The 1,153,433-nt window shown below is 43.8% G+C and overlaps 3 protein-coding genes across 6 annotated transcripts; 1 reads left to right on the top strand and 2 right to left on the bottom strand.

Moving 5' to 3' along the window:
• The first annotated feature begins 20,203 nt into the window (after positions 1-20,203).
• Positions 20,204-511,057, top strand: TRIM55 (tripartite motif containing 55). Of its 4 annotated transcripts, XM_086965811.1 has the most exons (11): positions 20,204-20,508; positions 52,336-52,508; positions 157,167-157,335; positions 165,211-165,306; positions 238,961-239,194; positions 246,030-246,052; positions 254,842-254,966; positions 302,009-302,205; positions 355,637-355,933; positions 396,607-396,697; positions 473,091-473,419. In XM_086965811.1, the coding sequence occupies exons 1-11, from the start codon at positions 20,341-20,343 to the stop codon at positions 473,099-473,101; spliced, it is 1,584 nt and encodes a 527-aa protein (XP_086821937.1). In that variant the 5' UTR covers positions 20,204-20,340; the 3' UTR covers positions 473,102-473,419. The 4 variants fall into 4 exon arrangements, with proteins under 4 accessions (XP_086821937.1, XP_086821936.1, XP_086821938.1 ...); XM_086965810.1 differs by lacking the exons at positions 396,607-396,697; positions 473,091-473,419 and adding an exon at positions 508,722-511,057; XM_086965812.1 differs by lacking the exon at positions 396,607-396,697 and having other exon boundaries at positions 473,091-473,669.
• Positions 277,682-278,596, bottom strand: LOC147724263 (uncharacterized). Its single transcript, XM_086965814.1, has one exon. It carries the CDS (start codon positions 278,594-278,596, stop codon positions 277,682-277,684), a length of 915 nt encoding a protein of 304 aa, XP_086821940.1.
• A 942-nt stretch (positions 511,058-511,999) lies between the features above and the next one.
• CRH (corticotropin releasing hormone) lies at positions 512,000-531,914 on the bottom strand. Its single transcript, XM_086966988.1, has 2 exons — positions 531,743-531,914; positions 512,000-514,115 (listed from the first exon to the last, which is right to left on the bottom strand). The coding sequence occupies exon 2, from the start codon at positions 514,096-514,098 to the stop codon at positions 513,610-513,612; it is 489 nt and encodes a 162-aa protein (XP_086823114.1). The 5' UTR covers positions 514,099-514,115; positions 531,743-531,914; the 3' UTR covers positions 512,000-513,609.
• Positions 531,915-1,153,433: the final 621,519 nt, after the last annotated feature.

Genomic DNA, 1,153,433 nt, shown 5'->3' on the forward strand with positions numbered 1-1,153,433 from the left:
TGTCCTTTTCAAATGGAACTCCTCCTGCGTGAAATACTTGACTGCACTCATGCTCCTCCCCCTAAAGCTGTAGGCTCACCTGAGCAGCTCCAAATTCAGTCCTCGGAACTGCATCTCCCAGCATGCACAGTCTCAGCAATGACCAGGTTGGTGGCGTGGGGGTGGACTCTCAAGAAAATAGATCCGTGCGTGTCACAGGTGAGTTGGCAAGGACTGTTCACACCGCCCCCAATACTGTAGTCATTCCTCTTTGTCCCCTCACTCCTGCCATGGCCATTTCCCTAATGCAGAAACTGCGAGTCAGCTGCCAAATGCGAGGCGTTTTTGCTTAAGGAGATAAAATACCCCCTTCCTCGAATTCCTGCATCACGTTCCTGGCGGTCTCCGACCCTTGTTGATCCCTCAACTCTGATAAATGCTGGAACAGCGGAACGCCAGTTTTGGGGTCGAGTCTCTTTGTCTGGCAGGGGCCTTCCGTGCTGCACCTCTGGCTGGTGCAGAAAACGTGACGAAAATTCTTCCTTCCACAAAAAGAAGACAGAGGCCGGAGGGGAGTTCTGATGGAACAGCTGACTTTATTAAGGAGGATGCCAGCAGCGGCGAATGCATTTCGGTCGTCAGACCTTCTTCAGCGCCCAGTTCTGTGTCCTTTTCAAATGGAACTCCTCCTGCGTGAAATACTTGACTGCACTCATGCTCCTCCCCCTAAAGCTGTAGGCTCACCTGAGCAGCTCCAAATTCAGTCCTCGGAACTGCATCTCCCAGCATGCACAGTCTCAGCAATGACCAGGTTGGTGGCGTGGGGGTGGACTCTCAAGAAAATAGATCCGTGCGTGTCACAGGTGAGTTGGCAAGGACTGTTCACACCGCCCCCAATACTGTAGTAATTCCTCTTTGTCCCCTCACTCCTGCCATGGCCATTTCCCTAATGCAGAAACTGCGAGTCAGCTGCCAAATGCGAGGCGTTTTTGCTTAAGGAGATAAAATACCCCCTTCCTCGAATTCCTGCATCACGTTCCTGGCGGTCTCCGACCCTTGTTGATCCCTCAACTCTGATAAATGCTGGAACAGCGGAATGCCAGTTTTGGGGTCGAGTCTCTTTGTCTGGCAGGGGCCTTCCGTGCTGCACCTCTGGCTGGCGCAGAAAACGTGACGAAAATTCTTCCTTCCACAAAAAGAAGACAGAGGCCGGAGGGGAGTTCTGATGGAACAGCTGACTTTATTAAGGAGGATGCCAGCAGCGGCGAATGCATTTCGGTCGTCAGACCTTCTTCAGCGCCCAGTTCTGTGTCCTTTTCAAATGGAACTCCTCCTGCGTGAAATACTTGACTGCACTCATGCTCCTCCCCCTAAAGCTGTAGGCTCACCTGAGCAGCTCCAAATTCAGTCCTCGGAACTGCATCTCCCAGCATGCACAGTCTCAGCAATGACCAGGTTGGTGGCGTGGGGGTGGACTCTCAAGAAAATAGATCCGTGCGTGTCACAGGTGAGTTGGCAAGGACTGTTCACACCGCCCCCAATACTGTAGTCATTCCTCTTTGTCCCCTCACTCCTGCCATGGCCATTTCCCTAATGCAGAAACTGCGAGTCAGCTGCCAAATGCGAGGCGTTTTTGCTTAAGGAGATAAAATACCCCCTTCCTCGAATTCCTGCATCACGTTCCTGGCGGTCTCCGACCCTTGTTGATCCCTCAACTCTGATAAACGCTGGAACAGCGGAACGCCAGTTTTGGGGTCGAGTCTCTTTGTCTGGCAGGGGCCTTCCGTGCTGCACCTCTGGCTGGCGCAGAAAACGTGACGAAAATTCTTCCTTCCACAAAAAGAAGACAGAGGCCGGAGGGGAGTTCTGATGGAACAGCTGACTTTATTAAGGAGGATGCCAGCAGCGGCAAATGCATTTCGGTCGTCAGACCTTCTTCAGCGCCCAGTTCTGTGTCCTTTTCAAATGGAACTCCTCCTGCGTGAAATACTTGACTGCACTCATGCTCCTCCCCCTAAAGCTGTAGGCTCACCTGAGCAGCTCCAAATTCAGTCCTCGGAACTGCATCTCCCAGCATGCACAGTCTCAGCAATGACCAGGTTGGTGGCGTGGGGGTGGACTCTCAAGAAAATAGATCCGTGCGTGTCACAGGTGAGTTGGCAAGGACTGTTCACACCGCCCCCAATACTGTAGTCATTCCTCTTTGTCCCCTCACTCCTGCCATGGCCATTTCCCTAATGCAGAAACTGCGAGTCAGCTGCCAAATGCGAGGCGTTTTTGCTTAAGGAGATAAAATACCCCCTTCCTCGAATTCCTGCATCACGTTCCTGGCGGTCTCCGACCCTTGTTGATCCCTCAACTCTGATAAACGCTGGAACAGCGGAACGCCAGTTTTGGGGTCGAGTCTCTTTGTCTGGCAGGGGCCTTCCGTGCTGCACCTCTGGCTGGCGCAGAAAACGTGACGAAAATTCTTCCTTCCACAAAAAGAAGACAGAGGCCGGAGGGGAGTTCTGATGGAACAGCTGACTTTATTAAGGAGGATGCCAGCAGCGGCGAATGCATTTCGGTCGTCAGACCTTCTTCAGCGCCCAGTTCTGTGTCCTTTTCAAATGGAACTCCTCCTGCGTGAAATACTTGACTGCACTCATGCTCCTCCCCCTAAAGCTGTAGGCTCACCTGAGCAGCTCCAAATTCAGTCCTCGGAACTGCATCTCCCAGCATGCACAGTCTCAGCAATGACCAGGTTGGTGGCGTGGGGGTGGACTCTCAAGAAAATAGATCCGTGCGTGTCACAGGTGAGTTGGCAAGCACTATTCACACCGCCCCCAATACTGTAGTCATTCCTCTTTGTCCCCTCACTCCTGCCATGGCCATTTCCATAATGCAGAAACTGCGAGTCAGCTGCCAAATGCGAGGCGTTTTTGCTTAAGGAGATAAAATACCCCCTTCCTCGAATTCCTGCATCACGTTCCTGGCGGTCTCCGACCCTTGTTGATCCCTCAACTCTGATAAACGCTGGAACAGCGGAACGCCAGTTTTGGGGTCGAGTCTCTTTGTCTGGCAGGGGCCTTCCGTGCTGCACCTCTAGCTGGCGCAGAAAACGTGACGAAAATTCTTCCTTCCACAAAAAGAAGACAGAGGCCGGAGGGGAGTTCTGATGGAACAGCTGACTTTATTAAGGAGGATGCCAGCAGCGGTGAATGCATTTCGGTCGTCAGACCTTCTTCAGCGCCCAGTTCTGTGTCCTTTTCAAATGGAACTCCTCCTGCGTGAAATACTTGACTGCACTCATGCTCCTCCCCCTAAAGCTGTAGGCTCACCTGAGCAGCTCCAAATTCAGTCCTCGGAACTGCATCTCCCAGCATGCACAGTCTCAGCAATGACCAGGTTGGTGGCGTGGGGGTGGACTCTCAAGAAAATAGATCCGTGCGTGTCACAGGTGAGTTGGCAAGGACTGTTCACACCGCCCCCAATACCGTAGTCATTCCTCTTTTTCCCCTCACTCCTGCCATGGCCATTTCCCTAATGCAGAAACTGCGAGTCAGCTGCCAAATGCAAGGCGTTTTTGCTTAAGGAGATAAAATACCCCCTTCCTCGAATTCCTGCATCACGTTCCTTGCGGTCTCCGACCCTTGTTGATCCCTCAACTCTGATAAACGCTGGAACAGCGGAACGCCAGTTTTGGGGTCGAGTCTCTTTGTCTGGCAGGGGCCTTCCGTGCTGCACCTCTGGCTGGCACAGATGTTAAAAAGGGGTTCAAAGACAACCAGTAACCAAAGACCCCTTTATGTTGCCCGGCGGTGTCGCCTCTATGACCCACCAATATTAATCAATGAAGAAGCAGGCGCTGGAGACTGGAAGGCAGGAAACGAGGATTTTATTCTCTCCGGAGGAGAACACGTCAATTCAGACAGCAAGTATCGTCACGAGGTGCTCTAACCACATCTCTGAGGCCTGGCCTCTTATACTAGGGTTTATGACCTTTATTGCACGTAACACATTCTCGCAACACTTTGATATTTGAAAGAACATCCTCGGAATCTCCCCTTCAGGCCCGTTCCCACATACATTTACAGTTGAATTCCCCACCCCGGTCACAACAGGTGATGATTGTCGCGCAGCAGGGCATTCCGCCGATTCACGGAATGCGTGGAGTTGATCGGATCTCATAGGGTGGGGGCTTTGATCGGCTCGAGGGTCTTTTGATGGGGAGGGGAAGCTTCCTACTGTACGGGGTAATAAACAGTATCCGCAGGGCCAGGTGGCGGCCTGGGAACAAGGAAGACAAACGGGGACACAGGGAAAGGGGGTTTGCATCAAAAGGATCTGAGACCATGAAAGGAATGAGGGGAGGTGTCGCGCTGGGAACAGGATGGGATTCTGTGGCAGAGCTGCGCTGAAGAGGGGTTTATGGCCCAAGGCATGTGAGAGCGAGGGGGTTGTCAGCGTGCGGGGGATATCTGCGAGGATAGGAGAGCGAGAGACGCGCTGGCTATCAGGGAAGGGGCAGGGAGGCCATGGTGCTTAAAATGGCTGCCGCTTACGCTCAAGGCATCTGGGAGCGGGAGTGATCAGTGCGTGGGGGTGTTGGTGAGGGTGAAGGTCCGTGTTGGGGGTCAGGGGCGCGCAGAGAGTGGTTCTGATCAGAGCAGCTAAAATGGTGGGGACACATGACAAAAGTGTGGCATCAGAAAAAGGCAAGATGGCGCAGATGATGTTCACCAAAACGTAACAATTTTCCACAGTCCTCCCTTTAACATTTCCAAGACATCTTGCTGGCCTATTTCCTATCTATATCTACTGTGGTGGTCATAAGTAAGGGGATGGAGACCTAGGCAAAGGAACTGTACATAAATATCACATTATAAATATCACAGTTGAAAATCTTGTCATCTAGTAGGCGGGTTCTTCGCTAAACTTGTTGCAGAAAAAGTCATAGTAATGCAATATCAGACTGGAATTACATAGCGGGGGTGTTGGGTACAGATCATAGATGCTTATAGTCATTTGGAATAGGAACTGGTAAGTAAGTCCTCTTTGTACTCGGTGGGAGTATAGTCAGATTCAATGGTGGTTGGGAGAGAAATGAGACATAGCAAAAAATAATCAAGGTCTCCAGTGTCTTATGGTCGTGAACCATTATTAGCTAATTCTCAACAGTCTCTGCCGTCTTCCGTTGACACCGTTAAGCACCTGTATTACAATTCGTTCTTTCAACAGGAATGTTCATGTGGGTTGAGTCGTTGGAGGTCTGCGGGCGAGAGTACGTCTTTGCTTCGTTTCACCAGACCTCATGGAGAAATGCGTTACGGTTTTGGGGCAGGTGCATTTTCTTCCGTAACCCGGAGCACAGTTATTAGAAGACAGAAAAGGATTGTGATGAAAAAGTGCAATGGTCTTCGAGTTGTGGAGTCTGTTTGTTTCTTGAGTCTCTGTGGTGGGTACTTCCTGTTGTTTCCGTCATCTTCGAGGCGTTCAGCAGCGGGTAGAACCACATACTTCGTTCATCTTCTCTTTGGGGTGACCCTTGGTGGAGTTTAGGTCACCGTTCTGAGATTAACATAGTTCGTGGTCTACTTAGTCGGAGCTTCCTCCCTTTAGACGCAGGAAATACCTCATTCTGGATAGCTCAATAGGATTTGGAGGATTTTGAAAGTTCAGGTGGAAAAGGGGTGGGGGGGTGTGAGTAGTCCTTATGGTAGGTCGGAGGAGGAGGGGATGGAGCAGGGCCAAGTCGGGAACAGACCAGGGGGACGGAAAGTTTTAGACAGACGGGTCCATAACCAGTTTCGGAGAGCGGGGACTTCTCGGCATACGTCGATCATAGAGCAGGGGCCTCAGGTCAGCCCCTTCCTTTCGTTTTGTCGGAAATAATGCCTCGTCCTGCGACTCCTTACTGTTACAGTCTCGCCTTGGTCACCGTCGCTAATGGTCCACGATCTTCGGACAGGCCGCGTGCTCCCACATCCGGTCTCTTTCTCCTCCGACAGTGGTACCCTTGAATGAGTTTGAAAAGACAGTCTTTAGAGATTTTGCAGAGGAAAGTAATCACATAAATCTATTTCTCTCCCAACACCAAGCAACTGGGGTAAACATCCGCTACATTGAGATTTGCAGCCAACGTATAAACAATTGATGATGGGTTTGCTGGATTTCCTACAACTTCCCTCTGTGGCTAATTCTTTGGCGTTTTGTTGGTTATTACATTCATGTGTCGTGGTACGAGGTCTGATACCCATTCATTGCATTCGTCTATTACAGTAGATGTCAGTTCTTCTGGTAGAGACCCATTTCCCTAGTACGAGTCTTGCAAGGCTAGGCCGGTCTTCAGGGCTTTGTATCTTACGGAAAAGTGCAACGTGCTATTCACCATAGTCTGATAGGCATCCTTCTGAGGGATGAACATAGGCTAAACGACTCTCCATTACATCAATGCGTCCTATCTTTTAGCTAAACATCCTATTTTCAACAAGGTTTACTGCAACAAGTTCCTTCAGTTTTCGATCTAATTTTAACTTTGCACACATCTTTCTAACTTTCTATATAGTTTCTTGCAACCTGGCTACTACAAAAACTCGGGGGGGCTTGCGATAATTATTAAACTTATCCTTGGGGTGGGTGGGGTCTTATGGAAAACAACTAGGAACACAGTGAATTGGAGCAAGGGGCGTTTTTCAGATTCTCGTTCAGGGCAGCTGATACCAAACTGGGGGCATTTTGGGAAGACGGGGGTGTCTCGATCATTTTTTACTGCTTGGGGTATGGAGACAACTTGGAATGGGGAAGGTCGTGTTACCACAGACATTATCATAGAAGCCACTGACAAATAGTTCCCTGACTGTGGGTCAAATTTAGGGAACCTTAGTCGTCTTACCTGTCCCTTTCCTTTTGGCCAATTTAATTTTCATCCATATTTAGCAGAAAAGGAGAGGTAGTAACGTGGTATCGATACGATTTTATTTAGGACGAATTTGTGCAAATACTTGTGGTATTTGGGGCCAATCAGGAGGTGCACCAGGTTCGCCAATTAGGTGCCAGTCGCTAGGAAGAGGGAAAGTGTGGAGGGGTGAAAGAGGGAGAGAGAGAGAGAGAGAGAGAGAGAGAGAGAGAGAGAGAGAGAGAGAGAGAGAGAGAGAGAGAGAGAGAGTAACAATAGGCCAAATAGTACACGTGTGACATGGAGAATGACCGTGTATTGTTTGGGCTATTCAGTGCATTACCCAACGTTAGACGTTTCGAGTCTGTGTTAGGATGTAGAAAGCATGCAGTTTTGGGACGGAAGAGCATTAGGTCAGGTACAAAAAGGTCGCGCATTGAGTAGGGTGTCTTTTTGTGTCGTCTTGCAGCGTTAGTCCGTTTTTCATGCATCGGGCGTGACGTGGCTCCAGATCCTTTACGGTACCCTAATCGGGACTCCAATGTAACCTGCAGAGGGAAAAAGGAGGGAAAAGGGAGGGGGAACAACAGCCGAGCACACCAAATGTACGGGCACGAAAGTCCTTTACTTACCACATACTCGTACTTATCTCCTCGGGATATAATCCCTAGGGTCTTGGTTTCTGAAGTCAAGGGGGCGGGCAGTGTGATAGGTGGTTCATGGGGGGGTTCGAGGGTGGCATTATGGATCGTGTGTAGGGAAACGCTAAAAAGAGGAATCAGAGGTGCCTAGCGCGAGGTACCTGGTTTTGTAGAAGTATCTGGCCATCGGGATCCTTAAATCATTCCCAAAGCTGTGATGTTCTAAGGCATATCAGTTCTTCGGTCAACCCTGTCCCTTAGTACCTTCGACCACCATACCTTTATAACATTCTATCAATCACACCGCTTTACTTTACCCATTCTCAGAAGTCGAGGTCCTTCTTCATACGTTAGTTCCTGAGCTTAGTCGCATATTTTGGAGGCAGCGTATCATACCTTTGATTCGATCATCACTCAAGGGCCGAACAACCATTTTTTCAGATAACCTTAAAAAAAGAGCAGAACGGTTGCGCACAGAAAAAGCCCTCCCACCAATTCCCACATTTACAAAAGCATGTGATGCCTATTCATAGTTTGGAAAACCTTTATTTGCATAATCGTTCAGTACGTAAAATGTGAGAGTGCAATCATATTTTGGCCGGACATGTCGACGATGGAAGCACATACAGTAGGGGGGTTATTTTGCAGCACAAGAACATGTTAAAAAAGGCCTAATTAATTATTTGCAAGTAACTAAAAACGTTTCATTGCGTGATGAGGGATCAGGGGCATTTCAGTTCATAAATGGAAACACAGTCAAACTCATCGTAATCGCATTTCCTAGATGTATACCGTGGGTGTGCATCATAAGCGACGTTATGTACCAGTTACAATAAATATCAAAATAAATCGTTCATTGGATTCAACATTTTTACGGGACCCCCTTTCGAATGTTCGCCAAGTGAACCCTCCTCCCTTTTTCATCAAGTGCGCAAAGGTTCGTATATATATCTTAGTACATCAAGTCTCATTAGCTAAGGAACACCACGAGGCATCCGTTAGTTCCTATTGATACCGGCGCCATTTTTGGGCGAGGCCGGTTTAGTCCGGAAGTAGCATCAGAGGCAAAAATGTCTCCGACGATTGGCGGTTGGACCAGGGTCCCTTTCGGCAGTTAAAAAAAACCTGTGCTAACAGAGGGGCTGGTGGTGTGGACCGTCAATCAAGAGAGGGAGGGAGGTAGAGTCTTTCTTACCGGGTCATGTTGATGTTCAGCCGGAACTTACTCGAGTTTGTTAGCCCATAATGTTCCTGGGTGGTTCAGACTGAAGCTGGTGCAGACACGAGAGCACCGCCATCTTGCTGCTGTGCCGTGGTTATTTCATTAGTGATCAATGCAGCTGTTCCCCACCGGAAGCCTGAAGGGGCCGAGGGCTCTTGGGACTTTGGTAGAATCTTCAAAGTCGAGGGGATGTTTGTCGATGGTGGGGGCTTGCGCCCAGGTGGGCAAGTGCCCGAGTTGCAATTTTCGGACAAAGTTACTCCAGCGGCCTAGACCCGCCTTCCAGAGGGCCCAGGCGCCATTTTGAGACCCTGCAGCTGCCGCCCTTCGTCGTATCTATCAGGAGTGGAAGAAACTTCTTGTGGTGATGAAAGCGGAACATCATGCTGTTGGAGCAGGGCATTTTGGTTCGGGGCGCCAGGGTGCAGCTGTGGAGCCTTCATCTGGGGAGGCGAGGGAGGCTCATCCGTGCCGTCTCCCTCTCCCGGCGCATCCCACGCCGTCCCTTTGAATCAGGGGTGCACATGATGACCACCCTACACCCCTGATTCCGACTCTTGGGGGGACCATTGTACGTCCGGTGCTGCGCAAGTATGCCCGTCGGACATTGTATGTCCTGTGCTACGGAAATATATGTGCGTCGGACATTGTAAGTTCTGTGCTGCGCAGGTATATGGCCGTCGCCCGGCTGGAGGACATCGGCGCCGGGCCAGGGCTGGGAAACCTCCTACCTGTGGAGGTGGGAGAGGTTCGTCCGCGTCGCCTCTCCCTCCCAGCCCACCCTGCATCAGTTCGAAGGAGGAATTCGTGATGGCCGGACCAGGAGATACGAGGGAGGGGGTCATTTGCATCCGCCCCTCCCTACTCGTGGCCCGGGGGACGCCATCCCTGGAAGGGTAGTATGGGAAGACCATTTCATTGCCTGCTTTGAGGAGCCTCCTGTACCTTCTCGCCGGCGATCTCTTTTGGTCTATGGCTGTTGGCAGGCCCCGCCCCACACGTGCTATGTGTTTCGGGTGGGCGGGACCGTCGAACTGTTACATTTCGAGGACTTCCGGAGTGAGCGTAATATGTTTTGTATTTCTCCTATTAGTACAGTTTGCTTTAGAGAGTGTTTTACTAGTTATTCTATTTACCGTTGGTTGTGTGTTATCTTTACCGTAATTAAATCCTAAATTATATAACAGATGCTTGGCTTCCTTGAGTCCTTTCTCTAACGGGGGTTGTTTACACTGGCCTGTAATTGTTTTTTTTTGTTTTTCAGAGTGGGGGAGCAACAGAGAGCAATCAGTCCCAGAACTCTAACATGTCGTTAAAATTGGTCTGACGAAATCTGTGCCATCGAGCATAATCAAACGTGGTGGTTCTATCCGTCCTGTCCGTGCTAGTCTGATTGGTTTTTATCTCGCGCCTTTTCCCTTTCTGTCGGCCAGTTCTTTCTGTCGACCCTCCGCTCTTACCTATGCTCTGTAGAGTCGGGCATTGGGCTTTCCAGTGCCCGAGGCATCTACAGAAAGCACATTGGTTTTGTTTTAAATCTGTTCGTCCTGTGCATAGTGTCGGGGGATTACTTTCGGGTCGTTGTGTCCCGGGGTTGTTCTGTCGGCACATCCCTTTACACCGTTCCCTTTTCATGTCTACTCCTCGGAACTGTGCCATCACTGGCCCTTCCCTTTGCCTACTAGACGTTTGGAGGGTTGTCCGTCGTGTCTCTTCACCCTTTCTGACTTCATCGCTTTCCTTTCGTCGTGTGGCTTCTTTGCGCCACATACCGAGACTATCGAGCATAATAGGTGTTGTTTCATTCCTACGAAGGGCTATTTCTACCGTTTCTATTTTGTCAAGATCGAAGGATCCTATCAGTGGCCACTGACTTTCTCGATCCTTTTTCGTATATTTATGCCACAGCTGGCTATAGGCTATAGCGATTAATCCATGCTTCATGAACATGTCCTTATTAGGGGTGCCTTCCAGCGGAGCCGGATGGTTCATCTCTAATAAGCGGTCCGGGCTAAACAGGCTACTAACCAGTGGGGAGAAGACAGGCATGACGGATCACAATGGGGATAATAGTCAGCACTACCTATCTTATCACTGCGTGCAAAGACTAGACAGAATATTTCTATTCTTCGTTGTTTGCAGGCAGTGAATACCTCATGAACCAATCTTGAGCAATCAATGTTAGGTCAAAAATAAAAAATCAATATGGTCAATGGGGAGAATAAGTAGGCTCGCAAAGGTCCGCGTCACCTACCCTTTCACTGTCTGCAAAGAGGGGACCTATTCTTCCCTGTTTGCAGACAGAGAATCTCCAGAAAACAATCTATAACAGTTAATCAATGGGGGAGGGGCAATTGTTCAGTGGGGGAGAAAGATAGGTCCGATGGATGCGTACCTATCCTTCACTGTTTATAAAGGGAGAGCCTGTTGTTTCTCCGTTTGCAGACAGTGAATCTCCAAATAAATTAACAAAAAGTAATACTAGTATTTTCTCATCAATTATCAATCACTTTCGCAATTCGTCGTGTTTACACGATCTTACCCGGACCGCATGGACAGTTTCTTGTCTTCCGAATCCAGCGCCCGATCGTCCTCTTCTCTTCGTACTCCTTGCGGCACTCCTGATGGTTCCCAGTCAGGACCGCAGATCACTCGAGAGAGGTCTGTTCGGAACCAGTGAAGTTCGGATGATCGGCTGTCAGACGAGGGTCTATCGGACAGGGTACCTTCCGATCGTTGCAGTCGTTCACTCTGTCGTCAGGACCTCTCCCACTGGATCCACGAGTCGCTGATGGGCCCCACGCTTGGGACGCCAATTGTTAAAAAGGGGTTCAAAGACAACCAGTAACCAAAGACCCCTTTATGTTGCCCGGCGGTGTCGCCTCTATGACCCACCAATATTAATCAATGAAGAAGCAGGCGCTGGAGACTGGAAGGCAGGAAACGAGGATTTTATTCTCTCCGGAGGAGAACACGTCAATTCAGACAGCAAGTATCGTCACGAGGTGCTCTAACCACATCTCTGAGGCCTGGCCTCCTATACTAGGGTTTATGACCTTTATTGCACGTAACACATTCTCGCAACACTTTGATATTTGAAAGAACATCCTCGGAATCTCCCCTTCAGGCCCGTTCCCACATACATTTACAGTTGAATTCCCCACCCCGGTCACAACAGGTGATGATTGTCGCGCAGCAGGGCATTCCGCCGATTCACGGAATGCGTGGAGTTGATCGGATCTCATAGGGTGGGGGCTTTGATCGGCTCGAGGGTCTTTTGATGGGGAGGGGAAGCTTCCTACTGTACGGGGTAATAAACAGTATCCGCAGGGCCAGGTGGCGGCCTGGGAACAAGGAAGACAAACGGGGACACAGGGAAAGGGGGTTTGCATCAAAAGGATCTGAGACCATGAAAGGAATGAGGGGAGGTGTCGCGCTGGGAACAGGATGGGATTCTGTGGCAGAGCTGCGCTGAAGAGGGGTTTATGGCCCAAGGCATGTGAGAGCGAGGGGGTTGTCAGCGTGCGGGGGATATCTGCGAGGATAGGAGAGCGAGAGACGCGCTGGCTATCAGGGAAGGGGCAGGGAGGCCATGGTGCTTAAAATGGCTGCCGCTTACGCTCAAGGCATCTGGGAGCGGGAGTGATCAGTGCGTGGGGGTGTTGGTGAGGGTGAAGGTCCGTGTTGGGGGTCAGGGGCGCGCAGAGAGTGGTTCTGATCAGAGCAGCTAAAATGGTGGGGACACATGACAAAAGTGTGGCATCAGAAAAAGGCAAGATGGCGCAGATGATGTTCACCAAAACGTAACAATTTTCCACACAGAAAACGTGACGAAAATTCTTCCTTCCACAAAAAGAAGACAGAGGCCGGAGGGGAGTTCTGATGGAACAGCTGACTTTATTAAGGAGGATGCCAGCAGCGGCGAATGCATTTCGGTCGTCAGACCTTCTTCAGCGCCCAGTTCTGTGTCCTTTTCAAATGGAACTCCTCCTGCGTGAAATACTTGACTGCACTCATGCTCCTCCCCCTAAAACTGTAGGCTCACCTGAGCAGCTCCAAATTCAGTCCTCGGAACTGCATCTCCCAGCATGCACAGTCTCAGCAATGACCAGGTTGGTGGCGTGGGGGTGGACTCTCAAGAAAATAGATCCGTGCGTGTCACAGGTGAGTTGGCAAGGACTGTTCACACCGCCCCCAATACTGTAGTCATTCCTCTTTGTCCCCTCACTCCTGCCATGGCCATTTCCCTAATGCAGAAACTGCGAGTCAGCTGCCAAATGCGAGGCGTTTTTGCTTAAGGAGATAAAATACCCCCTTCCTCGAATTCCTGCATCACGTTCCTGGCGGTCTCCGACCCTTGTTGATCCCTCAACTCTGATAAACGCTGGAACAGCGGAACGCCAGTTTTGGGGTCGAGTCTCTTTGTCTGGCAGGGGCCTTCCGTGCTGCACCTCTGGCTGGCGCAGAAAACGTGACGAAAATTCTTCCTTCCACAAAAAGAAGACAGAGGCCGGAGGGGAGTTCTGATGGAACAGCTTATATAAAGTCATCTTGCCTTACTTTGGGATTCGTTGGTCTTTGTTCGCCACATGCTGGAGGTTCAAGATCGTTTGTTTGAACTCATATTCATATATATATATATATATATATATATATATATATATATATATATATATATATATCCTACTGGCGATCGCCAGTAGGTAGTTATAGTTAGGACCTAGTTTCCATAGGAAAACCACAACATTCTATTTGGAATAACTTTGGTGCTGGTGGAAGAATCTTTGCGAATTTCTCCAAGAAAAGGGCCTGCTCCGCTCCGCTCCTTCCCTGAAAGTTTGGGGGTGATTCGTTAGGAGAAAAAAGGGGTGTCCCAAAACATGTTTTCCTCATGCAATTTTCCATAGGGACCTTTAGCCATGGCTACAGCTTGAAAAGCTGAACGGAATTACACCAAATTTGGCAGAGAGGTAGAGTTCGGTTTGCAGATTGTGCTTTTTGTTAAATGGCGTAAATCCGTTCAGTAGTTCCTGAGAAAATTAAAAGTAAAATCATAGTGATATCTAGAGATGAAGTACTGTACGCGTACGGAAATCCGTACAATTACGAGCACGAGCTGCATGTTGATTGTCAACACTCCAAGCCAGGAAGTGTTGGCAGCCATCTTGTGCCTCGGTAGAACCGAGTCACAAGAAAACAGTAAAACAAAGTTGAAAAATAAGGAAAGGGGGCAGGGTAGAAACATCCTGACCCTCTAGGATTGCTTAGGGGGTCCTACACGGATTTTTAGGCCCACATTTTTTTAAAGTAAAAAATAGCGGGGTACGCGTATGGTACTCTTACGCGGTGGAAAAGGAAAAAAAACTAGAAGTCCATTTTATTCTTAATTAGCATCCGGGGGGGCCAAATATCGGGGGTAATTTTTTTTTCATAATGTGGTGCCCAGAGGGGTCCCTCTGCCTCGGGGATCGCCATCCCCTGGGGCTTTCACTATATGTATGCGGGGGTTCATGGCCCCCCAAAGTCCAGGGGCTGCCAGTCCTTGGAGCCTCTTATTTATTTTAAAAAACTGTGTGGGGGGTTTGAAGCCCCCCACACATGCCCCAGGGACCCCACCTCCCCTGGGCTCTAATATAGGAAATAGGGGGGGACCACCCAGCCCCGGGGACTACCAACCCTCGGGGCTTTTGAATGTTGGGAGGGGTGCCGTGCGGCCCCCTTCTTGGAGCCTTTGATGGCCCTGGGGACCACCACCTTTCATGGCCGCCTTCTGCATTGCCCGGAGTGACGAAAAGCAATGCCGGCTCCCGAAGGACGCGGGGAGCTGGCTGGGACTGTGGGGTCTTTGGGGCGCATAAAAAACAGTTCTTTTCAGAACTAACTTTACTGGTCAAAAAAAGAGCTATATTTTTATAATAGAATGTAAAACTTTCCGTTTTTTTTTTTGCACCAGTTGTACTCTCTACATATGCGCAGCCTCATTTCCAAACCACGTTTCTTTGTCCTTCTTGAAGTTCGCCAAGAAAACCTCTCCTCATTTCAGGTATTACATTTTCCGCTTTCTTCTGCCAGGTCGTGTGGCTCATCCACTGCTATACTTTTGTAATATATTAATAATCATATGGCTCCAAACGTTAGTTACATACTCCGTCCTTCGCCATTTTAGTAGTGTTCTGCCGTTATTTTTATTATACCTGCTACTTTCAATTTACCTCCCACAAGGATCCCCAAGGCCAAAAAAATATATCTATATATTTTTTTAAATATCCTGGTATACGCGTATGGTATGCGTACCCTGCCGATCCCCCCAAAAAAACATTAAGGCCCCACTCTGCAAATGCGCCCCCTGGCGCGTTTGCAGAGGGGGAACTAATTCTCCTTGAATACTGGGGGTCCCTGGGGGCCAACTAGCCCACCAGAAACCTCCAGTATGCGCCAGGGGGCTGCCTTGCAGAGAGGTGTAAAAATGGGCATGGCCTCTTTACACGTCTCTGCAAGGCAGCCCCCTGGCGAGTTTGCAGAGGGGGAACTAATTCCCCTTGAATACTGGGGGTCCATGGGGGTCCACTAGCCCACCAGGAACCTCCAGTATGCGCCAGGGGGCTGCGTTTGGAGAGAGGTGTAAAAAGGGGCGTGGCCTCTTTACACGTCTCTGCAAGGCAGCCCCCTAGCGCATACTGGAGGTTCCTGGTGGGCTACATGGCCCCCAGGGACCCCCAGTATTCAAGGGGAATTATTTCCCCCTCTGCAAACGGGCCAGGGGGCGCGTTTACAGAGTGGTGCCTTAATGTTTTTTTGGGGGATCAGCAGGGTACGCGTACCGTACGCGTATACCAGGATTTTTTTCGAAAAATAAAATACTTTTTTTGGCCTTGGGGTTCTTGTAGGACCCTCTGAGCAGGCCTAGGGGATCAGGAACCTCCAGTATGCGCCAGGGGGCTGCCTTGCAGAGAGGTGTAAAAAGGGGCATGGCCTCTTTACACGTCTCTGCTAGGCAGCCCCCTGGCACGTTTGTAGAGGGGTAAATAACTCCCCTTGAATACTGGGGGTCCCTGGGGGCCAACTAGCCCACCAGGAACCTCCAGTATGTGCCAGGGGGCTGCGTTGCAGAGAGGTGTAAAAAGGGGCGTGGCCTCTTTACACATCTCTGCAAGGCAGCCCCCTGGCGCGTTTGCAGAAGGGGAACTAGTTCCCCTTGAATACTGGGGGTCCCTGGGGGCCAACTTGCCCACAAGGAACCTCCAGTATGCGCCAGGGGGGCTGCGTTGCAGAGAGGTGTAAAAAGAGGCATGACCTCATTACACATCTCTGCAACGCAGCCCCTTGAGCCACTTTTGCATCATTTTTCCCATGTTAAAAATTATACAAAAGTGGCGCAAGGGGCTTGTAAATCTGCCCCTATGTCTCCAACCTGCTAGGAAGATTGGGCGTCCCAGAAATAACACTGCCTCTGTTTGTTATCTCTATCGGCCCATGGACAAATGGAAGTTCTACATAGTCATAGGATAACCATACATACTATTCTTTATTTGGATGAAGTGAAATACCTATCAACACTTTGAACAGAATAGTCTAATGACATGAATACTTAGCACATTGACTACAAAGAAATATGTACAACAGGCCACAGCAAAAAACCAAAACACTTGACAAAAATGTTTGACAACTCTAGCTTAAGGAAATCCCATTTTGGCACCCTTAATAGCTTTGTCCCCCTTTGATAAATTTGCAAATTTGAAGGTGTCACCCTTAAACAGACCTCTATAATCGAACCAGGTGCAGAATAATGAACAGTACACTTGATGCCACACTTGTGACTGGTGATGCCAATCTATTATTATTGTATAAGTCACCCACATATGGTACATCTGTCCGCCCTTCGAACCCTTACTCTCATTGATACTGACTCAGTTTGTGGTGCCTGAATTCACACATGAAAGGTTCTCTGAGAAGCCACGGACCACTTTGCCATGCTCCCTTTTCCTTTCACCCACCCACACCTGAGCAGCCGCAAACTGGTGGATTCATTTAGAACACAGTTTATCATTTATTTTATTCTACATCCTTGCATACTTCGCCATACAAAATACTGTGCCCCACCACCTTCCCAGCATCAGAGGCGAACATAGAACTTCCCTTTTTGCAGTCCAGTCTGTATCATAATCCAAAGATCACATAGGTTAGTGACAATTCTTTCACACCCCTGACCTCTTTCTATTTCCTTTCTTATAGCATGCGCAGTGTCCATTTCCCACCTCCATTTCTGCAATCTTTGGAATGTGGAGATAACAAACAAATCTCCGCAGTTCCAGGACTATACCAACACAAGTGCTGAGTGCCCGCTCTGTGTTGCACGTGCATGTGATTGTCAGCCGATTTTCTAACAGCAGTGTCAAAGAGAACCAAGACTGGGGAGGCCAGCGCAGAGGGACGCTGGTAGACACCGACGGACAGAGCGGTGCTCCTCTATACCTGAGCTGCAGCCAGGTGGGGTGAAGCGCCATCTCCACAAATACTTGGATTGTGGTGGATTATCTAGCCTGTGATTTCAGGTGATATAAATTCCCTTTTTCTTTCACTTTTTCACTATACAGCAGTAGCAACATTCTAGGTCCTGACGAAAGCATAGGCGTAAAAGCCATCAATGCAGAAACATGTTGACCTCCATTGCTGAACAGATAATTTGTTAAATCTGTTTCTTTTTTCACTTGATTTTTAATCTGGAGGAGCTGAGAGAAAATATTAAAGTCTAAACCTCTACTCAGCCCTATCCAATTTTATCTTATCACCACTCACACTATTTGCACTGCTTTTTCAGTTGCCTATTTACATCTATTCAGCAGCTGCACCACCTATTTGTTGATTAAAATAACCACTGGGTTGCACAGCCTTTCACAACTTTAGACTGTGGACACTCTTTCTCCTGGGTAAGGAGAACCCCAGATGATGCAATAAGGGCGGTACAGATTGGCGACTGATGGGAATAATTCATCTACCCTTGGAGTTGTTTTGCCCACGTGTATTTAGCCACGCGCAATAGAACACCTGGGTGTTTCATGTGTTACCAATAATTATTGTTTTTTTCGAGGATCAAGTTGTGAGTTGAGTTCTTTTGTTTTTTTCTTGACCCCTGGATACTTGTTGTTGTTGATGATATTAGTGGGGGCGTGTATCTAGGTTTGGGTCATTAAACTTGCCCTTGGAACCCTTTTCAAAAATTCTGTGTGAAAAGAAATCTTCTCCATGATCCGCGATTTCACCACACCCACAGCCACATCACACCCTCTCAAAACCTATGCAATGATCTCTCTGACTTTTTCTGCAACAAGATCACATACATCTATGGCAACTTCGAACCGTAACCTGAACCAATCAACCTCACATCAAGTCTCCCAGTCTCAGCCGAAGAACAGACCTTGACCATGTGGACTGCCATCACCACGAACATGACCTCCGCAAACATGTAGTCCCTCTACTCGGGGCCCTTCAGATTCCTGCCCCTCCACCCCTTCAACAAGGACTCACCCCATCAGTGTAAATTGGTTCAAAACGTGATGGTACCGCATGACGAAAGCACACAGGAGGGGGAGGATGAGATTGCCCAATGGATGGTAGAGCAGGACCTGTTGGGGTTCTCCATGCTCGATTATGAATAAGGAGGGTGAATTGAGAGATGAGGATGAGGTACAGATTGTGGAGGCAAGATGGTGGCAACAAGGCTCCGGGAGGGGGGGTAACATTAATCAATCTGCGCATAGTATTTTGCAGGATGTATGTTCTAGGCACCCTCAAGGTGCAAGGGGTGGAACCTTGAGGCAGGAAGGCATCGCAAGGCGGCGGTCCCTGGAGTGGGCACCGTCTTTTTCGCCAGGTAAGCTAACACAGGGCGAATGCTGCCAAAATGGTATCTGTGGGAGTAGAGGCGAAGGAGCCTCTGGTGAATAGGGAAGCCCACTTAGGGAAAGGTCCGTATGTGAAAGACACTGGTGTTGGTAAGGAAGTGCACAGTGTAAGAGCAAGTGCCAAGGTGCTGGGGCACGGGGTCAGCATACAAGGGGTGCTGCGGATGCAGGAAAATCAGAAATGGGTAGGGAACAAACCGGGTCTACACTTGAAGTGTTAGACAAGAGTGCAAGTGCAGGGGGTGAGAAGAAGGATGACAAAGTAGAGAGGACAGGGTAGATGGATAAACTGGAGAGCAAAGAATTAAAGATCAAAAAACTGACTTGTATGAGGACATCCAAGCATTCAGGAGCTCACCTTGTGTTATTTACTAAAGAAAAGATATAGAAGGGGAGGACGTGGAGATGCTGAAGCTCCTACATAGAGAAATAAGATCTAAGGAAGCTGCAGAGGATGAGGAATTTGAGCTGCCCTAGGGTTTACAAAATGGAGCGTCAGCCTGAAGAAGAGAGTCAAGGCAGTCACAGCCACGCTCACAAAGTGTTATGTTGTTGGGCACTAGTCACTCATACTGAGGAATACGACAGAGCAACACTGGTGTTATGTTACTGGTTATTGGCCTAGAGCACCTGCGCCGGCCCCTTTTATTAGCAGGGTCACCTGACTGGTGACGCCAGTGATGGGTGGGTGTTCAGAGTGGGTACAGCACAAGGCTGCACACTAGAACGTGTCCAGCAGGACACTACACAATGCAGTCTTGAACGGCTTGTAGCTGTTATCTCCAGTTCTCATCCCGCCTCATGAACTGAGCCAACCTGCTGTGTCTTGGACGGGCTAATGTGCAAAAATGTCTCCCAGCAGGGACGACTCAGTTCGCTGTCAACGCTGGTCCACGTCCAACCTGCAGCAGCTGCGAAGCACTCACTCCCCAGGACTCCCAGCGTGCTCTGGGTGAATGCGACCTGTGGGTTTAGCTCTTCTTCTGCCCTATTTGTTTACGTATGCTATGCTAGAGAGAGAGTTGTTAACTTAACGTGAAGTTGTTGAAATGTGGCCATACCAACTCAGCCTTTCAGCCTTCCTAGGTCTTTAACGTGAGAACCGCCATATTTTGGTAAGAGTAGGATCTGACATTTAAAGATATAAAAGGCAGAGAGCAGTTACAGCCGTGTTAATAATGCCTGTAGAAAAGCAAGTTGTTGCGGAGTTTCAGTTCTTGCTCCGGAAGAGGGCAAAGAGCGAAGCAACCAGGGCACGGCGCAGGGCAACCAGGACATGGCGCGAGGCAACCAGGGCACGAGGGCACGGCGCGAGGCACCCAGGGGACGAGCGACGAGGTCATGGAACCAGCGACCCCGCAGGCCACTTTAACACTTGCGTGCCACGTCAGAGGGGCACTTATGCGCTTGTCAGATGCCGCTGCCAGACGCCTCTAGCAGGAATGCGGGTCATTCATCCCTGCGGTCAGCCAGCTGCCAGGCTCCATCTGATGTCACTTTCATATATGGGCAAGTCAGCATGGCAACCCGTGACGCCCCGGGGCTAAAAAAAGACCCCGCAGGCCCGTCGACCCAGCAGCCTCCGCACAATACCCTCAGCCGAAGGAGCTCAAAGGACACTTGATCGCGCGAGCCCTGGAATTATTTTAAGGAAGTCAACCCGGAACTGGTGAGCCTCACGCATTTTCTGAGGTTCCAGACCCTGGAAACTTCAAGGAGATGAGCACCTCTCTGAATTACAACTCCCTGACCAAAGAGCAGCAAACCATGGATAACTTGGAGAAGCAGCTGATCTGCCCCATCTGCCTGGAGATGTTCAGCAAACCGGTGGTCATCCTCCCGTGCCAGCACAACTTGTGCAGGAAGTGTGCCAGCGACATATTTCAGGTAGGCCCAGGCGACACCGACAATGGCCAACACCCTCACCCGCGCGGCTTGTGGGCATTATTATGTGTTAAACCGTTTGCTCCCAGTCATGTGGGCACTTGCTGTTGTGATTCACGCGTGATTTTCAGGCTCGAAATTGATGCAAATCAATCCAGGTTAGGAGATCATAATTGAATATTCCAATTGTGTACTAAAACATTTTGGGTAAAAAAACTGTGTGTAAATTATAGCTTATTATTTCCCAAAACACACACCACCAATTCGTGTGCCTGCAGGGTGCTTTTTAAGACGTTGAGAACAATTTAAAGAGTAAAGTTGTTAACAAAAGTTTTCTTGTAAAACAGAACAAGCATTAGGCATGCAGACCTGTAAAGAGAATTACACAATAAATCAGTCTGCATTTATATAATTTCAGCCTTACAATCATATGAACATACCACCCACCCTCCACCCCACCCCCACCCCCCACACTTCTTTTCCTGCCCTAAATCTCTGCCTCTCTCTGGTCCTTCTTTTCGGGAGAGGAGGAGAGTGGAGGCTGTCTGCCCAGTGAAGGGCGGCTTTCTTTTATTTAACTAAATATGCGAATCTTGACTCATATAAAATGCTTAGGTGCGATATGTGCATTTCTGTAAATATAATAAACTGATGAATTCACAAAACAGAATGTCATGTGTTACTTTGTTCACCGCATAATAATGTGACCTTTTTCAGGAATCCTATTACTATATTATGTGCTGGTTTTAAGAAACATGAATATTTTTTACCCAGATTTATGGTAGTGATGTTTTTCTGCAATTTAATTTATCACGAATACCACCGAAGGTATCTGAGCGCTTTAGGTGAGCACCAGTTAAGTTATATAAGGTCACATTCATTGTTGATAGGCACGGGGAGATCAGATGATGTGATTTGCTCAGAATCACAGGATGTTGGGCCGACGCTGTAAGGCCACATCCTCCCCCCTGTCAGAAATATGTCTGCCGGTATTTGGGGATTGGGCCCTACGAATGAACCACTCACAAAAAACAGTAAAAGCACACTGTTCCAGGGAGAAACATAAAGAAGTAAAAGACCCTTTTCCTGTCATGTTTTTTTCCTACTAACCTCTACTAAAAGTAGAAGTAGTGTTTTCAAAATAGAGAACATTGTTCATGTATTTACTGTTTTTATGGCGAGAGCGGCTCCTATAGGCCAGAGTGAGGGCAGGTACTTCCTAAAATAATTGCCAGCTATGTGGAAGAGGAAGCGAGCTCTACCACGTCAAGCCTTGAACAGCCAATGATTTGCCACCAAAACATTTGCCCAATGTATGCGGGCTCTGGTTTGGGTGGCTTGCCGTGAGCATCTAGCTGGACATATGGTGACAGTAATTTGGCAACTTAGAAGCTGATTTGGAGTTCGGTGGATGGGTTACTCCATTACCAACGTGATGAGTATCCCGTCCACTGTATTGCAAGTGCATTATATCCAATGGCACGGGTAGTATGGCGGACTGAATACAGTGCATAGTGCTATATGGTGTTGAAAGTGATGAAGGGGCCCCTGATTCTCACAAATCTCACAGATATTGATTGCCCTTGGCTTGAAGGGGGCTTCCTGAAGGGTTTGGGGACCCCTGAGTGACGGTGTGAGGAACCCTGTGCTGCAGGGGCCACAGGGGCTTGTGTTATGCCCCTGACTGGATATCCGCCACGTTTGTGACAGATTAACGAGTCCGACAAACTCTAAATCAGGCCCCGAGTATGGCGCTCGACTGTGACTGGCCTTGTAAAAGGGGTTTAATGTCTTAATCTAATTCCTTTGTTTAGTGGAGGCCAAAACAGCCACAGCAATGTAGGGGTGAAATCATTTGTAGACGTGAGGTCAATGGTGTGGCAAGCAACATGATATTCCACTCTTTGCAGTTTGTATATAGACCTGACAGGACGAGTGCCATAAGTTGTGCTGCAGCAATCACTGCTGGAAATCACCATGTCAGAGAACCACAGCAAAACAATCATTCGGGGCAGGTGTAGCTTGAACAACATAAGCAGTAAAAAACATTTTGTGGCACTACTCGCATGTGGCTATTGGTATATAAGGGACCCCCTCTAACAGAAATACTTTTAGGTCAGGGAGAAGAGGGGAAAATAAACCGTCAACACTTATATAAAAACTCCCTCCTGACCTCTCTATTTTATCACAGGATATCAATTCCGACATGGGCAATATCAAAATACCAAAGACATTTTTTACTTTCTCAGTTTCTTTTTTTATTATTATATTACATTTTTTCTTCATAAATACTTTTTTCCATATTATTATTTTCCATATAAAAATATTTTTTCAAAATAGTACAAACATTTTTTTTCACCAGAGATCTATGATATATAAAATATCATGCACACTACAATTCAATCAAACCTGGGTAGAGAACCAACACAACCAAACCACTCACTCATACCTCATACACATTCAAATCACAACAGAGTCTATCTGAACAAGTTTTAACACGTTTTGTTATTTTTCGTCTTATGCCTAATATAGGGTTACTCCATTAAGTAGGATTTCACAAAAAGACTTGGTCAACGCGTTTCAGTGCCATACAGCAAACTTCGGAGTCACCTTCCTCAGGACCCGTCAGATATATTGCAATGCGTTCTCTATACCCAGGAATCTCCTACAGAAATATATGTGTAAGAATCCATAATCAATTATATACCCATGTCATAACAATTACAATAGACATTGATTGGACCAGTATCTATACATGCCAAGTTAAAATTATCAACACACCCGTGCTACCTCTACCAATGCAGTGACTAAAGTTGGCTCTATCCAACTAATTTCATATCCATTTTGTAGGTGCCCCCACTTACTTGGGGCAAAAGTGACAAAAACCAGCACAGACACAATGAGCCTTAATTCCTTTTGTTTATCTCATTTGAATGTCCTAAATTGTATTCAACAGCCCTTTTATCTTTTCCTCTCCCTGTATCAGCATCGGTTTCCTCTATAAAAATACTAGACTGTACTCTTGATACTTACTGTTATCTAATTGTCGACGAAGAATCTACGGCATCAAGAGTTTAGGAGGACATTTCAAATCTATACTCTTTTGTCCAAAAGAGCCTATTTCCTAAACGGTAGTGAAAGAAGAAGAAGAAGCAGAAGGGAACGCTGTCAAATATGTCCCAAATGTTGATCTAGCACTGTCCATCACAATTGAAAGAGAGGATAAGGTTTTTTTATATTGTCTTCCTTTATCGGTGTTATCTAAGCACCCTGAAACACATAAGGTGTCCTCTATACATATACTCCAACTTAATTAGCTACTCGCATGTGGCATCATTGACATGTTAGCATCTGAAACACTTAGGTTGCAGAGATGTTGGGAAGATGTTGGTGGTGGAGCCATGAATTTATGCCATTCTAATGGGAAATCAGAATTCTATTTCTAGGTCCAAACAGTAAGATCACAGTCTTATGAGTGTTAGGATAGAGACAGTTTGTGGTGCATTCAGGTATGACCACTTTCAAGTGATCCACTAACTTAGGGCTTGATTATGAGTTTGGCAATGCGGGAGCTGGCCGAAACACACCGATGGCCCGCTCGGGCACCGCCAAACCTGTGGGCATGCCGCCCATCAGATTACGATTTTCCTCATGGCTGGCAGGCTTTTTTTGGTTGTCCCACGGTTGTGCCTCTGAAAATGGGCACCACAATGGGAACACCAAAAACAGTTGCTGCACGGCAAGGACTGTAAAGTCTGTGCCGTGCAGGAAGTAGGGTGCATGCGAACCGGGGGACTCATGTTTTGCCCCCTCCATGCATCTCTATGGGTAATAGGGGGCACGTAGGGCCCCCTTTATTTCAGGACCACCAGCCTTTTCATGGAGTTAAGACCTCCATGACACAGTTGGCAGTCCTAAAACTCGTAATAAGCATGCCGGTGCCACAGTGGCACCACCAACATATTGTTGAGTCCCTGACCGCTTTGCCACTGCCAGAAAATGGCAGTCCCTGGCAGTTGCGATGGTGCCATGGTGGTCCGACTGCCAAAGTTGTAATTGGGAGGTCAGATCATAGGTGCGGCAGTGGATGGACTGCCACTGCCATGCCCCGCAGGTCTAGTGGTCCTCGGACCGCCAGACTTGTAATTAGGCCCTTAGTGATAATCCCCAAGTTTAATGGAGAATATGATGGGAATTCGAGTGTCCCTAGCATTCATGCAGCAAGCCATGCTAAGGGCCTTATAATGAGTTTAGCGTTCTTCCTGTGGGCTGCCACACCAGCGCCTCACTCCAAGACTGCAAAACCCATAATGAGACAGTCTGGCAGATTCCAACCGGTATCCAGGTCGGGCAGTCCTGTGGTGGTTGGCCCACGGCAGTGCAGTGTTCAGGGTCATGTATGAGCCTTAGCACGGCACAGCAATGGGAATGCCGTTGCACGTTCCTGCAGGGCATGGACTGTTAAGTCTTTGCCCTGCAGGGACTGGAGGTGCTTGCATACAGGGGGTCACACCATGTGCCCCCCTGCATGCATTCTGTGGCGCAGAGGCAACAGGGGGCCCTGTAGTGTCCCCTTAATTTCCTCACCACCACAGTTTTCATGGTAGTCGCACTGCCATGAAAACTGTGGCAGTGAGGAAACTAGCAATATGCTTGGCGGTGCCACAGAGGCACCACCAGCATATTACCAGCTTCACACTGCTGCAAGACCACCAGGGATGCAGATCCCTGGCAGTACCAGTGGTTCTGTGGAGGTTCAAATGCCACAGTCAGAAGATGGCGGGTGGGCCGCCAGTCCGATCGACCACCGTAATCATCATAAAGAACTTAAGCTCTGTAAGATGTTTGCAAACAGTGCAATGTAATTGTTGAAGAGGGGAGGAGAAAGAGTTGATCTCTCTAGGGTAATAAGAGTTGATGTTTTTTACAATGCATTCATCAACCTCAACCTGACACCATCTCCTTCTACACTTTAATTTGTTGCTTGTTTTTCCCAATGACAGTACTCTGCTGCTGTTTGGTTAGGTTCACACTTTAGCAAAACCATAGGTAGACAAACTTAAATACATACAATGGACAAGTAGGAGTCAAGCCACACCTGATGAGACCTATTTTTCGAAAAGGCAAATCTATAGGAAGACTTTTTACCAATACTGCAGTTGTGTACAATACAGTTCAGCAGAATGGTGTGCTCAATGCTGCTGAGAAGTCAAAAAGTATCAGAGTGCATGTCTGTCCCTGAGGTGGAAACATTAGCAGATTTTCTATGGATGCCTATGATGAGAGTGAAACTTAGGAGTTTGCTCTATCTCAAGTCGCTGAAAATTGGATATTTACCCCTGAATCATACTTTAGCCAGGCATGTGAGTTCAGAGAGGCAACTGTAGTTGGCAAGTGCATGATGGACCGCATTATGCTCTTAAGAAGTGAAGGTATCATTCTGAGAATGCTTGAACGGTTGTGTGACCTGTAGAGTCTCAGAGGGGCATCATCAAATGTGGTGATAATAGGTTGAGGGCTTTTTGACACAGTTCAATGACCTTCAAGAGAGTTGTATGTGTATTGTTGACTTCAGCTATCTCAGCCTCCTTAATGGTTTCAACTTCACACATTGTGTTGATACTTGAAATCATATAAATACAAAAGGTACTTGGAAAAATCCCAATGCCTGAGGGGTTCGAGAGGTATGACAGTACAGGAGAATATCCTCCCTAAATAGTATATATCACAAAAAATACTCCAATTAACCAGACACCAGTTAGTGTCGTTACTGAACTAACTGTGTCTAGGGGATAAGACTAAAAGGAGAAATAGAACTCTCTAGTGAAAGGTTGTACCTAACCCAACCAAGAATGTGGGGAAAAAAACGACTTTTGGTTTATTTACCCTTACACACCCTAGTGGTGTCATGCTTCATCATCGGGTCACCCTAACCCCTATAAGTCAGGGTAGGCTCAACCACAGTGTTGGGAGCTCTTTTGATAGACAAATGGCAAGGGGGTATAAAGCTAAAATACCTCAGGCAGATCCCTGGTTTCCCTTTATTTTTGGGTCTGTCTGGGTCATTAAAATTATTTACTAGGGTGTTCTGTCCCACTGAGAGTTGTATGCCAGAGTATTGTATACAGAAATAACATCTGACATAAAGATTGTGTCCTAAATGTTGTTTTAAAAAAAATTGTACTGTTTGGTGAGGATTTTCTATTATTAACTCCAATGAGGAGAGATTTTTACAAACAAAATTTATGTTAGACAATATCCTGAATTCAGGGCAATACCTCTTTGTTCTGATCCCAGTTATTACTAATGAGGAATATCACAGGCAGACCGGGCTTCAGCTTTAGCCAGAAAATGCATATTAGACTGTGAGCTCTATGCAACACTGTGTGATCTGATGAATATTTTTGGTCGTCATGACAAAATAGAATTCAGTACTTCTGCACTAAAGTTTTTTTCATCACTGCCAAAGCCTTGAAGCTGTAATGATGCACACATGTATTTGAACAAGGTCCGCGAATGTCTACCAATGGAACACCCCTAAACTCTTCCCAAGAAGCTGCCCATTCCTTGGATGCCATCTGACAAGGGGTATGTCAAAAATAAAATATGCCGACACTATTGTAGATTTACTCTGTCTATTGATTACCACAGTTGCAGCTTTCTTTCTTTGGCCTACTGTGCCAAAAGTAAGAAGTAGGTGGCAGTTTCACTGGAAGAGTGGGTCTGTCAAAACACATCCGAAGAGATCTCTTAACATTCATTAGATGTCAAAGTTATTCCTCAAAATAAGGAGAGAAATAGAAAGCTGTCAAATATAGGGTTCTGTACATGATTCAATGGAGTGAGAATTTTTAGGATGATAAATTGGATTTGGTCTAAGGATCCGCTCATCCTAACAATTCATTAAAAGGAGCCCTACATAACAACGCTCAAAGCTCTCATTTTCTTTCTGCCAAAGTAACCACCAATGAAAAGGTTCTTGTGTCTGAAGAATTCAAAATCAACATATTCCAGAGTCTCGATTGGATGCTTCTGTAAAGCCTGTAGAATGAAAGCTAAATCTAGTGGAGTGGTAAAAGATTAAACACAGGATGAGCTGAGAGAAACGTTTTAGAAGACAGGATGTCAGAGCGTTGATATCTTCTAGATTGTCCTGCGGGTACATTAAGGCTCAAATAGCTGCACACTGTGCCCTATAGATGGTAATGGAGAGATTTGTTGAAAAATCATCCCATAGAAATTGCTAGATAGATGGAAATCCACACTTTAATGTAGAATTTGAATGTCACATGGACATCACTGAAAAAAACGCCCCCAATGCTGAGTATAGCATTCTAATAAGAAAGGTGTACAAGAAGTTTGAACAGTCTCTGATAAGTGGTAAGGGAACCCTTTTTTGCAAACCTTTCCTCTCAACCTCTAAATCAACAGAGATAGGCGCTTTAGAAGAGGTTGGAATAAGAGACATAGAGGAGAGGGATCCAGGGAATATACAGTAACAGAAGAAATCACAGTGGGAACCAAGGCCTCAAAGGAAAACAAGGAGGGACCCCAATCGTCTCTTGAAACTCACTCCTGCTCTCTTTCAACAAACTATGAATTAATGGGAATTGAAAGAAGGCCTGCAATGGGACATTATATCACTCAGTTTTCAGAGTACTAATTCCATGCACTGTTCACTGGATAGCGAGCGCAAACTCCAAGACTTTGGACATTGGTCTGGAATTTAAAAAATCCAGAAACGGGGTCCCAAAATCTGTAAATCATAAAGGTCCATAAATAGAGTTCCAAACATCTCAATGCTTATCTCAAAATTGGAAGGGTATGTAAATAAGTATGTAAGTAAATAATGTGCAAGTTGTCATCAGTGATAATAACCATAGTTAAAGAACTGGTTTCAATTCCTTCCTTGACCATGTACATAACAGATGGTTACCATACTGTCCAGCCTGACTAGAACATGCTTCCTTTGAATTTGATTATGGAAATATTTCAGGCACTGTACCAACTCCCTCAATTGGACGAATGGGCTCCTTCTACCACAGACCAATACCACGGCACCCACAGTTCCTTCAATGTTCCTCGTCATCTGAGGGAACATCCATCTGTTACCACGACAGTGTTGCCTGGAGAAGAGGAAGAATGAATGAATGAATGAATGAATGAATGAAACAGCATTTATTGAGCGCGTAGCTACCCAGGGACATCCCAGCGCTATGGCAGTAGCAGAGAGGGACAATGCAGCATACTTACGGGAAGAGCCAGGTCTTCAAAGACTTCCTAAAGGCTAGATGGCTATGTTCCCGTAGTAAGGGGAGAGATAGGGTGTACTACAGTTAAGCAGCGTTGAAAGCAAAAAGGCGTCCGCCACTTCTGGCCCAATGAATCTTATGAACAGCAGCAAGATGTAATTCATCCGAGCGCAACCGTCTATTCACCACATAAGGCTGGACCATAATGTGGTTAATTGTGGGACCATTCCCAGTTAGGATCTTGTGGGCAATGCACATGGCCTTGAAGTTCACTCTCTCCTGGACAGGGAGCCAGTGGAGGGACTGCAATGCGGGCTTTGCAGATTGGCAGTTCGAAATCCCCACCAGCACCCTTGCAGTGCAGTTTTGCATCATTTGGAGCTTTGTGAAGGTCGAAACCGGAACTCTGAGGTAAAGGGCATTCCCTTAGTCCAGGCGGGAAACAATAAGTGCCTGTATCATGAGCTTTCTAGCCCCAAAGGGGAGAAGAGGGAGCACTTTACGTAGCATCCTGAAGATACCGTTGAAGAAAGAGGCAACCTTCCATGCCTAAGCCATAAAACTGAGATCCTGATCCAGCCAAATGTCTAGACTCTTCATCTGGGTATACGGGACAGGGACGGGGCCCATACAGGCTGGCCACAGAGTGTTTACATGTTAATTGGATTCAACCTTCATTGCACAGCTTGTTTCACTTGAGCCGAGACAAACACCAGAGCCTCGAACACTGGAATGGAGGGTGCCCAATGCATGTGAAGATGCAAAAGTAATGTGCAAAGATGGTGCTGAGAGACCATAAATGTGCATTGCACTATAGGTCCCAGCAGTCTTTGGCAAAGATGTATCAGTGCATGAAGCATTTTTAAAAGGGATGGAACCAATTGTTGAATGGTTAGAACTTGGATGTTTGGGAAGAAACACTATATCCAGATCTGTTCTGAACCTTGTTCCCATGAAGATCAACAGCCCGATTCATGAAGCTAAATAGCGCTCGCAAAGGGCCAGATTCTGGGAATCTGGCCCTTTGCGAGTGCGATTTTTGCATTTGGGATTCATCATCCCAAATGCAAAAATCGCTATTTGCGATATCGCATATTTGCGAGGAATTGGATTTAAGGAATCTCTATTAGTGATTCTTTAAATGCAATTCATGAACCAATTTTCAATTGCGAATTCGCAATATTTGGTCGCTATTTACCACGAAGTCTGACTTCGTGGTAAATAGCGAAAAAGTAGAAAAAAGCACTTTAGTGCATTAATCTCTTTTGCATGTTACACACACACATGTCCTTTGGACATGTGTGTGCGCAACACCTGTGTAAAATTGCATTTCAGGGGTGCTACAGGGTGGCATTTGGACACCCCTGGCACCTTTGAAATCGCTATCTTATTTGCGATTAGCTAATTGCTAATCGCAAATAAGGAATGTGTAGGAATTGCAATTTATTTTGCGATTCCTACATGAATCCCGTTTTGCGAGTCTGTAATAGCGATTCCTTATGAATCGCTATTAACGACTCGCAAAACGGGTCTTTGATGAATCTACCTGCAAATCTTGGAATGAAGTTTGAAATTTCAACCAGTTAAGAAGGAAACCATGTTTAGCTTAAACAGCTCTGAACTGCTTTCAGTTCCCGAAATATCTAAACGTTTGACGGAGCATGAGTGGACCATTTGTCTGGGTATGGGTAAAGATGTCAGGCTGGTCGATAAAGAAAGGCAATCAAGGAAGCCATCATCTATGAGAAGACTTGTGGTGCCGATTTTAGGCAGAAGGTAGTACACAAAACTGAAAATGGCAGTTCTGAATGCAAAACCTTAGAAACGCCTGAAGTGTCGGAGCATTAGAAGGTGAAAGTATACATCCATCAAGTGCACAGTTAGCTTGAAGCTACCTATTGATAGCGGAATGATCTTTTAAAGAACTCAATCTTAAATGGAACTGACCACTCAGTGATGCAAAATATTCTAATCGATCGCCAGCCAAAATGTTCAAAAAGCAAAATGATGGAATAAATTCACATTTCTCTCTCTTTCTCTAGAATTGGAAAACTGCTCTCTTGTTTTGAAGATCTTGGAGAGATAAATACAAATAAGTTCTCTTTTCTAGACATTTTGCGCAAGATGCCTTTCTGATTTCTATTTCTGGATGAAGAGTTGTAAAGTTGATTTAATATCCCTCTGGTAATTTTTGAAGTACCCAGGTGTCTGAAATAGATTGTTCCCAAGCTTCCAGTAAGTGATAGATTTTACCTCAAGCCCGAAAGCTTGGCTTATTCTTAACTTAGTTAGACAAGTGTTTGCTTCCCTATGGAAATTTGCCTCTATTTTTGCCGACTCCAACTGGCGAAACCTTTGCTTGCAGGACTGAGAACATTGTTGTTTTCTTGAAGATGATATTTCTGTTGAAAACTGTTGATGTTTGTTGTTGCTGGTGGCTGAAGGAGGAGAAATGTTTATTTTCTTCAAACACACAATGCTTTCTTTCCTCCAACCTCAGACCTCAAGCAGGAACTCCTTGAAAAGGCATCTGAAGAAATGCTGATTTCTGTAATGCATCTGTACAACAGTCCTTCAACACAAGATTCATACTGGCTGGAGCTACTCCTCCTTCTGCCAAGGCTGATGCTCTGAAAACACGAAACAGAGCACCATATAGACCCTCTGTCTGTCTTCAGGTTCTCCAGAAGAGCAGAGCATTCCATTCTTTAGCTGCTTCGAAGAGACTCTTGAAATCTGATATTAATGCTTGAGCACTATAGGCCCCTTAGGTACAAATCCTAAGAGCCAAATGCGATTCAAAATAAGCCTTCTTCAGTGAAGGGTCTTATCTGTAGAATCCTAAATGATGACCTCATCTTACAGTGAGGATCTCCAAACCAGACTTGCAACGAGAGAGTCAACAACATGACAATCTGGTAACTATGAATGCATGTTATTTTAGAATCTTGTGTAGAGGGGGCCAACCCAAATCTAGACACTATAAAGTAAATCACAAATGTACAGGCCCTGGTTGATGGGCTAATCACTTGGAAGAGAAATATAAAATCTGCCTTAAGACATACCACTCGCTTATTAGAAAGGCGAAGACAGCCTATTTCAAGGAAAGAATCCAAACAGCTGGGAATTCTACCAAAGAGCTATTTAAGGTTTTCAAAGAAATTTCCTCTCTGGCATCTATTGCAGCGCCTATTGTATATCTGAGGAATCCTGCAATCGGGTTGCTGAGTACTTTGCGGCGAAGGTGGAAAAGATGTATTCCTCCTTCCCAGACTCTGCTCGTGGTAGTAAGAGAGTGGAGGGGGAACCTGTGGATGCTCTGACAATACAGTGTCTCCACGAATTTATCGTGCCCCCCCCCCTCCCGGACACTCTTAAACAGATAGTCACCAGTGTTAAATCAGGTTCACCAAGGGATCCAGCTACCCCTAGGGTGCTTAGAGGGAGCATGGAAACACTAAAGCCTTTCATAAGATATCTTATAGAGATGTCTTTTAGCTCAGGAGTGGTACCTAACATATGGAAGGAGGCAGTGGTGCTCCCTTTACAAAAGAAACCCCATATCAATGCTGATCAACTTGACAACTTGACATGTTATGTTCCTTCCGATAGCGCCATGAAGCCTACGGGCGTACGAGCGCTTAATAAATAAATAATAAAAAAAAAAAAACCTGCACCCCATCTCCCTGCTCCCTTACTTTGCTAAGGTAGTAGAGACGATTGTGAATATACAGTTTACAGCCCATATCTGCAAAAAACAACCTTCTCCACCCCTCTCAGTCTGACTTTCGTGCCCTTCATTCCACCAAATCGGTTCTGCTGTACTCCACCGAGACCATTCGGAAGTATGTGGACGAAGGCCAAACAGCGGCCTTAATTCTTCTAGACCTAAGCGCCGCTTTCGACACTGTTGCTTATCATACCCTGCTGCGGGACTTAGAGAGAGGTGGTGTAACCGGAGGGGCCTTGAAGTGGATGGAATCTTTTTCATCCGAGCGCAGCTTCCAAGTCATGCAGGGTACTCATTACTCCAGGAACATCAAGTTGACTCAGGGGGTGCCTCGGGGCTCTACCCTGAACCCGACATTGTTCAATCTTTATGTCGCCCCCCTGGCAAAAATCTCGAATAAATTTGGGATTAATGCCCTGTCCTATGCTGATGACACCCAGCTGGTGGTCTCTTTGAGTTTGAGTTTAAATCATTTCTAAAGCGCACGTACACCTGGACAGTTTCATGGCGCTGTGGATCACTGAACCTTAATTAGCGGAGGGGACCAGGGGCAGAAAGAGGAATTATTGAGGGAAAGCCTGTGAAAAAAGAAAGGTTTTTAATGCTTTTCAGAACATAGAATATTGGGTAAGGGACCTGAGGTGGGGCGGGAGCGAGTTCCAGAAGGTGGGGGCGAGTGTGGAGAATTTGGAGCCTCCCCATTTTTTTCGCCGAAACCGGGGAACGGTCAACAGGTGTTGGGAGGTGGACCGCAATTCCCTTGCAGGGGCATAGGTTTTTATCTCAGAAGAGATAAAGGCAGAGGCGGAACCTGACTGAGCCTGAAAAGTAATGCAACCCATTTTGAACAGGGATCGTTCGCGAATAGGGAGCCAGTGCAAGGTTTTTAGAAGCGGGGTGACATGATGGGACTTGGCCAACTTATAGACTAGGCGAGCAGCCTGGTTCTGCACCAGCTGTAGCCGTCGAACATTGTTAGCAGGCATACCACAGTATAAAGCGTTGCCGTAGTCTAATCTAGAAACGACCATAGCCAGTACAATGAGTTTTAGGGCAGGGAAAGAGAAAAAGCGGGATACCTTGCGAATAGTGCGGAGAGAGAGGAAAGAAGAGGACACCACTGAACTCACCTGGGAGTGCAAGATGAGTTGATCATTGATCTTGAAACCGAGCGTTTTGACAGAAGGGGAGGGGGATGGCGGGGGACCAAGGGAGGGGGGCCAAAAGAGAGGGGACCAGGGACTGGCACAACCACCTGTCAAAACCAGTTCGGTTTTGTCTGGGTTTAATTTCAGCTGGTTGTGGTTCATCCAATCCCGGATGAAGATCATAGTGGTTTGAAAATTAGACATGGAGTTAGGGGATGAGGATAGGGTGAATATGAGCTGGAGGTCATCAGCATAATTAAATACCGAGACCTCCATTTGTTGAAGGGCAAAGATGAGAGGGGCAATGTACAGATTAAAGAGTAATGGGGAAAGGGAAGAACCCTGGGGGACCCCACAAGGCACCTTACAGGGTTCAGCCGAGAAGTCGCCCAGGCGCACTGCTTGGGTGCGGTCCCTTGGGAAGGAGGACAGCCAGATCAGGGCTACCCCGCCGATCCCGGCCGCCTTGACACGGGAAAGTAAGATGGAGTGGTCCACCGTGTCGAAGGCGGCCGAGAGGTCGAGGAGGACCAGGGCCTGGGGAAGGTTGGTGTCCATGCCTTCTCTAAGGTTGTCATGGACGGATAGCGCCACCGACTCGGTGGAATGGGCGGGGCGAAATCCGGCCTGACGGGGGGCTAATACCTGGTTTTCTTCCACAAAGGTGGTGAGGGCTCTGGTCACGTGTCGTTCCAATACTTTCCCTAAAAAGGGTAGTAAAGAGATGGGTCGGTAGTTGACAGGAGCAGAGGGGTCAGCGCCAGGTTTTTTGAGGATGGGGAGGATTATGGCTGTTTTTAGAGTTGGAGGAACAACGCCCTGAGATAGGGAACAGTTGAGAAAAGAGAGTGGGGGTAACACACAGGTCGTGAAAATGAGCCTGAGGATGAGAGCAGGGCACGGGTCAAAAGGGGAACCTGATTTAACCAAGGATAGAAGGGAAAGGAAGGATTCTTCCATTAAGGGGGGGGGAAGAGTCAAAGTGAGCCTTTGCAGGAGGGCTAGGGGGATTGAGGAAGGAGGAGGAAGGGGGAGAGATGTTGGCTTTGATTTTTTCAATCTTGTCCAGGAAATAAGTGTTCAGAGAATTGCATAGAGACTGTGAAGGAGAAGGTTTGAGGGTGGTTCTGTCAGAATAAGCAAGATTGTGGATTATAGAAAAGATTTCTTTAGGCTGGTTCTCGGCGGCTAAGATTTTGGAAGAGAAGTAGTCCGTTTTGGTGGTTAAGATGGTTTTCTTGTATTGCGACAGGAGGGAGGTCTACTGGGCTTTAAGGCTGGGGCAGTAATGACGTCTCCAGGCTCGTTCAGCGTGGTGAACTGAGAGTTTTAAAGCCTTAAGTTCCTCATTGAACCAGCGGTTGGAGTCGTTGGGCCCTTTAGAGGAGACTCGCCTGAGAGGGGCGATCGAGTCACAGCCTGACTGGAGCCACGAGTTGATAGAGTCTGCTTGAGCTGTAAGCGAAAATCCGAGTAGATCTGGGCAGGAGGGAAAGAGTGTGGAGGCCACTACGGACGCATCAATCCGGCCCCAAGAACGTGCCCAGATATTTTTGGAAAGTGGGAGCTTAGTGGTTAAGTCAAGAGGGGAAGAAAAGGAAATCAAAAAGTGGTCGGACCAGGGGCAGGGAGAGGTGGAGAGGGACATTGTAGGGCAGTTGAGGGACCAAATCTGGTCAAGGGTGTGACCCTGAGTGGGAGTGGGGGAGTGGACATAGGAATTGAAGTTGAAGGAACGAAGGGTGTCTGAAAATTCTTTGGAAGTAGAGCATTCTGCTGGGTCAGAGGGCCAAAAGTTGAAATCACCTAGCACCATGATGGAGGAGTTGTTAACCGCTAGGGTGGCCACCAACTCTTGAAACCCAGGGAGGAAGGTTTGAGAAGGTTGGGGGGGACGATACATGAGTAGGCAGGTAAGAGGGACTTTGAGGGAGAGAGAACGGACGACTAGGAAGTCGGAGGTGCCAATAGGGGGGAAAGTGAGGGGCTGAAAAGGAAGTTCTTTACGAGCGATCAAAGCGACCCCCCCCCCCGCCCGCTTTATCAGTGGGTCGGTTGGCGCGAAGCGCGTAGTAAGTGGCAGGGAGAGCTGCTAATAAAGAAGGAAGGGAGCTATCACGAAACCAGGTCTCTGTGAGAAATAGGAGATCTGGTTTGTGTAAGTCGAGTAGAACAGAGAGTTCGTGGAAGTGCTTAATAGCAGAGCGCGTGTTAAGATAGTAGATGGAAAGAGAAGCGGGTTTGGGTGCAGCAGGGGGCTCAGGGCAGGAGGCAGGGGGGAGAGAGGGGAAGTGAGACTGGGAGGGGAGAGAAGAAGGGGATATGGAGGCTGTGAGTCCCAAACTGTCGATATAGGAGGTCACAGAATCATTGATCGGCCAAGGGCCTTGATGACCGTAAAGTTGGGCAGAGGAGTATTGTCTCGGTTGGGCAAGGGGGGGTGGCCCTTGGTCCGGTTGGTCGCGGATGGGCGCAGACGGGCATGCCTTAGGCGCGCCTTCGGAGCGCAAACGTCGCGCCCGCTGCGCTCGTACGTTGCGCTTCCGGTAGGGACACATACTTTATGCAAGTGGAAAAGAGGGTTGGGAGGGGGCGTGGCCAGCGCACGTGGGCGTGTCCTTCAGGTCACGGTATTGGCGGCAATAAGGTCAAAACACCTCACCCGCTGCAGCGATAAATCCTCTGTGCGCGGGTGTCTGTGCCAGAAGCGAATTCAATGCGCAAGGATAGATGGGTAAGTAGTTTTAAAAACACAGTGAAATACAGTTTTAAAAAGTTACAAAAGATCGCTGCTCCCGGCTGTGCCTCAGGAGGATTCAGTGAACTGGGCGGCGCTCGTACTCAGCGCTATATATGAGCCTGGTGGAGGGGGCGTGGCCAGCGCAAGTGGGCGTGTCCTTCTGGTCGCGGAAATGGCGGCAATAAGGTCAAAACACCTCACACGCTGCAGCGATAAATCCGCTGTGCGGGGGTGTCTGTGCCAGAAGCGAATTTAATGCGCAAGGATAGATGGGTAAGTAGTTTTAAAAACACAGTGAAATACAGTTTAAAAAGTTACGAAAGATCGCTGCTCCCGGCTGTGCCTCAGGAGGATTCAGTGAGCTGGGCAGCGGGCGTACTCAGCGCTATATATGAGCCTGGTGGAGGGGGCGGGGCGAGCGCAAGTGGGCGTGTCCTTCTGGTCGCGGAAATGGCGGCAATAAGGTCAAAACACCTCACCCGCTGCAGCGATAAATCCGCTGTGCGGGGGTGTCTGTGCCAGAAGCGAATTCAATGCGCATGGATAGATGGGTAAGTAGTTTTAAAAACACAGTGAAATACAGTTTTAAAAAGTTACAAAAGATCGCTGCTCCCGGCTGTGCCTCAGGAGGATTCAGTGAACTGGGCGGCGCTCGTACTCAGCGCTATATATGAGCCTGGTGGAGGGGGCGTGGCCAGCGCAAGTGGGCGTGTCCTTCTGGTCGCGGAAATGGCGGCAATAAGGTCAAAACACCTAACCCGCTGCAGCGATAAATCCGCTGTGTGGGGGTGTCTGTGCCAGAAGTGAATTCAATGCGCAAGGATAGATGGGTAAGTAGTTTTAAAAACACAGTGAAATACAGTTTTAAAAAGTTACAAAAGATCGCTGCTCCCGGCTGTGCCTCAGGAGGATTCAGTGAACTCAGTCTTTGACTCAAGCTCGGGGTGACGCTGCCTCCAACTTTGTGCCCTGCCTTCAAGAACTGGCTGGGTGGATAGCAAACAATTGCCTGAAGTTGAACGGTAGCAAGACCGAGGTGCTGGTGATAGGGAAGTCTCCGTCAGTATGGTCATCGGCATGATGGCCCCAGACTTTGGGCTCTACCCCCACACTGTGCGATAAAGCGAAGAATCTTGGGGTATGGGTGGACAACAAGTTGTCTTTTGATTACCATACCAGGCGGGTGGCAGGCGCCTGCTTCGGTATCCTACGGGATTTATGGAAAACCCTTGACACCCTTCCCATGGCATCTAGGAAGATTATGGTGCATGCTTTCGCGACTTCTCGCCTGGATTACGACAAGCTCCTGTATTTGGGTGCCACTGTTAAATGCATACGGAGATTGCAGTGTATCCAGAACGCAGCTGCGAGATTGGTTCCTATGCTACCAAAGAGAGCCTCAGCCAAAAGAGCGCTGGCCTCCCTGCACTGGATTCCCATCAGGGAGAGAGTGAAGTTTGAGGCCATGTTTGTGAGTCATCGGATTTTACAGAAGAAAGAGGCCTTCGTATCTGCATGACCTTCTCACTCCCTATGTACCTACCAGACTGCTAAGATCTAGTAGGAAAGGAAAGGTGCACGTCCCCAAAATCATTAGATCCAGGATGGGGGGCCGCTCTTTTCGACATTTGGTGGCCCAGATGTGGAATACTCTTCCTCAGAGTCTCCGGCTGGAGTGCTCTGAATCCATCTTTCGGAAAGGTTTGAAGACCTCTTTGTTTCCTGTGGTATAATTTAATCTGGCACCAGGGCCCTGTGGATGCTGCTCTCTTTTTAGCTGTTACCTTAGAGCGGGGACACACTGGTTCAGTGTAACCAGGCGCTTTATAAATGCAATTATTAATATTATTAATTGATTTGGCGGCAAGGACAATTTCAATGTCACCGTCCAATATCCAGTTTAAGATGAGGATACCAACTCTAGGAAGAGTGTGATCCACCGTGGGAGCATCTGAGAAAGACGCCATAATAGTGAAGGGACCTTTCATCCCCCTAACGCTTGTTCTGCAGTACCATCTGGGGAAGCCAGGCTCACCCATAATACTAACACTGGAGATGGAAACATCTTTCTACCAACCATTACACTAGCCCCTGTTTTCTACCCCAACTTCGTATCTGAACTGCCAATTTTATCTTGGAATATTACAGGGCTGAGGGGCAAATTGGAAGTTCCAGAGTGGATTGCATTTATTAACTGTTTTGATATCATCATGTTGCAGGAGATTAGGTCCTTTTCTCCAGTGGTAATAAATGGGTGCACTAATTATAGTGTCGAAGCAATTCCCTAGAGGGCGGGCAAGAACGAATGGTGGAAGTTTAATTTGGGTTCAGGTTGCTAGAAGTCCATCTGTGAAGCACATTTTCCATATCTATAGACTGCGCTGAGATAATTGGGTTGATTGTTAAGGGTCCTAAAGCTTTCTGTATAAAAGTATATAATATTTATAATTGACAGGGAAATTTGCATAGGAAATCGCCTACCTAGTCTAAACTAGATTGTATTGTTTATAATGGTTCCCCCATGTCTCATTCATCATAGCAGGGGATTTTAGTGTTTCATTTGAACCTACTGCTCATATTGACTTCATTATGAAAATGGAGGATCGAGTTAAAGATGTTTAGAGATTAGATGCTGAACCTTTAAAAAAAATGGTCCACTATGGCTTTACAGCTCAGTGTGGTGTCACTTCAACACAGCTTTAGGACCTGTAATACCAGATCTAAATCCGATCCCTGTACAGATTTTACTTTTACAAGGGGCAGATCCAAGAGAAGGAGTCATTATATTTTTTTGATCTGGAGATCTGGCATGCTGTGTCTGACTTTAGGATGTCTAAGAGGGGCGACAGTGATCACTATCCATTGCATCTGTCTATAAACACAACACTACCCCATTGTGATAGTAAAACAGACGATCCTTCGAACAATGCATTAACTCTGCCCAATTACAGGATCGCAGGCAGATGGGGAAAAACCCTTAATAATTCTGAGGCTATGACAGCAATTTATAACTCTTTGAATACCTTAGTTGGACCTTTGTCAGATAACTATGATATAGGGGGGGTCTTTTATTGAAGTACACCTTGAGTTGTCTATCACCCTGAGGAGGTTATGCTCTACTGAATCTAAATATATCAATCCAGCCAACACCAAACCTTCCTCTTGATTTAACTCCAAATGCAAGCCAGCCAAACTTGCACTTTTACAAGCATTGAAATGAGGATTATATCTCTGATTAGAATAAAAAGAGCCACGTTCAAAGTTATTATTGCTAAGTCCTAACAAGAGTGGATAAAAAATAGTTGTGAGGATTTGCTTAACACTTCTAGGTCTGTGGACTCTAGATCATTTTGTTATAGAGTAGCAAATGGCAAGATAAGGCCCAGCAATCATCTGGAACATCATATACCCACTGACATTTGGTATCAACACTTTAGCACCCTGTATAATAATGCTCCAAACACACAGCAACGTGATTTGCCACCGAGAGTCACCCTAGAAGAGAAAAGAAGAGCTGTAAATCAATTCAAGTTAGGGGAGGCACCAGGGCCTGATAAAATCCCAGGCGACCTTCATATCTCAGAACAGGAAGTATGGGTCCCCTACATAAATAAGCTTTCTAATATTTTTCTGGAAGGTGCAAGTATCCCAAAACATGGACAGGCGTGGAAGTAATCCCAATATTTAAGAAAGGTGACAGGAATAATCCTGGAAATTATTGTACCATAAGTCTCATTGATAATTTACAAAATACATTTTGTCTCAAGGTTTTTGAAAAGCTTAAGGATTGGATAAATTATGCACAAATCAAATTATCACAGGTGAGATGTGGCCCCAAATGGATTTAACCAAATGCATTGCGATTGGCCACAGTCTGTCAGGGCTGTGTGCTGACACAACTCTGTTTTCACTATGTATTAACAATGTACTCAAGTACCTACTCATTTGCACTCATGCCCCCCCCACGATTATGTTGCTTTTATTTGCTGATGATTCTGTACTGATTTAGCTCACTCCTATGGGCTTACAACATCTTCTGAATCAATTCACACTTTTCTGTGAAGAGAGGGGTCTTGAGGTTAATTTGTCTAAAACAAAATATATGTGGTTAAACCCCTATAGATCCTATAGAGGTGGTTTCAATACGGAAGGGATTCCCTTACTGAGTGAGGGCAAATTTGATTATTTGGGAATTTCAGTTGACAAAACCAGCTCTAGGGTGTTACACAGTAGCAAAGCAAGTGCTTCTGTTTTGAAAAGATATAAAAGATCTGTCTCACCAGCTTTTGAAATATATTGCAAGAAATCCAGAGTGCGGCCCTGTACGCGGCAGGGATCTGGGTATGTAAGGAAAAAAAGAGGTGACCATCAAGGAAAATTATTTTCTCAGATTACTGTTTATTTTTTCGCAGAGAGTCCCTATTATTCCCTAGTTTTTTAAACTGGTCTGAAGCAGACCTGTGATATAGCAGAACTTCGACCTCTGCTATTTTGAGTGCGTCTGTGGGGTAAACCATACTGTAAAGAACTAATCGAGATCATAAGTATCCCTAATTCCCAATCTGTCAAGTGGCTTTTGCATATAAAAAAGTCCTTTTTAGCCAAAGGCATGAGCTGACTTTGGACCTCTCCGTCTGCCATTACCACTAATGTGAAATCAGCTGTTAAAGCATATGTGATGGAGCAGTACCACTGCAACGGCAGACTGGGTTTGAACTGGACAAAATCTGGCATCAACTCACCCACTCACACATTTGAATCCTACCAGAATGTTATAAGACCTGGTCATGCAAGGACCCTATTTGTTAAATTTCTATTTGGTATCTTCCAGATTGGGCATGTCACCAAAAACTGGAACAATAATCTCGAAGATTATTCCCTGTGCGGCATGCGTAGAGTACTCCGTGAAGATGTTAAATATCGATTGCTTTTTTGCCCTTAGTTTAAACACCCTTGTAGGAAATGGCTTAAGCCCTTTTATAACAACCTAGGGCTTAGAATCTATTTAATAACCTCAAGGATATTAATATTAAGACCAAATACAGATGGGCCTATTGTTTTTGCCGTGAGTAGATTTCTCCAGGTGGTCTGATCTATAAGAAAACATTTTGGTAGCCCACTATATTTGTTTATTACTTGGTATTGTCTTGGTAATTTGTTCATCCCAAGAAAATATGACTTCTGGGAGTTGGATACTCATCCATTTGTAATTGCTTTATGATTTTTGAAGATATTTTAGTCGGGTTTTTGATTGCAAATGTTTTTAATGTCGGATTTTAAGGGAATTGTGACTCCAATAAATAGTCTTCTACAAATGTACTGATGGAACTTTGGCTGCACTAGAAATGTATTTTAAAAAAAACTAACGTTTTATCTTTATGCCTATAATGTTTTATGAATGTTATTGTTTATGGATATGCATGTTTTATGGGTTCAGTGAAACCTGAAATAAACTATTGTTAATTGAAAATTGATTTGAATCCATGTTTTCCACGGGATTGAATTTGCTATAAATCTGGGAAGTTTAATTTTATCAGCATCTTTCCATCCTCTTAGAATAATGTCCGTAACACGAGGATAAACTGGACGTCTCATTTGTGTTTATTGTAGACACTGGTGTAATAAAGTTTCTGTAGAAGGTCCAGGAAGTTTTTGACAACTGTAACAAGTGTTTTGGTGACTGAGACAACATTCCGGGCAATATATGTATTACCCTTTCTATTCCTCTCATAGTTCACACTCTTCATCCGAACAGAGGTGTCCGGGACGGATCGGATGTTTGGTGTTGGGGGGTGGGGGGGGCGGGGGGCAGGGGAGGAGGAAGGTTAATGTAAAAAATAGAAATAAAAAACACTTACCTTATTGCTGTCTCCCGCGTCTCTGCTCCATCACTCTTCCACATCGGAACAGGAACCAGGAAGCACACCCATGCTCCCTTAACCAATCACAACCCTGCAATGCAGCTTTGTGATTGGTCTGAGTGCCATGGTTCGATACTCAGACAGGGACTGGGGGCCTGGGCATGTTCTCCAGCCAGGCTGTTTTGCAGCCGCGCTGGGAAAAACATGGAACGTGTTCGTGACTGTTTGGCTGGCACCAGAGGGCTGGCCAAGGCATCATGCACACAGCAGTGTGACCACCACTACCCCATGCCCTCCTCTGAGAGCACAGCAGACCTGCCCACTCACAAAGCAGCTGGAAAAAATAAAATGATAATAACATTCAGGTATTATCATTTCATTTTATTTTTCCTTAGTGAAGGAACCGCCACTGCATCCAAACTGGACCAGTCAGAAAACAGATGCCTGTCAGGTCTCCACAAAACCTCATACTCAGGCTCTGTTTAGGTTTTTTCCTTCAGTATAGCAATGATCTCGATTACTTTGATAGACAGAAACCTCTCACACAACAAAACCAAAAGCTCATGCATGCTCACAAACCAAATATCTATCTGTGCATGCACGAAATATGGCTGCTACTGCCTACCTGCCTAGTAGAGTGGTGTGGCTCACTGGTTAGAGGCGGCAGACCCGGAAGCAGAGAACGGCCTGGGACCAGGGTTCAATTCCCGACGCGGCAGGGTTGTGGACCAGGGTCAGCGGACTCGATATTTCTCGCCTCGGTGCCTACTCTAACCAGGGATCACACTCGGCAACTCTCGGCATTAGCTTGCCTCATCTCTACAATGGCCCCCCACATTCGCCGGGGATGCCTGGTTTCACCTTGGAGATACCCAGTAGGGACCATCCCACAGGGATAGCCAGGACAGGTTCCCCAGCGGTCTACAGCGCCACGATGCCTCAGGGCAGCAGTGCGCTTTACAAGAACACATACATTAAATTACCTTCTTTTATGATGTAGCTTTCCTCTGACCTGCCGTCTACGAAAATAAGAATCTTTTGGCTATCGAAAGATCACAGAAATACTAGAGGTAAAAAATCTCACTTACTCTCACTGAGAGAGATTTGCTACTCCTACTAGCACCTCGAACATCACAAGCCAGAAGAAGGGGTTCCATATAAATATTACAGGGTTCGACTCCACACACAATGCAAAATAAGAACATTGAAACTACCCACTCTTATAAAAAAAATCAGAGGATAAGCAGTGGTGGGATTGTGTGGGAGACTCTCGAACAGAAAGTAGAAGCCTCCGCATTCTCCTGGTCTCTTTGTCTGAGTAAGGGAGTAAAAAAGTCCTTTTAAGGTACCCCTGGGGATCAGTGAGATTTGCATTAACAGCATTTTTCCTGGCTGTTTTCCTCTCTTTCTTGGATGTACCACATATATAGTGACTTTGATGAGCACAAAGGGTGTAGAGGTAATGAGAGATTTGAACTGAGAACCAGGAGGAGGAGGTGGTAAATTACAGTATCATAAGTAGCTACACTCCAGGGAATGCATATGTAGGCAGGAGCTGTCTCTCTCTACCCCTGGAGCCTGTGCTTGAGCTATGTGAGGGTCTGTGGAAAGTACTGCCGGGTGATGGTCTGTTTCAACCTTGGGCTTATAGACAAGCAGGGCTACTAAGACTCTTGGAGTTAAAATGACAAGATCAAGCACTGCACAAGGTGATGCAGTGGACCAAAAAATGCGATAAGGTAGTACAGATGTCAGTAGACAATAATGATCAAATTGGAATATTTTTTTTATAACAAATGGCTGTTTAAATACTTGTCCCCAGAAGACCTAGACGGCTCTGAGACCCAGTAATAGGTGAGGGGTCCAATAGGTAAAAAATAGCACATTGAGCAATAGGGAACAAAGCTATTGATGGGGCCGGTTTCCATGTCCTAGATTTTCTTAGGAACCTCCAGTCGATGGTCCTTATTGCCTGCTATAGAAGTGTGGAGGGGAGGAAAAAAGTTACCAATCATACATTTCCCCTTCTCATCTGGCTAAAGGACCACAGACTCTGGATTCAGGTTTTGCTAATTTATTACAAAGCCAAAAATAACAGAATATAGACACACCTCAAAATCAGATTATAAAGATACATGAATACTAATACAGAGCCCAATCTACGAATATAGTTCATCTGGCACAATAGGACCAGAACAATGAATTCCATAATCAGAAAACAAATGAGTATAGACACTGTGTCCAAATCCTTTTTCATTTGTATTTCCGAAAATAAAGAATAATCTGCCCCAACAACTCTACTTCTAAAGTCACATCCCTTCCTAATTTCCTTGAAGAATTTCCCTCAAAGGTGTCAGCACGTGTTGACTTACTAAGAAGAGCACTCACGTTAAATGGGTCAAGTAGCGTGAAGCTACAGAGCTTATTCTAAGATGCTCCCTTTCCTCAGTCAAAAGCAGAAGCCCTACTAAACTGTCCCTGTGCCTAATACAACAAGCATTGGAAATGCAATAGTTCTCGCATTAGGAGAGTTTGAGCTATTGGTCTTATAAATGACTTTTTTTTATTTATGTGTTGTTCTTTAAAATATCTAAATTAATAGCTTTGTCATTTACAATGCCAATAGTTATAACTTTCGCAAATGTTACACCTATAGCATTTGTAATGCAACATGTTTTGTATTTACGTGACTTAGATGTATTGATATTACAAATAACAATGGCTTTTAACTTTTTAAAATAATTATTACTTAAATAAAAGTGATTGTAATTTATAATGGCAATAGCTTAAACTTTTGTAAATAACTTTAGTGAAGATTATGTTCAGTGTATTTTATTGTGACGAAAATTCAAGAACAGAAGTGAAATATTAACATCTTTTTTGACATTTGTAATAAAGCTTGAAACATTGAGAGAACATATTTGAACCAGTGATGCTGTGGTGATGCTGAGTGATGCTGTGGTTGTGGTGAGTGATGCTGTGGCTGCGCTGAGTGATGTGTGGTTTGCGCTGAGTGATGCTGTGGTTGCGCTGAGTGATGTGTGGTTGTGCTGGGTGATGCTGTGGTTGCGCTGAGTGATGCTGTGGTGGTGCTGAGTGGTGCTGTGCTGGTGCAGAGTGGTGCTGTGGTGGTGCAGAGTGGTGCTGTGGTGGTGCAGAGTGGTACTGTGGTGGTGCTGAGTGGTGCTGTGGTGGTGCTGAGTGGTGCTGTGGTGGTGCAGAGTGGTGCTGTGGTGGTGCAGTGGTGGTGCTGAGTGATATGTGGTGGTGCTGCTGAGTGATAATGTGGTGGTGCTGAGTGATAATGTGGTGGTGCTGAGTGATAATGTGGCGGTGCTGAGTGATAATGTGGTGGTGCTGAGTGGTGCTGCTGAGTGATGTTGTGGTGGTCCTGGGTGGTGCTGTGGTGGTGCTGAGTGATAATGTGGTGGTGCTGAGTGATAATGTGGTGGTGCTGAGTGATAATGTGGTGATGCTGAGTGATGCGGGGGTAGCGCTGAGTGATGATGTGGTGATGCAGAGGGCAGAAAGGCACAAACAAGAGCAGGCTAATGAAGCGCTAACAAGCAGAGGAAGACAGATTGAAATCTATTCGTAGGCAGCAGAATAACAGAAAGGAGCCATAACTGTGTATACCAAATTTAAGTGAAAGGTGATCATAGCCTCACGTGTTCATCAAAGAATACCCCTATACAGCCATCTTACCCGTCAGTATGTTAGAATCGTGTTATTGCGGTATGACGTATAAATCTGTGTTCACCAAGGCGCACCAGTTGTATGCAATGTCCATCAGACAGTAAGCAAGTAGCTTGATGTTAAACCTCACAGGGTTTTAATGGGCTGTAAAGAATAAACGACTAGCTGAAATGTTTCATAATAGGTTAAAAACGCTATGTGCTAAACCACATTTAATGGAAAGGCTTACCACTGAACTATCAGTGCGTTGAATGGCGACCATCTGCCGTGTTTTGCTCATAACGCTATCCCCACAAATTCAAACGTATCTGAAAAAGTGATAATACAGCATGTTCTAAGACTCAATAGTGTTGAATATATATGGCAGCCTGTGTTACAACAAGATTAAACTCCCCTTACCGATTCTGTAAGATCAATGAAATGCCTCCGTGATTCAATTCGCCTCTCCCTTCCGCGATCGTATACAAGCTATCCCAGCCTGCTATGCACTTTTAATGGCGCTGTACCGTATTGCTATGATGTGAAAATAATGCATTTAAACAATGCAGTATTTTCGTTTACACTCAGCAAAGGATCTTCGAAGTGCGCAGTCCACTTCGGAATGCTCAAAATAAATAAAATCCTGACCACTAAATGATTCCCAAAAATATTTGTATATATATGTAATGCGTGGTTCGAATTTGAATCACAACTTTATTGATCCAATTTCAATAACAGTAGAACAAACAGCATTTTTTAAAGTGAGTGGGAATGGCGATGTTCCTTAAATTTAAACCGAGTTCACAAAGGGGAGATTCTTCAATGTATGTAATGAAGAAAGAATAATATACGTGCTGATCGGTGCACAAGCACCATCCAGAACAAGCAATTGGCTGTCTAGAACAAGGGGAAAAAAAACGAGTCTTTTGCATTTTTGCCATCAGGTTGGAATGAAATAAGGGACCGAGCAAGAAAAACAAGTTAAAAAAACAAGTTAAATAAGGAGACACGGCCTGGCGGCCGTGAAACTGAAAGCACGGCCGGCCGGCCGTGAAAGCCTTTGATGCAGCAAGGGGTGGAGCGGGAAGAGCTGCTGGCGGCACCAAGCTGGGCAACAGATGGCTGGCGATTTGATGCTGTGCACGCGCATTTTAACTCATTGCGCTTGCGCATTGAGCTAAAAGCGCACATGCACTGCATCAAATCGCCAGTCTAGTTAAACTCTGTTTAAGCCCCTACAGTCTCGCAAGCTCAATGCGCATGCGCATTGACAGGCGAGACCTAAAAAGACAAAGTTTCACCTCTAAAAGGTCACATGGTAAATTATTCTGTGAACACCTTCCTTGAGTAACTTTCCACAGACTCCAATTAGTTTGAAGTTTTCTTTGACCACCTTGGTTCTCAGGTTTCACCAGGCACGGAAGGTGTCCCCCCTTCTCTCTGTTCAAGTTTTTTAAAGACATTCCTCTCCTCCCATGTATCTTCTTGAATCTAAAATAACAAGGTCGCATTCCTGAAGTCAGAGAAAAGGTTTTTAAGTGTTCAGGAATATGGCGCTCAGCTGCTCACGGTAAGTATTAGAGTCTCGTGGTATAGGATTAGGTGCTTCTTGGCAGAGGAAAACCTTAACCTCTGTGAGAGAAGAGGTTCTGAAACCCCTCTCTAATGTAATTGGACAAGAATCCAGAGCACACTTTGTGTATCAAATTGAATTTCAAATTTTAAACGGTCAAATGGTTAAAGCGATGGGATAGATCATACACGCATAAGTATTTCAAAAACGAATTTTATTGTTCAACAGTGTTCTTTCCTCAGAATCACTGTGTGTATCACTATAGCCTACACGTGTTTCATCACAGCATGTGGCTGTGAATCTTCAGGGCTGATCTGAATGATCAAGGCGCGTTATCGGGAGACCGGTGATAATTCCGTCCCGGTCCTAATCGGGATGTTTACGTATAGTGGGAGAACGGTATCGAGGGTACTCGGTTGCCGTTTCGTCAAACAGTAAGGATCGTGTGTACCAGTTCACACAGCGTCGGTGCTATTCGAGCTGTTAGCCCGTGGGTTGAGCCGAATGCAGCTCCTGTTTCCGAGATGCGCCTTGATCATTCAGATCAGCCCTGAAGATTCACAGCCACATGCTGTGATGAAACACGTGTAGGCTATAGTGATACACACAGTGATTCTGAGGAAAGAACACTGTTGAACAATAAAATTCGTTTTTGAAATACTTATGCGTGTATGATCTATCCCATCGCTTTAACCATTTGACCGTTTAAAATTTGAAATTCAATTTGATACACAAAGGTCGCATTCCTGCACCTGCAGTAGGGGCAAAAGGAAACTTTCTACAGATACATACATTTTAAATAATTCCAAACTTGAGAGCAAACGATGAGAAACGAAACATAAGAAAAACTAAAGTTAGGCCTACAATTGGCTAACCTAAGAACGTTCTATAATGCGCACCCATTACACAAGCCTCTATATCAATCATTTATAAACAGTGAATACATTTATTTTATCTAATATTCATAATTCACATGCATGATTACATGATTTCTCTAAACATGTGCGAAATCCTATTCAGTCCTGTAAATAATGTTACAATTTCATTCTACTGATTTTAGTATGAAGAGATAAAGCTCATTCTAATAACACAAATTTCAGCCAAACAATAGAATATGTGCGAGTGCAGTTCATACATGAATATAATGCACCCTTACAAATTTAAGAGCGTTGAGCGCTCATTGCTATTCTATGTGGGTATTCTGTAATAGTTATTGTCAGCACCAGAACCTCCCACTTTTGTCCATATTATTGAAGAAAGATTCTTGTGGTCAAAGCATAAGTCAATAAACATTTTTCCAGTAAAATGGTGTCTATTCTATTAGGTTAGGTCTATTTTATATAACTTATGTTCAGTTTATAAAGTGAAGTCATCACCTTATAGGTATTTTCATGTATACCAGCAGATACCAAGCTACTTTCAATCTGAATAGCATGCTCTGGATTGATGGTGATCAGATAGGCTCTGATGTTTTCTGCTTGTTTTGATCCAAAGAATGCAGTACTGGACAGAGAAAACACGGTCCATCCAGGTGACAGCGGTGGGGCCGGTTGGGGGAGGGGATTTCAAAGGAGGATTCAGAGGGAAAATTATATAAATAATTAATTTTCCCTCGTAATTGTCTGTCGGAATCCTCTCAAACCTGGCCCCACTACCACACTGCTGTTACCGGCACTGACGGCAGCTGTTTCCATGTGGATCCTATTTTTGGACATTTTGAGCCAGCACCCAAAGAGGACTGTTAGAGAGCTGCAGCGAAGAGATATTTGAGTTTTTGCAAAATGTAAGGGGGTTCTAACTGGGGGTAAGATATGTGGGCTCTGCATAAGAAGTTTAGTTGAATAAGTTAACCAAGTAGGAACCAGCGCAGCTTATCAAAGTGAAGCCTGAGCAGCAGAACACGAACACAACATGACATTCACACATGAGTGGCTTACATGGGACAGTGACTGTCAAGCCACATAAGGGTGAAGCTGGTTTGCAAGTAATAGAGGACAGTAGCCTAGAGGAGGTGCATGATTGAGACAGGCTGCAGGTTCAGAGGTGCATACCTGCAACCTAACATCCTGGTCACCACAACATTTAGCTTGGCAAAAGGCAGCATCTCACACATGTGTGCTGACAGCTATCCAAATTTCCTCCAAAGTAGAGACTTGCTGCTGGCTGGAGTCACCCCATACCCGCTCCTTCTTCTGTTTCTCCCCTGCAACTCCAGCACCATGATATGGCATAGTCCTTGCTGCTCAGCGCTGGAGAAACATTTATGGCTCCATTCCATGCCGATCACCACCATGCTTGTATTGATATCACTACTTCCAGAACTCTAAAAAGTCAGTGACTAGTCTGATGGCAGGAGATCAAATAATCAGTGCCAGGTGGGTGCTAACCTGAAACCCCTGGCATGTCATCCTTCATTCATTCAATCCCCATGACATTGCCATTTGCTCACTCTCTTGCATTACTTCCAAACAAAACCACTGCGGCCCATGCCACGTACTGAAGTGAAGGTTGTTTTAGATGTGGTTCTTGGCCTACATACCTACTTTATCCTAATTAGCTGGTGGACCCATTATTTTGGCATGAAATTCAAATATTACAACATTTCCTCTGATTTACTGCAGTCTTCTTTATCAATGGAAATACTGGTGGTGTCTGTACTGCTGCCCCTTACAAACTGTTTACCTGTGTCACCTGTCCCCCAGCAAGCACCTTATGATGTGTTTCTTCCTGTGCAATGACCACAGTTGCACACTGGAATCCAATGCTGGACCTGAACTTTATATCACCATCATCATAAAGCAGCCTGTGTAGTAGCACCTGTAACGTCACAGTGCAAACAAGTGTTAGTATTAATGCCTTTTTGACTGCAAACATAATTATGTGCTGTCTGGCCACAATCAATACAGCCTTCAACACAACAGTTTATGGATCATTACACACAGCCGCAACAGCATGTTAAGAATACCCAATCTGCCCCACCACATATATCATGCTCCTCAAGGTGCCGCATTTTGGGAAATTTGCCCTGGATTTTTTTTTACCTTTTTGCTGAGCCATAGTTTTCCTGGCTATAGAACTCTGTGCATTTTACCCCTGCTAACTAATAGTAAAGTGCATGTGCTCCCTCTTTCAACATGTGAAACTGGTATACACTGGATTGGATTATTTAATTTGCCTATAAATCCCTAGTATATGGTACAAAGTGTACCCAGGGCAGTAAATTAAATGTCTTTAGTGAGTTGCAGCACTCCTTGTGCCACCCACTGTAGTGATAATGTAAACATGACTGGAGGCCTGCTACCAGTAGTCTGACTGTGCACGTTTTGAACTGCAAATTCAACCTGTCAAAATAACTCCTTTTGGCCTAAAACCCTGATATTATAAAAATAAAATATATTATTACCATTCCTAGCCATAATGTCACCTTTACCGTTGTTTTTTTCAGTGTATTTCTACATTTATTTTCAAAGTAAAGTGATATTTTATTACCATACTTAACGCTTGCGACCAGGTCCTTGACCAACCCCTTGCAGACAGTGAACACCATGTCTCCAATGGCCAACATGGGTTTGTCCACAGGGTATGGCCTCTGCCGGGCCCTACGTCCAACTCCCTACTGGCAGCCATTTTCATTTGTCCATGTGCGACGTGGGGTTGGCAGGGGTTTGTGCTAAACGAGAGGTTAAGCGCAGTGCCTGGCACCCAAACTCCCACATGCACACGTGGCTGTATATAATGGGTGCCATTTTAAGTACAGAACAGCTACTGACTTTGTCAAAGGCTCAAAACACCAAATTTTTAAAATATAAAAAAGCAGGCCTATCTATTTATGAAGGGATCAGAATACCAATATATATTAGGCATGTGTATTGTCTTTGACACAAAATTACCACTAAGAATAATGAAATGTATATTGTCATTAAAAAAATATTAAAGCTTTATTAACAAAAAAACATACAAATACCTTTGAGACTGTTTCATGCATTTTTCAAGCTGCAGAGTGTAGCTTTAGAACTGACCACAAGGGGGTTCTGCACTCCAGCTGAAGTGCATAGAGCAGCAAATAGGAGTGCTTTAAAAATATGGTAAGTTCTCCTGTGGCCATGGGTTTAATGACCCGGGATGCTTACTTTTTGTTTCTTTAATATTGCTGGGGGACTGTTGCACTCCCTGCGGCAGCCTCTCAACATTGAAAAAGTGTTTGGTGATGTCCCTGCCCCTTCTAGGGACATCACCAAGCTTACAAAAACTAAGTCTAAAGAGCCCTTGCAGGGCAATATGGTGTGCTCCTTCAAGAAGCAGTGACTAATAAATGAGCAGGTCTTGCCACTCATTTCCCCTTGCCCCTAATCATTGGGGTGTTGTGGGTGCCCATAGGTGCCCTCATGGCTGGGTGTTATTTGGTGAGTAGGCAGAACTTATCACCGCTGGGTGGAGCCAACAACCGGAGTAAAGTGCTAGACTGCCGAGTCAAAGAGAGCAGGTTCAGGGAAACAACAACCCACCTAAAAAAGGCAGATATAACAGTTTTAAGGTGGATTATGCCAGGGAAAGCTCTATAGGTGGGCACTCCTAGCCAATATAGTTGCTAGGTACTCTGTGAGGATTCCAAGTTACCACAAGGCAACTTGTTTGTGAAGCACTGCAGCTTCTTCTCTACCTAGAGCAGAGCTTTAAGGAGTGTTTGAGACCAGGCAGCCAGCGGCGAGCGAGGGTCTTGTTTTCCATTTTATGAATAGCCATGTATTTTAATAATGCAATAGCAGACACATGAAGATATGAAATTGATATTACAAACACGTGAACATGTGTACTGCAATTAATGCCTTTTTCATTGCTTGACAATAACAGGCCTCAAATTCGTACCTGCCAACAAGAGGAGGCACCACAGTGGCATCTGGAGGCCGATTCAGGTGTCCCTCCTGCAGACATGAAGTGATTCTGGACAGACATGGAGTGTATGGACTCCAAAGAAATCTTCTGGTGGAAAACATAATTGATATCTACAAGCAAGAATCTACCAGGTACAGACTACTGAAATGTTGATGGTTCATGTGTATGCCTGTACCTTGGTGGTCAGTGGTGCCAGTGTCAGGAACTAAGGTGTGTCTTTGGAATGGAAACAATTTACTATTTGTACTGCCATCATGGAGCAGGGGAAGGGCGGGCACTAGGGGATGGGCTATGGGCAATACTACTAGGTCATGTTGACAGGCAGCTAATAGGCCATCAGATCTTCACTACATTTCTACTGACAGCAGCACACAGACTGACAAACCTTTAATTTGGTATTACCTACTCTTCAAAAGCAGGCTTAACTAATCTTAATGACACAGCTCTAGCTCTTCTGGGCAGAGCTCGCTGCTCCCTTAATTAACTCTACCATCACTTTTTAGCAGTGCTTCTGTACCATTAATGGGCAGTATAAATATTTCTCGGTAGAACAGAAATCGATTTATTTGATTGCCATAGCGCTTTCTTGTAGGGATGCCTGCCTTATCTTTAATGGGACAATATCAGTCCTTCTCTGCCAGGCTGGTCTACATTTCATGGAGAGTACATGCATTTCTCAGCATGATCAAGCAAACGAAGATAATGCATTCTTTACATGTATGTTACAATTCAATGTAGGATCGGAGAAGAGATACTGGCAATACAGGAACCTCGAAGCATGAAACAGATATTGTATGACTGCGTAACTGGCCTGTCCCCATTTTCCCCATTTTGAGCACTTGCAGTGATCAGGCATGTTCATTTAAAATACACCTTTAATCATTTACTTGCTAATCACTACTCCACATTTTGAGGAGCTAGCCAACCTATTCCTGGAAAAGGCTTTGTAATTCAATCCCTTCATAACTAAGGACTTACTCCAAGTCACACAGTATTTCCGGCGGCTCTGGCAAACTAAGGCTAAATAAAATCACCATGAACTGGCATGTCTTGACGACGGTCGATAATTTTCATTACCTGGGACAAAATTTTAGTTCCTCAGGGACCTGGAATTCCCATTGCGCACAGGCCTGAACTAAGTTAAGCAAAACTGTGGGCATAGTAATTAATTCTATAGGAACCCCTGAGCACACATAAAGTCAAATTCTGTACGTCACTTGTAACCAATATTTAGGCAAGAGTCGTTCAAATCCAAAGTCCAAAATTCGTAAATAAATTGTCCAAATTCCAAAAGGTTGGTGTTCCTTGTTGTTTATTTCCTTGCTTCAGTATTCACAAAGATGGTACAACAGCCAACACGTGTTTCGTCGTGTACATAATAACACACTGACTTCTTCTGGGCTGAAACCAAATAAACATTACCCACAATTACTACACGCACTACGTTTGGCTAGTGTAGAAAAGTAAGTACAAAGCACCTACTTAAAAGTAAAATAGCCCGCTGAGTGTGTGGTATTCAGGGAAAAGTACGAAAAGAAAATAGTAAACCCACTCCTGTTGACTATACACCCGTATTTCGTGAGCAAAGTTATAGACCCAATGCCAAGAAATAAACTCTAAGAATAATATATCCATGCGGTTATAGCCTAATTTTGAATTCACCTCAATGTCCAATGTCTCTTAACATCAGAAGTGGTTCTTGAATCCAGTAAATAATATTTCTGTAAAGAAAGACCTAATATCAGTCTCTATTGATTCAAAACATTGACGTAGACCACTTAGCCAATATTCATTGTTACCTCACCATAATAAGTTAACCTATTGAAACGAGAGAAATTACCTCTATTAGCTCTCGCACTCAATATTCTATAACAAAGATCCTCTTCCGATTCTTCCAATATTCAAATTTTTACTCGCAGTCTGCAAATAAAAATATTTGTTCCATGTTATTAGTGAGAGTAATTATATTTTCTCATTACCATCACACTTACCCAAACCTAAGAAGGTGGGGTCATAATAATGCCAACGTTAATGCTTATTCACTTCTTATCACAACTGTAACAATAAGCAATACATTTCACTCACTTTTCAACTCACTATTATGGCACAGTATAACGTGAGTGCATAAACCACCACTCACCTTTCTCATATACTATGTTTAGATTAAGGAAATTCTCTCATGGGCTCTCCAAATTAATAATAAGTTTCCTATAAAATGCAAAATGTATGCATATGATAGTATTCCATATGTATTGCATCAGACTATATACTAAATCGTGTTTCAGAAGGCTCACCTTAACTGTGATTTTCCTTTTTCCCCCGTTATGAGTTCCTTCGTTCTAAGATAGTTGCACTTCCTTATCTTTCTATAACATACGTTAAGAAAATAGTCCGAATTTATGACTAGTAGATCTACATTCCATTTTAAGTGATGTGTCAGACACTCACCCTCATCAAAATATAACAGTGATAACCGGAGGGCGTAATAATCTTTGAATATCGATTTACGGTTCTATGGAGAAAAACGAAAATATCAAAATGGTCAGTATCACTTTCTATAAAGTCACAAAAGTCACTAGGTTATGTTACGATACTGCTCACCAAATTTCTTTATCTTGATTGTTCTCAACCTCCGTATTACGTAATCCTCCTCCTAAATAAAAATAAATAAAACGGTGTATGTAAATCTGTCTTAGTAAACCCAATCACGAAAAAATTCAATCACAAACAAATTAGGGTATCTCCACGACATAAAATAAGTCCTCTACCTCTGTACGGGCGGATAATCCTCTCTCAATCACCTCGGCGTCTAGCACCGGCGCCATCTTTTAATGTCTATTTATATTATGTGTCCCCGAGGGCCATCTTGTAACATGTTCGTATTTCATCTACCAAGTTTCTAGCGTCGGGAAACTATGATATTGTCAAGTCCTTCTATTAAAGTATAATACTTCGCCCAGCAAATATAAAATGCTTAGAGATATCCCTAACTAAGAATATTGATTATATTCGCCAAGTGCGATCATATTTAAATTACGAGCTAATATCATTATAAGTCTGAATATAGACATCATTGCGGTGAGTGATTGGTATGCTTACCAACATACGAGTCTATTAAAAAAGTGGGGTTTGCATGCGGCAGTAGAAAGGTTTATCTAAATTACAGTAGTCAGTTCAGTGAGGTTTATAGAAAGGCAGCAAGAGGATAGAGAGTGCCAATGATAGCCAATTAACCCAGAGTCAGTAGCTAGGAAACAGTACAAATATTAAAAGATACAATATCAATTAAGAACATATTAATCTGCAGAGTATTGACATGATAGACAAATTTCTGGTCTTGAGCATAGAAATTCTAATAAAGAACAGTTTTGATGTTATTTTCTAAGTAACGTCATTCCAAATTTCCGTACAAATATATATGAAGGTGTTGAGACCTCTACAGCTTAACAGTAATTTTTCTCTAGAACAACTCCAATTATTTCAATCATTGCCTAAAAAGAATTGATATTCATTATCAATATTAAGTCCCCGCTCCACTGCCCTTAATTTCATAATCCAAATTACCTCCTTTCTTCTGAGTTTCAGTAATCTGTTGCCACCCCTAGGGTCTGATGTTACATGTTCTATCCCATGATAACTAAAATAGTGTTCATCTTTGTTATCATAATTCTGGACACAATGTGCAGCAATCGGGTACCTCGTGTCCCCATTTTTCCATGCCCTGATGTGTTCCATCATCCTGTCTCTAAGTCTGCAAATTGTGCTGCCGACATAAATCTGTCCACATGTACATGCTATTACATAAATCACATAGGTGGTCTCACAGTTGATATAAGTGTCAATCTTGTATAGGTCTGAGCCATTGTAACTGAAACTCAATACTTTCTTTCTGGCCCATCTGCAACAATTACACCGTCCACATTTGTGGAACCCTTTCATTGTATTTCTAGGCCAAAAACTTTGTGTTCTCACGAGGTAGCTAGGACTTAAATCATTTGCCAAAGTCTTTCCTTTCCTGAAAGTTATAGATGGTCTCTCTCCAATGTATGGTGAAAGATCTTTATCAGCCTTAAGTAGATGCCAGTGACGATTGATAATAGAATAAAGTCGATTAGATTCTGTATTATAACTAGTCACTAGGCGTACTTTCTGTTCACTCCTTACCACATCTGTTCTCTGCTTCAAAGTCTGGGAACGTTTAAGTTTAGATGCTCGCCTCCTTGCTTTGTCTATCACATTCTTATCATAACCTCTGGCTATGAATCTCCTGGTCATATCATCTATATTAATCTCAAAATCATAATCTTCTGAACAGTTTCGCCTCGCTCTCACCATCTCCCCATAGGGGATTGATTTTATCTGGAAGCTCGGGTGGCAACTTGTAGCATGCAAAATAGAATTACAACTCGTTTGCTTTCTATACATTCTTGAGCATAGTCTATCATCTTTAACGTACAGTTCCACATCTAAAAAAGTAATTCTCTTAGTATCATATTGTGTTGTGAAATGTAGGTTGACTTCATTATCATTTAGATAATCAAAAAAGCACATTAGGTCACTGAGGGTGCCAGTCCAAATCATGAGACAATTGTCTATAAAACGACCCCAATACTGTATATTTTCAATCCATTTTTGGCCGCGACGGCCCCAGATCCACTCCGCCTCAAACCACCCCATAAAGAGGTTGGCAAAAGACGAGGCAAATCTGGAGCCCATCGCCAATAATTTCAGGTATCGGTGGTCCAGCAGAGAAAATTTCAGAGGTTATTGATAATTTTATGAGACTGTATGTTGTTAGCTTGCCCTCCTATATTCAAGACACCAAGCATGTATTGAATATAATGTCAGATGTTACATGGCAGGAAGGTATGTATTTGGTTACATTAGATGTGGTTTCCTTATATTCTAATATTGATCATACCTTGGGGACAAACGCAGTGGAGACCTTCCTCAATAAGAGACCTGCTGAACTATTGGAGCATGCGAAGATGTTACTAGATATGACACAAATTGCACTGAAAAACAATGTTTTTGTCTTCAATCGAAAATGGTACATACAATGCCTCGGAACCGCGATGGGCTCCAGATTTGCCCCGTCTTTTGCCAACCTCTTTATGGGGTGGTTTGAGGCGGAGTGGATCTGGGGCCGTCGCGGCCAAAAATGGATTGAATATATACAGTATTGGGGTCGTTTTATAGACGATTGTCTCATGATTTGGACTGGCACCCTCAGTGACCTAATGTGCTTTTTTGATTATCTAAATGATAATGAAGTCAACCTACGTTTCACAACACAATATGATACTAAGAGAATTACTTTTTTAGATGTGGAACTGTACGGTAAAGATGATAGACTATGTTCAAGAATGTATAGAAAGGAAACGAGTTGTAATTCTATTTTGCATGCTATAAGTTGCCACCCGAGCTTCCAGATCAAATCAATCCCCTATGGGGAGATGGTGAGATCGAGGCGAAACTGTTCAGAAGATGATGATTTTGAGATTAATATAGATGATATGACCAGGAGATTCATAGCCAGAGGTTATGATAAGAATGTGATAGACAAAGCAAGGAGGCCAGCATCTAAACTTAAACGTTCCCAGACTTTGAAGCAGAGAACAGATGTGGTAATGAGTGAACAGAAAGTACGCCTAGTGACTAGTTATAATACAGAATCTAATCGACTTTATTCTATTATCAATCGTCACTGGCATCTACTTAAGGCTGATAAAGATCTTTCACCATACGTTGGAGAGAGACCATCTATAACTTTCAGGCAAGGGAAGACTTTGGCAAATGATTTAAGTCCTAGCTACCTCGTGAGAACACAAAGTTTTTGGCCTAGAAATACAATGAAAGGGTTCCACAAATGTGGACGGTGTAATTGTTGCAGATGGGCCAGAAAGAAAGTATTGAGTTTCAGTTACAATGGCTCAGACCTCTACAAGATTGACACTTATATCAACTGTGAAACCACCTATGTGATTTATGTAATAGCATGTACATGTGGACAGATTTATGTCGGCAGCACAATTCGCAGACTTAGAGACAGGATGATGGAACACATCAGGGCATGGAAAAATGGGGACACGAGGTACCCAATTGCTGCACATTGTGTCCAGAATTATGATAACAAAGATGAACACTATTTTAGTTATAATGGGATAGAACATGTAACATCAGACCCTAGGGGTGGCAACAGATTACTGAAACTCAGAAGAAAGGAGGAAATTTGGATTATGAAATTAAGGGCAGTGGAGCGGGGACTTAATATTGATGATGAATATCAATTCTTTTTAGGCAATGATTGAAATAATTGGAGTTGTTCTAGAGAAAAATTACTGTTAAGCTGTAGAGGTCTCAACACCTTCATATATATTTGTACGGAAATTTGGAATGACGTTACTTAGAAAATAACATCAAAACTGTTCTTTATTAGAATTTCTATGCTCAAGACCAGAAATTTGTCTATCATGTCAATACTCTGCAGATTAACATGTTCTAAATTGATATTGTATCTTTTAATATTTGTACTGTTTGCTAGCTACTGACTCTGGGTTAGCTGGCTATCATTGGCACTCTCTATCCTCTTGCTGCCTTTCTATAAACCTCACTAAACTGACTACTGTAATTTAGATAAACCTTTTTACTGCCGCATGCAAACCCCACTTTTTTAATAGACTCGTATGTTGGTAAGCATACCAATCACTCATCGTCAATGATGTCTATATTTTGACTTATAATGATATTAGCTCATAATTTAAATATGATCGCACTTGGCGATTATAATCCATATTCTTAGTTAGGGATATCTCTAAGCATTTTATATTTGCTGGGCGAAGTATTATACTTTAATAGAAGGACTTGACTATATCATAGTTTCCCAACGCTAGAAACTTGGTAGATGAAATACGAACATGTTACAAGATGGCGCTCGGGGACACATAATATAAATAGACATTAAAAGATGGCGCCGGTGCTAGACGCTGAGGTGATTGAGAGAGGATTATCCGCCCGTACAGAGGTAGAGGACTTACTTTATGTCGTGGAGATACCCTAATTTGTTCGTGATTGAATGTTTTCGTGATTGGGTTTACTAAGACGGATTTACATACACCGTTTTATTTATTTTTATTTAGGAGGAGGATTACGTAATACGGAGGTTGAGAACAATCGATATAAAGAAATTTGGTGAGCAGTATCGTAACATAACCTAGTGACTTTTGTGACTTTATAGAAAGTGATACTGACCATTTTAATATTTTCGTTTTTCGCCATAGAACCGTAAATTGATATACAAAGATTATTACGCCCTCCGGTTTTCACTGTTATATTGTGATGAGGGTGAGTGTCTGACACATCACTTAAAATGGAATGTAGATCTACTAGTCGTAAATTCTGACTATTTTCTTAACGTATGTTATAGAAAGATAAGGAAGTGCAACTATCTTAGAACGAAGGAACTCAAAAAGGGGGAAAGAAGGAAAATCACAGTTAAGGTGAGCCTTCTGAAACACAATTTAGTATATACTCTGATACAATACATATGGAATACTATCATATGCATAAATTTTGCATTTTATAGGAAACTTATTATTAATTTTGAGAGCCCATGAGAGAATTTCCTTCATCTAAACATAGTATATGAGAAAGGTGAGTGGTGGTTTATGCACTCACGTTATACTGTGCCATAATAGTGAGTTGAACAGTGAGTGAAATGTATTGCTTATCGTTACAGTAGTGATAAGAAGTGAATAAGCATTAACGTTGGCAGTATTATGACCCCACCTTCTTAGGTTTGGGTAAGTGTGATGGTAATGAGAAAATATAATTACTCTCACTAATAGCATGGAATAATAGATTATAGCACAAAAAGAAATATTTTTATTTGCAGACTGTGAGTAAAAATTTGAATATTGGAAGAATCGGAAGAGGATCTTTTTTATAGAATATTGAGAACGAAAGCTAATAGAGGTAATTTCTCTCGTTTTAATAGGTTAACTTATTATGGTGAGGTCACAATGAATATTGGCTAAGTGGTCTACGTCAATGTTTTGAATCAATAGAGACTGATATTAGGTCTTTCTTTACAGAAAAATATTTACTGGATTCAAGAACCAGTTCTGATGTTAAGAATCATTGAACATTGAGGTGAATTCAAAATTAGACTATACCCTCATGGATATATTATTCTTAGAATTTATTTCTTGGCATTGGGTCTATAACTTTACTCACGAAATATGGGTGTATAGTCAACAGGAGTGGCTTTACTATTTTCTTTTCGTACTTTTCCCCGAATACCACACACTCAGCAGGCTATTTTACTTTTAAGTAGGTGCTTTGTACTTACTTTTCTACACTAGCCAAACGTAGTGCGTGTAGCAATTGTGGGTAATGTTTATTTGGTGTCGGCCCTGAAGAAGTCAGTGTGTTATTATGTACACGACGAAACACGTGTTGGCTGTTGTACCATCTTTGTGAATACTGAAGCAAGGAAATAAACAACAGTAAACACCAACCTTTTGGAATTTGGACAATTTATTTACGAATTTTGGACTTTGGATTTGAATGACTCTTGCCTAAATATTGGTTACAAGTGACGTACAGAATTTGACTTTATGTGTGCTCAGGGGTTCCTAAACAATTTGTCGCTTTCTTTGAAAGTTGTAGATGTAGGATACGCATTTTACCTCTAGAAGCACCAATCTTAATAAAGCTCAACACAGTAGCCCAGATAGTAATAGGGTTGAGCGCCCATAGTCTGCAGGTATCCTCATAAATATGGCATAGTAATTAACCTCATCAGACCCCAAAGCAGGGTGACATTGTCTCCACTTCTGAAAGTGTTTAACTCTCAATGTATTAGTGTGGCTACTTATGGAGCTGGAGATTGGGGTTTTAGTAAGTGCGGCTTCATTCAGGCAGAGGAAAACCAATTTCTGTGAAGGATTTTAAGTACACCACCATCCACCCCTACCCTCATTACCCACTTTGAGTTAAACCAGGGTTTTATCGAGGATATGATCCAGATGGCGCCGCTTTTACTATGGGTTATCATCTGGTCGAACTCAGCTGCCAAGCTCTGTAAGGATATTATATCCAACTTCATGACGCTGGAAAAGGCTTTCTCCATACTCTGGCTGAGTTATTTACGAGATACTTTTGGCTCCATCGGCATATCTTGGTGGTACTTTGAACCTAACCGCATCCCCAACAATGCCAAATTGGAGGTGAAAACTTTATTTAAAGTCCACCGAGCAAACATTAGGTTGAAATCTGAGTTATCAAAACCCTCGGTGATGCAATATTATAACCTTCTTTACACTGATGATTCTCCTCTGTATCTAGCTTTTGGAGTTGACCAGGTGGGAGCGGTACCTACTTTTTCACTTCAAAGCTGGGACAATCTACTGGTCTCTCTTTTTAAAAACATTTTTAGATTCAGAAGGGAACACGGTCTCCTGTTGTCCACGTGATAATTACTCTGCTCAATCATTACTGCATTTTATGTTCTTTTGCAATTTGCACAGTTTAGCACAACAGCACTTTCTGATACCTTTATTAAGGAGGCTGACCTTCATCGCTGCAAACCTGCTCTCTTCCATTAACAATCTTTGCGCTCCCCTGAAATTGTCTTTTTTGTCTGTGCCTTCCTGAAAGCAGCATTCAGGGCTAGACGCACTATGTCAGGCTAGTCCGATAGAATATTACGCGCAGCACAGCATAATACACTGAACATGATAGACGCATCAGGTCCATTAGCATGGGACAGTAGGAGCGCATGGCGTACCTTATTGGAGGTTTTTGTTCTCGCGCTATCTCCCCTTCCTGCATTTTAATTGTAGCTTTTAACTCTCGTTCGGTAACAGCACACTACAATTTGATCCCATGTTGCATCTTAGGTTCCCCTTTTAATTCCAGGATGTTTGATGTATTTCCTGACATATTTTGCCGAACAGCTATTGTGCTATATTTCTATGAAATCCTATAGTCATGTTGCTCATTTAAGCATGGATATCTGATGTGTTATCTGACATGTTTGTTTCCTACCTCAAAAAAGGAATATTCCCCTTTCTATCACTCACAGTCAGGTAAAACCTAGCAGTGAGGCACAGAAAAAAGCAATTGGCCCTTACACTCAGGGAAAAAAAACTCCCAGGGATTGAGTGCTCATTATTTTTTTGTTTTTTGGAAACAACCTCCTGCTTTGGGAGTTTGTGTCTGAAAAACAGAAATGTTTATCAATTTAGTGGACAGCTGACAAAACCGACAGCAGGTATGCATCAAATATTTTGTACCTGGAAATGAACCACTATGAAGACAGTTCTTTTCATGGTGCAGAGATTACCACTGAGCCGCCTTTCATCTCTAAATTTTTCAGTCGGAGTACCATCAGCATGTCAGATATTATGACACTACTCCATACATCAAATTAAAAGTTAAGCCCTTAGGAGTTTTGCAAGTCCCGCATTTTTATGCACTGGAAGGGATCTTACATGTAGGTATCGCATATCTTTGAGCATTAACTGCCCTCATGACCTAAATCAAGTTTTTTATGGAATAATGTTTCTGGGTTAATTTCCTCTACTATTTACAAGTCTGCTTGTTAAATAGCAGGGATTATGCACTATTTTACCGAGGGCTGTGTAAATAGATAGCACATTTTATTATTGACCCAGCCAACTCCTAAATGATAGAGATCATGTGCTATTTGGCAAGCGGCTGTGCAAGCATCAAAGAAACTTCACTATTTCCCCAGCCGATGACTAGCTAGCAGAGAGCATGTACTATTTGGCCGGTAGGTGTGCAAACAACAATGAAGCTTCACTATTTACTCAGCTACCAACTAGATATCAGAGATCATGTACTATTTTGCTGGCAGACGTGCAGAAACCAAAGAGGCTTCACTTTGTACCCAGCCATTGACTAGATAGCAGAGACCATGTACTATTTGGCTGGCAGCAAAGCAAACAGCAAATACAATTCACTATTTACCCAGCTGCCAACTTAAAGGCAGGGCCGGACTGTCCGTAGCGGGCACCGGGCAATCCTCCGGTGCACCGCACGGGTAGGGGGCCAGTTTTGTTACAGGGCCGTTTTTGCAGCATAGGTGCAAAATCGGCCCTGTAACAAAATCAGACGAAAACCGGCCCGGGCAAAGAGCTCGGTGGCAACCACAATTCCCCAGGGGGGAGGGGTGTCGGCCGAGCACTTTGCCAGGGCCGGTTTTGGTTACCAGTCCGGCCCTGCTTAAAGGCAGAGATCATGTACTATTTGGCAGGTGGCATGTAAACAGCAAAGAAGCTTGAATATTTACCCAGGCACCGATTAGAAAGCAGAGCTCATGTACTATTTATCCAGTGGGTGTGCAAACAGCAAAGAAGCTTCATTGTTTACCTGACCACCAACTAGATATCAGAGATCATGTACTGTTTGGCTCGTAGATCTGCAGACAGCAAAGAAGCTTCACTCCTTACCCAGGTGTGACTAAATAGCAGAGACCATGTACTATTTGGCTGGCAGCCATGCACAGCAAAGAAGCTTCACTATTTACCCAGCCACCGACTAGAGAGCAGAAATGATGTACTATTTGTCCGCCAGCCATGCAAGTAGCAAATGCAATTCATTATTTCCCCGCTGCCAACTAAATGGCAGAGCACAAGCTATTTGGCCGGCGGCAATGCAAATAGCACCAAAGCTTCGGTAGCAACTGTTTACGCAGCCATCTGGTAAATGGAGAATTTTCACTACTATTTACTTGGTTGCTGACTAAAAAGTAGATATTAGTTAACATTTGGCAGGTGGCCTTGAAAATAGTAGAGAAAGGTTGCTATTTACTGAGCTGCTGGCTAAATAGTATAGATTCCGCCCTGGTTGGCTGTGAAAATAGCAGAATAATCTTTACTGTTTACCTGGTGACTGACTATATAGCAGTAGTCAGAAGTCAAGCAAACAGCGGAAATAACTTCCCTCATTATCTGGCGGCTGGCAAAACTTCAGTCATTATTTACAATTTGGCCAGCAGTCATGCAAATAACACATACATGTTCTTATTTTCCTGGCTGATAGTTAAATAGCAGATATTATGCACAATTTTACTGGTGGATAAAATTGCAAACAACAGAGGAACTTCACTATTTACCTATCTGCTATCTAAACAGCTTAAAGTTTGAGTTATTATGCCTTATGCAGATTTGAGCAGATGCTGACCACCAGTATGAATTACAAACAAGGAGTGGATATATTTGCCACCCATCTCCTTATTAACGTTAGGATCCTGATGTATTATTATTTAATTTGAAAAATATGGTTGCACATTGTACCACATGGTTTGCAAATGGAATAGTATTTTACAAACCTGTCTATGAACTATTAGGTCGGCTCACAAAATACTTAACCCCAGTGGCTTCCAGTACGATATGCTTGATTAACATAGTTATAAGGCAGGTGCCCATTTTTGACACAGTGTAAACACAGGGAGGGTGGCCTGCAAGGGACAGCACACAACCATTCCTATGACTGCATTCCAAAATGGAAAACTATTTTTTTCAAAGTACCCTATGTGCCTTAAAAAACATTGTTGCTTTTTTATTTAATAGAATTTTTTTTTGTTTAGGGAAAAGGCTGCTATAGGGACCTCTTCCCCTTTGTAAGTTAGTTATCAACCCAACTCGGGGAAGTTGTTAGCTCATCAGTGGTTTGTGGCCACAATTGCAGTTGTAATCTATCAATAAATTCCTTTCTGAATTGGATAGGGAAACAATCATAAAAGTCCCATTATGAGTCAAAATAATTTTTCGACTCATAAACAGTTTTTTTTTTACATAATGATAAGCACTTTTGTGGTTGTAAACCCTGTGATTTTCAACATGAGGCTTCAGTGGTAAAACTGATCTAGATGCAAACACTAACTTATAGGTGGGATTGGGTGAATTTTTAAGTAAGCCGGAGTAATCGGATAAAAAAGTTCAAAAAATTACCCCCACTTGCATAATCTGAGGCAAAAATCCTATTGCAGGACAACAGGAACAACAAACTTAGCAGACGTGACTGGCTGCTATGGTTCCTATTCTGTTGCATTTAGTGCTATTTTCTAACTGTAAAATGCATTCTTGGGTCTATTTTGAATAGGAGTGTGCATTTTGCACTACGAAAATAGTGCTAAATGCTGGGTTACACTCTTCATGTAATTCTGTAAATAGTTTGGACAATTTAAAGTCCATCCTCCTATGACCTCTGCCCTGTCAGGCTACTAGAAGAAGTATAGACCAAGGGAATATGCAGGTTCTTCTAAGAAGAAAAGGGAAGATTTCTACTCAAGGTCAGACATGTCCTAATTGGTCAGCAGGGAGTCGTTATTGACACCAGAATAGGGTGAGTTAACCCACAATCGACAGAGTGTTTGAAACTCCTGAGCTTTATGTTGTGTGTCTTGCTTGTTTTGTGTGGTGTTTGTCTGTTCTGCTTTGTATTAAGGGTAGTCACCTCAGATTTGGCATTACAAGTTACATGCATAAACAGTTAATGTGTGCTTGATTATTTTTAACGTCGACTTCTACACTACTTGTTGTTTTTAAGAACAATTATAGAATTACTAGTATAAAACCCAGAGAGGTAACAGGATTGGGATCTTACGGATAATTTATTTAGCGATAATCAAAACACTGTGTAGATTAGGTTACACAGGTCCTGATGAATAGCTGCCAGATCATTCATATGATTATTTAAGGCTTGAAACATGTTGACCCAGTACCTATCTTAGAAGATTATTTATAGTAGATAGCGTCACTAATATTTAATATAGGCAGGAAGACTCTGTCATTAACCTCATGCGCGCTAGCGGAATTCCGCTCGTACGCTGAGATTTTTAAAAGCGCATGTTACGTGACGAGCTGGGCTCGTCATCAGCGTGCGAGGAGGCTACGCCATGACGAGCTCAGCTCGTCATCAGCGTGGCAGGGGTTAAAAAGTCTTTCTGGGGAGTACCTCTTGTCCTATTTTTATATTTGCACTTACACTTATACACTATTCACTCCAATCTACACCAAAACCCACACATGCATCTTTACAGATGGCTTAAAAACGATCTCTGGTAAAGTGCCCCCTTGAGGGTGTCCGCTGGACATTGCAGCGCTGGCCCAATGTGGAGCAAAAGGCTGATGATGAAGCATGGCACCTACCTAGGTGTGTGAGGGCAATTGTTCCTAAGGAGTTACGCTCCCTGCTGACCCTTTAGTATATGTCTGACCTTGAGTAGAAATCTTCCCTTTTCTTCTTAAAAGGAACTACATACTCCCTTTGTCAGTACGATTTATTTGGAGCATATATGCTGGACCCTAATGCACTCTTAGGCCCCCTTCTTTTTATGAAATACCAGAGGAAGTACTCTGTTGAGAAACCATGAGCAAAAGAATGGAACTATAATTCATTGAACTAAATGTAATTGGAATGTGCATGAATATTCACACTACATCAGATTACGGCATATAGGCATCAAAGACACAGAAGAAAAAAAACTCACAGAGATATTCTGTTTATTGACTTTATTACAAATATCATAAGAAATAAGACACAGAACTGGATCCACAAATAGCTACCGGAGTCATGACGGAGGCTCCTCACTCATGATGGAGTCTCTGCACTCATGGAGAAATCTCCGCTATGCGAAGCTGCTGTGCGAAGATTCCACCATGAGTGAAGAGACTCCATCAGAACTGCGGAGGCTTTTTTTTTTAATTGGGCCAAGAATAAATAGAGCTGTTTTCTTACTTTCAGTCTTGTGACCTACAGATCAATCATGTCACAGTTCCACTTTTACACTAATTTTCCAGACATGGGATGTGGATCGATTGATGAGGTTTACAAACTATATAGGGTGATCTCTTTCAAATGCTATTGTCTGGCTGTCCTTTGGTGCGTCCTTGGACATATTGAAGAAGCACAATAACTCAAGCTGCACCAAAACCAGAAAGAGTGCTCCATGGTTTTCATTAGCCTTAAAAATTGAGTTAGGTGAAGTGAGATCACTTGAGCGGAAGTGGCGAAGAAATTATGAGGCGGCTGCCCGTGATATATATAAATCTGCACGAAGGACCTACCATGCCGCAATCAAGCTGGCAAAAAAGACACACTACTTAGAGGTCATTTCTTCCTCTGACAAGGGACAGAAAGAGATCTTTAAGATGGTTAACAGCTTCACCAACCCCACAGCACTCTCTCAGAAAATTCCCCCCTCTCTCCCGCTCTGTAATGCCATAGCTGATTATTTTGAGAAGAAAATCTCCGATATTGTTAAGGATTTCCCTTCTATGCCATCTACTCCGATAAACGTAAAAACAAAGAGGATAGGCCCTGAGGCAACAAACTTCCCACGTTTTGATTCATTCTCGCCCATCTCCCTGGAGGACTCTCATTAGGCCATTTACTCAATAAAATCTGGATCTCCATTTGATCCCTGCCCGCCTATGGTTCTGCGGACTTTGGTTGAGGAGATAAATCCAACCATCAATAGTATTATTAATTCTTCACTGGCTATGGCAGAAATCCCAGGTGACTGGAAGTGCGCAGCGGTCATGCCACTTCAGAAAAAAGCCCTACCAGAACCAACCACCCTGTCCAACCTGCGCCCTATTTCCCGACTCCCTGCGGTATTCAAGCTGACGGAGAAATTCGTTAATAAACAACTTACGAGTTTCTGGAGGAGAATAATATCCTGCACTCCAATCAATCAGGGTTTCGATCCAAGCATTCGACGGAATCTGCCCTTTTGTTTACGGCGGAGACACTACGAATGGCACTGGACCAAGGGAAGAAGGCCGTCCTGATTTTACTCGATCTATCGGCGGCCTTCGATACGGTCTTACACTCTATCTTGGTTGACCGTCTGGGTAAAGAAGGTATTGGAGGAGTGGTACTGGCATGGCTTAAAAATGTCCTCACCCAGAGACGTCAGGTTACAGTATTAGGCGACTTCAAATCTGAAGAAAAAGTTATCAGCTCAGGAGTCCCGCAGGGCTCAAGCCTGAGCCCTGTACTCTTTAACCTTTATATGGTACCCCTAATCGAGCTAATTGCCTCTTACCAGATTAATACCATATTGTAAGCTGAAGATACTCAGCTGATCCTAGTGTTGGATAGGGAGCTGTCTGGCGCTGAGGCGAACCTGAAGAGCTGTCTTATGGCTACATTTGAGTGGATGAATAACAATCACCTCAAGTGTAACTCGGGGAAGACAGAAATACTACCCTCTGGATCTCAAAATCTGTTCTCCCCTAAACAATGGTGGCCTGAAGATGCCGAAGCTCCCCCTAGTACCATCTCCTCTGCAAGAAATCTGGGCATCAAATTTGATGACCAATTATCATTTAAGCAGCAAGCGGTAGGTGTGGCTAGCTCCTGCTTCCAGATCATTAAATCATCAAGGAAGTTTTTTTATCTTCTTCCTCTTGCAGCCTGGAAAACAGTGGCAGTAGCATTGATAACATCTAGACTGGACTACTGCAACAGCCTATATGCAGGTACCAACAAAGCAGTATTCCATAGGCTGCAGATAGTCCAGCATGCTGCTGCCCGCCTGGTACTTCGCTGGCCGAAAAGATCATCCGCCTCGGCTGCGCTTAAGATCTTACATTGGTTACCCATCCATAAGCGTGTCCTATTTAAGGTGCTTGTCATCACCTTTAGAGCCTTCCAGCTCCAAGGACCAAGATATCTGTCTAATGGCTTCAAACGCTATCTGCCAGCACGCTGTTTGAGGTCTGCCAATCAAAACCTCTTGGTAACTCCCAGATTCAGATTGGCCACCAAAGGGGGGAAATCTCTTTTTGTATTAGGAGCAAGAGCTTGGAATAAATTGCCAGCTCATCTTCGGCGTACAGCCAAGGAGAGCGAATTTAGGAAATCATTGAAGACTTGGATCTTCTCACTTTCGGATGCGGCTTGTAGGGCATTAGTGTAGAGTTTGCAATACGTTGAAGTTGCCTTCTGTCCACCAACCTTTTCCAGCAGGGTTGGATGTGAGCACCAAGATGCTCCTTGGAGCGATAGCAGCGCTATATAAGTGTGATTTTACATTACATTACATTACATTACTCAGACACAGCCTTTGTGATAAGTGATGATTCTAAAGGCAGTCAAAGGCATAATTTCTAAAGTTAGTTAAACAAAAAAATTACATTAAATATATTGGTGTCAAAAAGGGATAATCTAAAGAAGTACAAACAGGTGTACACAATCTGAGGTTCAAAAGGAATTACTTATATTGTTTATAATAGAAAGAAAGACACAATTGTAGGGTTAATTTGGCATACGCACCCCAACATACATTATTAATGCACAATAAAGCAAAAGTCCTCATTCAAGCGTTATAGATTTATCTGTGTAAAGCCCACTCTCTTAACAAATGTAATCTGCCATCTGTACGTATCAGTTGGTCTGGAGATCCAATGATTGCTGTGTGAGAAGTGGAGCAGACGTCAACGTTTCGGTCTTGTGTGTCACATGTACGTGAGACCATCCTAAGGGGCATATATGTTAAAAGAGTTTCATGATCAAGCAACAACAATATAGAAAACACAACTGGTGTATGTAGACTCAATCTATTTATTAAGCAAGAAAAGACAGGTAAGGGTTAAACTTTTGTATGGTCACATATGGACCCGAGCAGCCTCATGTATAGAGTCTTCTTGTTCTGGTTCCTTTGACCTTGGTTTCCCTAGCCCTCCTACTTCCCCTGCCCCCCTGCTCCATCCTAGTCCTATACAAAGAAATCCTCAGCACATGTCATAGGTGTATCAACAATTTGTTAAGTGCAAATTATACAGAAGTTATTTAAATTCTTACTTTCTTTATTCTATTTGTCTTGCTTCAGACAGCCAACACGTGTTTTGTTGCTTACATAGGGAAATTGTCCCGCGATTTTCTGAAGGCTATGTCCTTTTTGATAAAGACCTTTCTTTTGTAGTGATATTTCCAAACCACAAAGGGATTCAGTATCTTGCGCGGCATCAATAAGGCAGTCCATGCATCTGAGGTATCCTATTTTGTCCCCAAAACTTGAGCTTGTGAGTCTGACGTCTCGTCCCAAACGTCGCTCTCCATGTAGCTCGAATATGAGAAGCTACACGGAGAGCGACATTTGGGACGATACCATCAGAATAAAGAAAGAAAATAAGAATTGAAATGTCTTGTGTATAATGTGTGCTTGCATCGTGCACTTAATAAATTGTTGATACATCTACGATGTGTGCTGAGATTTCTTTATATATTTTGTTGGCTTTGGCCACTTTTTTGGGGAGGTTGGTGGTTCTCCTCACCTTACAGCACTGTCTTCCAAATAAGTGGTTTTATGTCCAAATACATGTGCTATTCTCCTAAGTGGCGCCCTAAGCATTATACCACTGTTCATAAGTAATTGCATCCTAGTCCTATTGGTCTCCTGGTTTGCCTGTTACACCTTGTTCTTGTCCAGCTGACACTAGTCCCCTGCATTGTGGCTATCCTAGTAATGACCCTCTAGTGTGTGGTCTTCTTCATCCCTCTGGCACTGGTCAGCCTAGTTCCCATATTGTTGATCACTGTGGTTCATGTAGTCTTTTTCACCATGGTTTAGGATCCTCCTCAGTCTGACCATCATTGACCTTCTGATCCTGCTCCCGCTGGGCCTAAACGTCCTGGTCTTCTATAAGCCCCATGGCCATTCTAATCTAGGGTCTCTGGGTCCTGCATGTCTTGGCCCTTTGTGGTTGTGGTCTTCCTGGTCCATTTGCTTCATACATCTTGATCTGATCTCTGTGGTGTTGGCCTTCCTGGCTCTGGTCCTTCTTTCTTTTGGTCTCCTGGTACTGGTCTTCTTTGGTCTGTCTACCTGGGTCTGCTACTCCTGACTCTGATTGTTCACGTCCCTCTGGCCATTCTCGGTGTGCTCAGGCCCTATAGTAGTTATGGTCCATTGTGTTCTGTTATTGTAGCTGTGGTCCTTCTGTTCCTTCGAACCTTTGCCCGCTGGGTCCAGATCTTCCTGTTACACATCCCTGTACCCATAGTACTTTTTTTCCTTGTTCTGTTCATCATTGTCTGTCCGTTCCTGGTCCCCTCTGATACTGGTCACCTTAGTCCTTGTAGATTAGGTCTTCCTGGGCCTGGCTCGTCTTGTCTTGGTTCTCTTGGCTCTGGTTGTCCTAGCCGTACTAGTCATCTACCTCCTGACCCTTATTCTTCTACATCATCCTAATACTACTGGTCCTAATCCTTCCTTCACCAGCCCCCTCTACGAGGAATTAAGTCAGGTGCAGCCCCCAACCCTGTCAAACAGATATTTATTTATTTATTTAGCTTCCAGATTTCTTTTGCTGAGACAGCACTAAGAAGGGCAGAAATTAGGGCTCAGTAGCAACAATACCTTGCCCACTTAAAACACTGCTTAACATGGTGAAAATTGAAACTACCATTCGCAGCATGCATTGCGCATTTGACTAAAATGTCAGTGTGGCTAAAGGGACCACTCATAACATGGGTTCAATAAGTATCTGTGCTGCTGGGTGAATTGTATAAAAAACTAAATTAGCAGAGTGAACTTCGACTGTGAATTACCTAAATGCATTACTTACCTCTCTAATGCTTTCACTTCCCATTCCACAGAATCCCCATTAAAATCTACCTCCTGCAAGTGCCCCAAAGCACTGTGCTCCCAAGCACAAGTTACCTACTGTATGTGCGGCTCAATCTGGGGCCTAGATACCACCTATCTGTATGAATTCCCTGTTTGCTGCTGCTTGTTGACTGCTGCTGTGTTGTCAGGTTTGAATTACTAAACAGGTTCAACTTTCCTTAAAAATAAGTCTAAAGCTAGCACAAAGTATTCCATAAGAACCCCAAAAAGAGCCCAGCCCTAAAGAATCATCAAAAGGAGGATCATGAACATTAGAAAAACAATGCATTCTCCTGTATAAATAAAACATTTATGTAACATGTTTCAAAATCATACTCATTATTCGTTGCAGATGGCCAAATACTCCTAGACATCAGCACAAAGTATCTCTGTGCTATATACGGAAGCTTTTGTTCAATTCCTTAATTCCTAATTTGAATATTAAAATACTATAAATGTTCTTATTCAAAATTGGTGTTCTGTTTTTCCTCTGTAAACAGCTTTGCTTAATTCATGCAATTATCTTTGTAAAACTAGTGTACTTTTTCTATGCACTTACTTTCAAATGCTTCACACATGTTGCATTCCTATTACAAGAGGGCACCCCTGCTATTGCATGGAGTCCATTTTTCGTTATATCTGGCAAACTTAAGACCACCTTCACACTATTTATCCACCAAGCAGTCAAATTATACATTATCAATACTATTCAATCTGTGGCTGGCAATACAGGAGAGAGTATGTGCTATTTTGCCAGCTCCTGAGTAAATAGTAGAGATGATGTACTATTTGTCCAGCGGCTGGGTAAATAGTCACTTCCTTTGCCATTACAAAGTCTCTGGTAGCTTTACTTTGCTGGCTGAGTTTAAGTGAGACAGCTCACTTAAACTCTGACATCTGCCAGGACACGTCTGCAGGCTTATCATGGCCTTATCCTGTTCACTTCTGAGCCGGTCCACCATCAGACTTTGGCTTACCACCAAATATGATTTTGCCTACTACTTTAGCCGTACCATGTGGGAATAGTTACATATAACTACACTCACTAGTTTCCATAGTGTAGTGTCTTGGGAGTTTTATGACGCTGTGATGTAGGTGTCAGAGCAGAAAGTAATGAAACCTTGTTTTAAAATGCTGAGTTCACAGTTACACACACAAATAAAGAGGTGTAACACTAAGCTCCGTGTTTGGCATAGTTACTGTGGGTACTCAGGCTGGGGTAGTTACTACAACTGGCGACAAGATAGGGGATAAGTAACCTAAAGAAGGACGTGCTCTCTGAGAGAGTTTACCATAGTCCAAGCTTACTGCTCGTGTGTGCCACGTGTGTCACTGTTAAAGTTCATCAACAACTCTTCATGCATATGGAGTCAAAGCACAGCTCCAGCCACTGTAAAGCAGTTAAAGACAACAAAAACATTGCAAAGAATCTACACGTCTTGGCCGGGAACCTTCTGGTCAGGCCGTACATAAAGGTAATGCGCTGGCACACATTATAAAATTGTACACTATTCGGAGTGTTAACGCTGAAGGCGATTTTAACAAAGTTTACAAAATGCATTCTTTGATAATCATAACCTGAAAAATAACGTTGCAAACAGAAGCAATACCAGGCAGAGATCAAGTAGGTGTCAGAAAATGTAAATTGACAATTAGAAGATGACTTACCAAATTTATTAAAGAGAGTCATTGACCCACATCCCTTGGTGAAGTGGCTCAGGGAAAAGTTGGTTTACTGAGCATTCCGTTCCTGAATTGGCCAGTCATCAAAACTGCTGAGTGGGGCTGAGTGGGGCTCAGAACTACTTTGCAGGTCTTAGAAGAAAAAAGAGCACCTTTCAGAATCATGACATTTTTCAGATGGCTGCGAAGAAAATCACATTTACCGTCATCATTAAAATGATTCAGAAGTCAGTACATCGCAAGGTCTCACTAATGAGTTGACAACACCAAATCCCAGTAATCCACCATCAGTGTCATTACGTTAAACACTGATCTACAATGCTGCTGTGTTCCTGAATGACCACCTTTCGATAGTGCCAACAAGCAAAATATAGGTGACAAATGGATTGTGTGAATAGAGACATTTGATGATTTCATTGATGCACTTGAAGAGACTGATGACAAAAAGGTTATAAAGTATCTCAAAAATCTTGCTGGTGATGGTGTGAAAGAAGTCATAAAGAAAATGCTGCAAACTGGTGAAGAAGTTACATACCATCAGATTAAAGAATCGTTGCATCTCAAGTTCAATCTAGTGCCAAACGATAATTACCAAACATAAACTTTTAATCAAGAATGCCAACAACTTCAGATGCTGAATGCTGAAAGGAACTCTCAATCTGGAGCTGGTGCTTATGGCTGCTAGAGCAGAGGTGGGTGCTGATAGAGAAGCTGCTGACACGGAGCCCCCAGGTGCCCAGAGTGAATCAGTCATGAGTATAAAAAGTAAGCCAAAACAAAAGACGGAAGGGCAAAAAGTGATGTCCAACATAAAAAGATGTTAAGTTTCAGATATGGACTTTTATATTTACCCATAAAGGTAAATGGCTCACCATTGCACAGATATGTAAAGGCTGTGGGAAAAAGATCTATTTTGTGACAGGGTTTAAAGCAAAGGAAAAAGCAAGTGTGACATTGTGCGAATACAAAATGGCCGCCAGAGCATTCCAGAAGCAACACTTGATGCACATCCACAAGGCTAAGTGGTGACATCAATTGCGGCAAATTGACACATAACAAAGTCAATCGTCATCTCAATCATTGTCAAACAGTTCTTTTGCCTCAATGGGTGAGGAAAAATGTCAATTAAAGGAAAGGTGATACAACGTTGTCCGAAGATTACATTGAAAGAAATTGGTTGCTCGATACTTTCCATCACTAACAGTGGTGCATCGATGAACATAATGCCTAAAGAGAAATACAATGAACTATCTCCATTGCTATGACTTACGCCATCAAAAACCAAAGTCTACACACGGGCTGCATCGACACCGATAAAAATTCAAGGTTAATTTGTGGCGACAATGAAACACGAGAAAAACACACTGCAAGCAGCCATCCATGTGCTTCAAGATACAGTGTCAAGTCCCTGTCTTCTCCGTTTCAGTGCAGTTGCTGCTACAAGACTGATTTCAGTTAATTGCAACATGAATGCACATCACAAAATTGTAAGTAAATTCCTTTTGTCCTTTCATGGTTTGGGAAAACCTAAGACTATGAAAGTAATGTTGTACATTAATGAAGATATCCTTACTATTGCTCAGAGACATAGATGAATTGATTCTATTTACAAGACACTGTTGAAAAAGAACTTGAATCATTGCTTAAGCATGACATTGTTGAGAGTTCAACTGGTCCGATATCATGGGTTGCTCCCATTGGGGTTGTACCCAAAAAGGACAGTGAAAAAGCTGTACACATATGCGTTGGCATGCATCAAGCAAACAAAGCATTTAAACAAGAATGACATCCAGGTTAACTCATTGCTGACATGATGACCCAACTTAATGGTGCAAAGGTATTTTCTCGCCTTGAATTAAATAAAGCTTATCATAAATTGGAATACGAAGAAGATAGCAGCTACATTACAACGTTTTCTACACATGTTGGGATGTTTGGATACAAGAGACTCAGTTTTGGTGTGCCATTGACTGCAGACCTTTTCAAGATGTCATTTGACGTGTCATACGGCTTACATATGACATATTGATTTTTGGAGCTACACAGAAGGAGCATGATAATTCTCTCACACAAGTCTGCCATTTGCTTAGTGATACATTTTTGACTTTGAATGTAGACAAGTATGAATTCCCCAAGACAAGTTTGAAGTTCTTTGGCCATATCTTTTCAGATGGGGGTATGACACCTGACAAGCACTGTCGAATGCTGATCCCACACAAGATGTTTTTATGATATGCTCATTTCTCACCATGGCCAGTTACTGTCAAAATACATATGTGACTTTGCTCCTATAAGTGCTCCACTACAAGAGTGAATGAAGAAAAATGTTTCATTTAAGTAGGCACACGAATGTAGGGAAGTTTCAAGAAAATTAAATTAGCCATTGAAACTGCTGCTGAAATGGCCTACTTCAATCCAAAGCTTCATACAGAGACTGTTGTTGATGTTAGTCCAGTCGGGTTAGGAGCTATATTTGCACAGCACAGAAGACACCCAAATGCTCAAAGGCATATTGTGGCATATGCCAGCAAAAGTTTGTCCCAGACAGAATGTGCCTACTTACAACCTGAGAAAGAAAGTTTAGCCATAGTTTAGACTTGTGAATATTTCCAACTATTTCTGTAGGGAACGGTAACTGACCATCAAGCTCTACTGCCTATCTTTGGCAATCCAAAAGTCATGATGCCTCCTCGTATCGAGTGGTTGGTGCTATGATTACAAGCGTACAATTATACCATTGTGCATCATCCAGGGAAGGATCAAAACACTGCTGACTATTTTTCCAGAGTCCCTATAAAATGTTAGAGAACTCCATCCAACATGGCTGAAGCCTACATTAATTTAATTGTAAGATCAAATACACCAGCTGCTATCTCATTAACTCGGATCATCGCTGCCACCAGCCATGATAGTGACATGCTGAAGTTGAAAGATATAATTGCACATCAGTCATGGAATCAACAAACTCAACCTCGTACCAATGATCATGAATATGAAAAATACAAAAACATTAAAGATGAACTGTCCATAACTCAGGAAGAAGTTATATTGTGAGGGTTGAGAATCCTGATTCTGGAGAGTCTGTGACAGAAAACAATTGTAACAAAAGTAGCTCACATTGGGCATTGTGATATTGTTGCCACCAAAAGTGCTCTCCGAGATCCAGTTTAGTTCCCATGCTTAGATGAGAGAGTTGAAAAGGAAATAAAGGCCTGTGATCTGTGCAAGTGCCTTTCTACTAATATTGCTCAACATACTCTTACCATGTCAGAACTCCCTAAGCATGCATGGGAGAGAAAAGCCATCCATGTCTTTGGTCCGCTCGATAATGGACATCATCTGATGCTAATCATGGAGGAGTGCTCACGTTTTCTATTAATAGAAGATCCCTCCTCCACAACTCAAGAGTGAGTCATTGTTATGTTATGTTATGTTAATGACTCTTTTATCGCGCATGACTCACCCAGGGGCATCTCAGCGCTCACCAGAAGAGGGGGTAACCTGTTTGATTGTTTCATTGAGAGAATGAGGGCATCTTTGTGACATGGGGAGTTCCAGCCATTTAGAAGTCTAATGATAGCCAACCTTTTAACAGTTTGGAATTGAAGGATTTCCTAGACCATTCAAACTTAAAGCAGCAACAGGGGCCAATAAATGTGTTGAGCTTTTAAGGAGTAAGCTACAGAAAGTAGTACAGCGTGTCACTCTTAGGAGGTTCCATTTTCAAAACTATATTGAATTCTACCATATGAGACTATTGGTCAACACCTCACTCAACCACAGGTGAAAGTCTTGTGACTTTGATGTTTGGGAAAGCAATACCAACCAAGCTACGTCAATGGACCAACAAAAGAGAAGGGCATAGGAACACAATTCACACAAAGAACTTGGTCAACAAGCAGAAAATGGAAGCCTATGCAGGCAAGAGGCGACACACAAAGAGCATCAAATTTAAGAAAGGAGATCTAGTGATCGCCCAACAAATGCATAAAAGGAAATCTGATGGTCCGTGTGATGCTGAACCTTTCCACGTAGTTTTCGCCACGTGACACATGGTGACTGCTCAGCCTCCTGGAAAGTCTGTTACCAGAGACTCTTCTCACTTTCAGCATTTGATTCATCAGTCTATTTATCAAGATGTTGAAGGAACGACTGAACCGGAAGTCTCAGTGACTGCTGTTACTTCTTCACCATCATCGAAAATCTCTGAGAATGAAGATGACAGCTTCCAGTAACCAGATCAGGTTGAATAATTAAAGCGCCAAGAAGTTTGATTGAAGAGATGTATATATATATATATATATATATATATATATATATATATATATATATATATATATGATTCCTTGTGTAGCTCTGTTCACGGACAGGGCGCTGCTTACAGCTGTGGATGATCTCGCGGCAGAGCAAAGCCGCCAATATTACCAAGTCGGCTCCCTCACGAGAAACAAAGCAGATCACACTCCGATATCGTGCAAGGTTTAAAGTAATTTATTCTCCAAATACTCCATTGAATTGAAAACACACCAACGCGTTCCGAGTTCTTGATCACGGTAACGCCCACAACACCTACAGGATTATTTAAACAGTGCTACATTGCTGACATCATTTCCTGTTTTCTTGTGTTGAAGCATTATGGTAATATTAGTGCATTGAACAAACATTCTTTAAATTAAAGTTATTTTTGTGTAAAATAAAAACAAAAAAATTAAGACACAACTAACTGGTGTTAAATTGGAATCCGGAAGCCTCAATTGGAATATTGTATAATTATTGTTTTAAGGTTATCTTAGATTTGTTGAGCCTCATACTTTCACTTCATCTGCATTTTCTTACTGTTTCAATCTCTGTTGGTATAAGCCTCTAGTGGCTGACTCTCAGACAATAAATCAAATGTCTCCACCTTGTCTTCATTGATTTGGAGCACCAAGCATTTTACCATATTATTAACCTTATATGTTTTGCTTTAGTTCTAATAGGCTCTCCTTGAACCAACTATAAACATAAGTGTTTAAAAAAAAAATAATAATAATGAAGAAATTGTGAAATTAATATATAAACAAATAGCTCGTAGATTTTAAAAGGCTTAGCTTTGCAAGTCTTAACTCCCTGCTGTACCATAAGACTCACTCTAATGTGTATCCTTACTGATTTCCCATATCTACAATATTTACAAATGGATGTACATTTCTTCACTCTGGTTCAAACCAAACGGGGTAAGTGATCGGAAACTTAAAATGTAACGGGATTCTAATTGTCTCAATGTTCTTTCTCTGTCTCTGCCTCGAAGTTGTTTTTTCGCCATGTCAATCCCATAGAAACATGGGTTTTTCCAATCACTCTCATGGTGACTCTCCATATGCTTGGCAACAACATTGCTTCTGTCATTGTGTATGGTAGCTCTGACGTGTTTGAGGATGCGTTTTTTTAGTTCACATTTAGTGCTGCCAATATATTTTAAATGGCACGGGCATTCAATCCCGTAGACAATAAATTGACTTTTGCAAGTAATCAGATTATGTATGTTGAATATTTTTCCATTGGCCATCATTTCATTTTCAATGTTTTTCGCAATTTGACAGACCTTGCAATTGTAGCATTTTTTGAAACCTTTACTCTGTAGCCACGTTTTTTTCTCTTCTTTTTGAAAGTGACTAAATCACTCACATGTGCACCACTTGAACACAAGCAACCCCTATGGGGAAATGCTAAGGTTGAGGCGGATACATAGTAAAGACACAGATCTACTAAAAGCACAACTAGAGAGCAAATCCAGAGTAGCTTGGGAGTACCTAATAGCTCTGTAAAGATTGTGAATACTGTTTCCAAAAAGGACAATTCATTTAGACTGGTAATTCAATACGGCCAACAGCACAGGAAAATTGAATCCATAGTAAGAAAACACTGGCCACTAGTATTGAGTGATCCAGTAATAGGCTCCAATTTGCCTAAGAGACCCTTAATCACCTACAGTAGAGGCCGCTCAATGAGAGATGAACTTATAAAAACTAGCCCAGAGGTGATTGAATCAACAGATTGGTTAAAAACGCTTAGCGGATTCAATAATTGCAAGGTGTGCAAAGCTTGCCAGCAAGGTGTCAACACTAAAACATATGTTTCACCCTTCGATCAAAAAGAACATAAAATCAAAAAGCTGCTAACCTGTAAGACAGAATTTGCCGTCTACGTGTTGTCCTTTCTCTGTAACCTCTTGTACGTGGGGAGTACTAGACTCCAAGTACACAAGCGTATTTTAAAGCATTTAGGAGCTATCTCGAATCAGGACAACACATACCCAGTAGCGAGGCATTTTAAATCCACACACAAATCCAACAGCTGGGAGTTCAGATTTTATGTAATTGACTCTGTGGTAGCCAGTAGAAGGGGAGGTAACAGAGAAGAAAAGCTACGTCAATTAGAAACCAATTATATCTTGGAGCTCAATACCAAACAACCATCCGGCTTGAATATGACAGAGGATCTGTCCACTTGCCTCTAGTTCTTCTTCTTCTTTCTTCAGGTTTCATTCGGTCTTCGGGTTTTACTCCTTTCAACATCCTTTTACACCTTTTTCAGTAACTGTCATCAAACACTGCTGCATTTTAAACATGTATGTCTATTGATGTGGTAATGATCTTAAATAATATTTATGCTATATTTATGGGCTATTTATGTGATTTGTATACATTTTATCCTATTTATTTATATTTATATGAATTTTTAAGATGTGTAATAACATGAACTTTATCTGCCACTTGATAACTTTCTAAATCACTGTAAAGATAATTTGCTATTAACTCAGCATTGTCGAATTAATTATATATACCGATACAGTCTGGATCCACCACTATAGAAATTCTACATACATCGCAGCTGCAAGGGGTACTGTATTTAAACTGTCAGAAACCTATTGCACCCCGATGTTTTGGCCCTCCTCACTCAATTCGTCCGGCTGTCTCCCCTCCTACATATAGAATAACTGTTTGGGGCTCCAATCAATTTTGTAGGAACACAGGGCCTACAAGAATTGCCGAACATTCTGCTATTTATACCGTCATCTTTTCATACTTAAGAGTTGTTCCATATGCATAGAACCACCAAATGTGTATACCAACACAAGTTATGAGATTGGGATCAATCTCTTATAGACTAACACGCTGTAGAAAACGGAACATTTGCACTTTGCACTTTTTGACTTTTTGCACTTAATATTTTAAACATTGGTTTTACTCTAATGCACAATGTACTTTATTTATTACGTTTTTTAATAGGATGTATTTATTCATATGCCTATTATTGGGATGGGGTTGAAAGAACTCTTTTATGTCTATGATTGACTGAACTACAAACACCTAACGTCACCCATCTATGTAAAGTATGTAAACCAATGTATTTGTTCTCACTGTGTCATGTGATCAAGGCCCGAGGCGGGGCCAAAACGCGTCACGATGTCCATGCACTGAATTAAACACTAAGTAATACCAGAACTGTGGTCGGTGTCCGTGTTTGAATACTTGGATTGTGTTTGCTGAATACGGAATTTCCAGGATATATATATATATATATATATATATGTTCACTAAAAAAGGAATGGTTACAGGGACTTTAAAATCATACAAATCAGAGAAAGTCAGCCGGTATAGTTCGTGAGCTAGCTACAACACTCGCCCCCCTCAGGGAACTGCTTATGACCTCAGATATTAGATCGCTCATGACATGGTAAGTGACATCACTCATAACATCACTCATGACATCATCTACAGAACCACTGGTGCACCCACTCACACCCATATAACCTTCAATATACCCACTCCAACTTCCACACTACCATTCTCAAATCCATTCACACACCCATACCAGCACTTACACATCCACTCACTCATCCATACTGCCACTCATACACCCACTCACTCACTAATACAGCCACTGACATATCCACTCTTATATCCATAAAGCCACTCATAGACCGAGGCAGTCACCCAGAGAGCTACTCACACACCTACTCACTCATCCATACAGTCAATCACACAGCTACTTACTCTTCCATACAGTTACACACTCACTTAGTCATACAAATACTAACACATACTCACTCACCTATACAGTCACTGACACAAGCACACACTAGCCCATACAGCCACTCGCACATTCACTTACCCAAACAGCCATTCAAATAACCCATCACTCACCTACACTGCCTTTCACAATTCCCAGTTACTCACACAAATACCACTGACACATGCACTCATTCACCAACACAGCCATACACACACTCACTCACCCATACAGCCCCTCACACATGCACTTATTAACCCATACAGCCACTGACTCACCCACTCACTTACCATACAGGCAGTCACACACCCCCTCACCAACCCACTCAGACACCCATAGATGTACTCAGACAACCAATCACTAACCCATAAAGAAACTCATGTACCCACTCACACAACCATACAGCCGCTTAGACACCAACTGACAGACCAATACAATTATTCACACAACCAGTCACTCACCCATACATTCACTGAGACACCTATTTGCTAACTTATATAGTTAGTCATGCACCCACTGAATCATCCAATCAAGCACTCATACACCCACTGATTCGCCAATACCCCTTGGTAGATATATTTAATACTCATAAACGTTTTTAAATTACTCACAGTCACTGGATGATGTCATCAGTGATGTAATTTGAGTTGTCATCAGAGATGGCATCAATGATGTCACTGACCATGTCATGAGTGATGTAATATATGAGGTCATAAGCAGTGCATTGCAGGGCATGAGTTATAGTTAGCTCACTAACTACAACAAATGAATTTCTCTGGTTTTGTATGAGTGAAATGTCAGCCTAACTATAAGGTCCCTATAAACTTTGTATTTTTGAGTGAATTTCTACGTTTTTTAAAATTCAATTTCCTAACTTTGTCATTCCAGTAACCTTCGGTTTTTTTAATTGAATTTCTGAGGTTTTTTATATGCTAAATTCTATCTAAAACGTCCTTGTAACCTTTGATTTTTCTGTGAATTTCTATAATTTTTTACATAGTAATCGTATTTGCAAAGTGGTGGAGAAAGGGGTTGGGACCCCCGACAATCTCTCAAGATACCCACTGTGTAGGAATTACAAGAGGTATCAGGAGGGCTATCTGGCCACCAAGGTCCCTCAGGAGTAAAGCGCCACGAGCCCCCCTTGCATAGTGGTGGAGAAAGGGGGCGTGGCCTCAGAAGTCCTCTTAGTAATCCTGCTTTATGGGACTTACAGGAGGAAACAGTAGGGGTAGTTAGCCCCCAATGATGTCCTTGGGGGCCAACTACCCCTCCTGTTACCTCCAGTAAGTCCCACAAAGTAGGATTGCTGAGAGGTTTTCGGTGGCCATGCCCCCTTTCTCCACCATGCTACACACATGCCTCCTGGTGCACTTCTAGTTGAGGGAATGAAGCCCCCTTAGCTCCTAAGGGTCCTTGGGGGCCAACTACTCCAGTAAGTCCTACACTGTGAAATTGCTGAAACGTTTTTCGTGCCGCACAACCTTTCTCCACCACACTGCAAACGTGTCTCCTGGTGTACAACTAGTTGGGGGATGAAGTGCCCTTGGCTCTTGAATGTCCTTGGGGGTCTACTACCCCTCCTGCTACCTCCAGTAAGTCCCACACAGCGAAATTGCTAAGAGGTTGTTGGAGGCCACCACCACTTTTTCCACCAACGTGCAAATGCACATATGATGCACCACCGCTAGGGGAAGAAGTCCACTTTACTCCAGAGGCCCTCAGAAGGCAAGGGGATATCATCCCACCACTAGCAGTGCATGTTTGCAGAGTGGTGGAGAAAGGAGGCATGGCCTCTATGTCCGCTCAGCAATCCTGCTGTTTGGGACTTACTGGAGGTAACAGAAGGGGTTTCTGGATTCCAATGACCCTCAGCATCCAAGGGAACTTCATTCCCCAACCACCATTGCAACAGGAGTTGCGTTTGCAGGGTGGTGGTAAAGGGGGTGTGGCCTCCAGCGATTTACAAGAGATTTTTATTTTTTTATTTTTAAGGGATTGAGTCTGCGTGGCCTCCCTTTCCTGAGCAATTTTTGGCCTGAAAAACCAATCCTCCAGGGCCAGGCCTTTCTTAACGGGTGAGGGGGGCCATCCAGCCCCTCTCCCCAGGCCAATTTTGGCCCTGGGGATCACAACGCCTGGAGCCTGGCCACTTATTTATTTGTTTATTTTTTTGTAAAACAGGGGAAGGTGTCGTGCACCCCCCCCCCCTCCCCAGGCCAAGTTCAGCTCTGGGGACCTCAATCCCCAGGGGCTGGCCTTTCAAGTTGCTGGAGGGGGGCTGCGTGACCCCTTCCCTTGGCCAAATTGTGCCCCGGGTACCATATCCACTGGGGTCTGCCCATTTTTACAGTGGGTGCCTTCAGAGCACCCACTCATAATAGGGAGAGATATTCCTTCTTCACCTTTGGTAACTTTTCGGAAATCGAAATCATTGAAGGATGTTCTAGTCCAGAGTCACCTGTCATCTTTACCACAGAGATCAGGGACATTAAAGGATTTGAAGGGCTTCTTTCCCTGTGGGAAATGTAAGACCTGTGCCAATAGCAGGAGGGTACTGAATTACAACATTCCAGGTCTGAAAAAAACCCAAAATGATTAACAAATTCATTACCTGCCTAATCCCATTTGTGGTCTACTGTTTGGTGTGTCCCTGTGGACTGAAGTACATAGGGAGCACCATCCATAATGTGAAGATTAGGATTCTTGAACATCAACGAGCCATAGTGAATCAGGATGCGAATTACCCAGTAGCGCGAAATTTCGCATTGAAACATCAAAGCAATAGGGATTTGCTCCAATACTATGGTGTGGACCATGTACCTGTCAGTCCCAGGGGTGGGAATAGGGTACAGAGGTTGTAAGAAAATAGATTGACCACCCGAAGCACCTCTTGCACCCCCAAACCGTAAGGCCCTGCTCCAATTAGGACCTCAAGCATTTCCACCTGCAAATCCCTTAAACCCTGAGCCAGACCCCTCTTTAACATTGTGTTCATGGAACATTAGTGGTCTCCAACATAAAATTACCAACTTAGAGACGCACTCCTTCATATTTTGGCACACTGCAATAGCTCTTCAAGAAACATGGGCAACCCAAAATTGTCCTGTGACTGGCTTCATTGAATTCTGGAAACCGGCAATTAGAGACTGCCCCTATGGCCACCCTAAAGGGGGCCTGTCGATCTATGTTTCAAACAACTTAAAAGGCCCGATTACGCCATTAAACTTTGACGAAGACTGGTTACTTGGTGTTAAAATCGACTCATGGAGCAAACAACGTCCACTCCTACTTCTCAACATCTACATTAACCCGAGTACTCGCACAAAAAAGGTCCATCTAACCCGCTTAAGGAAAATTGTGTGCGACCTGGCTGCGGATAAACCTTATTCTGATTGTGTACTTTCAGGGGACTTTAACACCAACCTCTTTCAGGGCAACACTGCTGACCACGAAGGGCTTTTCCCATTCACATTCACTGTGGCAGAGGCACAGTCCAATCCACCAAACCAAGCCTACTGCGGTCTGGGAGAACTGTGCGTGCTGCAACTTTATAGTGCTGGATTTCTGGTAATGAATGGCAGATCAACGAATGATACTCCACCAAAATGGACCTGGACAAATGGCCGCAAACAATCTTATTTAGATTATACCATCTGTAACTTGGCCCTGCTCAAACATCTGGGCAATTTCAGTATTCATCCTCGAACGGAAAGCGACCACCATCCCCAGACCATTACCCTCAATGTAAAGCCAGACTACCATAAACCAGCCTTAACAACATGCACAGGAACGTACACTGAAAATTTGAAGCGCCTAAGATGGAGTGAAGACATAAGCCCTAATGTCATGAAGGCAAGTCTGGCTCTTATAACAGGCCGAACTGACCCGGCGCTTTCTCCTACTGTCGCATGGTCGATGCTCTGCTCACAATTAATAACTCACTTGCCAGCCAAACAGCATTTCCACAAGGCTTCTTCCAGTCGCCAGTTCCCAATCTCAAACCAAACAAGGGTGCTGAAGAAATCCAGAAAAAATGCCTTGAGGTCTCTTACGAAATCTCCAGGAAACAACGAGCACCTAAATGCGTACAAAACTGCTCAAAAATCATTTAGGTAGGCCATACAAAAAGATAAACGACTCCACCAAAGTCAATTCTGGTGCAAACTAATATGGGAGAGTAAAAACCAAAACTCAAGAAAATTCTGGGCTTTAATCAATCGTTACAACTCTAGCACACTCCGTTCTGGCTCAGCAAACATTCAAGAAGCCGACTGGTTTGCCTTCCTTACAGACCACTTTAGGTCCCCAGAGGGAACAGTGCCTTTAGAAACATGGGCTCCCAACCTGACAGAAATAAGCCAGAGTAAGAGCTGGAGCAGGCCCACAGGCTGTTTAGACCCCCGCAGCGATGACTTGCAGACCACCCAAGAAACAGTTACTAAAGTATTGTTAAAAGCAAGATCGGATGGAGCTCCAGGCCCAAATGGCCTACCACAGAACTGATTCAAATCAAATATAGTTCTTTGGTCGGGACATCTAACTAATCTTTTCAACTTTGCACTAAGAACTTCAAACATTCAAGACTCTTGGCGTGGCACAATAATTCATCCAATCTACAAATCAGGCTCCCACGCCTCTCCAAACAACTAATTGCTCTTTTCGACATCGAGGCTAAGCACTACGCAGGTATTCTTTTGAAGGAGCTTAGATCATGGGCGGAATAGAACAACCTGATTCAAATTAATCCAACCGGTTTTACCGCCAAATCTGGCACTCTGACTAACTTATTGACTTTGTCCATAATTGTTGACAAAGCAAGTTCAACATCCAGGGCTGTTTTCTGTTGTTTTGTTGATTTTAAAGCCGCCTTCGACCGGGTTCCCAGGGCTATCCTATGGGAAAAGCTAAAAAAATGGGGGATCCCAGAAACTCTTCTGGAGGCGATTATTCAATTACACTCAGGCACATGGGTTCAGGTGAAGTTGGGGTCTGGCACACATCTCTCTTGGAAAATCATGACAACTAGAGGTGTCAAACAGGAATGTGTGTTGGCCCCACTTCTTTTTAATCTGTTCATAGCAGACTTGTCGGCTGCTCTAGATGAAACAAACAGTCATCCACCTAAGATGGGTGGTTTGCCAATAAGCAATCTTCTATACACCAACGACTTGGTTCTTTTTAGTGTTACACGGGTAGGGTTGCAAAGGCTCTTGGATAAATTATACAACTACACCACCGCAAATAAATTAGAGGTTAACCTAAAGAAAACCCAAGTGGTTACCTTTGGAAGAAAACGTAACGTCGGCAGTGGCTGGTCGTATAACAATACGAGCCTTGCGACAGGAGGCACATATAAATACTTAGGGGTTAACTTTGACTCTAGGGGCAACTTTGTCAAACAGCGCAGTGAGATATCAGTAAAAGCCATAAACTTACAGGTGACCCTCTTTAAGCTCTCCAAAAATTTGCCTGGCCCAAGTTTATCACCTTTACTGGAAGTCATGAGAGCAAAAATTGGGCCGTCCTTGCCATACAACATTGAGATTTTCAGGGGTAATCTAAACACCAACTTAAACCAACACATGACCAAAATGTATAAAAAAGTCCTCCATTTGCCAAAAAATGCATCTGCTGCCCAGATCAGATTAGAACTGGGCTTATTAAATTATGAAGTCTTTAACATCAGCTCGAACTTAAACCTTTGTCATAAACTTAGACAAGCAGACATAGGCTCACTAGAGTCACTAGTTTGGCTAGACGTTATCGAGAAAAATCCAGGGGACTCGTATGGTCGCCTTTTTAAGGATTCCATCCGCGAAATGTCTGCAGGCGACCTATGGGCCCTCAACCCTAGAACAACAGCATTTAAAAGGAGCATTAAGTAATGTGTCAGAACGAGTTCCCTCATCATTGACAAAGCCCATTTTGCCAAACGCAGACACGCATGGGCAGTTATAAATTCTTATGGGCGGCTATCTCCTGCTATCTACCTGTCCTGCACTTACTCTCTGTATTTAAAACTTAGCTTCATGGCTATCAGATTGGGTGACTGGCAATTCTTAAAAGATTTGCCCTCGTGGCGCCGTATGTCAGAAGTTTTACTGTGCAGAGGGTGCGGCAAGATGGCTGAAACCTTGGAGCACGTGGTCTGTCTTTGCCCCGCCCTTATGTCACAGCGCAGACGTAAATTGACAACGAAGTGGAACAGGTTGGGTATTCGGACCTGCAGACAGGCAATTATTGCAGCTCTGAACCCTGAAAATATATCTTTAAACATAGGCCTTACAACCTATATACGCTCTGCATATCATAATTTTATGCATGCTTCTCCTTTTTAAGCAATAGTTTAAATTAAATTGCACTCCATGTCTAAGCTGCTAAAACTGTTTTTATTTGATCGCATTTTATCATAACCCGCTGCTATTGATGTGTTTGCTGCTGAGTTTTATCTGATTTATTTTATCATAACCCGTAGTTATTTGCTGAACATCAAATTGCTTTTACAAGCCCAACATTGCTAATTGTCAGTATCACAAACCTCTTCTGTTTTAATGTTCTGTTTAAAGCTATGCTGACCGTGCTTTTTAATCACCCATATGGAATAAGAACCCGCATAACGCGATTTGGAAGACCTTCATTTAACCACTGTTGTTTTATTGGTTCGTTTTTCTTAATAACGTTTACTGTTGTCGGAATCATTGTGGTGTTCTTTTAAGGATATTTTACAACCAAATAAAGATTTTTATTATTATGGGTACAGAGGTTAAGGAGACTGGAATCGTGCTACATAATTGATTTACAGACCAAAACACCTAATGGTCTAAACAGTAGCGAAGAATTGACAGTACATCTAGGTTGATTTGTGTAGTGTTACAATCTAGTCACCCAGGTATTTCTCCTCTGATTTGAATCCTGTTACTGGTTCTCCAATATTAGATTGATGATGCTTTGTCTGTTATATGGCTTTTAAATCATAGGAATGTAATTTTCTGACCCCAATTTTGTTTTTATTTTGTGTTTTTGTTTTCTGTTTATCAAAACATTAGGTTTTGGCACTTGAATTTAGGTATAAAGATATATCTCTTTTGTCCATTTTGTCATACATGTTTATTTTATAGTTGCCGATACACAGCTTAATTCTGATTCAACCGAAATGGAGGGCTCGCCGGCGCACGGCTATATTATCGAGGGAATATAATCATTTGAGTTATGGGCTTTTCAGTATTAATGATGAGGAATGATTTTCCGATGCATCAGCTCAGCCCCTAACTTGTCCCCATGCTGCACGATACAGCCGATATACAACAGAAATAAGTGTTGTATATTATGGTGCGTTCCCATGTATGGTCCAATGAATCTGTAAGGTCAAATATTAGTTGTAAATGAAATGTTGGTCGACTACTATGAAATTTGATTGTTAATCTGACATATTTATGTTTGTTACAATTACAATGAACTGAAATGATGACCATGTTAAGATGGCGGACATTTACAGTGCCTTTCCTTTTGCTTTGAGATGCCGTCTTCACTGTTGTTACTCTGTTGACGGGAAAGAGGTTTAAAATGCTGCTTCGCAGTGACTAGATCAAACACTGACAAAGGACTATTCCGAAACGCGTCTGTTTATCATGCAGTTTGCTGAATAAAACAACGTTTATGGTTTTCTCTTGAGTGCTTGTAATTCTGTTTCAAGGGTCGACGGAATCTGGCAGCATTGATACATATATATATGTACACCAAGAAATGCTCCTACTGGAAGCCGGAGTCCCGTGAGAGGTGACGCCAGGGTCGGGGGGGGGCTGCTGATAATCCACTCGCGCTCTCAGAGACAACCAGAAAGGATTCAGGAAAATACTTTGATTTATTCCATCATAAATCAGTTGTGACGCGTTTTGCCTTGTGTCTTGATCACAGCAAGTGCACGATATGGAAAGCCTCATTAAATGCTTGACAAAGGAAACTGACGACGGACATGAGTAAATCGTTCAATACAATTAAATGACATGCTGCAGTGAGCACTAACTACCCCGCCGGATACATCCTGTAAGTGCCACAAAGCAGGATTGTTGAGAGGTGGTCAGAGGCCCAGCTCCCTTTCGCCACCACTTTGTAAATGCGACTATTACTTAAAAAACCTCAGATATTCACTGAAAAAAACAGGTTACAGGGACTTTATAGTTAGCAAATTGAATTTTTTAAACTTTGGGAATTCACTGATAAAAACTAAGGTTACAGGAACGTTATAGTCAGAGTGACATTTCACTCGTGCAAACCCAGATAAATTCTGCAGTTATAATTACCCGGGCCAACTATAACTTACATCCCTGCAATGAACTGCTTATGACCTCACATATTACATCACTCATGAAATGGCCAATGACATCACTCATGACATCACTGATGATCACTGATCACATCTCAAATTACATCCCTAATGATATCACGGATGACATCATCCACACACACACCTACTCACTGATTCATATAGCCACTCACTCATCAACTCACACAGACAGTCACTAACACAACCACTAGCTCACATATACAGCCACTTATGCACCTACTCACTGACCAATACAGTTACTCACACATTCAGCCATACAGGTATACTGACACTTACACACCCACTCATACATAGAGCCTTTCTCATAGTCAGTCACCTATACAAAGAATTTCATACCTACTCACTCACACATACCGTCACTCACATATCCACACACTTACCCAAACAGTTAGTCACACATACATTCACTTACTCATAGATATACTAACACATTTACTCACTTATCTATACAGTCACTGAAACAGCTACTTACTTTCCCATACATCCTCTCCCACACTCACTCACTGATACAGCCACTCACGCACCCATTTACTCACCCATACAACTATTTGCACACCCACTCACTCACTCATATACCCACTTACACACCCATTCATGCACCCATAACGTCACTTATGTACTCTGTCACTCACCCATTCAGACATTTATGTACCTGCTCAGTCACCTATTCAGCCACTAATGTACTCTCTCATTCACTGTTTAGAGCCACTGACACCTGCACCCTCACCCATGCAGCCATTCATTCACCATTACACCCACTTAAACACCAACTCACGCACCCATACAGATACTAATACAGCAACACACTTACTCATACACCCACTGACTGACACACCCAGTCTCTCACATACCCACTCACTCTTGTATACACCACTTACGCACCCAGTCACTCACCCTTACGGAAACTCCCACAGTCATTTACCTTAGTATATATGTTTAACACTCAGTACGTTTAAGAAAACACTCACAATTTCTGGATGATATCCTCAGTGAGGCCATTTGATATGTCATCAGTTATATCATCAGTGATGCCTTTTGAGACATCATCAGTGATGTCATGAGGGATGTCACTGATCATGTCATGAGTAATGTATTATGTGAGGTCATAAGTAGTGCATTGTGGGGGGTATGTTATAGTTAGCTCAGCTAACTATAACTGCTGAATTTCTCTGGTTTTGTACAAGTGAAATGTCAGTCTAACAATAATATACTGTAACCTTTGTTTCTTTTCAGTGAATTTCTACATTTTTTAAAATTCTATAGATAGATAGATAGATAGATAGATAGATAGATAGATAGATAGATAGATAGATAGATACTGATTTTGTAAAAATGTGTCATTTTTTTATTTTACAGAGGTTGAGATGTAGTGGCTTGCGAGTTTTAGGACAGTACCCTTTTGGCTCCAAACGGATTCTGTAGAGCTGTGACATAGGTGTCAGATTAGAAAGTAATGAACATTTGTTTTAGAATGTTGAGTTCACAGTTACACGCACACGGATAAAGGCTAAACTTTGTGTGTGGAGTAGTAATTGATGGGTACTCAAGATGGGGGTAGACGTTACACATAGTATTCTTCCTGTAATATTTTAACCATCTTTCACAACATCCACAGAAATCTGGAGTATTCTAAATACTGTACCCATGCAATAATGGGTCCGCAAGAGGCTCGCCAGAGTCTTGCAGGAGTGCCAATTTAAAAATAGATCATTCTGTTGGCACAGAGAGCTTTTTTCCCTCAGGCCAACTCGCACCCTGTGGGCGTCAACCTCCAGCTAGAACAAGTGCTCAGATTGGCTAGCAGCAACATGAGAAAAATGTTGCTGGCAGCCATTACAGGACTCATGGACCAAGTCTCCTGTCGTGAACTTTAAAAACAAAAATAATATAAAGGAGTGGGTTAGGGATACTCTCACCCCATAGGTGTGACCCAGAGGGATTTCCATGGGGCCAACATCAAATCAACTCCCACAAGATCAAGGCAAAAACAAAACAAAAAAGGCACCCACCATTTTTTTAAAGTATATTGGGAGGAGCATGAGTAGCGCCTCCACAACTTGCCCATTTGGGGCCCCGGGGAACCCATCCCTGGGGTTGGTCACATTAGTCAAAGCCAGGAGGGCCCAATCCCTGAGCCATTTTCGGCCCCAGGGTCCTCACCCCCTGGCTCAAATTATTTAATAAGGAGAGGGGAACATGCAAAACCTTCCCCAAGCTGTTTTCTGTCCCAGGGACCCCATCCCACAGGGCACCATGCCTTGATTAAGGGGAGGGTGCCGTGAGGCCCACCCTCTGAGCCTTTAAGGGCCCTGATGGCCCCATTCCAAGGGCCAGGCTCCCTTACTGTGTCCCCGGGAGCCTGTCTTGGAACACAGTAGCTTACCTGCCCACTGGTGCATTTTAAAATCTCCTGATAAACAGGAGCAAACACAATGTGTGCTCCCAACCGGCGGGAGCTTTAAAAATGCTCCTGCCATCTAGTAGCAGACTTGTGTTCTGTTTCCCTGGCCGCACTATTGCATAAATAGCTGCTACCTCCCGGCGGGAGAAATGCTTGCCCCTGCACCATGAGAAGAGCCGGCTGGACCTGTGGGGACTCAGGGGCTCCCCACGAGCCCGCCATCGTATTTTATGTGGGTGCCCAGAGTGGGCAATGGGGCATCCATCACTTGACCCCCCCTTCCCCTTCAAAATGAATACAACCCTAGGCGATGGGGTCCCCAGGGCCTAATGAGCCTCAGGAAAGGGGGCTAGGCAGCCTGCCCTTCAAAATAAATAGGGCCCTGGGTGATGGGGTCACCAAGGCCTAATAAGGTTTGGGTAGCAGGGCCACAGAGCCTCCTCCCCTGTTTTATTATATTTGGCCTCAGAGGATAGGGTTCCCCGGGCATAATAAAGTTTGGGGAAGGGGGCTACTTGCCCTCTCCCCCCTTTTATTATATTTGGCACCAGAGGTTGGGGACCCCCCAGCTGAAAACGGCTCAGAAAGGTGGGCCGCACACTTCCCTCCCTTTAAATACAATAGGCAAGGGGAGGGGGCACTACTCACGCCCTTCTCCCTATATACTTAAAAAAAAAATCAGGCTGTATACCTCTTTCCCTTACTCAAGATATTGGGCCCCAGGGAATAGAGTCCCTGGTGCTTAAGAAGGCTCAAAAAGGGGTGGCTGCATGGCCCCCTAGCCTTTTTCTATATTGGATTTGGCTTTAGGGGATGGGGTCCCTGAAGTCTACTAAGGCTCAGGGAGGGGGGACTCCATGCCACCCTTTCCTGCTTAATTGTATTTGGGCCCTGGAGGGTGCCCCCCCATGTATTTAAAGACCAAAATGTGAATGATAGAATCCAAGTAAAGATGAAGACCACTATTTCAAAGCAGAAGAAAACTCGCAATGTTGCAGAATACTTCAGAGACATTAATGTCTTATGAATGTGTGGTCTGTACACCAAGTTCCAACTCTCCTATATTTGAAAAGACAGAGGCCTTTTTTCTATAACCTCTGATTTTGATCAGGATATGAATTACACTCTCAAAGACTTTTTTTTTAATGCTTCATTTGTCTAAATTTATTGACAAATTTTTATTGCACTGTTTTGATTTTTTTATATTACATTGACACAGCCAGGAATAAAAACTAGGATCAATTCAACATTGTGCATTAGACAGTTAGGGCCCCATTAGAATGACGGACCGATCGCCTCTGCTGGGCCGGTGGTAGCCACTGCCGGCCCGGCGGGGGCCATCCACCTGCCATCCTTGCTGCAAAGACCCCGCCAAATTACCATGGCTGAGGGTCCTGTGGCGGACGGAAAGACCGTCCGCTGCTTTACCGCCCGGTCGACAAATCGACCGGGCGGAAAAAGGATCAATATGGTGACGGTGTCTGTGAGACACCACCAGCCATATTAAGATGTGGGCAGTACCATGCCTTTCCGTGGCGGCATTGCGCTACAGAAAGGCATGCAGGGATTTCTTTCGGGGGCACCGCTCGGTGCCTGTCACGTTGTGCATTGAAAAGCACAACACGCATTTTTGGCTTTGTGGTGGGCGGGGATTTCAGCAACGCCCGAAGCAATGTTAAAAATGCGGGATGCACCCGCCAGTGTGGCGGGCGCATCCTGATGGTATTTGCGGGACCGCCGCACCCTTGGCGTCAGTCCCATTTCCTACTGGTATGGCGGGCGGACACTAATGTGCCCCTTAGTATTCATGCTATATAATATTGAATTAATGTATTCCATATTATAATGTGTTTTGTTTAGTTTCAGTTAATTAGCAACTAAGAAGGCTACCCTCACAGGGTTGATTTATCTCAAGAGAGAATGCCCTTTAGCGTCTGATGCCCGGGTGGGCCGCACCACCACTTCTATATTTTATTATATCCCTGGTGGTCTAGAGGGCTTTTGGTTTGCTTCCTAGAGAATTAATTCCTCTCCCTTGGGCAGAAAGACTGATTTAAACATTTTTGTTGGGGGGAGCACTTGCCCGTGGCTGGGGGATGGTCACTCCCACTAACAACTTTCTTGGGGCCATAATATTTGATATCCTTGACACCAGAACCTGGACTTCTATTAGAATTCTTTAGGGCATATTATCAAGCCCCTTATTGCCACTTTAGGGCCAGTTTCCTGCCGCGAAAGCGGCGCTAATGTTTGCACTGTTCTTGATAATATGGCCCCTGGTCTCTAATAGGTGAATCCTAGACCTACGGCCATTCCCAAGTATGGATCCACTTCGGGCAATGCCTTTTTCCAGGGGCAACTCTCCAATCTTAATTAGCGCTCAGGGGACAGAGTTATATCCAACAAGCATCGATCAAAGTGAAATTGTTTTAACTTTCATTAGTGGGAATTCGGCATGCTGAGCATGCTCTGGCGATTCTAATGAAACAAACCCTCTGGATGTGAGGCTTTTATCTCCCGCCCTGTCTTTGTTTAGTAAAAATAAAAGACCAAAAGGATCTTCTGCTTTATTGTGGTGGATACAACATTTATATCCATCTCGCTAGCGAGGTAATGTGTGGACAAGAATAATTGATCAACATGCATGAAAGCAGTTAAACACATCAAAAGTAAACTCATACCTCACCTTCCTCGGTTGACTAAATGCAACTGTTCCTAGTGGCTCCTGATCTCACCCATTCTTCGTTTAATGTCTGATCACCTTGGCTTTACAGAAAATAGTGGCAGCTGGTAATAATCATTAAAATAAACATTTAATTCTTCAGGTTTCCCTGATGGATTATAACAGATTAAGTAACTGCACATTCAGTAACCGGTCAGGCTTCAATATTCTCCTGTTTTGATGTCGATCTCTCTTTTGCTCCTTAGCAATATCACGTTAGCAAATCCATTGACAATTTTCACCCAATAATTAGTGCAGCTCTGTATCTAGTTCAATTGCTCATTTGTGGGTTTGTTGAACTTGTTATTTTCTGTTGTTTGTTTGTGTCATTTAATGTTTGTGGGACTTTTTATAAAAACACTCACCCTAATTGAAGATTTCTAATCAATTATTTAGGGCCTGATTCACAAAGGTAACAAACGTTTGAGTTTGTTTACTCTTTGGAAGACGTTTACTATATGTAAACTTACGACAAGAGTGTAAATTACATATCTTCTATCCCAGAGTAATGCAATTGGCTTATTCTTGTGTGGGTGAGTGACGTCCCTAAACCCTCCCTGACTTCCAAAAATCACTTTTACTCCTCCCTAATCCCATCCCCTTTTGTAGTAAGTCTGCCCCTTTTCCCACCCATTCCCTCCAGTCCCACCAACATTTTCTACTAAAACATATACTTAGGTATGCGGACACTCCGCAGTTGGGATAGAGTCGGCATCTGTGACTCACAGATAATTTTTGTTTTGCTGATAAACCCTTTCAGACTTTAATGAGCGTGTGTGCAGACTTCCTACATATTCAACAAGGCTTTTCTAAAATTAGATGGTCTTAAAACTGTCTTTATTTCTGATGTTTCTTTGTGGTTTGATAAAGACCCGATTGTTCAGATTTGCAGACATGTAGTACTGCAGGTAGCGCTTAGTACTATGAAAATACACAAACACAGTAGATTTTCTGCAGTACAAAGTTTAGGAATGTGGACACCAAGGGGAGGGAAGTACACACCAACAACCTGTAACGTTTTGGATATTCAAAAGTCTTTGGTGTATAGCTTTTTCCTAGGAAAGAAGATTAAAAAAATATCAAAATAAGCTAACAAGCATTTCTGCCATACTACCTCTTGCAGATTCTTTGCTGTGGGGAGATCTCATAGGAGCAAATGGATAGCAAGAAGAGGTTTCCTGGATAATTTGAATGTCAAAATATCGACAGCAATTATACTGTGGTACCAGAATATCTCTGAGAAATATATTGAGAAGGAAAAAACATACAGGTAAGTATAGATTACTGTTCCTAACTCCACATCTATGTACCTTGAAGATATATATATTGTAAAGGTTCACGTATGTGGAGTTAAGAAAGTAAATCTATACTTGCATATATAAACTCACCATCTTGGAATTTTTGCCCTCAATATTTGGGACACAATATTCTGGTATCACAATATTGTCAGTCTATATTAAGGTCAAATACCTCCTGGAAATCATTATCTTCATTAGTTTCCATCTATGATTTCTCCTAGTCTTTTTTTATGTGTGACTGAAGCATTGTTAAAAAAAGTGAACTATGAATACGCACCTATTCCCAGTCGATAAGTGACTTGTAACAGAGATTGCGGGTACCTGCCTACTGGACTTTTAGGAGCCCCCTGACCTTAGCCCCCTCCCCTCAACCTCCAAACCATCAGGTATAGCTGCCTAAAGGTTTCTTGCCTCAGGACTGGAAATTCAAGAGTGGAAGGAACAATTGAAAAGACCCATTCTGGAGAAACCCTTATGGCATTCAATAAGGAAAACCAATTGGACGTGGATCAGCGGGGAGCAATCAACACCACCTGAGGCCACTCCCTCCTTATCCTCACTAGAAATTATCTAAAAAGGAGAAAAAAAGTAAAGGCATACAACAGACTCCTTGGCCTCTGGCATAAAGGAGTGTATATTGCCCAGGCTAGAGTGTCGCTGTCTCTTGAACAAAACATCTACATCTTGGCATCGGTTGCTGATGCAAACTGATCCAACACCAGGACCCCCTCCCATCACTGGATCAACAGAGCGAACACTTAAGGGTGAAGAGAAAAATCCAGAGATGACAGAATTCCCATGCTGAGAACAGCTGCTGTCAAATTGGGGGCCCTTTTAATATGAACCGCTGTCACAAATATGAGGAAGTCCTACGCCCAGGATATTGCACCCCCTGCTTGTTTATATAGTCTTTGTCTGTGATATTGTCTATCCAAATCAACACTGCTTTCCCATTTATCAGAGGGTGGAAAAACCAAGGCTCTCAGAACACTGCCTCAAGCTCCTTCCAATTACATGATCCCTTCGCCTCTGCTAGAGACAAGTAGAAGTGCACCTGTTGAAGCTCCAACCATGCACCCCATCCGGACTGGCTGCTATTCATCGTGATTATCGTTTGAGCAGGAGGATCTAGAGGAACCCCAATCCCCAGATTGTGTGAATCCATCTACCATGACAGTTCGCCTTTCATTGGTTGAGGCAGCAAAATCAGGAGTGAGAGATCCTGAGAACTTGGATCCCAGTACTCAAAAATCAAAGATACCAACTTGTGTAAGTGGAACCTTCCTCCGGGAACAGGAAATATTGTCACAGCCAGATCTCCTTGAACTCTCAGCCATACAGACAGTCTTGGTGCCTGCTGATTCAACAAATCCAAAATGTGACTTTGGAGTTTGAGAATCAGACAGGATGGCAATCAAACTCTTCCGTCTCATGTTTGGAAACATGCCCTTATAAAGACCAAATCTTGAGCTGGCTTTAAATTTGACTTTTTTCAATTTGTGAGAATCCCATGTGTTTGGAGCACTTCAGAACTCTGTTTGCATGTGACACCAAGAGCCCTTCCAATGGAGCTTGCACCAACCAGTCATCCTAGTAAGAATGTACAAAAATACAATCCGTTTGAAGGATGGTGGCCAGAGGTACTAGGACCTTGGTGAGCACCCTTAGCGAGGACTTGAGCCTAACAGGAAGTACTCAGAACAGATACTGCTTTTTTTCCTCTGCAAACTACAGGTACTTTTGATGTGCCTTTCTGATGAGAACATGTAAATAGGTATCTTCCAAATCTAATGATGCCAACCAATCTCCTGTATTTAGCAAAGGGATTATAGACTGTAAAGTTACCATCCAAAAATAGATGGATTTTATCTAGAAATTGACCCCATTTTAATCTAGAACGTGTCTCAGTGCTGCTGATACCTTCTGAACCAGAAACAGGATACACTACTCCCCCATGCCCCTCTCTGCTTGAGGTACTCTAGAAATTGCTCTTTTCCTGAGCAAAGAATCTACACCCTCTAGAACACTTTAGGTACCCACTTAGATGCGTGATCTTTAGTCATGTAGGAGGAGGGCATTGTAGAAATTCTGTTGCATACCCCGTATTGACTATGTACAGAACCCAAGTGTCTGATACATCATTTTGACAGTTTCTCAAAACAGTAACGAATCCCTGCACCAACTGGCCTTTGTGTGGTTTAACCTTAATTGTCAGGATCTCTCTTTGGGTTGAGTCTTCTTACCCACATCCTTTTTAGGAAAAAAGGACCTTGGCTGGTATGTCCTTCTATGGAGTGTAGATGCCTTATACTCCTTTCAAGTTTCACTTGTCCAAAAACGTTTTAGATTCAAAACTCCCTTTATATAAGACAGCATGCTTGTGGTCCTTTGAAAGTCATTGAAATCATGTAATCCAGCTTCTTTACAAACAGTAGTGTTCGGCTTGGCACCTTTGCCATGATTTCCAATGACTTCTTGCCTTCTGACCTCCTGTTTTGCTGACTTCATTTTTACTGCCTTTAGGATTTTGGGCACTTTACCACTGCTAACCAGTGCTAAAGTGCATATGCTCTGTACTTTAAACATTGTAACATTGGCTTATCCACAATTGGCATATTCAATTTACTTATAAGTCCCTAGTAAAGTATACTATATGTGCCCAGGCCCTTTAAATGAAATACTACTAGTGGGCCTGCAACACTCCTTGTGCCAATTGCTTCAGTAGCCCTTTAAACATGGATCAGGGCTGCCACTGCACTGTGTGTGCAGTTTCAACTTTTATTTCGACTTTGCAAGTTAACCTACTTGCCAGTAACAAACCTTTCCACTTTATTACATATAAGTCACCACTAAGGTATGCCTTAGGCAGCCCAATGGGCAGGGTGCAGTGTATTTAAAAGGTAGGACATGCACCTTTGATTTTTACATGTCCTGGTACTGAAAAGCGCTAAATTTGTTTTTCACTATTGCAAGGCCTATCTCTCCCATAGATTAACATTGGGATTGTCTTGAAACATTTTTTAAGTGTAATTTCCAATTGGGAAAATATAGAGATTTGGAGTTTGGTGTCTCTGGACTCACAATTTAAAATCACAGCTCATGATGAAGGCAGATTTTAAATTGTAAGTCTGAAAATGCCTTTTTTAGAAAGTTTGCATATTCTTACTTAACCATTCTGTGCCGCTGCCTGTCTCTGAATAGATGTATGGGTTGGGTGACAGCTGGGTTTTGTGCATTCAATCTAAACAGTCACACAAAGGGATCTGGGGTGTGACATTTGCATCCTGATGACCCATCACCACGCTGATGGTTCATCCTGTGGATTGGGAGGGAGGAGCTGAGACTTGCTCCTGAATAGGGCTGTGACTGTCCCCCTCAAAGGGCTTCATACCACCCTGAAGTGAGTCTGGAGCCAGGGCAGAAAAGGCAGGGACCTTGTGATCTTGAAAGGCCTCTTTGCAGTCTCACCCACTTCAAAGGCAACTACTGGATTTAGGTACTGGCCCCCTGACACCAACAAATCAGAACTTTGCTGGAACCACGGACATTCTGCCTAGAAGAAGAGCTGCTGGGCTGTAGGAGGGAATGCCACTTTGCTAACTGCATTGCTGTTTTGGCCTGCTGCCTGATGATTGCTGTAAGAGGGACTGCTACTTTGCTACCTGCTTTGCTGTGTTGGTGTGCTGCTTGCTGCTCCTTGCCTGGAAGTGAGGAGGACTTTAAATCCTTGAACCCACGTTTCTCCAAGGGCTTGCTGGCTTGCCTCCTGCTCTCTGAAGTCTCTGGGCCATAAAGACTTCTTGTAATTCTACTGGTGCTGCTGGACTCTGCCATCTGTGAGTTGTACCTTTGCCTGGGGTGCCCCCCTCCAGTCCTGGGCCTCAGAAGTGGGTTCTGCAGCTGCTTCTGCAAAAATTAATACCTTGCCACCACAGCGCCAATCAGAACTGATGCAGTGCCGTCCAACTCAGTGCTGATCCAAGGACATCCCTTGCCCCGGTCGACGATGATGCATGGACCTGACTGCGAGGTTTGACAATGACGCAGTTCCGATCTGAGGTCCCGACTGAGAGGCTAAACGGCAACGCAGCGCCAATCCGAAGACACTGCTGTGAAACCCAACTTTGACGCACCACCCGACTGCGTGAATTGGAACTGACATTTGGAATCTTCGACACTGATGTTTGCCCCATTCAAAGGTACTTCTTTAGTGGACCCTGCGTGGGCCCTGTAGCCGGCCTGCCCTTCATCGCGGTCGACCTAGAACTTTGGATTTGCCCAATTCTCAAGTAACCTTTTGCGCTATTGACTTCTGAGCATTGTTTTGGGCTTTAATCTTTAAAAATTCATATCTCAAGTTCTACTTACTGGATTTCTCTCTATTTTGGTCTTGCTTTACTCAGATAAATATTCTCTAGTTTTCTAAACTAATGTGGAGAATTTTTGGAGTGTTTTCACTGTATTACTGTAATTCAAGTGTTCCACAAATTCTTTACACATTGCCTCTTAAATTAGGCCTGACTGCTCTGTGCCAAGTACCACAGGCTACATTAGGCTGTGTATCTGACTTACCCTGACTAGGATTTTGGTCCCTAGATGGACAGGTGAGCAAACCTCTGCCAACAAGAGGTTTTTTTTTTTGAAGAAAAGACTTTTCACCTGTCTCTGCCTTTCATTCTCTCATCCACAAGCTCCTTCCGGATGCAATCATTGCTCCAGCTGACATCGCTGTCATCTTGACCACATTCAAATAAATGTCAGAGAGCAACTGTGCTTGCTCTTCCATACTAGTTAGCAGCTGCAATCATTCGAGCCCCTTCTGACTGCCTCCCTCCAGCTTGTCAAAGTACTTAATTAACGACTGGGCAATGTGGACTGCATATATGTTCGCTTTTAGGGACAGATATTCTACAGTAAACACTTTCTTTAAACCTGAATCAACCTTTTTATCAGGGGGTCAGAAAGGGAACAGTCACCATGATTCATTGAGCTTCTACCAATCAATATGGCTTATATGGCATTCATTTTAATATTATGAGGTGAAACATCATCACCCTCCAGCATATATCATTTTTTGCAGATGACAGGGAATAATAACTTTGTCCAAGTTCTTCCACTCTCTCATGATCATGTCCTTAAATGGGCCCTGCATAGGCATGGCCATAGTGCATGGCTTAACAAATTGTTGAAAGAGGGCATCCCTTCCTTCATCCATTCGAAAGGGAGAAAACCCCAAATTATCACGAACATGTGACCAGATATCCCACATCTCTTCTCTTTAAAGGTATTTGCCTGATGAGGGTTTATCAATATCAGAATCAGAGGATTCCATGATGTCCTGGAATTCTCCTGGAATTGTCCATGTCCTGGATTATCCTGGAATTGTCCATGTCCTGGATTATCCTGGATTATCCTGGAATTGTCCATGTCCGGGATTATCCTGGAATTGTCCATGTCCTGGATTATCCTGGAATTGTCCATGCCCTGGATTATCCTGGAAGTGTCCATGTCCTGGAATCCTCCTGGAATTGTCCATGTCCTGGATTCTCCTGGAAGACCTGGCCCTTCGACAGTGCCTAGCTTTGGCTAAGGCTGTTGAGAATGCAGTCTCAATCATGGCTTGCACCCCTGTTTGTGATATGAGGCAGAACACCAGCAGCCAAATCCTCCTTCTTAGCTGCAGATCTACGTGCCGGGACAGGACCCTCCTCATCTGAGAAAGAAGGATAAATTACAGGCTTCCTATTGGCAGCTGTCTTCCCCAACATCTTGACCGGAATTGGATGGAAAAACTTACCGTGCCTTAAAAAAAGGAGACATATGCCGAAGAACCTCCAACAGCACGCTAAAATGTCAACGCAGTTCTCTGGTCCAAGCACAAGTCATGTAAAAACACTAGTAGGTTTTCCCAACAGGACCTTGCAATCCTTTTTCTCGTGTGCAAAGGACAGTTCCACTCTCCCACAATGGTTACCAACAAGCGCACACCAATCACAGAGTGCCGAGTCTTCCGACCCGGTAAACAGCATCCCAGCCAGAGGACCAGTCCAACACCCTAAGCTCCACCGCCAAGCCGCAGCTTTCAGCCCCGCTGTCAGCTTACGGTTCACCGCAGCTCCGTTTCCCCTCAGAAGGCACCGCAAACCAAAGACAACACTACAATACATTCCGTGAGTCAACGAGACCCTGTCAACGTCTGTAGACTTCGTCCAACTGGGAGTCCGAAAAAGACAGGAGGTATGCCAGGAGAGGAGATTTTATTGCGAGATTTTTCTTGTCATGGCATTGGTGACTGGGGGGCACCGAAAGGCATAATTTGTTATGAATTCAAGCGAAGGAGGGACAGAAAGGTAATATCTTCATGCTCTTTTTACCAACTGACTACTGACAGTTAATATTTCTGACTAATCTCAGATGCTGGCTCTTGTGCGGGAATGGAAAATCCTTTGAGCATAAACAGGTAAATCGTGCTAATCAAATCCTCAATTAAAAAAAAAGACTTTATTCATTTTGGTTTAACCATCCTTCGAGCACAGAGCACTGCAGTTCTTTTAATTTCTTTTCCTTTAGAATAATATTCGGTGATTTGTCACAATTATCAGTTATTAGTAAAGAAAGAAAAAATAAATGATTAAAAGAAGCTGCCTTTCTTCAAACTGTGACCACAAATCGAGAATCCCTGATCAAATTCAAGCACCGTCGGAGGGGAAGGGGGGGGGGGCATAGGACCGGCGCATCCAGGTCCGAACTCTCCAGAAACATTTATTTATATATTTTTAAAACAATCAAGACAGCAGTCTTCATTAATTATGAGGCAGCTTTTGTGCCAGACCGCCAGATGCTCCAGAAGTCACATTTTCTCTTTCTCTGAAGTGCCATTTTTTTTTAAAATATTGAGAACCAGGTTCTGCCTATCACCCCTTGCTAAACCAGGAGAAGCATCCAGCGGCCTCGCGTTAAGTTTTGACAAAAAGCATCGCACTTACTTCTGACACGCCTGCAGACCCGTTGGATTTAACACCCTTGATATGCTGGGTCCCTTGCATACCTGTGATCTAAACAGGACGTCATTTCATCATTTGTGTTTTTTACTATGGCTGGCTTATGCAAGAAAAGTTACATTGTCTATATTATTTGCTCATCGTGTTTCAGCAGTGAAGGACAGTGCTGCAAACACATATACATTCAACATTACATAATGGTGGATTACTTTCTGAAGGATGAGTGTGCTCTGTCATCGGATTTCGGGGCATATCATGTTTGTTTTCCCTACTCCTGCATAGTGACCGGTATACACCATGCTAATCCCAGGCCTCCGCGTGAGAATTCTTTGTGCACTGGTGGGTGAGCGCCAAATCTTCCCTCGATCACTTGGCCAGCAACAGTGCTAGGTCTACAACGCTACAGTTAGATTTGTCGGACTTGTGATGGGGCATTAGGCCAGCAGGTGTTTCTCAGAGGCATGCATGTGGAACAGGAGCCCGCATTACTATCGATGCCCAGGCTGCTGGCGCAAGTCGCCTCTTAGTTCCCATTCTGAATAGTTGCCAAATAAAGAGACGGGCGCTGGGAGCAGGTATCACAAGAACAGGATTTATTGCTCATGAGGAGAGCCTGTCATTTCCGACACGAAACAAGGTGTCATCAGGAGGTGCTCTAACAAGTGAGCTGAGACTCCGTCTTTTATACTTTACAAAACACTTGGCATTACAATCACGATATTGTGAAACAAGAAAAAGACATCCCCATAATCCTCGTGTCAATCCTACCCCACATGTGTTCACAATAGGGACCCTTGACCTGCTGATAAGAGGGGAGGGCAATCACGCAGCTGAGTGTTCCGTCAACTGTTTAGGATGGGTACGCCTGATCATAGCCCAGGGGGTGGGGTGGCCAGGATCAATAGTAGGTCCTTTGAAGAGGAGTAACTTCATACAATAAAGGGCAATAAACAGTATCTTCCGGTTTAGGCGATGGCCTCGAACATGTGTGGTCAGTCGGACTCGGGGGAAGGGGTCATCAAAGGGGTGGTATTCATGCCGCGTGGACAATCGAGCGCGGAGGGAAGGCTTGTCAACAGAGGGGCATTCATGGAGGGAAAGGAGGTGTTGGTCAGGCGCGGCCGTGACTCCCAAGGACAGGGTCTTGCAGAAGAAGAAGGTTTATGACTTGCCCATGTGAGGAGAAGGGAGGGGGAGCCAGGGTGGACACAGGGACAGAGTCGCATAGAGAGAGAGAGAGAGAGATCTTATGACCCGTACATGAGAGAGCGGGGGCAGTCAGGTGCAGCTGGGGAGGGCTATGTCAGCTAAGGCGAAGGATGCCTCTTCAAGAGGGAAGGGGGGGTTTGTGCGGGTCTAGCAGAAGGGTTGCCTTTCAAGGCAGGGTCGCGCAGAGGGAGAGGGTTTCATGGTCTATGCATGAGATACGCGCAGGAGGGAAGCCGGGGATTCCAATGGGTAAAAGGCCATGGTGCCTAGAATGGCTGTACATATGCATATGGGTACGGGCTCTTACTGGCAGAGTGATACGGTCAATAATTTACGGTATTCATGGTGCTCACGGGGAGAGGAGTGGGAGAAGAAGGGAAATGAATGCTGTTTATGTACATCAATTTCTTCAATTTCCACAGTCGCCCCTTTTTACATTACAGCGTTCATTTTTGCAATTGATGGGGTTACAGATAGACAGGCATCGTTGAAGAATTAGCATTCGTTGATACTAACATTTGGCGTACAATCATAGACAGTTGAGGTGATGGGCAGAATGCAGCACATAGGAAATTGCATTTCGTTGAGTTCCTAACAATTAAGCGCACTACATAGCATAAATGCTTCTGACTTAAAAAATGTGACCAATGAACAGTTTTGACCAAGTAGTTGAGAGCGGAATTCAGTTCAATACACAAGATCTCTTCGTCACAGTGTCTTTTTATCAGTGAGCCATCACTGGTAGGCTCTAGTCCGTGTACTTTCGTTGGCGCTGTTGAGCACCGGCGGTGGAGCTATAGGTCCAGCTCGGTTCTATCCTTACGCGTTGCAGGGTGCGGTCAGTCCTCTGCTGTTAGACCACAGTCCTGTTCCCTAAACAATCCGTTTGGCGGCGCCTTATGCTCGGCACCTATATTTCCGTGGCAACACCCTATTCCCACTTGAATGCAGTTCTTCCCTTTGGCAAAAAGTCACGTGGAAAAGAGGGCGAGTGTGGTTCAAATAGTCGATAGGAGAGAGAGCGGAGTTGGGTCAGAGTTCCTGGGACACACAAAAGGGACCAAGGGAGCAAAGGATAACAAGCAGGCAGGCCCATCAATCGGGCCCAAAGAAAGGGGACAGAGACTCCAGGCACACGTGGGTTAGCAGACGAAGGGCTTCAAGGCGGCCCGTCATTTTTCATTTTCCACGTTGAAATTGCGGTCTCGTCCCGTATCTTGTTGCTCTGCAGCTCCACCTTTGGTCGAGGTCACACGTGTCTCAAGATCTGTAGCCAGGCTGTACGTCACGTCTGACCCTTCTCCTGGTGATCGTGAATCTTTGAATAGGTACAAAACAAGGTTTTAGAGAAATGGCAGAAGAAGATATCTACGTATTGTGAACTCCTCCCTCAATCCTACATACTTGGGAGATACGCTCATCGGTCACAGTCAGAGGTCTATTACCAGGCAGTGCATATGTCGGCATTCTTATTGAGTTCATGTCAAGTTTATTCATCATCTATATGTGCCACATATAGAGAAAAGTCAGACTCCTATCAACTGTGCATTTCATCAAATTCAACATTTCGGAACTTCCAGGGAGACTCGTCTTTCTAACCTTAGCCTTAACAGTTCTAACATTTTCCTTCAAGGCTGGCTAACCTTTTCAAAGCAGGGCAGGGGTGCCATCATCGAGAGTCAAGTAAAACGGGGATTTCTCGAGGGACGACAGTTACTCATGGTCATCATGTTTTATATCCGGGACAGCATCTGGGGTAAGCAAATGTGTAAAACAGGAGCCCAGATTACTACCGATGCCCAGGCCGCTGGCGCAAACCGCCTCTTAGTTCCCATGTTGAACAGTTACCAAATAAAGAGACGGGCGCTGGAAGCAGGAATCAAGACCAGAGTTTATTTCTCATGAGGAGAGCCAGTCATTTCGGACACGAAACACAGTGTCTTTCGGGAGTTGCTCTAACAAGTGAGCTGAGACTCCGTCTTTTATACTTTACAGAACACTTGGCATTACAATCATGATATTGTGTAACAAGGAAAATACAACCCCATGATCCTAGTGTCAATCCTACCCCACATGTGTTCACAATAGGGACCCTTGACCTGCTGATAAGAGGGGAGGGCAATCACGCAGCTGAGTGTTCCGTCAACAGTTTAGGATGTGTGCGCCTGATCATAGCCCAGGGGGTGGGGTGGTCAGGATCAATAGTGGGTCCTTTGAAGAGGAGTGACTTCATACAATAAGGGCAGTAAATAGTATCTCCTGGCTCGGGCGATGGCCTCGGACATGTGTGGTCAGCCGGACTCGGGGGAAGGGGTCATCAAAGGAGTGGTATTCATGCCGCGTGGACAATTGAGCGCGGAGGGAAGGCTTGTCAACAGAGGGGCATTCATGGAAGGAAAGGAGGTGTTGGTCAGGCGCGGCCGTGGCTCCCAAGGACAGGGTCTTGCAGAAGAAGAAGGTTTATGACTTGCCCATGTGGGGAGAAGGGAGGGGGGAGCCAGGGTGGGCACAGGGGCAGAGTCACAGAGAGAGAGAGAGAGAGAGAGATCTTATGACCCGTACATGAGAGAGCGGGGGCAGTCAGGTGCAGCTGGGGAGGGCTATGTCAGCTAAGGCGAAGGATGCCTCTTCAAGAGGGAAGGGGGGGTTTGTGCGGGTCTAGCAGAAGGGTTGCCTTTCACGGCAGGGTCGCGCAGAGGGAGAGGGTTTCATGGTCTATGCATGAGATACGCGCAGGAGGGAAGCCGGGGATTCCAATGGGTAAAAGGCCATGGTGCCTAGAATGGCTGTACATATGCATATGGGTACGGGCTCTTACTGGCAGAGTGATACGGTCAATAATTTACGGTATTCATGGTGCTCACGGGGAGAGGAGTGGGAGAAGAAGGGAAATGAATGCTGTTTATGTACATCAATTTCTTCAATTTCCACAGTCGCCCCTTTTTACATTACAGCGTTCATTTTTGCAATTGATGGGGTTACAGATAGACAGGCATCGTTGAAGAATTAGCATTCGTTGATACTAACATTTGGCGTACAATCATAGACAGTTGAGGTGATGGGCAGAATGCAGCACATAGGAAATTGCATTTCGTTGAGTTCCTAACAATTAAGCGCACTACATAGCATAAATGCTTCTGACTTAAAAAATGTGACCAATGAACAGTTTTGACCAAGTAGTTGAGAGCGGAATTCAGTTCAATACACAAGATCTCTTCATCACAGTGTCTTTTTATCAGTGAGCCATCACTGGTAGGCTCTAGTCCGTGTACTTTCGTTGGCGCTGTTGAGCACCGGCGGTGGAGCTATAGGTCCAGCTCGGTTCTATCCTTACGCGTTGCAGGGTGCGGTCAGTCCTCTGCTGTTAGACCACAGTCCTGTTCCCTAAACAATCCGTTTGGCGGCGCCTTATGCTCGGCACCTATATTTCCGTGGCAACACCCTATTCCCACTTGAATGCAGTTCTTCCCTTTGGCAAAAAGTCACGTGGAAAAGAGGGCGAGTGTGGTTCAAATAGTCGATAGGAGAGAGAGCGGAATTGGGTCAGAGTTCCTGGGACACACAAAAGGGACCAAGGGAGCAAAGGATAACAAGCAGGCAGGCCCATCAATCGGGCCCAAAGAAAGGGGACAGAGACTCCAGGCACACGTGGGTTAGCAGACGAAGGGCTTCAAGGCGGCCCGTCATTTTTCATTTTCCACGTTGAAATTGCGGTCTCGTCCCGTATCTTGTTGCTCTGCAGCTCCACCTTTGGTCGAGGTCACACGTGTCAAGATCTGCAGCCAGGCTGTACGTCACGTCTGACCCTTCTCCTGGTGATCGTGAATCTTTGAATAGGTACAAAACAAGGTTTTAGAGAAATGGCAGAAGAAGATATCTACGTATTGTGAACTCCTCCCTCAATCCTACATACTTGGGAGATACGCTCATCGGTCACAGTCAGAGGTCTATTACCAGGCAGTGCATATGTCGGCATTCTTATTGAGTTCATGCCAAGTTTATTCATCATCTATATGTGTCACATATAGAGAAAAGTCAGACTCCTATCAACTGTGCATTTCATCAAATTCAACATTTCGGAACTTCCAGGGAGACTCGTCTTTCTAACCTTAGCCTTAACAGTTCTAACATTTTCCTTCAAGGCTGGCTAACCTTTTCAAAGCAGGGCAGGGGTACCATCATCGAGAGTCAAGTAAAACGGGGATTTCTCGAGGGACGACAGTTACTCATGGTCATCATGTTTTATATCCGGGACAGCATCTGGGGTAAGCAAATGGGGCGGGAATGCTTCGGGGGCTCGCGCTTGGGTGCAAAAGGGGGTGGGGCAATCTGGGCATTGGGGGTCAATCTAGACGTTGGCGTTCGTCTCTAATGAACAGAAATGAGGTGCCATTGACATACAGTTCCCCTATAAATGGCCAGATTGGGGGACCTTAGTCGTCTTACCTGTCCTTTCCTTCTCAGCCAATTCAAGTTCATTAATTTTGCAGAAAGGAGAGGTAGTAATATGGCGAGATACAATCATTTTAGTTTCGGTCAATTTCGCTGAACACCTTTGCGTTCAATAAGTATCCAATCAGACTGGTGCCGGTGGGGCACAATTTTACTACAAAGAGGGAGAGAAAATAGGGAGACTCTCATAGAGAGTGAGAGTCGTCCGCAACCTAAACGAGCCATTCGGTACACGTATGACATGTAGAGAGAGAGAGAGAGAGAGAGAGAGAGAGAGAGAGATAAGGGGGTGGTGAGAGAGAGAGAGAGAGTGAGAGAGGGACGTGTACGAAAATAGGTCATTTAGTGCGCTCACAATCACAGAACAGTAGAGGTCAGGTAACACGCAAATACAGACAGAGGGAAGACATAAATCCGTACATCACATACACACAAACTCAGACAAGGAAGACAGCACATGTATTTACATATATATAAGACATTCACGACAAAACAGAAAACAACAGGTGGCCAACAAAATCCATATTATATCCTACGTATCTTTACTATCCTATTTATCTACGTGCTTAGCTCTTTCTACCCTTCCCTCCTTTTCCTTCTCGCTTGTTATCTCTGCGAGCGTTCTCAATTGCCAATACTTACACCTCGGTTAGTCGATCAGAAATTAACCTGGTCGCGCTATTTACCCATGGTTGGATCTTAAACCATTTTTCAGTTCCTTCCTTTGGTGGGAAGTTCTCCAGGCTGAGGCAACGGCAAGTATTGATCGGGAGAACAGTCGGACAGCTTGGCTATATCTATAAGAGTGTGAGAAAGGGGGCAGTGCATTTTGAACATCAGCAACATTTCTAACTTCCCAGACGGGTGGTGCCGTGGTAACCCTTACCCACATATTTTTCTTTGTCCTTTCCCTACCTAGTCGAATGTCTAGTTACATTATCTGACGTGTTATTTCTAGTCAATTTTCGTCATACAGTACCCGTCCAGTTTCTATGTCAGTCCATCCTCCCAGTCGCTATGTTCTAAGGAGGAACAGTCAGGTTTAAGTCTACGTCTTTTTTGAAAACTTATCGTCATAACGACTACACACATATTCCCTCTTTCCCTTTTCGTCGGTGGTCTGACCATCGCTCTCCCACACTTCAACCGACGTTCTGACGTGACCTGCAGAAGGGAGGAGAAAGAAGGGGTGGGGGGGGCAGCATTCAAAGCACATCAGCATGCAGTAGTCCGGAAATGTTTTTACCTACCACTTACTCGACCTATCTCCGCGCACTGCGTTTCTTTACCATCTCGGCGTTTAAGCCCAGAGGGACCAGTAATGTCAGATAGATAATCATTGACGATCTGCGTATCTACATGAGTTACTTGGTCGCAACCTCTTTTGTTGGGCGCAAGGGTGGCGGCCAGGTGGTCTTTCTGTGGTGTCGTTTCAAGGGCGTCTAAAACACTTTTCCGGCTGCCTGTGACACATAATGTAGCTGCTAAATATCTGGTCCTTTTTAACCTTCATCTTTCATCATACTTATTCTTCGCTCACAGTAGCAAAACATTCAGAACTCATTAATGCAACCGCTACAACCATGCTTTCTTTTTCAAAATACTTTTAATAAAAAGTGTTGATGTATAAATACAGGCCTACAACCCAGTGGACCGGCCACGGAGCAGATTGAAACTGTACATAAGAAGAACGAAGTTGGTGGCAGTTCATTGCATAAAGTGCAGCAGTGCAATAAAATCGTATTAAGCTTTCCTACAGAGCAAGCATGATGCGTGTCAAGAATTCAGTTTTAATTAATTCATAAATTCATTATCCAATGCTCATTCATTACCTAAATTACACCAATTCATTTTCCAAATCATAATCAGTACCCACTCTAAGTCAGTTCATTGTCCGAGCACATACTCAATATCCTTCATATCTACTTTCACTATCCAAAGACTGCATACATATCTCAGGACAAAAAGCTGCGCAATCAGGGTGCAACAAAGTTTATTTAAAAAGTCTCATTTTGTGTCGGCGCCATTTTTGGGTGGGGTCAGGCGAGTTCCAGCACAGTCAGAATGTCTCCAATGACTCGTGGTTGGACCAGAACCTTCCGTTGGTAGTTCAAAAGGTTTTGAATCATATGGTAACAGTCTAACGACAGTCAAAGAGTGGGGGGGGCGGCAACAATTTTCCTACCGGGTCATTCTGGTGTTCCTCCGGAACTGAACAAGTCTGTGCCGTGGCTGCACTTTAGCCATTTCCAAACTGAAGCTGGCGCTGGCAGGAGTGCGTCGATGTCGCGGTTCCCAGTGAGGGGGACGGGGGCGCCCATGCGGAGGGATCGGGGTGCCCCCCGGCTCTCATAGAATCTTCAAAGTTGAGGAGAGAAGGCATGGGGCGTGTGCCCGTCCTGGGCAAAAGACCGCTTTTCGATGTTGACCCTCTTTAAGTAAGAGCATTGGGGTGTCGCTGGAAGCCTCCACCTGGAGGGAGGTGGGGGAGGCTCGTTCGCGTCACCTCCCCCTTCCAGCGACCCCGCGCCGTTCTCCGGCTCCAGCGCTTCGGTATTGGCCGTGCCAGCCATTGAAGATGGGGGGGGGGTCGGTGGCTGAGGCAAGACATCCCCCCCTTGACATGTGGCGGGACTACCTGCAACTATCCAGGCGTTGGCATGTGGCGGGACTACCTGCAACTGTCAGGCGTTGGGTGTAGTTGCGGCCATTATAGCACAAAGAAATGCCGCCATCCTCGCTTTGGCTTCGGCCTTCGACGAAAGCCGGATCAGGTGAGAGAGAGAGAGAGGTGGTCGGCGGCCGAGGCAAGACAGCCCCCTCTCTCCCCGTGGCCTGCAGGGCGGCAGAAGAGGAAAAGGTGGAGAGGTCCTTATTATTCTTTGGGCCGCCTGCCCAACAGCGTCTCCTTCTGACCGCGGCCAGGCGAGCCCCGCATGCCTCGAGGCCTCGCCCTCCGGATGGGCGTAACCGCGGACCTGTTGAACTTCGGGAGCTTCCGGAATGGGGGTAGGTACCTATTGAATTGTTTCTATTTCATGTGACCGTTATTTGGGCGTGGTGGGCAAATGAGGCAGACATGTTTGGAGCAGGAGTAGGCAGTGGAGTCTAACTACCTCGTGGCTGCCTTGCTGTCGATTTTTCTCCATTTTATATTTCTTATTACGAACTATTTCTAATGTTTCTTATTTTTAGTGAAGTCAAAAGCTCATCAGGGGGTTACTGACTTAGCCTGATTTCTTTTTTTTATTTTTATTTTACCTTCTTTTCCTTAGCGTGTTTCGAGCTAAAGTTTTCTGTTAGTAGGGAACGGTGATCACTTCATATTTTTATGTGTCCTTTTCACTAGGGGGTACTTCTGGACGGACCAGGCGAGTTCCCTCCAATAAATGGTCCGGGTTGGAACTAGATTATCGATCAAAGGGGAACATATATTCCTTCATTAGGGTATCATCCTGGACAGACCAAGCGATGTACTTCCACTTACTAGGGTAGCCTCCTGGACGGACCAGATGGTCTACTTCCACTAAATGGCCCATGAGCGGGGAGCATATGTCCTCCATAAGGGTAGTCTCCTGGGCGGACCATGCGAGCTACCCCCCAAATAACCAATCAGTGGGGAGTGGGTAGGACTGACGAATTCACAAAGGGGCATAACCTACCCTTTACTACTTGCAAAGACTAGATAGAATATTTCTACTCCACGTTGTTTGCAGGCAGAAAATACCTCAAACGAAACAATTCCTGGAACAACAATGTCCAGGCAACCAATCAATCAGTGGGGAGAAAAACAGGCATGACGGATTACAACGGGGACAAACGTCTGCATTACCTGCCCTTCGCTATCCAGAAAGGAAGACAGAATATTTCTACTCGTCTCAGTTTGTAGACAGGGAAGATCTCAAAGAGCAATAATCGATTATTAATCGATTTCAAACAATCAGTGGGGAGAAAAGTAGGCATGACGGATTACAACGGGGACAAAAGTCTGCATTACCTACCCTTCTCTATCTGCAAAGAGGGACGACGTTCCTATTCGCCGCTGTTTGCAAACAGAGAATGTCTCGTTCTCCAGAAGAGAACCAATATGTCAAGTAGCATTCAAAGCTAAATGAACCAATACCAACAATATCAGTATACAAATACCGATTCCAATACAATCAATCAATCAATCAGGTGGATAGAACCACCCTACCAATCAGGCGTAAAAACACCCTACTTAATCTTACCCGGACCGGACCATACGGACAGTTCGTCGTGTTCCTCCTCCAGCGCCCGATCGTTCTCTTACTTCGTGTAGCATTCCTGTGGGATTCCAGTCAGGACAATAGGTCACTCAAGAGAGGTCCGTTCAGAATTGGTGAAGTTCTTTTGATCGGCAGCCGGGCGAGGGCCCTCTCAAGGCAGGTATACTCCGATCATTTTAGATGTTCACTTCTTCGTCTGGATCTCTCTTACCGAACCTTATGTCACTGATGGACCCCGCGTTGGGACGCCAATTGTAAAACAGGAGCCCAGATTACTACCGATGCCCAGGCCGCTGGCGCAAACCGCCTCTTAGTTCCCATGTTGAACAGTTACCAAATAAAGAGACGGGCGCTGGAAGCAGGAATCAAGACCAGAGTTTATTTCTCATGAGGAGAGCCAGTCATTTCGGACACGAAACACAGTGTCTTTCGGGAGTTGCTCTAACAAGTGAGCTGAGACTCCGTCTTTTATACTTTACAGAACACTTGGCATTACAATCATGATATTGTGTAACAAGGAAAATACAACCCCATGATCCTAGTGTCAATCCTACCCCACATGTGTTCACAATAGGGACCCTTGACCTGCTGATAAGAGGGGAGGGCAATCACGCAGCTGAGTGTTCCGTCAACAGTTTAGGATGTGTGCGCCTGATCATAGCCCAGGGGGTGGGGTGGTCAGGATCAATAGTGGGTCCTTTGAAGAGGAGTGACTTCATACAATAAGGGCAGTAAATAGTATCTCCTGGCTCGGGCGATGGCCTCGGACATGTGTGGTCAGCCGGACTCGGGGGAAGGGGTCATCAAAGGAGTGGTATTCATGCCGCGTGGACAATTGAGCGCGGAGGGAAGGCTTGTCAACAGAGGGGCATTCATGGAAGGAAAGGAGGTGTTGGTCAGGCGCGGCCGTGGCTCCCAAGGACAGGGTCTTGCAGAAGAAGAAGGTTTATGACTTGCCCATGTGGGGAGAAGGGAGGGGGGAGCCAGGGTGGGCACAGGGGCAGAGTCACAGAGAGAGAGAGAGAGAGAGAGATCTTATGACCCGTACATGAGAGAGCGGGGGCAGTCAGGTGCAGCTGGGGAGGGCTATGTCAGCTAAGGCGAAGGATGCCTCTTCAAGAGGGAAGGGGGGGTTTGTGCGGGTCTAGCAGAAGGGTTGCCTTTCACGGCAGGGTCGCGCAGAGGGAGAGGGTTTCATGGTCTATGCATGAGATACGCGCAGGAGGGAAGCCGGGGATTCCAATGGGTAAAAGGCCATGGTGCCTAGAATGGCTGTACATATGCATATGGGTACGGGCTCTTACTGGCAGAGTGATACGGTCAATAATTTACGGTATTCATGGTGCTCACGGGGAGAGGAGTGGGAGAAGAAGGGAAATGAATGCTGTTTATGTACATCAATTTCTTCAATTTCCACAAATGGGGCGGGGATGCTTCGGGCGCTCGTGCTTGGGTGCAAAAGGGGGGGTGGGGCAATCTGGGCATTGGGGGTCAATCTAGACGTTGGCGTTCGTCCCTAATGAACAGAAATAAGGTGCCACGGACATACAGTCCCCCTGTAAATGGCCAGATTGGGGGACCTTAGTCGTCTTACCTGTCCTTTCCTTCTCAGCCAATTCGAGTTCATTCATTTTGCAGAAAGGAGAGGTAGTAATATGGCGAGATACAAGCATTTTAGTTTCGGTCAATTTCGCTGAACACCTTCGCGTTCAATAAGTATCCAATCAGACTGGTGCCGGTGGGGCACGATTTTACCATAAAAAGGAAGAGGAAATAGGGAGACTCTCGTAGAGAGTGAGAGTCGTCCGCAATCTAAACGAGCCATTTGGTACTCGTATGACATGTAGAGAGAGAGAGAGAGAGAGAGAGAGAGAGAGAGAGAGAGAGAGAGAGAAAGGGAGAGAGATATAGAGAGGAAAAAGGTGGGATAGAGATAGAGAAAGACAGAGAGATGTGTACAAAAATAGGTCATTCAGTGCGTTCACAACACAGAACAGCAGGGGGTCAGGTAACGGAGAGACGCAAACAAAGGGAGAACATAAACCCCTACAGCACACACACACGAACTCAGACAGAGGAAGACAGTACATGTATTACATATATATGAGACATTCACGACAAAACAGAAAACAATAGTTGGCCAACAAAATCCATATTATTATTTTTTTTTTTTTCTTTTTTTTTATATCCTTCCTATCTTTACTATCCTATTTATCTACGTGCTTAGTTCTTTTTACCTTTCCCTCCTTTTCCCTCTCGCTTGTTATCTCTTCGAGCGTTCTCAATTGCCAATACTTACACCTCGGTTAGTCGATCAGAAATTAACCTGGTCGTGCTTTTTACCCATGGCTCGATCTTAAACCATTTTTCAGTTTTCTTCCTTTGGTGGGAAGTTCTCCAGGCTGAGGCAACGGCAAGTATTGATCGGGAGAACAGTCGGACAGCTTGGCTAGATCTATAAGAGTGTGAGAAAGGGGGCAGTGCATTTTGAACATCAGCAACATTTCTAACTTCCCAGACGGGTGGTGCCTTGGTAACCCTTACCCACGCACTCTCCTTTGTCCTTTCCCTACCTAGTCAAACGTCTAGTTACATTCTCTAACGTGTTATTTCGAGTCATTTTTCGTCATACAGTACCCGTCAAGTCTCTATGTCAGTCCATCCTCCCAGTCGCTATGTCCTAAGGAGGAACAGTCATGTTTAAGTCTACGTCTTTTAAAAACTTATCGTCATAAGGACTATGCACATATTCCCTCCTTCCCTTTTCGTCGGTGGTTCGATCATCGCTCTCCCACACTTCAGCCGACGTTCTGACGTGACCTGCAGAAGGGAGGAGAAAGAAGGGGTGGGGGGCAGCATTCAAAGCACATCAGCATGCAGTAGTCCGAAAATGTTTTTACCTACCACATACTCGACCTATCTCCACGTACTGCATTTCTTTACCATCTCGGCGTTTAAGCCCAGAGGGACCAGTAATGTCAGATAGATAATCATTGACGATCTGCGTATCTACATGAGTTACTTGGTCGCAACCCCTTTTGTTGGGTGCAAGGGTGGCGGTCAGGTGGCATTTCTGTGGTGTCGTTTTAAGGGCGTCTAAAACACTTTTCCGGCTGCTTGTGACACATAATGTAGCTGCTAAATATCTGGTCCTTTTTAACCTTCAGCTTTCATCATACTTATTCTTCGCTCACAGTAGCAAAACATCCAAAACTCATTAATGCGACCGCTACAACTATGCTTTCTTTTTCAAAATACTTTTAATAAAAAGTGTTGATGTATAAATACAGGCCTACAACCCAGTGGACCGGCCACGGAGCAGATTGGAACTGTACATAAGAGGAACGAAGTTGGTGGCCGTTCATTGCATAAAGTGCAGCAGTGCAATAAAATCGTATCGAACTTTCCTACAGGGCAGGCATGATGCATGTCAAGAATTCAGTTTTTCAATTAATTCATTAATTCATTATCCAAATGCTCATTCAGTGCCTAAATTACACCAATTCATTGTTCCCAATCATAGTTAGTACCCACCCTAAATCAGTTCATTGTCCAAACACATGATCAATATCTGTATTGCTTTCTTCTCTAAGCACATAATCACTATCCATCTTATCGACTTTCATTGTCCAAAAATGCACACGTATCTCAGAGCATCAAGATTCGAGCAATCCGGGTGAACAGGGAGTTTGAAAGTTTTGTTTCGTGTATCGGCGCCATTTTGGGCGAGGTCAGGCAGGTTCCAGCATAGTCAGAATGTCTCCAACGACTCGTGGTTGGACCAGACCCTTCCGTTGGTAGTTCAAAAAGTTTTGCGCAATGTTGTAACAGTCTAACAATATGGACCATCAATCAAAGAGTGGGGAGGGCGGCAACAATTTTCCTACCGGGTCACTCTGGTGTTCCACCGGAACTGAACAAGTCTGTACCTTGGCTGTGTTTTAGCCATTTCCAAACTGAGGCTGGCGCCGGCAGGAGTGCGCCGATGTCGCTGTTCCCAGTGAGGGGGACGGGGGCGCCCATGCGGAGGGATCGGGGTACCCCCCGGCTCTCATAGAATCTTCAAAGTTGAGGAGAGAAGGCATGGGGCGTGTGCCCGTCCTGGGCAAAAGACCGCTTTTCGATGTTGACCCTCTTTAAGTAAGAGCATTGGGGTGTCGCTGGAAGCCTCCACCTGGAGGGAGGTGGGGGAGGCTCGTTCGCGTCACCTCCCCCTTCCAGCGACCCCGCGCCGTTCTCCGGCTCCAGTTGTTTGGTAAGGCCGTGTCAGGCGATGAAGATGGGGGGGGGGTCGGTGGCTGAGGCAAGACATCCCCCCCCCCTTTTTTTTTGACATGTGGCGGGACTACCTGTAATTGCCCAGGCGCTGACATGTGGCAGGACTACCTACAATTGTCCAGGCGTCGGCATGTGGCGGGACTTCCTGTAAGCGCCGCCGTCCTTGCTTCAGCTTCGGCCTTCTTTGCGGGCCGGATCAGGCGAGAGTGAGAGGGAGGGGGGTGGTCGGTGGCTGAGGCAAGACAGCCCCCCCCCCCTGTGGCCTGCAGGGCAGCAGAGGAGAGGAGAAATGGAGAGGTCCTTATTATTCTTTGGGCCGCCTGCCCAACAGCCTCTCCTTCTGACCGCGGCCAGGCGAGCCTCGCATGCCTCGAGGCCTCGCCTTCCGGATGGGCGTAACCGCGGACCTGTTGCACTTCGGGAGCTTCTGGAATGGGGGTAGGTACCTATTGAATTGTTTCTATTTCATGTGACCGTTATTTGGGCGTGGTGGGCAATGAGGCAGACATGTTTGGAGCAGGAATAGGCAATGGAGCCTAGCTACCTCGTGGCTGCCTTGGTGTCAAGCTTGTCTTCCCTCGCCATTTTTATGTTTCTTATTGCGAGTTATTTCTAACGTTTCTTATTTTATTTTTAGTTAAGTTGATAACTCATCAGTGGCCTACTGATTTCGCTCAACTCTTCTTCTTGTATTTTTATGCCATAACCTATTATAAGCTATAGCGACTAGTCCACACTTAATGAACATGTCCTTATTAGGTGTGCCCTCCAGTGGAGCTGGATGGTTCATCTCTAATAAGCGGTCCGGGCTAAACAGGCTACCAATCAGTGGGGAGAAGATAGGCATGACGGATTACAACGGGGACAAAAGTCTGCACTACCTATCTTATCACGGCGGGCAAAGACTAGACAGAATATTTCTATTCTCCGTTGTTTGCAGGCTATGAATACCTCAAAAGAACCAATACCGAACACTTAATGTACGGTCAATCAAACAATCAGTGGGGAGAATAAGTGGGTGCGAAAAGGTTTGCGTTACCCACTCTTTCTCTACCTGCAAAGAGAGACCTTGTTCTTCCCTGTTTGCAGACAAAGAATCTCCAGACAATAATCCACGAACGACAGTTCGGGAAACAGTGGGGGAGGAAGATAGGCACGACGGATTACAACGGGGACAAAAGTCTGCGTTACCTATCCTTCACTGTTTGCAAAGAGAGAGCCTGTTGTTTCTCCGTTTGCAGACGGTGAATCTCCAGAGGTTTCAACAAAGCGTAATACTAGTATTATCCAAAACAATTATTTCACAATTTGTCGCATTTACGCGACCTTACCCGGACCGGACCGTGTGGGCAGTTCTTCGCCTTCCTCCTTCCAGCGCCCGATCGTTCTCTTAATCCATGATTTTGCCGCAGCAGTCCTGTGGGATTCCAGTCAGGACAGTAGGTCACTCGAGAGAGGTCCGTTCAGAATCGGTGAAGTTCATTCAATCGGCAGCCGGACGAGGGCCCTCTCAAGGCAGGTATACTCCGATCATTTAGATATTCACCTCATCGTCTGGATCTCTCTTACTGGACCTTATGTCACTGATGGACCCCGCGTTGGGACGCCAATTGTGGAACAGGAGCCCGCATTACTATCGATGCCCAGGCTGCTGGCGCAAGTCGCCTCTTAGTTCCCATTCTGAATAGTTGCCAAATAAAGAGACGGGCGCTGGGAGCAGGTATCACAAGAACAGGATTTATTGCTCATGAGGAGAGCCTGTCATTTCCGACACGAAACAAGGTGTCATCAGGAGGTGCTCTAACAAGTGAGCTGAGACTCCGTCTTTTATACTTTACAAAACACTTGGCATTACAATCACGATATTGTGAAACAAGAAAAAGACATCCCCATAATCCTCGTGTCAATCCTACCCCACATGTGTTCACAATAGGGACCCTTGACCTGCTGATAAGAGGGGAGGGCAATCACGCAGCTGAGTGTTCCGTCAACTGTTTAGGATGGGTACGCCTGATCATAGCCCAGGGGGTGGGGTGGCCAGGATCAATAGTAGGTCCTTTGAAGAGGAGTAACTTCATACAATAAAGGGCAATAAACAGTATCTTCCGGTTTAGGCGATGGCCTCGAACATGTGTGGTCAGTCGGACTCGGGGGAAGGGGTCATCAAAGGGGTGGTATTCATGCCGCGTGGACAATCGAGCGCGGAGGGAAGGCTTGTCAACAGAGGGGCATTCATGGAGGGAAAGGAGGTGTTGGTCAGGCGCGGCCGTGACTCCCAAGGACAGGGTCTTGCAGAAGAAGAAGGTTTATGACTTGCCCATGTGAGGAGAAGGGAGGGGGAGCCAGGGTGGACACAGGGACAGAGTCGCATAGAGAGAGAGAGAGAGAGATCTTATGACCCGTACATGAGAGAGCGGGGGCAGTCAGGTGCAGCTGGGGAGGGCTATGTCAGCTAAGGCGAAGGATGCCTCTTCAAGAGGGAAGGGGGGGTTTGTGCGGGTCTAGCAGAAGGGTTGCCTTTCACGGCAGGGTCGCGCAGAGGGAGAGGGTTTCATGGTCTATGCATGAGATACGCGCAGGAGGGAAGCCGGGGATTCCAATGGGTAAAAGGCCATGGTGCCTAGAATGGCTGTACATATGCATATGGGTACGGGCTCTTACTGGCAGAGTGATACGGTCAATAATTTACGGTATTCATGGTGCTCACGGGGAGAGGAGTGGGAGAAGAAGGGAAATGAATGCTGTTTATGTACATCAATTTCTTCAATTTCCACATGCAGTCATTTCCTGTCAGTCCAGAGAGTCCCTAATAACATTCCCTGCTACAATGTCCTCTTCACTGTGGTCCACGTATAGTCCCAGGTATTTGAAAGTACATGGCTCCTGCTTCTGAGTATCGACAGGTACATTGTGTGCTCCCTGAGTGTTCTCTCAGTGAAGCGGAAAGAGACATGGGGGCATATTTACAAGGAAATGTCCGGAGTGCGGAGCTGCGCAAACTTTGGCAGTGCCACGCTCTGACATTTCCAAAACTCAGGGATGTGCTGTATTTACAACAATATGGTGCACCCCTGAGTTTTCCCTAGCACTGATGCAAGAATTAGCTGCCTAGCGCCTGCGCAGGCAACCTTGTACCACAGTGAAGAGTGCCTGCTTTGCATGGAGTGATTGTTTATGTGTAGAACAGTGCCCCTTCCTGCACATAACCAATCATTAAATAATGAGGATTTGCTACTTTTATTTGTGCTGTAGAACATAGCACACATAGAAAAAGTAAAAACGAGGAGAAATAAAAGCAGTATTTATCCCTGTTGCGCCATTCTAACGCCTGCCATTGCATGGCATTAGTTTTCGGTGCTACCTCAGATTTACACATCCTTGTAAATCTGGGGTAGCGTAAAAAAGCAATGGGTGTTGCTGTGGAACAACCAGAGCAACACCCATTGCACGCCCCTTTCACGCAAGTGATGCGTATCAAATGGCCATATTTAGAAGGCGGTGTTAATCTACTCAAAGTGGCTTAGCGCCGCTTTGTAATTATGGAAAAGGCCATAGTGTCACCAGAACTTCGCTGAAAGTGACGTTCTGGTGAGGCTATCCCTCGTAAATATACCCCATAGTTTACTCTTTTTGACCCCGAGACCTCATATCTCTGCCGAAAGCTAGAGTAGGTCCATCATGGGTAGTAGCAATTGCCGCACAAATCATACACCCAAAAAGGCATGTGAGAAGGAGTGTCCATTTTTGGCTCCTACGGAGTTACAAAGAGAGTTTCCCAGTGTGAACACACAGAGGAGCCCATATTTCCCATGGTGTTTTGTATAAATAGTGAGAACTGTTTAATGTTTTAGGTACAGTAAAACGTTGTATAAGAAGCCATTTTAGAGAGCTGTTTAACAGGCTTAAGAGGAAAAGATGTGTTAAGTTTATAGACCAGTGATACCCAAAGTATGGCCGGGGAGCAGCATGCTGCCCTCTTGACCTTTACATGCGGCACCATACTGAACTACCACACTGGGCTACATTTCATTTGGGAGAGAACTAACATTCAGCAATATATTAACTAAATGGAGATGCATTTATTTACAAACTAAAGTAAAAGAAAAGAAGCAAATTAGGTGTGGGGCAGCACATAACTTTAGAAACATGCATTTCTTAAGGCATCTTGCAACAAACATTTAAAAATATGACATGTTCTCTTAAAAAATGCAAAAAGTGTATTTCATTCTCATGCATGAGTGTTTTATCTTAGTACATCAGGTTATATTAGTACATTTAGTACATTGAGAAGTTTTTTTTAAAGTTATAGTTTTCAAAAAATGAACAAAGAAACATTCATGCTTACTCCCACCCTACAACGATGCCAATAGTGAACTGAAAGGTAAGACAGTAGTCATGTTGAATCCTCTATGTGGCCTGGGTTATTATTATACATTATTATCATAATAGTTTCTTAAATCAAACACAAGAGAATTGTTTTGTACAGTACATATCCTGAACACATGTATTTCAAGGTGCTCTTACATGAGATAATGAGGAAAAAAGGAGGCAATGTGAAATAAAACAATTGCCAAGGATCACACAATTTAGCCAGGTGGGGAAGCCGGGATTGATTCTAGGTTTTCTGGTTTCACATTGTACAATTCTATTTCATTCCAATCAATAATGAAGTTACTTGATTTTCACACTTGACTCTGTCATGGTCGTGTTAGCAAGGAGATAAGACTTACGCTAAGGTGCGGTAGAGGGATAGCGATTCAAATATAGCATAACACAGTAATATCAAATCTATGACTCTTCTAGAGACTAGGGGCTTAATTTAGATGGCAGTATGGAAGGAAATCCTCAATATAGCTCCATGACTCACTGACTACACCATGTACATGCTTCCGTTCCCCAATGCCAAACTTGCTTCTCCCCATCACACCACCTCCAGCAGAGCCCCACTCCCACCCTGCTGGCATCAATGCAGCCCTCGGGTACACCGGAGACCATACTTTGTGGCCACTGGGAAACTGTTTGTGAGTACCCATGCTATGGATAATTGTTAGCCTTGCTGTGTCCATGAGACAGTAGAGGCTGTTCCTCCAAATGAATAGTTGGCTGACTGTTGCATACCCATCTTTGTATGGATTGAAGCACATAAGCCAAGCTTATAAAGAACAATAAATCTTTGGTGAAAGGAGACCATTTTGTTGCAGAGAGGCCTCCATCAAAGGTGAACCTCACACCTGGGCCCTTAAATATGTTACTGTGCGAGTTCTTGCTAGCCCTTTGTGGTGCCTGTCTGCTGTCTTTGTGCGCTCCCTTCAACTCGCATTCCAAGATAACAATGCATATCTGCTCGGTAAATAACTTCCCTCTGTCTTCATGCCAGAGACCTACTAACATACCGACTTCGTTTGATATTCACAGGGAGTTATTTTACATCTAATCAGCAGAGTTGAAGGAGGGAGCCTAATGTAACTGGTTTTATTTTAACACTCTCCAGGCTTCCCCCATAGATTTATAAATAGTATCTGTGGACCATGATTAATCAAAACCCTAAAGACATCAATGAATTAGGTTTTTACAACTGTGCATGGATTACTTTCCTACGCCTTCCCCGAGCTAACCTATGCAATGTGACTTTTATTCTTAAGTAGGTTTTTACAGTAGGGAAAGCTACTGCAGCGTATGCAGTTTAATTGTGTTTTTGTATACTGATATTGCAGAGGCAGTCTAATTCCGCAGTAAGCATGGCCCATTTTCACATAGTGTGTACACACATCTTGTGGGCTCCATGGGTTATGGGTGGCTTAGTTAATTCAGGTGAAGTGGGCGTTTTGCCACAAGAATAGCTTACTTTGACATTAGCTGCCTGTCGCTTTTTATATAGCTGTTCATGCCTGCAATGGCAGTCCAGGAACGCCACTTTCAAAGTCACACGTGTGGGTGATGTAAAGGCGCACTCGGCCTACATGTGACATCTGGTGAAGTTTCTGTCATATTACGGTGGGCTTAAACAGACGTGACATTTACAATTAACCACTCTTACCAGTGTGCAGAGTCAAAAGTGCCTGAATGCCCATTCAGAAAAAATGGGATGCCTGCACAAAAAGCCAGGGTCCCCAGTAGGACATAATATTTATCTCAAATATCGCGGAGAGTGTTACATATTCTGGGCAAACTAACAATATTGTAGTGGGGATGAAGTCTCTTTTCTCGAAGTCTCTAGAAAATGTTGACAAATACTGATATTCAGAAGTGGTATTCAGTTTGTCCAAATAAGAGTATGATACCAAAATATTGTTGCCTGATTATTGTCCAACATAAATATTGTGTCCTAAATATTGCCTAGAAAAATATTATCCCACTGGAGTTAAAAGGAAGTCTACACTCAATTTGGTGATATTTTTGTGAATGACATTTAGCACCCAATATCTATGTCAGACAATGTATTTTGTTACCATATTCTGTCATACAACCTCAAATAAGTGCACGGCATAGAAAACATTTCAAATTGTTGGAAAGGCCAGTATTGAAGGAAATGTCTAAAAGCTTGGTGCTCTATTGCTTTTTTTATCCCTATCATAAATCAGCTATGACAATGAAATACAAATTATATGCCAAAACAATACCCTTTATTTGGGGCATGAAATGAATATCACCCAAGATATTTGAAAAAAAGCATAGTTACCTTTTGTTTTCTCGCATTAACATATTTAACTTTTAATATATTGGAATTAATCCTAGTTTTCCTTTGTAAAAGCACTTCCTGGGAATCTTACACCTATACTTGAAGACCACTGACCTACCCTCTGTACAAAGCCTTCTTCTCTCTTCTTCAATGTATCTTTTATTTCAGTTGTATTTCTTTTCATCAATTTGGAATGCATCTTAAGATTTTTTTCTGTTGGAGAAAAAGCTTGATAAGTAATTAAAAAAGTGACCATTATCTAAAGATAAAAACCCAGATTTTGTTTGTGAACTGGCAAGCCTTGCAGGTGGGTGTCACTAGCATGGGAATTATATTTAACTCAAAAGTCTAATATGAAAGTGAAAAGCAAGCACAGGGGGTAATGTCCTGACACAAGTGGAGTTTTGAGGTAAAGGCAGGGGGTTTCCTCAAATCAAATGTCCTATCTTAAATTCATTTAACTTTTATTGTACAACCAGAATACACCATCATTGACTCTGTGTGTTTCTTTTGGATACTGGGCCTGTGTAATGTTAGCCAACCCTAGTGTGTTTCATTTCCTTTTGTGTCATTGCTCTCATGTACAGAAGGATGCTTACAAATGGTAAACGCCAAAACATGGCAATAATGTGAATAACTCATGCAGCTTAAGCAAATCAAGGAATGGAATAGTATGGAAGAACATTTATAGAGCGCATGGCAACCCGGAGGCCTCCCAGCGCTGAGTCAACCAACACAGGGGCCAGGAAACTAGGGAAGGAGCAACGTCTTTAGTTGCTTCCGGAAAGCCATATGGTCCTGAATTACGCGTAGGTGGAGAGGTAGGGAGTGCCAGAGTCTAGAGGCATTATATGAGAAAAGTCTACTGCCGCTCCTGGATCTCTTGATCCTAGGGGTCTCTGCATGATGAAGATCGTCTGAATGGAGGTTCTGACTGGCTTTATAAGGGTGGATCATAGTGGAGATCGTGGGTGGGCTGAGTCCTTGCAATGCTTTATGTTCAAGGCACAAAGCCTTGAACCTGATTCGCTCTTGGACCGGAAGCCAGTGGAGGGTGCAGAGGGCTGGTCTGGCCGAAAGTCTGTTGGAAGTCCCTGTCAGCAGCCTTGCTGTGCTATTTTGAACAGTTTGAAGTTTCCTGACTTCGGAGATGGGCGCGCCTAAGTACAGTGCGCTCCCATAGTCCAATCTGGAGAGTATTAGGGATTGGACAATTACTTTTTTTGCCGTCGGGGAAAGGAGAGGTAGAACCTTACATGCCGTTCGCAGGAGGCCGTAGCACAGGGCTGCTGTTTTCCTGGCTTGGGTCCTGAGGCTGAGATCCTGGTCCAACCATACTCCAAGGATCTTAATTTCTGATTTTGGTGAAGGGGCTGGGCCCATGCAAGAAGACCACATCAAACTGGGGTTAAAACTGATAGGGTTACCCAAGATCATAATTTCAGTTTTTCCCCCATTAAGTTTGAGCTGGGACTCGTCCATCCAGTTTGAGATGTCGCTCAAGCAGGAGTGAAGGGTATGGGTTTCTGAACGGGTTGATTGAGCCCTATTACCAGCTGAGTGTCATCAGCGTAGGTGACTATACGAATACCGTGTGGGTCTACTAAGTCTGCTACCAGGGACATGTAAACATTAAAAAGCAAAAATCATGCAAAAAAATGTTATTCATGAAAACATTTTGAGGAGAAGAAACTAAAATAAAATCTGAAGAATGAAAAGACCCAAACAAGACCAAAAGAGAAAAAGATAAGAAAATAATTTTGAAGAAAAACTGTAGAACAAAATAAAGAAAATTTGATGAATAAATAAAAAAGGAAACATGGTAAAAGAAAAAAACACAATATGTAGGAAAGAAAGGCTGTGCAATCAATAATTGATCACCACAAAAATATCTCGTTAGAATTCCAGGGGATGACTTTTTATAATTTGCATATTGAAGAAAGCATAAGATTTAATTAAAATGTTTGGAGGCACGGTATTTAGACAATTTCAACATATTGTGAAACAAGCAATAACTATACAAATGAAAATCATTAATTGCTTTGATTAGAAAAAACTGTTATTGAGTTTGTTTACTTCTTAAAATATTACTATGATTTTGAGAGAAACGCCTTCTTAAAATATTTTAAAGATTTGATAAAAAATTGCAAAGATAAAATTATTAAAGTGCTTGACATGTGGCAACGAACCAATGCTTGATATTTGATGAAGATGTGTTAGGGTGTTTTATAATAAAGTATCCGTGTAAAACAAGATGCAGAATTTTGCTTATTCAGATTGGTGGTGTGAAAGTGCCCATTTCAAAGTATTCTCTTTTAAAGTAAAATTTTGTTTTACACATGTTTTAACAGGAAGGAATTGCACAGCCAGTTGTTTAGAGGTAGGACGTTTATAAATGTCAGACCTGCCTATGATCCAGCGCGAACCCAATAAAATTGATCAGGGATAAATATTGAAGAATCGTGTACTTTGGCCCATACTCATTCATCCAAATCTCTGATGCGCTGGGGTCAAGTTTGTTAACTTTGCCTTAATTTTACTCTTGCTATTCAGGTCAAAACTTTAAACATTCTGTATATTTGCATTAAATGAACAAATAATAATTGACTCTTCATCTACTTGGTTGATGGATTAATTAGTTGAAGAGTTTATGGCAATGGAAATTCTAAAGAAAAACATCTATTCAATAAAGCTGACTAAAATACCCACAGACTCTCAGTGGGAATTAATAATTTTATCTAGTAATAATAAATCCTCATATTGAATATTTCATAAATTCAAATACTGGAAACCTCATGAGAGGGAGCAACATCTAATCATAACAATAACAGAACTATCATTTCAAATATACGTTGCAAAGAGTGGACAGATGGAGACACATCAGATCCAAGTAAAATTTATATATTTAAACTTTCGATTCGGTGGGATAGATGAAGAGACAGAATGTACCGAGGCAAAAAATTTGACTGCAAAAATAATTACTGCAATGCTAAATTAGATCAAATGCAAACCCAAAGGATCTGTATGGGGAAAACTACCACCAAGGCCTAGGGAGCAGTAGGGGACCCCTGGACCAAGAGTCAGGGATCAAAGACTCAGGAATCAAGACAGAGACAGGACAGGAACTGCCAGGCCTCTCTGCAACCCGATGATAAGCGGCGCACCACTCACTCACCTTCAGCCTATGCATCCTGCAGCATCTCTAACCACACCCCTAGAGCACCTATTCTTCTACCCTAAAATTACTTGCCAGTTCTTTTTCTCCCTGCTATTCCCGCGCCTCTCGCCTCCGCCCCTGAGGCCACACCCCCTCGCTGCCCCGCTCCTGCCTCCCAGCTGCTCCTCCCTTCACTCCTTATATGGTGGCCGCTGCCCGACAACAGGAGTGACCCTTGACCCTGCTTGCAGGTCATGTCAATCCCCCTGCTGCAGGACAGCTCCACCAGCTAAGTGCTCGCCTCTGGACCTTTGCGCAAGTTCCCGCCCGCTGCCTGCCTTGGATCACCACCATGACCGTGGTCAGACTTGTGCTGTGCTTGCATCCTTTCTTGGTCTGTATTGTGTAATTCTTGTGCCTGTATTGTATATCTCTTGTGCCTTTTTGCCCAGCTTTCGCTCTAGTCGCCCCCTCTTTTTCTCCTGCTATTCCTGCTCCTCTCGCCGCTGCCCCTGAGGTCATGCCCCCTCGCTGCCCTGCTCCCACCTCCCAGCTGCTCCTCCCTTCCTCCACTCCTTATATGCCGGCCGCTGCTCAGACGTGCAGCGGCCGCACACAGCGGGCGCTCTGATTGCGCGCCGAAGGCATGCCAAAGGCAAGCCCGTCTGCGCCCGTCCGCGCCTGAACCACGCCCAGTGCGGAACCCCTGGACCTCGCACCCTCCACGACGCCAGACTCCGATACAACGCAAACTTCCTCCACGCCCTCAACACCGGCCGAGATCACTGCTGCTTCCAGGCCGCCCCGAAACGCACCCACGGACCCTTCTCCTGCCACACCTGCAACTTCACATGTGACAGAACCACCAAACCCCCGAGGACCAAACCCAAATACCTCCGCTGCATACTCCTGAACTCCCGCTCCGCACGCAAACACGCCGTTGGGCTCTGGGACCTGCTCGACACCTCCGCCCCAGACATGGCCTTCCTGACCGAGACCTGGTGGAACGACTCCTCGGCACCCAACATCACCATAGCCATCCCGGACGGTACAAGATCTCCCGCGGAGACCGCACCAATGGGATGGGAGGAGGATTATCCATCGTCCACTCTCCAGGTCTGCACCCACGCAGACGACTCCCTCAACTCCGCTGAACACCGTCACTTCCAGATTCAGACCAACGTCAACACCACCCTCAGAGGAACACTCATCTACAGATGCCCGGGACCCCGGGCCCCCTTCAGCGACTCCGTCGCTGACCTGGCCAGCACCCACGCACTCGCTTCCACGGACTACATACTCCTCGGGGACCTGAACTTTCACCTCGGGAACAACAACAACGCCAACTCTGCCACCCTGTTCGCCAACCTCGCCAACCTGGGCCTCCGACAACTCGTCACTGCACCCACCCACGCCACCGGCCACATGATCGACCCCATCTTCTCCTCAAGCACACACGTCGCCTTCAACCACACCACCGAACTCCACTGGACCATACACTTCACCTTCAAGAAACCAACCACTCACCACCGCACCCACCAGCACCCCCACTGCTGCTGGAGCAAAGTCACCGAAGACCAGCTGACCGCCACCCTTGCCCAGACCTCACCCGCCGACCCCACCAACACAGACGCCGCCGCCCAAAACTTCAGACAATGGATCGTAGACTGCGCCAATGCCCTCGCCCCGATCAAGAAACCCTCCAACCATCACCCCAGCAGGAAAGCCGCCTGTTTCACCGAAGAACTCCAGACCTCCAAGCGTACATGCTGGAAGCTAGAGAAGAAATGGCTCCACGACCACGCACCAGACGCCACGCAGCCCACAAGGACGCCATCCGCAGACATCACCACCTCATCAGAACAGCCAAGAGAGCATCCTTCAAAACACGACTGGACAACAATGCACATGACAGCAGAGAACTCTTCAACATAGTTAAGGAACTCTCCAACCCCAGCGCCAATACCAACGACATCCCGCCCTCGCAAGATCTGTGCGACTCACTGGCCACCTTCTTCCATCGCAAGATCGCCAACATTCACGGCAGCTTCAATTCCCCATCCGCCTCGGACGCAACAGACCCCACCCCGAACACCATATGCACCAACCCGCTGACCTCCTGGTCCCACGTCAACGACGAAGAAACCCGCAAGATCATGAACTCCATCCATTCAGGATCTCTGTCAGACCCCTGCCCACACCACATTTTCAACAAAGTCAACGCAATCATCTCACCTCAACTACGGAAGGTCATCAACACCTCCTTCGACACAGCAACATTCCTGGAGAGCTGGAAACACGCCGAAATCAACACCCTCCTCAAGAAGCCCAAGGCAGCCCCCGAAGAGCTCAAGAACTTCCAGCCCATCTCCCTGCTCCCCTTCCTGGCGAAGGTCATCGAGAAAATCGCCAACATACAGCTGACCCACCACCTCGAGGACAACAACATCCTAGATCCATCCCAGTCCGGATTCAGACGAAACCACAGCACAGAGACAGCCCTCATCGCCGCCACGGACAACATCCGGCGCCAGCTAGACAACGGCGAACCTTCAGCCCTCATCCTCCTGGATATGTCAGCCGCTTTCCACATGGCCTGCCACCACACACTAAGAACACGCCTCCAAGAAGCCGGAATCCAGAAGAAGGCCCTGGACTGGACCACGTCCTTCCTCTCCGGTAGAACCCAGTGAGTCCGTCTCCCACCCTTCCGATCCAAAGCCACCAACATCATCTGCGGCGTACCCCAGGGCTCATCCCTCAGCCCTACCCTGTTCAACGTCTACATGGCCCCCCTCGCACAAGTGGCCGGCCAGCATGACCTGAACATCATCTCCTATGCAGATGTCACCCAGCTCATCCTCTCCCTCACCAGAGACCCGCGCACCGCCAAAACCAACCTCCACGAGGGCATGAAGGCCATCGCCGAGTGGATGAGGAGCAGCCGTCTGAAACTGAACTCAGACAAGATGGAGGTCCTCATCCTAGGCCCCACCCGCTCTGCGTGGGACGGCTCCTGGTGGCCAACCACACTGGGAACGGCCCCAACACCCACGGACCACGCACACAACCTAGGATTTATCCTCAACTCTTCCCTCTCCATGTCGAAACAGGCCAACGCCATCTCCTCCTTCTGCTACAACACCCATCGCATACTTCGCAGGATCTACAAGTGGATCCCAACCGAAACAAGAAGAACTGTGACCCAAGCCCTCGTCAGCAGCAGGCTGGACTAAGGCAACTTGCTCTACGCGGGAATCCCAGGCAAACACATACAATGACTACAACGCATCCAAAATGCCTCGGCCTGACTGATCCTCAACGTCCCCCGCCGTAGCCACATCTCCTCCCACCTAAGAGACCTGCACTGGCTCCCCGTCAACAAGAGGATCACCTTCAAGCTCTTCACCCATGTACACAAAGCACTCCACAACACCGGACCAGCCTACCTCAACAACAGACTCAACTTTTAGACCCCCACCTACCAGCTCCGCTCCACCGGCCTCGCCCTTGCCGCCGTCCTGAGCATTCAACTAACCACCTCTGGTGGCAGATCCTTCTCTTTCCTCGCTGCCAAGACCTGGAACACCCTCCCCACCCATCTGCGGCAGACCCAAGACCTTCTCACCTTCAGAAGCCTCCTCAAGACCTGGCTCTTCGAGCAGTAGCAGCACCCCTGCTCAGCACCTTGAGACCCTCACAGGTAAGTAGGACGCTTTACAAATTCTCTGATTGATTGATTGACTGATTAATGTTACTGGTTATCCTAGCATAGCATAAGCAAGAAATCAGCATTATTTTATCAATCAATCAATCAATCATAGCAGTTGTGAAGCGCACTACATACCCGTGAGGGTCTCAAGGCGCTAGGAGGGGGGGAGCGCTGCTACTGATCGAAGAGCCAGGTTTTGAGGAGTCTCCTGAAGTGTTAGGAGGTCTTTAGTCTACCATAGGTGAAAGGGGAGGGTGTTCCACCTCTTGGCCGGGAGGTTGGAGAATGATCTGCCGCCGCCGGTCACACTTTGAATGCGGGGCGGTGGAGAGGGCGCGGTCTGCGGAGCGGAGCTGGCGGGTGGGGGTGTAGAGGCTGAGTCGGCTGTTGAGATATGCTGCTCCAGTGTCGTGGAGTGCCTTGTGTGAGTGGTGAGGAGCTTGAAGGTTATCCTCTTGCTGATGGGGAGCCAGTGCAGGTCTCTTAGGTGGGGTGTGATGTGGCTGCGACAAGGGATGTGAAAGATCAGGCATGCGGAGGCGTTCTGGATGTGTTGGAGCCATTTTAGGAGCTTGGCCGGGGCTCCTGCTTAGAGTGCGTTGCCGCAGTCCAGTCTACTGCTGACAAAGGCCTTGGTGACCTCCATTGCAGTTTCGGTGGGGATCCACTTGAAGATCCTGTGAAGCATATGGAGGGTGTTGAAGCAGGAGGAGGAGACGGCATTGACTTGCTTCGTCATGGGGAGGGTGGAGTCGAGGTTGATCCCTAGGTTGCGTGTGTGGTTGGTGGGTGTAGGGATTGCTCCTAGTGCAGTAGGCCACCAGGAGTCATCCCAGGCCGAGGGGATGGATCCGAGGATGAGGACCTCTGTTGTTTCCGAGTTCAGCTTCAGTCGGCAGTTTCTCATCCAGTCGGCGACGGCCTTCATTCCTTCGTGGAGGCTGGTTTTGGCGGTGTGGGGGTCATTGGTGAGGGAGAGGATCAGCTGGGTGTCATCGGCGTAGGATATTATGTTGAGGTCATACCGTCGGGCAACGTGAGTGAGCGGTGGCATGTAGACGTTGAACAACGTTGGGCTGAGGGATGAGCCCTGGAGTACGCCGCAGATGATCTCAGTGGCTTTGGAGCAGAAGGGGGGATGCGGACGCTCTGAGTTCTGCCGGAGAAGAAGGAGGTGGTCCAATCCAGGGCTTTCTCTTGGATTCCGGCGTTGTGGAGATGTGTTCTTAGTGTGAGGTGCAGACCGTGTCGAAGGTGGCTGACAGGTCCAGAAGGATGAGGGCTGCGGTTTCTCAGTTGTCGAGCAGGGTCCTGATGTCGTCGGTGTGAGCGATGAGGGCATTTTCGGTGCAGTGGTTGCTGCGGAATCCCGACTGCGATGTTGTTCTCTTCAAGGAAGCTGGTCAGTTGTTTGTTGACGGCTTTTTCAATAACCTTCACTGGGAACGGGAGCAGGGAGATGGGTTGGAAGTTCTTGAGATCCTTGGGGTCCGCCTTGGGTTTCTTGAGTAAGGAGTTGATCTCTGCGTGCTTCCAGCTCTCATGGAAGGTTGCTGTCTTGAAGGAGATGGTTTTACGGAGGTGAGGAGAGATAGTGCAGCTGGCTTTGTTGAAGATGTGGTGTGTGTGGGGGGTCTTCCAGGGAACCGGAGTGGACGGTGTTCATGATCTTGATGGTGTCGTCGTCGTTGATGTTTGTCAACGCGAGCAGGTGGTTGGTGCGGGTGGTGGTCGTGGGGGCGGGGGCGGGGGTATGGGCAGTTGTCGGGGTGGTGATGGCGTTGAAGCTGTCGTGAATGTCTGCGATCTTGCGATGGAAGAAGGTAGCTATTGAGTCGCACAGGTCTTGTGACGGTGGGATGTCGGTGTTTGAGCTGGGGTTGGAAAGTTTCTTCACAATGCTGAAGAGCTCTTTGCTGTTGTTTGCGTTGTTGTCTAGGCGGTCTTTGAAGGAGGTCCTTTTGGCGGATCTGATGAGGTGGTGGTGTCAGCAGGTGGCGTTCCTGTGGGCTGTGTAGCTTTCCGGTGTTCGTTCGCGGGTCCGTTTTTTTCTAGTTTTCGGCAGGTTTGCTTGGAGGCTTGGAGGTCTTCGGTGAACCAGCTGGCTCTCTTGCTGGTGTGGGTGTTGGGGGGCGTCTTGAGCGGGGCGAGGGTGTTAGCGCAGTCGTTGATCCATTGTCTGAGGCTGCGTGCTGCAGCGTCAGGGTCAGTCGGGTCTGCGGGTGTGTTCTGGGCGAGGGTGGTGGTTAGCTGGTCCTTGGTGACCTTGCTCCAGCTGCAGCGTGGCATCTGCTGGGTGTGGTGGTTTGTGGTGGGTTTCCGGAAGGTGAAGTGGATGCAGCGGTGGTCGGTCCAGTAGTGTACAGTGGTGCGGTTGAAGAAGACATGGTTTCTTGCTGTGAAGATGGGGTCAAGCGTGTGGCAGAGTGGGTGGGAGTTGTGACGAGTTTTCTGAGTCCGAGGTTGGCGAGGTTGGCGATCAGGGTGGACGAGTTGGATTTGTTGTTGTTCTCGAGGTGGAAGTTCAGGTCCACGAGGACGATGCAGTCTGTGGAGGCGAGGGTGTGTGTGCTGATGATGTCGGCGATGGAGTCGCTGAACTGCATTCGGGGTCTGGGGGGTCTGTAGATGAAGGTGCCTCTGAGGGTGGTGTTGGGGTCGGTGTGGATCTGGAAGTGCAGGTGTTTGGCGGTGCTGAGGGTGTCATCGGCGTTTGTCGAGATTTTTAGTGTGTTTCTGTGGACGATGGCAATTCCTCCTCTTACTCCATTGGTGCTGTCCTTGCGGGTGATCTTGTAGCCTTCCGGGATGGCCATGGGAATGTCGGGTGCCGAGGAGGGGGTCAGCCAGGTCTCCGTCAGGAAGGCGACGTCTGGGGCATTGGTGTTGAGGAGGTCCCAGAGTTCAACGTCGTGCTTGCGGGCGGAGTGGGTGTTGAGCAGGATGCATCTGAGGGAGTTTGGTTCTTCGGTGGGTGGGTTGGCAGGTCGGATGCTGGTGAAGCTGCAGACCCGGCAGGAGACGGGTAGTTGGGTGCGCTTCGGGGCGGCCTCCAGGTAGCAGGTGAGTGATCGTCCGGCGTTGAGTGCGTGGAGGGTGCTGGAGTTGTAGTGGAGATGGGCGTCGTGGTGTGTGCGGGGGCTAGGGGTCCTGACGCTGGGTGCGTCAGGACCCAATGCTTGTTTCCGGTCCAGGGAAGACATGGCTTGGCAGTTCGGGCTGGACTGTTCCGAAGAGGCACAGGGTCAGACTGATTTGCATATATTCATGTCTGAACTGGGTTGGTGGAGTGAGCTGAAGAATGATGATGGATTAAACCCCGATCAGTTGACTGGGGGTGAGTGCTTGCAATGTTTCATCCCCTTTGGTTTTGCTACTATTTTTGGTCAGTTATGACTGTGAACCATGGTGTCTTGACTACAGAGGCTGGAATAGTCATGGACATGTTTCCAAAACCTTATTGCAAATAGGGAAGCATTACAATTGCCTTGCCTCATTTTGCTCAAACACTGTTGAACTCAAAGGCCTTATTAATGCCTACATGTTTAAAGGTACTTTAGAGTCAATTTATGTGCCATTCAGGTAGGAAATTTATATGGAGCCTATATAACCCCACAAAACTAGTCCAATATTCTCCAGGATCAGTTCCTCCTGTGACCCTATTATATAAAATAACATATTATTATAGCCTTATAGCCCGCCGTAGCGGGCTATACCGGCTATTAAAGGCCTGCTCCAGCGTTAAAGCCCTGAGCGGAAGGCAAGGGCCTTTAACAAGGGAGCAGGGCCCTTATTTATGAGGCCTTGCGTCAGTTTTGCGCCGCTGGTGCGTCACTTTTTGTGACACACCAGCGGCGTAAAATATGCGCCTTGTTGCGCCATATTTAAAAAGTGACGCATCTAGGTAGATGCGTCACTTTTTAAACCCCTGCTCCACATTATACCTGCGTCAGGTATAATGTATGCAGAGGGGGTGTTCCCCCGCAAAAAGCCTCGTAATAGTGACGCAGTGAAATCTATCAGATTTCACTGCGTCACTTTTAGGATGCTGTTGCGTCAAAATCTTGCGCCTGCCTCACAGCAGGCGTAAGACTGACGCAAGCCCTTTCACATGGGGCTTTCCCCATGTGAAAGGACGCATTGCTGGAGTTGCGTCACTTTTGTGACACAATCCAGCAATGCGTCACTTTTGCACTTTCAGATACGTCAGAAATACTGACGTATCTGTAAGTCCTTGCGACATGATGCGTCATACAATAAATATGACGCATCATTGGTGTCGCAAGGAGTGCGCAGTGAAAAGTGACGCATCGCTGTTTTCACGCAGCGATGCGTCACTTTTCATAAATGAGGCCCCAGGACTTTAATAGCTGGTTTAGTCCAGCTACGAAGGGCTATAAGGCTATTAGAACATTCTGCCACTAGAGGGCAGAATGTTCTAACAAGTAAAGCAAAGGCATCTCGAAACGCGAGGGGATTTAAATCCCCTCGAGCTCCGAGAGGTCTTTGTGAAAACATTGGAATGTTGCTTTGCGGGCCTTTACCGGCCCGTAGAAGCACGGAACACTCCATTGTCTTCGATGGAGTGCTCAACATTCCAATGTTCTAATAGTGATTAAAGATACTATATTCATCACATTTGCTACCTGGATACTCCTATTGCCAGATATCTTATGTAGCACACATGCCTTGCAAGTGTTCAACGACCAGAGCAAGGTACATAGGGAAAAGCATTCACCTTGCACCTCTTTTTGCTGCTTCCTTGATTCTTTAAACATGTCATATCCAATCATTTTTTCTGAGATTTACCTTGGAGTTGTCTTCTAACAGCTTTACCTATCTATATTCTACTCGTGGTAGCAATACTATTCTAGAGATTGATACCTGAATTCCCAATCTTCAGGATCAATCATATTTTCTGCACACAGACGCACAGCATCTGTCTCTACTGAGTGGTCATGAATCTAGTAAGATAGATAGCTTTTCACTCTATTTCCTGGTACAGTTTTAAAGAGTATTCCCACCCCCCCAAAAAAATGTACCTTTCTACTGTATTTTACTGTGTGCAGGGAATTTAGCTGTGTGTAATGCTCTAAGGGTTCGGGGGCAGTTTTTACTTCCGCATCTGGCAGCACGGGTCAGAGATCTAGTTGCTGGACCAGGTGCAGCGTGAGGCAGATATAACGCACACTGTAATGCGATTGCGCTAACTGACATGGGCCGGAAGCAGAGCACTCGCGTTTGAGTGTGGCTGCTGGTCAGTGCTGGTTGCGCCTTCAAATCGCTAAAGAACCTATTTTATTCTTTTGTTCTTTTAAAAAACTTACCTTTCTATTGTATTTTACTGTGTGAATTGAGCTGTGTGCAAAGCTCTAAGGGTTCGGGCAGTTTATACTTCCTCATCTGGCAGCACCGGGTCAGCGGTCTAGTTGCGGGACCAGGTGCAGCGTGAGGCAGATATAATGCGCACTGTGATGCGACAGCACAGCGGACGCGTACAGCGGGTGCGACTAAGGGAAGCCCGTCTGCGCCCGTCCCGCCTGGCCGGGCCCAGGACCCCTGCATCGTCGAAGCCACGATACGGGATTAAACCTGGACCGCACCATCTTGACTTTATGAAACAAATAAACATCCGTACAAGAACTGCTGCAAGCTGATGTGATACGCCTCGCTTGAGACTATATATTTTCTTATGTTGCACAACTACACTATAATAGAAGCCTTGAAAAAGCCCTGGTCGACTTGACCCAACGGGCGAAACACGTGTCAGCTGACATCCTTTGTCCAATAAGAGTCTGAATTAATTGGATCTTTTTTAAAGAATATTTATTGAAAATAAACACATTAAGCTGTTTTTAAAAAAGAGGACTCAAACTCTTTCTTTTTGCTGACTTTTCTCAAATACAATGGAGGAGTACCAACTCAAAAAACAGCTTGCAAGCTCCCTCCTGGTTTTGTGTTACAAAGAAGTGACCGCCTTAAGGGCAGAGGGGGTGGGATTGCCATTGTTTATAAGGAACAGTTCACCTGCCGCCTCCTGGGCAACCCTCTCAAAGACTGCAAGAATGTCCATTTCTCCATCGAATTCTCCTCACTTCTCACATTTACAGGCATCCTGGTCTATCGTCCCCCGGGGTCAATAGGGGCGTTTAATAAATCACTACTGGAGGCTACAATAAACCTGGTCAGTGGGGCGAGTAACTTCATGATTCTCGGAGACTTCAATTTCCATTTTGACGATCCACAAGCTTTTAATGCTTGAGAGCTGCCCAGAGATCTCTCCTCTCTTCAACTTTCCCTAAAAAATTTGCCAAACTACGCACACCAAAGGACACCTCCTTGACCAGGTATTCTCCAGTCTAGTTGACCTTAAGGGAATCGACCCAACTCCACTACAGCCAACGTATCATTTCCTTATAAACCTTCTTTGGTCGCCTCAGACTACTAGACCCTGGAAGCAATCCTCCTGGGTCTTCAGTCACCCATGGAACAAGCTCCTCCTAGCCAAATGGTCCCATGAGCTGGAAAGGACCAAACCCAGCTCAAATCCATTCCTGGTCAAAGCTAATGAGGATTTTCTTGATTGGATAGAGGAGTCACTCAATGTTGTCCTCCCCAAAATTAAGACAAACAAAACTACAGGGATTTATAATGCCCAATGGTTTTCCCCGCAACTGCGCATCTTAAAGCAGCAATGTAAAGTGAAGGAAAGACATTGGAGGAAAGATTTTCTTCCTTCGAAAAAACAGGACTATAGGCTAGCCATTCTTGCCTACCAGTGTTAAATTAAGAAAAGCACAAGCCTCTTACTATGAGAATAGAATTTTAGCAGTGTCCAACTCACCCAAAGAAACTTTTAACATCATTAAAAAACTACTCAAAGCGCCCTCCCCTAGAACTGCCCCCAACACCTCTGATGAACGGTGCAACAAATTGGCTGAGTTTTTAACACCAAAGTTCTGTGTATTCTATAATACCTCCCATCCAAGGGGGAAGAGGACAAATTCCCACACCTTCAGACAGATTCCCATTCAGACCCCCTGAATATATCCTTGAGGCCTTCCCTCCTGTGTCCCAGGAAAGTTTCATCTCCCTGCTGGCTACGGTAAAGAGTGGCTCTTCCACTGACCCAGCGCCACTAAACATTCTGAAAGAGGATACCCCAATAATAGCCCCCAACTTGATAAACCTGATCATTGCCTCGCTGTCCTCTGGAATAGCTCCCACCAAATGTAAAGGTGCAAGAGTTAAAGCTTTACTTAAAAAGCCCAATCTAGATCCGCTAGAATTGGGAAACTATCGCCCAATATCCCTTCTACCTGCCATAAGCAAGGTAACAGAGAAACATGTCAACCTAACTCTCTCTGGGTTTTTTGAAAGCCACAGCCTGCTCCACTCCTCCCAAACTGGGTTCCGCCCGCGCCAAAGTACCGAAACAGCTGTACTGGCAGTAGTAGAGGAGAGTAGGAAAATCCTGGACTCAGGAGGTTCAGCGGCCATTCTACTCCTGGACCTGAGCGCCGCATTTGATACGGTGAATCACTCGATTTTGATTCGGTGACTCAGGAGTATAGGAGTGGACAGAATGGCACTTCTTTGGCTTTCCTCCTTTCTGGAGGGGAGAACCTTTCAGGTCTTTGAAGAAAACATTGTATCCAGATCCACCCTTCTGTCGAGTGGTGTGCCACAGGGCTCATCACTCAGCCCAACCCTTTTTAATGTTTATATGTCCCCTATAGCAGCCATAGTAGCCCCCATGGAATCCGGATGATTACCTACACCGATGACACATAATTGGTGGTCGGGCTTAACCAAGCAGATCTAAAAACCCATGCCCTCTACTCCTGCCTAAATGACATCTCAAGCTGGATGGACGCCTCCCAGCTTAAGTTCAAGGGAGAAAAAACTGAGATTATGATTTTGAGCAATACTCTCAGTTTTAATCTCAGCTTGATGTGGCCCCCTAGCTTGGGCCCAGCCCCAGTACCGAAAACAGAAATTAAGAGCCTTGGTGTATGGCTGGACCAGGACCTGAGCCTTAGGACCCAGGCCAGGAAAACATCAGCCCTCTGCTATGGTTTACTTAGAATGGCCCGAAAGGTCTTGCCCCTCCTTCCTTTTGAGGCCGGAAAGTACTGGTCCAAACTCTAATACTCTTGAGATTGGACTATGGAAATGCTCTGCATCTGGGCGCTCCCATCTCCGCAGTCACAAGACTCCAATCAGTACAAAACAGTGCTGAGAGACTCCTGATGGGAACCACCAATAGACTCTCAGCAAAACCAGTCCTCCGGTCTCTTCATTGGCTCCCAGTTCAGGAACAGGTCAGGTTGAAGGCCCTGTGCTTAGTACATAAGTTAATGCAGGGACTTGGTCTACCTATTATGTCCACCATGATTTGTCCATATAAAGCCAACCGGAATCTTCGATCTGACGACCTGTACCTGGCAGAGATCCATAGGATCAAGAGGTCTAGGAGTGACGGTAGGCTTTTTTCCTATAATGCCTCCAAACTTTGGAACTCCTTGCCTCTCCACCTCTGCACAATCCCTAACCATCTGGCTTTCCAGAAGCAATTAAAGACCATGCTCTTTCCTTAGCCCTCTGTCTCCCCTGTGTCAGTTACTAGCGCTGGGATGCTTCCGGGTAGCCATGCGCTCTACAAATGTCTTTCCATTCCATTGGAGTTATTTGCATCTATTATCTTCATATTTCCTTCAATTTATCTGCATTAGCAAAATAAATAGGGCCATGGTTGCAGGGATGGGGTGGAGGGGTGTTGGGGGGGTTGAAGAGCCCAACTCAGGCAACAACCACAATCCTTGTCAGGGTAAAGCACAAAAGGTATTAAATTTACCAGTGCTTAACTCACTGGTAGTTTGTGACAAAAGCAGTCAAGCTTAACATGGAGGTAACGTGTAAAGTATGTATGCAGAACACAAACAGTAATATAGTGAAACCACAACATAGGAAAAATCCCAAACCAATTTAGAAAAAGAGAATACATTTTAAAGAATAAAATGATACTAAAATGACAAAAATATAATCAGTAGAACCAGAGATATTCAATTTACATTTTTTGGGGGGTAAAAATAGAGCCTAAAAGAGCAAAGCACCCCTCGCGGCCATCTGGTTGGACTAAACCAGGGAAAAGTAACAAGTTCAGGCCGACTGTCATGGAGCAGGGGTTGTATACAGGGACCAAGAGAATCCAGTTGAAGGGTTACCTTCTGTCTCTGGTGTGAAGAGTTCCATTCATGAGGGAGGAGGCTGCATGGAGGTAGAGCATCACAGATGGTTGTCTCTGTTGGGCAAAGAGCAAGCTGGGTGTCACGGGCTGTTGTCACTGTAATGCAAAGAGCCAGTTGGGCATCATGGATGGTCATTGCTGTAGCTTCGCACTGGCGGTCACCATGGGCTTTTGTTATTGTAGTGCAAAGTACAGCTCTCGCATTGCCGGTCTTCCTTGGAGGGAGCTATAGATCGAGCAGCAGGTCTCACCAGAGCTCAAGGTCATCATGGGCAGCACAGTCTTGGCACAAACAGGCCCATTAGCAGTCACAAAGAGCTCACACTTCAGGATTTTTCCCTTTTCTTGGGGAGGAGTACACTCTGATGCCGGCCAAGGGTCCAGGACCCAGCGAGTGACCTCTTGGGAATTAGGGGCTCACTCCAGCGGAGGCAAGCAGGGCTCATGCAGTTCCAGTTGCAGGTCCAGGAAGGTTCAGTTGCAGCAGGTCAGCTGTGCAGTTTCAGGGAGGTCTCTGGAGTTTGTTCTGTCCATGTTGTTCAAACAGGAGGTCAGCCAACTGACCCTTGGAGTCACTTTGGGTTAGCCTGGAATGAAGGCAAGCTGCTGCAGCCTTTCTTCCCAGACAACAAGGAGATCCTCATCAGCTGGGCAGTCCTTCTACTGTAACTTCAACAGGTCCAGGAGGGTTCTTATGAGTGGCTGTGGAGGTCCAATATTTATACCTAGTGTCGGTCTTTGTGTGGGAGGATTTGCTTTCAACCCCAACCTCTCGTTCTTGAAAGTTATTTCCCTGTCAAGTCTACAAACTTTCTGGGGTGACGAAGACAGGGCAGGCCTGGTGTCAGATTATTTTGTGTGTGTAGAAGGCAAAACTGTTTGACATGTAAGTGTGGCCGGCTGCAGCCCCACCACAGTCATACTGACAGATGGCCCATCCTATCCACACCTAAGCCCCATTTGTGTTACTGTCTGCAAGTAATAAACTAACCTCAACAGCAGAGCCATTCACAGCCATGCAACCCAGGACACTGACAGAAGGCACAAATGGTTGATATAACAAAATGCCAACTTTCTAAGTGGCATTTTCAGAATTGTGGTGTAAAATATAATTTTACCATTATAGAGGATTTTAAATGACGATTCTTTGAAGCGCAAACAACATATCAATCAGCTCCCAATGCAATGTTATCACCTATCAAATGTTATCAGGTAACCCTGTGTTACTCAATGAGAGAGAGAGGCCTTACAACAGTGAAAAACAATAAAACAATTTACGTTTTTTCACTATCAGGACCTGAAAAACGGAGGTACCCAGGTCCTATGCTTTAAATACAATGCACCCTGCCCTATGAAACTTTAGGGCATACCTTAGGGGCGACTTACAACTATTAAAAAAGGGAGGTTTAGGCCTGGCAAAATGTTTATTTTGGCAGGTGGAAATGTCAGTTTAATACTGCACGACAGGCTGTAGTGGCATCCCTGAGACATGTTTTAAAAGGTTACTGTAGTGGTGGCACAATGAGTGCTGCAGGCTCACTGGTAGCATTTAATTTACAGGCCCTGGGTACAAGTAGTACATTTTACTGGGGACTTACGGGTAAATTAAATGTGATAATTAGGTGTAAGCCAATTTTACCATGTTTGGAGGACAAAGCACAAGCACTTAAACTCTGGGTAGCAGTGGTAAAGTGCAATGGGTCCTAAAGCCAACTAAATAGACGAGTGTTTGTGGGCCTACGTTTCTCTCTTTTTTTGTTCAGCGGAACGTTTTAATTAAATATGTTTTGTGCCGTATTTTAATGTGTCATCACACAATGATGTTAATGTAGTCTTCTTGAAATATATCCAATTTGTGTGAAATTGAAGAAGTAATCTATGTATGGTGTTTATGAAATATTTCATTAAAGTTTAAGCTTATCGTACGTTTGTGGTACTAGTTTGACCTTTGGATTGTGTTCCTGCCTTAGGTGTGTAAAGTTAGAGGGTTGTGTGCATAGACTGAGCGGTGTGATGACAATAATACCATTTTCCGAAGGGGAAATTTGCATTTACTGGCCCTTGTACTGCAGCACAGACATGTATTTGCTCTAAGGTGAGAGTTGTGAACAATATCAAATGTGTGCCTGCCATCTCTCCTTTAACTTATATGTCACTTCAACTCCAAGGTAAACTTTTCCTATTCATTATCTACCCTGGCGTAAGACGCAGCAATCAATTCAGCAAAAATTGATGACACTGATCCCCTTCTTCCAATTACAAAAAATAATTGCAGCCCAGCAATTGCTCTCACAAAACATTTTAAGGGTTCAAACATCATCAGCTCATTCGGTTAACGGAATGATGAACTGTTATGAGAAATTCTTTATTGTGAACTGAGATAATTCCTGTTCATTGTTGGCCTTTATTAATATTTCAGTGCCTTTTTGTGCATACACATATTCCTACTTCATTCTATATCTGTATGTATATCTGTGTGATTACAGGCACACTAGGCACCCTGGCTACATTTAAGCATTATTTTAAGGTGCATTAGAAGGTTTTTTGTAATACATTTTGGTGAAGATTTTGCTTGTTACTTTCTATTTTTATTGATACAATTTGGCAAAAGCTTTTTAAATCTAAAAAATGAATCCACTTTGGACCTAAACCCTCTGGTTAACTTCTGTCTGGTTTAACAGAGAACTCCTCATTATGACACATCACAGACAGATAAGGAGAAGTTGAAGTTTGAAAACCCACAGGCCAGACCTCACTCCTGAGGAGGGCCTTGGCAATTAATACATCACCAAATCTACCCCAGACCAGGGCACAGCATCGAACCTGAACTCGTCACAAACTATAGTAAGTTTATATCATGGGAATCATGTAAAATATTGGATGCCCTGAAAATATTCTCACGGTAGGAAATAAAATGGGTTGCTGCTTTACCACACATTGACATGACAACCATGTTCAGCACACTATAAATGCTCATGACAAGTTTGAGGTGGTGACAAATGTTTCTGTTCTTTAGCATGTAGTTCTGATACCCCTAAACATTTGGCTGTACCATAACTGTAGCAAATCTGTCTTTTCTGCATGGTCACCAAATATTTTCATAATTTCCTGTACTCTGTTTTTCCTGGCTTTAGACTCTTTGCACTACACCAGTCCTAAACAGCAGTAAAGTGCCTGTGCTTCTCCTTCCAAGAATGTACTATAAAATTGAACTCTCTCCTAGCTCTACTAAACTTGCCTTTAAATCCATTGTAAATAGTACCTAAAATGCATCTATGCTATAGAAATTTAGATGGAATATATTTTGTCTGCAGTGTATATTTATACTGCCCACAAATGTGACCAAAATATATTTCTTTTAAAAGCACTGCTGTGTTAAGGCTAGGATACCGTTTAAATGCACTGCAGTAACATATGCCATGGCAAACATTTTTTTACATGTAGGAAATGCCTGATTGAATATATTCCCAGGTCATGCATAAAGTGTCCCTTATTAACCAACTCCATATTTGGATTAGATTGTCCTCACACTGAAAAAAAGCAAAAGCTATTTCACAAAGTAGGCCTAGCTAGTTGTTCCCCTATTAGACCTGAGTGGGATTCAAATCTTTATTTTCCACCTCTGTTTGAAAAAAGGCTATAAAAATCTATCAAAGTTATTTTCAGAAGGGTTTTTAAAACCTGCGTAGGTGGTGAAATAATATTTTTAATAATGTAAGTCACTTTATAAAACTTTACTGTATGATGCCTGAGCCAGGACTGGATAAAAACATGTTCAGCTACTCATCACACCTACAGAGCTGAAATATAATCCTTGGCTGGGAGAGTTAATGACCCTGGCTCGGAGAACAGTGGCTTGCCTCTGAGCCACAGGAAAGGGTTATGGATAGTAACTAACCACTTAGTAGGAATTAACTGTCCGGGAGAGGACAGACACAGTTGACAGGACAAAAGGCAGCTTTAGCGCTACCTCTTTAAACTTGGAGATGCAAGGGAGGGTTTCCCCTATGTTTATTTCCAGGACCATCCTAAATAGCCAGTGTCCAGTTACTGTAGGGGATGAGAACCAGTTAAGCTATCTATTGCACATCCAGAGGTGGAATCCACATCCCTTCCTGATGGTTATCAACTCTGTCTCAGATGATAATGACCTGCCTCTAGATCCAGGAAAGTCCAAAGACTGTTACTCGCTGACCACCTAGCAGAGATTAGCGATCTGGGAGTGGACAGGAACATCAGACAGAACAAAGAGCATCTTCAGCACTACTTCCTTTGGTTTGGAGATGTCAGTGTGGGATTCTCCTATACATCCAGAGGAACCTCTTACATAGTCAGGCTCCAGCCACAGTAGAAGAAAAACCCAGTTTTGACCCTGTCATGGAGAGTAGTGGCTACAAAGCTGAATATAGGCCAGTCTGATGACAGCTAGGTTCTGCTATGTTGAAAAAGGAATTGCTATGTAACTTTACACTAAGGCAGAGAGTAAGGCTAAAAGGAAGTGCCACTAAAGACGGTGGGGGGCTATGGCAAATTAGTTAGGGTTAGTTTTTTTTCTAGACACTGGCTAGTGCAAATGAACATTCCTTGAATAGCAACAGTCCATTCGAAGAAGAAGGCCCGGTAGAAGAAGAATCCTGACTGCTGACTCCCACTGGAAGTGGTTGGCCTACTGCTTACTTGCTTCAGGATCACAAAAAGAAGAATCATTCTTGACTTCAAGAGAGTCTAGCGGGTGAAAGGGGATAGATTGGGCCGCAAACCTAGCTGGAGTGAAATGTGGTGCCCAGAAGCCTGCCCTAAGAAGCAATGGATTCAGGCCTGACCACAAGAGGCTTACCCAACAGTTAAATAATATGTCTGAGGATAAAACCTTGGACCAGGGCAGACTCCTTTGTGTATCGACCTTCCCTCCATTACAGTCAGCCTGAAATTGCACCAAGGTCCCAGTCTCCCATGAACAGTTGCTTTTCTATTTATTTTGGTTATCTCGGTATCTTAGCATGCCCCTCTCTGAGGACTGCCTTCTCCTTGTGCCACAGTTTCCAGGGGTTCAGAAGGAATTCTGTGAGAGCTGTGTTTTGACCTAACTAGAATGGGTTTATTGTGTTGTTAAGGACACCCCCTTCCAAAATAATACCCATATTTCTGGCAGTAATAATTTGATCAATTGAATTGTTATTTATGTTTCAATCCACTATACTAAGATTAATATAAATGTCTCAATGTACAAAGTGCTTTTCAAACACAAAACCTGTAATTTATACCATCACAGGCCTTTTGGTCACAAATACACAAGTCACACTATGTTAACCCCTGTCTCTGACATCCTCAACACACTCATAGACAAAACCTATGAAGATGATATGCGACATTATTCCTTCATTAAAACCCTCTCTGGAGAAGCTCTGTTACTAAAGTCTTCTATTCTGAGGCTCTCAAAACAGGCCAGATTCTCACACTCATGAAGAAACCCACATTGGACCCAGATGAACTTGCAAACTACAGACCGATCACTCATTTCCCTTTCTTCAGCTAGATCATTAAAAAAACAGTTTGTGCACAACTTCAAGATCACATCAATTCCAATCATCTCTTGCATTACTATCAATCTGGCTTCAGGTCACGCTGCATCATGGATGCCTATCTTACAAACAGTATATGATCCCCTCCTGACCACAGGTAAAGATGACCACCTTCGCTTCATATTAATTGACCATGTAGCTCCCTTCAAAACCATCACGACCCACATCCCACATTGAAGTATTTAATTAGATTCACTGAAATAGCCTTCACTGGTACTCCTCCTTCCTTGCTAACCAACAACAGTTCATCTACATGGGCTCCTCCCATTCCCAGAAGATTCCAATCACCTGTGTATTTCCCTAGGGTTCCATCTTATTCCATGTCCCCTGTCAGGTCAACTCTACATGGAACCCCTTCAGACTTTCACTAGCACATGGATGGCACACAAGTATATTTTTAAGCTTTCTTTGCTCCAAATATCCAATGCCACAAACACTGCTTACATCTCATGCATAGCTGGATGTCTACCACTTACCTGAACCTTTACACCTCCAAAATGGAATGAATTTCTGTTATTTGTCAATAACTACAAGCAACAACTAGCCCAAATCTATCTCAACAGCATTAATCTTGGCAAGGTCAAACCCCCGCGTACACCCTTTGCGATTTTACTTGTATTCACACTGGACGGCAATCTCACCGTCCAGGAACACATTGCTAAGAAAGTCAAGATAGCCTGGTACCAGCCCCTAATGCTAAAGTAAGTACAAGTATTTCTCCTAGAAAGGTACCTAGGACATCTTTTCAAGCTATCGTACACTCACATTAAGATAATGGCAATACAATCATCCAAAGCATCCTGGACACCACACTGGACCTCTTATTAGCATCCTACATGGTACAGCATGCTTCATCATAGGCCTGAAGAATGTCTTTGGCTCTCCTTGCTGGCCCACACCATCTTCAAAACCAGCTGCTTCATCCACAAAGCCATCACAACCAGCACCCATGCCTTTCTATCTGATGAGCTCACTTTTACTGATGGCTCTGGCACACCAGCAGCCAGGACACTATGAGGACAAAAATGAAGACGTGCAAAAGAGGTACAATAAGGGAACAGGCCTTCCCCATATACTCACCCGGTGACTGGAACGAGATCCCCATATCTAAAACAACTACTCACTCCTGCTCCGATTCAGGAAAGAATTGAAGGCACATCTCTTTATGTAAAACTATATCATGGTGCAGTAACTGTCCACTTTTGCCCTTAGACACCAGCTATCCCACCAATCACACACTGACTTTGTCTTTGCTTTTAACCTGGCAGAGTACTACAAACTTTTTGGCTAGGTTTGTGCTATATAAATACTACATGAGCACTTACATAATAAACATACTCTGCAGCTCGCAAAGTGTCCTTTGTAACATCTTTATTCACAAATCAATATTGATGTGACACGTATCAAGGATTTACTAATGCAATTGGGTTCTAAAACCATTAACATGTTACTAACAACTGAAATGGGGCCCGATGCAAAATACTGGTCACAAGTTGCAGTCATTATTTTTGCTACCGGTGTGGAATTTTTTTAACCTACCTTTGCACTAATAGGCCAGTTCACAGTATTCGAACATTTATGAAGTAAGTCCAAAATGGTGTCTCACTTCAAATGTCTGCACTTACAGGGATGGTGGTCTTCTGGGGTCAGTAGACCAACCACCATGTCTGAGATCGCATTTTATTAAATATACATTTGTAGCCAATCTCTTTTAAAGGACATGGGGCTGTATAAAAGATCAAGTTTGTATTCTGTACACTCCTAAACCAACATTTTTTCATTCACAGATGGAAAAGGTTCCCACAGGGAACCCTTACCTTTTTCAAATGGGTTACAACCTCCTTTGAAGAGTCGGTGATCAATGATTTGCGACCTCAATTGAGGTGTCAAACCATTGATACATAGCATTATAAATTGGAATTTGGAAGGAACGCCATAGTCATGCCCCATGAGGCAGGAGATTTTAAAACCTCTTGTAAATCTGACTTTTTCAGTGCAATGCAAATAATTAGTACACCAGTCACATGACCAAAGAGATGTCAGGATGTAAACCAGTTGGTGTGCAAAAAATACCCACTACTTTGTGACCGCCATTTGTAAATGGGCTGTGCAGTTCCTGAATGGCTGTATGCAATATTTATTTCCTTATTAAACTAATTAAAATTACTTTTTATGGTTGAATATTGTTCCACCTTTTACTGAAATGGTTTGAAAAATAATATCTTAAAAACTTTTAATTTAGATTTTTGTCTTTCTTAGATGACTGTGACTAGGTAAAACATAAGCAGAGGGAGGTTAAGGTGTAAATGCAATCTTTGCTTCTACGACCAAAATGTTTTGTCTTGATCAAGAAAGAACAAATATGGTGGCAGTTTTCATGTTTGCCAACCCTTCTTGCAATTTGTTTGATTGTAAAGTTTTATTGAATCAGGCTCCAGATATGTTTACAATTAATGGTTAGCCCAACTGCCGCCTTAATAATTGGTTGTACACTGCGGCTTGATCCAGGCATTCATGCATACACAGTGAGTGCGCCAGTGTGTTACATAATGCTGTGTTAGAAGCATTTGCAAAGCTCATATTTTGCCATTGGTATCAGTGGCTGCTCCTCTGTTCAGGAGCATCACCCCACCTCTTAAAAGGAAAAATAATATAATAAAGCATCATTATTATCATTTTATTTTTTCTTATTGGAGTCAGTGGTGAGGCAGCACTGGCAAGAGCAGGCGAATAAGTAGTTTTCACTCCATAAGTGCACATGGGCTGGCCAAATAGTCCTGCACACTTTGCATCTTCCCCACCAGGCTGCATTACACAGCCTGATGAGGAACCTGCAAAGCATCACAGTCCCTGCCTGAGTGCCGAACCACAGACCTCAGACCAATCACAACACCTCATTGCAGCGTTGTGATCTGCTCCGGGAATCCTAGGAGCCTGGGTGCTTCCTGCTAGCAGCCGGGACTGGAGACCGGAAGAAGTAAAAGGACTGCACGGGTAAGTCTTTTTTTTCTTTTTTCCCCTCTCGACCTCCCCTGGTCCACCCTCCCACCCCCGACCGCTAGCTGCCGCCACTGATTGGTATATTTTGATGTTGCCTGCTTTTTCCTTAAACGGCTTAAATAAAGCTAGACTACTAGAAAAAGCGCCATATGAAAAAGCTGGCTCTTTCAATACCCACAAAGGTAGACACACATTTGAACTGTTATCAAAATGTGTCTTCAGCACAAGAAAATGAAATATAGACGAAAGTACATGCCATTAAAGATGTGTGAGCCATTCAGCTGCCAGCTGGGCAATGGTGAATTATTATTTATAATTCTGCATTAATCATAGGACCAGTACTTTGCATGATTACGAGAGCGCTAGCGTTTTTAAATATATTTTGAAGAGCAAAAAAGAGTCTATGACAGAGACCAATCAGGATATCATCGTACTTAAATAATATCATTTCAAGACAGAAATTTCTAAAATAGTCGAGACAAGCTCTTACAAATATAAGAAACAGCTTCCATTTAAAGAGGAAACGTGTTGGTTTGGCCTACTGGTCTCTGTTTCATGCCTTTTCAGCACCAATCAACACAATTTACAATAAGACTGATTGCAAGAATTGTTAGAAGCAGAGACATAATGACGTCACTAATGCATGGCAGGTGCAATGTTCATACACCAGTAGTAGGCATGGTCAGTTGGGGAAGAACTCAATCTGTTGCTGGATGCTTGGAAGAACGCAAATTGGATGGTAGACAGACTTGGAGACAGTATCAGGGGAGTTAGGGAGTTTATTGTAGAAGCATGTTCAGTCAGAAGCTTCTGCAGAGTCTTGGGCAAAATATACTGCAGGCCGGGGTCCATGTTGCTCTTTGCCACTACCTTAAACTCTTAGGAGCAGGAGTAGGACTCCTGGACCCAGAAGGGTAAAGAGGTCTGTTCGTATATGAAAGGTAAGGGGGATACATACTCCCTATTAAATATCCAATGACTTTTGTGGTGTCCTCCTCTAAGGTGGCAGAGTGTCATGAGGAGATTAAACTACACCTGACTCCACAGTACTCAGTTGTGGAAAAACGGAAAAACTTTTTTTATACAACCCTCACCCACCCTAGTATTGGTATGCTTCATCATCGGGTTCACCCTGACTTCTAAAGATCAGGGTTGGGTTAGACCGTATTCCATGGAGCTCTGAAGAATTTTTAGCTTTTTAGGGTGTTATATACTAATGAAAATAAAACGTCATCTAACCCAAAGTTATTCCTTTATTCGTGGGGGGATGGGAAGATTAAAACTGTAAATACAGGGGGCAAGCAGATGTTGTAGTCTCATGACCCTAGCGTTTAAAACACCGACTCATTTCTGCCCTACACTATTGGCCTAACTTAGGGCCTGGGCATTCGACAGGGTGAAGAAAGTGAAACTAGTTCCCCCATTGGCTTACCTCCGTAAGGATTTTACAGGAAATGCGTGGCATGCCAAGGTAAGCTTATGCATGCAGGTAAAAAGTGATGTACTTGCCATATTTTGGAAGTACCTGTAGAGAGAGAAGACGTACCAATTTCTTTTTAGACATTATCTGCATAACTATATTGACTCCTTAGGTTCGTTTTTACCTCCTTATATCTGACCGTTAATGTAGAATACCAACATAAACATATTATGCGATCCTAAATTCCAGGTGCCGCTAAAAGCATTAACATGGTTTTTACTGTGTGAGCATTAATCATATGTAGATAGTAATATCATAGTTTGGTGTTTCTAAAAGTGTGCCTACATTTCAGACTAAGCTCTATTTCCGGTACATCAAGTGCACCGTGAAAGCATTGAGACCCACAATCATTCCTATGTTATAAAACCTAACACGTTGACTAAGGCCAGATGCCCATGACATTCAAAATATTTTTTAAAAGACATCGAAGTACTGAGTGCGTGAAAAGGTATCAGCAACTTACCACAGACTTAGTGTGTGCCAGTTATATCCCTAGGGCTCGGCCAAGTTAGATGATTATAACTTACTTGAGTCTTTGGTAAGTTGCTTATACTCTTTTGATAATATAACACGCACTCAATACTTTGCCACTGACATCTCTGCAAAATAATGTATCTGACTTGGAGCCTTATAATAATTAAACTACAGAATTAAGCAGGACAGTCTTGTGCTGCAATCAACTTGCTGTTTTTTAATGGTTACCTCTAGCTGCCCTTGTCTGTAAAATAATTTCAGACCTTTAGGCGGGCCGGAATGGAAACCCGAAGCAGTCAGGTAATTTTGTTGGAACAACTTCCAGAGGAAGCAAGGGGGGGCGGTGCAAGTGTGAAGCGCCTCTGCTTTTGTTACTGGGGGGCGATATTGAAGCACGTCTGCACAATAGGCCCCTACAGGGGCGGCTCTAGGCTCATGGAGGCCCTGGGCAGGGAGCGTGGGTAGGGGGCCCAGGAAGAGGTGTCTGGGCGGGGTGGAGCGCGGAGGCCAGTGAAGAGGGGGGGTCAGGGTGTTTGGAAGTGGAACAGAGCCGGAGGCCGCCAAATACCTGCCAGTGGCCGCCACGCAAATATGTATCCATCCTCAAAGGATTATTATATTAAGGATATATATTGGTGTGGTGGCCCCTGGGGTTTGGTGGCCCTGTGCAGGTGCACAGCTTGCACATGCCTAAAGCCGGCCCTGGCCCCTAGTTCCAAAACTGACCCTCACCATTACGACTCTGGCCCCCACCCTTCCAGTCTCATGGGGATACACCCGATGCCCACTACGGCCAGTCTGACCCTGCCTGTGGGTACCTTACAAGCAGCAAGGGTCATAGGGAAAATGCCACAGCTGCCACTCCCTTAACAAAGTGCTGTATAAAAGCTCTTGATTGAGGGTGGACCACCTCCATATGTGTTTTTGTCGGCCAAAGAGTGTTCTCACCTTTCGTTTTTCCCAGGTATGAAGCTGCCCCATAAGTGGGTGAATGGGACCAGTTTTGCATGAAGAAGGGCCCTAATTCATACAGCCATTTGGTTTTTGCAAATATAAATGATTCTCAGGGTGATAATAAGTTGGTGTCCGGTTTCATGTGCCGGTCCGTTGAACTTTGCTATCAATATTGGGGCAGGATTCCACAATTTACTTTAAAGTAAGCATCCATGAAGATTTCTCGTAAGATTCTCTAATTAGGAGAAACGACAGGCAGGGGTGTAACACAAGCCCCTGCAGCCCCTGGGGTGGGGGGGGGGGAGGTAAGGGGGCCTTTAGTGGTCCCCTAAATCTGACAAGGTTGTTGCTCCATTCTGGCTCAAAGCCAATGAATATCTATGAGATATGGAGACTCAAGTGCCCCTCTTCCCATTCTGCTGCGGCGGCTCCTCCCCCCTTGCAGCCTGCTTTTACTATAAAACTATGCCCAAATTCGACTATAAAATTAAAAGTACTTCCAAAGTCCAAAATCAATATTTTTTATGACTTTTGGGTCATCCCTAAGGTCTGCACTAGGTGCCCCAAGGGTAGGGGCTTCGTTATAAAAAGCAGGGACAATATAAAGGATGTTTTAGATGCCTGGTAGGTTTGTCGGCTACATGCTCAGGGCAGAGGTCGGGGCGAGGGTGGAAATTGTTGGAGCCTCCCAGGGGGTGGGGAGTGGGGGTGGCGGACCCACCCCTAGACGCAACATCTGTGCCCCCACACGGACACAGTGGACTCGGGGAGAGCTCGATCCCTCTCAGCCACTGCGATCCCTCTGAGGACCTTGGTCAACCCCAGCTACTGCAGTCGTTGTCGAGACAGGACCCAGATTGCAAGGCTCTGCTGCAATTCCCGGTCCCGTAGAGGGCTCACTGTAGAAACACCCTCCATCCGATACCTTCACTCCCAAGCTTCTGCAAACTTCGGCAGAGGCATGGCAGCAGGTCATCACAAGGACCCACACTAGAAGCGATCCCCTGCCCTGGGAGCGTCCCTTGCCACGGGAGCGCCCCTTGTCGCAGGAGAGCCCAGAGGCTGCACACTTTCCGTCAGCCATTACAATGTTACATCAAGTCCCATTAATTTTTTGTAGGCAACTGGGCATTACGCAGTTATCTGTGGAACCTGAGGAGTCATCATCAAGAGACATTTCTAAGAAAAATCTAAGTCCTAAGGTAAATATTTTGCCAGGACTTAGCCCTGAGCCTATTCGATCTGGCTTTGACTTTGTCCTGGTCCAGCATGACCAGATAGCTTCCTGTGTCGCTTCATGCTTTTTGGCGCTATACTGCACAATTTTTTATTTCATCTTTAAAAAAATATATCTCCTGTTCCCTACATTTTGTTTTTTGTTTTGGTGGCATTTTAAAGATAAAAATAATGTTTATTTTTTATAAACTTGTGTTGATTTTTTATTGTGTGCTGTGTTTTACTTATTTGCTGTTTTGGAGGTATTAAATGCTTTACACATGCCTGTCTCGTAAATTAAGCTCGTTTGCTAGGCTACCAAGAGTTGAGCAATAATTAATTTACTGAGACCTGAATGGACCAATAATTGACTGTGGTATTAGTACTAGCTGAGGGTGAATACCCCCACCTACTAATATCCCACTTTCCTACATTGCTTTTCTAACTCCTTAATATAAACCTTCAGAGCTTACCTTCATAAAGTAATTTTACCTTTAACTGTATCTGCCCACAACCCTCAGAGACAGATAATAGTGGAACTTGATGCCATGTTAGCTTTGCTCAACCGCCCCTTACTTCACGTACGTTAGTTTAGAATGCCCTACAGAAAATATGACTTTTCACTTTGAGCTTAATTTGTCATTCTTTTGCTTTGTGAGTACAAGGGCTACACACAGGGCTATGGAGAGGCAGAACGAGAGAGATCAGCTTGTGACGTGTTCCGATAGAGTCTGCGTCATCTGCAGTGCGCATTAACCTCGGCAACAATCTCATAAATACAGTTTATATAATGAAATTGAGAGGCTGACTGTAAGAGAATTCCACTTGGTTTAGTGGGTTTAAAGGTGAGATATTTGCACGCAGAGAGCGCCTTTAGGCCATTACCATATAGATGTCATTATAAACAATGCACGGCGGCATCAGTCATGCTCTGTCATCTCTAACCTTCCCCGTTAACAGCCCCCTCCAAAGGCTCTGAGGTTTTCAGCCATTGATTCGTCGCTGTCAATATTGAGGCTGGCTTTTTATCTGTAGGGTATTGATTATTTGTGCCCTGGACTGTTAAGTAAATCTGATGTACCCGCTCCTCAACATTAAAAAAAATGATAAGTTACTGTTCGATTTCATGCTCAAAATCACTTATTTTTCCATTTATGTCGGAAACAGCTTTTCACGTGACAGTTCTAAAAATGTAAGCTTTTCTTTAGAGTAACGTAATATTCATCTTCTCCCTCAAAAATGTAATCTATGACAGTACTTCATAAGGGTTACATATCAGAAAATCACCCAACATAAATTTTCTGTCCCAAATATTGGTTCCAAACATACTATTCCACTGGCTGTATATATTTTTTTGTTAATGGCAATGGGATTTATTTGGGACACAATATTATGGTGCCACTCTTTTTACAAGCATATTCAGCCAGATTCATCAAGCCGAAATCGGCTCGCAAAAGGACAGATTCTGAGAATCTGGCCCTTTTTGCGAGCGCTATTTTTGCATTTGGGATTCATCAACCCAAATGCAAAAATCACAATTCTAAAAATCGCTAAATTGCGAATAATTGCATTTAAGGAATCTCAATTTGAGATTCCTTAAATGCAATTCATGAACCATTTTAAAATTGCGAATTCGCAATCTGGGGCCGCTATTTACCGCGAAGTCTAACTATGTGGTAAAAAGCGAAAACTTTAGCGCATTTTTCTAAGTTGTATGTTACACACACCCATGTCCTTTGGACATGTGTGTGCGCAACACCAGTGTACATTACCATTTCAGGGGTGCTACAGGGTGTCTCTTGGACACCCTGGCACCCTTAAAATCGCTTCCTTATTTGCGATTCGCTAATTGCGAATCGCAAATAAGGAATTCCTTATTTGCGATTTGCAATTAGCGAATCGCAAATAAGGAAGCTGTAGAAATCGCAATAAATATTGCGATTTCTACATGAATCTCGTTTTGCGAGTCTTTAATAGCGATTCCTTATAAATCGCTATTAAGGATTCGCAAAACATGACACTGATGAATCTGGGGGTATGTGTCTAGTTCGACTCTCCCTTGATTTGCCAGACTCTGCATAGATGAACCAAATCAATAGAATGATAATGGAGAAGAAGGCAGGAGTGTCAGGAGACATTTATATTCAATACAGGGACACACAGATGTGGCTGATACACTGATCGTGGAATGACACTGCCAGTTACTCTTCTCGTTATACTAGAACTGCCTTTAATTTGAAACTTGAGTACATCACTGCTATTAGGGAATCCTTCTTTGAAATATGAATTGAGTGATTTACTGGACTACTGGATTTGTTAAATAGGCCCTGAGGAAGCGATGTTTCTCCTGAAACACCTGCTGGCCGATTTGTTCTTGGAAAATACATATATTAAGAATATATTTTTCTTTTTGCCCCTCGCAATTCTTTCTGTGTATGAAATGTTGATCCTGTGTTCCTGCAGCAGCGGGCAGGCACATCCCGAGGGAGCATTTATGCCGGTCTCCGTGAATCTATTTCAGTTGTGAATATATTTAAAAATCACTTGGGTGTCATCGGCAGTCAATTATAGTAGAGTTTACAATTGTTTCTGCCCAAGGAGCCCTAGCAGGTGGCTTCAAATGAACCTTCTTCAGAATGGAGATATATCAATTTTTGGTTGTCAGAGAAGACGTCAATGGAAACGTGAATTGCTCTCACCCTATCTGACGTCAAAGAAAGAACTCAGTGTCCCGAATTGAAACAAGAATAGATTAATACTGTTACATCTGTATCAAGAATGCAACAGTGTTCAGAGTTTATTAGAAGTTACATGACTGCAGTCCATGGACTGGCATTTCCACTCTTGCGGCCTCCCGGAGAGGTATTCCTTGAATTGCATGGATTGCTGGGCTGCGGATACCACACAGAGCAAGGTATGGCAAGCTTGGGCTTCTTCTACGTATGCCTAACCTAAACCATGAGTTTCTGTAATGAGACATGCGCAAGCCTTATAATGTACCATTTCAAAAGGTGAGGGTGTAATGCAGGGAAACCTATTCGAGACACTTAATTCAGGATGGAATAAATGTTTTTCCTGTGATGTCAGTACGTGTTTAAATCATATGTAAGAACTTATCTGAAAGTGATGGATACATGGCAGTGCATTCATTCCCTATTTTATGTCGTGTTCATTACTACTTGTACTATTTTTATCCCTGATTTTTGATCCTTTAAAGATGGAGATTCTGGTGAATTTCTTCGGGATTCTTCTTGCTTGACCCTTCATCCTTCCCTCTGTCAGTGGGGTCTTGGTGTCTTGCTATTCCTCGCTACATTACTCTTCACCTACATTAAAGATCTACAAGCTTACCAAAGAGATTTTTTACTGTGTGTGTGTTTTTTCCCTCAATTTTGGGACTCTCAGAAGTATACACTTGACACCTTTGACGTGTACAATTGAGCGCCGGGTGCCACTGTGACTCGTAGGAGGAGTCACCCTTTCCTCTGGTAATCAAGAAGGCGATTTATTAGACCTTCTCAGCATTCAGTCCTTGACAAATATAATGAAAGACAAATATTCATTCATTTTAGATTTCATTCTTTCCCAAAAGGAGAGGCAGAAACTTCATGACAGCTTATGTCCGTCTTGGCGTTTTGACACCTCGCAATTTCACTTAAAGGTTGATAAATGAGATTGATAAATACCTGGTTCCAGATGCAATCTATAGCACTGCATATACTTCTATGAAATATTGTCTGAAGAGTTTCCTGATAGCCAATTAATTATGCAAAAGGGTTTGAATTGTAATTTTTACCTTATTTTCTAATTTAAATGCATGTTCCTTGAATGAGAATGTTAGCAATTTTCGGTGAATGTAAACATTGTCAACTAATTATGGGAAGGGTAAAGCCAACCATGTAAATTGTGGCGTTTATTTATGTTGGTACGATTGTTTTTTTACAGACCTGAAAGGAAATCATCGGAACAGCCTATGTGTGAAGAGCATGAGGATGAAAAAATCAATATTTATTGTTTGAACTGTGAAGTGCCAACGTGTTCCATGTGCAAAGTATTTGGTGTGCACAAGGACTGTCAGGTTGCACCACTTTCACAAGTTTTCCAAGGACAAAAGGTAAGCATTATCGACTTTGCTTGTGGCTTTCCTGTAGGAGTTAAGTAGTTCAATAACAATTACCCCCTTTCTAGGTAAAGACTAGTGAGCAGCCAAAGGTTAGAGACCATTTAGATCAGGGCTAGAGAGCGTAAGCAGATGGTGTTGCAGTGGGAGTCCAATGCACTTACAAACATAACCTTAACACTCCTTCTGGGCCCATACAGGTAGGATTTCTACTCAGATTCCATACTTTACCTCAGAGGTTCTGGTCCTCTGATGGACCTTTCTCTGTCATAGTGAAGGGGGAGTAAACAGGATGTCCAACTGTCAGCTACCCAATGAGGACCATTATAAAGTTCATACTTGTCCTTATGACATTGTGATCAGCCCTCAATGGTCTAATGGTCATCCTTCCATCTTTCCAGGTACAAATTGTTACTCTAGAATATTTTCTCACAAATATCATGAGAAACGAATGTCCTTCCATCCTCACAGGTTAGTTGACATAGAGCTTTTTCATCTTGCTACTTTCCATGAATATAGGGGAAAAGTCACTTTCCCACCATTCACACACAAAGGGGTAAAATAACAGTCTTTGTTGTCTAAAATGAATGTCGCATGAACCAAGAACAAATAAAGCAACATTTGAGAAATGCGTCAAAGTCCATTGCACAAGGCTATGAAATAATGCAGCTTGAGTAGAGAAAGACACCTCAATGTTTTTAAATTCAACATTTAAAATTTGAGTATAATAAACTGATTAAGTTTAAGCATGACATAAATCACACATATCATATATAAGCATTTTGTAATGTCAGTAATGATTACCCAGAAATGTTCAACTTCAAGTCTGGCCTACTCCCACTATTTCAAAAAGTAGCAACATGTACATTAATTCTAAAAGTCATTATAATAAAATTGTTCTTGAACACAAACGTTCTTTGTCATATTAAACACTTATCCTGAAAATGTCAAACATATAATACCAGCCGCGGCCCGTGGAGGGAATTTGGTGGGGCAGGGAGGCTGTGCGGGGGAGGGGCAGGGTGGAGGGTGGTAAACAACGGAATATGAATAATTGCAGGTAAGTAAACAATTTAATAAATAAAACAAATTTCGTAGTGAGCGCTGAATCACGTTTTGTGATGCAGGATGCGCTACGAAATTCGTTTTATTTATTAAATTGTTTATTTACCTGCAATTATCCATATTCTGTTGTTTATCACCCTCCACCCTGCCCCCCTCCCCCGCACCGCCTCCCTGCCCCACCGAACTCGGAAGACATCAAGAGAATGAATGAGGCCTTAAAAAAGTCATTACAATGGCTAACTGACAACCATCTGAAACTAAACTCACAAAAAACAGAATTCTTACTAATCACACCACCAAAGAAACACACAGAAGTGAAGGAATGGTCCAATATGATTACAGCGTTAAACTGCACTCCTACCCTAGTTGGCTCCGCGAAATCACTAGGAATCACACTTGATGAGAACCTAGACATGAAAGCCCACATCAAATCAATGGCAAAAAGCGCCCGCTATCACCTGAACTACATCAGAAAAATGAAACCATTCATATCTAAGGCAGATCTCAAATTGACAGTTCAATCATTAGCTATCGCAAGGATTGAATATGGTTGTACAACGCTAGCAGGTCTACCAAAAATGTCAACAGCACCACTAAAGGCATGTCTCAATGCAGCTGCAAGACTGATCACCGGATCAAGGAAATTTGACCACATATCACCACACCTGAAAGCATTAAACTGGCTACCTTACGAAGCCAGAATCCAGCTAAAAATGGCATGCATAACCCACAAAGCGCTCCACCACAATACACCCAGTTACCTTGCTCAGAAAATTAAAATATCTGGAGGAAACAGACCGGCAAGGAGTGCAAAGGAGCTGGTGTTGAGACCAGCCATCTTCCGGAAGAAGAAAACTTACGATAGAGCCTTCTCAGGAGCAGCCCCCAGGATCTGGAATTCACTTCCTCCAAACATTAGAAAAATTCCAGACACAGCATCCTTTAAAAGGGAAACTAAGATCTTCCTAATGAGTAAGTTCCTTCCATAGGCAAAGCTCGGGACTATAGAATACATGAGCAAGAACTGTAACTGAAATATGCACAAGAAATAGACACTTAGGATCTATTGCTTCTGATACAAATTATATTTAACTATAAACTAAATCTATATCATACTCTCTATATATTTTTCTGTATAACTATTAATTGGTATTATCATTTTATTGTTGTATATGTACTTACCTCAGAACACTTTGAAAGTTTACTATAACAATGATTGTCTTTAACTACCTCATGTAATGTGAAGCGCTCTGATACCCAAGGGTCTTGTTTGCGCTATAGAAAACTCTTAAATAAAATAAAATTAAAATAAATACATTAAGGTTAAGAATTGCACCATAGTTGAGTTTGTTAGGACACTCAGCAATGACGTCAATAGCAATGCTAAGTTATCACCATATTTTATGACATCTCTGTTAATGAATGTAAGGTAATTGGTGACTTAAACATTGAAAATTCACTAGTTGATTAATACTACTGTTTCTAGCTAGTCAAGCACGCTTTTACAGTGCTGGTTTACCAACTTTTCTCTGTTTCTGTGTAATTTTTCTGGACTTGTGCAAAGTGCACACTTATGCTTTATTGTAGAGATAGGCTTTAAGTGTTGTGTAAGGCAAGATCAGCTTTTATGCTGCATCAAGGGTAAGAGAGCATTCAGTACAGGGTCTGAGAGCAGATGTCAAAGGTTTAGCAGGCATGGCCAGGCAGCTAAAGCACATCAGGGGAAGCGCAGTGAGAACTGGATACGGTTTTAGCGAACATTGAATTAAGGCTTCGAGGTCACTGGAGAAGGTACAGTATACATTGGGCAAGGTTGAAGAAATTCATTCAGTCTTCTGCTAGCCAGTCAATTAGATATTGTTGACGGTGCTGGGGTTATGGCAACTTTAACTGCAGTGAAAAGAACAGAGCGCAGCCTCTCTTCCAAACTCCACATGCTGTCTTCCAAGATATTACCTTAATGCTTCAAAAAATATATCTTTAAAAATGTATTTAATCTTTCCAGTGTCCATCAATCCTTCAGTTATAAATAATGACTTGAATGTCCACAGTTTCTGTACTTCTATGGTGTTAAGTGTTAGATTCAAACTGGACAAGAGACTATTTTTTGTCTTATGTTTTGCAGCATTTGACTGTATTCGCCCCTTCGGCGGCGTTTGACACCATTTCTCCAATCTGCATGTTTCAGTGACTGCAGGATGTTGGTGTCACTGGAAAGGCCTTACAGCTTCTCCACTCTTTCATGCACGAAAGAACCAATGTCGTCAGTTACAGCGGGTTCAAAACCAAGTCCTTCAGTCTTCCTTGTGGGGTCCCCCAGGGCTCCTCACTTAGCCCCACTCTTTTTAATCTTTAAGTGACCCCCTTGGCTTCATTGGTGAGATCTTAAGGTCTCCTCAGGACCAAGGGATATGGGGACAGCTGATGGGGTTGAGCAATCACGTGAAACAGTGAGATATGTGAGACACCGGTAAAGTGAGAGAAACGAGAAGGAATACTCACACGGGGACCCAGTTGGGTGCCCCGTATGAGAGACGGACTGATAGGCTGACAACCTGTATGTTCATATGTTGCCCAATCGCGGTGTTTGCATCGGTCGATGGCAGATGCGCAGGACAACCACAGTATGTAGGTTTGGTGGAGCAGATGCTTCAACTTAGTCGGGACAAACCAAGGAACCAATCGTTCCACGGTAATAGCATTACTCTTTCGAATGAAACACTGTTTCACGTGGCTGCGCAACCCCCATCAGATGTCCCCTTATCCCTTGGTCCTGAGGAGACCCTATAACGCAAAAAGGGTCGAATCAGTGTTGACTGTAATTTAAAGCAAACCATTTCAACAGCTCTGATTATTGTATACAGCAGCTGGAATTATTACTAAGTCACTTATGGTAGTCTTTGAAAATTGTGGAAACCAAGTTGTACATATCATATTTTTTTCACTTTCTGTTTTATGGTTCCATTTCATCTGGGGACACAAAAGTACCATCGTTTTCTGGTTTATGTATATATTAGTCTGAACTTTTCAATTTTTATAAAAATAATTATTGTTAGTACAAGCAAAAGTCTGCGAGGTCCTCTTTCTTTCTGACATCACCATCACCCATCTTGTGATTGTGATTGTGCATACTATTATCATTTTAGATTAGCATAACTTTCCACTGGAACCATTGTTTCTGTTACATATGACTTACCCTGTTTCCGAATGAGTAGGGCACCCCTTGTCCTTGTCCTCGACAAAATGGTTGTTTAGCTAGCAGTTCTCAAACAGTATTTAATTGTGAAATTTTCAGGCAGCCACTGAAATAACATTGATGTTACGGATTATCAAGATACTATAAACTGACTAACAATCGAAAATTAAAAACATTCCTGCTTAACTATTCTATGTCACTTCCTATCCATAGAATGTCTGGGTTGGTTGACAGTTGGGCTTTGTGAATTCCATCTAGATGGACCCATACAAATGGAGATGAGGTGTGCCTTGCATCTCCTGATGGCCCATCACCAGGATGATGGGTTTTTTTGAGCTAGAGTGGTGGGAGGAGTTGACACTTGCACTTGAATAGGGCTGTGCCTGTCTCTGTTTCTCCAAGGGCTTGAGTGGTGGCCATTCCAGTTCTGGGCCCCTGGAAGTGAGTTCTGGTGCTGAGGGAAGAAAACCACGTATTGACTCCAAGTGTCACTTTGAAATCTGTGCACCCCTGCAAGAATCGCTGCATTGCCGCTGCCTGCACCGAAGCTGTGGCCCCCACTCGACGAGTGCACGATGTACTGACCACTGTTTACAACGCAAACTCTGACTTTGCCGCAGGGCCCCGAAGAATCACCACTGAGCGAGTCTCGAGCACCTCATCACGGAAGTCCCTAAAGTACAATTTTGACTCCAATGCAGCGCTTGTGTTATGACATCGACCTCACAGAATCGACGCCTTGTGCTGTGGCATCGACGCACCATTCACACCACGTAGTCTCCTGGAACTGAGGTGTTACACTCGCAATCAACGCATCACCTCCCCTGCCCCTCACATCGTCACCAGACATTAGCGGCTCAACGACCTTGCACTGCCTCCAGAAACCGACGCATCCCTACAAGCTATCTTCGCCTCCTTTGAGCAACACACCGTCACCAAGCGCCATAGCGCCAATTACCTGCATAGCAGTAAGTAACTGACACATCACCTGCTTTAAAGATGCCTCACCTTCCCTACACTATTCATCGCCTTTGATTTTTGACCCATTAGAGGTACTTTGTCCTGGTCAAGCACAACCATTGATTTCTAAGAACTATAACTTTATTTAACCTTGAAATTTCGTATCTTTACTTGTATATGTTGTCTTTTTTCATTTTCTTGTTGTGGAGTGCCTTTGCAGTGTTTCACTGTGTTACTTTGTGTGTGTACAAATACTTTACACATTTCCTTTGAGGATAAGCCTGACTGCTCTGCCCAAGCTACTAAGTGGGTTAGCACAGGTTATTCTGAGGGTGTAACTTGCTTACCCTGACTAGAGTGAGGGTCACTACTTGGACAGGGTGCAAACCACTGCCAACCAGAGACCTCATTTCAAACAATGACAGTAAAATCTCTGGTTAGAGGGCTAGAGGACATTTGACACGGGATTACAGAGCATCTGATACAGAATTGAAGATCACTCATTCGAAAGCTTAGGTAACATGGCTAAAGAGAATTTGGTGTTAGTACAACATTTGTTTTCGTAAGCAATATCAGAAATAATTGGGACAAAAGCCGGAGGCAATTGGCCCCAAGTTAGAGTGCATTGATGACAGGGGTAGAGAGCATTGAGCACATATTGTGAGAGCATTGACAGAGAGTACAAACACTGGATCAGAGAGCTTAGAGCACATATTCTAAGAACATTGACAGAGTTAGATAACTAGCACTGGATTAGAGGGCATGTAGAACATATTTAGAGAACATTGGTACAGAGTTAGGGTACTATCACTGGATTACAGAGCATGTAGCACAGGTTATGGTTGAAACACAGGAGCATCTGGACAAAGACTGGGAGCATTCAGCTAAATATCATTAGACAAAGAGTAACTGAGTTTCTTTTCTCCCTTTGCTGAAAGAGAGGCTATGGCTCCCAAGATACCATGGCTCACAAATGGATGAGAGCCTTATCTGCCAGGGGTAAAAGAGAGGCAAGATTTCATAGGGCACCAAGACTCAGCGATCAGCCAAAATGAATGTGAATATATGGCTCAGAGAGGATGTAAAACCTTGTCCTGGTGGTCCAAAGACCAACAGGACGTCAAGGGATTCTGTGGCTGAATGAGTGGTAACTGTGTGAGTAGCATTTCTACCACCCGTTGTTGAAAGCATTGTCAGGGTTACAGAGGGCCAGATGTATCAAGATACCCTTTTGCGATTCTCAAATAGCGATTTTTTGAGAATCGCTATTTGAGAATTGCAAAATGGTATGTATCTAGAAATTCGCTATTTTTTAGCGATTTCTTAAAATTCCTTAATTGCGATTAGCAAATTGCTAATCACAATTAAGGAATAATTTCCCATTCATTTCTATGGGCCAGGAGGCCCATATGAATGAATGGAAAGTTATTCTCAATTTGCAAATCGCAATTTGCAAATCGCAAATTGAGAATAATTTCAAGGGTGCAAGGGTGCCTTAAGGACACCCTGCTGCACCCCTGAAATTTACATTTGTGCGCATATGGCGCACATAAATGCCCTAAGGGCATGTATGAGCGTCCAATGGCACCATTACAAATTGCAAAAAGTGCATTTGTAAAAAAAATTGCAAATTACCACCAACTACAAGTTGGTGGTAATTTGCGATTTCTTAGCCTAAATTCGCAAAACTTAAATGCTTCATACATAGCATTTAAGGATTCGCAATTTGCGATTCCTTAAATGCTTGCGCAATATTAAGGAATCGCAACATTTACAATTCCTTAATATTGCGAGGCTATTTCGTTGATACATTCCATTTTCCTATTTTTTTGTCGCAAACGCTGCTTTTTAGCGATTCGCAGCGTTTGCGACAAAAAAATGGTTTGATACATCTGTCCCTAAGATCCCAAGGCTGAAACAAATGTTTTGTTTCTTAGTCTACTTGGCTTTGGGAGTGGCTGCGCTTTGTAAGATTCCCTGGCTCAACCAGTGACTGGGTTTCTTAAGATCCTACGGATGAAAAGTGAATATTCACGCCCTTACCTCCCAGGAACCAATATGTGTTCGGCCTTGGTAGGGCCCTACGGCTACATGAAGGTTATGACTCCAAAAGCCTTCTGGTCAGGGAGGACCTGGCTCCCCTAGAGTGCCATTGCTCAAGGAGCAGTAGTGGGTCCTATGATGCTGTGACCCAGAGAAGGCTGGGGTATTGACGATATCGTGGCTGAAAGTACGCTACGGTTCAAGGTATTGTGACTGAAACAGTGATTTTGCATTGGTTTCTTATGTACAAACAGACAAGAATGGCCTCCTAAATCTTAAAACGCTCCCCAATTTCATCATTTTTTTAGAAAATAAGTCTGTTAGCATTTGTTTGAAATATACCTAGAACCAAGTATTCATTAACCAAAATTAGATGGAGAAATAATGAAGCATAGCCCACAGTTCATTTATTTTCCAAAGTGTACAGCATCAAAAGTAGATTAACGCGTTTTCCCTGCTGCTGAAAAAAACAGCATTTTGCTGATGAGGTACTTGAAGGTCAACAGGGACCACTGGACTTTCTGACACTGTTCACCGGGTGGAAAGGGGGGCATCTCTGGGGTGATGTCTCTCTTGGTTCTGAGCCCTCTCTTGTTGTTTTTCAGTCTGAACTCACGGAGGGCATTGCCGTGTTAGTGGGAAGCAACGACAGAATCCAAGCCATCATCAGCCAGTTGGAGGAAACCTGCAAGTCCGTAGAGGTGAGTGGAGCCATCTGTGTTAACCTTGAAAGAGTGAAAGCAATACAGCTACCTGACGAAATGAAACATGCACATGTTCGATTCAACTCGTTTCACTCATTATAATCACCAACCTGCTGTACTAGAATACTGAGTCCACTGTTTGCTGCAGTGTTTTGAGGGGTAGATATTTTTGTGAAATGTGAAATGCATTTTTTGAGTTCAGTGGCTGAGGCAGCGTTCTGTGAGCAAGTGGAACAATTTTGAACATCCTTCTCGCTGATACAAGCCCGACATACACTCTGCTCCCCACATTGTCTTCAGTCCCAAAAAAAGCAGCAGCAAAGCAAATGGGTCTACCTTGCAATCGGAGTTGGACTAAATTATATTTTAAAAAGCCCTCCACACGAACATGTATTTACACAATGCATCTGTTAGATAAATAATTCAATGCGTAGTGATTCAATTTACTTTTAGAAAGTAAAATAGCCGGTAATGCCGTACAATTATGCCCTAGAAGATGTAATGATAGTCACAGCACACCCAACTCACACTAAGCTCGTTCTGTCCTTTACTACAGCAACATCATGTGTATTTGTAAAATGCACGTTCACCCGGAAGGGCATCTTGGCGCTGAATAACAGATGTTTATTGTTACCCAACTAAATGGTACTCATTTTATCGACTTCAGAAGGATTAAAGTCTGAGTGGACCAACTGGGATTTGCACCTGCGACCATGAGGTCAAACACAGGTCCCTTTAGTGGACGCTTTAGTCCACTAAGTTACCAGACTCGGCTTACTGTGGTAAAACACATCTACAATCATGTATTATGTGAAGCCACTAACTTTCACAAGATGGTTGCCAACTGTTTCGAACTTTGTCTTGTGTCTGTTCTCTACCTTCAATAATGATCATACACTATTTATCTGCATCACTCATCGAGCAATCAATCTATCTCGTAGCCCTCTGTTATTGCTTCAGTGTGTTAGCTTTTATTATTTCACAGTCTGTCCTTGCCATAATATCTATGTTGTTCTCTTTTTATATTCCTCCTAATACATGTCTATAACTCGTTCAGCTTCCTGCTTTGTATTGTACTCATAGTGGAAACGCCTCACGTAGGCTGAGAATGAGTTCCTTTTACAAGAAGACCCTGTGGCTTTGCTAAATAGCATCTGAAGACCTCCCCACTTACAGTGGACTTTCTGACTGACTTTTGTGGCTGTGAGCAGGAAAAAGGCTAAAGTATCGCCGAGATACAGCAAATAAACTCCATAATGTCATGAACGCTGCTTTTGTTTCTCAGCAACAAACCCTTGTTTTGATGGTTTGTGCATGTTATACGAAAATAGTGCTGAGTAGTCTGTCAAGATATTGCGGCTCATCCAGTACCATGTGTTTTTGCCAAGAGTGCCCATGTCACGTAAGTGGGAGCAATGTTTTCAAAAAACATCTCTGCCTCAATGGCTTACATTTCTCAGTATGGCATCTGGCTCACAGCCAGGCTGCTATCACATTAGTGGTTTGGTGGACTGTCTGCCATGTATGTCTTGAGTCCCTGAGATTCCGATAGTTGGGCAGGGTCAGATAGAGGGCGATCTGTCAGTGCTAGAAAGACTGCTCTGACAGGTCAATGTGTGGGCCATTATTTTGGTTGTGGTCCTGCTTTATGGTCTAGTGGGCCAGTTTTTACAGTTGATTTGAATTATATTATCACACTGCCTGCAGCAAGTACAAATGTATCTAGTCTCCTATACCTTGACAAACACCTATACAGCATGTCTTTGCAAGCTCAAAACTGCTCCAATTTGTAAACGCTGGCAATATTTTAGCTATCTAATTCACTAACGGGGGCCACTTTTATTTAGGTGCCTATGTCTATTTTTTGTCCCGTTGCAACCCTGGAGCTGGATGCAAGATTACCATATAAGTAGCAAATGATGCGTAAATTGCCAAAGGCAAGAGAAGTATTTGTTACCTTGGCTAGAGTAGCAAAAGTCCTTGCATTAGTCTTAAATGCTGCAAAAGAACTGGAGCGTGTTATGTTGGTATTCAAACTATGAGGATTGTTGGGGTGGAAAAGTCCTCTGCATGGTAATGGACGTGCATCCCTGCCTCAGTGCCCCAAATACACTGACATCTCGATCCCTAATGCAGATTTTTGTTGTCATAGGCAAACATGGATCATGCTTATGTGCCATGACATGGCCCTGTCTCACTGATCATAACTCTGTTGGACTGGGAGGGCACCCAAGTGCAACCTTCATAGTAGTGAAAAGGCTAGTGCCTTTATCAGGAATTAAGCAGCATGATCAGCATACCGTGTAGTGATCAGTAGCAGTGCACAGGTCCTTTTTAGCTTGTTTCACTGGAGTTAAGCCTACACGCCCACTCATTCATGGGCCCTCTGCTGCATGCTTAACTCACCCCTTGGACTAAATGAATTTGGCATAGAGTGCTGTGCAGCGCATGAATGGTGTACCTGCACTGGGTGTATGTGTTCCTGTGAGTGATACAGTGCATGAAGGACATTGTGCTGTGCAGTGTGTGCATGTATGTATGTGCAGGGTGTATGTATGCCTGTGAGTGGTATGGTTGTTAAGGATACATTGCTGTGCAGTGTGTGTATGTTAAATGCATGTGCTGGGTGTATGTTTGGCTGTGAATGATACAATACATGGCAGACTGTTGGTTCCATTCTGTGTGACCCATGGCTGCATGATGAAACATGAGGAAAGGAGGTAGAGAAGTCTCCCTCAGACAGACTTGAGTATTGCTACATTCCTGAAAGCTGGGTGGGACACACTGGAAAATGTAGCCAGGATTCCCCAGCACACTTCAAAGGGTGCTGTCTGATTCAGAGGTCACAAGGAGGGGGCTTTGGCACACCTCAGGAAGGTGATGGGTCTGATAGAAGAAAGGGCAGAGGAGTGGAAACTTTAAAAGGAAGTAGACATCCAACATAAACTTCAAAGACTCCGACTCTAAATCACATTTGGTTTCTGGAAATGGACTATAAGAAGGGGAGCTTATGACCCCAAAAAGGTCAGCTTTCAAGCAACTGGTTGGGCCGTGTGAGGAAGTGAAGCTCTGCAAGCCTTCTGCCTGTGACCAGGCCAAGGCCTGACAGACAACCTTTTTGGAGAGCAGACATCATCCATGGAAAATACTAGAGCATCTTCCCTGCAAATTGGAGCATTAGTGCCTGCTGGCTTGCCAAGACCAGTGTGCCCTTTTGGGAACAGACAGGAGAGTGTTGGAGGCAGGGCCGAACTGGGAACCGAAACTGGCCCTGGCACATTGCTTGGCCACCCCCTCCCCAGGGGGGAGGAGGTGGGGCCAAGTTGTATGCTAGGGCATGTTTCAGCCGATTTTGTTACATTGGGCCGATATTGCCTGCCCCCTGTAACAAAAACGGCCCCCCGGGGCCTGAAACCAGCCCCCATTCTGGCGCCCACCAAGGAAACGCCAGGTGCCCGCAACGGCCAGTCCAGCCCTGGTTGGAGGAAGCGAGGTCCAGTGTGGAATTCTGTTGAGTGGACTCCCTTTGTGAGGTGTAAGGAGATGGCTGCGACACTGATTAGGTCAATGTCTGTGAACAAGAAAATAGTGCCATCCCCAGTATGCAGGAGGAGGGCTGCTGTGAAGTGAGGAATGGATATCACTGTGCAAACACGCTAAGGCCATGAGAAGTGAAGAATTGGTGACCCCCTATGCCAGGAGTGGCCAATATAGATGGATTGGCATGCAGGTGGGCCTTCTGCATTGAAGAGCTGGCGACCCCATATGCCAGAAGGGGACCCTGTGAAGGCATCTGCTGTGCCAATTGGGTCAAAACCTGTTTGCAGTAGAACTACAGTTACCCGAAAGGCCGGAAGGCCGGAAGGGGCCACTGGGACTAGCACAAAGTATGACCTAACCAGGATCCTCATCCGAGGAGTAGGGCCATCATTGAATCCCTTACGCACCTACACCTTAACGAGGGATCAGCATCAGGACCTTTGTACTACTTCTCCCTATGTGGAACAGACCAAAGACTTAACCTGTCACAATGAGCTGTGAGGAACTTCCGTTCACTTTGGTTGTATGACAGTGTGTGAGGGAACTGGGGTTGTCGAGTGCAGGTCATCTGAGCTGCGTGCAGAGAAGTCACCTGAACCAACTACGGCAGCTCCAAAACCCACAAATGGGGTGTGCTCAAGTACTCCAGATGCTCCTACCTGGCAGGTGCAGAGAAGACTGATTTTTGTCACGTCGGCCTGGGGAACCTTGATTGCTAGTGCTGGAACACTTTTGACTTTAATACAGAGTCGGGGTGGACTCTTGAGACTTGGACTACTAGTAGCACGGACCCTGGATTTTGTCTATAGTGAATGGGGACTACCCACTATTGCTAGAGCGGAGAGGAAGTGGGATTCAGGGAACTGCCTATGAAACACTAGAGAACAACCCTCAAAGGGGACTGACTGAGTAGTTGTTTGTGAATGTTGTATTTCCCTGTGAGTTCATAGCGGAAAAATAAAATGCTTCTCTTCTTTTCATAAAAGAACTTTTATGAAAAAAAGAGAAGCATTTTTAGCTGGACAATGTTTTATTGCTTCTGCTGCCTGAATTTTGGGCCTATGCTTATTCCCCTGCATCCATCTCTGCCATGAGGGAGCCTTGGACTGCTCAGACTATGCTATTCCTGAGAATTAGTTGCTGAAGGCGTACTTGACCTGGTTTCTCAGTATCCATTGCAGGCCAGGCCTTGGGACATCAGGATTAAAAGTCCACAACCATGGTTCAGCCTAGTAGCTGCTGCTAGCCTCGTGGCCCTCTAAGTAGGGTTCTGCTAAGGAGAAACTAGGAGAATAGCAAGCATCAATTGAGCCATGTGTATCCTTAGTTGTGCTTAAGCATGGGCGAATTTTGCGGATCTCGCGTTCGCGGATTTTGCGGATTTGCGAACTCGCAATCCGCAAAATCCGCGAATTCTCGCGAATTTGCGGATTTTTTTTTTTATGTTCGCACGGGTTTCTGCAAGTTCGCGAGGGTTTTGTACAATTTCGCAAATTGCAAAATTGTACAAAACGCGTGCGAACTTGCAGCAACCCGTGCGAACACTATAATATGAAGACAAAGAAGCTCCTGGTCACAGGAACAGCACGGGGATTGCGCTCATGAAAGTCAAGGATGCAAAGGCCTCTACCCAGCATCACAGCTGATTTTCCACAGTAGATTTGGGAAGAGGCACACCTGTCCCGCCTCGAAGACGCTCATGATTGTTTTTGGGCTAATGAATGAGTCACTGATTTTGAGCATCAACTAGTTCGAGCGACCATGTGCGTGTTACTATGCAATCGCCCCGAAGGGCGCAAGGGTCCCTTGAGTGAGCTGTCCATCATAGTGGGTGAATGGCGGGAAGACGGTGCAAACCGCGAGTGTGTGGGCTGGGCCAAACGGGCAGGGCTACCATGTGAGTTCACACATGCTTTTAGTGTGTATAAAAGGTCAGAGAAAGATCAGTTCAGCAGATGAAGAGAAATAAGCTCCTGGTCACAGAAACAGCACGGGTATTGCGCTCGTGAAAGTCACGGATGCAAAAGCCTTTATCCAGCATCACAGCTGATTTTCCACGGTAGATTGTGAAGAAGTCACAGGAAGGGCATGGTAAATATTTTAGGATGGCGCCGGCAAGCTGCCAGCGCCATCCTAAAATAGTTACTAAATTAGCTTCAACAGGAAGCTCTAATAGATAAAATCGAGCACCTGCTTTATTTTATCTATTAGAGCTTCCTGTTGAAGCTAACTTAGTAACTATTTTAGGATGGCGCTGGCAGCTTGCCGGCGCCATCCTAAAATAGTTACAACAGGCAGGCTTCAACTTTTGCCCCCGGAAAAATCCGCCGCTCGCGGATTTGCGAATTCTCGGTAAATTCGCGGGAGTTCGCGGATCGCGAATTTACCGAAAATTCGCAAAATCTGCGAGCGGAACGGATTTTCCGCTCATACTTAGTTCTGCTGTGCTATTTCAGGACTATGCAGGGCTGACATTCAGTTCCTTCCAAACATAATTTCTCTTCTGCATTCTTTCATGACCTTACTATTCAACAACAGGAAGTATTACCTAGAAATATTATAATAATACTAATAATTATAACTCTTATTATCATTATTATAAGAATTAATATTCTTATTCTTATTGTTGTTGTTTTCATTTATGCTGTGGAAGTGTTGCAGAAGCCAGGAACATCACCTTTGTGAAAGAGGACCAGTGACGGTGGTCAGTCACCAAGAGATGAGACTCCGAAAGGGTTTATGACATACTATAAAAATGTATCCTGTCTCCTCTCCAATTTCCGTTTACGCTCTTTCCATCCCTGCCTCTCCATTTCTTTCACTGTGGTGTGGAGGGGAGATCTCCTTCACTACTGGCTGCTTGCAGCCACATTCCAGGATTCTGGAGTGCGTCCATGGCATAACAGACCCACTGGAATGAAGCTGCACTTCCTTCCATATGCTATGTTGTAAGCACACTGTATTTATTTATGTAACACCCAAACAGTTAGCAGTCCAGCTCACACTTGCATGCATGCTTCAAGCAAGCACTTGACTCCCGGGCTTTCCCAATGCATGAGTGGAATTCTCAAACTGCGTGTCCCAGTGTCTGATGTTTCATGGCACAGCATGCCAAGTGCCTCCTCTTCGAATTCAAACCCTGCTGTGAACTCACAGCTGTATCTGCTCTACCAACACCACACAAGCCCATCCAGGGTGGGGAGCACAGGACTGGACATTGTTTGTCTCTCATCAAATGTACTGAGAAAGGATCAAAGCCAGAATAGGGCTGTGTGATGCACATTTATAAACACACATTTTATTCTGTGAATGAAAATTCATTCATCTACATATCTTTTAAAGGAGGAGCGCCTGGCCAAGCGGTTGGAGAGCTGGAGTTGTGTGGTGGCCTACGTGTGGGTGCAGTAGTTGTCTTTCAGCTACCTTTTTTTGTCGACTTCAGAGTAGGTAGACTAATGAATTCAGATAAAATCTGTTTGCATTTTCAAATTGCTATCAAACTAGGTAGAAGGTGGCCCTTATACGGGAAACCTAAATGTGGGAAAATACTAGGAGGCTTGGCATGTTTAGGGAAGATGCTTCTGATAATTTTGTTCACTTCAAAGATGACTGATATATACAACTCCAGGATTACTTGAATATCTTTATTTGTTGTTTTCTACATAACACAAACAGCCAAAGAAAACATTACATTTCAACACATTCAGGTCACTTGCTCCCTCTTGAAAGGAAGGTTTATTAACAATGTTGGTATTGTTTACCTTGTCTGTTACTAATGTATCTGTTCCCTTGCTACACAATCTTTATTTGGTGGTGTTAGAAATGGGATTTCTGGTTGGCTAGGGCTTGCCCCTAAGCCAGGCAGAAACCACCACTCTACTCAGGGCACATGAGTTACACGCTGAAGATAACCCCAGCTCATCCCCTTGGTAGCTTGGCACGAGCAGTCAGGCTTATCCGAGAGGCAATGTGTAAAGAGTTTGAGCAACACACACACAAATAGCAGCAACCCACTAGGCACACCACAAAAGAAACTCCACACAAGGTTATATAAAAAATAGCCTTTGTATTATCATAAACACATTAGAAACATAATCACACATTTACACTGTGCCTATAGGCTCTAGGCAATATTCAAAGGGGATTATGTACAAGATAGGGCCAATCGGGAAGCTGTCAGAACCATCACAATGCACGTAGTAAATATAAAACACAACCAGTAACTACCATAATGACCTAAGCATTATCATATTAGCATTAGACACCATCCTAAAATATCATAACATGACACTAGGCATAAACACATTAGGCCCAAACCTCATTAGCATAAATACATTACGCATTAGGCTTCACCAGCATAAACACATTATGCAATACCCTCATAAGCATAAACACATTATGCACTAGGTATTACCAACATAAACAGATTATGCATAAATCACGGTGCATAATATTAAGCATCAACACGGTGCATAAAGCATCAGCATAGACACATTGTGAAAGGGACATCACATTAGGGCCTTGCACCCCGTTCACCATCACCTAGCTGCCCCCAGGCCAACTGGCCATACACTGGGGCTCGAAGGCCCTTTGTCCAGACTCGGGAAAGTTTAAAGTCTTCATCTAAATTATTTGCATGTGAACCACTTCAAAGTACAGCACATTCACCAATACTCATAGGAGAGAAGATTCAATTAATCATATCATCAGCACATACTTCATACTTGCAATGACTTATGCTCAGAAAGGAGAGGACAGAGAGAAAAGAGCACCTGCACATTCACAAAATGTATATTTACCTAGGATGGTGTGAAGAACAACCCCCTGGCCAAAGGGCTGGTAGTGGTCCCCCGGGATAGATCAGGAGACAAAGACTTCAAGACAGGATTCAGGACAGGACAGATGACCTCTCTAACTCCGACAATCACGTCACAACCCTCTCTGGCACTCTCTTCCTCCTCAAGATTCTTCTGCAATCTTCTTTCTAAGCCTAATAATTTGAATATTAAGCTTCTGCATTTGTTCCTTCATCAGCATCACTCACTACTTTCACAGCATCCCGAGCTCTGCAACATTCAGCATCAACGTCTTTGACTTCTCTCAGACAGCATCCCGATATCTGCTAATTAACTAACTAAAGCTACCCCAAGTATACCTTTTTGTTCCTCATGTACCTCCCATTAATATTTCAACATTGTAGAAATACTAACTCTGATTGGTCAGGGAAGGGTTGGAAGATCATCACACCATGCTTACATATCATTCTTTTCAGTTAGCCCCTTAACTTTAATTCATGTTTTATTTTCCCACCCGCATTCACATTACATACGATACAAATGTTTAACTTTAATATGTTGTCTTATTCATTCGGGTCTTGTATTGCCGGTTCTCAGGCTTCAGGCAGACTGTGGCCTTGCACTCTTCTTGAACCACACGTTATTCTTCTGGGCTGACTTCCACTTGCTATGCACAAGACTCATGTGACACGGCTCACTTCAGACATGCCCAAGAGGCCCAAATGCGCACTAGTGATAAAGTCAGAACACAGATGTTACTTTCAAGAATAAATGGTTTCACTGTATACCACCCATCTCTACTCTAATTCCCTTTACTCATTAATACTTTCCCTGCATTAGCAAATTCCCTCCATTTAGTTTCAAGCAAGCAGATGCAAAGCACGTTAATCTTCAAGACTCCATATTAGTATCTACTGCCCATGTGTAAGAATTTCCCTCCAAGCGACAGCTCGTCATACTGCTTAGATGCAATTGACGCATGCGCAATAAAGATTTCACGTTTGCAGCCATTTTAGAAAGCCACTCGAGTTATTCATGTTAGCAAACACATATGCAAGCTTCTCTAACCCTCGTTTTTTACATGGTGCGTATTAGTTTAGGGAGTTAAATGAGAGGATTGCTTCCAAGCAAGTCTCTTTTCTACGAGTCCTTGCTCCATCAGACTCTTACAGAGTTTGGAGGTAGTGTGATCTTGATAGTGGTGTAGCCCATGATGTGAACTTCCGAGTTGAGCCTGCAAAGTTACTTCTAGTGGAATTCTTCTTTGGAGTTTCAATGGGTGTCATGGTCTTTCTGTTATTTTTATTGGCTAATTATACATCCTCGTGTGATGCTAGAAGGGAATCTGGTCAGTGCAGTCATTTCACGCTCTTCTATTGAAATCCCAAGGTTCTGTTTTCCGTCTTCAACATCTTTACTTTTGTGTTGAGCCATAGTGTTTTTGGTCCCTATTTCTGGTAAAGGAGGTCTTGAGTAATATAAATCTATTGGACTCTCTAAAACACCTTTTCTTTTTTTATACATATGGAATAAATAACAAGGTTGTGTTGGGGTGAGAGTTGAGTAAGATGAAGGTGAGCTTATTCTACTGTATGTAGAAGGTATACTGGTATGTTAAAATACTGTGGAGGGCTTTAGGAAAAAAGAAAGAAGAACGCAAGACAGAGGTAATGACCCAAAGACATTATTATATCATTGACAGGGCACCTGTGCTTTGCATACTTCTGCGTATACACAACAAGCCACAAGGAAAGGAGCAAAGGAAAATTAAAAAACAATGAAGGTAGGAAAAATCAAGAGGTTGAAAGGTAGAGCTTAAGGACAATGGCATGAACAGGTGCCAGAAATGTAATATTAGTGAGAGAGTCCCTAGGAGGCAGGGACTGCCAGCCCACTTTGTAGTATCTGAAGACAGACAGACATGTTATGAGCCTCCTTGTAATAGTTAAATTCAGCTGAAAAGGGGGCAGGAGGATAAGTAGGAGGGAGAGACAGGCTTCTTTGAGTACTGAGGCCATCAGGGCTTGAGATGTCTTGTCTTTAGTAACCGTTTAAAGGAGTGGGAGTGAAAAGGCAAGGTTAGGAGGGGTAGTGCTTAATATTAATGAGGTTTAGGTCGTTTCTATCTTGGCTTAATCATTGCTTTCTGCTCAGATGAAATAGTACTCTGCCTCTGAAAGGTAAATGAGGTTAAGATTTGGTTTGCAGGTCATATTCAGCATAACTAATTTCATGCTGCCACAATAAATTAGATACTAGTTTATCTGCAAACCCAGTCTTTTTCCCACACTCTGATTATTTCTTTTTGTGTAAACTCTTTAATTATTTTGATTTAGCCCAATCACTTCTCTTAGAAGCCACTCCCATGCATTCACTGTTATTTCTCAAAGTACTTTGTCATGCAACTTCTGAGCATTCCCACTGAAGAACTCTTATTTCATGCTCCCTTTGCTTCTCGCAAGAATTCAACAGACCATGCTATCTGTAAATACATTCCATCATTTCTTCATCCACTGTTGGCAACTATTTTCATGAAGCATTGTAATGTATATAGTGCATGAAATATTCTGCTTCTATTATTGTTAATGAGTATGTAGCAAGTGTGGATATCAGTATTGTGCTACAACAAGAGTTCATTCACTAAAATGCCAAAAGTACTCGAAATGACATCACATGCCTTAAACCACCAGTAGCATCACATAGCCAACTCGTGATCCATGTGTAGCCATTCAAAAGCTATGTAATTTCTGTCAAATGGCTATATGAAGGGAAAGGACTGTAATCTGAAACAAAAATAACAAAAAACAGAAATTTACAGCATAGTTTCCTTGCTGTTCCTGCCACTGTTGTCATGACTCGTGAGGCAAGGGGTGACAAAGAAATTGCCATGAATATGAAGAGACAAGCCAAGGTCAGCAACTGCTGCCGCTCCTAACACCCAATTCATGTCCATGTGTAATGCAGGCATTTTCACACCCTTGACAGCCTTTAAAGGCCTACCACCCAGGGCTTCACTCACCAACATGGCCCAAGCTTAAGGCAGCCAATCAAGGACATCACCTAATTAAACCTGTTCTGACCTGAACGATCTATGACCAGATTTCCTTCTGCCAAGGTAAAACACCCACCATCATGTGTCTCCCAAACAACACTACAAATTATTCCCACTCTCACTCTGCAAACATTTCACCATACCTGCACATTTATGTCCAACAACCCCACCACATACCACAGAAACCTGGTTTGCAACCTCCATCACACACATGCGTGATGTCTTCATCCTCTCTGGGTATAGCATCCATCAAAGAGACCCCATATGCAAAACTAGAGTGGGACTCTCAGTCATACTCAAGTTACAGGTACATGCATCAATCTCGGCATTTGCGATTCCTTAATTGCGATTTTTAAGGAATCGCAATTAAGGAATTGCAAATGCCTATGCATTAAGAAATCGCTAAATAAATTGCGATTTATTAGAATTCCTTAATTGCGATTATCATTTTGTGAATCGCAATTAAGGAATCCCTTCCCATTCATTCCTATGGGCCTAGAGGCCCATAGGAATAAATGGGAAGACAATCTCAATTTGCGATTCGCAATTAGCTAATTGCAAATTGAGATTGCGATTTCAAGGGTGCAGGGGTGTCCAAAGGACACCCTGTTGCACCCCTGAAATCAAACAATGCACATATGTTGTGTACACACATGCCCTAAGGGCATGTGTGTGCACAACATGAAAGTTAAAAAAATGCACAAAATTGCATTCTTCTAACATTTCGCAAAATTACCATGAGGTCCAACCTCATGGTAATTTTTTCTCTCTAATTGCGAAATCGCAATTTTTTTCAGTTTCATGCATTGCTTTTAAGGAATCGCAAAATTGTGATTCCTTAAAAGCAATTGCACTTTAAAAAATCGCTAAAATAGCGATTTCTTCACTTTTTGGTTAATGCATCCCAAATAGTGATTTGGGAATCGCAAACGGACGAATTTTGCGATTCGCACCGTTTGCGATTCCTAAATCGCTTGATGCATGTGCCTGTTAGTGTTACCCTTCACTATATTCAAATTATCACACCTAAGTATTTTAAGCTCGTCTCCCAACACTTTGCTCTTTTTGCCTGCAAACAGCCTACTTTCATTTCATCTGCAAACCACCTAAAACCCACAAGGACTTCATAGAAGAAATTTCAGACCTCGTGCTCTCTGTGTCCCCAACATCCACTGCCAGGACCTAATACTGAACTGGACTGATCATTTTGTTGGTCCCTTCACCTTCACACATGCACCTCCCCCATATGAAGCTCGGCAGTAAAAAGTTACCTTCTTTCCTTTCAAGGACACCCATCTAGAAGAGCTCCAAGAAAAACTAGTCAACCTATCCCAGACACTTCCAGCTCTTAACAGATGTAAAAATCTACAAGACCACTTTGAAGAATCATGTAAAATGCCATACTCCTCTGAAAACCTGTGCCCCTAAGCCATCAGCACTCTGTTAAACCCAATAACCTATGGAAAACAAGAATGCCCTCCAAAGACAGGAGAAGAAATGGAGATCGAAATGCCAGGAGGACCTTATCCTTCTGAAAGAATTCTGCTCCAGCCAGCATAACCACTGCTAAAGCCACTGACGACAGACCGCCATCAATGGTGCAATTAGGCGAAGCAAAGCCATATTTAAGGCAGTCAATCAGTGTGGCAGCCCATCCTAGAACCAACTATCACACCTTCAGCCAACAGATGCACTGTTATCAACCGCTCCTTCATGAAGAAAATCAGTAAAATCACATAAAACTTCACAAGTTCACCATCATCATTAATGCTACCACCTATAATCAGTTGTCACACCACTAACAGATCGAACACTAAATCCCACACAAACATCTCTAACATTCTGAACACACTCAAACCACCTCTTAAAAAATGATGTGCTACACTCCTCCATCTTTAAGTCTCTGCACGGAAAAGCTTTCCCACCCCTTCTCCACATGGTCAATGCCTAGCTCACCTAGCGCATCTTCCCAAAAGTCTCAAGACTGCTCATACCCTTCCATTGCTAAAAAAAAGGCCAGACTAGATCAATTGACCTTGGCAGCTTCTGTTCTATAACCTATCTCCCATTGGATGTATGACGTTACAGCGCATGCTTTTACCACGCATGCTGTTACAACGCAGGTTTTTGTACGCATACCATTACAACGCATAGCGCTTTGGGGTGCTGGATAGTGAATAGTTTAATTTACTATTCCAACTCCAGTCCCCGTGGACACTAGGGAAGGTGTTGAATAGTAAATTAAATCTATTCCCTATCCTAGAGCGCCCCCCAGCGCAATGTGTTGTAATGGTTTTTGTTGTAAAACGTGCGTTGTAATAGCTCTGCGTTGTAAAAGTTGCGTTGTAAAGGATGTTTCCCCTCACATTTGTTGGAAAAATTGAGAAGGCAGTTGCCATCCAGCAGCAGGGGCACATCAGCAAGAGTATTATATTTCAAGACTATCAACTGGGGTTCAGATCATGCTGCAGTATTGACACAGACATGCTCCAGCTAGTTAAAAACGCCCTCTTCCTTGACGACAATAATTTTACTGCAATGCATTTTTCAAACATGGGCTGTGTTTCAGGCTTCATGAATGCCCAACCATTTCAATACCAAGAATATTTAATGAAAGTTGCATCATGGAATACCAAGAAATTCATATTCAGCATTCTGTGTTTTGTAGAGCTGATACACGAGTGAGCTATCTCCACGTAGATCAAGAGGGTTGTAAACTAAACTAACATCCTATTCTGCAAATAATATACAAAGTAATATGTGCAGGTATATGCATTATGAAAGTACAATGTTAAAAGAAATGTGCTTAAACTTTCCTAAACACTACCAATTTCACCAAACTTCTTTTGAGGGAATAATGCTCAAATATCTTGTTAAAGAAGTTTTTTCTGTCCTTTTAAGTTGCTGCAACTGACCTGGTGTTTTTGGAATTTGTTGCTTGTCATAGACTGTCCGAAAAAGTAGAATCTGATATTTCACATCATACTAGGTTGATTGGCCCAATTAAAGATTAAACAAATTTGTTATTCATTCTCTTAAAAATTTTTGAGCGAGATCCCCCCAAATCCCTGAAATTTATAAGAAATACTTACATGGTGAACAATATTGCTGACATAGTTTACTTTCAAATGTACCTATTCACCACATGCAGTTCAGAAGAACTAATATGCATTGCACCTGAACAGCAAACGCAGACACTCCCCATAAGTAATTGTAAAATGTCTGCAATGATCTCTGTCCACTTATTTGACTTGTTAGCCACCCCCACCCCCAAACCCCCAACATTGCGTCTAGTTGCTCCCTTAATATAGGCAGGGTAGCCAAGCTCTTTATTGTGTAATGAGGCGACTCTTGCAAAAGCCACACTACACTAGTTGGATGGGGAACGCGCAGCTGCAACAACAACGAAGGCCACTGATTATCTATGTATGGACTTGGCAGCGCGTCTTGCTCCCAGCACATTTCTGTGTTTTCCGACTGAAAGCAGTGGCGTAATGCAGAGTGATGGCAGGCTTTTCTGGAACGGCATATGTCAGTAACTAAGGAGTGGCGCAGCACGCGCCACCACTCTCCACACAGGTCACTCAGATGGCCTCAGCTATGAGCAGCCCCGCCATGGAGAGACCGTGGCCGGTGGCCCTTTCTAGGGCCTCAGCCTGCTAGTGCACTCTCCCCTCCCCCCACATGCAGCACAATGGTAACACAGTGGGACGAGGCCACAGCTGTCTCCCGGACAACTACACAATTGACAACGTCGAAGCGGCTTCCCATGGCTGCTCTTTGCACTGGTATACAGTCCTTCCATTCAAAAGCCTCCTGTCCATCATCTCTCTGCTTCCATTTTCTCCTCTGCTCAGGTGCTTAGGCCTAAATTGCCTTCAGAACTCTAATTAAGGCGCTGTCTACAGATTGGACAACAGGTTATTTTACTGACGGAAAGCAATTCCGAACACAACTGTTCCGCTAGCAGCATCAATATCTCTCCCTCTCTATACTGCTTCAGCCGTAAACTTTATATTATTTACTCTTTATGGAATTTTATTCAGTGATTTTGCCTTTCAGATTTATTTTCTCAATTCAAATGGAAGGTACCAATTTGGGGTTTGCCATTCTTTTTTTCTGTGCTGTTATAAGGAATTATTTTTCTTTTATGGATATTCCAACTTACATCTATTTTAATTCTAATAGATTTCAGTTCGAGGATTTTTGATCCTTTATTGTTTCATTTATTTTGACTGATGCGGGCGGCCATATTTTAACTAAAAGTTTTAGCTGTGAGATAAAAGAAAGAGACACTTTTGGAATTTCCAATATCTTTTCCTTAGCGAATGCACCTTTTTAGTCTATCTGATTCTTGTTTTGGCGCCAAATCACATACAATCTCTCTGCGTTGCTACAAACATGTTGAAGATCCGCTTGTGTTGTTTGCCTGTTGGATATTATGAATGTAGGACATTATTTTCGCTCCTGTCATTATGAAATAGGTATGTATATGTAAGATCAAGAACAGACCAAACTGAATTTGCTCTGTTTTCAATGGGTTTGATAATTAGGAGTTGAAAAAATATACTTGGTTCGTTTATAAAATGTATAAGATATAGCTAGGTTTGGTCTTTCTGACTCATTAAAAAATAACATAAGTAGTGCGAAATCAATATACTTTCTTTTTGGAACAACCTTTATTCCTGTATCGGTTTTTAGTTGAGCAAGACTGCATCAAAAATGTAAAATGATATAACAAGCAATAGATGCACTGAGAGACGTTACTATAACATATGGAACCACATGGTGCCTTTCATTTTGTTGCCTCCTCCACGATTTTACAATGGATGAAGCCCTAATCACCATTTTTTATTTATTTTAGATTGTTGTAGAGGCCAAGATGAAACTGATAGCTGCCTCGAAGCTTTCTGGGACGAGGGTGGTGGCGGGTGAAGCATCCAGCATCCAGGACAGTAGAGGGGTGTTTCTTGAGGAGTTGGTTGTCACTTCAGGTCGGACCAGGATAGCATCAAGCATCATGTAGCGTCCTTTCTGAGTCTTCCAGGAGTTACTAAGGATAAATCTGGAAGGTCCATCTGGACCTTGTTGTGCAGGTCAACTGGTTATCAGTCTTCAGTATCTGATCAGTCGGTTCTTATGACGTGCTAGGAGCTTGAGGGAGCCGCGGAAAAAAGCCAATCAGAAGATGATGGAGTGGGGGTTTCTCCATATCTTGTGGGAGTTGCTGCCAGCATCAAGGCGTATTTGACTATACATAGAAAGTAAAGGGCTCTGAGACAAATAGTTAAACATTTTGTACTCTTTATTATCAAACCTCTTTCTGTTACATTGTTCCTCTCTTTGTTCCATAGCTTGTCCCAAGATTCATAGATAGTGGCGGCATTTTATTATCACTTTATTTTTGTCTTGCGTCATCAGCTGTCAGCGCAAGTCTTCAGCTGGGTAGGGCCAGGCACTTGTGACAGACATGGTGATGAGTGGTGGGCCCTTTTAAGAGCGCATGTCAGTTTGGCCATTATGCACACTTAGGTTTCTCCAACCCAGCTGTGTTGAACAGGTGGATTGGAGAAATGTCACAGTTTCCCATGCACTGTCTGAACATTAAACCAGGCTGCTCAGACCAATCCCCAGTGCTTCTATCACGCTGGGAATAGTATTCCCAGCATGAGCGATGCGCCTGTATTGGCTTCCGGGAGCCTGTGTAGTGTGCAGCTGAAATTGAGGATCGGGAGAGAGGAGCAAGGAGTCAGCTGTCGGAGCGGTCGGTAAGTGCAATTTTTATGGTTTTTTTGTACTCCCTTTTTGTTGTGTTCCCTCAATCCCTGCCCCCACACCCAGCAATGCGAGCAGTCGCCACTGCTCCTAGAAAACATGCACTTACGTTATACACATGCTACCATATTAATGTGTAACCATAGAAAGGTCTCTGAATTAATCAGTTAAGGGAGATAATCAAATACATATTTCCTACAGAAATGGCCAAAAAATAATATATTTTTCTATAAAAAAAAATATATTTCAAACATAAAATCCTCTCAACCATAGCTGTTTAAATATAAATGCACACAACATCTCAGTATCACAAACAATATTAATCGATCCAGTTTTACAACTAACCCAATACTAGATACCAATGTTACATATAAATATAAATAACAAACATTATATGCATGCTATTTGAAATGATGGCAAAAATCATATATGAAAAGTTATTATCACACACTATTCTACTTCTAAAGTCAACCTGTTCCAGGCCTGTATTGCTGATTTGAAGCCTTTCCATCAGAACAGTACATAATTTGTTTTTCATGCAGATGGCTAGAGTATAAAGGGACAATTCCAATCCTTAAATGGAAACACCCTAAAATAATCCTAGGCAAAGTCAAAAGGTCTAGCTTGCATTTTGATTTAGAACTAAAATATTTTTGAAAGGCCTGTTGAACTGAAAAAAACAAACCAAAAATTATTACTTTCTGTGTACAATGCAACTGTAAGATAAGTAGTTTAATGTGTTTTGATCCATTCTACTTTTAAGATTTAAAATAGTTCTCCAAGCATTTCAGTGCGAGAGGTGAGTGAGTAATATTCCTCTGGGTGGAACCAATGCTGACTCTGTGTGTATTTTAATGAATTGCTAACACTAGGTCACAGAGACAGCTGTACTGTCAAGCCAGCTCTTCAAACTGAGAGCAGAGTCATTAGCCAATTTCCGATACCTATGTATTGATTCAGACATTTCCTCAAAGTGCATCAGTTTAATAGTGATCAATCTTCTTAAGGGATACAATAAATAATCAATGGCAATATCTGTGCCTTTCAGTTGCAATCCAGCATGCTGTCATTTTAACAAATGTGCAGCCAAACATTTTATGCACTCAAAGAAAACTTGCAACCTCTGGGTTCTGAGTGACATCATAGACAACTTGAACTTCCTTCTCATTGTCTATGTAATGTCCCTCATAATTCCTTGGTGGGAAATATCCCCATAATTCACTGTTACCAATCTATAATTTTGCATGTTAATTTATGAACCATAGTGCAGGAAAGTGTGTTATTAGTAGGTGGGGGTATTCACACTCAGGTAGTAATAATACCACAATCAGTAATAGATCCAGTCAAGTCTCAGTAAATTAATCCTTGCAGAACCCTTGGTAGCTTGACAAACGAGTTGTGAGGCTTAATTTAAGAGATTGCATGTGTAAAGCATTTAATAACCATCAAAACAGTAAATAAGTAAAAGACAACACAAAACAAAATCCAACACCAATTTATAAAAATAGAACATATTTTAAAATGACACCAAAGTGACAAAACTCCAATGTAGGGAACCTCAGATATGAATACTTAAAGATTAAATAAAAAATAGTACTTTATAGTGCTAAAAAGCCTAAAGTGCCACTCATTACCATTAGGGAACGCGGTACTGGAACAAAGTCAAAGTTTCAGGCTGACTATGATTGAGCGCTGGCCGGTTAGACTGAGGGCTAGGTCAAACCTCTCTCCGTTACCTTCTGAGTCTTTTTCTTGGTTCTTTTATCTTGTCAATGGGCTCTTTAGAGGATCCTCGGGCCTTCTGGATCCGGAATTCGAGTCGATGATGGTGGCCTGCTGCAGTTCGGTGGCTCAGTAAAAAGACGAGCATCGAATAGTCTGCATTGACAGCAAGAAGGGTCTAGAAGTGGTCATCGACAACTTCTCTATCGACGTTGAGTTGAGCTTCACCTGGACAAACTGGCAAGGTCAGTCTGACCAGCAAATCCACGTTGATGGCTTGACTCTGGACGTTGAGCCGATCTCCTCCTGTAGCTTTTCTGCAAAACTTTGCAGAAAGTTGCCAAACCTTGAAATCTTGTAGTGTCTAGCTCCTTTGGGGAAAAGCAAGGGTCCAGTAGCACCAGGCAAGGGTTCAGAGACTCTGGATTGTCTCTCTGGATCTAGGACTCAATTTCCCACAATGCAACTGCACAGTCCATTAAACATCCAGTTGCAACTGGTCAACTGGGGTGATCTTTTCTTTGGCTTGGCAGATAACTTCTTCCAGCTCTGTGGTACCTTTTGCTGATCAGGGAGTCCACTCCTTTTCCTTTGAATCAGGCACAGTCCTTACTTGGTAGTGCCTTATGAGTGTAGCAGATGAAGCCTTTCTGAGTGCAAGCCTTCTGTTTTGCAGTCAAAGGGTCCAGCAGGACAGTCCTTCTTCTTCTTTTGTTGCAGGCAGCGTCCTGGTGAGCAGTGGCGGCTGGCATGGATCTGGTTGGCGGGGTAGGCGAGGGGAAAAAATACACTTACCTTTACACCTCGTCTCTTCCTTCGTCTCTCCGAGTCTCTTCTGCCCGGAACGGAAGGTGGAAGCACACAGGCTCGCCTAAGCCAATCACAACGTTGCTGTCAGCAACATTGTGATCAGTTTGAGGGCCGTGGTTCAGCGCTCAGAGAGGCAGTGGAAGCCTGTGCATGTTCTCCACCCAGGTTGTGCATTACAGCCGATGGAGAACATGTAAAGTGCTCATGAATGTATGGCCAGACCAAGACGGCCCGCCAAACTATCATGGTCATTGCAGAGTGCACTCACCACTCCTCCCCCTCCTCTGTGAGCAGAGCAGCCCAGCCCAGCCCCGCCCGCCCCTCAAAACTGCTTCGGCAGGGAAAAATAAAATGATAATAAAATTGTGTTCTTATCATTTTATTTTTCATTTTTTACACGACTGAAAAGCAGTGGGGCAATGCTCTTCTGCCTCAGCAGAAGAGCCGCTACTGCTCGTGGGCTCCTCAGATGCCTTATTTATTTCTCATTTCTGTGCTTGAGGGAGGGGGGCACCCTAGCTAATAGGGAAAAAGCTAACTCCCTTTAGTATGACCACTTCCTGTGAAGTGTGTGAAACTTAAATCCCAGAATGCACAATTCTAAAAAACAAACAAGATGAAGGAAATCTCTCCTTGGTGTGTGTCTCTTTGTAACCCAACCCACAGGTGTAGCTAACTATTGACTACACTTCCCTTCCAGCCCCTTTCCTAATCTAATTAGGGAGGCTTCCATCTGGCTGGGGATCAAGGAAGTGGGGGCTGGCCTGGGTCCCATGGCATTTCTTCTCCTTCCTTTGAAGTCCAATTTATATCCCCCACCACTTTCTCTCCCTGGCTTCTCCAGGAAGCAAATCTCCTCCCACATAATGGTTGTTTTTTTGCAGCCCCAGGCCTCTTCACACCTACTGAGGAAGCAGCTTGGCTCAAACTGTCAAAGACAGACCCATCAGAAGAGGCTGCTAAAGAGCTTATTTAGGTAATTTCAAGATAGTACGTTCTAAAACTACTTTCCTGCTTTCCTGTAACAGTTATATTAAATGCAACATTGGTAAATTGTTGGATTTAATGTGACCATTAATTTGATACTTTGAACGGTATTGCTAGCTACCTCCGATCCAAAGATAGACTTAATTACATTTAATAAAGCCTCCCCTATGTTACCATAAGGAGCTGGCAGCACTACATAGGGAAAAACAAGGTTGGTAGTTTTCCTTACCAGGGCATATTAAAACATCTTTTACATTGTCCCTGCTTTTTATAACTATGCAGACTACTATAGGGCCACCTGGGGCAGACCTTAGGGGAGACCTATAAGTAATAAAAAGGTAGTTTTGGACTTTGGAATTTGAACTTAGTTTTATTTTAAAACCAGCCTGCAAGGCAGGCCTGGCTTTTCAATTACTCTAAACACTACTGAGGTGCCACATGAGTGCATTAAGTCCACTGGGGCTCTAAACCTACATGCCCTACCATATACTAGGGACCTGCAGGTAGGTGATCTTTGCCAATCAGAAGTGCACCAATTACCATACACCTTTAGAGGGCAGAGTACTAGCCCTGGACCTTGTTAGCAGAGCCCAGTGCAATTTCATAGTCAGTAACCACAAGCATCAGTCAAAAAACTGGGGCTGATTGAAGCAAAAAGGACAACTTTCCTACACATAGCACTGGAAAAGTGAACCTTATCTAGGCTCTCCTGCCTTCAGAATGTCAACTCACAGTGTGGATGTCACTAAGGGAAAAAGACGTTTTAAAGTGTTTACAAAACATGTGGCAAGCCTATTATTCTGAAAGATAACTAAGGAGACAGTGAAGAAGGGAGGGCTCTGTAAAGGGAAGCTCAGTACTACACCTCATCCGAGAGTGGGTCTTAGCAGTTTGACCGTCTAGTTGTTTTGAACCACTGCTTGGATTTCTAAGGGAAACAATGATGTCTCTCTCCTCTTCTTCTTTGAGATTCTCTTTGATTGCACTCTGTTCGTTAACACAATCACATTTTAAAAAATTGTACATACTGCTGAGCAACACTAATTCCCTGGGTGAGAACATGTGAAATGATTGAGATGCAGAATGCCTGTCATTTTATTCTTTTAGAGGGTGGCTGCTTTGTTTCTGTTTGTTCTCTCTTAGCGTCAGAGCCTCTGTCAGTGGAAAGAATGTCCTCGAGCTGCTCAGTGCTAAATCCAATGCTGGCACTGTAGGGCTCATCTTTCAGTACACCACATGTGCCTCACTCAGCATGTGTGGAAACAAAAGCAAGAGCAGTGCTTTTCGGCCTTGTTTTGTGTGTTCAGGCGGTGGCTCCGCGCACCCGAATGCACCTATTGGATGGTAGAAGTGTTCTCATTTCGTATTATTTTTCCGATTCCAGGTTTACTTCCTTTCCCTTCGATTTCACGATCTGAATACCGAGCTGTGACTGTTTTTTTTAACTTCACACTGAAAGAGACGAACTTCAGCAACAAAAGTAACAAGGGGCATATTATCAAGGGGGTTTATCTCCGCTTTTTTTGCTTTAAAAGCCAAGAAAGCGGAGATAAAATTATCTCCCTATTACCTAGCTGTCGCTAACACCAGTTAGCGACAGCTAGTAGGAGATAGTGACCATCTTGGGCCCCACTTTGCATGTCAGAGAAATGTATCACTAATGAAATGCAAAGTGGGCGTGCCAAGATGTTAGCGACTGGAAACAGTCGCTAACATCGCTATTTCCTATTACCAGCTTTTGGAGATATTCGCGCTAAGCGCGAATATCTCCAAAAGCTAACACCTGCCCAGAGCATTTCTTAGCTATGTTATCCAATGGGAGGTGGATAACATGGCTTAGAGCATTAGCTCGGTAATGCCTGAATATCGCGGACTTTTCAACGATATTCATGCATTGCGGCCGATTTTTATTGCATTTGAGATAAACCTTGGTAATACCAAGGTTTATCTGCGATAAAAATCGCCGCAGGTCGGCGATACATTTTTGTCTCTAACCAAGCAATAGCGATAATTATCGCTATTGCTTGGTAATATGCCCCAAAGTGACATGTTGGTGCTTTTTGGTGACAATAGTTGCATGATCTCGTTCCTATAGCACCTGAGCACTATGGTTTTACCATTTCTGAGCACTGCAAATATTAAGTATTACCTTTACGTTGTTTAATTGGTTCTCAGTTTATCAACCTCTTACATTTTAAAGTCTTGGTTGGCCCTGCTGGGATTCAAAGCACACCAATGCCTGCAGCAAGGAAACCTCCTGCAAACCAGAAAGCAGTTGTATGCAGAAGGAAGGCTGCAGCAAGATTGCAAGCAGATGTCTGCAGCAAGGAAGTCTGCAGGAAGCCGGCAGACAGATGCCTGCAGGAAGGAAGATTGCAGCAACACCGCAAGCAAATGCCTGCTGCAAGTAAGTCTGCCGGAAGCCTGAAAGCAGATGTCTTCAAAAAGGAAGCCTCCAGCAAGCCTGCAAGCAGATGTCTGCAGCAAGGAAGCCTGCAGCTAGTCTGCAATTAGATGTTTGGAGCAAGGAAGTCTGCAGCAACCGTGCAACCAGATGTCTGCAGCAAGGACGTCTGCAGCAAGAAAGTCTGCAGCAAGCCTGCACGCAGATATCTGCAGCAAGGAAGTCTGCAGCAAGACTGCAAGCAGATGTCTGCAGCAAGGACGCCTGCAGAAAGTCTGCAGATAGATGTCTGCTGAAAGGTGGTCTGCAGCAAGCCTGCCTGCAGATGTCTGCAGCAAGGACGCCTGTAGCAAGCCTGCAGATAGATGTCTGCTGAAAGGTAGTCTGCAGCAAGCCTTCAACAAGATGTCTTCATCAAGCCTACAAGCAGATATCTGCAGCAACGATGCTTGCAGCAAGTTTGGAGATGTCTGCAACAAGCTGGGCATCCTTGCCAGCAGCAATGGTCCACATTCAGTGTCATTGATTGATTTTCCTGCCTGAAGTATTTAAATGTTTGTTTGAGGCGTATTCAGAAATAGCCAATGGGACACCCTAAACCAGTAATCTGGTTTGATCAAATTACAACCAAATAAAACAAACCTGAGTTTAAGTGATCTAATAATACACCACAATCATGTGAGTCTCGAGAGAGCTCACATAATCAAAGCAGATTGGTTTCCATTGGTTTCCATTGCTCAAGTGTCCTGAAATGCTGGGGAGAATAATGTGTCAATATAATCTGCATGCATGTTTTGTTTGGAGTGTAATTGTATTGTAATTGCATGCATATGGCACTTACACCCCTTACGAGGCATTGAAGCGCTTTTTCGGCAAGTAGCACGCTACTTCAGAACCTATAAAGGATTAGTGGTGAATTTATATAGTGAAAATATGAAAGTAATTTTAGTGGTGGATATGTTAGTCAGTTACTTGGAGTGAGAAGGATGGAGGAGGGCAGTGGCGGCCTTTACATATACATATATAAAACATATTTATTTTTCAGAAAGACACACATTCACTGGATGGTGTCATCAGTGATGTCATGAGTGATGTCACTGACCATGTCATGAGTTATGTAATATGTGACGTCATCAGCAGTACATGGCACGCGCAAGTTATAGTGAGTCCAACTAACTATAACGTGGAATTTCAATGGTTTTATGACAGTAAAATTTCCAGTTAACTATAACTGGTGTGAAACCTATGGTTTTTTCAGTGAATTTAATAGGTTTTTTTAAATGCTAATTCCTAACTATAACTGGTGTGAAACCTATGTTTTTTTCAGTGAATTTCTTAGGTTTTTTAAATGCTAATTCCTAACTATAACTAGTGTGAAACCTATGGTTTTTTCAGTGAATTTCAAAGGTTTTTTTATGCTAATTCCGAACTATAAGTCTCACTTTATAAGTAAGACTGTTAGCGCTCTATTTGTTCTTTAGAACACTCTGGTACATTCTGTCATTGGGCTATAGTTGCGCTACATCTGGCTGATATTTAGGCTACATTTGTATTTTTTTGTCTCTGGTGGCCATCGTTGGGCTACATTGGGCTACATTGGGCAACATTGGGCTACATTTGGGCTACATTTGGGTTCTAACATATATATAGCCCAATGTAGCCCAATATATATTTTTTCAAAGTTAATTTTCTTAAAAACCACTGGAGCATATATCTTGAGACATAGCAAAGGCACATCGGGCTACCAGTCCCTACAATTCTTCCCCAATTTTTTTTTTGTATATTGTTTTTTTTTTTTTTTGCCCTGGAGCGCTCCCGGTGCGTGCCCCGGTGAGCGCCCCGGAAAGCGTAGTATTTTGAAGCGCCCCGGTGCGCGAATCAGGAAGCGTCCCGTTAGCGCCAATGTCGCGAACGAAAACATGATCGTGACGTATCGCGTAGCCGCGTCCGCGTGATACGCACGGCGTAAACGCACCCGGAAGCATTTGACACGCTTACGCGACGTGCCCCTGGGCGCGCCCCGGGACACGCCCCGGGGCGCGTAGCGTAAGCGCGTCGGGTCATGTGACCTGAAAATAACACTTTTCATTAGTTCATAACAGTTTTGGTTTCATAATGATGAAACTCCTGGTGATGTGACCTGAAAATAACACTTTTCATTGGTTCAGGATACCTACAAACCAAAACGGCACATCATCTGGCAATTTTTTTCAATCCCCAACGACAAAAAAAAAGTCAATGCACCTAAGGCAACCTGCTTAATCTGTCATCAGGAGCTGTCAAGGGGGAATCCCAACAAAAAATACTCCTTCGGCAACCACACGATGATCAGACATATGCTTAGAAAGCATTCAAATAACTATGCTAGGACAGAGGTCAGGGAACTGGCCAGAAACCCTGTCCAATCTTCTGCCAGCACCTCCCAAACTAATGTTTCCGCCCCATCGGGACCAGAAGTTAGGGAGATATGCTCCACCATACAAACCAAATTTTCCAATTTTAAAATTGTTTGTATTTTTTGTGGAAAAACAATATGTTATGGAGAGCAATGCATCACACTTATTAATCGTGCTTGGGATAACCACAAGTGCTCACGGAAACATTAAGTTGTTGCGTTTTTTCTTTTTGCTCCTGTTGAGCCCTTTAGAATTCCCTGTTTTTTGTTTCTCCCCTTAAAAAATACAAAAAAAACAAAAAATGTTCAGAAAAGCCAAAAAAAAAAAAAAATTAAAAAACCAATAAAAAAAAATATAACAACAAAAAGAATAAAAAAAACAGTTCTTTTTAGAACTACCTCCAATTTCTAAAAAAATGAATTTTTTTTTAAAAATCTGTCATTCTTTTTTCCCCATGGCACGCTCCCCGGTGCGCGTACCGGGCGCTCCCCCGCGCACATCGAAAAATAAAAAATAAAATGTTTGCCCCGCGGGGCCCTTTTATGGCCCCCACATCAAACCTAGCGGGTCAGAGGGGGGTCTACTCGGCCCCCTTATGGTCATTTCCCCCTTTGTTTTTGCCACCTCTTGTGTCTCGATTTTACCTAGACACAAGATGGCGGCCGCTCCGGACTGTTTCAAATGTTTACAGACACCCGAGAGCCAATCAGCTTTCCGTGCGCACGTCGCGTGGCGCGCCCAGTGCGCTCCCCGGTGAGTGTACCGGGGCGCGCTTATAGATATATATATTTTTTAGAACCTAAATTACTCAAAAACAACTGGAGCACATATCTTGAGACATAGCAAAGGCACATCAGGCTACCAGTCCCTACAATTTTGCCAAGTTTGGTGCAAATCCATTCAGTCGTTCGGGCTAAAAGTGAGTTCGACCGCCCTATGGAAATTAACATGGGAAAAACACGTTTTGGGACCTGCCTTTTATCTCGGCCCCCGCTTGACGAATCCTCCCCAAACTTTTAGGGAAAGACCGGGGCTCGACGAGGCAAATTTGAGGAAATTTTCAGGCAGATTCGTCAACCGGCGCCAAAGTTATTCCAAATAGAATTTTGAGATTTTGCATTGAAAAAAATACTAACTATAACTACCTACTGGCGACCGCCAGTAGGTAATATATATATATATATATATATATTTGTTTATCAAAACTGAAGCAATTGTAGATAAATAGTTATGATAAAACATGTACTTATTTATGCAGTCACTTATATACATGTTAAAAAGTAGAATAATGTAACTATCAGTAATATGTACATTTGTTAAGCAGAACTAATAGATATCTATATATCTTTAAAAAAACATTATTATTCTACATGTTTATACAAAGCAATACGCTTATATAGGTACATATCTATAGTACAAATACATGCTTATATACAGAGAAATATGCTGTATATTTCTATCTGTTTGAGTATCGTGGTTATGTAGGAAAGCAACAATTCTTGAGTAGTTTTCTGAAGATAAGGCAGTTATCCATGGATCTTATGTTGAGGGGTAAAGAGTTCCATAGTTTGGCTGCTTGAACAGAGAATGATGTGTCACCCATTGTTTTTTTCTTGTATCTTGGGATTTTGAGGCCAGGTGTCACTCTAGAGTGGAGATTCCTTTGTTTTATTCTTGATAAAGAGCGGTCCGGGTCCATGTATCGCTTTGTGGGTGATACAAAGCAGCTGAACGTGGATCTTCTGGCAACTGGTAACTAATGCAGGACTTTCAAGACAGGGGAGATGCAGTCTTGTGGTTTTATATGTAAGAGTAGTCTGGCAGCCGAGTTCTGTATCCATTGTAGTCTTTTCATGGTCTTTAAAGATGAACCGTGGTAGAAGGCTATTGGTGTAATCAAGTTTGGACAAAACAAGGGAGATAGTAACCTAGACCTTGTGTGGAAATCCCAAATGGGGGAAGATTTGTTGCAGAGTGTTTATAGTAACAAAGCTTGCTCTTGCTAGTTTGTCCACTTGGGCATTCATCAATTGTCTGGAGTTCATGGTCATTCAGAGGTGTCTTACTTCCTTCGATATTTTAGGCGGTGTTCCCAGCTCATCAGGCCATGCGGCGAGCAGGTCATTATCTTTCCAATTGCCACACATGAGTATTTCCGTTTCGGAAGTATTCAATTTGAGATGGCTCCATGTAATCCATTGACCCACGGCTCTGAGACAACTAAAAATTGGCGAGTTTTAAATGTCTTTGGGGCATTGCAGTTGAAGGAGTGTGCCATCTGCAGAGTTATAATACTTGAGGTGAAATTGATTGATCAGTGCCGGTAATGGCTTTATGAAGTAAATATGCACGTTTTTGTTCTGCCTACCCTAATTAATCTAGAAAATACAGTTGAGGGCATGCACCTTGGCTACATTTCACCTAAAAAATGTTTTTGTGGCTATAAATCTTTGAACGGAATCACCACGAAAGCTTCTAAGCATTCCATGTGGGCAGTGATGCTTAGTAAACGGGTGCTCTGGGTGAAATGCCAAATCACCAGCAACCAAGAAAAGCAGCTGAACTCAAATCCCTTCTCAATTAAAGTGTCCTAAAGTGAGTAAATGCATCTTCAGGTATAGCAAGCAGGGCACACTATAGCAGCCTGTGGTATATAATACTGCACTAATTGAATACTCTTTTCACTAAACTGTACAACCCATGATGCCCTGTCTGCTATTTATACAGAGAAATTATCATTGCTGCTTTGTTTTTCATCCTGACTAAATTGTTTGTTTTTAGGTTTAATTTCAACTCTTATATTGCTCTTGGCAAAAACGATCCACTATACAGCAAGAGAGCGGTCAAGGGTGACCGCCCTCAGCCATTGTTTGTAGGAAGTGTGTTTCACATGTTGATCCACCCACATTTATCATCCATTTTTAATTGTAACTATCATCCGTAATACTTGGAGTTTTACCTCTTTACTATCCAAGTCCCCATACGGGTGTTCGACCACCATAGGAAGCCTGAATGCAGTGTTCACAATAGACTTGTCAGAAGCACAGCTCATGATACCATTGAGTTGTGCCTCACTGAAGCGGTCACCTTTTGTATGAGCTTGTGGTCAGCGCTCCCCAACCTGTGGTCCACATGGGCACCTATAATCATTCAGCCAGTGACTACTGGCATCAGTGGTCAATGGCAATACTAGTGGCCACTGACCCACAGCACACCCGTGTCAGCACATGTGTAAGTGACATAGGCTGGCCATGGCTTGGCCTTAGGGTGTCATCTCATGATGCTTTCTGCTGATATCAGTCCCTGCAGAGATGGCCGTACTCAGCCATGTATGCAATCTAATAGTTTACAATATGTTACAATATGTGATCTTGGAAACCTCCAGATCTCCCTCTCTATCTGCTCTTGTGGTGTACCCCAAGATTTGATGCTATCCCCAATGCTGTTTAGCATTCACATGGGGCATGTAGGGTTCCGCCAAACATTGCTATTCATCAATTTAATTTCTGGAGGTCATCCAGATGTACCCAAAGGACTCACCTTGTGAATGTTTTTTTTTTTTTAATTAAAGCATTCCTAAGCAACATGAAATTAAACCCTCTGAAGAATGTCTCCTCTTGCATTCTGACTTTACTTGATGAGGCCTCTTGGCATCAATACTAAATATCTGCCTGTTGACAGATCCTTGGGATTCTTACTGCACTCTCATATATCGCTATATCTGCTAGACTTATAATGCAGCTTGCTCTAAGGGCAGACACTACACAGGAACAAGTTTGGCTTTTTGGTACCTTACACAGCACATTTTTTTTTTTAAATCCAAAGATAACATATTCGCTATGGGGGAAACCCTGACTTTACAGCCCCCTATTAATATATAGATGTCCTTTTTAGGTTTCACATGCTTGTGCTGCTACTGCTTGTGACATTTATTGTATTTATTATAAATCTTAAAAGGGGCTACATCCCATCCTTGCTTATCATTGGTTTGTGTGCTTGCCGCTTATTTATCCTCTGTTTTTTTGGGCTGTAGCATACTATTTCCTGTTGGTGGAACTTCTTTTGAGCACTTCTGCGTGTTTTGTGGGAAGCCAAACTCACCGATCTCAACATGCACTCACCAGTCCCAAAGGGCCAAAGCAGGGACCCACTTTAGTGCTTCTTTTTGAGCCGCACACTCACCAGTATCCCTGGCGCTGAAGCAGGGACCACTCTAGGCTCCCTTTTGAGCAGCACACTCACCAGTAACACCGGGGCTGAAGCAGGGACCCAATCTAGTTAACTATTGCTTCGCAATCGGGTTGATGTTTCAGAGTGCAGTTCATGTGAAGTTGCCCTGAAACTGATTGGCTAGTCTTGCTTCCTGTCAGCAAGTATTAATGATAGCTTGTTGCTTTGTTGTGTGCTTTTTTCCCAGCATTTTCCTGTTTGATTTGTACCTTAGCATTCCCTGAGCTCAGGATAACTGCGCAAGGTTTACAAACATTACACCAACATCCTGATGACACCCACTACTGTCGGAACACTTTATTGTGTGGTTGAGATAGTGGGAACCTGCTCCTGAGAGCGACCAAATGTATGTTTATCTGCGAGGCCATCCTCTCCAAAGGCCACCAGTCGGGCCCATAATCCTGTTCTTGGCGTACCCACATCAGGCCCCCAATGCCCCTCTCAAATTCCGCTTGGAGGAATATTCCATGGGGTGATTTGTTTGTTGCTGCTCTTTTTGGTGAGATTGCAGCAATTCAAGATGAATCTAATGGATAACTTGAGGTAAGGTCATGGTTAGGGCAGACCTCCAGCACATGTTGAATGCCATTCCTGCGTGCTAGCACAACAATCATAGGGTCATATTATGAAGAAAGGGTGATACATTATCGCCGCATTTATCGGCAGGAAACTGCCGCTAAAACGGCGATAATGGGCTTGATAATATGCCCTTGTGAATTCCCATAGAAGCCCAGGTTAACACCAGAACCTGGGCTTCTATGGGAATTCACAAGGACATATTATCAAGCCCATTATCGCCGCTTTAGCGGCAGTTTCCTGCCAATAAAAGCGGTGATAATGTATCACCCTTTCTAATTAATATGGGCCATAGATCTCAATCCATGTCCAACCGTTTAGAAAGTTCATGGGACAGAGTGTCTATTGCAGAGATTCTGTAGCAGGGTTCACTCGATTATGCAACACGAAAAGACACATAATGTGGCACATTCCTTGGTTGTATTTGCTATTTTGCTATTTTAAAACACTAAAATACAGTATTTATCAAAAACGTTACAGCTTTAGTGCCAGCGTAATTCCTGAATGCAGCATTTTTAACGCAACCAGTTAGCTCTTCCTAAAGGAAGGCCAAGGCATGGAGTTATGTGACGAGCTTTTAAGTAACTTTTGATGCGGGAAATATTTTTGTTGAAATCTGAAAGTTATGCAGCAGATGATAGATGACATAGCAGTTGCTGTAAATGTCGAGAAGGCAGCAGTCGCAGAATGACAGAGTTCCAGCGGCCCGGTCTAAAAGTCATAGGTTGGTTCCAGAGGTCATGTTGGTAATGCAGAGTTTTGTGTCTAAACTTCTGCCCCCAGTTGGGAAACCCAATGAGACCACTTAAGTAGTCTGTTAGATGAGGGTTTGGGGTAACTTTCTGTCTATTGGCGCCTGACCTTGTGAAGTAAACCAGTGAGTTAGTGTGCCTGCTGCAAGGATGCATGAGTATTCACTCACTGATCCCAATAAGATAGCACAGAGAGACCAGTGCACCTGTGGCAGACATTTCTGTCATACACGGTCCCATCACATCAATACAGCCAAATGGGTTCAATGCCAATAGCCGAGACCTGTATTTAACTTCCTGGTGACAGGTTTCAATCCAAGGAAGATTGTTCAGGTAGTTGGTAAACCTGTGTCTGCCCTGCAGGTTCCAATCCCTGGTGGCTTGATCTGCACAGATCTGAGTTGTACTTACAGGTCAAAGGTTCCTGCCTTAGAAAAATATCTCAGTTGGTAAGTACCTGAACGCAACTGTGAGCAGAAGTCTGTTTAATAAAATTAAGATAAGTTTAAGCAGTGTAACTTTCTGTAATTTTTATCCAACGTTTAAATAAAGGAGTTGACTGCATTGAAACCAGTTGGGGCACAAATTTACATAAATGGTTACATATCTAACTCTTTTCCTTACAACCAATCAATGTAAGTATACATGATTGTTAATGCTTTCCTGTAACTCTGTAGATTATCAAGTAGTTTTGTTTTGAGTTACTTGGCTGCTTTTTTTTATTAGATGAGAGCCATTCCACTCTTCATCTCCAGTTCAAAGCTGGCTGGTGGTTTAATGACTGCTTGCTGGTTGTCATGACTTCTGTTTGGTGATCCTTTGCCTACACAGCACTTACTAAATCACTTGTAACAGGAATAAATTATCTTAAAAGGGGCTTAGAGCCCGTTCATTACTTACTTTAGGTTGGCTCCCACGTCACTCTCATTTCCTTTTTTTCTGTTGGTCAGTGTCTCCTCCTCAGGTTCACATCTTTGCCCTTGCTGTGGGGCATGGACCAAGTACTGCTTCTGTCAGTCAGTGTGCTTTCACTGCCCATGCACGTGTAACATACGTTTTACCTTTCCAGAGTCCACATTCTGTTCATTGATTGCTCATTCCTACCACCATCTCACTTATGTCACTGCATGCCCCTTCCCTGTTGACCTGTCTCTCGCACCACCTCACTCCTGTCACAGTATGCCCATTTTCCTAAAGATTACTGGTTTGCCTCCCTCCATTATAGCTTGTTTTATGTAGTGCTAAGTATATTGGAAGGACTTTGAGCACTTTACATGAGCACCAGCTACAGTACACAAGAAAACATGAATTTTTACAGGCACATGGAAATTAGGTGATTTGTCCAGAATCCGCATCGAGGTGCAAATCTGGTTCCCCAGCTCCTCAGCAGCTCTGGCCGTAACATCACAGCCTCTCCATGCTCATTGTTCCAGCAAGCTACACTTTGACGCCATGGGAGCTGCAATGGGAATTTGTTCCACCATATAAACTGCATATTAAGTTTAGGGAAAATAACAATGTTAACATGTTTGTACGTACATAGCTTAAAGTACTATGATGCAGTCTGGACACGTCATATTGTCTTTTTTTTTACTTTAAGCTAGCTATGTAGCACAGCAGCTCTCTTCACTGTGCAACATTTTTAAAAAACTTTGACAAACCCAATAGCTCTTGAAAAGGTGAACCCCATTTGTTTTGCCAATGCTTGTTGGCCTCGGAAAACGCTTACTCCTTTCTTTTGCTGTGGTAGTTTTACGTGCAATTAGAGGGCGAGAAAAGTCATGGAAATTGTTTGTGGGCACTCACTAATCTCCCAACCTACAGCTCTGTCACTGTCTGATCAATTTGAGGATAAGGCCCCCTTTTATACCCTCTTTTCTGCTCATAACCCTACTGGAGACAATTATTCATGCTGGCTGATGAACCCTTATACTAAATACAATCTGCAGGCAAAAATGTCTGACATCCAACTTTTTTGCTCACTCAATTTAATTGTAGGAAACCAAAATGTATGTAGGAATCTTTCTGACTCTTCCAGGCGAATGCTTAAAGCTACCAAAATAAAACTTAATTTTAGAGCAATGTGTATACAGAAATGTGAGCAAACGTCAACTTACAAAAGTGCCCTAAAATCGTATATAATTTTGGCCTTGACTAGCTTTTGGCAGGTAGAAAATAACATATTACTCGAACTCCGAAAGTCAGCCAGCGTGAGTGCAACTTGCTGTTACATAGGGTCCCTTTTTTTGAACATCGTCAATTTCCATTATCAGTGCCTGTAATGGAAATATAAAGGTGCAGGTGCTCTCGACCCCAAAGCAAGTATTTGCTACTGAGAAGCCCTTGGACTATCCCCTTAAAATCATGTATCACCGCTGAGAAGGGAAGGCCCTCTCCCTTGCACATCAAAGAAGTGCAGGTCACAAAATGATCCAAATCTTTAGAGGGATGACACTATTTATTTGAATCTTTCATTTTAAGGATTGGTTAAAATTGTTTGCCTCTCAGGAATAAACCTTGCGAGGTCGAAGAAAATGCTCCCACCATTATCTATAATGTTCTGCAAATGAGGCTCCTTTCTTTTCCCACAGCTGCAGCAGCAGCCTCTGCCTCCTTTCATGCCAAGAGATTGCTGGAAGATCGAATTGTCAGAAGATGGTAGACGAGAGAATAAGATGCTCTTATTCCTCGGTACCTCTTCTGCAGAGATTGGAAAGGTAAAGCTTGCTGCAGCTGTGGCAAGAACAGCTGACCTGAACACATGGGCAACCAGGTTCTAATCTTTTCCTCGGCTCAGCATCCTGTGATCTTGGGCAAAGAAATCACCTGACTTCCCTGTGTCTAAAAGGTAACATGAAAGGAACCAAAGCCTACCACACACGAGAAGCTGTCATCTTAGAATGAGATCTGAAGCTGACCAACCGCTCCTAGTTCACATTATAGTTTACTGAAGGAGTCTTCAGCTCCCAACCATTCATTTCTGCCTTTTCACTTGCCTCAACTCCTGGTGCCTGAATTGTGTTGCTTGGAAAATAGGAATTTGGTTGATTTTGAATTTAATTGATTGTGACAAGGTCTGTTGCAGGTGACAGCATGAATCATCAGTTTCATCTGTTGCAGATTCCTATAGAAGGCACGGGGAGGGGGCAGTATTACCCTAATATATCTGATGGATGAAGGCATTGAAAGTTCATCTTTCATATCTTGCCCTTCCAGAGAGATGCAATCACAATAACCTGCTTTCAGATGCTTGTGACGTGGTCTGCAGGTGCTCAAGCTTTGTTGCAACCTGCAGAATTGAAGAAACAACGGAAGCATTACACTATTAGGACATGATAATGGAGCAGGGCACTGGTGATTGTCTAGCCCTCTGCATCACGTTATGAATGTTCTATTCCGGCTTTCATTAATCCTGTGGAAAGCACATTTCTCAGTAGTAACCTTGCAATCCATATTCTGGTTGTTTTTCTGTAGATCTCATTAAATCTCCAATAGCGCTCAGTCGCCTCTATTAACAAGTGGGATTGCGCAGATTATCCATCTTTGCCTCCGTTCTTTGATCCCTGCAGGAGGGAATCAGAGGCAAAATAATTTCTTTCTTAACCTAGGATCTTGCTTCTACTATTCTGTTTAAAAATCTGTTGATGTCTTGTGTGTCAACCATATCTCTATGTGTGTAGCTCATTAAAAACTCTTAGATAAAGTACAAATACTCGCTTTAGTCCAAGAGAGGCTAAGACCCACATAATCCATGCACCTCAAGGTCCAGCTCTCAGTTCTGTCTTGATGGAGTGGTGAACCTCTCTAGATTCAATCAGCGGCAACATGAGTTCGTGGTAGGAACCTCTGTATTTAATCATCAACTGTTACTCGCATGCTACCCTGATCGTGCACTCGCCAGCCAAAGCTTTGGACGAATTCTCACTTCGCCAGTGTTGTGTTTTGTTTTATTGTAATGAAATTGTGGATGCGCACTGTCTGTAGAATGATGAGACGGGGAGATGAACAAGCACTGACAATACTTTACATTCTTGTTTCCTCTAGATACTACCTTTGCTAATTCTTTTCCTCCCAAACAATAATTTATTCCTGGCAAAATAAACTTTTTGCCAAGTTTAAGTCTTCCTTTTTATTACATGTAAGTTACCCGTAAGTTAGGTCAAACAGAGCCTAGAGGGCAGGGTGCGGTGAATCTCAATGTTGGACATGTACTTTTAGGTTTTACATGTCCGAGTAGCTGCAAGGCCTACCTCTTGCATAGGATAGCATTGGGTTTCCTTAGTACATTTAATAGGTGATAACTTTCATTTGGGAGCAGGTGGACAGTTCAAGTTTGGTGTCTGAAGAATTGTATTTAAATTCTGTATTTAATGCTAAATTCAGATTTTTAGTCACAATTCTGAAAATGCAACTTTTAGAAAGTTGGCATTTTCTTGTCCTAATAATTTGGTGCCTTCTGCCTGTTCCTGTGCCACATTACTAGCTATAAAAAGGGGTGGTGATGGACGGAGCATCTGAACCAATCAAACACTCACACCCAGTCAACAGATCTGGGTTTAATCCATCACCGTTCTTTAGCCCACTCTGCCACCCCAGTTCAGACATGGCCATATGCAAATCAGTCTGATCCTGTGCCTCATGGGAACAGTCCAGCCTGAACTGCCAAGCCATGCCTTCCCTGAACTGGAAACAAGCTTCCTAGGACCGGTTTCTGGCATTACAGCCGTCTTCAGCCAGGCTTGCTTTAATCCAGTGGCAAAGTGAGCAAGGGACTCACGTCTGAACATACCCTGCATATTATGGGGAACAAAGCGGTACAAAACCCCCTTTTGTACCATATTACTAGGTATAGCTGGCAGTTGATCTTTGTGTAAGCCTCCTAAACAGTGGGACAAAGGTAAGCTAGGTTTTGACAAGCTGGGCCAATCTGACTTTACGAGGGCGAGGAGCTGTCACCTTCCACACTTGCACATCACAAAGGCTCTGTCTGAGCACTCTCACAGAGGGTTTATCTAGACCTGGGCAGTGCTCGCAGAGTTCTGCTATGCGAAATTCCATGGAGTGCCCCAAAAACTTTGCAAGACTCCACAGAATTCCATGAGCAGGCGGAGTTGCTCAACACACCCGGTCTTGCTATGTTTTTGACAGTCGGTAACACAACACACGTTTTCGCACTTAAAATCACACGTGAATGGCACTACACAGTTTGCATGGGTATGGCAATTTTGTTTTCTGATATTTCAAGCTTCTTGAGGAGAAACTCTGCTTGAGGATGCAGCCCCAGTCAGTGGCGCTCTCTCACACTCGCTGCATGTTGCAAGTGCATCCTAAAGCTGCGCTAGCAGGCGGCAAGTCTTGTGAGCGCTCATGGGCAGTCTGCAACTCTCACTGGCATTCGCTGGTGGCGGTAAATCTCACCTGTGCTCGCGAGCACTTGTCAAGACTAATCACGTTCGCCATTGTGCGCTAAAGCCTGGCTTGAGCACGCCAACCAAAAATAAATTTCACCTCGAGGCGGAATGTGGGATTTATCAGGAACTCTGCGTTCCCCGCAGAGTTTCTGTATTTCGCAAGCAGGGTGGAATTTTACACCCAGGCCTAGGTTTGTCACTAGTCTTTTGTGTCCTCAGACAAGCTAGGTCCAGAGAAAGGGAGGAAGGGAATGCCTTACACCTCGAGAGGGGGTAGGTGGAAACCTTAAGACATTTCTCCTACTTCAAACTGGGCACTAGGTATAAATATTGGACTTTAGTCCCCAACTCTCCAATACACATCTGGACCTATGGAAGACTTCAAAGACTGCTGTACTGCTTTGCTGCAAGAAGGACCGCCACTCTGCTGCCCTGCTTTGTTGAGAAGGACTGGACCTGCATCCTGAGGCCAGGACCACCAGAGTGACTCCAAGGACTAGTTGGCTGGCCTCCTGATCATAAGTCTCAGGGACAGATCAGGCTTCCTCCATCTTCTGGACTCTGCAGCTGTGAGTCCTGCTCTCCAAAGTGGTGCGACTGCAATCCTGGACTATTCGAAGTGGGCCTGAAAGTGGACCGCCAGACCAACTGTGATCCCAGGAACTCCACATCTGAGCCACTGCTTGATGCATTGCCTCACCTAACTCCGCATTGGGATTGCAGCGTGAGGCATCCTGGGTGCAGGACTTCGCATCACCTCCTGCAGCATCTTAAGAACCGCCACTTCGCAAAGCATCCTCAATGCAGGCCTTCGCATTGCAAGCTCTCAACGGTGGCACAGGACTCTTCATCGCGAACCTTGCAGCTCCTTTTGAAACCCCGCTGCATAACACATCTTCAACACAGGGCTCTGCATCGTCCGCAACTAGGATTTAAAGTACTTTTGTTCAGCTGGCCTAACTGGGTCCCTGTAACACTCCATCGCAGTCTGCCTGAACTTGTGACTTTGTCTCATTTTGGGGCGAACAAATAACCATAGCTGGCACGCTGTGCTTTTGATGCTATTTTCACTTAAATCTCCAAAATTATACATCTCCTGTTCTACTGATTGGGTTTTTGGTGTTTTGGTATCAACTAATGTATTACATTTTACACTATTTTTCTAAATTGGTGTGGGATTTTTCTTGTGTTGTGTTTTGACTTTATTACTGTTTAAAGTGCTGCATAAATACTTTACATATTGACTCTAAGGTAAACCTGAGATGCTTTTATGCCAGTCTACCAGAGGGTTAAGCACAAGTTAATTTGAGGTTTGCTTGTGTTTCATCCTTAAAGAGGGGTTGCTGCTTGAGTAGGGTTTCAACCTCCTCAACCAGTAACCTAATTTCCAATAGTTGGCTGAACTGCATTCACCGCTAGAGATAATTTGAAAGATCTATGGCTGCTTTGACAGGAAATATGACCTCCCTCAAATCACCCAAGTCACAACTTAGCAATTAATAGTGTATTCATTTTACAAAGCACTTGTTGGTATTTTTTCAAAAAATGATTTAAACAGTTAGCTATTAAATCAAACGTGCAATATTTGGTTTTACATGTTTTTTCTCCCAAAAATACATTGATTTCTTGTTTACAGCGCTCCCTCATCACCTTCGTGCCCTTTATGTCTGCTGCAGACATGAAAAAAGTAATAGCTACGGGGGAGGGGCGAAAGGCATTTACTTGATATTGTATTATAATAATCATTATAGGGAACAAACGTTTCTTATATATTGCACTTAAAGCTGAGTGACCCTACGATTTAAAAGCATCCGAAAGACTCTAAAGTAGATTTTCCTAGCACGCCACTTGCCCCACTGACAGGCTGCCCCGGGACACCAAAGGTGGCTACCTGCGAGGGCGGCCATCCTTAGTGCCATAGGATGGCACGGACCCTGAGCGGTCTAGTGGTTGGCTGACTCGGTGGTCAGCCAGTGGTCAACCTGGGATTCCCCACACGTGAGGTCATTTCCTGTCCTGGGGGAGAAGGGGGGGGGGCGAGGGTCAGGCGTCCTCTTTTGTTCCTGTGCAGCGGCGTGTAGACCCTTGCTCCCCACCTCTGGAGAATCCCGCAGCGCGGACCAGGACTGCCCGGCGTTCTTTTGGTACGGTGAGTGATTCTTACATGCCCGTTCCCAGGGGTGCGCGCTGGCAGCCTGTGCTGGTGGGGTCTCCTGGGCGGGGGTCCCCGGGCGGGGGCGCGCGGTTGGGGCATGTTAACGTTGTGGCGCTCATCGGGCGGATGTTTCCCTCTCTTGGTGCGGGATCTAGCCGGGGTTGCTAAGGAGTGGGAGGGGGGCGGAGGGTTGCGCTGCTGCTGGGGGGGGGGACCTGCTCTCCGCGGCTGTTTTTGGGCCTCCCCCCGGTTGCTCACCGTCAGGTTTCATCTCCTGCTCCCTCGGTTGCGGGTGGGGGGTGCTTCGCCAGCGATGTCCCGTCTTCTGGCCACGCGGACCTCTCTCGGGTCGCTCCCGGGGTCCGTTATTGTTTTCCCCTGGGTGTGCACCCTGCTCCATGTGCAGGGGCCCGGCTGGGCACCCGCATCTCCCAGGGCTTCCTGGGATTAGAGTGCGCCTCCCCTGGTGGACTGCACTCCCCGGGGAGACCGCGCGGTGCCTGCGGTCAGCAGGTCCTGCCCCTCCTGAGTCTCCACGTTTGGTGCCCATGCCGGGCCACTCGTTCACGCTTTTGCGGGCCCGGCTCTTGCTTGCCCGGGCCTCCGATCTCCCCTGGGGCTGCCGGAGGGCTGGCGAGGCGTGGGGGTAGGTGCGCTTCGGGCCCCGACTCCCTCCCTTGAGCCCCGGGCCGGGGGGTGGGGTGGGGTGGGTGGCGCCTGCTTCGGGCCTGGTAGGAGTGTTTTTCCCTCGGTCCTGTGCCCGGGGTTTGCTCCGGCGGCCTCGCTGGTCCGGCTGTCCTCGTGGTTGAGGCCCAAGCTGGACTCGGGGGCAATTTTGGCTGTGGTATTAATTACAGATCGCGCATGCACGCCTCCGCTGGTGCCCCCCCCTCCCTCTTAGCTGCGCGTTCTCCCCTGCCCGGGCTCTGGGTGTTTCGGCTGGGCCCTGCAGGAGCATTCTTTCACTATACTCGCAATCTATCCGCGAAGTACCTCGTAGGCGTCAATTCAGTTGAGGAACAGCTCTGTTCACTCGAGGTTAATTTATAACGTGAACACTTTTCTTGCAATCGTTAATGCACTTGTTTAAGTATTATATATAATGGGGTGGGCGTCTGGCTGCTTGTTCGGAGGTTATAATCACCGGTGCCATGCGGGGAGGGGGGAAAGGGGGATTTAACGTTTTTCTTTTGTCTTACTGCAGGACGGCTGCACGAGAAGGTCGCCACCCGCGAGGATAACACACACTACATGTGGGGGGGGGTAGGGGGGATTTGACTCTTTTCTTGTGTCTTACTGCAGGATAGCAGGCAAGCTAATGTGTGGAAGGCGGTCTGGACAAGGCATGGCCACGTTTAGGCTCACGTAGGGTAATCGGTTTGGAGGAGTGGGGGAACAACTGCATTAACCACATCAATGCTTACACAATTCATCCTTAATGCTGGATTTTTTAAAATCCCATTGTTCATGACGAGCTCAGCTCGTCATGAGTGTATGGAGGTGTACATTATGACGAGCTGAGCTCGTCATGAGCGTCCAAGGAGTTAAGGGCAGTGTATGTGTTGGTATGCCCACTGGGCCTATTTAGTCTAAATTTTAAGGAGCTCAGAGGGAACTTTGAGGTTCGATGTTTAGCCACTGCCGCACTTCGCAGTGGGGTTTGATTTGATTAGCTCCGCATCCCGCCACAGGTGACAATCATGTACTCACTCTTATGTATAATTTTATGTATAATTTTACATAGCACGGCCTTTCCGCGAAGGTAAAAGAGCCCTTCACAATTTTATTATTTAATGGAGTTTTATATAGCACAAACTTTGCCTCGAAGGGCAAGACCACTTTGCATAGGAACCAGTTACAGTACGTAAGGTCTTAGGATCAAATGCGTTACATCAGGATGCATACAAAAGAATTACAACTTCTAACGAACGAGATGTAATGTCTCACAATGTAGAGACTGGTGATTATAGTTATTCCTTTATACATAGGGAAGGGAGATGTATGCCTTTATATAGCACGGTCCTATACTAGTGATTCTGATACATGAGAGCGCTATACGTGGCACACTACATAAGCAAATGCTAAGTTACATGTAGCAAAGGGACGAACGCGAGCTAACAATAGAAGAGGTAGCGTACAGTGCTTTACAGGAGGATATGTGACATGTGTGCAAGTCACAAAGGCGGATAAGGGACAAGTAGATGTGCATACTGCAATATGTGGCAGACACTCAAACACAAAAAAAAAAAAAAACTAACGGTATGCATGTTGGACATTCATGGTAATGCACTAGGATACTTATCCCTATGACGGCTAAGACCCCAACGGTCCACTTAGGTTAGGAATGTAACCCCAAGAGGGATGGCGAACTCTGCTTCCTGTTGGCCACAAACATTGCCTGGGGAAGTTTTACATACACTCAGAGTGCCCACTTAAATTCTATTACTTTAACTGTTGAAGGGTTTGTCAGTGGGTGGCGGTAATAGTGGATTTATGCGTCTACTAATGGGGACCCTTGTTTGACCTCTTGTCAAATCAAGTAGGGGATAATACTACATTAAATGGAAGGAACGCAAACAATAGATACACGTTACGCAGGCATTGGTGGCTCTTGTGTAAGCACCGGAACGAAATTTCAAGTAGGAGGTAGCTATCGGTGTGTAAAATAGAACCGTGACATGTGCATGTCACTTTAACTGGGGATACACATTTCAGTAGAACGAACGTTATGTAGGCATGGTGGCACTTGTGCAAGTACCGGAACATAACACTAGGTAAGAGGGAGATATCAGTGGGTTTCAGAGTATAGTGACGTGTGCATGTTCATTAAATGGAAGACACTCTAAACACAAGAACAAACGTTACGGAGGCATTGGTGGCACTTGTGCAAAGTAACGGAACCAAACAACTAAAGAGGTAGCAATCACTGGGTCACAAGAGTGTAGCTTGTTTGACATTTATGCTTTATATCCATGCAGTCAATCGGGCAGAGGAGGACGTTGTGGCTCACTTCATGGCAGGTCACTGAATTGACCCATATTGTGGTTTGGTAAGGTGTCCAAGTGGATTGGATGGTGGTGCATGACTTTGTTTGCAATTAATTTAGCGTGAGGGTTCTCCATGGCGTTCAGGTCCACACAAACGCGGGGTAGGTGGTGTTATAGCATCATTTAGGAATTAGTGCGTTAATTGTGATGGTTATCATCATTGTGCAATTCAGAAGCATATTATTGAGGTTGTCGGAATTGACCTTCATTCATCTTTTTTATCATGATGTGCTGGGGCCATGGTAACCATGCTAGGAATGAATCAAAGTTTAACTGGGACAGTGCAGGCCTACTAGGATGTAATTGCTTTGCGTGAGGTAATTAGTGCAAGAACTCATAACCACTCAAGTCCGAATTATTTGGGGGCAAACACAAATTAAACCTATCAGTAAGCGTCAAAGGACTGAAATAATCGATCAAGTCCAGAGGCCCGCCACAGATTTCTCAGTCTGGTTTAATATGCAGAGGTGAAAGGAACAATGTTGCAGGTATCTCTAGTTCAAAGCTTCAGGCTTCGGAGGGCGCGGACTTTGCCTTTGGTGTCAGCGCGCCTCACAGGGGGACAGTACTGATACACGATAGTACGTTAGGTGCTCTCATTACAAGACAAATGCTAGTTAGGTGAAGCAATGTGACAAATGAGCAGACAAGGACAAGAGGTTTAATATGGACATTACAGGAGAAGAATGGGTCAAGTGTGCAAGTCACTAAAGTGTATATAGTACATGTGAGGTAATCAGTACAATCATGGCAGACAGTCAAACGTTATGTAGGTACTGGTGCAAGTCGCACAAGTACCGGAACGAAAAAGGGACGTAGGAGGTAGCGCCGTGTGTTGACGGAGATTGGTGACGGGTGCATGTTACTAAAGAGGACCAAAGCCAGTCAGAGGGCTAAAACTGCAATAAGGGGGAGACTCTCAGACAAATAGAACACCTTGGGAAGTCCCTTCCTGAGTCAAGGAAATGGTATTTCTTAAATGAATGGTCTCCTTCAAATAATAGAGAGGACATCTATTAATTTTCGGAGTGTGCAGGTAATGCGAGCTAATTGGTTATTAACTCAGAACTGGCCTGGCCTGAATAGCGGGTGGGGCATTGAGGGCCCTCTCTCTTGGCAGAGAATACAGATTGGTAGATAAAGGGGGGGAGAGCTTTTAATGTATGTCTTCTGTCTCTAATGCAGGAACAACGCTGGAGTACAGCCCTACCCCCTTGGGAGGCCACATGAACTAACAACAGGATAAGGATCTTGGCACACGGTAGGCAGTGTGCTAGGGTCTGGGATTCCCTTGTTCTCCCCCTATGTCATTACTATCCCCGTGTGGGACGCGTGCTGGTTTCACTCATGGAAGATTGAGCTTTAGGGGACTTGTAGGGGTCACCCAACATGGGAGACAGTCTCGGCCTGCCTTTTGCAAGTAGGGATTGCAACTGATTTGGTAGTTGGCATGGGGGTGACTATATCCCTTTACACCACTTCATTATAACCTAGCAATACATTGTGTCACTTGGTACATGTTTATGAACCTCCTCCGGGGGAGCAAATTTTATTGCCAGGGCCCGGCTGCGCCAGGGAGCCTCTCTCTGTAGGGGAGATAGCTTAGCGCACTATGGTGATATGGGGCACGGTGCCCTTTGACAAATCCGAAGAATAGAGCACGTTGGGAGTGCATATTTATCTCCGACACAAGTTGGCAGGCACCCCTTGTGTGCATCCTATTGATAGGGTTCGTGGGAGTGCTTACGTTCTATGCACAGCAAGAGAATTGTGTAAAAAGATTGGACTGGTTCAGGCAGCTAATTTTGAACTCCTCTTGCTAATTTTGAACTCCTATTGCTGTCCAGTTCGTGCTTTTCGGCTACTTCTTTACCTAGCCGCTGTGGGGCGCTTTGCGTGCTCTCTCGAAGTGCAGCAGAGGCTTAGGGGCCTTTGGGTGCAACTTGTCGTTGGCACCTTGACTCCCTATTTTAGTAAGGTCTGTCTCTCACTTGGACACTCCAAGGGCAGGTATACCTCGTAGACATGCAGCCTGATTCCAGGGTCCTCTCAGAGCCTGGGGGTCGAACAGGCTGGTTATGTTAGCAGCAAGTGTCATCACAGTCTGTTTAATCCACTCAGTATGTACACTAGGAAGACTGGCCACCCTTGGCAGTGGAAGTTGGCAGTCATCGGGGGCGGCCAGCTCTGCTGGGCTACACAAGATGCGATTTGGTAGCTCCTTTATCTGATGTTACGAGGAAGGAGTGACTATGCCAGCCTTTCATACCCTCATGGGACTTCGGTCATTGTTGGCCTGGAGGAGGGTGCATGCTCGTTGTCAGATTGCCCGCCAGACGTAGCATTGCATCTGGGCTGGTGGGCGGGCAGAGGGGCCTGGTTGGCCAATGCAGACATTGATCAGCTTGCAGGTGATACCAGTCCACTCGAGCAGCCTTCTTCTGCTAGGTTTTCAAGCTAGTCGGCAAGTTATACTATGATAAATGCATGCCCATGGGTTGCGTTGTGTCCGGTGCTTGTTCAAGGCTTTCAGTGGTTCCTGCAAATGGGCACTCCAGGACACGTACGGTGTAGAAGGGGTGCCTCATTGCTGGGATGACTTTTGTCATTTGGGAACGACGGGACACAGCCTTGTTCGCAGGCCTGGCAGACTTCGTTCTTCTTTCAGACCAACTGGGGGTACTCCTTGCACATGGTAGACAAGGGGCCAGCGCAAACTTTACTTTCCTAGGTATAGAGAGCGTCACGTCTGCAGGGGGCCAGATTGCCGGTTGACTAGGTGCACGACTTGGCAAGGTAAATCCAGGCTATGGTAGGCTTTGACAAGGCCTCCCTGGGGTGCATCTGGGTCTCCTCAAAGTTCGCGGTGGCCTTTCATTTGTGGCCTGTCCCCCCTGACCAAGTACCGGCTGCGGCGCGTCATGGACACTTGCTTAGAATTATCTGGCAGCAACAGACAGGGGTAAAGGTTTTGTACTCATTCGTTTAGGATAGGTGCTGCGACTACAGCTTTTCAGGCAGGGCTGCCAGTGGCAAATATAAAGCAGGTGGGGCGCTGGGAGTCCAGCTGTTACAAACGGTACATACGCTCCTGAGCGGGTTGAAACAAGGGTGGTTGGCGGGCATTTTTGGTTCATATGTATGTGACGTTGATTCAATGTATGGTTTGCAGTGTGTAATCTGGATATGTAATAAACGTGTTTTACACATCTGCATCTTTTATTTGGTAGGTAAATCGGTCTGGGTGGCAGGAAATGTGAGAATCCAAAGGGTAACCCGGTGGGTTGATAGCGGAAAATGGAAGCATGGTTTTGCAACAACAAAAATCAGGTGGATAGTATCGCCCGACTTGCATTGGAGTAGCGTGCAGCGCGTATTTCAGCAACTATTGGAGAGGGGTGAATTTCCACCAGGCTTGTTAATTGTGCATTTGGAGGCGAGGAATTGGTCCCCTTGGAGCGCATGGCCCTGCTACAGTTAATGAGTGGCACGCTGAGCGATTTGAGCAATCTGTTGGGGCCGTGCGAAGTATGGTGGTCCGAGATCACTCCAAGACTGCATTGGAAGGACGCTAGATCAGGGGTGGCCATCGAAACTTCCCGCAGACGAGTGAACAGTGCCATGCGCAAATTCACAGAGCTGAGGGGATTCGGCTTCATAAGACAGTTTGTTGCACACCAAATGTTGTTTTGATGAGGACGGCGTCCATCTATCAGAAGTAGGGATAGCCATTTTCCTGCTGGACCTATCTGAAGCGATGGGAGCAGCGGGTTGTAAATAGAGGAAAGATAAGGGATGGGGGGACTCTCGGACGGCGGCTGCCGCACCGAGAGCCTTGGCGGAGTTACAGGGCGATCCAATACAGGAAGGTACAGAAGGGTACCCTCTACAGGAGCACCGGAAGGGTGCGTGAGCAATATATCCCCCAGGGAGATCCACGGTAAAAGGATCCTGGGGGACTGACGGCGCCCCGTTAGTCCTTCAGGCGGTTGTGTACCTGAGCAACCGGTGGTTGCCAACGCTCTGCCCCCGAGGGGGGGGTTTGAGTAAATGGGCGAACGAGAGGTTCGCCGGGGGTAGGGGTTAGACCTTCCCCCCCCCAAACTTATAACGCCCCTACGGTTTAACACCGTGGGGGGGTTATAGCTCGGTCAGGTGGGCGGGTCGCGAGGGGCGGCCTGCTCTGGATCGCCCGTAAGTTAACCCAACATGTTGGCATAATGTATATGCTAATAAAACTGCAGCAACTTTCTCCATCAACTTGTGTGGTGTCGGTTATTGTGGGGTGGGGGGTTGTATGTAAGCAGGTCTGGGCCGATATTGGCACTATGACAGGCTGCCCCGGGACACCAAAGGTGGCTACCTGCGAGGGCGGCTATCCTTAGTGCCATAGGATGGCACGGACCCTGAGCGGTCTAGTGGTTGGCTGACTCGGTGGTCAGCCAGTGGTCAACCTGGGATTCCCCACACGTGAGGTCATTTCCTGTCCTGGGGGAGAAGGGGGGGAGGGCTATATAGCCCGTGGGGCGAGGGTCAGGCGTCCTCTTTTGTTCCTGTGCAGCAGCGTGTAGACCCTCGCCCCCCACCTCTGGAGAATCCCGCAGCGCGGACCAGGACTGCCCGGCGTTCTTTTCCCTCCCATCCGCTTACCCTGCTCTTGGGCAGATCGGGGTTGGGGGGGCTACTACTAATGAATTGTTTTTGTGTTGCAGGCGGAGTTACAGGGCGATCCAATACAGGAAGGTACAGAAGGGTACCCTCTACAGGAGCACCGGAAGGGTGCGTGAGCGATATATCCCCCAGGGAGATCCACGGTAAAAGGATCCTGGGGGACTGACGGCACCCCGTTAGTCCTTCGGGCGGTTGTGTACCTGAGCAACCGGGGGTTGCCAACGCTCTGCCCCCCGAGGGGGGGGGGTTTGAGTAAATGGGCGAACGAGAGGTTCGCCGGGGGTAGGGGTTAGACCTTCACCCCCCAAAACTGATAACGCCCCTACGGTTTAACACTGTGGGGGGGTTATAGCTCGGTCAGGTGGGCAGGTCGCGAGGGGCGACCTGCTCTGGATCGCCCGTAAGTTAACCCAACATGTTGGCATAATGTATATGCTAATAAAACTGCAACAACTTTCTCCATCAACTTGTGTGGTGTCGGTTATTGTGGGATGGGGGTTGTATGTAAGCGGGTCTGGGCCGATATTGCACTATGAGCTGTGCTAGTCAATTGCCTTTAAAGCCACAGACAGCGCTGTGTCATGAGGGCGGGGCAACACGCACTGTTCTCTGCTGGCGTCTGGTCGAACACAGCACCAAATAATTGGAATTTGGGTGGGTTTGACGAACTATCCCGCCAGCACTTTGATCTCCAGTCAGTAATGCCAGTGGCCTGGGGCTCAGAGCAGATCTTGGTCTTTGAACTGGACACGTTGTAACCAGATGTGTCATTTCTATAAGAAAGGAGCATGTACATTTTAAAGTAAGCAGCATTCCGCTACTCCCCTATGTTTGTTGTACCTATACCCTCGTACTTGCACCCTGAACAAATGTGAACAGCTACATTGGATGTAATGCTTCGTTACCGTTGGAGCCCTTTTGAAAGAACTGGAAGGCGTCGAGAAAATGGAAGCCCAGTGTTGTCCAAACATCGGCGGGATCAGTGCTTTAAATGGGAAATTAGAAGTGTTGGTACTCACTAATTAGACTGGGTGGGCTGTGAGTCAGGCATTTACAATAGCCAAGTAAATAAGCTTTAATGCACATTTTCTGATTGCCACGTAAAGCGCGTAAACCATGGGCCATATTCACGCAATATCAAACTGTTTTCTTACATTGGAGACATGGCAAGTATCAGCTTCTATATCAGACTTGCAATGCCTTTTTTTTGCAGTTTGATATTGCGCGAATTTGGCCGATGGGCATTTTAGTGCTTTACATGATAATCAGAACATTTGCATTAAATCATACTTTTTTTATGCACCATTAGTTAAGGATGGTGCCCAGGATCACAGGATGATGAGCCGACATCGGGATTCGAACACGATTCTCCAGGTCCACTGTAGGCAGCTCTGGCCACATTCTCATTCTTGTTGCAATGCCAATTAGAACCTAACACTGCAGGAGCAACCCAGCGCAGGAATACACTGGCTGTTGCCTGTCAGTGCGACACACAAACAAGCTCCATCTGAAAGGGTCATTTTCATTAGTTTTTACGTTGCACGTACCGTTCTTCAGGGCCTGAGCCCTGCTGCTTCTGGGAGTACTCTGGGGGTACTCTTCTTGCCCGCAAAGAAGTTCTGGGACTCATGGGAGAAAACTGAGAAGTGCCAGTACTCAGTACAGGTGAGTACCTGCCCCACTTTCTTTTGAGGTCCTGAAGAAAGCCCCAACGACCTACCAGGCGTATATGGAGGGCTGAAACATGTCGACCTATTTTTAGGACACTGATATTGCGTTGGACAAGTAACTCGTCCACACATGCACCACACTGTTTTTACTATTACTTGATTCCTGACTGATTAAATAAACTGTCAAGGATATACAAGCTTTTAAAACTCACTTCACTTGAGCACTTTCACCTATTCTTTGATCACTACTGAACTAACCAGTGGTTTTCCTCCTGGTGGAGGTGAGCATACAACAAAAAGAAGCCCGATGATGATGCTTACATGTTTTTAAACTTGGTGGAGAACCAAGATATACCGCCCCATGACCTTGCTAAAAGTGATTGAGGGCTTTTAATTACGAAGTTGCCAGCCCTGGTTACTCAGGTCAAGTGATTTATTCCTGGTTGATTTTGGATTTTACTGCAAGGAAGCTGAATGAATCACAGCCTCTTTCTTCCCCCCCCCCCCCACTGATTTACAATATTAAAAGCAGCGCACAGCTGTGGGAGCCAAACACGCATACCAAATCTGAGTTACTCAGATTAAACCCACTTCTTCCAGCCTCCAAATCGGTTAGGCAGAAGATAATGGCTGAGAATCTAGGCCTAAGCAACTCTGCAGAAGAGATAAACGCAATTCTATCCTTACCATCACTGTTGCAAGAAAGCGACTTAACACAGACATTGGCACAAAGCAACGACTGGGACGAACTCTCGGATATAAAAAAAGAACAAGTGAAGGCTGCCATTCATGGCATCATAATGACGGAGTAGCTCCGGGCTAATGCGGCACCGAGAGGGCTTTGGGTCCACAATGCGCCAAGTATCTTCCTACAGGATTTGGCCTTCCACAAGGATTGGTCCGGAATATCATGGAAGGGTACGAGAGACAATCTAGTACTACTCATTAAAACAGCTACCAGACTTACCGAAGCACTCACAATCAAAATTGAAGTGAGTGAAGTGAAATTAAAGAATATGGTACACATCACTGTGCACAAGAAAAGACTAGAGGACATCAATAGAGAAATGAACGAGACAAAGGAATATATAACACAGAGCAAAATACAAAAACTAGGCAAAGACCTCAAGAGATTTTCAATGGAAAGAATGCATCCCTATACTAGAGAAGACTACAGTATGTGACCAACAAACAGACAATGACTTGAGTGGAGGCACATCCACTGAGGGTTCAGATTGGAACGAGAATGAAAACACTACACCAACAATACAGAGGCCAAAATAGACGACAACAACGACGCAGGCCTAACAGAAGTCACATGCCTAACTTCAGCAACCAACCACCACCACTATTCCAACATTTCAATCCCAACTTTCAAGGATGGATGAATCCCTACTACCAGGGCCCACCTCCCATAGGACCACAAATGGGACCCAATTACATGCAAAAACCTCATTTTTTAGGGAGAGGCCAGACCACCCAAAGAACAAGAAGGAAAGTAGTAACCTGGACAGACGAACAACGACAGGTCCACACCAGGAGCATTACCGGAGCCAAACCAGGCTCGAGCACGACAAGCTCATAATCAACCTAACGGATATCAAATTGACCGGAGAACAAGAAAGAATCCTGAATAAAGGCCTGGGTTATGTCACAACTCCTCCTCTTGACACTTTCAAATTGCAGTGCGAAGTGGCTGAATTTTGCCGAAAATGAAAGCTAAAAGCATTTTTTCACAACAAAGAAGAACACCCTACCGACGGAGCCACAAAACTCAACAAAAATCAACTTTCTGTCCTCTCAACCACCAAGTACCCATTGAAATACAAACTTTCGAACAGGCGGTAATGAAAGAAGTGGAAGATCTTAAAGATCACGCAAAAAAGCCCTTTTTTAACGTCTCCAGATCAGAACAACAAGCACTAGACGAACTTAAACATCACAATGACCTGGTAATCAAGCCAGCTGATAAAGGGGATGGCATAGTTCTATTAACCAAAGAAGGCTACAACCAACAATGCCTGCAACTCCTAACAGACCAGAAATTTTACAAACCAATAAACACAGACCCTACAGCAAGACTACAAACGACCATTGAACTAATGGTTGATGAGGCGTAATTAAATGACTGGATATCTAGGAATGAAGTTGATTTCCACAAGACCAAAACACCAAGAGTACCCTATTTCTATTCTCTCCCCAAGACTCAGAAGGACTGCCAACCACCACCAGGGTGCCCCATTGTCTCAGGTATTGGATCTATCTTAGAACCGCTCTCACAGTTTGCCGACCAATACCTGAGACCACTAGTACAGAAAACACCAACATACCTCAAAGATACAAGAGTTTTACTCAATCAACCAAAAGACCAACCCTACGTAAAGGAAACAATGGTACTAATGGGGCTTGATGTTGAAAGTTTATACACAAGCCTACTGCAACAGGTAACCTTAAACACCTTAGAATCACTACTCTTCATGGAACAATGGGATTTCAAGACCCCGAAACACTTCATCCTTGAATGCTGTGTGTTAGCACTTACCGAGAATTATTTTGAGTATAATGACACCCTATACTTACAATGCCACAGCACTTCAATGGGCAGCACATTTGCCCCAAGCGCAGCAGGTCTGTAAGTGAGTCATTTTGAAAACACCTTTATACATAATGAGAACAACCCCTTTCTACCCAGAATGCGTTTTTGGAAACGTTATATAGACAATATCATCGTCATCTGGGAAGGCGATAATGAAGACCTGCAAGAATTCCACAGGTGGATCAACACAAGAGACGAATGCCTCAAGTTCACCTACACCGCAAATAAAACAGAACTTGAGTTTCTTGACATCACCATCTACATTGAGAATGATGAGACAAAAACCTTTTTCAAATCCACTTCCAAGAACAGTCTATTATCCTATCACAGTTTCCATCCCCGTCCGCAGAGGGAGAACCTCCCCTACAGCCAATTCTTAGGCCTCAGAAGAAATTACACGGACGTAGGGGTATATAAGACCCAGGCGAAGGACCTCTGTGAAAAACTGAAGAAACAGCATTACCCAGAAAGAATAATCAACATATGCCAAAAACGGGCACAGAACCAACAAAGGGAGAGTCTCCTCGAGACCCTACCAAAAGAACTAACACCGGACTTAGTAACATGCGTGAGTACATACTGTACAGCATCCAATGACCTGAAGAAAATCATAAACAAAAACTGGCGCATTCTAAATTCAGGCGAATTAGACTGGCCAAAACCCAGAATCGTCGGGGTCCGGTTTGAGGAAATACCAGGTATACAAGCGGGCAGCGAGTGCTGAGGGCGATGTGCCAGGGACACTCCAACCCCCCTCCTGAGACCCATGGTGCAGTTAGCGCCATACTTTAAAGTGCTGATACACTCCATAACTAGGAGTATTTTTTGGAATGAGCATTTCGCTCTTCCACTTTTTCTATGCACTTTATCACATTTTTTGTTAATTTTTCACTTTCACGCCCCCAGGTTAGGGTGGACGATTAGAGAGTCCATACCGCCGGGGTTTATCTCTGTCCTGACGAATGCCTAGGTAAATTGAAACCACCCCTAAGGCTGAAACATGTTGACTGATTTAACTCTGAATTAACCATCCATTACCTTTGGCACTAAATTCAGACACATAAAACCTTTTATTCGTGTCCTAGGGATCATTAATCAAAGTTTTTTTGTAGATACCCTTTAGACACTTTTAATTTTAAGTTAACCTCACAACACGCCCATTTCACACAACCAGCTCCGCAGTCTCCTCGCGTCGCAGCACACCGAAGAGGCACTAGGCCTCTTTGGTGGGGCCCGATGATGAAGCATGACACTGACTAGGTCGGTGTGTGAGGGCTTTCTTCTCCACCCAAATAGGGTGTGAGTTCCACTAGTTGTTTCGCTCCATCTACGTGGCTTTTTGGATACTTTAACCTCTCTTTCTTTGTTTACTTGTACAAAACCCAGATTTGCCAACAAAAGAACTAGAAACCTAAAATCATATTAGTGCATACAAGACCGGCAGCAATAACTGGGAACCACCAGCAGCAACACTCTGGAATTTAGCACCCGTCACTGGTCATTTCCCTTGCGTATCATGTTCAGTGTGCCCGCTAACAACAGCCACCAAAACGATCCAATTATCACCAGAATTGAAGTGGACTGTTAGAAACCACACCAATTGCAAATCCACCCATGTGATCTACATGATCACATGCCCATGTGCCCTCCTCTACATAGGGATGACATGCCGCAAAATAAAACAACGAATTTGCGAGCACAGAAGCAACGTCACATCTAAACAACTCACGACCAAGATGAGTTCCCATTACATTGAACACGGAAAATACTGTAAATGACCTAAAATGGGTTGTTCTAGAAACTTTGCAGATCAAAAATCATAATGCAGAAAGAATTCTCTTCGAAAAGGAGCAGAGATGGGTCTATCGTCTGAAAATAAACAAAAGAGGTCTAAACGATAATTTTCCGTGGCTGAGTCTGTATCGCTAACATTTTTCTACCACCAATAATGACTCACTGTGGGCATACATGAACCATCCCCTGAATGTGCAAGACTTATTAACCCTCCTTGAGAACTAGAAAGAACCTGAATACCAATTTCTTTCTGTCTAAACCTTTTAAAATCACATACATACTTCTGGCTATACTCGCATAGACATAACAAAGTATTTCTCTCACTTCCTATAACTAACATAGTCTGTCTTCAATCTCCGAGAAAGTTTCTTTGATACTTTTCAATATAGCACACATGAATATACAGGATTGCAGAATCACATGTGAGAACTATGGAATCTAAGAATCATTAGCTATTCTGCTCTAAACCTTTGAAACCACATACATACTGCTGAAATTAAGAAACTCGAGAACAAACCCCTGAAGACATAATATAGTATTTTTTCACCTCCTTGCAAAATACCATAGTCCGCCTTCAGTCTTTGAGACAGTCTCCTTTACATATTCGAACAACCAACGGCACAGACATCATCCAGGGCGATGTGGGAAGAGCGAGCACAAGTAACCAGATGCAATAAGGTGCGACAGAGAGGCAATGGATCATGACATACAGAGATAAGTACAAATCCCCCTCCCCTACTAATCCAATTCCTACCCTAACTCAGCTTCCTAGCAGGTCCAATTTGCCCACCGGCCCCCTGTTGAAGCCCGTCCTATCGGACTAGGAGGTATGCTTTGTTAAGCCAGCACACACGGTACTAACAACACGCAACCATACTGTTTTGAATGTGTAAATTACTATCGCTGCACTAAGACTTTTTGCCTGTTCACCACGTCTGTATGTTTATCTACAACTGAGGACAGCTCAAGGCTGTTTAGCAGGCTTTAGGTTGATACCCTTTCAGCGAACTTCATTAACTCAGGCATGTACGAAGCGACACTCCCGCTGCAGCCAGGGTAAAAAATCAAACGGCATTTACACTAAGCTGCAACCAATATGATAACATCCTCTATCACCATTCACATGACGCCCTAACTATAGCGAGGTTGAGAGGTAAAACAACCGCTAAACCACAACTAACAACTATACCTCTTGAGAAATCCTTTTAAAACAGCAGTGACACTCATGCGTTGAACATCATGATCACTAATTTGTATGCCATCCAAGACAATCCCACAAGTGTAACCTTAAAGACACAATTGTGCCACATCCCTATGTGTATATAGACACTCACATTACTAACGCAATTACCACGATGAGTGATAACATATGAGATAACTGTGCATTGATCTGTGGTTGACCGATAATGATAAAGAATTGCCATTTTCCAGTTACTCATCTCTAATACTTAACACCACTTACCAGAGTTTTTATCAAATCTATATTTTATCCATCATTGTACCAATTGAGAGTCACATAACATAAAGTTCCAAAAGTAATAATGTGTGTATATATGTACATATACATCTTTGTCTTTGTTTCTTTCTGCTTCTTTTTTTAGAACAAATTGCTCTCCACACATAATGGAACCAGAATTGTTCTTATAGGTACCTGTGTAATACATAAGCTACTTTCTTTTGAGGTCCTGAAGAAAGCCCCAAAGACCAACCAGGCGTACATGGAGGGCTGAAACATGTCGACCTATGTTTTGGACACTGATATTACGTTGGACAAGTAACTCGCCCACACAAGCACCACACTGTTTTTACTATTACTTGATTCCTGACTGATTAAATAAACTGCCAAGGATATACAAGCTTTTAAAACCCACTTCCCTTGAGCATTTTCACCTATTCTTTGATCACTACTGAAATAACCAGTTGTTTTCCTCCTGGTGGAGGCGAGCATACTACAGAAAGAAGCCCGATGATGATGCTTACACGTTTTTCAACTTGGCGTAGAACCAAGATATACCGCCCCGACCTTGCTAAATGTGATTGAGGGCTTTTAATTAAAAAGTTGCCAGCCCTGGTTACTCAGGTCAAGTGGTTCAGACTGATGTCCATGTGCCTCACCCGCAAGTAAACATGTATCAAATTTAGGCTGTGTCATGTCCTTTCGAGGACGCCTGGTGATATGCTCCCACCTAAAAGAAGACAAAGGTGGATCTAAAAATATGGGGCGAGTCCTGAGGTCCCCCAAATGTACTCCAAATATTCTGCTACATATCATGCCCTTATTGCCTGCATAACTCATCAGCCTGATTGTGATCTGCAGACGCTGCATCGCCATGCTGGCATCACCACCTTAGCGTATGTAGCCCATAGCCAGACTTTTACTAAAGGTATGCCAGTGTGCAGAATAGATGCCAATGCTTTTGGATTGTGAGAACCAGGAGTAAAACATATGAACAAAAGTACCTGAACCTTCTTAACTAAGAATGCAAGATGTGTTCTTGGATAGTCAGCATATATGCTCCAATCCAAATTTCTCAACACACAGCAACTAGGAGGGACAAAGAGGGAGGCCAGTGGGCAGGTATAAATACCTCACCCCAACCCTCTGCATGCCAGAAGTGATGCCGCCTCGGGGCTGGATTCAGGGGGACACCCGGGGTCCCAACAACCAGTGCTTGGGGATGTGCCGAATGTGGCACTAAGATGGCCGCCCTTTTAGGTGAGCACACTGCGTGCGCCGCGGGCAGGCTCATTTCAGGGACAGCCCATCCATCCAATGCCTAATAAGAGCTTGGCCAAACAAGCCAATGGCTGACAAGGGCTGAACCGAAGCCCCTTTCTATAGTTGTTTGTTCTATGCTGCTTGAGTGTTGTGTGGTGAGGGTGTTGCGTCTTAATAGTCTTAACAGGCAGCTAAAGGTGTCTTTAGTAAAACCTAACAATAATCTTTTCCCAGGCCCAGTTCCTGCTTGTTACCCTCCAAAGTAAAATACTGGATTCCGGAAGCAGAAGTTAAACACTGCAGCTTCTGAAATGCGGATCCAGTACTCACCTGTTCTTTTGGGTAAACCGTGAGGGAAAGGAGTGGTTCAACAGCTGATACTAAGGATTGGCTCCTCGCAGCCGGCCTTCCTGCCACAAACTTCCAAATATTTCCTCTCTGTTAAATCACAGTAAAAAGTCCGGGTCCCAGCAATGTTCTCAAACAGTAGTCAAAGTGACAGTCATGGCAGTTCGACTGGTGCAGCCGCAGTAGGCGCTGCCCTGTGGAGGGTGTCACTGACATGAGGTGGAGCGCTGTGAATAGCAATAGCTTAGGATTTAAAAACAACTGCAGCAGAGTTCCTTCTGCATCTAGTTTTCAGGCAGCATTAAAAATGTCAAGATAACTCTTGTGATCAATGTCCCTGCTAGAGAGAGAGATTAGAGTTTTGTCTAGTGGCACTTTTGACTCGCCATAAAGTAGCGCAGAGGGTTAATATGCCTGCTGCAAAGAACACATACTGGACACATCACAGATCTGTATTTTTTGTGGATAGCTGAGTGGATTATTGTTTTTGTCACAGACATCCTTTTGTTACCGCAGTTCATAAGATACAACCCTAATGTAATCAAAGAGCTGCATGCAAACTGCATAAAATAGTTTAGGAGGTTATGTTTTTCCCCACTCCTTATTATCTATTCCTAATGTTGCTGAAAAGGGATTATTTGGGTAGATATACATTCTTATCAGTAAAGTCAGCCTTTACCAGTGCTTTAAAATAAATGAAATGTATGTGAGAGAGGGGCTTTGGAGAGATGAGAGGCGCTTTTCCCCGGTGGTCATGAGGGAATCCGAGGAGGTGGTCATGGGGGGCGCACAAAATAATTATCACAAGAGGTGCCAACAGCTCTAAAGCCGGCACTGGTGACGGTAAGGTTGGTGTGTTTGACTTTGAATGCCTTCCATTTCATTTTTCGTTCTTTTGAGAGAATGAATTGGGTCCTTTGCACATGCATGGGTCGTTTGGGTGACCAATTTGCAGGCAAAGCCTCTATACATACCTTTTATCTTCTGTTCCATATATTGCCCAGTGCCAGGTGTTACTATTGATTGTGCCAAGGGATGGCATGAGGCCTGTAGTGAGGATTTAACGTTTTTTCTAGTGTCAGAGGGTTCAAGTGGGCCTTCCATAATGTCTAGTGTATCGACTATAGCAACTCTATTGTGACACATGGAATTGATTGTTGAAACCGGGACCTGAATCATGAACATAGTTGCTAGACTCTAGTTTGCTGCTTAGCTGGAGAAAAATCCCATTTTGATACTATTGGCTTGATCAAGCCGAGGATCAGTAGAGGTATGTGTAAATCTTGGTGGCTGAAGATGAGTGACATTCGTATGAGGCTCAGAGAGATGCACCTGTTCGTGAAGGTGATTCATTGCTTGCCTGTGCTCAAGCCATGTGCTTGCTGTCCAACAGGTAATCAGTGGTGTGTATTCAGGCACTCTGTCATATCTGCTGCTCCTTTGTGCTTGTCATTTTGAAGATCATGTGCACATTGGTGCCCCCCACAGCGCCTTTAGACCCTAACAGGTGAGTAGTTGCGCTTTACAAGAAACCTGATTGATTGGTGGGCATTTTAGTTACCCATGGTTTGTGCGGTGGTTTATGCTCTCGAGTTGCTTTTATGGGCATGTGATCGGTACCATAATAGCACTGATACTGCTGTCTCACTGAGAGTACAGGCTTCACAGCACGTCGGGAGGCCCACAAGTCTAACATGCATGTATTGCAAAATAGCAGCACAGCAAATGATAAGGCGACAATTGTCATTTCAACCCACCTGAGAGTTTGCTCTAAATGCCTGTAGGAGCATCTAATGCTAAAATGTAGGCGAGTTTGAATGGATCTTATGCATTTTTATCCTAATTCCAGTCTATGCTGAATAAACAAGAGACAGAAACTGTTACTTCATCAAAACTATCTAATGAGCAGGAGGTAGGGTCGTCTCATGGAGACAATACGAAACGTCACTGAAATGAAGATAAGGGGCACATGCATCAATCTAGGATTTTGCATTTCCTAAATAGCGAAAATTAAGGAATCGCTATTTAGGAATTGCAAAATCCTATGCATCAAGAAATCCTACATTTTTTTAGGATTTCTTAAATTTCGGAATTTGCGATTCCTTAATTGCGAATCGCAATTAAGGAATGGCATTACATTGATTCCTATTGGCCTAGAGGCCCATAGGAATCAATGCCGTTTTGCATTTCTTTTTTTAGGAAATCGCAATTTGTTGATGCATTGCAAGGGTGCAGAGGATGGTCCAAAGGACCCCCCCCCCCTGCACCCCTGAAATGTATTTTAAAGTGCATGTTTCACACACACATGTCCTAAGGACATGTGTGTCTGTAACATGACACTTTTCAAAATGCATTTTTGTGCTTTTTGAAACAATTTCGCAAATTAACACGAGGGTCAACCTCGTGTTAATTTGCACTTCCTATTTCAAAATTCGCATGTTTTAAAAAAATGATGCATTGCATTTAAGGAATCGCACAAATGCGATTCCTTAAATGCATTTGCATTTTTAGGAAATGCAAAAAAAGCGAATTTTGAAAAATTGTTTCATGCATCACAAAAACGTATTTAGGAAGTGCAAATGGCCGAATTTACCGATTCGCACCGTTTGCACTTCCTAAATAGGTTGATGCATGTGCCCCAAAGCTACGTAAACAAGCTGTTGAATTCACTACTGTCCTAAAATCACACTTCTGTTTGCTAACATTGAAATAAGGATACAGTTTACTACGAGGAGCAGGAAATGTGCAACTGGACTACCTCAAGTAAAATGTATTTTCGGTCGTTGGAAATCACCTTAGCATGCATGTTCAGGCTGACAAACACTTTAGGAGAGTATAAAAAGAATATCCAAATTCCATTCTGTAATACATCAGTGTGGGTTGTGATATACATGTGCAAGGAAGCTGGTATATTTAAGGCAGCAGGAACACATTGTTAAGTTTACTCAGCCCTCCTTTTTTGCCGAGTGGCAAAACACTTCACAATAATTCCGCCTCAGATAGCTTGAACACTTATGCATTTGTATCTTCGTTACCACTGTTCTCCTCATCTTTAAAGGTCGCCAGCAGAAATGTGTTGGCGGTGTCTATTTGCACAAGTACTTTGTGATATACATGTGCAAGGAGGCATTCATTTTTAAGGCATTAGGAATACATGGTTATGTTTTCTCACTTCCTTTGCCCGCCTGCATTGTTAGAGTTTGCACTGGTCCCAGCTAGTCGTGATGTGTTGTTTACTAACCTCTATGTCATATGACAAAGTTTCACAAGACTTTCGTACTGCACATCTGTTTAAATATGTTCCACTTGGTCACATTGCTTGACCTTTTCTGCCTCTTGCTGTTGATGTGTTTGCATCTCATGGGGGGGGGGGGGCATGTTTTGCAACAGGTGGTCAGTGGCGTAACCTGTATGTCAGAGGCCCTAGAGCAAACAAAGACTCAGAATGATATCTTAACACAATGTCCAGTTACACAGACTTGAAAAGAATAAGGTGGAAAGAGCACTCACAGTCCCAAATCCAGTTATGATTAAGAGTAAAGCGTCTGTCTTGTGAGCACTCTACTTAAGATGCTAACATTCGTTCAGGTACCACAAACCTGAACGCATAAAGGCTATGCAGATTAAGACATACAGTTGATCAATTTAAGAGCTGGCTATAGAGATGGCAGTGTCTGCGATATGTTACAGTTCTTGCCAATTCCTTAGCAGCAGCAAGCAAATTGGGGCTGAATCAAAAAGGTAAATTCAGTCGAGTTCCAAAACAAATTCTTGGCAGTTGTGAACGAATTTATGAGGGCAGATTTATCCCCTGTGAGTACAGAGAAATCCTTACTCATGAATCCCACTTGAAGGGTGGAAAATGGTCATTCCAAGTCATAGTTTGCCTTGGAAGTCTTGGAATGCCCTCAAAAGTATATGTTTATTCACATTACCAAACTCCTTTCTGACCTCTTCCCATCCTGGAAATGGTTGGAGATTTATTCCATCCAAGGGCTGGCATAGGAATGGGAATGGGTCATCCCTGATTTGGTATAGGTTAAGGGAAAGGGCTTTCTCCAGGGAAGGTTGTCACATGTAATTCCCAGAAGTACACCTAGAAACCTGTGCTTGACACTGTTTTTTAGGCATACTTCTTGGAATGCTTATGATTCCCAAAATGTAGTAACTCTGCACCTGCATGTAGAAATGCATCTTCGGTTGGAAATGTAAAAATTTTTGGGAAAGTGAGCCCTTCGTTTTTTCTTGTTAATCAGATTACGGTCATGGAAGAAAACAAAATCGCGGATAAGCTACTGACAACTGCCTGCCTAACATAATGTTATTAAGAAAGATATTCTGACACACAGCCAGCCATTATTCCATTCTGACTTAACCTTCTTCTAATTTCTCTTGAGCAGCTGTCAAGTAGGATTAATACCTCAAATGCCACATGCCAAATGACAGCCCTCTGTCATGAAGTGCTCACCCACAGGCTGCTAAGGCTAAAACCCCATACAACCAGTTGCGGCTCCTCGAGGGAGTGCTGCGGGCAGTGGGGGGGGCGGAGGGGGGGTGGCGGGGGAGGGGCAAGGTGAGGGGTTGTAAACTCCGGCATGCGGCTGAATGGGGTTAAGTAAATGAATATTAAATAAAACGAAGTACATTGCGCGTGCTGCATCGCCATTTGGGGCCTCATTTATGAAGGCCTAGCGCCACTGGTGCGCCACTTTTTCCCATTTTAAAAGTGACGCCCTGGCGGCACAAGACCTTCATAAATAAGGCCCTTGGTGTTGCAGCTTGCGCAATGTAATTTGTTTTATTTATTTATTAGCTCCGTTCGGCTGTATGCCGGAGTTTACTAGCACCCTCACAGGCCCTCGGCCGCCCCGCCCTACCGCCCCCCCAGCACTCCCTTGTGGAGCCGGCACTGCATCCAACGGTTATGAAATCATCATTCAGGCCCCAATAAGCAAGAGTACAAATGAGGGTGCAGGGGTGCAGGTTGCAACGTCCAGTGTCATCAAGAGAGGAAGCAGAGACCAACCTTGATTATTATTGTTATTTCCTTTATTTTTTATGGTCAGCAGTGGAGAAATTCCCAAATTGTAGATCTTTGTTTCCAGGCTTCTCTGAGAACGTACTTTGAAGGTTACTGGGCATTTATGGAAGGGAGAATGGCCCCAGGGGAATGCATTTGAGTTGGTGAGGGTCGGCTCTCTGAAGAGACTTGTGTTCAGATTTGCTTTAAATTATGATGGATTTGGTTGGCTTCGGCATCCTTAGGTCTTGGACTGAAGAGCTCCAGAGCTGTACTTACATAGTGTAGAGAGCCACCCGGCCTCTAACACACAATGTATCCACTGATACACGCATCCCCACACCCTCGGGGCGGGCTCGCCTCAAGGTATATAATAAACAGGCGGAAGACCGCTCGGGGTCTTTCCGGCATACCTGACAACTGTGTGTGTCCGTGTATCTGTGCTGCTGCTAGAGACCACGTGCGAGGCCCTGACCTCGCCCTGCAACATTGGCGACGAGGCCGGTACCGTCCTCGCTCATGCCCCGCCACCTGCTGTGGGCATCGGCTATCCTCTGCTGGCGCCGCTTCAAAGCGTGCCGCCCGCACTGCCCAGATTTGGCTGTGGAGCCCACCCGCTGTGGCCGTTCGTCTGTTCCCGGCCTGCCTCCTGTGTTCCCCAGCCTGCGTGTTGGCTCGAGGCCCGCGAACGCGCCTCCTCCGCAGGAGCGTGTTCAGCCGGTGGGGCTCGCCAGACGCGAAGATCGGGTGAGTGCTCCAGCTGTGGCCCCGCCCGCGAGGCGCGCCTGCGGCCTAGTCGAGGCCCCCCCCGCCCTGCGCGCACTCTGGGCCTGCCTCTCACCTCTCGGCCCCAGGCGCGTAGCCCTAGCGCGCCGCATCGGGTGCGCTGCCCCGGAGGGGGAGGGGTGAAGAGGAGCGACGGTGCACGTTGGCTTCGAGCCTGTTTTGGCCATCCAGCCTACCCCGCTCAGCGTGAGACGCGGATCCACGGCTCTCTCTCTCTGTTTGACTGCTCTAATGTCCACATCGACGCGCTGTGGCCTTCCCCGGAGTCACGGTCCAAAAGCATCAAGCATTGGCTAATCCAAGAGATCTTCATTTTCAGTCACGGTCAAAAAGCAATAAGCATTGGCAAACCCAAGTGACCTCCTTTTCTGCCCTACTGCCTGTAACACGAACCCTGCTTGGCCCCTGCATATCCACACACTGCCCTCAGTGGGCTACACCACCTAACATCCCCATTTCTGGAGGAGGAGTAACACGTGCGCACAATCGAATACGCAATGTCGGACCCCGCGCAAGGAGGCGCGGCGGCAGCGTCCGCAACAGGCCCAGCACCACCAGGTCCCGCAGGTCAGCCCCAGAACCGCGCCACCGGCCCACAGCTGATCGGCCATGCCCACACAGGGGTTGCCCCCTTTCAGCGAGTTGGCTGACCCGGCAACCGCGGCACCGCGGTGGAAAGCGTGGCTTGGCCGTCTTAATCTGTATTTCAAAGGCACCCGTGAGACAGATGGCACGGTCAAGAGATCCCTCCTGATCCTCTATGGAGGCCCCGAAATATATGACCTCTTTGAGACCCTCCCAGAAACAGGAGGTGAAGATGACTATGATGCAGCGGTCGACGCACTCAACGCTCACTTTAACCCCCAACTGAACAATGACTATGAGAAATTTAAGTTCAAGAGGGCTTGGCAAACGGAAGCTGAATCTGTAGACATGTATTATGCCAGACTACGCCGGTTAGCCAGTAGCTGCCCGTTCGCTAACCCGAGGAAAGAGATCAGAGACCAAATTATCGTGGGGTGCCGGTCAAAGTTGCTCAGAAAACTCATCCTCAGACAGCCAGGGATTACTCTAGACGAAATACTCGTCCTCGCTCGATCCCATGAACTGTCGGATTCAAGGGCCGATGAGATGGAAATGGCACTACGCTCACCCATGGCCCCGCCGGCCACTCCCAAGATGGCGCCAAACAAAGAAGAAAGGGTGGACGCGTTGCAGAGAAGACCACAAGGCAATCGCCCGCGCCAATGGCAATCCCGAGACGCCCAGTGCGCATACTGCTGTGGAGACCATCCGACGACAGCGACATGCAGCGCCAAAGGAAAAACATGCTCTAAGTGTGGCAGACTAAACCACTTTGCAGCAGTGTGCCAAGGAGGGAGATACAGGCCTAATGTCCCTAGGTCGCGTGGAGGATATGGACCCAAGTCCTTAACACAAAGAGTGAGGCAGCTGTCGTTGGAGCCTGAATATCCGCCACCCGATAGTCAAGCTCAAGAAAGAAGGCCGTGCTACGAAGATGACGATGATGATGAAGTATACGTAATATCATACGTCAGCAGAATATCCACGAAGAGAAGACCACCACCCATGTGCACGATCTCGGTAGAAGGTACGGAATTGCGAGCGCTCATAGACACCGGGGCGTCGGTGAATGTGATGGACTCCGAACAATACGAATAAATGTCACCCAGGCCCGCGCTTGCTCCCTCGAGCGCGCGCATCTACACCTACGGTGGCACTTACCCACTACCACTGCGAGGAGTCATCAGCACCACCATCGTCAATGGTGAATATTCGACAGAAGCTCGATTCCATATCACCGAGGGGAAGAAGGGCACACTCCTCAGCTGTCACACGGCCGAAGACCTGGGACTAGTATTCTTCGCAAACCAAGTCCACCAATCACATGCAGACAGCATGTTACAAGCATTTCCAGCGCTATTCAGTGGCCTAGGGAAGCTCAAAGGAAAGAAGGTTCGACTACACATCGACACCTCTGTACGCCCAGTCGCCCTAAGACACCGGAGGGTACCCTTTAATCTCCCACCGCAAGTAGAGGCTGAGCTCAAAAGACTAGAATATCTAGGCGTCATTGAGAAGGTGTCCGGACCGACTCCCTGGGTGTTCCCACTGGTCGTAGCGCCCAAACCCAAGCAGCCTGGCGCCATCAGGCTGTGTGTTGACATGAGGCTCCCCAATGCCGCTGTGAAGAGAGAGCGTCATATCACCCCGACGATGGATGACATCGTCGCCGACCTGAATGGAGCAAAGTGGTTCTCCAAGCTGGATCTCAACGCAGGGTACCACCAGCTGGAGCTTGAACCCGAAAGTCGATACATAACAACTTTTTCGACTCACGTCGGACTCCGACGATACAAGAGGCTGAGTTTCGGCGTGTCATCTGCCACCGAAGTGTTCCAGAACGCGATAAGAGAAGTCCTGTCGGGGTTGAGCGGGGTAATCAACCTGAGCGATGACATTCTCATATACTCCAACACGCTGGAGGAACACCATGCCCACCTGAGAGCCACACTGCAGAGACTTGAGGAGCATGGACTGACCCTGCACAGAGCGAAGTGCTCTTTCTACCAAGAAGCTGCCGACTTCTTCGGATATACATTCACGTGGGAGGGTCTAAAAGTAGACCCGAAGAAGGAAGAGGCAATCCGGACCGCGAGCACTCCACGGAATCCATCCGAAGTGCGGAGTTTCCTCGGAATGGTCACCTACTGTGGCCGGTTCATCCCCAATTTAGCGGCCCTGGCAGAACCATTGAGGGCGCTCACGCGCCACGATCAGGAGTGGGAATGGACATGCTCAGCAAATCAAGCATTCCAGGACATCAAAGCGAGCCTTCTAGACAAGGCGGTAATGGCATACTTTCAACCACGCCAGAAGACAGAACTAATCGTGGTCGCTAGACCGGTGGGCCTGGGAGCTGTGCTACTACAAGAGTACGGCCGAGACGAATGGAAACCCATTGCCTATGCAAGCAAAGCCCTAATCAACACGGAGACTCGATATGCCCAGATCGAGCGAGAAGCCCTGGCCATTAAGTGGGCGTGCCAACACTTTCATTTATACCTTTGCGGACAGGAGTTCACCATAGTGACCGACCACAAACCACTACTGCCACTCTTCACCGGCTCATCCAGGCTTGCACCCCCATGAATTGAGCGGTGGGCCGTTCAACTGCAGGGCTACAATTTCAACATGGTGTTCCGTCCGGGAGCACACAACCCGGCAGACTATCTGTCTCAAAAACCCAGATGTGATAAGGAAGGCGCTCCCACTCGCGGATGGGCAAGGAGCAGAAGAATTCGTCCACATGGTATCTCAAGCAGCATGCCCGGACACGCTGACTTTGCAGGAGATAGGAGAGGCCACCGCCACTGACAAGACGCTGACTCGAGTCAAACGGGCCCTCGAAGACAATAGCTGGACTCGATTCCTCGACGGAGTCCATGGTTTGAGACCGGAAGTGAGCCACGCACGACAACAGATCTGGCAGATCCGAAACGAATTAAGCATGGGAAATGAAGGGGTCGTGCTTCGAGGACATCTCATTGTTGTGCCCGAGACCCTCCAACGGCACATGCTAACCATTGCACACGTGGGCCACCAAGGGATGGCCAAGACAAAGGCCAGGCTGAGAAACAAGGTATGGTTCCCCACCATGGATAGCATGGTAGATGATATGGTACGCTCCTGTCACGCTTGTACCATAACAGGACTAGAACCGGCGCCAGCCCCGGTCATCACGGAAGAAGCACCTCAAACCCCGTGGACTCACCTGAGCGTCGACTTCGGGAGCTTCCCGGATGGCAGACACACACTTGTGGTGATAGACTCGTTTTCAAAATTCCCTGTGGTAGAAGTCATCCCGTGAGTAGCGTTCCCCCAAGTCAGAAAGGCACTTGATCACATCTTCGCTACGATGGGGCTCCCCGAAGAAATAAAGTCCGACAATGGGCCGCCATTTCAAGGAAGAGACTTTCAGGCTTATCTGGACAACCTCCGGATACGGCACAGGAAAATAACACCGTTATGGCCCCAAGCCAATGGGGAAGTAGAAAGACTAATGCGGACCCTTAACAGAGCCCTCCGGATCGCGGTTGACGGTGGGAACGACCCGGAGGCTGCCCTGGATCTATTTCTAAGTGCATACAGACAGACCCCACACAGCACCACAAAATGTGCCCCAGCACATGTCCTGTTCAAGAAGGCACCACGGGGCAATATACCAACAGCACCCACCTGGACACCAGAGATAAGGAACAGCAAAGACATCCAGTCGCGGAGGCTCCTAACTAACCAGAAGGCGAGCGCTGCTCGGCACGCAAAACAACCCGGAATACGAGAAGGAGACACCGTGGTGGTCCAAGATCGCCATCCAGGGTGGAAATTCAGGACTCCTTTTGAACCAGAGAGGTGGACAGTTGAAAAAGTTCAGGGAACCATGGTGACGGCGCGAAGAGGCCGTCAGACAGTTACCCGCAACATATCCTGTTTCAAAAAAGTAGGAGGGCCGGCAGGCATTCCCGCCAACATCGTGGAAGCATCGGGTACAGAGCCAGACAGCCAGGACGGAGACGGACCGTGGGCCGAGGCACCCGCCCCGAGACCGAGCCAGGAAGGGCCTGACGAAGGGGCCAGCCAACCGGACACATCTCAAGGTACTCTGTTAGGCCCCCTGTCTCCAGTGCGGAGTGCTGAGGCGATCCCGGCTGGGGTCTCCGGCTCCCCCGCATGCAGAAGCCGCCGATACCATCTGAGGCCCAATCCAGGTCCAAGCCAGAGACTAAGAGATTTTGCTTGGACCTCACCATAGTGGAAGTGTTTCTAGAAACGAACTGAATTGAAGGAGGGATGTAGAGGGTCTCCCGGCCTCTAACACACAATGTATCCACTGATACACGCATCCCCACACCCTCGGGCGGGCTCGCCTCGAGGTATATAATAAACAGGCTGAAGACCGCTCGGGGTCTTTCCGGCATACCTGACAACTGTGTGTGCCCGTGTATCTGTGCTGCTTCTAGAGACCATGTGCGAGGCCCTGACCTCGCCCTTCAACACATAGGACGGAACATCTACCTTTGTGGACCTTGCTGTTCGATCTCAGGTTTCTGTTTCGGTCTTGAATATGTGCGACCCTCCTATTAAATGCACCCTACTATAGTCAAAGAAAGTTGTTAATCATCTGTAAAACGTACTAGTTCCTGGAAATTTGATATGAACCAAAGGATTTCAAGCAGAAGTTGTTTCCAGTGCAGAGACATACACATCTTTTCAGCTACAAGTATAAGAGCCTTCCCAAGCTTAAGAATGTAAATTTATGCAAATCATTTGAAAGCTTCAGAATGTTATTTTATGCAAATAATAAATGCGTTATTATTCCATCTCATTAATGTTGCACATACCGACGATTGACTCCTCGTGTACGGTGACGCCATCGAATAGGTTCTAAATATGTACGTCTTGATTGATGGCACCAAAAATAAAGGTTGGTGAATAGGAAAATTGCAACCTCAATTAAAATGGAGCATCGTAACAAGCAGCCCAGACATGACAGGCCACTAATGACACATCGCATGCATAGGTGTATTGATTTCTCTTGTAATGGCCTTTAAAAAGAGCATTCTACTTCTGTTTATGGCTGACATTGTCCACTTAAGATGCTAGGAATGTGAGGCGGCGGTATTCCAGACCCACACTTCAGCAACTTATTAACGCTCCGCATCTTGCCTTTTCTCACAAGCACCAGCCTCAAGCACACCAACAAAATACAGGCTTGGAATCTACTCTGGTGCCTGACTTTCGGGGGCGTGCAGAATAGTATTGTTCAGGACCAGAGTACAATAACTTAACCAAAAGCATTTGTGGTAGTTCCAGTGCTTAATTTGTAACATTGAAGTGCAGGTGCTCACAAGGCAACACCCACTTCCCTGGCTTTGCCCACTTCCTCCAGTGGCAAGCAGATATTGGGAGTGCAAGATTGGAGTGTAACATGATTAGAATGAAAAGTGGAAATGGGAGAAAGGCAAGGGAAGAAGAGCGGACAGTGTGGAGCGTGTGAAAGTAGAGTGGAAGGGAAAGGTGGAAAGGTGAACAATGAAAAGCATTTAATGAGGGGAGGCGGCAGTTAAGAGGAAACATGGAGGTGGGGCTGAAAGTTAAATAAGAATGGAGAGAAGGGAAGGAGTGAGGTGTGAAAGGGAGCACGAAAAGCAGCTACTTATGGACAGCAAGAAAATAATAAATCTCTGCTTTATTAAATATACAGCTAATAATTATGTAAAGTTGAGGAGTGACAGGGCAGTATCATTCATGGCATGTCTCACCAATGCTTTAGCTGTGCTGTCCAAGACACAGAATAGGGATTCTTTAACTGTGTTAAGGTTTTATGCCATCAAAATATGTTTTGTGGCATCATAATAAGTATTCCTTGTAAAAGATGATAAAGTGTCACTTATACCTTTGGGATTAAGCTTTGATGGAGAATCAGGCTCTCATGCTTCAAACAAATAGTTCTATTACATGATCAGGCTGTAAGTCGCAAAATCCTCCTTCCACCTATTTCAAATGAAGTCAAACATTCAACTCCATTCAGAGAGGATTCCACAAGCACTTTTGAACTAATTCAACTGAGTCTGTGCTATATTAGATTTGTAATTTATGAAGAGTGAGTAACAAAAGGATCTCTATGACAAAAACTGAAACCCACTGAGCTATCCACATCAATACAATGATGTCATCTGCATGGTACATGTTCTTTGCAGAAGGCACAGTAACTCTCTGTGCTACAGTCAAAACTACTACTAGACAAAACACTGATATCTCTCCAGCAGGGACATAACTTTTAATCACCAGCATGCAGCTTTATCTTCACATTTTTATTGTAGCCTTAATCTTGCTGGAGCACACAAGGAACTCTGTGGCAGGCGCATTCAATCCAAGTTATTTCCCAAAACAGCGCCCCCAAACTCAATGCCAGCTGCTGGTCACCCAAAACAACATGATCAAGTTTTAGAATCCAAATGCACATTTCCAGATTCATGTAAGAATAACTTTTTATTGTCTGACTTTCTTACACTGCTGCTGATAAGCACAGGACAACACATACATACATTAAACTTGTACATCAGAGTTTCCAAACAAGTTGAGTCCATAAACTTGGCAGGTGCACATGGGGCCTGTGGTAGACAAAAATGTAAAAAATGCCGACATGAAGAGCGTTAGACTCACCCATCTGCCTAGTCCCCCTGCCTTCTCACGAGCAAGCACAGCACTCAGTGGTGTAAAAACAACTTGAGGGGGCCCCCTGCAAAGTATATGGAGGCGCCCCTTTTGTCCTTGGGCTCGGTCAGGAGATCTCAGGCCAGAGACCTACCGCACAGTGCTGGGCAGTGCGCAGTGTGTGACTGTGTGCTGCTGAGGGCCCCCCTAGAACTTTCCTATATACAGTAATTTTAGAATCATCCTCTCTGATGAAGTGAAGTTTAGATGAATTCTGCACAGAGGCAGCCATACCGGCATACAATTTAGCCCAGTCTCCAATTACTAATCCATATTGAAATGGAACCTCAACCCAGGGATCTCAACCCAGGGATTTAAAGTGTGACTTTGACTTGAAGTCCTTGTCGGGATGTGACACATATTGATACATTTTCTTTTCTCAGAAATGAAAATCCACATAGTTTTAAATTTCTGGTTGCTTTAAATTGAAATCTAATCAAGCGTTGCAGAACACAGAGGATTCTGACGGATGCAAAGAAATTTAAATGCCTTTCAGAAAGATGCAGAATGTCCTAACCAAGCAGATAATGGTGCAAAATACGAGATCCACACGCCCTTCCCTCAACTAAGATCAGAAGCATGGATTACTAAAATTTATGAATTGGCACTCCCAAAGTTAGATGAAATAGACGGACTAATTAACCAACCTAGAGTTATTGATTTTAATGAGAAACAACATGATCAAGTTTTAGAATCCAAATGCACATTTCCAGAATCATGTAAGAATTAACTTTTTATTGTCTGACTTTCTTACACTGCTGCTGATGAGCACGGGACAACACATACATACATTAAACTTGTACATCAGAGTTCCCAAATCCACACAGATTTAGTGGGAACTTTAGGAGAGGTTTTTTACCCGGTGGTGGTGACCAGGAAGAAGAGGACTCGAACCTCAGCTTGGTATAATTCTACTTGTGAAAAGATCAAGACCGAGCTGATTTCTATGATAAAGTCCGGCACTAATAAGGACAAGGTAGTTGAGCTCAGACGTAAATATCGGGAAGCCATGGCACAGGTAAAGGCAGAATGGGACTGGAATAGATGGCAGGACCTATCCCTGGCACTGGAAACCAGGGATTCTAGAAAATTCTGGTCTCTGGTCAACATTGGTACAGGCGAACCAAAAACAGCAGTCGAGCCTAATATCGCTGCCTCGGTATGGGAATCCCATTTTAGCAAATTGTACCAAGATACTCCTGAATTTGCTAATGAGGTGGCCCTTGATATTACATCAGATTCCACAGATAAACTTTCTAATCCTTTTTAATTCTATCTTGGGAGGAATGGAGATCCCCTGTACTTGGCTGGGGGCAGAGATAGTACCAATTTTCAAAAAGGGCTCTCCTCTGCTCCCAGCCTACTACAGGCCGATCAGCCTCATAGATGTACCCCAAAAACTCTTTTCCCGCCTTCTCCTCGACCATCTCCTCGACTGGATGGAGGACAATGCGATTCTTAGTCCTCTCCAGGCGGGCTTCAGGAAAAAACACGTCCACCATGGACCAGATTTTCCGCCTCGTCCTTCTCTACTGGAAAACAGTGAGGATTGAGGCGGGGAGTCTGTACATGGTGTTCGTGGACCTGAGGTCCGCATTTGACTTGGATCCCCGTAAGAAATTATGGGAGGTTCTTAAGGAGTTGGGCGTTCCTCCACAACTGCTACAGGCTATAATTAGAGTCCACGAAGGCAATTTTGCCCAGGTTAGGTGTGGGAGGGATAGAGCGTTGTCCTCTAGGTTTCCAGTTCTCAGAGGGGTAAGACAGGGTTGCGTTCTTGCGCCAACCCTGTTTTGCCTCCTTGTTAACAGTGTCATACTCCACCTTGACAATGTAAGGGACAACGACGCACCCTTGTTGGCAGGCAGGAGGGTTCCGGCTATTATGTTTGCCGATGATACCCTCCTGCTTTCCAAATCCCCGATGGGGATTCAACAGATATTAGACGGGTTTGGAGATTTCTGTAGGACACATGGTCTGGAGATTAATACAGAAAAAAACAAATTCATGATATTCAACCCCTCATTTACAACTAGGCCCAATCCAACATTGGGTTCTGCAAGGCTGGAAAGGGTGAGAAGGTTCCAGTATTTGGGGGTGACTTTACACGAGAACTTATCATGGGGTCCTCAGATGGCTAGATCCCGTTTAAAGTTGGCCCAAATGTCGGGGGCAATTCTGAAGGTCGCAAATACATCAACCTTCAAACCCATTAGTCCAGCCTTGGAGATGTACAAAACCCAAGCCAAAGCAGCCGCATCTTATGGTGGTGAGTTGTGGGGTCATAAAGCCGGGACAGAACTTGTCAGGGTAGAAAATAACTTCCTCAGACTCCTTTTGCTTCTCCCCCAAGCTACACCCTTGCTGCCTCTAAGATTAGATCTGGGGCTCCCTTCAATAGTGGAGGAATTGGCACTAAAACCGCTGAGGTTTTGGCACAGGCTCTGGTCCACTGGTGAACTTGCCCACTATAGGGAAGACCTTAAGCATGTCATGAACCTTAACCAGCGTGACAGAATCCCGTGGTTGGCTTACATCAAAAGAGAATTCTATCGCCTGGGACTTCCTGAGTTGTGGGAGGTTCCTGAAAGAGGCTGCCAAAGGGTGCCACGCAAAAGGCTCGCTGAAATATTCAAGGAGAAAAGTCTAGGCTCTCTTGTGTGTGCATCCAAAGTCGGCACCCTAACTGAACAGTTTCTGGACACCAAACATTCTTACTACTTTGAAGGTTTTATGGACATTATATTTCCTATTTTGGCAAGGAAACTGTTCATTCAATGGAGGCTAGGCACCCTGCCCTCAAAACTTTCACTTGCAAATGGACAGTGCAGGACGATAAAATCTGCCCTGGGTGTACTAAGAATGAAGAGGACGAAACACACGTGTTGTTTTTTTGCCCTGCCTACACTAGACTGAGAAAATACTGGCTAGTGCCATTGTGCAGGAATTTGGGCATCAAAAACTATTTACACTCATACAGAATTCTGAAGACAAGTACCCTGCCCCATATAGTGTTAGCAGTTGCCAAGTTTTTAACAGCCATGTGGCAGATAAGGGGGAAAATACTAAAAGATTGATTTTCTGTAAAAAGTGTTATGAACTGTAATGAAATAGAGTTAATTGCCTCCTCATGCCCAGATCCTACATGGAAATGAACTAGTTGTGAAATGCACCCTGCCATGTTTTTATTGTGTGTTTGATGTGTTTTAAATGTTTTAATGAATCTTTTATGGTCTCAAATGGCCGAAATAAAGAATTTTTGGATTGGATTGGATTATCCCCAATGGGGTAGCAGGGTCCGCTGTGATATTCAAAGTAAAACAGCCGGTCAGACACAGAAATTGGGGCCAGGACTCCCACTGACAAATCGGATAGTTTTATAAGTGGCTCACATTTGCAAGTTGGGGCTGTTTGAATTTGTATAGACACTGTATATATGTTCTTGGGGACTGCATGCACTTGTGTTTGCTCCAGTCACTATATGTTGTGATATCAGGGAAATTAACAGTGAAAACTGGCTCACAACACCATAAAACAGGGCCGCAAACAGTCAAAAATCCCCTCACAACCTAACCTATCACTCCAGCTTTTCTGGCAACTGTGAAGTTGCCCTATAGACCAGACTGACCTTGCGCACAAGTAGACACTCACTGCTGACTTTTATGCACTGCACCTCTCAGAATTGAGCAGGTAGGCAGGAAGTCGAACAATGCACATGAAAACAAACTGCACTGTTCTAAAACATACGTACTGGTGAGGAAAAAGCCCCCTGGTTCGACTGGTTCAGATTGAGAAGGCCTTCTGTCTCAAGTGCGATTTCTTAAAGTATCGGTACTAAGGACCCAGTGCAGGCTTCAATACCAAGCTATGGTCGGTAGGGGTGCTATGAGAGAGCAGGGATCTGAGGGGCACTGTAACAGGAAAGGGCGAGTGCTGTGGCAGGGAGGGAGGGGCATTATGGTATGGAGGGGAAGGGGACTGTGGACAGAGGGGCACTGAGATACAGGTGAGAAAGGCTCTGTGCAGAGAGGGGGCCTGTCGGAGGTAGCGATGGGGCACAGTCACAGTGGCAGGGATGGGAGGTGTTCTTTAAGATGCTTGTGGTTGGAACGGCAGCCATTGCGGAAAGGAAAGGACGGAACTGATAGGGACGAGAGTGTACTGGGACAAGAACAAGTGAGGTACTAATACGCTGAATGGCAGGAGTACATTTTTTCTCTTTCGGTTTCGGACTACCCTCAGCGGCTTCCCGTATTTTGCTATAATTCTGCAAGGCCTTGCCTGGGCTCCTGAGGCATGCAGTTATTGGACAGTTTCCTTCGGGTGCCACCGCGCCTGAATTTATCTACTGTGTCCCACAGCCAAGGACTATTTTTTCACTCTGTTGCCTATTGGATAACATGTGTGTTATATACCGCACGGCGCACGCACTACTCACGTAACCATGCAGCTTTGTTGGCACTGGCAAGCGAAGACTGCTGACTGGCGCCAGATAAATTAAGTTCCCAGTTCATCGTACGTGCAGTTTAAACTGTGCATGACAACACATCCGCCCTGCCCCACCCTCAAGACCACGCATCGGCGCGTGCCAAAGCAATCACACTAGTATGTACCAAATATGAACATGCATCTGCACAAGCCTCGCTCAGAGAGGCATTTAATGGCCTGTGCAAAGTGCAGGCCATTGCACCAACTATGTGCATGAGAGAAAAATTCAGTAGACCCGGCCCTGAGAAAGAAGTGCTGGCGCTCAACACCTGAAAGCAGCGGCACAAATTAAGCACTGATTCTTAGATACCACATCCTACCCGATGTCTATCAGACGTCTGCTTGCTTGTCTACACAAACACGCTTGCTTGTTGCTTACACAAATTGTTTGTTAATGCCACTCTCATGGGACCGGGTTTGTTGACTGTACTGGCTTCGCAATTGTTCAATGAAAACTGCAAATAAATTAGATAAATCAAACTGTGTCTGGGGCGAATTATATTTTAAAGGGATATAATGAAATACATATTTATTGTCTGTTACAAAAATATCGATGCTTTTGAAGCTGTCGACCGGTGTTTTGACAACTGAATCAATTGACTTGCAGGAAAGCTGCCGGAAACAGAAAGAGAACCTGTGTGAGAAGTTTGATTTCTTGTACGCGGTGCTGGAAGAGAGAAGAAGCGAGATGACGCAGATGATTACAAGAGAGCAGGAGCAGAAGCTAGAGCACGTCCGCTCCCTCATCAAGAAGCACGGCGACCATTTGGAGACCGTGTCCAAACTGGTAGAGTCAGGCATCCAGTTCATGGAGGAGCCAGAGATGGCGCTGTTCTTACAGGTACCATTTGACAAGATGAGGTGACATATGGGAGATAAGACAATGGGTGACAGAAGTCCAGATTATGTAGTAATCCACCAGTGGAACTCCAGGCACGGGCAAAGTATGGCTGGTGCTGGAGCAATGCCCCCTGTTCATTGTATTATGTATGCTTTGCCGAAGAAGGAAGTGTAAAGAAGGTAAACTGATCCAGGAATGATGGGAATCAGAAGCAAGTTGTAATCCAAAAAAAAGGTAGATTTATTATAAGTTTAAATCAGCATCAACACGGGAGTGCTACCGCCTTCCAGTAAGTCCAACAGCTTAATGACATTTACAACAGCTGTGGCGCTAACTGGAAGATGCCTCACAAGGGATGCATCTTCAAACATAAATACGTTTGAAGATACACTCCTATGCGAGGAACCAGCTGATCGTACAATAGAGCATGCCAGCCGGTTGGAACATGTAGCGTGCATCAGAATGTAAATAAATAAATAACATAGAAGAAAGACTACCTTACATCATCTACCTTCCTATAACATTAACAAAAATTTGAAAAAGTATAAAGTTAACTTATGACATATAAAAGTCTCTAAACCTTGAAGGAACAGAACAATTGCGATGAGACCTGGACTGTATACACATGTCATTTGTTGAAGAGCTACTCTGAACAGAAACAGGAGTAGAATGTAAAACCGTACATTCAGACGATGTGGAAGCAAAAAGAGGAAAAGAAACATTGCACGAAACATTGTCAGAAGGGGCTCCTAAAGGGAAATACGAACATTCATGAATGGCGGAATCAGATTTGTGTAAGAGAATTCTTTTCGCTTGATCATTTGAAATTTTCACAATAGCTCTCTTATTCCACCACCCTCTCCCTTCAAGGAAGACTGCACCTTTAGAAACTTTTACAACCTGAATGGGAGACGAAAACTTAGACATACCCTTTTTAAGCTTATTTGGGTTCTTGAACAAAACCCAATCCCCAACCTGAAAATCTTTTATTACAAAACGAGAAGAAGCATCAAAATATTTCTTTTGCAAATTCTGATTTTTTAAAACATTCTCCTTCCAAGTCTTTTTATCCTGACATGAAATACAAGAAGAAGTGTCTTTCCTCAAATCCTTTAACCAATTGGGGCAAATTACACCATTAGGATTCCGCTTTTTCAAAAGTCTAAAGGGGGAAATACCTGTTGTCGAATGTGGAGTGATCAAATATGACCACACTTTCTTTCTTAAAAAATCTTCAACTGCAAGATTGTTTGACAAAGTTGTCTGAACACCCTCCTTTAGAAACCTATTCATCCTTTCAATAAGGCCATTAGAAGCAGGAGAATAGAGTGCCACCCTCAAATGCAAAGGGAAAAGGATGGAAAGGGAACAAAAATGTGAACCATTATCAGTGACTATTTCTCTTGGAAACCCTTCCGTAAAAAACACTCTGTCCAAAACTTTTATAACAGCAGAAGAAGTGGGTGAGTTACAAAAATCCAAATCCACCCACTTAGAGTGATAATCAATCAAAGCCACCATGAAGCGTTCATTACTTGGCAGTAAATCAAACGGCCCAGCAAAGTCCAGAGCAATTTTTGACTATGCTTCTTGTGGAATAGTTACAGGGTGAAGAGGAAGTTTGTTAATCCTCCAGTGTTTATCTGACAATAAACAAAAATCACATTTATCAATGAATAAGGTAACATCTTTGTCTATAGCAGGCCACCAGAAATACTCTTTAAGTTTCCTAGATGTACTACCAATACCTAAATGACCTTCATGTGCGCATTCCACCAACTTCATGCGAGTAGAAGAAGGTGGAATGCATTGGTCTACATGCATCAAAACATCCTTTACAATTGAAAGTTCTTGAGAAACTTGAGCATACGACTTAAGTGAAGCAGGTAAAGAACGTTCCCTAGGCCACCCATTGATAACCATGTTTTTCACAGCTTGTAACACCTCATCATCTTTATACGCATTCAACCAAATATCTTGTGTTAAGAATGGAAAATCTTTTCTTGAAACATCAATTGAGGCTACTACACATTCAACATCACTAAATTTTGACTCTACGTAGTTCTCTTGAAGAGGGAGCCTAGACAGACAATCCGCTCTAACATTGAGACCACCAGCAATATGCTGGATGGTAAAATTAAATTCATGTAACCTTGAAAGTAATCGCACAAGACGTGCAAAAGCTTTACCAGTTCCAATACCATTCAATAAATTAAGCAAAGGTTTGTGATCACTCAGTAAGATGAAGTGTGTTCCCCAAATAAAGCTTTTAAATTTTTCAACAGCCCATGAACAAGCCAATGTTTCTCTCTCAATAGTTGAATAATTCCTCTCTGCAATGGAAAGGGACCTAGATGCAAAACCTATTGTACTCTCAATTGAACCCATATGTTGACACACGATAGCGCCTAGACCAAGCTGGCTTGCATCAACTGAAATTATGTACCTAACTCCGGGGGTGAAAGATGACAAAGCTGGAGAATTAAGAATTGCCTTCTTAATAGTATTGAAAGATTTATCTACAATTTCAGACCACTCAAACTTGACATTTTTCTTAGGAAGATCCCTTAAAGGTTGTAAAAGTTACGAGTACCCTAAAATGAACCTGGAGTAGTACTCCGTCATGCCTAGAAAAGACCTTAATGTATCTTTATTAATTGGAACTGGAACATCAGATATAGCCTTTGTAAGAGGAAATGTAGGCTTTATACCACTAGAGGAAATGCAGTGACCAAGGTAATCCACTTCTGTTTTAAAGAACTTGCATTTGTCCTTACCTAAAGTGATACCTGCACTCCTAAAACGTGAGAGCACTTCTTTCAAAGATTTAACATGCTCCTCAACATTCTTTGAAAAGATCAAAACGTCATCTTGATAAGCCTGAACATTATTGATCTTGTCAAGAAGGGAGTCCATAAACCTTTGAAAAACGCTAGAGGCTGATGCCAGCCCAAAGGGTAATCTCAAGTACTTGAAAGCACCAAAGGGCGTTATAAATGTTGTTAAATCGGTTGACTGGGACGATAAAGAAATCTGATGGTAAGCGCTTTGCAAATCCAACAGAGTAAATAATTTGGAGCCATCAATACCAACAAGGAGATCCTGGATTTTGGGAATGGGATGACAGTCAACCAGTATATTCTTATTTAATGAGCAAAGGTCCGCACACAGGCGAATACTTGAATCCTTTTTTCGTGCAATCACGATCGGACTGACCCATTGTGATGAGTCTGTAGGCTCAATTATCTTATCTGCAACCATATTTTCTAACAACTTCTTTAAATCTTCCCTAACGCTAAGGGGAGTAAGTCTCAATTTATGTGAAACTGGAATAGCGCCAGGTTTAAATTTAATTAGATGTTCAAATGTTTTAATTTTCGCTATTTTTGAGTTAAAAACCTCTGGAAACTGTTCAATTATGCCACTAACAATGGAACTATTGTCTTCATCTATTAGTGATATCTCAATATCATTCAATTGAACTGGATTCTTAGAACCAGGGACCAGCTTCAATTTCATCTTGGCCAAATCTTGCCAACCCACAATATTATTTCCTTTAATGGCAACGTAGACTTTAGTAAACGTTTTTCTCCCTAAACAAATTATTTCTGACATGAAATAGCCAAGCATATCAATACTCTTATCTCCGTATGCCTTTGGAATAATGTCAAATTTTGAAAGTCTAGTTGAAGATGCCCACAATTTGTCAAGAGTAAGATCCGAAATAATTGTGACAGGAGCACCTGAATCAGCCATCATGTCAAGTGCATGTTTACCAACAAGCACTTCACAAGTTGGATCTGTCGCACGTTCATTATCAAGTGAGCTTACACATGAATCAATTGCCAGAATTTCTCTTACCTCATTAGAAGGTGAAGGTATTTCTATAGTGTTAATAGTCAAATGTTGCAAATCAGATTCTAAAGGAAGTACCTCAGGGCTTGACATAACATCATTTTGAAAATCAGCTTCACTAGTAATTACATTCCTGACGTGAACAGTGCGCTTAGACTTACACACCCTACTAAAATGGCCAATCTTTTGACAGTTGGTACACCTCTTGCCTAATGCAAAACATGTGGGACTGTTACTGAGATGTGTTTTTGACCCGCACCTGAAATAGAAAGTGCTAGTTTTTCTCTGTTCAGGTCTAATAGATCTATTTTTAAAGGCTACAGCGTTTACAGACACATCATTATGCACTAAGTTACAGGTGACACATTTTCAACCACAATACTTTTTGAAGAAACAATGCTCCTTTCGATGCTTTTAGCCATGTCAATCACTTCGGCTAATGTTGGATCTCTGCAACTCAAAATTCTTTCTTGAATTTTTTTATGACAACAGCCATAAACAAATTGATCCCTGATGTAAATGTCTAGATCACCACCAAAGTTGCACTCAGATGACATGTTTCTCAAGACTGAAATAAAATCTTCTACACTTTCTTCAATATTCTGCTTTCTTTTCCGAAAATTAAAACGCTCCAGAATGACGTTTGGTTGTTCCAAGAATTTCCTGTTCAGTCTTTGAATTGCGTCTGTATACATATTCCAGCCCTCACCTCTACCTGGAGGAGGAATTGAAGTAGGCAAGTTATCAAATATTTGTCTTCCAGCCCTTCCTAAGTGGCTGTAAAGAAGAGCTAGTTTCCTTTTTGGAGGATATTCCTCTGCATCAACTGCTACTAAATAATTCTCGAAGCTACGAAACCATATTTTCCAAGGCTCTACTGGTTTTCCATTGACAGGTAAGAAATCATTCAAAGTAACCATTTGTTGATTATTAGCCATCTTTGTAAAATAAATGTAAATGTAGGAAGAATTCAAATAAAACTCTTTTGAACCTTCCTCCTTTAAATGTCTCTTAATGTAAATCTACTCTCTTAAGAGTTAAAGAGTTCACTGTTTAAAAGATAAAACGAATGCTTCCTTCGTTTATGCAGTCTTGTTAAATCATAAATAAGCATTTTTACATACCATTCCGTAGTAAATTCCGTAGTGTAAGTTCTTGTAAAGAGCTATGAACTTACATGAGCAGTTGCGCAATGACTTTCAAAAGAAATAACAATTTTTAACAAAAGAAAACGATCGCGTTGCATTTCTCCTTTAAATCGGCTTCAGGAATGGTAAATTTCGTTGCGGGATGTCATCTCGTTCAAATCACGTTCGAATCTCGTGTGATTTCCTGAGTCTGAAGCTCCGTGAAAAATGAAGGAAACACTTGAAAATGCACTGTCAGGTGAAAACTCTTCGGTTTTCTTCCGTTAAAAGGGGTAAGTAGGTGACAAGAATTATCACTTTAAGGTGTGCAGTAGAACAAGTTAATCCTTGGAAAAAGATTCTTTAAGCAACGTAGTGTTCCAAAGATTTTGGTGAAAATGCTGAAATCCTTCTTTTTAAAAGTTAATCCTGTCGCCTCGTTGCCAAATGTAAAGAAGGTAAACTGATCCAGAAATGATGGGAATCAGAAGCAGGTTGTAATCCAAAAAAAAGGTAGATTTATTATACGTTTAAATCAGCATCAACACGGGAGTGCTACCGCCTTCCAGTAAGTCCAACAGCTTAATGACATTTACAACAGCTGTGGCGCTAACTGGAAGATGCCTCACGAGGGATGCATCTTCAAACATAAATACGTTTGAAGATACACTCCTCTGCGAGGAACCAGCTGATCGTACAATAGAGCGTGCCAGCCGGTTGGAACATGTAGCGTGCATCAGAATGTTACTAAATAAATAACATAGAAGAAAGACTACCTTACAGGAAGCACCGACTGAGAGTGTTCACTGGTGCTCCCATGTGTACACTGAAGACTCTTTGAGGTCTGCCTGAGAGATTAGTGTAGAAAAGAGACTTGAGCCAAGGGCCGTATCACGCCTTCCCTTAGGGTCACATAGAAAAGGGGAGAGAAAGGTTTCCCTGAACACAGTTTTATCGCCTGCAGGTGGGGAGTAAAAGAATAACTTCCTTGGACTGAGTTGCAGAAGGACCATCAGAACATCTTTCAACAGCCCGTTAATCATGAATTGTCACAAAATGGACAAATCCTTCTGGGTGACATGAAGTGGACTTCTCTCCAGACAGGGGTGTTGGCTGGGTCATGTTCTATAATGGGCGAGTACACCCATTATTTGTCTTTTGAACACCTCTATGCAAATGATGGAAGGCCCATGTTTGACTGAAATAATGAAAAATATCAATTGCACACCTAGATATTACAGAAGGGGCATGAAACCCCCCTATTAATACCAACCTACATGGACCACATAGAAAGAGTTGGGATTATTATACCTCTGTCTTGCATGGTCCAAGCAGATTCTTTGACATATAATATGGCCCCATTGGTGACACCATAACTCGAGCTCAACGCTCACAATTCTTCTGAACCCAGCCATTAGGCCGCGTCTCAGTCCTGTAGTGGGATACCTGACCTTGCAGAACATACATGTTGCTGGATTTGTTTTGTATACTGATGATCTTTGTCTGTGTTAATGAATCACATACAACAAAGGACTGAGGGTTGCATTGAACCCAGCAATTATTCCACGTCTCAGGCAAGTAGTGGTATGCCTGACCTTGTTTGGATTTGTTCTTATCCTGGCGAGCTGTGCCTGTGCTGAGGATTCACACACAACACTGTTTCAGGCACAGGTCAAGGGATTTCACTGTTTCCAATTATTTTTTATGTTATCCAACTGTCCCTAAATTATTGGTCATCTGCCTCTGTTCATCAGACCGGTGGGGGAAGAGTAAAACATAATTAGAGTGTGAATTCAAATGTTCCACCTATTTTGAGTTGACTTCTAACAATTTTTCCTTTCTTATTTTTGCAGAATGCAAAAGCTTTATTGCAAAAGTAAGTATTGTTGCATTTCTATAGTGCTTGATGACCCTGACAAAGGGCATTGAGAGTTGGTTGTAAATACCATATGGGAGTGCAACGGCTTGAAGAGTGTATTTATCATGCAGCCTAGAAGTATAATACTTTGGTGTTGTGCGTGGGGACCAGAGATATGTTCTTTCTGTGTTTTGTTACTATAACTTTGAGTGATTTGGAAGCAAGGGAGCGAAAGATTGCTGACTGAAGCAGAATTTGCTAGTGTTTGGATGCAGAGAAAGTATTTGAGTGCTGCATGCAGTGTTTTGTGTCATGTGCGGCAGCAGCTACTCAAACTCTGTTGTGCTTGCATGTGTACCTACCAGTTTTGAATTGTTTGCGTCATGCAGTTTGGAAGGGCTCAGAGGTGAATGAGGCTGCCCTTGGGGACTACAGTCAGGCATAATGTATATTACATTCTCTGTAGTCTGCACAGAAGCACTAGTGAAGCCCACCCAAATGCATCAGGGATTAACCCTTAGGAATAGGCATTATACAAACAGTCTAAATGCGTGCTCCAATGGTTCTTCTGTGAAGAGGTAACAATGAGGAACCAAGGCCTATGACTGAGGAGGCAACCCAATTGTGGCAGGGAGAAACCCTCTGATTGGGGATTATAAGGCCAACCATAAGTTATCATCTGATGAGTATATTCAGAAGAAAAAAGGAATAGCTATTATGCAATTTTACAGTGTAAATATCTGAGGGCTCCCTTCTAGGTTGGCTTAGCAGCAACACAGAGGATTATGCATTACAGGACCATCCATAGTATATTCTCTGACAGGTCCCAGTGGACCAAGTGAGGAGAGACCATCATTGGAACAATCATAGTTCATTAGCAGCGGGATCCACTCAGGAGTGGCAAGGAGACACCTTGCATATAAAATTATTTAGTGTGTTTTATATAGCGCACGGCTACCCCAACGGGGTGTCCCGGCGCTCCTGAGAGTGTAAATAAGTCTTACTCCTGAGAGAATCAGCAAAAGAGGAAAGTTTTTAGTGCCTTACGAAAGGGGAGCTCATCCGGGATCATCCGGATGGAAAGAGGGAGTTTGTTCCAGTGGGAGGCGGCGCAGACCTGGAAGGTTTTCCCTCCAGAACGAGTTTTATTAAATCTAGGGGTGGTAAGAAGATTTTTGGAGCTGGAGCGAAGAGATCTGACATTCTTATAGGGGCGCAGACAGGAGGACAGGTAAGCAGAGCCTTTTCCCTTAATTGCCCTGTGAGCCAGTGTAAGGGCTTTGAATTCAGCTCTCTTCTGTATTGGCAGCCAGTGAAGCGAGCGCCGGTGAGGAGAAATGCGCTCTCTGAGGGAAATGCCACATACTAATCGAATCGCTGCGTTTTGAACTGTCTGTAGTCGATGGCAGAGCCCTGCGGCCAGGCCAAAATACAGACCATTGGCGTAGTCCTAGTGAGAAGTATTCAGCACTTGAACTATGGCTCTCCTGGTGTTATTAGGGAGGAAGTTGATACATTTTTTTACCATCCTTATTTTGGAGAAGCAGGCCGCAGATACTGTCTGTACTTGGTTGTGAAAGGAAAGGTTGGAGTCCCATCTGACTCCCAGGTTCTTTACGGATTCCTTAGGTGAAGGGGGAGGGCTCAGATCGAGTGGCCACCAAAGGTTGGGGTCCAAGGGGGAGGGCTGATGGAAAAAAAGGACCTCGGTTTTCCTGGCATTAAGTCGGAGGCAGTTATTGTCCATCCAGGATGCAATTTTATGCAAACAATCTTTTAAAGGATCAAAGGTGGATTGGGAGAATTTGTCATAGGAGAACAGGAGTTGGATATCATCCGCGTATGAGGTGGCTTTAATTCTGGACTGAGCAATCATCTCCACAAGCGGGAGAAATAAACATTAAAAAGAAGGGGGCTTAAGGAGGAGCCCTGAGGGACTCCCCACTTTAGTGGCCGGCTGTTGGAAGTGTACGGGGGGTGAAGACGCCTGAGTCCTGTTGGACAAAAAGGAGGACAGCCACTTCAATGGCATTATTAAGCTAGCCAGAGTATTTTCTCCAATAGATCACCATGGAATTATATAAAGTAAAGGAGGTCCCCTTATCTTCTTGGTCTGGGACAGGGGAATACTGATAAGGAACAAAGAGGGTCCCACTAGCTAACCACAAAGGTGGTAGTTGTTAGTCTGGTAGTGCCCCAAATCTTATTTTAAACAATACCAATCTCACAATAAATCAAAACCTCCAATGGTAGAGAGACATGAAACTAGATATGGGACAACACTATGAAGCAACTAATACACATATATCACATATAATTCCACTTTTGATCAGACTAAGCAAAACAGTCAAAATGTGTTCAATAATACATTGGTGTGTTTATTCAAAAGAGTTATATTCTTACAGTCATCTTAAAAAATAATGTAAATTTTTTTTTACACAATTGATTTAAAAAGCATATAGAATCAAAAACATACACAAAAAATACAATGTTGGTTAAAATGTTCGCAAGAACAGGGGTTGACGCGGCGTTTCGGTTGGAAGTAACAATTAAAAAACCTTCTTCAGGACCAGTTCTAAAAGAAAACACACAATTACTATTTCATCATGAAGCTCCATTGTTTTAAAACACATTTACAAAAGCATTTCCTGTTCGCTCTTAGTACAGTGTTGTCCTATCTATTCATAGTTAATTCTAGTGGGGGCCAAATCATTGGTAGGTTTTCTATTGGTATTGTCAAAAACAAAGTTATGCTAAAGGCACAGATACTCGGCACCAGACTATATGGTTCTATTAATATAGCTTCACATTATTGTCACTGAAACATGTGTATAGTATATAGCAATGGCATTTATTACCTGGGATTATTTATATCCTCCAGATAAATCATGGAAGAACAGGGACCCAATTATGTGATCCGGGTTTGGGCGAGCTGCATACTTAATGGTTCTCAATGTAATAGAAGAATTCAGATATCTGTAGGGGAATGACAGCAACACATTCACATTCATACTTATTATTTTTTGCTTGTTCAAAAGAGATTTATAAATATTTACAAAGTGAATATACCTTCTGCTATTGACAATGGTGCTCACGCACTGGTAATAGGAGCCACCGATTTTAGTTTGTATATATAGTTGTTTATTAGCTGCAGAAAAAAAGACACATTTTACCCTATTGTTTTAACAGGAGTGATTCCTAATGGTTCACGCTATTAATTCTGGTTGCACTTACCCAGACTTTTATTAACTGGCAAATCGCTGTGTTGATAGCCCTTTTACTTGGCTTTTCTGTCTTGGTATCTGTATAGTGTAGGGGATTATCCTCACACTGTCCGGTTAAAAGAAAAGGAATAGCAATTGTAATGTCTCTACTTTATATTCGCATGACAATGCACACTCTCATTCATTAATGTTATAAGGATAATATTTCCTATAATGTAACACACATTAATAATGTCTTTTAGCAAAGACAACATTTCTCTTGGGAGTTTTTATGTCAGCCTTAGTTCTATTATGCACGTGCCTGCGTAAAGGTTTGTGTGCACCGTGCCTCTGGTTTCAATATTTGGAATACTTGTGTGGCATTAGTTATATTAAGTGATGGGGGCTTATAATAGAGCGGTAATTGTGTTAGTTATATTCCGCTCGATTTTGCATTGCCACACTTGTCATTATGTTCAAGGCAACAAATGTATGGATCGTTACGCTGATGTTTAGCTAAATTAATTAGTCGGAAACTGCCATTATGAGGTAGAAGTCAATTATGCAGGTTGTTAGTCATTTCAGAGTTTGTTTCAGTATACCGGGCAGAAGTTATCTAGGGTTGATATGCCCATCGTCATTCTCAAGTTAAGAAATGGCATATTACCTGCACATCTTACGTTTTCTAGTTCGTACTTAAAAGAAAAGGGTAGGTCCGATGCGCTAAAAACAGGGTCTGCTACCGCGTTTAGCTTACCTTTTTATGTAGAGTCGGCCTCCCTGTTCCTATTCCGGCGGCGTTTCGGGGGTTCTGTGTTACACGGATGTTTACTTTAGACACTGTTAAGCGCCTTTTTATATTATGCGCCGCGTGATTGGATGTAAGCCATCAGCCATCTGATAGGTTCAGTCCCGATCACGTGATGTTTTGGTATTAAAGAGCGGAATAGCTTTATTCCGCTTTTGCACATCGTGTCGAAATTTATGTTTATTTAATATTATTAGTAATCACTGCTCTCTAAATTGAGGGATCTTACATTTTCTACAAAATCATCCCGACGTTTATGGTGCCCATAAGTTTGACATATATCTAAATTTTTATTCATCATTCCAGCTAGAGTAAGAATATTAATGATAGCATATGCTATTAAATTTTTTTTGGGGTATTCATAGAAATGATTATTGGTAGGAGGACTCAGGTATCCTAGCATGTGATGTTTTCTGTAGACTAAATGCTATAAGGTATTTAAACTATCTTTTCCCAGTCCTCTCTACTGTTCAATCCCATGCGAACACTGTTACATCGTGACATACAAAACTGTTCGCGTCTTTTCCTTTTCTGAGTCAAGTTACCTCCTCTTGTGTTAATGGTTACAGTCTCCAAGCAGCACCAACGAAGGTCGTTGGTCTTGTGTTTTGCTGCCCTCCAATGTTCAGTTAGGGGTGCCCCTTTCTTATCAGTGCGCAAGGCCGATCTGTGCTCGTTAGGACGGATACGCACCTCTCTAGATGTTTCACCAATATAGATGAGGTTGCACGGGCAGCTGATAAGGTAGATAACATTTCTGGTTCGGCAATTCATGAAACTAGTTGTTTTGATAACTACATCTTTTATAGTAATGGTATTGCCTCAGATAATGTCCTTACAATTACCACATCCTGAGCAAGGAAATGTACCCGTTGGTAAAGGCGCACTGTCGATGCAGGGCTGATTGTTAGTTTTGGCCTACCTGTATGTATGTACAAGGCTGTTGCGAATTGTACGATTCCTCCGGTAGGAGAACATGGGTTTAGGAAGTCTATTGTTTTGTTTATCGTTGATTAAGTGCCAGATCCTATTTATAATGTTTTTTAGTTTGTTACTTATTGAGTTGTAATTAGTCACAAAAATGATGGGCTGAGAGGTGACCTCTTGTTTTTCTTTAGGTAAAAACAAATTCTCTCTATTATAGTATTTGGCACTTTTGTAGGAATGTCTTATTAACCGTTTGGGATAACCGCGTTCTAAGAACTTGGTTTTCAGAACAACAGCATGTTTTTCAAAATCCTGAAGTGTTGTACAGTTTCTCTTCAATCTCAGAAACTGACCAAATGGGATATTATTAACCTTACAGGGAGGATGGTTACTGTTATGATGTAACATAGTATTCCTGTCGGTCGGTTTTGTAAAAAGTTCCACGTTTAAGTGGCCATCAGTGTGTTTAATGATAAGGTCCAGGAATTCGAGCTGTGATTGTCAATGTGGGAAGTAAACTTTAAATTGTCATCACCGAGGTTTAGCCAAGTGATGAACTCTCTGAGGGTGTCAACAGAACCAGTCCAGATGAAGAAGACGTCGTCTATATAACGCGACCACACTGAAATGTTCTCATAGAATGGTGATATAGCATTATAGATATGGTGTTCTTCAAAGTTGGATACATATAAACAGGCCAGGCTCGGAGCACAGGTAGCCCCCATGCTGGTGCCCTTGGTCTGTCTGAATAGATGTTTATTAAATAAAAACAGATTGTTTTTAAGTACTAAGGTAATGCAGTCTATGATGAACAGTTCGTGAGCAGTGTGGTCTCTATTGTTGGTGTTAAGCATAGATGTAATCATTTCACTAGTAGCATTTTGGGGTATGTTTGTATATAACGCTTCAATGTCTAGCGTTACTAGAAGCTGGGAGTTGGGATTGAATTCTAAACCTTCTATTTTCTGAATGATGTCTGATGTATCCTTAATGTATGCCTTTTGTGTGACTACCAGGGGTTGTAAGAAGACATCTGCGTATTTACTAAGTGATTCTGTGAGCGAGCCGATGCTCGATACAATGGGCCTCATGGGGGCATTAGAGATGTCTTTATGGACTTTAGGAAGTCCATACAGAGCTGGAATAATGGGATTTTGGTTATCGAGGAAAAGATATTCCTCTTCACAGATGATTTCATCATCTCTGGCTGGTATATTCACTTTGTAAATATTTATAAATCTCTTTTGAACAAGCAAAAATAATAAGTATGAATGTGAATGTGTTGCTGTCATTCACCTACAGATATCTGAATTCTTCTATTACATTGAGAACCATTAAGTATGCAGCTCGCCCAAACCCGGATCACATAATCGGGCCCCTGTTCTTCCATGATTTATCTGGAGGATATAAATAATCCCAGGTAATAAATGCCATTGCTATATACTATACACAAGTTTCAGTGACAATAATGTGAAGCTATATTAATAGAACCATATAGTCTGGTGCCGAGTATCTGTGCCTTTAGCATAACTTTGTTTTTGACAATACCAATAGAAAACCTACCAATAATTTGCCCCCCACTAGAATTAACTATGAATAGATAGGATAACACTGTACTAAGAGCGAACAGGAAATGCTTTTGTAAATGTGTTTTAAAACAATGGAGCTTCATGATGAAATAGTAATTGTGTGTTTTCTTTTAGAACTGGTCCTGAAGAAGGATTTTTAATTGTTACTTCCAACCGAAACGCCGCTTCAACCCCTGTTCTTGCGAACATTTTAACCAACATTGTATTTTTTGTGTATGTTTTTGATTCTATATGCTTTTTAAATCAATTGTGTAAACATTTTTGTGAAAAAAAATTTAAGATGACTGTAAGAATATAACTCTTTTGAATAAACACACCAATGTATTATTGAACACATTTTGCCTGTTTTGCTTAGTCTGACCAAAAGTGGAATTATATGTGATATATGTGTGTTAGTTGCTTCATAGTGTTGTCCCATATCTAGTTTCATGTCTCTCTACCATTGGAGGTTTTGATTTATTGTGAGATTGGTATCGTTTAAAATAAGATTTGGGGCACTACCAGACTAACAACTACCACCTTTGTGGTTAGCTAGTGGGACCCTCTTTGTTCCTTATCACCATGGAATTACACACCACTATGAGATCAAGCAGAGTACATGACTAAAAAACACTGACCCAGGACCACTGGTATCGGCAAGATGCAACCACCCATGGTACTTGCTCTAAAAAGTTCCCCCATAAGTAACAAGGAGCACCCCCTAGTAATGGACAGAGTAGAACCAGCCACATTATGTGCCCTGAGAGGTCTTTATAGGAGTGGAAGAGGAAACCCCATGAGAATAGGCATTATACAGTTTACAACAGCATATGCTCCAATGGACACTGTGTAGTGGTGGAGGAGGATAATTTTACGGGAAGCCATAGTATATGTTCTGAGGATGCCAACCAGGTATGAAATGGGGCAACCTATAGGAATAGATATTGCACAACCAGCTATCATCTAAATTCTGTTGAAGGGCAAAAAGGAGTGATTTAGGGGCATATGTAGGTAAATCACATTTTGCGATTCTTAAATAGCGATTTTTTAGGAATCGCTATTTGAGAATTGCAAAATGGAATGTAGGTAAAAATTTGCAATTCTTTTGCAAATTTCAAAAATTCCTTAATTGCGATTTGCAAATTGCGAATCGCAATTAAGGAGTGAGTGTCCCATGCATTCCTATGGGCCAAGAGGCCCATAGGAATGAATGGGGATACATTCTCAAATTGCGATTTTCTATGAGAAAATCGCAATTTGAGCATCGCAATTCCAAGGGTGCCAGGGTGTCCAAAGGACATCTGTTGCACCCCTGGAATGTGCCTGTAAGTACATGTGGCGCACATACATGCCCTAAGGGATAATTTTTGCGATTCCTTATTTTGCAATATGGCACCTACATACCAAATCGCCGTTTGCGATTCGCAAATGCAGGAATTCTGCGAATTCTGGCGTTTGCAAATCGCAAACACCTACCTACATATGCCCCTTAATCCTAATTTTAAAAAATCTGTGAGAGAACTGAAAATAGGTAGGTGCACCAGATGTTCTTTGGTGATACAGTATAGTGGGCTAATATGTCTTTTGAGGAGCCATTATGCAATCAGCAATCATTCAACTAGCAATAATGCAAATAGCTACAATAACTGCCCTTTGAAGTCCACAAATGTGGAGTAGCATTATGCACATTTTGACTGGCAAGCCCCCATTGGGATGCAAGCCCCCAAATGAAGTAGTTGTGGAGCAACCTAAAGAATCAAGTGACATGATCCATACATGTGTTTCAGAGGACTATTTTAGAGAAGTGATAAGACCCTATGGCCCTGATTCCATTATCCATTGTACAAGGGTAATATTAAAATTGCATGGGGTAATTTCACAACAGTACCATACAGTTACAAATAAAGTTGAGGCAGGTGGTTTTGGGATAGTATGGGAGGAAAGGAGAAATGAGTGCTCTCTGTCCAAAAAAATGGTCATGGTTATAATAAGCCCAAACTGGGAAGGTGCCATAGGAAGACACCATTAACCTCTTTGCCCTTTACCGGAGAGTTTGAGCTGAATACCCTTAAAAGGAAGTTTACGTAGGAAGCGGGGCAAGCATGAATGTGTTGATGGCAAGGGTTTGTGTCAAGCAACTAGGGTCCAATGTGATCACTGCCCTCACTGTGATGCAAGAGTGTAAGGATGGAAGATTTAGTAGTCTAAACTAGGAGGCTGATACACATATAAACATCTTTTTTTACCCTAAACTGCATTATTTTCATGTATTTCAACTTAATCAGCGCTATCTCTTTACAGGATCACAGAAGCCACCAAAGTATTACAGTTGGAAAAAATTGAGCCTGGATATGATAATATGAACAATTTTATAGTCAACCTCAGTAGAGAGGAACGGATAATCCGAGAAATTGACTTTTACAGAGGTATGTTTGCCTCCTTATCTGAAAAAGTTTTCATTACTACAGTTGTGAACAATCTGCATGTTGATATGATGTGAGAGAATGCAAAAATAAATCCACAGTGCTGATTTAGTAACAGTAGTCATTCGACGTTAACATCCATTGCAAATTTAAGTTTAAGTTCAAATTTTCTGATTCTGTTCACCATGATTTTTATATACTAAAAGTGCTTAAGCAAACCTACCTGTTTTTTTATTTTGTGATACCCAGGTACAAGCAGTTAGAATGCATCTGTGCTGAATTTCCTTCTTTACCGCCATTTACCGATTATTAATACACAAATACATTGTTTTAAAACATTATTCTTAGTTTTCAGGGCACACCTAGTAAATATATACAGGAGTATCAATACTTTCATTATGATCATGTAGGTCTGGCATCCTTGTCACTTACATTTTAAGATTGGTGGACTGTGATATCACTCAACTTTGCATGAAGACATACATCTATTAGAACTCTGAGATCTAGCATAAACACACTAAGATTGATGTGGAGTTTAACAGGTAAGTAAACATATAAATAAATAAAACAAATTTCATTGTGCGCACTACATCACATTTGGTGATGCAGTGCGCGCAACGAAATTCGTTTTATTTATTTATATGTTTACTTACCTGTTAAACTCCGTAATCCATTCATTACTACCCCCTGCCCTGCCCCTCCCCCTCCCCACGTCACCGCCCTGCAGGAACTCCTACTGCTGACCACAGCTCTGCCTGTAGAAATTATTTAAAAGCAATCACAGACATGGTGGTCTGCTGACCCTAGCAGGCCACCAACCCTGTGATTTTACCGATTCCTAAGGGGTTGCTATTTGCGATCTACCTCATTACTAATTATGAGGTAGGTCATTTGCAGACCCCCAAGAATCGCAGAAAGTGTTCGACACACTTTCATTAATGCCATTTTTTGATTTCTTAGTTGTGAATAGCAAGGATTTGCAATTATGGAATCGCAAAACGGTCCTACATACATCTGTCCCAAAGTGCCCCAGAGGTGCAGCAGGCATGTGGGCCCAATTCCTGTGACGTTGGGGCACTTTGGCATTAGTTAAGAAACTTGCACTGCCCCTTCTAAAATACAGATTGTGCTGGTGCACATATAGGGCCCAATGTAGGTCGGTCGGTAACGGCCGAAAATCGGTATTTTCGGCTGTTACCGACCGGTATACCTGAAATGGTATGTAGGGGCACAATTTTACAGAATCGGTAAATTTACCGATTCGGTAAATTTACCGATTCTGTAAAACACCGAATCGGTATTTTTACCGATTCGGTAATTCTCCGATGTAGGTGGCACTCTTCAGAGTCCCAGGAGCCTTAACGAATCAGTATTTTACCATCAAATCCAATTTGATGGTAAAATACCGATTCAGGTGTGCATGCACATGTGTGCATGCACACCTATGCCATGTGACAGGCAGACCTGCCCTTAGGGCAGGTATGCCTGCCACATGGCACCCGTGCCTGTTTTGGGGGTGCCAGAGGGTGTCAAAGTGACACCCCCTGCACCCTTGTGTGAATCGGTATTTACCGATTCGGTAAATACCGAATCGGTAATGCCCATTCATTCCTATGGGCTTTGAAGCCCATAGGAATTAATGGGCATTACCGATTCTGTATTTACAGAATCGGTAAATACCGATTGTTAAAGATTCGGTATTTCAACATCTGGATATACCTACATATCCACACTTTGGATTTACCGATTTTTAATTACCGAATCAGTAAAATTCGGTAATTAAAAATCGGTAAATCTAATTTACCTACATCTGGCCCATAGTGCCAGCGTGATTCTAAAGGGCATTCCTCGTATTTGCAAGTGGGTGTGGACCAATTTGGTCTTGTACTAATGAGGCAAGCCCTTTGACTCTACTCTCTTGTCATATAAGAGACTGTCAGGAGGGACACTGACTGTGCTGCAGAAAAAGGTGGCATACAGTTAGTTTGCCCCACTGAGGGCTTCCCCTGCAAGGGGAATAAAGGGGTCCCTTGGACCCTTCAGATAGCCCCTTAAAGATGGGTGCAGTCACTCACAGTACCTGCCTGCAAGAGAATCTTAGCCCCCTTTCGAAAGTATGCTGCATGCCAACCGCACTCTGAAAGACTAAGCGTCTGCCTCAGAGAGTCTGTCTTTCACTAATGTGCTCCACCCAGGGCAAGTGTGAATTCATGGCTATCTTGGGTACAGTGCATTATCTGTAATATGGCATACCTGGCAGATCTGCACCCTGTGCACACACTTAAAGGTGTGCCACAGTGCACACCAGGGCAGTCTGCCCTATAAATATATATATTATGACTTCAGGACATCCAGAGAAAGACCGGGAAATAGAAGAGTCAGACCAAGCATATTTTATTAGGGAAAGAAGACCAATAGCTCCAAACTAAACTAGCCCTGGGCTTCCTCCCCTCTTTCACTTCATATGTTAGACTAAGCAAGATGGCAAGAATGCCTCAAACAGATAGTGGACCAAAAGCAGTGAAAATGGGCAGTCAAGACACTTAAAATTAAGGAATTATTGGCTCAAAGGAAGCAGACACTAGTGGAAACAAAGCAATCTTCTCTCTCCCTTTAAACTCATCACCATAATCTAACCCCTAACCAACTACCTTTTAGAAGAAATTTGACACACGAGCCACAAGCATTAAAACATGACTTTTAACAGCCATTTCATACGTCAGGCACAGTAGAGCACTTTGAAGTCTCAAGAGTCCAGAGTTTGATAAAGAAATTCAGGTCACATATTTAGCACCAATTACATAGCTTAAATTACATTTTATATTTGATAATTAAATGGAGACGGTTGGAATTCAACGTATAAATCATATAAAGTAAATCACCGTTTATCTCCGCCTATTGTTGTAAAGCTATTTTTATAGATGAAAATAGAGACAGTAGAACATTTACATCATTTCTAAAAGGCTTGAACACCGTCTTCTATTCAAAAGTGCTTTCAATTAAGAACTATGATGTGGCTTCTAAAATGTTAAAATTATTTGAATGTAATGCTCCAAGATATAAAGACTAATAATGTATTATTTCATAATGATTTAAACTTAATTAAAAAAGTATAGGAAAACATAAAAAGACAGGGTTTTTGATATTCCCCGATTAGTGGGATAATGTGGCGGAGGTGAAGAACTCAGGGCCGCTGTGGCGGCATAGGCTTAATCACTCAGCACCCAAATTAGGATTTTGGCGGTGTCACAGATGAAAGACTGCGCCTCCGACAGGATTTCTCTTTCTGCCTTGATGGCGGTCACAGTCGACAGCGGCCAATTGAATGAGTCCAGCCCCTGCTCCCACCATTGAGATTACAATGCACCTTACTATCAAGCCGACTGAGGTTAGGACGACCTCCACACTCCACACTCAACCTGGCGGAAATGCAAGATTTAAGGTTAAACAGTACCTTGTCTCCTGTTTCCACTCTTCTTCCCGTCATGAGCCTCTCGTTCAATCAATCAATCAATCAAAGCATTTATATAGCGCACTACTCACCCAGAGGGTCTCAAGGCGCTGGGGGAGGGGGGTCCGCTACTGCTCGAACAGCCTGGTCTTGAGTTGCTTCCTGAAGGCAAGGTGGTCCTGGGTCAGGCGGAGGTGGGTCAGGAGGGAGTTCCATGTCTTGGCGGCGAGGTAGGAGAAGGACCGTCCCCCTGTGGTGGCTCTTCAGATGCGGGGGACGGCGGCGAGGGCGTGGCCGGTCGACCGAAGCTGGCGTTTGGGAGCGTAGAAGTTGAGGCGGCTGTTGAGGTATCCTGGGCCTTGGTTGTGTAGGGCTTTGTGTGCGTGGGTGAGGAGTCGGAAGGTGATTCTCTTGTTGACCGGGAGCCAGTGCAGGTCTCTCAGGTGTCCGGAGATGTGGCTGTGACGGGGGATGTCCAGGATGAGTCGTGCTGAGGCGTTCTGGATCCGCTGGAGTCTCTTCTGGAGTTTGGCGGTGGTTCCGGCGTAGAGGGAGTTGCCGTAGTCCAGACGGCTGGTGACGAGGGCCTGGGTGACCTTCTTCCTGGTCTCGGTGGGGATCCACCGGAAGATCTTACGTAGCATGCGCAGGATGTTGAAGCACGACGAGGAGACAGCTTTGACTTGTCTGGTCATGGAGAGGGAGGAGTCCAGGATGAAGCCCAGGTTGCGTGCGTGGTCTGTTGGTTTGGGTGCACTGCCTAGGGCGGGGGGGCACCAGGAGTCGTCCCAGGCGAAGGGTGAGGATCCCAGGATGAGGACTTCCGTCTTGTTCGAGTTCAGTTTCAGGCGGCTGTTCTTCATCCATTCGGCTGCCTCTTTCATCCCTTCGTGAAGGTTGGCTCTGGCGGTGGCGGGGTCGTTGGTGAGAGAGAGAATCAGCTGGGTGTCGTCGGCGTAGGAGATGATGTTGAGGTTGTGCTGGCATGCGATGTCTGCGAGGGGGCTCATATAGACGTTGAAGAGGGTCGGACTGAGCGAGGAGCCTTGAGGAATGCCGCAGATGACTTCGGTGGCTTCAGATCTGAACGGGGGGAGGCGGACTCTCTGTGTCCTTCCGGCAAGGAAGGAGATGATCCACTCCAGTGCCTTCTCCTGGATTCCGACGTTGCTGAGTCGCTGCACTAGTGTACAGTGGCAGACAGTGTCGAAGGCCACGGAGAGGTCTAGGAGGATGAGGGCTGCTGTTTCTCTGTTGTCAAGCAGTGCTCGGATGTCATCGGTGGCTGCGATCAGGGTGGTCTCGGTGCTGTGGTTGGCCCGGAAGCCAGACTGCGAGAGGTCGAGGGATCCGTTCGTCTCGAGGAAGGCGGCCAGCTGCTTGTTGACGGTCTTCTCGATGACTTTTGCAGGAAACGGGAGCAGCGAGATGAGGGGGGTAGTTCTTGAGGTCGGTGGGGTCGGCTGATGGCTTCTTTAGTAGAGCGCTGAGTTTGGCGTGCTTCCAGCTCTCCGGGAAGGTAGCGGTGTCGAAGGAGGTGTTCATGATGTCCCGCAGGTGGGGTGCGATGACAGCGTCGGCCTTGTTGAAGACGTGGTGAGGGCAGGGGTCGGTAGGAGATCCGGAGTGGATGGAGTTCATCGTGCGGACGGTGTCTTCGGTGCTGATCGGGGTCCAGGCGCGGAGGGTGGTGGTGGGGGGCGGTGGTTCGGTCGTGGCGTGCGTCGGTTGAGTGCTGAAGCTGTTGTGTATGTCCGCGATCTTGTTGTGGAAGTAGGAGGTGGCGTGGATGAGTTGGTGGTGTTTTCGGGTGGCGAGCTTGAGGGCAGTCATGTTGCCCGATGTTGGGTCTCTGCGCCATGTTCTCTCGAGGGCTCGGCAGTTCTTCTTGGAGCTCTTGAGTTCGTCGGTGAACCATGGGGCTTTCTTGCTACCGGGTCTGCTAGGCGACGTCTTCAGAGGGGCGAGGTCATCTGCGCAGTTGCTGATCCACTTCGCGAGGTTGGTGGCCGCCTAGCTTGGGTTCGTTGTGGTGGTGGGAGGGTTCATGCTCAGGGAGGTCGCGAGCTGGTCGGCTGTGATCTTGTTCCAGCTTCTGCGTGCAACCTGTTGCTGGTGGTGGTGGATCGTGGTCCTTCTGAAGCTGAAGTGGACGCAGCTGTGGTCCGTCCAGTGGAGTCCGGTGGCGTGGCTGAAGGCGATGTCCTTGCTGGATGAGAAGACGGGGTCGAGTGTGTGTCCGGCATAGTGGGTGGGGGTGGTGACCAGCTGCTTGAGTTCCAGGTTTGCGAGGTTGTCCAGCAGGGTGGTGGTGTTGCGGTCGTTGTTGTTCTCCAGGTGGAAGTTGAGGTCCCCGAGGAGGATGTAGTCAGCGGAGAGGAGGGTGTGCGGGCTGATGAAGTCGGCGATGTCTTCGCTGAATTGTGTGCGTGGTCCCGGGGGTCTGTAGATGAGGGTGCCTCTGAGGGTGGTCTTGGGGTTGATGTGGACCTGGAAGTGCAGGTGCTCGGCGGGTGCGAGGGTGTCGTCGGTGTTGGTCGTGATGCGGATGGTGTTCCTGTGGATGATGGCGATGCCTCCTCCGGTCTGGTTGATGCGGTCCCTTCGGATGATCTTGTAGCCGTCTGGGATGGCGATGGCGATGTCGGGCGCTGAAGAGGCGTTCATCCAGGTTTCCGTGAGGAAGGCGACGTCTGGTGAGGTTGTGTCGAGCAGGTTCCAGAGCTCGATGGCGTGTCTGTGGACGGAGTGGGTGTTGAGCATGATGCATTTCAGGTGGCTGCTGCTGTTGCTCGTCTTGGTCTTGGTTGGTGCTGGAGTAGTGCAGGTCCGGATGCAGGTGAACTTGCAGGCGTTGCAGCAGAAGGGTCCGTGGGTGCGTCTTGGGGTGGCTCGGTAGCATCCTGGGATTCGGCCGGCGTTGAGTGCGTTGAGGGTGGCGGCGTCGTACGTCCTGCGGGTAGGCTGGGGTCTGCGGGGGCCAGGGGTCCTGGCGCTGGGCGCGGTCCAGGCGCGAACGGGCGCAGACGGGCTTACCTTTGGCGCACCTTCGGTGCTCAGTCGGCGCTCCCGCTGCGCGCGTCCGCTGCGCGGTCGCTCTGGGAGCGTCATAAGAAGGGGGACGAGAGGGCGGGTCAGCAGGGCGGCGGGAGCGGCTCGGCCAATGGGCCGGTGGTGGGCGGGGCCTGTGGCGAGCTGCGGCGGGAAACTGGCGAGCGGGCGGCTCTGCTGAGGCTGGGCCGCTCGGGGGACCAGGGGGGCGTCAGCGGCGGAAAAAGGCGGCAAGGCTGGCAGGCAGGAGCAGGAGGCGGCAGGAGGAGCAAGGGGGTTACCCGGCCTGGTGAGAGGCGCAGCGGTCACTCGTCGTTCAGGTCCCCCATTTCCTGCAATCACTTTTCCATGGGGGAAATCCGCCAAGTGTGGTTGGACTTGATTCCCAGTCCCGTAGAGAAAAAATTGAACAGAAAGTTTTTTCTCCTAGACCTGGTGATGGCAAAGTGGTGCATAGCAATTATGCGGCTTAGCCCAATGCCTCCCACATATGCAGCATGGTTGAGGGATGAATCCGAATGGGCAGGGGCGGAAGAGGTGCGAATGAGGCATGTTCGTATAGATGATAAACTGGAAGACGACTTGCGAGCTTGGTCGGCCATGTCATCGCCAGAATCACAGGTAAGTTCCTTGACCATTTGTCCACTGTTGCAATGGCTGATGGCTTAGTTTTCCATAGGTGTAATACATATGTGTATATTTACAAACGTGTTTCGTGAAAATACACACATATGTATTTGCCCTGTGGCAAAAAAACAAAAAATAAGTGAGATTCCTAGCATGAAAGCCCCCTCAGTCGGAAAACTGCCGCAGCGCGACCGCCAGCAGAACAGTAACATCATAATACAGCAGGCGGAAGACCGCTGGCTCAGCGTACCACTTGGGACCGCCGCAGTGGTGGTCCGGCAGTAAGACTGCCCAAAGTCGTAATCAGGCATTCTGTTCAGTGTTCATTTACTTGGAGAAAAACCAGGATAGGGTGTCGGATGCATTTATCTCCGCATGGTTGATGAACACGAGTGCAGTAATGGCAACACCTACTATCATGACTTTAGTTGAGCTTGTCGTGTTAGAAGACATTATACTGGAATTATGCATCCTAACACTAATGGAGCAACGTGTCCTCCGAAGGCCGTGGGAAGTGTCTAGACATACACTGACAGCTAAATGCACCTTGTGCTTGTGAGTTAAAAGCCTAGATCTGCTCTCACACATTTTCACAACTGACCAACATAGACAAAGCTCCTTGTTGCACGTGATCTAAAAAAGTAGAAGTGCAAAATTTCAAACACATTTATTTAGCCATTCATAAATAGAATTCTGTTATTTAAACACTACGCTAAATACTTGTCATTAATTAAATGCCAGTAACAAGTGTTTGAAGCAAAGCACAACACAACAACAACAATAAGTTAACACCCTGTCTTCTTTTCTTGTTGAAGAGATGACGTTTCTGCAGGCAATGCCACGCCCATTTATGTACGGCATTTGCTGCTGGTTTCTATGCCTCTTATTCTCCATTGGTTGTGGCAGAATTCACACTTATGCTTCAGTGCTTATTTATTAATCTGACAGTTACCTTTTTTCAACAGCATGCTCGAGCCTTAATTGTGCGAGGGGTTGCAATTACAAGCTGTGCAATGTTTAATGCACCCGGTAATTACGGAGCAGGCCAAACCTGCTGAAATTGAATGAGGAAAGGGCTACTAAAGGCCGAAACATATGAATTTTGGCCCGAAAAGCACCAAAATCCACGTTATGCCCCATTTTGAGGGTTCAACCTGTAATCTGTGCTATTTATCACACTCTTTCAATTTTGATCGCGCTGGTACCGGTTTTTAATCCGTGCCATAGATGTCACCTAGGACTATGAAGCCCTTGCAGTGGTGGCTGCGGTGGTGTTTGAGATTCCTGTGGTAGATTGGCTTGCTGGAGGCTGAAGCTGGAACCGTCCATCAGAGGGATGGCCTTTGATGCCTGGTGCTCACTACTGATGAGGGAACGTCGGTCATCACGGATCAGCTGCTCCGCTTTGGTGTGATTCTGAAAATAAATCTATTTCTGTACTTCCAGCTTGCTGGTTTGCCTCCTCTGCACTTGTGTAGCACACACCTGCTGCTTCCATGCCACCGTGGTGCTGTCCCCTTGTGTGTAGAGGGTCTGGAGGGCAGGCACGCTTCTGTGAGTAAGAGGCACATATTCTGTGTGCGAGGCATTGAGTGACCAGGAGCAATAGTAATAAGATGCAATACATAAGACACATTGTAGACCATAACACAAATCAGCTTTTTACACAAAGGAAACAAAATTACAGAAAGAACAAGCACAAATTCAGATTAACACGGAAAGACACACAAAAAAGAGCAAATGAACATTACAACGTGACTCGTTCCCAGCAATATAATAAAACTGGTGTGAGCAGTTGGCCTGGCATATGCTGTCCACTTTTCTAGTGGGCACCTAACAGCAGTCCAAACGACCCTTATTGATGGTAGGTTAAAGACAACCTTATAGAAAGATATCCTAGTGGTAGCTGTGGAGAGCAGCCTTCAGGCTAAGTCTTGAAGGAATGTAAAGCAGCTTGTTTTACCAGTCTATAATCTCATGAATGACCAAACGAAAGGAGAACCACACCAGGTGCATATATAAAATATATGTATTTATTCTAAACACATTCCTCTAGTCTCTTTATGAGGCTAGAGGCAAAAGTACTCAAGTAAACTTATTTAGTGTACAGTAAATTAGCACAATATATGATTAGCCCTAGGGGCGTCACAAACTATATACTAAGAAAGTGGTATAAGAACCACGACTGACATAGATACAAGGCCTAGAGCCTTTAGAACCGCTGGGGCCACCTGGAACCACCCACTGTAGTGACACAGAGGACCCACGGGGGACGCGTGCAGTTTCTAAACACAGCCGCGAATGACCGTTAACTTCTACAGGGAAAGTCGCGGTTGGAAAATTACAAAGGAAGGACACTTAGAAGAGGACTTAGAGCAAACCCCTTTAGAACTAGGAAATTCTAGAGTCAATACCCACGGGAGCACCGGAGTACTCGAGTTACCGCACCCAGGTAAGCCGGGTGCATAGGTGTCTTTTGATGTCGGGTTTCGTCATCGTTTTCACTGGCAAGCTGCGGAAAAGTGCTGCAGGCGACCAAGTCGAAAGTGTCCGGATGGATTCAAGCCTGGATCACAGTCCAGAAGAACCTGAAAGCGGAGGGGACAGTGTCTGGGTTAATAGCCAGTGACCAGGAAGGCGAGGAGATGATGCCAACCAATGTCGGGTGATTTCAGGTGAAGAAGGTGAAGCTTGACTCTTCAGCCACGAGGAGCAGGAGGCGTCAATCAACCAATCAATCAATCATAACACTTGTATAGCGCGCTACTCACCCGGGAGGGTCTCAAGGCGCTTGGGGGAGGGGGCCCGCTACTGCTCGAACAGCCAGGTCTTGAGTTGTCTCCTGAAGGCGAGATGGTCCTGGGTCAGTCGAAGGAGGGTGGGGAGGGAGTTCCATGTCTTGGCCGCCAGGTAGGAGAAGGATCTGCCTCCGGCGGTGGCTCTTCGGATGCGTGGTACGGTGGCGAGGGCAAGGCTGGTAGATCGTAGCTGGCGGGTGGGCGTGTAGAAGGTCAGTCGGTCGTTGAGGTACTTGGGGCACCAGGTCGTGGAGAGCCTTGTGTGCGTGGGTGAGGAGCCTGAACGTGATCCTCTTGTTGATGGGGAGCCAGTGCAGGTCCCTCAGGTGACCGGAGATGTGGCTGCGACGGGGGATGTTCAGGATGAGTCGGGCGGAGGCGTTCTGGATGCGTTGGAGTCTCCTCTGTAGCTTGGCTGTGGTTCCGGCGTAGAGGGAGTTTCCGTAGTCCAGTCGGTTGGTGATGAGTGCCTGGGTGACCGTCTTCCTGGTTTTGGTCGGGATCCATCGGAGCATGCGTAGAGTGTTGAAGCACGATGAGGAGACGGCGTTGACTTGTCTGCTCATCGAGAGGGAAGAGTCCAGGATGAAGCCCAGGTTGCGCGCGTGGTCTGTTGGTTTGGGAGCGGTGCCCAGGGCGGGAGGCCACCAGGAGTCGTCCCAGGCGGAGGGCGATGGATACAGGATGAGGACTTCCGTCTTGTCCGAGTTCAGTTTCAGGCGGCTGTTCTTCATCCACTCGGCGACGTCCTTCATTCCTTCGTGTAGGCTGGTTCTGGCGGTGTCGGGGTCCCTGGTGAGGGAGAGGATCAGCTGGGTGTCGTCGGCGTAGGAGATGATGTTGAGGTTGTGTTGGCGTGCGATGGCTGCAAGTGGTTTCATGTAGACGTTGAAGAGGGTGGGGCTGAGTGATGATCCTTGTGGTACGCCACAGATGACTTCGGTGGCCTCGGATCCAAACGGGGGGAGGCGAACTCTCTGTGTTCTTCCGGCGAGGAACGAGATGATCCACTCCAGCGCCTTCTCTTGGATGCCGATGTTGCTGAGGCGTTGGACTAGGGTGCGGTGGCAGACCATGTCGAATGCTGCGGAGAGGTCCAAGAGGATGAGTGCCGCTGTTTCCCTGTTGTCGAGCAGGGCTCGGATGTCATCGGTGGCTGCGATCAGTGCGGTCTTGGTGCTGTGGTTGGCTCTGAAACTGGATTGCGAGGGGTCGAGGGATCCGTTCAACTCGAGGAAGGCGGTCAGCCGTCTGTTGACGATCTTCTCGATGACTTTCGCATGAAAAGGGAGGAGCGAGATGGGGAGGAAGTTCTTGAGGTCGGTGGGGTCCGCTGTTGGTTTCTTCAGTAGGGCGCTGAGCTCGGCATGCTTCCAGCTCTCCGGGAAGGTGGCGGTGTTGAAGGAGGTGTTGATGATGTTCCGGAGTTGGGGTGCGATGATGGAGTCGGCCTTGTTGAAGATGTGGTGGGGGCAGGGGTCGGTCGGAGATCCGGAGTGGATGGTGTTCATCGTGCGGGCTGTGTCTTCGGTTGTCACTGTGGTCCAGGTGCGGAGGGTGGCGGTGGGGGGCGTTGGTTCGACGGTTGGGTGCGTGAATGGTGTGCCAAAGCTGTTGTGGATGTCGGCGATCTTGTGGTGGAAGAATGAGGCGAGAGAGTCGCAGAGGTCTTTTGAAGGGGTGATGTCGTTGTTGCTGGTGCAGGGGTTGGAGAACTCCTTGACGATGCTGAAGAGTTCCTTGCTGTCGTGGGCGTTGTTGTCCATTCGTTCCTTCAGTGATTTCTTCTTGGTGAAGCGGATGAGCTGGTGGTGCTTGTGGGTGGCTTGTTTGAGGGAGGTCATGTTGTCTGTGGTCTGGTCGAGGAGCCAGGCTTTCTCGAGGGTGCGGCAGTTCTTCTTGGAGTCCTTGAGTTCGCTGGTGAACCAGGAGGCCTTCTTGCTTCTGGGTTTGCTGGGAGGGTTCTTCAGTGGTGCGAGGTCATCGGCGCAGGCGGTCAGCCACTGCGTGAAGTTGCGGGCTGCTTCGTTGGGGTCCGATGTGCTGGTGGGTGGGCTCTGGCTGAGGGAGGTGGTGAGCTGGTCGGCGATGATCTTGCTCCAGCTCCTGTGAGGAACCTGTTGCGGGTGGTGGTGGTCGGGGTTCTTCTGAAGCTGAAGTGGACGCAGCTGTGGTCGGTCCAGTGGAGTCCGGTGGCGTGGCTGAAGGTGATGTGCTTGCTGGAAGAGAAGACGGGATCAAGCGTGTGGCCGGCGTAGTGGTTGGGGGTGTTGACCAGGTGCTTGAGTTCGAGGTTGACGAGGTTTTCTAGCAGGGCGGCGGTGTTGCGGTCCTTGTTGTCCAATCCTGAAGGTAGAGTGCTTGGTTTTGTGTGAGAGGGTGCCCATGCATGAGCAGGACCCCTCTGCAGCTTTCGGAATCTATCATCTGTAGCTGTTTTGTGATGGAGCCAGACCATATACTCTTAAGTGCATTATAACCTAGCGGTAAATGCTAACTTTGGAATGGCTGCATGGAAACATGTTGTGTTTGGTGGCAAACACTTGGAATCCTACCCCCCTGCCAGTTCTGGTGGCGGGGGTAGAATTCCACCCTTCTAGAGGGAGAAGACATGTGCACACTTTCCTAACCGGTAATAGTTTAAAAGAGCCCCAGCATCACAAAATGGATGCTGCAGCCACAGACACGAGTCTGACCTCCTGCTGCTGGACTGTCCCTGTGCATACAGTTCAAACCTGTTACAGGGGCACTCAGTCCCTGCTCTGGCGCGAAACTTGTCAAAAGGAAAGGGGTGTAACAACCCCCTCACTGGATCCACCCACAGGTGTCAACGACAACCAGGAGCTGGATTTGAGCTGTCCCACAAAGGATGTCGAGTGCTGCTGTGTCGGATTCCGGATGGGACCCAACAAGCCTTGGAAACAGCAACCCATGCAGAAAGCAGAGATTGGCTTTGGTGCAGACCAGCAAGGTCTGAGAGACTCACCCTTTGAAGGGGAGTCAGGTCACATCTGGAGCAACCAGGAAAGCCCAAGAAACAGAAGAATTACCTTCGTGGGGACCCACCAGTCGACGGACCAGGGATCGCGAAGGAGCCTTGAGCGGAAATGCTAGGAGCAGGACCACGGAACACTCGTGGAGTGTAGACCCACAATCTTCGGTACAAATAGTGCTTGGGGCTTGGACTACGAGTAGCCCAATGCACAACTTCGGGAAAGCTCATGAAGATGATGCACTTGCAAATGTGCACGGTGTCCAGGAGTTCTAGTTCCCCGTCTCTCGTGATGGCTGCGGGTCTCAGCTTTGCTGGGATCTCGTATTGGCCTTGTAGATGTCTGGAAGTCCTGTCTTGTGCCACAAATCCGGCGGGAGCCTTGGAAATGCAGACCAGCAAGATGCTTCTTTGGTGCCTGTTCGAACAGGGGAGTCACTCCTTGACCCGAAGGGAGATTCTTCCGTCTTCTCGTCGAAATAGAATGTCGAATTCCAGAAGTGCCAAGATATGCTGGCATGCAGAGGACAGACGTACTTGGCACACCTTAAAGCTACCATAGTTTCAGTGAATTATAAATAAACAATTAAGTGAATGAAGATGGTCATAGGATATGCTACTTACTATCTACTGCCACTCAATGTACTAATTTAATTTAATTTTTGTTTTACCTGGAAAAAAAACAACATTTTGCTTCTAAAGTTTATTTCTGTCATGGATGATGTAATTGGTGATGCTGTCTAGGATGTTAAGTTAAGCCACTACCAATATTGATGTGACTGTAGCCATAGACTGTGCTGCCATGTCAGAAAGTGATTGCTGAATTTGGAGTTTTATTTCAATGAAAATTTTAAGCTTTTAAAATTTTTGTAACTTTGTGTGGGAGAGCAAAATGTCCAATATTATAAATACATAGCTAATAAATATGTGTGTATCATTGTTAATATATTGAGAAAGTCCAAGTGGTCGAAACACGTTTGTCGTTTCCTTTGTGTTTGCAAGATTAGTACATTTATTTTGATGCAGCTTTTGGAGTGTGCGGCAAGTTTGTGAATTGAATTGTTCGGAAACTAGACCACCCTCTGCAGCCGCTGCACCCATTATGCAAGAGCGGGGGCTTAGGCAGAAAAGTGCTATATATATATATATATATATATATATATATATATATATATATATATATATATATATATATATATATATATATATATATATATATCCACGAGCACCTCCTTTGCGAGAAAAGAGTGGAAGCCACTGCGGGTGAACATCAAGGAGGCCACTTTATTTCAAAAAGATACACATGATGCAGAGGTCTAACCCGGGACCAGCGTTCAATTCCCCGCCTCGGCGGGTCTTGGGCTCAAAATTCCACGGCCCTTATAATTCTCGCCCCGGTGCCTATTCCAATCATGGAGTCCCACTCTGCAACTCTGGGCAATAGCTTGCTTAATCTCCACAACGGCCCCCACAACGCTAAGGATGCCTGGCCTCCACCTTGGGGGTGCCCAGGAGTGGACGCCTCCAAGGGAAAGCCAGGATGGGTTCCACAGCGGTATTCGTACAAGCGCCTTGAGACCCTTGCGGGTGAGTAGTGCGCTATACAAGTATCAATTTACATTTACATGGCAGGCAAATGCATTTCGGATGTTGAGCCTTCTTCAGTGCCCGGTAAGTATGGCAGGAGGCGTGCCCAATCCCCAAGGAAGTATGTCCCGCTCTTTGCTGATTGGTTGGAACCATATCACACCCCCTCCAAGTGGAAACCCCGCCCTTACTGCTGCCCATTGTGTAGTAACGGACTGCAAGTCCGTGAATGCACTATTCCGGTGCTAGGCGATGCTGGGGCCGGCGAGTCAAGGAGATGGACACGGCCAATATCCTGATGTGTCCAACTGAGCAAAAGTACCCCCTCGAGTCCCCTCACCGCACCAACCTTCGGTCCGAGAGTCAATTAGGCGAGGGCCCCAATGTCAGTGCATCAGGCCCGGTGTGAGGCAGAATGGCCTCAGCATCGCCTCTCTTCTCCCCAGAATGTGAAGGTGGGCTCTGGGCGATCCGATACCTCGGAGAACACCACAGGAGCAGCCACAGCCGCCCACGCAAATGAACTCCAGAGCCAACTTGCGATGCGGGGGCTTCCAAAGTTGTGTCACTGGCCAACACACTGAAAATATCCACAAGCACCTCCTTTGCGAGAAAAGAGTGGAAGCACAGCGGGGGAACATCAAGGAGGCCACTTTATTTCAAAAAGATACACATGGCAGGCAAATGCATTTCGGCTGTTGAGCCTTCTTCAGTGCCCTGTAAGTATGGCAGGAGGCGTGCCCAATCCCCAAGGAAGTATGTCCCGCTCTTTGCTGATTGGTGGAACCATATCACACCCCCTCCAAGTGGAAACACCGCTCTTACTGCTGCCCATTGTGTAGTAATGGACTGCAAGTCCCAGAATGAACTATTCCGGTGCTAGGCGATGCTGGGGCCGGCGAGTCAAGGAGATGGACACGGCCAATATCCCGATGTGTCCAACTGAGCAAAAGTACCCCCTCGAGTCCCCTCACTGCACCAACCTGCGGTCCGAGAGTCAATTTGGCAAGGGCCCCAATGTCACTGCATCAGGCCCGGTGTGAGGCAGAGTGGCCTCAGCATCGCCTCTCTTTTCCCCCTGGAATGTGAAGGGGGGCTCTGGACGATCCGAAACCTCGGAGAACACCACAGGAGCAGCCGCAGCCGCCCACACCAATGAACTCCAGAGCCAATTTGCGCTGTGGGGGCAACCAAAAGCGTGTCACTGGCCAACACGCTGAAAATATCCACGAGCAACTCCTTTGAGAGAAAAGAGTGGAAGCCACAGCGGGGGAACATCAAGGAGGCCACTTTATTTCAAAAAGATACACATGGCAGGCAAATGCATTTGGCTGTTGAGCCTTCTTCAGTGCCCGGTAAGTATGGCAGGAGGCATGCCCAATCTCCAAGGAAGTGTGTCCTGCTCTTTGCTGATTGGTTGGAACCATATCACACCCCCTCCAAGTGGAAACACCGCCCTTACTGCTGCCCATTGTGTAGTAACGGACTGCAAGTCCCAGAATACACTATTCCGGTGCCAGGCGATGCTGGGGCCGGCGAGTCAAGGAGATGGACATGGCCAATATCCTGATGTGTCCAACTGAGCAAAAGTACCCCCTCGAGTCCCCTCACCGCAACAAACTGCGGTCAGAGAGTCAATTAGGCGAGGGCCCCAATGTCAGTGCATCAGGCCCGGTGTGAGGCAGAATTGCCTCAGCATCGCCTCTCTTCTCCCCGGAATGTGAAGGTGGGCTCTGGACAATCCGATACCTCAGAGAACACCACAGGAGCAGCCGCAGCCGCCCACACCAATGAACTCCAGAACCAACTTGCAATGCCGGGCCTTTCAAAAGAGTGTCACTGGCCAACACGCTTAAAATATACACGAGCACCTCCTTTGCGAGAAAAGAGTGGAGGCCACAGCGGGGGAACATCAAGGAGGCCACTTTATTTCAAAAAGATACACATGGCAGGCAAATGCATTTCGGCTGTTGAGCCTTCTTCAGTGCCCGGTAAGTATGGCAGGAGGCGTGCCCAATCCACAAGGAATTTTGTCCCGCTCTTTGCTGATTGGCAAAGAGCGGCGATGCTGAGGCCATTCTGACTCACACCGGGCCTGATGGGTCACATCACTCCCAAGCTGTGCTACATAACTACAGGTATATGCCGCACATCATGGGTCATACAAGAATGATAATGTTTGTAGATCATATACAATGGAGTGTTACCATCATAATTTGTACAAAACATAATGTAATGACACTGTTTATTGTTTATTGTTATAATTGTTGCAATGCATAATGTGCAATATGTAATACTTTGCCACATACATATAATGTTAACCAATAGCACACACACTAGGTCACTGACGTGAAGGAATGAGCAGCTTGTCGCTGCTCCTCGATAGGATTGCATCCGCATTCTAACAGGTCTGTGCTCGTTGTCATGACAAGGAGAACCCGATTGATAGATCGGTCGCACTCACGGAGCTCTGCCTGTCCTCCTGCGCCACGTGTACGTGGGAGGAAACACAAGTTCCACATAAGCAAGTACAAACCATTTGCTCGGTGTCATCGCACCATGAGCAGATACGCACACACGCCAAGGCCGCTGATTAACTTGTGGGCCTTTGAACAAGTCGGAGACCGTTCCGCATTGAAGGACAAAGTAAGTAAACAAGCTCCCTGGCCAAATGATTTCCTTCACTTCTCGTGCCATATAAGATGAATTACTAATGGCAAATGCGCACCCCTCCCCCATCTCAGCAACCCTCAGAATCTCCGAGGCCAGCACATTACCACGGACGAATGCAGGGCATCGCAAGAGCCCGGTTTTGGAAAACAAAAGAGCCAGCAACCTTCACCTCACAGTTAGGTAAGAGATACTACAAATATCCACCTACATGTGTAAATATAATGCATAAAAGCCAAAGTAACAGTTTCTTCCTCCTTTTTGTACTCAACCAGGAACCCGACCGGGTCCTGACGTGAGTCACTTTAATTCCTTTTCACCACCCGGGGGTCACATCACTCTCAAGCTGTGCTACATAACTACAGGTATATGCCTCTCATTATATCTGGATCGAGTTTCTCGCATATGTGCCACTAATATGGGCCTAATGCTAATTCTAATTTTATTCTCTATAGATGTCCCTACACTAACAGTCCGGAAGAGACCCCTCACACATAGTGGGTCAAAACGTCGTCTGCAACCTAACAGATCAGACCTAATCACAGCCAGTGTAATCATACACTGTGGCTGCTTACAAAAGAAATAATTGAATAGTTGATTTCTGTTTCCATGAAAACCATACATTGCACATTGTAAATAGTCACAAATGTTCTTTGTTTTCATGTTTCACTTGGGGGCACAATGCACATAGTGTAGCACTTTTTGAATGTAAAGAAAGTGTTTTGTACTATTAAAATGAATATATTAAATCATCCAAGAATCAAACTGTGTAGATTGTCCCATCTGCCCTCTGATGTTACTAGGGTCTTTACAAAATATATCGCCATTGAGATATTTTAAGCAGACATAAAAAAGGAACACTTTGAGGAAATCTCAACCAAAAACAACTTGCCTAAGCAGAATACAGGGATTCCTCAAGTGTTCTAAATGCAAGGCATGCTTACATGGAATCAATACGGATCAATATAGACCAGGACTGTCCAATTTGATGATGAAAATAAAGGGCAAATTTAGCTATATAACAGAGTTTGCTGTGTACGTGCTGCAGTGCCCTTGTGGCCTTCAGTATATGGGCAGCACAATTCTGGAAGTCCATAAAAGAATCTTACAGCACCTGAGAGCCATCAAAAATGGCAATCAAACTTACCCGGTCACTCGCCATTTTGAGAGGTTCCATGAAAAAGATGTCAAAGATCTTACATATTTTGTGATTGATGCGGTGGCACCAGATGTACTGGGAGGTAATACAGAAAAGAAACTTAGGAAACTTGAATCTCGTTACATCATTGAATTGAATTCCAAACAGCCAGAAGGTCTTAATGTAGAGGAAGATTTATTCATGCACCTGTAAGAGGAGGAAGCAAAGTAGAATTGTCTGCCTATAAGATTGCGAATAGAAGGAACAATGATTTTAATTGTAATATAATGTGATTTTAAGAAATGTTTTTTCGTGATTATGGACTGATGAATAAGTAGCATGTAAACCCTGAATTACATTTTGTGACAGTGTAAGAGGCCCACTTGGGCAGTAATTGGTCAAATCATGGACTACAAAAGATTACATAGTATATTCAATAATGATGTGTGCCCACTTGGGCTTGATTTAATGCTTAAAAAGTTTTAAAATTAACTTTTATAAAAAAAAAAATCATTATACAAAAGCTCAAATGGGCTTAATGTAGTAAAATGAATGTACTATGTTTTATGATTTATGTAGGAATAACAGTGTATAGAACAGAAAGTCATTTTTAGATGGGTATTCAAAATGCCACGTTATGAGTCGAAAATGTTGCTAGAACAACAAGTCTGTTTTTACTATCTATGGTGGTAGTTTTGCATGTGACACGGAACGAACGTGAATCAAACTTTAAAAAATGGCTGTTCTCACTACATCGGTACTGGTGAGCAAGGCAGCTGCGCTGCTGAAACGCATTCAATGAAGGCCGAAAAAAATGTATATTCAACTGCATAAGGCGTCGCCATCCTCGATTATTCCTGGTCGTGAGGAGTTGTGAGGAAAATTGTGAAATTGTACGGGCCCGCTCTTGTGTGGTCCTGTGAGGTGACGTGCCTTTCGGTTTGGTTGCAGCGGTGTACGTACAAGAGAGAGTGTGGAGGAGATATATATATATATATATATATATATATATATATATATATATATATATAATATCCAAATACCTCCTCCTTCCAGAAGTAAACCAGGACACCCGGATTTAGTTTGCAAAATGTATTCAGCAGATGAAAAAAGTGCGACGCGTTTCGCCGATAAGGCTTGCTCACGCTCGTCCTGGTTACAATGACGGCCATATTTAAAGTGCTCAAAACACACCCCCAAGTGTATACAAAACAATACCATGGTAATGTGGGCAGCCATGTTATAAGGATACTTTTGCAATGTAGACATGGATTAAATTCAATTCCATTATGTTAGTGCAATGATCACCTCTCATGAAAGATATGTATCTAAAATCCAAATGCGATTATGCCAAAACAGCTTAGAGTGTAAACAAATTACATAACTTGTTGGATATATTTGTAAATACCACAATTATTCAGGCCAAGCGATATGTAAATTAATAATGTAGCAGTTATATTCCGGCTCAATATAATACGCGGCAAACATTCGATATCATTATTTGCGATCACGTGATATGTATCTACATGTCACGTCGATTCCTATTGGTTGTTCAGTCACAAGCTGATGTTACGCTTGAAACGATTGGTATCTGTTGCTAGGATACCGATGTCAATAGCCTACAATGGTAACAACATAAAATTCTAATACAGTTTATAAACTATTGTATATTTCAGACAATCCGGCCCAAGTGGGCAAGTATACCACATATAGCGGGATCACATCATGCAAATAATATCACGTATCAGTTCGTAGCACATCGCCCCAGTGGGCAAATTCATATACGTTAATTGCTGTGTTAGTCATTGAGAGAGTCAATATTGCTAATAATAGCATATTCATGGAATCCTTCCTCGCCCCAGTGGGCAAATCCTCAGCAATATAAGTATTTAGTGTTCCAACAAGTTAGATGATGTCAAGGTTTCATGGTATCCAACGGTACCCCACATTGCCTGTAAATAAAATTAAAATAGTATAAAATTTAAAATTGCTGACAGCGGATTTTCTTACATATGATCATCATGTCTGCTTATTCATTCTTCATACAGATGTACTGCCAGTTCCTCACTCGTATTGAGTCCTACTGGAGTCAAACACTGAAAATCAATTATATATTTGGATTCAAGTTTTCTCATAGAGAGTTCATGATTGCCTCTTCGGATTCCCAGATCTACACATTCAATCACTACCATACGTAATTTAGTTTCATCTTGCATGTGGCATTAATAAAAGTGTCTTGCGACCGGATATTGTTTATTCAAATTCCTTATCGCTCTCAGATGTTCTAACACTCTCTTTTTGGCCTCATGTTTAGTACTACCCACATACCATTTGTTGCATGGACATATTAGTAAATAGATACTGTATGGGGTATGGCATGTTAGTTTCTTTTTGATTGTGAATTCTCTAGATGTTCCCGGTATCATTAGATTAACACAGTCTTTGCTAAACTTGCAGGCCTTGCATTTTCTGCAGCATCTAAATCCCACATTTGCAGCGTGATCTACTATGCTTCTGTCTGTTACGTAGTTTTGACTTAGTTCATCCCGCAAGGATTTACCTTTCCGGAAAGTGATCTGGGGATTGTCACTCAAATACTTTTTCAAATGTTCGTCGGTATTAAGAACATGCCAGTATTTCTTGAACACCTTTCTCACATCATGGGACTGTCCTGAGAAGGTGGTAATGAATCTGATTGTTTCAGATCTGACTGTGGCAATTTGGGAGCTAATAGCTCATCTCTAGTTTTAGTGTTACTGCGTTCTACTGCGATAGTAATTGCCTTCTTACCATATCCTCTCTCCCTGAACCTCTGACACATCACTGCTTCCTCTTTCTTGTACCCATCGACCGTGCTGCAGTTGCGCCTAGCGCGCAGTAGTTCTCCATACGGTATGCTGTAAATGAGGCTCTTGGGATGGCAACTGGATGCTCGTAAAAGGCTGTTTCCTGATGTGCTCTTTCTGAAGAGTTTAGTGGTCAGAATGTTGTTGACCACTTCCACTTCCACATCAAGGAACTCCATCCTTGTCTTACTGATGTGTTCAGTCAGAGTAAGGTTGAGAGTGTTGGCATTTAGTTTGTCAATAAACTGTCTGGCAGAGTTAACATCACCATTCCAAATAAAAAAAAAATCATCAATGTACCGCAGCCACAGGGACACATTGTTGAATTCAGTCATATCCTGGACAACCTGCTCCTCCCACCAGCCCATGAATAAATTCGCGTAGCTGGGGGCGAAGCAGGTTCCCATGGCTGTGCCCTGTGACTGGCGGTACATGACGTCATTAAAATAAAAAAAATTGTTGTTAAGGCAAAAGTCTATCATAGACAGTAGCATTTGAGAATGCAGTAACAGCGAAATCGACCTGGTGTTTAAATAATGTTTCACTGCTTTCAAACCATACTCATGTCGAATGCAGGTATATAGGCTGCTGACGTCCAGGGTAACAAGTGTATAACTTGATTCCCAATGAATCCCATTGATAATGCTCAGAAATTGGGTGGTATCCTTAACATATGAAGGTAGTGCCACTACAAAGGTTCTCAAATAGTGATCAATGTACTTGGAAGTGTGTTCTAGTAGAGAACCAATAGAGGAAACAATGGGGCGCCCCGGTGGATTGCATGGGTCTTTGTGGAGTTTGGGGAGGAGGTATAGTATTGGAATCTTCGGATGGGCACAGTATAAATATTGATATTCCTCAGTTTCTATCAACCCCTTATCCTTCCACTCCAATAATAGATCTCTAAAGTTGCTGGTAGATCTCAAAACATCATCCCTATCACATCTGCAATAGCACGCAACTTCCTGTAATTGTCTCAAACCTTCCTGGAGATATTTTTGTTTATCCAGGACCACCACATTCCCCCCCTTGTCAGACTGTCGTATCACTATTTCTTTGTCTGCTCTGAGGGATTCAATGGACAATTGTTGGCTGTAAGATAGATTCCTGTTGTTATGGGGCAACTTCTTAAATCTTAATTTCAAAAGATCTTTTAATACACCCCTTTCAAACACATCAATTGCATCACATTGAACTGCGGGTAAGAATACACTTTTAGGTTTGAATTTGGACCCTGGGTTGTTGTCTAAATCAAAACCCCAGCTTTCATAGTCCGGTTCCTCTCCCAAATCCAAACCGTCCCTATGCAACTCCTCTAATAGTGCAATGTCATCTACATCCAAATTGCTGAGCACATTATTGGTAGATTCAACCGATTTGTCTTTCGGTTTGGTGCAGTACCATTTTTTCAATTTTAACTTTCTTGCAAACAAAAACAAGTCAATACGGGTCTGAGCAAAGTTCATATTCTGCGACGGACAGAAGGAAAGGCCAAGTGCCAAGATCTCTCTCTCACCTTCAGTTAGCACATGGTTGGACAGGTTTACCACAGTCTTATTCATTTCGAATTTTTGCTCCTTGTCGCCATTCCCATCGGAGCTTGTGTGGCGTTTGATCCTCCTCTTTTTTGCCTGTTTATTCCTCCTGTTCCGCCTCTGCTTCCACGTCCTCGACCTCTTTGTTTCCCCCCTTCCCCCTGAAAGGAGTCTGTCCGATTTTGGCTCATCATCTGGAATTGTGCTAAAAAATTCACCCTTTTGTTGGCAATTGTGGGGGGTTCTTGTGTGATTCCAGATGTTGAGGCATCGGATAGATTACCATCCGATATGTCACTTTCCACTATCTCAGCACTTGGTCCTGCCTTTGGTTGACTGACTAGTGCCATCCTCGTTTTCTTATCAAAGAGATGGTCGTACTTTTTTTGAAATGTTAGAGTGCGTCCAGATTGATAGTCTTTAAAATCTCTGATGAATTTCCGTTGCTTTTTGGCCGTAATTTCCTCTTCTAATTTCTCCATTTTAACATTCAATTTCTTTAGATGTTCTTCTAATGACTCCTTTGACATTAATGGTTCAATTTCCGCTAGGAGATCCTCTATATCTTTCAGAAGTTTAGCACGATCTTTCAGGGCATATTTCACAAGGATTTTCATCATTATTATGGAGCACGATGCAGTATTATCCGACCATTCATTAATCATATCATGGTAAGGATCTTCATAGGTCGGAATTGTGAAAATCCGGAGTTCTCTAGGAACTCGTTTGACCTCAATATACCTGGATAGTGACTCCGCCTCCCACCATTTGGAAAGTTCCTTTTTGTATAGTTTTTCTAACAAACCTAGTTTTGTTTGCAAAGTTATTTCCTGGCCAATGTTCGCGGAGGTTTGGGCTGGCTCCATGTTGTCACCTGCCATATTGAAGAATAGTTTATCCGCTGTCAGTTTACGACGAGAGTCCAATTCATCTGCCATTTTATCGTTGTTGTGGCAAACTGTTTCCGTGCGTTCAAAAAGCTTATGATTGTCTGTTAGCTTTTGTACGCTCTCCTACTTTGGTGTATTGCTGTTGGTTTTGGCAGTGGTCCCGTTTCGTGCACGCCTACGTACAAGCTTCCAGGTGTTCCCACCTCATTGCTCTCCGCTAGCGTGTCTCCCACAGGTCCTCTGCTTCCCCTCCGTATCGGTTTTCAAAAGCTCACCGTCGGGGCATCCAGCGCAGTCTCCTTAGATGTAATTCCACGGAAAATCCTCCACGCTGACGGTAGGTCAGCTGGTCTCCCGACGGCGTCGTTACACCAAAGGTCAGCCCTTGCACTTCGTTATGAAATTCTTTCCTCCAGTGCCGGTTAGTGCACCCTGGGCTGTCACGGAACGGTCCTGGATAGGCTACCGACAAGCCTCCAAATTATATCCAAATACCTCCTCCTTCCAGAAGTAAACCAGGACACCCGGATTTAGTTTGCAAAATGTATTCAGCAGATGAAAAAAGTGCGACGCATTTCGCCGATAAGGCTTGCTCACGCTCGTCCTGGTTACAATGACGGCCATATTTAAAGTGCTCAAAACACACCCCAAGTGTATACAAAACAATACCATGGTAATGTGGGCAGCCATGTTATAGGGATACTTTTGCAATGTAGACATGGATTAAATTCAATTCCATTATGTTAGTGCAATAATCACCTCTCATGAAAGATATGTATCTAAAATCCAAATGCGATTATGCCAAAACAGTTTAGAGTGTAAACAAATTACATAACTTGTTGGATATATTTGTAAATACCACAATTATTCAGGCCAAGCGATATGTGAATTAATAATGTTGCAGTTATATTCCGGCTCAATATAATACGCTATCATTATTTGCGATCACGTGATATGTATCTACATGTCACGTCGATTCCTATTGGTTGTTCAGTCACAAGCTGATGTTACGCTCCAAACGATTGGTATCTGTTGCTAGGATACCGATGTCAATAGCCTACAATGGTAACAACATAACATTCTAATACAGTTTATAAACTATTGTATATTTCAGACATATATCTATTTATGTATATATATTTTGGTTTTGGTGTCAGTCTCCAATGCAGGCTGACCCGTGGAAACTCACTGTCCAATTGATGTACCTTTTAAAACAAGCACCGAAAGAACAACAGCACAACGCTCTACCCACTGGAGGGTTTTAAATTTGAACAGACTTTTGAATCACAGGTCCGACTTCGGTGTCAGAAAATAACAATCGAATCGGGAAGACAACACCGAGTGAGACACAAAAAACAATGAGAGGTGACTTTAAAATAAATCGGACTGTGTATCAAAAGGTCTGGGATCAAGGCACGACCACAAGTCCCACAATACATTTCAAACCGGAAGTGATTCCATAAATGAATGCCATTGGAGGCAAACAAAATGATTTAAAACATCGGACTGTGGAGTGATGTAAGAGCGGGGCTTACCTTTGAAGAAGTTCCAGGAGGAACGAAACATGTGGGACTGAGCCACAAGCTGCTTGTTTTATCTCAATAAAGGCAGCTAAAACGGAGTTTTCTGGTGTGACCAATGTTTTTTTCCCCCGGGATCAAACATTGCTGGAATATATATATATATATATATATATATTTATATCTATATATATATATATATCTATATATATATATATTCACAGAAAAAACCATAGGTTATAGTCCATATATAGTTAGGAATTTGCATTTACAAAACCTTGAAAATTCAATGAAAAAACCATTGGTTATAGAACATATATAGTTAGGAATTTGCATTTACAAAACCTTATTTTACTCGCATAAAACCATTGAAATTCCATATATAGTTAGATGCGCTAACTATATATCGCGCACCCGCATTCCACTGCTGATGATGTCACATATTACATCATTCATGACATGGTCAGTGACATCACTGATGACATCACTGATGACATCTCAAATGACATCACTGATGACATCACTGGTGACATCTCAAATGACATCACTGATAACATCTCAAATGACATCACTGATGACATCACTGATGACATCTCAAATGACATCACTGATGACATTACTGATGATATCATTCATGTGACAATACAATGCATCTCCTCACACTTTAATATAACCTCTGTTACATCCAGTGTAAAATACAGAATATAATTTTTTAAACCATTGACACACCAATACTAGTTACTACATACACACTCACTGATTCCAATGTCTACACACAGATTCACTCATTCACCCATACAATCATTCATACATACAATCACTCATCTTTACAACACTATCATATGCACTCATACACCTATACAGACACTCACACTCTGCCACTCATCCATGGAGTTACTCACACACCTAGTCAGTCCTGTAAAGAATCAATCACACTTCCATTTTCTAATCAATACAGTTAAACATAGAGTACCTTACATTTTCAAACATATACTAACACATACTTACTCTCTTATACAATCATTGATACAAGAACACATTGATCTCCACAGAGTCATACATCTCCTAGCCAGCCACACACACACTCAGTCTCCCATACAAATACTTCGACAATCAATCAATAACCCATATAGTTACTCATATAGCTACTGATCAACACATGCAGCAGTTTACAGAACAACAGACATAATGATGCACAAATTAAGACAGTTTAGTCACTAACCCATGCACTCAGTGAGACACATTTGATCACTCACTCATACAGTCAGTCACGCACCTACTAAATCCTTCATCCAGACACTTATACATCCGCTCATTCTTCAATATGTAAGACCTATTTTAACTTTACAGAAACATACAGTCACTGGATGTTGTCATCAGTGATGTCATCAGTGATGTCATTTGAGATGTCATCAGTGATGTCATCAGTGATGTCACTGACCATGTCATGAATGATGTAATATGTGACATCATCAGCAGTGGATTGCGGGTGCGCGATATATAGTTAGCGCATCTAACTATATATGGAATTTCAATGGTTTTATGCGAGTAAAATAAGGTTTTGTAAATGCAAATTCCTAACTATATATGTTCTATAACCAATGGTTTTTTCATTGAATTTTCAAGGTTTTGTAAATGCAAATTCCTAACTATATATGGACTATAACCTATGGTTTTTTCTGTGAATTTCAATGGTTTTTTAATAGCAAATATCAAAAGCTGTCAAATGTCAAGTACGTGATAGGTAAAAACGTTTTCGTGTTTATGCACGCTGATGTGCTTTGAACGCTGCCCCCCCCCCTCCCCTCCCCTCCCCTCTTTTCTCTTAGTAGTACTCTCTCTTTGCAGATAGTGAACGGTAGTTAACGCAGACCTTTACCCCTGTTGTAATCCGTCGTACCTGCTTGTCTCTCCATTTGATTGATTGTTATCCAAGCATTTACTGTTTTAGAATTGGTTCTCTTTGGATCATTCTCTATTTACAAACAAGCACAAAGTCGCAATACTCTGTTTAGTGTTTGCAGATAGTGAAAAATCGTGTAAAAAAATAAAAGTAATCGAGCAAAATCAGTAGACCACTAATTCGATCTCTTTTTGACCTTGGTAAAATACAAACATTAGGAACAACCCTTCATGAGAAATACGAAAATAGTGAAATGAACTGAGCTCCACACCATGAGGGCTGCAAGACAGCTCGACTCCGCCACCCACCCCGCCCAAAATAACGACAAACCCTATGCAAATATTATAAATATAGACAACACACCAGCAAAGAAACAGGGTAAAACATTTTATTAAATAACTATTTACATAACTATTTTATACTTTTTATTGCCCGATCCGGCTAGCTCAATCGATCGAGCATGAAACTCATACACTGATAGCAAGCGTTGAGAGTTTGTAGAACGATGGCTTCAGATTTTCCACATACGGTGTAGTGGCGCGAACTGGGAGGGGGCGTTTGGATTCTACACCTTCCCCAAATAAGATTTTCATACGTGAATGTTCGTTCATGCTTTTTGTCCCTGAGTTGCTTCCATATCACTGCCTTACACAAATGGCATAAGTCCTGGTTGTTGAGTGCCATACTTCAGAGTTCTAAGCAGCTCTTGTAACACTGTTTAAACCTTATTTGCACCTGCTGCAGCTTCACTATTCAAAGTAAGTGGGGTCCATTTGTGGACCTGACTGCATTGGAAAACAATGTGATACGGTGCCTCCCTAAACCGTTTGACGGAGGCCCCCGAGGGGCGGTGAGATGGCGCGGACTGAGAGGGGGCGCTTGGCTCCTGCCCCCTCCCCAAGTCGTGTTGCCCTGGTGTGGCCTGAGATCGCCCCCGACATGGGCGGCCGGCTCCCGGGGTCCGGCGGAATTTTTTCCCTTTTAATGACTCTTCCATTCTGGACCTTGTCCCACAATCCGTTTGACCTGAAGATACGCTGTCGTGGGGCGCCTCTTTACCGTTTTAGTTGCCATTCCGCCAGCATTTGGTACCCTGTGCCTCTTCCGCCATTCAGCTGTTTACCGCCCGCTCTTGCGACTACAGCGTCTCGCTCACCATGTAGTTGAGTTGCTCCCGTTCTTAAGATTTAACCGAACTTTTTGGACTGCTGAAAGCGGTTGTATTCCGACCGCTGGTTGGTGGAGACATTTTGACTATATTCTGGACCTGCATTGTCGCGTAATGCGTCATATGACGCGACGCGTTAGCGCACCCGGAAGTGCTCCGGTGCGCAAGGCGCAGCTTCCCGGAAACGATCCAGAGCGCGCCGCGCAGCGCGTAACGTAAGCATAATAGGTCATGTGACTTGTTAATAAAACTTTTCATTGGTTCATTTTACTTTTGTTTTCCTAATGATGTAAGACTAGGTCATGTGACCTAGAAATAACACTTTTCATTGGATTAAAACATTTTTTTTCCCAAACGATGAAAGCCCCACCTTGTTTCTGGATGTTTCAGACTGAAGCTGGCGTCACCATGAGAGCACCACCATCTCGTAGCTCCGTCGTGGCCATTCCGCAAGCAATCATGGCAGCCGCTCCCCACCGGAAGCCTGCGGGAGTCGACGGCCCCCAAGACTTTTGTACAATCTTCAAGGCTGAGGGGACGCTTTCGAGAATGGAACCCAAGCCCTGGCAGACAAGCGTCCGAGTTCCAAGGTGTCCCAGGGCCATTTTACTGGACCAGGCCCAAATCCGAAGAGCCGGCCAACATTTTAAGAGTCCTGTGGAAGCCGCCTATCGCTGCACCGCAAGAGTGGGAGCAACTCAACTACATGGTGAGCGAGACGCTGTAGCCGTAAGAGCGGGCGCTAAACAGCTGAATGGCGGAAAAGGCACAGTGTACCAAAAGCGGGCGGAATGGCGACTGAAACGATAAAGGGGCGCCCCACTACAGCAGACAAGCCTCCGCCATGTGCTTCAAAACTGCATATGTATCTCGTGATATCAAGGTTGGGCAACCAGTACACAACAAGCAGTTACGAGTCCCATTTACACCGGCACCATTTTGGGCGCGGCCGGGCAGGTCCACGATCTAGTCAAACATAACAAATGAGGCTGACGTCTCTGAAGCAGTTGACGAACAGCAGGACATAGCAAATAAACATGAAGTCTCTAAAGCTGTTAACTCACTGCAGGACAAAACAAGTAAACCTGAAACCTCTGGAATAATTGTCGCTCAAAAGAACAACACACAAAACTCTGTAGAGCCTGAAGAAAAAAAAACAGAAGGGCACTGTAGTTTCAGACACACTTAACACTAATGACTAAACAAAGATATCGTCTGTTTATGAAACAGTTATCATGTTCACAGAATTGACAAAGAAGTGTGCAGACACCAATGCTATTAAGAAACACAAGGAAATCCTAACGCATCAACATTCTCGGAAGAGGTTGACACAGATAACATCTTAAGGAACAAAGAAAGACCTGTTCACTCTTGACACCCCAGGTGCTGTGTATGTTGCACTATAGTGCTGCATCGACAAAACGGACAACCCTATTGATGTGCATTTTTCATTATTGATTATTGTAAAGAAATGGCGACTCCCCCCTTTAGCAGATTAGCTAAATGTTTGCGTAATTTAGGCATAAAAGTTATATTATTGTTGTTGTTGTTGTTATCGTTATAGTTCTGGTTAATTTCAAAAAATGGTTAAATATATTTACAGTTTTTGTTGCGTTCGTTATATTTAAAAGTTAATAAAGTTATATTATTGTTGTTGTTATCGTTATAGTAATAGTTTTCTTTGTAGATGTTTTTCCATCACCCACCCAGGATATCACCACTGTTCCCCATGTCATAAAACCTTAGGATGTTCAATAACTGAAACAGCTAATATGGGTTTACTTACAGGGGACATCTTTTGTTCTGTTTTATAAAGTAAAACTATTGTGAACACAAGTATTATACATAGTAAGTGTTTAATATAGCATTTGTCAGTCATTGGTTAAGCAGGTAGGACCTGTTCACTCTTGACACCCCAGGTGCTGTGTATGTTGCACTATAGTGCTGCATCGAGAAAACGGACAACCCTATTGATGTTGATTTTTCATTATTGATTATTGTAAAGAATTGGCGACTCCCCCCTTTAGCAGATTAGCTAAATATTTGCATAATTTAGGAATAAAAGTTATATTATTGTTGTTGTTGTTCTTATCGTTATAGTTCTGGTTAATTTCAAAATTTTTTTAAATATATTTACAGTTTTTGTTCCGTTCCTTATATTTAAAAGTTAATAAAGTTTTAAAATCCAACTTTGTTGGAGTGCTATATATTTTTAAAAAATCGGGTGAATGGGGCCTTGAATCGGGTTATTGTCATGTGTGGGCTTTGCAAGTGTACTGCTACAGGATCGGACATTTCAAACTCAAATGCACGTTCTTTTTCTTACCTTTCCGAAGCATGGAGCGCAATAGCAGGCAGAGAAAGGGTGATGCACGTGTTCAACACTGCCTGGCCTGGCAAGTTGCTGGCAGTGCCCCCCCGCCCGCTCCTGAAAGAGGGCACACACACACCGCCGCCCCGAGTACTTCACAAATCTTTAAAAGAGCATGCGCTTGTTCATGAGGCTTAAATGGTTTATCACCCCTTCTAGAACCCCTGCATCGACCCTCTGACGTTTCCTGGAAGAATTACCACGTAACACAATACCAAGCCTTGTCAACTGAAACTCCCGAGGAATCGTGGGGCATATTATCAAGGGGGTTTATCTCTGCTTTTTTGGCTTTAAAAGCCAAAAAAAAAGAGATAAAATTATCTCCCTATTACCAAGCTGTCGCTACCACCAGTTAGTGACAGCTAAAAGGAGATAGCGACCATCTTGGGCCCCGCTTTGCATGTCAGTGATATTTATCACTAATGACATGCAAAGTGGGCGTGCCAAGATTTTAGCGACTGGAAACAGTCCCTAACCATCGCTATCTCCTATTACCAACTTTTGGAGATATTCGCGCTAAGCGCGAATATCTCCAAAAGCTAACACCTGACCTGAGCAGTTCTTAGCCATGTTATCCAATGGGAGGTGGATAACATGGCTAAGAGCATTTGCTCGATAATACATGAATATCGCTGACTTTTCAGCGATATTCATGCATTGCGGACGATTTTTATCGCATTTGCGATAAACCTTGCTAATAGCAAGGTTTATGTGCGATAAAATTCGCCGATGTGCGGCGATAATTTTTGTCTCTAAACAAGTTAGAGACAAAAATTATCGCTAGTTGTTGGTAATATGCCCCCGGATTTTTCCTTGCAGGAATCGGGAGGCGAAAGACTAGCACTGAAAATAACTATGAAAATAATAAATAAATTTTTTTTAAATCAAAATAAATAAATAAATAAAAAAAAACGAACAAAAACAACAAATAATTAACATACAGTATTAGAAAAGTCTATCATTCTTTTATCCTTAAAGTACGCTGCCCAGAACGCTTTCCGGTTCGCGAACTTGGCGCTTACCACGCAAAAAAAAAAATATATATATTTTTTTTTTTGGACCCTCCTAGGCCCTTTTAAAACCTCCACATAAAACTTAGGGGGTCAACGAGGATCTACTATGCCCCCTTATGGTAATTTCCCCCTTTGTTTTGGCCTCCTCTTGTCTCTCGATCCTACCGAGAGACAAGATGGCGGCCGCTCCGGACTGTTTAGAATGTTGACAGACACCGAAGAGCCAATCAGCTTCGCTTCGCAAAGTTCCGATACGCGAAAAGTTCGCTAACCGGATCGCTGCCCGGAGCGCTGTTACAGATATATATCTTGATTTAAACGTTAATTTCTCAAAATCCACTGAAGCACATATATTGAGACCTAGCAAAGGCACATCGGGCTAACAGTCCCTACAATTTTGCCAAGTTTCGTGAAAATCCATTCAGCCGTTCGGGCTAAAAGTGAGTCCAACCGCCCTATGGAAATTAACATGGGAAAAACGCGTTTTGGGACCCCCCTTTTTTCTCGGCCCCCCCTTGAGGAAACCCCCCCAAATTTTCAGGGGCTGCTCAGAAACAAAATGTGCAATTTTCCTGAAAATTTCAGCCGATTCCGTCCACAAACGCCAAAGTTATTAGACATAGAATTTTCAAAAATGCCATAGGGAAAAAATCCTAACTATATATACCTACTGGCGACCGCCAGTAGGTAATATAGATATATATATATCAATCAAACCGCGTGGTTGCGCAGAAAGCCGAGCCAGTTGCAATGGCAGGCCGTTGCAGGGTCGCAAAATCCTAATATTCCAAAAAACGCGTTGTCCCAAACACTCTAAAAGGACAACACACCTTGGCAAAAAAGTTTTTTCAGTGTGATTTAATTTAGCAAAGTCACCCTACACGTTTCGAAGGGTCCGCTCCTTGCTCACGAGTAATGTGCATGCAAATCAATAAAGTATTTAAATAAATCATACGATATTTATCGTCATAAAAAAGTGAAAACTAACTTCTCAGAATTTTTCAACAGTGATTGTGGAAATAATACAATATATTACACTCTGCCCAATTTTTCAAAGAAATAAAGCAATTATCACCATCAACATACATTGTTTCATTGTATTTGGTTAATTTGATTATTTGATTTTACAAACGAGATCTTGCAAGTACGATAACGGTGCTGGGGAAAACCCCACCTCTCATTCGACTTATTGTTCCCCGTGTGGACCTCAGTTACTTTGTTTCTCGGGAGTAATGTGTCAGAAATAATAACTTTATTCAGAGTCCCGAAAATAAATACTTGGTTCCTCCTGCCACCAGAGGCCATGTTTTATACTGTGTCTATGGCAAACATTCAATCTATGCATTATCCCAGTGGATAACAGAGATAAAAATAACCACTTCTGCCACTGGTATATTCTAAATGTAGTATTGTGCCAGACTGCATTAATAATGAAGATTTATCATAATACTGCCCCAGTGGGCTAATTAATTCACGACTATGCAGCAGTGACCCACCCCAAATGGGTAAACGTATGACTCCCCATACCATAGTTCTTAGTCCATACTGACTATTACTCAAAGTATAGAGCAGTCAATACTATGACCTTCATTTCTTACCCCTGTGAGTTACTATGAGAAACTCGATCACAGAAATGTATTGTCCAAGTGGATATGCAAACTCCCATTTTCCTTTAATAGATGGTACACCGACTGTAAAATCTTAGCTTACTGATGGAAAATAACTCTAACTAAATTCCGGCAGATACAACGCTCAAATTAGCCTTCCACTTGCTTTGAGACATATCCGAGATCTGAAAAATAAAATAAAATTAACAAATAGGTGAATACCATACACAACATATCATCCTAAATTTACATTAACAGATCCATTGCAATAGAAAAGAGAAAGTGAGAATAAAAACATACGTAAAAATAAAACCATATGTTTAAAAAACTTTTGATTATTTACTGCTTGACATTAAAAAACTCCTATTGGACAGTGAACGTCTCATCCTAAATGTAAGGATAATGCCTCATCACTGTTGTGCCCTGTTGGCTGCATTGTGTGATATTTACTGATCATACTAGACTGAAGGCATCTCAATTCTTTTATCCTATCACCTCCTCTCTCCCTTCTAGGAATACTGTCTAGTACAATGAATGATAACAAATTGTTGTTCGGATTGTGGTGGGTAAAAAAATGTCTCTCTATTGGGTATTGTTTGTCATTGTGTGTCATTGCCCTCAGACGCTCCAAAACATGCTTCTTGGCTTTGTGTGTAGTACTTCCGATATAATATTTGTTACAGGGGCATCTGAGGGCATATACCACATATTCGGTATTGCATGACACATGTTTTTGTATTTTAAACGGTTTACATTCAGTGGAAAGCATGACCTCCTAGCAGTTTGTACTGTATTTACAGGCCTTGCATCTGCCACATACATAGAACCCTTTTACAGTACTCTGTTGTTTGTCAGTGGGGAGCAGAGCTGGACACATCCTGTCCTTAAGTAATTTAGCCTTTCTATATGTTATCTGTGGATAATCTTCCAAATGTTTATTAAGGTCTAAATCAGTTTTGAGGATACTCCAGAACTTCCCAAGTGATTTTTGCGCTTCCCTTGACTTATTGTTGTAGGTTGTAATAAACCTAATGTTAGTAGTGCCACTTGACTCATTGTCATCAGTTGTTTTTAACAGTTCCTGTCTATCCCTTTCATCAACTTCACTACAGGCAAGGAAACGGTCAATCATGTTCTCTGCATTAAATCCTTCCATAGTACTACAATTCCTTTTGGCTCTGAGCAATTCACCAAGAGGGATACTCTTAATAAAATGTACTGGGTGGCAACTCTAGGCATGTAATAGACTGTTACCTGCCGTCTTCTTTCTATATAGGAAGGTGTCAAGCTTATCATTGTTCACCAGTATTTTTACATCTAGAAATGTGATTGCTTCTTCACTCAACTAACTGGTGAATGAAAGATTAAATGTATTGTCATTTAACATTTCAACAAACTTCTTTGCTTCATCTTTACTGCCTTTCCAGACACAGAAAATATTGTCTATATATTGAGCCCAGACTCTTACATGTTCTTTAAATTGGTCATGAATGTTGACCACCTGCTCCTCCCACAAGCCTAGGTTAAGACACGCAAAGCTGGGGCGAAGCAGGTGCCCATCGCAGTTCCAAGGGTCTGATGGTAAATTTGGCCATCAAAAATTAAAACATTCTTCATAAGATAGGTATACATATATGTATATATTTGGTTTGCTGGTAACATTGATGCCATTTGCTGAATTTTGCCAAAAATAAAGTCTCATTCATCTCAGCTTCTTCCCGAAAAGTTTCAGAGTGATCCATCAAGCAGTGGCCATGAAAAAGGGTGGTTCCAACATTCCAACCATGAAGTTTTCCATGGGAACATTGAACAGCACTACCACAAAAACAGCTAAACAGAATTACACGAAATTTAACAGAAAGCTGTATTTTGAGAAACAGAAAGCTTGCTTTCTAGTGATTTTGTGTAAATCAAAGCAGTAGTTATTGAGAAATTAAGTTTCAGAATGTATGTATATTTCATATCTTGGAGGATCCATGGAGCTTTCACATCAAACAATAAGATCGATTAGGATGCCACACTATCAATAATGATGGTGAGACTGCCGTTTTAGGATTTGGGGCCTCAGTCCCATGTTCTGAAAAGAAGAGAAGGAAAACATATATGGGGCAGGGTAGGGATCACGACCCATTTGGCCTGGTGAGGCTGGTGTCTAAGATGATTTCTCTTTCATGGCCACAGAAGCATTTTCCAACTGCATCTCTACACTCCCAGTCACCACGGCCAACAAATTATGCAGTCTTTTTGTGGCCAAGGACATGGTTCCCACAGACCACGTGGGACAGGCAGCCAGAAGTCGGGAAAAGTCTATCATCTTACCAGCATCTGCAGCCTCCAAACCCCTTTAGTTTGCCTTCCTACCATGATGCACATCCAGTGGGGGAAGGATACACCATCACCATCACCACTGGAGGTCAATTACATCTGTTTTCAGCTTGTCCAAACTGGCTACTGCCTCCCCTTTGTTAATACCCCTGCTCCTATGCCACCCATTTAAAACAGACTGGCCAGAGACACCTCTCCTTGCTCTGTCAAAAAGTGTTAGCTCGCTAGAAAATGGAGCTATTGAGAGGTTTCCCGCATCAGAAGTAGGTCATGGTTGCTATTCACGTTGCTTTCTTGTGCCCAAGATGGACAGAGGCCTTCATCTTATCTTAGACCTGCGCCTTCTCAGCCTCCTTCCGAAAAAAGAAGAAATTCAAGATGCTCATGTTCACACAAGTCCTGCCTGTCCTAGACCCAGGAGGCTGGATGATAGTTTTGGACTTGCAGGACACATATTTTCACATCCCCATTCTGCCTGCCCACAGACGTTATCTGCTGTACATTGTGAGTCAAGAGCCTTTTCAGTTTACCATGCTCCCCTTCGGCCTTACCAGTGCCCCTCGGGTGTTCATGAGAGTGATGGCAGTGGTTGCAGCTCATCTACAGAGGTTAGAGGTTGCAGTCTATCCTTACCTCGACAATTGTCTGGTAAAGGCAGGCTCACCCCAGCCAGTCATTTCCCACATTCAGACCAAGGCAATTCGTCTGCAGTTCCTGGGTTTCACTATCAACATGCCAAAGTCACACCTGACTCCCTCTCAGACGCAGCCTTTCAGCAGAGCTGTTCTGGACACAGTGCAGTTTCAGGCTTATATCCCCGTGTGGCGAGTCCAGGAAATTCAGGCTGTGATACTGATGTTTCAGCCTCAATCCTATATTTCGATGAGAATGACCCTGAGGTAGTTGGGCTTCATGGTCTCCTGCATCCTTCTTGTAACACATGCCCGCTTGCATATACAGGCTCTGCAGGTGGACCTGAAGTTCCAGTGGGCGCAACATCAGGGGAATCTCTCTGCTATGGTCCAGATCTTGGAGGGAACTGCAAAAGATCTACAGTGGTAGCTAACCAACTGGTGGGCTATCCAAACACCAGAACAGATTAACTCAGCCAATAGTGCATGGATGTGAGGCAAGGTCTCTTTCAAGAGTGGGGATAACCTTGGTTAGATCTGTTTGCCTCTTCTGAGAATACGTAATTTCAGCAGTTTTGCAAGCCGTAGTTTCCAAGCCTGCTCTCGCTCTGAGATGCTTTACATCTCAAGTAGAGTGCTTGCCTCTTGCATGCCTTTTAGACAATACCACTCCTGAGTTCTAAAGGAGATCAGGAATGACTTGACCCTAGTCATTCTTGTGGCTTCAAACTTGCCTTGTCGGGAGGATCTTCTGTCAAAGCAACACTGCAGGGTCTTGCACCCGTCCCTGAAAACACTTCGTCTTCATGTGTGGAGATTGAGTGGCAACTGTTATCCTGACAGCCAGGCATCCCTTCACCAAGACAGTATATGCCTGTCATTAAAGTACGTTCATGACACAGTGTGCAGATAGGCATGTTAACCTTCCATCCACACCCCGTTCTCAATTTCTCAAAGATACATTTCGGCAATTTGTGCATTGCTGCAGTTGCCAGATCAGCCGTCCCTTTTCAAATCCCCCATTGTACATAGGATCCTTAAAGGTCTCCAAAACATGTTCCCACCAATGCCTTTAATTATCCCCCAATGGGACCTAAATTTGGTTCTTACTTTTTTGATGAACGCTCCCTTTGAGCCGCTCCACAAAGGCCCACTCAGACTTCTCACCATAGAAACAGCCTTCCTAGTGGCGATAACATCTGCCCAGAGGGTCAGTTAGCTAGAGGCGCTCTCTGCACATCCTCAATGCCTCACTTTCTTCCCTGACAAACTGGTTCTTTGGAGTAGGGTATCTTTCTTACCAAAAGTGATTACCTCTTTCCTTGTAGGCCAATCCATCCCTCTGCCTACACTTTACACTCTGCCTCACAATTTTAAAGAAGAGGAGAGATTCCATTAACTGGACCCAAAAACAGCATTTTCTTTCTGCCTTGATTGCATTCATGAGTTCCGGGTGGATGATCAACTCTTCATTGGATATGTCAAAGCTAAGAAAAGGAAGGCAGTGCGGAATCAGACCATCTCTCAATGGATATTTCTCTGCATCAAAATCTGCTACACACTCGCCAAAAAGCAGCTCCCAGAGGGTTTGCGTGCTCATTCTGCCAGACGCAGAGCTCTGACTGATGAATTAACTCACAGAGTTTCTGTCCTGGATATCTGACTGGCAGCAGTATGGGCTTCTTTACACATGTTTATGACGCATTACTGCCTAGACAGGTCAGGGGAGATGGTCATTTTGCCTGTTCAGTCCAAGTATAATCCATATTGCAGCCAAGCCTCCGGGGATGTATTTCTTGGGTATTTACTCTAAGGTAAGTAATTTGAGACTAGAAGTCTCTATCATATGAACAAGTTACTTACCTTCAGGAATGACTTATCTGATAGAAACTCTATCTAGCTGCAGATTCCTTACCTTGTAGATATATTCCCCAAGTTCTCACTGTTTATGTTGACCTAGAGGAGACTGCACTATATATAGTGGAACCAAATGGTGCCTCATCACTGTGAACAAGGCTATGTATTAGCTGAAGCACATCAGCTTAGCACAAATATGAGCATTGTATAGAATAAATGCTAAGTTGCTTCTCAAAGAAGCGTAATGTCCTTGTGTATACAAGACGAGGAGTACGGAAATATTAAGTATGCAGTGACGCTGAATCTGTGTGTATGACGTGCCCTTCGATCGATCAGGAGCATGACAGCGGCCAGCGCAAGAAGGAAGATGGATATATATATATATATATATATTTATATTTCCTACTGGTGGTCACGTTGGGAAAGGGACGTGCATGCCCCCCCATGTTTGACTCAGGGGAACCTGTTCCCCAGAGCTCAATTGCAGTGTCCCGGGTACCCCATCCACCAGGACACCGCGGTTCCCTGCTGGGAGAGTGCCGGCAGAGAATAGTAATCTATCATCTGCCCACACTCTTCAGGACATGGATCACAACTTTGCTCCTGCCTGCAGGGCACTTAAACATGGCCGGTGCAGAGTATGGTGCTGGCCAGGCTCTTTTGAGCTCCCTTAATGGCCTTCAATGATGGGCTGATGTGGGGGCCCCAGTTGAGCACCCATCGATTAATTAAGTTGCCAGCTCCTAAACTGTCCCCAGCATTAAGACATTGTGGGTGTCCTGTGTGGCCTTCGAGTCACCCACCGATAATTGAAGTTGTCATCTCCCACCAGGGGAGCTGGCTGAGATCACGTGGGCCCTGGAACTCCCGCAGCACTCTCCTGAAAAGATAGAGTGTTGTGGGCGTCCCGTGTGGACACTGAGGGAGCCACTGATCAAAAGATTGCCGGCTCCCACTGGCACTGGGATGGTTGCTGAAGGAGAGCTGGCTGGGGAAGTGGGGGCCTTGTGTCTCCCCCTCAAGCCCCCAGCATTTGCAGATAGGGGATGGAACTCTCAAAGCTCCAGCCATTGAAATATCCATATTTTTCCTACTGTAGGCCCCAACCAAACAAACACAAGCATACTGAGGGGCACAATAGGGAGCAACCACGGTTTGGCTTCGGTAGTAGACAAGAAAGTAATCCCCTTAATAATATCATGCTTACACAACCAGAGGAAGGTGATAGGCGACATAACATTTAATGGCAGCCACGAGTGGGGGTGACTAGTATAAACCTTGGAGGACAGATCTGATTGGTATTCTTAGCCCTGCAACAGTCTACCAACAGCAATGCTTGAAGACAAACACCATTCACCCATACCTTACTATACCATCATTGAGGGTGGCCAGCCTCAAAAGCATTTAGGCAAGCAAGCACTAGCCTACCTGGAGAAGAGCAAAGTTGTGTATCTCCAAGAGACCTGTGCTCTTTCATCATCAACCTTGCATGGATACTATGAAATCTTTAAGTCGGCTTCATAACTTATCCTCTTTGGCCGCCCATTAGGAGGCCTACCTATTTTCATCAAACATACATGTAAGTTAGAGGCCACCTCAACTAACCTTGCTCCAAGCAGCCTCCATCAGAGGTATAAAGTTCAATAACAGATTGATAGCTCTGCTGCACCTAAAATGCTACCTTAGTGCACTAAAAACTCTAGGGTGACCATTGTCAAAGATCTATGCGACAGCCTTTAAGGTCTCTTTATGGACTTTCCAAGCCATGAAATCTTGCTAGTGAGAGACTTTAGTGTTCGTGGTCTGGGGAACTCAAGTGAAACCCTTGCCCAATACCAAGAGGGTGAAAGCTACAAGATTTTCTGACCACTTACAAACTGACTTTGGCACGGGCAAAACAGCTTGAGGCACAAGGAATTTACCATTAATTCCCCACCACCTTCTGTCACGTGGAGGTATTAGGCCTGGTTAAAAAACACCATCTTTACATTCTCAAGTTCTTAAGTTGCCTTATCTCCCCTTAAACACAATTACATTTGACACACATTCAGTTGCTTGCACACACAGGATAACATTCTTCGAATTCAGTTTGCTTTCACTACCACTTCATATGCACTCTATCAGGACACCTTGAACACTCAAGGTGCTCTGATAGAGTGCCTATGAAATGCTAAATTAAGCATGCAAGATGCTATTGTTTGTTTTGAGCCACTCTGCAACAAAGCAATCACAATAGAATAAACAATAACGGCCTTACTGGGGCTTTGGCATGGTAACATGGAATGTTCTCATATATATGTCATCAAAGCTTTGTTTATTCAGAGGAGCATGTTGCTAGCACTGAGAGGTGGGTCCATGCCGTTATTCCAGGTCAGCTGATTCCTGTCACCTCATGCAAGAGATGCTGTCTAACTGTACACCAAGACAGGCTGCTTGCTGACACTTATCTACAGGTAATGGAGAGTTAGACCACCCGGATAGAGATGTGGCAGATCCATTCACCTTAAATGTGATAGGGTACAATGTGCAAGGTAGCAGTATACTATTTGACAGTACTTGTATGCAAACACATAGGGCTAGATGTAGGTGGCTAATTACCGGTCGGTAACGCAGAAATTCAGTAAATTTTAGCATTACTGACCGGTATTTAGGCATTTGAGATGTAGGGGGGATTCGGTATTCGGGAATCGGTAAATACTGATTCCTTAATACCGATTCCTTATGGCCTTGCATTTAAGGAATCAGTAATACCGATTCCTTAAATGCAATGTAGGTAGCACTTAAAACAGTGCACCTCAGCCTTAAGGAATCGCTATTTACCAACAAATCCAAGTTGGTGGTAAATAGCGATTTCCTTTCAAAAAGCATTATTTTGCTTTTTGAAATGTGCCATGTGGCACACATCCATGCCCTTAGGGCATGCATGTGTGCCACATGTGCACACATGCACATTTCAGGGGTTCAACAGGGTGTCCTATGGACACCCTGGGCCCCTTGAAATATCTCCCGGTATTACAGATTTGGTAATACCGAATCGGTAATACCGAATATCCTCACATTCATTTCTATGGGCCTCCAGGCTCATAGGAATGAATTGGTAGATATTCCTTATTACCGATTCGGTAATAAGGAATGTTAAAGATTCAGTATTTTTTACCGAATCATTACCTACATATGAAATACCGATTCCTAAATACTGAATCGGTAACATTCGGTATTTAGGAATCGGTATTTCCAAGTTACCTACATCTAGCCCATAGTCTTCTGTAATCAGCAACATGGTAGAAATATTTCTCTTCATCACTATTCTCATAATGTTAATCACATTATTCTATTTGCTTCTATTAATCATTGCAGCACATGTATTTTACTCAAGAATCACAATGCTTCAATAAGTATTGAAACTGCATGTTGTGTCTGTCTTGTGTATCTCTTTGGGTATGCATAAGTAACTCAGCAATAGGGTTCTAGATCTGTTACCACACTTTCCTTAGGGTGTCAGGGTTGTCATGCTCTGAGGTTGCACATCCATTTGTTAACCTGTAAGGTTAGGGTGCAGATGGTGCACTGTGAACTAGCAGGTCTATAGACCCACATGTCTTAAGGAGTGCTCAAAATACATTTTGTACTGGTCCAACATTTTTGTTGTCCAACAAATGCACAGTTTTACTTGAGAAAGTATAAGCCATACCACACTTCAAAGGTATCTCAACATCTTTATGACAGGAATCTTAGCTGGGCAACTTGTAAATTTCGAGATCACAAAGGACTATAACCCACTGATGTCTATCCTGTAATTAAAATCATAGACAGTGGAAAGAATCAGTAATATGGGTTGTTTAACCGAGGCTGAATCAGTGAACCTCAAGTGGAGAAGAAAGAGGAGACTGTATCACAACTAAATGGTCACTAACTGGTTAGGAAGGCAAGACATCGAGGACATTTATAAGCACCCACTGTCTGTGCAACAGGCATAAGCTGGTCTCATAGAAGATCTAAGACCCTACTTGCTGGGCCACCTCATCCAGGCTCCTTACCCAAGTATTGGCAAGCAAAGGAGGACGCAATACATCATAACAAAACCATTGTTTCCACCAAAAGATCTTTACGTAAGGCTCAGCGAGCACACAAGCAAAACCCCACAGGAAGGTGCACTGAGGCATTTAAGCATATAAGAATACTGCACAAAACCAGTATGGGAGCAGAAGAATGCTATGGATCAAAAGGAATGGTCTAACACCTGCATAATACTTGAGGGAAAAAACAGGCCTGTTTTTGGTAGCATATTAACAAACTAAGAAAAACAGCAAAATTACTGGGGAAAACGGAGTCTTGGAGGGGGCCTGTGTAAGGCACATGAAGGAGCTATATACAGACCGGACCCTCACACCCTACCATACTGAATTGTCAGCAGCAGCAGATTGAAATCAGGCTTCAATCCCAGAACTAACAACTGCTGACATTGCCATTAAAATGATCACACATATGAAAAATGATGAAGCGCCCAGCCAAAATGGCCTTCCAGCTAGTATATTTAAATGTGCCCAAGACGCGTGGTCTAGTTTGATAACCCCTCTCTTCAATCACTCCTTTGTAACATCAATGGTACTGGATGCATGGAGAGGGTGTTTCCTGTGCCCTATATACAAGAAAAGCAACCAGACCAAATCGTCAAACTGCTGCCTAATTGCGCTTTTGGGTCTGGAGGATAAAGCCTATTCTCGCACGTTACTTAAACATCTGGAGGCATGGGTCTTGGAGCATAAAATCCTGCCCTTTTCCAGTCAGGCTTCTGGGCGGCTGCATCTACAGCAGATAACATTACAGTACTATCTTTTTGAGACATCGAGTGATATAAAGAAATCAGCTTCACATTTTAGCTGTTTTATTGACTGTAGTGGAGCATTCACCGGGTTCAGCCGAGCTACCTCATAGAGGAAACTCAAAGCTTGGGGTGCCCCTTTAATCTGTTAAGGGCGATAATGTCATTGTATAGGGGAACATGGGGTCACGTGAAAACGGGAGCCATCACCATCACACCCAAAATAAACACCACCCGCGGCTTAAAGCAGGAGTGCGTTCTCGCACCTCTCCTTCTCAATCTGTACACTTCAGATTTGGGGAAGTGTATGGAGGTCAGTTGCTTAGTAACCCTCAAGCTCAGGACTACTAATCTCCACATCATCCAATATGAAGATGAGATTGTGGGAATGACCACATCAGGGCAGGACTCCAGCGAGCATTCAATGCCCTAAACACTTAAAATGGGAAAAATCAGCCCAAGGCAAACAAGACGTGACAAATGTCATAATTTTCTGAAGATACCAAAATAAAAAGCATGGTACCTGCCACTTGGATAGTATGTCTATTAGTATAATTATCTGAGAGTTTAGTTTGCTGAAAAAACTAAATCTACCACACGTGAAAACTTTGAAAAAGAAATGAGAAGCAATCACTTATGTGATCATCCAACTCAATTCAATCCTTAGTAGTCTGTCAGCTGCTCCTATACTCAGGGTCACCAATTCAAAACTCCTCCCAGCCCTGCCGTAGGGGCACCAAGATTACCCAGGAGCCTTTGCCCAGGTTTTGGAACAAATTCATTGCATTGCCCACAGGAAAATATTTTAGTGCTGCCACGCTATATTTGAGAGTCAAGATTAATAATAATCCACATTTGTAAAGCGCGAGCATTCACCCGTAAGGGTCTCTAGGCGCTGGGTGCCGTCAGGAAGATTAAGAAAGCTATTGCCCAGAGTCACATGGTGCTGGGCTAATCTACTGTCGGCGCCAGGGATAGAACCGTGATCCCCAGATTCCAGAGTCAGTCGCCCTGGCCGCGGGGCCACACCTCTTCCCTATGAAGGATGGCAAATGGGTTGGATAATCAGTCTCTAGACCTTAAAGCTTCTGTATTAAAAAAATATATATCAGGAATACCCCAGCCAACTCACTAAAGGCATATTTGAAAGTCATCTTTGAGACCCCAAATAACCCATGGCACCATTATCTGCAGGGTGCCATTGTGCTCTCCAAACAGAGGAAATGGCTCTAAAGAAAGTGGACTACCCGACACAGCCTGGAAAGGAGTAATACACAGACAACTGAGGGAAATCTCAATGGGCCAGGTTTTGAGTCTGTTAAATAACTTGACATCTGTACATCCTTTCAATAGCTTTTATTTGATGCCGAAGCCGCAACCATACCTTCTGGAAGCTGTAAACGGGCAGGCCCATAGAAAGATCATGTACATGCGTCTTCTAGGATTACCAGTGAAAGACGTTAACCCCACTGGGGACGGCCAAGGAGGGTCCCGGGAATGTAAGTTGTGCACTTACAGGCACGATTTGTGGTGGCACCTACTGTGCTGCTGCCCCAAACTAGATACACCTAGGATGCTATTGTTTAAGCTGATATTTCTGGCCCATAGAAAACGCCTGTGCCAGGAAGCCTCCACGCTATTCTTTACAGAATCTGCTCAATTGGTCCTGTCGAGATATGAGAAATTTGTAAAGGAGTTCAGGTCCAAACTTCGCCACCAAACAGATGGCCCACTTAGTCAAAAGAAAGCCCAAAAGTTTATTACTCATTATTTCACCTAAATAAGACTGCTCAATCATAGCGGGGCTGCTGGGGCTAAGCAGTAAATGGTCAAGCTCAAAGAAATGTATAACTTTGTTTCATTCACTGAGCAGAAAGTGGCCATCACGTAGCCTGGTTTAATTAGTTGGGCTACTCAGGTGCAAAGAGTGTAACTAATTGTGTAATGGTTTAGGCACAGGTCCCGGTATAAGCAAGCACAGGTGCGGCTGCTAGCGGCAAAGCAAATAGTAGTCATAGCACCAGCGCAATCGCACCAAGCTTAAGGCCTGTGGCTAATTGGAAGTCATTTTAGCATCGCAAAACATTAAGGGGGTCATTAGGATCGCGGACGGACTTGAGTCCGTCCTCGACCCCTGAGGAGGAGGGAACGTCCGCAGGGGCTGCGGGGTTCCCTCCGAGTAGATTAGGATGTGACCGCCAGGGTGGTGGTCACATCCTCTATCTTTAATATTGCGGTGGTGCAGCTTCAAGCTGCACCCGCCGCAATGATAAAAATGCATGCATCGTATTTGCATGCACAAAGCAGCAGGCACTGCACAGTGCCTGCCGCTTTGTGCACGCAAATGCAGGGGGGTACCATAGGTACCCCCCATGTGCACCCCCCACACCCCCTTCACCCAGGGGGCCCGCAACGGGCCCCCGAAGTGAAAGTCTGTATGCTTTTCCATGGCGTGGAAAAGCATCTATTCACCACCATCCTAATATGGCTGGCGGTGTCTGATAGACACCGCCAGCCATGTTAGAGCTTTTCTGCCGTGGTCGGAAGGCGACCGCGGCGGAAAAGCTGTGGACGGAATTCCAGACCCACCAGCCATCCTAATTTGGCGGTGGGTCTTTGGAGGCTCCGCAGCGGTTTTTCCTCATCCTCCGGGCCGGCGGTGGCTTCCGCCGGCCTGGAGGATGCGGAAAAACCGCTATCATAATCGGCCCCTAAGTTTTAGATAAGTTTACTGAATTATGTCTCATGGCTTCTATAAGAGCATAATTCTGATTCACATCTCAATACTTTAGGTATGGCTCTTATTGATGCACCATATTTTATTAACGCATTTTGTTAATATATTTTATTAGTACGTTTTAGAGGTAACTTCAATTTTGCTCTGAGTAAAGTTTTCTATCAGCACCATTGCACTTTATTATTGAGCAATCTATTTGTGTTATATGTTACAAAGTTATGTTATTTTCTATTTGAATATGAGGGAAATGGAGGCCCAGCATTGCAATGCATTTATCAATATACCCTAAAAACGTATTATATGAATGCTCATTAAAGGTATAAAGTTGTTTGTGGTTGGCATTGTGCAATGTTTGGTGTTATTTGTAGCTAAAACTTAAAAATTCATATATCCTAGTCCCTGTATTGAACTTTTTGTCATTGAGGGGTCATTTTGTTCATTAAAAAATTCTATATATTTCTAAATTAGAGTGAGAGATTTATTGTATGGTGTTTTTGTCTTTTAGTCTGCTTTGGTACTTCTTTTTCTTACACAGCTTATCCTGTCTACTTTGTGCCAAAGCTACCAGGAGTTGTGGTCACGTTTCAATTACTGTCGCCTTTACTAGACCTTACAGGAATAGTGACATTATTACTAATGTGGATTTTTTATTTGGGGAGGATGGTAGCCCACCACAAGTAATAACGTCAATATTCCTGTGAGGTCAAGTAAAGGCGACATCAATTGAATTCTGAGCTCAACCCCTGGTGGCAATGGCACACAGTAGACATGCTAAACAGTGTAAGAATATATAGATATGTATACTAGCACCAATTATAGGAAAGGCATTTGCTGTTTAATTACTCTGGTGCCAATTGACAAATCTACAGGAAACATTCCAAAGAAAATTTCTCTCTCTTTGCCTCCTTCATGGAAAGTTTCACACTGATCCATCAAGCAGGGGCCAAGAAAAGGGAAGCACCACAACATCTATTTTCTATTTTAATTCCCCTAGAAAAATGTGTTCTCTGATACAGAATAAATGGCTGAACGGAATTACACCAACACTGATAGAAAGTTAGAACTTAACTCAAAGTGTGCTTTCGTTATTTGGTGTGAATCTGTCCATATAAGTATATTTTTATGCCATGCCAGTGAAATGTGGCACAAAAATATGTTATTTGGAGCAAACGTAGTAAGTCTATGACAAATAAATACAATTCTGACAATATGTAAACGTTTATTATGATTATACACTATCCCAACTAGTAAAAAGAACAATTAATAAGCCAGTGTACTGTTCTTAAATAGTATTGGTTTAGATAATTGTCTTACAATAGAGCATAGGGACATTTTTTAGATGATTCGGTGTAATGGATGTATGGTCTTTATCTTTAGGGCCACCCTTTCAGCATTAGTTAGCAATAACAAGGCGATTCTAATTTTGCACACATTTTGGTTTGTAGTAAGATACTCCTTTGTGGTTACCATTCTATCCTATTTTCTCCACTGTTGATGTGTGTTAGATGAGGATGACTATGAGGAAGGAGCAGAAGGTGAAGAGTTTGAAGATGTCCATTCGGACTCTTCGGGAGAAGAGGAAGAGGGTGCAGAGAGGGTATCACAGGAACCACCTCTGACGATCGCAACACCCAACACAGTGTCCGCTTCACCTCTAGTTGAGGAGGCAACATCACCATCCCCAGTAGTTGCTGCTGCTCAGGTAAGGTGACCAAGTAATTTGATTTCCAATAAAAATCTGTAAAACTCTGCTTTAATACCGTCTTTGTGCAATTTGTGAGCTGCACATTAAACAGATATAATCCAGTCTCGTGTGAATAAGCATAATCTTTGGGCAACATTCTGCATTTGAGCAAATAATGCTTTTGCGTTTAATTGATGCAGCGTAGGGCACATAAAATAAACATTTTCAGTCACACAACGACCCCCTCACTTGGAGTGATCTCATTTAGAACAGAAACGGCTCATGATCTGCTACTGCTCCAAACAGGCTCATAATGAGACAGTGGCTTTAGCCAGTGGTGTAGCCCCCACTAGTGCAGTGGCACTGGGGCCAGAGCTCTGATGGTCCCATTGAACGCTGGTAATTGCTGTATTTGCCTACTCCAACAGCAGTCAGTGAGTCATTTTGCTTGCCTGCACCAGCACCCACGACATCCTTGCTATGCTGCTGAATTTTGCTGATCAGCATAGATGAGCCCACATGAAGCAGAAAAGAAAGAATTATTTACCTGCAGAGTTACCATCACATTAATGCTCCTGGACCAAAGGGCTCAATGTATCTTTTCAGACTGACCTGGAAGGGGCGAGAGCAAATGGCCACAGGGCCTTTAAGAAGATGTGGGGCTAGGAATCAGACTGGGCAGGTAGCAGAAGTATATGGCTAAGGAACCTTTACAATTGGTTTGTGGATAGAATACCGAATTATACATTAGTACCTGATAAGTAGATGGTATACTGATCAGCTTGTAATAGGATATTTTGATTTTTAACAGACTTGGGACAGATGTACTATAACTAGTCACAAACACTGGTTGCTATTTACAACCAGTGTTGTTGTGACAAGCGCTGAATTTTGCAAACTGATGCATCTACCAATAGGTCTGTTCGCAAAATTCAAAACTGAAGTGGGTCACAATCTGATTTATCTAATTTCTATTCTGGAGGCAGGTCATAAATTACGATTCACTGTAAATGGAAACAATCATAGGGAAGGTAGCCTGAAAGGTGTGCAGACCACCATTGTGTTTAAATAAAGAAACCGTTTTTTATGCAGCCTATTTTCCTTACAGGAGATAGAACTGCCTTTAAAGAAAAAAGTTTTATTTTTTAAAAGTTTCACTGGGAGTTGGCACACTGCAGCACACCAATTTCAAATAGTAAATCAGTATCCAGTCATAATCCCATTTTAGGGGTGGGTAAAACTTTACACACTCCTAAAATGGGATTCATACATTGCAATATACATTTTTGCTGTCACTGATTTAGAGTATTTGCACCCTAAAAAATGCTTGTATATCTGGCCCTTAATAACCTATCCAGAAGTGAGGAGAGGAGCTCACTTTGGTCTTGAAGCAAGCACAACAACAGTGAGAAAAGGCGTGGCAATGCAAGAGTGTGATATCCATTTGCTTTTATTTAACATAATAGGTGCATTTGTAGAGTGTACGTTCCCCCTTGGAGATATTTTGGCTGTATTTTACTGAGACTGCTGATTATGGTTACCTGTCTCAGTGATACTCATTCTTTAAACCCGCAACACAGAAAGACTAACTGGATCCACCAGGATTCGAACATGTGGCCATCAACTGAGAAAATCGCCACTCTCTCTAGAGAAATAATTGACCTTGAAAACAGAAACAGGAGAGGCAACCTGAGAATATTTGGCTTTCCAGAACAATCAGAGAAAAACTTGGAATCTCATGTTTCTCTTCTTGAACAGTGGATACCACAAGCTTTGGGAATTACCTTTAACCGACCTCATGAAATAAAATGAACACATAGGATTCCTTCAAGGACCATCGCAACATCTAGATCACTGAGACCAATGATATTCTGCCCACTGAAATACCAACACTCAGAAAAAATTCTTGGCCGTGTGAAGAAAGTCAAATCTATTTTCTGGAATTTTGCAAAATAGGAATTTTTTAAGACTATGCAAAAGAGATGGTCTCTAGAAAAAGGGATTCCTTGTACTCAGGAATGATCTCCAAGCCCTGAATATTTTATTCTCATTTGCTGGTCCAAAAAAACTGAGGCTTCTTTATAAGGGTAAAACATTTTTTTCAGGAACCAGCAGATCTCCATACTTTCATTCCCCAAAAACAATAAATGAACAAGTCAATTTGAGCCTAGCACAGAATTCTCATCAACAACATTTGTCTTACTTAAAGATAGTAAAGTGTGTGGGGTTTGCTGAAGGACAAACCCAGGGCCACTGGAAATATGCAGCAGGAGAGGGCCAATATATGTGACAGGGTTAACTGATTTAAAATCATGCTGCATATTTTCTGATATAATTACTTCATTATTTTGCCATTTGTACACTGGATAACACTGCTTGGGCACAGGTTGCACCTCATTAATACCAGTCTAACATCAAAACATAGCAATAAGGAACAGAAAGTTGATCAGTCAACCGGTGCAAAGGGCCTTTCACTCTGCGGCAACTCATGTCTCTGCTTTTTTAATAACTTTTGAACCTTTCAAGGTAGAAAGAATTTTTTAAAAATAAAATCTGCAGTTTGCGCAGCTGATAATGGATTATATGGCGAATGCGGCAGATCCATAACTATGCGAAAAATGCTGTGTTGTCACAATCTCATAATTTCCGTGTCCCTGGCTATACCTTTTGTGTTGATTACCTTCATCATTGTTCACCACATATGTCATTTTATGCTCAGTGGTGATACCCATTGGTCAGGTTTATATGTTGTTAACAGGATGATTTATACTTCAGCAGGTATGCTTTCCTAATCCAAGCTATACTAAGTACAACATATCTTTACATATCACTAAGTTCTACAAACATTGGCTGACATTTTCATCTACACTTCTTTTAGCTTTTTCATGTCTTTCTATGGCCTCTTTCAAACTCCAGCATGCATAGTATCATTCTTTCAAAGTGATATATATACTTTATGACTAACTCTTTAGCCAGTTTGCTTGTTGGCAGTCACAGAACACAGAACTGATCACCCTAATACCTACCCACTTCTCACGACTTTATTGCTGGCTAGTTGTACTACACATACACTGGAAATACACCATTATATAGTGTTCCCCTATTATCTACTAAATTATAAATTGCTCTTTGAATAATAAATCTATCAAAATCGTTTTTCTGAATACTTAAGGATTAAATCATCCTGTTAAAAGAAGTAACATTTTTAAATATTGTCATAAATTGCATGGAGATATAATACTACTATAAGAAACAAAATTGGACGACACTATTGCATGGAATATGCTAGGTCATTGGTATTCTGATCTCACATGTTTGCCAGATTTAGAAAAAAAGAAGAATGGTGTCCTCATCCTCTTTTCAAAACAGGTGGGTTTCAAAATAATTAGCAAAACACATGATAGAGAAAGTAGATGGTTGATTACCATGACAATTAAGGATGGTATGTGGTGAATGTATACACCCCTACTGTGGATTACCGACTATTCTGGCTAGAGCTTAAAAAACAAATTTGTGAGATCCCACCTAATTTCAAGATCATATTAGGAGGTGATTCCTCGATAGAATGTCAACTTGCAAATGTAGACCAGGCGAGGCTCATAAGGAACTAAAAAGCTTATGTTCACTCTATGAACTTTAAGACTTTTGGAGAGTACATAATCCAGCTGAAAGTGTAATTACTTTTTACTCCCATCCACATAATTCACATTCAGGAATAGACTATATCCTAACTAACAACTTTTGGACTCCAGGGTGCTCTAACCATAAAATAGAACAAATATTGATTTCAGACCATGCATAGATTTCCCTAGATATAACTCGTACAAACTTAAATTAAAAAGAGAGCATGTGTAGAATGGAAGAGGAAATAATGATTGACCCTGATTCCAAAGACAAGCCTACACATTCTTCCTCTCTCCTTTCCCTGGAAACATATGGGAAGCTATGAAAGATCCCATCAGGAGTCAATTCAAGTCAATTAAAGTTTTATTTGTTATGGAACTCCAACGGGGTCCAGAAACATACACCAATACATTAAAAAAGACATACTTTGAATATAATAAAATATATATATATATATATATATATATATATATATATATATATATTTTTTTTTTTTTAAATACACCAGTAGATTAAAAAGAGTAGAAAGGGAAAGACATATTATATACACAGTACAACATTTTTCAATGTCCAACCATCAGACGTTACAACATACAAAGTACACGTAAAAAATGGCCTAATAAATAGCCAGAAATGTTTTTAAATATTGATATATCCTACGGCAATCCATTTCATTTGGTGGGGACAAGACAGATGATTGGGCCTCCTGAGCAGAATGTTAATAAATGATGGTCTTAAAAATGTACGCCGGGCCCTTTGTAGTTCCGGGCACACAAATAGCATGTGATTAAGATCCTGAATTTGTAAAGAACACAATCCACAAGTTCTCTCCTCTCTTGATATTTTATCCCATATACCAGTAACTTCTCTTAATGGCAACAGGTTGGTTCTCAAAAGAAGTATCAGCCTTCTAATCCCATGTGGAAGATTCCATGTTAAATAAAGCTGTGGTCTATTCCCTACGGCACTCCCACAGACCACCTCTTTGCGGGATTTAGATTGACTTAAGACAGTATCTCTAGCCATGCTAATCGAGATTACGGACGACTTTAAAAATAACTTCAATGCTGGTTTGGCATAGGAGAATCACTATGTAAACTGAGCCCACATGGATCATTTGCTTGAGCAAAGGAGCTAAAGAATGCCGATTGATCCTTTAATTTGTCAATTTCCATTCTCAAGGCGGCCCTAAGGGTGACCTCGTCCCCCCAAAATAGAGAATTACCCCGCCTCAGAACCGCTGACAAGGATAAAATATATAAAGAAACTAGACAGAATTCCAAGCGTAGAACATGTGGGGCAGCCAGAGAATTTAAATTACAAATTTGGTGGAAAATCCGGCCTTCAGCCTTATCAAAAGCAAGCCAATAGTTCATATCCAGTACTTCTGCAGCATATGTTAGTGAAGGAGGAATTTTACCCTTAAATACTGACAGAACATGACTAAAACAGCATCTCCCACAGGATTTATAAAATCTGTTTAAAGCTCCAGCCTGGGAGGCAGCCTTACCAAAACACTGTTTGATATGATCTGAATCTCGCATATTTTTTTTTAAAAAACATCCCCAGATACAAATATGAATCAAGCCCCAACAACCACTTTTACCCTGTCTTTATTCTAAGACCTTTTTTGAGGAAGACAAAAATTTTGCTTTTAGCAATATTGATTTTCAAAAAATGGTTTTCTGCATATTTAGTTAGGGCGTCCAGACGACATTGCAAGTCAATAGGAGTTAAGTCAAAAATTGCAACGTCATCTGCATATAATAAAGAACAAATGGACATTGTATCAATTCTAGGTGAGTTTAACACGTGGGGAGATCATATATATAAAAGGAGAACAAAAGAGGGGCCAACAGGCAACCCTGCTTAAGCCCATTATAAGTCTTAATCTTACAAGATAAACCCAGCGAGCCTCCCATCAGCACTTGGCACCAGGTGTCTGTATGTAATTGTATGATGAGGCCCAAGAGGTGGTGTGGCATACCAAGATGGAAGAGCTTTCTCCACAGCATTTGGCGATCCACTTTATCAAACGCCATGGAAAAGTCTATGAATGCCTTCTAAACTGGCATACTTCGTGAGAAAGCATATTTCTCTACAATGGTCAGGACAACCGCAATATTGTCCAGGGTTCCATGGTTCTTTCTAAAACCAGCTTGTTCTGGTGGTAAGATATTCTGGTCATGGGCCCATTGCTGCAGGTGACTTAGTATACTTTTTGCAAATAATTTACCCGATGCGTCCAACAGCGCAATCTGTCTAAAACTAGTAGGTAAAGTTTTTACTCGTTCGAAAGCAGATATTAAATAATGGCGCTAAAAAGGCTACCCATGCAGCTGATTCCTTTTTTTTGTGTCATAATTTTTTATTGGAGTTCAAAGATAGGCAATTTCATAATTAACACAATTGGGATTCCCCTTGTGCGCCAGAGGTTCTAGCATTCTTTATGTAACCCACTACTTCATCCCTTAACGGGGGCCATATTCCAGGAAATAAGACTCCTTTATAGCGGGCGTCATAAAAGGTACTGAACTGTTGTTTTTATAAAGTAGTGCGATATAGTCCACCCACTCCCTTTCTGGGATCGGAATAGGGAGAGCCCTTTGTCTTGAGTCAAAATATTCAACAATCAGGTGCCAGTACTTTCTTGAATCTTTGGCTCTTGCAGCTTCTCTCAACCCAACCCATTTAGCGTCAAACTCCCTTCTCTTTTCTCTAAGTTTATAACGACTTCTTATTCGCTTAAGGTGATTAATTTCCTGCTGTTTGCCCCTAGATAATTGTAAATGTTGTTTTCGGACTACACCGTTAATTTCTTGATTTAATACTTTCAGCAAGGGCATACAATGATTTAGCAGGTGGGGAACAGTAGATTCAGAGCTTAAATTTTTTATCTCCTCCATTTGGGCCTCAAAGAACTGTATATTATTGGCATAAGCATAACCCTGCTGTTCCACATAAGTTTTCATCACAATCACACCTACGTCGGAGGTATTTTTAATGTCCAAAAAGAACGTCCATTTGCTTTTTTAAAAACCACAAAGCCATGGCTCGAGTTCCCTCAATCCGGTGTGAATAGATTGAAGGCCATTGTCAAACCTATTACGCTGTGGTCACTCCATACAGTCGGAGAGACAACTGGGTTTTCACAGGCCCCAAACATTTGATAGGAGACAACCACATAGTCTAATAGGCTCTGTGTTTGATGGGAATGGAAAGTTAATTGTGATATTTTATCGACAGGCACCCTCACGTTTAAAATGACCAAAACCGTATTTCTGATGCTATCAAGCAGGAGAAATCCCAGTTTGTGTGTTTTTATTTTATCCGGTAGTAAAGAATCTGGAATATGCCAAATGTCCTCTTTATCCGTAGTGGCATAAATCTCTTGTGCAGAATTGGAGATTTCCGCTTTTAGATCTCCCACTAGTACCACTAAGTGGCATTCTTCCATGGTAGCTATCTCATGAATATATAAAAAGAGTGTGCTCAACAAATGGTCGAAATTTCTCCCAGGAGGGATATATAGATTTGCCACCAGGAAGAAGGTAGGCCTACCAGACTCTCCCAAACATGCCAGCTTCAGGCAAATACATAGATTTGATGGATGGCAAAAGACTTTCTGAATCTAGTTAATTGAATTCTTAAGCAAAATGGAGACCTCCCTGCTAGCATGTCCCCTTTCGGAGTGCTTAGCGTGACAGGAGAAAACAAAGAAGCCACCACAATCAAAATCTTTGCACGACCAGGTTTCTTGTAAACATATAATTAAAGGATTCAAGGATTTTAAAAAGTTCAATTTTTCCTCTTTATGACCCATTCCAAGAAAAAAGTACCCCCCGTCTACCTAAAGAAACGCTTCTTTCTACTACCGAACAGTTGGTATTCAGGGATTTAGCAACCCAACTCCACTGGGCTGAATCATCTTCTATATCTTGGGCCCTGCAGGCAACTGCGGTATCTGACACCAGATATATTAAGCAACCCCTTTTGTCTAATGAGACCATAATTTTTGGGGCATTACACAAGGAGTACTCAAAGTCGGGCCCATAGTGTCTAACACCACAGAGTTACCTGCCCACGAAGCTTTTGGACACTGAATTATGGGTCACATAGTAGGATATTCATCAGATTCTAGTTCAGGCGTTATATCTAGCCCTCGTTTCAGGAAATGCTCACAATTCTACATAACCAAATTTGCCACAATCAGGGAGCAAAATGTGACTCTAGAGTAGGGAAAGCTCTCATGCAGCTTAATCTTCACGTTTAGAATATCCCTACTTTCTATCTGCTTTAGTGCCTCTATTTCTGAGAAAAAGTGAGAATGAATCCTCTATTTACCGGACAGGATTCGTTATCAAATAACCAAATAAAATCCACAATGGGAGATGAAACATTCTGCACCACATTGTCATTCTTTACAGCATCTCTTGGGGGAATCCATAGAGGCACCCTATCACTACGACTAACGGCTTGTAAACCATCATTGGGCTGAGTCTCCAAGTGCGACACTATGGTGGCTGTGGGGACCTCTGACTTTCTATTAAACAATGCTGTTGTCCCTGTGGTCTGGTGTATGGGAACCCCACCTTCCATTAGCGTTCCCCTTCTCGAAGGATCGCCTAGCTCGCTAGTCAGGAGAGAATGAGGTACTCGTGGAGAATTCAACAATAGGCTTGATGGAATTGCTGCTGTTCCAGTAACCCCATCTCTCCCGGCTGGTGTCAAATGTACTGTAATGGGTTTCTTGGGGGCACCGTCCTCAGATGGCGGTTTGGGACCTTCCCTCCTCCATTAGAGTATGAATAGCACTCTGGCTATCAGGGATCTGTGGAAAATACAGTTTTCGTTTAGGGAATAGTCTTGTCGTTTTATGTTTCTTTTTCATATTTTCCCCTTTGAGGTTTATTGTGAGACCTCCCCTCTTCCCTGCTTTTGACCCTCCTTTCTCCAATGAATTAGGGGGATGGGCCTGTGAGGCAGATGGAGTTGGGACCTCCCCCGCCATCTCTTCCCTGCCCACTCGCCCAACATGACCCCCAATTTTCTCATCTTTCTCGATATCTCTACTGACCCCCTTTTTACCCTTAGTGAACAAAGGGAAACATTTTAGTATTTCATTTCCCAGAGGGGGACCCACTTCTGCCTGCCCAAATAGTGAGCTTAGGCCCTGCCTTTCCTTTTCAAGATTATACAAGGGTTCGATGCGGGGCAATAAGAAAAGAGGTATTCCCGCTTGAACTTACGCATCTCTTTTCTCTTCCCGGGGAGCAGGTGAGAGAGGCCTAACATCTATCTGTATCTTAAGTGAAGGTTTGATGGTGTCAAATTTTGTTACCTTTTGCACTTCAAACAATATTACAGAGATCCTTTCCAACATATGATCTGAACTTAATACAGATTTCTCCAGTAAAGACAAAATGGGACTTATTATTCTTTCAATACAAAGAAAATATTCAGAAGGCACACATCCCTCTCATTTCCCAGCTTCGGTTGTGAACAAGGAAGGAATACATCATGAGCATCATAAGCAGATTCCAAAGAGGTACCTATCAAGTGACTTGAGCTGCAGTATAAAAGAGGCAAAGAGACACGCCTAGGGGAAGAGCTTACAATTGGGGTATTCTTTTCCTTGAATCTGCTCGTTGGATAAATGTCCTTATCAGCATGATCATGAGGGACTCCCCAGTCCCTTGTTTGGGCTTCTATGTCAATGTCTGGAAGTGTAACATCTTCCCTTGGATTTAATTGTTCCCGTACCGTTGCCTTCTCAACCATAGCAGAAACATCTCCCCCGGAGTCCTCCCGGAATTCTCTGGCACACCATGACACACCATCATCACTTGTTCTCTTGCCAGTGCCCCCCTGCACCGGAGAGACAACATTGTACAATTTGAGTTTACCCTATTCAAGGGAGTGGTTTGCCGACTCTGCTGGTTGACAAGATGTTCTGAACCCAACTTTAAATACAAGACAATGTACGATGCGATGGATGTGCCAACAGGTGGGTGCTCTAGCTTTAATTTGTTTGAGGAAATGTGTTGCTGACTCTGCTGGCTCCAGGTTTGCACATAAGAAAGTGTCAGATGACTGCACGCTTAAGCCGTCCTCAGCACCTAAATTCGCAGGACTTTATCTGGCCCCCAGCAAGACCACAAGAGTCCCCCCGTACTTCCCTCATAGACGGGGGGGGGCGTTACTAAGAGGGACTTGAAAAAACAGACCTTCTTGACCCAATATTGCCTCCTCAGGAGCAGCCCGGGGAATTTTTCAAAAAAAGCCAGTAATGGCTGGGTGGGATTTATAGCAGAGATGCTGTAGATGTCTAGACCCGCTATATGACTCCTTAATTTACTTGTACGGCTTGGTGAGGGGGAAAGTACACGCCTAGAATGTAATTTTTTGGAAGTCATCTTGCACCAGCTTACTTGACTATCAGAATAACTCTTACCTCCACTTAATTGCTTATTCAGTGATTCAGTGATTTCAGTTGTCGACCTCCCCCCGCTGGTCAGAATCTTACGGCTACAAGGCCTCAAAGCAGGTTCAACTAAGCGACTGCTGACCAGCTGGGGAGCTGAGAACGACCAAGGCCCGTTCCAAATGTTTCCAGGGGCTTAGACCGGACAAACGGGGTAGGAGGAAGGGGGGTGGGGGCGGCCGTGGTTTGGACTATGGAACTGCCCTGCCAACCCGACTTCCCTCTGCCCAAAAAGCCAAAATGTCTGATGCGCCATCTATTTGGGAGCCTTGGTGCAAACGGCGGTAAATAACATAGGAGTCGAGACCTTATTAGTCCTCCTGGGGACTCCTAAGACTCCTGCGTGTTTTGCCAGTGAGTGGGGCCTCAGGACAAATGCAGGTCAAACGCAGCTGCACCCAGAACTAACTGGGCACACCGAGGCGCCTCCGCGCTGCTCCGAGCATGCTCTCTACAGCTGAACTCGCTTTATGTTGGATAGCCCCCTGCCGACAGTCACTACCTCCAAGAGCTGTTCTCCAGGAGCCAGCCACCTTGGTCTCGCTGCTTCTCTCTGCTTTCTCTTATTTCTGCAGCTGGGGCAGCTGGCGGAATTGCGAAGAACAGCATGTATCAGCGCTGAGCCCCTGCTCTGCTCTGGTTCGTCTCCCCTCCCCCTCTGATCTACGCCCGGAAATCTCTGCTCCGGTCCCAGCTCCGGCAAATCTCGGGCAAGTAACATGAGCACTCCCCTACCCCCTGCTGTTGGGGGGTCTCCAAGGTCTCTAAGGTAAGGTGTTGCGAGGTACTGCAAAGTGCTGGCTGCTCTTCAGCTTCGCTCCGCTGCTTGGCTCCGCTGCTCGGCTGCTCAATTCCCATCAGGGGTCAAATGATAAACATATTGTCAAATAAACATAAAGCGAATAACAAAAGACTAAACGATTGAGAAAGGGAAATCAAAAAACATGAATACTGATTAATTAGAGGCTCCTCATCCGAAATGCTAAATACTCTAAAAACTTTTAAATATTAATACAATAAACTGATCAGTAGCAGAGCCCATGGAGGTGTGGGCAAAAAGGCTAAAACACTCTGTGAACGCAATAAGGCAGACAAAGCACATGCCAAATACCTTAAAACTATAAATACAATCTCTTCTATTAGGGACATAAAATATGAACTGGGAGAAACTACAACAGATATCAATCAAGTTACGCAAATTCTCCATAATTACTTTAAAAAACGATATAACCTTAATACCAAAACAACCACTGATGCTTTCCAAAACGTCCTAAATAATACTAAATTAACAAAACTAACTGAGGAGGCACAATCAAAACTTAACAAACCGATTAAAGAATATGAAATTATTAAGGCTATTAATTCACTTAAAAAGGGTAAAGCTCCAGGAACTAACAGTTTCCCTGCCAGCTTCAATAAATATGTCACTCCCCAGTCATTTGGAAATACTATTAACACACTATCCGCCACATGCATCAAAGTCCGGTTTTGCGATTCCTAATTTGCGATTTTTACCGAATCGCAAATAAGGAATCGCAAAACGGGATGCATGATTGAAAGTGCATAAAATTTGCGATTTGGTAAAAATCGCAATTTTTACCGAATCGCAAATATTATGCGTATTCCAATTTGCGATTTCGCAATTCCCATTGATTCCTATGGGCCAAAAGGCCCATAGGAATCAATGGGAATTGCGAATTCGCAAATTAGAATTCGCAAAATGTTGATGCATTCCATGGGTGCAGGGGGGTCCAAAGGACCCCCCCGTGCACCCCTGAAATGTATTTTGAAGTGCATGTTTCAAACACACATGTCCTAAGGACATGTGTGTCTGTAACATGACAGTGTTTTGAAATGCAAATTAGAGCATTTTAACACATTTTCGCAAATTACCACGAGGTTCAACCTCGTGGTAATTTGCACCCCCTATTTGCGAATTCGCAATTTTAAAATGAATCATGCATTGCTTTTAAGGAATCGCAAATTTGCGATTCCTTAAAAGCAATCGCATTTTTGGACTTCGCTAAAAATACAGATTTCACCAAAAATGCTTGATGCATCCCAGAAACGGCCGAATTTTGCGAGTCGCACCGTTTGCACTTCCTAAATAGGTTGATGCATGTGGGCCTTAGCGCCTACTGATTCGACGAGTCCTAATTTCTCGGAAACCATAATAGTAGTGATCCATAAAGACAATAAAGACATTAAAGATCCCCTAGACACCAGAAACTATAGACTTAATGTCCTTATTGAACGTAGGTTGTAAAATATTTACTAAAATCTTAGAATTCAGACAAAAGGAACATCTTAACACCTTGCGTGCTCATGACGGGCTCAGCTCGCCATGAGGCACGGTGGCGCTGTGCTCATAACGAGCTCAGCTCGTCATGAGCACAGCGCCACCGTGCAGCGTGATGAGCCGAGCTTGTCACAAGCACTGTGGTGCTGCGAGCGGCCCCCCTCCCCCCGCACCGCAGGGGAATTAGCCCCGTGGCGAAGGGGCTAAATAGCTATTTCACCCATCACAGACAGGTTTCCTTTAAGGAAGAATGGTCAGGGATAATATTCGACTATTCTCACATTTAAATGAAAAGTCAAAGCTATTGCCTTCACCTTCAATGGCTGTGACCTGCAAAGTGGAGAAAGCATTTGATAACATCTCGTGGATGCTTCTCAGATCTGTGATTAGGAAATTCAACTTTGGCCCAGTGTTCAAAACAATGATATTTGCCTTATATGCTAACCTGACGGCACGAATTAGAATCAATGGCTCCCTATCTGAAAAATTCCAATTGAAACAAGTACCCGGCAAGGATGCCTTCTTTCGCCACTGCTATATATTATTGACAAGCAAACCCTTACTTATAAACGCATGTAAAAATACAAAAGTTAAGGGCATCCAATTTTACTCCTATATCCATAAGTTTGCAGCTTATGCGGATGACGTCCTGATATTTTTGAGTCAAGCTCAAAATGCGATCCAGAAGAGCCCAGAAATAATTGCAGAGTATGCAAAGGTTTCCGGCTACACCTTAAACATGGATAAAAGAAAGGTCTTTCTTTTAAATACACACTGCAGATCAGACGTCACTCCCCATACTAATCTGAAATGGCAACCTACCAAGCTGAAATATACATGGCCATAGTTTCACAAAGCTCTTCAAGCAACAACAAAAAACATTTATTAAGATACCTTAAATACATTCCAAGCTATGACTGACTGTCCCCTAAATATGTTATCCGGAGGGGTAGATTATAATGTGTAAAGATGATGATTGCCCCTAAAAATTAATGTTGTCACTAGTATGTTAATATTTTATCATGCTATTAACTAGATGAAAGTATCTCAAGTCCATGATATCCCATCTCCCCTCCCAACCAACTCCACTCCATTCCATTACCTGATATTATCATATCTAGAAGCTATTTCCAATAATTCAAGCAGTTGCTAGGCTCTATATTTATCTTTTTACTTCTCTGTATCTCCCTCCGTTCCTTTACTTATGTTACTTCTATTCAACTAGCGAACAAATGGTGTATGCAACCACCGGGCACTGGGTACATGAGGAGCATGTGCGCATGTGCATGATATGCCCATCAGTGCTGGGTATGTGTTGCCCTGTATGGAGGTGCAGTACACCTTACTGGCCCCTGAGTATCTTCCTTTACATCAAAATTGCAATTTCTTGCACGGGATAAATGGTAATACCTGGGCATATGCCAAGTTCTGGGACACACCCGCCTGTTGTGAGCTGTCCATCATACTTGCCACCTGCTGCTAGAGAGGTCTAATATTTCATACTGGCACTCAGATAGGGTGTGCCACCGTGTCAGAGTTCCCATGTTACGTCTATATTAATGTCCTTATAAATAGTTTTGCTGTGTAACGTACATCACAAAAATGGGTGGCCTGCAAAATGGTTCATAAACTTTCATGAAAGCAGTACAAAGTTGATGTATGAACTCCAGAACTGATTTTCTTTCTGTGTTCAACGACCCTTTGGTTCACTGGCTTCATTGCCTCCTCGATGTGATGGTCAGAGGAGGAATGGGCTTGAAATGAATCATTATAGCGAAGGTGCCTAAAAACTAACAGGTAGATTCATCAAGCAAAATAGCGATCGCAATAGCTGCGAAACAGCGATTGCGATTGCAATTTTCCACTCCCGCAATTCATCAACTACCAAAGCAGAAAATAGCGAATTCACAAAATAAAGAATCGCAAAACCAATTGCCAACCCACATTGTGATTCGGTAACAGCGATTTCCCACAATCTTCTGCGATTTATTTTGCGAAATCTCAATATATTTGCGGGTGATGTCCTGCTGCGACACCATTAGTTGGTTATTTTGCTTCACTGCAGACGTCAGCTCCTGCACACTTTCCGTCAGCTGATTATTATTGCGTGCAGTTTTGTATAACTGCAGCTGCATGGCTGTCATGTGCAAGTGCTTGCGGTGCACAGCTAGCATACAGGACTCTATTCCGAGCCCTAGATTTTGGGCCTGTTGCTCCCTGTCTGGTCGTGTATTCACGGTGCGCTGCTGCCTCAACCGGCCGCTTGCCTGGGACCGCACAGTGGCTGTGCGGCGTGTCTGCCTCCTGTGTGGTGGTGGGGTCTGATCCACTGCCATGCGTGACGCCTGGGGTGGTGGAACTGCTCCTGTGTCTGCAGGGGTGGCCCTGCACATTTGTGAAGGTGCTGGTACTGGTGCAGGTGCAGGTGCGTGGGACGGTCCACGTGCTGGGACTGTCTGGCTATCTCCCTCCATCTCATCCGGAGGCTCCGCAATATGGAGTGCCTCGCTGTCTGTGGTCTCTGCATCTGCGGCACCTGTGATGTGAATGAATGCATGATTAACACCTTGGCTGCTGTGGTTATTTTTCCCCTGTGCTGAAAAATTCAGGATGTCATATATTCATGACGAGCTCAGCTCGTCATCAGCACACGACCACCGTGGCTGATGACGAGCTGAGCTCGTCATCAGCATCGAAGGGGTTAATGATATGATTCTGGCATCTGGGATGTAGCAACATGCATGCAGACATGCATCCCCTGACTGGCTTTAGGGGTATGTTTCACTTGAATGTTCTGGATGTGTGTGGCTCTCAGGGCACATTGTCAGTCTACAGGTCCCATAATGCAATTGGGCGTTTGTGATTGGCAGGGACTGCATTACTGGGTTTACCAAATGGCTGACTATGGAGGCATGGGCATTTTTAGGGTACGGGGTCGCACTTGCATTGTTCTTAACTTGTGACTGGTGTCTGTCTCTGGAGGTGTCCAGCTGAGTGATCACCACGCAGGCTGCAGGGTTGATGGTGTCCTCCACCAAGTCCTCCAGTGGTGTGTTAACCGCAACTGTGGACTCTTCTCCTCCCGTGGCCCCTCTCTCCCCCAGCCTCTCCGCAATGCGTTCTTTGGCATGACCTCTAAGGTCATACCACCTCTTCTTGAGGTCATTGATTGACCGCTGGGTCACTCCTATGGCGTTGACCTTCGCCGTGATGCGCAGTCAGATGCGCCTTCTGTCAGCCTCGGCCACCTTCCTGGAAAGCTTTCCGAACAGCTTGTCATGGTCCTTGCTGACCCCCTCAATCAAGTACTCCAACTCTTGTTCTGAGAACTTGATTTTCCTCTTCCTTCCAGTTTCACTGCCTCCTGCTGCATCCTGGGACATTGTGGTTGCAATGTGTGTCCTGTCTTGGATCTGCAAGGTGTGTCTCCTGGAGCTCAGTGCTGTGCCTCCTCCTCAATCCAGCTCTGTGTTCCAAATGAGTCATGGAGCTGCCTGCTTCCTGGTTGTGATGTCATCATTGTGCTCAAAATGCGACTTCCCGTTTTTGCGATCTCGCAATTTGCGAGATCGCTATTTGCGATTTCGGTAATTGCGGAAATCGCAATTTCGGTTTGGGAAGCAGGCGATTCTGCGAAATAATAGTGATTTAAGGAAAACCGCATACGGCGATTGCGGGAGATTGCGAATCGCACTTTATTTCCGATTTTGATGATGCATCCCATTCTGCGAATTTTAAAATAGAGATTCGGTATTTTTCGCTATTTGGAATTCGCAGAAATGGGTGCTTGATGAATCTGGGGGTTAGGCTTTTAATATAAAACTGGGTCACAATCCAATCAGGTTTTTTTTTATTGTGTTTTGAGCATATGCCATAGCAACAGATATCGCCAATAATAGCACAACCTAGCATTTGTGGTGCGCACGTATTACCATAAATGGGCAGTAAGGCGCTCTCTTTCATGGTGTCAGACTGATAATCACCAAATTGACAAATTTCCCATGCATGGTTAGTGTGAGCGTGCTGTGGCTGACTGAGCAAAGGCTGTCTGGATAGCTTCAAACAGAAACGAGGCCACTGTCAGATGACGTGATGACGCACAAATATCCCTACAACAGTTGGAATGTCAGGATTCTTGTTAAACAAACGGCTACCACATCACAAATGTCTTCAGAATATTGTGCCAGTCGTAATTTGAATGGCACAATGAAACTGGTAAATTGACCTCAATTTAAAGGACATTTGCAGTTAAAGAATTATTAGGTGTATTGCCCGAACCAAAACCTCTTGTATCATAGGTGCCATTAATACATTCAGTGATGCTCAGGGAGAGAAATACATGGATTCTGAGCAGAATACCTTGTGAAACGGAGACGAGTACCCCTTTCTTTAGCAAGACGCCCTTCTTGGGGGTGCCACCCCTTCTGGAAATATCTTCCAACCCCTAACACGCAGTGCACACATGGAAGTCAAATGTCGCTATAAACTCCCAGGGCGCCAGTCTTCTAGCAGACCTGCATCCAGTGATTCACCTTCGCTCATGGTGCTTCTAACACCTCCCCATCTACAACTCACATTGACTGACTATAAAAGCATCCCTTTCCCGATAAGCTTTTGCTCCCATTGACTTCAGGGGCAGAGCTTCCAATTGTTCAGCATCATCTTCATAGCAATGGGTCACCTCCAGAAGCAAAAATGGATCGACCTTATGCATCACACTTCTAAAAACACATGTTGACCTCTGTTGCCTTCAGTAGCGCCATCTTCCACACTTCTACATTACACTCTCAGCAAGGGTTCGCCCACTACCTGAAAGCATCTCCCAACGAGAATTCACCACCATTAATGTTAATGGCATCATAGTGCAGCATATCGCACTACCAACAAGGATTTACCTCAATTGACGTAATTGCATTAAACTACCCAGTTATTCCAGCACTGGGTCACCTCCATTGACTTCAAGTGCGTCATCTTCTCACAAAACCTTCATTAATGCTTGCTACTGAGTGGGCCCATTAATTTTGCAAATTAGTTGGGGACATTAATGATAGTTTTTAAACTCAATTTTGTTGGCATTTTACAGATGTTACACTTTCACACAGCATGTCCTGGAGCAATTTTACATCACTCTTTTTTTTTTTCTTAAACCGTTTTTATTAGCATTTTTCTCCAAAAACTGAACATTGCAGTCATCTCTACAATAAAGTGCACTTTGTATTTCCCCCCTGCTCCCGCCGACCCCCCGTTCATTACCCATATTGAAACATACAGTTCACATACAAAAGTGATCACAAGGTGGGCTCTCCACAGTATCATCAACATTACAACATTACAATTATCATAAAATCTCTTTGTCCTCCAATATGCACCTCTCGTAGTGAACCATTATAGTCCGGCATCCAGTCCGTGATAGCTTCTCCATTTCCCCCACACTTTTCGGAACGTCCTAGGACACCCCCTTGCTTTGTATGTAACTCTCTCAGCCATCATATACATATCAAGGCCTCCCCTCCATTCTTCCAGAAGTGGTATCTTCGGTGCCCCCAATATTTCGCAATGTCCCTCTTGGCCACTACTAAGGCCAGTACCTGGAAGGTCAGCAGAGGGCATGGAAGATCCACATCGATTGTCATGCCCAATAGAGCCAGCTTGGGGTCAGCCTGTAATTGACTCTCCAGTACTGCTGACAATTCCGTAAAAACATCTGACCAGTACCCCTGTATTTTGGAGCATGACCACAGAACATGAAAGAAATCCCCCCTGGGGTCCTGGCATCGCAGGCATTTAGCATCGTCTGTCTTCCCCATCTTCTGGAGCCTCACTCTATCAAAGTAGGTTCTATGTAAGACGTTAAATTGGATAAGGCGGAGTCAAGATTTAACTGCTGCCTCTCTGGGATGTGTTAAGACCAGTTCCCAATCAATGTCCTCCATGCCTCCCACGTCCGCCTCCCATTGTTGTCGAAACTTGGCCAAGTCCCCCAACATGTTATTCGTGAGGGTCTTATAAGTTAGAGATACCGCCTTCTGCTGGATGTGTTCCTGTAGGAGCCTGCCTTCAAGTGGGGCGAATTCTGCCAGGTCTACGGTGTCAATATTCTGGGCTCCCCATGCATGTTTTAATCTAGTGTATTTGTACCTCTGTGTGGGGTGTAGGCCGAATTCTGTGGTCAGAGCCGCAAATGTTTTCAGTTGCCTTTTGGCAATTACATCCCCCAACGTAGAGATCCCTATGTCGTCCCACCTCCTGTAACCCGTTAATTTGTGGAGCTCCGTCAGCCACGTGCAGTGCCAGATTGGTGTTTGTTTCGTTGGCTTTCTGTCCCACCCCATGCGTTTCGTGGATGCCCTCCAGGCTAGAAGGGTAATTTCGGTTGCCGGTAGAAGACGTTTCTGGCCATGTCCCCCATATAGATAGGAAAGGATGTGTCTGGGTGCTAGTTTGTGGCGCTCTAGTGCATAAGAGGGATGGTCTGCCTGTGCGAGTATCCATTCGTTGATCGGGGCCAGATGTTCCGCCCAGTAATATGCTTCCAGATTCGGGAGCGAAATCCCCCCACTATATTGGTGCCAATGTAGGGTGATCAGGGCCAACCTAGGTTGTTTACCCAGCCATATAAAGGCACGTAGGTCCGCATGTATCTTGGGGAAGACTTTTGGTGGGAGGGGATAGTACTCATTTTGAAGGGCGAACAAGTACTTGGGGAGAATAATCATCTTGTACATAGCCGCTCGGCCTAGGAGAGTGAGTGGGAGTAGTCTCCAGCGGTCCATTTCTGCAATGGAGTTCACCATGATACGCTCAATGTTACGGGTGTATGAAATATGTCTATCCAGGGTGAGGTAGACCCCCAAATACTGAATGCCCTCCCTTGTAGTGAGCAGCCTTCCTGGAAGGTCCGATCATGTATCTCTCCCTGCGGGGTCGTATAAGACCGACTTATGCCAATTTATCCGGTATCCGGCATGGTTGCCGTACATTTCCAGTTCGTGAAAGAGCTGCGGGATCGACGTCTCCGGTGAAGTTATATATAGAAGTACGTCATCCGCATATAGCGAGATCTTTTCCTTGCTCACATCTCCTTCGGTCCGTTGAAATACCCTGATGTCCGGATTCTGGTGAATTCTAGCTGCCAGGACCTCTATCGTTAGGGCGAACAAGAGTGGGGAGAGGGGGCAACCCTGTCTGGTCCCTCTTCGTATTTGGAATTCCCGCAAGAGGACTCCGTTTACTCTCACCCTGGCCCTCGGTTCAGTGTACAGCAGTTGTACCCATTTCTGGAATTTCGGTCCGAAGCCGAATTTCTGTAGGACGCCCTCCAGGAACGGCCAATGTACTTCATCGAAGGCCTTTTCCGCATCCAGGGACAGAAACCAGTGCGGGTCTTCTCCGTCCCTGACCTCTGCATCTTGCAGCCAATTGTGAGTGCGCCTAAGGTTCAGTCTGGTAGCCCTGTCTGGTATAAATCCAGTCTGATCAAGGTGGATCAGCTGCAATATCACCATTCGCAATCTCATCGCCAGGATAGTGGCCAGTAGCTTCGTTTCTGAGTTTAATAATGAAATGGGACGGTAGGACTCGCAAAACTCTTTTGGTTTGCCGTCTTTGTGGATAGGGACAATGGTAGCCATGGTCAGGTCAGGAGGGAGCCTTCCGTCCCGGAGGGCATCCTCATATAGGCCCTTCAGATGTTTCACTACAAGGTCAGCCGTTCGTTTAAAGAATTCGGGTGGGAAGCCATTGGGGCCTGGTGTTTTCCCCGGTCGCAGTTTGGCCAGTGCCTCAGAGATGTCGTCGAGAGTAATATCGGAGTCCATGGTTTTTGCGTCCTCAATGGACAGAGTCGGGAGGTCAGTTTGGTCCATATATTGCAGTGCCTCTTCACATGTCCCTAAATCTCTAGACTCATAGAAGTGTTCATAGTGGTCTGCGAATGCCTCAGCTATATGTGTGTCTGATTTGAGTGTCGTTCCCTGTGGGTCTTTAATCTGCTCCACCCATCTCTCCGCCCAATTTTACATCACTTTTAATCAGATTATGGGAGTCGACATAGTTCTTTGAATTCCCCTTTTAGAGATTCATGTTGACTGTTGTTGCCTTTCCAGGTTTACTGTGCATCACATTTATCTGTCGGTCCCAGTATGCTTTAGCTCTTTTGTGTGTTATTTAAGGATCGATAGTGATATGTTCTCTGATGCAAATGTAGTCAGTGTTTTAAACCATGCAAGATCTCTAATTTATTATAAAACCTAGAACTGTTGGACCTCTTACTCAGATGTTTGCATGTATGATCTTGCATGTGAAGAGGCTCGTTTCTCTAGTTTTTGGTGGTGGTTGTGCGTTGAGGGGGAGGCTGGTCTCTGGAAGGAGGGAAGTTATTCAAGAGATGTTAATTCCTCTCATTAGTTTCAAGGAGCACTATTTCCATTGTCTAGGGAAAGAAGGCCAGATTCCACCTATGCTCTTGTCTCATGCCCATAAATGTGTATGTCAATGTGCTGAAAGCTAGTGGGTCGTTTTTATGTTTATTTCTAATAGTCTAGGTCTTCTTATCGCTGTTTGACTTATTCTGCGTCAGGTTGCACACTCGAGATATTTAGTTCTGCTTCAAAGCTCAAAAGTATTTCATACCATTGTTGCTCTGTGGGTTTTTTCCTTAACACTTTGGCTTCTTCTCGATGCAATGTTGTGCACATACCCTCTGTACATTTTTGTTTCTCACATCACATGTCATTTATGTCAGAGAAGGGTCAGAGGAGGACATTCAGGACATGGCCAGAGATCTTTTGGCCAGTATAAGAACCAGATCTATGAATCGTGGTCTGCCTTTCTGGCTGTTTTGCATATGAAGTAGCCCAATAAGCATCCGTCTAGGATTCCCAAGTTATCCCTCTAGGTTTTGGCTTCTAGTTGCCTTGCTACACGCTCACAGTAGTTGTAGGGCAGCTCCATACCATATGATAAATCCCAGAATCGTCATGTGATCATCCTAGGCGGATCACTGGCAGAATATCAGAAATAAATATTGTGTGGCTAGAATAACAAGTCAAAAATATTTAGGACCAAAATATGAAGAAGGTAAGTGCAAATAGGTAAGTATAGATTTACTATTCTTAACTCCACATCTACGTACCTTGAATATATATATATATATATATATATATATATATATATAATATATATATATATATATATATATATATATATAATATATATATATATATATATATATATATATATATATATATATATATATATATATATATATATATATATATATATATATATATATATATTGATTGTCAAGGTACATATATGTTGAGTTAAATATAGTAAAACTTTGCTTGTCTATGGAAACTTACCTCCACAGTATTTTTGTCCTCGATATTCTTAACATGTTATTTTATCCACACAATATTTCTCCTCTGATATTTTGTCTAAACACCCCTAGGGGAACTCCCTACCAAATGATAAAGCCCAAAATGATCTTGTAAGCATCTTTGGCATGTCGGAGTAATTGTAAAAAAATGTGATGTAGACAGTTAAGATGTGTATTCTTGAGTCAGGCATTCCTCAATACTTTGCGTGCTTATTAAAATGTGTGTCCCCTTTCTGCGTCTTCTATGTTTTTATAAAGTTATTTTTTCCATTTTGTTTTAAGGTCTTCTAAGTTACTTTTATTCACGTTTATGATGCTCTGTAGAACCGGATCACCTCTTTTCCTGGGTGTCATTGTATATATTGTTTGGAGGACCTGATGTGTTTCAGGTTCGCTGTCGACTACATTCTGTCCCTTTTGAAATATATTTCAGAATAATTCATATGGGAGGAAGGGTCTGCCCAATAGGCCTTCGTTCTGTGTTAAGTCTTGTTGGAGTTTCAGTGTCCCTGCTTCATGGCAGTCTCCTGTTGCAGTTCAACCTGCTTTTGTCTATGTGTTTAATTGCATGAACATGAAGGAGCCTCTTTCGCCTGTAGGACTATGGAGCATGCAAATTAATTGCTCGGGCCAATAATGCTAGTTACTGCGAGGAGGCCATGTAATGCACATGTACCGACTGGGGCCATTAATGTATATACTGCTGCAGGCCACTGAGCTATATCTTTAAAATAAATGATGAAAATACTGCATAGGACATGGACCCATGCCAGATTTCCAGGATTTGCACGAGACAGATTTGCATGGAATGAAACTCAACAGTATCAATTGTCAGAGGCTATCTTGAGAATCTGTTTGAATCTGGCCCTCCTGGACCTATGTTGGACATGCCTGGCCAAGTGCCATTGAAGCGTGTAATAAATAGCCTTGCCCATTGATGCATGTTGCTAGCAGGTGGCACTGACACATTACTGTCTGGGAATATCGGTGCTGCTTATTGAGGAGGCTTAGGACATTGTTGACGGTGTCCTGTTGAGTCTGTACCTCTGTGAGCATTTCCAGTGGGTGTACCCACAGCAAGTTGTCTATTTCCTGAATCTCATTTTCGTATGTGAGCCAGCCTCCCCTGTACTTCTTTGAGGTTGAGGCTTTGACAGAGTCTCTCTGGATTGCCATAGACCACGACCTACAGCTTTGCTCATGCTTTGAGTGTATGTGGGGCTGGTGGTAAGAGGTAAGCGTTTTTAGAATCTTCCCAAGTGCATGTTATTCTGTGGCTGTTGTGCACAGTTGGTGATATGTTTTTCGGACATGTAATTGAGGTCTTTGTTTTTCCTTTAATGTGTGTTCTGCTTCTGTACAGATATTTTGTACCTTGTTGTAGCATTATTTGTTATCTTTTCTCAGAATCAAATACACCTCTTATAGCATTTGTTTGTGTGTTCTGAATGTCCCATTACAAATTGCGTTCTGATTTTTTGTTTTTGCAGGGGTGGGTGCGTAAAAGGAGTTTCTTGTGTATTTTAGATTTTGCAGCTATTTTATATGTGTCTGTTTCAGTGATTCTGGTGTGAGCTTATAGAGTATCTTTATTTGGATTGCTCAAGGCACAGTGCTCCTTTCTGCGGCATTCTACCAACATCTAAAGGAGGAGGGGAGATCGCAAGCGTGGCAGGATGTAGTATCTGGATACCCCGTTACTACCAGTTTCAAAATGCCCCTCTCTCCGCCGCTACTTTAAAGTAAAATGTTGCAATCCCCGGCTCTGGCTGTCTGTCTGATGACACACTTTTAACTTTCCTCTGGTGAAAGAAGAGAACTTTATTTTTATGACTCAAATAATGGTCTAACCCTCCCATTTTTCTGTGCTTTGCTCATTACTTCATAAAAAATTAATAAACCGGGGATGTGCCAGTATGAAGGAGTTTGCCTTCGACTGTGTGAAGTTGATCTAGAGCAGGGGTCTCCAACCTTTTGTGTAGTTAGAGCTACTTCTGGCCAGTGAAAATCGTCGTGAGCTACTGAACCCAAAGCAACTCGTGCATTTTTCCGAGAGACCCCCCATGCCCAGTTTCATTGACTTGAAGCCTAATTTCATCAGAGCCAATACAGTGCCTTTCTGCCCTCTGTTTCACTCGTTTTCACCTCGTTTTTTGTGCCTTTCTGCCCTCTGTTCCACTTGTTTTTGCTTCGTTTTTGGTGCCCTTCTGCCCTCTGTGCCACTCGTTTTTTGTGCCTTTCTGCCCACTGTTTCAATCGTTTTCCCCTTGTTTTTTGTGCCCTTCTGCCCTCTGTTTCACTCGTTTTCCCCTTGTTTTTTGTGCCCTTCTGCCCTCTGTTTCACTCGTTTTGCCCTCATTTTTTGTACCTTTCCGCCTCTGTTTCTCTCGTTTTTCCCCTGTTTTTGTGCCCTTCTGCTCTCTGTGCCACTCATTTTTTGTGCCTTTCTGCCCTCTGTTTCACTCGTTTCCCCTTGTTTTTTGTGCCCTCCTGTCCTCTGTTTCACTCGTTTTCCCCTTGTTTTTTTATACCTTTCCGCCCTCTGTTTCACTCGTTTTCCCCTTGTTTTTCTTGCCCTGCTGCCCTCTGTTCCACTCGTTTTCCTCTAGTTTTTTGTACCTTTCTGCCCTCTGTTTCACTCGTTTTCCCCTTGTTTTTTGTGCCCTTCTGCCCTCTGTTTCACTAGTTTTCCCCTCGTTTTTTGTACCTTTCCGCTATCTGTTTCACTCGTTTTCCCCTTGTTTTTTGTGTCCTTCTGCCCTCTGTGCCACTCGTTTTTGTGCCTTTCTGCCCTCTGTTTCACCAGTTTTCCCCTTGTTTTTTGTGCCCTTCTGCCCTCTGTTTCACTCGTTTTCCCCTTGTTTTTTGTGCCCTTCTGCCCCCTGTTCCACTCGTATTTTGTGCCTTTCTGCCCTCTGTTTCACTTGTTTTGCCCTTGTTTTTTGTGCCCTTCTGCCCACTGTTCCACTCGTTTTTGCTTCGTTTTTTGTGCTCTTCTGCCCTCTGTTCCACACATTTTTTTGTGCCTGTGCCTGGCGTGTCAGTGTAGCACCAGGAATTATTCAACATTATTCAACATCACATTCATAAATAAAACAGAATCCAACGTCACTAAACTATCCATCTGCTCGTCCATTGAGCATACCTGCGGTCGAAGTCACGTCTCTGCTCTATACTGCTCCGCGATGGCACCCGTCGCACAGTGGCAGACAGTGGGATGCCAGCGCGTTTTCAGGTAACGATGATGTCACAGGAGTCAGACTTTCACGAGAAGAATCTGCAGCTCCAGTAGAGGAGCGTCATCCTCTTCCCCTGCCCCCACCTTCAGCTTAGCTCCAATCCGAGCGGCTGGTTTTGGTGAGGGCGGGCAAATGGAGCCGGAAAAGCTAATAGCCCATGAAGGGCTACACGAGCTACTCCCGGGGTCTCCGCGAGCTACCGGTAGCTCGCGATCGACCGGTTGGAGACCCCGGTTCTAGAGTTACTTGGTTGGAACCAGTGCAATATTGCAACAAGTCCTTTTGCCTGAAAACCATTTTCTAATTAGTACGCCATTTTATGTATTTTGTGCATAGCCTGGTGAGAAGTCCTGTTGCTCAGCTATGAATGGTTTGCACTGGCTCAATTACTGGAGCAGGTAAAAGCCATTTGTAACTTGTCAATTGAAATGACCCTAGAGTTTGTAGCGATGTAACTCAAACTCAAATCATTTGAAGGTACAGTCATGTTTTGAAGAAATAAAGACGGTATTTCTAAAATCTGTGTACACTAATTTGGGAAGAAAGCTTAAATCGTTGCTCTACATGCAAATTTTTAATTGTGTAAGGAAATACGGAACCTGGTTCTTGGTTGCATGTACGATACGAAGGCCCAATTTTTTGTTGCAGGTTGGAGGGTAATTATAATTGTAAATGTATTTATATAGTACTCCTTACTAGGAGTTAAAGTGATTTTCGTCAAGTAGCACACTACTCTGGAACCCAAAAAGGATTCGACATTCGACAAAATAAAATTGGGATAAACTTGGTGAAGGATATGGAAGTGCTGGGCCTTAGAATATTGAATGGTAGATTTCCAACGGACTCTCCACCGGCTTGTTCATTTCATTCTAAAAACGGTACTTCACGTATTGACTATACGTTGACGTCTCTATCTACCTTTAACAAGGTGATATCTTATACCTTGAATAAAGTTACTGACAGCGAACATAGTCAGCAAATTATTGAGATAAATATATTGTGCCCAAAATCTGAAACCTTCCAGACAATCCCTGGTGAGATCTGTACCATTAATTACAAGAAACTTATATGGAAACTCGAAAATACGGATGAGATCACAGCATGGGCAAAAAAGCTAGTGATTGAATCCATGGATGAAGAAACAAGCATAAATCTCATAGAACGATGGGAAAACTTTACCCACAAAGTAGTCACTGATAATATTAAAACAACTGGTGTACAAAGAAGGAAAGGGGTAAATAGTAAAAAAAGAGAAGGCAGAGAAAATTGCATCTTTCTTCCATATGCTGTAAGGAAATTCAGATGTACACAAAATAGGCTGAGGAGACAACTAATGAAGTCGCCATATAACAAAGAATTAGCTGCTTTACTGAGAAATACAAACCGCAGATTAAAGAAATTGATTTGGAATGAAAAAAGCAAAGCCAGACAAGATCTGTGGAAAAAAATATTCCATGCAAGCACATTGGCAAACTCAAGGGAGTTCTGGAGATTAATTAATGGCCTAGCTCGACCAAATAAACATGGAATTGGAACCAGTCTATCCGAAGAAGAATGGGTGATGTTTCTCAAAACACATCTAAATCCAAATCAACCGTCTCTGATACAATGCACTGTCGACGCAAGTTCCACAAAAGTTGACGAAGAAGGAGATAGTGAGATCTTTATAACCAATAGTCAAGTGGCAAGTCTGATAAAAAAAGCAAACAGATGGTGCCCCCGGTCCGAATGGCATCCCTTTTGCACTTTTCAAAGAAGCGCCCGACTTCTGGTCAAGTTATCTTGCAGATGTTTTTAACGAAGTGGTCCAGAGGGGACAAATCCCGAAATCATGCAAAGGATCACTTATAACACCCATATTTAAGAAAGGAAACTGGCAACAGCCAGAAAAGTATCGCTTAATTACTTTACAGGACACGGATGCTAAGCTGTTGCTGGAATTTTATTGGCGAAACTAACTGACTGGGCAAAAGAGAATCAGATATTACCCACAAATCAAACAGGCTTCGTCAAAGGCCTCGGTACGACTACAAATCTTTTAACATTAACAATATTAATCGAAAAAGCAATATTAGCTAAACAACCCTTATATTTGTGTTTTGTAGATTTTAAATCTGCCTTTGATTGTGTTGATAGAGAACTTTTATGGGACAAACTTACCAAACAAGGAATATCAGAAAAGCTGCTAAAGATGATTAAGCTCTTGCACTCCGAAACTTGGGTAGAGTGAGGACGGGTAACGGCTCAACATTAACCAAAATAATTCCAACATCGAGTGGTCTTAAACAGGGTTGTGTGTTGGCTCCCTTACTTTTAACTTATTTTTAGCTGATCCTACCACTGAATTAAACACAATTAATGCCCACCCCCCAAGGTTAGCTCAAACTCAGATATCCAGCCTATTATACGCGGATGATGTCATACTCTTAAGTTGTACAAAGGTGGGGATGCTACGACTAATTGATGGCATCTCTAAGTATTCTGGGGAAAATGGTATACATATAAACGAAGCCAAGACCAAGGTGATGGTAATTACAAAAATTAAACAATTAAAACACGCACATAAATGGATCCTGCAAGGAAAGAAATTGGAGCGAGTAGCTGACTACAAGTACTTGGGAGTAACTTTCAATGATAACGGCAAATTCGAGACTCAAAAACTCGATATTACAAGGAAAGCAAACTCCCTTGTTGGTGCACATAGAATAATCCAGAGAACCATTGGAGACTTGTCTTATTGCCTCTTATTAAAAACAATTGCAGCAAAATTATTGCCCACTCTAACATATGGCAGTGAGATGCTCAATGGGAAAGACGCAGAGATCATTAACACCTCAGTCGCTAAAACATATAGAATTTTATTTTCTCTCCCAAAGAATGCCGCTCCAGCCCAAGTGAGATTGGAATTTGGGCTAAACAACCAATGTCATGCAAGGAAAGGGCACGCAATGAAAGTGTGGAATAGAATAAAAAACGACCAGGACAACAAAATATCTCGTCTACTGTGCCTCGAAATAAAAAATACCAGGAAGCTAACTGCCAGCTCCTACTTAAATATAGCAATTAATGAGTTTGGAATAACACCTATCTGGAACACCACTGTTGTGCAGGAGAGTTTAAAAAAAACAGTAAACAAACTTACTGATTATCTCTCCTTGATAAAGGATAAAGATATTTTTGTTAAACGAATGCATGCGTGGCCAATTGTGAATGGTTTCAAGAAAAAGAAGATTCAAACCTACCTGGAAACTTCATGGTCGAAAAAAAAAATAACACATTTTTATGAACGCTAGGTTTGGCCAATTTCCAGGTTTATGCCACTTGGCACCATGGAAAAAATCAGATGATAACTGCCTATGTAGACTATGTAAATCAGGACAAGAAGCCATCTTACACCTATTGTGTCTTTGTCCAGATTTGGAAGTGAAAAGAAAAAGTACACTTAAGAAATTGTTTAATGAACGTGGTGTAAGGACTTGTTGGCAGGCATTAGTGGCAAGGTTAAATCCAGAAGACCTCCCAATTAATTCAACTTTCGTTAAATTCCTTCATATGGTTCAAAAAAAGTTGGAATCCTGTTCTTGATTAAATTATGAGTGGTGGGAATACGACCCTACTGAATCAACCAAAAAATCTCATTTTAAACAATTGACTTTTATATCAGACTGATGGAAATTATTTGAACATATGGATAGTTCTAGTATTTTATATTTGTAAATGTTTTAGCAGCTTTTTGTAAGATTTTAATTAATCAAACAAATAAATAAATTTGAAATTTTACTTAAAAAAATAAAAAAAGGATTAATGGTAGATCAGTATAGGGAAATATGTGTTAATTTGAGCGGTGGACATACAAGCCTGTTAATTGGATTGACAAGGATAATGGAGGGATGGAAGACGGAAGAGTCTGGAAAGTGTTATTTGGGTGATCAAAGTAGTAAGATGAGGCTTGGGATGAGCAAAAGGAGAGATGGAGGAGGGAAGATTTTCCAGAAAGGAGTTAGGGAAATCATAGTAGTAAAATGATGTTTGGGTTAAAAGGTGAAATGCATGAGGGAAGTATTTAGAAAGGGTTGCTTGGGTGGTAGAGTAGGGTGTAGAGGAATCACAAGCTCCGATTGTAGGCAAGATTTTTAGAAAAACATATATTATGGTACCATTGTTCCAAGCCCTCCAGAGCAGGCCTTTAATGACCATGGAGGCTAATAAAATGGTGCATGGGGGGTGTCAGAGAGTCCGCTGCAAGATGGCCACCCTTTAAGGAGATTCTGCCGGCTGGGACGAAGATCCTCCCATAATCCTACTGCATGGCCTGAGAATGGTGGCCCTGGGAGGGGGGGGGGTCAAAGAGGCTGCAGATGGAGCGGGGGACTGGCCCATTGCTTGATTAATGCTTCCGAGGGGAGCGGAACTTCCCTGAGTTCAGCCGAGCGCCATCAGTGCAGTGAGGGAGGAGGTGGGCATCGCTGACCATATGAGCTGTGGGACACAAATTCACCCCAAATCCTACTGTGGAGCCCGGGAGCTGTGGGCCTGGAGAGTCACAAAGACTGCTGAGGAAGTGGGTGACCAGCCTGCTGTCTGAATGTTGCTGCCAGTGGAGGCCGGCCGTCCTGCTTAGTTGTGGTCATTGGACTCGGCGATTCACCGCCATTACAGTGAGAAGCAGAGCTCCCCGCATTGAGAGAGGAGAAGGGTAATGCTAACCACATGAGCTACAGCCATGCAAGGCACCCCGTTCGGTGTGCTGTAGGCTTGTTGTCGGCCTGGGGGCTGTGCTCAGGACGTGTTGTGGCCTCTGAAGACTTAGAGGCCATGGGGGATGGCGGTCCTGGATGGTCAGCTGAGTGGGGTCATGGTGCAGGGTGGCTCCCTGACTGGGGGAGTATTGAACACTGCAGGGCCCGCCTGCTGGCATTGGAGCAGCTCTCCGATCGCCTGGCCTAAGCCTACGGTTGGCGCCACAGGGGTTGGCATGGAAGAATTCGGGCTGTTGGGTGCCCCAGTACACACATAAAAAGCGGAGACCACAAGCAGTATTGGGACATTGTACCTTCTGAATTATGGCAGCGTTGCTGGAAATAATACCCTGGCTCCGCACAGACTTTGCACCCTCATTGAACTGCGACAGCCCTGCAACTATCGGATCCAGGCCTACAATGACACTTCTATTCCAGGCCTACAATGGACACTAGTCTGCTCATGGCCCCTGGTAAGCTGGGGTGAGTTGAGACCAACTGGGGCTGTGGTTGGCCACCTTCCCCCCTATGTTATAGCTTGCTGGGGATGTGTTTGATCTGGCGGTGGAGACTGGACTGGCTTGGCCATAGGTCAGGGCCCTGCTTGTGGAAATGAGACAGGGCCTACCCACCATCTACTCTAAAACTGGCACACTCACTGTCAGGTTGGATCGAATGAGGAATGATGACAATGATGAGAGGCACCTGAACCACCTTGAGTAGAGGGCGCAGTGCTATACAGAAATACTGGATGTTTTCAAGGTCAAACAATGAGGACTTGGAGGCTCACTCTGGGAGAAATAACATCAGGGTCATTGGCCTACCGGAGTCCACTGCCATGAGAAAAATTGGACAGTTCATGGAGGAGCGAATTTTTCTCCCTTTTTGGTGACCTCCTTACTACCTTGTTTTCAGTCAAGTGAGCCCACTGCTTGCTGGGCCTGTGGCCGTCTCTCGGGACCTCCTCATGACCCATCATAGTGAGCTTCCTGCATTACAGGGACTGGGATTCTATTTTACATGTCTTCAGGGAGGAGCCTAACATTCAGCATCAGGGAAACAAGCGCTTGTTCTACCCTGGAGGTCCAGAGCGCCTACTGCAGCTTCCTCCCTGCCAAGTGATTGCTTGTTAAGGCGGAGCGACCTCGCACCCTTTTAGAACTGGCGAAATTGAGAGTCCCCAGCCAAGGAAATATTCACTTCTTCACAGCTCCTACATTAGCACTCAAATTTAGATGCAAGTGTCTCCAAAAATCTACACCTGAATATGACTTGAAAAATGAGACGCTGGGAAACCAGTTTGACGACAATGATTAAGGCTGTAGCAGGGGCGCCTTGACTGAATCTTATTGACTGATGAGACTTTACCCCCGCTGCATAGTTGAGATGCGGCCAGCTGATTGCTGCTTGGATGGGGTCGCATCACTTGCGTGAGCACCTATTTCACTGATATTTACTCCACAAAAACAGAGATATGGCTTTATCTGCTTTCTCCCATTGGGCCTTGGCCTCAGTGGATGTGGCTGGCCCTCCTGGACTTCTGCCTTGGGCCAGCTGACCCCACTTGACACGCTGCCTGGATGTCGCTACACATCAAGACTGTCCTATACTCCCCCATTGACCCTTCGCTACGGGAGTACCTTCTGGCTCCATGAACACCCCTGGGATAGTTCTCATACGGGGCCCAATGCTTTGCTTGCCTACCTGATTGAATGTTACTAGGTAAGCACAGCTAACTTTCCCTCAGGAGCTGGCCAGGCTTCGTGTACTGGGTGTCCTACTGACCGTAAACTCCACAAAGGAACTCATCACTAGGCTCCACACCAGAATGCAGGTAATGCTTCCTGTCACCGTGCCTAAGGCACCAGGGGAATGCAGCGGGATGTGGACGCATACGTTTTGGACTGACAGTGTCACTATTTCTGCTTCCAAATACGTGCATTATACCTGAAACATGTGTTTCCACCATACACCAATCAGGCAGTCAGACTGCATCAAACAAACAGCAGAGGGGACAGATGTCCGAGCACGATTGTAACGGCGAAAGCTGACTGATTGAAGGAAACCAACACACTGGTTACCACCAAGGAGAACACGCAAACAACATAGTCCCCGAACAGAACCCCATTGAGGGTCGGAAGTATCACCTCAACAAAAAAAGAGCACCAAATTGGAGAATAGCCCTGAGAAAGTCGTGGGTTACATTCCTGCAACAACGAAACACGTGTTGGCTGTGACGTCTCCAGAAATTAAACAACATCAACAACAATCCAGACTAAAAGGATCAGATTTATTTATGAGTGAATGATTGGTGTATGGTGGAAACACATGTATACTGCTTAAACTAAGAGATACAAAACGCGTGCTAAGGAGTCTCAAGTACTTTGTGGCCCAGGCCAAATCTAGAAGAGGGATTGTGGTTCTCTTCTCCTTGTAGCACCGTCCAAAAATATCTTTCTAGAATTACTTAAGGTAGTTAAATCCTTGCGGCGCCAAAACCTAGAGAAATACCACTAGTCGAGTTAAAAATCAATGGTGAAACACAGCTGGATGGAGCCGGCAGCGCTGGCTACCAATGCTTGTTAACGGGGCATGTAAACTGTCGGATGCCTGGAGGGCAATGTCTAGCATGGAGAACTGGGGTCCCCACCCTGCCGACAAAGACTGGGGTGACTTTTGGCACATTAATGGTTGGAAGAAATATGAACTCCTATGTCCACACAAGGAGCAACTAACTAAAGACTCTGAACCTGCGGTATTTCATCCAGCACACTCAATATTTGTGGTATCTGCTTGTATTTGAATGTGGTTTCATTTAATTTCCTTAAACTCAATAAAAAAAACAACAAGGTAATGCATCTATTTTGAGTTGCACCGCACAGCTATTCCATTGTAGCATACCATCCACCCTTCTTTAGTATGGACACATGTGCAGCTGCTGCCTATATGCTTATAGCATGACAGTCCCATACTTATAAAATAGTCTTGTTATCCTTTGTGTGCTGCATTTTGGCAACAAATCAATGTGCAATCACTAATTTAGAGCTGGACTGTGACCAGTGCTTTAAGTGAGATTGTTGGACCTGATATCCATGACATGGTATCCCAAAAATGTTTTGCCTTCACTCCTCCTGTTTTGCTGAATTTGTTCCCGTTGGCTTTAGGAATCTGTACACTTTACCAATGTTAACCAGTGCTAAACTGCATGTGCTTCTTCCTTCAAACATGGTAAAATTGGACGAAACCTAAATGGCACCTTAAATTTATATTTGAGTTCCTATCAAATGGTACTGCCTGTACCCAGGGTCTATAATGTAAATGCTACTAGTGGGCAGTAGCACTCACTGTGCTACACACTAAAGTGGCCCTTTTAAACATGGCTCAGGCCAGCCACTGCAGCCTGCAGCCTTTTATACTCCAATTTCATCCTTGCAAAATTGAACGTTTGCCAAGCCTAAACCTTCCTTTTTAGGACTTATTAGTCACTCCTAAGCTAGGCCCTAAAGGCTCATAAGCCATAGTGCACTGTATTTAAACAGTACTATATCTGTGTTTAAGTTTTACAAGTCACTTTTCAAGGATGCATGGCGTATCTCTCCCATTGACTAACACTGGGTAACATTTTACATTTAATAAGTGCTAACTTTAAATTGGGAGCAGATAGAGATGTAGTGTTTACACTCACACATATTTTAATTTAAAGTTCTCTTTAATGGTATCCGGATTTTAAGTTAGAATTCTGAAAATTCCACTTTTAGAAAGTTGGCATTTTGTTTTTTTTGTCCCAATCATTTGTGCCTTCTGCCAGGGTCCTGAGTCAAATGCAGTGCCTAATTTGAGATGATTGTTTCTAGTACTCGGCACCAGCACTTAATTGTCAACAATGGCGCTTGTTATCGGCTAAAGAAGTAGTGGCCTCATCAGGCACGCTATCCCAGGATGCACTGCGGTACTATCAGTAAATATTTCAATAAAATTCAACCACTTTTTTCCATGTTCAATTCATTTTATTTCTTCTGTGATCTTCAAATCATCCATAGCTTTGTTAACATTTCTCATTCCATTTTTCACTTCAGTTCAATCAGTACCTGCCAGGCTTTACTCATGAGATACTGGCAGATTCAAGATTTCACATAATCAAATGTGGATGTTTAAACCCAATGCATTTTGGGCAATTTTTGCCCTTCTTCAGGGGTGAGTACAACAAAACCATAGGAAAACCAAACGGTACCGACATATGCTACTTTCACATTGATAAGACTCCTGCCCCATAGTGCTATGATACAACATAAATAACCTTGGCACAACATAACTTGATTTGTGTGCTATGCACTGCCTGTGCTCAATATTTCCCACCCACAACAGGATCAAACATGCCTATGTGCCAAATGCTTAGCCTCTTCCATGCGGCCTCCTCCACCATGAACTTAGAAGGTACCTTTTTAGCTGGGCTAATCTGGTCCCTTTATCTGACACATGCTTCATCGCAGTCTGCCTGAACTCATGACTTTCCCCCGAGGTAGCGCGGCCAGATGACTGCGAGTTGCGCTTTGTGCCTTAAGGATCTATTTTCAATTGAAATTGAATATCTGTCTTTTGATAGATTGGATTTTTGTCGTTCTGTATCATTTTATTTATTACAATTTTGTCTATTTTTCGAAATTCGATAGGGATTTTTCTTTTGTGTTTTCACTTCATTACTGTTTGTGTGCTGCATAAATACTTTTCATGTTGCCTCTAAGTTAAGCCTGACTGCTTTCTGGCAATTTCCCAGAAGGTTAACCACAGGTTGATTTCGAGACTTTTATGGTTCACCGTTACAAGGACTCTGGTTGTTGCCTGACTAGGGCTTCCACCCCTCTCAACCAATAACCCAATTTCTTACAGAGATTAAAAAGGTGGGTAGTCTTTGGTAGGGTCGTGGCCATAGAATCATAACCAGAAATCCATTGCAAGAGATTGAGTCTATGTAATTAAGGGCGTTGCTTAAAACCTGTCAGCTAAATTGCTGTGGTTCTCACTGCATGCCAGCAGATCAGTATTTGGGTGCCTCTCTGTGAGTTTTTTTGTTATTGCATACAGGCATATGAGGCACGACAAACACATGCCTAAAAAAGCTATGACTAATGGTTTGCCAATTGTCCTTAGCTGTATCGGAAACATTTGTAGCAGCTCATTTTTTGAGAATAATTAGAATAAAAAGCACTTCGTTTTCTCCTTTACAACACTTTCCTCTGCAATGTCTCTTTTTGATACTTACACTTCTTGACTCCCAACATCCTTCTGAAATCTCCTGTCAGCGTATCTCACACGTCATGCCTTTCTCTAGCACTCTTTTTACTTTTACTTGCTACATGCACTTTGCAGTATCACCTGGACATGAATATATGGCCAGATTGGTTTCAGTGTGTGTTTTTACATATTTCCTGGCGTAAGGCCTTGCAAGACCCGCCCTACTTAAAGCCCTGACTGTGACAGTGACATAGGGCCATATGTATCAAGATACCAATTAGCGATTCTGTAATAGCGATTTTTAAGAAATCGCTATTTTAGAATCGCTAATTGGTATGTATCAAGAAAATCACAATTTTTTAGCGATTTCTTGATATAGCTTAATTGCGAATTTGCAAATTGCGAATTTGCAATTAAGGAATACTTTCCCATTCATTTCCATGGGCCTCCTGGCCCATCGGAAGGAATGGGAATTTTTTCTCGATTTGTGATTCGCAAATTGCAAATCGCAAATTGAGAATAATTTCAAGGGTGCAGGGGTGTCCTGGTGCACCCCTGAAATAAGTATGGGTGCACATGTGGTGCACATACATGCCCTAAGGGCATGTATGTGCGTCACATGGCACTTTGAAAAATGCTGAAATGTGCATTTTTCAAGGAAATCACAACTTACCACCAACTAGAATAGGTGGTAATTTGCGATTCCTTAAGGGCATTTTGGAATTTTTTTTTGCTTAATACATTGCATTTAAGGAATCGCAAAATTTGCAATTCCTGAAATGCAATCGCAAAATAAGGAATCGCAAATTTAGCGATTCCTTATTTTGCACCCGAAGTCCTTCATACATACCATTTTGCGAAAATTAGTTCGCAAACGCCGAAATTCTGCAAATTTTGGCGTTTGCGAACCCATTTGGCCTTGATACATATGGCCCATAGTCGTTGCTGGGTCACGTTGCAAAGTCAAAGGAGAGCGTAGAACTCCATATGAAAATGTAAAGGCAGGCTTGTCCTCTGCATATTTTTCATAACCTATAAAAGTACTGTTAACAAAACGCCATGGATAGCTGCATTGAGTTGCAGGTAAACAATAGCTGTTTGCGCATTTGTGCACATGAGCTATTTATAATCCGCTCGGCAAAAACTTTGTAAAGTTATAACTCTGTGCTTAATATTTTCTCTACGAAATGATTTCCTACTTTTGGAATATTTTCAATACGTATATCTTCACTGAAAAAATAAATGGTCTCGAAATGTTTGCTTCAATGATCCAGATATAGGAAGAGTGTATAATATGGCATCGTCATTGTAAAAATAAAATATATTTTTCTTAAACGGAGCCTTTTTGATGTGACTGAATAACGAGCGAACATTTCTCCTTTCATTTTTAGAGTTATTTTCAAATTGAGCTGCAAAAACATCAATTTGGAGACTCCTGTTTTGCACCGTAAGCTTTAGAGAGAAATGTTTTGCTGTGTTATGCATCAGGTTCCTTCACTTACCCTTAGCGTCGCATCAATTTAACGCCATTTATCTGCTCCATTACTGAAAGATAACTGCCTTTTCCGTGTGTTCTTCCACAACTCTCTTTAAGTATCTCATAATAGCTCCCTATTTTTTGCAATATCTTCTCTGGTCTTCACAAACAAAGGATGATCAACAAAGAACAGGCATGGAATTGTGGGTCCCTGCGTACCGTTTGCACACACGTGAATATGGAGCGAAAACAGAATAACTGAAAGAAGTCGTCTGGCAGTTAGGCTGTCCTTTAGATGGAGCATAGATCCATTCATTCAATCTCGCTCTGCACTCAAATAACTTTCACCTCACTATTTTATCACTCATGTTCGGTTGTAGAAATAGGGGCCAGATGTACGTCTGTTTTTGCATTAGCAAATGGGAAATCAACCGCCAAAAAAGGGTCCTGGCATGTAAAAACCCTATTTTGCGAGTTGGTGAATCGCAAAATAGCGTTTGCGACTCTCGCTATTAGGAAGAGGCAACCCTTCCTGATAGCGAGTCACAATGGAATGTTTTGCGACATAACATAACATTTGCGGCTGAAAAACACTCGCAGTTTACCCCCTACTTCAAGTAGGTGGTAAGCCACTTGCAAACAGGAAGGGGTCCCCTTCCCCTTTGTGAATGGATGCGACCACTGCCTGCCCTTAAAAAATGAAACAGAAACGTTAAATTTTTCTTTTTTTTAATGCATCCTGTTTTCCTGTAAGGAAAACGGGCTGCATTTGAAAAAAAACTGCTCTATTTAAAAAGCAGTCACAGACATGGTGGTCTGCTGACCCCAGCAGTCCACCATCCCTGGGAGTACTAGCAATTCCTAATAGGGTCGCAAATTGCACCTGCCTCATGAATATTAATGAGGCATGCAATTTGCGACCCCAATAGGAATCACAAACAGTGTGTGAGACACTGTTGTACATTCCAATTTGGGAATCGCAAATTGCGAGTCGCAAAACAAGGCAATTTGTGGCTTGCAAATTGGTAGGGTCATACATCTGGTCCATAGCTGTATGATATACATCCTTCAGACTTTTTTTACCTTATTTTGCAATTTTTTAGAGTTACTCTGGACTATTTTTAGGCCAATTTCACTTTCCTGTTCCTTGAAAAATATTCAATTGGTTAAAAATTGGTGCCTTTAATTTACCCTTAAGGGCCACTGCTCTTCATCGATAAGTGAAATTTGGGCTCACTGCTGCCCCTTCCAGACTGTGGATTCAGGCCGCATGAGGGCAGGGTCAGCCTATTGAATTAGGAGATTGATGGATTGCGAAACCTTCCATTGAACAGCTGTTTATTGGCAGTTTAAAAATGAGCAAGTTTGTTTTATCTGAACCCTCAGATATACTGGGATGGGGTTTCTGTCGTTCACATCTCATTTTGTAATGTATGTTGCACAATGCAGACATTTCATTGCAGACCCAATGGCCTGGAACATTTGTATCAGATTGCTTGTAAGTTTGCTGGTGCTCCTCGTGCCATATTCAAGCTACCTTGAATTTGAGGATGCTCAAATCCTCTTCTCATTTTCAGGCCAGTTCAAGCCCATGTCTTTGCGGGACATCAATTTTTTATAAGTCTCCTTAAGAATAGTGTTCTTTTTGTGGTGCCCTCATTACCACATTTGTTCTACTGCTGGAAGTCCAGCTTTCTGGAAACAGGAGTGTTCATGGGTAAGGATCATAGGTCACATGCTCCCATATAGCTGGGGTTTAAGTCTCTGTTGTGGGATCGTCAGCAGATACACTCTTCATACCTTGGATGGTTGGTCTCCTTAGTGACCCTTCTCAGGCCTAGTGCACTGTTATTTTTTTTGTCAGATCCAAGAATAGAGGGATTCATGAAGGTCTTCTGTCATTTCTCCATCTTGAGAGCTGTCAATCACAATTTAGACCTGGAGATAATATTTGTTGAGTCTTCTATTCGCAACTCAACTGGACTGCCTTATCGTTTTCAGGTCTTTAATTTGGGCAATAGCACTTTAAGATTCTCTGCAAGAGATAGCACTGTTTGCTGATATATATGGCTTTGGTAGTGTGTGGCTTATCTCTTTTTCCTGAGGCATGATTCAATTCCTTCAGGGATCTGCCTCTGGGTATATGCATTCAGCAAGGATATGCTAGGGGCAGTTCATCTGTAAAAGTTGTGGCTCTGTCTCTTGTTAACTTTGCTTGAGATCTTCTCCAGTAATACTCCTTCTTCAGTGGATGAACAAGTTAATGTTTGTCTCTGACTATGACTGTAGTGGCTGTTCTTTGCTTCAGCCCCATAGTTCTTATTTTCTTGAGCCTGGCAAGTGTCAAGCAGATCAGTCAAAAGTATGTATAGTGTGCCCTTGTCATATAGTTACTGCTTACCTATATACCGTGTTAAGTTAGCATGAGTTTATTAAATGTTTAAACGCCATTTTACCTTTTGCTGCTTCTGCACACGACATATAATTGTTGCTTTAGCTTTCAGCTTAGAAGAGCGTTGTGATTTACACGAGAATAATATGTTATTGCTATGATAACATTGCTTAGCATAACGGTGTCTGCACAGTGAGTGCTGAAGCCTTGAAGGATAAGTAAACACGGTGTTATTGTAAGGTCTGATCTTCGCACTTCCCTAGACATAACATAAATGCAGCTGCTGCTAAATCTGGCTTTAGGCGCGTTTTATATTGCTTTGCTAAGAACACATAAACACACTTGATGGTGCTTCGCATGCAGAGAGCTGGTGGAAGATGATGTGATCCTCTGCCACTGAGAGATTGAGGTATGGGGTCGCCCTGCTAAAGCCCATAAGAGACCTTCTTAGACATAATATAATATGCTAGTTAGGGAGGGTGAGAATTAGGTGTTGTTAACACCTATTCATTTTAACTTGTTAGCATGTTGTCACCTTTTGCATTTTATGGACTAGTAACTATGCTGTTAACTTTGCTTCTTATAATATGTTTGCTCGTATTATCTAAGATACTGCATTTGAGAACCCTGCATTAGTAAATAAATATTTCAAATATGACCGAGTCCTCATTTACTCCACGTTCTGGTTTGAAATGATTATATAACGAAAGAGTGTCTATGTGTTCCACGTGACCTGAGGTATTCTAAGATCATGTTCTGGTTTGTCTAAACATTGGGAGTTTGTTATGACCAATGAGACACTGTAGCTAGCTCGGTAAGGGGATTTTGGGTACTAAGGTGAGTTTTGGGCCATCCTAATTCACTGAGGTTCCAAATCTCTATGCACAGTTCTGTAGGAGAATGGAATCCCTGCTACACCCTTTTCACTCTGCATGCGCTAATTGCTGTTCTCCTGTAGCTGGTGAACAACCTTCTGTTTGTCTAGTGATGGCCTCCATTGCTTGTATCTGTGTCCTGCTAATGCAAGTTTCACTTAGCTGTATGTTTGTATTATCTCGGCCTGGTTGGGAGCTTGGAGGGTGTGTCAGTCTCTGATTTTCTGGTGGTGCATACTTTTTGTCTCCTCTGGGCTCTTTTTTGCTTCATCAGAGAGACTTTGGATAAGACATTATTGGTCAAATCATCAGCAGGGTCTTTCTCATGTTCTTTTCTTTTTGACCAGTTTAGGGACTTCTACTTGGGCTACCGTCTATGTTTTTCCTGTCTTTCATGGAGATCAAAGTATTAATTCATAGTATTCTCCGAGCCCTGTTTTCGGTGTGTCTCCCCCTTTCTTCTTACCTGTTGAAGTTTCATGTATGGGCACTGTTTATAGTTGTGGGTCTCTCCTAATTTCTTTTTTCACATGATTGGCTTTTCCTTGAGGAATACTTCTGCTGCTTCACCACTGTTATCTAATATATTCTTGTCTGCCTTACAGATCAATATTGAAGCATTGACAAGTATGTTAGAGACTGGTGTCTCTGCTTTGAGGTCCATGTAAAATGAGGGTTGTGGCGAGGAAGATGGAAAAAGTGGTAATTCAGGTCATATTTCTAATCTCTATTACATTTGCTCCAACTCTTTTCATCATAGTTGTAGAGCTGTCTCTCCAACGGTCTCTAGGCAGAGTCTTCTTTGGAGTTCTCAGTGAAACAGAGTAGTGTGAGAGAGCAGCTTTGATAGGTCGAAAGGGTGAAATTCAAAAGAATAGTAAGGACCGCGACATCGAAAATTAGGATTTAGTATTGTTAGACTTGATCCTTTTTGCAGGGTCATCCCTAAACATTTTGTCTTTCTCCTAGCCTTTTCTCTGACATGGTGTTGCTGGTTTTAGGCCTCTGAGCACTTTAGCACTGCTGTGCAATGTAAAGTGCTTGTGCTCTCTGTGTTACATATGGAAAGATTAGTCTACACCTGTTTGGCCTATTTAATTTACTTGTAAGTCCCTTGTAAAGTGGTATCTGATATACCAAGGGCTGGTAGAACAAATGCTACTGGAGGTCTTGCAGCGCTGATTGCGCCACCCACCAAATTAGCCTTGCAAACCTATCTCAGGCCTCTGCCATTGTAGGGCCTGTGCTTGCAGTGTGCCTTGTCTGTGACCCCCTTTTACTACATGTCAGTCACCTCTAGGGTAGGCCGTAGCTAGCCCTATGGGCAGGGTGTATTTTAGGTAAAAGATAGGACATGTACCTTAAGTGTGTGACATGACCTGGTAGTGACAAACTGCCATTTTGATTTCTCACTACTGTGGGGCTGCCCATAGGAATGCATTGGGGATTCAAGTTTAGTATATTTGGAATGGTAATGAATGAATGAATGAATGAATGAATAAGACATTTCTATAGCGCATGGCTACCAAAAGGCCTCCCAGTGTTGGAGGAAGAGAACATCATCGTGCTACAGTCCGAAATCATGGAAATAAAAGAGTTTTCAACTGTTGACGAGAAAGACCAAAGAGTTTTTTTCCAGACAGATATGGGCAGGAAGTTGGTTCGAGCACTTTGCTGCGCCATAAGCAAACATACGTCCGCCACTCTGCGCTCTATGGATCCTGGGAACCACTGCTAAATATTTCCTTCCAGAGCGAAGAGATCTATTGGGGTGATAGGGGGATAAAATAGAATGAAGGATCGGAGGACCCTTGGCTGAAAGAGTTTTATGGGCGATGCACAGTGCTTTGAATTTAATTATTTCCGCCACTGGCAGCCAGTGCAGAGAGGCAATGTGTGGTTTTGCAGATACCTTACTTGGGACCTGAATAAAAAGATGAGCTGCGCAGTTTTGTACAGTTGGAAGGATTTTAATGGTTGAACAAGGAGAACCCAGATAAAGCACATTAGCGTAATCCAGTCTGGAGAGGATTAAGGCTTGTATCAACAGTCAGGCAGTAAAGGAAGAATTTTCCTGATCATCTTCAGGATCCCGTAACAAGTACCTGCCACTCTACAGGCGTGTTCCTTAACCCCTTCCAGGCTCATGACGAGCTGGGCTCGTCATGGTGTAGCCTCCTCGCACGCTGATGACGAGCCCAGCTCGTCATGTAACATGGGTTTTTGAAAATCTCAGCATAGATCTAGAATACCCCGAGCGCGCATGTGGTTAAAGGCTAAATTATGGTCCAGTCATACCCCAAGGCTTTTAATCTGATCCTTGGGGGGGAGGCATTGGGCCTAGGCAGCTTGGCCAAAATAAGTTGCCATCTTGGAGGAGATGTTACCCAAAAACATCCACTCCTTTTTTTCCCCATTAAGTTTTAAAAATGAGCCATTCATCCAAGCAGACACCTTATCCAGACAGTTGGCCATGTTGATCCCTACGTTTCCTCATTTATTCAGCGATACAATCAACTGAGAATCGTCTGCGTAGTTAATGATCTGGAGTCCAAATGGTTCCACAATCTTAGCGAGGGGGCTCATATAAATATTAAAAAGTGCAGGGCTCAAAGAAGAGCCCTGCGGCACCCCACAGCGCAGTGGCATACTTTCGGAAACAAGATCATCTTCAAAAACTTGAAATGATCTATTATCCAGAAAGGAATCAATTCATTTAAATGAGGATCCAGTAACTCCAACCTCTCTTAGTCTTGCCAACAATAGATGGTGATTCATCGTGTCAAAAGCTGCACTGAGGTCAAGCAAAACAATCACTACGGCACCACCAACATCCAGATTGTTTCTGGTTTCTTCAACGACGGCCAAAAGGGCAGTTTCCGTGCCCTGTAGGGGTCTGAAGCCTGTTTGTGAGGTACGAAGGCGTTCGTTCTTCTCCAAAAACGTGGAGAGAACACAGTTAACATATTTTCACTTATTTTTGAGATCCCTGGCAAAAGTGAGATGGGCCGATAATTTTCAAAATTATCTGGTTCCAGGTTGTTTTTTTTTAACAGGGCTTTGACCATGGCCCGTTTCCAGGAATGAAGGAAGCAGCCAGAGGAAAAGGAAGTGTTGATGAGATCCAATATGGTTGTAGCAACTGTATCGATGATCAACTTTAAGGTGGTGGGCGTGACCACATCACTGGGAGAACCGGATTTCAATTGAGTAAAATAGTCTTTAACACCTTGGCTGCTAATGGTTTTCCCCTCCTGTGCTGATAGATCTAGAACCCTATAGTTTCATGACGAGCTCAGCTCGTCATCAGCACTGCTCAACCGTGCTTCATGACGAGCTGAGCTCGTCATGAGCATCGAAGGGGTTAAAAGATTTTAAATCCAAGTGGGGATAGTTTCCAGGCAGGGCAAGGGTGACGTTTGTAATTGATCCTCTAAAATAGAGGAATTTGAAGCTAAAATAGGGGGGAAAGTGGAATAAACGTCTGCAATTTTTTGGGATAAATACTTTGCCAAACTGTTACACCGACCTGGGATATCATCAAAGGGCAAAGCAGCGACGGGGGGGTTCTGGAGAGACTTCCCAATCTGAAAGATTTCACTGGGAGAGTTAGATGCAGCAGTGATCTTATTTTCGTAGTACAGAGATTAGGCATTTTTAATTTCTAATTTGTATGCTTTAGTAGCATCTCTATATTTGATTTTCTTGGCTTGCGAGAAATCCTTCCTCCAGCTTCATTCAAATTGTTTGCATTTTTGTTTCCATTCTCTGAGCTGAGGGGAGTACCATGCGATACTCTTAGGACCCTTTTTTAAGGTAGTCCATTTTTTGGGAATCAGCCGATCTAAAGAGGAATCCAGCCAGTGATTAAGCCTGTAATTGGCGGTTTCTGGGTCGCACTTAAACATGGGTCTGGTATTTCCAGAAAAGATGCCCATGAAGCAGCCGAAAGTCTAGACCAATCCCGACTGAATTTTTTTAAAGTTTTTGGAGGTTGACTACAGACTGGAGGGATCCATGCAAAGGGAATTAAATAGTGATCTGACCAAGGTAAAGGACAGGTTTTTCCAAGCACGAGGTTATCAATATTTGAGAAAAGTGGGTTGAGGAGATGCCCTTTCTGGTGGGAGGGGCCGGTCGCTTTCAATCTAAGTGATAGCGCACCTAGGCTATCAATTACTTCTTCTGTGGTGGGGGCAAGTAATTCATCAAAATGAATGTTAAAATCCCCTAGTTCAGAAAAGTTGAGGAGGGAGCTTACTGACTTGGCAATAACTTCTGATCAGTTACCGCTAAATTGGCCAACGGTAATAATAAGTGCTGCGCCAAGGTGTATGCAGATTTATTATAACTATTTTAGAAACGCTACTTTTAGAAATTGGCTTTTCTGTGTGCTATGTGTCTGCCTGCCTGATGTGAATTGCATGTCTGGCGTTTGAGTGACAGAGGCTGGTGAGGTGTGTGTGGCTCCAGGAGGGGCAGGGTGAGTCAGCACTAGACTGAATGGGACATCTACATTGGGAGTAGTGGGAGGAGTAGTCCCCTGTCCCTGAATAGGAGTGTGTCCTTCCTTGTACAATGCTGGCTCCAACTCCTGTGGTGTGTCTGATCACCGAGCCCCCATCTGACAAAGGGGAAGAGAAGCCTGGTAAACAGAGTGCTCCAATTCACCGCTGAACCAGTTTTTGCTCGTTTCCCCAAGCCCTGTGCAAGGGCAGACAAAGGAATGTGTAATATAAATATAGGGGCTGTGACCCTGTGAGTGTTGTGCTGTTCCTGGACTTGGTGGGTGCTTGCTGCTGCTGGGGGCCCAGGAGGAACTGCCACGAGGGCTTGCCTCCCTGCTGGAGGGCTCTGTGTGCTCGCCGCCCTGGGCCCAGCTATGCCACATGGACTCTGAAGGACTCTTGCTTCTAGCACCTCGTGAGCGCTATATTTTAACTTGGACAAAAGAGGAGCGTGGGCTTCGCAGCGCGTAACTGCAGCCCTTTTAGAGGAAATCTTGACGTGGGTATACCCCCGCATTTGCTGCATTTGAATTTATTGCCGCTGAGCTGGATCCTACCCCATTTTATGAATATTTAAGAGGCCCTTGCCCAGCCTGCATTGTGGTGCCTTTGGAGCAGGTGCCCACCCTGCTTTTTTGCTTTTATTTTAAGGCTGGTGCCCGCCCTGCAATTGCTATGTTCAAGGCGGGTGCCCACCCTGCAATTGCTATGTTCAACGCGAGTGCCCACCCCGCACTTAACTTGAAGTGGACAGCGCCGCACCAGGAACGCGACCCGGAAGTCAGGCAAAGGTTGCCTGGTCCGGGGCATAGCTTGTCCCGGAAAGAGGGAGGGAACCTACCCCGCCTCTGACAAGCTGTTGCAGTACCCTAGGAGACCCATCTGGAGCCTTGCAGGCTTCACATTGAAGTCCCGGTCCCAGGAAGGGGGACTGGGCAAAGTGAGGAGAAGACTGAGTGTTGGACACGCCTTGAGATGAGACGGAGCCTCCAAACCTGTCCCGGTGAGTGGGGCTGGCTGGGGAGCGAGACCGAGGCACCTGGCCAGTGCCTGTTTTCCCGAGCAGACCCGCAGGAGAGTGGGCCGCTCCAACGTTGGGGTCAATTGTTGTTAGGATCTCCAGAGTGGGGCCCCAAAGGAACCGCAGGTGCCAGCGCCTACAAGTGATATTCTCAGTTGCTCTGCCATAGCGGGCAACTGCAACGTCTTGTGCAAGTTGTATTTGAGTCCCAGAAGTGGGGTTCAGGTGGCACAGTGGTGCCAGTTCTGGTTTATTTATCTCAGTTGCGTCGCCATAGCGGGCAACTGCAATTGTGGGCATGTTTGGTGAGAGAGCCCCAGTGGGGGTCCAGAGGGCACAGTGAGTGCCAGTGCCTACATTTTTCTTCACAGCTGCACCGCAATTAGCGGCAGCTGCAACGTTTAGGCCAGAGCATCTTGAGAGTCCCAGTGGGGATCTAGGAGGCACAGTGGTGCCAGCGCAATTGTGCACTTTGGTTTCTGCTGCAGTAGCAGCCAGCCCTGACATTTGGGGCAAAGGGAATTTGAGCCCCAGTGTATGGCCAGGGGGTCAATTGAGTTGGTAGGGCACCAGGCTCTAATGTGATTTATGTGGTGCCTAGAATAAATGTGATTTATGCACCATGATTTATGCCTCTAATGTATATGTTTAGGAGGTTATTCCCTAATCTGAGATTTATGCTTATGAGGTTATTGCCTAATGTGATTTCTGATTATGAGGTTATTGCATAATGTATTTATACTTGTGAGGTTATTACATAATGAGTTTATGCTTATGAGGTTGGCGCATACTGTGTTTTACGCCTGATGTGATGCTGATTGCATAATATGATTTATCTTGCAGGATATAATGCTGAGTACAGTGTTTTGCCAGTAGTTACTGGTTGTGTTCTACATTTACTATTTGTGATTTGTGATGGTTCTGACAGTGGCCCAATTGGCCTTGTCATGTGTATACAATCCCCTGTAAATATTGTCTAGTGCTAGTTGGCACAGTGTATATTGTGTGATTGCTATTCTAATGTGTTTTGGATAATACAAAGGCTATTGCTATATATATCTTTGTGTGGAGTTCCTTTTGTGGTGTGCCTAGTGTGTTACTGCTGTGTGTGTATTGGCCAAACGCTTTACACATTGCCTCTGGGAGAAGCCTGACTGCTCATGCCAAGCTACCAAGGTAATGAGCAGGGGTTATCTTCAGCGTGTAAACCCTTGCCCTGACTAGATTGGCGGTTTCTGCCTGGCTTTGGCGCAAGCCTTAGCCAACCAGAAATCCCATTTCTAACAAGTATTAACAAGTATAAAGAAGAATATTATAATAATCCAAGAATTGTGTACGTTGTCATTGTCATACACCCTATCAATAGTGGATGGCCAGTGAGGAGGGAACTATTGATCATGAAAAGTTTGTGATGATGCAATAGTTTGGAAAGTGAAAGCCTGAGTGGGCCTAGCCATCCACTGTGATTCTATGATTAAAATGCTTTGTATTGGACTATGTAGATAAAATGTTTTAATTTTGGTGAGTCCATTTCCTTCCTTGTTCTCTGCTAAGAGCATGTTGCCTTAACCTCATTTGAGAATAGGATCAGAGTTCTGCTTTCTTACGCTGGTCACATGACAGTTTTTGCCATGACATCTTGTGCCTCTCATGCCTGGGTTTTATGTGCATGGCTTGAGTCATTTTGTCAAACTAACCTCCTTTTTACAGAAAGTCATTCAATATAGCAATTTTTCAAAGTATGTATCATTCAATTCGATCAAACTACTATGAATGAAAATTGTTATTCTCAGAGACTCTGATGGTCAGCATAACATTTGTCAGTCTTATTTTTTTTCAAATGTTGTTAGCTTGCTATCACAAGTTAATGAATCTCTGCTCTCTGCATTCCCTTTGGTATTTCGTATTGATATCGATTATATCCTGTTCCAGGCATTTATAAATATAATATTATGCTTTAATATGCTTAGAGTAAAACAACTTCTGTGTTTCACAGCCCATTCCCATCATATATCCGAGTTCTACGAATCAGCTGGGAGCCTTCAATAAATGGGAATTTAACGTTTGGACTGTGACGTAGAAAGAGATGGAAATGAGACACGGGGATTGAAAATGTCACTTCATCTTGTTGTACAGTTAACTCAGTACTCCGCTGCATTTAACAAGTAACGGTAGTTAGCAGAAACGTTCACAGTCATGCCACTGCTTATTACTTCTTCCTGAAAAGTGTTAGTAAAAGATACGGAAATTACTGTCAATATCCTCGATACCTCAGCTTTTGTCCAACATTTTTAACTAAAACAATGCTGTTATTTTCCCATATGAGCAAACTGGCTGCTGTATTTAGGGGCTATAACAAAACTATTTTGTATTGAATATTTTTTATTGAATACCAGAGATAAACCAGCTTTAACAAATGACTGTGCTATTATATAGCGCTTAATACCCCTGACAAGGCATTGAAGTGATATGCAGCAAGTAGCCTACTACTCCGGAGCTAAAGATAAGAGGTTAATGGTTAGCAGGTTAGTACATTTTTTGTTTGTTTAATAGTTGTGTCAAGATTGTGTTCTTGATTTTCTTGTGTTTTTAGTAGAGTTTAGAGTAGGGATAGAAGGATGGGAATGATTTGAAAGGGAAAGTGGTCGTTTTTTTCTTGTAAGTAGAGGTGGTGTGTGCCTGTTAGTTGGGTGACATGGATAAAAAACACAATGGCCGATTACGATGGCGGACGGATTAATCCCGCCGGGCTGACGGTAGCCACCGCCAGCCCGGCTGGGGCAATCCGTCCGCCATCCTAATCGGAAATGACCCCCCGCCACATTAGGATGGCTGGGGGGGTCCATCGCGGACGGCAAGACCGTCCGCCACTTTTCCACCGGTCGCCTTTGCGACCGCCGGAAAAAGTGCTTACATATCGTGGCAGTGTCCTCGAGACACCGCCAACCATATTATGATGTCTGCGGTCTTAAAGGCATACGGTCTTTGCTTTGGGGGCCCGTTGCGGTCCCCCAGGGTGAATGGGGGTGGGGTGCACATTTCAAAGTACAACATGGCAGGCTCCGCGCGGTGCCTGTATTGCTGTGCTTTGAAACACACAACATGCATTTTTAGCATTGCGGCGGGCGGTGCTTTCAGCACCGCCCGCGGCAATGCAAAATATGCGGGATGCACCTGACACTGTGGTGGGTGCATCCTAATTAGACGCACGGGACATCCGCCCTTATGGCGAACGGTCCCTTCCTACGATAGGATAGCGGACGGACAAAGTCCGTCCGCCATCCTAATGACCCCCATAGTTGGGAGAGTTTGAGAAGGATGTTTAGGGGTTCCTAGAAGGGTGAAAGGCTTGAGATGAGTCGGTGTGAGGAGGGATGGGACAAAGATTGAATGGAAGAAACATTTTTTTAATCAAAAGCTGAAATTAACTAAGACATACATGTATACACATGACATCTGGCTGTAGAAAACCAATCTAAATAGAATATCCATAGTGCCCGAAAGAAGAAATATTTAACATGGCCTGATGTGCACAGTTATCTAGGTGATATGTATGCACATTATTTCAGGACTTATCTTAGAGTTTTAATAGCAGGCATAAACTTCTCTGTACATGTACCTATAAGTACATAGGAGTAGCAATTATGACATTGTCTGATATGCACATCTCTCTTGTGGGGTAATATATCTGTTTTCTCCTTAAATTAAATAATCTGGTTATAACAGAAAACATAGTTCAATATGCAATGATATATGCATTACAACTTCTTCATCTCTGTACCACGATAAGCATGGTTGGTCATGTAACTATAGTAGTACACTGTTGAGTTGTGAGCATAGTTGTCATGTTGGGAAGAGTCAGCTCTTGAATAACCTTCTGAAGCTAAGATGGTTGTCAGCAGGTCTTATGTGTGTGGGTAGTGAATTCCATAGTTTGGCTGCTTGAACAGAGAAAGATGGTCCATCCATGTTTATTTTCTTGTGTGTTAGTTTTATGAAGTGGGGAGCCATTCTCAAGCATAGGTTCCTTTGTTGTATGTATCCATTGATTTTATTACAGATGAAGAATGATCCTTTGACATGTATTGCTTTGTGTGTGATATAAAGCAGCTTGAAGGTGGATCTTCTGGCAACTGGTAGAAAGTGTAGGGCCCTCAAGAAAGAGGGGATATGTGCTTGTGATTTTAAATGTAGGAGTAGTCTAGCTGTATCATTGTGAATTCTCTGTGATCTTCTTGTAGTGGACTCAGGCGATCTGTGATACAGACCATTAGCATAATCCAGTTTAGATAGGACAAGCAAGATGGTAGTTTGAACTTTGTGACGGAATCCTAGGTGCGGGAAGATGCGTTGCAGGGTTTTCAAAGTGAAAAGGCTTGATTTGGCTTCTTGTTCCCTTGTGCATTGATTGACAGCTTGGCATTCATGGTAATTCTGAGGTTTCCTATGTCCTTGGATATTTTTGGTGATGCTCCTAGATCATCAGGCCAGTTGCAGAGAGAACCATCATTTTTCCATTCATCTCTGGTAAGTATTTCGGTTTTGGAGACATTCAATTTGAGATCGCTTCATGCCATCCATTAGCCAATGGCCTATGGGCAATTTGAGATGTTTGACGGTCCAATGTCCTTTGCATTTTTCAATTTCAGATGTATCTGCGTAGTTACAGTAGTTGAAGTCAAAGCAATTGATCAAATCTGGTAATGATTTTGAATAGATGTTTAAAAGCATGGGTGAGATGATTAAGCCTCGAGGGACTCCTACTTTAATGCTGTATGGTTTAGAAGAGAAAGGAGAAGTATGTATTATATTTGTCCTATTTTGTTAGTAAGATGAGATCCAAGCGAGAGCTGTGCCTACTCTGGCTACCTCAAGTCTGTGAATAAGAGTGTCAATATCCACTGTATCAAAGGCAGCCAAAATTTCCAAGAGAAGAAGGGCAGCAACTCCATTCTGGTTTACCGTGTTTTGAAGGTCATCCCAGATAGAGATAAGGGCCAATGTAGTGCCTTTTCCTGTATGGAATCCAGTTTGGAAGTCAGAAATTATGCATTTCTCTTCGATGAATTATGACATCTGGGCAAAAACTGCTCTTTCAATAACTTTTTCCAGGAATGGTCTGTTTGTCACGGGTCTGAAGCTGTTGGGGTCTTGATTGTCTAGGGTAGTATATACTTTTTTTAAATAAAGATCGTATGTATGCTTTTTAAAATGTTTTATTTAAGGGTATATATGTGTGCAGGTTACATATCTAATAGCATGTGCTTGAAATTCACACAAAATTCCAAGAAGACTGTAATCAGTCAGTCAACACAGTTGTAATTACTTCATTTTTGTTATTAGAACTAGGTCTTAAATACTTGAGATTGTGTACTAATAATATAGTGACCTTGCTACCTAGCAACAGCAGTTTCTTACTGCACACACACACACACACACACACACACACACATATATATATATATATATATATATACACACACACACACACACACACACACTCACGCACGCGCGCGCACACACACACACACACACAAACACACACACTTACAATAAGGTTCAGTTTACAACTTGCTTGCCCAGAGCAGTTTCCCCAAGGGTATATAAGGGCAACTTCAGGAATATCTGTGTCTATTGCCAGGAATTATTGGGTTCTCTAACTCCAGACCTGATTATTTCAGACACGAAGACTCTAACCCAGAGATTTGTGAGAAGCTGCAAAAGGGTGTATGGGGCTTCTTTTCTGGCACCTAACCCTCCTCATACTTCAGCATGAGGAGACCGAAAAGGCTCCCCCCCCAGTGGAAGTACAAGAAGCACTGCCCTCCTGCCATCCCGCCTCCCCTCTACCATACCAGGCAAAGATTCTCTGCAACATTTACCACCTACTGCAAACATGTGGTAAATGTGCCTGAATCTGGTCTTCTTGTTGCTATCAAAGGAGGAAAGCTTGTGGAATTGGATTAGTTGTTCTTGGTCTGTGTCTTATTCCCCATTCTTAGGAGGAATCATTTGCAATCTCTTTAACTCAAGGGGAGCTACCAGCCGAAATCATTGATTCCAGCTCCAGTTACTTTCTACTGAGTTAGTGGGGAACTCATAACAATAGCTTTTTTGGTCCTTCAGTAAACAAGGCTGTGTAAACCAGTTGCTCTAAAAAAGAAGGAAAGTTGCAATCAAATAATAAGATAATGAATATTAAATTAATGATGACAAATACTTGAATGTTTTTTTTAATGGAATGATCTGCTGAAATGTCATATCTCTACTAACATTGTTAATGGTGGCATTATGGTTCTACAGACTTGAAAGGGGAAACATCTTTTGATCGGGCCACTAAGACCACAGGGAAAGGGGACTGCTGTAGGGTGGATTGCAAGAATTAGCCTTTTTTTTAAACTAAATTGCAATGCAGTTTCTTAAACCCACTTTTCCTACATGAATGCACACGCTCTGCGAGTATGTCAATCTTATAATAATGGTTGTGTCCAAGCCGTCAAGAACTGTAGGACCTGCTTGACTCAACGAAGTTACAAGAGTCATTTTGCTGCTCTTGGTCTGTCTCAACTGAAGTTATCTACAAAGGGGATCTCTCAAAACTCTCAAAAACTCACAATTTGATACATTCCAACATTCATGAGAAACCTTTAAGAGGACAGCAGGGCATTCACATCTCTGGTGAGGCTCAATGATGATTAAGACAAGCACATTATTCCAAGCACAGAGATGTTAGAGAATCTAGGGCCCGATTCACAGAACTAACTTAAGACAAAATCCTAAACTTACTACCATTTTGGTATTCACAGAAGGCACTTACTCATTTTGGTATTCACAGAAGTCATTTAGGATTCCTAAAGTTAGGAGTCCTAACTATACTACTCCTATACCGAGAAAAATACTAACTTTAAGACTTTCGGTATTCACAGATGACATTTAGGACTCCTAAATGCCTCAGTTTAGGAATAGTAAAGTTTGGACTCCTAACTTTAGGTCTCCTAAATGTCTTCCGTAAATACTGAAAGTCTTAAAGTTAGGATTTCTCTCAGTTTAGGAGTAGTAAAGTTAGGACTCCTAACTTTAGGACTCCTAAATGCCTTCTGTGAATACGGAAATAAGTAAGTGCCTTCTGTGAATACCAAAATGAGTAAGTGCCTTCTGTGAATACCAAAATGGTAGTAAGTTTAGGATTTTGTCTTAAGTTAGTTCTGTGAATCGGGCCCCTGGTGTCTGCTTGTTGCAATAAAAGATGTTCTTCCTTATATCACAAAGTTGCTAAAAGTCATTTTGACCTACCTAATTAAAAAAGAATGAAACAGTATCTCTGCAGATTTATATACCTGAAGAGCCCTTTGTCGCAGGTTTACTAGGCAGCAGATTGTCCTGACATTGTAAGGGCTACCAGTACCAATACAGTTATCTTTGATGTCATTTATACCACTCTATGCTCAATTTTTGATTGCCCTGTTTCCGTATCGCTTCACTGATACTTGTCCAATACATACCCTCCCTTCTCCCTCTGTACCCTCTCTGAAACCTAAATGCGATTCCTCTCTGACCCGTCACCTTTACTCCTCTTCTTGATTTCACTTGTCTATTGCTAACATACAGTCAAAAAATCACTTGCCTCTTTGTGTCATAACACAACCCTTAATCTAATAATCTCTAATACTACAGATCTAATATTTTGTCCAGACCACAATTTTACCCTGAAGTTTTGTTACTTTCTCTTTTTCTTTTTTACTCTTTTTACTTTTGGGTGATTCATTGCTTAGATATTATAACAAAGATTTAGTAAATTGGGCTTTAAACATAAAAATCCATGTATGAAATTCCCATTAGCTAAAACATCAAAGCTCTAAAATGTTCCACTCCCCAAAAAAGTAATAGGACTAGACAGGTTTAAGAGGAACATTGCTACGTGACCTCAATGAATATACATGCAAATAAAATAGCTAGGCGTAAGGTTTAAAACATAGATATATAAAAAAAAATGTATTTCAAAATTGGAAAATTCAATGCATTTTCCTATGTATCCTTTCAACAATTTCCATTCTGTCAGACCTCAATCACCTTTATGCTTGAATTCTAAAATTAGCCTGAGTTTCAAAGAATCGCAGCTCAGATACAGGAGGTAACAGAGTCTGCTCTGCTTTCTCTCCAACTTATCTTTCCTGATAAAGGGTGAAGCCGCAGCAAGTGGTGTTCAGCTAAGTGCAAAGTCTGACGTGCCAGAACTGTCAACAGCAGAAGCTGCCGCCAATCCCTTGGTCCACTCTAGTTCGCTTAAAACCCAAACAAGGCAAACAAGCAGCCCTACCCCAGCCCAACCGACTGACCGTCCAGCAGAGGGAGGACCTCCTGTCCCCATGAAGGTGAAGGTGGAGGTCGAGAAGTCAGATGTCACAGAAGCGATAAAGCAACCTGTTCCAGCAACAGGAAACAGCATGAACACCAACACATCACCAGCCAATAATCAGGTCAGTTCTCATGATAGTACCTTCAAAGATGCGTTTGAAGGCAATTCATCTACAAGTGCAATAATAACTAACACATTAAATCAAGAACTTTTTTTCTTTCAAGTTATTCACAATCACACTTTTTGCTTCACAAGCCCCGCTAGTGTGTTCGCTATAATATATTGGTCAAGCCTACATTATGGTTACGGGTGGAGTGCATATAACCTGTGGGTAGCCTGTTTGAAGTCAAACCAGGTTATTCTTGTGACAACCTCTAAAATGTCAACAGTTATGCAATGCCCTATGGAATAAGACAGGGATGAGAGTATTCAGATCTGGTCCCAGCTAAACATCCACATAACTCTAGTGGCTTCATCCAACTAGTTTAGGAGTCTCAGGTGCATATTTAATAGCCCCATTCGCCACCGAAGCGTCACTTTTTTTAGCGCTCAGGAGTTGTAGCACCATTTTCCATATTTACATGGTGGCTCTAAGCCACTTAACGTGGCTTAATGCCACCTTCTAAATATGCCCCTTTCCAACACAGTCTTCTGTGACCAAAGGGTGTGCAGCAGGTGTTGCTGTGGGTGGTCCAACGCAACACCAACTGCTTTTTGATGCTGCCCCAGATTTACAAGGCTAGGGCAGAGCCAAAAACAGCACCATTCTAACACCATGGATTACCAGGCATTAGAATGATGATACGAGGAGAAATTATTTTCTCCTCATTTTTTCTATACCCCTGTGTGCTGCATTCTGCAGCCCACAAGGAAAGAGCAAATCGCTGTGAATGATTGTCTATGTGCAGTAAAGTGCCCCTTCCTGCACATAAACATTCACTCCTGCAGTGCAGGCACCTTTGCATAATGGTAGCAGGGGGTCTGCGCTGGTGCGAGGCAGCTTTTTTTGCAACAGCGGAAACACAAGGGTGTGCCGTTTTTTTGTGAATATGGAGCCTCCCTGTGTTTGAAAAAAGTCAGAGTGCGGTGCTGCTGAGTGGCGCAGTTCCGCCCTCTGACTTTTTTTGTAAATATGCCCCTCAGTGTCTGAGGGATTTAAGGAACTTTCTCTTTCCCTACAAATGTAGAAATCATTCCCACAAAAGCTGCATTACAATTATTGTTACTTATTACATCTGATAAAACCAGACACTGAGATGTTCGGAATTTATCAGCTGTGATGTTTATTACCTATTTGAATTTTGCCCTCAAAATTAATCATAACGTGCATATTTTGACATCTATAGTATCCAAATTTGCATCTCCCGTATTTAGCACCTGTTAAATACCACAAGGTTGACCTGCCGAAATTTAGCAGGGAGGGCACTAATTACTCTCACTTATAAACGTCGCTCCATGGCAATCCATTAGCAAACAGCCATTTGCGAAGGAACATCTGCAATTTACCGGCTACTCGTAATCGACTCCTATGTGGAAAAGTAGTAAGGTACAATATTAAAACTGAAATTATAAAGATAATTCTTTATTGTATGCGGTTAATGAAAGCATCGAAAACACGTAAACAAAATTTAACATGAAAGACTAGACATAAAAAATACTCCACCACTATAAAAAAAAATACTTTCCTATCTGGACTAAAGTTGAATGGTTGTTGGCCACGGTTGTACTCTCTAATTGAAATTTGCAATGTACGGTATACATTCCATTTATTCGGTATATTGTATTGTTTTTTCCAATGTTTTTTCCACTTATTTGATTAGAAGACCTTCGAAACAGTGGCGCGAGTACCTTCCATAAGAAATATTGGACTTAATAACACACCAAGTTCATGTTTTAAGCCTGGACAAGTACACAAAAAGCCTGGCCGGTTAAGAGCCACAAATCTGACAGCATGTATTGGTCGATTTCCAGGTGTATGTAAATTCGCTCGCAGTTCATATAATAGTGAAAGTAAAAAGCGCCGGTTAAGTGTCCCCGGCAGTGATGTGATTAAACAGCTCTTAGGGACAAAACCCTCCTGGTATACTTAATGAGTGGTGAAGGTGCATGGGCGACAAGCTGCATCTCTGGTCTCTGCTCTGTGAAAATCCTTTTGATTTTGCACTGTAAATAAACCCATAACCTGCGCACTCTGCCCCACTCCCGCAGTGAAATACACATAACATTTCCTACTTCCCTTCCCGCCAAGAAAGCCACTACACCTTTCTTCGTGGTGGTCATTTGTTGGCCGCAGTTTATTAAGGGTTACAAGGAAACAGGTATTACTTGCATTTGCATGTTATGTCATATACATTTCCTTGCCAATGTCTCTTACCCCTTTTGGGGCGGTTCTTTTGTAGGTTGGGTTTCCTTGCGCTTCCTCAGCGCGGGAAGGGGATATTCGTTGTCCCAGAGTTAGGCTGCCTCGCTACCTTTCGGACCTTGTTGTGCCCTGCCATCCGGCGGGGGCTGGGCTGCGAGCGCCGTCTCTGCCTCTTCCCCTTCCCTTCGTCGCATGTCACCCAGCCGTGAGGCATCCCAGAGCCTCTGTCCTTAGGCCATCTCACTCAGCCGTGCGGCATCTGAAGGTGAGTGTACCTATTCTGGCGCACCGCTCTCCGGTGTGCCTCCGTACCAACCGTTCTCTGCGAAGCTCTTTCCCTCTTTCAGCCCTGCGACAATGCTGATCCCTTGGTGTGGGTGGGTGGGTCAAGATTCCTTCGCGCCGTGCTGCTCCCCCCGCTCCTGTGCATAGGAGTATCACTGGGGAGAGCGCGCTTATATGCCCCCCGCCACGTATGTCCTCACCTGGGGAATCCCCCCATTGGGGGGTTTGAATCTCGCTTGCCCCCCCCATTGGCCGGCGCGCGGCGGCGGAAGCCAGGGACAAGGGGGGGGGGTGGCTGGCCCGGCCCTTCCGGGGTCCCCCTGCTTGCTCGGGAGACCCCGTTTTCCCGCATTTCCTTTCCTTCCCAGGCCGTCTTCCCCCCCTTTGTTGTCTCTTAGGGGGCTCGCCGTGTGGTTATGGCGACGGCTCCCTAGCCCATACGGGGGTCCGCCTCTGCAGTAACCTGCGCACTCTGCCCCACTCCCGCAGTGAAATACACATAACATTTCCTACTTCCCTTCCCGCCAAGAAAGCCACTACACCTTTCTTCGTGGTGGTCATTTGTTGGCCGCAGTTTATTAAGGGTTACAAGGAAACAGGTATTACTTGCATTTGCATGTTATGTCATATACATTTCCTTGCCAATGTCTCTTACCCCTTTTGGGGCGGTTCTTTTGTAGGTTGGGTTTCCTTGCGCTTCCTCAGCGCGGGAAGGGGATATTCGTTGTCCCAGAGTTAGGCTGCCTCGCTTTCGGACCTTGCTGTGCCCTGCCATCCGGCGGGGGCTGGGCTGCAAGCGCCGTCTCTGCCTCTTCCCCTTCCCTTCGTCGCATGTCACCCAGCCGTGGGGCATCCCAGAGCCGCTGTCCTTAGGCCATCTCACCCAGCCGTGTGGCATCTGAAGGTGAGTGTACCTATTCTGGCGCACCGCTCTCCGGTGTGCCTCCGTACCAACCGTTCTCTGCGCAGCCCTTCGCCACGCCGGCAGGGAGGCTGCCGTCTTCCTGCGGCTCCCCCCTCGCGTCCTGTTATTCATTGGCAACCTGCTAACACCATGGCGCCCCACAGATTGCTCCAGAAGATCTCCATCCCCTGTTCAGACAGGTGCACCTCGTCGGTTGCGTAGTATTCCGGGCGCCCGGTGTGAATCAACCCGTGCCTGACGAAGCCCAGGCCGTTAGCTCTGCAAAATTTGCTTACAGTGAGGTTCAGTTTTTTTCTCGAGTTTTCAACGCCTTTATATGACTCGGCGCCTCGCCACTCCTGCCTGCTGATCACTTCAGACCAAATGATCGCCGTTTTCCCGCACCTCCTGGCTGTTTCCACCAGGTCGCTCTGTATTCCGAAGAGGAGGGCCCTCCGACCCATTGTGGCCAGGTCGTTCCCCCCGAGGTGGATGATCAGAACGTCTGGGTGGCGCCCGGCCCCCTCCCTTATTTTCTTGAGGGCCGTTGCGAGTTGAAACCAGTGCATGCCCGATTGGCCAAACTAGCGGATGCACGTGTGTTGTGGTCTGTCCTTGAGCTGTCGCCCCTTGCGCTCCCACCACGCGCCCATCCGCTTGATAAAAGAGTGGCCCACCACCCACACGAGGCGTGGTCTGCTCCCTATTGATGTAAATGTAAAGCGACTGGTCACTCTCACGCCTACCCTGTTTGTCTTTTAGTCACAGTAGCTGGGGCCTCACGTAAGATTTATACGCTCGCGAGCGCCACCTCCCCACTGCCTGAATTCTTGCCTCGGGCATCCCATGTTGTGCCGCGGTCGTGGCCGCCCCTATTCGGAATGAGTGTGATCCAAAGGCCCCAGGCGGCAGGCCTGCGCTGCTGAGGGCCTGGCGCATCACTGCTATAAACTGGAATTTACTCAAGTATGACCCATCCCTGTGGATAAGCAGGGGACCCTGCCCCGCCGGGCGTATTGCCATAAAGGTAAAGAGGCAGCACACTGCGCAGTTCTCCTTGTTCTGGATGCAGTGTATGGTCACCGTGGCCCCCCATCCCTCCTGGTCCGTCTTTGACCGCCGCAGCGCCAGATCTACTCGCCCGGCACCTGGTGTCACATCGCTAGCCCAGAGGCAGCGCTCTGCTTGGCCCTCCCTTGCGGGGGCCACCAGTTCGCTGATGCGGAATGCCCCAAAGAAGGCCATGGTGAATGCTGCCCTGAATAGTACTCGCTCGTACTCCCCCGCTGCCACTCTGTCTAGTGCCTGCAGCAGCGCCCTCAATCTAGTGAAGTCTATTGGGCGCCTTGTGTCCTCTTTCTTTCCTTCATTCCTTCTCCACCCCTTCATTGCCATCTTTATGTAGTGTGATGCCAGTGGGTTGTGCCCTGTTTCCAGTTTTGCATGGTGTGACACGGCTGCAAGGTGGGCTTGTGTCCATGACCTGGATTTGCCGTTCTTGTATGCCCAGCTGATGAACTGCTCTGCCGCCCTGTGCGTGGCGCTAGGTATGGCTAGTGAGTGTATGCCCCCTACTGTGAGTACTGTGGCTACGTATTTTGCGTATCTCCTTGCAGCCCCAGGGGCCAGGGCTTGAGTGATCAGTTCCGAGAGGTCTGCCCTGCCAGTTTCCACAGCTGGGGTGGGAAAGGGGTCATTTCCACGTCTGCCCCGGGGGCCAGCTCCCTGAATTTGCTCATCATGCCTCTGGACAGGGCGTCTGCTAGCTCGTTCTCCACCCCTGGTACGTTCCTTGCTCGTAGGTCTATGTTGCCCTCCAACTGTAATGTAACCAAACGGCCCATTAGACTCAGTGTGTCCGGGCACCTGGCCGACCCCCTGTTGATGGCCTGCACTACACCCTTGTTGCCAGACCACAGGGTCAGTTTCATGTTCTTGAGTTCCTTTCTCCAAATCACTAGTGCTACCACAATGGGAAACAGCTCTAAAAATGTTATGTTCGTTGTGACACCCTGTCTGCGACAGCTGTCCGGCCGCTGACCCGCGCACCACTTGTCCCTCAAGAGTGCCCCAAACCCTGTGCTCCCTGACGCATCCGTGTACAGCTCGACCTGTTTGCAGGTCAGCCAACCCTCCCTCCAGATCAGCACTCCATTGAAGTCTGCTAGGTAGGCATCCCACACTTCAAGGTCCCTTTTTACTTCAGCCCCTAGGCGCACATGGTAGTGTTTGTGTGTGATGCCGCGCGTGAGTTTTGTTAGCCTCCTTGCGAACACCTTGCCTGCTGGGATGACCCTGGTAGCAAAATTCAGTTTCCCAATCAGTTGCTGCAGCTCTCTCAGTGTGGCTTTGTCCCGCCCTCGCATGCTTCTTATTTCCCCCCGGATGTCGTCTACCTTCTCTAGGGGGAGCCTTGACGTGCCTGCTACCGAGTCTAATTCTATCCCTAAGAACGTGATCCTTGTCGAGGGCCCTTCTGTTTTCTCTTTGGACAAAGGGATCCCTAACTCCCCAGCCAGTTTGATGAATGCCCCCAGCGTGTCCCTACACACTGGGGTGTCGGCGGGGCCGGTAAATAGGAAATCGTCTAAGTAGTGCAGCTTACCGCCCGCTGGGTGGCGGTCGTGCAATGCCCATTCGACGAATGTGCTGAACAGCTCGAAGTAGGCACATGACACTGAGCAGCCCATTGGCATTGCCTTGTCGTGGTAGTACTGTCCCTCCCACTGGAAACCTAAAAGGTGAAAGCTGTCGGGGTGGACTGGGAGGAGGCGAAATGCCGATTCGATGTCTGCCTTTGCCATGAGTGTGCCGCTCCCCGAGGACCTTATCAGGTCTATTGCGTCGTCTATCGTGGAGTAGCTCACCGAGCACACTTCTGACTCAATCCCGTCATTGACTGACAGTCCGTCTGGGAACGACAGGTGGTGGATCAACCTAAACTGCCCTGCTTCTTTCTTGGGGACCACCCCCAGTGGGGAGGTGACCAGTCCTTCCCTCGCCGATGCCGGGAGGGGGCCCTCAATCCTGCCCAGCAGCCTCTCCTTCTCTATCTTTTTTGCCACCACCCCTGGGTGCTGCCTTGCCGATGCCAAGTTCCGCTGGCAGTTGGGGGGGAGGGGGCCCTTGAAAGGTATGGTAAAACCCTCCTCGAATCCCTGGACTAGTATTTTTGCGTCTGACTTGTTGTGGTATCTGTTTGCTAGTGCGCGCAGCCTTTGAGTGTTGATGGGGGACCATGCTAGAGAGGGGGTATCCTGTCGCGCTTCACCCTCGTGGTCCGCCCTGCGCGCCTCTTTGCTTCTTACCCTCTTTCTTGTCGCGCTTATGGCTCTCTCTGCGCTTGCAGTTTGCCGCCGGTGCCCTCCCCCGCATGCTGAACATGTGTGGGAGAATTTACATGACGCCCCAAATGTGCATTCATTGGTCTCGAATTTCCAGCATATTGCTGGTGGTCCACTTGTGTGCGACCCTTTTCCTGTGTTGAAGTGTTTATGTTTCTGAAATGGCCTTCCTTTCCCTCTTTGAAAGGAGCTCCTGTAAGAGTGCTCGGTCCTACCCCCCCAGGACCTGGCTTCCTTTGCTACCATCATCTTATGGATGAAGCCTGACACATCTTCTTCATTCCACTCCATCTCGGGGTGCGTCTGCATTTTTAGCCTGAAACCCTTATCGTATTCAAGCCACGCTTCCCCCGGGAACTGCCTTTGCGCATTGTGTATGTTCGCCTCGTATAACCATAAATCCACTGCGCATTGTGGGAACTTTTCAACTATTATGCACGCCATAATCCTGAATGTGTCCAACCAATTATCAAATGAGCGCTCTTTCCTCTCCCTTCTCCTCTCCCTCCTGTCTTCCTCCTTCTTGTCACATGTGGTCAGGTCTAGCCCTTCTAGCTGTATTTCCAATAAGGAGAAGATGTCTATGAACTCTTTCCGCCATATTCTTTCCTTTACTGCCATTGGGATCATGCTGGCTAACCCTGTGGCTCTGGTGGTCAGGGGTGCGGGGCCTGGGGAGGGTCTGGCGTATGCCCCCGCTATTGCTGTGGTCATTGAGGGCCCACTCCCCTGTTGGGCCTCCCCCCATGCTGCTGCCGGCGACCCTCCCTCGCCCCCTGCCGCGGTATATGGTTTCCCTATTCTCTGCTGCTGTCGCGCCGCGCCTGGGTTGAGTAGGTACCATGGAGGCCCAGTGGCCCCTTCCCCTTGCGGGGGCGTGGTACCCCCTGGTCGCCCTGTCCCTTGTCCCTCACTCGGTTGAGCCCTCGCACCCCGCGTGTTCTGGACCCCCAGCCCTTGCAACAACAGTGGCGCCATTGCTTTGCAACATTCTTGTATGATCGTGCTAATATGCTCACCATTGGTTGGCGTGTTGTCGGTCCCCTTGTCCGCCCCCGCCACCGCCGTGCTGGCTTCAATTAGCTGGGTTCTTTTTTGCGCTTTCTTGGGCGGAGCTGCATCCGCTAGCTTCGCTGGTGCCTTCCTGCTTCTCTTAGCCGCGGGGGGCGTGGTCGCCTTGCCCCGTCCCCCGCTCGTTCCTTCGTCTGGGTCGCGGTTGAGATGCTCCTGCAGCCATCCATCCCCGTGGGTTTCTGACGCTGCACGGATCCTCCGCAGTAGGTCATTCAGGTCGTCTTGGCCCTTCCTTGGGCCCCCTTTCTTGGCCATGCCTTGTTGCTTGGGCTGCCCTTGTTCCTGTTGTTTACTGTGTGTAAAGCGGGGTGCTGCCGCTAGCAAGTTATGCACCAACGTCCCCTCTTGTTGCTCTCCCTGGCGGGGTGCAGCCGCCGCAAGTTATGCACCAATATCCCTGATCCTGCAGGAGCTGCTCTGCCTCCGTTGTTCGGCCTCTGCTTGTATGGCCTTTATGTCGCCTGTAATTCCTCCTTTCCGCCACCAGAGGGCGCCCACCGGATTCCTTGTCTGCTCCGGGCTGCTGAGCGGACACTCTCTGTCGGCTCTCGGATGAGCCGGGCGGGATCCAGGAGTCTCCTTGTCCCGGTAAGTCCGGGGACGCAGCTGGGGGGGGGCACCTCACCTCAGCCCCCTCCGGTTTCCTGTGTCTGCCGGTGCCGACGGGTGGGCTCCGGCGCGCACCGTTGCTGTGTACTTGGTCCGGGGCACGCCGGGTGGCTCTGGTCGTGCTCGCTGGAGGCTGCCCCTTGGTCGTAGGCCGCGCCGGGTGGGCTCCGGTCGCGGTCTTCTGTGAGGTCAGGCCGCGTCGGGTGGGCTCCGGTCACGGTCCTCCTTCAGGTGCCGGCCGCGTCGGGTGGGCTCCGATCACGGTCCTCTGTTATGTGCAGGCCGCGTCGGGTGGGCTCCGGTCGCGGTCTCTTGCTAGGTGCAGGCCGCGTCGGGTGGGCTCCGATCGCGGTCCTTTGCCGGGTGCAGGCCGCGTCGGGTGGGCTCCGGTCGCGGTCTCTTGCTAGGTGCAGGCCGCGTCGGGTGGGCTCCGGTCGCGGTCTCTCGCTAGGTGCAGGCCGCGTCGGGTGGGCTCCGTCGCAGTCGTCTTCTAATCCGTGCCGGGCGGGCACCGGTTGTGCTCCTGTCCGCCCTCGCCTCGATGGCCCAGGCTAGGTGTAGGCCGCGTCGGTTCCGCTGGCAGTTGGGGGGGAGGGGGCCCTTGAAAGGTATGGTAAAACCCTCCTCGAATCCCTGGACTAGTATTTTTGCGTCTGACTTGTTGTGGTATCTGTTTGCTAGTGCGCGCAGCCTTTGAGTGTTGATAGGGGACCATGCTAGAGAGGGGGTATCCTGTCGCGCTTCACCCTCGTGGTCCGCCCTGCGCGCCTCTTTGCTTCTTACCCTCTTTCTTGTCGCGCTTATGGCTCTCTCTGCGCTTGCAGTTTGCCGCCGGGTGCCCTCCCCCGCATGCTGAACATGTGTGGGAGAATTTACATGACGCCCCAAATGTGCATTCATTGGTCTCGAATTTCCAGCATATTGCTGGTGGTCCACTTGTGTGCGACCCTTTTCCTGTGTTGAAGTGTTTATGTTTCTGAAATGGCCTTCCTTTCCCTCTTTGAAAGGAGCTCCTGTAAGAGTGCTCGGTCCTACCCCCCCAGGACCTGGCTTCCTTTGCTACCATCATCTTATGGATGAAGCCTGACACATCTTCTTCATTCCACTCCATCTCGGGGTGCGTCTGCATTTTTAGCCTGAAACCCTTATCGTATTCAAGCCACGCTTCCCCCGGGAACTGCCTTTGCGCATTGCGTATGTTCGCCTCGTATAACCATAAATCCACTGCGCATTGTGGGAACTTTTCAACTATTATGCACGCCATAATCCTGAATGTGTCCAACCAATTATCAAATGAGCGCTCTTTCCTCTCCCTTCTCCTCTCCCTCCTGTCTTCCTCCTTCTTGTCACATGTGGTCAGGTCTAGCCCTTCTAGCTGTATTTCCAATAAGGAGAAGATGTCTATGAACTCTTTCCGCCATATTCTTTCCTTTACTGCCATTGGGATCATGCTGGCTAACCCTGTGGCTCTGGTGGTCAGGGGTGCGGGGCCTGGGGAGGGTCTGGCATACGCCCCCGCTATTGCTGTGGTCATTGAGGGCCCACTCCCCTGTTGGGCCTCCCCCCATGCTGCTGCCGGCGACCCTCCCTCGCCCCCTGCCGCGGTATATGGTTTCCCTATTCTCTGCTGCTGTCGCGCCGCGCCTGGGTTGAGTAGGTACCATGGAGGCCCTGTGGCCCCTTCCCCTTGCGGGGGCGTGGTACCCCCTGGTCGCCCTGTCCCTTGTCCCTCACTCGGTTGAGCCCTCGCACCCCCCGTGTTCTGGACCCCCAGCCCTTGCAACAACAGTGGCGCCATTGCTTTGCAACATTCTTGTATGATCGTGCTAATATGCTCACCATTGGTTGGCGTGTTGTCGGTCCCCTTGTCCGCCCCCGCCACCGCCGTGCTGGCTTCAATTGGCTGGGTTCATTTTTGCGCTTTCTTGGGCGGAGCTGCATCCGCTAGCTTCGCTGGTGCCTTCCTGCTTCTCTTAGCCGCGGGGGGCGTGGTCGCCTTGCCCCGTCCCCCGCTCGTTCCTTCGCCTGGGTCGCGGTTGAGATGCTCCTGCAGCCATCCATCCCCGTGGGTTTCTGACGCTGCACGGATCCTCCGCAGTAGGTCATTCAGGTCGTCTTGGCCCTTCCTTGGGCCCCCTTTCTTGGCCATGCCTTGTTGCTTGGGCTGCCCTTGTTCCTGTTGTTTACTGTGTGTAAAGCGGGGTGCTGCCGCTAGCAAGTTATGCACCAATGTCCCCTCTTGTTGCTCTCCCTGGCGGGGTGCAGCCGCCGCAAGTTATGCACCAATATCCCTGATCCTGCAGGAGCTGCTCTGCCTCCGTTGTTCGGCCTCTGCTTGTATGGCCTTTATGTCGCCTGTAATTCCTACTTTCCGCCACCAGAGGGCGCCCACCGGATTCCTTGTCTGCTCCGGGCTGCTGAGCGGACACTCTCTGTCGGCTCTCGGATGAGCCGGGCGGGATCCAGGAGTCTCCTTGTCCCGGTAAGTCCGGGGACGCAGCTGGGGGGGGCACCTCACCTCAGCCCCCTCCGGTTTCCTGTGTCTGCCGGTGCCAATGGGTGGGCTCCGGCGCGCACCGTTGCTGTGTACTTGGTCCGGGGCACGCCGGGTGGCTCTGGTCGTGCTCGCTGGAGGCTGCCCCTTGGTCGTAGGCCGCGCCGGGTGGGCTCCGGTCGCGGTCTTCTGTGAGGTCAGGCCGCGTCGGGTGGGCTCCGGTCGCGGTCCTCCTTCAGGTGCCGGCCGCGTCGGGTGGGCTCCGATCACGGTCCTCTGTTATGTGCAGGCCGCGTCGGGTGGGCTCCGGTCGCGGTCTCTTGCTAGGTGCAGGCCGCGTCGGGTGGGCTCCGATCGCGGTCCTTTGCCGGGTGCAGGCCGCGTCGGGTGGGCTCCGGTCGCGGTCTCTTGCTAGGTGCAGGCCGCGTCGAGTGGGCTCCGGTCGCGGTCTCTCGCTAGGTGCAGGCCGCGTCGGGTGGGCTCCGTCGCGGTCGTCTTCTAATCCGTGCCGGGCGGGCACCGGTTGTGCTCCTGTCCGCCCTCGCCTCGATGGCCCAGGCTAGGTGTAGGCCGCGTCGGGTGGGCTCCGGTCGCGGTCTCCTTCCCCAACAACCGGGTGGAGCTCCGGCCACGCTCCGGGTTGCCTGCTTCCTCAGCGCGGGAAGCGGAGCGTCTTCGCCCCCTGTGCCGATGTCTCTTCTCCGGGGGCAGCACGGTCTCCCGTCGTCCGTCGTCTGCTGTGCCCACCATCCAAATTCAAGATTCCTTCGCGCCGTGCTGCTCCTTCCGCTCCTGTGCATAGGAGTATCACTGGGGGGAGCGCGCTTATATGCCCCCCCGCCACGTATGTCCTCACCTGGGGCATCCCCCCATTGGGGGGTTTGAATCTCGCTTGCCCCCCCCATTGGCCGGCGCGCAGCGGCGGAAGCCAGGGACAAGGGGGGGGGGTTGGCCCGGCCCTTCCGGGGTCCCCCTGCTTGCTCGGGAGACCCCGTTTTCCCGCATTTCCTTTCCTTCCCGGGTCGTCTTCCCCCCCTTTGTTGTCTCTTCGGGGGCTCGCCGCGTGGTTATGGCGACGGCTCCCTAGCCCCTACGGGGGTCCGCCTCTGCAGTGTACGATGTATGCCAGACAATCCATTAACGATACACACTACCATAATTGATAGAACGTCTTTTTATGCCATTAATGACTTCATTTAATTTATGGCCACCTAGCAATGTAAAATGGTTGAGGGCAGAGAGACTGTGGCTAAAAAGATGTAGAGAGATCTGTCGGATATATAATGTTCTTTCACTTCATAATACCTCTTTACACACACACACACACACTCAACAATTCACAGCATTCTTTGGAAACATAGAATTCTAGATAGGTAACAGTTAATAACTGGGATGTTTTGCATCAAGCGGTTCTGAGCGACATCAGATAGGCAATGAGAGTGAAACCTATGCTGTTTATGATGTCACTCAGGACCCTGAGGCAAAATGCATCCCCATTATTTACATTTTACCCTCCTATAATTTTATGTTATGTATGGCCTCTAAAATCACCTTTCCCTGCTTTTAACTGCTGGCAAGTGACATAGGAGTAAAATGTATTAGCCTTACAAAACAAGGCATCTCCTACCGGTCTTAACATTTTTTTCAAAGAAATAGCTGACTGCCTGCAAGCCTCCCCCATCACCACTGTTCTTTACCCTCCCCGCAAAAGCAGTGGTCTCTGCTCTACGTTGGAATTGAGGTCCAGCACTTCACTGATAATCTCTCAAAGAGCCCTGTCACAGCAGCCTGGAATGTGTTTATCATGTAGCAACACTGGGAAGCAACTTTTGTTTTCTACTGTTTCTGTGTGACAGCACTGAACATCCAGATTTAGAATCTGCAGTTCATGCTAGGGGCACTCAGTGAGAGCCAAACATAACAAATGTCATGATACACCCCACAACATCACATATATGTTGCATGCCACGTAGACCAACAACTTAGCTTACCAAGCCAAAACAGGGCCGTCTTAACAGCATTATAGGCCCCCGGGCAAAGCAGAGTGCTGTGTCCTGCCTGCACAACCACTCACTAGAATAAAAATGTTTAACAGTAAATTAGTGTCAAATCGGTCTGTCTGGGGCCCCTATTCACCTGGGGCCCCCAGCCAACTGCCTAGCATGCCCATGCGTTAAGAGAGCATTGAGACAAAACTCACCCTAAAAGTTTGCACAATGAGGGTTGTGGAGTGGACTTGTTCATATGAACACGCCCATTTCCTATCTCACTCCTGTAGGCGAGGCCCTCACAATCTTAAGACTTTGGTGATTTCTTATATGTTTTTCTTTGGTCTCTGCCCTCAATATATTTTATTTAGGAGCTAAAACATATTTGTGTTTCAGGGTCCAAGTGTCGGCATTTAAAAGTGTTAATGTTGGGATACAATCAACTTTCTCTAGATGGAAGTCGTAGAGTAAAAAACATCATATTGCATACTTTGAATTTGAAACATGCAGGTCATACCTCTGTTGTTATTTGAAGATAACCATCCGTGTAGCTGGCTTCCTCTCATGATGCTTGCTTAACATCTGAATCCGCTTGAAAGGAACAAATGATCAAATTACACAATTTACTCACTGAAGATTTTAACAGCTGCATTTAGGTGGAGAGCTCAATCATCTCAACAAAATGAAGGAAGATGGTGCAAAGAAAAGATAATTCTTGATGATCCTTCTGCCCACTCATCCTGCAGCATCAGTGGGGTGCTATCTTCAACTGTAGCTTTATAGCCCGCCATACCGAGCTGTGCCAGCCATTAAAGGCACGCTCCTGCTTTTGGCTCAGGCCTTTAACAAGGGAGTGGGAGTTTATTGCTGATATAGCTCAGCTATGGAGGGCTATAAGGCTAAGAACATTCCCCACTAGAGGGCAGAATGTTCTAACAAAATAGACAAAGGCCTCACAGGGCCCCAGGGGACTGAAATCCCCTCAGGCTCAATGAGGCCTTTGTTCACAGCGACAGCTATGAACGCCAACAGGGAATGTTGGAGCTCCGGGCTTCTACATACCATTAGAAGCCTAGAGCAGTCCATTGCTTTCAACGGACCTCCAAACATTCCATTGTTCTAATGTGTGTTCACTGATTCACAGACATGCTCCATGCAGATGCATGGATTTATTCTACATCTTTACATCTACTTTCCCTGCATTAATAATAGCATAACATTCCACAAACAAGTAAATAACAAACTAAGTTGACGATCTATTAAAACAATAGTAAACACAAAATGAGGATAGAGGCTAAAAATCTAGTGATCAGGGAGTGTGATAGTCACACTTGATATCTATCATCCCACACACACAAAACCCCTATATAGGCACTGCAGGTAAAACCTGGAAACTTATGGAAGGGAGATTAATTGGCCTTGGTGTCCAGTACAGGAAAGTATTGCTGAAAGATAAGTGGCAGAACAGATTGAAACCAATGGATTGCAATAATTGGGAATGACACCCATGAGGGCATGTAAATAAAATACTAGAATAAATTGTGTGTCTAGTATACAATATTTTTTTCTGGATTTCCGAAACCCACTGCTCTAGTCACCTGTTAAGTGCATACACACAGCAAAGAACACTGAGCTGTGAAAGTGACTTATGAAATCCCTCACCCTTGCTCTTCTGAGAACATGGAATTCCAAATATATGGCCTGCTAGTCCATATATTGTGTATTACTTAACGTTCATTTGGAATAGTGTCCGAGATCTACATTTTCATTAACCCTTTTTTCTTTAATGTTGACCAAATTACAGGATTGTGAAACCTTTTGAGTTTTGTCTTCCTTTAAGCATAATTTTCCTCAGTTTTCTGGGGAAAGACAAGTTACAGAGTCCTTCTTTAGTTTTAAAAATTCTACCATCACACCAGCTTTTTTGGTGAAATTAGAGCCATTCACCCTAAATTCAAAACACTGTTCTGTCACTGGGTGGGACTGTGCAAGCATGACAGATGTTCCTGTAGCTTTTAAAAGACTGTTCTAATGACAACAGTTTATAAAGTCTAACTATACCTGCAATATTGCCTTACATATAACAAAACCCCACCTAACTAATACAATCACCATCTCTAAATCCCCCCACCCTTAAACTGCGCTTTACCCAGGATCATGAACCCATCAGAACACGTAACTGTTCCCTTCATCTCTGCTTGTCTTTACTTTTCACAGCCTCGCGACTCACAGGAGATTCCCTCCACCTCTCCATCATAACTAGCCCATCTGTCCAGGAACCTAGCCACCCGTCTATCACTAATCTATCTACCCCTAAAAGCACAACTCTGGAAAACTCTAACAGAGGTGTTTATAACTGCAGAACCTAGACCCTACTGCCCCTATACCTAGAAATGTTATGCAACAACCCTGACACCTTCCCTCATATATTCAAAATGTACAATTCATTGTCCATAAAGGACAGGTATACACAATTGTCTCTGAATAGCTCAGAGGCCTCAAACCTAATATCTTTATTAGCAAAAGGTGAACGCCCCTGCAGAACTTCCCAATTTCCCTATTGATTGTTCTCCATGTCTGACTGTGGCTGTTAAACTGACTGCTCCATCCTATATCCACCTGGGCACCAAACCACCCTTGCCTCTGTCCACTACCTTTTTAACTGCTTCAAGTCTTCCATCATCTGTTTTAGACTACTCTTCGTAGCAGCATTTAATCATTTTATCCCAAATGCAACAATAAGATAGTAACAGTTGCCCCTACTGCATACAATGTTTCTCCCCTTCAGCCAACTCACACTCTTTCCAAGCTGAAACCCAATTACCTCCCAAACGGCTGTCTGTGCCTGGTGAGCTGCCCACTCCTCAAAAAAATGCCTGCAGATCCAATCTTCTATCCTTTCATCCTCTGGCCCCCTGCACATAACCTATATAGTGATAAAGCAAACCAACATGTGAAAAATATACCTGTACCTTCGCTGCACCCACTTCTACTACTTCACCCCGTTTGACAACCAAGGAATCCCAGCACAGATGTCGACCACCACCTTTCTATATTTCAACCTGCATCTCCTTAGGCTCCAACCTGTTGCTGCCCAGTTCGGAAAAAATATGTCCCAACCTCCAGACTCAGGCCTTACTTCTGTAATCTCACACAGTTTCAACAGCTGAAAACTGATCAAAGGTCTTTGCCTCACCCTCACCCCTCAAGCCACCTGTATTAACCAGCCCATGGAACTCCAACCTCTGTAATTTCACATCCCTACCCACCCCCCCTTGTCTGTTTTACAAGTCCTCACCTGAATGATGATGAGATGTTCCCTCTTCCTCATCTTGCTCAACTACACCTCCATTGACCTTCTACCCACAGCAACTCGGACACCCTAAAAGCCCCGGAGAACATCTACACAATATACAAACTAACTGTTTCCCACTCTGACGCACATACACTCCCCAACACCATCAGCAATCCCTGCAGTAATACTACTGTTATAGGTTTTTTTCAATCTGCTGCCCCTTCCCTCTACATTGTCCAGCCCCCAGAATCCTAGCCTCTTTCTCCGCACACTGGGCCTTTCACCCCAGAAGAAATTACCATAGAAAGCAACAGCCGCCAATTTTCCTATGACCGTTTCTAGGGGAATCTATCATCTGTAACATGCCTCTTTCTGTCCTAACACCTCCATGCCCGTCTGACCTCTAATCATTGTCCCCTCACCAGGAATTCTTGCCACTTGCCTGTAAGCCCTTCTTGTAAACTTCACTAATGACTTCACAATCACTTGCATTACTCTCACACTTCTTGCCTCCAACAAGTTTTTGAGCATCCTTGGCTTCATCTATTTTGTCTTTGCTGCCAGAGAACAGACCCTCTGCCACTGAGAATGAGACAATGTATCCACAATTTCAGGCTCCATTCCCAGTAAGTATCATGCTCGAAAAACAATCTTATGAGTCATGCAACCTAAAAGAAGCACCTGCAACAATCTCAAAACTCACTTATCCCTCAATATTTGCTTATTCACAGTCTCCGTTACTACCCTGTTGTCCACATTACATATTAATTTTTTATTTGTGACTACTGAACCCTACAAAACCAAACCAATTACCAACTGAAATCTCTTTAAAGCTGTCTTGCATCCTTGCCTTAGCCACTTCTCAGGCCATTTTTTCGATTAGCAGTTCAATTGTCAATGCAAACCAAACCCCCCTAGTGCCCAGTACGTCTCGACCTGCTATTTGGATCAACTCCTTCACCCCACATACTCACTCCATTAAAAAGGCTGCCCTCACTCAGGGTCTACCGTAATTGCTGCCCTTAACGTCAAATAACTCGACACAGACATGACAAACCAATCCGCCTAAAAAACTGCCCTTCCCACTCTCACCACTCAACATACAAAATTCCACTTGCCTCCATTGTGTGCAAATCAGTTCTATGCCTAACAAAGTGGTGCATTGTTCGTTTTGGGCACCTGCAGCATAACCCCACACTCAGCATTAGGTTCTGAAAATCCCATCAATGCCAAATTGCACTCCCTTATTCTAGTCATCCCCAAAGAGGAAATCATCTGGATAATAAATCGCTCTGCCTGACATCATCAAACAGGAAAACATCCATTACAAAATAGAACTAAATGTCTCAAGCAGTGCACTAGACATAGAACATTATATATGTAGTACCTTGTCCTCATATATCCTCCCTACAAATTATATGCCTAACAGCTGAAAATCATGTGGATGCAGTGGCAGCAAACAAAATGCAGTCTTAATCTCACAATTCATAACCAAGAGCATCTCTTCATTAGTACTGGTATACTTCACTGACTTGTCTTCATTGATAGGCCCTGCAGCCAAGACTTGAAACTCCTCTACAGTCTTTTTAGGCACTACACTCAACTCTGACACAATGAGTTTCTCACACGGCCAACCATGAAAGGACTTGTCACCCTCCCTTTTATGTCTTTCCCCACCTTCCTTCTCATCACCTCTCGATTCTTGCATGCCAGTTTCCAGTTCTCTGCCCCACACTCTATTCTCGGGCCTGGTAACCCAAACAAAAAACACACATGAACCTACCCTCCATACTTCAGATACAAATGCACCACTGCTCTATCTTGTGCTGCTTAACCAGAGTTGGAGCCTTTTCCTCCAAGTCTGTGACTTTCTCTGATTGTTCCTGCAAGTGCCCCAAGCACTGCACCAAAGGGAACTTACCCCTACACCTGGTGCACTTGTACCTGAACCTACATAAATTGTCACTTGTTTTATGTGAAATTATACCTAACCATCACTTCAAATTCAGAAACCTAGGACTATAAATAATTCCTACCTTAAGGGCTTCTTTGCTTTCATACAAATGACGCAGTCCTGAGGATGGTCTTGTGGAGGAAAATGTTGTGAGACCGAAACATCGACGCATCCCCCATCTTTCTGGGTAACTTGTTATAACATCTATCAGAGTTGTTTTGTAATGTTCATCAGACATGCATCCTCTAGACACTTCCAAAAGGTGGGCACCCAGTATGTTGACATTTATTAACACAATCTAAGCAATTGTTGTAAAGAATTACACAGTGTTGATATACTTGAAGCATTTTAGTACACAATCCCTGGATCTAATCTTTGTGAATGTTTAATTAGCCTTTGCTTGATTTGATACTTTGTTCTAAATAAAGACTTAATAATAGATACAACTGTTGCAATTATTTGTTATTCTGATCATGAATATGATGAATATGTCATGTTGTTACACATGTATTGAATTAAACTCAGATGTAAATGATAGACATCACCTAATAACTGTAAATGATATTAAAAAAATCATACTAATACCCTTGTTGACACCCTTACCTGCTCGAATTTGAATATCCAAGACCACAAGGGTAGTTTGGGTTGCCCTTTTTTACATTTATGAATCTACCAAGGTCAGCTACACATGCATGTGCTGCACAACTAGAGCATGCTCCAATTCCAGATGACCCATTCCCAGCAACCTGCACACATGACCCTGCATCTAGACATCTCTATGTGAAACACCCCATAAAGGACTGATAAGGAAATGGCAACCCACTTCCAGTATGGGCCACTGGAGCCATCTGCATAGGCATTACCCACTATAACTAAAGATTTTGATTCAGTTCACCCATGTCACCACTTCATCCTCATTCATCCTCACCTTGAATTCCTCATTGCAATGTACCCATGCTATACCGCTGAAATTCGCAAAAAACTCTACAAATAACATCCACATGTATATCATAATACTCAGGATGCTTCTCACAGTACACCTAGCATTAATCAAAAAAGTAGTTCAATTCTCAATAGTCAAAGTACCTAGCCACCTAGCCAATTCTCACTTTTCCTCCTTAAAACCATCCTTTTCCTATTACCTTCTTGTGCGGCATATTAAAAATGTCCATATATTCATCTTACTACAACTTTATTTTTGTGGACATCAGCAAATGTGTCTCCACGTGCTTTGAAATGTCCATGTATGACCATTCATTTTTTTCTTTCTTCCCAGTTATTCTATGATCCAAAATCCATCTCCCTTTTTCTTGCTGCTTATCATCCTCCTTACCCTGTGCCTCATCCAACGCTGCTGGAACTCCACTCCAATCCCAAAGGCTGCACCAGGCCACTACTCTCTAACTCTATCCAATGTATATCCCTTAGGGCCTGTACATATCCGCTCACCAATCACATCACCCTCTTTATGTCGCCTCTGTCTGCCACATTCACCCTAACTACCTGTGACCTTCCAATCTGGCTCTCTCTGTCTTCTTCTTACTCATTACTCACCTGCCTCTTGGCTTCATCCCTACACCCTCCCTTTCCCCTTTACACATTGCTTCACCTTCCCCTATGCCCCTTTGCCCTCTAAACTATCCTTTCCCAACCACCAACCACCCTTTCCTTCCACTCTCTTGATCTGCAGTGCCGCCTGCTGGGCCTCTGACAGCGTCACACTTCTGTCACTACCAGTCCGTTCCTCTTAGTACCCAGCTGTCAGCTTCTCTATTTTTCTGCACCCTCTGCCCTGAAGCTGTTAATCCATTCCCCATTTTGTAGTCACTCATTCAGCTCCCCTGCAGCCAAAAGTTCCCATTGCCACCTCGTCTCTCCTCTCTCACCTCCCTAACTCCCCACCTCCCCAGCTGCATGTGTGTGTGTTCTTGCCTGTTTCCATAATAAACATGGGCGGGGGGGCTGTATTCCGCTGCTGCCCCCCAGTTCTCAACTCTATGAGGGCAGACTACCAACATGGCATCACTCTACCCACCCTGAGTTTCACTGACTGCTGCTTGTTCCTCAAAGGTCTCCTGCACACCTACCTCTGTAACCCCTGTGCTTCAGGCATGTGGCGTTGAACACACCATCACTGCTGCTGCCTCACCACCAGTTGCCTCATTCCTGACCCCGTCTATTCCCTCAGCTTCACCTAATGACTTAAAGCCTCATGACCTCCTATACCCTCATGTACCTGCCGGTCAAAGTTGCCTTCTTCCACTCTGCACTCCACTACTACTCCCACTTCACTTTCACCCACTAAGCCATTCCTTTAAAAAATATCGCCACCTACCTGCCTTTAACTCTCTACCTACCTACACTACTCCAAGGTCTCCCTACAAGAGGCACAAGGACATGATACATTTGGGTGCACCAGGGAAAGCAAGAATGATTAGGCTGTCCCCTGTGCACTAACTCAAAAGCCCCTTAACATCACCGTTTTCCACCCACCCAACCAATCAACTATATCTCTCCCATGCACCACCCACCCAAGAAGCCCACATGGAGAAAGGCAAGCCCATCTACCAGCTCCTGCCCTCCATTCTGAATGGTAGGATGACTCCCACAAACATTCCAAAGAAAAAAATGACATTTATATTTATTATAGAAATGTAGCTAATGAGCATACCTTCCTTTAGTAGATGTAAAAATCGATACCTGGTACCCGGCTGTGATCTTCTGTGATTGCACTGTTAAGAATACCATGGTCAATTGGAATTTACACCCATTATTTTTCTTTTACAAGAAATATTGGCTTCAGTATTAGAATTGATGCTTCTTTTGATAGGGGAATACTTGTATTGCTTTAAAATGTATACTTTTTGTCAATATCCATGTGACTATCATCTTACATAGGCCATTCTTATTTGTTATAATGTAGAATACACATGTTAAAGGGCGTAAAAGTGTTCGTACTCTCAAAATTTACAATATGAGTCTTATGTTTTCATCTTTACATGAAAAATGGTGATTGGGCCAGTATCGAGACCTTTCAAATATTGGCTATTCTGTCAGTAGGGGAAGAGCAGACGCATAGTTGAAGGCATAGCTGCAGAACTCACAATAAACAAAGATACACATGGTCTGTAGGTATAATAGCCAATCTTGCTGAATGGTACATTAATCTCTATGTCTCTGTTCCTATTGCTAATCCTCTGTTAATGCACCCTTAGGTGGCATACTTCATCATAGGGTCCCTCCTAACACCACTTGCAAAAGCATGTGATGTAGGCAACAACCGCCCTGTTGAGGTCCCTCTGTGAGCTTCAGGTGTGGGTGAGTGGTATGGAGTGCGTATATGAAAGAGCTACAAGGAAAACGACCCCTTGGTGGACAAAAGATCAACTTTATTCTTTGTCCTCAAGGGGTAGGTTTAAAACTAAGAGGGGATGGAGACTTTCAACCTAATTGTTGCACAATGGTTTACATGGTTTTGCCTAATTGTAACCCTTTAAAGAAGGCGTAAGGCAATCCTCAAGCAGCTGGTGTCCACCCCCACCCACCTCGCCGGACACACTCTCGACGCAGTCTTCTCCTCCAGCACAGACATCGACTTCAGCCACGCCACAGAGCTTCAATGGACGGACCACAGCTGCGTCCACTTCACCTTCAAGAGAACGACGACCCACCACCACCAGCATCAGGCCGCCCGCAGAAGCTGGAACAAGATCACAGCAGACCAGCTCGCCGCTTCCCTGAGCCAGCACCCTCCCGCCAGCTCAGCGAACCCCAGCCAGGCCGCCGACAACCTCACGAGGTGGATCAGCAACTGCGCGGACGAACTCGCCCCGCTGAGAACCCCGCCCAGCAGATCCGGCAGCAAGAAAGCCCTGTGGTTCACCGACGAACTCAAGAGCTCCAAGAAGAACTGCCGAGCCCTCGAGAAAGTCTGGAGAAGGGATCCTACACCAGACAACAGGACCACCTTCAAGCTGGCCACCCGGAAGCACCACCAGCTGATCCGCGCCGCCAAGAAAACTGCTTTCAAGGACCGGCTGGACAACAACGCACACAACTGCAAGGAACTCTTCAACATCGTGAAAGAGCTATCCAACCCCAGCGCAGGAAACAACGACATCACCCCATCGCAAGACCTCTGCAACTCCCTCGCTTCATACTTCCACAACAAGATCGCAGACATACACAACAGCTTCAACAACCAACCAACGAGCACCAAGACCGAACAACCACCCCCCACCACCACCCTCCACGCCTGGACCCCGATCAGCACCGAAGACACCATCCGCACGATGAACTCCATCCACTCCGGATCACCGACTGACCCCTGCCCTCACCACATCTTCAACAAGGCTGACGCTGTCATCGCACCCCACCTGCGAGACATCATCAACACATCCTTCGACACCGCCACCTTCCCTGAGAGCTGGAAGCACGCCGAACTCAGCGCTCTTCTCAAGAAACCCACAGCGGACCCCACCGAACTCAAGAACTACCGCCCCATCTCGCTCCTCCCGTTTCCTGCCAAAGTCATCGAGAAGACCGTCAACAAGCAGATGGCCGCCTTCCTCGAGACGAATGGATCCCTCGACCCCTCACAGTCCGGCTTCCGAGCCAATCACAGCACCGAGACCGCCCTCATCGCCGCCACCGACGACATCCGAGCCCTGATGGACAACGGAGAAACAGCGGCCCTCATCCTCCTAGACCTCTCCGCGGCATTCGACACCGTCTGCCACCGCACCCTAGTACAGCGCCTCAGCAATGTCAGAATCCAGGACAAGGCGCTGGAATGGATCATCTCCTTCCTCGACGGAAGAACACAGAGAGTCCGTCTATCACCGTACAAGTCAGAGGCCACCGAAGTCATCTGCGGCGTCCCTCAAGGATCCTCTCTGAGCCCCACCCTCTTCAACGTCTACATGAGCCCCCTCGCGGCCATCGCACGCCAGCACAACCTCAACATAATCTCCTACGCCGACGACACCCAGCTGATCCTCTCCCTGACCAACGACCCCGCCGCCGCCAGAGCCAACCTGCACGAAGGGATGAAAGAGGTAGCCGAGTGGATGACGACCAGCCGCCTGAAATTGAACTCGGACAAGACGGAGGTCCTCATCCTGGGCTCCTCACCCTCCGCCTGGGACGACTCCTGGTGGCCTCCCGCCCTGGGCACCGCACCCAAACCGACAGACCATGCACGCAACCTGGGCTTCATCCTGGACTCCTCCCTCTCCATGACCAAGCAAGTCAACAACGTCTCATCGGCATGCTTCAACATCCTCCGCATGCTACGGAAGATCTTCTGGTGGATCCCCACCGAGACCAGGAAGACCGTCACCCAGGCCCTCGTCACCAGCCGACTGGACTACGGCAACGCCCTCTACGCCGGTACCACCGCCAAGCTCCAGAAGAGACTCCAGCGGATCCAGAACGCCTCATCCAGACTCATCCTCGACATCCCACGAACCAGCCACATCTCCGGACATCTGAGAGACCTTCACTGGCTCCCCGTCAACAAAAGAATCACCTTCCGCCTCCTCACCCACGCACACAAAGCCCTACACGACCAAGGCCCGAGCTACCTCAACAGCCGAGTCAACTTCTACGCTCCCAAACGCCACCTCCGATCAGCCAACCACGCCCTCGCCGACGTCCCCCGCATCCGAAGAGCGACTACAGGAGGAAGGTCCTTCTCCTACCTGGCCGCCAAGACCTGGAACTCCCTCCCGACCGACCTGCGCCTGACCCAAGACCACCTCTCCTTCAGGAAGAAGCTGAAGACCTGGCTGTTCGAGCAGTAGCGGCACCCCCCCCAAACCCCCCCCCCCCCAGCGCCTTGAGACCCCACGGGTATGTAGCGCGCTCTATAAATGTCTTTGATTGATTGATTGACCATGCATTGGAATCACTCTGACAGTATTTGATAAAAAGTTGTCTAATGTGAAAGCATCAGATAAAACAAGTACAACCAATGTTGTTTTGCAAGTTGTGTGAAGAGGAATACAATGATGAAGCATGCATCCTAAGGGTTGGTGAAGGTTTGTGTTAAACCTGACATCGTTGGTGTGGTATTCCTATAAACATTTTGTCTTCTCCCCTCCTGATTTAAGCAGGATTCGTTTTTATTGGTGTTAGGACACTGTGCACTTTACCACTGCTAACCTGTGCTAAAGTGCTTGTGCTCTGTCTTTAAAAAATGGTTACATTGGCTTACACCTAATTGGCCCAATTAATTTACTTGTAACTCCCTAGTATATGGTACTGCATGTCCTTTAGATCTGTTTGATAAAGGCTACTAGTGGGCTAGCAGCTCTCATTGTTCCACTCACTAAAGTAGTCTTTTAAGTAGTCTCTCAGGCCTGCCACTGCAGCTTGTAAGGCAGTTTTTAAACTGTTATTTCAAACTTGCAAAACAAACCTTTTGCCAGACCTAAACCTTCTTTTTATTACTGATAGGTGATCCCTAGGGTAGGCCCTGACCACCGAGAGGGCAGGGTGCATTGTATATAAAATGTAGGACAAATGTAATAAGTTTTACATGTCCTGGCAGTGAAAAACTCCTGATGTTGTTTTCACGGTTGGCATTGACTAACACAGGTTGCCTTATTACACTTAATAAGTGATAACTTTGGATTGATAGCAGGTAGAAATATACTGTTTACACTTAAATGAATTGTAATTTATATATGTCTTTAATGGTGAAGTTGGAGTTTCAGTCACAAGCGAGGGCAGTTCCTAATAGACTATTGATCTGGGTAGACTAGAACTATATCTTCTGAGACCTGCAGTATGTTTTTTTTGTCAGGTCTGAGCACAATTGATCAATGCTTGAACTTGCAAATCAGCTTTTCTAAATACACAATTGCCAAACAAGGTACCATTTATATGCCCTTTATAGACTTAACACAAGCCTTTGAGTGAGTTAACTGTGATAAACTATGGGCTGTGCTTTTAACTATGGGGGTCGATCCTAACATTGTCATCTTTCTCAGAGACTGGCACAAAATGATGTCAGCAGCAGTTAGATATAATATTGACGGATCCTGCACTGACCCTCGTAAGGGGCACTATCGGGTACTGCATGGGTGTATTCTGTCACCTTTCCTCTTTACCCTAAATGTCAATGATTCAGAGAGCCAGTTATTAAAAGATGGTCAAGATATTCTGCTAGTGGGTGCATAACCTCCTCCAGCCCACTGTATGTAGATAATGCCGTGCTGTTAGCCAGAACAGGTGTGGTTCTCCTAAAGTTAATTGCCTTTTTTGTCTCCTTTATGAGTTCTTTGGATTTATCTACAGATCATAGCAAGTCCTTTGTGATGGTTACTGGAGTTGTGAAACCAAGAATCAAAACTTTTTACACCCAGGGCCATTTGTTGACTGAGGTTTGTTCTTTACCTTATCTAGGGGTTTAGGTTGATGAGCCACATTCTTGACTTGCTCTAGTCGTTTCCAAAGGAAACTCATTGACATGAACTATTATAGCCATCTCTAATTTTGTCACAAGACTGGGGAAGAAACCAATACAGTCCCTTCTCAAGATATATCAGGCTAAATTTGCTTCTCCAGTTGTATACGGTAGCAACATATGGGACTACTTTGATAATTCGGAGATTCAGACCCCAAAAAACAAATATTAGAGGTGGCTTCCGGGTGTACCTCAAAACAGACCCGCCTTTGTTGTTCACCAAGAGTTAGATTCCTAGTACTTATCAGACACACTAGCCTTCTGTCCCTTAATGAGATGGATTGCAGATTGGTTGCGGCCGAAGACCAATCTAAACCAAGAAATCAAAAGGAACTGTTTATCCCTAGATTATGCCTTGAAAATTCCCTAGTTTATGTATGTTAAATCCTCTTTTATGTCCCAGGGTGGCTCAGAATTGTTTGAAAACCCTGAGATGATAGTGAAGGAGGACCATACCTGGGTATGGGAAACATTTGCTTGCAGTGCAGCACCAGAACAGAGAGGCAGTGGAACTTTTGAAAACGTTGGTTCGAGTTTACCATATTATAAAAACAGTCTGCAGACGGAACCCTATCTTAATTGGGTCATTAGAACAAACCACTGATTCTTGCTGTCAAGCTTTAAGTTGAACCAATTACACTGGCGATTGGCCGCCCAATGGGCTTTCCAATCTGGATTGAACATTAATCCCTGTGGTTGCAATTTAATCTCTGCCCAAGACACATGACACTGTGTTAAGAGGAATTCTATGTGCTCTCACATAGAGCTTTTATTCTAAAACTATTTAAAATATATGGTTCTTTCAATGAAGTTCGCCTAACCCTTATGTTTTTACAGGCAATGGAAGACAATTTTATATTTTTATCCATCTCAAGGTTTCCTGCAGAGGCAGTCAAAAAGAAATGTTTTCTCCCTGATTGATTGCTTATTAGGCAAGCTCCTTCTACCTTTCTATGTTTTTACTTTGTGGAAAGAAACTCTAATACAGGCAAGGAGCTTTGTATTTCTCTGGGAGTCCTTCTTTATATGGGCAACTTGCATTAATCCATTAAATGTTTTTATTGTGACATTGTAATGTAATGCTGATATTTTTTATTCTCTATTTAACTCGATTGCATTACTGACATATGACATTTTATGGAGTTTGATAAATTCTGAAAAAAAAGAATCAATAAAGAATAAAGAAAAGGCACAAATCTGAAATTGCCACTTTTAGAAAGTTTGCATTTTCTTGTCCCAATCATTTCTGCCTTCTGCCTGTAGCCCGGGTCACATAACTGTGAATGGCTCTGCTGTTGGGATTTTTATATTGCTTCCAGACATTAACATAAAGGGAACTTATGTGTAGATGGGACATCTTAGCAAGATGACTGGGGAGGGGTTGTACCCTGCTACACTTCAATGGGAATTCATCTCTTGCACTCACAAAGGAACCTGACACCAGGCTCACACTGATTGTTGTCATCCCCAGACAGTTTGGAGCCTTGACGGGGAAGGGGATACACTTTCCAGATGTGGGGGGTATGACAGGGACTACCCCCACACAAAGGCTGGCACCAGGAATACATATTGAACCTCTAAGGCCACACATCAGAACACTCTGGACCTGTGGAAGATACAAAACAAGGGCTGCCTTGCTGCTTGAGGGACTTCCTTATTCTCTGAGAAGAAAAACAACCTGGTTGCCATCATCCCGGGCAGAGAGACTCCAAGGGTCAGTTGGCTGACCTTCTGTGTGAGGTACATGGACACAACGAGCTTCACAGGCCTTCCAGCAACTGCCCAGCTGACCTGCTGTAAATGGACCTGCCTAGACCTTCAACTGGACATGCCTGAGCCCTGCTAGTTTCTGCTGGAGTAAGTCCCTGATCACCAGTGGGTGCCTCCTCAGTTCATGGATCATTTGCTTGTATCAGAGTGTACTGCTAAAAGGTGCAAATCCTGAAGTTTGGGCTGCTCACTGCCACAAACAAGCCCACTCGCTCCAAGGCCATGCACAGGCTTGCAACAACCGCAAACATGAAGCTCCGGTGAGTCCTGCTGATCGTGTTGACAGTGACTGCCAGTGATGACCAGCAACTCGAGATCTGCACTTCATGCTACAGCAACAACATGGGTGGTACATAGGCATTCCCATGCAACCACCCATGCAACCACCCATGCTTTTTAATGCTAAACCCTATCTACTAGCATTGGCAGACAGAGTTCAGTGCATAAATCAATGCAGCTGGAAAGCAGGAGTTGAAAGGAGAATTTTTTTCATTTCTCCTTTCTTTTCCGACTTTCAATGCATGCTACACTGTGCAGCACACATACAAAGTAGGAAAAGCTTTGAAGTGTGTCTACACATAGTATTTTGCACTGGAGGGGTTCCCTTTAACCCAGTTTTTAAATCGAGCTTTTCAAGAGTAGGATGCTGCACTGCTTCCTTTGGCATACTCACTAAAAGTGCTCAACAAGTCAGTTGGACTGCAGCCACAGAGGTGTGGTCTTCTGAATTTTCATATTCAGTTGCTCTATGAAGTCTTTGAACTCACGACTGTTAAATGGCGGGCAATTGTCAGATTTCAATATGGCTGGAACACCCCATGTCACAAAGTTGCCATCTAGTCTCTCATTAACTCAGTTGTGAGTCGCAGAGAAGAGATCCTAAAAGAATGGAAATTGTGAGTATTTGTCCGCAATCATCATCAGGGGTGATATCCATTGTCAAGTGGAGTGAAAAAGGAAATGGCTACTCTCCTCCAGGTATTCCTCTGAAGTATTGACATGTTTAAGGCGTGTTGAGTAACTGTAGTAGAAAGGCAGTTGCACAGATGGCAGGCCTTTATTTCCTTTTCAACCCACTCATCGAGATATGGAAACCACCCTTGGTTTTGGAGAGCTAGTTTTTGGCAACGATTCCACAATGACCTTCGTGGGCTACTTCAATCACTCTCCAGAATCAAGATTCTAGACTCTTACAATATAACTCCTTCATGAGTTATGGACAGTTCATCTATCACATTTTTGTATTTTTGAAATTCACCCTCACTGGTGATAGGTCGAGAGTGTTGATTCCATGACTAATGTGTTATTATATCCGGAACATCATCAACAGCTCCTTCGCATCCGCCACCTTCCCAGAGAGTTGGAAACATGCCGAGCTGAGCGCCCTCCTGAAGAAACCCACAGCGGACCCCGCAGAACTCAAGAACTTCCGCCCCATCTCGCTCCTCCCTTTTCCGGCCAAAGTCATTGAGAAGACCGTCAACAAACAACTCTCTGCCTTCCTCGAGACAAATGGATCCCTCGATCCCTCACAGTCCTGCTTCCGAGCAAACCACAGCACCGAGATCGCTCTCATCGCAGCTACCGACGACATCAGGTCAATACTCGACAATAGGGAAACTGCTGCCCTCATCCTTCTAGACCTCTCACCAGCCTTCGACACCGTATGCCACCGCACCCTAATACAGCACCTCAGCAACACCGGAATCCAAGGAGCGGCCCTGGAGTGGATCATCTCGTTCCTCGCCGGAAGAACCCAGAGAGTCCGCCTCCCCCCGTTCCGATCCGCGGCCACCGAAGTCATCTGCAGTGTTCAGCAAGGATCCTTACTCAGCCCCACCCTCTTCAACATCTACATGAGCCCTCTCGCAGCCATCGCACGCCAACACAACCTCAACATCATCTCCTACGCTGATGACACCCAGCTGATCCTCTCCCTCACCAACGACCCCACCACCGCCAGAGCCAGCCTCCAGGAAGGAATGAAGGACGTCGCGGAATAGATAAAGCTCAGCCGTCTGAAACTGAACTCAGACAAGACTGAAATCCTCATCATGGGACCATCCCCTTTGGCCTGGGATGACTCCTGGTGGCCACCTGCCCTGGGCACCGCACCCAAGCCAACGGACCATGCACGCAACCTGGGCTTCATCCGGGACTCCTCCCTCACGATGACCAAACAAGTTAACGCCGTCTCATCATCCTGCTTCAACACCCTGCAGATGCTCCGAAAGATCTTCCGCTGGATCCCCACCGAAACCAGGAAGACGGTCACCCAGGCCCTCGTCACCAGTCGACTGGACTACGGGAACACCCTCTACGCTGGAACCACAGCCAAACTCCAAAAAAGACTCCAGCGCATACAGAACGCCTCTGCACGACTCATCCTGGACATCCCTCGTCACAGCCACATCTCTGCCCATCTCAAAGACCTGCACTGGCTCCCCGTCAGCAAGAGGATCACGTTCAGACTCCTCACCCACGCACACAAGGCTCTCCACGACATGGGCCCGAAATACCTCAACAGACGCCTCACATTCTACACACCCACCCGCCAGCTCCGATCCGCCAGCCTCGCCCTCGCCGCCGTCCCACAAATTCGCAAATCCACCGCCGGAGGAAGATCCTTCTCCCACCTGGCGGCTTAGACATGGAACTCCCTCCCAACCCACCTATGGCTGACCTAGGACCATCTCTCCTTCAGGAAACAACGCAAGACCTGGCTGTTTGAGCAGTAGCGACTCCCCCCCCCCCCCCACCCCTAGCGCCTTGAGACCCTAGCGGGTGAGCAGCACGCTTTACAAATTTTTGGATTGATTGATTGATATCTTTTAACTTTAGCAAGTCACTGTCATGGCTCATGGCAGTGATAACTATAACAAAATAGCAGCTAGTGTGTTTGATGGAATACCTGGACATTGTACAGGCATTCTGGAAAAGTAGTCAGCAGGGTTTTGTCCTTCCCTGACGATGCACAATGTTATAATTGTACTCCTGTAATCGTCCCCCCCATCATAAAATGCAAGGAGGCATCTTGGCCTTTGGCTTGCCAAATATAGTTAGGAAAACTTGACGATCAATTACTAGTGTAAAAGGCTTTCTGCATAAGAATACATGGAAATATTCACAAGCTCATACCACGGCTAAGGTTGTGAATAAGCACTTTCTGTTTGAGACAAACTTCTACTTGCATATGCCACAATATGCCTTTGTCAAAACACACACAAAGATGCCCCCCTCTCACACTACTTACAATATGACTTTATCAGAGACCAAATAAACAATTTCATTAGATCTGGTCTGGTACATTTATTTATACCAATTATTCATATATTCTCAGTAAAAACTAGTCTACTCCAGAAGTTTTTTTTAAAGGCAGTAAATAGAATACACATATCAAAAAAACACTTACAATCTTATTCAATCAACAAACTACATTTCAAATTAACGTGAAACATTACAAGGAACTCCTAAGGAAAAGACATCAAAAAAATAGAAACAGTCATCCTACAAACGTTTACAAAATCCAATTCAGAAATTTGAAATATAATAAATCATTTCATTAGTCATAATCCTAAAAAGACATAATTCATGACAAGAGCAATCAGACTTGTATCACTTAATCAAAAAACATTAAATGTAATAAATAAATAAATGACCATTGGTCACCTGCAAAGGAAGACACAGGTACAAATATACTTTGTCCAAACGCTATGGCAGCTAGAGAAGAGGAAATTAGGTTGTCATTAAAACTTCATGTTTTCTTGCATCCTAAACAGATGACTAACACAGCCCTGATGAGGGTTTGGGGATCAATGACCCGAACCTGAAATGCTTCGGCAAACCCATCAAGAGCCCATTATTACATTTAATGTTTTTTGATTAAGTGATACAAGTCTGATTGCTCTTGTCATGAACTATGTCTTTTTAGGATTATGACTAATTAAATGATTTGGTACGCCAAATTATGTCTTGTAAATTTTCTACAGCCGGTGACACACCAAAACGTAGTCTTTTGAACTGAAATAGACAAAAATGTGTAGAAAAGGTTTTACTGAACCTGCAATTTTCTTCGAGCTCCAACTGATGATACCCTTTTATTTAAATCAAGGTGTAAGAGCACCTATTCACCATTTAATTGCGTTATCGTGTCAGCAATTAGTGGACCTGGATGTCACGCTTTCAGTTTCCTTGTTTGCCTGACTCATGTCAATGCATATTCGTACAGCTTTACTGTCCTTCTTGGGCACTACCACTTTAGGAGGAAACCATGGCATGGGACCAGTGATCACTCAATGATATCAAGCTTAACTAATGATTCAAGTTCTTTTTCAACAGAGTATTGTAAATTAAAAGAAATTCATCTATGTCTTTGAGCAACAGGACAGACATCCTCATTATTATGTAGGTTTACTTTCATAATCTAAAGCTTTTCTAAAGCATGAAACAATGAAGGGAATTGACTTACTATTTCATGGTGAGCATTCATTTGGCAGTTTACGGAAATCAATCCGATATCAGCAACTGTGCTGAAACTGAATAGACAGGCACTTGATGCTGTACCATGAAGAAAATGTATGGGTGCTTGCACTTTTGTTTTCTTGTGTCTCATTGTCGTTACAGATGAACCTTGACTTTTAAGGGCATTGATTCAGTCCCTGTATACACTTTGGTTTTCAATAGCATAAGTTGCGGGAATGGAGGCAATTCATTATATTTCTCCTCAGGCGTAATGTTTATTGCAGCACTACTGTTGATGATGAAAGGTTTTGAACAACCATTTACTTTCAGTGCAATCTTTGAACAATGTTTGAATGACTTTAGTGTTTTAAAATGTCACCTTTTCATTGGCTGGAATTTTTCATCACAGTCCAACATGTACACACCTTCATGAGGTGAACATCGACATGACACAACCATATTCTTCACTTTCTCTTGATAGCGATATAGAACTGTTTGGAGGTGTTTTAGATGATAATCAACTTTGTTCAGGGTTGATTTTTCTTAACTGATGTCAGTGCTTGGCCTTGTTGGTGTGTGTTGAACGTTGCTTCTGGAATGTTCCGGTGGTCATTTTGTCTTTGAACCATGACACACTTGCTTTTTCTTTTGCTCTGCAAACCATCACAAAATAGTTCTCCTTCCCACATCCTTTATATATCTCTCCAACGGCGGGACACTTACCTTTGTGTGGAAATGAAAATCCACATCTGAAACACAACTTCTTTTTATAGGTAGACATTGCCATGTGCCCTTCAGTCTTTTGTTTTGGCTTACATTTCTCACTCATGACTGATTAATTCTGGGCACCTCTGGCTTCCATGTCAGCAGCATATCTATCAGCACGCTCTTCAGCTCTGGCATGTATCAACATTCACTATAGACTACAAGTTTTTCTCCGCATTCATCGTCTGGATGAATCTGAGAAGCATTCATCAATAGCTCTTAGACGTATAGCTTCTTCACCATTAAATTAATTGAACGTACAGTGCTTTATGCGTGTGTTGAGTCTTTCTACAAATTCATCGATGCTTTCACCACTTTCCTGACATTCTTGACTGAAAATATATCTTTCATAATCTACATTGGGCATTGGATTGAATTTGCGATTCAAAGTTTCTTTAATCTTTTGGAATGTAACTTCTTCATCAGTTTGTGGCATCTTTCTTATGACTTCTTTTACACCATCACCAGCAAGATTTTTGAGTCCATTTATAATTTATATTAAGCTCATCAAGTGCATCAATAAAATCATTGAATGTCTTTATCAACACAATTTATCTATCTCCAATATTTTGCTTTTTGGTGGTATTGGAAGGTGATGGTGGTTTCAGGAAGACAGCAGAATTGCAACCATTTATGGGAGTGACTGACATTGAGGGTGGAGTTCTTTCAAATATTGTCTGCTGTACACTAGGACGCGTGTATCCTGCACCATCTCTAAGGCCCTGCAATGGACTGGCCTCCAAATCGTTCTGGATATTCTGTGGTACAGTGACCTCCTTCTTGGTCTCCATCAGAGCCCTTCACTTTCTGGAGATTGTTGTTCTGAGCTACCACCTTGCCGCTTTGCTTGTGTGCCACTTCAGGTATTGGGCAGCTCAGTATGCACAAGTCTTGTGCTTCTTCTTGCGTCTCCTCGTCCGGTGCTGGGGTCATAGAGCTCTGGTAAGTGCAATGACAGTGTGCTTGTCGATTACTTGTCAGTGAGCGATTTATGTATTTTATTTGTATTTGACTACTGCAGTCTTCAGCGCTTTTTTACTATATCTGTACATATCTGCCTTTCACAGTAATGCTTCGTATAGTGTATGACTTTATCTATCACGGCAGAGTGTAACCTTGATGTATGGCCTGACCAGCAGGTTCTCGGCCAACGACGTGTAGATTCTCTGCAATGCTTTTGACAACTGCTTCACAGTGGCTGGAGCTGCACTTTGACTCTACATTAATTTAGTGTCTATCCGTACTTTGACGATGGCACACATGGCACGCTCAAGCAGTTTGCTTGGACCATGGCAATCTTTCCAGGAGAGGGCAACAAGGAAGGTTTGGGTCCTATATCTGACCGGCTTGGACCACTCAAATATACCAAACAAAACAGATGGCCAGTCAGGTTTACTTTTTTATCATTTGATCACACCCAGCCTGTAAGTACTGAGCGATCAGTGTTTTATTTATGTTTTTTATCTTCTTGTACTTTTTTTTTTCTTTTTTGTATGTCATCAAAAGAACAGTTATCAAACAATAAAGAATGCATTCAGAAAACAATGTGCGCAATATATACAAGTGTTCAATATGTACACCATCAATACTAAGTTTCAAAAACACCAAAAATACATTACAACAAATAAATTAGTACAATGCCTAAAAACAATTTTTGAAATAGGCACCAGTCCTTCAAATTATAAAACAGAAGACAGGCGGACAACAAAGTTCATAGATACTGCCTGCCTGTCTTGCTGAGCCAGTGATTAAATATTTTGATGGTTGCACTTCTATGGACAGGAAGCGTGGTATTATTTATATCCCTAGTTGCACCATTCTTCTTTATCCCTGGCTCGAGGCCAATCTTTTCGAACCACAGAAAGATTGGGGGTTCTCCTCAGAACACGGACTGGATGAAGCCATAGCTGGATGTAGCATTCATGGTCAATTTAGATGGGGGCAGGAGCCTCACTGAGTATTGATGGTGTACATATTGAACACTCGTGTATATATTGCGCACATTGTTTTCTGAATGCATTCTTTATTGTTTGATAACTGTTCTTTTGATGACATACAAAAAAGAAACAAAAAAGTACAAGAAGATAAAAAACATAAATAAAACTGATCGCTCAGTACTTACAGGCTGGGTGTCATCAAATGATAAAAAAGTAAACCTGACTGGCCATCTGTTTTGTTTGGAATCTTTCCAGGAGAGCACTGTCAATCTTCGGGTTACTCATCCCTTATCTTGTTGTCATTTGTAGTGTCCTCAACTGTCTGGGTACTTGCCAATGATAACACCACACACAGAGCTTAGTATTACAGGTCTTTATTCTTCTGCATGTAACTGCAAACTCAACATTCTAAATCGCCCTTCATTGCATTCCGCTCTAACACTTACATCACAGCTCTATGGAGTTCATTAGGAGCCAAAAGGGTTCTGACATTGCTACCTCGCAAGACACTACAGCGGTGATCATCAACCATGCTGAACCTCCTTCCTTGAGGCCTCCTCCAATGTAAATGGAACTCTTTGCCCAGGACATTAAAGGTAACTCTACAGTGGGACTAACCTGGTTCTTGTATCATACCCATGCTCCATCACAGTCGACTTGAACTTGTAGCTTTCTCCGGGTCTAGCGTAAGATGCAATGTGAAGTTTTCTCACTAATAGATACATCATATCTGGTTGCTGGACACTTGTGATCAGATGTAATTTAGTTGCACCATCACTTTGGAGGGGTCCTTGTGAGCTTGTACAATGACTGCCACCTGCATATTTCACAGAATGTCATGTAGTTTGCCCAGAACCCTACAGCACACAAGTTACTTGGCCTCTGCCTCTGTGGAATCAAAACAACTGGGCTTGCCGGTTGCACATCAAGATCTGCTGCGCACTTGCTGGAGGCTGATATCTTAGTAGACCCGTCAACAACTTTTGGGGCACTCTTTAATGTTGTTCTACTTAAGCTCAATAGTGGCACATCTGTTTGCAGATCTACAATGTTATAGTATGAGAACTGCATATGTTCTGCTGTAATAAGTACAGCCACTGTCTGGTCTGCCATTACAGTGGCAAATTGCCTTTTCTTTGTAGTAGAGTGATCTTGCAGTTCAGACTAAAAGTGTTGTCTTTTTGTTTTTATTCCTCTCTCTGCGTTTTAGTGGTGTTATAGAGTTGATGGAGATCTGCATCCGCGAGTTGTTTTGCAGGGCCCTTTTATCTAGCAGGTTCCAGAAAATGGACAAGTAGCTGCAGATATTTGAAATGCTACACAGTTATTTTGCCCTGTTGGAAGTCTCCAAAGAAAGCTACCAGAATCTCTTCTTCTCTTTGTTTTGCTCATTCTCAGCAACTCTATAACATTGATTTAAAAAAGATATTGGTATGATGTCACAGGTTTTCTTTGACTAGTTTAGAACACTTTAACTGGTACTTGTTCTGTTAGTGATTTCTATGCCCTTCAACCAAGTTTCTGTGGCTGGTATGGGTCATTTAGTTAGTGCACTGATCAGCACATGATGGCTGCATCTCCTCAGCCTAACAGTTGGTCTACATATGGACCTGTGTGGTAACTTGGTCTTAACACTCTCTTCTCAGGTTCCATCCCAATTTCATTGTTATTGGAAATCTTTTCATTTGATTATTCTCATGAATTCCCTCTATTTTCCCAAGAGGCAATGCGATGAGGGCCTGGTCATTTCTTCATTCCATGTATTTTCAGATTACATTTCTTTGTACACAATATATTTGCTAGGTCTGGCAGGTCAAGATTACATTTAAATTGACATATATTTAGTTTTATGTCATTATTGTTGGTGGAGTTTATGATTCGTGGCCCTTGGTGGACATCTTTCTAATTCTGAGTACTACACATGTTTCATGCTTTCGAAAAAACTGTTTTATTTTTTCTCCTTCTCTATTCACGGAGCCTGGCTTTTATGGTATAAGAAATGGGGATGTGGATTTCTCCACAAGCAGTAGCAGATTAAAGAGCCTCTGTTTTCTATGGCCAGCGGTATTTCTCTTTTGGAAATGGAAGGTGTTTATCGGCACGCATTGTCTTTTCAGGTCCAGGATGCAACAGTTTGGTTTTCCATCCTCCAAGTCACAGGAACCATTTTTTAAATTCATCTTCAGTCTGGAAGAGTTTATTCCATTTACCCTTCACCTATGTATTCTCTCTCTTCCAACTGAGATATTACCCCTTCTTGGGAGAGGAGGTTTTATAACTGTCATTCATGGCCTGATTTCTTTCCAAGCAGCCCTGCCCAGGTCTTAGGATGTTGGATACGGTAACTTTTCAGGTAAGGGTATGATCTCTTCCTAAGTGAATCTGTTGGATTATTCATGGAGTACTTCTGTATCAGTAGGATCGTCTTGTTTGGGGCTTCATTTTTTTTTTTTTAATTACATTTTATTTTGCAAATGTCATAGTCAGCTGAGAAAGTATAGGATTTATAGAGACTGAATCTAGCTACAAAGTAACACAGTGCTGTTGAAAATAGGAGGTATTGCAAAATGAGTGGCCATAACATGTGAGAGGTAAGAGCATTCTGTGATTGAAAGTAGTGGTCGGGGGAGATGGTATGGGGCACAAAGATGCTCTGTGAAGGGAAGTGTCTTCATCTGCTGCCAGAAGAAGAGGAGGAAACCTGCTTGTCTGTGATCTTGCTTCAGATTTTTGGACAGAGCAAAAGAAACCTCCCATCTCTTGGTTATCAGTCTTACAGCGTTGGCACTCCAGGACCTGTGGGTATCTCTTGGAGATCCTGATCTTGGAGGCCTGATAAAGATAGAACTTTGTATGTATTTGTAAATGGGTATACTGATTATGGCATATTCACAAACTGCATTTTGTATTACATAATTTACAATACAATAGAACTACCAACACACTATACAATGATAGTCACAAATCCACATGGAGAGGCTCCACCTTCACATCGTCTATCTTTTTCTGTGCAGAGAGCTCCACACATGTAAGTATTTTTTGTAATAAATGGGAATACTTATTAATAAAGGGGAGTGGTAAGGGAGGAACAAAGTAGTAGCTTACAGTTTAGGGAGAATTCAGTAGGCCACGTACCCACCCTCAAATGAGTCAGCGCATTGCTATTCACTAACTGCAATCCTAAAGTTAACATAGCCAAAAAGGACCCAAAACATCAGTAAATGTTTTCCAGTTTGGTACCAAATTTAAAATATTTCCAGATTCTGTTAACATTCAATTAAGTTAAAATATATATTTTTAAAGTCAAAATAAACAAATTTATTTTAATATAATATCCTATGGGGTTCTAGTTTAAGCCTCTGTCTCCATTTTATCTTGTGTGAGGGTATTGAAACATTAGTGGTTGATCATTTGTGGAGCTGGACTTACTATGGCCCGTTTTTGGCTGTACTAACTTTGGTTTTTACCCTCGTTGCAGGAGGTGGAAATGTGTAAGTCTACACTTTTGAGTAACTTTACACTCTTAAATGGTGATTAGTTAAAAGTAATGAAGTTACTCAAAAGTATAGGAGTAAACTTACACATGAAAATTACTCACAAGTGTATGTTAACTTTGTGACTAGGGGCATATGTCTTGAAGGTAAGGCAGGCTGACAGATGGAGCCAATGAAGTTCTCTCTGAGTGGGTGTGAACGTGCAATCTTTTCCAGTGGTACAAGGTGCAATACTGTGTTTATTTTGTGAGCAGTCTGTTTCTTGAAGCTGAGGGATGAGTCAATGGGGAAACCAGGTTGCTTGGAAATGATGAGCAGTAGTATTATGAAGACCTGTTTATTTAGTGACAGGACCCAATTTTAAGTTTGCTGTTGATTAGTCCTAGGTGGGATGAGGAAACATTGTGGACCTCATTTATGAAAAGTGACGCATCGCTGCAAGAAAACACCGATGCATCACATTTCATTTGGCCCTTCCGGCACCAATGATGCATCATATTTACAGTATGACGCATTATGTCGCAAGGAGTTCCAGATAAGTCAGTATTTATGACGTATCTGTAGGCGCAAAAATGACGCATTGCTCGAATGTGTCACATACTCCAGCAATGGGTCATTACACATGGGCAAGGCCAATGTGAAATGTGCCTAGGTCAATCTTACACCTGCCATGAGGCATGAAGATATTGATGCATTTGTGTCCTGGCAGTGGTGCAGTGAAATCTTACAGATTTCGCTGCGTCACTTCTACGACCCTTTCTTGCATCGGAATGCCCCACCTGCATACATTATACCTGGCGCAGGTATAATGTGGCGGGGGGGTTTACACAGTGACACATCTACCTAGATGTGTCACTTTGTAAGTATGGTGCAACAAGGCTCATTTTTCACACTGCTGGTGCTTCACAAAAAGTGATGCACCGGTGGCGCAAAAGTGACGCATGGGCTCATAAATAAGCCCCTTTGTTTCCACTGGGTTCAGTGTGAGGTAAGTGAGGTACACATTGGATGTCCGAGCTTAGATTAAGACAAGGCAGTTATTTAGACAGGATAGCCACCATAAAAAAGAATTGCAATTTAAGGTAGAGTGTGTCATGACTTTTTGAGAGGGTTGTGTAGTTTTGACTTTTCAAATTTTTTACAACTTCAACAAGTTTTAGAAAATGCAAAGCTCAGAAAATTAAAACTAAGGGTGCATACTTTTCATGCTGCGAAGGGCATTGGGTGAACAGGCACCACAGGACAGATGAGCATCATAAGAACCCCCTTCACATCTTTCCTTCAAATGTATTATCTCTTCACATTACTCCAGCAAAGTCCTTGTGAAAGAGCCATCCTTTTTGCACTGTCCCCAAAGCTTTAGCCCCGGCCAAATCTGTTGCCCGATATGTTATCCCATCCTCCGCCAAGTCTCTATTCTGCTTTCAAATCATAGCATATCAAGCCCATCACAGACAGAACATAATTCATCTGGAGAACAACTTAATGGTGCAGGCTATTTGTCTAGGATCTCTACACTGGTGAAGCCATAAAACTTTACTAGGTTTGGTGTTCAAATTCCCCTGACTTTGTGGCTGAAGGCTTTTTCTTTGCCTAATCCTAATATTAATCTATGTTGGTATCCTTGCTGTACAGGAGAGCTCTGCATGGCTCTCTCTATGGTGCATTGTGGACTCCATTCAAATTGGTAGTCTTGGAAATTTTCCTATGCAGCTGGTGACTGTTATTGAAATGGTTTTCCCCAAAAAGGGAAGGTGACAGATTAGACAGCCCGTAGCTAAATCATCTGGTTCCAGTGAGTTTCTTCATTGGGGCATAGTTTTTCCAGTCTTCTGGCAGTCAGAAAAGACTCCTTAGGTGAGAGAGAATATGATAATTTGGAAAAGAAAGGTCTGAGCATTTCCACTGATCTCTTTATTATGGAACCTAGGGTAATGTTGTCTCTATAGGAAATAGCTTTCAGGGAACAGAGGAGAGTGGCTAGGCCATCAGAGAAGATGGCCGTGAGGATGCCCATTTCAGGTGTGCAGTGAGGTCAGAATATGGTGATGTATATGTGTCTGTCATAGTTGATTATCGTCTAAATATATCCCTTTTAGCTCTTCTGCATGTTCATTTATTTCCTGACATAGTCCTTGAGATCCTTCCTTTTTACCAGTCTTCTGAGTCTGACCTCAACCACTGGTACTAAGTCTGCTTTGGTAGAGATCCCAGGATGCCTTCTTTTAATGAGAGTTCATCTATGTTAACATATGTGAGTGAGGTTGGACAGGGAATCAGTGTTTCTGTATCCTCAAAGCAGTTACAACTCATTGAGTAAAAACGTGTAGGAATTGGAGCAATATAGTTTACCACACTGTGTAAATTTATTCACATATACACTGCTACACCAAAGTGACCAAGCAAAATCAAGAGTGAAGGACCATGTTTTTAGTAATATAACAGGAAATAAATAAACTTGAAACCCGTTAATAAAATGTGTTTTTGTGTCTAATCTACAGTGTGAGTTCTTGCTTCATGAACCTGAATCAATGTACTGTCTCGAGCATGTATATGGTCAGTGAAGCCTTTTCTTCTTCCCTCACAGGAGTTAGCCTTCTGCTTATCACTTTTGGCTTTTCTTATCATACTTCACCACCTGTGGCGCCAGATTCAATACATGATTTTTACTTTACTGGGTAGGCACTATTTACTTTTTACCCGTCCACTAACCGAGTTTGTAGTTTCTCCTCGTCTTTCTGGGTCTCTGGAAAGCGTCCACACTCCTTTACTGGAGGTTGAGCTAATGTACTAGATCCAATGCATGTGTGTCTAGTAACAACAGCCCCCTAAAGCTACCCCCATTGCCTCTCTCCTGGCTTTCACACATACTACGTGTACCTTAATTCAAGGTAATACCCCCTACAATCTATCTTCATTAATTGTTTACAAAGTGTCAGCAAATGATTAGGTACTATTGTATGAAATCAGAGGCCACGTTTATAATGGCTTTTAACAAAATTCATAATTTGATGAAGTAGATTACATGGCATTTTGTAAAACAGCACAACCTTAAGTACATCAGTGTGATTTCCTACTTCGTTATTGTATTGTGTTACTTCTTTCTTTTACCAAGTTTATAATCAACATATCTCAAAATAATAAAAGAGCAAAACGGAAAAATGCAAAGTACAAAAAAATAAACATAAATCTTATAACTATTTCTTTCCAATAAAATGCAGCAGCTGTTGGCCATGGCGTACCTATGGTACACATGCAACGTTTTGGTTGTGGGCCATGTCAGATGCCTAAAATTGTCACTCTCTTCATATCGGTATTTTACAGGGGCAGTTTACTCCAAAGTGAACTGCAGAAGGCAGCCCCTGGGTGACAAGGTGTGAAACGCAGTCAGAGCCTGAGTTTGTGGGAGGGAAAATGGAGGGTGTAGTGATGCGGGTGGCGCGCTGGGTTTCACTTTCCCTGCTCACCTTAGGGATAAAGCCCGCCACTCTCACTGGTGCAAAGCAATAGGGAATCGGCTAGACGCTGCTTGCGTAAAGGTGGTTGTTGCAGTTTCCCGAGCAGAGGTGAAACAAAGGGTCTGAGGAAGTAGGGAAAGAAAGAGGGAGCAAGGAATCAATGAAGTTGGCGTAGTCCAGGGCCAGGAAGGTCAGTAAATTAAGAAACAGTAATGGGAATGGTATGATAATAAAGTTGTAAGGCCGGGGTTATGTTGATGTTCAAAAGGAAAGGCGGTGGGGAATGTTGCAGTGGGATGTGTTTAGGGATGGCGGGAAGGGTTTTGGAATTAAATGTTAATTAATGCATAGGGTTTATTAGCTTGTGTGGCTCAGCCGAAGGAGGCAATTGTTGCCCAACTTGCTCCCAAATATAGGCGTAGATGCCTCAAGATAAAATGCGTTCGCAAAGGGGCAGATTCTCAGAATATGCCCCTTTGCGACCGGTATTTTTGCATTTTGGATGCATCATCCCAAATGCAAAAATCGCGAATTAAGAAATCGCAAAATTGTGATTACTTGCATTTAAGGAATCTCAAATTGAGATTCCTTAAATACAATGCATTAAAGTTAAAAAAATAGCAATTTCGCTAATAGGACTCGCAAATTACCATGAAGTTGAACTTCATGGTAATTTGCAAAAACGTTTACAAAGTTTCATGTTGCGCATACACATGCCCTAAGGGCATGTGTGTGCGCAACATATGTGCACAGATCAATTTCAGGGGTGCAACAGGGTGTCCTTTGGACACCCCTGCACCCTTGAAATCGCATTCTCAATTTGCGATTCGCTAATTGCGATTCGCAAATTGAGAATGTCTTCCCTGTCTTGCCTTTCCTAGGCTGATGCAACAAACTCCTGAGGTGGAAGCCGGGAGCTACGAATGCTTACTTTTTAAAACTGTATATTGTGTTATTGTGTGATTTTTAAATACATTCTGTGGCACTTTCTCTCACCTCCTCTTGAGGCACCGACATCCCCTGACCCTTCTCCCCGCGCAGCCGAGTAAAGGCGCTGCAGCGGGTCGCAGGAGGATCCCCGTCATCACCGGAGCGTAGGCCACGCCCACTTCTCTTAGGCCACGCCCCCATCCCCTACATAAGCCGCACGCTCGCTGACTCGCGCTGTAGGCTGATGCAACAAACTCCTGAGGCGGAAGCCGGGAGCTACGAATGCTTACTTTTTAAAACTGTATATTGTGTTATTGTGTGATTTTTAAATACATTCTGTGGCATTTTCTCTCACCTCCTCTTGAGGCACCGACATCCCCTGACCCTTCTCCCCGCGTAGCCGAGTAAAGGCGCTGCAGCGGGTCGCAGGATGATCCCCGTCATCACCGGAGCGTAGGCCACGCCCCCTTCTCTTAGGCCACGCCCCCATCCCCTACATAAGCCGCGCGCTCGCTGACTCGCGCTGTAGGCTGATGCAACAAACTCCTGAGGCGGAAGCCGGGAGCTACGAATGCTTACTTTTTAAAACTGTATATTGTGTTATTGTGTGATTTTTAAATACATTCTGTGGCACTTTCTCTCACCTCCTCTTGAGGCACCGACATCCCCTGACTCTTCTCCCCGCGCAGCCGGGTAAAGGCGCTGCAGCGGGTCGCAGGAGGATCCCCGTCATCACCGGAGCGTAGGCCACGCCCCCATTCCCCTCCCATATTACGATGTGCTTTCCACGGAAGCGCAGCGGACGGGTGCAGCGGGCGCGCCAAAGGCAAGCCCGTCTGCGCCCGTCTGTGACCGCCCGGGACCAGGGGCCATGCACCCTGCCCCTGCTCTAATCTATACCTCAGCCCAGTTACTGTCATATAACAATTTGCAGCCCATTGCCCCCCCCCCCCCTTCAGCGAATCATTTCCCTGGGTATTTCTGTCCTTTCACCTACTTTACCCAGTCCTATGCCGCTTATCTCCCGGCCTACTACCTTCTCCTCTCCTGCCCTCTCCCCTGCCCTGCCACCTTTTATGGCCTCCGCGTACTTGCTAAACACCAGATCGGCCGGTAAGCATCAGCTCGAACTTTTTAATTTACTGGACACCGAGTCTCCCGACTTTCTGTTTTTAACAGAAACTTGGTTCTCTGCTGACTCTCTGCCTGACCTACTATCCACCCTACCTGATTCCTACTACGCTCTTCGGGCGGATCGCCCAGCAGGTAAATCAGGAGGGGGGGTGGCAATGATAATTCGTTCCACCCTTCAATTCTCGCTTCTCCCCTACCCTCCCATTCCCGGTGTTGATTTCTTAGTCGCTCGTTCTACTAACCTTCCGGCTCCCCTCACAATAATCCTTATCTATCGGCGCCCACAGAACATGCCTTCCTTCCTATCTACTCTTCAGGAAATCCCGGCTACGCTCGTGGTTAACAACTCATCCGTAATCCTCCTGGGTGATTTTAATTACTGGCCAGGTGATCCAAAGGAAGACCAGTTCTCCAAAGACTTCTCAGCCACTCTTCAGTGTCTCAATTTCCTCTCCCACGTTCACTCTCCCACTCATGCCCAGGGCCACATACTGGACCAGATCTGGTCGGCCAGATGCCCCATATCTTGCCCTACTGTTCTCCCCTGCATATGGTCCGACCACTCTCTGATCTCCTTCTCCATCCAGCTTGAACCTCCAGAGAGACCCTTCATACCCAGGAACATCTCGGCCCGCAACTGGAATCGAGTTGATCTTATTTCCCTTGGGGCCTCCCTCGCTCTTTCCCCTCCTGATTTTGCGAATCTCTGTCTTGATTCTCAAGTAGGTGCTCTGAACCATTGGTTATCCTCCTCTTGTGATTTGGTCGCTCCCCTAAAGAAAGTTAAGGCCTGCAGCCCCCATGACGCCCAAAAATGGTTCACGGATAAACTCAAAAACCTCAAATTAGACCTTCGGCGCTCTGAACGCCATTGGAGGCGCAATTATTGCCCTCTGCTGCGTGCTAAATATAAAACTCTATTAATCAACTACAAAAAGGCCATTCTCTCTGCCAAAACGACCTATTTTTCGGAAATAATCACCTCCGCAGCCAACAAGCCTAAGGAGATATTTTCCACTATTCATAATCTAGTTTCCTCGGATAGGGCCAACCCTAATCTTATTCCTTCTCAAGATCTTTGGATTTCCCTTAACAATTTTTTTCTAGAGAAAATAAAAAAAATCAAATCTAATATTCCCCCAGTCACAACGCCGCTCTTTTCCATTGCTCTTCCCTCACCCTCCGCTTTTCTTTATCAATTTCCCCACATTTCTCAGCACGCCTTTTTTGAACTCCTTCAGAAAGTCAAGTCGGGCTCTCCGACTGACTGTGTTCCAGCTCGTATCCTGAGAGAGCTTCTTACCCACTGTCCTGCTCCCCTCCTTTCTCTCCTTAATGCCTCCATTTCATCTGGTCTAGTACCAACATTCTTCAAGTCAGCTATAGTTTTTCCTATTTTGAAAAAACCTGGTCTGGACCCATCTCTCCCATCCAACTTCAGACCCATCTCCCTCCCCCCATACCTCGGGAAGATCCTAGAGAGCCATATCACGATGTGTCTCTCTACCTTCATCGAGGGAAACCATCTTCTGGCCTCACACCAAGCGGGATTCCGCCCTGTCCACTCCACTGAATCAGTGGTCTTGTCCGTTCTAGATGAGCTCAAGAGCACGGCTGACCTTAATCTGCCCCAAGCCTTGGTACTCCTCGATTTGTCCGCTGCGTTCGCCCAGGGTTCTTCCTTGTCCCCCCCTTCTTTTCAATCTTTACATTCACCCTCTCGTTCTTTCTCTTCTGGAAATGGGGTTCTCCGTATATAACTATGCGGACGACCTCCAGCTGGTATTCGATCTTTCCTCCCCCTCTGATTCCTTACCTAAATTTCATTCCACCCTAACCTTTTTCTCCGAGTGGATGAACTCCAACCAACTCAAACTAAATCTGGACAAGACAGAGTTGGTCCTGACTGGCTGCATCATTTCTCCCTGGTCGGCTGCCTTTTGGCCTTCTACCTTCGGCCCCCCGCCCACGCCAGTGGCCTCTGCTAAAACCTTAGGCATTAAAGTCAGTCGGGACCTCTCCATGCACGCCCAGATTAGTACAGTGGTATCTTCCTGTTTCCTCACCCTCCGGATCATCCGGAAAGTGTCCCGTTTTTTTTCTTCTGACGCCCTCAAACTTATCATTTCAGCTCTGATTCTGTCCCGTCTTGACTACGGAAATAGCCTCTTCGTAGGCATTCCAGCCTACGAACTTCGCCGTCTTCAGGCTATTCAGAACCAAGCTGCCCATCTCATTTTTCACCTCCCCAAATCCCTTCACATCACCCCCGTGCTGAAATCTCTCCACTGGCTTCCCATCCGCCAGAGAGCACTTTTTAAAATCGGTTGTCTGGCCTTCATGGCCCGTGCTCGTACTGCCCCGGTCTTTATCAATTCTCTTATCAGCCCCCACATTCCCAACCGTACTCTCCGCTCTTCCAACCAAGCCCTCCTAAATGTTCCGCGTTTCCACAGATCCAAGACCGGAGGCACCCGCTTCTCCGTACTAGCCCCTTGTTTTTGGAACAGCCTTCCACTGTCCATCAGATCAACCCCAGTCTACATCTAGTTCCGTAAGGCCCTTAAGACCCTCTTATTTTCTCAAGCGTACTCCTGCTAAACTTCCTCAGTAGAATTCCATCCTCATCAACTGCCTACATCAGCGCCAGGAAGCCGCCAGGTCACAGTGCGCTTTATCAAGTATTTTCAATTTCAATTTCAATTTTCCCATTCATTTCCCATTCATTCCTATGGGCCTTTAGGCCCATAGGAATGAATGGGGAGGTATTTCTTAATTGTGGCTCGCAATTTGTGAGTCGCAATTAAGGAATTTTAAGAAATCGCTATTTTTTTAGTGATTTCTTCATGCATTGTCTTTTGCTATTCCTTAATAGCGAATCGTTATTTTTCGCTATTATGGAACAGCAAAATGGGTTCTTGATGCACCTGGGGGCTAATGATTTCCATCCCAACAGACCCACACGCAGTCACTCTCTTCCCCTCACACCCGCTGACTCCCCCCCTGGCGGGTCCAAGATGAGCCCTGTAAACTGTGCTCTACAATGTGACAAAACCAACAGCAGGGAAAGGTGCGACTCGAGTATAGGAGGGGAAATAACCCTCCAAGGTCATATGGACATATTATGCTATTATTTTTGAATGCTCGGTTTCTCCACAATTATTCACCCTATGATGTTGGTTATGGCATGGAGCTGTGCAAAAACATATCTGTCCCCTGTTTGTTTGTCTAGCCAGTAGCCTGCTAGTGCGTGAATTTGTTCTAAATTTCAAAGTGTGTTATATATATTTAGCGCATTCGTTTCCCAACAAGTATTGCGAGTTTCACTTCAGTAATGTTAAATATAATCAAAAACATTACAGTAAAAGAAATTACCAAAGACTATAACTCGCAATTAAAAATATTAAATGGCATGATTCAAAAGAAATGTCTTTAGAAATGCAAATTATGATAAATCTCATTTGTATGGAAGATTTCTGTTGGAAATTAAGAGTAAATGTTTCAGGGAACAAAACAAGTTCCATATGCTTTACTGGTATTGGAGGCTAGGTCACCTAGGCGAAAAATGCTCTGGGCCCGGTAAGGTCTAACTTTATGACATGGTATTCACAAAGAGCATTTACTACTCATAAGTGCCCTTTGTGAATACTGAAAGTCAGAGGGCCCGATTCACAAAGTTAAAATGAGATGAAAGTCCATCTTTACGACTTTCAGTATTCACATAGGGCATTTACTACTCGTAAATGCCTTTGTGAATAATGAAAGTAATAAAGTTCAACATTTAATATTCACAAAGGGTATTTACGAGTAGTAAATGCCCTTTGTGAGTACCAAAAGTTGTAAAGTTAGACTTTCATCTCAGTTTACCTTTGTGAATCGGGCCCGTAAAGTTAAACTTTTGGTATTCACAAAGGGTATTTATGAGTAGTAAATGCGCTTTGTGAATACCAAAAGTCGTAAAGTTAGACTTTCGTCTCACTTTACCTTTTTGAATCGAGCCCAATGTGTTTCAAGTGTGTCTTCTTTGAAAAAGTGTGGGCAGGGAAAACATACCAAGACAATCTGATATCAGCAACAACATGGCAACATGATTCTGCAGTTTGTACACCTGCGTTAGTATGCCTATGGCAATCATCTCCTCAAAAACACACATGGGGCATGATATACAAAGAACTTCACACACTTAAGTTGGTCTTAGATGCAGAAATGGTGAGTATTATGAGTGTAAATTCACGTTTCATGCTTACAAAGCAATATTTTTTAACATTTGCATTAGCACACCATGCTACATCATAATTAAGGCTCCCAGATTTCATTTTTTACTGATTTTTACAGATAAATACAGACAAAAAACAACGTCTTTCCTCTCTGTATTTATTTTTAAAAGTAAAAATATACAGAAAATTTAGATTTTGTGAGGAACTCAACATGCAGTCTTTCATTCATTTAAAGTCAACATCTAGGTAGATAGTCAGCATGAAAAGTTAAAAATTAGATGAGATTTCCTTTATTACAAGAATATGTTAACATATATTTGTAGTGTAATGCTAATATTTACCAGTTGAGGTAGAGTTTTGTAAATTTGGCTTCTTAATTTGCTAAAACGTGACAGGCATCAAAATATGAGTCCATGTTTATTAGTTACGTAAATGTGGATATATACCATTTCATACATTCATTTCTTCTCAAAATACAAAATGAATATGGATAAATACCAATAGGATGGGCAAATAATAAATATGGATAAATACAGACAGAAATGTAAAAATAAAAATACTATAGCACCAGGAGCCCTAATCATAATGGTGTATGGTATGAGGAACATGTACAGTGGCAGGGAGTTGGCCTTCAACCACTGGGGATGTCTTGGAATGTTAGTGAAGACCTGCAAGCTTGTGAGTTTGTGGGTATTCATGACAGCTTGATAGGCACATTCCTACTTGTCTTTTGGTGAGATCTTTACATCTGTAAAGGGTAGGAGTAAAATTGTATTGAGGATGGTAATGGGGAGGGAACACTCCGAACACTGTAGAATTGTAGGAGAAGGAGCTTATCCATAAGGAAAAATAGTTTCCCCATAAATGAAAAAATAAAATCAATTCGCACTTCTGCTTGGAAATTACGCAAGTGTAAAGTTCTCATGAAGCGTTCATGGAATCCTTCATAAATTCAATGGTTGTCAGAGAGAAAATTAACTTAAATAGTATGGCTGTTTTACAGTAGATTGATCGCTCACTAGATGTAACACATCCAGTCTATTTTGTTTTTCCAGTTAGTACAGCAGTTTGTCCAGCTGCTGATTATCATGTGTAGGATGTAATTGTTTAAATTCACATAAAATGAGCAAAACAACTCATTGGAAATACATTAGTTCTATTTCCTGAACATATAGTTTCAGCAGGTTAAAATTGGGCTGGATAAAATTTATTATATATGTCAAAGTGCTAGTTAGTGTGCTGTCTTTCTCGTATATATTTATAATTATATTGTTTGTTGGTTAACATAATATAAACAATTACATTGATAAATTAACATATGATTATGTTATGGTGGGGTATTTATCCCCACTACCTTAACTCCAAACCTTAGTGTAAACAAGAAAGTCTTAAGTCCTGTACTGCCCAGACTGGACCATCCAAATATTGACAACACCCATTGGTTTGCTGTATATATATTTGTCTCAAATAACGTTTGGTATTATGTATGTGTTGTATATATTGGCTCACAAAAGAAACTGTTCTAAATCACACATACAAATGTGTTGAAATTGTCTGATTCACTAATGTAGTATTTCCTTTTACAAGACATATCCAATAGATTTATGAATGTCTTTTTGATTTATCAAAAGGATCAGAATAAATGCCAAAAAATAATTAGTGGTCTCAGGTTTTTGAAAATATTTGACCAAAACCTCCCGTGACACCATTCTGTGTTTTCAATTAACTCCAAACTTTAGCAGCATTCATTGTCAGACTAGTACCACACTTTCACGTATTCTATGTCTGTGATCTCAAGAGGATGTGCCCTCATTTGCTTGGGTACCGTGGCCCCAGCACATGATAGATCACCTTTTGGTTTGTCCTTACCACATTCCAGAAGCAGATACTAGAGCAAAGAGGCTGTTTTAAAATATGTAAACTGTGCACCACACAGGAAGTGGTACATTATTATTGAAACCACCAAAGGACCTATGGGGAGACACCGCAGGGTCTCAGGGATCCAACCAGACATTTCTCTGCATGCGGGTACAGTCAGTCACTGCAGTTACACATTGGTGTAACGGCAATTTTTCCATAAAATATGTTGCTCAATTTTCTCTGATATTTTGTGAATTTAACTGTTTGCATTTTATAAAGTACAACATGTTGATGTTCGGAATCTAAAGTGTTTGATAAAGCCAAATAAGGGGCCAAACTTAGAGTTTGATGCACTGAGAGTAAGTTAAATGTATCTGGGACTCCAGTTTTATGTGTCAGCGGTTTTTATTTACAGTGCAGAGGAGTGAGATAAGGCGTTGTCTTTAAAGCTCCTCATTCCTGGTAATGAAAGACAGCTGACAGTCCTATTTATAGCGTCTGAACTCTCATGACCACTGAGGCTAAACTATTTATTTATGTTGTACAGGATAAAAAAAGAATCTTGGTCAGAGTCAGTTAATTTCGTATGAAATGTCGGGTACAATAATTTTTAATAGTACTCTACTATTTAAATCTGTTAATATGTGTGCCCTCGTTTATGTTTTTGGAGCACGAAAAAGAGCTGCACTTATTGGATTGCGGTAAAAAAATAGAATTAAAAGGTTTAGGTTATAATAGGTAAAAAGAGCAGAAAGCTGCAAAAGTATGCAACAAAAAGTATATAAAACGTATTAAAGAATGATGATATCATTAAAGAAAATGAAGTAAATTACTATATAAGATGGCTGCCTTGATAGAGAAGGGAATGAGGGGCACTAATGTAGAGGGTGCTTTTGTCCAAAAGAGGAAGTCGGCGGCAGACAACATGCAGCTATCAGAAGTGGTAGGAAGAACTGGCTTGGGGGAAAGGAGTGAATGAGAAGGGTACACAATTTGATGAAGCTACATTTTATGGAAGAGAAAGGAAAGAAGGGAACATACACTGTCAATAAATAAAACAGCAACAACAAGCAATGGCAAAGCCAATAGTTCTAGTTTTGCCAGTCAGCTTTCTGGCAATTCAATCTTAAAAAAACGAAAAAAAACATTTGCTACAGGCAAAATTGTTTTGGGCTCTATAAAACACACATTACAAGAGTATTCCCTGGAACTAAAGGGAACCACTTAAAAGTCAATCAGTCTGGCATTGGCTGCAAGCCTCTTGCCTTCGAGAAAGAAAGGAAGAAAAAAGAAAGAAAGAAGGTAGGCAAGAATGAAGGCAAGAAATAAAGAAGGATAGAAAGAAAGATAGAAAGTTAAAGAAAGATACAAGGAGGTAAAGAGAGAAGGAATGAGAAAGAAAGTCAGAAGTAAAGAAAGAAGAAAAGAGAGAAGACGGTGAGGAGTAAAAAGAAGTTAAGGAAAGGGAAGAAAAGAACAAGAAAAAAGAAGCAAAGAAATAGAGATGGAATGAAGGAAAGAAACAGAAGGAAACAGCAAACAAAAGAAGAAAGAGAAGGAATGAAGGAATGAAAAAAGGCAAAAGGATGAAAGAAAGAGAGTGAGAGATAGTGGGAAATAAAGAGAGAAGAAAATAGAGATTGAAAGGTAGACAGAAAAAACTGTAAAAGACAGCACAATTGAAAGGATAGAATAAAAGACAGAGAAAGAAAGAAAAAACACAAGGAAAAAACAAGCAAAGAAAGAAATTAGGAAAGAAAGAAGAAATGAAAGACGGGGAGATAGAAAAAAAGCAAAAAAAAAGATGACGTAATAACAAACACTTTCAAATGGACAGAATCTGGTATGCTGTGAAATAGCAGCAGTCAGAAAAACAAAACTGTTAGACCTGGCATCTTTGGCGGGGTTACCCCTATCTTTTTGCCTCTACCGCCTGTATTTTTGATGCTGGGCTGGATTTCGTTTTAGCTGGTTTAGATGCTTTGGACACTCTGCCCCTGCTGATCAGTGTCAGAGTGTAAGTGCTCCCTGTGTAAATTGTTATTATGATTGGATATACATGAATGTCATATTTGTATCACCATAAAGTCCCTCGTAAAGTGCACTAGGTGTGCCAGGGCTGGTGATGATAAATGCTACTAGTGGGCCTGCTGCACTTATTGTGCCACCCACATGAGTAGCCCTAAAATGGTGTCTCAGGCCTGCCACCGCAGTGCCTGTGTGCAGTCTGTGAACTGCCATGTCCTCCTGGTCAGTGTCCCGACTGACCAGGCCTAACCCTTCCCTTTTTGTGCACATTGGTCACCCCTATGGAAGGCCGAAGGTACCCCCTTGGGCAGGGTGCAGTGTCTTGGGCAGGGTGCAGTGTATGTAAAAGGTAGAGCATGTACCTGTGCAGGTGACATGCTCTGGTAGTGAATTACAGCCATTTCCGTTTTTCAGTGCTGCAAGGCTATCTTTCTCAATAGGCTATCATGGGGGATGCTGGCTACAGTGGCTACCAGCAGATCTTCCCATAGGAACAAGATAGGACATAAAAGTCTGGTATCCCTGAACTCAGAATTTAATAACACATCTTTTAGGAAAGGTTGTTTTTAAATCCTGTGTTTGAGAACAGCACTTTTAGAAAGTTGCTGTTCTCTTGTCTGACCTTTCTGTGTGCCTTGGCCTGTTTGTGTATTGACTGTCTGGTTTGAGAGTGACAGGGGCTGGGGATTCCCCAGCAGGCAGGCTGAGTCCGCCCTAGGCTGAATGACTGCATTTGCAACTTGAGTGGTGGGAGGAGATAGCACCTGGGCCTGAATAGGGCTATGCCTGCCTTCCACAATGCTGGCTCCACCTCCTGCTGGGTGGCTGATGACCCTGCCCCTCACTCTGAAAGGAAAGGAGAAGCCAGAAAAACGAAGTGCTCAAGGAACACCCAGAACTTGTTCCGACCGGGTTCAGTGCCCACTTGCACAAAGAGAACAAAGTCTTTTAGGAGTATAAGTACAGGACCCCTGACAACAGAAAACTAGATCATCCTGGAATCAAGAAGGAGCCTCTGCCAAGGAGGAAGCTGGATCTGAAGAGTGAAGACTGTCCCGCTGTTGCTCTGCCGGACTGACCTGCTGTCGCTTTGCTGCCAAGGAGAGGGAAGGAATTTGCTGTTGTGCTGTGTCCCCTGTCTTGACGGAATCTCCAAGGGCCTGAGAAGAGCTGGCTCCCTGTTTTTGAAGTCCCAGGAACAAAAGGACTTCACCCCCAACTTCCCCCAACTCTGCTTAGAGAGTTCTGTCCTTCCTGGAGTGCTTGGGCCAGTTGTGGTGCCTCTGGAAGTTGTACCTGTGCTGGGAAGCTGGAAACTAAGATTGAGAGACTTTTGCAACTGAAAAGTTATCGAATCGCTTGCTGCAGAGCACATCCCCGATAGTGTGAAGAAATTCCCGCCGCTACGGAGGTCGAGATCGTCGCAGCGTCTGTTGCTGTTGCCTAAGACGACGCATGCTTCAATTGCGGGAAGATCACCATCGCTGCGAGTGTCGTCGCAGAGCCTGTCGTCGCTGGGTGAGAACTCCGCACCACTTGCTTGCTTGCGGACCACATCACGTCACTGCAACATCGTCGCAGATCATCGCATCAAGGAGCTGCGAGAGAGGGATCGCCGCTGGATCGCGCATCATCGCCCCGAAGATCGTCGCAGCCCCTATGAGATTGTCGCTTCGTGCCTTTGTGAGAGTAAAACTTCCTACGGAACCTACGCACCGGAATCCATACAAGTGGCCTTTCTCCCCATACAGACCGGATTCGTCGCAACACGTCCGCTGCTGCTGGTTGTTGCATCGCCTCCCCAAGGTCTCAGGAGCAATGCATCGCTTGTTTTCCACCACATCAGCTTCTGCTTTTGGAACTTTGTCGCAACCAAAGGTACTCTCGACTAAAGCGTGACGCAACTGTGAACTTTTCACGCAACTGTGGATTATTTTATAGCAACCTAAAGAACTCTTTCGCAACCATATTCTTGAACTGTGTATGTTGGATTTTTGTCGTTTTGGTCTTGTGTAGTTTAGATTAAATACCTTTATTTTTCTAAACTGTTGTGGAGTCAGTTTGTGGTGTTTTCACCGTGTTACTGTTAGTGTTGGAACAAATACTTTACACATTGCCTTCTGATTAGCCTTGACTGCTCGTGCCAAGCTACCTAGAGGGTGAGCAGGGGTTATCTCAGAGGGTTTCCTCCTTACCCTGACTAGAAGCAAGGGTCCCTATTTGGACAGTGGTACCTACCTCTGCCAATTAGAGACCCCAGTTCTAACAAAAACACTCAAAAGCGAGTTTACAACCGTATTGGCAGCAAATGAGATCTGATTAAGATGGAAAGGGCACTGGAAGTCCTGCTCTTACATCAGGCTCTAAATACAAAGGCAACACTAAAGTAATTATAAAGTTAAAACAAAAACACTGGCACTGAAGGGAACTACCTTAATTGCACATGTGCTCCTTGTTTGAGAGCAAAATTCATCCACTCAAAGTGAAGTTAAACAGTGGCTTAAGTAAACTGACCCACTGTCCCATGCTATATGATGTAGTTGGTGGAAGAAAAAAGTGAATGACACAACAAAAGAACCATTGATAAAGAGAGATGGCTGAAAGGCTGTATCTGTAAGTATAATATTGATAGTTTAGTCATTTCAAAAAGTCTTGGCTGACTTGAAAAAGAAAGAAAGAAAGCATGGCTTATGAGAAAAAGGGAGAGATATAAGAAGAGATTGTAATGGCAGAATAACTCATTTTAAAAACAAGTCATGCTTTTTTAACACCGTCATTACAACACATGCATCTTTTGTATGCATGCCTTTACAATGCAAACTTTTACCATGCATGCTTTCAGAACAAAAGTTTTGTTGTAAAGGTATTACATAAGGTGTCATGGGGGCGCAACGGGCGTTTGCGCCCGCTTTGCACACCCCCAGGACACTTTAGTATTATAGAAGGGGGCGCAGACTTTTGTGCGTCCCCTTCTATTATACCGATAGCGCTTGCCCACTTAAAGCGCCAGCACTATCAACAGAGGGTGTTCCCTCAATTTCATTGGGGCATGCCCTATGCAAATGAGGGAATTCCTTTGACTCTACACTTGCAGACACAGGCACAGAGTCAAAAAAGCCCTTAGGAGGCGCACTGACAGTGTATAATTTAAAAGGTGGTGCACTGTGAATGCGCCTCCTGGCTGCATCCTTCTGACTGCACCCGCCTGCAAGAGGATCTCTAAACCCCTTTGATAGTGCAGGCGGGTGCCGCCTGTACTGTGAAAACACAGAGTGGCTGTTCCGTGTTTTCACATAAATGCACTTCCCCCAGGGCAGCGCAAGTTTGTGGCTGCCCTGAGGGCAGCGCATTTACCATAATGGGGTGCATTGGCATTGTTTACGCATGGCGCACCTTTGAAAAGGTGCGCCGAGCTCAAACAATGCCAATATGTAATATGGCCAATGGTTTGTGAACATTTAATGGTAAGTGCAATTAGAGTGACTGCACTCATGGTCTGTTCAGTGTCTGCATGCATGGTTCTGCCCAGTGGCAGTGCACTTGGTAAAGAGAAGAAATACATTCAGAAATGACATCAATAGCAGGATCTCCATCTCAGTAATATTGAACCTTTGACCCATCCAATGTAAACAATCAGGTCTACACTTTCTCTAATGCTTACAACTTACCAGTGTAGTCTGACAGCAGGGTAGCTCAGTTTATTTCCATCACACTCTTGTCAATTTATTTTTTGTTTCTAGTTTTCACGGTCCAGTCCCAGCCCTGAGGGGAACCCCCTAGCCACCCGGGGTTCGAAACACATTGGCTCTAGAGTATGGGTGAACCAACACAGGGCGTGCCTCGAGGAAATTAGTTTGAATTGTTTTTTCCCCCTTCAGACAACACCCAAAGTTATTGTGTACTCCCATAACTCATTTCACAGGCAGGACAGTAGGTGTGTACCTGAGTACCAAATTTGTTGTTGTCTGCCTAGTGCTAGTGTGCAAATAAGGACGGGCTATTTGTACTGTTCATGAATGTCTTTTGTGTATATTTTTGGTTTTGACTTCTTTACCCAGTATCTAATCACAAGTGTGGTGTTTTAATGTGTCCATGTGTATTTTTGATGTACATTTGTTTTATAATGTGTTTCCAAATGATGTGTTGCCCATCTCATAATATGAAATGACTGGGCTAATTTTGCTAAAAGAAAGTCTCAAGCTAAAGTCAAATTAACCTCATAGACTTTAGAACTGATTGTCTAAGGTACTATTCAATGTAATCGTAACAACCTACCTGGTCACCGTGTTTGTTTGATGATATTGTAGTGGTCCAGGCCAGGTAGGGACAGGACCCGAGCCTGGCTTGTTTATACAGATCATATACATTGCAGCATCTTCTTAAGCTGTACACAATAAAGGAGCATCCCTAACATTAACGCTTCACTTGCTCACAGTTGTCCTTGCTTAAAAATAAGAACTTTAAAGGAAAGAGGAAACGAGGAACAGTATTGCCTCCCTATGGGCGTGAACACCCTGAGAAATCTTGACTGGAATATTTGAGAAGAAGCGAGTGGAAAGGAAGGCCGCACCCCTAGAACAGATGAATGCTTTGAGACTCTGCATTGGAAAACAAGACAGCGACTGGAGCTTGAGGGAAAGGCTGCCTGAACTTTAGAGCAATAAATAAAAAGGTTCATAAATGGGTACAAATCGTAATAGAGCACATAAGCTCCTGAGAGGCAGCAACTCAAAAGGAAACATGAATGAGGCCTAGTCAGTCCGTACTACACACAGTAAACGAGGGATTCAACAGTAACAATACAGCGAACGTGAAGCAAACAGTGACCAAAGTAATCAATAATACAAAAAAATTAGTTTTAAAAGTAAGTTTATTTAAAACATAATGAGGCATAGAGGTAAGAGACAATACATTACAATAAAATATCCATAAATTATACAGTACCAAATAATACAATCACCTTATAATGAAACACAAGAATAAAGTCAAATAAGAAGCAAAGGAGTTTGGTAATACAAGCATGTAAAGGGAAACATAGCATGTATAAGTAATATACAAAAATGGATTATCAATCATTAAAATTAGTTATGCTAAGTAATACTAAGAGGGAAAAATCAGGGGGGGTTTAAGAACTTCCTGTTGGGCAGGTGTGCGTGCCAGGGAGCTATGTGCACAGTTATCTAAAATATTGAGTAATTGGGGTCCACAAGATCTGACATTTCAAAGCTAAAGACATAGTAGAGACATAGTTAGTGCCCAGCCTGTGATTATAGCACGCTGCATTCCACCAGGCTTGAAATGACAATTTAGTGAATAACTTCCAATTTTGTTTGATTTGTTGAAAAGCTGCTGCTAACAATAAGTCCAGAATACGAAGTTCAGAAGATAATGGAGCCCAAGCTTCAGATATACCACCCAAAAAATGATTAAGAATAGAAAGATTGAATTAATTTGAGCCCATATTTGCAACCAAAAACTCGTCACAAGAGGGCATATAAAGAGTAAATGCTTTAAACCAGCTTGTGGTAAAGAGCAAGTCCAGCAAGTGTCTGGTGTGTCTGGATGTATTGCATGCAGAAGAGTAGGAGTCAAAAAATAGTCTGTTATGTATGGAAAAAAGGAGATTGCGTGGAATTGGCCACTCAACCTCAAAGTCAGATTCCCAGGCCTACCTGTTGTTAACGAGTATAGATATATTGTGCCAAATGGCAGGATTAAGAAGTGTACCAATATCTGAAGGATTGATATATAAAGTAGAACCCAACAATCTACATGAGTGCTTAAGAATGGGGGTAGAAAGAGGTAGTGGCTTGTGAGTAAAGGATGGATATTCCTTGAAAGAGAGGGAAGGAGAAAGGATTTCTTCACATCCATCCATGCAGTCATGCAGGTGAGCCATCTGCATGACTGACGTAAAAGAAATGCTTTATGGTAATTAGGAGAATCTGGGAATTTAACACCACCCTCTGATTTTGGTCGAGTTAATTTGAGTAAGGACATACACTCTTTTTTCTCTGATTCCAAAGGAATGAGGTGAGAATAGAATTAATCTTCTTAAAATATTTAAGAAGTATGAATCCCGAAAGATTATATATAAAGAACAATATAATGGGACTTAACATAATTTTTATGGTGTCCAAGCTACCCCACCAAGAAAGAAGAAGAGGGTGCCATCTAATAGTTAAAGTGGTTAACTTGTGTATGCATTTCTCTAGATTTAGTTAAACCAAAGAGGAAATCCAAGGGGTAAACCACAAACCGAGATATTTAATGTGTCAAGGGCTCCACTTGAAATTAGACCTGGAGAACTCTTCTTTAAAGGTAAACGTAGTCAAGGGCAATATTTTTCATTTTCATTATTTAACTTATAACCTGAGACCTTGCTATAAGAAGTAACCTCCTGCAAAAGTGCGGGGAGAGCCGAGGTAGTTTGGCAGAGGAACAAAAGGACATCGCCCGCAAATGCAGAAAATTTAATCTGTAGACCATTAAAGGGAAAACCCTTAATATCTTGGTTCTGACGCATACGGGAAAGAAAAGGTTCTAGTGCCAAGTTAAAAAGCAACTGTGAAAGCGGACAACATTGGCGTACTCCCCTTGCCAAAGGGAAAAAGTAGGAAATAAGACCATTAGAACAAACAGCAGCTCTTGGGGCAGAATAAAGAAGAGAAATAAGGGAAATACCTTTTGGACCAAAGCTGAACCATCGAAGAGTATGAAAGTGAAAGGGCCAATAAATACGGACAAATGCTTTCTCAACATCTAGGGCAATCATTGCGACCAACTCTTTTTTAAGAGGAGATTTGGTGATTATATCAATGAAAACACGTGTGTTGTCTGAGAGATATCTACCTTGGACAAAACCAGATTGCTACTTGCCAATTAAATCAGGGAGAAAGGAATCAAGTCCTAGGGCTACAGCCTTAGAGAAAATGTTATAATCAACATTGGCCAATGATATTGGCCTATAATTTTTGCAGAAATGAGGGTCTCTGCTTTCCTCAGGAATAAGACAGATTAAGGCATCTGAGAAGGAACCAGAAGAAGAACCAGAGGAAAAAAAAGAGTTAACAATTTGGGAAGAAGCAGTTTAGCAATTTGTGAGTAGAATTCCATGGTGAAGCCATCAGGACCTGGGGCCTTATCCTTTTTTAATGTATTTAGTGCAGTGTATAATTCTGACTGCAAAATATCATTTTCCAATAATGAGAGGTCGATACATGTATCAGCAGGTCTATAAATAGAGGAGAACAATTTCGAAATATTCAAGTCGGAGGCCTCATTTTCAGGTGTATACAAGGACTTATAATATAGAGAAAATTCATTCAGAATCTCAGAGTCTAAATATTTTGGTACTTTGCCTACATCAATGATGGAATCGATATTACATTTGTTAATTTTAACTGTAAGGTAATTCGCCAATAACTTACCCATCTTCTTCCACCATAAAACTTCACATTGGATTTTAACAGGAACAGTGAAGCATTTTCTGTGGACTCGAATACGTTCAGATAAGCATTCTTTTGAGTTGGAGGTATAAAAGGAGTGTTCCAGTCTCTTTATCTGGGTTAAAAAATCGGATGTATGAGCGCGCAAAACTTTTTTGCTTCTCAGCAACATATGAAATGATAAAGTAACTTTCTGTTGCTTTAAAAGCATCCCAAATAACATGGAAAGGCATGTTTGGTTAAGAAGGAAATAATCTTGAAAAAAATTGTTCAAATGAGGAAGTAAAATTAGGGTCCAGGAGAAGTGAGTTATTAAAGCACCATCTACCAGGAGTGCGGGAATGCAGAGAAAGATCCAATTGAATGGAAACAGTAGGATGATCCGAAATTAAACATTGACCCAATGTCTGCAGATCATAGCGATTGTGAAATATTATGGGAAACAAACAAATTATCAATACGGGATTGGGTTTGATGAACAGGGGAGAAATAAGAATATTCCCTTAAAGTAGGGTTGCAAAGACGCCACACGTCTACAAGCTTCTATTGTTTAATAGTTTGGACGAAGAGCTTATGGCACTATTTGGTATAAACTTTACTTTGGAGTTACGGTCAAAAAACGGATCAAACTCCTGATTGCAGTCACCAGCTAGGATAACATTTTCATCAGAATGATTAGCAAGTGTCTGATTCAGTCTAACCAAAAATGGGAATCGCTAATTGCGTACATTTAACAAAGAGACTGGAATTTCTCCGAACGACAATTTAGTATAGAATCATCTTCCCACCTCATCAGAAACTTGTGAAATCAACTTAGCACACAAGGATTTATGACACAGCGTGACAACCCCATTTCTTTTACCATCACCAGGGGAAAAGAAGACATCACCTACCCACCCTCTTTTAAGTCTTAAGGCTGCATGTTCTGTGAGATGAGATTCCAGAATCAGAGCAATGTTAGCACCAAGGTGTGTCAAATGGGATAAAACACGCTGCCTTTTAATAGGAGAGGTTAAACTCCTGACGTTCCTTGAAACGATTTTCAAAGACATGGAAAAAAATAAAACATACAACAATTCATACCAAACAAGATAGAAAAGTATTATATACCTTATCATGACATACGTGTAACAAAAAACAATGAAAGAAAAAACAGCAAGAATTAGATATGAGAGAAGAAAAGAAAGAAGAAAGAAAAAACAAAAGGTCAAGAGATGAAAGTAACAAGAAAAAGAGAAAGATCCATAAAGTCGAAAACAGTACGATAATGACAAAAGGGAAAACGAATAGAACCCACCTATGAGAAGTAGCATCCAAGGGTAGATTTTAGGGGAATGAGACGACATGGAAGGGATGGTGCGTCAGGGATCAACAGGAAGAGCACGAAAGGAGCCCAAAACATACTACAGAATAAGGGGAAGACCACAACACGAATAATGAATCTGCAAGGAACAAAGGAGGATTAATAAACAGCATCAAGCTACTTTGATAACAATGAAAAGTGATGTAGATAAAGTCCTTGAATCTTAAATGGAGGTAACAAAAAGTTTGAACATATTATCTTCAACAATTAAGTAACACTGAACTTTTTAAAGTTAGAGATAATTGACAGTGAAAAGGTAACATGAAAAGAACGTCACTCAAGGAGCAGAAGAATATCCTGAAGTGTCCATGTTTTCAATTTTGCAGGCATTAATAAAGCTCTTCAGTTTAAGCAGATCCTCATATGTAGTAGTTTTATTCTTAAAGGGGACCTTTAATAGGCACGGATGTAGCAAGCCAAAATGAGCACCAAGTAGACAAAGTTCAGGCCTTAGGTTGAGGAATTCTTTGTGTCTGTGAGAAGTAGATTTAGCATAGTCCTGGGAGAAAAAAAAGACGATTGCCTGACCAAGAAATACGCTTCAGAGATTTAACAGCTGCCACAACTTTGAGCAGGTCAGTGTTTTCAAGAAAATACATATTAACTCCTTGTGGCTTCCGTGCATGGGAAACATATGCTGGCTGATGTCCCAGTCTGTGAGCCCTTTAAATGTTAAGATGGGTGTCCTCAGACGGATGTAAAAGCTTGGAAAGAAATGACTTAAAAAGGATACAGGATCCAAGCCTTCTGACCCTTCGGGCAAACCATAAAGGCTCAAATTGTTCCTTCTGCTTCTATTTGCCACATTTTTGACTGGTTGGTAGAGGGAGGAGACCTGGGTTTGTAGAGAATGAATCTTGCCAACAGCTAAGCCAAGAGATGTAATGCTCTGTTGTGCTGTATCAGCCTTTCCTCCATTTGACACCACTTATCTGCAACAACTTGTAGTTTAGAATTGGTTTCTTCCATAAAAGGCCTTAACGCGCATATTTCCTCCAGCAAAAGCTCCATTCAGACAGGCGAAGCAGATTTTGTAGATGAAGGATGGTCCTTTTTTAAACGCCTAATGGTAGCTTTTCCAGCACAAGATAAGGCAGGAGCCCTATGAGACCCAGAGGAGTGGCTACCCTTATGCAGAGTGACCAAAGAGTCCTCCATATTAGATAACTTTGAGAGTACAATTCTTAACAAACTTATGAGTAAGTGTTGACAATGGGTTATTTGCCCTTCTTAGATGCCTCCTAAATATACAGTGACAGAAATATAGGGTAAATCACTTGTGAAGCCAAAATATCAACAGAAAAGAGCACTCCAGCTCCAGAAGGATAAACCGCACTTCAAAAGTATAATAAAGACGAGTCACAAAGAGGGGAAAAAAAATCACCTCTGCAGCAAAAAAGTGTGGAAAATCTAATATTCAGCAAGCAAACAGCAGTATAAAATAGAAAATAGCCCATACAACAAGAAATTCACGCACGAAAACTGTTATAGGCAAGGGCATTGAAGAAAAAATTATAAAAGTGCTGCTGCTGATGAAAAGACTAATGCCGTCATGACAGGAACCGTTGGTTGCACAGGATCGCTAAATATGCAAAATGCCAATAGCTCTCTGAGGGGAACGGAGCCATCAGCTAAAGAAGAGCTCTGCTTATGAAGAGAAGGCCGACGAGCATCCAGTTTCTTTGTCAGGACACCACTGCAACATCATACACCCCGCTGGGCATAAGAAAGCCGCAAGAGAGGTCAGAAGTGTTCTCACAGCCCGGCGCAGTGTCCCGGAGATTTACCCTGGCGCCGACACGCGTCTCAAGCTGCACCCCCTCAATCAATAATAACTTAATGAATAAGAAATACAACAATATGAAGTAAATGACGGTAACACATATGCCTTTACCATTCATGCCTTTACAACTAAAGTTGTAAAGCCATGCATGTTAAAGGAATATTTGTTTTAAAATCCTGCATGGTAAAGGCTTGCGTCGTAAAGACTCATTCGTGGTTAACTCTTGATTGTACAGGCATACATGAGTCAGCCATTGCTCTAAAGGCTGCTTCTCATAGGAAGAAGATGACTAGAGGCAAGGCATACTAAAAGAAAATTGTGAATTGAGAGTGGTGGTGTATATCTCCCTTGCCTGTATTGGGCAATTGTAATGTCAAAAAGGGACCCCTACTAAATTCAGACTATATAATATAGCAGTCAAAAATTGCATTTTTACCTCTTCACGTTTTAAAATTTTACAATTACATGTAATAAGTGATTTTTTAGACTGTTGTAATCTACTTCTTTGCATGGGCTATTTTTATGTATGCTCAAAGTAATAGTGAAAGAGCTTGGACGACAATTCAGGATCAATTGCAGAAAGGGATAGGAGTTTTCTTTTGCTGTTAGAGTTATAGTCGCAGAGCAGTAGGAGTTCATTATTAAAGACGAGGCCTGGACAGGCCTATTATTCCACCAGACTACCTGGTGCCAAGACATTTTTGGGAGGGGCCAGGTGTGAAGAGAGCAGTTGGTCAGCAGCGATGAGGGTCTACAAAGGAAAAACTGATGAAAGGGGAGTAACAGAGGGAAGCCTCTCAATAGGAGGATGTGCCCCGGTTGGTACACAATGATCCAGGTCATGCCCAGGCAATCCGGGCATAGCACTTGGTGCATGATGTGCGAGTCGCACCAAGCAATTTAGATTTCAAACACGAGTTCTAAATCCCACACCTCCTGGAAAGGAGGCACAATAACTAGTGCACGTTGAAATGGATTTCAACAGGCAATTCCTGCCAGACATAGCAAAGAAATGCGATTCTGCGCCTCCAATGAAAAAGAGGCACCACATCAAGTTACAATAATATATCTGCACCAGGCCAGCCTCTATTTAGTCAGTTATCCTCCTTGTGTACAACAGAGTCCTCTGACAATATGGACCATGAAGTCTGGGTTCTCTGTCCCACATCCCCACAAGCGTATCTCTCCCTTTGCTGAATGAAGGCACCCGTGGTTATACTATTGTGTGTCTTTGAAGTTCGGTGTGTTTTAGGGGAATGTCCCTTTGTACCATAGATGTCGCCCCCAAATTTTAGGCCTGTACGCCATGGGTCCTTGGAATACAGATCTTAATCTTTAGTGGGACCATAATCCAACCCTTAGAGGCTGAGTGTCACAACCTCTATCTTCAATGTATCCCATTTGGCCCTCAAACGACAGAGGTCCATTCCCAGGGGATGCCCATAGTTTATGCCTGTCGATTGGTAAATGCACAGATGTGCTCCCTCTTACCCCTGGTGTCGACTGGGGTCAGACATCAGGGTCCCCAAGACTCTTAGAGCATAGGAATGTCCATATTCTATATGTGGCATTTCTAAGCGAGTCATGTCAAAACCTCCTTTACCAATGGAAACGGTTTGGCACTACAAGTCTTTTGATATGAAACATCATGAGTCTACTCCACTGCAATCCATTATTGCAGTCCAAAGTAATGTCAACCACTTCTACAGGCTAACCTATGGGAAAAGCAGGCCCCATACGTAGTGGAAACATGAATAGGTAATCCTCACTATCTCGGCACATGTGCGCTATTGCACACACCGACCTGCGATGGCAGGAGGGACATATATTTCCCAGCACCCAGTGGTGCAAGTGCGCCAATCTGAGTCTGCACAGTAGACTGGTCACATGTTTAACTAATATATGTGTCTGTGTGCACGCACAAGCCTCCATGGACAGGAAGCACATCCAATCACAGGCAGCTTAGGTGGGGGTGCATGCTCACAGCAGCCTCCAATGGAATGCACCCCATGAGTTTACTCACCATAGATACCGGTGAGCACCCACCGGACTGCAATGACAAATCAGCCCGTGTTTCAGAAAATGGAATCATCGCCACGTCCCAACAAGGATAGAAAGGGTGCGTGCGCTTGCACGTGGCAAGGACACAGCAGACACATGGCTTACCAAGGCCCTGCACCTTTGGTGCAAGTGCGCACACTCCACCCTGCTTGGACCAGTCGGACATGGGTGTACCTCCTTACAGGTGCGATTGCACAAACCCAGGCAGCAACAGTGGGCCTAGCACCTTTCCACCAGCACCATTGATGCAAGCGCACAGACCTGCACCATCAGGCCCTGAAGGTTAGAACACCTGGGATACAGGTATACGCTCATAAGCCCACGATGGCAGGCCGGGCACCTATCCAAAACGCCATAGGTACCATGGCACATTGTTCAGCCTGACACTGCAGGTTGAATACTTACCCGAAACTTCATCAGGGTCAGTGCGCACACACTCGTCTGTGTTGGCAGACCAGCCCATGTTCCGAAAGAACGCATCAGTGCCTCTTCCTATTCTGTGTAGGAAGGTGCATGCACTTTTCTACAAGGCCTTAACAGTGGGGACATGCGCAGGGCCCGGACACCACTTCAGAGAATCAGCAACACCCCAGGAGTATCCCTGGTTAGACCTGTACTCTAAGGGAGGGGAAGACCCATTTGGGGAGTTCCTTACTACCTGGGCAGGGCACATCCATATATGTCTGTCTGGCCTTCAGCCTACCACACCCTAGGACTTTCCTAGGGGGGTTTCCTCATGGTATGGGATGACCCACTCAGAGTTGGCTGTGGTGTAGGCAATGCCAACCTAGACAGGGCTGTAATGTCACCCTACAGACATGGCAGACCCGATATAGGGTTGAGTGCTATCCAGTGGGTAGCACACTCAGTGTTGCGTCCCACTCCTAGCCAGTGCTGTACCTGCCCCAGGTATGTTGCGTACCTGTTTAAACGTGGAGGTACATCACCTAAGCTTCATCGTACATGCACCCCCAGCCCAATGCAAGCAAGGCGGGTACAAGCACCTTCCCTCTGCCGTACAGGGGGTAGGTGTACAGGTACTAAGGTTATGATGAGAGAGTCAGCAAAGATTATGAGAAAAAAGTTAAATGTTTCGGGGTAATTTTTACTAGGGAGGCTATGTCCAACATATAGCGAATCTGATCTACCCCTCCTCCCCACAATGTATGTATTTTCCTTAATATTTGTAGCTTCATAGGCATACTGTATTTAAATAGAACCTCTGGTGGCAGTGTCTGCAGGTCAGTGGTTAATTATTTTTCCAATCTTTCGTACTTGATCCACAATTCATATGATGATAAACTTAATAGGCTGTTAAAGACCCACAACCTTATCCTTCATATTGATTTAGTGACAGGTAAACTCTCACAGGAAGTAACATTTACAGGGAGAGGTTGTGGTTCTACAATTGATTTTGTTGCACTGTCCAAGACTTGGTCCAGGAAGGACCTAAATTTCCAGATCCTGAATTGGGCAATTAGTGCCCACAATCCGCTGGTCCTTAGTTTAAGTGTAGGGTTACCCTTTACACCTGTGGATAGGATGGACTGCCTGATCAAATACACCAGGAACGGAGGATACAATGCAGCTGAAGGGATGTTGACCCAAAGGATTTTCTTGCGTGGGTTGAGACAAATTACAGGGTCCAGTTCGAGCTTTTCCTTAGTGACAAATCTGACCCGGGGCTAGTCCTGGGTGCATTTTCCGAAATCTGCATTAAGGTTAGGGAGCCGCTAATGGCACACAAGTATTGCTGTTCCTCGAGACCTAATAAGTGGTTTGATAAAACCTGCTCGCAAGCTCACACTAACTTTCTACATGCCCTCATAAACATCCCCAAGGGTTTCATCAGACATACGGCAATGCAGGACGCTCTACAACAAAACCATTAAGTGAAGAAAATAGGAATTCAGGGGAAGACTTGGGAGCAGTTGGTTAGCCCTTCTGCCAGGAATGATGGGACACACGTTTGGAAGATAGTCAACACACCCTTCTTTTCCACCAACCCTTGCACTGGTATAGAGGTAACTATCCCTGAGCATGATTGGGTCAACTACTTCACCTTGGGCTCTATGACCAAGCAGGCATTGAACGTAACGCTGTGCTAAATCTATCCGGTCCAGCTTGCACAGAGGTGCACATAATCACACTTGGGGATGTCACCTCTGCAGTGAACAGATGCCCAATTCATCAAGCTCCAGGACCAAATGGGGTCCATGTTGATCTCTATAAAGACAATCTGACTTTTTGGGCCCCAAACTTGGTGAATGTACTAAGGAGCACAATTAATGCAGCCCCTCCTATTTCCTGGTCATAAGCAATGATTGTGCCAATCTTTAGAAAATAGAGATAGAAGGGATCCGCATTCTTATCAGCCAATATCTCTTATTAATGCCACAGCTAAGATACTCAGCAGTCCTGTTAGAGCAACTAGAATCCTGGGCTAATGAAAAGGGCATTTTAACACTGACCCAGTATGGGTTTCGCAGGGAATAGGGATGGCAGATAAGTGCTTGAATTGACACCTAATAATGAGCAAGTATGTGGTTGCTGAAGAGGGCTGATGGTTTTATATAGCATGAACAAGACCCTTGCGGGTATCAGAGTGCTTTACAGGGCAAATAAAAGTGGCAGAATACACATAAAAATAGTGTAGGATAGACTAATACAAAAGTAGTAGCTATTACAGAATGGCAAATATATACATGGTTGTGTAAATAGTTCAAGTGAATTTGGCCAAGAGCATTGATTCCACTTCTTTTTAAAAAAATGCCGTGGACATGGTCTGTCCCGTATCTGGGTGCAAGGCATTCCAAATCCTGGGAGCCCTTCCTGAGATGGTCCGGTTGTATGTTTTTTTCTTGGAAAATTGTTGTGGTTTCAGCGGGAGATTATAGGAGCTCCTGGTGGTTCTGTTACCACCTGATTGTACCAATTTCTCAGCTAGGTATTTCAGGGTTTTATGATGTAATGCCTTGTGCGTTATACAGGCTATCATCAAACAAATTCTGGCCTCAAAAGGTAGCCATTTGAGGGCACGAAGGTCAGGGGAGATGTGACAGTTTCTTTTGGAGCCTTTATGAGTCTAGCAGCAGCGTTGATTGAGGCACTTAGAGGGCCCGTCGTCGATCTTGGAAGTCCGCAGAGAGAGATACACTCCCATACTCCACTCTGGGGATTACTAGAGCTTGAACTGTCTGCTTGAAGTCATTTGCGGGCAGGAAGAGTTTCAATCTCCTCAGAGTGTTCATCTGAAAATGTGCTCCTCTGGTCGTGGTGCTGATGTGCTTCTGCATATTTAGCTCATTGTCAAAAGTTATTCCCAGCGATTCCGCAGAGAGGATGGTGAGAGGTTGACCGTTGAGTGCTGTTAGGTGTTGCATTCACTCGAGGATGATTGTTGATTGATTGAGGGGAACGATTAAGAGGAATTCAGTTTTTAGGGTGTTTAGTTTTAAGTGGTTATTGGCCAACCAGGTCTGCGTTTCTTGGAGCGTTGAGAGATTTGATGTCCTCAAGTGAGTGGATCTTTATGTAAAGTTGTGTGTAATCTGAGTACATGTGATAGTGGACATTAGAGGAGCTGAGAAAATTAATGAGTGGTTCCATAAACAGCTTAAAAAGTGTAGGGGAGAGGAATGATCTCTGTGGTACTCCTAAGGTGACTGGGCTGGGCTTGGATAAGGATTGATTGACCTTGAAGCTTTGAGTTCCATTTTGAAGGAAGGAGGTGAACCAGTTTAGGACCGAACCGCATAGTCCCATTCTGTGTTTCAAGAGGTCTAGTAAGTTGTCGTGTTTGATGGGTCAAAGGCGATGATAGGTTACAGAGGATTTGTAAACAGGCTTTGTTTTGGTCCAGGATTTTTAATGCATCATCTATTATGTGGGTCATGGCTGATTCGGTACTGTGCCCTGCACGAAAACCTGATTGGAATTGATTGAGCAGGTTGAAGTGGTCTATGTGGTTGTTAAACTGTGTGTGAACACATTTTTCTAGCAATTTGGCCAGTGTGGGGATGATGAATATTGGGCAATAGTTATTCAGGGCTGATAGGTCCGCTGATGGCTTCCTTAAAATGGGGGATACCTGACCTGCTTTAAGGATGTCTGGGATGGTTCCTTGCAGGACTCCTTCTCCATAGAGACACAAGCATTGGGATGAAGTCTTTTAGGTGGTTTGCTGGGAGAGGGTCTGAGAAGTGATGGGAGGGATTCAGGGCTGTGAGCGTTTTTAGGATAGTTTCTTCACTGTAGGTGTTGAAGGAGGCCCAAGATGCGTTGTTTTTTAGGTCAAACTTTACAGAACCACTATGAGGGGTCATGAATCTAGTTGCGGCATTCGGTAATGTTATAAGGGGGTAGCTATGGTCTAAGCTGCTAAACAAGAGTACAAATCCCAAAATGATTCACCTACTTACCCAGTTACATACTGACGTAGAAGGTATGAATAGGTTTGGACTAAACGGGGAAGGGACTCCTTACATTAAGATTAGGAAGGCTTCATAACGCTGCTGCTGCCAGACACAGGCCATCTCTTTACTTCACAAAGGATTACTCAAGTATTGATACGGATTACGGATTATTCCAAACGTGTGTCCCATCATTCCTGGCAGAAGGGCTAACCAACTGCTCCCAAGTCTTCCCCTGAATTCCTATTTTCTTCACTTAATGGTTTTGTTGTAGAGCGTCCTGCATTGCCGTATGTCTGATGAAACCCTTGGGGATGTTTATGAGGGCATGTAGAAAGTTAGTGTGAGCTTGCGAGCAGGTTTTATCAAACCACTTATTAGGTCTCGAGGAACAGCAATACTTGTGTGCCATTAGCGGCTCCCTAACCTTAATGCAGATTTCGGAAAATGCACCCAGGACTAGCCCCGGGTCAGATTTGTCACTAAGGAAAAGCTCGAACTGGACCCTGTAATTTGTCTCAACCCACGCAAGAAAATCCTTTGGGTCAACATCCCTTCAGCTGCATTGTATCCTCCGTTCCTGGTGATACCAATTGCCCTTAACTAGGTATCTCTTCGCTACCCCAGCCAACGTATGCCTTTATCTGGACTGAGGACCTGAGGGCACTGGCCCTAGACCAAAGGAACTCCTTATGACTTTATTCATCGCTGGTACCCATATACGGATACGTGAATCTCGCTACCATATATTGCCCTTAAAAAGCCCTTGTGAAGGGTGAAACGCATTGGCTGTTCTCCACATGTACAAAAAGGACTTTTGAAAAATAAAAGACTTGCAATTAACATCTGAAGACTATACTTTGTGTTGATTTTGTGTGTTGCCTCTCATCACCTTTTTCTACTCATGTACACGGATGACTAAGTCCTCATGGCTCAGGCAGGAAGGGGTCTCCAGAAACTTTTAAATAGCTCAGTGACCTTTATATCAGATCTAGGTCTTTCTAAGAATAATACGAAAGAATATACAATGGTTTGTGGGCAACCTTGAAGCCGATTAACCCCATTTCACATCGGCGGAACAAGCCTGAAATGTGTTCCTACATTTTCTTACTTGGGGGTACTATTGGATAGCAGAAACAGCTGGAGGTACCTCAAGAAAGTTTGAATAATTTAAATAAACAAAAGCATCCCTATGTAAATTTGCTTCCAAGTTTGTGTCTATGCCCCTAGATACAGCAATTACTATGTATGAAGCCACACCCACTTCAATCGCTACCTTTGGGGTTGGAGTAAGGGGGCATACTGACCATTCACCCCTGCAATGTAGGAAAACATTTTTTTACGCAGAGCTATATCTCTGCCTTATAGCATACCTGCGATTATAGTCCATGAGGAATTAGGACTACCCCATCTGGGAGATACAGTAAAGATGGCACCTATTCTATTGTGGCTGTCAATCTGGTCTAGGCCCAAAGCAGTTTTGACACAAATGGTGATTACTTACTGTGTGAATTTAGCCCGGGCCAATAAGAGAATTTAGCTTACATATGTAAAGAACAAACTCCATGCCATCAGTAGATCTTACCTGTTTCTTAAACCGATGTCTATAGACACTCAGATCAGACCTTTGGTGAAAAGAAAATTGCTATATCAGCTAAAGGAAATAAAGTGGGAGGGCAATTTAAAGAAGGTGATGGATTGGCTTACCTTCCACTATGAGTAACACTCCCACAATCAGCAATATCTGCTAAAGGTCCCACACCCTCAGAGGTATTATCTGTTAAGATTTAGATTGAGCCTTGCTTACTTTTGGAGTATTACCCCTTTAAAGTGTTTGCTGCTGAAGACTTGGTTTCCTGTCCATGTAATTCAATTATGTCCCAAACTCAACTACATCTGCGTTTTTTTCCGGAAGCTCCACAGAGAACAGAGAACTCAGATACTATTAGCTCTTCTGAGAATCAAATAAACTTGGAAGGATTGTTTTTAACCATCTTATCTATGTAATAAGACATGTTATACCCGGTTGCTTGTTAAATCCTTTGCACCATTTCCTCAACTGCATGTTCTGTATATTGACAATGCATTTTATGATTTTTTTTGTATATTTATGTGCACTTCCTGATTTTCTTATAAGCTGAATAAAGTCTTTGAAATTAAATAGAACCAATATGTACTTGCTTTTATTTCTATCTACCGTGTTTCAGGTGCTGGGTATATCTGCATATGTGGTAATGAAGAATGATCACATGTGCTGGATTACTAATACCCTAAACAAATTGACATTCTAGAAGTTTTCTGGATGACTGTGTGGCAGTGATATGACCATGTGTGTATTTCTCCTAGGTGTGAATATGTGACACAACTGATCACATTTTTGGGTTGTTTTTAGATCGCCATATGACCATGTAGGAATATGACTTGAGTGTAGGGACATAGTGAGATGACCTATAAATAGGAACCTTCATATTGATAAATGCCTTGGATCTGTAGAGGCTTTAAAAGTAGGGGCAGAAACATGTTGATGATTTCCTTCAATAGGAATGTTATTGCAATACTCATGACCCTTGCATTTTTTCATGATTTTATTTATGTTACAGGGAAGCACAAATAAAATTCTAGCTTGCCTAGATGAATTTTTAAATCTCCTTTTTAAGGGTCCCCGTGCTTTTAACAATTAAAGAGCAATATATAAAATAATCAAAAACAAATAAACAACCCTACCACAGTGGTGTAGCTGGGGGGGACGAGGTTGGGAGGTCCGGGTGGCATGAGGTTTAGGTGTGGCAGCCATCTCGGGCAGCAACAGCCCCCCTGCTCCTCAATGAGTTTGCAGTGTGGAGGGGGGCAAATGGACTAAATACTCAACAGCACCCACCCACGCTATTCACTGCGGCTGCCACAGGGGGGAGGGGGGGAATGCAGAGACCGCCACTGCCCTACCAAAATTTCCAGGTGTTGCCTTTTGGTGGGGAGGGACCCTATGATGAAGAATGCCACTTTGGTGAACTTTTTCGTAGAAGCCCCACAAAAAAAATATAACAGTAGATATAAAGACTTGTGGTGAATGGAAGGAGTTCAAGGCGTATTTTATACCCTAATGAAGCACAATTTTAGATGCAATTTATGTACCGGGCTGGGGAAAAGAGATAGTTTGATATGTTTATGGGGGTGTTATGTCTTGTAGCTTTTATGGGCAATCTTGGGACATATGTGGAAAATAGAACATCGGGGTATTAGTTGAGGAGTGTATGTACCCGCCTCAATTAATAATGACAGCCCTCGTTAGGGTGAATTACTTAAGTCTCTAAATTAACCTGAGCTTGCACCCCTGCTAGCTATGACACAGAGCAGGCAGGCTTAACTTAGAGGCAATGGGTAAAGTATTTATGAAGTACCAAAACTGTAATATAGTCAAATGCAACACAAGAAAAATCGCAAATTAATTGAGAAAATTTGAGAATCGTGTACTAAATAAAATGACACAAAAATTACAAAATCCAATAAGGGAAACTGGAGTTAAGAATTTTTCAGTTTTAAGATAAAAATTGTGCCAGAAAGTGTTAAATGCCAATTGAGGTCATCTGGTTGTGCTTCGCTGCAAATTAAAGCTAACTGTGATGGAGTGCGGGCTGGACACATGAAACCAGGTTGGATCCAGTCAAATATTTTACCTCTTGACTTAGCCTCTGAATTGGAAGTATAAAAAATTCTCAGCGGGGTAAGGCAGCATGCTGTGGCCGAAAAGGGCTTGATGTCATCAGATATCCTCTACACAATGTCTTGGTGAAGCCGTTGACTTTTGGCAGAAAAGCTCAGAATGGGAGAAATTTGACTTTTGCAACCAAGGAAGGTTCCTCGCTGGCCAGATAATTTTCGCACCTTCAGCTTTTGAATATATCTACCTTTGGACCTAGTCACTTTTCAGAAGCACAGAGTCTTCCAGTGGGACAAGGCTGTAGGCAAAGAGGGCTCCACAAGGCCAGACCCTTTCTCCGTGAGGTCCCACTGAATCTGATTTGCTGCTGCAGAAAAGCTCTGAGAGGGAGCAACCTGAATCTTTAGCCTAGCAGCAGTGCACCATCATAAATTCAAATCAGTCTGGAGCCTGTGCCTCATGGGAACAGTCAGGCCCGTACTGCCAAGCCATGTTTTCCTTGGACCGGAATCAAGCATCCCAGGACCGGTTTCTGGCTATCAGCCATCTTCAGCCAGGATAGCTTGACTCCAGTGGCGTAGTGAGCACGGGACCCACGTCTGGGCATACCCTTCCCACATAGGGGGAACTGCAAAACACACAAGATGGCCATATGCAAATCAGTCTTGACCCTGTGCCTCATGGGAACAGTCCAGCCCTTGTGTGTTTTGCTGTTTGCCCACTGGAGTCAAGCTATCCTGGCTGATGACGGCTGATAGCCAGAAACCGGTCCTAGGATGCTTGATTCCGGTCCAGTGAAGACATGGCTTGGCAGTAGGGGCCGGACTGTTCCCATGAGACACATGGTCAGGCTGATTTGCATATGGCCATGTCTGAACTGGGGTGGCGGAGTGACCTAAAGAATGATGATGGATTAAACCTAGATCAGTTGACTGGGGGTGAGTGCTTGCAATGTTCAACACTCCGTCCATCACCCCTTTGGTTTTGCTTTCTTCACCCTAAGTTGGCAGACTGATTTGGACTAGTTCTAATTGCATATGTATTTATGTGGTTAGTAACTAAGGATGATCAACTATATGGTTTGCCTTAACAGCCAGTCAATTGCATGCATTGTCTAGCTTAATGTGTGCTGTGTAAGGTGAGGAATAGTATGTCTTGAACTGGGCTGGCAAAGTGAGCTAAAGAATGATGATGGATTGAACCCAGATCTGTGACTGGGGGTGAGTGTTTGAAAAGTTTCATCACTCCAGTTATCACCTCCTTGTGTTTGCTTTGTTCGCCCTAAGTTGGCAGGGTATGCCCAGACGTGGGCCCTTTGCTCACTTTGCCACGGGATTCAAGCTAGCCTGGTGATGACGACTGATTAGCCAGAAACAGGTCCCAGGATGCTTGTTTCCGGTCCAGGGAAGACATGGCTTGACATTTCGGGCTGGACTGTTCCCATGAGATACACGGTCAGACTGATTTGCATATGGCCATGTCTGAACTGGGGTGGCGGAGTGAGCTAAAGAATGATGGATTAAACCCAGATCAGTTGACTGGGGGTGAGTGCTTGCAATGTTCAACACTCCGTTTATCATCCCCTTTGGTTTTGATGAGTTCCATTTTGACAGCTCGATGGCATTCCCTATGCTGGGTCAAAATTGTTAATGAGCAGAAATAAAATAAAATGGGTCTAATGTATGTAGCAATATTAGTAAATATTAGTAACGATGGCAAGCAGGAATCAGTGAAAAATCGGCGAATCAGCGGGGACGAATTTTCAGCCAAGCACTTACAGGGTTACAGCAGTAGTTGCAAAAGTTGAAGCTAATTTTTTGTAACCTTTTACAAAAAGGTTACAAAGAAATTAACTTCAACTTGGGCACCTGCTGCTGAGCCTGTAAGTTCTTCCTGGCGCCTCGTTGCCTACTTGCAACTATTGTCTGACCCTGCTCTGACCCTTGAAGCAGGGTCAGAGATTAGTTACAAGTAGGCAATGAGGCGCCTGTCACGAAAATTAAACCTCAACAGGAAGCACTGACAGTTTTTATTTATGTGTTGGTTTTGAAAATAGCTAAATTACTATCTGTGTCATTTACAATGCCAATAGTTATAACTTTCGCAAATGTGACACCTATAGCATTTGTAATGCAACATGTTTTGTATTTACGTGACTTAGATGTATTGATATTACAAATTACAATGCCTTTTAATTTTTTTAAATAATTAATACTTAAATAAAAGGGATTTTAATTTATAAGGGCAATAGCTTAAACTTTTGTAAATACCTTTTGTGAAGATTATGTTCAGTGTATTTTATTGTGACCAAAATCCAAGTACAGAAGTGAAATATTAACATCTCTTTGTGACATTGGTAATAAAGCTTGAAACATTGAGAGAACATATTTGAACCAGTTGTTCTTGAATGGTTGCGCAGATTGATGCTGGGGTGGCGCTGAGTGGTGCTGTGGTGGTGCTGAGTGGTGCTGTGGTGATGCTGAGTGGTGCTGTGGTGGTGCTGAGTGATGCTGGGGTGGTGCTGAGTGGTGCTGTGGTGGTGCTGAGTGATGCTGTGGTGGTGCTGAGTGATGCTGTGGTGGTGCTGAGTGGTGCTGTGGTGGTGCTGAGTGATAATGTGGTGGTGCTGAGTGATGCTGTGGTGGTGCCGAGTGATGCTGATGTGGTGCTGAGTGGTGCTGTGGTGGTGCTGATTGGTGCTGTGGTGATGCTGAGTGATGCTGTGGTGGTGCTGAGTGATGTGTGATGGTGCTGAGTGGTGCTGTGGTAGTGCTGAGCGATAATGTGGTGGCGCTGAGTGGTGCTGTGGTGGTGCTGAGTGGTGCTGTGGTGGTGCTGAGTGATAATGTGGTGGTGCTGAGTGATGCTGTGGTGGCGCTGAGTGATGATGATGTGGTACTGAGTGGTGCTGTGGTGGTGCTGAGTGGTGCTGTGGTGGTGCTGAGCGATAATGTGGTGGCGCTGAGTGATGCTGTGGTGGCGCTGAGTGATGCTGGGGTGGTGCTGAGTGGTGCTGTGGTGGTGCTGAGTGATGCTGTGGTGGTGCTGAGTGATGCTGTGGTGGTGCTGAGTGGTCCTGTGGTGGTGCTGAGTGGTAATGTGGTGGTGCTGAGTGATGCTGTGGTGGTGCTGAGTGATGCTGTGGTGGTGCTGAGTGGTGCTGTGGTGGTGCTGAGTGATGCTGTGGTGGTGCTGAGTGATGCTGTGGCAGTGCTGAGTGATGCTGTGGCGGTGCTGAGTGGTGCTGTGGTGGTGCTGAGTGATCATGTGGTGGTGCTGAGTGATAATGTGGTGGTGCTGAGTGATGCAGGGGTAGCGCTGAGTGATGATGTGGTGATGCAGAGGGCAGAAAGGCAAAAAAGCAGTCTAACAAAGGGCAGAAGGGCAGAAAAACAAGGGAAAAACGAGTCTAACAGAGGGCAGAAGGGCACAAAAAACGAGTCTAACAGGGGGCAGAAAGGCACAAAAACGAATCTAACAGAAGGCAGAAGGGCACAAAAAACGAGTCTAAGAGAGGGCAGAAGGGCACAAAAACAAGGGAATAACAGAGGGCAGAAGGGCACAAAAAACGAGTCTAACAGGGGGCAGAAGGGCAGAAAAACAAGGGAAAAACAAGTCTAACAGAGGGCAGAAGGGCAGAAAAACAAGGGAAAAACGAGTCTAACAGAGGGCAGAAGGGCACAAAAAACGAGTCTAACAGGGGGCAGAATGAAACCCGCCCTGCGTGTTTGCCCTCCAAGACGCCACCTTTTTGTGCAATACCTCTACTTAACTGGAGTACTTTCTACTGTCTAATCAGTAAGTGCTCCCCCATTGGCTAAATGTATTGGGGCAGATTTACAATAACTGGCGCATCCCCAGGGATGCGCTAGTTATTGTGCGCCGCAGCTCCGCCACCCATGGTGCGCCGCATTTACAATGCGGCGCACCATGTGGCAAAAACGGTACAGATGCGTCACGCATCTGTGCCATAAAAGCAGCGCAATGCTGGAGCTGCGTTGCAAGCGCAACGCAGCTCCAGCAATGCTCTGGGGGGCCCTATCTCCCCAATGCTGCGTCAAGCCTTGCACCTGCTTCAAGCATGCGCAGGGATTTGACGCAGCATTGGCCTAAAAGTGACTGAGTGAAATCTTGTAGATTTCACTCAGCCACGTTTAGGAGGCGTTCCTGCGCAGGAACGCCCTCCCCTGCGCCGGTACGCCTCCTGATGGCGCAGGGCTTTACAACGTGACACATCTCTCAGATGCGTCACGTTGTTAATACCCAGCACCATGGCGCATCTTTTGTGCGGCAGCTGCATCACAAAAGTGACGCAACTGCGGCGAAAAAGAGCCGCAAGCGGCTTGTAAATCTGCCCCATAGTGCTTTTACTACACTGTAGCTGCGTAAAGGGCCAGAAGATGTGTCTCCAGTGACCATGTGTACCTGTGCCTGTGTTACAGGCACACATGGTCACTGGAGACACATCTTCTGGCCCTTTACGCAGCTGCAGTGTAGTAAAAGCACTATACATTTACCCAATGAGGGAGCACTTACTGGATTAGCCAGTAGAAAGTACTCCAGGGCAAATCGCGAAAAAATCTGCGATTTCGCAGAAAAATTCGCGAATTTGCAGATTTTTTTGCGATTTCACGGGGAAATCCGCGAATTCGCGTAACGCGAATTCGCAAATTTCGCCCATGCTGATTGATTATGGTCTACATGTTATGCACCCACAGAGTCATCATAAAAAGTATGCTTTTGATATAACTTTCAAGCATGCAGTAGATGAATTGGATCTGCTTGATGTGTGCCCTAAAGCATTTGTTCTGCATATTGGCCAACAATTGTTCTCCTTGCATTTGTCACCCGAGTGGGACGGGTATGCCCAGACGTGGGCCCCGTGCTCTCCATGCCACTGGATTTAAGCTATCCTGGCTGATAAGGGGTAAAACCCCAAAACCGGTCCTAGGATGCTTGTTTCCAGTCCAGGGAGGAACTGACCTGGCAGTTTGGGCTTGACTGTTCCCATTTGGCGCAGGGTCAAGACTGATTTGCTTATGGTTGGGTTCGAACTGGAATGGCATGTGGAGCAAAAAAAACGATGGAATTAGGCCCAGATCTCGGTACTGGGGTGAATGTATGACATTGTTCTGCATTCTGTTCATCAATTGTTCTTCTTGCTAAAAGCTTTAGAGGGGCGGAATTAAATGTGTGTAGATTCTTCCAGGCCAAATAACTGGTTAGGGTTGGATAAGCACTTTGGGATGGGTATGTAGATTGCAAGTGAGTTGGTGTGCTGGGACAAGGGGATCAAAGATAGCTTAAAAAAGTTTCATCTTTTAGTGGATTATAGAGAACTGAGGTAGCGCATAATTTCCCATCTATGTTTGATGATGCTTTAAGTAAATTAAAAGTCACCAGGTCCCCTAAATAGCAATATAGGATGTTATTATACAGGGTACCCCTTATGTATTTTTAATTTACTTATTTATTTTAGGGTAGTTAGCTTGAAAAAGCTTTTTATTCAAAGCACAGCTAACAATTGGCACTGATTCTTGTTAGAATGCTATGGTTTTGTTTAACTTTCTTGAATAAATTGATAATAAAACAATGCTTAATAAAGAGGGACAGTGGAATCAGGCACTTCTGTGGACGCTGCAGTTACCTCTTAATTAAAGATTTAACAGTGGCCACAATATTTGTTAGGTAATCTGCAAAAAATGCAGATTTCGCCAATTATGATGGTTCTAGCTCAAATGGATAACAAATAATACTGCCAGATAATGTGCTGGTTAAGTTGTATTTTTTTGCTGCATAATTTAAATAATCTTGCTGCTCTGGTAACTTAATTCTGACACACATCCCTCACACCCCTCCAAATCTTTCATACACTGTTTCACATCATATTGCACATTGCTATCATCTTGAACTTTGCTAGCATTAGCTTTATGAAACTAGAAAACATATATGGCAAGCAAGATTGTTTATGTCCACTCGCAGCAATTTGGTCACAAATTCTGCCCAGCACCTATGACCTCTCAAAGGTGTAGCCTGGATGGTAGAATGTGGAGTATAGTGATTTGTCATCATTTCTCTTTGGTACTCCTTTACATTCAGTCTGTTGCTTACAGATAACCTTATGCAACCGCCCATCAATCCATTGGCTTTGTCAGCCAAAGTATTACCATATGAATGGTTCAAGCCACATCTATAAATCACAATTCCATACTTGCTAAGAAATTGCAACATACCGCCTGAAATTAATAGCACCCCGTTGTCTGAGACTAAGACTTTTGGCAGCCCGTTTTTGACCACCACTTTCTCCAAAAACATTACCACACTCTATGTGGAGGATTTGGCAGTCAACTCCACTTCATCCATCTAGAAAAACTATTCAATAACAACTATTACAAAATGTATGTCTATCCAATCCAACGAATGCTATTCCTAACATTTCCTTTGGTCCATCAAGTGTCTCCACAGACACCCTGGGTTGATTCCTACAAACAACACCTTTATTATGTCGGACACATCTGCACTTCCACTTCTCGGTCCATACCTCGGCACCAAAATGATTCTCTTAATCATCGCTTACAAAAAGTCTCCTCTTCCCAGACCATCCTGAGACTTTGAAATGCCTGACTTTACTCAGTATACTGCTGCATTCTAGTTCCTTGACCCATTCTTTCTTCTTAATTCTGCCCTCGTAGCAATAGCCAATTCTGCCCTTGTAGCAATAGCCAATTGCTGATACAAAACTCTCCAAATTATTCTCTACTTCTCAGCCTCAAACCTTCAAAATATACAATATTGGTTAATTATATGTCCTAAAAGACAAACGTAGCCTAAACATAGGCCCAGATTTACTATGATTTTGTGTTGGGCTGCATCAGTTTCATGATGCAGCCCAACACATGGATTCCCATGCATCCAACTAATGTATTGTGAAAAAGACCAAAATGGTGGGCTTACTCAACGTAGTTGTAACGAGGAGAAACATCTTTATTTCTTCTAGTTAATTTCCTCTTTCCATGGAATATGCCTCTAAGGGTTGTTTTTGTGCCGGAAGGAGTTCTTTCCTGCACAAAAACGATCTTGCCTGTAACACAGGCACCCTACACTATGGTGCAAGGGTGCCTGTTTTGGCATGTGCGAAAAAGTAAATCTGACAATAGTTTTTAAATCTGTTGATCACCCACACATATGCCAGCAAATCATTTTAACTCACTGAATATGACTTCTCTACTTCTTTCAGGACCTTTTGCACAAAAGCTATATTAGCCTCCCCACCATCATCCTTCTGTGTCAATACAACTCCTAATTCTTCCCTTTCACTCGGTGAAACTTTGGAGGCGATCGGCGCCTCACAGGCTGAGATAATCGACGCTGTGCTCCTGACCGGGAGCTGTCCTGGATCAGGTTGAGCCACTGTTGGTGGCGGCTGGCGACAAGAAAGGCCGGGGATTGCCATGAGGTGAGCAGGCCTCATCTCATTGGACCGAGATCGTGGTCCCCATTGCCAGAGACTGGCGCAGTTTCACCAATCCTGAAGGTACGCCTGTAGCGGGGGACTGAAAATGTTGCCTTCTATCACGCTGATCTGCAGGCTCGAGGTTGCTCTCATGTGACCTGTTGCGGAAACTGGGGCTGTTAAAGAACTAATGGGAGCCATTTATGTTTGCGGGACACTGCTAACTGCCATACCTGGGGCTGCCCCGTGGTGCACTGTTCTGCCTGTGGCCCCTGATCTCCAATCCAGGTCGGGGGACTGCTGCATTAATACTGTATAAAAACCAAAGGTGGTGATGGACGGAGCGTTGACAATACAAACACTCACCCCCAGTCCAACTGATATGGGTTTAATCCATCACCGTTCTTTAGCTCACTCCGCCACTCCAGTTCAAACAAGGCCATATGCAAATCAGTCTGACCCTGTGCCTAATGGGAACAGTCCAGCCCGAACTGCCAAGCCATGTCTTCCCTGGACCGTAATCAAGCTTCTCAGGACCGGTTTCTGGCATTACAGCCTTCTTCAGCCGGGTTTGCTTGACTCCAGTGGCAAAGTGAGCAAGGGACTCACGTCTAAGCATACCCTGCCAACTTAGGGCGAACCAAAAAAAAACCAAAGGTGGTGATGGACGGAGCGTTGACAATACAAACGCTCACCCCCAGTCAACTGATCTGGTTTAATCCATCACCGTTCATTAGCTCACGCCGCCACCCCAGTTCAGACATGGCCATATGCAAATCAGTCTGACCCTGTGCATCATGGGAACAGTCCAGCCCGAACTGCCAAGCCATGTCTTCCCTGGACCAACGCTCCGTCCATCATCACCTTTGGTTTTGCATTAATACTGTATAGCATTTATTGACTCACTCGGAATTACGGAATGCTGGCTGTGACGGAGGTGGCCTGAACGAGGACGACTTGCAGGCATCGAGGCCACAACTGCTACACTCCACGTACTTCAAGGAGAGCAATCTTGGGCGCGGGGCTCACGAGGAGTGTGCAAGTCCTCCATATTTATAACAGAACCTGACTTCTTGCGCTGAGGGGGGCATGGATGGACCGCAATCGCCGTAGTTGGGCTAGCGCTATTTACAAGAACAGCAGCTAAATCGCAGGGGTATAGGCAACAGTGCGCCAGCAGGAGATCGCGCGCGCCCGCACCGGGATTGTTTGCCATGATAGCCTGGCACTGAGGGGTGCCCTGGCGACAACATAGAGACTGTGTGAGGAGTCACTGCGGTCAATACTACTGTCGCTGCCCCAGCTTGGCGACGCAGAGGACGGACGGCGTGTACCCACAGCAGTACTGGTCCTGGAAGGCGCTTTATATATCATCAGAATACCAGGTACCGAAGGCCACATGGGCAAGCCGGACACTCGCCAACCAAAAATCTACTTTGAGGCCGCAAAAAAAGGGCTAAAACAACACGATCGTCAGGATGCTGCGGACACGTCGGATGGCACTGCGACATCTCAGGATTTGGACATGCGGCAGATATTGCAGGAGATGCGGCAAGGCTTTGCCACGGTTGTTGACAAGGTGGACCGCATGTCTTCTAGAATGGACGCTATTGTGCATAAGGTGGACAAGCATGAAGAGCAGATAAAGGAGACCGAGAGGTGCATTTCGGGTAATGACGTCACCACTGCCCGGCACGAGACGCAATTGACATGAGTGGATAACTTGCTACGTATCATCGCTGTGAAGAAAGAGGATTTGGAGGCCCGCAGTAGATGCAACAACATCCGCGTCACGGGCATTCTGGAATCCACAGACACAGAGCGCATGGAGGATTTTGTCGAAAAGCTGCTCATATTTACTACGGGGGCTGAGGCGTTCTCCGCACACCTCATTGTGGAACGAGCACACAGATCCCTAGGGCCTAGGCCTAAACCAGATGCTCCTCCACGGCCCATTATTGCACGTCTATTGAACTACCGCGATTGTGATGTGGCATTGTGCGCAGCACGCGCCAAGCAGACCTTGGTGTATAATGGGGTATCCTTTTCGATATTTCCAGACTTTCCTCCGCCGGTACAGGAGGAGCGGCGTAAGTTTATTGAAGTAAAAAGGAAGCTGAGAGCTGCACAAATAGATTATTCCTCGCTATATCCAGCGCGCCTTCCAGTGACTCATCAAGGGAAGCAATGTTTTTTCACAAACCCGCAGCAGGCCGAGGACTATTTACGTTCGCTGAAACGAATGCAGCGGGGAGGGAACGGACGTGATGAAGGTCAACAGGAGCAGGAACAGGGAGCGGATGAAGAGCCCTAAACTACGTCACCCTCAAAGTGATTTCACTTCTCAAAAGGTGCTGCTGGCGCTTCTGTGGCCCGATGGGAGACTGTCCTGAAATAAGAGTGTGGACATGTATCTCAGGAGAACTGCGGATGCTCCGGTGGTAATGTATTCCGGGACCTGCTCCCCACTCAATTGGAGCCTAGAGGTCGTACAGGTCCAGGGGCTCGAGGTGGGAGGAGTGCTGGTGTAACCCTCTGGAATGACCCCCTGCGGGTACTCCCCTGATGTGAATTGTGTTTGTTGTGACGGGAATGAGTTTATGGTGGGGGGGATATGGGGTGGGTAGATGGGTCTGGCAAGTTGGGGTTGCTTCAGTGGATGGAGGGTGGGGTTGTGGTTGGATGTGGGGTGGAGGGGGGACGAGTTACTTTAGTTCATGACAGCGTAGTTGCACGTGCAGACATTGTACATGACTCTGATAGATTGGCAGAGGATGATGTTATGCAGTCCGGATGTTATTATTTGTGTAATGTGATAAATATCTGGTGCTGGTGAACCACCTAACAAATCTCTAGTGGTCTTGTCCTGGGATGTCAGGGGTCTTAATGGCACTCGTAAATGTAGGCAAGTATTGACATATTTGGATCGGCATAGGGCACAAGTGGTGTTATTGCAAGAAACACACATTTCTAAGCAGACGTGTCCCTCCTTTGACAACAGATGGGCTGGTAATAGATATTTTTCATCCTACTCCTCCTACGCCAGGGGTGTTGCAATATTGATCAAAAAAGCTGTTCCATTCACATCACTTGGTCACCAGGCCGATGCAGCCGGACGTTATGTGATGGTGTGGGGTAGGCTGGGTGAGAGTAGGGTTACCATTGTAAATTGCTATGCTCCCACCACTGACACCCCAGACTTTTTCATGCTGCTATAGGGTAAAATCCTTGATATTGGCTCCACTCACGTAATTTGGGGAGGGGACTTCAATGTGGCGTTAAAACCTACACTGGACAGGGCGGACGGGCTAGTATAATAGAGGAAGGTTCTTTGGTGGATAGCTGGAGACATAAACATCCGACACAGCTGGAGGGCACACACTTTACATTGTACACAGGTACATGGGCACGTCTGGGTTATTGCCTCTTGAGGAGGGGGTTAGCGGCCGGAGTGACTGCTGCGAAACACCTTGCTCGCACTTACTCTGATCACTGTCCTGTGTCAGCCACACTGACGGTGCCAGGATTTGACTGCCCTAGGCCACCTTGGCGGCTGCAGCCTACTGCTCTGCTTGATACAGCCTTTAGAGAAGAGCTGCGTACAGACATACAGGATTTCTTCCCATGCAACAAGGATACTGTTGATAGCGTGGAAGTAGTTTGGGAGGCCTTCAAAGTCACGGTGCGTGGATGGTGTATAGCAAAGTGGTGTGGGGTGCTGCGTGATATCCAACGCACTCTTAAAAGGTTGGAGGGAGAACTACAAGACCTAGAGAAGAGACTACGGAGAGGAGATGGGGCTGAGGTGCAAACTGAGTTTCGGGCTAAGCTGTCGGAATATGAGGAGGAAGCACATCGGGAATCGAAATTCCGGAGTAAATATTGGGTTGCTCGTAAATATGGGGAAGGTGAACGTCCGGGAAAGGCTTTATCTGGCATCATAAGGAATACGCGGGGCACTAACACTATACTTGAACTTTCTGACACTGCTGGGGAGACCTGTGGAGATAATGCACGTATCAAGGAAATACTCATTGAGCACTATCAGAGCTTATACACTACACGAGGATCTGGTAGTGTAGATTTCGATGGCTTTCTAGGTTACGTGGCCTTGTGCTGGTTAAGCGATGTACACAGGCTGTTTTTGAGTACCCCACTGGAGGTTGACGAGATTCGGGAAGCGATTATGTCATTGAGCAATGGGAAGGCACCGGGACTAGACGTATACCAGCTGAATTCTACAAATGTTACATAGACATTATGGCTCCGGTGCTACGCGAAGTATTTGAAGACTCCCTTAAAGTGGGCATTTTGCCACAATCCATGCGGGAGGTGTTGATCACTTCTCTCTTGAAACCAGGTAAAGATCCCAAGGAATGTGATTCCTACCGTCCATTGTCTCTAGTAAATTGCGATGCTAAGATCTTGGCCAAGGTACTGGCTACAAGGCTGTCGTTGTTGATGACTCAAATAGTGTTACCGGATCAATCTGGGTTTGTCCCATCCAGAGCAACTAGTCATAACCTCCGCACCCTGTTGTCTCTTACACAGACTGTATCACCGAAACTCCCACTAGCTGCCGTATTTCTGGACGCCTCTTAGGCATTTGATTCCGTGGAGTGGCGTTAGCTCTTTACTGTGTTGCACAAAATGGGCTTCCCACCCGTGTTTATTGCTTGGGTCCAACTATTGTATAATAAACCTACTGCGAAAATCCTGGTAAATGGCGGGCTCTCAACTGCAGTATCTATAACTAAAGGCACACGACAGGGGTGCTCACTCTCCCCCCTTCTCTTTGCTATTGCGATAGAGCCTCTGGCTTGCAGGCTACGGCAATTACATAGCGACAGTGCATTCCGTTGCCTTCAAAGATAGATATCAATCTCGCTTTATGTGGGCGACGTGACGCTGTACATCACTGACCCGCTGAACAGATTAAACGCTCTGTTGAGGGAATTTGTGGTTTTCGGCGGATTGTCGGGCATTACAGTAAACTGGAGCAAGTCGCATATTTTCCTGTTTACCCCGGCAGTGTCTGAATTCCCATTAGATTATCCTATTGTATGGTGCCACTCCGATCTAAAATACCTGGGGATCCAGGTATCGAGAGACAAGGATGAGATGTTACAGAATAATTATGGCACGGCTGTGATGAAACTAAAGGACACCGTTACCCGGTGGCTTGCACTGCCGCTTTCCATGGCAGGTAGAGCCTCGTTAATCAAAATGGTTGTGCTGCCTAAGTTCTTGTATTTCTTCCTTAATATATCGTATTATCCCGGGGCGTTCTTTTTCAAAACAATAAAATCGGAACTGATAAGACTAGTCTGGGGTGGGAAGCAACCGAGGCTGCGGTGGGCTGTTATGGCATAAGCGGGGAAAAGGGGGCTTCGATATCCCGGATTTCGAAACATATTATCTGAATGACCAGGTGCACTATCTCTATCATAGGGTCCGTCCGACAAGGTATATGCCACAGATAGCAGTTGAAGATTGGATTGTGCAGCCTCTACTCCTCAGGGGGATTGTTCATGGACCTGCTGCGGTTCTAGAGACACCGCCAACCACGGTATCATGCACCATCGATGCCTGGCAGCGGATGTTGCTCAAATTACAGCTCCATATATTGTATGCGCCTCTGCTGCCCTTGACATACCACCCCAAGGTGTCCGTGAGACAGGAAACTGGTTTCCAGAAATTATGCAAGCGTCTCCGCCTGGCAACGTGGGGAGACTTGTTTATAAATGGAGAATTTCATAATCAGGAACAATTTTTGGAGATGCTGCGCAGAGTCCCCTAGACCTTTTCTATTATATACAGCTACGGGAGGGCATGAAGGCTCTCATAGCTGAATATCCCAGGGAGCCGGCAGCTATACCACCATGAAAGTTCTATTAGGTAGCACTGACGGCAAGCATCTGGTGTCGAGAATGTATAACAGCTTCCGTAATCATGCCCCAGTCGTGCTGAGCTCGGCCAGACGACACTGGAGTGAGGACCTAGGACAGGAAATAACGGATGACCAATGGGAGTATTGCTGTGAGATAACGGGACGCATTACATCCAGTAGTAGATTCAAGATTATACATTATAAATTTCTACATAGAACTTATAACACACCTGTCAGGAAATATAGATTTCAGCTTTCTGACACAGATCGCTGCGAACGATGCAGATGCCAGGGTGCCGGATTTTATCATCTGGCTTGGGATTGTCCACAGATAGTGCTATACTGGGAACAGGTGCATGCCACATTGGAAAGTATGTTGGGTATGAGTTTTGAGAAAAGCCCACACACTATGCTTCTAGGTTACACGGCATATATACCTACAGGTAACAGGAAATTCATGGATACTGCGATATTGCTGGTGAAACGGAAAATTGCTTGCAGATGGGGGAGGGGGAGGGCTCCTATATTCAAGGAATCGTTAAGTGATATAAAGTACTGTCAGGAACAGGGTGGCATATACGCCGAAACACAACCAATGACTTCTAGGCCCAAAGACATATGGGGACCTCTACAGGCGCATTTACTTCAACAGGAACACACTGATACAGAGGATGAGGGTGGGAAAGGAGGGTATGGGACTGCTCATGATTACCACTGAGACGTGCATGGTCTGCGCTCCCAGCATCTCAAGCTGATGACAGATGAATGGCTTTAATCTGTGAGGCTCTGATGCTGGAATAAGATGGATAAATCCCCTATATAATCTGTACCACTGAATGTGTTATATATCAGACTCCTGGGCTGTGTCTAGACAGATATTGATCAGCTTTTAACATGATTACAAGATCACACCACTGCTAATGTGATGAGAACTTAACAGATGATGAAATGTGATGTCTACGTCCTATTTGTGCTGTCGTTTTGTAATGTTCTTGATCAAAAAATGAAAATAAAGGTTAAAAAAATAAATTCCTTAAGGCATGATGGCTATTCTAATGTGAGCACTGATATCTTCTACATGCTCATGCCCTTGCAAAGTACACACACATGTACAGACAGCACTATATTATTCACTCTTTTCATCATATCACTCTCTTCACACTCAACAATAAACACAACTGGTTTCTTAAAAGCATTTTTGCATACCCTAACAATATGGCGTATAAGCCCACATATATTACACATTTATACACTGTTAGCCAAATTCAGAGTTGTGTAAATGTCTCAAATAACCAAATCTGTAACCTGCATACCATCTAGTTCTTTTGTTGTATAAGGTGTATGCATTAAACCCTCTGGGAAGATAAAACAGCTCTCACCCACAGTTTGTGACATGATTCATCATCGGACCTAGCTTCATCCCGAGACTCATCATGTTGGGATAGCCTCAACCAAGACAATAATGGCGCTCTTGATATTATAAAATGTGGTGGTCACAGTTAGATGTATGAGAAGATATAAAATTGTCTTGGTTTAAACATAAATCATTTACTTTCAAATGAAATGCTGATGGTCAAGTGTCAGTCACTGAAACTTTATGGATGACAGGATAATAATTAATTGAAAACTGTGGGCAGTTTTATCTTCCCAGAGGGATCTGGACATAACACCTTATAGAACCAAAGAACTAGTTGATTTAGCCTTGCTATACCTTTTGTGTGATACCCTTAGTTAGGGAGAAAGTAGTAGTGAGCTCTCCTTTCATATTCACTCTCTCTGTTTGTGGGTTTGCTTGCAAGTGATCTTTCTTTAAGGCTTTCTTTAACACACTTGACCGCTAACTGATCTCTTATCAGGGAATTAGACAGTTGACAAATTTGCATTGATCAGCTAAACACCTTACAGTTGCAATAAAAGTGTCCACACTTTCACTTGCTAGATGTTCTCTGCAGAAAGCATTATACCTTCCTTATTCCAGACTACTTTTTGTGCAGTAGATGGTTTTTCTAATCTTCCACTGCTTTCTTATGCTCATCAAGAACTTCTTCCTCTTGTGTGTTACGTCGGAACGGAAGTCAGTAATAAGCACACCCACACACAGGTAGGACTGTTCATTGTCCTGGACACACCAGGACCCTTTTATTGCAAAACAAAACCCCACCCCCAATTAACTAATTAACACCCCGTCCTATATATACAACAGGTGAAGCATAGATACCCCTTTGGGTGCCAGAAACAACAAGGTAAGAGCGGTGACCACATCACATCCTCCATAAATTTAACAAAAGTGAAAAGAAAACAAACACAAATTCATTTCAATATGTTACATAATTCTTCAAACGTGTGGATCGAGCAGGACATGGCCGTGATTGATATCTCCCTACACCCCATCGTTAGAACTCAGATTCAGGTACCAAACTCTCACTAGATGGAGACATAAGGACGGGCTCAGGCTCCATACCTGATGGTTTAAATATATGGAGATACACCGCTTTGACCTGGCGCCTCGTCCGCTGTTAGTGGGACAAAAGTAGACATTGAATCCATGTCAGTAAAATCATCGCCTGAGCCCATAGAGTCAGCATCGGATGGTACCACATGTCCATACCCTTGAACATCAGCAGGTAAGATTTAAAGAAAGATACATTCCGCGAGACAACCAAGCCATCCCTCACAGCAGTAACTTTTGTCCCATGAATAGATTGCACAACCCAAGGCTCAGGCTCAAAAGGTAAACTGAATTTCCCCCTACGGTGCCGATTCCTCACCATTACAATATCACAAACAGAAAAAGTCCTGGGCTTAGCCCCACATCTGAATGCCACCTTATCATTCATGGCTTGCCAATTCTGCAGTTTCCCAGCCACAACAGCATAACTCGCAGGAACCACCTCCATTTGAGGCACAAAATCATTTATGGGACGATTCATGCATAGGGACATCGGACTGACTTATGTAGTTGAATGAGGAGTCATCCGATATTCCTTCAAAAACATAAATATAGCACAGTCCAAATCCTGACGGTCAGTGACGGCAATCCTGATAGCTTTGTTAAGGGTACGCATAAAGCATTCTGCCTCAACATTGGCCTGTGGCCATAAAGGGGTTGACTTTACGATGGACAATACCCCTAGTTTGCAGATAAGTCGAAAATTCCTGGCTGGAAAAAGGAGGTCTGTTATCAGTACGCAATTCAGAAATCAAACCATTTGTCGCCATGATTTTATCGAACAGCGGTACAGTGCGACATGCTGGTGGTAGTGTCCATTATCTCTACTTCAGGATATTTAGAAAAGTCATCAATCACCACCAGCATGTGCCGCTCATCAGGTAAACATCCAAAATCATCACTTGCCCTTTGCCAAGGGAATGAAGGGATGCTTTCGGTAATGATGGGAACTAGAGCATCCCCACCCCCAGCAGCCTGACACAGCGCACAACCCAACACTGTATTCTCCACCAGAGCTTCCAATCTAGGAAACCATACCTTAGATCTTAAACTGGACTTGGTCCTCACAACCCCTTGATGGACCAAGTGAACCAAATCCACCAAACTCTGTTGAAGACAGGCAGGAATCACCAACCGTGGACCTCTCATAAGACACCCTTCCAGAGAGCAAGTCAGTTCATCCCGCACCTGAAAGAGAGACGCCAAGGTTGATCTAGCGTCCTCAGTAATACGTTTGGAAGAACCAATGAACCCGTTCCACTTTCCAGTACCAACGGCGGACAGGCATAGTTGAAGACACCCATCCTGAGCCGTGGAATCCACAAGCTCCTCCATAGAAATGGGGAGAGGCCTGGAACGCTCCACCACCAGCCGCACATATTCCTCAATAACATCTGCATCATTTTACTCTGCAACAGTAGCAGGACGAAAAGGCCGGGAAAGGTATTCAGCGGGATTCAAACCCCAGGACGATAAACCATCGTAAAACAGTAATCCTGCAGCTGTAAAATCCACTTTTCAATGCGGGGAGGGGGCTTTGAAGACGTACCCATAAACAAAGGAATGAGTGGCTTATTGTCAGTATACACAACAAAATGCTGGCCATACAAATGCAAATGAAAATGACAACATCCCCAATGTACTGCAATGACCTCCTTCTCGATATGAGAATATCGCTGTTCAGTGGCAGTCAAAGCATGGCTAGCATACGCCACTGGAGCCAACTCACCATTCCTCTGCCGCTGGGAAAGTAGATCCCCCAGGCCGCCCGGACTTGCATCAATGGAAAGCTCAGAGTCCAGCAACGGGTTAAAGTACACCTGATTAGTATCAGCGGACAGATCCTGCTTGGTAGCATGGAAAACAGATTCCTGCTCCGGACCCCAGTCCCAGGTAACATTTGATTTAGTGAGTTCTCGTAAAGGAGCTGTTAAATCAGACAAATTATGAATAAAGCGGCCACAGTAATTGACCATTCCCATGAAGCTCCTCACACCAGCCATGTTAACAGGAGCAGGGGCAGTCTGAATGTCACACACCTCCAGAGGGTCAGGGGACACACCATCCTGTGAAAACCGATAACCAAAGAACGAAATGTCTGTTTTCAAAAACTCGCATTTCTCCTTATGCAGGGTTAGTCCATGATCTAGCAACCTCTGAAATACACCTTTAAGGCGGCTAAGATGTCCATCCAAGCTAGGGGCATGCACCAGAATGTCATCGCTGACATTTTTTACGCCATCCAATCCAGACAAAACCCCACGAATCGTATCCTGGAAGACCTCCGCAGCACTGGAAATGCCAAAACTCAAGCGTTTATATCGTCGTAGACCCACATGCGTAGAAAACGTGGTGATCACTCGGGAAGCAGGGTCAAGCATCAACTGGTGGTAACCAGCACGGAGATCCATTTTAGAAAACCACCTAGAACCGCTTACTTCCACCACGATATCATCAAAAGTAAGGGTGAGGTACCGCTCGCGTTTAATTGCCAAATTAGGCAAACGCATGTCCACGCAAATACGGACCTCCCCAGGTTGCTTAGGTTTACGAGCAATCACTATCGGTGACACCCAGGGAGTCGGGCCGTCCACCTTTTCGATAATATCAGCCTCTTCCAGTTTTGCCAATTCTGCCTCCACCTTCGGCCGAAGATGAAACGCCCCCCTCCTGTGACGTAACGCCACCGGTTGGATAGACTCATAAATATGCAGCTTGATCATCCGGTCTTTCAGACAGCCTATGCCATTGAATAATGGTGAAAACTGAACCAGCAAGTCATCAACAGTCCATTGATGAATGGCCAATGCCTAGACAACCAAGTGTAATCTTTCGGCTGTCTGGTAACTCAGCAACATTCCTTGACCACTCTTTGTAACATAAACCAGCATCTTCACAACATGAGAACCATGTGCAACTTCAGCAGTAAAAACACCAGCCAATGAAAGGGGTTCACGAGCTCCAAAAGCAAACACCTTAGTAGAAGTCCCACTCAAAACAGGAATAGTTGGCAATCCCATCATCATAGACTCGGCCATCACAATAATGGGAGCCCCTGTTTCGATCAAAGCAGGCACCGAATGACCATTCACCAGTACACAGCATTTGGGTAGACCTCTCACTACAGCACCCCCAGGTTGTAAGGCATGTAGAACATGTACAATCTCCTTATCATCATCCATATCCCCCTCCGCCAACAATGGTGCTGCTGAGTACACCTGGGCTGATGATGAAGGAACAGAACCTCGGGCAGGAGCAGAACGGCACACCTTCGCAAAATGGTTCACCTTGTTGCAATTGGAGCACCGCTTCCCAACTGCAGGACATGTCCCCTTATGAGGAAACAAACCCCAACAGCCATAACAAGTCCGGGGTTGCTCTGTTTTACCTCGGTACTGCATTTTGTGCTTGTCAAATACCTTGGCTGAAACAGCATTTACCGGCTCCGCCTTCACTGCCTGCTGAAGGGCAGCATCCATATGAGCCGCCCTAATCTTTGAAAGCTCCTTGGATCTACCACGAGTTAACATGTCAGCCATAGGCATATTGGGCACCTGCAATATTGTTTCATGGAACTTACTAGAATAACAGCCTTGTATGAATTGGGCCCTAATTTCCTCTGCAGTATCGGGCAACCGACAGGTGCTGGCCAAAGTGCATAGTTGATCATACAAGATGTCCACCGATTCATCAGGCAACTGCCTAGCCGGGCGTAACAGGAACCGTTCATAATCAGGATTTGCTAGGGGCTCAAAATGGGCCGTCAGAGCTTGCTTCAAGGTGTCATAAGTATGTGGAGTATCCTCCACCACTGACCGTCCCAAACGATGAATGGCCGCCCCTTCCAGGTGCAGCAACATCGGGCTCCTCCGTCCATCCTCTAGATCTATGGCTTCAAAATAGTTCTCCAAACGATCCACCCACTCCTTCCAGCGGGCCGCCTGGGCAGATGGTGGACCATCCAACAGAAAATGTTCTACTGGGGGTATAGTTGTCCAAATGACCCCCTTAAGGATGTATCACTGTGTCAATGCTCGTGACCCAGTACCACTTTAGCAGCCCAACTGATGATGGTCACAGTAGCTTCACTGGTCCTGATATTCACAGCAAACACCAGAGAAAATACCAGTACCCTCAAGGATCTTTGCAAGGGAATAGCCACACTGGAAGTGGTGTCAGGGCCAAACTCCTATAACAGCCATTAACGCAGCACAAAATGATCAGAACGGTACACCGAGCGCTCCTGCCAAGAGCCGCTCGTCAACCACTCTCCGCAACCGTCCTGCAGCCCAGAAATGACAGCGCTGAGTTGTACAGCAGACGCGCTGTCACTGCCGTGAGCCAGCCAGCCCACAGCAGCACGCTGCCTGATGCAGGCCATGCCCCCAAACACAGCCGGGGCAGGCAGGCAGCAAGCGAAACCCAGTGGATTCCCACCGGGCACAGCAACACGTCAGAAAGGCACCACGGGAGTCGTCCCGGGACACAGCAGCGCGGCAAGATGGCACACCAGCACACAGGTGCCCCCAGACGAGCGCCGCAGCTCCACAAGGACAACAGACACCGGCGGGAGAACAGCCAAGAGAATCCCACCTTCGTCGCCAGTAATGTTACGTCGGAACGGAAGTCAGTAATAAGCACGCCCACACACAGGTAGGACTGTTCATCGTCACGGACACACCAGGACCCTTTTATTGCAAAACAAAACCCCACCCCAAAATAACTAATTAACACCCTGTCCTAATTATATAACAGGTGATGCATAGTTACCCCTTTGGGTGCCAGAAACAACAAGGTAAGGGCTGTGACCACATCACATTGTGGTATCATTTCTTGAAGGTGTGCCAATACCCTTTGGCCTTCCCTCCTTAAACAATGTACTAAGATGAATCTTTTTATACCAGGTTTGAAATGCTGTTCATCCACTGCACCGAGGCAAACATTGATGGCATGGACCACTCATTCCAAGGTCTTGGCGGTTCCCCTGGTGACTGTGAAAATATAAGAGGAGGTGTTATGATATCCAGTGTAACAGCAGAACAACAACACAATCACCCATAGTCAGTGGTGAAAGACATTTTGAATGAGAAGACTGTGGTAGAAGATACCATAACATAAGTTAAAATTACATCAATTCATAACACATAACAACGAAATATGACAGTACGTTTAGTCCAGTTAATGTACAGCACCAAATTGAAATCATAAAATGTTTTTTAAAAATCAGATGTGAAGACTACCTGGTTGGAGTCAGAACCAGTGAGATGAGCTCTGCTGGGATGATGTGACAGTTCCAACAGAGTGAAAATGGGCTCCTTTAGGAATAGTCCATACGGTGGTTAAGAAAAGGCTACACTTTCCAGTAGTCATAGGGGAAGTTCCCACCTTTCTGCCTTTCCCTACTGCTGCTGAGCAAGCTAGGTCACATCCCATAATTCCTTCTACCTCCTGGCTCACTAGAATTAGGGCAGGGCGATAAATCACTCCGCCAGTAAGTTTGTGGAGTTTGTCCATTCTGCATTACGCTTGTAATGTGGAGCTCCAACAAAACTCCGCCAACCTCCACGTGGTGGCTCACTCGACTACACAATCTATTCGAGCGGCAGCACAGAGGCAGCGCCCTCTGAGGTGCCTCATGGTACCATTCACGCTGATTTTGCAGCACAGAACAAGCTCCCGGCGTTAAAAATCAACACGACATGCCGATTCTGCCTGCTCAGAGAGCTCTGTGAAATCTCGCAGAGTTTTTATGTAACTTAGTGGAATTCCGCAGAGTGAAACTCTGTGTATTCCGCCCACCCCCTCTCAGAATATGACTCGGCCTGTATCTCCTGGTCTAGAGGCCGAGGCTAGGGGTTTCAACACCACTGGCAGAAGCAAAACTTCTCAACTTCTTAACACAGAGTTTACTGGCTCCTCTGGCAGTGTCTTACAGCTGTCTGATGCATGGTTCTGCCAGTGAAGAACACTTTACCCCAATAATAGAGATAGCAAAACAAAAGCGGGAGTAACCATCTTCATTCCGAACTTGTGCTGCATCTCTTGTCCATGTTTCCACCATTGCTCCACCTTTCCAAACCTACACCACATTCCACACGTGTCCCCACCCCAATGCGACATCTATTTGAGATGCTCACTCCATCATGAGACACACATGCACTACAAGGGATAACACAGATCTTCGAGTGAATACACAGTGAAGATATGATTTTAGAATCCCCTGTGTATCCGTTAACAAAATGCAGACATCAACTCTTCCTGTGTCTGAAAGAGACGCACTGTTTATGTCAATCAGGTGTGGCTTAAGGCGGCAGCTCCTACCCCTGCCTTGCATTCAGATACCCCTGGCACTGCCCTTGCTACCCCTGGTCCACGGGGCGAGGAAGGCAACTGCAGGGACAGAACGTAGATAGGGCTCTTTCACCCGGGACCTTGTCTGAGCCACAGAGCAGCATATAGGAGTCTGCTGGTGGGCTAAGGCTGGGACAACGGGTTAACTCTGTGATGTCATCGGGGGTCAAAGGATGTGCAGTGCCACCTGTGGCACGCCTGGCTTTTTGGTGAATGGACGTCTAGGCATCACGTATTCAATAATACTGCACAGATGAAGCCCAGCTCATTGCTAGTGCAGGGTATAAATTGATTCCTCAAATAGCCTGTGTGTTCATGTGGCTGGTTTTAATTTCCTCGCTCCTAGAACGCTTCATTAGCAATTTGTCCACACTGCCCCTGCCCAGATTGCCTGTGGCACATGATCTAAAATAGCCGGAATGAGATGAGCCACACGGGAAACACAGACTTGATTGGTAAATACAGACTCCACGACAGGTAGATGAAAAAATCATCTTTATGCAAATGGTCTTTGGGACTAATGTGTGCTCTCCCTTCCCCGGCACCTATTTCAAGATCAAACATATTATCCGAGGGTCACCGCAGGGCTCAAGGCTCGAGGCATCAACTGCAGGACTGACGAGAGAGCGCATTATTCCAAATCATTTTTAAAAGCAGCGAAGCAAAGGATTACTCTTTACGTCATGACACATTTTCTGCTTTTCCTGATGTACTATATACTAAATTGTATATATATATATATATATATATATATCTTTTTTTAAAGGATGATCGAAAATACAATTATCGTGCTGTAAAGAACCCCTGCTGTCGTCTAAGAGAAGCTATTTGAACATATTATCGCATCTGCTGTTATCCCTGCAAGTCCTAAGCCTATTCTTTGCTGATCGTTCAATGCAGAGCACAAAGTAAGTGCCTACACCACTTCCACTGTAGGAATGTCTCCCGGGTGCCGCTGATCGGGTAAATACTTCTGTGGTTATTGTGTCATAAACAGCTATCTTCCGCGCGTTCTGGCCCACTAAAGCACCGAGGAACTGAGAAATGTCACTGAGTAGACACACAATGACAGAAACCCTAAAATGCTTCTAGGAAACGCGTTCTGTGTTATTCTTGCACGTGTCCATGTAAGCACTGTGCTCAGCTTGCAGTCTGTAGCTTAAAAGATATGAATGTATTTTCCGCATCTGCCTTCAATTTCTGTTGATGTTATGGTAGCCAATCTAGGAAGCAGGCAAGTTATTTGAGCATATCTCGTTGGAAGGGGTTTAAAGCATGTAAACAGCCACTTTCATCAGCTGGCTATTTCCAACGTGCACCCTTTTGAGACATGAAATTCAGATGCGACACTTTGAATAGCACATTGTTGTGTTCAAATAAAAATAGGTGTACTCGTTTTGAAAAATATCTTATTTTATTAGCATCTCATTGAATCTGTTTCAATTGGTATGCATTATGACACAAAGTTGATTCCTTGGTTAAATTTAAATACAATTTTGAGACGATACACTACAAAAGCTGTTGAGGTCAATATCAAGCAGGGTTATTAACATCACAATTGTGCCATAAACTTCAGCTCCACTCTTTGCTTTAAGTGCCCTGTTTTTTGCCCCCATACGCACCCTGGAGTCTTGAACGGGATTCACCAGAAATGTCCTTCACTCTTCAATCTCTTCCTACCATTCTAACTGAACACCAAAACTTTCACATGGGTACCTCCAAGTCCCAAAAGATCCATTATACCTATGGAGTACCGCAAAGATCCTTACTGTCTCCTGTCACATTCAGCCTCTCTATGGAGCTGCTTTGAGCTCTTCGCACAGATACCAGCATCAAGATTCACCAATATGCCGATGATGCACATCTTTACTTTTCTGCTCTGCTTCAGACTTCCAGAACATCAAACACTGCCTACACATAATCAAGACCTGGATGCCCAGCACCTACCTGATGCTCAACTCAACCAAGATAGACTTCCTGTTACTTGCCAACAACAGCATACAAACAGTACAAGCCTAGTTCAAAGACATGAACCTTCAAAACTGTTAGAAATGGGATCTCTGGTTGACTAAGGCTTGCGCCAAAGCCAGGCAGAGACCACCACTCTAGTGAGGGCAAGGGAGGTACACGCCAAAGATAACCCCTGCTCACCCCCTTGGTAGCTTGGCACGAGCAGTCAGGCTTATCCCGGAGGCCATATGTAAAACATTTGCGCACGCACACAGCAACAACATCCCAGGCACACTACAAAAGCAACTCCATACAAGGTTATATCAAAAATAGCCTTTGTATTCTCAAAAACATTAGAATAGTAAACACATAATATACATGGTGCCGCCTGGCACTGGGTCATATCTACAAGGGATTATTTACACCTGACAGGGCCCACTCGACCCCTGTCAGAACCATTACAAAGTGAACTTAGTAAAAGTAAAACAGATCATAAACGTACAACCAGTAACCACTGGTAATCACTGTACTTAAAATCAGCCTGTAACATAAACTACATTATGCACAGTATCACCTCAGGTGCAAATTACATTCTGCGCCAACCTCACCAGCATAAACACATTATGCAGTCATCTCATAAGTCTGGCCTTAGACCCTAACCTCCTAAGTATAACTCACATTAGGAAATAATCACTCAGTGGAACATAATCTCACTAGCATAAACCATAATAGGCAAAACAACCTCATAATCATAAAAACACATTCAGAGGTAGCAAACAGGGTGCATAAAACATAGTACATACATTAGATATCCTAGCACTCTATAGATCAAATCAGGACCTGGTGCCCTACAAACCTAACAGTCCCACTGGCCATCTCAAAAAGGGGCTCCAATGCCCTGTGTCCAGAATGTCAGTGCGCTCTGCCAATGCAGCAGAAGTCAAGGGTGAGCACTGTGCGCAGGCCTAAACGTTGCAGCTGGCACTAATTACTGCGCAGCTAGGAAAGTATGGGGCACAGGAGTACACCTCACTCCTAATTTCAAACATGCCCCCAAAGAAAGAATTACATAAATGGTGCAGCTGCCCACTACTTGCTGGGCAGCTATGAAAAGATAAGGCTGGGCACCACTGTGCCCTCTTGTGCAAAGGTGCAAAAAACGTTGCAGCTGCCCGCACTGGAGCGGCGCAGCCGAGAATAGAGTGAAGGGGCCCTGGCACATCTGTGCCCTCGGGCCCCACTGGGCTTCTCAATTAAATTGGCCATCACTGTAGAGAAAAATGGCGCGGGCACTACACGTGCTGTCTGAGTTCCACTCCGGGACTTTTAAGGAACCGAAATGGCCCCCAGCATTGGAGCCACACAGGGCTCTAAAACCATCATGCCCACGTTGGAGCGCAATTGCGCTTTAAGACAATCATGCCCACGTTGGATCACACTGGCGCTCTAATCACAACTGGGCACAACACAGAGAAAGAACAAATATCCCCCATCATTGAAGCAACCCCCAAACAGGCGGGGGCCGCTCAGGAAATAGGCCGGGACACATGACCCAGCACTGTGCCTCACATGGCACCACAACATGGATGAAGCCCCTACTTACCATGGTTTGCGTGGGGACTCTGCTCCGCTCTTACCGGTCTCCTCTTCAACGGGTCAGCCACACGCGGGGCTCGCTCAGCTGATGAGAGCCTCGCTGGGAATCCTGCCGCTTCTGCAGCTATAACGCAAGCAGGGTGTGCTCCCGCCTGTCTTCATCCTCTTCTCTGGCGGTGTCGCCGGGGCTTCCCTCAGCTTCACAGGAGCCCCGCCGGGCATCTCCGGACTTCCGTCTTCCCCGGCCGTCTGCAGGAAGTCTCCCACAACCAGGCAACTATGCCTGTCGTCCGGGTCGCTTTTGCAGCGGCCCGGAGATTTCCTTCTGCACTCAGGCCGTGGCGGTGATTTCTTTTCGGTGCCATAAGCGGAGTGGGCACCTGTCATGAAAATAAAGCATGGAGCGGGGTGGGCACCCGCGAAAGGCCATACAATGCGGGGTGGGCACCCGCCTCCACGTTAAAAGAAAATCTCGGCAGAAACGCGGGGTGGGCACCCGCAAAGCATCAAAAGAATGCGGGGTGGGCACCTGCCATTAAGCTCCAAACATGGGGTGGGCATCCGTAGTTAAATTGGCATGACGGGGGAATCCCTATGCTGGGGATTCCCTCAAAGATGATCGCAGCCCAGCGCTACAAGGGCACGTCACAGAGGTTCCTCCTAGAAATAAAGGGCAAATTAAAGCGCTCCCAGGCGCTAGGGGTAAAAGCATTAGGTCCTGTAGGGAAAGGAAATAAGTCCATGGAGAGGAAGGGTCATAGCTTGGCCCAGGGGCCAGCACACGGCCCTCCAGCAGGGAGGCAGCCCCCATGGCTGTCCCACCTGGGCCCCAGCAACAGTAAGCCCGCTCCTTCAGGATCGGGAACAGAACAGAAACCTTTCATGGGGTCAAAGCCCCTATATTTATATGCCCTATTCCTTTGTGTCACAGCACAGGGCTTGGGAATACCAGTTAGTACTGGTTTTGGGGAGCTTTGGAGCACGTTGTTTTGCTCAGCTTCTCTCTCCTTTGTCAGGTGGGGGCTCAGTGTTTAGACACACCACAGGAGGCGGATCCAGCATTGCGGAGGAAAGGCACAGTCCTATTCAGGTCCCAGGTGCAACTCATCCCTCCCATCTGCATGCAGATCTCTCTATTGATCACTGGAATGTCTCCTGATGGCTCCTGGAGCCACCCACACCTCTCAGCTGCTCCTGTCAATCACAAGCCAGACATGTAATTCACACCAGGCAGGCAGACACAGAGTACACAGAAATGCAAACTTCTAAAAGTGGCATTTCTCCACCAGTCACCATAAATCTTCGCACACCTTTGCGCAGCATTTATCCTCACAAGTTCATACATACTAAACTCGCCCCTGCACTCCTCTCATATCAGGAATTACCATGGACCCACATATCCCCCAAGCATTCCTATGGGAGGGCAGACCAAACTCACTACACGCACTCAGAGCGCGCACGCACTTCACACTAGGCCACAGTGCTAAAGTACGCAAAGGCAATCACTACCACTATGTCAGAGCTTAGGGCAAAAAGTTCAGGGGTGAACCGGCCAAAAGGGCCAAGTCCAACAAAAATGAACCCCAATTTTCACTGAATACCACGTCACTTGGATTCACCCTCGACACCAACCTCACTCTCATGGCATGCATTACTAAAATAATATAGACAACCTGGTACTAGCTCGCTCTTATAAAGAAAGTGAATCTGTTTTCTACAGAAAAGCAACTGCAGAACTGCTGTTCAAGCTGTAGTTCTCTCACATCTAGATGTTGGTAATGTCCTGATTTATGGTCTCCCTCTTTCCACACTGGCCCCATTAGGTGCAACCCTAAATGCTGGAGTACATCTCACCCAGAAGCTGAAGAAATATGATTACAACACTCTGATGGAGCTCCATATGCTACCCTTGTTGGTGCACACCATCTTCAAATCTAGCTGCATTATTTACAAAGCGAGCAACCCTACTTATTTTGCAGACAAGATCACGATCCTTGGTGGTTCTTTGCAGACCTGCAGACAGGATACCTCAGACTGCAGCCTGAGAAATGTACAAAAATGGAAAAAGCAAAGCAGCAGTCCTTTTCCATCTATGCACCCAGGATCTGGAATAACATCTTGTATCCATCAGAACTGCCCCTGATGTATATGGGACAGTATCCATCTGCTCCAATGGAAATTGGAGCAGATGATCCAATGTAGGACAGAGTTGAAGACACACCTCTTTAAAGATAGCTATGTCGCAATGCATTAACAGCCAACAAACCAGCTATGTCTCCTATCAATTGCTGACATTATACTGCACTTTGACCCTGTAAAGTGATCATGTGCCTTTTGGATAGGTTTGTACTATGGAAATACCAAATGCATAAATATATATTCAGCCATGTGTAGTCTGTTGTGTAAAACTAGTATTTCCTGATATAAGTCATGGGTAGAGACTTGTGCTTGGGCATATCGATTTTACATAAACTTGCACGTTTAATGTTATTACTGGTACAAGGCTTGGCAGTCTGACGTTTTTGTACTACTTATAAAAGTACATGAATGAACAGTGCTTTTCCTACCTTGTGTGCTGCCCTTTCATACACAATAGAAACTTGCTGCTACATTCTTGGTGTCAGGTAGCCTGTGATATTTTTTTGACCATGCCCACCATGACTTTTTATGCCTACATAGGTGTCAGACAACACATCCTATTGCTTTTTGAGTGTCCGTGTTCCTGTTATACCTTTCTTTTATATAAGACAATCAATTTCTTATTTCTTCTTTTCCTTAGAGTGAAGAATCCTATGTAGCCATATTAAGTCCAGAACACTTTTGTATGTTTTGGTGTTTTATTAATTCATTCAGCATGATACTCCACAAATAACATCTTTGTAGATGATTGTTTCTGATGATCCTTAGAAGTTATGTTGTTTTATTAGCCAACACGTGTTTCACCCCATGTGGTGCCTGTAAGGCTGAGGCTTTTTCAAGGCTAAAAAGATCAACTTATATTTTGTTAAATTTTTATATTTTATTGGTTATCCAATGTTTCACCCTCTGTGAATAGAGAGAGTGATTTGGATCCATGCTCTTGTGTAGAATTGAAAAAAAGGAGAAAAAAGGGAGAAAACAGATTGCTCGTAGCTCTCATTGCGGAGAGAAACATTCCTTGTGAGTTTGGTTACGCTTAAACCTTCAGATGACTGTGTTCTATTTAATTTAATTTAATGTGCTCACATCAGGGTGGGGTGTAGACAGAGAAGAACTGTGTTCACCTTGTAAACGAGCAGTATTAGATTTCAGACTAATAGGGAACATCCTTACAAGACAGCGTAATTACATACTATGGCACAAAACAAAAGGCTGTCAAAGTATTTTGTTTTGATTTTTCAATATGATTATGATACAAATATCAGGTCCTATGCTGTTTGTTTTGGTACTCACTGTCTGTGGAAAGAATGAGATGAGGTAGGTATAAATCTTTAAGAATATGTTAACTTATTTGAGGCAGCGAGTTCACTTATTCTATGCAACTTAGGCTCTGTATGTAACTCAGAATACCAAGCTACACTATTTTTGACTTTATGCAAAACTTGGTATTTTTTGGTGAGTCACGCCACTAGTCAAGGTCAGGGGAGCTCAAATAGCATTGCTGAAAGCCCCTGCTTTTTAGGTCTCGGAACTGCGAACAGATTGCGAAGCAATCTGTTGTTCCGAGACTCTATTGCAATCATTCTGGCTTTCAAGGAGTCAAGGGAGACAGACAAGTGAGGTGCACGCGCAACCTTGGAACTGGGATCAGGTCGCGCGCGCTTCCTGTCTCCCATGGCTCCTTGGAAGCAGACTCACACGCACGCACACACATACAGACCCCCCCCTCGCCGCACATACACACACTCACACACACACATACAGAACATCCCCCCCTCGCCGCAGCGCATGCGCACGCACACAAAGAGACACCCCCCCCTTCCTACCTCGTCTCGGCGTGTCTTTGCGCTCCATGGTGACGTTCGCCAAATGAGGGTGAGCACTGGACAGACTGTCTTGCACAAGGACGGGCAGGTGCACAGTCGTCAACAGGCCCCCAACAAGTCACCGAGCGCCTAAGGAGGGGCACCCTCTTTCAACAGGACACACCGGCTTGCCCCAGTCGCGTGCCGTCCCTGCCTCTCACATTGCGTGCCAGTGCTCGCGCGCAGCCGCCGTTCACGGCTGCGCGCGCCCCCCGCATCTAAAGCAGCAGGCCTAAGGTCGCCGGTACGTAGGGAGAAGCGGGTTGCTTTGCTAATTGTGCCGGTGCTTTCTGGTGCTTAGCACCGGCACTTACCTATCAGGGCCAGGTCTACGTGTCTACTGCATGTCACATTTATTCACATGCTATTTATTACCTCACTGACTGTTGTTCTGGATGTCTCCTGACTCCTGGTGAAGAAAAGTGACGCCTGAGTGCCGGTTCTGCTGCTCCCGTGGCGCTGCTGCTTAGTGCTACAATATTTAATCTTTTTACCCCTGCTGGCTGCATTAATTGAAATACCGCACCCTCGTGGCGTGGATGCCATGTCCTTGGCATAAGGCTCAGGAATGCGGTTGGGGGGATCAGGGGGCTGGGGGGGGGGGGCACAACAAGGTATAACAAGCCTCAGGGTTGAAATATATACAACTATTAATACCTTTATCATGCCTAAGACTCTTTGGTTTGTTGACTGGAACAGTCTAGGATTTAAAGCGCTGAGTGCTATATTCGGGCTGATGCTCTGGGGCTGACTCACCCTGGTTGTACTGGGTGTCATAGCCTGGGCATGGCCCGACAAAACAGCCAATAAAGCTATGGGCGGGAGAATGGGCTCTAGGTCACAACGGGAGGGTCGCTCTACTTGATGATGCAATGGGAACTTTAAACAAGGTTACTGACCAGCATAACAGCGGGCGTCAGGCTGTTTAAATAGTAGTACAGACCCCTGTACAGACGCACGTTTGGCAGTATTGGAAAACAGACAATAGCGCTTCCCTCGCGTTGCAACGAGACGAGGGGCACACGCGCTGTTAGTGCGCCCTCTGTCGGCTCCCAGCCGCTACAGCATTGATGCCGCCCGAGACGATTACTAAGTACCGCTGGAGCGATGAAGAAATGCTCCCGCGGTGTCACTTAACCACCAGAATCAAACTGAGCTGAAACACGGGTTACTTAACTGCTGGCGAGCGGGAAAAGAAAGATGAACACTGACTCACTGCCCAATAGTATGGAGACCCGGGCAGTGGTTATGTGTGTCGTGGCTGTGACCTCGCATCCTCCTCTGGAAGGAAGTGAGGTCGGATATTCAAAAAGTTGCTGGACCCGACTCAAGTGAGTGGTGTGCTCTTCACGTCCTAGCATCCGGCAGCATTACCGGCAGCAGTAACGAGGCATTCTGGTGACAACCAACACGTCTGATTGCAAGTAGGTTCCATGCACACGTACACCACCACTGCCATGCACACACGCACACCACCACTGCCATGCACACACGGACACCACCACTGCCATGCACACACGCACACCACCACTGCCATGCACACACGCACACCACCACTGCCATGCACACACTGACACCACCACTGCCATGCACACACGCACACCACCACTGCCATGCACACGTACACCACCACTGCCATGCACACGCAGACACCACCACTGCCATGCACACAGACACCACCACTGCCATGCACACAGACACCACCACTGCCATGCACACAGACACCACCACTGCCATGCACACACGCACACCACCACTGGCATGCACACAGACACCACCACTGCCATGCACACACGCACACCACCACTGCCATGCACACACAGACACCACCACTGCCATGCACACACGGACACCACCACTGCCATGCACACACGCACACCACCACTGCCATGCACACGTACACCACCACTGCCATGCACACGCAGACACCACCACTGCCATGCACACAGACACCACCACTGCCATGCACACAGACACCATCACTGCCATGCACACACGCACACCACCACTGCCATGCACACAGACACCACCACTACCATGCACACACGCACCCCACCACTGCCATGCACACACAGACACCACCACTGCCATGCACACACGGACACCACCACTGCCATGCACACACGCACACCACAACTGCCATGCACACACGGACACCACCACTGCCATGCACACACGGACACCACCACTGCCATGCACACACGGACACCACCACTGCCATGCACACACAGATACCACCACTGCCATGCAGAATAGTGAGTAGTGAGTGCAGAGTAGTGAGTGCAGAGTAGTGAGTAGTGAGTGCAGAATAGTGAGTAGTGAGTGCAGAGTAGTGAGTAGTGAGTGCAGAGTAGTGAGTAGTGAGTGCTGAGTAGTGAGTGCAGAGTAGTGAGTAGTGAGTGCAGAGTAGTGAGTAGTGAGTGCAGAGTAGTGAGTAGTGAGGGCAGAGTAGTGAGTGCAGAGTAGTGAGTGCAGAGTAGTGAGTGCAGAGTAGTGAGTAGTGAGTGCAGTGAGTAGTGAGTGCAGAGTAGTGAGTAGTGAGTGCACAGTAGTGGGTAGTGAGTGCACAGTAGTGAGTAGTGAGTGCAGAGTAGTGAGTAGTGAGTGCAGAGTAGTGAGTGCAGAGTAGTGAGTGCAGAGTAGTGAGTGCAGAGTAGTGAGTAGTGAGTGCAGAGTAGTGAGTGCAGAGTAGTGAGTGCAGAGTAGTGAGTAGTGAGTGCAGAGTAGTGAGTAGTGAGTGCAGAGTAGTGAGTAGTGAGTGCAGAGTAGTGAGTGCAGAGTAGTGAGTAGTGAGTGCAGAGTAGTGAGTAGTGAGTGCAGAGTAGTGAGTAGTGAGTGCAGAGTAGTGAGTGCAGAGTAGTGAGTGCAGAGTAGTGAGTTCAGAGTAGTGAGTTCAGAGTAGTGAGTTTAGAGTAGTGAGTTCAGAGTAGTGAGTTCTGAGTAGCGAGTGGCGAGTGCAGAGTAGTGAGTAGCGAGTGCAGAGTAGTGAGTAGTGAGTGCAGAGTAGTGAGTGCAGAGTAGTGAGTGCAGAGTAGTGAGTGCAGAGTAGTGAGTTCAGAGTAGTGGGTTCAGAGTAGTGAGTTCAGAGTAGTGAGTTCAGAGTAGTGAGTTCTGAGTAGCGAGTGGCGAGTGCAGAGTAGTGAGTAGCGAGTGCAGAGTAGTGAGTAGTGAGTGCAGAGTAGTGAGTGCAGAGTAGTGAGTGCAGAGTAGTGAGTGCAGAGTAGTGAGTCTAGAGTAGTGAGTGCAGAGTAGTGAGTGCAGAGTAGTGAGTGCAGAGTAGTGAGTGCAGAGTAGTGAGTAGTGAGTGCAGAGTAGTGAGTGCAGAGTAGTGAGTGCAGAGTAGTGAGTAGTGAGTACAGAGTAGTGAGTGCAGAGTAGTGAGTAGTGAGTGCAGAGTAGTGAGTAGTAAGTGCAGAGTAGTGAGTAGTGAGTGCAGAGTAGTGAGTAGTGAGTGCAGAGTAGTGAGTGCAGAGTAGTGAGTTCAGAGTAGTGAGTTCAGAGTAGTGAGTTCAGAGTAGTGAGTAGCGAGTGCAGAGTAGTGAGTAGCGAGTGCAGAGTAGTGAGTAGCAAGTGCAGAGTAGTGAGTAGCGAATGCAGAGTAGTGAGTAGCGAGTGCAGAGTAGTGAGTAGTGAGTGCAGAGTAGTGAGTGCAGAGTAGTGAGTGCAGAGTATTGAGTGCAGAGTAGTGAGTGCAGAGTAGTGAGTAGTGAGTGCAGAGTAGTGAGTGCAGAGTAGTGAGTGCAGAGTAGTGAGTAGTGAGTGCAGAGTAGTGAGTAGTGAGTGCAGAGTAGTGAGTGCAGAGTAGTGAGTAGTGAGTGCAGAGTAGTGAGTAGTGAGTGCAGAGTAGTGAGTAGTGAGTGCAGAGTAGTGAGTGCAGAGTAGAGAGTGCAGAGTAGTGAGTTCAGAGTAGTGAGTTCAGAGTAGTGAGTTCAGAGTAGTGAGTTCAGAGTAGTGAGTTCAGAGTAGTGAGTTCTGAGTAGCGAGTGGCGAGTGCAGAGTAGTGAGTAGCGAGTGCAGAGTAGTGAGTAGTGAGTGCAGAGTAGTGAGTGCAGAGTAGTGAGTGCAGAGTAGTGAGTTCAGAGTAGTGAGTTCAGAGTAGTGAGTTCAGAGTAGTGAGTTCAGAGTAGTGAGTTCAGAGTAGCGAGTGCAGAGTAGTGAGTAGCGAGTGCAGAGTAGTGAGTAGCGAGTGCAGAGTAGTGAGTAGCGAGTGCAGAGTAGTGAGTAGCAAGTGCAGAGTAGTGAGTAGCGAGTGCAGAGTAGTGAGTGCAGAGTAGTGAGTGCAGAGTAGTGAGTGCAGAGTAGTGAGTGCAGAGTAGTGAGTGCAGAGTAGTGAGTGCAGAGTAGTGAGTGAGTGCACAGTAGTTAGTGAGTGCACAGTAGTGAGTGAGTGCACAGTAGTGAGTGCACAGTAGTGAGTAGTGAGTGCACAGTAGTGAGTGAGTGCACAGTAGTGAGTGCACAGTAGTGAGTAGTGAGTGCACAGTAGTAAGTAGTGAGTGCACAGTAGTGAGTGCACAGTAGTGAGTAGTGAGTGCACAGTAGTGAGTAGTGAGTGCACAGTAGTGAGTGCACAGTAGTATTGAGTGCACAGTAGTGAGTATTGAGTGCAGAGTAGTGAGTAGTGAGTGCAGAGTAGTGAGTAGTGAGTGCAGAGTAGTGAGTAGTGAGTGCAGAGTAGTGAGTGCAGAGTAGTGAGTAGTGAGTGCAAAGTAGTGAGTGCACAGTAGTGAGTGCAGAGTAGTGAGTGCAGAGTAGTGAGTAGTGAGTGCAAAGTAGTGAGTGCACAGTAGTGAGTGCAGAGTAGTGAGTAGTGAGTGCAGAGCAGTGAGTGCAGAGCAGTGAGTGCAGAGCAGTGAGTGTGCAGGGTGAACAATTCCAATCCATACCACATAATTCCATTACACACCACATGCATACACTCCATAACACATGGCTAAAAGACATTGCCATTTACAATGCCATTAGCTCTAACTCAAATAAATCCGAGACCTATTGCATTTCCAATGCTTGTGTGAAGTGGTCGTGAAAAAACATATCCGTACTTACATCACTCCAAAAAATGTTGACATAGGGTTATGCATTAGTTATGTAAATAAAGACTAAGTGGAGGTATGTTGGTGCAAAGCGCACCCTTTCTCGAGTTTTGAGCATTAGTATTTTTACAGTAGCGTGATGAGTGGTTTAACAAATATTAGCGATGATTGCGCACAAATCATTTAAACCAAGCCTTTAAGGCAGCTTGTTTAGTTTTACAGCTTAAGCATCAGTACGGTAGCGTGATAGATTATTAAACATTCGGAGTATATTAGCTATAAGACGTCACCTCAGCGGTGATGACTCGGGGTTCAAGATCAGTCCCGATGAAGCTGAATGAAGGAACACATAATATTGGCTAAACCAGGCCGAGGTTGCTAAAATCTTTGCCATGGCAAACGCAAATAAAAGACCAATTACACGCATTATTGGCCTACCCTAGACTTCTTATAATAGCGCTCGTGATCTCTGCAGTCCTGATGTGGTAGCCTCTGCGGTCCGTTGGTCAAATCCGTGTGTGGCGTTTACGGGGTGCACAAAGCAAACACAAGGAGATGATGGGAGGAGCGCAGAAACTTTTCAGACACTCACCCCCAGTCACAGATCTGGGTTGAATCCATCATCGCTCTTTAGCTCCCTTCACCACCTCAGTTAAGACTGAGCTATATGCAATATAGTCTTGACCCTGTGCCTCATGGGAACAGTCCAGACCGAACTGTCAAGTGAGGTCTTCCCTGAACCGGAAACAAGCATCCAGGGTGCGCCATTTTTAAAAGATGAAGTAGACCCTAGTCCTGTCTTGATGTCTATGCCACTATGGATACATTGTGAAAGCACATACATAGTATATAATGTAACCTGCTCCTGTTGGAAAAATTCACTTGGCAGTACAAAAAAGACCTCTTAAACATCGAATTCAGGAACACTATCCTCACATTCAAAAATAGGATCACAAACTACAATTGGTAGAACACTTTGATTAATTTCCTCACCATCAAGGAACTTTCACCTTTTATGGGATGGAAAAGTTGACCAGATATCGGCAAGGAGGAAACATAGAAATCTCCCTGCACAAACGGGAAGGTGAACTAATCTTGAGATGGGACACAGTGACAAAAGATCTAACCAAAGATTCTGAATTACGCAATTGGTTGTTGTAAAATTACAAGGATCAGTGGATAAATGAGATAATTTAGACAGTACCTCTTTCCCTGTTTCTCCAACAAATTAGGTGAATCTTCATTCTATTTTCTGTATGTATATTTACTGCATCATTTGCCAAAATGTTGCTTTCTGTATATATACTTACTGTATAACACTGGCAATCTGGTAGGTGATGTTATACACCTCACAAAATGTACCTCACCCTCTAAACTAAATATTTTAATATCTTTAACAAGCTGGGGGGCGTGGCCAGGGCCAGACTGGCTACCGGGCGTTTGGTAGGCTGCCAAGCTGGGGGCTGATTTCCCTGCAGTGGGGTCTGATTTCATTGATGGGGACCTGCGTGTCCGTCTAAATAAACAAAGCAAAACTAGAGGTTTTAAGCACACGCAGGTCCCTATCAACAAAATCAGCCCCCAGCTTGGCAGCACACCAAAAACACCCAGTAGCCAGTCTGGCCCTGGGCATGGCCAACCAAGATGGCTGCATTGTCGCTCTCTACCGAGCTCCTTCCAATACCCAGAAAACTCTTGTTAAATTCACACACATAGCGGCCCATTTTTGCCCCCACCCTGCCTTGCCTATCCTTTGGGGCAGTGAGAATGATCCTGACCGGGTCGATGGCCACTGTTGAATCTGTTGGGTTAGCCTGAGGTTGGCGACAGTCACCTCGTGTGGGGCTTGCTGACTGAGAGAATCCAGAGAGCCGTGCTGGGACCTGCCCCGATGCATAGCAGAGAGGGGTTGACCGGAGGGGCCTTATGGAGTGCCCACTGCGATCCCCAACAACAGCATCTACACCGGCCTTGAAAGACTTAAGGCACATGCTGGAGCTGCCCGCTGCTGTGGAATCCAGCCTGAGCTGGCTGCGGCCTAGAACGAATGGTTGAGATCCTGATTGGCAGCCTGACGTAGTGGGTCTCGGCCTCCCAGAGTGGCCATCTTGATCATGGTGGCCGTGAGAGGGCCAGGCGGCATGGAGCAGCAGTTCACACCCAGAGGGCCCTGATTGGATGGCCCGGGCACCTTGCCTGGCATTTGGGGGCCTGAAGGCTGTAATACTCATCCGGGTAAGGATGTGGGGCAAGGAGGGTGGGGCTGGAACCTAAGCTGGGGTCACCACCTCGTGCCCTCACTGCCAGACTTTTCAATTACAGAGACTGCAATTCTATCCTACAACATATTAGGGCACATGGTACACCTCAGTATGAAGGACGAAACATTATGATATTTCCAGATTATACCCGAAAGGTGCAACAGCTTCGGAAAAGTTTCATCTTTACAAAAAAGCATCTAGGGGACCTTGATCTTAGATATGGTTTTATATTTCCTACACGGCTTAGAGTGCACAACAGAAAAGCACACTTTTTTGACTCCCCAGAGGCAGCCAACAACTAGATGGAACCGCTGGGGGGAATTAAGCAGAGAACCCCCTTGACAAAGCAGAACATTGTGGCAGAGCTCAGCTGAATCAGAGAGACATACTGGGGCCAAAGAAACTGGATGTATAGTGGTGCACCCCGATGGTACACTCGAAGACTCTAACTGTGTACCGGGCACTGAGGAATCCTTCCACTAGCATCATTGAGACAGAGACATCCTCAGCGACAGCACAGATGCGGGAACTTAAAAGCATGCCTTCAATGGACAGCTTTGATCCTGGGAAGGATAACCTGGGGTATTGAAGGCCTTGGGTGCTATGCGGCCTGATGGCTACTGATTTGCTAGATGGTTTGTGAGATTCACAAGGATTTTTTTCTCTATTTTTTCATTTTCTTTGACTTTGTCTTTGGAGTAGGACCCTATAATGAGAGTTATGAGCACTCTATTTTCTCCTTTTTTTCCCTTTGTTCCTTTTATAAACAAGAGCACAGATCCAATTCACAGAGGCTGAAAAATTGGGTAACCAATAAAATGTACAACTTTAACAAAAGATATCTTGATCTTTTTAGCCTTGAAAAATCCACAGGCTTACAGGAACCATATGGGGTGAAACACGTATTAGCTAACAAAACAACACAACTTCTAAGGAACATCAGAAACAATAATCTGCAAAGATGTTCTTTGTGGAGTATCACGCTGAATTAACAAATAAAAGACAGCAAAACATACAAAAGGGTTCTGGAGTTAATTCAACTACATAGGAGTCTTCACTCTAAGGAAAAGAAGAAATCAGAAATTGATTGTCTTACATAAAGAAAGGAATAACAGGAAAACTGACATTCAATACTATAACTATCTTTACTTAAGAAGTGGAGTTGACCCAACGCCTAAGGAGTGTCACAGAGTTTTCCAAAAGATATACGGAGAACATAAAAAATATACAAAAAACATTTTAGGTATACCAGATAGGTCGTGGACAGAGTCAGGCCTGCAATTATCTTGCTTCCACAGTCTACTATGGGGTGGGAGTGTGTGTGTGTGCCTGTGTGTGTGTAACAATCTGGCTGATTGTTGAGGGTTATCTTCATGAAATAGGGCCCTTTATCAGGTAACTGTTTTTAAAATCTTTGAAAGGTTGGGATCAAATACGTTAGGGTTGGGATAAGGGATACCAAGGCGCAGAACCTACATTTGTACCCTGTGTGAAAATCACATAAATATATTATAATAATATAGTCACACAAAAATGTACAAATCAAACATAAATCATTCCATTCATGCTTATAACAAATAAAGTGGGACGTGAGCGATCAATTTGCCCTATCAATTGTTCACAATTATCCATGCAAATCCACCTGCCCGAACCTGCTTAGGGATGCCATGCCCAAATAATCATGAGGGATAGTACAATACCAATCCAAAGTAGCAATACATTCACCCCTAACAGTAGGTAATAGTTGGAGGTTGAGATAACTGGCATGAGTACCAAATTTGCAACCTCTATTGCACTCCGTCTTTCTTTCATCAAGTGACGGAGAAGCTACTACTTGTAAAATCTTAGTCACCACCAAGCACTCTTGTAGGCATCCCCATGGATACATTCACTTCCACATTGTTTCACGCTCCAGGGATATGATATGGAATTACCTAGGAAAATATGGTCTTTCAAGTACAAATAAAATTGTGTTTGATTAGTTTCCACACTATGCCCCATATCTTTGAAGGTATTGTAAGTAACAGTGGTTCCTGTGGAATAATAAAACCAAGTATTGGTAATTAAATGCGCAATCGCAATGGAAGGGTTAGAGTAATGTCAGAGGAAGAAGAAAGCAATATACACCTTTGGTTTAGTTTAACACAGTTGTGTTTTATATTTCACAGAAAAATATATGGTGATGGTGGGTAGTGTCCCCAGTGAAAAACACAAACCTAAGTTAATGGTGACATATTGTGACAATTTTTACAAGGTTTCCAAAATGTTACAAAAGTTGACCATTGGCAAAACTTTACATAATAAACAGCGACTATATACTGTGATACATGCTGGTTTAATGGTTTGCTTTCTCTTTCTTTGTCGACAACGTTTCGACCCTTTGTGCAGTATAGGGTCTCATCAGGCCCTAGGAGTATAGGGACCTCTGGGCAATGGACTGCGCAGCCGTGTGAAGAGTGTGTGCCAACAGTAAGTGATAGCAAAGGAAAAAGATATTCAGCCGGGTACCCAAGTGAGGGTGAGGGCTGGCAAACAATGAGTAGCACAGCGCTAGTGATGAAGCGATGACACACAGTAGCGTTTGTGGGCTGATATTGTGATAAGGAACTCTGAATGTGGTTGCTGAACACAGGGGGTGCTGGCGTGCTGACCTGTGTTACACGAATTGGAGCAATATGGAGGTCCATAACCTAATTGCGGTGTTACGCACACGAGCGGTATATGCGTGGATGCAGTCACAGCATGAGTCTGTCTGCGTGGGTCTTCACTCAAAATGATTCCTTACTAGCGATGGAGTTCCTTAAGCACGTGATGATCCAGCGCGCGAGCAGCATGACAGCGTCTGTCTGTCTACTGAAAGGTCAAATGTGCTTAGAAGTATCATGTTAAAAGTACCTTTTCCGTACCAGTGAGGGGGCTCTAGACTTTGTGAGCCCATGCAGGTAACCAGGCAAAGCTATATGTTTTAATTTCTTAGGCCCCTAGTAAAAGAAACTCATAAATCCCTATATGTGCAGAAATTAGAATCGGTGTTACAAGTTGTGCGGGGAAGCCACATTAGTGAACTCTTTCCATTTCACAGCTTTCACCAGGAAAAATCTGGCAAAAGATGCACAGAGAAAAGAGCTCAGAATGAGGAAACACGTGAAATTCGATGCAATAATACTGATTCCTGAAGAAATGTCATTTTTTAGGTACTAAATCTAAAAAATACTGCAAGAATTTTGCCCTGGGTAAATAGTGTATTCTGCATATCAAACTCCTGTTTTGACCCAAAACAGGATCAACATGGGTGCAGAATTAATGGGTGTTCACTCCATCAATTTTCTGATGGTGAAACCTTATGCAGATAGAGCCGATGCTCTGTTTGTGCATGTTTTCATGGGGAACAATATGTGCTATTAGTATCTACTCATGTCTGGGGGGCAAACTTGGGGCCAGATGTAGGTAAATATCATTTACCGATTCTAAAATACCGAATTTTACCGATTTGGTATTTTAGAATCTGTAAATGATATGTAGCTAATGATTTGGTAAATTTTACCGAATCGGTAAAATACGGTAAATACCGATTCGGTATTTACCGAATCGGTATTTCCCATTCATTCCTATGGGCCTGAAGGCCCACAGGAATGAATGAGAATTACCGATTCAGTAAATACCGAATCGGTAATACACATTGACACCCTGTTGCACCCCTGTATAGTGCATGGGTGCACATGTGGCAGACACACAAAATTGCTTTTTAAAAGGTATTCGGAATTTACCACCAACTAATAGTTGGTTGTAAATAATGAATCCTTAAATGTAAAAAGCACTCACTTGAGTGCTCTCTACATTAAGGATTCAGTAATTTACCGAATCAGTATGCTAAGAATTCGGTAATTTACCGATTCCTTAAGTTACCGATTCGGTAAATTACCGCATCCTACAATTTGGCCACCTACATCTGAAAAGCCTAATTCCGGTCGGTAACGGGCAGGGGAGGGGTATTTGTAAGACGGGTTTAGGGGTGGGGGCATAACATTTACCAAGAATATGCCCTTACCATGCATGAATTTACAACGAAAATCGTTGTAAAAGTATGCGTGGTAAAGGAATATTTGTGGGAAAGGTTATGCGTGGGAAAGGCATTCCGTAGTAATGCATGCATGGAAAAGGCATGTGTTACATCGGTATGCGTTGTAACATCATACAACCTCTCTCTATCTGCCCATACTCTCCCGCTGTCTATCCATTGACCTGTCCACCCACACACCCTCCACTGATCTAATCCTCCGCATGCATGCATCCATTCATCTAAACACCCAAACTCTCGTACATCCATATTTGTGTGTTCATGAGCCTGGGTATGTTGTCTTTGATGGAAAGTGTGCCCTATTGTGTGCTTTCTGTGTGTTTTTATGCCTCTGTAGGTTGTCTGTATGAACACACTTGCTCAAATGTATGGCGCATGATTTCATCTATGTACGCTTCGGTTGCTGCATGTGTTTGGGTAGCCGTCTGTGTGCATGAGTTGATCTGTGTGCTGACATGTTGGTATGTGTATGTGCAATTGTTTTGGTCTATTGGCATTTGCGTATAAATATGTCTTTATATTTGCTTTTTCTATGCTATTTTACTGCCCATTGTTTCTATCTGAACCTTGTATATTACAGCAAATGTGCATAATGATAATTTTGTAGTCGTAGCATACAATCTGAAGCATCTTTCTAAGAGTTGCACAGGCTGGACAGCTGTGGAGGTAGTATCGCACACACATTCACCGACATGACATCGAGGCCTGGGAGAAATATATTATTACTCTGGACAAATCGAAGTAATCAGAGGGATTTTGTGTTACTCTTTTTATGTAATCTAACACAATGTCCAGCACTCTGCAAGTGTATGAAAATGATCTATTTCTTTATCGCATAGTAGCTAATGAAACAATAATTATGGAAAAACACCATATAATTACAACATTTCAATCATTCCATCCAAGTAAGTTAGGAGTCTTCAATAGTTGAGTAGTCAGGTCTTTTATTCTGTTCAAAATGCTATCTTCATAAAAGCAATGTTGTAGCCAGTGCCTACGCGTTTCGTCCAAACGGACTTCTTCAGGGCAGGTTAGTCACTGTTTTTTTGTCTAGTCTGATGCTTCATCTAAGGAGTTTGTCTGTAAATTTCTTTCTCAGCGTGGTTGTGCAAGCATTAAGGCAAATATCTTATAAACAGTAAGTATGTTTTCTTAGTTGAGGGTCCCGTAACTCAAAGAGATATTTTCATGCTTTCTTTGATGAAGTAATTTTGCTGAGCCGGAGCGTCATGGCATCATAACCGCATTCGTTTAGGTAAACGAATGCGGTTATGATGCCATGATGCTTCGATTCTACAGTTTACAACAATAAGTTGGACCTACAACGCTCCGGCTCAGCAAAATTACTTCATCAAAGAAAGCATGAAAATATCTCTTTGAGTTACGGGACCCTCAACTAAGAAAACATACTTACTGTTTATAAGATATTTGCCTTAATGCTTGCACAACCACGCTGAGAAAGAAATTTACAGACAAACTCCTTAGATGAAGCATCAGACTAGACAAAAAAACAGTGACTAACCTGCCCTGAAGAAGTCCGTTTGGACGAAACGCGTAGGCACTGGCTACAACATTGCTTTTATGAAGATAGCATTTTGAACAGAATAAAAGACCTGACTACTCAACTATTGAAGACTCCTAACTTACTTGGATGGAATGATTGAAATGTTGTAATTATATGGTGTTTTTCCATAATTATTGTTTCATTAGCTACTATGCGATAAAGAAATAGATCATTTCCATACACTTGCAGAGTGCTGGACATTGTGTTAGATTGTGTTGTTTGAGACTTCTTAGTCTCAGGGAGACCTAGGGGTCTGGATCTCCTGTCCTTAGCACCTAAAATTCTCAGATACTCGAGTGACACTAGTGGATAGGTGCAATTTCACATAGCCTCAAACCCCTGTGCTTGGTGTGTATTGTACTTACTCTTTTTATGTGAAATTACTGAAAATGTACAATCATGCCCGTTCGCATAGTTATGAGTAATTTGGAACAAAAATACTGCTGCAGGAGCACAGAAACAACAAACCTAGGGAGCGCAGACGGCTGCTGGCTTCTGCTGTTTATGTTCTGTTGCATACAGCTCTACTTTCTTAACTCAGCATATCAGGATATCAGCAACAGCCGGCGATAAATATCGCTAAGCGCACTTAGCGCGAGGATAATTATCACCGGCTATCGCTGGATTTATCGCTGAGATAGCGCGCTATCAGCTTTGCTTATCTCAAAAGCGATAAAAATTCCAGAGTTCGCTGAAAATTGTAGGATTATAGCTGGTAATCCAGCGATAATCGCACAAGGAACGGCGATAGCTTGATGATAGGGCAGGGCAGACTAAGCCATAATATCCACCTTCCATTGGATATTATGGCTAAGTCAGGTTATAAGCAGGCGTAAAGAAACCTGCATTAAGCGTGGTTAGCGCTACTTTTATGATCGCTAAACTGGTTAGCGATTACTTCGATAATTGAAGATATGTCGGTTAGTGACATTCTCCACGTTAGTTTGGCAGGGTACGCCCACTTTGCATCTCATTGGCGATGTAAAGATGGGCGTTAGGGAAACCAGCTCTGAGGCATGGCGTGTTAGTGTGTCCATGCTGATACTGCGATAAAATTATCGCCGCTTTTCGCCTGAAAATGGACGCTAAAGCAGGGATAACTTTATTGCGGGCCTTGATGATATGCCTCTATATTCTTAGTGCACACTGCATCCTCTGGTCCATTTTTGTACATGAGGGTGCATTTTTGCTCTAATAGCACTAAATGCTGAGTTTCGCTCCTTGAGTAATTCTGAATAATCACACATATGCTACACTAGAGCAAGTTACGCAAGTCACGCCAAACCCTATTTTGCAGTGCTTAATCAGTAAAATGGGAGTTTTATATATTTAGCACTTCTCTATTTTCTCCATGTGTCAAAAAAGTTTCACTAATATGGTATAAAGCAAAATCGGGTTGCTACATTCTCTTTTAGGAAACAAGCAGAAATGGTACTAAGGCATATGTGCTTCCTTGTTGCACCAGTCAAAAGTTTATGTTAGATGGTTTTTAAACTGAGGACATTATGACCTTGAAAACACAAGAAGGGAGTACAGGGCATGTATTTGGTTGTAGGGGAACCAATTGGAGTTGAACAAAAACAAGAATATTTTGTTGAGGCATCTCTGGGAGTTTAATCCATCAACCACCACAGTAACAGTGACAGATAATAAGCATTGCTTTCCTGTTTGAGCTTCAGCAGCTCAATTATCAATGAAAGATGCTTGCAAAAAGCCAAATCAATTCACACTCCTTTGTAGGGATATCAGCTCCCATGTGGTAAGGAAAGGAAGTGTAAGGGGCACGGGTGTTGAACCCATCCAAGGGCTTCTGGACCCTAGAGACCTTTCGCATAAATTCCAAGCTCTTTACTACAAAGGATGCGTATGAAGAGCTTCTAGCAGTGATGCTGACCCAGCTGACACCACTGGGAATTAAACATGTTCAGGCTTTCGCAACAAGCTCAAAATAATTGGAGGTAATTGTGATCTCCTAGCCGTCACTCCTTTGACCCATGAGGACACTGAGGATCAATGATAGAGAACATAGGATGTGTTTATACAAATAAGCCTATTTTAATACATTTTATTTCATTTTTTCCACACTACAGAATCCTTGTGAGATGTCGCCTTAATCCTCTCGTCATAGACAGCGCCTTAAGATCATCAGGGGTTGACCTACAATGCGTCTTTGAAGGTTTAAGTGACAAGGCAACCAACAGAACAGTAAAATGTGCCACCTTATCACCTGAGAATCGACACATGCAAGTCAATGGCATTGCTATACCGAATTAACATTCAGAATTAACAGGAATGAAACAACCATCCACCTCAACACATTATCAAACTGTAGTCCCGTCCCACCAAGTGGCGACGCCATATCCCTTCTTAAGTGTTTATTGCAGAATCAAAACCAACCTGTACTTTATAAATTGTTAAAGTAGACCACTCCCCCCCTGGCCCGGGATAGAATTCATGGTTTTACCCTGTCCTTTCCTCTAATGAACTTCCGTTCATGCTCCATTGTGTCTGATTGTCTGGACATGCCCCTTTGTCCTTCAGCGTTCGGCAAAATCTGTCTCTAGGCCATGTAGATTTCGGTATTATTCACGCATAATAAATTAATATCGTCATTTGTCCTAAAGTTGGTCTACCTTACTTTATTGCATCCTCTATATACCCAGCTGCGGTCCGTGCAGGTAACAGCGGTGTGGCTACGTGGGGGGGAGGGGGGTGTTATTTCGATGGACGATGCAGAGGCAAAAATACATAAATAATTAATTTATTAATTTTCACTCTGCATTGTCCCTCTAAATCCCCCCCCCCCCCCCCCCCCAATCCGGCCCACCGCCTCACCGGTGTTACCTGTACGGACCGCGGCTGTATAAACCTAAGAAAAGTATCAGGTGTAAACAATTTTCAACTTTAACTTAAACAAGATAACTTGGCTGTAAGATAATTTGTCATGCGAAAGATAAGACCAATAATACATTTCATTAACAGAATGCAAAACGGATGACATATGTCATATCTTATACAGTTTGAAAATATATTTCACAACATCATACATCATTGACTAATGATAGCAAGGGCACACCGCTTGCCTGATTTAACTTTAGCCTCATAACTTCGGTGCACACCATTTTTCAAAGGAGGAGTTATATAAAATGCTCCATAGACAGCAAGAAAATGCTAACTTCTCTGCACTTTGATCACACTTGGGCCCATCGGGGAACTGGGGACACTGATATCAGAGAGAGACACCCATAACTAAGCCTAATAACAGTCCTGCCCAGAATAAAGACACCACAAAGTGAGCATGTCTAGGGTAGATCATGAAGGTAAAGGCCACCATCAGGTCAACCACCACTTCAAGACAGCCTGAAGTCCACATCAGGGCCATGTTGGATCCATTTTTACTGGATATTAGGTGCCCAAATCTTGTCTATTATCTTTGTTTTGTTGCATTCTTTTCCACAGGGTGTATAGGTAACTGACAGGAATGTACTCTGCTGTGCAGGCAAGCTAAGGGGGCAGGAGGCAAAGGAGTTTGACTCAGGGGTTGCCAGGAGTTTATAAGCTATCCTGCATGCCCTGCCTCGTTCCTTCCCCTGGGTGTGCCCCAAACCGGACTCCATCTCGTCCCTTCCCCAGACCAAACATGCTCATCGTCGGCGTTGAATATTGCCTGCCTCTCCTTAGTAAGAGTTGCAGGCTCCATTCTGTCCTCCATTTACCCTCTTTCACTCTCTTATTTTATCCTCTCTCTCCCTCCTTCATACCTTCTCTTATTTGTCTCACTTCATCTATCATTCTATCTCTTGCTCTCTCTCTTTCCTTAATGTATCGCCTTACCTTGGAGTATATCTATTTTCCTCTTACTGTAACATGCTTTCTCTGCATCTATTTCTGTGTGGCTCTTCCTCCATCTGATTATCTTCCTCTCTTTCTCCCTCTCGTCTTCTATTCTCCTTTCATTCATTTTCATTCTCTCCCACACGTACAAATATGTGCACTCTCTCTGTTTCTCCAACTCATTAATTTGCTTTCCATTATCTCTTCCCCTCTTTGTCATGTAGGTTTGTCTCTCAGTATCTCTTTCTCTGTCTCTCTATGTCTCTCTATGACCTGCTATGTAGTCCTCTTTTCCCCTTTCTCTTGCTGTCTTTATCTTCTATTGCTCTCCTTGCTCTTTTTCATGTTGCCTTTCTCTTGCTTGCTATCTCTCTCAAGCTCTCACTCTCTTTGATCTCTCTCACAACCACACAATATTTGTTACCTTCTCCCTGTCGCTCGCCCTCTCTCCGCCCTCTCTCTTCTATTTTCCTCTGTCTTACTTGCTTTCCAAATCACTTGCATGCTCTTTCCCTATTTCTTAGACGATTAGATCATTTTCTCTTAACCGCTCTCACACTGTTTCTCATACACACTTAGGGCCCCATTAGGATGGCGAGCAGATCGCCCCTCTCCGGGCCAGCGGTAGTCACTGCCGGCCCGGCGGGGTGATCTGCCCACCATCCTTGCAGAAATGAACCCGCACCATATTACAATGGCTGGGGGGTCCGTGGCGGACGGAAAGACCATCTGCCGCTTTTCCGCCCGGTCGACATGTCGACCAGGTAGAAAAGGGTTCAATATGGTGGGGGTGTCTGAAAGACATCGCAAGCCATATTAGAATGTTCCTTTGGAAATGCCTTTCCGTGGCAGCATTGCCGTCACGAAAAAGCATGCAGAGTCTGCTTGGGGGGCCCGTTGCGGGCCCCCAGGGTCTCCGTGGGGGTGGGGGGTGCACATGGGCATTTCAATGTACAACGTGGCAGGCACCGCACGGTGCCTGTCACGTTGTGCATTGAAAAGCACAACATGCATTTTTGGCATTGCGGCGGGCGGTGCTTTGTGCACCGCCTGTCGCAATGTTAAAAATGTGGGATGCGCCCGCCAGTGTGGCAGGCACATCCTAATGAGATGTATGAGACCACCGCACACTTAGCGGGCAGTCCCGTTTCCCACTGGTATGGCGGGCGGACAAAGTTCCCCGCCATACTAATGTGCCACTTTGTTCTGTCTTTTCACTTGCTATTTGCCCCTCTCTTGCCATTTCCCTCATCTTCTTTCTCTCACTCCTCTCCCTTTCTCTGTGCCCCACTTGTTGTCTCTGTTTATCTCTCCAGCTTGCTATTCATCCATCTTTAACCCTCTTTTTCTAGTCTCACTTTCTCAATCCCTCTCTCCTCCGTCTCTCTCTCTGTCTGTCTGTCTCTATGTCCCCTTCTCTCCCTAGCTTTTATTCACACTTTCACTCCCTCTGTAACTCATGGGTACTCACAAAAATGTTCCCGGGGGCCAAAAGGTGTGTTGTGTGATGTGACCAAAGGCTGCATTGATGCCAGTGGGTGCGGTCAGGCTGGGTGGTGTGGGGAGCATTGGTGGTAAGGTGGATGTAGGGGAAGCAAAGCATATACATCTAGCTTCTGAATTGCACAATGTGAAAACCAGAAAAGGTGGGATTAATCATGGCTTCCCCACTTCACCAAACTGTGTGATCCTAGGCAATAGTTTTAGTTCACTTTCCCATCTTTTTCTTCATTATTACATATAAAGGGACTTCCAAATACATGACTTCAGGATGCACGATGTGCAAAACCTTCTCCTGAGTTTGATTTAATAAGTAATAATGTTTTACTTGTAGGAACCCAGGTCACCTAAAGAGTGCACATAACAACTAACTTGCCTCTTTAGTTCACTATTGGCATTGTTGTCAAGGTGGGGGGGAGAATTAATGTTTCTAAATTCATGTTTAAAAATGTTCACTTTATAATAATACTTCTCAATACCCTGATATTGTCTGTTGTACTGAAGTGAAAAGGTCCTGCATGTTAATTAAATACACTTTTGAATCTTGAATAGATTTTATCATATTTTTATACTTCTGCTGCAAGATGGCTTTAAAACTGAAGGTGCTCCTAAAGTTAAGTGGTGCAGGGCTCAATAGTTGCTTCCTTTCTTTAACACCCCTTAACGTTTAAATAAATGTTTGCCTGTTTATTTAACATCATCCTTATTGTTAGCATATTTCTAGTAAGCAGCAGTCGGGTGATGCTGTACACCAGTGGGCCGCATGTAAAGGTCAGGAGGGCCGCATGCGGCCCCCGGGCCATACTTTGAGTATCGGTGCTGTAACTGTTTCCTTCTGAATTTTCCATATCCCTCTGGCCTGCTATCTTGCTGTCTTGTAGGTATAAGTAAGTTCTAGATGTTGGCCAGCACTGGATATCACCCTCATTCAAACAAAGAGAAAAGAAGCAGCAGCTTTATGCCACCTCGCTACCTTTCCTAGCTGCTCGTCTTTAAACTGTGCCTGGAGTAACTCACAGTAGAACATCCCGGTCCATCAGAACAATGCCGGACATCGGCCATTTAGGCAACTTGTCAATTACTCAACCCCAGTCTCTCTTGCTCTCTCGCGCACACAGACACACACACACACATATAAGACAGCTCTTCACAGAATGCAGTTTTTAGCCCTGCCAAGGGTATACTCCATGAGTAAGTACATCAATAAATATAAATGTTTTGTTCCTCATACAATACATTACCACTTTCCCCTCTCTACATCATAACTAGAATTTGTAGATCCATTACCAAAGTCCACACCATATGCACGCTCTAAACCAAAGCAGTGTTTCCCAACTTTACAAACTTCCTCATCAACTTCAGGTTGGCCATCACCCTGGGCACTAAATCAGTGATGGCAATATTCTTGACGGTGTGGATGAGACAGACCAGTGGGTCTAGGTTGCAGCATTGATTTTAAGTTTACACTATAAGATTATGCTTGACCGCATCTTCCTCTGCCAACTAATTAACAACAGGTATTAATTTACTACATTTAGTTCCCTCTCCTTGTGACTCCCATCAGATCTTGTATAGATCTTCATGAGCGTCCCTGTCCGTGGTAGTCTTCAAAATCTATCTGCACCTTCTCCTGCTGGCCACCAGGACACCATGACGTGTCTGTCACTCGTGGTGACTCACAAATCTACCTGCAAATCACCCACAGGTTCAATCAACAGCGGGCCCGAGGAACCCTACAGCCTGGCATGCAACCATGATAGCTTTGAGAGCCCTGGGACTGAATAATTCCACATGAGAACTTCTTTCAGTACTTATGCACTACCAATATCCCAGCTACCAAGCACCTTCAGACATCTTAGGTTATTCAAATACTCCCAGCACCAAGAGCAAAATCATGAGCGGCATTAAACACCCTGATCATATAAACAGTACATCCCAAAACTGTCTTGTTTTACTCTAAAATAATAATCTTTTCATAGGCTCAAAAGAATTTTCAGAAGACCACCTAATTTTTAATAAATAGCTAATGATCCAGTATCAAGTAACCTGAAATCGTGTAGCCAGACTGAATGTTTGGGACTTCATCGGTCTAACACAGAAGTCACTTCACTAGCTGGGTAAATGCTGATAAACATCTCAACAACCATTGAAACCACCCCTTCTCCTTATTTAAGAAAACCCTGGTCATATCCTCTGAGCAAGGTTCAGCTTTAAAAGATGTTGAAGGACTTGGCTAAACTCACAATGCCCCTGTGCCTGCTTCTTCAAGTAAACTCATACACTGAAGTGATTCGATTTGGAGAACCGCTTTATCAAAGCCTTTTTTGTCTCTTACTTTTGGGTGGTTTATGCAAGCAGGGAGACAAAGGAGAAAAGAATTGGTAGGCAGAGAGGAGGAAAACGAGTGGGGTGAGAATGGAGAGGAAACGGGTGACTGGTGGATTGATGATCAGTCACTGAGAGAAGAGCTGGAGAGAAGATGAAAGGACCACTTGGAAGGGGAGAGATCAGGAGATATTACCACTCATGGAGAGCAAAGTAAGAGAGAGAGAGAGAGAGAGAGAGAGAGAGTACTGGAGTGGAGACCAGGAACAGAATAGAGTTGGAGAGATGTGAAGAAACAGACAAATATTAGAAAGGAAATGGGGACGGTAAATATATATGAGCAAGCATCAGAGGAAGAGCACTAGTATGTAGATATAAAGAAAAAATGATAACTCTCACAATATTAGAATATGTTAGAGTCATCTCAATAATACATCACTGGAAATAACTGAACTGAATGAAAAGACATATAAAACGGGAGTCAGAAGACAGTCCGAGAGAGCTGAAAGCCATGGGACAGAGTCAGAGAGAAAGAGTGGAGAATATTGGTGGAAAATGGTAATCTCATAGGCTCTGCTAGAGCACACCTAAAATAAAACAGGGCCTAGCACCTCATTTAAAAGTTAAATGAGGTGCATCTAGGTGCTGATCAAGCTAGCGCAATATATGCAGCCTGACCATCTTTTTGACAAACCATGTTAGGAATGTATCCACCTGTTAAAGCACTAATTGTTTCCTTTTAACGATAGGTAGTGATAGTAATACAGCATCCGGATGACTGTATTTTTAATGAGTGTGCAAAGACTGCTGACTTCATTCTGTGTGATATAATGAAATGTGGGATTTATGTAGAGACATTAATGACCAGAAGACCTGTATTTTTACTTCACAACTTCTGTACTTTTTAAACGCTGTTTGTTTGGAAGCAAAGGCTATTTGCTGGTAAAAAATAAAATCAATATTTCTGTGGTCTGGTTGATTGATAAAATACGAATCGAAAATTAAATCAGATGTGATATGAAGACTTTTCGTCCATTTTTCATGGGTTTCTGATGTAGTGGGCTTTTGGAATATGCTGCTAATATAGAGTGGGAAAAGAGTTCAGTAATCTGCTTACATAAAATGCCTCCGCTTCACAGCTACACAAACATTTTTGGACATTACTGGATGTGTGACTGTAATACCGCACGCTGCCTGGTAATGTTTGTAAATGACTCCAGTTGCCTTTAGCTGCTGGAAGGTAAATGCAGAAATGCAGAAATGATTTGTGGTAAAAATGTTACCACTGGTCATGCCCCAATGTTCCTGGCCTCACTCTACATACACCAGAAATGCATGTCGGGAATGGTGTCTCCAGAATAGTCATTTCTACTCTATGAAGGAGTTATTCTAAATCGAGGCTTAGGGCTACATGCATCATTGTAAATTGTGGTCGCAAAGGGGCAGATTCGCAGAATTTGCCCCTTTGAGACCGCTAATTTTGCACTTGGGATGCATCATTCCAAATTCTAAAATCACTGTTTAAGTAATCACTAAAATTGTGATCACTGAAATTGCGATTGCATTTAGGGAAATGCAAATTGGGATTCCCTAAATCCAATGCAACAATCAAAACGAATTGCGATTTCGTAATTAAGAAACGTAAATTACCATCAATTCACAGTTGATGTTAATTTGTGAGAACTTTGAAAAATGCTTAAAAGTGCATTTTTCTAAGTTCTATGTTGCACACATACATGTTCTTGGGCCATGTGTGTGCAACATGTGTTGAAATTGCAATTTCAGGGGTGCATCAGGGTGTCCTTTTGGCACCCCTGCATCCTTGAAATTGCATGCGCAATTTGCGAGTAGCTATTTAGGGCCATATGTATGAAGCGTTTTTTTTGTCGCAAACGCTGCGAATCGGAAATTCGCAGCGTTTGCGACAAGAAAAACGTGAAATGCGATGTATGAAATTATCACATTGCAAATGTTAAGGAATCGCAAATGTTGCGATTCCTTAACATTGCACAAGCATTTAGGAAATCGCAAAATGCGATTTCCTAAATGATATGTATGAAATATTTAAAAATTGCGATTTTGGAATAAGATGTCGCAAATTACCACCAACTTGTAGTTGGTGGTAAATTGCGAATTCTTTTAAAAAAGCATTTTTTTTAAAAACAAAAGGTGCCATGTGACGCTCATACATGCCCTTTGGGCATGTATGTGCGCCATATGCGCACACATGTCATTTTCAGGGGTGCAGCAGGGTGTTCTTGAGACACCCCTGCACCCTGGAAAATTCGCTGAATTTGCGATTAGCAAATTGCTAATCGCAATTTTGCCTTTCATTTCTATGGGCCAAGAGGCCCTTAGAAATGAATGGGATGTATTCCTTATTTGCGAATTCGCAACTTGCGAATTCGCAAATAAGGAATTATTGGAAATCGCTAAAAAATAGCGATTATTTACATACATACCGTTTTGCGATTTCCAAATAGCGATTCCTTAAAATTCGCTATTTGGAATTCGCAAAACAATAGTATGATACATATGGCCCTTAGTACTAGCCAATTGCGCGTGCAATTCCAATTGATTCCTATAGGCCTCTAGGCCCATAGGAAGGAATGGGAAGCAATTCCTTATTTGCGAATCGCAATTTGCGAGTCGCAAATAAGGAATGTTTAGTAATTTTACATTTTTTTGCGATACCTACATGCATAAGCATTTGTGATTTCTACATTGCGATTTCTTTAAAATCGCAGTTTAGGAATCGCAAATGCACAGTTTGATGCATGTGGCCCAGACTCTTACAAATTCTGCACAATTTACTAGCACTGTTTGTTGTTGTTGTCAAGTATTGCTGCTCATTCGGTTCTGTTTTAACAAATGCAAAACAGAGCTGCCAGCCTCGTCACTACTTAGTATTGAAGCTGCTGCTTCCTGTCGGATCTCAGAAAGTCTTCTAGGCAGGTTACAAAGTTTTCCATTCTTCCCGCTCTCTGCGCGGATATTTTTGGCAGTTTGGACCTACTTCTAGGCGACTGCACAGTAGCGCCTGCGTTCTGTGGCTGGCACAAGCATTAGCACACACCCCTGGGTTTACACAGACACCAGAAGCAGTCTTTATGTGTCTTTTTAAGTAGGGAACGAGCATGAGCCATAACAAAGCAGCACTCTGCAAATGTGTTTTTTATGTACAGACCTCATATAGCTAAACACACCTTAAAAATAATACAACGCAGAATAAACACTCCTTAAATATAATACAAGTCAGAAATGTGCCTACCAATGTCTACGCAGCCACGCCTGCATGGAGAGAGGAGAGGCAAGTCTACATTGGTCCTCTCATCCAACGCTGGCCCTGGGGTTGCCTGAGGTGGTGGCAACAGTGCCAACCTTCTTTAAAACAAGCGCCAACATTCAAAACCAATAATGTTCCTCATCTCGGGATAGTCCATTGTAAATGCTGCAACTCTCCTGAAAGGAGTCAGATATTAAAACATAGAGACATAAAAGTCATAAAGCCATTTATTTTTATAGTATTTTATTGGGTGTTTATAAAGCAGCAACCAGGTCACGGTGGGAACCGAGGACAGTACAAAGTATCAAAATACATGAGCAACACATGAAAATAAAGAGAAATGAAGGTGCACTTACATTGAGACCCAAGAAAAAAAAATGCGACAAAATATACAATAAATCAGAAACAAAATATAACAGTTTAGGAAGATAGTAGAGCAAAATGGTACAATCTAGGTTGGTATGAAGATGAATAGGTAGGTAGGTGTTGAGAGCTTTTCTCAATTGCACCAAACGATGGTACAAGTTTGAGGTATAAAGTGAGTTTCTTTGCCAGAGATTCAGTCCATTGTGCAGAGAAAGACAGTTGGCCTTTGCTTTCTTGTGTGTTTTATAGATTTTCGGCCTAGCCAGGAGTGTGTTTCTAATAATGCATGTACCACCAATCACTTCGAAGTTAGAGGCAAAGTTGTCATGCTTTCTCAAGGGCAGATTACACAAAAGACTTTGATGTAGATACTAGCAGAGAGATGGGTCCAATCCATTTTTTCAGGGTTAGGCAAATAAGTTCTTGCAAATTTTTCTTCATATCTGCAAAATTTTGCAAAATTCATAAATTTTTCATTATAAGAATTTTTTAAAATGTTGAAAATTTCATGGTTGCGAAATTTCGCAGAAATGTTTGTCCGTTGGAAACTGGTTTAAGCAGAAAATGTTTTGCTACACATTTTCTTCTCTAACTGGTCTAGTCTCCAGATTGTCTTCCTGGTGACTTTTGAAAGCGAGATATACCTGTGTGTTCAATTGTCAGTGAGATACTGGCAAGAGGATGCCATTAAACACCATGCTCGTGACAGAACCATTCCGGCATGAGTCACGGTTGGGCTGTGCTGATGACAGAATGGTTCCGTCACGACCACGCCTGCAATTGGAACGTCCAGCACAGGGCTGGAATTCCTGCCGCACCAAGCGGTTAAATTTTGTGTATGTTTTTGTGAAATTTTTACAGAAAGAAATTCAGGGATTGTGCACACCTGTCGGTGAAATTCTCAAATTTTGTAAGTGTTTTTATTGGTGATTTGTCTTGTCATAGCATGAAGAACAGGTGTAATCTGTATGAAAAGGTTATAGCAAAGAAAGGCTTTGTTTTATGCGGTAAAATGGAATCATGTTTGAGTTTTTTCTTGAGATGGTCATTGTAGAACTGAAAGAAATCAATGAGAAATGTGGGGATTTAGCAGAGGATGAAAGATGCAGGAAGAAACTATCTAAATTTATATTGCTGGGCCTCTCCCATGTATGAGGGGCTTTAGGACTCCTCTGTTTATGAGGATAAACTGAGTCTATGTTGGGTTGAGTTTAAGATACATCTAAGTATGAATGACAATTAGTCAGGTTTGAAGTTTAAGGATGTTTTTATTCAACATTATTTTAAGGTATAGTTGAATTCCAACAGCCTATTGGATAAATAGTAATATCTTTTTCACTGATTATTAGTACCATTGGGTCCAAGTACAAGTTAATCACCAGAGTGAGAATAAATCGCAGTGGAATTGGTGGAAATAGGGGCAATACCATGTACGCAAATGAGTTTTTCACAAGACGGGTATGAGACAAACCAATTTAGGGCTGTGTTTGTGGTTCCCAATCATGAATGGTGACTTGGCGGTCGACAATACCAAAAGATGCTGACAGGTCCACAGGCACCAAGAGATGTGGTTCAACAGCATCAGTAATTGATAGAATGAAACAACATCTGGATGATGGGAGTCTCTGCACTGCAGCCGGGATGAACTCCAGATTAGCAGGGTTAGAATAGGTTGTAAAGAACAATGACTATTAGCTACACTCCTTTTGGGCATTTTCCCGTGAGTGCAATGATAGGCATGTGATGGGGTGACAATTGCTGAGTTCATCTTGATTGATGCTCAGTTTTTGAGAAAGGGTTGAATTTGATTAGTTGTTACAGAACAGAACAGTTGAAGGTATCTGTGAGAAGAGAGGTCTCAATTATGTTCAAAGTGGATAACAATGTGTACTGTGTACTAAAGTTGTGCATTACATATTGGAAAAGCAGAAATATCTAATGTCCTGCAGCCTTTAACGCAGAGCATTATCTTAGCTCGTCTTGGCTTAAGAATCTCTTATTTTCTATAGTTGTAAGTATACTAAAGTGAAATCCAACTCAGAAACACAAATAACCAAGCCAGGAGGAGAACGGAAGTATGTTACCTTAGAAGATAGACAGCCTGCATAACTACAACTGCATGATGGGGTTGTCAAAGGTCTGGGATGTACGTTCCTCTTAGTTCTTGGCTGATCAGGAAAAAACAATAGTTCTTCCTATCAAAAGATTTTTAATATGTGAGATGGTGTCCCCAAGCATAGTTTGTGATATTGAGCCTGTCTCATTTAATGAGAAGATAGCCCTGCCACTCAAAGCACTACCTTTCACGTGGCTACTCACATACACAGCACTGGGCAGCGTTTGTGGGCTATCCATTCAGAAAAAGAAGGAGGCAGAATTGGCACCAACGTTACAACACCGAGGCAACTTAATTGCCATGAAGATAGACCTTAAGTGATTCTAAACAGATGGGTCAATCTGGTGATATCATGTCATTGACATGCTTTGAACTATCAAGGTGCCTTCTGATTGATGTTTTGTTGTTTCGTCATCTAGCTGGTACTAAAATAGAAAGTGAACTCCAGGGATGCTGAATAATGCAGGTGCAACTTAATCAAGATAGTTAGAGATGATCAAGCAGAGAGGCATTGTTGGATCATCAGATTATCTCATGGGAGTGCTTGAAACTCAACTCAGAAAAGACATCCTCATCCTTGGCACCACCCCCTCCGCATGGAACGACTCATGGTGGCCCTCTGCCCTTGGATATCCCCCAACCCGATGGACAGTGCACAAACCCCCTGCATCATACTAGACTCTTTGCTCACAATGAGCTGCCAGATCAATGCCATCTACTCAACCTACTTCGAAAGACTTTCAGATGGATCCCAACCGAAACCAGAAAAACTGTCATGCACTCACTCATCAGCAGTAGACTGGATTACGGCCATGTTCTTTACATCGGAATCAACAAGAAACTCCTTTGCAAACTCCAGACTGTTCAGAACGCCGCAGCCAGACTGATCCTCGACATCTCCCGTCACAGCCACATACCCAACACCTCCTCGATCTCTACTGGCTTCCTGTCGAAAGAAGAATTACCTTCAAACTCCTCACCCATGCATACAAGTCCTTTCACAACACCAGTCATGCATACCTGAACAGCCGCCTCTCCTTTCACGCACCCAAACAATACCTCCGATCAGCCCAGATGTCGCTGGCCAACATTCCAGGAGGAAAGTCCTTCTCATACCTCGCAGCCAAAGATTTGAACACCCTCCCACTCCACATCTGGCAATCTCCCACTCTGTCCCAGTTCAGGAAGGACCTCTAGACCCATTTTTTTGGATGACCCCAGCACCCAAGTGAGCCACCCTCCTTCCCTTCCAGTGCCTTGAGACCCTCATGGGTGAGTAGCTGCACTTTAGCAACCCTAATTGATTGGAGTAGCAGAACTCTGCAACATACAACTAAACTTTTAATCACATAGATTTTACAGGAGGAGAAAAGGAGCAAATTCAAGAGTAGACAAAGGATATTTATTGGCAACGATAATTTGATATTCCTTTGTTCCATGATTGCTTCATACTATCCCTTATTTAATCAGTAGAGCTAAATGTATTTCCATTTGCTTGTTGAAATTACTCTCCGGGTTGAGAGATAAGATTTGGGCATTGGAAAAAAGGAAGCAAAAGGAATATGCCAAAATCCTCTAAAGACTTACATTCATTAGGGTTGGCTTTTTTTCAACTCGAATTCAGGGCTACCAAACCTTCACTTGCGCTGAACTGTAAAGTACCCATTTAAACCAGGCGGTGCACATATGAGCAACACCTATTGCTATTTCTTTGTTTCGTTCAATTGTGATAAGTGATGTAGACCATTCATTGAATTAGTTTTCTCATACACTCAAGAGAAAGCAACTGCACTTATTTATTTATTTCCTGTGTTGTAGAGTCATGTGTATACTGATTGGAGTAGGTCTGGTAAAGCACTGCAGTCACAGCCACCTGCCAAAGAAAACCTGGAATCTTATGTGAATTCTGTTTTTGTATGCTCACCAAAATACTGCAGATAGTTGTGAGGTCTCTGATGACTGTTTCCAGGACAGTAGCGTAGACTTTAACTGCACTAAAAACCCGGACTATTTGAACATAGATCATCCCTGATTCTTCACAATTGTTGCTGCATGTGTTGTGATGGTCTCTGGGGGATTATGGTGTTAATGTTTGCCATGGACTAACCTGACAAACATGGTTAATGCTCAATTTATTCAAGCCGTGACCAGTTCTGAAAATGGCATAATGTTGTAATGAGGTCACCGGAACCTCTCTCGTAGAGAAGCGAGAGTTTATTTGAACATCCAACTCTCAAAAGTGGTGCTCCATCCACCAGTCAGAGATCAACTGCCAGTGTATGGAACATCAACATATGTCACAATAACCACAGAATGTCAACACAAATGACATTCCATTCTTAATGTTACATCCAAGAGATCACAACCTATTCCCCTCCTTCAATACAAGCTAGAAATAATAACAACACATCACGATTACTCACTGCAGAAGACCATTCCAAGTCACTAAGCGCTCCATCACTCCATTGGACAACATGCCCCACACTTGCAACTGCTCCTTCCTTTTCACTCTTAATCACACCTTCCTCAGCCATGCTCTTCCAATCCAATGGCCTATGAGACAAGCAATCCACTTAGACATTTCTCCACCAGGGTATATAGTCCGTAGGGAAGTTGTGTTTCTGATAGTGCTAGATGAATCTGGCAAGCCTTGCTGAACCCTTTTCTGCTCCACCTGGAGATAAGATTTTCACCAGAGGCTTGCTACACATATGTTCTAAAATACCCTACCACCCAGGCTGCAGCCAGTGCCTCCCTATCAATTACAGAGTAATAACGCTTAGTCACAGTTAGAGAGCATGAGGCAAAAGCAAAAGGGGTGTCCCAGGAGCCGTAAATTGGTGATAGCACTGCCCCAATGTCAGTTACACTCACAACCCCGGTAACAATCGGTTTCCTTTTCATGTCATATAGAATCAGGATCCCAGATTACAGACCTCTTCTTTAATATTTTCAAAACTCTGTTGTTGATCCTTACCCCACAAAACATTTAACCCCATTCTCATAAGCACTTTCAAGCATTCAGTTTTGCTTGCAGAATTCCTGACAAATTTAGAATAAGTATTTAATTAGCCCAATAAAATATTGCAGTTGGTCTTTATCTTCTGGGTTGGGTGCCAACTTTATAGCTGCAAGCAAATCCTACGTTGGTTTGACCCCCTCAGCTGGTAGTGTGTCCCAAATACTCAACCTCGTTTACCAAACATAGACACTTCTCTTTCTGAAGTGTCAAACCAGAGTCAGATAGTCTATTCAATTTCTTTTTCAACACAATCTTGTGACTTCCGACACTATCACCAATCATCAGTATATCATCTTGGAAAAATATGACATTGTTCAAACCCCTGAACACCTCACTCATCATTCTCTGGAAGACACTGGCCATGGATAAAAAATAAAAATGGCATCCTGGTAAATGACTTCCATAGGTATGAATGCTGTCAAGAACTTGGAACAGTTGTGAAGATAAATTTGGTGATAGGCATGCCTGATATCTAATTTTGAAAATAACTTTCCTCCTTTAAGCAACAATATGAGCTAATTATGTTTGTCAGAGGAAAATTGTCAATATCAATGTTCCGAATAATACTCCTCAAGTCCACACAGGCCCTCAATTTCCCATCAGCTTTCTTCGTTATGACTACTGGAGAAACCCAAGCCGATGTTTCAGTGAGATCAATCACCCCATTCTTCGACCTATTATTTAACATTTTCTTAACTTCTTCTCTCACCAAAGTGGGCACCCTTCTAAACTTATGCTGTACAGGTGGGGCTCCCTGTTTCAACTTTATCTCATGTACATACACTTTCAACTCCCCCATCTCTTCTCTGAACACATTTTTGGCTCCCTCCAGAATGTCATCAAGTGTTGTGTCCTCACCACCATCACCTGAGTGGTGCAGTGTAGATTCATGATAGTATGCAGATCATACTAATGAAACCAACCTAAGATAGGTGGTCCTGACTCTGATATACACACCTTACCTTTTATGTGTCTGTCTCTAACAATGATATCTGTGTACATGCACTCTATGATAGCTATTTGTTCTACTTGATACCCGCCCAGATTGAGATCCTCCAGACGTAATCATACTTATGGCCATTCAGACAAAAACATACTCTTAGGTAAAATGGTATTAAATGAGTCAGAGTCTACCATTACTTCCACCTTCGTGTTCCAAATGGTAAGCTCCGGTTTTTGTCTGTTCATTATTCCCACACTACCTTCAGCTCCCCCTTATGCACAAAAATCCCTCTGAACTTGCACCTTCAACTACAAAGTGTATATCTGCATTGCATTCCTTTCTGATGGCAAAGTAATTCATTGCATCTGATGCATGATAATTGCTGCCACATCTGTTGCATACCTTGCTAGAGGATTTATTGTTATAAACCTCCTTATCTACTTTCACACCCCATCTAGAGGTGGTTGCCACCACTTCTTCCACTCCATCTATAGCTGTCACCTAATTTCCACCTGTAGCATCCCTTCGTTCCATCTCTTGCATGCAATACTACGATACCTCTGCTACTTTGGCTATTTCAAACGCGGCTTTCTAAAATGGATCCTTGGCAGCCCATAATTTCTCCTGCATCTTTCTGCTCATGCATTGCACAATGAGTTGATCTCTTATTATTTCATCTGTCATTGTACCAAAAAATTACATTTGACTGACAATTTCCGGATCTTAGTTACAAAGTCATCCACTAATTCATCAGTTCTCTGTGGCTGTGTGTACATCTTGTATCTCCTCGTAACTGCATTAGCACCTTATGCAAATCTCAGCTCTATTCTCTATCTCGCTGTACAGTAAACATCTTCTATTGGTTGTCCTCATGGTTCACAGTTGGAGGTATTTAAAAACATGCTGACCTTCCTTCCCCAAGTGCTCAAGAGAATAGCTTTTTACTGACTGGACCGAAAATCCTGTCAAACAAGTGCCTCCAGTTAATTATCAAACATGTCCACCAACTCCTCCCTCTCTGTGGGTGGCACTCCTGGTTGTGCCAAAAAGAATGATTGGGGTGTTATAGAATAGTCTTCCGTTATTTGATGTTAGAGTTTATAGAAGAGCAGCTTTCCAATGCTCAATAGCTTGATGATAGTTAGATGAGGGCTCTTCCTGTAATCCTCATGAAGAGACGTGTCCAAAAGCTTGCAATTGGACAACACGAGGGGCTTTACTCTCAACCTTGGGAAGAGACGTGTCTAATTACACCAGATAATCCCTTGATTTCTCATGGGGTTGACAATTGGCATGGCGTGCATGGGGGCCATGAGGAGTCAGCACTCTTCCGTTGTGGAGCCACTATCGACTATAAAATAATATGACTCACTGTAAATAAATGCAATAGTTACTCACAGAGAATGCACAGAGCCTGGAATCAATCATAAAGACCCACGGCCTGCTCGCAGTGGAGCACGTACGAGTTAAGATTCCACAACAGGCATTATTTAACGTGACTGTTCAAGATGCTGGCTAGTAGGACAGTACCATACACATGGTGAAATTAATTTAAATGAGGGTGTATACATGTAAAAAAATAAATAACTTTCAGCACCCCCAATATTAGTCATGGAATGTCCCTTCACCTAACTGGTATCCGAGACTCGCAGGATAAACAGATTTCTAGCATCCACGTGTTGAGAGTGAAGCCAGCAGTTCTCCTCATCGACCTGGCAGCCCCTCATCACAAATATGTTTTAAAGAGGTCACCAGAAGCTCTCTTGTAGAAAAGACAGAGTTTATTTGAATATTCATCTCTCAAACTTGGTGCTCTCTGCAGCAGTCAGTGATCAATTGCCGGTGTTTGTAACATCCACGTACAACACAATAGCCACAGAATGTCAACCCTAATGAAATTCCGATCGTAAAGTTACATTCAAGAGGAGATCACAACACATAACATACTCACTTTGTTTAGAAAGAACACAGAAGTCCCTGAGTGCACATGACACAACAACCACATGGGAGCACTGTAAATTGATGGATGCTAGATGGCGGACCGACTGTGTTTTCTATAATGACCGCTTCCTTCTGATCACACTCAGGTCTCTCTACAAAAGAGACATAGGCACACACTAACACACTGTCAACTTCACTGTAAACATTCATGATGTGTAATCGGCTTAATGTTCCTGTTGAATGTGTTAAATCTGTTGTAGAAGTGGACAGTCCAAATCCTAGTTGAAATGCAGTGATTGCCAATCACATGGCCCAAGTGGGTAGCAATTGCCCTAGGAGCAGGACTTACACATTCCCAAAATAGCTGATATGACTGTTTTAGCTCTGGAACCTTTCAGGTGCCAGAGGACACAGAAGCTTGGGCATCTTTAAAACCTTTGATCCATGTTCGTTGGCATCTGAGTGATCCCCATCCTCAAGCTCATGCCAATATGTGCCATAATGTCCAGGGCCACACCTTTTCCTGAATGTCTGGCAATAAAAGGAGGTAGCATCCCTGCACAACACCTGTGTGTACAGTAAACTTCTTCAAGGTAGAAAACCAGAAATACACAGAAAAAATGTACATGAGCACATGTTTAGTGATCTGCAGTCTTTTTGACTAGGTTTGCGCCATACAAATACCACATACATACCTACTTACATATAGGAGCAGTGCAAGAACTCATGGGATATCCTAGTCATACTATCGCACGGATTCTGTTGCTGGATTGTTTTGTTCCTCCCCCTGTTTTTTGAGGGGGATATGAAAAGATGGCCTAACCTTAACATAACTCATGGGGATCCTGCTTAGAATCAGTACAGGAGAGGTCCTCAGTGTTATGGTGCCAGTCAATTTCTGAATGTGCTTCATGTTATCTAATTAAACAACAGGGGGTGGTGATGGACAGAGTTTCTGAATTAAGCAGAATACTCTCACCCAGTCAAGAGATCAGGGCTTAATCCAACACCGTTTTTTATCTCACTGCACCATCCCAGCTCAGAACCTGGCTATATGCAAATTAGTCTGTCCCTGGCCCAGTGCATCATGGGAACAGGGCAAACCAAACTACCAAGCCAATTCTTTCACTGTGAAGGAAACAAGCTTCCGGGGACCGGTTTCTGGCATTTCAGCCGTCTTCGGCCCGGCTTGCTTGAATCCTGATGGTGCAATGAGCAAGGGACTTACGTCTGAGTATACCCTTCCACGCTTATGGTGGACAAAATAATTAAACAACAGGGGGTGGTGATGGACAGAGTTTCTGAATTAAGCAGAATACTCTCACCCAGTCAAGAAATCAGGGCTTAATCCAACACCGTTTTTTAGCTCACTGCACCATCCCAGCTCAGAGCCTGGCTATATGCAAATTAGTCTGTCCCTGGCCCAGTGCATCATGGGAACAGGGCAAACCAAACTACCAAGCCAATTCTTTCACTGGGAAGGAAACAAGCTTCCGGGGACCGGTTTCTGGCATTTCAGCCATCTTTGGCCCGGCTTGCTTGAATCCTGAAGGTGCAATGAGCAAGGGACTCACGTCTGAGTATACCCTTCCACGCTTATGGTGGACAAAATAATTAAACAACAGGGGGTGGTGATGGACAGAGTTTCTGAATTAAGCAGAATACTCTCACCCAGTCAAGAGATCAGGGCTTAATCCAACACCGTTTTTAATCTCACTGCACCATCCCAGCTCAGAACCTGGCTATATGCAAACTAGTCTGTCCCTGGCCCAGTGCATCATGGGAACAGGGCAAACCAAACTACCAAGCCAATTCTTTCACTGGGAAGGAAACAAGCTTCCGAGGACCGGTTTCTGGCATTTCAGCCGTCTTCGGCCCGGCTTGCTTGAATCCTGATGGTGCAATGAGCAAGGGACTCACGTCTGAGTATACCCTTCCACGCTTATGGTGGACAAAATAATTAAACAACAGGGGGTGGTGATGGACAGAGTTTCTGAATTAAGCAGAATACTCTCACCCAGTCAAGAGATCAGGGCTTAATCCAACACCGTTTTTTAGCTCACTGCACCATCCCAGCTCAGAACCTGGCTATATGCAAACTAGTCTGTCCCTGGCCCAGTGCATCATGGGAACAGGGCAAACCAAACTACCAAGCCAATTCTTTCACTGGGAATAAAACAAGCTTCCGGGGACCGGTTTCTGGCATTTCAGCCGTCTTCGGCCTGGCTTGCTTGAATCCTGATGGTGCAATGAGCAAGGGACTCACGTCTGAGTATACCCTTCCACGCTTATGGTGGACAAAATAATTAAACAACAGGGGGTGGTGATGGACAGAGTTTCTGAATTAAGCAGAATACTCTCACCCAGTCAAGAGATCAGGGCTTAATCCAACACCGTTTTTTAGCTCACTGCACCATCCCAGCTCAGAACCTGGCTATATGCAAATTAGTCTGTCCCTGGCCCAGTGCATCATGGGAACAGGGCAAACCAAACTACAGAGCCAATTCTTTCACTGGGAAGGAAACAAGCTTCCGGGGACCGGTTTCTGGCATTTCAGCCGTCTTCGGCCTGGCTTGCTTGAATCCTGATGGTGCAATGAGCAAGGGACTTTCGTCTGAGTATACCCTTCCACGCTTATGGTGGACAAAATAATTAAACAACAGGGGGTGGTGATGGACAAAGTTTCTGAATTAAGCAGAATACTCTCACCCAGTCAAGAGATCAGGGCTTAATCCAACACCGTTTTTAGCTCATTGCACCATCCCAGCTCAGAACCTGGCTATATGCAAATTAGTCTGTCCCTGGCCCAGTGCATCATGGAAACAGGGCAAACCAAACTACCAAGCCAATTCTTTCACTGGGAAGGAAACAAGATTCCGGGGACCGGTTTCTGGCATTTCAGCCGTCTTCGGCCCGGCTTGCTTGAATCCTGATGGTGCAATGAGCAAGGGACTCACGTCTGAGTATACCCTTCCACGCTTATGGTGGACAAAATAATTAAACAACAGGGGGTGGTGATGGACAGAGTTTCTGAATTAAGCAGAATACTCTCACCCAGTCAAGAGATCAGGGCTTATTCAACACCATTTTTTAGCTCACTGCACCATCCCAGCTCAGAACCTGGCTATATGCAAATTAGTCTGTCCCTGGCTCAGTGCATCATGGTAACAGGGCAAACCAAACTACCAAGCCAATTCTTTTACTGGGAAGGAAACAAGCTTCCGGGGACCGGTTTCTGGCATTTCAGCCGTCTTCGGCCCGGCTTGCTTGAATCCTGAAGGTGCAATGAGCAAGGGACTCACGTCTGAGTATACCCTTCCACGCTCATGGTGGACAAAATAATTAAACAACAGGGGGTTGTGATGGACAGAGTTTCTGAATTAAGCAGAATACTCTCACCCAGTCAAGAGATCAGGGCTTAATCCAACACCGTTTTTTAGCTCACTGCACCATGTTTTCTAAGCATGCAGAGCTAGAGTCCACTAGCCAACACCTAAGTCTTGAACAGTCCCATCCATCTCCACCACCTCAGTGGTAAGCTTGGGAGGCGAACCTTTTTGCACTTTGCACTCCATGGAACTCACGGAGTTCTGAAAAACTCCGCTCTGCAGAGTTGAGGTTTTTCCTTGCTCGCCAACAGTAAGTTGACGAGCCCAAACAAGGAAAATCCAAAGCTAGACCACTTCTCACCGAGATTTTTCAATGTGGGTGGTCGGGAAAGGTCGCTAACGCTCATGTTAGAACCCTTCCATTCATGTTCAGGAATCTGCTCCTCGAATAGAACTTCTACTCGAGTGGCAGAAAGAAGCAGCGCCCTCTTGCGCTGAGGCTGATGCTGTTCGATCTGATTTTACAGTGTGCGTCAAATACCCAGTACTAAAAATCAGTGCAAATGGCATGAGGTAACTCACTCTGCTGCTAGTGGAACTCCACGCAGCTTGGCGGAGTATTTTTGTCACTTCGCGGAGTTCCGCATAGCGGTACTCCGCAAGCTCCACCCAGGCCTACTCAGTAGTTTGGTTCCAGAATGTGAAAAGCGTATTCTATACAATCGAGTCAAGTGGTAGTCTACTGGTCATCAACTAGTTGGCAGAAGGACACTCAGGCCCAGATTCACTGTCCGTCAAGCAAGAGAGTGTTGTGTGAAAAGTTGCAGTGTTGCTTTGAGTGAATAGCAGAAAATAGCCTGCCAATCATCATCATATGCAGTGGTTGTGCTAAACCTAACTGTTCTGCATGACACTAAGCATCATGTTGTTGTCCAAGGGCAAGTCAACAGTGTCTATTTTAGGATTTGTACTGGAGAAGCATCCTCCAGTACAAATTCCTAGATTAAAACAATAGCAGAGGGTTCAGACATTTGAAATGTGTGCTTTAGGGTAAAGCACACATGTAACATGTAGGAATGTCAGGCGATATACCATTTGATCTCTTGCTTGCGCCTGCAGATTTTGGGCAAATGCAAATTTAGTATAATCCTTGGGATCCTCTGATTCACCCTATAAAACAAAGTCTCCCATTTTCCTATTAGAGGTAACTTGTGCCACATCTCGTTACGTGTGATAAAGAAATGACGTAGCCACTCAGCTGTAATAATGCATCACAGTTGAGTACTGAATTCACAGTGCCTACAGCCAGATCCAACTGCTAGTGTGAAACTCAGGTCTCAGATCTTATTATAGACACAATTTAAACATGGAAAATTGAATTGGCTTTTTTTTGTCTGCGTTCAGCAGAGAGGAGATATTTATGGCACAATGTTTGTGTTTTTCCCATGCTACTGGTCATTACAGAAAAGGCATGTTTCAATGCAGCATTTTTCATCTGACTTCCATGAAACTGGTTCTAATATTTTTTGCCAGAACCACTAAATGCTTTTCTGCTGTGTTAAACTTCATAGTGGAAGTTCTGCTTATATTCTTCTTGTCTGCAATGTACACGAAAGAGCACAACACGAACGATGTAAGCAATTTGTGGGAAGGGTGATGTTGTGACCATGTATTATAAGGAATAAAATCCCCTCTGCTGTACATTAGAAGAATAGTGCATGCCATGTCAGAGTTCTATGACTTTATAAAGGGACTCGGCCATTGGCCTTGTTCCTCTATATGGTCATGGAACTCCTCTCTGATTTGCAGCATCCTCATAATGTACATCAAGGGGTACTTTATTCCATATATATTTGTCTTTCTGCCAAAACGCACAGTTTTTTGTGTTGGCCCATCCCCCATTCATACATTAACAGGGGGTGGAATTAAAGGGGTTTTAGCACAGCACAATCGTCAATTTTAAGTGTAAAACTGCTTGGCACATGATAGCTGATCTGATGCTGCTGCTTGTGACACTTGTTGTCATGACAACCCAAACCTTTGCTAAATCTAAGCCCACCGGTCATGGCTGAACTGTAAATGAGAGGTGGACAGTGGCCTTTTTGGCCTGTTTAAGAGAGTCTTCTCATCTATACAAGTGTGTGCTATGGACTGACCACATCTAAAATGCTACCTCCTGGGTCCGAGGAATGCATTATGACCACTCAAACTAGGCTCCAGCCTAGGTTTCATTGGTTGAAGCTAGACTGATACCGCTGGGTAACTAAGGTACTTCTCTTCTATCAAAGCCACAAGAGTATATTCATCCAATATCTATAGAAATCTTCAAAGATACCTCAGTCAGGGAAGGAGGAGATAAAAAGAAGCATCTTCCACAAATATCTATATATTTTGAGCAAACCACACACTTCTGGAATTCTGGAAATCACTGTAACTTTCTTGAAAAAGAGCAGAAATTCTCTTTTTCTTAGTTTACAGATGTCTGTAGCTTCTGAAAAAGGTTGACTCCGCTTTCCAGATCCCAAAGCCTAGCACTTTGCTTTAGTTCTACAGCATGTATGATCTTGGATATGCATTGACTATGGTGCACTCTCCATCTAGGTAGAAGCTGTAAAAGCTTTTGTCAAGCATGACATTTGCACTGTTTGTTTTGGACACTTTCAAGATTTTGATCAAATGCTTTACTCAATATGGCAATTACTAAAATTCTATTTAATTGATGTACAACATCCCTTACATTTATATTGTGAAAGGCCCATTTCTTTAATTTGTCAGAACCCAAGCATTAAGCTAGACCAAACAATGATTGAGCTTTTTGATTTCCCCAGAATTTGCTTTTGGTATTATCTGGTATGTGATATATGAAGTCATTTATACTGCTAGAATTTTGTGTTAACATATCAGTTTCCTATAGGAAAGGCTCCAAGATATATACGCATTCTTAAGCTTGCCTAGAGTTAACATTGGAATGAAAATCTAGGAAAGGTATTTGCTTATGCGCTTCTCATTTCACAAATGAGAACTGCTTGGAAGTGGGAATAAGAGCATTGCCCAGACTAACATTTGATACAAAAGATAAATATGATAATGTACTGGACACCTCTTAAAAAGGTCTGGATCAATTTAAGCTGCAATAGATTTTACTCACAGGGCAAAAAAACTCCAGTGGGCTATGTTCACTTATTTTTTGATTGTCCTGTCATCGGAACATAGAAAAAAGCTTCTTTCTTAATGTTTAAATTTAATATATGTTTATTTTGATTTCGAAAAGTCTTTAAAAAATGTGTTTATCAGACATCAATAACATTAAAAAAAGACAGAACTCTATAAATGATTCCAGTTTATACTGGTCAGAGGAATTCTTGAATTAGAAATGTTATGGTATTTTGTAACATACTTTTTCTAATCCCAAGTCCACATCTAATGAAAGTTGTTATTTAGCTCTCTAAGACTTACTTTGAGATAACATTTAGTTAATCCCTTAATGGCTATAAATGTTGCTTTATATAAAAGAAAGATCAGACAGTCTATTCTAAAAATGCATAATGTATAGAACTATGTGAACTATGCTCGGCGAGGGCTACCCATGAGTTTATGCTGGAGTCCTCAGGACAATAAAGGAAATGAAAAAGAAAACCCAACAAATGTCCTGTATAGAAGTCCTTTCCAAAAGGCTAGTTCCTCATCAAACCCTACCATGAACACCCTTTGCTCTGTCGAAAGCTGTGCGCAGGCAGAGGGTTTACCACAAGAGTACCTACAACAGTGTACAGCAGGGGGTTGATCATCTGCAGGGGAGGTCCGAAGAGAATGCACAGCAGGGGGGAAGGGGTAGGGCCTTGAATGCAGGGCCTGTCGGCAGGCCGGACTTTGCGGCAATCTGTATATTGTGCACAGCCAAAGGCCGTGCACAGTGAGGGGTAGGCCTAGTTAGGTAAGGTAATAACATTTTTCTTTATGCTAAGAAGCCCTAGATATTCACAGAAACAACTAAGGCAAAAATGACGCTATAGTTAGGTGTAGTAATATTAGCTTACTTTACATTAAACAAAAAAAGCTGAGAAATTTACTGGAAAAAGCAAAGGTTAAAGGGACGTAACAGTTAGGTAAAATTGTCAGTTAAAATGTTACATTTTAAACTAAAAAACACTAAAATACACCAGTTATAGTTTACTGAAGTAACTGTAACTTTGGCCTTCGCCATGCAATGCCTATGACCTCATCTAGTATAAAGCTATGGCATCATTCATAATATCACTATTGATAACTGAAATGACATCTGTGAGAAATGTGGATTATTATAATGTGTGGTTGTGCAATGTCACTGTGTAATATTGACACAAATCCATATCCGGTACATTCATGTTTGTTTATAAAACTTTAGCTCATTCCTGGGTAGATGTGACTAAGAACAGTCCGACTTTTTGAGAGGAACAACTTAATATAAATCCAAGACCAATTTATAAATGTGGTTCTATTTTTACCTTCTAATAGACACCTCAATGACAAAAATTCACTGGAACATATGAACTTTTAAAGAATCAATAAATCACTGCTTGTCACTCAGTGCCATAAGTCTTTGTAATTTACTGCATTCGCAGTTTAGAGTTAGCTTTGATAAGCAACTTGATACCAGCTCTATAGGCACTATGGGGTATGCCAACTCCTATAGGGAACCAGTCACAGGGACCAATCGGGTCCAGGGGGACAGTTACCTGTCAGTTTTAACAGTTTCCAGTCCAGTCCAGTTCTGAATCCTTAAGTCAAATTGCCATTGACGACTATGGCATGGTCCTGATGCAAGCGATAAAGGATGCTTTGAAGATGCTGAGTATGCTGAGCTAGTGCGGTGGATCTTCCTGCGACCCCTCTACCCCTTGGTTCTCGAGCTCGGGTGCCGATATCGCATAATGCCCAGGTATTTTCCAGTGCTGGTCCGGTTGTCATTAGCCCCCTGGTCTCCAGTTGCTGCAAAACCAATGTTTTTTTTTAACTGGTGATAACTTTCTTGCAGGGCGACCAAAGTCCACTCTGATGACTCTCCTGGATTGAGCAGACTCGGGGCAAATTGTGAGGGTCAGGACTTGGCCACCCATGCTGCACCTCAAGAACCAGCATTGTTCAGGCTTCTTGGTGCTGAGCTTTCAAGGGTGCCAGCTTCTCAGCTTTTATGTCCTTGTGGCTGTAACAGGGAGGCAGCCAACTGCCACCTGGAGTCAGTTCCTCTGTAGGGGACACATGGGTAACTTTTCTACAAGTAGGGCATTGCAGGCACAGACCACTCTTTGTTAGTTCGGAGGTTTAGCAGGTGCAGTTCAGACTTTGGTGCAGCCTCTGTTGATCCCAGGAGCAGCAGGGCAGTCCTTCTTTGGTCTTCTCTCCAGTACAGATGTTATCTGAGGTCTGGGTGCCAGGGGTGACACTTTATGCCTGCTATGCCCTCATGGGGTGGTTGTATCTAACTAGCCAATAAACCAACAGGTCCCCTCCTGCCTGATCAATCAATCAATCAGAATTTATAAAGCGCAGCAAATCGCGCATGTGAGTCTCATGGTGCTGGAGTGCTAGCTGCTTCTCGGTGCTCTTTTCATTTGAACAGCCAGGTCTTAAGTCCTTTCCTGAATTCCTGGAACAATGAGATAGTCCTGAGGTGCAGGGGAAGGTCATTCCAGGCTTTGGCCTCCAGGTGAAAGATGGAGGGTCTGTTGGCTCAGCGGATTCTGGGGTTGTCTGTGATGAAGAGGGAGGCGGATTGCAGGTGTCTATTTGGTTAATGGAAGGTCATTTGTTTGTTGATACAAATACAAGATGATGGACAGAGCGCTGAAACTTTTGAGACACCCACCCCCAGTCACAGATCAGGGTTGAATCCATCATCGTTCTTTAGCTCACTTCACCACCACCGTTCAGACCCAGCCATATGCAAATCAGTCTTGACCCTGTGCCTCATGGGAACAGTCCAGACTGAACTGCCAAGCCAGGTCTTCTGGATGAAATTGAGGTGGCATATGTTTCTATAAGTTAGCCCCCAATACTCATCTGGGACCCTGTGCTTTCTCAGAGGTACATCATAAGCAGAAATTCCCTTGTCCATATCATCTCCCACCACATAACTGGGTACAAGATCTTGTGGTTTGTGGACCCTCACCTCTCCAGGGCACACTGGTGGTATGTTGATGGATTCTGAAGTTTGACTGGATTTGAGCTCCAGCTCTTTCATGTCCTTCTCATGCTCCAGCTGTAATTTCCCTTCAGCCATATACCCCCTCTCGGACTCAGCTTTTTCTTTGGCCAGGGCTCTCTCTGCCTCAGCCCTTCTCTCCTCTTCTTCCGCCTTTTATCCAGCCAGGGTAGGCCCCAATTTCCTTTCAGTTCTCAGAGTACTTTTAGCTAAAAATATTATAAGTCCCAAGTTTTATATGTTGGCTCTCTGTGAACCTTTAGCAGCTCTTCCAAGGGTCCAGCACTGGACAGGCACCACTTGGAGAGTCTGAGCTATCACAGGTTGTGTCCAGGTGCAGGTTCAAGATGGTTGGAGCCATTTGTGTCGCTGAGACTCTGATCAGTAGGTCAGTGAACTACCCCTTGAAGTCACTCTGGTAGTCCGGGTTTCAAGAAGTGGAACAGGGCTCAAGTGGCAGGGAATGACTCTGGGGGTTCAAGGCAGGCTTCAGGCAGCAGAGAAGTCCTTCCTGGTGCAGCAAATCAGTATTCTGAAGTACACTGTAGGCCACAGCAGTGATAGGCACTGAGAGTCCTTCAGCAGGTCCAGAAATTGAACTGAAGAGTATGTCTGAGGGTTATACCTGGAGTCCTCCATTTGAAGTGGTTGGGATTTCCTCTCTCCCCAGCCCTGCCTCCAGCTTGAGTACAGGAACAATGAGGTAGTGTGAAGTCCCTTGTGTGAAAGCAGGACACAACCTATGGAATTGCAAGTAGGGTTGTGCCAAGCTCTGACTCCCCATCCTGCCAGCAATGGCCCAGCCAGGCACATCTAATTCACTGTATTGTGTGGCTGTCTGGAAGGAATATATAAAGCTCAACTGCTAACTACACCCAGTCATGTGACCCAGGAACAAGCTGCAGGCACAAAATTGCAACGGCAGGGAAATACCAGCTTTCAAAATGCAGCATTTTCAAAATTGTGACTTAAAATCCAATTTTACCATTAAAGATGATTTTAAATTATACTTTCTTAGATTCCTAACACTAATTTCCTACCTGCTCCTAATCACAAGTTAGCACTTATTAAATGTAATAAGTCAACAGAATATTATCCTATGGGACAGGTAATCCTTATAGTAGTGAAAATCTAATTGAGGGGATTTCCCTACCAGGACATGTAAAACTTTAAATTACATGTCCAACTTTTTAATTAAAATGAGGGCTTTCAGTTTTTTGGTATTTTTTTTTAACATTTTCCATCTGGATTTATCAACATTTTTTTTTTGCTATCTAATTGGTATTTTTGCATATTTATTTTGTTATTTGAGAAAACATGGAGATGTAAATTGCATATTTCTATGTATCAAAAAGAACTAGCTACTAAAGACTTTTATATAGGGCTCTGGAATATCTTGTCAGGTGGCACCTGTTTGGTGTCATCATGAAGCCCTCACCCACCAACCTGGTTGGTGGCACGCTTCATCATCGGGCCCACCCAGGGACACCTATTGTGTCCCGGGTGTGCTTCAACGCCTGGTTGCAGCGGAACAGGTATTTTACTGAGAGTGCAGTGTAGTGAAAGGTGGAGTGAGATTAAAACGGCTTGTATATTTCTACCATTATTTAACTGATAAGCATGCGCTCATACTCTGATACCTTTCACCTTTCAGCTAATTAACAAGAAGCACCATTTTCTGTATTTTTTCTGCTTTTAATAATAAATATGGACAGTAAACACATTGTTTTCTGTCTGTATTCATCCATAAGAATCAGTAAAAATGGAAAACTGGGAGCCTTAATTATAATGCATCCTGCCTTATGGGTTGTCTTTGGCCTACCTTAGGAATGACGTGTGTAATAAAAGAGGAGATTAAGGCTTGGCAAGGGGGGTATTTTGTCAAGTCGAACTGGTAATTTAAAACTTCATTCAGGCTGCAGTCACAGACCTGGCACATGATTTAAGGGGCTACTTAAGTGGATGGCAATAAGTGCTGCAGGCCACTAATAGCATTTAATTCTGGACAAAAATAGGAGGGTGAAGGCAAAATGTTTGGGAGGCGACCACCCTAAATCTAACTGGTCTAACATTCACTTTCAAGCTTGTTTTTAAGTAAATTTCTGACTTTTTTGTTTTTGCAAAGTAAGATAATATTATGATACCTAACTATAACACCACTTTAACCTTTGGTTTTTCATTTTATTTCTTGAACTTTTTACGTCAATTAATATTTTATTACCATATGTAAGGCTAACATACTTCTGCACATGGCCTTTGGCCTTTAGCAGCATGGGAATGGCACTAGGGCCTGGCCTATGGCCAGTTCCTGCAACCAACCCCATGCAGGCAGCCAAACTCCTACCACGCCATCCCTTCACCTGTTCGCGACAACCCACTGCAGACACTCAGGTCCCACCCCACAAGACTCTGGCAGAAGGCAGCGCTGTCCTGTGCTTCCATAGGATACCCTCAGGAGTCCAGTATTATCGCTATCTCCTGTGGGACACCCACAGGATTGTGGAAACCCAAAATAAAATATTTTTTTTACATTTTGCCCCAGAGAGGGTCCCTCTGGGACTCCCCATACAGTCCAGTTGGTCAGGTTACCCCCTACCCTGCCCCTTCCACCTTATTTTTCTTTATGACATAGGAAGCAAGGGGGGTCATTAGGATGACGGGCGGACTTTGTCCGCCCGCCATCCTATCGTGAAATGGGACCGTCTGCCATAAGGGCGGAGGTCCCATGGGGGCCATTAGGATGCGCCCTGCAGAGTGGCGGGCGCATCCTGCATACCTGACATTGTGGTGGGCGGTGCACTCAGCACCGCCCACCACAATGCCAGGAAGGCATATCGTGCACTTCCATGCACAACAAGGCAGGCACTGCGCGGTGCCTGCCATGTTGTGCATGGAACTCCAGGGGGTACCCCCATTGTGTAGCCCCCAGAGTCCCTGGGGGCCCGCAACAGGGTCCCGCAAGGAATTCCCGCATGTTTCCGCACCCATAGTAATATGGCTGGCGGTGTCTAACAGACACCGCCACCATATTAAACTCTTTTCCACCCGGTCAACTTGTTGACCGGGCGAAAAAGCGGTGGATGGAAAGACTGTCCGCCGCAGTCCCCCCGCCATAGTAATATGGCGGGGGAAATGTGTGGCGGTCAGGGACAGATGGCGGTGGCGATCTGCCCAGACTCTGTGTCCTAAAATGGCGCTACAACATTTCTCTTCATGCTGCAGGGAAAAATACCCCTCGACCAGTCCCATTGCTATATTATTTGAAGTTGTATGATTGCCCGATTCTCGTGAGCTTCAGCAAACTGGATATGCAACATTTTTTAACCATCATTTCTCAAAAAGTATTGAACAAATTTTTACCAATTCACAAAAACCACACTTTCTGGACCAAGGTCTAACTTTGTGCCAAATTTGGTGTAATTCCGTTCAAGCCTTTTTCACATTAGCAGTGTTCAATTTTTGTATGGGAAATTGCATGGGGAAATTATTGCATTTTTAGACTTCCAGGTTTTCTGATCCCCCAACTTGCCACGAAAAAGCAGAGGCTGATGAATTGTTTTTGGAAAGTTTCTGCAAAGATTCATCTAACAGCACCAAACTTATTAGCAAACCAAAAACTTTCTTTCTATTGTAACTAGGTCCTTACAATAACTACCTTGTGACGACCGCCTCTGTGAGATATATATGCATATATATATGCGTTTTTATCCCCTAATAAACCCTTCCGTGACTTCATAACCCCTCCTTGAGTGCTGCATCTTTTCTTTGAACCTTGAAAAGTTTGAGCGTAATATATATATATATATATATATATATATATATATATATATATACATGTATATATATATTTATATTACCTATTTTCCATAAGAAACCCGCAATATTCTACTTCCAATAACTTTGGCGCTGGTCGACGAATCTTCGTGAAATTTTCAAAACTTATGGCCCGCTCCGGTCCGCTCCTATCCTGAAAGTTTCACAGTGATTCGTTATGCAGGTGTCAAGAAAAAAGGGGGTCCCAAAACATGTTTTCCCCATGCAATTTCCCATAGGAACCTTTAGCCGCAGCTACAGCCCGAACTGCTGAACGGAATTACACCAAATTTATCAAAAAGATAGCTCTTGGTTCAGAGTCTTGCCTTTTTGTTAAATGGTGTAAATCCATTCAGTAGTGGCTGAGAAAATCAAAAGTTAAATCATGTATATATCTATTGCCATGCAGGATCCGCGCACACTCCCAATGACAAGCTGTATGCTAATTAGCTGTCAACACTCCAAACCACGAAGTGTTGGCAGTCATCTTGTGCCTCGGTAGAACCGAGGCACAAGAAAACAGAAGAAAAAACATGCAACACGCAAAAAGGGGGCAGGGTAGAAACACCCTGAGCCCCTAGGCCTGCTCAGGGGGTCCCACAAGGACCCCCAAGGCCCCAAAAATTATTATTATTTTTTAAATATCAAGATCCGCGCAGGGTGCGTAAATCCTGCAGATATAATGAAGCGTGGGCTCCTGCACTTCGTTGGTAATTAGCCACTGGGGGGGCAAATCCAGGTGGCAATGAAAGAATTAGGTGGGGGGCCCAGAGGGGCCCCCAGCCCCACGGACCACCACCCCCCAGGGCTTTATCAGAAAATGTGCAGGGGCTCATAGCCCCTCCAAGCTGCGGGGACCGCCACCCCTGGGGCTTTATAAAACAATGTGGGGACTCATAGCCCCCCCAGCCCCAGGGACCGCCACCCCCCGGGGCTTTGAAAATAACAGGGTGGTGGGATCAAAGGTCCCCCCAAGCCTCGGGGACCACCACCCCCCCGGGGCTTTATCACAATATATGTGGGGTGCCCACGACCCAACCGCAGCCCCGGGGACCGCCACCCCCGAAGCTTGTTTTTTGATACATCTTTTTAAAAAACCTGTGTGGGGGACTTGAGCCCCCCACATGCCCTAGGGACCGTCACCTCCCCAGGGCTCTACATAATCAAAATAGGGGGGTCTGTGACGGACCCCCTAGCCCCAGGGACCACCACCTCCCCATGTTTTTGGAAATGGTGGGAGGGGGGCTGCGCGGCCCAAAACAACAAAAATCCAATCTGTATAACCGGAGCTACGAATGTTTAAATTATAAATTGAAATATAGTGCGACTGTGATGGAACGTGGGTTGGATATACCTTGAATGCATCCATGTCGATGATAGTGCAGTGAGCAGTGGAGGCAGAGTGCCGCTGCCTAACTTTACAATGAAGGTGATGTGTGGGTTTCGAGCTGCACAAAGTCGAGATACATCGGGAATGGAGAAGATGCAATGAGCAGCTGATGAAGCGATGTCCTCAATACTTACAGTAATACAGTGTCATCAAGAGAGGCACCGGTTATGAGCCACGCAAAGTCAGAGATGCATCAAGAAGTCGGCAAAGCGATATACTCGATCCTCGCAGCGATGCGTCATGGTCGAGGGAGATGCATCGGTTCTGAGTAGTGCAATGGCATTGATGCGTTGATTTTTGTTGGAGCAGCACTTTATTCCCAATTCCAAGGGCCCAGCACTGGGTTGGCACCAATTGGCAGGAAAAGAGATGTAGCAAGCATAGTCCAGGTGCTGTATCACTGCAAATTGGAGTATTTAAAGTCCCTGAGACGTAGAACGGGGCAAGCCAGCATTGCCTTGTTGTCACTCTGCGTTTAAGTGATTGGGCCATAGGGTAGCAGGGCAGCACACAGAAAAGCAATTCTTCCAGAGCAACAGTCCAGCTGTGTGGCAGTCCTTTTGCAGCACATCAGTTCCTCCTGGCAGTCTTCACAGTTCGAGTAGTGTACTATAGTGGTAGGGTCAGAACTCCAGTTCCTAAACTCAGTGTTGCCTTATGAAGTATGCATGACTTGCACAGAGTTCCTTTCTCTCTGCCCTGGCTCAATACTCACTACAGGGGTATAGAGCCCTTTGTTTGGGGACAGAACACAGCCTATTTAGGTGTAAGTGCCAGTTGCTCCCTCCCATCCTGCCCAGGATGGCCCATCAGGATGTGAATGGCCCAACAGGCACACCTAAGCTCCCTTTGTGTGTGGCTGTGGTGAGGGAATTTACAAAGTCCTGCTGTCACCCACCCCAGATGTGTTTTGGAGACAGGCTGCAGACACATAGGGCTAAAGGCAGAAAAATGCAATGTTTATAAAAGTGCTATTTTTAAAAGGGTAATGATAAAAGTGGCTTTACAAGTAAAGAGGATTCATAATTACCATTCCAGTAATATAAAACAGGACAGATCTACTTATTCTCAGTCAGCAATTACAGTGTATAAATTGTAATAAGGAACTCCCAATGTTAACCTATGAGAGGGGTATGACTCACTGTAGTAAAAAACGAATTTGCGTGTTTTTCACTACAAGGACTTGCAAAACGTAAAAGTACATGTTCTACCTTTTGATTACACAACATCCTTCCCTATGGCCTATCTAGGCCCTACCTTAAGAGTGACTTAATATGTAACACAACAGAAGTTTAAGGTTTGGCAAGGGGTTTTAAATGCCAAGACTACATGGTAGTGTAAACTGCCCAAACAGGCACTGCAGTGGGAAGCCTTAGACATGTTGAAAGGGCTACTTAAGTAGGTGGTACAATCAATGCTTCAGCCCACTAGTAGCATTTAAGTTACAGGCCCTGGGCACACTGTACTAGGGACTTATAGGTAAATTAAATACACCAATTGTTGAAAATTCAATCAAACCATGTTTAAGGGAGAGAGCACATGCACTTTAGCACTGGTTGGCAATGTTAAAGCACTCAGGCATATTCACAAGCCCCTATCACCACCACAACGTCACTTTCAGTGATGTTGTGGTGGCGAGAGGGGCTTGGCCTTATTCACAAGGCAGCATTAAGCCACCTAACGTGGCTTAACACTGCCTTGTGAGTAGGCTCCCTTTCACACTGTGTTTAGCATGAAAGGGGCGTGCAGTGGGTGTTGTGGTGGGCGTTCCACCGCAACACCCATTGATATTTACGCTGCCCCCTATTCACAAGGGCAACGTAAATAGGAGCTAGTGCCAAACTTAAGACCAGGAAAACCCTGGTCTTAAGTTGGCGATACGAGGAGAAATGCTTTATTTCTCCTCGTTTTTGCATTTTGCACAAGGCAGCACACATGGAAAATGCAAAATGCCATCGTTTGTTTATGTACAGGAAGGTGTCCCTTCCTGTACATAAACAAACCTTTTTTTAAAAATGCAGTTTTGTAACTTACATGCGTGCTGCATGAAGCAGCACACATGTAAGTTACAAACTGGCATTTCAGGTTTGTTTATGTGCAGGAACATAAATGAACAAACCTCCCTGCTTGCAGACACCCTTGCACTCTGGTGCAAGGGTGCCTGCGATGGCGCTAAGTTGTGAATCTTCGCGCCATCGCAGGGGGAAAAGCAAGGCTGCACCATGTCCTTGTAATATGGTGCAGCCTTGCTTTTCCGAAGTGGCGGAGAGAGGTGTTAAGCCAAGAAGGCTAACGTCTCTCTCCGGCATTGCCTTGTGAATATCCCCTCAGAGTCTTAAGGCAATAAAGGAATTCAGCCAGATTAGAGGCAAGCAGGCAAAGTTTGGGGGAAGACCACCATAAGGCTGATAGGTCTAACAAAGTCACTGAGAGACATTGTAGTCTTCTTGCCCTTGCAAAGAAACATACTTATGAGTCGCTATTTGCAACTTACCTCATGATTATTAATGAGGTTGGCGGATTGCAACCCACTCCTTTTCAGTATTTTGGGAACTGAATTAATATATAGGCCCCTTCATAAAATTCCATAATGTTCCCAAAAATATTGGTCATAAAAGACAACCAGTTTTTGCGATCAGTGTATTAGTAAACCTAGCCCAGTATTCTAATTTGTAAATTGTAATCTATTTTGTATGAGTTACCGAACAAAAATCACAATTATATTTTTGGCTATTCTTTCCTAATTTTTCTGCTGTAGTTCTTTGATTTTACTTGGAGACATGGATAGACTCAGTTTCTAACACACGGACAAAACGAAGACAAAATAGCCTGCACCTGAAAGTGTGTAACGTTAATAATTTTAGATATTAGCTTGCCAGTTTTGTTGCTATCACTGTGCCAAAGTTTGAATTTAAAAAACTAGCACTTTCCCAGACAATGTGGCTTTTGATATGGAATGAGTCCAACATGTTTATCCACGCAAAATTGCTCATAAATAATCAATGGTAGATTCCGTGAAGTCCAAAAACTTAGCAAATTGCTCATTTTCTGCACTGCAAAGCTTCTAGTTTTTTGCCAACTTTTTCTTTTTGAATTGGGGGTTGTCCAGATTTCTTTTAGTACAATACTAATAGATCAAGTTGTTAAAATCCTGAATTAATCTAATTTCGCAACCGATTTGTTAATTTTTACATGAATCATTCAGTGTTTTGCTTGGTTCAAATTACTTTTCCTCATTGATCACTGTATTTGTTTAAATTTTTTTTGGGCAAAACTGTTTTAATATATGAGATCTGATAGTTGATTAGTGTGTGGAAAAAAATAACCAATCGCCTGCTTCTTCTGAGTAAATAACGTGCCCATCGATAGCCCTTTACAGTTACACATGCAGCGATGCATTTGTGCATGGGAGCTGCCAATTCTGAAAGAGAAACTTGAATTAAGTTATTCTTGATTAATGTTTAGACATCGCCTTTAAAACATACAGTCTGTAAAATCAATAACATATGTTATGTAATTTGAAGTAAGCAATGTATGCACAGATGAAGTGAGTTTGAACTGGAGATGCAGCTATAGCAAGTGCTTACCATACCTACTTACTCAAGTCCTGCACTCAACCCAATACCTCTGCATCCACTTTATGTTCCTTTAGTAATGTGTGTCCTTCTCTTGCAGACTGGATCTGAGGCTGTCTCCCCAGCAGGGACCGCTCAGGCTGCGGCAAGCAGTGAAGAGGCGAGCGGAGAGCAGGGGCGTCACCTTTTCTCCTTCTCCTGGCTGAACTCCTTGACCGACTGATAGATCTCGTGGTTGACCAGCTCTCAAAAACATTCTATTCAGAGAAGTGACTGAGTGGAGCAGGAAAGATCAGAAACAGCCTGAACTAAAGACACATCACTGTACTGAATGTTCCTTTATGGGTTAGGAATTATATATAGAGACACCTGAAAAGAGCTTCAAGTATAGGATCATTTGAGCTCAATATACCATTATCTGAGTATGAACTGAAGTAGGACTTTTATTGGCACTTGAACACATCCAACCAGATGCTTAAGTATGCTCACAGACTATCCTTTGAGTATAGGTCGCCTGTACCACACATACATTGGAGGACCCATTTGTCAATCAAGCAAACAGACCTCCACTTCCTGTAAATTTAATAAGCAATGACAAGCATCACCAGTCGAAATCAGATTCTTCATGTTTTGGGTCTCCAGATTCAGAATGTGCACTCTGAGCATATTCTCCTCCAGGTAGTCCTCCATTTAGTGCGCTGCATTTTTCTGTGACTTGCTGCTCAGTTCACTCTGACCATCAGGAACTCCTCAAGCCGAAGAGATTTCCCTCCCATACATGTTACTCAATGGAATTTTGGATCACCTTGAGCATGGCCAAAATACTTGTCATAGTTTTGAACAGAGATCAGACTGTAATAGTACACGATGGTACGACTTATCATACTTTTTTCAAAGTAAGAATGCCACGTATTAAGTTCTCGTTATAATTCGGGTTGGGATTTTTTTTTATCAGGCTCAAATCACAATGCAAATCCATAATGTTCGCCAGATCCTATTCACCTACAAAGGGTAAAAAGAAGATTAATTGTAGGCCCTACTTAACTGTTTGTGGTGGTTCACAGAGGTTTGCAGTGGTTCAGGTGATTTGGCAGTTACTTACAACGTGACGCATTTGGGAATTTCGGGCTCCAAATCTGCTCTTTTCTCTGGTTCTCATGTTTAGTGGAATAGGATAGCTTTCTTGCCTTAAACTCATTTGACCAACATTTTCACCCAGTTCGAGTTACATAAATACCAGAAAATATTTTTCTTCTGATCTCTGATGCAGCAAATTGTTTTGAAAATGGTGATATTGGTACTAGAACACTCACGCTACTAATCCACGGCAACTACCGAAAGTCAGGAGGACATGTTTGCATTTCCCCACCCAGCAGGATCCTAACCTTGGACCACAAGGGTAGGAGCCATGTCAGACTAACAGCCAAAGCAACATACAGTTAATCTAAATGGGGAGTCCTTTACAAAATAAGTTGCTGCCGTGAAACGATTCTGACCCAAAAAGATTCATGTTGGACGTTTCTGTTCCAAGCTTACTCTTCCAGTCTGCCACTGGTTACACTCTCTTGAGAAGTGTGCCAGCCACTGCTTCAATTTCACACTTTGAAATATGGTTTTATAGGTCATCCCATGAGTGATGTCACAATAGATCTCAAAACCCAAGTAAACATCATCACACAAAGGATCATTTGGGACGCTGGTTGCTGGTGATTGTTAGTGAAGCAGGACCCAGTTGAGAATAGTTTTTTTTATACTGAATGGCCCATTTAAAATGTGATTACCCAGAACCAGCTAGACCCCCCCGCCCACCATCTCACTTCTTTTCCCTCGTCTCCCAGCCCACTGCCCTTTCCCTTTACACACAGCCACACACACACACACACATACGTTTGCAAAGGTGATTTCGTTCTGTAGGGGACTGATTTACACATTCATGTTCCACTGTGTTTCATGTAGTAGGGTGCAGTGTTTTTAAGGACCCACTTGTATCATGCGTGTTAATGTTTTTCTGTGAACAAGAACTCAGGAACGTTTTTTTCCTCTTTTCATATATTTTTGATAACAAGTTTTTTAGGACATCAACATTTAGCTCAAGAAATGTTAAAAAAAATGATGCACCATGACTTAGCAGTTTTTATTTAAAAATATAGATTGTTAGACATTCTCTTACACAGCAAGATTGACCGAGCGCTGAAAGTATATATTTTATTATGGAAATGTGCACAAGGAAAAAAAAGTCGCTTAGTAATCATTTACAATGTGTTTTTCTTTCCCTCCACCCACGCAGGCGAAGAGCGTTTGCTCTGGAAGTTGTTAGAGTAACATGTATCCAATAACCACTGGTCCATCGACACATTTCTAAAAGATGCTAGAACATTTCAGTTCGAAACTATACAAAATAACTTTGAAATGGAAATAAAGGAAATTTGCTAATCACGTTGGTAATTTCATTTTTTTTGTTTTTGTTTTTAATGCACTCAAATACACTGTGTTCATGCTTATAAATGTACAACCTCTATGTCTGAAGCTATATAAAAATAAAGAAATGATATCAGAGCAGCACTATGATACATAATACTGTGAGTGTTGTGCTAATTACAGGGGCCAGAGCTCTCAGTTTGCCCCATGTCAGCTGTGAGGAAGTCTATGGCACCAAAATACAGAGTTATACGTTAGCGACCTGCACACACATCAACTTCACAAAAACCACTTGCACTACATATTAAAGGTGGCAAGTAGATATAAAGCGTTTACCTTGAAGATATAGTGATTTTCGGTATTTTGTAGTCTATTTGTGCAGGTCGATATTTCTCTAGTCGATATCTGGACATAAAGGTGAGAGGAGCTGTTATGGTCTTTGCTCTCTGGTATTTGTGTTGCACCCTGCTGGCTCAATGCCATGATAGTAACCTTTTCTCAGTCATTTATTTTTAGCCAGTCACTTTACATGCTTACGGGTAAATGCATGTATTTATCAATTATGTTTAATATAAATATCACGCAAAATCATCAGAGCACCTTACATAAAAAAGAAATATTTTTTTTAAAGTGATACACTGCATTAAACAGAAAATTCACAGTAAAACTAAGCACTGCATTCACCTTCCAAATGTTGAAAAAAATTAAAACAGATAGTTTAAGTCAAAATGAGATTAGGACAGCACAATTTCATGTCAAGTGAAATTTGTGAAAAAAGACCTTTCATGCTTAGAGTTTCTGAGATTTTTAACATTGGAGTTTCCCGATGGAATAAATTGGATAACTCACAAGGTAAAATGCCATAAAAATAATGAAAATCTGAAATGTGGTATAACAATTCAGATAAAAGGAGTATTGTAATTTGTGAAACAACAAACTCACAATGTTTAACTTTCCAGCAGGTAGTTTGGGGGCCCTAAATGTACCATCATTATTGACAAGGCCAGCAGATTTATAATTATGTGCTCACTGGACCCCAAGACAAGAGTCCTGTTGTCCACGCTACTTTGTTAGTTCTTAGTCTAGCTGCAGAATGGAAAATAGCTTTTAAGGGCTCAAGGATGGTCTTCAGTGGGCCAGTTGCGTAGCATAACCCGAGTCCACCCTTGACAAAACACAATCCAATATGAATGAGGTAAAGTTAGTATATCCCCAGACATTACTGTATTGACATGTTCAACCGTGGATAGGTTGAAGTCAAAAATGAACCCAAGAGTCTTTACCAACAAAGATAAAGTGGTTAGAACCCATTTAAAATGATCTCTTGGAGGAAATGTAGAATAGTAAGAACACATGGAGCCTTCCTCGTGAAGTTTAATTTGTGGTAAACTTAGTTTACAACCTACCTTATGTATTTTGAGCCCTAGTAGGGAGTGAAGATCTCTGCCATGAATGCTAAGATCTCCAGAGCCGTAAATCCCACTCAAGGGGTGAAAATAGGGTGTTGTAATGCATGACTTAACTTTGGAACTTCCAAAAACATGGAATTTTGTTCACATTCCCAAACTACATCCCAACCTCTTTCCACACTGGAAATAGTCAGATATTTACCACAGTACTGGGCTGGCATAACTCCTCTTCCAAGGTGGGACAGAAAATGGATCCGACCCAAATGTGGTGAGGGTGTAGGGGAAAGGATGTCTCCAAGGTGGGAATAAGGAGAAAAATGTGCATTTGCGCAGGGAAATGCACTCCCTTCATATTGAGTTCCCCGCCACGGAGAACTCTGTAAAGAGGAAATAGATCACCAAATTGAAAATCATGGGAATTCCCCAGGAATCTGTTTGGAAACCTGAGCCAAGCGCAGTTTTCTATGAAGATTCTTTCAGGATGAGATGAATGCCAAAACGTAGCAAATCTGTGTTTGCAGATTTGCTTCTTTTTTCACAGATAGAGCCTGTGTTGTCCCTCCAAGTTTCACAAACTCACCCTTGGTAGTTGACTTTTAACAATTACTGAGATGTTTTATAATCATTCCATGTCTATGACTGATTTATTGGCCAGATATGATCCACTGTGGTAACGTTCAGATAGATCTAAATGTAGTAGCGTGCTGGTGTATAGAGAGCGCCAGCAGAACCTGCAAAATGAATACTGTGGGAGCTGAAAAAAGCCACTGTGCGAATTCCTAATCCCTCAATGCTCACTTGATTGTCCAAAAAGAGGTACTTGGCCACCAAAACCCATCCATTCTCTTAAAGTGGTAATCAGCACTCATGCTTCACTGTATCAATTGCTGTGCTAGTACATACATTTTTTAAAGCAAAACTACTAGTACCAAAATACTAGCATACAAAGAAATGTTTCTTAAAGGGTCGGAACTGGATGATGGTGACTCATAATTTGACGCCAGTGTGCAGCAATATACCCGTAGTCAGGTATTTGCCATTTCAAAAGCAAAAGTACAAGACCACAGTGCATCACATGATATTTGCGGAGTAACTTGCTCAGAACTGACATGGGGCAACTTCAGATCTCTAAGGACCATTTCTCCAGCAGGAAAGGACTTGCTATTTGCCTGCGGTGTCCATGAGTTTTCTGTTGCTGTGGGCTTGGTGAGCTATCTGCTCTGCCCTGGCCATCTCCAAGACTTCTCGCAGGAGGTGAAAAGTCAGGTCCAAGGAGATAGGTGGATCCTCGGATCGCTTGCCCTTCTCCGTAGGTTCCTCCCGCGTACTATAGGAGCTTTGCTCCCCACCAAGAGGGCTAGCCCTGAGCTCCCCCGTCTCTGAGCCCTGCTGCAGGAGCTGCATTTCTTGGAAGGCCTCAGGCAGGCGGTTTCCTGAAAGCGAGGCTGGCAGCCGCTTGTCGAGGTTCCCCAGGCGGATGAAGTACTCCTCACCCATGCGTAGCAGGAACGGCTGGAACTGGAGGTGAGTTGAAGGTGGGGAGGACAATCCCAAGACTGCAGCAAGGGGTCTGCCAAGGGATCGGCTTTCATTGCTGGGAAGTTGAGCGACCAGGAGAACCACAGTGGAAAAGAGCATCTGCAGCTTCATGGTGGGAGACACAGAATCTGCAGGAGAGGGAGAAGAGAAAGAGAAAGCCAGTTGAGAACAAAAACAATGTTGTACCTTGTTCTCATCCAATAATTAAATTGAAAAACAAAATTATTCCGGGAACTCACAAATGGGATAAGATTTTTAAAGAAGACAGAGTTGGGAAGGTTAGAGTCAGGAAGAGCAGTGTCAATGACAGTCAGATTATGGGGTTCCAGAGAAATAGCCAACGATATTCTGATATGCAAACTAATATGTCACATGCTTGTTCTCTGTGTAGGGTAGTTCAATATGTTAAGGCATTTGAGGAAGAGATCCATGTGTAACATGCAGCCTACAGTCCTGGTGAATAGCTCATGGGAATCTCTCTACAGCCAGCCTTATGTGACCAGCAAGTCAAGAGTTTGAATCCTTGTAGATTTTCACTTAATAAAGTGGGTGGCCCTAAATGAGGTAATACTAATTAGCTCAAATTAAGTTCCAAAACTGTTCTCTGTATTCGCTTATATGTAAGCAGTGACTAATGGCGTAATTACAAAACTCCATAGCTCGCATTCACCCAGAGCACACAAATGCCTACATTCTAAAAATATAGACCGTGAGAAACTTTTTTCTCAGTTTATGTCTTTGACCAACATGCAGAATGCCGTTTTCTTATCCTAGATAGACTGTCAAGTCTGTTAGCCACTAATGGCCATTTTCAGATCGGCTCCCTTTGACATCTGACACCTTTTTAAAGGTCAGGACAAAACTTGGACAACAGAGACATTTGTAGTTTGGTGTTGGCAGTGAACGAGTCACCAATCACCCTATCTGGTTGCAGGGACCGTTTGCCAGTTGAGGCTACATGATTGCCAGCACACAGCCCTCCTAATGCGGGAGCAGGCCAGAATCCTTGCACAGCCGGGATCTAATCGGATTTCTACTCTGTGCCGGCGCTCTGTTCATCTCTATCTGCAGCTGTTTGCCTCATCTCCAACCGAAGCATGTTTCAGCACCATGGAGAGCAAGCATGACAACTGAGTGCAACCCTGAAAAATCAAGCACTTCTTCAGAAACTTCTGAGTTGCACCGGCATACTTTACACTGCTGCCAGCACCACAGAGCTAAACCTGCATCTCTTACACTGCTGTCAGCACCTCATATACCCGCATCTCTTACACTGCTGTCAGCACCTCATATTCCTGCATCTCTTACACTGCTGTCAGCACCTCATATACCCGCATCTCTTACACTGCTGTCAGCACCTCATATACCTGAATCTCTTACACTGCTGTGAGCACCTCATATACCCGCATCTCTTACACTGCTGGCATGACTTATATCACTGCATCTCTTACACTGCTGTCGGCACCTCATATACCTGCATCTCTTACACTGCTGGCATGACATATCACTGCATCTCTTACACTGCTGTCAGCACCTCATACAGCTGCATCTCTTAATATATCACTGCATCTCTTGCACTTCTGTCAGCATCTCATATACCTGCATCTCTTACACTGCTGGCATGACATATCACTGCATCTCTTACACTGCTGTCATGACTTACATACCTGCATCTCTTACACTGCTGTCAGCACCTCATATACCTTTATCTCTTACACTGCTGTCAGCACCTCATACACCTGCATCCTTTACACTGTTGTCCGCAACTCATATACCTGCATCTCTTACACTGCTGTCATGACTTACATACCTACATCTCTTACACTGCCTTCAGCACCTCGTATACCTGCATCTCTTACTCTACTGTCAGCACTTCATATACCTGCATCTCTTACACTGCTGCCAGCACCATAGAGCTCAACCTGCATCTCTTACACTGCTGTCAGCACCTCATATACCTGCATCTCTTAATCTGTTGTCAGCACCTCATACACCTGCATCTCTTACACTGTTGTCCGCATCTCATATACCTGCATCTCTTACACTGCTGTCATGACTTACATACCTACATCTCTTACACTGCCTTCAGCACCTCGTATACCTGCATCTCTTACTCTGTCAGCACTTCATATACCTGCATCTCTTACACTGCTGCCAGCACCATAGAGCTCAACCTGCATCTCTTACACTGCTGTCAGCACCTCATATACCTGCATCTCTTAATCTGCTGTCAGCACCTCATATACCTGCATCTCTTACACTGCTGGCATGACATATCACTGCATCTCTTACACTGCTGTCATGACTTAAATACCTGCATCTCTTACACTGCTGTCAGCACCTCATATACCTGCATCTCTTACACTGCTGTCAGCACCTTATACACCTGCATCTCTTACACTGTTGTCCGCAACTCATATACCTGCATCCCTTACACTGCTGTCATGACTTACATACCTACATCTCTTACACTGCCTTCAGCACCTCGTATACCTGCATCTCTTACTCTACTGTCAGCACTTCATATACCTGCATCTCTTACACTGCTGCCAGCACCATAGAGCTAAACCTGCATCTCTTACACTGCTGTCAGCACCTCATATACCTGCATCTCTTAATCTGCTGTCAGCACCTCATACCTGCATCTCTTGCACTGCTGTCAGCACCTCATATACCTGCATCTCTTACACTGCTGTCAGCACCTCATATACCTGCATCTCTTACACTGCTGTCAGCACCTCATATACCTGCATCTCTTACACTGCTGTCAGCACCTTATATACCTGCATCTCTTACACTGCTGTCAGCACCTCATATACCTGCATCTCTTACACTGCCATCATGACGTATATACCTGAATCTCTTACACTGCTGTCAGCACCTCATATGCCTGCATCTCTTACACTGCTGTCAGCACCTCATATATGCACATCTCTTACACTACTGTCAGCACCTCATATACCTGCACCTGTTACACTGCTGTCAGCACCACAGAGCTAAACCTGCATCTCTTACACTGCTCTCAGCACCTCATATACCTTCATCTCTTACACTGCTGTCAGCACCTCAAATACCTGCATCTCTTGCACTGCTGTCAGCACCTCATATACCTGCATCTCTTACACTGCTGTCAGCACCTAATATATCTGCATCTCTTACACTGCTTTTAGCACTTCGTATACCTGCAACCCTTACACTGCTGTCATGACGTATATACCTGCATCTCTTACACTGCTGTCAGCACCTCATATACATGCATCTCTTAAACTGCTGTCAGCACCTCATATACATGCATCTCTTACACTGCTGTCAGCACCTCATATACCTGCATCTCTTGCACTGCTGTCATGACGTATATACCTGCATCAATTGCACTGCTGTCATGACTTATATCACTGCATCTCTTACACTGATGTCATGACTTACCTCACTGCATCTCTTACACTGCTGTCATGACTTATATACCTGCATCTCTTACACTGCTGTCATGACTAGTCATGGGCGAATTTTGCGAATCTCGCGTTCGCGAATTTTGCGGATTTGCGAACTCGGAATCCGCAAAATCCGCGAATTCTCGCGAATTTGCGGATTTTTTTTTTTTGTGTGTTCGCGCGGGTTTCTGCCAGGTCGCGAGGGTTTTTGTACAATTTCACAAACGCGAACTTACCTGTCGGGTCGCAAGTTTTGCGAACTTGTTGTTTCTATGTGTCCAGCCTGTTTGGGACACTCTTCTTCATCACTGCCACCCTCTGTCACCACATGCCACCCTCTGGCTCACCCATGCCACCCTCTGTTTCATCACAGCACCCTTTGGTTGTCCAGTGTACATTATTGTGGCAAAGCAAAGCACACCTTCCCTGCCTCAAGTGACCTGAATTAATTTGGGGCTGATTAATGTGTCACAGAATATTTTTTTAGCTGGCACCTGCTTCCTTAGTGCTTCCTGATTAGTGATCTTTTGCACTTGCTAAGTGCTTTCATTGTTGCAAAATTAGTTACAACACCTGCCCTGCCCCAACTGACAATAATGAATTAGGGGCTGATTAATGTGTCACTGGATTTGAACTTCCAGCCTGGCTCCTGCTTGTCTCCCTTAGCTGTAATTCAGGACCTTTGTGGCATATGTGTAACTATTCTGAGGGTCAGAGCAGGGTCACATAATAGTTGCAAGTAGGCAACTGAACTCTGGAGGGGCCCCTCAGGAAGCACTACAGGAAATGGCTACTAATGATGAGCTTGAACTTTTGAACCTGGTAAGTAGTTTCAGTTTTGCTAAGATCGTATTTCTGCAATTTAGCGCTTATTCGCGGGGCGCGAAGTTGAACTGGGAAGCCGCGAACTCACGCGAACAGTGCGAGCAAGCCATAAAATCCGCTGCTCGCGGATTTGCGGATTTTGCGGGAAATTCACGAATCTCGCGGATTGCGAATTTACCGAAAATCCGCCAAATCCGCGAGCGGAACGGATTTTCCGCCCATACTTAGTCATGACTTATATACCTGCATCTCTTGCACTGCTTTTAGCACTTCATAGATATAGCTGCACCTCTTTCACTGCTGTCAGCACCTCGTATACCTGAATCTCTTACACTGCTGTCAACACCTCATATACCTGCATCACTTATACTGCCGTCAGCACCTCGTACACCTGCATCTCTTGTCCTGCTGTCATGACTTATGTACCTGCATCTCTTGCACTGCTGTCATGACTTATATACCTGCATCTCTTACACTGCTGTCATGACTTATATACCTGCATACCTTGAACTGCTTTTACCACCTCAGAGATATAGCTACATCTCTTACACTGTTATCAGCACCTCATATACCTGCATCTCCTACACAGCTGTCAGCACCTCATATACATGCTCTCTTACACTGCTGTCATCACCTCATATACCCACATCACTTACACTGTTGTCAGCACCTCATATACCTGCATCTCTTACATTGCTGTCATGACATGTATCTGCATCTCTTGCACTGCTTGTAGCACCTCAGAGACATAGCTGCATCTCTTACACTGGGTTCAGTGCTGCAGTGCTACACCTGCATGCCCTGCACTGCTGTCAGCCTTGCAGAGCTACACATGCAACTCTTACACTGCTGTCAGCACTACAGCTGCATATGCATCTCTTGCACTGTTTTCAGCACTCTAGAGATCACCTGCATCTCTTACACTGCTGCCAGCACCTCATATACCTGCATCTCTTACAATGCTGTCAGCACCTCAGAGGTATACCTTCAACTCTTGCACTGCTTTCAACACTGCAGAGCTACAAATGTTTCCGCTACACAGCTGTCAGCACTGCAGAGCTACACATGCATCTCTTACATTGCTGTCAGCACCTCAGAGGTATACCTTCAACTCTTCCTCTGGTTTCAGCACCACAGGGCTACACCTGCTTCCACTACACTGCTGTCAGCACTGCAGAGCTACACGTGCATCTCTTACGCTGCTGTCTGCACCTCAGAGATATAACTTCATCTCCTACACTGCTGTCAGCGCCTCAGAGATATTCCTGCATCTCTCGCACTGCTTTCGGCACTACAGAGCTACACCTGCTTCCACTACACCGCTGTCAGCACCGCAGAGCTACACACGCATCTCTTACACTGCTGTCAGCACCTCAGATATTTAACTGCATTACTTATGCCGCCTTTAGTACCTGATCAGAGTCCTACCTGCGTCTCTACCATTTATTGCTGCACTTCATGAGATGCAGCCTCATTATCCCGCTGATTTGTAAGCACCTCAAATCTATGCCTCTATCTCGTGCACTGCTTTTTTCACCTCAGAGCTGCATCTTCTTTCTGCCAGTTATTTCTATTCCTCGGGCGTACATAGTAAGAAACTGGAGTAATGGTTGTGGTGGGGGTGTTAGGTCCGACCTCAAATATTCACATTCCTTGTCAGGGTGAACCACTAAAATCACTAAATAAATTCTTGCTTAACCCACTAGTAGTGAGGCAAAAACTGTCAGGCTTATCTTAGAGGCAATGTGTAAAGTATTTTTTTAGCACTCAAACAGTAATAAAGTAACTAACACAACAAAAGAAAAAATCCAAACCAATTTAGAAGAATTTTCCAGCATTTTAGTAAATACAATGACATCAAAATTAACAAAATCCAATAAAGAGAACCATACATATGAATTTTTTAAATGTGAATTAGAAATATCACCAAAAAGTACAAAGAGCCAACCATGGTTATCTGGTCACACTAGACTGGGTCCAAGTAAAAAAAATTAAGCATGGGCGAATTTTGCGAATTCGCAATCCGCGAATTTGCAGATTTGCGAATTCGCAATCCGCAAAATTCGCAAATTCACGCGAATTTGCGGATATTTTTATTTTTGCGTGTTTGCGGGTGTTCGCGGGGCGCTTTGCGTGTTCGCGGGTGTTCGCGAGGCGCTTTGCGTTTTCACGGGGGGGTTTTGCCTGGTTAAAAACTGCCACCCTCTCGTTTTTTATGCCCATCTGCCCTCTGTACCACTCGTTTCTGTGCCCTTCTGCCCCCTGCCCCACTCATTTTTTGTCCCCTTCTGCCCTCTGTCCCACTTTTGTGCCCTTCTACCCTCAGCCCCACTTACAATGGCGCCGGCAAGCTGCCAGCGCCATTCTAAAATAGCTAGAAATAGCTTCAACAGGAAGCACAAATAGATAAAGTAATGCAGGTGCTCCAGTTGAAGGTCAAATTAAGTTACACAATCATTAATCACACCAAGTTTGGGGTGATTAATGATTGTGTAACTGAATTTGAGCAGCACCTGCTTTACTTTATCTATTAGAGCTTCCTGTTGAAGCTGACTTTTGTAACTATTTTAGAATGGCACTGGCAGCTTGCTGGCGCCATTCTAAAAGAGTTACAAAAGTCAGCTTGAACTTTTGACCCAATCCGTTCCGCTCGCAGATTTTGCAGGAAATTCTCAAATCTCGCGGATTGCGAATTTACCGAAAATCCGCAAAATCCGCGAGCGGAACGGATTTTCCGCCCATGCTTATAAAAAATTAAGGCTGAACACAACTGAGTGCGGGTCGGGTGCAGAGACCTGTTTCATCCCCATGGAAACTTCATCTTCTGACTAAGAAACTTTTATGGAGAAAAAGTAGTCACCGACAAGTCAGCAGCAGAATAAGCTGTAAGCTGGATCTGAAATTGGATTTGACATTGTGTTGCTGAAGAGTGGATCCCGGTGTGGTTGTTGATGAAGACTAGAAATCTCTGAATGGGAAAAGTCCAAAATCCATGCCCGTGGTGGCTTCAGCGATGAACAGAAGTTGCTCGGAGTTGGTCCTGATGAAGCCCTCTATGTTTGAGCTTTGAAACGTTTCTCAATGTAAGATCTTCAGTGGTGCAAACCATCAAGCTACGGCTGACAGGCGATTTGACAGATATACCTTTAACAGCAATCCTGCTCTCCATCGGTTCTCCACGCAGAAAGTTGGCAAAAAGTTTCTATGTCCCAGCTCTTGATGTTTGGGGTGAGGATCTGGCCTAATGGTTAGGGTGGTCGATCTTTAATCTGGGGAACTAGGTTTGAGTCTCGGCAATGACGCTCAACATCCTGTGATTCTGGGCAAATCACTTAATCTCCCCGTGCCTAACAAAAATGAATATGTCCTTGTGTAATGCAACTGATGCTCATGTAATACACTCTGATACCTGATACCTTCAGGTCAAGTATGTGCTATATAAAACTCAGAAGAAAAAAAAAGAGGAGTTCTCTCTAACACCAGCCAATGGTCCCAGACCTGGAGGGTACCACTTGGGGATTGAAACTCACTCCAACAGAGACCAGCAGGAGGGTCCAGGGTCTGGTTCCAGTTGCAACTGGTCAGCTGGGCAGATGGAATGGAATGAGGATTTGTAAAGCGCGTTGGCTACCCAGGGGCGTCCCAGCGCTGTAAAGAGCTTGAGCTGAGCTGGAGAGGCTGGAATAGGAGGGGCTGGGTGAAGTTTTAAACCGAAGTTTTGCTGAATAGCCAGGTTTTAAGAATCTTCCGGAAGGTGAGAAGGTTGGGTTCAGACCTGATATGGAAGGGGAGGGAGTTCCAGATCCTGGCTAGGTTGTAGGAGAGCGAGCGGCCTCCGCATTTGGCCTTCCTGATGCGTGGTACTGAGGCGAGGTGGGAGGTCGCAGATCTGAGGGAATGGGTGGGCTGGTAGGCTTTCACAAGGGGGGAGTTGATGGAGGGACCTGTTCCCCAGTAAGAGCGGTGTGCGATGCACATGCTCTTAAATTCAATTCTGGATCTCACCGGGAGCCAGTGAAGATCTCTCAGTCTAGCTCTTACTGAGGTTCGGCGGGGAATATCCAGGAGAATTCTTGCCGCACAGTTCTGAATGACCTGGAGTTTGTTGAGTGTGGATTGAGGTGCTCCAAGATATAAGGCGTTTCCACAGTCGAGGCGGGAGAGGATCAATCCTTGAACCATAATTCGTCTCGAGTGGAATGGAAGGAGAGGAAGGATTTTACGAAGCAGTCTCATCAGCCCGAAACAGGTGGCAGCGAGCTTGGTGGCCTGATGGTTGAAGGAAAGAGTGTGGTCAAGCCAGATGCCTAGGCTCTTGATTTGCTCCTTGGGTTGCGGGGGACTCCCTAAACAGAGAGGCCAGATAGGGTCAATGGTTTTTGCGATGTTATTTCCAAGGAGCATTATCTCTGTTTTGTCCCCGTTAAGTTTAAGACAAGAGCCAGACATCCAGGTAGCAACTGCTTCCAGGCATTCGTGTAAACTGTGATAAGAGTTAAGGGGGGGGGTCCAGTGCTACCACTAGCTGCGTGTCGTCCGCGTAAGTAACGATCTTCACCCCAAATGGTGCAGGTAGAGAGGCCTCTGGAAGCTTGTTGTGTCCCTGAGCTTAAACGGGAGGTCAGCCAACTGATCCTTGGAGCCACTTCTGGGCTCCTGGGTTCAAGGCAAGCAGGTCCAGTCTTCCTTCAGATTTCAAACAGCAGGACAGTCGTTCATCTGGTCTTCAGAGGTCCCAGACTGTTCTGAGGAGAGGTCGGTGGGTTCCAATTTTCCCCCACTGTATGCCACTGTCTGGGAGTGATGCACAACTCACCACTGGGAGGAGCCCTCAGAGGCAGGTGACTGCTGGGCACTTTCAGGAAAGCCTCTAGACGTTAGGCAAAAAAATGACAACTGTCTAAAAGTGTCATTTCCAAATTAGTATTATTAAATGGAACTTGACCATTAAGTTGGATTTATTTTAAAATTACTATTAAAATAAGTCCTTAAACCATTTTTTCTAGCGACCTCCAAACTGAATTTAGGACTTATTAAAAGTAATAGTGAATGAATGAATGAATGACTTATTTGATTCATTTTGGATAAATCATTACAATAATTGCATACAACAGAATAAAAGTAAGACTATTTATCAATATTAAAAATTAAAAACAGCAAAGTATTTTAAAAGATAAAATGTTATTATCAACAGCACACAAATACCAGACATTAACAGGAAGATCTTTAAAAAAAAAGAGCATAATGAATATTTCAACGTGGTGCCTAATAATCCCAATGCAAGTTGTCTGAGTTGTGGTAATTATTACCTTTCTGATGCAGCTTTAACTCTTCAAGGCCTTCCTTTTGCTACTTGTTATGTTTATAAATTTTCCAAACCGAGCGATTTCCATTGTGTCGGAGGTAGTGAAACAAATGCTAGTGCATAATAAAATTTGTTTAAACATTGGTCTAAGTAAAGTGCAATGTGCAGTTAAGAATTCAGGGCAGCAGCAGAATAAATGGACAGTCGATTCTCTTCCATACTTGCAAAACCTACATCCCTTATTGCCCATTGATTTGTTTTCTCGAATTTGCTCTATGCTCGTTAATGGGCAGGACCATGAACCTTGCACACAGGACATGATTTCTGCAAGATCTGCCCAATGCCTTTTTTTTTTAAATTGAATTCATTTAATTATTTTCATATGATTTTCATATTGATTCAAAGCGTGCCATTGTTTGTACTTTGGTCAGGTCTGCTTCCCTGGATACAAGTTGCACTTGTTTTTTTAGTATATCTTTCAGAGCCAAGTATGAATTTGTGCAAAAATGATAATCCGAGAGGAGATATAGATCTTTAATGGCAGCGGTCAGGCAATTAGACCATGGATTACTCTTGTGATTGAGATTATTTGGATTGCCCACTTAAGTGTGTCTGGTTTTGCATTCAGGTAATAATGTAAACCAGTGTTAGTCTATAGGTGAGCCGCACTAAAAATCAACTTTAGAGGTTTTTCACTCTCAGGACATGTAAAACATTAAATATGCATGTCCTACTTTTTAACCACATCGCTGCTGCGGCTATTCCGCCGCAGCGCTAAGAGGGCGGGGCGGCCGCGCGGTGGCCGCATGCTGGTGACGGAAATGCTCCGTCACCAGCCGTGGTTGGGCTGTGCTCGTGATGGAGCGGTTCCGTCATGGCCCCGCCCGCTCAATAGAACGAGCCGCGCAGGTGCGAAATCAGCGCCGCGCAGGCGCGGCGGCCGGGCCATGACGGGACCGCTCCGTCATCAGCACAGCCCAACCGCAGCTGATGACGGAGCGGTTCCGTCATCAGCATCGTACGGGTTAAATGCCATGCACCCTGTTTGGTGGGGGTTTCAGATTTACTCTAGGGGTGTCTTATAAGTATCTAAAAGTAAGGTTTAGCACTGGCAAAATGTTTGTTTTGCCAGCTCGGAATGACAGATTAAAACTGCATACCCAGGTACCATGCTGCTTTAGCGCATGGCACGACGAGTGCAGCAGCCCACTAGTAGCATTAAATATACATGCCCTGGATACATGTTTACCATATACTATGGATTTACAAGTACATTTAAAAATGTGATAATTAGGGATATGTCGATTCTAACATTCCGAGAGATGAGCACAAGCACTTTACCACTGGTGAGCAGCAGGAGTTAAGTGCTCAGAGTCCTATGGCCAGCAAAAACGAGTTCGTCAAAATTGAGGAGAAATGCCACGAAAAACATTGCCGTTTCCAAGATACTCCTGTATCATTTACACAGCTTCCAGCTCCTCGAGCGGTGCGCTACCATTTTCTGTTGCTGCTTTCGGAATCTCAAGTGAGCACCCCTTTCACTTACACAGCCTTCAGGATCTCAGAGCTGCACTTGAACCTCTTGCACTCCTTCCCGCGCCTCAAAACTAAGACTAACTTCTCCACTCCAGTTACTATCTCTGGGATACATTTCGATTTCTCCTGCTGCTTCCTGCACATTAATGCCTTCTCTTTTGCTGTTCTCAGGTCTATGCCTGCGCCTCTGTCGATGCTGCTTCAGTGCGTCAGAAACGCCTCCGTCTTCACACTGTTTCCAGAACCTCACAACTCCAAATGTGCCTCTTCCCTTGCTTTCTGCGCCGCACATCTTTTCCTGCATCATCTCTTGCTTGTCTTTGGCGCCTTGAAGCTAAACCTCTGTCTTCCCACTACTTTCAGCTTCACCCCATTGCTGCCACTCTTTTAAGCAGCTCACGGGAACAAGTGCATCACTTTAGCTGCTTTTAACAGCTCATAGAACTCTTGCATCCCTTCCACTGCTTTCAGCAGTTCATGGGTGCACCTGCATCCCTACCACTGCTTTCAGCAGTTCATGGGTGCACCTGCATCCCTACCACTGCTTTCAGCAGTTCATGGGTGCACCTGCATCCCTACCACTGCTTTTAGCGGCTGAGGGGCACCCCTGCACCCATTACCCTGCTTTTGGCAGCTCAGGGGCACTCCTGTACACGTTCTACTGTTTTCAGCAGCTCAGTGGTGCAAGTGCATCTTTTTCAGCAGCTCGGAGCCACGCCTGTTTCCCTTGCCCCACTTTCAGAAGATCATGGTACACCTGCATCCCTTCCAGCAACTCAAGGATACACCTGCACGATGACCCCTACTTTCAGAAATTCAGTTGTACTACATTTCTTCCACTTATTTTACAAGCTCATGAATACACCTGCAACCCTTTCTTTGTTTTCAGTAGTTCAGTGGAACATCTGTATCACCATCACTTCCACTGCTTTTAGCAGTTCATGGGTGCACATTCATCCCTTCCTCTGTTTTCAGCAGCTCAGTGGAACATCTGTATCACCATCACTTCCACTGCTTTTAGCAGTTCATGTGTACACATTCATCCCTTCCTCTGTTTTAGCAGCTCAGTGGAACATCTGCATCGCTATCACTTCCACTGCTTTTAGCAGTTCATGGGTGCACATTCATCCCTTCCTCTGTTTTCAGCAGCTCAGTGGAACATCTGTATCACCATCACTTCCACTGCTTTTAGCAGTTCATGTGTACACATTCATCCCTTCCTCTGTTTTAGCAGCTCAGTGGAACATCTGCATCGCTATCACTTCCACTGCATTTAGCAGTTCATGGGTTCACATTCGTCTCTTCCTATGTTTTCAGCAGCTCAGTGAAACATCTGTATCACCATCACTTCCACTGCTTTTAGCAGCTCATGGGTACACATTCATCCCTTCCTCTGTTTTAGCAGCTCAGTGGAACATCTGCATCGCTATCACTTCCACTGCTTTTAGCAGTTCATGGGTACACATTCGTCTCTTCCTATGTTTTCAGCAGCTCAGTGGAACATCTGTATCACTTCCGCTGCTTTTAGCAGTTCATGGATACACATTCATCCCTTCCTTTGTTATCAGCAGCTCAGTGGAACATCTGCATCGCCATCACTTCCACTGCTTTTAGCAGTTCATGGGTACACATGCATCCCTTCCTATGTTTTCAGCAGCTCAGTGGTACAAGTGTATCGCTTTCACTGCTTACAGCAGCTCAGGGATACACCTGTTTCCCTTCCACAGATTTCAACAGCTCAGGGATACACCTGAATCTTTTCCGCTGCTTTAAGCAGCTCAGAAATACAAGTGCATCACTTCCTCTACTCTCAGCAGCTCCGGGGGTACCCCAGCGTTTCTTCCTCTGCTTTCAGCAGCTCGGTTGTACACTGGCATCCCTTCCTCTACTCTCAGCAGCTCATTATTACACCTCCACACGTTCCTCTGCCTTCAGCAACTTAGTAGTTCGCCTGCATCCTTTCCGCTATGTTCAGTACCCCTGTAGTACATCTGCATTCTGCCACTGCTTTCAACAGCTCAGAAAAACAGGTGCACCACTCCCACTGCTTTCAGCAGCTATGGGGTACACCTGTATTCCTTCCACTGCTTTTAGCAGCTCACGGGTATACATACACCCCTTCTTCTGCTTTCTGCTGCTCGGTAGTATACCTCTGTCACTTTCAGTGTGTTGAGCTGCTCAGTAGTACATTACTATCTCTTTCTCTGCTTTTAACAGCTCCGACATACACGAACTTCCCTTTTACTTGGTTAAGCTGCTCGATCGTACGTTTCAACCCCTTCCAGATCCTTCAGCAGCTCACTAGTTCACCTGCATGCCTTCAACTGCTTTGAGCAGCTCAGACGTACATCTAACATTACTTCCACTGCTTTCAACTGCATCCCTTCCACTGCATTCAGCTGGGCACAGATACAGCAGCATCCCTTGTACTGCTTTGAGCACCTTTGAGGTACACCGGCATCTCGTTCACTGCCTTGAACAGCTCTCAAGCGGATCTGTTACTTCCTCATGGGAAGAACCCAAAGGGTCAGGCTGCCATCCTTCACGTCAGAGACCAATAAACTGATATGCCATGTCCCACGGAGATCGCCCCTCAGGCCTATTCTTTTCAACATATACATGACACCGCTCGTCAACATCAACCGATCACAAGACATCACCATCATCTCCTACTCTGATGACACCCAACTCATCCTCTCCCTGACAGACAAGACAAAAACCACCAGAACCAACATCACGAACTGCATGACCATGTTAGCAGACTGGATGCAAATCCACTGCCTGAAGCTCTCAACTCTAACAAGACAGGAGTGCTGGTCTTGGGTAACAAGACCTCCCCATGGGATTCCACCTGATGGCCTTCGGAGCTAGAACCAACACCCACATCCACAGACCATGCAAGGAATCTAGGGATCATCCGAGGTGACAAGCTCAACATGACGGCTTAAGTTAACGCAGTGTGCACCTCTTGATTCCACATCCTACGCATGCTGTGATCTTCAAATGGCTGCCTCAGAACACCAGACGGACCATCACACAAGGACTCATCACCAGCAGGATGCTTATGCTGGAATCTCCAAACAACTCCCACACAGACGATTCAGAATGAAGCCACAAGAGTCATACTCAACCTACCACGCCGCACCCACATCACACCGGACCTCAGGAATCTTCAGTGGCTCACCATTCATAGGTATATAAAATTCAAACTTCTTAGGCAGAGATCAAAGCCCTACATAACAAAGGACAAGAAAACCTGAACAGCCACACATACTTTCACAAACCCCCCTGCCTCACTCTCACTCACGTACCGCATTTTCAAAAGCAAAACTAGAGGTCGCTCATTCTCCTACATGGCACTCAAGACATGGATTTACCTCTGTCAACACATCAGAGCCTCTTCCACACCTACTGAGTTCTGCAAGAAACTGAAGACATGGCTTCCCGTATAAGCACCCTGGAGACCACACATCTACACGCCTTGCCCATGTGCCTGGATACCCTCTTGTGTGATTAGTGCACTATACAAACCAACATAGCATAACATAACATGGGTACACCTGCATCACTTCCATTGCTTTATACAGCTCAGAGGTACACCAGCATCCCTGTCACTGTTTTGAATAGCTCATGGATACATCTGCTCTTCCACTGCTTGTGACATCTCAGAGACACAACTGCATCCCTTCTACTGCTGTGACCAGCTCTAAGGTGCACCTGCATCCCTCCTATTCCCATGCACAGCTCAGAGGTACAACTGCATCTATCTCTCCCACTCCTTTGCACAGCTCGGAGGTGACCTGCATCTATCTCTCCCATTCCCTTGCACAGCTCAGAGGTACACCTGCATCTATCTCTCCCACTCCTTTGCACAGCTCAGAGGTGACCTGCATCTATCTCCCCCATTCCTTTGCACATCTCAGAGGTACACCTGCATCCCTCCTGTTCGCTTGTACAGCTCAGAGGTGCACCTGCATCTCCCCTATTCTCTTGTACAGTTCAGAGGTGCACCTGCATCACCCGCATTCCCTTGTACAGCTCAGGGGTGCTCCTGCATCTCCCCTGTTCACTTGTACAGCTCAGAGGTGCACCTGCATCTCCCCTATTCTCTTGTACAGCTCAGAGGTACACCTGCATCCCTCCCATTCCCTTGCACAGCTCAGAGGTACACCTGCATCTATCTCTCCCATTCCTGTGCACAGCTCAGAGGTACACCTGCATCCCTCTCATTCCCTTGTACAGCTCAGAGGTGCACCTGCATCTATCTCTCCCATTCCTTTGCACAGCTCAGAGGTACACCTGCATCACTCTCATTCCCTTGTACAGCTCAGAGGTACACCTGCATCCTTCCCGTTCCCTTGTACAGCTCAGAGGTGCACCTGCATCCCTCCCATTCCTTTGCACAGCTCAGAGGTACACCTACATCTCTCCCATTCCTATGCACAGTTCAGAGATACACCTGTATCTATCTCCCCCATTCCTTTGCACAGCTCAGAGGTGCACCTGCATCCCTCCCATTCCTTTGCACGGCTCAGGGGTACACGAGCAGCCCTTTCAGAGCTACCTAGACTTTGGTGATGGCTCGTTATATAGCTGTTTTCTACGCCTCATAACGACCCGTTCTCTTTTCCACTGCTAGTTGTGCCCCCTCCAAAGTATCACGCCTCAGTACTTGTATAAAACGGCAACAGACCACGGGTGGATGGAGCTTATCGCCTGGGCTAGTGAGAGGGTTCGCAGGCGAGAGAGAGGAGGCGGCGAAGAGGGGTCATTTGCAAGTGGAAGAGGGAGATAGACGAGCGGGGAAACCGAGTGCTAGAACTGGTGACCAAGAGGCAGGGAAGACAAGGAGATGGTAACTGAGGAGTGACCCTGAGTGACCCCGCGGGACTCCACCTGAGGACTGACTGGGAGAAGCAACCCCGGCCGTGTAGTTATGATTAACACGAGTGCAAATGTGCTGAAAGCGAAGGGGCGATTATGTAGGGGACGTGTGTGAGTGTGAGCGCAACATGCCTCCCGTCAAGGCGTTCCACGCAATAAGATGTCACGGGGAGATAACACGGGGAGGACAGAAGGGGGAAATCTGGGACGAGCAGGCATCACCTATCGTGTGTCAGAGACGAGCCCCCACACACACAACTTGCACGTGCTTTCCGTAGGACCTCTGAGCTCCCTTCCCCCCAAAAAGTCCCGTTGGGGCCGCCGTTGACCCTGGCACCGAATGAGCCCCCTCCTACCCGCCCTCCCTCCACTCCAGTACCACTACCCGCCCAGCGCACCCGACCGCACCCCTCCAGCCCCGAGACTTGCAGAATTCCGTGGGGTGCAGATGGTTGAGCAACCCACGTGACATGAACCCGGATACTTCAGACACGTCACAGGTCCGCTCCACTGTGCAGCAATGACGGCCACAGCAGCGGGTCCGCGCAAAGACACACATTCACTCCGAACTATTAGACCCGGCCACGTGTTGCTTGTAGCCGCGTCTTGCCGGCACCAAAACTCTAGAGCTTACTCCCTGGGGTCCTGGGCTGCACCGCACACTCAGGGAGTTAGACACAGAGCTGAAACTGCAGCAGGGCAAAGAGCGGATATACTTCGGATGGGTGACCTGTTGCTGGAGGGAAATGTGTGAGGGGATCCGAAGAGGTGGCTGACAGATGCCGAACGGCTCCCAATAATAGCTAAAGTCCCAAAGTAATGCAAGATGTAAACGACCACTCAGCCTACAGCACATGGCTTATCTACACAAAATACATGTTCCTGCAGTGGACACCTGGCCCAGGTGTGCAGCTAGCGATGTCAACCTCAGGCACCTGGGTCTCTAGGCGTTGTCAGAATGCCAGAAAACAGTTACGACTCAGTTCGCCGTTAAAACGTGGAAGTCCGCATGCTGGGTTTAATTTAAAGACCGTTCTTAAACAAAACTAGGGGTCAAAGTTATAGAATTGCTGCGAATTTTTGCCAATCTATGGCGCGAAATGAGAGACAATGCGGAACTGAAGCTATCTGCATAGCAAAGACAGAAGACAGGTTGCAGGAGCTAGACTCATCCGAAGGAATTTGGGAACCTTAGGAAGAAATATTTATGGACCCCGTTCGGAATTAGCCATTTCCAAACCATACTGATTTCTAGGTTAAAGTGTGAGATCGAAAACTAGACAAGTGAGGTAGAGAGAAGGGTCTCTTTCCCAAAGCCCCATAGAAGGTGGGGGACAATATGTTCTTACGTGTAACTGTATTAACAATCTTAAATGGGGAAATGTATGAATGTACAATGTTTACATGGAAAATCAGTCAACAGGGAAAAAGAAAAGATTGAGGACAGAAGGTGACTTGCTTTTTGATACATGCCGAAACATATCGATAAACTAAGTGAAATCGGAAAAATAGAGACACTAGGTGGGAGGAAGGTCATTAACATCCAAAAGTTACCCATTTCTACAATAAAGAGTCCCTCTGTCATTGTTGCACCCAACCACGACTAATCCAGCTTCTCCAATGATAAGGTGAGCTATGAAAGTCGAGGCGCAGTACTTGGGCAAGAGGAAAGGCGCAAGAAGCGCGCACCGGGTGGTTTTAAAAGTGTCCTCGGAGGGACTCGTTGCGATCACAAAGTGTTTTCCGCGCTGCGAGCATAGTCAGCTTCACTCACCTTAGTTCCTCTGCGAGAGCGGGGACTTCGCGGAGCACCGGAGGCGCTGCACGGGGCAGGTGTGCCAGGTGCGCTGCTCCGGTACCAGGGCGCTGTCGCGGTGGCAGGGCTGCTGCTGCGCTGCACGGGGAACGCCGCTGCGATGCTGAGGTGCCGCGCCTTCCTCGCTTCTCCGCTTGCCTCTCCCTCCCTCCTCACACCTCTTGTGGGAGTAAAGTCTTCACTAGAAGGAGCACCGGTGTTGGATTTTTATAGTTTGTCCCCTCTGGTGGCATCACGCAGCGCTCGCCTAATAATCTGACGATATCTTGACACCTCATGCGCACCGGCTGCTTGTGAATAAGTAATGCCCAGCCCCCCTCCCCCACCTGCTCCGCCATAGCCCCCTGTCACCATTCACCGTGCCCCCACTTATGCACGCACACTGCCAGCGCCCGCCTGTGACGCAGGAGGCCCCCAAGCAGCAGGCTCGGCACCAGCCGCCCATTGATAAAAATACCTGAATGAGGTGCCCCAGGGGCACCAGGCAGCAACACATGGCCTCTCATTCGCAGCCCCAAGAACAGAGTGACCTGACACTTGCTCCGGATCAGGAATGGGGCCACAGTGGGCCGTGCTGCCCCCTGGGGTCGGGTCACGATGGAGCAGCAGCCTCTAGTCTAGCCCTAACCATAGAGTCACCGTGGGACATGTTGCCTCCTGATGAGCTAGGGGAGGGGTCATAGTGGGTCATGCTGTCTCTAGCCCCAGAGATGGAGTCACAGTGTGGCATGATACCCCTGGGTCCGGTGAAGGGGACACAGTGAGGCATTCTGCCTCTAGCCCCAGTGGGGGGATCACAGTGGATGAATTCTGCTTCCAAGCTACCCTTGGGGCACAGTGTGGCATGATGCCTCTGGCAGGGGCGGCTGGTGACATTTGAAAGTGGTGGGGAGTAAACTAATTTGCATATTGCACCGCAGCGATCGAGCCCGAACCACCTTGCATCCATCCATACATCATTCATGCATCCACCCATCTATCCACCCACCCACCCTGCATCCATACATCATTCATTCATGCATCCACCCATCCATCCATCATGCATCCACCCATCATGCATGCATGCATCCATACATCATTCATACATCCACCCATACATCCACCCACCCATCCTGCATCCATACATCATTCATTCATGCACCCACCCATCCACCCATCCATCCATCATGCATCCACCCATCATGCATGCATCCATGCATCAACCCATCCATCCACCCACCCACCCTGCATACATCATTCATTCATGCATCCACCCATCCATCCATCATGCATCCGCCCATCCATCCATCATGCATCCACCCATCATGCATGCATGCATCCATACATCATTCATGCATCCACCCATCCATCCACCCAACCATCCTGCATCCATACATCATTCATTCATGCACCCACCCATCCATCCATCCACCCATCCATCCATCATGCATCCACCCATCATGCATGCATCCATCCATACATCATTCATGCATCCACCCATCCATCCACCCACCCATCCTGCATCCATACATCATTCATTCATGCACCCACCCATCTATCCATCCACCCATCCATCCATCCATCATGCATCCACCCATCATGCAAGCATCCATCCATACATCATTCATGCATCCATCCATCCATCCATCCACCCATCCATCCATCATTCATGCACCCACCCATCCACCCATCCATCCATCATGCATCCACCGATCATGCATGCATCCATGCATCCATCCATACATCCATACATCATTCATGCATCCACCCATCCATCCACCCACCCACCCACCCTGCATCCATACATCATTCATTCATGCATCCACCCATCCATCCATCATGCATCCACCCATCATGCATGATCCATCCATACATCATTCATGCATCCACCCATCCATCCACCCAACCATCCTGCATCCATACATCATTCATTCATGCACCCACCCATCCATCCATCCACCCATCCATCCATCATGCATCCACCCATCATGCATGCATCCATCCATACATCATTCATGCATCCACCCATCCACCCACCCATCCTGCATCCATACATCATTCATTCATGCACCCACCCATCCATCCATCCACCCATTCATCCATCCATCATGCATCCACCCATCATGCATGCATCCATGCATCCATCCATACATCATTCATGCATCCATCCATCCACTCATCCATCCATCATGCATCCACCCATCATGCATGCATCCACCCATCCTGCATCCATACATCATTCATTCATGCATCCACCCATCCACCCACCCATCCATCCTGCATCCATCATTCATGCATCCATCCACCCATCATGCATGCATCCATCCATGCACCCATCCACCCACCCATCCACCGAACAATCATTAATGCACCCACCCTGCATTCATCCATCATTCATGTATTTTTATGACCATATAAAAATAATTTATGGACTCTAACAAGCCTTTAGGATCGATGTTGAAGGATGTGCCAGTTTACATATTACATCACCCCTACCTTTTTATGCTGGAAACCTTCTACCGCCCATGTATTTGCCATCCTGTAAGTCCTAGGTATGTACTATACAAATTCACATACAAACATACACCAACATGCATGCAATAATAAATGCATATATCATGCTATTCCGCCTCTACCGTTTGTTAACATTTTGAAATTTTATAACCTTAGTTCAAAGAGTACATTATATTTGTGGTGACAGTTGTTAACTCATTTTCTGGAAAATGTTTATAAAATGAAATCTGTTGAAGGCTGTTGTTGCAACTATCAAAAAAGAAATTCTGAGAATTTTTACATTTCCAAAACCCCATGCCGTGAAATAAACGGGTGACCTGGAATAGACGCACACATTTCTGCAGCAGATGCTTTAACACTCTGAACGATCTCAAGTCATTTGTGCAAGCTAGTTTACTGGAACACCGAAAAACACACACTCTTACCATACTGCCGGTCCCGCACACGTCACAGGCTCACAGCGCCCCTGGCCAATCCTGGCGCCAGGGGCACAGGTACCCTCTCGCCCGCAGAACGGCCATTAGGGCTCCTGATGGGCATGCGCAACGCCGCCAAAACACAAGTGCGCATGCGTGGGCACGGGTAAAAATTCACCCTCCGTCCCCACGCATGCGTACTTGTGTTGCCGTCTGTACAATCATGTCAATGAATCAACATGACGCCCACCCGGCGGTCTGACGTCATGTTGATTCATTGACATGATTGTCACGAGGGAGCTGCGGGCGGCGTCGGGCAGGGGGGGCTACGCCCCCACGCCCCAATGGACGAACCGCACCTGGCATCCGGCCGCAGGGATTGAGGTCACAGCGGGGCATGATGCCCCCAGCTGGAGAGAGCGCATTGTGCCTCTTAGCCTCAGTGGTGTGGTCACAGCGAGGCATGCTGTGTCCAGGCCAGGGATGGGGTCACAGTGGGACGTGATGCCTCACGCTGCAGAGATAAGGTCACAGGGGTGGGGTCACAGTGGGACATATTGCTTCCAGGCCAGGAATGGGTTCATGGTGGGGCTCACTGTCTCTAGTCCTATGGATGAGTTTTAGTGTGGGTGCTGCTTTCCGCCCCATGATCGGGGTCACAGTGGGGTAGGCTGCTTCCGTCCAGGGATGGAGCCATGGAGAGATATGCAAACTCTGGATCAGGGATAGCGTTAATGTGATGTATGATGCTTTTAACCCCAATGATGAGGCCACTGTATTGGTAGGTTCCCTCGAGAACCTAATAAACCGCACCAGGCGCAAGATGCTGATAGAAACACAGAGTTTATTACTTAGGGCCATATGTATCAACATACACTTTTGCGATTCCTTAATAGAGATTTTTAAGGAATCGCTATTTAGAAATCGCAAAATGGTATGTATGAAGAGATTCGCTATTTTTAAGCGATTCCTTAAAATTCCTTAATTGCGATTAGCAAATTGCTAATCGCAATTAAGGAATAATTTCCCCTTCATTACTATGGGCCAGGAGGCCCATAGGAATGAATGGGAAATTATTCTCAATTTGCAATTCGCAATTTGCTAAACGCAAATTGAGAATAATTTAAAGGGTGCAGGGGTGTCTCAAGAACACCCTGCTGCACCCCTGAAAATGACATGTGTGCGCATATGGAGCACATAATGCCCTAAGGGCATGTATGAGCGTCACATGGCACCATTGGATTTAAAAAAAATGCTTTTTTAAAAGAATTCGCAACTTAATTTGCAATTCCTTAAGGGCATTTCGGATTTTTTTTTTCCTTGATACATTGCATTTAAGGAATCGCAAAATTTGCGATTCCTTAAATGCAATCGCAAAATAAGGAATGGCAAATTTTGCGATTCCTTATTTTGCACCCAAATTGTTTGATACATACCATTTTGCGAAAATGGGTTCGCAAACGCCGAAATTCTGCGAATTTCGGCGTTTGCGAACCCATTTGGCCTTGATACATAAGGCCCTTAATGCCTTAACTGATGAGACTTTTTCACCTCAGCGCTGAGCCCTTTTTTGATATTTGGGTTATTTCACGCTTACAAATTCATAACTTTTTTTGCACATAAGGTATCCTTACCAACTTAGTTTCTTTTTTCCAACCTCCAGGAGATTCTAAAGGTACCCAGGGTTTTGTAGATTCACGAGGGAACTGAGAAAAAGCTAGCAACATTTTAGGTGGAAAAAATGGGAAAAGGTGCTGTGCAAGAAAGTGTCTGTTTTTTCTAAAATGGCACAAATGAAAGGATTGCTGTGCTAAGATCATCATCTTCCCAGTGTTCAGAAAAATGCAGAGTTTCAAAAACACAATTTTGTTTACCAGAGTGTTGCCATTTTTCTGAGAGGCAGTCCATTTTCCCTAATTTTTGCGGTTTCAATCTACTTAAAGTTTGTGGTGGAAATAGGTGTGAATTCCATAGGTTATCCCCAAAGCTATTCACTCATGAAAATTAGATACAATTGCAAATTCATCAAGGGGTCATTTGCCTAGCTCGCTCAAGGTTTTCCTAAAGAAATTAGCCTTGACATAAAAAATAAATAAAGAAAAAGTGTATGAAAAAACAGCCTTATGTGACAATATTTCCATCTGTAACTTCTTGTCACAATGGCCGAATTACGAAAGCAATATACCTTTACATCCCATAGACCCTTCTTGCTGTAGGGGTATATAGGTTGTGTAAGTTCTTTAAGAAAATGAGATACCCAGAGTCAACAACTGAGCTGCACCGTAAAATTATTTTTGATTGTGTACCAAGTATTTAGCAATTCATATGGTAAAATATAAAGAATGAAAAATGGATATGCAGGAAACCTATGTATTTCAGAAATATATGCAAGACACTGAGTTTAAGAGCACTGGTTATTTGTACACTTCTGAATTTTTGGGTACACATATAATGATGTGATTCAGAGGACATTTTGCAAAATGTCCTCTCACATGTACAGTGGCTCACATTTGGATGACAACAATGCAGATAAATCCACTTGGTAATACCAAATGTTCTTCCATTCTGTGTTCTCACATGTCTCCTGATAATAATGATACCTCACTTGTGTGAGTGGGCCTAGTATCTGCGACACAAAATGGCCCAAAAATGTGACCTGGAGACATCACTTTTTACCCCTTAAAATCAACATGTTTTACAATGTGGGTAGCTTTAGATTTTAGGCCCTAGCTCAGCCGTCACCTAGGAAAACTTAGAACACCCAGAAATTTCTGATAACTAGAAACCCCAGGGGAGTACAGAGTGGAGTGATTTGTGTGGTGTTCATGAGGTTTGCTTACCCAGAAGTCCTTGCAAACTTCAAACATTGGCTAAAAGCAAACATTTTCCTCATGCATATGAGGGGAGGTTCCAGAATCTGTGGAGATACACACATTTTTTACTGACCAGTGTGCCCACACATCTGTTGATAAAAATCATATCCCACTTGTATGGGTGGGCATAGCACCTGCAACACGAAAGGGCCCAAAGCACAACATGGACACATCAACGTTTCTGCTCTAAGCATAGCCTTTATTTACGTTTTGAGAAGCAGTGAACTTTGGGCTCCAGCTCAGTTAGGACCCAAGGAAACCTCTCAAAACGACTCATTTCTAAAAAGTAGATACACAGGGGACTTAAAGGTGTTGTGACTTGTGTGGATCTCATGAGGTTTCCTTACCCACAAGCCCTTATAAATCTCAAACTTTGGCTAAATTATTCATTTTCTATATATTTCTGAGAGGGCAAGTTCCAGAATCTCAGGGATACACAAATTTCACTCAGCGTTCCCACAAATTTCCCAATAAAAATATTACCCCACTTGTTTGGTGGGCCCAGTGTCTGTGACAGGAAATGGCCTAAAACACAACATGGACACATCACGTTTCCACTCAAAACCAAACATTTTATGTAATTTGAGTGTTTATAGATTTTAGACCATAGTTCAGCTGAAACTCAGGGAATCCTACCAACCAGCACATTTCGGAAAACTAGACACCTGTGAAGGTCCAAGGTGATGTGACTTGCATTGATCTTATGAGGTTTTCTTATCCAAAAGCCCTTGCAAATGTCAAACATTAGGTAAAAACACACATTTTCCTCCCATTTCTGAGGGCAAACGTTCCAGAATATGTGGGGATTCACATAGTTCATACAACATACCATTCTCACACATCTCCCCATAAAAATGGCACTTGAAATGAAATGAAATGAAATAGTTTATTTGATTCAGTTATCTTATGAGAACAACACATTTTTAACCATAAAAATTACAATTTTGGTAATAATATTATCTTTCTAATACAATTTTAAAAATGATTTATAAAAGTTATACACGTTAATACACACAAATTCATTAGGTGGAGCATTGCAAAGGGTAATCAAATTGTGAACAGAATTTATATTACATTTAGGTTTGATCGGTGTTAGGTATCTGTTCCTGGCAGCAACAATAGACAGATTTGGGCAGGCAAAGAGGAAGTGTTCCAGATCTTGCACCCCACCTTTACATAAGTCACAGAGATTAGACCCTCCTCCTTTTGGCAACCACTTAATTGTGTGTGTTTTCAGGGGTAGTATCCCAAGTCGTAGTAGAATAATACTTCTCCTAACTCCATGATCCAAATAAAAAAAAAAATATTGTTGCATTTTTAAAAAAACAAATGTGTCCGCGTACTGTTTGTACGTTGAGAGATCAGAGCAATGTTGCTTGTTGAGGGTCATGCTTAACCTGGGGGTAAGATGCTTTAAGCAGAGTTTCAGTTGGGCTGGTGACCAGGATTTTAACATATCCAAAGCAACAGATGATAAATTGAAAGCTGTGCATAAGTTTTTAAAAAACACATACTTCGGAGAGTTTGGCTCAAGTGTTTCGATTTTTAACAGAGCTCTTAACCCCTTGCGTGCGGGGCGTATTCCCCGCCTGTGCTGACTCCACCTTGCGCGGGCGGAGTCATGACGGAACGGTTCCGTCATCAGCACAGCTCAACCGATGCTGATGACGGAACCGTTCTGTCATCAGCATGGAAGGGGTTAAAGTTACTTGATCAGCATGGACCAGGTTATATGCCCATCTAATTATATTTGTGATCCCTCTGGCAAAAGAGCTGCTTAACGATAGTTCTAGCCAAAGAGCTTGACCCGGCACAGCTTGCGGCATCCTGGTTAGTTTCCAAAGGATTTTCCCTTCTTTGATATCAATTTGTTTCCATTCGTTGATTGGAATATGTTCTATTGCATATGATAAGACAGAAGGGATTTTAGAGCTATACAACTGTAACAGAGAAGAGAAGTGTCTTTGACCGGTGGAGGAATATAATCTATGGAGGGCCCCTAGGGGGATGTCTGCTTTTCGACCCATTTTTTGCAAGTGAGGCAGGTTGTGCAGGGACTGAGTGAAAATTCTCCCGAGATATATATATTCTTTTACTATTTCCAATGGTTTTCCCCCTTATGTCCAGTTATATTTGACATAATTCTTCTTTCCAGTAAATGGTACTATGTTTGTTTTGGTGACATTTGGTATTAAATGATTTTCTTCAGTATATTTAGTAAGTGCCATCAGTTTTCTTTGGAGCCCAAATGGGGTCAGGTCTAGAACTACTACATCATCTGCGTACATCATACAGTGGATTTTAAAATTTGCAATCTTAGGTGGAAAATTATTGACCTGATTAAGGTTTCCCCGTAGGTCGCTCAGATATAAAGAAAACAATAAGGGAGCTAAAAGGCACCCTTGACGCAGACCGTTTAGAGTTGGTATTGGACAAGTAAGCCCCTTCTCTCTCCCTACTTGGACTTGGCACCCTGTCCCAGAGTACAGTGAGGTTATTCGGTGAAGCAGATTTTGAGGGATTTCCAATTTCTGCAATTTTTTCCAAAGTTTGTCCCGGACGACCCTATCGAAAGCGGTCGTAAAATCTACAAAGACTGCATACACTGCCTGCGACTTTCTGATCACATATTTTTCTAATAGTGTTTGGAGTACTGCAATGTTATCTGTCACCAAGTGTTTGGATCTAAACCCGGCTTGGTTAAGTGGAATGGAGCCGGTAGAAAAAGCCCACTCTTTTAGATGGTCTAGAACAGCAGCGGCAAAGATCTTCCCGGTTGCGTCCAGGAGAGCAATCTGGTGATAATTACTTGGGAGCAGCCTGGAGCCTTCTTGTGTATTAGAATTACAATGCTTCCTTTCCAGGACTTTGGGGTTTTGCCTGTTCTGTATATGTGATTAAAGAGGCATGCTAAAAGCTTACTCCATTCCTTTGGGTTGTTTTTTAGGACCTTAATTGGAATTTGGTCTGGACCCGTTGCAGCCGATGGTCTTGCCTTTTTTATGTAGTATTCTATTTGAGATGGTGATGGAGCCATGATGTGTATGCTTTTCTCCTGTCCTCTATTAGTTTGCAATAGTAAGTCGCAATTGGAGATTTGATTTGTTTTGTATAAGTTGGTTATGTTTATTTCCCATTGTGAGGGTGGTACAGGGTTTGTTTTTAGCAGTTTTTTTGTTCCCGTTCCTAGCGCTATTATGGTCCAATAGGAATGTTTGTCCTTTTGTGTAGCTGCTATCTGTAAATCTACCCATTTTTTGTCTTGGATCTTTTGTTTTTCTTTTGTTTTTTGTCTTCTACAAAAGATCTTTAGCTTATTAATTTCCAGTTTTCTTACCTCACAGAAATGAAGGAATTGTTCCCTGATTAATTTATTTAATTCTGTTGTCCTGGATTCAGTATTCTATCTTTTAATACTTTGTTTTTTTGTTGATCATTGTTTTACACTTTCCTGTAGCATATGGACCAGTTTCTTAAGCACTGCCTCAAAATTTATTATTGAGTCTGTAAAGTGGATAGTTGTCAGTAGATTTAACTTCTCAATTAGTTGGATGGTTTTTTCAAAGGATCTAGAGTTCCATGTTACTCGACCTTGAGCAGGATTTACCAGTGATGTACTTTGCAATTCTATTATGTGCACTGGAAAAGTTTGTTTCAGTATTAAGCCGGCCGGGCTGGGCACTCCCTCTAACGTTGGATCTGCTATCTTCTTCAGGTATTCATTCACTGCACCGGTAAATGAGTAATGTTTGTTTAGCTATTTTGCTGCATACTGGACTAACCCCTTTGGGGTATAGGGGTATTATAGGTCTGCTCAGCATCTCACATTACGTTAAAACACCCACATAGGATTGGCATAATGGCTGGCCATGAACTGAACTCCTCGCTACCTGCAACTATTGGAGTGAGCATACTGGGCCCTCTTGATAAGTTTTTTGCACAGGCAAAAAGGGACATAGACATAGACAGAGAGATAGAGTTGGCTGAGTGGAGAGCAGAGCGCCGCCTCTCTATCGAACTACTAAAACAGAAACCCTTAAAACCCGCAAAAATTGAGGTTACTTCAACGCCAAATAACTCAACAGTGGGAGAGACAGATATAGACCTATTTAATACAAATGACATCCCCCTGATTTTTAAAGAAGGTCTATCTGAAACAACACACAAGGAGCTCGCAAGCCCCATTAATACCACCCAAAAACTATTGGAACTTGCCGAGGTTATTGTATTGCATTCACCAATAGATCCGGATGTAGACGTGTCATGTCCCCCCTCTCCCGTAGCCATTTCTCTCATGGAAGATGGGACACAAGGGGAAAAACACATAGATAACCCACCAGCTGGAAAAACACAGAGTAAGAGAAGTCACGAAGCATGCCATTCCCCGCCAAGGAAAAAGGCGAGAAAGGCAGGAAGCAGAAAAAGGCCCACAACTACAAAAGCGCCACTGCTAACAAAGAACCTTACAGATAAAACTAATAAGGCCATTGTGAAAGAAGTACCAAGTAAGCAACAAGCAGAGCTGAGTGCGCCTTCATCTAGCAAGACGCACGGAGGGCTTGTAGAGGACATTGAACACCTCCTGAGATCCTTCATGCTCCCTATCTTAGAGAGGGTTAAAAGGTTGGGAGAAACCGTGGATCGTATACTGGAAATACAAACATCCAAAGCAACGGGACAAAGTAAAGGGAACGATAATGGCCAAGTAGACACACACTCACCACAGAACATCGCGACTCATACTAAGGACCAGCCAAAAAAAAACCTTACTCATAATGACAAAAGGGTGACACCAACGGGAACTCTGGTACCACAGGAGGGAAAAGCTATGATCATGACCAAAAAGGTCCCCGCAGCGGTAGAGGCGAGGAAAACAAATAACCCACCTCAAAACCCATACACAACAAAACAGAAAAGAAATGTAGATCTACCCCCAGAGTCACTAAACTATGTCATTATATTGACTGGGGTCCCCAAGATACCAGAGGGTAGTATAGAGCCAGACACAAGCTTAAAAAATAAAGTAAATCATTGGCTGCGGACTAACAGACCACTCCCACCACATCTAAATGGGGAGATGGTATCTGTTAGACGCTGTGACTGGGTGGGCGTGAGACCAAAAGAAATTGAAGGCGATGTGATCATCATAAACTTCAGGGACTATAGGGTGGTTAACCATATCTCTGACTGGTTTTCGGGAAGGCAGGATGGGTCTGTAGCCACTCGAAATTTGAGTTATTTGTATCCTTAAGGTATGATGAAGCCCCGTACCCATCCCCCAAAATGGGGTCACCGCAACTCACGTGCACCAGCTAACTATAGACAACAACCCAGCCTAGATAGGCACAGGTACTATGAGCCGCCACCTGGCATCTTGCCGCATTATCCCAATAGATTTGATCACAGCCTAAGTAGGCACAGGTACTATGATCCGCCACCTACCTCCTTGCTGCATTATCCCAATAGATTTGATCATGGTCTAGGTAACAACTATCATCATACAAACCCAAATCTTTATTGGAATATTCCACTTCATAATCTCTTTGAACCACTTTCGGGTCTAGACCTAAACGATTGACTCGATAAACCAAAAATTAAGCCAAAAGATAACCAGGTGAGGGAAAGGGAAAGTATGTATAAGAGTCTCTCATCTGACCAAAGAGCAGGAAGTAAGAGAAACACGACCCTAGTCAATGAAATAGGGATGATGAATAAAATTAAAAAGGTAAACTGTATAAAGGATAAGGGCAATGAAATTATAATAGAGAGGGCAATAAGGAAGAATGCTGTGGGGGAAGCGAATTTGATAATTAGACCAAAAGAACAGCAAATAAGTGTAGTAACGTGGAATGTGTGTGGGATTGCCAACAAAGTGACAGAAACTCTCTGGGGTGAGTTTGTTACCAATGTTGACATACTCTGTGTCCAGGAAACGTGGGCTCTAACGGAGGTGCATATAGATGGTTTTAAAACTTTCCATGTTCCTGCAGTCACCTCCAACCATGGCAGGAATAAAGGGGGTCTATGTGTCTACGTGTCCAATCGTTTCAACACCAGTACCAGTGTAGGTAGATCCACGACACCCTACTTTCAATTGGTCACGATTCATTTAAATTGTAGAAATGTGCTGATAGTTGTCAATTTTTATAACAATATTGAAAACGCACATTTTAGGGAAGAACTAATGAAAGTGTCCAAAGAAATGAGGGAGGTAAAACCCTTAAAAGGGAAGGAATTAATCTGGATTTGGGTTGGCGATTTTAACGTGAACATATGTACTAGCGACACATGTGGTTTCGAGGAATATGGGGTGGGGGAACATGGGGATAGCAGTCACTTTGCACACCATACTAAAGGGGAAATCTTAAATGATATCATGGCCAAGTTTGACCTAGGGTTTGCAAATAGGTTATGTTACCTCAAGGTTGAATTTACCCCCACCTTCATGGCAAGAGGACTACAGTCAATCATTGATTTTATAATTCTTCCAAATAGGTTTGGTAGTAGGGTTACGAACTTTGAAACTCTTGCTATGGGCCTGAGCGACCACCTACCGTTAAAGATTGATCTTAATATACTGGGTGTTAAAACAACCTCACTAACTGAGACTTTATCATGGACCCAAAATTTAGCGGTAGCACGCCAAAACGGTATTGCTTTAAAATGGAGCATGGCCGATCCGGAAAAAACTTTACAAAGAATCGTGCATGATGCTCTCCCATCACTACTTGTATGTTTAGAGGATAATCCCACAAGTGGAGAAATATTGGAGGCCTTTCACAACATTACGGAGACTATAAAGGGTGCTCTGACCAGGAAGTGTCCAAAAAAGAACAACACTCCCAAGGGTTGGTTTGACACCCAATGCACCAAGGCACACAATGCGCTAAAAAGGCCCTAAAAGACCCAGTAAGGGATCATGAGACTATTAGAGCACTAAGGAAAGCATATAAGGTAGCAAGAGACCAAAGAAAGAAAGCAATCAAGGAAAAGGCTTGGCAAGACTTATTGGCGGCAGCGGAAAGTAGAGACCCCAAGTCATTTTGGCAGGTAGTCAATTCACCATTCATTAATAACAAGGTGACAGCTAAAATAGAAATTGCTATCGATGAAAATGCCTGGGTGGAGTTTTTCTCTAAACTGTATTGTAACACTCTAACCGAGCCACAATTACCGAGTAAACATCACCCGATACCACTAGAGTTTGAACTAGAGGAGGTCAAGGTAGCTATTAAGTCCTCTCAGAATAATAAAGCCCCGGGCCCAGATGGGATCCCAAGTGATCTTTACAAAATGAATATAGATCTTTGGGCACCTGTTTGTCTACGAGTAATGGGGGCATGCTGTGAAATAGGCTTCATTAAAACTTGGGCAGAATCATTGATCATCCCAATATACAAAAAGGGGGATAGGGAAAGCCCATCAAATTATAGACCTATATCACTATTAGACTCGCTAGTAAAAATCGCAGGAAGAGTAGTCCTGACTAGGCTCCAGGACTGGGCAGAAGAACAGAATATCTTGACCCCAGTACAATATGGATTCCGGCTAGGGATGGGTACTGTGGAACAAGTGTTAAATTTTGTTCTTTTGCAGGGGAAATACACTAGTGCAAAAGAGGGGTGTTTTTACGCAATCTTCGTCGACCTTTCGTCGGCGTTTGATTGTGTTATACACGATAAACTTTGGTCAACATTAGAGGAGATGAAAGTGGATTCTTCGATAGTCCTCTTTCTAAGACAACTATACTTGAATGCCTCTGCCAGAGTAAGGTACGGTTTGGAAGGGGAATGCACAGGGTCTTTTCGCATACAGAAGGGGGTGAGGCAAGGGTGTGTGCTGGCCCCATTTTGTTTCTCTTTATATACTAACAGCTTGGAGAAGGAACTGGGTGCCAGCAATATTGACTCTCCTAAGGCCGGGAACACGCAGATCAGCTCCCTTTTGTATGCGGATGATGCTGTGTTGATGGCAAGAACAAAGGTTGGCGCACAAAAAATATTGAATAGATACATAACATACATGGAAGAGAGGGGCCTCAAACTGAACGCAAAAAAAGTCCTTTGTGATGGCATCTGGCAAAGGTGGAGCCAGATGTAAACAACTTAAGGCGGCAGGCACCCTACTACAAGCCACAAAAACATTCCCATATTTAGGAGTCACAATCGAGGCAACAGGGGGGTGGGGCCCCGAGGTAAAAAATAGAGCGCTAGCATTTAAACGCTCAGTTGCGGCTATAAAGCATTTTGCTTGCAAATTGGGCAGAAAACAACCTGGTATAATGCTCAATATATATGTGGCTAAATGCAGAAGTATTGCCCTGTATGGGGCAGGGATATGGGGATACCACGATGTGACGATGCTCCAGATTATCGAAAATAACTTTTTTCGATATCTCTTATCTCTCCCAAAAAGTACGTCAAATTATAACTGCCATGTAGAACTAGGTATGGATTATTTGACAGATTTGATTAAAATCCAGCCAATTCTTCTCTGGAGGAGAATTTGGGCGACGCAAGAACTGGCCCTTAACCGAGAAATCATCATGGATGTCAAGGCATTAGCCAATGCAAAAAGAATCAAATGGCTTGAGTATATGAGGAAAGCCCTGACGGACATTGAAAAGCCAGAATGGTACCATAAAACTGAACTAATTGGGAAAATCCCCAAGAAAGCCTTAAAAAACCTATGTATGGAACATTTTAATACCCTAAGGCTTGGGAATGAAGTCAGCAAAAGAACTGTGCTCGACCACCAGCCGCTGCTGACTACCTACAAAATGCAACCATACTTAACTTTCATCACCTTGGGATTTGAGCGCTTTGTCCTGACTAGATTCAGGTTTAATATCTTCCACCGCCTGGTCTCATATCCGGAGAAAAATGACTGGAATAGAACTTTGGCCCCATGTCCATGTGACAACATATCCACCCAGTCGACCTTCCATCTTGTACTATTCTGCAAACTGTATAAAAAAGAACGTGCGAGATGGCTGAAATCCTATTTAAGAGATGGGGCTTGGAGGCAATGTAGTCCGGCTTACTTAAATCTCCAACAATTAGGAAACCCTCTATGTATTAGTTCCATGTCGATGTTTTTAAAAAGTGTTGTAAAATCACGGAACCTACCATGAATTCATCAATTATCGATTAATCACCCAAACTTGATTTAATACTGTTTTTATAACTATTTATTATATGTATTTGTAATGTGATTTTTTGTATGAACTGCTTTTATGATTTTTTTACTTGGTGAAAATCGAATAAAGTAATTGAATTGAATTATTAAGCCTGTTGTTAGTTGTAGAATTGCATGATCGCTTCCTTTCTCGAACTTTATGTTAAGTTGATGGGCAGATCCAAAGAGGCGTAAGCTACAGATCATGTAGTCAAGAATTTATGCTTTCGGGCCACCTTTTCTTGTGGATAAAGGCGGGATATCTCCTTCAACATTACCATTTAGTATTACTCCATTCAAGTTTGCGAGTATTGATAGAATGATTTTCCCTCTCTTATTTGATTTGCTTCCTTAGGGAAATTGTGGTATGGGTATTGCCAGTGCTTGTTCCTTTTCTCCCGATTCCTGTTTTTCTAAAAGATCGTTAGAGATTTGCCCGTTTAAGTCGCCTGTTAGGAATATTAACAGGTAGTCCTGCTCTTCTACCACCTTTTCTATGTCCTCTAGAATGTTTAACACTAGTGCGTCCATTTTCGCTCCCTGGGGTATATAGACGTTAAAAATAAGCATTTTGTTTAAGCTTTTATCTGCCCCAATTTTGCTCTTTAAACATTGGAAGTTCTTAGAGTATGTGGGTATGATTTCCTGGACCCAATAGTATTCTTAGGATAGAAGAATTGCTATCCCTCCTTTTACGTGCCCGTGGGTAACTGGTTCAGCTGGAATATCATAAACAAAATAATCAGGATGATCAAAATTTGTAGTAGCCCATGTTTCTTGTAATGCCACTATCCCTGGACGTTCTTGCATGATTGTTGCTAATTTCTCTTGGGTTTTCCCTGCAATGTTCCAGGAATAGATGGATATACCATTGCTAAAAGGGGCGCTTAATTACATGACCCTGTTTTTTGCAGTTGAGATTCTCTGCAATCCATGCCCATGTGTTATCATTGGGTAATTTATCCTGCTTCGGAGGACTCTTGGTCCAGCTTTGCCTAATTCCTTTGGTTATTGAGACTGAGATGGTATCTTTATGGGGATTTGTCAGATTGTTATTGCCTTGTTGGGTTGCTACTACTTGGTGGTATCTAGTTGATAGAATTTCCGTTGTATCCCGTTTGTTCCCTTTTTCTGGGGCCACATCGAATCCGCATTTGTGGAGAGTCTCTATTTCTTTAAGTATGATTGCAGGGATGATTGGTGACCAAAATGTGGCTATAGCTGTTGTTGTTTTAGTCTTATCTGGAAAACGTACTAGTTTGATGTCATTACTTACTAATGCGTGTAATGGTTGTATCCTTTGCAGCAGATTTAATATTCTGACTCGGTTTAGGGGGTCTTCGCCGGAGGGAAATAGATCAGAGAATTCCACTCTGCATGTGGAATTTTTCTGCGCTTGAATAGACATCTTCCTGATCAGTATAGCTTGTTGCTGGATTTCCTTTTATATGCATGATTCACTTTCTGAGAATCTAGGAACAAAACTTTGGGTGGTAGGATTTAAGGTTACTACATTTACCAATTGGGTGTTTGAGGTTGAAGGCTGATCACTTTCTTTCATAGTGTGATTAATTACTTTTCTTTCCTTCTTTTCTGAGGTCATTAGATTAGGTGGAGGTGTTCCTAGGAATCTTGTTTTTTGGGCCTTCTGCTGTGCAATCCTTCTGTTTTCTCTTTTCTTTGTCCGCTTCCGGCTATTAATATTTGTTCTACTCTTCTTTATTGTTGTTTGGCGAGGAGAAGAGCCTGGTGACATATTTATTGAAGTTTTTTTTGTTTTTGTTTGGTCATGTTTAACCCCTTTGATGGGCTTTTTGACTTTAATTTATTGAAGATTGGATAATATGCCATGGTCTGTATTTTTGTATTGGACTCTTTTGGGTCCTTCAAAAGTTTCCTTAATGAGTAGATTTGATTATTTGTATTCTTTTCGTTTTTTCCTTTTTGTTTGCAATGACCGGTTGGAGTGGCCATGTCGACGTTTGCCGGGAGATCTTCTACTGTTGGTGGTGGTAGTTGCGTTGCAGCAAATTTGCCCTCATATGGTCTTTCTTCGGCTTCTCCAGGTTGCAGTAATTTTAAATGCTGATTTCTCCTTTTTTTCTCGACCATATGTTTTAACATTCCTATTTGTGTGTCCAGCATCTGGTCAGAGTTTTCCAAGATGTTCCCTAGATGAGATAGAACAGATTCCAAGATTCTTTCCAATGTAACTAGGGCTTTGGACACTGGCGTTCTTTCGTGGGAAGGATCAATGGATTTTAAGAATAGGAAATCCGGGGTTTGTGAGAAAGAATCTTGTGGGCCAAATTGTTTTAGCGGAGTGCTGTTCTGGATTTTGGATTGCTCCTTTTGTTGAGGTATATTAAAAACCAGGTCTTTCAGGTTTATGTCGGGGCAAGTGATATCGTATTCCGAGTTTTCCTGCCTTTGTTGGTCTTCTTCTTTTTCAGATGCTGTTGTTACGATTTTGATATTTGGATACTGCAAGCTTTTGTTGTTTAGTAGTTCTTCTTGCCCTATGCTGTTGGTGACCTCCGGTACTTCTTTGTTTTTTTCTTCTTTTGTTTTTTTTTTTTTAGATTGCTTCGGGGCCTTGTTTTTTTGTTTTAAAAAATATTTCGTTATTCCAGTCGGTGATTCAGAATTTTGAGGGCGAATCATCTTTCCGGCACTCTTTCTTATCGCTTGCTCGGTCCCGAGTCTTTTCATATATATTGTGCGTGTTCTCAATTTTTTGTATGCCATACTGTGAGAGATGGACTTATTATGTCTCTCTTGCACAATGCTGGAGATAAATGACGTTTAATGTGGGAGCTGATCTATGGCTGCTTTCGGAGCTCTCACTCCTTGGCTTGACCTCTCACAGCCTTAAGCTAACAATCGGTGGATTTACAATATTCCGATCTGTTGGGATAGAATCACACCGTGCAAGAATAGAAGGCTGTACTGACCAGCATGTACCTTTAAGTTGGGGCAAGTTGTTTTTTTTGTACTGTTATGCAGCTTTGAAAAGCAGTCCTGGCGGCTCCAACTGCAGCAGACTACTCCGCGGCACCAGCCCCACCGGGCGGACAGGTAGAAGACGACTCCGGCCTCACAAAAGGCTCCCCAGAGACTCCAGCCGCAGCAGGGTGCTCCGTGGCACCAGCCCCGCCGGGCAGAAAGGTAGAGGGCTGCTCCGGTCGCACCAAAGGCTCCCTAGCGGCTCCAGACAGGCAGGGTGATCAGCGGCACTAGCCCTGCTGGGTGAAAAGGTAGAGGCGGCTCCGGCCGCACCACCAGGTGGAAAGATAGGGGGCGACTCCGGCCGCAGCGAAGGCTCTCCAGTGATTCTAGCCATGGCAGGCTGTTCCATGGCACCCGCCCCGCTGGGCAGAAAAGAAGAGTCGGCTGCGGCCGCACCGAAGGCTCCCAGCGGCTCCAGCCGCAGCAAGGTGTTTCGCCGGGCGAAAAGGTAGGGCCGGCTCTGGCCGCACCTCCTGGCGGAAAAGTAGAGGGCGGCTCCAGCCGCAGGAGGCTGCTTCACGGGACCCGCCCCGCCGGGTGGAAAGATAGAAGTGGGTCCGGCCGCACCGAAGGGTCCCGAAGGCTCCAGCCACATCAGACAGCTCAGCAGCTCCGGCCTCGGTAGCGCGTGTGGCGGAGTGCAGCGTATTGCACACGCTCGGCGTTCTCATCCTGCTCGCGTCTGCTCTCTCGACTCTCGTCCTCCCTACTTGTGTTGTTTCCAATATTCTGCTCGTGTTGTTAACGTGTGATTGAGAGTACAAAATTGATGGAAAAATGGCACTTGATTTGTGTGGGTGGGCCAAGCGCCCACATCAGTAAAGGACCCAAAACACAACATTGACACTTCAAATATTTCCACTTGAAAGCAACCCTTTTTTGAGGGGTGGGGGGGGGGGGTATTTGGGTATCTGTGGATTGTGGGGCATAGCTCAAATGGCAATCAGGGAAACCTACCAAACCTATGCATTTCTGAAAACTGGACAACCGGTAGAGTTCAGTATCGGACTGGGACAGAAAATTGGCCTAGGCACCAAAATAAAAGTGGCCCCTGTTAGTGAATTAGAAAACTAAAAATGTGGCACATGTTTGCAAATTGGGCTTTTTCGAACTTGCAAATGCATGCTTTCGAATTGTTTTGCAATAAATAGAAGACTACATGGATTTAAGATTACTGCAGGCAATTTTTGTTTTAATTTCAAGGAAATAAAGAGTAAAAATCAGGCCATCAGACCATAAAACAGGCCCACAAACAGGCAAAAAGCCGGCCAACACACTGACCTGTCAGACCAGCCCATTGGCACTGCCTGATTGTCTTATAGACCAGTCCGACTCTTGTAGAGTCCAGGGTGGTGTGATTTGACACACCAGATACAGGAGAACCCTGAAACAGAATCAAACACGACAGGGTACTCTCCCGGTGTATTTTGATCTGATCACATTATGTGAAAAGCTACTTTTCAAGCCTCTGATCAAATATAAGAGACTTACTGAGGTATCTTTGATGATTATTTCACATGATGAGGGACCTTCGTCCTTTTGGCATAACAACAGTGAAGATACACAGGGATCACAGTCTGAGTGTATCATATGATGAGCTACCTTTCTTTTCTTTTATCAAATATAAGAGACTTACTGAGGTATCAGGATTGATTATATCACCTGATGAGGTACCGACGTCCTTTAGGCACAGCAATAGAGAAACCGGACTGGAATTAGTGCTGGATTTGAAGCAAATGCTCTTAGGCTTTGAAAGCATACTACCCATTACATTATTTCATTACTTTAACCATGAAGAGGTAAATGGCAATATGTTTCAGCGACGAAACAAGTGTTGGCTAGAACATTGAAGACTAACACTGGAAGAACAATAAAGAAGAGACTGACCTAAGACATTTGATTATTGCACACTATTTTTGGTATCGGGGGCTCGAAGGTGAATTCTTGGATTTTGATTCACTTGAGGATTGCTTGGGTGGTCTTTTCTCCCTTCTGGAGCACCACTATTTTGACTAGATAGGGAATGTACTTAGATATAATATGGAAGCGTGTACAGGATTAAACCCAAATGCCATTTTATTAGTATAGAGCATAAACCAGTCCCACATTCTCCCTGGTGGTCCAGTGGATATGACCCATTTTGTTTTCCCTTCGGGAGACAGGTGATCGTACCCTCCCTAAGGGAAAACAAGCATTGGTGTCCAAAAACCCTGCTCTCCCATGGAGCTCAAAGGAATTCGGCCATATGCAAGCTGGCTGACCCCCTACAAATGCTATTCTCCATTTTGTTTCCCCTAAAGGACCGATCATTCCCTGCTTGGAGGCCCCAATAACCCGCCCCCCACAGGGAAAATCAACCATCCAAAAATATGATGTACCCCCCTCCCGCCAGTGGTCAGTCCTATGTCAGAAAGGCTATTTCAATACAATTGCACATAATTTTGATTTTCCCTTGGGACTGCAATCAAGCTTTCCTTAGGGGCACAATTGAGCACCCTAGGGTAAAACTAAGGGCCCCATTAGGATGGCGGGCGGGCTTTGCCCGCCCGCCATCCTATCGGAAATCGGGACCGCCCGCCCTATGGGTGGGTGTCCCGCACGCACCATTAGGATGTGCCCGCCACAGTGGCGGGCACATCTGTATTTATAGTATTGTGGCGGGTGAAGCTCTCTGCTCCGCCCGCCACAATACTAAAAATGCTTAGCAGCATTTACATAATCAAGCGGCAGACACTGTGCGGAACCTACCGCTTTGATTATGCAAATGCAGGGGGGTACCTCAGGTACCCCCCGTGTGCCACCCCCCTTTGGCCTTCACTCCGGGGGCCAACAGGGGACCCCCAGAGTAAACACCGCCTGCCTTTCCGTGGCGGCATTGCCGCCGCGGAAAGGCATTGCACACTTGCTATTGTAATATGGCTGGCGGTGTCTCATTGACACCGCCACCATATTAATCATTTTCCGCCCTGGCCGCAATGCGAACGGGGCGGAAAAGTGGCGGGCGGTGTTTCCCACTGTTGTGGTCCCCCCCCGCCATTGTAATGTGGCGGGGGGGGAAAGGGTGGCGGCCGGTCATTTCTGTCTGGCAGATCACCACCGCCACCATGGCGGTGGACATCCGCCCGACATCCTAATGGAGCCCTAAGTATTCAAACATAACGTTGGCACTTAGTCGGGTGGCCTATATATCAGAAAGGCCAACTCACATCACAAATTAGCTAATTGTTTATCTTGTAAAGTCACTTGATCCATTGCGTCTGGGCGTAAAGATTCTCGTGGGCTTTGCCTTCTGTCAAGACAGGCTACGTCATCCCTTACCTTGTCCTGTAACTGGAGCCTCTTGGATGACGTAGATGATTTCGCAGAGACGCAAGGGACCAACTTCCCAAACTACTAACTAAAACCTTACTGAATATCTATTCACAGCAAGTTTTAAACTAGAAATTGCGGAGGAGGGCCGGTACTGGACATTGAGTTGTTGGTTTGTTCTTGCTGTCGACCTGCGAAACAACAAGTACAAAAGGTTTTACTTTTATGCTAACCACTATATCTCCTAACTAACCTATAGTCTAAAACATTGGCTTTCCTAACCTACACATTTTTAGAGTGCGTGTCTTGTTTTCTAAATCGCCTACCTGCGATCAGTGTTGTCTTGTCTTCGTCCAGTATTTCTTTGTCTTGTCTTGTCCTGATGGTCAAGGCGTCAGATACTTCTGGTTGTTTTTGTCTAGAGCTGTCCTTTCATGGAAGTTGACTTTGAGGGTGTATTGTTTCTTTGTTTGTTCAGAAAGAGATTCCAATGTTTCTTCTGGAAAATGGTTAATGGGCACTGGTGCTTTGAAAAAATGACATTACCAAAAGTATCTTTCTTTTACATTACAGACTTCTGTTATGATTTTTAAAATGAAAACAAAAGCGAAGGTTGGCACATTCACACAAGATAAAATCAAGCGCTAAAACCTTAGTAATACTGAAAACCCTATGCCATCACAATAACATCTTGTAATGCTACAATGTCTTTTAAACACGACTTGTTACCAGCTTAAAAGTCTCACGAGTTATCTTTCCTTGGTTTTCCAGGAAAGAGTTTGTCCAAAATTGATCCTTGACCTTTCTTGCGAAGGGCGCCTTGTAAAGAATTAAATGAAAAGTCCTTAGCTCTCCGTTTCTTTTCTTTGCAGGGTTGAGCTGTGAAGAAGAATCGCTATGGAGATTGCTGACGGCCGGTTTTCCGCTGGTTCTGGCAAGTTCCTTTACGAGGTCCCAGGCACGATCCTTCCTCGATGCAAGGCGGTAGGCAAAGCGTCTTCTGGAAGGCTGGGTGCGGTTTAAATAGGGAACCGCACCCAGCCGCACCCAGCCGCGCACAGGCAACGTGCGTGCGTTTGAAGCCGAGTTCTGAAACAAAGGCTCATTACCTGAATGGACGCTGGCATCTGTACTCCCTGGCAAAGGCTCCTTACTGAATACAGAATCGTTCAGTATCTTTGGCCTCACAGGGATACATGAAAGGCAATACAATAGTACAAATGAAAGAAATGACGAGAATTATTGAAAACACATAATGCAAATATGCCAATAAATCTAAGGTTGCATCACACGAATCACACTGATACTTGAAGCGTGCTGGGTACACGGGAAAGGGGTGTTTTTTTTTTATGGATTAATGAATCCTCATGATTACAGTGGATCAAAGGGCTATTTCATTGGCGGTTTTGGGAGGATCTTTTGGTGATTCATGACAGTACTCCCTCATCAAGATCCCCCCCAAGGACTGTAGAAATGGGTTTCGGTTTGTCTGGGTGTCGAAGATGAAAAGTCCTTACAATTTTTGGAGCATGTTTTAAGTGTTCCCATGGCTCCCATGACCTTTCATCTGGGCCATAACCTCTCCAATCAACTAGATAGAAAATTCTTTTGGAATGTAAGATTGTTTTTACCTCAAATTTAGGATGTCCCTCTATGCTAATGGAAGGAGGTGATTGAAGTATACGGGTTTGAGAATGAAAAGGTTTTATCAATGAAACATGGGAGACTGGATGTATCTGATATGTTTGAGGGAGAACTAATTTTACACAAACTGGATTGATGATTTTTTCTATAGGAAAGGGACCTATGAATCTAGGATTACATTTCTTGTTCCCTCTTAGTCTTAGATTCTTGATACTTAACCAAACCTTGTCTCCAGTTTTGTATTCTGGTTGTTTAGTGCGATGTTTATCAGTTGCCCTTTTCTGGGTCTCTTTTGCTTTAACTAGATTGTATCTTGCTTCTTCTTGGACTGCAGAAAGTTTAGAAACATAATCAAATACGGCCGGTACAGACTCAATTTTGTCAGTAAATTTAGGAATGCTCTTGGGATGAAATCCGTAGTTACAAAAGAATGGAGACATTTTGGTTGAAGAAAGTTCTAAGTTGTTATAGGCAAATTCTAAGGGACTTAAAAGATCAGACCATTCCTCAGATACACCAGGCAACATGCAACGAAGAAATTGTTCTATGGTCTGGTTGGTTCGTTCTGTTAAACCATCAGTCTGGGGGTGGTAACTAGAAGATAGCCGCACTCCCATGTTTAGCAAAGAACTTAAATTACGCCAAACTTGAGATATGAATTGGAATCCCCTGTCCGAAATTACCACTGATGGAATGCCATGTAAATGAATTATATGTGTCATAATCAGATGAGCAAGTTCCATAGCTGTGGGAAGCCCTTTTAGAGGAATGAAATGGGCCATTCGAATAAATTGGTCAACCACTGTTAAAATTGTTGTAAATCCCTTCTTGGTTTCAGGTCATTCAACAATGAAATCTAAGGATATCGTATGCAACGGCTGAGGTGGGATAGGTAGCGGCATTAACAAACCACTAGGAGCTTGAGGAGAGGCTTTGTTTTGAATACAAATGCTACATGTCTCTACAAATAGTTGAACGTCTTGGAACATCGAGGGCCACCAAAAGTCTCTTTGATGAGCTCATAGGTTTTCATGATACTGGGATGAGCAGTTAAAGGAGTATCATGATGAAGATGAATAATGGTCTTTCAAAGTGACTCAGTTGGTACAAAAATAAGATCATGAACCATCATCAAATTGTCTTTTTCCTGAAGGAAAGGATGATCTTTTTTCCATTGATCAGAATCTTTTTCTTCCAAAGCCTTCTTTATTTCGCTAATTATATCACAAATTGATAAACTAGCCTGAAAACAAGAAGTTGGGATTACAGGAGGAATCATTTCTGGTTGCTCTGGACCTTTGTCCCCTATTCTGGATAAGGCGTCAGCCTTTAGGTTCTCTTTCCCAGGTCGATAAGTGATTACAAAATTATAATCATTGAAGAACAATGACCATCGCAACTGCCTGGCAGAAAGAGCTTTTACAGATTTTAAAGCCTGAAGGTTTCTATGATCGGTATAAATTGTTACAGGATGACGAGCTCCAAGCAAATAGTGACGCCATTCTCCAAATACTGCTTTGATTGCCAATAATTCTTTGTCTGCGATTGCATAATTTTGTTCAGCCTCAGATAGTTTTCTGGAGTAATAAGCTATTGGGTGCATTTGACCTGTGTCTAGATCTCTTTGTGATAATATGCCACCCAAAGCAAATTGAGAAGCGTCAGCTTCCACTAAGAAGGGTTGACTGGGATCAGGATGACACAAAACAGGAGCAGACGTGAATCTTCTTTTTAATTCTTGAAAAGCATCTTCTGCTGGAGCAGACCAAAGGAATTTTACGCCTTTTCTTAACAATTTAGTAATGGGAGTAATTATCTGAGAAAAGTCTTGGATAAAACGGCGGTAAAAATTCGCAAATCCTAGAAAGCTTTGTATTTGCTTTACTGTAGTGGGACTTGGTCAAGAACTGACTGCGTCAACCTTGTTAGGATCCATCTCGATTCCCTTGGGACTGATGATATATCCAAGAAAATCAACCTTAGAGACATGAAACAGACTCTTCTCCAGTTTTACATATAGAGAATTTGAAAGCAATTTTTGGAGAATGGCACGAACTTGCTGTACATGTTCCTCTTCTGAGTTGGAGTATATGAGAATATCATCAATGTAAACTACACAGCATACATCTATGAATTCGTGCAAAACTTAATTTATAAAAAATTGAAAAGCTGCTGGAGCGTTGCAGAGACCGAAGGGCATTACTTGGTACTCGAAGAGACCAAACTTAGTGCGAAAGGCCGTCTTCCACTCGTCGCCCTTTCGTACTCTTACCAGATGGTATGCTCCACGCAAGTCCAATTTAGTATACATAGTTGCCTTTTTAATTTGGTCCAAAAGTGTAGGAATGAGTGGCAGGGGATATCTGTTCTTTACAGTAATTCTATTCAGGGCTCTGTAATCAATACACAAGCGCAATTCCCCTCCTTTTTTCGGTATGAAAAAAAGAGATGACACTGGCGATTTAGAATGTCGAATAAAGCCATTTGCAAGGTATTCGTCAAGATATTCCCTGAGGTGTACATTCTCTTTTTCAGTTAGGGTGTAGATCCTACTACAGGGTAGGGTGGCTCCAGGCACCAAATCTATTCTGCAGTCAAAGTCCCTGTGTGGCGGCAGTGTGTTTGCCCTCTTTTTGTCAAAAACGTTCAAAAGATCTGAGTATTCAGAAGGTACTCCATCCAAGACTAAAACATTTGGTGCTTCAGTTCTAAAGTCAAATCCCTGGATTATATCTTCTTTTTTCTTTAGAAGAAAACAATGTTGTGAACAATGAGGGAATTTAAAAGTCACAGTCTTGGAAACCCAATCTATGAGAGGGTTGTGTTGAACCAACCAAGGAATTCCTAATATTAATTTAAATTGAGGGGCATCTATGATGTCAAAATGAAATTTCTCTCTGTGAACAGGTGAACAGTCCATTTCTAATAATTCGGTTTGTCTTTTGATTGGACCAGAAGTCAGTTCCTTGCCGTCTACTGCTCTAACAGTTTCGGGGTGACTCTTAAGGATTGAGTTAAAACCTAACTGCTGAAAGAAGTGTGTATCAATAACATTTCCTGTAGCTCCTGAATCGATTATTGCTTCCACCTTTCTAGAGTGGGAGGATGGAAAAAGCCCTTTTAATTCTACTAATATACAAAAATGATTACACCCAAGAGGAGGAAGAGTAGAGGCCAAATTGGAAACTTCACCCGATAAACTGACCTCTTTTTTTACCGAGCTTTCTAGTTTCCCGATCCTTCTTGGGTGATGGCTATCTCAGAGGATTTTGACGTAACCTTATTTGGCCGTGTCGGACACTCCTTTACGAAATGTCCAGTTTACCACAGTAAAGGCATTGGTTTAATTTTCGTCTCTTTTCTTTTTTCTCTTTTGATATAGGGCCTCGTATTGAACCAATTTGCATTGGTTCTGCAGGATCTATTCTGGGACTGACCTCTCTAGAATTTGTTGTCTTTTCCTTTAAGATAACCAATTTGTGATCCGATCTTCCCTTTTCACCTCTTCTTTCGGACAAACGGTGGTTTAATTTTACCACCAAATCTATAAACGCACTGATGTCATCTGGTGGTCTAGAATTTGGGTTATCATGTCTTTCAATTCGTCTTTTAATCTTCTGTAAAAAATTGAGACTCTTTTATCGTATGGCCAATCTGCTTCTAAAACCAGGTGGTTAAACATTGAGATGTAATGAAGCAGATCAGAGGATCCCTGTTTTAAACTAAGAAGTTCATTATCTGCGGATTGTACAAACACATGTTTGGCAAACATCTTTTTTAAGGCACGTTCGAAATTCTTAAAATTATATAGAATTTGGTCATCGTTTTCAACCAAAGGGACTGACCAAAGTGCAGCGTCACCACCTAAATATGATAACATAAACGCTACCTTTGATGAGTCATCAGGGAATGCTGATGTTTTAGCTATGAAATGTAAATGACACTGCTGTAAAAATACTGAGAACTTATTACAGTCTCCATAAAACCTCTCAGGCTGAGCTAAGGGAGTAGGAACTGGAGTTACCACTTGGATCTGAGTTTGGGGCCCTGAATCCAAGGAGGACCTCTGAAAGGTTGCAGATGTCTGAATCGCATCTTGGAGGGTAGACATATCTCTACGTAAAGCTACATTTTCCTGTCTTAAATCTTCTAAGATGGTTGCTAGATCTTGTAAGGTCACTTGATCCATTGCATCTGGGCGAAAAGATTCTCGTGGACTTTGCCTTCTGTCAAGACAGGCTACGTCGTCCCTTACCTTGTCCTGTAACTGGAGCCTCTTGGATGACGTAGATGATTTTGCAGAGACGCAAGGGACCAACTTCCCAAACTACTAACTAAAACCTTACTGAATATCCATTCACAGCAAGTTTTAAACTAGAAATTGGGGAGGAGGGCGGTACTGGACGTTGAGTGGTTGGTTTGTTCTTGCTGTCGACCTGCGAAACAACAAGTACAAAAGGTTTTACTTTCATGCTAACCACTGTATCTCCTAACTAACCTATAGTCTAAAACATTGGCTTTCCTAACCTACACCTTTCTAGAGTGCGTGTCTTGTTTTCTAAATCGCCTACCTGCGATCAGTGTTGTCTTGTCTTCGTCCAGTATTTCTTTGTCTTGTCTTGTCCTGATGGTCAAGGCGTCAGATACTTCTAGTTGTTTTTGTCTAGAGCTGTCCTTTCATGGAAGTTGACTTTGAGGGTGTGTTGTTTCTTTGTTTGTTCAGAAAGAGATTCCAATGTTTCTTCTGGAAAACGGTTAATGGGCACTGGTGCTTTGAACAAATGACATTACCAAAAGTATCTTTCTTTTACATCACAGACTTCTGTTATGATTTTTAAAATGAAAACAAAAGCGAAGGTTTGCACATTCACACAAGATAAAATCAAGCACTAAAACCTTAGTAATACTGAAAACCCTATGACATCACAATTACACCTTGTAATGCTACAATGTCTTTTACACACGACTTGTTCCCAGCTTAAAAGTCTCACGAGTTATCTTACCTTGGTTTTCCAGGAAACAGTTTGTCCAAAAATTATCCTTGACCTTTCTTGCGAAGGGCGCCTTGTAAAGAATTAAATGAAAAGTACTTAGCTCTCCGTTTCTTTTCTTTGCAGGGTTGAGCTGTGAAGAAGAATCGCTATGGAGATTGCTGAGGGCCGGTTTTCCATTGATTCTGGCAAGTTCCTTCACGAGGTCCCAGGCGCGATCCTTCCTCAATGCAAGGCGGTAGGCAAAGCGTATTCTGGAAGGCTGGGTGCGGTTTAAATAGGGAAACGCACCCAGCCGCGCACAGGCAAAATGCGTGCGTTTCAAGCCGAGTTCTGAAACAAAGGCTAATTACCTGAATGGACGCTGGCATCTGTACTCACTGGCAAAGGCTCCTTACTGAATACAGAATCGTACAGTATCTTTGGCCTCACAGGGATACATGAAAGGCAATACAATAGTACAAATGAAAGAAATGACGAGAATTATTGAAAACACATAATGCAAATATGCCAATAAATCTAAGGTTACATCACACAAATCACACTGATACTTGAAGCGTGCTGGGTGCACGCGAAAGGGGTGGGTTTTTTAATGGGATTAATGAATCGTCATGATTACAGTGGATCAAAGGGCTATTTCATTGGCGGTTTTGGGAGGATCTATTTGTGATTCATGACAATTTCACCTGGGGGACATGATTGCACCCTCCTTGGGGGTGTGATCACACCCTCAGGGGAAAACAAACATTGCACAATTAAAATATTCCCCCAGACAGTCAGCCCAAGTGTCAGGAGTGGCGACCCCAGAACGTATATATGTGCCATTTTGTTTTCTCCTGCAGGCATGAGAGCACCTTCCATGTGGGTGCAGTTGCTATTGCACCCGCAGAGTTAAATGTGTTTTTCAGGGATACAAAATTGCCCCTGGGAGGGGGTTGGCCTACATATCGGGAGGCCAAAGCCCCCAAAACATTAAGATCCCTGGTGGTCCAGTGGGATTCCTGCTCATAGATTGAGATGTGTCCACGATCCACAAACAGGAATTTGTTTGGAAAAGCCATGGCTTGAAATGGAAGACTCTCCCCTTCACCACAATGTGTCACTTACATGTGCGGCGGCCACCTATGCCCTAAAATCACCACTCGTTATGTGAGAGAGCACTTACCTGCTCCATCCCTTGCCCCTCCTGTGAGGCATGCTGGCATCACAGATGGGTGAGAGGAAGGGTGGGGGCTGAAGCGATTTCATTTTACTCCCTCCTTTTGGCCAGAATATAGGAAGCTTCTGCTGCAAGCCCAAGAGGTTCCCTTTGAACGCTTCCCATGGTCAACCATTAGCCGGGCGGTAGTGCAAGCGCCATTCGCTGGTGCTGCACCTGCACTGAATGATTTAATGAGCAGAGCCCATCAATCAGCATCACTCTTTTACAGATCCCAAACTCCAACTGCAGCAGAAAGCAGAATTCAGGAACTAGAACGCTGTAGCTAGCATAATAGAATAATAATCAAATATCACAAAAGCATGCATGAGGTAAGTGCAAATAAATTATTAACAAACAGAAGTCAATAAAGAAATGTACAAAGTAAAACATTTGACCAGTAGATATGACAATTCCCTTCCTTGAAGATGACAAATAAGAAAAAATGAAAACGACATGTCGTATCACGTAGGTATTCTGGTCTCTTAGAAACATGCCCATTTCGTGTTTGTACAGCACTTACCCCATTAGCATAACTGTCATTAATATCTTCAACAGTCTCCCGGGAGAATCAGCATCAACCCCAAGCAGAAACGCCGATTGCTGTGATACATTCTAGTGTTCCTGTGTTCCATTAAACCGTTCTGACACAGTACTCTCATTCTTTTAAACAGAGTAAAAATTCCACAAATATTGACCAGTCATGTACAATTTGCTAGCAACCTTTTTCTGAAATTCTTCAACAAGTTACGTTTTACTGACCATCTATCATCCTCTAACTTAATTGAGTTATGACCCATTTGAGAAACCACATAAGCTCCATTAACATTAAAGTCCATCTTGCATTGGCTTGACTTCATTATTTTTAACAACACACAAGAACCTATTGTTACAGCCTTCTTGAACAATGAATAAGTGTTGTCACAATATTTATTCATGTTTACTTGTTTTTCCTTAACTTTGGACACTATCGTAGGTTGTACACTAGCTGTATTCAGTGATCCAACATCACTTTGACTTTTTTTACACAACTAATCACTTTCTTCTCCTTAATAAACTGAAAGGTGAAACGCCTGTAGCAGTATGTGGAGTATTAATTATGGTAGGCCCATATTTACTGTCACAAAAGATCAATGACATACACCTCACACATCAATGCAGATTGAAAATCCTCCTCAAGCAATCTATGTACCCTCTCACCAACACTATTAGATTGTGGGCTGTACAGAAAAACTGTATGAAGTATTGAAGTTTAATAACTTTGGCTTTCAAAAACGGTTCATTTTTGTCATATATCAACATAAGCTCCAGGAGTGAACCTTCCATAGAAAAAACTTTAAATAAAAAAATTAACAACTGCTTTGGTACTCCTCTCCTCTCCAAAATGATAATACACCCTCTTGTAGAAATAGTTACAATTATTGAATACCGCTATCACTGTAGTAAAACTAAAAGTCCAACAAAATCTGCTGCCAACTTATTTCAAATATTTTCTAGAAACTGTACAGAGACACATTACCTGCCCTTACGCTTTCGATGCTTATTGGATAACACGCACTTGTCACATTTTTTCACAAATGCCTCAACATGTTTATCCCTGCAGGCCACCAAAACAATGTCCTAAGAATGTTTTCTGGATGTAGTCTCTAAATGACCTGACTGTGCAAGTTTAATAACCTTATGCTTTAAACTATCAGCCGTGGGTCCTGTGCTCAATGTGCAACTGGAACCAATCTATACCAGGCTGGGGAGCCCTAATAAGGGCAAACCAGTTCTAGATTGCTTGTATTCCACTTATGGGAATACCAGGCCTGGCAGCGCAAGCAGGACTTCTCCCATTGGAGCAGAGTGAAGATTGATTTGCATATTGCTGGGAACAAACTAAGGTGGGGTGGTGAGTAAAAAATTATGGATTGGAATGCTGCCAATGTGATTGCCAGGGCCTGAGAATATTTCATGTATTTGTATTCACCACCTTGCTTTTGATACCCTAAGTGTGACAGGAATACTCAGGTGTGGGCACAGTGCTCACTGTCTCACTGGGGCCAAGCAAATTCCTGGGTGATGAGCCCAATAAAAGTGAAACAGGTCCGGTGTTGCTTGTGTTTCAGTTCACTGTGGACCTGGCTTGACAGTTTGGGCTGGACTGTATTCATTGGAGCAGAGTCATGACTGATTTGCTTATGGCTGGCTACAATCTAATGTGGCATGGTGGGCGAAAAATTATGAATTGGGATGCAACCCAAGTGACTGCCAATGGCTAAGACTTATTCAAGCATTCCATCCATCACCTTGTTTATGGTGCCCTAAAATTAACGGGTATGTCTAGACATGGGTTCTATGCTTACTATGCCACTGGAACCAAGCTATACCTGGCTAATTAGCCCTAATAAGGACAAAACCTGTCCCGAGTTACTTGTGTTCAGGAAGGACCTGATCAGGCTGTTCAGGTTGGACTGTTCCCATTGGAGCAGTTTAAAGACTGATTTGCATGAGTCAGTCCAAATGGAGCTGGCATGGTGGGTGAAAAAACAGTGGGTTTAGATGTAGGTCTGAGCGTTTGCCACTGGCTGGGATTAATACAAGCTTCTATACAACACCTTGTTTTTGAGGTCTTTAGTGTGATGGTATGACTAGATGTGGGTTCTGTGTTCACTGTGCTGCTGGAACCACACTATAACTGGCTGATGAGCCCTAATATTGGCAAAACTGGTTCTGGGTTGCTTGTTGTCCAATTCAGGGAAGACCTGGCCTTGCAATTCAGGCCAGGCTGCCACCACTGGAACAGGGTCAAGAGTGATGGACTCTTTCAACAAAGAAAAATGTGCCATATGCCAAACTAACATCAACTGCAGCTGGACAGAAGAGAGCTTGAGATAATATAGAAATGTGGCAAGACGAAGTTCACAAACGATTGAAACTGGTAGGTGAAGAGGATCAAATATTTTATTAATGTAACAACCAGTTGTATACAATGGAAAAAAGCCCGGAATTTAAAAATAAAAAATAGCAGAAACCCATGAATCACAACAAGAATCTGAGTCTTCTGAGAAAGCAATGACAATCAAACCCAATGCCCATCCACTTATACGATTGATGGCAAACCCTAGTCCACATTCTACAACTGATCAGACAGCAGAGGATCATTAATGTGTTATCTGTGGTATAGGCAAAATAAGGGCCAAAGGGATTGTCAAAAGAACAAAGTATGTGAGTCTCAAAGGCAAGCATGTTTTTATCTGCAGCTAGTGTCCTCCAAGATGAAGTTTTCAGCCAAGTAGCTGATCTAAACAGCGAGGTGAATATATGCAGCGGATCTGAATGCCATCATCCGAACTGCATGCGTGCATACATTTGTAAATATGAATGTACAATGAGCTCCCAAGTAGCAACATAACCACCAGCCTCCAGTTAAGTTTGCACTCCTTGAAAAAGCAAATGTAGTTTTAAAGCCACTCTTGAGTGCTGGTGAAGGATTCACACTCAGAGAGATCACAGAAATAATAGTCAACATTGATGAAACTGTATTGAAACTGTAATAAAATTAAGATTTATCTGGTGAGAATGTACAATTACATCATTCATTTTTTGTCATTCTAACAAAAAGAATGACCCACTTATGGTGTTCCCAGCAGATTTGACTCCTGAAGATCTTGCTGCCAAAATAAGATCACAGGATGCAGTAAAATCAGCAGGAACCATTTTAAGAAACGTCCGGAAAGATTTTGTTTTTTGGACGTAATAACAATTATTGTGATGCATCAGAGCTCCACGCATCATGGGAATCAACAAGAATGCCTGGTGTTGTCTTAAAGTTTTTTTACATCATTGTTTAATATCAACAAAGCAAAACTGTTATAAACTAAAGTTCTTGAGTTCAGAACAGAAGTTGACAACATTAATGATGGCTTTAAAGATATAAGCGATGTGGAAGACAATCCCAAGAACCAACAGGCTTATGGGGTGCAAATGTACTGTGTTTTCCAAATCATGTTTTATGAATTACAGCCCGGTAAAAAGAGAACTCTGTTACGCATGATGCCTGCCCACGCAATCTATGACACGTGCAAAAGTAGAGAGTTAATCACTTTAATGAATAGGATTGGTGTAACAACAGGTTAAAATGGCCTAGTACCGAGCAGGAACATGTTACCAGCTCATGCAGTAAAATCTTGTGAATCTGACAATACACCACTTTCAAGTCACTTTACCAGGAAAGGATATACAATTGTTGTTCTTGATCATTTTGATTTTTGAAGACAGCTCTTCTTTGTCAAGGAACATCTGGCACACATGATACTGCCATGGTGCTTTTTCAAGACTGTACCAATGAAGTAGCTGCTGAAAAACAAGCTGTGTCAGCTGTAGGCATAAACCAACAAAGCTTCACATTTATCTCCGGACTGCCTTGCCAACATGTCAAAATCACTGCAAGCCATCAACAGTTCCCAGTCTACCAAAAAGTCTCAGAGTGGCTGAGGACATGGATCTACTTCTACCTAAAACTGCAGTCCGCAAAGCTGATTTCACTGAATTTAACATATCACTTATCCGGTTATGACTGAAGGATGAAGAAAAGCCAGTTTCTCCGCAGACTGGAATTCATGCTCTGATCTCCCAGAATACCATCCCACTGAAGAAGGTTGGGTTTTTACCAGTAATACCATCTCCAGTCAGAAACTATGCAACAGTACACACAGCTTTAAAATTTTTCCAAAATGTGGGTGGTCAGCTTGAGGACCAGCCTGCCCTGCCATATTTCTGTGATGAAGGTGTTTTCCTTATTGTAGCTGGCATTATTATGAGCAATCCAGTAGAATTTGATGATGTTTATCCAATGATGGCCGTTTCCATATGACAAAAGTTGCATTGAGGTGTGCAGGAAGTTATCTCAGTAGATGTGGCATAGACAATGCACTTATTGAGGCTGAAATCTTTGGAAGCAAAACTGTCCAGTCAATATTGAGGGGAACACATTATGGTTGTTTGTAACAAAGTATGCCCGTCATATCCGAGGCTATAGAAGCATTGCATTGTAATGCTTTCAGGAACAACAATGCCAAATGAGGTTTTGCATATCTTATCTTAGATGTGAACAAGGCATAGGGTGCACTTCATTCAAAAGACATAACGGACAGCCAGGCAAAATCAGAACACCTGAAAACCACCTTCATAGAGTTTGTCAAAGAATGTGAAGAAAAATTTGAACTTTGCAAGTACTGGGGAAATGTTTTACACATGACTACTCTAGTGAAAAACTTGGTACATGCTGAACAGGTGATTGTTAGCTGCAAGTGAAGACTGCAGAGTCACTGATTACTGTGTTTCATGAATTTGATTGCATAAACTACCTGAGATATGGGTCTTTGTATTTGAAAAGAGTCAAGAAGCGAGAGATAAATAAAACCACACATCTACAGAAAATTCACACAAATATATTTTGTGATGAAAGACAGAGAGGGATGGTTCAATGCTGTGGCTCCAGGTATGAAACTGGAACAAACAATTCAGATATCATAGAAGAGCTCCAAAGGAATTGTTGGTCAGATACGTAAAAGTGAATATTTTGTTCAATGGCACCAAGTTTACCATGAAGTCTTTTCTATTTGAAATTTTTTAGAGAGATGACAAATTCAAAATTACTGCACTATTGTAAAACTGTTCCTCACCACAAACTTGTGGGAGAGACAGGGGAACATTTTAATAAACATGTAGACAGTCTTCTTCCTTTCATGCAGCAGCAAGAAACCCCCTTTGAAATGATTGAGGCTGTGCGACTGCACAACTTTGTGACCAAATAATATGTGGATGACGATATAAAGACACATCTACTAGATGTCCTGGCACATGGATCAAAACTATATGCTGAACTGAAGCAGGAGAGATTTGTATTGAAAGAGAAAATGCTGTTTGACATGATCACTAAAGCTAAACTTGCACTTCTAAACTAATTGCCATAGTAAGAGTTTCGTCCAAACAGCCACTACAAAACAAACAACTTTCACAAGCAAATAGAGAGATGGATGTAGCAAAAGAAAGAGGTGAATTTATCAAGGACATTTTGTTGCATAATCGTCTTCCAACAAACGCATTATTTGAGGGAGATGCTGCAACCACAGCAGGGAAGCACAAACATGTACAAGAGCTTGAAAAAAACTTTCACCTGAAGAATATCAAATTTTAAAGGTGTCCTGATTGAAAACTGCTGTTGTTGTCGACTATATTTTACAATTGTGAATGGTCAAGATTTCATACATTCAACACTTCGGAGAGGTCGTTCAGACTGTTCTACAGATATCAATGTCAGTGTGCACCTTGCAAGAACTGCACATTGTCTTTGACAGTTATTTTGAACTATCTGTCAAAGAATGTGAGAGAATCAGACGAATGTCTACAAGTGGAACAATTGACCTTGTTTACATCAAACATTTGACACCTATACCTGTGCAACTTGATAAATTCTGGTCGTCAACATCGAGCACAATGAATCTGGAGATTTAGATTCTCCAAAACATTGCTGATGCTTCAGTGAACACTGAATTTCCAAATATTGCAAGTGGAAAGATTGTCAATGAGGAGTTGGTGCCTGCAGAGATATATTTAAGAGGTACAGGCCAATTTGTTCAAGTAGCTAACAGCAAAATGGAGGAAGCTGACCTTCTTGTTGTGTCAAATGTTGAGTGGGCTGTTCAAAATGGTTCCAATCGAGTCATTGTACTGCCAAATGACACAGGTGTTATTATTTATGCTACTTAGATTGTCTGAGTTGCGGGTATGTTTTGGAACAGGTGAGAAAAGACAATTAATCCTGATCGATATATTCTGTTCAAAAAACATGACCCAGAGATACCCAGTGTTCTTATCAAAGTACATATTTTTACGGGTGATGGCAAATTAGAACAAAGCTTAGAGCTTTAACTACTAAACCTTTTTTTAATTTTTCTTTTTTTATTGAAGTCCTTTAGTGCCGATTTCAATTAACATTTCATAAAATACAATATAAATGAAACTGGTTTTTTATACATCAAAGAAAAAACAATATTAATAATAATAAATCTTAAAAATGAGAAAGATAAACCTAAACCTCCTAGCACAGCACTTAATTACCGTAAAGTTAAATACTAGACATATCGCCTCAATTTCAATCAAAGAAAGTCCCCCAAACCTTTTCAAATCTTCTAATCCCCCAGCCCGCAGTGCATAGATTTGCTCACTAGTCTTAAGTCTCCTCATCGTCTGTAGCCATTCATACATAGTTGGAATCCCATTTGAACGCCATTGCTGTAGCAAGAGAGATCTTGACACAGCCATAGCCACGTACAATACTTTAGCTATCTGATCAGGGAGCATAAGATCGGAATCAAAACCATACAAAATTAATTTATCGTTAACCTTGATCGTAATGTTGAATTGGGAATGGAAAAAAGCAAAAATATCTTCCCAAAACTTCCCAATCTTAACACAATGAGCCATTACATGTGTCCAGTTAGCTGGAGAATGAGATAAACATCAAAACAGTGTGGATAATAATTAGGGTACCATTTAGAGATAGCAGCTGGTGTACGATACAAAAGCCATTTACTAAAAAATAGCATTCTGCGCCAATTAGCACCCCGTAAAATGCTAAAGTTAAATGTATTATTGGTTAACCAAGTATTCGAGGTCATTGTATGATTTTCTTGCTCCTGCCATTTTTTCATTGCCTTTTGGCTTAAATCCAGCTTTCTACTCTGTGCTAAGCATCGCTTCCAATCCCCAGGTTTTCTATCAACAATACTCACTAACAGGTTGTTAAATAATTGACTTGATTGGCTTAGATGTGTGATGTCTAGTTGCACAAAAAACATAATCTAAGACCCTAACAACAAAACATTTGTATGAATTAGCTGCAGCATTTCCATCAGAGTTATCCAAGCTCCTTTCCTTAAAAAGTCAGTAATTCTAACAAATCCTACCCTAGACCAACTTTCAGCTAACTCTGCGCCTTGTTCAAACCCCATTAAAGGAAAGATACTAGACAATGAGGTTATAAAATTAATAGGGGGAAGAGCAGATCTTTTAAACAAGGCGCTCTGTCTTTTAAAAAAACATAATAATGTCTTGTAGCAAACTAATTTTGGAGATTTGAGTACCTGCAGCGGGGGTGGTATTTGACTTTCTGTGCACATTAAATCAAAAAAGAAATTCATATACAGATTTTTACTCTGAGTTTGCCCTTTGAATCTTGTTAAGTACTGTGCAAAGTATGCATTGTAGTAATCTCTGAGATTTGGTAAAGCGAGTACTCCCTGGTCCAGCTCCTCATATAGAGTACCTAATGCTATACGGGGAGTCTTCTTTGCCCAAATAAAATACTGAGAACATAGATTCCACTCTATCAAAGAAAGACCCCAATAAAAAACATGAAATAGTTGAAAACAGAAAGTTAAACAAAGGGAGACCGGACATTTTTATCAGCGCCACCCTACCCAGAATTGTCAATGGTAAAGAAGTCTGACGAGAGAACAATGCCTGAATTTTCTGAAGAAGGGGCTCAAAATGTAAACCATAGAGATCTCTAATTGATGCAGAAAAAAAACCTCAGAGAAATCTTTTAGGCTTAGTATTAATACAGCTACGTATATCAGGATGCAGATTCGTTTTTTTTTTTATTTATACGGTACCCCCCCAAAGCTTCAAACTCCTCAAAAATTTATAAAACTTTAGCTTGGGATTGCAATTCGGGATTAATCATCAGCATAATATCGTCTGCGTAAAGTTTTACCTTGCTCATTGATGGAATCGGGGGGAGGATTTCCACACATTTCCTTAATTCAACTGCAAGTGGTTCAATGAAGAACGCAAAGAGGACTGGTGATAGTGGGCAGCCTTGCCTTGTGCCACGCTTAACTAAGACTGAGCCAACAGTTGTCGTATTTATGATAACATTAGCTTTGGCACTAGTATAAAGATTCCGTATCAAGCCTATGATTTTACCCAAAATACCAAAGTGCTCCAAAATAATAAACTATGTCTCCCAAACAGCCAAATCAAAAGCTTTTTCTGCGTCTAATAACAAAACCAAAGCGAAAATCCCTTGTGTCTAGAAATAATCCAGATTTTCAACTAAGTAATGAGTATTAGTGATAAGTTGCCGGCCGGAAATAAATCCATTCTGATCCGGATGGATCAAATCTATGGTATATTGATTAAATCGTAATGATAAAAGTTTAGTTACAATTTTATAATCAGAATTTAATAAAGTTATTGGACGATATGAATTTGGGTCTTTAGAATCTTTCCCCTTCTTCAGAAAACTCCCAACATTACCCTCCCTGAAAGAATCTGGTATCGGCCCACCCCCCAGCATAGAGTTAATTAATTGAAGCAGAAAATCTGAAAAAACACAAAAAAAGACTTTAAAAAATTCCAAGGGGAGGCCATCTGGGCCACAGGCCTTGCCATTTGGGACATTTTTCACAACTAATTCTAATTCTTCCCTAGAAAATGAATTTGCTATAGTTAATTGATTAACATGGGAGAGTGTGGGTAACGTGTGCTTAGTCAAAAAAGTTTCTAATTTTCGGAAATCAATGCTCTGTTGCTGACTATAAATGAGATTATAATGACTGAGCAATATATTTCCAATTTAAGCTGGATCAAATGTCTCTACATGGGTGGATGGACACTTTAGCTCTTTTATCAAGTTAGCAGCAGCTTGTTCTTTGGCCTGTCAAGCTAAAAATTTCCCTGTGAAGTTACTTTCTTCATAGATATTCTGAGATTGACGCCGAAAAGCTTCTTCTCTTTGGGCATAATAATTAGCACTAAGTTCCCGTCTTGCCTCGTCCAACTGACGTTGGTTCGTGCTAGATGGGTTATGGTGCCTTAAATTACTTAGAACTTGTATTCTTTGTTCAAGAGCCTTCTTCTTAGATCTAACTGCTTTAAGGATAGCTGCATCCTTACCTATGATGAGTCCGCGAATAAAAGCTTTTAAAGAATCCCAGATGATATTAAGCGGTGCCGAATCGATATTGCGAAGAACAAATTCTTTAATCTCTATCTTCATTGCCCCAACCCATATTTCATCATTGAGATATTGTTTGTTAAACAACCAACGCTTAGGGACTCTCCCAATATTTTCTAAGAAGAACTCAATAACTAATAAAGCATGGTCAGAGAATCTATTATTTAAAATCTTCTGCTGAACAAACTTAAGTGACTACATGAAGATGACCTAAATCTACCCGACCAACATGTAAATTCTGTTTAAAACTGATATTGTAAGCGTCAGGGATCACACAGATCGAGAGTTTTTTTATAATTCAAAATAATTTTCAGTGATTTTGGCTTAGGCTGTTTTCTTGACAGAGTGGTAGAGTCCAGAATAGGGTTAATAAGTATATTAAAATCCCCTCCAATGATCACGTCTCCTATTACAGTCAATAGTGATTGAAACAACTCTTCATAGACTCCAGAGTTATCTTCTACTGGCGCATAGAAACTTACAAAAGTGACTGGTCTTTGTCTATGTTTAATTTTACATGTCACCCAACACCAGCGCCCTGAATTATCATTCTCACAGTGTAAGATTTCTGCATGAATATTCCTTTTTAGAAAAATAGCCACCCCTCTCTTAGATTCCAAAATTTACAAGAAACCTCGATACGATGTCCATGCCCTAAACATTGAAAACTCTGCCAGTTTCATAGAAAAGATATGCGTTTCCTGTAGCAATATTACCGAAGGATTTTCAGTCTTAATCCACATCTCTATAGCTCGCATTTTCTTTTTGTTATTTAACCCGTTGACATTAAATGACACTATTTTCAATTGCTCTTTACTAGACATCTGAAGCATTTAGCCTATTTTGATCTAACTCTCTCCCTTCATATTTGTCATTAAACCTGAATCTACATAAAGCAAAGCAAGACAAAGAAAGCACACAGAACTTCATTTTTTCAATACTTTTCTCCCCTTTACCATCCCCTCCCTCCTCCATCGTGCTCCTATACCTACCCATGTGCCCCCAACCTCCCCTCATGTGGCACGTTCTTCCTCCCCCATGCCAGCCACAAAACCCTTCCCCCTAACACTTGGATGTCCTGTTATTACACCCCCCTGGGGCCCTGGGACCCCTCTTCCTCATCTCCACCCCCGTAATACGTCAGCATTGGCTACTCCCAAAAAAAACAGATTCTAATCATCTAGGGTATCTCCCAAAACCTATTTAATAACTATTGACCTATCCCTAGATTAAGCAGTTCCTTCTCCTCCCGAGTAGCTACTAAACCCTTCTGATCAGATAAACCTTCATCTCCTAGGTAACCATTCGCACCCCATAGGTTTTACCTCTATTCTATTTTTTTTTTGCCTTCCCAACTATCTCAACTATCTCCTCCTAACTCCTCACTCCCTACGCCCCTGTGAAATCTCCTTCAATAGCTCTTGTGCCTCATCTAAATCGGACAGCATATAAAATGTACCCTTCAGCAACACTTTCAATTTAGATTGCTGAGCAATCGTGGACTGGGCACCGTTTGCCTTAAATAAATGAAGGATTTTTATGAATTCCTTACGCATACGCGCTGCTGCTGCAGACATGTCCGAGAATATTCGACACTTAATTGTCTTATTAACTGCAAATTGTCTTTGCTGGATCGCTTTGGATCGAATAGTTTCTTTTATGCGAGAATCCGCAAAGTTCAACAGGATTGTACGAGGTAGCGTGGAGTTAGGAAAAGGATGGGTCGGTACCCGGTGTGCCCTGGTTATAGTTAATTCCCCTTCAAAATCTGGAACAACTTTTTGTTTTAAGAAGGAGGTCACCCACTGAACTGTATTGGTTCCCTCAAATCCTTCAGAGATTCCCATTATTCGTAGGTTTGATCTTCTTGTATAATTTTCCAGCTCGTCCAGCTTTGTTTCGAGTACCCGTCTACTTTTATCAACCACCTTGACCACTTCTTTAACCTCTATCATCTGATTCTCCAAGGTCGAAATTCTGGTCTCTGCTTCTTGAAGTCTGAGTGGAAAGGTTGAGACCAAATCCTCGATTTTCTCCAGTCGGTGATGAATCAAAGCTAACTCTGCTCTTTGGAAACTTTTCATCTCCCTCACCTCATCCAGGATTAAGTTTAACATATCCTTTACCGTCATCTGAATCTCCCCTGCTGACTCAGTGTTCATATCCATAATGGGACTAAAGGCATTGGTTAAACTAGTTGGGTTGACCTTAACGTTGGTGTGAGAATCCATAACTGGTAATATAGGTGGACTCTTTAAAGTGGAATGTGATTGTTTCAGATCCTGTATCTGCATTTTTGTCTGTATTGTAGCTGAAGAGAGGCCGGGTTTCAGATCAGAAGCTTCTACTGATTGATTAAGGCCTAGTGACACTATTGGTGTTGTTGCATTTTCCAACCCAACATCTAAGCAGACATCCTCTTGCGTTAATGTAGAGTGTTCATCCTGATGTGAGGCTGAGATCGAGAGTAGTGCAACCCTAGGGCAGAGGTCGCCCATCACTGTACTGATTATAGCAGGATCAGATACCGCAGAATTAATTATTGCGGGTTTCTCTAATGGTTGAGTGAACGCTGACTGAGTAAAGCCTGGGTCACCTTCTGAGTGCTGCACATTTTGGGGAGAGCTATTAGTGGGGCGCGTGCTGGATTTTTCCACAAATAGTGGGAATTGTTTTGGCCCTTTGACTGCACCAACAGTTTTATCTTTTTTCATCCTGCTGAGCCTGGCATCATCTGGCAGCGACGCTTCGGGGCTAACAATCGGCATATTTGTCTCGCCCGCTACCAAAATTGGAATCAGCTGATTAGTCAATAACACCTCCTGGTCATCGGCGCTCTCAGAAGACTCTGAGAACTCCTTTCCTGCCATTATGGCTGCTTCTTTTTTGGCTTCTTTCACCTGAAGACGGCAAGCCTTGGCTTTAATCCTTGCGTTTAGAAGCTTGCCCATATTGCTGTGTACTCCTGGTCATGCACACCAGATCCCTTTCACCTCTCAGCTCCTAACCTGATGCCCCCCCGAAATTTAATGTCAATGTCAATGTAAATGCAGGCCCCTGGCAAGCCTAACAGAGTCAATAGCCTCCACAGAGCATAGTACGGTATAGCATCCACACGGCTCCAATTGGAACAACTGGGTCAATACTTAAAAAGCACCCTAAAAAGTCTGTGTTTCCAAGCTGCTTATAAAGATTTATGAACAGCAGGTGCCCCTCCTTTTATTTTCCCCCTCGCAGAAGAAGCTGCAAAGCCTGTGACCGCTGCTCCTCTCTCACCAACTGGAGTCCTCGGCTCCTCAGTTCAGACCCGGTCGTTCCTGCTCGCACTTGTGCATATTTCCCTGATTTTTTCCTTTCAAAAACTGTTGTTTTTCCCTTACAGAACGTCTGGCATCTGAATGGTTTTTCCCCCTGCCGAGGCTCTCACACTCCCCGAGGCTCTCTATACCGTCGGCGCATCAGAGGGAAAACACTCTCCAGCTCCGACTCGAGATTAGCAATCCAACGCCGTCAACTTGCCATCATTGTTGGGGGTAGGGCTTGGAATCCCAGACAACGCGGAGGCATGGAGCTCCGCCGTCAACTACTAAACCTGTGAAGCTTCCAAAAGGATTTGCTGAGACAGAAGAGGAATGTGACTTTAAAGACATAGAAAAATGCCTTGTCATGTGTGGAAAATGAGTACTTACTGTAACACTTTTGAAGATTTTTGGTACAGTGAGTTCAAGAGATTAGTCCCCTTAAGTGACCTTACACTGACGTCATATGCTCTGCATGGACACTTGAAAAGAGTGTTCAACTTGATCAAAAGACGTGTAAATGTTTTGGATCATGCAAATGTAGAGAAAGAGTTGTGTGAATTTGCTTATGAAGATATTTATGGGGAGCTTAATCCAACGAAATTTCTTAAACCTCTACCCACAGAACTTACATGTACATACATGTACTTGCAAAACTTGTACTACAAAAAAAATTCCCTGTTGGTTTACTCTTCTCAAATGTTCAACATTCTGCAAATGTACCACAAGTGATTACTGAAACAAATAAATATAGTGAACTATGAAAATGTGTCTAAAACAGGAGCAGTACACATTATTTATTTCATCTTCAGATCATAATCATTGTCTGGTGATACATAAAAGGATTAAAAACTATTATTATTTGTTTCATTTCTATATATGTCTCTTCTTCCTCTCGTATAGCTGCAATTTTGGAAAATGGCGGGAGGGTTTCTCTGAGGAATTATTTTCTGTCTCTATAGACTACTTGACCCCCAAAACCTATGTTTTGACACTCAAATTAAGTATACAGGTCTCATGGTTCCAGAAATATTACATCATCACTGCAACACATCTGCCATTTTAAAAACTGTCGTCCGGATAGTTTTGGCCCGGAACAACAATGTCTATGCAAGCTAAATTGCATCTCTAATGATCCAAAAACACAAATCAAAAATCAAAAGTACTGGTCACCAATTTTTTTCAAGAGACATATCAGGGTTCCAAGATTAATGGGTCTGTCTTAGACATCTTAATATGTTTGTGGTTTCCCCTACATGGGTGGACAATTTATCAGGTACAGAGCTGGCTTAGGAAGGATTGATCTGCTGTTGGTCCTGGACCTTCAAGCTCCGATCCTCTGTTGTCAGTAGTTAGCTATTGATGAGGTGTTACTGGCTAGCTAGTTTGGTCACCAATGCCAAGGCAGGGAAGGTGATTATGCAGTTCCATGGTAATTGTGCCTTACTCTGCTACCTGCATTTTCATTGCTTGCCAGTTTTGCTGTTGAGACTAGAAAAGTTGATAGTGTTATGTTCCTCTCCTTGTGGTGGGTGGTAAGTAGGATTATTTTATATGAACAAAATGTAACAGCTCCTGTGGGTGAAATAAATAGGAAACTGAGTATCAACAGTGTTAAAAATGTAGCAATGCATGCAACAATGTTTTAAATGCATTACTTTGTGATTATTGTATTCTACGAGAAGGACTTTATAGTAGTGAGCTGTTTCAGCAACTGTATGAATCTTTAAATTCAACTGTTTTGATTTGATGTACTAGTATAGCTTCGGGTCTTTGATTTCTGAATAAACTAAGCTATGGTGCTGATTATTATGTCGGTAGAAAGGATTCTCCATCGAACCAATGATGGAGTATCCTTACTATCAACATAATGGTCCACCTGCCCAAATTAAATCCACACGGACCTTTGTTGTAACCACGGTGGGGACTGCATATGGAGTAGGGCCATCAAAGGTTGACCTCTTTGTCCTCCCACCTAATTTGGAGGGCAGGCTGACAGGTCAGTTTTCACTGGCGGTAAGTGCCAGTAAAAACTGTCTAATGCCACTCTGGCAATGGGAGATAATTCCCTTTTTCAAAAATAAAATCCCTATTTTGGATTTTGTTTTTTAAAATTAAAAAATGTATCTTAGCTGTATGTCTCCCTCATGTTTGATGGAACTGTACGGAAAAGTTACAATGCATTGATAGGAACCTCCTGTTTTGGGGGGAGGTGGGGAGTTTTACACAGCGCAAACTCGACCGGAAGGTATCAGAGCACTTTCCATGCGCTCCAGGTGCTCTACAGGACGACACATTCATTTTTTTTGTTTTTCAGGGGGAGATCAAGTAATTTGCCCAGAATCACAAGATGTGAAGCGTCCCTGCCGAGTCTCGAACTGATTCTCCAGCATCGAGCTCTAGCCCTCAAGGGCAATTCCTGTCAATATTTATGAAATGCCTACCGACTTGACGGATATATTTATTTATTTATTTATTTATATATTTATATCGCGCCTGAATCAGTCCCGAAGGGGTATCTCCGCGCGTAGCTTCTGGAAGGGAAATAGGAACAGCCAAGGACATGAGACTGCAAAATAACAGGAGAAGTCATTAGTCTTGTGTGAAAAGGTATGTTTTTAACTTCTTTCTAAAGGAGAGAAGATTAGGGGTGTGTCTCAGCTGTGGGGGCAGAGAGTTCCATATTAAAATGTGGTCGTCTGGACCTCCGACAGGGCGAGGGAGTGAGTCATTTACTCCATCATCCCGGTGGAGGGCGGCATCACCTCCAAAAACATAAATCAGGCCCCATCATGTGTGTAGGAAGTGTGGGGGACGCAGGGGATATATCCCCCCCAGATTTTTGAGTGGGGGAACATGGGGGACAAGGGTGGGGGGGACGAGGGGACAAAATTATTTCCCCTCTCCCTTCTGTTATTCGCAGGGCCATTAGAGCGCGAATTGCTACCTAATGGCCCTGTACTTGGCCTGTGACCTCACCTGCCGGCAGTCAAAGAGGCCACCCGCCCTCTGCCCTTTGTTATTCTGCAGTAAGGCTTGGCCAGTCTGGGTTGGGCAAAGAAGGGAAAAAAAATCCTCTCTTTTCCGTCATGCCCAGAGAAGGCAAGGACAGTGTCCACTTCTCCTGCTCTGCCTCTGGTAGCTTCCCTCCTCCCCTCTCTCTCTCTTTATTCCTCCATCTCTTACTGTCTCTGTCTCACTTATCCTTAAGTGCTGATTTCAAAAGACAGCTGTTACATACTTTCTCTTGCCTCTCCTTTTCTTTATTTGTTCCCCCGTGAAATGGGTCCAAAAACGAGCAGAACACTGTTGCTGGAAATTTCCTCATTTTCTGACAGGGTTCTATTCCAAAGTACAACTTCGGGACGGAGAGAAAAAAGTATCAAAATAAAAATAATTAAATAACCAAATAAAGCAATACAGAGTGGTCAGCAGACAGGCCAGATTGGTATTTACACCCATGCACCTTAGCGCTGCTTTACAGAGTTTTCCAGTGAAGTGCTACTTTCTTTTTATCTTCTTTCTTTGAACAACATTGTTTTCCCAGGGTGGGGAAGTGCACCATTCAAAAAGGGACTGCAATACCCGGTTGAGGGGTGGAGTGGAAAACATTTAATATGATAATTTTCAACAGTTTTAATTATTTTAGCCTATAAAATGTGTACCCCAGCTCTGTGTTGAGGGATTTGGTATTTTTTAAACCGAACTGCTTACATTTTGTAAGGATATAAGCAATGGACATTGAAAAGGGTTCCTTCCTGGTCCTGTAGTCATGTCCTGAACTTTTCAGCTAAAATCACTTACTGATTTCTGAATAATGAGTTTAAAACTGTTAAGGTAACCATGTTGTTCCTGCTTACATTTCACATGTGTTGCTCATCCTTGCATTTAGTGTTTTGCTTTTTACAGGGTGTTACTTTTTTTCAGGCAGCATTTTACTCTTGTCCAATGCATAATTTGAATTGAGTCTCTGCACAATTGGGTTGTAGCTTAAGGCAGTGCCAGTTTCTCCCAGTGGGGCAGTATGGTGTTCAGTGTGGGAGAGGATGTGGCACTCTGGCCAGAGATGCCAAATTTGGAACTGGAGCACCATTTTCAGCATTCATGACCAGTCCACCAGACCCCACTCCTAGCAGAGCTCATTCCGATGCTACACCTTAGAAGGCCCGATAGACCTTAGAAGCCCTGTGTTGGGATTTAGGAAATACGGCGCTCAGTCCTCTCTCTATGCACATGTTCATTGGTACACCCCTCCCTTTCTCCTCCCATGTGATCGCTTTTAAGGCAGTGTGACCGGTCTTTCAGTGCTTGGTTTTATTTCCGGTCAGTGGTCTATCTGGGATTCAAGTACCTGATCGAGTGGCTGAGTTCGAGTTCTTTTCTATTCCGGACGTTTCTGGTGTTCGTCAGAGTGAGGCTTCGCTCTGACCTGGAAGGACGTGTTTGGGATTTCCGGACGGGGATCTACGTATTTGGAATCAGGTGCGCGGCTGCGCACGAGCTTTGCATCCGAGCCGGTGCAATCAGTTCCGGGATTTTTTCGACTCACGGCGTTCCTGTGAGTGACTTTTGGGTTCAGGAAACGAACCAGCTGAACGCTAACATTTTAGTTTCGTTTTTGCACTACGTGGCCACGGGTTTTTTCGGGGATCAGGGAAGTGGGGATTTTGTTTTACACTCATTGAATGCAGAACGGGGTTTTTTCAGTCCGAGGACTTTTTCCCCAAAAGAAAGGTGAAGCACACAGTAAAGAAAACTAACCCGGAGGGGCGTTTCTTCTTGAAGGCTTCCGCATTGCATAAGAAGAACGAGGTCTCCTATGCGGACTTGTTAAAGCTCTTATTGGGTAAGAAGGAGAGCGGTTGTGTTTGATGTGGGTAATTGACTGTGCACAGAGAGATTGACGTCAGAGGGAATATTTATCAGTGCTTGTTTCTGTTTATGTTTCCTCTGCAGGGTGCGAGGTTCCGTGTATACTCTCGCGGTTAAAGAGAGCTGTCAGGAGAATCCCTGGGTCTACAAGCCTTCTTCACCTCCCCTTTCCCTGGGGTTGTTATTTTTTACCCTTCCCTCTCTCCTGGCCCAGGCTGTAGAGTGCATTGGTTTTCCTACGTGGCCTGCAGTCTGTGCGGGGGTAGAGAGAGGGGATTATCGTCGCTCCTGCAGCGCGGTTCCGAGTGGGAGACCGCTTGACACCCTGGTGTCTTAGCACCACCAGGTGGACCCTAACAGTGGCAAGTGTGAGTTAACGTTGAAGGCCTGTCCACCACAATCCATGTAGTTCACCTCCAGTCTTGCGGGCAGGCATAGGAAGAAGCACACACTAGAGCGACAGTGAATCTGTCACTAAGGTCACAAGACCCTTGAGGCCAGTCCACCTCGCCCCTTGGTACCTCCGTTGGACGTTTTCGGCACTAGTAGTGCAACTTACCAGGGGTTGGTAATGTTGGATTTGCATGCACATGAACCTTAGGGGATGATTATAATGGTGGTGGGATTGGCACATCACCGCGTCATTGACAGTCCCACCGCCATTGATGACTGCATCACTGCCCGCCATATTACATATCCATAGGGAAGGGAGAAGGCTGGGATCCTTGTGTCCTGCAGAAAGGAGAGAAAAGGGTGTATCTGCTCTTCTGCAAGGATATACAATGCAGAAAGGGCCAGAATAGCCACTCTGGCATTTTCTTTGTGGGCTGCAAGTTAATAATGCTTAATTTAGGTTGGTGTCTGCATGTGAGTTCGTAACTGTATTCTTTGTTAGAGACCGGTACATTATTTAAACCATCAGACTGTAAAACCGAACAAGAGAAAGGCATCAAGAGTTGTTGGCAGAAGGAGGAAGGGAAATATGGAAAACAGAGAAAAAGGAGAAAGCAAAGATGAGAAAGAACCTGGAAGAGTAAGATAATGTGGAGGGAGAGTATGTTGGTGGATAAAGGAGGCAGGAGAATAAATCAGATAGAAACCCTCAGATGCATTTAATTAGTTATACAGCGCCACTCATGCCAGTGCGGGTGTCAGCACTTTACATCATTCACACTGCACAGCGGCAGTCAATCATAGGTGTGTAAACCTGTGTATAGGAAATGTTAAATAAAACTACAGGGTGTAGGAGTCACATGTCATCCATACTTGTAGACAGTATTGTTTAAGAGTGCTTGGTCTGGATGTTGGAAAGTGGGTTAATAGTAGGGGCAAATGTATATTTGTCCCCGGCAATAAGGACACTACCTCAATTTATAGCTCCGTACCGGTCTTCGAAAATTATTCTCATGCTCAACCCTCGGTAGCTTGGCTGTGAGCAGGTATGTAAGGCATTTAAAAACACCAATTCAGTAAATAATTAAGACAACACACAATACAAAGCCAACATCAATTTATAAAAATACAAAATATTTTTCTCTTTAAAATGAAAAAAATCCAATGTAGGGAACCGGGATATGACTTTTAAAATGTTTTGCACGATATAGCACATAGAAACGTATATATCTCCTTTTGGTACATCTGGTCACACTAGACCTGCTCAAAGTCAAAGTTTTAGGCCGACCACGATGAAGCCCTGTGGGGCTATTCCTTGCATTAGGTCTCGGTCAAAGTTTTTACCTTCTGACTTAGAAACTTTTCTGGAGCTTTTCTTCACGGGGTCCGTCGAAGCTCTTAGTCAGTCCTGATTCAGTGAGGGTTTGCTGGCTTGCCTTGCAATGAACTCCCGGAAGTCCAACCTCCGGAGCTTTCCAGCGGTACGAGCTAGGGATGCAGGTTGGCACACAGTTGATTGTGAGTGGCTTGGCTCTCATGGTTGGCCCCGGTCACCTTTCCTAGTTCCGAATTAGAAATGTTTGCAGAGCTTTTCCTTGCAAGGTCCCTCAATGCTTTTCACTAGGCCTGATTCGGTGAGGGTTCACCAGCTTGGGTTTCCGCCACGCCCGATCAAACTCTAGAAGTCGGACCGCTGGAGCTTTTTACCGGGACGAGCCTGGACGGCAGGTCAGCTCATGGCTGATGGTTGTCGGCTTGGCTGGCCAGAGTGAGTCGGTCCACTTATGGAGCTTTTTACCAAAGTTGCTCCAAACTTCTCCAAACCTCTGGAACTTCTTCCTGAAGTTTTCCAAAGGGTATCAAAGTGTCCAAAACGTACTCCAAGGGTCTGGAATCTCCAAGATGGTCCTTGAAATGGACTTCAGTTCTCACAATCCACTTGGACAAAACCCTTTCAAATTCACTGGTAGTTCTCCAGGCTGGGGATTCTTGGTGGTGGTGGTCCAGGTGTGCTCTGTTAACCTTCAGGTTACAGGGAGTCCACTCTTTAGTCCTTTTGAAGCAAGGTAGTTCATAGGACTGTAATCCCAGATTGTGCAATAGGCACAATCTTCAGTCCAGGGCCTGGTTGGTTCAAATCAAACTCCTCAGCAGCTACCCTTCTTCTCCCAAGTTTGAAGCAGCATCATCTGAGAGGCGTTGTCCCTTTCAGATACTTATTCGAAGTTCTCTGGGTCAAGAAGAAGGACACTCCTGTCCAATCAGGTGCTGGGCAATCAGGGTATGACCACATCCTCTAAAGTGTGGCATTATTTTCCCAGAGCGAGCACAATTTCTCCAAAATTCATCATGGCTGATTTTCCAGCAGAGGGAGCATAACTAACTAAACCAGCCCACAGGATGGCTTCATCTACCTACGTCCACTCCCCTTACATCTGGGAATTCCTCCTTAATCCCCCCATCCGGCTGTGGGAGAGGTGTAAATGAAAGTGATTTTTCCAGCGTGTCTCCTTCTCTTGAAGAGCATTGATTACTACTCCTCCCCATGGCTCTGGCATTCAGTGCTTAATTTGTGCCGGTGCTTTCCGGGGCTTAGCACCGGCACTTAATTCTTAGGGCCGGGTCTACCCTCCGTATTGACTTCTTTAAGTTCACCCGTGTTTCCCAGTGAACGCTGTAAAATATTTAAAGTTGTATGCGGCATAGGCGCATGCCTTATTACGAGGCTCATTCCGCCACTCAGTGAGGGACTGCCCGAGAGCACACAGCTGAGCGAGCAATGCATGCAAATGCTCCTACCTAAGGCTACTGGAATATACATAGTTCTTCCCGGCTGTAATTACTCCTGCTTAAAAAGCTGCGCAGCCCCCATAGCAGGTCAGCCTTCTCAAAAAGGCACCTCCCCCGTACTCTAACTTCCGCCCCCGCACTCTAACTTCCGCCCGCCTCTCTACTACTGCTTCCTGCCCGGCCTGCAGTGATCTCTGGATGTCATTCTCTCTTGATAGTGGAAATAGGCGAGCATTTTCATTTCTAGAGGGAACATATGAAAATAAATGATACAGTGGCTCCATGCCCGCTAAGTCTTGACCTCTGTCTGCCACGGGTGCCACCGAACTGCCCTTACAAGCCCCGGGAACGGAAGCAACCATTAACACTGTAAGAAGAGTGGGCAAGTGTGAGGTGCAGCACCTCCTATATCACGTTTCCTTTCAGGGCACGAAACGGGGTACCATGCGTGTGGATGGCATCCCCCCACTTATTTTCCAGGGTGGCGTGATAAGAGCGCGCCAAACCACGCATTTCCGGGGCAAACTAAAAAGCTTGGCGGCAGGAGAGAGATTTAAAAATCCAGAGGGGATCGCAGGATTGCTCTTGCAGATAAAGGAGGAAGATAAGTGTGTTTAACAGTAAAGACAGAAGTTGTGTGTGCTTAAAAAAAGACAATTTGCCAGGAGCAGAAGAACTTGTAACTTCCGACAGGAGGAGAGATCCAAGTAAAAAGTAATTTGTTTTTCATGCACTTATTTGCTTCAAAGAAGTGGATGCAGACGAGCTCTGGAAACGCTCACATTCTCAAAGCTGGAATGGTGCAAACGTTGAGCATTTAAAAGTTCATACCTATGCGGTGACCTTTGGATTTGTATAGTTGCTGTCTTCGCTGGCCCAGCAAGCCTCTGCTTGGGAGTTTGCTCTTCGGTTTTGTTTTTTTACAGTTGAGAAAGTGCAAGAGAATCACCTTAGAAAGGTACGTCCCGACTGTTCATGTGTTCGCCTGTGTTATGCTGTTGCAATTTCTCTCCCGTCTATGAAAAATGCTGCCCGTTTGGGAAGTTTATATTTTGTACAAAAAAAAGCTAAATGGGTATCTTTACTGAAACATGACATTAATTTGCATTTCACGCACTGGTCTGTTTATGCGGTTGGCTTGTGTTATACCATTATGCAGCACGGGGGAAAGCCGTTGCTGTGTCCGAGGCCACTCAGCCCTCAGGAGCAGAGTACAGTGAAGTACAATTGCTTTTAGATGACAGTCCCGGGACAGGATGTGTGATGAGGATGGGGGTCAGAGGGAGGCACCGGCCACATTGTACATGGAGAGCAGCAATTTGCGGATCATTAGCGCATTAGTGAGCTACTCATTTGTCTGGGTGAGGGAGGGACGGGTCTGCTGTGAAACTTAGGGACAGGGTAGTAATGGTTACTGTACTCTCATGACAGTCTGCTTAATGTTCTGGTACGTTTCAGTGGTGCTGGTGGTCCACAGTTTTTAGGGTCCTTATTTCCTGCTTTTTGCACTTCACCCGATGTCTCTAAGCGTAATATTATATATTACTACAGCAGGCCCTCCCGCTACTTAATGCATGTATATGCCTCGGCATCACTACTTCCTCTAGTGCACACAAGTTTATTTTTTTACCCTCTCGTGAGTGCAATAGTCATGTTACTGTTTCCACCCTTTTCCTGAATTGTTGCTAACAGGTATTTGTACCTCATATTACCTCTGACTTTTGAGGATGTAAGGGAGCTAATAAAGTGGGTGGAGCCAGTGGAGGAAATGGGTGGAGCCGGAGAAAAGTAGGTGTGGCCACCAGCAAACATTTGAGCACCTGCACTTCATATTTTACAAATTAGGCACTGCTGGCATTCCTATGTCCAGCAACCTCTACTCCCAGACAGGCCTCCTAACTCCAGGCGCCATGTATCACCTCTTCAAACAGCCAGTCCAATCCACTTACCTCTGACGAATCCAGGCAGGGCACTTGACAGCTGAATTGTGGCTTGCAGATAAGAAAGTCTTATAACTTCTTGTCTGTACATTTTAGAATAAATTCAACAATACCACATTGTTGCATTTATCATTAACATTCTTCTGAGTCATTTAATCCTAGTTGTATGGCTTTCCTTTCTCCAGTTATTATTAATAACCTCTTGCAATGTTAACCTATGGGCTAGGGATCTGCAATGGAAAAATTAACTGGCCAATTTCTCCAATATCAGGGCCTATATAAGGATCCTCCTTATACCTACATGACCCCCCACCCCTAGAATACATAGGAAATACTTTAGGGGTTCTGATTATATCAAAATATTGCAGATCTTCACTTCACAGTGCTCCTAGCAGAAAAGCCGATTTTGGGAAGCACTTTACTACAATGTAGGCAAGGAAATGTGCAATGTCACTAAACCCAGGGCATATAACACTCATTTTATAAGGGTCCTCCTTGTAGATACCTGACCTCTCATCCCTGGGACACCTAGGGGGACCCCTGGGGATGCATTGTAGTTATCAATTTGTAAGTGCCCCAAACCCAAAGGTCAAGATTGGGCACAATTTGCATTTTAAAAGCAGTCCTCCAACGCAGGCCTGCTTTTAAACTGACCTCAGGCTACAGCAGTGCACATATGCAAGTGCAGGAATGGCTGCTGGCCTCTAAACCACTATGCCCTAATATATACTAGGGACTTCAAGGTAGTTTCAATCCCCATGCCCTATCATGTACTAGGGCTGTATAGGAGAAGTCCAATCAATCATAGAGGTATACCCTAACCCATTGTGCACCCTAATGTATGTAGGTGTTTTCACAGTATTTGTGTTTCTTTCAACATAACACTGGCCCTGGGCCTGGTTAGGCAGAGGCCAGGGTCAAGGTGAGGTTCCACCAGTACCAGTCAGCAAAAAGTTGGAGATTGCCCAGGGCACAAATGCTTTGCAACACTAGAGAAGCACAAACCCAGAATTTAAAACATAGCACCATGGTTGGGGGTTCTCTTTAACAATCAGAATTTATTTCCATCTTAATGAACCCATTTTCCAACCTTAGGATAACGAAAGACTGTGTAAAAATCATAATGTTCTAATCTATACCTTGCAGTTTTCATGCAGCTCTTTGATGACGGTTAATAGCTCACTGTTCAATGTTAGGATTTTAACTTATAAACTGCAAATAGCAAAAGAATCTCTCAGACAAAAGCAGTAACTCACTGATCTATTTACATTATATGCATTTTGTGATCTGCGTGGTACACGTTCTTTGCAGCAGGCATATTAACACATTGTGGCTACCTTACCATGAGTCAAAACTTCCAGTAGTCAGACCTCTGATCTCTCTAAATAAAGATCATTAATCACGGGGGCGTGGCTTGGACGGCAATGCGGACGGTCGTCTAAGTCCGTCGGCTCCACATCCCTGAGGGGGAACTAACCAGCCAAACTAGCCAGATCTTGCCAAAACAATAAAAAACAGGTGGGGGAAGGTAAGCGCTGCAGAGCGGAGGACGGGAAGAAAAAGGAGAGCAGCCACAGTACGAGGTAACAGCCCTTGAACCCACCATGGGCAAAACAACAGCGCGAAGCACAAGATGGCGCCTTGAAGCAAGTTGAAGACCCAGAAGGAAAACCAACAGAGGAAGCAGCGAGAGGACGCCACCACATCAAGCCATACTCCCTACAGCCGAGGCCGGAGACCTACCTCCAAAACCCTGCCAAAACCCTTACCAGGCGGAGATTCGAGATCCGTGAGAGATAGGGGCGCCTGGAGTCAGCGACCAGCACGGATACAGAGAAAAGTACAGGCTGCAGCGCAGGGTACAGACCGGCGACCCGAAGACCCACATACCCGCCATCTGAGGGCCATGAGAGTGTGCAACGCAAAACCGGAAGCGGCTGCAGGGAGAGACGCCATTGCCGGAAGTCTTCACCGATCCTGGGCGGAAGATGAAGCAGAGACCGGAAGCGGAAGCGGAAGAACAAACAAAACCGGAAGGGGGCGCACAAACAAGTGAAGTGCGGAGACTGGCGCCGGAGGCTAAGCGGAGAACACCCCCGTGGGCAGGAAGCAAGGAAGCGGAGAAGGCGTGGAGGAAGCGCAAACTCAGACAGCGCCCTACTGGCAGAAAGGAGAAGGTAGGAGAGCGCAGGGGAAGCGCAGGAGGAGGCGAACGGCAGGTGCAGAAGAACGGCTCAACCGGGGAGCCGTACGAACAAGGGGGGGCACGAGATCCCCGCACCGGAGGCAAACGCAGGGCGAAAACGAGAGCCACAAACAAAAGCAGAGTCTGCAGCCGGAGTCCAGGGGGGAGGCGCCAATATACAACAACAAGAGCCTAGGCGAGCTCTAACCCTAATCTAAGCCTGAAATAGCCCCCAAAGATAAAGCCACGAAACGCTTGATCACACAGCACAAGAGGCAACACTGCCTCCTACGCAAATAAGGAACGCGAGGCAATAAATTCAAGGCTAAAAGCTAGAGCCGGCACAAGGAGACTTGAAAGCACAACGTATGCGTAGCACCAAGGTCCGAGGTGGTCCAGGGGGGCACGCCAAGAGCAAATAGGAGAAACAGTACCAATTTAGGACATCAAAAACACGCAAAAGACACGAACAAGCAAACAAACACTCAATACAGGTAGTGTGGAAGAGCCAGAAGACAAACAAAGGCAAGTTACCCTTGTGCCTTGAGTACAGGTGAAGCCCAACCAGGAGGGCACATAGAGCCACAACGCCAAACCAGAGAGACACACAGACAAGTGCCCAGCAAAACCACTAACCACACCAACCACAACAACCCATAAATCTCCTGGCTGCACAGGGTTGCCTACTCGAATAGGGTGTGGGCCATCCAGCCCCGAACGAGACAAAGCACACGCTGGCAGGACTAAAGGCAAAGACCAGGACAAGGCACATCAGAGAGCCCAGCAGGTACAGACATCATGGGAACCCCGTGGTGGCAAGGGCGATAAGCATATCCAAGGAGGTCCAGGCAGGAAGACAGCTAGGCAGCATCCCACCCAGAAGAGGTAGCGCAACAATGGCAGGCAACGAGGGGAAGAAAGGGGAGGAGCAAAAAAGACCCAAAATAGACAATCAAGTATCTCCCTCAAAAACAAGAGGCGAAACAGTCACACTAGAGACTATCCTAAGGAGAATAAATGAGGGCAACGAGGTGGCGAAAGAGACTAAACTAAAGGTGGAGAACATGCAGCTCGAGCTGGCAGCCATAAGAGCGAACCTCCATAAAAACAAACACAAGAATGGAAGTAGCTGAAGGCCGAATAAGCTCAGTGGAAGACGAGACAAGCGAGAACACCAAGGCCATAGCAGAGCTACAGAAAGTCACAAAGACCATGCAAAAACAGCTTGCGGACAAGGACGACAGGGCAAGAAGGGGCAACATACGAATCCTGGGCATACCTGAAGGAGCAGAAGACAAAGCGGGCTCATGCGCAGCCATGCTAGAGGAGATGATCCCACAACTCATGGGCACCACATTTGAGAGAAGGTTCGAGGTACAAAAGGCCTACAGAATACCAGCAGGGAGAGCAATGACAGGCAAGGGGCCAAGGGCGATAATCTGCAACCCACTCAGGTTGAGCCAAACAGAAGCCATCTTCGCGTTTGCCAGGAAGAACCAGAATCTGTCGTGGGCGGCGAGCAAGATCGTGCTAACCCAAGACTACTCGAAGCAAATGGTAGAGTCAAGAAAAGGTTTCCTGGCCCTCAGAGAAACCCTACGAAGGAGAGGCGCAACTTTCAGCTTCATAGGTCCAGCCAGATTCAAAGTAAGTGACAAATGGAAAACAATGATCTTTGAGCGCCCAGACGATCTAAGAAACTACCTACGAGGACCACCAGTGGAAGAGATGGAGGAGATTAAAAGCCCCGGGGCAGCAAAAGAAGTGCATCACCAGACGCGAGCGGGCAATCGGAGTAAGACACACCACAAACCAAGGAATACTCAGGACACAAACAACAAATCTACCTCAAACTACCATGAACAGCCAAACAGACAAAGAAGGCCGGGAGGATAACCGCCAGCAGACACCTGCAGCCTAATTCATGAAGCTGAATTCGGCTCGCAAAGGGCCAGAATCTGAGAATCTGGACCTTTGCGAGTGACATTTTTGCATTTGGATTCATCATCCCAAATGCAAAAATCGGTAATTGCGTTTTCGCAAATTTGCGATGGATTACATTTAAGGAATCTCTATTTGAGATTCCTTAAATGCAATTCATCATCCATTTAAAAATTGCGAAATCGCAATTTCGGGCCGCTATTTACCGCGAGGTCAAACCTCGTGGTAAATAGCGATAACTCAGAAAAATGCTTTTAAAAGCATTTTTCCGAGTTGCATGTTGCACACACACATGTCCTTTGGACATGTGTGTGGACAACCCCTGTTCATATTAGCATTTAAGGGGTGCTACAGGGTGTCCTTTGGACACCCCTGGCACCCTTTCAATCGCTATCTTATTTGCGATAAGCTAATTGCTAATCGCAAATAAGGAATGACTCCCCATTCATTCCTATGGGCCTTTTGTCCCATAGGAATGAATGGGGAGTTATTCCTTATTTGCGATTAGCAATTTGCTAATCGCAAATAAGGAATTAGTAGGATTCGCATTTTTTATGCATATTCCTACATGAATCCCGTTTTGCGAGTCCTTAATAGCGATTCGCTATGAATCGCTATTAGGGGCTCGCAAAACGGGAGTATGATGAATCAGGCTGTAAGAGACTTACCGCCGGACAATGGCAATCCCAGCGACCAAGAATGCAACAGAGTTTGACCAAGACAATGTTTCTTTTTCTTTTAATATCAATCTACCTTTCAACAAAGAAGAACACAAAATCTACCTCAGGGATGATGTGGGGCAGAGGAACTTTGTCGTCGCACACCCACTCAGCAGTGCTTAATTTGTAAAATATGAAGTGCAGGTGCTCAAATATTTGTCGGAGGCCACACCTATTTTTATCTGGCTGGATATGCCAGCGTGATTGTCGCAATATCTGAACACGATTCTGGTAATTCACAAAACTTGCAGCAGTGCTGCCATAGATGGGCTGCGGTACTCCACTTCTGACTATTCACCCAGAAGTATGGTAATGTTCGTTGCCTTCAAAGCTGCTGTAAGACATCAGTGCCTTCACTCCATTGCTGATCATCCCTCCATTTCCTCTATGAATGCTCTAGAGGGGTTGCTGCTTACCATTGCTGGGTGGGTCCCCAGGTCTAGGGTAACGTTTCTTAGTAGCACAGAGTGTCTGGTGTGTCGATCTCACTGCTGACTGTACCCCAGGGCCTTGGTGATGCTCTGTGCCTGTCTGTGGCTGCTACCACGGACATGCTGCTGTACCGACCTCATTGCCGACTATACCTCAGGGCTGCGGTGATGCTCGGTGCCTGCCTCTGTCTGCTACCTCGGACATGCTGCTGACTGTGCTCCAGGGCTGTGGTGATGCTCAGTACTTGCCTGTAGCTGCTACCAAAGACATGCTGCTATATCGACCCCACTGCTGACTACCCCAGGGCTGTGGTAGTGCTTGCAACCCACAGTGGCTACTAGCACAGCTGGGTTGCTAAACCGGCTTCTGCCAGCGGTACGCAGAGGCCTCTCAGCAGGAACAGTGTTGAGAAATGAGGGGAAATGCGTGTTTTCAAGACTAGTAGTTACCTGGCGACCCCTATTCTGATGCTACATTTCAAATGTCTTTTGAAGATGTATGTGCTTATTGTTCTCTTTGTTAACACACCTAGATGTCTGCATGACTGTCCTTATGGGTTTCTTTTCCGGCTGTACAGCGCTCTGCTATCCTTTGTAGCTAGGTTGACACTCGACAAATACATCCCATAAAATAAATAAAAATTGAACAGAGCTCCCAGGACTCTAGTTACAGAGCAGTCTAAATGTGGTGGATCTGGTTTCCCATAACTTGTCATGTGGTTTTTTGTGGTAACACAAGTTATGTGGGCACACAAAGAATTACAAAAGAGGGGACTGAAATTGGCACACACCTTTGTGACATGAGCTACAGTGCCTGTTCAGACCATTAACTGTGTTGCATAAGATTTGGAGAGAAAATGTAGACTTTTTTTTAGAAATTCAGGAGAGAAAAGAGACTCATGAAAACATGCCGTGACAAATAAGACAAGCAAGAGGAAGTTAAAAGTTCACTGGTGCTATGTTCAGCGCTCTGATACCCGATTCGGGTCAAGAGTGCGCTATATAAAAGAATAAAACAAAAAAAACGTAGGAGGGGGGGTAGAGGCCCGGTGGAAGGAGCAGTAGAGTGTAGAAAGAGAAAGTACTGCGAGCATCCTCTGAAGCGAGAACACTAGAAACATCCCCGGGTCAAGGCTGCTGTCTCTCAGCCTGGTATAAAATAGATATTCTTTCTTCCACAGTCTGCGAGACCATTGAGAACCGAGTATGTTTATATAACATATGTTCGCTCTGGAAGGGTGGGGGCGGGGCACATCCATGCAATCACTGTTGTGTGGGGCAGAGGTGGGAGGCCCTTCCTGTGTTCGGTCTGGACACCCCCAGGAAATCAATGGATGGGGCTTTTCGTCCAAAGAGGTGGAGAGGAGCGATTCATCCAGGAAATTAAAAGCAGGTTTGTGTTGGTAGGGGTTTTTAAAGCTGTCCTGCAAATGTGCACTGTTTGTCTTCGAAAATATAAAAATGCCAGTGTAGGGCTCAGTGACTCTTCCTACCCGTCACGCTACTGAGTCTCAAAGTAATGTAAACTAAGGGGGTTTTGGCGGGTGTGGGTCGTGCATGTCAACACAACGACGAAAAGAGTTTTTGGAGAGTAAGGAAGATTTGCAGAGCTGGTGACCCATCAAATTCCGAGGGAAGCATTTAGCATGTTTAGAGGGTGAACATCATTTCTAGGCCTGCGACACCTTCAAAAGAGGATTAGGAAAGGTTAAACTTCTTACCGCCGTTAGTCGTGGTGAGCCGGACGGCTGGCAGAGACACACACTGGCCGCACTGCTTTTGCTCAGTGAATAACTGATTGCGCGATTAGGCGCCCTGGGGCTGCTTGCCGGATAGTAGTACACTGTACTGCTGGCTGAACGATGCCTGCACAGGCCCTTCTCTCAACGGGGTCGGAGGTCATCTGACTTCAATGGCGACGATGACTCGTGGTGACTGGTGAGCAGTTATCTGCGGTGGTTATGTTGGGGCGGGCGTGACTGTGAAAAAAATCTGCGCGCGCTGTGCGCACAGCTCCTACCCCCATCAGATCCAAAATCCAGCCCGCCCAACTACATCAGTGTGTGCGTGCCGCGGCCACCGCCCACCGGAAATTGTCAACACGGCAACAGTCAACACGGCACTGTGAACTAAGGGCTGCGGCGCGCGGCCGCCATGATCAACATATATATATAATTTATGAATCTGACTTGGACTTGGGCCCCAAGTCCAAGTCAGATTCATAAATTATATACATGTTGATCTTGGCGGCCGCGCGCCGCAGCCCTTAGTTCACAGTGCCGTGTTTCTTGGGCTCATCTATGTGTGACGCATCTATGCGCAGCAGATGCATAGACCCGGCCCTGATAATTATGTGCTGGTGCTAAGCACCGGAAAGCACCGGCACAAATTAAGCCCTGTCACTCAGCAAGTAAGGGAGGGTGGGGGCGGGAGGGGTGGGACGGGCGGGGGTCCAAAGGGGGGGTGTGGCGGGGAGCGCGTACATGGGCTCTTTTTCTATTATCTCTTCTTCTTCTTCTTCTACTATCTTCCCCTTTATATCTTCAGGTCGAGGTCCAGCAAACGCAGGCATAGGTACCGCGGAATGCATACAACACAGACAGTGCAAGCACGCAAGGGAAGGCCAATTAGACCGCGAAACACGAGCGACACAAAATGACAAACACCTCCCAGAGCAGCATCGCAACAGACATTAAGATAGTGTCCCTAAATGTCAAAGGTCTCAACGGCCCGGTCAAAAGAAGGAAGGTGCTCGAGCACCTTAAGAAACTCAAAGGCGACATCTATGTGCTCCAAGAAACTAGATTAGAAGCAGCGGACATCGGGCGCATAGGTGCAAACTGGATAAGTGAGGTTGTGGGATCTCCGGCACAGAACAAGAAGAATGGGGTAGTAACAATTATCACCAAAAAAATCCCAGCTAACAGTGGTAGGCTCACAAGTTGACACCCAAGGAAGGACACTGGTGACCACTCTCAAAAGGGCGGGAGAAACACTTCACGTAGCGAACATATACGGCCCCAACACAGAAGATAAATCATTCTGGGAGGGGGTGGGAACACAACTACACACCCTACCATTAGAAGATCTGCTGATAGTCGCTGGGGACATGAACCAGGTTCTGGACTCAGCGATCGACAAACACCCAAACAGGCCAAGCCACACAGCAAACAATCCCAATATCCTGAAGAACCTCTGCGCCAAACTCAGACTGAGAGACCCATGGCGCCTAAGCAACCCAGACGCCAGAGAATATACATTCTACTCCAACCCACACAACTCGTACAGCCGAATAGATTATATCCTCATGTCAGAAACACACACCCACCTCATAGACCACACGGAGATAGGACCCAGATCAGTATCAGACCACTCGCACATAAGTCTAACCCTGGCGGGCAGACATAACGACAAGCCAACACGTAGGTGGCGCTTCAATGATAACATAATCCATTAAGACTCAGCGAAAGCCGTGGTAGAAGAGGCGATAAAAGAATACCTGCTAATAAATGACACACCAGAGACAAACAGGGAGGTACTATGGGACGCACTAAAAGCCACCGTACGGGGAGTAGTCATGACAGTCAAGGGCAGACTAAACAAAGGAAGGAACAAAAAAATTGAAGACCTAGAAAAAGAAATTAAAAAACTGGAGAACAGCCACATAGCCAGACTGGATGACACGAACACACTCACGAATCTGACCAAACATAAGTACGAACTCAATAGAATACTGAGTGAGCGAGCAGGGACCTGGATTAACAAATATAAATCTATTAACCTCTGCACTGCGAACAAGGCCGGCAAAAATCTAGCATCCTACTTAAGAGGGAAACAGCGTCAACACACGATAGGAGCCATCAAAGACAGACAAGGCAAGTCCGTGACTGCAAACAAAGAAATACTAGAGGTCTTTAGAGATTTCTATGAGGGACTGTACACCAGAGATGAAACACTAAAGGAGGATGGGGGCAAAGAGCTGCTAGGGGAAATCACCACCCCAACACTATCAGACTGTGAACGAGACATCCTAGAGCTAGACATAACAGAGGATGAGATAGCCAAAGCCACGGCAAGCCTCAAGGACAATAAAGCGCCAGGGCCAGATGGCTTCACAGCCAGCTTCTATAAAAACTACATGCACATCCTCAAACCCACGATGAAACAGGTATTCACAGAATGCGCCCCGGCAGGCCACATGGCACCCTCGATGGCTGAGGCAAACATAATTGTCATACCAAAGGAGGGGTAGGATTCAACTGAGGCAAAGAACTTCAGACCGATCTCCCTCATCAATGTAGACTGCAAGATATACGCTAAAGTACTTGCAAACAGACTCAATGCATACCTACCCAAACTCATACACAACTCTCAAGTAGGATACCTCAAAAACCGTATGTCCCACGACAACACGAGACTACTATGTCACATAATCAACCACTCCTCCAGGAGCAACGAAGCCGCGATCATGATAGCCCTGGATGCGGAGAAAGCCTTTGACAGGGTCTCATGGCCCTTCCTAGAGCACTGTATGGTGAAATTCGGTTTGGGACCGAACTACAGGAAGATGGTGATGGCCCTATACTGCAACCCCAAAGCCAGGGTGGTGGTCAACGGAGGCACATCCAACATACTACACCTAGGCAGGGGAACGAGACAAGGATGCCCACTCTCACCAACCCTATTCCTGTTAGCCATCAAACCACTCCTCACGATGATCAGAACAAATGAAGATATAGCAGGGATACCAATAGGTGGAGAGACTTTTAAGCTGGCGGCATATGCGGACGATGTCCTAATAGTCACAGAAGACCCCGAAAGATCCATCAGAGCACTGACTGACACTATCGACAAATACGCCCAGGTCTCAGGGTACAAGCTAAACAAAGATAAATCAGAGTGCAAACCCCTAAATATCTACACAACAAGAGAGGTACTAGGTAACTCCGGATTAACATGGCAACAGAAGCCCATAAAATACTTAGGCATCCTTTTTGAGAGAGACCTAAGAAATACACTGGAGCACAATGAACAGGTAACTATCAAGAAAATTAAAGAGAGAGTGGAGGGATGGTCGCCCAAATTCACCACATGGTGGGGGAGGGTAGAAGCTATAAAAAATGATGCTAACACCTGTGGTCAACTACATGCTAACCATGCTCCCGTTGACGAGCACAGATGATTTCCACAAGAAACTAGACAAGATACTCAACAACTTTCTGTGGAAAGGGAAAAAACCCAGAATAAGCCTACATAAGCTCTGGCTCACAAAAGATCAGGGCGGCCTGAACGTAACAAACTTTAAAAGATTCCAGGTAGCATGCATAGCCAGACAGGGACTACACTGGTTAGACCCAATGAGGGAATATACCCCAGCATGGCTAACACTAGAGCGTGGACTCTTAAAAGGCATGAACCCCATCACCCTCCTCACAGCCACCAGACACCCAGCAGTCAAGGAGAACCCCATCCTGAAAAACACGAAAACAGCACTCCTGAGTGTCGACAAACTACTGACATCAAGCATAAGAGGGAGCCAATCTGAATCTATATGGCACAACCCGACAGTGAAATACAGAGATAAGGTCCTAGACATGCACGAATGGTATAGACATGGCATCTCCACGGCCCAAGACCTTCAGGAACAGGGCGCATACACAACTTTCGACACTATCAAAGAAACACACAACCTACAAAGCATAGAGCTCTACAACTTCCTAAAAATCAAAGTAGCCATCAGGAAGGCTAACCTCAGTAACCGCACACCTTCGCTCATACAACTTGCAACCAGTCTCAACACACTAGGACACCAAGTAGCACACCTATACAAAGTCCTCCGGCCCAAGAACTCCAAACTAAACAGTAAGGTCACAAATTTCTGGGGGGAGGCAGCAGGAAGGGAGCTAAGCGAAGCAGAGAAGGCAGAGATGTGGAGATCCTCCACTAGGAAGAAAATAACAGCAGCGCTCAACCAGACCAAATATTGGCTAGTGCACAAGGCATACTGGACACCGGCCCGCCTGGCCACTCTTGGGGTTCGGGACAGCGATACATGCTGGAATTGCCACAAAGGGAGGGGAGACCTAGAACACCTTCTGCTCAGCTGCCCTAAGGTCAGGGGTTTCTGGAACAGAATTGAAACACTCATCAAGGAGATCACAGGAATAGACATACACATAGATTTCCCCAACCTAGTCCTAGGCTTCTTGTCTCCGGCAATCACAACGACAGAGGATCGCGACCTCATTGACCTATTGCTAACTGCGGCAGTCAAAACGGTCCTAAGCAATTGGAAGGACACCTCAAAAGCCGCACCCCAAGCATGGCTCAACTGGGTCACGTTCGTAATGGGGGCAGACAACATCACAGCGAAACACTCACCGAAAATCCATAGGCAGGCGAACATGTGGGGACCCCTAGACCATTACCTAACATCACACAAACCCCCATAGGAGCAAAATCCGGACTCAATAGAAGGGACACACTTTCCTGCGTACCGAGCAAGCTCTCTCTCAACCTCGACCTCCTTCCTCCCCTCTCCTCACTACTGTCCGGGGCTGGGAAAGAAATACCAACGAACAACGAACCGTCGCAAAGGAGGAGGCATAAAAAACGACCAACAGAACATGAACAATCGAACTATTAACCCCCCTCCCCGGCGTTCCTTTCTCTGTATTTTTCCTTTTTTCCTTCTTCTCTTCTTTCTCTAATCTTCCACTCGTGTATATCCCGTGCTCCATGTAAACATATATTTTTTCTACTCAATAAAAAATTACGGAAATGAAAAAAAAAAAAAAAAAAGATCATTAATCACCAAAGTTATCTTCACATTTTTATTGTTGCCTGAAAATTGCTGGAGACCAGGAATGCAACAGCAGGTACTTTTCAAACCATAATGCACTTACAAACATGACGCCCTCACCCGAAGTCAGCGACTTTTTTTGCTTAGTGCATGAAGATGCAAGATTCATATACATGTTTTTTTAACATTTGGTCTGATTACTATGTGAATGTAAATAACAATAAAGCATAATGCAAACTGTGATTACATGCCTGCTTTTCTCAATAGTTCACTTCAAAACTATGCAACGGGCGGTGATTAGTATAGGGTCAATAGAAAGTCCACAAGGTTGTCCCTGTCCCCCTCAGAATTTTAGTGTCTCCTACGCCCCTGGGCCCTATGTCTTGCTGACCACACTTCGTGGGTCCGGCTCTATCTGTCATGGTGGCTTAACCTTCGCGAAGGGGGGAGGGGGGATCATTGCCATAGTGAGCGCACTAGGTAATTCTAATGGGAAATGTGCATCTGGTTAACAGAACCGTTGGAAATAAAAGGCCAACTCATAAAGTGTGATATACATTGCTAAAAAGAAAAGCGTTATTATTACTTACTATCATTAGTAGTAGTATTATTATAATTAGAATGTTCTGTATTGTTGATCATTTATACATAGAAAACTGAGGAATGTTTATTTAGTGTCGTTATATCCAAGGTTTACTACTATCGTGCTTTAAATAGATTATAATGCGTTGCGCTGTACATTCGTTGTGAACATTATTTTTCTCCAGCAGTTGATGATGAGTTATACAAATTCACAACAGGAAAATTATTATGCTGAAGTACAAGAACCTTCAGTAGCTAACAAATAGTTTCACCAATTCTAGATAGAAGGTCAAGGTTTGAACATAGAAACCTCTACTGTGACCGTTATTTCAAAAGCAGTTGGCCACAGAACAAACCCTGTGGGACGCTCGTGGCGAAAAGGAAAGCACGCCAACTACTGTCTTCTCTCCAACATCTTATAAGTGGTCAACACAGGGTGAAAATCAGAAAAAGGATACCTACTCGTTCTTTAAAAGCCTTTTGTGTTCGTGTGAAATCCATTTTCAAAAGCCGAGGGCCCGCAGTGCTGTGGGCGGCATCCCGCGAGTTGCACCTCAATTAGTTGTGTGAGGTGCGCTTGAAGACTCTAATTTGCTACGCGGGTAGCGACCCCTACCGATTCAGGATTTATCTGCACAGTTCTTAGAACTGCTGGGACATCAGCGCCTTAACTGGTTTCTTGAACTGTCCACCATAACGTTAATCTATATATTGGAGGTTTCTGCTGCATTGGTTATTATATAATCTGAAGTGTAGGTGTGTACCTAATATGTATGATCTGATAACACATTTCTTAATTGAAACACTGTGGGTGTTGATTAAGAGAAAAATGGCAGTGGATAGTTGTGTACCCATTCATGTGGCTTGCTATCCACATGTTCTATTCCCTGTTGTATATACACACTGCTATATGACCTCTCCATTGCAGGTCATTCTATTTATTTAGTACAGAAGAACCCTGTTGTTGCAATAAAAAGCTTATACACAGCGACCACGGACACTGATAGATACATGTGTTGACCTGTTGCAGCAAGTGGCGGAAATCAATTGCTTCTTAACTTTCTAAGCAGCTGGTCATGAAGAAAAAAAATACATTATAAATGCAATAGGACATTATAAACTATTTGACGTGCATTGAAAGACTCAAGAGAATCAGCTGGAAAGGGAGTTAAGGTGGTGTGCTGCCATAATCAAAACAAGCATTGGCAAAGTCAATAGGTCTGGTGTTAGCCGCCAGCCGTTTGGTTTGGTAATCCTTGTTTTGTTTTCACATGGTTTGTACATTTTACGAAACCTCACTGTTCAGGAAGCTGCTGGGGCTACGTCAAATAAAAAAAGAAAGTCATTGGTTAAAGGCAAAAAACTTTTTGGTATCTCAAAAAGCAGACATTATCGTGGTATTTCCTGGTACGGAAGGGACCTACTTTTTGTGCGGATGTGCTCCTTTTGAAAGGGAACATGCCATAACCCAAAGTGGAATCAGTCAATGGCTAAAATTGGCCGACACATTGCCCTATGATGCATGCTGGAGTATAATCCCAGACTAAAGATGAATCCTGCCTGAAAACCCCTGGAAATAACTATGTTATACTACTTTTAGTAAAATAAATAGGTGTTGGATATAAAGAAAATTGGTCTGGTAGCCTCTTGCTTTTGAGAAAAAAGGCAAGAAAGAAAGTGGCAAGACAGAAGGGAAGGAACAAAGGCAAAAAGGGAAGGAAGAAGGAAAGAAGTAACAAATCCAAGAACGGAGGGAGGAAGGAAACAAAGAAAGAATAAACATTTAAAGAAGCCAAAAGATAGAAAATGAAAGTAAAACGTATATAGGGAAGTAATAAGGAAATAAGGCAAAGAGAAAGAAAAGGGATAAAAAAAAGGCAAACAAAGAAAGAGCAGAAGAAGGGACAGAAAAAGAATCCAGAAAGGAAAGAAGGAAAAAATGGAATGAGTGAAAGGAAAAAGGACAGAAGGCAAGAAAGAAAGAGGAAAGAACAAGGTAAGGAGGCAAAAATGAAAGATAGAAGGAAAGAAACAAGATGAGAAAAGGTGAATGAAGAAAAGAAAAAAGAAAGACAGATAGAAAGAAAGAAAGAAAGAAAGAAAGAAAGAAAGAAAGAAAGAAAGAAAGAAGAAAGGAAAGGAAAGAAGGCAAATAAAAGGCAGGAAGAAGAAAGAATGAAGGGTAGGAAGTTAAAGAAACAAATAAACAAACAAAGAAAAAAAGAAGGAAAGAAAAAAAAAGAAGGCAAAAAGAAAGAAAGACGGAAGGAAAGAGTAGGCAATAAATAGGAAGAAGGCATAAAGGAAAAAAAGAAGGAAAGAAGGTAAAAATGAAAGAAGGAAAGAAAAATAGAAAAAAGGAATGACAGAAGGAAAGAAGTGGCCCATATTTGGTGTGGGGGGACATATTGTAGGAACATACTACAAATATGGGCTGGAAACAGAAGTTCAAAGAGGACAAGAATGGCGGGACCTCAGCAGAGGGGAGCAAAGCTGCACAGTTAACCTGTAACTTGCAGGAAGTCCACTCCTTAATCCTTCTTGAAGCAAGGCAAAGTCCTTAGGGCTATTGTCCCAGTAGGTGCAGTCATTTAGATTGTAGACCTTTGGGGTGCTGATCAGGTTTCCAGTAGGGCAGTCCTTCTTCTCCTTGTAGTTTCAGGCAGCATATCTGAGTTGTATGGCAACTCTTCCATATGTATTCACAGGTCCTGGACGTCAAGCAGGGGGCATCCCTGACCAACAGGATACAGGCTGCTGCCCAGGTGTTTGACCACTTCCTCCAAAGTTTGCCACATTCTTGCCTCAGAAAGCATCATTCTTCCAAACTCCAACATTAGGAAAGTCTCTCCTTGAAAGTTAGATCAGGCTAAGCCAACCCACTGGAATGGCTAAGATTCACTAACACTCCCTTCCATCTCCTTCCCTAATCTAATTACAGAGGCTCCTGTGAGGCTGGGGTTGCAGGATGTGTCTTTCTGGTAGACTACTTGATTACTCATTAAGGCAACTTGGCTGAGCCTGGCTGAGGCTAGCCAATCAGGAGAGGGCATCTGGGATGCTTGTTTGGGCCAAACGAGGCCCCTTCTACATTCCTCAGTTTTGCTGATCCTGCTCTTCTCTTGCTGGGGCTGGACTCGGTCCCCCAGCACAACGGAAACCAGTGTAGGTGGCAGGGCACAGGAACTCTCCCACAGTGTGGGACACTTGTTTGGGCCAGAGGAAGCCCCTTCTACATACCTCAGTTTTGCTGCTCCTGCTACTCTCTCGCTGGGGTGGGTCTCGGTCCCCCAGCGCAACAGAAACCAGTGCAGGGGGCAGTGGCAATCGCTGCATGTGCCATAAAGTTGCCTGAACTCTCCCACAGCACAAAGCCCAAGCGAAGGCCCGGCCCGGCTGCGCCCAGCAGAGCCCGGAAGAGGCTGGGCTGGGCAACCCTCCTAATTTCTTGGATCTGAAGACATCCTAAGGTTCTGTGTACTGTTGTTTGTGACGTATATTGCACTCACAGTGGCATTTGTTTTATTTGCGTGTGCCTAGCTCTGGGATGCACCTTTTTTTTGGGAGGGCTCTGCGGAACACCTTTGTCTATGGGATAAGATATCATATTTGTGACTCTTTTGTAACTAGCATTTCCACCACCTTCTCCAGCTATTCACTCAGGAGCGTTTAAATCTACGATGGGGAAACGCATTGGCCATCCACCCGCTTGCCCCGCCATCACTTTGAACAGCATGTTGGAAAGGGTGGTCAGCATTGTGTATTCAGAAATAGAGCTAAAAGTGCATAGACTGTCCCTGGAGAATGAGGCAACACACATCGACCTTACACCTGGAAGGTCACCTGGGGGGATACCAGCTGACCCAACACCTACTATCACACCTGTGATCTAGTGCACCAAACAGTTGGTTCTAATAATCCCGCACTTCACAGTAGAGGCACCCCGGGCACTCAACAGCCTGCCTCTCCCAGGATATTACAAGACACAGGCGCCCTAAATGCAGTAGCCACAGTTGCAGCCATCACCAAACACAAAAGGACATGTGGTAAGCCGGTCTGCACTAAAAGGAAACAGCCCCCATGTGCCAGCTCCTCCCGCAGCTGCCTGTCATGGATGCAATCATTATCATCATCTGGCGCTAGTACTCCGGGCCCGGTGCCAAGTAGTAAACTCTAGCCACTCCATTTGCACCCAAATGGAAGCGAGATCAAGAGCACTAGGGAAGTTTTTATTAATTCTGACTGCTCGCGTATCATTGACATAATAGACATGAAATTGACATCCTTATGGGAGCTCCTGGATCGCTTGGACACTGCAGTGAATAAACGTTCTTTATGGGGGAGACAGCTCTAATCAATGTTGCTCCAGGGGGGCACCCACTCTTCCCTCACTAAATGCTTCAACAAAAGTCAATCCCCCACTGCTGTCCCGCACCCACCTGTCAGTTCCCTAGCCGTGTCCTCTTGTAATACTTGCTCTCAATTAAGGGAATACCTCCTTCCGAAGGTCAACACAGTGTTAAAACCTCTCCCTCTTGATAATGGTTGCCCTGCCCCGAGCCATCTGCGCCCCTTATTCCTACACTCAAAGTATATCCAGTAGTACCATTCCTGATCCTTTGAGTAGGACCCATTGCATGCCCAATACAGACGTGCTGGGCCTGGGGCCAGCAGCATGTCCATGTATTTTGGTACTGGCAGAGGTACCACCCCTTTAGAAGGAACAGAGGGAAACCTGGGATCAATTGTGCAACAAATGCACAGATTGGTTGTCCAAGAACAAGAGGTTCAGCCTGTCAAACATGCAAGAGATCAACATGGTATAAATAATGGGCTGGTTGGGCGACACATCCAAGAATATTGAGGGGGACAGAATTGTTCTTAACTTCTGAAGACCATGCATAGTAAATTCACTGCTGAGGGAGAGGTGTGGCGCCGCAGGCCAGGGCGACTGGCGCTGGACTCTGGGGATCACGGTTCGATCCCCAGTGCCGGCGGCAGATTAGCCCAGCACCATGTGACTCTGGGCAATAGCTTGCTTAATCTTCCTGACGGCCCCTAGCGCCTAGAGACCCTTACGGGTGATTGTTCAAACTTTACAAATGTGAGCTGCCAGGCGATCACAACTCCCAATTCGCCAATAATCTGCTCATTTCCACTGGGTTATTTTTAAAACCAACCCCCAGAAGCCTCTTAAATGAGCCCGTTCTCCCAGCTGCCCAAAATACATTTTTGGCCTTGTCCGATATGGACTCCCAGGATTGACTACTACCATCCCCAGAAGTTGATGGGGCTGATCATACACTCACACTTGCTTCAAATATATCTGAAGCAAAACCAAAGGGGATGATGGACGGAGTGTTGAACCTTGCAAGCACTCACCCCCAGTCAACTGATCTTGGTTTAATACATCATAATTCTATAGCTCACCCGCCCCCCCAGTTCATGAAGACATGGCTTGGCAGTTCGGGCTGGACTTTTCCCATGAGGCACAGGGTCAGACTGATTTGCATAAGGCCATGTCTGAACTGGGGTGGCGGAGGGAGCTAAAGAATGATGATGGATTAAACCCAGATCAGTTGACTGGGGGTGAGTGCTTGCAATGTTTAACACTCCGTCCATCATCCCCTTTGGTTTTGGCAAATATATCTCAGTCACACGATCATGTTGCCAAACTTATCCCTAAGGTTCGCGTCAACCCAGACCTAAACATACTCAGCTGGAATGTCGCGGCCTACAATCAAAAATAGACCTAGCAGATTGGTTGGTATTGGTTAGACAGCAGGACATTTTGATATTCAAAGAAACCTGGGCTACCAAAGATATATACCTTGAAGGGTTTGAATGCTTTAACGTCTTGGCCCCAATTCCTATTTCCGGCCGACCATCTGGTGGTGTCTGTGCCTGGGTGAATATTGCCTCTGAGGGCAGCATTAAAGGTTCTACAGACCCATATGGACAAATTCCAAGTTTTGCTATATAAAAGGGGGTTATCCATTCATTTACTTAATTTTTATAATAATGTCTTCCACAATTCCCCCACCATAAATGTATCTAATTTATTTGACTTCGTTATCATTTTAGAGAATAGTAATGATCTTGCGGAGATTTTAATGCCAATGCCAGTGACGACACCTTAGCCCCAGGGTCAAGGAGTAGAGGGCAAACCTGTCATAGGGGCATGGAGCTAAAGGAACACTTGCAGAATCATGCTTTGAGTAATGTCATGGACATCGCTGCCAGATCCCTGGCACCACATTCTATTTTGTGCATCAGCCTCGGGGACAGTTTGAGAACTGCTTGAATCGGGTTGTGGTTCCCGTGGTGTGTGGGGACAATCCCTGCTTTCACTAAGAAGTCTTCGATGGCGGGAAAAGGTAAAGATGTAATCAATTGTGCTTGTGCAACCCCTTCAGGTCGGGTGGGTTGCTGTCATTAGTTGCGGCGGCAATGGGGGAAGGGAGGTGCACTCATGTATGGAGTAGTCACTTTGATACTTCGAAAACATTTTGAAGGGTAGGATAATGGGATATGAGGAAGAACTGGATTGAATATGAATTATTTTATAGTATATTTGCTTGAACTCCTCTTTGGTCAAAATTGCAGATAGACACTCATTATAAATGTCAACTAATGTATTTTGTGAAAGAAATTACTTTGACAGAATGTATACATGCAGGGGGTCTTGTGGAGGGACAACAGGAGTTTTTTGGATTTAAAATATTTATAAATGCTATAGTAGAATGGTTGATGTTCTATTATAGGGTATAATTTATATATATTTGAAATGTGTTTTTTAAAATTTGCAGCCCTGATGATGTCCTTTTGGACGAAACGCGTTAGCTGGGCTGAGTTGACTACTAGTGATGAAATTAAATAAATAAACATCAAGATTTATGCGAAACACAAGACTACCATGTGATTTTTGGGATGAGAAAATCATGAAATAACAAGAACTAATCAGAGACTATAAAATATAAGAACTACTTAATGACAGATTTGGGCACGCTCCTTTCCACAAAGACTGGACATTTGGGCTGGCAATGTCTATGTCAATGGATCTTTGGGGAAAGTTTTACAGATTAAAATAATACAGTGGAACAGGCGTGGCCTCAACTCCCCTAATAAACACTAAAACAAACAAGCCTATATCAAGAGGAGGGTAGCCCATTACGCATTTTGCAGGAGACGCATCTTACACATGCTGACAGACTGTCTTTCAAAAGAAGTGGCAGGCTCAATTATTTTTTACAATGTATGCAGCATTTGCTCAAGGAGCCCTCCTTAAGGGTTGGCTCGGGGTCCATTGCAGCTGCTACACAAGTTATTGACCCAAGGGGAAATATGTGGTAGCGATGGGCAGGTTGAAGAGGAAGGATATTGCCCTGACTAATGTCTATGCCCCGAATGTTGACCAACTGTGCTTCTTAGAAGGATTATCCTTTCAAATATCATCCAACCTGAAAATCCCTTGTATGATTGGAGGTGATTTTAACTGCATAGCTGATCCAATGCTGGATAGATCACACCCCTATGCCCAACGTTGAGGACATATAAAGTTGCAAAGGCCTTCACTAACTGGATGATGTACTGGGACATGTTAGACAGCTGGGAAGCACACAACACTGGGGGAAGAGTGTATTCTTTTCTCTCAAATCTACATGATTTACATGTCAGATTGGATGAATTCCTTTATTGCCCCTAAATCGAAATCAAAGCCATGCACACCATATATTTAGGCAATATCTATTCAGATCCTAATCTGCTGCTCACAGCCATGTAGTGGTACATTCGAAGATCGTCAGTTTCACTGTGGACCCATAACCAAAACATTTTGGAAGGCACTGCATATAGGGTCTCCTTGGAGGAGGATATTGTTTAATATTTATAGGAAAATGCTCGTACCACGTCATCTGTCATGGTAGAATGTGAGGCATTTAAGGCAGCAATAAGGGGTTGTTGCATTGGTAATAGGGTGGGGTAGAGTGCACAACTGAATCCAGACTTACTGAAACAAGAACAGCTGCTGAACACTTGAAAGAGAACTAGGAAGCAGAACTTCTCACTCTGTGCAGCTGCGGGAAGAAAAGGGGAAACTGATGGCTTTGGTGAATAGTCTGAGAGGTTACACACATAGGGGCATGTGTACAGGTAACTGGCACAGCATGGTGCTGCTGCAAATATTGCAGCGCCATGCTGCGTCATTTAAAAAATGCAGGGATGGACAGTATTTACAAGAATAGGGTATGCCCCTGTGTTTTCCCTTGTACTTGGGCTAAACATAGCTGTCTAGCTACAACACAGACACTCTGGTGCCATAGTGCAAGAATGCCTGCGTTGCAGGGTTGATTGTTTATGTGCAGGAAGAGTTCCTTTTCTGCACATAAACAATCAACAATCCCTCATAAATAGAAGTAGCAAATCACCAGCATTTAATGATTGTTTTTGTGCAGGAAGGGATACCTTCCTGCACAAAATGAATCAATATTTAATAATCAATAAAAATGCAAAAGTGAGGAGAAGTAAAAGTATTTCTCCTCGTTACATCATTCTAATACCTGCTATTGCATGACGTTGGTTTTTGCACTGCCTCAGATTTACACATCCTTGTAAATCTGGTGTTGCCGTGTAATGCTCACAGCAACACCCATTGCATGCTCGTTTCAAACAGATACCTGTGTGAAAGGGTACCATATTTCCAAAGTGGCGTTAAGCCACGCAAATTTGCTTAATGCTGCTTTGTAAATGTGATGCAGGGCATTGCACCACTGGAACATCGAAAGAAATGACTTTCCAGTGGCACAAACCCCTTGTATATATGCCCCTCAGGTCGTACATTAAAAGGGTGCACATTAAAACAGATAAAGAAAGGGAAATGATTTGCCTGACCAGCTAATGGAGACATACGGCATGCCCAGTACTCCACATCCTCACACCAAATGTTCAGGGAGTATATGTACAAAGAGAGATTAATGATCCGTTTTAGAATTTAATACAACCAACTTTTTTGCCAGAGCCGCAGAGCCGCCCCTAGCGACCTTGATGATGCTGGATATGTGCCTCACTACCCAGGCTCAACCCTGAAAAAGCAGTTGCATTAGGATCCAACATAACAGTGCCAGAAGTGAAAAAGGTGGTTAAGGAGATGGCCAGGGGAAGGTGATGGGTTAGAGTTCTATTCTGCTTATATAGAGGTACTTGATCCTAAAATAGTGGAAGTCTTTAATGCATCCAGGGATGGAGGAGCCTTGTCCCGATCATGAGAGAAGGCTTTTTTATTGCTTCCCATGAAGGGCAAAGATTTTTTTTTGTATTCGTTTTTATTAGCATTTTTTCAATAAATATAACAATAGATGCACATTGTAATAAAACATCAAATATGAAGGGCAACGATGCCAAATAAATCCCTTCATACCACCCCTGATCAATGCTCAAAGTTGATTACAAAATTCTGAGCAAGATGTTTGTGAATAGACTACTACTCAGGGTCAACACTTTGATTCATCCGGATCAAACAGGATTTATTACGAAACGCAGTACCATGCCAACAATAGGCACCTGTTACAGGTACTGGAGAGCCCCCTGGCTACAAGTCCTGATGCCCAGTTACTATCTTTTAATATTGAAAAAGCCTTTGACTCTCGAGGGTGCCATTTGCTTTAGATTGTGCTGTTGTATGCAGATGACATGCTGCTGTAACTTCATGGGGAGGCGATGGATGTGTATGGGAGGGTTAGCTGCTTGGGAATTCGATAGGCTTTGGCGATTAATGGTAAATTGGGATAAGTCATGTTGCTATGTAGTCAAAAATCATGGTGACATGAACAGACTGAGAGGTCTGGGATCGGAAATAACCTGGGAGCGTACCATAATAAACAACCTAGGGGTTCACATTTATAGATTGGAAGATATGATTTTAAGGGGACTATATTAGTTGCTTTGGGCAGGCTATTTCGTTCAGGAACAAGCTCTCTATATCTGACATGAGCAGGGTTGCATTGTCAAAAATGATCATGCTCTCAAGACTATTGCATCATTATGCTGCCTTGCCTCTTCCAATTCCTAGTGCAGTGTACGGCAAGCCTGATCGCATACTATTGGATATTTTGTGGGGCTTTAACAAGAGTAGGGTGGCCGTCAAAGTTGAGACTCCCGATGGACAACGCGGCTCACTGCTCCTGACTTCAAGCTTTAATATATGGTCTGTGTCCTGCTAGGAGGAGCCGATGCCCCTGGTACACCACCCTGAGCATTACTTGTGCAGACTCCATTTAAAACCTTCAGGAAAACCCTTGCCAAAGATGAAGCATACTTGTCAGAGCTTCCTGCTTTGGTTGGGATTCGTGCTTTACAGCGAAACACATACAAACTTGCGATACACTAAGGACTTTCCTTAGATATTGCTGACAAATTGAATGAAGCTGGGGTGGACTGCAGGAATGGGCGGGGAAAGGCCTCACAATACTGGGTAACCTATATGCTGGGTGGAGAGTCCTTGGATTCCCTGAGCTTTGCGAGGAATATGACATGCCACAGGGACAGTGCCTGCTTCATGGGGCCACTATTAGAGCAGTTCATAAGTGATGGAAGATGGGTGTGGAGGAACCCCCTGAACACGAGTGCCCTCTGATATACTTTTTGGATAAAGAGCAAAACAAGAGTGGTTGCACTTCCCTATCATGCCCTTCTGAAACCTGTAGGGAGTAATTTGTCTGTGCTGCAATGGAGATGGGTAAAGGACCTGGGACTTCACATTACTGATTTAGATTGGGCTAATATTCTTAAGTACCCCCGAAAAGTGTCCAAAAATGTTCGCTATAAACATATTTAATATTATTAATTATGTAGATTGTATATCTCTCTCCAAAAAAGTAAGCTGTGTTCCCCAATGTGAGGGCAGAATGTCCTAGATGTACTGAGGAGGCCGCAGATTTTTATCATATGGTTTGCTCATACCCTTCCCTCGTTGTACATAGGCATATAATAAAAAAGACCATAATAGGGCCAGGGACTGCTAGATTCCTTTTGCTAAGTTTGTTTGACCCCACCTCCCTACAACTATGAACAAATTGGTATGAACTAGATTTGAAGAGTTGCCATTGATTCTGGCTAGAACAAAGCTTTTAACGAGCTGCCAGAGCCCTTGGGATCATGCCTTGCAGAAGTATTGAAGGGATTTGAGAACATTGGCAGATTGTGAGAGCATACTGCTTAAATTTGTGGTGCGCCAAAGACTGCAACCACACTCCATAGTGCAGGCCTTGGACGAGATCCTGAGTTTATGCCTGACTTGGGAAAGCTAAACCCTTCTTTGACTGATGAAGAAGAATTGCCCTATTAATTGTTGGATGGTTGGGGGTTTGGGGTCTATTAATGTGAAGTTACCATAATTTTATCCCCTTACTTGGTAGAAGTATAAGTGCACTCCCATATTTCTCTGTTATTACAGCTTTCCTACCATACAGGCTCATAGCTTTGGTAATAGTCCCCACTCAGAGGTCCTTGTTTGTTATATCTAAATCCTTGTTTTCTTTTAAGGTTGTGCATTTGGGTGGTGTGTGGAATCATAGCAGGAACCTATTAGCTCAGTCTGTTTATCTTTTGTTTCCAAAAACAACTCATAATCTTGGAGTAATTCCAGGAACCACACAGGGGTCCACCTTGCCATAAGCACAAGATCAATTGTTTAAATAATATAAGTCTGGTAGGGCTTAAATATAAGCACATTTCTGCTGGTATAACATCAAGGCCAGTAGCTTTACCTTGAGGTGTGGTTTAAATGGTACCCGAAATCCCTGAGGGATAATTTACCCTATGGTCAATTTCTTAGGGTGCAGAGAAATTGCTTCACTAAAGAAAGGTTTGAGAAACATGCGACCTCACTCACGTCACAACTATGTGCCAGAAAATATCCCAAGAGATTGGTACGACGCTCTTTGAAACGAGCCATGAAGAACAACAGAGAAGCCCTTTTAGAACCACCCGCACCTAAGGCAGAACTCTCCAGACTCACTTTTGTTAATACTTTCAGTACAATGTCAAATGACATACAGAAGAGTGTGAGGAAACACTGGTCGATACTGAACATTGGGCAAGATCGTATTCCACCCCCGCTCTTCTTTTTTAAAAGAAGCACCAATCTGCGAGATAAACTGGTCCACACCAGACCAAGAAGTAAGATGTCCCATCAAGTGGGTACTCTATGGGACTCTTCTGCTGTACAGGGCCACTATCCATGCGGATCATGTACGGCATGCCCTCAGACACAGAAGTCCCATAAGATTGACATAGGTACTAGTCGCCCATGGATTCAAAAGAAATTTACGAACTGTAACAGCGACAGACTTATATATCTGATCACATGTCCTTGCAAGTTGAAATATGTGGGCATGACTACCCGGAAGGTGAAGTTGGGAATTTCAGAACACAAAAGTACCATGAGGTGTAAGAAACAGGCGACTAGATTGACTAACCACTTTCTTGATGATGATCACAGTCCGACTGACTTTCACTGGACGGTATTAGAGCAACCATTCATCCCTGACCACATAACGGATATTTCTAAATTTCTAATGACAAAAGTACAGAAATGGGTCTTCAAATTGGGAAGTGACAAACATGGTTTGAATGACGAAATACCGTGGTTGTTGTTGTAACACTGACTTAGAATTATAGACTCAGTAAGTCTTGAATCGATACCGAAATGTAGTGATATTAGAATGCGTCCCATACTACCCCGCTTTTTGTCTGGATGGAGCAATGGCAATACACAACAGGTGTCCTTCCATTGTTTGTTTTCAGACCCCTTTAACCATGGGTCGTTGAGAATATGTGGAAAAGACATGTTTCTGAATAGTTGGCATTATAGATGTGTAGCGTTTGAATGCCACATTAAGAGATTAGTTTGCTACGCACTTGATCCATTAATATGTATAATGGCTTATTCCATATAAACAAATCAATGCTCCAGAATTACTGGTACTGCTCTTTGTTATAAGTTATATACTGTTGAAGGCAGCACCTTAATATAGAGTAGACCGGGAGATTCGGCAAGATACTTTGCAGAATTATATCACACAGCTCTTTACATGGTAAATAGTGCATAAAATACACAGCACTGGATTGAAGTCTGGTAAATTTTGATACCTGGTAATGCCTGAGCTGGTAAGACATATAACATGATGAATAATGTATCAATGGGGCTCGTTAGACCCATAGCCGTGGTTTGGAGTCTGACAATGGAGTTTTTAACAAACATGTGTGCTCGAGTCCGAGTGAGATAAGGTAGCGAATTATATCCCCCAGAAGCCCTAGGGATGGCGCGTGGCGCGATCATGTGATCGGGCGCAAGATGATGTAGGCACCGCGATTACTATTAAAAACAATGGCAGTCGCGGAAGACAAACGCCTCCCTAAGACGGTTCAGAGGACCGACTGGAGTACCGATGAACAGGTAGGCGAGGGGGCTCCACAGTGGTAATCGCCGGGTGACACGCATAGGGATCTGTGCACCATCAACATGGCCATTTGCGATTCCTTATCAGCGAAAAATAAGAAATCGCTAATAAGGAATCGCAAATGGCTATGCATGAAGAAATTGCTAAATAAATTGCGATTTCTCAAAATTCCTTAATTGCGACTCGCAAATTGCGAATCGCAATTAAGGAATAGCTCCCCATTCATTCCTATGGGCCTAAAGGCCCATAGGAATGAATGGGAAGATATTCTCAATTTGCGATTCGCAATTTGCGAATCGCAAATTGAGAATGCGATTTCAAGGGTGCAGGGGTGTCCAAAGGACACCCTGTTGCACCCCTGAAATCAAACTGTGCACATATGCTGTGCACACACATGCCCTAAGGGCATGTGTGTGCACAACATGAAACTTTGAAAAATGCACAAAAGTGCATTTTTCAACGTTTCCGCAAATTACCATGAGGTTCAACCTCATGGTAATTTGCTCCCCCTAAGTGTGAATTCGCTATTTTTTAAAGTTTCATGCATTGCATTTAAGGAATCTCAATTTGAGATTCCTTAAATGCAATCGCAATTTAAGAAATCGCAATTTTGCAAAAATTGTGATGCATCCCAAATAATGAAATTGCATTCGCAAACGGACGAATTTTGCGATTCGCACCCTTTGCGAATGCAATTTTAATTGATGCATGTGCCCCTTTGTGTTTTATGTGTCTTTGGTGAGCATGCAGCTGATGCTAGTTTTAACTGATCAGTCAAGGCAAAATGAGGTGAACAGGGCACGGCACGGCAGAAAGAAATACCAGCACACACTCAAAGAAATAAATAACACTGCATTCACAGCTATCTCTTTCATAGTGTTAGATGTAATATGATATGTAATCTTATGTTTAAGATTAATTTCTACATTTGAATTTGCATTTGTTAAATTAAATGTGAGAACATGAACATTGCATTTTGTGAACAAATTATGGTTTTCATGTGTTTTGTGCCAGTTTGGGTTGGTGGTCTTAACCATAAATAGCAATTTTCAGTTGTTTTTTGGGTTTAGTTCACAATTGTCCTGCAACTGGGGTTTTTAAGTGAATTACAAATGGTATGTCAAAATGTCATGAAATTAAGCAAAAAATATCTTCACTTTAGCTTTTCTTTTTTGAGTGAATAAAGCAGATTAGTAGATACATATAATGCAATACCCTATTTATTGCCAAAGTTCAGTGTGGGAAGAAGCCAAGACTCATAAGAGGTCAAGCCTTAAGTGGTTCATGATGCCCATCCTCATCCTGTGTAGTTTTGGTTAGGTCAAATTTGATCAGGTTTGAGTTTAGCATGGCAAATCTTGTGCACGTCAGTCAAGCAGAGGACACAAAATGGGGTGTCAGAAAGTGGGTTTTTATGTTAATTCTCTTAGGAAGATTTGAACTATGCTACTGAAAAAACAGGTGATAGAAATTACACCAAACCTGCCATTAAGTAGATCTTTACTTAAGTATGTGTCCTTGCTTGGTTTGATGTAAATACATTTTGGAGGTTTCGAGTAGTTAGTGGTCAATAAATTATTTTGCGGGCCTCAATTGAGCTGACCAGTTAATCAAATTTAGAAAGATAGAGATAACTGGATTATTAGTCTGTGGATGGTCTGCAAACAAAGGTTCTTGAACCATCTGTGGTCGCAAATTACCACCTTCATGCTGGCACCATTGATGTGCCAAGTGTGGGAAGCATTATGCCATGGATATCTACAGTGTCTAAAGATTTAACAGCAATATGTGCCAGACCTAAGATTAGGACCAGATGGGAGCAGCACACCAATGGCACACACATACACTTGCACACAATGCATGGACAAACACAACAGTGATTTAGACTTTTATTCTGATGAGTCCCTTTCTAGCTCTGCCTCCCCTGTTTCACCTCAATCACTCTCTCAGGGTGCACATTTCAGACCCTTAGTGTGACAGCAAAAAATACAGTGGAGCATATACTAGTCAGTTTTCAAACCTAGATTTTCCATGCATCTCCATAGATTTTGTGCAAGTTAATCTCATTCATTTGGAGCGTACAGGTGTACACATCTAAACCAAATTCCAGAAATTCTGGATAATCACCCCATTTACATTTCTATACACAATAATGTATCCGTAAAAATGTGTGAATACAAATAATGTGTACATTTTGTCAAAAACCTGCCTGTGAAGAACTAAAATTGAAGTACACTACCATATGTCTGTGTATGAGTCTTAGTAAATCCTACACATATATACAAAAAACAATAAATAAATAATAAATATTTGCACATCACGTATCTGCAGCAATACTGAAACACTCTCCATCCTATAGACACAAATGCTGGATGGGCCAGGAACTTGGTGTTTTGTTCCATTTAGTGCTAACCTTCTTATGTGAGGTTAGCACTCTATTTAGGAGTAAATACTTACCTCTTTTGTTAAGGTAGACTCATCAGTCTCTCGAAATTACATCTTTTTTAACATAACAGAAAGCATGTGCCTAAACGGCAAAAAACATTAAGAATTGGGCCTTATTACGAGTTTGGCGGGCCATGAACAGCCGTACCCGCGATCGCGGTCTGACCACTGTGTGATCGGCGGTCCGATCGCCGTATTACGAGATGAGCGGATTGCTATTGCAAAGACTGTGTCTGAACTGCTGACACCACCAGTACACCGCAGACTGCCGGGGACGCGGTTGGGGAGAAGCAGTTGCCATAGGGCGTGATAGAGTAGTTTCACCACCATCCTCATTACAATTGGCTTTCCGACAAGCTGACCAGGGTAGTGAGACCACTGGCTTCCACTCCGCGAAAACATGGGATTTGGGGTGCATACTCACCCCTCGACTGTGATGGGCAAACATTTTGAAACAATGTGGAGGATTCTCAAAGTTTACATTTACCATTGGTTTATGAAAAACCCCAAACTAGCCCTTTCAGTCAATCATTCAGTTCCTGGTGGCAACTAGACTTGCCTCAAAAGAAGCAGGTGATGGCAAAAAAAAACCTAGGACTTCACATCATAGAGATAACTGATCTGCCTAACTAGCTAATCATCTCTGATGGACAGCGTGCCCTTATTTCAGCACTAGGATGCCAGCTGTGCATAACAAATACATAAATAAAGCACAAACAGCTTTGTTCTGTGACAATTTATTGCCTCATTACGATGTCGGTCGGAAAGCATTTTGACTGACACCTTGTCGGAATCGTTTCTGACCGACTAGTGTTTGGGGAGTCCGGCCGACCGATTACAAAGTTTCCGAACACCGTTTGGTCGGACTCCCACTGACTTCGATGGGAGCCTGTGTTCTGACCGACAAAACAGGCTCCCATTGAAAAATAGGGTGGTTGCGGAAAACCTTGCACCCAGTTGTAAACACCCAATGGTGCCTGCCACACTGTGCATGGTTGGAATGAGGGGTACCATAGGTACCCCCAACAGTCCCCAATTGGAGGCCTCAGGGTGAAGGGGGTGCCTGCTATAGGCCCCCAAAGTTGGCTTCCAACAGCTGATCCATTTCAGTCAAACCGAGTCGGAAAAGCTCCAGTCAGCCTCACTCAGCCCACAGCTGCACCTCCCACTCCAGCTGAGACAACAAAACAGCCAATTGTTGCCGCCACATCCTGTGCCCCAAGCATCAACACAGCCTTTATGTGCCCCGCAGACCTGACTTGTGTCTAGCCACCACCAGCCACCGTCCAGCCAGGATCCAGTGGGAGAGGGCACACAGGATCAAGGACACAGAGTAGGGGGTAGTATACATTGGAGGAAACCTATGGGCCAGGACAGTGTGGCCACTGAGCTCACTATCATCCAGGCCACAGTCGACCACATATTGGGAGCCAGCCAACAGTTTCAAGACATATTGGGCCAGCTCATCACCCAGCTCCGGGAGATAAAGCAGCTGGAAAGGGAGCACAATCTCCAGATGGAGAAACACAACTCCAATTTGGGAGCTGAAGGAAAGCCTCACCAATGTGTGCACAGCTTTCCCTACAGCATCTACCCCTTCCTGTGGCTCAGCACCAACTTCCCCCAGCACAAGTACATCTGCGGCCGCCACAGTAGGAACTACCTGCAACCATCCCAGTTGCACCAGCTGTGGATCCCAAGTAGAGGGAGACAAGACCTCCACCACCAGAAAAAAACACTTTTTTTCTGGACACATTTACCTTCTCTGATTTCCGGACATTGGACTTCAAACAAGTCTGGGTCCACAATGATAGTTTCATCTCCCAAGACTGACAATTCCATCTGCTTTTTGGTTATATCTTTTTGCCTCTTTCATTTGTTTTGGCTTTGGTCAAGAAAACCCCAAAATACCAGTATCAAAGACTGCTATTGTGTTTCTTTTTTCAATTTGTTGTCAGTTTACCAACAATCATACATTTTGTAATGTCAACCAATGCAATGTTTGTCGATTCAACATGTTCTCCTTGTAGGTAATTTGCTATGCATATGTCAGAAATGACATAAACAAACCATAAATCAACCATTAGTGTTTTATTTAACTGTAACAAAGACTTAGTTGTCATTGTGTTCCAAAAACATTACAACACATTCATAACCCAAATACCCAGTGCCATTGGCACATCAACAGTTCCATACCTTGGCACCATGGAAGAAAGGGATAGATACTAAAACAGACAGATTCAGTGGGCAAACTATCATTGATTGATATCAACAGCTGGAGCCAGATTTTATGTCTTACAATATGAATGACTCATCTAATACACCAATGGACAAATAACATGGCAAAAGTCCATTTTGAGGCCACAGGATGATTCACACACACTCCAGTATCGGGTGGAATGTCACAACCAAGTTGCAGTGGTGTGCCACAAGAAACATGTCCTACATTGATGAGACACATCAACAGCTACATACACTTTTCATACAATAATAAAGTATCTCATGTGAAGGGAGAGTAGCAGGATTTGCCTTCACCACCACATGCGGGCTGAGCTAATAATGGCACACATCTTTCCTTAGTGCAAACAAATGACAGAGAACAAGTCCTATGGAGTCCTCAAATCTTCCATTCATCCAAAGTGCAAGTTGTCTTGGTACACGATTTGTACACCCAAAGTCTGTGCCTGTCTGTCCCAGAATCAGCCCATGTTCCCTTTGAACTTCAAAACAGAAGATGACAATGGTGACGAAACCTACATATAAAACAAACCATTACCATTGAAACCTAACAGAGTTGACACATTACAACATTAACTTTTGGAGGACACAGTTTCATAAAACATTCAGAGATAAGCAATGAAAGTGTACACCATAATCAATGTTAAAAACTTTAGTTCTCCTGAGCTTGCTCTTTCTAACAAATTAACACCACATACTTCCTTCATCATCACATCAATAGTTGGTGTAACGGTGAAAGTGAGTAAATGTACAGATGTACTTAGTCATGAGAAGAAGTTGTCAATGACATATTGACGTAAGTCAGCTCCTTCCTTATCACCACTATCATCCTCATTTTGCATTTCAGGATCCTCAGCCGGTGGCTCTTCATGGCCCGAATCCTCTGGGTTGTAAGGGATGTTCTGTTGCAGGGTGATGTTGTGAAGCATGCGGCAGACCACAGTGATTTGGCACACCTTAGCCAGTGAGTAGAGGAGGGCTCCACCAGTTTTGTCTGGACAACAAAATCTGGCCTTCACTTGCCCAAAAGCCTGCTCCACTGGCCTCCTTGATCTTCCATGGGCCTAATTAAAGCAGAATTTTCCTGGCTTTCTTGGATTCCTCAGCAGTGCCAGCCAACAACCATGGTTGGATGGGATAGGCTAAGTCACGTAGATGAACGACAAAAACAAGAGGCAAAAGATGTAACACACATTTTAGATCATACAACATAACATTTCCCAAACAATATTATGCCAGATTGTACTTACCAACAAGCCAGGTCCTCTCAAATCCAAGTTCTGTCATTTGCAGGAGTACTGTGCTGTTCCGTAGTACAAAGGAATCATGTGCTGAACCAGGGAACCGGGCACAGGCACTTGAGATGTATACATCAGGTAAGCAGACAATTTACATGTTGACTGAATGGAAGTGCTTTAGATTCCAGTAGACTAGCTCCCTGGAATGCAGTGGCACTAAGGCAATAGGGCTGCCACAAATTGCCCCAAACACATGTGGTAGGTGTGCAAAAGAGTAGAAATCTTCCTTCAAATTGGCCAAATTTTGATGTTGTGGGAATCAGCTGTAGCTGTTGATGTGTAGTGAAGGAATATGTGGCCACAACATGGAGAACTGCCATGAGTTTGACAATTGATGTGATAGATGTGGAATTCCTGTTATGAGGCCGAATATCAGACTCCAGCTTATTACATTAATCCAATATAGTTTGCCCATTCAGCCTAAACTTCTTGATAATATCCCTTTCTTCCATGGTGGGTCTGGAAAAGGCCCGTACACCGGAGTCTGTCATCTCCTCTCCCTCCCAGGGTTCAAATGTCTGCATTGGGGAAAATTTTGAACCTATTAAATATTGTCAACATTCTATCATATGATAAAGAACACATATGTCTTGTTGTTCTAAAATAATATATGGCTTGAGAACACATTTTAGAGGCCCCTTTGGTTTTGCTTTTCATTATTCACAAATGAAAAATAGTCACCTTCAATTATTATAATAGAACAGATTAATTAAATAATACATTTAACATGTATTATTTCCCCTATTTTTTTATTATCCACCCAAAATACCGTCAACGGAGGTCTGGGCAACACGCACAACTCTCGCCTTTATCCGCAGTAATGCACCATAAATCAGGGCCTTGTTATGATGTTGGTCAGAAAGCATTCTGACCGACTCCTTGTCTGAATCATTTCCAACCAACTCAGGTTCGGGGAGTCCGACAGACCGATTACAACGTTTCCAAACACCGTTTAGTCAGACTCCCATTGACTTCAATTGGAGCCTGTGGTCCGACCGACAACAAGGCTCCTATTGAAGAAAGGGGTGGTTGCGGAAAACCATGCACCCTGTGGCGGGCACCCCACGGTGCCTGGCACACTGTGCATGGTTGTGAAGAGGAGACCCATGGATACCCCCACGGGCCCCAACTGGAGGTCTACGTTGAAGCTACAGGCCCCCAAAGTCAATTTCTGACATCCGTTCCATGTCAGATAAACCGAGTTGGAAAAGCTGTCCGAATCCGACATCAGAATCGCTCGGTTGGAAACGCGGTCAGTCTGTAGAGCTGTACAATTTGGCTCCGACTGACTTGGACTCTCCAAATGTCAGTCGGAACCAAGTCAGAAAGACCAAACGGCTACCTTCTATCATAATCGGGCAGTTGGAAATGTTTCTGAGATGGTCGGAAACATGGGTTCTGACACGGTTTAGGAAAAACCGAATGCCGTTTGGAGCCTTTTCAACCGACATCGTAATTAGCCCCGTAATGTTTACTTTTAAATTAATGATTGTTCCTCGTAGTTAGAACAGTTAACCAAACTAGACACCATTTTGATTGGTGATTATGCTCCTAACAGTCACAAACACAACGATTGCACCTTTGGAAATGGTGGGAGCCTGACCTCTCTAACAGGACATTTGGAATCAAACGGCCATCACGGAAGTTGAGCACCTATTGGGCGGTGAACTCGAGGATTGACACAGCTATAAGCTAACATTGGTGAAAGCAATGCACGAAGGCAAATGGTTGTGTCCCCCTCAGCTGATGAGTGCGTTAATAGATTACATGTTTTCGGCGATTTGAAAAAATCTCACTTGTCTCCTGACACGGCTGTCATCAAGACCTCCTCCACTTTATCTGCTGCTGCTGACGTCTGGGACCAAGGCTGCCTTGGAAGACAGGTGACAGGGCCCATGCCTTCTCACCAGAAGGGCTGGATATGCTGGCTGAGGAGGTCCTGGGCTGTATAGACAGCTCCATGACTCCCAAGAGGAGCAGACACATCTGGAATACATATGTGGACCTGTCTAACTGCCTATTTTCCTTTTACACAGGCTACAATGTTTGTTTGCATTCCAGAGTGAAATGTGGTTATTTCTGTTAAGTGTCCCATATTGTGGTCCAGACATAAGACAATGATGTTAGTGAGTAGTTAGCACTCTGAAATGTTGATTAAACAATGTCATTATTATGTGTAGTGTTTAGTAAGCCCTAGATGCCATTTTGTGTGCATGTAGAGATGGATGTATGACGTAACAACGCGTGTTATTACAACGCGTGCTGTTACGTCGCAGTCGTTACAACGACTGCATGTTACCATGCTATGCCTTTACAACGCAAGTCTTTACATCGACTTGCGCTAGGTGGCGTGCTAACATTAAAAAAGGGTAATTTACTATTCCAACTCCAGTCCACTTATCAGTAGGGAAGGTGTTGGGATAGTAAACTACACCATTTTTAATGTTAGCACGCCATCTAGCGCAAGTCGATGTAAAGACTTGCGTTGTAATGGTAGAGCATTGTTACATGCGGTCGTTGTAACGACCTCGATGTAACAGCATTGCGGTGTAATAACCGCGTTGTAAAGGATGTTTCCCTGTAGAGATCTATGCATGTATAAGATAAGAACGGACTGCTGGCCACCCTCAGCCCCACAGCGCCTTGAGACCCTCACGGGTGAGTAGTGCGCTTATAATTCCCCTGATTGATTGATTTAAGATTGATATATGTGTGTGAGAAGTTGTAAAATACCATCTAGGTCAATGTGAAACACATTTTGTACTCTTTACAACTGAAGAATGTATGTGCTCTGTAAAGTAGCTAATATAAATGATGTTAGCTATTTGTATAGTTCCACACACTGCTCAGTCTGGTTCAGGCCTCTTCATAATGAAATTTGAGAGCTACCAGTGGCTCCCAGACCCCGTCACAGGACCACATTGCCTTGAGGTGACTTATTCAGACCCCACAGGATATCGCGATTTCATGATTTGCAAAATACATCACAAAATCGGCACTTTTGTAAAAATCCCTCGATTTTTAAAAAGTGGCAGCAAAATTTGTGCTAAAAAAAATAAATAACATTGTGTTGACTCACTTTTCTTTACTGGCTCTGCATTGTGCTAGTAAAGGGAAGGTGAGTAACAGGCTATCAGGCAGCAGAGGTGTCAACATCCTCTGTTGCCTGCCTTTCAAATGCACAAAGCTCCCTCTGCTGTGAAAATTGGCTGCAGTCTACCTCACACATTTGTGTGCCCCCTGCAGACTCTGCAGGCCATTGAAAGGTTATCCTGCCCCCCCCACCCTACACTGCACTCCTCTCCCTAAGCCCACACCTTTAAATAGTGTACAACTGGAACCTGATCCAAGCTGACTATTTGCACGCAGCCTCAGATGCATTTAATATTCCCCTCACCGTTGCCGTTCCCCTCCCAACAACCCCTGCTGCCCTGCACATGGAAAGGATCACAGGTTGACGGATGATAGAAAGAGCAGTTTTCACATTGTAACCTGCTCTCTTTGGCATATGACATCCTCCAGTTCGAGGCACTGTGCTGCAGGATACTCTGTGAGGTTATAGATAGTGGCACAGCACAACCTCCAGCAGTCATAGTAGAGGCCTTACAGTATTTTTGTGGCAGGCACATTTTTTGGCCACTGCAAAAATAATGCACATTTTGAGGTTTTTTGCCAAAAATGTTGTAGCCACAAATTATGCCAACCAAAGCCACAAAATCATGTTGGAGCTGCTTATTAGATTGCTACAGGGTAACCTATTGAATATAAGAGTAGATGCAAGATAGTATTCTTGTGACATCATGATCATCAGGATGCTAATAGCAAGGCCTGACAATGAGCAGTGCTCAGTCAGCATAATGACCCAGTCTGGGGCTGAGTCACTGGGTCATATCACTGAAGCACTGAGGTACAGCTGTCCAGAACATAATTTCATTGTAGTTAACATTGTGAGGTGTGCTTGAAATAGGCCCCTGAATGCATTTGAGTGTACAACAGTTCAAAGGGAGAGTTAACTGACTTCTTGAGTAAACACTTTCTCATTAGATTCACATGTCAACGACTTTTGTGTCAACACTTCAGAGCCCTTATCCACAGTGGCCACTATTCACTGTGGCATGATTAAGAGTGTTTAGCTTTCAGTAGTTATCGATCTTCAGCATTGAGCAGAAGTAGGTCTCGTCACAGATTATGTAGGGGCCCATGGGTGGGTTAGATGATGTAACAAGCCAGGATTGGTATGTTTAGACCCTGACATGGGATGAGGATGGGCAACAGGTCAAGACAAAAGTGGTTATGAGGATATTGGTTTAGGCCAGCATGTGACAATACACATGCCTATATGCTGCCTCATGAGTTATGATACTGATATCTTTAGGAAATGTAAGGGACAGCAATACAAACAACCAAAAGTTAACATTCCAAATGTGTTTTCTTTTCTATTTTTGTATCCATCAACACCCATCAGAAGTTCCATTGCCATGAATGTTCAGACCCGGGGTGGTCTATAAGTAGCATAGTGTTCATTGAACCAAAAGGTGGGAGGACCTCAGATCCTGAACCCAGAAGATCACAGATGCCTGGCTAGTGAAGTGCTCCCGGCGTGTGCGGGTTGCACGCAGCACCATGAACCCCCTTATGGCCTGCATCCTTGCCATGGACTATCTGGAGCTTGATGGACAGTTGATGGCCCAACAGCAGTAACAAAGGGTAAGTTCTGTTCAGTGTTGCACATGTTATATGACCCATTTTTTCTTACAGCCAGGGTTTTTCCCATCCACATTGAGAGTGCCCCATGTCCAAAGCATAAGGAGAGTTCTTGAAGGTGTAAGTTTTGTACAAGGTGTATGATTATGTGCTTTGTCTAATGTTTTTGGGACGGATCCCACATGATTCCTGTCTACAACCAATGAGCTGTTCTGAGCCTGCCTCACCTCTGCATATCCCTCATGTTGTTTGATGTCATGGGGGATAGTTGTACCAAATAGGCCACTAGTCTTCATTTTGTCAGGTGTGATAGCACTTCAATTAGGTGAACCGTAACTCAAGGCAAACTCATGGCTCATTAGGCAACTGTTGACATGCAAGGTGTAATTTGTTTCCAATTCAGATATGATATATGAGTGTTTGAGGTAAGTATTACACAGTGTATTACACAGTGAATGCTATACGTTGATAAGTACAATGATGAACATTTAGAACCACAGTGCAAGCCACCATATGTAGTGGAACCATTTCACTTAGACCCCACAAACATCTATTAGCTATAGGCATTAAGGAGTTAATTGTGATAATGTATTTTGCTCTGTACTGAAGTCTATTGGAAAGGTTTCTGGAGGTGTGTAAGTGAATTTGCTGTATGAGTCATTTGTCAATCCTCCCAATCTGTGTTTCTTACTGTCTTCAACATCCTAGGTATGCATATGGTGTGTAATACATTGCAAAGGTACTTTAGTACTGATTCCGTCATCAAATGTGACTGCAGGCTTATACTTTAGTGTTTTATGGAGTGAGTATTCTGCATTATCAAATGCACATAGAAAGGTAAAGTAATTTCAGTTTATGTAACTATTGGTACAGCATTGCTGCCTTTGTTAATTCCCATTGATTCATATTTCATGTTTGGAAAATGTACAGTATGCAGACTTCAAAGCCTTGTGGAGACACTGTACTAAGATATTCTTTGTAGGTAGACTTTTTGATGAAATCAGTTTACTATACTGAACTACAAAGGTCAAAGTATTGAAGGGATAACACTGTTCTTGGAGATACATAATGATGGGATAGAGACAAGTTCATACATAAGTTAGGAACTATCTGGGGTTGTGACAGACAGTGACCAAATGTTTTCAGAATATTTTGCATACATTCATGGCCTCATGCTAATGGTGAATCCGAAATTGGGAGCCTTGAAGCATGTGAAATCGGTAAACATTGGAATTGTTTTGTGCTCATAGGTCAGGATCCGTTGTATTTACAGAGATTCCAGTATCAACCTACTTATATGTCATTTCAGCATCATCCAGGGCAAGTGAAGGAGAAAGGGCTGACCATGGCAGGGAAGCAGCTGGCCCCAGAGGATCTAGTCCTGACACCACAGAGACAAAGGGAGCCAGTGGCCCAGAGGGCGAAGGAGTGATATGGAGGACGCATGTTCCACAACGTCATCATCTGACACCTTCTCTAGTGGATGCTCCCTAGTGGTGGTGGACCCAACAAGGACTCTGACAACATCATCCTTGTCCGCCACCCTCAGTACTATCTCCACCCTCCCTGTTGCTCCCCACCCAGTTGGCCTGGCCCACAACCCTAAGAGGAGTGCTATCTCCTTCTGCAACAGATGGGGGTCTACCTGGAAGGCATTCACAGTGCAATGTCTGGCCTACAGAGGTTCCCTCGCCGTAGCCTCCCATCCACCCAAACCTTAAGGCCATCACCCCCCTCTTTCTCATCCCATTTCTCTATTGTAAACCTGTGCCAAATATACGCAAACATTTCCATGAACCCACTCATACAGACACTAGCCCATCCCACTCCCAGAAACACAAACCCTGCAAGAGACACATGAGCATCTTCAAATATACTGACACAGACACCACCACACCCACAGTCACCAACACAACAACCAGCACATCCACAGAATCCATCACACCCATATTCACCATCCCACACACCTTCACATCCACAAATGACACCAAAACCACCACACCCACAGTCACTGCAACAAAAACCATCACTCACATACACAGATTCCACCACACCCACAAATTCACCAGCAAAAATCCCCATCAAATCCCCAGCTGACACCAACCCCACCATACCAGCAGTCACCACCACAACAACCGTCACATCCTCAGACTCCATCACACATTCACTCACCAGCCACTTCCCAGCACATCCACAGATGACACCAACAGCACCACACCCACAGTCACCACTACAACAACCATCACATCCACAGACTCCACCTCGCCCATATTCACCAGCCACACTCCTATCACATCCACAGTACACATATACACAGTCACCAGCCACACCCCATCACATCCACAGCACCCACATACACAGACCCCGAATCCTTAGAGCACACGCCTAAGAAACAGAGGCACACCCAATCTTACACACAACAGACACCTAGGACACAAGACACAGTGACATTTGCCCGACATACACCAGAACCACAGGCAACAGCACCATCAACAGACACATAAACGTCACACATAGTGAGTCCCACTACCTCCCAAACCCCACTCCTTCCCACACAGCCTCCCAAGTCGCCCATTGAGGATCCCTATTTCTCCCTTGCCATAACCCCTCCCATAACTAATACCAACCCTAAAAACAGCAATCTACCCCTCCCACACCCAAACCCACTCATTCAGCATCCCAATTCACCCCTGAAAAAGACACAGCCATCCCTTCCACTTCCAAGGACCACACTCCCAAACGCAAATCTGCCCATTCCACTTCCACAACCCCTCTCCTAAACACAAATCTGCCCCTTTCACCTCCAGGACCCCCCTCCCAAATCAAAGGACACCCCTCCCTAATCCATGTCCATCCCTCCAAACCACTCCCATGTAGGTTATGTGAGGTGCCTACTCTCCCCAGTGGATGCCCCTTTCTGAGGAGCTTCCCCTTGGCAGTGATATAGAAGCCAAACTTTGTGGCAAAGAACAAAAGTGAACAGGACTTTACATGCAGCAATTTGGACTGCCATTTGGCATAATTTATTTGTGAGAGTTATCTCATTTGTTGTAATAAATTTATGGTTTAGATTTCAACAAGTTAGTCGTGGCATTCCTTTCCCTTAGCAATTGTTTGATTCCTAGCAATGGTAGAGACTGACATGTATAGAAAATATTTGTCTTTTACATCATGTCAGGTAATCCAGCCTACATATTTTGATGTCTACTTTCTTAAGTGCATCCACTGGCTGCCTTGGTAAGTGATGGCCATGTGCATTTAGGTGCAGGCATTCATCATAGTAATGGTCACATGTACCAACAAATAGATGTTTCAACTTGATGTTATGATATTTTCATTCAGGAGTGTTTGTTTCCCATTGATTGATTATATTGTGCACATATGCATTGCCTATGTGAACTAATGTGAAAAATGTAATTGTATGCACTACAGGACTTAAATTAGACAAGGACAAATGTTGAGGTGATGTATATGTAGAATTGTTAAGATTTCGGAATGGCTTTGAGTTTCCTGGGAATTGTTGAGGAAAGGCTTCCACCTTGTCTAGTCCAATTTTTACTTGAAGCTACATTGCACTTATCACAACGATGTGTTTACCATTTTAGTTTAATGTAACATTTTAGGGACCTTCTGTGAACACACCTATGTAGTGGCTTTTATCTTTATGATTTGATGTTTTAGCATGTGCCTATTTTTGATAAGGCACTTGTCCAAAACTCAATCATACATTGTAGTCATACAGGTGTGCTACCTTACATGTCGTAAACGTCAACATTACTGACAGTGGCACAGTAAAGTGGTATGTTATGGCTTGTGCGTGTACTTTAAAAAAAATCACAAAAGTCAGATGGTAACAGGCAATGTTGGTGTTTTCCTTCAGTTGCGGCAATGATGGTGTTGATTTTGTTCGCTTTGAAGCAGTATCGGCATGACTTGTAGGATGGGATCCATGGTGGTACAGGAAGTGTAAAAGTGAATGAAGGTGAGTTTCAGTTCTATATGCATGGTTGTTTGCCAGCATATCATAAACCATAACCTACAATAGCCAGTTAGAAAAGCAGAATGCGGCTGACTACGGTTCAGCACCTCAGTTCCTAAGTAAACAAATTAATAAATTGTCCGTGCAAACACTTCCGGAGTTCACCGCACTTCCACTCCACTGGAAACCAGATAAGTAAGTTCATAAAGAGAAGGAAGGTGCACCAGATTGAAGTCAATGAGCTTCCAATGTATTCCAAAGTATATCCTTTATTGTAGTTTGAGTTTAAAAGTGGACATCAGCCAACGCATTTCGTTCTGAATGGAACTTCGTCAGGGCTCAAGTTTCTTGAACTTGGTTCAATTAGTTTGTATACAACAGTCAACAGATTCCAAAAGGTTAGTCCAAGTAGGTGGAAGCCTGGGTTCGCAATTCTCAAATAAATTTCAGAGTCCCACAGTCTTTCAAAACAGATACAAATAGTCCAAAGAATGTAGACCCAGGTCTTCCATATCCACAAGGAGGCTAAGTCACAAACACTAGTCACTCTGAATATTACAAGGTCCAAGGGCCAAGGTAGCGGCCAGCAATCCTGGTCAATGTCCACGATCTCTTTGTAGGAGTCCCTCATCCGGACTTTCAAACCATCAGAAGGTATTGAAATTGTGGTTGAAAATGCCTGAGAAGGAGGGCAAACAGGAAAGGCCTGATCCAGCCTCTGTAAGAATTCTTGTGTTGTCTTTGAGTGTCCATTAGATATCTCCGTGGTCACTACCACATTACTTAGCCCGCCTCCATTCAAAAAGAACAGGGAAGGGCAATTGGCCCCCATTCCATTGAAAAAGGATAGGATAGCCAACTCCAGGGAATGTTAAAGGCCAATAACAAAAATGGTTGTAAACAGAGAAAAATAATACATGGGATGTTGTCTCGTCAGAATGGCTAATACTGAAGTCTAGATTAAAAGATCATTGCTCCAAAAGGTTTAATAAGCTGGAGGAATTGCTTACATACTTTTGTACAGCAGTTCTGGTAAAATAAAAGAAATGAATGGAAAATAAAACTAGCCTCAATTTTACCTATACCTTTTGATATATAAATAAAACCATTTACCTTGCGCTCGCCGCATTGCTGATTCGACGATGTGGTGAGTTGAAGGTAAGTGGTTTTATTAATTTTTTATTTAATTTTACAGAGCCTATCATCTGTCAACTTCCTCCCCACAGCCTCACCGCTCTTACCTGTGCCGGCAGCCACTGGATGAAGTACAGTTTGATCAGAGAACTGCCCTACTTTTTAGCCAATCTATCAATGTTAATGATGTTGTAGATACAATCAGGAGGAATCCCCCTGGGAAAGCTCCAGTCCCAGACATAGTCCCTATGGATTTATTTAACTATAACCTAACTCTCTGGGCCAAACGCAATAAGAGCTGCTATAGTTGGGTCTTTAGTACTTTCTTGGAAAGAGGCTATCTCAAAAAAGGGGATAGAAATCATCCAGGTTGCTATCAGCTAATATAATAAAGTCTCTGGATTGGAGGCTTGGGCAGAGGAGAATAAGGTATTTCCTGATGTGATATTTTGTTTCTGCCCAAGTTTAAACTTTAGGTACAGTTGAGCAGTGCCTCAACCTCCTCCTCATAATAGGGACGTATGTCAAGTCCAGGCGATGGGACATTCATATGGCATTTATGGACCACTCCTCTGCATTCAAAACAGCCTTTGTGTTTCTCATCCTAAAGGCTCACCCTGCTGATACAAAGCTCTTCTGCCTTAGTGTTTGCCCAGAGCTCTCTCACAGGTAATTGCACATACCGAGAGTTTAGCATACAATGGGGAAGGAAAGATAGTTCACATAAGAATCACTGTTTATGTTTATTTACAGGTCTCCCTCCCAGCTGTTCCTAACCCAACACCCTTTCCCTCGGCTGGACGCTCCAATAGTTTGTCATTACTGTACACTTACTTGATGGTGCCTGGAGGTAGACATCTGAAAATCAACAAACAAGACCTGAGGAACATCAAGATCCTTTTGTGATAAGATGCTTGCACTATGGTACCACAGTGAGGATGCATTTTGATCTGGGGTGAAGTGTACCCCTCCAATAAATGTGGTGTGGAACAGAGGTGTATTCTGGGTCATTACTGTTTTTATTATATATTAATAAGTTGCAGGAAAGGATTTACCTAAGATGAAGAATCATCCCATGCCGATCTTGCGGACAATGCTGACCTTTCACGAGAACAATAAGTCATGTATTGTTATAATTTATGGAATATTTGGACTTAAAAGTAAATTTGCCAAAATCTTTTGTTATGACATGTGGTCCTCGCATCACAAAGTCCAAATCTTATAATTCAGGGGGCACTATGTAGGATAAGATAATGTCCTTTAATTATGTACGTATTCTTTTTAATGAAACGTTAAAATGAGAGCCTCTTTTAAATCACAGCAGTTATCAAGAAAACATAAAAAAAAAAAGTGTTTAAAAAAGAAACGCTTCTGAAACCCCCCAAAAAAGGGAATCAAAATTAGAAATATCGCTTTATTATAAACCAAAAGTGATATCCTTAAGTTAAAAAAAGGCAACTTACCTTATCTTCCAACGAACAGCAGAGCCCAGAAAATAGACAATAAAATGACACAAATAGACTACAAAATTAACGGTACCAATAAACAAAATTGTTGCTAAATGAAACTTAAAAAAAGACTATTGTCCCATTGAAATAAATGGAAAATTATTTATAATTGTTAATCAAATGCAATACAAAATGTAAAAAATATTAAACATGTAAACCATGCCAACATTTATTGTAAGTAAATGTTATAAAAATTGCGAAGTATAAATTATATAATAGTATAAAATATATACAATTATTTATGATACACTGAAAAAACATATGTAAAAATGATGTTGAAAATATGTATGCAAAACAATTTTGGAAATGTTAACAAAAATGCTAAACAATGGAAAATGTACATCATACAATGCTCTTTAATTATGTATTAATTTTTTTATATAATAATAATAAAATAATAAAATAGTTTTTTTCCTGTATATAAAAGTTAATTTTTTTATTGAAATGGTATGCTTGAAAATGTAAGAATATACATTAAATTACCTTTAAAAACATAAATAAATTTACCAAAATGTGTTACATGTCTTTAGTCTACAAAAATACAACCAACAATTTTTTTATTATATTTCCAAACACTATCAATACTAATTAAATAACATAACTTATTTTGACTACATACACATACAATTAAAACAAACAGAATTCACACTAATGGCCTGATTACGCATTTGGCGATTTTACTGTCAGTCCTTAGCGGCGGTGGTCCCAAGGACACCGCCGAGCCGGCAGTATCTCGCCCACGGTGTTTGGATGCTCCTGATGTGCTGGCAGTGTGACAGCGGTGGTCACCCAATGAAGGGAGACCATTGCATGCAGTAGCCCATAGTTTTCCCCACAATGTCAATGCATACGTATGCATTTTTTTGTGCATAGGTAGGAAATAAAAGCATATGAATTGGACAGTGCTTGTGTGAGCAATGCCCAGCAGCACAGGTTTGGGGCCATTGGAAGAGTGCAGGAATTAACAAGTTGCTTACCTGTGCCTATTGCGACAGAGGTGTGGATTTCCCGCTTGGACAATTGTCAGCTGGAAAGGAAGTGACCTGGATGTTGGGCTCCATGATGGGAAGAGGAGTGGAAATGGAACATAAGGTGAGTTTTAGCACTATTTCATGAGTTCCCGCTGGGTTGAGGTTTAAGGTCTTCTCGCCCCAATCGGCTTGCCAGTAAGGCGAAACCTAATCTGCACTGTGGTTATGGTGTCTGGACTTCTACCATCAGCCGCTGCAGTTTGTTACTCAGTCACAGCATGGTGAGAAATCGCCACTGCAACGGCAATACCGAGACCATCATGTCATAATCAGGCCCTAAATGTATTAAATGTATACATTTAAATAGTTGCACTGCAACATAAACCATTTTTAAGAAAGTGTGGACACTAAACGGGTGACATTTCCCACTCCCACTCCAATCTACACCAATTTGGCGAAATTGCTGGACACTAGCGGGGCACCATTTACTATACCCACTCTAATTTTAACCAATTTGGGGATGGTCTTGGACACTAAAGAGGTGACATTTACTATTCCCAGTCCAATCAAAACCAATTTGTGCAATGTGCTGGACACTAAAGGGATTCCATTTGCTATTACAACTTTAATCTAAATCTATTTGAGGAAAGTTTGGACACTAAATAGTTGACATTTACTATTCCCACTCCAATCTATACCAATTTGGGAAGGTGTTGCAACTAAAAGTGTGACAATTACTATTCCCAATCCAAAGTATATTATCTTGAAGAAATTGTTGGACACTAAAGGGGTGATATTTGCTCTTTGCACTACAAACTAAAAGATTTTATGCAAGGGGCTACACACTAAAATGTAAATATTTACAATTAATGCTAAATACTCACACATAATTCTATACTATAAAATTAAATACAAACAGCCTAACGCAAAATGCAGACCTTTATTTTCATCATTAAACATTTACATATAATAGATTATTCTTAACACTATTAATAATTACTTTATTTAAAAAAATATTTACCACAATTCCCAATTTTTTAACAAAACAAAAAATCATACTTCACAATTAACAATCAAAAAAATTCCCAACATTTTAATTTTGGAAAATATATTTTCAACAACAGAACGCATTCAAATATTAAATATATTAAAAAATCTGATTATTGAAACATTGTCAACAAATTCCCATAAATAAACCAATAACATATATACTACAACATATAAATTCATACATCATAATTAATATATTGATATTATTTCCATATCCACATTTTCCTATCATAATTAAGCCACTTTTCAACATTTTTTAAATTAATATAAATACAGAATAGACTGTATCCCAAATAGTTTTTAATTTTACATTATAAACTTCAAAATATAAAATGTTTAACATTTTGTAAATTTTTATAGAAAGCTTAAATTAAAATTTATATAAAATATTTTATGTATTTCACATTATGAAATTCATTTTTATATATTTTTATTTTTTATAACTGTTATAATTGTATTCTTTCTTTTAAAATGTATAATTAAATAACATTTCTTAGTTTAATGTAATTATTATATATTTTACATTTTATTATAAACTATTATTTATTAAAATTATTAATGTACTAAAACAAATTAAAACATGCTACTATATTAATTTGCATAAAAATAATGAACATAAGATTTAAATTATATTGTCCACTTTTTTAATCTCCCCATCCTTATCCCCTAAAACCCCAATATCTCACTGATGAAGAAAAGAAATCCATTTTTTTAGACATAAAAACAAGTATACTAATCGCAAAATGTAATAATTAATAAATTATCTTCCTAAAACACAATTAAAAAATTATCAAACACATATCAAACACACTGCAATACATTATATACAAATTATTGTACAAATGATATTATATACAGCAATATTTTATAATTCAATATTTTTACAATGATATTAAAGATACTTAGAACAATATTCTTACCTTACAGCAATTTTATATAATTCAATATTTTTACAATGATATTAAAGATACTTAAAACAATATTCTTACCTATGATACTCATGTTGATGATGTTTTTGGCATCATCATTTTTTTGTATCACAATATTTTTAGCTGATATTTTGCCCAAACACTTGTTTTAATTACACATCAAATCTGAAACATCATTACAAACTATTGAGCTGGAATCATGGACCTTGGATGACATACCGAACAACTAGTAGCTGCTTCATTCTCACCCCACCACCACCAAGCATAAACTTTCTCATCATCAGAACCCTGATCCTGGTCAAACACTCCAGTGCACTAAGATAACCATCTGAAATGCCTGATTTTGTCATCACTTAATCTGTCACCATTGGGGATCAACTCTACCACCTTCAGAAAGTGGGAGAACTTGCTACCCCTTTCCTTGTCTGGTTACCTTTCTTTACCCTTACCCATTGACCTACTGATATACATACATGCTTGGTTCCTTACCTCCTGTCATATTAATAATTTCCTTTATTCTGTGCTTTCTTAATATTTGTCCAAATAGCCTCATGTAAATAAGCCCTCTGTCATTCAAGAGTCATCCAGACAAAATTGTCTTTGATAAATATTTCTGTTCCACTTAAGGTCCCTAGATGACCATCATGAAAGCCAGTACAATCTTTTCTTGCATGGCTTCTGTGTGTACAATTCCCCAGTCTCCCAAAAGTAAGCCTTCTTCACCATCAATTCACTTCTAACTTTCCACAAGGTTTTTGACATTCTCAACAACATTTCTTTTCTCAGGCCATCCCGTTTCCCAAACTTTCGTCACCATCACATGGGTTCCCTCATTTACAAACCCCTGCATTCATTCGTCTCTAGAAAGAGCCTCATGTCAAAACAAATCCCCTCTAGCCACAGCACAATTCTCTTACTCATTTTGTAAACATTTTGTCTGAGGTAAGTGGCCTTACTTAGAAAAGTGGCCACTGTTTTTTTATACCAGGAACATATTTCAATCTGTAAGATCAAACAACCAGAAAGTTTGTGTGGCGAGTCGGGAAAAAGCTTTAAAAAGTCCACAGTTGGTCAGGCTCTTGGTGAGAGGCTTGTGGTCTATACATAAAATAAATTCAGCACCCCAAACATACTCTCTAAATTAGTCGATATCCCAGATACATGCTTGCATTTCCCGCCTGATGATGAAGTAATGTTCCTCTATAGGTGATATGGAGGGGGAAGCAAAGGTCCACAGTGATGTCCATGCTGTCAGGTTCCACCTTAGATAATACCACCCCCAGATCTTTACCCTCTGGCATGATTTGTTATCATGCTTCTGGCGCTAGTATCAAAGCTGTTCAGTTGGGTTGCTTTGCCAACCTCACCTTTGATAGATATGAAATATTCCTGTTGATTCGCCTTACACGAAAACTTGAATTGGACCTTGAACAATTGTCTCAGCGCATAAATTTTCTGAGCAAACTCCTGCATAATGTTGGTTTAAAATTCTGCAAGAACGGACCTCATATTATCTAGATTAAGCATGGGCGAATTTTGCGAATCTGGCGTTCACGAATTTGCGTATTTGCGAACTCGCAATCCGCAAAATCCGCGAACTCTCGCAAATTTGCGGATTCTTTTTTTTTGTGTTCGCAAGGGTTTCTGCCAGTTCGCGAGGGTTTTGTACCAGTTCGCAATTGCGAACTTACTTGTCGGCTCGCAACGGTCGCAACTTTGTTGTTTCTACGTCTTGTTCATCATCACAGGTTCACAGCACCCTCTGTTTCACCACTGCCACCCTCTGATTCACCCATGCCACCCTCTGGTACATCACTGCCACCCTCTGATACACCCATGCCACCCTCTGGTACATCACTGCCACCCTCTGATTCATCACTGTAGATTATGGGGGGGAAAAGCAAGCACACCTGCCCTGCTTCAATTGACATGAATTAATTTGGGGTTGATTAATGTGTCACTGAATTTAAACTTCCTGTCTGGCGACTGCTTCCTTATCTGTAATTTGCTTTCTGTTGCAGTGCAATTTTTTTCCCAGGACCTTTGTGGCCTACTTGTAGCTATTCTATGAGCCTGCTGTGAGGGTCAGAGCAGGGAGGGTCATAGAATAGTTGCAAGTAGGCAACTGAACTCTGGAGGGGCCCCTCAGGAAGCACTACAGGGAATGGTTACTAATGATGAGTTTGAACTTTTGCACCTGCTGAGTGCTTTCAGTTTTGCAAAACTCGTTTTTCTGCAGAACCGCAACTGTAATGCCCCAAACAAACTTACTTGTGAAAGTTGATTTCTAATCCAAAAGTGATCCAAAGAAAGTCAAAAAGGCCTCAAATCCAAAAAAGTGCAGGCAAATGTCAACATGAGGAGTTATTCTGATAAAAATCATCATTTTCAGAAGGTTTATGCTGCTTGCTGGTGGATTTCTTGTGCAGAATTGCAAATTTTGTAATTTCGCGAGTGCGAGATTGTTGCTGCCCGCCGCATCTACATGTTCGCAATTGCGAACTCTCGCGATGCGTCGCCAAACTCCCGCGGGATCCCGCAGCAAGATCCAAAATGGCGCAGCGCTCGCAAAATATCGAGAAAAACAACTCGACAAACGCTGAATGATGGTAAGTGAACGCCGCGCACCGCAATATTGTATCACCAAGCAAAAAAATCCGCCGTGTGCGAATTTGCGGATTTTCGGTAAATTTGCGAGCGTTCGCGGATTGCGAATTTACCAAAAATCCGCAAAATCCGCGAGCGGAACGGATTTTACACTCATGCTTAATCTAGATAAGATGCAGATATCATGGCAAACTTGCATTTTTTCAACCCTGCAATCACCTTTCTCCTCAAGGGCTTTTGTCACATTACACAGTTCATCATGTTCTACTCAATCTTTCTCATGAAAAAAATGAAGTTTTTCATCACTTTTCCGTTTTGTCACAACCAAGACATAAGTTATTGAAATACTATGGCTGCAGGCGTCAATCGGAACTGCATCCAGATGCATTATTAACAACCAAATGGGCTAATAAAGGCAGAGAAAATTCTACTTTGATGATGTAAAGTTAGTTGATGGTACACTGAAGCTAAGGGCCAATGATCGCCGCACTGCTGGAACACCCCCAGTATTATAACTGTGGTGCTCAAACCGCCAACAGCTGCCGGGATAAAGGATCCTGCTGGGCCGGTGGTCTTTCCTCGGGAAAAATATGCTGGTGGTGCCGCCCCGCATATTTTGAGTTGGCTTACCCCCACCGTTTTCATGGCAGTGCAACCTCCAAGAAAAATGTGGCGTTGAGGCAACAAAGGGGGCCCTGACAGGGTCCCCTGCTGCTAACGTGCCTGGGGTGCAATCGGAGGAGTACATGTGGTACCCCCCTGTATTTATGCACCTCAGTTGCTGCACGATACAGCATGCATCACATGGTGCATGCCACACCATGTAGAAACTTGCAGACAGCGCTGTCACTGCGGCGGTCTGCATGTAAGCCTCACCAATGAGCGTTACAGACCGCTGCCGTTGCAGCATTGCCTTGCCACAGCCCGCCACAGATTACAATTGTAATGCAGCAGGTGGTGTGTTATGTTATGTTATGTTAGCCTCCACTTATAACGCGCACGGCTACTCGGAAGTGTCCCAGCGCGAAAGCCAAATGGTAGAGAAGGGAAGGAAATAACCAAACATAAGATTACTTAAATAGCAAGGTTTTTAACAGTTTTTTGAATACCCTAAGGCTCTCAATTTTTCGTAATTCCAGAGGCAGGGCATTCCAAGCCATGGCCGCTAACAGAAAGGGAACTGCTGCCTAGCCTGGCCTGGCGGAACCTGGGAACAACAGCAAGGCACTGTCCTGTAGAATGAAGATAGCGTGACGGCTCATAAAACGAAAACCGTCTCCTAAGATGGCATGGCTTTTGTGGTGTTCTAGTGGGGTGCTGTCATGGCAGCTCGCGGGAGGACCAGCAAAGTCAAAATAAGGCCCTAAATCAATTCAGCAAAACTACTTCACCCCTTAGTCATGGCCAGAGGCTCACCAATCCTAGGCCACAGAAACATATTCAACAAGATATTCATGTTTATGTCCCTCAAGTCAATGCACAATCTAATTTTCTAGATGGCCCCTCTGGCCATGACCACAGGGGCCAGCTTCTCAGCAGACAAATTGGCCTGTATTATTCCCAACCTTTATAGCTTCTCTTTGTCTCCCTTAACTTAATTTCTGAAACCCAATGAAATGTTCAGAAACTTGCGCCTGACAGCAGTATCACCCATTTTAAGTATGACCTTGTGGGTGAAACCCCTTGTTTTTCACACCACCTGAAAACTAAACTAAGGGTAATTCTAGCTATGCTTAAACTACAAAAAGATGTATTCCTGGACTTGATGCCCACATCTAAAACACTCCATCTCACACTCATTACACAACCTGCTTCATTCATACCCCCACTTTCTAAAAAATCGTCTTTAGCAAGGCCCAGTATTCACTTCACACTAGAATCAGAACACTTTGTTCTGCACACCCTTGCAAAATGACCCATGATTGCACAATGAGAACACATTTGTTTGAGGTGTGACATTGTTTTTCAGGAGTGCAATGATCCTTGCTGCCACAGTTATAACTGATAGCAAACATTTCCCTAGGAGGGTCAACTTTAGTCTTGGAGCGTGAATAGTCTTTGGCCTAGCTCCAGTTGATCGCTTGAAAAATATGGCATCCTGATACATTGTAAACAATAGGAACTATTTACAAACTGCATTTTGTAGTACATTTACTATTACCATATTAGTACTGCACATGTACTACAAAATGCTTTTTTAGGAGCAAAATTGGGAGGGACAGAGGAGTGTGGCTGGAAAATGGGGAATACCTACAATTTAATGTGAGGGTTTTTGGGTGGAGTAGGGAGGAGTTAAGGAGAGCTATGGAACAACAGGCTACAAGAGTTAGGCCATTCCTATTCACAAACTACACTTCTAAAGTTACTGAAACCAAAAAGAACTCAAACAGTAGTAAATGTACACCAGCTCAGACCACGAGTAAGTCCAGCACAACACACTGGCAGACCCTGATACTGCAACTTCAAATACCACCTCATAGGAAATAATGTTAAATTAAATTATAAAAAATATATATAAATGTACTTAAATGTTAAAATCATTATATATAATTAAAAAGAGTTATCATTTTATTGTAAAATAATTTAATAATATTTTAAATGTAAAAAATGTAAATATTGTCTATAAAAAATAATGTCATTAATTTAAATGTGTTCAATACATAACATTTAGGGGTCGATTCCGATTCGGGAAAGCAATCCATACGACGATTCGTCCGTATCCTTGCGAACCTTACAAAAATCAAGCGATAATCCGTACGATAAGGACTCGGAAAGTGAACCGTACAATTCGTAAACATGCTGTACGACCCGACAAGTACGATCCACACCGGGGACCGAGAACGCGATTCGTACAGGAAAACGTCGTCGCGTATGAACTGCGATTTGTACGGAAAACATCGCATATGAGCGAGCCACACAATAAAATACGAAACGAACCCCCCTGAACGAAGCGCACGCGAACCCCGTAAATACGTTGCGTATGAGCGAGCCACACAATCAAATATGAAACGAACCCCCTGAACGAAGTGCACGCGAACCCCGTAAATACGTCGCGTATGAGCGAGCCACTACATAAAATACGAAACAAACCCCCTCTTAATGAAGCGCACGCGAACCCCGTAAAAACGTCGCGTATGAGCGAGCTACACAATCAAATACAAAACAAACCCCCTGAACGAAGCGCACGCGAACCCCGTAAAAACATCGCGTATGAGCAAGCTACACAATCAAATACAAAACGAACCCCCCCTGAACGAAGTGCACGCAAACACCTAAAAACAGCACAAGGAGGGTGCAAACGACTCGCACAACACCACAAAACATGTCTCCTGTGTACAAACCATTGGAAATGAATGTCCTGGCCAGATTCAAACAGGCAAACAGAGGGCCTAACTCAGACCCACCCCTTATAACACATCCACCAAAAATTCAAACTAAGCCCCACCCACAAATGGACCAATAAAAAGGGCCCACACACACAAACCATCATCCTTTGCAACATACCCATTTAGCTACAGAGACTGACAACACACCAACAACTGCACACATCCACCTTCACACAAATCCCCAATCACATTCAGACCCACACCCCCACATCCACACACACGGTCACCCCCATTCACATTCACCCAACACCATGTCCGCACAGAAGAATCCAAAGTTCACAAAGGAGGAGATGGAGATCCTTGTAGATCAAGTCATCAGAGTCGAGCCACAGCTGTTTGGCGCATTGGTCAGACGGACCAGCACAGCCGAGAAAACACACCTGTGGGAGAGGATCGTCAATAGGGTCAATGCTGTTGCACTTATCAGGCGCACCAGGATGGATTGCCAGGCCAGGTGGTACGATCTGCGGAGGATGGTGAAGCAGAAGATGGACAACGACTACCTACAGAGCCAAGGCACTGGAGGTGGTGGTCCCCACAGACCAGTACAATACCATCCCTGGGAGGAGAAGGTCATGGCCCTGCTACCACCGGTGGGAGTACATGGAATTGAAGGAGTTGTGGAGCCTGGTGAGTGTACAAACAACTCATGTAACATGGGGGTAATGGCATCCACACCCCAAGTACAAAAAATGCCCACAACAACCCCCAAGCGCCCATCGCCCACAACTACAGGCAAAAACAACGCTAATGCCACTAACATGTGTATGCCCCATTGACAAACCAAGGCCATGCTATGTCCCATGCTACAGGAAGCACAGACCCAAGAATGGACGTCCGGTATGCTGGGATGGTAGGTGTCATTGTGGGACTCTAAATCAGACCCAATTGCATGGGCGTCCGCAGGAGGGTAGAAGGGTGGCTCTTGGCCCCACCTGGATCGCCAGTGTGTCTGGTGTGGGCCCAGTCAGGGCTGCCCCTAGTCCATCATGCTTTTGAAATGGTGCTATTGTTCCAGGTGGCAGCCCCCTCCATTGTGTGGGAAGGGTGCATGGGCGTTGCTGATAATTGTGCAAAGCAGAGGGGATGAGGGTGCAAGGGGGAGGACCAGAAGGCTGCAAGGGGGAGGGCCAGAAGGGTGCAAGGCGGAGGGCCAGAAGGGTGCAAGGCAGAGGGGAGGAGGGTGCAAGGGAGAGGGTGAGAAGGGTGCAAGGCAGAGGGTGAGAAGGGTGCAAGGGGGAGGGGAGGAGTGTGCAAAGGGATGGTGATGAAGCTAAAAATGTGGCCACACCTATCAACATTTCTGTTTCTGCCAATTGCACTTATCCCATATGGCCCAGGTACACACCCATGCACCATGCTCAATGCACAGGGAGTGGGAAAGTACTGACAAGATAGCTGACACTGGGCCCTGGTGTAGGCAGCACAAGGCCCTCCTGTGACCAGTGCAAACACTAACACCAGGACAACAAGGTCAGATATCTTGGACAGGAACTCACAAACACTGTCATGGCAGCATGCTCCATGGGGGGACAGCCATACCACGAGGGACTCAAAGTTTCAAATCAGACTCCAACTACCAGCATGGCCTGTCACACACACCCCTTACATAAACATAGCCTCCTGGGACAGGCAATGGAGTGCCCCACTGTCACAATCATTATGTAACACAACAAAACAAATACAGATCTGATGAAGCATCCAAGCAAAAAATGCACGGTGCTGATTCACAAGTCCCTTATGCTTCTTTCACGCCACGTTGCTTCAGCAAAAGTTGCGCCATGGTGCTGGGTATTTACAAGCTGATGCATCTGGGAAATGTGCCACGTTCTAAAGCCCTGCGCCAGAAGTAGGTGTACTGATCCGGGAAGGGGGGGGGCAGTGGGTGGCCGTCAAGGCACAGCAACACCTCCCAAAAGTGGCTGAGTGAAATCTCAAAGATTTGACTCAGTCACTTTTATGCACATGCTGCCTCAAAACCCTGTGCATGCTTGAAGCAGGCGTAAGGATTGACACAGCATTGTGCAGATAGTGCTTCACAGGAAAGTCCGCCAATGTGCCAAGAGTGTTGGCTCAGTTTCTGATCCAGTGGGTGCGGTTGCAGGGTGTGGGGGTGTCGTTGGTTGGAGTGTCCTGTGTGAGGGTGCCACACAGCTCGTTTGTGTTGACTCAGGTCAAGCTTTTTGGAGGATCTGTAGATGAGTGTGGTGCAGTGTGTTGTTTTTTGGACAACTGGATGCAAATGTTGATGTACCAATGCAGGAAGGTGGTGTGGGTGTCCTCCAGCCAGGAGTTGCTGCCCGCCTGACCCATGTAGTCTGTGTAGGTGAGGGCCTGCGTGCTGATGTAGTTGTTCAATGTCTGAGGACCAATCAGTAAAGCCGTTTCCCAGCTCTGTGGTCTCAGATTTTGCCACAATTTCATAGGAAGCCTCTCTGCTCGAATTACAGATGTGTAAATCCGGTACCCCTACTGACCCCTTGCCCACCAAGCAATACAACATCCTTTCGAAGATTCACAATCACCATTTAAACACCATCTGGAACCTTTCCCTCAGATTGTGCTCTAATTTGGATGTGTGGAAACACACGTTCCTCCTGCCCATCTTAAGGAAAGCCAACGCAGATCCTGAATCTCCTTGCAATCATAGACCTAACTCTCTTTTACCAGCTCCGGCCAAGATTTCAGTCAATGTATTCTGGCAGCAACTGATGGCCTTTGTTGAAGATAATAGCCTTCTTCATGACTCATAATCCAGCTTCCATCCCGGCTATAGTACGGAGTTGGCCCTCATAGAAATGGCAGACTCAATACGCTGGGCGGGTGACGGAGGTTCCAAGGCGGTGTTGGTGCTGTTAGACTTGTCTACAGCATTTGACACAGTCGACCATCACATTCTTCAGAACCGTCTTAAGACCATAGGCATGGGGGGCTCAGTGCTAAACTGGATATCGACCTTACTATCTGACCGCACACAGCAGGTCCCGACCTATCCATTCATCTCCCCAGTCAAACCACTGAAGTGGGGCGTGCCACAGGGCTCTGCTCTGAGCCCTCTGACATGTAATATTTACTTAACCCCGCTGGCTGAATTGATTGCCATGTCTGAAGTCAAAATCATATTATATGCTGATGATCTTCTGCTTCTATTCACCTTAAATGCTGTGTGGGCGGCTAATTTTGACCCACTCAAAAACTGTCTCTACATTTTTGCGGCCTGGATGGACCACAATTTCTTGAAACTTAATCCAGATAACACCTAGGTCCTATTTTATTAACCAACCTTGTCCCCTCTCTTCCAATCTGTGGTGGCCAGAGGAACTGGCCATTGCTCCGGCACACAAGGACTTGGTGAGGAATCTGGGAGTTAGATGGGACAATCAGCTATCCCTTAGCACACAGGTACAAGAGGCGTGTGCCGCTTCTTTTGGCAAGATCAAAATCATCAAGAGATTTATTCACTATTTGCACAATGTAACCCGGAAAACGGTGGTTCACGCACTGATCACCTCCCATTTAGACTACGCGAAAGGCTCAAAAGTGGGTCTCACATTGGGCTTGCTCCGTATACTGCAGACGGTCCAAAACTCTGATGCCCGCCTGGTATGTGGAGTCCCACTTTGACAACATATCTCCCCGTATCTTAGACTAATCCATTGGCAGCTCATGGCTACACGAATAGATTTCAATGCACTGACACTCGCCGTCATGGTAGGACAAGGCTGTGGTCCGGTCTACCTTAGGAGGAGTCTCCGTCCCTATTGTCAATCAAGATCTCTACGTTCCAATTACAAGCACTTGCTCATTGGTCCTTGGTTTGCAAAACCTACATCAGGAGGTGAAACCTTTCAGGTAGGAACCACCCAATGCTGCACTAAGCTACCTCTTCCGCAGCGTATGATTCTGTCTGAATGTGAGTCTTGCAAAGCCCTTAACACCTGGCAATTGAGCCTGCTTGATTAGTTGCTCTTCCGTATGCTGCCTCATTTTCTGCCCACTATAGCGCTGGGATACCCCGTTGGGTTAGATGTGCGCTCAATAAATGTCTATTAATATAATTGTCGATGGCTTAGCAGAATTGTGGGTGTAGGCCTGGAGATCAGTAGATGATAGTTAGACTGAGGGTGATCAGGGGGTTGGTGTGAAACCTGAAGTGCAGATGTTAGACAATGCTGAGTGTGTCCTTGGTGTTGTATGTGACTCTAAGGGTGTACTTCAGAAAGAATTGCAATACATCCTCCTGGATTGTTGGTGCAATCCCTGCGGGTGATCTCGTATCCGTCCGTGATGGCAATGTTGAAGTAGTGTGCTGAGGATGCGTTCAACCAGGTTACTGTAATAAAGGCGATGTTTGGGGCTGTTGTGTTGATGAGGTAACAGAGTCCAGTGGTATGCTGGTGGATGTAGCTGGTGTGCAGTAGGAGGCACATGACCTGGTTGTACGGACATGGTCTGTTATGCGGAGCAGCGCGGTGTTGGCAGTAGGAGTTGCACACACAGCCTGCAAAGCTGTCATGGGTGCGCTTAGGTGTTGCCTGATAGCAGGTGGATGATTGTCTGGTGTTCACTGTTTGGAGGGTGGCTGGAGCATGAGTCTGTTGTGTTACCTGCATCATGGAAGGACCAGAGGGTCTTGCACTGTGCACGTTCCAGGCGCTGACGGGCCTGCCTTTGTCACAGCGGTGGTGCAACAGCGGCACTGACAAGCTGCTGCCTGCATTAAGAATGGGTGGAGGGAGGGAGGAGCATCTGGGACGTGTGTGTGTAGCAGAATCTGGGCACTCTGTGTTGCGGTGCCGCAGGGGAGGCAGCAGCAGGAATGAGTGAACACATGACAAAAACTAGCACACAAAGACAAGATGGTTTGAAAGGCACAATGTAACAGTTGTATGGAAAGGAAGGAGTGTCTGGTCACTCATGGCTCACTGAAAGAAAATGGAAGAACAATCACCAAATATGACGGGCACAGGATCAGGCACCAAAAGGCCAAGCTGCGCACAGGACACACAGCATCAGCAGGTGTTGCCTGCCTGTTGTGGGTAGCAAGCTGCAACAATACATACACAACCATGTACTTCATGCACAATATGGATCAATATCCATGATAAACTGCATGCATATTGCCACAGTACACATTCTCTCATATGCACAATCTTTGTAAATAATGCTATAGATGATGCATGCATCTGGCAAGAGATCTGCGGTGACAGTAATGAGGCACATTGTACTGTGGGGAACACATTTTCTACACAAATGGATCAAGTTTGTGTTGAGGCCATGCTGCTTTAGCCAATGTCAATGGCCAGTGCAATTGCTCAGAAGAAAATAACAGTCATGCAATTAGTTTACCTGTAATGCTGGTGAAACAATCTGCACACAACTGCCTGGGACTGCTGGTTCCTTGAATCCTCAGAAACGTGCGATGCTCAAAGTGGTCCATCTCCCGATAGCCCCTTGGTCTGAGTAGAAATGACTGACTCAAAAGGGTGATCAGGCGAGGGAAGGAAAGGAAGGGAACAGCAGGGAGGGAGATCTGAAACAAAGGTAAACAAGCATAACGATTCAACACTTCTTGTCACTGAATCAGAGAATACCTCAGGACCTATACTGTAACAGTTACACCTGTAAAGGAAAACAACAGCCACTGTATCGTAGTTGGGATCACAGTAATGAAATGATACTAGATCTGAGGATTGAACACGGAGACATAAAAGGTAGCAGAGTTTTGCATCTAAATGAAGGGGGTATAATGCTCTGCAGGCTGCTTCAATGCAATTAGAGCCATGCGGTTATCAAGGAAATCACAGTGTATGAATAAGGCTCCAATAAACAGAAATTCCAATGCGCTGCAGTGCTACTCACACAAAGTCAACAATCCGTAGTTACCCCTGGGAATCAGTGAGGGTCAAGAAGGGAAATTACACATCACCCGCAAGAGCATTAAGAAGCCCATCCCCATTATTGAATGGATTTAGGATTTGGCGATGCTTCAGATATGATTTGTATTATGATTTGTACTATGATAATGGTGTTTGATGAACTCATCTAAGTGACTGCAATTTTGTGGAATATTTGACTTGTATTTACTCTTTTTTCCTTGCATAAAACAATAAATAAAAAAAATAAAAAATAAAAAAAGAAGCCCATCCAACGAGGGAGGGAATTAGGTAAACACAAGGAAGCCCCACAAGAGCCAGCTATTGGCTGGTCCAACTGGGCTTTGAAATGCCTAACATAACAAGCTGCTGGGCTGGAACTCAACAGAGAGTAATGAGGAGCAATGGCACAAAACCATCCCTACCGTGACCAGAATATGCACAAGAGAATCCTGGGATTAACGTCACCGACTGGTGCCACGAAAGCGTTTACATTTGCTACAGCACATTGTTGTGACGTCATCAGCGCAACATTCCTGGTATCATGGGAGTAGAAAGTTAACATCAACTTACCAAGAAGGCTTTTAAAGCAGTGTTCTCCACCGGCTCTGAGTAAGCGACGTGACAGTGACATGGCATACTGGCACAAGGGGCAATGCATCCATATGAACAGACTCACAGGACATTTGACAGAACATGTGGGACATACGCTGGCCCACACCTTCACAACATGGTTGATTGTAAATCAAACTGTACTGGCACACAAGATTAAGTGGATGAGCCAAACACATCCTGCTGCACACAGTGAGGCTGCAATTCCCCATAGAGCCTGTGGCTGTGATGTCCCACACAATGTCAACCCGTGGTATCCGCAATGTTTCAGGGTCAAGGTTTACACACATTGATGCCTTCACCAGAGTCAAAACTCCACAACAGATGACTGTCAAGAAGGGTGACTGTCCTGTCATGGGAGTAGTGCAACATGTAATTTGATCCATGGTGATGAGACATGTATGGATGGTTCTACGACATGCACAGAAACAGTTCCCACACATTCCCAAACCATACCAACCCCAAACAACTTGTTTGGATCTCTTACCCAAACTGACATTTACACATGTCCGTGCATGGAACGCTGATCCGGCCCACGATGCAATCATCATGATGAATGGCAGGAGCACTAAGATGACACAAGCAGACAACAGGCACAGCAACCTGGGAATGACAGACACACAAGGGCTCACCATTAAAAATCTTTGCTAAAGACATGGGCATGTGCAAAACTGGAACAATGTAGTACACATGTAAATTTCAAGCTAAGTTATTGGGCATTTCTGTGTAGCATGACATCAGCACTTGCGTGACACATCAGAACACACATCAAAGTTAATTTGCATACAGTCAGCTGGACACACACATTGCAACACATGCCACTCAATGCTACAAGCTTGCACACTCATTCCCAGTGACTCACAATTATGAGAAGAAGTTGCGTATGACCTGACTCCGGATATCATCCTCCTCCTCCTCCTCATCACTTGCATTGTGACCAAGCCCTTCATCCTCAACAGGTGGATGTTCCTGCTCCTCTGGATCCAGGATGAGTGGCACTGACTTCTCAACTGCCATGTTGTGCAGCATGCAGCACACAATGAAGATATTACAGACCTTGGCCGGGGCAAATGGGAGGGATCCGCTGGTCTTATCGAGGCACCGGAATCGGCTCTTTAGGAGGCCAAACGTCCGCTCAATCACCGCCTGGTCTGCCCGTGTGCATTATTGTACCGCTGATCTGCTGCTGTCCTTGGGTTGCGTAGAGGTGCCATTAGCCATGACATGTTGGGATAGCCCAAGTCACCTACAAAGATACATCATGTACGTAAGTGGTTCAGGAGATGCCATCAGAGCAAAACATACTGAAACACACAGGACAAACAGAGTTTACCCACCAACAAGACATGCCCGATCGTTGCGCAGCTGTAGCATCATTCGTGGCACCCTGCTACGCCTCATGATGAATGCATCGTGTGCGAATCCAGGAAAACGTGCACAAACATGGGAAATCAGCATGTTAGCAAGACTCACCAACAGGGCATTTATTGAATGATAAAGTTTCCTGTTGCAGTAAGCCTGCTCCTGAGCCCGTGGTGGCACCAAAGCCACATGTGTTCCATCAATGGACCCAATGACATGTGGCATCCCTCCCAGGGCATAGAATTCACCCTTGACATCTGTCAACTCTTCAGGAGTAGGAAATTTGAAGAATTCATCAATGTGCTCCAACATGGCTGCTAAAACATCATGCAGGACACGGCTGAACATTGTTTGGGACATCCCACCGACATCAGCTATGGTTAATTGAAACATACCTGTAGCAAAAAAATGGAGGGCTGCCATCACCTTTAGCTTGGGGGTCAGCGCAGTAGGATACCTGTGTTGCGGTTGGAGATGTGGTTTCAGCCTGTTCGTCAAGTCCTGAATCAACTGTCGAGTGAATCTGTAACGTCGGATGTAGGCACGTTCCCTCATGGTAGCCAAGTCTGGAAATGGCCTTGGTAGAGGCGGTGCCCTGCAGGACATATTTTGGAAGAATGGAGAATAACTGTCAGCCAACATCGATATCAATGTATGGAGCACATGCAAAACTGCTACTACACATCAGGTCACTATGGAGTCTGGCGTGTGCAATACATCCAGGACACAAATGCTAGCTTGCTGGCCCTCCTACGAAAACCCAGATACACCTCTTGATTGACAAATAAACATGACATGCCCTCAAATGAGCTGCTGGGCAGGTCTGAATGAGCAGCCCGAGATATCACTGGAGTGACACACGTCACCAAACCTGCAGTGGAAAGTTGTCATCCCATCCAGACAGCTGACTGCAAGGCACACGCACAGGTCACACGGAATGCCAAATGTACATATCAAACACATTGCGATTAAGGTGTGCATGAGACAACAAAACAACACAGCCATTGTCACGATGCAGAAATGTATGCCTGGGGATAAATGATGTATGATGCCATCTGACCCAAAAGCCGTGGGAATGCACATGTGGCATGATGTGCGTGGATGTGAAACCATTCCCATCTGAACACAGACCCATGTTAGATGCACCAACCGCAGATGCAGGTTACAGAACACAAACAGCAAGCTCAATGTTTAACATGACACACACATTACATTGTCACATAGGGTAATGCTGAGCGTGAAATGTCAAGTAGTGATGACTGTGCCATCCCAGTATTGATGTGCATGGCAACAGGTGCATAATGATACATATGGGACAAGTGTAAAGGTGATGTGTACCACATAGTGCCCCATCACACATGACATGTGTCAACATCGATTGTGCAACAAGATCAGATGCCCTGTGCTATATCACTGCCTGCCACACCTAGGGCCTGCACATGAAAGTATGCAATGACAAGAACTTGATAGACATCCTTGTTTGAACCGTACCCCTACATCCCTGCTGTGTGTGCGCCTTGTTTCACTATTGTAATTGTGCCATACGTGAGCATGTGAAACACACCATACCCCTGCATTCACAACAGGGTGTGAAACGCACCATGTGAAACGCATAGTACCCCTACATTCCATGCGTGTGTGCGCATCGTCTCACTATTGTAATCGTGCCATATGCGAGCGCACCTTACCCCTACATTCACTACAGTGTGTGAAACGCACCGTGTGAAATGCACCGTACTCCTACATTCTGTGCATGTGTGCACATCGTCTCACTATTGCAATTGTGCCATACGCGAGCGCACCGTACCCCTACACTCACTACAGCGTGTGAAACGCACAGTGTGAAACGCACCATACCCCTACATTTCGTGTGTGTGTGCGCATCGTCTCACTATTGCAATCGTGCCATACGCGAGCGCACCGTACCCCTACGTTCCGGGCGTGTGTGCGCATGTCTCACTATTGCAATCGTGCTATACGCGAGCGCACCGTACCCCTACATTCTGTGCGTGTGTGCGCATCATCTCACTATTGCAATCGTGCTATACGCGAGCGCACCATACCCCTACGTTCCGTGCGTGTGTGCGCATTGTCTCACTATTGCAATCGTGCCATACGCGAGCGCACCGTACCCCTACATTCTAGGCGTGTGTGCGCATCATCTCACTATTGTAATCGTGCCATATGCGAGCGCACCGTACCCCTACGTTCCGTGCATGTGTGCGCATCGTCTCACTATTGTAATCGTGCCATACGTGAGCGCACCATACCCCTACGTTCCGGGCGTGTGTGCGCATCATCTCACTATTGCAATCGTGCTATACGCGAGCGCACCATACCCCTACGTTCCGTGCGTGTGTGCGCATTGTCTCACTATTGCAATCGTGCCATACGCGAGCGCACCGTACCCCTACATTCTAGGCGTGTGTGCGCATCATCTCACTATTGTAATCGTGCCATATGCGAGCGCACCGTACCCCTACGTTCCGTGCATGTGTGCGCATCATCTCATTATTGTAATCGTGCCATACGCGAGAGCGTGAAATGCACCGTACACGTGTATAGATCTCAAAAAAAGTTAGGGGACGAGTAGTAGGCCCTGAATGCATCCTGGTTGTCATGGATACTGAGATTTGAGTGTGTGCTACAAGTGCCTTGCAAAAGTCAGTTGGGAAAAAATATACAATGTTGCAAAAGGATTGTGGAGCTGAAGCTCAAATTTTGAACGATGCAAATGCGTGGCAGAGCTGTATGTTTAAAGGGATTGGATGAAACGTACGATGCAAACAAATCTGACCTCTCACTCTGTACTCCTCGAACCGAAAGCCCATCAGCAGCACTGATTTAAGCCTGCATGAAGCCCTGAGAGAGCACTTGCCTGCACAACATTGGAGTGGACCACACTGCTGCTGTCTCTGCATCCTCTGGCATTTCATGGCTCGTACTATGGAGAGGGTCCCAGCCTTCGGTGAGGAGGAAAACCAGGCCCTGCTGGATGCACTTCTACCACAGCACAGCAAGCTGTATGGGAGACCAGGGGAGCAGGTGAGTGCTGACTGCACTACCTTTGAGTGTGCACCTGTTGTGTGAGTGTCACAACAGGCATTGTGTATTGGTGGGACAGACATGCAATGTGGTTGTGAGTGAGTCCCGGGGGTGTACATGGTGGTGTCCCTCATGCAGAGCATGATGTAGTTCATGTGTGTTCACTCCTCACTTGCATTGTGCTTACTGTGACCTTCACTGCATAGTGAATGACAATTTTATCCATGCCAGACCTTGGTGGCTTTATTCTCAAATGTCCTGAGGTGGAAAAGTGTTCCCCCAGGAGTGACAGGTGACTGTACTCACAGATGTTTATGACTTGAGGGGACCTGTGGTGAGATAGTCCAAATGATGTGATTGACCTCATGGACATTGAAGTGTGTGAATGTTCCTTGTCATCTGGGTGAGCGTGTATGTGATGTGTTGCGCCACTGCTGCATGGCGTATGCAGCAGCTCTGCCATCTGATGTGACAAGTAAGCAGTGCTGTGTGCCTGACTTGCAAAGCTAGCACGACACCTGTGACACCCCATTGTCAAGTGGCACATGTGCAAAGTGAGGGTTGTATCTGCTGTTGTCAGTGACAGGCGAGTGATCTGTGCCAGGGTGTGTCTGTCTGGTCTGATGAGGGTTCTTAAGTAGAGTGGGATATGTGACTGCTTGGCACGTGCTGTCCCAAACCCTTCAGTTGCATGTGTTGCCCAGTGTGTGCCATGATCTGTGAGTCTGTTGCACCAGTTACGCCATCTGTTGCCTTTCAATGCCATGTAGTGCATTGGGGCTTGCCCACAGGCCTAATTCGCATGGACAATGATGCTAGTCCTGTCACCATCCTATGCCCTGTTCACATTATCAATGGTGTGCAAGTGTGTGTGTTTGGGACATGGAGCAGGTGTAGTGATGTTGTTTCACTTTGTCTTCCTGACAGGTAACTGCCTACGAGAAGGGGGAAATATGGTTGGAGATTGTCAGGGCCGTCAGGTCTGCGGGGGCCATCGCCGGCGGCTGCGCAACATCCAGAAGAGGTGGCAAGACATCCGGTGCTGGATCCGGCGTATCGCCCAGGTCCAACTGACGATGGAGCCCCCACGCCGGCATAGTGGAAGCTGTCACCTCACCCTCCACATGCTCCGGGTCCTGGCAGTCGTATTTCCAGACCTCGATAGGCAGTTGCAGGAGAGACAGCAGCAAGGAGGGGGTAGGTACATGGCTGTTTGTTGTGTTATGTGTCACCTGCTTTTTGAAGTGCTCTGAAGCCTGGCTACACTCCAACAGTTGGGGTGTCTGGTCAGACAGGTTATATGTGCAGTGTCTTTTAGATTCCCCATAGTCACCTGGTTCTCCTTTTCATCCCTTCCCCTCCTTAACATGTGTCCCCTGGTCTGTGTGTAATCATATTTGCTCATGCTCATCTAGGGTGCAAGAAAATAGGACTGCACATTGATTTCCGCATCATGCGGGAGGGTGGTCTGTGACATGTGTTGGGACCTTGCCTGTGCCATGACCTGTGCACTGTGTTTGGGCTTCATATTCCTTTGCACTGATGATGAGTCTCAACATAGGAGTATGAGGTTACAACTGCACACCCTTGCAGCATGCATGACCCATGTTGTGTTCTCAGACATGATATACATCAGCGTGAGATATGCATAGTGCCATGACGGTTACTCATGGTACAGTCAGCTCATTCCAGACCCACGGATCAGTGTGCCCACTGCAGTCCCCTGAGACACCCTGGCCTCCTAATCATGTGTGTCATCCAACACTGTGCACATTGTATGTGGGTTCAGCATGGGTCTGCCTCTGTGGTATTGTTCCCTGGCATAGTTTGTATTTTTCCTGTGTCTGATACCTGTGTCCACTGGACATGGATAGAAGATTTGGCTTGTGCATACTCACACTGGGCAGTGCCTGTGTGCCTATTCACAACAATCTGTTGTTGGTTGTTTGTGACAAATATGTATTCCCAGCCCCACAAGGTGAACTTCTGTTAGTTTTGGAATTGTTGCTGCACAGTTTTTGTTACCCTGATTCTGAGGTCTCACTTCTTGAGCTGTATCAGTCACTTTGACTGAGGTATGGGGGTCTTGTGCAGGAGAGGTCTACATGGGCCTGCCTGATTTAGCCTTGCCAGGTCTGATCTGTGGGTGTGAATTGGCTGATCAATGTTTCACCATGCACTGCCCCTGTGATGTTGGCCAGTGCATTCATTTGGGGCTTGGTAGCCGATGGTATTTGGTTCCAGACATGATTCTGCCTCATACATTTTTGCCACACGTATGTAGTTCAGAAGCAACGCTGTTTTGTCTTAGTGTGCACACTTCTGTGTTGACATTTTGCCTGGGGATAACGGTGTGTTCCCATTGCAGCAATGATTTTGGTCATCACAATTGCAGGCCCATTAGCTGAAGAATTGTCCTGAGTTGGGACATGTGTGCCACTTCACATGACAGCCAGTAGGTCGTATGTGCAAGCAACTGTGTCATCAGGGATTGGATGCCCATGTGAGGACTGTCATATTTCAAGTAGTGTCACATAAATGATTGTACCTTGGCACTCACAAGACTTGTTAAAAGTTGTTCATGTTTTAAATGTGTTAATATGATGAATTGTGTAAAGGACACTTATGTGCCTGCATGATAGTTGTCACACAAGGTAGTGCACACAAAACGACATTTCAAATTATTTGAAAGAAGCAGGCAGCTTTTGAAAGAGGCCAGTCTTAGTGATTAATGGTGTGCCTTGATCTCCATATACATGTCCCGACAGTGGTCTTGAGGTCTTGAAACTCCTTTGTTGTCAATTGTACAAACTAATGGGTGTCAAGACATCCAGACCTCCGTTGGACCATGTATATGGCAAATCTGCAATGCCATTTGTTTCTAACAGTGTTTTATCTTAAAGGGTGCCAGCTGTTTCAAAGAATGTGTAAATCTTTTTTTGTGTGCATTTCATTGTGATACATCTGTCATGCAGGCACATACGTGTTGTCTTCACAAGATGGTGAATTACCACATTCAATACATGTCGATTGTGTAAAATGTGGTGAATCCCAAGATGCAAACATTTATTTACATTGATTTTTTCAACAATGTACTTACAGGGCTCTGAGTGTTGTATCACGTTGGGGAGTGAGGTGGGTCAGTTTTCCCAGAGGGGCACCACTACTCTTAAATTTTTTGTGTATTTGAGGTGGCATCACTTCATTGTATTGTTCTGCTCTCCTGTAAACAAACATTAGCCTCTCTGTGTAATTCTCATTGAAGTTGTGGCCTGGTGTCTTCTTTGGATCCTTGTGTCCAAGTAGCATTGTGTCTATACCAACTGGGCAGTACAAGTCTCAAATATGTGCAGGGCTATATGGCTGTTACTCATGATGCATGCCATGATTTGCAGTGTGACCTACTGATTTTGTGCTCATGTGTCAGATGTGTACAAGTGGCTGATGCATTTCTGTTTCTTCTACTTGCCCACAGCATCATCAACAGAGACAGAAGGAGACACATGCACGGACCAAGAGGAGGGACCCAGCCACAGTGCCACTATCGCTGTGGAGTTGGAGGAAGCCAGTGGCACGGAGGGTGAGGGGAGTCAGCCTGCGGACCTTTTGGAAGGCGACACTTCCTACCACGCAGATGGGTCCGCTTCTGACTCCCAGGAGGGGGAATACGCGCAACACCTGACAGCAGCACTGTGTCTGTCCCCACCTCCTCCAGACCCATCTCCACCCTCCCAGTTGCTCCGGTCCCTTCTGTCCGTGCAGCCCCCATGTCTCCTTTGGCCCAGGCACTGCACCCCCTGCCCCTGTCTCCCCTGCTGCCCTCAATGCGGAGTCTTTGGACCTACTCCACCAGTTTCAGGTTGGTCAGACATCAATGCTGACAGTCCTCCATGGCCAGACTCAAATACTGACCCAGTTGTTGTCGTTCATGGAGGGCATGTCAGCTACGATGTCTGACCAACGTCGGATTCTCACGTCCATGGACTCCTCACTGATGGCAGCAGTTTTCCTCCTGCAGCGGTCCGTCCCCCCCTCCTTCAGACCCATCCACACCCCCCTCTCCCATACCTGTCTAAAGCACACGCCGGAAGGCACGATCACGCACACCAACGGACACAAGCAGCACATCCCAACAAAAGTCGAAGTGCACACCTCCTGGCACGTAAACTCAGAAGGCGGCAGGCACACCCACAGGGACTGGGGTCAGACCACAGACACGCAGCCAAAGTCACAGTCCGCAACCCCCACAGCTCTCTACCTCCACTCCCATAGTGTCCCCGGGTGCAGGGGGTAGTCTTGACGAACTGGCAGCAGTGTGCAGTGCTGAGTATCTTTCCACCTTTGGCGCTGCATGAGCCACTGAGGACGATACGTCCCACCCTGCACCCACCACACCTACCCTTCCCACTACTGTCCCTGCGGTGCCTGGTCCTGAACCCGATGATGCCCCCCAAGGCTCAACAGCCCATTAGTTCATTCCTGTGCAGGCAAGTTTGGGGTAGACGACCTCCCCAACATCCCCCTACAGAACTTTGTTATGGACTGGCAATTGGCCTTATTAGAGCTTGGACTAATTTTTTACCTTCTTTTCTTTTGAAGCTGAATAAAGCCTTTTATTTTGCATTCTACACTATTGCCTTTCAGGTACTTGATGTTGGGGATGAGGGCCCTGGAGTTGGTGTCATGGTAATGTTTTGGGGTTCGGAAAGATGTTTTTTGTTGAGGGTCATGATGTGGACCATGGTATCTGTGTGCCATCACAATGTCTCTGCAATTAATCATTGGTTGTGTGGGTTCCGTTTGACTAGAGACATTGTCCCAAGGAGTGTTCCTTCCTCTGTGACACCTGAGATCTTCACTGCAGACAGTTGCACAATTGTTGTGCTGACATGTGTGCACATTTCCTTTTTTGGTGACGGTTCCCTTCAGCAATGGCCATGCCTGCTCACAGATGTCCAATGCTCATTTGTCTGTGCCATCCATTCTACTCACTGTACTTGTGTTTTGAGTTTGTACAAATGCCTTCATGGACACATTCACCCATGTTGCCACTATGCATGTGTGTTATCACAGCCTACCCTATTTTGAGAATTGTTCTGCAGGGTATTCGGGCACATGACTCACAATTTTTAGCATTGTACATAAGGGTTTTCAACCCTATTCCTTCCATGAGAGACTACATCTTGGTGGTCTGACCACCACCTGGACATTCATATCAGCCCAGGGATGTACGTGACAGTGTGTGTTCCCTTTCGCTCTCTTTGTTTGGTGGGCTGGTACATCACTATACACTATTGTGCTATGATGGTAGGGTGTGTATTTAGCCAGCAACCTCCATGGGTGGGTATGCTTGTGGAATTTGACATCACACCCACATGTGGTGTGTCACACAGTGTGTGACAGAAATCCATCCTCCATGGAGTGGGACACTGCTGTAAGTGATGTGTTGCTATGGCACTATCATGAAAGTCACAAGTTAGGGATGTGCACATACCCCCATGTAGTTGTGGTATGCAGATGATGATGTCCCCCCTATATCTGAGTACTGCTGGGAGTCCTCTGCGCCCACTTCTCATATGTCTGGACACTGCTGGGAGTCATATCCACCCACCCCTCATATGTCTGGACAATGCTGGGAGTCATATCCACCCACCCCCATACTGTTGGCCTATGCTGGGAGTCATATACACCCACCCCTCATATGTCTGGTTACTGCTGGGAGTCATATACACCCACCCCAATACTGTTGGCCTATGCTGGAGTCATATCCACCCACCCCTCATATGTCTGGACACTGCTGGGAGTCATATCCACCCACCCCATACTGTTGGCCTATGCTGGGAGTCATGCCCACCCACCCCCAAACTGTTGGCCAATGCTGGGAGTCATACACCCACCCCTCATATGTCTGTCCACTGCTGGGAGTCATATCCACCCATCCCCATACTGTTGGCCTATGCTGGGAGTCATATACACCCACCCCTCATATGTCTGGATACTGCTGGGAGTCATATATACCCACCCCCATACTGTTGGCCTATGCTGGGAGTCATATCCACTCACCCCTCATATGTCTGGACACTGCTGGGAGTCATATCCACCCACCCCCATACTGTTGGCCTATGCTGGGAGTTATATCCACCCACCCCTCATATGTCTGGACACTGCTGGGAGTCATATCCACCCACCCCCATACTGTTGGCCTATGCTGGGAGTCATATCCACCCACCCCTCATATGTCTGGACACTGCTGGGAGTCATATCCACCCACCCCCATACTGTTGGCCTATGCTGGGAGTCATATCCACCCACCCCTCATATGTCTGGACAATGCTGGGAGTCATATCCACTAACCCCATACTGTTGGCCTATGCTGGGAGTCATATACACCCACCCCTCATATGTCTGGACACTGCTGGGAGTCATATCCACCCATCCCCATGCTGTTGGCCTATGCTGGGAGTCATATCCACCCACCCCTCATATGTCTGGACAATGCTGGGAGTCACATCCACTAACCCCATACTGTTGGCCTATGCTGGGAGTCATATACACCCACCCCTCATATGTCTGGACACTGCTGGGAGTCATATACACCCACCCCTCATATGTCTGGACACTGCTGGGAGTCATATACACCCACCCCCATACTGTTGGCCTATGCTGGGAGTCATATCCACCCACACCTCATATGTCTGGACACTGCTGGTAGTCATATCCACCCACTCCTCATATGTCTGGACACTGCTGGGAGTCATATACACCCACCCCTCATATGTCTGGACACTGCTGGGAGTCATATCCACCCACCCCCATACTGTTGGCCTATGCTGGGAGTCATATACACCCACCCCCCATATGTCTGGACACTGCTGGGAGTCATATACACCCACCCCTCATATGTCTGGACACTGCTGGGAGTCATATACACCCACCCCTCATATGTCTGGACACTGCTGGGAGTCATATCCTCCCACCTCCATACTGTTGGCCTATGCTGGGAGTCATATCCACCCACCCCTCATATATCTGGACACTGCTGGGGGTCATATCCACCCACCCCCATACTGTTGGCCTATGCTGGGAGTCATATCCACCCACCCCCATACTGTTGGTCTATGCTGGGAGTCATATACACCCACCCCTCATATGTCTGGACACTGCTGGGAGTCATATCCACTAACCCCATACTATTGGCCTATGCTGGGAGTCATATACACCCACCCATCATATGTCTGGCCACTGCTGGGAGTCATATCCACCCACCCCCATACTGTTGGCCTATGCTGGGAGTAATATCCACCCACCCCTCATATGTCGGGACACTGCTGGGAGTCATATACACTCACCCCTCATATGTCTGGACACTGCTGGGAGTCATATACACCCACCCCCATACTGTTGGCCTATGCTGGGAGTCATATCCACCCACCCCTCATATGTTATGTTATGTTATGTTATGGTCATTTATTACGCGCACAGCTGCTCCAGCAAAGGAGCGTCCTGGCGCCCGACAAGGTAGCAACACAACACAACCTAAAAAGGGGAGACAAAGAAGAGAGCGGATTTAAGGAAACAAGGTCTTGACGGCTCTGCGAAATGAGAGCAGATCACCAAGGGCACGTATCTCTAAAGGAAGGGAGTTCCAAAAGGCCGCGGCACGTACTCGAAATGAGCGGCCGCCAGCACGGCTACGCTTGAACCGAGGGACTACTGCAAGACCAAGGTCCGATGACCGTAGAGAGCGGACCGGGACGTAAGGAGACAAAAGATTCAGCAGAATCTGGGCAGGAGAGCCCTTGAGGATCTTGTGGGACACACAGAGTACTTTGAATTGGATCCTCTGTTTAATCAGCAGCCAATGAAGAGAGCGCAAGGAGTTGGCGGCAGAGCAAAACCCGGGTAACCCCACAACTGCTCTGGCGGCCGCATTTTGCACGCGTTGAAGACGGGTGATTTCGGCCTGATTCAACCCTACCAAAAGGGAGCTGGCATAGTCAAGCCTAAAGATCATCGTCGCCTGAACCACAAGCTGCCTGGTTGATGCATCAAAGAATTTTAACACAGGTCTTAAGCCGCGCAAGATGCCGAAGCAGCAGGCCACAGTGCGCTTTGTATGGCAGACAAAGCTGAGGGTAGGATCTAGCCACACCCCGAGATTTTTTATCTCCGAGACCGGAGTCGGGGTGGGACCTAACTCTGAAGGCCACCACACATCACCCCAGAGTTCCGCTTGCTTGCCGAAGATCATAATTTCCGTCTTTTTTGCGTTCAACTGGAGACAGTTGGAAGTCATCCAGTTGGCGACCGCCCGAAGTCCATTCTGGAATCTCGGGGCATCCAATCCTGTGTCCCCGCTGAGCGTGACCGCCAGCTGCGTGTCGTCAGCGTATGACACCATAGTCATACCCCACCGCTTGACGACTTCAGCCAGCGGTCTCACGTAAAGATTGAATAACGTGGGGCTCAGCGAGGATCCCTGAGGGACCCCGAGATCCAGAGGATAGAATTTAGACTGATGAGGCGGGATGGCCACGCAAAAAGATCGGTCAGCGAGAAAAGAGCGGAACCACTGGAGTGCAGGGCCGACGACGCCAGCTTCCTCCAGGCGCTGCAGAAGGATTTTGTGCAAAACGGTGTCAAAGGCGGCGCTAAGATCTAAAAGAACGAGCGCCATCGTTTGACCCGCATCCAGCACGGAGCGCAGATGTTCCACCATAAAGAGGAGGGCTGTCTCCGTGCTGTGCCCAGCTCGAAATCCATTCTGCGTAACGTCCAAGATGTTGGCCCGTATGTCTGGGAGTCATATCCACCCACCCCTCTTATGTCTGGACATTGCTGGGAGTCATACCCACCCACCCCTCATATGTCTGGATACTTCTGGGAGTCATATACACCCACCCCTAATATGTCTGGACACTGCTGGGAGTCATATCCACCCACCCCCATACTGTTGGCCTATGCTGGGAGTCATATACACCCACCCCTCATATGTCTGGACACTGCTGGGAGTCATATACAGCCACCCCTCATATGTGTGGACACTGCTGGGAGTCATATCCACCCACCTCCATACTGTTGGCCTATGCTGGGAGTCATATCCATCCACCCCTCATATGTCTGGACACTGCTGGGGGTCATATTCACCCACCCCCCATACTGTTGGCCTATGCTGGGAGTTATATCCACCCACCCCCATACTGTTGGCCTATGCTGGGAGTTATAGACACCCACCCCTCATATGTCTGGACACTGCTGGGAGTCATATCCACCCGCCCCTCATATGTCTGGACACTGCTGGGAGTCATATCCACCCACCCCAATACTGTTGGCCTATGCTGGGAGTCATATCCACCCACCCCTCATATGTCTGGGCACTGCTGGGGGTCATATCCACCCACACCCATACTGTTGGCCTATGCTGGGAGTCATATCCACCCACCCCTCATATGTCTGGACACTGCTGGGAGTCATATCCACCCACCCTTCATATGTCTGGGCACTGCTGGGAGTCATACCAACCCACCCCGAATACTGTTGGCCTATGCTGAGAGTTATATCCACCCACCCCCATACTGTTGGCCTATGCTGGGAGTTATAGACACCCACCCCTCATATGTCTGGACACTGCTGGGAGTCATATCCACCCGCCCCTCATATGTCTGGACACTGCTGGGAGTCATATACACCCACCCCATTCTGTTGGCCTATGCTGGGAGTCATATCCACCCACCCCTCATATGTCTGGACACTGCTGGAAGTCATATCCACCCACCCCCATACTGTTGGCCTATGCTGGGAGTCATAATCACCCACCCTTCATATGTCTGGCCACTGCTGGGAGTCATATACACCCACCCCTCATATGTCTGGACACTGCTGGGAGTCATATACACCCACCCCCATACTGTTGGTCTATGTTGGGAGTCATATCCACCCACCCCTCATATGTCTGGACACTGCTGAGAGTCATATCCACCCACCTCCATACTGTTGGCCTATGCCGGGAGTCATATCCACCCACCCCTATACTGTTGGCCTATGCTGGGAGTCATATCCACCCACCCCTCATATGTCTGGACACTGCTGGGAGTCATTTCCACCCACCCCTCAGATGTCACGCACCGTACCCCAACATTCATGGCGTGTGTGTGGCTCGTAGTACTATTCAATGGTGTTATACGCGAGCGCGTGAAACGCACCGTACCCCAACATTCATAGCGTGTGTGCGGCTCGTATCACTATTGCAATGGTGCCATACGCGACTGCGTGAAACACACCATACCCCAACATTCATGACGTATGTGCGGCTCGTATCACTATTGCAATGGTGGTATATGCGAGCGTGTCAGACGCACCGTACACGTACACTTCCGTTGTTGAGGTACGTTGTACTCTCCGTCTGCGCCGTCGTCGGTTTCTGTGCACCAGGTCGTAGGCGTACAGGACTGGGATGACACGGACGATGGGGTTCATGGCGTGTATGTCACGTACTGGGGGTGAGGTTTTGGCCGGACTCTGCTTTTACGGACGTTTTCAGCTCCCATAGAAAAAGGGTTGTACGGAGTGTCGTCGACAGGAATCGTACTTGCTGGGCCGGAAACTGCTGCTTGTTTACGTACGGACGTAGCGTACTGCGTGAACCGGATACAAATCGTATGTATTTTCTTGTCGTATGGTGTTTGGTACGATTCGTACGTAGATCTGCTTTGGGTTTAGATCGTACTTGATCGTACGTACGGGGACGTTGAGGCTGTACGATTCGTACGGGAAAAACGCTCCGTACGGCGAATCCTATAGGATTTTACCGAATCGGAATCGGCCCCTTAATAATCGTTAATAGGCAATACATAAATATAGACACTTTTTTAGGCAACATTTCTTAAAAATTGATCTTTAAAAAATAATGTTATTCATTTTTTTTAAATGTATTGAATATTTGATAACCATTAGGCTATTAGTACTGTGGCATTTTTTTTCTACATTGAAAATAAATATATTAAATTAATTCAAATTAATACTTAACATAAAAATATTTTAGCATTTCTTTTCAGTTTAATAAACTTTTTTCTTTTCACTATACTTTACCATTGTGCAGATGTCCGCATATGTGTGAAAAGTTACTAGTACTGACTTTACACTTGTAAACAAGGCTCCTCCTCTGAATTCAGGGGGTGATCAAATATTTCACTTGTAAATAGTGAACAGCCAAAAGTAGTAAATTTACTGCAACGTGCTAGAGTAAATTGATACATGTTGATTTACTTTTGTATATATTTATCTTCATGAATATGCCACTTAGTCTTTACCAGTATTTTTTTGGATTGTCAGAGAACATCATCATAGCCTAAGAAAAACTACTGTAGAAATAGTAATAGTAGAGAGGATGAACCAAAAAAATTATGTCACATTGCTAATTATGCCTCAATGGAGCTATCTCTCACCTTGCAAAGGTCATACTCCCTTAATATGATTGGCTAAATTTGGACAGATGTAAGGTTAAATCGCAAGGTAAATATTATTGACAGTTTTATTTATCACTTTCAAAAGTTTATATGATTGTGTACTCCCACGTTGGTGCCCGCGAACAGCGGTACACAACAAGATGGCTGCCACATTCTAGATCACGTATTAATTCCCATGTCTTGACACATAGGTCCCAACTCACAAAAGTAATAGGAGACAAAATTCTAACTTTACGCCGTTCGGTATTCACAAAGGGCAATTAGGAGTAGTGCAGTTAGGATTTTGTCTCAGTTAAACTTAACTTTTGGTCTTAAGTTAAACTTAAGACCAAAATTTAAGTTTAACTGAGACCAAATCCTAACGTTACGACTTTTGGTATTCACAAACGGCATTTAGGAGTACTAAAGTTAGGTTTTTGTCTCAGTGAACTTAAGTCTTGGTCTTAACTTTAACTTAAGTAAAACTTAGGTTTAACTAAGACAAAGTCCTAACTTTACTTCTCTTAAATGCCCATTGTGAATATCAAAAGTCGAAAAGTTAGGATTTTGTCTCAGTTAAGCTTAAGTTTTTGTCTTAAGTTTAACTTAAGACCAAAACTTAAGTTTACCTGAGATAAAATCCTAACTTTACTACTACTAAATGCCATTTGTGAATACCGAAAGTCGTAAAGTTAGGATTTTGTCTCAGATTACTTTTGTGAATCTAGCACGTAGCTCTTGGTGATGATAGAGCAGTTGCCGGAACAGTGAGGCACCTTAAGAGCATGGTGTCCCTGGACAGTATGGTGCTTGAGCAAGCAAAGAAGCATGGATGGCTTGAGGTTATGGTTATATTATGCCAACATAAATGCTCAGTGTCAGAAATATTTATAATCCTAATTACCCCCGGCATTCAAGGGTTCACCAACACAATCTTTCCAGCTCACTATGATGAGATTTATAATTGTGGTACACATTTCCTTCTTTGAGCAGGTGGATAACACAAAAAACTTAGAGGCCTATTCACAAACTACATTTTGTAGTACATTCAGTACTATAACATTTTATTCACATACCTGCAAGGGTAAATCTCCACCTCCTCAGCTCCGTAAATGTGGGAGGGACCATGGGAGTGGCTGGAAAAAGGGGTGTATTTATTACTAAATGAGTGAGGTATGGGAATGAGAAAAGAGTTGTTTAGGGAGAGGTAGAGATGGGTTCAGCAAGAGACATGCATGCACAGACAAAAGAGTAAGGGCCTTATTATGAGTCTGGCAGTCCATGGACCACCAGACTCACAGGGGTGCAGCGGTGGAGGTCCAGCCACGACCGCACTAACGGTCCCACCGCTGTATTATAAGCTAGATGTCTTCACTGCCTTTGACCGCCACAACTAACAGGGAACCGCTTTTCCTGGTGGTGGTGCAGCAGTCAGGGGCTCAGAATATGCTTGAGGTGCTGCTGCAGCACTGCCCTGCATATTTTGAGTTTCCAAATCACCAGCCATATGGCCCGCCCTTGTCCCATGAGGGTAGGTGCATAAAGCGGGCGCATATTGTGCCCCCTTGTACAACCCCCTCCCAGTTCCAGCACAGAATGGAGTTTACAGTCCATGTTGGAACATGATGTAGCGACCCCATGTCGGGACAGTAAAGGCTCATTGGGCCTTTTTACTTCATAGCTGCAGGAATGCCACGCTGCCCTCCCACAAGACAATAATTTGCATCATAATCTGGCGGGCAGTGAATTGCCATGCTCCCGCACCACCAAACTCGTAATGAGGCCCTAAGCCCATTGCTATTCACAAACTGCAGTTCTAAAGATACTACATCCAAAAAGAGACGAATAATAGTAGTATTTTACTGCAACTCAGAGCTGGAGTGTGAACTTTGTACTGTTTCTTTTTTGCAGTAGTAGCTTACACTTGTAAATTTGGCTCCACTTCCTTTTTCAGTGTTGGAGACAAGTAAGTCTACACTTTTGAGTAACTTTCCACTCAGATTTTGTGAATTGACAAAAGTAGTGAAGTTACTAAAAAGTGAAAGAGTAAATTACACATACAATTTACTCACAAGAGTAAGTCACCTTTGTGAATGCTCCCTGAATCTGTTGAATCTTGAAACTGCTGAATATGGTCTCTTCACCCCAGGGTCACCATGCAACTTTGTCATGGTGTGGACCAGTAGATGAAACTAAAACGCTGTTGGTAATATGTTCAAGTTTATTAAGAGCAAACCTCTGATGTAGCTGCCACCTCCTCATCCATCATGCGATTGTCCCAAGTTGAATACAAACAATTCCATAAAAGAATGGGGCTTAACAGCAACCTTCTATTTATCATAACAAAGACATAGCTCAGGATGCAAAGAAGAACTTGAAGAAGCATACACAGCACATTCTAGGCCATTAGTTACAGAGAATGCAGTAAATAAAAAAATACGTTAAACTGGGTAGTGCTTCAATACTCAAACGTACACCTAACTTATGTCTATACGATATCTTGATTAATTATGTCCATCTCTTGACTTTCTCTTTCCCTTTTAAATGCTTTCCTAGAATGCCTCTCAAAGACAACATACAGTCAAAGAATACTGTCAGACTCACAGTTCCATTAAGGGGATGTTTGGACTTTATTATTGCTCTATGTATTCCACTGTGTACTCTAAGGATGCTAAAAAGTCACCCCAGAGAATCACAGGGGGAATGAGGCATTTGGAAAAACACACATCCCTGTGTAGGCTTCTTTCTTGAACCTGGTATGGATTGGTCTCATGTGTTCGAGTCCTCAAAAGAGTAAACAAACAACATTGCAAAATATTTTCCTGAATTGAACTATCTAAAATACTTTGAATGATATAATTTTTAAATTTGGATGTGTGTATATGTGATTACAAATTGTATTCCTCCAACATATATTAGGAAATAATTCAAGGTTTTCTGAGAGAAAATATATCAAAAAAGTCCATTAATTTTGCTTCTTGAGATAACAATTAATGGACTCTATTGTCCAATTTTCTATACAATGCCACTTTCTGGTACTATTCTTCAATCGATTTCACAAATATTGCATGACTAAAAATGTAGATATCCAGCTGACATTTTTTTCATGATATAATCACTTCTTCACGCTGTCAATCAACATCAAAGATAAACATATTAAAACCCAAATCTATTGTAAAAATCACAATCAATTATGTACTTTACATACATGTTCATTACCTACATATCAATTACCATTAATGTCAACATTACACAATAATGTATGTTTCCTACTAGCTTCTCATACCCACAAGAGAAAAGAATTCTTTCAAATTAATAGTTATTCAGATTTGTTTCACTTTCACCTGTTCATTCTATTATGAATATTTTAGCATACCTTGTGCCTAGAATCTTGTAAACAAATACCTGACACCAATACAAGTTCCCTACATTTCACAAAATCACACAATATTGTTAAACCCCATTGTTTTACAAATTAAAAAACTCCATGATGGCATTTCAATGACAATTTATAATGATACTTATTATAAGTGAGGACCATAAATAGTCCCAATCTAATATTCAAATTGCTAAGACCTCATAATTCTGTTCCTAGTTTAAACTCACTATCTACACCTCTAACAAATACTGAATCATATCATTTAAGGAATCTTTTCAATATATCGATTTGATATTAATTTGATATATTTTGATGTGTTCCACATATTATATTACAAAGTGCCCGATAAGCATAATGTAAAACAAAGTAAATTGTGTGTAAGAATCTTATAATGTGTTCTTCGTTTAATTTGTCACTATGCTTAACCTTACATAACTGCCACTGCTCCAAATCCATATTTTAATGGACTTCTCCTAGATCATAATTATTTGTCACCCATCATTGTTAAAACACTATTTCAAAGATATAACAGCAAACACAAAGGCGGGCATGCACATAGACCAATATGCGGTATATATAAAACCATCCAGGCAGACAGGCCAACAGATGCTGGCATAGTGGCATTACACCACAAAATGTGAAAGCTCAGGAAATAATTCCTGACTACATTTTGTACCACATCCTACAGGAATATTAATAATATTACAAAAAACACCTCACCCACCAAATTATGGCATGCTTTATCGTCAGTGTTTTCTCTCATCGTGGTAGGACAATGCCACTCAAGTGGGCTCAACCTTGTCGGGGAGCTCATAAATATTCAATTTTCTGGACTATTCGGGGGATCCAATCTAATGTTAAAGTGGTTATGGGTATATCCTAAATATTTTTGTTTGATGGTGAGCCATACCATGATTAAAAACCTATAACACTGATGCCCAATAGGAATCCAATGGCCCTGGCATCATTATTATACCAAAATGTTTCGACTGAGCTTAAAATGCCTGATCGGCCACTTGGCCTTGTTCAGGGCACCTAGACCTCTCTGCCAACCTTTTTCTATTTCCCATACAAGTGAAATTTCTCAAAACCTGTAGGATACCAAAAAGATGAGAGGTACTCATTGTTTAATAAATGTATCACCTTGTATGAGCATAATCAATACACTCAAGAAGGCCTGAGGTAAAGACAGCTCACACATTCATTCCATGTTCATAGCAAAGCATGCACAAACTGTGTAAGTATAGGCGAGAGCACACTCCATAACAATAATTCACTGCACACCACGAGGGCCACTCACTACTCCTATATTCAGCAGCATAGTAACCTTGTATGCCGCTGTGATATAGGGCTTCATTTGTGTGTGGATTTCAATCTAACTAACCTAAGTTAGGTTACTGAGCGGGCCTCATTGGCTCAACGGCAGTAAACGCTCCCCTGTAGTCATACTATTGAGAGTTATGGAAACTATTGTCATTTTTAATACAGATATGAAACCTTCCCTGTTCTTTGTTACCAGGTGGTCGTTATTGTTTCTCACTTGAAAATATCCAACTTATCAAGTATCCCTAGTCTGCTTCTTAGTGGGGAGAATCCTCCTAAAATCAATTTAATTGATCTTACATGCTATTGGTTTTTGTTCAGGGAGATAACTAATCCCAAGTCCTTGGACAAGTTGCTGGACAGTCTAACAACACGCAGCTTCTACTGTCCACTGCCACTATGTTTTATCGACTGTTATATTCTCCAGATGGAGAAAAACAAAGTATATTCCCTTTGGGCCAAACCAAGCCAAACTCCTCTTAGAGCACAAAAGCCCAGAAGTACACAAAATAATTGTGGGTAGGAAAAGGGTGTTTAGTTATCTAGTTACACACTACTCCAAGGGTACAGCATCAACTTCATCACTCGCCTCAGCCCTGTTGGATGTGTGCTGAGTTGACAGTAGATGCTGTATAGCTGTGTTCTTTCCTGTGTCTCCTTCCCGGTTGCCGTTGCTTTGTGTTATGTCACGTGACTGAGTCACGCTATATGGTAGGATCACAGGAAGTGTTGTCCTGTTGACAGATGAGAAGTATAGTGCTCTTACGAAGGCAATGTTGCTCTTGCTGTTTGCTGATGTATTTCCCAATTGTTCAGCCCCACTTAAAAATGAATGCATAGATTGAATGTAGCAGGGATTCTAATTCTATATATCTTTTTTTATCTCTGTGTACATACCCACGTTTACTTTGCTGGTATTGTTGGCTGTGCATCTTGTCTCGTGACAAAGGCACACTGTATAGCAAGATCACAGGAAGTGTAGTACTGTCGACCGAATGAAAATGTAGTTCTGTTATGTAGATGCATGTTTGGCTCCACTTAAAAATGAAGTTTAAATAAAACATAACAGTAATTATTATCCTACAATCCCTCGAGGGTCCATATCTAAAACGTGTCAGACGATAATGGATTTAGATGTTTGCAGTGATTCGTATAACTCCTGCATATTGCGTAATCAGATGATGTTGGTGGATCATGGGAATCGTTGTTTATTCGTTTCATGTTAAAGCTAAGGCTGCCTCCCTTAAGAACACATGAAATCAAGCTACTCCCAAATGTGGTGTTATTATTTAACTACTCCCCTTCACTACAGGGGTTAACAGATCCATGCACAAATGCCTACAGTGTAATGAATATGTGCCTGTTTGGCCATATCTTGTGTGTTTTTATAGCTGTTATCTATAAAAACCAAAGAACTAAGCGCCTAATTACGATTTTGGCTGTGCTGCGCTGCGCCTGTTCTCCACTGCCAAAGTTGCACAAGGACCAACCGATTATTACGAGTTGAAAAAATTACAGCACGGCATGGACTGTGACGTTCATGCCATGCTAGAATTTTGGGGGAACACAGAGAGAGGGGCACATGTTGAATTGGCATGGGGGCCCTGTCGGGCTCCCTTGTTCCTGCACCACCAGCCTTTTCAAATGGCTGGCAGTGCAGGAACTCGTAATTAGCTCAGTGGGACTGCGTCAGTCCCGCTGAGTATATCACATTGTGACACAGCTCCACCTGGTGCAGCCAGTGGTCCTCTGCCGCACTGACTACATTTAGGGCCTGATTAGGATGTCGGACGGACCTGAGTCCATCCGACATTGTTCTGGAAGTGGATGCGATCGAACACTGTGAGTCACAATCCTATTCTTTACAATGGGAGCATGCATTTCGAACGGAATGCATGCTCTCATTGTACAGAACAGAAATGCAGTTCATCGCTGCACCCCGTGGCAGGCACCTCAAGGTCCCTGTCACGGGGTGCAGAGATCAACAGGTAGGCACTAGGTCGCCATCCGGAGGCCTTGCACCCATGGGAGCCCTGCTTGAGGCCCACAAAAGTCGACTTCCGACAGCCTTTCTGTGTCAGAAAGGCTGGCACAGAAGGACTGTCGGAATCCAACATCATAATCCTTTGGGCGGAAAGAGCCGCCCTTGGGATTACTGAAAACATTCCGATCCCGTCGGAAGCCAGTCAGAATGTCTGTTTGCATTCCTTTCGGACCGACTCCATCCTAATGGGTCGGTTGGAAAGGAATCCACCCGCCTGATTAGGATGCAGTCGGAACGGCTCTGACCGACGGTCGAAGCCATTTTCTCTATGCATCCTAATCGGGCCCTTATTTGCAATGTGATGGATGGACCACCGCCATGGTGAGTGTGGCAGTTGTATGACTGCTGCACTCATAATCAAGCCCTAAATTCTATTCGGTACTAAGATCTAAAAAATGTCATGGATGGTGGGTTCAGTTGTTGCTCTCAATGAAAAGTGGTTATTGTGTTTGCTGACGTACAGACACTGAAGCATACCGGCAAAGAGACACAAAAGCTTCCATGTGCACTGATCAACTCTCATTTTTTTCCTGTGCTTCAGAAAGACGAACCATCACCACGTGCTCATCTACTAATGGATATTAAGGATGTTCACATCAGCCTATGCTGATTGAGGGAGGTCTTGAAGGTCATCCTGTCTGCGATGTCCTTGCTTGTGTGCAATATTCTTTCAATTAGCTTGCATTGGTGTTTTGCTGTTCTCAGTTCCTTGGTGTACCATCTTGCGTGCTTGGTGGATCTCCTGTGTCTGCTGGTCTTGATGGGAGCGATGATGTCTTGCAGTTGGTGATTCAGGAGTTGAAGTTTTTGACAGCTTGGTTCAGGTTTGATGCAATGTTAGACATGATGTGTTGAGAACGATGGTCCATATGCTCTGCGATACCTTGCTCTCCAACTGTGGTGGGGGAACTTTGTTGCTTGGCGATGGAGGTGCGGGGGACGGAAATGTTGAAGTGTACGATGGAGTGGTAAATTCAGGTGAGTTCCGTGATGTGGCTGTACTTGACCCTGTTGCTGGAGGTGAATCTGGGGTCCAGCATGTGTCCTGCATTGTGGGTGGGGTTAGTGACGAGTTGGGTGAGTGCAATATTATTCATGCTGTTGAGTAGGCTGACTGTGTTGGTATTGCTGAGGTCGTTGAGGTGTAAATTCAGATCTCAGAGGAAGATGTAGTCTTTGGAGTCAATGGCGAAAGGGACGATGAAGGTGAGAAGGACAGTGCAGAAGTTAGGGGGTCGTCCAAGTGGTCTGTACCCGGGGATGTCTCTGATGGTTGTTTTTCCATCTTTTTGGAGTTTGAAGATGAAGTGTTCCATATTTTGCATGGTGTCTTCTGACTCAGTGGTCCAGTGGATTTTTTCTTTGTGTATGATGGTGCTTCCACCTCTGGGTTTGTTGGTGCGGTCTCAGTGTGTGATTGTTGTGTCCGTCAGGTGTTGTTGTGGTGATGTCAGAAGAAGACACAGGTGTGAGCCAGGTCTCGGTGAGGGAGACTATGTCAGGGTGAGGGTGGTGTTAAAGTCTCAGGTATTGGTGGTGTGTTTGCAAAGTGAGCATGTGTTGAGGAGGAAGTAGGCAAGTTGTTGTGAAGTAGAAGCGTTGTGTTGGTTGGATCGGGTGGCGGTGGATGGCTTGTTGATGGGAGATCTGATTGATGTAGGAGAAGGGGCAGTGGATGCGGGAGAAAGGTCCTACCATAGCTTGTGGGGATGTGTGGCAGCAGCGGTTGTCGTGGTGTCCATGTTCCTGGGCTCAGAGTTCAGCAGTGGTGTAGCTGCAAGGTATAGGAGAACCAGGGTTCCTGCCACATGGCGCTGTCCAGGTGTGGACGGCAGAGACAAGTTTGCCTTTAGCACGCCATTGGTGCACCAGTGGCACGCATGTGCTGCGGCCTCCATTAGGGAGATCAAGGGAGAGGAAGGTGTGCTGGGTGGTAAAGAAAGGCACAGGCGATAGGGGAGAAACTAACAACAGCAAACTGAGCAGGATAAAAGGAAGGAACAAAACAAGCGGGAGAAAAGGGATGGAAAAATGAAGGCACAGGCAGGCAGAAAAGGGAAAGGCACGGTAAGGCAAAGTCAAGAAGAAGGAAAAACAGGGCACTAGGAAGGCAAGAATCTGGCTATTCGGGGGCTGACAGCAAGAGTGACAGTTGGGCCTGGGACCTGCTCAATGGGGGTTGTGCTGTGGCCTCCATTAAGAAGCTTTTTGGCGGAGGGAGGGTTGCTGGGTGGTTGTGGGTGGGGATGGCAGAATGGGGCTAGTGGGTGAATTTAAAACAAGCAGGAGAAAAAGGAGGGAACAAAACAAGCGTGAGAAAATGGAGGGAAAAAATGAGGCACAGGCAGGTACAAAAGGGAAAGGAACAAAGGAAAAGGAAAAAGACACAAAAGGCAAAGACCAAAAGAAGGAAAAACAGGCACAAGGAGGACAAGAATTCAGCTGTTCGGTGGCAATCAGCAAGAGTGAGAGTTGGGCCTGGGATTTGCTAAATGTAGTCACGCTGCGGCTCTCTATATTTCTCCCACTACCTCATCTATATACTGGCCCACTTCTACCTCTCTTCACCTTTATGTCTAACTCACCTTTAGACTCTCTCTGTGTCACCACTTGATGTACTCCACTCCTATGCCTTTCTAAGTATCTTTACTCTCCCTCACGCTCTTTCTCTTGCTCTATCTCACTCTAAAACCATACTTATCACTCAGTGGCATAACTACACTTGAGGGGGCCCAACCTGCAAAGTTCACAGAAGGTGCCCCCCCTCGCTCCTTACCCAATCTGGAGGTTTCAGACCAGGGGCCGCACTACCCATGCACAGTGTTAGAGGGCCCTCCCAGAGCTCGGGCCCCCCAGCCCCACGGGTGCTATTGTTATGCCACTGTTATCACTTTACCTCTCACTCTCTCTCTACCTACCGCTGCCTCTTTCTACCTTTATGTACCTGTCTAACTTCCTCATCTTTCTCTTTTTACCTTACATCTCACCTACTTCTCTAACTCATCTTTCTTCTATCTCCCTTCTCCCTCTACTGTGTTGTGTTGTGTGGGTTAGGTATAGAGCTACCCCTCTGGTCCCTGATAGACTCCGTGAAATAGTAACGTAAGTGATTGGATGTGGTTAAGAAAATCCATGACGTAGTACGGGGAGTTAATGGCTACACTGAAGAATAAAGACTTGTAATACAGAGCTCCGTTTGTGGCATGGTCATTTACATGTACCCAGGCTGGGGATGACGAAACAGACTGCTCCTCTCTTGCTGCATCTTGTGTCTCCTGCCCCCTCCCCTTTCTCTTACTCACCACAGGCGGAGGTCACTGTGTATCTAGAAAAGTAAGACAGAGAATGAGGACAGGTTGGACAAGGCACAGAAGAGAATTAAGGACACCATTATCACACTTGACCAAATGGAATGCGGAAAATCCTCAGAGCAGTAGCAGTAGCTCGAATAACAATCTATTGCCCAGTGCGAATGGTTATTTAATTGTAGCTATGATAATCTAGAATGCATGCCCAAAATCATGGATTGACCAAGTCCCCTAAAAATCCTTTAGATGGCACCGGTTTCTTGTTTTCACCAGGAGGGAGTACTCTATATTTTATGTGTTTTTTTATGTCGGAATCTTGCACTTTTGTGCTTGATATCGTTAGTGACAGAGGTAATGCTTACGCAGCTCCCCATACGGTATCTGCACTTGATTTGTTAGATTGTTCCTTATTCAAAAGTCATAAGTATTAGCTTTGTTAACTACCGTTTGAGTTATGTCTTTTATCCTCAGCCGTTAGTGCTTTGGGTAAATGTTTTTTGGTTCTCCACATGTTTACAGTTTAAATGCCTCCCTGTTTCAACGGTTTACATTTGCTCGTGAAGCAGACGGTCCCACAGAGCCCTACTTGTCCTTTCATCCAATACCTGTTTGTGTATTCAGCTCTGATGGACTATGAAACCTGCCTGCTCTGCTGACCTCCCAAAGGGATAAAGTGCCTTCGACTGGCTGCAAACGTCTCGTTAGAGGCACTTCATTAGCAATTACGTCACCGGAAACGTAGCCCTGCTCACAAAAAAGCAGTATTCTTTCAAACCGCGCATTTCTCCCGATTAACTTTCCAATTTGTTTCAGAATCTAAATCAGTTCTTTAAGGAATGCAAATGCTACTTTTCCCTCCAGTCCATAAAACGGCCGCTGGGAAATGAGGATGCATAATTCTTTCCTGTCTGTGCATGCGTGATAATAATAATCAAACTCGCAATATATTTTGAAGCATTTTCCAAATTAATAGTCAATTGTCACGGAATGCCTTTATTTGGAATGCATAATTTCTCAAGAATATTTGCCAATACACTTGTGGTGGTGAACGTGTCATAGGTGACATGCAGTTCGCTGCCCATATGAAAACATGAACGCTATCATGTTGTTCAGTGGCGTTTAGATAAATTGACCCTCAATTTAGAGTCAGTCTGGGCTGTGTTAATCTATTCTGCAATATATACATTCATTCATTCAATCAAAATTGCATAGGGGGGCAGAAAAAGTGCTTCTCTTAGAGCTTCAACCCTCATTGAGCAAAACGACCCCTGCCCGGATTGTTACCACAGATGCATCTTGGGAGCCATATTGTAAAATATTTTATAGCACCAGAAGAATCCCATATAAGGCAACACGGGCGGTATATTTTATTTACTCGGCAGCAAAAACGTTACAGGATCTTCAGTACAGAGCAAGAAGTTTGAATTCGGTGGGGCATATTCTCAAGAACGTGTGATAACCATCGCAAAAGTAACAACGCAACATTCATCATTGCAGTCTATCGCGGGAAAATTACGCAGTGTTAACTAAGTGTTTATTACATGGCGGTACCATGCGATAGTCCCCAGAGAACGCGTCAAATGACCACGTTAAAATCAACGTGACGCCGCAAAAATGCGAAACACAAATGCAAAAAAACTTGCTATGAGGCCAATCGCAAAACCAAAAGCAGCGAAATCCAGCGGCAGGCCTGCAAATCCCACACTTCTGGTGGGAAAATGCACTATAACGAACACACAGTCATCAGTGTGGAGACGGTGCAAGGAGTCGGGAGTCCGGACACAGCTCGGGAGTACCTGACACAACATCATCAGAGTAAGTAACGACCAGGGACTGGGGAGACGGCGGGAGATGGGCACAATGGCACACATGCACAACGATGTGTAGCACACTGCACACACACAATGACCCCTGGATCATGTCCCTGATCCTCGTGGCAACACTGCAGCACACACACATAGCAAGAACAGCACATCCACATTGACGACGATGTGGTACAATTTGCAACCCCGACACTGCAGAACAGAGGACACAACTGGGTCCGCTCATGCGTAGAAACAGGCAAATTACATCTAACATAGCAGGAAACTGTTAGAAGGGAATGGACGTGTACATTGTAGTCCAAATATCCACTGCCCACAGTCAAAATCCAGCACCTCCCAAACAGTCACAATATACATTGCCATACAGTCTGCATGTAAACAAGGACAATGCACCAACATACATGTCAACAGAATGTCAACATGCATCTCCCCTTCACATTCCAGAGAGACAAACAACACCTCCAGCAGAGCCGACCAGACAACTCATCAGTGATGCCGAAGGGGACCAACACACCTTCGACACTGACGCCCTACAACAGTTCATGGACATCCCAGGCAACCCACTACCAGGGCAGGCAAGCTACAAAGAGGAGAAGCCAGCCCCTGCACAGACCACACAGCAGGAAGCACCCACAAGCACAGCTGGCTCACATTACTTCACCGAGCCACCACACATGCCATTTCAATGCCAGGTGTCAGAATGCCAAAAGGAGGTGGCCGAACAGGTGCGGTTGGGTTCCAAGCCCATGGAAGACAAACTAGATCATATACGTGGATGTCCAATACCCTTCAGGGGTCATCTACACCCCACAAAGGAGACACACACTGCCACAGAGACAAATGCAGATGCACATTTTCAGTACAGAACCACGGCCAGAGGCACACAATTATAAGTCACACACCCACGTTGGCTCTGTGTACGATGGCCCAGTCCACTCCTCTTATGTATTGAGTGGGTGACGACAAAGCTACATGTCCAAGCCCTAACCCGCTGGCTGCGGTGACATGCCTGCATCCGCAGTACACAGCACAATGTAATGTCGTAGGGCCCAGGGCCCCCATGCATACATCATGACCACAGGGACACATGCAAATAGTGTGTGGAACTGGCTACGGGCACGTACGCCCGGCCCCTTTATTGGCAGGGCCACATGTACAGTGGCACCTGTGCTGGATGTGTGTGGGGTGAATGTAAGCCATCCCGCAGGGAGTGGTTGGTGCTGGCAACAACTTGAACAGTGAACACTGAACACCATTAAAACAGAAACTGAATACACCAGCATAACAGAGTTAACTGCTGAGCAACATGGACAGAGCCGGAGCAAGTACAGATGTCCACCAACATGCAAATAAAGGTGTCCGTGAGTTGCAGTGCACTGAGGTCAGGGCACAAGAGCTGAGTGCACTCATGTGAAGAAAATGTCTTGTATTGTGTCCCTTCAGGATATTCCTGGTGTAGATGCAGTGGGATGTGTTGCACCTGCATCACCTTCTTCATCAACATCCCAGGTCTCCCACACTGCCTGAGATGACATTGCTGCACAACCTCTGCACAGCAAAAAACTCAATAAGTAATGGTCTATGGGTTGCGGTGCACTAAGTCAGTGGCACCTGGAGTGCTGAGCAGGGTATCAGGCAGATGATGGCATCCACGACCGGTATGAGCAACTCCGTTAGTCTGCCAGTACCACTATTTCGACTCTGGCAGATGGCAGTTGGAGGTGGTCCTGGCGATGGTGGAGTGTGCCTCCTGCGGTGATGCGACATCCGGGCTGGTCAGGACTCGATTGGATGTGTGAGCCCTGGTGGACCGCAGTTGAGGCCGGAGGCAGTGGACAGCGAAGGGCCACAGACACATGGCATTGATGACCCCAAGGCCATCGTATCAGAGGCCATCCAATATTTTATCAGACAGGGTCTCTGACTTGAGCTGCACAGAGTTAGTGGCCCCGGATGCACTGCAGCTGGTACAGGTACACTTGCGGTCCACTGAGGTAGGGCCACGCAGACTGAGTGGGTCCTCGACGATGTCCAAAGGGACTGTGGCGGAAGGTCACGGGGGACACTGGAAGGTGTCCTTCAGGGCATGATGCAGATGGCAGCAGCAGCCGTCCAGAAGCAGGAAATGAAGGAGTGGAATGTTCCAGCCTCGTTTCCACCACCAATTCGTTATCAGCTGCATGAGGATGAAAACTACCCCTAGTCCATAGACTCAGACGCCACCAAAGTTCGACCGGAGAGTGTCCATGAATGTTGTTGAACAGACTTAGTGGCACAGAGGCTGAGAGGGGATGCAGTCTATGATGATGCCGGTACAATGGTATGAACTCCGCCATTGCTAAATCAAGACTCTGTGACCTACTCGACCACAGTGTAGGCCCAAAGCAGCGGTCAGCAGTGGCCCACAGCCACGTGTCATTGGCTTGCGATGCACAGAGTTAGTGATACCAGGGCAGTTGTCGGTAGTGTTCGATCACCTCCGTAACGATGATTTGTTTTTCCTCCCGACTGCAACACGTCATCCTCTTTCACCTCTCCTTGCGTGCAATGATATATACTCTGCCTTTGAAAAATCAATGTTCAGTTCCAATTGTTTGACCTACTCGAGAGCAGAGTAGACCGAGGGCAGTAGTCCGCATTGGCCCACAGACCAGTGTGGCTGTGATGCTATGTGCAGACTTGGTGTCACCACATCAAAGGGAGTATAGTGACATAAACTCAGCCATAATTAATGTTCTCTGGCATGGTGTAATCAAGACTCAGTTCCAAATGTGTGACCTACTTGTCCGCTGTGTCTGGCCATAGGGTACGTCAATGAGAAAGGAGTACTGCGAGCCTGTGTTGCGGAGGCCGTGATGGTCTGAGGAGGCTGCCACGGTCGCGGGCCTCGGGCTTGGAGACTGCATCGGCATGTGGTTGGCCCTCTTCAATACACGTCGGTGTCGGCAGGTGGGCATTGAGGCCTGGGTTCGCAGGGGTGGGCAAGACTGGTTCGGGCGGCCCAGTGGCCCGGGGTGCAGCAGGCGCACAGGGACTCTGGCAACTCCGCTCATGGCAACAGAGTCAGACTCGTGGCGGGGTGAGAGGCGCTGTCCAGGCAGAGACGTTGGGCATTCGGGAAGAGGACCATGCCCAGAGTTACGTGCCTTTCATTCACACCCCTATGCTTGCCTGATGTACGCCCGGCCAGCCCACTCTGTTCACGTTTATGGGGGGGGACAAAACAAGCTACATTTCCACAATCTTCCCCACTGGCTGGGGTACCATGGTTGCGTTTACTGTCCACTACACTCCAAACACCAGCGATGTGTGTTGACATGAATATGTGTGTGGTCTGCATACTGTGATGGATTAAACCCAGATCTTTGACTGGGTGTGAGTGTTTGATTGATTGATTCAGATCCTCTGTCCATCACCACCCCTTTTTGTACCGCTTTTGGCCGCCATAAGTGTGGCAGGGTATGCTCAGACGTGAGTCCCTTGCTCACTTTGCCACTGGCTTCAAGCAAGCCGGGCTGAAGACGGCTGGAATGCCAGAAACCGGTCCTCGGAAGCTTGTTTCCGGTCCAGGGAAGACATGGGTTGGCAGTTCGGGCTGGACTGTTCCCATGAGGCACAAGGTCAGACTGATTTGCATATAGCCATGTCTGAACTGGAGTGGCAGAGTGGGCTAAAGAACGGTGATGGATTAAACCCAGATCTTTGACTGGGTGTGAGTGTTTGATTGATTCAGATGCTCCGTCCATCACCACCTCCTTTTGTACTACTGCAGTCTGTCCAGCGCATCCACGCCACACTTGGCATTGTTCACATTCTCATTCAACGGTCACTTGCCTCCTTCGCACATGCCTAGTCCCCACCTCATCCCACATTCTGCTATTGTGTGGCTGAGGTGCCATGCCGTTGATGGCTTATGTGCATGGATGGTCCAGGTTCCCACAGTAAGTTGTGCTGTCGTGTCTCGTGGGTGTGCATGTTTTTTGGCATGTTGTATGTGAGCTTGTGACATGTGCATTCCCAGTGTTGTGAGTTGCATGATTGTGGAGTTGATGTGTGTGGTGTGTTAATTTGTTATTTGCCAATGAGCAGTGCATTTTCGTGGGTGCCATCCTGATAGCGCTGGTTGATGATGGACTGTCTGAAGATGTAGGTATCATGTACACTGCCTGGGTGGTTGGGGACAACATTGGTGGAGATTCCCTGGTGGTCCAATATTGCCTGGACATTGGTGGAAAACGTGCGTTTTCTGTTGCGGTTATTGTGTGCAGTGTTGCCAGGGGGCACAAGTCGAACATGTGTGCTGTCAATTGCCCCCTGACTTGTGCGGGAAGCCAGCTGTGGCGTAGATGCCTTGCTTGGTCTTTGGCTGTTCCTGCGCAATGTGGAAGAAGTATAGATAGTGGGGTACCAAGCTGATAGTGTTATCCATGACCCTTGTGAGGGACTTGGATTGAGCTCGCTGTGTGACTCCTCCGACTCAGGCGGTTGTTGGTTGGGGGTACCAGAGGCCAACATGTGCTGCACGGCCAGCAGCTTTGTCTGAGGTAGGATGTTGGTTGTCCGCTGTGTTGGTGCCGTCAGCCTGTGGGCAATGGTGGTCAGGATGCGGAGGATGTTTGTCCCTTTGAGTCTGTAGTGGGCAATGACAGTCTCTGGTGTTGGGTCTGTGAGGTTGGTGCGTTTTCTGAGGGTCTCTGTCTTTTTCTGCGCTGCCTCAGTGTTGGTCCGGGGGGGTGCTCCTGGGGGTGGTGGCGGTGGGTGTTGTGGCCCTGTTGGGTCTCCTAGCTGCATGGTCAGCAGCTCCATGGTATCTGTTGCCCTTCATGTGTGGCTCTGGGCTGGGCTCTCTTTTGTGGTGCAGGCTGGCATCTGACTTTACACCAGGTCAGAGCAGGTGTTAGTTTCCTTCTGCTAACATGCCTTATTGCGTGCTTTGTGATCTTATTGCTGATCTGGTTGGCCGTTGAGAATGTTGCGGAGTGGTGTTGTTGTTGCTTTTGGCACGGGGACATCCACTCTATATCTCATTAGCGATAGTTGCGGGGGTCATCTGTGGTGATATTTTTTGCGGCTGCTATCGCAGCTATACTGGTGATATGGGCTGTTAACACCAGCCACTTTGGCTGCGATAAAGTGCAGTTAACTTGGCGATATGTCCTTTAGAATATGACCAGGAGTATTTTGTCAGCAGAAAATGGAAGCATTTGATACATTGCCCTCTTTATTTAATGCTCCTTTGTAGAATAAACACCAAAAATGACACCTTTAGAGAATTGTGATCTCCCAGCAGTCTACACAAGATCTTGGTGTCCACAGGCAACAGATGTGTTGGCAGCGACAAAGTCATATCTAGAGGGTTTAAGAAGCTGTCTACAGGCAGCACTCTGGATGCGTTGAATGTTTATTTTTTTGTAAATCTTTTTTATTGGCATTTATAGAATGATCGGGATTGCACTCAACACAGTTACACATCCATAGCAAGAGCATCTTGTAACATATTGTATTCACCAGTTTCTTTTTACAGTACATTATCTACGCATCTCTGGGACAAAACATATATTGCCATCACAATCTTTTTTTCAGGACTATTTATCTCCAGAGTGACCATCCCCTCTGGTTTCAATGCGATGATAAGATATTTTCTCACTATGGCAATATACTTGATAGGGAGTGATCAGGCCTTTTATCAACACTGTTCACCTTGGATGTGTAGATATTCAAGAAGCATAAGTCTGCTATACAAGCCAATTGTTAAACAATTACAGCTATTCTCCTCTTAGCCAAGAAGAAGGACAGATCCATTAATCTAAGCCCCAGTCTTTTGGATTTGGGTTTCGGAAATAGGCCTATGAGGCAAACCTCTGGGGAGCATTTCCGATTCCGAGACAAAATCCTGTTAATCGTATCCACAATCTTGGCCAATAATCTTTAAGTTCAGGACAGGGCCAAACCATGTGGTCAAAATCAGCATCCCTTTGTGAACATCTGGCACAGGCCTGGTCTTTACTCCCATATACCACGTTCAGGCGGTGTGGGGTAAGATAGGTTCTATGTAGCATATTGAATTGTATCACCTTAAAAGCTGAATTCCTGGACACCTTTTGTGGGCCACCAAGAACCCTTTTCCACTCCCTCTCGGTGAGCTGCCTGTTATAGGTACCCTCCCACCTCTCTTGCAGGCAAAGTAATGGTTTATTCATTTTTTCCCATTATTGCTAGATTGAGCCATTTCCCCAGGTGTCCCGTCAAGCCCAGTGTCACCATTACCTGAAGAGTCGCATGGGTGACTGGTTCTTTCACATCTGGCCCCCATAGTTCTACCAGTATCTTGTGGTAGTTTAGAAACAGCCCCGGTGGCAACTTGTGGTATTCCAGAAATTCATCTAACGGGGGTAATTCACCATCACGGTAACAGTCTCCAACTGTCTGTATTCCCGCATCTTCCCATCCCTGCAGCTGCTGAAGGGGGAACCCATTCCTACCTGTGGGAACCCTGCAAGGGGGATACCAGATGCGTTGAATGTTTAATAGAAATTTCTTCAAGAGGTACAGGGAGATGCCATCATTCCAACCAAGACACAAAGACAGAAATGTATAGTTGCTAGGTGGAAAACAGGCAAGATGAAACCTGATTTAGCCAAAGGCTGTGTAATGGTACAAACAAGAGTTGTTCGCTGCACTGATCCGGATCCAGTACAGTAAACATGAGTCAATTAGCATCCACTAGGAAATGGGAGAACAAGCTCCCAACCCATCAACAACCAATAAGAACCACTGGGACAAGAGTGCACATAAACTCATACAAACCTAGCTTTTGGCTAAGGACCCTTTATCAGGATGTACACTAAGAGAAGAGCGACTGTTTAAATACTAAAAACCACAAGCCGTACAGATTACTGCGATTTAGAGTGGCATAGCAACAATAACTCTTCTGGCTGTAGAAGAAAAAGTGCTTCAGGGCATGGAATGCCCAGTCGAGTGAAGGCATCTTCCCATTTTATATGGAAGGTAATGTATTACCCTCAGGTCCCTCCTGTCCTCACCCCATTCATGACTAATTTATATATATATATCTTACAGACAGAAAAAAACAAAAGGAATACTGAAGCCCATACCCACACCTTCCCACAGGGATTACTTAAGGCGTAGTTACCTAGTATTCCTTCTGTGGGGCTGGAGTGGCAGCTGATGATGTTGTGGCCATCATCGCAGTGAGGCGGCAGTGACGACTGCTGGCTATTGCATCTCCCTGACTTCCGGAGCTTGCATGGAGACGTGTGTGCTGGAGGTCGGAGTTTTTCCATAGGGCCCAGACTTGTGGATCAAGTCGCTGCTAGTGGATCGCATCTCCCTGCCTGCCGGGCTGACAGAGAGATGCGCGTCCAGGCATACAAGTATGTTGGGGCCCAGGGAGCACGAGGACAGGTGGGAACTTCCTGGGTGGCCTGAGTTCCACGTGGAACATGTTGGTGGAGTGCATGTGTGCAGGGGTGCTGAGTGAGCACCTGTGCAACCTGCTGTTGGTGTTTTCCAGATTGAAGGAGGAGGATGCCAGTCCAGGGATGAGTGCCGCATAGCAGTTTATGTTTGCTGCAGTTACTGAGGTTTTGTATGATCCATTTCGTCTGAATAGCGTTGTGCTTGTGGCCACGGGGAAGCACTCAAGGAAGTAGAGGCAGGTGGAGGAGTCTTCTCCTTTGTCTTCTTTGTCTTCAGTGTATTCATATTCTCCTCTTGGTTGAAGCACCACGGAGAGTGTGAGGTGCTCTGCTCAAACGATTCATACATGAGATATTGCTGGGGATAGGGATGGTAGTAAGCCGAAGGGCAATCCTCTCGTGCCTAAGGGTCAGAGGAGGAGGGTCCTGGCCCTGATAAGCTGAAAGGCAAGAATATTGCTCAGGACGTTATCAGATTTGATTAAACATGTGAAGGCGAACATGGTATTGCTGGATGATAAAGTGTCGGACACTTCTACTGGTTCGCTCCTGTACCAGTTTCAGAGTTCAGCCACTATTGATATTCCGGTACACCCTTGCATTCACAAGGTTCTAAAACAGGAGTGGATGGATCCTGAGCAAATCCTGCTTCCTAGGTTCATGGCTAAGTTATACCTTTTACAGGATATGCAAAAAGAATAGCCAGACTCTATTCCCATCGATTCATTTGTTGCAAGTCTGGTGGGGAGGGCATCCTTGGCAGAGGATTAAGGACGCTGTAGATAAAACTGTGGATGCTTCCCTCCGGAAGGTGTATTCTTGCTCTCACGTGGCACACCAGGCTGGAATTTATGGTACCTATGTGGCCCAGTCTCTGACTTATGATGTCAAGGCATTGCATATATCATTGGATGATAAATCTGAATGCTCTGGGTATTTGAACATATCAAGAGTCAGGTGGTATATCTCTCTGTTATATTAGTACGGGCATTAGCACTGTTCTCTGAGGTTTGTGAGATGGCTCGCCGGAATTTGGTTTTGAAAGATTGGCAGACTGAATCAGCTCAGAAGGCATCTGCCCTGAAGTTGCCTTTCCAAGGAAATATGCTGTTTGGGGCAGAGTTGGAGGATAAACTCCACAAGCTGTTCAGGAAAAGAAACATTTGCCTTCCCTGAAACATGCTTCTTTGGATAAGAAGCAGTTGAAACCCAAGTCCCTCTTTTGTGATCCTTCTTGGAGGCAGTATCCACGCTTCCAGGGGCAGGTTCCAGCTGGCCGAGGGAGGGTCAGGAAGACCAAGCCCCTCCAAAGTCTCATTCCTGACTATATGGTGGTGGATCTGGAGTTTGTGGTCGGCGGTTGGATCCAGCATTTCCTCCATGCTTGGGAGGAGCCTACTTCAGATGCCTGGGAATTGGACATTTTAAAGCAGGGTTATCGGATCAAATTTGTTTTGATCACTCTGGATTCAGAAGTCCATCTGACTCCCTGGCCCTAAAAACCAGAGATGAGGGTGGCATTGTTTCTGGGAATTTTCTCTCTTCTGCAGAAGGGTGCCATTCCGGAAGTTACCCTGATGAAGCGGGCAGGGGTATTTACTTCATAATTTTGCTGGTGGCAGCTGGTTCTGGATTTGAAGGCACTGAACAAATGTGTGCTGTACCTACCCTTCGAAACGTAACCATTGCAGATGGGGATCCCTTTTGTGATAAAGGGTCTTCTGGTGTGCACCTTTGACCTACAAGATGCACATTACTATGTACCAATTCATCCCCACTACCAGCAGTTTCTGAGGTTCTGTATCCAGGGGACTCACTATCAATTTTGTGTCTTACCATTCAATCAATCAATCAGAGCATTTATATAGCGCGCTACACACCCGGAGGGTCTCAAGGCGCTAGAGGGGGGGGGGGGGGGGGGTTCCACTACTGCTCGAACAGCCAGGTCTTGAGTTGCTTCCTGAAGGCGAGGTGGTCCTGGGTCAGGCGGAGGTGGGTCGGGAGGGAGTTTCAAGTCTTGGCGGCGAGGTAGGAGAAGGACCGTCCCCCTGTGGTGGCTCTTTGGATGCGGGGGACGGCCGCGAGGGCGTGGCCGGTCGATCGAAGCTGGCGTTTGGGAGAGTAGAAGTTGAGGCGGCTGTTGAGGTATCCTGGACCTTGGTTGTGTAGGGCTTTGTGTGCGTGGGTGAGGAGTCGGAAGGTGATTCTCTTGTTAACCGGGAGCCAGTGCAGGTCTCTCAGGTGTCCGGAGATGTGGCTGCGACGGGGGATGTCCAGGATGAGTCGTGCTGAGGCGTTCTGGATCCGCTGGAGTCTCTTCTGGAGTTTGGCGGTGGTTCCGGCGTAGAGGGAGTTGCAGTAGTCCAGCCGGCTGGTGACGAGGGTGTGGGTGACCATCTTCCTGGTCTCGGTGGGGATCCACCGGAAGATCTTATGAAGCATGCGCAGGATGTTGAAGCACGACGAGGAGACGGCGTTGACTTGTCTGGTCATGGAGAGGGAGGAGTCCAGGATGAAGCCCAGGTTGCGTGCGTGGTCTGTTGGTTTGGGTGCGCTGCCTAGGGCGGGGGGCCACCAGGAGTCGTCCCAGGCGGAGGGTGAGGATCCCAGGATGAGGACTTCCGTCTTGTCCGAGTTCAGTTTCAGGCGGCTGTTCTTCATCCATCCGGCCACCTCTTTCATCCCTTCGTGAAGGTTGGCTCTGGCGGGTTCGTTGGTGAGGGAGAGGATCAGCTGGGTGTCATCGGCGTAGGAGATGATGTTGAGGTTGTGCTGGCGTGCGATGTTTGCGAGGGGGCTCATGTAGACGTTGAAGAGGGTTGGACTGAGCGAGGAGCCTTGAGGGACGCCGCAGATGACTTCGGAGGCTACGGAACTGAACGGAGGGAGGCGGACTCTCTGTGTCCTTCCGGTGAGGAAGGAGGTGATCCATTCCAGTGCCTTCTCCTGGATTCCGACGTTGCTGAGGCGCTGTACTAGGGTACGGTGGCAGACAGTGTCGAAGGCCGCGGAGAGGTCTAGGAGGATGAGGGCTGCTGTTTCTCCGTTGTCGAGCAGAGCTCGGATGTCATCAGTGGCTGCGATCAGGGCGGTCTCGGTGCTGTGGTTGGCCCGGAAGCCAGACTGTGAGGGGTCGAGGGATCCATTCGTCTCAAGGAAGGCGGCCAGCTTCTTGTTGACGGTCTTCTCGATGACTTTTGCAGGAAACGGGAGCAGCGAGATGGGCCGGTAGTTCTTGAGGTCGGTGGGGTCGGCTGATGGCTTCTTGAGTAGGGCGCTGAGTTCGGCGTGCTTCCAGCTCTCCGGGAAGGTGGCGGAGTCGAAGGAGGTGTTGATGATGTCCCGCAGGTGGGGTGCGATGACAGCGTCGGCCTTGTTGAAGACGTGGTGAGGACATGGGTCGGTCGGAGATCCGGAGTGAATGGAGTTCATCGTGCGGATGGTGTCTTCAGTGCTGATCGGAGTCCAGGCGCGGAGGGTGGTGTTGGGGGCTGGTGGTTCGGTCATGGCGTGCGTCGGTTGCGTGCTGAAGCTGTTGTGTATGTCCGTGATCTTGTTGTGGAAGTAGGAGGCGAGGGAGTTGCAGAGGTCTTGCGAAGGGGTGATATTGTTGTTTCCGGCGTTGGGGTTGGAGAGCTCTTTACGATGTTGAAGAGTTCCTTGCTGTTGTGTGCGTTGTTGTTCAGTCGTTCCTTGAATGTGGTTTTCTTGGTGGCGCGGATGAGTTGGTGGTGCTTTCGGGTGGCGAGCTTGAGGGCGGCCATGTTGTCCGGAGTTGGGTCTCTGCGCCAGGTTCTTTCGAGGGTCCGACAGTTCTTCTTGGAGCTTTTGAGTTCGTCGGTGAACCATGGGGCTTTCTTGCTCCCGGGTCTGCTCGGCGGGGTCCTCAGGGGGGCAAGCTCGTCGGCGCAGTCGCTGATCCACTTCGTGAGGTTGGTGGCAGCCTGGCTTGGGTTCGTTGTGCTGGCGAGAGGGTTCATGCTCAGGGAAGTCGCGAGCTGGTCGGCTGTGATCTTGTTCCAGTTTCTGCGAGCAACCTGTTGCTGGTGGTGGTGGATCGTGGTCCTTCCGAAGCTGAAGTGGACGCAGCTGTGGTCCGTCCAGTGGAGTCCGGTGGCGTGGCTGAAGGCGATGTCCTTGCTGGATGAGAAGACGGGGTCCAGTGTGTGTCCGGCGTAGTGGGTGGGGGTGGTCACCAGCTGCTTGAGACCGAGGTTGGCGAGGTTGTCCAGCAGGGTGGTGGTGTGGCGGTCGTTGTTGTTCTCCAAGTGGAAGTTGAGGTCCCCGAGGAGGATGTAGTCAGCGGAGCAGAGGGCGTGCGGGCTGATGAAGTCGGCGATGTATTCGCTGAATTGTGTGCGCGGTCCCGGGGGTCTGTAGATGAGGGTGCCTCTGAGGGTGGTCTTGGGGTTGATGTGGACCTGGAAGTGCAGGTGCTCGGCGGGTGCGAGGGTGTCGTCGGTGTTGGTTGTGACGCGGATGGTGTTCCTGTGGATGATGGCGATGCCTCCTCCGGTGTTGTTGATGCGGTCCCTTCGGATGATCTTGTAGCCGTCTGGTATGGCGATGGCGATGTCGGGTGCTGAGGAGGCGTTCATCCAGGTTTCCGTGAGGAAGGTGACGTCTGGTGATGTTGTGTCGAGCAGGTTCCAGAGTTCGACGGCGTGTCTGTGAACGGAGCGGGTGTTGAGCAGGATGCATTTCAGGTGGCTGCTGCTGTTGCTTGTCTTGGTCTTGGTTGGTGCAGGAGTGGTACTGGTCCGGATGCAGGTGAACTTGCAGGCGTTGCAGCAGAAGGGTCCGTGGGTGCGTCTCGGGGTGGCTCGGTAGCATCCAGGGGTTCGGCCGGCGTTGAGTGCGTAGAGGGTGGCGGCGTCGTACGTCCGGCGGGTGAGCTGGGGTCTGTGGGGGCCAGGGGTCCTGGCACCGGGCGCAGTCCAGGCGCGGACGGCGTAGACGGGCTTACCTTTGGCGCACCTTCGGCGCTCAGTCGGCGCTCCCGCTGCGCGCGTCCGCTGCGCGGTCGCTGAGGGGGCGTCATAAGAAGGGGGCCGGGAGGGGGCGGGGCCGCAGGCAGGAGGCGGCGGGAAACGGGAGCCGGAAGAGCGGGCGGCCCAGCGGCGGCTGGGGCGCAACTGTCGGCGGCGCTCTGCGGAGGAGAACTCAGGTAGCAGGAGGCAGTAGGAGGCTCTGGGGCAGGCAGGAGCGGAGAGGAGCGAGGGGGCGACCAGGCCAGAGGCGCAGTGGTCGCTCCTCAGGTGCAGTCAAGGTCCCCTTAAGAAGGTGGCCGGGAGGGCGGGTCAGCTGGGAGGCGGGGTCGCGATGTCCAATCGTCTGGCGAGGGGGCGGGGCCGCAGGCAGGAGGCAGCGGGAAACGGAAGCCGGAAGAGCGGGCGGCCCAGCGGCGGCTGGGGCGCAACTGTCGGCGGCGCTCTGCGGAGGAGAACTCAGGTAGCAGGAGGCAGCAGGAGGCTCTGGGGCAGGCAGGAGCCGAGAGGAGCGAGGGGGCGACCAGGCCAGAGGCGCAGTGGTCGCTCATTCAGCCTTTTGGTTGTTTCTGATGGGGTTCACAAAGGTGGCAGCTCATGTGGTTGCTTCAATTCATCTCCAGGGCATCCACCTGTGTCCCTATCTGGATGATTGGCTGCTCCATGCTCCATGAGAGGAGCCCCTTCTTTATGGTCTGAGGTGGTTTGTTCGATTCTCGAAGCTCATGTGTCAGTTGGTACCTTAACAGGATATGACATTTATTGGAGCCCGGGTCCAGACCAAACTGAACTGGGTCTTACTGCCTGTGCCCAGAGCTCTGGCCTTGATGTCGATGGCAGGAAAAGTGATGGACAGTGCTTCTCTGCCTGTGCGACTGTGGTTGCGACTGCAAAGTCACATGTCGGCAGCAGTATTTGCGGTTCCTTGGGCCCACTTTCACCTATAGCCTCTGTGGATTCATCTGATTTCGTTTAGGGATCCATGCATATGGGACCCCGACTAGTTGGTCCCAGTAACTCCAGCTGTCATCACGGATCTGCACTCATGGATGGTGTGGGACAATCTTGCAAAGGGGATGCATTTTCAGCCAGATTCTCCGGTGGTCCTTACTATGGATAGCAGTGCTTTAGGGTGGGACGCCACTCTGGGGACAGATCTCTCCAGGCTCTCTGGTCTATGTGGGAGGGCAGGCGTTTTTTCAATTGGAGGGAACTGATCGCATTCTACAGGGCAGTTTGCTGGTTCCTATTCCTATTCCAAACTAAGCAACAGTAGGAACTGTGTTAAACTTGGGAGAGCTCAGATTTACTATTCATGCTGCAACTGGAGCTACAGTAGGGAAATTATTGGACTTTGGAGGGGATGACATTAACTATTCCCAATTCAAGTAAGCAACACTAGGGTTTGTGCTGGACTTTTGAGAGACCAAATTTATTATTCCCAGTCCAACCTGAGCAAACACTTGCAAATATCAAGGAAAATACATTCAAAACCTTGGGTTGAAAAAACCTGCATATTTTCTTTGTGTTAAAAAAGCTATCACCATTCAAAAACATCTGTCCATGACAGCAGAAAACCTACAAAAAAGAAAACTTATGTATCCACCAACAAAACATCCAATATCCACAAAACATTTAAATGCCTATTACATAGTGCTACACTACAGAAGTAAACTATATCTAACTGTAAACAAAACGTACATAACTAACTTTTCACATTAATGCATCCATGTTATTAGCCAACTCTGGGGCATATTTACAAGCCCCTAGCGCCACTGGAGCATCACATTTTTTAACGCTGCGGTGGCACTGTGTGCGCACCCATATTTACAAGGCCACGCAAAGCCACCCTACATGGGTTTTCATGGGCTTGCAAATACGGCCCATTTTCATGCATCACTTTGCGTGAAAGGGGCGTGCAATGGGAGTTGCTGTGGGTGTTCCACCACAACACCCATTGCTTTTTAACACTGCCTCAGATTTACAAGGATCTGTAAATCTGAGGCAATGCCAAAACTCATGCCATTGAAAAGTAGGCATTAAAGTGGCGCAACGAGGATATATGCTTTTATTTCTCCTAATTGTTTGCCCTTTCTATGTGTGCTGCATTTTGCAACACACATAGAAAGAGCAATTTGTCTTTAATGATTGTTTATGTGCAGGAAGGTGTCCCTTCCTGCACGTGAACAATCATCCCTGTAACGTAGGCATCCTTGCACCATGGCACAAGGGTGTCTGCGTTGGTACAAGCCAGCTTTTTTAGTGCCGGCGCAAGGGAAAACACAGGAGTGCTCCTTATTCTTGTGAATACGGTGCATCCCTGTGTTTTTTTAAATGATGCAGCTCTGCTAAATTGCTTGCTGCGTGGCATAATTTCTTTGTAAATACCCCCCTCTTTTTCCAAATCCTGAGTAAGTAAAGCATTAAAACGGTACTACTCTACAGAAACTAGGCTAACTGACAGCACATCTGACCCATTCCACCCACTATAATAGCTTAGAAATTAGGAAACATTGTTCTTACCTGATCGAAGCACCGAATAATCACAGCTTGGAACTGTTATTTGGAAAAAAAAACACTGTACAAGGCTAATAAAGAAAACAGACTACAATTACTGGAAACAAATTGCTGCAAAATAGAAACAAAAAAATACACTCTTCACATGATGAGAAACTGAGAAACAAAATAATAGTAATTTCATAAATTATATGAAATGCAGATACCATTGAAATAATTATTTGTATATAGTATAAGAAAATGAAATGCAAATTCATAAATCTTGTTCGTTAAATACAATTAAGTGTATTAAAAGTATTTATAAATATACTGAAATATACATTGCATGACAATGTATTACATATGCCTAAAGTAAATATTATAAAAATGTATGTCGCAAAATATACATATATAACAATATTTTCAATTCTGTTAAATATATGTATATAACAGTTACTATGTAAAAATATGAAATACCTTTTTTTAAAATACAATACACACATGAAAGAAAATAAAAAAGTTAGAAAATAATACTGTCTTTTTGAATACATTTAAGTACATTATTATACAGGAAATATTTATAAAAATGTGTTATATTTATCATGTGTACTGGTGTCACTTGTGTAACAAAATGAAAACTTAAACATCTTGTAAATATTTGTAGGAGGGATAACATTACCCATATGTAATAATTTCAGGTTTTAGGTGCATACTGTAACGCCCCACTACATTTCTGTGCAGGCACATAAATCCAGCTTCCAGTACTCCAAATGTATGCCTCACCACTGAAGGAGTTTTCTTATGAGCTGTGTTGTGTCTGTTTTATCTTGGTGTAAGGGGGTCATGATCCAAGGCCTGATTTCATATGCACCATCTCCTAAAAAATAAGGGATCATTTAAGTTTGCTAAAATATTTTTCAAAAAATATGTGACATCTTTGTTTAAACTTACCTAACACGTATGCATTTTCATAACTCTCTTTTGGACAATGGGGCATATAGACCACAATGACAAAATATGAAGGAGGTCAGTGATGAGGTATTCTGAATTACAAACAACGTGTATGTTTACAGAATGTTGACTTTCTCTATTGCGATACAGGTATTCTGTTGTTAATGGTGGAAATGAAAGTAAGTGTGTGCCATCAGCACTCCCAATGACATTAGGGAATTGAGCTATATGATAACATTTTAACATACTGTCCTGCAAGTCCTGCTACATATTTTTTTTAAAACATATTTTTATTGAGACATCAAAACATAAACACAAAAAAAGTATAAATAACATAACAGAAACAGTATAAGAATGACTGTGTCTGATGACTCTTTATAATACTTTATCCCCCCACCCCAGTGGATCCACCTTCTAAGAACAAATCTATACATTAAATTTAGACACAAAACATCCAAACGATGATACACTCGGGTTGTATGCTAATCTTTGCTTAGCCAATTCGTTAGCGACATCCACAATCTTTCGATATTTTGCCGTGCCCGCCTCCCTCTTCTTCTATAAACAGAAATCTCCCATTTATATGTAGATAATAGTTTGCTAAACCAGACAAATTCTGATGGAGGGTCTGGATTGAGCCATGCCGTAGCCACGCACAAGCGGAATATAGCCATTGCAATAAACACAAATTTCACATCACCTTCTGCCATGACATCATTAGAAATCCCCAACATTATAACCTGAGGGTTCAAAGATACTATATAGCCCATAATATATTGTAATCGTCACTCAATTTTAAGCAGTACTTCCGAGAGACGAAGGACAAGTGGCAAACATATGGGTGCTGTCTGCCCCCACCAACCCACACAGTGCACAATGTGTCCCCGAAGTACCCCCCCCAGCGGAGGATCCGTGCAGGCGTAATATAGAGATTACACCAGGTCTTAAAACATTGCACTTGCACATTGGCAGAGATACATGCTGTTTGACTAAGCAGCAGGGAGTCCTCACACTCTCCCTGTCCCGCTTGTAAGCTTGTTTGCCATCTATCAAAGTGCCTGACAAGATCATCTCCCATTCTTTCATTGATTAATTTATATACTACTGATGTCTAAGGGTGGTTATTCTTGATAAAATCTAACAACGGCATCGGATTCTGACCAAAGCATTTTTGGCCAAAAATTCCCGTATTTGTAAATACTTAAAGAAGTCTTTATTCTCGATACCAAATCTATTTTTCATGACATCAAAGGAGAGCAGTTCAGTACCAGATATAAGATCTCCTATGTAATTAATCCCCCTCTCTGACCATCTTCTAAAATAAACATCACAGAAAATCTCAGGAAGTAAGGGATTATTAATTAAAGGAGAGTACAAATGAAGCCGTCCTATCTCACATCTTTCCTAACTGTAATCCAAACTTTATAGGCGCCTAACAAAACCTTAAATTTGAACCTCTTATAATATGCTAAATCAATCTGATGCATTAAGAGACCCCTTGCTTCCTCTCCACAGATTAATTGGTATATTGATGTTTCGTGACCACCTGGGTTACCTCCGTTCATCAATTCCCCCATATACTTCAACATTGGGGAGAGACCAGCCTCCCCGATCCCTTGGTAACATCATATAACTTAGTGCCCTTCTTGGGCGCTGCCCCGCCCTTAAGACCCACGACACTGCCAGATCAAACTTCTGGAACCACATCTTATTAAATTCCAGGGGAATGGCTCTAAAAAAATATAAGATTTTGGGGAGAAAAATCATTTTAATAACATTACATCTTCCGATCAATGTCAAGTAAAGATTATTAATTCTACGGGAGTCTGCTTTAATATTACATAACAATGGTTGAAAATTCAGCTTAACAATAGCTTCCGGATTAGCACTTATCTCCACACCTAGATACCTAGATTTAGGCACAACGAGCACATCTGTTAGTGTGACCTTATTATTAATTACTATTTGCGTCTTGCTATCATTCAGATGATAGCCGGAAACCCTACCGGATTGTGAAGTCACACGGTTTATTTTGTCTAATACCTGGTATGGTGCAGGAGTAATAATAGCTAGGTCATCTGCGTATCCCACAATTTTCACATCTCCCCCTGGAGAAGAAATTGGCTGGATTATCTGATTATCCTGAATCAATCTTATTAAGGGATCAATATATACTGCAAACAACAAGGGAGAGCAGGGGCACCCCTGTCTAGTACCTCGCCTTATTATAATCTCTTCTGACTGTGTTCCCATGAATGCTATTTTGGCTATTGGATCCTTATACATGCTCTGAACTGCTTTTAAAAAGCCCTCCCCAATCCCATAGTGTTTCATGACTGCCCATCAAAAAGGCCAGGAGACCCTATTGAATGCCTTTTCAGCATCTAATACAATTACGGCCATAGAGCATCCAACATTCTACATTCCGCAGGTGAGAGATAATCCGACTTAACCACTTCAAGATATCTAGTAATTTCACCCTGTACCCGGGATACATCTCTAACGTCTTCGGAGTATAACTTCTGATAACATTTCTGAAAAGCAGCCAAAATTGCACTAGGGTGAGACACTAAACCAATATCAGGGTCATTGATTCCCAAAAGCAGTGTTTGTACTTCTTTTTCCCTCACTCGCACTGCTAGTAAATGCTCTACCCTATAAAGTTTTGTCCGCCAGGCAAGATATCTTCAAGCAGCCTTCGCACACGAAATCTCGGTTATAGCAGATCTAGCTATTATGATCCCAGTCTGTGCCATTTCTATATCTCCTCCTTCGGCTATTGCTTTAACCAAACTTAGTTCCGCTTTAGTTAGCGCCTCATACAGGTCTCTTAATTGCTTTCTCTCCTTCTTCTGTGCCTCCCACCCAAACTGCGTGGTCTCTCCCCTAATACCTCACGTCAAAGTGTCCCAGACATTCTGAATATTAGTACTGCCAAGATTCTCATTTAAAATTCTAGTAATCCACATAGCCATGTGTTCTAAATACAGGTTATCATTCAATAATGCCGTTAAATGTCCAGCCAGAGACACATTTTGGATGTTTAATATTCACTTTCAATACTAGAGGGTTGTGGTCGGACATTACCCTAGGGAACTTGCCAATTTTACTCCCCTGCGCCAGACTTTGAGAAATAAAGAAATTGTCTAATCTTGAATGAGATTGGTGCGGTGCTGAATAATATGTAAAGCCTGGATCTTGGCCCTAAGTTGACGCCCAAACATCTACCAGCCCATGCAGCTCCTTTAGCTGAGTAAGAGACCTGAATACTTTTGTCTTCCGACCTACATATTTTGTTTCAGGATGATTAGCTATTACACAATCAATATTAATATTAAAGTCTCCACACAGTATAACCGGTGCAGGCCAACCGACCATTTCAATTCTCAGCCAATTAAACAACTCAGGGTCGTCTAAAACGGACCATACCCAGAGTACAATGTGAACAGATTGTTATCTATTGAACACTTCGTGATTACCCATCGACTGTATTTATCAGAAGCTGACCGAGAAAAGTTTGCCATGCCCCGACGGGCAAAGATTGCTACTCACTTTGTCTTGACCTCTTGTTTACACCACAACATCAGCTGATACCCATCCAATTCCATAATCTTATTTCTACTGGCTTCGATGTGGGTCTCCTAAAGGCAGATTATAACCGCCTTCAGGTTTCAAACATCTTCTTTTATTCTTCGGTGTTTCCCAGGGTCATTCAATCTGCAGATGTTAATAGTGGCTATCCTACCACATCCCATAACTTATAATACATACACCAATAACCAATACCCATAAGGCAAACAACAACCCACATTTCCAAATTCCCCCCGAATGATTCCTTTAGTCGTCTTCCCCTCATTAAGGATCCACTTCCCTCCTCTCCTATGCCACCCCCACCCAAAACTAGGGCAAAAAAGGTCCTCAGACCCTTGTGATGCCTCCTGCATTGATGTGCCCCCTGTCGCTCCCTGACCTACAGAGAAACAAGAATAGAGAAAAGCCGGGAGCCAAGCCCTGCTCCATATTTTGAAAGGAAATATTGACATGTATTCTATTTAGAAGTGCATCCAAAAATCCTCTAAAGACACACTGAAAGAGCAGTCTGAGATATCCTCCTGCAACAGCAACAATGCCATGATAACAACCTGAAGCTAGCAGATGAAGGTAACACATTACTGGAACTTGGGTAGGTTTGGCCTACCTATGAAGAGTTATATAAATTAAAATAGTTTGTAAATCATCAACTGGATCTGGAATTACTTATTAATTACTTATCTGCTCTATCTAAATTTTCTAAGTACTGCCTCTTTACTTTGGTCAACAGTGTGACAATCTTCCTAGAAACTCCCACCCCCCTTCCTCCTGCTTCTCTTATGCTGAAGCGCAAAAAATGCAATCTCCACACCATAACATAGATGGCTGACATTGTTATAAATTGTAGTGTATTCTGGGTTTCCTTTTATACTTTACAAGTGTTTGCCACCTGCTTCCACTTGGTGGTAAATTGCATGTGCAAAATCAGCATTCTGCGACTATTCGATATATGTGAATGCTTTAAACATATTTGCAATTTGATATTTGGCATTCGCTATTCCCAATTTGATATTTCAATACCGAATCAATAATCATTCTGTTTGCTAACCAAAATAACAAAAGCATGCATTACACACTTTTGTACATAGGGAAACCTATATTTTGTGACTTGTAACTAATTTGTGATTGATTACCAAGTCACAAAACGTTTGTACATATAGCTGAAGGTCTAGCTAAAGATGGTAACTATATGTTCTTAATGTCCCAAGACTTCACGACGACAGTTCAGAAACAACATAAATGCTTTCATACAGTCAAAAAGGCCCTTTGACATATGACAAGATGTTCTTCTTAGCAAGGCTCCAGAGAATCACAGAAGGTAAGATGTGGCACTTCACAACCTCAGAGTAAGCATTGAAATAGCTGGATTGCTAGCATTCTGTTATCCTTGAAGTGTCTGCCTCACCGTGCAGGGATGTTTACAAACATTCATTTGTCAATGGAAGCTTGTGCTGTGTGCCTTTTCTACCTGCTGCACAAGCCTTCATTGACAAATGGATGTTTGCGACTGCCCTATGGGCGGTCACATTTGTAATCCTGAGGTCCGAACCGCCGACCTAAGGTCGGGTGGTTCCAGACTGATACGCAAGTCTCTGTAATGGAAGTCAAAAATCCTGAGTGGGGCAAGGCATCAAGCTGTGGTCAAAGAGGGTTCTGCATCATTGGATAGCAGCTGGACAAGGCCTCGGACGTAGTCATTTTTTTGGAGCAAGGATGCAGGATGTTGCCAAAGATGGCTCCTTGAGGCCGTACACCTTCTCTGCACACACAAGAACAACACAGGGTCTAGGCTCCTAACCCAGCAAGGCTAAGCCCAATGCAAATAATAAACAACACAAATGCCAATACTGGACTCCACTCTACAATTATTCTTTACCACCTATACGAATAAAACATATAATGGTCTGTTTAATTTCACGTCACTAGTTTATTTTGTATTTTTCTCATTAGTCAAAACACTTTAGACTCTTTTTATCAGAACCGATTTTTGTGCATATACAGAATCTACAATAGAAAACAATGAAAAACAATAATCAGCACTCACTATACATATTTACAACTCATCCACTCCAAACTTTGGCCAGCATTCATCCTTCAGTCACACAGAAACGGACTTACAGCATAAAAAATGTGGACCTTTGCCAACAGTACAAATTGAACTGAACAATTTATGAATCCTGATTAAGATCACGATGGGACCATGTTACATTACAATATTCAGAAAAAGAACTTGATTTCCTAGTTTCCTAACACAGTCCTTCTAATCTTTTGTCATTGGCATAGGGCCAGGTAAGGGTCGACGCGTTTCGAAACCCCCAATTGCGGGGTTCTCCTCAGGACCAAACAATTCTATAAAAAGACAAAAGACAACAGTGCCAAATTAAGTCACCTATTCGTCAAGCTGTGCTCTACTTAAAAACCACAAGCAGCCACCATCCGGCTCACTGCCGCCTACCTTAACTCTAGTAGAATGGATTTCCCTGGGGGGTCATGCGGTGTAATCACAGATTTCTAGACATGGAACATAATTACATGGAGACATTTACTACTGTGATCCTCAGGTTGACAAAAAACTGTAAAACAGATACAATGTGCAGCACCCACCTTAATGCTGATGTATAGTGGTGAGCTCTATGTGGAAAAAAGGAGAATGATTCAGGCATGGACGTGGATGATCACATTAAAATATATACTTGCTCGTCGCTGCACTGACATTAGATGAAGCTGAAAGAGGTCGGAATGCCTAAAAAACGAATATGCGGCGAGATTTAGTACCAAACTCAAAGCCGGCGTGAGCAACAGTATCTAAACATGGGGTTGCTCCTGTGTGTTGTGCTTACCCGGTGTCCACTTTGTCGTCTCCACACCGGGTTGAATAGTCGTCGGGAGTGATGACTTCCTAAGCGTTCTATAACGAAAACAGGAAATACGGTGAAGCAATCACAGGGAGCGGGTGTAGTCTTGCCAAAAGTCCGCTTCCTTCCTTGTCTTAACCTACGATTCTGTCCATTGCGTTACTCTGTGAATCGTCCATTAGTTTGCCGGGCGCTACCGGCTTCAAAGTTTATGACGCGTATATCCGGTCACGTGATCGGGTATTCCCTAAAGTGCCAGCGCCTTTTTATTTATTTCGAATTTAAGGACGCAAAGATGTACAGTCCTCGGACCAGGCAAGCCTTCCGTTCTAATTGCTTGAGCTAAATTAAGGACAACAGCCACGAACAACTCACATACCGGTCTTCGCCTTGATGTTAAAGAGCGCCTCGCTGCCCAAATAGTACTGCATAAAATACTCTGCTGGCCTGAGAGTTCCAATAGAAAATCGACTCGAGCCGGCTACTCATCATTCATCCTGTCCCGATGTCAATAGATGGTCAAAAATGTGCAGACCTAGTATACCAAGGAGAGTGCCTCTCAACTAACATCAGTTCATTTTCATGTAGGGAGAAGGTTAAGGTCCATTGGGCTCCCTAAATATCCTGATAACTCCTCCCGTTCACCACCAATGAATATGGGGTGTCTTGATCAGTTTCACATATTTAACGAAAAGTTTACAGCTTGCCAATAGTCATCCATGCCTCGTTAGATAGGTGCCATTTCTCAGGGAACTCCTTTAAAAATCTCCGAAATTTCGTTCAGGCCATTGACGGCGGTATTATACTTCATAATCAGTAGTGCCTCGCGCTGTCCCAACCTCAACTCCATGTCACCTCCTCGGGGGTCCTGTTCAATTTTTGAGATGATCGTCCAGCGTAAATCCTCCTCTTTATGTTGTTTTGACTTCCAATGTTGAACCAATGGTGCATTAGGCACCTCTCTTCTTATTCGGGATTTGTGCTGCGTGATCCGCTGGCCTGCCTCCTGTGAGGTTTTCCCAATGTATAATTTGGGACAAGGGCACATGATACCATAAATCACATTTCTTGTTTGACAATTTGTAAATTTCTCGTGTTTCCAGTATATTCCATCAAAACTGAATACTTCCCCTTCCTCCGTTTGGGCACAGCATGTACAATTCCCACATTTATGATGTCCCTTTATTGCGGGTAGCCCCAGCATTCCTCTTAATGTGGGTTTGATCTCATGTGGTAAGGTTGCCCGAACTATGTGATTTGCCACACTCTTTTCTTTTTTAAATGCGAACAAAGGGGGTTCCTGAAGATCGCCATGTAGATTCTTTACCAGATGCCAGTTCTGTGTTACCATTTTTTGCAGTTGGTGAGAACTAGGGCCAAATGTAGTCACACACACAATCGTCTTGAGGTCCGGTTGTTCCTTCTTTTGTAACAACGTTTCACGAGGAGTCCACCACGCTCTTCGCATTGAATGTTTTAATCGTTTTTTTGGGTAGCCTCTTTCACATAGCCGTTCTGTCAAACCATTCGCATGTTTAAAATATTCGTCTTTGTTGGAACAATTTTGTCGAATTCTTAGGAATTGACTAAAGGGCAAGTTTTGCTTGAGGCTTCTCTGGTGGTGGCTTGAATAATGGAGGGCCTTGTTCCTATCCGTTGATTTCCGAAACAATGTTGTACCCAATGCCCCTTCCGTTGCATACACTTCTACATCTAAAAATGTGATCTTTTTATTAGATGCAATGTGGCTAAATTTGATGTCTTTGGTCCTCGTGTTGAGCCATGTCACAAAGTCATTTAGTCTCTCTTCGGTCCCTGACCAGATAAGGAATACATCATCTTTGTATCTGATGTATTTTGTAATGCATTCAGCAAATGGATTGCTGTTGTAGATGAATTTTGTCTCATACAGACCCATAAATAATACAGCTAGCTCTGGTGCAAAGGGGCAGCCCATGGCCACCCCCTTGGTTTGAAAAAAGAATTTGTGTCAAACTGAAAATAATTCTTTTGCAGGGCAAACTTGGCGAGTCTCACTATGAAACTTGTGGTTACTCTGGTAGGTTGTTCTCTTTGATCCAAGAAAAATGTTAGGGTCTCTAATGCCTGTTCCTGGGGGATTTGGGTATACAATGAGACCACGTCCATTGTCACCATTAATTGACTGGTCTCATCAAACTGAACCGATGTTATTTCATTCAGGAAAGATGTTGTATCCTTTAGATGCGCTGGAATTTTAACAATTAATGGTTTAAGGAAGTAGTCTATATACTTTGACACCGGTTCTGTCAGTGATTCGCACCCTGATACTATTGGGCGCCCTGGTGGGTCATTTGCGTCTTTATGTATCTTTGGAAGGACGTAAAATTGCGGTATTCTTGGGTTCTTATTTTGGAGAAACTCAAATTCCTTAGGGCCCAGGATCCCTAGGTTGTAGCCCTCTTGAAGGATGGCAAAGAGCTCATTTTGCAATTCTCTTGTGGGGTTACTGCTGATTTTTTTATAGCAAGTCGGGTCCTCTAGTTGACGTCTAACTTCATTCTTATATTTATTAATGTCCCAGAGGACTACCGCTCCCCCTTTATCCGCCTGTTTGATCACTAGCGATTTATCATTCTTAAGAGAATTGATGGCATCTTTCTCATCCCTTGATAAGTTGCAATTTATGTACTGTCTCTTCCTCTCGAGGGCTGATATACCTGACAATAACGTCCTTTCGAAAGTAATAACCTCTTTGGGGGTCTTAAATGCTGGTGGGCAGAAGAGTGATTTCTTCCGTAAGCCAGTAACTTCCTTATTGTGTGTCTCTGGTGCATCTTGAAAAAATGTTTTAAGGGGTATTTTGCAGCAAAATTCTGTTGCTTCTAATTTCATTTTCACAAAGTCTGTTGGTCTTACAGGGACAAATGACAATCCTTTCTCAAGAACAGCAATTTCTGAGGTGGTGAGCACTCGATCTGACAGGTTGAATAGTGGTGATGGTTTTAACTCCTGTAGTATTGTCGTCTGGTCCTCATCTCCCATGGTTGGTAATTGGAGCGTGACCGGCCTCTTGCTCGCTGGGGGCCTCTGGCTAAAAAAGGCTGGAGGTTCTGTTGCTGATTTTGCTGATTCCCTCTATAACTTGAATTACTCCTTGTATCGTTAGTATCAGTTTCTCCACCTGATGAGGAGGATGTGTCCGAGAAAGTCAGGAATTTATTCCTTGAACGTCCTTGATTGTCCTTGAAGAACTGTCTCTGATTTTGTCGTGTGTAAAAATCTAGTTGTAGATATGGATACACTATTTCCAATGAGAAATTCTTTTTATCTAATTCAAATTTATTCTCTTTCTGGGTTACTGAATAGTCCTTAAATTCTAGTATTTCCTTCTCTATTTTTTCAAGAAGCCATTTTGCATCAGAGATCAGTTGGTTATTTTGAATTTCCGTTTCCAGAACTGAGATTTCTTGCAACTGTTTTAAGGAAATCCTATGTGCTGTTTCAACAGTCAGGACCATTAGGTCCCTACTGCACTTTGTTTCTATCCCACTGAAACCATTTTTATACTCTGGGTCATCCACAAACACCATAGGCGTATTTCTAATTTGTAATCCCGAAGGGATTGTGCCAGCACGCAAATATTGTAGCAAGAAGTGGGCGTGTAAATCGGTCCTAATCTGTTTTTTCCGTAATCTGATCAATCTGTCAGACTCATTTTGGGTCTTTGCTGATAGACTTAAAGTGGCAGAAGCGAATACCGGTGGCGCGCTAATTAATTTCTGGATGTGTTCCTCGCTATATGTGAATGTGTCTTTCTCTGATATATTCTGAATCCAACATAAAACAACACTGCACAATTGACAGGACTAAACCAATATGAACAACCACACAAGACAACACTTAGTGTGAAAGAAACCCTGAATGTGGGAGGTGTAATTCTACCCCCTAAAGACCTCGCAAGCCTGCGCCCGCACTAAATACACAAGAACAACACAGGGTCTAGGCTCCTAACCCAGCAAGGCAAAGCCCAATGCAAATAATAAACAACACAAATGCCAATACTGGACTCCACTCTACAATTATTCTTTACCACATATACGAATAAAACATATAATGGTCTGTTTAATTTCACGTCACTAGTTTATTTTGTATTTTTCTCATTAGTCAAAACACTTTAGACTCTTTTTATCAGAACCGATTTTTGTGCATATACAGAATCTACAATAGAAAACAATGAAAAACAATAATCAGCACTCACTATACATATTTACAACTCATCCACTCCAAACTTTGGCCAGCATTCATCCTTCAGCCACACAGAAACGGACTTACAACATAAAAAATGTGGACCTTTGCCAACAGTACAAATTGAACTGAACAATTTATGAATCCTGATTAAGATCACGATGGGACCATGTTACATTACAATATTCAGAAAAAGAACTTGATTTCCTAGTTTCCTAACGCAGTCCTTCTAATCTTTTGTCATTGGCATAGGGCCAGGTAAGGGTCGACGCGTTTCGAAACCCCCAATTGCGGGGTTCTCCTCAGGACCAAACAATTCTATAAAAAGACAACAGTGCCAAATTAAGTCACCTATTCGTCAAGCTGTGCTCTACTTAAAAACCACAAGCAGCCACCATCCGGCTCACTGCCGCCTACCTTAACTCTAGTAAAATGGATATCCCTGGGGGGTCATGCGGTGTAATCACAGATTTCTAGACATGGAACATAATTACATGGAGACATTTACTACTGTGATCCTCAGGTTGACAAAAAACTGTAAAACAGATACAATGTGCAGCACCCACCTTAATGCTGATGTATAGTGGTGAGCTCTATGTGGAAAAAAGGAGAATGATTCAGGCATGGACGGGGATGATCACATTAAAATATATACTTGCTTGTTGCTGCACTGACCTTAGATGAAGCTGAAAGAGGTCGGAATGCCTAAAAAACGAATATGCGGCGAGATTTAGTACCAAACTCAAAGCCGGCATGAGCTACAGTATCTAAACATGGGGTTGCTCTCGTGTGTTGTGCTTACCCGGTGTCCACTTTGTCGTCTCCATGCGGGTTGAATAGTCATCGGGAGTGATGACTTCCTAAGCGTTCTATAACAAAAACAGGAAATACGGTGAAGCAATCACAGGGAGCGGGTGTAGTCTTGCCAAAAGTCCGCTTCCTTCCTTGTCTTAACCTACGATTCTGTCCATTGCGTTACTCCGTGAATCGTCCATTAGTTTGCCGGGCGCTACCGGCTTCAAAGTTTATGACGCGTATATCCGGTCACGTGATCGGGTATTCCTTGAAGTGCCAGCGCCTTTTTATTTATGTCGAATTTAAGGACGCAAAGATGTACAGTCCTCGGACCAGGCAAGCCTTCCGTTCTAATTGCTTGAGCTAAATTGAGGACAACAGCCACGAACAACTCACATACCATACTTGGTGACTCCTCAATCCTCTCTGTCCAATCCATACAATGTCCACATTTGGTAAATCAAGATTGTAAATACCTCTGTTAGCTGCGTAATTTTGACTTCAGTGGACATAGCTATGACCCACAAACCAGATTTTTTTTATTTTGAAGGTGGATGTGCTTCTAGTCAGATGAGTTGTGGAAATGAAATGGCAGTTTGAATATGAAAAAAAGTGCTTGGGAATCAGTGCAGTTGAATAACCAGAAATGATTGGTGCTTTGTTGAAAATCTCCACTTAAAATTAGGGCGCATGCTTTTTTTTTGTAAGAAGTCATTTCAATGGTTGAGAAAAAGTCATTTAAAGAAATATTGCATTTCATTAGCTAGTAGATTGAGAGGTCAAACAACCTTGAAGGATTGTTCTGCAACTTAGTATGCTGAACTTGTGAACTGTGTGCTAGTTTAAGAGGGAGTTACCATGGTTACTTGGTGAATGGGCACTACTTGAAATTAAATGCTGACAAGTCAGAAATTCTTCTATTTGGCGGATCCAAACAGCTCTGGGACAACTCTTGGTGGCCAAACACTTTAGGTACCCCACCAAACCCAACCCTGACCGCTAGAAATCTGGGAATCCATATGGACACCACTTTATCCATGAAGCATCATGTTACCACAATATGTGGCAAAGGATTCGCCATACTAAAAATGATGAAACAAGTTTTTCCCTGGATTCCGATGGAATGCAAACAGATTTTAGTTCAATCTTTACTGGTTAGTAGGCTGGACTACGGCAACTCGCTGTTTGTTGGTATGGCCGATTATCTATTTTCAGAACTACAGCTGGTCCAGAATGCGGCAGCTAAAGCTGTCTGCGATAAAAAAAAGTACGATTCTGCTACAAACTGCCTGAGAGCGTTACATTGGTTGCCTATGAGGCAAAGAGCAAGCAGTTTTTAAAATGTTGTGCATTGCTCATAAAACTTTGCATAATACTGGTCCTTACATCCTGCGGAACAGAATTAAGCTCTATGCCCCAGTTCGTAACCTACGCTCACAAGCCACAGCTAAAGCTGTCACCACACGAATAAAATTATCCAGGATGGGCGGGCGTGCCTTTTCGCACCTTGCCACTAAGTGCTGGAATGACTTGCCTATTGATCTTCGATGTACTGATTGTTACTTTACTTTCAGAAAAAAACTAAAAACTGCATTATTCCCTAAATAGTATAAATAATAGTCCCTGGTATCTTGCTTATGGCTTACTGTTTAACTGTAGGGCCGTGATATCCTGTTGGATGAATGTCGCGCTTTAGAAGTACATATAACAATAACAATGAGTACTGGGGGATGGGTGAATGTTATGTGAGTTTCAAAGTCTTGAAATGTACAACCAATTAAAAGGTGCAGTTTGGTTTTGAATTTGTGTGGGAACAATTTTTATTGGCTATGTACAAGAATATGGCTCTGAAATGAGAAAGAATCTGTGCCATTATTGAAAGGCTCCAGTGAAGGAAGCATTGTTCAGAGATTCTTGTTAAGAATATCTGTTGACTGTGACTGACACTGTTTGACATCTTCCAAAGCATTTTTAAAGGTGAGTAATGATTCTCGATTTCACAGACCTGCTGCAGTGCACGGCCGGGCTTGGCTCCGCTGTGGTGTTCCTGGCCGGGCTTGGCTCCGCCATTCTCTCTCCTCACCGTGGTGTTCCCGGCCGGGCTTGGCTCCGCCGGTGGGACGCTGACACTACAATCCCCAGCAGCCCCGTACGCCGCCCACGCAAGCAGGAAGCGCCGGGCGGCGCATAAAGGAGACAGCGCCGAGGAGCTTGGTGGGGGCAATTTCACAGACCTGCTGCAGTGCACGGCCGGGCTTGGCTCCGCTGTGGTATTCCTGGCCGGGCTTGGCTCCGCCATTCTCTCTCCTCACCGTGGTGTTCCCGGCCGGGCTTGGCTCCGCCGGTGGGACGCTGACACTACAATCCCCAGCAGCCCCGTACGCCGCCCACGCAAGCAGGAAGTGCCGGGTGGTGCATAAATTAGACAGCGCCGAGGAGCTTGGTGGGGGTGATTTCACAGACCTGCTGCAGTGCACGGCCGGGCTTGGCTCTGCTGTGGTAATCCTGGCCGGGCTTGGCTCCGCCATTCTCTCTCCTCACCGTGGTGTTCCCGGCCGGGCTTGGCTCCGCCGGTGGGACGCTGACACTACAATCCCCAGCAGCCCCGTATGCCGCCCACGCAAGCAGGAAGCGGCGGGCGGCGCATAAAGGAGACAACGCCTCCTCGTCCCGCGGGCGCGCCCGGGAGAAGCCCGGGACAAGGGCGGGCCCTCTGTGGCACTCAGAGGCCTGAGGAGACTGGACTGGGCCAGGGACTTTACTTCGCCTCTTTTGGACCTCTAACGTGCTGCGAGCACGTAAGACTTTTTATTCATTTCTGTTTTGTTTCTTTGTGAGTGTCTAAACGTAAGGGTATTTTGTGTAAGTTTTATATCACCGCTGCTCATAATGTCTAAATCCAAAACTGATAAGGTGATGGTGGGCCCTGCCTCTCTGGACAATTTCCTGGTTAGGAAAGTAAATCAGATTAATAATGACAGACTGGCATCTCTGGGGAAGGGCACTATGCCAGGGGAACTATTAGAAAAATCCACTATTAGTCTGACCCAAGACAGTGAAATTAACACGAGCGATGTCATCTCTATTGACCCCCCAGTGCCCACCTTAGTGAGTGTTGAGGTTCACTCAGATTCAGGGCCGCTGTCGAGCTTAGATACCGGTGCGTTGAACGAGACCCAACCTGAAACCAGGCCCCTGAGAACTTGTAGAACAGTATCTCAAAAGGAGACTGGGAAACAATAATAACTCTAAGTCTAAAAAAAAGGATGGTAAGGTAACCAATAGTCCTGCTATAATAACCCCCTTTGTATTCACGGGCACTAATGGTAACGGCAATAGTGTACATTTAAACTCTGATTTGCTCGCCTCACTTATAAAAAATCTAGAAGTGTCTTTAACAGCAAAAATAGAGGAGCTTATAAAACCATTAACTAATAAGATTGATACCCTAGCGAAGGAAGTGACAAGGTTGGGTGGCCTGTTATCGTCACAGAAGATTGTCACATCTAGTGGAAATGTACACTCTGGGGGAAAAGGGAGAGAAACTGCTGAAGTTAATGACACACGGAATAAGGGGAGGGGGAATATTGTTGCTGCAGTGACCACAGGGTCTGAAACACCTAATCGATTGGATATCCCTGTGGTAGCTACCTCGCAGCCACAATCGTCTACAAACCCCCAAAGCAGTAGAGCTCCTAGACCCCCGAGGTATAACCGCTATTTAAATTTACCACCAGACTGTGCTCCGTTTGTGGCAGTACTGACTAATGTGCCCCCTTGTGGCACCCATCCCGCATCTCCCTATGATGAATCCCACACTTCCCTGAAAAATAAGACAGTGGCATGGCTTAACAAAAATTGTGGTTTTCCCATCTCATATTCTGACCAGATAATGGCAGTAAGGCGTGTAAACTGGGTGGGACCTTCAAAAAAGACTGGTTTCGGGGATTGTATAGTCATAAATTTCAAACATCCCCAGCATGTGGCAACTGTCCTTTTGAGAGCTTCCTCACTGGTATATAATGTTAACAGTATTTGTGTACGCCCCCTGGGTTACTTTTATGCGCATTTGTGCAAACCTTTACCCCAACAGAGTTTAACCAGGCGGGGGTTTGAACCTTATACTCCTGTCCAAGAGAGTCAATTCCTTTATAACATTACTAATCCCTGCGGATCAGGTGAACCCAATGGAATTTATAATAGAGGTTCTAGTACTGACCACTATCAATATGGGACAAATTTAAACACACAGAACAGGTTCGATGTGTTATCCAGTCTTGCGCTATGTGATTGACGGGTGGTACCTGCGGCTCAGGACACTGTGGCTACAGGTGAACTTATAAACTCAGATAACCCGGTGGGCACAATGCCAGGATGTCTTGTTGTCTCTTGGAATATTGCTGGTCTTGCGGCCAAAATGTCTGATGCAAACTGGGTGACCTACATCAAGCAATTTTCGATCATCTGTTTACAAGAAACATGGGAGGTGGGCTGTAACCTTTTTTTGGAAGAGTATAAGGCCTTTTTTGTGCCAGCTTTGCCATCATTGCGGGGCAGGCCCAAGGGGGGTCTTGTTATTTTTGTTTCCATACTAATACCTTGTGAAGTACGAAGAATTGAAGCACAACATACAGGTGTAATGGGCTTAACCTTATCTGGTGGTAATGTCCTTGTGGGCTTGGTGAATTTTTACAATGCTACTTATGATAGTGCAGGCAGGAATCAAATACTTATATTAAATTCTTTCGTATCTAGTTTCATGAAAAACCTGGGCCATAACCTCATGATCATGGGGGATTTTAATCTGCATCCCTGTATAGATCCGCTGCACAAGTGCTTACCAGAAGTGTCATGTGAACGTGCGGACTGTCTCCACATGGAGCACACTAAGGAGGGGGAAATGTGCAATGACCTACTGGATGACTTTGACCTTTCTCTGGCTATGTCACTAAAGGACCCGCTATATTGCTTTGATACCCCCACCTTCAAAGGGCATGGAAGGGGTACTTTCATTGACCATATACTGGTCTCTCGGACGATGCAAACTTTTTTAGATTCTTTCTGCATTGTTCCGAGTGAATTCAGTGATCATAACCCTCTAACAATCTGTTTAAAATGTCCCTGGGTAAAAAAAGGTAATACGATCATTAGTCAAGGTAGACTGGGCACAACAGATGGGAGGAGGCGTCTAAAATGGTCAATGGTCTCTGCGGATATTCTATATAAGAACATTTCTGAAAGGTGTGCAGAGGATATTAAAGTTTGTACTAATGTGGGGGGTGAACCTAGACAGGTCCTTGAGGCTTATCAAAATGTTTCGGAGAAGGGTCAGCGCTTTTATCTGTCCCTAATAAAACCCAGGTTAATACAGGCCCGAGATGGTTCAGCCATGACTGTACTAAAGCTGCTCGCAAACTGAGGCTTGCATTGGCAGCTTCCCCGAGGAATCGGGAGGATGTAAAATTATGCAGAAAAGAATATAAGGCTATTACTGTCGCTCGCAAGGAGTTTTTAAGGAAAGAGGCCTGGGAGGAACTATTGGATCCTTCCACTCTGAATAGCAGCACCAAATTCTGGGCTTTGGTTAAAAAACCTTTTTTGACCGACGACACTGGAGATGGACTTGTCTGCTGCATAACCAAAGAGGAATGGGAAAGTCACTTTAAAAGTCTGTACTACTCGGAGGTTTCTGTAACTATGGCTGCTGCCCCCCATGATAGGGGCAGCGCTATTATTTTTGACAAAAGTGAGGTCTTGGCTGCCATAATGGGTCTCACTGCAAATAAAGTCCCAGGACCTGACGGAATACCACCGGATCTTTATAAATCTGATCCAGTCTGCTGGGCACCCATTCTGGTTGCTGTATTTAATGCGGCGGCCATAGTGGGTTGTCCGGGAACGTGGGGACTGTCATCTATAGTCCCTGTCTTCAAGAAGGGAGATAGGGGAAGTGCTCTTTGTTACCGACCAATATCCCTAATTGACTCAATGGTTAAGATTATGGGGAGAGTTCTATTTCAACGCCTAACAAGCTGGTCGATTGAAAATAACATCATGTCGACTTCCCAATACGGCTTGCCTTCATGGATCTGTCCTCAGCCTTCGACTGTGTCAACAGGGGGAGGCTGTGGCAGACCATGAGGGATAAAGGTGTTGATAGGGGGATTGTGGATTTCCTATCGGATCTGCATAAAGACACAAGAGCCAATGTGAGGTTTTCATCGACTGGGGAAACCACAGGGAATTTTAGTATTAACAAAGGAGTACGCCAGGGATGTATCCTGGCCCCTTTTCTTTTTAATTTTTATATAAATGATTTAGAGGCTGAACTACAAGAGGTAAAATCAGATTGCCCTAGAGCTGGTACGAGGGGTATTCCTTTACTTTTATATACGATGCAGTTTTAATTTCACGAACAGAATTGGGTCTCCAGGCACTTCTAAATGCTTTTAATAAATCTATGTCTGATAGGGACCTAATGGTCAACAATTCTAAATCTTATATAATGCATGTTGGCCGTCAACCTAAAAAGAAGTTCATTTTTAAATTAAATGATGTGTTGATCCCCATCACCCATACGTTCTCATACTTGGGTGTCTTATTCGATACGAAGCTCAGTTGGGCTCCACATGTGGCTAGGAAGAAGGGGGAAATGACTAGAGTAAATGCCTCCATCTTCAACCTTGCCTCGAAATTGGGGAAAAAGCCAAATGTGGCCATGATGAAACTATACAATGCTAAATCAATAGCAACCGCAGTATACGGCAGCGAGATATGGGGCTACACAAATGGCGAACAACTACAAACAGTTGAAAATAATTTTCTAAAGCGTCTGTTGTGTGTCCCAGGCAGCACACCGAATTTAGCTGTACATGAAGAGCTTGGTTGTCAGCACTTAGCCGACATTGTTGGATTGAAACCACTGTTATGTTGGATAAAATTATGGTTAAGTGATGAAATTCCTTTAACCCACCAGATAGTGGAAGATCTTGTATCACTTGATCATGCAATGTGTGTACCTTGGCTTAAATATCTGAAGTCCCAATTTCTGAAGCTTGGACGCCTGAACTTGTTTGATAACCCGAGGGATATAGTTAAGGGTGATGTTGCAGCAATCAAGAGGGCTTTTTATATGGATCGTAATGCCCTAAGAGATGAAGTTGAGCTTTTAAAACCCAATGTTAGAAAGTATATCATGTTGAGAACCTGTGATACTATGGAAATGTACCTAACATGCTCCTTTACCTCTCATGAGAAATTTTTGCTGACCCGGTTCAGGTTCAACATTTTTCATCATCTTTTAATTCGACCTAAGTCGGACATTTTTAAGAAACCAGCAGCTCCCTGTGGCTGCGACGGGAAGTCTCCACAGGACATGCTGCATTTTATATTTTTATGTACATTTTATGAATACCCCCGTAGGCGGTATCTTGTTAATCTTTTAAAGAAATTAAATTTTAACCAAATTAGACCCGCCTTTATGTATTTGCAGCTACTGCACTCTGATAGTGTTCTCCAGGTGTTAGAATTTTTTTAATTAACTATGAGACTAAGAAAATGTTTAGATGAGTAACTATGAATCATCTGCAGCCCAACGCACTAATGCACTTTTTCTGTATATGGGCACTACTTGCACTTTTCCTGTATTGATTGTCTACTCACTCTTTTATGAAACATATGTGCTGTATGTAATCAAGATTGACTTTGTAATTATTGTGATGTTTTTAATATGAAATGTGTAATGTTTTGTACTTTTATGGATTGCAATATATCCGAAATAAAGTCAATTTGAATTTGAATTTGAATTTGATTCTATTAAAAAAGATAGAGAGCTTAAAGATATTTGACTAGTATCATAGTGAGTGTCTGTGTGAATTAAGGAATTATATTTTTACCTTTTTCCATAATGTTAGCTGTGTGTTTATAAGGTAGACTTCTTTATAAGTTGTTTTTTTATGCTTGGTTTCAATGCTGGTTTAGAAATTGTGTAATGGTTTCATTGGACTTGTAAATATGCTCCTTTTTTTGAAGCGCTTTGTGCAACCTTGGGCATGGGTTGAAGCAGTGAATGTATGTATGTATGTGTGTAGGGATAGGAGTAGCAGATAAAAAACCATATGAAATGGTGTGGGAGATGCATAAAGTATTTCAGTAATGGTATCAATTGAGATGAAATATAAGATAAAGAGGGGCATATTTTCAAGACTTTTGCGCAATTTTTGACATGGGTACAAGCAGAAAATGCATGCAGAATAATAAAATATGCACCCAGACAAGAATATGAAATGCCATGAGAGATGTTTAAAGCTTTTTTTAATGGCATAAATTGAGATAGAATGTACAAAAAAAGAGATGCATATTTACAAGCTGTGTGCGCAATCTTTGACATAGCTTTGTGTTTATAAGGTAGACTTCTTTATAAATTGTTTTTTATGCTTGGATTCAATGCTGGTTTCGAAATTGTGTAATGGTTTCATTGGACTTGTAAATATGCTCCTTTTTTGGAAGCGCCTTGTGCAACCTTTAGCATGGGTGGAAGCAGTGATTTGTTGGGGAGGGATAGGAATAGCAGATAGAAAACCATATGAAATGGTGTGGGAGATGCATAAAGTATTTCAGGAATGGTATCAATTGAGATGGGATATAAGATAAAGAGGGACATATTTACAAGACTTTTGCACAATGTTTGACATTAAAGCTGATACAGAGATAGTGCATTGGTTTCATTGAGTAGATGACTGACGGCCTCATTTATGAGGCCATGCGTCACTTTTATGCCGCCGGTGCGTCACTTTTTGTGACGTACTAGTGGTGTAAAAAATGCACCTTGTTGAGTCTTATTTACAAAGTGACGCATCTAGGTAGAGGCATCACTTTGTAAACCCCTGCGCCACATAATACCTACGCCAGGTGTAATGTATGCAAAGGGGGCGTATTGACGCAAGAAAGGGTCGTAGAAGTGACGCAGTGAAATCTATGAGATTTCACTGCGTCACTTTTAGGACACCGTTGCGTCAAAATCTTGCGCATGCCTCACAGCAGGCGTAAGACTGACGCAAGCCCTTTCACATGGGGATGGCCCCATGTGAAAGGATGCATTGCTGGAGTTGCGTTACTTTTGTGACACACTCCAGCAACGCATCACTTTTACGCTTACAGATACGTCAGAAATACTGACGTATCTGTAACTCCTTGCGACATAATGCGTCATACATTAAATATGACGCATGAGTAAAAGACTGAAGGCCTCATTTATGAGGCCATCCATCACTTTTACGCCACCGGTGCGTCAATTTTTGTGATGCACCAGTGGTGTAAAAAATGCACCTTGTTAAATCATATTTACAAAGTGACGCATCTAGGTAAATGCGTCACTTTGTAAACCCCTGCACCACATTATACCTGCGTTAGGTGTAATGTATGCAAAGGGGTAGTATTGGCGCAAGAAAGGGTCGTAGAAGTGACACCGTGAAATCTATGAGACTTCACTGCGTCACTTTTAGGACTCAGTTGCGTCAAAATCTTGTGCCTGCCTTACAGCAGGCGTAAGACTGACGCAAGCCCTTTCACATGGGGCTGGCCCCATTTGAAAGGATGCATTGCTGGAGTTGCGTCACTTTTGTAACACACTCCAGCAATGCATCACTTTTGCGCTTACAGATACGTCAGAAATACTGACGTATCTGTAACTCCTTGCGACATAATGCGTCATACATTAAATATGACGCATGAGTAGAAGACTGAAGGCCTCATTTATGAAGCCATGCGCCACTTTTACGCCACCGGTGCGTCACTTTTTGTGATGCACCAGTGGTGTAAAAAATGCACCTTGTTGAGTCATATTTACAAAGTGACGCATCTAGGTAAATGCGTCACTTTATAAACCCCTGCACCACATTATACCTGCGCCAGGTGTAATGTATGCAAACGGGGCGTATTGACGCAAGAAAGGGTCGTAGAAGTGACGCACATGTCCACGATATTACATGTAATCTACCATCTCTGTTTCTGTAAGCAGTATGTGTGTCTTTGCACACATTATTTCTCTGTACCTACAGTCTAAAAACAGGCCACCTATATATAAACAAGATATAACATTCATTTGTAAATTATATTTAAGATTGCGCAAGCGGCTTGTAAGTATGCCAATGAAACCTTTACACTTCTCTGGACCAGCATTAATGTCAAACAATCAGTATTTATGTCAAATATGTGACACATCTGAATGCCTTCTTGATGGAACCAAAGTAAACAAGCATTAAAAATGCAATAGATTTTGTTTTTTTTGTTTTCCACAGATTATAATCATCTATACAAACAAACAAAAAGATGCCTTCTAAAACAAGAAAAGAAAAAAATTATAAGAGAAAATTAAGGTCTAAGGAAAAAGAAAATCAAGAACCAACCAAAATAAATTCTTCAGAGAAAAAGAAAAATGCTCCTGGTAAGCAAAGTAAAAATGTTCTCAGGAAGTTATTGAAATGTCAAGCAAAAAAATGTTTTTTAACTACGAAGAAACACCTGTAATTTCAAAAAAGACAGGATGTCCTTCTAAAAATGTTAGACGTGTAGAAGGAGACGATATCTTGCAAAGCAATAGAAGAAGCAAACAATTTTCTGACATTCGTAGACGAATGTTTTACAACAGAATTGTATTACATTTATTAAAATATTTAAAAAGGTATAAAAAAAGACAGCTTTTTAAAAGAAAAAAACATAGTTAAGATCGTGGATGAAGCACTTAAAGTGAAAAATAAATTGTTTTGTTTAGTAATGAATAGAATTCGTACACTTGATAAGATAATCAATGTGTTTAAATCAAAATGTAAGTGGAGGAGAGTAATTAATCAAACTTGTTGGTTGAAAATTGTTTTGATTTGGGCTCTGATCAACGTATTTGTACATATTGTTATAATAAATTAAATGAAAACAAAATGCCTGCTAGAGCTGTTCATAATAATCCGGAGTTGGTAGACATTCCTTCTGAATTGATGGATTTAAATACCTATGAGTCTATTCTGATTCAATGTGTGCATCATTTTCAGGCTATTGTTCGCATGGAGCCTAAAACAGGGACATTGCCTCCTTCAGATTACAGAGAGGATTAAAGGGAAGAGTTGTTTATTTGCCTCTAGATTTTAAGAAAAATATTGATACAATTGGTGTTGAAAAAGTAGAAGAGGAACCTCTGTTTATTCTCGTTAATGGTGTTCCGACAAAAAGTAAGAAAATCTGGCAAGAATTAGTGGATGTTAGAAAAGTTAAAAAGGCAACGTTGTATCTGGTAAAAAATAATCAGTACTATAAAAATGTGTATGTGGAAGATGAGGAAACAACTGCACAAGACGACACTGATGTCTTTCCTGGACAAATAGAAAAAGTTGATGTCTCTAGAATTGAAGAAATTTACGAACATTATAGTGTTCATCCATTGCATTCCTAAGAAGTAATGGGGAATGCTATTGACTTGTTTCAGATGAAAAAAGCAGAAGGAAGTTCCATTAGTGTACGGGAAGAAAGTTTAGAAGCTTGTTGTTTTCCACAGTTATTTCCAACAGGTGAAGGTGGATGATATGACAACCGACCTATTCAAATTCCTGCATCTGAATACCGGACTTCAAGATTATATGCAGAAGATCCAAGGTTTCGTCAATGCATTCCATATTTGTTCCATCTACTGTTTGAGAGTGACTTGTCTGGACTTTGCTATGCAGTAAACCATATACTGAAAAGTGGAACACATCTACAAAATGTTTCAGCAAGGGATTTTATGGATAAAGTGAAACTGCAAGACAGTGTTTTGGAATCTCAGCCTATTAATCTCATGGCATGTCAGCGTGGTACTAATGAGTATTGGTACTACCGTCGTCATGGGGAATTGAAATGTATGCTAAGAAATTTAGGAACTCCTACATGGTTCCTCACTCTTAGCTGTGCTGAGTATGCTTGGGAAGACTTACTTCAATTTCTACGAGAGGCAAATAAAAACATTGAAAATATTGAATACAAGACACCTGGAGAACTGTGCTCTTTGGATCCAGTTAATGTATTCAGGTATTTTACTCGTACAAAACCATTGAAATTCCTTTGTTATAGTTAGTTGTGCTAACTATAACTCACGCACCCACAATCCACTGCTGATGATGTCACATATTAAATCATTCATGACATGGTCAGTGACATCACTGATGACATCTCAAATGACATCACTGATGACATCACTGATGACATCATCCAGTGTCTGTGTGTTTCTGAAAAGTTAAAATACAATTAAGTTAAAGTTAATAATTTACATATTGAAGAATGAGTGGATGTATGAGTGTCTGGATGAAGGATTTAGTAGGTGTGTGACTGACTGCATGAGTAAGTGATTAAATGTGTCTTACTGAATGCATTGGTTAGTGACTAAACTATCTGAATATGTGCATCAGTATGTCTGTTGTTGTGTAAGCTGCTGCATGTGTTGATCAATAGCTATATGAGTGGCTATATCGGTTATTGATTGGTTGTTAAAGTATTTGTATGTGAGGGTGAGTGTGTGTGTGGGTGGTTGGGAGGTGTGTGACTCTGTGCATATATATGTGAGCAGTTGATTCACTTGGTATATGTGTTCAAGAGTGCATGTGAAAAGAGCTGTATGGGGGGTTTACTGTCTGCATGGATGTGTTGGTGAGTGAATGGCTATCTCAGTGCTCCATGTCCAAATAGGTACATATATAAAACACAGTGCATGTGAGAGTTGCCATATATAAATGACTATACATGAGAGCCTGTGATTGCGTAAGTGGCTGTATGGATCATTGTGTACTTGTTTCAGTGATTGTAAAAGAGAGTAAGTATGTGTTACTATATATTTGAATAAGTAAGGTTTAGTGTGTATAGCTTTGTAGTTGAGGAAATCAGAGTGTGATTGATTCTCTGCATAACTGACTAGGTGTTTGAGTAACTCTGTGAATGAATGTCAGTGTGTAAGTGTCTGTATAGGTATATGACTGGATATGATAGTGTTCTATTGATGAGTGACTGTATGTATGAGTGATTGTATGGGTGAATGAGTGGATGTGTGTGTAGACCTAGAAATCAGTGAATGCGTATGTAGCTACTGGTATTGGTGTGTCAATAATTTCAGGAATGATAGTTTGTATTTAACACTGGGTGTATCAAAGTTTAGATTAGAGTGTGAGGAGGTGCATCGTATTATCACATGGATGATGTCATCAGTGATGTCATTTGAAATGTCATCAGTGATGTCATCAGTGATGCCATTTGAGATGTCATCAGTGATGTCATCAGTGATGTCACTGACCATGTCATGAATGATGTAATATGTGACATCATCAGCAGTGGATTGCGGGGGCGCGAGTTATAGTGAGTCCAACTAACTATAACGTGGGAATTTCAATGGTTTTGTGTGAGTAAAATGTTCAGCTAACTGTAACTGGTGTGAAACCTATGGTTTTTTTCAGTGAATTTCAAAGGTTTTTGAAATGCTAACTCCTAACTATAACGAGTGTGAAACCTATGGTTTTTTCAGTGAATATATATATATATATATATATATATATATTCACTGAAAAAACCATAGGTTATAGACCATATATAGTTAGGAATTCGCATTTACAAAACCTTATTTTACTCACACAAAACCATTGAAATTCCATATATAGTTAGTTGCACTAACTATATATCGCGCACCCGCAATCCACTGCTGATGATGTCACATATTACATCATTCATGACATGGTCAGTGACATCACTGATGACATCACTGATGACATCTCAAATGACATCACTGATGACATCTCAAATGACATCACTGATGACATCACTGATGACATCTCATTTGACATTACTGATCACATCACTGATGATATAATTCATGTGATAATACGATGAACCTCTTCAGACTCTAATATAACCTTAGATACAATCAGTGTAAACAGACACTCACAGACTGTCACTCATCCATGGAGTTACTCACACACCTAGTCAGTCATGCAAAGAATCAATCACACCTCCATTTCCTCAACTATACAGTTATACAAACTTTACTTATTCAAACATATACTAACACATATTTACTCTCTTATACATTCCCTGATACAAGTTCACAATGATCCATACAGCCACTCACACATTCACTGGCTCTTATGCACAGTTATTTATATATGTCAACTCTCACATGTACTGTGTTTTACATATGTACTTACTTTGACATGTAGCACTGAGATATCCATTCACTCACCAATACACTCATGCACACAGTCAACCGCCCATACAGCTGTTTCCACATGCACTTTTGAAACCATACATCTAGTGAATCAACTGCTCACACATCTATGCACAGAGTCATACACCTCCCAGCCACCCACACACACACTCAGTCTCCCATACAAATACTTGGGCAACCAATCAATAACCCATATAGTTACTCATATAGCTACTTATCAACACATGCAACAGTTTACAGAACAACAGACATAATGATGCACAAATTAAGACAGTTTAGTCACTAACCCATGCACTCAGTGAGACACATTTAATCACTCACTCATACAGTCAGTCATGCACCTACTAAATCCTTCATCCAGACACTTATACATCCACTCATTCTTCAATATGTAAGACATATTTTAACTTTACAGAAACATACAGTCACTGGATGTTGTCATCAGTGATGTCATCAGTGATTTCATTTGAGATGTCATCAGTGATGTCATCAGTGATGTCACTGACCATGTCATGAATGATGTAATATGTGACATCATCAGCAGTGGATTGCGGGTGCGCGATATATAGTTAGTGCAACTAACTATATATGGAATTTCAATGGTTTTGTGTGAGTAAAATAAGGTTTTGTAAATGCGAATTCCTAACTATATATGGTCTATAACCTATGGTTTTTTCAGTGAATTTTCAAGGTTTTGTAAATGCTAATTCCTAACTATATATGGTCTATAACCTATGGTTTTTTCAGTGAATTTTCAAGGTTTTGTAAATGCTAATTCCTAACTATATATGGTCTATAGCCTATGGTTTTTTCAGTGAATATATATATATACATACATATATAAACATATATCATCGGTATATCTATATAAATACAAACATAAATGCATGCATACATGTACTTATATGCATTTTAGGGTTGTTAGGGCGTTTTCGTGTGTATTATGTTGCTTTTTTAGGGCTTTTGGGTCAATTAAGTAGGGTTCCCGGAGCCTAGGGCTGAGGGGCCGGTTCAGTTTCGTGCGTATTGGTGTTGGCAAGGTTTTGAGGGATTTTGGCGGTTTTTGGTCGAGATTTGGCCGTTTTATGGCTTTTTTTTGTGTTTGCGGGGGGCGCGTATTCGGGTTGAAATTCGTCCCCGTTCCAGTGGATGGATTAGGCTGATTTTTGGTGAGATGTTAGGGAATCGCTAGAACTAGTGTCCAGCCAAGTTTGAAGTGGATCGGAGCAGTGGAAGTGCTTTAAAGAGCAATTTTTGTGCGGAGTAGCGAATTGCCATGTTATTCAATGGGAGTTTTTGGTGCGCATGGAGAAGGTGAATTTGGGGTGTTCCAGTTGCGCTAGAGGGACGGGGCTTGGGTGAGCTGTAGGGAGAGTGGATCGGCAGGTGTGCCGAATTTTTGGGATTTGTTGGCCGAAGGGAAGGGTGTGCTAGGGCAAAGTCAATTTGGTGAAAACGGTGCGTTATTTACATGAAAGTTGAAAAAACACTAATAAAAGCAAAGCTAAAAAGCCACCTCATTACAAACAGAATGGCTTTAACTTAAACGAGGGCGAGATCTATTGCATTTTCAATGCTTGTTTACTTTGGTTCCATCAAGAAGGCATTCAGATGTGTCACACATTTGCCATAAATTCTGAATGTTAGCACTCTAGTTGCACATTAGATCACTGTAGTAATGCTACTGCTCACCAGGGACGTCTGCTGCTGGTATTCAAAGTGCATGTTTCAGTCTGCATGTCAGAATTTTTTTAATGAAATAGAAGAGGATTTGAGAAGTCACTCAAAATGATCCCTAATTTTTCTTTCTGAAGCACTAATCATACTTTCTATGGCAAAATTAACCCCCTCATGTTGTTCCTTTTTAAATTGAGTGTTTTCAGACTTACCACTTCATTCCAATCAAGATGGCTTCTGGTGTGCCATACTTTTGTCATAAGTAAGACTGTTAGCGCTCTAGTTGTTCTTTAGAACACTCTGGGACATTCTGTCATTGGGCTATACTTGGGGTACATCTGGGTGATATTTGGGCTACATTTAGGCTCTTTTGTCTCTGGTGGCCATCTTGGGAGACTATGTCAGAATTTTTTAATGAAATTGAAGAGGGTTTGAGAAGTCACTCAAAATGTGCCCTAATTTTTCTTTCTGCAGCACTAATCATAATTCATATGGCAAAATATACCCCCTCATTTTGTTCCTTTTTAAATTAAATGTTTTAAGAGTTACCACTTTATTCCAATCAAGATGGCTTCAGGTGTGCCATACCTTTGTAATAAGTAGGACTGTTAGCGCTCTAGTTGTTCTTTAGAACACTCTGGGACATTCTGTCATTGGGCTATACTTGGGCTACATCTAGGTGATATTTGGGCTACATTTGGGCTCTTTTGTCTCTGGTGGCCATTTTGGGAGACTGCATGTCAGAATTTTTTAATGAAATAGAAGAGGATTTGAAAAGTCACTCAAAATGTGCCCTAATTTTTCTTTCTGCAGCACTAATAATACCTTCTATTGCATAATATACCCCCTCATTTTGTTCCTTTTTAAATTAAATGTCTTAAGAGTTACCACTTTATTCCCATCACGATGGCTCCAGGTGTGCTATACCTTTGTAATAAGTAGGACTGTTAGCGCTCTAGTTGTTCTTTAGAACACTCTGGGACATTCTGTCATTGGGCTATACTTGGGCTACATCTGGGTGATATTTGGGCTACATTTGGGCTCTTTTGTCTCTGGTGGCCATTTTGGGAGACTGCATGTCAGAATGTTTTAATGAAATAGAAAAGGATTTGAGAAGTCACACAAAATGTGCCCTAATTTTTCATTCTGCAGCACTAATCATACTTTCTATGGTAAAATATACCCCCTCATGTTGTTTCTTTTTAAATTAAATGTTTTAAGAGTTACCACTTTATTCCAATCAAGATGGCTTCAGGTGTGCCATACCTTTGTAATAAGTAGGACTGTTAGCGCTCTAGTTGTTTTTTAGAACACTCTAGGAGGCTGCAGTAGAACACAAAGGAATCAACTGACAGTCTCTGTCCTTGTTGGATGTACATGTTTTACTGAGAATGTCAGACTTCATTTTCACATGACTGAGAAAGATAATGTGAATTTACAGAAAATATGCTTTCAGTTTAGCTTATAGATCCCCTTCCAAACCACTGTGGGAAAATCATGAGATATTAGTTTTCTTTCAAACAATATTCATGATATCACAGCAGAAGGTTTTTTCACATGGTAAAATCACCTTAGAACCCACCACAATTCCTAAAACGAGTATGGTACCATCAACAAATGATTTATAATGTAACTAAAGTCCTAAAACCCTCTATAAACTACAATGCTTTTTAATGAGGTGCTATCATGTATATTGGTCCCAAGATGGCTGCCAACACTTCTTGAATGAAGTGCTGACAGCCAATCAGATCAGATGTGTGGTTAGGCTCCGCCCAGATATATATCTTTTTTTGAACCTAAATTACTCAAAATCCACTGGAGCACATATATTGAGACCTAGCAAAGGCACATCGGGCTAACAGTCCCTACAATTTTGCCAAGTTTCGTGCAAATCCATTCAGCCGTTGGAGCTAAAAGTGAGGCCAACCGCCCTATGGAAATTAACATGGGAAAAACGCGTTTTGGGACCCCCCTTTTTTCTCGGCCCCCCCTTGATGAAACCCCCCCAAATTGTCAGGGGCTGCTCAGAAACAAAATGTTCCATTTTCCTGAAAATTTCAGCCAATTCCGTCCACAAACGCCAAAGTTATTAGACATAGAATTTTCAAAAATCCCATAGAGAAAAAATCCTAACTATATATACCTACTGGCGACCGCCAGTAGGTAATATATATATATATATATATATATATATATATATATATATATATATATATATATATATATATATATATATATATATATATATATATGTTGCCACACGAAGGTTTGTCCCTGAGAATGAAGCCCCTTAGCCACAGATTTGGTTTCAGCATTTTATTGGACGCAGAGACAGCAGCCTGTCCGCCAAAACGTTGTCTTCCAAAGTGAAACGCCCTTGTTCACGGGCCAAAGTCAATAAGCACACCCAGAGTCATTAATAAGCAGTGACGTGCGCCCCAGTGGGCGTGGCAGCAGGCACTGCCTGCTGGTCCACGTAGTTTATCCATAGTATAACTCCAGTGAGTTGCTCATAGGTTGCAAAAATAAACACCAATTGAATCCACAGTGGGTTGAAAACAAAAGTTCAGTGCTTGAAAGGCTGCGTAGTGATGCCCACATCCATGCTTCTGTGGCCCTTCAAAATGCGAGCGTAGTTAAACACCAGCGAAGATCCCTTGCGAGGCGGGGCTTCGTTCGCGGCCGGACCCAGCCGCTTAAATGTTGCCACACGAAGGTTTGTCCCTGAGAATGAAGCCCCTTAGCCACAGATTTGGTTTCAGCATTTTATTGGACGCAGAGACAGCAGCCTGTCCGCCAAAACGTTGTCTTCCAAAGTGAAACGCCCTTGTTCACGGGCCAAAGTCAATAAGCACACCCAGAGTCATTAATAAGCAGTGACGTGCGCCCCAGTGGGCGTGGCAGCAGGCACTGCCTGCTGGTCCACGTAGTTTATCCATAGTATAACTCCAGTGAGTTGCTCATAGGTTGCAAAAATAAACACCAATTGAATCCACAGTGGGTTGAAAACAAAAGTTCAGTGCTTGAAAGGCTGCGTAGTGATGCCCACATCCATGCTTCTGTGGCCCTTCAAAATGCGAGCGTAGTTAAACACCAGCGAAGATCCCTTGCGAGGCGGGGCTTCGTTCGCGGCCGGACCCAGCCGCTTAAATGTTGCCACACGAAGGTTTGTCCCTGAGAATGAAGCCCCTTAGCCACAGATTTGGTTTCAGCATTTTATTGGACGCAGAGACAGCAGCCTGTCCGCCAAAACGTTGTCTTCCAAAGTGAAACGCCCTTGTTCACGGGCCAAAGTCAATAAGCACACCCAGAGTCATTAATAAGCAGTGACGTGCGCCCCAGTGGGCGTGGCAGCAGGCACTGCCTGCTGGTCCACGTAGTTTATCCATAGTATAACTCCAGTGAGTTGCTCATAGGTTGCAAAAATAAACACCAATTGAATCCACAGTGGGTTGAAAACAAAAGTTCAGTGCTTGAAAGGCTGCGTAGTGATGCCCACATCCATGCTTCTGTGGCCCTTCAAAATGCGAGCGTAGTTAAACACCAGCGAAGATCCCTTGCGAGGCGGGGCTTCGTTCGCGGCCGGACCCAGCCGCTTAAATGTTGCCACACGAAGGTTTGTCCCTGAGAATGAAGCCCCTTAGCCACAGATTTGGTTTCAGCATTTTATTGGACGCAGAGACAGCAGCCTGTCCGCCAAAACGTTGTCTTCCAAAGTGAAACGCCCTTGTTCACGGGCCAAAGTCAATAAGCACACCCAGAGTCATTAATAAGCAGTGACGTGCGCCCCAGTGGGCGTGGCAGCAGGCACTGCCTGCTGGTCCACGTAGTTTATCCATAGTATAACTCCAGTGAGTTGCTCATAGGTTGCAAAAATAAACACCAATTGAATCCACAGTGGGTTGAAAACAAAAGTTCAGTGCTTGAAAGGCTGCGTAGTGATGCCCACATCCATGCTTCTGTGGCCCTTCAAAATGCGAGCGTAGTTAAACACCAGCGAAGATCCCTTGCGAGGCGGGGCTTCGTTCGCGGCCGGACCCAGCCGCTTAAATGTTGCCACACGAAGGTTTGTCCCTGAGAATGAAGCCCCTTAGCCACAGATTTGGTTTCAGCATTTTATTGGACGCAGAGACAGCAGCCTGTCCGCCAAAACGTTGTCTTCCAAAGTGAAACGCCCTTGTTCACGGGCCAAAGTCAATAAGCACACCCAGAGTCATTAATAAGCAGTGACGTGCGCCCCAGTGGGCGTGGCAGCAGGCACTGCCTGCTGGTCCACGTAGTTTATCCATAGTATAACTCCAGTGAGTTGCTCATAGGTTGCAAAAATAAACACCAATTGAAACCACAGTGGGTTGAAAACAAAAGTTCAGTGCTTGAACGGCTGCGTAGTGATGCCCACATCCATGCTTCTGTGGCCCTTCAAAATGCGAGCGTAGTTAAACACCAGCGAAGATCCCTTGCGAGGCGGGGCTTCGTTCGCGGCCGGACCCAGCCGCTTAAATGTTGCCACACGAAGGTTTGTCCCTGAGAATGAAGCCCCTTAGCCACAGATTTGGTTTCAGCATTTTATTGGACGCAGAGACAGCAGCCTGTCCGCCAAAACGTTGTCTTCCAAAGTGAAACGCCCTTGTGCCTGCTGCCACGCCCACTGGGGCGCACGTCACTGCTTATTAATGACTCTGGGTGTGCTTATTGACTTTGGCCCGTGAACAAGTGCTCTGGAAGCACGAAACGCGTCGGGCGTTTCACTTTGGAAGACAACGTTTTGGCGGACAGGCTGCTGTCTCTGCGTCCAATAAAATGCTGAAACCAAATCTGTGGCTAAGGGGCTTCATTCTCAGGGACAAACCTTCGTGTGGCAACATTTAAGCGGCTGGGTCCGGCCGCGAACGAAGCCCCGCCTCGCAAGGGATCTTCGCTGGTGTTTAACTACGCTCGCATTTTGAAGGGCCACAGAAGCATGGATGTGGGCATCACTACGCAGCCTTTCAAGCACTGAACTTTTGTTTTCAACCCACTGTGGATTCAATTGGTGTTTATTTTTGCAACCTATGAGCAACTCACTGGAGTTATACTATGGATAAACTACGTGGACCAGCAGGCAGTGCCTGCTGCCACGCCCACTGGGGCGCACGTCACTGCTTATTAATGACTCTGGGTGTGCTTATTGACTTTGGCCCGTGAACAAGTGCTCTGGAAGCACGAAACGCGTCGGGCGTTTCACTTTGGAAGACAACGTTTTGGCGGACAGGCTGCTGTCTCTGCGTCCAATAAAATGCTGAAACCAAATCTGTGGCTAAGGGGCTTCATTCTCAGGGACAAACCTTCGTGTGGCAACATTTAAGCGGCTGGGTCCGGCCGCGAACGAAGCCCCGCCTCGCAAGGGATCTTCGCTGGTGTTTAACTACGCTCGCATTTTGAAGGGCCACAGAAGCATGGATGTGGGCATCACTACGCAGCCTTTCAAGCACTGAACTTTTGTTTTCAACCCACTGTGGATTCAATTGGTGTTTATTTTTGCAACCTATGAGCAACTCACTGGAGTTATACTATGGATAAACTACGTGGACCAGCAGGCAGTGCCTGCTGCCACGCCCACTGGGGCGCACGTCACTGCTTATTAATGACTCTGGGTGTGCTTATTGACTTTGGCCCGTGAACAAGTGCTCTGGAAGCACGAAACGCGTCGGGCGTTTCACTTTGGAAGACAACGTTTTGGCGGACAGGCTGCTGTCTCTGCGTCCAATAAAATGCTGAAACCAAATCTGTGGCTAAGGGGCTTCATTCTCAGGGACAAACCTTCGTGTGGCAACATTTAAGCGGCTGGGTCCGGCCGCGAACGAAGCCCCGCCTCGCAAGGGATCTTCGCTGGTGTTTAACTACGCTCGCATTTTGAAGGGCCACAGAAGCATGGATGTGGGCATCACTACGCAGCCTTTCAAGCACTGAACTTTTGTTTTCAACCCACTGTGGATTCAATTGGTGTTTATTTTTGCAACCTATGAGCAACTCACTGGAGTTATACTATGGATAAACTACGTGGACCAGCAGGCAGTGCCTGCTGCCACGCCCACTGGGGCGCACGTCACTGCTTATTAATGACTCTGGGTGTGCTTATTGACTTTGGCCCGTGAACAAGTGCTCTGGAAGCACGAAACGCGTCGGGCGTTTCACTTTGGAAGACAACGTTTTGGCGGACAGGCTGCTGTCTCTGCGTCCAATAAAATGCTGAAACCAAATCTGTGGCTAAGGGGCTTCATTCTCAGGGACAAACCTTCGTGTGGCAACATATATATATATATATATATATATATATATATATATATATATATATATATATAACCTACTGGCGGTCGCCAGTAGGTAGTTATAGTTAGGACCTATTTTCCATAGGAAATCCGCAACATTCTATTTCAAATAACTTTGGCGCCGGTTGACAAATCTTTGTGAAATTTTCAAAACTAATGGCCAGCTCCGGTCCGCTCCTATCCTGAAAGTCTTGGGGTGATTTGTCAAGTGGGGGCCTAGAAAAAAAGGGGGGTCCCAAAACGTGTTTTCCCCATGCAATTTTTCATAGGAACCTTTCAACGCTGCTACAGCTTGAACTGCTGAACGGAATTACACCAAATTTGGCAAAGAGGTAGTCCTTAGTTCAAACTCGTGCCTTTTGATTAAATGATGTAAATCCATTCAGTAGTTCCTGAGAAAATTACATCTAAATGTACATATATATCTATGGCCACGCAGGATCCGCGCATCCTGAGCGCACCCTGCCATGCACAAGCTGTATTCTAATTGGCTGTCAACCTTCCAAACCAGGAAGTGTTGGCAGCCATCTTGTGCCTCGGTAGAACCGAGGCACAAGAAACCTATAAAAAAGCACGCAAAACACGAAAAGGGGGCAGGGTAGAAACAACCTGACCCCCTAGGCCTGTTCAAGGGGTCCCACAAGGACCCCCAAGGCCAAAAACATATATAGATTTTTTTAAAATCGACAAGGGTGCGCGTATTTAGCCGAGGGAAAAAAACGGAAGTGCGGTCTACCACGCTATATTTGTTTTTAGCCCCCGGAGGGCCAAATCCTGGGGGCATCTTGATAAAAAAAGTTTGGGGAGGCCCGATCCCCCCCACACTGCCCCGGGGACTGCCACCCCTGGGGTTAAAGTATGTATAATTGCGGGGGCCACACTGCCCCCCGCAGCCCCGGGAACCGCCACAACCCGAGGCTTAATACTTTAATGTTGGGGGGCCTCTAGGGCCCCCCTGAGCCCCAGGGACTGCCACCCCCGGGGGCTCAACTTAAATTATGATTGTGGGGGGCACACTGCCCCCCACAGCCCTGGGGACTGCCACCCCCTGGGACTTTAATTTTTTTTTACATACCCTGTGTTGGGGGCTCAAGACCCCCCCCAACATGCCCCAGGGACTGCCACCTCCCCGGGGCACTAAATATTTAAATTGGGGGGTCTGTGATGGAACCCCAGCCCCGGAGACCACCACCCCCCGGGGCTTTGCAGATGGTGGGAGGGGGTCTACCCTGGCCCCCTCCTGGAACTTGTGATGGCCCTGGGGTCCGCCATCCCCCCAGGGCAGGCTCCTGCAGTGTCCCGGGGTGCCCACCCCGGGACACAACAACTGTAACTGTAACTGTAACTGTAACTGTAACTACTGTAACGGACCATACAGCCCAATCGTGTAAAGGTAGCCTGCAAATCCGGGTGTGCTTTGCCTATAGCGACCGGGAGAAAGCGCTGGCACTGATTAAGGGTCTGGAGGAAAAACTATCTATATGTCTTTCTAGTGTTTGTTTTGATGTGTAATCGTGGTCGGCTGGCCACAAATGAATTTCGAAATCCTGCTGTCTATATATGAATTTATAGAATATCAACGTTTAGCTAGAATGTTGTGGCCGGATGGCCAGGAATGAACTTTGAGAACCTGCTGTAAATTGATGAAAAGTGAATTTTATAATGTCTGAGTATTGGAGTATTGTTTCTATAATGATTGAGACAAAATGGAAAAAGAATGTGGTAATGAGTATAACCATTGAAAAGCCCATATACGGCGTGATAGACTAGTGAGTTTAACAACAGGGTCGCATTCGCAGGCAATGCCCATCCAGGGCGGGATCTTTGGAGCATAGACCTGTATTTACAGAACATCTCGTGAGTATTTACTATAGAGATGCAATCTAATGCCGAGTAGCCTGACTTAACATTTACGATGTTTTTCACAATAGAGGGTATTGCACGTTACAATATGGCGGCACCTTTTCATGATGTTTATGCGTCCCTTGTTTATTTAGATGAAATGTGAACATGCAATGGTTATAAAGCACTAATGGCCGCCGCGCACCTTTGTGTAACAATTGACGAAGGCCGATGCCAAAACGCGTCTTACTGTGCTGTAAGGTTTAAAAATAAAGTTAGTTTGTTTGAGGAACCACCCCCACGAGTGCTGCGATCATTATACAGGGTGAGGACCTGTGGATGTTGTGAGCAGTATATATATATATATATATATATATTCACAGAAAAAACCATAGGTTATAGACCATATATAGTTAGGAATTTGCATTTACAAAACCTTGAAAATTCAATGAAAAAACCATAGGTTATAGACCATATATAGTTAGGGATTAGCATTTAAAAAACCTTATTTTATTTGCACAAAATCATTGAAATTCCATATATAGTTAGTTGCACTAACTATATATCGCTGACCCGCAATCCACTGCTAATGATGTCACATATTACATCATTCATGACATGGTCAGTGACATCACTGATGACATCACTGATGACATCTCAAATGACATCACTGATGACATCACTGATGACAACACCCAGTGACTGTATGTTTCTGTAAAGTTAAAATATGTCTTACATATTGAAGAATGAGTGGATGTATAAGTGTCTGGATGAAGGATTTAGTAGGTGCATGACTGACTGTATGAGAGAATGATTAAATGTGTCTCACTGAGTGCATGGGTTAGTGATTAAAGTGTCTTAATTTGGCAATCATTATTTATGTTGTTCTGTAAACTGCTGCATGTTTAAATCAGTAGCTATATCAGAAACTATATGGGTTATTGAATGGTTGCCCAAGTATTTGTATGGGAGACTGAGTATGTGTGTGGGTGGCTGGGAGGTGTATAACTCTGTGCATAGATGTGTGAGCAGTTGATTCCCTAGGTGTATGGGTTCAAAAGTGCATGTAGAAACAGCTGTATGGACAGTTGACTGTGTGCATGAGTATATTGGTGAGTGAATGGATATCTCAGTGCTACATGTCAAAGTAAGTACATATGTAAAACACACTCCATGTGAGAGTTGACATATATAAATAACTGAACATAAGAGCCAGTGAATGTGAGAGTGGCTGTATGAATCATTGTGAACTTGTATCAAGGATTGTATAAGAGAGTAAATATGTGTTAGTATATGTTTGAATAAGTAAGGTGTGTATAACTGTATAGTTGAGGAAATGGAGATGTGATTGATTCTTTGCATGACTGACTAGGTGTGTGAGTAACTCCATGGATGTGTGACAGTCTGTGAGTGCCTGTTTACACTGAGTGTATCTAAGGTTATATTAGAGTCTGAAGATGTATTATCACATAAATGATATCATCAGTGATGTAATCAGTAATGTCAAATGAGATGTCAGTGATGTCATCAGTGATGTCATTTGAGATGTCATCAGTGATGTCATCAGTGATGTCATTTGAGATGTCATCAGTGATGTCATCAGTGATGTCACTGACCATGTCATGAATGATGTAATATGTGACATCATTAGCAGTGGATTGCGGGTCCCCGATATATAGTTAGTGCAACTAACTATATATGGAATTTCAATGGTTTTGTGCAAATAAAATAAGGTTTTTTAAATGCTAATCCCTAACTATATATGGTCTATAACCTATGGTTTTTTCATTGAATTTTCAAGGTTTTGTAAATGCAAATTCCTAACTATATATGGTCTATAACCTATGGTTTTTTCTGTGAATTTCATTGGTTTTTTAAAAGCTAATATCTATAGCTGTAAAATATATTCTTTATTAAGTGACGTATCACGTAGCCCGTGAGACGCCTCATGATGCATCGAATAACCGTGACGTATCGTCTCTGCAGCGCAAACCAAACCCAAAACGTAAGCGCGCCAGAACACGCTTAAAGATATATATATATTTGTTTAACCTTAGTTAGACAAAATCCACACGTGCACATATCACAAACGTTCAAAAAACACAATATGTCGGACTCCCGTTACGCTGCCGGTTAGCTGCCCGGTTAACGTACCAGGAAGTACCTTTACCGCGAAAAATCGCAATTTTTTTTTCTTTTGCCCCGCAGGGAACTTTAATAGCCCCCTCATCAATCCTAGGGGTTCAGGAGGGGTCTGCCTTACCCCTTTCATTCATTTACACCTTTTTTTTTTCCACCTCTTATCTCTCGATCCCACAGAGAGACAAGATGGCGGCCGCTCCAGACTGTTTACAATGATAACAGCCAATCAGCTTCTCCTCAGACTCCCGTTACACTGCCGGTTAGCTTCCCGGTTAGCTGCCCGGTTAGCTGCCCGGTTCGCGTACCAAGACGCGTCTCTACGGCGAAAAAATCGGATTTTTTTTTTTTGGCCCCGCGTGGCTTTATAATATCCCCCTCATCAATCCTAGGGGGTCAGAAGGGGTCTACCTTGCCCTCTTTCCTTCATTTCCCCCTTTGTTTTGGCCTCCTCTTGTCTCTCGATCCTACCGAGAGACAAGATGGCGGCCGCTCCGGACTGTTTACAATGTTGACAGCCAATCAGCTACTCCTCAGACTCCCGTTACACTGCCGGTTAGCTTCCCGGTTAGCTGCCCGGTTAGCTGCCCGGTTCGCGTACCAAGACGCGTCTCTACGGCGAAAAAATCGGAATTTTTTTTTTTTTTTTTGGGCCCCGCGTGGCTCTATAATATCCCCCTCATCAATCCTAGGGGGTCAGAAGGGGTCTACCTTGCCCCCTTTCCTTCATTTCCCCGTTTGTTTTGGCCTCCTCTTGTCTCTCGATCCTACCGAGAGACAAGATGGCGGCCGCTCCGGACTGTTTAGAATGTTGACAGACACCGGAGAGCCAATCAGCTTCGCATCGCAAAGTTCCGTTACGCGAAAAGTACGCGAACCGGATCGCTGCCCGGAGCGCTGTTACAGATATATATCTTGTTTTAAACGTTAATTTCTCAAAATCCACTGAAGCACATATATTGAGACCTAGCAAAGGCACATCGGGCTAACAGTCCCTACAATTTTGCCAAGTTTCGTGCAAATCCATTCAGCCGTTCGAGCTAAAAGTGAGTCCAACCGTCCTATGGAAATTAACATGGGAAAAACGCGTTTTGGGACCCCCCTTTTTTCTCGGCCCCCCCTCGACGAACACCCCCCAAATTTACAGGAGCTGCTCAGAAACAAAATGTGCCATTTTCCTGAAAATTTCAGCCGATTCCGTCCACAAACGCCAAAGTTATTAGACATAGAATTTTCAAAAATCCCATAGGGAAAAAATCCTAACTATATATACCTACTGGCTATCGCCAGTAGGTAATATATATATATATATATATATATATATATATATATATATATATATATATATATATATCCTTATTTTAGCAAAAAGCCCAATCGCTTCTTAATGCAGAACAATGCCTTGCGTAACTGATTCTTTTCTCCTACGAATTCTTGCTGCGTTCACTCACCTGCTCCCAGCGCTTTTTCGCAAGTCCTCTGACCCGTTGATCGCGTCTTCCACTCGGTTCTTGTTCGTTTTAGGCGAGACATAGGGGCAGCAACCACTCATCCACCACGGATCCCTGTACACATCCGGTTAAAGGCAGCCGCCAGCTTCCAAGGAGGGGGTCTGGAAACAAAGGTAACCGTACTTCGTAATTTTATCCAAACTTGACTGCTCCAGCCACTTCCGACTCCCACACAGCGGCGGTACGATCCATGAACTCAATGATGATGAAAATGATATACCAACTTCACAAACAGACATTGATATAGCAACCCAGGAAAGACTTAGAAAAATAAATCAACTACAAAAAGGTGCTGGGATCAGTCCGTATAAGTCTAAATCCTGCTTTGTGCAACTCATGCCAAAAGATAGTATAGATGTATTTCTTGACATGGTAACAAATGATCTGAAAAAATTAAATCATACTGTGTACAAAAATAGAAGAGAGAGAAATCTATTTTTTTTAAAACGGGCAAGCAATGAGTTGGTAAAAAAACTGGAGAAAAATCAAGATGTTGTCAAATAATCGGACAAGCCTTTTACCCTACTCCCCTGACAAGGGGGGTAATCTGGTTTTGTGGCCTAAAAAAGATTATGTTATAGAAGCACAAAGACAGCTTAATGAAGTGAGCTGGTACACAAAATCCAGTATTAAAGAGTATGAAAAGGCCATTACAACGCATTATAAGGTAAGTAATGGGGATTTTCTTGTTTTAGGGTGGGTATGGGTTCTGGGGTACATGGGGATAGTATTTTTATCCCTACACTATCCAACACTTACCCTACTGTTGCACTCACTGGAGTGGGAATAGTAATTTTTACCCCTACACTATCCAACACTTACAATACTCTTGCCCTAAAAGTATTGCGCGTTGTAATGGCATGCGTTGTAATGGTATGCGTTGTAATGGAATGCGTTGTAAATGTAGTTACTAAAAATGCGTTGTGATGGCATGCGTTGTAAAATCATGCATTGTAATGGATGCTGCGATGTAAAAACCGTGTTGTAAAGGCATGCATTGTACTTGTTTGCGTTGTAACATCATATATTCAGTTCAGCCACATTCAGACATGTCAACATTTTAAAAGTAGATATTTTGAAAACAAATTAGGGGGAAAGTATTTTGCCAATTGAAAACCATTAAAGAAGAAGCAATTTCAGGTCAGAATTCTACAGTTTTTAACTAGTTCAGCCGGGTAACAATCTTTACATAGCAGTCATTACAACGCACTACCTTCACAACGCAGTCATTACAACGCAGCTGCCCTTACATCACATACCATTACAACGCACACCATTACAACGCATGTCACTACAACGCATGCCATTACAATGAATATCATTACAACGCATGCCATTACAACGCATTATAAGGTAAGTAATGGGGATTTTTTAGTTTTAGGGTGGGTATGGGTTCTGGGGTACATGGGGATAGTACTTTTTATCCCTACACTATCCAACACTATCCAACTTACCCTACTGTTGCACTCACTGGAGTGGGAATAGAAATTTTTACCCCTACACTATCCAATACTTACCCCACCGACGATGTTTTCATATTGTGGAGGGGATGTGAAAAAGAGGCTCACAGCTTCGTAGATGAGATAAACAAAAACTCTTTGAATCTTAAATTCACTTCCCATATCCACAAGAGTGAGATGGAATTTTTGGACCTAAGGCTCTATGTCAATAATGGTAAAATTGAAAGTACCTTATATAGGAAACCAACTTCTGGTAACATTACTTTGCATGCAACAAGTTCTCACCCTAAACCCCTCATTACTAGCATTCCGTACGGAGAAATTCTAAGATTAAAATGTATTTGCAGCAATGAGGTTGATTTTACCAAATGTCAGTCTGATCTGGTGAGCAGATTAAAAGCAAAGAAGGTATTCTGAAAAAATTATTGCAGATGCAATGGAGAAGGCTAACGGAAGATCTAGAATAAGCCTTTTTGAACAACAAAACAAAGGAACAAAAGACCCTGCATCACTAGCTGAATATAAAATTATGAATACCCCCATACTAATCACAACGTACAATAGGGAAGAGCGCAAAGTAAGATCTATTATCAATAAGCATTGGCCAATAGTGCTCACTGACAACATTCTCTGAGAGAGATTGACTGACACCCCAGTCATTACATTCTGACGGGGGAGCACTATGGGCACTGTTTTAGATAAAGTTTCACCAGAATCCAGAAAGGTTACTTCCTGGCTACAACCAGTAAAAGGTATTAGAAAATGTACAACATGCAGAGAATGTAAATTTGGCCGAAACATGATTAAATATTCTACCCCTTTCAGTGAAACTCCTTTTTCCATTCACGGTTCATACAACTGTAAAACCGAGTATGCTGTATATGTCCTGACGTGCACCTGTGGCCTTAACTACATTGGTAGTACGAAGCTGCAGGTGCATGTCAGGATATTGCAGCATATAAGAGCCATCCTCCACAGTGATCCAGCGTATCCTGTGGCTCGACATTTTAAGCAAACTCATGCCAATTACATTAATTGCCTCTCTTACTATGCAATCAATGCCGTTGCTAAATCTAGAAGAGGTGGTAATAGAGAACGCCAGCTTAGGCAATTAGAGACTAAATTTATTTTAGAGTTCGACTGTAAATCGCCTAACGGTTTAAATACTACAGATGATATGTACAACTAGGTAGGAGAGAGGTATTTGAAACAGAAGTGCAACAGTATCTCTAGTTTGTATAAATATGATAAAGGTTTCTGTGAATATAGATAAACTCTGATGAATTTCGATTTCCTTCCTTTCCCTCATGGTCTGATTTTAGTAGTATAAGATTCTTTTTAATGCAAGGTAATATTTTTGTTTATGTCTTTTTAACAGTATTCTGTCCCTTGTTGACATTTTACTGTTACTAATATATTGACTTTTAGATACTTTTTGCATTAATGAATTACTTTATCAGATCAATTTTGTATATAATTATATGTTGTCTATGTGAGCACTTTATATTTGCACTTTCTGCACACTTTGCACCTATTTTGCACAAAAAAAGAAAAAGAGAAAAAATCTAAAATTATGTTGTACATACACAGTTTAACACATGGCTATGTGAGGATTTATCCAGTGATATATTAGCAAAGATGACTACATTGTGAAAGCATATGTTGGATTTATCCAATTATATATATATATACATGTCATATAACAAAAATAGTTATTTTGCACATATATATTTGTATTTTAATGTATTTATGTGCTTAAATTAATATGACATATTTGTAACACTAGAATATGCTCGTGGACTTAGTTACAATAGGAACAAGCCACTTGAATGTCGTCTGTTTTCTATACTCACGATCATGTGACCTGTGATGGTGATCAAGGGGTGTGTCCACTTTAGAGTTTAAAAATCAAGATGGCATGTATACATATTGTACGTGAACAAGGGCTTTTTAGCTTGAAACGCGTTGTGTAGGGTCTAATCAATTAACTAGACTTTGCCTAAAGTACTGAGGGGTCTGTGCCTCCTTCCTCACCGTACTGCCGCTGTGTGAGAGTCGGAAGTGGCTGGAGCAGTCAAGTTTGTATATATATATATATGTATATATATATATATATATATATATATATATATATATGCAAATCCAGCTTGTCGGAGAAAACTGCTTCGCCACATAGACAAGTACGTAGACTGCAAAAATCAGCCAGTCAGCCAAAAGTTGTGATCTTGATTTTATTTAATTGTGGTGCAAGTCATCAGACGCGTTTCGGACTTCACGTCCTTGCTCACTGATGGGAAGTGATAAGAGTAACTGCTATTTATCAAAGATATGCCACAAACGAAAAATGCACCAATATGCTGACAATTGGTAAACATAAACATAAACATAGGACTATTACAGCTTGAATACTCAAAGGTGTGATGGTTATAATGGTCGCCATCTTAACACTATACATTTCATATATATTGTGTATATTGTTTGAAGTTGTTCCCAATTTAGCGCATAAGTCCGAGCGGCATAGTGTTGTTGCATATCAATTAATAAACATGCATATTGCATGGTAATATATGATCAAGCTATAGCATGTGTAATTTCTCAATCATTTCGGGTAAGAGATCATCATAGGTAACTGTGCCAATACTAGTAATGATCAACTATTACAATTTCATTTCTCATACAAGGTTATATTGTTGTTTAGCTCATAAACATAATGTGTATAAATTCAGCAGTAAACATAACCGTTTGTCATTGTCTGTGCAAATACATGAGAAAATCTATTCCCAATGATAATGGTTACTAGGTGTACAAATACAAAGGTGTTGATATATATTACAATTCGCTACAAAAGCAGTACTCTAAAAGTGCATATATGTTAAAATAGGGACCTCCAAAATAATCTGTAGATCTCCTAAACAATAAGTCCAAAAGTGCAATGTGCAGATAAAATATTTTGTGAGTGAAACTAAATAATCTTACGTTTTTTCAGATTGCCCACACAAAGATGGATATTATGTGTTGGTCTTAAACCCAAGAGAGACTGACATCGGGTATATGGGTTTAAATGGAGTGTAGTTCAGTATAAGTGCCCTATTATATACTTAATTAATTATTTAAAGTTGTTTTGAAGGGGCATTTAGACCAAATGTTATATATTTAATGAATCAGATTACTGGGGAATGGTATATAACTATGCTATAGATGTTGTTATAGAAAGTTATGAAGATCCTCCCCCATATTTATACCACTCGGGCTTTTACTGTTAAGTAGTACAATGTACTTTGATTCTAGTTGTCTTAGACGCTTTTCAGCGTTACCTCCTCTTTTACTGGGGTTGATGGCGTCAATTACAAAGTATCTTAAGTGGTTAGGGTTTTGATCATGTACGCTTTTGAAATGCCGAGCTACAGGGTAGCTAGAGTCGGCATTAACTATTGCCCTTAAATGCTGCAATATGCGCATATGAACTGGTAGTTTTGTGCTACCTACATAGGTAAGTTCGCAGCTGCACATTAAAACATATATGGCTAGTTCTGTGCGGCAAGTATAATGGCCTTTTAGAGCGTAGGGGGTAATGTCAAAAGGAGTAGGATGACTTCTGACATTGACCCCAAACTTGCACGCCCGGCAACTGCTACAACGAAAGAAACCCTTACGGGGGGATAGGCAGTTGTCCTCTTTAGATGTTTCGGGGCTGCTGCAAACTAGATCATTGCGCATTGCATACGCTCGTCTGAATGTTACAGTTGGAGTTTTGGGCATAATAGTTTTAAGTACATGATCAGTTAGGATGATAGGCCATTCCTGTTTTACTAATTTGGTGATCTGACGGGCCTGACGAGTATAGCCTGTTATCAATCGTATAGTATTATTGGGGTTAATGTCTTGTATTTCAGGATGTGATGTTCTGTTAGGGTCTAATAAGGCCAGTCTGTTGAGGCGATTGGCTTTAGTCATGCTGGTGTCTAATTTTTTTAGCATTGTAGCCCCTGGCAAGGAGTCTGTTTTTACAGTCTTGCTGATGTTTATCTCTCATCTCCTGGGTGCTGCATGATCTTCACCTGCGATAAGAACTCCGATTTCGCAGGTGACTCTATCAAAAGCTGTTTGGAGGCGGTCTTCTCCTGGTTTCAGCTGAACCAGCTCAAATGTAATTCAGACAAGTCTGAAATTCTATTTTTTGGCTGCTCCCCTGATACCCAATGGAAATCTTGGTGGCCGGCAGATATGCACCCTCCTTCTTCCCCCACGGCGATCACTAAGAATCTGGTGTCAAATTTGACAATAGTCTTACCTTTAAACCCCAGATTCTTGCCCTAGTCGGCCAATGTTTTGGCTTACTACGTATACTCAGGAAATTCCTCCCTCTACTGTCACAGGCTCATAGGAGAACTACTGTACAAGCAATGATTGGATCCAGGCTCGACTACGCCAACGTGCTCTATTTAGGTCTCCCAGAGTACCTCCTATCTCGCTTACAGACTGTTCAAAATTCTGCCGCAAGGGCCATTTTCGGCCTAAGCCGCAGATCCCACACCTCGTCCCTCCTTGAGTCTCTGCACTGGCTCCCGGTGAGGAAACGTATCATCTTCAAGACTCTGACCTTGACCATTAAATCCTTACACGGTACTGGTGCAGTCTATCTCAGGAAACATGTTCAGTTCTACCATCCTGCTAGATCGCTGCGTTCAGCCACTCAAGCCCTAGCTGTCGTTCCATCTGTAAAGCACTCGCGCATTGGAGGTCGTTCTTACAGAGCCTGTGCTCCGCAGCTTTGGAATAAGCTCCCCCTCTCACTGAGAAAAGCTGATAATCTCCTATCCTTTAGGAAAAGCCTTAAGACCTGGCTTTTCAGCCTTTAGTGCGATCGGTCTCTGCTCTGTCTCTCCCTACAGATCTGTACAGCGCCGGGACACTCTGCCCGAGTAGCCGTGCGCTATATAAATCACTAAATAACATAACATAACATCTATGTATGCGCAAAAATTCCCCATATTGAATGGCTGTAATAGTGTGATGGGGATGGAAGCTCTTTGCGTGCAGGATGGTGTTGCCTGCTGTGTTTTTCCTGAAAAGGCTAGTTGTTATTTCATTTTGTATGAAATTCACCTGCACGTCTAAAAAGGTGGCTTCATGTGCGCTGATGCTCACTGTGAATTTTAAATTCAATTAGTTAGTATTGATGGATGTCAAAAATTGGTTAGCTTCTTGCATTGTGCCACGCCAAATTATAAAGACATCATCTATAAACCTCCAATATTTCATGACATTATCTTCTCAAAATGCTGTGTGGTCAGTCCTGAGGACATGTTCCTCCCACCACCCCACGTGGAGCCCCGCGTAGGTGGGGGAGAAACATGCCCCCATGGTCACCCCTCGTAGCTGCTTAAACAACACATTGTTGAATGTAAAGATATTGTTGTTCAGACACTTGTCTATCATACTGATAAGCATTTTGTTGTGCTGGTACATTTCAATGGGGCGTTGGTCCAAATAGTGTTTGACCGCTCTTATTCCATCAGCATGTGCTATACTAGTGTATAGTGTGGCTATGTCCATTGTTATGAGAAGATAGTCATCAGACCATTCACATTGGTTCAGAAGATATAAAAACTCCGTTGTGTCCTTTAAGTAAGCTGGTAGGGAGACAACAAATTCTTGCAGATAAAAGTCTATGTATTTAGATGTATTTTCAAATTCACTATTGATCGCTGACACAATAGGTCTGCCTGGGACCGGTGTTTGCTGCTTATGTACTTTAGGTACAAAGTAAATGTTCGGTACCACCGGATGAGTTTTGTGTAAAAATTTCAATTCATCTTTTGATAGTAGTCCCTCCCGTTTCCACACATGCAGATCTTTGGCATATGATTCTTGGATGGCTTTAACAGTTTTCAAATCCATTTTGGTGTAGCATAGTTCGTCGTTTAGATGTCGGAACGCTTCTTCAATGTAATCTTGTCCCAAAGTACTGTATTCCTACCTTTATCAGATTGGTTAATTATGATGTTATTGTCGTTTTTTAACTTATGCATCAGTTTGTTATATGCTCTCATGTGGGTATTTGCTGGTTTTCGTTGCCTCATGGTCTTTATCTGAAGTTTCTTGAGCTCCTCTATTAATCTATCTGCATAGATGTCGATGGCATCTCTTGGCATGCTGGGATTGAAAGTTGATGGCGGTTTGAAGGGACTGCTCCCAGTTAGGCTGATGTTAATATCCTTTGTGTCTGCGATTGTTTGGGTATTTTCATCTGAATCTTCATCAGTACGTAGGTGGTGCATAGTACGCATCAAGCTAGAACGCACTTCTAAATTATCAAGCGCCGGGAAACCCTTTGGTGGGTAGCTGATTTGCGCTATATAAATTAAATAAATAAATAAAATAAATAAATAAGCTGACGTCTTTAGCTTGTAATCCTTTTCTTGAAGTCTTAGATTGTGTTGCTTGATTGTCAATCGTGTTTTTTTTAATGGCATAATATTTTTTACGTTTTATTTTACGGATGTATTTAAAGACGTCAATCCTGGTGTTACAGTAGTTGAAATTGCTTTCTGGGCAGAATGACAAGCCGAATGAAAGCAGTTGTTTTTCTGCTTGGTTTAATTCAGTGCTGGTCAGGTTGATAATGCTGTTTTCATCTATTGTTTTTTGTTCTGCCAGAATTTCTTCTTGGATTGCCTTCCTTTTGGCTTGGGTGCGTTTGCATCGCTGTCGTCGTCTTGTGTTCCTGTTTTGTTTTGCCCGGAGTTTTTATTCCGTGAGCGTAGTGTTTGTTTTCTCTGTAGTCTCACATAATCTATTTCCTCCGCTAGGGTTAATTGGCCCAAATCCTCTCTTTTGTCTCTGGCGGTGTTGTCATCAGATTCATCTCCGCTAGGTACCAAGCTGGTTTCAGATCCAGACTGGTTCGAATCGCTCATTTCTGCAGTTGTTTGTTCGGTCAATGTTTTTGGTTTGCTCTTTTTCAGATTACTTTGTTTCCGCATGTGATCGTATTTTCTTGCAAACGTGTAAATTTGACCCAAAGCATAGTCTTGTTCATCGCGAGCAAACTTATATGCTTTTCTTGTTTTAATTGTGTTTTCTTGTTTCACCAAGCGTTCTGTTATTTCTTTCTTGGTTTGCTCAATATACGCTATGTCTTTACTAAATTCTTCTTTTTTGAGTTCATCATTAATTCTGGTAATTTCATCCAGATTAGTTTGACGATCCACTTTGGCGTATTTTACTAATAAGCATAATAAGCGCATGGAGGCTTCGAGGTTGCTTTCCGCCCAGTCTTTCAATAACAGAGGGTTTGGGTTTTCAAAACTAGGGACCAGCATAATGCGCAGGCTGCGCGGTACTCTCCCCACGTCATGATATTTTTCAAGGGAGCGGATCTCCCACCATTTGGTGAGTTCTCCGTGTCTATTTTTTTCAAGTTCTTTCATCAGCTTTTGTACTTCAGTCTCACTGTTCGTAGTTTTGGTTTGTTTGGTATTTACTCCTGGTTTCACTTTAGGTAAGTTTAAAAACAATTGTTCAAATGTTTCTTCTCGCTCCCGCTCTTCCGACATTGCACCACAAAGTAATTGTGCTTCAAAAAATGTTTGGAGGTAGATATTTGAATCGTGCCTCGTAGCGCTGACTATAGTGGCACCTCCCCAACCTGCGTGTCTACCAAGTGTGGTTAATCTCACCGTGAGTGCTGCTTCCGGGTTTGGTCCTCCGACTTCTCCCTCAGCTGTCCTCTTTCGGCGCTTTCCGCTTGTTGCCAGTGACGTGCAGGGGGCTAACCAATGTTGCTCCAATACCGGAACAGATACTCCTTGGTAGGTCCGTGCTGCGGTTAGCCTGCTTCGTGGTGGAGGGGTCTACGTCAATCAGGAATCGACCTCGTCCCAATGAATGTGCAAATCCAGCTTGTCGGAAAAAACTGCTTCGCCGCATCGACAAGTACGTAGACTGCAAAAATCAGCCAGTCAGCCAAAAGTTGTGATCTTTATTTTATTTAATTGTGGTGCAAGTCATCAGACGCGTTTCGAACTTCACGTCCTTGCTCACTGATGGGGAGTGATAAGAGTAACTGCTATTTATAAAAGATATGCCACAAACGAAAAACGCGCCAAAATGCTGACAATTGGTAAACATAAACATAGGACTATTACAGTTTGAATACTCAAAGGTGTGATGGTTATAATGGTCGCCATCTTAACACTATACATTTCATATATATTGTGTATATTGTTTGAAATTGTTCCCAATTTAGCGCATAAGTCCGAGCGGCATAGTGTTGTTGCATATCAATTAATAAACATGCATATTGCATGGTAATATATGATCAAGCTATAGCATGTGTAATTTCTCAATCATTTCGGGTAAGAGATCATCATAGGTAACTGTGCCAATAATAGTAATTATCAACTATTGCAATTTCATTTCTCATACAAGGTTATATTGTTGTTTAACTCATAAACATAATGTGTATAAATTCAGCAGTAAACCTACCCGTTTGTCAAAGAAATGAAAATAAAAGAAGGACCGCATTAGTAGTCAACACAGCTGCTGTCATGTTTTTCTAGGTCCATGAGGAAGGGCGACATGCTTGAAACTTGTCGGACCAAATGAACTGTGGGGAATTATCCTTTGGGTTGCCTTGGGTAACTTACTTGGGTGTGCCAGCCTTTGGGTAACTTTGGTGAAAATATATAATATATATATCTATTTATATATATATATGTATATATATATATATATATATATATATATATATTCACTGAAAAATACAACAGTTTCAGGAATGTTATAGTTACAATTTAGCATTTAAAAAACCTTTAAAATTCACTGAAAAAACCATAGGTTTCAGGGACGCTATAGTGAGTTGGACATTTTACTCATATAAAACCATTGAAATTCCACCGTTATAGTTAGTTGAGCTAACTATAACCAACGCCCCCGCAATGCACTGCTGATGACGTCACATATTACATCATTCATGACATGGTCAGTGACATTACTGATGACATCACTGTTGACATCTCAAATGACATAACTGATGACATCACTGATGTCATCATCCAGTGACTGTGTGTTTCTGTAAAGTTTAAATATGTTTTATATATATATATGCCAAGATGTATTGAAGAATGAGTGAGTGTATAAGTGTCTGGATGGAGGATTTTGTAGGTGCGTGACTTACTGTACAAGTGAGTGATTAAATGTATATTACCGAATGCATGGGTTAGTGACTAAACCGTGTGAATGTCTGTATCAGTCTATCTATTTCTGTGTAAGCTGCTGCATTGGTTGGTGAGTAGCTACACGAGTGTCCATATGAATTATTGATTGGTTTCGTGAGTATTTGTATGGGAATCTGAGTGAATGTGTGAGTGGATGAGAGGTGTGCGACTCTGTGCATATATGTTAAGTGCTGTATTCACTGGTGTATGGGTTTAAGAGTGCATGTGAAAACACCTATATGAGTGGGTGAGTGTGTGTATGGGTGTGTGGGTGAGTGAATGCATATCTCAGTGCTACATGTCCAAGTGACTACATATGTAAAACACAGTACATGTGAGAGTTGGAGTATATAAATGACTATTCATGAGAAACAGTGATTGTGAGAGTGGATGTGTTTGATCAGTGTGTACTTGTATCAGTGATTGTATAAAAGAGTAAGTATATGTTAATATCTGTATGAATAACTGAGGTAGTGTGTGTATAACTGTATAGGCGAGTAAACAGAAGTGTGATTGATTCTTTTGCATGACTGACTAGGTGTTTGAGTAACTCTGGATGAGTGGTGGTGTGTGTGTTTGTATAGGTGTATGAGTACCTATTATAGTGTTGCATTGATGAGTCACTGCATCTATGAGTGACTGTATGGATGAATAATATGATGTGTGTGTAGACCAAGGAATCCGTGAATGCGTACCTAGTAACTGGTATTGGTGTCTCTAATCTTTCGAAAATGGTCGTCTGTATTTTAGAGTGGGTGTATCAAAAGTTTTATTAAGGTATGAGGAGGTGCATCAGATTTTCACGTGGATGATGTCATCAGTGATGTCATTTGAGATGTCATCAATGATGTCACTTACCATGTCATCAATGATGTGATATGTGACGTAATCTTTTTTTATGTAAAGGTATATGCCCAGGCAGACTTACAACACAAAAAACTGGCTATTAAGAAAACACATTATATAAACATCAATCAAGAAATTATATATATAAAACATATTTAAACTTTACAGAAACACACAGTCACTGGATGATGTCATCAGTGATGTCATCAGTTATGTCATTTGAGATGTCAACAGTGATGTCATCAGTAATGTCACTGACCATGTCATGAATGATGTAATATGTGACGTAATCAGCAGTGCATTTCGGGGGCGCGAGTTATAGTTAGCTCAACTAACTATAATGGCGAAATTTCAATGATTTTATATGAGTAAAATGTCCAACTAACTATAAGGTTCCTGAAACCTATGTTTTTTTCAGTGAATATATATACACACACACTTGTTGTATCAGTAAATTTAAAAAAATAGAAAATCATAGTATAAATTAAAATAAATTGTTTTACATTTATATGTGTACATAAACATACACACATACATATATATACATATATATATATGTGTGTGTATTTGTGTAAATAAGTATAATCTTATATAAAATGTTTAATATTATTTAAACATATTTAATTTACATTACATTAATTTTACAAGTTAAAATATGTAATATTTACTATTTTTAACTATATTTAAAAAAATATATATATTTCTTTCGATATTAGTGTAAAACAATATAATGTTTTCGATAGTTTTGTACTTACTTTTATATGTATAGGAAAACCATATTTTTTGATCGATATTTTTGACACAATATTTTTGTAGCACTATACTTATGGTTTTGATATTATGACAGTGAACCATCCTAATAACTCTCCTCCAGTACACAAGGTCAAGAATGTGCACCTGTCCTACTGGGCCATTCAATAGACTCTGATAAGGCTGGCCACAGCGTACTAATTAAACACCATACATCAGTCACTAGAATTGGGGGCTCCACCCTCTCCTTAATCACAACCTTTTTTACCAACTGACTACGGCAAATCAAATTAGGATTTTCATCTGGAAAATAGTATCTATAAACTTCAGACTGTCTCAAGTATTAACACTTTCATTGAGTCTCTTCTGTTCCAATATGTATTTTATCTTGCAACCCCGTCGCATTGTGAACCACTTATATTGATGCAACAATTAGATTTAAGATGAACTTTGAGGGGTTTCTTAAGATTGTCAGCTGTTTAATTGATGCCCAGCATTTGATGGAGCAGAATAGATTCTGCCTCATTGGTAAGGAGGGATCCTTCTCGTGAGCCAAGTGGAACCCTCCCAACTCCCATTCTTTTGGTCTGGCTACTTAGGGGCAAATTCTAAACCAGTCAGAAACTTAACAAAGCGTTATTTTCCAAGCTAATGAAACCTTCAAGAACAGATTTTCCAACACTCAGAGTTTCAAGAAGTTTTCATCTTGCAGTACCTCCCTGACAAAGTCTCCCTGGTGGTGGCCATGATTTGGATTTAAACTACTGCAACGCAGTGGTGCTGAACAATGCCTCTTCAAACTTCCAAAATTGCAGAGTACCTTTGCTTAACTTATTTCCTGTCTAAGATGCCTAATACACCTCATCCACTTGAAAATGTTACACTACCTACCCAGGAAGAACACAATAAAGTTCAAGGATGTGGACCTTGTTATTGGACTCATAATATTGTAACATCTTGTTTTTCCTAATGGTTTTTGTATATAACTCATCGGCAGTATACCAGTTAGCAGAATTTCCACTGGCAGTATTAAGACTGCCAATCTAGCAGTGGTAATTTCACTGTCAGATTGCCATAACTGGTAGTTTTACCCTATCTGCCAGGTATTAGCATGTTTTATATTTCTGCCCAACTCTAAGTGACACCGTCTTTACTTCACTCATAAAGCACTCCATATCTTCACCTTAGGATTTCATGTTATCTTTTCATGGTCTTACAGCTCAACCCACCACTCAGTCACTAGTGACCAGCCACTCATTATGTACTTGCCATTCACCAAATTGGGTTGCCCTTTCCTTTGAGTGCATAGCGACCCATTTCACTAATAAATGCAACATATATTAAATCAAAGCAATGGTCTAAATATGATCCTCCCATCGTCAACCTTCACAAAGATAGAGCCCTTCTTTCCCAGATAAATTCCATTAACTCATTCTTCACCTACTGAAACATTCATGTGTGTATTCCAAACCCGGCATTAATCTACTCAACAAAATGAAGGCTCTAGACTTCACCAAGTGGTGAGTAGTCTAGCATGTAGCCTGGGACCAACTGACCCTCGTGTTCACATGTACCCATAAAAACTCCAACCTAGCAGTGCAAATCCAGGTCTGATCAGATCACTCCCTCAATTCCATTAACCTTAAAAACCTAGCCAACTAACAAACTAGTTGGAACTGCAGCTACCTTTTCTACTCACAAACAGACTCTTTAGAGATGTGAGCAGAGTGTGGTTCAAGTCAACCTGTTATACCATCAAAAATCCCTGTCTTGCAACAAATGAATCAGAAACAATGCTTGATCATTTTCCATGGCATATTACATATTCTGTAAATATCAGCTCCCTCAAAAACAGAAAGCAAAAGTTGGACCTTAAATCAACCAGCAGGTGGGTCAATGGGGAAATTGCTGAGCTGAAACACAGCAAACAAAACCCAGTGACATAAGTCACAGACTGAAAAGGGCAAAATCCATTACAAGAGACAGGAGACACTGATGCAAAGCCATCATTAAAAATATCAAAAAGGCCTACTTTCCAAAATGCATTCTAGAAACACCCAATCAGTAAAGGAACTGTTCAGTATCGATTTGGATTTGTCCAAAGCCTGATGCTTGAAAAAATTACCCCTGTGCATTGCAACTACATTGCAAATACCTCTGAGTTCTCTGGGGCTTAGACCACCAATATCTACAAATTTATCATCAACTCTTCATAAGAGTCCACTAGCCCAGCTCATCTCCAATTTTAAAGTTTTTCTTTTCATCCATCACACAAATAGAAACAGCAGATATTCTGAACCTGGCCACAAAAGCGTCCAACTGTCATATGGGCCTCTGCTCCCCTGCATGCCTCAAATATTTATTTCCCACTATCACAGCCAACACAATTACCCTGATAATACCTCCCTTCTCTCTGGCCTAGTTCCTTGTCCCATTAAAAACAACATCATCAATCCTTCTGAAAAAAACATGTGCTGAGCCAAAAAGCCTGGACAGCTACAAGCCTGACTCCATTATCCCTTTTCTCCTCAAAGTCATAGAGAGAAAGGTAATGAGGCCATTTCAAGACTGTGGAACATGGAACAACAGTCAGGGTACTATAGAAAGCGACTTGGCTATTAAAAGGGAAGAGCTCCTCTGTCTAGGTGAGGGCAACATAACCGCACATATGCCTCTTCATCTTTTCATACTTCAGAGGCACAAACAGTAGGCAGCGTGAACTAGGCCCATCCACTTCTTACCAATCATGTCTAGAAAGTCAGGATTGGACCATTTGAATGCTCTAAATGCCCAATGTCTTGAGACATTCCTCAGAGAACATGCCTCTCCTGCTTTTTCTGACATACATAACCCTGGCTCACCTCTTCATGCAGTACCAGGTGAACTTTCAAAGGTATGCTGACAACACACAAAACCCCTTTCAATTGCAAAATAGGCCAAATAATCAAAACAAAATCACTTGGACCTATGACCATATCTTCCACTGCTGAAGAAGATCTTCCTGTGCATGAATGGTGCCCGGACTAAGATCCCGGTCACTGGAGACACTGATTGACTTACTGTTAGGCTGGCCATCAAACCATGGAAACACTACCTTTGCCTTTTGAAAAATAAGGAACACCAGGACTATTTTCAATATCGAACTCTCTTTCACTCCCCAAGCCAAATCTGTGACAGAGGGTGAAAACATGCAGCTCACTCTCCATCATAAAATCCTGCACACTGACCACAGAGTTGAGCTGATAAAAGCCTGATATATGTCATCTTCTGTGGTCTTCCCATAAACACTCCATTGCCCGTTCACAGACTTCAGAAACAGACAAACAGACTATGGGCCTTGTTATGATGTTGATCGGAAAGCTTTCCAACTGACTCCTTGTTGGAAACGATTCCGACCAACTGGCGGTTGGAGGTTCCAACCGATTATGATGCTTCCGCACACCGTTCGGAAAGTCTCCCATTGACTTCAATGGGAGCCTGTGTTCCGACCAACAACACAGGCTCCCATTGAAAAAAGGGGTGGTTTCAGAAAACCTTGCTTCCTGTGGTGGGCACCCCATGGTGCCTGTCACTCTGTGCATGGATCTACAGGGGGTACCTTGGGTTTCCCCACGGCCCCCAAACTGAGACCTTTGGATGAAGTGAGGCCTGGGAGGGGCCCCCAAAGTTGGTTTCCCACAGCTTTTTTGTGTCAGACAGACCGAGTCGGAAAGGCTGTTCGAACCCAACATCGTAATCAGTCGGTCGGAAATGCTGTCCATTGAGCTGCACGAATCGACTCCGACCGATTCAGAGTTTCTGAATGCTGGTTGGAACTGTCTGAATGACCGAAAGGTTACCTTTCCATCATAATAGGTCGGAAATGTTTCTGACTGTGTCAGAAACAGTGCTTAATTTGTGCCGGTGCTTTCCGGTACTTTACACCAGCACTTATTTCTTAGGGCCGGGTCTTTGTCTTCGGGACACTGGTTCAATTTTCTGTTTCTGTTTCTCACTGCCTCAGAAGCGGAAGTCGAGTTAACTTGCAGTTATGTTATGTTATGGGTTATTTGTTATGGTATGGGTTATTTGTATAGTGCGTTATCACCGGTAAGGTCTCTAAGCACTGTCCGAGAGGAGCCCATAAGGTGAGACAAAAAGTCAGGAGGCGTGCTTTACAAGGAGCTCCAGGCTTCCAAGAAGAGAACAGTTTTTAATCTCTTCCTGAAGGTGAGCAAGTTAGTTTCCTTGCGCAAACTTTCCAGAAATCTGTTCCAAACTGGCGGCATGGAGATCGAAAAGGCTCTTCCCCCCATCGATGACCGCTTGAAGCGTGGACACACAAGAAGACATGTGTCTGTTGACCGCAGCCTCCTGCTAGGGACGTATATGGCCAGTCTATCCTTGATGTAACTAGGGGCTGAGCCATAAATGGCTTCATGAACGATACAGAGATTTTTGAATTTGGATCTCTGTGATATCGGTAGCCAGTGTAAGTCCTGCAACAACGGGCTAACATGGGACCTCCTAGATTTTTTAAAAATTAATCTGGCTGTGTCGTTCATAATGACTTGAAGCCTGGCCAAAGATTTTTTCGGAAGCCCGACATATAGGGAATTACCATAATCAAGGTGAGCCAAGATCAAGGCTGAGACCCCCAGCTGCATGGTTGAGAAAGACAGCTGCGAGGACAGTTTCCGAAGTTGTCGCAGCAGTCGAACACAGGTTCCTACCACTGCAGAGACCTGTTGGGACATTGACAGCATAGCGTCGATTTTAATACCGAGACTTTTTACTACGGACGCTGGTTCTGGGAACTGTCCCAGTTCACTAGGCCAAAACATCTCATTCCAGGGGTTTGCTGCTGTAGTGACCGCCAGCACCTCCGTTTTATCCGGGTTCAATTTTAATGAATTCGCCGACATCCAGTTCACAGTGAATTTCAAGATATCTTGCATTCTCGCCTGTGATGTAGGCGGCTGGTCAATTTTAACCAGAATTTGGGTATCATCGGCATAGTTATATACCCTACATTCCAACTGGTTTAGGGCAGTGACTAAAGGCTGTAAGTAAACATTAAAAAGCAAGGGGGACAGTGCTGATCCCTGCGGTACTCCACATGCCAAGGTCACAGGGTGAGATACCAGGTCTGTTAATTGGACTCTTTGAGAGCGATCTCTGAGGAAGGAAGCTAGCCAAGCGCGGGCTGTGCCCTCGATCCCTAGGTCAGCAATCCGCGACAAGAGTAGACCGTGAATAACTGTGTCAAAAGCCGCGGATAGATCTAGCAGAAACAGAGCACACATCTTTTCCCTATCCACTCTCATTCTCATCTCATCCAGCACGGAAAGCATGACTAATTCCGTGCTGTGATGCGGCCTAAATCCTGCCTGGTTGGGTTCAAGAAGATGATTGGCCTCCAGGTGACGGGCAAGGGACTGCAACACATTCTGTTCCAATATTTTTGCTAAGAATGGCAGCTGTGAGATTGGTCTGAAATTCTTCAGATCCTTCTCATCCGCACCTGGCTTTTTTAGTAATGGAATCACCCGAGCCTCCTTCAAATGGCTAGGGACCTTTCCAGTTTCCAATGAATGATTGAGGAGAGAGAGCACCCTGTCCTTAATTCCTGGTAATGCCAATCTAAAGATCTTGGGGGGACAGGGATCGGCTGGAAAGCCTGATTTCACCCTCCCAGCTAGCATAATCAATTTTTCTTCTGTAAGAATGGGAAATGAGGACAGAGTAACACCCACGACTGGTGGGAGAAAATTTGGCTCAATTGTGCAAGGAAAGGTAGGAGTGTACTAGATTGCCACCAAAACATCACTAATATTTTCTGTAAAGAAAGTTTTGAATTTTTGGCAATCTACTTGTGTAAAAACCGTTTTTTGCACCCTCTCTTTCCTGAGTTCATTTAGAACCCTAAAGATCTCTTTCTGGGGATTTGCAGCTTCAGTAATCATGGCCTCATAAAATTTAGCTTATCGGATTAGAATAGCTTTTTTATAGATGGCACATTTTGTGGTGCAAGCTGCATGTGTGGTGAAGTCATAGGTTTTTCGCCATGCTCTTTCATACTGGCGAAGGGATTGTTTTTGTTGCCGAAGAGCATCATTAAACCAGGAGGTCGCCTTGTTCTTGTCGGCCATTCTGACCCTACGAGCAGGTGCTACGATCTCCACCGCCTCCTTAAGTTTTTGCATTCTGAATCTATTGTGCTACTCTTGAATAGGGCGTGGTTGGAATGAGACAAAATAGCCATCAAGTCATTGGTGTTAACTTTATTCCAATTGTGCCGCATATTCAATTTCAAAGGGACATTGGTAGTCTGTGCAGTGAAAAGGAAATGGCCTTCCACCAAGAAGTGATCCGACCAGGAGCAAGGGGAGATGGCCAAGGGGCCAGACAACGCAGGTGATGCCCAAATCAAGTCTAGCGTGTGCCCTTTCTCATGGGTGGGGCAACCACCATTTGCTTCAGTGCCAACGCGGTTAAGGCCTCCTCCAGTTGTTGAACCTGACCTTCCTTTGGGGTTATTTCCCAATGGAAGTTAAAATCTCCAAGTACCATCATTTCCTTGTACCGGTAGCGTAGGTCTTGTACCAGCTCCAGGAATGGCTCCATAAACCCGGAAGACGTGTGGGGGACGATACACTATCAATGCGACTAAGCAATCCCGCGATGAGCGGAGCTTTACACCCAGTACCTCTGCCCCCACAATGTGTTCCGCGCATAGGGTTTCCATTCTCAATGTATGGTTAAACAGGAATGCGACCCCCCCACCCCTGGTGTTACTTGTTCTATTAAATTGAATAGGGAAAAGTCAGAAGGCAGCGCTGCCACCAAATTTGGTGTGGAGTGATCATGCAGCCAGGTTTCTGTGAAGCACAGCAGATCGAGACTGTCCTTTTGCAGGAGTGAAAAAACCTCTAGGCTATGTTTACTCAGTGAGCGGGTGTTAAGCAGCACAAACCTGCAACTCATAGGGCAAGTCGGCTTCTCCGGCTTCCCAGTTTGGGGCTTCACAGGTCCATCCCTGGGGTTATGGCCGAATTGTGGCCGCAACAGCCCATGTTGTTTAAGTTTCATAGTGGTGTGACGCTGTATTGAGAAACTATCTTTGTTCATGGAGTACAGCTCCTACTTTGAGAAGCAAAGGATGGGTCCAGGGGTCCTGGCCCCTGGTCCTGGCCTGGGGCAGACAGGCACAGACGGGCTTGCCTTTGGCCTGCCTTTGGCGCACGCGCTGCGCGCTTGCTCCATCTGGGGTAAATAGCTGTGACTCCTCCTCACCCACCACACGGCCCTGCTGTGCAGCAGCCGCAACAACTAGACCGCCGACTGCAGCTAATGCAGCGGGCGGAAACAGATTGTAAAAATTACTATGGGGGCGGAGGCAGCAAAACTCGGTAACAAACACAGAGGTAATCTAAAATCGATAAAACGAATATGCGGGAGGTTAGCAGCAGGTTAGCAGCAATGCAAGTAGTTTAAAACAGATTAAAAGAAAAATTAGCGACACGCACTTTCAAGCAGCCCTCAACTTGCAGTTGAACCGAGGGGTGAAGAGAGGTTTTGCTGCTCGGACACTGCTTGTTTGGGCCAAGCTTACTAGAGAAGGAGAGAAGAAACCATTGCTTTGCCTCTGTTTCATTGATATGTTTGGATGGTGGGAGAGGGGGAAGAGGCACAAACTGATTGAGGCAGGTGTGATTTTTGCCGCCTCCTCCTACTGTGAGTTCTCTGCAAACTGCGAGATTTGTTTCAATGGTGGAATCTGCCACTCTGTTATATGGCACTTAAATGTAGTGCACCATTAGTGAATGGAGTAAATTCTTCAAAGCAACAAGGTGTAATGTTCTCATTAACAGATGTCATATGGCTACAGAGCATACCTTGGTGTTTTAATGTCTCCCACTTACTAGTGTTAATACAGATATCATTTGGTAAGCATTAAACCCTCTTGCGTTGATTTCCATGTATGCGTAGGTGTCCACTATTATGAATCAGTCGCCAGTGAGTTCAGCTGCCCAGTAATGAGGAGTAAGAATTATATTTCGTTGCTATGGAGTTATCGTTTAAAAGGAAATAAACCAAATTTTGTATGGAAGTGTGAGGTTTTGGACAATGAATAGGATTCTTTGATGTCAGTCATTGTGGAGTCGTCCTCACAGCTCCAAGCAAGGTAACAAAGTAAGGAAAAGAGTTGGGCTGCAGTAATGTTAAACGTGTATATAAATTCAGGGGCATGGAAAAGCAATAAAGTTAAATGCACGGTTTTGCATTAGCTTTAAATCTTGCTGCAAGGCTGTATGGAAATCGGGGGTACCTCTTGGACCTGCCCTGCAGGTGTGGGTGTGCACCCACACTAATGGAGAGGCCTGCGGGCTCGAGGTTTCCAATGAATCGAAAACGTGTTTTTCATTTCGGTTCTAACGCTGTTCTCGCTGGAGGCTTCCTTTGTGTGTGCGTTTGTTTTCTTGCATTTTTCTGACCTCAGCCTCCGTGTGTGGATCTTACTCAAGGGGTTCTGGTTACTTTCAGCTCAAAGACACTGAGTACGTGTTAAAGTATAAGGTGCAGCTGCGAACCGATAAATGAATACATTCGTTCATTTTGTTTTGTGCAGATTCCATCTTAGGCACTTTCAAGGTAATGAGGTAACCTGGGAAATGTTACCTTTAATTGTCTTACCCCATCTCGCCCCAGCGAAGGGTTGGAATGGAGACCTAGGCCCTGAAATGGGCCTGCCATTAGCATGGCGAGCTAGGCCCAAGCCGCCGATCTTAAAACGATTTAAATTCCGCAAACAACAACATCCCTCTTGATTCCAATGATTCAAATTAAGCTGCTTTACATTTTTTTACTTGCCACTGGTGCCGTTTTATACCCCATTAAACCCTCTCCCATTTCGCTCTTACCCTCTGCTGCTGCGCACCAGCACTGACCAGGTTCTAATCCTGTTGCATTCACCACACATTCTATAATTATAAGCAAATCACTTTATTGTCCACGATTGCCATACTACTCCGATAACAGCCTGATTCCTTTTCTACAGGTTCTATGCCCTACATACATTTCTATTTATACCTTGCGTTTCAGAAGCTAAAAGTGCAATAGGTGTTCTCTGTACAGCGTTTCACTGCTCTTTGAAATTAGGTTTCGTTTAGTATCAAGCAAAACAAAATAAGCACTAACAAGACCAATACGTTGGACTTTTGAATAGTGTAAGCACAAATGCATGCAAACACACAATATCGATGGGCATATTAACAGAAATCACATGTTCAAGCAGACAGAACAATGTCTCTACAGATATTCATGCATATACAACCAACCCAAAAAAAGGCAACACTTTCAGCCCAGCCTGCAAGTGTTGCCCCCATGACTGGCAGCATACGTTCCTCCAGGCCCAGACTGGCCGTTGCGGGCACCGGGCAATCCCCCGGTGGGCCGCAAGGGTGGGGGCCGTTTTTGTTACATGGCCGTTTTTGCAGCATAGCTGCAAAATCGCCCGTGTAACAAAATCGGACGAAAACCGGCCCCAGCAAAGAGCTCGGTTGCCCATTTAATCCCTTCCCTGGGGGCTGGCTGAGCACTTTGCCAGGGCCGGTTTTGGTTCCCAGTCCGGCCCTGCGTTCCTCTGAAGTGCAGTACCAGAGCAGGGTATGACCGGAAGGTGCTTATATGAAGAGCCAGGTCTTCAGTTTCCTGCGGAACTCGAGAAGTGAGGAGCTTGCTGTGATGTGTTGGGGTTTGTGGAGCCAATAAAGAAAGTGGGTGGAGCTAGAGGATGAAGTGGGCAGAGCCTGGGAGTGGCTGTGGCTATCAACAAAAACGTGAGCACCTGCACTTCATATTTTACAAATTAAGCACTGGTCGGAAAATAGGTTCCGACACAGTTTTGGAAAATCCGAATGCCGTTTGGAGCCTTTCCCACCGACATCGTAATCAGGCCCTATTTTGTAACCATATTAGGCACGGCCCCATCAAACCTGAACAGACAGTAGTATACTGGCTCCCTGTCAATGCCAGGATCACATTTTTAGTTTTGTGCACAATCCTTAAAGTAAACTGGGGCAAAGACTCCAAATACCTGCAGAAAATGACACTTCGCTATGCCCTACTATAGTCATTTTTGGCACTATCCAGCCTTCAAATATTGCACCGGTTATTCTGTTCGAAACCCACAGGAAGATCACTGGGCGCTGGAATGCTCTCAGTCTGGATTTTACATCAGCCCCAAAACAAGATGTATTTCAGGAAGTTTTTAAACACTAAAGTCTTCATGTTTGACTTTATCAGAATTCAGTATAGTACTGGGGTGAAAAATTATCAGTTTCAGACATGCTACCCACACATCTGTCTGGACTCTAACTCCCTGCCTCACCTTCACTCCTATGTCAAGCACTTTCAAGTAACAAAATGAGACGTATGGTACATTTTAACGCTTCTTAATATCCAAATAAAGACATATTTATGGGGTTTATGGGCACACATTTATGATATATGTGTGACTTCATCACTCATTATTATTCACAAACTACAGTGGAGGCAGGCCAAGCTTGAACTGTAAGAATTTATTAGTTGCCATTGGGTTTATACTTATGCCTCAGTAGTGACCACATATTTGGAACGTATCAGGCTGCATTTTTGCAAAGAAGATACTGGTTGATCTATTAACTAAATCAGTGAGTTACCATAGCTCTAATCCTGCTAACCAGGTCGCATTCACAGTACAGTGATGGTTACTGACGTGGAGTGAAAGTACCTGATGACATCCTGCAGTGATCTTTACACTAATATTCCCACAGAAACTGTATAAAAAGGTCCCTTCATCCAGTCACTGGGAGGATCCCTAGCTGGCACGAGGAAGAAAGGAAAGCACAGGGAGGGAATGGCTGCATCTGAGAGGCAGGAAGCTATAAGGTGTTGAATGCATGAAGAATACAACTGGTTTAGACCATCTGTCAGCTGCTTGACAGAAAGAAGGGGATAGAACAATGTTTGACACACAGGAAGAAAACATCTCTGCAGCCTATAGCGCACCTGTCATGTCTCTCTAGTTGAATATTGCTGCCTTTTCAAACATATCAACCTTTCAAGCGTCATGACTTTTATAAACTTCAATGGGCTCTCGCACTGTGGAGTCACTCTCCTAAAATGGTCACCGCCATTAACCCCTTCAGCGCATTGCGAATTTTCGCGCTGTGCTGAAGGTTCTAATGAGCCTATCGGCTCATGACAGAACAGTTCCGTCATGAGCACAGCTCAACTGACGCTCATGACGGAACCGTTCCGTCATGAGCATGGAAGGGGTTAAAATGAGTGGAAACCTCTCCTGTTCGGAGAGTTACTTGATAAATCAGTAAGTGAACGACTGTCTGCCCATCGATCACTTACTTTGGAACTGCAAAAAGAAACCCCAGCCGTTACTAGATCTATGATCTAATTGTTTCGGATACTTCTTTGATTTTAATAACTTTCTCACGATTGACTAGAAAAGACTGATTGGTGCATTTTCCTTTCGGTTTTCCTGTTGACGTAGTTCACAGTCACTCCTCTCCTCCCCTGCCAATGTCTGTTAATACCTGATTTAAAGATGGCCCTTGCACTACTTCCTGTGTGGGCTTTCCGAACTCATAGCTGTAAAGCCAGGATCCAAGCACCCCTGTATCATAGTTCCAATATCGGCAACCCCCCCCCCCCGCTTAGCAGTAAATAGTCATGCTATGCAAAATAATACAGTCCACACAAGTTTTTGTTGGGAAAAGTTTGCTGCAGGTTTATTACATACAAGGAGTATGCCAACTTGGTTGGTTAACTTACGGGTGATCTAAGGGCAGACAGCGGTGACTCAACTAAGCTGCCCTGCACACCTAATGAGCCAACTGCACAATGAGCAATCCAATCGGTGCTACCATTTTGTTGGGGTTATACTCCTTACATATCATGGACCACCAGTCCATACCTTTTACTCATGCCTTTTTAGGGGTGAAGCGTAACCAGGCAAGCCCTCGGTTGCTCAAGCTTACAACCATCCGAGGGACTAGCGGGCGCTGACGTTCTCCACCAGGGTCCTGCTGTAAAGACTCCTGGGATTTTGGCGTAATGCACACTTATTGTGATCCTGAAAGGGTACCCCTCATACCAAACAGCCTCAGGATCGCCCTGTATGTCCGCCACAGCCCTGGATGTGGCTGCCATCATATCCAGGGCCCCCACCCCATCATGGCAGGAGAGGCGCTGGACCCAAAGGGGAGGACTCCCAGAGGAGGGGGGTCTCAGAGACAAGGCATGGGGAGGTGCCTGAAGTGGCACTAAGGGGGCCGCTCTCTTAAGGGGCCCACTGCGTGCGCTGCTGGCAGCCGCATTTCCAGTTGAGAACAGGCATAAGTGACCACTCTGGTAGTAACCCTGCCTCCCAGACTAAAAGCCGCACAAGGGAGTATGAGAATGGCGAGCTCTATGGGAGGGGGCAAATTACAAAACAGAGTTCCTGGGTTCCCACTTTTTGAATTTCAGAAAACCACACTATGGCCCAGATGTAGGTAATAGGCAAATACCGAATGGTAAATACCGAATTTTACCGATTCGGTATTCACTATTCGGTAATTGCTATGTAGGTAAATAATTCGGTAAAAATACAGAATCTGTAAGATTCTGTAATTACCGATTCTGTAATTACAGAATCGGTATTTGTAATTGATTCCTATGGGCCTTTAAGCCCATAGGATTCAATAGCAAATACTGATTCGGTAATTACAGAATCGGTAAAATTACCGAATTTGAAAGGGGGACAGGGTGTCACTTTGACACCCTGTTGCACCCCTGTTTCTGACTTGTGTGCCATGTGACACACATACATGCCCTTAGGGCATGTCTGTGTGCCACATGGCACAGGTGTACATGCACAGATGTGCATGTACACTAGAATTCGTTATTTACCATGGAATAGTATTCCATGGTAAATAACGATTCGGTAAGGGCTTGTGACACTGATTACAGTGTTACCTACATATGGATTTACAGAATCTGTATATTTACCGATTCGGTATTTTACCGATTCTGTAAATTTACCGAATCGGTAAATATACCGATTCTGTAAATAAAATGCCCCCTACATGCCAATTCCCAAATACCGGTCGGTAACGGCCGAAATCGGCCGTTACCGACCGGTAATTGGCGACCTACATCTGGGCCTATATTCTTTTAGTGGTTGGGTTTTATTATTCAACCTCTTATTTTCTGCAATTTGTTTGAATATTTTCTGAATAGGAAATCTCTTCTATTCTCAGAAACACATACAATTTATACAATAACAACACCTTAAATACACATATATACTATTACTCTTCGACAAAATCAATTTGACAACATTAACACACTTATGTACAACAGTTGCTCCAACTTTTCAATTCAACAGAACCTGCTACTTGATATAATTCATCAATACAAGCAGCATGTCAAATATTTGCCTATTTAACAAATACCATGTCACAATATAATTAATTCTTTCAATCTGTGAGGATGTCTTAGTTAATCATGAAAAAATGCCCTTAGTTAAATCATTCAAATCATGAAAAAAATGCTGACGCGTTTCCAGCCACGTATATATTCTTCACGGGCTTTCATCAGGGCTTCTTATTATAGGCAAAAGATGGATAATCTATGAAGCAAAAAAATAAGAATAAACTAATCAGCACTAGTATTTCTATCCTTTCTCGCACTTTTATCAATCCCAGAAGGTCACTTCACATACCTTCTAGGTGATTCCTAAGTTGTAGATGTTTAATAGTTTCCACAGTGTGGGTGGCAGCCAGCGGTAATTATTCTGCAAGAAACAAAGTTCTAGTTCACTCATCATATGTACTACGCTACATTTCATGTTTCTGACGAAAACTGGCACAGCGCCTACCTTGTATCTACTTCTGGTTCGTGCACGCAAATAGTATTTCGCACTGCGTGGTGGTACAGAGGTTCAGGGGCTGGGGTCAGCTCTGTGGAAAAGAGAGTATATGGCATTGCGATATTCTCCCATCGGTTTACATTCAGACCGTTTGGCTACGCCTTCAGTTCAGCGTACCTGTGTAAAATATGATGACATTCTGGACGCGGCTATCTTTTTTTATTCTGCCGTTCCTGTCACAAGAAATTCCAATGCACACATTAATATGCGTTCTCTCCCTTTAACTACAACAATTTCCCACAGCAACTACCAAACATTCTCACCTCAATCTTTCGACACGCCACAGGAGCCAGTCACCGTGTTTTTTTTTCCCCCGAGGTTTTTCTCAATCACGAGGGGTTTCCTCTCTACAAAACACCGAAGCCCCAGTTACTCTCCATTCAGCTATAAGAATTCCGGTATTTAAGACTTATAGTTAGATCTTTTCATACCTATTCCTCTTCATGTCTACCAGACCATCTGGCGTCCTCCCTGCAGGCAACAGCTACTTCGTTTACCCGGAAGCGGTATCTTGTGAACCTTTACAAGGCACCTCTAAGGATGCTGGGAGCTTATTAAACAAGCACCATTGTGGGCATTATATTTCTTGCCACAATTTTAAAATGAGAGGAGGTGGGGGAGAGGGGGGGGGGGGTTTAAAAACTACTCTTACATAGGTAACTGCCACGGCTGCCAGCACACTTCACGTTTCCACTATTTGTACATCTTTTTATTCATTGACTAACCAGCATAGTCAGTTCAATTCTAGGGGTGCATCATTGCGTAGCACACTGCAATATTGCACCTGCCTTCGGATTAATGCAAACAAAATTTAATGACCGAGCCTAAGCCACTCTAGATAACTCAGACATTTCATTAAGGCCCGTTAGAATGCTATTAAATTTCATGATCAGATATGCTTCCTTAGTCAGTAATATGGAATCGATGTCTGCGGTGAGTCTGGATGTGTTTTCACCTCCCTCGTACTGATGTCAGCTCTTACTAATTCCTTCCCAATGCTTTTGCTCTTCCACATTGGGAACAGGGGACGCGATAATTTAATCTCCATGTTTTCTAACAAGTGCCAATTGCGCATTATTATTTGTTTGAACTTGTTGGTCTGCGGACCAAATGTGGTCACACAGACCAACTTGTCCAATGCTGGCTTCTCCCTCTTTTTCAGCAAAGTCTCCCTTGGAGTATTCCATGCGCGTTTTTTAGCATGTTTGAGCATTTTTTTAGGATACCCCTCATGCGCATCTGGTCGCAGAAAACATCTGCGTGATAGTCAAAATCCTCTCTGGACAAGCAATTACTATAAACATGTAGTACCATAGGGGAGGTTTTCTCTTAAACTCTTTGGATGTGAGCTTCCAAAATGTAGGATAGTGTTTTTGTCAGTAGGTTTTCGATGTAGAGACACTGTCAGGTGCCCTTCACTAGGGACCACATCTACATCCAAAAATGTCAGTTTTGTTTGGCTTTTGGAACAACAGAACTTGATGTCCTCATGTCTGCAATTTAACCAGCCAAAAAATTGGTTCAATTCATCACTTGTACCGCTCCATAAACACCAGACATCGTCAATATAACAAAGCCATTGTGTCATATTTTCTGAAAAAGGATTATTGTCATAGATGAATTTCTCCTCAAATTCTGCCATGTAGAGGACCGCCATCTCTGGGGCAAAAGGACATCCCATGGCGGTCCCCTTGACCTGAAGGTAAAAATCATTATTGAATTTAATATAATTCTTTTTGAGGGCAAGAGTTGCCAGCTTGAGAATAAACTCTGTTGGCACTCGGTGTGGTCTTTCTCTTTTGTCCAGATACAATTCTATGACCTCGAGGGCCTCATCTTGTGGTATTTGGGTATACAATGAGGTGACGTCAAAGGTCACCATCCATTGTTCCTGATCGTTAAATTCCACATTTTCCATCGGGCAGGAATTAGTAAGAGCTGACATCAGTACGAGGGAGGTGAAAACAGATCTACTTGCCCAATGGGGCCTAAAACCAGTGGAGGGGCATCATAAATGTGAAACGTGTGTTGCCTGCGCAACCACACTAGAGGGAACAGAATTCAACCATGGAAATGTTAAATGGAAATACTCTACATTCTCAAACTGCAAGACAAAAAATTTCATTTATGCGGTAATCTGCCCATGCCAAAAAATGTACATTGGCAAAACCAACCAACAAATCAACCATAGAATTACACAACATCATTCCAGAATTAAGAAGAAGGTGCTTACAGCGCCAATGGTTGACCATTTTATGACAGAAAACCATTCAGAACATGACTTTAAATGGACAGTTCTTATGGTAGTAAACACATCCAGACTCACCGCAGACATCGATTCCATATTACTGACTAAGGAAGCATATCTGATCATGAAATTTAATAGCATTCTAACGGGCCTTAATGAAATGTCTGAGTTATCTAGAGTGGCTTAGGCTCGGTCATTAAATTTTGTTTGCATTAATCCGAAGGCAGGTGCAATATTGCAGTGTGCTACGCAATGATGCACCCCTAGAATTGAACTGACTATGCTGGTTAGTCAATGAATAAAAAGATGTACAAATAGTGGAAACGTGAAGTGTGCTGGCAGCCGTGGCAGTTACCTATGTATGACTATACAACTGAGTATACAGCGACCCTTAAGCACAGTCTACGAAATAATTCTCTTATTGAGGATGTACAAGAGTAGTTTTTAAACCCCCCCCCTCTCCCCCACCTCCTCTCATTTTAAAATTGTGGCAAGAAATATAATGCCCACAACGTTGCTTGTATAATTAGGCAGGCGGCATTTGAGACGAAATCGCGTAAAAATATCAGGGACTGTAATCGAACTACAGCTCCCAGCATCCTTGGAGGTGGCTTGTAAAGGTTCACAAGATACCGCTTCCGGGTAAACGAAGTAGCTGTTGCCTGCAGGGAGGACGCCAGATGGTCTGGTAGACATGAAGAGGAATAGGTATGAAAAGATCTAACTATAAGTCTGTACGGAGACATGGCCGAGTTCCACGCCTCGGCGTAGTCTCCTGCGACTGGTGACCTATTGGCCCCGCCTCTGTGATGTGAAGGCGAAACGCTGGCAAGTTGACAGGCTGCTGTGTACTTTGTGAGGCTCCGTGAAGCCCCGGGTGAAAACTCAATGGCGAAACGCTAATGGGCTGCTGCTAAAGTGCTCCATGCTCCGTGAGGAAAGAGAGCTGGGACGCTCACCGAAATGCGAGAAAGCAGCTTTCTGAATTACGCTTCGAGTCCTGCCTTGTGAGGCATTAACAGACTGCTGCTGCCGCTGCTAAAGTGCTCCGTGCACCGTGAGGTAAGAGAGCTGGGACACGCACCGAAAACGCGAGAAAGCAGCTTTTGGAATTACGCTTCGAGTCCTGCCTTGCCTTGTGAGACATTGACAGACTGCTGCTGCTGCTGCTAAAGTGCTCCGTGCACCGTGAGGTAAGAGAGCTGGGACGCTCACCGAAAATGCTTACAAGCTGCAGCACGTAAACGGCAGGCTTTTCAAATCATTACCACATAAGGGCGAGAAAGCAGCTTTCTGAAATACGCTTCGAGCCTGTCTCCGAGCCCTGACTGCTGCTGCTCGCATATTTTGTGAAGAGCCTAAGGGGGAAGAGTTTCTACGAATTTCAGCCGCTTTCTTGTGGGATAACGCCTTCGAGCCGGCCTTCGAGCCTGCCCTCGTTTGAATGGAAGGATCTGCTGATTCGGATGGTCTCAGGTAGGCTCGTAGTGCTGGCGGCCTTTTTTTTTTTTTTTGGTTAACAAGAGGACTTGCAGAATCCTTCTGGAGCTGGCGCAGGCGGAGACAGGCTGGTCGAAAGGGGGAAAGACATTAGTGCTGTTATAAAGCCGGTAATAAAAGCCAAGGAAGCAAGAAAATAAAAAATAAACAAATAAACAAACAAATAAACAAGGGGGAAATAAAAAAAAAAAAAATATATATAAAAAAATATATATATAATTCTTCTTCTGAAAAGGGGAAAGGGGAAAGCGGAGAGAAGGAAGGAAGAAGAAAAAAGGGAAGAAATGGGTAAACCACAGAAAGAGAGTGATGATACAGTAAAGCTCAGTAGAGTAGAAGCGGCTGCACGTCAGAAAGCCAAAACTCGCCTTGCCTTAGCCAGGAAGGCTGAGCGCAAGGCTGCAAAAGACAGAAATAGAGATGAGAATAGGGTTGAAAACTCTGTTTTGGAAGATTCTACACCTGAGTCATCAGAAGATGAATCGCCCCCCTCCTCTGTTTCTCTGCAAGATGATCAGCGAAAAGCAGCAAAAGAGGGGGGTAATGTTGATGACAACAATGTCGCAGATGCTTTACCTCAGTCTGAGGCAGATCTCCAAATTCAAGTCCCTATAACCCCTAAAACTTCACTGGTTTCTGCCCTGGCAGTGCCCCCAGCAGATGAGAAGAAGAGCAAGAGCGGTGCTGGTGCTGGAGGGAAGGAAGTGAAAGATTTTCCACTGTTTGCAAAAAAAACGACTCCAAAAACACTCCCCCCCCCTTCGGAACAAACGCCTCGAAATTCCACTACATCTTTGGCAGCGTCCCCGGCTATATCGGTCACAGATCCCGGCATTATTGAAACCTTACCTCAAACTTCGATTCCCACAGTAGGTGGGGCTGTAAATGAGGGAGAACTCTCGCGAGATTCAACTCCCAGGAACGAAGAAACGGCGGGATTCAACACTAGCCTATCCGATTTTGAAAAGAGATCTGAAGAGAGATATCAGCTAGATATTCGCGAAATGCTCAATTTAATTCTCGATGAGATCCGCGAAATTAAAAACAATCAACAAGTGGAGCTAGCTGCTCTTCATGCTAGAATGGACAAGCTCGAGGAGTTAACCGTATCGCTCCCAAATAGAGTAATGGAGGCGGAATCCAGGATCTCGACTCTGGAAGATCAAATGGGACTGGTAACAGGAGCAACCAGGGAGGCCACCAAGAAGAGGATCTCCATGGAAAACAAACTCGAGGAGTTGGAAAACCACTCTCGCAGGTCGAATCTGAGAATTGTAGGAGTCCCGGAAGGGACAGAAGGCTCCGACACAGTTCAGTGGGCTAACTCCTTTATCCAAAAGGTAGTTCTTCCAGAGTTCGATGGAGACTTGACAATTACAAGGGCTCATAGAGTACCAGCACAGCGTTTTGCAAACTCCCCATTTCCTAGAACCATCTTACTGAATTTTGCGGACTTCAGGATAAAAGAACGAATCCTCTCAAGGGCATATCAACAACGCCAGTTCAATGTCTCTGAGACGGCAAAATGTAGAATATTTTCGGACATGACAGCGGCAGCGGCCAGAAGAAGAAAAGAATTTGTAAAACTCTTGCAGCTTTTCAAAGCTAACGGAGCCCAGGCCTCGATTGCGCAACAATCAAAGTTGAAGGTTCTTGTTAAAGGAAAATTCTTTCTGTTTACCGATTTAGAGGAGGCTCAAACTCTTCTCAATGAGATATCTGCAAGGGCTTAGCTCGGAAGGCAGGGGAGATAAAGAGGGGAAAGGTTAAATGGAAGGAACCTGGATTTAGAACTTGAGGTTGATATAATAAGCAGGATTTATTTACTTTACTCTTATTCTTACTCCCCTTTAGTCAAAGGTGGGGTCTCTGGGTCACTAAGTCACACCAGGGTGTAAGAAGAGGACACCCGAAGAAGAAGTGGTGGGAGGGATGGGGGCTGCGTGGTCAGAAAGGGGGGGGCTCCCGCATCCCTGGGGATGGTTAGGGTGGGGGGGTGGAAAGCAGTTAAAAAAAGACATGTTCAGTAGGGTTGTTATTATTGACTCTCAATTTTGGTTGGTGCAGATTAGATATAAATTTCTGCAAAAGAAGAGATGAGATTTGATTTATGTAAAATCCTGTCCATTAATGCTAATGGGCTACTGAATAAACAGAAATACGGTTCACTTTTAAAATGGGCAATGGCCATGAATCCCCAGGTGGTTTTCTTACAGGAAACACACTTGAAGACCAATTTTCCAAATTTGTTTTTGCCAAGATACTTCTCGTATGGGTTTTTCTCCTCTGCTGGGGTCGCCCAGAGGGGGGTTGCTATCTATTTTGCAAGGAATCTTCCATGGGAAGTCATGCAGGTGCAAAGAGACTCTAAAGGTAGATGGCTATGGGTAGTAGTAAAACTGTTAGGGAAAGTATTAAACTTTGTAAATTACTATGGCCCAATATTCGATGATACTTCAGCCCTGATGGAAATTAGCGAAATCTTGAGGGGCACTCCAGGACAAATTGTGTTGGGAGGTGATTTTAATTATATTCAAGATCTGAAATGGGATACTTCTAATAAAAACAAGAAGCAGCTAAAACCAAAAACAAAGGGGGTGTTGGAAGCTTTAACGACGGAATACCAACTGCGGGATTCATGGCGCTCCCTAAATCCCAATACAGAGTCCTACACTTGCTATTCTTATAGATTTCACACTGCCTCTAGAATAGATTTTTTTTTAACTTCCAGGTCTCTTCAAATTGGCAATGCATTGATAGGCTGTAACCCTTTTTCAGACCATGGGAGGATTGAAGTGGAACTGATGTTAGAAGGTTCAAAAAGGGAACGCCCCAGGTGGCAGATGGATCGCACCCTTTTACAGAACTCGGAATGGGTGGAGGGCTTTAAAGAATGGATGAAAGAATTTTTTTTAGTCAACAATGATTCAGCGGAGCCTTTCTCTATATGGGGAGCATTTAAAGCAGCAGCCCGAGGGCAAATGATAGCATTTTCCTGCAACAAGGCAAATGCGCGTAGGGAACAAATTGCCGTCCTTCAAAGTACCGCTGAGAAGGAATATGCTTTAAAACTTAATCGAATGCCCAATAAATGGGAAGAAGCAAAATCATTGCTTAGGGATTTCTTCACCCTGGAAGAGATAAATAGCTCGAAGGCCTTTCAGCAAAGGCTCTATGAGGATAGTCAACTGATGGGAAAACTTTTGGCTAATTCAATCAGAAAAAAGCAAGAATCTTCCATCATTCTAAAAATTCATGATCCTCTGGGTGGAATAGAGACCAGGAGCGAGGGAATTGCGAAAGTTTTCCTTGATCATTATGAGAGAATATACTCCACAGATATTCAGGTAGAGGGAACATTGATCAAGGAATATTTCGAAAGTTTAGATATTCCCAAAATCTCCGATTGTAGGAGGAATCAATTATGCAGTGAAATAAGCTTACTGGAAATTCAAAACAGTATAAAAACAACAGCAGGAGCAAAAGTATCAGGCGTGGACGGGTTCCCGATTGAATTTTATAAGGTATTTTTAAAGGAACTGGAGGGTCCCTTGAAAAATTTATTTAACTATATCAGAAGAGGTGGTAAGGTTCCCTCTGAGTTTAAAGAATCTACAATTATCAGCTTTGTCAAAAAAGATAAGAATCCCGAGGAGGTAAATTCTTATAGACCAATCAGTTTACTGAATTCGGACTACAAGGTTTTTATGAAAATCTGGGCCCAAAGATTTGTGTATGCAGCACAGGAAGTAATCCATCAAGATCAGACAGGGTTTATAGCCGGTAGATCAATGGCATCGAACACAGAATATTTGATACAAGCCTTGGATTTTTTTAATATTAATTCAACTTCTGCATGTATCTTAATGATCGATGCAGAAAAAGCATTTGATTTAGTTAACTGGTCAGCGTTATTTTTTTCCTTGGGTTGTTTTGGATTCCCGGCCCCGATTATTAGTATGCTACAGAACATTTATGAAGGGGCACCAGCTCAGGTTATAGTTAATACCAGGCAAGCAGGAAAGATTAAAATAAATCGTGGGACTAGGCAAGGGTGTCCTTTATCCCCCTTGCTTTTTACCTTTTTTATTGAACCGATGGTGATAAAAATAAGGAACAATGCAGCAATATTACCCCCTATTGGCGGAATGTCAAAGTTAAAATTATTTGCTGATGATATTGTGCTGTATTTAGCTCCGGAAAAAGAAAATATTTTACATCTCATGAAAGAGCTTAAGGATTATGAAAAGATTGGGGGATATAAAATCAATGAGAAGAAAACGGAAGTCCTTATTTTAAATTCCAATCTTGATTTTCTACCATTACACCTTCAGTCTCAAGCAGAAAAACGGGATCCAATTAGATATCTAGGAATTTACGTGACTAGAGACTATCAAGATCTTTTTGGGTTGAACTATATTAAGATGAAGAACAAAATAAAGAACATGCTGGAACAATGGGATTCCTTGCCCTTGACTTTGATAGGTAGAGTTGCACTGGTAAAAATGAATATACTTCCTTTGGTTTTATTTCTTTTTAGTAATATTCCAATAAAAGTCAACTTGGCCTTTTTTAAGGATCTTGATTCTATGATGACTAGATTTATTTGGAATAAAAAAACTTCAAGAGTTAAGCTCGCGGCGGTACAGCTTACGGTAAATCAAGGTGGGCTGGCTCTTCCCCATTTTAAAACGTACTATGAAGCAGCCCTTTTCGATATAGTGGCAGGATTACTAAGAACCAGACAGTCAAGGGACAATTTCTTTTTAGATAAGATGCTAGAGGAAGCAGGCTCTCAAATTTTTTTCTTTTTAAAAACTGCAAAGCTGCCCAAGAAAACAAGGTACAAGACACTACTAGTGTACTCCTCAAGATTACGACTTTTATTTAAAAAATGTGGTTCGGATGGTTCTAGTTTCTTGAAATTAATAGAATGTGGTAAAATGGGACTTAAGATATCTCATAATCATCTGCTACAATGGGACTTAGCTGGGTTTCGTGAAATAAGACACTTATTTTCCCAACATAAGGTAACTAGCTGGCAAACAGTTGTAGATAGAGCATATCCTAGGCGGCTTAGGTTTTTTGACTATTTACAACTGGTTTATTTGATAAGAAAAGAATTAGGGGGGTCTGACACTTTACCCAATGCCTTGTTGTCAGCTCTATATGGGGAAAAACATAAGGGCATAGGTTACTGGTATAAAAGGCTACTCCCTCCAGGACCTCCTCAGGTAATTCTTAAACATCTAGAAAAAATAAGCCTCACGACACAGTGTGTTTTTTCAGAAAAAGACTGGGAAGTAATATGTCAGCTAGGACATAAAGCACTCCGGGCAGCTAATTATAAACGAATGTCCTTTCTCTCTCGCTGGTTGGCATATTACACCCCGGAGGCCTTGCAGAGAATATTCCCTGATTATGAGAATAAATGCTTTAGATGCAAAGCCAATGGTCAGGGTGGCTGGCACCATGTTTTTTTCTCTTGTTCAAAGTTAGAATCTTTTTGGAAGGGGATTTTTAATGACATGGAACTGGCAACTGGGAAAACACTGCTACCTGAAGCAGAAGTGGCCCTTTTTGGTATTTGTAAAGATAGGGATAGGTTAAATAGCACAGAAGAGACTTTTATTTTTATTTCTACTATGGTAGCACGGTCCATGATTTTACAGAATTGGAAATCTGAGGTAATCCCATGTCAATTAAAATGGGTCAATAAAATGAAAAGAACATGTTCATTTGAGAGAGCTTATGCAGGTAGGGTGGGTGCGATCAAAAGATTTGAAAGGAATTGGAAATATTTTGAGAGGTTGGAATATATAAAAGGAAATTGATATTGTACCATTGTCTTTTCATTAGCTGCTATCAAATTTTTTGCATTTTATTCGGATATTTTGCACTGTATTGCACTCGCACTTTAATAATTCAAATAATAACTTGGCTACTTTATCTGAGGGGTTTTGATATACAAGTATATGAAGAATCATTCAGTAACAACGATGTATATTCTAGCACTGTCACTTTAGAATTATATCTTTATTATATACGATGTTTCTGTATTTTAAATTAGTAGGGTTAAAGGAATTAGAGTGGAAATTCGAATGTTTTTTCTTCCTTAGCCCTCTTCGTACATTGTTAATTTTCCATGTTCTTGCACAAGCACTTTAATATAATTAGTATTTTTGCATCTACAAATTAGCAGCTTATTTCGGTTAACTCTGTATGATTCTGCTTTAATACTTTGAAGAAGGGTACAATGTAATACAATGTAATAGGAAATTTGACGCATTGGATTAACTGTTTTCCTTATTCCATTTTGCACTAGCATTTTAAGATTGACTTAAATTGTTTGTTAGCTATAATGTATATGCTTGGTCTGTCTCTTGAATACTGTATGAAAATCTTATTTAGAGTCGATAAATCAAATGTACCAATATATACCTACTGTCTTGTTCGAAAAAAAAAGAAAAAAAAAAGAAAAAAAAAAAAAAAAAAAAAAAAAAAAAAAAAAAAGAATAAAAAGATGTACAAATAGTGGAAACGTGAAGTGTGCTGGCAGCCGTGGCAGTTACCTATGTATGACTATACAACTGAGTATACAGCGACCCTTAAGCACAGTCTACGAAATAATTCTCTTATTGAGGATGTACAAGAGTAGTTTTTAAACCCCCCCCCTCTCCCCCACCTCCTCTCATTTTAAAATTGTGGCAAGAAATATAATGCCCACAACGTTGCTTGTATAATTAGGCAGGCGGCATTTGAGACGAAATCGCGTAAAAATATCAGGGACTGTAATCGAACTACAGCTCCCAGCATCCTTGGAGGTGGCTTGTAAAGGTTCACAAGATACCGCTTCCGGGTAAACGAAGTAGCTGTTGCCTGCAGGGAGGACGCCAGATGGTCTGGTAGACATGAAGAGGAATAGGTATGAAAAGATCTAACTATAAGTCTTAAATACCGGAATTCTTATAGCTGAATGGAGAGTATCTGGGGCTTCGGTGTTTTGAGAGAGGAAACCCCTCGTGATTGAGGAAAACCTCGGGGATAAAAAAACGCGAGGACCGGCTCCTGTGGCGTGTCGAAAGATTGAGGTGAGAATGTTTGGTAGTTGCTGTGGGAAATTGTTGTAGTTAAAGGGAGAGAACACACATTAACGTGTGCATTGGAACTTCTTGTGACAGGAACGGCAGAATAAAAGAAGACAGCCACGTCCAGAATGTCATCATAATTTTACACAGGTACGCTGAACTGAAGGCTTAGCCAAACGGTCTGAATGTAAACCGATGGGAGAATATCGCAATGCCACATGCTCTCTTTTCCACAGAGCTGACCCCAGCCCCTGAACCTCTGTACCACCACGCAGTGCGAAATACTATTTGCGTGCACGAACCAGAAGTAGATACAAGGTAGGCGCTGTGCCAGTTTTTGCTGTCAGAAACATGAAATGTAGCGTAGTACATATGATGAGTGAACTAGAACTTTGTTTCTTGCAGAATAATTACCGCTGGCTGCCACCCACACTGTGGAAACTATTAAACATCTACAACTTAGGAATCACCTAGAAGGTATGTGAAGTGACCTTCTGGGATTGATAAAAGTGCGAGAAAGGATAGAAATACTAGTGCTGATTAGTTTATTCTTATTTTTTTGCTTCATAGATTATCCATCTTTTGCCTATAATAAGAAGCCCTGATGAAAGCCCGTGAAGAATATATACGTGGCTGGAAACGCGTCGGCATTTTTTTCATGATTTGAATGACTTAACTAAGGGCATTTTTTCATAATTAACTAAGACATCCTCACAGATTGAAAGAATTAATTATCTCGTGATATGGTATTTGATAAATAGGCAAATATTTGACATGCTGCTTGTATTGATGAATTATATCAAGTAGCAGGTTCTGTTAAATTGAAAAGTTGGAGCAACTGCTGTTCATAATTGTGGTAATGTTGTCAAATTGATTTCGTCGAAGAGTAATTGTATATATGTGTATTTAAGGTGTTGTTATTGTATAAATTGTATGTGTTTCTGAGAATAGAAGAGATTTCCTATTCAGAAAATATTCAAATTGAAGAAAATAAGAGGTTGAATAATAAAACCCAACCACTAAAAGAATATAGTGTGGTTTTCTGAAATTCAAAAAGTAGGAACCCAGGTACTCTGTTTTGTAATTTGTATTCTAGGCCCTACCTGGTTCCTGTCAGTGGGCCTAACCCCTATGTTGTATAACTATGGGAGGGGGCGGCATCTGCTACATCCGGCAGTGCACAGTCGCCAGGTGTGTGCAGGCAAGTTCAGGTGGAGGGGGAGCAAGTGGACAAATAGAAAGATGAGACTGAAGCTAGCACTCTGTACAGCATGGGTCACTGAGGGGGCCTGGGGGGCTGTTTAAAGATGTGTTTACCTGGCTGAGAAGTCTCTCGGAAAGTGATGAGCAAGACAGAGGTCACCTTTCAGTTTGGTCAATCAATCAGGAGATTGTATAGCACGGCTACTCACCTGTGAGGGTCTCAAGCGGCTGAGGGGGTTGAGAGAGGATGCTACTGATCCATCTGGGAGTGGGTGTTCAGTCGAAGAGCCAGGTCTTGAGGTCCTTCCTGGATTCCACGGGCCTGATAATTCTCGCCTCGGTGCCTATTCCAATCATGGTGTCTCACTCTGCAACTCTGGGCAATAGCTTGCTTAATCTTCACAACGGCCCCCACAACGCTAAGGATGCCTGCGTCCACCTTGGGGGTGCCCAGGAGTGGACGCCTCACAGGGAAAGCCAGGATGGGTTCCACAGCGGTATTCGTACAAGCGCCTTGAGACCCTTGCGGGTGAGTAGTGCGCTATACAAGTATCAATTTACATTTACAATTTACATTCGGTCAGCAATGGGGATTGCCTGAGCTGGAGGGGCAGGGTGTTCCAGGTCTTGGCAGCGAGATAGGTGCCCAAATATATCACAGAGCTTCCATGTCGTTTGTATTGCTTCATTGCAGAAAACAGTAATTGCAGTGTTTACTTCTGGGTGTGCTGCAGTAGATACTCCTTGAACATGTAAGCAGTATAGAGTCCTTCTACATACAATCTTATCTTAGATTCTTCCTGCACCAACGACTGGGGAATGTCACATTTACAAAAGGTTTGTCTCTGTGACTTTTCTCTTTTTGTTTGCAATGTTGGACGCTCGGGTTCAACCATTATTGCTAATCCACTCGTTTGGCTTCCTATAATGAGTGTGTAAACTAATGAAATCAAATAAACGTACCTTGTTTTTTTTTCTTTTCATAATGCGTACATTAATTTACCTTACACTTGAATGCATGGCTGAATCACGAGTTGCTGTCAACACTTGTTACGCTTTTTTGCTGTGTGTGCTGCGGTCCCGATTCCAAGCAAGGCACTTCTTAAAAATGAAAATAATAAGTAATTTGTGCTTAAATCCATCATCTCTTCCTCGCAGGACAGCATCACACTTGCACATGTAAGTGTATGTTTTAAATTGTGGTGAGTCATGTGAACTGTGGGCGCCATCCCATGCTTGGCGCCTTTTTGTGTTCGTGGCAATTCCCGCCTCACCTATGACTCACAGGACCTCAGGGGACCGCTGAATGAAATTGACGATTGCTGGTAATTCAAAGGGAAGCTACGGAAAGCATGACACTCACCTTTAGAAATTCACCTTTTAGCTACAAATCTTGTGGCTTCTCCATGCTGAGGTGTGTCACACATCTGCCAGCGTGCTCCTTACCTCCTCGCCAGTGTGGCATTAACAACAATCTGACTCCGGAGAAGGCCAAGTAAAGGTAAGAGGTCAGGTTATTAATATATACGTCATCTATCAACGGGTCGGAAGCAACTGTTAGAAACTCCTAATCACAACATTCAATGCCGCACATTCCACAACTAACGTTCCATGGTAAAAGATACTGTAGTATCTTAAGAGCTCCTGGGGCTACCTCCCTTGATCCCTTCATTAATTCTGCCTCCTCTGTGCTTTTCATGAAATAAGATTACATACGTGTTGAAGGGCCTTCAAACGAATGGCTCTGCTTTAAAAGCAACGTGGCCATGCCGTGGGTGAAAATATGTTGCTATCTCAGTTTATTAAACACACATGGTATTCTGGGGCATATTATCAAGGAACAGCATTAAAATTATCGCCCCTTTAGCGGCAGAAACTGCCGGTACAGCGGCGATAATGGGCTTGATAATATGCCCTTGAGAATTCCCATAGAAGCCCATCTTCTGGTGTTAACATGGGCTTCTATTGGAATTCTCTACGGCATATTATCAAGCTCATTATCGCCGTTTTAGCGGCAGTTTCCTGCAACAACAACCGGGAGAGACTGAGAGGAAATCTGGAGCCGTCCAGCTGACTGCGAGACTACCATTACTAGAAAAGTTCCTACATGGACTGTGGTATGAGATGCAGGTTGGTGGCTGGGCGCCTGTGGCTGGTGTTTCCTGCCGCTAAAGCGGCGATAATTTTAACGCCGTCCCTTGATATTATGCCCCTAAATTCAACCTGCAGCAGAATAGCGGTGAAAGTTTCGAACTGTAGCTCCATTACCAGACTGATAACATGCATTATAAAGATCGTCACTGAACTGTGCACAGCTTTGCAGGGCTACTATGCGGTCACTGTTGTGTCAGGATGTACTACCTCACTAGTCCCAGCATATCAGATGTCCGCTGTTAGCGGTAGCACATCATTAATTAGGCCCACTGACATAACTTGAGATAAACACGCACACACGCGTTAGATGGTTGATGCGTGCCTGAGTAGATGGTAATAATCTCCCGCCTCGCAGGCACAGCTACTGATTTTGCCCCGCCCACAAAGCGTAGGTTAAACCATAAACCATGCACTACGCTGGGGTGGGCCTATTGCGCACCCATGGCAATTACTGAATAATGCGCTCAAATCCGCGCAACTCTCGCAAGGAGTGATATAACATTCCTCACCAAAACAAACATAAAGAAACATTTTGAAAAACTTTGCTCTTCAACAGTGTCACAGTAATCACACCAGCCACAGGCGCCCAGCCACCAACCTGCATCTCATACCACAGTCCATGTAGGTACTTTTCTAGTAATGGTAGTCTCGCAGTCAGCTGGACGGCTCCAGATTTCCTCTCAGTCTCTTCCGGTTGTTGTTGCAGTTCTCACCAGGGTTCACTGGCACCACTGAAGGGCCTTGGTTCACCCCTGGCTTTGGGGAGTGATGTCCAGATTCTCAGATCCCTCCGTTTCAACTTCCCCTTCCGACCATTACTCCCTGTCTCGCCCATGCTGCCTCCGTCAGGGTTGTTTTGCGGGGAGCCGAGACAGGGATGGAACTTTATGAAAGCTGACACATTCCTTGTGACAAGTTCTAGGCCCTTCTGTGCTGTAACCTGGTAATGCACCAGGGATCTCTTTCAAAAGGTAACCTTGTACTTACTGCCAGGATGTCTGTCTTAGACCAAGACCAGGTCTCCTATTTTAAGAAGTGACCTTTGCGCTCGCCGTTGCCGGCTGACTTGATTGTTCAACCGCTTCCTCCTGCTGTCCACAGCATGTTCGTCGACATTCTCCGGAGCCCATTGTGGGTGATGCGGGATGGAGTCACTTACCAATCTTCCCATGATTAAATGGCAAGGGGTACAGCGAGTGGTGGCATGGGGAGTTTGTTGGTAATCACTGTGAAAAGAGTATATGGACTGTTCTAGAGAATTACCATTGGCCACAGATATTCTTAGGACTTTGTTGAGAGTTCTCATAAATCATTCAGCTTCTCCATTCACTTTTGGCCATTTTGGCGTTGTCTTCTTTGGCACAATCCCTAGGGACGCTAGATATTATCCGAACTCTTGTCCCTGGAAGGGAGGCCATTGTCCGTCTTTAGCCCCTTGATGAGTCCATGGGTAGCCATCACTTGTTCCAGCGTGGGTATTGCTTCCACAGCACTTAGGGAAGACAGCACTTCTACCTCCGGGCATTTGGAATAGTCATCTATCACCACCAAAGAGTGTCTTCCATCTGGGATACTACCAAAATCCATGCTGGTGCTTGTCCATTGTCAGTATGATCGCCGTTCTGTCACTATCGGCGCAGGATGATTCGGTTCCCCTGTGGCCTTACACCAGGGACATGATCTTACTGTCTCCTCTATCTTCTCGTCCATGAGGGGAAACCAGACTGTGGTTCTGAGACGACTCTTGGTTTTTACCATGCCTTGATGCCCGGCATGGGCCAATCAGATTACTCACTCCACAGGGATGTTGGAATGACTAAACAATGCAGTGGCGTCACTAGGGGGGTGCGGCCCGCACCGGGTGTCACCCCATCTGGGGTGACACCAATCCGGTTACTATCGCAGGCTGGCTCGCTCTGCAGTGCAGCCTGAGCCTCGGCTCAGCCTCGCCCTCACCTCTGCTGTCAGTGCTACTTTAGTGTGTGCAAGAGCACGCCACCACGGTGCGCTGTTTGTGGGTCCCAGGGCCGTCAATCTTTAGTGCTACCAATGACGGCCCTGGGACAGCCCCCGCGCGCTGTGTGCTCCTGCTCTGACTCGTCTTGGCGGTCACGCGCCAGGGAGGAGACGAGACCGACGGCAGCGCAGGGGAGTGCGTGCTACTAGAATAAATAATTAATACCAACATCACGATTCTCGGAAGGACATCTGACCGATGGTGTCGTGACCTCCACTGCCCCATGAAACAATGCTACATATATACACCCTCGGACGCCCCTCCAGTGCTTTCTGGAAGCTTTGAACACCACACGAAGATGAAGGCCCTCCTGATCACTGTGTTCTGTGCAGCGCTGTGTGTGCACGTGGGTAAGTGAGGGGGAGGGGGGCTCCCAGGGGCCTGCAGCACGTGGGGCCTCTGTCCTCCCAGTTAAATGCAGGCTTTCCCCAGTTTCACAAAACGTGCTGCTGCTCAGCCGGCACATATCTTGTTTTGGGAAATATTTGGTTCTCCCAATCCACCAGGAAGAATGCAGTAGTGGACAAGGTGTGATGGGTCGGATGGAAAGCATCCATGATGTCATTTGCACCAACATTTCCAGATTACATGGATTGCACAGACCGGACTGGAGCGATCCTGTACCTTCACACTTCCAGATTAAGTGGCCTCATGCAAATTTACACCCGCAGTTAAGCAGTGCCGGATTGGTAAAATGGGCGATGGGCCGGTATCCGAGTTGCAGCTGTATGACGCTTTTTTGGGCAGCATGGGCCGATTCGGGCTCTGTGTGTGCTGTTCAGATGCCACCAGCAGCCCAGTGGGGGCCTGAGCGGCCTCTGGGGGCAGATAGGCGGCAATTACGACCCTTAGTTTTACCAACGGGTAGAGGTGTCCTACCCAGACTCTCTCTGGGACGGTCATTAATGGATGCAGATTGAGCAGAGGCAGGGGGCCTGAGCAGAAGTGGCTGCACATATATTCAGGCGTGGTTCACCATGGTGAACTAATCAGTACACAGAGTCCTGGCAACATTTACATTGTTTTTTATCCCATTGAAATTTAGAAAATATGCCTCTTATCGAAAACCCCCTCCTTTTAAAAAAAAATAACATTTAAACACTGAAGCAGTGTTTGAGAAACGGCGCAATCCGAAATGTGTGGGCTCGTATTGAGGGTGCCCGGGCATATTTTGGATCCCAATCCAACCTTGTGTTTATTAATCGCACTGTTGCACTGCCTGCACCTATAATTATGGATTTCTTTAGATTGCACAGATGCCCATGCCGTTGTATAGCTATATTTCTGTATCAGAATGCACTGGTGCAATTTTGGCACCTATGTATCTCGGTAAAAAAACTGCAGAGGCGACGGGGTCTTGACAGTGTTGTTTTTGCACTTTTTTAGTGCAAATTTCGTTTTTCAAATGGGCAGGCTCTGTTAAACTGCACCAGTGTAATTTTTGTGTTATAAATGTTGGTGCAAATGACAGCATTGCCTCCCCAGGTCCTGAGCTCCCCAGAGACATACGTGAGCAACGCTCAGAGATGGAGCCCCCTAGTGGTAGAGGATACATGCTTGGCAAACACAACTATCAGGTTACATGCCAGGGACTCGTTAAAATGCCCTGTTCTACTTGACAGTGACTATGTATCATGTTTAACCTGTGGCATTTTACCCCAGATATTTTTGTAAGACAACTACATACAATGACACAGTGCTGCACTAGAACCTGTAATACCCTAATATGTTTGTTTCTCCTCAAGAGACCAACATGTCTTTCATAAGTGTGCAAAGTTTTTATCTCACTAGCAAAAGTCTCCCTTCCTGTAAATTTGCGTAGGTCATTACAGGCACTGTCCCCAGTCCTGAAAATTGTCTGGATGCTGGAGTTTATTCTCCAAACAACTTCAAAGGGGTACTAAAGTTTTAATTGCGATGTGACACACCATTCACCAAAGTGTCATTGGCAGCTGAAGTGATATCAAACACCCTTGAAATTAATGACCTAACAGTAAGTGAAATATGTGATCTTTGCCCCTCAATATTCCCAGGAAGTGGTGTCACTTGATCTTATAAAAACACAACTTAGATAAATGTACATTGTATGGTCCCGTTATTTGCCATCTGTATCCACTGGCGGACTCGGAGCGGAGGGGGTCCATGTGGTAAGTCGTGAGGGGGTGACACCATGAGTTACCTGCACCGGGTGACACCAACCCTAGTGACGCCACTGAAACAATGGACTTTGAGTAGGCACCCATTGGGATCAGCGCTCATTTCTTGTCTCACTTGGTATAAACTCTCCATCACCTGCCGGGCTTCAGGAGTGAGAATCACTCCTTGGTTTTGAGGAGGTGCCACTGGTTAGTCTTCACTGCCTCAAGTGTTTTCTGAAGGCATTCATCTTGGCTGGTTGCTTGGCATAACTCCCCCAGAGATACGGGTAGTGTGCGAGATCTGTCCGCCAAGTACCTGATATATTCCCCTGTCTCCTCCGCTCGGGGATGACAGGACAGGTAGTCTGCCGGATTACTTGTTTTGGGATGGTACTCAATTTTGCCCTTCTACTCCTGCAACTGAAGCATTCATTTTTCGATGTGTGGCGGAGGTTTTGAGACCGTTCCAGTAAACAGCGGAATTAGGGGCTTGTGATCAATGGTGACAAGGAGTGGCTTTCCATAGACATGGAAATGGAAGTGGCGGCACCCCAATGCACTGCAATCACTTCTTTCTCTATTTAGTAAAACCTTTGTTTCGTGGCAGTCAATGACCTACTTGCAAATGCCACCGGAGCCCATTCGTTTTCATCGCAGGGTCTTTGTCATAGGACTGCTCCTAGTCCCTTTGGGCCTGCATCCACAGCAACTTGAGTATGCTGCTGAGGATCAAAATATATCACCGTGGTGGAGCTGGAGAGTGCGTCTTTAGTGACCTGGATCACAGGATCCTGCTCAGGGCCCCACAACCAGGGATTTGCTGCTTTGGCAAGTTCTCTCAAAGGTGTTGTGAGCGAGAAAAGATCTTTGATAAATCTACTGCAGTAGTTGACCATCCCATGTGAATTTCCGTCACTTTGGTGGTAGCTGGGGCTTCTTTAATGTCTCCCACTTTCTCAGAGTTAAGAGTTACTCCTTCCGCCGAAAAGATGTACCCAAAGATTTTTAATTTCTGCTGGAGGAATTCACATTTGTCCCTGTGCAATGTGAGCCCAGAGTCCTGTATCCTTTGGAGGACTTGTCTCAGCCGTGTATTGTGCTCAGGTATCGACTTCGCATGGACTAGAATATCGTCACTGACATTCATTACCCCTGGGAGGTCAGCGAGAAGTTCCTTGATGGTGTTATGGAACACCTCCGCTGCGCTGGATATTCTTAAACTCAGCCTCTGATATTGTCGAAATCCGATATGTGTGGAAAATTTTGTGATGTATCGGGTCTGTTCGTCTAAGACCAGCTGATGGTATCCAGCCCAAAGATCACATTTTGAGAACCATCTGGCTCCACTTAACTCCCCTATCAGGTCGTCAATGGTCGGAGTTAAGTGTTGTTCCCTTTTTATCTCTGCGTTGGGGAGTCGCTTATCCAAACAGATTCGTACTTCCCCCGGCTGCTTTGGCTTTCTCGCAACTACAATGGGTGATACCCACAGAGTCGGACCTTTCACTTTCTCGATAATTCAGGCTCTTTCAATTTGTTCAGTTCTCTTTCTACCAGCGGTCTCTGATATAAAGCGACTCGCCTGTGTCGAAGAGCTACTGGTTGTACAGAGTTATCAATGTGTAGATGTATTTGCTCTTCTCGCAGGCATCAGATGCCAGTGAACACTTTCGGGAACTCCTCCAGTACTTGACTTATTCCTTCTCGATGGTTCCCAAAAGCGAAAGTGACTATGCCCAGGGCTTCTGCCAACTTGCATCCGGGCAGCATATCATGCCCCTCCTCCATCACGTTTTTGTGGCCAGTTTCAACATAAATTTAGGATCATTCCAGTGGGTTATTTTAGTTACTTTATTTTACAGCTGGAAATCCTATACTGGTCCAACCATTAAAAAGAGTCAACGTTTCGACCCTCTGGACGCCTTAGTTGTGGGTCTAGGTTGGGTCTTCTTGAGGACATAGAGTAGAGGTGGGAGCGAGCGGACTGTTTCAGAACTCGCTGCCAGTACTGGAGCAAGCGGCCCTTTTACCACACAATCGCATCATTTGGCGACGTGTTTCAGAAACAGACAATTTAAGTGTAGAAGGATCGGTACTCGAGCGGACTTTTGCTGCCAGACTCTGCTAAAGGGACTGAATTTGTTTTACTAGGTCACATGAGTGACGCGGGACCTGTAACTTGTTTAAGCTTCCGCAACATTGTCGGACTTACAAAATCTGTTTGGCTGAATCGCTATCGACAGCACTTGGATTTGAATAAATCCACTACTACTACTGCATCCCAGGTCCAAGTTTAGAAAGACCTTTGTGGCGCTACACCTCTACTCTACTCGACGCTTTTTAATGGTTGGACCAGTATAGGATTTCCAGCTGTAAAATAAAGTAACTAAAATAACCCACTGGAATGATCCTAAATTTATGTTGAAACTGGCCACAAAAATGTTTGTTTGCTTTCTCTTTCCCCCTCCCAGATTCACTGTTTATTAAGTACACTCTAAATATCACTGTTGCACTTTATGTCACACTTTAATCACTCTTTGTCTCTAATGCGCCGTTGTATCACACTATTGATGAACTGAGAAATGAATTTACATGAAGTGTTTTTCATGTATAGATAGGGTACGTATTTATCAATGAATAATTAATTGATGATTTAAAAAACAGATGTTTACCCTTATAAAAAACCTCTTTTGTATATTGTGGATTTGCATTAAATAGAGCTCAAATGGTTGGAGCTCTGGTCGAATTAGCTACATGACGGAATGAAATGTGAAGTGATTTAAAACATAGCTTGAAGAAATCAGGTTGTGAACCCGACAGAACCATTGTAGATATTACATTATATTGCCCAGGTTCTGAGGGATACTGGGTCACCCCATGGTGATTTACACACTTCCTCCATCACGTACACCAAGGCTTCCACCTCCTGCTGATCATCGGCAACAGTGGTCTTGAATTTGTCTCTGATAGATAAGGGCTTGGTCTGCCTATACGCAAAGACTTTTATTTTTGCTGGGACCAGTGGTGGATGGGATACCATCTTCTTATCATCTTCCACATCCCCACCTTGTTTCTGAGCCTCCGGGATCAAGCTAACATTGAACCTCATGGCCCATCCTTTGCTGGATCTACACACTTTCATGAAGTAGTTTATTTTCCCTCATGCAGTGCACTTCTTCCCCCATGCTGGGCACTCCAATGGTCTATGGGAGGTTCCCCCACAATAGCCACATGTTCATGTCCTTCAGCTCCTGGCCTGACTTGATGGTGCCGTGGCCTGTAAGGTAACTACATCGACGGGCTCAGTCTTGATTGGGTTTTGAAGAGTGGCCCCCATATGTGCTGCTCTTGCTTTTGAACGTTCCTTCTTCCTTCCCAGGGTAAGTATATCTGCCAACGTCTTCCCCGATTCCTCTAGAATTTGCACCCTTATCTTCGCCAAGGTGCATTCTTGAATAATCTGGCCACTAATCTCCTCCGTCTCATCTTGAAAACCACAGGTGCTTGCTAACTCTTTTAGGTGTGCATGGAACACATCGAGGGACTCTTCGGGCTGCTGTCTTGCTTGCCTGAATACAAATCATTTGTAATCTTGATTTGCCATAGGCTAGTAGTGAGCATTTAGCGCCATAATCAGTGTGAGGTGAGTCTTTGGTGCTCCCTCCACCACCGTCTTCAATATCTTGTAGACATCTCTCCCTCTCTGATGCAGTATCATTGTATGCTTTTGCGCATTGTCCATCTTTGTGGCCTCAAAGAAGAGGAGCACTCGCTCCACCCACTCCTTCCACCTCGGGGCTTGAGCAGGCTGGGCCCCTTCTACCACAAATGGCTCTATTGCAGGAATGTGGGCCATGGTATTTGTGACACTGTCGCCTTCCCTCTACCCTGGGTCAGGTGATGGGGCAGTGTAGCAATAATGCGGGTATGTGCGAAATGTGTCTTGAGAAGTTTCTGCCAATGATGCAAAGGGTTAGTGCCACTTACAGCTGTCTGTGCTCCATGTATGTTGTTATGTTCTGCCGAGCAGGAACATCTTGCGCCACGTCGACCACCTGCCACCACGTGTAGGATTGACAATTGTGTCTGGTAGGTATGCGTGCAGCTCCGTCTCGCCACTCGCAATCGTTGTGCCAGCCGTGGTATTCATTTTCTCTCAGGTGATCCAGAGGCGTTGCTGTGTTGCAGCACCAGCACCTTGCACTTTAGAAGGCTTGTGTGGCCACCGCGGTATGCTACGTGGGCCTGGCCACCCTCGTAGCCAATGCTGTGTTGGGAAGTGCTACCTCACTAGTCCCGACATATCAGATATTCGCTGTAAGCGGTAGTTCATCATTAATTAGGCTCAGCTGGCATAACTTGAAATAAACACGCACACACACGTTAGATGTTTGGTGCGTGCTCGCGTAGCCTGGGAATAATCTCGCACCTCGTGGACACAGCTATTTATTTTGTACCACTCACAGAGCATAGGCTAAACCATAACCCATTGCACGACGCTGGGGTGGGACTATTGCACACCCCCGGCAATTATAGAACAATGAGCTCAACTCCGCACAACTATCGCGAGGAGCGCTATAACAGTCATGAGGTATTGTATCGGTATGCATACAGCGCTTTTGATCCCACTTGGGAGGCCTAGAGTGCTTTCTGGGTAGACTGATTGTATTTATTTATATATAGTTCTTCATACCCCTACCCCTGACGAGGTTACTGTGTTCCAGTTGAATAGGAATGCAACTTACTTTTCCTCCCGTGAGCAGGTTTCTTCAGTGAGTGGGCTTCGCTTCTGCCCTCATGGGATGTCTGGACTTTTTTGGTCCGATTCACAAAGGTAAAGGTAGATGAAAACAACTTTCAGTATTCACAAAGGGCATTTACATCTCCTAAATGCCCTTTGTGAATACCGAAAGTCGTATAGTTAGACTTTCGTCTAAATTTACCTTTGTGAATCGGGCCTTTTGTTTTTAGGTCTCACCTAAAGACAGCTTTAAATGAAAATTGTCGAAGACCTATTGTCTCTAATGCATTAATCCATGTAAATATAGTGGTCTTGGGTCAGCCCTTTGCTCTTGATTAGATAGCTTTCTTGTCTCTATCTCCTTTTCCTGTCAGTTATTCAGTAGGTTTCCTCCATATTCTCATTTTTTTCCCATCTCTGGAGCATTTCTTCTTTATTATTTTCTTATTGGACGACTTGTGTCCTGTCTGGTTTCCGAGCTGAAAAGAGTTTGTAACAGGGCCCCCTAGGTATAATAATTTGAAGGTCATGGATGAATTGTAAATGAAAGTTATAACTATAATTTTAGAATTTTAAAAATCTGTGTAGTTTAAACTTGGTTTGTATAGGGAAAATGCATTTTCCTAACTATAACTAAGCTTTAACCTTTGTTTTTTTCATTGAATTTTAATGTTTTTTAATTTATTTTCAATATAAATGTGGTTTAAATTGTAGAGCCCTATGTCCTAAGTGGAGAGTTGTTATGTGGAGTGTCGCACACTACAGTGGAGGAGAGTGTTGTAAAGTTGGAGTACTGTAGATTGGGATCGAGTGTAGTAGAGTAGAGTGTAGTAGCATATCGTACAGTGTAGTAAGGTCTTATTTAGCGTAGTGGCATGGTGTCTCATATAGTGGAGTAAAGTATCATAAATGTGAGCAGCAAGTTATACAGTAAATGGCTTGTCGAACAGTAGAGTAGGGTGTCGTAAACTTTCATAGAGTGGAGTAGAGTGTTTTAGAGTGGAGTAGGATGAAGTATAATGTCATAGAGTGGAGTATCGTAAAGTGAAGTGTCATAGAGTACAGTGGAAGAGAGTGTCATAAAGTGGAGTGCCATCTCATAGAGTGGAGTGGGGTATTGTGGAGATAACTTGAGTGACATACAGTGGCGTAGGGAGGATAGGCATAGAGAGGAGAAAACTGTCATAGAGTGGCATAAAGTGTAGTACAGTGTTGTAAAGTGGACTTGCAAACAGTGGATTAGAGGGTCAAACAGTGGAGCTGCATAGAGCGGAGCATAGTAAAATGATGTAGAGCGGAATAACGTGTAGTACAGTGGAGTATAGTAGAGTGAAGTACACTGGAGTGGGGTAGTGTAGAATGGAGTAAAGTGTTATTGAATGATGTTGTGTGTCATAGGATATAGTGACGTGGAGTGCAGTAGAGTGGAGCGGCATAGCATACTGTTGAGTAAAGTGTCACATATGGAAGTACCGAATTGTACAGTAGAGTGTAGTGAGGGGTTGTGCAGTATTGCAAAGTGATGTACACTACCGTAGAGTAGAGTGACGTACAGTGTAGTTTATTTTTGTAGCGCTGAGTGGTGTACAGTACAGTACAGTGATGTAGAGTGCGGTACAGTGGATTGGAATATAGTGTTATAGAATACAATGGTTCTGAATGGTGTAGAGTGGAGTGGCGTACAATGGAGTAGTTGAGTAGAGTGGAGTACAGTGTCAGATGAGAGTGGAGTAAAGTAGGGTGCAGCCGCATACTAATAATTTGTCTACAGTGGCATATAGTGGATTAGAGTCGAGTAGAGAGGAGTAGAGTGGCATTCAGTATAGTACAATGTTGTACAGTGGAGTGAAGGTGTATAAACTGGAGTAATGTGTCGGAGAGTGGCATACAGTGTAGTAGAGTGTTGCAGAGTGGCGTTGCATGGAGTACAGTAGTGTGTGAAACAGTGGAGCTGCATAGAGGGGATTGTTGTATAGTAGCGTAGAGTGAGATAAAGTCTCATACAGTGGAGTAGAGTAGAGTGGAGTGGTGTAACGTAGTGTGGAGTAAAGTACAATAGAATGTATTGGTGTGTCATAGGGTGGCATGCAGTGGAATGTACTGGTGTAGCGCAGGTAGTAAACTCTTATAAATTGGAGTGGGGTCTCGTACAGTAGAGTGGAGTGCTGTGTGTATAGAAAAGTGTTGCATAGTGGGATGGAGTGCTGTACACTGGAGTATACAGACATAGAATGGAGTACAGAGTTGGACAGTGAAGTGTACAGGGATAGAGTAGGGTAGAATGTCGTAGAGTGCCATGAAGTGTGGTTGACTGTTATAGAGTGGAGGAGAGTGTCATACCATGGAGTGGCATAGAGTGGAGTGACATACACTGTATTGGCACAGAGTGTATTATGGCAAAGTGTAGTAGCATGCAGTGGAATAGCATACAGTGGAATACTGTACAATGGAGTGTAGAAGAGTGGAGTGGCATAGAGTGGAGTAGGGTACTGTGGTTTAGTCTAGAGGGTGGCACATTTTGAAATGGCTTAGAGTCAAGGAATCTGTTGTAAATTGTAGTGCTGTTTCATAGAGAAGAGTGGAGTGCTGTGTTGAACACTGTTGGAATTTGTCATAAAGTCATAGAGTGGCGTAGAGTGTTGTATAATAGAGCGTATGGGCATATAGTCAAGTTAAAATGTAGTCAGTGGAGTGTATGGGGATAGAGAGAAGTAGTGTCTAGTAGAGTGGCATAGAATGTAGTAGGGGGTTGTAGAGTGGAATTATATAGAGTGGAGGAGGGTACACTGAAGCAGGGTAAACTGGAGTGTCGTACATTGGAGTGGCACAGAGTCTCATAGCATATAGTGTAGTAGCATGCAGTGGAGTGGCATAAAGTGTAATAGCGTATAGTGAAGTAGCATACAGTGCAGTGGTGTACACTGGAATGGAGTAGAGTAGCATACAGTGTACTGATACAGAGTGGAGCGGCGTCCTATAGAATAGCATAGAATGGAGAGGGGTAGAGTGGAGTAGCAAAGAGTAGAGTAGCATACAGTGGAATAGCATAGAGTGAAGTAGCATACAGTGGAATGGTGTAGATTGGATTAGCATATACTGGAGTAGTGTATAGCAGTGTGGCATACAGTGGAGTGGCGTACACTGAAGAAGCGCAGATTGGAGTTGCATACAGAGGAATAGCGTAGAGTGGACTGATGTAGAGTGGAATTGTGTACAGTGTAGTAGCATAGAGTGGAGTTGCTTAGAGCGGAGTATTGTATAATGGAGTTGTGTAGAGAGTAACAGTGAATAGTGGAGTAGCGTAGAGTGGAGTTGCGTATAATGGAGTGTTATAGACTGGACTGCCATACAGTGGTGTAGGGGTAGAGTGTAATAGCATACAGTAGAGCAGCATACATTGGAGTGGGGTTCAATTGAATAACGTAGAATGAAACAGCATAGACTTGAGTGGCCTAGAGTGAAGTAGAGTACAGTGGAATGGCATACAGTGGAAAAGCATAGAGTGGAGTGGCATATCGCAGAATGGCATACAGAAGTGGCATACGCTGGAAAGGCATAGAGTAGAGTTGCATACAGTTTAATAGCATAGAGTGGAGTGTCATAGAGCGGGGTGTGTGCAGTGGCATAGAATGTAATAGTGTATAGTGGAGTAGCGTACAGTGGAGGGCGTATAATGGAGTGGTGTAGACTGGAGTGACATACAGTTGCGTGTGGTAAAGTGTAATAGCATACAGTGGAATTACATTGTCACGGGGTTGAGGTGGACTTATGGGAAGAGGTACCATACTCCCGACGTCTGTGGCGAATGAAGTCCTATTCCTTCCTGCGCAGACTTTGACTGTCTTTAAATCTGTGGAGCCCAACAACCACGGAGAAGGCGGTCCACAAACACTTGTGAAGTGTGGATCTGCCCGAGATGTGGGTGAGTAAGGCATGTCAAACTTGAAGATACCGGAAATATTCAGTATCTGCCAGGCGGTATTGCTGTTGGACGGAGGCAAAGGGAAGGATAGTATCCTTACCCCAGATGTCTTTGATCCATGAGAGTCCAATAAGATCCCATTTATCAAAGCCCTTGGATTGCCACAGGCCTCCCAGCCTCTCAGAATTCCACAGTGGAGTTGCCAGGGTAAGTCTGCGATCCCATCCCAGGTGTTTGTTAGCCACATGTCAAATATGGACCGAATGTGCTGTAGGTCCTGTGAGAGGATACCTGTGGGGCTTGGCATAGAGCGCTCTGTTGTAGTCACTCCCAGGGAGCAGCCATTTATCCATGGCATACCCGGGGTCATCGGGTCGACCATAGATCCCGTGGTTGCTAGCTGTCAAATGAGATGCCCAATAGTATTTTTCAACGTCTGGGAGGCTGATGCCCCCATCATACCAGTTAAGGGTCAAATTATTTAGGGCTATGCGGGGTGTACCATTCGATCAGAGATCTCTTTGAAGATTCTCCATTTCTTTGAAGTAGGAAGGGGGAACTGGGTCATTGAGTTTTGCAGGGCTTATAGGAAGTGGGGAAACCTCTACCCAGGTGGCGAAACACCCGGATATTAAACGCCTTTGCTGCCGGAACTAAGATATAGTCAATACGTGAAAGACTATGATGGGCTCCCTCCATTCATCTACCAGTCCCATGGACACAATCAAGTCCGATAGCCACTTCTGTGATGGTCTGAGTTCCCGTGGTGGATGACAGTCATGCGTTCCGGACAGTACTGTGTTGAAGTCTCCTCCTATCACAAGGAGGCCTACAGGGAGTGACAAGAGGATGTTACCCAGGTCCTTGTATGTGTCACCTTGAAGGCGGGGGGACATATACTGAAACAAATGTGGCCGTCCTGCCCTCCCACATACCCGAGACCCCGATATACCTACCCTGAGCGTCAGACCATGTGGTTTGTATTGTGAACGGGAACGAGTGTTTGATTAATATGCCTACTCTTGCGACCCCGTAGTGAAGCCGGCATGTGCCACCAATCTATATACTCCCTTGTTCAGAGCCTGGCATGTGTTCCTAATAAGGTCTGCTTCCTGTAGGAGGATGATATCTGGGGTCTGTCACCTGAAATATTGTTTGACCATACCACGTTTAATCTTTTCACCCAGGCCGTTTACATTCCAACTGAGGACTCTAACTGCTCGGTGGTCGATTTTTGTGTTGTCGAAAAAGCAAACTCTACTCACAATTCAAACCTTGAAAACATAAGCTTCCCTTCCCAAGTTTCCCCATGCTGCATCTCATACTCAGAATAGTCGATTGGACAGAGCTTGCAAGGAATTGTTGTGATCCAACAGCAAAAACATCCCCTCCCGACCGCCCCCCACCCTGCTCCCTTGCCCTCTGGGCTTCAAATTGCCCATAACTAAACTTGCAGAGTGCCTGTCGCCCCACCAATGTGACTAGAAGTAGAAAATTTGGGTACATGGTGTCCCCCTCCCATCCCCTCCCCACAAAAATCCCAACACTCAATCACCTACAGCTAACTCAACAATATACCCAATGGTATTTAGTGAGAAGGGTCCAGCGTGAAGAATATCTCTAATAGGTGAACCCAACCTTTAGGTCAACCGTCCATTCTGACCGGTTTGACTCAAAGTCCAAAATAGGCGCACTCCCCAACCCCCAGCACTACCCCCTCCATCAACTTTACCACATCGTCCAGCAGAATCTCTGTCAGTGATTCTCCAGCCACTCCGCCGCTGACTCCGGACGTTCTAAGAACCAGGCTCTACCGACCACCTCCATCCGGAGTCTACGGGGAAGAGCATGGCGTATTTGAAGCCTTTGTCCCTCGGCGCTTTTTTAATTCCGAAGAACGAACGTGTCTGTTTTTGTACCATTTGTGTGAAGTCCAGGAAGAACCATATTTCAGCATTCTTGTACCTCAAGGGCGGGCCTGTTCTAGTGTGCTGGAGAATAACAGCGTGGTCGCGGAAGTTGATGACTCTAGCCAGGATCGGACAAGAGGGGGCCCTGAGCCTCGGTCGACCTCCAGGGACCCCTTGTGCGCGCTCGATGATGAAGAGTTTTCCCAACCCCTTGGGTTGCAGATGTTTGAGGATACGATCCTCCACAAAGAAATAGGTTGCCTGCCCCTCAGATTATTCCGGGACACCCTGAATTCGGACATTGTTGCGGCGCAGGCGCCCTTTCACACACTCACTATTCTTATTCATGTCGGAGCAGGTTTACCTCTACGGTGATGGCATCCATCTTGTGTTCTAGGGAGGTCTTTATACCTGCAATTGCTTCCAGTACATCCTTGAGCATTGGCACAGCTTCTCCCTATGTTGCACCTCCCTTTCCCACTGGGGATGAGTAAATGTAAATGTAAATGTCATGGTACTTATAGAGCGCACTGTCACCAGACGGTCACCTTGCGGTGTCGCCTAATCGGCTTCCTGGCGCTGATACTCATACCGCTGTGGAACCCCTCCTGGCTTTCCCTGTGAAGTGTCCACTCCTGGGCACCCCCAGGGTGAAGCCAGTCATCCTTAGCGCTGTTGGGGCCAGTGTGGAGGCTAAGCAAGCTATTGCCCAGAGTTGCAGCGTGGGGCCCGTGATTAGAATAGGCACCAAGGCGAGAATTAACAGGTCCAAGGAAATTGAGCCCGAGACCCCGCCGAGGTGGGAATCGAACCCTGGTCCCTGGCCAGAACTCTGCATCAGGGTCTGCCGCTCTAACCATTGAGCCACACTCCTCCACAAGTCAGGCAGCGACGCCTTGGGTAGGGCGTATCTATCCAGTTGACTCTGCTGCACGGGCTTAAATCCCTGTGACGTCAACATTGTGCCTACAGCTCTGTTCCAGATAGGATGACTGTGCTGTATCACTTTTCTGAGAGGCCCCACCTTCACCACCTTCAACTCTGCTTACTACTTCAACGGGATAGAGTCCCAGGGTCTGCGAATGGGCAGCTGGCCCCCCACAACGTCTAGCCACTACACACAGTGTCTGTTTATGTCAAGCCAATATTACTCACTTCGTGGTCCAGGGGTGTATGTCGGCGGGGGCAAAAGTGAGCCACCACATGGTGGAACAACCAAGTCTCCCAGGTATCAAGGAGCCATCGCCAGGACCCCCGGGTAAAAGGAAAGAACCCAAAAGGCCCAACGCTGTGCCAGCAGTAGATGTAGGAGGACCGTTGACCACCTGTGCACTCACCTCCAGAATTTGTAGCGCTGTTCACCTTGAAGACTGCGCGGGGCGGGCGCCGGCAACAACAGTGTTCACAGCTCGTGTAGTGCTCCGTCAGTATGCATGCACAGCAAGCATCAGAGATGTCTCAACACCCCCAAGATGGTGGATCTTTGCTTCTCCCCCAGGCAGCCCCAGGTCAATGCACTGGCAGCAGGTTGGGTCCCTGAATATGGGGCTTGGAAATCTTGGCCCCTCTGATGGGATGTGGGCGACGCAAGAGTACTGCACCCCTCATCCTCCTCAGGTCTGGCAAGGATGTCTGAACTAGGTTGACCCCAGGATCAGTGGTCCGGTACGCCGTCTCTCAGGTCCCAGGAGCTGCCGCCGCAGCTCCAGGAACACTTCAGGGTGGGCCCCAGTTTGGATCAGGCCTCGGCCGCTGCAGTGTCAAACACGATGGGGCCCTCCGGTGTTGAATCCAGGTCGCCTGGGGTTGGCCGCCGGCTGTCTCTGCGAGCAAGGCACCGGCGCCCACTCCATCACCAGGCTCCGGGGATTCCTGGCCTCCCCTGGGTTCCCAGTCGATGCTGCACGTTATTCCCTGCAGGGACCCCTTCAGAGTCGCTCCGGTTCTGGAGTACGGCCGTCAAGTCTGTTTAAGTGGTATCTGCGTGCCGGTCCATCGCCACTCGAGGTCCGGTTTGCACACCGTAACCAGGCCTCACTGCGACATTGGCTCGCACTCAGCCCCTGTTCACTGCACAACATCCGACGGGTTCGGATGGTCTGCCGGGCACCTTTCCCTCAAGTAATCGTGCGATTGAGTTCCAGATAAATGGGTCGGATAGTCGGGGGATGAGAGGGATCGGCGGAGCTCTGCTAAGCTGCGGCCATCGCGCTTCGTGGCTTCGCCACACCCCCTTGAGTTACTTATTAATAAAACATATAGGCAAGCTTCGTCTTTTTTAATAAATGTTGTGTAATGCATAATATTTCAACAATACAGGTTTCGCGCTGGGTTAGAGGTTACATGAGAAGATTGCTTTCAAGCAAGTCTCTTTTTCACGAGTCCTTGCTCCATCAATCCCCTCTCTGATGGCATTCTAAAGTGATCACAAATTACCTGTCCCTCATCAGATGCCAACTTTACCATTTTTCACTTTCTTTACCTTTTCTGTTCTTGTTTTCATCTTTGTTCTTTAATCCTTTCATTTGCTCATCTAACTTGTCTTTTATTTCTTCCAACAGAATCTCTTCATAATTTCTTTGGATTCCTTTTCCATTTATCTCATACCTTCTTCTACTCAGTTTATTAGTACACCACTTACACCATATTACTATTGATAACACTATTATTGCTATACCTACTATAGGAAAAATACTTGTCCTAGGAAACTTTTCTCTATTTTGGAAAACCAATTTCCTACTGAAGTAATACTTTTAGTTAGTCTTTCCCATACATTATCAACTTCCAGTGGTTTCAATTCTTCTTGCATCTTGGTAATATTTTTCGTATATCCTTTAATTTCTGTGCTTTTGTCTGGTATATGTGTGCAACAATGTTCTGCCTTCAGCATTTACAGACTCCGCCCTCTTTAGTTAATAGTATATCAAGCGCAAGTCGATTTTGCAAAACCATAGACCTAATTGCAACCATTTCTGTATTAATCATCAAGAAGCCTCCAGCTGTCTCAGTCGAAAGACGATCAACTACTGTTGACAATTGACAGATTCTATGTGAATTTAGTACGACTCCCATTGAAGGTACCAATGCACTGACTATGTCACCTATTATTTCTGAAAAACGAGCTCTCTTTCTACACGTTAGTTCATTAGTAATTTCATTGCTTCCAGTGATTCTTTTGATATGGTATATTTTTGTAAAAACTATTCCGAAATAGCAACTCCCATACCACCTCGCAGGCAGCTTATAATAATAAGCTTTATTCCCGCACACGTAGTAAACTCCAGGAAATACTGGATCAGTTCCCCCTTTTAGTCCCCAACCTCCTAAAATTAGGAAGTTATGTTCACATTCACTGGAACCAATAAATGTGTTATTATAAGCTGTCTTTAATCTATGGAGACATATTTTCCCTGTCTTTACAAAATCTAAGGCCATTGCAGCATGTTCTTTGCAAGCTGTATAAATTCCTTCTTTCTCTGCCCATGATGGAATATGATGTTTCTGTTCAACAGCTTTTCTTTGGAAATCTTGCCTCCTTTCCTCGACTAAATTCAAAAATACTTTCTCTTCTTCACATAATGAACATGCTAGATTGTCTTTATGTGCTTTTTCTATTTCTAATTCTAATGATTTCATTGTTAGGAAAAATTCACCCATAAACTGTGATTCATATTCTTTCGAATAGGAATTTCTGTAAACACTACATCTTATATTAGAATAATAATATTGTAATTTCCCTGTTCTATAAAATAAACTTGACAGTACACTACAAGAAATACCATATGTTAAAGGTAAATGGTGATACGTCACTCCCTCAGCTACTGAAGTAGGTAATTTCATACAAACATAACAATCACTAATCTCCATGGTGTCCACATATTGAAATAATAACTTTGTGAATACGTTTAAAGGGGGAACAACCGTTACAACGCGACTTTTACAACGCACTACCATTACAACGCATTTTTTACAACGCAGGATCCATTACATCGCATGGCTTTACAGCGCATGGCTTTACAGCGCTAGTCTAAATCCACACTTTTACTCATAGACCAGGATCTATAAGTAGGATCTACCTTAGCAGCTGCCCTATTCTTTCTCTGTCGAGACAGTGATGTCTAGCGCCAAGATGCTCCTTGGAGTGTAAGCGCGCTCTACAAAAGCCCATTCACATTCACACATGACATTACATAGCAGATGCTATTACAACGCATGCCATTGCAACGTAAGTATAGGTAAGTATTTAATTTTATTTTATATTTTATTTTTCATTTTTTATTTAATTTTATTAATATTTTAAAAAATTTAATATATTAATTTATGTATTTTAATACAATGAATTAAATATATTATTTTAAGTAATTTTTAAAAAATATGTTTGAGTATAGGAGTATATATTTTGGGGTACTGAGGTATATGTTTTGGGGTGTTTGGTTTTTTTTTTAGGGTTCAGGGCTAGGTTTGGGTTTTGGGATACAGGGGTATTTTTAGGTTTCTGGGCTGGGTTTGGTTTTTGGGGTACAGGGGTATGTTTAGGTTTCTGGGCTGGGTTTGGTTTTTGGGGTACAGGGGTATTTTTAGGTTTCTGGGCTGGGTTTGGTTTTTGGGGTACAGGGGTATTTTTAGGTTTCAGGGCTGGGTTTGGGTTTTGGGATACAGGGGTATTTTTAGGTTTTAGGGCTGGGTTTGGTTTTTGGGGGAAAGGGGTATTTTTAGGTTTCAGGGCTGGGTTTGGGTTTTGGGGTACAGGGGTATTTTTAGGTTTTAGGGCTGGGTTTGGTTTTTGGGGTACAGGGGTATTTTTAGGTTACAGGGCTGGGTTTGGGTTTTTGGGTACAGGGGTATTTTTAGGGTTCAGGGCTGGGTTTGGGTTTTGGGGTACAGGGGTATTTTTAGGTTTCTGGGCTGGGTTTGGTTTTTGGGGTACAGGGGTATTTTTAGGTTTCTGGGCTGGGTTTAGTTTTGGGGGTACAGGGGTATTTTTAGGTTTCTGGGCTGGGTTTGGTTTTTGGGGTACAGGGGTATTTTTAGGTTTCAGGGCTGGGTTTGGGTTTTGGGGTACAGGGGTATTTTTAGGTTTTAGGGCTGGGTTTGGTTTTTGGGGTACAGGGGTATTTTTAGGTTTTAGGGCTGGGTTTGGGTTTTGGGGTACAGGGGTATTTTTAGGTTTTAGGGCTGGGTTTGGTTTTTGGGGTACAGGGGTATTGTTAGGTTTTAGGGCTGAGTTTGGGTTTTGGGGTACAGGGGTATTTTTAGGGTTCAGGGCTGGGTTTGGGTTTTGGGGTACAGGGGTATTTTTAGGTTTCTGGGCTGGGTTTGGGTTTTGGGGTACAGGGGTATTTTTAGGGTTTAGTTTTAAAATAAATCTTATAATTTTATTATTTATTAGTAATACTTCTTTATTAATAATAGTTCTTTTCAAAATAAACTTAAAGTAATATATGTAAAAATTAATTATTTTAAAATACTTTAATTTATTAAATTAATTAAATTTAAATGAATTTCATTTTTTTTAAAAATAATATACTTACCTATACTTACGTTGTAATGGCATGCGTTGTGATAGCATCTGCTATGTAATGTCATGCATTGTAAAGCCATGCGATATAATGGATCCTGCGTTGTAAAAAATGCGTTGTAACGGTGTGCGTTGTAAAATTTCGCGTTGTAACGTCATACATCCATTTAAAGAGGTATCGTTATCAGTTACTGTGTGATGTAAATCTATCTCATCTGATGCTTCTTATTCTACTCTATTATCCTTTCATGTTAGCTGTCTTTTCATTAATGTTAGTGTCATTCTTTTTATATGTTATCATAAGATAAGGAACTGCTATCGTTAAAAATTGGCAAACTAGTATCACTAATAACAAACTACATATACAAACCCTACAACATCTTTTTATACAATTTCGTTTTGGTCTTTCTGTAACTGTGGTCTCAGCTATTCTTTCTTTTAATTTGGAATCAGAATCTTTTGAGTACTTCAAGGAGGCCTTACTTCTCCTTTATCAATCTGTTCTACATTTACTTCTTCATCAGATTCTTCATTAATATCTAGATTTACAATCTCTTCAAGGGTCACATAGGTCCATTCAGGTCCTTTCAATTTATTATTTAATACCTTCAATCTTTTTAGTAATTGCCTGTTGAGCCTGAGTTTGACTTGTAACTTCATTTACTTGTTCTGGATCTTCATTTATTGTTTGTGAACAATATTGTAACCTTCTTACCCCACCTGGCCAATTGTCACATTTTCTGACTCTTTTAACTTGTACTGCACTTTCACCTTCTTGGTCTCTTTCAAGAGCACTTTTGTTTTCGTTACGTTGTGGCACAACTTGATTTTCTTCGTCTTCTGAGTTCCTCTCTACCTTTCCTTGTTCAGGACTTGTCTGTGTGGCTTTTTCTGCCTAAACTCCTTTTTCTGTTTCTACCTGTTCCTGTTCCTGTTGGGGTACTCTTTTGGATAGCTTTTTTCCTTCTTTTTCCCGAACTTGTTCTTCTTTTCCTAACTGGTCCTGTTGAGGTCTTACTACAATTTTTCTTTCTGTGCCTGAACATGTTCTTCTATACCTATCTGTTCCTGCTCAGGTTTTTCAATTGATTGCTCGAGTATGTTCTCCTGTCCCTTTATGGTCCTGCTCAGAATCTCCAGTTTCTTTGTTCAGTTCTTCCTGAGCATGTTCTTCTATGCCCGTCTGATCCTCACTATTCTCCTGTTTCACTAATTGTGTTCTACTCCGTGTTTTGATGAAGACCTCAGGTATGTCAACGATTGGTATCCAGTCCTCCTGACTTGTGCTCAGTTATTCATTATCAAACTCTCTACAGTCCCTTGCTCCAGGATCTTTGACTGTACAACCTTCAGCAACTTCAACTGTTTGTGTCAGTTGTGGTCTTTACTCATCAGGGGCTGGTACCCTTTTTGTATGACTGGCATATATCCAGTTTGGCAAGCCAGCACACTTCACTGCTGTGGTGGTGACCAGTATGACTTGTCGTGGTTCATCCCTCCTTGGTGCTAGGCATGACTCTCTGGTGTGATTCTTTACTACTACCCAATCTCCAGGACTCAAATCATGAGCTTGATCTGGCTGCCTGGTCACTGCATCTTCTCCAACCTGGTGAGAGATAGGACGCACTAGGTCAGGCAATACTTTGCAATAATCCAATACCAGATCATCAGTTATATTCAGCAATCTATGGCCTGGTATAAATGCCTGTCTCATTGCTCTTCCCATGATAATCTCATGGGGACTCAGTCCTGTGTTCCTGTCATTAATACTTCTGAGTCCTATCAGAACAAGAGGCAACACATCTGGCCAACTCATTGAAGTGGATGCACACACCTTTTCCAATCTTGACTTTATTGTGCCATTCAATTGTTCTACCCCTTCAGAAGCCTCTGGGGGATATGCACAGTGCAGTTTCTGTTTGATCTTGAATGTTTCACAGATTATTTCAATGATCTCATTGTTAAAGTGAATTTCTCTATCTAATTCCAAAGTTACTGGAAAACCAAATCTTGGAATGAGTTCCCTCAACAATAATATGGCAACAGTGATACTGTCATTTATTTTGTGTGCTATACTTCCACCCACCGTGAAAAACAATCACAAGGACGTACCTCAATCTCTTGCATTGTGGTAATGTTATGAAGGCAAGCTGTAGCCTCACAAATGGTTCTTCTGCTTTCCCAGTTCTGCCCCAACTGACCACTGTCTTTCTTCCTGGATTCATTTGCTGACAAGTTAAACATCTCTGGCAAAGACTTTCTGTGACTACCCTAAATCTTGGATTGTACCAATCCTGTCTGTGTCGTATCATAGCGTCCACGCCTACATGTGTGTCTACATGGTACATTCTTGCCATTTGTGAGAGCAAACAATCTGGCATAGTTGGTCTGCCATCGTGGTACACCCACACCCCATCTGCTTCCCTTAGATCACAACCCTGCTTTATCCAATTTTTCCTTTTCGCTTTCTTTCACCTCTTCCTGCAACTGTCTCGCCTCTTCCCATGTCTCAAAAACATGAAAATGACATAAGTTGGTAGCTGATTCCATTTGTTTCCATTTTTCTGTTTATTGAATTTTATTTTTAGCACAATACTAAGCAACTTGGTCAGCGTAATGGTTACCAGCTGTCATTTTGTCATTTCCTGACTGGTGAGCGGCACACTTGACCACTGCTATTTCTTTTGGCAATTGCATTGCTTCCAATAGTTCTTTCACAAATTTTCCGTTTCTGATAGGGGATCCTGAAGAAGTCATATATCGCCTTTGTGACCACAATTGGCCAAAATCATGCACAACCCTGTAATCATATTGGCTATCAGTAAATATGGTAGTTCTCCAATTTTTCCCAATTTTGCATGCTTTGATTAAAGCTATCAATTTGGCTACTTGTGCAGATTTTACTCCAGGTAAACAGGAAGCTTCAACAACCGCAGTCAATTTGCATACAGCATAGTCTGCACACAGTTCGCCTTCCCCAAGTCTTAAACTAGAGCCATCAACGAATAACTCATTTTCTGGCTCTTTCAGTGGTTCTTCTTGTATGTCAGGACATGGTTTGGTGCACATCTCAATAACATCTAAACAGTCATGTTCTGCCTCATCTTTCACTTCTTCACATTTGGGGTCTGGTAATAGTGAAGCTGGATTCACCATGGTACACCTGATTACAGTCGCATTTTCTGCTCCCAGAATTGTTCTTTCGTACTTAGTCATCCGACTAGGGGTAAGATATTGCGTTTGATTTCTTGTCAATAGGATCTCGACTGATTGTGGAACATTTACCTTAACTCATTATTCTGATTCTTTCTGTGGTCCCTTTCCTCACTCCTCTTTCTATTTGGTGTCCCAAATATTTCACCCCTGTTTTGAATATTTTTCATTTTTTCTGGAGATACTTTGTGTCCACCGTCAGCCAAATGCTTTAATAGTGCAATTGAATCAGTGACACAATCATCTCTGCACTTTCATGCCACAGACAGCTCATCAATATATTCAACTAAGACTGCATTTTGGGGCATAACTAACTTTTCTAGACACTTTTTCAAACTCTGATAAAAAAATAGATGGACTCTCCGTATACCCTTGAGGAACTCGATTCCATGCCAAAATACGATCCTCAAATTTGAAAGAAAAAAGGTACTGGCTGTCAGGGTGTAAAGGAATTGAGAAAAAGGCTTGACACAAATCAATTACAGTAAACCATCCAGCATTCCAGGGTATCTGATACAAATTCACTGCTGATTTGGAACCATCAGACAACATGGTACTACAATGTTATTGATTTTCCTTAAATCTTGCACTATCCTGTACTGCCTGCTAGGCTTTTTGTGACCAATTATAGGTGAATTACAAGGACTGTTCATGATTTCCTTTAGAATGCCTTGTTTAATCATTCAATCAATTTCAGAAGCTACTCCTGCTTTAACTTCTGGATTCATTGTGTATTGTCGGTGTTCGGATAAACTGCACCTTCTTTCATAGTCACTTTTACTGGGTCTACATTTGCCTTTAGACCTATTTCTTTTCCAGTAATATCCCGTACTTCTGGATTTACAGTCATTTTTAGTTCTTCTGGTAAGTCATTCTCTGTCTTTAATGAATACATCTCGTCTATTTCAGAACCTTATTTGGCTAATGTTTGTATTTTTTTTGTATTTGTACTGGGTTTTATATCGCGCCAGCTCACCGACAGGTCTCAAAGCGCTACTAACCAAGTGCAGCAACAAGAAGCACGATGACTATAGAGAGATTCTGGAATGCCAGAAACTAGGAAGTAAATGCATCTTTGAAGAGTAGAGTCTTCAAAGACTTCCTGAAGTGGAGAAGGTTGGGCTCTCTACGAAGCACCTCCGGTAGCTTATTCCAGATTATCGGAGCCTGAACTGAAAAAGCTCTGCCTCCTTTAGTTGCCAGCTTAAAACGTGGGCAGGACAGCAGAAAGGAACCGGAGGATCGTAGGGCACGCTTGGGTTTGTATAGTTCGAGTCTCTCTTTTATGTAGGCTGGCGCCTGTCCATGGATTGCTTTGTGACAGATGCACAAGCTCTTAAACTCAACTCTTTGCACGACAGGCAGCCAATGAAGCCTGTAGAGCAAGGGGGAGGCATGAGTCCGCCTTGGCACACCAAATATCAGGCGTGCTGCGTCATTCAGAGTAACCTGAAGACGATTGGATAAGTTTTTTGGGAGGCCAAGATATAGCGCATTGCCATAGTCAATTCTCGACACTATTGTAGCCGAGACAATAGTTCGTAGCATATTCAATGAGAGTAAGGGAACGAGCTTCCGCAATTTCCTGATTAGGTTGGTACAGGAACCAACTACAGCAGACACTTGGTTAGCCATCGAGAGTTCCTGATCAATCTTCATGCCGAGGCTCTTAACACTAGTACACGGTCTTGGGGTGGGTCCGAGTTCTTGTGGCCAAAACAGATCGTTCCAGGGGGAGGTCAAGGTTGAAACTACAAGAACCTCTGTTTTGTCTGGGTTGATTTTCAGTAAATTGGACGACATCCAGTTCACTGTAAATCGCAGTATGTCTTGGGCCGTGGACTGAGCTGATGATGTATTGTCGATACTCAGCAACAGCTGAGTATCGTCGGCATAATTAAAAACTTTACAGTTCATATTTGCCAGGGACTCTATCAATGGCTGCAGGTACAGGTTGAATAGGAGTGGAGAGAGCGCGGAGCCCTGCGGGACTCCGCAAGATAAAACACCCTCCCCGGAGACCTGATCTGCAACCTGAATTCTCTGCGTCCTCCCAGATAGGAAGGCTGTTAGCCATTCGAGGGCTCGCTCTCCTATCCCAAGCCGAGTCAGTCTGCCCAGGAGCAATGCATGGCTGACAGTATCAAACGCCGCTGAAAGGTCTAATAATATCAGGGCGCTTGGATTTTTGCTGTCAGCCATGCATCTGAGCTCATCCAGTACAGACACCATTACCAGTTCTGTACTATGGTGGGCCCGAAAGCCAGCCTGCCGCTCCTGGAGAAGATGGTGAGATTCCAGGAGGGATGACAGGGATTTTAGCACGTGCTGTTCCAACACTTTTGACAGAAATGGCAACTGAGAAATAGGTCTGTAGTTCTTCAGGCTGGATGGATCTGCCCCGGGCTTTTTTAACAGGGGTCTGACGCGTGCCTCTTTAAAGGAGGTAGGTAATGCGCCAGTAGCGAGTGAGGTGTTTAGAAGGTGTAAGATCTGGTCTTCTAGGATCGGGATTGCTAATCGGAGAATGTCGGGTGGACACGGGTCAGCAGGTGAGCCTGACTTAATGGATGCCACCAGTTGTGTCAAGGTGGTAGGGTCAATTTCAGGGAAGCTTGTAAAGATAAGATTTGGAGGATTTAGAGGGGGCAATTGTTCGATGTGTGGAACTGGATTATCCTTCTTAATATCAGACAAGATAATCGCAACTTTTTCGAGGAAATATCCCTGAAAGGTATCACAGTTGATCGAGATGTCATTCTTTTCCTCCTTCACACTTAACTCTTTCAAGATTTGAAAGGTTTCTCTCTGAATGTTTGTGGCATTGTTTATACGTGTCTCATAATAGTCCTTTTTAGCTAAGACGATAAGCTTTTTGTATGTTTGAAGCGACATTCTATATAGTTCCCTATCAGTGTCCTTTTTGGATTTCCTCCAGCATCTTTCGAGGCAGCGGAGTTTTCTTTTTTGTTCACGTAGATTTGGGGTGAACCAAGGGGCTCCTTTCTCAACACCTTTTACTCTTTGTACCTTTTCGGGGGCTAACTCATCGATTGATTTCTTAATAGTAGTCGTAATTGCATCATATATTGAGTCAAGGTCAGAACCACCTTGAAAGACTATGGAAGTCTGTTTGTATTTGGGCAGAGTTTTGGCCAAGGTGTCAGAGTTTACTTTTTTCCATTGGCGTACTTTTTTGGTTTTTAAAGGGAGTTTAGCCTGGATATTGTTTAGCGGAACGTCGTACAGTATTAAATGGTGATCCGACCAAATACAGGGTGTAATACTTGCAATGGTCACCTTTGGCATAGAGGACCAGACAAGGTCGAGAATGTGGCCTTTTTTGTGGGTAGGAGCTTCCACAAGTTGTACTAATCCAAAGGCGGTCATAGTAGTCTGTAGTTTCTGGGCTAGCGGGTCTTGATCGCATTTATCCCAGTGGATATTGAAATCACCAGTGACCAGGATGTTTTTATAGCGTGTGCATAAATCTGATAGTATAGGAAGAAAAAGGTCGTTGAATTTTGAGGTGCTTTGGGGTGGGCAATACACTGTTAGGATGGTAAGACAGGAATTATTCATGGTGATTTTTATCCCTAGAATGTCGACGGTACTTATGGTCTCCGATAAGATTTTGGTTACCGAGAACTGCTTTTTAAAAATCGTTGCTACACCCCCTCCTCGTGCCCCCTCTGTTAGAACTGGGGGTCTCTAGTTGGCAGAGGAAGGTACCACTGTCCAAATAGGGACCCTTGCTTCTAGTCAGGGCAAGGAGATAACCCTCTGAGATAACCCCTGCTCACCCTCTAGGTAGCTTGGCCTGAGCAGTCTAGGCTAACCAGAGGCAATGCGTAAAGTATTTGTACCAACACTCACAGTAACACAGTGAAAACACCACAAACTGATTCCACAACAGTTTAGGAAAATAAAGATATTTATTCTAAACTACACAAGACCAAAACGACAAAAATCCAACAAACACAGTTTAAGAATATGGTTTCAAAAGAGTTCTTAAGGTTGTAATCAAAGTTCTTTAAGTTGAGATATAATAATCCACAGATGCGTGAAAAGTTCACAGTTGCGTCACGTTTACTCACAGTACCTTTTAGTTGCAACAAAGTTCCAAAAGCAGAAGCTGGTGCGGTGGAAAACAAGCGATGCGTTGCTCCTGAGACCCTGGGGAGGCGATGCGACAGCCCCGCTGCAGCAGCAGGCGTTTTGCGACGAATCCGGTCTGTATGGGGAGGAAGGCCACTTGTATGGATTCCGGTGCGTAGGTTCTGTAGGAAGTTTGTTCTCGCAAAGGCACGATGCGATGATCTCGTAGGTGCTGCGACGATCTCCGGGGCGACGATGCGTGGTCCAGCGTGGATCCTCTCGCTCGCAGCTCCTCGATGCGATGGTTCTGCGACGATGCTCGCAGCGACATGATGGGGTCCGCAAGCAAGCGGTGCAGCGATCTCATCCAGCGACGACAGGCTCTGCGACGACACTCGCAGCGATGTTCGGCTTCCTGCACCGATCGGGTGCGTCCCGCAAACGAAGGATGCAATGACTGTGGCAGCGGCTTTAGACGCTGCGACGATTTCGACCTTCGTAGCGACGGTAAACTTCTCGCACTGTCAGGGATGCGCTCCGCAAGCGAGCGATGCAACACTTTTCGATTGCAAAAGTCTCTCAAGCTTAGTTTCAAGCTTCCCAGCACACGTTCAACTTCCAGAGGCCCCACAACTGGATCAAGCACTCTAGGAAGGACAGAACTCTCTCAGCAGAGTTCAAGGGAAGCTGGGGGTGAAGTCCTTTTGTTCCTGGGACTTCAAAACAGGGAGCCAGCTCTTCTCAGGCCCTTGGAGATTCCTTCATGACAGGAGACACAGCACACAAGCAAAGTCCTTCCCCTCTCCTTGGCAGCAAAGCAACAGCAGGTCAGTCCAGCAGAGCAACAGCAGGACAGTCTTCCTTCTTCAGTTTCAGATTTCTCCTTGGCAGAGGTTCCTTCTTGATTCCAGGATGATCTAATTTTCTGTTGTCAGGGGTCCTGTACTTATACCCCTAAAGTCTTTGTTCTCTCTGTGCATGTGGGCCCTGGGCCCGGTCAACCAGTTCTGGGTGGATCCTGAGCACTTTGTTTTGCTGGCTGCATCTTTCCTTTCAGAGTGAAGGGCAGGGTCCTCAGCCGCCCAGCAGGAGGTGGAGCCAGCATTGTGGCAGGCAGGCACAGCCCTATTCAGGCCCAGGTGCTAACTCCTCCCACCACTCAGGTTGCAATTGCATTCATTCAGCCTAGGGCTGACTCATCCAGCCTCCTGGGGAATCCCCAGCCCCTGTCACTCACAAACCAGACAGTCAATACACAAACAGGCCCAGGCACACAGAAGGGTCAGACAAGAGAACAGCAACTTTCTAAAAGTGCTGTTCTCAAACACAGGATTTAAAAACCACCTTTCCTAAAAGATGTGTTATTAAATTCTGAGTTCAGGGATACTAGATACTTATGTACCATCTTGTTCCTATGGGAGGAAATGCTGTTAACCACTGTAGCCAGCATCCCCCATATTAACCTATGGAGCAAGATAGCCTTACAATAGTGAAAAACGAAAATGGCTGTAATTCACTACCAGAGCATGTCACTTGCACTAGTACATGCTCTACCTTTCACATACACTGCACCCTGCCCAGGGGGTTACCTTGGGCCTTCCATAGGGGTGACCAATGTGCACAAAAAGGGAAGGGTTAGGCCTGGTCAGTGGGGACACTGACTAGGAGGACATGGCAGTTTCTAAACTGCCCATAGGCACTGTAGTGGCAGGCCTGAGACACCATTTTAGAGCTACTCATGTGGGTGGCACAATCAGTGCTGCAGGCCCACTAGTAGCATTTGTCATCACCAGCCCTGGCACACCCAGTGCACTTTACTAGGGACTTCATGGTGATACAAATATGCCAATCATGTATATCCAATCATGATAACAATTTACATAGAGAGCATATGCACTTTAGCACTGATCAGCAGTGGTAAAGTGCGCAGATTCCTATTGCCAACAGCCACGGGTCAGGAAAAATAAGAGAGGAAGATGAGGAAAAGCAGCCGTTTACTGTTGAATGCCCAGGCTGTTGGCGCAAGGACGCCTCTAATTTCCCATAGCAAATAGTTACCAAATAAAGAGACAGGCGCTGGAAGCAGGAACGCAAGAACAGGGTTTATTTCTCATGAGGAGAGCCTGTCATTTCGGACACGCACACAGAATGTCTTCGGGAGGTGCTCTAACCACATCTCTGAGGCCTGGCCTCTTATACACAGGTTTATTGCTTTATTACACGTGACACATTCTTGTTAAGACTTTGATGTACGGAAAGACATCCTTGGAATCCCCACTTCAAGCTCGTTCCCACACATATCTACAGAAAGTGATGGCTATTCCACAGCGGGATACTCTGTCGATTCCTGGAACGGGTGCATCTGGTCGGATCGCACGGGGTGGGAGGCCTTTGATTAGTCGGAGATCCTTTGAATCGGCGCAACTGTTTACAGGAAGGGGGCCAATAAATGGCAGCTGCAGGGCCAGGTGGCGGCTTGGGAGCGGGGCAGGGCAGAGGAAGGGGGTTCATCAAAGGCCGGGGAGGTGTTGCCCGGGGGGGGGTCGCTTCCGAGGTCGGGTCGTGCTGGGGAGGGGTGTAAGGTCAATGCACAAGAGAACGGGGGTGGTCAGAGAGTGCGGGGGGGTGTTCGCAGCACCAGGGGGACGCGCTGGTGATCGGCGAGGGGCAGAGGGGCCATGGCGCCTTCAAAATGGCTGCTGCTTACTAGAGCGTACGGGCCTGAGTGGGGACAAGGTGGCGCCGAATATGTTGACATCGCAAACCAGATTTTAACAGTCCTCCCTTTTCAACATATCTAGCCAGCTTGTCTAGCCGACATCCACCTTCGTTAAATTCTTAACCTCGACATCGTAAATGATTTCAGGCGTTCTCTCTTCACAGTACAGAGTCTTAGGACAGACAGAAATAATCTGACAGAATTGTACATAATTACATGTAGTTGATGTGATAGGCGAGGAGGTAGCGCATACAAAATTACATCAACTGCGTCATACGTCAGACCCGGAGATGGGAGGAGGGAAGCTCGCTTGAACACAAACATGATATCATAAAACGTTCTGGCAGAACAAGGGATATTACGTACATTACTTAAGGCCTAGACTTCGTGGGGGTCAAACTAGGCAGCATATTCATGTGCACGGCTGGTGTTATACAATCGTCATTATGTTGAGTTAATGTTTCTTAACTATCAATGTACAGTTGGAAGTGACCGATGTAATATCTCGAAAACTCGATTGGAAGATAGTCAATACGAAGGTGGCTGGGAGAGGAATTCAACTCAACATGAGTTACAGTCAGAGGGGGAGGGTAATGTTCAAAAAAGGAGTTCTTCTTTCCAGTGTCCTATTACAGCGAGCCATCACTGGTAGGCTCTCATTGTTCTCCTTCTTTCGTTGGCACTGTTGAGCACCGGCGGTGGAGCTAAGGTAGCAGTGGTAAAGTGCGCAGAGTCCTATTGCCAACAGCCACGGGTCAGGAAAAATAAGGGAGGAAGAAGCAAAAAGTTTGGGGATGACCCTGCAAGAAGGGCCAGTTCCAACAGCTAACATAATTTTATAAACCATATCTTCGTCAGGGGTTTGGAAAGCAAAACCATCCGGTGTGCAAAAAATTGTGCAGTTCAAAAGAACACTGAAGGTCTCAGCCTAATAAATTCACTGGACTTGAATCACATACTACAAATGCATGCATATCCTTAAACGTTACGATTTGTACTTTCATAAGCTTTGTAATTGGGGTTCTGATCTGCTGGTTGGTAACTCCATCCACTTGGATTGAATCTCCCGAGAAGGGTAGGTTTGGGATGTCTGCTGTTCTCACAGTAGAATGGGTACCACCAGTATCCAATAGAAAAGTGATGTAATTACCTTCCACTTTCCAATCAACGAATGGACCTGATTGATCTACCGGTAAAGATGCTCCAAGTACGCATTCCTCCTCCTCCCCCCTCAGGCACCGTCATTGCATTAAAATATTCTCCTAATTTTTATTCTGCAAAAAATATTGTGAAACCACAGAATTTTTCTTACCGCTTCCTGCAAATCCGGCATCCACACTGTACTGTGCCTGATTCACAAAATTTGGCATAGGGGCAGGTGGCAACTGAAACTTCTTATTAACTACCTGCTGCAGTTGATTCAAAAACCCCTCATTGCATCTGTGGATTCAAGTTTTGATTTGAGCCATTATTATTCTGAATATTTTTACACTCTTTTTTCCAATGTCCAAGCTTTCTGCATCCATGACAAGGAAACCTTTTCTTTGCATCCTCTCTGCTCATTCATCTCTTTTGTTTACCACTACTTGCCACATTATCACTCTGACTCTGCTCTTTTGTCTGTCCATCAGTTTGACCATCTAATTTTATTCCCTGTTGTTCTGCCAACTTCACTTGTGCCAACATCATCTTTTCCTTTAATATCTTATGCCTATCCTCAATATTGTCTCCACAATATTTAGCATACCTTAATATCTCATCTATGGTCTTACTTTGCCAACAAATCGTATGTTGTTGAATCATTTGAATAATCTCAGGTTTCAATTCAGTAACAAATCGATACACAAAATGTCCCATATCCTTATCTCCAATACTTTCAAATCTACCACACTGCTTGAATACCTGCAATAACCTTTCATAATAGGCATGAACAGATTCCTTTGGCTCTTGGGTAGTTCGATCTATTTTTACCCAATATGTTTCTTTTGGAGGTATCTTCCCTTTCAAAAACGTAATTACTTGGTGATATTTCTTCATCACGTCATCTGAGGGTGCTCCTATTTTTTAATCTCTCGGATATTCTTCACTAGGCCAATCTACTGTGATTTTGCATTCTGTCTAAAGTCTGCGGGCACCACTATATCAAACAGACCATCTACATTTTTCAATAAAACCTTCAAAACTTTCACAAATGTTTTAACTTTTCTATACCATTCAACTGGCTTCTCTCTTAATTTTGGGAACTCGTTTGTAAAAGACAAAATATCCTGTTGACTCCATGGAACATGCACATATCCACCCCCAGGTAACTCCCTCTTGGGACACAATCTTTCTACTTTTCCTGTTTCTTTCATCAAATAGACATTAGACACTTCCTTAGCTTGTGCTTCTTCCTTTTTCCTTTTCCACCTCACTCTCCATTTATCAAGGTCTCCCCATTTCTGCAAGATACACAACAACTCTTTCACTTGTAATTTTCTCACGGACACATGCATATTTTCCAGATCCTTGTCAGTAAAATCTACCCAGTAAGACTTGTATATTAACTTTGATCTCCCTATGTCTATTCCCATCTCAGAGGATAGTTCTGTCAATTACTCATGAACCAATCTCGCATTTCTGGTTATACTCCTGCATACAAACAACAATTCTTCTTCATCATAGGTGTATAATCTATATATTCCCACATTTACGGGAATCAATTCCTCCAATTCAACTTTCAATTTGTAAATATCTAATATTTTAGGAGGTGAAATCTGTTTTTCAATCCCTTGTGCCCATCTCTCTAAATCTTCTGGTGTTACTGATGTGGCACTCCGGACCCCCGATGATGTTACTGACCTTCCTTCCTTTGAACTGCTAGGTATAACTCTGTTGGGGGTTTCACTCACATTGTCTCTTATCATAGATCCATTAATGAGATTACTGAATCACACTCACTGGCTTGGTCATCAGTTATTATGATTTCTTTTCTGGAATTATTTAAAGGCATTACTGTAGCTGGCGATTTTGGACAATTAACTTTATCTCTATATAAAGAAACAACAGGACCTATAGTTACAGGTATTGTCAATGCTTCAGGATTTACATTTAGTTGGATTATTTTCTGTATTAATTCTTTTCTATTTTTATTCAAGTCTTCTTTTGCTTTATCATAAAGTACTCTATTAACTATTTGCTCACGTATAACCTGTGGAATCAATGGTGGTCCTAATATTGGAGCACTTGGGATAACTTTACTTGGCCCTTCTTGATACAGTGTTTTTTTTTCAAAATGTCATCTAATAATTCATCTTCAGATTCACCATATCCTATTGTATTCAAATGTTTTAATTTTTCTTTACACTTACTCCCTGTTTGTTTATAAGTCATTAATACAGGATACAATCCTTTTGATACCATTGCTCTTCTCCACTGTTTCATCTGTTCTTCACACATCCCATACATACCTCTGGTATAAAATCCTGAAAAATATCCTCTTCGACCCTTTTCTTTCTCAAATGACTCAGTCTCCCATTCTTCTAATGCCTCATGCTGGGTTAATCTAGGTCTTGGTTCTAATTCATACATCTGCATCCTCGAATTCTATAAAATTCTTCCAATAAAGGTACCATGCTCTGGAAAAGCTAGAACACCATCATCTTTTGTGTATTCCATCCAATTCTCCATCCATACACATGTATGATAACCTCTCTCCATCATCATAAATGAAGCAGGTGTTTTAAGAGGCGGAATAGGAATTCCCTCTCTAGTCAAAATGGGTTTAACTTTCTTGAAGAGATTTTTAATTTTCTTCATAAATGACACTTTTCTCCTTTCTCCATAAATTTTAGATACTCGATGAATAAAACAATAATCAGAAAAACCTTGAATTTTCCTGTCAAGGCGTCTCGCACCAAAAGACAAATGAGATACGAGCATACAAATTTTCATTAGCTAATCAAAATGTAGTTCTTATTCAGGGTTCCAATCATGCTTCAGGTCACACTTGTAATCTGACCAATGCTAGCGCGGCCTTTCGAATGAGGTCAGTTCTGCTTTTTACTACTGACCCCTCCTTTACAATCTGCGTTTGTCACACACCCCTTGTTTCCACTAATCCCAGTGTGGCTCACTGTGACGTCAGTGCAACTCCGGCAACTGGCCCTCCCTTTACAAGGTTATACGTAAACCATTTTTCTTTCAAAATAAATCCATTAACAACAACATATAAGCATTTGCTACTCTGTCTGTCCCACTAAATCAAAGGATAGTTTACTTCTTTTCACTGCAAGTAAAACCTTCCACTCACTCTTCTTTGAGTTAGACCTTCCGTTTACTTTTCATACCCTACGAGTAAACCCTTCCATTTACCCTTCAATCAAGCTCGGAAGAACCTGCTACTCCTTCAGTGTTACCCTTACTAGGTGATATAACACAAAAGTTTCACCAGTGAACTCTCTGCTATCAATCACCCTCACATTTACACAAAATAGTCCCTAATTTAACACTGTCAGCACTTCCTAGCTTCTCAGTATTATTCCAACAGACGAGTAACCTCACTGCAGTGTGGTTTCTGTCGCCACCCGCTATTCACTTTTTCCCCAGGAAATTCTGGACAACATAAAACAAAATGTAACACAAACAGATAATCAATAATTAATACTTATCATCAAACTAGTAAATAAAAACGATAGGTCTGCTACCAGAAAACTGATCCAGCGGGTTACCTGCAACAGGTAATCTAAAACCGCATACTCACCTGGGCCTATAAATTCAATCACAACACACTGGCAAAAACCACTGGGGTCATGGTTGTAATTCTCTAGATTAGATATCTCTAGTTCTTAACTAATCTTTCACTGATCAAAAAGTTCTTTCCTCTGGTCAATGATCCATTAGTTGAACTAGTTGATGGTGAAATGACATAAGATTTTAATATACTTACACATTGGAAATGATCACAGAGTCGGGATGCCAGTGCCTCATCTGAGGGCACAACCTTTGATCGCGCAGGTTAAATTTATCCTTAATAAATAGAATCCTGTTCAAGTCACCAGGTTTGCTGGGCTGCTGAGGAAATCTGAAGAATAGCGATTGAAAACAACTCACGCTTGGCACACAGTGGCTCATTCTGGTGCATATCAACATCCATAGAACATCAAGATAACCTCACTTAACTGCACTTGAATGTACCTCATCATTTCATATTCTTCAGCATGATTGAATGTGCCCGGGCTGATTTGAATCGCTCTCCACAGCAGGCACATTAACCCACAGTACTATACCATGAGATCCAAAAGGGTGGTTGCAGGGAGAAATTAATGAAAACAAACTGCTGCTGCTTCTTGCGGGTCTCTGCAATGCGGGATGATGGCTGATACACTCTCTGCTGCAGCTGCAGCAAAGTGCTCCAGAGCACGACTGCCGCAACCGCTCCCGTGCACTGCCCCCGCCCCTCCCTCCCTCCCACATCTCAAGTAAATTCTTTCTGACACTTCTCCTCAGCTTAGTTTATGGATTTCCTGCAGATACAGGACTCTCCTTGTTTACGCCCCCCCGGCCCTCCCTCGCCGATGCAGTCCACTGCGCTCCCATGTCCAGCTCACAAGCAACGCCTCAAATCCCTAAAATGGCCTCCACTGTTTCTTATTATTCTTCACCGCTTTCTAATTTTTGCATTTATTATGTCTGTATGGCAAGCTAACATAACAGTGGGGGTAATGCGTTTGCTGCAGAGAAGAACTGTGCGCAACCTGTGGGACGTGGGTGCAAGTGCCAGAAGGGCCAACCCAGGATCTCATTTGCCTGAAGTCGATAAAATGAAACCTAACGAGAGACCCATTTTCAAAGCATATTGCGCCGTAACTCAGTGCTCTGCTCTGCTAACATGAGGAGAATCGGTAGGTAAAATGAAAAAAGGCAAATGCATTTTTTAGTTTTTTTAAAGTGGACATGGAACTTGAAAAGGGAAGGCGAGAACGGAAGGAAGGGGGGGGCAAGGTTGCATTTCTTCAATTTAGTTTGCTGAAACATTACACGCTGTACCATACTGTTATACCAGAAAGGACCTGCCCGCTCGAACTCCAGGCTCCTTTGTCCTGTGTCACTTCATAACTTTACCACATAAATTAGAATGCGTGACAACAATAAAGCAAAATTATGTGGGAGCTTTTTTTGTTCTGAGTTACTGATCCGAGTGGAATTGGTAAGAAAAAAGAAAACAGGCAAAATCGCTGTTTTTGTTTTTTAAAGTAAACGTGGAACTTGGGAAGGGAAATATTGAACGGCCAGAAAGGGTGGGCAAGGTTCCGTTTCTTTAATTTAATTAGCCAAAACAGAACCCACTGTACTGTAATACCGACTATGACATCATTGCATCTGGCAGCGCAAGACCGGTTAGTCAATGCATCTAGATCTAGTCAATGCACCAATCTACAAACAAACACAGAGTACAGCGGGTTGAGTCTGCCCCACATGGCATGCCCAACAGCTGGCGGGACTCTGAGACAGCGGTTGCCCGGAAGAGAAGAGGGAAGCAATGCATACAAAGTCAGCAGAGTACAGCACGGCGTGCCACGCAGCTGCCCGCGAATGGAGCGGAGACAAGCCAGAACCTATAGAAATTAGTAGTAGCACTCAATAACATAAGCACGTCCCATGATCACTGCTACCCTGCAGATTAAAACTAAAATGCAAAATAAAAACGGGTTCTTCCACACGTGTTTTGTGACGAGTAGTGGCAGAAAGTAACAAGGAAGTAGTTCCTAAATAAAAAGATAACAGCCCACCAGCAGAACAAAACTGTAGTTGGTCAGTGCTGCTTCCTGCAAAAATGGAAGTGAGGTATCGGACTAACAGCCAATCAATGAGCGAGATAAGAAGAGCAATGCCACATTTAACCAATGGCAAGTGACAAAACAAATACAAATGCAATGGGTGGAGTTTCACCACTAATACTTATTACTTAATGCAAGACCTAAAAAAGCACATAAGCGCATACACAGATATATTTATATTTACCTAGAATGGTGTGAAAACCAACTCCCAGGCCTAGGAATTGGTAAGGGTCCCCCAGGAAGATCTGACAAGCAAAGACTTCAGGACAGGAATCAGGACAGGACAGATGACCTCTCTATCACCGACGGTTGCACAGCACCCCTCTCTGACACTCTCTTCCTCCTTGAGATTCTTCCGCGATCTTCTTCGAAATTAATTTGCTTAAGATAATTGGTTCAGCAATTTGATTCTTCTTCAAGCATCACTTGTCACTCCAACAGCATCCCGGTCTCAATGCTTCAGAATTTGCGTCTCCAGACTCACTAACTAACTAATGCTACCTCAATTATACCTTTCTGTATGCTGGTACCACCCATTAATGTTTCAAACTTATGAAAATACTAACTCTGATTGGACAGGCAAGGGAAGGTGATCATCACACCATGCTGACTTATTACTCATTTCAGTTAGCTCTTTGTTAATAAACCCATCCCCTTAATTCTTTATTCAAACTTTATTTCCCACCCGCATTCACAATGTAATTGTCACAAATTATAAAAAGTCTGCAGGTTCCCATCCATTTCAGTGGACTGTTGTTCCGGTTCTAAGGAAAGTATCTATCAGTAACCTTGGACGATGTTCAAGTTGACATCGCGTCTTCCAGCTTGGTTGCACTACGCATGTGCTGTAGAACGAGAGGGTATAGACTGTGGCTCACGATTCTAGGCCCACAATAAGCACTATTGAAAGAGTCAAAAAGACAAATGTTAAAATCAAAAATAAATGGTTTCACTGTATACCACCTATCTCTACTCTACTCCAATTTACTTATTATTACTCTTCCCGCATTAGCATTAGTAAAATAGTTGGGTTTCGTTTCTCAGCAAGCAGGTGGCAAGCATGTCAGTTTCAAGCAGCCATTTTGTTAGCTACTGCGCAAGTGCAGAAAATTCCCTCTAAACAAAAGATAGGTCATACTACGTAGATGCAGTAGACACTAAAGATTTTTGGTTAGCGGCCATTTATAATAAATGTTTTGTAATGCACATTATTCAACAATACAGGTTAAGTATGGGGTTAGAGGTTACATGAGAAGATTGCTTTTCAGCACGTCTCTTTTTCACGAGTCCTTGCTCCATCACTGATACCCTACACTACTACCTGTTACCTACTCTCCAAAGGTCACCTGTGGTTCTGAGGGGCATATTCTCTACCGGTGAACTGAGTGGAACCCCGACCTGAGAGAAGAAGAAGAGACTTCAACCCAAGACCCAAAAATCCAGGAAGGAAAGGACCCAGTGATGTAAGAAAGACTTGTTTAGCCCTCACTAATAAAAGGGACTCTCAAATAGAGTAAATTAATCGTTGTCTCCTTCGGGAGTTTTACCCCCCTCCTACATCCTGCTGACAGACGTACATTGGAGTGGGGTCCAATCGAATTGCGTAGAATGAGTGCCATACACTTGGGTGGCATAGAGTGGAGTAGTGTACACTCCAGTGGCACACAGTGGAATAGTGTATAGGGGAGTGAAGTAGACTGGAATGGCATGCAATGGAATTGAGGAGAGTAGAGTGGCATACAGTGGAATGACGTATTGTGGAATAGCGTACAAGGGAGGAGCATCCAGTGGAGTGGTGTACAGTGGAGTGACATAGACTGTAGTGGTGTATAGTGGCATTGCATACAGTGTAATAGCATAGAGTGGAGTGGCTTAGAGTGGAGTCTTGTACAGTGGGAAGGTGTAGACTGGAATGGCATAGAGTGAAATAGGATATAGTGGAGTGGCTTCAGAGGTGTAGCATGTGTATAGATGTGTGTGAAATTTAGTTGCAATGCAGATTATAGTGTGCAGAGTAGCACAAAACAGCAAATTGGACTGCCTTTAATTTCTCCAGATTTACCAATCAACACAGGGCTACGCATGGTGACCTTATGTTACTTTGTAAATCTGACTTAAGTATTGCATTATCCATGCAACACCATGGTTGATGTAAGGGTACCACAGTGCAATAATAAAGCGAGGCCTTAATTATATTCTGGGCCATGGTATACCGTGATAACTTTGCAGTATACCGCGGTACATGGTGATGAGAAGCCAGTATATAATTGAGTAATGGCTGATTTTAGAGAAGCAAAAGGCAGCCATATTGTTTTTACTAAAGTTTGACTGGGTAAAGTGTTAGGGCCTTAGATATAGATAAGTAGTTGGTCCCTACCTAATACCACTTCATTAAAGTGGTAATAGGTAGGGCAATTTATTTATATAATTATATATATTTTTACATAAGTTTCCATCCATGTACACAAAAGCTTTTGTGAAATTCTGCAAAAGTGATGTGGTGACAGATATCCGAAGTTAGAAAAATACTTACCCTACCTAGCTACAGTACACAAAAAGCAATGGCAATCAGCTTTAATGAGATTTATTTCCTTTTATCTACTGTATTTGTTTATCGGTTTACGTAATCATGTGACCATAAATGTGTCTTTTAGTTGTCATGTAGTAATTCTGAAACTGTACATAAGCAGCCTAGTTTATTTTTTGAGCTTCCTTTTAGTAGGATTGTGATACATATGAAGCCCAAAGTGAATGAAAGCCAATCACTGTTGTTTTAAAAATTAAGATTTTTTTTCCTAATGGCCAATCATCATTTCCTCCATTAAGCAGTTTGCGAAGCTCACTGCAAGGTCATTTTTCCATTTTGGTGCACAGGAGTACATAAGGAAGATGGTTCTTGTTTGACTTTTTGGGCACAGTTTTATTTTGTGAACCACAGAGATGCAAACAAAATGTATGTAGTTTAATGTGTGTTCTATTTGATATGTATTTGTTTATAAGTTCCATTAGCATGTAACCATAAAGGGGTCTTTCAGTTGTTCATGTAGTAAATCTTGAACTTCACATATGCAGTCTAGTTTATGTTTTAGGCTTCCTTGCAACTTTTTGTAGTATTGTGCTTAAAGATATTACCAAGGGCGCGATTAAGATTTCGGATGGACCTAAGTCCAGCGGTGACGCGCAGCGGTTCGCGCCTTCACTGCGCCTGAGTCGTGCCAGAGTCCTGCCCGTCTGCGCCCGTCAGCGCTGAGGAGGCGCTAGGGCAGGGCTCTGCACCTTGGCTGGTACGTTTTCTTGCCTTTAGTTTTCGTTAGGCATGTATTCTAGAACAGACCTACTTTGCCTCCGCCCGACTCTCCCCCCCTGCTCTGAGACTTCTCTCCATCCTCTGTGTGGCCCTTTTAGGTGGCCCGGCTGTGCCTTCACGCTTCCCATACCCACCCCGATCTCTACTCACTGCTCTGTTACCCGTAAGTCACCAGATCCTACATTATTTAAGATCTATCATCTCAATGTTAGATCCCTGGTGAAGCACCATCTTGATGTTCATGACTTACTCGACGAGGCTCCTGATATTCTTTTCATGTCTGAAACTTGGCTCCATAATGACGCCTCGGTTGCCATCAACCTAGCACTCCCTCCGGAGTATACAATCTACACCCTTAACCGTGACTCTAGAGGGGGTGGCATCGCAGCCGCTATTAAAACCAGCTATCCATGTACTTGGAAGGCCATGGATATTGCGGGATGCGAAAGTGCTTATTTCTCAGTTTCTGTTAATCCGCACTTTGCTTTCTCGGGCCTACTCATTTACCGGCCCCCGGGCCCCGACGCTGCCTTTAGGGCCGCCCTTCCCGACGTAGTAAGTTCTTTAACCCTCAAAACTGCCAATTTCAATATAATCGGGGATCTCAATCTTCATTTTGATTCCCCTTGTCCCTCGGCGGCCAGTAGTACTTGTGCCGACTTGGAGGCCTTCCAACTTTTTCAATTAGTTGAACATAACACACATATTGGTGGTCACATCCTGGACCCTTTTTTTACCTCCCTTACATCGGTCAAAGTCCTGCCCCCTAGGCCTATGGCCTGGACAGACCACTACCTAATTGAATGCCATCTTTTGCTTGAAGGTCCTCCTGTAGTTGCCCCAACTCCTGCCATTCTCAGGCGCCCTTGGAAAAAATTGAAACTTAGCGATTTCCATCAGCTTTTGGGCGATGTCCCCTTGGCCCTTTTCACTGACGCGGAATCTGGTTACGATCTTTATTGCAACTGGCTCACTAATGCGTTGGAAAAGCTTATCCCTGCTACCCAGACTAAACAACAGCGCTCCCATTCCAGTCCCTGGTATGACGACTCTCTTCGGCTTTTAAAAAAATCCTGTAAACAAGCCGAAAGAGCCTGGCGTAAGTCATACGACCCGGTCAGGAAAACTCTGTACCTCGCCACCATCAAGAAGTACCACAGAGCTATTTGCAGGGCCCGGGCCTCCTACTTTTCTCGTGAGTTCAGTGCCAGCACCAACCCTGTTAAACTTATCTTTAAGGCACTTAAAGAGCTCACTACCTGTAGAACTTCTGCCGCTGAGATTTGCTCTTCCTCCCACTGCGAGGACTTAGCTGCCTTTTTTATTAGTAAAGTGGAAGGTATCTATCGAGCTTTCCCCAGCTCTACAGGATCTCGGCAGTGTACCTTAGCCACCCCTAAAACTACCATCACGCTATCCCATCTTCCGGAGCTTTCTACGGAGGAGTTCAACAAACTTGTTATTAGAGGGAAGTCGGGCTCCCCTAAAGATCCTTTGCGGCCCGCACAATTTAGAGACTCTGCCTCTCTTTGCCTTCCCCCGCTTTGTAAGCTTATTAATCTGTCCCTGTCCTCGGGCTCTGTTCCCTGTGCCTGGAAACAGGCTCAGGTAATCCCCATTTTAAAAAAAACCTGCTCTAGACCCTTAAAAATCTGAAAATTATCGTCCCATTTCCCTGCTCCCGTGGGCTGCTAAACTGACTGAGGCCCATGTCAACACCATCTTAGCTAACCATCTCCATTCTGCGAATATTTTAGATCCCTCGCAGAATGGCTTCAGGCCCGGTCACAGCACCGAGACTGCGCTCCTGCATATGGCTGAACATCTTCGCATGTTGGTGGACTCAGGTCACACGGCGGCACAGGTGCTCCTTGATCTAAGTGCCGCCTTCAACACTGTCTCCCACGACATTTTACTCCAACGTCTGGTTGAGGCCGGGGTGGACAATTTGGCTCTTGAATGGTTCAGATCTTTTTTATCTGATCGCTCCTTCAGGGTCACCACCCCCCCTTTCGAATCTAAACCACATGCGATTGCCCAGGGAGTTCCTCAGGGATCGGCTCTCAGCCCCACTTTATTCAACCTTTATGTTCAACCGCTAGCTGCTGTCGCCATGCGTGGGAACCTATCCATCGTGTCCTACGCAGACGACACTCAGCTGGCGGTCGCTATTAGTGGGGCTTCCGATCTTGAGGCAGCCAAGTTCCGTGAGGGACTCATATCCGTGGCCCACTGGATGAATGACAATTTCCTGCAATTGAACGCCAAGAAAACCGAGGTGCTCATTGTGGGGAAACAAACTCATCTGTGGGGCGATAACTGGTGGCCGCATGAGCTTGGTCCTACTCCTACCCCCGTCACTGAAGTTAAAAACCTTGGGGTTTGGTTTGACTCCCAACTGAGCTTTTCCAGCCACACTAAAAAGATTGCTGCATCGTGTTTTGGGATTTTGCGTCAGCTCCGATCCACCTTTAAATTCTTCGACGCTCCCACCCGACAACTTATTGTGCAAGCCATGATTCTGTCTAAACTAGATTATGCTAGTTCTCTTTTTCTTGGAGTCAATCAGGCTGAACTCTCCCGTCTCCAACGCGTCCAGAACGCTGCCGCCAGGGCTCTGGTTGGCTTACCCAAATTTTGCTCAGCCAGAAAAACCATTCATAATCTCCATTGGCTTCCGGTGGCACAGAGAATAATGTTTAAATCTCTTACTCTGACGTTTAAAATCCTCAAACACTCATCCCCTCAGATTCTGGAGCATCTCATCTCTCCCTACGTCCCAGCACGCTCTCTGAGGTCCTCTGTTCTCCACCTAGCCATAGTGCCTCGCTTTAAGAGATCCAGGATTGGCGGCCGCTCCTTCCGAGTTCTTGCCGCCAAACTATGGAATTCCCTGCCTGCCCATATACGTGCCATCGATGGGCTCCTCGCTTTCAGGAAGGCTGTCAAAACCTTTCTCTTCCCTCTAGCTCCTTAGTTCTGCTGTGTTGTGTTTTTTCTCTCACTCTTGCCCGGCTTTTCTGTTCTGTACCAGCGCCAGGACGCCCCTTTGCTGGGGCATCTGTGCGCTCAATAAATCCGGATAACATAACATAACTAAGTCTGTCCGACATTTTTTGGGAACTGGAACGAACAACATCCTGTCGTCAGTCCCAACCCAGCAATTATGATGCGGTTGAACACTGTTCGGTCGCATTCTTATTCTTTACAATGGGAGCATGCATTCCGGCCGGAATGCATGCTCTCATTGTAAAGAGCTGAGGTGCAGTTCATCCCTGCACCCTGTGGCAGGCACCTCAATGTGCCTGCCACAGGGTGCAGGTATCAACAGGCCGCCACAGGAGGCCTTGCACCCATGGAGGACCCGCTGGCGGCCCCCAGAGTGAGATTGCAACAGCCTTTCTTTGTCCGATAGGCCAGCACAGAAAGCCTGTTGGAATCTGCCACTGTAATCCCTTGGGCGGAAAGAGCCGCCCGAGGGATTACTGGAGGCTTTCCGAATGGCAGGCGTACTATCCAAGCCTGTCGGAGGCCATTTGGAAATCCGGTTTGGATTACTTTCCAACCGACCCCAGGAAAATGGGTCTGTTGGAAAGGAATAGAACAGCCGATTACGATGGCGTAGGAACAGCTCCGACCGAGAGTCGGAGTTGTTTCCTACAGCATCGTAATTGGGCCCTAAGTTTAAAAACCTTATACCTTAAAAAATACTTAACTCTATTTACCTGCACTACCCCCACAGAATCATCTGCACCCCTAATATGTAATACTGCCAAATTTCTTACAAATCAAGCTGACATGAAATACAAAAGTCTATGGAAAATGCATTGGATTTCAACCCCATTTTGGGACTCCTTTTATCTCTGCACACCCTTGACCAAACATCATGAAACTTTCATTCCTACCTATAACTACAAAGTGGCTAAGACACTCTTTAATATACACAGATGGAATAGATGGACGGAATGCTAAACAGTGTCTAACATTCACTCCAGTCCAGTCTGGGGCTAAATCCATCGTTTTTTTGCTTGCCATACCATGCATGCACAACAATCTTGACCCTGCTCCTCACAGGAACAGTCCAACCCGAATTGCTAGGCTAGGTCATCCCTGGACCGGAAAATAAGCATCCTGGGACTGTTGTCGGGGAATCATCCCTCATCGGCGAAGTTAGCTTGACTCAAGTGGTGTAGCAAGCACAGGACCCACTTCTGGGTATATCCTTAAAACTCAGGGCGAAAATTGCAAAACAAAGATCCTTGATTGACTCTGTTTGGCTTGTGCAATCATGCAGTTGACATTTCAAATTATATGATCTCATCAAATTACTGACTCTGTTCCTATTACTTCTGAAACCTATAATTGATTATCGACTTGCTTTTCTGTTGAGTCCAACGTTACCTGAAAAACAATTAATGTGAGCCTTATTATATAAATTGAATTGCTCCATGTACTGTACACAGGGGGGCGTATATCTCAACATACTCAAAGTTAATGAGCATTCAGGGCCTGATTCACAAAGGTAAACCTACACTTTTGTGTAAGTTTACAACTGTTTGCTATTCACAAAGGTATTTTACTGGTAGTACCTTTACAACTGTGGAGTCTCCACGAATAACAAGATACAACTGTCATATCTGTTTATGTGCGGAGACTCTGCAGTTGTAAAGATACTACTAGTAAAGACCTTTGTGAATAGCAAACAATTGTAAGCTTACACAAAAGTTTAAGTTTACCTTTGTGAATCAGGCCCTAAGTATTTGCAGTTTTATGTTAATCAGTGGGGTAGGATAATAAGCAAAAAATGTGTACTGCAAAAATGTCTGACAAATTGCTTAGAGTGTCTTCTACTTCATAGTCTAGTCATGCAAATTATGTGGATTGTGTGATTTTCACCATCTAGTTAGGATCAAGGTAATCCCATAAAGAAATCGCCTCACATTCCACAGTATGTTGTATATCTGGAAGCCAAGCTGTATTACAACGTCATTGCAGCATTACCTAAACAGGGAGTTTTAGTACCTGTGCCTATGCCATACCTCTCTTCACTTTGCTAAAAATGGTGGGTCAGAAAGATAGTTATAATTGTGTGAAGGACTAGAGGGCAGTGAACAATCTTATAATAGTTATCTTTCCTGTGGTTGACAATTCTGCTACCGCCCTATTATGTATGTCTGCCTCTGCAAATTGGTGTACAGTGTTCGGATTCTTTCCTTCATTTCTATTCATGAAGAAAGTAAATTCCTTCGTGTCCAAATTTGGCAGAGGCCAGCAAACTCAGCGGAGACTCCCAAAAGTTTCCTTCTATTGTTTCCAAAGCCCATAAGAAAGATTGTAATGCCCTTCTCTTTCTGGAAGGGTCTACCCTTGCTCAAGATTTTGATGATTTGTTCCTCCCTTCTGTCTCTGAGGACCAATGAAAAAAAGGTTAACTTCATTGATTGTCTCACTGAATCAGCTAAGAAAGGTGTAAGTCTATGTATGAAAAATGGCAATTTTATCTCCTCTGTGTCCAATGTCTGGGTCACAAAATGTCTGTCGGGGAGCGCCACCTGTCTGTAGACCTGCTTAAAACCCATCTGTAAGTAGCAGTATGCCGTTATAGTCTCTCAGGTAAGCACCTTGTTGAGAATGGTCAAATACTGTAGACAATGAGTTTTGTGATTTGCGACTCTGACTAAGCCCTTTCCGGATTATGTTAGTAAAGATATCCAGGAACCCTTTCAATGGACAAAGCATAAAGAGCAGGCCTTTGTGCAGGCGGATCAAGCATTACCCCCTGCCTCTGCCCTAGAACTGTCATATTCCTCTAAATCTTTCTTTCTGTTTTGCCATGAATTAAATGGTTGAGCCTTGAGAGTGATGGTTCACTATTTACTATTATAGTTCCAGCCATGATCCTGTGACCTTCCACTGTGCTTGCAGCTTGTGGCTGAGGCTGCCCATCTCATAGAATCAACTGGAAACATTGTTTCAGGTTCTACTCTCTCTGGCTGTTGTGGGTCTCCATTCTGTGGCCACTTTATTGCTCACTAGAGAAAAGAACATCCATCCATTGCATGGTTGGCAGGACATGAAATGTTGTTACTCTGTACCTCTCACATTACATTAATCCATTGCCCAGTACTCAACCAATCTTCTTTGACAGCCATTGAACAGGAAGGATAGTCCTACAATTGCTTGTTTGTCACAGAACATTTGACCAAACTCTGAATTGGTTTGCCTGATGCCCCATACGCAAATGTGAACTTATTCCTCTCTGGATGGATCATGTCTTGTTGAACATCTTGTTGCTGGATGTGCTCTATGTACCTTGTATGAGGTGCTTGAAAGCCAATAATTTCCCCAAGTCAGTAATACCAAAGTATTTTAACCTGTGGCACTTACATGTGCATGCATTGTGGCTTCACACAAAGTAATTACTGTATTTACTGCTTCAAATTATGCCTTTGGGGTGGCTCATGATGTGGTGCTGCTCTAGATGCAAGGGTGGTTTCCTATGTCTGCTGAAACATCCATAAATAATGGATCCTTCATTAGGAATTGTTACAAATGTTCATGTTGCTGCACAACACAACAATCCATAACACAGTATAGCGCTACATGATATAACATATCGAAACACACCAAAACACAGAACAGCACAACACAGCTGAACATAACACATCAGAAAAAAACATGACACTGAAAAATGCACCCCAACAAAACACAGCATAGTACATCCAGGACACAGCACACCATAACATAACACAGAATAGAACTGCACAACACAGCCTAACATCATCATAGCAAATCATTAAACAATTTATTGCAGCACATAATAACGTAGCAAGCATTGCATAGTCTACCACGGCACTGATTAGCATTAATATTTGCACAGATTTGCATTGTTAAAGTTGATGGAGCAAGGTTTTGTACGTAAGGAACTTGCTCGGATCCAATCCTCTCGAATAACATGTAATAATGTAACCAACATGTTTCGTGGAAAACTAATAATTGCATTACACTACATTTACTTCCTCTAGGGGAAGCTTTTAAATGTGCTTTACTAACCAGTAATCCGAGTGGCTTAATATGACTGCCAAAAATGCGGGAATCTTTTGTGCATGCGTCTACTGCATCTACATAGTATGACAACTTTCGCTTTGGAGGGAAATCTTTGCAGCTGCGACGTAGTATTAAAGATGGCCGCTTTGAACCTCACATGCTAATGCACATGGCTATGCATAAACTAAACCTTGCATGTCTTACTGAACTGCTAATTCAATAGTTGAAATAAATTAAGGGAATTGGAGTAGGAATAAGAGGTATACAGTGCATTCATTTATTTTCCTATTCTAACATGTTTTTCTTTGACTTTGTTATTAGTTCGTATTTGGGCCTGGGGGGTGACTGAATTCCATCCTGCCGGTTTTGTGCAAGCACGTGGGACACTGTCAAACTTCGAGCTGTGACATTGAAACTCTGCCAAGTACAGTTGACCAAAAGCCGTGCCTGGGAACAGCACCTCTTGACCCAGAGAGGAGAAGGAAAAAAGACAAATTTGTATACAATGTATAAATCCTAATGTGAAATGTGGGTGGGAATTAAAGCTTGGGAAAGTAATTAAGGGGAGGGAACATAGGACAATGAACCTAAGAAAATGATATTACATTAGTATGGTGTGATGACCTCTCCCCATCCCATTGACCAATCACAAGTAGGGGATACACGAATATTGAAACATTGGGGGTGGTACATACACTGAGAATAGTATAACTAAGGTAGGCTCAGTCAGTTAGATTGTCAGACTTGTCACCGACCCATCATTGCTGCAGAAGACGGAGGAGGCCACGGAGGTCAGAGATGCTGCTCGAGCACTCTGACAGAGAATCGAGAGAGGAAAGACGGAGAGAAAGAAGAGCCGGAAAGATCGCTGAGGGAGAACAATCTGTCCAGCCAGAAGGGGGAAGAATCGAGGAGAGTAGCACCAGAGAGGGGTGTAACGCTGGTGTTGCACTTAGAAGAGGTTACCTATCCTGTCCTGAACCTGTCCTGAACTGTTGGCTCCTGACTGCTCTGGAGTCCCTTTTCCAGCTCCTTGGCCAGGGGTTGATCCTCACACCATTCTAGGTAAATTTAATTCTGTGTGGTATGTCCTTGTACCGTTTTCCTTTCCCACCCATCGCAGGTACCAACGTCATGAGATTTTATTACGTCTTTATGTCTTCACTTAGATCACTATTTCTCTTTGAAAAGTTGGTTTTTTGACATGTATTGGTATTGACTCACAAAATTATTGCATCGATAAAGTTTTAAACCTCTCCCGAGTCTTTGGTCATTCAAAGAAATAAAACTAAATGTCATTATACCCATTATGCTAACAACCTGATCTACCGACCAGAGGAAATTGAGAACTAAGGCGATAAGGTATTGGTAAGAAATGGTGTACAGGTATAATTTACTATAAGGTAAATATAAATCCTGATCGCCAGCAGTAATTATCAGCTTATTGTATGCGGGTTCATAGGCCCAGGTGAGTATGGTGTTTTAGAATAACCCAAGCTGGTAAACTCGCTGCATCAAAGTGTAACAAATAACTGCAAAATATCGTAAAGAAAAATATAAGTATGGTGTACAGATGACTGAAAGGCATATGTTTGAATCTTTAACAATCATTACTAACAACATTGGTTACAAGAGAGACCTACAGGTTCTGCAAATGATTCTTTTGAACTGATCTTTGGTACAAATGACACTAGTAACCTGCTTTACAATAGTGTGAAATTGCCTGATAACAGTTCAAAACACCTGAAACCAGTGCAGTTTACATGAAATGGTTCCATATCTCATAACATGACGTGGTCATGAGCAGCTATTGGCCGGGACATCAGTATGGACAGTCAGAGTCTTCCCAGTTTAGTGTCCTACAAGGGTATCATATCACATTGTGGAGTAGCTTTCTGAGGACTTCTGTTTAGGGGCTGACCATTTGGTATTTTAGAGCAATGAATGATTCACAGCTGAGTGAGGCATGTAATGAGGTTCACTATTGTCCTGCTAAAGTTGGGCAGGAGACCATAACTCCTGTGGACATAATCCTCATTAATCTGAACACACGCTTGTGCAATCAATCTTTTGTATTTGCCATACTAATAGTATATGTAATCTAATGCGGTATTCTAAATGAATAACAGTCTATTATTTACTATTAAAGTAATACAAAAATGGAGCACAAGGAGCTGGCACAAGACCTATGTTTGTCACCTGAAACAAGTAAAAAGAAAATGATTTTAAATGTATATTGTGCGCATGTGTGCAGGTTAGAGTATGCTTGTGTGCGAGAGAGAACTAGCACATGAATATGAGCACCTGCGTATAGGAGCACCCTTGTATGAGTGAAAGTGAGTGACAGGTAGTGAGTGAAATGAGTAAAGCTAAGTGTCAATAAGTGAGCATGAATGAGCCAGAGAGAGTGAGACTGAGTGAGTGATAGTACGAGTGATTGGAAGTGACTGCGTAAAATCTAATTAGTAAGAATGAGTTTGAGTGAGTATGAGTGAGAGTCAGTGACAGTTAGATTAATTGATTGAAAGAGTCTGAGTGAAAATAAGTTATTTAGAGTGAGTGAAAATAAATGAGAATCAGTGACTGAAAGTAAGAGTGAGTGCAAGTGAGTTTGAGAGTGAGAATGAATGCAGATGAATGCTAATGAGTGTGAATGAGTACATGAGAGTGAGTGCAAGAGTGAATGAGTGCTAGTGAGAATAAATGAGTGCGAGTGAGTGATTGTACTTAATTGGGCCTGGCATACTGAAGGTAATTCTTTGCTTAAAGGCATTTCTGGCAAAATGATGGTGCTGGCACACTACAGGTAATTTTTAGAATGCCAGGCACCTACTATTTAGTGTTTATGATTTTACATAGTGCAATCCTGGTCAAGGCATTTGAGCTCTGTATACATGAACACCAGAATATGTTGCACATTTTTGGGCACAGAGCGATAAAGTGATTTGCTGTTGGACCTGCGATGGGCAAGCCCAGCACAAAGGGGGTAGCTTGGCTCAAGTGTCAAGGCAAGTGAAGGTTGTCGTGTTAAGCCGGCTTTGACCCAATAATATCTCCTTGAACAACCACCAAAAAGAAGGACACCACACCACTGTTGTAGAAAAATACGATTCCTTTATGTAAAAAGTTCTCTGTTTGAATGGGGATCAGTTAGGAAAGTACATACATATTTCTTTTGGCCACAATTTGCTGGGTTTTGATTCCGGGTTGAATACAGTAAATATCTCAGGAATAAATATCATCAATAAATAGAATAAATATCAGGAATAAATATCATCAATAAATAGAATAAAAATCAGGAATAAATATCATCAATGAATAGAATAAATATCACTTTTGTTCAGCAGAATAAATACTGGTTCATTTAAATAAACAAACACATGTTCATTCTGGTATCGCTGCCACCAAATAAATATGTCAGGAACATTGACTTGCAATACGTTTCAGGATAGAAAGATTACTCTTACAGTTTATGAAGACTTCACTGCTAACGATTACAGGCTTCTCTGGGCACAAGAGGGTGTTGGGACTCTTTGAGAATCACTCGGGGGATAAGCACATATATCTACAAAGCAAGGAAACACAGTGAGCACTTTGTTTACACTCGGCTGCCACCGGGTTGAGTTCTCTGTTTGCCGGTGGGGTCTAAGCGCGCCTAGGGGCTTCGTTACCACTAGCACTCAGGCGGCACCAGTTCAAAGTCTTTAGACTGACGAACGGGGCTGCCGAAGAGGTCACACAATCTTCGCGCTCGGTCAAGTAAATGCCGGTTCACAGTTCCTTTTTAACAGCTCTTCCCACCTGAAGAGACGGGCCCACCTCACATCGGCTGCAATCAAAAAGCGATTCAGTCGGGTTCAGCACTTCTCTCGCCAGCGACAGGTTCTCAGGGGCTCCACGGACCTCCCTCCGACTTCCTCAAACAGGGATGGTTCCCGCCCACAGCTACAGCCACCGATTCACTGAGGAGGGGCAGAGACAGTAGTCCCGACCAACGAAGGCCGGCCTTTCCCCGCCCCGGCGCACCACCTCACCTCAATCTGCGCAGGAAGCACTCTACGCCTGTGGAGCTCGGAGACGTCCGAGCTCCTCGCTGGAGTCGTCGGTCACACAAGGGGCACAGAGGACGCTCGCGGTCGCGGCGAACTTGCTCTCGCCTCGCGACCCAAGTCGGTTGAAATTCACCACCGGGGGGGCGGGGAAGGCACACGAAAATGGCCACAGTCTTTTGGGGGTGACGAGGCACTCGCTGGGCAGGCGCTGTAGGCGCGAGGTCACCGCACACACGGCTGACTGGAACGCCAGTCAGGATCCACGCCAGTGACTCTTGCTTGCTCTACTGCCCGCGCTACCAACTGCCTCAGGGGATCAACAGGGCAGGTGTCAATCTGGTGTCAATCTGGTGTCAAGTCTGGAATCTCCTTCTTCACCTAGATCTGGAACATCATTATCCTATCTAGTCTTCAGGTCATCTAAAATGGCCGCCAGGGAATGGACCTTATATAGCCAGTGCCCTGAGGTGCTGGCTCGTGCCAGTAGGTTCTAGAACCTTCCTTGGGCTAGGCCAATGACATGGCACTTCTGGGGTATTTGGCTCTCTAACAGCCACCATACTGGGGTTCTAGAGCAGCCATTTTGTGTACCTGAGGGAAATAAAGTAATTCCTGTCAGGAATGCGTGCCAAGTAAAAGAGCGCCAAAACCTTGAAAGGTCAAGGTCATGGAGGCTCCAAGGGGAGTCACTCACATGAGGAAAATGGATGGCCACCATTTTGAGGTCATTCATACAGGTTGCCAATCCCAGTCTATAATGTCACAGGTTTCACCAGGTGTCTTGTAAATAGGTGCCAAAAACCTTGTGAGCAACTGGGCGTTAAGGAACATCTAGCCCCATGAAACAGCACACAAAAGGTCCTGGTAGACAAAGAAAAGCGAAAAATTTTGGGAGGTACAGGGGAACAAAAGAAATCATAGTGGTGAGGGGACTCTCAGAAGCAGACGGGTCTAACGCGCGTCCTCCCCAGCTGAAAGTGGGGAGAGCTACCCAAACCCTTGGGAGTTCTCAACACTAAGGCGGAAATACCTGGAGAGACTGTTTGCATTGGCGTGGTCAAGCCCCGGGCCGGTGTTCCACCCGAAAGTCCATTCCCTGTAGGGAGATAGACCACCTCAACAGTTTGGGGTTTTCCCCCTTCATCTGCATGAGCCAGCGAAGGGGTCGGTGGTCTGTCTGAACAAGGAAGTGCGAACCAAACAAGTATGGTCGCAGCTTCTTCAGTGCCCAGACCACCGCAAAGGCTTCCCGCTCAATGGTACTCCACCTCTGTTCCCGGGGAAGCAGTCTCCGTGACAGAAAGACCACGGGTGGATCCAGACCCTCCTCATTGAGTTGCGATAACACCGCCCCAATGCCAATGTCGGATGCATCTGTCTGGACAATGAATTCCTTTGTGAAGTCTGGAGCCTTCAAGATGGGAGCGTTACACAATGCTTGTTTCAGAGTGTCGAAGGCTCGCTGACAAGCCTCCGTCCAGATGACTCTCCTGGGTTGCTTCTTGGCCGTGAGTTCAGTAAGGGGTGCCACGATAGTGCCATACCCCTTCACAAACCGTCTGTAGTAGCCTGTGAGGCCCAGGAAGGCTCGGACCTCAGTCTGGGTCTTGGGGGGTTTCCAGGCCATGATTGCCTCAATCTTCGCCTGAAGGGGCTGCACCTTTCCCCTGCCCACCAAGTGACCTAAGTACACTACCGACCCCTGTCCAATCTGACATTTGCTGGCCTTGATCGTCAAGCCAACCCTTTCCAGGGTCTGGAGAACGGCCTGCAAGTGCTGCAAGTGATCCTCCCAACTGCTACTGAAGACAGCTATGTCATCTAAGTAGGCAGCAGAGAAGGACTCCTTCCCGGTGAGGATCGTGTTCACCAACCGCTGAAAAGTGGCAGGAGCGTTCTTGAGCCCGAAGGGCAAGACAAAGAACTGGTAGTGTCCATCAGGTGTGGAGAAGGCTGACCTTTCCTTGGCTCCATCAGTCATAGGAATCTGCCAGTACCCTGCAGTGAGGTCAATGGTACTGAGATATTGGGCAGCTCCCAACCGGTCAATCAGTTCATCCGCCCGTGGGATCGGATGAGCATCCGTTTTGGTTACCGGATTTAGTCCTCGGTAATCCACACAGAATCGTAATTCTGGTGTGGCGCCAGGTGGAGCAGCTTTGGGCACCAAAACCACCGGGCTAGACCAAGGGCTACTTGAAGGTTCAATGACCCCTAGCTCCAGCATCTTAGCTACTTCACTTCGAATGCAGGCCTTCACCTTGTCAGACAGCCGGTAAGACTTGGACTTCACAGGTGGGCTGTCTCCTGTGTCCACATCATGGGTACACAGGTGGGTCTTACCCGGGACAAGGGAGAACAGAGGAGCGAATAACCCCAAGACCTGGCGACATTCCTCCTGCTACTCAGGAGTCAGGGATGGCGAGAGTTTCACTCCCTCCACCGACCCATCCTTTTCTTGAGACGCAAAAAGGTCAGGGAGAGGCTCTGTGTCCTCTTCCTCTGATCCATCAGTCACCATAACCAACATGACTTCGGGCCTCTCGTAGTGGGGCTTGAGGCGGTTGGCATGTAACACCCGATGTGGGTGCCGAGGGTTCTTCACGTCCACCAAGTAGGTAGCCTTGCCCATCTTCTCCAACACCTCATAGGGGCCTGTCCAACGGTCCTGGAGGGCACTCAGCTCTCCAGGCTCCATCACCCACACCTTCTGACCAGGCTCCAGCTCCACTGGGTGAGCATTGTGGTCATACCACGCTTTCATCACAGACTGGCTGGCTTCCAAGTTGTCAGAAGCTTGCTTCCACAACTTAGCCATTTGGCTCCGGAAGGCCAGCATGTAGCTCACCACGTCCTGGGGAACTTTCCGAGGAGACTTTTCCCAGGAGTTCCTCACCAGGCTGAGAGGTCCACGTACAGGGTGCCCGTACAAAAGCTCAAAGGGGCGGAAACCCACTCCCTTCTGCAGCACTTCCCTGTAAGAAAAGAGCAAACAGGGTAGGAGGACGTCCCATTTCCTCCGCAGGCTTTCGGGTAGACTTCTGATCATACCCTTTAAGGTTTTGTTGAACCTTTCCACAAGGCCATTGGCCTGTGGGTGATAAGGAGTGATAAACCTATAGGTCACCCCACACTCCTTCCACATTGCCCGCATGTACGCTGACATGAAGTTGGTCCCCATGTCAGACACAACTTCCTTGGGGAATCCCACTCGGGTAAAGATCCCCATCAGGGCCTTCGCCACTACCGGTGCAGTAATGGTTCTCAGAGGTATTGCCTCCGGATACCTTCTGGCATGATCCACCAGTACCAGGATGAACCTGTGACCGGAGGTTGTCGGCGGATCTAAGGGCCCAGCAATGTTGATGCCCACCCTTTCAAAGGGGGTGCCAATGACGGGAAGTGGTTCCAGGGGAGCCTTCAGCTTCATCCCTGTTTTCCCACTGGCTTGGCATGACACACACGACCGACAGTATGTATCGGACACCACCCTCATTCGAGGCCAATAAAAGTGGGGGACAAGCCGTTCAAAGGTCTTGTCCTGTCCCAGGTGTCCTGCCAAGGGAATCTCGTGAGCCAACTCTAATAGGAAGGCTCGGTAACACTGTGGGACTACCAGGGCCTGTGACAGTCCGTGCACTGGCGCCCTGGGCTCACTGTAGAGGAGTCCATCCTCCCAGTAAACACGATAGTTCCCAGACTCGTTACCTGCTGCCTGGGCTTCGGCCTGTTGCCTCAGACCCTCGAGGGTGGGACATTCCCTCTGTCCCTAGCTCAGTTCCTCCCTGGATGGTCCTCCCTCCACTCGCCACTCAGCGGGGATAGGCAGATCCTCCAACGGAACCATGTCTTCCTCCGCGGACTCCGGGTCCATCTCCTCCGATGGCCTATCCGTCTCACGGGGCACGGACATCGAGGCAGGCTCTTCCTGTCCTCGTGATGCTCCCTCATCGGCAGCTGGGTGGGCCATTGTTCCAGGCTCCAACCCATGCGACTTCTCCTCCTGAGCAGCCGCCGACCTGGTACTCACACAGGCCCAATCAGGTGTACCCAGCATCTCAGAATGAGTCCGGTATTCCACCTCCTTCCAAGCATTGTGCTCCATATCATTGCCCAGCAGACAATCGACTGGCACGGCGGGGCTTACGGCAACTCGAAGTGAACCTGCAACCCCTCCCCACTCAAAGGGAACCTCAGCCACGGGATAGTGGCTCATTCTGCCGTCAGCCATCGCGGCTGGATGAAGTACGCCTGGAATCACCTGCTCTGAGGACACCAGATGACTCCTGACTATAGTCATACTGGCTACTGTATCTCTCAGAGCTTCCCCTCTATGGCCATTGATGGTGACCCATTGCCCATACTTGGTAGTATTTGGGGTAACCTGGATCTTTGGAACCATCTCCCGATCACCAAGGGACACTAAGGTGATACCCGCCCACTCCCTCCCCTTAACTAAGGGCATCTCCTCCCCGAGCGCTACACTAGAAACTCCCGGGGCCTTTCCTCCAGTGGGAGGGGGTGGTCTCTTTGGGCATTTCGCGTCTCCCTTATAATGTCCAATACCACCGCACTCAAAGCAATGGACAACCCTTGGCTGCTGACTCTGGCCAGGGTTAGGGTTCTTTTGCGGGCTAGCCTTAGAGTTGGAGAAGAATCCTTTTCCCTTAAAGTTATTTTGGGGGCCTTTGGACAACTCCTGTTTCTTATTATCTCCCCCCTCTTTCTTCTGGGGAGCGCCCTGTCCGGACTTCTGAGAATCTCCTTCCGTCCCCTTCGTGGACACTCGGGTACTTACCCAAATGTCCGCCTCCTCAGCAAGCTTACGGGGGCAAGTAAGTTTGCTGTCTACCAGGTGCTGCCTCAGCTCGGGAAGACATTTCTCGAGTAGATGTTCCTTGAGTATGAGATTGTACAACCCTCGATAGTCTTCCACCTCACTACCTTGGACCCACCCATCCAGGGCTTTCTTGGCATAATCCAGGAAGTCAACCCAATTCTGTGAGCTCAGTTTATGGCTGCCCCTAAACCTCTGCCGGTATTTCTCGGGGGTCAACCCAAACTTTCTAATGAGCGCCACCTTCATGGCGGGGTAGTCTACCTGATCCTCCCGGTCTAGGGCCAATAGGGCAACGCTACCTGTTGGAGGCATGTAGCGATACAATCCACCACCCCAATGCTTCTCATGGATCCCATGGGCTCTTAAGGAGACCTCATAGGCTGCCAGCCACTTAGCTATGTCATCTCCAACAGTATAGCTAGCGACCACGTCCTTGGGTAAGTGGGGCCTGAGCTCCCTGGCAAATTCCTTAGACTCAACACCCTCCGGAGTGATGTTATTGGCTCTGAGGTCGAGTTCTCGTAGCTTGAACTCGTGTTCCATCCTCTTCCCTTCCATCTCCAGCTTAGCTAACTCCCACCTCAATTGTCTTTCCTCTCTTCTGTCAGCTAACTCGGTCTCTGACAACCCTCCTGTTGATGCACTGCTGCCCTCCCGTGAGGTTACCTTGGGGCTGATTATCACCTCACCCACCCCCAGGGGACATTCCGCAGCTCTCTCAACGACAGTACCCCTGTCTGACTCCTCCTCCTCTACCATACCCTCCGGATGCGCCTCCACCCAGGCTCGCAGACTAATGCGGAGCTCCTCTCTTTTGGCCCCTCGCCTAACGAACACTCCCCTTTCCTGACAGAACTCTTTGAGCTGCGCCACGGTATAGGTCTCCAGCTCTGACATATCGAATTCCATCTTGTCAGTGAAAAGTGTGGACAACCACCTCGAAGTAGGTTACAAAATAGGAACTCTGAGTGTCACCTCCACCCACCTCCAGAAGAGAATTTGGAAAAAACAAAATATCGAATTGGAGGGCCGCTGGGAGAAAACTCCGGGTGTGTACCTGTGGCGCACACGGAATTATTATGGGGTCCAAAACAAGCACGGCTCGTAATCCCACCCGCTGAGCACCAATTTTATGTTGGACCTGCGATGGGCAAGCCCAGCACAAAGGGGGTAGCTTGGCTCAAGTGTCAAGGCAAGTGAAGGTTGTCGTGTTAAGCCGGCTTTGACCCAATAATATCTCCTTGAACAACCACCAAAAAGAAGGACACCACACCACTGTTGTAGAAAAATACGATTCCTTTATGTAAAAAGTTCTCTGTTTGAATGGGGATCAGTTAGGAAAGTACATACATATTTCTTTTGGCCACAATTTGCTGGGTTTTGATTCCGGGTTGAATACAGTAAATATCTCAGGAATAAATATCATCAATAAATAGAATAAATATCAGGAATAAATGTCATCAATAAATAGAATAAATATCAGGAATAAATATCATCAATAAATAGAATAAATATCACTTTTGTTCAGCAGAATAAATACTGGTTCATTTAAATAAACAAACACATGTTCATTCTGGTATCGCTGCCACCAATTAAATATGTCAGGAACATTGACTTTCAATACGTTTCAGGATAGAAAGATTACTCTTAGAGTTTATGAAGACATCACTGCTAACGATTACAGGCTTCTCTGGGCACAAGAGGGTGTTGGGACTCTTTGAGAATCACTCGGGGGATAAGCACATATATCTACAAAGCAAGGAAACACAGTGAGCACTTCGTTTACACTCGGCTGCCACCGGGTTGAGTTCTCTGTTTGCCGGTGGGGTCTAAGCGCGCCTAGGGGCTTCGTTACCACTAGCACTCAGGCGGCACCAGTTCAAAGTCTTTAGACTGACGAACGGGGCTGCCGAAGAGGTCACACAATCTTCGCGCTCAGTCAAGTAAATGCCGGTTCACAGTTCCTTTTTAACGGCGCTTCCCACCTGAAGAGACGGGCCCACCTCACATCGGCTGCAATCGAAAAGCGATTCAGTCGGGTTCAGCACTTCTCTCGCCAGCGACGGGTTCTCAGGGGCTCCACGGACCTCCCTCCGACTTCCTCGAACAGGGAAAGTTCCCGCCCACAGCTACAGCCGCCGATTCACTGGGGAGGGGCAGAGACAGTAGTCCCGCCCAACGAAGGCCGGCCTTTCCCCGCCCCGGCGCACCACCTCACCTCAATCTGCGCAGGAAGCATTCTACGCCTGTGGAGCTCGGAGACGTCCGAGCTCCTCGCTGGAGGCGTCGGTCACACAAGGGGCACAGAGGACGCTCGCGGTCGCGGCGAACTTGCTCCCGCCTCGCGACCCAAGTCGGTCGAAATTCACCACCGGGGGGGGGGCGGGGAAGGCACACGAAAACGGCCACAGTCTTTTGGGGGTGACGAGGCACTCGCTGGGCAGGCGCTGTAGGCGCGAGGTCACCGCACACACTGTTGACTGAAACGCCAGTCAGGATCCACGCCAGTGACTCTTGCTTGCTCTACTGCCCGCGCTACCAGCTGCCTCAGGGGGTCAACAGGGCAGGTGTCAATCTGGTGTCAATCTGGTGTCAAGTCTGGAATCTCCTTCTTCACCTAGATTTGGAACATCATTATCCTATCTAGTCTTCAGGTCATCTAAAATGGCCGCCAGGGACTGGACTTTATATAGCCAGTGCCCTGAGGTGCTGGCTCGTGCCAGTAGGTTCTAGAACCTTCCTTGGGCTAGGCCAATGACATGGCACTTCTGGGGTATTTGGCTCTCTAACAGCCACCATACTGGGGTTCTAGAGCAGCCATTTTGTGTACCTGAGGGAAATAAAGTAATTCCTGTCAGGAATGCGCGCCAAGTAAAAGAGCGCCAAAACCTTGAAAGGTCAAGGTTCATGGAGGCTCCAAGGGGAGTCACTCACATGAGGAAAATGGATGGCCACCATTTTGAGGTCATTCATACAGGTTGCCGATCCCAGTCTATAATGTCACAGGTTTCACCAGGTGTCTTGTAAATAGGTGCCAAAAACCTTGTGAACAACTGGGCGTCAAGGAACATCTAGCCCCATGAAACAGCACACAAAAGGTCCTGGTAGACAAAGAAAAACAACAAATTTTGGGAGGTACAGGGGAACAAAAGAAATCATAGTGGTGAGGGGACTCTCAGAAGCAGACTGGTCTAACACTGACAATAACAGGATGCTAAGCTGAGGCCAGGATTCAAATGTGCTTCCCCAGTTCCAAAGCCGGTAGCTCTAGTCAGAAGTCCCCATCTCCTCCCTATGATGAAATACTGGCATTGGCATTTTGGAGGTAATACTTCACGCTGGCATACTAGAGGTAGTTCAAGGTCTACGGGACACCCATGGCAAAAGGCTGGCTCTGGCATACAGGAGGACATTTTTGGCATGGGGCACCCATCAAAACATGCTGGCACTGGTATATTGAAGGACATTTTTGGCATAGGGTGCACCAACGGCAAAATGTTGGCACTAGCACATTTAAGGTAATTCTTGGCTAAAGGGAGGACAACCATTTATTTGGGTAGTGGGGGAGGGGGGTAACTATGACAAAATGTTGGTCTTTTCATACTAGGGTTCAGTTTTGACATATGTGTCACCCTTGGCATAGAGACAGCGCCATTGGCAACATTGTTGCACTGGCATATTGTATGTCATTTTTTTCAAAGAGGGTACCTACAGCGCATGGGGAGCACCCATGACATAATGCTGGCCCTGCACAATGTAGATCATGTCTAAAATATGGGGCCATCCATAAAACATTAAAAAAAACTTGTGGAGAGCATCAGGTATCATTGGTCTGGCAAACCATGAAAAGACTTGAATATTTGAGTGCCCTTTCAAAATCCCTGGCTTATAAATTGATAAACAATTACTTTAAAATGCACTGTTTGACCCCTTTTTTAAAAAAAAAACACCGAACCCTCTCTTGAAGAGGTCAAGCACATTATCTTTGCTTGTTCCATATAATTCTGCCAAGTATTATGTCGCAGCATTTTAACCCCTTCATTGCTGCCGTCGGCCAACGGCCAATGCGAGTACTACCTCTGTAGTGCTGCGCACTTCGGTTGGCCGACGCGGCCCGCCCGCGCAATAGAACGCCAGGAGTGGGCGGATTATGCGCTGCGCTAAAGGTGTTAAACGATCACCAGCCGCCACTGAAAAGGTAACCAGTGGCTTCATGAGTGCTGGGTATTTTTGCAGCTTCCTCTAGGGCCTGAACGTTACATTTAGGTTGTATAAAGTAAATACATTCAGCATTGCAATGTGGTTTCATGTGGGCGTTCTGGAGGAGGGGGGAGGCAGGGGGGGGGGGAGTTCCGGAGCAGGAACACCTCGCAATGGTTGTTGAGTGAAATCTACAAGATTTTACTTAGTCACTTTTCCGACCCCGCTGCGACAAATCCTTGCGCCTGCTTGAAGCAGTCGTAAGGCTAGACGCACCATGTTGAAAATAGGCAGGGTTGAAACAGTGCTGGAGTTGTGTTGCGCCCGCAACACAACTATAGCACTGCTCCAACCTTACGACGGCAGATACGACATGCATCTGTTTATCCTTGCGCCATGATGTGCCATATTGTAAATGCGGCGCATCTTTGGTGGCGTAAGGGTAAACTTGCGTGACGCATCTTTCCTGGTCCATCCCTGCTGATTTGCAGGGATGCCCAAAAAAGGGATGCGCAAGGAAACGTAAATCAGCCCCTATGTGTTTAAATATAATCTTCATTTATGTGCATCGCATGGGTGCCTTGCAAAAGCTCTTGAATCAAAATATATTAAAAATTAGGAATACTTTAAGCCTAATTTCACAGTTTATATTCAATATATGGTCTATATCAATTAATATATGCAGACATAACTACTACTATTTTTTTAAATCTCTTCTTTCTCTCTTCCTATGAATTATCAATATATTTCCGATTATGGTATGAATGAGGGGAACCAATAAATCATGACAGCCTGTAATTTAAATATTTAAGGTTTCCAGTGCTGTTCTGGGCCTTGGGGCACTATATTTCTCTTGAAGCAAACATATAGAACACCTCTTTTTCCATGTAATATAAAGAGAACCGAGTAAGGATTTCCCAACACAACATGCCTGTAGCCTAATTTATGAGAAAACTGAAATATACTTTTGCCTGTGTTGTATTGTTATATTAATCTTGCAGTTGTTGTGGAACTTTAGCAGTGTCAATTATTGTGATTTCATCAGGGTTGTCATGGAACATCACTTTCTAGGAAGATTCGGGGTCAAAGGTCATACTGTCACGTCCTATGATGTCATTAAGGTCAACAGGTGTGAGATGTCACTTCTGCTACCCCTCGGATTTTGGTGAATAAAAGTTCATGGTTATATGTTTTGTATCCATTTCAGAGAGAGTGCTCCATCTATTTTAATAGAAGTTTTACGTTGCTGTATTGATGTTACACTTTTTTATGATAACTCTTCTTGTCATGTCCTCCCTGCGAGGTCTTTGTGATCAAAGGTAAAGTAATAGTAAGCTTGTGAAACCTTCACCTGTGACGACAAAAGTCCTAGCACTGGCCCTGGTGCTGGTGATTCAAACATTCTAGAATGAAGTGAAACTCCCACGTGAAACATTACATGAGTCACCGATAAATGCACAGACACACTTTACCTAAATTGCAGCGTATCATGGAAACGTACGTCTGTTGTGAATGGAATCTCTGCTTTCAACACACAACTCCATTATCAACCATAATGTAAACAACAAAAGACTGAGAAATGAAAGCGCACGCAGAGGAACCACACTCCTGATAACTAGAGTGTTGCTCGTTACTATCAAACCCAGTGTATGTAGTGTTGGTGCTTGTTGTAGGCCATCTATTGTGAGACAGCGAGTTTCGGAAATGTTTCATCACTCGTTCATTCCAATCTCCCTGTCGTGTGCAATGAAGTACAGAGTTAGATTTCTACTCCTAGCTCAGAGGTACGAATGTATTTCAGTGAGCTGACAAACACAGACCAGTGCATGCCGGTTCCACTCTCCTTTAGCGGAAGCTTGCTGGTTTCATCAGTCCCTCTCACTACACAGACTAGGCCCAAAGCACGGAAGTCTGACCCGACACTGCGAGGACAGCACCTGCGCTAAAGACCGAGGGCCCCATTTATGAAAAGTGTTGTATCGTTTCGGTAAAACAGCGATGCAACTCATTCCAGTGCGCCCTCCTTGCCACACCATGGATGCAACGTATTTACTGTGCGGGGCTTCATGTTGCAGAGATTAACGGAATCCTGAGGTATCTGTTGGCAACAAAAACATGCATTGCTAGAGTGTGTATGGAAACAGATGCAACTTCAGCACTGTGTCATTTCACATGGAGCTTGGGCCTACGTCACCCCTTACACCTGCTGTATGGCAGGCATAAGGATTTGAAGCAGTGAGGCTGTATCTACGCGTAGATTTCACTGCAACACTTCTAAGAGCTTTTTCTGGACCGATACACCGACCCTGCATACATTATACCCATGGCAGGTATATTATAGCGCAGGGGTTTACAAAGTGATGCATCTGCCTAGATGCATCTCTTTGTAAATATGACGCAGTGTGGCGCATTTTTTATGCTGCCGCAGCGTCAAAGAAAGTGACGCAACAGAGGCGTTAGGGCTTCAGAGGGAAGTTCTTCAACATCCGCTGAGATGGATAACATGCTCGACGATGGACATCCAATTTCTGCTTTTTCAAATCATCAGATGATGCAGTTGTCCATGCAATGAAGACAGGGAGATGGACTGCGCTGCAACATGAGGAGCTGTCCTGGCTAAGCAACGAAAGAGCCTTATCTCGGGCTCGTGGCATGAACTGCTCTGCAAGATGAGGAGCTGGCTAAGAAGAAAATAGAGCCATATATTGGCATGAACTGTGTAGTAATGTTATATCCCTGATGTCTCATTAGTAATAGATTGTTCATTCTCTCTTGGACCACTGTGATTGGAGTGTTCCATTGAATGAAGATTGGCTTCAGTCCTGTTTGGTTGAAGCGGTCGGGGGTACTGCTTGTTAACCTGATTAAAGCAACTTTTACTCTACGACATTGTCAGCCACTTATTTCAAACTGCCCTCATAGATGTGGTGCCGGCCTGGCTAAGACAGTGATAGTGCTGTTGTAAATAAAATGTAGTCCAGTAGATTCCTGTGTATATTTCTTCCAGGTATGTTGGTACAGATCAGAAACCCACCAGGAGCAGCCTTACTGCTGCTTAGCCCCTCACCCAACTGACACTCTCACACACGAACATTCCAATCACCAGCATTTTCACACACAGTCACCCAGGCTGAGCAGCAGCAGTACAACACATCTCCTTTTTTCCAAAGGGAGACAGAATCAATAGGAATACAAGATAAATGCAGCATGTACAAGATGACAATAGAATAAAAACATGCAACACAGGGCATTAAAGAAATTAGAAAATAATCAGATGACAAAAGATGAATAATTTGCAAATAACGGTATACGCAAACCAGCAAAACAGCCAACAACACTACAAACCAATCACCACATCTCCCTTCCCCCAAAACCACACCAAAATAACACACTACCACTCATCTACACACACTCAATACCATACCACAAGAAGGCTGGCCAGGTCAAAAAGAGGTAAGGAGGTGACCATCAAAAGTATTTGGTAGGAAACTAAACAGAACAAAAGATATGAATCTGAAGAAGGTACTTCCACAGGGAACAATAAAAATACTTCTCCCAACAACATTAGTTGGGGAGTGATGTGTGGGGGCTACCACATGTTACTGAAAAGCGTAGAAACTTCATCAAAAGAAGAGTAAGAATACTCCAATGTGTGGTGGGGAACAACTGACCCATAACCACATATAAGTGGGAAACTGTAATGTAATCATAAGTCACAACCACATAAAAGTGGGAAACGCAATGCAAACAAAAGCACCTCTTCACATAAACTCTCCAGTATCTTTATTAAAATGGGTGGTGGGGATGAACCGAACCATAACCACGTAAAAGTAGGAAAAAAAACGTAAAGTATGCAATATCAACATGAAAACCTGTACTGCAATGGGTGGTGGGGAAGAACCGACCCCTAACCACATAAAAGTGGGAGAAAGCACGTAAAGTACAAAATAGCAACATCTGTTATGTTATGTTATGTTAATTGTTTTATTAAGTGTGTCTGTTTCCCTTGGGTGTCCTGGTGCTATCTGTTATCCTGAGAAGGAATGAGACTAGAACAACCAAGTTTTGAGCATTCTCCTAAATGGTAACAAATCCGTACAGTTCCTCAGGTGAAAAGGAAGCTGGTTCCACAACTTTGCAGCACCTACCACAAAGCTTTTCCCACCCCAGCAAGCTTTTTTCACTGGTGGGACTCTCACCAATTTTTGAGCTGATGATTGTAAGGGCCTAGCTGGTTGATACCATTGTAGTTGATCCTGTAGATAGTGTGGTCCCTGATTCTGGAGTGACTTAAAAACGAGACACAAGGATTTAAAATATACTCGCTGCCTCACTGGCAGCCAATGAAGTCTGAGGATTTCACCAGAGATCGGAGAGAATTTTGGTATGCCAGATATCAGCCTAGCAGCAGTGTTCTGCAGCATCTGGAGTCTATGCAACAGCCTCTCTTGAATGTTTAAATAGAGGCTGTTGCAGTAGTCCAGTCGTGACATGAACAATGCCGTAACCACCGTTTGCCGACTCTCCTTAGGCAGAAAAGGGAGAATTTTCTTAGTGGTCCTGAGGTTGAGCATAGTTGATGACACAATGGCATTGACCTGCCTTTTCATGTCCAATCTATCATCCAAGTACACTTCCAGGATTTTCACTTGTGTAGAGGGTGAAGGCAGGTGTCCCAGGGAGTCAGGCCAACATTCAGGGGTCCACAGGTTAACATCATTCCCAAATAAAATGACCTCAGTCTTGCCTGAGTTCAATTTAAGGCAACTACTGGACATCCATGATCCAACCGCTTCCATACAATCATGTAGCTTGTGGCTCACAGTCCCTTCAGATCCTGGAAGAAGTAATACCACTATCTGCGTATCGTCAGCATAAGAAAAAGATGGAAACCAAAAGATCTGATCAATGGAGCCAAAGACGATACGTAGATGTTAAATAAAGTAGGACTTAAAGATGATCCCTGTGGGACCCCACAAAGAAGTTGGAAGGGGGCAGAGCAGAACTCACCCAGGGCCACTATCTGCTGACGATCGGTAAGAAAAGACTTTAAAACCTTCGAGGCGGTATTCTGTACTCCGCAGGCTGACAAACGGTCCATCAAAAGAGCATGATGGACCGTGTCAAATGCTGCGGAGAGATCCAGCATAATCATTGCTGCTTTACCACCTTGATCCAAAGTTTTCCTAATCTCGTTGGTAGATTTTAAGAGGGCGGTTTCTGTGATATGGCCCTCCCGGAAGCCATATTGTGTACAATCAAGTACTTCAGCATCCTGAAGATATCTGCTCAAGTGACTATTGATCCATTTTTCCAACATTTTGGCTGGAAAATAGAGGCAAGAGATAGGTCTAAAATTGCGAACATCTCTTGAGTCTAAATTAGATTTTTTTAGCAAAGGAATCAAAGAGGCAGTTTTCCAGTGGGCAGGGAACCTGCCTACTTCCAGTACCGTGTTAAAGAGAGGGGTGAGAGCTGCAACAAAGATTTGAGGGATCAATTTGACTATTTTAATAGGACAAGGGTGGTAAGGAGATCCTGATTTCATATTTTGCAGAAGTTTGGCGGTGTCTGTATTAGCTAACAGAGGGAATTCAGTCAATGAATTCTGAGTTTGGGGGGCAGAGTTTCTGTCAATACCAAATTCATATGAGAGTCCATTATTAGCACTGTTGAAGGTTGAAAAAATATCTTCCACTTTGTCTAAAAAATAACTGGCAATTTTATCACATAGTTCCTGGCTCTCTACCACTTGTGATGTTTGTGGGTTGGCCAGTTTACAGACAATCTTAAATAATTATTTTGCCGAGTTTTCCGCTAGTTCAATTTGATTAGCAAAGTATTCTTGCTTAGTCGTGAGCAATAATTGCTTACAGACCCGAATGCTTTCTTTGTGTTTGATTTTATCCTCAGCCCTATCTAATGCATTCAAGTGATAATAAATCACAACAATAAAGTATGGGCATTCACTGATACAAACTGATTAAGCAAAGCAACCCCAAAGTAATGAAGCATTAAAGCATAAGGAAATAAGAATAAAGGGAAGCTTTGCAGCAAACACAGGAAAAAAAAACTAAAATAAATGAAGTAGACACCTTGGTATGGAGTTATGTACCAGTACCCTTTAGGCAGAGTATAACACTGAATGAAAGAGAATGAGAAGGTAAAAATGATACCCATGGCAAGTCTCTGTTGAAATCCTGCTGAGTGAACTACAAACCGAATTGTAAGAAAATTAAGTTCACACAGATGTTCACAGAACCTTAGGAAAGGCATAGTACTAATCATCAGCATGTTCGGCAGAGGATGTGGAAGCCAAATGGAGTAGACAGCAACTGGCAAGCACAGGAATGTGGAGTCCAAAGGGAAACACTACAGGATCTGAAGTGAGTATGCTAGTGAATGAAAAGACTGTAGAAAACTTAACTGAGCCCTGCACCAAAAGAAAAAGAAAAATGTGATTGGCAATGAACCCTCATTGGAAATGGAGGAAATCAGGAAGAATCCTACGTAAACCAATGAGACCGCCAACCACAGGATGGCGGCACGCATGGTAACGCAGCTCTGGATGGCTCCCGGCATCACCGTGCAATGAAGGTTGCCAGGCAGCAGTGTTGACACGAATGAAGCGTCACAGAGAGTGAAAGGAGAGAAGGAGGAAACGCGTGTGAGCTCAATTTCAAATGATAAGGCTCGCGCTGATACGAACAGAGGCTGTGAGAAATTGACAGTTTGTTTTAAATGACGCAGTTGTAATGTAGAGAGCAAAGCATCTACACTAAAGGACCAGAAAAAAAAATGGTCCCAAGACACATAGTACAAAACAAAAACAAATATGCGACATACCCTCGACGCGATCGCAGCAGACAGCAAAGATGAAAGCTAAGGGAGGGGCAATGCGCAGTGTGCAGCCACCAGAAAGTTGCCGGTTGCTCCTCTCAAATGCGTGGCAATAATGCCGAAGGCAGGTATCAGACCGAGAAGAGTAAATGGAGGAATGAACTGCCAAAATTAAGTAATGAACTTGATACTTCAACATATACAGCTCATTATTGTAGTATCCGGCAGGTTGTGGCAGGTAGGATGAAGGCAGGAACTGGTTACTGAAGTGCAGACGGTGTCCAAAGGCGGCAAGGCAGTAGTGACAGATTTGATTCACGCAAACAGGCGGAACACTCCCAAGCAGGTTACATAGACATGAAGGCAGGTACACATGATGAGAGATGAAAGCAGGTAGAACGCAGGTAGGAGCAGACGATTTATCTTTAATAGGCAAGTACTTCAGGGAAACTACATTAGGGGTAGGAACTGTCCCAAAATCGCAGGAATTGGACGCTACTCCGTGGTGATGGGAAGGTAAGGATGACAGGCAGTACTTTCCAAAAGTAGAAGGACGGGCAGCAAGGCAGGAAGGTACACACTTCCAGGGACCTGCACGTTGGGAGGGAACAGCCCCAAAGTAGCCAGATGGGGTGCTAACCCTAAGGAGTAGGAGAGGAAACAAGGCAGACGGTAAGCATGAACAAAGCAGAAACTGGCACTTACTGTTGGGGCGACCGGTGGATTGGTCACTGGTGGGGCTCTCTGTGCCAAATTCTTCAGGTACAGTCCAATGACTTCAGTTTCAATGTAGTTACTTCCAACTTGACTCTAAGCAGGAGGCACACGCAGGTTTTCCTTCTTCAATCTTCGCCAAAATATGTTGTAATAAAATGTAGTCCAGTCCATGTAGATTCTTATGTACATTTATTCCCGGTATGTTGGTACAGATCAGAACACCACCAGGAGCAGCCTTACTGCTGCTAAGCCCCTCATCCAACTGACACTCTCACACATGAACATTCCAATCACCAGCATTCTCACACACAGTCACCCAGGCTGAGCAGCAGCAGTAGAACAAGTGCCATATCTCAGTATGGACTGCCCTGCGAGATAAGGAGCTGGTTAAGAAGATGCTTGCCCTGAGAGATGAGAAGATGTCCTGGCTAAGAATATTTTAGTGCTGTAAGAAATTGGGTTACTGGTTGAAGGGGGTAAAACCCTTCTCAAGCAGTTACCACAATTCTCCTTAAGGTGAAGTCACAAGCAAACCTAAATAAACCTGTGCTCAACACTTGGGTAGCTTGGCACAGAGCAGTCGGGCTTAACTCAGAGGTAATGTGTAAAGTATTTGTTCATCACTTCAAACAGTAATCCAATTAAAACACAACACAAAAGGATCCCACACCTTTTTAGAAAAATAGAGTTTTAAAAAAATAAATAAAACAAGAAAAAAAAGAAAAAAATCCAATCAGACGAACCGAAGATCTTAAATTTGAAATATTTAGTACAAGAGCAGGAAAAAGCATAAATCGCCAACTGTAGATATCGGTTCATACCGAACCAAGACAAATCCACAAGTGCAACATACCCTCCACGCGATCGCAGCAGACAGCAAAGATGAAAGCTAAGGGAGGGGCAATGCGCAGCGTGCAGCCACCAGAAAGTTGCCGGTTGCTCCTCTCAAATGCGTGGCAATAATGCAGAAGGCAGGTATCAGACAGAGCAGGGTAAAAGGAGGAATGAACTGCCAAAATTAAGTAATGAACTTGATACTTCAACATATGAAGCTCATTATTGTAGTATCCGGCAGGTTGTGGTAGGTAGGATGAAGGCAGGAACTGGTTACTGAAGTGCAGACGGTGTCCAAAGGCGGCAAGGCAGTAGTGACAGATTTGATTCACGCAAACAGGCGGAACACTCCCAAGCAGGTTACATAGACATGAAGGCAGGTACACAAGCAGTAGTTGAAAGCAGGTAGAACGCAGGTAGGAGCAGACGATTTATCTTTAATAGGCAAGTACTTCAGGGAAACTGCATTATGGGTAGGAACTGTCCCAAAATCACAGGAATTGGACGCTACTCCATGGTGATGGGAAGGTAAGGATGACAGGCAGTACTTTCCAAAAGTAGAAGGACGGGCAGCAAGGCAGGAAGGTACACACTTCCAGGGACCTGCACGTTGGGAGGGAACAGCCCCAAAGTAGCCAGATGGGGTGCTAACCCTAAGGAGTAGGAGAGGAAACAAGGCAGAAGGTAAGCAGGAACAAAGCAGAAACTGGCACTTACTGTTGGGGCGACCGGTGGATTGGTCACTGGTGGGGCTCTCTGTGCCAAATTCTTCAGGTACAGTCCAATGACTTCAGTTTCAATGTAGTTACTTCCAACTTGACTCTAAGCAGGAGGCACACGCAGGTTTTCCTTCTTCAATCGTCGCCAAAATATGTTGTAATAAAATGTAGTCCAGTCCATGTAGATTCTTATGTACATTTATTCCAGGTATGTTGGTACAGATCAGAACACCACCAGGAGCAGCCTTACTGCTGCTAAGCCCCTCATCCAACTGACACTCTCACACATGAACATTCCAATCACCAGCATTCTCACACACAGTCACCCAGGCTGAGTAGCAGCAGTAGAACAAGTGCCATATCCCAGTATGGACTGCCCTGCGAGATAAGGAGCTGGTTAAGAAGATGCTTGCCCTGAGAGATGAGAAGATGTCCTGGCTAAGAATATTTTAGTGCTGTAAGAAATTGGGTTACTGGTTGAAGGGGGTAAAACCCTTCTCAAGCAGTAGCCACAATTCTCCTTAAGGTGAAGTCACAAGCAAACCTAAATAAACCTGTGCTCAACACTTGGGTAGCTTGGCACAGAGCAGTCAGGCTTAACTCAGAGGTAATGTGTAAAGTATTTGTTCATCACTTCAAACAGTAATCCAATGAAAACACAACACAAAAGGATCCCACACCTTTTAAGAAAAATAGAGTTTTTTAAAAATAAATTAAACAAGACAAAAATGAAAAAAATTCAATCAGACGAACCGAAGATCTTAAATTTGAAATATTTTAGTAAAAATAGCAGGAAAAAGCATAAATCGCCAACTGTAGACATTGGTTCATACCGAACCAAGACAAATCCACAAGTGCAGCCTGACTGCAAAGGAGCATGGGGCAGCCACAGGGACCCAGTTAGGCCCTCTGAGCAGAGTCCCTTAAATCCTGGCTTGCGGAGCATTGTGAGAACTCACGTTGAAGTTGTGTCACACAGCCGAAGCGATGCATCGGTTCTGAGATGCGACAAGACTGCAGTGTGAGCTGCTGTACAGTCACTAAGGATCTCGTAACCATGCAAAGGCCAGGTTCGAGGATGTGCTGCGCAGTTAGGGCAATGGGTCGATTCTGAGGAGCAGAGAGGTTGTGATGCACTGTCCGTCGTCGTCGATGAGGCTTCTGTTGATTATGAATCCGAGGGCCTGTGCTGAGGATACACTGTGCAGCAGAGGGTTCAATGCAGTGACAGGCTGTGGTGTGATGCAGCTCCTTTCAATGGTTCCGATCCACCCAGTAACTGGTAATGTGTCGGTTCTGCTCGGGGTTGCGCCGCACAGCAGAGGAGATGTGATGAGTGAAGGTTGCTGGAGCCTTCTGTCCCTGAGGCTCAAGTCAGGAGGCCAGCCCACTAGCCCTTGGAGTCAATCTGGCATTTTTTGAATTAAAAAAATGCAGGTTCACGGGCAAGCAGGCATTGAGTCAGCATAGCAAGGCAGCAGCACATCAATGCAGTAGTCTACCAGGGCAGCAGTCCAACTGAGTGACAGTCCTTCAGCAGCACATCAGTGCTTCTACCTGGCAGAATATCCAAAGGTCCAGAAGTGCACTGAAGAGTTAGTGCATGAGGTTCAGTATTTCCACCCATTTGTGCATTTGAAGTGGGGGAGATGCTACTAGAGGGTTCCCTTTGAAGTCCCCAGGCATCCCGCCTTCCCTGTCCTGGCTCCAGACCAACTACAGGGGATATGCAGCCCTTTGTGTGGAACAGTGGTTCACAATGGTGTCATTTGAAGAAGAAAATAATCAGTTAAGAGGCTAGATAACCCCATGCAATACATGCATCATGGAGGGGAAACCTTAATCATGATTACAAATAAATATTTATCTCTAGAATAATTCATGGAAAAACACACATATGAATACAGTGCAATGTGTCCCCAATGGCAAAGCCAAAACAACATAAATTCAGACAAATCCCATTAAAAATTAAAACCGTCTACTGGTTTGGTAGCAAACAAATTTCTAGAATTCATAAGCTTTTGTATGGATAAAAGTCTGACAGACTCAAGTTTTTTTGTTATCCAGGGCAACGACATTTCGACCCTTACATGCAAAAAAGGGGCTCATCAAAACTAGAAAATAGGACACATCTAAATAAAAATAAACAAAGAGGACAAATAAAATGGTTATAATTTTGTAGAGGTGATTTGTGTGAATTAATTAATGGTATAAACTCCATATAAATACCTGCATACCCAGTAGTAAAAGGGCTAATCCAAACAGAAAGGAGGAGGTGCAGAATGTAGGTGGGTAGATTGTACATGCACACCTATGTGCAATAAATGAAATAAGGTACTCACTCAGGGTAGTAACCTATAAGGGCTCAAAAAGGCAACAACATGAAATCAGGTGGCTGGAAAAGCAGCCCTTTGTGTGGAATAGCTGGAAAAGCATAAAACATGCCAGGAATAGATAATGAGCTTTCATTATTAGTACGGAGTTAACAAGTCATCCCTTAGTGTTTGCGTAAAATCCCTTGGTGTCCCCATAGCATAAAATGTCTGCAAAATGCTCCTCTTTTTATCTCTGCGCTATGGCAGAAACAGGCATCAGCGCTGTGTGTAGGGGTGCTGCCTGCTCCATTTTCAGCAAGGCAGAGTTGGCTGCACTTGTCTTTTGAGTACAGCACCACCTTCCTCATGTGTTGGTAGTAGACAGCAGACCAAGCAAGAGTTACACCCTGCGGAAACATCGGATCCTGCAGGGGAGAGTACGCTGATACGTGCAGCACAGAGATGCAGCTCACAGAGCAGCAGGTGATGCACCTCTGAGTCGATATCATGGACCAGAAGCAGAACCTACTTGACCTGCTAGGTGGAAAGTTTGCAGGGCTTGGTGAGTAATATTTATTTTTGGTTTCTAAAAATTCTGGGTTTTTTTCAAATAGCATGATCACACTCAGCGGTAAGTTAAGTTTACGTTATGTGAGATGATGTAATTGACTCTATATATATATTTACTTAAAAAAAACAAATGTTGCAGGGACGTTATAGTTAGGCTCAGATTTCACATGCACAAAACCATAGAAATTCAGCAGTTATAGTTAGCTGAGCTAACTTTAACTTATGCCCCCACAACACAGTGCTTATGACTTCACATATTACATGAATCATGACATGATTAGTGACATCACTGATGACATCTCAAAGTACATCACTCGTGACATCACCCACTCACACACCCACTCACAAGCCCACACAGACACTCACCCACCCACTCACAGATCCATACAACCACTCACACAGCCAGTCACACAGCCATATAATGGGTTTGTGTGTGGCTGTATGGGTCTGTGAGTGTGTGTGTGTGTGTGTGTGGTTTTGTGGGTGTGAGTGACTGTATGGGTGTGTGAGGTCCTGTATGAGTGGGTGTTTGAGTGGCTGTGGGTCTGTGAGTGGATGTGAGTGGCAGAATACGTGTGTGAGTGGGTGTCTCAGTGTCTGTGTGGGTGTGTTTGACCTGGCCCTTCTTAGGGGATTGCCCTAAAGTGTTTTGCTGACTATCTTTCATGGCCTAGGGACTTTATGTTATGTTATGTTATGTTACGTTGGTTTCTATGGCACATGATTCACCCGGGCTTATCTTGGCGCTTGCCTAGAAGTTTTAAAACCTGAGAACTAGAGCCCGAAAGTGTAATTAGAATAGGAACGCTTTTATATGTTTCCTGAATGTACTGTAAATGGAGATTTTTCGAAGGGGAACAGGTAGCTCATTCCAATATCTTGGAGCCAGATACGAGAATGATTTTCCTCCAGTGCGACTCAGCCTTATACGCGGCACTCGTAAAAGACCAAGAGCCCCGGACTTAAGGGTTTCTATTCGGTACATGTTTGACAAGTCTCTTTTGGAGATATTGAGGGCCTCTTCCATTGAGGGCATTGTATGTGAGACAGCAGATCTTAACCACATGACTGCTAAGATGTTTCCCCTCCTGTGCTGAAAAGTGATTTTCCCCATTATTCATGACAAGCTCAGCTCGTCACGAGCACACGACCAGTGTACTGCAGGACGAGCTGAGCTCGTCATGAGCATGGAAGGGGTTAATAAATGATCTCTTTCTCACTGAAAGCCAATGAAGCTCTCGCAGTAGAGGAACCGAAAGGGAACTCGCTGGGCGATTCAGTACCATCCTAGCCGCGGTATTCTGAATCACCTGCAGTTTGCTTAGCAGGGTCTCTCCCACTTCTGCCAACATGGATTGCCATAGTGCAAGCGGCTGATAACCATAGCTTGGACCAGGGTCCTGCGATGGTTTATGGGCATAAAGGGAGAGATTTTGCGAAGCAGACGCAGGCTGTTATAGCAGGAGCTAGTAGTGGCGGCAATGTGATCTTTCATAGATAGAGAATAGTCTAGTTTTAGACCTAGACCTTTAACACACTAGGTTGAAACAGGCGCTACTCCCAATTGGGAGGGCCACCAGTCACCAGACCAGAAAGCTGTGGCTTTTCACATTAGCATTACCTCGGTTTTGCCTGCATTCAGCTGGAGTCAGTTCTGCATCATCCAGCTGGAGATATCAAGCATTCCTCTGGCAAACTGTACTTTCTCTGCTTCTATATCCGGGCCTACAGAGAACATAAGCTGAGTATCATCAGCATACGTGATGATCTCAAAACCTAGCTGCTCTACTATTCTTGCTAACGGAGCCATATAAATGTTAAATAAGGTCGGGCTTAGGCAAGAGCCCTGGGGTCCGCCTCTGTCTAATCTGATTGATTCTGACCGATAAGGTCCTAGCATGATTGTTTGTGTTCTGCCAGACATAAAGTTCCGCAGCCATTTCAGGGCAGTTCCCTGAATGCCACAGGAGTCTAGTCTCTCCACGAGCACTTCATGTGAGATGGTATCAAATGTAGCGGAGAAATCAAATAGTATCAATATAACCAATCCCCCTTTATCTATCTCTTGGCTAAGCAAGTCAGTTACTACTAAAATAGCAGTCTCTGTACTATAACCCGGCCAAAAACCGGACTGTGATGGATCAAGAATTTCGTTTAGCTCCAGATATTGACTTTGTTGCGTGTTAATAATCCTTTCCAGCAACTTGCCCAGCAGGGGTAGTAGAGAAATTGGACGATAGTTCACAAGTTCTTGTGGATCTGCCGTCAGTTTCCTCAGTATAGGCCGCTCAAATGCTTTCTTCCATGTTCTTGGAATAATCTCAGACTGTATAGATGAATTATACATTTTAAGAATAGCTGGCGCACATCTGGTGGCTAAGAGAGTCATCGTCTTAGGAGGACAGAGATCAGTAGGTGTGCCAGATTTTGATGAAGAAAGTGCCATTGAAACTTCCTCAAGTGTAATTAGTTCAAGCAGTCCAAAGTACTTCCTGCCATTTTTCCATGATCCTCTTGTCTGATAATGGTACCAGGGTCTTGAGCAGTTTTCAATGGAAAATTAGCGTAAATTTTAATGATCTTTCTTGTAAGTAACCTGCTAGCTGATTTCAAACATCTTGAGTTTCTATGAAGGATTGTCTGCAGGCTTGAGGAGACACAAAATATTTCACTATATTAAAAAGGGCCTTTGGGGCATTAGTGGCACGTTCAATATGGTTGATAATAAATTGCCGTCTTGCTAATTTTAAGTTCAAATGATAGATGGCCAGAGATTATTTGTACTGCACCTATCTTGTTACTCTTTACTGACGCGCCAGACTCTCTCCAGTCTCTTACTTTTGAATTTTTCAATCCTTAAATCCTTGGTATACAAAGGGGCTGGAGGTCGGCGTTGGATAGAGGCATGATTTATATTGGGGATCACCGCGTCCAAAGCAGTGACAAATGCCTTGTTGAAGACCTCCAGCGTCATATCATTTCCCATATAATTTTCCATATTCTTTTTTCCCATTTCTGATTGAAAAGCCTCATCAAAGGCTTCATCTGAAAGATTGCGCCAGGGCCTGTGCATTATTTATTTATTTCCTGAACTTAAAGCCAAACTCTTGGGGCAGGGCAGTTTAATAGCAAACCTAATCATAGAGTGGTCTGCCCAAATAAGAGGCTCTGGGAGGTTGCAAGTTAGATGGTCGATGTTAGAAAAGATTAGATCCAACACATGACCAGCAAGATGAGTTGGGCCAGTCACTCTTTTTGTGAGTCCAATCCTATCAAGAGTGGACATGAGTTTATTAACCTCATGGTTCAAAAGATTTTCCCCATGAAAGTTAAAATCCCCCAGTAGGCAAAATTTATTTGTGGAAAGTACATGCATGGCAATTAATTCTGTCAAATTTTCCGCAAAATTAGATTTTATTTCCGGAGGGTGATATAATAAAGCTCCGTTCCAACTGTGGGTGACATATTGATTTTAAAAATTCCTAGTTCCATACTTTCATTACTTAGAGTGGTAATCCAAATTTCTGGAAGATGATCATTAAAAGCTATGGCTATCCCATCACCTGTCTTTCCCTCCCTATCAAGATGCACAACGGTGTACTTCTCAGGAATGGCCATCTCACTCAGTGGGTATTTAGTAGAATTTAACCAAGTTTCTGTGAGAAAACATATATCCGGGGTATGTGATGAAATCATGTCCCAGATTTCGAAAGGATGTTTTGCTAATGATCTCACATTACATAGAATACAATTTAGTCCACTTGTATTTTACTACTTTATTTTATTCTTGATCTCAGGGCCCACTATCGTCAAAGCACCTTGAAATTGACAATATCTGCAAGCCACTGGGCCCTCAAGTGCACTAGGGAATTTCCGTTGGCAACATAGGTAATCCAGGTGATTGTCTATCTCCCTCTTTCTAATCCTCAGTGGAGCATTACCTGAGTAAGAAATATGGGATTGGTGCAAGTTTGCCTCAGTTAGAGCAGGGTTTGTGGCCTCTGGGTTTTTTTGGGCGCGGACAGGCGCAGACGGGCTTGCCTTTGGCGCGCCCGCTGTGCATGTCTGCTGCGCGCGTGCGCACTGCCACACTCATTTATGTCGCCCGCTGTTCCCAAAAACTAGCCTGCCACCCTTCTCTACCCTCAAGATGGCTGCTCGCTCCACCGGCCACCTCTGAAGTCGTAGTGCCTTCTCACCGCCCAGCGCCTCAATCCGCTGAGTATGGTGAGTGGAGGGGGTTACAAGACTAACAATTACAACATTTCCCGGTTGACATTTTAAAAGGGTGCAAAAGGTGCAAAGTAAGCAGTTCAATATAAAACACCAATTCCCGGCTTTCCGCCTCCGAATATTCTAGTGCAGCGCGTGCGCACTGACACGCTCATTTATGTCGTCCGCTGTTCCCATAAACTAGCCCGCCACCATTCTCTACCCTCAAGATGGCTGCTGGCTCCACCGCCCGCCTCTGGGGTCGTAGTGCCTTCTTTACCGCCCAGCGCCTCAATCAGCTGAGTATGGTGAGTGGGGGGGGTTACAAGACTAACAGTTAAAACATTTCAGGATTGACAGTTTTAAAAGAGTGCAAAAGGTGCAAAGTAAGCAGTTCAATATAAAACACAAACTCCCGGCTTTCCGCCTCCGGAGATTCTAGTGCAGCGCGTGTGCACTGACATGCTCATTTATGTCGTCCGCTCTTACCATAAACTAGCCCGCCATTCTTCTCTACCCTCAAGATGGCTGTCGCTCCACCGGCCGCCTCTGGGGTCGTAGTGCCTTCTCACCGCCCAGCGCCTCAATCGGCTGAGTATGGTGAGTGGGGGGGGGGGGGGGGGGTTACAAGACTAACAATTTAAACATTTCAGGGTTGACAGTTTTAAAAGGGTGCAAAAGGTGCAAAGTAAGCACTTCGATATAAAACGCAAACTCCTGGCTTTCCGCCTCAGAAGATTCTGGGCACTATCCCAATGTAGTCCAGTGTGAAAGCGTGCATGCCCTTCCTACACATTCTAGGAAGGGGTGCTTATCCAATTGGTTTAGATGTGGTAATGATGAGTCTCCGGTAAAAGGTACACCACATCCCCAGAGCAGGTACTGCAGCTGCTGCTGTGGTGCGCAGCACTGATTGTGCCACCCACCAGAAGAGCCTTCAAACATGTATCAAGCCTGCCATTGCAGGCCTGTTTGTACGCAGTTGCATTTATGCTCAGGTTGGCATTTCTAAACTATTAGCCAATGCTGAGTGGGCCGTTCACTACCATTAGTACACCCCTAGGGTAAGCCCTGAGGGCTGGGGCAAGTGGCAGGGGAAAGACAGGGCAGGTACACATGTGTGTAAATGACTTTTCAATTACAGTTTTAGCGTACAGCAGGGAATAGCCTCATGCTGGTTTTGGCTGATTCTCTTTTGTGGCCTTAGGACTCTGGGCCCATTCCTACTGTAAAGCAGTCTGAAAGCGCACACTCTTCTTGGACATATTAGGAAGTGGTGCTTACCTGATTGATTTAGGTGCTTTACTTGTGAGTACCCAGTAAAGAGGTACACCTCATACCCAGGGCAGGTACTGCGCTGGCTACTTGTTGGCTGCCATGCCGAGTGTGCCCCCATAAGAAGACCCTTTCAAACATGTCTGAGGCCTGCTGTTGCAGGCCTTTGTGTGTGCATTTGCTCTTATGCTCAGGTTGGCCTTTCTAAGATGTTGGCCAATGTTAAGGGTGCCTTTCATTAACACTAAAGCACCCCTAGCATGAGCCCTGGGGGATGGAGCAATTGATAGTTGAAAGGCAGGACAGGTACACGTGTGTTCCCTGCCTAGGTAGTGAAGAATCCCCATGTGTGTTTTCACTCCCTATAAGATTTGCTCTCCCCGCAGGTAAACAGGAATGGCTGAGATTACTTTAAGTGGCAGTGGTGGCTTAGATTGAAGCAGCCTCATTTTGTTTACTATCCTTGGGTTCACAGTGCCAAATCCACACTTGTAGTGAATGTGGTCATTAATAACTTATAAATGCCATTTCTGAACTAAACTCTTTTGTGTGTTTTTTGTTCGACTCGAGTCCACGCTGGAGGCTGGGGAAGCACATATGTGCATTCCCCAGGGACCCTACCCTCAAGTGATAAAGACCCAATGATGATACCTTACCACATGAGCGGAGAAAAAATATATATGTGTACTGTGAAAGCGTGTCTTGAGGGTCTCCTATGCAATTTTCTTGAGACTCTGGATTGTTGACACAAGTGTTTCATTCCTCATTGAATATAACATTCCCCAGGGACAGCGATACACATTGGGCATGCAACTGGAATGATAGACTTCTGCCATTTGAAGACTTGGCTGGAAAGATTGAGGGCATGAGTGTAGTGGCAGTGCCTGGGTGATTGGATGAGTGTATGTGTAGTGCCTGAGTGCAAGGATGGGTGCAAGAGTAATGCCTGGGCCATTGGATGAGTGTATAGGTAGTGCCTGAGGAAATGGTTGAGTGCAAGACTAGTGCCTCAGTGATTGAACGACTGCAGGGGTACAGTCCTAATTATTTGATCAGTGTATCAAAAGCACCTGAGTGAAAATATGAGAGCAAGGGTAATGCCTGGATCATTCGATAAATGCATGGATAGTGCCTGAGTGAATGAATGAGTGCATGGGTACTCCCTGAGTGGATGGTTGAGTGGAAAAGTAGTATTTAGGTGATTGCATGAGTGCATCAGTATTGCTTAGGTGATTGCATAAGTGCAGTGGTACTGCCTGGGTAAATGAATGAGTGCATGGGTAGTGCTTGTGTAAAAGGAACAATGCAAGAACAATGACTTTGTTTTACTATTAGTGCAAAACATGTGCTTCAGAGAATGCATACGTGTATGGGTAGTGTCTACATGTAAGGATAACTCCCTCCTTGATTACATGAGCAACAAAATGACAATTTTGAAGTAGTCTAAAGTATCAACATTATTTATTTTAGAAATAAATAACATAATTAAACGTTAAACATTTTTTCACGGTATCATGCATATTATATTGTGTTCTTACCTTTTAAATAATTTAGACACATTACTCACTAGAAATATTTTTGAGTAGTATTGTTGTAAACCGCATTAAAACTATTCTCAAAACTTGAACAGTACCTACTATAAAGAAGAAGAAAAACTGTTATGGAAAGATAATATATAACTGAAATTGTAAGATTATATTTTTAGCAACTCAACATAAATTTAGAATTAAATAACATTTTCAGATTTCCTTTTTTGCTGGTCTCAGATTCCACTTAACTTCACCAGACACAGTGGTTCAATGTGGTATCATTATTCAACAGCGAGGAAAAACAATCTAATTGTAGAAAAATAACAAATCATCTTAAAGCATAATTTTTAATATGTCTGGCTATATACTTTTCCATCTACACTTTGTTAATTACTTTCTTCATCTACATAAACTCTTTTATTCATTTCAAATACATTTGCCAAAATATAGACTCTCATTTACATCTGGTACAAAATAGACAGCAAATATATAAACTGGGCAGAAACATGTCGACCCTCCACCACGGGAGATAACTGAATAATCCATTCAGTTGTGTATCCCACACTTTGTTTTTAGTGTGTCAGATTGGCCAACAAATACATGTTTTTAACACAATCTTGACACTTCTAAACTACCACTTTCACCTCTTCACAAAAAAAACAGCTTTTCAGTAATTCTGGCATCGCAGCACACCGGGGAGGCACTCGGCCTCTGCTGGTGGGGCCCGATGATGAAGCATGTCACCAACTAGGTTGGTGAGTGAGGGCTTTCTAAAGAATCTAAGTAAGCTTCTTCCTGCCTGCTCCTCTCACAAGAAGGCACAATCTTTTGTTGTTTAAGCTACCTTAGCTGGGGGACCTAGGGTGCTCCTTTATAATGTTTCCCTCGCACTCCTGTTGATAACTAGTAACATAGCGAGCAACAGAAATTGAATTATCTGCAGCATATTAAATATTCATGTTTGCATTCCCCATTTTCAAAATCACTAGATTGTAGTCATTAATACACTTTGAATTTTCTGTTCTTTTTAGGTTGAATGTATTCTTCAGAGATTTTCGAGTTATTGTATGCCTTACTGCTGGCATAAAACTATTTACTCTTCCTGTAGAAATTATTAAGTATGGGCGAAATTTGCGAATTTGCGTTCCGCGAATTCATGCAAAATTGAATTCGCAATCCGCAAAATCCGCGAATTCGTGCGAATTTGCGGATATTTGTTTTTTTGTGTGTTCGCAGGGTTTTTTGCATGTTCGTGGGCCGCTTGCATGGCGAAGTTACCCATGCGGTCGTGTATGGGCACAGCACCCTCGGGTTCACCACTGCCACCCTCTGGTTCATCACTGCCACCCTCTGGTTCACCACTGCACCCTCTGGTTCACCCCTGCCACCCTCTGGTTCACCCCTGCCACCCTCTGGTTCACCACTGCCACTCTCTGGTTCAGCACTGCCACCCTCTGGTTCACAACTGCCACCCTCTGGTTCATCACAGCACCTCTGGTTCATGGCTGCCACCCTCTGGTTAACCACTGTCACCCTCTGGTTCAGCACTGCCATCCTCTGGTTCACCACTGCGACTCTCTGGTTCACCGCTGCCACCCTCTGGTTCACCCATGCCACCCTCTGGTTCACCACTGCCACCCTCTGGTTCACCCCTGCCACCATCTGGCTCATCACTGCCACCCTCTGGTTCACCCCTGCCACCCTCTGGTTCAGCACTGCCACCCTCTGGTTCAGCACTGTCACTCTCTGGTTCACCCCTGCCACCCTCTGGTTCATCACTGTCACCCTCTGGTTTATCACTGCCACCCTCTGGTTCACCACTCCCACCCTCTACTGAGACATTTTGTGACGCAGCGGCAGCACAAAAGATGCGACATGGTGCTGGGTATTAACAACGTGACGCATCTGAGAGATGCGTCACGTTGTAAAGCCCTGCGCCATCAGGAGGCGTTCCAGCGCAGGAGAGGGCGTTCCTGCACAGGAACGCCTCCTAAAAGTGGAATCTACAAGAATTCACTCAGTCACTTTTAGGCCAATGCTGCGTCAAAACCCTGCGCCTGCTTGAAGCAGGCGCAAGGCTTGATGCAGCATTGGGGAGATAGGGCCCCCCAGAGCATTGCTGGAGCTGCGTCGCGCTGCTTTTACGGCACAGATGTGTGATGCATCTGTGCCGTTTTTGCCACATGGTGCGCAGCATTGTAAATGCGGCGCACCATGGGTGGCGGAGCCGGGGCGCGCAATAACTGGCGCATCCCTGGGGATGCGCCAGTTATTGTAAATCTGCACCTATACATTTAGCCAACGAGGAAGCACTTACTGATTAGACAGTAGAAAGTACTCCAGTTGAGTAGAGGTATTGCACAAAAAGATGGCATCTTCGTGGACAAACACACAGGGCGGGATTCATTCTGCCCCCTGCTAGACTCGTTTTTTGTGCCCTTCTGCCCTCTGTTAGACTCGTTTTTCCCTTGTTTTTGTGCCCTTCTGTCCTCTGTTAGACTCGTTTTTCCCTTGTTTTTCTGCCCTTCTGCCCCTTGTTAGACTCGTTTTTTGTGCCCTTCTGCCCTCTGTCAGACTCATTTTTCCCTTGTTTTTCTGCCCTTCTGCCCTCTGTTAGACTCGTTTTTTGTGCCCTTCTGCCCTCTGGTATTCCCTTGTTTTTGTGCCCTTCTGCCCTCTGTTAGACTCGTTTTTTGTGCCCTTCTGCCCTCTGTTAGACTCGTTTTTGTGCCTTTCTGCCCCGTTAGACTAGTTTTTTGTGCCCTTCTGCCCTCTGTTAGACTCATTTTTCCCTTGTTTTTCTGCCCTTCTGTCCTCTATTAGACTGTTTTTTGTGCCCTTCTGCCCTCTGTTAGACTCGTTTTCCCTTGTTTTTCTGCCCTTCTGCCCTTTGTTAAACTGCTTTTTGTGACTTTCTGCCCTCTGCATCACCACATCATCACTCAGCGCTACCCCAGCATCACTCAGCACCACCACATTATCAATCAGCACCACCACATTATCACTCAGCACCACCACAGCACCACTCAGCGCCACCACAGCATCACTCAGCGCCACCACAGCATCACTCAGTGCCACCACATTATCACTCAGCACCACCACAGCACCACTCAGCACCACCACAGCATCAGTCAGGACCACTACAGCATCACTCAGCACCACCACAGCACCAATCAGCACCACCACAGCACCACTCAGCGCCACCACAGCATCACTCAGCACCACCACAGCATCATATCCTGCGCAATCTCTAATACTTGGGGCAGAGCTTTGAAATAAGAGCGCAGTGATGGAGTTATACCCCCTGGGATTTTCAGATTTTTATTTTTATTTTTAGTCTTTTTTTGCCTAGTATTTTTATTTCCCTCCTTCGCAGTCTCTTCCTTGGTCTCAACTAACCTTATTTTGGACTCCTGACCTATCTTTGGAGCCAACCCCGAGATGCACTCTGGGACCTGTAGTTTGCTGTCGTCAGACCTGGGCCCCTTGCCTTGATTCCTGGTCTTACTCCTTGTAATCCTTACTTGCGGGTCTTTACTTTTATTACTACTTGTACTGAACCCGTCCCTGGTCAAATCAAACACCTTACTTTCAGGTGAAAAGAAGTCTCCCAGATCTTCTGGCTCCTCTGAGTCGACTGTCACAACGACTGTTTCTAGCGCCGATGTTTCACCGATAAGGGGAGAGCTTTGCAGGGATGTGTCCTTCGGCGTTGTTCCCCCTCCTCTTCTGCCAATTGAGATTGCAGTGTGGAACCCCTGAGCAGCAGCCGCACAACCGCACCTAAACTCCACGGCTGCCCGCCTCCAACACGGGAGAAAGGCGGAGGCAGGAGAGGGAGGTACCGCCGGCACACACATTCACCGAATCCTGCCGTTTAATGCTCCCAATCTTTTCGGAAATAAGCAAGCTCTATCACAAGTGCTCTCTGCCGGAAAAAACCTTCGGCATAGCTCCGTGATCTATGGCGCAGCGGTGCAGGGTCTCGGCAGGCTGATCGGAGCGCGCGGACCGCTCTAGCTAACAGCCGCCATGTTTCCCCCAGGAGTGAATCCCTCCAGTTGGTATATTTTCTTACTTTACATGGATCTAGTCCTTGTAACATCTTAATCTTCTGTTTAAGACTTTTTTTAGCATATTCACGTAAAACAATTAGTAATATCTGAATAGATTCCTGGTGAATACTTTAAATACTACTACAATCCCACTTATATATTGGAGTTTGCGTACACCTCCCTTGAACTTCTTCAGCTATTACTTCTTCTACATTCCTAGGAACCATCTTTTGTTTTGGAATGGGACAACCATCTTTCATCTCATAGCATCGACCACTATTATCAACTGCATGAACTAATGTGTTCTGTTGAAAATATCTTTTGTCATTAAAGAAAGGCTCAGTACTAGAAGTATGCTTACATTCAACAGTGAAAATTTTACAAAAGTTAATTCTATTAACCAGTCATTTCTTTTGCTTTCCTCCTTCATAAACAGCGTTGTTTTATCCAATTTTTTCATTCTCTTCAATTTTAATATAAATAAGTTTCTTCTTATTTCAAATGCTTTTTCTACCAAACTTACATTCTGTTGCTATTTCTTATAAGCTGCTGAATGTATTTTATATTTTTTACAATATTTCAATGAATTTAGTAGTACTCTCCTTCTATACATTCTCTTCCTTATGTCTTTATATTCTTTCATCCTTCTTTCAATTTGCATTGTTTTTCCACAACATGATTTTCTATTATTCTGTCCTTTTTTTGTTTCCTTCCGATTTGTTGTTGAACTTTTTTTCTCTTTCTTCTTTTCTACATTTTGAAAATATTTGATCTTTTTTGCCATAGTCAATTTTTTTACCAATAAATGTAACTATCTGAAAAACAAACAAAAGTTGAAATAATTTGTTAAACAATGTTATAGTTCTAAAATAATTATATATAAATATTCATATCAATAAATAAACAAATACTGTCAATTACATTGCAAATGTTTCCATAACACATAAATATTTATAATATTATATTTTAGATATTAACAAACATGTGATAAAAACACACATGTTTAAACAGTAACATGGAAGAGATTGCTGTTTTAAATTTCGCTAGCCTCTAGATTCTAAACCGTTGGTGAAAGCTGAAACTTCAACAGAAAAGTAAGGTTTGATACATGTTAACAAAAGAATTATTGATTACACAACTTGCTATCACTTTGTGCAAATGTACACTTCAAGTAGGCCATATAAGTTTACCTATCTACTTGAAATGAAAAAATGTAGTCTGTCAAATTTGAAACTCTGTGTGCTCTTGTAACTGAGGTATGTATCTACTTCGACATCTATTATCTTATCTTTTATGCATCTAAACATTGTAGTTCCTCTGATGTCTTCTGTATATAGGTGTGATGGAGCCACTCAAATAGCCTGTTCAATAGTCAGGTGCCATGTTTTACGAGCAGAGAGGAATACATAGACTTTATTTCACACACATTTAGAGACAATACAGTGTGAAACACAGGTATTCAAAATGTACAGAGTGATGTATGTATGTCTTGATAATTATGGTGAGACTTGTTACAATAATATATCTGTGTTTCAGAGCACATGCTGTCTACATTTGTGCAAAAAAGTGTACACATTCATTTCTGCTCATAAAATATGGTACGTGAGTTTTGAGGAAGCTATATCAGACACTGCACAATTCCTTCATTCAGAAGACATCCCAAGCTCTGCGACAGAAGGACAAAGCAGAACTAAAATATTTCTCTGGCAGGCTCTCTAGGAAGCCCTGCCTATGGCATCGTGGTTTCCCGTGCCCGAGTATTTAGACGTGAGCCCAGCCCGCTGTTCTCTGTCAGCGGGCGAGGGCGGCACCTGCGATATATTTAAGCAAGGGGTCTGCGTTGGCAATGTGCTTCGCATTCCAGCACAAATCCAGCCAGGCTTCCCTCCCTTTACCTTCACGTCACTTACCGGCAATCCTTAATTTCTGTCTGCTGGTGGTTGTGGCTTGCTGTGCATCTTCAGTGTTCATTCCCCTTCCTGGGTCCTCTGGTGCTCTTCCGGAGCACTGCTTCTATTCAGGCCGGCAATATTGTATCCAAGGAATCTCAGCCTTTTAACACTTTGCGTTCTGACAACTTGTCTCTGCATAACAAGAAAATAGCAAGTGTTTTAAAGAATCACAGTGTCCCCATTTTTTGGGGTATTTAGATCTTATTTTGAATTGTAGAATTAGTACACTTATCTGATTTCTCTCTGACCAGATGGTTGATTCTAGTGGTTCTCTTTCTTTTTGGTAGAAACTCTTCTTGCTGCAAAGGAAAAGAGAAACTACATTAATGGAGTCAGATAACCCACATATTTTTTGTTGTTTCTAATGACCCTGCACATTTGCCCTATTTTGAATCCGTGCTCTCTCCTGTCCTGGGAAATTAGTTTTTTGGTTTTTCCTTAATTCAGGAGTAGCGGATATTTCATTTTTTTATATACTCCTATGGTACTTCTAACATAGGTTTGTATATTACTGTTCATCTCTTGTTTAAAGTCGAAATTCCGCAGTCCTTCCACATACTGAGCATTGTTCTTCCTTTTAGACATGAGTGTTCTACAGCCCAGGGGAGTTGTCCCCCCACATGTACTGGGCATATTCAGCTACAGGTTTCTCATTAGAAATAAAAGGGAGGGAGTTAATATACCACCAGTTCCTTGTTCTCTTGATTAATAGTTCTCTTTGTGTTCTCTACTTCAGGTTTCTTGAAGGCCAGCCTACAGAAAATCCCGTGGACATCTACCCCTTCTTCCTTCCCTTGTTTTGTTTCCCTCCTTCCCCACCTTCCTTTTTTTGCTTTGACCTAGTTGGGCGAAGGAGGTAGGTGAGGGAAGTTGGGACCTAGCATCGCTTCCATCCATTTCACCCCTGTAGTAACTCCAGGTGAGCCTCACTTTCTCTAGCAGTAGCAAAACCAACCAGGTTCATATGCATAACACATCAGACAACAGATGTAGAAGTAGACACATACATCATTCACAAAACAATAAAGTCCCTTAAACTTCACAGACTGCCGTTCCCATTTCAAGGCAACACCTACATTTAGGTAACACACTACAAGTGCACCTCTACACAGACTCATAGTAATTTAACAGTGCACATAGGATCATGTGGGTCATCTAATGTTTTAACATCTTCTACTCCCATTAAACAACTAATTAATTCGCAGCCTGAAAATAACTCACCACCTGCTAAGGAATTCTTCTTTTTTAACTTTAACTGTCGCTCACTCCCTAGGCATCAGGCTGATGTTCTTGATTTGCTAATGGACAAACAACCAGATGCTATTTTCCTTACAGAGACATGGCTGAACAACAGCTCTGGTCTGGAAATAGCCGTTGCTCTACCCCCTAATTATGCCATAGTCAGGAAGGATAAAAGAGGTGGAGGGTTGCCATAATTCACAAAATGTATATTGCTGCAAGTTTGTTGGCTTACAGGTCACCTGCTGCGAAGCTGCAGTGTTTAAATTGACTCTAACTCCACGCTTTACTGTTTCAGGGATATTAGTTTATAGACCGCCTGGGACTGCTGGTCCCTGGGTCACAACCGTCCCTGATTTGGTCACTCTCTTCCTGCTCAGATCAGCACATTTTTCAATTCTACGGTGATCTTAATCTCCATCTGGAAGATCCTGCCTGCACCATTAGTAGTATTCTTATTTCAGACTTAGCAGCTATCAATATTCTGCTCCATAACTCTGGACCTACGCACAAAGCCGTCCACTTAGTGGATCCTATATTTTCTAATTTATCCTAAATTGAATGTCTTACAGCAATCCCTTTGTGCTGGTCCGACCTCTTTTTGGTTGGTTTTAAACTAATGATTTCGGAGAATTCGCATGTGGCGTCTTGTGGTACTCTAAAACTAACTAAGAATTGGAAAAAGCTAGACATAGATAATTTTAACAAACTTCTCTGCAACAATGCTCCTATCTTTAAAAACACTCTTGATATTGACTTAGTAACGTTTCAAAATTGGATCCGTAAAGCTAACGACACTTGCCTCCCTGCCTCCTGTAAGAGGGTTAGCAATCATCGCCCTCCAGCCTCTTGGTTCTCAGACAAGTTAAAAGCTGGGAAAACCAAATGTAAAAATATGGAAAGACGGTGGAGAAGGGCCTATGCGCCTGACGCTAAATCTGCTTATCTCCATGCCAAAAGGGAATATCACTCTCTTTGTAGGGCAGCGCGTGCAAAATATGTTTCCTTAACTAAGAATTGTCCCAAAACATTATTCAAAATGGTAAAAGAATTATCAGGAGCTGCAACTCAGCCCACTCCCCCCAACTTGAATAAATTGCGATGTGAAGATCTTGCTCAATTCTTCACTAACAAAGTGGAAGTAATATATTACACTTTGACTGGGAATATGTCATCATCCTTCAGGCCATTACCTTCCACTCCAATCCAATTAATTCGGCCATCTGTTGACAATGCTCTGCTTGATATAAATACCATTGATAAAAGAGTTAACTGGTCACCACTTGATATGACGTCCTTTAAACAGCATCTGGGCCGTATTAAGGGGCAGATTAGGATTGCGGTTTTTCCGCAACCTCCGGGCCGGCGAAGCCACCGCCAGCCCGGAGGATGCGGAAAAATCGCAGCGGACCCACCAAAGACCCACCGCCACATTAGGATGGCTGGTGGGTCCAGGTTTCTGTCCGCAGCTTTTCCGCCGCGGTTGGCTTGCAACCGTGGCGGAAAAGCCCTAATATGGTGGCGTGTCTCTCAGACACCGCCAGACATATTAGGATGCCCAAAAAGAATTGCTTTTCCACAGCAGGTTTTCCGCCATGGAAAAGCATACGGAGCTTCACTGCGGGGGCCTGTTGCGGGTTCCCTGGGTTAAGGGGGAGGGGTGGGGGGTGCACATGGGGGGTACCTATGGTACCCCCCTGCATTTGTATGCAGTAATTGGCAGGCACCGGGCGGTGCCTGCCACTTTCTGCATACAAATGCAATGTATGCATTTTTAACATTGAGGCAGGTGCAGCTTGAAGCTGCACCCGCCGCAATGTTAAAAATAGAGGATGTGACCGCCAGGGTGGCGGTCACATCCTAATTGGACAGGAGGGAACTCTGCAGGCCATGTGGAGGTTCCCTCCTCCTCGACTTGAGTCCGTCCGCGATCATAATGAGCTCCTAAATCTGGTTCCCCTTGTGATCTTCTCCCTATTTCTGTGCTGCAGCAGCTTGACCTGTCTACACTTGCAATTATTGTGAACCTCCTTAATACATCTTCAAAGGAATCTCTTGTCCCCCTGGAATGGAAGCATGCAATGGTCATGCCATTGTTGAAAAAGGCTAATGCTGACCCTACGGTGTCGTCAAACTATCATCCTATATCTTTTCTTCCTGTACTTTCAAAAATATTGGAGAGGTATATTAATGGTCAACTGTCGCAGTTCATTGAAAATAATGGGATTCTGCATCCTTCACAATCTGGTTTTCGAACTGGCAATTCTATGGAGACTGCTCTTCTTGGCGTAACCGAAATGTTGAGCCAAAATCTGGATGCTGCAACACAGTCGCACTTGTTTTGTTGGATGTAAGTGCGGCCTTTGACACAGTTTCTCATGCCATGCTGATAAATGCCATACAATCCATAGGGGTTACTGGACCTGCTCTTAGCAGGTTAACCTCACTCACTGGCCGCACGTTTCAGGTCTTCTCTTCTGCAGCAAACTCCAAGATTCATTTATCCCCGTACAGCGTCCCACAGGGGTCTATCCTTAGTGCTTTGTTGTTTAACATTTATGTTAGACCCCTGGCAACGATCATTGAAGACACTGGGTTGTCGTTATTTTCTTACGCTGACGACACTCAGATTATCTTCTCACTTTCTGCGGCCAAAATATTCTGAGCCTTCTGCTCTACGGGCTGGGCTGGGCTGAGCAAAGTGGCAACTTGGATGCATGCCAATTTTCTCAAGCTGAATAGTGAAAAAACTGAGGTTCTGGTATTGGGGAAAGACAAAGATCTCTGGTGTCCACAACACTGGCCCACATAAATGGGTGCAGTGCCGCAGCCTCCCCATCATGTTCGCAACCTTGGCTTTATTATTGATGACTCACTATCTATGTGTCAACAAGCCATGAAGGTTGCTGCAATATGCTTCACCATTCTGAAGTGGCTGAGAAAAATTGCGTGGATGCTTCCTAGCACTACTCAGAGAACCGTAGTCCAGGCTCTTGTTACATCTAGACTGAACTACGGTAACACCCTCTACCTTGGAGTTAATAAAGATGTGATACGAAAGCTACAGAGAGTACATAACTCCGCAGCCAGACTGCTCTGCCGAACTCCTAGAAGAGCTTCTATTCAGCGACGGCTCGTGGAGGGAGTTACGGTGGGGCAGGAGGGTGGGGAGGGGGAGGGGCAGGGTGGAGGTTGCTAAAAACCGGCATATGGATAATTGCAGGTAAGTAAACAATTTAATTAATAAAACAAATTTCGTAGCTCGCACTGCATTGCATTTTGCGATGCAAGGCGCACTACGAAATTCGTTTTATTAATTAAATTGTTTACTTACCTGCAATTATCCATATGCCGGTTTTTAGCAACCTCCACCCTGCCCCTCCCCCTCCCCACCCTCCTGCCCCACCGTAACTCCCTCCACGAGCCGTCGCTGCTTCTATTTCCGCTTCCTTGAGGGACCTTCATTGGTTAAGAGTTGAAAATCAGATTAGGTTTAAAGCTCTGAACTATATGTTCAGAATTGAGCACGCATGGCTCCCATGTACGTGCAAAATCTAGTCCATCTTTACTTGCCTTCACGCTCACTCAGATCTACTACTCAGGCTAAATTTCAGGTGCCAAAGATCAGACTATCCTGTATAGGTGGTCGTTCTTTTTCCTATTTGGGCCCTGTTCTGTGGAATGCTCTTTCATTGTCTCTTTGCACACAGATGAATGTTACACTTTTTCGTAAGTCACTTAAAACCTGGCTTTTTAATCAGTAAGTTTTACTTCCTTATCTCTGTTGTTTCTGCAGGGCGCCGGGAAACCCATTTGATTTGGGTAGATGTTGCGCATAGATATACATTTAAATAACATTAACATTAACATTAACATTAGCTCATAGCAAGTAGCCTAATCACTAATCCTTTTCCCAACATGTTTTATACCTCACTTTTCTCTTGCAGCTTCAGTTTTCAACAACTACTCAGAATCTTGGCCCTAGCCTAATTTAAAACGGGAACCCTTCCAATGAGACTGTTATAAGTCTCAACATCCTTCTCAAGGCATGCATTCATATGTCTGTATGTTTTGCGAGTCACATTATATATAAAAGAAACATACAAATAGATGTATACCTGTGTTTTACATGTCTTCTATCCTCATAAACATAACACATGTGAGAATACATGAGCATGTAGAGACATACCTCAGTCACAAGACCATGACAACCCTTAAACTTGACAGACTACACTTCCCATTTCAAGAGACACCTAAATTTATGCAACAAACATCAAGTCTACCTTGCCACAGACTGATACAAAACAGCCTAATCACTAATCCCTCTGCCAACATGTCTTAAATCTCACTTTTGTGCTGCATCTTCACCTTTCTACTACTACGCAGAGTGTTGGGGCTAGCCAAATACAAAGCAGCAACCCTTTGCATGTCTCTGTTATAAGTCTTACCATATTCCTGAAAGCACACATGCATTGTCTGTACCCTTTTCTAGTGCAACCATATATAAAAGAAACATACAAATAGACATATACCTGTGTTTTATACCTCTATCATCTTCAAATGCATAACATGTATGAGAATACATGTGCAGGTAGACACATACGACAGTTACAAGACAATGCAGACCTTAAAACTTCACATACTGCACTTCCCATTTGAAGCAGACACCTAAAATGTTGCTACATATTTCAACTGTACCTTTCCACAGACTCATACAAAGTAGCCTAATCAATAATCCCTCTACCAACATGTCTTAAACCTCAATTTTGTGCTTCAGCTTCACCATTGTAATACTACTCTGGGTGTTGGGCCTACCCAAATATAAAGCAGCAATCCTTCACATGTCTCTCTTGTAAGTCTTATCATATTCCTGAAAGCATGCAAGCATGTCTCTGCACCTTTTCCTACTAGCATCATATGTACAAGAAACATACAAATAGACGTATACCTGTGTTTTATATATCTACATCTTTAAATGTGTGCGATGTAGGGGATATGGCTGAGATACCCGCCACCCCCTCTCGACACAATCCCCAATGATGGGAAACCGGAAACCGTACTGAACTTTTGGAAGGCGGGAGGGAGTGACCCTCCCGGCCGTATTTATTAAAATATGAAACAAAATCAAAACATTAAAATTAAAAGTTTCATATTATGTACAATTTCATTTCCACATTACGATGTTTGGCTAACCTTAACATATTTCTAATACAAAGGTTCTCCTAGCCGAACTAACATCCTGCAAAACATTTTAACTTGAAATTGTACATCCTAACGTTAAGGGCCAACGGCAAGGTCGTAACCGGTGTCAGATCCCTAAACCAGAATTACCCCCCCCCCACTTGCGAGGGGCGACCGCACAGAGGCTGTACCTCATGTGCATCTACCAATTTCCCTTGACTTGACGGGGGCCCCAATGAACTGGACGCCATTTAATGGTCGTCCGAGGACTCGTGTGAGGTGTCTAGAAGGTAGCGTAAACCCCCCTCCCCACCCCACACAACTTACCACATCTGCCGTCGCAGGTGTCCTGGCCCCGGGAAATTCCCAGGAGGGGCCCGTAGCCCCTCCTATCCAGGAAGGGGCCTTGACCGCCTTCCCTTTCCTTTCGGCGGCCCATCCTTAGAAGGGACCGCCTCCCCGTTGAGGGGCCAATGGCCACCTCCCCCGGGCGCTCCCATCCGTAATGGGTGACGCACCCCCCATAGGGATCTTCCAATTACTGCTCACCGATCATGACCTTACCGCCCGACCAAAATAAATACGACAATTAACTAGAATTACTAAAATTAAAAAACAACCATAACTGCTTCACGTATGATTACTGGTCAACACTAGTGCAAAATACTTTATTCGAAAAAAAAAAACATACTGAAAAGAACCAGTCACTTTATTGCATACTCAAATAACACTTCAATCGTAACAACCTGTAAGAAATAGAGTTACCACATCAAAACTTTATTTCAAAAACCACTTGCTGTCTTCAGGGGCTGGTGGGTGGGTCAAAATTGGCTCTTCGTTCCGTCTCGAGCTCACGTGCAGCGGGGAGGTGCAGCTTCAGAGCACAGGAACAAGAGGATGCTTTCTTGGCTTGTTGCTCCTTTTATCCGTCTTTGGGCGGGCGTAAACCCGCCTCCGCCCGCCTCCGGGGGCGTGGCTGGCGGCTTCAGTGCCTAGGACAACCCACTCCAGGGCGGGAAAAAGCGCGCCCCGGCTACGCCGCTTCGGCCATACCAGCCGAGACTCGCCTCCCGCCCAAGATGGCCTCCCGGGGGGATCGGGGTACTCCACCATACGTTCGGGGGGACCGAGTGGTCGCCCCTTTCCAATAGATGAGCAAGTAGAAACATACCTCATTCACAACACCATACAGACCTTAAAACTTCACAGACTGCACTTCCCATTTGAAACAGTCACCTGAATTATGTGCTGTATTTCAAGTGTGAACAGGTAAATGGGCCTTCAAGGGATATATTGAGGTGCTTAGGTATATTATTCTAAGTCACAGTTAGATGCAAGATTTGTCATTTACTTGCGAATTATTTTCTTTTGGCAACCTATTTTCTAATGCAATATTTATACTTCAGAGCAAATCATGTGAAAATGTATCCCAAAAGAGTATGTATTACAAAGCAGGAGAGAACAGAAAATAGCAAAAAGCACGGGTGTGCATAAAACAAATAGAATTTATCTTCAGATTTCATAAAGGGTACTACTATGAAACAATTACAATAAAACAAGAAGAAATCATTCAATGATTTTGGACTTCACTTTTATAATTGAATACACTTTTTTCACAGTCGCAATCGATGAATTTTGGAAAAGTGTACAGGTCGACGTTTCGGTCATAACCATCTTAAACAAACATTAGAATATCTTGAAAAAAGACCCAGATATTGGACATAAGATCAGTGAAAAGCCCAGTATATCATATCGTCAAGCATCATCTTTAAGAGATAAACTAGTGAAAAGTCACATGTCAACAAATAAGAAAGAAAAGAAGAATTGGCTGATGGATCAACAAACAGGATTTGTACATTGCAGCAAATGTAAACCATGGAAGTACGGCGTGAACATGAAAGAAGTCAAAGACTTTATGGGAAAAAACTTCAATATAACCGAGAGAATCACATGTGAATCTACATATGTAGTATGTTATTGAATGTTACTGTGGGCTCCGATATATAGGCAGCACCATCTGCCCCTAAAGAAAAGAATTTTGGAACATCTACAGGCCATACAAAATGGAGACATAAACTATGCGATTGTGAAACACCTAAATACCCACAGAGACAAAAAGTGACAATACATCAAGTACTATGGACTAAAAACTGCCCCAAGAAATGAAAGAAGAGGAAATAGAACCTTGAAGTTTTGGAGATTGGAGTCAAGGGTGAGCATTAGGTTCAAGACAAAGACCCCATTTGGCTTGAATGGAGATGAGGAACTGTATAGTCACTTGTAAATTGTCATGGGCATAATAATAAGCTCAAACATATTTTATGAAGGGACTTGGCTCTCATCAAGGACCTAGGAAAAAGCAGAGGGATAACAGTGCGATAACTGAAAACTGTTGTAAAACATATCAAGAGGATTCAAGGTAACAGAGCCACTAGAGCAAGAAGGTAGCAAAACAATCCAGCACTTGCTATAATTGATGAGGTGGAGATAAAGGAATTGCTAATACTTGTGGAAAATTATAAAGCGGAATTGAATCTCATGAAGTGACGCAATAAATGCCAATAAGTAAAGAGAAACGTGGGAGAAGAGTACGCGAAACAACAACCACCAGAAAAGATGGGAGCAAAGAATATAGCACTAAGCTAATATAATAGTTATTAAATGTAAGAGACATCTGTTGTCATGTGCACTGAGCACAAATAATAAGAAAGCGCACAACATGTGGAAAATCAAGCAGAACAATAAGAACTGGCTAATATACTAAATTGCGCACGGAGGTTCCCTGAAGTAAACAATTGCCTCGTTATCCTTCATGAAGCAGTACTAATGTGTAAAACAAACAGTGGGACTGTCAGCAACAATGTTGATAAAGCACTATTTTGAATCCCCCAAGGCAGATACGTAAATAATTAAACAAGCTGCTACATTGATGTAACAATAACATAATGGAGGTCGCCCTATGAACCAAGATACCTGTAACTGTATTTAAATGAGAAATATACTATGAAAATTGCAGAGATAAATACGTTATATGCAAGGAAAACCACATCTCCCAGAATGCCTCATAATAGGCTAGACTGGGTGAAACTATAAATATGGACACTAATAACTGACTTACATACCGTGAGCAAGACCTATTGTTGGTTGAAATGCGTTGGTGGTGGCCAGTGGTGAGAAATTGCACAATTGAAATAAAAAGCTGTTAATAGAACGACTCCCTTGGTGTGCAGTGATTTCCTTGCCTCAAGGAATTTTGGTGTATAAAATATATATATATATTTTTTAAATAGCCTCCTTCAATCAAAGAAAGCCTGCACTCAGGAAAAAAAACCTCTCCACATCTTTATTGCACCAAGTTGCACAGAGAATAGAAATTCATCTTTTCTTTCATCCAACAGCATAGAAGATGTCAAACAAATGTAGCTGATAGGAGATACGTTCCAGCTGATTCAACAGCCTTTCTCAATCTAAACGTATCGCCATTTTGGATGCTCATTTTTTATACTGATTAGATACTGAATATAAAAAAACACTTCACGTTCACTGCCTGCAGCCTTCATTTTAATCTACTTTTTCCTTTTATATGAGTGAAATTATCGTGCATTTGTCAATAATTGCTTTTGATAATACAACCGAAAGCGTCAATATTGTTTTTACTTAGCACCTGATCACAGTTTTCAACATTTAAACATTCAGTTCATATACTTGCAATGCAGGAACAGTCTCATTCGTTTTTTAATTTCATGAGCATAAACAAAGCAGCTTCACCATCTAAAAACAATGCTGTTGTTATTATTTCCAATATCAACTCCATGCAAGTCAATCCTCTAAAAAAATGTCCATTTCCAATCCTCAACCCTCTAAGCGGTGCCCTGTTATCGACATCGGTATCCATTCAAAGAGCAATGATCAGGCATAGTTGCAGAAAGAAAAAGTCCCTGCAAAGAAAGCACTCCGGCTTTCAACGCCATAACCTCTCTCTCTGCTTCTGTCCTCACCACTGTTCCGGTCATTTCTCCGCACCAGGGGGCAAGCCGGCATTCGACATCCAGAGAACTATGGTTTCACAGCTTGCAGCTAAATCGCAGGTGGTGTAGTTGAAAAGCGTTACCACCAGCGCCTTTAAAACATTTTTAAAAAGCCTCCTGAAATCAAAGAAAGCCTGCACTCAGGAAAAGAAAACTGTCCATATCTTTATTGCACCAAGTTGAACAGAGAAGAGAAATGCATCTTTTCTTTCATCCAACAGCATAGAAGATGTCAAACAAATGTAGCTGATAGGAGACGCGTTTCTGGTGATTAGAAACGTATCGCCATTTTGGATGCTTTTATATACTGAATATAAAAGAAATACTTCATGTTCACCACCTGCAGTTGTCATACAAATATACCTTTTTTTAATATGTGTGAAATTAACGTGCAATTGTTCATAATTATTTTTGATAATACAACTTATTGTGTTGATACTGTTTTTGCTTAGCACCCTATATTGGCACCCTTTTTTAACATTTAAAAATTTAGGGCCCCATTAGGATGGCAGGGGTGATCCGCCCGCCATCCGTGCAGAAATGACCCCCCGCCAGATTAACATGGCTGGGGGGTCTGCGGCGAACAGAAACACTGTCCGCCGCTTTTCCGCCCGGTCGACATGTCCTATATGGTGTCCTATATATGTTGCCCTACATGGTGACAGTGTCTAATAGACACCACCAGCCATATTAGTATGTGTCTCAGCAGATGCTTTTCTGTCTCAGATGCATTGCCGCCACGGAAAGGCATGCGGAGTCTGCTTTGGGAGCCCGTTGCTGGCCCCCAGGGACTCCGGGGGGTGGAGGGTGCACCTGGGGGGGCACTGTGCCTGCCATGTTGTGCATGGAAGTGCACAACATGCCTCCCTGGCATTGTGGCGGGCGGTGCTGAGTGCACCGCCCCCCACAAAGTTAGGGATGCAGGATGCGCCCGCCGCTGTGGCAGGCTCATCCTAAAGGCACATACGGGACCCCTGCCCTTATGGCGGGCTATCCCTTGTTACGACAGGATGGCGGGCGGCTAATGTGCCTCTTAGTTCATATACTTGCAGCACAGGTGCAGTCTCATTTCCCATTTTAATTTCATGAGCATAAACAAAGGGGCTAACATCCATGTCGTTGTTGTTAATTCCATTATCGACTCCGTTCAAGTCAATCATCAAAAAATATGTTCATTCCAAATCCTGAAATATATATGGCATTTTGTCCATTTCTATCTCGGCGTGGATAGTACTATGCTAATCCTATGCTTAAAAACTTTGATAGAAAAGCAGACATTTGAGGTGAGCAAATGTAGAGTGTCGCTGGTGCTGAGGGTGCTCTATACAGGAGCTGCCTTCCACCTAAACTTGGGAACTACCCAGAGTTTTCTCTTTCTTTTTTGCATAATTTATGCATCACTCTATGCCTGCAAGGGTATTGTTTTGACTTATACAGGGTGCTCCCTTGTGTCTGGACAAAGCTAAACCTCTCTGAAGAGCTGTAATGACAGCAAAACACGTGTCAGGGGTTGCTTTTATTCTTTTCAGGTTGGCTTGGATGGTATTTTACCAATCAAAAGGCGTAATATAGTGCCTGGAGTGGTAAATGGCTTTTGTCATTTTACAGCACGGCGTGGATAGCACTGTGCTAATCCTATGCTTAAAGACTTTGCTGTACGAAGGGCAAAAGACATTGTCCATTTTCTATCTCGGCGTGGATAGCACTATGCTAATCCTATGCTTAAAAACTTTGATAGGAAAGCAGACATTTGAGGTGAGCAAATTTAGAGTGTCACTGGTGCTGAGGGTGCTCTATACAGGAGCTGCCTTCCACCTAAACTTGGGAACTACCCAGAGTTTTCTCTTTCTTTTTTGCGTAATTTGTGCATCACTCTATGCCTGCAAGGGTATTGTTTTGACTTATACTGGGTGCTCCCTTGTGTCTGGCCAAGGCTAAACCTCTCTGAAGAGCTGTAATGACAGCAAAACACATGTCAGGGTTTGCTTTTATTCATTTCAGGTTGGCTTGGATGGTATTTTACCAATCAAAAGGCGTAATATAGTGCCTGGAGTGGTAAATGGCTTTTGTCATTTTACAGCTCGGCGTTGATAGCACTGTGCTAATCCTATGCTTAAAGACTTTGCTGTACAAATGGCATAAGACTTTGTCCATTTCTATCTCGGCTTGGATAGCACTATACTAATCCTATGCTTAAAAACTTTGATAGAAAAGCAGACATTTGAGGTGAGCAAATTTAGAGTGTCGCTGGTGCTTAGGGTGCTCTATACAGGAGCTGCCTTCCACCTAAACTTGGGAACTACCCAGAGTTTTCTCTTTCTTTTTTGCATATATATATATTTTTTTTTAATGCAGCTGCAACATGATATATGTAGGCAGCACCAAGCTGCAAGTTCACATGCGGGTATAGCATTTGCAACATCTGAGAGCGTTTGCGAATTCCGACTTGGCATATCCGGTTGCTCGGCATTTTAAGTCGATACATGACAATGATTTAAGCCATCTTCAATATTTTGTCATTGATGCAGTGGCTGCGAATAAGAGAGGGGGCAACAGAGAAAAATGCCTTAGACAACTTGAGTCTAGATACATAGTTAATCTGAACTGCAAAGCACCTTCGGGTTTGAACCTAGGGGGAAACCTTTACAACTCTTTGTAATTTTCTGAAGTAAAACATTTTTTTGTAATTGATATACCAACAATATTGTGTCTGTATTACAGTAATGTTGCCACACCGTATGTATTTACCGTTTCCAATATTTATTTGAGGACCAAGTACACAGTTTGAGAATATATATGACCTACACACTGTCCCAGTTATTTCCAGACATTTTCATTTTCTTCCCTCCCTTTTTTCCTGCACCAGTGTAGGCAATGAGTTAGATATTTTAAAGAGAAAATAAATTCCCTTTTTGATTACTTTGGGCTTTGTTTGCGTTTGGACTTTAATGTTTATTTTTTGACAGTTTCTTTTTACCACACATCACAATTGGGTGATTCACAAGGTTGCGCCATAAGGGTATCAAGGATGTGACTAGCAAGAAAATGCGGATTGAGCCATCTAGCTCTCTTTTTGTACATTTGATGATATATATTTTCCCCTGTATTTATAAAAAAATGTTTTATCAGGCTAAATATTCTCATGTCTTTTTACGTATTTGTACAGATACATTTATGGATGCGAGACTCTTTTAATATACTGCCTATTTGCACAGATTCATTGTTGGATCAAATATTCAACAGGTTGAATTAGGGGATATTCATCATGTATCGGTATATATGAGTATTTGCATATTTGCACAGTTTTATCGGCAGCAATGTGTCTGTTCGAAAAATTCCAGCTTGCACCACCTTTGCACCATTTGTTATGCCTTCTAGGACATAATCAATCATTGTTGCCCATTATTTAAGTGTTTTCTTTGCACATATTTTAGAGGGTCAGCTATTTGCCTCTTAATTGTTTGGGTACTGAATATGAAATATATTTGCATATTTAAAATGTATAATAATTTTTATCATCGAATGATGTATTGTAATTTAAACATATACAAGCACTTTGCACTTTAATAGTATCTGTGTACAATGCAATCCAAACTGATATAATATTATAGACAGTGATGATGAAAGCATTATTAAATAGGGCTAATCATAATGTTTTAGATTTTTCATCTGATAATTATATAATGGTTTATAGTGCATAGGAGATTGGGTTTAAAATAAGCGAGCCTGGACATTACAAGATGGCCGCACCGGAAAGTATACAAGCATATCAAGCTTTGTCTGTTCTCTATGTTTATACCCTTGTATGTTGGCGCCAAATGGTTGTTTTAAATTTCACTGTTTAGCCTCCTCGTTTGTTTAGTGAGCAAGGACACAACCTCGTGTCCAAAACGCGTCTGAGGCATGCACCGTTCCACTTATTTAATATGAAGTAAATAAAAATCTGACTCCGGCTTATTTTTGAGTCAGTGTTCCTGTTTTTGTGCACCAATGCACTGGGAAAGTGTGGAGTTGATATATATATCTATATATATATATATATATTCAATGAAAAAACCATAGGTTTTAGCCCATATATAGTTAGGGATTAGCATTTTCAAAACCTTATTTTACTCGCATAAAACCATTGAAATTCGCATATATAGTTAGATGCGCTAACTATATATCGCGCACCCGCAATCCACTGCTGATGATGTCACATATTACATCATTCATGACATGCTCAGTGACATCACTGATGACATCTCAAATGACATCACTGATGACATCACTGATGACATCTCAAATGACATCACTGATGACATCACTGATGACATCACTGAAGACATCTCAAATGACATCACTGATGACATCTCATTTGACATCTCATTTGACATTACTGAGCACATCACTAATGACATCATTCATGTGATAATACGATGAACCTCATCAGACTCTAATTAACCTTAGATACACTCAGTGTAAACAAAAACTCACAGACTGTCACTCATCCATGGAGTTACTCACACACCTAGTCAGTCATGCAAAGAATCAATCACACCTCCATTTCCTCTACTATACAGTTATACACACCTTACTTATTCAAACATATACTAACACATATTTACTCTCTTATACAATCCCTGATACAAGTTCACAATGATCCATACAGCCACTCACACATTCACTGGCTCTTATGCACAGTTATTTATATATGTCAACTCTCACATGTACTGTGTTTTACATATGTATTTACTTTGACATGTAGCACTGAGATATCCATTCACTCACCAATACACTCATGCACACAGTCAACCGCCCATACAGCTGTTTCCACATGCACTTTTAACCCATACATCTAGTGAATCAACTGCTCACACATCTATGCACAAAGTCATACACCTCCCAGCCACCCACACACACTCAGTCTCCCATACAAATACTTGGGCAACCAATCAATAACCCATATAGTTACTCATATAGCTACTGATCAACACATGCAGCAGTTTACAGAACAACAGACATAATGATGCACAAATTAAGACAGTTTAGTCACTAACCCATTCACTCAGTGAGACACATTTAATCACTCACTCATACAGTCAGTCATGCACCTACTAAATCCTTCATCCAGACACTTATACATCCACTCATTCTTCAATATGTAAGACATATTTTAACTTTACAGAAACATACAGTCACTGGATGTTGTCATCAGTGATGTCATCAGTGATGTCATTTGAGATGTCATCAGTGATGTCATCAGTGATGTCATTTGAGATGTCATCAGTGATGTCATCAGTGATGTCACTGAGCATGTCATGAATGATGTAATATGTGACATCATCAGCAGTGGATTGCGGGTGCGCGATATATAGTTAGCGCATCTAACTATATATGCGAATTTCAATGGTTTTATGCGAGTAAAATAAGGTTTTGAAAATGCTAATCCCTAACTATATATGGGCTAAAACCTATGGTTTTTTCATTGAATTTCAATGGTTTTTTAATAACAAATATCAAAAGCTGTCAAATGTCAAGTACGTGATAGGTAAAAACATTTTCGTGTTTATGCACGCTGATGTGCTTTAAACGCTGCCCCCCCCCCTCTTTTCTCTTAGAAGTACTCTCTCTTTGCAGATAGTGAAGGGTAGTTAACGCGGGCCTTTGCCCCCGTTGTAATCCGTCGTGCCTGCTTGTCTCTCCATTTGATTGATTGTTATCCAAGCATTTACTATTTTAGAATTTATTCTCTTTAGTTCATTCTCTATTTACTAACAAGCACAAAGCCGCAATACTCTGTTTAGTCTTTGCAGATAGTGAAAAATCGTGTTAAAAAAAAAAATAATCCAGCAAAATCAGTAGGCCACTAATGGGATCTCTTTTTGACCTCGCTAAAATAGAAACATTAGGAACAACCCTTCATGAGAAATACGAAACTAGTGAGATGAACTGAGCTCCACACCATGATGGCTGCAAGACAGCTCGGCTCCGCCACCCACCCCGCCCAAAATAACGATAAACTCTATGCAAATATTATAAATATATATGACACACCAGCAAAGTAACAGGGTAAAACATTTTATTAAATAACTATTTACATAACTATTTTATACTTTTTGTTGCCTGATCCGGCTAGCTCAATCGATCGAGCATGAAACTCATGCATTCTGATAGCAAGCGTTGCTGCTGATGCTATGCAAACAAAATCTGGTTTTCAGTTTGTACATTCTTCAAGATTTTTCATCCAAGGCTGGTTGAGAGTTTGTAGAACGATGGCTTCAGATTTTCAACATACGGTGTCGTGGCGCGGACAGGGAGGGTGCGCTTGACTTCTGCCCCCTCCCCAAGTCGTGTTGCCCTGGCGTGGCCTAAGATCACCTCCGACATAGGCGGCCGGCTCCCGGGGTCCGGCGGAACTTTTTGCCTTTTGATGACTCTTCCATTCTGGACCTTATCCCACAATCCGTTTGACCTGAAGACACGCTGTAGTGGGGCGCCCCTTTACCGTTTCAGTTGCCATTCCGCCCGCTTTTGCTACACTGTGCCTCTTCCGCCATTCAGCTGTTTACTGCCCGCTCTTGCGACTACAGCGTCTCGCTCACCATGTAGTTGAGTTGCTCCCGCTCTTGCGATGCAACTATAGGCGGCTGCCACAGGACTCTCAAAATGGCGGCCGCCTCTTCAGATTTGGGCGTGGTCCACTAAAATGGCTATGGGACACCTTGGAACTCGGACGCTTGTCTGCTAGGGCTTGGGCCCCATTCTCGAAAGCGTCCACTGAGCCTTGAAGATTCTACAAAAGTCTTGGGGGCCCCCGACTCCCGCAGGCTTCTGGTGGGGAGCGGCTGCCATGATTGCTCGTGGAATGGCCACGACTGAGATACGAGATGGTGGTGCTCTCATGCTAACGCCAGCTTCAGTCTGAAACATCCAGAAACACTGTAGACTACCAATTCGATCAGTTCCGGTAGCGCCCCAACGTGACCCGGTAGGGAAGAACTTGCCCTCCCCTCTTTGACTGATGGTTCTTGTTGCCTGTCCCTTCTGTTGTCATTTAACAGAACTTTTTAGACTGCTGAAAGGGGTTGTGTTCCGACCGCTGGTTGGTGGAGACATTTTGACTATATTCTGGACCTACGTTGTCGCGTAATGATTTATATGACACGCCGCGTTAGCGCACCCGGAAGTACTCCAGTGCGCGAAGCGCAGCTTCCCGCAAGGGATCCGGGGCGCGGCGCGCAGCGCGTAACGTAAGCATAACAGGTCATGTGACTTGTTAATAAAACTTTTCATTGGTTCATTTTACTTTTGTTATACTAATGATGAAAGGCTTGGTCATATGACCTAAAAATTACGCTTTTTATTGCTTTCGAACATTATTTTTTCTTAAACATATATGTTATAATGTTCCAGGCTAATGTATTTTCCCGGAAAATTTACAACTGTCCTGCAAGTAAAATATATTCCTTTTTGTAGCAAAAGGGCGTTTCTTCGTCCCATGACGGAGCCGTTGAGCAAAAGATGCTCGGCCTGCTGTCTTAGTCGCCGATACGCCCGAATATCAGATTCTTATCGATCACTTTATGTTGCAGGAGTAAAAAACAGAACAGCCCTTGACCATTTATCTTTACTGCGTTCCTGCGTATTATACCTTTTATCCGTCATGTAATTGGACTGCTTTATTTCACTTGCCTTTTACTGATTCGAAAACAGAAACTAAAATTAAAAACTTTACCAATGTAAATACTACTACCATGTTTTGTTTTAAAAACCTTTATTGTGAAAATGTCAGTATACAAATACGGGCCTATAACCACGTGGGCCGGCCACGGAGCAAACTGGAATCGTATATGATGAGGAGACATTTACACTGTAGAGGAACGCAACGAGCGGGCCATTAGGTTGCAAGAACTAAGGTGTCTAACAGTTGCGGAATCGGTGGACGTACATTTTGTAATTAAAATACGACAGGGCCACTTACAATAAAATTATCTAGATATACATTTGCGGGCAAGTACCATGGGTGACGTTAATTCGAACTTTCAATAGTACAGTAATCAATAACACATCAGAACTTAATATCAATAGGGATGTCGAAATATTCAATCAATTCTCATTCCCGCCCGCCATGTGCTTCAAAACTGCATACGTATCTCGTGATATCAAGGTTGTGCAACCAGTACACAACAAGGAGGTACGAGTCCCATTTATACCGGCGCCATTTTGGGCGAGGCCGGCAGGTCCAGGATATAGTCAAAATATCTCCACCAACCAGCGGTCGGACCAGAACCCCTTTCGGCAGTCAAAAAAGGTTCAGTTAAATGACAACAGAAGACATAGGCAACAAGACCAACAGTCAAAAGAGGGGAGGGCAAGATCTAAAGCCATTGTTCTACAAACTCTCAAGCAGACTTGGATGGAAAAATCCTGAAGAATGTACAAACTGAAAAACATTTTTTGTCTGTATAGCATCACCAGCAACGCTTGAGTCAGCTTTGTGTGAAGCCGCCATTTTGATCCAATCAATAGCGTCCCCCTGCACACATTCAGGGACCTGGTCGTGTCTAAAGGTTAAACGGATTGTGGGACAAGATGCAGAAAGGAAAAGGAAAAAAGTTCCGCCGGACCATGGAACTTTCGGCGCAGCATTGTAGGATGGCCACACCAGTACGGCAACTTGCTAGACACCACCTCGGTGCCATCCAGATCTCGGCGCGTTGTGCTTCCTTCGGCCTACTGTAGCCGCAAGTGCGGACACAACTCAGCTGGATAGCGAGTGACACACCAAGGGGCGCCCCACTGCAGCCGAGGAGCCTCCATCTTGGGGGCGACGCACAGCATCACATTGCTTTCTCAAACAGCCCCCACTGACTGACGCGACCTCACAGGCCAACGGGGCGCCCCACGCCGAATTTCGGCGCAGCATTGTAGGATGGCCACACCAGTGCAGCAATTTGCTGGACACCACCTCGGTGCCATCCGGATCTTGGCTCGTTGTGCTGCCTTCGGCCTACTGTAGCAGCAAGTGCGGGCGCAACTCTGCTGGACGGCGAGTGAAGAGATAAGGGGCGCCGCACTGCACATCAGGTGCCTCCACCTGGGGAGGCGAGAGAGGCCAGTTTGCGCCACCTCCTCCCCCCCAGGCACCCCACGCCGACTTTCGGCGCAGCATTGTAGGATGGCCACACCAGTGCAACTTGCTGGACACCACCTCGGTGCCATCCGGATCTCGGCGCGTTGTGCTGCCTTCGGCCTATTCGCACATCGGTCCGCTACTGACGCCGCCTCACGTGCCAACGGATTTTCTACGCTTTTTATAGCAGCGCGTAACGTAAGCATAGCAGGTCATGTGACTTCTTTATAAAACTTTTCATTGGTTCATTTTACTTTTGGTTTCCTAATGATGGAAGGCTTGATCATATGACCTAAAAATATCACTTTTCATTGGATTAAAACATATTTTTTTCCCAAACGATGAAAGCCCCACCTTGTTTCTAGATGTTTCAGACTAAAGCTGGCGTCAGCCTGGGAGCACCACCATCTCGTGGCTCCGTCGTGGTCATTCCGTGAGCAATCATGGCAGCCGCTCCCCACCGGAAGCCTGCAGGAGTCGGGAGCCCCCAAGACTTTTGTAAAATCTTCAAGGCTCAGGGGACGTCCGAGTTCCAAGGTGTCCCAGGGCCATGTTAGTGGACCAGGCCCAAATCCGAAGAGCCGTCCGCCATTTTAAGAGTCCTGTGGCAGCCGCCTATCGCTGCACCGCAAGAGTGGGCGCAACTCAACTACATGGTGAGCGAGACGTTGTAGCCGCAAGAGCGGGCGATAAACAGCTGAATGGCGGATGAGGCACAGTGTAGCAAAAGCGGGCGGAATGGCAACTGAAACGGTAAAGGGGCGCCCCAGTACAGCCGACGAGCCTCCACCTGGGGAGACCCGTTCACGCCGACCCCCCCCCCCCCCCGGGGCGCCCCACGCCGTTTTTCGGAGCAGCATTGTAGGATGCCAAAACCAGTGCGACAACTTACTGGACATCACCTGGGTGCCATCCACATCTCAGCGCGTTCTGCTGCCTTGGGACTATTCGCACAACAGACCGCTACTGACGAGGCCTCCCCGCGCACCCCCTGGGACGCCCCACGCCTTTTTTCGGAGCTGCATTGTAGGATACCAAAAACCAGTGCGGCACCCAGGTAACATCACCTGGGTGCCCTCCAGAACTCAGCACGTTGTGCTGCCTTGGGATTATTCGCACAAAACACAGCTACTGACCATTGTTACTTCTTTTTTCAAAAAAATGTTTAAATGTATTTACTGTTTTTGTTGCGTTCTATATATTTAAAAGTTATTAAAGTGTTATAATCCTACTTTGTTGGAGTACTATATATTTATAATGTGACACATAATTGTAAAAACTTTGATGTACAAAGAGGCATCCCTGGAATCTTCCGCTTCAGGCTCGGTCCCACACACCCTCACAGTGAGAATCCCCTCCCCAAGCACAATACAGGATGGTTATCAGATAGTAGGAACGCGTGTGGTGTGACAGATCTACTGTAACTCCTTTGAAGAGGGGTGATTCTCTACAGCTGGGGCCATAAACTACATCTGCAGGGCTAGGTGATAGCCTGGGACCGGCCTGAACAATCGGACACAGAGGAAGAAGAGTGTCAGAGGGTGCGGTAGTGAATAGGGTGAAAGGGTGGTGTCGGACGGGCACAGGGTGTGATTCTCAAGGAAGAGCAGCGCACATGGGAGGAGGTTTCTGGCCCATGCATGAGAGAGAGAGCGGGGGTGACCAGTGCGTGGGGGAGATGCTTGCGAGGGTGAGGAGCCATGCTGAGGATCGGCGGCGTGCAGAGAGTGGGTCTGGTCAAGGCATCTAAAATGGCTGCCGTGCTCAACAAAAGTGTGGCATTGCAAAAAAGACAAGATGGCGCAGACAATGTTTATCAATAAAGATTAATTTATAACAATTATTTAAAACAAAATATTTACTCGCAGTGACAAAATGGCGGTCAACACTTCCTGATTTCCATCGAATCGAACGTTAACAGACGTCACGCAACAAAAAAAAAACGTTCACGCACAGCCGCTGGAAGACATGTATCAACATATATGAGCCTCCTCAGCCACCCTCAGAAAACAAAAGGGGTCAGGATACGTCTCCCGTACCCCCTTATACCTAGTAATTTAATGAAATCGAAACACAAAATGGCGAATTCACGTTTCGCTACCAGTTTGCGAACCGAGAAGCGCTTCTACCTCGAAAAATCAAATTTTTATTATTTGCCCCACGGGACCCTTTAATAACCCCAACATCATTCCTAGGGGGTCAAGAGTGGTCTACCTTGCCCCCTTTCATTAAATTCCCCCTTTGTTTTTCTCCTCCTCTTGTCTCTTGATCCTACAGACAGACAAGATGGCGGCCGCACCGGACTGTTTAGAATGTTGACAGACACCGGAGAGCCAATCAGCTTCGCTACGCAAAGCTCCGTTACGCGAAAAGTACGCGATCTGGGACGCTGTCACAGATATACCTGTTTTTTAAACGTTAATTTCTTAAAATCCACTGGAGCACATATATTGAGACCCAGCAAAGGCACATCGGGCTAACAGTCCCTATAATTTTGCCAAGTTTCGTGCAAATCCATTCAGCCTTTAATTTGCGAACCGAGAAGCGCTTCTACCGTGAAAAATCACATTTTTTTAATTTTCCCCACGGGACCCTTTAATAACCCCAACATCATTCCTAGGGGGTCAAGAGGGGTCTACCTTGCCCCCTTTCATTAAATTCCTCCTTCGTTTTTCAACTCTTCTTGTCTCTCGATCCCACCGAGAGACATGTTGGCGGCCGCTCCGGACTGTTTAGAATGTTGACAGACACCGGAGAGCCAATCAGCATCGCTTCGCAAAGCTCCGTGACGCGAAAAGTACGCGATCTGGAGCGCTATCTGGGACGCTGTCACAGATATATAAATTTTTTAAAACGTTAATTTCTCAAAATCCACTGGAGCACATATATTGAGACCCAGCAAAGGCACATCGGGCTAACAGTCCCTACAATTTTGCCAAGTTTCGTGCAAATCCATTCAGCCGTTCGAGCTAAAAGTGAGGCCAAACGCCCTATGGAAATTAACATGGGAAAAACGCGTTTTGGGACCCCCCTTTTTTCTTGGCCCCCCCTTGACGAACCCCCCCAAATTTTCAGGGGCTGCTCAGAAACAAAATGTGCCATTTTCCTGAAAATTTCAGCCGATTCCGTCCACAAACGCCAAAGTTATTAGACATAGAATTTTCAAAAGTCCCATAGAGAAAAAATCCTAACTACATATACCTACTGGCTATCGCCAGTAGGTAATATATATATATATATATATATATATATATATATATATATATATATATATATGTATGTATATATATATATATATATATATATATATATTCACTGAAAAAACCATAGGTTATAGACCATATATAGTTAGGAATTCGCATTTACAAAACCTTATTTTACTCACACAAAACCATTGAAATTCCATATATAGTTAGTTGCACTAACTATATATCGCGCACCCGCAATCCACTGCTGATGATGTCACATATTACATCATTCATGACATGGTCAGTGACATCACTGATGACATCACTGATGACATCTCAAATGACATCACTGATGACATCTCAAATGACATCACTGATGACATCACTGATGACATCTCATTTGACATTACTGATCACATCACTGATGATATCATTCATGTGATAATACGATGAACCTCTTCAGACTTTAATATAACCTTAGATACAATCAGTGTAAACAGACACTCACAGACTGTCACTCATCCATGGAGTTACTCACACACTTAGTCAGTCATGCAAAGAATCAATCACACCTCCATTTCCTCAACTATACAGTTATACAAACTTTACTTATTCAAACATATACTAACACATATTTACTCTCTTATACATTCCCTGATACAAGTTCACAATGATCCATACAGCAACTCACACATTCACTGGCTCTTATGCACAGTTATTTATATATGTCAACTCTCACATGTACTGTGTTTTACATATGTACTTACTTTGACATGTAGCACTGAGATATCCATTCACTCACCAATACACTCATGCACACAGTCAACCGCCCATACAGCTGTTTCCACATGCACTTTTGAAACCATACATCTAGTGAATCAACTGCTCACACATCTATGCACAGAGTCATACACCTCCCAGCCACCCACACACACACTCAGTCTCCCATACAAATACTTGGGCAACCAATCAATAACCCATATAGTTACTCATATAGCTACTTATCAACACATGCAACAGTTTACAGAACAACAGACATAATGATGCACAAATTAAGACAGTTTAGTCACTAACCCATGCACTCAGTGAGACACATTTAATCACTCACTCATACAGTCAGTCATGCACCTACTAAATCCTTCATCCAGACACTTATACATCCACTCATTCTTCAATATGTAAGACATATTTTAACTTTACAGAAACATACAGTCACTGGATGTTGTCATCAGTGATGTCATCAGTGATGTCATTTGAGATGTCATCAGTGATGTCATCAGTGATGTCACTGACCATGTCATGAATGATGTAATATGTGACATCATCAGCAGTGGATTGCGGGTGCGCGATATATAGTTAGTGCAACTAACTATATATGGAATTTCAATGGTTTTGTGTGAGTAAAATAAGGTTTTGTAAATGCGAATTCCTAACTATATATGGTCTATAACCTATGGTTTTTTCAGTGAATTTTCAAGGTTTTGTAAATGCTAATTCCTAACTATATATGGTCTATAACCTATGGTTTTTTCAGTGAATTTTCAAGGTTTTGTAAATGCTAATTCCTAACTATATATGGTCTATAGCCTATGGTTTTTTCAGTGAATATATATATATACATACATATATAAACATATATCATCGGTATATCTATATAAATACAAACATAAATGCATGCATACATATACTTATATGCATTTTAGGGTTGTTAGGGCGTTTTCGTGTGTATTATGTTGCTTTTTTAGGGCTTTTGGGTCAATTAAGTAGGGTTCCCGGAGCCTAGGGCTGAGGGGCCGGTTCAGTTTCGTGCGTATTGGTGTTGGCAAGGTTTTGAGGGATTTTGGCGGTTTTTGGTCGAGATTTGGCCGTTTTATGGCTTTTTTTTGTGTTTGCGGGGGGCGCGTATTCGGGTTGAAATTCGTCCCCGTTCCAGTGGATGGATTGGGCTGATTTTTGGTGAGATGTTAGGGAATCGCTGGAACTAGTGTCCAGCCAAGTTTGAAGCAGATCGGAGCAGTGGAAATGCTTTAAAGAGCAATTTTTGTGCGGAGTAGCGAATTGACATGTTATTCAATGGGAGTTTTTGGTGCGCATGGAGAAGGTGAATTTGGGGTGTTCGAGTTGCGCTAGAGGGACGGGGCTTGGGTGAGCTGTAGGGAGAGTGGATCGGCAGGTGTGCCGAATTTTTGGGATTTGTTGGCCGAAGGGAAGGGTGTGCTTGGGCAAAGTCGATTTGGTGAAAACGGTGCGTTATTTACATGAAAGTTGAAAAAACACTAATAAAAGCAAAGCTAAAAAGCCACCTCATTACAAACAGAATGGCTTTAACTTAAACGAGGGCGAGATCTATTGCATTTTCAATGCTTGTTTACTTTGGTTCCATCAAGAAGGCATTCAGATGTGTCACACATTTGCCATAAATTCTGAATGTTAGCACTCTAGTTGCACATTAGATCACTGTAGTAATGCTACTGCTCACCAGGGACGTCTGCTGCTGGTATTCAAAGTGCATGTTTCAGTCTGCATGTCAGAATTTTTTTAATGAAATAGAAGAGGATTTGAGAAGTCACTCAAAATGATCCCTAATTTTTCTTTCTGAAGCACTAATCATACTTTCTATGGCAAAATTAACCTCCTCATGTTGTTCCTTTTTAAATTGAGTGTTTTCAGACTTACCACTTCATTCCAATCAAGATGGCTTCTGGTGTGCCATACTTTTGTCATAAGTAAGACTGTTAGCGCTCTAGTTGTTCTTTAGAACACTCTGGGACATTCTGTCATTGGGCTATACTTGGGGTACATCTGGGTGATATTTGGGCTACATTTAGGCTCTTTTGTCTCTGGTGGCCATCTTGGGAGACTATGTCAGAATTTTTTAATGAAATTGAAGAGGGTTTGAGAAGTCACTCAAAATGTGCCCGAATTTTTCTTTCTGCAGCACTAATCATAATTCATATGGCAAAATATACCCCCTCATTTTGTTCCTTTTTAAATTAAATGTTTTAAGAGTTACCACTTTATTCCAATCAAGATGGCTTCAGGTGTGCCATACCTTTGTAATAAGTAGGACTGTTAGCGCTCTAGTTGTTCTTTAGAACACTCTGGGACATTCTGTCATTGGGCTATACTTGGGCTACATCTAGGTGATATTTGGGCTACATTTGGGCTCTTTTGTCTCTGGTGGCCATTTTGGGAGACTGCATGTCAGAATTTTTTAATGAAATAGAAGAGGATTTGAAAAGTCACTCAAAATGTGCCCTAATTTTTCTTTCTGCAGCACTAATAATACCTTCTATCGCATAATATACCCCCTCATTTTGTTCCTTTTTAAATTAAATGTCTTAAGAGTTACCACTTTATTCCCATCACGATGGCTCCAGGTGTGCTATACCTTTGTAATAAGTAGGACTGTTAGCGCTCTAGTTGTTCTTTAGAACACTCTGGGACATTCTGTCATTGGGCTATACTTGGGCTACATCTGGGTGATATTTGGGCTACATTTGGGCTCTTTTGTCTCTGGTGGCCATTTTGGGAGACTGCATGTCAGAATGTTTTAATGAAATAGAAAAGGATTTGAGAAGTCACTCAAAATGTGCCCTAATTTTTCATTCTGCAGCACTAATCATACTTTCTATGGTAAAATATACCCCCTCATGTTGTTTCTTTTTAAATTAAATGTTTTAAGAGTTACCACTTTATTCCAATCAAGATGGCTTCAGGTGTGCCATACCTTTGTAATAAGTAGGACTGTTAGCGCTCTAGTTGTTCTTTAGAACACTCTAGGAGGCTGCAGTAGAACACAAAGGAATCAACTGACAGTCTCTGTCCTTGTTGGATGTACATGTTTTACTGAGAATGTCAGACTTCATTTTCACATGACTGAGAAAGATAATGTGAATTTACAGAAAATATGCTTTCAGTTTAGCTTATAGATCCCCTTCCAAACCACTGTGGGAAAATCATGAGATATTAGTTTTCTTTCAAACAATATTCATGATATCACAGCAGAAGGTTTTTTCACATGGTAAAATCACCTTAGAACCCACCACAATTCCTAAAACGAGTATGGTACCATCAACAAATGATTTATAATGTAACTAAAGTCCTAAAACCCTCTATTAACTACAATGCTTTTTAATGAGGTGCTATCATGTATATTGGTCCCAAGATGGCTGCCAACACTTCTTGGATGAAGTGCTGACAGCCAATCAGATCAGATGTGTGGTTAGGCTCCGCCCAGATATATATCTTTTTTTGAACCTAAATTACTCAAAATCCACTGGAGCACATATATTGAGACCTAGCAAAGGCACATCGGGCTAACAGTCCCTACAATTTTGCCAAGTTTGGTGCAAATCCATTCAGCCGTTCGAGCTAAAAGTGAGGCCAACCGCCCTATGGAAATTAACATGGGAAAAACGCGTTTTGGGACCCCCCTTTTTTCTCGGCCCCCCCTTGATGAAACCCCCCCAAATTGTCAGGGGCTGCTCAGAAACAAAATGTTCCATTTTCCTGAAAATTTCAGCCAATTCTGTCCACAAACGCCAAAGTTATTAGACATAGAATTTTCAAAAATCCCATAGAGAAAAAATCCTAACTATATATACCTACTGGCGACCGCCAGTAGGTAATATATATATATATATATATATATATTCAGTGAAAACTAACTATATATCCACTATAACCTATGGTTTTTTCTGTGAATATATATATATATATATATATATATATATATATATATATATATATATATATATATATATATATATATATATATATATATATATATATATATATATATATATATATATATATATATATATATATATATATATATTAAAATGCATTTATTTATGCTCATTTTTTACAGATATTGTTTATAGACAAGCAACACTATTCACTAGTCTTGAAGAGGTAAGATGACTGCTCATATTCCACATATTTAGAACTGCAGTTTAGTGTGGAAGCCTGACTCATTTTGCAAATACATAAGCAATGACTGGTTTCTAATTCTATCAGAACTTGAGACCAGAATAGGTTTTTAGGAAGTTATGTATCTGCAAGCACATGATGTACCCATTTGCTTCTGTTAGAATGGATACCAAATGCACACAGGCTCCCAGTATGATTCTAGATAAGCAACAGTATTCCTGGGACATTACCAGAAATCATTTACTAATCTGGAAAAGGTAAGATGACTGCACACATTCCACATATTTTAGAACTGCAGTTTAATGTGGAAGCCTGACTCCTTTTGCAAATACATAAGCAATGACTGATTTCTAATTCTACCAAAACACGAGAACAGGATAGGTTTTCAAGCAGTTATATGTCTTCAAAAACATTAAGTACCCAAATGCTTCTGTCACAATGGTTTCCCAAATGCACACATACTCACAGTGTGATTCTAGACAAGCAAGAGTACTCCCTGGACTTTACCAGGAAAAACACATTAGTCTTTTTAAAAACAAAGACACCACATACAACCCCTCACAAATGTATAACTCACCTTTCATATTGGTTTGTAGAATAATAAGTATGTCAGTCACACACCTGATTTATTCAGAATCTGCACTGTTCTTATCAAAACCAAAAAATGGCATAGTTTCCCTCTCATTCTGCACACATATACATGTAATATCAAATCACATTGCTTCCCACATTAATTCAAAAGCTAACACACATTTTTATTGGTTACACATTTCAACCCTTCCCAATTGACATAAGTTTGAACCCTACCCCAATCAGCTTAATGTCTGGTACCATAGTAACAGTTCCTGGAACACTCAAGTGAGCACACAGGTCACAAGTTCAGCACACAATGTTTCTAATACAAACAGCAAGTGTGCTTGAATTTTCAAAATATCAGCTTATCCTTTGTAATGTTCCTTTCAAACACTTTTTGTTAACCAATAAGAAAAATGCTTTTAGAAAACAGAAACATACACCCTACTTTTCAGTCTAGAATGTTCTTAAACAGCCAATCATGCCAACAGCCAATCATGTCTTTTCTTTTTTCAAAACTGCATCTTATCCACCATCTTACTTTTCAAACTGTCATTTCATTTACAGAGATCATCTGAGAGTTTTTTTTTTAGATTTTTCATAATTATATAATGGTTTATAGTGCATAGGAGATTGGGTTTAAAATAAGCGAGCCTGGACATTACAAGATGGCCGCACCGGAAAGTATACAAGCATATCAAGCTTTGTCTGTTCGCTATGTTTATACCCTTGTATGTTGGCACCAAATGGTTGTTTTAAATTTCACTGTTTAGCCTCCTCGTTTGTTTAGTGAGCAAGGACACAGCCTCGTGTCCGAAACGCGTCTGAGGCATGCACCGTTCCACTTATTTCATATGAAGCAAATAAAAATCTGACTCCGGCTTATTTTCGAGTCAGTGTTCCTGTTTTTGTGCACCAATGCACTGGGAAAGTGTGGAGTTGATATATATATATCTATATCTATATCTATATATATATATATATGACTGGAACTTCGACATTCAGCGGAAGCCAAATAACGAAAACTGACCCAAATGAGATCATTTCAAGCGTCTTTATTTCAAACTGTGCACCCTCACCATCGCCATGACGCGTTTCGGGCCCTGGAGCCCTTGATCACATGACATGGTCAAGTTACACCCTGTGATTTGTAGTGCTGGTCTGGTCACATGGTCCCAAGCCTATAGAAATAAAGAAAATACTTCAGCCTGGACCAGACTAAGTAACCAACAATGTTTTCATTCATTTTTCTGTTAACAAACCCCATTTGTCAAAATTATATATATATATATTAAAATGCATTTATTTATGCCAGAAATTACCAGAAATCATTTACTAATGAATATATATATATATTCCAGAACTCTATCCTTCCGAATCCAATCACCAGCCAGGACTCAGATAGACAAACGCGGACCCATTTTTTCGTGCTTCATTATTTATTAAAGGTTATTTCGCCACGCATCAGTATGCCGCCATGACGCGTTTCGGTCCGACCTGGACCTTGATCACATGACGCGTTACAACGGACCCAAGCCAAATTTAAAGTGCCAGGTAACAAGTAATTGCAAACAGCTGTTACATTACAGAATGAAACTGAAAGACAGACCATGTAATGAACAAAATGTAGTTAAACCAAACTGCCGATAGGGTATATCGTAGATGTCAGTAAAATGTACAATTAAAACAAGCGTGTTTACATGTTATTTCATAAATGTACACCTTAATATTGATAAAAAAACATATACGTAATCTTATAGAAAAATATATATATATACATCTCTCAATAATTTAAGACATCTTGAGTACTACGCTCCAGAATGATATAAGAAGCATTCCTCCCATAATCCCAATGTAAAACCAGCTCACTGGTCATATAATATACAAAATTCATACGCAGTCTGCAATATGCTGTTTGCATTAATATAGCCCAAGTGGGCAAACACTTCCACAAAATTAAGGCAAATGGATCCTAGATTTGAAAGATCGATATTATCAGCTGCCTGAAATATGTAGGCGAGAAATTGTGTGATAACAAAAACTGTGAATCAGTGAAACAATACAAATGAAATAAAGACCAAAATACTCCATTTGATTACTAAGAATAACCATCAGTGTGTTACGTGAATTAAAAAGACAATGCTTGAAATCCTATGAAAGCGCAGATGTGTTACAAGAGAGACCTATATATATAGGCATTGTTGACTAAAATAAATGGAGATTCAGAAATGTGCCAAAAGGTAATTCATAAAATAGTTGATTAAATTTCTTAAACCAAGTGAGGTCTGTCATATCATGTTAAAGTTTTTACCAAGGCAATGAGACAGCATTTATATACAGGTGTACAAATCCTCTGTGGTGTTGAGACCGTTAGGAACCTTGGAATTAAATTCCAGAATGTATCTGGTCTCTAACACTCTCAGGGCACTGTCCCTATTGCCACCCTTGCGAGTTGGAGGTATGCAGTCAATGGCGTAGTACTGTAGCAGGGTATTATCACTATTGTGCTTGGCTTCGAAATGCTGTGCTACCGGATATGTTTGATCCTTGTTATTAATGGCCCTGAGATGTTGCAGGATCCTCATGTGCACGGGTAGCTTAGTACTGCCAATATAACGCAATGCGCAAGGGCATTCCAACACGTAAACGACGTATTCAGTTTTGCACGTAATACGTCGCTTGATTTTAACTGGTTGGGGCAAAAACGGAGTACTGTACTCCTTCACATTTTTAGCATTTTTGCAGGCCTTACAATGGAAACATTTGAAAAAACCTTTTTGCTTAGACAGCCAATTCGAGGGAGGTCTGATTTCAGGATTACATCTATCTAAGCTGTTTCCCATGGATCTGGCCTTTCGGAAAGTTATTTGAGGGGTAGGGTTGTCTTTAAGCAAATCCTTGCCTAAGACAGGGTCCTTCAACAACAAGTCCCAATGCCTCCAAAAGATCTTTCTGATGGCCGCCTGTTGTTTATTGTAGGTTACAATAACTCGCACCTTTTTATTTTCTTCACTGGCCATGACAGGGATTTTAGGGGATAGAATACTCTCACGGCTCAAAGATTCAGTTTTCTTGATCGCTTTATCAATAATCGCCGATTTGTATCCCCTTAGGAGGAACCGCTCTTTACAACTTTTCTGTGCCAGTTTACATTCCTCATTGTCACTACAGATGTGTTTGATCCGCAGCATCTCCCCATACGGGATGCTGTTGATCAAATGCTGGGGATGATGGCTTGAGGCATGAAGGATAGAATTTCCAGCCGTAGGCTTACGGTGGAGTCTAGAACATATTTTGTTGTTGTTAACATACACCTCCACATCTAGGAAGATTACCAAATTTTTACTCATATGGGCAGTAAACTGTAAATTCAGTAAATTGTCATTGAGCCTTTCAACGAACTCCCTAGCTCCTTCTTCTGACTCTCTCCATAAAATGAAGAGGTCGTCAATGTACCTCAGCCATAAAGGGACATGTGCTTTCAAGGTGGTATCATGCTCCCTTTTCAAGACCTGCTCCTCCCACCAGCCCATATGGAGGCAGGCGTAGCTGGGGGAGAAGCAGGCCCCCATAGCTACCCCTCTTATTTGTTGGAAAATGGTGTTGTCAAATGAAAAATAATTATGTTCTAAGCATATTTTAACCATATCTACCAACATCTTATTGTAGAGAGAGAAGCATGCAGGTCTACCAATAAGAAAAATGCTTTTAGAAAACAGAAACATACACCCTACTTTTCAGTCTAAAATGTTCTTAAACAGCCAATCATGCCAACAGCCAATCATGTCTTTTCTTTTTTCAAAACTGCATCTTATCCACCATCTTACTTTTCAAACTGCCATTTCATTTACAGAGATCATCTGAGAGTATATTATAGACAGTGATGATGAAAGCATTATTAAATAGGGCTAATCATAATGTTTTAGATTTTTCATCTGATAATTATATAATGGTTTATAGTGCATAGGAGATTGGGTTTAAAATAAGCGAGCCTGGACATTACAAGATGGCCGCACCGGAAAGTATACAAGCATATCAAGCTTTGTCTGTTCGCTATGTTTATACCCTTGTATGTTGGCACCAAATGGTTGTTTTAAATTTCACTGTTTAGCCTCCTCGTTTGTTTAGTGAGCAAGGACACAGCCTCGTGTCCGAAACGCGTCTGAGGCATGCACCGTTCCACTTATTTAATATGAAGCAAATAAAAATCTGACTCCGGCTTATTTTCGAGTCAGTGTTCCTGTTTTTGTGAACCAATGCACTGGGAAAGTGTGGAGTTGATATATATATATATATATATATATATATATATATATATATATATATATATATATATTACCTACTGGCGATAGCCAGTAGGTATATATAGTTAGGATTTTTTTCCTATGGGACTTTTGAAAATTCTATGTCTAATAACTTTGGCGTTTGTGGACGGAATCGGCTGAAATTTTCAGGAAAATGGCACATTTTGTTTCTGAGCAGCTCCTGAAAATTTGGGGGGGGTTCGTCAAGGGGGGGCCGAGAAAAAAGGGGGGTCCCAAAACGCGTTTTTCCCATGTTAATTTCCATAGGGCGGTTGGACTCACTTTTAGCCCGAACGGCTGAATGGATTTCCACGAAACTTGGCAAAATTGTAGGGACTGTTAGCCCGATGTGCCTTTGCTAGGTCTCAATATATGTGCTTCAGTGGATTTTGAGAAATTAACGTTTAAATCAAGATATATATCTGTAACAGCGCTCCGGGCAGCTATCCGGTTAGCGAACCTTTCGCGTATCGGAACTTTGCAAAGCGAAGCTGATTGGCTCTCCGGTGTCTGTCAACATTCTAAACAGTCCGGTGCGGCCGCCATCTTGTCTCTCGGTAGGATCGAGAGACAAGAGGAGGCCAAAACAAAGGGGGAAATGAAGGAAAGGGGGCAAGGTAGACCCCTCCTGACCCCCTAGGATTGATGAGGGGGATATTATAGAGCCACGCCGGGCCCAAAAAAAAAAAAAAAAATCCGATTTTTTCGCCGTAGAGACGCGTCTTGGTAAGCGAACCGGGCAGCTAACTGGGCAGCTAACCGGGAAGCTAACCGGCAGTGTAACGGGAGTCTGAGGAGTAGCTGATTGGCTGTCAACATTGTAAACAGTCCGGAGCGGCCGCCATCTTGTCTCTCGGTAGGATCAAGAGACAAGAGGAGACCAAAACAAAGGGGGAAATGAAGGAAAGAGGGCAAGGTAGACCCCTTCTGACCCCATAGGATTGATGAGGGGGATATTATAAAACCACGCGGGGCCCAAAAAAAAAAAAATCCTGAGGAGTAGCTGATTGGCTGTCAACATTGTAAACAGTCCAGAGCGGCCGCCATCTTGTCTCTCGGTAGGATCGAGAGACAAGAGGTGGAAAAAAAAAGGTGTAAATGAATGAAAGGGGTAAGGCAGACCCCTCCCGAACCCCTAGGATTGATGAGGGGGCTATTAAAGTTCCCTGCGGGGCAAAAGAAAAAAAAATTGCGATTTTTCGCGGTAAAGGTGCTTCCTTGTACGTTAACCAGGCAGCTAACCGGCAGCGTAACGGGAGTCCGACATATTGTGTTTTTTGAACGTTTGTGATATGTGCACGTGTGGATTTTGTCTAATTAAGGTTAAAAAAATATATATATATCTTTAAGCGTGTTCTGGCGCGCTTACGCTTTGGGTTTGGTTTGCGCTGCAGAGACGATACGTCACGGTTATGCGATGCATCATGAGGCGTCTCACGGGCTACGTGATACGTCACTTAATAAAGAATATATTTTACAGCTATAGATATTAGCTTTTAAAAAACCAATGAAATTCACAGAAAAAACCATAGGTTATAGACCATATATAGTTAGGAATTTGCATTTACAAAACCTTGAAAATTCACTGAAAAAACCATAGGTTATAGACCATATATAGTTAGGGATTAGCATTTAAAAAACCTTATTTTATTTGCACAAAACCATTGAAATTCCATATATAGTTAGTTGCACTAACTATATATCGCGGACCCGCAATCCACTGCTAATGATGTCACATATTACATCATTCATGACATGGTCAGTGACATCACTGATGACATCACTGATGACATCTCAAATGACATCACTGATGACATCACTGATGACATCTCAAATGACATCACTGATGACATCACTGACATCTCATTTGACATTACTGATTACATCACTGATGATATCATTTATGTGATAATACATCTTCAGACTCTAATATAACCTTAGATACACTCAGTGTAAACAGGCACTCACAGACTGTCACACATCCATGGAGTTACTCACACACCTAGTCAGTCATGCAAAGAATCAATCACATCTCCATTTCCTCAACTATACAGTTATACACACCTTACTTATTCAAACATATAGTAACACATATTTACTCTCTTATACAATCCTTGATACAAGTTCACAATGATTCATACAGCCACTCACACATTCACTGGCTCTTATGTTCAGTTATTTATATATGTCAACTCTCACATGGAGTGTGTTTTACATATGTACTTACTTTGACATGTAGCACTGAGATATCCATTCACTCACCAATATACTCATGCACACAGTCAACTGTCCATACAGCTGTTTCTACATGCACTTTTGAACCCATACACCTAGGGAATCAACTGCTCACACATCTATGCACAGAGTTATACACCTCCCAGCCACCCACACACATACTCAGTCTCCCATACAAATACTTGGGCAACCATTCAATAACCCATATAGTTACTGATATAGCTACTGATTTAAACAAGCAGCAGTTTACAGAACAACATAAATAATGATTGCCAAATTAAGACACTTTAATCACTAACCCATACACTCAGTGAGACACATTTAATCATTCTCTCATACAGTCAGTCATGCACCTACTAAATCCTTCATCCAGACACTTATACATCCACTCATTCTTCAATATGTAAGACATATTTTAACTTTACAGAAACATACAGTCACTGGGTGTTGTCATCAGTGATGTCATCAGTGATGTCATCAGTGATGTCATTTGAGATGTCATCAGTGATGTCATCAGTGATGTCACTGACCATGTCATGAATGATGTAATATGTGACATCATTAGCAGTGGATTGCGGGTCCGCGATATATAGTTAGTGCAACTAACTATATATGGAATTTCAATGGTTTTGTGCAAATAAAATAAGGTTTTTTAAATGCTAATCCCTAACTATATATGGTCTATAACCTATGGTTTTTTCAGTGAATTTTCAAGGTTTTGTAAATGCAAATTCCTAACTATATATGGTCTATAACCTATGGTTTTTTCTGTGAATATATATATATATATATATATATATATATATATATATATATATATATATATATATATATATATATATATATATATATATATATATATATATATATATATATATATATTAAAATGCATTTATTTATGCCAGAAATTACCAGGAATCATTTACTAATGAATATATATATATATATATATATATATATATATATATATATATATATATATATATATATATATTCACTGAAAAAAACATAGGTTTCACACCAGTTATAGTTAGCTGGAAATTTTACTGACATAAAACCATTGAAATTCCCACGTTATAGTTAGTTGGTCTCACTATAACTTGCACGCCTACAATGCGCTGCTGATGACGTCACATATTACATCACTCATGACATGGTCAGTGACATCACTCATGACATCACTGACTGAGAGATGTGGTGTCATATATATATATATATATATATATATATATATATATATATATATATATATATATATATATATATATATATATATATATATATATATTACCTACTGGCTATCGCCAGTAGGTATATATAGTTAGGATTTTTTCCCTATGGGATTTTTGAAAATTCTATGTCTAATAACTTTGGCGTTTGTGGACGGAATCGGCTAAAATTTTCTGGAAAATGGCACATTTTGTTTCTGAGCAGCCCCTAAAAATTTGGTGGGGTTTCGTCAAGGGGGGGCTGAGAAAAAAGGGGGGTCCCAAAACGCGTTTTTAACATTGAGTTTTCCATAGGGCGGTTGGACTCACTTTTAGCTCGAACGGCTGAATGGATTTGCACGAAACTTGGCAAAATTGTAGGGACTGTTAGCCCGATGTGCCTTTGCTAGGTCTCAATATATGTGCTTCAGTGGATTTTGAGAAATTAACGTTTAAATCAAGATATATATCTGTAACAGCGCTCCGGGCAGCGATCCGGTCCGCTTACTTTTCGCGTTTCGGAACTTTGCGCGCAGAAAGCTGATTGGCTCTCCGGTGTCTGTCAACATTCTAAACAGTTCGGAGCGGCCGCCATCTTGTCTCTCGGTAGGATCGAGAGAGAAGAAGAGGTGAAAAACGAAGGGGGAATTTAATGAAAGGGGGCAAGGTATCCCCCTCTTGACCCCCTAGGAATGTTGTTGGGGTTATTAAAGGGTCCCGTGGGGAAAAGAAAAAAAAAATGATTTTTCACGGTAGAAGCGCTTCACGGGCCGCGAACTGGGCCGCAAACTGGTAGCGAAACGGGAATTCGCCATTTTGTGCTTCGTTAATTAAATTACTAGGTATAAGGGGGTGCGGGAGACGTATCCTAATCCCCTATGTTTCCTGATGGTGGCTGAGGAGGCTGATATATGTTGATACATCTCTTCCAGCGGCTGTGCGTGAGCTTTTTTTTTTTTTGCTGCGTGACAGTCTGGAGCGGCCGCCATCTTGTCTCTCGGTAGGATCGAGAGAGAAGAAGAGGTGAAAAACGAAGGGGGAATTCAATGAAAGGGGGCAAGGTATCCCCTTCTTGACCCCCTAGGAATGTTGTTGGGGTTATTAAAGGGTCCCGTGGGGAAAAGAAAAAAAAAATGATTTTTCACGGTAGAAGCGCTTCACGGGCCGCGAACTGGGCCGCAAACTGGTAGCGAAACGGGAATTCGCCATTTTGTGCTTCGTTAATTAAATTACTAGGTATAAGGGGGTGCGGGAGACGTATCCTAATCCCCTATGTTTCCTGAGGGTGGCTGAGGAGGCTGATATATGTTGATACATCTCTTCCAGCGGCTGCGCCATCTTGCCTTTTTTCCAATGCCACAATTTTGTCGTGCACGGCAGCCATTTTAGATGCCAGGCTGGTCCCAGGCTATCACCTACCCCTGCGGATGTAGTTTATGGCCCCAGCTGTAGAGAATTCAGACATGCCAACCCTCTCGATTCAGGCGTGAGACTACTGATTTCAGTGCTAGTCTCCCGCCTCCCGATTTCTGCAAGCAAAAACCCGGGGGCATATTACGAACAACTAGCGATAATTCTTGTCTCTAACTTGTTTAGAGACAAAAATTATCGCCGCACATCGGCGATTTTTATCGCAGATAAACCTTGCTATTATCGCAGAAAAGTCAGCGATATTCATGTATTATCGAGAAAATGCTCTTAGCCATGTTATCCACCTCCCATTGGATAACATGGCTAAGAACTGCTCAGGGCAGGTGTTAGATTTTGGAGATATTCGCGCTTAGCGCGAATATCTCCAAAAGTTGGTAATAGGAGATAGCGATGTTAGGGACTGTTTCCAGTCGCTAACATCTTGGCACGCCACTTTGCATGTCATTAGTGATAAGTATCACTGACATGCAAAGCGGGGCCCAAGATGGTCGCTATCTCCTTTTAGCTGTCACTAACTGGTGTTAGCGACAGCTTGGTAATAGGGAGATAATTTTATCTCCGCTTTCATGGCTTTTAAAGCCAAAAAAGCGGAGATAAACCCCCTTGATAATATGCCCCGCGATTCCTTGGGGGTTTCAGCTGACAGGGCTTGGTATTGTGTTACATGGTAATTTTTCCAGGAAACGTCAGAGGGTCGATGCAGGGGTTCTAGAAGAGGTGATAAACCATTTAAGCCTCATGAACAAGCGCATGGTCTTTTAAAGATTTGTGAAGTACTCGGGGCGGCGGTGTGTGTGTGCTCTCTTTCAGGAGCGGGCGGGGGGGCACTGCCAGCAACTTGCCAGGTCAGGTAGTGTTCAACACGTGCATCACCCTTTCTCTGCCTGCTATTGCGCTCCATGCTTCGGAAAGGTAAGAAAAAGAACGTGCATTTGAGTTTGAAATCTCCGATCCTGCAGCAGCACACTTCCAAAGCCCACACATGACAATAACCCGATTCAAGGCCCCATTCACCCGTTTTAAAAAAAATAGATAACACTCCAACAAAGTAAGATTATAAAACTTTATTAACTTTTAACTATAATGAACGGAACAAAAACTAAAAACATTTAAACATTTTTCAACCCAAAAAGCAACAATGGTTAGAAGCTGTCTTTTGTGCGAATAGTCTCAAGGCAGCACAACGTGCAGAGTTCTGGACGGCACCCAGGTGATGTCGCCTGGGTGCCGCACTGGTTTTGGGATCCTACAATGCAGCACAGAAAAACAGCGTGGGGCGTCCCGGGTGGTGCGGGGGGAGGCCTCGTCAGTAGCGGTCTGTTGTGCGAATAGTCCCAAGGCAGCAGAACGCGTTGAGATGTTGATGGCACTGTGTCCAGTGTCCCATGGCTGACACAACATGTACGACAGGCACCCAGGTGATGTCCAGTAAACTGCCGCACTGGTTTTGGTATCCTACAATGCTGCTCCGAAAATTGGCGTGCGGCGGCCTGGGGGGGGGGGGGCGTGGGGGAGGCGGCGTGAACGGGCCTCCCCAGGTGGCGGCCATCCAGCTGAGTTGCGCCCGCTCTTGCGGCTACAGCGTCTCGCTCACCATGTTGTTGAGTTGCTCCCACTCTTGCAGTGCAGCGATAGGCGGCTGCCACATGACTCTTAAAATGGCGGACGGCTCCTCGGTTTTGGGCCTGGTCCACTGAAATGGCCCTGGGACACCTTGGAACTCGGACGCTTGCCTGCTAGGGCTTGGGCTCCATTCTCGAAAAGCGTCCCCTCAGCCGTGAAGATTCTACAAAAGTCTTGGGGGCCCCCGACTCCCGCAGGCTTCCGTTGGGGAGCGGCTGCCATGATTGCTCGCGGAATGACCACGACGGAGCCACGAGATGGTGGTGCTCTCATGCTGACGCCAGCTTCAGTCTGAATGATCCAGAAACAAGGTGGGGCTTTCATCGTTTGGGAAAAAAAAATTTTCTAAACCAATGAAAAGTGTTATTTTTAGGTCATATGACCAAGCCTTCCATCTTTAGGAAACCAAAAGTAAAATGAACCAATGAAAAGTTTTATAAACAAGTCACATGACCTGTTATGCGGCATAGGGCTAGAAAAAGCGTAGAAAATCCGTTGGCACGTGAGGCGGCGTCAGTAGCGGACCGATGTGCGAATAGGCCGAAGGCAGCACAACGCGCCGAGATCCGGATGGCACCGAGGTGGTGTCCAGCAAATTGCCGCACTGGTGTGGCCATCCTACAATGCTGCGCCGAAAGACGGCGTGTCCAGCTGAGTTGCGGTCACTGTTGCGGTACAGTGACTCGAACGCGCCGAGATCCGGATGGCACCGAGGTGGTGTCCAGCAAATTGCCGCACTGGTGTGGTCATCCTACAATGCTGCGCCGAAAGACGGCGTGTCCAGCTGAGTTGCGGTCACTGTTGCGGTACAGTGACTCGAACGCGCCGAGATCCGGATGGCACTGAGGTGGTGTCCAGCAAATTGCCGCACTGGTGTGGCCATCCTACAATGCTGCGCCGAAAGACGGCGTGTCCAGCTGAGTTGCGGTCACTCTTGCGGTACAGTGAGTCGAACGCGCCGAGATCTGGATGGCCCCGATGTTGTGTCCAGCAAGTTGCCGCACTGGTGTGGCCATCCTACAATGCTGCGCCGAAAGTCGGCGTGGGGTGCCCCGTTGGCTTATGAGGTGATGTCAGTAGTGGACCGATGTGTGAATAGGTCGGAACCAGCACAAGGCGCCAAGATCCGAATGGCAAGTCCTGGATGTTGAGTGCCTCAGTTGAGAGTTCTGAGCAGTGCTTGTAAGACTGTCTGAAGCTTATTTGCACCTGCTGCAGCTTCACTATTGCCCTGGTGTGGCCAAAGGTCGCACATGACATAGGCGGTCGGCTCCCGAGGTCCGGCGGAACTTTTTTCCTTTTCCTTTCTGCTTCTTTTCCTACAATCCGTTTCATCTGAAGACACGACCAGGTCCCTGAATGTGTGCAGGGGGACGCTATTGATTGAATGAAAATGGCGGCTTGACACAAAGCTGACTCAAGCGTTACTGTTGATGCTATACAGACAAAAATTGGTTTTCAGTTTGTACATTCTTCAGGTTTTTTTTTTCCATCCAAGTCTGATTGAGAGTTTGTAGAAAAATGGCTTCAGATTTTCCACATACTACTCTTCAACATTCTTCCTAAATGTAACAATGTGAAACTCACTAGGAGAACGGCTGTTTCTGTTTCCTTTCAAAATGCTGCCAACAATATTTTCTGAATGGAAGACACCATCTTGTAGCATAAAGGGCCGAAAGGGGTTCTGGTCTGGCTGATGGTTGGTGGAGACATTTTGACTATATATTGGACCTGCCCGGCCTCGCTCAAAATGGCGCCGGCATAAATGGGACTCGTAACTCCTTGCCCGCAAATGTATATCTAGAAAATGTTATTGTAAGTGGCCCTGTCTTATTTTAATTACAAAATGTACGTCCACCGATTCCGCAACTGTTAGACACCTTTGTTCTTGCAACCTAATGGCCCGCTCGTTACGTTCTTCTACAGTGTAAATGTCTCCTCATCATATACGATTTCAGTTTGCTCCGTGGCCGGCCCACGTGGTTATAGGCCCGTATTTGTATACTGACATTTTCACAATAAAGGTTTTTAAAACAAAACACGGTAGTAGTATTTATATTGGTAAAGTTTTTACTTTTAGTCACTGTTTTCGAATCAGTAAAAGGCAAGTGAACTAAAGCAGTCCAATTACATGACGGATAAAAGGTATAATATGTAGGAACGCAGTAAAGATAAATGGTCAAGGGCAGTTGTGTTTTTCATGTCTGCAACATAAAGTGATCGATAAGAATCTGATAATCAGGCGTATCGGCGACTAAGACAGCAGGCCGAATCTCTTTTACTCAACGGCTCCGTCATGGAAGGAAGAAACGCCCTTTTTCTCGAAAAAGGAATATATTTTACTTGCAAGACAGTTGTAAATTTTCCGGGAAAGTACATTAGCCTGGAATATTATAACATATGTTTGAAAAAAAAATATTGTTCGAAAACAATAAAAAGCGTATTTTTTAGGTCATATGACCAAGCTTTTCATCATTAAATTAACAAAAGTAAAATGAACCAATGAAAAGTTTTATTAACAAGTCACATGACCTGTTATGCTTACGTTATGCGCTGCGCGCCGCGCCTCGGATCACTTCCGGGTGCGCTAACGCGGCGTGTCATATAACGCATTACGCGACAACGTAGGTCAAGAATATAGTCAAAATGTCTCCACCAACCAGCGTTCGGAACACAACCCCTTTCAGCAGTCCAAAAAGTTCTGTTAAATGACAATAGAGGGGACAGGCAACAAGAACCATCAGTCAAAGAGGGGAGGGCAAGTTCTTCTCTTCCGGGTCATGTTGGGGCGCTACCGGAACTGATCGAATTGGTAGTCTACAGTGTTTCTGGATGTTTCAGACTAAAGCAGGCGTCAGCATGAGACCACTACCATCTCGTAGCTCCGTCGTGGCCATTCCACGAGCAATCATGGCAGCCGCTCCCCACCAGAAGCCTGCGGGAGTCGGAGGCCCCCAAGACTTTTGTAGAATCTTCACGGCTGAGGGGACGCTTTTCGAGAATGGGACCCAAGCCCTATCAGGGAAGCGTCCGAGTTCAAAGGTGTCCCAGGGCCATTTTAGTGGACCAGGCCCAAAACCGAAGAGCCGGCCGCCATTTTGAGAGTCCTGTGGCAGCCGCCTATCGCTGCACCGCAAGAGCGGGAGCAACTCAACTACATGATGAGCGAGACGCTGTAGTCGCAAGAGCGGGCGGTAAACAGCTGAATGGCGGAAGAGGCACAGTGTAGCAAAAGCGGGCGGAATGGCAACTGAAACGGTAAAGGGGCGCCCCACTACAGCGTGTCTTCAGGTCAAACGGATTGTGGGCAAGGTTCAGAATTGAAGAGTCATCAAAAGGCAAAAAGTTCCGCCGGACCCCGGGAGCCGGCCGCCTATGTCGGGGGCGATCTCAGGCTACACCAGTGCTATAAGACTTGGGGAGGGTGTCGGAGCCAAGCGTCTTCTCCGAGTCCATGGCCATCACACCGCCTCTCAGGGGCCTCCGTCAAGCTGTTTAGGAAGGTAACATATCACATTGTTTTCTAATGCAGTCAGGTCCACAAACGACACTCACTTACTTTGAGAATAGTGAAGCTGCAGTAGGTGGAAATAAGCTTCAGACAGTGTTACAAGCACTGCTCAGAACTCTTAACTATGGCACCCAACATCCAGAACTTATGCCACTTGAGAATGGCAGTGACATCGAAGCAACTCAGGGACCAAAACCATTAACGTACTTTCACGTATGAAAATCTTACTTGGGGAGGGGGCAGGAGCGAAGCGCCCCCTCCCAGTCACGGCCACCACACCGTATGTTGAAAATTTGAAGCCATCGTTCTACAAAGTCAACCAAACTTGGATTGAAAAATCTAGAAAAATGTACAAACTGAAAACCAGTTTTGGTCTGCATAGCATCAGTAGCAACGCTTGAGTCAGCTTTGTGTCAAGCCGCCATTTTGATTCAACATAGCACAGGCATTGAAAAAGGCTCAAACTCAGAACTCTGAACTATGGCACCCAACATCCAGGAGCTTGCCATCCGGATCTTGGAGCCTTGTGCTGCTTTCGACCTATTCGCACATCGGTCCACTACTGACATCATCTTATAAACCAACGTTATGTAAATAGTTTTTTAATAAAATGTTTTACCCTGTTTCTTTGCTGGTGTGTTGTCTATATTTTTAATATTTGCATAGGGTTTGTCGTTATTTTGTGCGGGATGGGTGATGGAGCCGAGCTGTCTTGCAGCCCTCATGGTGTGGAGCTCAGTTCATCTCACTATTTTCGTATTTCTCATGAAGGGTTGTTCCTAATATTTCTATTTTAGCGAGGTCAAAAAGAGATCCAATTAGTGGCCTACTGATTTTGCTCGATTACTTTTATTTTTTTACATGATTTTTCACTATCTGCAAAGACTAAACAGAGTATTGCGACTTTGTGCTTGTTTGTAAATAGAGAATGATCCAAAGAGAACCAATTCTAAAACAGTAAATGCTTGGACAACAATCAATCAAATGGAGAGACAAGCAGGCACGACGGATTACAACGGGGGCAAAGGCTTGCGTTAACTACCGTTCACTATCTGCAAAGAGAGAGTACTACTAAGACAAAAGAGGGGAGGGGGGGGTGCAGCGTTCAAAGCACATCAGCGTGCATAAATACGAAAATATTTTTATCTATCACGTACTTGACATTTTAAAGCTTTTCATATTTGCTATTAAAAAACCAATGAAATTCACAGAAAAAACCATAGGTTATAGTGGATATATAGTTAGGAATTTGCATTTACAAAACCTTGAAAATTCAATGAAAAAACCATTGGTTTTAGGCCATATATAGTTAGGGATTTGCATTTACAAAACCTTATTTTACTCGCATAAAACCATTGAAATTCCATATATAGTTATAAGCGCTAACTATATATCGCGCACCCGCAATCCACTGCTGATGATGTCACATATTACATCATTCATGACATGGTTAGTGACATCACTGATGACATCACTGATGACATCTCAAATGACATCACTGATGACATCTCAAATGACATCACTGATGACAACATCCAGTGACTGTATGTTTCTGTAAAGTTAAAATATGTCTTACATATTAAAGAATGAGTGGATGTATAAGTGTCTGGATGAAGGATTTAGTAGGTGCATGACTGACTGTATGAGTGAGTGATTAAATGTGTCTCACTGAGTGCATGGGTTAGTGACTAAACTGTCTTAATTTGTGCATCAGTATGTCTGTTGTTGTGTAAGCTGCTGCATGTGTTGATCAGTAGCTATAAGAGTGGCTATATGGGTTATTGATTGGTTGCCCAAGTATTTGAATGGGAGGCTGAGTGTGTGTGTGGGTGGCTGGGAGGTGTGTGACTCTGTGCATAGATGTGTAAGCAGTTGATTCACTAGGTGTATGAGTTCAAGAGTGCATGTGGAAACAGCTATATGGGCGGTTGACTGTGCATGGGTGTGTTGGTGAGTGAATGGATATCTCAGTGCTACATGTGCAAGTAAGTATGTATGTAAAACACAATACATGTGAGAGTTGACATATATAAATAACTGTGGATAAGAGCCAGTGAATGTGTGAGTGGCTGTATGAATCACTGTGAGCTTGTATCAGGGATTGTATAAGAGAGTAAATATGTGTTACTATATGTTTGAATAAGTAAAGTGTGTATAACTATATAGTTGAGGAAATGGAGTTGTGATTGATTCTTTGCATGACTGACTAGGTGTGTGAGTAACTCCATGGATGTGTGACAGTCTGTGAGTGTCTGTTTACACTGATTGTATCTAAGGTTATATTAGAGTCTGAAGAGGTTCATCGTATTATCACATGAATGATATCATCAGTGATGTGATCAGTAATGTCAAATGAGATGTCATCAGTGATGTCATCAGTGATGTCATTTGAGATGTCATCAGTGATGTCATTTGAGATGTCATCAGTGATGTCATCAGTGATGTCACTGACCATGTCATGAATGATGTAATATGTGACATCATCAGCAGTGGATTGCGGGTGCGCGATATATAGTTAGCGCAACTAACTATATATGGAATTTCAATGGTTTTGTGTGAGTAAAATAAGGTTTTGTAAATGCGAATTCCTAACTATATATTGTCTATAACCTATGGTTTTTTCAGTGAATTTTCAAGGTTTTGTAAATGCTAATTCCTAACTATATATGGTGTATAACCTATGGTTTTTTCAGTGAATTTTCAAGGTTTCGTAAATGCTAATTCCTAACTATATATGGTCTATAGCCTATGGTTTTTTCAGTGAATATATATATATATATATATATATATATATATATATATATATATATATACATACATATAGAGGGGACAGGCAACAAGAACCATCAGTCAAAGAGGGGAGGGCAAGTTCTTCTCTTCCGGGTCATGTTGGGGCGCTACCGGAACTGATCGAATTGGTAGTCTACAGTGTTTCTGGATGTTTCAGACTGAAGCTGGCGTCAGCATGAGACCACTACCATCTCGTAGCTCCGTCGTGGCCATTCCACGAGCAATCATGGCAGCCGCTCCCCACCAGAAGCCTGCGGGAGTCGGAGGCCCCCAAGACTTTTGTAGAATCTTCACGGCTGAGGGGACGCTTTTCGAGAATGGGACCCAAGCCCTATCAGGGAAGCGTCCGAGTTCAAAGGTGTCCCAGGGCCATTTTAGTGGACCAGGCCCAAAACCGAAGAGCCGGCCGCCATTTTGAGAGTCCTGTGGCAGCCGCCTATCGCTGCACCGCAAGAGCGGGAGCAACTCAACTACATGATGAGCGAGACGCTGTAGTCGCAAGAGCGGGCGGTAAACAGCTGAATGGCGGAAGAGGCACAGTGTAGCAAAAGCGGGCGGAATGGCAACTGAAACGGTAAAGGGGCGCCCCACTACAGCGTGTCTTCAGGTCAAACGGATTGTGGGCAAGGTTCAGAATTGAAGAGTCATCAAAAGGCAAAAAGTTCCGCCGGACCCCGGGAGCCGGCCGCCTATGTCGGGGGCGATCTCAGGCTACACCAGTGCTATAAGACTTGGGGAGGGTGTCGGAGCCAAGCGTCTTCTCCGAGTCCATGGCCATCACACCGCCCCTCAGGGGCCTCCGTCAAGCTGTTTAGGAAGGTAACATATCACATTGTTTTCTAATGCAGTCAGGTCCACAAACGACACTCACTTACTTTGAGAATAGTGAAGCTGCAGTAGGTGGAAATAAGCTTCAGACAGTGTTACAAGCACTGCTCAGAACTCTTAACTATGGCACCCAACATCCAGAACTTATGCCACTTGAGAATGGCAGTGACATCGAAGCAACTCAGGGACCAAAACCATTAACGTACTTTCACGTATGAAAATCTTACTTGGGGAGGGGGCAGGAGCGAAGCGCCCCCTCCCAGTCACGGCCACCACACCGTATGTTGAAAATTTGAAGCCATCGTTCTACAAAGTCAACCAAACTTGGATTGAAAAATCTAGAAAAATGTACAAACTGAAAACCAGTTTTGGTCTGCATAGCATCAGTAGCAACGCTTGAGTCAGCTTTGTGTCAAGCCGCCATTTTGATTCAACATAGCACAGGCATTGAAAAAGGCTCAAACTCAGAACTCTGAACTATGGCACCCAACATCCAGGAGCTTGCCATCCGGATCTTGGAGCCTTGTGCTGCTTTCGACCTATTCGCACATCGGTCCACTACTGACATCATCTTATAAACCAACGTTATGTAAATAGTTTTTTAATAAAATGTTTTACCCTGTTTCTTTGCTGGTGTGTTGTCTATATTTTTAATATTTGCATAGGGTTTGTCGTTATTTTGTGCGGGATGGGTGATGGAGCCGAGCTGTCTTGCAGCCCTCATGGTGTGGAGCTCAGTTCATCTCACTATTTTCGTATTTCTCATGAAGGGTTGTTCCTAATATTTCTATTTTAGCGAGGTCAAAAAGAGATCCAATTAGTGGCCTACTGATTTTGCTCGATTACTTTTATTTTTTTACACGATTTTTCACTATCTGCAAAGACTAAACAGAGTATTGCGACTTTGTGCTTGTTTGTAAATAGAGAATGATCCAAAGAGAACCAATTCTAAAACAGTAAATGCTTGGACAACAATCAATCAAATGGAGAGACAAGCAGGCACGACGGATTACAACGGGGGCAAAGGCTTGCGTTAACTACCGTTCACTATCTGCAAAGAGAGAGTACTACTAAGACAAAAGAGGGGAGGGGGGGGTGCAGCGTTCAAAGCACATCAGCGTGCATAAATACGAAAATGTTTTTATCTATCACGTACTTGACATTTTAAAGCTTTTCATATTTGCTATTAAAAAACCAATGAAATTCACAGAAAAAACCATAGGTTATAGTGGATATATAGTTAGGAATTTGCATTTACAAAACCTTGAAAATTCAATGAAAAAACCATTGGTTTTAGGCCATATATAGTTAGGGATTTGCATTTAGAAAACCTTATTTTACTCCCATAAAACCATTGAAATTCCATATATAGTTATAAGCGCTAACTATATATCGCGCACCCGCAATCCACTGCTGATGATGTCACATATTACATCATTCATGACATGGTTAGTGACATCACTGATGACATCACTGATGACATCTCAAATGACATCACTGATGACATCTCAAATGACATCACTGATGACAACATCCAGTGACTGTATGTTTCTGTAAAGTTAAAATATGTCTTACTTATTAAAGAATGAGTGGATGTATAAGTGTCTGGATGAAGGATTTAGTAGGTGCATGACTGACTGTATGAGTGAGTGATTAAATGTGTCTCACTGAGTGCATGGGTTAGTGACTAAACTGTCTTAATTTGTGCATCAGTATGTCTGTTGTTGTGTAAGCTGCTGCATGTGTTGATCAGTAGCTATAAGAGTGGCTATATGGGTTATTGATTGGTTGCCCAAGTATTTGAATGGGAGGCTGAGTGTGTGTGTGGGTGGCTGGGAGGTGTGTGACTCTGTGCATAGATGTGTAAGCAGTTGATTCACTAGGTGTATGAGTTCAAGAGTGCATGTGGAAACAGCTATATGGGCGGTTGACTGTGCATGGGTGTGTTGGTGAGTGAATGGATATCTCAGTGCTACATGTGCAAGTAAGTATGTATGTAAAACACAATACATGTGAGAGTTGACATATATAAATAACTGTGGATAAGAGCCAGTGAATGTGTGAGTGGCTGTATGAATCACTGTGAGCTTGTATCAGGGATTGTATAAGAGAGTAAATATGTGTTACTATATGTTTGAATAAGTAAAGTGTGTATAACTATATAGTTGAGGAAATGGAGTTGTGATTGATTCTTTGCATGACTGACTAGGTGTGTGAGTAACTCCATGGATGTGTGACAGTCTGTGAGTGCCTGTTTACACTGAGTGTATCTAAGGTTATATTAGAGTCTGAAGATGTATTATCACATAAATGATATCATCAGTGGTGTAATCAGTAATGTCAAATGAGATGTCAGTGATGTCATCAGTGATGTCATTTGAGATGTCATCAGTGATGTCATCAGTGATGTCACTAACCATGTCATGAATGATGTAATATGTGACATCATCAGCAGTGGATTGCGGGTGCGCGATATATAGTTAGCGCTTATAACTATATATGGAATTTCAATGGTTTTATGCGAGTAAAATAAGGTTTTGTAAATGCAAATCCCTAACTATATATGGCCTAAAACCAATGGTTTTTTCATTGAATTTTCAAGGTTTTGTAAATGCAAATTCCTAACTATATATCCACTATAACCTATGGTTTTTTCTGTGAATATATATATATATATATATATATATATATATATATATATATATATATATATATATATATATATATATATATATATATATATATATATATATACCAGCTCCAAACTTCCCTCTTATCCTTCAGGAAAGAAAAGCACTCACGAGGATTCTGTAGCTCAACAGCAATTTATTTAGGATAACGCGTTTCGGATTTACATCCTTCGTCAGTGTCGTAAGTTCTAAACAAAAATACTGGCGGCCATATTTTATTAAAACATCACATGTCACGTGTCTCGGGGTAATAGAGGACGGACTTGGCGTCATTGTGATAGTATGGGCGCCATTTTAACACGGTAAATACCGGTCAACAATTGTTCCATTTCATAACAGAACCCACTAAGGTTATCGGTTAGAAATTTCATTTGTCATGCATTTCAACATTTAACAAATTTCATCAATAAAAATGATATTCATTTAACATAATTAAGCCGTGGATCGGCAATGCAGCCTTCTAAAAAGACTGCTTAGGTCCTGTTTTACCCACATACAATTATGCTGTGTATCGGCTAAAGCGACATGTTAGAAGCGAAACATTTGCAGACAGTGCCTCAGAGGTCATTTTCAGATGTCATAGTATTTCATTTATTCAAATGGATGGCCAATTCCTCCCCACTGTTCAACCCTTTTGGAATCTTGGTTCCCAGATCTATAATATAACGTGACTCCAGCCTCCTAAGTTTAAGTAGACGATCTCCCCCTCTGATGTTTGCTGGTAAATAATCCAAACAATAATACTGCAACAGGTCCCTGTTGCTGTTATGTTTAATGGAGAAGTGTCGTGCTACAGGATAGCTGAAGTCTTTGTTTTTTATGGCCCGCATGTGTTCCAATATCCGCAATTTAACCATATTGATGGTGCTCCCCACGTACTTCAGTCCGCAGGGGCACACAAGGCAATATACTGCATAGCTAGTTTGGCAGGTCATGAATTTGTTAATCTGTTTGTTTTGCCTCATGCCCTCTACCTTGTATGATCTTACTCTTTTACTTGCTACGCAGGCTTTGCACTTCCCGCAAGGAAAGAATCCTTTCATTTCCCTGAGGGTGGTTTGGGTTTTGGTTGGGGACTTCTCTAGATGACTGGAAACCAAGTTATATTTCAGGGAACGGGCTTTTCTAAAGGTTATGAGGGGATGGACAGGAATGTCTGAGGCAATAACGGCATCTGTTTTCAGTATGTGCCAGTTTTTCCTCAGAATGTTCCTTATCGTATTGGACTCCTTGGAGAAAGTGGTGATCATCCTAAATCTCCCTGTATCTTTGGTAATCTTTTCTTTTGTTTTTAGCAAATCCTCTCTTTTTAGATCTTGAACTTTTCTGCGTGTGCTCTCTAACAATGTGGTCCTATACCCTCTTGCCTGAAAGCGATCTATGCTTCCTTTGAGAGCTGTATTATAGCTGTCCTCACTCGAACAGTTCCTTTTTAACCTCAAAAACTCCCCATAGGGGATGCTATCTTTTAGTTTTTGAGGATGACCACTGTCCGCGTGCAGAACACTGTTCCCAGCAGTGGGTTTTCTGTATAAGGAGGTATTTATTATCCCATCCTCTATAGATACTTTCAGGTCAAGGTAGCTGACTTCAGTGGTACTGATATCACCCGAGAAATGAAGATTAACTTCATTGTTGTTTAAAATTCCTATATATTTCTCGGCTTCTGCTGTAGTGCCCTCCCAGATTAAAAACAGATCATCAATGTATCTGTGCCATGCCACTATCTTGTTGGTCCATTCCTGATTCACCCTAGACCAGGCTACCTGCTCCTCCCACCAGCCCACGAACAAGTTCGCGTAGCTGGGGGCGAAGCAGGTACCCATCGCGGTCCCGGATGTCTGTCTAAACAGATCCCCGTTAAACGTGAATATGTTATTGCATAAACAAAATTCAATAAGTTCCAACAGCATGGAGTTGTGGGTGGCAAATCTCATGGATTTCTTATCTAGGAAGTATTTAATGGCTGATAGGCCCGCCGCATGGTTGATGCTTGTGTACAGACTTGTGATATCAAGTACCATCATGCAATAGGTTGGTTGCCACGTGATTTTTTCAATACGACAAATAAAATCAGTGGTATCTCTTATGTAGGACTTTAGTTTAACCACCGTGTCAAACAGAAAATGGTCGAGGAATTTAGAGAGATTTTCGGTCAGGCTCCCCAGAGAAGACACTATGGGTCTGCCCGGTGGTTCTCTCTCATTTCTGCTGTTGAGCTACAGAATCCTCGTGAGTGCTTTTCTTTCCTGAAGGATAAGAGGGAAGTTTGGAGCTGGTATTTATATCGCGGTACGCCACCGCGTTTATTGCACCCGACCAGGAAGTGCCCCGCCTATGGCGTGTGGAGGAGCGAGATATATATATATATATATATTCAGTGAAAAAACCATAGGTTGTAGACCATATATAGTTAGGAATTCGCATTTACAAAACCTTATTTTACTCACACAAAACCATTGAAATTCCATATATAGTTAGTTGCACTAACTATATATCGCGCACCCGCAATCCACTGCTGATGATGTCACATATTACATCATTCATGACATGGTCAGTGACATCACTGATGACATCACTGATGACAACATCCAGTGACTGTATGTTTCTGTAAAGTTAAAATATGTCTTACGTATTGAAGAATGAGTGGATGTATAAGTGTCTGGATGAAGGATTTAGTAGGTGCATGACTGACTGTATGAGTGAGTGATTAAATGTGTCTCACTGAGTGCATGGGTTAGTGACTAAACTGTCTTAATTTGTGCATCATTATGTCTGTTGTTCTGTAAACTGTTGCATGTGTTGATAAGTAGCTATGTGAGTAACTATATGGGTTATTGATTGGTTGCCCAAGTATTTGTATGGGAGACTGAGTGTGTGTGTGGGTGGCTGGGAGGTGTATGACTCTGTGCATAGATGTGTGAGCAGTTGATTCACTAGATGTATGGTTTCAAAAGTGCATGTGGAAACAGCTGTATGGGCGGTTGACTGTGTGCATGAGTGTATTGGTGAGTGAATGGATATCTCAGTGCTACATGTCAAAGTAAGTACATATGTAAAACACAGTACATGTGAGAGTTGACATATATAAATAACTGTGCATAAGAGCCAGTGAATGTGTGAGTGGCTGTATGGATCATTGTGAACTTGTATCAGGGATTGTATAAGAGAGTAAATATGTGTTAGTATATGTTTGAATAAGTAAAGTTTGTATAACTGTATAGTTGAGGAAATGGAGGTGTGATTGATTCTTTGCATGACTGACTAGGTGTGTGAGTAACTCCATGGATTAGTGACAGTCTGTGAGTGTCTGTTTACACTGATTGTATCTAAGGTTATATTAGAGTCTGAAGAGGTTCATCGTATTATCACATGAATGATATCATCAGTGATGTGATCAGTAATGTCAAATGAGATGTCATCAGTGATGTCATCAGTGATGTCATTTGAGATGTCATCAGTGATGTCATTTGAGATGTCATCAGTGATGTCATCAGTGATGTCACTGACCATGTCATGAATGATGTAATATGTGACATCATCAGCAGTGGATTGCGGGTGCGCGATATATAGTTAGCGCAACTAACTATATATGGAATTTCAATGGTTTTGTGTGAGTAAAATAAGGTTTTGTAAATGCGAATTCCTAACTATATATTGTCTATAACCTATGGTTTTTTCAGTGAATTTTCAAGGTTTTGTAAATGCTAATTCCTAACTATATATGGTCTATAACCTATGGTTTTTTCAGTGAATTTTCAAGGTTTCGTAAATGCTAATTCCTAACTATATATGGTCTATAGCCTATGGTTTTTTCAGTGAATATATATATATATATATATATATATATATATATATATATATATATATATATATATATATATATATATATATATATATATATATATATATACATACATATATAAACATATATCATCTGTATATCTATTTAAATACAAACATAAATGCATGCATACATATACTTATATGCATACAGATGCATGTTATTTACATGAAAGTTGAAAAAACACTAATAAAAGCAAAGCTAAAAAGCCACCTCGTTACAAACAGAATGGCTTTAACTTAAACGAGGGCGAGATCTATTGCATTTTCAATGCTTGTTTACTTTGGTTCCATCAAGAAGGCATTCAGATGTGTCACACATTTGCCATAAATTCTGAATGTTAGCACTCTAGTTGCACATTAGATCACTATAGTAAAGCTACTGCTCACCAGGGACGTCTGCTGCTGGTATTCAAAGTGCATGTTTCAGTCTGCATGTCAGAATTTTTTTAATGAAATAGAAGAGGATTTGAGAAGTCACTCAAAATTATCCCTAATTTTTCTTTCTGAAGCACTAATCATACTTTCTATGGCAAAATTAACCCCCTCATGTTGTTCCTTTTTAAATTGAGTGTTTTCAGACTTACCACTTCATTCCAATCAAGATGGCTTCTGGTGTGCCATACGTTTGTCATAAGTAGGACTGTTAGCGCTCTAGTTGTTCTTTAGAACACTCTGGGACATTCTGTCATTGGGCTATACTTGGGCTACATCTGGGTGATATTTGGGCTACATTTGGGCTCTTTTGTCTCTGGTGGCCATCTTGGGAGACTGTATGTCAGAATTTTTTAATGAAATTGAAGAGGGTTTGAGAAGTCACTCAAAATGTGCCCTAATTTTTCTTTCTACAGCACTAATCATAATTCATATGGCAAAATATACCCCCTCATTTTGTTCCTTTTTAAATTAAATGTTTTAAGAGTTACCACTTTATTCCAATCAAGATGGCTTCAGGTGTGCCATACCTTTGTAATAAGTAGGACTGTTAGCGCTCTAGTTGTTCTTTAGAACACTCTGGGACATTCTGTCATTGGGCTATACTTGGGCTACATCTGGGTGATATTTGGGCTACATTTGGGCTCTTTTGTCTCTGGTGGCCATTTTGGGAGACTGCATGTCGGAATTTTTTAATGAAATAGAAGAGGATTTGAAAAGTCACTCAAAATGTGCCCTAATTTTTCTTTCTGCAGCACTAATAATACCTTCTATTGCATAATATACCCCCTCATTTTGTTCCTTTTTAAATTAAATGTTTTAAGAGTTACCACTTTATTCCCATCACAATGGCTCCAGGTGTGCTATACCTTTGTAATAAGTAGGACTGTTAGCGCTCTAGTTGTTCTTTAGAACACTCTGGGACATTCTGTCATTGGGCTATACTTGGGCTACATCTGGGTGATATTTGGGCTACATTTGGGCTCTTTTGTCTCTGGTGGCCATTTTGGGAGACTGCATGTCAGAATGTTTTAATGAAATAGAAAAGGATTTGAGAAGTCACTCAAAATGTGCCCTAATTTTTCATTCTGCAGCACTAATCATACTTTCTATGGCAAAATATACCCCCTCATGTTGTTTCTTTTTAAATTACATGTTTTAAGAGTTACCACTTTATTCCAATCAAGATGGCTTCAGGTGTGCCATACCTTTGTAATAAGTAGGACTGTTAGCGCTCTAGTTGTTCTTTAGAACACTCTGTGACATTCTGTCATTGGGCTATACTTGGGCTACATCTGGGTGATATTTGGGCTACATTTGGGCTCTTTTGTCTCTGGTGGCCATTTTGGGAGACTGCATGTCAGAATGTTTTAATGAAATAGAAAAGGATTTGAGAAGTCACTCAAAATGTGCCCTAATTTTTCATTCTGCAGCACTAATCATACTTTCTATGGCAAAATATACCCCCTCATGTTGTTTCTTTTTAAATTAAATGTTTTAAGAGTTACCACTTTATTTCAATCAAGATGGCTTCAGGTGTGCCATACCTTTGTAATAAGTAGGACTGTTAGCACTCTAGTTGTTCTTTAGAACACTCTAGGAGGCTGCAGTAGAACACAAAGGAATCAACTGACCTTGTTGGATGTACATGTTTTACTGAGAATGTCAGACTTCATTTTCACATGACTGAGAAAGATAATGTGAATTTACAGAAAATATGCTTTCAGTTTAGCTTATAGATCCCCTTCCAAACCACTGTGGGAAAATCATGAGATATTAGTTTTCTTTCAAACAATATTCATGATATCACAGCAGAAGGTTTTTTCACATGGTAAAATCACCTTAGAACCCACCATAATTCCTAAAACGAGTATGGTACCATCAACAAATGATTTATAATGTAACTAAAGTCCTAAAACCCTCTATTAACTACAATGCTTTTTAATGAGGTGCTATCATGTATATTGGTCCCAAGATGGCTGCCAACACTTCTTGGATGAAGTGCTGACAGCCAATCAGATCAGATGTGTGGTTAGGCTCCGCCCAGATATATATCTTTTTTTGAACCTAAATTACTCAAAATCCACTGGAGCACATATATTGAGACCTAGAAAAGGCACATCGGGCTAACAGTCCCTACAATTTTGCCAAGTTTCGTGCAAATCCATTCAGGCGTTCGAGCTAAAAGTGAGGCCAACCGCCCTATGGAAATTAACATGGGAAAAACGCGTTTTGGGACCCCGCTTTTTTCTCGGCCCCCCCTTGATGAAACCCCCCCGAATTTTCAGGGGCTGCTCAGAAACAAAATGTTCCATTTTCCTGAAAATTTCAGCCAATTCCGTCCACAAACGCCAAAGTTATTAGACATAGAATTTTCAAAAATCCCATAGAGAAAAAATCCTAACTATATATACCTACTGGCGACCGCCAGTAGGTAATATATATATATATATATATATATATATATATATATATATATATATATATATATATATATATATATATATATATATATATATATATATATATATATATATATATATATATACATATGGGTAGTTATAGTTAGGACCTCTTTTCCATAGGAAATCCGCAACATTCTATTTGGAATAACTTTAACGCTGGTTGGTGAATCTTCGCGAAATTTAAAAAACTTGTGGCCTGCTCCGGTCCACTCCTATCCTGAAAGTCTTGGGGTGATTCGTCAAGCGGGGCGGAGAAAAAAAGGTGATCCCAAAACGTGTTTTCCCTACGCAATTTTCCATAGGGACCGTTATTCGCAGCCACAGCCCGAACTGCTGAACAGAATTACACCAAATTTGGCAGAGCCGTACCTTTTGCTTAAATGGTTTAAATCCGTTCAGTAGTTCCTGAGAAAATCAAATTTAAAATCACATATATATCTATGCTGGGCTGGATCCGTGCATCCTAAGCGCACCCTGAGCGCACCCTTATGATCACAAGCTGCATGCTAATTGGCTGTCAACACTCGAAACCAGGAAGTGTTGGCAGCCATTTCTTACCTCGGTAGAAGCGAGGCTGTAGAAATCAGTGGAACAAATGAGCAAAATATATAAAGGGGGCAGGGTAGACATCCCCTGACCCTCTAGACCTGCTTAGGGGGTCCCACAGGGACAACCAGGGCCACAAAAATGTTTTTTTTTTTTAAATGGCAAAATACTCGCAGGGTACACGGTTCCTGCCGTAAAACAAAAATAAAATGAAGCGCGGTCTCCCGTGCTTTTTTAATAATTAGCCCCCGGGGGGGGCAAATCCCAGGGGCAAAAAAATTCAATGTTAAAGAGGCCCAGAGGGGCCCCCCAGCCCCGGGGACTGCCATCCCCCTGGCCTACAAAAAAATGTTTGGGGGCTCAACCGCCACCCCACCAGCAAAATACTTAGGTGGGGGCTTAAAGGCACCCCCCAGCCCCAGGGACCGTTACCCCCTGGGGCTTTGTAAAAAATGGGTGGGGGGCTCAAAGGTCCCCCACAAACCCTGAGGACCACCACCCCCAGGGCTTTGTATATCGTGGGAGGGGGGCCATGTGGCCCCCCTCCTGGAGCCATCAAGGGTCCTGGGGACCACCACCCCCCAGAGCTGGCTCCTGCAGTGTCCCGGGTGCCCACCCCAGGACACTGCTGTTTGCTATGGCAGGGCGGAAGTCGAGGCTCCCGCCCTGTCATAGCAAACTTGGTTTGGATTTTGAAAGAGAGAGTAGGGAAACCTGCTCTCTCTTTCAAAATGCAAACTATATTGCTTTTCCACATGTTGAGCTGCATGTTAGCAGCTCCCTGTGTTGAATGCTGGCTCTCAAAGGACATGGGGAGCCAGCAGAGACCGTGGGGGCATTAGGGCTCCCCCCACAGTCCCCAACGTTATATATAAACCCCGGGGGATGTGGTGCCCGGAGTGAATAAAAATTAGTGATAGGTGCTATTTATTTTATGGTAAAATTAGGAGTCGCGCACCCAGCGCAGCGCTCAGACAAGCCCGTTGGGTGCACGATTCCTAACGTGTAGGGTACACGACTCCAGCGCATTGAGTGCTTGACTCCTAGCAAAAAAAGTCATATTTTTCAGATATACATCAAGCTTATGCGTATAGACCTTGGGTGGCTCTAAAAAGAGCTGTTGTGTTTATTAAGAGATTTTGGTACCTACAAGTAAGTACCTATGCAGAGGCTAAAGTTCATGAGGAAGAGTCTGTTACCCTCATGTGTAAAATGTACACCATCTCTCCTATAGATGCCATCCATATTGAAATGTAGATTGTTGTGGTAAATGGACCCCATCCTATAATCTTAGAGAAAAGCAGAACCAATTTTATTGACATGTTGCCTAGCTTTCTCAATCTGTGGACAAAATTGATTTGACCAGTTGCATTTCTGCCTTTGGCATATGTTGGAGTAGCCAAAGGCAGTTTGGGGGAAAAGTGACATCAAATCTCCAAAGGTGTCCTTCATAAGCATTTCCAGACCTACCCCAGTTAAAGTGCCTAGGTCATTGCCACCACAGTGCACAATTATGAGGTCAGGGTGTTGGAGATGAAAAAAGGATTTAACCAATGGCATCAATTGGTGCCACTTTAACCCTCTCTGTCCAATCCATTTAATGTCTACATTTGGCAAAGCTAGGTTTTTGTGAATGCCTCTATTTTCTGCATACCTTTGGCTCCAGAACATATAGCTGTGTTCCACAATCCACACTCTAAGCATCTTGAAAGGAGGTCTGGATGCTCTCAGATGATCTCTGTAAATGAAATGGCAGTTTGAAAAGTAAGATGGTGGATAAGATGCAGTTTTGAAAAAAGAAAAGACATGATTGGCTGTTTAAGAACATTCTAGACTGAAAAGTAGGGTGTATGTTTCTGTTTTCTAAAAGCATTTTTCTTATTGGTTAACAAAAAGTGTTTGAAAGGAACATTACGAAGGATAAGCTGATATTTTGAAAATTCAAGCACACTTGCTGTTTGTATTAGAAACATTGTGTGCTAAACTTGTGACCTGTGTGCTCACTTGAGTGTTCCAGGAACTGTTACTATGGTACCAGACATTAAGCTGATTGGGGTAGGGTTCAAACTTATGTCAATTGTGAAGGGTTGAAATGTGTAACCAATAAAAATGTGTGTTAGCTTTTGAATTAATGTGGGAAGCAATGTGATTTGATATTACATGTATATGTGTGCAGAATGAGAGGGAAACTATGCCATTTTTTGGTTTTGATAAGAACAGTGCAGATTCTGAATAAATCAGGTGTGTGACTGACATACTTATTATTCTACAAATCAATATGAAAGGTGAGTTATACATTTGTGAGGGGTTGTATGTGGTGTCTTTGTTTTTAAAAAGACGAATGTGTTTTTCCTGGTAAAGTCCAGGGAGTACTCTTGCTTGTCTAGATTCACACTGTGAGTCTGTGTGCATTTGGGAAACCATTGTGACAGAAGCATTTGGGTACTTAATGTTTTTGAAGACATATAACTGCTTGAAACCTATCCTGTTCTCGTGTTTTGGTAGAATTAGAAATCAGTCATTGCTTATGTATTTGCAAAAGGAGTCAGGCTTCCACATTAAACTGCAGTTCTAAAATATGTGGAATGTGTGCAGTCATCTTACCTTTTCCAGATTAGTAAATGATTTCTGATAATGTCCCAGGAATACTGTTGCTTGCCTAGAATCATACTGGGAGCCTGTGTGCATTTGGTATCCATTCTAACAGAAGCAAATGGGTACATAATGTGCTTGCAGATACATAACTTCCTAAAAACCTATGCTGGTCTCAAGTTCTGATAGAATTAGAAACCAGTCATTGCTTATGTATTTGCAAAATGAGTCAGGCTTCCACACTAAACTGCAATTCTAAATATGTGGAATATGAGCAGTCATCTTACCTCTTCAAGACTAGTGAATAGTGTTGCTTGTCTATAAACAATATCTGTAAAAAATAAGCATAAATAAATGCATTTTAATAAATATATAAATTACTGACTGGGGAATTGTAGGCCTGAAACACACGTGTGAAGGTGGTTAGTGTTGTGCTCTAACCACCTTCACACTTGTGTTTCAGGCCTACAATGCCCCAGTCAGTATCCATACACTACTGCTAACACCCTGTTATTCCCCTTGCAATCCTATACAGTTATGTATAAAGCCTTGAATTACAATTTCAATTAGTGATGAGAAAAGAAAGTGGGTAAATGATTTTTATGTAGAATGTGTTTGTATAGTAATAGAAAAGTATAATTTATATATTTATTAAAATGTATTTATTTATGCTTATTTTTTACAGATATTGTTTATCATCAATAAACTAAAGTTATTATGCCTGAAAAATCAAGAAAGGGAAAAAGACAGCTAAAGGACAACATTTGAAAATACTCAACAAGTATTGGATGACCAACATCATGTGGGTAAAAAGAAAAAATCTTCCGGTAAGATAACTAAGGAATTCATTATAAAACTTTCAAAGCCTACAAAGTGTGCAGAACGTCCAAACTACTGAAATAAATGCAACCAGAAAAAAAAGAGTAACAGGAAAGGAAAAAAAGTAAATTTACAGTCAGAAGATTTGATGTATGGTAAAAGAAGGCAAAATCAGTATTAAGAAATCCGTAAAAACAATTTTTAGAATAGAGTGGTTCTTAACTTGCTGAAAGAGGTGAAAAAATATAAACAAAAAGCACTATTTTATAAAAAGAAGCATATTGAATCCATTGTTCAAAAGGCTTTTGAAGTAAAAAGGAAAATATTAATTTTAGTTTTAAACAGCATTCGATCACTAGATTAACCAATCCATTTTATGAAGGCCAAAAGTAAGAAGAAAAGAGTAATTAACAGAACCAATTGTTGTGATTTTTTTGGGGTGAATGGAAACACAGTTCAAGTCCAGAGCCTTTCTTTAATGAAGAGAGTTATTTTTAGACCAATGATTTATTGCATGCAGTTGATTCCAGCGGTCGAGCTTATAAGGTTAGAAATGGTTGTCCAATTGAGAAAGAGAAAATGGTTACCAGAAATGCAGAAAAAGTGTTAGCTGATGAAGTTCTAGGCAGACACCCTAAAGCCCCAGTGTACACTTGGGGTTGCAGTAGTATTTGTAGTGTACAACAAGAATCTATTGATATTTTACGCAATTTCATACAACAATACAGTAAAAAAGTGTTAAACAAAAGATTAAGATGTTGCAAGGACTAGACCCTTGCACAGTGAGAAAAAATACTGGTTTGCAAGGTAATTCTCTGGCTTGTCTTTCTAGAAAAGTATGTCAAAGTGGTTTTCATCATTTCAGGATGTTAGCAGTATATCATTCTCAAATACGGAAGTTAGAAGATTGTATTATGCAAAAAGTCCAGCACTAAAATTGAATGAGTTGAATAGTGCTCTTTTGCATGGGTCAGTATCAGATTTATTTATTTATTTATTTATTGACATTTGTAGAGCGCGGCGAATACCCGTGGGCGTCTCGGCGCTAGTTAAGGGATGGATCAGCAACTGGGGTAAAGAAGATATACAAGGCTATTGGTCAAATAACCACGTCTTTAGCTGTTTGCGGAATGTGAACAGGGAGGGACTTGCTCGGATATGTGCAGGAAGGGTGTTCCAGAGTCTAGGGGCGGCAACCAGGAAACGCCTGTCGCCCCAGGTGACTGTTCTAGTGCAAGGCACAGCCAAGAAGTTCTGAATAGAGGAACGAAGAGATCGGGTTGGGACATGATGGAGAAGATTCTGTTTGAGAAAGTGGGGACCTTGATTATTGAGTGACTTGTAAACAATACACAGCGATTTGAATTTGATACGGCTGCGTATCGGGAGCCAATGGAGATCCCTAATGATGTTTGTAACTGGTGCGAACTTGGGGATCCCAGCCAGCATTCGTGCGGCTGCATTTTGGATTGACTGCATCTTATTTGTCACTCGGACTTGGGCATTTAAGAATAGAGCATTACAATAGTCCAAGGAGGACAGGACTAGTGAGCTGACCAGTGTTTTCCCGGCCTTGTTCGGTAGGAAAGGTAGTATTTTCCTAATCATTCTCAATTTCATATGAGCTGAAGCCGCAGTTTTATTCGCATGTGCCATAAAATTGAGGCCAAATTGAGTTTTGTTACTTTGGTCCTGAACAAGAGAGTGCAGAAACTGAGACATTAATAGAAGACATTGTTGAAGAGAATGTGTAACATAATACTCCAAAAAATTTTGAGGAACAAATTACAAAGTTTAAGGTGATTTCACGTGAAGGCCAAATTATTCTTGTATTTGTTGTTGGCGAACTCACTAAAAAAATCAGACTAGGACTGTTGATCTGTATTTAAAAAGTCAAAGAGAAAACAATGATAAGTGGAAGGAATTTGCAACTTATTTGTTGGTAGAGAATTGTTTTGATTTGGGTTCTGATCAGCGTATTTGTAAATATTGTTATAAAAAATGCCCGCTAAAGCTGTCCTTAATAATCTAGAGTTGGTAACTATTCCTACAGAACTGATAGATTTAAATACTTATGAGTCTATTCTCATTCACTGTGTGCACCCATTTCAGGCTATTGTTTGTATGGAGACTAAAACAGGTATATTGCCTCCAACAGATTTACAGAGAGGATTAAAAGGAAAAGTTGTATATTTACCTCTAGATTTAAAGAAAAATGTTGAAACTATTGGTGTAGAGTGTGTAGAAAATGAACCACTAGTTATTCTAGTTAATGGCGTGTCTACTAAGAGTAAGAAAGTCTGGCAGAAATTAGTGGATGTTAAGAAAGTGAAAAAGGCAACTTTGTATCCGATAAAAAACAATGAGTACTATAAAAATGTGTATATAGGAGAAAAAGAAATACTTTTAGGAGATGAAACTGAAACGTCAAGTGGACAAATTGAAAAAGTGGACATGTCCAGAAGAGAAGAAATCTATGAACATTATAGTGTACATCCACTTCATTCAAAAGAGGTGATGGGGAATACTATTGAGTTATTCCAAATGAAAAAAGCGAAGGGAAGTCCATGAGTATGTGGGAAGAAAGCTTGGAAGCTTGTTGTTTTCTGCAGTTGTTTCCAACAGGAAAAGGAGGACGATATGATGAACGACCTGTACAGATTCCTGCATCTGAATATTGGACAACAAGATTGTATGCAGAAGATCCAAGATTTCGGCAATGTATCCCATATATATTTCATCTTTTTTTTTAGAGTGACTTGTCTGAACTTTCATATGCAGTCAATCATATATTGAAAACAGGAGTACATCTGCAAAATGTTTCTGCAAAGGAATTTATGGATAAAGTGCACCAGAGAGATGATCATTTAGAATCTGAGCTGATTAATCTGATGGCATGTCAGCATGGCACGAATGAGTATTGGTACCTTTGTCATGGAGAACTTAAATGCATGCTAAGAAACTTAGGAACTCCTAAGTGGATTCTTACCCTAAGCTGTGCTGAATACGGTTGGGATGATTTACTTGAATTTCTTCAAGAGGCAAATTTGAATATAAAAATATTGAATACAAGACACCAGGAGAATTGTGCTCTTTGTATCCTGTTAATGTATGCAGGTATTTCAATCATAGATTTGAAGCTATGCTGTCTTTTATCTGCAATAAAAAAAATCCTCTTGGAGAAGTTGTGGATTTCTTTTGGAGAAAGGACTATCATGCAAGAGGTGGTCCTCATATATGCTGGTATGGATCAAGGATGCCCCCAAATTCGAAACAGATTCGGATGTTACTGTTTTGTTCTTTTATTGAAGAATATGCTACATGTGCTATACCCAAAAGCACAGAACAAAACAATTTCAGACAACAAGTCCTACGATTCAAAAGTCATTGATGTGGAAAATACTGTCGACGAAAGTACAAGTCTAAGGATAGGTTCTATACCAAATGTTGTTTTGCATTTCCACGACCTGTAAAATCCAAAGGAAGAGTGAACAGTTTTATGTCAGCTATGCGAGATACCATTGCAAGAAAGTCACCAAAAAATACCTACAATTTGAGAACAAGCGAAGAATCAAAATACATAAACGATTACAATCCGGGTATTCTGTCAATGTGGAATGCTAACATGGATATTTAGTATTTTGCGTACAATTCCATTGCTGTTGCTTGATTCAAAACATTCTACATTACAAAATCAGAAAAGACAGAACTGAAAGAAATGTGGGAAGAGATTTCTCATGAGAAGAGTCTAAGTAAGAAATTATACAGTTTTAGTTTGAAGATGTTATCCCATTGAGAAATCTGAGCTTATGAATGCTCAGATCGGTTATCATCTGCAAGTCTATACTCCAAATCTAGAAGAATTATTTGGGTGAGTCTAGGTATTGCTGCAATGCGAACTCGAGTACTTAAATCTGTACAAGAAATCGAATATTTAGCAGAAAAAGATCCAGACAGTATAGATATTTTGAAAACAAATATGTTGGAAACATATTATCCAAACAGAAGTCATCATCTTGAGAACATTTGTTTCTATGAAGTGCTGCAAAACTACACTTTTAAATGGAATACTACAGAGAACATCAATGATGGAAAATATGGAGTGAGTAGTTCTGAAGGATGTTTGGTGAAACAAACGAAAGGAAATGTGATTAATCACAGGAAACTGAGTTGCGACACTGCTGATAAAATTTAATTTTACCATTTAGCCCTTTTGCAACTGTTCAAACCATGGCATTCAGAATTGGAATTACTTGGAGATTTTCTGAGCTATGAAGATTCCTTCAATGCTTGTAAATATACCATAGAATGCACTGTTTTTGCAAATGATGTGAAAATGTTGAACAATGAAATTGATCAAGAAGCTACTATTGCAGCTGAGATTGCTAGAGACAGTTCTCAAGACAGTCAAAGTTCTGCTCCACTGAGTCAAGATCCACTAGGTCAACCAATTGTTGAAAATGAAGCAGTAATCACCATGAATGAGGTAGAAACAGCAATTCATCAAGCTCAAGAAGATATAATGGACTTAGCAAACTTGGAACAACAACTAAATGTTGAACAGAAAGAAATATATCAGCAAGTGAGACAACAGATTGGACATGGATTTCTTCATGAAAAGAAAGAATGAACATGCACATCATTTCAAAATATCCGAATGTATGTGAGTGGACAAGCTGGAACAGGAAAAAGTTTCTTAATTAAAGTAATCCTCAGTTATCCACAGAAAACAACTGAGTCACATTTGTCTTGCGTTGTCACTGCTCCAACTCGGTTGGCAGCACACAACATTAAAGGAATTACATTACATCGTGTACTTATGCTACCTGTGGATCATGAAAACAAATTGGAATATCACAAACTATTGGGAGTAGCTTGTTGTGAAGTTTCCAGAGTGCTAAAGAAAATGAAACTTCTGATTATTGATGAGGTAAGCATGGGTTCAAACTTAATGCTTGCTTTTGTGCATTTAAGAATGCAGCAAATTCCTAAAACAGAGTAAAATGTCTTATTTGGAGGAAAACATTTCATAGTTATTAGAGATCTACTGCAAATTACTCCCGTAAAAGGACTTGCACATGAAGACACCAGAAAGTCTTTGGGTAGCGTTGGAAACGTTAACATTTGGTCATATTTTGAATACAAGGAACTCATTACAAATATGCGACAGGCAAATGATGTTGATTATGGAACTATTCTTCAAGATATAAGAATTGGAGTACTAACAGAACATAGCAAACAAGCTTTGCAGTGTTGATTACTTTCCAATTTGTTTCCAAATAAAAATATAATTCCTGAAAAAATATATATGAAAATTGCAGAAAACAAATCTATAATCTGCCTAATGCCAGCACTCCGCGAGTGTTCTATAGTCAATGAACAACTTTTGAAGCTGGAAAATGAAGAAACAATAAAAATGGAAGCCATTTATAACATACAGAATGAAGGAATCACTATTATTTTAATAGAAACATTGAAAACAAAATTGGATTCTTTAGAAAAATCGACATCTAAAACTGCTGGTTTAGAAAAGAATCTATATGCATGTATAAACGGTCGTGTAATTTTAAGGCAAAAGTTGGATGCAGAAAAAGGTTTCGTTAATGGAGCAATGGGCAAAGTTGTGGATTTTGTTAATTATCAGAATAAAGATGGAATTGAATTTTTAGAAATTAAATTTGATCAGATTGAAGAAGTAAAACAAATTGGTTGTTGTTCAGTTCGTTTTTTGCTTGTTAAAGATTTATATGTCCGTAGAAAACAGTTTCCACTTTCTGTGGCATTTGCAGTGACTATTCATAAATCTCAATGTTTAAGTGTAGACAGTGCTTTGGTGAACATTGGCAGTACCATGTTTAAAGAGGTTATGGCATATGTTGCTTTGTCCCGAGTCAGAACTTTATCTGGTTTGTTTTTGATTGATTTTGATGGCACAAAGGTTACTGCAGATGCAAACTGTGTAAAAGAGTATAATAGGTTAAGAAGAGCGTATGCTCCCAATTTAGGTCAATATCCTGTATTTGAAAAGCGTATGGTAGGTCAAAAAAGAAGGTATGAGAATATCTGTAATGAAGGTATAGAGAAGGAAAAAAAACAAGATAATGTTGTGATTGCAAGCAAAAAGAAAAAGGACACGGTTGAAGAGATTGTTGGTTATCAGTTTGAAAATAGTTCAGGTGTCAACTGCTATGCTAATGTAGTGGTCTATGTTATTTTCTTTCTTGAAAGTTTGCAACAGCAAATTATAGAGAGTCAGGAAAAAAGATTTTGTCCTTTGTTGCATTGTATTAATGAAAAATTGAGAACTGATAAAAGTAAAATACAAAGGGGCATATTATCTGGAGCTGCGATAAAATTATCGCTGCTTTAGCGGCAGGAAAACTGCAGCTAAAACAGCGATAATGGGCTTGATAATATGCCCTTGCGAATTGCCATAGCAGCCCAGGTTAACACTAGAACCTGGGATGCAATGGGAATTCACAAGGACATATTATCAAGCCCATTATCGCCGTTTTAGAGGCAATTTCCTGCCGCTAAAGCGGCGATAATTTTATCGCAGTTTTTGATAATATGCCCCAAAGTGTTTGTGATATTCATAATCGTTTGGATGTATGTTCTGGTTCTACACAATTTTTACAGAATATCCAACAAGATGCTCAGGAATTTCTAATGTATATGCTTACCGTATTGGAAAATGAAGGAATAGAAATTAAAAATCTCTTGGGCCTTTGTTATAAATGGGAACATCATTGTGAAAACTGTATGTATACATGTAGCACTAATATAGACACTGAAAGATTTATATTTTTGACATTACCAGACTGTAAATCAGTATCTTTCAATAAACTAGTTAAAGCAGCAAATCAAAACATGGAGTGTACCCAATGCAAATCAGAAAGGTTATCAACATTATTTATACAAAGATATGTACAATATATAATTTTAATGATGCAACATTGTACAGCTGATGGAAGAAAATCGGACACTTTAATAAAACATTTTGTAGCAAGTAACTATCAATATCAGGAAGGACTTTTGTAGCAGTAGCAATAATTTTCCATGATGGTCCTTCCACAACATCTGGACATTACACTGCCTATCTAAAATCTGATAAAGGCTGGACATATAGTAATGATGCTTGGTTTTTAAACAACGTTTGCCAAGCGAATTACAAAATTCTTACCTAATATTTTTAAAGCCAAAGTTTTAGGAACATAATTCGGCCTCTGAGGGAGTTATTAATATGTATTAATACAATTACTATTGGACAATTTCAATATAAAGGATTTCATGAATACCATTTGTCCAAGCGGAAAGGTGCATCTTTGAATTACAGACTTTTTCTTGCACATTCTCTCAGCGTATATATTTAAACAACAACATTTACAGTAAATATAAATTTAAGTTAGAACATTTTCTTAGGAGTAAGCGTTTTACATATGTGTGATTTGCATTACATGGTATGTTATTGAGGATGTAGTCTTGGGTTTTTTAAACAATCTTATTGATTGTTATGCCCGCTGTTATGTGATGAGTACGATTGAAATCACTGTTTCTAATGAAATTCAATATATTCTGAGAACAGCAAAAAAGGCAAAGAAAATAATTTGTAAAAATTTTAAAATTATGCTGTATTGTCTTTTTTCTTCTCTTTCACCGATCCTAATTCTAAAATATCAACTTTTCAGAAATTTAGATTATAAAAAACAACTGAAAAAAAATGTGTAGCGCTTTTTATTTCTATTACTGTGAAGGTAAGTTTAACTAAGTATCAAAATGCACAATGGCCTGTGTTTGCACACAGGTGAAGAACGAAGAAAGAGGAGATGGACGGAGTAGATATGTGTGGAAAGATGCTCTGTGGGAGTTTTTAGTTACAGGATAAAGTTAACATGAATACTGAGTGTCACTGAGGGCCAACTAACCCACCAGATATGTGCAGAAAGTTCTGGAGAGTTGCATTGCAGAGAGGAATACAATGGGACATGGCTTCAGACGCAGCTATATGGTGTTCAATAGAGAGACATAGTGGGCTACTAGGGTCCAGGAAGATTGAGGATTAAAAGAGACTAAATTCTTTAAGTTAAAACATGTCACAGAGTGTGTGTTTGCACATTTTACACTTTGCCGAAACATAAGTACTTAGAAATGGACCTTGTTCTCTCTTTGCAGTACTGAAATTACTCTACCTATTACACATATAGTTAAGGATTGGCCTAGCCATTAACCCTAGTACAAGTTCATTTCTTTATATACTATGCAAGCAGATCTGCAAGTAGCTACAAAGTATTATTACAGTCTTTAAAACACCCAGTTTTTACCTATTTAGTTTTGGAATCTCACTGTCAAAGGATATCGTGTGACTTGAAAAAAAAAGATTTAATTGGTTCATAATATTTCCCATTGTACCTACTGAAGGAGACTGCAATCATTTCAATCATTCTTCTTTGAACATCTTTGGAGACATAACTCTGTTCTTACCTCATGTCACTCTCATGCAATTTTTCAACGAATGAATTAGCAATATGTTCTTATTGTAACAGTCTGCCAATACCTAAGCACTTATGGGGCAAATTTAGAAGCATCCTGTGGCAACAATATGTCACTTTTGTAACATAGTGATGGTGCAAAACACTTTCATATTTACCAAGAGAGGATAAGGTACTCTTTGTACCTTTTCTTCTCCATGTAAATACATCTTCATCATACACACCACTTTGTGTTGAAGGGGCGTTCTATAGGTGTTGCTGTGTGTGTTTGCACAGAACACTCATAGAAAAAGACACATCTTCAGATTTATCATAAATCATAAATCTGAACATGGGTGTGAAGGCTGCACCATCCTCCAATTGGTGTAGCAAGGCACAACAAGGAGATTTATTTTCATTTCTCCTCATTTTTTTTCTTTCAATATATGCTACAATGCACAGCATACATTGAAGGAGAAACAATGCCTTCACTGATTGTTTTTGTGCAGGAAGGCGTGTCTTTCTGCACAAAAAACAGACTCCACACAACACAGATATCCTTGCACCATGGTGCAAGGGTGCCTGTGTCACCACATGGCTGCAGTTTAAGCAGCAGTGCAGAGGGAAGCCTAGACTTGCAACATATTTATGTACATATGTTGCATCCCTGTGCTTCAGAAGTACCACAGCACACTGCAGCTAAAGAGCTTACAGTGTCATGCTGCAGCACTTCCTTATAGGTCTGCACTTATACATTCAACATATACCACAAATGCATTCTTTCATTCAATTATGCACTACACATACATTTGTCTAAACTTTCACACACTATCATACAAACATAGCTCCTTTTTTAACCAGAGTAGTTAGTTCTGAAAATAACTTTTTTTTGTTTTTTGTAGTTTTATATTTTTTTGTGATTTTTTTTACAATTTTTTGATTTTTGGGTTTTTTTTAAAAAGGAAAAAAACGACAACTGCAAGAACAAAACAATGAACTTTAGGGGAAAATAAATCTAGCATTGATGATTATTGATTTCCCTGCAAACTAATTCTACAGACTGCTCACCATAGCAGATCAACCTATTATACTTTACGCAGTGCATTTTCACTTTTCCAAATTGGGGACGTATGTCCGGTGGTGGAGGTGGATTTTCTCGGAGTCTTCTGCACTCCTCATGTGCAAAATGTACAGGATGCAAACATTGTAAATGCTTCCGCATACTTGCAGTTTTTTTGGATCTCTTCGTGACAGGACAGCGTTGCAAATTTTACAAGTCACTTTGGTGGCATTGACTTTTTTCTCTCCCTCTGGAAATGTGAAAAATTTCTAGACGATGGAAGTATATTTTTCTGGACGGGGAGGTTCAGGTACAAATCCCTCTGCATCTGAGTGTTCTGAGTCGGAGGATTCCTACTGTGGTGTAGCCATTTTTCTTTAAAGAAAGGAAAACCAGGTGTCCAATCAGGAAAAATGAGGTTCTTCTTAGCAGAGCTGTTCTCCCAAGGAAATTCTAAGAAGAGTGATTGAAATTGGTGGAGTCCTTCAATTGTTAGAATAGGAAGTGTTATGAACAAATCAAATATTTTTTTTCTGGTCACATGGGGTCCGCGTAGGGTGCGCACACGCAGCACGCACACAACACGACTTTGTGAAATTGTATTTAAACGTAATATAGGTTTATTAAAAGTAAAGCTATATTATTTTTATGATTACATCAGATAATGTCTTGCCCTAATATTTATATTAAATACATATATGTATGTTTTTTCGCGGGAGTCGCGAACCCACCGCATCGAACACGTATATGAAATCACGCGGAAGCAAGCGAGGGCCGCGTAATGTAATACGTATATGTCAAGTATGCGCCAAAAACCGCGTACCGGTCGCATAGCAATCGCGCAGGAAAATACGTACCCATCGCACACCCTAGGCGGATCCTACACAACAATCCTAAAATGGTGGCTAGGTTCCTCGCAGTGATCGAGAAAGGTACGCTTTGGGTGCGCGACTCCCCAAAACTTTTTTGAAAAAAAACAATAAAGAAAATAATATAAATATATTTAAAAAAATGTAAAATAAAATAAACAATACTAAAATGTCAATATTTTTAAAAACATTTTTTTTATTTATATTAAAAATATGTAATGTAATTAAAAAAATAAGATATCTAAAAAAATATTTTAAAAATGTAGTAAATCAATATAAAAAACACAAATATAACAATTAATACATTAAAAATTGTTATTGAAAAAACCTTTGAAATTCACTGACAAACCCATATTTTTAAGGCCTGGTATAGTTAGGAATTAGCATTTAAAAAACCTTTGAAACTCACTGAAAAAACCATAGGTTTCAGACATGTTATAGATAGGAATTAGCATTTAAAAAACCTTAGAAATTCACTGAAAAAACATAGGCTTTAGGGGTGTTATACTTAGCTGGATATTTTACTCGTACAAAACCGTATAAAATGTTATGGTCAGTTGTACCAACTATAACTCGCACGCCTGCAATCCACTGCTGATGATGTCACATATTACATCACTCATGACATGGTCAGTGACATCACTCAGGACATCACTGATGACATCACCCATACACACACTCATCTACCCATACAGTCCTGCACACATACTGTCTTCTACACATACAAACAGTGACACACTCATTTATGGATTTATGCACTAAGTAATACCACCCCTGAACCATACAGACACTCATACTTGAAAAACCAAATAATAACCCATATAGACACTCATGTAGCCACTCACCAACCTATGCAGTCACTTGCACACAAAGGGCCTCATTAGGATTGAGGATTTTCCGCATCCTCCGGGCCGGCGGGGGGGATGCGGAAAATCCTCTGCGGACCCACCAAAGACCCAACGCCACATTAGGATGGCTGGTGGGTCCTGGTTTCCGTCCGCAGCTTTTCCACCGCGGTTGGCTTACAACCACGCGGAAAAGCACTAATATGGTGACGGTGTCTCTCAGACACCGTCAGCCAGATTAGGATGGGCTCTGAAACATGCATTTCCGCGGTGCCTTTTCCGCCGTGGAAAAGCATGTGTAACTTCACTGCGGGGCCCGTTGTGGGCCCCCTAGGTGAAGGGGGGGTGGAGGGTGCACATGGGGGGTACCACGCGGTGCCTGCCACTTTCTTCATACAAATGCAATGCGTGCATTTTTAACATTGCTGCGGGTGCAGCTTGAAGCCGCACCCGCCGCAATGTTAAAAATAGAGGATGTGACCGCCAGGGTGGAGGTCACATCCTAATTGCACAGGAGGGAACTCCGCAGCCCATGCGGAGGTTCCCTCCAACTCTATGGTGGCGGACGGACTCAGGTCCGTCCGCCATCATAATGTGCCCCAAAGTGAGAGACTGATACAGATATTTACATATTTAAACATTACTCACTAACCCATGTATTCACTAAGATACACTTAATCAGCGCATTATACAATCAATTTTACAAAAAAAATCATCCATTTAGACACTTATATACCCATTTATTCTTCCATCGACCTTGAAATATACATATATAAAACATATTTAAACTTTACAGAAACACACATTCACTGGATGATGTCATCAGTGATGCCATCAGTGATGTCATTTGAGATGTCATGAGTGATGTCATGAGTGATGTCACTGACTATGTCATGAGTGATGTAATATGTGACGTCATCAGCAGTGGATTGCGGGCGCGCGAGTTATAGTTAGTACAACTAACTATAATGGAGGAATTTCAATGGTTTTGTACGAGTAAAAGGTCCAGCTAAATATAAATATATATATATATATATACCTTTGATTGAAACAATTAATGTGAGCCTGCCCTCTGGTGCAAAAAGTACATTTTATGCGTGGTGCCATGCTGAGGCAACTTGCAAGTGATTAATGTTAGTGTGTGACACTCATCTAAATAAATGCACTTAGCCTCAGAGAGTTCTTGCAGTTGTGTTTGTCCATTGTATTTTTCTCAAAGAAGTGGGCATGCGATGAAGTAATTCTCCTGTCAGGAACACAGCAGTCTTCTAAATTGCCTGCCTGTATTCAAAAAGATGCTGCAATTCATTCTGCATTCTCGCTGGAAATGCTGGTGCTCATGCCCATCAAGAGGGCTCGGAATAGTGACTTCCAGTAATGGTCAGAATTAACGCTCTAGTCTTTTTCTTTGGTCCCATGCTGGATGCTGGAAAAGCTCATGCGCACTACTGATACCATGCACTTCAAGTGCCTCAGTTCTGAAGAGACTTACATTTCTCTAGCACGCCCGCTTACAAGAAATATTCGGGTCAGTAATTACGAATTTTAGAGCTACATCCTAGAGCTTTGGGTGTGCACACCAAGGGCATTCCCCATTTTAGGGGATTAGTGTCCCAGTCAGCCTGCTTGCAGCAAGCAGTGTTTCAGTTAAATGCAGCAGTACAGCCTGAGAAGAAATATCAGTATTCTTCATCGACAAGTGAAGGACAATAAGAAATTATAAGGAAAAATAAATTCATTGTGAAATACTGTATCACAGTGAGAAAGAAGTTTAGAACAGTACATTTAAATTTGTTTCTACTAAAGACTTTTGTTTTTGTTTATACAATTGATGAGTCAGTACTAATTTAGAAGAGGAACAGTCTTGGATTTCCTCGAAAAAGAGACTATATATATTTCTAAATTCGTTTTTTTTCATTTGTATTATAACAAATGTGAAGAAAATATGTATTTGATAGCATAGCTGAGCTAGCCAAAAGAGTGTTTCAGGTTAGAAGTGTAACTGATTGAATTAATTAATTAATTAATAATTGATCTATTGAAGGAATTTAGACTACAGATAAGCTTGCTGTGCTTTCTTTAGTGTCCTATTTCAGGTGCAGTAGAAAACCTATTTTTAAGAAGTTTTAGGGAGATATTCCTAGAAGAGTATTGCAAGAGAAAACAAGAAAAGGCACCTGACTTTGAAGGTGGGCTCTCTCTTTCTCTCCCATTTCCCTTTCCCCTTACTTGTGTGGGGTTCAGGATACTAATTCTCTCTGAGCATAGGCCAGATGCAGGCCAACCCAACAAAGCAACAACACAGCAAAGGGGCAGTAATCCTCCTATCATTGCTTCCAGCTATTCTCCTTGGCAGGTTCCTTAATAGCAGCGAGTTCTAAAGTCCTGGGGGTTGGGCCCCCATATTTATACTGCCTTTCTCTTTGTTCTTTGGGACAGAGAGTGTCTATGCTCAGCCTAAACTAGCTCTGTTCTCTCTGGCCCGGCTTCTTGGCAGGAGCTGGAGACAGCATTGTCCAAGGCAGACCAGGCCCATTCAGGTGCAAGGAAATCTCCTTCCAATACTCTAAGTGCAGCCCAGGTCTATTCAGCCCAGTCCTGACTCATCCAGGAAAGGCAGGACACACCTTGACCCCCCCCCCCCCAGCGGCTGTCTGAAAAGAATGCACATCCGCCGCGCCTGTCACTCCAAAGCCAGACAGTCAATCAACAAACCAGCAGAGGCACACAGGATGGCTAGCAAGAGATACCTACTTTCTCGAAATGGTTTTTTCAAACACAGAACACAAAAATCATCTTTACTAAAACATGCATTTTTATATTCTGAGTTCAGGCACACTAACCCCCATTTCTCCATCTAGTCCGAATGGGAAGATATGCTTATAAGATGTTATAAGTAAACTCCCATTCTATCCTATTGGAGAGATAGCCTGTCCATAGTAAAAAACGAAGTACGCTGTAATTCACTATCAAGACAGGTGTCAGGGTCTAAATACTTATTGCTGTCTGAACCACACAGGAGCAGAATGACGCTAGATCCCAATACCCTTCTCAGAGGCAACCCTACTAGGTTTTTTAGCATTCCATTGCAGGTAATGTCTAAGGGGGGGAAAGGGGAGGGGACAGAGAAGAGACTGCTCCAATATTCTGCCTGCTCAGCTATGTCTTCTTCTTCTCTTTACAGGACTGCAACATTAACATGTAAAACCTTCATTTACTGTGCCTTTTACCTTACTGTTTTTTCTATGTGTATAAATAACTTATCTTACCAGAATGTTTACTGTAGCATACTTCTCTTCTACTTTTCATGCATTGTTTGCTAGGTTGTATGAGAAGTCTTCAATCAAATCTCTTGTTTTCGTTCTCAGGTACAATCTGCACTTGATCCTGCTATTCCTTAATGTAAGAAAGATATGGTAAGTATTTATTTCTGTATTCCTAATTTATGTATTATTTGGGTTTCTCCTTCTTTCTATTACCTCACTGTTAAGAGACTGGAATGGGCCTTGAACTGGGGTTTCTGGAGTAGGATGACTGGTTTTCTGTCTTTAATTAGTTTTTAAACAATGCTTCAGAACTTAGGTTAAATGTTAAAAGGAAGCATTCGTTTTAATCAGGCCTTCAGCTTTAATGTTTGCTAGAAGCACAATTTATTCTGCCCCCGGGTTTTAATGTTTGCTGAAGAGTTAATTTATTCTGGCCATAGAACATTACTGGAGTACTTTAACTGGGCCTTCACTTATTTATCTTTAAACTTAACACATGGCAAGAGAAAGAAATATGCAGGGCTTTTGAGCCTGACTTCACCTTTTAATTCTCTGAAAAGTGAAAAAGTTTCAGTCAAAGAAGACATGGTGTGTTGAAAGGTCACACCCGGGTCTGACAGATTCTGGAACAGCTGAATAAGACAGCTGATTCAAAAAGCTTTTTATTTAATCTTCTCTGCTAAGGAAAGCAGTTACTGAAAGGTAGTTCCAGTTTTCAAACTAAGGAAAATTTATTCTGACTTTGTTTCCTTTTTAAATAGAAATTTACTTCTGACACGATAACCTTTTCTCACAGAATGTTTTATTTTAGCTACATAGTTTAACACTAACCTGATTAATGAGGGAATGTAGTTCCGACGAAGCTAACCCTGATTTTATTGCAACTACCCTAACTGACTTCCACAACGCCGGGAAAACAAGTGCTCTTCCAATTATTTCTTCAGTGAAGTGCACAGTGGAATATTGATGCACACTTCACCAGGTATTCTGCAGCCTAAAGGACTAGACTGCTAACAGTGGTGTGCTGTTGCAGTATGAGCATGTTGGCAGCCATCTTGGAGTTCCAACGGTGCCAACAAGCACTCCAGCTTGAGGGAGGAACTGACTTTTGCTAATTTAGTGAGGGGGGGATGGTAGCCAGCGTTGTGGTAAAAGGAGGAAACCTCCCGTGAGCCCTGCCAACAGGTCACACACATCAGTACATGTCCTACCTTTCATATACACAGCACGCTGCCCACAGAGGTACCTTTGGCCTACCTTAGGGGTGACTTACATGTAAGAAAAGGGGCGATTAGGCCTGTCAAGTGGGTGCACTTGCCAGATTGACATGGCAGTTACAAAGTGTGCGCTGGCAGGTCTGAAAACCCTTTACAGGGCTGCTTGTGTGGGTGGCACGACCAGTGCTGCAGGCCCCAGCAGCATTTGATTTACAGGCCCTGGCACCCGCAGTGCACTTTACTAGGGACTTACTAGTAAATCAAATATGCCAATCATGGAAACATCAATCCATACAACAATTTGCTATAGGAGCACTTGCACTTTAACACTGAACAGCAGTGAGAAAGAGCGCAGAGACACTAAACCAGCAAAAAAAGAGTCAAAACCAGGAGGTCGGAAAGCAAAAAGATTGGGGAAACTCCCCAAAAGATGCCAGGTCTAACAGGCAGTGTTAGAGGCCCGCTTCCCATGAAAGCAAAAGAAAATAGAATATTGGGTAATTTGTGCTTGTTTTGCGATCAAGCTGGACATTTTGTCAAGGAATGTCCAAAGAAGCCAAAACTGAACAATTCCGGAAAAAGAAAAACTCCATCAGTTAAGAAGGTTGCCCTGTAGAAGTTCAACAAAAGAAAAATAACAGATTGCTAACACCTTACAATCTGCGTCCCCACATCCTTAAGTTTCTTTTGAAATTAAGTTTGGAGAGATAGATTTCCAAGAAATGTCCGTTATGATAAAATCTGGAGCCACAGAAACATTTGTGATATCAAATATGCAAAAAAGATCACTATATGTAGTGTTAAATATAAGTTTATTGAATCCCTTTACTGGCTAAGTAGAAGACTCTTTTTAAATAACCAACTCTTCACAGACTTTAAAATGGCCAGGAGGATCAATTGGGTAGGGAAAGGATTTAAGACTCTACCCGGGGACTGGATTGTTCTAACTTTTAAACAGCCAAATCTGGTTAAAAAGATTCTCCCGGAAAGGGGGAAGTGGGTCCTTAAATGAGATTGTAATTAATATTCTCTCCTTCGGCTACTTTTACAAACCTGAAGACATAAAAGGTAGGGACAGTATAAAACGGGCAAAGGGAAAAGGTATTGGGTATCTCCCAAGTATCATGCTAGAGAACCGTTATGCACCACTGACTTCCCTGGAAGAAATAGACTGACTGGAGGACTCAGGGATGATTATCAAGAAGTTGCCCCCCCTACCCCATGTGAGTGGTATAACCCAAATGGGAATTCAAACAAACTAGAAACCTGATTTTTCTTAACAGAGGGGTCTACTATCGACATTCCTTATCCCGAAACCATTCAAGTAATTGAATCCACCCCAGGGAATATGCGTAATTCGCACCACCTAAGAGGCCCAAGTGGCCAGTATCTCACAGAGCCACTGAGACAAATTAACATTAATAGCCTAGATGACCTATTGTCTTCACAAACTGTAGACCAGACCAGGATTCCATCGCGTAATTTACATAGATTTTCACATACTGACAGTCAAACTCACAATCAGAGAGCAGTTGTTACCAATAGTATTGCAGTACTTTTTGGGAATATTGCAAGACTTCGTTCCAAATTACACAACCAGCTGTGGATAAACTTTGTGAGCAAGTTTGATATACTCTGCTTGCAGGAAACATGGTCTTTGGAGGAGAATCACATTGGAAGGTACAAGACTTTTAATACTCCAGCAGTTCCATCAGCAAGCGGGAGACCAAAGGTTAGTTTGTGTATATATGTGTCAAACTTACTAAGGGTAACTAAAATATGGCTGGCCTCTTCAAAAACCAATTACCAAGCATTTGTTATGAAATTGGATAATAGTGAAACAGTTATAGTGGTACATTTTTATAATAATGCACAAAAGGATTATATAAGTGACATGCTAAATCTGTTAAGAAATGTAATGGTGAATATTGAAAACGATAACAGGAAAAATGCATTACTGGTCTGGGGGGGGGGGGTTGATTTTAATACTGCTTTGCACCCAGATAGTGAAGAAGTTTTATGTGGTCTAGTAGACGAAAGAGAATGTGGCCTCCCCCATTTTACTCATAATTTGCTGGGTAATACTTTAAATGATATTCTTTTTTTCTTAGACATGGGATTTGCAAATGCATTCACCTCACCATCTATCCCATTCATGCAGACGTTCCATGGTGGAGGGTGAAGTACAACAATAGACTTTATATTAATCCCAAATAGGTCTGCATTTAGGGTTCAAAGTTTTAAAACCCACAAAAATGCTTTAAGTGATCATTTCCCACAAAGTTTGGAGATATCGGTTGTGTCAAAAATACGGACTGTCCACTCTAAAAGGTTCCGTAAATTACAAGGTTTAGTAAAAAACAAAACAAATGGATATTCGTTAAAATGGGCCCAGATAGAACAATCAGTAATAATGAAAGTAGTGGTGGAAAAAAGCACGGAAGATATCCTGAAGTGCCTTGATGAGAACACCACATGAAGACATAGTAGGGGCTTATATTTGTATTACAGATGTTATAAGGAACACACTGAAACGGGAAATAAAAAAGGGACAGGGAAAGAAAACCGGATGATTTGATAAGAACTGTACGAAAACATATATACCTTAAAGCTTGCCCTGCATAATAAGGAACGGGATAGAGCAGAAATAACAAGATGCCGGCTTGCATATAACCTAGCGCTAAAAACTAGAAAGAGAGAAATAAAAAGAAATGCCTGGGCAGATCTACACAAGGTTAGTATAGAAGGGGACAGTGCTGCATTTTGGCGCGTGGTTAACTCCCCTTTCCTGAGACCTGAAACAGCTCCAAAATTAGAAATATCAATTGACGAAGAAAAATGGGTTGACCACTTCTCCAAAATGTATTCCAAACAAACTGAGGTTAGTAACCAAATTCCCTGTTCTACACTATCCAGCTCTATGAATGTCCCTTTTCCAATTGATATAGAATTCACACTAGACAAAGTTCAACTAGCCCTGAAAGCTAGCAAGGGTGGAAAGGCCCCTGGGCCAGATGGGGTACCCGTAGACATATTCAAACTAAATATAGATTTATGGGGCCCCATAATAAAACAGATCCTTGCAGCAGCCTGCGGTGTAGGATTGGTAGGAACCTGGTCCCAATCTTCAAGAAAGGCGATAGGCAAAACCCTACATGCTATCGCCCAATCTCTCTTTTAGATTCAGTGTGAAAGGTTTTGGGATGTATAATTTTTAATCGCCTCCAAGAATGGGCTGAAGACAATAGCTTATTAACAGACCTACAATTTGAATTTAGGGAAGGTCTAGGAACAGTTGAGGAATGGGGAATACACAGCTCCATTCGCAGTAGAGAGGGGGGTTAGGCAAGGCTGTGTCCTGGCACTCTTTCTGTTCACCTTGTACACCAACAGTTTGGAGCAGGTGATGCTCAAGGGGTGTCAGGACCTGCCTCAAGTACAAACTCATCCTATACCCACCCTACTCTACACCGATGATGCTGTAATAATGGCTCAAACACCCCGAGAATTGCAAAGGGCACTGACTAGATATAGTGACTATATGGTGAGCCTGGATTTAAAGATCAATGCCAGTAAAACTTACGTAATGAGCTGTGGGAAGTCAAGAATGAAAGAAAGATCCACTTTTATTGGTGGTAAAAACCTTGGAAACACAATAACATATCCATACTTAGGAATCCTTGTGGATAATAAGGGCACTTGGAACCCGGCAATAAGAGAAAAAAAACTCATGTTTATGAAAACAACAACAACCCTCGTAAATTTCACGCAGAAAATAGGAAAAAGGTCGCCACAAGAATTGATTATGATCTATAAAGCAAAATGTCTTAGTGCGGTACTATATGGTGGCGGGATTTGGGGTTACTGTAGTGTGGAAGAAATACAGAAAGTGGAAAACACCTTTATCCGTTACATACTGGCTGTTCCTCGATCAGCCTCAACTTTTATCTTTCATACAGAGCAGGGGTTTCAATATATAATGGACACGATAAGGGTCCAACCAGTGCTTTTATAGCACCAAATCTGGACCTTTACTAAAACAACGTTTAACCAACAGGTCATAGAAGACTCTCTCAAATTGGACAAAGCCCTAGCCTTTAGCTGGTTAAAGTATATCAGAGATTTTATGGGGAACCTAGGACAACCTGAGTTATTTTATAATCCAGTAAAAATGATGGAGATTTCCAGGAAAGACTTTAAGAAACAATGTATGCCGCATCTGCAAGAACTAAGATATATATGTGAACTTCAAAAAACAACAGTGCGGCTATATCATACCATTCTTTCCTCGACGAAAAATGCAACCCTATCGGTCTTATTATGGTACAGGGTACGATAGATTCGTACTCCCCCGCTTTAGATTGGATTCTTTTTTCCGTTTAATATCTTTCCCTATAACAAATGATTGGTCAACACATCTAGATCCTTGTCCTTGTGATGGTATTGCGTCTCAAACTACTATCCACACTGTCTTATTTTGCAAATATTACAGGGAACAAAGGAAAAGGTGGATTCTTCCAATTTTAAAAATTTGGAGTTTGAGGCAATGTCGGCCAGCGTACTTTGCATTGCAATTATTGGAGAATGAATTATATACTAGAAACATTACACTTTTTTTAAAAGCAGTAATTAAGACTAGAAAATATGTCAAATGAAAAATAGGGGTTTTATCTGGAAAATATTTTTATACGAATGTCACACGAACTGACAAACATTGATCACTTTGTAAAACAAAGTAATAGAATGCCAATATGGTAAGGTTTTGGTAATTTCTTAAAAAGAAATCTAAATAGATTGTTCAATATGTGTAAATCTAGAACTGAATTACTGTCCCATTTTTGCCAAAAGAGTATTAATTAAGTTTGGAAGCAAAGTTAATTTTTAATGTATGATTTTAAGTGGAAAATGGTTTTAAAAAAACGCACCATGAATTGATAACACTTTTATGCTGTAACTCGGGAGTAGGGAAGAGTTTATATAATAGGGCTTTGTTACTTTTTAAAACTTAATTCAAATAGCACATTCAAAATGTATAAATGTGTATCTGTGTATTATGCTTTTATGGTTCTTTAATGTAAACGAAAACCGAATAAAGTGAATTTGAATTGAATTGAATCTTTGCATGCAGTGGACGGCACAAACTTACCTTCTGGTCCCACTGCTGATGATACACAACCTATAAAGTTGATGGACAGCCATGGGCATTTTGAAAAATTTAATTCAACCTAATTGATGCCCCAAAGGTCCAATTGATTCAGGGATTTCCCTGGTTAACTGAGTATAATCCAGAACTTGATGGGGGGAAAGAACATTGCAAATTAATTCACATTATTGTCTTAGACACTGTTAAAAATCCCTGGAAAAAGAACCTAGCATTTCTCAAGCCCAGATTTTTTCCACACACCGAACATTGTTTGCTCAGGTGAAAATGCTATGATTCCCCTGGAGTATGAAGATTTGGCTGCTGTATTCGACAACACTAAGGCTAAATTGTTACCTCCTCATAGATGATACAACTGTAAAATAGAATTGGAACCGGGAGTAAATTTACCGTGCAGTGGATTTATGCTCTCACAGATAAAGAGAATGAATTCTTAATGGAGTAACTTGAACAATATTTAGCTAATGGATTTATTCGCCCCTCTCAGTCACCTATCTTATCACCCCTTTTCTTTGTCTCCAGGAAGAATGAAGGACTGAGGCTGTGTATCGACTACTGAGCCTTGAATCTTGTGATGATTAAGAATCAATACCACCTACCTGTGATCTCTGTCCTATTAGATCAGTTAAAGGAGGCTAAGATCTACACAAAATGTAAAAGTTGCTGAGGTTGATGATTGAAAGTCGGCCTTTCGCACCAGTTTTGGGTTATGCGAATATCAGGTAATAGCTTACGGATTATGCAACACCCCAACCGCCTTCCAGTACTTTGATAATGATGTTCTGGGAGAGTATTTAGACAGAGTCACTGTGGTATACAATGATGACATCTTAATCTTCTCGAAGGAGCCAAAAGAACATGTACAGCATGTAAATCCGCCCTCAAGAAGTGATAGGAGGATAACTTGTGTGTCAAGTTGGAGAAATGTGCATTTCATGTAACAAAAAAGTGGATTTTTTTGGGTTCATCCTTTCTGCTAAAAGAATTTTAAACTGGCCATCCCCAAAGAACGTAAAAGAAGTCCAAGGTTTTATTGGGTTTGCAAATATTTATCATTGCTTCTTAAAGGAATTCTCTAGGAGAATTGTCCTGATAACCAGTCTTCTGAAGAAAGGAGCACTATTTCATTGGTCTACTAAAACGGAAGAGGCCTGTAAGTTTCAAAAATAATTTTTTACCTCTGTGCCTGTTCTCCCTCATTGTAATCAAGAGGAGCCATTTGATGTTGAAGCAGCTGCTTCAGATCAAGCTATTGGTGGAGTATTATCCCAGCGACATAAGAGCACGGGTCAGCTTAATCCTGTGGTCTCTCAATCTCGAAAGTTAACTCCCTGGAGGTGAACTGCTCCATCTCAGCCATCTCAGCTAAAGAGTTGTTGGCTATCAAAGATGGCTTACAGGAGTAGCAGCCTTATCTACTCAGAGCTTATTCTACGGTGACGGTTTTCACAGACAACAACAATCTCCAATTCCCAAAATCTGCCCAAACTCTAACACCTAGACAATTGAGGTGGTCATTATGCTCTGCAGACTTTAATTTTATTATCACTTATTGACCATGTTCAGCGAGTTGGAAGGCGAGCAGTCTATCGAGAATTATCCTTCAACCAAGAACCGATACTACGAGAATATCAAAACCTATAAGTTCAGCTGAGAAATTTATTTGTATTTTGCAGTATCCTGACTTCAAAAGAATTCTTCAGGAATCAATGTCAATGCGTGAAATTATTGAATTGACTAAGGTGGATGCTGAAATGAAAAATCTTGGAGAACCTCCCTTATTTCAGAGAAGCATTATACTTACCCACTAAAGAATTGCATGAATTGCCTTTACAAGCTTGCCATGATGACCCATTGGCTGGTCACAAAAGGTATCTAAAGCTACAGAGCCGATTTAATGAAGTTTTTGGTGGTCTGTACTGAATAAGACAATATGTACAAACTTGTGATAAATGTATAAGGAGTAAGGCTCATCGACAAGCTCCTGTAGGAAAATGCCAACCACTCCCTAGTGTCCCATAACCATGGCACAAAGTAACCATGGATCTAGTTGTAGATTGACCCTCAAGTCAGGGTTGTGTTACCATCTTGGTGTTTGTTGACACCTTCAGTAAAATGAGTCATTTCATTCCTCTTAAAAGAATCCCAACAGCACCCCAGCTAGCCCTACTCTTTGCACAACACATTGTTAGGGCGCATGGTATTCAGTGTAATTTCTGATCGAGGTCCCCAATTTGTTTCACATTTCTGGAAGCCTCCTATGAAGAAACTTGGGGTAGATTCTAGATATTCCACTAGTTATCATGCAGAAACAGACGGTCAAACAAAAAGAGTGAAAAAAGTCTAAGGAAAAATCCCCTTTGGGTAAATGTCACACACCAGGCATCAATTGGCCACAGACACGCTCTACATTCCAGTAAATGTAAGAATACAAAGAGTATAGAAAAGTACACAGTTTAGTAAGAAGATCATTAAAAACAAATTAGACACAGTGTCCAATATAATCATTAGATCCTAGTGATCTTTTGCTATCACAAATACAATACTAATTATTTAAAAACAGTTACAATATCAGGCAAATCATTTAATCATTATTACAGCATACATAAAAACATCATAAGAAACAAACACAGTTGGGAATACACTTAGGAAAAAATGGTTCCTATTTCATGAGAGAAGCTACATTAGCCAAACAGAGATCAATTCTGATTTGTATTCCAATCTTCATTCATACTTATTGTCTCCTCAGACTCTTAGTAGTTTCAACTCTTAAAAGCATTGACGCGTTTCAGTGGGAAAATACTGAACAGCCAACACCTTCTTCAGGAAACATAATACATTTCCAATTATCACATTATAATCTGCAAAGAATAAAAACAATAAAAGAGTATTTTTAATACAACTACGTTACCATTAACATCTCACAGGTATTAAAAATACATACATAACCTGATTATTCAATAAGTTCATATCGCTGGTAGTGTCTAGAGTTTAATCAAATGGCCCAATGCAATCATACCGTCACAGCATTCATACAGCAAATACATCATATATCCAGGGCATAAAAAGGCCTCCATAAAAAGGTGCCAAACACACCCCCAGTAGATGCAATAACATATATTGTACACATTTCAGGGCATAGCACTTGGTCATAGCTAAATTGACCCAACCGGAAATAGTAGCAGGCCTTAATAGACCTAAGCAACAAACAGTGGCAGGGACCCTAACTACATCACATACTGTTGCTATAACATATCAGGACAAAGTCTTATCAAAGTACCTGTCACTCCTAGGGCTGAAAAGGCCTCCAGAAAAACGAAATTATTTGAAGCAAAATGTCTATATCTGTATCCAGAGATAAGAATAAAAAGGACAGAAGTTCCAGTTATTAACAATGTGAGAGTTGCATCCTATCACGTTATATCTATTTGCAAGGATATCAAACAAACCTCTCGCATGCTGGGAATTCTCACATCATTTCTCTCATAGGAAGTCGCACAAAATGCTACGTGCCAGCAACTTTTATTTTCGGTTAAAATCTGAAACTTAAGAAAACATATTTAAGTGCTGGCAGAGAGCTCTTTCTAGTGACCAAGAAAAGTTTGTTTTCCCTTAGAAATTAGGAGCTATCACTAAAAAGAAATAAAATATAAAAAATATTAAATAGTAAATAAATAAAGACCACCGCCAGTACCCAGTCCACGAGTATAATCATATCTACCATATTTGCTATCCCACACAGCTTCTTAGTGGTAGTACTACTATCGGCAACGGGAGACCTAATTTTAAGTATAGTTGCCACGACTCATCCATTAAACCAGCTCGAAGTCCGCCCTGCTCTTAATGACCAACTTGCCATTACTGAAAAGGCAATCATTTAAATTTCCACAGCCCTATGAGTCGCTCCCATTCCTCCTTAGTGACACACTTCCTAGAATTGGGCCATAGTGAAAATGATTTCCTTTGGTTCATTCTTGAAAAGGTTAAGATTGGAGACAGAGGAGGAGACATTTGTGGAAAGTCAGCCCAATTTACAACCGATGCCCAGGCTGCTAGCGCAAGACGCCTCTTAGTTCCCATTCTGTATAGTTACCAAATAAAGAGACGGGCGCTGGAAGTAGGAACACAAGCACAGAGTTTTATTTCTCATGAGGAGAGCCTGTCATTTCGGACACGAAACACAGTGTCTTTCGGGAGGTGCTCTAACAACCTCTCTGAGGCCTGGCCTCTTATACCCTGGTTTATGACATGTGATCTTTCTTTATTGCATAAAGAACTCTGTGAACTCATAAAAAACATCCCCGTAATCCTCGTGTCAGACCCACCCCCACATGTATCCACAATAGAGGTCCTCACCCTGCTGATAACAAGAGGGGGCTGTCACTCAGCTGAGTGTTCCGCCGATTCTTAGGATGTGTGCGCCTGATCGTATCCCAGGGGGTGGGGAGGCCAGGATCAATAGTGGGCCCTTTGAAGAGGAGCGACTCCATACAATAGGGGGCAGTAAACTGTATCTCCCGGCTAGGCGATGGCCTCGGACCTGTGTGGACAATCGGACTCGGGGGAAGGGGTCATCAAAGGAGAGGTATTCATGCCGCGTGGACAATCAAGCGCGGAGGGAGAGTTTACCAACAGAGGGGTATTCATGAACGGAAAGGAGGTGTTGGTCAGGCGCGAGCGTGACTCCCAAGGACAGAGTCACACAGAGAGAGAGATCTCATGACCCGTACATGAGAGAGCGGGGGCAGTCAGGTACGGCTGGGGGGGTTATGTCAGCTGAGGCGAAGGATGCTTCTTCAAGAGGAAATGGGGGGGGTGTGGGTCAAGCAGGAGGGTTACTTTTCAGAGCAGGGTCGCGCAGAGGGAGAGGGTTTTATGGTCTATGCATGTGAGAGGGGGGGGGTGTTCAAATGTGCGCAGGGGCGAAGCCGGGGATTCCAATGAGCAGGCAAAAAGGGCCATGGTGCCTAAAATGGCTGTCATGTACATATGGGCACGGGCTTTTACTGGCGGAATGATGCGGTCAATATTTCACGGTATTCATGGTGCTTACAGGGAGGGGAATGGGAAAAGGCAAATGAACGCCGCTTAGGTACATTAATTTTGCTAATTTCCACAGTCGCCGCTTTTACCATAAGCTAGTTCATTTCCTAATTAACGGGGGTACATATAAACATGTATCGTTGATGAAAACTTATCGATACTAGCACATTGCATATAACCATGAGCAGTCGATGTGATTGGCAGAATGCAATACATAGAAATTTACATCTGTTGGGTTACTACAAGCCTAGGGTGCAGCATACTACACAGTATAAATGCTTCTGACTTTCTCATCAATGCACAGCTCTAAAGGTGACCGACAAACATTTTAAAAACAATACCAAGTGGTTGAGGGAGGAATTCAGTTCAATATATCTTCGTCACAGTGTCTTTTTAGCAGTGAGCCATCACTGGTAGGCTCTCGTCCGTATCTTTTCGTTGGCGCTGTTGAGCACCGGCGGTGGAGCTATAGGTCCAGCTCGGATCTATCCTTACGCGTTGCAGGGTGCGGTCAGTCCTCTGCTGTTAGACCACAGTCCTGTTCCCTAACCAATCCTTTTGGTGGTGCCTTATGCTCGGCACCTATATTTCTTTTTACTTCCGTTTGCAAACCTCATTTCCACCTAAATGCTGTTTTCTTCTTTCTGAGTCAAAAAGTCATGTGGAAAAAGATGAGGGGTTGTTGGATAGTCAAGGGAAGAGAGGGCGGAGTGGGGTCAGATCCTTTCGGACACTTCCAAGGGACCAAGGGAGCAAAGGATAACGAGCAGGCAGGCCCATCAATCGGGCCCAAAAAGGGGACGAAGACTTCAGGCACACGTGGGTTAGCAGACTGAGGGCTTCAGGGCAGCCCGTCAAGTTTCATTTTCCACGTTTGAAATTGCTGTCTCGTCCCGTATCTTGTTGCTCTGCAGCTCCTCCTTTGGTCGAGGTTACATGTGTCTCAAGATCTGCAGCCAGGCTGTACATCACGTCCGACCCTTCTCCTCCGGTAAGCGTATATCTTTGAATAGGTACAAAACAAGCTTTAGAGAACTGGCAGGAGAAGACATTTATGCATGTGAATTCCTCCTTCAATCCTATGCACTTGGGAGATACGTTCATCGGTCACAGTCAGAAGACTATTACCATGCAGTGTATATGCCGGCATTCCTACTGGGTTCATGCCAAGTTTATTCATCGTCTATTCATGACACAAATGGAGAGAAATCAGACTACTATCAACTGCGCATTTCATCAAATTCAACATTTCGGAACCTCCAGCGGAGACTTGTCTTTCTAACCCGAGCCTTAACAGTCTAACATTTCCCTTCAGAGCTGGTTAACCCTTTCAAACAGGGCGGGGGTGCTATCATCGAGAGAGGGGGGGGGGGTAAACAGACTTTCATCGAGGAGCGACAGTTAATCAAGGACATCAGTTATACTCAGGGGGTAGCTGATATGGTGCAGGGGTCAATGGGAAAAGCGGGGACGCTTTGAACATTCGCGCTTGAGTACATAAGGGTGGGGCAACCTGGACATTGGGGGTCAATCTGGGCATTGGGGATCGTATTTCTAACGAACCAAAGAATAGAAAGCCATTGACATGTAGTCCCCCTATAAAAGGCCAGATTGGGGGATATCAGTCGTCTTACCTGCCCTTTCTTTCTTAGCCAATTCAAGTTCATTTATTTTGCAGAAAGGAGAGGTAGTAATATGGCAAGTCACAATCGTTTTAGTTTCTGTCAATTTTGCTGAACGCCTTTGCGTTAAAAAAAAAGGAACCCAATTAGGCTGGTGCCGACGGGGCACAATTTTACCACGAAAAGGAAGAGGGAATAGGGAGACTCTCATAGAGAGTGAGAGTCGTCCGCAACCTAAACGAGCCATTCGGTACACGTATGGCATGTAGAGAGAGAGAGAGAGAGAGAGAGAGATAGGGAGATAGAGAGGGAGAGAGAGAGAGAGAGAGAGAGAGACGTGTACAGTAATGGGTCTTTTAGTGCGCTCACAACACAGAACAGCAGGGGTCAGGTAACACAGAGACGAGAACAGAGGGGGGACATGAATCCATACATTACATACACACAAACTCAGTCAAAGAAAGACAGTACATGTATTACATACAAAAAGGTTCATGACAAAACATAAAACAGCTATTGGCCAAAAAAGATCTCTTTCTGCATGCTGCGTATCTTTAGTATCCTATTTGTCTACATGCTGAGCTCTTTTTACCTTTTCCTCCTTTTCCTTTCGTTTGCTATCTTTGCGAGCGTTCTCGATCGCCAATACTTACACCTCGGTCAGTTGGTCAGGAATTAACCTGGTCGGGCTATTGCCCACGGTTGGATCTTGAACCACTTTTTTTTTTCTTTTGGCAAGAAGTTTCCAGGCTGAGGCAACGGAGGGCATTAATCGGGAGAACAGTCGGACAGCTTGGCTATATCTATAAGAGTGCGAGAAGGAGGTGGTACATTTTTGAACATCAACATCATTCCTACTTTTCCAGACGGGTGGTGCCTAGGTAAACCTTACCCCGGAACTTTCCTTGTCCTTTCCCTATCTAGTAAAACGTCATAGTTGCACTATCTGGCGTGCTGGTTCGAGTCAAATTCTGTCATACAGTACTAACCCGTCAAGTTTTTTATGTCAGTCCATCCTCCCAGTCGCTACGTTCTAGGAGGCACAGTCATATCTAAGTCTACACCTTTCAAAGCTCGTTAGCATAAGTACTATGCTCAGATCCCCTTTCTCCCCTTCTGTCGGTCGCTCGATCATCGCTCTTCCATACTTCAGCCGATGTTCCGGCGCGACCTGCAGAAGGGGGGAGAAAGAAGGGGGTGGGGGCAGCATTCAAAACACATCAGCGCGCAATAATCCGAAAATGTGTTTACCTACCACATACTCGACCCGTCTCCACGCGATGCATCTTCTACCATCTCGGCGTTTAAGCCCAGAGGGACCAGTATGGTTAGATAGATAATCATCGATGGTCTGCGTATCTACATGAATCACTTGATCGTGGCCTTTTAGGCCATGTGCAAGGGTGAGGGTCAGGTGGCATTTCTTCGGTATCGCTTAAGGGCGTCTAAAACACTTTTCCGGCTGCTTGTGACACATAATGTAGCTGCTAAGTATCGGGCCTTTTTAACTTTCAACCTTAATCATGCTGCATGTATTTTACTTATATCGGTGACAGTAGCCATACATTTCGAAACTCATCAATCCAAGCGCTACAATTATATTTGCCGGTTCAAAAAACCCTTTAATAAAAATGTTGGCGCACAAATGCGGGCCTACAACCCAGTGGGCCGGCTACGGAGCAGACTGGAACTGTGCATAAGAGGAACGAAGTTGGTGGCCATTTATTTCATAATATAAAGTGCAGCAGTGTAATAAAATCGTATCGAAATTCATTGGGAGCAAGCATCATAAATGTAGAAAATTCGAACTTTCAATAACCATTGATTTCAAACTTTACATCATCTCATTGTCCAACTATTCACTCAGTACCTATCGTGCATCAATCCATTGAAAAATCACGTAACCAGTATTCATCTTATGCTGAATTCACTGTTGAAATACATGATCGATACCCATCTCATATCTGTTCATTATCCATCCACATAATTAGTACCCACCCCATATCAGTTCATTGTCCCAACAAATAATCAATACCCATCTTACATCGTTTTCTTTTCCAAACACATAATCAATATCCATTTCATCTATTTTCATTGTCCAAAAACTATATATATATATATCTTGGAACATCAAGGCTGAGCAATCAGGGTGCAACAAGGAGTTGAAAGTTTTCATTTTGTATTGGCGCCATTTTGGGCGAGGTCAGGCAAGTCCCAGTATAGTCAGATTGTCTCTACTGACTCGTGGTTGGACCAGAACCTTCTTTTGGCAGTTCAAAAAGTTTTTCGTAATAGGGTAACAGATTAGCGATCTGAGCCATCAGTCAAGAAGCGGGGAGGGATGCAACAATCTTCCCTACCGGGTCATTCTGGTGTTCCACCGGAACTGAACAAATCTGTATCTTTGCAGGATTTTAAGTCATTTCCAAACTGAGGCTGGCGCCGGCAGGAGTGCGCCGACGTCTCGTGGCTCCATCGGAGGATGGGGGCGGGGGGCGCCTCGTGGAGAGGTCGGCCCTCCCCCCGGCTCTTTTAGAATCTTCAAGGTCGAGGAGCGCAGGGCGCACGCCAGTCCTGGGCAAAAAAATCCACCTTTTTGATAGGGACCCTCTTTAAGCAGGAGCGTTGGGGTGTCGCTGGAAGCCTCCACCTGGAGGGAGGTGGGGGATGCTCGTTCGCGCCGCCTCCCCCTTCCAGCGACCCCGCGCCATTTCTTGGCTCCACCACTTTGGTATGGCCGTACCAGGCAATGAAGAGCGGCCAGACCAGGCGGGACTACCTGCAACTCGCAAGCGTTGCCGCTGAAGGGGTTACCTTCAACTCTCCAGAGTTATCGCTGGCCGGACCCCGTTGGCCTCGGCCTCTGGCCAGACTGGGAGAGAGAGGGAAAACCTGCAACTCTCCAGTGTTACCGCGGCAATCCCCCTGGCCGGGTTTCGCTGGCCTCGGCCTCTCCTCCGGCTACACCCTACGTGATGATCTCCTGGCCGACGGTTGGCAGCAGGACCCTCCCTATATATGCTGTTTCCTGCTGGGCGTAGCCGTAAGCCAGTTGCATTTTTGGAAGTTTCCAGAAAAAGGGGCGGATGTCTGGTGACTTGTATCTTTCCCATTTTGCCGTTATTTGGGCGTGGCAGACGGTGGGACAGGCACGTTTGGGGCAGTGAGGGGCGATGAAGCCTCGTTGCCCCGTGGCCGTTGCAATGTCACGCTTGGTTTCTCTTACTGTTCTCTGGATTCATATTATGGGCCTATTTCTAACGTTTCTTGTTTCTAGGACAATAATAGGTTTTATCATTACGTATTGTTATCGTTTCTTTGTTCATTATTTAAATAAAAGTTCATCAGTGGCCTACTGATTTCGTTTTCCTATGTCTTTCCTCTTTTTTTTTTTTCTCTTTTTAGTTTGTTTTTCCTTCCTTTCCAGTTTGTTTCATGCTAAAGTTTCTGTTAACAGGATTCGGTGATCACATCATATTTTATATGTCCTTTTATCAGGGATACCCTCCGGTTGAACCGGATGATCTACCTCCAATAAATGGTCCGGGTGGAACTAGTTTACCAATCAGTGGGGAGAAGATAGGCATGACGGATTACAACGGGGACAAAAGTCTGCACTACCTATCTTATCACGGCGGGCAAAGACTAGACAGAATATTTCTATTCTTCGTTGTTTGCAGGCGGTGAATACCTCAAAAAGAACCAATATCGAACAATCAATGTTCGGTCAATCAAACAATCAATGGGGAGAATGAGTAGGTACGACGTGTTAAAGGTTTGCGTTACTTACCCTTTCGCTACCTGCAAAGAGAGAACCTGTTCTTCCCCGTTTGCAGGCAGAGAATCTCCAGAGAACAATCCGCGAACAACAGTTCGGGCCACAATCAATCAATGGGGAGAATAAGTAGGTACGACGTGTTAAAGGTTTGCGTTACCTACCCTTTCGCTACCTGCAAAGAGAGAACGTGTTCTTTCCCTGTTTGCAGACAGCGAATCTCCAGAAACAACAGAGCAACCAATCAATGAACAATATCAGTATTTAAATACCGATTCCAATACAAACAATCAATCAATCAATCAGATGGATAAAGCCATCCTACCAATTAGACGTAACAGGCGTCTCCTACTTAACCTTACCCGGACCGGACCATATGGACAGTTCTTCGTCTTCCCCTTTCCAGCGCCCGATCGTTCTCTTACTCCATGATTTTACCGCAGCAGTCCTGTGGGATCCCAGTCAGGACAGTAGGTGACTCGAGAGAGGTCCGTTCGGAATCGGTGAAGTTCATTCAATCAGCAGCCGGACGAGGGTCCTCTCAAGGCAGGTATACTCCGATCGTTTAGATGTTCACCCCATCGTCTGGACCTCTCATACCGGACCTTATGTCGCTGATGGGCCCCGCGTTTGGGGCGCCAATTGTGGAAAGTCAGCCCAATTTACAACCGATGCCCAGGCTGCTAGCGCAAGACGCCTCTTAGTTCCCATTCTGTATAGTTACCAAATAAAGAGACGGGCGCTGGAAGTAGGAACACAAGAACAGAGTTTTATTTATTTCTCATGAGGAGAGCCTGTCATTTCGGACACGAAACACAGTGTCTTTCGGGAGGTGCTCTAACAACCTCTCTGAGGCCTGGCCTCTTATACCCTGGTTTATGACATGTGATCTTTCTTTATTGCATAAAGAACTCTGTGAACTCATAAAAAACATCCCCGTAATCCTCGTGTCAGACCCACCCCCACATGTATCCACAATAGAGGTCCTCACCCTGCTGATAACAAGAGGGGGCTGTCACGCAGCTGAGTGTTCCCCCGATTCTTAGGATGTGTGCGCCTGATCGTATCCCAGGGGGTGGGGAGGCCAGGATCAATAGTGGGCCCTTTGAAGAGGAGCGACTCCATACAATAGGGGGCAGTAAACTGTATCTCCCGGCTAGGCGATGGCCTCGGACCTGTGTGGACAATCGGACTCGGGGGAAGGGGTCATCAAAGGAGAGGTATTCATGCCGCGTGGACAATCAAGTGCGGAGGGAGAGTTTATCAACAGAGGGGTATTCATGAACGGAAAGGAGGTGTTGGTCAGGCGCGAGCGTGACTCCCAAGGACAGAGTCACAGAGAGCGAGAGATCTCATGACCCGTACATGAGAGAGCGGGGGCAGTCAGGTATGGCTGGGGGGGTTATGTCAGCTGAGGCGAAGGATGCTTCTTCAAGAGGAAATGGGGGGGTGTGTGGGTCAAGCAGGAGGGTTACTTTTCAGAGCAGGGTCGCGCAGAGGGAGAGGGTTTTATGGTCTATGCATGTGAGAGGGGGGGGGTGTTCAAATGTGCGCAGGGGGGAGGCCGGGGATTCCAAAGAGCAGGCAAAAAGGGCCATGGTGCCTAAAATGGCTGTCATGTACATATGGGCACGGGCTTTTACTGTCGGAATGATGCGGTCAATATTTCACGGTATTCATGGTGCTTACAGGGAGGGGAATGGGAAAAGGCAAATGAACGCCGCTTAGGTACATTAATTTTGCTAATTTCCACACATTCACTCTAAACGCAAAATGCGTGAACAGTGGCATATCTCCTTTTTGAATACTGTCCGTAATGGTCTGAATTCGAAGGAGGAATGGGCGCGACTCATAGGGGCTGTTTAGGGAAGATTGTGCTATGACCGTCTTTCAGCGGTAGTACACACCACTGTATTCAGCACTCCGGTATCGCCCCGTTCTCTGACTTTTAGTACCTTTATGACTGGATGAGTTATACGTTTCCAGTCATAGATCAGGGGGCTTTCTACTTTTAACTTTAACAAACTTTAATTTTAGTGTGAAGAAAAAAACTACATAGTGTATGATATACTAGGTTTTTGTGTTAACAAACCAGGAGTGGTAATCTTTTGGCGCTCTTGATTGATACTTGTAGCACATATTAGTGGCACATAGGGATGTCTTTATCAGGGACAAATTTGTGAGTCAAGATAGGGCCATGGTATTTAGCTTGGGATTTTTTGAGATTTCTGAATTCTATTGAATAAAATGAGTAGTGTTATTATGCTGGAGAAATATTATAACCTGTTTTTCTCCTTTTTCTGGGCATTCCATTAAATGGAGAGTGTATGTGTAAACTGGCATTTAGTCTACCCTTATTTTCGGTAGATTGACATTTAGTCTATGTTGCCTTTCTATAGACGGCTGTATGTAATTTCCCAATGACGTTCTAGTCATTTTTTCCAATCTCGTTGCCAATCACGTGACCGGAAACTGGTGCTGTGTATCCGGCCCATTTTGCTGTTGGTGGTATTTAAATGGTGGAATCTGGCAGTAGCAAGAATCTCGTTTTTAAATAAATATCTGCTAGAGGCGTATGCCCCGTGAATTTGCATTACAGAAGATACAGGTATGTGAATAGGGGGCCCTGCGGTAACGCTAGTGCACTCTCTGTTTCCTTCACTATGGGAATATTGACGCCATCATCCGTATATTATATATATTTTTCAAACCGCTGTCGGTACTGCTCTGTATATGCGGAACCTATTGAGGGATTTCTTGTGCAATTTGGCAGACGCAGATGTGAGGTGGACCGCGTGCTCGGTCACACATCTTTGCACTTCGAGGTAATATACCTGATTCTATAGGCCTTAAAAGTGAGCGTGGAAATGTACATGATTGTCTTTTCAGTGATGGCAAGTTGGTCATTAAGAGCAGGGCGGCCTTCAAGCTGGTTTAATGGATGAGTCGTGGCAACAATACTTAAAATTAGGTCTCTTGTTGCCGATAGTAGTACTACCACTAAGAAGCTTTTTGGGATAGCAAGTATGGTAGATATAATTATACTCTTGTACTGGGTACTGGTGGCGGTCTTATTTATTTATTTACTATTTAATATTTTTTATATTTTATTTCTTTTCAGTGATTGCTCCTAATTTCTAAGGGAAAACAAACTTTTCTTGGTCACTTGAAAGAGCTCTCTGCCAGCACTGAAATAAGTTTTCTTCAGTTTCAGATTTTAACCGAATATAAAAGTTGCTAGCAAGTAGCATTTTGTGTGACTTCCTATGAGAGAAATGATGTGAGAATTCCCAGCATGCGAGAGGTTTGTTTGATACCCTTACAAATAGATATAACGTGATATGATGCAACTCTCACATTGTTAATAACTGGAACTTTTGTCCTTTTTACCTTATTTCTGGATACAGATATAGACATTTTGCTTCAAATAATTTCGTTTTCTGGAGGCCTTTTCAGCCCTAGGAGTGACAGGTACCCTAATAAGACTTTGTCCTGATATATTATAGAAACAGTAATTGATGTAGGTAGGGTCCCTGACACTGATTGTTGCTTAGGTCTATTAAGGTCTGCTACTATTTCCGGTAGTGTCAATTTAGCTATGACCAAGTGCTATGCCCTGAAATGAGTACAATATATGTTATTGCATCTACTGGGGGTGTGTTTCACACCTTTTTATGGAGGCCTTTTTTGTGCCCTGGATATATGATGTATTTGCTGTATGATTGCTGTGACGGTATGATTGCATTGGGCCATTTGATTAAACTGTAATCACTACCAGTGATATGAACTTATTGAATAATGAGGTTATGTATGTATTTTTAATACCTGTGAGATGTTAATATTAACGTGGTTGTATTAAAATACTCTTTTATTGTTTTCATTCTTTGCAGATTATAATGTGATAATTGGGAATGTATTATGTTTTCCTGAAGAAGGTGTTGGCTGTTCAGTATTTGCCCACCGAAACGCATCAATGGTTTTAAGAGTTGAAACTACTATAAGTCTGAGGAGACAATACGTCTAAATGAAGATTGGAATACAAATCAGAATTGATCCCTGTTTGGCTAATGTAGCTTCTCTTGTGAAATAGGAACCATTTTTTCCTAAGTGTATTCCCAATTATGTTTGTTTCTTATGATGTTTTTATGTATGCTGCAATAATGATTAAATGCTTTGCCTGATATTGTAACTGTTTTTAAATAATTAGTATTGTATTTGTGATAGGGAAAGATGACTAGGATCTAATGATTATATTCGACACTGTGTCTAATTTGTTTTTAATGATCTTCTTTTCTATACTCTTTGTATTCTTACATTTCCTCTTTGTTAATCCTACTAGAGTGTAGAGAGTGTCTGTGGCCAATTGATGCTTGGTGTGTGACATTTACCCAAAGGGGATTTTTCCTTAGACTTTTGTCTTTTAGGTTCCCCATCCCTTTGGTTGTTGGGTCTCTCTCTATGTGTATAGAAACAAAAAGAGTGAACCAAGAACTAGAACAGTACTTGCATTTTTGTTTTTGACCAAGAAGGGGAGCGGCCTGATTTAATCTGGACTCCAGAATTTGGATATAACAACGCAATTCATGCCTATACCGGTTACTCTCCATTTATTTGAATTATGGCAGGCACCAAAATATTGTGTTTCAAAAAATCCATTGACACAGTTCAGAGTCAGAGTCAAAAACACTTTATTCGATTGTTTTAAAATCATAAAAGTATGCTACAGAACCACTTTCAATCATACAAACAAGGTATTAAAATCATGTTAAAAGTTAATATTAAAAAGAGAAGAATTCATATAAAAACATCATTACCATCATATTAACAATAATAACAATCTTATAAGGCCTTAACGGTATACAAAGTTTAAGATATTAGCAAACAAGGATATCTTTACAGTTCTATGTACAAAGTGCTAGCAGCCTGGGGAAAAAGTGCAAAACGTGCGGATCATGAGTTCATATTTAACACGGGTCAGAATTACAGAAAACATTGGCCTATTGTTTAGTTCCAGCAATCAATCAACTTTAATTATTCAAACTTAATCTTTTTTGTTTTGATCGGATTGACATTGTCAGGAAGTTGGCTACCCCATACATTACTACTGTAGTTTCCATGAGCTGCAAATACAGTAAGGCTGGTTTAACCTGCATAAAATCTTGATCTCTCAGAATTGGTTTAATGTATCTAGGTTTGTTTACTATCGTCAGATAAGGTTGAGTGGTTAACGAAGTAATCATCATAAAGTGGGCCCTAACAGTTGGTTTTGAAATTTCGCTAGCCTCTCTCTCTGCTTCCTTTTTCCCTATGAAGTTTTTCTTCACCCAGTCGATGTCCTCTCTCATCAGACTCTCGGGGTTTGTATATAGCTCTGGTCGGCCTAAGTATACTGCTATGGTTTTCATGTATTGTAGCCAACCAATCTTAGCCATATTTTCCCTCCCCATACAATCCCTAATGATCACATGATTTAAAATTAAAGCTGGATTAAGCCATGTCCTAATGCATGACAGTAGTGGGGCCAAAGACAATAAGTCTTCAATGTACCCTATCCCCAATTCCATGTGTACGGAAAAAGCTGGGGTGGATTTAGGAAGGCCCAATAGGGATCGCAAAAAAAAGTTCTCCTCTCTTTGTATATGGGCCAGATTTTTATAACCCCATATCGCTGCCCCATACCTCGCAATTGACAGGGTTTTGGCTCTATAAATTGCTAATATTGCCTCAGCTGGTTTGCCTCCCAACCTTTTTGCAAAGCCTAAAATGGCGGCAGCCAATCTTTTTACTGCCGCTGCTTTGCTTGAATTTGTGGTGCCCATGTCCCCTTCTCATCGAACACCACACCCAAGTAAGTAAAAACTTTCACTTTGGATAACACTGAGCCATTACAGGTAAGGGTTTTAATGCTGTTCTTACGTTTACCTACTGCCATAACATGGGATTTCTCAATGTTAACTAATAAATCCAAGCTTTGCATAAAAGCCCCAAAAGAATTTAAAAGACGTTGTAGACCATTAGGGGTTCTTGACAACAGTACCGTATCGTCGGCATATAATAAAACCGGCGTTAAAGAGTCACCCATACGTGGTACATCAATGGAGGCCGTCTCCAGAGTCTTTCCCAGTGAATTAATATAAAGCGAGAATAGCATTGGTGCCAGAATGCACCCTTGGCGCACCCCCCTTCCTGATTTAAAAAAGGCAGTACAATTTCCCTCTTGGGACATGCGTATGGTCGCCCTCAGATCACTATGAATTCGAGCCAGAAAATTCACTAGTGCTTGGTCTAGACCCAGTTCCAAAAGTATTGTCCACAGCTTTGACCTATTAACTAGGTCAAAAGCTGTGGACAAATCCATGAAAGCCAAATATATCATCCCCTCTGATGCTACTGTGTATTTGCCCAGGATGAGATGTAAGTTTAGACATTGATCCTCTGTGCCTCTCCCGGCTCGAAAGCCATACTGAGCTTCACACAGGATGTCATTATTTGTTGCCCAAGTTGAGATTCTTTCCAGTATGACCTTACCCAGTATTTTAAAGGAAGAATCTAACAAGGATATGGGCCTGTAGCATCTAGGGTCTCCCCTTTGGCCCTTCTTAAAAATGGGGATTATAACGGACTGTGACCATGATGTTGGGGCTTTTATCTTTTCCTGGCTAATCACATTAAAGACATTAGTGAGGACCACTGCCCACATGCCCAGGTTTGATTTAAACATGTCGGCCGGTACGCCGTCTGGACCAGGGGCCTTCTTACCTGCCGTGTCCTCAATTGCCTTCTGCACCTCTTTAATAGTGAAGCTGGATAAAACCTCTTCTGTTTCAGTCAGCGGTTGATCTAGGGGGTCTGCAGTGAGATTGCTACCATAAATGTTTTGAAAATGATCCAACCAGTCTCGTTCTGGAATATTTACTTCTAGTGGTGCATTTTCAATCCCGTTAAACAACGGAGTATTAACAATTTTCCAAAATTTAGCACTGTCCCTCAATGTGGCCTTCTCGTATAGGTCTTCCCATGCCTGTCTTTTTATTTCATTTTTCCGCCTTAGGGTATTTGCCTTGTACCTTTGCCTTAAGCTGGCCACTTCCTGTTTGTCCCGTGGTATCTTTTTTAATGCTTTATATAATTCACAATGGGATTTGGAGCATTCTTTGTCAAACCACCCCATAGCCCTTTTCTCTTTCTTTTTCGTGTTACTTTTTAAATCGTCCGATACTTGGCTGCAAATCCTTTCGAACGACTGAACTATATTCCCTTCAAACCTAGTTGGGTCCATACAGATGTTGATTTCTTTGCCCATATTTAAGTTTAGTGAATAGAGAAAGTCCTCAGGGATGATATTGCTCCATTTGACCCGCCTCCCCTGGTCCTTAACGGTCAATTCTTTATATCCTGCTATATTTGAATCTATGTTTGTTCCTTTTGTAAATAAACACAAATTGTTATCATCTACTTTTAATATTACAGGATTGTGGTCGCTGAATGTCGTCTGTACAGCATTATAAAACAATACATTCTGTAACAGTCCCGGTGAGATAAATATATAGTCAATTATTGTATTGCTGTCCCTAGCACTATAAGTTGGCACCCGCTCTTTTCTATCGAATAAACTCTGGTTCATATAAGTCATTCTCTAGGAGGATTTCTTCTAGGGCAGACCCCTTTTCTGAGTGCTCAAAGTGTGGTAGCTGTAACATATCAGTGTTAATGGTATCTATGACGTGGCAGTTCTGCATACATAAATGAGTATTAAAATCTCCCATCAGGAAAAAATATACAAAAGTGGTTTGACCCTCCCTATATTTACATAAAAACTCCATCAAGGAGTTAATGTCTGCATTTGGTACTATACTTTGTATGGTATTATAAAAGTTAATGTAAACACATTTATAACTATTAGGCAATGTAACCTCCAAAACTAAATAGTTTTGGGATGTTGTGTTTAATACCTTCACAGTGCCCTTCACATTTACAGATATTAAAAACAACAAGCCCCCTTTATTTCGGCCTGAGCTTGATGTCTGAGCAGCTACAAAATGAGAAGTATATCCATCTAGCCAAAAATCACAGTCCCTATCCCACGTTTCCTGCAGGGCCATCACATCACATTTTTTTAGCAGGTCCAACCATCTTGTATCGCCCTTTTGGAGCGTAATCCTGCAATGTTCCAGCTCATCATTTTCACTCTACTACCCTTGTCGGTGATTTGTGGCTGAGTGTGTTGTGATGGAGAGAGGGCATTATCATGGGTGGTCATCAGATTTACTGTGTGACCCTTTTCAATTACAGTTGGGGAGGGGGGTTGTGGCTGATTTGTGGTCCTACCTGGAGAGGTTAGTCAATCATTTTCCTCTAGGTTGGAGAACGCAGCAAACCTATTTGTTAGCACAAGACCATCTCTGGCTTCATCTCCCTGTATATGACTAGTTTTTGGTAACATGCCTGTTTTCTGTGTGGCCCAAGAACTTGGACAGGGAGTGTGTCTAGGTATTGCACTGTGAATGACCCTCCCAGATTGGAACTTATGTATTGTGGGTCGAGGATAAAAGAAGCCTAGCGGTACCGCTCTAATCCCGTCTTCCCTTACTTCGGTAGCATCCCAAAATAACCGTTGGGCCTCATGGGGTCTATTAAAATTGACAATCATGCAATCACCTTCAAGTTTCTTGGGCGTATACCCCACCCAATCGACCCTTCTGCCTGTTTGAATGTACTCCGAGATATTGTTGGGGCCAGTACAGTTTGCGTCACACCACATCTTAATATTGTTTAACTGTACAATATCTGACTCACATTCCCCATTTTTCAGTACTGGTACATTCACCAGAATAGCAACAAAAGGTGTTGCTTCCGAAGGAAGATGTACCGGTGGTCTTGTACGTCGGGTTCTAGGCCCTGGTAAGTTAGAATTGACCGTTACTGGTACTCTAGGTGTAACTTGAGCAGGGCAGGTTTTACTTGACAACTGCACCCTAGCTATACTAGTGTTGGTTTGAGGCTTAGCATTACCCTCAGATACTTGGAGCGCGGCAGTCGGTGTTGGGAGTTGTTGTACTTCATTTCCTAGTTCCATAGGGGATTGTGTTTGTATATTTGGTTTAGAAGATGGCCGTGGTGCATTATTTGTAGTGCATGTACGTGGTCTACTGAGATTAGAAGACAAAAATGTATTAATCCTTTCACATTTCCCAAGTATATCTGACACACAATCCTTTAGGGTTTCTATTATGTCATTAGAAATCTGCACAAGTGTCGCTTCTATTTTGTCCACAAGTACCTTCTCCACCATGTCTTTCAATGAGGATTCAATAACAGTTAACGGGTGACAGACCTTTTTCCGTAAATATAATCCTTGTTTGTTCGGTCTTTGAATTACCCGTTTAGTACGTTTAGCAGCGGGGGGTGTTTGTACCTGAGTGCAGATGATTTCGGGTTGTTGGATGTCCGGGTTCGTGTTATTTGGACCCTCTTGTGCAGTGATATCTGTTGGACCTTGTAGGCCATTACCAGACCAATTATCAACAACTATTACTGGCTCCAGTGGGACTGGAAGACTATTTAGACTATTTACTGTGGGGGATAATTGGCTGTCCAGAATTATCTGTTCTAGACCCAGTTCACGTTCTTTCGCAGCAATTTCCTTGTTCAGTTTACCCACAGCAGTAGTTAAATAAGACATAATGCTGGCTGATGCAATGGTTTTACGTGCTACTTTGGCTTTAACTGGTCCCCTGTTGGAAGAGGTTTGCAGTTTGCGCTTACCCATTTTGTGTACCGTTTCAAAAGGGGGGGGCCCGTCCCGTCCCTCGTCGTCCCTAGACGGCCTGAGACGGCCCGCCCTCTGCCCGGGCTCTGCCCGGCGCCGCCCGCGCGCGTCCGTGCCGCGGAGGAAGCTGTCTCCTTTTGTGCGCCTCCTGGCGCTGAGTGCAGGAAGTGGGCGTTGTTTCAGCAAGGCAGGCTGGGAGTTGTGGTCCGCCCCGCTCTGCGGCCGTGCGATGGTGCTGCTCGGCGGCGGGGGCGACCACAACGTCAGGAACCCAGCGGCGCTGTGAGGCTTTAGCAGGTAAGTCCGGCGTGCTGCGGAGCGCTGCGTCCCCTCCTGGAGCCGGTATTGGCTTGGTATTGTCCCCCGCTACACTGTGGGAGCTGTCTCCTTTTGTGCGCCTCCTGGCGCTGAGTGCAGGAAGTGGGCGTTGTTTCAGCAAGGCAGGCTGGGAGTTGTGGTCCGCCCCGCTCTGCGGCCGTGCGATGGTGCTGCTCGGCGGCGGGGGCGACCACAACGTCAGGAACCCAGCGGCCCTGTGAGGCTTTAGCAGGTAAGTCCAGCGTGCTGCGGAGCGCTGCGTCCTCTCCTGGAGCCGGTATTGGCTTGGTATTGTCCCCCGCTCCACTGTGGGAGCTGTCTCCTTTTGTGCGCCTCCTGGCGCTGAGTGCAGGAAGTGGGCGTTGTTTCAGCAAGGCAGGCTGGGAGTTGTGGTCCGCCCCGCTCTGCGGCCGTGCGATGGTGCTGCTCGGCGGCGGGGGCGACCACAACGTCAGGAACCCAGCGGCGCTGTGAGGCTTTAGCAGGTAAGTCCGGCGTGCTGCGGAGCGCTGCGTCCCCTCCTGGAGCCGGTATTGGCTTGGTACAGTTCTAGCTATAGACAATTTTAGTAAAAGAATTCAGAAGGCTTATCAATCTGCTAAAGAACACTTACGTATAGCTAAAGCTTACTATTTATTTATTTACAGTACTTGTAGAGCTCTAGACTCATCCACAAAGGGATATCATGGTGCTAAACTGCAGCTTTCCCTAAGAGATGGTGCACTGGACTTAATCTGTGAAGAACCAGGTTTTTAGGCTCTTTCTGAACCTGACTTGGTCGCAGGTGAGGCGCAGGTCCAAGGGCAGGAGGTTCCAATGGGCAGCTGTCAAGTGGGTAAAAGAGCAGACACCCATTCTGGCTTTTTTGACACTTTTGATTTTGGCTAACACCAGGTTAGCATATCTCAGGTTCGTGAAGATTTGTAGAATTCTACCTTAGAGTGTAGATTTGCAAGGGGACGGTACTCTGGGGGCTGTCTCTCTCTTTCTCTACCATTACCCTTTCCACCTTACTGGCGCAGAGTTCAAGATAGTAATTCATTCTGAGCACACAACAGTTGGAGAGAATTAGGCTAGTGCACCTGATTCAGTGGAATCTGTGGCACAGGTAAGTTTAAGTCTGACAAAGTCAGGGTTTATCATCTATACACTTTGCTGAGTGCATTGGGCACAGAGTTAATAAAATGTATTTCATGCAGTGCAGGGCAGTCAGACAACTTAATGCACTGCATCAAAAGGAGAGGGCAGGAATGCAACATGTAATAATGTATGAAGGTATATTGCATTCCTTCTCTTGCACGATACTGGTGCTTCAACTAGGGCTGCCTACTGCGCCAACAGTGGCACCCTTGCACCATGGTGAAGGGTGGCACATATTGGATTGTTTGTGTAAGACGGGGGCATCTCCTTGCACATAACAATCCTCATAGACAAGACCAACACAAACAACAACCCTTGATAAATGTGGGCCCTTTGTTGGGAGTAGTTGTACATGGTGTCAGGCTCAGTCTGACATGGAGGGTGTTGCTCTGTAGGAATAGAGTGGACGTCAAATGAAAGATAATGTTTGGGTTTGGGTTCAGATTCAGCGGGATCTTGCCAGGTGCTCGGCGCTCAGTTAGGCTGACTCCTCCTGTCCTATCACAATTAAGATAGTAGTACATCAGGGGGTTAACATTATTCTCTGTGCCTTTATGTCGCTCATACAGTCCCAATCTCCCTGATATGTAGTATGCTTTGCAAAGGTAGAATGATTTGGCCCATTAAATGGGGCAGAGAAGCAAAGGTCATTTGTTGCAATGCATTAGTAGTTCAAAATTTTTGTTTAGATTTAGGAAACTAGGAGTAGGGCAATAGGCTATCTGATTTAGAAAGTACAATGCTGCTGTGTGTGCCTGTCAAAATAGTTTTTTTAGAGAGTAACTTTACTACTAATTATTTTTTCAATCTTTTTCATTCTTACATCAGGACCCAAGGGCAAGAGGAATTCGGAGGTCGAAAGGACTGCCATCACCAGCGCTACGGTAGGTGGAAATACCACCACCACTGCTGCATCCTCAGCAGATGGACTGTCCTGTTTATTATTTTTTTCTTAATTTTACCTCACCCCACTCGTAAAATATTTTGGCCTTGTGTATTTTTTATACTATCTACTTTTTTCCAACTTCCCTATCTAATAGGGGCGTGGCCTACCAAGTTGGCTGTGTAGATGAGATCCTGCAGTATCCTAACGAGACTGATGGCATGATGGGCTGTGGATGTGATGGGTGGGAATAATATGTGCCAGTTGACTGATCATTGACCCTTCAAATGAAGAGCCTCCATGTAAAAATGAGAAATAAAATAAGAATGCGGCCAAGGAAACCCTGCCTTAGGCCTGGGCTTAGTTCGCTGAGTTTTGCTCCGCGGAACTCCGCAAAGTTATAAAATAACTCCGAGAAGTTCTGCAAATGGTGAAGTGCAGTGCGAACTGCAGTTTTTGCTGCTATCCCTGCTGCTTGGGTAGAAATTCTACCCGAGAGGCAGCTCGCGCTCGCAATCTTACCGTTCGCGAGCGGAGAAAAACTCCACTGCACATTGCAAAGCAGAGTTTTCTCCACTCTGCAAGCTCCGTGGAGTGCGGAGTGCAGGAAACTCTGCAATCTCCATGAACGGAGTGAAGTTCACTACTCAGGCCTATGCCTGATCCTGACAAGGTGCAGACAGACCTTCAGGGCTGGCCAGGAAGAATGGAAATTTACAGGCTGGGGAGAATGGCTCCGGTAGCTCGGTGGGGGATAGTGGCCTGACTTCAGAGCCAAGGGACGGCAAGTGCTTGTCCTGCCTTTTGAGGAGCTCCTGGTCACACAGAATATGCCTGTGACCAACAAGCCCAGGATGGTGGTATCACATCCGGCGTAAGCAGAGGAGCCCTTGGAAACCTGAGGTGCAGTGTGGGGCTTGGCCCAGTGGAATGCTAGGGAGCCTCTGCGGCTTGGACTCCCAGGTGGACTAAGTTGGGCTGAGCCTCCTGTCTGCTGAGAACCAAAGAGCTGCACAGAGGTTGGGCCATCGTCTCTGGTGCCTCTGCCTGCTGCACAGTGAGGCCGGCCGGGATGAAAGCTGTGGTTGCCTGCCCCCGCCCTGAATAAGCATCGTTGAGCAGGTGGAAGGTAGGCCCAAGGTCGAGAGGCTGCCCCCCAAGCCAGAAGCTATTGCTGATGCTGATAGAGACTGGGTGGGCTCTTGTGGCCTACAGCAAACCGAAAAATAAGGGAAGAAGCCAGAAAACAAAAGGGGGAAGAGTAAGAAAAGGAGGAAGTGCTCATAAAGGGAATAAAATAGAGAAATATGGGTGGAGGAAAGAGGATACCGCTAACTCTCCCACGTGTGGCTTGGAGTGAGGCCTTGGGGGCTCAGAGAAGGAAAGAATCATGGTAGAAGCCAGAGGCAGTGTGCTGGGCCTGTGGCACTGGCTCTTCTCTGCATATATATCCTGTTCAATGCCTTATAAGCAACATAATTGGCCATATTGAGAGACCTATTCCGGCCTGAGGGGCGGTGGACTGTTCTGGCCAACTTCCCAACCTTGGTGTGGTCTCTATGCCGCTCTATATGGCAGTAGACGCATACTGCACTGAGAAACTTGTGACCCATTTGGAGGGATAAACTTGAGGTAAGTGACAAGGTCAACGGTGCCCTTTGGGTTGCACGGCTGAGTAGGAGGTGTGGTTTGGACATCACTAACAGGGACCCTTACGGGTCGACTGGAACTGCCCTACTGGGCTTCATGCAGAGCACTGTGGACACTTTCTGGCCACCCGAATGAGTGAATCCCCCAGCCTAGCCATGACTGTGGAACACCTCCACAAAATACTACAGTCTTGAACATATTTCACGATGGTCAAAGATAAACCCTGAGAGGGGCACAGGCCAATAAAATAAGACAATATACTATCCCTGCTCTGGAGACTGAGGAGCAGAGACAAGAAAGCAGGCTGAACCCAGAACACAGCAAACAGGTGCAGGATGAGGAGGAAATCCTTGAGGCTGTAAGGGGCTTTCATGTGGTGCTGGAGTCTAAAATGGACAGTATGGCGATGGATAGTAATCATTTGTGCCTTGATCTCCACAGGGAAGTTGAGAACGTCACAAATACATAGGGGGAAGTTGTTTTTCTACGTGAAAGTTAAAGCTGTGCAAATGAAAGAACGACTTGAAGATACCAAGGGGCGCTCACGGTGAAGCAAGGTGCTATTATTTCTTGTTTTCCCTGAGAAAGCAGAGCGCTTGTGGCTGAACTATTCCTGGAGGATTGGATTATTACTGCACTTGCCATGTCCTCCTCTCTAAGTTCTTTACAACTGAGTGAGGCCATCGAGTCTTGGATCCTGCCCCTGACTGGGAGCACCCCAGGGCACTTATAGTGCACATGTCAATTACAAAGACAGGGATGTGAACCTACAATATGTGCAAGTTCATGGCCCACCCCATTACGAAGATACACTGATCCAAATCTACCCTGACTACACCAGGAAAGTTCAGAATCTTCGCAACGGCTTCATGAGGGGTCAAACATAAGATGCGTAAACAAAACATCAAATATAGCCTAATGTTTCCGGCGAGGCTCAGGGTCCAACATGACGGAAAAGTACATTTCTACGAGTCTCCACTAGAGGCAATGGGCTGTATGGATTCCTTAGGCGGTTGGAGGAAAACCAAACATGGAGTGAGCAGCGGAGGAGGAGGTGACAACACTTGACCCATGACAAGGGGTCACCGGCGAGGGAAGACACATATCCCGGAATGACAGTCTGGGGGATGTATATTGGTCGAAGATGATGGTTCACAGCAGATGGAGGGAGATCCCTTGAAGACGGCGAATCTCTTCTTGCCACTGACTTTAGTACTGGAAACTCAGACTAGTGAAATGGCAATGACCTGTGAACTGAATGGGGGGCATGGGTCTACCCATGGCTGCAGGTAACAAATCAAATGGGAAGGTAAAATGGTCCACTGAGTCAGAATTGATTATTTCACACCCTGGTATACTTGTAATTATTATTATTATTTTTTTGTCGATCAAATGCATAGATAACCGATTGAGTTACTGTCATTTGAGCAGAATAATCCAGGCACCACTCATAGGCTCTTTGCTGAGACCTCACTCTGGGCTTGCGGCGCACCATGTTCCGGTAAACTGGTAAGATTTCACCTAGTGAGGTTGTTGAGTTCTTCGTAGAGAATAAGGATTAGGGAGGGAGATTGAGGTGGGGTTCACAGTCCTCTTGCTTGCTATTGTGCTTGGAGTGATGGGTGGCTACTGCCTGTGGGTGGGACTGGGTAGGATGTTACATGACTGTTTCTACGTATTTGTGAGTTTTTTCAATAAAAAGATGGGGGTGGGGGGACTTCCATTTTAGAGATACGACGGCAATACTGCTACAGGTGGTACAGTCTAACATTCAGTGTTCGGTGGGTCCCCAATGATATCACATGAAAGCAGAGGGCACTGAATACAAATTAATAATCTGGAATATTCGTGGACTGAATAATTATGTCAAACATAATCGCATTCATGCATATCTACTGTGGTACGGGGTGTCAATAGCCTTCCTCCTGGAAACCCATCTATGGGGGGATTATATTAAATATGTCCAGAGACGATGGCGAGAGCAAATGTATACCACATCTTATTAAGGTTATACAAGAGGTGCATTATTATGAGTGGAATCCAAAAGAATACATGTAGATACGGAGGGCAGCTATGTAATGGTGAAAGGTACACTTGATGCACAGAATTTATGTTTATTGAATGTATATGCCCCAAGTGCTGATGATGGGTCTTTTTTGGGCGACATGTTGGGAAACTTGCAACTCTCTCCTAAGGTGAAACTTGTAATGGTGGGTGACTTCAATTGTGTTTTGAATAGTAATATAGATTGTTTACCCACCCCGCACAGACACAAAACCTAGAACTGTAGCAGCATTGTGACAGATGCAGAGTAGTCTTGGTCTGATAGACATCTGGCGGCAGCGACACCCGACCACATGTACATATTACTGTCAAACCCCAAGGACCGACACCTCAAGCCATCTAATTATTTTTTTGTACAGATGACAGTGGCCCACAAGGTATCCGGTGCTCAGTACATGCCCGCTATTTATCAGATCATTCTCCATTGCTAACTAGATATATACTTGATAGGGCATTAGTCAGTATGCCACTCTGGACCCTCAACACAGACGCACTTGTGGACCAGATATTTTGAAACATGGTTGTTAGATCTGGGGGTCTCTAGTTGGCAAAGGTAGGTACCAATGGACAAATAGGGACCCTTGCTTTTAGTGAGGGTAAGGGAGATACACTCTTTAGCTAACCCCTGCTCACCCCCTTGGTAGCTTGAATGAGAAAACGACTCGCACAGGCACGATGCAACGATCTCCGGGCTGCGACGATCTTCAGTGCAGCGGCGATGCGCGGCTCAGCGTTGATATTCTACTGTCGCGGCCCCTCGATGCGTTGGCGCTGGACTCTGTGTCGATGTTCTTAGTGACGGGGTGGACCGCAGGCAAGTGGTGTGCCATTTCTCGTAGCGACGACAGGCTCTGCGACCGTGACGGGATGCAGTCTGCAGGCAAGCGGTGCACCGGTTCTCGCAGCAACGACAGGCTCTGCGGCGATGTTCGCAGCGATTTGAATCTTCTCTCACCGGGGCGATGAATATGGCTTTGAAAACTGGGAAAAAGGATTCAACACACTGGTTGTCTACACAAAATGGTTGCCGGCCACATGTTCAAACAACAACAAGCAAGAAGGTATGGACAGCAAAGAACATATGAAGACCTATGGTAAAAGCACTCTGGCTGGCTACACAAAATGGCTATCGGACACATGTTCGAACAACAACCAACAAGAAGGCCTAGACATCAAAGAACACATGCAGGCCTAGTACAAAAGCACACTGGCTGGCTACACAAAATGGCCTCCAGCTTCATGTTCAAAGAAAAACAAGCAAGAAGGCAGGGACAACAAAGAACACATGCAGGCCTATGGCAAAAGCACACTGGCTGACTACACAAAGAGGTATCTAGCCGCATGTTCAAACAACAACAAGCAAGAAGGCATGGACAACAAAGAAAACATTCAGGCTTACAGCAAAAGCACACTGACTACTACCAAAAATGGCCGCCGGCCACAAGTTCAAACAACTACAAGCTAGGAGGTATGGACAACAAAGAACACATGCAGGCCTATGGACACTGATTACACAAACTGGTCGCCAGTCACATTGCATGGAGAACAAAGACAAAATGGTGGGAAACACACACGCTGGTCAAACAAAAAAAATAGCTACTTGGCCAGCAAACAAAGGAGGCATGGTAAACAAAGCAGAAAATGCTACCACTAATTCCGCAATGCCAAAAATTAAAATTAAGTCAGCTATAAAACCAAGGCATCAAAATATTACCCCATCAAAATAAAATTTTTGCAGAAAGAGAACGTTTTGCATTTAATCCAATGCCATCCCTGGCCCAAATAAATCATAGATGTTTAATACACATTTACCACTGAAACAGTTGTTTTATGTACCCAATGCCAAATACTGGTTGGATGGCCCGTAGGCGGACTAGGCCATACGGTAAAATAAATGAATAGTGTAAATTTCACAAAAATGGACAAAATGTACTTAACTGTGCAACCTTTTTCCCTTTTAAAAGTTAAAACAATAATCTTTTGATTTTATTTCCGAACAAGTAAAAAACAGGGAACAAGTAGGATACAGTTCATCTTACCCCACAAGAACGAGCACTAAATAATTATACATTCAAGAATTTTCATGTAAAGTGCAAAAAGGTTATCTTTCCCCCTTTCTTTACTACAGACAATACGAAAATTCATTTAATTTACTGTTGATAAAATAGAGCAACTTAATTTTGCACATAATTTAATATTAGATTCCAGAAATCATAACTTGTGATGCTTGATTAACACATTATCGAAAGCAAATAGTAAAACAGTATAAGTACACCTGACAACACTTCTAATACATTAATCAATTCATTCATTGGGCCATAATCAATCATTTTAACCCTGGAGATGTTAGACCCCATCATTCCGATACTTTACAATGGGTACTAAACCTTCCTATATTCCCTCTCCCAGATTTTCAGAAAATTAGATTCAGCCCCGATTTGAAAGGAATCAAGTTCTTCTCTTGCTTTAATAATTTGCATCTTGAATACCCACTGCTCAGAAGAAGGAGCTGCTCTTATTTTCCATTTCTGTAGAATCAGTGATTTTACCACTAAGGTCTCAATGAAGTATTGCTTTTTCTGATGTATCAGCAGATTTACCAGGTTACATATCCCAAAAAGGGCCCCCGTTGGTTCTGATGTCACTGGGGTTTGAAGATTAGCCATTAACCATAGAAATACTTTGCTCTAAATGAAGAACAGTGCTGGGCAAGTAGAGCTTATATGAAGCCAATCCCACTTCTCAGCCTCACATCTAAAGCGTGTTCAAGATAAAGTTGGAAACATCCTTTGCAGTTTGGCTGATGTATAATATAGTAACCATTTAGCAAAGAACGCCATTCTCTTGAAATTAGCCCCTCTAATGGGCTCATGGTCCCATAGATTGTAAGTATTCCAAGTTGAGGACTCTATTCTTCAGCCAATAAAGATTGTAATTTTCTTTAGGGAAGCAGGCACCACCATGGGATGCAATTGTTTCAGTAGAGCATCTTACCATTTACCAACTCCAACTTGCCCACAAACATAGAACTCATAGCTTAATGCCAAAAGTGGGTAATCCCAAGCGGGTTTATTATCATAAAATAAGTGTTGTAGCTCAGCCAATTTATTAAATTGTTTACTTACCTCCAATTATCCATATTCTGTTTTTTAGCACCCCCCGCCCTGCCCCTCCCCGCCTCGCCTTTCCACCCCACCTCAACTCCCTACATCGGCCGCGGCTGTTGTAGTTGAGAATATGATAAAATAGTCAGGGATTGCCAAATTACTCTTTTGGAACTGTCTCCAGGGCCTCATGTTTCCAGTTACTAAAATGTCCTTAAACCTACGAATCCCTGCCTCGTCCTAATTCTAAATTCACCCTCCTCCTAAAGGTAAACCTAATAAGTCACACTCTTTCAATGAGATATCTGGATGAAATTGGGGAAAGTTGTACAGCTACTTCAATTGGTGAAATCCCCAGACTATCACCAAGGGAAATATATATCTACAATGTTTTGGTAGCTTGGGAATTTTGAGGAAGGGTAAGAGCTTGATGTCTTCTTCTCTTAATATAAGTTTAAGATAGAAATTCTTTGTTGGATTTTGAGAGGTTGCTGCCCACACTCACCAATCTAAAAAAGAAGCTTGAAAATATTTCTTAAAATGCAGAGTTTCTAGTCCACAAACTTCAATTGATTGCCCCACAATTTCCAGCTTGCTACAAGGCTTTTTGCCTGCAAAAATAAAGTGACACAGATTTCGATCAATTTCAAAAAATAATTTATTGGGGAACTTTTATAATCGCATTGGAAAAAATAAAGAGAAAAAAGGGGCAACATCATCATTTTAATTAGAGCTGTTCACCCAATGATGGTAAGTGGATATAGATGTTATTGTGTTAATAGTTTCTGAGCTTTTGCTAATTTAGGTGCTTAAGGTAGCTAAGTTGATCGGAAAAATCAAGAGATATGAAGATGCCTGAATATCTAATGGGATGCAAGGCTTGCACCGGGAGCTGCATTTCGCTAGGTAATACAGAATGGGAGACGATGAATAGCAAGATTTCTGGTTTTGAATGATTATTTCCATACCCCCAATTCGAAAAAAGGCTTGAATTTTATTATAATTTTTTATATCATATTCCTCTGCATTCAGAAATAGTATCAAGTCATCTGCAAATAGCTTGAGTTTTGGAGCACCGAAAGCAGGGGGTTCAATTTGTGGGTCTTGGTGAAGAAAAAGAGCCAACAGTTCAATAAACTGTGCAAAAAGAACCAGAGAGACCGGGCAGCCCTGCCCACTGCCCCGGCCTATTGAGATACTTCCTACCAAATGTTAATTTACTATAACCTTGGCTTGACCTTAATTGTATAAATTGCCTAAGCACATCGCCAATTTTGAAGGGAACCCAAATCTAGTCAGAGTAGCAAAGAGAATCACCCAATGCATTAAATCAAATGTTTTTTCCGTGTCTTTCATAATAATAGATGCCTTAATGTTATTGTTCACAAACAAATCTATGACTTGAAGGAGAAAATTTGTATTAGTCGAGATGGTTCTTCCAGGAAGAAATCCAGATTGGTCCACATGGACCACTTCTTGTGCCAGGGGTGTTATTCTGGTGGCAATTATTCTGCTCAAGATTTTATAATCATTGTTTAAAATGCAGATGGGGCAATAAGAGGCAGACTGATCAACGGGTTTACCTTTTTTCAAAAAGCGGATGATTGCTTCCTCCAAGAAGCTAAAAGGTACTTCACAGCCCTTTAAAACCTCATTAAACAATATAACCAGGATGGGTGCCAACTGAAGTACAAAGATTTTTTACATCTCTGCTAGTCGACCATTGTTCCCACACATTTTCTCATTTGGAGAGTTCTTAATCAATTCTTGTACTTCTTTATTTGTGATGGGAACCGCTGCACTTGACTGCTGCTCTTGGCTAGGTGTCGGCATGTCAATGCCATCAAGGAACTTGTTAATTGCCTCTGGCATAAAAGCAGATGAGGCCATATATAGTTGAGTATAGTAGGTTAGAAAGACTTTTCCTATCTCCTCTGGTTGAGATACCTTTTGGCCACTAGCTCCATCATAGATAAATTTAATAATAGACTTGTTCTGTCTCTTCTTGACCGACCACACAAGAGATCCCCCGGCCTGCTCACTCTCTTCATATAGCTGCTGAAAGCTAGAATTCTGGTTAAGAATTGTCGGGGCAAAGTAGTGTTCTCTCAGAGCCTGTTTAGCTTCGCTTAATCTTGTACTAGAGTCCTGCACATCCCCCCTAAGATGGATCCCGTTGGCATGATCCAGATCTACCTGTGAAGTTTGGTCTTTATACCATTCTAGTTTTAAAACTTGAGCTTTGAATGCAATAGCCGTGCCCTCTATAAAGGCCTTGCAGGCCTCCCAGACAGAAAAGGAAGAAGCTGACCCGAAATTCCTCTCAAAAACATCAACAAGATTCAAATTCATGACTACAACCCATCCTTTATTAGTTAACAGTGATTTGTCTAACGATCACCTTGGTCTTTCAGCCTGCTCAAAGTTAGTATTTAACTCAATAAACAGAATTGAATGGTCTGAGAAGGGATTGGACCATATACTAGAATTCCTCCTAGTCCATCAGAATGAGACCCAAAAAAAGTCAATCCTGGAGGCAGTATTATGGGCCAGATGTACGACCAGTGTAAATTGAGACTTGCAATTTGCCCTCGATTGCGAGTCACAATTTATTATGTACAACAGTGTCAGAGACACTGCTTGAAATTCCCAATGGTGTTGCAAAATGCGAGCCTCATGAAAATTAATGAGGCACTCGCAATTTGCGACCCCATTGGAAATGTCTGGCCCGCCCAGGGATGGTAGACAGCTGGGCTTAGCAACTCTATTTCCTTAAAGGAAAAAAGGATGCATTTTTTTTAAAATGAAAAGTTTTTGTTTCATTTTTTAAGGGCAGGTAGTGGTCCCTGGGACCACTGCCTGCCCCTAAAAAATGTTTTCGCCTGCATTTGCAAAGGGGAAGGGGTCCCCTGGGTACCCCTTCCCATTTGAGACTGCATTACCACCCTCATGAAGAGGGCGGTAAATTGCAAGTGTATTGCTAGCAATTACAGTCGCAAAACATTCTTACATAGGGCTGAAGGAAGGGATGCCCCGGAAAGCCACTTCCTAATTACGAGTCGCTAAACACTATTTGGCCATGTAGGTTTTTGCATGGGCAAACGGGTCTCAAACCCGTTTGCACATGCAAAAACTGGTTGTACATCTGGCCCTATATCTTTTGGAGAACCAAGTAAACTCCTGAGATTGAGGGTTGTCCAGATGCCAAGCATCAACAAGGGCTAGGTCCTTGGCCATTTCGGCTAGAAAGCTTGATGCCCTGGGTTTGTCTGGGCCTTATTTATACAGGATGAGTCCAATCTAACATCTTGCGGAATATGAAAATCTCTCCCTTTCACTAACATAGCAGAACAGACCTGCAAAGCTTCATACAACACATTTAGTGCTACTTTATCATCTTCAATGGGGCCATAGAACCTGGCTAAAGAGAAACACTGTGTTCCTTAAACCACCTTAAGTATAATCCATCTAACTTTAAAGTCTCTAAAAACCTCTACATTTTCTCCTCTAAATGTCCGCGGTATTAAAATCGCTACTCCTTTAATAGCTGCCCATGTCAAAGCATAAAATGCTTGCCAAATACATTTAGCCATTTTTTGTAATTTAGATTGGGCTTTAAGATGCGTCACTGGTACAAGAATTATCTGAACTTGGACTGCTATAAGCCATTCTATTGTGGACTTTAATCTGGCCTGATTGTTAACACCATTAAAATTGCATGATGCTATTTTAATAGAATTATACCCCATTATATCAAATACACATAAAGTTTTTTAGCTGTAAGGTGGACATCAGTTCCGTTTATAACTTATAGATTGGGTCTCTCATTTTGCAGGCCCTTGTTGTTATGAAAGGTCTTGTGTATGTCAAAGCTGATAACATGATAGAAAGATCCTAGTCCGTACACTGTGCCTGCTCTTTTACCCCTAACCACCCCTCAGCCTGCTGCAAGGCTGGAAGCCCCTCCTCGAGGTGGTATAGGTTATCCTCCCAGTTACAGCTGAAGAAAGCTTTCTTGTCCAGGTAGGAGGCACAGAATGTCACCTTGTCAGCCAGAACCCTGTTGAACAACCTCTGAAATGCAGCAGGGGCATTCTTTAAGTCAAAGGGCATCTCTCTAAATTGGTAGTGGCCCTCTGGGGTCGAAAATGCAGACCTCTCTTTTGTCCCCTCAGTCAGAGCAATCTGCCAGTACCCTGATGTACTCATGAACTTGGCAGCACCCAGTCTGTCAATGAGCTCATCAGCTTGGGAATGGTGTGTGTGTCAGTCTTTGTGATGGAATTCAGTTCCCTCTAGTCCACACATAAGCTAAGTTCTGGAGTGGTGCCCAGTGGGTCAGCCATGCTACCAGCACCCCAGGGCTCGACAAGGGACTGTCAGAGGGATCATTTACCCCTAATGCCAACATCTTGGAGACCTCCTCCTTAATACTGGCCCTTACCTTATCTGACAACCAATACATCTTATTTTTAACAGGCGGGCTGTCTCCAGTGTCAAAGTTAAGGACGCACAGGTGTGTGAGTCCAGGAGTGAGGAAGAACAGAGAAGAAAACTGCCCCATTAGCTGGTAACAGTCACTCTGCAATTCTGAGGTTAGAGATGGGAAAAGGCTGACACCCTCCACTGACCCAGCATGCTCTAGGTCAGACAGAAGGTCAGAAAGAGATTCACTCCCCTCTTCCTTCCACTCCTTCCTTTGTCACCTGGAGCATGCTTACTTCGGACCACTTGAATTGTGGTTTTAGGTGGTTCATGTGGAGAGGGTTTCTATTGGTCTTGAGATGCACCAGGTAGGTGTACTCCCCCTTATGCTCATTAACCTTCCATGGACCTGACAAATGATACTGGAGACCCCTGGGTTCCACAGGTTGCATGACACACACTTTAGGGTTCGGTTGAAACTCTACCAGAGTCTTCTTCTGGTCATGCCAGAGCTTCATATTCTCTTGACTGACCTCAAGGTGCTTGTTCCCTTTTTCCAGATGCAGTGCATTTAGTTGCGAAGGGCCAGTGTGTAGCTGACCACATCCTGAGGGGGGTTTATGGAAGCTTGCTCCCACCCCTCCCCGACAAGGCTTAGAGGTCCCCTAACAGGGTGGCCATAAAGGAGTTCAAAGGGATAAACCCTGACTCCCTTCTGTGGCACCTCCCCGTAGGTAAAGAGAAGCCATGACGGGAAGATGGCCCTCTTATGCCACATGGGCTCAGATAGGAACATGATCATGCCCTTTAGGGTCTTTCTGAATGTCTCCACAAGACCATTTGTTTGGGGGGATAGGGTGTAGAGAACCTATAAGTTACTCCACATTCATCCCACATGGCTGTCATGTACACTGACACAAAGTTAGACACTACCTCTTTAGGGAACCCCACATGGGCAAGAATTCCCATCAGGAACCTGGCCACCACAGGTACAGTCATGGACCTCAGAGTGATGGCCTCTGGGTAGCTAGTGGTGTGGTCCACCAAGACCAGGATTAACCTGTTGCTTAAAGCTGGCTTTGAGTCCAAGGGTCCAACAATGTCAATGCTCACCCTCTCAAAGGGAGTGCCAGTGACAGGTAATGGGGTCAGGTAAGCCTGAAGCTTGTTTCCTGACTTCCTACTGGCCTGGCAGGTGGGACAAGAACTGCAAAAGGCATTTGAGGCCATCTTCACCTGGGGCCAATAGAAGTGAGCAACATGCCTGGAGAAGGTATTGTCTTTCCCCAGATGTCCTGCTAAGAGAATATCATGAGTCAACTCCAACAAAAAGGCCTAGTAACACTAGGGGACCGCCGGCACACATGCTGCATCATGTCTAGTAAGCTCACTATACAGGAGGTCATTCACTCAATAGATAAGGTGATCATGAGACGTATCACCTGCTGCGTAGACTTCAACTTGCCTGCTCAAGCCCTCTAGAGTAAAGCACTTTTCCTGTACCTTGCATGATTCCTCCCTGGTGGGCCCACCCTCAACTTGCCATCCAGTGAGCTCAGGAAAGCCCTCTCCAGTAGGCTCCGGGGCACCTGCTTAGGTACCCCAACAACCTGGACCAGGGGAACTTCAGGGGCTACTTTCCCCCACCCCTTGCCCTTACGCTTCTTGGTAGATGCCTAGGCCATTGATCAAGGCTCCAAGCTCCAGGCACCCTGACTCACTTCCCAGGCAGCCTTGGACCATGTGGTCATACAGATTTATTCAGGCAATCCCAACATCTCCAGCTGTGATCTGAGCTCTACCTTCTTCCAGATAGTGTGTTCCAGGTCACTGTCAAACAGACAATCAAAGGGCACAGCAGGGCTCTCAGCTACTTTTAGAGAACCAGAGACCACCCTGACTCAAAGGTAACCTGACCCACCAGTAGTCTCACAGTCGTCTGTGACTATGACTTGGTGGAATGTGTTAGGGAGGACCTGCTCTGAGGACACCAGCTGACACCTCACAGTAGTCATGCTGACTCCAGTGTCCCTCAGAGCCTCCTCCCGTTGCCCATTGATGGTGACCTATTACCTGTACTCAGAAGTATTGGCAGGCATATGGGCTTTTGGCACCATCTCCTTATACCCAAGGGACACTAGGGTTACCTCTGTCTGCCCACCAAAGCAAACTGGGACCACTTCCTTCCCAAGTGCTACACTCACCAACCCAGTTGTGTGCCCACTTGTGGAGGGCTGGCCCCTCTAGAGAAATTTGATGGCTTCCTTGTGGTGCCCACCTGTCTTTTTACCAAAGAATCCTTTCTTTTGGGGTTCAGACTGGGAATGGTTACAACTGTTCCCTTGTGAATTTTCTGGGGGGCATTTTGAGACTTTTATGAATTTCTTCCACCTGTTTTTCTTCTGGTGGGACACCTGATCACCATTTTGGGATCCCCCCCCCAAGCCTTTGTGTACACTCTGGTGCTGACCCAGAAGTGTGCCTCCTCAGCAAACCTGCTGGGGTCAGTCAGCTTGCTATACACTGGTGCTGTTGCAGCTCTGTGAAGCAAGTATTGATCATTTGCTCCCTGAGAATCAAGTTGTTTAGCCCTCTGTAATTATTAACTTTGCTGCCCATCACCCAGCCACATGGTACAGAGCAGTGAGTTTAAATCAGATGCAATGTGTAAAGTGTATGTGCAATACTTTAAAGGCCTACTTCCAAGGGTTCAGGACTGATGTAGCACCACTTGGCAGGGTTGACTCACTGATGGCAAACTTCAGGTAATGGGTCAAGTTTATTGGAGGTTTTTGTCCCTGAGGCTCAAGTCAAGAGGCCAGCCAACTAGTCTTTGCAGTCACTCTTTGTTTCTGTGTCAGAGAGATGCAGCTCAGTACTTTTCACCCAGGCACAGGGGCAGCAGAAAGCAGGGTTTCACAGTGAGGCAGAAGCACATCAAAGCAGTAGTCTAGCAGGGCAGCAGTTCATCACAGTGCAGTCCTTCAGCAAAATAGCAGTCCTTCCTGGCAGAGTATCCAGAGGTCCAGAAGTGTACTTAAGAGTTGGTATCTGAGGTCCAGTATTTCTACCCAGTTGTGCCATTGAAGTGGGGGAGAAGCTTCTAGAGGTTTCCCTTTAAAGTCCCCAGGAATCCTGCCTTCCCTGCCCTTGCACCAGACTGACTACAGGAGGGAGGCAGCCCTTTGGGTGGAGGCTGAACAAAACCTATTCAAGTGTAAGTAGGGCTGGGTCCAGCTCCTTCCTCCCAATCTGCCAGTGATGGCACATCCAGGCACACCTAAGCTCTCTATTGTATGTGGCTGTCTAGGAGGAATACACAAAGCCCATCTATCAGCTACACACAGGCAAGGGAACAGAGGCAGGCTACAGGCACTAAATGGCTAAGGCAGGAAAGTTCCAACTTCCAAAAAGTGGTATTTTCAAAATTGCAATTTAAATTTCGACTTCACCATAAGTTAGGATTTTTCATTACAATTCCGAAGACACCAAATATGAACTGGTTACCTACTGTCATTTGTAAATTACAGCTTATTAAATGGAAAAAGATAATTTCAATGTTTGACTATGGGTGAGGTAGGTCTTGCAGTAGTGAAAAACGAATGTAAGAGTTTTTCACTACAGGACATAAAAACGTAAAAATATGTGTCCTATTCTTTAAATACACTGCATTGTGCCATGTCTATTTACGTACTGCCCTGCAAGATGAGGAGCTGTCCTTGCTAAGAAGACGATAGAGTCATGCCTCAGCGTGGAGCGCCTTGTGCGATGACTAGCTGTCCTAGCTATAAAGATGATTGAGCCATATCTCAGCTGACTGAAACCTGTGTGAAGGCTCACTGATGACCAGATCCTGAACTAGAGCCAAAAAGATCTAGAGCTAAGCTCAACCGATCCCAAATTACAACCTCAGCACTATCTATATCATGAAATGGTTCAGGATGCATAAGAAAATCGTAAAGTTGACCACTGGTTGGACATCAACAGCTGAACAGCTATTAATTTAAAAAAAGGTCTCTTACCGGGGAAAGGAAACACCCAAACAGCACGCACTATTTTGTGTGTTGCTTCGAAATGATTTTCATCAAAACCAACTTCACAACAACAGTACACATGTTGGTCCTCTCAGGTCTGGATGGAAGTCACTCTCTGCTCAGTAACTGCCCTGAAACTACATTGGCACCTATGGATGGCATTCTACTTGCTGTGACAGATCTTATCAAGGACTTGGAAAAGTCTCACCACATCACACTTCTGGAACGACACTGGCTCCTTTCTCTATCATCAAGACAAGCTGCATAACCTAGGAGTATATCAGGAACCCTTCCTGACACACCTAGCTGAGAAGTATCCACCTGAGTCGGACAGCACCACACCACAAGCCAGGTCATCGCTAGAGTGGACATGAAAAAATGTAGGAAGGAAAAAAGTCAGAAGGCAGGCTCTCTCTGTCTATGCATCCACCACCTAGAGTAACTTCCCTGTTGACATCAGAACTGCTCTGACCCTCTTGAAGATCATAAAAACATTGGAAACACATCTTTACAATGAGTACTATTACCCTACACGAAAGAGGTTGCATGTCGCCTGCCTATTTTGAAGGATCCTAACTTGTACCCATGGCTATTGATTGTTGTTCAGCACTCTAGCTAGGTTTGATATATACATGTACACTGCATTCATATAGTCACCACAGGTGACCGAATATATTTTAACAGTGTGATATTCCATTACTCTGTGCTGTTCACAAAACAAACAGTCTTGTGGAGAGATTCAGAAAGACCCTAAAGGGCATGATAATATTCCTAGCTGAGCCCATGTGGCGTAATTGGGCCGTCCTCCTGTTATGGCTTCTTTTTACCTACAGGGAGGTACAAAAAAAGGGAGTTAGGCTTTATCCCTCTGAACTCCTCTATGGCCATTCCAATTTGCTGTGGCTCTTTATAACACACCGCTGTTGCAGAGGATCACACAATAACGTATGTAAACTGAATTCAGAAGCTCAAAGTGTGCTATACAAACATTTGCAACTGAAAGAAAAATCTTGATTAGATAACATTAAAGTATCTTGAAAAAGTAATTTTATAAATTTAAAACTAGCACTTCGTCAAATTGTCTGTCACGAATCTCTCATCTGCTGAGCGTCTGTTTTGCACAGTGTTAGAGTTCCTGGCAGAGCTATTTCTCCAGCTGTGAGGGCATGATGTTCCAGCTCTTCCACTCACCCAGGCGATAATACTTCACACTTAAAACCAGGGCTATTTTCTCTTTAATCGTTTTAGCAATTATAGGATATCTGTGTTTTTACAGATATCGTTAGAGGGTCTTTTCTCCCCTTCCACTGCCTGCTGTCCTGTGATAGACATGAAAAATGTGCTATTCGGAAGCATCAGCGTATTTCAAGGGAGTGCACTTCGGCCTGTTTCGTTTTGTGGCAGTCAACACTATTTTGCATCTGCAATAACAAAAAAAACACTTAAATATATTTTGACATCGGAATGCAGTGTGGTCCAAAGGTTCCTGCCAAAACAAAGGGGCCTATAAATACCACCTTTTGGCAGCATTATGTGACCAAAAAATAATATGCAGATATTCAGTTATGCTTTCCAATATGGTTCAAAGTTTCTATAAAGTTTGACATGTCTGACTTTGCGTATTTTGAAGGGCTAAAACCTAACCTGAACTTCCAGAATTCGACTAAAATTTCAAAAGAATACATGAATGAAAGTTAAGGGTTCACTGAGTATGTCAGTACACTTGAATGCTGATTATTTCATTAAGTATTCAACCCAAGACGGGTTTTGGCCCAACAAGTTGTTTACATTACTATAGTTTCACATCTGATAAACATGTAGCTGACAAGTTTTCAGTATGCATCTGTCAGCTTTAGGGTGGTCTTCCGCCAAAATTTTAGCTTTCACCCCCACTATTTTTCTTGCTCGCCTTAGGACTCTGGGCACTTTACCGCTCCACTACTAACTGGTGCTAAAGTGCATGTACTCACTCCTTAAACATGGTAACATTGGCTTATACCCAATTTACATACCTAATTTGCTTGTAAGTCCCACGTAGAGTGGCACTACCTGTGCCCAGAGCATGTAAATTAAGTGCTGCTGGTGGTCCTGCAGCACAGATTGCGCCACCACCCTTAGTAACCCTTTAAATGTGTCGCTGCCATTGCAGCCTGTGTGCTGTTTTAAACTGCCATTTCCCTTTTGCCTTTTTAAAACATGTAAGTCACTTCTAGGATAGGCATGGCCAGCAAAGAGGGCAGGGTGCAATGTATTGAAAGAATAGGACATGTATTTTTAAGCTTTACATGTCCTGGTAGTGAAAAACTCTTAAATTCATTTTTTACTATTGGAAGGCCTACCACTCCTATAGGATAACATTGAAGTTACCTTATAACTTTTAATAAGCTGAAATTTCCAAATGGGAGCAGGTAGCCAGCTTATGTTTAGAGTCTTTGGAATTGTATTGAAAATCCTAACTTATGGTGAAGTCGTATTTTAAATTATCAGGATGGGAGGCAGGAGATGGGCACAGTCCTACTTACACTTAAATGGACTGTGTCCTGACTTCACTCAAAGGACTGTATATCCCCTGTAGTTAGTCTAGAGCTAGGGCAGGGAAGGTAGGGCACATGTAAACTTCAAAAGGGAAACCTCTAGAACATTCCCCCCCACTTCAAAGGCAGAATTGCATATAAATATTGGACCTCAGACACCAACTCTTCAGTACCCTTCTGGACCTGTGGATTCTCTGCTAGGAAGAAGGACTGCTGTGCTTCTGAAACGACTGCTCCTCTGATGGACTGCTGCTTTGAAGGACAGTGGCCCTGTTGTGCTGACCCTTTGCCCTCTTGCCTGGTTGAGAAGGAATGTACTTTGTCACAGTCCGGCACGGCCATATATCCACAGTTGGTGCTTTGTGCAGTTTGGAGTTATTCTCATAAAAATGTTTAAACTTGAATATCTCCGGTTCTACTGGTTGGAATTTTGTCGTTCTGGTCTCATTTTATTTATTTAAAAGTACTCTACTCCTCTAACCTGATGCAGCATGTTTTTTTGTTTTTTTTTACTGTGCTTCTATTTGAAGTGTGGCACAAATACTTTGCATATTCATGTGCTTCTAATGGAACATTAGTTGCATCCCCTTGTGCACTCCTTTTGGTCCTTGGTGTCATCCCAAGGATTCCTTAAAAGAATATAAATCGCTTCTTTGTGAGTTTTGAACTTCCAATTCTTTATTTACTTTTTTGCATCTTCATGTGATTAGTATTCATGAAATTGTTTCAGCATTTCCTAGTAGTTATACATAAGCATATGGCATCTAGCTTCAATTCCTATGCATTTCATGCATAGAGCCCTTCATCAGGGAGCATCACTATAAAATTAAAGAGAATACAACACTCTTAATCAACAACCTATAGATGCAATGTCATTACTTTTCAATACAAACTACTCATGCAACATGCTTGTGAACCCAGTGAAAAAGATCACATGAAAAAAACTAATGTGAAAAACCTGTGTGCCATGTGTATAATTGTGCACTCCAAGTTTTTGGCAGAGAAATGTGATCCACGTCTCCGCCTGTCACTTACATGCCAGAGTGGAGCTGGCTCCACTGTAAGAATTAGGCTTGTTTGTAACGTTTCCGGAGTTGCTAGAGTGCAAATATTGAAAAAAGAGAGAGAAAACATTTTATGATCATATTCCTCTGCGCTGAAGCACCCTCTAATGAATGCTTGCTGAACACAATTAAACCGCTCTCCCTTGCGATTGAGATGCGTGGTGTCCCTTTTTCCCGTCCCTCTTATCTCCGGAATCTGTTTGTTTGGAGCTGCGTTTGTGTTGCTGTTAAGAACTTCCCGGTTTCGGCGTACGCAGCGTCCTGATTGGACGCTCATCGCCGATCACGTGATCATGTGGGCTAAACGAAAGACTACAGCTAGTGCGTTCTGCATGTTCTGGAAAAAATACTTAAAGAATGCTGGCGTATTAGAATTAAAAAACGGGGAAACACTGGATAATAAACAACTCGCAAAGGAATTTGTCGATAATATGAAAATAAAAAATTAGGCGTGTGAAAAAATATGGCGTGTAGAAAAATATAAATGTGAGCATCATGCTCATGAATATAATTTTGCAAGTGGCATCTAATGAGTAACATAATCACAGGGTGACATTGCAATGCATTAAAAATTGAACAAAACCAACGCGTTCATCCTTATCATAGATACAATATAAACACTTCATGTGGATGTTTATAAATAGCACGCAAATTCAATACGATCGTTGAGACCGTTCGGTCTGCTTGAATTCATTCTGTAAATCCAACTGTTCTCTCTCTGTAGTAAATGTTTGTTTTTATCGATTCCTTCTTTCTTGCTGACGGTCTCCAATATCAAAAATTTCAGTTGAGTAACATTATGATGTTCTTCTGTAAAATGTAAAGCCAATGACGATTTTTGGTTATGAATCCGGATGTTGGACTTATGTTCATTAATTTGTGTCTTAATTTTTCTTTCTGTTTTTCCGACATATACTTTGCCACATGGGCACTTTAGCAGGTATACAACGTTGGACGTGTCACACGTCGCATTGACTCTCAATTTGATGTCATACCCCTTCATAGGATGTGTTATTATGGTGCCTTTTATGATGTTGTTGCAATTTCCACAATGCAAGGACAGTCTGGTACCTTTATACACCATGGATGTCTCAGTTTAGGTTTTCAAAAGTTCTCCTAAGGTAATGCCCCTAGTGCATGAAAAGATCGGCGGACTGTCAAATAAGGAGTTAAAATAAGGTTATGCTTTGAGAATAGACCAGTTTCTTTTGATGATTCTTTTGAAGTTCAAACTGGATGTCGAATATTTTGAGACTATTGCCGTTCTGGCCTCATCTGTTTTTTTATGTTCCTTTAGTAGGTCTGTTCTTTTCATATGGCTGACCCGTTTCTTAGCTGTGGTGATGGAATTTAAGGGATACCCTCTTGCAATGAATTTCTCTCCCATTTCTTCAATCCTTTGTGTAACTTTCATGGGGTCTGATGTAATCCTCTTTACTCTCATCATCTGTGAAGTAGGAAGATTTTGTTTTAGCGCAGTCTGATGGAAGCTGCTGTAGTGCAATGTGCTATTCTTATCAGTGCTTTTACGGTAGATGTCAGTCTCCAAACCATTTTCTGATAGGGTAACTTCTACGTCTAAGAATGTGATTTTCTTGTCCGAGATTTCCCATGTTAGTTGAATCCGTTCATCAGTCATGTTTAATTGTGTCAGTGCATTTTCCAATGTTTCTCTTGTGTCTTTCCAAATTATAAAGATGTTGCCTATGTATCTTACTATCAATTTTAAGTTGGATATCCAGTTGGGGTTACTCAGAATGTTTTCTTCTTCATATGACTTCATAAAGATGTTTGCGTATACAGGTGCTGCGCGATTCCCCATAGAGGTGCCCACGAGTTGCTGATACCAATCATTTTTGTATTTGAAGTAGCTTTGGTATAAAGTAAACACCATCAGTTCCATCAAAAAAGTTTGCATGGGTAAATTCAGGTTGGTGGCTAGTATCCCCTGTTCCATGGCTTCTAACCCTGATCCATGTGGGATTGACGTGTACAGCGATTTCACATCGGCTGTACATAATAGTAGTTGATTGATCACCACTGTTTGAAGTCTCAAAAGAAAGTCTCTTTGTATCCTTGATGTAAGTTGTCATCTGTTTAACTGTAGGTTGCATGTACTTATCTAAAAATTGACCAATCGGTTCATGTAGGCTCCCTCTCGTGGAGACTATCGGTCTTAGCGGGGGACCTTTTAAGTTTTTATGAACCTTTGGTATCATGTAGAAATGTGGGCTTTTTGGATTCAGTTTTATTAAAAAGTTTCTTGTTCTTGTGTCTTGATCACACCATTTTCTTTGGCCCTCTCAACAATCTCTTCTAGAGTTTTCATGTATTCATTAGTTGGATTTCTATCTAATTGTACATACGTGGTTGAGTCTGATGTATGTTGCTGTATTTTTGCTTCATACATACTTCTGTTCATTATCACCAAACATCCTCCTTTATCAGCTTTCACGCAGGTAATTTGTTTGTTGTTAGCCAATTTTCTGAGAGTTCCTATATCCTTTTCTGTGACGTTTTTCCTTGACTTTCTGTTGCATTTCATTTTTGCTAGGTCCTGTTTGACCAGGTTTTCAAATAAGTCTAGTGTTTTGTGACTTATTGGAGCTTGAAATGTGCTTTTTGGTCTTAATCCCATGAGTTGATCATGCTCTTGGGCGTCTGGTTTTGGAGTTATGTTTTCAAATAAATGCCGCAATCTCAGCTTTCTCATAAATTTAAACAGACTAATTTCTAAATCAAGTGTATTAGTGTGAGTAGTAGGGACAAAAGATGTCCCTTTCTGTAGTAATGTGAGTTCATTACTGGATAAGGTATAGTCTGAAATATTGATGACTAGTTGTCTTTCACTGTGGTTTTCTTCTTTTCCTTCAATTTCCCTACTACACTACTTGTGTTGGGCGGCTCTTTTTCTCTTTCCCCTTCTGGGTCGCCTTTTTGTTGGGTACCTTGTTCTAAAAAAGGCACACTGACAGGTGTTGGTTCTCTCTGTGTTTCTTGTGGTCTCCTTTGTGGTTGTTGTCTTGCCGTTTGAGGTCTGTTGGAAGTATCACTACCTGACTATGAAGTGTCAGTGTGCTGCGAGTAAGGGCGATTTCTACATATATTGTTAAAGGGATTGCCTGGGAGTATCCCTATTAGACATTGTTTGATATGACTATGTCTAAATTTAGTGTTATCTCTATGAATGTCAATGGTTTATACAGTCCTAGGTGGCTGGAAGAGCAAAACCCATCTACATTGTTGCTTCATTAGACCCATATAAGGAAGGATAAGGAAAAGCTTTTTCAATGTGCTCTCTTTCAATGATTGCACTATTCTTCCTCCCCGGCGGCCCTTGGGCAGGCTGTAATCCTAGCTAGCAAACATTTTACTGGTAGCACAGTTAGATTACTGATGGATAAAACTGAGAGATGGATTATTGTGGGAATTCTAATAGATGTATTAATTACACACATGTCTCTCTGTACAATTCAACACTGGATGACCCAGGTATATTTCTTATATGAACTGGCTCTTCAGTTGGCCTGATTCTCAAAATTCATCATAATTTGTGTGATTTCAACTTCTCTGACTTTAGTCAGCCAAGGGGTCTCCTGAGGAAACAAAAAAGTGGAAAAGGCCATTGATATATTAAAGAATGAGTTAGGTTTATTCAATCTCTGGCAAGCGTTAAATCCCTGTCAAAAACAATATACGTGTCTTTCCGCTCGTTTACAAACCACCTCAAGGATTAGTTTCTTTCTTTTACCGGATTTCATATCTAAAGTCATACCTTTGCATATCCCTAACTGTTTTTCAGGCCATACAGTTATCTGGCTTGAAATTTTTCTATCACCAACAGCTGGCACATTTTAAGGGGTTCACCTAAAAAGGCTTTAATCTCAAAAGGCAGAAAGCCTTACAAGAAATTCTGAAGCAGTTAAAACAGAACATATAATACATAATATTATTTCACAATTTATTAATTCCTCTGTATATGACTGCCCTAAAAACCGTGTTCACAATTTTATACAAAGACACAATAAAACAACATTTCTCATAATAAATAAAAACACATGAAAAAGTATCACCCCACTTAAAGAGCAGAATTGTTTGTTCAATTGAAACTTTAAAAACTGATCCAATGGCCAAAATGTCATATGAAAGGACCTATTGTACAGAATTTCTCTTGTATCTCATATGGTCCCTTAGCTTTCTTGGATTCCTTTCAACAAACAGGCGTCAACGCGTTTCGGTGGTTGGGACCAATAGATATGGGGCCACCTTCTTCAGGACAATATTATATCTGGGGTCACTTCTTTCACTTGACTATTATAATATCTATACACATAAAAATGGGAGATAGAGAAAAAATCAATTCTATATATCCCCTCAAATTTGATTCTATTCTATCATATAACTCCACGCTATTCCCTTCTTACCTTGGTCTGTTTCTTCATAATTAAAATCAATCATTTAAGGACCACCATAGACCTCATATTAAGCAAGACACATGTTTTTAATATCTCGTTAGGATTAGGGGAGCGGGGGAGTTTAAACTTCGCTATTTCCCTAAAACAATTTCATTTATACACCTAAGTTGTTTTCTAAATAATATCAGCATATACGATCATAGTTGCAGATTTACTTTACTTTCTACTGTGGATTGTGTCGGAAAAAAGGGAGATTCATACTTCATTCCATCAATCACTCTCCATACTTTATCACAATCATTTGCCTATCCCTGTACTAACCTTGGAAAGTTCCATTGTCATTCCAAGGTTTTTTCACTGAAGACTTTGATGTTGTCTATACGTTGATGCTTGAAAATAGGATGCCTATTATATAGGGGGAAAGATTATATACAATTAATCTGGCTGGGTGTAAGGTACCGGAGGTCGTAACTCTCGCGGTAAGATGACGTGTATTCCAAATACTCGCGGAGAAACACTGTATCCTTATTCTACTTGCATACTCTCTATTTACGGTCCAGCGGCCATCTTTGAATGGGCTATCTTCCTTATCTCGATTTACATGGGTATCAAACTGCACATGCAGTCTTATATAAAATACTATTTATCCTAAGGAATCTAATAAAAAGTATTGCTCGGATGATGTTCTAAAACACCTCGAAAATCGAGGTTTTCATTATTAACTACTACCTCATTTATATGCCCACCATCGCGGTGACAATGTCATTCTGCGCATGTCTGGTCACAATGTAAACCTCTCATCCAACTCGTACTGCCCCTCAGCCTGCGCATATCTAATCACCTCATGGGTATCCGATGTGCAGGATGGTTCCTATCTATGAGATAACAAAAAAAGGGGGGGAGTAGTTCCAGCTGAAAACCGTTAACAATCAACTCATTACAGTTAACCACATCAGGCATTATTCATGCTTCGTTTATGATGCGGATGGATTATTCTAGTATTTCAATTGTTTGATTATTTTATGTAGCGGAAGGATTATTCTGGTATTTTTATTGTTTGATTACTCGAAGTATCTTAATTAAAACCATCTTGTTCTGGCTATATATTTATTTATATTTTTCCTGGAATCCTACACCTGTTGTGGATCATCTCATTTACACTAGCGTTTCCCAATCCTCTCTACTGTTCAGTCCGTTTTTAATGGTATTAAATTTTATCATAAACCACTGTTCTTGTTGCTTTCTACGTTTTGTGGTGTTTCCCATCCTTCTCTGTTCTGTGATTTTCTCTAAGATTATCCATCATATGTCATTGACATTATGTTTTTTTTCCTTCCAATGGCTGACTAGGGGTGCATTTTCTTTATTTATATTAATGGCTGACTTATGTTCCCCCTATTCTAAGTCTAAACTCTCTCCCAGTCTCCCCTACGTATCCCTTTCCACATGGGCATAGGATGAGGTAGACAATGTTTTTACTTCTGCAATTATTTAGAGTGTTGATCTCATGGTACACAGAATTTAAGGTTATCTATTTAGTGACTAGACACAAGCTGCATATGCTGCAGTTTCCACACTTATGGTTACCTCTCGCCTTGCCTCCTAATACAGTTCGTCGGGTTTCCACCCTGTCTTATGTGTATGTATGAACCAAACTGTTGCGTACATTTTTATTTTTTCTGTACGCAAACATAGGTTTTGGGTGTCTTTGTATAAAATTGTAAACACAGTTTTTAGGGCAGTCATATACAGTGGAATTAATAAATTGTGAAATAATATTATGTAATATATGTTCTGTTTTCACTGCTTCGGAATTTAATCCCGAATTTTAAATATAGAAGAATGTTTTTTTTTTATTAGATTGTGTATTTGAATAAAATGTTGTCAGCATTTCATTCTACTGTGTGATTATATTGCGGAATAAATTAAGCCCTATTTGGGTATGGGATGTATGTTGTAAGGAGTGGATCTAAGTGACGCATAGTGGTCTCCAGGGATTCTTCTAAGGCTTTCTGTCTAATGTACCCTGTTCCCTGGAACTAGTGGGGTAATCTCTCTTTTGTTTCAATTTAATCTCAAAAGGGGCATTTCTGGAGGAAATGGGGAAAAGAACTCAATTGCTTTTTGGAAATAAATACTCCTCATCTGTAGAGGCCTATAAAATGACGGTAACAAGTAAAGTTATATTTTTTTAGATTATGCTAAAAAGGATTGAGAATAATAAAATCAATAACTTCAAGAAGCTTCTACAATTAGCAGAGAGCAGGTTAAATCATCTTAATGACAGACAGATCTATTTAGATAGAGAGATAGCTAAGAAGGGGCTTCAGAGTCTTCTGTTTGAAAAGGAGGTTATTAGTGCCTAGCGTTATGGTCAACAATTTTATAAAGCGGTAGAGTTTAGTAGTGATGCAGCAAGGTTTTAAGAAAATAAAACCTGCTCGGATTAACTCCTCAGCAATATTTACTAACAGTGTGCAGTGAAATTAATGAGTACAAACACGAAAGCACGGGAAAATGCTTTGCGCATGCGTACTTTAATGCGAAGACTAATGCATGCAAGACTAGGCCGCATTTGCGTTTTGCTTTTCTATTAAATGAAAATAATGCTGCTTTTGCACAATAATGCTCTTGCTAGAAACATAACATGGGATAGTGCAATGGGGGGTGGTAAACAGTGTGAAGTTTTAAATTAAATTTAAAATATGTTGCCTAGTCCATAAAACTATCAATGGCCAAGGACCAAAATACTTGGACAGAAAACTCTCCAATTACTGCCTGACTAGAACCCTCAGCTCCTCAGACAAACGCCTCCTAACAGTCCCAAAAGTCCACACGGTCAGAAACGGGGACAGATGTTTCTTTAAAATTGCCCCAGAAACGTGGAACTCTCTACCCCTACCGATCAGAATAGACCCGAATCACAACACATTCCGCAAGAACCTGAAAACCTGGCTTTTTTAGATCCTTGGTCAACCCTTCACTCTGTCCTTCTAACTGAATTTCTGCAAGCGTTATGAGACTTACGGGTGATTTACGCGCTATATAAATTCAAATTCAAATTCAAATTCAAAGTATATTTCGATTATTATTAATGTCTGTGTTCTGTTTATTCTGGAGAAACTCATGGGCCTACATTTCTGCATGCCAGTAGTGGGTTAAAAAGAAAATCATTAAGAATAAATGAACCGAAAATCGAACTCTGACAGAGTGTGGAGAAGGCACATCTTGATAACCTTCAAGAAACATTTGTGTGTCTGCCAAGTAACAGAAAGAGGGCCATGAGAACGAGAGGAAATGTACAAACTTCTTCTGCAGAAGCGGCAATGATGAACAATGAATGTGTAGTGATTTGTAACATGTTGCTTATTAAAGGAAATGTGAAGTCATGAGATGTGGTTAACGTAATACGAGCAAAGAACCCTATGAAAATATGAACGTGACTATGGTGGTGTGATAGAACACCCCCCAAATCAACCAAATGAGAGACTGAGTTTCTGTAAATGTTTCAACAAGTGTGGTTTGGACATGTAGGTTTTAGGGTATAATTGAGGTGCCTAGAGGGTGTGGTTTTTAGGTTGCGGAGGTTGCGCAGGTAGCGTTGGGAAGAGTGTGAGGAAGATTAGAGGGAGAGCGTTGCTGTCCGTTGTTTTGCTGATAGATGCCTATCTGTTCCTGTCCTGTTTCTATCCAGTATCCTGACAATCTTTGTTGCCTGAATCTAACTCAGTGGACACCTACTATATCCATGGCCAGGGGATGGTATTTCTCTATTTCCTTAGGTTAGTTTTGCTAAAGATCCGTACTTTGCATAATAATTTGCAAATGCATTTTGTCTATTGAAAGTTTTGTCTCTACGCCTATCAACTCCTTCATTTGCATGTATTCATTTTGATATAAGTTTGACACTGTTTGCAACGATAAATGTTCTCTCTTCTGCGATTAATGCATTGTTTGAATTGTGAATCTGTATATGCTGAGCTCTTATTTACTACATTATTTGGTGATAAACATTATTAACCTTACATCCAGTTTGTGGTTATTCAGAAGTATAGATAGATGGATAGTTCTTATTGTTACCATCAACTTCTCAACTTTAGGTCCATCCACCAGAGGAAAGAAGCTGATAATGCAGACTCATGTATTTAGACTGTAAGATACAAATCTGTATAATGTACAATTGATTTTGAGTGTTCATTTAGTCTTGAAAATCACCCAGCGTCATTCAGTGAATAGCTTTGGGTAAATGTGTATGGGCTGGTGTATTGTATTAATTATCGATCCCTGATTGGTCCTGGATAATTAGCAAGTTATTAGTTTGGCACACTTGGGCTTGTAAAGCCAGAAATAATATTGTTAAAATAACATATCCCAGAAAAGGAATCATAGAGGCGCATAGTCAGGCAATTGAGTCTATATTTGTCAATAATTTCCGCCACAGTTATGAGGATAATGAAAATCCCTTGAAAGAGGATATCTTAAACTTTATAGCACAGGTTAAAATAGCGACCTTAATATCAGACATAGTTGCCAATTCTATTTGTCTAATAGAATCTGAGAAAGTCGCAAGAGTAGTAAAAACTCCCCCCAAAAGTAAGGTCCTAGTTGAGGAAGGTTTTCCGTTCTAATGGTATTGTTTCATGATTCAAATACCTGAAAATTCCTCTCACTAAACTTTTTTGTCTTATTGATAGAGGAGGGAATGCTCCACCCTCCTATATAAGAGGATCCTAACATGCATTGCTTTCATAAGAAACATAAAAATCTAGAGGTCATAACTGATTCCGCCCTATGATGCTGTTCAATACAGACTAAAAAAAAATCCTGAAAATTTTAGCTTTAAGAATATCGCAAGTAATTGCAAATATGATAGAACTAGGCCAGAATGAGTTTGTACGAGCTCATCAGCTATATCCAAAAACACACTTTTTTAATTGCAGCTTTTTACTATTTTACTGTAAACAAGACACCTGCATTGGTGCTTTTTCTAGAATGCTGAGAAAGCAGTTGACTTGGTGAATGGAAAATATTTTTTTAACGTTTTAGAAGAAGTAACGTTTCCTGACCAATTCATCAAGTGAATTGCTCAAATATATCAGGGGTCTATGGTGCACCTTGTGCCAAATGGGAGAATCTCTGCACTTATACATATATCCTATGTTACTAGGCAAGGATGCCCCTTTTCATCTTTACCTTTGTGATTTTTATTAAACCCCTTTCTTATGCCTTGAGGAGACCAGATGCTCTTAAGTCAGCTACTCCTGAGTTTCCTAGGCTCAAATTATATGCTGATGACTATACCTTCAGCTTGATCCAAATGTTATTAATGACGTTTGTGCTCTGCTGGCAGACTTATTTGCCCCTGCTGGATATAGATTAAACATTGCTAAAGCAGAACTTATAGTATTCAATATAGAAGTGAAATCATTACTGCAGTTTTTGCAACTGATTCTGTCATAGGAACCCAAATAGGTATTTGGGGATTAGAGTTACAGGGAACTTTGTGGATTTATATAAACTAAACTACATCCCTCCTATCAGTAAGATTGAATCTATGTAGCAGGATTTAGCAATCCCAATCATAGACAGGGTCTCTATGATAAAAATGCATCTATTACCATTCATCATTTTTTTTGTTTTACACAATTCCTGTATATTTAACAAAGTATTTTTTCACCTTGACTTAATACACGGAGTACTAGTTTTATTTGGAATACAAAATACCTGCGGATAAGCTTGAGGAAGTTAAATCTTCTTCGAGAAGAGGGAAGGATGGCCCTCCCAGACTGGCAAGCTTATCATTTGGTAGCTTTTTTGAATGGCATATGTTGTTTTTCTTAAAACAACCAATGCCCAAACCTATGATAATTATTGTTTGGTAAAAAAAGGCTTGATGGTTGATGCCTTCTCCTTACTAACTTCCCCAGAGGCCCATTACAGAAACCAAAACTGATAAGATATAGGACTATAACATCCTCTAAACAAAACCAAACACAGCTGTAGCATTATCTGAACATTCCCTTAACAAATGCAGCCGCTCTTTTTAAAGTTTTACACCCCCAGACATCAAACAGCCAGTAGATAGGATAGAGTTAAGTTGGGGAAAATAGGAGACTGGATCTGCAACAATGAGTTAATATCCTGGGAGTCTGTTAATGTTAAACTACCCCAAGCCCAAGCAGAGAATGTATGTAATGTTTGCAAATCCAAAGTATATTAAGAAGAGTTTAAAAATGCTACAAAGAAAATGTAGATCTTTCACAGCCTGAAGGACAGAAAATCTGGATTTTATTGACAACAAGGAGGCTAATATTATGCAGATCACCTTTATCACCAGCTCACAGCAACAACAATTGAAGAATATATAACTTCAATATCATTCTAATAAACTGTAAAGTCCCCATACATGTAGCCTTCTCCCTTCTTTGGCTTTGCGTACAAGATAACTTCTGAGATCCTTAACTTCTAAATGAAAAAGTTATCAGTGAAAAACTTCTTATTCTGAAAATGAAAAGCCCAATACAAATTCAGGAACTTTTACTCCACTAGGGAGGGTATCAATCTAGATAATCTTAGCCTCCGTATCTTTAATAAAATCCAGATTTCCTGCCCACCAGGCTGTGAACAATCTAAATTTTATGGCACGACATGGAGGCTAATATTATGCAAGTTTAAAGTGCATTTAACACATTCTCAATTTAGCTTGTAATAGGTTTCATTGGACCAATCTGCAGCCCTAAGGATATCATGCAGACCTCCCCCCAGAAAGAAAGCTTTGGAGGCTGAAGCACCCTTAGGGGGTGTGCACCAAACATAGTAATGTCAAAACGGGCTTCTTTCATTACTTCCTTTACCCATCTTGCTAAAGTGGGAGAGATTAAATTGATCTATAAGGCGATCTATGGGATATTAGCATGTGTTCTTAGACTCACAGTCCGCCTCTCATACTTCACCAAGCATTTCACCACACAAAGGGGCCTAATAGGATAGCGGGCAGACCCTAGCGGTGCTGGGACCGGCCGCCAGTGGTGCGGCGGTCCTGCACCAGCAATTAGGATGCCACCGTGGCAGTGGCAGCCCGATCCTCAACATTGTGGCAGGAGGTGCTCACAGCACCACCCGCCCTGCCGCTTGAGTAAAAATCTACTCGAGCGGCAGAAAGTTTGTGATGTTTGCACAGTGCGACATGCATCTGGCACTGAAAATTACTGCAAACAGCAACATTCTAACATACTCTGCTGCTTATGGAGCCCCGCATAGCGCAGCAGAGCATTTTTTTGCACTTCCCAGAGTTCCGCACAGCAGAACTCCATCCAGGCCTACTTAGGAGGTGCACTCTTTCCATTTTGGAATAGTGGTAAAACACCCATTCATTCAACTCTTTCAGGTTTATCACTGGTCTCAGCCCTTGGTCCTTCTTCTCCACTAGAAATATTTTGCTGATAAAACTTGACTCTATTCCCTCTCGAATTGCTTCTTTGGTCAAAAAGTCCTATACCTCTTGTGATACAAGGATTGAATCTTCCTGTGAGAATACCATTTCCTGGGGAATTTTCCTTTGTAATGGTGTACCTATAGGTTTGATCTTGTATCCCTTGACTGTTTCGAGGACCCAGGGGTCCTGAGTCACCAAGTTTCAATTTCCACAAAATTGGGCCAGTCTGTTTTCCACCTTTATAGGGGTATCTGAAAGGTCTTTTAGAGTTCTTCACTGTTAAAAAGCCTCTTAGTCCCCGCTTGCCTAAGAAGCCTCTCCTGTGAAATCTTTGTTTCTGGTGTTAAATGTTGCGTAGGAGGAAAAGCTTGGGTGAGTAAACCTTGTGCAACGTCCGAGATAGGGTCTTGAAGAGCTTTGGCCATGGCTGAGGAACCGACCCGTATTCTTGTGGCCCTTCCAAAAACCTTACCCTGGAAGACTCTCTTGATGTATTTTTGGGACTTTTAAATCAAGCTGAATACTCCCACGTACTTGGCCATATCCCTAATAAAGTTGTCCCCAAAGAGTAGACCCTGAGAGGCGACTCTTACTTCTCTAGTGGCCAATCAATCAATTTAGGGTCTATTTTGAGTAGTATGCTTTTTTCTTATCTCATTAGAGAGGGCAGTATTCACATTCCCCAGGCGGCAGATAGCTCTTTGTGCCCATTCTCACATTTCCTTGGGGTCAATGAGGCTTCAAGATAAGCCCCCTCAGACATCTCAAACTACTTTGTGAATGTGTCAAGTAAAATGTCTGCGCAGGCTTTAGGCCTTTATTGAGACCTATCCTAGGGTCCTTTCCTCCTTTGGCAATAAACGCCACCACCTTCCCGTCTAGTTCTGGGGTTGAAGCAGCTTTATCTGGGGGAGAAGGGCCTAGGGCATTTGGATCTTACACAGGACCTGACCTCTTTCGGAATTTTCTTCCAAAGCCAAATGAGAGGTACTCCGCAATATGCTGAGATGTAGCCCACTCCTGAAACAGGGGGTGTTTGAGAGCAGGTCGAACATACTTTACCTGAATTGGCACACAATGCCCATTTTTGACCCAGAGGCCTTTGGTGCCTCGTCAGTTATTCCCATATTTCTCACCTCAATCTCCTTAATATCCGTTGAAAAGTCAGAGAAGTAAGAGAGGTTAATTTCTCCTCCAAGCCATAATTGCTATCAATGGGAATTGGTAATTCTGGGCCTTTTTCTTGCCCATCTGTAGTGCCAAAGGTACTGTCTATGTCACTGCCAAGGCTTGATGTAATGTATTTTTAGGCTTTGGGATCTTTTTACTCCCTTAGACAGGTTTTCCCCTGCAGCCCTTTTCCTCTGGTCCTTAACCGTCCCATCTGACCCGTCAGGGTGTCCTGGGCCAGCAACTAGCAAACCACTTTGAGAGGACCCCCATTTTTGTGTTAATTATTTTGAGGCCATTACCTTACCCGTGGCTTTATTTATAATCCCTTCCAGCTTATCCTCCATAGTACTCACTATAGGTTTAAGGGATATGGCAGAAGGTAAGTGTTTATCAAGATTGCTGGGCTCTTAAAAAGAAACTGCTGTTTTCACAGTTGGTTGGACTACAACTGCCATAGTTCAGTTAGTTTGCCAACAAGCTATAATGGCTACGCTAGTGTATCCCAATATACTAAAATGGACGTTTCTTACAGGCTTTTCCTCTAAAGTCCTATCTCTATTACAGTGCCTTACAGTATTTCTGTCCTTTTTTTAAATGCAGTACTTAAGGTTGCGATCGCTGGGTGTCACATCAGTGTATTTATTTAAATGGGCCGGCAGCCGCTGTGAAAGAAGTGCTGCCCACATCTCTCATATGCAAGTTTGAGTCTCTGCTCAAGCCGCAAAGACTGCATCTGGGAGGTGTGGTGAGTCACCGCACCCAGCTTGTCGGCCATGGTGGGAGGTGTCCTCTGCGAGTCGGTCTTCAAGGGGCAGCTAGCTCGCGGGATTGTGTTCAGATGAACTCTTGCTGCTATGGCAATGGAGCATAAGCTTAGCTTTTCTTTCAAAGAAAGCTGGCCTGCTGTGGAGCGAAGCGCGGGACCGGTCTTTGAAAGAAAAGACGGATTTGTTGTAAGGGCATCGTTTTTGGGCCAAATAAGTCAAATTAGATGCTAAGTTGAGTCAGGTACAGAGGTGGGAGGACCTCCGACCTGGCGCTGTAAAGGAAAAGGGTGTTAAGTAAGGCAAAAAATCCTCTTTCCCAGACATATTACAAACATTTAAAAGCTAACCTTGACAGACTGGATAGTCAGTATCAAGAAAGAGAGAGGACATTATAGTATTACTAATTGTTCTAGGGGAGAGAGGTAGGGCACAAGACCAAATAAAAACCTAGCACAGATAATGTATTAGTATGTAAAAGCTGTACTTCTCTTGTGAGCAGCAGCGACAAAGAAAGAAGACTACGTGTGGGGGTACTTTGTAGCTTATTAGAACGTTATTGATGTTCTATATTCTTCCATTGTTGCTGCTGTGAGCTGGCATTAAAGGAGATTTGAATAATGTTGGCCTCTGTGTCATGCCATAAAATTGGCCTCTGGGTTAGATGGCTTGGGGGGGGGGGGTCGAAACCCAGTTGATAAATCTTTTCAATAAGACCAAAGCAAGTGGCAGGAAGAAACTGGTATAAATTGGACCCAAAGAAATAGTTAGAAATGTCTAAATGTAATTTATTAAAGGCACTAAGGGAGGCTAGTTTTAGGGCGATGCCTATGCAATCTCAGTAAAAAGTGTATTACACTCCTAAGAAATTTCATGATTGCAGTGAGAATAGGGGGAAGCTGTCACAGGTGCACCCTGCTGGGTATCTGGGAGCATATGGTTTGGGAGTGTTGGAAGTTAAGGGGATCCTGGGAGAAGACCCTCTTGCTAATTTGGACACATTAGGAACACCAAAATTCCCGGATCTAAAATATATTCGCTTAGGCAGCTTTATGTATCACTAATTATTGGAAATCAACAGAACCATCAGTTTTCCAAATGTGGCCTAATATTCTATAAGCAGTTTGCAATACATACATTTTATATGCTAAAAGAGAAGGAGGGGGATAAAGTTTGTTAAGATTTTGAAATTCTTTATGCAATGTACCAAAAGCACTTTATTGATCTGATTAATTGATATAATGCTGAGATACACTGTTTATTTATTACTGATTATCGAACACTGAATATATTTTTAGTGTTGGAAAATCGCCCTCTCTGAAGGGTCACCCCCAAACTTTTGACTTCCCCCTCTTTTTCTGACCTCGTTTTTGTTGACTTTAGGACTCTAAGCACTTTACCACTTCCAACTAGTGCTAAAGTGGATTTGATTTCTTCTCTAAACATGGAAACACTGGTGCATACCTATTTGGCATATTTAATTTACTAATACGTCCCTAGTAAAGTGCACTACCTATATACCCAGGGCCCAAAAATGAAGTGCTGCTAGTGGACCTATTGCAAAAAACACAGTTGATGGACAGAATGTAGAACAATGTCATACATTCACCCCAGTACAAGGATCCGGGCCTAAATCCATCGTTTTTTTGCACTCCACACCACCCTGGGTTAGACACTGGCTCAATGCAAATCAGCTCTGACCCTGTGCCTCATGGGAACAGTCCAGTCCGAACTACCAAGCCATGTCTTTCCCAGACCGGAATCAAGCATCCAAGGACCGGTTTCTGGCTATCAGCCTTCATCAGCCTGGATAGCTTGACTCCAGTGGTGTGGAGAGCCTGGGACTCACGTCTGAGTATACCCAGCACACTCGGGGTGAAAATTGCAAAAAACACAGTTGATGGACAGAATGTAGAACAATGTCATACATTCACCCCAGTACAAGGATCTGGGCCTAAATCCATCGTTTTTTGCACTCCACACCACCCTGGGTTAGACACTGGCTATATGCAAATCAGCTCTGACCCTGTGCCTCATGGGAACAGTCCAGTCCGAACTACCAAGCCATGTCTTTCCCAGACCGGAATCAAGCATCCAAGGACCGGTTTCTGGCTATCAGCCTTCATCAGCCTGGATAGCTTGACTCCAGTGGTGTGGAGAGCCTGGGACTCACGTCTGAGTATACCCAGCACACTCGGGGTGAAAATTGCAAAAAACACAGTTGATGGACAGAATGTAGAACAATGTCATACATTCACCCCAGTAAAAGGATCTGGGCCTAAATCCATCGTTTTTGCACTCCACACCACCCTGCGTTAGACACTGGCTATATGCAAATCAGCTCTGACCCTGTGCCTCATGGGAACAGTCCAGTCCGAACTACCAAGCCATGTCTTTCCCAGACCGGAATCAAGCATCCAAGGACCGGTTTCTGGCTATCAGCCTTCATCAGCCTGGATAGCTTGACTCCAGTGGTGTGGAGAGCCTGGGACTCACGTCTGGAAGCTTGTTTCCTTCCCAGTGAAAGAATTGGCTTGGTAGTTTGGTTTGCCCTGTTCCCATGATGCACTGGGCCAGGGACAGACTAATTTGCATATAGGCAGGTTCTGAGCTGGGATGGTGCAGTGAGCTAAAAAACGGTGTTGGATTAAGCCCTGATCTCTTGACTGGGTGAGAGTATTCTGCTTTATTCAGAAACTCTGTCCATCACCAACACCCCCTGTTGTTTAATTATTTTGTCCACCATAAGCATGGAAGGGTATACTCAGACGTGAGCCCCTTGCTCATTGCACCATCAGGATTCAAGCAAGCCTGGCAGAAGACGGCTGAAATGCCAGAAACCGGTCCCCGGAAGCTTGTTTCCTTCCCAGTGAAAGAATTGGCTTGGTAGTTTGGTTTGCCCTGTTCCCATGATGCACTGGGCCAGGGACAGACTAATTTGCATATAGCCAGGTTCTGAGCTGGGATGGTGCAGTGAGCTAAAAAGCGGTGTTGGATTAAGCCCTGATCTCTTGACTGGGTGAGAGTATTCTGCTTAATTCAGAAACTCTGTCCATCACCACCACCCCCTGTTGTTTAGCTAGTGGACCTATGGCACTGATTGTGCTACCAACTTCGGTAGCCCCTTAACCATGTTTCAGACCTGCCACTGCAAAGCTTGCGTGTACAGTTTAGATTGCCATGTTGACTTGGCATTTAAAACCCCTTGCCAAGCCATCAAACTCCTCTTTTACTACATATGTCACCCCTAAGGTAGGCCTTAGGTAGCCCAGAGGGCAGGGTGCTATGCAATCAAAAGACAGGACATGTACTTTTCTGTTTTGTATGTCCTAGTAGTGAAAAACCCCCATGTTCATTTTCCCTACTGTGAGGCCTACCCATCTCATAGGTTGTCTTTGAGAATTCCTTAATACACTTATAAGCTGAACTTCCTAATTGAGAAGGAGTAGATCTGTCATGTTTCAAATCACTGGGATAGTAATGATATCTCCCCTTTACTATTAAAGATGAATTTATCACTACCCATTTCAAAATGCCACTTTATAGAAAGATGCCATTTTTCTATTCTTAGCCCTGTGTGCCTGCAGCTTGTTTCCAATTTGTGGCTGGGGTGGGTGACATCTGGACTTTGTGCATTCCCTCTAGACAGCCACACACAAAGGAAGCTTAGGTGAGATTGTTGGGCAATCTACATCCTTATTGGACATCCTGGGCAGGATGTGAGGGAGGAAGTGACACTAAATAAGCTGTGTCCTGTCCCCGCACAAATGGTCCCATACCCTCCTGAAGTGAGTCCGGAGCCAGAGCTGGGAGGGAGGACCTCTGTGCACGTCACAGCCCCTCTTTGAATTCACCACCAGGTCAAAGGCAGAACTGGGTAATGGTTCTGGGTCTTTGACCCAACCAAATCAGACACTACTGGACTTGTGAAGAAACTCTTTCAGGAGGAAGGACTGCTTTGCTGCTACAAGCACTGACACTCTACTTGACTGCTGCTCTGGAATAACTGCTTTTGCACTGCCCTGCTATCTGCTACCCTCTGCCCTGCTTAGAAAGAACTGGGCTCTTTGACTTGAACCCAGAGTGGCCTCCTGTTTTAAGGGATATAATAGTCTGATCTCCTGCTCCTATGCCTGGCCCATTGGAAATGCATCCATTTGCTTGACCCGGTAGAACTGACTTATCCTCTGTTAAGTGCAGCAGATACATCAAGAAGCAGTGAATCATACTTGGGACCAGCACATTGCTATCAGAACCAATGCACTGGAACCACCTCATCGTCCCCAATGAAGAGAGAAGATCAACGCATCCCCTCAACTGCGTGGAGAAACCCAGCACATTGGCTTCATCACCAAAGCATCTTGGAACCGGCGCTTCATCTCCGGATCCAGCACATCACTATCATTGCATGGAGAAAATCGGCGCATCGCCTCAACTGCGGGATCAACACTGACACATCACTCAGCTGCACCCCGCATTTTTCTGTTGCCACAAGACTCAAGGTACTTTTGTTCAGCTGGCCTTGCATGGCTCCTGTATCCATCCCCACTCCATTGTGGTTGGCCTGAACACTTAACTTTGACCCTGTCCAGTGTGACCAGATAACCCCATGCATGAGCTAATCCTCATAATGTAAGTAGCGGGACAAGGAAGAAAGAATCGGAGTAATGAAGTTTACTGGTACAAATTACAAACAATAAATAGTACACCTGATTGACATCAATGTTGTTTTGTAGGGTGGTCACTTCCCGCCATTTGTGGAACACCTGCTTAAATAGCTTCTCCATTGTTGCTATTTTCTGCTTCAATGTCAATTTTGTGGCGGTATTGTCTTTTTAAATGCCATGATGTCTTCTGTTGTGTCCTGTTTGTCAAACAGCATGTGCTACCTCTTTGAGTTTTGACACCCTGGTTTTTCACAAACAAGAATCTGGCACTGCATCTACCTATTTGTTTAAGTTCTTCTATGTGGGCAAAACTGACCAATACTGACTCAAAGTCTACCCCATTTCCCATCACTCCATTAGCTAAACCATGCTCTATAATAGAATTACAAGTAGTCAGCCTTATACACAGCAATTTGTATGTTTTATTATGTGTAAAGGTGACCTTCTTCACAAATGCTGTTTCTTTCACCATGATTACTCAATACAGACAACCACATGCTGCCTGATCCTTTTTTGTTTTTGTTGTCCCTTTTGTTATGTGAGTTCAGGGATACAGGCTTGTATCCCACTGTAATTATTTCAATTGATTTGTATATTTCATTTATCTGCATATTAAACTGCCCTTGTCCGGCTGGATAGCGGCTAAAATATAGTACTGATTGGGGCTATATTGGGACTATATTGATTTCCTCTTCACTTTTTGTTTACTCAGGGACCACTGTTTCCTATAAACTGAAGCGGGCACATGCATCAACGTTGGATTTTGCAATTCTTTATTTGCGAAAATTAAGGAATCGCAAATAAAGAATCGCAATTTCCAATACATCAATGTTTTCGCTATTTTTTTGCGATCCGGTAAAAATCACATTTTTTACCGAATCGCAAGAAATATGTGAATCCTTATTTGCGAATCCACATTTTGCGAATTCGAAAAAAGGCAAAAACGCACACATGATGAATCTCATTGAGTTAACAGCCAGGAAGCCAGTACAGCAATTAGTCACAGCTGCTCCCTGGTTTGATGTAGAGGTTTGGCAGTTGGCTTTTGGAGCTTTCCCTGGAGGTTGCTGCTGCAGTCTGTGTTTGTTAAATCTGTGGCGAAATGGCAAATGAAAATCCTGTTGAAGAGGGGCTAGTCCTGAAAAGGAAATGTAAATTTTCAGACCAAGAGTTGGAAATTCTCATTGAGGAGGCGACTGAGAGACAGGAACAACTTTTTGGGAAGCAGTCTCTGAAGGTTCCAGAAGCTGTTAAAAGAAATCTATGGCTTGCTATCCAAGCAAAGGTTAATGCAGTTGGTGTAGCACATCGTGACATTAATAATTTACAGAAAAGATGGTATGACCTGCACAGTCGTGCAAAAGGGAGGTTAGCAACCAGGATGAAAACAGCAAAAATAATTGGTGGTGGCCCCCCCAGGGACAGACCCAATACCCCCCTGGAAGACATGGTGGAAGGCACACTGTTGACTGAGGCTGTAGTTGGAGTGATAGACATTGATACTTCAGAGCTTCCTACCCCTTCTGAAGGTAAGTGTACTTAATGTTTTTGGTTTCATGAAGTGAGCAATGAGAGTGCAGGAGGGTTGTCAAAGTAGTTGAACTTGCTGAAATGTTTCTTCAGTATTGTATTACTTTTTTTTCGTTTTCCAAATCAAGGTATTACCAGTTGAAAGTCTGAAAGCAGTGCATCATGGGAGATGTAGAGTAGTTTAGAACTACATATTATTTAACAAAACAAATCACTTGAATTGATTTCCATTTAAAAATGAGACAGAAGTAGACAGGGAACAGGTTATTTTAATGTTACTCAACCTTTATTTGAAACATTTTTCTTAAGTGCAAACTTTTAAATAATATCAAGTTTGCACTTTTTCAACCATAGAAACACTTCAGGAATTAATTGAACGTGATTTGAGGGATTTCAACACCCAAGAAGCTCAAGACACAGATGAGGAAAATGCACCAAACACATCAACATCCCTTTATCAAAGAGGTGAAAGACAGAGAGTGCGTCAACTGCTTCAAAGTGATTCTGAAGATGAACACATTCGAAATGTTAATGAAAGGCAATCTCAACCTACTCCTACAGTCACTAACACAAGGCTGAGTAGGCGAAGGAGACTTCAGCAGTTTTATAGAAGCCGTGCTCATGTAGCAGATGGTGGCAGAGTTGTAGAGGACACCAGCACAGGCAGTGTTGTGGAAGACAAAATCCTCAAGGTGCAGTGCCTGCAAGGCAAAGACATTAGAATCATGAAAGGTAAACTTGGACATATCAGCAAACAAATTGGTGCCATGCACAACAGTATGAACAAAATGAGAAATGTAATTAAGACAGGCCATGAAACATCGTCAGAGAAGCTGGACCGCATTGCCACTTCTTTGGAGACCATGTGCACAGTGATACAAAACCAGCAAAATGAAAGTGGAAAAAGGCACCTGCGACTAATGACCTGCATGCAGGGTCATAACAGGCAAATGTCTCGCCTTTCTAATTGTACAGCTCAGCTCTGCAAACAGACACTTTCCATGCAGTTGGATTTGAAGAAAATATTTTCAGAGATTGCCAAGGGAATGGCGACACATGAATCTATTGATAAATCACATAGCAATGCAGCTCCTGATAAACTGTTACCAATAGAGAATAGTGGAGCAGGAAGTACTGTGAGTGGCATACTTGAGCATTGCCTAACTAGCACACGCCGTAGCAATAGAAAACAGAATGATGCCACCAACAAGCCCATGGGCAACTGCCACAATGCTGGGAAGGCGTTAGGTGTGCGTGGACGTAAGAAATAACATAATTTCTGTGAAGCCACTTGTTTGTGAGGAAAATGCCCAAATCATTTATGGTTCAAAGTTTTACATTATTAAAATGCTGCCAGAAACATTAATACATTCATGGTGAAGCATTCACATTACATGAAGTAAATGCATTTATTTTGACTTTACATAAATAAATAATTTTCAGTTAATTCAAACATTCTCTTGTGTGCTTCCTACCCCTTTCAGAAGTAATGTTGTGTTATCTCTGCCCTTCTCCTTCTTCCCTCTGCTGCTTCTGGTCCATGTACTCTTGCTTGGGGTTGTGGATACTGATTGTCATTTTGAGGCAATACATCTTCTTCAAAAATAGAGAAAACCAGTTACCATGCAAGGAAGACATGTGTGTAGGTAAAGGAAGAGTGTGTTAAAATTTGAAAAATTATATTTACCAAGCAAGTATCCATCTCCAAATTGACCTGCAAGCAGTCGAGCATGGATGGCACTGTGTCTAAAAATGTAGGAGTCATGGGCACTTCCAGGGTAACTTGACACTATGTCTGTGATAATAGTTCTAGAATTACAAATGGCTTGAATGTTCAGAGAATGGAAGCATTTCCTGTTGCGGAAAATATACTCATTTTCAGAGGGTGGGCAAATGGGAACATGTGTGCCATCTACACAGCCAATGACATGTTGGAAATGAGCCATGTTATAAAAATCTAACTTGGTTTTCACCAAATCCTGCTGTGAATTAGGAAATTTTATGTGATGCCTTATTCTTTGCAACATGGCATTTAGGAAGGCATTACAAAATCTGGAAAGGGAACTCTGGGAGACACCACCAGCAATGGCTATAACACCCTGAAATGACCCAGAAGCAAGGAGGTGCAGTGAACACAATACCTTAACATGGGTTGGTATAGCTTGTGTCCTGCGTGTTTGCCTCTGTAAGATTGGGTCCAATTCTTGAATTAAATCTAAAATTAAATGAGCATTGAGCCTATACCTATCATAGATTTGTGCTTCAGTCTGCCCTAGTAAGGTAATGCGCACTCTGAAGATTCTCTCTTGTATCAGCCTTCTCCTCCATCCTGCAGCTACTCTCAACCTCTGCCTGCGCGCCAAAAAGAAAAGTGCTGCCATTCTGAAAAGCACTGTAATGGTCTCTGAGGTCCTTATATTCAGTCCTGATGATTGACACCTGTTGTGAATGAAGTTGGTAAAATTACCACCAGGTTTGACTTCTTCTAATTTTAAGAATTCCAATTTGTGATTTCTTAAGAAATGGCAAATTGCAAATTTTCATGCATAGCTTTTTGTCGCAAAAAAATGCGAATCGCAACTTTAGCGGTTTATTTTAGAAATCGCAACTACATTTGCGATTCCTAAAATTGCGAAAAAACACTTCAAACTTGATGCATCCCAAATACATGAATTGCATTCGCAAATGGCCGAATTATGCGATTCGCACCATTTGCGAATGCAATTCAGTTTGATGCATCTAGGCATTAGTTCACTAGGTCCCTGTCCGACCGTAAACTGGTTTCCCTTGTACTTGATAAACATGTTAAGCGCAATTGCCTGATTGCAAGGGTCTTTGCTCTGACTCCCCTTGTCTCAAGTGGGTTTCTTCACTGTTCCCCAGCACTTACATACTTTTTTCACCTTTCTCACTTCTCATATTTATTTCAGTAGGGCTATGTCAGATCCACACCACTATACACAGACAATTATATTAAGAAAATCCTTGAGGGCCGCTCACTCTTTTCTGACTCCAGTAATGCCCCAATCGAAATCAATACTTCCCTTCCAGAACAACTGGAGAAAGTAAAAAAGAAAACTGTTAGATTGCAGCTTATGATACGGATGCTGACGGAATACTTAAAAGCTGATATCATCCCTACAGGCCTACAAGTGAAAAACATCCCTGGGGTCTTCACAGAGAACCCCAAATTCATTACTAACTTTATTTGGGACTACATGTTCCAGGCACTGGATGGTGCTTGGCATTGATACAGCCACTGAAGAACTAAAGAAATTAGTTGAAGAATCTCATGAACTTGAGAAATTAAAGATAATAATTCCACAAGTGACTGCAAAAAACTCCTAGAACAGATCCAAAAAACTGTTGATGAGTTCCACCGTCTTGAACAAAACAAGAAATCAATCAAAGTGAAAAAAGATATTAAATCTTACACGCCAGAGAGGGCCTATCCTTACCTTAAAAAATACTTCCATACAAACAGATCTTACAATAACCCACGGAACATACGACCTTGGGGACGCTACAACAGACAAAACAATTGAGTGGGCTTCTCTGACACATCGGCCGACTCGTCAGATAATTCTGATCAAGGAGAAGGGCCTAGTACATCACATAGAACACCAAACACTCATTTTTTAGGACGAGGCCAACCAGAAGCGCAAAAGAGGGGTGGGCTGAAGCGACAACACTAGCAAAAGCCCCCAGGGGAATGCCATACACGACGGAGCCATTACCAGTGGTAACCGGTCAAACAAAGAGAACCACCATGTCAGACATTCTTTTGATGCTCATTTTTAGTCTGTCTACATACCAACTGTCGCACTCAGAGGAATGACTATTGAGTAAGGGCCTCTCATTTGTTCCCACCACCCACACCAACTTCATAGACCTGCAGACGGAAGTCCTCAGATTTATTTTCAAAATAAGGCTTCACAGTTTCTTTTTACTCAATCCTCATCCTACGTCATCTCCCAACACACCCTTAAGGTCCCCGTCCACCCTTTCTCCCTCCTCAAACATGGTACCAGCTGAATTACTCACCTTTGAGAAAATGGTCCTCAATTACCTTACTTTAATGGAAAAAGGGCGCCACTTAATCCCCTATAAAATTTCACTGGAAGAAAAAGCTGCACTGAGTACGCAGAAATCAAATACACAGATAGTCATCAAACCAGCTGACAAGGGTGGGGGAATAGTGTTATAAGAACTTGAGCTATACAAGAAGGAAATTATGAGGCAATTCAAAAACATAGACCATTACTGTTAATTACCCACAAATCCTACTACTGAGTTGCAGAAATTGATTCTCCAAGTTACCACAGAAGGCCTTGGGCAAGGTTTCTTGAGCAAACTAGAACACAAATTCCTCAACAATAAATTGCCCCATACACCAGTCATCTACACTCTCCATAAAGTGCAAAAAAAACAAGAAAATCCTCCAGGTCGACCCATTGTGTCTGGTTGTGGTGCTATTTTAGAAACTCAAGGCCTCTATGTTAATTTCTTTCTAAAAGAATTTGTCCCAACTACATGCTGCTATGTACGCGATAGCATGGCAATATCAACCTCTTAGAAAACCATCCATTTGATCCGTCCACTGACACCTTGTATACTTTGGATGTGAAATCATTGTATACAAACATTCCACAATTTGATTTATTTTTTATTTAAATAAGGCCCTCTTAACACACGCCCTCGTCCACATGCAGTTCCCAGGATTTTTATATTGCAACTTTTAGAAGCCTGCCTTACAAAAAATGTCTTTCTTTTTGACAGCCAATACTGCCAACAAACCAAGGGTACATCAATGGGAGCAGTTTTTGCTCCCAACTTGGCAATACTTTACATGGACGCCCTAGAAATGAACTTCATGCTCTCATCTCTGAATACCTTCCACATTGCTATTACAATGTAGAAGCGATACATTGATGACATCTTTATGATCTGGCATGACTCACAATCGCTCCTTGAACAATTTCTTCATTGATTAAATATCAACTGTGGCGGTGTCAAATTCACACTCTCACACAGTAAGAACACCATTCCCTTTCTTGACCTCAACATCCTGCATAAAGATGGCTCACTCATTACTAGCCTGTTTAGAAAACCCACAGAGCGCAACACACTACTGAAATACGAAAGTGACCATCCATGAGCACTCAGAGATTCACTCCCCTACTCCCAATTCTTTCATATTAGACAGAATTGTACACTAAAAGATGATTATTTATCTGAAGCTAAGATTCTCAGCTCAAAACTGACTGCCAGAGGCTACCCGCGCAGGCTAGTACGTAATGCCCTAAAGAGAGCTTGGTATTGCCACAGAGACTGCCTCTTGGAACCCAAAACTAAACAGCCACAAAATCACATAGTATGCGTAACAACTTTTTCTCCAGCTTCTCAAACACTGGAATATCGTCAATGCTGGTTTCAAGAAAAGCAAAAACATTAAAGACCATCTGGTTAGAGCAGCATTCCCGAGCACCACATGCAAGGGCTCACTCCATGACCAATGGGGTCTACCTCTACTTACAGGGCATGCTAAATGTGGAAACTGCACAGTATGTAAATTCACTATAGAATGCAAGGAATTTGTGTTTGAGAATATCAAATGTGTATTGAGAGAATTGTCCAATTGTAACACCAGCAACGTGATCTATGCCATCCTGTGCCCGTGCAACTGTTGTGTTTTGTTTAGAGCTCTGAGTGAATTTTCCCGATTCATGCCCTTATATAGGTACAATTCACATTGCCCTTATATAGGCATAGTAATCAATCCCTTATTTAGACATAGCCCATGCAGACCAAATACAGGCATGGCTACTTTCACCCGTACCAAGCGTCATAACGATTTCTTGGAAAATTGGCTTAAGCAGTCAGGGAACTTCCCATTGCTTGAATATTGATTCGTCCAAGAACTCATGTACTTTGCACAGAACAACTATTCCTTAGGGGTTCTTTCCTGACGGTATTATGCCCGACCGTACGTCATTCTATGGCATTCCTAAACACCGTCAAGGTATAAATATACCTTCACTTGCTATGGCAAACTACGGTGGTTTGGAGCAGTTCGACTATCTACTTGCCCGACGCTGCTCTCTACAACAAGTGCCGAAGGAAGCCGACTCTCCAGCTGACGCACTGATCAAGAGGCAGCCCTTCTCTTGCCGAGAATCCAGCTCCAGTGTTTCCAAGCTCCCCCTGCGGGGTGTTGGAAAATCGAGTCCTGAGACAGAGATACCAGACCTCCTTCATTCTAAACCAAGGTATGGGGCTGATTAGAACCTAGAGAAACCTTTGGTAGATTCTTGGCAAAAACAACTAAACCTATGCTACACAATACTTACTTGTTCCCGCGTACTAGACTTAGGTTAGATACATTGGGGTAGGCGTATTTAGAAGCACCAGTTGAGTATTTTAGTCATTGTTATTTATGTATGTATTTTTGTATGACTGAGAAACCATACAATGCTTTTACAATAATACTTTATAATACTGTTCTCGCTGTACGCATTTTACTTGGCAGTCTGCTTAACGATTGTAGCATTAAACTGCCCTTGTCCGGCTGGATAGCGGCTAAATGGGGCTATATTGATTTCTTCTGCACTTTTTGTTTACTCAGGGACCACTGTTTCCTATATAAAGTTACAGTCTGATTCATGAAAACCGGAATCTGCGATTCTCAAATTGCGATTAACTGCGAATCGCAATTGAGAAATCGCAGATCGGTATTCATGATGTTTTGCGAGAAAAAAATGCGATTCGCACGCAGCTGCAAAAACTGTTTGCGATTATCGAAAATCGCAGAAAAATCGCTATTTTCGGCAACATCCGTGTAGGATTTGCGATATCCCAAATAGCGATATCGCTAATTGCGAGATTGCAAAAAGCGAGATCGCAAAATCGCGAGATCGGGAAAACGGGAAGTCGCATTTCGAGCACAGTGATGACATCACAACCAGGAAGCAGCCAGTTCCCAGTCCCACCCCCATTCACCACAGTGAGGCAGACCTCGAGGCAGCAACAGAGCCAGCTCCTGCTTGGACACCTGCAAACTTGGACTACCACTTCCAATTCCACTGCAACAATGGCTGAGGAGGCAGTACCTGGGCCCAGCAATACCGGGCGCAAGAGAAAACTTAAGTTCTCCAAACAGGAGTTGGAGACCCTCATCGAAGGGGTGGTGGAGAACCACTCCAAACTGTTTGGGAGAGAGTCAAGGAGGGTGCCCGAGCAGGAGAAGCGCAGGATCTGGGTCGGGATAGCGGCCACAGTGAACTCCGTGGGTGTGGCCGACAGGTCACTTGATGAACTAAAGAAAAGGTGGTACGACCTCCGAGGTCGTGCCAAGGAGAAGGTTGCCGAGAGGCTGGGAGAGTCTCTGGCCACTGGAGGGGGAGGACCTACAGTCCCTCCAAACACCCCCATGGAGGATCGCGTCGAAGACACGCTGGAGGCCGAGGCGTGCATTGGAGTCACCCGATTGGACTCATCCCGCCCCACCCAAGAGAGCCAAGGTAAGTGGCATGCAACTGCGACCCTGTCCCCTATGAATGGCCATGACCCTATAGCCTCCCATAATGTTCCAAAGTCATGCCATCGGTGCTCATTAGGTAATGCCCTAAAGCAATGTGGGACATGTAGTGTGGCCACAATGTACAAGTTCCCCAATGCAGCCAGACAGGTTCAAAAGTACGCAATGCCATAGCCAGTCAGGGAATGTCATCCAGCATGCATGTAGCAACTGCACGTGTGGCAGATACATGCAACTAATGAACGTCCACTTCCCCTCACAGGTGGCGCAGACAGGTGGCGCAGACAGCAGCGACGGTGACAGGCTGCTCATCGATGAGCAAGCACTGGTTGTCGAGGAGGTGCCGTTACCAACACAGCCTCCACCGTCTGGCACAGCACCAACCCCTGCAGCCAGGCCCACTACATCTGTGCCTCCACCGTCTGGCGCAGCACCAATCCCTGCAGCCAGGCCCACTACATCTGTGCCTCCACCATCTACGCCTAGCTCAACTCCACCAGCAGCTGGCGCATCCACATCAGGTCCAGCGACAGCGGTGACACAGCGGCCACCCACTGTGGCCAGCTAGCAGAGCAGGCGTGGCAGGGCTCGCCTGCAGAACAATGCTCCCAGCGCCAGGAGGGGGATGGAACAGCTTTGCCGAGCATGAGTATCGAATGTAGAATTCTACGCATTCACCAGCTGCAGGCACGCCGGCAAGGGGCCATACAGTTGCAGCTGTATAACATTGGCCGCAATGTGGCAGGTGTGGGGGAGAGGATGGACCGCATGACGGCAGCCGTGGCAGGTGTGGGGGAGGGGATGGCCCGCATGACGGCAGCCATGGAGGCCAACACAGCTGCTATGATATCCCAGCGCAACACGGCCCGCCGCCGCCACCGGCAGCTACTGACGCGGCTGACGGCTTACACTGGGTCGAACTACGTGATCAGGAATGCCACGTCGCAGCTATCGCGCCGGTCCCTGGCGCAGCAGCAGCAGCTCATTCAATGCTGCGAGGATGTGGCCAGGGTATTAGAGCACCTCACCACTGCCGTAATGGCACTTCATCCCGCTCTACCTGCCAATGTCGGGGGGGACGATGCCAGCGAGGGCACCTCAAGTGTGAGCAGCCACTCTGCCTCACACTTAGGGGTGTTGAGACGTAGCACCAGGCCCACTGCAGGGTCACGTGCGGTGGCTGAGGAGGAGCCGGAGAGGCGCTTGGGTGCTTCGCGCCGGAGGCGCACCTGACTTACATGTACTTGTACAGGCACAGGCTGAACATAAGCCTGCCCTGTGTATTGGACGCAGCAGTATGGGGCAATACTGTTTGCAATGGAAGGATGGCAACTTGCACTATTATTGTGAATCAAACAAATAATATTTAATATAGCATCACACATTGGCGTTCTGTCATTATTTCATTTTGCATGCAATTGTGATTTGTTGGGTGAGGGGAGAGGGTGCACTAGAAACTGTTCATTGTGATGTGGTTGCGGCGTCTGTGGCCTTCAGCTGGGTTCTCCCCGCGTGCATGGCGCGCATGTGCAGGTGGCCGGTCGTCCCCTTCCGATTCACTGCCAGAGATGTCGACAGGTATCCGGCACTTGGTAGCAATGTTGTGTAGTATTGCACACACAGCCACAATGCGGCAGCACACATCAGGACTGTAGTACATGGCCCCACCTGTCTTGTGAAGTATGCAGAATCTGCTCTTCAGTAGCCCAAAAGTCCTCTCAATGCAATTCGCTGTGCGTATGTGTGGTGTAGCAGGGTTGAGGTATGGGGAGAGGAGGTATTCACGCAGGGTGTAGCCACCTGAATGAAAGGAGCAGAGGGTGAGTGCCTGTGCAGCGCAGCTACTTCATCGCAGTGTGACATTGTGTGCAAAGTGTACTTACCAAGTAGGTGTCCTTCCCCAAAGTCTCCCCTGGCCAGTCGTGTGTGGAGGCCGCTGTGCCAGAATATGAATGAGTCATGTGTACTCCCCGGGTACTGTGCCACTATGTCCATGATGTATGTCTTAGCATTGCAGACCATCTGGATGTTGAGGGAGTGGTAGGAGTTGCGATTGCGGTACATGTACTCCGTTGCAGCTGGTGGGCAGATGTGGATGTGGGTACAGTCAATGCATCCTATCACGTGTGGGAAATGCGCAACATTGTAGAATTAAAGCTTGGTCTCATCCAATTCCTGTTGGCTTGTTGGAAATTTGATGTGGTGGTGTAGCTGGGTCAGCATTGCGTCAAGGAAACTCCCTAGGCAGCGGGACATGGTGGGCTGGGATATCCCCCCAGCAGCCGCAACTATCCCCTGGAAGCTCCCGGAGGCCAGGAGGCGCAGGCTACACAATACCTGGACATGTGTTGGCACAGCATTGGTCCGCCTTGTTGGGTGCTGCATCAGGGGGTCAAGGTCCTGAATTAGCTTGATGATCATTGCCCCATTCAGGCGGTACTTTGCGTAAATTTGCTCTCTGGTTTGGCCCAGCAGGGTGACCCGCTGGCGGAATATCCTGGCCTGGATTCTGCGTCTCCTCCGTGCTGCTCGCTGTAGCCTTCACCGCCTGACCACCATGTACATTCCTGGCATTGTGACACTCCTTATGCTGATGCTGCTTCTCCTTAAGTGTGTTTCGTCAGGCCAGCACCAGTTGCTGATCGGCCAACGGTTTTTCAAATTTTTTTTTTACTATGGGTTTGATGGTTACCACCTGCTTTGGGTTGTCCTTAAATTGCGCCTCGCAAAATGCGATTTTGGGGTTTTTCGCTAATTGCGATTTGTCATGAATCCCGATTGCGAGGAAATTGCGATTTCGCTATTATTTTCGCAGAATCCGTGATTTCTCGCTATTTCCGATTCGCAACTGGTCTACTGCCGGGAATCTGCGAATCTTTTAGCGATTTCGCAATTCTGTGTTAGCGAATTCGCAATTTTCGTGGTGAATACCGATTATGGGAATTGCGCCCGCGATAGCATTTTGCGAGCGCAATTTAGCTTCATGAATCAGGCTGTTAGTTCCCAAGGTCCCTGTCCGCGCGTAAACTATGTTCCCTTGTACTTGATAAACTATGCTGGAATTACAACATGAAATGATATTGGAATTTTTACTCAGGCTTGAAATTTAATCTAAACCAGTTGTATGCGAAACTGACTTTTCTAATTCATTGCACCTCTTCACCACTTTTTGACATAGGGGTAAGTTTAATCATTGAAACTTCTTCTTGCTTATTGAGTTCAACTGAATCTGTTCTTGCTTCTGCAAGTGTAACTTTTCTCTGTTAAAATGTTGTCTTTAGCCATACAATTATTTTCTGTGAATTTGCTAGACCTACTCCATTACAGCTGGAGGTGAATTTCTGTCTGGAAACAGAAGTACTAATGTGCTAATTTTCAGTGCTGTGTTAGCTTTACTTATTACACCTATAATGTCTTTTTGCACTGTACCATACTTCTCATTTGCAGCCAGCCTGTCTCATATTCCTGGTCAATGGAGCTTACTGGAAATGTATCTATATATTTATATTTCCAGTGCAGCCTAAGGAGTTCTGTGTTTGCTCATCCAGCAGTACTTTTGAAGGCAGGCAGCCTTTTCACTAGAATGAGATGAAGAAGGTCACCAAACACTATGACATGTTTTCTTCTAAATAGCATGACATAGTTTGTTTTGAGAATTTCTTGCATTCCAGGTGAATGAAGGCTAGCATCTAATTTGAAACCTTGCTAACCTTATTATTAATAAGGACCTTCCATGTTTTAAAGAACTCTGTGAACTTCATGACAAGCATTACCAGATAACTTGAGATATTCTAGTTTGTAGTCATATTCAACTGGCAACATTAGCAAACTATGTAAAATTATACCTTTTATGTTGTGTGCAGCTAGATCACTTGCTGCTGTTACAACGCATGAAAACTTGCATTTTGTCTTTTTCTGAATGTAAGCTTTAAGCACTTATATAAAGAAACATTTGCTAGTGAATGCCTGACCACTAATATAGAGAAGTATAGGCTTGAAAGTGTTGCAGGTGGGAGACATCCGGGATATCAAGGTCTTCACACCACGATACGTTTATAACGTGGCCATAACACACAAGTCGTTACAACGACTTGCGCTGGATGGCGCTACACACTAAGGAATAGTATGATGTACTATTACAACACCTTCCCTACTGTTACCTAGGCTGGAGTTGGAATAGTAAATCATACTATTCCTAAATCCAGCATCCTCCAGCGCAAGTGGTTGCAACGACTTGCGTTGTAATGACTGCGTTGTAAACGTATCACGGTGTGAAGAGCGCAATGTAACATCATACATTCGTTTCAGGTACATTCAGATTTCTTGTGCAGAATTCCAAAGTCAAATGATTCTGTAATGTCCCACAAAATCTTAAGCTACTCTTTATTAAGTTGTGGTACAAGACTATCAAAATGAATGGAGTAACTTCTGACCTGATCTATGGCATTTTCTACTTCATTCATAGCTACAGCTTCCTCATTTTCTACAATAGGTTAACATAGCTGCTGCGTCCCTGGACTCTGAATTCCTTGACAACTCGCTTTGGCAGCCTCAGCTACAATTGTTTAATCATGTTAAATTTCAACATTGAACATTTTCATATTAATCTGAAAGAGTGCACACTAAATATTGTCTTTAACTGGATTGAAAGCATCCTGATAATAGTTGGACTTATCTAAAAGTTCATCCTCATTAGCCCAAAGTCTGAATAGTTACAGAAGAGCCATATAGAAAACTCTTATTTTCCGCAGTGTAACAACTCAGTTTATAATGATTAATGAGACTTGGATTGTTGTGTCTGACCAACGCCGATTGTACTCTAAAACTGCAGTGACCTGCTTCTAAATTTTCTTTAACATATCTGCAGTTGTAGAACTATACCACTTCATACAGACATACAGATAGAAAGAATCCAACATGTTGTTTTCAAGTATGTCAGTACTATCAAGTGCTAGATGAGAGAGATATTGTATTTTGGGAAATTACATTAAGACTCTTTTTCGTGTTGATGCTGGACTTAAACTCAACCAAAGAATGTCCATTCTCTTACTGTATAAACTAGATGAACTACTGTGATCACATGTCTCGCATAAGCCAATCACTCTTTATGAAAGCAACTTCAAGCTATAGCTATGCAATTGTTTAGCTAAAGGTCTTTCTGCTGAGATCACCATCCATACTTCTTTCAATTTTTGTCTTTTCAGACTTTGCTATATAGGAAGTATTAGAAATGGGGGGTGCAGAGTGTGGAATAGCAATGTAATTATCTGCAACAAACTGAGGGCCCCATTCACAAAGGTGAACTGAGACCAAAAGTCTAATTGACGGCTTTCGATATTCACAAAGGGACTCACGAGTAGTATCTTTACAACTATAGAGTTTCTGCACTCGGGCGGGGTTTCCATACTCGGGGGGAATCTACACAGTCGGGGTAGAAATTCCTCCCTCGGAGCAGAGTAAGTTCACTTTCATCCTGACACACCTGTGTCAGTGTCTACCATCAGCACACCCATCTCCAGCTGAATGTTGTTAGTCCAACAGCCGATCCCATCCTGCCTGCTTACATAAACTCAAAGCTGCCACACAAAAATCCTTTCAGACCTTTCAACATGTTGCTGAATGTGTTTTTCAGTTTGCCCCTTGTCATGGTGAAAGAATGATTTGAGGAGAAAGAGGAGGAGGAGGAGGAGGAGGAGGAAGAGGAGAGCAGAGAGGATCTTTAAACAAAGGATAAACCTCTTTGATGATAGGCCCAGATACCGTTTTTTCCCTGATGTCATCTTGGAAATGTTTTGTGAGTGGGAACCAATGTCCCACACCATCCCAGTCTATGTCAAGATCTTAGCAGCTCTCAATTTCTTAGCTACTGGGTCTTTCCAGAGGGTGTCCAGTGGTATTGTGAGCATCTCTCAGGCAAGCTAATCCAAACCTTGCATCAGGTACTGAGCTGCATCAGTAGGATAGTGCATCTCACATACGTATGCCTCACACACTGGCAAAAAGGCAAAGGAATGTTAGGGATTTCTATCACTATTCCTGCTTCCTACGTGTGGTAGGAGCAGTTGATTGCACCCATGTAGCTATTTAGCCACCTCACCACAATGCACACATCCTCCGCAACAGACACTGCTGGCACTCCATGAACGTGCAGCATGTGTGTGATGCCAGTGGCTGCTTTACAGATGTCCAAGCAGTGTTCCCAGGCAGTAAACATGACAGCTACATATACCGCAGGTCTCCTCTTGCCCGGCTACTGACAGCAGGAGAATGTGTCAACATGTGGCTTTTGGGTAAGTACTCAAGCACTAGACAAGTCTGATGTGCACTATTATTGTTTTAATATATACAACCATTATAAATCACTAATCCTTATGATACAATAATGACCCCAACAGACACTTCATGTACCATTTCATACATTATAACATTTACAGATGAAAGAAAGAAATGTATATTTTCTTATTTTCCTTCTCATGTGATGCTGCATATGCACTCTACCCTCATCTCCTCACGCCATACAGATATGCAACCACTGTACCTCAGTATAAGCACAATAGGGCATACACATACATACACAAGCCATCATAGAGCACACTTTTTATCTCCTAAACTTGGGATTCAGATATCCTGACCATACAGGGGGGTGCTGCTGTACTCCCCTGAAGTTGTGTGCAAGATAATAGTAGCCTGATGTGCCTTGCACAACACTGCAGTAAATCATGGCTTACACATACCTCTGGACCTTCACCTAGGTCTGTATCCAGGGAACCGGGCCATTGTACAAAACAGAGGGCAGAGTATGGCGGTGCATGGCCAGCTGGTTGAAACTATTTTTCTCTTGAGAAACCAGTTGTATTACCACCTTTAAGTGGCTTCACAGTCTGTTGTGAATGATATTGGTGAACAGTTAACACTGTCCATAAATTCCATCCTGAGACTACTCTGTTAGCCTTACATAATGTATGTAAACAACAGCTGTTGTCAAGAGTCAAAAGATCCCCTATGAAACATTATGTGCACAAGTCAGTGATTAGTGTGGACAATATCTCAAAAGACTCCCTTGCCTTAGGGGATTAAATGTCACTGCATATGAGAGATCTCCATGGGAGTCTTACTATAGGAATTTAATATTGGTTTCTGAGACACAGTAGTTGTGGTGCTGACATAATGAGGCTAGAAATGTTCAACACTTCGTTGCCTATGATCTACTGTTTACACATGTTGTATCTTGATGGCTAGCAAAATAACACCGTCATTGTACTCCGACATTACTGAATGCACAATGGTAAGAATCTTTGTGGATTTGTGTTCAGAATTCGTAACATGAATCTTGTGAATGTACAGGTATTGAGAATATCTTGGACTTGATTCACAAAGGTCCTTCATACTCAAGGCGGAGGACCCACTGCCATGGGGCAGTCTCAGCACTTTGGACAGGGTCTCTGCAAATGAGAATTGTCATTGCTGAGATTGCATTCCGAGTGTGGAGACTCCTGCACAACTGCAGCCCTCCGCCACAGGTGTGGAGGACCTTTGTGAATCAGGCCCCTTGTATTTGTATGTGCTGCAACTCATGTTGCAGTGTGGACATATGTATGTCATACATACACCATGGTTCAAGTGGACCTGTGTAATGGGAAGGATTGTTTATGCTCATAACTTCTAGGTTTTGCAGCTCTATGCGTGATGTGACCACTCTAGGCCAGTGATTTATTTCTTTGAATTCTGGGACTTGTAGTCCTGTTTTACTATGGCATAAACCAAATTACATGTCCCAAAAATCAAAGAAAAAAAAATCTGAATTGGAGCAGCTCATCACACATGGGAAACTTGGTAGGGCTGTATGCTTAGAAACAGACTATTTTATGCATCCAACTTATTACTAAGGGCCTGTTAGACCTGGCACCCTTGGCATGAGTCTCCCTTCCATTTTGTTGTTGTTGCCTCATGTGTTTTTGCTGGTGTTAGCTGCTCAGAGCACTGTGCCACTGCCAACCAGTGCCACAGTGCAAGTGCTCCCTGTGTAAATTGCTTAATTGATTGGATTCCATAATTGGCTTATTTGGTTTACTATCAGGACTCGCTGCTCGAAAAATCATTGCAGTTTTTTATTGCTCAGTTGCACTTTCCTATGCCATTCATTGTGTTCTAGACCCCTGTTTTTAAATTTGTGCCTAACTTTTAATATTGTGCTGCTACCTCTGCTGCTGACGACTTACTTGCTTTTTTGCACATGTTCTGTGTTTTTCTTTGATCCTCCCCAGTCCGCAGCAGCAATTTACCGTTTGTTTTGGAGGGAGGACCAAGGGCTCCGACTCATTTCCGGGATTTTTCCCGCCCGGTTAGCGCTCTAGACTCCAGCATCGCCTATTTAGGGGCGAGATGGAGGGCAGGCTCAGCGGATGCGCGTAGCGGATGCGCGCAGCGGACGCGCGCAGTGGGCGCGCCAAAGGCAAGCCCGTCTGCGCCCGTCCTTGCCCAGCCGGGACCAGGGGCCAGGTTTAATAATGCCCATTTTATCACCTATACATCACTCGAGCTTCATAATCTACAGGGCAACTGGCCCATTAGCCCTTATGTCAGGTTAGCTGCCAAGAAAGTAGGGATTTTGTCCTCCAGAGACCTATCTCCCTCGTGCCTCACCCAGTTCATCGGGCAGGGCCCTTTTCTCATCCACAAGGACTCCTTGAAACCCATCAATTCCAACACCCCGGTAGCGGGACCCCTCTCCATCACCTACTTAAACATGCGCTCTATGGTGAAGCACCATTTTCCAACTGCTTGATTCCGACAAACCTGACATCCTTCTCTTGTCGGAAACTTGGCTTACGGCCGACTCCACCTCCGACATCCTCGCAGCAGTACCTAATGGCTACTATATTCTTCAAGCAAACAGGGTGTCGGGTAAGCTAGGGGGCGGGGTGGCAGCTATCATCCAGCAAAAACACAAATTTACCACCCTTGAGATCAGCAGCCCACCTCAGGTCGATAGCCTCATTTTAAAATTTGAATCCCCCAAATTCTCCTTTATTTGTGCTCTTTTTTATCGACCTCCTGACCATATGCCTCTGTTCCCTCAACTATTTGGTGAATTAATTTCCCAGTTAGTCCTCAACCATGCCAGGATTATCATCCTTGGTGATTTCAACTACTGGCCCTCTGATACTCACAAGAGTGCTAGTTCAGTTGAGTTCACTGACTTTCTATTAGGCATGAATTGTACTCAACATGTGCACAAGGCTACCCATGCCAAAGGGCATATTTTGGACCAAGTCTGGACCTCTAATATAAAAATTACACCTCCCTTAGTTTCTCCATGTATTTGGTCTGACCATCATTTTATTACTTTTACTATGGTCTACACTCCTCCCTCCATGCCGCCCCCGGCGGGCAACTTCTTGGCTAGAAAATGGAAACAGGCCAATATGGGCGACTTCCACGCATTTCTAACAGCCTCCTCTCCCAACGATCAGACGCCCATTTGTCTTCAGGCTTCTAACCTTGATCGCTGGCTAGAATCAGCCAGTGATAAGGTTGCCCCTTTTAAAACAACCAATCTTAAACGCCCCCGCGATGCCCAACGCTGGTTTTCCGACGACCTACAAAAGAAAAAACTGGCACTCAGACAAGCAGAGCGACGTTGGCGGCGAGCCTATGCACCTGAGGAGAGAGAGGTATATGTAGCCCTGTTAAAAAATTATAAAGATTCCATCCTCCAAGCCAAAACTGTTTACTTCTCCTTGAAAATTACTAACTCATCCACAGAAGCCAAAGACATTTTCGCAATTTTCGATGAGTTTGCACAACCCGACAGGGTGATTGCTAAATCTGTCCCTTCACAAATATTATGTGACTCGTTGAACTCATTTTTCATTGATAAAATTTCCTCTATTAAGAACAATATCCCTACCCCTACTTCCCCCACTACTCTCCCTATAACATGCAAAAATCCTTTCACGCTTGATCAAATTCCTCCGATTTCTAGAGAGGAGTTCCTGGCCCTTCTAAACAAGGTGGGATCTGGCTCTCCTAACAACTGCTGCCCCCCCACATTTTGAAAGAGGCCTTTCTTACCTGTCCTGACCTGCCACTTTCACTTCTTAACAACTCACTCAAGTTGGGCATCGTTCTGGATACCTTCAAAAGTGCCGTAGTTGTTCCAATACTAAAAAAAACTAGCGCAGATCCATCGGTGCTAAGAAATCTTCGCCCATTCTCCTTGCTCCCCTATCTCAGCAAGATGCTAGAGGCTCATGTAACGAACTGTCTCAGCTCATTCATCGAGCATTCCCAGTTCCTCGATCCCCGGCAGGCGGGCTTCAGGCCAGCACACTCCACGGAGTCTGTCATTCTGGCATTGATTATGCGAATACACTTTATGTTGGTATTCCAGCATACCAGCTTCATCGCCTGCAGCTCGTACAAAACCAAGCAGTTAGGCTCATTTTCCGCCAACCCAAACATCAACATGTTAGCCCCCTGCTAAAGAGCCTTCATTGGCTTCCAGTAGCCAAATGCTGTGTATTTAAATTAGGCTGTACCATCTTTAAAGCCCTTGCTGGTCAGGGCCCAGCCTTTATCTCTTCCAGGATCCATCGTTATGTTCCCTCACGCGAACTCCACTCCTCTTACCTTAACTTGCTCACTATCCCCACCTTCAAATGAAAAAAACATGGTGGTCTCAAGTTTTCTTTTCTGGCCCCACATTTTTGAAACTCCCTCCCAACTGAGCTGAGATTGGTAACTTGTTACACTCAATTCAGAACTCTCCTTAAAACTTTTCTGTTCTCACAAGCTTATGAATAAAGTCCTTCAAATTTTTCCGCTGCAGTCCTTCCGCTCCTAGCGCCTTGAAACCGCCTGGTGTAAGTGCACTTTACAAGTAATTTTAACATAACATAACATATCAGACTCTAGGACAGTGCACCAGGAGTGCCCAGGGCTTGTAAATCCAAATGCTGCTTGTGGGCTTGCAGCACTGGTTTTGCCACCCACAAAAGCAGCCTTGTAAAATATGTCTGAGGTCTGCTATTGCAGGGCCTGCGTGCAGTCTGGTACTGTCATGCTGACTGGGCAAGTGCACCCACTTGCCAAGCCCTAAACCTTCCCTTAACTTCATATTAGTCACCCCTTTGGTAGGCCCAAGGGCAGGGTGCATTGTAAGTATAAGGTAGGACAAGCCCTGATGTCTGTGGCATGTCCTAATAGAGAATTACAGCCATTTTCATTTTTCACTATTGCAAGGCTACCTGTTTTCATAGGCCAGAATGGGCTGTTAGAATTGTTACATTCTATAATCCTAACAGACTCAGGGAACATGGTAGAAATTCGAGTTTAGTATGCCTGAACTCAGAATAATAAAATACATCTTTTAGTAAAGTTTATTTTAGTATTCTGTGTTTGCAAATACCTCTTTTAGAAAGTAGGTATTTGCTTGCCTAACCATTTCACCCCGCCTCTGCTAGAATGTGTATCTGTTGTCTTGTTTCTGTGAGTGACAGGGCTGGGGAATTCCAGGAGACAGGCTGGGGCAGCCCGGTGGTTAATAGAGAGATTTACATCCAGATGGATGGGAGAAGTGCACCTGGTCTCTGAATAGGATTGTGCCTTTCTACCACAATGCTGGCTCCACCTCCTGTGGAGCGTCTGATGTCTCTGCCCTGCACACTGAAAGAAAAGTCAGAGTCATGTCAACAAAGTGCTCAAGAACTGGACTGGACTAGGCAAAGGCCCCCTGGCCTCAGAGAACAAAGGATTAGCGGTATAAGTATTGGGACCCTGCTCCCAAGAAATTAGATCCAGATTTACTAAGAAGAAACCTCTGCCTGATGAGAAGGAACTGGGAAAGCTGAAGGAGGAATACTGTCCCTGACCTGGGGGGATTGGCCTGCAGTGGTTGCCTTGCTGCTGAAGGAGAGGAGAAAGACTTAAAAGACTTTATTTTTAACTTGTGCTAAAAATCTCCAAGGGCTTGTGAGTGAGCTTGCCCCCTGAACGAAGTCCCAGGACCAGTGGACTACACCCGCCTTGAAGAGAGCTGCTGGAAATGCTGTTTTACCCGTAGCGCCGAGGCAGGGAGCTGAGTGCGCCTCGTAAGGATCAACTCGTACTCTGGGAAGCCCTGTGCCAAGCCGTTCGCCTCGAACAATGTGACTCTGTGCCCCAACGAGCTGTAGCTTGCACCGTGAAAGAAGGACCACGCACCGCTCATCGCTTTTCCCCCCTTCGAGGCGCACTGCTCAACGCGCACCCTGCCGCTGGTGTTGAATCTGCAAGCGCGTAGAGCGGCTGGGTACGTCTTGCACAACCGCAGCGTACTGTCCGCCTCGCACCATGCTTAAAGGAGCGAAAGGCACCAACTCTCTAGGTAAGGCTCGTACGCCGCTACGGAACCCGATCGCACCGGACAAGGCACAGTCCCCTCGAACAACGCGACTCCGAAGTCAACGATCCTCCCCCAGGACGTCTTTGAGCCGTAGCTCGCACCGTAAAACGAGGACATCGCTGCGTGCAACGCTTTCGTTTTTCATCGCCCCGTCCGTGCCGGACACAACAAACTAAGGTACTATGGACGACTCGCACTGCATTTGTGTGCGCACCGGACCGGAGCGTCCGCTGTGCCTGTTTGACTCTTTTTGGGCATTTCCATCACTAGGAGAGCTGGACAGAAGGTGCGAAGCGCACAGAACTATAAATTACGCATTTTTGAGGGGTTATTTTAAGAGGGTAATCCCCTTATCTTGACTAGAGGAGAGGGTCCCTGCTTGTCACAAGTACCTACCTGTGCCAACCAGAGACCCCCAAATCTAACATTGGTGGTCAGCGGTGAGGATTCTGAATTTGCATGTGTGATTCATGTCCAGTGATTGGTGAACACTACTTAGTGAGTGCAGACCATAACGCATTCACATACTTTTTGATTCTTGTTTTGGTAAGAAATCACCATTTTTGAAAGTCATGCCTGGTTCACTCATTGTAGAAAGGGCAGCATCTGAAGTCTCTGAAATCGAAGAAGTAGAATGGTAAGAGAAGAGACTAGAAAGCTACACCAAGAACCAGCTGAAGGGCTTCTACAGAAAGTTCAAAGTTCCCCAGGCTGGATGTAGAAGCAAGCCAGACTACCACAAGGAGGGCCTGGATTGAGTCAAGGAAAGACCATGAGGATGTGGTAGAAATTGAGCAGGCAGAAAGCATCAATGGTTTTGGCAGAGGCCTGTCGCCAGAGGGGTTGGCAGACAGGAAGGAAACCCGAAAGCATGAAATGGAGATTGCAAAACTTAAATTGAATGGGCAACTGGGGCTGGAAAGCAAAAAGCTGGCTCTGGAAGAGAGAAGAACCCAAAATGGAGCATGAAATGAAGTTGAGGGAAATGGAGCTAAAGGCTAAAAGTTAAGAGCTTACTCCCTCTGGTGACAGCACACCGCCAGTGCAGGTAGAATCAAGGGTGTACATACCAAAGGAATTGGTTAAAGAATTTTTTTTAATGATGACAGGGCAGTGTTTCAAGGCCTATGAATTAGCCATGTCTTCCCACCGGGTCCCTGAGAGAGATTTGGGAGCGGGGTTGTGGGGGCGGTTCCTGAGTGAGGGGCGAGACACACTGCTAGATTTGCCCTCAGATGTTCATAATTCTTATCCACACATGAAGAATGCTTTGATGACCAGATATGGGTTAACTTCTGAGTTGTATAGACAGAGGTTCAGGGGTTGCACAAAGATTCCTAACAGTACTTATGTTGAGTATCTAACTATTTTCTGCAGAGCACTGGATGGTTGGGTGAAGGGTAGCAAAGTTGATGATTTTTAAGGGCTTCTTGATTTAGTTGCATGGGAGCACTTGTCCAGTATTTGTTTTTCTGAGCTACGCCAGCACCTGATTGATAGTAAGCTGACTAACCCTAGGAAGCTTGCTGAGGAGTCGGACCGCTGGGTCCGTACCAATGTCCACAAGGGTCAGGTGGGAGACTCCGCCAAGGGTGGGCAGGGTCCCCAGCAGAAGAGTGGGGGGACAAGGGTAAACAGAGGGAGTTCCAAAGGAGGCCCCAAAGTAGTCCCCAAGGGAACCAGGGGAAAGGTTCCCAGCCTCCCCCACCCCAGAAACTGACCGGGCCCGATAGGCCCCCCTGTTCAAAGAGGGCCCCCAAGGTGTTACAAGTGTGGTGACCTGGGTCATTTTGCCACTGAACCCAAAGGTCGCCTGTTTGGTAAACCAGCCCCCACTGGTGCTCCGCCCCGGCAGATGGCTAGTGTAGCCTTTGGGGAGGAGGTGGAAGTCCAAGGGGGGTGGGGTTCTGCAGAAATGTCCCTTGTCTCTTTAGGAGACTGTAAGATGGTCCCTGAGAACCAACTGCCCAATAACACTAAGAAATATGGGCAGTGGGTAACCATCAATGGCAAAAAGGTGGGGGCTCTTAGAGATACCGGAGCCATAGTGACAGCTGTCAAGTGTCACCTGGTGTCTCAAGAGCAGGTTCTCCCACATGCATTCTGCCAAGTCGTGAACGCCAACAACACTGAGAGTCAGAGTCCAATGGCTCAGGTTCCCTTTGAGTGGGGGGGGGGTCTCTGGTACTCTTCAAGTAGCTGTGAGAACTGCCATGCCTGTGGACTGTTTGTTGGGGAACGATTTGGAGAGATCCCCTTGGAAAAAGGTAGAGAAGAGTACTCACCTGAGGATGGTGGGTCTGCCTGACTGAGCATGCGTGACCACCCGGTCAATGGCAGCCAGTAGGGGTGCTCAAAAGGTCCTGGAGCGTAAGGGAGATGCCCAGGGACCTGCCCTAGAGAGAAGACGCAGGAGGTGGGGGAAACCGGCCCCTGTAGTTCCCAGGGTCCAGGAGGAAGCATACCTTGAGGGGGATGCCCTGGAACCCACAGGGAAACATATAGCTGAACTGGGGGACCTGCCTGAGCTGACCCATTGGCAGGAAGAAGGAGGCCCCTCCAGGGAGGAATTCTGCAGAGGGCAGAAAGAATGTGCTTCTCTCGTGGGTCTGCGGCAGCAGGCTGCAGACCAGGCCAATGGTGATCAGTCTGGAACACATTTAATTTACTGGGAGAATGACGTCCTATATTCAGAGCCTAAGGTTGCTGAGCCTGGGTCAGCCCGTGCGCTGGTGGTACCCCAGAGCTTCAGAGCCTTCCTACTGGGGCTGTCTCACAATGTGCCATTGGCAGGATATTTGAGGCAAGTCAAGATCTTTGAAAGGCTTGTCACCCACTTTTATTGGCCTCAAATGCGCAGGAGCTCAGACGCTCACTGCATGAACTGTCAGACTTCCCAGGCAAGTGTAAAGAGTGGGAGGAAGCAGAAGGCTCCTCTCCAGCCATTCCCTGTGGTCAGTACCCCTTCAAGCGAGTGGGGATTGACACCGTGGGGCCACTGAAACCCAGGACAGCCATGGGCAACAGGTTTATCCTGGTCCTGGTGGACCATGCCACCCAGTACCCGGAAGCCATCCCTCTGAGGACAGTGACGGCCCCCGTGGTGGGACGTGCACTGATGGGAATTTTCTCACGAGTAGGATTCCCTCTAGAGGTGGTGTCTGACCGGGGTACTATTTTCATATCCAAGTATATGAAATACCTTTGGCAAGAGTGTGGTGTAACCTACAAGTTTACCACCCCTTACCACCCCAAGGAAATGGGTTGGTTGAGAGATTCAACCGTACCCTCAAAGGCATGATAATGGGTCTGGAAGAACCCATGAGACGTAAGTGGGACGTCCTCTTACCGTGCCTACTCTTTGCTTACCGTGAGGTGCCACAGAAGTCTCTAGGGTGAAGCCCCTTTGAGCTCCTGTATGGCCACCCAGTGAGAGGACCTCTAAGTCTGGTCAAAGAAGGCTGGGAGCAATCTCCCAGGAAACCTCCCCAGAATGTATATAGCTACATGCTGGCCTTCAGTAACCAGACTAGGCGTTTCAAGCAACTTTCTGAGGCGAATCTGGAAGCCAGCCAGGAGGAGATGAAGCGGTGGTACGACCAGAATGCCACTCTGGTAGAGCTTCAGCCTGGTCAGAATGTGTGGGTCTTGGCCCCAGTGGAGCCTTGTGCACTCCAGGATAAGTGGACCGGCCCCTTTGAGGTGGTGGAGCGCAAGAGTCCTGTTACCTATTTGGTGGACTTGCAGTCTCCCAGGATCCCCTTGAGGGTCCTGCATGTCAACCGCCTTAAGCCCCATTTGGAGAGGTCTGAAGTGGGCATGCTCTTGGCAACAGATGCTGGAATGGAGGAGGAGACTGAGCCTCTTCCTGACCTCCTGGCTGCCACAGAGCAAGATGGGTCAGTGGATGGAGTTAACCTCCCTCCCACCCTGACCCCTGAGCAACAGCATTACTGCCGCCAGTTGCTGGGACAGTTTTCTGATCTGTTCTCCCTGGTTCCTAGTATCACAGATTGGTGCGTCCATGATGTGGATACAGGAGACAGCTTACCTGTGAAGCCCAAGGCTTACAGAGTAACTGACAGGGTCAGGGCTTGCATCAAAGAGGAGGTCTCAAAGATGCTTGCACTAGGGGTAATTGAGTCCTCCAGCAATCCTTGGGCCAGCCCAGTGGTCTTGGTACCGAAGGCTGCAGCGCCGGGTGCCACACACGAACTCCGGTTCTGTGTGGACTCAATTCAGTTACGAAGACTGACGCGCACCCCATCCCCAGAGCTGATGAGCTCATTGATCGGTTAGGGGCTGCACGGTACTTCAGCACGTTTGACTTGACGTCTGGGTACTGGCAGATCACCTTGACTGATGGGGCCAAAGAGAGGTCAGCATTCTCCACACCAGATGGGCAATTCCAGTTCCGGGTTATGCCCTTTGGGATGAAGAATGCCCCTGCCACCTTCTAGAGGTTAGTCAACCAGGTGTTTGTTGGACTGGATGAGTTCAGTGCCGCCTACCTGGATGACATCGCAGTGTTCAGTGTCACATGGGAAGAATATCTGCGCCACCTCTGGGAAGTGTTGGTGGCACTGGGAAAGGCAGGCCTCACGATCAAGGCCAGCAAGTGCCACATCGGGCAGGGTTCTGTGGTGTACTTGGAACACCAGGTTGGAGCGGCCAGGTGGTGCCCCTACAACCCAAGATTGAAACCATCCTGGCTTGGGAACCCTCCAAAACCCAGACAGAGGTGAGAGCCTTTTTAGGACTCACCGGGTACTACAGGAGGTTTGTCAAGGGGTATGGCAACATTGTTGCACCCTTAACAGAGCTGACTTCCAAGAATCAGCCCAGGAACATGATTTGGACTGACACCTGTCAGAAAGCTTTTGAGGCCCTGAAAACTGCCATGTGCACGGCGCCCGTGCTCCTGGCACCCAAATTCTCCAAAGAGTTCATTGTGCAAACAGACGCTTCAGAGCATGGTGTAGGGGCTGTTCTCTCACTGATTACTGAGGAGGGCTTTGACCAACCTGTAGCCTTTATAAGTAGGAGGTTACATCCACGGAAACAGAGGTTGAGTGCAATTGAGCGTGAGGCATTTGCTGTGGTCTGGGCACTGAAGAAGCAGGGCGAAAAAGGTAGGATCTCACTTCCGGGTTCAGACAGACCACAGGCCCCTCAGATGGTTGATGCAGATGAGGGGTGAGAATCCAAAGCTGTTGAGGTGGTCCATTTCCCTACAGTGGAACATCGCCCTGGTACAGATCACGCCAATGCTGACGGTCTGTCCAGATTTTTCCGCCTCAGTGATGAGAACTCCCTGGGGTAGGACAGTTCTCCCCACATTTCAGCTGGAGGGGACACGTGTTAGACCTGGCAACCTTAGCGTGGATCTCCGTTCCATTTTGTTGCTATTGCCTCATGTGTTTTTGCTGGTGTTAGCTGCTCAGAGCACTGTGCCACTGCCAACCAGTGCCACAGTGCAAGTGCTCCCTGTGTAAATTGCTATATTGATTCGATTCCAGAATTGGCTTATTTGGTTTACTATCAGACCCTAGTACCGTGCACCAGGAGTTCTCAGGGCTTGTAAATCCAAATGCTGCTAGTGGACTTGCAGCACTGGTTGTGCCATCCACAAAAGCAGCCTTGTAAAATATGTCTAAGGTCTGCCGTTGCAGAGCCTGCGTGCAGTCTGGTACTGTCATGCTGACTGGGCAGGTGCACCCACTTGCCAGTCCCTAAACCTTCCCTTAACTTCATATTAGTCACCCCTATGGTAGACCCAAGGGCAGGGTACATTGTAAGTATAAAGTAGGACGAGCCCTGATGTGTGTGGCATGTCCTAATAGTGAATTAAAGCCATTTTCGTTTTTCACTATTGCAAGGCTACCTGTTCTCCATAGGCCAGAATGGGCTGTTAGAATTGTTACTTTCTATAGTCCTAGCAGACTCAGGGAACGTGGTAGAAATTCGAGTTTAGAATACCTGAACTCAGAATAATAAAATACATCTTTTAGTAAAGTTTATTTTAGTATTCTGTGTTTGCAAATGCCTCTTTTAGAGAGTAGGTATTTGCTTGCCTAACCATTTCAGCCCGCCTCTGCTAAATGTGTATCTGTTGTCTGGTTTCTGTGAGTGACAGGGCTGGGGAATTCCAGGAGACAGGCTGGGGCACCCCGGTGGTGGGAGGAGTGGTGGGAGGAGTGCACCTGGACTCTGAATAGGACTGTGCCTTTCCACTACAATGCTGGCTACACCTCCTGTGGAGCGTTTGATGTCTCTGCCCTGCACACTGAAAGAAAAGTCAGAGTCATGTCAACAAAGTGCTCAAGAACTGGACTGGACTAGGCAAAGGCCCCCTGGCCTCAGAGAACAAAGTATCAGAGGTATAAGTATTGGGACCCTGCTCCCAAGAAATTAGATCCAGATTTACCAATTGAAACCTCTGCCTGATGAGAAGAAACTGGGAAAGCTGAAGGAGGAATACTGTCCCTGACCTGGAGGATTGGCCTGCAGTGGTTGCCTTGCTGCTGAAGGAGAGGAGAAAGACTTAAAAGACTTTATTTTTAACTTGTGCTAAAGATCTCCAAGGGCTTGTGAGTGAACTTGCCCCCTGAACGAAGTCCCAGGACCAGTGGACTTCACCCGCCTTGAAGAGAGCTGCTGGAAAAGCTGTTCTCCACTTAGCGCTGAGGCAGGGAGCTGAGTGCGCCACGTAAGGATCAACTCGTTCTCTGGGAAGCCTCGTGCCAAGCCGTCCGCCTCGAACAATGCGACTTTGTGCCCCCAACGAGCCGTAGCTCGCACCGTGAAAGAAGGACCACACATCGCTTTACCTCCCTTCGAGCTGCACTGCTCAACGCGCACCCTGCCGCTGGTGTTGAATCTGCAAGCGCGTAGAGCGGCTGGGTAATTCTCACACAACCGCAGCATACTGTCCGCCTCATACCGCGCTTAAAGGATCAAAAGGCGCCAACACTCAAGGTACGGCTCGTACGCCGCTACGGAACCCAATCGCACCGCTCAAGGCACCGTCCCCTTGAACAACGCAACTCCGAAGTCAATGATCCGCACCCAGGACGTCTACGAGCCGTAGCTCACACCGTAAAAGGAGGACATCGCTGCCTGCAACGTTTTTGGTTTTTATCACCCCGTCCGTGCCGGACACAACAACCTAAGGTACTGTGAATGACTCGCACTGCATTTGTGTGCGCACCGGACCGGAGCGTCCGCTGCGCCTGTTTGACTCTTTTTGGGCATTTCCATCACCGGGAGAGCCGGACAGAAGGTGTGAAGCGCACAGAACTATAAATTAAGCATTTCTGACAAGAACCCTTGATTGCTAAACAGTATTGTGGATAAGCGTTGTTGTTATTTGGTCTTGTGCTAAGTCTCTATATAAAAATAACTATTTTTTATATAATACTAGTCTGGTGTCCCTTTGTGGTGTTGTCACTGGGTTACTGTATGTGGTCACAAATGCTTAACTTGCAACGCCTCTGAAATAAGTCTTGTCTGCACGTGCCAAGCTACATAGAGGGTGAGCAGGGGTTATTTTAAGAGGGTAATCCCCTTATCCTGACTAGAGGAGAGGGTCCCTGCTTGTCACAAGTACCTACCTGTGCCAACCAGAGACCCCCAAATCTAACAGGGCCAGATTCAAAAAGGCTAGGCATTTTGTAATGAGTGTAATGCTGAATGCATCACACATGTAGGTCTAATGTCCACCTATTATCATTCCTCAATGTCTTATGAAAACTTTCAGGTACCATGTGAGATGTTTGCCAAGGAATTATTGGGACTGTATGAGCTGTTAATGTTGTACCAACCTCCCAGTCCTTACAGCATATCTTGCGCCGATGCAGATACACTCATACTAGATTGCAGCACGCCATGAAAATGCTACAGATTTGCTTGCGCTCTTCATTACTCAGCTGTTCCTCTGGTGCCCTATAAAGTTGAGGGTACTTATGAAGCACCCCCTCAGTTAGTATGTTAAATTAGTTTCACTGAATGGGGGTGCCTTGTCCTTAGGTTCTTCAGCCATGTTGGGTACAGGTTAGTTAAACAGAGTAGCAGGATCACAGAGGATCTTGGTTGGAGGCGAGGATGGCTCAGAATGACTATAAAATGGCTGCCTGCAACTTCCTGTATTGAACACACCCCTCATGTTCCACCCAAACCACTCCATGTCTGATTGCTCCCATGGCTCCATCTCAAGAAGTGATAGTGGCATCTGATGCTGGCCAGAATGTGTCCTCTCTGGTCTTACAGGAACTCCGTGATGCACTCCATGAGTTTAGAGAGGCACGTTCCAGGGAAATGGCTAACATCAAGGGCTCCATCACTTCCTTGGGTTCAGCCATATTGTCTTCATTGGCCCAACGACCCACTCAGACCACTGTAGTTGTGTCTCCCAGTTCGTCTTCCCTCACTGTTTTTCCTGCTGTCCCTCATACCCCTCATGTTTCCAGCTCCTGTTGGGTATCTGGTCCTGAATCGGCCAGCCAAGAAGAGTTCACAGGAACAGAGGATCTCCACCTTGTGTAGAAGGAGGAAAGTGAGGATGACCAGTGAGTGGACTATGTTTGGAATGTGGACATAGACTGGTTCCCCTGACACTTCTTGACATGTTTTATTTATTTTCCCCAACCCCCTTCAAGTTCCTTGCCCATTCTGCCTGAAGACAGTTATTTGATTTCCTTTCTCCCTTTCCAATGGACAGTTGTTTAATTTAATGTATTTCCTAAAATATAAATATTTTTCTAGAACACCACCTCTGTCTTGTGTTGTTCATTATATATGCTGGATTCAAAGTATGGAAGTCAACATTGGTAGGTATTTAACTATGCTTTCAACATGAAACCTTGTTACCCAGATGGTCCTACAAATCTACATGTCTTACACAATTTTATCATCACATATATGGCCTACAACCAGAACCAGAGTAACTAATTGACCACTGTATATTTTAAAGTGATCATGGGGGACCTCACACAACTTTGCAATTGTGGGGGTGCAGAACTCTGTGAGAAAGCACATTTACTGTCTTTGTGTTGATGTGGCGGTGGGTGTGGGGCATCTGCCTGTACAGTTACTAGGTGTGACTGTACAGCGGCTGAGGGTGCCTGTACAGATGGTGGGTGTGCCTGTACATAGGGTTAAGGTGCCTGTACAGCTGGTAGGTGTGCCTGTACAGGGATTGAGGGTGCCTGTAAAGCTGGTGTGTGAGGTGCCTGTACATGGGGTAAGGGTGCCTGTACAGGCAGGGCTGTTGCCTGTACAGGGATAAGGGTGCCTGTACAGGAGGGGAGGGTGCCTGTACAGGGGGATATGACTGGGCAGGGATGAACATCACTGTGCAGGGGGATGTGCTTGGACAATGGGGAGTATGTGCAGGGGGTGGTGCCTGTGTACGTAGGGTTTGCCTACAAGGGATTTAATTACTCAGATATTTATAGAGATGTTATCTCAAAACTATTCTTCAAGTTTACACCCTTACTAGTGGTGAACAGCAGATTTAATCAAACACAATAAATATGATATTTGAGGAAAGAAATCAAATCACAAACACAAATTGTAGGATGATTATAGAATAACACACAGGGCAAAAGTCTACTTCAAAATATACATATATTTAATATATACTCAATAAATCAATCAGGGAATAAAGAGGATTATAACCAACCAAATATAGTTTGTAAGGTGACAACAATTGACCAGTACAGCAACTATGTAGACATATTTTCGTTAATTCAAAACCATAAATGTGTGAAGAAAATGATTCCGTAGACTACGGCATTTGATAGAAGGCCTGGGGTGCATGGTCATAGGTGGAGTGTTTAAGAAAATCAGCACATCTTTCCTGGATCTGAGGGCTGTGACTATGAGCCTTTTATCAGGTTTACTTACCAGGGCCTACCGTCCGCCAAGTGTGTGATACCTGACCATATGTAATGCCTGTACATGGAGCAGAGATCGCTATAGTGTATTTTGTTTGCATTCTAGTTGACACATGTAATGATGAACAACATTTCCTAGTTCAGTTCACATATTTTAGACTATTGATGGAATCTATGTAAAATATATATGGGTTGTCAGATCACAGTGTACTAAGTGGGGCCCTCTTCTGGCCATATTTACATACCAGTTTGTGCTGATGGTATGGGTTGATGTGTCCCATGACGTTGCCTCCCTGCAAGTGCAGGACCCTCCGCTCGAGGGGGTGAATCTACTCTGGCTGTATGTGGCAATAAAAGAAAGAAATCTGCAGACAACACCAACAAATAATGATTATGAACAACTTTTCACAAATGTACTCAATTGCATTTACATGACAACAGTGACGAATAGTAAATCCGCTGTTTTTAAGGTATTAGCAAAGTGATTAGGTAGGCAACCCGTTGCCTAGCAACTGCTATGGATTATGACATAATATGTGGAATGTGGATTGTTGGAGATGGGTTGGAATATTGTACTGGCAGTTGGTGCTGGCAGTTGCTAGCTGGGTCTCGCCAGGGTTGGCCACTTAGAGTATTTATGCCATTTATTTTTTCTTCAATTGCGATGAGGATGAGATACACCCTTACCCTGGATCCACCCTAACTTAATGAGAGGACTGGAAGCCCTGTCATGAGACTCCCAACTTGTGGGACATTGAACATCAGCTTCAAAGGAACGGATGAGTTACTGTGCTCACAAGTGAGACAATGTCTGGTAGGCAAGAATAGCAGCTTGTGTCAAGATAAGGAGAAGAAAGTTGTGGAGTAGTGCATGTTTACTTGGCATGGTACAATGGTGTATGGGAGCGTGAGTATCTACCGTGACTGTGCGGAGTGTGAAAGGCGATGGCATTTGAAGACATGTTGTGGTTCAGTCAGTGCGTGAAGGACTGCGAGCGCATCATTGGACGAGGGAGTAGAATGTGTGGAGGCAGGTGGTGCGAGGGCCTGAGTGCGAGACATAGCCATGGCTAGAAGGAGGAAGCATTTGTGCTGCAGTGCGCATGTCCGTGCAGCAGGAGCATGGGAGGCAGTCACTGCGGGAATAAGGAAGCGTACACACTGCTGCATGTTTGTGTGCGAGGCTTGCAACGTGTAAGCAAGAGCAAGGCACAGGGACACGCACACCACAAGACAAGTTGGCGTGTTCATGGTGTGCTTGCAGTACGGTGACTCGCACACCTTGCAGTAAATGTTAATTTTGGCGTATCCAGAGTGTTTTGGCAGCACAATGACACACACACCTTGAAGTTTTGTTGAAGAAAGGTATGCATTCACCGCATGGTGGCATAACATGGTGACGTACACTTTAGTAAAGTGAAAAGCAGTGCACATTTGGAATAAGTAACAGTAACTCTAATTTTAGGGTAAAACAAAGGTAATTCTAGGAAGAAAAGGAGAAAAGTATTTTCTGTGGCAGTGTTGTGCACCTGTCTCCTGTAGTTGATTGCTGTGAAGTGCAAGTCTAACCGGTCTGGTCACATGACCATGTATCATTCAGGAGCCAATCAGAGAGGAAGATGTTTAATGGTCTATCAGAATAAGACTTTGAACAATGAGCACTGGACTGTCAACCTTTTGGAGAGGAAAGAGAGTTCGGAATCCATGTTCAAACTGATGACAGTGGCTACATTTGTTGTTTTAATTTATTGTGTTCCCTGTGACTATGGTGACTGCATTTGTTGATTTGATTATATTTATTGTTTTGAGTCGGATTTGCCTGTCCAAAAAAACATAGTATTTGTGTAATTTGCATCCCAGGAATCACCATGCAGTCTATTGCATCTCCACCTGTTTTTTTTAGCTACCCCAGGTGATCCATGGTTGAAGTGGAAGGATTGGAGGGAAGCTGTTGAGACATAATGGGAAGCATTGAGAGTGGCTATTGTTGTCACAAAAATAAAATTGGCACTGTAAACCTTCTGAGCATGCTGCCTGCTGCCACTGGGAGCGCAGAAGTGGTGCTACAGCCCCTGGGCGAGATGGCCCGACTGAGTTGCAGTGCTGCTAATGGAGACCCCCCCTCCGCCTCCTTGAAACTCCCTCTGATCTCCATGATGATGTAGTGCTAAGGAATAGCCTGAATCTGCAGGAGAGGCGTATTGACCCATCTCTTAGCTGGCTCCTTGTTCCCCCCTGGCCCCTGCACCTCTCCACTCAACGCTGATGACTGCACGCACGCAAGGTCCGAGGCCTAGGACCTGCAACATTTGAGAGGGGCCCACAGTCTGTAGTGGTGAGTTGCCTTGGGCTGCGAAAGGGGGCCCCAACCCCATCCACAGCACAGAGACGGGACCTCACCTGTAAATCTTGCCCATATAATACTGGTATAGCTATGGTCCAGTGCTGACTGAATGCTGAGACTGGGCATTGTGGGAGTGGGGGAGTGTAACTTTGCCTTTGAAGGTGATGAAGTAACTGGAGGCAGATCACAGCAAACTCTAAGAACACGTACTCCTGTAGCGGCTCTCCAACTGTCAAGTGAGGTTGCGCTGTAGGCGCTGTAGGGTGGTCTACCAGAGCACGGCAGTTGGATATGAAGCCACATTGAACATCAGAACAACTGGAGACAGTTGGTAGGGTGGAATCCCGATAGGCCTGGGCTGGGCAGCCAGCGCTGGGAGCCTTGGGGAACGCACATGCGACCTTGGAGATCTGTGGGCAACATACGAGGACCTCACTTGACACCTCACAAACTCTAGGGTGCCATTCAGGACCCAGGGACTCCTTCGCAAACCAGAGTCGTCTCACTCCTTGCAGAAGACTTGGTGGCTATACTTCCCTGGGGCTATGGTGAGGCCCAAGGGGGCAGCGCACACACAAACTAACAAAACGGACAAATACACAGTATCCAAGCCGCCTTCTGGGCCAGCTGAGCCAGGATCAGAACACACTGTGTTTGATGTTTGATGTTTTGTGGTTTTTATATAGCGCACTTACACTCCAAGGAGCATCTTGGCGCTGCTGACTTCACTGCAAAGATAGAATGTTTGGGGGTAATAGTTGAGCTTTAGATGTCCTTAGACTAGAGTCTTGCATTTTGCATCAGATAGTCCATAAATCCAGGTTTTTAGGAGTTTTTTATAGATTTTTTCTGATGGTGATGCTCTAAGTTTAGCTGGAAGGGTATTCCAGGCTTTGGCGCCTAGGACTGCCAAGGATTTGCCACCCTTGGACAGTCGAAACTTGGGTATGGTCATTAGATTAGCTGTGGCTGATCTAAGTTCTCTATTTGGGAGGTATCTGTGAAATTTGGTTGACAGATATTTGGGTCCGCACATATGGAAACCTCTGTAAGTAATCAGCAGGATTTTGAAAAGTATCCGTTTCTGGATGGGGAGCCAGTGCAACGCATTCAGAGCAGCTGATGCGGATGATCTTCTGAGCCATCTCAAGACAAGCCAGGCCGCCGCATTTTGGATCATTTGCAGTTTTTGTAAGGTAGATTTTGCCGCTCCTGCGTACAAACTGTTGCAGTAATCGATTCTCGATGTTATGAGAGCGATTGCAACCGTACGGCGGGCGGCCAGTGGCAGGTAATCAAAAAACTTTCTGAGGCCCTTGATTATGTTGAAACAGACACCGGCCACTTTTTTAGATTGCTGTTTGAAGGACAGCATATCGTCAAATTTTATACCCAAGTTGCGTGTTGCACTGATGGTATTGGGGGGGGCTTCTGCGTCTAATGGCCAGCATGTACGAGGGGAAAAGATGTTATTTTTCCCGAAGGGCAGGATCTCTGTTTTCGCAGAGTTGCACTTAAGATGGTTATTGTGCATCCATCCAAAAGTCGCAGTTAGGCAATCTTTCAATATCTGTTCGGCCTTCTCTGTGTCCTCGTCTAAGATCAGGACCAATTGGGTGTCATCTGCATATGCAACCTTGGTTACATTATGCGTGGCAATTAGGTTGATATATACAGATTGAACAGGGTAGGGCTCAAGCTAGAGCCCTGAGGCACCCCTGACCTGACCTCCTTCTCCTCTGAGTAGAAGTATCCCAATTTGGTTATCTGTTTTCTGTGAAGCAGAAAAGTTTTGAACCATTTCAACACGGTGCCCCCAATGCCTGCCTCAGCTAGGCGATGTAGTAAGATGGTATGGGACACCGTGTCGAATGCTGCAGATAAATCCAGAAGAATTAGGACTGCCTTCTTCCCCTGGTCAAGAGCCGCTCTTATGGTTTCTGTCGTTGACAGGAGTGCTGTTTCTGTAGAGTGGTTGGCTCTAAAACCTGCCTGGTTTGGATGTAGTATATTGTGTGTTTCAAGAAATGATGATAGTTGTTTATTTACCAGGGTTTCGGCACATTTACATAAGGCGGGGAGTTGTGAGATGGGTCTCAGATTAGTTAAAACGGATGGATCGTGTAGTGGTTTTTTTTGTAGGGGTTTTACTATCGCCGTCTTCCATGTACTGGGGATTTCCCCCGACTGGAGTGAGGCGTTTATAATGGTATTGATCATGGGATTGACCTCATTTTTAATTTCGTGGACTAGTGCAGGAGGGCAGGGATCAAGTGGTGATCCTGATTTAATTTTTGACATTGTATGAGATATCTCATGCAGATCAATTGTAGTAAAAGTATTCCAACTGATTTTATCTGGGTTGGTTTCTAAAGCTAGATTGTCAGTATTTACAATCACTTCAGGAAAGTGTTTTGTGATGTTAACTATTTTTTGTTCAAAATAATCTGCGATTTCATTGCAGAAACTCTGTGATGGAGGTATTTCCTGTGACAAAAACCCTGGGTCTCGAAAGCTTTTTACCACGCGAAAGATCTCTTTTTGGTTATTCTGAGATGTATCTATTTTGTTTGTGAAATAGTTTATTTTAGTTCGTTTAATTTGAGCATGATAGTTTTGTCTAGCAGTTTTATACTTATCTTGGTCCTCTTTTTTATAATATTTACGCCATGTATGTTTGAGCTTGCGTACTGTGCGTAGTGTCTCTTTGAGATCTTTTGTGTACCAGGGGGCAGAGATTTTGCGTTGTTTAGGTTTTGATTTAGTTGCTCCACCCGAGGTTATTTTTTCCCCTATGGTTCTCATCCATTTTTCATAGTTAAGATTATCAGAAAACACATTCTCAGTGGTCAAAGGTTTGTTTTCTTTAACCCATATGGGTAGATCCGAATGTTCAATTATTTTTGTCCAACAGGGAGTTGGTTTCTGAGGTCTGGGTCCATTTGGTTGAGTTTTGTTAATTTCCCTTGTTGTAAGGTGAAATGGTATAAAGCTATGGTCAGTCCACGTCTGAGGCAAAGGGGTAGATACTTTAATGGTCTCAAGGTTAGAACAGACGCAATCTAAGGTATGGCCCGCTATGTGTGTGGGGTCTTCTGTAAGAATCTTTAGTCCAAGCACCTGCATGATATCTTTAAAGCATTGTGCATTTGGGTCTGTCATATTATCAAGGTGAATGTTTATATCTCCCAGTAGTGTGAAGTTAGCTGCTTTAAGCGTCAAAGCAGTAATTACTTCCCCCATGCTATCCAGAAAATTATCCATTTGTCCTGGGGGGCGGTAGATTAATGCTCCAGAGAACATGAAGGAGTCATGGGTCTGTATATTGAAGGCTAAGCTTTCTGCACCTTTAATATCTTGTAACTCAGAAATGCTGCATGTGAGTGTCTCACGGTGTATTATAGCAATTCCCCCTCCTCTGTGTATCGGTCTGTGGAGTCTTTGTATCTTATAACCAGGTGGTAGTGCACAGGTAATATCGGGATTTGACCATTCTCTTAACCATGTCTCTGTAATCATAGGACAATCCAGGTTGTTCTCTGCAAGTAGATCATGTATGTGCAGGGCATTCTTGCACATGGAGCGTGCATTTATTAGTCCACCTGTAATAGTTTTATATATAGTTTTAGGGGAGGTCTTAGCATAGGGTTGTAATGTGTGTTTACACATCATACATGTAATGGGTCCTTGCCATTTATCAACCTCTATGAAATGGTTGCATTGTTTAGCGGTGGAGTTTAGAGACAAAAGTTTATCTCTGGTTACCTGTTCAGATGGCATTTTGAGCAGGTACACCAGCCCCCAGCCTGTCCTTAGCGCGGACTTCGGCGGGCTTCCGGCGCGCCCGCTGATCGCGTCTGCTGCGCGGAGGGAACACTGTATGCTTTTATACACGAGGCTGGAAGTCTAGAGCGCTGGGGCAGTGACTATGCCCAATATGTCTGCCAATAATGCTGCCTCTCACTCAGCACCTTAGTCGGCTGGGTGTGGGGCGATTTTAGCGTGTTTGGCTGTCTATTTACAGCGTTTCTTTAAGGACAGTGCTCCTTGTTAAAAAACAAACACTTTGCGACGCAAATTATAATTTTACAATAAAGCAAACAGTTTTAAAATAAAGCAAACAGTTTTAGGTGAAAACGCTTTGCAGCTCAATGCTAACCCCCGGCTTCCGCCTCAGGGGAGTGAAATTGCAGTGGGTCTCGTGAGTAGAATCTAATCTCTGCTTTTATACACGAGGCTGGAAGTCTAGAGCACTGGGGCAGTGACTACGCCCAATATGTCTGCCAATAATGCTGCCTCTCACTCAGCACCTTAGTCGGCTGGGTGTGGGGCGATTTTAGCGTGCTTGGCTGTCTTAGCGTGTTTGGCTGTCTGTGGTGGCGGAGCCATCTCTTAGTGCCATCACGGCCGCCACATGTGATCTTAAGAGTTCTATCAAGCCAAAGCTGGATGCAGTAACTGCAGATGTCAATGTCCTCAGGGCGGACTTCCAAAATATCTCAGAAAAAGTCATTACAGCTGAATCCCACATTTGCCTCCTACACTCCCCGCCCAAAAATCTGGAAGACCAAGTGCAACATCTCACGAAGCAGCATGCCACCATGGCAGCGGAACTTGAAGACCAGCAATGCAGAGCATGCAGGAATAATATAAGGTTGGTGGGAGTCCCAGGAGGAGCTGTGGGACCCAATGTTGACTTATTTCTTGAAGACCTCATAGTTAATACACACCGCCCCAAAGTCTCTTGAATTTGTTCTGCATTGAGCGTGCTCATATGGCAACTATTCTGCCACCGAAGCCAGGAGCCCCCCAAAAAATTATCATAGCCAGGATTTTTAACCACTGCTACAGTGTTGCAATCCTGCAAACTATTTGTTTACTGGTGACTTGACCTACGAAAATGCAACAGTATGATTCTTTCCAGAATTCGCCCTGCAGGTACAGCACCAGCCATGAACTTTCAAATAAGTTAAAAAAGTGCTGCAAACCAAGGAGTTAAAGTACATGATGTTGTACCCTGCAAGGCTGTGGGTGGAGGCAAAAGGTAAATCTTCTCTACACCAGAGGAGGCATGAGATTGGCTCGAGGGCTGGTACACTCCTGTTTATCAAATACAACAGCGCCGGGACGCCTCCGCTGAGGCAGCTGTTAGCTATACAAAAAGATTTAACATAATATAACAACAGGAGACTAGTGTGTTGACATTCTCTGCACTATCTACTCAATGTTTCCTGTACATTTTAACTTTTTGGGGGGGATTCAACTAACTTCAAATTTTTCAAGCAAACAAGATCAATTAAAGTTAATAATTCACATTAGATGGGGTCCTAGGCACAATTTCAGACCAACAGCAATGACGTTTTTAAGTAAGTTTTGAGGTCTTACTGGTCAAACTTTTAACTTGGGACTTTGTTACTTTTTTGTTTCTTAGTTTCTCCCATTTGAACAAGGCAAAATGGGGAAGGTGGTGAGGGTCCCTCAATGTTCAGAAGACTGTTTTGTATCTCTGCTACTCAAAGATTAGAACAGGCCAAAGCAAGATTTTGTAACCACCATTATGGGATGAATTAGGGGGCTTTACTCGGCCATAAGTCCGACATTCAGTCTGTGGAGTTAGACTTTGTGTAGTGGTTGAGCCATCACAAATTGGAAGTTCCTCTGTCCCACCATACTCAAGGTTCTCCTGCTTTATTTAAAGACTTGTGAAGCTCAATACTTCTGACTGTAGCAGTTTTCACCGTCCGAAACCTTTCACCTGGCTACCTATCTGCCACGGGGCCCCCAGGTCATAGCAACAGTTGGCCAATCTTCTTTCAGGCAAATTTATGTAAAATTCACTAGATTCCCCTGACTGATACCCCAAACAGTGCTTTGCATGGTGTTTTCAGTAAGAAAATCAAATCAAATAATGACTCTGATGACCAGGATTAAAACTCCCTGTGCATAGGGGTCAACTGTTTTGTGTTGAGAGTTTTCTTTTGAAAAATAAAAACGTTTACAAAGTTGGACCATAACAATAGAGCATTTTCTTGGAAAACTGTTTGATCTTTAGAACAATTACTGCATTAATAATTTCTCTTAAGGCAGTGAGATTCTTTGCCCGAAGGCAGTGACACTACAATAGGGTGGGCAGTAGGTACACACCAGGTGAGCAGAGGCTATGGCCTCTACTGACCTGTGTTGATAGTGGGTTGCACACCAGGCTCTAAATAAACCTGTAAATCTTCTGTATGGTTCTCAGATTTTTTCACTGGGACTAGGGCAGAGTTTGCAGCCAATGAGTGATCCGTAAGGCCAGGTATTTCTTCATGGTCATCTCATAATAGCTTCAAACTCTGAAGACAAATGCTCTGAGCAACTAAAGTGCAAGGATGCATTTTTCTTAGAGACTTACTGCTGCCTTTTCATGGTTCTCCAGAGGTCCGCCAAATGATTAAGGGCATTATTTATGTGTATGGGGTGGGCATTTCTCCATCAGGGAGATGGAGTAAATTAATCTGTCACCAGTACAGAGGTGCTGCCTGCCTAATTCAGAAATTACCTTAAGCTGAACTAGGTGACCGCCTACCACCAAACTGGTGGTTATTTCTCAAGCATTGGCAGGAACTGCCATCACTATGATTCCTGTCAATGCTGTTTACATTTTGGTGCAGGGCTCCATCAACAGGATGGGGCCTTGCACTAAAATACTTTCTTTTTTCTTTCAAAAAGAAAACCCTGAAGCATGATTTTCTTTTTTTAAAAAAAAAGAAAATGCTTCCCTCCCCATAGGAGTCCTCTCTCATGGCAAGGCAAACATTCAGCACTTTTTCTGGCAGTGACAGGCAGTGAAAACTGACCTCTACTTCTGCCCATCTATATTAGGTGATCATTAGCAACCACAGGGGCTGTCCGACAACTCTGAACCAGGGACAATCAGTCACTACACCTAACAGTAGGTTCAGGAGAACATCCTGTTTAGAATAAGAAACAATAATGAATAAACATTAAATAAATAAAGAAGGTGGGCAGAATTGGAGGTCTACCTCTAACGGCCCTTCCTCCATAGGCCCGCCCGAGGGGTTCAATTACAGCAGAAACAGAGTAGTCTTTGCAGTGATAAACCTAAGGTCTGCCCACTTTTAAATTTGGTGGTATTTATACTTCATTACCATTGTGATGGAGCTATAGATTCCAGCAAGATATACATCAGGCCCTAAGTCCCAATTCTTTTTGATGCCAGGAAAGATATATTTCTTCTACACCTTCCGGATCAGCACAGAAGACTTGTAGAGTCCAGGTGTCTCTCCTGCCAGGGCTACCACAGGAACCAGTAAAATATATTCCCAACTGGAAGCAGGTTCTTCCACACAGCATTTTGAGTCATTGAGGTAGTTGCATAAAGCCAGCCAACTGAACCCTTGAGCACAATTGCTGTCCCTCGGTTCAAGTGGAGAGCGGGAAACATTGCATGCTTCTTCACAGGCAGGACAGGAAGAATTCTTCCTTCTACTGATGGTTTCCTCCATATTGAAGAATCTTCATGGAAACTGGTGGTGGAGTGACATTTGTATCCAATGCCTAGATTCACTCATACAAAATTCTCACCAAAACCCAATCCTCTTTTTCAGCACTTCCTGTCCTGCTTCAGGGTATACCTTCATAGAGGTCTTTATCCAATATGACAGAAGCTATTCTCCCCTCTCCGGTGCTCCAAGTCCCAATCCAGATCTGGCTACATGGAAATGAGGAGCCATCCTGTTTTTCTGAGGTTTGAACTTTTTTTCTTCCTGCTGTGGGCATAAATAGCCATCTGAGTAGTGTTGTATCATATTATTACTGTTAGAATATTGTCTGACATAAATATTGTAGACTAAATATATATTTTACAAAATGATTGCCTTAAAGGGGTTAATGTCCATTGGTTTGCGGGGCACATTCATCAAAAGTAGCTTTTTATCCACAGATCCACAGCAGAGCACATTTCTCCCATATTTCATTGTATATATATGTGGCCATGTGTGTGGTGTAAAAAGACACTGGAGCTCACATGAAATTTAACCTATACAACACTTGTCCATTTCCTAATTACTATAGCCTGACCAATAAGTTTAATATGCCAATTTGCTGCAACCAAATGTGCCTTATGTCTAAAGAGACCACTTGACCACATGTACTGTAAAAATGAATGGCAATGTCACAGTGTACAGTTTCACAATCCCGGCAACAGGCAACCCAAAAAGGGATGTTTTTCTTTGCAATCTGGTATTTGTTTTTCCGCTTACAAATGACAAACTATCCAAAGCAAAAACACTTGAGAAATGTATTTGTATATGTGCCTGCTACACACATTTGTAAACCTGCTATAGCTTGTCAAAGGTGTCAGTTTATTCTATTGAAGATGCCCTTTTAAAGACCATCAACCAAGTTGCATTATTTTCTATTAGGCCGATTCAATTCTAGTTGTCATTGATCTTTTGATATTACTGCTATCTTTAATATTCAGAAAAACCTTACTCTTTAGAGGAAAATGTTTAATTTCTCTTGGGGGCCCATTACGATGGCGGGCAGAACGGTTAATGGGACCGACCGCAAGAGGTGCAGCGGTCCCACTGTGCGATTAGGATGCAACCGCCACCATGGTTGTCGCATCCTGTATATTTAACATTGAGGTGGGCGGTGCTGTATGCAGCACCTGCCACAATGTTTAAAAGGCATGTTGTGCATGTGCAACGGGCCTCCAAAGAAAAGACTGTATGCCGTTCCATGGCAGAGTCTCAGCCATGATAAAGCAAGACACCGCCATCATCAGAGTATGGATGGCGGTGCCTGCAAGGCACCGCCATCATGTTGCAGGCCTTTTCCGCCCGGTAGGCAATCGGGCGCATTGCCTAAGGGCAGAAAACTGGTGGACAGTCTTTCCGTCCGCCTAGGTCCCCACAGCCATCGTGATATGGCGGGGGAAATGTTAGGCGGGCGGTTGAGAATGGCAGGCGGATCGCCACCGCCATACGGGCGGTGGCGATCCGACCTCCATCCTAATGGGTCCCTAAGTTTCTTCGTGCTTGTAGTTATTGCTGCATGATGTGGGGTTGCTTCCTCTCGAAAGACATTCTTGTGCTATGCTTCCCTCCATCAGAAAATATAAATTCAACCACCATACTCTGTAGGCTATATCAAGATCATCAGCTCAGAAGAAATCTTGTCCTGTCTCCAAGCGCACCTGACACCGACTCATTGGCTATAGGTAAAGGATGGAATTTTGTAACTACTGACAAGGAAATTTGTCTTAGTGTTTCAGAATAACAGGTAATTGAACATTACTGCTCTGTCCACAACCTTGTTTCATTTCTTACGGAATGAGGCATATGATAGCAAAACACTGAGGTGGGTTGTAAAAAAAGCTGGCAACTAAAACCAAAAGTGGACACCAAACTGAGGCAGGAATCGTGCATTGCGGTACTTTGCCCTGTAGCATTAAATCATTGCAGTTTCAAATTCACCGAAACTCACCCCAGGGTACTGGAAGCATTAAGGCCGGACAAACATGTAAAGAACACCTCCCTCCCCGCCCACATAGCAGCCCTATACAAATCTCCACCAAAGAAGCTCCCTCAGCCTCACCTCAGGAAGCCCACATGCCACTAGTAGACCTCCCTAGACACACATAGGAAAGAGACATGCTGACCAAAATTCAGGAAGAGTCTTTCAGAATGGGAAAAGTGAGCACATCTCTTCAGTTAAAGGACCTCTGCTCTCTGTACACCTAGAATTTTCAGCACCTTTTTCTTCAGGAGACGAACGGGCTGGTAAATTTCTCAGAGAAAAGTTTCCTGCTTCAAATGAACAGCTAACACCACCATGGCGATGGGAGAGGAGAGGTAGGATTTATACAAAAGACAGAAGAGGGCCCCACAGTGAGCCTTGGTTTTACGCAGCTGAGGGGGAGTGGATCAAGTACTGAGCGTCACAAGAGAAAAAGCAGGGATCGAACCTCAAATTGCTTCCAGTGGAGGCCGCAATAAAACTCCAGTGAGTGGGTAGGGAGTGGGGGGTAAGTGAGATATAATTTTCTTTTAAATGTACCAGTCCTGTCTCCGATGCGTGGGTGCTCGCCATCTCTCCTGATGATGTCCCAGTTGTCCCTAAAACACCAGCATAGGCTCCCTACCCAATCTGGCACAGACTATGATTGGCCTGAGCGACCTGGTTTGCCGCTCAGTGCGCATGTCTGTTTCGCCAACCTAAGACGGATGGCCAAACCGACATGCACACTCTACAGTGTACACTACCCCTCCTCCCCGCCATGGCCAGCCTGGCCATGCCCCGCCCAAAACTCAGTCAGTCAGCGGGAAAAAAATGATAATATTGTTATATTATTGTTTTATTTTTCGCTGACTGACTCGGTGGGGCGGCGCTCCTCTGCCATTATGGAGTAGCCACCCCTAAGTGCTTCCTGTTAGCAGCCTCGACCTTTGTCTGAGCAAAAAGAGTGTATGGAGAATAAATTGTTAAGATACTTGGGCCAGGAATTGGCTCAGCTCAGCAAAGAAAGCTTGTCTCTGTCCCTAGAGGATGCTCTGTATCAGTGAGCATAACGAGTGACACCACTGCAAATAAGCAGTAGGGTCCCATCATCTTCAGCACACTGTGGGTCACTTACTTCATTGATGTGCTGCCTGCTAACAGAGATGAGTTCATTCAAATATTCTGTAATTGTTAATAACTGAAAGATGTCTCTGCATCTTTCTTGCTATGCACGAAACCAACACCCAGAGGATCCTAATCCTACCCTGTTGCATTTCAGGGTGCCTTCCTTCTTGCCCCTTCCAGTATGTCAATGAGAGGTCCCTTCTGCATTACAAGATTGTCCTCAAATAGCTATGACAAAACTCATATAGCAGGTTGTAGTAACATGCCCAACCGATACATGCATGTACCAGAAACTGGAATTTAGGATTCCAAGGAATTTGGGGCCAAATTTATCAAAGTTTTGTGCCGCCCGTGTTCCTTGCAAAGTGATGCAAAACCGAGATTCAGATTTACCAAGCCATGCAAAGCAACCCTGCGTGGCTTAGTAAATCTGGTATAACACAGAAAACAATCCTGACTACAAAGCAGGCACCCTTGCACCACGGTGCGAGGGTACCAGCTTTGGCACAAGGCAGGTCATTGTGCAACAGCACAAACAGAGGACGAGAATGTACCATATAATGTTAAATATGGTAAATTTCTGCCCTCTCCCTTTCACACATCACAGCCCAGCAAGTTGTTTTGCTACGTTGCATTATGTAAAACTTTGATAAATCGGCCCCTACATACTTGCATGCGATAGAATCTGGAAATTAGGGTTGCAAAGGTATCTCTTATAACCACCTGTAACCTGTGTTTTATCTCTATCTGCTGAATGTTGCTGGATTTGTGTAGTAGTCAGGCGTTCATGTACAGGTTCACTTGTCACAAGCCTGGTCCTCTACGATCATGGCAAAGGCATCTGTTATCATTCATAGGGCTAGTGATTGCACTGTTATATTACTTACCTTATAATCACCACATCCTACATCTGCCTCCTACTGGCTGTTCCTGACTAAAGCAAGCCATGCTCAGTCCAGTGGTACACCATTGCAAAGTTCTTGGTGATATATTTTTCATATGACTCCTGGATGTTTATGTTGTATTATATGCTCGACAAGTGTGTTTATTTATATATGAGCCCAATCTACTGCAGCAGTGACATGGGGGATACCTTACAGATTTGATGCTTCACATGGTGGATGTCATTTGTGGTGGCAAGAAACCAGATGCATTGTTCAAAATACTTAAAATTTCTCAGCGGCCTCAAGATTGAGTGTCTTGGGTGTGGAGATAGAATATTAAGTAAAAAATATTGAGTTGCTCAAATATCGAGCAATACATATTGTGGTTCAGAAATATCGACAACAAAAATATTGTGGTCAAGTAATTTCTATTTTAAAAATATTGAAGTGTTTAATATAGTTTGCAAAAATATACTTGTTAAATATATCGTTTTTTAACCCCTTCGCTGCTGGCCCGTTTCCACCGCTGTGCGGTAAACAAATGAACAGGGCGGGGCCGTGACGAACTCCAGCCGTCATCAGCACACGAGCACCACGGAGCGTGACGGCTGGGGTTCGTCACCAGCATGCAAGGGGTTAAATTAATGTTATGTATTTTAGTATATATTTTATATGTATGTGATGTATGTTTTTTTGTTTGAGAATTGTTTGGATTTTTAATATATGTTAAATTAGTAGTTATTAAAATAAAGTTTTGGGAATTTTGCATTTTTTGTTCCATAGCGGGTTGTGGGTTTATAAGGGAATAAGTTGGGAAGTAATTTAATTATATTAAACTAATTGATTACTTTTATTTATTAATATTTGTTTAATTGAGATTGGATAGCTTTAAATGTCTAAAGTAATTTATTAATAATTAGTTAATTATTAATTGGTTGTTAATTAATTTTAATAAATAATTATGGTATTTGTGTAATTAATTTGTATGTTTTGGGGTTTATAGGGGTAAAGGGTGTTAAGTAATGTATTTATTTTTTATTATACATTTTTTGCTAATTGATATTAATTAAATTAGTTAAAATTCTATTATGGTAATTGTGTACTTAATTTTAGGTGTGTGTTGTGGTGTTTATAGGAGTAAAGGGTGGGAATTAATTTGTGTTCAATTAATTAATATATAGTTGTTAATTAATGTTAAATATTTGATATTTATTTTGGATAATTGTTTATTTTTTGTGTGCTGTGTATTAAATACATTTTAATTACTTTATTATTGCTTGTAAATAGTAATAGTTTGAAATTACAAATAAGTTTTAATTGTGTTTTATTATTTTATAGTTTAAGTTAGGTGTTTGTTGTCGATACTATAGTGTTAAAGTGTGTGTAGTCAATTCATGTTTATTCGTTTTTTATTACTAATATTTTTTAATTGATTATTAATTATGTTATTTATGGAAGTAATGTTTGAGTGTGAGAAGTAATTTTTGTCTCTTTGCTATCCAACACTTTCCCTAATGTTGCACTCACTGGAGTAGGAATAGTAAATTGTACCCCTCCGCTATCCAACACTTTCCCTACTGTTGCACTCACTGGAGTTGGAATGGTAATTTTTACCCCTCCGCTATCCAACACTGTCCCTACTGTTGCACTCTCTGGAGTGGGAATAGTAATGTTTACCCCTTCTCTATCCAGCACTTTCCCTACTGTTGCACCAAGTGGAGTGGGAATAGTACATTTTACCCTTCGCTATCCAACACTTATCCTATTGTTGCACTCAGTGGAGTGGGAATAGTAGTTTTGACCCCTTTGCTATCTAACACTTTCCCTACAGTTGCATTTTCTGGAGTTGGAATAGTAATTTTTACCCCTCCGCTATACAACCGTTTCCCTAATGTTGCACTCTTTGCAGTGGGAATAGTAATTTTTACCCCTCTGCTATCCAACACTTTCTCTGCTGTTGCACTTACTGGGGTTAGAATAGTAAATGTAATTTCTCCTCTATCCAACACTTACCCTACTGTTGCACTCACCTGAGTAGGAATAGTTATTTTTACCTCTTTCTTATCCTACTGTTGCACTCATTGTATTATGAAATGTAAGTTTACCATTTGTTTTATAGTTTAATGTTTTAATTTATTATAGATGTTTTTTTTTATATTTTCAATCATTAATATATATTTTTACTTTTTATATTATTTAAAACTTTTAACATCAATTAAAAATAATAGTTTATTAATTGTTTTAAAGTAAATATACGTGTATAAATTATCATGTTCGCGTGTTTATTTTTTACTTAAGTTTGTTATATTTTATTAAAATGTATATTCAATGTATTTTATTTTGTTAAAATTATATTTAATATTTTATATATTTAATATATATTGTTTTATTTTATAGTTATATAAATGTCAATATTTATACATCTATATTTTTTACATTGATAATTATTAGTCGATATTTTGGTACTTAAATGTTTCAGGATAGGAGTCGATATTTTTGCTGTGTATATTTTTTACTCGATATTTTTAACATCAATATTTTTTACATTGTACTTTGTCAATGAACCAGTGTCTTGTGTTATCTCACGGGATGAAGGAACTTTTATTGGAAAGTACTTGATAAACTATTGGTACCAGGCTCCTTAGAGGGCATTCTGGGTTGGAAATCCCCCTGACAAATGTTCAACCCAGCCCAACACATGAAAGAGCACTGGGCCTTACAATGTACTCCCTTAGTAAAGTCATTAAAGATTTTTCCCCATTGGTCGTATTGACCTTTGTTAGCTGACATGAAGCGTCAAAAGCGAGAAAACATCAAAAATCACATTTCTAACTTGTGAAGCCCATGTGACTCCACAATAAGGAGAAGGAATTTCTGAATATTGGTAAAGGGTTTTATTTAGATTACCAATCAATCAATATGTATGCAATTTAAAATTAAGTTCAATAAGTACATAAATACAATAGGCAAGCTGAAATATCTCAGTAGTTGAGGTGCAACAGAATGAGATGGAGAATTATGTTAGCCACCATAATATAGAAACACATTAGAGCAAACAGGTGTTCAATAAAGCAGCTTTCCATCTCCCTTCTAAACATAAGTCAGATATAAGGTCAAGAGTCTCTAATTTTTGAGGAGGAGCCAAGCTAGCATCCGAGATGGCCGCATAGACGCTCGGCTCCGTGAACCCTCTCACCCCGCACATACATCCTGGCAATTATCCTGAGCCGTGACAGCGTATTTAACTAGGCTAAGGAAAATTTTCACTGACCATTTGCTCCTGGGGCTTCTACGTGCTGCAGATCCGAAGAAATGTCCCAGACAGTTTTGCGGCCCTCACGGCGTTGGGACTGGGGTGTCGAGTGAGGAGAGCAGCCGGCTGTGACTGTGACAACAGCGGCCACTGGTGGAGGTGCGGAGTCGGCTGGAGGGCGCCGGAGGTTCGATGGGCCGATGGTGACAGCGACGACTCAGTCCATCTCGCGGAGTGCCTCGTGAAGATGCGTGGCAAAGCAGGATCGAGGGGAGTTCATGATAATTGGCCCCCTTTCCAGCTATGTGTCTGGGCATAACTAATGGCTTCCCCCGGAATCGGCGGGCGGCTCCAGGGGAGCGGCAGCGATTTTGTTTAGCCCTTTGGTGACTCTTCGCTGGGAAGCCTGACTTGACTTTCGGGGTCCGCGCTGTGACTCTTGTTGCGCCCTGGTGTGGGGCCCGGTCCCGAGGTGAGGTCCAGAGGGACGAGGCCGGATCAGCTAAGATGGCGGCTGCCACCCTCATACGCAGACCACATCTGGATGGAAAGGTTGCCATGCGGGAGAGTGCAGGGGTCTGGCGGCGCGAGAGAGAGCCCACATCCAAAGATATATTGGCTGCTCTAACGACCCTACATGCGACCCTGATCTGCAATGCCCGGGACCTGGGAAGAAGGATGGCCGCCATTGTTGTCCCGCCGTTCCACACGGGCACAGTTCGATTCCAAGGAAGCGCCGACGTGTTCGCCTCTATGTCGATGAAGGGTGCTCCAGCTACGCCTAGTTTTGTGGAGACGCCGGAAGACCCGGCTCATGAGATCGCCTTGGACAGAACTGTAATACATGTGAGTGACTCGTCGGGGCACATATCTAGTCAGTGGATGGGGAAACAACGCCGATCTAGGTCTTGGGCTGCCCAGGTGACGTCTCAGCGCTTGCCGTATGGTGCGACTTTCTCTCCTTGGATGGTGAGACTGTGTTCAGACTCGAGGATGTATTTGGTGTTGATATCGACACGGATGGATTTTGGTTGCTGAAGTCCCATGGAGTACTAACACGGCCCGGTCCGCCCGGATCGCTTGTACCCTCCACGCCGCTCTGTATGCCGACTGATGAGTGGACGTATGTTGGTACTGCTGATAGAAAAGGCCAGGGGTGATACCGCCTAGGATCCGGTGGACTTATTGATGGCTGACGGTGATTTGGGGGACATTCGGCGGGGATTTTATTGATGGTGCTGTCGGTGATTAATGTTTTCCAAGGCCATTTTGTTTTGCTTTTAGGATGTTTACCGGGGGCGGGTGGCAAGATCGAGGGCCCTTCTCCACTTTTTTCTTCTTTACTTCTTTCTCCTCTTTTTCTATATTTTGGGTCTCTTATTTAGGGCGACAGGCACGCTGCTGGGGGGGGGGGGGGGGTAGGCCGTGGCCTTCTGCAGGCGTGCAGGGTCAGTTATTTTTTTCTATGGCCCTTTTGTCTTTCTCCCCTTTTGATGCCGTCGTTTTTCATGTTTCCTACAGTCTGTCTCGTTTTGAGGGGGGGTGCAGCTTTGCTACGAAATGGGTTGGTGTTCCTGACTTGCATACCTTACCCCCAGTACTTCAATTGTATTTGCATTATTTGCGGATTTCCTGATTCATGCTTGTTATTGTGGGACCATGTATGACTGTACGGCATTGATCCTTAGTTTTCTTATTGTAAAATGAACCTTCATGAATCCTGAATTTAGGCCAGTACGCTTGACTACAAGTCATATCCTGGACGTTTGTTAGACCCCGGTTCTCGGGCTGCTATAATTTTTCACATTGATTGCTGTGTTCATGACTTGACTAGCGGCCAGCCGGGATGGTTGTAGGCCCATACTTGTATTTGCTTGAAGTAATAATAAAGGTTCCCAAAAAAAAAAAAGAGTCTCTAATTTTGAAGAATAGAAGACGGTGTCAGCATGATCAGGTCTCACTAGAAGTCTTTGGAAAAAGGAAATAAGTTTTAATAAATAATAAAGCTTCACACTTGCAAGAGTAGGACAAGCAGAGAGGTCTGTACCTCTCAAATCTAAAAGTGATCAGCAGGGACTTTAACTGTGTGAACATCGATTTAAAAGTAACACTAGATACAGAAATGTCCTTATCTCCTTTCTCACCACCAGGAACCAATCGGACCAATACTTGACTGCATCTGCAACACATCTCCGTTCTCCCAACGCATCGAGCTGTGACTGCTGTTCTCAACCTAGAACATCTTCTCATCCTAGTACATAATGAACAGAAGGTCTATCTATGCTAGCGTTTCTCCATGTTCACTGCCAAGTTTCCCTCCAGGCCTCTCTATCGGCAGTGTAATACAGACACTAAGCCTTTTTTTAACTAACAAAATAATAAACCTGCAAGAAAAGGATAACCTGCTGGCAAAACAATTTGCATTTGAACTGAGACCTGTAATCAGGCTAACTTTAACTAAGCATTTAGGGCCAGATGTAGGAGCCCGAATACCGGTTGGTAACGGCCGATTTCGGCCGTCACCGACCGGTATTTAGGAATTGGCATGTAGGGGCCCTATTTTACCGATTAGGTAAATTTACTGAATCGGTAAAATACCGATTCAGTAACTTCCTGATGTAGGGGGGACTCTTCTGAGTCCCAAAGCCCTTAAAAATTCGGTATTTTACCACCCAATCCAATTGGGTGGTAAAATACCGAATCCAGGTGTGCATGCACATGTGTGCATGCACACCTGTGCCATGTGACAGACAGACATGCCCTTAGGGCATGTCTGTGTGCCACATGGCACACATGCCTTTATTTGGGGTGCTAGAGGGTGTCAAAGTGACACCCCCTGCACCCTTGCAGGATTTGGTATTTACCGAATCGGTAAATACCGATTCGGTAATGGCCATTGATTCCTATGGGCTAATTCAATTACCGAATTTACCTAAATCTCCCTCCTTCAAGTTTACCGATTCATAAATACCGAATCGGTAAAATTCGGTATTTATGATTCGGTAAAATATACTTACCTACATCTGGCTCTTAATGTGCACTTGGAATGCATGGTTATACATACAAACGTGTAAATTAAAGAATACATGTAAATGTGAATAAAAGAGTATATGTTTACATGTGCAAATATAACTTGAAATGTAAGTGTAAAAAGTAAATAAGGGATACATGATTGCATGTTTAAACTAAACATTAGTGCACACATGCATGCATTTCCAGCCTCTACAGTGAATACTTTTCATTAATGCATTTAAATGTTTCACATACATTAATGAAATTAAGGCACACAGCGAATTTAATGTTGAATGCACGTATATAATTCCATTTCTGTGATGTGTAGGTGTGGAGTGTAAATTGCCCTGCTCTACACTATAGGGAGCAAGACGAGAATGTGGCCATAGGGCCATTGTTCAGTAAAGGCAGCTCACCTTGCTCTGAAAGCTACCACAATCCTGCATCTCATTGAGAAAATTCTAGAGTGGCAGAATGGCCAGTCCAGCCCCAGTTGAGGAGGTGACTCCAGGTGTAGTATAGGATCATAGAAGAGGTCTGTCAATATTTTGCTGTTCATTCTACTATGCTGTTGACTCCGTTTGTGGTAAAAGAGCGTAAATATGTCCTCTCATGTACCCTTTGGCACATTGCCTACTCTGTATATTCATAACTCTCCTTCCAAAGTCCATACACACAGGCAAGTCTGTCATTTTTTAGAAATGTATGTCCATCCGTGGCATCAATTTCCTTTGTTTTTAGGTATGGGCTTTGCACCGCAGAACAAACTGACCTATTGCTTACAATCTACATAGCATGGGCATTGGGTCCACCCCATTGAACGGTTGACTTTTTTGACCAGCCTCATTCCGCCATTGGCTTGAGACTTTGCCAAAAGCACCTGAGCTTAGTGCTTTGGCTGAACTATACTCTTACCTGATGCATTTTTGCTTTTTGGGTGTATCTTTCCACCTCCAACAAGTGCTTGCATTGAACTGCATGAAACGCCACTTGATAACTGTAGACCCCTCTCTCTGCTCCTGCTGACTCTCATGTGTATGTCTTCCTCTAATCTAAAAGTCTTGTGTTAGCACTTTAAACACAGTCCCAGTCATTGGCTTTGCCTCTGCTTGTTCCCGATTGTCAAATCATGGATGAAGTAGAGGTTCCACAGTGGAGAGTGATTAAACGACTTTTTGCAAAACGTTTCACAGTTATTTCAGCTTATAACACCCATGTGTTTTGTACCATATCCGTCCCCCGTCCCCTGGGAATGCATTTCTTACACACTGTATTTCAACGAATTTGAAAAGGATTTGGATTTCGCATGTCCTCTACACTGGGCTAAGTAAGCCTGCCTTACCCCACTATGTACAATGGGTAACATTCAGGCTATCCTGCCCTGTATGTGTTCTTTGCAAGCAGTAACTGAGGCGTTAGGGGACGAGAAAGAGAAAGGTTTCTCCTTCTCTTGACTGGACAGATAACGTTCCACTGTACAGCAAGCCCCGTTTCTTCTATCCGATTGCTGTGCAGGGTGCGCGAGAGGCTGTCACTCAGTACTGACTGTACATCATTTTCTGATTCATTACATTATGAACTAGATGCAAAGTAATTGCATTCACGACGATTTATTTTCCCAGCAAGAATTGAGGTGAAAGAGGTCATTTCATGGCTGCATGCCCAGAAAACATCCTCATCTGTTAATATTAAATGTAAATAGCCATCACATATATCTTACTGTATCATAGGTAGAAAATGTATTTTATCAGTATCAGCCTGCTTGTGTTTCCAAAACCGTAGAATTATACCTCCTTCGGATTAAATAATCCCAATAACCTAATCTGATAGAAGCTGTGAACCGAACGGAAGGGTGTAGTGTTGTTGACGAGTGAATTAGGAGTGGTGTGACGTTGTTAATGTATGCACATCTAATTTAGATGATTACACTTTATGAAACTGGACAATAAAATATTGAGCTTATTCGTATGACGTAGCAAGCCATGATATGTTGCTCTGCAACAGTATGCAGCACATTCTCTGGCACTTACGGCAGTTTCAAAAAGAATACCAGATCAGAGAATACATGTGTGCTGAGCAAAATGTGTTTACAGTTCATAGTAAAGGGGTTTTGAAATTTTCATAAGACACTATACATTTGTGTACACTGGGTTATAGCATACCACGGGGAAGAACATTTCCCTTCATTTAACACATCCTGAGGAACATAAAAAGCTGCTTTGCATTTATACAGCTGTATGTGAATCCCACCAAGCACCATTTGTTTCTGCACCTTAGCAGGCATTTCATTATTTTCAATAAAAATATTTTTGAAAAAAAAAAAAGAGGTCAAAGAGGGTGGGGGCCTGGACAGCACTGGAACAGAAATAGGCCCAGGTAAATTAAAAGCAGCCTCCATTAGTGAAACAGATAGCTAATAAACATGTGGCCCACATTTGATAATCAGGGCAGTTTTGAACTTGTAAAAACTTTGAGCCCGATTCACAAAGGTAAACGTAGACGTTTGGTTTTAAACTTAGACCAGACATCTAAGTTTACAACTTTGCGAATTCACAAAGGGCATTTACGAGAACTGCCTTAATGTCCTCACTTGAGGTGGATCTCTGCAGACATCAAGACAGTACTCGTAAAATCCCTTCGTGACTTCCCAAATTTGTAAACGTATCCGTTTGGTCCAAGTTTAGACCAAACATCTACCAGTGATGGCTGGTACTGAACGGGGGTGGTGGAGTGGGGTGGTTTAATATATAAACATACAAAGTATGCATGACTGTTTGGCCGCCACCAGGCAGACGGCCAAACCACCAAGCGTGCTCAAGTGCAGTTATTTACTCCCCACTCTCACCCCCCCCCCTCCCTCCCTGCCGCTGGCTCTGACGACAGCCATGGCCCGCCCCACCCAAAACCTGGATCAACAAGGAAAAATAAAATGATAGGATGGTGTTGTTAACATTTTATTTTTCCATCTTTGCACTGCTGAAAAGCAGCCCTCATCCGCCTTAGCAGAGGAGTTGCCACTGATGTCTATGTTTACCTTTATGAGTAGGGCCCATTCTGGGTAAGTGTTCTGCAAGGCATTTATGCATTTGCGCTTGCTATATGCATTGTGTGGAGTAATATCAGAGAAATTAACTGTAAAAACTGGCCAACTAAACCGTACAATCTGGCTGCAAGCAGCCAAAACCCTGGCCATTACAAATGACCTGTTAGACCAGCCCTTTGGGCACTGCTTGATTGTCCTATAGTGCTAGTCCAACCCTGGCAAGAGGTAAAGGGAACCTAGGAGCTTATTATGATGGCGGGCGGACATCAACCCACCGGCCACTATAACAGCGATGGGACCGACTGCCAGACGTGCGGCGGTCCCACCAGCCCAATTAGGATGCGCCTGCCATACTGGCGGGCACATACCGGCCTTTTACCATTGCGGAAGGTGCTGCTGGCTGCAGCACTGTCCGCAATGGTAAAATGCCATGCACAGCATTTCTGTGCACCACATGGCAGGCACCATGCGGTACCTGCCACTTGGTGCAGGGAACTGCAGGGGGGTTCCATGGGCACCCACAAGTGCACTTCCCAAACCCCCACCCCACTTGAGGACCCATAACGGGCCCCTTAAGCTAATCTCTGCCAGCCTTTCCATGGCGGCACCGCCACCATGGAAAGGCCTGTAAACCACCCACATCATAATATGGCTGACGGTGCCTGCCAGGCACCGCAACCATATTACTGGCCCAGCTTCGTCCGGCCGGCAATCGTAATTATTATGCCCACCGCCTTCATAATATGGCAGGGATATTTCTTATTACGATGGTGTAACGATCACCACCGCCGGCTCGGCGGTGGCAATTGTTACGCCATCGTACTGAGCCGGAAAGTTCATCTTCTTTGTTTTAGGTATCACGACAGACAGCTTTACCTTTTTTATGACCTCATTTCACTAATTCTTCAAAATGTATAAAAAGATGAAGTAAGAGGAGAAAGTGGGTGATGGGTCAACCCCTTCATCCGTTGGCTTACATATGTTTTTCATGGCATGTCATTGCTTGGGTGGGCTGTCGATGACAGCCATAGCAATTCGTGTATTGTTACATTGTGCATTTTATGAGATAAGATATGCAAAAGCTGCATTCACATTTTGTGGGGCTTTGCAAAGTACATAGAACAAATAACTTAAAAGGACTGCTTCAGAAATTACCATTTTCTATGCTGTTTCTCTTGGGTCGGATCCCTTTAGTCATCTATTTTTCTACATACTGGTGGGGGAAGGTCACCCACCGAACTTGGCAAACACCCCAATTCCCTTTCTGCAATAGGCCGACAACATAGTTGTGTTGAGTCAAACCCCAATAGGGCTGCAAAGAATGATAAACAACCTTGTAATTTATTCGGAGCACGAAAGCTTGGAATTAAATAAAGAAAGGACCAAAGTAGACCGCTTAGTAGATCCGAAGAAACCAACATTCAAATGGTACGCAAACAGTACCCAAATAAAGGAGGAAGTATCCTATAAATATCTAGGATTAAAATTGGGGCAAGGCCCGACCAACAAAGAACATAAAATAGACCTAAAGGCGAAAACACACTCCCTGATCTATGCACATCGGTTATTGCGGAAAAAATGGAGCTGTCCAAATTACACACACTTGCTAAACGTGATGAAATCACAGACCTTACCCACCTTGTCATACGCATTGGCCACCTGGTGTGGGAAAGAAGCAGGCTGCTAAATAACCTACAAACAAAGGTATATAAAGCGGCTCTAAATCTTCCAAAATCAGCCTCACCAGCACAGGTACCCCTAGAATTTGGCCTGCTGAATCAGAAATTTCGAAGTATGGGTACTTTTGCAAAACTTTGCCACAAATTACGTTTGTCAGAGGAAGGCTCACTGGACAGCCTGTGTTGGAATGAAATCGAAAACCAGCAGAAACAGTCAACACTAGGCAGCTGGGGAGACTTCTTGTTGCAATCCTTGAGGGGTTTAAAAATCCAATCAACATGGGATTCAATCCCGGACAAAACCAGCTTTGATAAGACAACAAACAACGCTGTCAAATGGGAATCCTTTCTTGAAGACAAATCGATAATTTCGAAGCGACGACAAGGGTGGTCAGTGATAAACTCATATTCTGGGACAAAGCCACAGCCTTATTTAGAAAGTCATTTTAATGAGAATCTAAAACAGAGATATAAAGAACACCGGCTGGGCTTACAGCCTTCAAAGGACTTGCTACCATCCTGGAAGGGTAGTTATACAGACCCTCATTGTCGCCTATGTGGGTACCAAAATGAAGCATTACCCCACCTGCTATGTGTTTGCCCGGCTCTTATGGACTTAAGGAGATGACTTTTAAAAAACATTTTTAATAAATTGAACATTTGTACATGTAGGCATCAGTGAGGGTCAATTCACAAACTCTTCAACTTTGCATCGCCTCACTAGAACCGATGCTCTCACTGCCAAGACTGACTAACTTTCCATTTCCTGGATTCAACGCCTCGCCTCCTCATGGAATCAATGCCTCACCTCCCACATATCAACTGGGCACTGATTTCACTTCGGCACTGACGCCTCACCTCCACAACACCGTGCACCACCTGTTGACTTTGTTTCGAAAGTATTGTAGTTTAAGGGTCTGTGTGACTCTGTGCCCCGCCCGCGTACCTCGCGGTTGTGCCGTTCTTTGACTTTATGCAAAAACAACAGTTGATAGACAGAATGCAGACAATGTCATACATTCACCCCAGTACAGAGATCTTGCCCTAAATCCATTGTTATTTTGCTCACCATGCCATTCCAGTTTCGATGGTTAGAGGGATCGTCTCCCGTGTTGGCTTGTAGGGGGGTCAAATACATGAGAAAAGTAGAATCGCTCCTACCCCTCATAGGTATATGCTCCTACGACAAGCGAAACATGGGGAGACAAGAGATGTTTTTTTAACATGTACAAAATAAGCACATTTTTAACGAATTTCAACGATTATCTAATGCACTGTAATTTTGTAATATTTTTTATAATTGGAAACAATAAATTTTGACTTTGACTTTGACTATTTTTCTGTGTCTTACTTACCATTTTAACCTACTGGCACTTGTGTTTTCACTGCAAATTCTGCAAATGCAGAGTAAATATTCAGAGCAGTTGAAATGGTGGGTAGGTCCCATAAATTGTGCATTAGTGATATCTCTCATATAGAGCGCTTATAAACAGCAGGAGTACTAAATAAAAACAGGCTGTTTAACCTTGGTTAACTGTCCATTATTGTGAGTAATAATCATTTGTTTACAAACTTTTATGATCGAATACCACTTCAACGAGCTGTGTGAAAATAAGAATTTGAAAAAATCATTCAAAATCTTTCCCTGGCAAACGTTAACGTTGTTCCCCTGAGCCGCCGGATGGCAGAATATTAAGGTCAAAGAAATCAACCTGCAAATAGTTTGACTGCACTAGAGTGACTACTACTACATTGTGAAGGTATATGTTAGACTTGACTTCCTTGGTGTAGTTTTCCCTGACTTTTTGCCTCTACCCCCTGCATTTTTTTGACGATGTAATGGACTTCGTTTTGCAGGTTTAGATGCTTTGGGCACTTTGCGCTGCTGATCAGTGTCAAAGTGCAGTGCTCCGTGTGTTAATTGTAAATATGATTGATTATCCATGATTGGCATATTTGATTTACTGGTATGTCCCTAGCAAAGTGCACTGAGTATGCCAGGGCCTGTAAGTCACATGCTACTAGTGCGCCTGCAACACTTTTTGTGCCACCCACACAAGTAGCCCCTTCAAATGTGACATAGACCTGTCACTGCAGTGTCTGCGCGCAGTTTTTAACTGCCTTGTCGAAATGGCAAGTGGACCCACTTGCCAGGCCGCAACCTTCCCTTTTCTTACATATAAGACACCCCGTAGATAGGCCCAAGGTACCCCAATAGGCAGGGTGCAGTGAAGGTAAATGGTAGGACATGTACTGGTGTGTTTTACAAAGGCTATCTGTCCTATAGACTAACATGGGAGTTACCATGTAATATCTTACAAGTATAATTATCCATTGGGTCAAGATAGAGAAATGTAGAATTTAATATTACATCTTTTTAGGAAGATGGTTTTTAAATTGTGTGTTTGAAAATGCCACTTTTTCTTGTGTAACCATTCTTTGTGACTTTGCTGTTTTATGTATTGACCGTCTGGTTTTCGAGTGACGGGAACTGGGGATGGGCACTCACTGCAGACAGCAAGGGGAGTTCAACCTTGTGTCCTGCCTTTCCTGGGTGACTCATACCTGAGCTGAATAGACTTTGGCTGCATTTGAGTTATGGGAGGAGTTTCACTTGCACCTGAGGGAAAAGGCTGCATCTCTTTTGCAAAAATGCTGTCTCCACCTCCTGTGCTCTGCTGCGCCAGAGAGGACAAAACTGGTTTGGACTGGGCTCAGAGACCCTTGCCACAAAGAGAACAAAGAGAAAATGGGGCATAAGTATTGAACCTTAAACCCAAGAGAATTAGATCACTTCTGGACTCAAGAAGAACCTCTGCCAATGAGTGAGTACTGCCCCTTTGATGTATGTGCTATGGTGGCTTCCCTGCAGTTGCTGCTTCTGTAAAGGAGAGGAGAAATATTGAAATTTTGCTGTGAACCTGCTTAAAGAAGAATCTCCAAGGGCTTGTGTCTGCTTGACTCCTGTTCCGGAGTCTCAGGGACACAAAGATGTAATCTGCAACCCTCTGACCAGCACCTGGACTACTCTGGGGACACCTGCATTCAAAAGGGTGCCAATTCATATTCCTGGGCCCTGAGAATTTTGTGATTGTGCTTCAAAGCAAGAGAAGCATCTCCGACGCCGTCAGCAAGACCTCAAGTGATGCTGTGACCTGCAACGTTGCCAGGGGCACAGCTTGTGAAGTGCATGACGCACCGCCCCACCTGCACAACAGCGCCGACACCCTTTAATGCCTGTAGTTATTGGCCTTCCCGATGCCAGTGCTCACACCGACACCGTCACCACCAGTGCCTGCATTCTGTTATTGCGGAGCTGATAATCAGTGAGGGTCAATTCACAAACTCTTCAACTTTGCATCGCCTCACTAGAACCGATGCTCTCACTGCCAAGACTGACTAACTTTCCATTTCCTGGATTCAACGCCTCGCCTCCTCATAGAATCAATGCGTCACCTCCCACATATCAACTGGGCACTGATTTCACCTCGGCACTGACGCCTCACCTCCACAACACCGTGCACCACCTGTTGACTTTGTTTCGAAAGTACTGTAGTTTAAGGGTCTGTGTGACTCTGTGCCCCGCCCGCGTACCTCGCGGTTGGTGCCGTTCTGTGACTTTATGAAAAAACAACAGTTGATAGACAGAATGCAGACAATGTCATACATTCACCCCAGTACAGAGATCTTGCCCTAAATCCATTGTTATTTTGCTCACCATGCCATTCCAGTTTGAACCCAGTCATATGCAAATCAGTCTTGACCCTGTGCCCCATGGGAACAGTCCAGCCCGAACTGCCAAGCCAGGTCCTTCTTGGACTGGAAACAAGCATCCTAGGACCGCTTTTGGGCTTTTATCCCTCATCAGCCAGGATAGCTTTGTAAAAGGTGAGCCCAAATCAGTATCGATGCCCGGACTGCTGGCGCAAGTCGCCTCTTAGTTCCCATTCTGAATAGTTACCAAATAAAGAGACGGGCGCTGGGAGCAGGAATCACAAGAACAAAGTTTTATTTCTCATGAGGAGAGCCTGTCATTTCGGACATGAAACACAGTGTCTTTCGGGAGGTGCTCTAACAAGTGTTCTGAGACATCGCCTTTTATACCTTACAAACACTCCTTATTACAATAATGACATTGTGAAACAAGGAAAAGACATTCCCGTTATCCTCGTGTCAATCCCACCCCACATGTATCCACAATAGAGACCCTTGAACTGTCGATAAGAGAAGGGGCAATCACGCAGCTGAGTGTTCCGCTCATTATTAGGATGTGTGCGCCTGATCGTATCCCAAGGGGTGGGGAAGCCAGGATCAATAGTGGGTTCTTTGAAGAGGAGTGACTCCATACAATAAGGGGCAATAAACAGTATCTTCCGGCTTAGGCGATGGCCTCGGACATGTGTGGACAGTCCATCGCGGAGGGAGGGTTTACTAACAGAGGGGTTATTCATGAAAGGAAAGGAGGTGTTGGTCAGGCGCGGCCGTGACTCCCAAGGACAGGGTTTTTGCAGAAGAAGAAGGTTTATGACTTATCCATGTGAGGGAGGGGGGGGAGCCAGGGTGCGCACAGGGACAGAGCCGCACAGAGAGAGAGGTCTTACGACCCGTACATGAGAGGACGGGGGCAGTCAGATACAGCTGGGGGGGTTATGTCAGCTGAGGCGAAGGATGCTTCTTCGAGAGAAAAATGGGGGAGGGGGGGGGTGCATGGGTCAAGCAGGAGAGTTACCTTTCAGAGCAGGATCGCACAGGAGGGAAGCTGGGGATTCCAACGAGCGGGCAAAGAGGCCATGGTGCCTGAAATAGCTGTCAGGTACATGTGGGCACGGGCCTTTACTGGCGGAGTGGTGCGGTTAACGTACAGGGAAGGGAATGGGAAAGGATAATGAACGCCGCTTATGTACATTAATTTCGTTATTTTCCACAGCTTGAATCCAGTGGCATGGAGAGCACGGGACTCACGTCTGAGCATACCCGTCCCACTCGGGGTGATAAATGCAAAAACAACAGTTGATGGACAGAATGCAGAACAATGTCATACATTGACCCCAGTACAGAGATCTGGGTCTAAATCCATCAATTTGTTGCTCACCATGTCATTCCAGTTTGAACCCAGCCATATGTAAATCAGTCTTCACCCTGTGCCCCATGGGAACAGTCCAGGCCGAACTGCCAAGCCAGGTCCTCCCTGGACTAGAAACAAGCGTCCTAGGACCGGTTTCGGGCTTTCAGCCCTCATCAGCCAGGATAGCTTGATTCTAGTGGCATGGAGAGCAAAGGACTCACGTCTGAGCATACCTGTCCCACTCGGGTGACAAATGCAAAAACAACAGTTGATGGACAGAATGCAGAACAATATCATACATTCACCCCTGTACAGAGATCTGGACCTGAATCCATTGTTTTTTTGCTCACCATGCCAATCCAGTTTGAACCCAGCCATATGCAAATCAGTCTTGACCCTGTGCCCCATGGGAACAGTCCAGCCTGAACTGCCAAGCCAGGTCCTTCCTGGACTGGAAAAAAGCATCCTAGGACCGGTTTCTGGCTTTCAGCCCTCATCAGCCAGGATAGCTTGATTCCAGTGGCATGGAGAGCACGGGACTCACGTCTGAGCATACCCGTCCCACTCAGGGTGACAAATGCAAAAACAACAGTTGATGGACAGAATGCAGAACAATGTCATACATTGACCCCAGTACAGAGATCTGGCCTAAATCCATAAATGTTTTGCTCACCATGTCATTCCAGTTTGAACCCAGCCATATGTAAATCAGTCTTCACCCTGTGCTCCATAGGAACAGTTCAGCCGGAACTGTCAATCCAGGTCCTCCCTGGACTGGAAACAAGCGTCCTAGGACCGGTTTCGGGCTTTCAGCCCTCTTCGGCCAGGAGAGCTTGATTCCACTGGCATGGAGAGCACGAGACTCACGTCTGAGCATACCTGTCCCACTCGGGTGACAAATGCAAAAACAACAGTTGATGGACAGAATGCAGAACAAAGTCATACATTTACCCCAGTACAAAGATCTGGGCCTGAATCCATCTTTTTTTGTTTGCTCTCAATGCCATTCCTGTTTGAACCCAGCCATATGCAAATCAGACTTGACCCTGTACTCCATGGGAGCAGTGCAGCCAGAACCGCCAAGCCAGGTCCTCCCTGGACTGGAAACAAGCATCCTAGGACCGGTTTTAGGCTTTCAGCCCTCATCAGCCAGGATAGCTTGTTTCCAGTGGCATGGAGAGCACCAGACTCACGTCTGAGCATACCCGTCCCACTCGGGTGACAATTGCAAATACAACAGTTGATGGACAGAATGCAGAACAATGTCATACATTCACCCCGTACAAAAATCTGGGCCTAAATCCATCATTTTTTGTGCTCACCATGCCATTCCAGTTTGAACCCAGCCATATGCAAATCAGTCTTGACCCTGTGCCCTATGGGAACAGTCCAGCCCGAACTGCCAAGCCAGGTCCTCCCTGGACTTGAAACAAGCATCCAAGGACCGGTTTCGGGCTTTCAGCCCTCATCAGCCAGGATAGCTTGATTCCAGTGGCATGGAGAGCACGGGACTCATGTCTGAGCATACCTGTCCCGCTCTGGTGACAAATGCAAAAACAACAGTTGATGGACAGAATGCAGAACAATGTCATACATTCACCCCAGTACAAAGATCTGGGCCTAAATCCATCTTTTTGTTTGCTCTCAATGCCATTCCAGTTTGAACCCAACCACATGCAAATCAGACTTGACCCTGCACCCCATGGGAGCAGTTCAGCCCGAACTGCCAAGCCAGGTCCTCCCTGGACTGGAAACAAGCATCCTAGGACCGGTTTCAGGCTTTCAGCCCTCATCAGCCAGGATAGCTTGTTTCCAGTGAGGGAGAGCACGGGACTCGCGTCTGAGCATACCCGTCCCACTCGGGGTTACAAATGCAAAAACAACAGTTGATGGACAGAATGCAGAACAATGTCATACATTGACCCCAGTACAGAGATCTGGGCCTAAATCCATCCATTTTTTGCTCTCCATGCCATTCCAATTTAAACCCAGCCATATGCAAATCAGACTTGACCCTATGCCCCATGGGAACAGTCCAGCCTGAACTGCCAAGCCAGGTCTTCCATGGACTGGAAACAAGCATCCTAGGACCGGTTTCGGGCTTTCAGCCCTCATCAGCCAGGTTAGCTTGATTCTAGTGGCATGGAAAGCACAGGACTCACGTCTAAGCATACCCGTCCCACTCGGGTGACAAATGCAAAAACAACAGTTGATGGACAGAATTCAGAACAATGTCATACATTCACCCCAGTAAAGAGATATGGGCCTAAATCCATCGTGCTTTTGCTCACCATGCCATTCCAGTTTGAACCCAGCCATATGCAAATCAGTCTTGACCCTGTGCCCCATGGGAACAGTCCAGCCCGACCTGCCAAGCCAGGTCCTCCCTGGACTTGAAACAAGCATCCTAGGACCGGTTTTGGGCTTTCAGCCCTTATCAGCCAGGATAGCTTGATTCCAGTGGCATGGGGAACATTATGCCTGTTACAACGTCGTAATAGCCCCAGGTGGAGCTATTTTTTTCTGCAAGTGATATTTTTGAAATAGAAGTTCGAAAAGTCATATTTTGATACATGTATGTTGGATTTTGGTCATTTTGGTCTTGTTTGGCATAGCTAAAGATACTATATTTTCTAAACTGGTACAGTGTCCATTTGTGGTGTTTCAATGGGTCGCTATGCGTTTGGGTACAAATAGTTTGCAAATTGCCTTTAGGATAAGCCGATCTGCTCTTGCCAAGCTACCAAGAGTGTGAGCAGGGGTTATCTAACATGTGTAACTACCTTACCCTGGCTAACAAAGGTGCATACATCTGCAAATTAGAGACCCCCAGTTCTAACAGTATATATAAATACATCTACATGTCAAGCTAAGGAAATGTATAGTAAAAAATAGTAAATGTATACTTCCCAATTTATACTTCCGTTTATGATATAATTGTAGTCAATATTGTTGCAAGTCAATAATAAATCCTTAATATTGTGCCACACTCCTGAGCCTCTTCAGTGTAAGGCGAGAAATCCCAGCCAATCAGGCCTGTTTTAATGTCACACCATGATGTCAAACTATTTTCATACAATCAGATCTTCCACTTCCCCATTGTTAACAATTAAAAAAAATGTATAGAGCATTATCAGGTTGCAATAACCTTGCATTATAGATCTAACTGTACTAGCAGTCAGTTTCACCCTATTACTGTGTTGATCAGAAGTAGATTGGGGAAAGGAGAGTGCAACAAGAGAGAAAGAGAGACAGAGCTACTGGATATCATTACACTGACATGTCTCACAGCTGGGTTTGATCTGCACTGTAAGAGGGTTGATATCTAAAGACAAGAGAAGACATTTAGTATAGCTATAGTGTGGACACTGGAAGTTGACTTCTGTTATTAACACTCTGTATTTCCCACTCTATTATGAAAGGAAACTTGACATTTCTTCTGAGTTAAAATGCTACTAACGTGAATATGGTAACTGACAAAAACACTTTGAATTACTATGTGGGTTGTTTGCTAATGAAAGCTACCTTCAAGGTTATGCAGCAACTTTCCATAGTTCTGCTTATATTCAAGGTAATGGATTGATATGAAAAGCATTTGTTAACATCCTATAGTTCCCCATTACCTTTAGTAATCATGCAATTTCTATTATCAATGTCTTCAAACCATACTTATCCCACAAAAATATTATAATGCTATGCTAATATATTACAGTAGATATTGAGTTCGAAATCCAGTGAGAATTCAAGATAGCCACCGCCATCTTTAAGTGCCATGACAGTCCTGTCTCTCCCTAAGGCATGTAGTCCTTTTTTCCTTTTCTCATATGTTTAACATAGCATGTCCATCTAAGATGTGAGGCTTCTGTGCAGACTTCACCCGCACTATGTACAGCCCCTTCATTTTCTGATAGTGGAACCAGGTCTATAGCTCCTTGTGTACCACCCTCCCCTTGCCAGGAGCAAGCTTTTATAATAATAGAAGATCTCTAGGTTAAAACGGGGAACCCCATACCTCAAGGATCAGGTGAAGGGAATCACATCCCAGGACAAGCACAGCTCTCTGTAGATGGTAAAGTTTTTTCCAAGTGCTTCTGTCATGCATTCAATGCAATATTAAAGGCAGCCGAGTTTCAGTTATTTGCAGCTGTGTGCGTGTTATGTCTAGAGCGTGGGCCGATCAACATGAATCAACAGCATACATTGTTATTTGACCTTGAACACTCTGTACAAACTTGAGGTCTTGGTGTAAGTCTAGAGATGTGAAAAACAGACCGTTTTCATGTGAAGAAAAGCAAGCCGTTTTTTTTTTTACAAGAACAGAGGCATGTAGTGTTGTGTGCAAAAGTGGCAAAATGGAGTTTAAGTATCTAATTCACTTATGCTAACATAGCAATGTGTGCAAGCAGACTCGTGTCCTCACTACACTCCTGTATACAATTCGAAAAGGGTCACATTTAGGGGGTATTGTACATTGTGAAAAGGTGTAATGCCTACTTTTTACCAGCTCATATGCTGCTTCAAGCACTGAGAGACTTCACTCCAGATTAAAAGTTAAACCAGATCATGGCAATGATTGCGGGATATAAAAAAGAAAAGCGGGCCCACCTAGAAATGCTTGAAAGAGACATCCAAGAGCTGGAGTCCCAACTGACAACAGATAGCCAAGGAAACCTACAACATACCTTGAAGCAGACGGAATATAGGGATGTTGTGAATGTTGTGACTGAGGCAGCTAGGACTTCTCATTGTGCAACTCATCCCCGCCTCTGTGAGGTAGGTGACAGAGCCAGAAAGCTGCTGGCCTGGTTATACAAAAGAGAGGCTATGTCCTGGTGTGTTCACAAGATATGCAATGAGAAGAGAGAATGTGCTAAAGGTAGAGGGGGTGTAGCAGATGTCGTTGCAGCCTATTATGCATGTGAATATTCTCCGGGTCTCGCAGCCATAGTCGAGGAGTTGTACGAGTTGCTAGCGGACATCCAGAAGCAGGGTCTCACACAAGTGGATAACGAGCTCATGGAGCCGGAATTGTCAGATAACGAGGTGACACAGGCCATTGGTGATTGAAACTCAGGCAAACCCATGGGCCTTAATAATCTGTCTCTCGAGCTTTGCAAAGTCACAGCAACTAAAATAGCCCCTATCTTTTGCGCATGTTCCAAGTGTGCAGCAAGGGAGGGATACTGCCTAAAGATAGGAGATTAGCTAATATAGTTGTTATCCCGAAGGAGGGTAAACCTCTGGAGGATTGTTCCTCTTATAAGCTGAATGCCGAGGTTAAAATGTTTGCAAAAATGTTGGCCACGCGGCTGACCCAGGTAATACGATCCTTGATCCAACCGGATCAATCCGGCTTTATGCAGGGGTGAAATACCTCACTTAACCTGCAGCTCCTGCATGGAGTCCTGGGCAATGCGGGTGAAATAAGGGAAGATGCTCTAGTGCTATCCCTTGGTATTTGATCAACTAGAATGGAACTATATGTATGCAGTGCTGGAGAAAGTAGGGTTTGGACCCCATTTTATCTCCCGGATACGTCTTTTATATGGTGATCCCCTTGCCCAAGTAATGGTAAATGGGGGCACATCTTCACTGCTTCATGTGTATCCCCTTTCTCCTTTAACTTTTGCTCTTGTCCTGGAACCGCTTGCGACCTGGGTGAGAGGCGATTCTCTAATTTGAGGGTTGAGATGGACTCCAGACTGGGAAGATAGAATCTCCCTTTTTACAGACGACATTCGGGTTTATGTTGTTGACTAATCCACCACTGTTGACATAATCATGCACGTATTTATGCTGTTTCCTAAATGTTCTGGATATAATATTATTTGGAATAAGTCACTGCAACTGACTACCGAATTTCTTCCATTTTACTCTGCAATTAGTTCTCCACTAAACATTTGAAGCATTATTTCAAATATATATGATGGCACTACAAAATCCAATATTATGGACAACAGTCCTTTTACCAAAACAACCACGCAATTAGCAAAATGTTGTTTATAGTCAGTAAATCCTCATGTGATAAGCCAGCGCTCTTGCAATGATAAGTCTGATAGCATTATGTAAAAATATTTCTTTTGAATTTTAGATGCCCCTGACGAAGGGATTTTTAATCCCGAAATGCATTGGGTGACTTTTAATAAAATTGTGACATGTGGAACGTAATGGTGCTTATGTGAATATCATCGCCAAACACTGGAATGAGTAAAACGAATTGAATACATATGGAAAAAAAGAGGGATTTAAAGTCAAAGTGGGAAACATGGATAAACAGAGGATTACACTATCTGAATTTAATTCATTTGATTCATTCGGATATGTGGCTATGCAGCTTGGTGAATCTGAGTAGGTTCCCTCGTGTTTTATCTCGAGCATCTGGACATTGCTGCTGAACTGAAATGTTGCGGGAACGACAGGAGACTGGTGATATTCCAAAAAGAGCTGGGAGTTTACAATTATATGACTGTGTTCCGATGGTATAGTATATGCTGCTTGATGTCACTGCACTTATGTTTGTTTTGTCTTCAATAAAAAGATCTTTAAAAAAAATTGCAAAACCAAATAAGCGACTTTAAAATCTCCTTCGGAGCACGTGGCGAGTCAAGCTACAGGTTTGAACATTTATCTCACCCAGGCAGAAACATTTAGCCCGAATAGTAAATAGTGTTGCCACAACAGGCTCTCAGCTGGGCGTGCATGGTATCAGCCTCACCCTGGGTCCCTGGTGTTGAACTCTTCCGGCTCCTGTGATTAGTGAGGTAAAAGAAAGAACGGGCAAGCATGAGTCGGTAATCTGTGAGGAGATGCTTCTCTCAGTGTGTGTCCAGACGTCTCCACAGCTGGACGTGCTGCCGCCTCTTCTTTCTGAACTAAGAAAGCCACCAGAGAAAACGAATAAAACAAGTTTTCCAGCTTTGTAAAGAAATAGGGAGGTTTTTGAAAGACAAATCGTGTGATAATAAATGAAACCCACGGAAAGACAGCATCCTTGCTTGCTGCAAAATATCTTGCATCTTGTTTTCAGTAGAAGCAATGGGCCTCATTTATGAGAAATGACGCATCGCTGCGTGAAAGCAGCGATACGTCACTTCTCAGTGCGCACTCCTTGCGACATTCCTGATGCGTCATATTTAATGTATGACGCATCATGTCGCAAGGAGTTACAGATACGTCAGTTTTTCTGACGTATCTGTAAGCGCAAAAGTGACGCATTGCTGTAGTGTGTCACAAAAGTGACGCAATTCCAGTAATGCGTCCTTTCACATGGGGCAAGCCCCATGTGAAAGGGCCTGCATCAGTCTTACGCCTGCTGTGAGGCAGGCGCAAGATTTTGACGCGACGGCGTCCTAAAAGTGACGCAGTGAAATCTCATAGATTTCACTGCGTCACTTCTACGATCCCCCTTGCATACATTATAGCTGGCGCAGGTATAATGTGGCGCAGGGGTTTACAAAGTGACACATCTACCTAGATGCGTCACTTTGTAAATATGGCGCAAGAAGGCGCATTTTGTACGCCACTGGTGCCTCTCAAAAAGTGACGCACCGGCGGCGATAAAGTGACCCACAGCCTCATAAATGAGGCCCAAGGGTTTTTGTGTACCCTTTCAGCACAATGCAGCATGATTATTCAGTTAATGAAATGTACCATATGCATGCAGATGTTTGTGAATGCTTAATAACATATGTATATTACTACCAAGTGGATTGGCGCACATTCTGTCGAGCTCAGTAGTCTGAGATTTTGGTTACACATGGCGTAGATGTTTGAAGCTGTAAATAGTCCCCTGATGTATGTACCTGAATTAGAAGTTGTGACCTGGAGGTTACACAAAGGCTTCTGTGAAAAATTATGGGCTACATTTTTAGCTTCCTAACGTGCCCTGCAGGTTAAATTCCGTGCTGAGCCCCAGGTACCTTAACCGCCTAAGATATATTTTATAATAATTCAAATTAGTGACCAGCTTTTTAGAAACAGCTCTCTGATGCAAGCGTGCTAACCAGATGAGTCTGCTCTCCAATAGAATACAGTCAGTTGGCCTGCCTTAAAATACACTCAGTGTTGATATGTAGTGTGCATCCGATGCCTTTACATACTTGTAATGGCTGGATTTTCTGAGTAGGTGGGATCAGCCCCCAGGGGCCCCTCCAACCCAGCCAGAACGTACTCACCTTCCGTCCTCAGAACTCCTCTATATCCAGGCACCTGGTACCTACCTGAGGATGGGGAACTCGCAATATACAAGCTCATATTATTAAGAACACCACTAAATCTATAGGGATACTAAGAATACTCACTGATTACTAGGGATATCCATACCCTACACCACACTTATTCACATCAGTTGGTCTCGCGGCCACCCTGACCCAGACCGTTCTACCCTAGGGCAGATCTGACACACAATCTGGTGCGTCTACACACGGGCCTGCAGAACCCAATGCTCCCTTTTCCAAATTGTTCGCGATCCTGCGAAACTACGCGTCAGTGTCCTTCCTGACGTTCTCACTTATTCAAGCCACAATCTGGTGGATTTACACGTCGGTATCCTCCCCGGTGCTCTCATTAACGCCGCATATCAACGACGACCACATTCCTATGAACACCTATACATATATATATATATTGGGATATTATCTCAGCTGTCTACTCGGGATGAAACTACAATAATGACTTTAAATATGGTTCCAGATTATATGATGTACTCTCTGCTCTTGGCATCAAAGGTTCACTCACTCCCTATTTATGTGATCACCACTTACCTGATTGGGATTACTCATCCATTCACGTGCCTAGCAAGCACCTAGAAGCTATGTTTACCTTCAGTGAACAAGAACAGGGGCTACACACCAGTTTGTTATAAACTGGGGATTGTTTATTATAGTAATATAAACATTTATACAAATCTAACAAAGGCTATAGGTAGAACACACCGCTTGAAAGAGAAGGATTACACATAACAGGAACACTCCGCTAAAAGGGAAAAGATTAGACATAAAGTGTAAATGTAACTAATTCAGACTACCTCACCTATTAGAAGGAAGATTTCTCTCTCTGCCTCTGGTGGGATTAGGGCTCTCTCTCTGCCTCTGGTGGGATTAGGGCTCTCTCTGTCTCTCCCTCCTTCACCACATCACCACGCCTCTGGTTCAGTTGCTCCAGCTGACAGCCTTCTTTGACGCTCTCTGCACTGCTTTCTCTCTCTCCTCATCTTCAGCAATCGTCTGCCTTCTTTCTCCATTCAAGAACTGCACTCTATTCTGCAGCTCCCAGCAGACATCCTCTCTCTCTCTGCAAGCTATTCGGAGCTCCAAGTTGTTCTGGGCTCCCAGCAGTCCTGTGCTCCAAGCTGTTCTGAGCACCACGCTGAACTGCACACCACGCTGCAATGACTTCCAAAACTGAACTGACCACTCCTCCTCTCCTGTAGCTCGCTATTATGGATTCCTCTCCCCTCATGGAAATTTCCACCGGAGGGCTGTCTCCTACCGAATTCCTGTGCCAGCTCCCAGGCTTCCACGCAACCGCAGTGGCCATCTGCTTGTTACGTCTGGGCCCAAGAGAAAAACACATTTCTCGGATAAGAAGCAGTCCTAACTGGATTTTCCCTCTAGCACAACAGCCTTAACTGAAAACATTGCCTTTGCCCTAAAAAGCCTCTCTGCTTCCATCAAGATGGAGTCTCTCTAGCTTTAGGCCTGTAGGCCTGAAAGGGGTGAAATGCTCCTTAGCTCTGTCAGAATACCTACATAAACCATACCAATATGTCTAATATGTCAAAGCCAATAGGCAATAGACAGGTTAAAGTCAAGAATAAAGGCACATTAAGCAGCTATCCTCTTCTAGATCTGGAAAAAGGGCTTAAAAGGGCCAACACAGGCTAAGAATACCTATACTAGATGCGAGCAAGACTAATGATCTATATCACTGCTAAATAAAGCCAAAAACTCTGCCATAACAATACTAACAATGCACAATGCCTGCAATCATAGCTGGTAGGATAAGCTTATTGGGTAATGTTCCTACAGTACCATTTTAGACTGATGGACACCCACTGCATCTGGTATGAACAAAACAGTGGTGGTGTGTATATGTTTGCGTGCATGCGTGTGTGTGCGTGCGCGCGTGCGTGTGTGTGTGTAAAAAAAAAGTGCGTCTAAGGGGCAAGGACCTCCATGTGTGTGAGTTGGAGGAGCGGAATATGCTGTACAGCAAGTTGTATAGAGAAATCATTAGCAGTTTAGCGTCACTAAAACTAGAAATAGCCAGCTGGCCTTACAGTTGCGTCAGAAATCATTTGTTTGGTCGTCAAAATAGAGTTTGATGACTAGAAAACTTAAGGAAGAAGCATACCAAATATATGTTTTCTTGAACTAATACCTTTTCAAACAATACCAGGAACACCCACATGACTTTTTCATCTGTTAGATGAGTACAGTGCATTGCTGGGTACAAGCAGGGGGACAACATGAACGGTTGTGTCTCAAGACTCTGTGCTATCTTGGATTAAGAAGATTTGTAATGTGATTGAGAATACAGGGAAGCAACAATGCCCTTTCCCGAGTTAGCAAGGATAACACTACCCAAGGCATCAGTAGTTCTACTTTGATCAAATGTATGACTCTGCCCACGCAAAGAGGGGGGCAGGTTCCATCGGCAGTGGGTGTATGGGGGAGTGGATTTGGAGATTGCAGGGCCTTTGAAATTAAATCAAAACACTTATAGAGCAAACAACATGGAAAACATCTCTAGGTGCTTTCAGTCTCCCCACAGACACCCATTTTTAGGAAAAGCTGGGAAAATCCGCTTCACCCTCATTATTTCCTGTTTGTCTTCTGAGTGTTCTCTGATTTATGACTAGGGTCAAGAAGCCTTCTGACACACATGACTCTGAGTGCAGCCAAGATTGAAATGAAACTGAAATGCCTTTGAGCGACCAGTACATAGGATGAGTGGTGAGCTACAGGCCTCACCGACTATAGGCCACACAGTCTGCAGTTGTCTTGCACAGTAAACTACTTCATATATCAGGAGAGAGACTTGGCTAGTTGCTTGTTTTAAATGAGGGGTGGTGAGAAAACCAGTCTATTTGGTCGCCTGCTTCATGATTTGCTTTTGCACCTTTTTCTGTTCCCTGTCCCCATATGGAATGCAACAGCACTTATCCACAGTGTGCGAGTGTTTGGTTGGAACTGCGCTGTCATTTCTTTTCTTAGGTCTTCAAGTCCCTTGATTGTTATGGTAGTTTTCCTTTTATGTTCTCAATCTATGCTGTTGGTTGCAGGACGATGTCCTCTCTGAGATCTTATGGTTATGGAGGAGGTAGGATTTGTAAAACAGTCTGGGGGGAATCGGAGATCTGACTGAACGGACTGTGTTACAGTCCTCCTTTTTATGGTTACCATTATGAGATATCAAGTAACTAGAATTTGGTAAGATCCAAATTATTATCATCCTTTTTTGTTACACATGAAACTGAGTATTTCTTAAAAACATATATAATGTTCCTATGTAAAAGTGAATTTACTATTTGTATATATAACTCTAACCACTAGTATATGTAATAGACATTTGTACTTACTACCATTCCTATGTGTTTTTAGAGTTTATACCTCTTCCTTGAGTGACTTTACAACTTGTACATTTGCACATTTTCTCTGTTTATATCTCTTTCTGGAGTGACTTTACAACTTGTACATTTGAAATTTATTCTGTTTGTATCTTATGTACCTCATGTAATGGGGATGTGGCTTGGCGCCCGACGGTGATGGCGGCACTGGCGTGAGGCTCCGCGGACGCCAAGGAGCTTTCCTGATTTCCACGCTGTTTCTTCCTGCTGAACCGGCATTTTCCAGCGTCGGAACCTCCCTGGATGCTGGCGCGGCTGTTCCTGACACGTCGAGCTGCATTGAAGGGACAAATTGTATAGATGTAATTCTCCTCGCATCAGGTATGACGCAGCCGCCATTTTAGGTGGGCTTGCGTCTCCGTATTTTCCGCCGCTTTACGGAATTTCCTCAATGACTCACACTTATGCCTGACAGTCACTTCAATCTGCAATTTACCACGTCCAGGGCTTTTGTTAGGTCGCACAGTATTTTCCTGCCCTCTAAGTGTCGATACTAAGTCTGGCTTTTCAAGTTTCTGCGTTTCCTGCCCACCCTTTTGAATAACTCATGGCAATGTTTTCAAACAGCTTGGCAGTGTGACGTGGGAGTATAGTGACTACTGGTGGCTATCTTCTCTTCAAGGCTTCCAGCAGAGAGTTTGCTTTTCCACCCCCTATGTCTAGGTGATTTACTACCTAGTTCTTCAACTGTTGATGCTACCAGCCTGCCTTTGATGTGACATTTTCTTTTGTCCTGCCTTACTGAATATATAGGTAAACAGAACAAAATGGCTGATCAGGATTATTTCAAGGAAAACCAGGACACACACAGCCAATACGTACTGCGTGGCCAACAGTTATATATTACAAACGAATTTATTTCATTTATAATCAAATTTCATTGGTTCATCAAAAACATGACATCAAAGGAAATTTCTGTCAAAACAGTCAGTTCAAAAAACGTACAGTTATGTGTACAATATATACAAATATATACAAACATTTACGGTAAATACTCAAGATTTCACAACACCAACAAAAAACTTCATACAAATTATATTACAAACTGATTGCAACATGAACAACCTTTACACAAGGAACGATATTTACAAATGGGTAGAAACCAGTCCTTTGACTAGAATACCAGTGGACAGGCGGATCTAGAGGTGGAATGGGCTTGCCTGCCTGTCTCACAACACCTGTGATGGAATATTTTAAGATTGCCAGCAAGGACCCACAGAAGTGGTATTAGTTAGTCCCTAGCTGCACCCTTCTTTCTTGTCACAGGCTGGGGGTCAACGCGTTTCGAACCGTGAATAGTGCAGGTTCTCCTCAGGACAGGGACCGGATAAGAACTCATCTGCTCAGCCAGCACAATGGCTGCACGAGTGGAGGTAGACTGTAAATCAAGGTAATATTCTGTATCGAGTAGCAGAGGTGTCATAAGGCAGAGCGCCCGCAACGCGGTGCGCGATTGATTGTAGGGGCGGCTCACATACTTTTTTCATGTGTAAGCTGCACGTGATTGCAATCACAGGAGGACGGCTGCTCCACGGAAAGAATCCGGGAAGTGTGGCGGGTGTTAAACTACCGCGTACCGATTGTACAAAAGAAGGAGGAAATCCTTTCCTTGTCGCGCCCGTAAACAGTCGGGCGCTCTGCCTTATTACACCTCTGCTTGGTCTGCCGGCACAACGACCAGGAGGCGTTATTCTCTATTTTCTGGAGTACACAGATCTTTTGGAAGTTCTGGCTGCTGCCAAAGCATCTCCCAAGTTGACTGGAAAGGGGCGACCATTCGGTCCCCCCGAACGTATGGCAGAGTACCACGATCCCCCCGGGAAGCCATCTTGGGCGGGAGGCGAGTCTCGGCTGGTATGCCCGAAGCGGCGTAGCCGGGGCGCGCCTTTTCCCGCCCTGGAGTGGGCTGGCCTAGACACTGACGAGGCCGGGCCACGCCCACGGGGCAGGCCGGGGCGGGTTTACGCCCGCCCTGAAGATGGATAAAAGGAGCAACAAGCCAAGGAAGCATCCTCTTGTTCATGTGCTCTGAAGCTGCACCACCTCGCTGCACGTGAGCTCGAGACGGAACGAAGAGCCAATTTTGACCCACCCACCAGCCCCTGAGGACAGCAAGTGGTTTTGAATAAAGTTTGATGTGATAACTCTTGTGTTTTGCAGGTACCGGATTATTATCGTGATAACTTTGAATATGCAATAAAGAAATGGTCAATTGTGGTATGTTTTGCAAATAAAGTAATCCTGCTCTAGTGTTGATCAGTAGCATGCTTTTAATAAAGTGGTTGCTCTTAACTGTCCTTTAAGTAATTTATTCATTTAGTTTAGAACTGTTGTATTTATTTTGGTCGGGCGGTAAGGTCATGATCGGTGAGCACTAATTGGAAGATCCCTATGAGTGGGCGTCACCCATTACGGATGGGAGCGCTCGAGGGAGGTGGCCATTGGCCCCTCAACGGGGTAGGCGGTCCCTTCTAAGGATGGGCCGCCGAAAGGAAAGGAAAGGCGGTCAAGGCCCCTTCCTGGGTAGGAGGGGCTACAGCCCCCTCCTGGAGAATTTCCCGGGGCCAGGTCATCTGCGACGGCAGATGCGGTAAGTTGTGTGGGGTTTGGGGGGGGTCTACGCTACCTTCTAGATACCTCACACGAGTCCTCGGACGACCTTTAAGTGGCGTCGAGTTTATTGGGGCCCCCGTCAAGTCAAGGGAAATTGGTAGTTGCACTCGAGGTACACCTCTGTGCGGTCGCCCCTCACAAGTGAGGGGGATATTTCTGGTTTAGGGATCTTGACACCGGTTACGACCTTGCCGTTGGCCCTTAAACGTTAGGATGTACAATTTCAAAATTTCAAGTTAAATGTTTTGTAGGATGTTAGTTCGGCTAGGAGAACCTTTGTATTAGAGAATATGTTAAGGTTAGCCAAACATCGCAATGTGGTAATGAAATTGTACATAATATGAAACTGTTATTTTAATGTTTTAATTTTGTTTCATATTTTAATAAATACGGCCGGGAGGGTCACTCCCTCCCGTCTTCCAAAAGTTCAGAACTGTTTCCGGTTTCCCATCCTTGGGGATTGTGTTGAGAGGGGGTGGCGGGTATCTCAGCCATATTGGTCTGGATTGACCCTGTTCTTTGCTCAGGACTACGCGAAGGCGACTGCAAATCGCCGAAAGGCTTTCTTGAATATTAGAGAGGATCTTCGTACTATGGGTGCTAGATATGGACTTTATCACCCTTGTCTGTTTAAAGCCACCTATAATAATAAGACGATTACATATGAAGACCCGGTTCGCCTGCAGAGCTTCATCAATGCCCACAAGACTACTTCCATGGACTCTTCTGGAGCCTTCCCCTCTCGTCCTGGCTGAGCTGTTGCATTATGTATACTTATGATGTTTTTCTTCTGGTCATGTTTTGCCTTTTTTGCTGCATTATTATATCTTGCCTGTTGCTTACCTTGAGTTGAATTGTTGTTCTTGGTTGTTCCCTGTTCATTGTTGATGTACCCTTGTAATGTGCCGTTCTTTTTTCCGTTTTTGCTTCCACAAGAATTATTTTCCCCTTGACGATGTCTCCCTGGTTTCCCGCCTGACCGATACCGGATGTGTTGCCTTGCCTTTGTGGTTCCTTCCCTCCCCGGTTTCTTCTCATCTCCTCCCCTTGTAGGTAGGTTCTCCTTTCGTTCCTTCTTCTCCTTTTGTTTTCTTTTGTTTTTTTTCGTCCCCCCCTTGGTTCCCATTCCCATGTTCGTGTAGACCCTGCAATTTCTGCTTTTCAAGATGCATTTACTTCTCTATTTTTCACTGATCTTCATAGATTTCTCCTGATCTTATCTTTTTCTTATATTTCTTCCCTTCTTCCTGCTCATTCTTTCGTTCTTATTCATTCCTTCCCTCTTCCTCTTCTCGCTATTTTATTTCGCTTTTCTTCTCCTTCATTTCCCTTCAATCCTTTTCATGGCTCTTTATCCTACTTCTGTTTTTTCGTATATTTTCTAACTTATTGTTTTTCCTATGTCATTGAATATAGTATCGTGGAATGTTAAGGGTATTAACACTCCAAATAAGCGTCAGCGAATTTTGTCACACCTTGCCAAGCTGAATGTTGATGTTGCATTTCTTCAAGAAACCCATCTTTCTGACGTAGAATCTGCCAAACTCAAACGTGGTTGGGTGGGTGAAGTCTTTTATTCACAGTGTGATGGTAAACGTAATGGTGTGGCAATTCTTTGTAATAGATCACTTCCTCTCCAAATTTTCACCCAAGAATCTGATTCTACGGCAGATGGACACATGTCAGACTATTGATTTGGGGTGTTTCAATCTCTCTCCTTAATGTTTATGGCCCTACTAATGGCGATCCCCTTTTTTGGGCTGAGTTTTCTCCATACATCACTAAATTCATGGATCATCATTTTATTCTTGCTGGGGATTGCAATCAACCCCTAGATCCTTTTATTGACAGGAAGTCCGCGCCCCCTTTTGTTCCTAACAAATCGCCCAAATTGTTTACCCATGCCATTTCCCAACATAAACTTGTTGACTCCTGGCGTCTTTGTAATCCGTCAGTACAGGAGTACACTTTTTATTCTCCACGTCATCGTTCTCAGTCACGGATCGACTACATTTTTGTTTCCCACAATCTTGCCCAAACGCTTACACAAGCGGATATTGGCCCGATTCTCCTTTCGGATCATGCTCCTGTTGTTGTCAGCGTTGATGTGCTTCCCAAGATTGATGGCCCCAAGAGATGGCGTTTTAATAACTCCCTCTTATTAGATCCCACATTTTCTACTTCTTTCATTACCTTTTTTGACAAATTTTTCCTGTTTAACGATTCGCCCAATATCCCGGAACACACCATTTGGGATGCTTTTAAGGCAGCCGCACGTGACTTTATTATTGGATATATTGCAAAGAAACGTAAAGCTGCTCGCCATTTTAATAAATGCATCCTTTCTGACATTAAGAGATTGGAACATGCCTATTTCACTTCTCATTCAACTGATAGTCTAACGGCCCTTGTTGCTGCTAAGTTTAAATTTAATGAGAAATCCACAGAAGATGCTTCATTATATTTGATAAAGTCTAGTGCTAAATTTTATGGGGGTAGGAACAAAGCTGGGAAACATTTGGCCAATTATTTGAAAATTAGGCACAACAAGCTGAATATTGAATCTGTACATGACACTCATGACACCTTGCAGCACAAAGATGCTGACATCCTTACTGAGTTCTCCCATTTTTACAAGAACTTATACACATCTGAAACCCAACCCTCTCTCCATTCCCTTACACATTTGATCTCCACTATCTAAAGACCTGCACATTTCCCTCTTGATCTTTCCTCTTTGGAATCTGACATTTCATAAAAGGAATTGTTCACCGCGCTTCAGAATCTCAAACTCAATAAAGCCCCTGGTCCAGACGGCTTTACCGTCGAATTTTACCTCCATTTTTCTAAATTGTTGATTCCGAAATTGCACTCTCTTTTCCACACTTTTGCTGCCTTGGGTGACTCATCAGGTACCTTTTCTGATGCTCATATCTGTTTAATATCCAAACCTGGAAAGGATCCGAAGTACTGCAAAAATTATAGGCCCATTTCCCTAGACAACATTGACTATAAAATTGTTGCTAAGTCATTGGCATTACGGTTAGATAGTTTACTCCCTGACCTCCTAGGCGAAGAGCAATCTGGGTTTGTTAAAGGTCGCTATATCACCGATAACACCAGACTCTTATTTAACATCCTGTCAAAGTCGTCCCGTCTCCAACACTCCCTAGCGGCGATCGCCCTGGATGCCGAGAAGGCGTTCGACAGGGTCGAGTGGCAATACCTTTTTCACACCCTTGGTTGGTTTGGTTTTGGCCCTAAATTTATCGCTTTAGTTTCATTGCTGTATTCTCATCCACGAGCTGCAGTTTTTGCAACTGGTCAACTATCATCCTATTTTGATCTTGGTAGAGGTGTCCGTCAAGGTTGCCCTCTTTCGCCTTTTCTTTTTAATCTTGCTCTGGAGCCCTTTCTATCTAAACTCCGCCAAAATCCCAACATTCATGGTTTCCAAACTGTAGACTCTCACATCAAACTTGCTGCTTATGCAGATATTTTACTTTTTATTTCTAATCCCACAGACTCCATTCCTGCTTTTCTGGATGAGGTACGGGATTACTCCTCAATTTCTGGATATAAACTTAATCATGACAAGTGTGAGATTTTGCCCCTAACGAAATTTACTCTTAAACATGATTTCAGTGCCTCTCACTTCATATGGAGTCCCTCCCACATCAAGTATTTTGGTTTACATGTTACCCCTTCCACCTCAGACAATGTCTCTATATGTATGACCAAATGTACTCAAAAAATTGCGGATCTCACTGCTAAATGGCATCCCTTGTACTTGTCTTGGTGGGGCCGTCTTGACACTATTAAGATGATGCTTTCCCCTATAATCCTTTATACGATCTCTAATATCCCTGTTTCCATTCCAGCAAAAATTTTCAAAAAAATTAATTCGGTTTTATCTTCATTTTTATGGCACAACAAGAAATCCAGAATGTCCCTTGCCAGACTCATTCGTCCTGCATCTGAGGGTGGTGTTAATTTTCCTGATTTCCCTGCCTACCAGAAGGCCTTTCTGCTGCACCAAGCGTCTTTTTGGCTACAGGACCCTATCTCCCCCTGTCCTTTATGGACTACGGTTGAACGCCTTTTCCTTTCTCCCTTTACCTTTGCTGAATATATTTCTTTTTCGCGTAAACCTTCTCTGATTCCCACTCCCATTCATAAGTTCACTCTCAAGCTCCTGTTATCCGCTACTCCCTCTCCCCCCACCACTGTTGCTGACTTCCTCTCCTCTACCATTTGGCATAATAAATACCTCTTAATTGACCATAAGCCCTTTTATTGGAAATCATGGAGAGCACGTGGTTTGATATGGATTTTGCAGTTAATCTCGCAGTCTGCCTTTCTTCCCTTTCAGACTCTCCGTTCTGCCTTTGATTTGCCCTCGTCCTTTGCTCCCAAATACCTCTTACTCAAAGCTGCGGCCTTGGAGGTCTACACGCAACTCTCACAAACACCCGTTTCTCCAGTTTTTCTTGACCCTGCTCTCAAGCTTCATTCTATTTTGCGTGCCACTCCCAAAGCGTCCTTCATATACAAACACCTTCATTCCTATGAATCTCTTAGATATAAGTCTAAGGTTGAGAAGCAGTGGAAACAAGATTTTGCCACGGACTGGCCCGTATCCCTATGGGATAGGATATGGGTAAAAATCCGCAAAACTTCTAGAGCAGCGTCTATGACACAATCTTTGTTTTTCATATATAATAGGCTGCTTTATACTCCTTTCACCCTCAACAAACGATTTCTTGCCACTCAGGACACTTGCTGGTCTTGCTCCTTACCTAATGCTACTCTGTTTCATATGTTATTTCTATGTAAACATGTACACGATTTTTGGTTGCAGGTATGGGCTCAAATTAATGTTATTTTTCAAACATGTATCCCCTTATCTCCCACGCATCTTTTTTTGGGTAGTCTTTCTACTTGTTGGGAAGGTGTTGATACGAATGTTCGAATTGTGGATTTACTTTTGGCTGTTGCTTTCCAGCAGATTACTGTTAATTGGAAGAACTAATCTAGCATTTCTTTTAAGGCATGGTGGTACAATATTCGTCACAATCACAGACTTGATAATGCTTTTGTTTTTCCTGCTTCATTGGCAGCTAAACGTGCAGACCTTTGGCTCCCTATTACGATATACCTGGACAATTCTACTACTCGTTCTTTCTGCCTACGACTTGCCCAACAAGAGGTCCTCAAACCTCCTTAGCACCCTTATCATTTCCTTTTTTTTTATGTATATGATTATTTGTTTTGCTCTTCTCGTACTTGCTTTTACTTAATGACAGTTTTACCCTTTATTTTTACTTCTAATGCCCATGGTCAGTATTTTGATCAGTATTTTGATGTTCCATTTCACCTGTATATTGTACCCTGATTTTTCCTTCCCCCTTTTCCCCTTCCCCTCATTTTTCTTTGACTATGATATGTATTGTTGCCTTATTTTCTGATTAATAAAATTCTCTTGCACTTAAAATGTAACTCGTGTAATCCAAAGTCCTTATGTAATGCAATTTGTTCTTTTGTAAAGCGCTCTGACACTTTCGGGTAATGTTCGCGCTATAAAAAAACACATTAAATAAATAAATACACATTTTACAAAATAGGATGGTGGTGCTCAGATCATGTAACTGTTTAGGATATACAAGGGTGACTATTTTAGAGTCCTCCAATGCCAGCAATTGTGGCAGATCCCTTTCGTCATTCCAGGTTTGGCTGGACTTTAAGTCTGAAACAGAAAATGATACTTTCTGTGAGGCAATTAATACTCTAATTGTTGGACCTGATATTCTTGGCATGGATTTCCCGTAACTTTTTCCCTTCCATCCTCCTGTTTATGCTGACTTCATTCTTGCTGGCTTTAGTATTTTATGCACTTTACCACTGTTAACCAGTACTAAAGTGCTTGTGCTCTCTCCTGTAAACATGGTAAAATGTTCTTCAACCCAATTGGTGCATTAAGATCACTTGTAAGTCCCTAGTAAAGTGGCACTACATATACCCAGGGCCTGTAAATTAAATGTTACTTGTGGTTCTGCAGCACTGATAGTGCCACCCACTTAAGTAGCCTTTTAAACATGTCTACCTCTTCTTTTGCAGCCTGCGTGTGCAGTTTAAACTACCATTTTGATCTGGCTAATATAAGCCTCTTCCAACCCCAAAACTCCCTTTTTAATACATACCAGTCCCCTCTAGGGAAGGCCCTACACAGCCAGAGTAGAGTGTATTTTAAAAGTTGGGCTTGTACCTTTTATGAGGTGAACGGCACCCTAATTGTTGTACCTGACAACCTTGCCTTGGTTTTCCCCTAGCTTTTTGCCTTCCATCCTCATGTTTTTGCTGACTTCATTTTTGCTTGCTTTAGAACTCTATGCACTTTACCACTGCTAATCAGTACTAAAGTGCTAGTATTCTCTCCTTTAAACATGGCAAATTGGCCTCAACCCAATTGGAGCATTTAGTTCACTTGTTAGTCCCTAGTAGAGTGGTACTACATACACACAGGGCCTGTAACTTAGATGTTACTGGTTGGGGTGTAGCACTGATTGTGCCACCCGTGTAATTGACCTTTTAAACATGTATCAGACCTGCTATTGCAGCCTTTGTGTGCAGTTTTAAGCAGTCATTTCGACCAAGCTCCATAAAACTCTTGCCAGGCCTAAATTTCAATTTTAGTACATGTGAGTCACCCCTAGGGTAGGCCCTACACCGCCAAGAGGGCAGGGTGCAGTGTATACAAAACGTCCCGGCCTGAATATGTTCCACAGCAATGGTTGCCTTTCCTAGGGCCCTGGCAACATCCCCACAGTAATGGCCCACATTGATCTGCATGGCCTTGGAGCGACGTGCAAGGGGTGCAGTGGTGTTGCAGAGCTTGTTATAGGACCTTGTGTAGGCAGATATGTGCATCATGCTTTGGCGATGCCTTCTCCTCTTTGTACTCTGTCCCGCAAGCAATGCCCAGGTGAGCTCCTGTAGGCTTGAGTTTGTCTGCCTATTCCCCTCAACAACTGCTGTGGTCAGCTTAGTACACTGTCTGTCATTATGTTGATGTTCTTTGCAAGTTTGAAAACCTGTAGGTGCATTGAGCCCATGTGTCTTTCCTGCAGGTGCTGCACACGTAACATCTGGGACTCGACGCCACCATAAACATTCGGAGCCTGGGCTTCATGTGCACCAATACGGGCCCTTGACCTGCACCGCCAACCACGTTGGACCTGTGCCTGTGGTGTAGGTGGTGTGGCTGGCCACACAAGGCTGGCTGGTCTCTGTAGTGGGTGCAGGTGACAGATCAGATTCCATTGGCTGCAGTGTAGGGATCTGGACCCTGCATTTTGTGGGTGCGGGTGGTGGGCATGCTGGTGGAATTGGAGTCTCCGCATCAGTCTCAGCAGGTGTCTCCAAGATGTGGAGGCAATCACTATCTTCAGAGTCTGCCTCAGCTGCATCTGTGATGTGAAACAGTGCAATGTTATAATTTTGTCATTCTTACTATTGTGTTACAGTTTTGCATACTCGGCTCACATTAAATCTCTGACTGCAAACATTGACTGCCATGCAGTGTTGGCGTGTTTTTCTTGACAGTGTTGTGTTGGAATGCCCACTTGACTGACATGCCTACAACTCCCATGATGCATTGGGTGTATGAGAGAAACATGGACTGGAGTCTGACCTGTACAAAGTGTTTTGGCTGGGTGTATGTGCACGATTTGACATTGCGTAGAGGTGTATGGTTGCATGCATCTTACCTTGTAGGGTACTTGCTGCTCCGGATGTGTCCATCTGGGTGACTCCAACCACTGCCTCAGGCTGAATTGTGGCCTCCACCAGGTCCTCCAGGGCTGTGTTGTTGGGTACAGTTGATGGGACCCCTCCTATGCCACTTGCCTCCTTCAGCCTTTCGGCAATGCGCTCCTTGGCACGGCTGAACCACCGCTTTTTTAGGTTATTGATGCTACGGTGTGTGCCACCCACAGCATTCACCTTAGTCTTAATGCACAGCCATATTCTTCTTTTTTCAGAATCTGGGACCTTGAGAGACATTTTCCCAAAGAGCTTGTCATGGCTCTTGCAGACCTCCTCTGTGAGATTTTCTAGTTCTCTCACTAAATTTCATCTTCCTCTTTCTGGGCGTGGCACTATCCCCTGAAGCTGTTTTGTCCATACTGGGGCTCAGAAATTTGCAGGAACCAGACTTGGGTGTGTCTCAGCTCAGCTCCATTACTCTTCCTCCTCCTCTCACCTCCTCTGGGCACTGAATGAAGAATGGGCTGGATGACTTCCTGGTTGTGATGTCATCAGTCTGCTTCCAATGCGAAACGCATTTTGCAAAATTGCAATTAGCGATTTTGCTTTTTGCGAGAGCGGAAATGGTACTTTGCCGTTTAAGCACGTCGCATTTGTGTTCTCGCAAATCGTTTAAGCATTTTTTGTGCATTGTTTTTTTTTCGCTAATGGCTTCCCGCTTTGCAGATAACGATTTCTAGATTTTGATTCCTTGATTTTCGAAATTTAGGAATCACTATCTTTGAGTTTGATTTATGTGCCTGTTGGCCATTTCTTGTCCCAATCATTTGGTGCTGCAGCCTGTATCCTGGGTCAAATGACTAGGTGTAGCTGGCAGTTGGTCTTTATGTACTGCTCCCAGACAGTGAGAGAAAGTGAAAATAGATATTGGCAGGGTGGGTCATCTCTGATTTGATTTGAGGAGTAGTTGTCATCTACTACACTCACACATCACAAAGCTATTGTCAGAACACACTCACAAAGGATTTGACACTAGTCTTTTGTGTCAGACAAACAGGACCAGGGCAAGGAGGCAGGAAATACCAACTCCTCTGGGGGGGTGGGGGGGAAACCTCTAGAACCTTCTCCTACTTCAAAGTCGGCAGCAGGTTTAAATAGTGGACCTTCAGACCCAACTCTACAGTACATGCCTGGACATGTGAAAGTTTCAGAATGAGTACTGTATTCTGGTCCTGTCTCATGGAGAGCTTTGTAGGCATGTGTGAGTAGCCTGAAGGTGATTCTCTTGTTGACTGGGAGCCACTGGAGTTGTCGGTGTTGTTGCGTGAAGTCGCTGTGGCGGGGGGATGTCGGGGACCAATCTGGCTGCGTCAGTTTGGACGTTCTGTAGATTCTTAAGCTGTACAGTGTTTTGCCGTTGTCGAGTCTGCTGGTGACGAGTGCATGTGTGAGCATCTCTCTGTATTCTGTGGGCATCCATATGAATGGCTTTCAAAGCAGACAGAGTGTGCGGAAGCAGGCTGAGGAAACTGCATTGATTGGGTGGTTCATTGTGAGTGATGAGTCCAGTAGGATGCCGAGGTTGCATGTGTGGTCTGTCGGGTGGGAGGGGATCCCAGGGCAGCTGGCCACCAAGAGTCATCCCAGGCTGAAGGGGTTGGTCCTAGGATGAGTACTTCAGCCTTGTTCGTGCTGAGCTTGAGGCAGCTATCTTTCATCCAGGTAGCAACATCCTTCATTCAGCTGTTGAAGTCGGTTATAAGCGGTACAAAAGGGGGTGGTGATGGACGGAGCATCTGAACCAATCAAACACTCACAGCCAGTCAAAAGATCTGGGTTTAATCCATCACCTTTCTTTAGCCCAGTCTGCCACCCCAGTTCAGACATGGCTCTATGCAGATCAGTCTGACCCTGTGCCTCATGGGAACAGTCCAGCTCGAACTGCCAAGCCATGCCTTCCCTGGACCGGAAACAAGCTTCCGAGGACCGGTTTCTGGCATTCCATCCGTCTTCAGCCCGGCTTGCTTGAATCCAGTGGCAAAGTGAGCAAGGGACTCACGTCTGAGCATACCCTGCCACACTTATGGCGGCCAAAAGCCGTACAAAAGGGGGTGGTGATGGCAGTTTTGGGTTCGCTGGTGAGGGAGAGGAACAGCTGGGTGTCATCGGCATAGGAGACGATGTTGAGTCCATGCCTTCGGATGATGGAAGCGAGTGGGGCCTCGTAAACATTGAAGAGGATGGGCCTTAGGGTGAAACCCTGGTGTACTCTGTAGCTGAGTTCTAGATTCAGAGAGGAACGGGGTAGTCTGGCTCTCTAAGTCCGGCTGGTGAGGAAGGAGTGGATGCAGTCTAGTGCCTTGTTGCAGATGCCGGCATTGTGGAGTCTCATGATTAGGGAGCAGTGGGAGACGGTGTCGAAGGAGCCCGCGAAATCCAGTAAAATGAGGGCTGCGGTCTTGCCCTAGTCGAGGAGGGAGTGGATGTCGGTGGTGGCGCGGAGTGCAGTCTCCGTGCTATGGTTGCTTTGGAAACTGGATTGGGAGGCATCCAGGACCTCGTGAGTTAGGCGTTGATGGGCTTCTCAATGACATTGACTGGGACGGAGAAAAGGGAGATGGGTCTGAAGTTCTTGAGGTCAGTCGGGTCTGAGGACGGCTTCTTCAGCAGTGAGTTTATCTCTGCGTGTTTCCAGTTGTGGAAGGTGGCAGTTTTGATGGAGCAGTTGATGATGCAGTGAAGCTTGGAGGTGATGGTGGCGGCTGCTCCGTGGAAGATGGTCTTGAGTGTGCCCTCTGTTGTGAATGGGGTCCAGCAGAGCATGGTCTGTTGGGGTGTGCCATGGTTGCGTATGGCGGTGGCAGGTGAAGTTGCAGGGTCTACGGTGTCAAAGCTGCCTTAGATTGTCCTAATCTTGTGGCAGAGAATGTGCCATGTTTGTTGCAGAGGTTTTGGGAGGGAGGGACGTCTGTGGTCTTGCTATTGGGCCTGGCGAACTCCTTGATGATGGCAAAGAGTTCTTTGCTGTTGTGTGCCTTGCTGCTGATTCTGTCTTGGATGGCCATTTTCTTTGCGGTTTTGAGGAGGGTGCGGTGTTTGTTGGCGGCAGATTTGAAGGTAGCGTGGATTTCCAGGGTTTTGTTGTTTCTTCATCTCTCCTCTTTATCCCCTAACAATGAACACATTTATGATATATCTATAGTATTTTTTGCGGTGTATAGATGCCAAGACCAATTCTACCGAGGCAACTATATCCTCACGTCAGCACCAAGTGTCCAAACACTAACAGAGAGAGAAGGGTATTATTCCCCAGGCCTGCACTCCATGCTTGGGATGCAAATTTGTTTGCAGATTTTGAAGAAAGCTTGCTGTGTTTATTGTTGGGCGCGGCATGGCTTAAACCACTAGATGGCATCAGATATTGACAAGAATGATGTTTCTTGTTCATGGCCCACAAAATCCTTTGACACTGAGCACTGGGACTTCGGCACACTGCTCGTTTTGGAGCGCAAGGGCTATTTGTGGTATTGTGAAACTTTCTCATCCCTCACCTCTGCTAGTCTATTCCTGAGCAAGTAGAATTATTGCAAATTCACTTGGGTGCTTGCTTTGACCCAACTAATTATGAAAGGAAGGAATCATTATGTGCCACTGAATGGAGTAGAGCTAATCTGATTAGGCTGTGCATGAAACAAGATTGCAAATCATGCATGCTTGGGATTTGACATTGATGAATCCAATGAGCATGCATGTAAACCTTGCGCACAAATGATAAAGAAGGTTTAGCAAAAATGCAAAAAGAACAATTGAACAGACTGCCCCCAGGATATTGTGGCATAGATTTGCAAATTTTGTGACACAAAAATAGAAGTTTTGTAGCACAGAAAATTGAAATTATTTCACCACTTTATTTTACTTGTAATTATTCTTTTTCAGCCTTAATTCAATGGAAACTGTCTTAGCAGAGTATTCCACTTTGAAATAGGAGTGTTTAAATTGCCTGTGGGTGTTTGTTTGCTATAGTCCCCTTTGTGGTAACATTCTGGAGCATAGGTTAAGCCAAGCACAATAGCACAGGGTTGCTAGTTATCCATTGAGCAATGGAATTGTGCTGACTTTGGACTAGCAGTTCAAAGTCCAAGAGCCATATGCAGTAGGGCACCAAATCTCTTCCTCAGCACAGGATCGTAGTTAGTGGAGGTGCATTGCCACAGCTCATATAATCATGTTAAATATTGCAGTATTGTAACACACAAACCATCCTTAGCAAGTTGGTTGCATACCTTATATAATCAGTGGAACTTCGTTGCATACAATTGGCATTCCTTCATGCATCCTTTCCTCATTCCCTGCCTTTCCTTATTCCCTAACTTTCCTCTGCTCATTCCCATACACCCTTCCATTCTCTTCCATATCTGGCTCCCTTGATGCTCACTTTTCCTTGCTGCATCTCCATTTTCCCCTTCTGCTTCCATCTCCTGTTTCTCTATTTCACTCATTGTAACCCTCTCTCTCTTTTCCTATCTCTATTCCTCTCTAACCTTTCTTTTCCTCATTCACTATTCCCCCTCACAATCACCTTCTAAGTGTGTATTAGGCCCAGCAGAGCACCATGGTGCTTCTGTACTGATCTCCAGTTGGCAGCAGTCTTTACTGATACATACTTAAAGAAAGGCCATGGAACAGATGTTTGTGACAGTCTTTCCTGGCATCTTTGGAACCCTCACCAAGGCCACATCATTTTAGCTACAGGTAGGTGAGATGATGTGCATAGCACACCACCTTAAACTGAATTTCTTCCAGCATGCCTGAGTCCTTAGTGTGAGTTTTCATAGATGATCATATACTATCAACTTGTCCATATTGGACAGAAAGACAGCGTAATAGTAACACATGTAGAAAGATTGAGCAGGATCACACTGTTTTTGTGGAGCTGGGACTCAACCCCAGGATTCCATACTCCACGGTTAGCATCATTGCTTTGCTCTCTATATTACAATCACCCGGTGTTCACACAAGTGCATTGATACTGGGGACACTTCGACAAAGCATGCCAAAAAAGACCTGTAGTTAGAGGTGGCCTCTGTGAACTTTGCTGTAAACAGTCACTAGTGCCACGTGGCTCTTGAGACAGGAAATCTGGCCTCATTTTATTTCACATGAATTTACTTTTGTGAAGTTTTGGGCATAAAGGGCACACCGTTTGGTAGCCCAAACAGTGTATATGTGATCTTTCTATGTAGAGTAGTTGCTATATTTCCATTCTTTATATAGATGTCCACATCTAAGAATTGTACACGCAATCTACTAATCTGTGAAGTAAATTTTAAATTAACGGTGTTAACATTGATGCGATCAATAAATTCCCGGGCGCTTTTTTCATCTCTTTTCAACACCATTAAAATATCATCAATGTAGCGCCACCAGTGCGCTACTTGATTGTCATAGTCAGGTTGGAATGACCGTTTGAGGACCTGTTCCTCCCACCATCCAAACATGCGTAGGTGGGGGAAAAACAGGCCCCCATCGCCACACCTCTTTTTTGTAAATACACATAGTTTCCAAAGAGAAAATAATTATTGTATTGACACCATGTTACAAGATCTATAAGGAGTTTGTTGTGAGTATAGCAGTCTATAGGTCTCATGTTTAAAAAATGTTGCAAAGCCTTTAGACCTTCTTCATGTTGAATACTCGTATATAAGGATTGAATATCTAAGCTATAAACATTAGATTCTCTGACCACTGTACATCCTTTAATTTATTCAATAGATCACCTGTGTCTTTTATATAGGTAGGTAGTTTTTTAACCAAATCCTGTAAGAAGAAGTCCACATTTTCTGTTATGTGTTCAGCTATGCTCCCAATCGCAAAAATTATAGGTCTTCCGGGAACCGGGACAGTGTTCTTGTGGACTTTTGGTATTAAATACAATATATATATATATGGAAAAACCCTCAACTGTAGTAGGAGAATTCAGTTTTTTAGGCCTAGACAGAAACATCAGTGCCACACAAGGCCCTCCAGAAAGAGGAAGAGGCCGGGGCTACAGAGGAACCGACAGAGAAGAAGGAAAAGGTATGGAGCTAAGATCAGGAAGCAGAACCAAGAACTCCAAATGGAGAAATTAAACACAACAGCCACTTCATTCACTATAATTAATCTTACTTACCTAGCTTTATCTGAATCTGAAATTAATATTTTAAGTTTGGGACTATTATTCTGCCGTAGAACAAACTTCAACTATGCACAGACTCGAATCGACTTTTTTCACTATGTAAGAAAGCTGAAATTAAGAAAATATTTTAACAACTAATCAAGCGAGAAAAACAAAAGAAAGGAAAGCCAAGGACAAAGTACAGCAAGTAATTGAGTAATAGACGATCTAAATCTCCTCAGAGACCTGGATGATTTAGAAAGAACTGATGAGGGTCTCAAAATAGACTCATCGCACAAGGACATTGCAGACAGAATGGGTCTAAAGATTTATGCATCATGCACAACGGAATTCAGAAAGAAATCTACTATTATACCACCATTACCTAAAGACTCCATTGACCTTTTTTCAGAGAGAGTAATTCATGATCTGAAAGAACTTGCAAAGGATTCCAGCAAGAAATTCAACAAAGAGACAAAAGAAAAAATAAATTATGACAATACCATGGCTGAGATAAAAGCGAAAGCGGGCACAGTTGTTAGACAATCGGACAAAGGGGGCAATGTCGTCCTTTGGCCTCTGAGTAAATACAATGCAGAAGCTAAAAAACAATTGAATGATGTGGAATGCTACCAGCGAGTCCCTTTAAGCAACCTCTTGGAGGTACAAACCAAATTTTTCAAAGAACTAGCGAGGTGGAGAGGAATGGGGTTGTTTACAAATTCAGAGTACCATTACCTAAAAGTCGACAATCCCATTACTACAATACTATATTTGATTCCAAAAGCCCACAAGAGCGTGACATCGCCTCCTGGCAGGCCAATAATGTCGGCCAGTGGGAGTTTATTCAAGACTACCTCTAGGTTTTTGGACTATTTCCTACAAGATATTGTAAAGTTCTTACCTTCTTATAGTCAAGATACAGGGGTTTTTTTGAGGAATTTACAGGATGTGCAATGGGAAGGGGATTACCTATTGTTAACCCTTGATATAGTCTTGTTGTATATGAGCATTGCACACGAGGATGGCCTAAGGGCACTTAGACATTTCTTGGGGAAAAGACCACTGAATTTGTACCAACATTCTGAAATGCTTTTGCAGATGGCCAAACTATGTCTGGAAAATAACTTTTTCCTCTTTGGTACCGATACATACAGATAATTGAGAGGAACGGCGATGGGTCCCTGCTTCGCCCCCAGCTATGTGAATCTTCACATGGCTGGTGGGAGAAGCAGGAGGGAGGAGCCAACTTCGAGGTAGAATGGAGTGAAAACATCAAAGTCTGTTATTAATTCATCAAAGATTTATTTATTATATGGAAAGGTCCAGTAGAGAGTGCTGATAACTTTGTAACTGCTATCAATGATAATGTGCTCAACTTGGCGTTCACCAAAACCATCAGTGACACTAGCATATACTTTTTAGATCTGGAAATTTGTATTCAAAATTGTGTTTTACACACACAAACTTTTAGAAAAGCTACAGCAGAGAACGCCATTCTGCAATTTCTCACCCGAAAAAAGTTAAACTGAGTATCCCATATGCGGAACAACTGCATATGAAAAGGAATTGTAGTGAGGGAAACTCATTAGCTTCAGTACAAGCAGAACTGACCGAGAGATTCAAGGGAAGAGGGTACAGTGAGGCAGTTTTAACTCAAGCATTAGAAAAAGTGGAGAAAATACCCCGACAACAGATCCTTACAGAGAAGAAAGAAACGAAAGGAATGAAGAAGGCCTCTGCACAAGATATTCAAATGATAACCAGGTACAGTGCCTATCATGCAAGGGTGAGAGACTGCATGAATAGGCACTGACACCTGGTTAAATCGGATCCTATTTTAAGCAGCCTAGTCTCCCGTAAACCCATGCTCACATACAGAAGGGCCAGTTCCACGAGGCAAGAACTGGTTAACAGTAGTCCTGAGATAGTTGAGAGTGGTATTTGGCTTAAAGCCAATCCAGGCTTCACCAAATGTTTAAAATGCAAAGCTTGCAAACGTGGGGTAAATTAGAAAGAAGTGCAACTGCCCCTCATGAAAAAATGATGGAAGATACCACGTTTCTTCAATTATAAGAGTGACCAAGTGGACTATGTATTGCAATGCACAAGCCCTATAACCTATGTGGGCAGCACAATATATATAGCTCACATTGGAGTCTTACAGCACTTGAGGGCTGTAAAAAACAAAGACCAGTTCATGGGAGTAGAGTGGAGGACCTGAAGTATTTCATAGTTGATTCCCTACGAAGAAAAAGAAGAGGTGGTAACCGAGAGGCGAATTTAGGAAAACTTGAGTCCAGGTATATTTTGATGTTTGATTGCAAGACCGAGAATGGGTTGAACTGTGATGAAGAATTGTATGTTCATTTGACTTGAGGAATGTAAGTGTGCAGTATTTTAAACATCTCTTCCCAAGACTACAAACAGTTCTAGAAAGAGAAAACCCATTGAGGTGTATGTTATTGTAAGAAACCAGAAATTAGGATGTAGTTTGAACTCTTGGTTGGCTGTTTTTAAATTTTTATACTTTTAAGACAACAATGTGTACCAATCGAATAAGTGTAAAGTCTTAGGATGACTGTAACACTGGGAATGCAAATATCACAGAGGAGATAAGTCTGAACACTTGTGTTATAACAGTCTATCAGTATAAATGGTAGCCTTGTGCAATATAATGTCCATCAATTTCTTATTGGTTATTGAAGGGAACATCTGGTTTACCAGAAGCATATGCACTTTAATACATGTTGAAATACATTTTCCCAATTTGCACAATTAGCTGTGAGTTATCTACTCAAGATACTATAATTGCTAGAGAGAAGGACAGTATACCATATTGCACTTGCACTTTATCTTAAACTGCTAGATTTGCATGATTCGAGAACTTTGAATATGCTGCTATCATGGAAACTGTCACGCATGTGCACTGGCACTTTATTCTCAAATGACTAGCGTAAATTGCACAATTAATTTTGAGCTATTAGCTCAAGATAGTATAACGGCAAATGAATGGAACAATACCCCCCAAAAAATCCCAATCCTCCTTGATAGCCAAATGAACTACTGTTGTGACACAATAAAGTTTTCATTGAAGAATGTACAAATGTTGACCTGCTAATTTCGATTCAAGCAAAGGAAAGAAAACAATTGAAAATTGAGTTTAAAAACATATATGTCTGTATGAAATAAATGGAAGAATTGAAAATGGCTTTTACACAGGTATATTGCAAAAAAATAAGAAACTAACGACTAAACAGAAAATGAGAACAGACACAAAGGAAGTGTGTTGTCTATGTCTGCTACCATGTGATGACAGCAAGTGAGTTTAAAATGAAGTGATGAATTATGGCTCGATGTGTGAGCAAGGCAGGGGACCCTACCGAAACCCGTTACAGCCTGTAATGAATAAATGATCATTGGAAACTGACCTTCGGTTTGCAGTGTCATCTTTCTGTCCGAGAAAAGTTGGAGACCGGAAGTGGTAGAGGATATAAATATATATCACCTACTGACGGTCGCCAGTAGGTAGTTATAGTTAGGACCAAGTTTCCATAGGAAGAGCATTTTTTGTTTTGCTTATAACTTTGGGGTAGTTTGATGAATCTTCATGAAATGTTCAAAACTAATTATTTGTTCATATCAGCTCCTATGGTAAAAGTTTGGGGGTGATAGGTCAAGGGGGGCCAAGATAAAAGGGGGTCCCAAAACTTGTTTTCTCCTCATTCATTTCCATAGGAAACTTTAGACAAGGCTACAGGTCGAACGGGTGAACAGCATTACCCCAAATTTGGCAGGGAGAAGGGTCTTGGCTTAGAAAGCACGCTTTTGTTTATTTGGTATAAATCTGTTCAGTAGTTTTGGAGAAATATCAAAATTTACAGATATCGATATTTGGGAATTCTGCCATCTGATTGGCTGAGGCGTTACGAGCATGAGCTTGCTGCTTATTGGTTGCGAGCACTGTGAGCAGTTGCAACTAGGAAGTGTTGGCTGCCATTTCGTGATTCCGTTGAAGCGAGTAAGGGGAAAAAAGGGCAAAAAAAGTAGGAAAGGAGGGTAGGAGCACTGTAACCTCTGTGGGGGAGTGCGAAGCGAAGTAGTTACTCCTATCGGTCTGAAAATGCGGTGTTGCTCAGAGTGACATGGTGCTGAGATGATATGCTGATACACTCAGGTATGAAACCGAGAGCCTAAACCGTGAGCTCATTGCTGTAAATTGACGTGCTCTGGTCTTTGTAGCATACGTGTCGAAGTAGTGTTAGTAGGCGTTTATACCATACAGGTAGTGGGAAGCGAAGAACTAACCGCTATTGTGCGTTTATACTATTCCAGAAGAGGGAAGCGAAGTACTCACGCCTAGCGGTGTGAAGGCTTGGGGATCAAACCGAGGTGATTGCTGTAAAGAGATGGGATCTGGGCGCTGTAGTATATGTGTACAAGTAGTGTTAGTAGGCGCTTATACCATACAGAGTGGGAGGTGAACTAGTGACCCTTACCGTGCTTTTATACTATACCGGAAACAGGAAGCGAAGTAATCACGCGTACCGGTGTGAAGACTCGGGGATCAAACCGAGCTGATTGCTGTAAAGTGATGAGCTCTGGGTGCTGTAGCATACTAGCCGCTATAGTATAACTGTGTAAATAGTGTTAGTAAAAGTTTATAGTATATAGGGAGTGGGTAGCAAACTACTTTCTCCTACTGGTCTGAAGACTCAGGGATTAAACCATGAGCCTAAATCGTGAGCTCATTGCTGTAAAGTGATGTGCTCTGGGCGCTGTAGTATACCTATGGAAGTAGTGTTAGTTTGCGTTTATATAATACAGGGAGTGGGAAGCGAACTACTCACCCCTACAGGTCTCAAGACTCCTGGATGAAACCATGAGCTCATTGCTGTAAAGTCATCTGCTCTGTGTAGTATTCCAATAGAAGTCATAGTAGAATGTTAGTATGTAATTCTTCTAGAATGTAAGTATGTAATGTTAGAATGTAGGGCTGTCATGAGGGGAACCTTGGGGAGTTTGTACACGGTGCTGGAGAAGACGTTGCCTTGCTGTCTGCTCTTGTTGGTGGGTGTTTAAGGTGTCTTGTTTTCCTGCAATAAATCTGCTTATCGGATCCACTGCTGTCTGCCTCTTCACTAAATAAATTTGGCAATGAGCGGGAGAAGGTAAAAAGAAGGCTGCACTCACCAATATTTCAAAGTTGCTTGCGTTGTGCTGAAGACGCGTTTTCTTCGTGTAGCTGTTTCTACTCATCCCAGGGTGGTCGGCTCATTGAACTATGTCATCTGACCTCTGGTAGGATTTATATTTTTAGATTTTGCAATTCCTTTGCCTCTTCATTACACTCTGGTCACCGTACTACACGTGTGTAAATAGTGTTAGCATGCCTTTATACTAACCAATGCATCATGGGCCTAGGGAGCGTGACCTTCCAGGCGCAGCTCATACAATGTGCCGGGGTGTGCATCCGCGGGAGATTTATGTTTGCTATTAGAGGGCGGGTGCATGACTTCCACCCTGTGATAGCAAATCCTTGTTTGACTAGTTGAAGCGTGATGAGGAAAACCTTGCATCACTTTAATAGAGCAGATCCAAATGGTAAAAATGGAGAAAAAAAAGCGGGGTTTCACCCCTTTATTTAAATGAGGCCCCTGGTGGGTAATGTTCCGTGGCCAATCCTATTATTATATTGCGGGGTCTCTGTAGGACTGGGGATCTTAATGTCACATGTAAATTAGGAGCAAGAGGGTACAGAGACATTTTGCAGCCTAGGGTATCGCCACCTTCCCGGGTATTGTTTACTAATTGTTCAGGGGGCTTCGAGGCCAACTAAAGTCCAGGGATCGCCACCCTCTGGGGCTTTACTTAAATATGCAGGGTGGGCTTCGGCAGTCCCTGATGCCTTGGTGGTCCTAGGCAGTGCCTTATTGGTTCTTTAATCACACGGGCCGTACTCATGGTGTTATAAAGTGATACATGCATAGAACCCTTGCAGTTGTGGAATTATGCAGGCTTGATTTTTGTAATAGTCTGTTGGTTTATATTTGGTAGGTGCACTGCAAAACCACAAATGTTTTTCCTCATAACCTCCTATAAACAGATGATTTGCTCAATAAACTACAGACAAGTGTTGTCAGAAAAAGAAAACCTATACACTCACTTATTTATTGGAGAATAAAATAACCTTTATTAAAACAACACAAATAAATGGAAACGCAAGTTTATTAGAACAAACAACAGTATAACATGAAATACGTGGGTGGGACTCCTCCGGATGCAGCGTACAAAAACGTGCAATACAAAATGAAACATAAGTAGGTGTGCCATGTGGAGAAGGAAAAGAAAGGTAGTCGGAATGAAAGGAAGAGTGTGAAAATGGGAGGGAGAGGGAGTGGGTGGAAAGGAGAAGGGGAGGGAGAGTCAAAAGAACAGAGGGAGGAGGAGACAGAGCGTTAACCGACTGCACCCAGCCATCAATGTTTAAATCCCGTCAAACTTTTGTCTAGGACGCTGGGGTCCACGAGAAAGAGTGTGGTCCAGCAAGTCCCTAAAATGAAACATATGAATGAGGCCAGAGATCACATTATTAGCTACGGGAACATCGCTTGCCTGCACCTGTGCACCCAGGTTGCTGCACCGCAGCACTTTGGCTCAATCAATTCAGTGTCTGAAAAGGGATAAATAATTTAATGGTGGAAATGAAGGTAAATGAAGATTTATTTCATGCTTAATTGAAAACATCAGTTGAGTGCATCCTTTGTTTTTGAAGTACGATCTACCAACTGTTAGTGGTAATCGTGGTTCAAAGAGGAGTTGGAGTGCATGAGAATAAACAAGGTTAAATAATAATATGTTATGCCAACGTTTACATACAAAGGTACAGACCGCATGCTAGAAGAATAATGTGCTCCTGTAATGCAGTGGCGGAAACCTGTGTGCATGTACACTTAGTAATGAGCTCACTACAGTGCCCTAAAAGCCAATGCCACATGTCTGTAGGGCAGTGCTGCCCACTGGCTAAGGCCTATAGTACGGTCCAGCTGTTCCTTAAAATGAGACAGACATGTGACTCAATGAGGTCAGAGATCATATCATTACGCACGCCAAAATCGTTTGTTTACACCTGCGCACCCAGGCTGCTGCACCCCACCCCTTCTGCAGCACTACGCTCAACACGTGTCTGTAGGGCAGCGCTGCCCGCTGGCTCAGGCCTACAGTACAGTCCTGCAGGTCTTTAAAATGAGACAGAGATGTGACTGAATGAGGTCAGAGATCACATCATTAGGCAGGGCAACTTTACTTGTTCACACCTGCACACTCAGGCTGATGCAGCCCACCCCTCCTGCAGCACCGCGCTAAGTTGAAGCCACTGTGCAACCAGGCCCCACTGCTCACCTGCTGTCATTGTTGTGTGTACAAACACTACGGGCAGCAGTGTTCACAGTTCAGTTACAGTGTTGATTGCCGGTTGGTGTACACCTCATGGATCCATTTCGAAACACCACAGGCAGTAGGGTTCACAATTTAGAGCCAGTGTTGATTGCCAGGATGGTGTACACCTCATGGATCCCTTTTTTTTATTGCACATTGTGATATGCGAGGTGAATGCGGCCATATCACCTGAGGCAGTGTAGAAGAACTGGGACATGTGGCGTTGTCGTTATCCTATTTATACGTATGCAAAGTGGGCTGGGTATGTGTATGCCAGGCCAGCATAGGGGTGTGAATAATTTTTCCGGGGATCTGGGTGTTGTTCAATTCCTGTCTGGCCAGGAAGTTTACTTATGTGTGTTTCTTTTGCAATATTGACGTCGCAGAATGCGCAATTTACATTAATGTGGCATGTATCGGGAGGGCGGCAACTATCGCTAATGAGATGCTGTTCAAAAAGATTGAATGGCAAACATTACATGTCATTGTCAAGGTTGTGGATATGCGCAGACACGCATGTCAATGGTGTGCGGTATTATTGAAATGTTGCTATCGCGAAGCGTACACATGTGAATGGGCTCGGATGGATGGAGGATCAGCAGTGAGGCTACGTCATACACAGTGATAACGCTCATTACAGTCAAGAAATGTATGTCAAACGTGAATCTGAAAGTCTCACATATAACACACTACTATATTGGTAAAACCTGACAACAGAGCATACAGCAATACAAATCTACACATTACTGTTTACTGTTTGTCACATGTGATCTAGGATGTGCACTCTGCCCGTGGCTGATGATACCTCTTAGAGCCACCAATACCCAGGCCGTAAGGCAGCACAATAAAGCGCACACACACTCACACACACCAGGGGCATTGTGTAACACACATTTGTTTTTGGATGTAACATTTGAGATGCATGGCCATCACACGTGGAAGGATAATGTACAGACCATGAATATTGATCAAGATGATCGTTGCATGTTGTGTGTAGCATAAGATATGTGTATTCAGCAAAAAACTTTTCAAAAAAGCTCTTTAAGCAGAAGAGGTGTCTCTCATCAAACGCTGTAGAGAGAATGACTAAAATGGGTGAGGTCATCCAACTGTTACAATTGGAAATCTTATGAAGCAATCAAATGCTTTTTTTTAGGTCACATGGCAATCGCGCACCGAGCGTGCAAGGAGGCCGCACCCTACGTGATTTTGAGAAAATATATTTATCATAATATACGTTTATTACAGTTAGATATATATAAATGTTTAAAATATTTTAGATTATCGCTGGCTCTCATATACTGTTTAAAGTTATTTAGATATACTTACGAGACAAAAAAAGAGGGAATGGCATACCCGGCGCAACACCATTCGTCTGTGACGTAACACAGGGCCTGGCGGTATGCACTCGTCGCATATGCAATGCACAGTGCGCGTGGCCCCATACGTACATGACGTAATGCGTGGCTTGGTACTGTGTAGCCGTCCGATACCAAAGTAGCAGCTGGGGCGACTTCATGCATATATGATGTTTAAAATATTTTAGATTATCGCTGGCTCTCATATATTGTTTAAAGTTATTTAGATATACTTACGAGACAAAAAAAGAGGGAATGGCATACCCGGCGCGACAACATTCGTCTGTGACATAACACAGGGCTTGGCGGTATGTACTCGTCGCATATGCAACGCACAGCGCGCGTGGCCCCATACGTACATGACGTAACGCGTGGCTTGGTACTGCGTAGCCGTCCGATACCAAAGTAGCAGCTGGGGCAACTTCATGCATATATGATGTTACGGGGGACGATGTGCCACGAACACGTCGGATACGAAATGCGCATCATTTACGAGTTTAGCAATATGGTGGATCGGATTTGTTTGGTGATGGAGCTTGGTACGTTACCGGTATGGGAGTGCAGTTTTCTCAAAAAAGGGGGTACAATATGAAATATTACATCATTTTTAAAGTTAGAAAAAGAAGTATAATAGAGTTCCAAAATATTTCAAAATATAATAGCAAAAATATAGGTTTTATAAACATTAAAGTATGAAATTAACATTTAAAAAACCTTTGAAATTCACTGAAAAAACCATAGGTTTTACAGACGTTGTAGTTAGGAATTAGCATTTAAAAAACCTTAGAAATTCACTAAAAAAATCATAGGTTTTAGGGACGTTATAGTTAGTTGAACATTTGACTCATATAAAGCCAGAGAAATTTGCCTGTTATAGTTAGTTGAGCTAACTATAACTCACGCACCCGCAATGCACTGGTGATGACGTCACATATTACATCACTCATGACATGGTCAGTGACATCACTGATGACATCTCAAATTACATCACTGATGACATCACTGATGACATCATCCACATGAAAATCTGATGCATATACTAATGCCCTAATATAAACTTTGATACACGCACTCTAAAATACAGACTACTATTTTTGAAACCATACATCCAACAATGCCAAATACTTCATACCACCCACTATTTCCTAGGTCTATACACACATCCAGTCACTTATACATGCAGTTACTCATCAATACAGTACTATAATATGCACTCATACACCTATACATACAGTAACACTCCACCACACATCCATAGAGTAACTCACACACCTGGTCAGTCATGCAAAGAATCAATCACATACCAATTTACTCAGGTATAAAGTTATACACACCAACTCCATTATTTATACACACACCACAACACTTATTTATGCAGATACTAACACATACTTACTGTCTTATACAATCACTGATACAAGCAGACACTCATTTATACCCATCCTCTTCAAATAACTTACTCTCAAGTATAGTCATTTATATATTCCAACACTCACATATACTGCCTTGAAACATATGCAGTTACTCACACATATACGACAGAGACATTAATTCACTCACCAACACACCCATACACACACTAACTCACCCATACAGCCCTTCCCAGCTGCACTGTTGAATCCGTACAACCAGTGAACCACCCACTCAGACATCTATGCACAGTCACACATCCTCCCACTCACCCACACAGACACTCAGGCACCCATACAGATACTCAGACAACAAATCAATAACCCATATAGACACTCATGTAGCTACTCACCAACCCATGCAGCTGCTTACACACCAACTGAGAGACTAATACAGACTTTCACACAGTTTAGTCACTAGCCCATGCATTCAGTAAGACACGTTCAATCACTCACTTATACAATCAGTCACGCAGCTACTAAAAAATCCATTCAGGCACTTGTAAATCAACTCATTCTTCAATACAACTCGGCATGGATATATATGAAAAATATTTAAACTACAGAAACACATATTCACTGGATGATGTCATCAGTGATGTCATTTGAGATATCATCAGTGACGTCACTGACCATGTCATGAGTGATGTAATATATGACGTCATCACCAGTGCATTGCGGGCGTGCGAGGTATAGTTAGCTCAACTATCTATAACAGGCAAATTTCTCTGGTTTTATGAGTCAAATGTTCAATTAACGATAAGGTCCCTGAAACCTATGTTTTTTTTGTGAATATATATATATAATGGAAATGGCAGATTAAATAAACATCTCCTTGCCTGAAGCCCCTGGGTCCGTTTCCTCATTTCGCCCCGCGTGGAGGTTTTGAGGAGCGCTGTGCTGATATATATATATATATATATATATATATATGGCTACACAACTCCTGGTACCATGTGGTTGACAGAAGAAAAGAAGGGGCCGGCACACTGGTATCCGTTTGTAAAATTTTAATCACCAGAACCCCCTCACCCCTCGCAGACGCGTTTCGCCTTTGCAGGCTTCGTCAGTGCAACGTTTGTGATAAGATCAAAGCCACCATTTTAAAGTCATTGGTCCATTTGCATTAACAATAGTAATAGAGAAAGGACAATTTTTCTCTGAATATAATGGGCGCCATATTGTAACATGCATTTATCATATTAGCCAATACTTATGCGTGGTGGTTGTGTAAAAGTGCATAGTGCTCATTTAAAAACCATTAACGTTTATCATTCATTTTGTTACTCATATACACATTCATAGTGGAAAACAAGATTCAAAACATAAATAAAGCATTTACATTTGCTCAATTTCAGTTCGTTGTTTTGAGTTCGTTATTCAGCCCTGAATGGGCATACTCTACTGTGTGCGTAAGATACATGTCTAAGGGAATGAAAAAATGATGAAAAGAATTAAAGGACATGTTTACGGGGAAAGTGGCAAGGTATCTTTTGTTCAGTTTCTAAGTCCACTCTGTCTCCCCATTATTACAGCGATCTACAGATGTACCCAAAGTTCCTCGTTGTTGTTAAGTCCCCAAGGTGTGATGGTTTTGAGGCCAATGATGTGTTTGGATTCTAAGATCCTAAGAGACTTGTCTCTGTCTCCTCCTCGTTCCAGTTTGGGGACCTGATCTATACAGTAAAAACTCAGTTTCTCCCATTTGCTCTGATGTTCTTGTGCAAAGTGGCGGGCTACTGGATAGGATCTATCGTTGTTAGTAATAGCCCGCATGTGTTCGAGAACTCTGAGTTTTACCGGTTTATTTGTGCTGCCGATGTAACGCAGTTTACATGGACATGTGAGACAATAAACCGTGTACTCTGAGTTGCAGTTCAGCAACTGTTTGATCTTAATGTTCGGTTTATTGTCACCTGTACGGTTTGGGTATTCTGTAGTTTTACAGCTGAATTTACATGCCTTACATTTAAGACAAGGGAAAAACCCCACTGACTGTGATATTTTGATGGTTTTATTCTGAGATTTAAAATGGCTGTGGACCAAATGATCTGCCAAGGACGGACATCTCCTATAGGTTATTGGTGGTCTCTTTGGCAGATCTTTCCTAAGGGTTTTATCTGCTGCGAGTATATGCCAGTGTTTTTGGAAAATCTTAACTATTTCCCCCGATTTGGTACTAAATTCAGTGATCATCCGTACTTCTTCGGGAGCCTCAGTTTTAATTTTTGGAATCAGGAGGTCCCTCCTATTGATTCCAGAGGCTTTGGCACTAGCTTGTTTTAAGGTATTAATGTTGTAACCTCTACGTTCAAATCTCTTGTTAGCCTCTCTCTCTGCTATTTTATAATCTTTCTCCAGAGAGCAGTTTCTCTTCAGGCGTAACGTTTCTCCATAAGGCACATTTCTAATCAAGCTTTTAGGATGGTAAGACTTGGCATGCAGGACCGCATTGCCTGCTGTTGGTTTCCTGTACAGGCGTGTATGGAGAGTGTTATTATACACATAAATTTCTAGGTCCAGATAATTTATGCTCGTAGCACTTATGGTGCTGGTGAATTTGAGGTTGAGCGTATTGTTGTTCAATGTATTGATATACTCTTCCGCAGATTGACGATCCCCTTGCCAGATTATGAAAAGGTCGTCAATATACCTTGTCCACATAAGTATTTTATCTGTCCATATCTGGTTAGAGTCACTCCAGGCTTCGTGCTTCTCCCACCAGCCCACGAATAAATTCGCGTAGCTGGGGAGAAGCACGAGCCCATCGAAGTTCCCCTTCTCTGATTGTATAGAATACCATCAAAAATAAAGATGTTATTAAACAAACAAAATCTAGTCATTGACATAATCATATTACTGTGACTTTTGAAATGTGACGGTTTCTGATCTAAAAACCACTTGATTGCACTAAGACCCTGTTCATGGTCAATCGAAGTATACAAATTTACCACGTCCAAGGTGATTAGTAACATTTCTGAGTCCCATGTGACATTGTCCATGACATTAAGAAAATTCTGAGTGTCCTTCAAATACGACGGAAGGTCTTTGACAAAGGGTGCCAAATAGGAGTCGATAAATCTGGAGGTATTTTCAAGAAGACTGCCTATTGAGGACACAATAGGGCGTCCAGGAGGCTTGGTCGGATGTTTGTGCACCTTAGGTAGGTGATAAAATGTTGGTAATACCGGTGCCTCACATTTCAGAAAGAGATATTCGTCCATCGATGTCATACCTTCTTTCTGCCAGTCATCCAGCATATTATGAAAAGTCACAACGCTCTTGTTGTACTCGGTTCTTTTTATTGGAGTATAACATTCTCTATCTTTCAGTTGTTTTAAGGCCTCTGTTCGGTAGTCTTCTCGTTCAAAAATGACAATGTTCCCTCCTTTGTCAGAAGGTTTTATTTCGATCGTTATGTCCTCCTTAAGTGCTCTGATCGCTTGCCATTCTCCTTTAGTGATATTAGATGATTTATGATTTATCTGTTCCTTTGTGGCAGACGCAACTCTGTCTAGGTCTTCTAGGACTGCCTCATTAAAGAGATCTATTGCATCATAACTGGAGATTGGTAGTTTTTTGGATTTGTTCTTCCAGCGACTAGGATCACGTTTTTGTTCTATATTCTGCTGTGATTGTGTCACATCCATGTTCTCATTCGACATAAGTTCTTGTGTTGGTCCCAGTAAAGTTTCTGCTAGTTCTTCGCAGGATAAAGTATTGTTAGGATCCATTGGGGAAACAGTGAAATTGCTAGTTGGTGTTTCATTCTCAGATTTCTGGAGAAAGATTTTTTTGAATTTCAGTTTCCGCGTATATTTAAAAAGATCAATCCGTGTTTTCACTGGGTCATAGTCACTGGCTGGACAGAAGCTTAAACCTTTCTTGAGGATAATGGACTCCTCCTCCGTTAACACTCGTTTCGAAAGGTTTATGATGTTGTTGTCTTGTTCATCCCTTGTTTCTTGCGGTTCAATCCGCTCCTGGTCACTCGTGGGGATGCTATTGCTTGCTGTCCACCACCTCTTGCTCCTCTTGCCCCTCCGCGTCCTCCTCTTTGTTTTGGTTGGGGTGCTGGTGGGTGGTTCCGTAATTGGGGGCGAAGGCGGGTCTCTTTCATGACTTCGAATTCGTCAAAAAAAGGATCTTCAGTTAGCTCATTTCTCTCTGTGTTGTCTTCTATTTGTTCACCTTCTGAGACTTCTGACTCCTCAGTTTCAGCTTCGGTTGTTTTAGCATTCCTCTGTGCCAGGCGCTTCCTCGTGGCATCGAATTTTTTTGCGAATGTTAAAATCCTCCCTGTGAGGTAGTCTTGCTCGTCTCTAAGGAATTTGGTTTGTTTGCGTTTTCGAATAGTCAGTTCGTAATTCGTAAAAAAAAAAAATATATATATATATATATATATATATATATATATATATATATATATATATTTATATATATATATATATATATATATATATATATATATATATATGTCAGCTCCGTATTCCTATTATTGCCCAGCCGGGTTCAGGAAACAGCACTCACGAGCACAGCAGTGTATTTAGCAGGGGGCTTTATTCAGAACAGACGCGTTTTGGGAGAACACTCCCTTCGTCGGTATTCACATCAGAGTGGCAGTATGCAGCACCATTATCTATGTTTGTCAAGACTTTCAAAACAAACAAAGGACTATACCACAAGCGCGACATTGAGTGCCATCTTTGAATGTGCATTTTAGGCATAAGCTAAATGGAACTGCTGACAAGTCAGTTACACCAGGTATAAAGCCGTGTATCGGCACAGTTGTTATCTTGACAATAAACCGCTCGTTATACATATTCAAAAACATATTGTGGCCAAGATAACAGTTGGTATATATATATATATATATATGCTCCAGTTTACACCATGGAAACGAGTCACTCTACAAGCTGGTGCTTCTACCGCGATGGTGTCCGTGGTCATATGTCAGCTCTGTATTCCTATTATTGCCCAGCCGGGTTCAGGAAACAGCACTCACGAGCACAGCAGTGTATTTAGCAGGGGGGTTTATTCAGAACAGACGCGTTTCGGGAAACACTCCCTTCGTCGGTACTACGATCAATTCTGTCCAAACATTGGCATATTTTAAAATCTGACCAAATTGTTGGGCCTGACATTCCCAGCACACCATTAATAACGTTCAGGAAGGCAAGATCATTGCGTGATCAAATAGTTCATAGCTATTTACATATATATATATATATATCCAACAGAGATTTCCCACAACTTCTCATGTACTCCAGCCGGTAGGGCCTCAAAGACGGGAAACGGACACCAGAATTGTGTGGTGAAGCAGGTCTTTCATTTTGATTACAGCTTCAGGTCAGACGCGTTTCGAATAACGATGTATTCTTGTTCACTTAGCGAAATGCAGTCCGCTTTCTATATTTATACTTTGTTTTTCATGTGATGCTTACACCCCCATCATGTGATCAATAGATATAGAAGAAACATTAAGAGGCATGAATGCTGTAATGTTGTAACTTTGTTTATACATATTGTCTGCATTAGCGCAATAAAGTAGGTTTATGCGCATGCTGTATTCCATTGACTTTTATATGTTTAAATGCATATTGCGATAGTGCAAGTAAGTACTGGACTTTTGATATAAATACAAAAACATATAGGTAACGTTCATGTGTTTAGACCATTAAATATCCATAAATATAGAATATATATGCATATACAGAATACATAGCAATATAAGTTCATATACATAAATAAATAAATAGATAAATAAAAAGATAAATACCATCCATTTAAATAAATACCTGAACGCAATAAAATCATGAACCTTAAAGATGTGCATTGGTTACAGTACTTATAAGATGACGGTATTGTGGATCGAATTCCTAAAGTTTTTTTTAAAAGTTCGTTGGATCCTTATCAATATTGTAACCTTCCAACTAAGTGCAAAAATTCACAATGTGCAAAGTGTGCTAAGTGCAAATCGTTTTGTCTCACAGTATGACAGCTACCTAATCGGTTTCAAGAAATAGTGCAATAAATTGTGTGCAAAATTGGTAAATGTGCAAGATAAAGTTAAAGGGGACATTAGTGGGGTATGTTAAAAGATATATACATAAAAAATATATTGTATATATTAAAAAAAGCTAAAAACAGATGTTATGCGGGTCGCGGGAAACTTTAAAATTTCCAGAGTTAAATTGTAATATATAGTAGATTTTATAGATATATAAATACATAAATAGATAAAGATACAGTTGTATAGAAGCTACTGATTTAAAGGAAATTGTGTAGATCCTCCGTATTATTAAGTCCTTTTGGGTGTATGCTGTCTAGTTCAAAGATGTATTTCGTCTCCAATTGCCTTAATGTTTTTTTACGATTACCTCCCCGAAGAAATTCAGGGAGGGCGGCAATTACAAAATACTCCAAATGTTTAAGGTCATTGTTATGGACAGCTTTGAAATGTCTCGCTACTGGGTATGCCGTGTCGTTGTTGACTATAGCCCGTATATGTTGGAGTATCCTGACATGCACCTGTAGCTTTGTGCTGCCCACTTATCTGAGGCCACAAGTGCATGTCAGGACGTACACGGCATACTCAATTTTGCAATTAAAACACCCTTGTATTTTCTGCTCATGTGGATTGAAGGGGGTTAGATATTTGGTAGTTGTAATACCAAATTTGCAGGCCCTGCAAGATGAGCACTTGTAGAAACCCATATATATATATATATATATATATATATATATATATATATATATATATATATATATATACATTCACTGAAAAAAACCATAGGTTTCACACCAGTTATAGTTAGGTGGAAATTTTACTCGCATAAAACCATTGAAATTCCCACGTTATAGTTAGTTGGACTCACTATAACTTGCGCGTGCAATGCACTGCTGATGACGTCACATATTACATCACTCATGACATGGTCAGTGACATCACTCATGACATCACTGATGACATCTCAAATGACATCACTGATGACAACATCCTTGTGAAAAAGTGGCAGACCTCCTATCAGCATAAAATAACCTTTGACAAACACATTCAAAAATAGAAACTAACATTTTCTTAAAAAAGGAGAAACCAATACCAATTACAACAACTTATTAGGTAATTCCAACATCTACATACACATCCACTCATTCACCAACAGTTCTATATAGTCACTCATGCATGTACTTACTCATCATATGTACTCATACACCTATACATCCTGTAACACACTAATACTCATCCATATAGTTACTCACACACAAATTCACACGTGCAAATAAAAATCCATTTACTTGATTATACTGCTATATACACACCACTACACATACTTCTACAGAAACGGAAACATATTTACTCTCTTAAACAATCAATTAAAAAAAACACATACTCACTAACCCACCCATACACACAATCATCCACCCATACAGTCTTGCAGACATGCTGTCTTCAAAATACATACAAATAGTGAGTCACTCATTCATGCATCTGTGCTCTAAGTAATATCCCCCACCGAACCATACAGACACTGATACTGATACTCAAAAAACAACTAATAACCCATATACACACTCATGTAGCTACTCACCAACCCATGCAGCCACTTATACACAAAGTGAGACACAGATACAGATATTTAAATATTTAAACATTACTCGCTAATATATGTATTCACTAAGATACATTTAATAAGTCAGTTAACCAATCAATTTTACACAAAAAAACATCCATTTAGACATTTATTTACCCATTTATTCTTCCATCAACCTTTAGATATACATATATAAAAAATATTTATTTTTCAGAAAGATACACATTCACTGGATGATGTCATCAGTGATGTCATTTGAGATGTCATCAGTGATGTCATAAGTGATGTCACTGACCATGTCATGAGTGATGTAATATGTGACGTCATCAGCAGTGCATTGCACGCGCAAGTTATAGTGAGTCCAACTAACTATAATGTGGGAATTTCAATGGTTTTATGCGAGTAAAATTTCCACCTAACTATAACTGGTGTGAAACCTATGGTTTTTTTCAGTGAATTAAATAGGTTTTTTAAATGCTAATTCCTAACTATAACTGGTGTGAAACCTATGTTTTTTTCAGTGAATAATATATATATATATATATATATATATATACATATATATATATATATTCACTGAAAAAACCATAGGTTTCACACCAGTTATAGTTAGGAATTAGCATTTAAAAAACCTATGAAATTCACTGAAAAAACCATAGGTTTCACACCAGTTATAGTTAGGAATTAGCATTTAAAAAACCTATTAAATTCACTGAAAAAACCATAGGTTTCACACCAGTTATAGTTAGCTGGAAATTTTACTGATATAAAACCATTGAAATTCCCACGTTATAGTTAGTCGGACTCACTATAACTTGCGCGTGCAATGCACTGCTGATGACATCACATATTACATCACTCATGACATGGTCAGTGACATCACTCATGACATCACTGATGACACCATCCTTGTGACACAGTGACAGACCTCCTTTCAGTGTAATGTAACCCATTAAACACATATTCAAAAATAGAAACTAATATTTTCAAAAAAGTGGATATACCCATACCAGTTACAACAACCAATTCAGTAATACCACCATCTAATACACATCCACTCATGTGTATGTATATGGGTTATTTGATATTATTATTAGTATCAGTATGAGTGTCTATATGGTTTGGTGGGGGTATTACTTAGCACATAGATGCATGAGTGACTGACTCTTTGTTTGTATGTGTTTTGAAGACAACATATGTACAGGACTGTATGGGTGGATGAGTGTCTATATGTGTTTGTTAGTGAGTGAATGACTGTCTCACTAGTGTCTTTATCAGTAACTACATATGTTTTAATCTAGTATATGTGAATATTGATGTATATAAGTGAGTATATGTGAGAGTAAGAGATTGTAAGAGTTCCTGTTTAAATAAGTATGTGTTTCTATAAGTGATTGTTTAAGAGAATAAATATGTGTAATTTTAAATAGAAGTAAGGTGGAAGTGTGTGTATAACTCTATATTCAAATAAATGGATGTCCAATAGTTTATTTGCACGTGAGAATATGTGTGTGAGTAACTTTTGGATGAATGTCGGTGTGTAACAGGATGTATAGGTGTATCACTTCATATGATGAGTGAGTATATGTATGAGTGACTATATAGAACTGTTGGTGAATGAGTGGATGTGTATATAGATAGTGGAATTACTGAATTGCTTGTTGTAACTGATATAGGTATCTCCATTTTTTTAAAAATTTCAGTTTCTATTTTTGAATATGTGTCTCAAGGGTTACATTATAGTGAAAGAAGGTCTGTCACTATGTCACAAGGATGGTGTCATGAGTGATGTCACTGACCATGTCATGAGTGATGTAATATGTGATGTCATCAGCAGTGCATTGCACGCGCAAGTTATAGTGAGTCCGACTAACTATAACGTGGGAATTTCAATGGTTTTATATCAGTAAAATTTCCAGCTAACTATAACTGGTGTGAAACCTATGGTTTTTTCAGTGAATTTAATAGGTTTTTTAAATGCTAATTCCTAACTATAACTGGTGTGAAACCTATGGTTTTTTCAGTGAATTTCATAGGTTTTTTAAATGCTAATTCCTAACTATAACTGGTGTGAAACCTATGGTTTTTTCAGTGAATTTCATAGGTTTTTTAAATGCTAATTCCTTTGTATATCGAGTTTCTAACCTTTTTTTTTTTTACAATTTGCTGTTTTTTTTTAAGTATTCATTTTTTTTTTATAATTTTTTTCTTTTGCGCTCTGGGTGCGCGCTCCGGGAAGCTTTCAGCTAAGCTCTCCTGTAAGCTTCTCCGAGAGCTCATCTGAAAGCGCACCCAGAGCGCAACTGTCGTTCGTGAAAAAAAAATATGAAGGAAAAGTTAATAATAATGCAAAACATTTCGTACCATACAAATAAAATTTGTTTTTTTTAATATGGAAAATGATTATGCATTTCTATAAAAGATTGATGACGTCACTTCGGCGCGCAACGTAAGTGCCCTCGGAAGCGCCTACGTGCGCGGCGCCTAAACGCACGGAAAAGCGCCTACGATCGCGCCACGTTTGCGCCCCGGAAGCGCCTACGATCGCGCTGCGTAAACGCACCGGAAGTGCTCCGGAGCGCGCAGCGTAAACGCGTCGGGTCATGTGACCCTAAAATAACACTTTTCATTGGTTGCTAACAGTTTTTTTTTACAATGAATGAAATCCCCACCCATTTCCTTCACTTCTTCTTTCACTTTTGTGACTGAAAGACCTGCCTTTTTTGCTGCTCCATATTCCTGGATTCATCATGGCTGCCAGACCATCCAGCAGTGAAGATGACTCCAATGATTTCATTGATGAAGAGCCTCCTACCCCAAAGGTGAAGGAACATTTCATCTGGAAATTTTTTAAGTTTCCAGCAGGCCAGAAGAAGGTGAATGCACCAAAAGTAGAGTGCAGGATCTGCAAACAGGTCCTGTCACGGGGTAACCCCCCAAAAAAATACTCTTTTGGCAACTTCACCATGATTCGCCATGTGGAGAGGAAGCACCCCCAGAATTTTGCCCGGGAAAGTGTCAGGGCTCTGGCACAAGAGGTTCCCAGAGATGGGGCCTCTACATCAACAGGAGGAGCAACTTCTTCTGGAAGAGAACAATCACAGGGGCAGGTAGCAAACATTCAACCTGCATTCAACCATGGGGTCGTCAGATGCAGATACTGCAATCAACTCCTCACCTATGGGGAGCAAAGTGTCCTGCTCATGGTTCGGGCATTGGAGAACCATCACTGCCCTTCCCACCCCTAATTTTTTTCTTTTCTTTTTGCTCCTGTTGAGCAGTTTCTATTCCCTGTTTTTGTTCCTGTTCAGTTAAAAGAAGAAAACCAAAAGTTCTTTTCAGAACTACCTCCAATTCTCATCAAAGAGCTATAATCTTAAAAAATGAAGAGTAAGTGAAATATAGTGCATTGATAATTGAAAGGAGAATGAGTAAGAAAGAACAGAAAGGTATGAGAGGTGAAAGGAAGTGAAGTAGGAGGAATGAAAGAAGGTGAGTGTTAGAAAAGAAAGTTATGACACAGTGAATAAACTGGAGGCCTCATTTCTGAAAAGTGACGCATCGCTACGTGAAAATAGCGATGCGTCACTTTTCTGGACGCACTCCTTATGACATTCCAGATATGTCATATTTAATATATGACTAATCAATTCGCAAGGAGTTACAGATATGTCAGTATTTCTGACATATCTGTAAACACAAAAGTAACGCATTGCAGGAGTGCGTCACAAAAGTGACGCAACTCCAGTAATGTGTCCTTTCACATGGAAAAAGCACCATGTGAAAGGTTTGCTGTGAAGCAGGCGCAAGATTTTGGCGCAACTGCATCCTAAAAGTGACGCACTGCGTCATTATTACCAAGCTTTTTGCAAGGAACACCCCCTCTGCATGCATTATACCTGACACTATTTTTTAAAAAGTGACGCATCTAGGTACATGGGTCACTTTTTAAAACTCTGCGCCATATTGTATCTGCATCAGGTATAATGTATGCAGAGGGGGCAATCCCTCGCAAAAAGCTTGGTAATAACAACGTACTGAAATCTATGAGATTTCTCTGCGTCACTTTTAGGATGCTGTTGCGTCAAAATCTTGCGCCGGCCTCGCATCACTTTTATGTTTACAGATATGTCAGAAATACTGACGTATCTGTAACTCCTTGCAACATGATTCGTCATACATTAAATATGACACATCTGGAATGTCATAAGGACTGTGGACAGAAAAGTGACGCATCACACCAGCAGTGTAATAAAATGTGCCTCGTTGCACTATATTTAAAGGATGCAACAGCATCCTAAAAGTGACGCAGTGAAATCTCAAACATTTCACTGCGTCGCTATTACAAAGCTTTTAGTGGGAGAACACCCCCTCTGCATGCATTATACCTCACGCAGATATAATGTGGCGCTTGATTTTAAAAAGTGACCCATCTACCTAGATACCTCACTTTTTAAATATAACGCAACGAGGCACATTTTTTTACACTACTGGTGCAATGCGTCACTTTTCTGTGCGCACTCCTTATGACATTCCAAGTAACGCATTGCTGGAGTGCGTCACAAAAGTGACGCAACTCCAGTAATGTGTCCTTTCAAATGTGGAAAGCAGTATGTGAAAGGTCTTGCCTCAGTCTAATACCTGCTGTAAAGCAGGCACAAGATTTTGACGCAACAGCATCCTAAAACTGACGCAGTGAAATCTCAAAGATTTCACTGCGTCGCTATTACAAAGCTTTTTGCGGAAGAACACCCCCTCTGCATGCATTATACCTGACGCTATTTTTAAAAAGTGACGCATCTAGGTACATGGGTCACTTTTTAAAACTCTGCGCCACATTATATCTGCGTCAGGTATAATGTATACAAAGGGGGCATTCCCCCGCAAAAAGCTTGGTAATAACGACGTACTGAAATCTATAAGATTTCTCTGCGTCACTTTTAGGATGCTGTTGCGTCAAAATCTTGCACCTGCCTCGCATCACTTTTATGTTTACAGATATGTCAGAAATACTGACGTATCTGTAACTCCTTGCAACATGATTCGTCATACATTAAATATAACACATCTGGAATGTCATAAGGAGTGCGCACAGAAAAGTGACGCATCGCACCAGCAGTGTAATAAAATGTACCTCGTTGCACTATATTTAAAAAGTGACGCATCTAGATAGATGCGTCACTTTTTAAATATTGCATAACAATACGCATTTTTTTACACCGCTGGTGCGTCACAAAAATTGACGCACAGGAGGCGCAAAACTGGCAGCGCAAGGCCTTCATAAATATGGTCCTGGATTTTCCCCGTGCTTCGCCGGTGCGCGTACCATGCGCTTCCCCCGCGTAAAACGAAAAAATTTTTTTAATGCCCTGCAGGACCCTATTTTAGTCCCTACATCAAACCTAGGGGGTCAGAGGAGGTCTACTCTTCCCCCTTATGGTCATTTGCCCCTTTTTTTTTCAAACCCCTTGTGTCTCGATTTTACCGAGACACAAGATGGCGGCCGCTCCGGACTGTTTAGAATGTTTACAGACAACTGAGAGCCAATCAGCTTTCTGCGCGCAAGTCGCGTGTCGCGCCTGGAGCGCACTCCGGTGCGCGCACGGGAGAGCGCCTATAGATATATATATTTTTTTGAACCTAAATTACTCAAAATCCACTGGAGCACATATCTTGAGACATAGCAAAGGCACATCGGGCTACCAGTCCCTACAATTTTGCCAAGTTTGGTGTAAATCCATTCAGCCGTTCGGGCTAAAAGTGAAATTGACCGCCCTATGGAAATTAACATGGGGAAAATGCGTTTTGGGACCCCCCTTTTATCTCGGCCCCCGCATGACGTATCCCCCCCAAACTTTCAGGAAAGGACCGGAGCCCGACGAGGCCATTTTCAGGAAATTTTCAGGCAGATTCGTCAACCGGTGCCAAAGTTATTCCAAATAGAATTTTGAGATTTAACATTGAAAAAAATCCTAACTATAACTACCTACTGGCGACCGCCAGTAGGTAATATATATATATATATATTCACAGAAAAAAACATAGGTTATAGTGGATATATAGTTAGGAATTTGCATTTACAAAACCTTGAAAATTCAATGAAAAAACCATAGGTTATAGGCCATATATAGTTAGGAATTAGCATTTACAAAACCTTATTTTACTCGCATAAAACCATTGAAATTCCATATATAGTTAGCTAACTATAAGCGCTAACTATATATCGCGCACCCGCAATCCACTGCTGATGATGTCACATATTACATCATTCATGACATGGTCAGTGACATCACTGATGGCATCACTGATCACAACATCCAGTGATTGTATGTGTTTGTAAAGTTTAAATATGTTTCACATATTGAAGAATGAGTGGATGTATAAGTGTCTGGATGAAGAATTTAGTAGGTGCATGACTGACTGTATGAGTGAGTGATTAAATGTGTCTCACTGAGTACATGGGTTAGTGACTAAACTGTCTTAATTCGTGCATCAGTATGTTTGATGTTGTGTAAGCTGCTGCATGTGTTGATCAGTAGCTATAAGAGTGGCCATATGGGTTATTGATTGGTTGCCCAAATATTTGAATGGGAGGCTGAGTGTGTGTGTGGGTGGCTGGGAGGTGCGTGACTCTGTGCATAGATGTGTAAGCAGTTGATTCACTAGGAGTATGAGTTCAAGAGTGCATGTGGAAACAGCTATATGGGCGGTTGACTGTGCATGGGTGTGTTGGTGAGTGAATGGATTTCTCATTGCTACATGTGCAAGTAAGTACGTATGTAAAACACAATACATGTGAGAGTTGAGATATATAAATAACTGAACATAAGAGCCAGTGAATGTGTGAGTGGCTGTATCGATCACTGTGAGCTTGTATCAGGGATTATATAAGAGAGTAAATATGTGTTATTATATGTTTGAATAAGTAAGATGTGTATAACTGTATAGTTGAGGATATGGAGGTGTGATTGATTCTTTGCATGACTGACTAGGTGTGTGAGTAACTCCATGGATGAGTGACAGTCTGTGAGTGTCTGTTTATACTGAGTGTATGTAAGGTTATATTAGAGTCTGAAGAGGTTCATTGTATTATCACATGAGTGATGTGATCAGTGATGACAAATGAGATGTCATCAGTGATGTCATTTGAGTTGTCATCAGTAATGTCATCAGTGATGTCATTTGAGATGTCATCAGTGATGTCATCAGTGATGTCACTGACCATGTCATGAATGATGTAATATGTGACATCATCAGCAGTGGATTGCGGGTGCGCGATATATAGTTAGCGCTTATAGTTAGCTAACTATATATGGAATTTCAATGGTTTTATGCGAGTAAAATAAGGTTTTGTAAATGCTAATTCCAAACTATATATGGCCTATAACCTATGGTTTTTTCATTGAATTTTCAAGGTTTTGTAAATGCAAATTCCTAACTATATATCCACTATAACCTATGGTTTTTTCTGTGAATTTCATTGGTTTTTTAATAGCAAATATGAAAAGCTTTAAAATGTCAAGTACGTGATAGATAAAAACATTTTCGTATTTATGCACGCTGATGTGCTTTGAACGCTGCCCCCCCCCCCTCCCCTCTTTTGCCTTAGTAGTACTCTCTCTTTGCAGATACTGAAGGGTAGTTAACGCAGGCCTTTACCCCCGTTGTAATCCGTCGTGCCTCCTTGTCTCTCCATTTGATTGATTGTTGTCCAAGCATTTACTGTTTTAGAATTGGTTCTCTTTGGATCATTCTCTATTTACAAACAAGCACAAAGTCGCAATACTCTGTTTAGTCTTTGCAGATAGTGAAAAATCGTGTAAAAAAATAAAAGTAATCGAGCAAAATCAGTAGGCCACTAATTGGATCTCTTTTTGACCTCGCTAAAATAGAAATATTAGGAACAACCCTTCTTGAGAAATACGAAAATAGTGAGATGAACTGAGCTCCACACCATGAGGGCTGCAAGACAGCTCGGCTCCATCACCCATCCCGCACAAAATAATGACAAACCCTATGCAAATATTAAAAATATAGACAACACACCAGCAAAGAAACAGGGTAAAACATTTTATTAAAAAACTATTTACATAACGTTGGTTTATAAGATGATGTCAGTAGTGGACCGATGTGTGAATAGATCGAAAACAGCACAAGGCTCCAAGATCCGGATAGCAAGCTCCTGGATGTTGGGTGCCATAGTTTAGAGTTCTGAATTTCAGCCTTTTTCAATGCCTGTGCTTTGTTGAAGCAAAATGGCGGCTTGACACAAAGCTGACTCAAGCGTTGTTACTGATGCTATGCAGACCAAAACTGGTTTTCAGTTTGTACATTTTTCTAGATTTTTCAATCCAAGTTTGGTTGACTTTGTAGAACGATGGCTTCAGATTTTCAACATACGGTGTGGTGGCGCTGACTGGGAGGGGGCGCTTCGCTCCTGCCCCCTCCCCAAGTAAGATTTTCATACGTGAAAGTACGTTAATGGTTTTGGTCCCTGAGATGCATCGATGTCACTACCATTCTCAAATAGCATAAGTTCTGGATGTTGGGTGCCATAGTTAAGAGTTCTGAGCAGCGCTTGTAACACTGTCTGAAGCTTATTTCCACCTACTGCAGCTTCACTATTCTCAAAGTAAGTGAGTGTCGTTTGTGGACCTGACTGCATTAGAAAACAATGTGATATGTTACCTTCCTAAACAGCTTGACGGAGGCCCATGAGGGGCGGTGTGATGGCCATGGACTCGGAGAAGACGCTTGGCTCCGACACCCTCCCCAAGTCTTATAGCACTGGTGTAGCCTGAGATCGCCCCCGACATAGGCGGCCGGCTCCCGGGGTCCGGCGGAACTTTTTGCCTTTTGATGACTCTTCAATTCTGGACCTTGTCCCACAATCCGTTTGACCTGAAGACAAGCTGTAGTGGGGCGCCCCTTTATCGTTTTAGTTGCCATTCCGCCCGCTTTTGCTACACTGTGCCTCTTCCGCCATTCAGCTGTTTTCCGCCCGCTCTTGCGACTACAGCGTCTCGCTCACCATGTAGTTGAGATGCGCCCGCTCTTGCGGTGCAGCGATAGGCGGCTGCCACAGGACTCTCAAAATGGCGGCCGGCTCTTCGGTTTTGGGCCTGGTCCACTAAAATGGCCCTGGGACACCTTGGAACTCGGACGCTTGTCTGCTAGGGCTTGGGTCCCATTCTCGAAAAGCGTCCCCTCAGCCGTGAAGATTCTACAAAAGTATTGGGGGCCTCCGACTCCCGCAGGCTTCTGGTGGGGAGCGGCTGCCATGATTGCTCGTGGAATGGCCACGACGGAGCTACGAGATGGTAGTGGTCTCATGCTGACGCCAGCTTTAGTCTGAAACATCCAGAAACACTGTAGACTACCAATTCGATCAGTTCCGGTAGCGCCCCAACATGACCCGGAAGAGAAGAACTTGCCCTCCCCTCTTTGACTGATGGTTCTTGTTGCCTGTCCCCTCTGTTGTCATTTAACAGAACTTTTTGGACTGCTGAAAGGGGTTGTGTTCTGAACGCTGGTTGGTGGAGACATTTAGACTATATTCTTGACCTACGTTGTCGCGTAATGCGTTTTATGACACGCCGCGTTAGCGCACCCGGAAGTGATCCGAGGCGCGGCGCGCAGCGCGTAACGTAAGCATAACAGGTCATGTGACTTGTTAATAAAACTTTTCATTGGTTCATTTTACTTTTGTTAATTTAATGATGAAAAGCTTGGTCATATGACCTAAAAATTACGCTTTTTATTATTTTCGAACAATATTTTTTTTTCAAACATATGTTATAATATTCCAGGCTAATGTACTTTCCCGGAAAATTTACAACTGTCTTGCAAGTAAAATATATTCCTTTTTCGAGAAAAAGGGCGTTTCTTCCTTCCATGACGGAGCCGTTGAGTAAAAGAGATTCGGCCTGCTGTCTTAGTCGCCGATACGCCTGATTATCAGATTCTTATCGATCACTTTATGTTGCAGACATGAAAAACACAACTGCCCTTGACCATTTATCTTTACTGCGTTCCTACATATTATACCTTTTATCCGTCATGTAATTGGACTGCTTTATTTCACTTGCCTTTTACTGATTCGAAAACAGTCACTAAAAGTAAAAACTTTACAAATGAAAATACTACTACCATGTTTTGTTTTAAAAACCTTTATTGTGAAAATGTCAGTATACAAATACGGGCCTATAACCACGTGGGCCGGCCACGGAGCAAACTGAAATCGTATATGATGAGGAGACATTTACACTGTAGAAGAACGTAACGAGCGGGCCATTAGGTGACAAGAACAAAGGTGTCTAACAGTTGCGGAATCGGTGGACGTACATTTTGTAATTAAAATACGACAGGGCCACTTACAATAACATTTTCTAGATATACATTTGCGGGCAAAGAGTTACGAGTCCCATTTATACCGGCGCCATTTTGGGCGAGGCCGGGCAGGTCCAAGATATAGTCAAAATGTCTCCACCAACCATCGGCCAGACCAGAACCCCTTTCGGCCCTTTATGCTACAAGATGGTGTCTTCCATTCAGAAAATATTGGTGGCAGCATTTTGAAAGGAAACAGAAACAGCCGTTCTCCTAGTGAGTTTCACATTGTTACATTTAGGAAGAATGTTGAAGAGTAGTATGTGGAAAATCTGAAGCCATTTTTCTACAAACTCTCAATCAGACTTGGATGGAAAAAAAAAACCTGAAGAATGTACAAACTGAAAACCAATTTTTGTCTGTATAGCACCAACAGTAACGCTTGAGTCAGCTTTGTGTCAAGCCGCCATTTTCATTCAATCAATAGCGTCCCCCTGCACACATTCAGGGACCTGGTCGTGTCTTCAGATGAAACGCATTGTAGGAAAAGAAGCAGAAAGGAAAAGGAAAAAAGTTCCGCCGGACCTAGTGAAGCTGCAGCAGGTGCAAATAAGCTTCAGACAGTCTTACAAGCACTGCTCAGAACTCTCAACTGAGGCACTCAACATCCAGGACTTGCCATTCGGATCTTGGCGCCTTGTAATTTTGTTTTGTTTTTGATGGAGGGGAAACAACAAAAAACAGACATTGAAAAAGGCTCAACAGTGCAGGGCGCCTTGTGCTGGTTCCGACCTATTCACACATCGGTCCGCTACTGACATCACCTCATAAACCAACGGGGCACCCCACGCCGACTTTCGGCGCAGCATTGTAGGATGGCCACACCAGTGCGGCAATTTGCTGGACACCACCTCGGTGCCATCCAGATCTCGGCGCGTTCATTCAATCAATAGCGTCCCCCTGCACACATTCAGGGACCTGGTCGTGTCTTCAGAAGAAACGCATTGTAGGAAAAGAAGCAGAAAGGAAAAGGCAAAAAGTTCCGCCGGACCTAGTGAAGCTGCAGCAGGTGCAAATAAGCTTCAGACAGTCCTACAAGCACTGCTCAGAAATCTCAACTGAGGCACTCAACATCCAGGACTTGCCATTCGGATCTTGGCGCCTTGTGCTGGTTCCGACCTATTCACACATCAGTCCACTACTGACATCACCTCATAAGCCAACGGGGCACCCCACGCCGACTTCCGGCGCAGCATTGTAGGATGGCCACACCAGTGCAGCCACTTGCTGGACACCACCTCGGTGCCATCCGGATCTCGGCGCGTTCGAGTCACTGTACCGCAACAGTGACCGGAACTCAGCTGAACACGCCGTCTTTCGGCGCAGCATTGTAGGATGGCCACACCAGTACGGCAATTTGCTGGACACCACCTCGGCGCCATCCGGATCTCGGCGCGTTCGAGTCACTGTACCGCAACAGTGACCCCAATTCAGCTGGACACGCCGTCTTTCGGCGCAGCATTGTAGGATGGCCACACCAGTGCGGCAATTTGCTGGACACCACCTCGGTGCCATCCGGATCTCGGCGCGTTGCGCTGCCTTCGGCCTATTCGCACATCGGTCCGCTACTGACGCCGCCTCACGTGCCAACGGATTTTCTACGCTTTTTGTAGCCCTATGTCGCATAACAGGTCATGTGACTTGTTTATAAAACTTTTCATTGGTTCATTTTACTTTTGGTTTCCTAAAGATGGAAGGCTTGGTCATATGACCTAAAAATAACACTTTTCATTGGTTTAGAACATTTTTTTTTCCCAAACGATGAAAGCCCCACCTTGTTTCTGGATCATTCAGACTGAAGCTGGCGTCAGCATGAGAGCACCACCATCTCGTGGCTCCGTCGTGGTCATTCCGCGAGCAATCATGGCAGCCGCTCCCCACCGGAAGCCTGCGGGAGTCGGGGGCCCCCAAGACTTTTATACAATCTTCACGGCTGAGGGGACGCTTTTCGAGAATGGAGCCCAAGCCCTAGCAGGCAAGCGTCCGAGTTCCAAAGTGTCCCAGGGCCATTTCAGTGGACCAGGCCCAAAACCGAGGAGCCGTCCGCCATTTTAAGAGCCATGTGGCAGCCGCCTATCGCTGCACTGCAAGAGTGGGAGCAACTCAACAACATGGTGAGCGAGACGCTGTGGCCACAAGAGCGAGCGCAACTCAGCTAGATGGCCGCCACCTGGGGAGGCCCGTTCACGCCGGCACCCCCACGCCCCCCCCCCGGGCCGCCGCACGCCAATTTTCGGAGCAGCATTGTAGGATAACAAAACCAGTGCGGCAGTTTACTGGACATCACCTGGGTGCCTGTCGTACATGTTGTGTCAGCCATGTGACACTGGACACAGACCGCTACTGACGAGGCCTCCCCCCGCACCACCCGGGACGCCCCACGCTGTTTTTCTGTGCTGCATTGTAGGATCCCTAAACCAGTGCGGCACCCAGGCGACATCACCTGGGTGCCGTCCAGAACTCTGCACGTTGTGCTACCTTGGGACTATTCGCACAACAGACCGCTACTGACGAGGCCTCCCCCCGCCCCACCCGGGACGCCCCACGCCAATTTTCGGAGCAGCATTGTAGGATCCCTAAACCAGTGCGGCACCCAGGCGACATCACCTGGGTGCCGTCCAGAACTCTGCACGTTGTGCTGCCTTGGGACTATTCGCACAAAAGACAGCTTCTAACCATTGTTGCTTTTTGTGTTGAGAAATGTTTAAATGTTTTTAGTTTTTGTTCCGTTTGTTAAAGTTAGTAGTTAATAAAGTTTTATAACCTTACTTTGTTGGAGTGTTATCTATTTTTTTGAAAACGGGTGAATGGGGCCTTGATTCGGGTTATTGTCATGTGTGGGCTTTGGAAGTGTGCTGCTGCAGGATCGGACATTTCAAACTCAAATGCACGTTCTTTTTCTTACCTTTCCGAAGCATGGAGCGCAATAGCAGGCAGAGAAAGGGTGATGCACGTGTTGAACACTACCTGACCTGGCAAGTTGCTGGCAGTGCCCCCCCGCCCGCTCCTGAAAGAGGGCACACACACACCGCCGCCCCGAGTACTTCACAAATCTTTAAAAGACCATGCGCTTGTTCATGAGGCTTAAATGGTTTATCACCTCTTCTAGAACCCCTACATCGACCCTCTGACGTTTCATGGAAAAATTACCATGTAACACAATACCAAGCCCTGTCAGCTGAAACCCCCAAGGAATCGTGGGGCATATTATCAAGGGGGTTTATCTCCGCTTTTTTGGCTTTAAAAACCATGAAAGCGGAGATAAAATTATTTCCCTATTATCAAGCTGTCGCTAACACCAGTTAGTGACAGCTAAAAGGAGATAGCGACCATCTTGGGCCCCGCTTTGCATGTCAGTGATACTTATCACTAATGACATGCAAAGTGGCGTGCCAAGATGTTAGCGACTGGAAACAGTCCCTAACATCGCTACCTTCTATTACCAACTTTTGGAGATATTCGCGCTAAGCGCGAATATCTCCAAAATCTAACACCTGCCCTGAGCAGTTCTTAGCCATGTTATCCAATGGGAGGTGGATAACATGGCTAAGAGCATTAGGTCGATAATACATGAATATCGCTGACTTTTCTGCGATAATAGCAAGGTTTATCTGCGATAAAAATCGCCGATGTGCGGCGATAATTTTTGTCTCTAAACAAGTTATAGACAAAAATTATCGCTAGTTGTTCGTAATATGCCCCCGGGTTTTTGCTTGCAGAAATCGGGAGGCGGGAGACTAGCACTGAAATCAGTACTCACACGCCTGAATCAGGAGGATTGGCATGTCTGAATTCTCTACAGCTGGGGCCATAAACTACATCCGCAGGGTTAGGTGATAGCCTGGAACCAGCCTGGCATCTAAAATGGCTGCCGTGCACGACAAAATTGTGGCATTCGAAAAAAGGCAAGATGGCGCAGCCGCTGGAAGAGATATATCAACATATATCAGCCTCCTCAGCCACCCTCAGGAAACATAGGGGATTAGGATATGTCTCCCGCACCCCCTTATACCTAGTACTTTAATTAACGAAGCACAAAATGGCGAATTCCCGTTTCGCTACCAGTTTGCGGCCCAGTTCGCGGCCCGTGAAGCGCTTCTACCGTGAAAAATCATTTTTTTTTTATTTTCCCCACGGGACCCTTTAATAACCCCAACAACATTCCTAGGGGGTCAAGAGGGGGATACCTTGCCCCCTTTCATTAAATTCCCCCTTAGTTTTTCACCTTTTCTTCTCTCTCGATCCTACCGAGAGACAAGATGGCGGCCGCTCCGGACTGTCACGCAGCAAAAAAAAAAAAAAAGCTCACGCACAGCCGCTGGAAGAGATGTATCAACATATATCAGCCTCCTCACCCACCCTCAGGAAACATAGGGGATTAGGATACGTCTCCCGCACCCACTTATAACTAGTAATTTAATTTACGAAGCACAAAATGGCGAATTCCCGTTTCGCTACCAGTTCGCGGCCGCGCTTCTACCGTGAAAAATCATTTTTTTTTTATTTTCCCCACGGGACCCTTTAATAACCCCAACAACATTCCTAGGGGGTCAAGAGGGGGATACCTTGCCCCCTTTCATTAAATTCCCCCTTCGTTTTCCACCTCTTCTTCTCTCTCGATCCTACCGAGAGACAAGATGGCGTCCGCTCCGGACTGTTTAGAATGTTGACAGACACCGGAGAGCCAATCAGCTTTCTGCGCGCAAAGTTCCGATAAGCGAAAAGTAAGCGGACCGGATCGCTGCCCAGAGCGCTGTTACAGATATATATCTTGGTTTGAACGTTAATTTCTCAAAAACTACTGGAGCACATATATTGAGACCTAGCAAAGGCACATCGGGCTAACAGTCCCTACAATTTTGCCAAGTTTCGTGCAAATCCATTCATCCGTTCGAGCTAAAAGTGAGTCCAACCGCCCTATGGAAAACTCAATGCAAAAAACGCGTTTTGGGACCCCCCTTTTTTCTCAGCCCCCCCTTGACGAAACCCCACCAAATTTTCAGGGGCTGCTCAGAAACAAAATGTGCCATTTTCCTGAAAATTTCAGCCGATTCCGTCCACAAACGCCAAAGTTATTAGACATAGAATTTTCAAAAGTCCCATAGGGAAAAAATTCTAACTATATATACCTACTGGCGATAGCCAGTAGGTAATATATATATATATATGTATATATATATATATATATATATGTATATATATATATATATATATATATGTATATATATATATATATATATATATATATATATATATATATAAAATTTCTATTGCAAAAAGAAACCCCTCACTTTGTTCCTTTTCAAATTAAATGTATGAAGTGTTACCACTTTATTCCAATCAAGATGACTTCAGGTGTGCCATACTTTTGTCATAAGTAAGACTGTTAGCGTTCTAGTTGTTCTTTAGAACACTCAGGGACATTCTGTCATTGGGCTATAGTTGGGCTACATCTGGCTGATATTTGGGCTACATTTGGGCTCTTTTGTATCTGGTGGCCATCTTGGGAGACTGCATATCAGAATTTTTTTAATGAAATATAAGAGGTTTTGAGAAGTCACTCAAAATGTGCCCTAATTTTTCTTTCTTCAGCACTAATCATAATTTCTATGGCAAAATGAACCCCCTCATTTTCTTCCTTTGCAAATTAAATGTTTAAGTGTTAACACTTTATTCTAATCAAGATGACTTCAGGTGTGCCATACTTTTGTCATAAGTAAGACTGTTAGCGCTCTAGTTGTTCTTTAGAACACTCTGCGACATTCTGTCATTGGGCTATAGTTGGGCTGAATCTGGCTGATATTTGGGCTACATTTGTTTTTTTTGTCTCTGGTGGCCATCTTTGGGCTACATTGGGCTACATTGGGCTACATTTGGGCTCTAACATATATATAGCCCAATGTAGCCCAATATATATTTTTTCAAAGTTAGTTTTCGTAAAAACCACTGGAGCATATATCTTGAGACATAGCAAAGGCACATCGGGGTACCAGTCCCTACAATTTCGCCAAGTTTGGTGGAAATCCATTCAGTCGTTCGGGCTAAAAGTGAGGTTGACCGCCCTATGGAAATTAACATGGGGAAAACACGTTTTGGGACCCCCCTTTTATCTTGGCCCCCGCTTGACGAATCCCCCCCAAACTTTAAGGGAAGGACCGGAGCGCTGCGAGGCAAATTTGAGGAAATTTTCAGGCAGATTCCTCAACCGGTGCCAAAGTTATTCACAATAGAATGCTGAGATTTTGCATTGAAAATAATCCTAACTATATCTACCTACTGGCGACCGCTGGTAGGTAATATATACACATATATATATATATATAATTATATATACACAGATACACAGCTTCATACCACCCTGCGACCACCGGTAGGTAATATATACATATATATATATATATATATATATATATATATATATATATATATATATATATATATATATATATATATATATATATATATATATATATATATATGTATATATGTATATATGTATATATGTATATATGTATATATATATATATATATATATATATATATATATATATATATATATATATATATATATATATATATATATATATATATTACCTACTGGCTATCGCCAGTAGGTATATATAGTTAGAATTTTTTCCCTATGGGACTTTTGAAAATTCTATGTCTAATAACTTTGGCGTTTGTGGACGGAATCGGCTGAAATTTTCAGGAAAATGGCACATTTTGTTTCTGAGCAGCCCCTGAAAATTTGGTGGGGTTTCGTCAAGGGGGGGCTGAGAAAAAAGGGGGGTCCCAAAACGCGTTTTTCCCATTCATTTTTCCATAGGGCGGTTGGACTCACTTTTAGCTCGAACGGCTGAATGGATTTGCACGAAACTTGGCAAAATTGTAGGGACTGTTAGCCCGATGTGCCTTTGCTAGGTCTCAATATATGTGCTCCAGTAGTTTTTGAGAAATTAACGTTCAAACCAAGATATATATCTGTAACAGCGCTCTGGGCAGCGATCCGGTCCGCTTACTTTTCGCTTATCGGAACTTTGCGCGCAGAAAGCTGATTGGCTCTCCGGTGTCTGTCAACATTCTAAACAGTCCGGAGCGGACGCCATCTTGTCTCTCGGTAGGATCGAGAGAGAAGAAGAGGTGGAAAACGAAGGGGGAATTTAATGAAAGGGGGCAAGGTATCCCCCTCTTGACCCCCTAGGAATGTTGTTGGGGTTATTAAAGGGTCCCGTGGGGAAAATAAAAAAAAAATGATTTTTCACGGTAGAAGCGCGGCCGCGAACTGGTAGCGAAACGGGAATTCGCCATTTTGTGCTTCGTAAATTAAATTACTAGTTATAAGTGGGTGCGGGAGACGTATCCTAATCCCCTATGTTTCCTGAGGGTGGGTGAGGAGGCTGATATATGTTGATACATCTCTTCCAGCGGCTGTGCGTGAGCTTTTTTTTTTTTTTTGCTGCGTGACAGTCCGGAGCGGCCGCCATCTTGTCTCTCGGTAGGATCGAGAGAGAAGAAAAGGTGAAAAACTAAGGGGGAATTTAATGAAAGGGGGCAAGGTATCCCCCTCTTGACCCCCTAGGAATGTTGTTGGGGTTATTAAAGGGTCCCGTGGGGAAAATAAAAAAAAATGATTTTTTACGGTAGAAGCGCTTCACGGGCCGCGAACTGGGCCGCAAACTGGTAGCGAAACGGGAATTCGCCATTTTGTGCTTCGTTAATTAAAGTACTAGGTATAAGGGGGTGCGGGAGACATATCCTAATCCCCTATGTTTCCTGAGGGTGGCTGAGGAGGCTGATATATGTTGATATATCTCTTCCAGCGGCTGCGCCATCTTGCCTTTTTTCGAATGCCACAATTTTGTCGTGCACGGCAGCCATTTTAGATGCCAGGCTGGTCCCAGGCTATCACCTACCCCTGCGGATGTAGTTTATGGCCCCAGCTGTAGAGAATTCAGACATGCCAATCCTCCTGATTCAGGCGTGTGAGTACTGATTTCAGTGCTAGTCTCCCGCCTCCCGATTTCTGCAAGCAAAAACCCGGGGGCATATTACGAACAACTAGCGATAATTTTTGTCTATAACTTGTTTAGAGACAAAAATTATCGCCGCACATCGGCGATTTTTATCGCAGATAAACCTTGCTATTATCGCAGAAAAGTCAGCGATATTCATGTATTATCGACCTAATGCTCTTAGCCATGTTATCCACCTCCCATTGGATAACATGGCTAAGAACTGCTCAGGGCAGGTGTTAGATTTTGGAGATATTCGCGCTTAGCGCGAATATCTCCAAAAGTTGGTAATAGAAGGTAGCGATGTTAGGGACTGTTTTCAGTCGCTAACATCTTGGCACGCCACTTTGCATGTCATTAGTGATAAGTATCACTGACATGCAAAGCCGGGCCCAAGATGGTCGCTATCTCCTTTTAGGTGTCACTAACTGGTGTTAGCGACAGCTTGATAATAGGGAAATAATTTTATCTCCGCTTTCATGGTTTTTAAAGCCAAAAAAGCGGAGATAAACCCCCTTGATAATATGCCCCACGATTCCTTGGGGGTTTCAGCTGACAGGGCTTGGTATTGTGTTACATGGTAATTTTTCCATGAAACGTCAGAGGGTCGATGTAGGGGTTCTAGAAGAGGTGATAAACCATTTAAGCCTCATGAACAAGCGCATGGTCTTTTAAAGATTTGTGAAGTACTCGGGGCGGCGGTGTGTGTGTGCCCTCTTTCAGGAGCGGGCGGGGGGGCACTGCCAGCAACTTGCCAGGTCAGGTAGTGTTCAACACGTGCATCACCCTTTCTCTGCCTGCTATTGCGCTCCATGCTTCGGAAAGGTAAGAAAAAGAACGTGCATTTGAGTTTGAAATGTCCGATCCTGCAGCAGCACACTTCCAAAGCCCACACATGACAATAACCCGATTCAAGGCCCCATTCACCCGTTTTTCAAAAAATAGATAACACTCCAACAAATTAAGGTTATAAAACTTTATTAACTTTTAACGATAATGAACAGAACAAAAACTAAAAACATTTAAACATTTATTAACACAAAAAGCAACAATGGTTAGAAGCTGTCTTTTGTGCGAATAGTCCCAAGGCAGCACAACGTGCAGAGTTCTGGACGGCACCCAGGTGATGTCGCCTGGGTGCCGCACTGGTTTAGGGATCCTACAATGCTGCTCCGAAAATTGGCGTGGGGCGTCCCGGGTGGGGCGGGGGGAGGCCTCGTCAGTAGCGGTCTGTTGTGCGAATAGTCCCAAGGCAGCACAACGTGCAGAGTTCTGGACGGCACCCAGGTGATGTCGCCTGGGTGCCGCACTGGTTTAGGGATCCTACAATGCAGCACAGAAAAACAGCGTGGGGCGTCCCGGGTGGTGCGGGGGGAGGCCTCGTCAGTAGCGGTCTGTGTCCAGTGTCACATGGCTGACACAACATGTACGACAGGCACCCAGGTGATGTCCAGTAAACTGCCGCACTGGTTTTGGTATCCTACAATGCTGCTCCGAAAATTGGCGTGCGGCGGCCCGGGGGGGGGGGGGGGGGAGGCGGCGTGAACGGGCCTCCCCAGGTGGCGGCCATCTAGCTGAGTTGCGCTCGCTCTTGCGGCCACAGCGTCTCGCTCACCATGTTGTGGAGTTGCTCCCACTCTTGCAGTGCAGCGATAGGCGGCTGCCACATGGCTGTCAAAATGGCGGACGGCTCTTCGGTTTTGGGCCTGGTCCACTGAAATGGCCCTGGGACACCTTGGAAGTCGGACGCTTGCCTGCTAGGGCTTGGGCTCCATTCTCGAAAAGCGTCCCCTCAGCCGTGAAGATTGTATAAAAGTCTTGGGGGCCCCCGACTCCCGCAGGCTTCCGGTGGGGAGCGGCTGACATGATTGCTCGCGGAATGACCACGACGGAGCCAAGAGATGGTGGTGCTCTCATGCTGACGCCAGCTTCAGTCTGAATGATCCAGAAACAAGGTGGGGCTTTCATCGTTTGGGAAAAAAAAATGTTCTAAACCAATGAAAAGTGTTATTTTTAGGTCATATGACCAAGCCTTCCATCTTTAGCAAACCAAAAGTAAAATGAACCAATGAAAAGTTTTATAAACAAGTCACATGACCTGTTATGCGACATAGGGCTACAAAAAGCGTAGAAAATCCGTTGGCACGTGAGGCGGCGTCAGTAGCGGACCGATGTGCGAATAGGCCGAAGGCAGCACAACGCGCCGAGATCCGGATGGCACCGAGGTGGTGTCCAGCAAATTGCCGCACTGGTGTGGCCATCCTACAATGCTGCGCCGAAAGACGGCGTGTCCAGCTGAATTGCGGTCACTGTTGCGGTACAGTGACTCGAACGCGCCGAGATCCGGATGGCGCCGAGGTGGTGTCCAGCAAATTGCCGTACTGGTGTGGCCATCCTACAATGCTGCGCCGAAAGACGGCGTGTTCAGCTGAGTTCCGGTCACTCTTCCGGCACAGTGACTCGAACGCGCTGAGATCCGGATGGCACCGAGGTGGTGTCCAGCAAGTGGCTGCACTGGTGTGGCCATCCTACAATGCTGCGCCGGAAGTCGGCGTGGGGTGCCCCGTTGGCTTATGAGGTGATGTCAGTAGTGGACTGATGTGTGAATAGGTCGGAACCAGCACAAGGCGCCAAGATCCGAATGGCAAGTCCTGGATGTTGAGTGCCTCAGTTGAGATTTCTGAGCAGTGCTTGTAGAACTGTCTGAAGCTTATTTGCACCTGCTGCAGCTTCACTAGGTCCGGCGGAACTTGTTGCCTTTTCCTTTCTGCTTCTTTTCCTACAATGCGTTTCTTCTGAAGACACGACCAGGTCCCTGAATGTGTGCAGGGGGACGCTATTGAATGAATGAACGCGCCGAGATCTGGATGGCACCGAGGTGGTGTCCAGCAAATTGCCGCACTGGTGTGGCCATCCTACAATGCTGCGCCGAAAGTCGGCGTGGGGTGCCCCGTTGGTTTATGAGGTGATGTCAGTAGCGGACCGATGTGTGAATAGGTCGGAACCAGCACAAGGCGCCCTGCACTGTTGAGCCTTTTTCAATGTCTGTTTTTTGTTCTTTCCCCTCCATCAAAAACAAAACAAAAATACAAGGCGCCAAGATCCGAATGGCAAGTCCTGGATGTTGAGTGCCTCAGTTGAGAGTTCTGAGCAGTGCTTGTAAGACTGTCTGAAGCTTATTTGCACCTGCTGCAGCTTCACTAGGTCCGGCGGAACTTTTTTCCTTTTCCTTTCTGCTTCTTTTCCTACAATGCGTTTCATCTGAAGACACGACCAGGTCCCTGAATGTGTGCAGGGGGACGCTATTGATTGAATGAAAATGGCGGCTTGACACAAAGCTGACTCAAGCGTTACTGTTGGTGCTATACAGACAAAAATTGGTTTTCAGTTTGTACATTCTTCAGGTTTTTTTTTCCATCCAAGTCTGATTGAGAGTTTGTAGAAAAATGGCTTCAGATTTTCCACATACTACTCTTCAACATTCTTCCTAAATGTAACAATGTGAAACTCACTAGGAGAACGGCTGTTTCTGTTTCCTTTCAAAATGCTGCCACCAATATTTTCTGAATGGAAGACACCATCTTGTAACATAAAGGGCCGAAAGGGGTTCTGGTCTGGCCGATGGTTGGTGGAGACATTTTGACTATATCTTGGACCTGCCCGGCCTCGCCCAAAATGGCGCCGGTATAAATGGGACTCGTAACTCTTTGCCCGCAAATGTATATCTAGAAAATGTTATTGTAAGTGGCCCTGTCGTATTTTAATTACAAAATGTACGTCCACCGATTCCGCAACTGTTAGACACCTTTGTTCTTGTCACCTAATGGCCCGCTCGTTACGTTCTTCTACAGTGTAAATGTCTCCTCATCATATACGATTTGAGTTTGCTCCGTGGCCGGCCCACGTGGTTATAGGCCCGTATTTGTATACTGACATTTTCACAATAAAGGTTTTTAAAACAAAACACGGTAGTAGTATTTTCATTTGTAAAGTTTTTACTTTTAGTGACTGTTTTCGAATCAGTAAAAGGCAAGTGAAATAAAGCAGTCCAATTACATGACGGATAAAAGGTATAATATGTAGGAACGCAGTAAAGATAAATGGTCAAGGGCAGTTGTGTTTTTCATGTCTGCAACATAAAGTGATCGATAAGAATCTGATAATCAGGCGTATCGGCGACTAAGACAGCAGGCCGAATCTCTTTTACTCAACGGCTCCGTCATGGAAGGAAGAAACGCCCTTTTTCTCGAAAAAGGAATATATTTTACTTGCAAGACAGTTGTAAATTTTCCGGGAAAGTACATTAGCCTGGAATATTATAACATATGTTTGAAAAAAAAATATTGTTCGAAAATAATAAAAAGCGTAATTTTTAGGTCATATGACCAAGCTTTTCATCATTAAATTAACAAAAGTAAAATGAACCAATGAAAAGTTTTATTAACAAGTCACATGACCTGTTATGCTTACGTTACGCGCTGCGCGCCGCGCCTCGGATTACTTCCGGGTGCGCTAACGCGGCGTGTCATAAAACGCATTACGCGACAACGTAGGTCAAGAATATAGTCTAAATGTCTCCACCAACCAGCGTTCAGAACACAACCCCTTTCAGCAGTCCAAAAAGTTCTGTTAAATGACAACAGAGGGGACAGGCAACAAGAACCATCAGTCAAAGAGGGGAGGGCAAGTTCTTCTCTTCCGGGTCATGTTGGGGCGCTACCGGAACTGATCGAATTGGTAGTCTACAGTGTTTCTAGATGTTTCAGACTAAAGCTGGCGTCAGCATGAGACCACTACCATCTCGTAGCTCCGTCGTGGCCATTCCACGAGCAATCATGGCAGCCGCTCCCCACCAGAAGCCTGCGGGAGTCGGAGGCCCCCAAGACTTTTGTAGAATCTTCACGGCTGAGGGGACGCTTTTCGAGAATGGGACCCAAGCCCTAGCAGACAAGCGTCCGAGTTCCAAGGTGTCCCAGGGCCATTTTAGTGGACCAGGCCCAAAACCGAAGAGCCGGCCGCCATTTTGAGAGTCCTGTGGCAGCCGCCTATCGCTGCACCGCAAGAGCGGGCGCATCTCAACTACATGGTGAGCGAGACGCTGTAGTCGCAAGAGCGGGCGGAAAACAGCTGAATGGCGGAAGAGGCACAGTGTAGCAAAAGCGGGCGGAATGGCAACTAAAACGATAAAGGGGCGCCTCACTACAGCTTGTCTTCAGATCAAACGGATTGTGGGACAAGGTCCAGAATTGAAGAGTCATCAAAAGGCAAAAAGTACCGCCGGACCCCGGGAGCCGGCCGCCTATGTCGGGGGCGATCTCAGGCTACACCAGTGCTATAAGACTTGGGGAGGGTGTCGGAGCCAAGCGTCTTCTCCGAGTCCATGGCCATCACAGCGCCCCTCAGGGGCCTCCGTCAAGCTGTTTAGGAAGGTAACATATCACATTGTTTTCTAATGCAGTCAGGTCCACAAACGACACTCACTTACTTTGAGAATAGTGAAGCTGCAGTAGGTGGAAATAAGCTTCAGACAGTGTTACAAGCGCTGCTCAGAACTCTTAACTATGGCACCCAACATCTAGAACTTATGCTATTTGAGAATGGTAGTGACATCGAAGCATCTCAGGGACCAAAACCATTAACGTACTTTCACGTATGAAAATCTTACTTGGGGAGGGGGCAGGAGCGAAGCGCCCCCTCCCAGTCAGCGCCACCACACCGTATGTTGAAAATCTGAAGCCATCGTTCTACAAAGTCAACCAAACTTGGATTGAAAAATCTAGAAAAATGTACAAACTGAAAACCAGTTTTGGTCTGCATAGCATCAGTAACAACGCTTGAGTCAGCTTTGTGTCAAGCCGCCATTTTGATTCAACAAAGCACAGGCATTGAAAAAGGCTGAAATTCAGAACTCTAAACTATGGCACCCAACATCCAGGAGCTTGCTATCCGGATCTTGGAGCCTTGTGCTGTTTTCGATCTATTCACACATCGGTCCACTACTGACATCATCTTATAAACCAACGTTATGTAAATAGTTTTTTAATAAAATGTTTTACCCTGTTTCTTTGCTGGTGTGTTGTCTATATTTTTAATATTTGCATAGGGTTTGTCATTATTTTGTGCGGGATGGGTGATGGAGCCGAGCTGTCTTGCAGCCCTCATGGTGTGGAGCTCAGTTCATCTCACTATTTTCGTATTTCTCAAGAAGGGTTGTTCCTAATATTTCTATTTTAGCGAGGTCAAAAAGAGATCCAATTAGTGGCCTACTGATTTTGCTCGATTACTTTTATTTTTTTACACGATTTTTCACTATCTGCAAAGACTAAACAGAGTATTGCGACTTTGTGCTTGTTTGTAAATAGAGAATGATCCAAAGAGAACCAATTCTAAAACAGTAAATGCTTGGACAACAATCAATCAAATGGAGAGACAAGGAGGTACGACGGATTACAACGGGGGTAAAGGCCTGCGTTAACTACCCTTCTGTATCTGCAAAGAGAGAGTACTACTAAGGCAAAAGAGGGGAGGGGGGGGGGCAGCGTTCAAAGCACATCAGCGTGCATAAATACGAAAATGTTTTTATCTATCACGTACTTGACATTTTAAAGCTTTTCATATTTGCTATTAAAAAACCAATGAAATTCACAGAAAAAACCATAGGTTATAGTGGATATATAGTTAGGAATTTGCATTTACAAAACCTTGAAAATTCAATGAAAAAACCATAGGTTATAGGCCATATATAGTTAGGAATTAGCATTTACAAAACCTTATTTTACTCGCATAAAACCATTGAAATTCCATATATAGTTAGCTAACTATAAGCGCTAACTATATATCGCGCACCCGCAATCCACTGCTGATGATGTCACATATTACATCATTCATGACATGGTCAGTGACATCACTGATGACATCACTGATGACATCTCAAATGACATCACTGATGACAACTCAAATGATATCAATGATGACATCTCAAATGACATCACTGATGACATCACTGATGACAACTCAAATGACATCACTGATGACATCTCATTTGTCATCACTGATCACATCACTCATGTGATAATACAATGAACCTCTTCAGACTCTAATATAACCTTACATACACTCAGTATAAACAGACACTCACAGACTGTCACTCATCCATGGAGTTACTCACACACCTAGTCAGTCATGCAAAGAATCAATCACACCTCCATTTCCTCAACTATACAGTTATACACATCTTACTTATTCAAACATATAATAACACATATTTACTCTCTTATATAATCCCTGATACAAGCTCACAGTGATCGATACAGCCACTCACACATTCACTGGGTCTTATGTTCAGTTATTTATATATCTCAACTCTCACATGTATTGTGTTTTACATACGTACTTACTTGCACATGTAGCAATGAGAAATCCATTCACTCACCAACACACCCATGCACAGTCAACCGCCCATATAGCTGTTTCCACATGCACTCTTGAACTCATACTCCTAGTGAATCAACTGCTTACACATCTATGCACAGAGTCACGCACCTCCCAGCCACCCACACACACACTCAGCCTCCCATTCAAATATTTGGGCAACCAATCAATAACCCATATGGCCACTCTTATAGCTACTGATCAACACATGCAGCAGCTTACACAACAACAAACATACTGATGCACGAATTAAGACAGTTTAGTCACTAACCCATGTACTCAGTGAGACACATTTAATCACTCACTCATACAGTCAGTCATGCACCTACTAAATTCTTCATCCAGACACTTATACAACCACTCATTCTTCAATATGTGAAACATATTTAAACTTTACAGACACATACAATCACTGGTTGTTTTGATCAGTGATGTCATCAGTGATGTCACTGACCATGTCATGAATGATGTAATATGTGACATCATCAGCAGTGGATTGCGGGTGCGCGATATATAGTTAGCGCTTATAGTTAGCTAACTATATATGGAATTTCAATGGTTTTATGCGAGTAAAATAAGGTTTTGTAAATGCTAATTCCTAACTATACATGGCCTATAACCTATGGTTTTTTCATTGAATATATATATAGTTAGGATTTTTTCTCTATGGGATTTTTGAAAATTCTATGTCTAATAACTTTGGCGTTTGTGGACGGAATTGGCTGAAATTTTCAGGAAAATGGAACATTTTGTTTCTGAGCAGCCCCTGACAATTTGGGGGGGTTTCATCAAGGGGGGGCCGAGAAAAAAGGGGGGTCCCAAAACACGTTTTTCCCATGTTAATTTCCATAGGGCGGTTGGCCTCACTTTTAGCTCGAACGGCTGAATGGATTTGCACGAAACTTGGCAAAATTGTAGGGACTGTTAGCCCGATGTGCCTTTGCTAGGTCTCAATATATGTGCTCCAGTGGATTTTGAGTAATTTAGGTTCAAAAAAAGATATATATCTGGGCGGAGCCTAACCACACATCTGATCTGATTGGCTGTCAGCACTTCATCCAAGAAGTGTTGGCAGCCATCTTGGGACCAATATACATGATAGCACCTCATTAAAAAGCATTGTAGTTAATAGAGGGTTTTAGGACTTTAGTTACATTATAAATCATTTGTTGATGGTACCATACTCGTTTTAGGAATTGTGGTGGGTTCTAAGGTGATTTTACCATGTGAAAAAACCTTCTGCTGTGATATCATGAATATTGTTTGAAAGAAAACTAATATCTCATGATTTTCCCACAGTGGTTTGGAAGGGGATCTATAAGCTAAACTGAAAGCATATTTTCTGTAAATTCACATTATCTTTCTCAGTCATGTGAAAATGAAGTCTGACATTCTCAGTAAAACATGTACATCCAACAAGGACAAAGACTGTCAGTTGATTCCTTTGTGTTCTACTGCAGCCTCCTAGAGTGTTCTAAAGAACAACTAGAGCGCTAACAGTCCTACTTATTACAAAGGTATGGCACACCTGAAGCCATCTTGATTGGAATAAAGTGGTAACTCTTGAAACATTTAATTTAAAAAGAAACAACATGAGGGGGTATATTTTGCCATAGAAAGTATGATTAGTGCTGCAGAATGAAAAATTAGGGCACATTTTGAGTGGCTTCTCAAATCCTTTTCTATTTCATTAAAACATTCTGACATGCAGTCTCCCAAAATGGCCACCAGAGACAAAAGAGCCCAAATGTAGCCCAAATATCACCCAGATGTAGCCCAAGTATCGCCCAATGACAGAATGTCCCAGAGTGTTCTAAAGAACAACTAGAGCGCTAACAGTCCTACTTATTACAAAGGTATGGCACACATGAAGCCATCTTGATTGGAATAAAGTGGTAACTCTTAAAACATTTAATTTAAAAAGAAACAACATGAGGGGGTATATTTTGCCATAGAAAGTATGATTAGTGCTGCAGAATGAAAAATTAGGGCACATTTTGAGTGACTTCTCAAATCCTTTTCTATTTCATTAAAACATTCTGACATGCAGTCTCCCAAAATGGCCACCAGAGACAAAAGAGCCCAAATGTAGCCCAAATATCACCCAGGTGTAGCCCAAGTATAGCCCAATGACAGAATGTCCCAGAGTGTTCTAAAGAACAACTAGAGCGCTAACAGTCCTACTTATTACAAAGGTATGGCACACCTGAAGCCATCTTGATTGGAATAAAGTGGTAACTCTTAAAACATTTAATTTAAAAAGGAACAAAATGAGGGGGTATATTTTGCCTTATGAATTATGATTAGTGCTGCAGAAAGAAAAATTAGGGCACATTTTGAGTGACTTCTCAAACCCTCTTCAATTTCATTAAACAATTCTGACATACAGTCTCCCAAGATGGCCACCAGAGACAAAAGAGCCTAAATGTAGCCCAAATATCACCCAGATGTACCCCAAGTATAGCCCAATGACAGAATGTCCCAGAGTGTTCTAAAGAACAACTAGAGCGCTAACAGTCTTACTTATGACAAAAGTATGGCACACCAGAAGCCATCTTGATTGGAATGAAGTGGTAAGTCTGAAAACACTCAATTTAAAAAGGAACAACATGAGGGGGTTAATTTTGCCATAGAAAGTATGATTAGTGCTTCAGAAAGAAAAATTAGGGATCATTTTGAGTGACTTCTCAAATCCTCTTCTATTTCATTAAAAAAATTCTGACATGCAGACTGAAACATGCACTTTGAATACCAGCAGCAGACGTCCCTGGTGAGCAGTAGCTTTACTACAGTGACCTAATGTGCAACTAGAGTGCTAACATTCAGAATTTATGGCAAATGTGTGACACATCTGAATGCCTTCTTGATGGAACCAAAGTAAACAAGCATTGAAAATGCAATAGATCTCGCCCTCGTTTAAGTTAAAGCCATTCTGTTTGTAATGAGGTGGCTTTTTAGCTTTGCTTTTATTAGTGTTTTTTCAACTTTCATGTAAATAACATGCATCTGTATGCATATAAGTATATGTATGCATGCATTTATGTTTGTATTTATATAGATATACAGATGATATATGTTTATATATGTATGTATATATATATATTCACTGAAAAAACCATAGGTTATAGACCATATATAGTTAGGAATTAGCATTTACAAAACCTTGAAAATTCACTGAAAAAACTATAGGTTATAGACCATATATAGTTAGGAATTAGCATTTACAAAACCTTGAAAATTCACTGAAAAAACCATAGGTTATAGACCATATATAGTTAGGAATTCGCATTTACAAAACCTTATTTTACTCACACAAAACCATTGAAATTCCATATATAGTTAGTTGCACTAACTATATATCGCGCACCCGCAATCCACTGCTGATGATGTCACATATTACATCATTCATGGCATGGTCAGCGACATCACTGATGACATCACTGATGACATCTCAAATGACATCACTGATGACAACATCCAGTGACTGTATGTTTCTGTAAAGTTAAAATATGTCTTACATATTGAAGAATGAGTGGATGTATAAGTGTCTGGATGAAGGATTTAGTAGGTGCATGACTGACTGTATGAGTGAGTGATTAAATGTGTCTCACTGAGTGCATGGGTTAGTGACTAAACTGTCTTAATTTGTGCATCATTATGTCTGTTGTTCTGTAAACTGTTGCATGTGTTGATAAGTAGCTATATGAGTAACTATATGGGTTATTGATTGGTTGACCAAGTATTTGTATGGGAGACTGAGTGTGTGTGTGGGTGGCTGGGAGGTGTATGACTCTGTGCATAGATGTGTGAGCAGTTGATTCACTAGATGTATGGTTTCAAAAGTGCATGTGGAAACAGCTGTATGGGCGGTTGACTGTGTGCATGAGTGTATTGGTGAGTGAATGGATATTTCGGTGCTACATGTCAAAGTAAGTACATATGTAAAACACAGTACATGTGAGAGTTGACATATATAAATAACTGTGCATAAGAGCCAGTGAATGTGTGAGTGGCTGTATGGATCATTGTGAACTTGTATCAGGGATTGTATAAGGGAGTAAATATGTGTTAGTATATGTTTGAATAAGTAAAGTTTGTATAACTGTATAGTTGAGGAAATGGAGGTGTGATTGATTCTTTGCATGACTGACTAGGTGTGTGAGTAACTCCATGGATGAGTGACAGTCTGTGAGTGTCTGTTTACACTGATTGTATCTAAGGTTATATTAGAGTCTGAAGAGGTTCATCGTATTATCACATGAATGATATCATCAGTGATGTGATCAGTAATGTCAAATGAGATGTCGATTCCGTCCACAAACGCCAAAGTTATTAGACATAGAATTTTCAAAAGTCCCATAGGAAAAAATCCTAACTATATATACCTACTGGCGACAGAGGCCATGTGACCAAGGCCTCTGTGTAGGCCGAAACGTTATGCTGCCGTGGTGTGCTATTGAATAAACGAAACTCACCTGCACTCTGGGTCTTCCTGTTCTTTCCTGTGTGGGGTCGGCAATTGGAGACTGTCGCAGTGAAAAGTACAGTGCGGATATATATATATATATATATATATATATATGTGTGTGTATGTATATATGTATATGTATATGTATATATATATATATATATATATATATATATATATATATATATATATACATATATATATATATATATATATATATATATATATATATATATATATATATATATATATATATATATATATATATATATATATATATATATATATGTATATATTACCTACCAGCGGTCGCCAGTAGGTAGATATAGTTAGGATTATTTTCAATGCAAAATCTCAACATTCTATTGTGATTAACTTTGGCACCGGTTGAGGAATCTGCCTGAAAATTTCCTCAAATTTGCCTCGCAGCGCTCCGGTCCTTCCCTAAAAGTTTGGGGGGGATTCGTCAAGCGGGGGCCAAGATAAAAGGGGGGTCCCAAAACGTGTTTTCCCCATGTTAATTTCCATAGGGCGGTCAACCTCACTTTTAGCCCGAACGACTGAATGGATTTCCACCAAACTTGGCGAAATTGTAGGGACTGGTACCCCGATGTGCCTTTCCTATGTCTCAAGATATATGCTCCAGTGGTTTTTACGAAAGTTAACTTTGAAAAAATATATATTGGGCTACATTGAGCTATATATATGTTAGAGCCTGTCCTGGATAGCGCACCAGTTCGCGTACTTTTCGCGTAACGGAGCTTTGCGAAGCGAAGCTGATTGGCTTTCCGGTGTCTGTCAACATTCTAAACAGTCCGTAGCGGCCGCCATTTTGTCTCTCGGTAGGATCGAGAGACAAGAGGAGGCCAAAACGAAGGGGGAAATAAAGGAAAGGGGGCAAGGTAGACCCCTTCCGACCCCCTTGGATTGATGAGGGGGATATTAAAGTGCCCCGCGGGTCCCCAAAAAAAAAGAAAAAAACTTGTTTTTTTCGTGGGGTGCGCCCGGTTCGTGTACCGGAAAGCGGTCTGGGGAGCGTACTATAAGGAAACAAGAATGATCGACTTTTAACTTATTGTATATTTATTGATTGTTCATTTTGGGTTTTTTTTGTTTTTTTTTATTTACGTAGCTACATGTAGGTACCAATGCAGAGTCTATAATTTAATAAACGCCGTCTCCTTTGTAAATATCTTGCCTGTTGTTATAGAAGTTATTGTGGTATATGGAATTCATACCATAGTCTGTCTGGAAAGCCGAAACAACATGGTGGCAGGAGATGATAAAGAGATGTTAAATACACATTGGGAATTATATAGTGGGAGAAAGGAAGTAACTATGAACAAAGCTAGTATGTAACACCAAAAAGTTGCACAGAATATTTTAAGTCTGACTTCACGTTATAATACATTTGCTACTAGTTTTCAATATACATATAAAAATAAATAATGTGTCAAACAATTTTTGAATTAAGAAATAAAAATTTATTTTTCATTTTGGTTTTCAAAATTTAAAAGAAAATCTAAAAAATCGTGATCATTTTTTTCTTCATTTTTTAGTAGAAAATCTACTGCATCTACACATTGCACAAGTTCATTATTTATTGTGTCGTCGTAGAAATCCATGTCAACTTGTGTCTCAATTTTTTTTTCTGTTTCAGTTTTCATGTTGTTTTGTTGTTCTTCCATTTTCAATTCTGAAAAATGAATTTTTAAAAAATATATCAGTACAGAAAGGGCATTGTTGGGTTTCAGTACAGATTGGCAGTTTGGTTATTTATATAGTGTTTTTTTCTTTGGGCAGTGTATGGTATCAAATTAGAAGTAGAAATATGAAGAAAGTTATCAAATAAACTCTTAGTCAATTCTGAATTATACTATAGAAGTCTAACTCTATCCTTATCTCAGGGCCTCGCACTCAGCCCACCAGCATGGGGCCACGCACTGGTGATGTGTCCTTTTGTTTTCCTGGAGATCTATCATAAAGAAAGGTGTCGCCTGCAATTAAGGTCTATTGCAGGGGGCCCCCTCCTTGGGCCTCTCATGGATAGTGTCAAGAGGTATAGGGGAGGGAGAAGGAGATGCTCTCTCAATAGCAAGGAGACCATTCACAGACACTGTGGGGGCCCCATTGTCTAGCATTTTTGCGCTCCCACAGTTTTAACTTTTAGACCACAATCAATTCTCACACCTATGAAGGTGTGAGAAATGCGTGTGGAGTAAAAGTTAAAACTGTGGGGGCATCAAAATGCTGGACAATGGGGCCCCCTCAGTGTCTGTGAATGTTCTCCTTGCAAGGGGCCACTTATGTAAATTGGAGGGGGCCTCGCGCACGTTCCCTTTTAGCCCATGGTCTTGTAAATCCTAGGACTGGCCCTGCCATAACTAAAACAGAGAAGTCTATTTTTTTCTATAAGTATTACAGAGTGATAGAATATAATTGTCAGAAAATGTTTTTCTAATTAGCTTTCAGTACAGAACATACTTCAGTTTTATAAATAATATCTTACCTTTTAAATATAAGTTGAAGTTATCAGTTGATTTTTTGTTATGCACTTCACGAAGTAGTAGTCAAAATGGGTGTGTTTCTCTCTCTTTGTATATATATATTCAGGTACATAACCAATGAAATGTCATGATATAAAAGTAGAAATTGAAAGTAATCTTTTATTTGGTTGTCATTTCCAACACTTCCGATATGTTTTGTGAAGTAATTTACCTCAGGGATTTTAGAGAGTTCTACATGATAAATGGCTAAATGGTATTCCAACAATATTTGTGAAAATGGTAGGGATTGGTATGTAGTATGAGCTAATGTTTAATTGGTGAAAGTGTCTCCAGTTGTTTTTCTGTAAATTACTTTCCCACCTTTTTTGAGCGAGTGCTTGTCAGTGTGTTTCCCGGTACGCGAACTTGCAGCGTTACGGGAGTCCTCCATTTTGTGTTTCGGTAGAATTGAGATACAAGATGGAGGGTAAATAATGATCAGAATGGGTAGATTGGGGTAGTTTAGACGTATCCTGTCTCCCTAAGTTTTCAGAGGGTGGCTCAGGAGGCTCATATTTGTCGTTAAAAAAAAATTGTTTTTTTTTTGCGTGGTTAGCTGCCGGTACGCGAACTAGTTAGCGTACCGGGAAGCGAATATAGGTGAAAATAAGTGAAAAAAGGTACATTCGAAATTTCAAAAGAGTACACTAAGTTAAGGTAGCTCTGAAAAGAGCTTTTGGGTTTTGTGTATGTTCTAGAAACTTATAAGTAGGAACCAATACACATTCTTAAATTTAGTATGAAAACTTTGTTCCCCTCATCTGAGAAATGCACGCCATCTCCTCTGAAGATATCTTGCATGTAGTAACGCAAGTTATTGTTGTAGATGCAGCCCATTCCATGGTCCCTCATGTAAGCTGAAACAGACTTATTTACATGCTTCCTCGATTTTTCTATTTGTGGACAAAATTGATTGGACCACCTCCATTTTTGTCTTTGGCATATATTGGAATATACCAAGGCAGTTTGAGGAAAAAGTGTCATCAAATGCTCAAAGGTGTCCTTTAGGAGCATTTCCAGACCTACCCCAGTCAAAGTGCCTAAATCGTTTCCGCCACAGTGCACTATTATGAGGTCAGGGTTTGGCAAATGTAAAAAGGTTTTCACCAATGGTATCAATTGGTGACATTTCAATCCTCTTCGGCCAATCCATTTAATTTCCACATTTTGTAAATTGAGGTTGTGTAAATTTCTGTTATCAGCATACCTGTGAGCCCAGTGGATGTAGCTATGTCCAAGAATCCAGACTGAAAACATGGCTAGAGGAGTTTTTGCTGCAGTCAGATGAAGTGTGGGAATGAAATGGCAGTTGAAATAGTGAAGTTTGTAATGAAAAAAAACTGTGGAGTTTAAGTGCAAATGATTCATTAGCAGTGATTGGTGTATTTCTATTGCTGAAAACAGAAAGTTAGGGTGCATGGATGTGTTCTTTGAAAGATGTAATTTGAATGGTTAATAAAAAATGATGTTATGAAAGATTTCAGTGGATTAGCAGGTGTACTGAGAGTTCAGAGTTCATTTGAAACATTGTTGTGTGAACTTGTAAACCTGAGAGGTCTGGCAGGTGGTAGTTGCTATGGAAAAGAGGTAGAAAGGGCAGAGGGGGGAAGGGTGTTGATTTGAAAATAGTGAGGGAAGAGTTTTGATTGGCTGACATGAGAGATATGTGTGATGAATATCAGCGTTTCAGTGCCTTTGTTGGTTCCAGCCTCTGGAGTGCATACCTTTAATTCTGCTAAAGAATAATTGGTGTGTTTCTGAGTCTGTTTTGAATTTCAAAAAGAATTTGTAAAGGTGAGTTATCGTTTATATATTTTAGATAAAGACTAGTATGCTTTTTTGCGTAAATAAGAAAGTCAACTGTGTATTTAAAATGATGTTTTGCGTCAAGTGTTTTGCATTCTGCTTTCAAAGGATTTTGGATTCTTTTACCAATTGTAATTGTAGATAATGTAAATTATTAGTACTGACAAGGTGTGTATGTACATAGGAGCTGTGCTGTGTTTTCAAATTATGATCGGAAAATCGTTTTTAAGGAAAAGGCATGCTTTAAAAAATTATGAGAAACTATGTACTTGTGATGTGACTCCTGCAATGCGTCGCTTTTGCGGAACAGATATATGATGCTTTTGTGTTGGTATTGTTACGGTGTATATGTAAAAAATGATGCATAAGTGTTGCACGGGCATTGTAAATACTCTCCTATGTGTGCTTAGCAATTTCAAGTCACTTCCCCCGGGTTCAAGGGCCTTGTGAATACGTCCCCATGTGTGTCTGGTCATTTGAAGTTACTTTCCCCGTAGTGCAAGGCCCTTGTAAATACGCCCCCATGTGTGCTTGAAAAATTTTCATTTTGATTGTTTGAGTTACATAGCCATGTTAAAAGTTATTGAAAAAAAGGTGCAAGTTCCTTAAAAAAACTTTTTGATGTGTATTAGGGCATCTTAAGTCTGTTCCGCATGAATGTAGGTGTATTATTGTTTTACATAAAAGGTTTAAAAACTTTGTTTGAAATCAAATGCATGCATACTTAGGGCCCGATGTAGGTGGTTGTTTCAGGCCATTTACCGACCGGTTACGGCCGATTTCGGCCGTTTCCGACTGGTAAATGGCCAATCGGTATGTAGGGGCCTAAATCCAAGGCCACATGTATATTTTAAATGATGTTTTGCGTCAAGTGTTTGCATTATGCTTTGAAAGGCGATTTTGCATTTTTTTACCAATTGTAATTGTAGTTAATGTAAAGTATTAGTACTGATAAGGTGTGTATGTACATAGGAGCTGTGCTGTGTTTTCAAATTATGACCAGAAGAGTCCTACCTACATATGGGTGGCTTTAAATGGGTATATTTATCGATGTTTTATTTTACCGAATCGGTTTAATTACCGATTCGGTAATTTTACCGATTCGGTAATATATTGCCCCTTACATGACAAATTTTGTTATCTGGTCGGTAACGGCCGAAAATACAGTTTTTCGGTCGTTACCGACCGACCTACATCTGGCCCTTAAAGTCTTAGGGCCCGATGTAGGTAAATCTACATTTACCACTTCATAAATACCGAATCATACCGAATCGGTATTTATGAAGTGGTAAATTAGAGGGGGGAGATGTAGGTATTTCAGATTCGGTAAATACCGAATCTGTAAGATTCGGTATTTACCGATTCTGTAAATACCGATTCGGTATCCCCCATTGCTTCCTATGGGCCTTGAAGCCCATAGGAATCAATGGGCATTACCGAATCGGTAATTACCGATTCGGTAATTACCGATTTGTGCAAGGGTGCAGGGGGTGTCAATTTGACAACCTCCAGCACCCCAAAAAAGGCATGTGAGCCATGTGGCACACAGACATGCCCTAAGGGCATGTCTGTCTGTCACATGGCATAGGTGTGCATGCACACATGTGCATGCACACCTGGATTCGGTATTTTAACACCCAATTGGATTGGGTGTTAAAATACCGAATCTGAAGGGCCTGTGGGACTGAAAGTAGTCCCACCTACATCCCAAATTTTAAAAATCGGTAAAATTACCGATTCTGTATTTTTGCGATTCGGTAATTTTACCGAATCGGTAAAATACCGAATCGGACAAAAAAAGGTGCCCTACATCTCAGTAGGCCAAATACCGGTCGGAAACGGCCAAAATTGGCCATTTCCGACCGGTATTTGGTACCTACATCGGGCCCTTAGAGACAGATTTATGATGGTTGTGCGCCTCTTTTGTGCTGTTGGTGCGTCACTTTTGTAATGCAGGAGAGATTTACAAGAAGCACCATGTTGCAAAACAGCAGCCGCGGGTCGTGGAGGGAGTTACGGTGGGGCAGGCATGCGGGGAGGGTGAGGGGCAGGGTGGAGGGACGTAAACACTGGCATATGGATTATTTCAGGTAAGTACACAGTTTAATGTGTGTAAAGTTTCATGTGGGCTTTTTTTTGCAGGGTGGGTAGTCATTTGCATGAAAGCCCTGTAATACTATCACTATCACAGTAAAATTTAAAAAAAATTAATGAATCATCTTTATAGTGTTGCTGAATCAAATTCTTACTGTTGATTTACTGTTTGGTATTAGTGGTTAATAGCATTTTTTATTATATTTTACCACAGATTCAACTGCAGATTATTGAGAAATTAGACAATGCCATCTAAAGATAGAATCCGAAAGTCTACGAAACGTCAAAGACAGCAGATTACTACATTTTTGCAGCAGTCCTCTACATTTAAATCATCTCAGCGCACGAAGAAAACTTCGGGTAAGCGAACAAAATCATTTCTTAGAAACATTTGTAGAAACAAAAGTATAACTACAGAACAAGTTTTAGTGCCGAAAAAGAGAGCCAATTTAAATGGAAAGGAAAGGCCCGTCAAAAAAGTTTCTGCTACAGCTGGAGATAACTCTGTGCATGGCAGTAGAAGGGAAAATGTATTCAGGGACATTCGTAGGCGAATGTTTCGCAACAGGGTAATTGTCAATTTGCTAAAACAATTCAAGAAAGGCCAACAGAAAGCGGCATTTTATAAGAAAAAGAAAAATGTAGAGAAAATTATTGATCAGGCTTTCGAAATTAAGCGAAAGTTATTTATTTTGGTAATTAATAGAATTAGGAAACTAAACAAGGTAATCTATGTTTTCAAATCTAATAGTAGTTGTGATGTTTTCTCAGGAGAATGGATGCATAGTTCAAATAGTGAGGCATTTTTTAATGAGGAGAGTTATTTTCAGGACAATGATTTGGTGCATGCAGTTGACACCAGTGGTCGAGCTTATGAGGTGAAAGACGGTCAACCGGTTGAAAAAGAAATACTTGTGTCTGCAGATGCAGAAGAGGCGTTAAGTGATGAGGTTTTAGGGAGACGTCCTAAGAGACCAGTGTACATCTGGAAGTGTAGTTCTATTTGCAGTGTGCGACAGGATTCCATCAATTTGCTTTGTGATTTTATACGGACATTTCATAAGAAAAGTGTAAAGCAAAAAATAAAGATGTTGCAAGAATTAGATCCTTGCAGAGTGAGACAAGTGACAGGTTTGCGTGGTCATTCACTGGCTTGTCTTTCCAGGAGAGTATGCCAGAGTGTATTTCATCATTTCAGGATGCTAGCAGTGCATCATAATAAAGTGAGGAAATTAGTGAGAATGTTGTATTATGCTAAGAGTCCAGCAATTATGCTTAAACAATTAAGCAGTGCTCTTTTGCATGGTTCTGAAGTAGATGTGAAGAATATTTGTCAAGAAATTGAGTTCTGTTACTTTGCTGGTAAAGAGAACAATGTTGATATTGAACCACTAGAAGAAGGTAATGTGGAAGACAGTGTACAGATTTTCAGTACAGATAAGTTTCATAAGGAAATTTCCACGTTTATGGTGAAATCAAGTGAGAGGCCTAATTTCACTTGTGTGTGTTGTCGACGGACTTATTATAAGAATCAGACTAAGTTAGTGGATATATATGCAAAAAGTGATATGGAAAACAATAGTGAATGGAAGGATTTTGCCACATACTTGATGGTAGAAAATTGTTTTGATTTGGGAGCGGACCAACGTATGTGTACTTATTGTTTTAACAAATTAAACCAAAACCAGATGCCTGCTAGAGCGGTTCATAATAATCTGGAATTAGATGACATTCCTTCTGAATTGAAGGATTTAAATACTTATGAATCTATTTTGATTCAAAGTGTCCATCCCTTCCAGGCTATTGTACGAATGGAGCCAAAGACAGGGAAGTTGCCTCCATCAGATTTACAGAGAGGATTAAAGGGAAGGGTTGTTTATTTGCCTTTGGATTTGAAGAAAAACATTAATACAATTGGAGTAGAGAAAGTGGAAGAGGAACCTCTGGTTATCATAGTCAATGGTGTTCCGACAAAGAGTAAGAAAATCTGGCAAGATTTAGTGGATGTTAGGAAAGTCAAAAAGGCAACATTGTATTTGATAAAAAACAATAAGTACTACAAGAATGTATGTGTTGCAGAAGAGGAAGTAAGTGATGAAGAGGACAGCGATTTGTGTCCTGGACAAATTGAGAAAGTAGAGGCCTCTAAAAAGGAAGAAATATATGAACATTATAGTGTTCATCCTTTGCATTCCAAGGAAGTCATGGGGAATGCTATTGAGTTGTTTCAAATGAAACAAGCCAAAGGGAGTCCCATTAGTGTTTGGGAGGAAAGTTTGGAAGCTCGATGTTTTCCACAGTTATTTCCTACAGGTCGAGGAGGACGATATGATGAGCGACCTGTTCAAGTTCCTGCTTCAGAATACCGGACTTTACGATTGTATACAGAAGATGCTAGGTTTCGACAATGCATTCCCTATTTGTTTCATCTCCTGTTTGAAAGCGATCTGTCTGGACTGCCATATGCAGTGAACCACATCTTGAAAAGTGGTATACAGATGCGAAACATCTCGGCAAGGGACTTTATGGATAAAGTCAATGTCCAAGACAGTATTTTGGATTCTCACCTAATTAATCTTATGGCGTGTCAGCGTGGTACTAATGAGTACTGGTACCGTCGTCATGGTGATTTAAAATGTATGCTGAGGAACTTAGGAACTCCGACATGGTTCCTCACTCTCAGCTGTGCCGAGTATAGCTGGGAAGACTTACTTGAATTTCTATGAGAGGCAAATGGAAACATTGATAATATTGAATTCAAGACACCCGGAGAACTGTGCTCTTTAGATCCAGTGAATGTATGCAGGTACTTCAATCATAGATTTGAAGCTATGATGTCTTTCATCATGAATAAGAAGAATCCACCTCTTGGAGAGGTGTTGGATTTTTTTTGGAGAAAGGAGTACCAAGCAAGAGGTGCTCCTCATATACATATGCTGCTATGGATCAAGGATGCACCTAAATTTGGAACAGATCCGGATGACTTAGTGATGAGTTTCATAGAACAGTATTCTACGTGTGCTGTTCCAAACGCAAAGGAGAAGAAAAGCCTAAGAGAACAAGTTCTACGTTTCCAAAGCCATCGTTGTGGAAAGTACTGTCATCGTAAATTCAGAAACAAGGACAAGTTCTACACCAAATGTCGTTTCAACTTTCCACGACCGGTGATTTCTAAAGGAAAAGTAAACAGTTTGATGTCTTCACTGTGACATAATGTGACGAGGAAATCACCCAAAAACACATACAATTTGAAAAGAAACGAAGAGTCCAAGTACATCAACGACTACAACCCTGTGATTTTGTCCATGTGGAATGCTAACATGGATATACAGTTTGTGGCTGACAACTGTATGGCTGTGGCTCGGTATGTGGCATCTTACATCACCAAAAAAGAAAAGACAGAATTGAAGGATATGTGGGAGGATATTTCCCATGAAAAGAGCCTCAGCAAGAAGTTGTACAGTTTCAGTTTGAAGATGTTGTCGCATCGAGAAATCGGAGCTTACAAATGTTCTGACCGGTTATCTTCAGCAAGTCTCTATGCCAAATCCAGGAGTATCGTTTGGGCGAGTCTTGGTCTTGCTGCAACGCGAAATCGAGTTCTAAAACCTGTCTGGGAAATTGAGTATTTGGCGGAAAAGGAGCCAAACAGTACTGACATTTTGAAGACCAACATGTTGGATACATATTATCCAAATCGAAGCAGTCACCTGGAGAATGCTTGTATGTATGATGTTCTTCAAAATTACGTTTTCAAAAGGAACATCAAAGAAGATATTGATAAAGGAGTGTATGCTGTAATTGGAAGTGAAGGATGTCTGGTCAAGCAAAAAAAATGTCAATTGATAAATCATCGAAAATTGGATTGTGAATCTTCCGAAAGAAAAGAGTTTTTCTATTTAGCTCTTTTGCAACTTTTCAAGCCTTGGCGTGTAGAAGAGGAACTGCTTGGGGATTTTCTCTGTTACGAAGACTCCTTCAATGCAGCCAAGGAGTCCATAGAATGTCCTGTTTTTCCCAAATATCTACAAATGTTGAATGCAGAAATTGAGCAGGAAGCAACAATTGCAGCCGAGATTGCTAGAGACAGTTCTCAGGACAGTCAGAGTTCTGTTTCATTGAGTCAGGATCCACTAGGAGAACAAGTTATCAAAAATGAAGCTGCCACTGCCATGATTGAAGTGGAAAGAGCCATGGCACATGCTCAGAAGGATGCAGTTAACTTAGAAGAATTGGAAAGACAACTCAACGTTGAGCAGAGGAAAATATATGACGAAGTTACCAGCCAAATTGATCATGGATTAAGTCATGAGAAGGAAGAGTGCTCATGTACCTCGTTGAAGCCTGTCCGACTGTACGTGAGTGGAGAAGCAGGAACTGTAAAAAGTTTCCTCATTAAAGCAATTTCATGTTATCTGCAGAAAAGGACTGAATCATCGCTGTCTTGCGTTGTGACCGCTCCAACTGGACTGGCAGCTCATAACATTAAAGGGATTACTTTGCATCGGTTACTGATGCTGCCAGTGGAGCATGATAACAAATTACAATACCACAAGTTATCTGGAGATGCTTGTTGTGAAGTATCTAGAGTCCAGAAGAAGATGAAACTTCTTATCATTGACGAAGTAAGCATGGTTTCAAATGTCATGCTTGCTTTTGTGCATTTGAGAATGCAGGAAGTTCTTAAAACAGAGTATGATGTGTTATTCGGTGGCAAACACATCATTGTTTTTGGTGATCTTCTGCAGCTGACACCAGTGAAAGGACAACCAGTGTTTAAACTGCTTACACATGAAGATACCAAGAAGTGCCTAAGGAGCATTGGCAACGTTAACATATGGTTAAACTTCAGTTATGCTGAGCTGCGTGAAAATATGCGTCAGGCGAAGGACGAAGATTACAAGAATATTCTGCAAGATGTTAGAATCGGGAAAGTGACTGTGCGTGGTAAAGAAGCTTTACATGCACGCTTACTGTCAAATTTATATCCAGAAAAAGACGTTTTGCCAGAGGATATTTTTCAGAAAATTACTGAGAAGAAATCTGGAATATGTTTGATGCCAACTCTTGCAGAATGTTCCATCTTCAACAACAAAATGTTGAATTTAGAAAAACAAGACATTGTAAAACTTGAAGCTATTGACAAAATAGAGCATATGGGAGCAACAATTATTTTGTCAGAGAATTTGAAATCTAAATTGGATTCATTAGAGAAGACTATATCTAAAACTGCTGGTTTTGAAAAGACTTTGAATGTATGCTTAAATTGCCGAATCATTTTGAGAAGGAATTTACATGTTGAAAGAGGTCTGATAAATGGATCAATGGGTAATGTTGTTGATTTTGAGAGATACAGAAGTAGAGATGGAATTGAATTTTAAAAAATTAAATTTGATGGCATTGAGGAAGTACAGCTAATTGGTCGTTGCTCTGCTAGGTTTTTGCTTGTTAAAGACTTATATGTTCGCCGTAAGCAGTTTCCTGTTTGCTTGGCATATGCGGTGACAATCCATAAATCGCAAGGTTTAAGTGTAGACACTGCTTTGGTGAATATTGGCAGTTCTGTGTTCAAGGAGGGTATGGCTTATGTAGCATTGTCACGAGTCAGAACTTTATCAGGATTGTACTTGATTGACTGTGATGTCACAAACATTTGTGCGGATCTAGATTGTGTTAAGGAATACAATAGGTTAAGAAGAGAGTATGCGCCACATTTGCCTCAATATCCTTTGTTTGAGAAACGTGTGGTAGGCTGGAAACGAAGAAATATCAGTAATAGTAGGGAGGTTGATGCAAAAAGACCAAAAGTCGATGAACCCAAAAGTGGAAGCAGCAATAAAATGAATTCTGTTGAAAATGTTGTTGGTTTTAAATTTGAAAATAGTTCTGGTGTCAACTGCTATGCTAATGTAGTTGTTAATGTTCTCTTTTCACTAGAGACTTTCAAAGAACAGATTGTGATGAATTCGGAACAAAGTTTATGCTGTTTGTTGAATTCTGTGTTAGAGAAATGTAGCGCTGATAAAACGAGAGTAGAAAGTGTGTCTGAAATTCATTTTCTGTTAGACGAATGTTCAGGTCAAACAGAATTCTCTGAAAATATTGAGCAGGATTGTCAGGAGTTTTTAATGTATATGCTTGATGTATTGCAAGATGAAGGTGTAGATGTAGATTATCTATTTGGCCTTTCTTATCAATGGCAACATGACTGCGAGAACTGTAGGCTATCAAGTACTAATAGTGTAGACTCAGAAAGATTTATATATTTAACTTTGCCTGACAGTAAATCAGTATCCTTCAATAAGCTAGTAAAGGCAGCCGATCAAACTATGGAGTGCAGCCAATGTAAGTCTGGAATGCTGTCCACGTTAATTTTACGAAGTTATGGCCAGTATGTCATTTTAATGTTCCAACGATGTAGGCCCGATGGAACTAAATTGACAACTTTAATTAATAATTTTGTCGCTTCGCAGTTGTCAATATCAGGAAGGACTTTTAAAACTACTGCAATTATATATCATAATGGTCCTTCAACTAATTCAGGACATTATACAGCCTATTTGAAATCTGGAAACGGCTGGTCATTCTGCAATGATTCTGTTTTAACTTTCCAAAAAAGATTGCCTTTCCACCTTCAAAATTCTTACCTGGTGTTCTTACAACCAAAATTTTAGGAAAAAAAGCTTGGGATTTGTTCAGAGGAATTTCAAGATGTTCTAATGGCTCCTACTCTATATGGCCTTGTGGATAATTGTAGTACAGAGCGAAAACTGTTTGTTTTTATAAGCAAAGTCAAGTAACAGATCAAAATAAGGAGTAGAGGAAATGTAAGTCTGCAATGCTGTTCACATTATTTATGGAAACTTATGGATGAAATGTCATTTTACAATTTCAACTACATAAACTGGAAGAAAATAAGTTATCCAGTCTAATTAAAAATGTTTTGGCTACATAATCATCGATTTCAGGAAGAACATTTGCAACTGCAGCTATTATATAATATACTGGTCCTTTGACAACATCTGGATATTACACAGCTTATTTAAAATTTATAAAATGGCTAGTCTTTCAGCAAACATTACTAATTGACTATGAAGCAATGTTGCCTTTTGACTTGTTTTTTGAAGTCAGAATTTAGGGTAGGTAATTGGATTATAATGATTCTAGGTGTTGCTGTAACTTAGTCTGCTGTTTCAAATTGCTTTGTATGTCTCAGTTTTCTTAAAACAATTGAGTTTATCTTTCAGAAAGTGGCGGGCAGAAAATAGTAACAGCACAACAGAGTATAAGCTGTTCATAGGATATCCTTTGACGTCATAGAAAGTAAGTTACTTTGGAGGAGTTCTTATTTCTGCTTAGTTATATTATTTGGGTTTTTTAAACACAATCATTTTGATTGTGTTTTTTTTCCCCGCTGTTATATGATGAATACCTTCAACTCACTGTTTTCAGTGAAATTTGATATTTTCTGATAACAGCAAAAATAAACCATTAAATATGTTTAATTAATTTTCTACTTTGAATTGTGATTTCTAATATATATATGGATTGGTGTGGCTCACTGGTTAGAGGTGGCAGACCCGGAAGCAGAGGTCAACCCGGGACCAGGGTTCGATTCCTGACGTGGCAGGGTCTTGGGCCATGGTCAGCGGTCTCGATAATTCTCGCCTCGGTGCCTACTCCAACCATGGGTCCCACTCAGCAACTCTGGGCAATAGCTTGCTTAATCTCTACTAACGGCTCCATCAGCGCCGGGGATGCCTGGCTTCACCTTGGGGATGCCCAGGAGGGATCATCTCTCAGGGAAAGCCAGGATGTGTTCCCCAGCGGTATACAGCGCTGGGACGCCTCTTTGCTGGGGCAGCTGTGCGCTTTACAAGTATACCACATTTAACATTTAACATTCATTTTGTCTCATGCTCTCACTTTTTTTTACCACCTTCTATTAATTTAAATTTTTTTGTTCTTTCTTACACAGATTAAAAGTATAAAAAAAGATAATTTAGTACGGTAATGACAATTAAAAGATAAGTGTTTAGTACTCTTTACGTTACATGTCTATCAGATTTAACTTTTATTAGTTCCACTGCTTCTTTTCTTTAACCCTTAGTTTCCTGTCTTTGCTACTTCCTTCATTTCTTTTTCTTTTACTTACTTATACTACTCTTTTCACTTCTTCTATCAGTCCCTCTTTCAACAGTAACTGTGTATTACTCCCTCTATTTGTCTTTCTTTTCACATTACTCTCTGTTTATTTCTTTGTCTTTTTTTAAAAAATATTTTTTTAGTTCGCTCCCGGTTCGCGTACCGGAACGCTAACCGGGAAGCGAATCAAAAGAAATGGAGGATGCTAGAGTGCTAAACATTCTAGCAATTTTTTTAAAAAGGGAAGGTAGTTCTGAAAAGAACTTTTTTTAATTCTTTTTGATGTTTTATATTTTTTTTGTGTTTTTTTGGAGGAAGGGGAAACAAAAATGATTCACTTCAAAGGGCTCAACAGGAGCAACAAAAAAAAAAATTACTTTCTTGGACGGTTTGGACATTGATGATTTTCAAATGATGTATTTATTAAAGTAATACTCATCTCTCCGCATGAAATTAATTTTCCACATGCTAGACATGTAAATCTCATCTGCCCAAAGTTCTTTTGGAGATTTGGGACCGTTTCTCTTGCCGCTGACTCACTTATTGCTAAGTCATTGGTGGATATTTTAGGCGGTCGGGGGTTATCCATCTGATCTCGAAGTTGTGCTTTAGAATAATTAAGAGGGTGCCACCTCTCCATGTGCCGATGCATGGTATGATTACCATAGCTATATTTTTTTTCGGTCCCTCTCGATATTTTTTTTTTGCAGATGAGGCAGGTAACGTATCTGGCATTAACTTTCTTTTCATGAGAAGGATGAGAAAAAAATTGCCAGATAAAATTCACTTTGATATGGGACGTTCTTGGCATTTCTTTTAGAAAGCCACTTGTCCCTTGCTCCTGTTCCTCATCTTCCTCTTCTTCTTCCTGGTCGAAGATGACCTGGCTAGTCGGTCCTGTCTTCTTTGGTGGTGGTGGAGGTGGTGGAGATCCACCAGCTGCAGCTAATACAAATGCCATGTCTTAGCAAACAAAAACAGGTCTTTCTCTCATAAAAATGAAAGTCGGAGTGAGGAAAAAGGTGGGACTTTCATCATTTGAGAAAAGAAAATGTTCTAAACCAATGAAAAGTGTTTATTTTACGTCATATGCTCAAGCGTTCCATCATTAGGAAACTAAAAGTAAAATGAACCAATGAAAAGTTTTATGAACAAGTCACATGACCTGTTATGCTTACGTTACCCGCTGCGCGCCGCGCCCCGGATCGATTCCGAGCCTTTACGTTTCGCGCCTTGGTTCGCGTTCCAGAACGCTTCCGGGTGCGCTAATGCAGAACGTCTTAAGGGACATTACGTAGTAACGCGATATGTTGCGTTTACGGGACGCATCGCGATGTGCCTTTCTAACGCGGTATTTGCACTAACGGAACGTTTATCGTTTCGCGGATTGGCAGCGAAACAAGAAAAAATAATTTAAACTATAATATAAATTGAATTTAAAAAATATAATACAAATATATATAAAATATATTTATGAATTAGAATAAGAACATATGTTACAGCTATAGATATTTGCTATTAAAAAACCATTGAAATTCACTGAAAAAACCATAGGTTATAGACCATATATAGTTAGGAATTAGCATTTAAAAAACCTTGAAAATTCACTGAAAAAACCATAGGTTTTAGCCCATATATAGTTAGGGATTAGCATTTGCAAAACCTTATTTTACTCGCATAAAACCATTGAAATTCGCATATATAGTTAGATGCGCTAACTATATATCGCGCACCCGCAATCCACTGCTGATGATGTCACATATTACATCATTCATGACATGCTCAGTGACATCACTGATGACATCACTGATGACATCTCAAATGACATCACTGATGACAGCACTGATGACATCACTGAAGACATCCCAAATGACATCACTGATGGCATCTCATTTGACATCTCATTTGACATTACTGAGCACATCACTAATGACATCATTCATGTGATAATACGATGAACCTCTTCAGACTGTCACTCATCCATGGAGTTACTCACACACCTAGTCAGTCATGCAAAGAATCAATCACACCTCCATTTCCTCTACTATACAGTTATACACACCTTACTTATTCAAACATATACTAACACATATTTACTCTCTTATACAATCCCTGATACAAGTTCACAATGATCCATACAGCCACTCACACATTCACTGGCTCTTATGCACAGTTATTTATATATGTCAACTCTCACATGTACTGTGTTTTACATATGTACTTACTTTGACATGTAGCACTGAGATATCCATTCACTCACCAATACACTCATGCACACAGTCAACCGCCCATACAGCTATTTCCACATGCACTTTTGAACCCATACATCTAGTGAATCAACTGCTCACACATCTATGCACAGAGTCATACACCTTCCAGCCACCCACACACACACTCAGTCTCCCATACAAATACTTGGGCAACCAATCAATAACCCATATAGTTACTCATTTAGCTACTGATCAACACATGCAGCAGTTCATAGAACAACAGATATAATGATGCACAAATTAAGACAGTTCAGTCACTAACCCATGCACTCAGTGAGACACATTTAATCACTCACTCATACAGTCAGTCATGCACCTACTAAATTCTTCATCCAGACACTTATACATCCACTCATTCTTCAATATGTAAGACATATTTTAACTTTACAGAAACATACAGTCACTGGATGTTGTCATCAGTGATGTCATCAGTGATGTCATTTGAGATGTCATCAGTGATGTCATTTGAGATGTCATCAGTGATGTCACTGAGCATGTCATGAATGATGTAATATGTGACATCATCAGCAGTGGATTGCGGGTGCGCGATATATAGTTAGCGCATCTAACTATATATGCGAATTGTAAATGCTAATCCCTAACTATATATGGGCTAAAACCTATGGTTTTTTCAGTGAATATATATATATATATATATATATATATATATATATATATATATATATATATATCTATATATATATATATATATATATATATATATATATATATATTGACACAGTCCAGGAGCCAAATTTAGGAAGCCACACGGAAAACCATTACGGGCACAAGTTTAATGCGACATGCAGGCGCTGGAAAGTACAGGCAGGCAGTTCAAAACAATTAATAGCCAAACGCGTTTCAGAAGCATCACTCGCTTCCTTCCTCAGTGGCTGTGAGCAGTTTGAAGGAGTAATTGCACAAGTTAATTAAAAGCGACCTCCACCTGCCCCGCCCACAAGCGTCACCAACCTGCTCCTCACACGAGCATGGCGGCGAACAGTACCCTGGGCGTTGAAGTCCATCGCTGCAGTTTATTCCAAATGGATGTGCTCACCTTCCATTGTTTGCAAAATATAAGCCTCAGTGGGCAGAAATGTCCTCTCTGCAATCTCCCTCGCTGGAGTAAGATGTCGCATTATGTGTGAACACCAACACACACCTGGATAGTGTTGATGCTCTTTTTCCGCTCTCTTTACACTCGGCACTTCAGTGACCGGGAGAGGCGTCGGTAACGCTGGGCCATCCCGCGACCAGGCAAGCCGCTATTTACTGACACAGTCCAGGAGCCAAATTTAGGAAGCCACACGGAAAACCATTACGGGCACAAGTTTAATGCGACATGCAGGCGCTGGAAAGTACAGGCAGGCAGTTCAAAACAATTAATAGCCAAACGCGTTTCAGAAGCATCACTCGCTTCCTTCCTCAGTGGCTGTGAGCAGTTTGAAGGAGTAATTGCACAAGTTAATTAAAAGCGACCTCCACCTGCCCCGCCCACGAGCGTCACCAACCTGCTCCTCACATGAGCATGGCGGCGAACAGTACCCTGGGCGTTGAAGTCCATCGCTGCAGTTTATTCCAAATGGTTGTGCTCACCTTCCATTATTTGCAAAATATTAGCCTCAGTGGGCAGAAATGTCCTCTCCGCAATCTCCCTCGCTGGAGTAAGATGTCGCATTATGTGTGAACACCAACACACACCTGGATAGTGTTGATGCTCTTTTTCCGCTCTCTTTACACTCGGCACTTCAGTGACCGGGAGAGGCGTCGGTAACGCTGAGCCATCCTGCGACCAGGCTAGCCGCTATTTACTGACACAGTCCAGGAGCCAAATTTAGGAAGCCACACGGAAAACCATTACGGGCACAAGTTTAATGCGACATGCAGGCGCTGGAAAGTACAGGCAGGCAGTTCAAAACAATTAATAGCCAAACGTGTTTCAGAAGCATCACTCGCCTCCTTCCTCAGTGGCTGTGAGCAGTTTGAAGGAGTAATTGCACAAGTTAATTAAAAGCGACCTCCACCTGCCCCGCCCACGAGCGTCACCAACCTGCTCCTCACACGAGCATGGCGGCGAACAGTACCCTGGGCGTTGAAGTCCATCGCTGCAGTTTATTCCAAATGGATGTGCTCACCTTCCATTGTTTGCAAAATATAAGCCTCAGTGGGCAGAAATGTCCTCTCTGCAATCCCCCTCGCTGGAGTAAGATGTCGCATTATGTGTGAACACGAACACACACCTGGATAGTGTTGATGCTCTTTTTCCGCTCTCTTTACACTCGGCACTTCAGTGACCGGGAGAGGCGTCGGTAACGCTGGGCCATCCCGCGACCAGGCAAGCCGCTATTTACTGACACAGTCCAGGAGCCAAATTTAGGAAGCCACACGGAAAACCATTACGGGCACAAGTTTAATGCGACATGCAGGCGCTGGAAAGTACAGGCAGGCAGTTCAAAACAATTAATAGCCAAACGCGTTTCAGAAGCATCACTCGCTTCCTTCCTCAGTGGCTGTGAGCAGTTTGAATGAGTAATTGCACAAGTTAATTTAAAGCGACCTCCACCTGCCCCGCCCACGAGCGTCACCAACCTGCTCCTCACACGAGCATGGCGGCGAACAGTACCCTGGGCGTTGAAGTCCATCGCTGCAGTTTATTCCAAATGGATGTGCTCACCTTCCATTGTTTGCAAAATATAAACCTCAGTGGGCAGAAATGTCCTCTCTGCAATCTCCCTCGCTGGAGTAAGATGTCGCATTATGTGTGAACATGAACACACACCTGGATAGTGTTGATGCTCTTTTTCCGCTCTCTTTACACTCAGCACTTCAGTGACCGGGAGAGGCGTCGGTAACGCTGGGCCATCCCGCGACCAGGCAAGCCGCTATTTACTGACACAGTCCAGGAGCCAAATTTAGGAAGCCACACGGAAAACCATTACGGGCACAAGTTTAATGCGACATGCAGGCGCTGGAAAGTACAGGCAGGCAGTTCAAAACAATTAATAGCCAAACGCGTTTCAGAAGCATCACTCGCTTCCTTCCTCAGTGGCTGTGAGCAGTTTGAAGGAGTAATTGCACAAGTTAATTAAAAGCGACCTCCACCTGCCCCGCCCACGAGCGTCACCAACCTGCTCCTCACACGAGCATGGCGGCGAACAGTACCCTGGGCGTTGAAGTCCATCGCTGCAGTTTATTCCAAATGGATGTGCTCACCTTCCATTGTTTGCAAAATATAAGCCTCAGTGGGCAGAAATGTCCTCTCTGCAATCTCCCTCGCTGGAGTAAGATGTTGCATTATGTGTGAACACGAACACACACCTGGATAGTGTTGATGCTCTTTTTCCGCTCTCTTTACACTCGGCACTTCAGTGACCGGGAGAGGCGTCGGTAACGCTGGGCCATCCCGCGACCAGTCAAACCGCTATTTACTGACACAGTCCAGGAGCCAAATTTAGGAAGCCATTAAAAGGCAGTTAAACTCCTCAACGAGTGGCGTCTCCTAATGGGCAACCATGATGTGTGTGATGTGAAGCGGCCGAGCCCGGTCGCGGAAACGCCCAGCTGGTAAACATGCAGATCGAGAGTTTGGTATTTACCAAGCTTGGGAGCTGAGGAGGCCGCATGGTGTAACGCGACTAAAAGACAGTGTTGGAGTATTGGTTCCCCTTCCACACCACTTGGATTTAAACACAGTTAATTTGAGAAAAATGCCGGCACCCACTTAGGAAATGAATGACTGTACTACCAAGACCAGCATGCTTCGGGGCAGGAGACCCCAGAGGCGGGACTTGTGAACAATTTAAAAGCATGCCGATTTTTCAACTCACCTGTTTCTTTCCCGTGAACAAGAGCAGCAAGATGCTCAAAACGCGTTGGGAATTCCACTAATGAGAATGGGTTTCATCACTGCCACGCTGTTTTGTTCGCCATTAAAAGGCAGTTAAACTCCTCAACGAGTGGCGTCTCCTAATGGGCAACCATGATGTGTGTGATGTGAAGCGGCCGAGCCCGGTCGCGGAAACACCCCGCTGGTAAACATGCAGATCGAGAGTTTGGTATTTACCAAGCTTGGGAGCTGAGGAGGCCGCATGGTGTAACGCGACTAAAAGACAGTGTTGGCGTATTGGTTCCCTTTCCACACCACTTGGATTTAAACACAGTTAATTTGAGAAAAATGCCGGCACCCACTTGGGAAATGAATGACTGTACTACCAAGACCAGCATGCTTCGGGGCAGGAGACCCCAGAGGCGGGACTTGTGAACAATTTAAAAGCATGCCGATTTTTCAACTCACCTGTTTCTTTCCCGTGAACAAGAGCAGCAAGATGCTCGAAACGCGTTGGGAATTCCACTAATGAGAATGGGTTTCATCACTGCCACGCTGTTTTGTTCGCCATTAAAAGGCAGTTAAACTCCTCAACGAGTGGCGTCTCCTAAAGGGGCAACCATGATGTGTGTGATGTGAAGCGGCCGAGCCCGGTCGCGGAAACGCCCCGCTGGTAAACATGCAGATCGAGAGTTTGGTATTTACCAAGCTTGGGAGCTGAGGAGGCCGTATGGTGTAACGCGACTAAAAGACAGTGTTGGCGTATTGGTTCCCCTTCCACACCACTTGGATTTAAGCACAGTTAATTTGAGAAAAATGCCGGCACCCACTTGGGAAATGAATGACTGTACTACCAAGACCAGCATGCTTCGGGGCAGGAGACCCCAGAGGCGGGACTTGTGAACAATTTAAAAGCATGCCGATTTTTCAACTCACCTGTTTCTTTCCCGTGAACAAGAGCAGCAAGATGCTCGAAACGCGTTGGGAATTCCACTAATGAGAATGGGTTTCATCACTGCCACGCTGTTTTGTTCGCCATTAAAAGGCAGTTAAACTCCTCAACGAGTGGCGTCTCCTAATGGGCAACCATGATGTGTGTGATATGTATACATATATATATATATATATATTTAACACTCCTCCGCCTTTTGAACGAAAGCAATGGGCGCACTCCCTTTAAGTTCCACAAATTGATTTATTGCAATCCTTCAGCAATGATAACAGACTCGATCTACGCGTTTCAGTGCTACAAGCACCTTGCTCACGATCACTTTCACAAGTTTTTTTCACATCATTTAAAGCGACCTTAGTGTTTGATGTTACATCACATCATGTTGTAATTCGCTAGGCATTCTGGTATTTGTGGTTTTTTTGCAATCTGATTTTATTAAAAAAAAGGGAGTTTCTCTAAATGAAATTAAACCATTAAACAAGAGAAATTAATCAAACTTTTGCCTCAACCTTATATTTATAGTAATGTTGGCTGACATTATAATTATGCATCATTATTTTTTTGTCACTTATTTTTGCCAACTATTTGTCCATTACAATCCCTCCAGTGGGATTAGTTCACTATTTGTGACACATAAGATAGTGATTGACATTTAATTTTCATGTCCACATTTATCCTTTTCCATCCCTCTAGTGGGATTAGTCAACTAATTGATGAGGCTAACTTCTTTGGTCATCCAGTCTTGTTGTGGGATGGTTTTCAATTCAGCAATTCACTCATTCTGTCTCTACTTTTGTCCATATTAGAGATGAATATATAACTCTTCCGATTGGTTCAGGCCATGAGGACTTAAAGTTCTGAAATTTAGGATGTGGCGTGACTCCTTTTGTCTCAGAATTTTTTCGCGATCTCCACCACGTGTATTTTTTGGGATAGTTTCTATTCCAAAGAATTTCAATTTGAGCCAATCTCCATTGTGCTTTAGCTCCATATGCTTTGCCACTGCGTTGGCTCTGTCCTTATGTACTGTGGCTCTCACATGTTCCATTATTCGTTTTTTTAGCTCTCCTTTTGTGCTGCCCACGTACATGAGGGGGCATGGACATTCTATCCCGTAGACTGTAAATTCAGTTTTACATGAGATTAGTTGTCGTATCTGCCATTTTTTGTTGTTGCGTAATGGTATTTCTTTAGTTTGTTTGGCAATTTGGCACATTTTGCAACCATAACATTTCACAAAACCAGTGGTTTTCAGCCAGTCTTTCCTTTTGTTTGGTTTGCAGTGACTGTGAATCAACCGATCCTTCAAGTTTGGTGCTCTCCTGTATGTTACAACTGGGTGTTGTCCCACTAGTTTGCCTAAAGTGTCATCCAGATGTAGGATCTTCCAATTTTTTCTCATGATTTGAACAAGTTTTTTACTGTTTTCTGAGTAGTCAGTGATAAGTCTAATAGGTTCTTGATCACTTTTGTCTTTGTTTGATCGTTTTAAACATTCCTGTCTGGGTTTTTCGTTAGCTCTATTCCAACATTTTTCTATGTTCCCTTGATTGTATTTGCGATCTTTGAATCTTCTTTTTGTTGTGGCGCTGTGTTTTTGCCATTCAGAGTCTTCGCTGCATATTCTTCGAATGCGAAGAAACTCCCCATATGGGATGCTTGAGATCAGGGAAGCCTGGTGGAAACTGGTCGCTTCCAACGTTGCATTGGTTGCTGTTTCTTTTCTGTGCAGCGTCGTGTGGATCTGATTATCTTTGATGTAGATACGGGTGTCCAGGAATGTAACTTCTTCGTTGTTAATTTCGTATGTGAAGGTTAACCCTGTCATACTGCTGTTAATGATCTTGTAGTAGTCCTGGAATTGTTCTTTGGTTCCGTCCCAGATGATCAAAAGATCATCTATAAATCTGATCCAACACATAATTTTGCAGGTGAATTGATCATATTCAGGTGCCCAGGCTATTTCCTTTTCCCAGTATCCCATTGTGAGACACGCATAATTTGGGCTAAATGAAAAACCCATTGCAGTTCCACTGGATTGTCTATATAGCTCTTCACCAAACAGAAAAATATTCTGAGATAAGCATAGTTCAATCATGTCTAGCAACATTAGGTTGTGAT

This window comes from Lissotriton vulgaris, chromosome 4_1 (assembly GCF_964263255.1).
Source record: "Lissotriton vulgaris chromosome 4_1, aLisVul1.2, whole genome shotgun sequence".
NCBI lineage: Eukaryota > Metazoa > Chordata > Amphibia > Caudata > Salamandridae > Lissotriton > Lissotriton vulgaris.

Excerpts from the sequence above, each read along its gene's own strand:
- CRH (XM_086966988.1), bottom strand. The coding sequence starts at position 514,098 with ATGAAGCTGCAGATGCTCTTTTCCACTGTGGTTCTCCTGGTCGCTCAA.
- LOC147724263 (XM_086965814.1), bottom strand. The coding sequence starts at position 278,596 with ATGGCAGATGAATTGGACTCTCGTCGTAAACTGACAGCGGATAAACTA.
- TRIM55 (XM_086965810.1), top strand. The coding sequence starts at position 20,341 with ATGAGCACCTCTCTGAATTACAACTCCCTGACCAAAGAGCAGCAAACC. Across the intron at positions 165,307-238,960 it reads AAACCTGCAAGTCCGTAGAG|GAAAGCTGCCGGAAACAGAA; the intron begins GTGAGTGGAGCC and ends ATTGACTTGCAG. Across the intron at positions 355,934-508,721 it reads CATCACCAGCCAATAATCAG|ACTGGATCTGAGGCTGTCTC; the intron begins GTCAGTTCTCAT and ends CTTCTCTTGCAG.